The 1,153,433-nt window shown below is 30.8% G+C and overlaps 8 protein-coding genes and 3 long non-coding RNA genes across 16 annotated transcripts; 2 read left to right on the top strand and 9 right to left on the bottom strand.

Annotated features, from left to right (window-relative positions):
• Nucleotides 1-7,717: 7,717 nt before the first annotated feature.
• Nucleotides 7,718-15,012, top strand: LOC129909038 (AP-3 complex subunit mu-2). Its single transcript, XM_055985985.1, has 6 exons — nt 7,718-7,851; nt 7,916-8,003; nt 8,072-8,397; nt 13,972-14,131; nt 14,206-14,658; nt 14,731-15,012. Exons 1-6 carry the CDS (start codon nt 7,817-7,819, stop codon nt 14,914-14,916), a joined length of 1,248 nt encoding a protein of 415 aa, XP_055841960.1. The 5' UTR covers nt 7,718-7,816; the 3' UTR covers nt 14,917-15,012.
• A 7,683-nt stretch (nt 15,013-22,695) lies between these two features.
• Nucleotides 22,696-141,397, top strand: LOC129909041 (innexin inx1). Of its 2 annotated transcripts, XM_055985988.1 has the most exons (7): nt 22,696-23,413; nt 95,973-96,188; nt 124,187-124,560; nt 130,290-130,397; nt 139,950-140,105; nt 140,175-140,527; nt 140,596-141,397. In XM_055985988.1, exons 3-7 carry the CDS (start codon nt 124,312-124,314, stop codon nt 140,819-140,821), a joined length of 1,092 nt encoding a protein of 363 aa, XP_055841963.1. In that variant the 5' UTR covers nt 22,696-23,413; nt 95,973-96,188; nt 124,187-124,311; the 3' UTR covers nt 140,822-141,397. The 2 variants fall into 2 exon arrangements, with proteins under 2 accessions (XP_055841963.1, XP_055841962.1); XM_055985987.1 differs by lacking the exons at nt 22,696-23,413; nt 95,973-96,188 and adding an exon at nt 109,034-109,757.
• Nucleotides 50,746-52,272, bottom strand: LOC129909049 (uncharacterized). Its single transcript, XR_008771387.1, has 2 exons — nt 50,952-52,272; nt 50,746-50,826 (listed from the first exon to the last, which is right to left on the bottom strand). It is a non-coding gene; the product is annotated as an uncharacterized LOC129909049 (long non-coding RNA).
• LOC129909042 (innexin inx2) lies at nt 52,274-55,187 on the bottom strand. Its single transcript, XM_055985989.1, has one exon. The coding sequence runs from the start codon at nt 54,664-54,666 to the stop codon at nt 53,584-53,586; it is 1,083 nt and encodes a 360-aa protein (XP_055841964.1). The 5' UTR covers nt 54,667-55,187; the 3' UTR covers nt 52,274-53,583.
• On the bottom strand, nt 95,985-101,824 carry LOC129909521 (uncharacterized). Its single transcript, XM_055986596.1, has 3 exons — nt 101,686-101,824; nt 100,106-100,959; nt 95,985-96,038 (listed from the first exon to the last, which is right to left on the bottom strand). Exons 1-3 carry the CDS (start codon nt 101,822-101,824, stop codon nt 95,985-95,987), a joined length of 1,047 nt encoding a protein of 348 aa, XP_055842571.1.
• On the bottom strand, nt 130,780-135,201 carry LOC129909037 (innexin inx7). Its single transcript, XM_055985984.1, has 5 exons — nt 134,948-135,201; nt 134,767-134,860; nt 131,825-132,005; nt 131,223-131,751; nt 130,780-131,164 (listed from the first exon to the last, which is right to left on the bottom strand). Exons 1-5 carry the CDS (start codon nt 135,079-135,081, stop codon nt 130,849-130,851), a joined length of 1,254 nt encoding a protein of 417 aa, XP_055841959.1. The 5' UTR covers nt 135,082-135,201; the 3' UTR covers nt 130,780-130,848.
• Nucleotides 141,398-251,346: 109,949 nt separating the features above from the next.
• On the bottom strand, nt 251,347-253,096 carry LOC129909520 (uncharacterized). The gene is made up of 2 exons (XM_055986595.1): nt 252,723-253,096; nt 251,347-252,653 (listed from the first exon to the last, which is right to left on the bottom strand). The coding sequence occupies exons 1-2, from the start codon at nt 253,057-253,059 to the stop codon at nt 251,347-251,349; spliced, it is 1,644 nt and encodes a 547-aa protein (XP_055842570.1). The 5' UTR covers nt 253,060-253,096.
• A 12,117-nt stretch (nt 253,097-265,213) lies between these two features.
• Nucleotides 265,214-266,042, bottom strand: LOC129909053 (uncharacterized). Its single transcript, XR_008771393.1, has 3 exons — nt 265,724-266,042; nt 265,563-265,661; nt 265,214-265,486 (listed from the first exon to the last, which is right to left on the bottom strand). It is a non-coding gene; the product is annotated as an uncharacterized LOC129909053 (long non-coding RNA).
• A 36-nt stretch (nt 266,043-266,078) lies between these two features.
• On the bottom strand, nt 266,079-269,899 carry LOC129909050 (uncharacterized). 4 transcript variants are annotated; one of them, XR_008771389.1, is made up of 4 exons: nt 269,691-269,899; nt 269,406-269,575; nt 269,026-269,349; nt 266,079-266,174 (listed from the first exon to the last, which is right to left on the bottom strand). It is a non-coding gene; the product is annotated as an uncharacterized LOC129909050 (long non-coding RNA). The 4 variants fall into 4 exon arrangements; XR_008771390.1 differs by lacking the exon at nt 266,079-266,174 and adding an exon at nt 268,191-268,311; XR_008771391.1 differs by lacking the exon at nt 266,079-266,174 and having other exon boundaries at nt 268,968-269,349; nt 269,671-269,899.
• A 184,161-nt stretch (nt 269,900-454,060) lies between these two features.
• Nucleotides 454,061-755,915, bottom strand: LOC129910308 (teneurin-a). Of its 2 annotated transcripts, XM_055987641.1 has the most exons (17): nt 754,321-755,915; nt 716,937-718,306; nt 640,870-641,115; nt 630,979-631,085; nt 600,493-601,755; nt 597,313-597,507; nt 596,788-596,997; nt 572,469-572,654; nt 568,854-569,000; nt 563,992-564,199; nt 561,581-561,607; nt 512,640-512,759; nt 493,582-493,749; nt 493,253-493,445; nt 484,545-485,917; nt 481,241-481,722; nt 454,061-458,399 (listed from the first exon to the last, which is right to left on the bottom strand). In XM_055987641.1, exons 2-17 carry the CDS (start codon nt 717,080-717,082, stop codon nt 454,480-454,482), a joined length of 8,991 nt encoding a protein of 2,996 aa, XP_055843616.1. In that variant the 5' UTR covers nt 717,083-718,306; nt 754,321-755,915; the 3' UTR covers nt 454,061-454,479. The 2 variants fall into 2 exon arrangements, with proteins under 2 accessions (XP_055843616.1, XP_055843617.1); XM_055987642.1 differs by lacking the exon at nt 561,581-561,607.
• Nucleotides 680,670-940,773, bottom strand: LOC129910309 (protein deltex-like). The gene is made up of 5 exons (XM_055987643.1): nt 939,417-940,773; nt 797,635-797,934; nt 792,179-792,976; nt 778,150-778,231; nt 680,670-680,824 (listed from the first exon to the last, which is right to left on the bottom strand). Exons 2-5 carry the CDS (start codon nt 797,840-797,842, stop codon nt 680,821-680,823), a joined length of 1,092 nt encoding a protein of 363 aa, XP_055843618.1. The 5' UTR covers nt 797,843-797,934; nt 939,417-940,773; the 3' UTR covers nt 680,670-680,820.
• Between the last annotated feature and the right edge of the window lie 212,660 nt (nt 940,774-1,153,433).

The raw sequence follows: 1,153,433 nt of genomic DNA, 5'->3' as shown, positions 1-1,153,433 counted from the left end.
CATTAATGAAATCAAAAACTTAATCAGTTCAAATAGCAGAAATGTCAAAGAAAAAAATGTCCGAGCTAAATTATTCAATGTCAAAACCAAAAAGTGTCCGAGCTAGATTATTCAATATCAAAACCAAAAATTAAATAAAAACTTGGTAATTCCTGTAAAGCCTCTATAAATTCACTAAGCAAGCTTATCCGAAAAACAAGCTTTCTTCGTTTAAGTTTCTTTAACAGTATTTGAATAACTTATTAGAAGTTGTTAAACAAGTCCGAACTTCTATAAGCGATTAAATTCTGAAGCAAGCTCAATAGAAGCTGTATACAAAGCAGAACCTGCGAGATCTCAATTTATAGAAGCTGTTGTGCTAGTTCGGATGTTATTATTTCATCATTATTTTCAGCTTGCTTCATGAAATAATTTATTTTGAAATAATTTTTATCGCAATTGAATATTATTTGATGAAATGTTGCAGTTGCGTGAAATTGCAGTTGAATTGTTGGATTTGAAAAATTTTAAACAAAATTATTTTGCTCTCTTTTAAAAATGACATTGAGCCCTTTTGACTATATCTGTCTCTATTTAATTAATAGAAAAAGATAGAGACACATAGTGACCATACGTTAACTAACGTATGCCGTAATTCGACATCAGGATTTTCTGTTCTTGTTGTAATAGCCTGTTTTCACTATAACACAAATGTGTGGATCAGAATCAAAACCCATTTTATCCACTTTTTTTGATTTCGAGTAAATCGCGAAAAACTTGTACCTCGTAAACGAAACATTTTTTAGTACCTTTTTTAAATACAGGATTGATTCAAGGCTTGGCCACACCGGAGGGTATACGGTAGCGGTACGGGTAGCGATAACGATATTTGTATGAAAAAAATTCAACATCTGAACTTTGATATGTCAGTTTGGAATTTTTTTCATACAAGTACCGTTACCTCTACCCGTACCGCTACCGCATACCCTCCGGTGTGGCCAAGCCTTCAATCCTACAGTTAAAGTCCAGAAATCGTGATCTGATGGTTTTAGTTTTAGAGTTATACCCAAAACAAATATGGATAGAATGGATTTTGAAAATCACCTCTGAATTTCAGAAAAAAATAAGAAATGGCATTAAAAAAAAACTCAATTAAAAACGAGAAAACTTTATTTCCATTTTTTTAATTACGTCATCTTTCTTGAACAAATAAATTCCATCCTAAATGCCGAAATTTTTTTTCTTCAAAAATCCGTATAAATTTTCGGATATTCCCATCTAATCTTATCCCAAGGATAAAATGTTTTTTGAATTTCAAATTTATTTTAGAATGTTTCGAGCATGTCCTGAAGATGTCCCGAGCATGTCCGGAGAATGTCGCCAGCGTGTCCCGAAGAAGTCCCGAAGATGTCACGAGCATGTCCCGAGCATGTCCCAAGCATGTCCCGAGCGTGTCCCGAGCGTGTCTCGAGCATGTCCAAAAGATGTCCCGAGCATGTCCCGAAGATATTCCGGGCATGTCTCGAAGATGTCCCGAGCATGTCCCGAGCACGTCCCGAAGATGTCCCGAGCATGTCCCGAGCGTGTCCCGAGCATGTCCCGAGCATGTCCCGAGCATGTCCCGAGCATGTCCCGAAGATGTCCCCAGCATGTCCCGAAGATGTCCCGAGCTTGTCTCGAGCATGTCCCGAAGATGTCCCGAGCTCGGGCATCTTCGGGACGTGCTTGGGACATGCTCGGGTTATCTTAGGGACATCTTCGGGACATGCTCGGGACATCTTCGGGACATCTTCGGGACATGCTCGGGACATGATCGGGACATGTTTGGGACATCCTCGGGACATGCTCGGGACATGCTCGGGACATCTTCGGGACATCTTCGGGACATGCTCGCGACATGCTCGGGACATGCTCGGGACGTGCTCGTGACATGCTCCGGACATCTTCGGGACATCTTCGGGACATCTTCGGGACATCTTCGGGACATCTTCGGGACATGCTCGGGACATGCTCGGGACATGCTCGGGACATGCTCGGGACATGCTCGGGACATGCTCGGGACATGCTCGGGACATGCTTTGGACATCTTCGGGACGTGCACGGGACATGCTCAGGATATCCTATAGGGACATCTTCGGGAAATCTTCGTTACATGCTCGGGACATGCTCGGGACATCTTCGGGACATGCTCGGGACATCTTCGGACACGCTGGGGAAATGCTTGGGACATACTCGGGACATGCTCGGGACATGCTCGGGACATGCTCGGGACATGCTCGGGACATGCTCCACGGAGAAAAATGAATCTAGTATTTTATACTCCATATGACTAGTAAGGTAATTAAAGTAAAAAGCCCTAGATTTTAAGTAAAATTTACCTTACGTATTGAACATTTCTTGGATCCGTGAAGTAATTTTTACAAAAAAATTATGGTGAACAAATTATAGTAGTATATACCTTACGAGTAGAAATATTTTCCTTACGTTGAGTCAAATATACCTTCAACCAAAAAAGTGTATGAATCTTTTCACTTTAAGATTCTAGTAAAACATATTTTACAAATTTAACTATTCTATGAATAAGTTTTACCTTACACTAAAGTAATAATAATACTGAATTCTAGGAATTTTCCCCAATAGAGATCAGTGCCCTGGGTACATAGAAAAAACTCTTAAAGCTGTCATTGAAAAGTGCGCCATTTGTTCTCCATTTGTGTTTGATTTTTATTTTTTTGTCAAAGCTTTTAGGTGACGAGTGCAGGATAATTACATTAATTCATAAAGAATTCGCAAACAATTGGATCAAATAAAGTCAATTTCATTTTTTTTAAGATATTTGCCTAAATAAAATTGTACCTACATATGCATTTATCTTACAAAAATTAATTAAAATAAAAGAAGGTGATTTTTGTAATTATTGAAAAACATAACAGGTTCATACGTTACTTACTTCTAAATAGCTTTGAGGATTAAGTACGTAAGTACGTGTTACCTAATTATGCTTTTCAATAATTACAAAAATCAACTTTTTTATTTTAATGTTTGTAAGATAAATGCATACAATTTTATTTAGAAAAATGTCATCAATAAAAATGAAATTGACATTATTTGATCCAATCTGTAACTAAATCATATACCTTCCATAGAGAAGTTCAATTTACTTTAAAAATCAGTATTTTCAGCCTTATAGTAAGGTTAAATGTGTACCTAACTTTCTAGTAATTTCTATTAGAAATTCATACTGTAGAGTTAATCATAAGCTATAAATTTACTAGAAAAGTAAGGTAAATTCCATTTTATCGGGGAGTCATCCCTATTTAAACTTTACATTAAAGTTAAATATACCAGAAATAAGGTGGTTCATATACCTTATTTTTTCTCCGTGTCGGGACATCTTCGGGACATGCTCGGGACATCTTCGGGACATCTTCGGGACATGCTCGGGACATCTTCGGAACATTTTTGGGGCACGCTGGGGACATGCTTGGGACATCCTCGGGACATGCTCGCACGGAGAAAAAATAAGGTATGAACCACCTTATTTCTGTTAAATTTAACTTTAATGTAGAGTTTAAATAGGGATTACTCCCCAATAAAATGGAATTTACCTTACTTTTCTAGTAAATTTATAGCTTATGATTAACTTTACAGTAAAGCCTTTTTTGTATGAATTTTTAATAGAAATTACTAGAAAGTTAGGTACATATTTTACCTTACTATAAGGCTGAAAATACTGATTTTTAAATTTAATTGAACGTCTCTATGGAAGGTATATAATTTAGTAACAGATTGGATCAAATAAAGTCAATTTCATTGTTATTGATGACATTTTTCTAAATAAAATTGTATGCATTAATACAGTCAAATAAGGAGAAAAAAGGGGTAAATCTCGGAACAGGGCCGGTTTTAGGGGGGGGGCAGCCTGGGCCATCGCCCAGAGGCGCAAGCACTGAGGGGCGCCGCAGGCGCCCCGAACTTTTACAAAAGTTTTATAAATAACGAAGTCTATCCAATCGATGTTTTATTTATTTTTACTTTCACAAAGGCGCCCCAATTTTTTTCTATTTTACTTTTTCAACGGCGCTCGTATTGTTTGTTTTAAACTTTTTGAAGAATGAAGGCACCCCCCAGTTTTGAGTTAATTTGTTTGGCTTCCGGAAGGACAATGGTGTCCAAAATCTTCGTTCATCTTTGAAGAACAAGGCGCCCCAATTTCTTTTGAAAGACTAAAGCAATCTTAATATTCCTCCAACCAATTTAATTTTTGCAAAGGCGCCCCTATATATAAAACACTAAATCATAGCTGGTAATATCCAGGCTGTAATAATGAATAAAGAAACAGAAGGAAGACAGACAGAAACCCGAAATTAAAAGTCCAGGAAGCCCAAAATCCAGAATACCCTAAATTCCGAAAACCCAAAAACCCGAAACTCCAAAATCCCGAAAACCCAGAATCCGAAAATCCCGAAAAACCAAAATCCAGAAAGGCCAAAAATTGACAGCTTCTCCATTTCTCATAAAAAACTACGTTTGTGTGTGAGAATAAAAGAATAGATCTGTTCGTTGTTCCCTCCTCCAGGGCACTCAAGTCATGTCAATTAACTGTCAAAAAAATCAGAGTTTCTCGGGTTTTCACTTTACATCGAACGCCTTTAGTTTCATCAGCGAACATCGAACACAGAGGAAATAACTCTGGTTGAAAAAGGAGCTACAAAAAACGCTTGACAACGAATTCGGAGCGACCCAGAGTGCCCTAGAGCTCACAACGAACAAACCTAATACTTATAAAGGTATGTCGTTTTTGATTGGCCGTCCGGAAGCGTCTGGAATCATTCAGAAGCCTGCTACAAGTTTTTATTCTCCTACTGAAAAAAAAAAACAAAAAAAATTATTTGATTTTTCACCAATACAGATATTAAGATTCAGAATTGGGTGGAAGTGATTCAAACTTTTTTATTGGATTTCAGAATGAGTGAACCATTGAGTGATTCCAATCGAAAACGACATTAATGTACCTAGTTGAAAAAGTTTTTGAAAAAATATTGTTCAAATAAAACCAACTGTACCTACTCTTTAAATGTGTTTAAACAAAAAAGTCAGAAATAAAGGTAAACTTGTCAATTGAGCCTAAATGACATGAATATTTAATTTTTTTAAAGTTAACCTTATGTACTTTAATAAACTGCACATTGTCAATAAATGCATTAACAAGTATATGAGAGGTAAGACATAATCTGCTATTGCTTTTTTCGTGATTTTAAAAATTGTTTTAAAATGAATTTTTTTTTTGAGAGGCGCCACTTGAAATCTTGCCCAGGGGCGCCGGTAGTGCTTAAACCGGCACTGTCTCGGAATGAATGTTAGTAGAAATTTTTTTTGCTCAATATCTTCCTTTTGCCATTCTATAACATATCTCAAAAGTCTAGAAAAATCTCATGTCCGCTTGTCGCGATTTCAAGGTCAAATCGCGAAATGGAGATTTTCAAAATTAGCAAAAATAGGCTATGGTATTATATACACATATGATACATGATTTCAAAGTATTTTTTAATGCTGATTCCAAAAAATCTAAAACCAAGACAATCTGACGTCTCTCGAAAAAGTTATACCTGTTTTTCATCTGTCAACTCATATTATTATAACAGTTGCAAACTTACTGCCGAAAAACCCTTAAAAGTTATGGTAGATGAACCAAATTTTGCATGAAGATTTTAGGATCCATCATTATTAAAAATCAAAACAATCCATTACAAAAAATATATATACCTACGAAATAATGGTATTTTTTGATGGAGGGGCAAATTTTAGGATATGCACTAAAGAAGATTCTTGTTCATCTTAGAAATAAGTGCTAATAGGCTAATTTTGTCATTTTAATCTTTGTTTGGATATTCTTTAACTACCCTCAAAAATCTAAAAAAAATCTCATGTCCGCAAGTCCTAATTTTCTTGGTTTGAAGATAAGGTGCAGATTTGAAAAAATTGAAAAACTACTCTTCAGATATTTGTGTCAGATCAACATGAATAAGGTGCATTACTTTTCAGAGATGATCAGGTTGACTTGTTTGTGAGTTTTGTTGGAATAAGTGTTAAAAAATACCTTTAAATCATGTCGCTTATGTTGGTATACACATAAAAATTTAAACTTTTCTTATTAATTTTTTAAAATTTCGTAGGTATAGTTTTTGTAATTGATTGTTTTGATTTTTAATAATGATGGATCCTAAAATCTTCATGCAAAATTTGGTTCATCTACCATAACTTTTAAGGGTTTTTCGGCAGTAAGTTTCCAACTGTTATAATAATGTGAGTTGACAGATGAAAAACAGGTATTACTTTTTAAAGAGACGTCAGATTGTCTTGATTTAAGATTTTTTGGAATCAGCATTAAAAAATACCTTGAAATCCTGTATCATATGTGTATATAATACCATAGCCTATTTTTGCTAATTTTGAAAATCTCCATTTCGCGATTTGACCTTGAAATCGCGACAAGCGGACATGAGATTTTTCTAGACTTTTGAGATATGTTATAGAATGGCAAAAGGAAGATATTAAGCAAAAAAAATTTCTACTAACATTCATTCCAAGGTTAAACCCTTATTTGACTGGATTACATTTATCTTACAAAAATTTAAATAAAAAAGGTAATTTTTGTAATTATTGAAAAGCATAACTAGGTAACACGTACTTAATCCTCAAAGCTATTTAGAAGAAGTAACGTATGACCCTGTTATGTTTTTTAATAATTACATAAATTACCTAGTTTATTATAATTTTTGTAAGGTGCAAACAAACAATTTTATTTAGGAAAATATCATCAATAAAAATGGAATTGACTTTATTTGATCCAATTTTTTTTCTAATTCTTCATGAATTAATTAGATTGAATGATGTTAATGCATATGGATACTCCTATATTATTCTAACACAAGAATAAAATTTGCTATCCCTAATTACGGAGCCAATAATAACGCAAGAAAGAACACAAAAAGTAATGAAAACATTTCACTTCCAAAAGAAAAACACAAATTTGAAAAGAAATTTTTACATTTTATTTCTTTATTTTAATTATTCCGCACACGGAAAAAAAAAAAAAATATCCAAAACAAATGGAAAACAAAATGGCAGACTTTTCAATGACAGCAATTAAGATATGGGGAACAAATTCCTAAAATTAGGTAGTATTATGATATTATTGTAAGGTAAAACTTATTCATAGAATAGTTAAATTTGTAAAATATGTTTTACTAGAATCTTAAAGTGAAAAGAGTCATACACTTTTTTGGATGAAGGTTTATTTTACTCTACGTAAAGAAAATATTGCTACTCGTACTTTATTTTGTTTACCATAATTGTCTTGTAAATATTACTTTACGGAACCAAGAAATGTTCAATACGTAAGGTAATGCTCGGGACATGCTAGGGTCACGCTGGGGACATGCTCGGGACATACTCGGGACATGCTCGGGACATGCTCGGGACATGCTCGGGACTTGCTCGGGACATGGTTGGGAAGTCTTGGGAACAGCTCGGGACATGCTGGGGTCATGCTTGGGACATGCTCAAATGAAATTGTTGTATGGAAATGTTTTTGAAAATTGATGTTGCTAGTGTAAACTTGACCTTTAATATATTTTTCAACTCAGTTTCCATCCACAGAAAAGTAATCGAACAGTTCTATTCTGCTTTGCAGAACATTCGTCTGCAAAGTACCAGCCAAACTGTCAAATGTCACTGTCACTCACAATCTGTAAAATTGGGGAAAAAAAAGAAACAAATACATCTCCCAACTGTGAAAAACAAAATTAAATATTTTAAATAAAAATAATTAAACATGATACATAGTTTGTTTATAGTCAATAATAGTGGGTAAGATAACAAATTATAAAAATTCAATTTTTACCAAATCTTTATATAAACTTTCTCTTCATAGAGATGTTTTTCTGGAAAAACATTGGCGAAGTGTTGTCTCTCGATCCGTATGTGACTACTTTCTAGATGCTCAACGAAAAGCCCCATTTGTAAACTACTAACAAATTATCAAAAAAAAAATATACTTATTCATTCTTTTTTTTTTTTTATTTTAAAGGATGTTCCTCCAGTTATCCAAACTCCTCATTATTATCTTGTCACTGTTCAACGAAATGGAATATCGCTTGTAGCTGCGTGTAAAAATGAATTCCCACCTTTATTCGTGATTGAATTCCTTCATCGAGTCATCGATACTTTTGAAGATTATTTCTCTGATTGTTCAGAATCTGTTATCAAAGAAAACTATGTTGTGGTTTATGAACTTTTAGATGAGATGTTGGACAATGGATTCCCATTGGCAACAGAAAGTAATATTCTCAAAGAACTTATCAAGCCACCAAACATTTTGCGAACAATTGCTAATACCGTTACAGGAAAGTCCAAGTAAGTCACAAGAATAATTAATTTTTATAAATTCTTATAGTAACCTATGTCTCTTTTTGATTGATTGATATTTGGGGTTTAGGGGTGTAAGATGCACTGCGACCTATAAGATCTATTGTACCCCCCTTTTAAGCTTTATGAATTAGTTGCAACTACCCAAAATGTGATCTGGTGTTTCTTCTTTTTCGCTACAGAATCTACATGTTGCACTATTTACTAGGCCCAAAATGTTTAGGTGCCTTCCTAATTTACAGTGGCCCGTGAGAAGACCAGTGATTAACCTGAAGTTGTTCCTACTTAGACTGATACATGAGTTGACACGTTCCCGAGATGCATTTTCGCTTGTCTCAGTTTTGGTAGTTCTGCCCATTTTTTTTTATCCTGGTCTCTTCATGCCTCTAACCAGCAAAACAAACACACAAAAGTTAAAACCACCTTCCACCTCCCAACTAATTTGTTTTACCAAATAAAATTACTTTTGGTCCAGTTTTGAATTAATAAGGAATCGAAGAAAACTGTAAATTGGGATGACTGCGACCCAAAGATGGCTTTGTGTCAGCCCAGTTTTATTTTAACTTCAATTCCATTTTACCAATAATTTCACTCAAAACATGGAATTTCTTTCAATGTGGGATTGAGCTGGAATGTTTTTGCAATCATGCTTTGTGATTGTTTTCTCTATGTTGTTTGTATGGGTTTTTTAAAATGATCTCTCATCAAAACTCATATTTTCAGAAAAAAATTGTTAATTGAAAGAGACATGATATGTAGAGCGGAATTCATAGTCGTTGCTCAATTTGAGATTTTTCTCAACTTAAGCATTCCCTCAAGTAATTTCATTTTTCGCAGCAAGAACAGAGCGATCCACTTGAGTAAAGTAAAATCTCGACTTGAGGAAAAAATGTTCTCAATCCAGCTGTCATCTTAAAAATCTTTTTCTTTTTAATTATTCTTAATTAATTTTATTTGTTTTTTTTGTTGCGATACACGATATTTAACATTAAAGAAATAAACGAATAGGGAATTATTAAAAATTATATATTTTTAGATGATAGTTTCCTCAAATCAGTCAAATTTCATTGTGAGTTTGATTGAAAAAAATATTCTGTCAAGTCAAGATTTTATTCTACTCAAGTGAATGCTTAAGTTGAGAAAAATCTTAACTTGAGTATAAATTTCGCCCATAGTGTTTCGTAATATTTAACTCTTCAAATTAAAATATTGTATTGAGTCAGGTTCTTTCTGAGATAAAAAAAAAGTCTATTAGCGTCTTAGAAGCAGAAAGGTGGCTTTGTGCCAATACATACATGTTTATTTTTTTTTAGTTTAAATAAAATTGAATATACGTTATGCTTTACCTTTAAGAGAGATTAATTACAAATCTTAATTTGACTGGATATCTTACATATTTCGCCAGAAGCCCAAAGTAACCCCAAAGCCAAGGTCACTTTGTGGCACAATTTATAGGCTTCCAGGTTAAAAAACTGCAATTTTGAAGTATTAAGATAGTTTTTTTTAATTGTTAATACTTTGAGAATAAACTGTCATACTAAATTTTGTTCTTTCCGTTGAGGGAAAAGAGTATGTGTCGAATTATAACAAAATCTGTATCGGGAAACCTCAAATCACCATGCGACAAAACGACAGCAACCTTTAATACAACTACAAATAAATTAAAAATAATCAATATTTATGAATATTAATTGATAAAAGGTTTGTTTTCTAGCACGGCCTTTCACCGACGAAGCATATGTTCAATTAAATTTTGTAAAACAGTTAATTATGGGCGCTTTCATAAATGGTTGCGCAAGTCCTTTGTATATTAAATCTATAGTACTATCATGAAGTGCAATTTTTTAGTTTGTTCGTTACCTGAGTGGTCGCGAGGGCGCTTAGATCGCATTAATAATGGGAGTAAGGAGATGAGATATACATTTCTGTTTGAAATTTGACATATTTTTTAGTTCGTTCGCTAGCTTACTTTTTTGGTGGCGCTGTTTTTTTTCATGATAGTACTATAGATTTTATATACAAAGCGCAAGTCTGACGAATGCAAAGCTTTCATTAATGCAAATGACAAATGTCAAGTGTTCATAAATGGGCACGTTCAAACAGTTAACAAAAAGCTATCGGATAGCTTTTTGTTGTTGTAAGCAGTGTTAAAAATTAGCAAAGAAACGAACCATTTGCTGTCAAAAAATAACACAGGTCTACAAGGTTTTTGGTGCCGAGGCTATGATATACTTTTCTATAGGTTTTCGGTGTGCTGAATTCGATTGTGCAAGTACTATGCAACAATAAAAAAACAGGAATTTGCTCAAAAGAAACAATTTCCTCTTTTCAATATTTTCATATTTTTTTTGTAGCTGCTTTGGCAAGCTATCTGGATAGCTTTTCGTTCAAAGAGATATTCCAGATACGGCTATCCCAGATAGCCTATCCGATAGCTGTTTGAACGTGCCCAATGTAAAACGCAAATATTTGCAGCGCAAATGTGCAAATCGTCGGTGAAACCAGAAAAGTGTGTAACTCCAAATTTTCTGAAAATTAGGTTTGAATGCCATCTGTTAGACAAACCTAATATCTACCGTTCCTTAAACTCAGAATCCCCTTAATGTTCATAGTTTTTATTTTATTAGCAAATTAGAAAATGAAAACTCATACAAATGCTTTCAAAACGATTTTGTTTTTTTGCTCTCCTATAAAATTTGCTAAAATGGAGTTACACACTTTTCTGGTTTCACCGACGAAATGTAAAAATTCTCATGCGCAATGAATTTAAACTTAAAGAAAGAAGGAGTATGGCGTAAAAGATGATACAGCTTTTCTTTGTTTCTCAACTCTGTCAAAATATTAGTTGGAAATTCAAAGTTCAAGTCAAAATAACAAAAATAGCCGCGAATTTCTTGGATATAATAAATTTGTAGCTGAATTGCAACTTAAAAATTTTGACAAATAACTCAAATCAAAAAAAGTGTTCATAAATTCAAAGTAAAATACATGCGCAAATAGTTTTTCTGACATTAGTCTGATCGCAAATGACCGCATGTAAACAAGGCAACCATGCAATTATTAAAGCACCCATATTTCATTCCAAGCCTTTTCATATCTCCTTCTACAATTCTAACATTATCTCGATGATTTTTCCGATCGATCTTGTGCAGATTTTCCTTTGGCTTAATATCGAGTTAAAGCATAATTCAATAACCTTATTATCGTTGACCACGTTTTGACTGGCCTTTCTGTGTGTTTTGCCTCATTTTCGTGCTGAAAGACCCAGCAAAATAACATTTCCTTTTTCCAAAAGTGCAACATAATAGCTTCCAAAATACTTCCTTATTAGTCCAACATATACCATTAATTTGATACACGCAGAAAGGCCAGTCAAAACTAAAACTGGTACCTGCAGTGTGGACCCATTTCAATTTCGTTCAGTTCTGACTAAAGAATCTATGAGAAAATCCATAAATAGACCAGGGTCGATAATTTTTGAAACCAAAAAAAATCATAGTAGAATGAAACCCATTGGAAAAGGAGGTGAATATGATAAGAAAGAAAGGAAAAATAAATTACGGACGAGCCGAGTTCGGGAAGTGGGTGGGTTGAGTTTTTAATGGTAAAAAATGGTATATCTCGATTTCCGGCAAAACTACAAATCCTATAGAAAAAAGTTGTATAGCAGAGTTGTAGGTAATAAAAAGATCTACAACTTTTGTATCAACAATTTTTTCACATAACCTCAAAATTTATGTGAAAAATTCAAAAAACCGAGTTTTTGGTTTTTTATTTTTATCTTTTTCAAAAACAAAAATTTTTCTACAAAATTTGGTGAAAACTTACCTTATTATGTCCCAAATATACTGTAATTTATTTGATTTAAAATATTAATTTGTTCACCTTATTTTGACTTAATACCAAAAAAACACCCTAATTTTCAAACGAAAACTCACGTGTCAAAATATCAGCTTTTTTCAAAAAGTCGGTGGGCATTTCGTTCTTTAAAATGTCTATTTTCTGATGGTGTAAAAAAAAATTTTACATTAGTATACTATAGAACATGTTCTCGTAAAATTCAAAAAATGAAAAAAGCTTGAATTCGAAAAAAAATTTTTATCATTGTTTACAATTTTGGCCTATTTATTCAAATTTACACTTTAATTACTCAAAAAACGTAAGATTTCATGTAACATTGATTAATCTTACGTTTTTTGAGTAATTAAAGTGTAAATTTGAATAAATAGGCCAACAATGTAAACAATGATAAACATTTTTTTTCGATTTCAAGCTTTTTTCATTTTTTGAATTTTACTAAAACATGTTCTATAGTATACTAATGTAAAATTTTTTTTATACCATCAGAAAATAGACATTTTAAAGAACGAAATGCCCACCGACTTTTTGAAAAAAGCTGATATTTTGACACGTGAATTTCGTTTGAAAATTAGGGTGTTTTTTTTTTGTATTAAGTCAAAATAAGGTGAACAAATTAATATTTTAAATCAAATAAATTACAGTGTATTTGGGACATAATAAGGTAAGTTTTCACCAAATTTCGTAGAAAAATTTTTGTTTTTGAAAAAGATAAAAATAAAAAACCAAAAACCCGGTTTTTTTCAATTTTTCACATAAAATTTGAGGTTATGTGAAAAAATTATTGGTACAAAAGTTGTAGATCTTTTTATTACCTACAACTCTGCTATACAACTTTTTTCTATAGGATTTGTAGTTTTGCCGGAAATCGAGATATACCATTTTTTACCATTAAAAACTCAACCCACCCACTTCCCGAACTCGGCTCGCCCGTAATTTATTTTTCCTTTCTTTCTTATCATATTCCCCTTCTTTTCCAATGGGTTTCATCCTACTATGATTTTTTTGTACTTTTTAATGTTTTTGAAGGCATCGGCACTGGTCTAAAAACCCAGTTTTGATTCATGGAAGTCGGTTTTGTTTTTTTTTTTTTCTGAATTATTCTTTCAAGGATGATGTTAAAGAGGTCGCATGACAGTGCTCTTAAAACTTCACTTTTGTATTTATTTAGCTTCTCCATTAATTGTTCGATAGCAAGTGATATTTTCCGGACATGCCACAAAATTTGTCGTCGCCGTTTGGATTTCAGAGACTTCTTGTCTCGACTGATTCTGCAAATCAATAGAAAATTCAAAGTGGTCTTATTTTTTAGGTGAATAGTTGTACTTTTTTGTTTAGCAAGTTAAAGGTTGAATAGGGCCGTTGCCATTAAAATAAGCCCAGCTTATGTATAGAAAGAAATACGTCCAATGATGGTCGATTCTCACAATACTGCCCTAACTTATCACACTCTAAAAAAAAATTTCATAATCCGACACCGATAAAAGGCGTAAAATTTCTATTTCGTGATTTTTTTTTTTTTCAAATTTTGGTTTGGCGTAATGAATCGTTTCTATACGGGACAATATTATTACCTAACCGAAATGTTTTTTTTATGCATAAGTGGCAGTTTAAAAAATTACTTTCAGTTATGTATTTGGTTTATTTTTCAAACAATTTAAATAAAAATGATAATACATTTTCTTAATTTTCGTTTTGCATCAGTGTAAGCGGTACATTGCCATCTGGCCAACTATCTGCGATTCCATGGCGTCGTAGCGGGGTGCGGTACACCAACAACGAATCTTACTTCGATGTTATCGAAGAAGTTGATGCTATAATTGACAAATCTGGAGCAACTGTATTTGCAGAAATCCAAGGCTATGTAAATAAATCAAAAAATAAATTAAGTTTTAACAATTTTAAGTTAAGTTGATTTTACTTAATTTGGATCTCTAGATTGACTGTTGCATTAAACTTTCCGGAATGCCTGATCTTACACTTTCTTTCATGAATCCGAGATTATTTGATGATGTATCATTCCATCCATGTGTGCGGTTTAAACGTTGGGAATCCGAACGCATTCTATCATTCATTCCACCAGATGGAAATTTCCGTCTTATGTCTTATCATATAAGCTCACAGAGCGTCGTAGCTATTCCAATTTACATAAGACATAATTTCTCTATAAAAACTGGCGAACAGGGTCGTTTAGATTTGACAGTTGGACCGCGAACAACTCTCGGACGTACAGTTGACAAAGTTAAACTAGAAATCTCAATGCCAAAGTGTGTCTTGAACTGCATTCTCACACCTAATCAGGGAAAGTATTCATTTGATTCAGTTACAAAAATTCTACACTGGGAAGTGGGAAGAATTGATGTAACCAAGTTGCCAAATATTCGTGGAACGGTGAGTTTTTTAAAATTTTGAATGTGATCTTGCAAAAATTATAATTTGTTTTTATTTTTCAAACAAAATCAGGTTTCCATAGCAGCTGGTAGCACTAACTTGGATGCCAATCCTACCATTAACGTACAGTTCTCAATATCGCAACTGGCTGTCTCTGGACTGAAAGTAAATCGCCTTGATATGTATAATGAGAAGTATAAACCTTTTAAAGGTGTCAAATATATTACTAAAGCGGGCAAATTCCAAATTCGTATGTGAGATCTGAAATAAATTAAGAGCATTGTTGACTTCGGTTAAGTTGATTAAAAAAAATATTTTAAACATAAATAAATTTCTTTAAAAAAATAATAGTAATATTTTGGTGTTAGTCTTATAACTTTATCGTCGGATTTTGAAACAAATATTGTGATTAGGATCCAATAAGGAAGAAAAAATAAATGCAAAAAAGATGCTGCGGAAACTTTTAAAATGTTATAAAAACCCATCAATTATCAGGCTTAATCGAAGATACTAGTATATGAATAGTATAAAATGCGTCGAAACTAAACATATCAGAGAAAGGAAACATTCATCTCGTAATAATTAGTTCTCGTAAATAGTCGATCGACAGTTAAAGACCTTGTTCTTGTTGAAATATCAGTAAAATCAGTAAGATCTATTTTGATAGAAATTTTGTGCCCGATATATTTGTTATAAAAATCTCAGTTTTTGCCTCGTTACTCGTGATCATTTGGCCAAAAATTCGTGCACCTAACTAAGCATCATATGACTAAAGTAGACATAATTTTAAGTCGATAGAGGATGTACAAACTGATTTGAAGAAGAAATTAAAGGTCATCCCAGAAAAAGTGAGTTTTGAAAATTTGAAAAAAATCTTGCATCAGCTGAAGGCTACTGGGAATGAAATATTTTCGAATTAAAACCATTTTGACTGTATTTTCAATTAACTTTCACTTTTTTCCAATGTATGATTGGTTTCAAAAATACATATTTACGAAGAACCAAAAACGTGAAACTTCACCGTCATTTCTGGTTTTAGTTCAAGGTCCTCATTAAGACTTATTTTGGCATATAGCGAGGTATCTGTCGGAGCGGAAAATTCTTCGATTTCATACGAATCAGTCTTCGAGGTGTGCTTCCGCCAGGTAAAAACTCTCCGATTCGTAAAAAATCGGACAGGGGCGATTGCTTACAATTTGCCTTAAAGTATACAAGTTTTAACCGAGATGAATTTTAGGTCCCATACAAAATTCATTCAGTAGATTGGGATGATTTTGTTGAACTTAGGTGTTAGGTTTGGCAATAATTGGTTGACAATTCCCTTCCTGACCCCAGTCATTTGATCTGAAGCACACTAGTTCTGAATCAGCGGAGTTTTTTTTTTTGTTTGTAATTAAAGCCAGCCTGGGGTAGAGTAGAAGTCGAACAGATTTCTTATATTCTGGTTGCTAATGTCAGGGAAGGATCGGTGAATCTGAAGATGTTGAAATGGAATGGTGCTAGTTTAGGCTCTTTTTCATCATCGCCGCTTATTGTCCTCGTTATTAGCAGCTTTCGATTTGAACCTGAAGTAAAATAAGTTGTAAAGGAAATTGAAATACTTTTGAAGTCTATATATTCACAAACTTTCAAATCCGTATTCGATATCAGAAAAGAATTGAATAGAGACCTATTAAGAGTTCAGTGATATGAGCCGCATCATGCTGGAGTTTTCAAAAGGGATTAAGGTTGGACTCTGCATATCAGACCCTATATTTTTTAGCTGGAAACAAATTTCAGTAGCTGGTGGATGTGGTTGAATATGGGCTTTAAAGTAGTTCGCAAATGCTTTGAGGTAGTCTTCGCAGGATGTAAACTCACTGTTAGTGGTTGTAATTATTGTTGGAGAAGAAGATTCAATGTTCCGATGAAATAAACAATCATGCTGAATGCGTCTGTTACTAGTTTGATGGCCTGGAGTCAGATCTGGCATTGAACGTCATGAAAGTACTGCACAGAGTTTCTAAACATGATGTTTACACATTTGTGCCTAATCAGCACTGATCCTTCTACTTTTCAAAACTTCAGGAGATCTAAAACCTGGAAATTAAATTAAGTTTTCTGTATGAAACCCCTTCCCAATTTCAGCACAACTTTTTTCTATTGTCCCATAGTTTGTATCATGGTTCTTAAGAAGATGAGACCTTTATTGGCCATTATTATGTCGTGCTCATTTTCAATGTAAATTCAATTAAAAGGGAGCATTCTAGAGAAACTACTTTTACATACATACAAGTAGTGTTGGATTTGGTGCGTTCTTCACAAAATTGCATTTTTTGTTTTTAAATTATGTAAAACGGTTAATCGAGATGGATAATTTTCATATGTTAAAACCTGTACCTGATTATTTGCCTAAGAAGCACATTTTTGTATCTTCTAAATGCAAATCTGCTAAAAACCTCATATACTCTTTGCTAAATGTATCTTCATAAGACCACACCGCATACCATTTAAATGCTGTTAGGCCAAAGACTTACATACTGTGGCAAGTATATTATTTGCCTCGAACAACCACACAAAATATTGTAGCAAGAATGGTGAGCAAGAGAAATGATCAACAAGATTCGAAGTCGGAATAGTTTTGTAGGGATCAAGTTGTCAGGGATGGTGCTTCTATAAGTTTGTGTTGTATATTTAAAAATCGGGATTTATTTAGGCAAATATTATTTTATAATTTTGTATTTGCAAGTTAGCAAGTTCGAAACCGGAAATGTTTTGGTTGTATGATTTTATCTTTTTTAAAGCTTAAGAAATAAGTCGGACTGATACTCACAAATTTTACTTTATTAAATTAATTAATGAAGTTTGAGAAAAGTTTTTGTAAATTAATTACAAATATGTAGATTTTGAAAAATCTGTTTTTAAATTTATAAATGTGTGGCACCGAAAGAGGATATATATGTAGTTGTAGGTACTCTGCAGAGCAACTTTTTTGACGTGCATATGTTTGTTTTAATGCATGTGCAATCTTATAACGGATTTAATTTATTCAAATAAGGGAAACACATCTGTTAAATCTTACATTTCTTGTATTACCTATTAAATCTGAAATTTATGCAAAAAAGTAGTAGGTTTGACTTAGAGTAGTGGGCAACCTTAAACCAGTAGAATGTAATCCCTGCCAAGACAGACCACAAGAAGCAAGATCCAGTCTTCTTTAACCAACCAACCAGCAGCAAAAAAAAGATATAATATAATGTAAAATTCTTACTTACTGGTTTTAGGTGTTATTCCAAAGGATTTCTTCTGCACTCGAACATGTCTGAACATAAAAGACATGAGATGTGAAACGGAGTAGGTATACGGTCTGTCTTCTGCATACGCCCGGTAAAAGATACGACAGTTAGAGCTTCGGTTATAAAGTATCTGACGTGTCACTGAATATCATTTTTTTTTTATTATTTTATTTTATTTCATCTTTTTATTTTGTTGTTCCTTCTTTTTTCCTTGCTGCTTTGCTTTTTTTGCTATTAAAGAACAACAGCAGCACGTTTCACAAAATGTGAATGTTTATTTAGCTCGTTGGGGCTTTTTACGAGTTCTTGTTTAGGGTGCAACCGAGCGATGGTTATGTGATAGTGGATAACGAGTGGCAATGTACGCATAGTCTTTTCTTTTTAGAACCAGTTCTTGATTCTGCATTTTTCTGCAACAGCAAAAAAAAAAAAGAAGAAATAAAAAAAAATAAAAATGATTGAATATGTTCGGTGTTGTGGTATTGGCATCAGTGTGCAGGAATAAAAGAAAAGTTACCTACCTACCCAGCGGTGAATTCTAAGATTTTTTTTTCTGCCATGAAATTCTTGTAGCATATTTGCGGCACTCATTTGGTTTTGGCCATTACACGTTCCTATAATTTACCATAATTGAGAGAGGCTTATGGAAAGAATGAAGGAAAAATAAAATAAATGGGATAAACGAAAGAGCTGAGGTGCAAACTGGCTTTGATTCGAAAATACTAAAATGGGTGATTATCTACTAATTTCAAAATATATTTTTTTATAGAATTGGTTTCCCTTTGTTTCTTTGTAATGAACCATTTGCATTTTTTTTTTAATAAAAAATCCGTAGATCGAATCAAGGGCTTTGAAGGCACAAATTGCCCCGGCATTTTTTTTTTTGCATTTTTATAGGACATACAAATATGTTTTCCTCGACAACATTTCCGTTTAAGATTTGAATACTGTTCGCCAATATCATACAATTATTAGGATTCTGTATCAGCATACTAAGCTCTCAATAAAAAAAGCAACCTTTCACATTAAATTACTATTTATTAGAATGTTAAGCTACTGAAAATGGGAAAGTAACACGGAAGTCTAATTGCCAACGGTTTAAAAGCCAAATCAATGCATCGTTTATCATTTTATGTAGCTTTAATCGTGATTTATTCATGTTCGCTCCATTGAGAGTTAATAAATACAATAACGATCCCAAAATATAAAAAAAAAAACACATACATATGTATGTATTTCTAGCTTCATCGTTTTGGTGGAAATTGAAGGTGGAAAGGTCTCGAACTAGGGTTTTTTAAGTTTTTGCATTTAAGATGTAATTAAATAATAAAAATTTAAACTAAATGTTGTAAATAACCAAATAATAAATAATTCGTTGGCCCTTCCGATTTCCACCTTTTTGAAATGATTTCAACTTCTGTTTGTCAGAGGGTGAAGGTCTGTAGGCAATAAGTATTCAGCCTTAGTCCAGACAAATAAGAGTTCAACCTCGGAATAGAAATTTCATTTGCTCAATATTCTATAACTTACCTCAAAAGTCTAGAAAAATATCATGTCCGCAATTCGAGAATTTCAGAGAGATAGAGATTTTCAAAATTAGGAGTACCTAAGTATAATAGACTATGGTATTATATACTTATTTGATACATGATTTCAGGGTATTTGTAATGCTGTTTCCAAACAAACAAAAATCAAGACTTCTCTGAAAGTAAAACCTCTTTTTCATCTGTTAACCCGTATTATCAGAACAGTAGCAAAATCACTGCCGAAATCTCTTTTAAGGTTATGAGAGGTTAACCAAATTTTGCATGAAGGTTTTAATATCCATCATCATTAAGAATCCATCATACAAATAGATGGATTGGCAAAACAAATTGGTCTGCACTTTTGACCAGACCTACCTGTACCTGGCCTTATATATTTCGACGCGCTGAATTCGAATCTGTCATTTTAGCCGTTCACCCTCAAAATATTTTAATAATTGCATAAAAAAAATTAAAATCGGCGGTTTATTGCAATTTACTCAAAATTTTGAAAGTGTATGGTCAAATTTGAGTTCAGATTCGGTTGCAGCGCCAAAATACAAAAGGATAGGTCCGGTCAAAAGCAGAGACCACTTGTTTAACAAAAATCCACTCCACATCTATTTCCTCCAATTTTCAAGTTCAAAACTTACTAGGCATAAGGGGATTATCTGGCAATTTCTTAGAAAGGATTTGAATTTGGTATTTCATATAATAAGGTACATTCCGACAAACCTAGATGTATATATTTTTTTGATCAAAAACATGTGTTTTGGCCACCATTTTTAAAAATGCTCACAGATTTTCTTGGATACTGTTTATCGTAGAATGGATGGATCTTGTTGTGTAGAAAAGCGCATATTCTATTTTTTTTAAGGGGTTATACCTAGTTGTAATTTTGAAAAAAATTAAATAATTTTTTTGGCATATTTGGAATGTACATACATATAAGAATGTTGTCCAAAAATTTCACATTGATACAGCAATTAGTTTCCGAGAAAATACGTACTTGTGAAGACTTTTTAAGTAAGTTTACATGGTTCTCAAAATTTTTAAACGCGTTTTTCTCGAAACTATATTTTCAAAGTCGGTGAGCAAAATTTCTCCGAAACGGCTGGAGTGATCGGCTTGAAATTTTTACACAATTTTCTTAGATACTTTTGTCAGGTAATGAACGAAAGAATAAGGCTTTTGAAAATAATTCGATTTTTTAAGCGACTTTAAAATGTAAATTTTCGTGAAAAAAACGATTTTTTTCTTTGGGAAGCCGCCATTTTGTCAAAAATCAAAATTTTGACTATTCCTTCGTTCATTACTTGCATTTGTCTATCCTGGAAATGAATCTTTTGGATTCAGACACCTTGTTTCGGAGGTCGTCTAGGAGATCTACTAAAAAAATAACGGAACCCAATATATTTTTAAATATTCTGCGAATTCTTTTTATACATAAAATTTGCTATATGTACATTAGAGTGTCCCAGCCTATAAGGGCGAATTTTTTTTTTTCGTTTTTGAATACGCATACCCTTTAATTTTTTTCTAATTGACCCTTATAACTAAAATATAGAATATTATAGAAATCGGATAACGATAACACCAATACGATATTATTATGATACGGCGAAATCATCAAGTACTTACATGTAAATGACTCTAATAGAGTGTCCCAAAAAAATTATAGTTGTTTTTTTTTAACGCATACCCTCTAATTATTTTTGAATCGTGTTAAAACACGTATAAATAAAATTTCATGTAACTAGGACCACAGCAACCCGTGCCGACTTGCGTTGATACATGTAAGTACTTGATGATTTCGCCGTATCATAATAATATCGTATTGGTGTTATCGTTATCCGATTTCTATAATATTCTATCTTTTAGTTATTAGGGTCAATTAGAAAAAAATTAAAGGGTATGCGTATTCAAAAACGAAAAAAAAAATTCGCCCTTATAGGCTGGGACACTCTAATGTACATGTATTCTTTATGTTTATATAATTAAATGTCTCTTCACAAAAAATCCACAAAATAGAACGTTTTTCGCACTTACAACTAGATAAAACCCCTTAGTAAGCTTTTTTTTTTTGTAATTATTGACGAAAAAATGTAAAATTTTTTAGAGATTAAATTTTTCCTCTGCTTCATCTGAGCGAAATATTTCTTATACCTGATAACTTTATCGGGTACAAATCTAAGAGCCGTTTGCTGAATCGAAACTTAAGTATTTTAGTTCAACATAAATCCTTATGTGACAGTTTGCACAGATGAAAAAGTAGAGAATAAGAGTTTAACATAAATTATTTAAGTTTCGTTTTAGCAAATGGCCCTAAATTGCTTAATTTTTTTTTTTTTTTATTTTACTACTCCCAAAACTGTTAGAATTATAACCTGACGAATTCAATATATTGTTTGGGTACAATTATTATAACATCGGTCAAAAACATCTTTGGCACAAGAACCAGATATACTTTTCTCAAGGTTATAGGATTGCTCGAATCCGAAGTCAAAAATATTTTACTGGCTTCAGTTTTTGAAACATCAAGCAAAAAAAAAAAACCGATGTCTTTAAGAACTACAGTCGACTCCCTCTAAGTCGAATTCCCTCTAAGTCAAACTTCCCTCTAAGTCGAACTTTTTCACCATTCGACTTAGAGGGAGTCGACTGTATTTTTCTTTTTCCAAGAATTATTTAAATCTCTCCAATATCTTAACATAATCTAAAACTTAATGCATTTTGCTTTTTATAATGGAAATATTTCAAAAACGGGGCCAATAAAATTAAGTTAATTCAAGTAAAAGGTGAGCTATGAACTACTATGTGTGCAGGTCAGTCAGCGTTTACATTCGAAGATTTGTCTTATTTCGTTTAGGATTAACCTAGTGAAAAAAGGCTAAAAACTGTCGATACCAACATTTTATACTTGTATTTCTGCTCAGCAGATTTTCTTTGAAAAACAATTCAGAAAAAATTTATTTCAGAAATCGGAGGAACCGGAAGAAAAATTTTCTCACATTTGACTCCCAAAAAGTTGTGAAGAATAAAAAAAATCAATTTGCTAGCTTAATTTTCGTATTCATTTTATAAAATTCAGTGAGATCAATGGAACTGCTCATACAATAAACCAATTGTAAGTCTCTTTTATTTATTCATTCACTAAATAAATTTTTTGTATTTATTAAGATCAAAATATGTATATACATTATGTGCATACAATAAGTACACATAAATATATGTAGTTGATCCATGGATATTATAAGATCATTTGGCAACATTGGACGCCAAGATACACTTCACCAACTGACTACAATCCGCACAAGGCACGAAGACATTACTATACGGCTTCTCAAATCACGAACCAAGAGAGAACCACGAAGCAGAGCTCTGCTCAAGTCACGTCAGGCAATGACCATTTCACGCGCGCTCACGGAACCAGTCTTACCACTTTTCCAATCAACTCCTATGGAATGTCTGGCCGATTATGTTGCTGCGTTGCCTGTTCGCCCGTTCAAGTCTTTGCGTAATTTGGTAGCCTGAATAGTCATGGGCAGTGGCATTATTTGTGGGCTGCTGCTTTAGCTTTGGATACTTCTGGTGCTTTAACTGCTGCTGTTGCTGATGGTGGTATAACATAGTGTTTGGCTTTGGCTTATAGGCTGAAATGGGCACCAAGGTATAGACACTATCTTTCTGTTCGTTCCCTATTTGCTTCTATATGTACATATACTGGATTCCAACAAGAGGAAAAACTCTTCCATTCAGCCAGAACCAATTATTAATTTCGGATCGGATCAGCGACCGCGTTGAAGCTGGGTGTTATGCCGTCGATATGCTTGCTCCTTACTGTTGGTTGTGGTTGGTTTTCGTGAATCTTTTCTCCACACAGAGATATACTTTGGTCTGTCTTTTCGTTCGAATTTAATTAAATGTTAACGCCAGTTGAAATATGGACTTTTAAAGGTGAGTAATTAATTTCCATAACATGGTATCATATTATACCTGAGTCTCATTGACTTCTCATAAAGGTAGCTTCTTCATTTTTTTTTTTCTAAAATTTTTTTCTCATCGTTGATAACTACCCGAGGAGGTAAAGTTTTTTTTTTTTTTTATTGTGTAACAATGTTTTGAACAGAACACAAATTTTAATGGGGATCAAATCGAATCGTATTTAATTATTCAAATTAGTAGCGTTTTAAATATTCAAAAACAGGTGAAACAAAATTAAATGCTTGAAAAACTTGATTATGAACAAAAAAGAAATTGTTGTCTTTTTTTGAGATACAAAAGAATGAGAATTAGGATTTAGAATTTATGGTTTTGTTTAGCACCAATAAAAATATAGTAAATCTTAAATACAAATTAGTGTATTCAAAAAAACGTTTGAGCATTAGGTAAAATTTAAAACTTTTTGTTTTTACCAGAATAATAATAATCAATTCGCAAGAAGTGCAAATCATTTCAATATTATTCAATAAATTATTAAAATATCCAGCTTTGAAAAAAAAAATAACATGATTAGGCATTTTCTGTTTCTTTGGGAGGTGGCAAAGTACTACTACGAGTTTACTAGCGATTTTCAATGGAACGCACTTTCAACGAATTCAATATAAATCGTATCTCCTCGTGAAGAAGAGCATGAGAAGATGATAGTACTAGATTAACCAAAACATCTACTTTTAGTAGACTACCTCCTCCAATGGAACAGGGCTTATATCATGTTCTTCTTTTAGGTTAGGGTCCCAGTGAAGCAGTGATACTCTCAATTCCTCAATTTGTAGCCAACCTAATTAAGTACATACAAATTAAAAATAGACCAATTTGAATTTTCCTATAAGCAGCCCTCCGTGTAGCCACCACACTTTTGCCTGTCAAGGAGCCACCACCACCGACCCAAGTGGGCCAAAAATTTACACAAAATTCTTATGAATTTTTGGCTCATCGATTGCCAACTTTTATGACGCAGAACTCTCATTTTGTTAATTGCTTCGCTGTTTCATCTAAAAAACAAAACAAAGTACACAAATATAAAATTTGTGTGAATTGTTTATTAATGGTGTTTTCGACTGGCCATCCGGAAGCGTGCGAAAGCATTTTATTAGCACGAAAATGACAGACTGAACGATTCTTAGAAGAGAAATTCTATTCTTGATTTCAAATCAGGGGTCGAATAACCGCACACGATAACGATCATACGTTAACGTTTTTAATATTGATCTCTTTATTTAATCAGTTCAAAAAGATAGGGACACATAGCAACCATACGTTAACGAACGTATGCCGTAGTTCGACCCCTGAATTCACTCAAAATCACTAATATTTAAATAATTAAACGTCAAACTAGTGTCGTTTTTAATTGGTTTCACTCAAGGATTCAATCATTTTGAACTCCAATAAAACAGCTTCTACTCACTTCTGAAATTTTCTATTCTTTGTATTGGTAAATTTCCTAGTGAAAAAATAAAACAATTTTATTTGATTTTTCACCAATACAGATATAAAATTTCCAGTCATTATATACATTTGGAAATGCAAAATGACCGAGAAAGCTAAATTTTGGATATGTTGTAGAGGATGCTTAAAAAAGCTTAACTTGAAGTTTTCGACCAAGATTTCCTATGAGCTTTTTCCGCCATTTTATAAAAAAGGATAAAATTGTTTTTTTTTTTGACAATAACTCGGCTATCTGATGAGATGCTAAAATTTTACAAACAGCTTTTTTGTAGCTTTTAACGAGTTCTACAATTCATGCATACACATTTTTTGTGTATCATGAACCGTTTTCGAGATATCGATTAAAAAATTCAAAAATTTAGGACATGCCATTTGTTTGCATTTTATCCTTTTTTTCAAAATGGCGGAAAAAGCTCATAGGAAATCTTGGTCGAAAACTTCAAATTAAGCTTTTTTAAGCATCCTCTACAACATATCCAAAATTTAGCTTTCTCGGTAATTTTGCATTTCTAAGCCGTTTTTTCCGACATAATGACTGGCCTAAAGTAATTTTGGAAAATCGGAAATATGGTTTTGAAAATTGGATGGTGAAAGTTTCCAAAATGGACGTGTCCATTTTTAAAACTTAATAAAGAAATTTTCTAAAATTCGCGCTAATTTTTGAAATTTACTTTGTTGACCGTCAAAAAAAATAAAAATCGCTCAAGTTTTTTGAAAATTACCTAGGTTTTCAAAAATGAAACACGCGTCAATTTTTGAAAAAGATTTTCTATTGAATGTGAATTTAGTGAAGTAACTTTTAAAAGCAGTTTTGATAAATCAAAATTTGGAATTTTGGATTTTTGATATTCAATGAATAATCTTTTGAGAGTTTTTAAAATGCACTCTTCATTAAGTTTTAAAAACGAAATTTTTTAAAATGTAAGGTTCATAATTGAACTTTTAGTCTGTGAATTTATGACCCTGCACGCGACTAATGCGAAGCAAGTAGTTCATGTCAGTTGCCGTTAGGGTTATGGTGTTCATAGAATTTCAGATAAAATAATTTTTGATATAGAGATTAAGAATAATAAGTTGTGTAACGATTTTTCAAATCGCCCTAAGATCTTAAAACTAAACCCTTTTCAAGACAGATTAACCAAGTTTCTAAAATAAAATATTTAATGCTTTTTTTTAATAACATTTTTACTTTTTAGCTTAGCAAATAATCATTCAAATAAAACCAATTATTACTTGTAATCAAATCGCAGTGTTAACAAAATTGCCTTCGATCCATTGAAATCCAATCCAATTTTATATTATTCCCTGCTTCGCTTCAAACTCACCATCACCATACCAACAGAGACTTAGTTGGTTTCTTGGTTATTGCCAGACAGGTTTTAAATTAATATTTGCATAATCAAACTACGAAAGAGTCGGCAAAGAAGAGAAACAGTAGAGCAGGTAAAAAGCTGGAATGGTCATTCACTGCTACAAATAAATATTAAACTTGGCCATTTTCAAATCCAATGTGGTTGGGTATAGAACGGAATTTTATGAGCCAAATTCGAATGAATCATAATGTCATCGTATTAATTATTTTTTGAGGTAAAAGTTCAGGCAGTAGATAGTTTTTGTATTCTTTTAATACAAAAAAAAAAAATAAAATAAAAAAATTGCACAGCTAACGCAAACTATGCGCCCAAAAATACCATCGTCATCACTGCGGTTGTTCGGAATCATTTAAAATGGTTTTTGGTTTCGCGCCAGCTCATCAAATTCCCATGTTTATGACTGAAGACTCTTTTCGAAGCTTCGTTCTTGCCGTCGCATTTGCAGAATTGCTTCTTAATTTATTGTGATCGAGTGATCTAAAAAGAGTTGTTAACTGATCTGCTTGAAATTCGAGACTTCGCAGACACGTTAATTGGATATGGACTCGCTTAGTGTATAGTAGGTCACCCTTACACACCGAATAAATTAAATAATGTATAGCTTTGAAAATGATTCCGTACCAAAGCAAATGAGATGCGAATCTGTGGACCATCATTAAATGTATGAAAAACAAATTTTGATCATAAAGTCGATCGAAGATCTTTATTCGCCGCCGCCGCCGATCGATGACACGACCAACACCGCCAACGAATACAAAATTAACAAAAAAAAATTTATAAACCTGCTAAATTTTGGGCCACAATTAATTTCAATTCGTTTTGCTTAATATGGTAGGTATATCAAGATAACCAAACATATATCATTCACACTTTGATTCGTAAACCGTGTCTGACGTTTTGGAAACAGCAAAAATAAGTTCCAATAGCTAGGGAACCAATAAAATTGGATCAACACTTTTTCATCACCAGGGGTGGACTGATGAAACTGTGAGTTTTAGGTTAGCAATTTAGTTCTCGCTGTTTTTTTTTTTATAAAAATTGAAACTTTTTTGTGAAAAAGGGGTTCAAATAAATAATCCAAAGTATTGACCATCGCTAACTACAACTTTGTTCTCTTCTTTGTTTTAGAAAACATTCATTAGAGCTCATGTTTGCCAATGTAATTTTGAATTCAAATGATGATTTTTTTCTCTAACAGCTTTGCCAAAATGTTTTTTTTTTCGTATAAAATGTCTTGGTTTCGATCTATTTGAGTTGAACAATTTAAAATTTTTAAGGAAAAAAATTACCAACATACTTGTGCTAAAAACAGTATTGAAAAAAAAAAACTAGATTTCGATAAAACTGCCGAGATTTGAAAAGCTATGTTATGTAAACCTGTATGAAATTTTATTTACTTAAAGTCGTGATGTAGTTTATTTGTCATCAACTTGTCCTTTAGGACTTATTTTGCGACATTTTAAGCAAACTTGAAATAACAAATCTGTCAAATCAAATAATAACAACAATAACTGCCAAATCAGAAATTCCCAGATATAACACAAAAAAAGGGTGTGACGTCAGCTAAGTTTGGATGCAGTTTTGAAGATGGGCTTATCCTGAGTATTAATCTCACTTTGCGTATATGTTTGGTCTTGTGGGGTGTGCACGATTTTGAAAAAGGCATTTGTCTCAATATCTCGAGAACGATTGGTCGGACAGAAAATTTGCAAGGAGTTTTTAGATTGAAAATATAATTATCTAGAAAATAATTTTCCTAAAGAAGTTATACTTTTAGAGTTACAGTAAATATTGCAAATACCTAGTGCATTTTTTGATATTTTAAACAACCCTTATAATTAAGTGGAAAATAATAATTGAAAATGGGATACTTTGCGGTACTCTTACTCTAGTAAGAAAGATAATCATATTTCCAATCTAAAAAATCCTGTCCGACCAGTCGTTCTCAAGATATTAAGACTAATGCGTTTTTCAATACAATACGGACACCCCACTGGACCAAACAATACGCAAACCGAGATTTATGATTAGGATTAATCCCACTTCAATACTGCCTCCAAACTTAGCTCACGTCAGAACTTTTTTCAGATTACCTGCATTTGACTCCTCATTGACTGAACTATATGTTACATAATACATATTTTCAAAAAAATAAAGAAACAAACTATTGATTTTGTGAACATTTTCAAAAAGACCAACAAACAACACTTTTTAAAAAAATCCCTAATTCGTTGCACTACAATTATGTTTTTTTTTTACATGAGATGCACATAGAAAATGTATGATATTAAGGTACTATAGGGCAATTCTGTCTGTTTGCATATATGCATTAAGGTGGCCCTTTTATTTTTTAAATTAAAAAATTTATCAAAATTCTCAAAGAAAGTTGACGGTTCTTAACACCCAAATGGCCTTTTTTTTATGAAAAACAACATTAGAGTTAGTGTTGCCAGAATATTTTAGAGGCAAAAAGCTGTTTTGAAAAATCTTGGAGCCGAAAATACCCGCTTTCAAAAATGGTCCAAAAAAACGCAAACAATGTTTTGGGGTTTGAGATTTTTGAATTTTTTTTTGAAGTGAAAAATTCTTTAGTATCGTAGTGATTTGAAACAAGATGAAACGAAAACGCGACACGACTTCAACTTGTTATAACTTTTTTGTTTTAATAGATAGATGAATGAAATTTGTACTGTAGATAGGTAATTAAATAAATTATAATTGTACAAAATTTTAATTAATTTCATATTCAAAATTCGGAGATAACGGTAAAAAGATGTTCTTTTCCAACACACGTTATATCTTTTAATATAGTGCACATACAAATTTGATTTAACTTTAATACGCATGCTGATAACATAACCTTTTATTTGATATATCACAAATAACGGTACGTGCTCTACAAGTTACACAATCTTAAATTGAAAAAATTGAAACATACCTCAAAACACCTGTGGAGAACTGTTGGCGATGACCAGCTACCAGTGTATTAAGTACCGTAATCTCAGTCTGGAAATTCGAAATGGTTGACTTTAAAAAATTCTAACTTCTCTTGTAGACATCTTTGAAATAAGATTTATGCATCATTATACAAGGTGAAACAATAAGCTTTCACATGGCATACAATTTTTTATAGGTTGTTAGGGAAAAAATGCATTTAATAGCGTGAGAAGACAAAAATACGTGTTTTTTTCGCTTTTTTTGATGGAAATTGATCGAGTTCAAAAAATTTGAGCTCTTTTTGTAGATGTCTCATAGACCTGATCGATATATATATTTTGAGCTCAGACAATAAGCTTTCAGATGATATGAAATTTATATAGGTTGTCATATAAAAAACATGGATTTGAAATTGATAGAATAAAAATAGGCAGATTTTTTCTATTTTTTTTTGCAAGAAAAATGATTTTTTAAGGTTTCACTTCTACCACGTGTGAATTGCACACATGATTTTTTTTTGTAACTTATTAGAGTTTGTTATTAGAGCTACTTTTACCATAAGACAAAGAACGTGCAAGCCACTCGTTCTCGTGCATATAATTTTTATCTGAATTTCTATTGAAAGTTGCTCTACATTAACATAAAATGATTAGGTACTTACGTTTCGATATTAAAAAATGCTATAGGTACTGATTTTTTTAATAACGGTTTTGTTTTTTTGCCAGGTTTTGGTCAAACAAATTAAGGTTACAAGAACCTTTATTGAGATTTTGTATTAATATTTCGCCCTTAAACGCCTTACCTATACGCATTTCTATAAATCCGTTAGTGTCTTCTAAAAATATGAAAGAATAAAAAAGTATTCAGCATATACCTACTCACATATTTGTATCTATATCAAATTATATACCTTCCTTATGTATTTTGGAATTTATGGTGACAATTTTTTGACATTTTAACTGTCAAAATTAATTAGTAGGTAATGTGATTATAAATAGATATGGAGAAACGAAACATCGCAATAAATTTAAAATCATCGCTAAAAAAGGTATATTAGTTTGCTAACAATCCTTTAAAAATCATATTCCGTGATTTTTAATTGTTTTTATTTAAATGAAAGAATCGTGATTTTGTTTTAAAATGAGAAAATATTTTCAAAACAGGTGCTAATATGACGTGAACGTTCATTTAGTGATTATCTATATGGAGTTCCATTTAGAGACGAACGTTATGATCTTGTTTGAAAATTATTAAAACTTGCATAAGTGAAAGTTTTTCGTCACGTTTAGGCTTATAAGTTGATTTTTTTTTTCAAAAATGGTATTTTAAGTACTAAATAGATCAACTACAATGTAAATAGTTAAACAAAATTAATACCGATATAATCATTCAAGTTTATTGTTAAATAAATAAGAATAAAAATTATTGGGTTGTTATTCTTGTCATCGCATAATTCACAATTAGAGCTAAGTTTTCACTATAACGTAACTTAACTACTCTCACTTTACTCATAACTTATGTTCAGATTTAAGATTCTCTAAAAAAAGTAGTAGGTTAGAGAAAAACTAAGAAAAGTAAATAGTGTCACATTTTTGTTTGCTTTAAGATTTTTTTACTTTTAAACGAATCCTGGTTTGATTCGAGGTCTTATAAAAATGTTTCGCGATCCAAGATCAATGCTATGCGAATGATACCGGCAACATAAATTGTTTTCTAACACAATAACAATTGTGAGATACAAATCGTTTTTTTTTTTATGTTTCTAAGAGAAAAATGCAGTGGGATCAAGATCAGATGCAACAATGACATTTCAAAGCGATTTATTCATTGTGCTGTAACCTGTGTAAGTTGACTCCCCCGCGTGCCCAGAACATGGTTTTGTATCTTGTTAAGCTTTTTTTTTGTCGTCAGCTATTCATTTACATTTAGATGGAGGTTCGGAGACAAACAAAAATTCCACATGCGCGCGGTCAAATTAATTTCGGAGATGAATTGATCTTGATGAGGAAATTTCAATCCCACAATCGTGTATGTAACAATAACAATCAATGTTATATCTCTCTAATGCTTGAAGTTGATATGTATTACGTCACAATATGGGGGTGGAAATCTGTTATGTACAAGTAATGTATATGCTTGTGTTTACTTAGCATTATAATAAAAAAAAAACAGTTGAAAACAAAACTGAAATTTTAATCATTGAAATGTTACTTATGATGAATGTACCTGATATATATAATATTGTGCAATTAATAGATGACATGAGATGATGGGGAAAGTGTTGTTTGTTTCGGTAACTTTTGAACTTAATTTTTCAAAGTCAAAGTCAGTGTCATCATTTGAATAGAATTCACCCTAATTTTGCAATGAAACTTTTATTTTTATATACTACATAATATTTTGTAGCAAATATCATAAAGTGACCTTTTTATTCAAATATTGCCTAATGAAAATACATACATATTTCAATTTCTTCGATCGAGTATAATCTAGTTTAGGGGTGGGTATTAACAATAATTAGCATTATTTTGAAATTTATTTATTTTTATGTTTTTGTCAAATCGGTTCAATTGGAAAGTTCAATAGTAAAATACAAGAATATCTACATTTACATACATGTAGAGGAAAATTTCAAGGTTAGTTTTGAATAATCCTTCTTCTTGTTTGTGTATTGTGTCAGTAAAGAATTAGAAGATTATATTATAAACTTCTTACTATAGATTTCATAAATGCATAGGGAAACCACTTTCGTTAGCCAATTCCTTTTTGAAATCAATATTTTTTAACTAACTTGTAATTTTCCTAAAGAACAAATGTGTAGGTATATTAATTCTATTAATACTATGCTTATCTGGCGCAGGGATATAATTCCCCGGGACACAAGTTCCGAATTTTTTTTTTCGGGCCTAATGTGCCACTTTACTGGGTCATAACTCATAAGTCCCGAATCGAATTCGGTAAATATGTCTCATCCCCATCTTACTGAGACAGAAGTCCCAAATTTTTTTTGTCGAAAATGGGACATAAATCCCGAATAAAATAAAAACTATTTTATATTACATATTTTTATTATAAATGTTCATATACATAGGTACTAAGTAATCCAAAAGATTATTTTTTGGTGCAATGAAATACGCCCAAGTGAAATAAGGCAGCCTTTCGAAAATTGGCATAGTTTTAATTTTCAAAAGAGAAATAAAGCTTCAGAAAAAAAAAACAACTGTGCCTCGTTTCGGTTTATTAAAGCGAAATAATGCTTGTGTTATAACTCGGTAAACGCGAAGCGGAAAAAAATTTCTCACATGCGAATATCTTTAATTTGTACAACCCAAACGCGAAGCAAAATTTTTTTCCGCTTCGCGTTTGGGTTGTACAAATTAAAGAGATTCGCATGTGAGACATTTTTTTCCGCTTCACTCTGGTAAGAACTCATATCGGTTATCACAAATTTCAATTATTAAACTTTCACTTTATACATTTGTTTATATTTTGCCACGATGGTATTTCGACGAACCAATAACCAGGTTAATGCAAATGTTTAAATACAATAATATATTTATCTTATCCAAAAAAATTGTTAATTTGCATTAATTTTTTTTTAAATTTTGTAATGGAAGGCAACTGCATTTAAAAAAAAAAATATTTTTTACAACTCTGCTCATATCAATAAACAAACATACCAACTATTTGAAAACAAAATCATGCCGTACATTTGTAACCGCTTTTGACTAAAAAAAAGTTACGCATACGCCACAGTGATCCGTCTTTCAAAGTCCTGCTTTTTTTCTGCTATTCAAAATTCTTCCCGAACCGTTTACAACTCTACACCAGGGTTGTAAAACATCATTGTTTTTAAATTCATTTGCTTTATATTACAAATTAAAAAAAAATTTATTGGAATTAAAAAAAAATTGCATTAAAAACAAAATATTTATTGCTACTGAAAAATATTTGCATTCAAAAATTTTTTTATTGCAACTGAAAAAAATTGCTTTGAAAAAAAAACAAAAATTGTATTAAAAATAAAAATATTTTGCTGTTATAATCTTTGAACAAAAATAACATTTTTAAGGTGCTACCACAAAGTGTTTATGGCTAGGGTTACAGTACTGTTTCACGGATGCCAATCCGATCATCAGACTCCTTTTCATTTTTATGTAGTTCTTACTTTAGTATTTATTTTGCTTTAAAAAAAAATGCTATGCAATTAAAAAGATTTTTGCATAAAAAAATTCAATGCAAAATGTGTGCATTAAATTTTTTTTTCAATATTCATCGAATTACTTACAATTTTGGCTTTTTGACTACACATACATAAGCTATTTCAACTTAACTTTATTTTAAACTTAGTTCAAAACGTTCATAATGTTCTCTCAAGGTAAATTCAGAAATAAAAAAAAACTAGAATACTGTGTTAAAAATGGCTAACATGAGCCCTAAGTCATTTTCAATATTTTTGCGGAAAGTGCCCGATATTTCTTGCACATAATCTATGATTTTACATCAAATTCATGCACCTGTTTACTGAGTTTTTTTCTATGCTCCATATTAAAATTTTTTCTCGTAAAAAAAAAATCAACCTACTTTGTTATCGTTCTCCCAATAGAATAAAAAAAAGTTGGAGCTACTGAGTAGAAGAAAAAACTCGTTTAATATTATGTAGATTGAAGTCATCTTCATTCATAAAAGCTATTTGTTTATGTGTTTTTAACAAATTTTTGATCTTTTAACCAATCATTGAACTTTGACACATTTAATTTTATGTCATATTTTATTTTCTTGATTCATCGTGAATTTTCAGAGAACCAGACACTCATAAAATTAATAAAACTGAGCTTCTTGTCTGGCATCCCACATAAATGTTTAACAATTATTATGTTATCTGTGTTAAATGTTAATAATCTTGTTGTTGAAGCATTTACCTAATCTAATGTTAGTTTTTCACATGATAAGAGTAATAATCAAAATTATAAATGAATCATATTAAAATAAAATTAGAAAATATCATCGCAGGTAGAACAGTCGCGCGATATTACAAATTGTTCTGTTTTCGTACATACATAGTTTTTATGACCCCCAAATTTAATTGAGTTTCTTTTTAAAAAGCCCTATATAATTCATTACGAAACTTATTCAAGCGAATCTTATGACTCTAGGCTCAGCTGTAAAAAAGTTTTAATGTCTTCAGAAACACCACTGAACTGCTAATAGATTATTTAAACAATTTTATTTTCGTGTTTTTTGCGGGTGTGACTGTGAAGAATTGCTACGATAGAAACTTTGTTTTAGGTTTATTATATATACCTATAAAATATAACATTTGCCACTGCTGCGTGACAAATATCTCAATTGTAACGGTTGAACAAAATTAATAATTTAATTCTAAAATAAATATTGCCATGCTCATGATCTGCAAAGCGAAGAAACGTATTTTTTGTCTTTAACAAATCAAATTATGAATGAGTATTTTGTTTTTGTTAAATTTTAAAAATATGAACTAAAAAAAAGTTATTATTGAAAGAATTTCGAAACCAAATTAAGTTAACTTTAGTAATAGTGATAATAGTGATAATAGATCAAAATTAATAAAAGCTAAAACTTCGCTCCTTGAGCTTCATTTTCCCAAAAGTTACTCTGACTTATAAACCGATTTATTAATCGACATTATCCTGTTTTAAAGTGTGATTTTTTTTTTACTCCTGACTTAAAACTTCGACAAAACGTCTTCTGCAATTGAATGATAACAAGAACGCGTTTTTTTCATATTTTCCATCAAAGAAAATAGTAGTGATACTCTGCTCAGCCGACAAAAACGCGGTAGTTGTTTCTTTTTATATCAACCGAACTATATTATTTAGTTATATTATAACTAACTTCTACTCTCACCATTAAGTAGCAAAAATCAAGTGGCTTAGGACCCCGACCTAATGATTGGCTTCTGGTGGCAGCCAATGAGCAACTCACTTCTGCTGTGATCCAGACGAGTGATAGCGAAAGAATTACTCCAAATCAATTTTAGCGTCTACTGCTCAAATCGGGATTATCTAGTAAGTGAACATTAGGGTGGTCCAATTTTTTGGTTTTTACATTTCCGTTGTTTCCCTCTCAAAAATTGGTTGCATATGTGTTTTGTTTTTTTCACGTGAAATTTCAGCTTTTTAGCCTAGTACATACACTGCCGCTCATCTGAATAGGTTCACATTTTAGTTCATCTTACTCTTAGCCTGTCTTGGTATTTAATGCAATGGCACATCTTTTTTATATATGTAACGAGAGAACATCTTTATGCGCTTAGTTTAGGAGAAAAAAATTGTCTTGGGGCCTACCGTTCTTCTCACACGGTAGCTAGACCAAATCTAGTCAAAAAATCAAGCATATTTTTTTGGCTCATCTGAATAGGTTCAAAAGCAAAAAATGTTAATAAATGATGAGTTGCATGGGTCTGTTGGACTCAAAATTGTGTCTGTAAATAAATCTGATTGAGTATAACCTGTAAGGATGAAAACGGGTCGTGAAAAAATCTTTAGGCGCGAAAAAAATGGGGAAAATAAAAGAAGTCTTTGAATCAGCCCGAAACCAACGATGCATTGGGACAAAAACAAACGCAAGTTAAAATTTAGTAAGCAGTTATTTGCGCAATATCCAAGGGTATAGAAACAACATTAAAAGTCGATGCAACTCAGTCACAACATGGCCCGATAGATGTGCAATGATCAGAACAGCATGACTTCGGTCTAAAAATTAAGCCGAAAACCGGTATAAAATGCAGTTTAACGACGTTGGTTTCGGGCTGATTCAAAGACTTCTTTTATTTTCCCCATTTTTTTCGCGCCTAAAGATTTTTTCACAACCCGTTTTCATCCTTACAGGTTATACTCAATCAGATTTATTTACAGACACAATTTTGAGTCCAACAGACCCATGCAACTCATCATTTATTAACATTTTTTGCTTTTGAACCTATTCAGATGAGCCAAAAAATATGCTTGATTTTTTGACTAGATTTGGTCTAGCTACCGTGTGAGAAGAACGGTAGGCCCCAAGACAATTTTTTTCTCCTAAACTAAGCGCATAAAGATGTTCTCTCGTTACATATATAAAAAAGATGTGTCATTGCATTAAATACCAAGACAGGCTAAAAGAAAGATGAACTAAAATGTGAACCTATTCAGATGAGCGGCAGTGTACTTGGTGAAGCAAGTCGTGAAGTGAATCCATATATTTTTTTTTGATCACTCGTGAAAGATCTTGTGAAACTTTTCGTTTGGAAAAAGATTGAGAGTTGTTCACGTGCAAAATGTACGGGAGCTCTTTCACTCGTGAACATACTCCCCCTATATATTTTTTTATGAACAAAATTAATTTGAAAATTGAAAACAAAAAAAAAATTTATGAACTCACTTCACGGCTTGCTTCACAGGTATGTACTAGGATTTAAGGTGAAGTGTAAGTGGGCGCTCAATAGGTTCAAAGTTTTTGCTCAGTTGCTGTTCTAGCTAGGTGCTCATGCCTAGTAATGAATGACTAAAAATCATTAACTTGGTTGTAGGAAGCATGCGTGCTTATCATATTTGAGCCAAACTCCAACTCCAAGCTAAATCCTATTACGATATATAATCTAATCAGATATTAAGGGTAACAAAGTCTTATATTTCAAAGCTGATGAGCGCCCTCTTCCTTTTACTTTTGAGAGCTTAAACTTTCAGCATATGTTGGTATAGATGTCTGTAGCAAAAAAATGGGTGGGGAAGTAATGAATTATATGGTTTATTTTTTTGTCAACGTCCCAACGAAAACGGTAGATAGGTTAGGTGGTGACTGTTATCAGAAAAAATAATTTTAAAAAATCACAGCCATATATTTTGGGAGTTATGGGCATTCGAACAAAAATATATATTCCATAAATAACGGAAATACAAATATTTTTCTTAAGAAATCCGACTTTTTTTTATTAGGTAATCTTTCCATATCATTTAATTTTTGTACTCTTTCAGAACTGAATTTGCGTTTTTAGAAGTAGTAAAGTGCTGATTTTTTATTTTTCTGATCTACCGTTTTCATTTCGACGTTGACTTTTGGGACACCCTGTATAAATTTATAAAATTGTACAAAGTTCAGTAACATATTCAAACCAGTGATGGGTTATTCCAAGATGATTAATAGATTTAGTCGTTAAGCAAAAAAAACTATGCTCAGTTTTATGTATAATATACGCTTAGTTTACCATACAGCTTGACTGATATATGTATCCCCGATCAAGAGTAAAGTGTTTGAAAGAACATTGACCAAAAACCACTCAATATGTACCTAAGATTAGAAATAATTTAGGTACATTCTATAGGTATAAGGGGATATTTTTCTCTTAATGAAAATGGGTATATTCTCTTTTTATACATTTATAAAAGTTGATGCATTTTCAGTGTTTGTTTATATGATAAGAATCATGAGATAAGAAGAAATGTCAACTTTAATTGTGTAATTCAAAAATTTAAAGAATATTCTACAGTTTTTTTTTTTTTTGGTTTATTTATATACCAAACTTTTTATATCATTCTATCTACTTAATTTACCTATGTATAAGTCTTGGGGCTTATATAATTTGTTTGAAATAAAATCACAGAAAAGATTTTATGTCTTCATTTTTACTTGCGATTACTATATATCAAGTTATGCATTCGTACAAAAAAAAAAAAGTTGAGATATCATTTTTCCATGACATTACGATGGTAGAGAATGCCAAAAAAGTGGGTCCCGGAAGTCCGTCAGTCTGTCCGTCTGTAAAAAAAACTACAGCCTAAACGGATGGACCGATTGATGTCAAACTTGGTATGTAGCATTATAGTCCAGTAATTTTAGGTTTTATCTGCGGAAAAATTCCTACTGGGCTGAATTTTGGTATACAGCTTAATGACGGCTTTGTTATGAAGATGTGAAAAATCGACATTGATATCGTGTCCGCGTTAAGAGTTATAGGGGTCAAAAGGTCACAAAAACTGGTTTTTCACGATTTTCAGCAAAACGGTAAGTCTTATCAAAAAATTTTCAAAGCAAGAATTGTAGACCAGATTATTATATATAAAAAGTGTCATGACACTTTTTTTCCTAAGACCCACCGTTTCTTAGGTATAACGATTCAAAAAGTTGAAATTTAGTTGTAATCGTCATAATCCTATTCCTGAAAAAAAAAACTCCTAACTGAAAAGTTCCTGAAATTTCATTATTTTTTTAGCTTGAATTTCGTTCCTCAACTGTTAAGAATATGTGGAAACCAAAAAAAAATGGAAATTTTCGCCATTTTTCCGATTGGGGCCCTTCTCCCGAAACCATTTCCCTGGGAATTTTTGTTTAGAATATGTCTGAAAATATACAGGGTGTGAAATAGAGAATGGACAACCCTAAAACGGCTTATAGCTACACTTATGATTGTTCTAAAAACAGATAGAAAAAAGTTCTATCGCAACCAGTTCATAAAATATGGACTTTTTTTCGTTCAGTGTATTTTAAATTTTATCATCTTATGTTTTCGTTCACTACAACCACGAATGAATGAATTTTATTTATTTCTTTTTTTTATAATTTTCTACAATAATTGGATGAGTACATAAACACTTTCAAAATTTCATAGCTATTGCACATTTTCGTAAAAAAAATTTTACGAAATTTTCTCCTTATACCAGAATATTTTTAAGAAAGTTGGCCACCTAGGTTTCTATAGATTTATTTTATATCACAGGTGTTTAAAATTTTTCATAAAATACTTTTTTTGCATTTTGCATCAAAAAACAGATTTCAAAATTTTTTTTACGAAAATGTGCAATAGCTATGAAATTTTTAAAGTGTTTATGTACTCATCCTTTTTTTTTGTGACCTTTTGACCCCTATAACTCTTAACGCGGACACGATATCAATGTCGATTTTTCACATCTTCATAACAAAGCCGTCATTAAGCTGTATACCAAAATTCAGCCCAGTAGGAATTTTTCCTCAGATTGGGCTTAAAAATGACTAAAATGACTGGGCTATTATTTGGCGACTCTACAGAGTTGTTTTTGGAATTAATTTTTTTTTTGACCAAAAATAACGGTAGGTACTTGTCATATACCGATTTTAGTAAAATTGAAATTGCTCAAAAACGGCTCCAACGATTTTGTTTAAAAAATTCAAATGTAAGTTTAAAAACAAGGTCTAACTTCTAATAAAAAAACTTTTTTGAAAATCATTATTAACGGTACCTGCCATAGAACCGTTTTTTTCAAATCCGATTATCTCCAAAACTGCTTATTCGATTTCAACGAAACTTTTGTGAAGAAGTATTTATATAATTTTAATATAAGCAAAAAAAAAAATTAAATAAAAAAAATAAATTTTGGATTTAAAAAAAAAAATTGAAAATTTTTTTTGAAAAATCAAGTTTTCGAAAACGGGAAATTGAATTTTTTTGAAATTTTGTATTTAGATGTTGATTAGTGATTTCTACAAAATGGAATATCAATTTTATTTTAAAACTTTTTTTCCAAGAAATTATTTATAAAAAAATAGTTTTTTAAAAAACGGCTCAAACGATTTTGAAAAATTTTTTTTCTAAAAATACATCTTAATATATCAATCAAAACTGCATACTTGTTTTGGAGGGCAATTTGATTTCAGATTTAATTTAATTTTTTTTTTTAAAACGATTTCAATTCAATCAATTTAGTTTATTGAACTTGTTATTTACAATTGACTTAAAATTAACTTATTTCTAAGATACATTGGTTGATATAAAATTTTGTTGGCACAGAAGGGGCCTAACCTTATACAATGACTAAGTTATAAAATATAAATAAATATTATACATGGATAAACTTAATTTAAAAAGTCTGCTGACTAGGTTGTCCTCGGGGTGTTCAGACCCGGATGTCCAGTTGAGGGGTTGGTTGAGTTGGGTTATTTAGATTGGCGTTTAGCCACGATAGTGTGCCGACTGGGTGTCGGCGTAAAAGTTAACTGCTTCTTCGTTGTCCATTGAAATTATGTGCTCATCCAGTATATCCAAAGCGCAAAGGTACCTAGGTTCCGGATGTCGTTGTTGGGCTATCATTCTTCTTATCAGCTGATTAAAACGAATTTAATTTTTTTTTTGTACCTGTATAGTAGGTACCTACATTTTCCAAATTTCTATATAAAAAGTCTTAAAAATTTAAGCAACTTTAACTCTAAGTGCAAGTTCGTGCGATCCAGTCGTGCATTTTATTTACTAACGATATGGCCATATGGGATCGAACTTCATACAACTATCAGGTCCGGCAATTCAGTCTGTCTTCAGTTACGAACTAAACTACAAAAAATAAAAAATATAAATAAAAAAATATAAATAAAAATATAAAACTTAAAAATATTCTTGAAACTGTTTTTTATTTATCTCCTTTCTTATTCCATATTCTTTTTTTTTTAAATTCTGAACAACTTTAACCATAAAAGCAAGTTCGTGCGACCCAGCTGCGGACTTTAATATTCGATGTAATGGAGTTATCATAAGTATAAATTTTTTCTTGGATATTTTTTTATAGTATTCCAGGAACGCATTTACATAAAATGTACATTTGCAAAGCGTTAAAATTTAAATATCTGTTAAGCATGACAAATACAAAAAAAAGAAAACCAAGTTGTTAGGTAGCTTCTTCAGCATAAAGTTTAGAGGTGTCCTTTAAGAAAGCAATAAATTTCTATTCGTAGTAAAGAAAATTGAGACTAGGGACATAGTTGCAGTTCCTATATTATTCCAGATACGCCTGGATACCATACAAAAAAATCTAGTAAAATAATAATCGTTTACAAAACAGTTTTTTTAAAAAGTTATTAAAGTGACCTTTTAACAAGTCTTTCGTCCAAATTTCCAAATATTCTTGGTTTAAGCCTAGTAGATTGCGCTTAATTTTAGGTTGCATTTTTTTCTTGTATTTCTTCGCTTCGGTCAAAGTTTTTAAACATTGTTGATAACTTTGATCTCGATTATTTTACGATCGCAAAACTTGTCTAACAAACTCATTATCATACTAGGTATTTATCTAAATCGCAAATGCGTGCATCGTCAATCAAAAGATAATTATGCATAAATGATAACTTGTTGAAATGTGTAATACAGTGATTTAGTTGATAGATGTACATATGAACGTCAAACGGAAGCGCTATGGTTAGATATTGGACGTGTTAATTATAGCTATGGTCTGGATTTTAATTTGTCGCTTCTTCAATTAGGGCCAAGACAGTGAGGCAGTTTAGGGTAGTCTAGAGATACAGTCTAATTCCCAGCCTAGTCCAATGCATGTTCGCATTGTGCGGTTATGACCAACAAACATTTATTCTATCAAAAGCTTAAAGGGGGTATAAATGAGGAAAGTCATAGCAAAGACCATTGTGATGCTGTGTGATGGGAATATTTCGTATCATTTCAAATTAAATAAGCGCGTGGTTTTAATTAATCCTGTGGTCTCTCCCGATCACTAATAAATATCTTTGGTATTGTATGTTATGCGTCTATAGTAAAATGTGTCTGATAATTATTATATTTTGTTATGTTCTTAATTAGTATTGGTTTGGTTATGAATATTTTTGAAATCTGTAAAGTAATTGGAAATGTGAGTTTTTACCCAATAAACTCTTGTTTCATAAATTTAATTAATAATTTTAAATGGAAACAGTGCAAAATGTGCATACAAATTCATCATTTCATTGCAACCTATACTTTTGGGCTTAAAGTAGCATATCTTATACTTACAAAATTGAAATTGTTTGCAAAAGCAGATAATGACAACAAAACACTTTGCAAATATTGAATGCAAATAAGGTGGAAAATAAAACTCAAGTAAATATTTAATTTTTTGTTTGTAAATAATGCAAGGCATTTCTAATTGCAATAATTGCTTGGTGGGATGCAAGTAGTAGTTTCTGGGTATGTAAATCAATTTTATATAGAGCACAACAATGATTCAAAAAGCTTAGATTTTTATTTAAAAAGCAATTTGTAGGAATACCCTCTTTCACAAATAAACCTGGGGTGAAATCGTGTAAGCTGATTTTGATAGTTGACTGTCAAATTCAAGAAAATTCGTCTGTATAAGATGAAAGTCAAAAGTAACTATCATATTTGTTAACTTTTTTAGCTGACACCTATTTAGGTGTCAATTTGATACAATTTAACATTTGGAGCATATTTTTTCTTGGTTTTCGTGGTGCTTTTACTTTCTTTGGGAAAAATGAATATTTTTGTGCCTGTGCAATTATTTTAAGCCTACAAAATTAAAATAAAGTAAATGAATATGAAATAGAAAATAGAAGAGTCAGACTTGAGGAACAAATTAAATTATTTATATTTTACCTTCCCGACTCAAAGTAATGTGCAATCATACCTTTGTACACAAAAAAAAAAAATAATTTTAAAATAATATTTCGTGTTTTTAATAGACTCGTACAAAATTTTCGAATAACATAAGATACTTTTTTGAGTATATTACACATTTTGGATCTGCCATCTGAATTGAAAGTTTATACAATATTTTGTGGGATTCTTTGTAAGCGATCTTTTTCGAGTCTAGGTAGATATTAAAGTTATAAATTATTATTTTTAGCGTTTTAAAAAATATTAACCTACGTTTTTAATAATTGTCTTCTCAATTATTGTAGCTATGGAAGTGAAAAACTGAAACTGTTCATCGGTTATTTTAAAATTTCCTCAAAACGATCACCTTACACAGATGGAAAATAGTTGACTATCAAGTTGACTATGAAATTAGTAAAAAATATGATAGTCAAATATCATTTTAGCCGATTCCACCCCTGCATTACCGAGAAAAAAAAAATTTACTTTTGCAAAGAGTTGCCAATGTAGTGAAGCCTATAGTCTACCGAATATGAATGTTGATTAACTTCAAAATGTATATGCGATTTTGGTTTTTGAATTGTCTTTTTTGACACAATGCATGGTTAAAACTATGATGCAAGATTTTCAAAAATACCTTTTTTTTTAACTCCAACACGAATCAAATAGATGGAAAAGTAAATGGTAGAAAAAGGTAGGTTATAACACTGCTCAGAATTGTTCTTATCTATGAGAATGTACATTTTAAATAAAAACAAGTATAAGCATAAGACTGCATTTCTCGAAATGTGTCCTATAGTTGGTTGCCTAGAGATTGTTAAAGCCTTTTTTTTGTAAAGTTTGTAAAAATGAAGTGTGCTGTGGGTGCAAATTTATTAAAAAGAAATTTACTATGGGTGTACTTTTTTTAATGGCTCTTAAAGATCAAAAGTTTTTTTTTTAAAGAGGTAGATGTACAATTATAAGCACAAAAAGGCAGCGTATGCTTAAAATGAATGAGTTAACACTGATAATGGCGAAAAAGCAATAAAATAAATAAATAAACAAAAGTGTCATTTTTATGAGTACATCCACCTATCCTATATCTTTATAGAATCTTTATATAGAAGATATAGAAAATTCAGATCATTTTTTACACTCTTTTGGGTGCCGACAATAAGAGGTTTGAGACTGTCTCGAAAATTCAATTTGGTGATCGTTCAAAATCAAAAATATAAAATGTGAAAAATATCAGTAGGTACCTACAGTTTTGCAAAAGTTAAATAAAACATTTAAGACTTTTGAGATGCTGATCAATTAATAAAAGAAAATATGTATAAAAAAAACAATAATCACACTGGTTTGCAAGGAAAAGGTATATGCTGAAAATCTCCAAAACCCTTTTTTTTTGCTGTTTTCGAAGCAATGTTTTGGCGTAATCCGTAATGTAATCTTTTTCAACTAAACTTGTTTATAAAAACGGTTTATAAAAGATTTTTTTTAACTTTCAAATTCAGTTTCAATCTTCTCAATATCTCATTTCTTATCCGAGATATTTAAATTTAAATAAGTTAAGTAGGTTTGGCATAATATGCCAGATATTATCTTACCATACAGAAACTGATCAGTAAATTCTAAAAGGTACGTGCTAGAAACCAGAAACTCAGAAACCAGATTTTGATTCAGGAAAGTCAAATCTTTCATAATTTCAAAAAATTATTTGAAAGAGAAAAAAAAAGATAAATTTTGCAGACCAGTGTCATTATACAATTCAAAACAAGTATGAAAGCACCGAAAGTGCATTGTTTTTTTTTCAGATTTCACCCAACTAGAAAAATGTTTAGGTATTATTTTTTTTTGTACGAGAATTTTTCTATTTTGTTTGATTTAGCCCTGATTTTTCAATCGTCAGTTAGACTATCAGAAGAATAAATGTCAGTATAAAAAAAACTTTTACTCCTAGGAATAAGCTCTATCTGAAGTTTATCTGACTATTGAAAAATTGGCCCTTAGAAAAAAAAAACAAAATAAATAAACAAAACTATGGATAGTTCTTCATGATGGTACGGCACGGGTACCTATCTGCTATCTCATGCATATACAATATTTTCTTTTTAGGCCACGACATTTAACCATCGTCATCCGCCTGCATTGGCTCGTCCCGTCATCATCGTCGTCAGTCGTGTCGGTTGTTTCGATCATTCTCAATTCCCAGTGTTCCCACACACACACTGCATTAAGTATTCCACAGAAGTTATCATAGCATTGCACTCACTCTACCTTTGGGCGACGACAAAGCGCATCGCAGTGACATGTAGGTATGTGTGGTAGTTCAAGAAAAATCAAACGCTTTGAAAACGTTTTCTTGTTAAGAACTTAAGACCCTTCTTTGGAGTCAAGTCGTGGCTGGGGAGTTCGGGCCCCAGCGATACCACATTTAAGAACCAGATGATCTTGCTTCGGTAACCATGAAGAGACGAAGTGGAGACGACAAAGACGAAGATAGCCGGTGATCGTGGGACTGGTTCAGTCAACTATGAAGAAATGAAAAATGTTTGCTAGAAATTGAGAGACGACCGAAGAGATTTTAAGGAAAATACAAGGCAAGGCGGGCTTTGAGGGGGTAGGGTGGGTTATTGGAGGAGAAGTGTTACTTTTTTCTTGTTCTTTTGTTGTCACAGAAGATAATATTGTTGATATACATAGATACAGGTAGGTATATGTAAACGTATAACTTGTGGGTAGACGATGTGAGTAGTGAGTATAGAACGATAAATTTGGTTACCACAACCACTCTACAATTTCAAACTAAATTGGTTTTCGAAAAAAAAGTAACTGCCAGAGAGTAAGAAGTAGAATGCGTGTTTATTTATTTTATTTATACGTGATTTGCATACTTTTCTTCAGAAAAAAACACCTTAAGGAATATAGAATAAATATTTTTTTTTATATAGAAAATTACGATAACATTTTGTGATTAAGTGATTTCATTTACATAACCATGATAAGAAGAGATAAAAGTTTAGCTTTAAGGCTTAAAAAAAAAACTTCTTGATTATGCTTTCGAATTCCGTCTTTAAATAAAGTGAATCTTATAAGACTAGTCTATCTAGTGTAGTCTGCTGGCTGGTGAACTTATAGAAAGCAAAACGATAATAATGAATTCATGGCGAAAAAATACTCTGAACTTGATCAGCTTTTTTGTAATCCTATATCAATCCAATTTTCTTAAATTTTTTGGAATATTTCGACAAAGATAAATTTTTCAGTAATTTTTTGAAACAGAATACACAACACAGACCGTTAGGATAACAAAACTCTTGATTATCTTGAAGAGAGACTTGATATTCAAGAAGTTCTGAATAACGTCAGTCTTCCTGAAACTTCCTTTGCGCTTTTTGAATAGTATTCAAGATCCTACAAGATCAAACGTTCTCAATTTTTCTTTAAAAATTTGATACCAAGCATAGTAATTTAGTCGTTTTACGTGTAAAGTTGAGAGTTTTGAATATTGGTGACTGTATTGACTTGGATGTGCGATGTGTTCTTTCTGAATTTCAACTTTGCCACCTGGTATCTTTTTCGCTCGAACAATCATATAAAACTGGAGCCCAAAGCAATTTTTTGCAGCATTCCTTTTTTCCTTTTTTTTTTTTTTTGCGCATACACTGAGGGAAAATAACCAACGTAAAACATATTTAAAATAAAATCAACGTAGGAAAATTTTAAATTTTTGTTTAGCTTTTTTGCATTATATTACCTTCCAACAGTGAGATAGCCGGTTACTAAAGCATTCGCCTTGTGACCCTGCACTTTTAAGGTCGATATCCATTGGCTGGAATTTTTTTTTTAATGATGCTTTTTTTCATTTAGAAAGAAACTTTGATTTAAGAATCTTTTATAACTACAAACCTCTTTAAACGAACGATGTTCTTCTTTGATTTTAAAATTACACCGGTCTGCAAAATTTATCTTTTTTTTCTCCTTCAAATAATTTTTTGATAATATAAAAGATTTGACTTTCCTGAATTTAAATCTGGTTTCAGAAAAAATCTAGCACGTACCATTTTTTTTTTTATGATTTTTGAAAAATATGAGTAGTTTGTAGAAAATAACCCTTTAAGATTCGGTTGACCAAATTTGGAGGACTTATTTCTCATGAAATGATCTATTATATGACATCAAATTTGTATTTTTTAATTAAAGTTTACGCACATTTTAAGATACTAATTGATGAAAACAGAAAAAATATTGAAATCCTGCAGTTTTTAGTAAATCCCACATGAACAAAAACACCTTAATTAAGGAAAATTGTAAAATCTCAACGCCCGTTATATAACTATAAAAATTCAAATATGTAAAGAAAACTATAATAAAATACGGGAGCGGGTCATAATTCTGCTTGTCAAAATTCTGTACGACAAAATTCTGTGGGGTCAAAATACTGTAAGACCATAATTCTGTACGTCATTATACTGTAAATACAAAATTCTGTACGTAAAAATACTGTATGAACAAAATACTGACTTGCAAAATTCGGTTTTGTAAAATTCTGTACGGCAAAATACTGTATTTTCAATACAGTATTTTTAAAGAAATTTGCTTTGATAAAAAAACACTAAATACTAGCTTTAAATATAATTATTGACAGCAAAGTTGTAATTTTATACAAACATAATTATTAAAGTAAAAAAGTTAATCAATTCTAGGAACACAAATCAAACTTTTCTAAAACATACAAAATACATTTTACAAAAAAAATGTCAAAATCAATATAAATTTAATTTTTTTTTTCAATCCGTTTTAGGTATGCAATGTGGTTTAATTCATATTGTTTTTTTTTTTTTAATAAGTGTAGTTTTGTATTCTCTCTCTTTTTTCCGTAGCTCCTAATAAAGTACCTAGATTAATCAGCATTAGAAGCTTGCCTCTTTATTAAGTTGATCTCTTAGAAATTCATAGTAAACCCTCTTTTAAATACATCTGTAAATCAAAATTCATACATTATCAAAACGATATTTTTTACAGCATTTTTACAGAATTTTGATATACAGAATTTTGATGTACAGAATTTTGAAATACAGTATTTTGACCAACCAGAATTTTGCTATACAGAATTTTGACTTTCAGAATTTTGTTCGGACAGCATTTTGCACATACAGAATTTTGACATACAGTATTTTGGCATACAGTATTTTGAATACAGAATTTTGCAGGATCGGGTCATAATTCTGCTTGTCAAAATTCTGTACGACAAAATTCTGTGGGGTCAAAATACTGTAATACCATAATTCTGTACGTCATTATACTGTAAATACAAAATTCTGTACGTCAAAATACTGTATCAACAAAATACTGACATGCAAAATTCTGTTTTGTAAAATTCTGTACGGCAAAATACTGTATATCAAAATTCTGTAAAAATGCTGTAAAAAAATATCGTTTTGATAATGTAAAAAAGTGCGCGCGCATTTTTTTACATTATCAAAGCGATATTTTTTTACAGCATTTTTACAGAATTTTGATTTACAGAATTTTGATGTACAGAATTTTGAAATACAGTATTTTGACCAACCAGAATTTTGCTATACAGAATTTTGACTTTCAGAATTTTGTTCGTACAGCATTTTGCACATACAGAATTTTGACATACAGTATTTTGGCATACAGTATTTTGAATACAGAATTTTGCAACATACAGAATTTCGACCCCAACCCGAATTTTGCAACATACAGAATTTCGACCCCAACCCATAAAATACATTAAAACAATTTATATGTGTTTTGTAATTTATATAATATTATTCTATTTAGAAATATCTTATCTGTGATAAACCATTCGATGCACTGCCTTCTAAGTCTTAAAATTTGTCTCTCCTAGAAACAAAAGTATACTTTTCGTATGGTTTTTGATGTGCTGAGTTCGAATCTGAAGTTAAAAAGAATCTAGCATGTCAGAATTTTGTGATATACGCGTTAGAGAATCACAAAATCAAGTTTTTGGTTAAAAAATCTCAAAAAAAAAACTATATCTCAAAAACAGGAGCTGATAGAAATTTTTTGAATTCGGATTCAAAATCAGCATACTAAAATCTATTAGAAAAGTATATTTTTGTTCTTGGGAGAAAGAAATATGAATTTTTAATGATCAGTTTCTTTTTGGTAAGATATGCGAAACCTACTTAAATTACTTAAATCTAGATATCTCGAATAAGAAAAGAGATATTGAGAAGATTGAAACTGAATTTGAAAGAAAAAAATAAGTTCCTTTAAAGACCGTGACTAGTTTAGTTAAAAGTTTACATTACGCCAAAATATTGCTTCGAAAACAGGAAAAAAAATAGGTTTTCGAGATTTTCTGACGAGAATATCCTTAAAACGTGACGTGCTAGGCCAATTTTGACTTCGGATTCGGAATTAGCACACAAAAATCCTTTAGAAAAGTATAGTTTCATTAAAAGGAGGATATCCTTTCAGACCAGTGTTATCTGCATTTATCTAATACAAGTGCAATTTTTTTTGTATATCTGTCTTGAGCAGGAAGATGTATTGAAGTAACCTTTGTAGAGTTTCGTGAAACGAAACGGTGAAGAACAACATGATTCTAAAGGAAAAGTATGAACTTTTATTAAATCTACCCACGATAAATAGGTGAAGTCAGAAAGTTTTTCTTTTTTAAAGATCTTGACAACAAAAAAAAAAATTGCTCGGTATTAATAAATTGTTTGACCAATGTTAAAAATCCATTAGACTTTTTGACCTCCCTGATACTTACATGCCAAAATTCTCATTTTAGAAAAACATTATTTCGCCCTTAAAATGAGCATGATTGTCAAAACGGCATTGAATTGGATCCACTGCTTAAAAAAGATGCCGTTTTCGACAAACATGTTTGGAGTTAGAGTTTATTATTATACATGAAGCTAATTCGCTGATATTATGATGTTATGTTTTACTTGTCTTCTTTTCCACTAAACTTAGTAACGCAGTGAGTTAATCTTAGGGAACTTTTAGGGCAATATTGGCATACAATTCAGGAGTATTTATCTTGACCATCACTTTTAAAGTTAAGAGCCCCCACACTCTACCGACTTTCTATCGGCCGATATTTTAGTCCAGGTTGGATTGGAACTGCTCAAGTGCGAATAGCAGTGGCGAGGCGTCCATATAGGACAATCCCTTCTAGCTTACCTTTTAATATCTTGCCTACGTTTAAGATTCCTTTCATGATATTTTTAAATACTGAAAAAAGACAACTAAACACGGATTTGTAGGCATACAATTCAGCTCGTCTTTATTTAAATAAAATTTCTTAAAAAAAAGAGTACAAATGTGTAACATATTGCTATAGCATTCGTATTAAATTATGTTTTTTTTTTTATAGTAAAATTTAAAATACAGATGCATACAAAAATACATTTATATATATCTCGCGATATTTTTATTTAAATCTAAAATTGCTTCTTAGTCTTTTATATAAAAAAAATATAATGATTCTTAACTACATTTTATATTCATTATTACATATTTTTATTTTTTTGTAGTATTTTTGCTTATATTAAATACTAGCATTAAATATTATAACGTTCCTATTAAAAACAGACATATAATATGTATTTTTTTTTATTTCTTCAATAATTAAAAAAATACATATTCTTCTTTTTTTCAATTTTGTTTTTTTTTGTCACTGCACAAAATATATCCGAAATAAAATAAAAATATATGTGAATGAGAATTTTTTCTTTCAATATGACGTTCAAGAAGAAATACAATTTTTGTTTGTATATTATTAAAAAAATAAAATCTATCACTAAATTCTACAAAAATATTATTGTTTTTTTTTTTATTTTTTTTTTTGTAGTAGATTTATAATAATTAAATGATCACAACTCTTATTCAATAATTTATTTTATTTTTTTCGTCTTTTTTTTTTGTAATTACAAGAAAAAGGAAGATTTTCAACTTCTTATTTCTTTTTTCGTTCGAATCTTTTTTTTTTATTTTATTTTATCGTTTTATTCATTAATAATTTTTTAATTAATGGAAAAACAAATGTTCTCCATTGCAATGTTCGTTTTATATAATTTTTTTTTGTCTATTTAATTAATACTATTATATTGTATTTATTTTTTTAAGTATGTTAATTTTTTTTTTCATGACATGATTTTTAGTTTGATTGATTTGATTTTGTCTCGATATATTTTGAAAGATGCAACACTTCTATTTGACTGTCAATAAATTTATTTCTCTAAAATCTCAGGTTTGGAAACGCTTTCCTGTAAATTCAAATGAAAGAAGAAAAAAATTATAAGTATGTAAATTTTGAAAATGTATTACAAAGAAGTAAAAAAAAATTGCAGGCAATAAATTGCAATAAAAAGTTGTTGAAAAGCAGACTCACTTTTATTCAAGTGCGTTTATCAGTGTGGGCAGGATCATTTTGCAGGAGTATTTTTTTTTGTTAAAAGTGCTGTACACTTGGAGCTCAATTTACATACATATATTTGCGATGTTAAAATGAAAATGAGTATGTTGAAAACATGCGTTAGTAGGATTTTTTTTAGAAAACAAAATTCAAATCTACATAAAATGAAATATTTTTTATATTTCTAGAGAGGATTTTATTACGAATTTATCTTGACCATAATTTTTTTTATTTGTTCCTTGATAATAGACTAATGATGATAAAAAGTGGCGCCCAACAAAGTTTTTTTTTCAGACACAAACTAGAAAGGAAGTTGATTTGAACTAAGAAATGTTTCTTTTTTGGCAAATGACATCAATTTTCATAAAATTGCAAATTTGTTTACAACAAGGTCGTGTTTTGCAAAGTGGCGCCCAACAAACTTTTCAAATATCATGATTAAAAAAGTTTAATATCAAAAAAAATAAATGACAGATGAAATTCTTTTCTAAGAAAAATGCTTTAATTAAAAAAAAAAACATTCAAAAAGTGGTGCCCAACAAAATTTTTCAAAATCTTTATACATCAAGAAGAATTTTATTTTAAAATTAAATTTGATAAGAAATTTTTGAATGCCAAAAGTCATATCACTAAATAAACAATAAGTTTATTACTGATAGATCGATTTCTTTTATTTTTTTTTGTTACAATTTAAACTTGATTTTCAATTTAAAATTGATAAGAAAAAATTCTCAATATTTAAAATTGAACAATTATCTTTTTTTTTTACGAAAATAAAATCGTATCAATACTTTAATCACAATGATTAGTTTTTATTGGACATTGGCTAACATCTGAATAGAGTATTTGGCTCAGTTATAGTGGAATATGATAACAATAAGCTCAAGCCTGTTATCTGCTAGTTTGTTGAAATAAGAAAAAAAAACTTAGTTGTTGTCTAACAATTATTGTACCACAATTTTTTTTGTGTGATAAGATATCACTAATGGAATATTCGTGTTTAGATTTTGACATTTTGGAACAAATCAAAAACCATGTTGCAACTTTCAAAAAAATTAAAAATTATTTTTTAACTACCTATATAAATCATGTAGAACATTTTAATGTATGATATGGCAGGCAAAAGTTTTTTTGTTGATATAATCGAATAAATTTTATCTATATATTCAAAAAAAAAAAAAATATAAATAAAATTTATTTTAATGAATTTATTTTTATTATAAAAATATTCAAAAAAAACTAGAAACATTTAATTGTTTTTATTTTTTGTAGGTATTTAGAATTTTTTTGTATATAAATTTTTGTTAGGATAAAAATGTCTTTTTTGTATAATTTTGCTTTGTTTTTGTCTTTTCATTGCTTTTTTTTGTTTTTGTTTTGATCGATGATATGTTTTTGTTTGTTTTGATAGATAATTGCACTATTTATGAATATCATGAAGCATTTTTACCTTCTTACTTAAATTTCATTATGAAACCTTTAGGCAGGCAAGTTAGGAGGCAAAATGTTTTAAGAAAAAAAAATATATATATTTTTATATATTTCTAATTATTTTGGAATGATATACATAATTACTTAAATAAATTCCATTTAGAATAAATACAATTCATTTAATAAATTCGAAGAAAATCTCTAAACTACAGTCGTGCAATTAAATATATGACCACCAAGTATTTTTTTGTTTTTTTGTCTATTTAGCTACCTGTTTCGAAATGCCACAAAGAAGATGAAAATAATACAAAAAAAATAAGAAAAAAAATCTGAAGACAGGTAGCTGCTGAGTGGAAGGAGATGTATTGATGCTTTATCTTGTCGATTTATTTCGAGATGTTTTTCAAAAAATCCAGTAAAACTGGTTTTTTTCCCTCATACCCTCATTCATTTTATCCTTTATTTTTCAACAAAAAAGAAAGATACATTTTTATGTGTGTTTATATGAAGATACAAAATTTAACACACATTGAAAGAATTAAAGGTATTTCATGCGATGGAACAAGATGCACATCTTTTGTGCCGACAAAAAAAAATAATAAACCCTCAGAAAGGGTCGGTCTGGAAAATGTGCGTGTATATGTGAAAAGGTTATAGCTGCTCTGGAGGTTTATTGTTATTCTATAAAAATCGGCCATGTTGGTTTTGAGAGTATCTTTAATAAAAACGAAAGAGAGAGAGAGACTGTGATAGTAAAAGACGCTCATTTTACTATCACATAGCTATCAAAATATTTTAAACAAAATTGAGCGTAATTCAGGGGAAATTGTATTTGAATTGCTGAATAGAAATGTAGAGCCTGCGCTACTTTATTACTCTCTCTCTCTCGAGAAATATCATACAATTGGTATAAAACACTTCAATTTGTGTATATGTGTGTGTTAGTATCTATGTGTTTCATGCAATCTTTCCCTCTCTCTCTCTCTCGCTCTATGTTTGTTTGATAGAATGTATTGAAATTTTCTTTTTTATGCTACTTTTTGAGTTTATAATGAACAAACAAAAAAAATTAAATTTGAATGAATATGAAAAAAGTTAGAAAATTATGAAAAAAAAATCCTCATTTTTTTCTTTCTTGCGTTAGATTTTTGTTGATTTTTTTTGTTGTTGTTAAATTTTACACTGGTGGCTCCTTTCCTTCAAATTTACTCGATAAGTCCGATAGAATCTCTCTATAAATCAATGGTTCGATATTCTTTCCAAGTTGATACAACAGGAACCAATCACCGATGTTACATTTCTTCGATATCGCTTCGATTTCATCTTGTTGCGATAGACGAGATCTTGCACGGAACAGCAACAATCGTAATTTTGGCATAGCTATTACAGCAGCACGATAAACCAATGAAATACCCGACAAAATACTCAAAATGATAAACCAGAACCATAAGAAGACATAGATTTTCTCATTGACAATATTAAGTGGTAGCACACAAAGTCCATCAAACTTCTGCACCGATCCAGATGGACCATATTTGTGGAATGTACATTTAGTGACTTTCGGAAAGACTCTAGCCATTGGGTCAATACGTTGGTCAGGTTCCATTTCGGTGAATTTGAGTACATCACTGCCGTAAGTTGAGAATTCTCCATCGAGGAAATAATCGACAAAGAATATTTGTAAAATAACATTGATAAAGTTTAGGGCTTCGCATGTGAAAAAGCGATAGGCATAGAAATTGTGATTGTTCAAATTGTCGGTGAAATAATCGACAAGAATCTTTTTGCGGTCTTTTTTGCATTCTTCATTGACAATTGGTGAGTTGAGATCCATGACCAACATCTTAAGACGACCACCTTCCCATGACTTCCATAGATAACGTGGCACATAGAACATAATGGCCTGGAAGAAGAGCACAAAGCACACCCACTGATAGTATTTGTGGTATTTGACTTCGTCTTCGCCTTCGACATGGCTTCCCACACCCGGTTGGACGACATCGCGACCAGTTATGCCAGTAAGACGCTCTGGTACGGTGAATGTTGAATAGATCCAGCAGTAAGTATCCATTACACCGAAGGGTATTTCATCGACAATACAATCGATGGGGTCACCGATGTACTGCCGGGAGGTGACCAGCAGTGAGAAAGCGACTAGAATGATCACGGTTGCTTTGTAGTGCATGCGAAAGACATTGTTATCGATGCAAACTTGGTCGATTTTTAAAAGCCCCTTTACGGAGCCAAATACATCAAACATCGCGACGGTTGTTTGTTATTTCTTTGGGTTAGACAAAAAAAAAAGTATTAAATTTCGTGCAATAAACAAAATGAAGAAGTTTGTTATTCTTTTCAATCAATTCCGGAAAGATACTTTTTTTTTCGTACACTTTTGTATTGTATCTTTTATACACTCAAAGTATCTTTCTTTATAATTCAATTTGTTTGGTGGTTAAATCATTTTATTTTAGGCATCAATGCTTAGCACAACGGAAATCACTTTATCAGCATTTTAATATAATGAAAGATTTTCTTTATCACGTTTTTTTTGGTGCTGTTTTCTTCACTCAAAAATTTTTATTTATTTGAAAAAATTCAAATGCACTTTATTATTGTTGTTGTTGTTCTATTCACGGTCACACAAGTTTATAAGAGAGCGCTTATCTTATGGCCGCAGCGCACAGTCCGAGTACAAAACCTTAACTGGCAAACTATATTACATTCGCTATCAACGGCTGAAAGGTTGAAATGGTATTGAGAGACTTAACCAAGGAATACGAAATGCCAAAATCCCAAAACCAAAGCCATAAGCGATGTGAATATCTTGCTTTAGCTTTGTATAAAAATGTTCAAAGGTTTTTGTTAGTGTTGTTGTTGTAGAGCTCTCTCTCTTTGTTTGGTATAGAACCACTAATACTTGTATAATACTGTATTATATCGTTGATCGTTTAGTGTTGTTGTTGTTTTTTTGGTATAGATTGAAGGGGAAATTTACGATGTTTTAAGTGATCTCCCTACTAGTTTTATACCAATCGAAGTAAGTAGTCTAAATGGGAGAAGGTACCTACGTTGTAGGAGAACAGAGAGGGAGAGAGAGATAGAGAGTATAAATTTTGATTAAATGAAATATACTCTCGACTTAATTTTCCATGCCTAGGTGCAATATGCTTGGTTTTTTGTTAAGGTTGTAAAAGGTTTTTGTATTTGTACCTAATTTTCTTATTTTTTAACCTAATTTTGTAAAATTTGCATTTAAAATATGCAGATATAAATACTTACAAAGAATACAATTTCAAAGACTAAAGTATACCTAGGTTATTTATTTATGAAGTTACAGATTTTAAACAGAGATAAACTAATTAAGTACCTATGACATTAAGTCAATGTAATACAATTTTTACAAGTGATAAATAAAATAAACAAATTTTATCTAGGCAGGTATTTATGACGGTTAAGCATGTGATAACCAAATAACTACCTACCTGTCTGTAGAAAAATAAATCTTCAAATTGCATGGTGATTGAGACCTTTATATACTTATACTTACCTATGAAAATACGATTACCTGTGTCTTTAAAAGAAATCAACTAGGTATAGGTACATACCTTTATTGAAATGAAAATATTAGACTTTGAGAAAAAGTGGTTCTTGGATTTTTTTAATCGACTTATATTTTTTGATGATTTACAGCTTGAAACGAAATGAAAATTTTGATATTTTACGAGTTAACAAACGAAATAAAAATAACAGGATGTTCGATTTTTTGCGAACAATTTACCAACGATTTTTTGGCTTTCCATTCAAGGTTCCTTAGTTCGCAATATAAAAATCCCCTCTTTTTGACACCTAAATAAAAATTTCCCCTTATAAAAAAAATCCTCTTTTTTCTTGATGAACAAAAAAATGCAATTATTTAAAAATTTTGTTTAAACAAATCTATCAAAGTGACATTTTAAAACTTAGACTTTGCGTCTGAGTTTTGGACTATTCCCATATACCTCTATTACTTCTTGACCGATTTTGTTCTAATTTTGCAAAATTATACTAAAAATTATCCTGAGTAATATTTTATTCCAAGATATTATTAAAAAAAGTTCTTGAATCACGAAAAAATCGAAATTAAATTCATTTTTTTAGTACCTATTGCTATTACGTACCTATTTTTTTCTAGATTTCTCAAAAACGTCAACACATTCATATGCAATGTTAAAATAATGTTGCATGTTAAAAATTTTCACAAGTGCTCAAGTTTCCTTGTAAAAAAATCAAGGAAATTAAAGCATTTATGATAAAGTTTAATCGTTAGAACCGAGATATTTGCCATAACATGACAATTTTGTTTTGAGGTACAAGTTCTAAGCGAGTAATAGAAAAAAAAAAAAAAAAAATAAAAAAGAAAAACAACATTCAGAAATCATAATCCTATAAAAATCATCTATACCAAATTTGAATAAAATTCGTCAACGCTTTTAGACGGCCATGAAGAAACCCACAAGAAACCAACACTAACACTTGCCCTAAAGAGCATGTAAAAAAAACTAAGGATGGGTTGCATAAGCAAGTCACTTGGGATTAATCTTATCCTATAGGACATTTTTTTAAGAATTTAAATCTTCTATCATATTAGTTCAATTAAACCCTAGTACGCAGATCGAGCTAAATCACTCCCATGCGCATAACTCGGCTGAAATTCTTATTGCCACAGTCGATTATCTTTTAATTATGGATTTTTCTATGGAATAATCCTTGATAAAAAGATAATCGACTGTGAACAAACTGGCCCTAAGAATTTCAGCCGAGTTATGCGCACATTCATCTTGAAAATCACACATTGGTTTCCAATTGTACAAAAATTACACTGGCCAACAATTTTCAACTTTTTGAAATTTTCCAGAAAGATTTATATCAAATTTTATAGATTTGGGTTCATTAAGATCAAAAATCATATTGGTTTCTTTCTACCAGCTCTAGTTTTTGAAATATTTAATTTTTCATATTTGGGGGAATATTCATAGGGGGAAGTGGTCACCCTTCGTACACGGTCACCCTTCGTACAGTGAGCATAAAACAAAAACTAAACGGTATTCAAACACGTGCTTACTAGTGTGCATAGACATAGTAGGCGCCGAGCTACTAGATAAATTTTGAATCCTAAGTGCAACGGATTCGGTCGCCACAAGACTTTTTGTGTTTTTTAGTGCTCTGAGTAATTTTTTTATGTACATTTGATGTCATGTTGTGTTTAAGTTAAGTATGTTTTTGGCTAAACAGTAATGAAGAATTGTTGTTTAAAGTGTTAAATTTGTGTTTTAATTATAAATATTGCAAAATCTCAGTACATTTTTTCAAAAATCGATTTTTCTGCATTATGTACAGCTTGGGGAGCATTCGTACAGTCAAATATGGGGCACATTCGTACGCATACGTATGCCCGCCAGTAAATTTTCTTCAGCAGATAACAATCAAAACACGGAGTTACAGTTTTATTGAAACGAAATTTAAACCTCTATAATAAGTATTTCGCATTCTATAGTGAATTAAGGTTGGTATTTTTATATATGTAAATAATAATTTGTTTCAGAATCATCGAATCGCGAAAAATTAAGTTTTTTATTTGTTTTTGTTTTTTTCTGAGTCAAGTTCAATTAATTGATAAATTAATAAGTAATTGAATGTTTTAAAATTCATATTTGGCATTTCACAAATCAAAAGTTAGTCAAATTAACGTTTTAAATATCCTGTACGAATGTACCCCATGTGCTGTACGAAGGTACCCCACGGGTGGGGAGGATTCGTACAAAAATCTAATCCCAGTAAAATGGCTATTACTATTTAAGCCTTTGATTTAGAAGTGTCAAATTTTTTTCTAAAGTGTAATAATATACATGTTACAAATAAAGTCCATTTTCTCGAAACTGGAGTGAGTAAATAAATAACTAAAAAAAAAATAAGTAAAAACTGTACGAAGGGTGACCACTTCCCCCTACTTATTTTTAAGTTTTAATTATTTTGAGCGTTTATTAAAATTTTCCAGAACAATTTATTTCAAACTTAAAGTGTTTGGGGTCAGTAAAAATCACATTCATTTTCTCTCTATTTTTTGAAATATTTTAGTTTTCCACATTTTGGAAGTAATTTCGTATTTATTTTAAAGTTATGCTTATTTTTATTGTTTGTTAACATTTTCCAGAAAATTTGGTATCGAACCTAGCGCATTTGGGTTCACTTAAACTAAAAATCACACTGGTTGCTTTTAGATATAAGTTTCATTTTTAATACTTTTTTTTAGATTGTATTATTACAAGCGTTTTTAAAGTTTTCCTGGAAAAATTTATTTCAAATGTAATGTATTTCGGTTAAGTAAGTAAAATAAAAATACAAAAAAAATAACTTTTAATAAAAAAAATTAACAAAAAATTGTATGAATTTCTATGCTTTTTCATGTATGAATAATTTAAAAACTAGCAAGTTTTTTGAATTTTTTTGTATTCTTTGTTTTTTTTATTGCACAGATATACCTAGCTTTTAACAAAAAAAAAATAATTTTTTGCATCAGTCTATGAACACACCCAGTCAACGTGACCTGACGATAATATGATCATATTATTTTTTGATGTTTTAATTAATTCAAAGAAGAAATTAATTCAAATATTTAAGTCATCTTAAATAGAAACATTTTTGGATCTCTACATAATCGTAATGTTTAGTTTTGAATACAGTGTCGAATTTTTTTTGGAACAACACCAATACTTGAAAGCGAGTAAAAATCTTGTTTTGCTTTTCATTAAGCTACTTTTATCTTGCTGCCACCTGTATAGAACCCCAAACACATAAGGGATATTCTTTATTTGTGTGCGCCACCTTAAATAAGATCTTCCTTTTTACTTTGTTAATTTGAGTTGGAGAGTGCAAGTATCTCTCACAATCTGGAAGCTTCTTCCATCTTAGGACCTATAGGCCAAATTTTGAAAAGCAATTCAGTATCCTGAATTTCTGACTATTGTTAATACTTAATATACATTACTATATACTAATTATCTTGTATCTTAAATTAAAAATCCCATAAAAGTTAGATTTTTTCAATGATCTCTCTATGAGCCTTTCAAAGGGTGAATAGAGAAGACATCAGCCTAGAATCGTCATAATTTTTTCCAAGTAGACAAATCAGTCTTGTATAATTTACTTAATTGGTATTTCCTTTTTGTGCAGATCAAACCAATTTTTAATTTTTTTTTAAATTTTTAGTAAAAGAAACTGTTGAGTCACTTTAAGCTTTAAAAATTACTCATTGGGTGTAGATATCTCATTGTCTTTTTATTTTTAAACGTCAGACAGTGAATTTCTTGTTGAGGAATTTGAAATTATAGGTATACCTACCTCTGGCACGTGATTTCAAATGAGTTAATATATCTGACGACAACGCGGGTAGATGCCTTTATGATTTGTGTCTTTTAAATTGCCTTGTTTGACGTGTTTTTAAATTGAAATATTGAAAGAATCTTTTATAAAGCTAGGTAGGTCGTTATTAAAATGAATTATGGATGTGTGTTAAGTGGACTCTGCTTTAAACTCATAAAACTCAATTTGAACTTAAGATGCTAATTATGATATAAGAGCAGTATGAAAGAATAATATTGTGGGAATAATTTTTCATAGTCATTTATGATGTAGTTACTGTGTTGCTTTTTTCAGTATTGACTTTTTGACTTTTAGAAGTGATGCACAGTCTATTCTTTAGTGTAGGTATTAATTTCGTGATCGAAATTTGGGCTTTTAATCAAAACTAATGTAAATAATAGAGCGGGCGGCGACTGCAGAAACGCTCAACTCATCGAGCTAAAGAAAAATTCACTTTTGTAGTAAAAGATGACTCTGAGTAACTTCGAAAACCAGAGGTCTTCCCGTCCGCATCCTGGCAGGATTGGCGTAGCAGGGTGAAATCGGGTGCATTTTTTAGGCACCCTTCAACTCATCGAGCTAAAGAAAAAAATTGCCATGGTGGTCTTAGACTCAATTAGTGTATCAAAAAACCACAGGTCTTCCTTTCGGTAACCTGGCAGGAGTGGCGGTAGGGCGCATCAAAGTGGTCGATTTTTAGGGCCCTCCTAACTCATCGAGCTAAAAGATGAAATTGGTGTCAAATGAAAGGTAGCAATGTCTTCTTTAATAATTCAGAAGTCTTCCTGGCCAAATCTTGGCAGTTTTTGCACGCGAACAGCTTTAAGGTTGGAAACGATGAAAATGAGTTTTTTGTTAAAGTCTTGTTTTTTGGTATGTAGACCGGTGATTTAAGTAATTGTTTTGTTACCAAATCAAAGATAACAACATGAATTTACTAAATCCATAAAAAAAATTAGGAATAGATTAAAAATTTCTAAAAATAGACCATTAGAATGTCAAAAAATACCTATATTTCTAAGCAATTAATCAAAAAGTATGCTCTGCATTTTTATGGTTATCGAACTTAAGTTAAAAAAAGATGCCAAATCGAAGGTTAGAATGTCTACTTTTATATTTCAGAGGTCTTCCAAGTCAAAGCTTGGAAATTTGGTCACTTAGACCATTTTAAGACCCGATACTACTAACCTGATTTGATTTTTTTTTTCTGTGTTGACCGACTGTGGACCCTGGACTTGTCGAGCTAAGGGATGAAATTAGTAAAAAACGAAAGGATGGAGCTTCTTCTTATATAATTCAGAGGTCTGCCAAACCAAAAATTGGTAGTTTGGCCACGCAGTCTATATTATGGTATACTCGATTTTCTTTCTTTTTTTGTGTTGCCCTTTTGTGCACGCGTCGAACCATCGAGATAGTTAAAAGACGAAATTGGTACCAAACGAAAGGTAAGAATGTCCTCTTTTCTAATTCAGAGGTCTTCCAAGCCAAAACTTGGCAGTTTGGTCATACTTGCAATTATAAGGCTGCAACATTTTTTTTTCTCTTTTTTTTCTATGTTGACGCGGTTGGGCGGGCGTCGAACCATTTAGTTAGTTAAAAGACGAAATTGGTGCCAAACGAAAGATAAGAACGTCTTCTTTCGGGATTCAGAGGTCTTCCAAGCCAAAACTTGGCAGTTTGGTCATACTTGCAATTATAAGGTTGCAACATTTTTTTTTCTCTTTTTTTTTCTATGTTGACGCGGTTGGGCGCGCGTCGAACCATTGAGTTAGTTAAAAGACGAAATTGGTGCCAAACGAAAGATAAGAACGTCCTCTTTCGGGATTCAGAGGTCTTCCAAGCCAAAACTTGGCAGTTTGGTCATACTTGCAATTATAAGGTTGCAACATTTTTTTTTCTCTTTTTTTTTCTATGTTGACGCGGTTGGGCGCGCGTCGAATCATTTAGTTAGTTAAAAGACGAAATTGGTGCCAAACGAAAGATAAGAACGTCCTCTTTCGTGATTCAGAGGTCTTCCAAGCCAAAACTTGGCAGTTTGGTCATACTTGCAATTATAAGGTTGCAACATTTTTTTTTCTCTTTTTTTTTCTATGTTGACGCGGTTGGGCGCGCGTCGAATCATTTAGTTAGTTAAAAGACGAAATTGGTGCCAAACGAAAGATAAGAACGTCCTCTTTCGTGATTCAGAGGTCTTCCAAGCCAAAACTTGGCAGTTTGGTCATACTTGCAATTATAAGGTTGCAACATTTTTTTTTTCTTTTTTTTTCTATGTTGACGCGGTTGGGCGCGCGTCGAATCATTTAGTTAGTTAAAAGACGAAATTGGTGCCAAACGAAAGATAAGAACGTCCTCTTTCGTGATTCAGAGGTCTTCCAAGCCAAAACTTGGCAGTTTGGTCATACTTGCAATTATAAGGTTGCAACATTTTTTTTTTCTCTTTTTTTTCTATGTTGACGCGGTTGGGAACGCGTCGAACCATCGAGATAGGTTAAAGACCAAAGTGGTTCCAAACAAAAGGTTGGAATGTTTTCTTACATAGAAAAGAGGTCTTCCAAGCCAAATTTTGGCAGTTTCTTTACGCAGAATATTTTAAGTTGACAACCTATTATTATCGCGATTTGGCTTGATTTTTCTGTGTTGACCGACAGGTGGACCCCATTTTATTTTCTCTTTTACTGACTGTGTTGAACGCTTGTGGTGTGGGGCCCCTGAAACCATTGAACTAAAGGAAACAAATATTTTATTATAGATTAAAAAACTGTAAAGGGATTTTCAAAAATTTATCAGATTCTTCTGAAGAATCAGATAAACTATCCTCACAATTATTTTCTTCTTCTTCTATTAGGATGGCTGGTTTAACTCGTGTTAATGCCCTCGAACCAAAGCGTTCAACACAGGCAGTAAAAAGAGAAAATAAAATGGGGTCCATCTGTCGGTCAACACAGAAAAATCAAGCCAAATCGCTATAATAATAGGTTCCCAACTTAAAATATTCTGCGTAAAGAAACTGCCAAAATTTGGCTTGGAAGACCTCTTTTCTATGTAAGAAAACATTCCAACCCTTTGTTTGGAACCACTTTGGTCTTTAAACTATCTCGATGGTTCGACGCGTTCCCAACCGCGTCAACATAGAAAAAAAAAGAGAAAAAAAAAATGTTGCAACCTTATAATTGCAAGTATGACCAAACTGCCAAGTTTTGGCTTGGAAGACCTCTGAATCACGAAAGAGGACGTTCTTATCTTTCGTTTGGCACCAATTTCGTCTTTTAACTAACTAAATGATTCGACGCGCGCCCAACCGCGTCAACATAGAAAAAAAAAGAGAAAAAAAAATGTTGCAACCTTATAATTGCAAGTATGACCAAACTGCCAAGTTTTGGCTTGGAAGACCTCTGAATCACGAAAGAGGACGTTCTTATCTTTCGTTTGGCACCAATTTCGTCTTTTAACTAACTAAATGATTCGACGCGCGCCCAACCGCGTCAACATAGAAAAAAAAAGAGAAAAAAAAATGTTGCAACCTTATAATTGCAAGTATGACCAAACTGCCAAGTTTTGGCTTGGAAGACCTCTGAATCCCGAAAGAGGACGTTCTTATCTTTCGTTTGGCACCAATTTCGTCTTTTAACTAACTCAATGGTTCGACGGCGCGCCCAACCGCGTCAACATAGAAAAAAAAGAGAAAAAAAAAATGTTGCAGCCTTATAATTGCAAGTATGACCAAACTGCCAAGTTTTGGCTTGGAAGACCTCTGAATTAGAAAAGAGGACATTCTTACCTTTCGTTTGGTACCAATTTCGTCTTTTAACTATCTCGATGGTTCGACGCGTGCACAAAAGGGCAACACAAAAAAAGAAAGAAAATCGAGTATACCATAATATAGACTGCGTGGCCAAACTACCAATTTTTGGTTTGGCAGACCTCTGAATTATATAAGAAGAAGCTCCATCCTTTCGTTTTTTTACTAATTTCATCCCTTAGCTCGACAAGTCCAGGGTCCACAGTCGGTCAACACAGAAAAAAAAAATCAAATCAGGTTAGTAGTATCGGGTCTTAAAATGGTCTAAGTGACCAAATTTCCAAGCTTTGACTTGGAAGACCTCTGAAATATAAAAGTAGACATTCTAACCTTCGATTTGGCATCTTTTTTTAACTTAAGTTCGATAACCATAAAAATGCAGAGCATACTTTTTGATTAATTGCTTAGAAATATAGGTATTTTTTGACATTCTAATGGTCTATTTTTAGAAATTTTTAATCTATTCCTAATTTTTTTTATGGATTTAGTAAATTCATGTTGTTATCTTTGATTTGGTAACAAAACAATTACTTAAATCACCGGTCTACATACCAAAAAACAAGACTTTAACAAAAAACTCATTTTCATCGTTTCCAACCTTAAAGCTGTTCGCGTGCAAAAACTGCCAAGATTTCGCCAGGAAGACCTCTGAATTATTAAAGAAGACATTGCTACCTTTCATTTGACACCAATTTCATCTTTTAGCTCGATGAGTTAGGAGGGCCCTAAAAATCGACCACTTTGATGCGCCCTACCGCCACTCCTGCCAGGTTACCGAAAGGAAGACCTGTGGTTTTTTGATACACTAATTGAGTCTAAGACCACCATGGCAATTTTTTTCTTTAGCTCAATGAGTTGAAGGGTGCCTAAAAAATGCACCCGATTTCACCCTGCTACGCCAATCCTGCCAGGATGCGGACGGGAAGACCTCTGGTTTTCGAAGTTACTCAGAGTCATCTTTTACTACAAAAGTGAATTTTTCTTTAGCTCGATGAGTTGAGCGTTTCTGCAGCCGCCGCCCGGTCTATAAAAGAGGTCTAGTCGAATCGTGCATCGATTTGCAAAGCGTCGGCGTGCGTCTTAGGTGCATTGAAAAATTTGTTGTTCATATGCTGAACATTCTTTGACGGATTTTCTTTAAACTTTTTATAGTAAATAAAGATTCCGAAAATTCAACAACATAGACTATTACATTGATTAACAAAATATCACTACTGTATGATAAGTGATTATATTAATTTATTTTGTGCTGAAGTGTATTATTTAAGGAAGAAAAATAGTTTGAATATAGTACTAAATATAAAAGATAAGGTAATAAATAAAAGATGAAATGAAATTCGAATAAAATGTCAGGCATACTTTTATTACCAACTTTACAATTGACTTACCTACATATACCTACATAAATAAATTATATTAAATATTTTTGTATATTGACTATTCATATATTGTACGTGCACAAACAATATTATTACTATTCACATGCACTTCACAAATACATAAGTATACACGCGAGTTACGAGAGAGTTTATCGCTACTAGAACTAAGCATTTTAATTATCTAAAAAAGCACATAAAGTACGTGTTTTACTTAAACTATAAAATTAAATGTTTCGCAACATAAATATTGATTGTAAAAATACAAATTATCAACAACACTGTTTTGTAACCAATAACTCATAACAAAAAAAAAACTATACAATTAATAATAAAGATTGATAAAAGTATGAAGCTGATAATAAAAAACGATAAGTTAATTTAATTCAAAAATAAAATGAAAACTTGGGTCAAAATTCAAAAATGGAACAAAAATACTGGGATGTTTCCAGGAATTGATAGCAAAAACTGATTTGAATTTTTGAAAATGTTTTTAAATTTTAATCGAATTTGTGAGATACGCAGTTCTTGGAGGCCATAGTAGGGGCATTTTGACATAAAAGCATTTTGAAGTAAAAGTGACTTTTTAGCTTGTCCAATAATTATGATACTGATATAGTTCAGTCCTAAGTAATACCAAAATTCTGGCTTCCGAAAGTTATATGAATATATTTGTTCGCAATACAAATGCAAGGAAAATATGGAAATGGTAACGGTGTTACGAATACCAGAGTTATGCGCGACAAAGTTACGCAAAACCGAAGTTACGAAAAACGAAGTTATGAAAGACCGAAGATATGAAAAACCGAAGTTACGAAAAACCGTAGTTATGAAAAACCAGAGTTATGAACACCAAAGCTATGAAATGTGGTTTTTGGGTTGGCAACCATTGAGATGAAGGATATACGGGATGAACGTACCACAACCGTGTTTCAAAACTCTCAAAACTTGCCTTACGATATCTTCGCCCTGACTGAAACTAATCTCACTTCTGACGTTCTCAACTCTGAACTCTTTACAGCTGAGTTCACAGTGTTTAGAAAAGATGTTAACCCAGGAACACCAGGCCGTGGTGTTCTTATTGCTGTTCGTAATACCCTTGAAACTACTCGCGTAGAAATACCAAATTTAACTGATTTTGAATTTGTCTCAATTAAGATCAACCTATCCAAGAAAAATGTTTTCATCCTCTGCTGTTATATTCGCCCCGCTCAAAAAATATCCTCCTACGAACTTGCAGTTAGTGCCATTAATTTTCTTTTTGAATCTGCTCTTCCTAATGATTTAATATTAGTTTTGGGTGATTTTAATCTTCCAAACTTAACCTGGACTTCATCGGAAGATGAGTTATACTTCGTGCCTCAAAATGTATCTTCAGACATTGAAGAACTGTTATCGGCAAATGATTGATTGTGGTCTTTTCCAAATAAATGGAGTTCCAAATTACATGGGAAGATTTCTTGATCTTATTTATTCTTCTGATCCCAATAATTGTGTTGTTTCTGAAAGCTCCCACCTTCTCTCAACCTTAGATCGTTTTCACCCTCCAATAACTGTTTGTTTTTCTTATGAAAATATTAACACCTATGAAGAAGCAATAGGGTCCTATTACAACTTCCGTAAAGCAAATTTTGTCAAACTAAACGATCTTTTAAGCCAAATTGATTTTGATTTCATTTCGATGGGACTTAAAATCGATTTAGCCACAAAAATGTTTTATTCCCTTGTTTCTTGGTGTATTGCTGAATCCGTTCCCCTGTCTCGCAAGAAAAACTTTACTTCGTCTCCACCTTAGTATAATAAAGAATTGTGCCAAATACGTAATAAACGTAATAAACTTTGGAAAATCTACTTAAGTGACAAATCAGTTACAAATCACTCCAATTACATTGTTGCGTATGATCGTTTCTCGCAATTAAATGAACTCCTTTATAATCGCTACCTCATCAACGTAGAAAATAATCTGGTGTCTGACCCTAAATGCTTCTTTAATTTCATAAACACAAAAAGAAAATCTGATGGACTCCCTTCGAGCTTTGTTTTCTGCGATTCCTCTTCTTCCGACCCCACAACAATATCAAACTATTTAGCTTCATTTTTCTCACAATCATATAGTAAAAACCCGTCTGAACCTAACAACACCTATTTTAGCTATTTAAAAGATTGTCCGCAAACATCGTTTGTATCTGTCAAAATAACTAGAGATTTAGTTATTGATAAAATAAATAAGCTAACTGATAATTATAGTCCCGGTCCCGATGGCGTACCTTCCATTCTCCTAAAAAAATGTGTGCGTATTATATCAAAACCACTTACAGACCTTTTCCATTTATCCCTCGCGCAGTGTGTTTTTCCTGATGTTTGGAAAGACTCCTTTATTTTCCCAATTCATAAAAAAGGTCCCAAAAACGCGGTCATAAACTACAGACCAATAGCTAAACTATCGTGTATTCCCAAGCTCTTTGAAAGCTTAGTGTATGACTCAGTCTATTTCCACTGTAAGTCTGTATTCTCACCCGTCCAACACGGTTTTCTTAAAGGAAGATCAACAACAACAAACCTCGTTGAATTTGTCTCCAAAACACTAAATGTTCTTGAAAATGGAAACGAAGTTGACACAGTCTACACGGACTTTGCGAAAGCCTTTGATAAAGTGTCACATAAAATCATTTGTCTTAAACTTGAAGCATTAGGATTTCCACCAAACTTTATTTCTTGGGTAACCTCATACTTGGAGAACCGAGTATATAGAGTTTTGTTTCGTTGCACAATATCTAAACCAATTTTCGCCACATCTGGAGTTCCTCAAGGTAGTCACCTTGGACCTCTTCTTTTTGTTCTTACAGTGAATGATGTGACCGCTATCTTAAAAGACTCTTCCCTTTTAATGTTTGCAGATGATATGAAAATTTTCAAGGAAATTTCAACTCCATCTTACTGTAATCTTCTCCAAAACGACCTTAATCGCTTTTTCAATTGGTGCAAACATAATTTTTTAGATTTGAACATCTTTAAATGCCTTAAAGTTACAAACTCCCGAAGACGTACATTAAATTCCTCAAGAATTTACTACTTTTTAAATGAACCCATCCAAATAGCAGAATCCATGTGTGATCTGGGCGTCTTATGTGATAGAATGTTAAATTTTAACTCTCACATTGATCAGATAATTAACAAAGCCAACCGGTCCCTTGGTTTTATTAAACGTTGGTCTAAGGAGTTCAATAATCCGTATGTTACAAAATCCCTTTACATGACATTCGTAAGACCCACTCTTGAATATGCTTCCCAAGTTTGGTCACCTTTTTACGAATATCATTCAAATAGAATTGAAAACGTTCAAAGAAGATTTATTCGTTTCGCTTTACGTGCCCTTCCATGGGAAGATAGATTCAACTTACCCCCATACCATGACCGTCTGAATGTAATTGAATTGCAACCCTTAGTCCAGCGTCGCCAAATAGCCGACATACTCTTTGTCCATCAATTGCTTACAGGAAACATTGACTCATCTTCTCTTCTATGTGAAATCAACTTAAACACAAATCCCCGAAGTCTCCGCTCTCCACCCTTATTTTACCTTTCCCGTCATCGAACCAATTATGGCCACTTTGAACCTATGTCCAGAATGTTAAGGCACTCGAACGAAGCAATGCCCTCCTTTGACTTCCATTTAAGTAAATCGTCACTTAGAAAAAATCTCCGGAATATCCTGCTGCACTAATCATTCCCATCTTATGCCCCCGATATGAACACCTCCGTCCAAATCCCCTTATTTTTTAAGCCTGGTGTTTAATGTTTAAGTCTTTGGTTTTTGTTTCGTTTTTGTTGTTTCCCATAAAACAACATTAAGGTGGGCCTTAGGGCCCGGTCTTAATACAATAAAAACAACACAAAACAAGAACCAAAAAAAAAAACAAAAAAAAAAAAAAAAATGTTAAATTAGTCTAAGGTAGTTTAAGTTAGTTTTTAATTAGTTTTAAGTCATAGCTTGTACTAAGCTTAAATAAATAAATAAATAAATAAAGCTAGAGCGTAAAGCTTGAGTCAAGGCAAGAAAAAAATTGTATAGGACGGGGGTGTCTATTTCCCTCCGTTTAGCCGGGAGGGTTGATTTTCTAAAAAAATTACTTAATTTGGAAAAAAAAATTATTTAAAATCAAAGGTTAGGTACACCAAAAGTAACGTGGTGTACGTTTTTGTAAAGCCAAAAACTATATCTTTTAATATGATTTTAAATATAGCTGTTTAATTTTCAAAATCAAAATTTTGCAAAAAAAGTGAAAAAATAAATTTCGAACTTATTTCTTTCAAAACCTTATGTAATTTAGTGCTAATTTAAAAAAAAAATACCAAAACCACTTTTATTCAAAAAAGCCATACCTATATTTTTTTTGAAAATTAATTTTTTAAAAACTGTTCCATTAAACAAAAAATAAAGTACGATATTATTGGTGTAGCCGTTGATTTTTAATAATATTTTTTCCAAACTAAGTCATTTTTTTTAGAATAGACATCCCCGTCCCAAAAAATTTTTGTCTTGCCTTGACTCTCTAGCTTTAGCTTTTTTGTACGTTCCTCCCGTATATCCTTCATCTCACTGGTTGCCAACCCAAAAACCACGTTTCATAGCTTTGGTGTTCATAACTCTGGTTTTTCATAAATTCGGTTTTTCGTAACTTCGGTCTTTCATAACTTCGGTTTTACGTTACTTCAATTTTGCGTAACTTCGATTTTGCGTAACTTTGACGCGCGTAACTCTGTCGCGCATAACTCTGGTATTCATAACTTCTTCGGTTTCCCGTATAAACAGGAATTTTTAGAAAATTAATTTTTCTATACCAATTTTTTAACATTTATTAAAAAAAAAATTAATATGCCATTTTGAAGAAATAATTAATTAACGCTTAAAAACGAAATATTGAAATATTTTCAAAAAAAAACAAAATTTTGAAATATGTATTTGTTAAAAATCAAAAAAAAATTTAATATTACGGTTGACGGTTAATTCTTTTCCTTGACATCGAATGAGTCGTGTACGAGATATTCAGAATAAAAAAAATGCTTCTATTTCAAGTACCGTTAATATCGGTTCCAAAAATTGTATTATTATTTTAAAAGTTGGGTCTTATTTCACACATTAAATACAAAGATTTTAATCCAAATCGTTAAGGCCGTTTTTCAAAATAAAATTGGTTTAAAATGGTGTTATATTAAAGTTTTCTACATTTTGTATTTAAATGGAATGGAAATCCACCTTAAATTATAATGTTTTCAAGTAAAAATAAAAAAATATTTTTAAATTAAATGAATTTTTTTTTATTTGAAACATTCAAGAAAATCATTAGTATTGTCCGTTTAGTTTAAGACAGTAGTCTTTTTAGCAAAAAAAACATGCAGAAATCTTAGTTTAATACAGATTCTATTTGTCTTTAGCATGTCTTTTTTCTCCGTGTAGTTGCCAACAAGATTTAAGGTAGTGTCTAGAAAAGTTCTTTAAAAACTTTAATCCACGACCTTATAGGTACATTTTTGCGTTCCTGGAATCTATAAGCCATTTTCAAAATTTGCTATAAAGTCTTGATACAACTTAGTTTAGTTTACTGAATCTTTGAACTAAATACACTCTATTTATCTCAGAAACAGAAGATACTTTTGTGCCAAACGTTAAGCAACTTTTTTTTAGAAGAAGTCTGTTGCTTCTCTTCCTGCTACTATTAACATGACAATTTATCTTACAAATTTATTGAAAAACTCTAATGCGTAAAATTTTCTAATACATAACGAACGTTTTTTCATAATTACCGTCACATTAATTAGACACAGTAATTCCCTATCTAATTTGCAATAAATTAAAGCTGTGAAATTATAAAATAATAAATCAAACTTGAAGGTTATTTCCATTTATTTGGTGATCTATTACCACTTAACTCCATATTAACACATTATTTTAATTATTTTTTTTTTCTAGTGTTTATTGTTTATATTAAAAAAATAATAAACAAACGATCTTTGCTGAAACTAAAATGTATAACTTCAGTATGTCTACATTTCGCATTTTCAAAGAAAATGGCAAAATTTGAATTCAACAACGTGACACTTAAACCACACATCCGATAATCTGATCTCGTCGAGTCGACCGACGACGATGTTAATTACGCAACGACGTAAGTCTTGTATTTCATCAACATTTTTTTCTTTGACTCATATAATGGATTTTACTTGTCCGGTCTATGGCGTAATGAAAAGCAAGGGTGACCAGCAATTTAAAATAGAAAATCTATTATTTTTTTTTTAAATACCTGTGTCAAGAACGATGGGGATGATACCACGGGTGAATTGCCTGTTTATAATTAATAGGTTTGCTGCGATCAAAATGACTGATGGTAAAACACAATTTTTTCATTCAATGATCAATCTTTTTGATTCTTTTTAAATCCCTTAATTTTTATTTTTTTAGGACAATGTTAGATAAGTCAAAAAAGTATGTTTTAAGTTCAGTGAGCTTTAAAAAATGGTTGAATCTCCTATATGAGAAGGTATCTTGAAAATAAAGAAGGCAATGAAAAATAAATAGTTCTGAAGAAAATTGTTTCAATACAAATCATATATATATTTGCTTGATTTGTTGTTTAAAAGTTAAATAATTCTTTTTTTTTTTGAGAAAAAAAATTTAAATTAAAAAAAAAAATTATAAGATTAGTTTTTAGAACTGCAAAAAACATATGGAGTTTAATTCCTTTTATTAAGATGCATTTTTAGAAAAAAAAAAAACTCAAAATTGGTAGAGCCGTTTTTTAAAAACAATTTTTTTTCGTAAATAACACTGTGTTACAAAATAAATATCATGTCACTTACTTTGGAAATGACCTAGCAGAGGTTGTAGGTATTACTGAGAACATCATATTTTCAGATTTCAAAGATTTTTTTACTCACCCATTTCTCGGTCAGTTTCAGATTTTTTTACAGTTCTAAACAGAAGAGTATTTGTTCTTCTTGAAAATATTTTTTTATTACGCTCAAACACCTAATTGGGTGTAGATTTTATGGGCTGAATCTCAAAGTACAACATTTTTTCACCGTTTTTTTAGAGTTCGGAGACCGCTAGATTTTGTGTTTGGAAATTATTTATTATAAACAGTTTTATTGTTTTATTTATGCTGAATCAATAAAGCTTTTATTCATTAAAAACAGATAGAATTTGTGGAAGTTATGGTTTTTTTTACCGGAGAGTCGGTTTTTTTTAAATAATTTTTTTTCCTATACCTATCAAATATTTCAAATATTTGTACACACAAAATTAGTGTGCTTTTAAAAATGAAATAATAATCGACAAAAACAAATCATAAAAAAAACAACTCCATTTTAATTTTAAAATCCTAAAATTATTTTTTTTAATTTTATTTATGGTTATTTATACTAAACCGATTAAAAACAATCGGTTAAAATCGGGTTTGAAATTGTTTAAAAGTGCAGAAGAAATGCATTTTTAAAAATTAATTTATCTACGATCTCAAAATAGTGGATAGTGCCATAGAGCGACAATTCGGATTTATCAAAGTTAAAATAGATTCATTTTTGAAGTTAAAAGAAAACAAAATAAAAGATGGAATGAAGATCTATCTTGATACCAGTAAGTTAATTTCATTTTAATTTCCAAATGACCCTCTATACTTAGGTCGAAATTGTACATCTGCTTCATACAAGTTAAAGAGCATTCCAAAAATATTTAAGCGGTAAATTATGAAGAATTCCAATTTTTAAAACATTGTTTGGATAATGATTTTTATAAGAATTGCATATTTGATATCGAGAATACTAAATATAGCATAAAAATCCGTCACTTCGATTTAAAGATAGCTCGATAATAGTTATTTTTTTTTTAACTTTTTACATAGTGTTCATACAAAAAATTGTCTTTTAGGGCTAAGATCATCAAAAAATTAAACGATTGCGTATTTTTTTGATGTTTGATAGGGACATAGGGTACATACATACATACCTACATAAAATTAAAAATTTTGAAATCATTCACTGGCTGAAATATTTTAACAGGCTTGTTTACAAAAATGTCAATAAAGCAAAAAATCTAACTAGAATGGCCACACTAATGGTAATATGAAACTTTTCATCCAAGGAATTGAACTTTTTTAGTTAAACAATAAAATTACCCTTTCGGATGTTAATTTCTACGAAATCTTCCCGCAAAACAAGTCTGTGTTGTTTATTTATTTTTTTTTTTTGCAAATTCTTGAATTTTGGTGCAGAAGTAGGAAGACATAAAAACTACCTGTTAACTATATGTTTTGAAATAAAACACTTCCATCGCACAGATAAATACAAAAAAAAGGTTATAAAAGAGAGTGTGGACCGCAAGTTATGTGAAATTGATGGAATATCTGCTACAGGATTTATTGACCTTGTCTGAGAATATCGAATTTCATCATTGAATCTACTACGAAACGAAACTCTAGACAATTGGAGCGTTACACCTTTCAAACGGGCCACGTCTGACTACTAAACCACACTACTATTCTATTGGTGTTTTTTTTTTTTTTTTTTTTTATTTATTAATCGAACTCGTCTAATGACTTTGTTCAATGATGCGAGATTATAAAAAAAGGTTTATAAATAGGTATTCGTTACAATAATTGCATTGTAAAGGAGTCTCACGAGTATAAACAAAATTCAGGTCAAATGGTTGTGAGATGAGAATCATTGATCTGATGACCTGTTTTTTGTATTATGAATCAAATTATCATTCTTAGAATCTACTGTAGTATCACTTTTCAATAGGTTCATTGTAGATTTCAATTGAAATTCTATCTATTTATATTTAATTGAATTTATTAGACAAATGCGGAATGTAGATGTAATGCAAAAATTAGCTTAGTCATTGAAGATGACTCTTCATTTTGGGGATAGTGAAATGTTAAGATTTCCGTTATGTATTGTTCATCATTGGTATTATAACCTTCAAGATTATAACTTATTGAAAACTCGATTATAAAAGTTTTGATAACAATTCATAACCTTAGAGTAGGTGTAGTATTACAAAGAATTGAACTCATAATTTTTATTCGATAATTTTAATTGAATAAAGTAATAATTAAAATAAAAGTATTTAAAAATTGGACATTGAAAATTCTAATGCTTGAAAGTGAAACTTAAGCAATAATATTATCAACAACAATATTATCTAGGTAAATAAACTATTAAAACAAATATTACACAAGTCATTGTTCTAAGTAATCATTAAATTTTCTGTAATCTGATTTGATAAGATTGGCTTTGATATCAAAGAAAAATGATGTCAACTTAGTTTGAATTATCTTTTAATAAAAAGAACACAATTATTTTTAATTAAAATAATTTTTTGTATTATTTATTTCTTCTTGCTTTTTAAAGTTAAAAAGCTTCAAGTCCTTCAAAATTTCTGTCTTGCCCTTTGATTTTAAAATAATATGTGTACCTACTTATCTTTAAATTTAGTACGGAGTGATCTTGGTTATTGCTTGTAGTGATTTTCGTATTGTTGGCAATAGTTTAAAGTTTTTATTAGGTTGAAAAACGTTAGTTTCACGAAGAAACGAATGTTCTTTAAAACTCTTTTTAATTTTGCAATTAAATAGCATGGAGATAAGTTGAGTTAACTTAACTTAAACTTTACGTGAATAATTTCAAAACTGCGACCATTTTTGAAATTGTATTCTTCGACTAAAAATAATGATATTTAGGTATATAAAACATATCAGACTGACTTTTACGAAATCTTCTGCAAATAAAATTCAACTTCTGACAAACATTTCTTTGATGTTTGGTATGAACATAATAAATGAATTCAAAAAAGTCATATTTGATACTTCCTGTCTATATTTTCACTATTTTTAACATTGAAAACTGAACGTACATTAAGAGGTGACTTCAACTTTTTACCGACTTCCAAAAAGGAGGAGGTCTTAAATTTTCTGTATTTTTTTTTAAATTTGTTACCTTATAACTTTGGGCTGAGTGAACCAATTTTGATAATTCTTTTTGTATTGGAAAGCTGGTGCAGTGTGGTCCCATTTCAATTGCGTTCAGTTCTGGCTATAGAAAGTATGAGAAGAATAATGTTTTGATCAATGGAAGTCGGTTTTTTTTTGATAAAAATGATTATTAGTTTATAATACTTTCAAAAGATTTTTCACGAGTTTTTTATAAAAAAAATTAATGTTTTAAATGTAAAATTAACATTTTGGGAGTTTTTATGTAGATACGTACCGAATACTAAAGATTTAAGTTTTGTAAACCGATTAACCAGTAGTGGCAAAGAATCTATTTGACACAATTTTCTTTTAAAAAAACAAACATTTTTTACAATTTTAATTTTTTTTATTTGCATAAAATAGTGTCAACAGGGCTGTTCGGTGGCAAGGAATACAAATTTCGGTTGCAGCGGTTTTGTCCTCCAAACTGTTTTGTTCCGCTATGTAAAACACATCTTCTTCTTCCTTTTTCTCGGCGCTGCGCTGTTATGATCTCGATGTCGAGGGGATCATAACTATCCCACGTTACTGCTTCACACTAGTGATCCGCTTGTGGGGTTCGCCGGGTTGACCTCAGAAATCGGCGGCAAGCCTCCCGGTTTTGTATTGTTCCATTTCTAAGGCCAACTGAATGCTGGTGTTTTTGCATTTGCTTGTACCAGGAGTTTTTAGGCCTACCTTTCTTATTATTTCGTGTTGGAACGTTGTATGATATTGCTTTTTTGACGGGGTTCTCAGGATCTCTCCTTTGAACATGGCAATACCAACTGAGTCGGTCGTGTTCAATTTTTTAGGAGATGGTGTTTTTAACATGAAGGCTTCCTCGGATCTTCGTACTTCTAATTCTATCAAGCTTTGTTACTCCTGCTGTCATTCGAAGCATCTTCATCTCAGCTGCCGTTAACTTACTCTCATACTTTTTGTACATTGTCCAACATTGTGAACCGTATGTGAGTGCTGGACGCACAACTGCGGTGTAGAGCCTTCCTTTCAGCTTAGGGGGCATTTTTCGATCACAGAAGATAGCAGAATTTTCCCCCCACTTCATCCACCCTACGCTTACGCGATGATTGATATCGTCATCACAAGTACCTTCGTTATTTATCATAGACCCCAGATATTTAAACTTTTCACACTTGGGAAGCACTACACCATTCAAATAAATGTCAGGAATAGGCCTGTGTGGATCAGAAAATGGGCAGCATAGGTATTCTGTCTTTTTCGCGCTTATGCGGTACCCACTACCTTCTAGAACATCCACCCATACATCAAGAGCTCGTTGCAGGGATATCGGGTCTTCACTTATGATGGCTCCATCGTCAGCAAAAAATAACTGATGCACTTTTGGGTCCGTCACTTTGTCTTCGAGCAGGTAATCAAGAACGGTAATAAAGAGCAGAGGACTCAAGACGCTTCCCTGGTGTACACCTACTGTGATTTCGAATTCTTCGGTGACTCCAGCTGCACATCTTACTTTAGTAACTGCTCCATCATACATGTCCATAATTATCCGCACATATATTTCCGGAACTCCTTGTTGTCTGAGGGCCACCCATATCAGATCTCGTGGTTGTCGATCGAATGCTTTTTCAAAATCAACCAATACCACATGCAAATCCTCCAAGGAATCTCGATGTTTTTCCATAATGATTCTGATACTCTGGATTGCATCTGTGGTTGATTTACCCGCAACAAACCCGCACTGGTCATCAGATAGCCTTATTATTTTTCGCACTCGGCTACCCAAGACTCGCTCAACGATCTTCATGGTGTGTGACATCAGCTTAATCGAACGGTAATTATCACAGCTTCGACTATCACCCTTCCCTTTGTATATTGGAAGAAGATAACTTTCCCTCCATTGATTATTAATTCGATCACCTCGTATAAGCTTGGAAACAAGAACCATGAGCCATCTAGACCCGATGTCTCCCATCTTTTTCCAAAACTCTGAGGGTATTTCGTCTGGCCCAACAGCTTTTCCCTTTTTGGAGTATTTTACAGCCTCACTAACTTCTTCGACTGTGACATCGGATACTTCGCTTAAGTTAGGTGAAGCCATTGGAAAGTGTAGCTTTGGAAATTGTTCATTTAGAAGTTCGTCACAATACTGTCGCCACCTGTGGAGGATTTCGTCGTTTTCCACAAGTAGTTGGCCCTGAGGCATTGTTAATAAACTTTGGCGAACAGATCTCCTGAGCATTTTTTCTTCTTTGAGCGGCTATTTTGAAGATGGTTGCGCCCTTATTCACGTTTTGTCGTAGCTCTTGAATAGCACCAGCAGTCGGGGTAGAAATTACATCTAGCTCCCGATACAGGTCTTCCGTATTCTTGGCTTGAATTTGGGCACATATCTTCTTCGCTTCTTTCTTGCAGTTTCTGTATTCCACTTCGAGGCGTGACTTTTGCTCTGTATTATTAGAGGGGCACTTCGACCAAGCTTTGAAAGCCATTTTCTTTTTACTTACTTATGTTAAACACATAGTAATTTAAAAATCTTGTTTGATAAAGAGCTCCGGGTAAGCTGTTTGCGGAAAAAGTTGTAGACCATTATTCCATGATTTAATTTAACCCAACAGCATAAAACCGTTCTAACTCGAGAATGCACCGAAAATAAAAAAAATACCTCATATGCTTTTTTACTTAAATTACATGGTTTTTGTATGTAATCCCCTGATTCAATGAAGTTGTCACACAGTGTCAAAAAAAATTTGAATGCAGTTGTGTTAATCACCAGAAAACGAAAGTGATTCACATCAAAAAATTTTACGGAAAACTTTAGAAATAAGACATAAATAAAAAAAGGTCAAATTCTTCATAAATTTACATTTTATTTCTACATTTTATAATATTTTTAATGAATCAGTTAATCGCTAAGACATGTCCTGAATAACTTTTTTTTAGAATCTTGTCGTTTAAATTGTTCCATTTTAAGTCAATACCAGATTTCTGGCTTCTAAGTGTTTCTGGAAGAGTACATTGTTTTCTTATCTTTCTCAAAGGCGGGTCCTGAAAATGGCTTACGAAAGTCAGCTAGTTTCACCATTTGTTAAAAAAAAATTCTCAACAAAAATGTGTAAAAAAATGTTACACATACGCCACAGTGACTCATTAAGTTTTTACTTTGTTATTATCTTAAATGATAATAACTGTTGTGGCAACATTTTTTTAATTTCGTAAATAAATATTTTTGGCCAATGTAATAAAACTTGTTAAAATAAAGTGTATTTCATAAAAAAAAATTATAAAAAACAATAATATTGTAACAAAAAAAAAAAAAACACGAAAGCTTATCTTGCGATTTATTAACAATGTTCTTTTTCCGCAAAGGAGAATTCATCTTAAAATAAATTGCACGACTGGGGTCGCACGTACTTGCTCTTATGCTTAAAGTAACTATAATGTTAAAGATTTTTATTCAAGAAATTTAAAATTTGATATTTTGAAGAAATTTTATAAGTAGTATAAAAAAATTAAATCTGTTTTTATAATTAATTAAACTCCGTTTTAAATTATCTTAAAACAAAAAACAAATATGCCATTTTATTTCTTGTATAAAAAGGTATTTTTAGAAAAAAATTTTCGAAAATTGTAGGAGCCGTTTTTTAAAAAAATAATTTTTTATGTATAAAAATTTTTTAACATTTTTCAAAAAAAAAGTTGGTATGCCATTTTGAAGAAATAATTAATTTACACATAAAAACTAAATTTCAAAATTTTTCATTGATCCGTTTTCAAAAAATTGATTTTTCAAAAAAAAATTTTGAAATATTTTTTAAAAATCCAAAAATGCGTTTTTTGAAAATTTTCTAAATTTTTAATATTATCTTTACTTACACACGTTTGTATAAAAATTTTCATTTAAATCGGGTTAAGGTTGTACGAGATATTCAGAAATGAAAAAACCCGTTCTATGACAGGTACCGTTAATAACGGTACAAAAAATATTTTTTTTATTTAAAAAGTTGGCTTTTATGTGTAGTACTACACAAAAAAATTTTAATCAAAATCGTTGGAGCTGTTTTTGAAAAAAATTAACTTTTCTATTTCCGTTATATGGCAGGTACCGTTAGTTTTGGTCATAAAAAAAAAATTTCAATTTCCCATCTAGGGAATCACCAAAAACTGCTAACTACCAAGTTTGAAGAAAATCACTTCACTCGTTTAGGCTGCAGCTCCAGATAGAGACAGACACACAGACAGACCGACAGACAGAATTGCCGGACCCACTGTTTTGGCATTCTCCATCATCGTAATGTCATGTAAAATTGTTATCTCGAGTTAGATTTTTTTTACGAATCCTTAACTTGCCCTATAGTACCTATATCGCAAGTAAAAAGGGGATATTGAGTGTTTATTTCTAATATTTTTTTGCCTGTTTTATTGGTAGCTTTAAGTCAGTGCATATTTTTCAAATAGTTTTTGTTTTTACGTTATATTAAAACGTAACTTGTAATAAGTTGAAATTAATCTAGCTATATGCGATCAAACTTACGTTAGCATTTAAAAAAATATGTTTCATTATTAACCTCTTCAAAATAATTGATCCTTTTTAAAAGGCATATCTACGACCATAACTCCAAGCTAGCTTTTAATTTATAAAAAAAAAAACATAATGAAAATGTGTTTTTTGCTTTGGTATGCAATAGCCGATACGTTTTAATTAATAGCAGAGTTAAATATACTTCGACATTTCTAATGAAAAGATGAATCTTCTGCGTCAAATATCTGAAGTTATAAATTATAGTATCTGACACCTTTTTTCAAGCACATGATTTTGTAAAATGAGAATCAATTCAGGTTAATTTGTTGCAATTTTTCAATTTTCAAAAAGAATGATCATTATTATTATTTATACAAATCCTTAAACTCGATTGACCTAGCTCATCAATTCAAATTTTTGCCTCAATTAGAAATAAATTCCACGATCCTCGGGATTTGCATAATTTTCAATTTATTCAGCCCTCAGCTTGTTAAATTACTTAAAACATTTTCTTTTTATCTTGCACTACAAGTTGTATGTTATTCTTCATTTATATATGTATGTGTGCATACGTAGGAGTTATGTTACATTGCGGTCTGTTGTTAATTTACACAAATTGACACAAGAATTGATTGTTAAAATTGGCTGTAATTGCCATGCAAATGAATTGTTAATTAATAACTAGAGACAAGTTTGAAAATAAAAAAAAAAAATAAACTTCTATCGAGTTATCGAGGATGTAATTGTTTGTGAATTTTCCCACAGTTAGGTGGTGATTACCTAAGGTCCACATATTATTGATCAAGTGACTTTTGTAGAAAGCAGATACGAGTATGATAAGTGGGTGTTAAGGTAGTGATAAATTTGTCTTAATTTTTGTTCATTAATTTAGAATCATTAAGACAATTCTAAACAATTTCATGCTATATCACAGAATTAAGTAATCAAAACGTAACTATGATCCACCTTTATAGCTTCCATCGTGGAAGTTAATTATATCATGTGAGTTAACTTTAATTTCAAGTGAAACATTATTCTCAGAATTTTTGACGTTATTTCTTCGGGCGTTAACTTCAATTCAATCTGATTTGTATTCAAAACCAGAAGGTGAAATAATTTTAAGTGCCATAAAAATGGTAAAGCTTTAATGGTTAGATGTCCGAATAGTCAGATAAAAGACTTCAATCAACGTGACTTCTCCGGCGTATTTCTTTTGTTTTGTTATTTTTTGTTATTTTTTTGGACTATGGTAGGTGAGTGAAAGACAAGAAAAATAAATTAAAAAGAACACGATAAGATAATTGATACTCGTTGTACAATGTTGAATACTTTACACATTAAACTTTTTTTTAACAGACAGTTTGCCAGTTGTATAGTAATTTTGATAAAAAAAAGTAAAGGGAATAAATAAACGAAAATAACGGTTAGCTTTGAACATAATTTAACTACACCTTCTTACTTCAAAGCATGAAAAAATGTATGGAGTATGCTTAAGTATTTAAGTTAAGTCGTGATGTTGAATGTTTCTGAGCTATTTGAAGAAATATCAAAAAATTAAAAGATAGGAACAAACAATCTACGAAAGTAGCATTTTGTTTCTTCTAGTAATTTTCATAATAACTTTATTTTATCTTGAACAGATTACACACACAAGATATTACATAAACTAGCAGAAGCCGGAAAACGTTATATCGTCTTTGTCGGTTTTCGGCAATATGTTTTTTCAACAAACTTATAGATGAAAAATAAGGCATTTAAAAACATAAGGGAGCTCTTCTTAAATCACATTGTTTTTTTTTTGTATTTCCGAAATAAAAATGAAAAATCAATTTTTCGGAAAAAGGAGATTGATTTTTTTATTTTTTTTAAAAAAATTAAAAAAAATTGTTTTTTTCTTCAATCTTTGAATTTTGTACCCTGAAAAAACACGACAGGTTATAAAAAGTTCTTTTCTGAAGTTGACTTTTTCCTTATTATTTTTGATTTCTTTTAGTGGAGTAACTAAAGCTCAAAAATTGGCAATATTAGGGAACCCGGCCTAACAGCTTAGATTTTGATGATCTTTTTTTTTCAAACGTCGGTAATTAAAAATACTTTAAAGTCTATAGATTAAAAATTGCCGGTGTTGCCGTTTTGATTTTTTAAATTTAATTGAACATTTTTGTGAACAAAAACAAATTTTTTTCAAAAATTTTTCTTAAATTTCATAAATTAATTGATGCCAAAAGATTGTCTTGGAAATTCAAGGAAAAAAAAATATGGGAGTGAGGGACAATCTTCCATAGTTCAAGCGATAGATGCAATTTTCTTATTAATTGACTTCAAACACAAAAAAATAATATTTGAACACAACGGCAACACCTACAATATTCAAATATACATTTTTTAAAAGCTAGAAGCTTAGTCATATATGTAAAATTAAAATTAAGTGAATTGAATGAACGGCTTTTGAAAAAATGGTAATTGAACTCAAATTTTTGAAAAAAAAAATTATTGAAAAAATTTTAACATGTCGTTTTTTAAACTTGGTCGTAATATAAAACGCATTTATTTTCAAATTTTTTTGGCCGCATTTATTATGATTTCAAATTATAAAAGAAAATGTCAATATGTGTTACGGTTTATGAAAAAAATTAAAAAGTATTTCATTTTTGAAGAACTTTCTTTAATAAAAGTTTTGAAAAAAAATGTAACTTATTTTTTTTTTAAAGTTCAACATCTAAACATAAAATTATTTTTTATTCATTTAATAACCCTTACTGTTGAAAGTTATATAGCAAAAAATTTAAAGTTCCTTTTTACCACAGTCTTTGAGAAAATTAATTATTTCAATCCAAAAATTCAGTTTTAATAAAAAAAACCATTGAAATTGAAGTAATTTTTCATTTTTTTTTCAAAAGTGTGATATATTTTACCTTTTTGGCTTCGAAATTCAACTGATAATATTTATGGCCAAAAAATTTTTTTTTAATAAATTCATATTTTATTAGAAAAAGTTTGGAAAAAAGTAATTTTAAATTTTTTTTTTAACATTTTTTTTTTAATTCTGAGTTTGAGGACCATTTTTTCAAAAAGTCTTGATTAAATTTAGTGGATTTAAATTTAAGAGATAAGAATGAGCTTCTGGCTTTTTAAAAATTTATTTTAAAATATTGTAGGTGTTGCCGTTGTTTTCAAAATATTTTTTTTGTGTTTGAGGTCAAAATGTTAGAAAATTGCATTTATCGCTTAAACGATGGAAGATTGTCCCTTACTGCCTTTTATATATTTTCCTTAAATTACCTAGAGAATCATTTGCTATCATTTGTTTTATGAAATTTAAGCAAAAAAAATGGTTTTGTAAAAAAAAATTAATTTTAATTTTAAAAAACAATACGGCAACACCGGCAATTTTTAATCTATAGACTTTAAAGTATTTTTAATTACCTACGTTTGAAAAAAAAAATCGTCAAAATCAGAGCTGTTCGGCCGGGTTCCCTAATAATTTGCTTTAGTTACTCTACTATTTATCTTATTTAACATTTACCAACTATTAAAAAAATTCCTTTTTACGAAAAATATCAATGCATTGATACAAATATAAGTCATAAGAGATTTAATAGCATGAATATTGAGCCAACATTTTAAATATTAAAAAATGAAATAGGAAAGCGGCCCTACGATTTGTTAGCGATAAAAATTTTGTATAAACTACACGGTGTTACAAAAATGAAGTCTTAAAATATACGCGGGCGGAGACCTAACACGTTTTGTAGAGCTAGTGGCACTGATTACAAAACGGTATTTAAAAAGTCCCTAACACCCCCAAAATCTGGAGTTAGGGGCAAAAAACGTTTTTTTGACCTTCACCCATTGAAAAAAATCTAGCTTCGGCAAATTTTTACCCATTTTCGATTTACTTACTAATCCAGTTAAATAAGGGTTTAACCTCGGAATGAATGTTAGTAGAAATTTTTTTTGCTCAATATCTTTCTTTTGCCATTCTATAACATATCTCAAAAGTCTAGAAAAATCTCATGTCCGCTTGTCGCGATTTCAAGGTCAAATCGCGAAATGGAGATTTTCAATATTAGCAAAAATAGGCTATGGTATTATATACACATATGATACATGATTTCAAGGTATTTTTTAATGCTTATTCCAAAAAATCTAAAATCAAGACAATCTGATGTCTCTGGAAAAAGTTATACCTGTTTTTCATCTGTCAACTCATATTATTATAACAGTTGCAAACTTACTGCCGAAAAACCTTAAAAGTTATGGTAGATGAACCAAATTTTGCATGAAGATTTTAGAATCCATCATTATTAAAAATCAAAACAATCCCTTACAAAAAATATATATACCTACGAAATAATGGTATTTTTTGATGGAGGGGCAAATTTTAGGATATGCACTAAAGAAGATTCTTGTTCATTTTAGGAATAAGTGCAAATAGGCTAATTTTTTCATTTTAATCTTTGTTTGGATATTCTTTAACTACCCTCAAAAATCTAAAAAAATCTCATGTCCGCAAGTCCTAATTTTCTTGGTTTGAAAATAAGGTGCAGATTTTAAAAAATTAATAAGAAAAGTTTAAAAGCGACATGATTTAAAGGTATTTTTTAACACTAATTCCAACAAAACTCACAAACAAGTCAACCTGACCATCCCTGAAAAGTAATGCACCTTATTCATGTTGATCTGACACAAATATCTGAAGTGTAGTTTTCCAATTTTTTAAAATCTGCACATTGTTTTCAAACCAAGAAAATTAGGACTTGCGGACATGAGATTTTTTTAGATTTTTGAGGGTAGTTAAAGAATATCCAAACAAAGATTAAAATGAAAAAATTAGCCTATTTGCACTTATTCCTAAAATGAACAAGAATCTTCTTTAGTGCATATCCTAAAATTTGCCCCTCCATCAAAAAATACCATTATTTCGTAGGTATATATATTTTTTGTAAGGGATTGTTTTGATTTTTAATAATGATGGATTCTAAAATCTTCATGCAAAATTTGGTTCATCTACCATAACTTTTAAGGTTTTTCGGCAGTAAGTTTGCAACTGTTATAATAATATGAGTTGACAGATGAAAAACAGGTATAACTTTTTCCAGAGACGTCAGATTGTCTTAATTTTAGATTTTTTGCAATCAGCATTAAAAAATACCTTGAAACCATGTATCATATGTGTATATAATACCATAGCCTATTTTTGCTAATTTTGAAAATCTCCATTTCGCGATTTGACCTTGAAATCGCGACAAGCGGACATGAGATTTTTCTAGACTTTTGAGATATGTTATAGAATGGCAAAAGGAAGATATTGAGCAAAAAAAATTTCTACTAACATTCATTCCGAGATTTACCTCTTTTTTCTCCTTATTTTACTGTATTATACAGTTTCTGATAGGAGATAAATATTTTTGAGTAATTTTTTTTTTTTAAAGTTCACAGTCTGGACAAAAATAGTATAAAATGAGTTTAAAAAAAAATTTTTCGCCTATTTTTAACGTTGAAATCGAAAATTTAAACTAAATGTACAACTCTGCCTTTCGGAAATGGTATCATATATTACTTTAAGTGATATCTTAATAATTTTTTTTATTTTGATAATTTTCTTCCACCTAAACGGGGGGAGATAGATCCCCCTCCCAAAGAAAAAAAATGTTTGTATTGAACTCCTCAACAAAAACCCGTTATCAAATCCTGGCGCCCAAGTTATCCTACTACGTGCCAAAACAACCTTTTTGTTCTATACCTAAAAGTTCGAATTTCTGTATCTGGGTTGAAATCGTAAATTTTTTTTTTCTAAGCCAATTTTAAACTGATTTCCATAAAAAATACTTCGTTTGATTTAGAAAAATTTTATTTTAGAATATATTTTTAAAACAGCAAGTTCTTGTGAAAACAGGGGCGTACACTCCCTTGGGGCAAGCGGGGCGACGCCCCGGGGCCCCCGACCGACTTCAGGGCCCCCACTGAAGACAATGCAGAGAAGGAAACTGTTGGCTCCAAAAAAATTCTATTGTATTTTATGGGCCTCTAAGCACTTAATTTTGATAATTTTGAGGCCCCAAACATTATTTTTTAGGGGCCCCAAAAGAAATAAACTATGTTTGATGATGGAAAATCAAATGTGTACTCATTACTTTAGAACAGAGGCCCCAAGAACTATCAATTTTAAGCTAAAAAAATTTTATTTTAGGGGTCTCTTAATATTTAATTTTAATTTTTCAGGGGCCCCAAAATAAAAAAAAATATGTCTGATGATGGAAACTCCAATATGTATTTATTACTTCAGAACAGAGGCCCCAAGAACTATCAATTCTAAGCTAAAAAAAAAATTATTTTAGGGGTCTCTAAATATTTCATTTTAGGCAAAGTGCATTACGAACATATTAAAACATTAAAATAAACCTAAAAATATATAAGCCATACAAAAAATGTATGGCGTATACGTATTTTTTTTTGTATCTAAAGGGCCCCCAAATATGAAAGGGGCCCCAAAATTTAGTCTTGCCTCGGGGCCCCGACGACTCAACGTACGCCACTGTGTGAAAATATATACTTTAATTTGATGTCGAAGTTGGGTAAACGATGAAAAAAATGGAATTTTTGAACTTTGACATTGTTGAAAAGGTATATTTATCTCCTATCAGAAACTGTAAAGGAATCGAAAATGGGTAAACATTTGATGAAGCTAGATTTTTTACAATGGGTGAAGGTAAAAATAAACGTTTTTTATCCTAACTCCAGATTTTGGGGGTGTTAGGAACTTTTGAAATACCTTTTCGTAATCAGTGCTACTAGCTCTACAAAACGTGATAGGTCTCCGCCCGCGTATATTTTGAGTGTTACACCGTTCTATTGAATTTTTTGTATACAAAAAAGTTAAGTATACACCACAGTACTTATTAATCTGCCACTCGAATGATGTGATTAGATGATTAGAAAAGGCAATATTAGTGCGGTTTTTTATCCCAAGATGGTGGCCAAATTCTTAACAGGAATGTTGCTTTTATTTCATGGCCTAGGAGATTTTCGCAATTAGGTTTCCCAAGTAGAAGTATTAGTATTTATTCCGGCTCGTTGGCACGTTAGTGAACTAAAGTTATCTCCCCTATCGATTAATACATAGTTTAAACTTTAAAATATTTGTCCACACGGATACAGTGGGATATAATAAATTAAATTATTCCTTATAATAAATTAGTATATTTAGGCCCATTTGCTCATACTAGTCATAAATTCTCATCTTAGCTAGGTCGAACATAACTCTTGTGTTTTACTTAGTTTATTCTAAGTTGCTAAGGCCCATTTGCTCATACTAGTCATAAATTCTAATCTTAGCTAGGTCGAACATAGTTCTTTAGTTCTACTTAGTTTATTCTACGTTTCTAAAAAATATTTAGGTTGATCCTAGCAATGATATACTTTCATGATATAAATAGCTGAGAACTTCAAATTTAATTGTCACATCGAAATAAATGTCAATTAATTAAATCAGTTTTTGAGCAATTTAGCAGTTAGAATACATTTTTTTTTTTATATTTTAACATTTGTGGAATTTTATTGCAAGAAAAAAGCCTAAAATAGAGAAAGTGACCAAAAATATGTGATAAATCTGATTCTAAAAAATGTGTTCATGTGAATGTATTTGATCTGTAAATGTGTTTGTGTGTCAAAATATGTTTTGAAAAAAAAATGATGAACAGAGGTTAAAAATTTTGTGCGGGAAATTAAACCATTTTCTGATGATAAGGGGGTATGAAAATAAGTTAATTATTATTAGACTAATAAATTGCTCTTTATTTTGCAACCAAGATCATTTTTTAAGGAATATTACTTCTTTTTTTCTTAATTAATAATGCTTAAAAGTAACATAAAATCCTTAAGTTCTACTATTTCTTCCCCCTAAGTTATGTTAAACTTAGAGGAATTTATGACACAATTTGAAGTTCTTGCTAACCGCTATGAAGAACTTAAGGGTTTATGTTTCACATAAATATTTAAGACTCGTTTCAGCAAATGGGCCTTAAAAAATATTTATGTTTAACCTAGCAATGATTTACTTTCATGATATAAATCGCTGAGAACTTCAAATTCAAAAGTCAAATCAATAGAAACGTCAAATAATTTAAATAGATTTTGAGCAATTTAGCAATTAATATACAACAATATCGTTAAATTTTCAAGTTTGTGTCTTTATCTTGCGGAATAAAAGTGTAAAAAAGTATATTTGAGCCAAAAATAAGTGTTAATTGGTTAAACAAAAATTATTCGTGTGTGTGTGTAAATGTGCTGGTGTGTCAAAATTAGTCAATGAAATATGACAGCAAAATAGTGCCTCATACAAAAAACTGTGGTGTAAATTGTACCATCTGTGGATGGTTTAAGTTAATGAATGTAAGTTTATTTTAATTAAATTGATAATAATTCATGTCCTTTGTACTACCGACATCAATTTTTGAGCGACATTCTTGCTTTTTTCATAAAATAAAAGTGCCTAGGTAGAACATAACAGCTTAAGTTCTACTATTTCTTCCCCCTAAGTTATGTTAAACTTAGAGGAATTTATGACACAGTTTGAAGTTCGTGCAAACCGTAATGTAGAACCTAAGGGTTTATGTTTCACATAAATATTTAAGACTCGTTTCAGCAAATGGGCCTTAAAGTTTTCGATCAAGTATGCGTATTGATTTCAGTTTTGAAACTGTCATCCGTTTGAAATAATAAAAATATTTTTTGTTTGAAATATTGATTTTGGTGTAAATTTAGTATTTTGTGTGTGAAAGCTTCAATTTTATTTGCCCAAAGTTGCGTTCGTGAAAAATCCATAATATCATCATTAAAAACGTATGTATGTATGTATGTATTTTGTTGACAAAAGAAAACATTCCTGTCGACTGATTTCAAATTATTTAGTGGCTTTTCAAAAATACGTTTTATCATTTCTCAGAAAAAAATTAATCCAAAATTGTGATTTTCCATACGATTTGCATTTTTACCGGCTTTCAGAATCTGTTTCGTAAAATAAAATTTGTGTTTTAATTTGACTTGGGCTGGTTAAATTAAGCGTACGATTGTCGAGGACAGAACTGCATACTTAGTTAAAAAGAAAAGAAAAAATTGATTTTATCTCTTTTTGAAAAGTTACTCCTCCTATATTATAAAATAAATTAAAAATTATGTAGGTCGCGCAGATTTGTTTAAAAATCATATTTTAATAACTTATAACGTGTATGAGTATATGTGCACACGTTTTATAAAATTATTTTTTTTTTTAATTTAATTATTTTTTTCTATTTCCGTTTATACTTTTTAATAATTTATTATGTTGTCTTAATAAAACCTTTAGAGCTTAAAAATAGATTCAAAGAAACTGACTGTTTAGGGAGATATACAATTAAATTGACCAAAAACCGATTATGTTTTTACAATTTACACGGAATTTTACTGTTAACAATAAACAAAATAAAGAAGCAAAGCCTGCGCTAGCAGACTTGACATAAAAGTCCTAAAATACCAGCTGGCAGATTGGTTTTGAGATAGAGATAATTCTGGGAAAATACGTGAAATGTTGCCGGCTTATGCAATGCAAAACATCACCTAACTAAGCCTTTCTAAAAATACTTTGAAATGTATGAGCTGATATCCAATACTTACAAAAATTCTTACTAATGTACTTTTTCAATCTAAAACCTCATACATGACTGATCTCAATTTGAGGTTATTAGTATTTTTTTTAATTGGTTTTGACATAAAATAAAAAATAAAACTGTTTAAACGGGGCTGAATCATATCGTAAAGAACCTTACTACAAATACATCACCAAACTCATGTTTCGTATTAATTGGTAATAATAAAATTTTTATTTTATTCCTTTTTCCAATCACTTTTTTTTTACCAATATTGATTGTATTGCATTGCCATTGACCGCAAAATAACTTAACTTGACGACCACGATCTCTCAATCAATATATAACCATATAACCAACATCCCTGCGTGCAACCTGCAACCAAAACTGACTTTTACACAAAGTTTTTAGCCGACAAACCATTTACCACTTGTTGATGGAGTTGATTTTGTTCGTTAGCCACGAAAGCAGCAAAAAATCCATAAAAGGCTACTTACCACATTCAAACATGTCATTTGCTGTGTTGCCTTATCTCGTATGTCTATAATCTGACATTGCTGTTGATGGTGTTTCGTCTATACAGACACTTCACCTTTCGAGAGTTCTTACATAATTTAAATTTTATTAATTTCAACGTGATCAAGTTCCTCCATATGTCTATGTATGGGTATAATATATTATTTAAACAAACAGAAAAAAAAAACATAAATTTATTCATACATTTTGCACGACAAGATACGAGTAGTACAACCATCAATGGCTCGGTTCTCAGATCAAGTTTCTTTCTACTTCGGCTTGAAAAAGTGTCTCCGCTTGCTTCTAGGTAGCTTCAAGTTCTGTCGCCAGCAGGTTGTTGTACACCTATAAGTAATTCTGAATGTGATTGGCCTCCAAAAATGTCGATTCAAGCATTTGTTTTAACTTGTCTTTGGTGACATTGCAGTGAAATCAAACAAAACTCCTTTCATGGGTCAAAATAATGATTTATAAAAACTGCGTATATATTCCGGGTGTAGACTGCTTTAAATCATTGCAGATGACAGTTCTTGTCTTAAACTAGTTTCCAAATAGAACAAAACCACTCGTCAAACTGACCTAAATGTCAATAGGATACATTTTTTCATTTCGAAAATCCATTTTTCTTAATTTCTTCAAAGTGCCACTCAAATGATTTTATCAAAATCCGTCAGAGCTATTAATTTCAATACTCTTTCACCTTTAATTCCAACCAATTAATTTTGAAAGTTTTTTTTTATCATCTCCCGCTGGTCTCTACTGAGATGATCAACAATCTCATTTGTTACTCATGGAACTTTCTTTGCTGAATTTATTCTAAAAAATTTATTAAATTAAGAACGGGTCATAGAGTACAAATGGAAATTGGTACCAAAGTACTCGTATTCAGCTGAATAAAGTATCAGTTGCTTAAATATACACAAAAAAAAAAAATACAACAATCATTCACATGCTCTTTCAATTGAACTGATCTAGTTTACCAGTGTATATAGTTGATAAGCTAACGACGCGACAACAAAATGTTCTACAAAAAGAAGCGAGTCTCTTCAATCCTCCCGCCCACCTTTCCACCATTATTATTTTTTATTATTTTATTTTTTACAAAGCGTCAATGATTCTTTTTTTTTATTTATTTGATAATGCACGTAAATTATCTTCTCTATCGAAAAGTTTTATAAAAATGATAATAATTACATCATGGGCATGACCCACTTTTGATATCTGATAGTTTTGAAACAATAACTAAAATCTTTTGATTAGGTTGCAAGTGAAATTGAAAAAAAAAAATATAGATTCTTCAATGAATGTTCTTTGGTTAAAAATAGTATATAAGTCGCTTCCCATGACAAATGAATTGTTGAAGGTAACTGAGAATCACAAGCAAACACAGAAAAAAAAATCAATATTATCTTATGTTTAATTCATACATTTAAGTAAAGAAAATGCATCGCTGGATATAATATTACACAAATTTTCAGTGCCGGATTTAGGCAAATCCAGTAAAACTGTCGAAATCGGGAGAAAGCTTTAAGTTACTTCCCTTTTTAAAAATAAATATTGTAAGTTTGTTCCGCCCAAAAAAAATTTATATCAAATTTCACTGACGTAAATATTTTAGAGACAGAAAAACACTATAGTAAGAGAATGTTAATAGAAATGTTACATATAGGGGAAGTGGGGGCAAGTTGTATGAAAAAAAGTAAAATTGGCAACACTTGCAATATAAAATAGGTATGATCGATCACGTCTGTATAAGTTTAAGCAATTTCGGTTAAGACCCCGTAGAGTTACGATAAATTTTGTGATTTTTTATCAAATTGTTATCGTTCATGTTAAAAGTCAGTTGTATTTTTGACACTGACATAATTAAAATTTTTAACTTTTCCTTTTTTTATAATAGAAAGTGAATATTAAAAAGTATTTTCTGCGAAAGAAGGAGTCATAAAGATAAATTAAAAAAAAAATAAAATAATACAGAACATCAAATATGATATGACTGGGGCAAGACCGCCCATGGGTGAAATTGGAAGCTCTGGTAGCTTAAACAAAGTGAAAAAAGAAGTTCACCGTTAAATCTTCTAAAAAGCCAAGCAACAGGCACCAAACAATACTGTAATTGATGATTCTGATGAAGAGGACTTTGCAAATTGTATTTGTACCTTCTATCTGCAACTGTTTTCTTGATCCAATCCAAAGTATTGTGGGATTAAGTGCAAAATGTGTACCAAATGGTACCAAAAAGCTTGTGGTGGAGTGAGAACTAATGAAAATATAACATAATTGTGTTATTATTACAAATAGGCTACATTTAAAACAATATAGAAAAGGTCTTTCTACCAACAAAATTTGATAGGGAGGTCTTACCCCCATGTGGGGCAAGATGGTTTTTTGTTTGATGTTTTTTCAAAACGTATTATCTTTTATTCAGTATTTTTTTTATTTTTTTTTATAATAATGAGAGTTTCTGCAAAAAACATTAAACTAAATGAATAAAAACTTTATTCTATTTAAAAGATGTTTTTTATTAGTTTTTAAGACAGTCAAACACTAAATGGGCGGTCTTGCTCCCACTTCCCCTATTAGATACAGATAATACGGCAAATAGAAGACTTGATTGTGAAGGACTTAGTAATATTTAAAGTCCAGTTTGGTCAAATGAATAATTTAGTTTAATTTTTTGATTTTGTAGATTAAATTTGATAAGAAATTTTAAATTTAAAATAAATGTAAGTATATTGGATTTTAAGTGTTAATAAGCATCTTGTATTAAATTTAAAAAAATTGTAGCCTTGAAGAAGAGTGTAAACACACTCTAAACGTCAGATCCGAACATTAAAGTAAGTAGATAGGTAGTCCTCAAGCCCACATAGGATTAAATATTGAACCAAAATACACTTTTCTGAATGTTTTTGGAGTGCTTAACTCGAATCTAAAGTCGGAAAAATTTTATTGGCCTCCGTTTTTGAAATATTGCCGTTATAAAATGCCAAGAAATGTAATTTTTTTGCCGTTTTCAGGGCTATATTTGTATGTGAGGTAGTTCACTACAAATAAATTTGTAACGGTGGCAATCAGAACTTATTTTCTTCTTTCTGTTTAAATCCCGACATCTCTTTTATTGTCCGAGATATCTTAAGTTTAAGTTAATAAGTAAAAAACAAACTTAACTTAATTGAAATTTTATGTCACTGGTCAACAAGATTTTTGCCACAAAAACCGAAATATATTTTTCTGAATGTCTGAGGGTTAGTGAACTCGAATTCGAAATTAAAAATAAGTATTCTATTAGCTTCCGTTTTTAAAGTATAACCGTTATTAAAAAACAACTTTATTTTACATTTTCTAACGTTAATATTTCAAGAACGGAGAAAAATAGAATTTTTCTGATTTTAGATTCGAGTAATGTAATGTTACTTCACATAAATACACAACCTTAAAAACAGTCAAAATGACGGTTTTAGCTATTTTATAACGGTAATATCTCAAGAACGAAGGCCAATCAATTTTTTGATTCGAGTTCAGCACCCCAAAAACCTTTAGAAAAATATTTTGGTTCTTGTGGCAAAAACCTTGTTGACCGGAATAATTTTTGGTGACTTCTGGCAAAAGTATAGGCCTTCATTGGGTAGGTTTGAAATCAAACAACAATTAATAGTGGTCTAAAAAAAAACCGAAAAAATGACAATTTTAAAGTTTTGAGCACTTATTCTCAAAATGATGAAAAAACCTTCCGAGAAAAGATTGTTCACCTTAAAATTCTCTACAACTCTGCTATACAACTTTTTTTTATATCGCTATAAATACAAAAGTTATTAATACTATTTTTTGTTAAAAAATGCTCTTTTTGTTTGTGTTTTATCTTTACTTTTTTAAAATATTTATTTTTTTATTTACTTTTTTCGTATTTTTTAACAAAAAATTTTTAATAACTTTTGTATTTCTAGCGATATAAAAAAAGTTGTATAGCAGAGTTGTAGAGAATTTTAAGGTGAACAATCTTTTCTCCGAAGGTTTTTTCATAATTTTGATAAAAAGTGCTCAAAATATTAAAAATGTAATTTTTTTCGTTGTTTTTTTTTTTTACTTTTTTGACCTGTAACTTTTTTAATATTCAGAATATCGAAAAAAATAAATAAAAGACGTGAAATTTAATTTTTACACAATTTTTATGTAGAATAAATAGAAACCGTTAACGTTTGGACGATAGCTTAAGCTATGACGTTTCAAGTGACGTTTAACTGTTTCTTTTTTGATATTTTAAGTTTGTAACCAAATGTCAATACCAAATTTTAGTACCCACTGTATTTTACATTTAAAAAAACGAAACAAGTTAACTTTTTCTTCTTTACACATCATACTGTCAATATTCTTACATGAGAACCTATAATAAATTTTATATCATCTGAAAGCTTTTTATTTAAGCTTTCAATATTAACTTCAATCACTTGTAAGACATCTAGGAAAAAAACTGGTTGATCCATGCAAGCTTCTTACAGTCGTACCATATAAATTTATGTTAAGCGAACCAACCTAGTGGGTAGTTAGAGTTTTTCGTTACGAAATTTCTTGATTCGGTCCCTGCGCCAAAGCCCGCTATAAAATCTAAGCAATAGCATAAAATACCTGAATTCGTTAAATGGTAAAAAATTTAATGATTTTATGAACTTGAATATACATCAACTTTATTTATATAAAAAAAAAAAAAAAGCTGCAAAGGCAGAATAGGCTAACGCGATAGGCGATACAAGACAATTTATGGAGTAAAATCGTCGTGTCTATCAACTATAGGCTATCGCTGATTCCACCCCAGAATAAATTACTTTAAAAAAGTTCAAATTATCCTGAAAGTATTTATAATCCATCCCTTGCTTTGGTTATTATTTTTTTTTTAATTTAAAATTAAAAGTTCTTGTATGACTTCGATGCCCCCTTAGATCAGAAACCCAGTTTCCTTATTTTTCCAAATGCAACACTGCTTGCAAATATTTATTATGCAAGTACACATGTAGAGTACCTACATACATATGTATGTAAGTACTTAAAGTATATCTAGTGGCTTGTCATTATAGGGGGCACGGTAGACAAGCTTTCAACTGCTCACGTCATAACATTCGTGCAATTGAGAATTATTATGTGTTAGTTGTTTGTGCATAGTTTATGCGTTACGATCAGTAGTTGTTGGCTGTTGATGTACCCACAACCACAACTACTAGCCATCACAGGGGTAATTTGAGTTTAAAACAATTATGAATTTTTATTTAAGTAATTTAAGTGGCATCACATGATAGCCTAATATGCAATAATTGAATAAGTTTTGTTGAAAGGTTTTGATTAAGTATAAAAGATAAATTATATAGGTATAAAAGTTGAACTTATATTTATTCGGAGAGGAAACCGTTTATATGTATATTGGAAAAAATCTATCAAGGGTAGTATTTTCTATTGAAAATATGAATGAAAAATTATATCCTTATTAGTTTTGAAAACCCTAAGTTTATTTTTTTAAAACTATGTAATATAAAATAAAAATAACAAATTCGTTAAAAAAAACTTTTGATAAATCTCACATCTATTGAATTATGATAACTATAGGTACGTATGATTTTATCTAATTTTCTTCTCTTTTTCAAATCTTCCAATCATCAACAAAATCATTAAAATCGAATTTGTCACTTGATGAGCTGAATAATGACGTCTATATAGTATTTAATATTCACAATACATATGCATGTGTCCACAGCTAATGTCTGGAGTTTGATAATTGTGATGTGGATAAGCTATCTTAATACTTTGTTTTGATTTATTTCAACACGCAACACGATCCATTCATATAGTTCACAATATTCTGCCAGCCTCGTGCCGAGTTTTTAAGCTGAGCAACATTGCTGCAAAATTTGTGTGCATTCTTTTTTTTTCAATTTTATTGAAAGAAAATCTAGGGTGTACTGATGCCATTGCATTTGATTGCAAAAAAGAGAAATAATATGTATCATTTTACATACTACTGTCGGCTGGCTACTCTTACGTTGACCATATTAAAAAAAAAAAACACATTTTGTTGCTTTCTGTTGATGTGGCATAAGATAAGGGTATTTGGATTGTAAAACTTACATCACTTATGGCCGATTTCATAAAATGATAATTATTTTAGTTTTTTTTTTTTATAATCAGCAACCCAACAAAAAACATGTATGAATATTTTTTGAAGACATTTCCAAAATACAAAATTAAAAAAAAATATCCCAGTTATCACAATTTAACCCTTTTTTGAACAATTACATGATGAAAATGTTGTTTTTTTTTTATATTAATAGATAGTTATTCGATTTTTTGACCACAGTTCATACATATTTCAAACACATCCTGTATTATTATAATCCGAGAGCACACTTTCTTTATCGGGAATCTAAGAAATGGAGGTCAAAGATACATACAGAGGGATTAAACAGCAAAATCAACATTGAAGGTAGCCTAGTCAACGAGGAACAGGAAGAGAACACTAGACGTATTCTCACTAGGAATCGTGAACTATGGAAAGCCGCTATGGATCGAAAAGGTAAGTTTTTGCTTTAAATTATTATCAATCAATTGTATGATCAAACCATATGATTGTCAACACTTATATTTGATTTAAATGTGTATTACCGCAAACAGGACTCTTTTTGTATTTTAGAATTCTTTGAAGTCTAAGGTATAAAAATACAAATTCGCTATTCCCTCTTAACACACTCACTTCACCCTTTCCTTGACTTTAACTTGCGATATAGGAACTAGGTTAAATTTAGGATTCGTAAAAAAATCGAACTCATCTGATGTAGCTGAAATTACAAAAAAGTACGCATACGCCCTAGTGACCGAATAGAAATTACTTTAATGATATTATCAATTCATATTTTAGAAAGGATTTGTAGGTACTGTAAATCTAGAAATAGAAATCATTTTAAGGCAATCATAGTCCTGACTCAAGTTGAAAAAATATCTTAAGCATTCCCTTGAGTCAAATCAGTACTCATAATCATCACTTAAGTCGAAATTTTTCTGAAGTGAAAGTCTGAAAAGGCATTTTCACTTGAGGGATTCTTCAGTTCGCACTTTTTTCACTGGTTCTTAATATCACGAAGAAGATCTGAAACACTTATTTTCTAATCGTAAATATCGTAATAAATAAATAATTAATAAATAAATAACAGTAGATAAGCCTTGATTTTTCAATTGTCAGTTAGACTATCAAAAAAAAAAAAAACTTTTATTCGTAGGAATAGGCCTTAACTGGGTTATGAAAATTGGCTCTAAATGAAATAAAATAAAATGCACGACTGGGGTCGCACGTACTTGCTCTTGCAGTTCAAAGCACTTTTATGTTAGTCTACTTGTAGATTTTAAAAGCTGGCTCTAGATTTAAAAAAAATTGATATTGGGGAAGAGCCGACATTTAGGGCATGAAAAAATTTTTTTTGTTATTTGACTTTTTTGAGAAAAAATAAAAATGCAGTTTTATTTCCACTGCTTTAAATATTACGTATACAAAGTTTAATCAAAATCGTTAGAGCCGTTTTCGAGAAATTCGCAATATCGTATTTTTTTGTATGGGAGGTATACGTTCTAAACGACATATAAAAAAACGAAAAAAAACCAACTTTCAGAATTCCATAAAAATCATCTGTACCAAATTTGAAGAAAATCCGTCCACCCGTTTAGGCTGTAGAAATGTGTACAGATGGACGCACAACCGCACAGACGCACAGACGCACAGACGTACAGACGCACGGACGGAATTGCGAGACCCACTTTTTTGAAATTCTCCATCATCGTAATGTTGGTTTTGATTAAAACCTCAAATTTTTTTTTCGCAACGAAACCAATACTTGCCCTATAGAGCAAGTAAAAAATAAATTATAGGATCTTAAAAGTAATGTAAAAAATTAGAGTTTCTTAAGATAGCAATATTCATCAGCCACCCTGTATACTCATTTAATCTTGGAAAACATTTGAATGGGAGCTGAAATTAAGCTAAAACTGCATGCCAGTTTAACCTATTAATCCCTTTCCTTTTTACTTTATGAAACAACTATTGGCTTTATGTCAATTCTAAGTAAATGTTAATGAATTCTCAGAAAAAAATCATTCCAGCAATTCATGTATTTCATTTAAATTTATGTACTCTATAATCCTACTAAAATTACTTAAAAAAGAACAAAAAAATTTAAGTCATGTTATTTTTATTTTGTTTTCGTTAAGTTGAACAAGACTAACTAAGTCTCTTATTGATTGCAACAAAAGTCATGTTTATTACCCAGAGTATCTTCCCTGCAAAACACGCACTAAATTTACTTCAATTTACTCAATTAAGCATAAGACTCCAAGTCTTTCAAAGGGGATTACAAAAAAGAAATTATTTTATATGTCTTGTTATCTCGTTGGAAACGAATCAAGCTTCATGCCATCTTTAAACACACACATATCTATCGTCTCCCATTTTTCATATATGTAACACAAACAACAACAACAAAAAAGAAAACTATGCGCCACAAGACTAATGAACGAATGTCGGAGACAAAATTACTCGTACGTTGGAAAATAAAGAGAACATGCAATTGACCTCAAATGTCAGCTGATTGTGCGCAATTTTGTTTACATTTCTTTAAAAATTTTATCATTTGTAAATAAGCTTTGTCTTATCAAGTTGAATATCTTTTGAAGACTTCATCAATATTTTCTTAGGCGGGTATCTATTTATCAATATAATATAGAACATCAATACGTCTTCTATTTTATTATTCTTCATAAGAATTTATTCTTAGTTATCAATATTTTCAATATTTTTATTTTTAGAATAGATGACGTGGCTTGAAAGTTAATTTAATATCAATCAATTGAAAAGCAATAAATTCAACAAAACCACGTAGTTCGTTCGATTTTAAAAATAGACACTTAACATCTTTAAAGCATTGGAATGTTTTGCCGTAGAAGACATTTAAAGATTCAATGTAAACATTGTGCGACATTTCTTGTTATGATGACTAAAGTAAATAAACAAAAATATTGTATACAAGAAACTAGAGATGCATCCCTACAAAATTCTGACTCAAAAAGTGCTACTCTGTAATGATGTTTTTGAGAACTTGAAACCGCACAAACAGTTCATATAATAATAAATAATTATTGACTTTAAACTTGATTTCAAGTGTATATATTTTGTTTATATTTCAGCAAGTTCTTCTTTTTAAAAATATTTATTAGTAAAAAGTTAGATTTAAACTCATATTTTTGTACTTGACGTTTTTGTATCTGTATCTACAGTTGTTTCTCAAATTATTTTATACAAACAAAAACCTTTTCTCTTCAGTGATTGTAAGCCAAAGTATTTAGTGTCTAGTCTGATGTCGCTGAAAAAAAGTATGCATACGCCTCAGTGAACCAATATAAATTATTTAAATGATATTATTAATTCATATTTTAGAAAGGATTTGTAATGGCCACTGACGAAAAGGGCAAAATTTTATATTTGAAAATATTCGGCGTTCTCGTTTTAACCCTCTGTCGGCGTACGGGTGCGAATTTGAATTCACAAGAATTTTTAAATTATCGATTTAAAAAAAATAGTGTTCGCCAAACTGTCTCATTAATGGTGAAAATATATATTTTTTTTTGATTTCGAAAACAATATTCGAATTCTTCGGAATATTCTTCTCCAATTTCATATACATATTCTCTGTATATTTTCGGGCTGTAATTTTAACAAATAAACGAAATAAAAGACGGACACTTTTAGAGTCGGGAAACCAAGATGGAAAAACCCGACTATTACAAGGAGTTCATTTATAATAATTGATATTGTTACATTATATTTCAGAAATGCTTGAGCATCAGCTGACGCTCTTTCCAAAGCCTAACTCCTACGGTACCTGGCTGATCGCTGACATCGAATGGAATCGGTATAGACCTTACGGCTGCTTCGTAAATACCGCCTTGGTGAGGAGCGGCTGGCGTCATGGATGTGCCATTCAGTGTGTTTGCTGTTTAGATGTGATATTGTTGCCTCTCCTGTCCATTTTCCTATAGCTCTTTTCAATTCGTTGTTGGCACCCACAAAGGTTGTGCTGTTGTCACTGTACATGATTTCACATCTGCCTCTTCTGGCTATAAAACGTTCTTAGCATGCTATAAATGATAGCGAGGTTAAATCGGTAACGAGATCTATATGTACGGTTCTTGTTTTGAGACACACAAAAATTGCCACCCAGCACTTGCTTCGTGTTATCTGATCGCCTTTTTTATCTTACATCTTGATCTCAAAGGGTCCTGCGTTCGTCCACAATGGACGAACGGCTTGCCTATCTGTACTCTATCTGCTGGTAGTTCAGACATCAACTGTTGCCCCAGTTTGCAGCTGTTCCTTGCACATACGACACATTTGTGCAAATAGTTCCTTAGTTCACTCCTTAGCTTCGGGATCCAGTACTTCTCTCTTACAAATTGCATCATAACCTGTACTGCACCATGTTTTGTGTTGCGGTGTGCGTGATTTGCAATTAACAATGCTAGCCTTGAGCCATTAGGAACGATTGCAGGATGGTTCATCTTGTATGAGTTGCTGCTTCTGTCTAATCTACCACCTACTCTTAATATATTCTGTACATCTAGAAGTGGATTGAGCGGTCCCAGATCACTTCCTTCTGGAAGACCTTTCCCCTTCTTCAGCCATGTTATCTCTCTACCATAGCGTTCTTCCTGTGACTTGCGCAAGAGATACGCCATTGCTCTTGCTTTTTCTGGCAAGGTTAGCACTTGTACTTTGCCTGTACGTCTCTGTATTCTTATTTTAAAAGTTGGCTTTTTGGACCAGTTATCTATGAAACGAATCATATAGCTGACTATATTGACTAACCTTTCTAACTTATTTGTATATTCCAAAAGTGGAACATTGTAACCTTTTCTCTTTAAACATTTACATAATTGTGGTTTCAATTTTACTACTATACAAACTTTAAACTCTTTCTGTACTTCTATTAATGCATCTGTACTAAGGCCTCCATCAGGCCAATCTGTACCTAAGACTGTCTCTGGCCATTCTTTATCGAGACCTGTTCCAGGCCAACCTGTACGTGGTTGTTGAAGCCACTTGGGCCCTTCCAACCATAGTTTATTGTCCGCTAACGCAGACGGATGTACACCTCTACTCAGTAAATCAGCTGGGTTTTCTTTTGTATTGACATAGTGCCAGCATTTAGCCTGTGTGTTCGACTGTATGCACGAGACACGATTGGCCACATAAGTTTTCAGGTCGCACGGAAGCTTCCTTATCCAGTGTAGTACAACTGACGAGTCTGACCATAGAAAGCATGGTGTATCTGTCCATTCCATGGAATTTCTTACTTCTAATAACAACCTTGATAGCAACTCTGCAGCTGCTAGCTCTAATCTAGGAATCGTGATAGTCCTTAATGGAGCTAAACGCGTCTTTGATATGAGTAACCTCCCTTTTACTGTACCATTTGTGTTTTCTGTACGAACCTAAATAACTGCCCGTAGCTGTACACCTGATGCACCAGTGGTGCCTAACCATCTGTCTATACGAAAATTCTCTAGGCCAATTATCCCATTCCAGTACTCTTTCCATCTTTCCTCTATACCTGACGAGACTCTTTCCTCCCACCCTGTACCTAATATCCAAATGTCTTGAATGATTATTGTGCCTATTACTGTGAGTGGGGAAATATAGCCGTTTGGGTCATAGAGCTGTGCTACGCAGCTTACCTACTACCTTTCTTTTGGTAAGAATAACTACTACTAGACGTGGTGTTTTCACCTCATAAGTGAATTGATCTGAAACAATTAGCCATTTAAGGCCTTAAATGGATGATTTCTCTTTCCCCGAAAACACCGTCGTGGGGTCAACTGTGCCAGCGTGAAGCTCTTCCATGAAACTTTTCGAGTTTGATTTCCACTTTCACAATTCGAAACCAGCTCCGTTTAATATTTCATACATTTCTTTAGCTAACTGAATGGGTTTCTCTTCGTCGGTTTCACCAGTCGCACAATCGTCCATATACCAATTTCCTTAAACTCTTCTTTAAGTGGCATTTGAACAACAAATACACCATCTTTGTCACGATAGTGGTTTTGTTGAAAGTGTTGTTCTACCAATTCTTCTTCTTCTGTCTTCTTAGAGCATGACTTGATTTCATCCATTTCCCAAAGTCTCTTCAGGAGATTATCTAACTGGTCGTTTTCTGAATATTCTACAGTCGTGCAAACATTGAATTGCTCATTGTACCTGAACAGATTTGAGCCTAGTACTACTTACCCTACCGATGTCTCCAACAAAACTGTACCATCTTCATTTTTCTTAAATACTGACTTTATGGATTTTGCGAAAAAATCTACTCCTGGATCTGCGTATTTATGTGAGTCTATGTTACCTGCTTCAACAGCCTTTGCTGTATGTGTAGGCAAAATAGGCTTACATTGACTTTCTTCTGGGAGGAACTAAAATGATTCGCTTTCATGCTCTTCGAAAGAACCTTTACTGTACCATGGCAGTATCTTTAGCATTGCTTGCCGTGTTATTGTAAACGGGTTACTATTTACGCCTACTAACTTTCCTGACACCTGTTTCGTTTGTATTTTTTAGATCTCTTCTCAACTTGTCAACTATCAGGTTAATTTGAGCTCCAGTGTCTAACATTGCCCTATATGGACCATAAATAAATCCATATCGGCTTCGATTCTTACCATTGCTGTGGGAATAGAATCTGTCCTAATTTATAAGTCGTGAACATAATTTTCATCGTTTATTGAGCAAAATTTCTTTGAAAATACATTTCTTTCTACATTTTCTTCGTTGCATCTTTTATTTTTATTCTTTATACAAATATGTTGTGTTTGGGTGCCCCTGGACATCTTGCGCAGGAAACAATTGTTTTCTTTATGCCCATTCTTTAGGCAATTCGGGCACTGTGCTCGCCTTTCGATGAAGTCTCTTTTGCCTCTAAGTGATAATGCTGCGAATCCTGGGCAATCCCAGATCGGGTGCCAGGAGCCACATACCTCGCAGGCTTTCTTTGATGCCTGTAGTCTGCCACTTTCAGTGGGCAGTGTCCTTTACTCTGCCTGTCCTTTGCCTTTCTTCTGTACGACCTGTACTGACATTTCGTGCCTGCTGTTCCGCTGTCACACTGCATAATTCTGCTGCCTGTTTGTCTATGAAAGCCAATAGTGTTGACAATTTTGGCTGCTCTTAGCTTTGCTTGGTAAAGAGTCAGCAACTGGAATTCTTCAGTCTGTACAAAAAGCTTCGCGCTTTTGATGGCATTCGCCGAAGAGCATGCTCTGTTCGTCACCATTTCTGTACTTTTAGTTTGATAATTTCTTTTTCTGTACTGGGGTTTTCTGCCCTCTTTTTTTTGTATTTCTCTATACACTTCCACTTTCTTTTAATGTTTTTATTTTTGTGTACACTTCAACTGATTTTATTGTTTTGTTTGTTTTGGTTTAATTAATTGAATATTTTTTTTGATTTTTTGGGATGAACTAACTTCCGCACTGTTTGGTTTTCACACAACGACTGAGCAGAAACAGAAGGCAGAGAGATGTAGCTGCCGCTACTCAGCATGAACATGAACACAAACTACGACACAGGTTTGTGTTATTTTCTTTCTCTGTTTTATTATATATTTTTCTTTGTGTGTGCACTTAATTGTATTTAAACTCTACAAACTCTGAAAAACTTTTTTTAATAATAACAACTCGACGGACATGCTTAACTACGTCTCGCCTATACGGAACAGTGTTGAGAACTGAATTATATAAAAGTTAGAAAAAGGTAGATTTACTAATATTATCATAAACAAAATGGTGGATGTTATTCAATACAGATACAAATACATTGACATTCTTTTGTATTGCATGTCGGTTCGAGTTCGATACATACCAAATTTGCACCCGTATTCCTTTCACGTCACAACCAAGGGATTTGTCTACAGGGGCATAATTGGAACAATGTTGTCAATTTCATGATTTGAAGCTAAATAAGTTCTGCAAATATATTGTATGCTATTATATTTTTGCAGTTTAAGGAAGCAGGAATACAAAAGTTTTGTTTATAAAGATCATTTGCTTTAAAAATTAACAAAATATAAGATTAATTTAAATTTATTAAACTTAATTTAAACAAAGCCAGAAAAATAAAGCCATAGTATCAAAAAATAATAAATAAAAGATTTATTGTAACATATTTTGAAATAGTTATTAAAAAAAAATTTGTTTGAAATTCCAACGAAAATTCAAAATGTTTTTAAATAGGTGTTAAAGTGGAAATTTCTGAATAGTTGAATGGGTTGGGGTCAAATTTTTTTTTTTGTCAAGATTTTGCTTTTCAAAATTCTGCTTTTCAAAACTCTCTCTGTTTTTCATAACTTTGTTTTACAAAATCCTGCGAAAAATAAAAAAGGTATTTCGAAAATACTATAATTATTATTTTTATAAATCAATGAATTTAAAAATATCGAGAAAAGCTTTTAATACGAGTATTAAATATAACTGTAAAAATGTTCTATCAGTTTGAAATTTTTTGAACTCTTAGAAAAATTCCTAAAAATAGAAAACACATAAAAATACCTCTAAAAAGGAGTTTTTTTTTCGAAAATTCATGTTTCAAAACACAGCGCTTGTGAATAAAATCCGTGTCAGACCCCTAATTTTTTTTCATTAACTTTTCTTTGATATAATTTCTGTGAAAAGTTTTCCCTACCCATAACAACAACCTTGTCGAAGGTTTACCTTATGTTTTTGTTTTAAAAAACCCGTCATAATTTGATTTTGTGTTTTTTTAAAGAATTTTTTTTTCAATACCTCTGTCAACCTTGCTAGTAATTATTAATTAATCTATCGATTTAAAAAAAAATAAACTTTTTACGATGTTGCTTTCAGAAAATAGTCACTTTTTTCATATTTCGTTTTACCCCTATTTAACCTATTTAATTATTTAATTTTAAAAAATTCTTTATTAGTATTCACCTTAAGGATATAAATATAAACCTTTCAAATAGCTGATGTTTATATCTCTAATATTTTATTTTTACTTTCGAATTGCAATATATTACCACGTTGCTAAAAAGTTCAGGCGTATAGGAGAGAATAGCCCCCCTTTTTCGTGGATGCAGCCATGGTTCATCGATTTAAAAAACGTTATCACGTCAAAAGCTTAAATATGTTTTACAACTTTACCTAAACTCGCGTGGGAGGAACAGAACAGAGTCCACTAGAACATTTAGTATTCTAACACATTATAAGTAGCTCATTAATCTATATCACCTGCTTCTTAGCCTAAAGGCAGAAAAACAAGATCTAGCTATTTGCATGTTATAAATTATTATAATTCATAATGGTTGCTAAAGCAAAATTAAAATTCCATTAACAAAAAATGAATTTTGTTAAATAATCTCAGTCGCCGCCGATATACGAGACTAATTGCAAAACATGATATTTTCCTGCATACGTGATTCGTGTAATGTACCTACCTTTACGCTTGCAAAAGGTATTCATTATACTACAATGAAAGAAATAAGGGTAACTTATACCTGCAAAGTGCGACCAAATCAAGGTCACTTCCGTTTACCACGCAGACAAACAAAATTCAATCAAAGAATTCAAAGGAAACATTCTTCCCTTAAAATATTTCGTCACATGATTAGTTGGTTATTCCAGCCAAACCTAGCCGAATTTAGTCGAACACATTTCATCATTGCCATGAGGATTTCGTTGTGTCGTCAGCTCAGGTAGAATGTATTAGTAGACGACAGAGGCATCATTAAACAAAATGCCATCTTAATCATCAAGGGTTGCTATAGCAACCAGCTCAGGGGATGTTTAATTTTATCCACGCATTTACAATTCCAGTGAAATTCGTCTAAAAATATTTTATGTCTAAATGCGTATGCTATTTGGGTTCTTTTTGGAAATCCCTTTTGAAAATGCATTTATGGTAGGTATTTTTGTCTGAGAATAAACCAACATATACGTGACATTGAGAGCATATACAACATAAAATGCACCAAATGACGAAAAAAATGGAAATATTTTTAACAACATTTTAGGTATAAGAAACGCAGGCAAGGCAATTGCTTCTTCAAAATATTCGTCGTATTATTTTTTTTTTGTCAGTACAAGAGGGCAATAAACTGTAGAGCGTCATCATTACATACCGGTCCGCGATGGCGATGGTGGAATCTCGTTTTTCCACTTTTGGTACATCGAGTTCCCCTTCATTTCATCAGCCCATGAAGATTGTACGCACAATATAATATGAGTACGAGTAGAAGATACCCCATCATCCATGCATTGTCTTTGGTGTTTTAGACCAAAACCATTCTCCCTCATGAAAAATTTATTTTTTCTTTTCCAAAAATTCATGTTGCATTTGGAATTCCATTTGAATACAAAATTTGTATATGTAGATGTGGGTATGTTGATATAGAGTTCTTTCTTTTCGGAGTAAGGAGGTATTTGTGTTAAGATTTTTTTTGGTGGTTTCCAAATTTTAAAAGTATCTGCGCGTATATGTATGATGTGCGTGACACGTATAATTTTTTTAGAATAAGATTTACGCTTCCACTTATAAATCACGTCATATATAAATAAATATGAGGTATAAATTATTTATTTATTTTTTTTTAATCTTTGGTTTCTGTGTCAACAAATTGATTTTTAATTCACAAAGTTGTATTTCTTCTTGTTTTTGATTGCCCAAAGATTTAACATAATTTATTTCGGTTTTAAATTATGGTAATCCAAATATCTTACGTTTAATCTAATGTTAAATTTTATTTGATTGATGATCTCAGGTTCACAGTTCGGGCAATTATTTCAAAGTTCTTCACAATAATCTTTACATAAAAAAATTTAAGATTTTTGTTAAGTTTTTTTAAATCAATTCCAAAATTAATTTAATTACATAAATAATCAAAACCAAAATAAATAAGAACAGAATCTGCAAATTTGGGTAAAATTTGAAATATTATAGGTACCAAAAATTAGTACAATCTTTAAGAATTAGAACAAATTATAAAGTTTTAGAAACTAGAGAATATTTGGGCTCATTGCAAAGACTAAGTGACGATAACGGTCACCCTGCAAGATAATAAAAGAGTGTCTTTTTATTGGAAGAAAATTGTTGGGGTACCGTTACGAAATTTGGCAATAAGATTACATTTGGCATAAGAACAAAACATTTTAAGTTAACACAATTTATTATATATGAAAGGGTTTTTTTTTGCGAAGAGGGAATTATTCTTTAAAAAGTTCCAAAAAGCCAATGATTCGTCATGGAAAGTCTCCATCGGGAACCAAAAATAAAATGAGCCTATGATTGAAAGGCGCCGAGGAAACTTATATAGGTAATATTGTTACAAAGATACAATTATTTTGGATGATAGGGTGCTTTTTTTATGAAGAAAAAAGTGAAGGTTTTAAAGTAAAATTTTATTTTTAATCCTAAAAAAAAAAACAAAAACATTTCACTCAAAATATTTGTATGTTTTCTTTTGTTTTTTTTTTGTTAAAAAAAATAGTGACAGGAATTTTGTACAAGACAAAAATAACGATCATTCTTACAAGATCGTTTTTCTGAATATGGCGTAAACTTCTCTAGCTAGTTTCATAGTACTAGTACTAGTTTCATATTTAATGAATTCGTACTGTTTTATTACGAAAATATTGCTCCCATAATTTTTTTTTTATGGGCGAAATATTGAGCCCTTCTCGCAAATTATCGTAAGCGCCAAATTTTATAATAAATTATTGACACCATATAATTGTACAATTGCTCAAGAAAACGTTGACATCAAAATTGTCTACAATAAGTCTAAAAATACAAGAAAATAAAGATTTTTTTGTAAACAAAAACATCTAAAGCAGCATGTCGCTTACGATACTTTGGCGGGAAGGGTTCGATATAGCCAGGGCCGCACAGTGATGCCTTTGGTGCTTTTTGCCGTCAAAATTCATTTGCACGGCCATTTCTGGGCGAAAAGTTAAGAAATTTGGTACACTGAATGATAGATTTTTCATTTTCAAAACAGCTAAAAAATGGGCTAAATTCATGACAAAATGGTGTCAGAACTTAGATTTAGGATTCATAGATTCATATTCTTAAAAAAAAAATAAAAAAAATTAAAAACAAAGTCCAAAAAATGACAAATTAGTAAAACACACTTTAAACCCCTTATTACGCTATTTCATGGATTTTTTTTAATTAGAACGATTTTGAAATATCTTCTTTTTATGTTTCATAAGCAAATTCAAAATATATAAGCAGTCTTTCTTGTGTTAAAAACGAATCAAAGACATTTTTCACCAAAATTTTGATTTTGGAGTTCTGCGCCCTGTGCATTTGCACATCTTGCACATATAGTAGGGCTGGCCCTGCATATACGATTACCTTAAAAATGCTGCTTTGGCATACTTATAAACAATTCTATGGACTATGCTTTTCTTTATATCTACTAAGTTGATAGTTTACAACAAAAATATGTATTTTTATATTCAAATATTCATAAATGTGTTTAGCGGCATTTATTTGTTTACACAATACCTAAGTTTTAAGTTGATTCATATTTTCAAACACCTGTAACATTGACAAAATATACCTGCATCGATATTTGCTAACTCTTTCAAATCTTTATAATAAAAGAAACAATAAACACCATTCAAGCATTAAATTTCATCAGCTGATCTTTTTGGTGGTTTCTTTTATTAAAATTCTCTTTTTTCTAGATTCGAAATTAAGCACCTCGCAAGCTTTGGAATTGAGAAACACGTGTTGACAGTGTCGTCAAACTGTGCCAAAGGCCTCCTCTCTATCTCGTAGCTATTTTTTGCTTTTTTTTTATTTATAAAACTTAGTGTACCATCAGATAAATTTTAAAACCAATACAGTCTTAGTTATTTAACTCACACACATAAACTCTTTGTAGTTAAACTCGTCTAAAACTACTTTTTGAGAACGTTCATTTCTCCTCTGCAAATTTAGCCTAAAGCAAATGCAAATTTTTACAAGAAACCTCGACTTGAACATTGGAAACACGTTTTATATAATAAAACAATTTTCTGTCAGTGTATATGTGAGCTGGGGAAAATCACAAAACTCACTTAAATCGAGTCATGTCAGCAACTTATACCTACTTTATAGCGTTCGTGTCGATCTGGACTTGAAGTAATTTTGTATACGTGCATACCTACATGCATATGTTGATAAAGAGGAGAAGTGTCTGCGTCAGCTGCTCTGATGGTGCTACTGCTTGCTTCGCCTGGTTCCAGTTCCACAACACAGGAAGGGGAGACAAACTTGATGAGCAGAGTACTTTCACATCTGTTTGGTCTTTAGTTGTATTTCTGTTTAGCTCGTTTATACCAGTTAGCAAAAATTTTGTATCTGAGTATCTGGCGCTGCTGTATTTCGTTTGGGTTTTTCGTTTGTTTGACTCTGGAAAGACTACTGCTCCTCGTTTCGTTAGGCTGATGGCTCTGTTGTAGTTCTATCTGGCTAGCTTTTCGGCTTTCTCAGCATAAGCCTCTGTACAGGCAAATTAGTGTAGTGTTTGTGTTGCACAGTCATATAGGACGCGAGAATCTACATCATAATCATCGTATATTTATTTTATTTACGAACATATCTAAGGACAGACAAGCCAGTCAGTCCTGAAGGTTTTCAGTTTTTTTTTTTTTTGTATTTGCTTCTTATTTGAGATTATATCGCCGGTTTTCGGAGACGTGCCTCTCAACAAAAAAAAATAAAAAAAAATTTGGTGATAAGATTTTATTTTTTATTTGCAAACGAATCAGTCGGTGTTTGGTGTCTCTATGATATCTTGTCATTGAAACAAGATAAGTTTTTTGTGTTGACATTGTTTTGTTATCAATTTAAGTGCGTTGCGCTATAAATTCAGTAGAAAAAAAAAAAAAACAACCTAAATAGGCCGGCTAGAGAATAGTGAAACAACTATTCGTGACTATTTTTGTATTGGTCTGATGACTTTTCACATAACAAACTTTATGAATGAAATGTTCAATAGTAAATAATAATAAAACAACAATTGGGAAAAAACTATCTATCAATGGAATCTTTGTAAGTATCTATCTTTATAGTAACAAACTAGTAAAAAAACATTGTATTTTTTATATAACATTTAATTAATAGTACGCTCAAAAGTGACATACACACAAACACATTTATATAAGTCTTGTTATTACCTTCACACTATGCGCGCCTTCACCTGTTTTCGCAGACATTCTTGCTTTCAGATTCATTCGTGCATAATGAAACAATAATATCTAATCTACCTTCCTACATGCACAACACACATACCTCATACCTATTGACTATATTATTATTAACTGTCATTAACATAATCTCTGTGTCAATTTGCGATCAAGTTTGTGAGGTAGCCATCAGTGTGAGTGTGCAAGCATGTTGATCAATTGTCACAATTCATTTACTTAATGGATATAGTATATACTTTGTTGATGATAAACTAAGTGATATTGTAATGGGCACAGAACATTTTGTAATACAATACTGATAGCAGTAGTCATTAAATGTCATTTCGATTTTGCAAATCATCAAACAAATGTCAGACTGATAAGCGAGCTTCTGGTAATGATATGTGAGTCAAAGCTTAAGATTTTGTTATCAGTCAAGGTTTAGTAAAAAATTATATTCTTATCTGACGAAGAAATTCGAGCGGAGAATGAGTTTTTTTGTTGTTGTTAAAGGAGGAGCATAAAAAAATCGGTTTTGTCCTTGAAGGGCCCTTGTAAAAATCTTCAATGAATAGCATTTTAGTACTGGAAGATATACTGATAGCCGATTTCATACAAATTTTAACAGGCTTTTAAATATTTAAATGACGTTTTTTATATGAAGCAATTTAAAAGGGCTTTATGAAATTTGCCATGAGTGTCCAATATTTTCAAATTGGTGTAACAGTCTTGCAAAACAAAAACGAAATAGTCTTCAAAGTGCGGAATTTATATCCTTGAAACCGAAAATGAATTGAAAGACCACGAACAAGAAAGTACAAATGCCATATAGGTCGATGAATATAGTACTCCAAAATTGCATATATTTGTATTTAATATTCTCAAATATTTATTTCGTAAATATTGTAAAACAGTTTTTGAAAGTATTGTTTAGTTTGTATAAAAATTTATTAACATTGTAAAACAATCAAATTCAAATTAATTAGTCGCTCACAAGCAGTCAATTTTTACTCACAGTCGTAAAACACCAAAAATAACGACCAAGCGAATAAAAGCTTGATGACACCGGAAAGGTATGCGAATGACATAACAACGCTGTCGAATTATGATGTAGAACAGTTGGAATCATCATTTTTGGTTGTAAGCTACATAGGTATTACTGCGATCATTAAAAATGTATTTTGAATGTTGGCAGCTTAGCTTTATTAGCTGGCAAGCCTTTCTACGCGTACCACCAAATTTATCGGTACCTCCCAAGATAACCATTAAAGAAAATACAATATTTTTTCTCTAAAAACCGATTTCAACTAAGCTAGGTACATTATTAAAATCTGAATAAACTCTAAACTGGGCCAACATTAGGTTGATCAACACGTTCAACAATCGTTCCAAATTGATTGAGTTGCTTTGTAGGCTCAGATATACCTTAGGTAGATGTAGCAGTAAGAATAATGTGGATAGGTTAAACAGTTCAGTATGTCGATTTCGAACGTATGTTGAACGTGTTGGTCAATCTAGAGTGGACGCAGCATATTGTCTACAAGTTTTGTCTAAATATTGTCTTAAAAAGATTACTCTTGAAAAAACCAGTGTACTTCCGATTCAAAAATATGCGAAAAAAAACAAAAATAAAAAAAAAACAAATTTTATTTTCTCATGGGTCGCAGTCGTCAGAAATAAAACCTCTGTTTTTTTCATAAAAACTTATACAAAAAAACCATCAAATCAAATGCATTCCTTTTGTTAGTTTACTGAAAAATAATAATTTTTCGAAAAGCACGTAGGTATTCATTCATTCCAAGGCTTGGACATTTTGTTTCATCTTTGTATGAGTACAATGTGTAGAGAAACTACAAACGGGAACATTTTTAATAAAATAAAGATTGTTCTAGTTTGAGTAGTCTTATCAAGTTTTCATTTACAACATAAAAAATCCAAAAGTTTATTGAATTTTCAATGTTGCGTTTTTCCCATACAAATATTAAATTTTTCACAAAGTTTATAGAAAAACCTTATCTTAACTTTATTTGAATTTACCTAGACCCTAAGTTTTGGCTCTAAGCAATTATCTCAACTCCAACCAAAGACACGGTGTTTAAAAAATTTTCTAAAATCTTACGATTGATGTATCTTTTCCTCGGAAGGTATTTGTTGGAGTTGATAATAAAAATAATTTATACTCGTAAATTAATATCAACAACATCAAAAAAATGTTTTTCAGTGATCTACATCTCAATCATTTTAAAAGTCTAATAAACATTAATGCGCGATTTTAAATGTCTTGATTTAATTAATCGATCATCGATGCAAATAATAGCGTAGTCTAGATTATGAATGGCAGACGAAACGTAATTAGAGCAATAATAACAAGTTTGCAACTAAACCTACCTATACAAATTGCAGCTGATCCCTTCATAAAGTAATTATATCTTATGCAATTATCTGTCTTTCCAGTTATGTATATTTTTTTTCTGAGCGTTATTAAAATTGTATTACACATAAGGTTAGGAATGTGATGCAGAATTGACACATCTGGGTTATTTTTTTATAAAACAATTTTTTTTATGTTAATAAACAGTCCACATCTGAATTAAAGTAGGTACGTAGATAAAATATTAAGTATTTGAATTCGCACCTGTTTTCGAAATATCAAAAAATTTAGTTTTTAATCCAAAATAAGCGGACTGGTCAAACTGATAACGCTTAACATGCAAACCTATACTGAACTATTTGAAGACTACTGAAAGTAATTTAAAAAAATAAACAAACTGAGTGAAATAAAAAAAAAATTTATTTTTAATACAAAATTAACTTAAATGAATTAAAACTTTTTCTGAGCTTTATCTATTTGTTCTTTTCTAAACCGCAATAGCACAGAAAACGTTTTTAACTCATTTAAGTCAGATATGATCATCCCAAACTCTTCGTCTCATACTTGGAGTACAAAAGTCTCCTCATTCCATTCTATGATTGACAGACTGTTAAAAGTCCCACTAAACAGGGTTAATTACCACAAGGAACTTTGTACCATCCTTCATATTGCAGCACAAAATGGTTACAAAAAACAAGTAGTTTTCAATATTCTCCGAAAAAAATCCAATCTCTATGCAATAAATGCGACGTACCCACGAAACCGGGAAAAAATCGACCAAAATTGGAGAAAAATTCCCTACATTCCGGATGTATCTGAAAAATTAATACCTTCACTTTCTTCAGCCAACATCAAACCTGCCTTCTTCAGTGATTGCACTTTACGAAAATCTCTATGCAATAATAAATTAAAACGCAAGATTGATTTCACCAAAAAAAGTGGCGTATACAAAATCTGTTGCAAGGGATGCGACGGTATATACATCGGAAAGACAGCCAGGAATCTACAGACTCGCTTTATTGAACATCAAAGATCGTCCATGCTATCTTCACCTTCATCTGGTTTATCTCAACACTTAAAGGAATCTGGACATGTCTGTTCTATCGACGATATAGAACTTCTTCACTCTTTATCTTCTGGACGAGTACTAGACAAGTACGAGATATTAGAAATAAATAGACACAAAACACAAAATATTTTAAATTGTCAAATAGACCTTTGCAACAATAGCCCACTTTTAAAATAATACCTCTTTCTAACTCAGTACCTACAATTTGTTTTAAATGTATCTTTTTAATGTTTGTAACAATGTATCTTTTTAAAAGTTAACTTATCGTTTAAAAATCAGCTGTTAAATAATTTTCTGTTTTACGTCATTCTCGTTCTTCAATTTGTCATTTAAGCTTTGCACAACTAAATAAAAAACCAAAATGAATGTATATCTAGTGCCCTGAAGATGTCCTAACCAGACGAAACGCGTCGGCTGTTTAATTTATAAAATAAATATATAAATTAAAAAAATTTAAATTTATCAATTCTTCTCAAGTCTACTATACAAAGTGATGTGCCTAACCCAGTCCCACCTGCATTTTCAATATGTAAATTTTAAATATGATTGAATAGAAAACTGATCGAAAACAAGTCTTTTGTCATTAAAATTCTTTTTATGGAAAAATTTAATAACTTTAAAGATAGACATTATCATAAGTCATAATTATTCTCTCTTGTTGGTGAATTTTAAATGCTATAAAAACTGAAACTGAAGAACAAAATCGTTAGTTTTCAATATTTATTGCCGTAGATGAAAACTTTTGATTTATTTTAATAAAACTTAGATATATCTTTTTTATTCATTTTATCTTCTTTCTAGTGTTATAATGGTTTTTTTATGATTCTTATTCATAATAATTTATATCTCTTAATCTGACTTTGCCAAATAAAAATAAATTTTCAATAAAAATATTGCTATATTTGATTACTTATTAAAATTATTTAAATTATTTTTATTAAAAAAACAAGATGCCAGTACTCTATCAAATAAATACAGACGCTGTTTAGCTAGTATCAGAATAAAGCAAAAAACAAAGCGATAGTAAATTAATCATTTTTGCTTGACATGCTAACTTAACTTGAACATTAAATAAAATTATCACTTCATCTCAAGTAAATTGAATTTACTTCTTTTTTAAATACAACTTCCCCCTACGCATCTATGTCAAACTACATGCACCATCAACATTTCCGCTTGCATTAACTCTATCAAGTTTAAGTGTATCCGTAGCTATACACGCAACAAATAAAAGTAAACCGTGGGAATTCATCCACGGTAAAAATCTAAAACAAATGTGTATACATAAACATTATTTAGGGTCTTCAAATTATTTAGGAAAAACTTAAATTTATAATGGAATGTAGGGACAAAAGGGGTAAAAACTAAAACTGGGGAAAATGAGTAAGAGGTATTTAAAAAGTATAAATAATATATTTGAGTATAGAGTTACTATAAGAAATCTTGATTTTTTTAAGTTACTAAAATTTTGTTAAGTTAATTTTAATAGCTCCGGAGAATAGTCCTTGATCAAATAAATACAAAAAACAAAAATAGTATTTGTAAATGTTGCCCCCACTTCTCCTATACGTGTTAGACTTAATTTTTCATGATGTAATAACTAACTTCAATTTAATGTTTCTCCTTATAAGATAAAACTATAATTAGATGTCTCCAATTACTCTTCATATATACTTTGGTTAACATCAAATAGAAAAAATATGCAAGTAGGTATTGTTTTCTTAACGTTTGGCTTGGTTGAGTACAGATCAAATGGTCGGCATTCCTTTATATACACTTTGTGGTTTGACATAATAACTAATTATCATAAATTGTTGTAATTTTAATGCCACTGTTACCAACCATGGAAATATTAAGGAATTTTTTAATAATTTTTAATTAAAAATAAATAAGCAACGTCAATGTCATTGGTTTATTTTTCTAGTAAAATCCAAAGAATAGCATGTCTTGGAAAATAGTTAGATACTTTTGAAATCAATGCCTTCCCAGGTATTGACATTTTACATTATACAACAATAGTAGCCAACCAAAACAAAAATTGTACGTGTATAGAAATCATTTCTCGAAATTTTTTTTTTTTTAAGTAATAGGTGCTAATTAAAATTATTTCGGTTTTTTTTTCTAAGGAAAAAAAATCAAAATATGTATTAGGTAATACAAAACAACCGAATCGAAATATTGAAACGAAATGAGTTCAGTCAAACATTCATTTAATTCTTATTAAAACAGGACAATATAAATTTATTTCATACAAAAGTGGCCAAATTAAAGCAACTCTTATGTACATGAGCTGTGTCAATAATTGTTAAAACTTGTTTCTAGTAATTGTTAACGAAAGTTTGTGTTTTTATTTTTATTTAAGTAAATACAATGAACACGTGCAGGTAGTAAAAGCTAAACCATCAGACAACAGTCGCATATCAACATGTCGATTAGGTATAAATTTGCTCCAAAAAAAATTCAGATATTATCATGGTCAGGTTTTGTCTAAATGAAGAAGTCAATGAACCCATACTGACTGAAATCAGTTCTTTTCAGACCCAGACGGAAAGAAAAAGGAGTGTTTGTTAATACTTGATTTAAAAAATGTTCGCGTTGAGATTCAAAAGGTGTTAAGTGTTTCATACTAATTTTTCCATAACATTTTTATTAACAGAAATTCTGAGAATTTGGAACTTAAAAAAAAAACACTTATGTAATTTTAATCCGCAATATTTGGAACTTAAAATTTTTATTTTTATAAACGTAAAATGCTCAAATTTTTAATTTAAAAATGAATTTTTCTAAACCTTAATATTTTTTATAAGAACAACAAATTTAAAAAAAATGGTTTGAAAAAGCTAAAGCACGATAATTGTTATGTCGCTGTTGATATTTTTCCTGTTTTCCCAACCGCCCATTTTTTTTCACCAACATAAATACGCTATAGCGTATTTATGCGAATTCATGTTTTCACAGAGACACTTTTGTGAAACTTTGCAATTGCTAAAATACCTCATTGCATTGCAATATTACGTTCTTATTTTGCAATGCAAAATTCATAACGGTTAATATTGTAGGAAAGTGGTTTTTGGTTGCTAATTAGTTTTTTGATTTTTTTGCTCTCTTAGTTTTGGTTTAATTTCCGTTTTTCGCTCAGTTCGTAGGTATAAACTTAGCGAGGAACCCGACTACCCAACTCCCCCCACCCTGAATCGAATAAAAATTAGGTAAATATTTTGTTGCTAATTTGTTACGTCAGTTTTAATTTTTTGCTCCGTTAGTTTTGGTTTTATTGGCGTTTTTCGCTCAGTTCATTAGAACTTAGCGAAGCTCTCACCTGAATCGAATGCAAACAAGGTGCATATTTTGTTTGTAATTTAATTTGTTACGGCAGTTTTGATTTTTTTGCTCCGGTAGTTTTTGGGTATTTCGCCAATTTTTTATAAACTTAGCGAATCCAAAAGAATTTTATACTTTTGCTATTTTGTTTCCGGATAGTAACGTCCATTTTCTCCGTTGCGTTGGTATTATTGTAATTTTTCGCTCAGTTCGTGTTAACTTAGCGAAGTTCATAATTAGCAAGAAAATAGCAACAAATTAATAAATTACTTCCAATTCAATGTGCGAAAAGTGCTCCGCTAAGTTTGTACTCATAAATGAACCCGATTCCTATAACTCCTAACCGTGAAGTTATAAAATTGTTTTTAACGTGTTGACGACCGACGTTAAAAATATCAACTAAGACAAAATTAACAAAAAAATGTTTTTAAAAATACTTACATACATATTAGGGTGTTCGTTATTTTTGAATCAAGTTCCTAAGTGAAAAAATTGTTTCTAAATAATAAAAAACCATTCATGTCCTGACTAAACCCCTGGCCTTAGAATAATGATTTATACCTTTTTGAAAACGTTGTTTAATGTAGATAAGAACCTCATCATTTGATTAAAGTCATGATATACCTATTTCAAATGAAAAAAAAACTTTTACCCTCTTGGGGCGCGTATGCTTTTTCACTTAAGAACTCAATTCTCGAAAAAAAAACCTAAATAACAAACTCCCTAATACATACCTATGTATATCTTTTTTTCATTTGGGATATCTCTGGTTTTTTTTTTTTGTTATTTCTTAAAAATCTATAACAACACCGCTTTAAGAAAATATTAAATGCGTACCATACTCTACATATAAGTATCGTCTAATAAATTCCCTTTTAATGTAATATAACAAATATACCTACCTAGATATAAAAAAAAAGTAATTCGATTACGTTTTGTTATGATTTTTGCCTGCGGTTATGCCTTGGGATTAAAAATTGGTCAATATAACCTTTTTTGTAAGTTGAAAAAAAAAAGTTTCCCTAAATAGAAATAAATAATAAAAGTTACAACTGAAAAAAATTCATAACAAAAACACACTTCTAGACGTAACGTCTAATTCCATAGTTTTCTGCTATGGATTAAAAAAAATGTGGCTTTTATAAATTAATTCTCAGACATACACATACCTATATAGTATATATGAACGTGTCTACACTAATTACAGCCAGCGTAACAACCCGCTTTAGGTCATGCTATGGGCCTCATATATTTGATAGAATTTTGTGTACGTATGAACGTATGTTCACCTATTTGTGAAGACAAAATTTATAACTCATATCATTAATCAATTCTAACAACAAAATATTTTATGTGAACGTGATCGAAGAACACATCACAAGCAAAACACGAAGATATTGTTCCTCACTGACGAAGCTCGTTGCGGTGTTTTTTTTTTTTTTTTTGTATTATTTTTTAACAATTCATTCTTTATACGGTGGTGTTTTGAATTGACTTTTTAATTTTCGGTTCTTGACCTTTTTGATAATTGGAATTTACAACAACAACAACAAAAAAAACCTGATGTTGATAAAGTCAATGCTGGAATATATTCATTTTGTAATTATTTTTATTTGTATTTGTTGTTTTTAAGATGGATTCCATTTTGAAATCAACAATTAGGTTAATTTGTATATTATTTTAGTCGGTACAAAAATAAAATTGGATCTGAAGTTACTTGCAAAAGTGTTTTTTTTTTTATTTAAGTGCCTTTTTTATAAAAATATGGCTTTGACGTCGTACTGTTGTCCAAAATGACATTTCTAGTTGCAAAAATCATAACTTTTGAACGCATTAAGATAATGGTGCAAAATTGAAGGAAACATCCAAGGCTATTGAAACAAAAAAACAATAAGTTTCAAAAAAATTATTTCACAGAGTGTTTTGTAATCACTGACGGAAGAAAGGTTTTTTGTAAAAAAAGGAATTACAGAAGAAACAATTGATGTTAAACTTTAAAAATTGTCTTAAGCTTTGCAAATTTTGTTAAAAATAAGAACTATGACCACCTAATTGTGCATAGGGTTAAACTTTAAAATATTGATGTTAAACTTTAAAAATTGTCTTAAGTTTTGCAAATTTTGTTAAAACACAAGAACTATGACCACCTAAGTGTTCATAGGGTCTTCCAAAATAAAATTGATCACAACAGTGGATGCTTAAAGTTAACAAACTTATTTCTTAAATTTTTAATGAAGTATTAAAATTGTATTTTTTTTTTTGCATTTAGTGGTCCATAATAATATTTTATATAATAATATTTTTAGTGAAATATGTATTTTATTTGAAACAGTAAAGGAAAAAAATAAACGGACCAAATTTTTTTTAGAAAAAAATATAAAAATTGAATGTTTAGTAAAACAACAATTTTTTTTTGGAAACCAAACAAATAGAGCAAGGAAAAAGCTCAACCACTTGCTTAATGATTTCATTTCAAATATATTGCTCTTTTGTTAAAAGTTGATTGGAATAGAAAAACTTTTTAATAAATTCAAAAAAGCTCAAAATATAATATTTGGTTTTAATACAACAAAATTGGTATGCCATTCCAAAGGAAATATAATTTTAAACATAAAAACAAAGTTTCAATCAAATTAATTGTTCCCTAAAAAAAATTATTTTCTAAAAAAAAAAAATTAAAAAAATGGAACTTTTTTACAATTAAAAAATGATTTTTTTTTTAAATTGATTATTTTGTATTAATACATTATTGGAAAAAACATTTGTGAAGTCCTTTTTAAGTAGTACTTTTTAGATTCAAAGTACTTATATGAATATTAGTTAACTTTAAATTATAAGAACTGTCGTCGAGATATGTTTTCTGATCGTTATCTCGAGTTCGAAGTTTATTTTTCACGAATCCCTGTAATAGTACCCATCGCAAGTAAAAAACCGTAAACAAAACTAGAATTCATAAATTTTTGCCTAAAATTATATTTGTGAAGTCCTTTCTTTTTCCGAATAGCTATTAAAAAAAAATAGTACGAGGAATTGATACTAGAATCCTTTCGCACTTTATCTCTGTTTTCTTGTGATTTTTGTTATTGTTGCAAAAGTATTAATTTTAAAAATGGTGTTAGTGATAGGCTTTAATTTGAGATAAATATATTTTGTTTCTGTTGATACTGGATATAATTCTTAAAACTATTAATTTTTGTTTTCTTAGAAAGATATAGCTTCTTTATGTACACTTTTTGTTGAAAAACTATCAGAAATATGAAAAAATTGAAAATATGTTTAAGTTAATTATAATCCATAATCATTTTTCATACTTTTATGTCATAAATCTGTAGTGCGCTTTCTTTTTAAGTCTGAAACTAAATTGATCTCCCACTGTACTAGTGCAGACATAAAATAAAAGGAAGTTGTCTGTAAAGCCGGTTTACGGACGATGATTTTACGTGATAACGTCGTCAGAAAACAGGTTGTGTGCTTTTGCTTAAATGAGTCAATTGAAGCGTTTACTTTTTTCAAACAATCATAATTTACAAGAAAAAGGTAAAAAAAATACGTTTTTTATTTTCTCATTATATTCATTTTTTTATTTTAAAATTATGCAATTTAAAAGCCAAGTATTTCTTCTTAAGAATAAAACCATTTTTAAATTTTTACAATGCGCAAAAAGTATAAAAATAATTAATTGAAAACAATCATTTTCATAAAAAAAAACATGAATTTTTATCTTCTAACGTCATTAATTTTTTTCCCTACCAACCTATAAAAAATTTTATACCATGTGAAAGCTTATTATTTCACCTTTCATATGATGTATCAATCTCATTTCAAAGATGCCTACAAGAGAAGTTAGAATTTTTTTAAAGTCAACCATGTCGAATTTCCAGACTGAGATTACGGTACTTCCCCCACTGGTGGCTGTTCGGGGAGCAACAGATCTTTACTGGTGTTTTGAGGTTTTTCGCAAGTTTCTTGATTTAACATTGTGTAGCTTGTAGTTAGTCTACCGTTATGTGTGATATACCAAATGAAAGATAATTGCATCAGGATGCTCATAAACTTTAATAAATTTTCTATCTGTTCTTCGTCAAAAGTTATAACCTGTTGAATTCTAAAATTTTATTTTACCGTTATCTCAAAATTGTGTTTCGGAAAATGATTGAAACTTCGCAAACATTTAGTCGTGGGCATGGTCTATCATTACTCTATATACTTTATTTCTGTATCTATTAAAGAAAAAAAGATAAAAATAAAAAACGATGAAAATCGGTTAAAAATGTTAAAAAAACGTGTTTTTTTAAAACTTGTTATTCAGTTAAAACTCACTAAAGGATTCTACATAACTACAAAACCTACATGTCCTATAAGTTTGAGATTTTTTGAACGCTCAAAAAAAAAGCTAAAAATCAAAAATTACCTAAAAATACCCCTAAAAAACAAGTTGTTTTTCAAAAATTCATATTTCGAAACGCAGAGTGTTGGAAAAAATCCGTATGAGACGGATCATCTTTCACCTGGCATCTTTAGAATTGTCAAAAAAAATTTCCTTTACCCAAAATCATCATTTTGTCATAGCCCCAACACGTGTGCAACGTTTAAACAAAACTTTATTGCTTAGTTTCAAAATATTTTTAGAATTTTTTCTTAAATGCAGTTATTTTTAAATTAATCTCATCTATCTATAGAAAAAAAAATCAATTCTCTACGATTTCGCGTTTAGATTTTAGCCCAAATTTCATTTTTCCGTTTTACCTCTGTTTACCCTATTAAATGACGGAATTTTAAAAAATCCTTCATTTGGATTAAGCTTTAGGTTATTATATTTCATATAAGCTATAGAAGATTTTTGTATCTCTAATAGTTTATTTTTAATTTAAATTTTTTGCCGCACTGCGAAAGTGCGAGAGTGTAACGTTAGAAAATGGCGTCACTTTTTTGTGGTTGCCATGGTTCATCGATTTATAAGACGTTATCACGTCAAAAAACATTACAAAGGAAAATTGACGTTGCTAACAAATCAATTCAGGCATTTATGTTTCAATAATTTCTTATAAAAACAAATAGACAGAGTGGCGACATACATACATTTATTACAATTGATCGAATTCAAGAATTCAAAATTTCAACCTGTCACTTTCATAATCATATTACAATTCTTTCAACTTTATTTGACTTTGGTAGTACATATTTGTACAACAAATAAAGAACATGTCTATGCCCTCCGCTTGCATTAGTTTTTGAGTAAATTAAAATTCATATTTGACAAGGTGGATTGGTTTGTTGAAAGTAAGTAGTTTTTTCTTTAATTATCGCCATCTGAACAAATTAAAATCTAGGTCATCAAATTGTGTGAGCCAGAGTTAAGCTATAGAATATAATACATATACCTAACTGGTGTGTATATTTTTAAAGTTTTAGTTTTTTTTATTTTTCTTTCAAAAGATAGGTTATCATGCGTAATTCAGTAAATTATAGTAAGCACTCTAAAAATGTCAGTTTATACTAAAAAATATTGTTTGATCATGTGAACAAACAAAAAGTTGTCAAGAAAATGTAAATTTATTAAGTGCAAGCACTGAAATTTGAAAAATGCCTCATTTATATTTTTAAGAATATGACAGGAAAGCTGTAAAAAGATGAAGATTCTTGGAATGACACAAAGGTAGATAGATAAAAAGCTATCAACCTTTGGATAAGATGATTTAATTTTTTTTTATTAAACTTCACAATCTTATAACTTTATCAGTATACTGATAAAAAGTGTGAGAAGTTAAAAATCTAGAATATGACTTCAGTTTATTAATTTTATAGAAAGTCTTGAGTTGTCATTTTTCTCAGAAGTATAAACAGTTTTTTTCTAAGGTAATATTTTTTTTTTTTTAATTTTCATACTATTGATGCATCAGTTTATTGACTTTTAGCTTTTATACTTACAGGGCCCTACCAATAATCAAATTTAAAGCTGACTTTAATTTTTACCTTAATTCTACATATTTCACAATACCAAAAACCAATTTAATAGTCAAGTTAAAGGCAAATGCTCGATTAAAATTTATAGTTGGGAAACTCAACTATAAAATTTAACCTAGACTTAGCCTTAAACCTGACTATTAAATTTGTTTTTGGTGTTGTGAAATATGTAGAATTAAGGTAAAAATTAAAGCGAGCTTTAAATTTGATTATTAGTAAGGCCCACAGTGTATTTTTTTTTTATAAATACCATGTAAATATAAAGTTAAGTATTTCAAGTTAAAAATCTATCACAATTTTCTCGTTTATCATTGCAAAATCAAACATAACTAAAATCTTTGTACAATTTCAAATCGCTTTCAATCTTTGACCACTCTTTTGTCTTTAGATACATCATCACCCTTAAATGAATTGATTGAATTTAATTGATATATAATATGCAATTGCTCAATGGTTTGGATTGATTCAGGAGCAATGTTCTGAGATGTCTTTAACTATACGGTGCGTCTCAGTGTCTATATTGTCTTTGAGTATTTCACACACATTATTGAATGTGTGGTGGATAGTGTGGTATATTTAGGGCGGTGGCAACTTCAATTTAATAAGAATCAAAGATTGAAAGCAAGTTGAGTGCATTATTTTATATTTCAAGTAAAATCAAAGTGCAGAGTTTTTTCGAGAGCTCATTTATTTTTATTTAGAGTACTGATGAACTTTGTCTCAGTTAACCCTCTGCAGGCACACCTCTTTTTTGTGAATTTGGTTTATATTTTTTCATGTCGCTAGAACTTTTTTCGGTCGCACTATTTTTTAAAGGATCATATATGAAATTGATGCAGAATTTTCCGAGAAATTCGAATATTGTATTCACAAGTCCAAAAAAATTTATTTTCACCCTTATAAAGACACTTTTTTGTGACCACTTTTGATTTTTGTCGTGCCAAATTCGCACCCGTGTGCCGACAGATGGTTAATAAGCTTTTAAATTCGTCCAACGAAAGTGTTATGATGTTCAATTTGTATTTTTTTTTTAATTTTAGGGTCAATTTTTGCTTTGTCTTAAAACGCATACAAAATTTTATAATATTTGCAAATTTTTAAGTGTCCTGAAAGTAAATTTACTTAAAAGTCTTATATCTCAAGATTAGATGATGTAGATTTATGTCAACTGAACAAATGCCTCTAAAGACCCTTACTTCACACAAATCTAGATCATTACAAAAACACTACAATTTTATGGTTTATTTTCATAATGTATGTTGCAATAATATGGTCTGTTTATTTGATTGGTTTTCGTTAACACTCTCAGTCTGTCACAGCATATTTGTGTGTCACAATAAATTCACTACAATTGAAAATGAGTCAATCAATTGAACAAAGAAAATTGAAAACAGATTTATTTTGTGCAAGAAAAAAAAATATCAACAAACTATTAAGAATTATAAATCACTAACAGAAATCTCAAAACATACACATTATTTATTTGTCTTTTTAAGTAGTAATTTAATACATTCAGCTTGATGATGACTAATGGATTTATATTTATTTTTTTTTTTTATTTTCATTTCAGATGATATGAGTGGCAATATACAGAATTTATATTTATCAAACCGGAAAAAAATATTCGATACTGATTGAGAAATTTTCGAAGAAAAAAAAAATTTATAAGAAAATTAACATTCTGAAAACACCATCATGCATAAGGTATTAGGAAGTTTGAAGGGATATCTTAAAATACAAGATATTCATACGGATAATGCAATATTTCGTTTGCATAACTCATTCACAACCGTTTTGTTGTTGACATGTAGTCTTATAATTACCGCTACTCAATATGTAGGTAATCCAATAAGTTGCATTGTTAGTGGCTTACCGGTGCATGTGGTGAATACATTTTGTTGGATTTCGAGTACATTTACAATGCCGGATGCTTTTCGAAGACAGGTGAGTGTTTTGGTTGAAAAAAAAAAAAAAAAATTAAATTAAATATAATATAGGTAGGTACATAGAAAGGGGTATTCTTGATTTTTTGTGCTAAACACCTAAATAGGAGGTGTGTATTTCTAAAATTTATACGCAGTATAAATATGCAAAGTCCCCTGCATTTTTCGTCATTTCGATCTGAGATGAACTTAATATTAAGACATCAAAGATCGTTAAAATTGTTTGAAACAAGAAATAATCAGAATGGGAGTAGTGTCTTTTTCTATTCAAGTTGCCTTCGCAAATAACGCCAGACAAAATAAGGTCAAATGTCGAAGTTGGAGCTTATTTCACGAGAGCGAAATAACCCCAAATCTCCAGTCTAATACAAGATTGATTAGTATTTAGTATTTTTACTTCAAAAAAAAACCCAAAGCGCCTAAAAAAGGATTACCAAATGTGTTTTTTTTAAGAACAAAATACTTTTCAAAGTATTTTTTCATGTTATTGTTACCTCGGATCCAAACCCAAGAAATTTAATTTCTATTTAAAAATTACGTCCCTCTTCTTATAATTTAATAATTTATATTACATTTTGATGTGTTTTGTTTTTAACACAAAAATATTTGTAATTAATAAAAAATTATTTAAAAACTGTTCAATATAGTCCAAATATTTAAACTAGTTTTTTAGTATTGGAAAAGGCCTTATTCCAAAGACTGTCTTAAAAACTACGACAGAATTTTTAAGCGTGTAAAATATGTATATAAAAATAACACATTTTTTGAGATATTATTTCGATGAGAAAAATTTAGATAACACGTAAAAGGTATTTTTTTGCTAAAGTAAACGTTGAATTTTTAGAAAAAAAATTCGAAAATTACTAGTACCTATAGAGCCGTTTTTTAAAAAATAATTCTCTTTTTTTTAATTTCCTAAAATTTTTCAAAAAAAAAAGTTGATAGCTATGGCATTTTTAAGAAAATATTATTCGACACATAAAAACGAAATTCTGATAAAATTCATCCACTTGTTTTCAAAAAATAGATTTTTTCAAACAAAAATTTGAAATATTTTTTAAAAATCCAACAATGTGTTTTTTGAAAAATTTTTAAATTTTCAAGTCATTTCTTAGCTTTAAAAACAGACGGACAACGAGCACTAGTTTTTTTTTCAAGAAACTAACTTTTTACATACAAAAATAGATCGATGCTAAATTTAAAACTCGTTTCCTGAAAAAACAGTTTTTTTTTTAATTATGACAGTGTTTACGTAGTCTAAAAAATAATGTAAATAATGTTTCGTGTCAAAAAAATTTCGAAGTTTTACTCAAAACAGATTATGGAGAAGTTAAAAATTTCGTAATGACACCCGTGTCGGTTTGTGCGTCATACAAAATGTTTAAGTTATTGCAATTTTCAGTTCTAAAGATTCGATTAAACTTTCTGTACATAATGATCTAAGCTATTCTCTTCAAACTGCGCTTTTAATTTCTCAAAAAATTCTGATAGTGGAAATATGGCGTTGACATTTTTTGCGAAAACTGCCATTTTGGTTATTTGTTCGTTTTTTTTTTCAGATTTCTGACCAAACCGTTAAAATTACATTGGCAAGCTTTTTATGTAGGTACTTTTTATTATAAGAGCAAGTACAACCCAATCGTGCATTTTATTCTAAAACCTTTTCAAACCTTAAAACTATTTTTTTTCTTTGACTGGTTTGCTAACAAAAATTCACTCACAAAATATATTTCTTCTGCCTGCTTCCACTCTACCTACCTCAGCGATTTAGTGCTATGAATGTGCCTAATTTTCTTTTTCTTTTATATTTTTCGTCTCGCGACTTCCGTTGCATATAGCTATAATGAAATAATGATATATCTAAATGTAAAACCATCAGATTCTTGTTCGGTGCTGTGGTGATTGATGTTTGAAAAAATACGCATGTTGAATGCAGAAGCAGATGGACATGAATTTATTAAAAAAAAAAAAAAACAAAGAAAAACAGCACACGACATATGCATCGCGCATAAAATCTAAGTTGTTGGAGTTAATGTTTCACTTAGATTGCACATGTTGAGCATGTGGTAGACAAGCAAATAGTTTGTGTCGAAATGGGTATGGCAGTCTAGGCAAAGTAAAAATGTTTGCATAACATCTTACTCGACCAGTTTTGCTCATGGAAAGCTGAATTGACAACTTCGATTTTAAACTGTAGTTCGCTGAACTCTTTCTTGGCAGCGATTTGCTAAGAAGTGATTTTCATGAAGGTCATTCGAAATAGGTTTTTGGGACAGAAAATCAATTTATCTGTGCTGATTTCCAAGTCTGGGCCAAGTAGTACGTACGAAGTGGAACAGGTGACGCTGCTGACGGAAATCTGCGTTAGTACAATCGTCTTTCTGCTTTGCTGCATTAATGAACACTAGAGTGACCGCAACTCCCATAGAAAAAATTTTTTGTCGAATTTTTTTCGGGGGAACCCCATAAAATGTTCCGCCTTTGCAGATTTTTAGATAGCCAAAATTTCAGCTCGATTGGATAACTCTAAATGGTGCCGACACTCGCTCAAAGTATCAAAAATCTCTGTTTTTTCACTGTTTTTCGAAGAAAATTAGCTCTAGCTCCCAAACAGATCGGGTTATTTTCACTTTTTATATAGTTAATTAAAGGTAGTGTTGTTACACATAATTCAGATGCTTAATTTGTTTAGTTTTACTAAAAAAGAAAAATATTGTCATCAATTTAAATTTTCAGTACTTACCACAAAAAGAGCTGAAGTGCAAACTCGATTTAAAATTAAACTTTTTTTTAACTGTTTTATTCTGCGGATAGGGATAGAATGGATGTTTCTCTATCTCTGGGTCCTCGGGTAGCAAAAGTATGAGGTATAGTCGTGGGGTGAAAGAGCTATTAACAATGAAACTTTCTTTGTTATTGGATCGATGTAAGGCATCTGATAGAAATGCTGCTCGCATAATTATAGCTACAATAGAAGCACTAGGGCAAAATCCAATTGACTTTGTAGTTTCAAAATCAAACTTACATTCAACAAGAAAAAACTTTAGCTTGGTTTAATGCCCCAAGAGCTTATCTGGCTCCTAAACAAGATCTTGATCTTTTGCGTAATTGCATTGAATACCGCAAGATAGACAAAGATATTTCAGAGAAGGCTCTTGCTAAATTCTCAAACCATTTATGGTATTTGAGTTCAGAGCAGGCAGGTCTGGCGTTCTTTGACCTAACTTTACCAGATGGCGAACAAAATTAGAAACGGCCAACATAATTTTGAAAACCAGTGAAACGGAAACCAACAGAATAGTAAATCCAAAGCTACAGACACATGAAGATGAACAATTTGTCACAGCAGGGTTAAAAAATATTGTGAACAAAGAAACATTGAACTTTTTCAGCCGATTGAAAATAGACACAAGTTTTCTCAAAGAACCTCCAAATCTTTGGCCCGAAAACCCGCATTTTAAAGAAGGCTTTAAAAAAGTGCAATCATTTAAAGTCGTAAATGACATGACAGAAAGAGGAGTCAAATTAATAACGGATTTTAATAACCTTTTAACTAAAGATGAGGAACAAAAACAATATGTACTTCAAGTAGTCAGTGAGTGCCGAAAATTGTATCCTGATGCTTCCAAAACTACTTTGTAAATCTGTTGATTAAATTTTTTTAGTATTTACTTCATTAATTATGTATAAGAAATGTAACACGATGTTATTTTTTTTGTTTTTTAGGCCGTGTGTGAATTGCGTAAAATAGTTAACATAGTGTAAAATATTTGACACTGTTGAGGTGAATAAAAAATTTTCAGCTGTTAAAAATTTATTGGGCTCTGGGACCTGGTTAAATTTGAGTTAAATTTTTTTTGCAGATGGTTTTGTTTTGTTTTTTTTTTTTATTAAAAAGGAGTTTCATAGCAGAAAAGAGGCAGAGAAAAATATTAAACAATAAGCCATACAGCTGAAATTTTTTTGTTCACCTCAATAGTGTCAACAATTTTACACAGTGTTAACTATTTAACGCAATTCACACACAGCCTTAGAATTCTGTTAAATGTTTCGTTTTTTTAAATAAAACAGTTTAAAAAAAAAGTTTCATTTTTAATCGAGTTTGCACTTCAGCTCTTTTTGAGGTAAGTACTGAAAATTTAAATTGATGACAAAATTTTTCTTTTATAGTAAAACTAAACAAATTAAGCATCTGAATTATGTGTAACAACACTACCTTTAATTAAATATATAAAAAGTGAAAATAACCCGATCTGTTTGGGAGCTAGAGCTAATTTTCTTCGAAAAACAGTGAAAAAACAGAGATTTTTGATACTTTGAGCGAGTGTCGGCACCATTTAGAGTTATCCAATCGAGCTGAAATTTTGGCTATCTAAAAATCTGCAAAGGCGGAACATTTTATGGGGTTCCCCCTACCAAATTTCGAAAATCGATTTCTTGCGGTCACTCTAATGAACACACCAGTTCTGCAGATTGTTTGCAGGCCTGCGCTGCGTTGCGTTGGCACCATTTTCAGCAGTCACTGATTGTTCTTAAACGTCATAAAAAAAAAATATAAAAAATGACCCCAGAATGAGTTTTGTTTAATAAGCAAAAAATATTTACTTTTTAGTTCCCGAAAATATTGTTTTTAATAACACGAAAATTTTATAAACCGTGTCACATTAGGGTGGCTCAAAAAAAATACATACTTTCTTCTAAAAAAAAAAATATAAAAACACCGAGTGGTTCACATTTGGAACAAATTATCTATGGAAAAAATATTTTTAATTAGGGTGTTCAAGTTTTTTTTTGCGTTTAAAAAAAAAAAATGATTTTTAGTGCACAGAAAGTTTTTTAAGTGAGTTTTTGCTATAGTAATATTAAATTCATGTCAAATTAATTAAATTGAATTTGGTTGAATTCCAAGCGTAAATGTAAAATATACCATTTTTCTTAGCCCCCTAATTTGAAAATACCTAACCCAATTTTACATTATATTTCATAAACCATGTTTTAAAACTTTCTCTGCAGTGAAAATTATTTTTTTTTTTTCAATAACTTAAAAAAATGTTTTTGAACCACCCTAATGGAAATTTTTTTTTCTTCAATAATTTAGCCATAATAATATACACGTTGAATTTTTTTTCGAATTCCACAAGCAACCATAGAAGATAACATTTTTTAGAGCCACCCTAATGCGAAAAAAAAACAATTAAAACTTATTGTATCAAAAAACACGATTTAGAAATTTTCTGCGTCATTAAAATTTAAATTTTTCGAAAAATGAAAAAAAAATGTTTGCACCACCCTAATTAATATGTTTTTTTACAATATTTACTTTTATTAACAAAAAAAAATTGAATCAAGAGTCAAATAAATTTCTTCGTGAGTTCTGCAGCAATAAAATTTTGGCTGCGCTATCTGCCCGATGTTGACGACATAATGACGTTTATGAACAGCAGAACTGCAGTTGGACTAAGTTAGTCCGATCGCAGATCTGACTTTATGAACACGACTAACGCAGGCCTAAGTTAGGCAGACGTTTATGAAAACACCCAAAGCCTTACAGGTGCTTAAGTAGCTCCTGTAAAGCTTCTTAGAAGAAATATTATTGGCTCGAGACTATTAATATAATAATCGCCTAGAACGACACTCGCAATATTTTCAGAATCTCTATCTACGATTAACTTTTTGTTCTAATCTTATCTTTTTTGAAATCCAACTAATTTTTAAAACATTTTATTTCAGGTTGGTACTGAGGTCGCTCATCCAGGTATTGCCAACGATTTTGACGATGAAGACGCCAAGAAGTTCTATACCTATTATCAGTGGGTTTGCTTTGTGCTATTCTTCCAGGTAAGTTTATAACAAAATTAACACAAAAAAATATAAAAATTCATAACAGATAACAATGAAATAGACTGACTTAACATGAAATATGAAGAAGCTCTTTACTTTAATTATCAGTCTGCTTCACCACTGATTTAGTTAAGACAACAATATAACCATGTGCCCCTGCCCATAGTGAAGTTAATTGAGGGCAATTGCCTGTCATTGCGTCATTATTGTCTGACAGAAAAATTTCCCACACTATACCTACCTCCTACTCTTTGAACTTGCTGTTAGTTCAACATTACTGGTGGAACAATTTGCATTAATTTATTTCTTTGTGTCTCAACGTCTGCCTCATGTCAAAACTATTCAATCTGGTGACTATGTTGAAAAAGAAAGAAATTAAAAAAAAGAAAAACAAAACAACTTTATTGTTGAAAACTTAAAATCTAGATAAGTATTTTTAACTCTTAATCTAATCGGTTTTTGAGCCTTCCCCCTTCAACAATGGAGCACCATCTACCGTGTCTATCGAACTAATGCCTGGTTTCTCCGAAACAAGTCGTAGATTTTGTTGATTATCATAAGCAGGATTAGGGTGAAATTCTGAAAATTCAGCAGCAAGATTTTTTATAATCTTGTTGAAGAGAAAATCAGACAAGTTCGATGCTAGAAAATATAAAAACATCCAATTGGAAAAGTTGCATTCATATATAACTGTATCAAGGTCTCGTTTATTGACATGTCTTCCAGCTTTTGTTGACCGAAATGCTTTCTCCGAAAACCATTCACTGAAAATACAAAATAAAATCAACACTTTTCTAAGAAGACTAAAAATGAGTAACTTACCTTTTATACATCATCAATGTAACAAATCTCCAAGTAACTGCCAAAATTGACATCATCAAAATAAAAGCAAACCAAAACCAAAGTATTGTGTAAATTTTCTCATTGATAATATTCAAAGCCATCACACAGAGTGTATCGTGAACTTGCATCGAACCGGAAGGACCAAATTTATTGAAATGACATTTTGTAACTTTGGGAAATACCACATCGAGAATATCCATTTTATTGTTCCAATTTTCCGATAGGACTTTAAAACCAAGACTGTAAAATTGTCCACTTAGAAATACATCAGTCCACCATATTTGAAGAACAATATTGAACAAGTTCATCCATTCGGCCATCATAAGATGAATTCCCCATTGACTATTTAAACGCATACGATATTTGATTTCTCGTCGAATATCCTGGACACGTTGTTCAGTGTCTTCCATCGATGGGATTTCTGTTTCACCGAATTTTAACTTTTGATGAATATATCTTGAGAGACCAGCCATTTTGAAGCCAAGAACAAGTTGTTTTACGCGACCACCTACAAAAAAGAAACGAAGACAAACAAACTAAAATGTCACTTAAATTAAAAAAAGTCTTAATGGAGGTTTTACCTTCCCATTTTTTCCAACAAAAATGTGGCACTAAGAAACATAGAGCTTGTCCGAATAGAACAAATGGAACCCATTGATAGTAGGCATGACGTTTGATAGGTTCTTCTTCGAAGTGATATGGTCCAATACCAGGCTGAAAAATGGCGCCACTATCTAAGGCAGTGTTGTTAAAATGACGGACCTAGAAATTATAAGTAAAAGGATAAATTAATACTCTAGCATGAAAAATGTTTCAGGTTCTGTCTTCTACGAGCTAAAACTTAATCCCATGAAGGGATTTTTTTTTAATTTTATAGATCATAAAAAAGGTAGGTAGGGGAGTCTTGAAATCAAATAAAAACTTGGTACTTATTGTTTAATGGAGACTGTAAAAAGTTTAATTTCCTCAGAGACATTTGCGAATTTCAACGCTTTTAAAGCTTTTTCCTAGAGAAATGTTTTTCTGACATTCTCTGAAATAACTAGACAGATTTTAATATGATTTTTTTAACGAACATTTCTAAATAGGTAAACATTCAGGATTCAGGTCGAGCTATAGCCTTAGTTATTGTTGCAATTATTTATTGCCTCAAAAAAAAAAAAAAAAAAAAAAAACAACAAAAAAAAAAAAATTTGGAGGCAATATAAAATTGCAACAATAACATTATTTCATTTTCCGGCAAAATAAAATCCCAAATATATAGGCTTAGCCTCCAGAACGATTGTCTTCAAGCTTGTCAAAAATTTTGAACGACATTTTAGAAGGAAATTGAATTTTTTTTTGACCAAAACCAACAGCAACTGTCATAACCAAAATAAAAGTGTCTATATTTGTTTTTTTTTTTACACGACACTAACGATTTCTTCACAATATTGTTGTGTAATGTTGCAGAAAATGTCATTTCTTTGAAATTAAACAAAAATGGGAGGTAGGTACCGTTGATATCTTTTTTAATAGTACCTACCTGTATAGTTTTTTTTATATCGCTGATTTCAACAGAAATTTTCATACAGAAGCGTTAAATTTACCATAATATTAAAATTTTATAAAATTTTGAAAAAAATAAGTTTTTTTTTAACTTTATTTAATATTTTTTTTTTGAAATATTAGTTTTTTTAAAATGAGTTGATTAAGTGTTCATTAACATTTTGTTAAATGGCACAGCAAAAAAGTGATAGAAAATTTGAAAAGTAATGGTTCAAACGAAATTTGCTGATAGGCCAATTTGTTTATGTTTAAAATTAAAAAAAAAAAACACTAAAACATTGATTAATAAATCATTGGGTACAATTAAAACAAAAACTTTTTATTTCGGTCGCCATTTCGCTACAAAATTTGTTAACAGTTCGATGTTTTAATAAAACTAAATTTCTTACTTTTATTTGAAAGCAAACAACCTTTTTTTTAGCTCTTAATATAAAAACAAAAATATCATAATGAAGAGAATCTACTGCCCAAGTCATCTCTGTTGACAAAGAGTGGAAACTAGGCTGAACAATCCAAACTGTAAGAAAGCTAAATGAGTGGTCCCACGTCACGTGTGTGACAGTTTTACGAATAATTTTTTGAGTCATTCTCTTATTTTTTAATATTATTCGAATTCGTGTGACATAAAATAAACGTGGTTTTAAAATATGTAGGGCATTTAAAACATGTTGGATGGATGTTTTGGATGTTATCCGTGCTGCATAAAATCGTGAAGTTTACTGATTTTTTTCAGTGTTTGGCTAGTATTTTCTAAAACATGCATTTAAAGAAGTTAAAACAGATATAATTTGCTTTTTGCGTAATCATATATGCTGTAAGTCCAAAACTTCTTGACATTAATCACTTCAAAAGTTGCGGACTTGGGTCAAAGGCATAATAACATGAGACTGGTACCATTTCAAAGCTGAAATGTGAAGTCTCTTGGAAACCGTGTTCATATTTTGAATGCATTTTCCATTAGAATCATAAGGCTTAATTTCATCCAATTATTTGAATCGTTTATTTCAGAAACGACATAAGTCCATGAGCATAAACTTTTCAGGAGCAACAAAAAACTGTTTTTTACTTAAAATTCCACAACACTTCAAATTTAGAGTATGCCGAGTTATAATCTAGCCTAAGATGCATTTAGAAACCTTTAAAATATAAACTTTTTTTTAGATCTTTGCGGGTTTTTAAGTCTTTAAAGTCGGTGTCGTTTCTGAAATAAACGAAATTTTTGTGGTAAAACTTTTGTTTTTATTTAGCTATAGTTTTTGAACCCTACTTTCGATTTTAATAAATTAAATAGCAGTAGATAGAGTAAATGATGTATACCTTTGTATAGATGTATAACTTAAAGGCTTGCGTGTCATGATGTTTGCCAAAAAAATTTAAAACTGGTAAAATGTCATATTATTCAAGAGTTAAAAATGCTGCCACCACCAGAAATCTGGCTATAACTTTTGAATCCTGAGTACAATTTTAATGAATTTAATAGATATAGATAGAGTAATTCTTTACCTTTTTATAGATATATAACAAAAGAAGGTGCGTGTCAAGATTGCTGCCAAAATAATTTAAAACTGGTAACAAGTCATGTATTTAACAGTCAAAAATGTTGTCACCGGGTGAAAATTTTCCATATATTTTGAACCCTTTTCTTTCAGTTTTCGTATTTTGGGGGGTCTGACATACTTAATTTTTTTTCAGAAGATGAGTAACTATACATAAATGAGAAATTTCCAAAAAAAAAATTTTTGGAAAAAGTGGACTTATGCTGTTTCTGAAATAAACGATTCATTTGGTATCAAATGAAAAATAATTTCAATGTCATTATTCTCAGATAGAAAAACGTTTTCAGTAGTTTTGACAGTTAAATGTGTTTGAATAGAAAGTCAGTTTAGAAAATAAGTATCACAAATTTGAAGGACTTTGTAACAGAGCATCAGATATACAAATAGATAAAATATTTTTTTAAAAAATCTGTACTTACCACTGTAAAAGTTGTTGTAAAAAAACAAAATGTATTTATAATATGTTCAGGTATTGATCCGGAAATACATTTTATATGCTCCCCTATATACTGTCTTCAATTTTTTTCAAAATAAAAAAAAGAAAAAAAAAACACCAAAAATTATTCTTAGTTCCATTAAATTAATGAATGTTAATCTCACCTTGATGTAACTAATACAGTTGCAATTAAAAGTATTATAAATGTAAAACGGTAATGAAGTTTAAACAAAAAATTGTCCGTATAAACCTTTGTAGGATGAAGAAATGGTTTTAATGATTCGAAAGTTTTCAACATGATTTTAATGTCGAATTTAAATTTTCTTTTTTTACGAAATATTTTTTTTTTCACATGAATTACAATTAAGCTATTGATAAATTAAGTTCTGTTCTCGATTAACTTTTGAATTGAACTAAATTTGTTAAGGTGACAACTTTATCAAATTGAGTTTTCCAATACTCAAAAATTTGTAATGAAATTAAAATGTGTTGGTGAGAATTTTCTTTATCAATAATTTCTTGATGATAAGGAAGATATGGCTATCGCAATCATTGTGCTATCAACTTATTAGCTGGTGAATTCATTTGACAAAGGTATTCTTTAATTCATTTGTTTCAGAGAAGTCAAGTGAATAGAATGTTCAATTCTTGAAATAATTGAGTGTGCAAATTGGAACAAAGTTCGACCTAATTATGTTGAGTCAAAGAAGAATTTATTTAAATAAGGCTCAGTATCACATCAGCAACCATTGTGATAAATAAATTATTGTCCTTAAATTAGCCATGATTTCTCTTAAACTGTTTTTTATTCACGTTCACAAATACCAATAAAGCTGTTTGTGGTTTTTAAGTAGAAATATAGAAAAATCGAAATTTGATTACACTTGCTTACAGCCAAAATGAATACACAAACCCGTAAACAGTGTCTCTGCGCACAAGGTAAAGTCCCTTTTTTTTCCACGCATTTTAATCGTACTAATACGGTCACTATTTTAAAAACCTAAGAGGAAAATAAATGTAGCTAATTGAATTAAACATGGCTTTATTAAAATTAAACATATCAAATAATCAAATCGTTTATTATGTAACCTACTTCACTAGAAGTCAATTTTGATAAATTTTTAATTATCAAAAATGTAACGCAATTTCACGGGCAAGTTTACGGACAGTTGCATACACATGGTTCATATTTCTAATTTTTTAACAAAAGTGTTACCTACTTCTTTAAAGTATACACTGGCTATTCAAACAAAAAAAATAATACTTTATGAAAGTCAAATTAATTAACCATTTGCACCTTTCACTATCAAAATTAACAATTAATCATTGAAATTTTAATGGAACATGGGTCCGTTCATGAAAGACAGATCAATTTCTCTTCCAAAATATTTTAATTAAAATACTCTTTATGTAACAAACAAGGGGGATTTATCAATTTTTGTTTTAAAAAGATCAGAGCTGTTATAAAAAATTAAATTTAAATAAATAAAATGAAGGGAGAATCCCCATCTTAAAAACGAAAAAAAAAAAAAACATTTTGATTTATTATGATTGAATGCTCGTATGGTCCCCATTTTGAATGTCATCTTCTGTAGTATAAATTGACCTTATGCAAACAAAAATGATTGAAAATTGCATAGCTTAAGTAATAAGCAACATGTTATACAGCAACACCATATAAAAAATTATCATTTATTTAATTTTTTTTTAAAGAGGAAAGATATAAGAACATATACAAGAAGACGCATCAAAGTAATACATAATGCAGTTTTTTTTTATGGTCGATCCATTTATCTTAGTAGCTACACCATATAACCCATAATACACTCATATAAAAGCTTCGTCTTTGGTTCAATTAATGTCAATTTAATTTAAATGGTAAATTCTATAGAACATGAAGTGCTGTACCTCGAGAAACTATATAAGAAAGATAAAAGCAAAATTGTCGTTTGCACATCTCAGAATCTCAAGAACACGAGTATTTTTTCGATATATAGATTTATTGAAAGCTATCCACTTTAATTAAATAACAGCTAAGGCTACGGTAGGAAAACAAGCCATGCTAGAATCTTCTATGTTTTATTGCATTTTCAAGCCTAATATATAATTATGGAAATAATTTTTAAAAGTTTTATGTTCATTAGACTGATTAAAAAAAAATTATTTTTTTTTTTCGTTCATAGTTATATCGAAAATATTGTTGGAAATGACGAAAAAAAAATACTGTAAAATTTACAGCCCTTAATATTAATATTAAGTACTTGCCTCATCGCAAATTTCTATTTCCCATATGATTTACATGGGAAAGATTGTGTTTTTGACTTTGGAATTTTATAACTTTTTAATGGTTCATCAAAAAGGATAGATTTAATCATTTTCTTGTATAAAATTCAACGCTCTACAAAAAAGATCTCATTAATTTTTTTTATAAACCGCCCCGTTTCGAAGTTATTCAACTTTAAAACATAAAATGTACGAAATTATAAGGTTTTTCAACAAAAAAAAAAAATGGCAAACTTTTCGAGTTTTTGTATTTATGTTGTTTTTCAGTTTCACAGATTTTTTTATTTAACTCTCAAATACTATCGTATTAGTATTTATCAATAAATTCGAATTATTTATTTTTTCAACTTAAAATTAATTTCATCGATTTTTCGCGTCGGTTTTTTTTTTAATTTTTTGCAAACATTTTTGTAGAGTGTTTAATTTTATACACTCCTGCTCAAAATTAACGCACACATTTTTCGTCTGAAGCTATACCCCTGCATCTTATTTTAAAAGGCTTTAAAATTCTTTGGTGCATTTTTTTGTGTTTTGTTATTGTTTAGCAAGTCGAAAAAATGCTAAACTGCAACAGTATTATCAACCAAAAAAAAGATAAACCAAATTTAACAATTCAAAGTCTGAAAACTGATTATAAAATAATTTTTATTTTTAAGAAGAAAAATTTAAAAAAAAAATGGAAGCGGGTGACGGTTCTTTCCCATAATTGTATGCAATACTTATTATAGTCTCCTCTAGCGCATATGACAACCTGGAGTCGTTTGTCCATTCCACTAATTAACTTTTGAAGGTTTTGTTTTAACACTTCTTTCACTGAAGTTTTCAGTTGATCAAGACTGCTTGGAGGTGGATTTCGGTCGCGAATGCATCTTTTCAATATTTCCTACACATGTTCTATTGAATTCAAATCCAGATTTCTGTGTGGTTAATCCGAAGCTGGAATATTAAAATCTTGAAGATATTCTCAAACTACTCTAGCATGCATTATCGTGCATCAGACTAAACTGTGGACCAAATCTAGGTGTGATTGGAACCAGATGCTGTTCTAGGGCATCAGTCAAGTATTTTTGGGTACTTAACTTAGGTCTAGAAAGGCTCGCTAACTCCGTAGGTGTTGTAAAGCAGATTTAACTCCATGAAATCTTATGACTCTTCTTTAAAAGGCTCGCGGGTTAACAGACAGACTTCAGCAAATCTCTCCCCAAATCTTCCCCACAAACATTATTATTCCATACCTTTAATTTAAGATCACTATTGTCTCATTTGAGAAAATAACCATGATGCTGTGGCATAAAGTAATAGCAGGACTTTACTTTAAAATAAATAGGATGTGCGTTAAATTTGAGCAGGAGTGTACAAGAAAATTATTAAATCTAGTTTTGAAAATTATTTTGATTTCAAGATTTTGCCTAAATAAAATATTTTAACTAGCTACCTACAGAAAACTGATCAGGAAAATAAAATCGAAGAACAATCAAGGGCAAGGTAAATTTGTTAAAATAACTCTACTCTAAGTAGTTAAACAATAAAACCTAAATGTAACTTCGATCACGTATTTACTATTTACTGATTTCCATTAACTTTGTTGAGGAAATTTGGTATATAAAACGTTCTAGAGGCCGTTATGTTAAAACAGAGGAAAGTTTTCGAAAGAGAATCATTTTTAGATCTTAAAACAAAAAAAAAAATGTTTTGAAAAATGAACTAGTAGGGTAGGAACAGGATTTTTTAAACGGCTCTTACGATTTAAACAATTTTTTTTCCAAAATCTTTGATATTCAAGAAATTAAATGGAATACCTACTTTACATGTAAAATAAAATGCACGACTGGGTCGCACGAACTTGCTCTTAGAATTGAAGTTGCTAAAAATGTTAAGACTTTTTATTTACAATTTTGGTAAGTAAATAAAAAAAAATAAAATAAATAAATACATAAAACAAAAATTCGTCCTCAAAAAAAAAAAAAAAAAAAATTTTTAGAGAAAAAAAAAATTCAAAATCGTTAGAACCATTTTAGAAAAAAAATTTATATTTTGATAAAAAAAATTATTTTTTGAAAAAAAAAGAAGAATAAAACAAACCTGGCTTATCAACACAGAGAAAAATATGACCCGCTAAAAACTAACAGATTGCCATATTGTTTTACCGTCCATACATTTCATAAGGAAATCTTATTAAAATCAACGATTAATAAGGTTTTTGTAAGGAGATTTCTTATTATTTTTATAGAGAAAATCTTATTAAAATTTGACTGAAAAGTTGATTTTTTTTGCAACTTAGCACTAGAACAAAAATCGCGATCAACATTTTCATGGCAGGTTGGTTCAGGTGGTAAGGTGGGCGACTAATGATTTGAAGTGTCCAGTTCGATTCCCGGCCTGGTCGTGGTTTTTTTTTTTTTTTCTTTTCAAAACCCTACAAGTGCAGATTTTAAAACAATAAGGAAAACCCGATTGTTTTAATAAGGTTTCCTTCTTGGATGAAAACCATAGAGAAATCTTATTGTTTTTGTTCTATTTTATGTGGTCTATTTTTCTCTGTGTAGATATTACATCAACAACCGAAGTTTGAATGAATGAATAATTTAAAACTATCAAAATGAATGAATTTTTTTACAGCTATCGATAGTTTCATAGTTTTTATTCGATAGTTTCCATCACTACTGGAAACCCATTCCCCGATTTTAAAAACCTGAATCCGTAACTCAAAATCCACCAAAACTCATAATTTTGACAGCCTTGAAACCTTAATAACAAGATAAGCAATATTACGAAGTCAAAAAAAAAAAAAAAAAAAACACGAAAATATAATATTTTTCTGTTCTATTTCTTATTACTTTCGAAACAATTTTACAAATACCTATTAATGTTTTTTTTTTCCAGGCCGTTGCATGTTATACGCCGAAATTCATCTGGGACCACTTCGAAGGTGGGTTACTACGTTCTATTGTCATGGGTCTGAACCTTACCATTTGCACAAAAGAAGAAAAGGAAGCTAAGAGGGATGCTCTCCTGGACTACCTAATCAAACATGTCAAGGTATGTAAATATAAGAACTCTTATTTCAATAAATTCATTCAAATATTAATTAAAAAATTCTACTCACAGCGCCATAAGATGTATGTTGCTCGATACTGGGCATGTGAGGCTCTTTGTCTAATCAATATCGTTGTCCAAATGTATCTTATGAATAAATTCTTTGATGGAGAATTTATGTCCTATGGTACACGAGTCATGGGATTATCTGATATTCCTCAAGAACAACGTTTCGATCCAATGGTTTATGTGTTTCCAAGAGTCACCAAGTGTATCTTCCATAAATACGGTCCATCTGGTTCATTACAAAAGCATGATTCACTTTGCATCTTACCTCTTAATATTGTCAATGAAAAGACCTATATTTTCATTTGGTTTTGGTTTATCATAATGACAGTTCTTCTATGTGGACTTTTAGTGTTCAGGTAAGAAAACAAAAAAGTTTTTGAAAAAAATTAAATTTATTAACAAAACTCTATCTTTATTTTTACAGAGCATTCATATTTTTCATGCCCAAGTTTCGTCCACGTATCTTACATGCTCGCAATCGCATGATCCCTATCGAAACCTGTCGTTCGTTGTCTCGAAAACTTGAACTTGGCGACTGGTGGCTCATCTACATGCTTGGACGCAATCTAGATCCTGGTGTATATAAGGATGTTATGGGAGAATTTGCAAAGCAAGTTGAGCCCGAAAATCAATATTATCACTCGAAATAAACACAATGGCTGCCTTTTTGGAAACAACAACGAAAATTAGTTTCCATAATTTTGATGAAAATTCATCTCATCACACACACACATAATGTAGTGCTATAAGAATAGAAGCAGTTCTTAGTTCTGTGATTAAGACAATCAATACTTTTTTTTTGTTTAGATAATAAATCGAAAGAGATAGGATAAATTTCTTACCTATTTTTTTGATATAATTTTTGTATGCAATGATCACAACTCGAATCGAGAAGAATTTAAATTTTCATAAAATATTTTTTAAGAAATTTTTATTTTTATTTAAATTTAATTTATAAAATTTTATATAATATACGAGAATGCATATAAGTATATGCATGAAAATATATGTTTAGCCATATATAAAATTAATTAAGATTTAGTTTTTATCGAAAATAAAATTTACAAAAAAAAAACAGGCATTTAATTTAGCTCTCTTTTTAAGTAAGTTGCTTCTGAGTCTTTTATAAGTTTATTTTAATAAAAACAAAAAAAAAATTATTGTTTAGAGTACCTAATGATGATGATAATCAAAATAAAAATACAATTTCAATAAAAATCATATTAAATTTAAGCATGATTATAAAAATAAAAATCTTTATATATTTTTGAGTATGTCACTGATAAAATTTTGTGTTAAGTTTTTTTTACACAATTGTTGATTAGTTAGAGTGGTAAAAAATTTATTCCAAGATATCCTTTTGGTTGATGTATTTATGATGTTTTCCAAAATTTAAATTTAGTTACCTGGCTGATGGCGTCCAGTTGATAGTTTTCGAAAATCTTAAAAAAATAAACTTGTAATTTTTTTTAGCTGAATGCATAGGCCTGTTCACTGTGATCTCATATCTGTAAACCAAAACTTATTTCGATAATTTGATCCGAAAATATCTGCTTCCGAATAAAAGAAAAAAAAGTACTTTGATTGCAAATAATTCAGCAACCCGAACTCATAGAAAAGTTTGGTTTTCAGTTATGAATAGAGTCTAAAGAGTCCTTTCTTTTGATGTCTCATTTAATGGATTTGGACAAAATTTTTTAAAATTTCGTATTTTTAGACAAGAGGTACCCCTTGGATAATTTTCGAAAATCTTAAAATTCCCCTTGGATAATTTTCGAAAATCTTAAAAAAAATAAACTTGTATTTTTTTTAGCTGAATGCATAGGCCTGTTCACTATGATCTCATATCTGTAAACCAAAACTTATTTCGATAATTTGATCCGAAAATATCTGCTTCCGAATGAAGGAAAAAAAAGTACTTTGATTGCAAATAATTAAGCAACCCGAACTACTACCAACTTTTGGCTTTCAGCTATGAATAGAGTCCAAAGAGTCCTTTCTTTTGATGTCTCATTCAATGGATTTGGAGAAAAATTTTTAAAATTCCGAATTTTGAGACAAGGGGTACCCCTTGGATAATTTTCGAAAATCTCAAAAAAATAAACTTGTAATTTTGTTTTTAACTGAATGCATAGGCCTGTTCACTGTGATCTCATATCTGTAAACCAAAATTTGTTTCGATAATTTGATCCAAAATATCTGCTTCCGAATGAATTAAAAATACTTTGATTGCAAATAGTTCCGCAACCTGAACTCCTACAAACTTTTGGCTTTCAGCTATGAATAGAGTCCAAAAAGTCCTTTCTTTTGATGTCTCATTCAATGGATTTGGAGAAATTTTTTTTTTTTTTAAATTCCGAATTTTTAGACAAGGGGTACCCCTTGGATAATTTTCGAAAATCTTAAAAAAATAAACTTGTAATTTTTTTGGCTGAATGCATAGGCCTGTTCACTGTGATCTCATATCTGTTAACCAAAACTTGTTTCGAGAATTTGATCCGAAAATATTTGCTTCCGAATGAAGGAAAAACAAATACTTTGATTGCAAATAATTAAGCAACCCGAACTACTACCAACTTTTGGCTTTCAGCTATGAATAGAGTCCAAAGAGTCCTTTCTTTTGATGTCTCATTCAATGGATTTGGGGAAAATTTTTTAAAATTCCGAATTCTTAGGCAAGGGGTACCCCTTGGATAATTATCGAAAATCTTAGAAAAATAAACGTGTAATTTTTTTAGCTGAATGCATAGGCCTGTTCACTGTGATCTCATATCTGTTAACCAAAACTTGTTTCGAGAATTTGATCCGAAAATATTTGCTTCCGAATGAAGGAAAAAAAAGTACTTTGATTGCAAATAATTAAGCAACCCGAACTACTACCAACTTTTGGCTTTCAGCTATGAATAGAGTCCAAAGAGTCCTTTCTTTTGATGTTTCATTCAATGGATTTGGAGAAGTTTTTAAAAAATTCCGAATTTTTAGACAAGGGGTACCCCTTGGATAATTTTCGAAAATCTCAAAAAAATAAACTTGTAATTTTGTTTTTAACTGAATGCATAGGCCTGTTCACTGTGATCTCATACCTGTAAACCAAAATTTGTTTCTATAATTTGATCCAAAATATCTGGTTCCGAATGAATTAATGATCCGCAACCTGAACTCCTACAAACTTTTGGCTTTCAGCTATGAATAGAGTCCAAAGAGTCCTTTCTTTTGATGTCTCATTCAATGGATTTGGAGAAAATTTTTTAAAATTTCGAATTTCTAGACAAGGGGTACCCCTTGGATAATTTTCGAAAATCTTAAAACAATAAACTTGTAATTTTTTTAGCTGAATGCATAGGCCTGTTTACTGTGATCTCATATCTGTAAACCAAAACTTATTTCGATAATTTGATCCGAAAATATCTGCATCCGAATGATGGAAAATAAATATACTATGAATGCAAATAATTCAGCAACCCGAACTCCTACAAAAGTTTGGTTTTCAGTTATGAATAGAGTCTAAGGAGTCATTCCATTTGAGGCCTCATTCAATGGATTTGGAGAAATTTTTTTAAAATTCCGAATTTTTAGACAGATGTACCTCTAGGATAATTTTCGAAAATCTCTTTATTCTTGCTTTTTATCCCAAAATCAATGTTTTTACCAAATTTCATTAGGGTGACACATCTTTTTTGTTTACACTCAAAAACACACCCTTTTAACCATTATATATTTATAGACACTTTACACTGAACCAAATCCTTACGTAAATACAACGAAAAAATTCGTTGAGCCAACGAAAATTTAATTAATTTTCAGCCGGTGAAAAATTTAATTGGCTCAACGAAATGGCTTTCATACGTTAATGAAGAACTTCATCAACTAACGAAAACTGTCGTATTTTAATGAAATTTTTCATTAAAATTTTCGATCGCGAATTAATGAATTTTTACATCACTTTACGAAAGTTTTTCATCAATTAACGTAAAATTTAATTAAACACGGTGATATTTTTATGTATTTTTTGATTAATTTATGAAAGAACTTTCGTTAGCTAACGAATTTTTTCGTAAATTTTATGAATATTTTAATTAAATTACGAAAAAGTATTCGTTAGCTAACGAAACTTTTCGTTGTATTAATAATTTTTTTTTTAAGATTATAGTAGGTATATATTTATTGGACTTGTTAAATTATTAACAGTCCAAACAAAAAATTGGCGTTTCGACCCGGTAGAGCTCACTTGGACTCATCACTTGACTTATCCGTGAGACACCTTGTCAAAACGCAAATATTTTTTATATTCAGCTCAACTTACATAGATTTTTAAACAAAAACCTAATGTGAACTATATCCAGCAAGATTAAATTTTTAGTCCATAAAACAGAAATGCACCCGGCAACGATATAGTGATCGTGGGTGCCGTGGTTGATTTAAAAAATGTATTTATTTGCTTTTCTTAAAATGATATTTTATTATTTCAATTTGTAATAAATATTGTAACTTCAACTTCTGACGATCAAAACACAACTAGTGTCAATAGGTATCTTAAAAGAGAAGCAAGCAGCAAGTTGTGGGCGAGAATGCATTGCAGCTAAAAGTGCTGCATTGCATTCTGCGAATTCAAAGATAGATAAGATTCTTATTAAAAGCATTCTTATGAGAAGCATAAGAATTAAGAATGTGCTGACTCTATTTAAAGGGTCCGGATGTGACTCCTCCCCCCATAGATTCAACGGTCTCCGTTGAACAAGGATTAATTTTTAATTCAATAGTATTGCTTGCTTTTCTTTTAGATTTACATTTAAAATATAATAAAATTGTAATTATAATTAACATAATTAATACAAAAGTTAAACTTGAAGTTACCTTGTGGTTATTTTCAACATATTTTATATATTTTCTGTTTTCAATATTCCTTAAATTTAAATCAGATAATGTAAAGTTACTAAATATTTTACTTGTATTGGTTATAAAATGCGGTATTACAAAAGTTTCATAATAAGTTTTCTGTTTTACACTTATTTCGAATTCTTTTAATTTTACTGTACAGTTTTCAATACTAATAATATTGTGATTTTTAATGACAATTTTTTGATCAATGCAGTCTTGATCAATTTCAATGACTTCCAGATTTTTAGTTACAATGGTGTGTTCGTTAATTTTTGTTATTGAAGTTTCTTTGTTACTTTTATAGTTACAAACATTATTTTCATTTAAAAGATTTCTTATACATTTGTTCGGAAATTGAATTAAATTATTTTTTAAAAGATTTTCTGTATTTGAGAGGTAAATTTTCATCTCATTTATGATTACAAATGTTATATCAAATTCAATTTCCATTGAATCTAGGTTTGGAATAGGTATAATGGCTGAATTATAAAATTTTTCTTTGCAAAATATCGGAATTGATACAACGAATATTATAAGATTATTTTTTAATAGCACAGCAGTTTTTATAAGTGGTAACATTTCAATAGTTATGTTATAATCTCTCATTTCATCAATATTAAACATATCGTGTTCTAGTAAGTTTATTTTTGATAACAAAATATTGTCTTTAATTTTAGAGATTTTATTTTTTAAATTACATGAGTACATGTAAAGCTGTAGGATCAAAGAGTTTTTGTCCGTCTTAAAAAGAATGTCTTCTGTCAAAGTCGAAATGTTTTTATAAAATTGATTCATTTTCACATCGTTTTCTATGATGTGCTTTCTGATGGTTTCAAAATTCTGAATCATATTATTATTTATTTCAACTTGTTTGTTCGTTTCGTCAGTTAATTGTTTCATATTCTTTTCTACATTTTCCATAAACGAATATATTTGCTTAGAGTCTTCACTGTCCATAGTTCCTGCTAACAATTTCATACCGTTACCCCAAATATTTATTAAACCTCGCTTTTGGCGTGTAGTTTTCATGTAGTTTCTAAAGCAATACAGTTCTTGTACTGAATTACTTGTTTTAAGGGATTTAAAGCTTGTTTCAATTGCTTCTGTCGCCTCTAAATATTTTGATATGTTTACAATGTGTAAAAACTTATTGTAATGATCAATTATTTTAGTTTCTTCGAATCTGACAATGGTATACCCATTGTCATTATGAATTGGGGTAATGTCAATTCGTTGTCCGCTGATTAGAGGAACTAACAGCATTAGAATTGCCAACGTCATCATTTTGTCTGTAATGATAATTTTGGAATTTAGTTTTGCGTTTGACTTGGTTCTTATAAGATTTTTTTGGATGTTTGTCAGATATCAAATGATTTCCTGCTTGTTTATAGTTTTTTATATTTATATACTTAGGATTTGACTTCCCTATTCTATTATTTCTAACGAATTCATTTTCAAAATTAGTAACAGTTTCTCTGTTTTCGTTCAACTTATTTATTTTATTTGTTTTATTTGCATGTAATAACTTAGACAATGAGGTAATTTCTTCCTCTGAAATAATATTGTTTATAAAGTCTATTGGCCTCATTTTCGTACTTGTATGAATTGTATTGTTGTATAAAACAACAGCTTTAAAAACTTTTTCATCAAGACTATCTTCGTTGCAAGGATCAGCATTAAACAGTCTTATGTGTTCATTAAATGTTGAATGCAAGCGTTCTATGTCAGCATTGCCAGTTTTCAAATAAGGAGTTGTGACATGAAGTTGAATGTCATATGAAGTTAAAAATTGTCTTATTGAAACTGTGTCTAGTTCGTTATCAGTAACGATAAGTTTTGGCTTTCCCAAATATTGCATTCGGGTTTTAAGTGCTTTTGTAATTGAAATCCATGTTCTGTCTTCTAAAAGGTCAGCCGTAGCATATTTGGTGAGTTTATCAATTGTTGTCAAATACATGACATTTCGCATAGGAAACCATATATCTACGTGAACAATATCGTTATGTCTTGTAGGGGTATCTGTTATATTAAATTTATGTTTTATAGGCATTCTGTCAAATTTAGCTGAGTTACATATGTTACAATTATTTATGAATTTTTGAATTTCTTTTTGAAGGTTTGGATAATAGTAGTTAGCTTTCATTTCTAGGAATATTTCGTTAATCCCTCTATGATTATTTTTCAAATGTTCATATTCAATGATTTTCAACAATTTTTCTTTATCGGTTAAATCTTCCAATACTTTACTAGTTTTCATTATTTTGAGATTTTTATTTTTTGAAAAATATTTTACGTAATTGTTTTGAAAAGTCAAAAACAATTCATTATCCTCACAAAATACAACTATTAAACCTTTTTCGGGTAATTGATTTCTCATCAATTCTAATAAATTGCTTTCAGAATTTATATACAACGTGGTTCGTATTTTCTTTTTAAAAATAATTTTTTTTGTCGTGGATTCCCTTATTGATTTTTTTAATACGAATTGGTATTTAAAAATATTCAGTGGTTTTTCAGTAATAGATATAAAATCGGCACTGTCAGTGTCTGCACTGTGCACGGTGTCAATTTCGTCATCAAAGATCTCGTTGAGATTTATTAAAACTTCATCTGCATTGTCGATCTTTTCATAGTTTATTCTGCTTAGCCCGTCGGCTACTACATTTTCTTTGCCTTTAATATACTCTATTATGAAGTCAAACTCATTTAATTTTATTTTCCAACGTTGTAATTTCATGTTGGGCTCTTTTAAGGAATTTAACCAAACTAATGGTTTGTGATCAGTTTTGACCACAAAACTTCTTCCATATAAGTAAGGCCTGAAATGTTTGGTTGCCCAAACAATGGCCAAAAGCTCTTTCTCTATTGTACTATATTTTTTTTCGTGATCATTCAGAGATCGACTTGCGAAACTTATAGCCTTATTATCTTGGGTTAAGACTGCCCCTAACGCATAGTTGCTGGCGTCTGTTACTAATGTGAACTTCTTTTTGAAGTCAGGGTGTACTAAAATTGGATCATTTTTAATTAGTTCTTTAAGCTTATGAAACGCAGCTATGAATTTTTTGTCTTTTTTATTGACTTTGGTATTCTTTTTCAAGTACTTAACAAGGTGATGAGCAACTTTAGAGTAATCTTTAATAAACCGTCTGTAATAACCTGTGATGCCAAGAAAACTTTTAATTTCTTTCTGATTACTCGGGAGTGGTATTTTGTCTATAGCTTCAACTTTTTTAGGATTAGTTTTAATGCCGTCAGGTGTAACCACGTGACCTAAAAATGCGGTTTCTTTTTTCATAAACTGACATTTATTCAATTGAATTTTTAGATTAGCCTCTCTTAATCGTTTCAAAATTTTGGATAGTGATTCCATGTGTTCTTCAATACTAGTTGAAAAAATCAAAATGTCATCCAGGTAAACAAGACAAATTTTGCCAATATATTCTTTTAATACATTGTTAATCAGTCTTTGAAATGTGGCAGGTGCATTACGCAATCCAAATGGCATACGAAGAAATTCGTAGTGACCATTGGATGTGGAAAACGCGGTCTTATGAATGTCGCTATGATGCATTTCAATTTGATGAAATCCCTTAGCGAGATCCAGCGTTGTAAAGTACTGACATCGACCTAATTTATCAAATATCTCTTCGATATTTGGCATAGGCTGTCGGTCTTCTATTGTTATCTCATTAAGTTTTCGGTAATCGATAACTATGCGCCACTGTTTTTTACCTGAAAGGTCTTCTTTTTTGGGAACTACCCATATTGGACTATTGAAAGGACTATTAGACTCCCTTATTATACCCTGCTTAAGCATTTCTTCAATTTGTCTATCAACCTCATCTCTATGTACTTCCGGATAACGGTATAGTTTTGAATAAACTGGTAATTCATGTTTTGTATGTATGTGATGCTTTACTTCATTTGTAAACGATAAGTCATCATTTTCATTGTAAAATGTTCTTTTAAATTTCTTCAAAACACCGTAAAGTAAACCTTTCTCATGTTCACTTAAATGCTCGCTTTCAATAAATTCACCTATATTGTTATTGATTCCCACCTCATTATTAAAATTAATTTCTACTACATTTTCATTATTATATGCAAGATTGTCATAAATTTCTTCTTGTTTATCGAAATACAACTTAAGCACTGCTTTATTCAATATTAACTGCTGTTTAGGGTAATCTACAATTGCATTAAATCTTTTAAGAATATTATTACCTATTATTCCATCGTAGTTATTTTTGAGATCGTGTTCTAGAAACTCGCAAAAAACATCTTCGTTTTCATTGAATTCCTTGAAAACTGGAATTGAACACATTGTATTTAAAACAAAACTATCTCCGATCGATCTCACTGGTATGTGAACTTGTTTTTTCCATTTTGGGTGACATATCTGAGGTTTAATGACACTGACTTCTGCGCCTGTATCAACAATAAAGTAAAGTTTTCTAATTTCAGTATTAATTATTATATAGGGAAGGTGTTTGGGCTCTCCATTAAAAAATTTCCCAATTCCATTGGTTCTGTGGATCGTGCACCACTGTTTTGTTGATTTCTACTTCTATTAGCAGATCTTTGATATTGGTTAGAATTGGAATTATTTCTGAAGGGGTTTCCATTTTGCTGGTTGACGTTAAAATTCTGATAATTTCTACTAGTACGCGTATTTCCTGACCCATAATTATCAAAAGGGTTTTGATGATTTCTATTTATATTTCTGTAAGTATTTCCTGATTCTTGGTTTTCGTTTAAGTTTTGATTATTCCTATTAATATTTCTATATGTGTTACTTGATTCCTGATTCTCATTAAAGTTTTGATTATTTCTGTTTCTAAACGTATTAGTACCTCTTTGGAATTCGAAGGAATTTTGATTGCTCCTACCTCTGTATGGATTTCCTGTTGATTGATTTTTATTCGAATTTAAATTATTTTTGATATGGTTTGATTGATATGCTGTATAACTTTGGTGACGCGCTTCTAAAATTATTTTATAAGCGGCATCTAGTGTACTTGGGTTTCTACTAAAAACTAATGTTTTAGTAGGCTCTGGAAGATTCTCTCTAAAAACATTCAGAGCTATCCTGTTTACCTCATCAGTTGTGTAGTTTGTGTCACCGTGTGATAGAATACGAATATGTATTCTACTGGTAATTTTGTTTATTTCATAAAAATACTTTTCAATAGTAGAGTCTACTCTACACATTTTCAATTTGTCTATTAAGGTGAAACTATTTTCTTTTTCACCGAAATTCTCAAGCAAAATTTCTTTGATTCTTTTCCAGCTTTCTATTAAGCCGTGTCTTTGGAGAACTGGACGTGTGCGTCCAACGCATTTATTTTTAAGGAAACCTATTAGAACTTTTTTGTTGTTGTCGTCAAAGCTATCAATCGTAGGAACTAAATAGTCAACCTGCTGTAGAAAGTCCACTAAATGGTTTTTGTCGGTTCCGTCAAAGTCTTGTATGTTCTTAATACAATTAAGAATTAAATTCATATTTTCTACTGAATTAGCCATTTTTTTTTTTTTTTTTTTTTTTTTTTTTTAACAAATGTTATAATAATGTGGAGAAAAAAAAATGTATGATTTTATTTTGAATAATGAATAATTTTTGTTTATATGTATTAACAAAAACATACACTAAAAGACAATTAAAAAATTCACTGGAGTCATTTGATTCAAAACAGCTTAGCTAGCTATATTATTTTTTTTCTTCTTGCACTATGTATCTCTTTCAATATTTAGATAGGGTTTGCTTTTTGTCTTACAATTTTGGATTGGACACTTTGTCGCCTTCTTTTTCAAATAGACCATTTATTTTATGATCAGGTATTTATGAAATTCACTTATATTTCGTTATAAAATACTAAAGTAAGAATTGTAACAAAAAAAAAAATTATAGTTTTGTTTTTTTTTTTTCACTTCATTTTGGGAAAACACATTAATGAATTGCTCATCAAATTTTATACACTAGGTAGATGGCATAGACTTTTTTTTTTTAATTTTATTTATTTTTCTTTCTCTTCAATTCTTTTTGGCACAGCTATGTTTAGTTAAAATATAATATTTAATAATAATAATCACCATTTCCTGCATTTTCAATCCTATTTCGTGTTGAATTACATCTTTTGTGCTCATCCATCGCTTTGCAATAATTCTTTGTCACTTCTTCAAATAGGGATTTCGATTTTGGGCACAAATTTTTTTTGTTGTTGTTTGAGTGTGGTTTTGTTGTTCTTCTTTATATTTTTTTTATTTTTAATCCTCGTCGCCAGTGATCGTGGGTGCCGTGGTTGATTTAAAAAATGTATTTATTTGCTTTTCTTAAAATGATATTTTATTATTTCAATTTGTAATAAATATTGTAACTTCAACTTCTGACGATCAAAACACAACTAGTGTCAATAGGTATCTTAAAAGAGAAGCAAGCAGCAAGTTGTGGGCGAGAATGCATTGCAGCTAAAAGTGCTGCATTGCATTCTGCGAATTCAAAGATAGATAAGATTCTTATTAAAAGCATTCTTATGAGAAGCATAAGAATTAAGAATGTGCTGACTCTATTTAAAGGGTCCGGATGTGACTATATTTTTTCGTTAACTGATGTATTTTTTCATAAGCCAATGTAATATTTCATTATTATATGAAGAATTTTCATAAGCTTATGAAGATTTTCGTTAGTTAATGTTGAATTTCATAAGTTAATGAATTTTTTCGTTACTTAATTAAAACTTTAATAAAGCAAGGAAAAAATTCTTATTTTTATTCTTTAAAATGAGTATGAAATTTTTCGTTAATTGATGAATCTTTTCATTGAATTGGATTTTTTGGCACTAAAAAGGGAGAAAAAGTGTATGAAACGTTTTCATTAATTGATGAAGGGCCAACGAAAATGTAGTGTATGAAACAATTTTCGTAATTTTACGAAATTTATTATTTTCAGTGTAGATTCTTGTTTCTTATCTTACAAGTAACATAATTGATAAAATTTCAATAGGGTACCACTAATATTACTCTAGTATTACACAATTTTTCAAAAATACCCATATTTTCTTTACTTTAAAAAAAAAACACCCTTTCACATAAAAAAAAATTATAGACTTACATTATTCGTAATTCCCACGGGAAAGAAAAAATATTTAATGAATTTCGTAAGGGTACCTACTATTTATAGATAGATTTTATCGGACTTATAGCTGATTTTTCCCTATTTCCCAAAAAAAAAAAAACACCCTTTAACCTAAACTATTTTTATAGACTGTTCGGGTTCTTGGTTTCTGTTATAAATAAAACATTTTTACCAATTTTCATTGGTGTAACAATTTTTTCCTAGTTTTTGTGGTACTAATTCCGAATTTCATCATTTCTTAAAAAAAAAAACACTCTTTCACTCAAGATAATTTTGTACACTTTATGGATTCTTAATTCTTATACCACCCAAAACACTTACACCAAATTTTAAAAATTAATAAAATTTAAGTCAGCTGTTATGATACCTTCCTCACACACATCAAACATAAAAAAAACACCCTTTCACCAAAAATATTTTTAAAAAATTTATGAATTCCTTGTCCCTGTTTTATCTTAAACCTTCACGCCGAATTTTATCAGTGTAGCATGTTTTTCACATGGGTTTCGGTTATATTTTACTTGTTGAAGTAAAAAAACAAGCACCCTTGTTTTTAATCGGCAATAACTTTTCTTAGAGAAATCGTATTGACTTTATTTTTATGTCATTAGATTCAGCATCAAAAAATACCTTGAAAACATGTGTCATATGATGATATTCGACAATCAATTTTTTCAGTATATTTTTGACCTCCCTCTTGTCCGCGAAAAAACACTCTTCCACCTCCACCCATTTTTTTTATAGACTTTTTTTGTACTTGGTTCTTATCCCAAAAGCAAACTTTTTGCCAAGTTTCATGCGTGTAACAATTTTTTTTTTAATGCCTATTTTACCTGTACTATACGTATGAATTCACTTTAACTACAATGACAATTTTTTTCAAGCTTTTGATATCTGACACATAATACTGCTTATAACAGCAATAGTTTTGTTAAACAAGTGTTGAAATGAACCTTTTCAAACAAGTCTTAGAGATGCCTTCCTTTGCTTATACATTCAAGCCTTTAATACAGGGTGTCAAACAGTCACCGCGCCAAATGAAAACCATGGGTTCCTGACGTCATTTTAAGTCGAAAAACTTAAGTGGTAATTTTCTCGTTTTCGTCCCGTTTTTGAGTTACCACTGTATTTATGATTTTTGCTCTCTTGTCCTTTAACTGGCCTTATCTTTGCTAAACTAAGTTTGATTTGAAAGATTTTTTTTATAACCAATCAAGAACTTATTACAGTTTAAGTTTGTCTCAAAACTTTTTTTTCTGCGGACAACCGTTTTTTCACAATTTTGCATCAAACACAATTTTCTTCGTTTTTTAAGTTGTTTTTTACACTTTCATATCATTTAAGTCAAAAAAACACGTTAATGAGTATTAATTTTTTGTCCTTCTTATTAAAGCCCAGTTTATTTTCATAAAAAAATAAGTTTTATTTCATAAAAAAGGCTACTGAAAGTAATTAAAAAAAATAAACAAACTGAGTGAATTAAAAAAAAAAAAATAATTTTTAAATACAAAATTAATTTTATGAATTAAAAACTTTTTCTGAGTTATTGTGGTTAAGAAAAGAACAAATAGATAAAGCTCAGAAAAAGTTTTAATTCATTTAAATTAATTTTGTATTTAAAAATTATTTTTTTTTTTAATGTCTCACGGAAAATGTCTCACGGCAAATGTCTCACGGTAAATGTCTCACGGGAAATGTCTCACGGTAAATGTCTCACGGTAAATGTCTCACGGGAAATGTCTCACGGGAAATGTGTCACGGTAAATGTCCCACGGTAAATGTCTCACGGGAAATGTCTCATGGGACATGTCTCATTTTAAATGTCTCATGGAACATGTATAATGTCAAATATCTCATGGGACATGTCTCATGGGATATGTCTCATGGGATATGTCTCATGGGACTTGTTTAATGGGACATGTCTCATGACACATGTCTCATGGGACATGTCTCATGACACATGTCTCATGGGACATGTCTCATGACACATGTCTCATGGGACATGTCTCATGACACATGTCTCATGGGACATGTCTCATGACACATGTCTCATGGGAAATGTCTCACGGCAAATGTCTCACGGTAAGTGTCTCACGGGAAATGTCTCACGGGAAATGTCTCATGGTAAATGTCTCATGGGACATGTCTCATGGGACATGTCTCACGGTAAATGTCTCACGGAAAATGTCTCATGGGTCATGTCTCACGGCAAATATCTCACCGCAAATGTCTTAAGGTAAATGTCTCATGGCAAATATCTCACGGGAAATGTCTCATGGAACATGTCTCATGGGACATGTCTCATGGGACTTGTCTCACGGGAATGTCTCACGGCAAATGTCTCACGGTAAGTGTCTCACGGGAAATATCTCACGGCAAATGTACCACTTTAAATGTCTCACGGGAAATGTCTCATGGGACATGTCTCACGGAAAATGTCTCACGATAAATGTCTCATGGGAAATGCTTCATGGAACTAACAATTATATCACTTGAACAACTTAATACTTTGTTTCGAAAAAATCAAATCCCGCCGAAAAACACAAAACTTGCCCAGACACAAGCACTTTCCTTTCGTTTGAAAAAAAACTCGACTGCATCTAATTTTGAATTTTCAATATTTCGTCCAGTTGATTTGACTTATTTGACATTTAAACACTCCTGCTTCTTTTTTCGGTGTCGCTTAACCTACTGGTTCAAAAATTGAAGTAAAACCATGCTTAGTTTTTGAGAAACCTGCCTATACCACATTACCCAAGTGTACCACATTTACCTAAATTACTCTACGAATGCCCTACCTGATAAGACTGTTGCCCTACCTTAAATTCAACTCTGGCTACGGGCCTGGTGGTGGTGTGTTCAAAATATGAATAAAATGATATTTATTTTGAAAAAATCATCTATTCTTTTTTGTTGTAACTGTCGATAATCAAAAAATCACAATTTAGATATTGGAGGTAATGAATAAACTCAGAGACAGATGGCGTTTAAAACTCATGTTTAATTATGAATTGTTTCTTTCACGAGATACGCCATCTGACTTTCAAATAATATATTTAAATACACGAACCGATTTAGAAAGCTTTTGGTTTCTATTTTGGCTGTATGAATTCGTTAAGTTAATTATTTTTATAAATGTATGCCCTTTAGGACAAAAGCTTACTTTGAAATATGAATGATGTCCCATAAGCATTTTATAATTCAGACAATGAAACATAGGGGATTCTTTGTTTCTTTCGAATAAAAATATTTTTTGTTTGGGAGCCTCTTTTCTCAACACATTTCCTTGGTAGAATTAATTCAAAAGCGTTCAATGTTGATCGATTTTAAAATGTTTCGTTAAAATCGGTGAAATAGCTTACGAGAAAGTCAGAAATTAAGAAACTGGTTCTATGACAGACAGGTACCGCTAATAACGGTACCTAATATTGAAAATATTTTTTAATAATTACACTGGTCAACAAGGTTTTTGCCAAAAGAATCAAATTATACTTTTCTAGTAGTTTTGGATGTGCAGAACTCGAATCTGAAGTCAGAAATTTCTTATTGGCCTCCGTTTTTGAAATATTACCGTTACAAAATGTCAAATAACGTCATTTTGGCTGTTTTTGAGGATATGTTTTTATGTGGGGTAATTTATTATGAATAAATTTGTAACGGTGCCTATAAGAACTGTTTTTATTCTTTCAAAAAATGTTTAAATCTTTCCGATATCTCTTTTATTGCCCGAGATATTTAGAATTAAAGTAGCGGTCTTTGACTCAGAAACAGCACTGGCCAACTAAATTAAACTTTTTTTTACTACAAGAACAAAAATATTTTTTTCTAAAGGTTTTTGGGTTGCTGAACTCGAAGTGAAACCTTAAAAATCATTAAGAAAAAAATCGAAAAAATATAACTTTTTTTTATTCCATCACTTTTTTTATATGACAACCTGCAATAAATTTTATACCATCTGAAAGCTTATTGTTTCAGCTCAAAATATTTATATCGATTATATGAAATTAATTGAAATTTTGCACAATCATAATTTATTTAATTACCTATCTACTGTATTAATTTCATTCATCTATCTATAACAAAAAACTTATGATCAATTGATTTTTCGTGTCGCTTTTTCGTTTCATCTTGTTTCAAATCACTACGATACTAAAGAAGTTTTCACTTCAAAAATTCAAATCTAGGTTTTACTTTATTAAGATCTGTCATTAGTTTGGTCAAAAACTGTTGCGTTCCAAACTGTCATTTGTGACTTGTTTCACTTCAGTTTTTAGCTCTCCACATACCTAATATCAACGGATAACCAAGAAGCAGTTAACTCTTACGCCGAAGCTACCGTGGCTAAACGACAACCAAACCAAACACAACTCAACCAAACCAACCCTACAACTTGACATCCGCGTCTGAACATCCCGAGGACCAACTAGTCAGCAGCCTTGTTAAATTAAGTTTATCCATATATTGTATTTATTTATGTTTTATTACTTAGCCCTGATTTTTTAATCGTCAGTTAGACTGTCAGAAGAATATATGTCAAAATAAAATAAACTTTTATTCCTAGGAATAAGCTCTATCTGAGGTTTATCTGACTATTGAAAAATTGGACCTAAGTCATAGTATAAAGTGGCCCCTTTTGTGCCGACGCAGTGAATACGCATTTAACCGATAAAAAGTTAAATGACTCATTAAAGTGAAAGTGTCCAAAAGTGCAGATTCGCGGTTTTGGCTTTGTGCCGACGACAATATGTTTGTTACATATTTTGGACATGTTCTCATTCGCAGTAGTTCGTAGGTCTTTTCTAAATTTCAACTGAAAATATTTTTTGTTGAATTCAAATTTTAATATTTTCCGTTTCAAGTGCAACTTGAAAACTTTTCATACCTTTTTGAAAATAACAGTAACAGGGCAAGTTTTCGAATAATAAATCAATGAAATTCAATTTTTTTGTTAATTTGTTAATTTAAAATTAAAGTTAAAATTTTATTTAATTTAGAAGTTAACAAAATGACGTGTACGAAATTATAAACAGTTAACTAATTTACAACAATATGACTTTCATTGGAGAAGAGTTTAACTGCATTAAAGCTTTCCTTTCTTTTTATTAGTTGCAAATTTTATTTCAGAAATATTTTTTTGATTGTTTTATGTTTTCTGATATGTTGACTACACATTTAACAAATTTAATCCAAAAAAAATACTGAAAACTCTATAGTTTTGTCAAAATCTTTTTATGTTGTGCGTATAGCAAATTCGCACATCAGCCATCAATGTATACTTATGTATATAGCAACGCCTTTTCTTCTTCACTCTTCCTTAAATTTTATTATTTTGTTTATTTTTGAAAAAAAAAAGTTTTAAAAATCAGTAAAATTACATACATATGTATATGTATATTTGTATACCTATATGAACAACCACAAACCTTAAACTCTGCTGAAGGTAACCCATGAATACCATTTTACTTTGCATGTCAAAATGTCACAAACTTTTAATGGAATTTTACATAATTTGATATGAAAATGGTTCGTTCAAGAAAATGGGTTGTTGTAGGTATGTATGTACGTCGGCGTTGTTCGTTGGTCCATTGTAAAAGCTTCGTTTTGAATCTAACCATATTGGTGTATCGACACATTGCATATAAATGTTAAATAATAAATCTACTTTTGAGTTAATGGTGAGAATGTTATTTTAAACTACAAACAGTAATTTTTGTTTTAATAAATATAATTGTTCATTTTTTAATAACAAAATACCATACATAAATATAAATTGAAATATAACCTTAAGAAGAAAAAATGTAACACGACCGGCGCAACTGGTATTGCCATGTCCAAAGGAAAGGAGAGACTAAAAAAAACCGTCAAATATGCAATTTTATACAGTACAAAAAAAGAGCTGTAGCAAATCGTATGTATTCGTTACTAAAATGTGGATATTCACTTCAGTAACGACAACGAGTAACGAAACGGTACTTTCTAAACAGTATCGTTGCTCGTATGTTTCGTTAGTGGGTACTGAAGTAACGAAACATCAAAACATACGAGATACGAAACATACGAGTAACGACGCGATTCCAATTTCAATACTAAATCCGATGTATGAGATACGAAACAAAGTGATACACACAATTTGTCGTATTTCGCATCTCGTACCAGAATCGTTTCCGTAGTCATATAATGCTAACTCCAGATAATTATCTGGAGTTTACTTTTGTCTCGATAAAAACAGTAGTGCCAAGTATCAATTAGAGCTCTTGATTTCGACCGGGTAGTACCCGTCTTCACAAATACCCGGGTACTCGGGTACCCGAGTATTCGGGTATTACTCGAGTACCCGGGTACCCGGGTATTCGGTTACCCGGGTAGTTCGGGTACCCGGGTACCCGGTAGTTTCATGTATTATAATACCCGAGTACCCGGGTACAAAAAGCCATTTGTTTGTTTTATTTGGAAGCGTTTGATTCAAGAGTATTAGGGCCATGAGATCTATGATGGGTGGACATTTTTTTTTTACCAAAAACCAAAAATGATTATTATATTCTAAGCTACAATTTAAGATAGTAAACACTAACTTTAGGTGTGTTTTTTGTTTATCTATATTAGACTGGGCCAAAAAAATAAAATATTTTTTTTTTTTGAAAGTTACTCCGAAAATCTTGTTCAGGATGATGAATAAAAATTTGGTGAAAATTTGAGCCGTTAAAAATAATTTTAAGAGGTCTATCATCGGTGTTTTTTATTTTTATACATTATATGATGTGTTACAACTGCTAGACGATCAAAGTAAAAAAAATGTCTGTTCATTTTTTCTTATATAAAATTAAATTTCCTACAAAAAAGATCTGATGGAAAATTTTCGTCAGACGAGCCGTATTCGAGTAATTAAGCTTTTTAAATCGAAGTGTTTTTTCAATTTGACTGTTTCACTTTGGAATTTTGTGATGAGCAAATAAGTGAATAGAAAAATAAAAAAAAGTAATTTTCCCTAAATTGAGTTCTGAAGAAGTTATTCACGATTTAAATCGAGAAAAATATATTAAAAATTTTTTTTAATTGTGAATAACTTCTTCAGAACTCAATTTAGGGAAAATTACTAAGAGACCTTTTTTGTAGAGAATTAAATTTCCTAAAAGAATCTGTCATGGTTTTATTTTTCTATTCACTTATTTGCTCATCACAAAATTCCAAAGTGAAACAGTCAAATTAAAAAAACACTACACGGCAAGGACCCTTCTCCGGTGAGCATAATTCGGCCACCCAGAGGAATGGAGACGATGCGGATATTGCATCTTTTGATTTTTGCTAGTAAACCAAGTTAAAACTCTTTTTGCTTTGAATTTAATTTATTGCCTTCACCTATGGTGTGTTATTTACCGTTTAAAATGCTCAGTATCAACAATTTTCCTAACAAATACTTTTTTTTTTTTTGATACCCGAGTACCCGGGTACCCAGGTATTCGGGTAACTAAACAACCGGGTACTCGGGTACTCGGGTACCCGAATACCCGGGTACCCGGCTACCCGAGTAATACCCACAAACTCGGGTACCCGGGTACTCGGGTATCATAAGAAAAAAAAGTATTTGTTAGGAAAATTGTATAGAAGTCCGTTTTGCCCCATCACGTCAGGTTTTTGAGATAACCTCAAAAAATGTCACGAAAACAAAAAATTTTTTTCTCTGATCTAGATGTGCGAATATACTAATCATAAAGTTTTTGGATCGCTGAATCCAGATTCGAAGGCAATTTTGCCCTATCACGTAAGGTTTCCAAAAAAAAAACAAAATTTCTTATCTGGGGTTGCGTCTAAGTTTTTCATATAGTTTTTGGGTTGCTAAAACCGAATCTGAACTCTATTTTGCCGTATCACCTCAGGTTTTTGAGATATCCTCAAAAAATGTCAGATAAGAACTTTTTTTTTTAGTTTAGACATTTTTTGAGGATATTTTTTTCGTGACATTTTTTGAGGTTATCTCGAAAACTTGACGTGATGGGGCAAAACGAACTTCGGATTCGGTTTTAGCGACCCAAAAACTATATGAAAAACCTAGTCGCAACCATAGGTCAGAACTTTTATATTTTGTTGTGTGGCTGTGTAATCGTTGTGGTATTTACTCAATGTGGCCAAAATATGCCCACACCGCAACCAATATTTTTAGTTTTTATGGCCTTGGTGTTAATGGTCTTGAAATGTAGCTTAATAATGTATAATATTTTTTTGGTTTTTTTCAAAAAATTTGTTTATTTTCAGTGCAAAATTTTCAACACAAAAAAAAAGCAGAGAAAACGAGGTTTGAAAATCACTATCAATAGAAAAATAAATGAAAAATTGTTCGACATGGTTGGATTGAAGTGGTGATATCGCGAGATCTGCAAGATGTACTTTTTAAAAAAAGTCTTTAAAGAAAAAGAAAAAAGTTTCCACGTTTGATTAAAAAAAAAATAGAAAAAAATTCAATATATAGCTAACTTCAAACTCTTATTACATGAGAACGCCGCAACTTATGTTAGTGTTTATGTCCTTAAAATGTAGCGTAGATTATACAAATAATGCTTTTTGTTTTTTTTTTCTTTTTTCAAAAACAAATTTTTTACCCCCCTATACCAACGTATGAAACATAGGTACTTAAAATACCAAACATATGAAACGTATCAAAAACATGGAATATACGAAATGTACGAAACATACGAAGCATGCGAAAGTAACGAAAGTAACGAAACATACGAAACACACGAAGCAAACGAAATATACGTGAAATACGAAACATACGAAAGTAACGAGTAACGATATTATTGATGCGGGTACTAGTATCAAAAGTAACGTATACAACATGCGGGTACTCATTTTTTCGTTACTTTTACAGCCCTAGTACAAAAACAAAACCATTCAGGAGATCTCAGAAAACGAATATCAAAAGAAAGCTCTTTTTTAGCCCTACCTATTCAAAATTCAAATCCAAAAGTTTCTTTTAGGTCTGCGTCTGGTAGCTGAGGTATTTGCAATCACAGTAATTTTTATTCTTACAATACCTTCGGATCAAAGTCTATAGACACAAGTTTTGGTTTAAAGAAATAAGCTTGTATTGAACAGGCCTATGTAGGTATTTAGGTTCAAAAATTACAAATCTATTTGTTTTTTACTTGGCGAAAAAATTCAATTTTTTAAAATATCCTCCAATTCATCAAAAGTTGTTTGTTTGACAACGTCCTTTCGGAAGATTTCAGTTTTCATACAGGTTGTCCCAAAAGTAATGGATCAAACGAAATATGCTAATAGGTCACCTTAAGTTCTCTCAGAATTTGGTAACTTGATCATCCCAAATCCTTACGGTTTTCATTAAATGTAGTTCTTGTGAAATTTTTAGAAATTATAACCTTGCAAAAGTGTTTTGTTTTTTATTTCTGCTCATAATTGATTCTTGATTTTTACAATTTACAATGATAAGAAACAATTAATTGATCAAAATATTTTTCATTCCATACCCCATTTAGCTGAAAATTAAAAACTCAATTTCTGACTTTGATTTTGCTCTGAAAAGCCCTGTTTTGCTGAATTCGAATTGTATTATTTTTCGATCTAATTTCAACTTTGGAAGATTTTATACCTTTTTGAAAACTTCAATATTGGGACAAGTTTTCAAAGTAATAAACCAGTGTCACACCATACAAATTTTTTTCTGAAATAAAAGTAAGAAATCGAGATTTTAAAATGGGGTATAAAATAAAAAATATCTTGATCAATTAATTGTTTCTCATTATTGTGCAGTGCTTTGGAGGAAGCAAAACACTTTTGCAATGTAGGATCTTTTCGAAATTTCGAAAACCGTAAGGATTTGGGATGAACAAGTAACCAAATTCTGAGAACCCTTAAGTTTGCCTATTAGCATTTTTCATTTGATCCATTACTTTTGGGACACCCTGTATAAGCAACATTCAAAAAAATTGAAACGATTTCAACTTTGAAAGGGCAAAGATACCCAAAAGTCATTTCAGTATTGAAAAAATATTTGATTTCGACCAATTGACGAAATTCGAACAGCATTATTTCAAAAACTATTAAGCTTGAAGAAACGCGGTTTTAGAATCAAATTATAGGAAATTTAATTAGCTTAAGGGTTAAGGGCTTTAATCATCAGAGACAAGAAAACTAGGTATTTTTTGATATCTTATGCATTTTTGGCAATAATGTCTTCGTCACTTTTGTTCAAAAATCTAGAATATTCATTGGGCCATTACTATATGAATAACTCAAAATCCCTCTACTGAATCGCAAAACTTACTGGACTACTTATAAATCTCACATTACACGCACAAAAAAAAATCTTTTGAAAAAATTAAAATAAAAGTATTTAAAAATATTGAATTGAGAAAACCTTCAATTTGCATATCTTTTAAACACTTGAAAGTTAATAAAAAGAATGAATAAATGGCTCCTTTTAAAATAAATTTTATGAAAGCCAACCTACCAGTGCAAAATGTTACTACCTACTGAAAAATTAAAATGTGTTAAGCTACATCGGTAAATAAAATTTACCTTTGATTCAATTAAACTGGCTGGCCCAACCCCAACATGATGATGGTAGGTAGGTACCTACCGAACGAAAATCACCTTAATTTAAGTGTAGAGTCTTGTCATGGCATATATGCATTTTTAAAACTGGATTAAAATGGCCACATGCCAAATTTGATTTATGTTCCAACAAAATGACACAGATGCTCTCGATGGTGTCCTACAGGGAATTCAAGGAAGACATTCTCGAAATACTGTGTGCGGCTCTCCCATACAAACAAGGAGATACAACGAGAATCGAGGATGACTTCAAACTATACGTGGTGGCGGTGATGTAGCTTTTTGCAATTGGAATTATTGAAAGGTTCATTAAGTTACATAACGAAATGGGCAACAATTTTCCGGCAAAATGAAACTCTCAGAAAAAAAAAAATCGAAGAGCTGCACGTTTTAATTCGATTGAGAATGTTGATGACATTAAAGAAAAAAAAAATGTATTTCATGTCATTTCTTACTTTGACTGTAATGGTTTTTTTTTTTTAGTCCATCAAGATGCAAATTCATAACCGCTTTTGACCTCTTGCACTTTGTTGAATTGGAAATAATATAGTTCTAAAAATAATAAGTTTTTTTTTGTTATTTGTTCTTGTGGTACATTCACCTTTTACAGCTTCCGGCAGAGAGAGAGCCCAAGAAGTAACAAGCACATCAAGATTTCTTTTATCTACATTTACCCCATAGTACTAGTGAAAAATTATACGAACGGCAAAAAAAAAATATCCTTGATGAGGTCATGCAGCCTTACAAAATTACCCGTAATTAATGCTCCGACAGGTATATACTATGAATGTATGTAAGTATGATAGTGGTAAAGTTATTTTCATTCACTCACAATGAATTTTTAATGACACTACTATCCAGCACACCATCATGGCATCCTACACTAGAGCGTTACTATTCAAATACAGTAGCCACATAAATGCACTTGGGCTATTGTATTTCTGCTTTCTGAAGCGCGCCAGCTATTCGACGGAACAACGCAATTAGCGGCACTATTGTTCACAATTCAATTTGCATACAATTAACTCAGCATCCATGCCTATATACGACGTGTCGTACAGTGGGGCAAATTTTCTAAGAGTCAAATAATTTTCGAAAGAGAATGTCATTTTTTGAATTTTATCAAAAGATCTTAACTTAAATTGAGTGACAGGTCAGTCACACAAAAATCCCAATTTAAAATTTCGAAATAGTGTGAATTATAAAGTTCACGAAATAAAAAATCATATGGTGTTTCACTGCAATTTTATTCGTGTTGGCTTAAAATATAGCCATTTTACTTCTCGAAAACTGGTAAAAAGCCGCATTTTCGATTTTCTAACGGGATTTTCTCAAAAAACGTGATGTGATAGAATTGTTCTGACTTCGGATTCAAGCTCAGCCAGTGGCGTACGTTAAGTCGCCGGGGCCCCGGGGCAAGACTAAATTTTGGGGCCCCTTTGCTATTTGGGTGCCCCTTAGATACAAAAAAGTACGTATACGCCATACATTTTTTTGTATGGCTTATTTATTTTTAGGTTTAATTTAATATTTTAATATATTCGTAATGCACTTTGCTATACTTATTTAAAATTTCTATCATAAAAGTAGTAAATACTTGTACCTACTAAGGGCCCACGGGTCGTTTGAACGCGACTCTACTCGAAGTGTCTTGAACTCCAGATTTTTTGATGCCGATATGTTCCTTGGTGTCTAAATAGTAAGAAAAAAGCTTTTTTAAAATCTTTTATCGAGCTATTCGTTTTGTGAGCTTAATAAGTTATGAAAAAAGCGTACTTTAACGTACTCTCCCTCACGTTTTGGCTTATAACTCTGTTAATAATAACGGTAAAAATAAATATTGGCTTTTTTTAGAAGAAATATGTCTCTTTTCAAATGCGCTTTAATTAAACTGATATCATTTTTAAATCTTTAGATATTTAAATTTAAGTCCGTTCATTTTTTCTGCCCTATTCGATTTCACTAATCAAAAAGTTTTTTTTATAGAAGTCAGAGTATACTTTTCTAATGGTTTTTCGTATTCTGAAAAATTCTATCACATCACGTTTTTGAGATATTACTTAAAAAATAAAAAATACCCTTTTTTAACAGTTTTTGAGGTTATGTCCTTTTGCGTGATAATTTGTTATAATTAAATTTGTGGCGGTTTCTCAAAGAACTAAACTTCTTCTTTCGAAATCTGTTTAAATAATTGAATTCAACTTAGGATTTCTCAAAGAGAAAAAAAAAATATAAAAAAAAACTTTTTGATTAGTGAAATCGAATAGGGCAGAAAAATGAACGTAGGGGAGAGGTGCGGACAGTGAGACACCCTTTTTTTAAATTGGTATATCTTAGAATATTTTCAAGATAGCTTAACGAAACTTTGAAGTCAGTTTAAGACATATTTTATCTTAATGTTGCAAAAAAACTTGTAGTTAAAGAATGAATGAGAGCATCACATTGGACTAAAATGTAGAAAAAGTCAAAACGTCTCACTGCTTGCAAGGGGTGCGATCAGTGAGACATTCTTAGGTGACAAAAAAAATTAACGAAAACGTCAAATAATTAGGTAATTGACAAGTATATAATTATTTAATTTATGTTACTTTAACCCATTTTTATCAAAAAAAAAATAACAAAAAGCCAAAATAAAACGAAAGAAAAAACACTACAAAATTATATTGAAGTCATGCTAAAATAATAGATTTTTTAAAAATCTTATGTCTCACTGTTTGCTTTTTTAAAAATCTATGTCTCAGTGTTTGCTTTTTAATAATGTCTCACTGTTTACTTTTTGTCATTTTTCGGAAAACTGAGCGGGTCATAATTCTGCTTGTCAAAATTCTGTACGACAAAATTCTGTGGGGTCAAAATACTGTAATACCATAATTCTGTACGTCATTATACTGTAAATACAAAATTCTGTACGTCAAAATACTGTATCAACAAAATACTGACATGCAAAATTCTGTACGGCAAAATACTGTATATCAAAAAGCGCGCGAGCACTTTTTTACATTATCAAAACGATATTTTTTTACAGCATTTTTACAGAATTTTGATTTACAGAATTTTGATGTACAGAATTTTGAAATACAGTATTTTGACCAACCAGAATTTTGCTATACAGAATTTTGACTTTCAGAATTTTGTTCCTACAGCATTTTGCACATACAGAATTTTGACATACAGTATTTTGGCATACAGTATTTTGAATACAGAATTTTGCAACATAACAGAATTTCGACCCCAACCCTTCGGAAAAATATAAAATTACAAAAAAACGTTAAGTATTTCTAATTACATGATATTTTTTTATGAAAGAACTTATAAATATAATACATATGTAAAAAAGGATCTGTCCACTAACCAGATTATTTTGTGTTATACACTCTTTTTATAACACTCCAAAAACTACTTACACCTGATTTTGTGTGATATTTTACGGTGTGGGAAAATGGACAGCTTTAATTTAGTCGGGACAAAATTACAAGACGCAGACGGGGAAATAAACGTTTTGACCCAAACTAGCGTTACTGTGCTTATTTTCAGAAAAGAGAAAAATGGATTGTCTCACTGTTTGCACTGTCTCACTGTTCGCACCTTTCCCCTACTTAAATTTGAATATCTGAAAGTTTAAAAATGATATTAGTTTAATTGAAACGCATTTAAAAAGAGACATATTTCTTCTAAAAATTGAGCCATTATTTAAATTTTTACCGTTATTATTACCGATTTTTAAAGCTAATTGAAAAATATCCAAGCAAACAATAAACATTTTATTTATACAAATTTAAAGCCAAGCTTTAGAACTTTGTTCACTTTTACATTTCAGTACTTTTTGTGCCAGCATAACTTCAACATAAGAGAACTTGGCTCTTTTTTTAACAGTAATGTTTTTGTTGTGATTGATAGTTCTTGGTGCCTCTGTTCTGAAGTAATATATGATTTTCCATCATCAAACATAGTTTATCTCTTTTAGGGCCCCTGAAAAATTATTTTTGGGGCCTCAAAATTAAGTGCTTAGAGGCCCCTAAAATATAATATAATTTTTTTTTGAACCAAGAATTAATAGGTATTGGGGCCTCTGTGAAGTAATATTCGGAATGCCACCAATTAAGTAGTGTTTTTATTTTGGGGCCTGATGTATTTTTTTTTTTAATTTAATTTTTCTTGGCGCTTTGAAGTACCTAAAGGCTTTTGGGGCCCCTGGCCTAAAATTGTTTTTTGCTTTTTTGAGGCCCCTAATGTATAATTTGTGGTTGAAAAGATTTTTCAAGTTATATATTTTTTGGGGCCCTAAGAAAAAATTATAATTTTTCTTTTAAAAAAAGCAGTTTATTTTTTTGGGGCCCCTGCTGTAACCTTTTTATTAAATCAATATATATTGTGTGGCTACCAATGCATTATACATTACACTGAATGACATAATTTGTCTCCCTTGTATCCGAAGTGATTCAAATACATTTTAATTTACTTCGTAACTCAATTTATGCTAACAGTTTCCTCATCTGGATTGTCTCCAGTGGGGGCCCTGGGCTCGGTCGGGGGCCCTGGGGCGCCGCCCCGCTTGCCCCAATGGAGTGTACGCCCCTGAGCTCAGCACATAAAAAACCTATAGAAAAGTATATCGTGGTATCTGTAACAAAAAAAGGTTTTATTTTGCTGACCAGTGTAATTTAGTCAATAAATAGTTTTCGTCAATTTATTATTTATTTCTCAAATTGTTACATTAGGCGTGTTTTTTCTACAACTCAGTAGCTACTCATTTTTTTATTTTATTCGAAAAACAATAAAAACAAATACTTACTTGTGTAATTTTTATTATTGTCTTGCGAATAAAATGAAAAACGAGTAGCTACTGAGTATTAGAAAAAACACACCTATTATTTCCAAATATTATCAAGATTTATACCACTGTTCCTCGTCGCGCCATATTCATACCCTCTACCACCCGCAATAGTTTAACGTCACCCGGTAAGGGTGACTTAACATCAATAGAGTTGCACTACCTTTACTATAGGTCCTCCTGACTCTGGTGTCATCAGTCTGATTTGTGCAGAATTTGAATAAATGATTTTCAGATCTTTTTGTGAAAAGGGTTGCAACATTCGTGTGGGTAATGCTTTTTACTTGCATGAGATCCTTGTGGAATTATACAAAAAAAAAGAGATAAAAATAAAAAAACAGAACACATTACTGTCTATGAAATGAATACATTCTTTAAAATTTCAAAGCAGTATTAAGTCAATTCAAAATGCTCAACGTTTTTAAAGTATTAATTTTATCTATCTGCTGATATATGTATTTACATATGTATCATTAGCTTTTCAACTTTTTATCTTTATGGAATATTTCAGACAGATTCTCTTGAAATTATCTTGTTTAGTACTTTTTATATCAATTAAGTTAAAAATAATGTACTGAATTAGCTTTTCTGGTTTAGAAATGTATTATTAAAAATTTGTAAATGTTAATTTTTTTAATAAAAAGTAAAAACTTTATTAAATGACCGGAACTTAAAAGGAAGATTTGTAATGAATGTTTTATTTTTATATTTAGGATTAAAAAAAAAATTGTAATTTCAGTACATATGAAGGGTCCAGAGGAAAAACGGCACATGTCCAGTTTTTGTTAAAAATAAACTAATGATGAGGTCTTGTAGTATTTACTGAGCACTCTCTGATGGCATCCATACTTTTATAAAACAAATTTAAGCCTTGCTGACAAAATATATAAATTGTGTGCTTTTAGAACTAAGTTGTATGGAGAACAAAAATTTAAAATGCGTTTTTCTCGAAATGATTTGGAATGGACTTGTGCTGTTTTCCCCTGGACCCTTCATATAGTAAATAAGGTCGAATATAAATGTAGAAAACAATTTTTCTACAAAATTGTGATACCAGTAACGATATGTTATTAAATGATGTTTTCAAGAACCTTTAATTTTTTACTTAAAACGAGTGGTAGATTTCACTCCGAATGAAAAAATTAATTACATACATGTTTTTCCTCCATACAACAACATATTTTTCCTCCGAAAAATAGAAAATGAAACTTTTTATCGGGAATCTAAAATAATATGGTTTAGATGATTCACTGCGGCGTATACGTACTATATTTGAACCTAAACTTAAAGAAAATCAAATTTGTTAAGAAAATGTAAAAGTCGTCCCCACAAGTAGTGCACAAAATTATGACCAAATCGTCAAAATTTATTAGGTGGGTAGGTATGGGTATTTAGTTTAATATACAGTCCTCATCAAAATTAACTCCCACCTCTTTAATTTTATTAAAATATTGGACTTCCTCAGAAACGGTTTTATATTAAATGACCTTCTTGTAAAATTTATAAAAAAAAAGTCTACATTAAACCAGTATTTTCACATTATTGAAATGTCTTTTTCAAGATATGCTATTATTGAATTTTAAAATATCATGGATATAATAAAGCTAAGCAGTTTTTGACTTTTGACACTTTTGAGAAACCTTAAGAGGTTAAAAAGTTTTTAATATTAGTCCTGAAGAAGCGTATATCTATACCCGAAACGTCAACTGATTAAAATAAGAACTAACTCAAGAAAAGTCTTATAGCCCACAAAATCTAGTAAAATTAATTTCACGGAAGTAGAAATATTTATCTGTGGGAGCGTTTAAATCCCACTTTTTAAAATCCCGTTTTTCGAAAATCCCGAAAAAAAGTTTCAAAATAAAGTCTACTAAAATACCGATTTTTTAAATCTCGTCTTTTGAAATCCCGCTTATTTAAAATCCCGATCAATTATAATCCCGCATTTTAAAATCCCGTCAAATCCCGAAAATCCCGTTTTATTTTTACAAAATAAATAAAAAAAATCATAAGAAATAGACAAAAAAAAAATAGTAAAACTAATTTTTTGGGTCGTAAAGCCCACAGAATTTGTACCTACAACACATAATGAAAACGGCATTTCTTTTATAAAAAACATAAAATGATTAAAACCTCGAGTTCACAAGTAAAAGAAATTTCATTTAATTAAATATTATCGAAACTGTGGAAATGCATCCAAATATAAGTTGAAATATAATTAAATGAAATTTTGATTGTAAAATCGGGATAGTAAAAAACTGGATTATAAAAATCGGTATTATAAGAATCGGGATTATAAAAACCAGGATTATAAAAAAGCGGGATTACGAAAAACGGGATTCTAAAAGCGTAAGCCTGAATTGAAGGGACCTGCTGTTTACCGTCGAAACCGAACAGCTAAGCCGATATGTACTTTTTCATGACAAAGATACTCTTGGAGGGTTTGCCAATTCTTCCCAAAGGACAATTCCTCTGAAAACTTGTAGTGTGTAGTAAGAACATCCAAACCCATTAAGAACCAAGATTATAATTATTACAAACTGGTTCAACCATTCATTTATGCCCAATTGCTTGTAAACGGTTAAGATGGATAGGGTTACCACCCAATAACTTATATTATTACATTTTTTTGTGAATTTAAGGTAGCTTATTGCACAACAAAATATTTTTTTTTTTTTTTCAAAATTACGAAATTACCTATACAAATTTTAATTAACAAACATCAAATATTCTTTAAGTATAAAAATCATTTCATTAAAATTTAAAAATTAAAAACTACCAATTCTATGCAAATGAGAGAAACGTGATAGCAACTGTTAATTAAAAAAAAAAAAAAAACTATATTCGATTCAAACTGATAATAATAAAACCACACACAAATGTGACTGATAATCCGATTCATTAAAAAATCATTTCCAAAACAAAAGAAAATACAAAAAAAAAAAGGAACTCGAATTAAATTCAATGGAAACAGTGACAAAATATCTAAGGGAAGGCATTATATACGAGTACCTATATGAAAAATTTATACATCCCAGCCACTATATCAATGCTATGCGGATCCTGTTTCCGCAATGTAATACCAGCATATTTCTATGTGTGGAGGCCAATCATAATTTTGTATAGTCTATAGGTCATTTTGGCATATCGTAAACCCAATTAATTCATAAACAAACAGATTAATCAAAAATTACTGCTATTTGGTTTTGAATTACAGGCCGTGGCCACGATATGCTCGCATATCGCACTTTATAAGTGCGTGTATGTGCAAACCATTATTTTAGCCCTACCAGACATACGGTAAATAAATTAAAAATCTACTCGATAATAGCATTAATTACACTGCCATAGATAAATTTATAACAAGAGCTTATCGTCGATTCGGTTTTAGGGATTAAAAAAAAAATGTTTTTTTTTTTTGCGTTTTATTTGTTTCTATTTTATTTGGTGTATTTTTTTTTTTTTAATTTTTGTATGACAAAAAAATAATCGCAAAAATGGTTTAAAAAAAACTTTTTTTTATTTCAATTGAATGTAAATAATATTCATTTAAGAATTAAATATAATTAATACCCATTGCTAAACAGCTGCAAGCTTTAGAAATTTTTACGAGGATTAGAAATGGCAGTTTTTTTTTTTAAATCTTTTGAAGATAGTACGATGATAATCATATAGGTAGGTAATTATATTGTTTGAAAAGGAATACATCAATAAATAATAAATTAAAATTAATTTAATTTTAATTATGCTTAGCAGGATTTTGTATTTACTTAGAAAATTTAAGCATTCTATACAGAAAATTGTAACTGAATAGTTAATAGCTAGTTCGCTGTGTGGCGAAGCTTTTTGTTGTAGGTCGATTGGTTTGAGCGTAAACCTCAGGGGAATAAAGTGACAATAGAAGAATCCTTGTCAATTTTAGCCATGCAGCATTTTTGTCTAAAATCAATTCGTGAAAAGTCGACATAAGACGACAGCTTTTGAATGCTCTCTCTGATTTATTCAATAAAGATGATTTTCAGCGAAAAGAAGATTTTAAAACTCTTTGAAACTCTTTTCAATTAACTTTCTTATGATTTTCAAATATTTTTGAAAAATATTTGAAAGCTTTTTGAAGAACTCACCCTGTTGCCTTATCACCCTATCGCCTTCCCGCCCTTTCACATTTTCGCCGTGTTGCCATGTTGCTCATCACTCTGTCACCCTGTTGCCTTATCTAATTGCCATGCCGTCGTTTTATTTTGTTCCCCGGGTCCTGTCGCATTGTAAACATTTTGTCTTGTCACTCTGTTTGTCGTCTTTTCGCTCTGTTTTTTTGACATTTCACCCTGGTCGCCTTGTTGCCTTTTCGCCCTGTCGCCTTGTTGTCATGTCGCCCCGTGCGTCTGTCGGTCGCCTTGTGGGTCTATCATCTTGTTGCCATATCGCTTTTTCGTCCTGACGCCTTGTTACATTGTCACCATGCCGTGCCGCCCTGTCTTCATTGAAACTACAGTAAATTTGTTACCTTCTTAAGAAGTAGGAAAGAAGTATTTAAGAAGACTTTTTAAGAGTACAAAAAATTAATTCCTCTTTAAGAAGTTATTTTTTATCTACACTGAGCCAAATCCTTACTAGTAAATACAACGAAAAAATTCGTTGAGCCAAGGAAAATTTATTTAATTTTCAGCCGATGAAAAATTTAACTGGCTCAACGAATTGGCTTTCATACGTTAATGAAGAACTTCATCAATTAACGAAAACTTTCGTATTTTAATGAAGTTTTTCATAAAAATTTTTGATCGTGAATTAATGAATTTATACATCACTTTACGAAATTTCATCAATTAACGTAAAATTTAATTAAAACTTTCGTAAGCTAACGAAGTTTTTCGTAAATTTTATGAAGATTTTAATTAAATTACGAAAAAATATTCGTTAGCTAACGAAACTTTTCGTTGTATTAATTATTTTTTTAGTAGATTATTCTTACATTCTTTTCGTAGAATTACGAATTTTTTCATTCATTTTTCTTCTTATATTTAATTGGACTTGTTTAATCATTGATTTAAAATAGCCTTTTATGGCCTTTAGTCCAAACAAAAAATTGGCGTTTGTCCCGGTGGAACTCACTTGGACTCATTAGTTGACTGACTTATCGTGAGACAGCTTGTCAATACGCAAATATTGTTAATATTCAGCTCAACTTACATAGATTTTTAAACAAAAACCTAATGTGAACTATACCTATCCAGCAAGATTAAGTTTTTCATCATAAAAAGCAGAAACACAATCACGCTTTGCCGTCGATTTTGACAACTGCCAAAAGTTCAACCATACGAAATCTGTGTAACCTCTCACAATGACGCTTTTTCTACGAACGCTTTTTTTGACAAACGTAAGAAAACGTAAGAAAGCGAGCAAAAGTTCAACCAGACTGAACTTTTGCTCGCTTTCTGACATTTATCAGACATAGTTACAGTCACCCACATAATTATTGGGTCAAATGTGAATAAAAAAAATTAATTATTAAAATACTAGGTGTGTTTTTTTGTTTCTCTATATAGATTTTTCACAAAAAAAACGACATGGAGATATTTTAAATCAAAACAATTAACTTATTAAAAACAACAATAATTTAATGATGTGATAGACTGAGTTTTATTGTTATTTCTCTTTAAAAAAGAATTTATTTTGATTGGTTTTGCTTTTATAACCATAGGATTAAAGAATTAGCATTTTTCAACACATTAATATCCTTCTTCATTTTTTAAACATTAAAATCAAGATAAAGACTTGACCCAATAATTTTGTAAGTGACTGTGTTTTTTTATTTGAAAGCAGATTTTATGTTTCAATCAGCTGTTCAAAGTCAAAGTGACAGAAGCACGCTTTGAGGATTTCTCAACGTAACGCGCCGACGCGACGCGTCGGGCAAATCGTGATTGTGATTCTGCTTTAAAACAGAAATGCACCCAAGTCTATGTTTTTTTTTTTTTTGTAAATCAACGATTTTTTTTCGTTAACTGATGTATTATTTCGTAAGCCGATGAAGAATTTTCATAAGACAATTATTTATTTTCATAAACTTATGAAGATTTTCGTTAGTTAGTGTTGAATTTCATAAGTTAATGAATTTTTTCGTTACTTTATTAAACTTTGATAAAGTAAGCTAAAAATTCTTATTTTTATTCTTTAAAATGAGTATGAAATTTTTCGTTAAGTGATGAATCTTTTCATTAAATTGGATTTTTTGGCACTAGGTAGCGAGAAAAAGTGTATGAAACGTTTTCATTAATTGATGAAGGTTTTCATATTACGAAAAATTACATATTTTCCTCCTGGGTACAACTTGCTATATGCATCGGACAAAGGTGACCCCAGATCATGCATATTAGCAAGAAGTAATACTACTGTATATTTACTCCCTAATTACAGCGATCGAGATGTAACCGCGGTCAGACTGCAAACTGACCAAGGAACACTCTGGATTGCGTCGGCATATCTCGGCCATGACCAACTCGGCCCTCTCCCTGGCGAAAAACTACGGAGACTTGTAGCCGATGCTGAAAGGCAAAAGATCTGCCTCATAATTGGTTGCGATGCAAACGCCCATCACACGGTCTGGGGAAGTACCGACATAAATGATAGAGGTGAGTCACTTTTTGATTTTATTTTGAGTACTAACCTGATAGTAAGTAATACTGGCAATGAACCAACATTCGTTACCAGAAACCCACAAGAAGTACTAGACATTACTCTTGTCTCCGATTCGATTCATCAAAGGATCTTAAATTGGAAAGTATCTGAAGAACACTCGTTCTCTGATCATAGATACATCCAATTTAGTCTTAACGATGTGACTACTAAACAGTTAGCATTCCGAAACTATCGCAAAACTAACTGGCAAAAATACAGGGAAACTCTGACAAGCTTACTTAAACCTGAACTTCTAAGTTATCCCTCAAATACAATCGATCTCGACAACAAAGTCAATGATCTCACTTCTGCCCTTAACCTATCAATGAATAACTCCTGCCCACTCATACAAGTAAGAGGAAAGCAGAAGCCACACTGGTGGACCTCAGGGCTAGAACCGCACAGAAAAGCTTGTAGAAAACTCTTCAATCTCGCCAAATCCACTAGAGATGTTTCAGACTGGGACCTATACAAAGAATCCCTGAAAGTCTACAAAAAACAGCTAAGAAAATGTAAAACATCTTCTTGGAGAAATTTCTGTGAAAAAATAGAAGACTCTTCAGAAGCCTCTAGATTAAGAAAAATTCTCTCAACAAACCCTTTAATGCCCAGTGCCTTGAAAACAAATAACGGGGCCTGGACCAACTCCTGTGAAGAATCACTCAATTTGCTACTAGATACTCATTTTCCAAGTAGCTCAAACATTATAAACAGAGTCGACCCATCAGGGCCAGACACAAATTCAAAAAACAATCTTGGTCTGATTACAAGAGAGAAGCTAAAGTGGGCCATCAACGCCTTCAAACCATACAAATCCGCTGGACCGGATGGTATAATACCAGCCGAACTTCAAATGGCATCAGATATTCTAATTCCCATCTTAGAGATAATTCTGAATGGATGTGTAAAATTGAAACACATCCCTGCCCTATGGAGAGAAGTTAAAGTTGTATTTATACCCAAAGCAGGCAAATTCTCTCATGTCAATCCGAAAGACCTCCGACCTATCAGCCTATCATCATTCCTTCTTAAAACCTTAGAACGAATGATTGATATCCACTTGCGTAATGTCATAGATCCCAATCTTATATCTACAGCACAACACGCTTATTGTAAAGGGAAATCGGTTGAAACAGCACTACATACTGTAGTGCGCACTATTGAATATTCCCTCCATCATAAAGAGTTCACCTTAGTTGCATTTCTTGATATTGAAGGCGCGTTCAACAACGTCAGCAACATAGCAATCACAAATGCACTGAAGAACCTTAAAGTAGATAGCTCACTGAGCGAGCTAATAGACCTTATGCTGAAAAGCAGAATTATTAACTCAACTCTAGGAGATTTCTCAGCAAGAAGATCTGTTAGTAGAGGTACACCACAAGGAGGGGTACTCTCCCCACTCCTGTGGAACTTAGTGGTTAATGAACTACTAGTAGGTCTAGAAGTAGATGGATTCAAAGTGATTGCATACGCTGACGACGTCGCCATTGCCATATCAGGAAAACATCTCCATACTATAATAGAACTAATGCAAACTGCTCTAAATAAGCTACTAAAATGGGCAACAAACTGTGGATTGGGGGTAAATCCTCAAAAAACAGAACTTGTCCTCTTTACAAAGAAATATAAAATTCCACAACTAGACCCCCCCTCTATTAATGGTGTTCCACTTAATTTTGCCAGCGAAGCCAAATACCTGGGTCTTATTTTGGATAGCAAATTAAACTGGAAAACCAACATACAAGAAAGAATAAGAAAAGCCACAGTGGCACTCTTTTCTTGCAAAAAAGCTATAGGGAATAAATGGGGACTATCTCCTAAAATAACTCATTGGCTATACACTGCAGTCATCAGACCTATTCTCACTTACGGGGTAGCAGTTTGGTGGACTGCTCTGGAAAAAGTAACATATCGAGACAAGTTAAGCAAAGTCCAACGTTCAGCCTGCATGTGCATCAGCGGAGCTCTCCGTTCGACACCTTCCGCCGCTCTTGATATATTACTCAATCTTCCACCCATAGATATATTCAGCAAGCAGGTGGCCGCGAGCACTGCTATTCGACTCCAAGCCATCTCTCAATGGACCAATAACTCTATTGGCCACACAAATATTCTGAATTCATTCGGATCAATCCACAGTCACTCCGACTACACCACCCCACAATTGGTTTTCGGCAATAATTATGAAGTCACCATCCCAAATAGATCAGAATGGGACAATGCCGAGTTTCTAAGAGATGATTCAATTCATTTCTATACAGATGGTTCTAAAACCAATGACGGAGTGGGTGGCGGGGTTTACTCCGATAGACTTAATGTTAGTCTCTCCTTCCGTCTCCCTAATCACTGCAGCGTGTTCCAAGCGGAAATAATGGCGATTAAAGAAGTACTGACTTGGCTCAAAGAAAACGTGATATCTACATCGGATATCCGCATCTTCTCTGATAGCCAGGCCGCCCTTAAATCGTTAGCTTCGGTTTCCACAAACTCCGTTACTGCCCGCGACTGTCGATCATCTCTCATGGAGATGTCAGAACAGTTTAACATTCACCTTTTCTGGGTGCCGGGTCACAGAGATATTCTGGGAAACTGTGAAGCAGACGAACTCGCCAGAAATGGAACTCTAATACCAATTTTACCCAATAAGGCAAATATTGGTATACCAATCGCAACGTGCAAACTCATGCTGAAGCAAGAAGCTATAGAGGCAACAAACATACGATGGTCAAACATTATAACTTGCCAAACGACCAAGCAGATCTGGCCTAGGCTAGATCCAAAACGTTCAAAAAATTTGTTGTCTCTAAGCAGATTGCATATCAGCTCTGTAATAGGTGTCTTAACAGGACACTGTCTCATAGGTAGACACGCCATAAGACTTGGCGTAATCTCTAACGACTTCTGTAGAAGTTGCCTTGATGAGGAAGAAGAAGAAACAATCCAACATCTTCTCTGCTCATGTCCTGCCCTTTCCAGTAGACGTAAAAAATACCTGGAAAAATATTTCTTAGAAGATACCAGTGAGCTAATCAATACTGACATCTTCAACCTTCACCGCTTTATTAAAAGCTCCAACTGGTTTAATTAGTGAGGAATTTCCTCACAAAATCATGGTATCACAACGGACCAATAAATGGTCTAAGTGTGTCAGTTGTTTTCCTGACAGCCATTTCTACCTAACCTAACCTAACCTACATATTTTCGTTGAGCCAACGAAAGTTTCGTTGGGCCAACGAAAATGTAGTGTATGAAACGATTTTCGTAATTTTACGAAATTTATTATTTTCAGTGTAGACGAAATTTGTATACTAAGCATTTTTCGTAAGGTACTTTTGAATAAATTTTTTTTTTATACTTTCCTTATAGACTTGAACTTAAACCAACCAAAAATAAATATCTCAAAGGACGACACACATATTGGCTTAAATCGCATTATAGAACTTTACACATCCTTTTCTATATTGGTTCTTGAGTAAAAACATCGTGACAGTTAATGACTTTAACCGATAGCTTCCACAACAAAGTGCAGATAATGAATCTCGATCATTCAATTGAAAGCTAAGCCATCTTATAGGATACTATGTCGATGTTTCATCATCTGACAGCATCGTCATTGCCGCCAACGATATCGACGATGTGATGGTCTAGAAGAAGAGAGTAACCATCATTCATATATATCAGCTAACGGTACGCTATTGAATCCATTTCGAATACGTCTCATGTTTCACACTACACGAACATAAAAATCTCGTTCATTTACTCATGCAGTTAACCAAACACAGATTTATATCCTGCCATAATCGTTAGAACAAAATCGCTGTGCCATATCCTTCTATATTCAAACTGCGGCGACTAAGGCGGTATAGATATGTGTGTGTGTGTGTTTATGTGTATTTGAATGTATCTTTCTGTGTGTATTCGGGCCATAACACCAAAGGAAAGACTATTTTATGTAACCAAAGGATACGTCTCCTTACACGGCGGGATGTTATGAAACTTTAAACTTTCAGATTGGAAAAGGAAAAGGCAACGAAAACGCCATGCCATCCTCAGTGCTGCTTTTGAACACTGAATAACATCAGTGACTATCCATACATACATACATGAACGATGGGTAATGGAGATGATGTCTCATTTGATTCCTTTCAACTTTGTCAGAGTCCTTTGGTCCCTTTGTTCAATACAAGCTCTTTATAGACAGCAAGTGAAAAATAAGGATAGAAACTTAACTCAGCATATGCACACCGCATTGCCACCCACCCGTAAGAAGTACCTACATCGTATCTATACACACAAACCGACACTACCATACCATTCAGTTCTATAGAAAGGGTGGTAGCAAGGACATCCGAGTATTCATCCCAATTTAGCACTAGAAAAAAATAAAATTGAAGAAGAAAAAAAAGAGCTTGAAAGACATTTCACCTCTTTCCACTTTAGTGCGGCCCCCGACATTTTGGTTTTCTTTCATTTTTGCTGCTTCCTGCTGCCACTTCGTACTTCGTTCACTAAAGTAATCGATCCTATAAGAAGTAGGAATGTGTGTTCCTTGTAATGCTATACTTTTCCCTAATGGACGCTTTTATATGCGAAACGACCTCACGTACACGTTTTAATAGGCACTAAGCAAATTGTGCCACAGATTGAGAGTTTTTTTTTCTTTTTTTTTTTGTGGTCTTCGTTGTTTTTGTTTTACTCACTCGAAAGTCCCGCATGGACAAGCTTGATGGGGTTTCTTTTGACCATCAGGTAATTGGCGGCAAACTTTGTGGGAGAGATAGAAATACATAGTCACTGCTCTTATGCTCTCTGCAACGACCGACGATGTATAACCTTTGAGATTTGATTCCTCCCATGGAAAGTAAGATGGTCTTTTTTGTGTCAACTAGCTATAAGGCCTAAAAGTGAACTATTTTTGTAAAGGGTGTTCAGGGAAATATGAGCAAAGGAAAAAAATACATACTAAGCGTATTCTATGTAGATCACACTGTAACATAGTTACGATGCATTACACAGTGGTTCTAGCCAAACACGTTCGAACAACTCAACCAATTTTGATGAAATTTTATCCCATACACTCATGTTTCAATGAACTGAATTCCCCTAGCACCTTCCGGTGCTGGTGTAGTTCTTATTATTTTTTTCCTAGAAAAGATTGTTGTGGGTTAATTCTAATATCGCGTTTAAACCCCAATCGATAGAGAAGGTGGAGGGGGAAGCTGAAGTAAGAAGTGTTTTCTGTAAAGTACTTACTTTTGGATCCAGGTCCTGAGTAAAAATAGAAATTGATTTTTTAAAGAAAAAAAAAATAAAAAAATCTTGGCCAACGCACCACAGCTGCACCACCGCCGCACCATTTCATTTTGTATGAAAAATTCACCGCATCAAGATACTTAATTTTGGATTATTGAAAAATAAAAAAAACTACCGACGAGAAGGAAATTCGAACCCGAGTATCCAGAGTACTTTCAATAAGAAGTCCAAAGCTTTAACCACTCGACCGCCAAGTCATGTTTGTACGAACTTACAATTTGTTACTTGAGTCCAAATAACTTTGAAGACGACTTAAACATTTGTATAAGTACGAGAATTGATTTTTTTTCATTCAAAATAAAATGGTGCGGACGTGGTGCAGTCGTGATGCAGTCGTGGTACAGTCGTGGTGCGGTCGTGGTGCGGTCGTGGTGCGGCGATTTAGAAATTTTTAAAATGGAGAAGCCGTGGTGCAGTGGTGGTGTGGCGGTTTAGAAATGTTTGATGATGGTGCAGCGGCTTAGAAATTTTTGATGATGGTGCGGACGCGGTGCAGCGGTTGTGCGGCGCAAAAGAAATTCTGATAATAGTGTGGACGTGGTGCAGCGTAGGTGCGGCTGTCAAAAAGTGCTGCGGAGCGGAGAAAATGAAGAATGGCTACCCAGCAAAAAGCAGAGGTCCTAGACTGCTCAAATGGGGAAATGTAAATGCCATCCAAGAAATACAATGGTAAAGAGCCAGCAACAAAAAATGTCTAGTTTTTTCTTTGGCCTTTAAGATAGAGAATGTGTGCTGCTCTGTCTTGGTCGACAAAGACCTTAGCGAACATTTGATGTCACAAAAATTATTAAACAAGGTGACGGACTGTTATGTGATTTTTTTCAACATCATTCTTGAAAAATATAAATACAGACCTCTTACATAAGTACCAGAGGCAAATCTTTCAAGGCGAGGATGATATTGACATAATCGGAGGAACAGAACGTGATGTCAGTGGCAATTTTAAATGGAAATGGAATGGAAAGCGACAAAAATGGGTTTAACGGTCAAAGAAGGAAAAAACACTCGATAATTAGACAAAACGTCCCCATGTTTGACCATAACTTCGAGGTTTTAAAGGGTTTCGTCTATCTAGGGAACTTGTTGTGCGAAATTGGAAGCAGCTGGCTAATATAAAGCTGGATGGAAAAGCTTGTTGATTGAGTCCCAAACCCACATTGGATTCTACTTGCTCAATGGTTACCCTTAGTAAAAGAGTATCTAAGATAAACAGTTTTAAATGTAACGTGAGACATCAAGCAAGATCCGTTTGTGTTTTACAAAGTTTTTGCAACAAATGAGGTAACGCATTTATCCATGATTTGATGAAAAACTTGAGGAAATATTACTTTACCAACGACATTTGGTTATATGACAACCATGTAGGCATTGAATGAATTCGTCAAAGATTCGATTTTCAGCAATGCGTCTGATAGATAAGTCAATTTTACAAAATAACTGAAATCTGGAAAATCTGACTAAAAAACGCTCGGATAATAGAATAATCATTTTTAGCAAAAAAAAACAAAACCGACTTCCATGGATAAAAACTGGGTTTTTTGGTTTTTAAAATAGTTCCTATGGCTAATAGTGAACGAAATTGAAATGGGACCACACTGCAGCTTTCCAATACAAAAAGAATTATCAAAATTGGTTCACTCAGTCCAAAGTTATGCGGTAACAAACATAAAAAAAAAAAAAAAAAATACAGACGAATTGAATACCTCCTCCTTTTTGGAAGTCGGTAAAAAGATATTGATGACTTCTTAGGGGGTTGGGGTCAAAATCCAGAAAGCCCAAAATCTTGATTATTCAAAAATCTGAAAAATCCAGAATCGTGAAATTCTAAAACCCATAATCAGGTAGGTAGGAACCATTTTTCAAAACAAAAAAAAAAACTGTAAAAAAAAACATCTAAATAAATGCCTTCACATTTCAGATTTTTTACTTTTTCTGTATTTTCGAGATTTTACCCTTTCGGGTTTTGATTTTTCGGGTATATCCAGAGTTCTGGGTTTTCTGGATTTGGAATTTCGGAATTTTGTCCGTCTCCCCTTCCGAGCGCATAACTGAGAATTATGTAATAGAAAAATCAACCGAATCGGGTTCAAAATTGAATTGAACCAAAGTCAGAATCATGTTTTTTTGCGCATGTTCAAATAATGCTAAAAATGGGTTAAAATAAACAAAGTATACATTAATTTAAGAACATTTCAAATTGAAGAAGAAACCATTTATGAGTATTGACCGCTTTTAACCTTCAACTTTTGTACCAGAAAACTGTACCATGTTAGAAGCTCTTCGATATGAACAATTTAGGAAAGGAGCAACGTACTGCCAGTCGTATACCTTTTTGGAAATCATTTTTAGTCTAATTTTTCGTTTTGTATTATTTGTTTCGTCTATATTTTTCATACCCTTGTCATGACAAAGGGGAATACCCTGTTTGATTGCAACACTGCTGCAGTCTATCATCATCGTCATCATCATCATTATAAAGCAATTTAAATTTTCCGCTTGAATTAATTGAAACTTACACTATACACACCCTGACAACCTTCGGAGACTCCCTGTCTGCTTTGATTCAACATTTCTGCACAACACTTTGTCATAAAATTGACAGTATAGAAAAGGAATCAAAGTGAAGCGGTGCAGGGAACTAAGTCCACGGGAACTAAGTCCACTGAGGGACTTCGTTCTCATTGAGTGGGAACGAAATCCACTTTAGTGAAGTGGTTTTCTTTCCCATTCAAGGTGGGATTGAATTCCACTCATTAATGGGAACCTAGCACACACTCAAAAAAATTAAAAGGGAATTTATTTCCAACAACGATTTTATAACAAAAAACGAAAGTAATTAAACAAGCGTGATTGTTCGTAAAAGTACTTTTTAGTAAAAAAAAAACGCGCAAGGGCATGAGTCCTGATTTTTCGGAATTTATGTCCCACTTTACTAGAATCCAATTCAGGACTTAGGTATGTCCCTCACTACTGAGACATAAGTCCCAAGAAAAACAATTTCGGCACTCATTTCCCACATGTACTTTTTTTTTTATTTTTGCGTATAAGTACCTGAAGAGACAAGTTAATATGACCACTGCTGATGAAATAGTAGAACCGGTCTTGATTCATTTTTGTCGGTAGTACCTAGTCCAATGCAAAGCACAATTACAAGATGTTGAAAAACAAAAAAGAAGTTGGCAAACTTAATGGTTAGTCGAAATAGCATCGTGACAAAATAAGATCATGGAAAGTGTATGTATTCTTTTTGAGTTAATAACAGGGTGAAGTGAAAAAACTTCTGCTCACATGAGAATCTTTTTAATTTGTACAACCCAAACGCGAAGCGGAAAAAATTTTTGCCCAGGGGAGAATCAATTTTGAGGTGTGAAAATAAAAATTCGCGCGAATTTTTATTTTCACACCTCAAAATTGATTCTCCCCTGGGCAAAAATTTTTTCCGCTTCGCGTTTGGGTTGTACAAATTAAATAGATTCTCATGTTAGCAAATGTTTTTCCGCTTCCCGTTTCCCAAATTATAACACTTCACTAACATACAAATATTTGCGTCTGCCTGGCGATCTAACATTACCTAAACAGAGGAACGAACTAGCGTTAGCGGCCATTGTTGGCGTCTTTTTAACTAACTGAAACCTTGCCTGGGTCGCTTCATGGGTTCTCAGTATTTTCAATCCCTTTTAGGGTTCTCTGTCCCGCTCACGTAACTTCGTTGCTCCGCTAAGGGTATGTAAAGTCGCCAGCCAATAACAACACTTTTTTAACTAAACTGTGCCTTGTCCCGTGGATGTTAATTCCAAATTAAATGGAACTAACATCCAATTGGGTTAGTTCCGTGGGTGTTACACTCTTTTCAGTTTCTTGAAAACTGGATCTCGAAATGAAAAAGTCAAATTAAAAACTCGCGACTCTTTTTCTTCTTATTTAACTTCTTCTTAGTGAAATGGGAATTAAGTTAACATTCAGAGGGAACGAAAACCACACTTTTTTTCCGGAATTAGATTCCCACCTAGCATGGGAACTTACTCCACTTTACTAAAGTGGGTTTCGTTCCCACTGAGTGGGAACTACCTACCTCAGTGGACTTAGTTCCCGTGGACTTAGTTCCCCGCACCAAGTGAAGCAATAAAATATAAACGCAGCAACACAGGCAACGACATCAGACTCTCTACTAACTAACTTCATCTTCGTCGTCTTCTCCATCATAACTGAATCCCATTTGATAAGATTCAAGTAGATACTAGGTCTGGTGTATGAAGCTACACATGTGTTGTGTTTGCTCTGCATATCCCTTCAAGTGTAGCAGACATAAAGAATACAAGCCGCTGTTGTTAGTATACTCTGTTAGCAGTATCTACTCATCAGAGTACCCATAGGTATCATGGTGTAGATGAAATTTCTCCTTTAATTACGCACCTTTAGGTTTCTTCTGTGTGTAAGCTGCTATAGCGGGAAGAATATCTGCATAACTGTCACTGTTGCACGACAAAATGACACTTGAAAACCTTATACAAAGCAAAAAGGATGCACTCAAAGTAATTGCATTACATTTAAAGTAAAAGGTCGCTTCATAGACTAAGCGAGTGTGAATGAAAATCGAGTTGTTGCTTGAAGAAGTAAATGTTTTTTTTTTTTTTTTTTTAATGGACTTAGTGCGGAGCTGATATGGAAGTTCGTTCATCGCACTATGTAAATAAAATCAAAGGATGAATGCTCTTCCCATAACTTGTTTTTCTTTTTGTTTTTAAAGAATATACCTACTATCGATAATTAAGGCATTTTAAAAATAAGATTAAAAGTTAGTTTTTCAGGACTCAAGCAAAAGGGACTAACAAGAGTTGCTAATAAAGCTAATGACATTTATGTGTTTTCCGGAAGCATCTTAGTTATGAAATCTTCAAAATATAAAAGAACTCTGAATGCAAATTACTAGTAAATCATTGAAGATTTTTTCTTTTAAATAAAACTGACTTTTTCATAACATGAAATACTGCAGCTATAGATATTTACATATACAGGGTGTCTCACAGTCACCACCCCAAATGAAAACCATGGATCTCTGACGTCATTTTAAGTCGAAAAGCTCGTTTTCGTCCCATTTTCGAGTTATGACGGTTTTTCATGATTGTTGCTTCCTTTTTTGAATTTATTCTATTTCCGTAACCTTTTGTTAATCAAAATTATGATCCTAAGTAGGCTGTACGTCTGTCTTTTGATTAAATATTTCGTCGCTCTCTTTTTTATTTAAACTGGCCTTATCTATGATGATCTACGTCTGAATCGAAAGATTTTTTTTACAACCAATCAAGAATTTATTACAGTTTTAGTTTGTCCTAAAACTTTTTTTCTGCAGACAACCGTTTTTCGTAATTTTGCATCAAACGCAATTTTCTCGTTTTTTAACTTTCATATCATTTTATTCAAAAAAAAAAAAACATATAAATGAGAATTAATTTTTTAAACTTATTAGATATTAAAGCCCATAATATTTTCAAAAAAAAAATTGTTTTTTTTTTTACAAAAAAGTAAAGTAATTAAAAAAAAATAAACTGAGTAAACTAAAAAAAAAAACAATTTTTAAATACAAATTAATTCAAATGAATTAAAAAAAATTTCTGAGCTGTTGTGGTTGAGAAAGAAACAATATTTCGAATCAGACGCAGTTGGGCAAAGATATAGCCAGTTTAAGAAAAAGAGTAGAGCAAAAATCATAAAAACTGTCATAACTCGAAAACGGGACGAAAACTAGAAAAACTACCTTTTTCGACCTAAAATGACGTCAGGAATCCATGGTTTTCATTTGGGACGGTGACTGTGGGACACCTTGTATATTAATTATATTTATTTTTGAGTTGAAACACTTTTGAGTTACCATGGTCGTATGTTCAATTTCATACATTTAATAAGATTAGCTGAAAATAAGTACGTATACACCTCAGTGAACTAGTTCTATTAATTTTTGTTTGCTAACTAATTTTGATTGAAATATTCTTTCAAAAAATTAATCATATTAATTTTGACTTTAAATCAGAGGAAAAGAAATATTGGAGACAGAATTTAAAATTTAACTAAGGTAAATTGTGACTCGGAAAGGAAAGATCCGAGGTGGCAAAGTTGAAATTCGGAATACAAAACCATCGAAATCTACAAATTAACCAATTTCCAGACTCCCAGAAAATATTTCTTATTTTTGAACCAAATGATCAGTCGACTGAACTGAGAGTGATTTTATTTTCAACTAAAGCAATAGCGTATGATGTAAAATGTACCTATTTCCTTTCAACCGAAGGAATTTCAACCTGAATAAAATACCTGAGAATTTATTTTTAAATACCTATCTAGAATTTTTAACCATTACATTTTTTCAAAAGAAACAATATAAAATTCTTAAAGCAAAAATTCTTAAAGTAAAGTGCCAATGTCTATAATATGACAATTTTGCGAATGATTACTTTTGTTAATGAAAAACGTTTTAGTGTCTTTGCCATTTCAACCCAAAAACTGAATAAGTACCTATGTTATGTATACCTACCTCCACTACAAAATACTTAGATACCGAAACTGTTTGACAATTTTGTGGAGTACCGCACTCAATTGGGAAAATTGAAATGCAACCGACACGAGTCAACCCGCACCAGGGAAAACACTCAACCGAAATTAAACCGCAATTACAGCGAATCACCTAAAGAGCAAATAAAACGCATCATTACCGTACGAAAACAAAAAGGCCACGCCAAGCCATGCCACACTGACACGGAACAGACGTCAGCGTCAGCTACAGCCGCGTGTGTCTCCTCTTTTTGCTATGTTGCCATGCCATTAGTTTAAGTTTTTTATTTTTTTTGTGTGTTTTTTTTTTTTTTTTAGTTAAGAGATGGGTTTTTCCTCTGTGTTTTTCGTTGGAATGACAGCGCTTTTTGCTAAAAGCGTTTTATGTCTGCCAATGATTTCATAACAACCATCATCAAAAATGGATTGGGAACTATACGCTATACGGTAGAGGGGGCCAACTATAGGAGTTTCTGGTTTTGTGGTATCTGACATTTGGCTCCAGCGTAATTAGTTGGGTTCAAAATAATCATCGTCTGTGTGTTGTGTACCCACCAAAATAGACAACGAAGTGTTGACATTTTAGAAAACAGAATACGAGTTATATGAATTAGGTATCAAAAACTCTATAGCGACTTTCAGCTACAGGGCAGATATTCTATATGCTATAGGGAACTATTAGATGCATTATATAGGGATGCTGTTTTAATGCAATAAGCTCTTTAGTTGAGGTTTTGTTACAAATCTTTGTTTAGCTTAAAGCATTTCGGTTTATTAATAAGATTTAATTTATTATGGGTTTTAAGGTAGAAGTTCTAGTTTGGGCAAAGTTAACAACACAAAGTGATGCAACAACCCATTTTTTTGGATTTGGAAAGGTTACTTTTGAGCTATTTTTTTTAAACAAAATCTTAAATATTTCAAAAACGGTTTGAGCTACAAAATTGGGGTTTATATCAAAAATAATGCACAGTGGGTCACCTCCCATACAAAGTGCGGTCAAAAATATAATGACCATTTTTTTTTTAATGAAACACCTGTATTATCATTTTATATAATTTATTATTGCAAAAAAATGCATCAAGTCAGTTTTTTAAAATTTTGGTTATTTTCAAGAAAAATAAAAAAAGGTAAAAAAAATTTTTTTTTGAAAATATTAAAAAAAAAATGGTTAATGCCGGAAATGGACCTGCCTGTCAGTCGAGCACTTTACCCTTACCCTCTAGTTCAGTCTTTTATAAAAATAATAGTGTCAAAAAGGAATTTTTTTAGTTTTACGTTGTAATTTTTTTTTTCTCCGTGTATCGTCATTTTAACTCGTATTACTCGAAAAGGAGAAAAAAGGGGAAAAAACGGCGCTATTATTTCGAAAGGTAGGACGGTATTCTTCATTTGAGAACTTAAATTGTAGAGGGCAATCGAAGGCAAACCAACTAAATCTCTAATTTAATGAAAATTGAGCTAAATAAAAATGGTTAAAATTGCTTTGCTAACGAGCCCCATTACAATTAGCCTTAATGTTATTTAACAATATAATTTATGTTTTTAGAAAGTATTAACCTTCTCGTTTAATATCCATAACAATTTAATACTGTTCACAATTTTTAACACCCGTTATCACTATCGCAAGTTCACACCTTATAACTGCAGCGATTAAAAAACTGTACCTTCTTTTATATACCGACTTTGAATGGCTATTAAGAAATGAAAAAAAGGGTAACCGTCAAATTTTTTTTTGGTTTTGGTTCGATGGGAGATTGGATTTTAAAAAAATTGACATTTACTTTTTTTATTTTTGACCTATGGCGGGACCCACTGTGCACTGGCCTCATCAAACCGGAAGTGCACTTCTGAAACTCTAAGTTGAAATAAAAAATGATTAATTTTTGCGCAACAAATTAGCATTTGATTAGCTACAATTTTGGGCATCAAAAAAATATTAATTTTCCTACTTTCGTCCGCTAACTTCAGTCTTATTTTAGCGGAATTTTGAATAACAGAAAAACTGCTCAAGCTACAAAAACCAAGTTAATGTAATTGAAAAGCATTTAAAAAGCTACAAATTTGGAGGTCAACTAAACTCATTAATTTCAATCATTTCAGATTTTGTCGGCTAACTTCAGACTTATTTTAGCGGAAAATTCAATAATTCAAAAACTATGCGAGCTACAAATTTTTGGTTTGGGCAACAAATTAGCATTTAATTAGCTACAATTAATGAGATACATTTTTTTGATTCCTCCACAAAGTGTCCGCCAAAGTAAGGGATGTCCATGAAGGAGCAAGGCCTTAAAACTAACAACTTTTTATATACAAATTTGGTAAATGTAAAAAAAAAAATGAAATTGAGCTCGAAAAAAAGTATGCAGTTTAATTTCTTTTATAAAGATGCATCTAAAAAAAAATCAAAATCTTTAGAGCCGATTTTTTTTTAAGTAGGTACCTAATTTTTTATAAATTATTTTTAGAAAAAAAAAATTAAAATAAATTTGCAATGCCATTTTGTAGAAACTTTTAATCAACACGTAAAACCAAAATTTCAAAAAAATCAAAGTCACGTCTTCGAAAATTTGATTTTTCAAAAAAAAAACTTTTTTTTTTAATCCAAAAAGTATTTTAATTTTTTTTTTATTTATATTTAGGCAAAGCTTGATAGAATTAGAAGTACAAAGATCCGAGGAAGCCTTCATGTTAAAAATACCATCTCCCAAAAAATTGAACACGACCGACTCAGTTGGTATTGCCATGTTCAAAGGAGAGATCCTGAGAACCCCGTCAAAAAAGCAATATCATATAACGTTCCAACACGAAATAAAAAGAAAGGTAGGCCTAAAAACTCCTGGTACAAGCAAATGCAAAAACACCAGCATTCAGTTGGCCTCAGAAACGGAACAATACAAAACCGGGAGGCTTGCCGCCGATTTCTGAGGTCAACCCGGCGAACCCCACAGGCGGATCACTAGTGTGAAGCAGTAACGTGGGAAGGTTATGATCCCCTCGACATCGATATCATAACAGCGCCGAGAAAAAGGAAGAAGAAGATATTTAGGCAATATACCTAAATGTTTATGCATAAAAAAACATAATTGAAATTGAACTAGTAATTTGGAAGATAATTTGAAATTTAAAAAACGGTTCTATAGCGGGTAGGAATAAGGATTTTTGAAAAAAAAACTTGTTTCATCAAAAGATAGATCTTATTTTAAAACTTGTACTTGATTTTTATAATAAAAATCGTAGGAGTAGTTTTTGAGAAAATTAAACTCTTCCAAAATTGGTATATCGTATATGATAGGTATCGTTATTTTTGTTCCAAAATTAATTATAAAAACTCCTCTGTACAGGATCCGAAAACTGCTACTTATCAAGTTTCAAGTAGATCGGCCCATCCGTTTAGGCTGTAACTCCTTATACGAACCGCAAGACATCCTGATAGACTGACCTCCTGACAGAAAGACGGACAAAAAAATACCAGGAAAAACTTAATAAAATATCCCAGGGGGTTTTCAACATTTTGTCCAGCAATTTCATTCAATATTCTCCCCATCACATCATTGATAAGGGGTTCCAGCTTGAAGATAATAAAAGTCCACCTTTCCATCAGCCGTCATATTGTCTAATGTTTTGCCTCCTAAGTGAACTATTTACCATTATTAGCCATTATTCTAAAAAAATGTGCTACACATTCATGTGTATAGGTACCTACTTTATTTTATCCGATTTATTGAATTCAAAATGATTCAATATCCTGTAAAATAAAAGTTAGGGTAAAAGCGGGTGAGATGGCGAGGCGGGGGAGATGGCGCTCTTTAAATATATTTTACATTTATTGCTCTAAAAATGTAAGAAAAATATTTTTAGCTTTCTTTAAATATTTTAAATCGAAGTAGCCAGTGTTCGTTTCTTTATCTGTGATACAAAAAATAAAAAAAAATTTCAAAGCAAATCATGTTATGATTTTTTTCGAATTTTTTTTTGTCGCTCTTTTTTTTTGTTCCGATATTTTGTGAGTCGTTGGTTTCTTAGATGCCCTTGATAAACCAATACATACAAGAGAGTATAAGTTATTCATTGCATGTGAAATCTGAGATCTAGTTCTATCTGCTTTTTATGAGTGCTTACGAATAGGAATTATGAGAAAAAAGGTGAGATGGCGCAGTTTTTTGCGGGTGAAGTGGCGCATTCAGTACTAGATTTTTGTAATTGAGTATAGTGTTAGCATGTGCCATATCACCCTCAAAATATTTTTTTAAGTAATTCAGCCAAGTTCAGATTTTATAAAAAAGACGACTAGTTGCAATCTATTATACGGCATGCATTGGTGCTTGACTCCTTCACATCGTTGAACCATTTGTGCAATGAATTTGGCAATAGAAACCTAAATCAAACTCATGCGCCATCTCACCCACCCTATAGGGGGAGATGGTTTTTTTTTAACTTTTTCTCTATATTAATTTAAAAATATAAATTTAAAATATAAAATTCTGTAAAACAAACAATACGTTGGATATTGAATATAGAACATTTTTGCATTGTTAGAAATATGAAATGTGGTTTACTTTGAAAAATATGACAAAAACAAAAAAGGTATGCCATCTCACCCGCTTTTACCCTATAGACTTTTCACAACTACAACAACAACCACAATTCAAGTTTATCCTTTGAGATAAGAGCCTCGAAAACGAAAACTAACTGAAACCGTATACCAAATCCATATGTTCAGGAGTTTTGGAATCTCCTTTTTTTTCGTCCACCTCAAAACTTATTCGATACAATGGATTCACCCATGCATAAGTTCAATTTAAATAAATGACACAATCAACTGACGCGACCACAACAATACCACAGCATCAGCTCTACATATATAGTAGACTATTATTTTGTGAACCCCACTTTCCAATTTTTTTTTTTTTTATGACAGGGGAATCAGGATGCGATTTTGTGTGCAATTTTTTTTTGTCCATTTATTTCTGTACAAAAATAGAGAGGTAGGTATATATAAATATTTGTGGGGGTTTCAAATACAAAACATGACCAATTTTTTTTATGAATTCACTGAAAATATTGTTTTGTTTTGGATATATCAGAAAATAACGGTTAGAAAAAGGAGATATGGCATCGATTTCGAACGATTGCATATTTGCGTACAAAAAAAAAGGAGGATATACTGGCTGGCAAAAATTGTGAATCGAAGCTTTTGTTTTGAACATTTTCTTATCTGATAAATTGATTCAATAGAATATTGAAAATTTGTACGATTAATATTTGGATATATCTTTTTTTTTTGTTTTTGTTGTTGTTGTGTATTCGTTTCAATTAATACTATTACGGCCTTCTGCAAATGGCGGCTAGATATGGAGGTCAGAGATACGTGATTTCTGTTAGCTTCCTCTATAAAATGTATACCTATTGACTATTGTTTTGGCAATCATTTGCGGCACACTGAACCGAATTTTGCTCTGGTTGAGTTCAATTTAAATAATGGCAAAACATAATGTTTCTGAAAACGAACATACTTTAGGTTAAACGTGTCATATATTGTAATAAAGAGATATAGGTGCAATAGGGATAGAGGATGAATGTTGTTTTATGTAATATCTCGAATTTGACATTTTGAAAAAAAAAAAAAAAAATTAATTAATTTATCTATGATGTTAAAGTTGAAATGCAAATAAAATTGAGGGAGTAAAAAAGATTACTGGAATACTATTGCCACAAAGAGAATAATTTTGATGTTTTTGACATTGTAATCGACACACATAACAAACTAAAATTTTAGAATATTGAATAAACTGTTTTCTGAAAAAAAAATCCAAATTAAGGAAACAATTTAGGCTACCTATTGTATAAAATAATTACGCCTGATTTCCAGCTATTTTGAAGCATTTAAGGACAAATAGCGGCCATGCGATCTCAGAAGGGTTAACTCATGATCAAAAGGTTGAAGTGGAGTAGAATGTCATTATTAAGCTGCGCCCACATTATGTTGATTTGTGATGATCAACGCGCTTGATCAACAAAGTGGGGTAGATGTGGACGTGTTGCTCAATAGCGCTGCTCTACATTTATTGACCCGAACGCAACCCGATTGAAGGCGGTAAGATCAAAGAATGTTGCAAATGCTCCAGCTTGATGACAGAGAAATTTCAGTTGAATTCAAAAATGACATTTCACTGACATTCAACATCAACAATAACAATAACACGTCCACACTCAACAGTGTTGATCAACATAATGTGGACGCAGCTTTATAATTTTTAACGAAGGTACGACCATTTTTCGAACAGATAAGAAAGTATGAGAAAATTTTCTTCTGAATTTTCTTTTACGCAATCAACGAATGACACCCACCTACGAGATCTATCTTATACTTCCTTTTATTCGGCGCTGTTATCCTTAGACCGCAGAAATCGGCGGAAAACCTCCCGGTTTTGTATTGCTCCATTTTGGAACGTTCTATGATTTTGCCCTTTTGACTGTGCTCTCAGGATCTCTCCACTAAACATGGCAACAACAACTGATTTGATCGTGTTCTATCATCTTTATATAATTTTTTGAAAAAAAAAATTAAGTTGCAATTTTTTAGCAAGTCAACATCAACATCTAAAAAAAATAAATGTGAATGTCCCATTTAAAAAAAAATTGATAGTTCAAAAAAATTTTGTTTTAAATTCAAAATTTATTTTTTCAGAATTTTATTTTTAATTTATATTAAAGCTATATTAAATAAATGCTTTAAATGCTTTTGTAATAAAAACTTCATTAAAATTGAATTAGTGGCTTTTTGAAAAAAAAAAAAAATATTAGCAGCATACATACATAGGTGGTTGGAAAATTCAATATCTCAAAAACTTGGCACTTTAGAGTCATTCTAGACTAGATTCAAATTTAGAATGTCAAGGGCCATTAGAAAAGTATAATTTAGTTTCTTTGGAAATTTTTTTCTCGCCAATATGTATTACTGTCATTTACGGAAAAATCGATCTTAAAAATCGTATTTTCCGAAATAAAAGTGTAATTTTTCTACTTAGCGTACAAAAATGTTTAAATATTTTAAATAACGCCAAACATTTCAAAAATCAAAAAAATTGTCTGTAACTTTTTAGATTGAAAAATAATATTTTGATAAAACAAAACTTAAAATAGGTAAAAAACATAAAGTAATTTTTAACCACATTTTGTTAAAATCAAACCATTTTTATGAAATATAAAAATCAAAAACCAATAAATCTAATTTTTTCCTCAATATTTTCTCATAAAAAATGGTAAAAATTGTAGATCTTTTTATTATCGAAAATTTTGTTTTTAACTTTTTTCGATGGATCTACTCTTGACGGAAATGGTAAAAAAACACGATTTTCGATTCCTACACATCCCCTTTTCCCCAATTTGTTTGTGGGCAATTTATTTTTTTATCTTCATATTCCAAAATTTTCCCCCCACCCTCATAATGCTAATAATTTTTTTCAACTTTTGTCCTGATTTGCGTGTCTTCGAATTGAAAAATTGTGATTACATTTTGAAGTTGTAGTAGTATTAGTTGCATGGACGTTGATAGAAACACAGGGAAAAAAACTATCGACGCGAAAGAACATAGACGCTTGTACAAAAAATAATTATCATAAGAATTTTAATAATAAAATATTTTAAGTATACAGATTTTAGTTAACGTTTTTACACGCGTCTTGTACTTTGTATCTTCTGGGGCCCCTATATCCAGGGGGCCCTGTTACATGGATACAGCTAATACAGTGGTAGCTACGCCAATGCTTAAGATTTTTTACCGACTTCCAAAAAGGAGGAGGTATTCAATTCGTCTGTATTTTTTTTTTTTTAATTTTTTTTTATGTTTGTTACCTCATAATTTTTAACTGAGTGAACCAATTTTGATAATTCTTTTTGTATTGGAAAGCTGGTAGCTGCATTGTGGTCCCATTTCAATTTCATTCAGTTATCTCCATATAAACCACTAGAAAAACAATAAAAGCCAGTTTTGATCCATGGAAGTCGGCGTTGTTTTTTAGTAAAAATGATTATCAGATCTTTCCCGTCACTTCATCCATTCTTAGCTTAGGCGATGATTGATACCATTATCCCAAGCCACTTATATAATTTATTTTCTTGGCCCCTTAATTAAATAGGCAGAATATTGTTTGAGGTCCCCCTTTGTCAAATAATTCATCCACTTAAATCGACGTAGCAATGGATGTGTAAGTATGAGTGAATATCTATTTCCATGCTACGTTTCTATATATCTCAAAAATGTATTCTTAATACCTAACAAACTTTCAGCCATAGGTTTTGTTGAAATTTTCAATGATTTTTGCATTTTAGATTTCTTGCCTCTATCATACCGGAAATTCTCAATTATGTTTCCTATGTAACCGGTAATTATTGACCAATCTCTTCAAAAATCAATATTCAAATAAACATCAAACCAAAATTTAAAAAAAAAGTTGGTAACAAAAATATTTTATACCCAAACGATGATGATGGCTTCACTACTGACTGGTTCAAGAGTCAATTCAACCGGCAAATTGGTGTGAAAGTCCCAAAAGTCGAAACGCGAAGACCCCAATGTGTGTATAAAACTGAATGCACTCCCGAGGAGAACAGAACACTACTTACACAAAATTTTCTGTTCCTGGTATACAAGTTGCATAGCACAATTTAGCCACATGACTAGAGTCAACATACATACATACATACTCGTATAAAGCATAGTAACGAAACGAATATTTAACCGACAAAGACCGCTTGCCTTGGTTTGGCTTTGCCACTCGAAAATTGAACGGGACACTCTAATGGACGGACTTTTTAATGCAATTACAGGCATGTGCACTGGCCGAATACCTAATGGCGTACCCTGTTTATAGTTGGGACATTGCGGCCCGCCTGTACAATATTCATACTTGTCTCTCTCTGGGGGGAGTATAGCACCACAGCCAGCAAGCGAGCACTTTTCAGCCCTCTGGGGATTTGAATTGAGTGGGTGAAAACATTTTTAAGTTGATATAGAATGGGTATAGAGGAAACGGCTGGTACGTGATCGTGCATCTAATTTGATTTCACTACTATCTCGCTCTTTTTATGTGTCAAGTCCTTTTTGGACATAACCGACGACCGACGACAGCGAGTCTTTCGCCCAACGAACAAAACGAACAAAATGCTTCAACAGGGTGCGGATGTCATTTGGAGTTGCCATTTTCCAATGGCCACCATGCATTAATGTCCGTGAATGAGGCTTTCACTTTAATGGAAATTTAATAGCTTCAAATTGCATTGGAGGCAATAGTGAGCGTTGTCGCTGGCTATACTAAAAATGTAGATGGATTGCTAACAACTGGCAATCTCCATTTGTATCTAAGTATAACACAGTTCTTGGATGCTACCCATCATACCCATCATATTTTCTCTTTTCTGTACGCTCACAAAATTATATCACAATTAAATGATTTTCAATTGATTTTGAGAGCAAAATATTGAGTGGTAATTTTTTATTGGTGCAGATTTTCTGCCAGCTGGAAGCTTTTCCGAAAAGATTGATCCATAATTTCAACCCATGTGAAGTCTACCAGCTTATTAATTGGATAAAGAATTTAAACAAAACTGATTAACTAAATTTCCAACAAGATAAAAATGCTTAAAATAAACAGATATCAGATTCTTTTAAAAAATTAAACTTAAACTGATACCTACTAAATCTTTTACTCAACCTTATTGTATTTATTTTATTTATAATGCTCATCATCATCAATTCTTTTACTATCGCAATTTGTAGCTCCATTCAAAGCAAATTTAGTCCTTATGCCAAAACGTATGCACTTCAAGGACACAAAATCGTATTTCCGGTAACTCGTTTCTTATTATTCCATTCCCAGACACTTTGTTGGAGCACCGACCCGACCAAACAACGACGACGATGAAGTCGACGACGGAGATGAAGTGACTGTTAATATGGTTTTTGTTGTTGCTCAATGTGCATCCAACTGGACACTTTTTGGTAGATATCTTTCCTTTCATCGTGTGGATTGCACATTTAAACATTTAAGAATCTCTTGATACTCTCAGTACCACAGTTAAAAAAAAAATGGAAACCCTTTAGATACGACTTGAATACAAAGTAAGGTCCAACACATTCGATTATGTCGTGTCCTTTCACCTTCCAGAAGAAACAGAAGGTTCTCTAAGGAATATATTTGAACGTCAATGTGCATGTTAATAAAGTGTAAGGACAAAGTCCTTCGAGTAGGTACCTTACCTAACCAGAAACCAACAAAATCAAGGCTAGACTAAGATCAAACAAAAACATTGCAAAATTTAATTAACAGTCATCAGTGTGGTAGGTATAGGTTAGGTATTGTTGTAGTATATGAGACTCGTATCTTTTACACAACATATTATAAATGAATTATTGGCTACAAATTGGTGTAAGGACTTTTTAGCCCACACTATTCATTTGGAGAATGTGAGAATGAGAAGGTGAAGGTAAACTTTGTCCATGAATAGAGAAGGGAACTTTAAGTATATCACCTATGAAGTAAATATTTCAAGTAATTTTTTTTTTTAATTTCCAACTGTTAAAGTAAACAACGAAAATAGATTTATTTCATGCTTTAAAAGTATTTGTAAATTAATTCCTTTCCTATATGTACAGAATAATAACAATGAAAAACTAGCTACCCCTCTGAATTTTGAGTTTTTTTTTTTTTTTTTTTTTTTAAGGGCTAAAAGAAGTTGGACGTTGATTAACTTTCAATGAATAACAACTTTATGGGTTCTATGATACGTATTCGGAAATTAATTATGAATTCTGGATATTGTGTTTGTTTAAATTTATATTTCAAGGATTTTTATGCTATGAACTATCTTTTTAAAATATATGCACATGCACAACCTTTGCACATGCACGGAATATAATGTTGTTGTAGTAAAAAACTTTAAAAAAAGAGGTTGTCTGTAAATCCGGTTTACGGACGATGATTTTACGTGATAACGTCGTCAGAAAACAGGTTGTGTGCTTTTGTTTAAAATGAGTCATTTGAAGCGTTTACTTATTTCAAACAATCATAATTTACAAGAAAAAGCTAAAAAAAATACCTTTTTTATTATCTCATTATATTAATTTTTTTATTTTAAAATCTTACAAAAGAAATTATGCAATTTAAAAGCCAAGTATTTCTTCTTAAGAATAAAACCATTTTTAAATTTTTACAATGCGCAAAAAGTATAAAAATAATGTATTGAAAACAATCATTTTCATCAAAAAAAGCAAAAAAAAACATGAATTTTTATCTTCTCACGTCATTAATTCCATTTTTTTTTCCCTAACAACCTATACAAAATTTTATACCATCTAAAAGCTTATTGTCTTAGCTCAAGATATATATATAGATAAGGTCTATAAAACATCTACAAAAAGAGCTTTAATTTTTTGAACTAGATCAAATTTCATTAAAATAAGCAAAAAAAAACATTTATTTTTATGTTCTCAGGCTATGGAATCAAATTTTTTGTTTGACAACCTATACAAAATTTTATACAATGTGAAAGCTTATTATTTCACCTTTCATATGACGTATCAATCTCATTTTAAAGATGCCTACAAGAGAAGTTAGAATTTTTTAAAGTCAACCATGTCGAATTTCAAGACTGAGATTACGGTACTTCCCACACTGGCTGTTCGGAGGGCAACAGATCTCCACTGATGTTTTGAGGTATTTCGCAAGTTTCTTGATTTAACATTGTGCAGCTTGCAGTTAGTCTACCGTTATGTGTGGTATACCTAATGAAAGGTAATTGTATCAGGATGCTCATAAAAGTTTAATAAAATTTCTATCTGCTCAAAAGTTATAACCTGTTGAATTCTAAAATTTTATTTAACCGTTATCTCAAAATCTCGTTTACGAAAATGATTGAAACTTCGCACACATTTAGTCGTGGTCATGGTCTATCATTACTCCTGTATCTATTAAAGAAAAAAAGATAAAAATAAAAAACGATGAAAATCGGTTAAAAACGGTCAAAAAACGTATGTTTTAAAAATTTGTTTCCTCTGTTATTCAGTCAAAACTCACTAAACGATTTCAATTGCACATGTATGCATAAGGCCAAAACCTACATGTCCTACAAGTTTGAGATTTTTTGAACGCTCCAAAAAAAACTAAAAATCAAAAACTACCCAAAAATACCCCTAAAAAACAAGGTGTTTTTTCAAAAATTCATATTTCGAAACGCAGAGTGTTGGAAAAAAAATCCGTATTAGACGCTTAATTTTTTTCCCTCATCTTTCACCTGGCACCTTTAGAATTGTCAAAAAAAATTTGCCTACCAAAAATCATCATTTTGTCATAGCCCCAACACGTGTTTAACGTTCAAACAAAACGTTATAACTTTCAAAAAATTTTCAAAATTTTTTAAATTTTTTCTTAAATGCAGTTATGCTTGCTTATATTAGTCTCATCTATCTATAGCAAAAAAAATCAACTCTCTACAACGCACATAGGAGTATTTCGATCAAAAACCTGGACAAAATTATTTTTTGAAGTACCTAAAACTAATTATTTTTGCTAAAAATTATTATTTATGCAAAGAAATAATTTTTTTTCAGCAAAACTTTAAAAACGCTTGTGATAAGAAAAATTAAAAAAAATAGTATGAAATTTAATACACCCAAAATGTGAAAAAATTAAATATCTGAAATTTTAGACCTTCTAGAATGGAACCATTATGATTTTTAGGCTAAGTGAATGCAAATGCATTAATATCAATAAAAAAATTTCTGGAAAATGTTAACAACCAGTTAAAATTAAATGTAGGGCGTATGAGTGATTTTACTAAAAGTGAAAATTTCACTTGCAAATTATTTTGTTAATCGCAAAAAATCGCACCCAATTTTTTGATATTAAATTTAAAGAATAGTCAAAGTTATCATAAATCTATGTATCGAAGCAGAATAGGAGGGAATACTATAACAAAACACTAAGACTTTAAAAAAAAGTAATAAAAATATCTATATGTGGCAGACTGTTTTCCCACTGTCATTTACTCAAACAAAAAAATTTAATATTTCCATAACTACTCTTTAATTATTATTCAATACCTGCAATTGTATTTTTCATATGAAAATTTAATGTTTAAAAGCACACTTGCTCACAATCAATCTCTAAATATACTCACCAAATCAGCAAAAATTACAAAAAAATTCCAGAAAATAAACAGCTGACTTTGAACTTGTTTTGACACACCAAACACTTTACCACAAAAAAAAAAAGAAGTGCATCATATGATCCCATGTATATTTAGCATCCGCTTTGTAAAAACTTTAATTCAAAATTTTGATTTTTAGAAAATCGACTTTTGTCCAGCTTTTCGACCAGAATACTCCTATGTGCAACGTTGCGTTTAGATTTTAGCCCAAATTTCATCTTTACGTTTTACCCCTGTTAAATTACGGAATTTTTAAAAATCCTTCATTTGGATTTGGATTAAGCTTTAGGTTATTATCTTTCAAATAAGCTTTAGAAGATTTTTGTATCTCTAATAGTTTATTTTTAATTTTTAATTGAGATTTTTTCGCGCACTGCGAAAGTGCGAGAGTGGAACGGGAGAAAATGGCGTCACTTTTTTGTGGTGGCTGCCATGGTTCATTGATTTATAAGACGTTATCACGTCAGAAACTGCCTAGAGGTATATTTGTTTTATTAAAGAAATTTATTTTTGAAGTTGATGATAAAATTTGTAAATACAAAATCAGTTATTTCTTTAAGCCCTGATTTTTCAATAATCAGTTAGACTATCAGAGGAATAAATGTCAATATAAAAAAAACTTTTATTCCTAGGAATAAGCTCTAACTGAGGTTTATCTGACTATTGAAAAATTGGCCCTAAGATAATCAAAAAATTATTGAAACAAATTTGATCCATTTTGTACACATCAATAGCCTTGATTATGTCAAAAAAAAAACATAGCAATAAAAAACTAAGACGTTCAAGGGTTTTTATTACAAGAATCGTTTAATGGGTTATAAATGAATATAAAACCGCGGAGTGTTATTAAATGAGAGGGCCAAAATTGAAAATAGAGGTGCAAAAGCTCCCTATATGTTTTTTTTTCAATGTATCTCGTAAACAAAGCAAAATTTTTATATATTGCATTTAAAAACTTTTTGTAGGTAGAGAATTTAATTTCCTAGAAAAATATTTTTAAAAATTGAAAAAAAAAAAAAGTCACATGTACAAAAATAAAAAAAATCGATTTTTTGAGTTTTTTACTCTTTGGTTGTGTTTTCTGTTTTTGGCTGATTTAGGCATAAGCATAGCTCTAATAAAAAATTAAATTTCCATCAAAATGTTGGGCTTATTAATTTTTTTCATTGAAAACTAACTGAAGTGTGGCCATTTGAACCTATCATGTTTACGCATTTTTAGTTTTACTCAAGTAAAAAAGAAACATTTGAGGGGAAAGTACACGGAGAAAAAAAGGTCACCTTAAAATAAGATGCTGAGCACATTAAATTTCACCACCTTAAAATAAGGTAATATCCGCTTAAAATAAGGTGATTCCACTTAAACTCAGTTAAATTTAATGTGAATACTCATCTAAAAAAAAAATGACAAAAATTAAATTTTTTTAAATTATAGTTGCAGTTTATCATGCTTATTTCCAACAGTGAGATAGCACGATGGTAAGGCAGTCACCTAGTGACCCAACAGTTGTAGCTTCGATCCCCAGTGGCTGACAGTTCTTTTTATTTTTTTTATTTATTATTTATTTATTTTTTTATTCAAGAAATGAATGTGATTTGTCACCTTAGGTAATTTAAGGTGGAACTCATCTTAGCAAAAAAACATTTAGAAATCCGCTTAATTTAAGGTAAAATCCGCTTAATTTTATGTGGTCTGTTTTCTCCGTGTAGGATAATTTAGGAAACAAAAATTGATATTGGGTTTTTGTAGTAGAGCTTAACACTATGATTGTTTAATATGGGAGATGGTTCTATCCCCCCCCCCCGTTTAGGAGGGTGGGGCAATTTTCTAAAATAAAAATACTTAAAATCAAAATAAATTACTAAAAACAACGGCAACACTAACAGTTATGAATGATCCTTTTTAAAAAAGTTAGAACTATTCACTTAATTTAAGTTTTAAAATCAAGGTATTTCAACCAAATTTTTTTTTTTATAATCTGCGTGGACTAAAGGGGTTTTAGGTACCCTTAATATATATCAACACAGTGCAAGCGTTAGAAAAAGAGGGAAGGGTTTATAAGGAGAAACCGATGCACATTAGTTTTTAAGGCTTTGGACATTAAAATGGGAGGAAAAACTATTTTTCTTTGAAATAAAACATTTCAAAGTCAAAACTTTGGAAAAAGTTTAAAAACACATTGAATATTATTTTAGTAAAGACTGTGGATTTCAATACGTAATTGATCGATAAATTAAATTACCTCAATTGCTCTAATCTAATAGAAAGGGAAGTCCGCAGAGTAAAATTATGAATTCTTACGATTTTTATTGAAGTTTTTTGACCTATCTATGATATCTATGATTTAACCGTACCTCTCATAGAACTGTGAATTTCTGACTATCTACCAAACCGATTAAAGTTAAAAGAACTTTTTTATGATTTTTCGATTAAAACAAAACTGATATTTTTTTTTTGAAAAATCAAATTTTCAAAAACGGAACTTAATTTTATTTTTTGTTTTTCGGATCTTGGTTATTAATTTATTAGAACATGGCATACCAACTTAATTTTTATATACTATTTATAGTAGGGCGTTCGTTTTTTAGGTTTTTTTCGGGAATCAAGTTCCTAAGTGGATAAACTGTTTCTAAATAATAAAAAAACAATACCCTAATTTTTTCAGACTTTTATTTTGACGCTTGATGGCGCCCCAAGAGGGTTAAAGATTTTTCTCATTTAAAATAGGTATATGTTGACTTATGAGGCCATTTTTTTAGATATATGTAGCTTTTTTGTACAAATTTTTAATAAGGTTCTGTTCAATATTATTTATTCTTTTCAAAAAGGTATAAACCATTTTTCTAGGACTAGGGGTTTAGTCAGGACATGCATGTGTTTTTTGTGTTGCATGTATTTTATTTTTTATGCTATTTTATATGCTTGTTTTAATAAAACATGCTTGCTTTAAATCCTAAAAACCCATGCATGCCCTGACTAAACCCCTGGTCCTAGAAAAATGGTTTATAATTTTTTGAAAACGTTGAAAACGAGAACCTCATCAAAAAATTTTAATTGAGGTCTATATCTAAAAAAATGGCCTCATAAGTCAACACATACCTATTTCAAATGATAAAAACTTATAACCCTCTTGAGGCATACATATATTTTTTTGTATACATATATTTTTTTAGAGGCTACCTATGGATCTTATAATATTTGGAGGCAGATATCTGTAGACCAAAGTCTTGAAACAAGTTTTGGTTTACAGATATGAGTTCACAGTGAACACGTCTAAGGTAAAAAAATTTAATTTTTTTTTGTCAGATTTTCAAAAAAAAGTTTATTTAGCCCTGATTTTTCAATCGTCAGTTAGACTATCAGAAGAATAAATGTCAATATAAAAAAAATTTAAGTCCTAGTATTAAGCTCTAACTGAGGTTAATCTGACTATTGAAAAATTTATGAGTTAGATATCAAAAGAAAGGTTTCTTTAAGATTTATTCATTAATATAACCCAAGAGAGATCTGAGTTATATATTCTGTAATATTTTTAGCATCTTAATAACGTTCAAGCCAGTTAGCATTGGGGTACGATTATACAAATATCTACTTTCCAATTGATACCTTTACAAAAATAGAAAAAATATAGATTTGAAGGAATAACGGAAAAACTGCAGTCATAATTTTGTGTGTGTTCGCCCGATTATTCCTGACTGAACTTAATTTGAAGGCTATAAGTTTGACATAAAATAACTGAAATTCTTTCATCTGAATGGAGATTTTTTTTTTGTTAGCTCCTGCATATAACGTTATCTAGTGCATATATATAGCTTTCAAACATGTCAAAATATTGTATTTGAGCAAAAATTTCACACCCATTTGTGCGTAAAACGTGATGTGAATGCCTTTAGCAAGCAAAAGTTTTATGCCCACAAAATAATACACACGGAATTCAGCAATCAACAATTTAGCCTGAACAGCAATATCCTAGTTGGAAGCTATATAGTATAGAGGGATAGTAGTGGAGAACCATGCCAATGAAGTACATTATTCTCCTGCCGGATGCAACCAACACCGTCAACATATACCAGATAATCAACCGATGCGGCGTGTGAAACCAGAATAAATAAATTTAACTCAGCCGAAAAACAAAGGCGCATTCATAATGCAAATTTTAATGAAATTGGAACACGTCGATCCAAGTTTTGGCATAGATGGCTAGTTCCGGACATTTGGCCGAAAAAGCTATTGGTTGGACATAATAATGTATTCGCGCGTTCAGCATTGTGGTGTCAAAATCGATTGTATATTATATTTCTCTCTCTGCTCGAAATAGTGACACGAGGCATGTATGTATATCAACTAGGTATGGACTGTATATGAGTACTGTTGTACGTTGTTACGGCATGATAATTAGCTATTGAGATTAATATTAGATAGGCTAGCAGGTAATGGTCCATTTGAGTTCTGCGAACACTACAACCAACCAATCCATTCTATATTATATCGGTGTGGGGGCGAATATAGTGAGATAATGTGTTATTATCTTAATGCATCGAACTCATGGCTAAATGGCAGATTTGCAATGCAAACTACAGATACAATATTTAGGTCAATTGACGAAAATAATGAACAGTTAATTTGGTGGATCTGTCAACGTGTGAGTGTGTAGGTCGATGCCTTTTGGGACTGACATTGATAGAGGTGTTGTTGGACGAGAGCGGTGCGGCGGGAAACTCTTCGAGCGATGCGAAACATATGGTGATGAATTCAATGACCAAAACTATAGGTATCCGAAACACCAACCTTATTTGAATGGATGAAATGAAACTGAGCAATTTCCGAAATTTGCATTTTCAAAAGTTGTTGTTTTCAAAAACAAAACAAAAAAATTGTTAATTGATATTTTTAGTGGGGAGTTGTATTTATATAGAAACCTTATTAATTACTCATTATTTCATTTTATATTATTTAGGGAGAGTGTTACCATATTTATATTTTTATAAAAGGTATTTTTTGGAAAAAATTGATAAACCTTTATATGAATTTATTCTTATATTAAAATTTATTAGATTTTTGTCTACTTATACACTACATAACTTTTTTCAAATTGTGGGAAATATGCTTTATTTAATAAAAATAATAATCACATTATTCGCGGTTAAGACAATCTACTCTTTTGTATAAGTTTGACAGCTATAAGACAACAATACACAAGTTTTTTGATCACATTTTCCAAATTTGAACAGATGTATAAAGTTATACAAAGTTTATAAATAAGGGGGTTAGTATTTATTCAACGTACACAAAGTTACTGGATTTTAAAAACCTATTAATGAAAAATCGAAGGTTAATTTTCAGCGAAGAAAAAAATAGTACGTATACACCACAGTGAATATATTCATTGAAGGTCAACAAAGGATGATTTGTATAAGACGCAACAAAATTCTTTCGCATAAATGTTGAAGATAAACGAAAAGAAAAAACATAAAAATTTTGTCTCATCAGTCTTTCCTCAGGCAAGCGGGTAAAATTCCTAGGGCATAGACTTAAAATAGGAGAAACATAAATGGAAAAAATTACTAAAAGTAATTGGCCGAATGCAACCTTATCAAAAATGTTTTCGAATTTATGTTGATTTCCCAATCTTATTGGGCTACGAAAAACATGCAATATTTGTTAGATGCAATTTTATTAAGAGTTAAAATGTGAGCCAATCTTTATTTTGTCTTTTTAAACTGGTAATTTTCAAATTGGCAAACAAATCATTTTTTTCTATTTTGCATTTAAAAAAAAAAACCAAATTATTTTTTTATAGCCACTATTTAACGGTTATAACATTTTTATAATGGTTATGTATTAGAAGAATTATTGTAAAATATGACTGATTAAAAAAAAAAACTGATGGAATGCATGCATTTGTGGCAGCAATGTGAAAAACTTAAAATTTTACAGTTAAAATAATTTTTTTAAATTAATAGGCTTTTTTTGCACTTTTAACAATTAAGTTCATATAAAAAAATTCTTTTCTGAAGGCTTTAAGGGTGTTGAACTCCAACCCGAAGTCCAAAAATATTATACTCTTCCGTTTTTAAAATATTACCTACCCTTATAAAAAAAAACTTTTTTTTGCATTTTTTAACGGTAATATTTCAATATTATTTTCTTTGTTTAGATTCGAGCTCAGTACCCTTTAAACCTTCAGAAAAGAATTGAATCCTTCCAGATGTATTTTTTGAATCGATTGAGGAATATAATATACCTACCTATTCCTCAATCGTCATAGGTCGTCAAATATGTTCATAGTTTGTATATTATATGTATACCAAATATGAACAAATTTGACGACCATATTTCGTTGCTGATTTCACGTAAAATGCCCCTTATATTATTTGAAATTCTAGAATAAGCCAACATTTTTTCTTTAATATTTTTTAAAATTCTTCAAAAGTGGGAACATTTTTGCTCATTGCTCGTCAATGGCAAAGGTGTCGAAACAAAAATTACACTCATTTAATAGACCAAGGTCCATAAGTCCACATGCAAATAAGAAATCAGTGTTTTTGAAATATAACGCATAACACTTAAATTCTTAAGGGATACCAAGGGAAGTTTTTAGTTTTTGTGGTTCCAATAATTTTTGAAAATTAAGGTACAAATGTTTTGAAAGTATATACAATTTTTAAAATTATGAAATAATTTTTTTTAAGACCGTTTTTTATATGACTATTTTGTTTGTTCAAACTATTTTTTTTTCTGTTTTTTTTTTTTTTTTTAAGTTAAAATACATAATACGTTAAAAAATTTTTTGTTCTAACTAACCAATCGTCCGTCGAACGAAAAACTTTTCATTTTCTCAGGCAAAAAAAGCATTCATTCTACTTTATTTTGAAAATTTTTAGAAAATTTTCAAAATAGGTATGACTTGGGGCATATTTTACAAAAGCTATATACCAACTTAAATATTCTTCCTGAATAGAACCAAATTAACACTATGCATACACATACACATAAAATATATGCTTACTTTACCACAGCCATAGCAAAAATTTCGACCAGATTTCTAACGTTTTCTGAAAATAACTCCAAGTCCTGTTGTTTGTCTTAACTAGCATTATTTTGCATTCATCGGTGTTCTTCGGCTCACATGTAAGCCCATATATGTGAACAAGTAAACATATATATATATATATATTCTTATGGTGTATCTATTGTACCTCTATTGCATGCATACGTGGCAAAAATTTTAAATGCATACATTGTTTACACCATAAACAAAAATAAAGCCCTGGCTGCTGCAAAATACTTTATTTAAATTATCGAAGAAGAAGTCAGTGAGTTATAGTGAATAAGTGAGTTAGTTAGAGGTTATATGAGTGCTTAGACTAGCTGTATAGAAAATTCACACCTAAACCCCAGTGAAGTGAGGGAGTCTACTTCAAAAACTGCACTCACTGTCAAAATCTGTCCGATAATGAAATATTCAAATCACAGGCAAAGCCCACCCCCTTACACTCAGCAAAACCACCCTCTCTTCTGACCAACACACATTTTTGGATTAAAATCTCATCAAAATATTCAAATTTAGTCTTCCGGTTACGGATAGATATAGAGATAGAGAAAATCCAACAATCCTCCAGCGCGCCATCATGGCGGTATAGTATAGTTGAAACTCGGCCTGGAGAGTATGTGTGTGTTGTAGAGTTGTTCACAAATCCCAAATACAGATTCCCCGTTCCCATTTTCCTGATCCTGGTTATACGCCCACCCGTACATTGGCTGACCAATTTTTGATTCTTCATACCGGATCCGTATGGTCGGTGGTCTTTTATGGTTTTGTCAGACTATCGGCCGGCAAGTAGATACCTACATAGAAGTTCGGAGTGCGGTAAGGTCGGCCCTAAACAATATAAGCTTGATTTTCACTTCATACGTTATGGTTGGTCAAACTAACCAACAACGGACAGACGAACGGACCAAAATGTACTCATCGTAGTAGGTAACTGGTCGGAGTGACGGGTCGGTAAGATGAGGTGGGTTTTCGTTTCGTTGAGAGCTCACCTGTTTTTGAATGCATATTTTTGATTGTGTGTATGTGGTTCTGCTATGAATAAATTAGGCTTATTCAAGTCAACCAACCACTGGCGAATCAGCAGCAGCAATGCAACGACGACTATACGGCTATCTTCTGATGGAGCTCACAATCCGTGTTTCGTGTTTCTTCCCTGTCCCATATCGTCATCGGGTGTTTTGCTGTTTTGCATTGCATAAGCAGCATAAGGGAGCAGCAGCATCAGTTAGTTGGGAATCCTTTTTGCCAGCTAGCGCACATTCTAGTCTCTAATCAAATGTTTGCGGAAGTTCGTACATTCCTTTCCGCCCTGGAGTCCAACCGTTCTCCCGTTAGCGTTGTCACCGTCACCGTCGTCGTCGACATTGTCGTTGTCGTTTTGTGTGTCAAATTGCTGGTTGTATAAAAGATGGAAGAGCATTTGTAGATTTTTCTCTCTATAGTCCCTAATTCAATTAGGCCAATGAAATTTGTTGCACTGTGGTCAATGTTTTCGATATTGGGGAATATTTTCATCAATTACTTTGTTGCAACTAATGGCCCAAATGGATATAGATTCTCTTTCTCTCTAAAAATTTAATACTGATATAGTGTAGTTCTTTGGTGAGTAAAACACAAAGATTAGCCCGTAACGTATACCGTTAGAATGTATTAGCTTTATGTTTTTGATATTATAATTGATTTTGGAATTTCTGAAGTGCACTGGATAATGAACCTAAATTTTTAGTGCATTGTTGTAACTAATTTTCTGAAAACGGTCATTTCGCGTCCCTTTGTCTATGGTATTTTTATTTTGAAGCTAAGAAAGTAAAAAAATTTGTACATACTGTAGGAGTTTGAAGGATATAATAGAACATACACCGCCTTTAAATACAATTGTGTAGGTACATTTTTTCAAACTCTATCAGTTTGTCTGTTGAATGTTGATGTTATAATAATCGATAATCGGAATCCCGAAAACCCAGATTCCCGAAAAAAACTGGTTGTCCGTAAATACCTTTTTTAATTTCTCATTAGGTATATATTTTTTTTTTTTTTAAAAGCTTTCTTCTTTCTTTCTTCTTTTATTTTTAAATTTTTATAATGCGCAAAGAGTATAAAAATAATTTATTGAAAACAATCATTTTCATCAAAAAAAGCAAAGAAAACATGTAAATTTATATGAAATTTACATGTTTACATTTTATACCATCTGAAAGCTTATTGTCTTAGCTCAAAATATATATATCGATCAGGTCTATGAGACCTCTACAAAAAGAGTTAGAATTTTTTCAACTCGATCAAATTTCATTAAAAAAAATCAAAAAAAAAAACAATTATTTTTATGTTCACAGGCTATGGAATCAATTTTTTTGTTTGACAACCTATACAAAATATATACCATGTGAAAGCTTATTATTTCACCTTTCATTTGACGTATAAATCTCATTTCAAAGATGCCTACAAGAGAAGTTAGAATTTTTTAAAGTCAACCATGTCGAATTTCCAGACTGTGATTACGGTACTTCCCACACTGTTCGGAGGGCAACAGATCTCCACTGCTGTTTTGAGGTTTTTCGCAAGTTTCTTGATTTAAAATTGTGTAGCTTGTAGTCAGTCAACCGTTATGTGTAATTAACCAAATGAAAGGTACTTGTATCAGGTTGCTCATAAAAGTTTAATAAAATTTCTATCTGCTCTTGGTCAAAAGTTATAACCTGTTGAATTCTAAAATTTTATTTTACCGTTATCTCAAAATTGTGTTTACGAAAATGATTGACACGCACACATATAGTCGTAGTCATGGTCTATCATTACTCCATACATTTTATTCCTGTATCTATTAAAGATAAAAAGATAAAAATAAAAAACGATGAAAATCGGTTAAAAAGGTCAAAAAACGTGTTTTAAAAAAAATTGTTTCTCGCGTTATTCCGTCAAAACTCACTAAACGATTCTAAGTTTTTGCACATGTATGCATAAGGCCAAAACCTATGTACATGTCCTATAAGTTTGAGATTTTTTGAACGCTCCAAAAAAAAGCTAAAAATAAAAAATTACCCAAAAATACCCCTAAAAAACAAGGTGTTTTCAAAAATTCATATTTCGAAACGCAGAGTGTTGGAAAAAAATCCACATCAGATGCCTTATTTTTTTTCCCTCATCTTTCACCTGGTATCTTTAGAATTGTCAAAAAAAATTTCCTTTACCCAAAATCATATCATTTTGTCATAGCCCCATCACGTGTACAACGTTCAAACAAAACGTTATAGCTTAGTTTCAAATTTTTTTAGAATTTTTTCTTAAATGCAGTTATTCTTCGCGTTTAGATTTTAGCCCAAATTTCATCTTTCTGTTTTACCCCTGTTTTTCCTATTAAATGACTGAATTTTTAAAAATCCTTCATCTGGATTAAGTTCTAGGTTATTATCTTTCAAATAAGCTATAGAAAATTTTTGTATCGCTAATAGTTTATTTTTAATTCTGAATTGAAGTTTTTTGCGCGCACTGAGAAAGTGCGAGAGTGTTACGTTAGAAAATGGCGTCACTCTTTTGTGGTGGCTGCCATGGTTCATCGATTTATAAGACGTTATCACGTCAAAAAACCCCAAAAGGATATAATCTCGGAAATCCAAAAATCCAAAATTTTTCATTTTCTGTTAATTTCGGGACTTCGGGTACATATTTGGGAATTTGGGTTTTCGTTTTTCCGAGTTTTGGGGATTTTGCGCAAATTTTTCATTTTACAAAATTTTCGGGATTTCGGGGTCATATTAGAGATTTAAGTATTTTCGTTATTCTGGATTTTCGGGATTATGAGTTTTCGAAATTCCATCATTTCAGGATTCTTAGTACTCGGAATTTTGGATTTTTAGGATTTTCGCTTTTCGGAATTTTTCTTTTCGGGATTTTTAACCCAACCTCTAATTTATAGGAACCTTAGTGAAACCTAATTTTTCGTCTCCAAAAATATTAACAAAATGCACTTTTTTTTTTCTATTTAAAGAAAAAAAAATTCAAAGTTTTCAATAGTTCTAAAATATTTCCTCTTCTTCTCATTGGAGAATTGAATTCCCTTTTCTTTCATATTTTTTGTCTTAAATGAAAATGAACGTGGCCAACATTTAATTTCAACTTAATGGAAATTTATCACGGAAAATATTATTTAACGTTTAAATGAGCATACCCTTCTGAACTCGCGGCCTACATTTTTCGTTTGACCTCTTATCCCATTGCCGAACCCCGAACCCGACCCGAACCCCTTTCTACTCTATTTAAACTTGTGATATATAAAATTCTTAATTACTGTGCAGTCTCTTATACACCTGGCCGAACAACAAACATCCAAACCCCTCTATTCGGAGCAATCTGAAAATACCACGACTAAATTCGATTACCGTTAGTGCAAGAAACAATGTACCCTACCTACCGCACTTACTACTTCTGGTCCTCCAGCTTTGTCCTGTTTTGAAACAAGTAACTTTTACAAGTCACGAAACATCTGATGGGGGAGAGAAATGCGCCAAGACTTTATTATACGGATGTAAAGGGCCTTTGGGGCTTAGAGTATAGTATAGTTAGTTCTTCGTCCATGCCGATAGCTATAGTATAATAGAGGGTATAGGAGAAGGTTTGGCATAAATGCTGTGAATAGATGGCGGCTGTATAGGGGAATTGTTGAGCGCAACAGCGAGACGTCGGCAAGTGGAAATAATTTCATACTGTCGCCATAATACTACTTGGCAGGAAGCTTTTAATTTTCCTAATGCGAGCCGGTAGATAATTTCATGGCAAAGTAGATTCTAATTTAATAAGGACACAGTGATGTTAACAGGTCAATAAATTAATAAGGTTTTTGCTCTAGCTTAAAAACCTAATGGATATATGGCATGACTCTCTTTTGTTTTAGTTGAAAGAAAAGCTTTTTAAATAATTTTTCCTCAAAATTTTAAATTATTTTAAATAAAATGGCCTTAATTATGTTAGAAGAATCCGAAATTCAGCGACTTAATGTTAAATGAAGGCAGGAAAAGAAAACTATATTTTATATAACTTCTAATGGTTGGATCTTTTAACTTCGTGTACGATTTTCAAGAAATTAGATAATTTTAGATGTGTTACATAAAATATAACATTTAACATGACATCAAGACATCAAGACTTAAGAACAAGATTTTTTTTGTTTTTGAGAACTCTAAATACATTTCTGTTAGACCTAAGGTCTTTAAAATGCATATTGAATGGCACTAGTTATAGAAGGAATAGAAAAATGCAAAAATAAAATATAAACAGAAATTTGTTATTTGCAAATCTTGCGCTTCTTGTCATGTAAGGCTGACGACATCATCTCAAAATAAAATGCACGACTTGATTACCTACATGTATTTACTTGCTTTTCTAGTTCGAATTTCTTATAAGGTTTCGGTTGAAATTTAAAAAGATAAAAAAACCTTTTTTTTTTAAATTTCCAATACAATCAGTTCAGCCTCAAACGAGTTATAATCGACTAAGCAAATTTATGTCAATTTTCGCAAAATACAAAAAAGTCATACTTCCAATGTTAAATTTTTTGTGAATATGTAAAAATAAAGGGTTTAGGAGAAACCAACTCCTTTAGGTTTTGCCTCATCGTAATTATCACCTAAAGTTACCTAAGACAAAAAATAATCTTTAAACTACAAAAAAGTGCACTGTAATGTTTTTTTTTGCTTATACAACCAGTAAAATAAAAACCGAATTTAAGGTTTCGAATGACGTTTGCTAACTGTGCTGATGCGCATAAACTTGGAAAAAATACAAATTAAGTAAAAAGAAAACAATTTTGAGTGCAGAATTGTTTAGGTTTTATAAGCTTTTAAAAATAACGCTACCAAAACTGGAAATTTTATCTTCAATATTTTAAAATTGCAGTTTTAATCATCTATCTATTCTAGTTATATCTGTTAAATTTATCATACATTAATGGACAAATATATGGGACAGCTAGTTTACTTTAGTTTTTGTAATTGGAGATCTGTATCGTCGAAAATTCGATTGATATCACTTTCTCTCAACAGCAGATAAGAGGCAGGTGCGCTACTTAAAAAACCATCAAACAAATTTTTGGGGATTAAAAAGGTGCCCACCAACTGGGGAGGGTAAAGAGTCAACGAGGGTTGATACGCTTTGGCTCATAAAAGCAATCAGCGCCAGCGCCTCTAACCGTGCTGAAATACAGTTCACATAAATAGGATGCGTTCGGGAGTGAAATTCTACTGACGCATGACTTCACTTTTGAAAAGGACGAGCGCCATTTTTAAAATGACCAACGCGTTTCATTTCAAAAGTGACCTGCTGTAATGAAACATTACAATTGCATTACCGCCTTTACCTGCCTATTTGAGTTTTGCCTTGAAAATTCAAATTAAATAACATACGATGTTCCCATGACGATGACGTGTCCTGTATGAAGAGCAAATCCCATCTAATGATCATCTATAGCAGCCAACAACGCTGCATCGATATCCACCACACACGATAAAGAAGAATTTAGATAACAAAGGAGAATTGATAAAATTTTCTTATCAATCAGTAAGATCTACACTCATGGTATCGATTTGGAAACGAACAACAGAGCTCGGTGGTGAATATGTTTTATGAAAATAAAACCATACATGAGGAGAGGTGTGGTGAATAACGATAGAATATGTTTCGCTATATGGATGAGCTGAAGTGTGGTGAATAATAAAGGAAATATTATTATTATCACTATAGTGCAAGTATGTAAGCAAAATACGAAAATTTTGCAAATGTTTTCGTTCGACAAAAAACTATTGATAATAACTCTTTGTGCATAATAATTCACACTGAGTTAAGTTCAATAGTAATATAAGAAGCCGCCATACAAACGACAAAATCATCATTCAATTGTGATCATCTTAAGAAGAAGTAACTCCAGGAGTTAGAACGGAGCTAAGTAAAAAAGTAAAATAAAACAATTAAATTATTAGACTTCCCCCCACCAGCGGTAAGGGGTCTAAATAATATAACCGACCAGTGTACCAGATTACCGGAGGCAACTCCGTGATTTTTACCGGTGGCAACGCCGTGATTTTTACCGGGGGCAACTCCGTGATTTTTACCGGTGGCAACGCCGTGATTTTTACCGGTGGCAACGCCGTGATTTTTACCGGGGGCAACTCCGTGATTTTTACCGGTGGCAACGCCGTGATTTTTACCGGGGGCAATCCAAGATTTACCTATCAACCAAAACCCTTCCCTGCTAAAGAAGTTGAAGGAAGCCGCCGACCGACCTGAAGAAATCATCAGGAATTACTAGCGCGAAAGAACCGTCAAACGGAGTGTTTTTGACTAAAAGGCCTAAATAAACACAAGAACCGGAACCATACCATAATTATTAAGAGAATTGTTTGTTTGTTAATAAAGATTTTAAGATTTAAGAGTTAAATAAAAGTAAAACCTTTTAATTAAAGTTACGTGCTTACTTTAATTTGTACCTTGGAATCCGGCGAGCGAAACCTCAGCCTTTGACAAAAAAGCACATCACACTGCGTTATTTCAAAAGGGAGACGGACAGAATACCGAAATCCAAAATCCAGAAAGCTCAAAATCAAGAAAACCCTAAATACCGAAAACCCAAAATACCGAATTCCCAAAATCCCGAAAACCCAAAATCCCGAAAACCCAAAATCCAGAAAGGCCAAAATCCCGAAAATAAAACAGAAAAATAAAAATTTTTCATTTTATATAATCTTTCGGGATTTTGGGTTTTTGGGATTCTGGGTTTTCGGGATTCTGAGCTTACGAGATTTTGGGTTTCCGGGATTTTGACCCCAATCCATTTCAAAAATGATGCGAGTCATTTTAAAAATTAAATTTTAAATTCATTAACTCCTGGGGTCGTATATCGTATTACAGCATACGTTCGTAATCGTATGGTTGCAATGTGTCAATATCTTTTTCTACTGATTAAATAGAGACACAACTGACTTGGCTCAAAGAAAACGTGATATCTACATCGGATATCCGCATCTTCTCTGATAGCCAGGCCGCCCTTAAATCGTTAGCTTCGGTTTCCACAAACTCCGTAACTGCCCGCGACTGTCGATCATCTCTCATGGAGATGTCAGAACAGTTTAACATTCACCTTTTCTGGGTGCCGGGTCACAGAGATATTCTGGGAAACTGTGAAGCAGACGAACTCGCCAGAAATGGAACTCTAATACCAATTTTACCCAATAAGGCAAATATTGGTATACCAATCGCAACGTGCAAACTCATGCTGAAGCAAGAAGCTATAGAGGCAACAAACATACGATGGTCAAACATTATAACTTGCCAAACGACCAAGCAGATCTGGCCTAGGCTAGATCCAAAACGTTCAAAAAATTTATTGTCTCTAAGCAGATTGCATATCAGCTCTGTAATAGGTGTCTTAACAGGACACTGTCTCATAGGTAGACACGCCATAAGACTTGGCGTAATCTCTAACGACTTCTGTAGAAGTTGCCTTGATGAGGAAGAAGAAGAAACAATCCAACATCTTCTCTGCTCATGTCCTGCCCTTTTCAGTAGACGTAAAAAATACTTGGAAAAATATTTCTTAGAAGATCCTAGTGAACTAATCAATACTGACATCTTCAACCTTCACCGCTTCATTAAAAGCACCAACTGGTTTAATTAGTGAGGAATTTCCTTACAAAATCATGGTATCACAACGGACCAATAAATGGTCTAAGTGTGTCAGTCGTTTTCCTGACAGCCATTTCTACCTAACCTAACCTAAATAGAGACACAATTAAACTGGTCAACAAAGTTTAACTTTTTTTTTGCCACAAGAACCAAAATATACTTTTCTAGTAGTTTTTGAGGTGCTGAATCCGAATCTGAAGTCAGAAAAATTTTATTGGCCTCCGTTTTTGAAATATTACCGTTATAAAATGCTAAAAAACGTCATTTTGGCTGTTTGCGAGGTTCTGTTTTTATGTGCTGTAATTCATTAAAAACAAATTTGTAACGGTTATTATAAGAACATGTATTCTTCTTTCAAAAACTGTTTAAATTTTCCCGATATCTCTTTTATTGCTCAAGATATCTTAAGTTTCATTTAAAAAGCCAAAGAGAAACTAAACCCAATCTAAAGTTCAAGTCACTGGTCACAGAATTTTTGCCACAAGAACCAAAATATACTTTTCTGAAGGTTTTTAAGTTTCTGAACTCAAATCTGCAATTGAAAAAATTCTATTAGCCTCCGTTCTTGAAATATAACCGTTATCAAAAAACCCTTTTTTTGCATTTTATAACGGTAATATTTCAAGAACGAAGGCTAATAGAATTTTTCTGATTGTGGATTCGAGTTCAGCATCCCAAAAACCTTCAGAAAAGTATATTTTGATTCTTGTGGCAAAAAAAGTTTAATTTGGTTGGCCAGTGTTGTTTCTGATTCAAAGACCACTACTTAAATTTTAAATATCTCGGGAAATAAAAGAGATATCGAAAAGATTTAAACATTTTTTGAAAGAACTTGCTCTTATAGGCACCGTTACAAATTTATTCATAATGAATTACCCCACATAAAAACAGATCCTCGAAAACAGCCAAAACTAAGTTTTTTGACATTTTCTAAAGGTAATATTTCAAAAACGTAAAGGTAATATTTCGGATTCAGCACCCCAAAAAATTCTAGAAAAGTATATTTTGGTTCTTGTGGCAAAACCTTGTTGACCAGTGTTATTAAAAACGTTAGCGAATGATCGTTATCGTATGCTGTAATTCGACCCCTGGATTTAATCTTCGATGTTGACTCGACGCAGAGTCATAGGCAGGTATAACTCGAGTTATATGTATTTTTGTTAAAAAAGTGCTATGATTTTAGAATCGACTTCGTTATAGACGAACTGCCTCTAAGTTTAGAAGTTAGATGCATGTTTTTTATGTTAAAAATTAAAATTGAGTGCCTATGTATGGAATGTACTAAGACGTTCGACATTATTTTTGTTGGAGGCATTGATTCCGATTCTCTTCATTCTCTTTACAAATGAGCTCCTTGTTCATCACAGATTCCTTGATATAGCGACAACAATAATCACATGAAGTAAGTGTTTATTTTTCCAATAATCCTTTAATAGTTCAGTATAGGTAAAACATAACAATAATTTAAAAAAAAGTACGTATACGCCATAGTGACTAACTAAATATGTTTTGTAAACATTATTAGTGTTCTATCTGGTAGTGTTCAATAACACAAATATGTTGTCATGACATCGCTAAAAACAAAAATAAATATATAGTAAAGATTTTAAATAAAAATGTATATATGTGAGGTCAACACAAATATTAAGATGAAAGGTAAAACATTTAAATAACTTTATGAAGAAGCAACTACTTTTTCGTCTGTTGAAACCTTTACTAACTTGACTACATAAAACCTAGTCCAATCGCTCGAAATATAAATACTTTACTTTTCTTTTCCTCTAAAAAACCATTTCTTTCTTATAGCTAGTCTCGGTAGCATATTGTGCAAATCTGAAGTTGGAAACACAAAAAAAAAAAAGGAAAAAAAATGTCATCATAAATTTTAAATCAAAAACAATTGATGCAAAAAATTACATTCAACTTGGCAAGACAAACCTATGAATATAAAAGCTCAACAACAAAACTAAATATTGAAATCCAAAGACGTCGAACGCTTGCGGCACAAGAGAAGTAAATGTGTTCTATGAGCGTTCTTTTTATATTGTCCTCCTGGTCGTCCAATATGGTCGTTGACGTATATACTTGTCGTTATCGTCGTCGTCTTCATCATCAGAACTCGGAAGTATTGTTAGTTGGGAAATATCGCCTCTTATGTTCCTATTTCATGGTAATATTCAGCTAAGGGGTTGAAGAAATACTATCCTATACCTACGTAAGTTCTACGAAGGAAATCATTATTAATATTCCGTTCCGAGCATACTTACCTTTTATAATGGAAATATTCAGTATTCTAATGCAAGCTAAAGGTAAGCAAGGTAGTTATGATCTAGGAGTAGTAGCTTCAGCAAATCACTAGCCAAAGAAAGAAAATATTATTTGCTAGTTGTTTTTACGTTTGATGTTTTTTTACGAAGTGGTTGGAAATTTGATTGTATTTTTCGTTCTTGAAAATGTTTGCTTAAGGAAATCGTTATTCAGCAATAAAATCCTTTGTACCATGTCTAGATTTGGTCGTTCTTGGTGCACATGAAAAATTTTAATGTTTGTGTTGTTTTTTTTTCCCGAGACCAATTATGACTTCATTCAAGCTTGTCTGCACCTTTAAAAAAAAATCGATTTATGGTGAATAGATAGTACCTAAAGGAAGAAATTGAACAGGCTTTATACAATTGTTCTTGGCAGTTTCTTAGAATACAGGCACTTAGTGAGCCGTTGAACGACAGAATCTTGAGCGGAATTTCGAGCAACGAAGTGCACTGTTAAATGAGCGGCAATCCTGAGCGGAAAATTTTACAACCTATAAATGCTCGAATTTCGATCAGCTTTCGACTCTAATAGACCAGTGCCAATCCGGTTTTCAGAAGGCAAAAGTTGAACAAATTATTAGCAGCATTAGTGTGGTGGGAAAGTTTAGGATAAATGGTATAAAAAAGGAGAAAAATAAATTGCCCACAAAAAAATTGGTGGAAAGGGGGTGGGTGGGCGAAAAAGTGGGGTGGGTGTCAAAAATCATGGTTCTTTACGATTTCTGTCAAAATAAGAAATCATATCGAAAAAAGTCAAATGCAAAAGTTGTAAGTAGTATAAATTACTCAAACAATTTTTTTTTTTTAAATATTGAAAAAAATGCAAAAATACGATTTTTTGATTTTTTATTTTTATCTTTTACAAAAATAGTTAAATTTTAACAAAACTTGATTAAAAATTACTTTGTTATGTTTTCTATCTATTAAAAATGTTTTTTGAGCAAAAAGTTAATTTTTGGATTTTTGACGAATTTAATTTGAAAAAATAGCCTTTTTTTCAATCAAAAAAGTTACCGAAAAAAATTTTGATTTTTGAAAAGTTTGGAATGCAATTATTTAGCTTAAAACCGTTTCTTAAAGATTGTGTGGAAAAACTATACCTATGTTTTAGAAAATATTGAGAAAAATTGAAAAAAACAAAAAAACGATTTTTAAGATTGATTTTTCCGTAAATGGTCATTGACCTTTTTAATTTGAATCAAGCACTAGAATAGATCTAACGTGCAAAGTTTTTGAGATATTGAATTTTGAAAGTCCCAAACACTATTTTTCTGATTTTTAGCATGGTAATATGTCAAAAATGTGATGTGATAGAATTTTTCTGACTTCAGATTCGAGCTCAGCGCACAAAAAACCATCAGAAAAAAACTTTGATTTCTATAAAAAAAACTCTTTGACTAGTGAAATCCAACAGGGCAGAAAAAATCGAATGCCTTGTTCACTAGTCAAAAAGTTTTTTTTATAGAAATCGAAGTATATTTTTCTAATGGTTTTTTGTGCGCTGAGCTCGAATCTGAAGTCAGAAAAATTCTATCACATCACATTTTTGACATTTTTCTTCCAAAGCAATCATTATTACATTACATAGGTACTTGAAATACAGCGAGTTGAGCTACAATAAATTAACAGGAAAATCAAGGGAATGTGTTAAGTTAGCCCCCTTTTTTGAAATTGTTATTCATGAAAGTTGTTATCAATTTTTTCTTAAATATTCCAAATTGTTTTTGAAAAATTTTCAAAAATGGACGTCTTAGAGCCATGACTTATGACCTAGCCCCTTTTTTTGGAAAATTGAATTTTTGAAAGTTGTTCCAGGTAATAAAAATATCCGAAATTTTTTGACCTATAACTTCAATTTTTCGAAAGAAAATATCCCAAATTCGATTTTTAGTAAGCGTTTGCGCCACTTCTACCCCCGTTTTGAAAATCAAAAAATAAAGACCAGTTGAACTTCTGTTTCTCTAAAACGTATTTAAATCTTGTAGGTATATTTAAAAGATATTTCAAGCCCCAAAAAATACAAATTCTCCACTTCTCCCGCCTTTAAAAAAAAAAACCAACCATGTGTTTAAATATTCGAAGCATATTCAAACTTTTATGAAAAAATAATCAAAAATGTAGATTTAACTGTAGAAAAACAATTTTTTAGTTATAAGATAAAGGTTCATATTAAGCCCCCAAATTTTTTTAAAACGTGGTTCCCAGACCCTCGGATAATCTCCATGAAAAAAATCGATTTATGCATGTCAGAAATACCTGGGACGTATGTGATCTTATATTCCAGCCAATACTTAAGTAGGATTATGATAAAAAAAAGAAAACAAAAACAGGCAGGATTATATAGGTAAAACTACATTATTAAATCAGAGTCCTAAAGCGTTCCCGGAAATGATGTTTTAACCAACATTGTTTTTTTTTATTTTTTTTTAACTCACAACTTAAAATGAAATAGATGTGACAATATATTGAAGTGGCCTCGATTGATTTTGTATCATAACATGCCCAAAGAAATAATAAATTTTAATCAATAAAATATATTCCAAGATGAGCGTTCCCGATATTTTGCTATTTTTTTAAGATCACTAGAATTCCCCAAATCAGAGAGTTGTTGGTTTTTATTCCCTTGACTTTTAAGAAGGCCTTGTTTTTGGCATCACCCTGCAAAATATCTATTTTTGTATTTGATGTTATGTTGTCTTCAATAGGTTTGGGTTTAAAACTTTGCTAATTTTTTAAATTGACTCCACTAATTATCAACTTCTTGATAACCAAACATTACATACGAGAGTATGTAATATTTAAAGAAAATTACATTGCAAATTCAAAGCTTTCGTTATGGTTGAGACATTGTTGTGGTCATTGTAATTTAGAACAAACTCTTTGATCTCTGAACTCTGAACAATTGTTGATGGCTAGACAATTTGAGATTAAGACCGGCATGACATTTGCACGAAACCTTTTAACATCCTACCATATCATCATCGCATGCCTCTACATATCTCTACACAACTATAACACAAACACATTTACAACACTCTGACAGCAAAAGGATTTCCCATCTCCTGTTTTCAAATAATTTGGCATATGTATGGAAATGACAGTTGGGAAAATACCTCTTATATATATTTCATACATATATAGAGAATATAACCAAAGCCATATCTCAGCGCAATGTGGACGCAAATGAATACCATGATAAAACTTTCCTAGCACTTTAATCGTAGTATATGCCGCCCTCAATCAGTGGGAATACTCTTCTCTATATTATACTATATACAAGTATAAGCTGAAAGTTTTTAAAGTTTTGTCCAAGCTGGAGAACTTCAACCTTTCAACGGCCTCTGATCCGGAAAACAAAAGGTTCCGAATGGAAGCGTTCGCGTGACACTTGAGCATTTCATATATACGAAAACACCACTTCCTCTGCCCGGAAGTCACCATTAACCACTGCCGTCGTCGTTGTCGTTGTCGTCGGTTGACATCGTGACAATAAAAAAAGAGCTAGTAAAAATCTTCATGGATGCATTTGGATATAGAGGTATGTGTATGAGTGCGGGATACATCTATCCATTCACATGGTGTCCCATGTGAGAACCACATGCCTTAACGGCACTAACCGGGTTTACCTCTTATTTTTTGATTTTTTTTATGGCTAAGTATTGGATTTGTTAAAATATTAGAATTGGGATCCTTAATGTCAAATATCTTCTTTATTCTTAAAGTTGCAAAGCTGGTGAAATTGTGTATCCTTATACTCAAAGAAATGAGGCCCTAAGGCTGCCGTTTCGTGCGTTGATTTTTAGGTGATGATAAAGGCTTTTCCAAATTTAAATTCAGCTGGAGTGTTATTTTAAGCTTTTAAGGCCTGTTAAAAGTTCATCTTCTCGAGGAGTTATATTTAAATGGACTCCAAACTTTTTCGCAGAAATTGCCCATAAGTACTTTTTTTCGTTCCAAGCAAACCCTTGCGACCCAGTGATCGACTAAATAAGATATTTGTTTGTTTTGTTTTCCATATATGAATGTATGTAAGTATGTGGGTATAAATATGGGCGAAACCTAGAGGTAATCTTTTATACCTCTGACAACAATGCACCCGTTGCAGAGGGTCTGTATATGGATGGAATGCCCTCCCGACCATGAAAAGCCTGGGTGCCTTAAACAAAGGGATGTTGTTTTATTTTTTTTTCTTAAATTTCTCTCAACATAGCCACACCACCCTCAAAAGTCAGCCATAACGTTAACGCGGACTTGATACATAGGGCAAAAAAGTCTTTCATGGCATAAGTAATGCTTCTGAAATATAGATAGCTACAGGAAATAAAAATTATGATTCACTTCTTGGTTGAAGCTGTGAGCTTTTGTGCACCTGAGCTGTATTCGGTATTCTCATCTGACAGTGGGTATATGAGGATATATCCTGTGACAGTTAGCAAATGAGACTCGGAACAATGTGGAAGGGTTAATTTCATCATTGTATAGTCGTGGCATCATCGTCGGTCGTCCGTCGGCGTCGCCCTATTGTCTCTCTTGGGTTGAGAAAAATTGTATGCACGAAATGATTTTCTTACAAAGGCCAATGATGGTGATGATGATGATGATGATTACGATGTTTGTGTGCTAGTGTATAAGTGTGTGTGTGTGTGTGTATATTGTGAAACCTGAGATGTCCAGGACTTTGACTAATTGGTTACCATTTATATTATATGGAAGAGCATAATTGCTGTGATGCAGGACATACGATCCAGAGCAGGTCAAAGGAGCAGACAAATTAGTTTAAAATAAGTAACAATACAACATGTCCTTTAATTTATGAAAACTCCAGTTTCGGAATAATGCTCGTAATGTAGTAGCATAGTGAAATATGAATGCTTCACAAAATGATTATTATAAAAGTATGATTTTACTGCATTAAAAGATAGAGGACAACAAAGATGAAATATGAATAAAAACAACTTTGGGAACTTTGATGTACTCTTCTTGAGGAGTGGAGAGTTGGACCTAGCATTAAACGATTAAAATTAAACAAAAAAAGAAAAAAAATCCTAAACAATTAATAGTTTAGAAATTAAACTAAAATATATCTACTTTATACCAAAACACACTAGCTTCAACTTTAGACAGGTATTTAAGGAAACAAAAAAAAAAATCGGAACTTTTTAGGCAGATTTTGAAGGAAAAAATTAACCATTTTACCATTTTTTTTTTGTATTATTAATCCGCCCCAGTGTTGCCGCTGTTGCCCCCCCCCCAGAACTGGTTCATACTTAAAGCAAATCAAATTATAAGAGTTTTTAAAATATATGAATAATAACAGAAAGAACTTGAGTGAAACTCTTATCTATTTCTGGCTGGAAATGCGAATTTTATTGTTTGCTTCATCCCTTTCCCATGAAAAGCTCCACCTCACAAATAAAAAAACGACTATTTGTTGGGTAAACACGAATTTTTTTTCGATTAAAAAAAAAAAGTGAATTTTCTAAATGTTTTTTTTTTTTAACTTCAAAGTGATTTTGGTGTAAAATTTTGATTATGGACATCGACAATCAAGGTATAATTGGTATTCTAAAAAAATTTAATTGTATATGCAACTCTATTTTTTCATACGGAGGGGTTGAAGTAGACATTTAAAAAATTTGCACTTTTTTCGTGGTTTTATTTAACATTAGTGTATTTAAAATAGCGCAACACGCCACAACATTGCATTACCTATATATTATTGAAATGCTGGATATATAGAACAATCTTGCATTTCAAGAGTTTGCCCAAGTTTGCAACCCCGAAAATAAAGACCCCTTGAAAAAAAAAACTCCTCAAAGCGACCCTTAACTTTAGATTTTTATAAATTATATGTTATTAAGAAAATTTTCCCAGGGATACCTTAAAGAATATGTAAAAAAATAGTGTTCCAAATTTCAAACAATCGGTGCAGTAATTTTGAAGTTATGAGGGACACCGGCTTTGAAAACATTAGTTGTGGCGAGAACGAATTAACTTAATTTAATTTAATTTGAACTCTGGACTAAAACGTTCGTAAGCGAAGTATTAAAATACTCATAACTTGGTAATTTGGCTCCAATAGACCTACAATTTGTGCACAATATTCTTGAGATATAAAAAACTTTAATGCAAATAAAAAAAAAAAACAAAACTTGGTTTTCCGGGAAAAAAAGTATGTTTCATTTTTTTTTTTTTATTCTTATGAACTTTAATATTTATTAGAATGAAGTCTTTAGTATTTGACTAAAAACTACCAGGTCATTAAAATAATGGTATAAATAGGTATGTCCATAATACCTATTGCAAAATTTCATACAAAATCAATTAAAAAACGATAGCATTTTCTAGATTTCATCTTTAAAACTTAATTTCTCAAAAACTAGAGTGAAAAAAATAAAATAAAGAATAAATTACTAACTTTAAGAAAAGTTATAGCACAGGATTGTACATGCATTTTAGGATTTTTAATATTTTTTTTCTCCCGGCTAATCGTGAGGTAAGTGGGTAAGCACTTAAGTGGATTGTACTGTAAGTTTTTCCGAATAACTTTTTTGTCATTTGGTACCTATTTGATGTGGAAAATGTGCCCAAATGTTTTTGGCCAGATTTTAGACCAAAATACCACACTATGCGTCGTTAAAAGTCGCTGCTTGTCAGTCAGTCGTATGATAATTCACTTTATTTCTAACTGTTATTGCTGATTTTTTTTCCAATCCGTCCCTTGTGCCCCCCCCCCCCCCCCCCCAGAAAAAAATTCTGGATCCGCCCTTGATAGGGATGAATATGTTTTTCGGCGATAGGTACGTCGCACATTGGAATATTTTCATCAAAAACCTGGCCATTATTTTTCGTGGGTTTTGTTATTACTTCTGTTTTGAATGAATATTCCTACAAGAAAATAAAATATAAACTTAGTTTTTGTTATTTTTATTTCTTCATCAAAAACTCATAAATTTGATTAATGGCTTACTTCCGCCTGTCGACATTAGTTCCCCATGCCTAATACGCAATTCTCAGATTCTATTCCTTCTACCCAAACCTTAATTAAAATCACCCCAAATAAAATACACTATTCACATCAGTAAATTTAATTTAAGAATAAAAAACATTGCATAAAGCACGGATTATTTTCTATGAGAAAGTGAAACACTAATTGAACCTCAGTTCTCTAAATATCACTCATACATCTCTCTTTTTTTTTTTTTAATCACTTAAATTCTTTATAAAGCAAAAAATTGGATTATCACTGTTAGTGAAACAATAAACATACACATAAAATGTACTTTATAATCCCTAAAGTTTTTAATGTTTATTTTTTCTTTATAACAAAAAATTTCGGAAGGGGTTTTATGCCGGTTTTTTTTGTAACTTTCCTGTCTTCTTCTTCTTCTTCTTCTTCTTCTCCATTATCGACGATAGTCATGATCTCGGATGGGGTCACAACTCTCCCACTCTACTGCTTCACACTATGGCTCCGCATGTGGGGTTCGCCGGGTTGACCTCAGGAAACGTCGGCAGGCTTCTCGATTTTGAATTGTTCCATGTCTAAGGCCAACTAAATGCAGTTGTCGTTGCATTTGTCTTCTCCATGAGTTCTTAGGCCTGCCTCTTCTTCGCGATTGCGTTGGAACGTCGTATGCGATCGCCTTTTGAACTGGGTTCTCAGGGTTTCTTCTTTGTACATGACAGTACCAGCTTAAACGGTCATGCTGTATCCAAGACGGTATTTTTGACGTGAAGACTTCCTCGGATTTTCTTGCTTCTTATTCGATCAAGCTTTGTTACTCCTGCTGTCATACGAAGCATCTTCATCTCTGCTGCTGTCAGTTTACTCTCATACGTTTTGTACATTGTCCAACATTGTGAACCGTATGTAAGTGCTGGGTGAACAACTGCAGTATAGAGCTTTCCTTTTAGTTTAGGGGGCATTTTCCGGTCACAGAAGATGGCAGAGTTTTCGCGCCACTTCATCCACCCTACACTTATTCGGTGGTTGATGTCGTCATCACAAGAAGCTTGGTTGTTGATCATAGATCCAAGGTATTTGAACTTTTCGCACTTGGGAAGTATTGTGCCATCAGGTAAATATCCGGAATAGGGCCGTCTGGGTCAGAAAATGGACAGCAGAGATATTCTGTCTTTTTCGCACTTATCCGGTACCCACTTCCCTCCAGAACATCCACCCATACATCAAGTGCTCGCTGCAGGGATGTTGGATCTTCACTTATGATGGCGCCATCATCAGCAAAGAATAACTGACTCACTTTCGGATCCGTCACTTTTTCTTCAAGCAGAAAGTCAAGGACGGTAATAAAGAGCAAAGGACTCAGGACGCTTCCCTGGTGCACACCGACTTTAATTGGGAACTCTTCGGTGACTCCTGCGGGGCATTTTACCTTCGTTTTTACTTCCTCGTACATGTCCTTGATCATCCGCACGTAGATTTACGGAACCCCTCGCTGTCTCAGGGACACCCATATCAGATCTCGTGGTTGTCTATCGAATGCCTTTTCGAAATCAACCAGCACAATATGCAAATCCCTCGAGGAATCACGGTGTTTTTCCATTCGGATTCTTAAACTCTGTATGGCATCTGTGGTTGATTTACCCGAGACAAACCCGCACTGGTCATCAGACAGCCGTATTATTTTTCGTAGTCGGCCGTCCAAAATCCGCTCAACGATCTTCATGGTGTGTGACATCAGCTTAATCGATCGGTAGTTATCACAGTTTCGTGTGTCCCCCTTTCCTTTGTAGATTGGGAGAAGGAAACTTTCTCTCCACTGATTTGGCATTTGGTCACCGCTAATGAGTTTGGAGATGAGAATCGTGAGCCATTTACACCCAATGTCTCCCATCTTCTTCCAGAACTCAGAGGGTATTTCGTCTGGACCAATCGCCTTTCCTTTCTTGGAGTTTTTCACCGCCACGCTAACTTCTTCGACTGTAAGGTCGGGTACTTCTTCTAAATTAGGTTCGGCTATTGGAAAGTAAATCCTGGGAAATTGCTCATTTAGGAGTTCGTCACAATACTGTCGCCACCTGTGGAGAATTTTGTCGTCATTCACAAGTAGTAGGCCTTGAGCATCGTTAATGAACTTTGGTGAACGTATTTCCTGAGCATTCCTTCTCCTTTGAGCGGCAATTTTGAAGATAGCTGCACCCTTGTTCATCTTGGCATGTCGCAGTTCCTGGAGAGCCTGGTTTGCATCAGCAGCTGGATCAGATATTTCCCCAAGCTCGCGATACATGCTTTCCGTACTCTCTGCCTTATGCTGGGCGCATTTCTTCTTTGCTTCCTTCTTGTAGCGCTTGTAGTCCACTTCGAGTCGTGCTTTTTCATCTCTATTATGAGAGGGGCATTTGGACCAAGCTTGGAAAGCGGTCTTTTTCCTTGATATCACTGCTTTGACTTCATCGCTCCACCACCATGTTTCTTTTTCCCGTTGGTAGTTTCCTTTAGATGTTCCTAGCAGTGACCTCGCCTTCACCAAGCAAGTTCTTTGCAGAGAGTCCCACATATTTTGTACTCTGCACTCTTCGTTTTCTAATCTGCTGATGGTCTCGCACAGATAATTTCTCATAACAGAGATGAATGCATCGCCTTTTTCCTTCTCCAGGTTGTACCACTTGATACCTCCGGTAGCCTCTCTTTGTTTGTTTGCCGCCTTCGTCTCCATAAAAAATTCTGTCAGTAGGAGACGGTGTTGCTGGGCGATCGCTTCTCCTAATATCACTTTGCAGTCTTTCACTAGCGGCTTCATGAAACTAGATACCAGATGGTAGTCGATCTGTGTTTCATTTCCACCGCTGCTATAAGTGATAAGGTGTCGGCTTTGTTTAATGAACATGGTATTCAACACTATAAGACCATGTGACCTGCACATGCTTAGAATTTCTTCGCCAGGAGGGTTTCTAGCTCCTGTTGTGACCCGCAGTCCCAACCAACCTCAATCCCATACAAAACCTCTTTTTGTGTACATTCCATATAATCCATACGCGCATGAAACCACCCAGAAACCAGAAACACCTTGACCATGAATAATAATCCATACTCGTCATAATTATGTAAACAAAACAAATACTAATTATAGAACATTGGTTTGCCTACACAACGTAAACAAAACAATGCGCTTCTTCAAAGTGCATTGTGTAATGTGACACCTTCCAACTGCAAACTGAGATCGATTATGACACACACCGAAGTACTTGAGTGGGTCACCATACGATCAGCAGAATTAATGCATTGAAGTATATGACACATTGTTTATGTTGCTATGACCAGTGCAATTTGGTATATTATGAATATTATGAAATATAGATCATGATGTGTGGCCTGGTTATGGTAAACAAAACGCATTGTTAAGTGACATAGTTCTTACTATGTCAAATGACATATGGATTGTAGGGCATGGTATTTAGAGGGAGGATAGATTCTAAATTGTATAAAAGAGGAACCAAATGCGAGGAAGGGCAGAGTTGATCTAACATAGTGTAGAGTAAAGGTTGCAGCCATAAGCATAGAGACAGCGGGCCTTTTACTTTAATAAAAAATAGCATTTTAAACTAAACACTTTGTTTTATTTTCAAAAGACAACTCTCCGTCGTCTGCTCTTCCATCTGAAGCACGGCAGAAACGAAACACTCCGAATCCAAGGCCACCATGGCAGTCCTCATAGTCTTCGTTGCCGTTCCCTACATGTCCATTTAAATCTCCACCCACAAACAAAAGCTCTTCCTTTGGGATGTCTTTAATGAGGTTGTGGAAGTCTAGCCAGAATGCATCTTTTTATACCTGCTCACATCCAATTTGGGGAGCATATGCACTGACTATATTCCACACCTTTCCTTCCATCACCAGTTTTAGAGACATCAATCGGTCACTGGACTTCGAAATAGCCAAAACGTTTCCAAGAAGCTTTTCCGCAAGGATGACACCGATTACGTTTCTACCTTGCTCTGTTCCGTAGTAGAACATCTTGTATTGTTTTGTCTTGACGTCTAAGAAACGGGCTCTGTTTCCAGTGTTTCGCCACTTGGTTTCTTGGACGCACAAGATGTCCACTCGCCTCCTCTTCATCATCTCTTCTAATTCACAGCTTCGGCCGTTCATACTGCCCACGTTCCAACTCGCGACTCTTAACTTTCTTCTCACCTCGTGCATTACTTTGCTAGCCCCCGGAATCCGTATAGCTCTGACCCGATTATTACTAATCGGTCCAGGATCAGTATTGTGCGAAGTATCTGTACTGCCTGGCGGGGTAGTGCTGCTCGTATTAGCAAGATTGTCCATAATGCTCGAAATTTTCCGAAAATTTCGCGAAACGTTATCGCATTTTTGTCGACACTGGCATGCTCCTATTTGTGTAATTTGATCGTCTTTTACTACGCCGATGATCTCTTTAGTCGCCTAACCCAAGAAATTGCATGCACGCTTAATGGAAAGCTCTTAGATGTTGGAGTGTGTCGCTAGGCTCACCTTGATGTTATTTTGCCTAGATGTGATTTGCACCTTATAGACCTGTGCTCTGAATATGTCGGAGTAGCTCATATAAGGGGGTTCACCAAGTAGTTCGGCCTAACTGGAACTGCTGACGCTACCGTTGATTCTATAAATGAATTCTTCCGCTACCGTCAATTGTTGGGAGTGCCTTGGTGGGAACACTCCTTCGTTGGGGGGGGGTAATTAGTAGCAACAGCCTACTCCGCTTCGACCTGTCGACCATGGGAGGCCCTTCTGCGAAAACAAGTTTCGCGATCGCATAGCTCTTAGCTTCATAGTAGTAGTCACCGTAAGCCCATCCGCCACGACAAGGCTTACCCCCATGGATGGGGGGTAACTTTCCTGTACTTAAAATAAATTACTTTTTTTTTTTAATCAAAAAAAATTTATTTTTCAAAATATTTGGAGCCGTTTTTTAAAAAAATTATAATAATGTCGTTTTCAATTGGTTTCACTCAAGAATTCCGCACTCACTCTGAAATCCAATAATACTGTTTGAATCGCTTCCACTCCATTCTGTTTTTTTTTTGTGCTTGTTTTTCTGTAAAATTTAAAATTTGAAATATGGCATAAGACTTGAAAATAATTAATAATTATAATGTAAATAATTAAGTTTCAAAAGAATCGCATAATCCGTTTAGGCTATAGCTGAAGACTGAAAGACAGATAGACGGACTTGGGGAACCACTTTTTTCGAATTCGAAAATACTTCGTTTCCAAAAAATTCAGCAACCAGACATTTAAGAAACTTTTGCTTATCAGTGTACAATTAAAAACTCTGTTGTAGTTTTTAACACAACCTTCAATAAAAAAAAATAGTTTTTAATATTGCGATTTTATTCTGCCACCAAATGTACAAAAAAAAAATAAATGTTTTAATGCAAATAACTCAGCAACAAGACATCAAAGAAACTTTATTGTTGGTTTTTAGTTATGTATAAAGCTAAAACATATAGACCTTCACTTTGATTTCTCACTCGATGAATTTCGAGGATTTTTTTTTATGCTTTTTTTCGAAAATCTTAAAAGAATAAAGGAGACCTTTTGATGTCTCACTCGATGGATTTGAAAGAAATTTTTAAAATGTATTTATTTTTGTTTGGCAATGAGTAGGATTTTTTTTCGATAATCCGAAATAAATTGTTTTTGGTCCTAAATGCATAGGTCTACTCACGGTGAGCGCATTTGAAAAAAAAAAAAAAAAAATACATATGTAACAAATTTACTGTTCAAGTGTCCCACCTTTGACGACTGAATGCCACACTAACACTAGTAACGTACCATTACCTATCTCGTACTTAGTAAAATTCTTATTTTATACAATATGAATCCCTTTCCACAAATTGAAAAATCATCAAAACTATCCATCATTTACTTGTTTTGACCCAATGATAAACCCTAGTGTTATATATACCATTTTTTCTAAGTTAGAAAAATAAAAATTCAAACAATACAAAACCAACAAAGTTCAAATACCCCATAAGCAATCAGCACCGAAGTGTCCATTTAGGTATCTGCAATCACTTCATTAGATGGTGTCATCCATTGTTTATTGTTTTTTTTTTTTTTTTATGAAGGTACCTATATTCCTTGTGTTTTCTTTTTTTTTTGCAATTAGCAAGTTTCAGTTGTTGTAGTTTTGTAATCTGCTTCTAATCAAGGCGCCAACAAAACATAAAAACAATGAACAGCAAAAAAAACAATATAAAACAAACACACAAAACAATTCGAAAATCATTAGAAAACGATTTAGACAATGGACCAACGGATGCAGATACCGAGAAGCTATATTTATACACTTTTTTTTAATTTTTTTCTATTTAACACCAACAACAAAAATTTTGCATATAACAAAACTGTATTCCACCGACATGAAGCAATGCATACATTACGAGTCTTACCCCCTCGTTCTCTCTGCGATCACATCACCAATCACAGTGGCTGTTAGTGTGGTATGCAACCATCAGAAGTCCTTGGGGGATAGAGAGAGGGGTGGTGTGCAGGCGTATATATTGAATCCCCAAATGAATGAAAATCCTTAGCATAGCATACAGACAATTTGACCTATATTTGTGTATAATAATTGTAAACGTCTGAATTAGTCTGTCGGATGCAAATTTAGTATATGGAAGAAGTGGTTGACGAAGGAGTAGTGGTAGGGTGGTACATTTGCCAATTGAATATGTTGCTCCAATTTTCTACAACTTCTTCTCCTCCTACTCCTTTTTTTCATATAACATCGTCCTTTGAAATGTTTTTCCTTTTTCAATTTCTTTTTTTTTTTTTCTTTGAAACAAGACAAAAAACAGTGACTATTGTTTCATTGTAATTAAACCATTGCTCTCAGCCTCGCCCCTTCTCAAGGATACCTTCACATATGCATACTTTCCCGTCCTGTCGTCGTCGCCGTGTTGGTTGATGCAAGGGTCGCATTATATAGCTTTTCTATAGAGTTTTCGTGTGTTGGATTCCCTTGATTAGTGCCATGCCATTCCGATGGCAATGTCGTAAACGAACTCGAAGACAGTCAGTATTTAGTGGTTGGATGCTTGGAGACAGAGAAATTCTCTACAATCCAGGAATCCTTAATAAAATTACTAAATTACCTTGATTAGAATATATTGAAGCAATAAAGTCATTTTATTACTTCTGAATCCTGGCTCGTGATTGTGCTTAAATTTTCACCTGTGCCACGCTATTCCAGCAATACCACCACACCGCTCTGCTACCACGACCGCCACCTGTTGAGAATTGGAGACATTATTTATTTTGAATCGGACAGGGGGATTATTTAGTTCATGAGATCTTATTTGATATTGTATCTATTTGTTGTTGTTGTTTTTGTTGTTTTGGTTATGTTCGTTTATTTGTTTCAACTTTCAAGCTTCGGGGGTCAGATATATATATATAGGTATCAGAGATACATTTTGCAAAGGGTGTGACTAATATAGCTAATGTGCTTTTTCAGATTTCCAGTGTTTCAGTGGGTGGATGCGATGTTTGTATCTTTTGCTTTGAGTTGACATTTAATAAAACCTTCTTCATGTAGGACTGTACAGTACATAGGTACATGTTTGTAGCACTTAATGGCTTATACTGTTTTCAAAGGACATCGCCCATCAAGCTTATAGCATATAGTGAAATGGGAAAATGTAGGTACTTGGTTTGGCTTTTGTTTTTGTGCCTTTTGTACAAACCTAGACTACTTATGGGGCTTTTCGACTTTTTTTTTTGTTTTATTTTTTTTGTTGTTCTTTTTGGGGGATTTTGTTGTGTTGCGGATATGAAATTGTCCTTGGAATGTTTTTGCTTGGTTGGTGGTATAAGGAATGTAGATTTTGTAAGGATTTAATGTACACACATACACATACATTATATCGTGGGCAGAGTTCACTTTGATTTTAGGCATTTAGTTCATGTTTATTTTCGTATCCCCAAACTAAACAGATATAACTGTTAAAATACGTGTTGGGATACATTTCGAAAACAAAAAGACAAGATACACCCTTCCAATGCATGCTGGAATGGTAAATTCCTTAAACAATGATTTATTACATTAATTTAGCAAAACCCAGTAGGAGGAAAATCTAATGAAGACTTCACAAACAAATCTTGACATTTGAACAAAATGAGAAATCCTTTTGAAAAATTGGATACTAAAGAATGTTTTGAATTGAATTTGAGGGCGAATATTAACTTAAATCATCAAAATCGTATAAATTCGAATAAATTCTATTTTAGTATTTTTTGAATAGAATAATGGATACTTAGTTTCTTAAATATTTAAAAAATTACTGACCATTTTGATTCATTTTTAAAGAACTTACATAGTTTCAATATTAAAAAAATCTTACAACTGTTATTTTATAACTTTATTGTACATCAATAAATTAATCCTTTAGGTGTTAAACGCCTTTCAACTTTTTTATATCCTGAAACAAAAAGCACAGGAACAACACACTTTAACTTTTTAATCTTCAACATAATTGATAAACAAAACAAAAACAAAAAAAAAATCTCAGGTAAAAAGGAATATAGAAAGAGAAAAACTCAATTTAACTTTTATAATTAAACGATGAATAGAATAAAGTTAAGATATTTATCTTAGGTAATTACATGAACTTTACTTGTTACATTTTTTTTCTCTTTGCAAAAGTAGCCTTTTCTAGTTGAATAAAGGATGCTTCTGAAAAGATCAAAGATATTAAAAAAAAAAAATTGTGCTTTCTCTTGTAAAACATTTTTATTAGAAAAACATTAATTACTTGTTTATTTTTGCATTATCTAATTCAACTTAATAGTTAAAATTATAATGATGCGTTTTAAACGGTTTAAAAGTAATAAAATTGTATTTTGTGTACTTGTTTTTCAAATATGTAGTAGCTGATTCTAAGCCTTATTATGTTTAAGATGTCCTTATTGATTGTTTTACTGCTTTAACACTTTAAAACAATTAAGAAACTACACCTGAAGAAAAAAAAAGTATATACGAGTATACAATGTTTACCTATGTTTGCTATAAATACATAACATATCATAAATCTTGAAAAAAGTACATGTATCTACAATAAATGTTTTTACTTGCGATATAGGTACTATATATCAAGTTATGCATTCGTACAAAAAAAAAAGTTGAGATAACATTTTTCCATGACATTACGATGGTAGACAATGCCAAAAAAGTGGGTCCCGGAAGTCCGTCTGTCTGTCTGTCAGTCTGTCAGTCTGTCAGTCTGTCAGTCTGTCAGTCTGTCAGTCTGTCAGTCTGTCAGTCTGTCAGTCTGTCAGTCTGTCAGTCTGTCAGTCTGTCAGTCTGTCAGTCTGTCAGTCTGTCAGTCTGTCAGTCTGTCAGTCTGTCAGTCTGTCAGTCTGTCAGTCTGTCAGTCTGTCAGTCTGTCAGTCTGTCAGTCTGTCAGTCTGTCAGTCTGTCAGTCTGTCAGTCTGTCAGTCTGTCAGTCTGTCAGTCTGTCAGTCTGTCAGTCTGTCAGTCTGTCAGTCTGTCAGTCTGTCAGTCTGTCAGTCTGTCAGTCTGTCAGTCTGTCAGTCTGTCAGTCTGTCAGTCTGTCAGTCTGTCAGTCTGTCAGTCTGTCAGTCTGTCAGTCTGTCAGTCTGTCAGTCTGTCAGTCTGTCAGTCTGTCAGTCTGTCAGTCTGTCAGTCTGTCAGTCTGTCAGTCTGTCAGTCTGTCAGTCTGTCAGTCTGTCAGTCTGTCAGTCTGTCAGTCTGTCAGTCTGTCAGTCTGTCAGTCTGTCAGTCTGTCAGTCTGTCAGTCTGTCAGTCTGTCAGTCTGTCAATCTGTCAGTCTATCAGTCTGTCAGTCTGTCTGTCTGTCTGTCTGTATAAGGAGCTACAGCCTAAACGGATGGAATGTCAAACTTGGTATGTAGCGTTATTTGGCGACTCTCCAGAGGGGTTTTTGGAATTAATTTTTTTGGACCAAAAATAACGGTACTTGTCATATACCGATTTTAGTAAAATTGAAATATCTCGAAAACGGCTCTAACGATTTTGTTTAAAAAATTCAAATGTTAGTTTTAGGCTAAAGTCTATCTTTCAATAGAAAAAATTTTTTTTTAAAATCATTATTAACGGTACCTGCCATAGAACCGTTTTTTTCAAATCCGATTATCTCCGAAACTGCTTATTCGATTTCAACAAAACTTTTTGTGAAGAAGCATTTATATAATTTAAATATAAACCAAAAATAAAATTTTGAAAAAAATAATTTTTGGATTTTTTAAAAAAATTTGAAATTTTTTTTTTGAAAAATCAAATTTTCGAAAACGGGACATTGAACTTTTTCGAAATTTTGTTTTTAGATGTTGATTAGTGATCTCTACCAAATGGCATACTAATTTTATTTTAAAACTTTTTTTCCAAAAAAATATTTATAAAAAATTAGTTTTTCAAAAAACGGCTCAAACGATTTTGAAAATTTTTTTTCTAAAAATGCATGTTAATATATCAATCAAAACTGCATACTTGTTTTGGAGGGCAATTTAATTTCAGATTTTATTTTATTTTTTTTTCAAAAACGAATTTTGTTTTTTTTTCCAAATTTCTATATAAAAAGTCTTAAAAATTTAAGCAACTTTAACTCTAAGAGCAAGTTCGTGCGACCCAGTCGTGCATTCAGTTCACCAGGGCGTTTGCGTAACCTCTAAGAGAGTTTTTCTTAAAACGTTTTTTTTTTTGTTTTTACTTTAAATTTAATGAGTAAAAGTTTAAAAAAATTAATTTATAAAATTGGGTTCTTTTAAAATATATTACAGGCTGGTACGAACATATGCCATAACGGGAATTGGCTCCATTTTGTTCGAAATTGAAAAAAGTAAAAATTAATAACAATAAAAATGGCTATTTTAAGTTGGCACCCCCAAATGCTATTTTTTTAAAGTGCCTGGTTCGATTGTCCAACGTTAGCATGGGATAGCCAAACATTTTTTTCTTTATTCCACCATTTTTTTTTTTTCAAAACATAAAATAAAAAACTTTTTTTCATATCAGAAACCGAAAAAATTATGATTTTTTTTTCCTGTTTAGTTTAGTTTTTCGTTAGTTTATTTAGTTATAGCTGGTTACAATGCCAAATAGTTTTATTAATTTTTATAAAAAAAAAAACAAAAAAAAAAATAGTACGTATACACCACAGTGACCTTTTTAAATTTATAATTTGGAAAAAGTATATATCCACTGCACATCAAATGTTATTTATTTAACTTAGAATTCTTACTTGATTGAATGTAGGTAGTTCATTTAACATTCCTGTTAAGAAGCTGAAGTTGATTTGTCTTATTTTAACATAAAAACCACAAAATACAAATATTATTTCAAGTGTAAAAATCATTGATTTTTAAGGTTTAGCAAATGAGCACCTAGAAAAGCTTAAAATAACAACACATATAAAATGGTGTTGGGTGATTTATTTTTCAGTACACCAATAGTACTTTTTAAACCTTTCTCAACTAACCGTTGTAATTGTAACAAACTCCATCACTTTTTTTCGTTAGTTCAAAAATTAATTAACAAACAAACTTTTTTAAATATTACCAACCTCTTAAAAATCAAAATTTATTTATTTCAGTGTAAAAATTTTCTTTGTCCAAATTTTTATTTTTATTTCCAAAAATTTAAGAATATACCTATACTTCATGGCACTACTTTTGCGTGACTCATAAGTCTTAACCAATCAAAGTTGATGTCAAATCAATTAACATATGTGAAAATGTTGAGAATATTTGTGTTTAAATGTTAGGTTCATGAAAGTATGGTGTTTTGAAAAATTAATAAAATTTCAAGTTTATGTTTTATGAAAAAAAAAACAAGTATAATATCATAATTAAACAGTTTTTTGAAACTTTCAAGAACAACACAAATAAATCTTAGTAAAATAATATATTCCTAATATTAATACTCATTTAGGGATGACACCCTTGCTTTGATGTTATATTAAACCGACTGAGCATTTTATTTCTCTTCCAATGTATGCTGAGTTAATTAAAAACTATAAAAGCGATAGTCCAAAGTGGAATCAACCATTTCCTTAAATTCCATAAGTATCTACTTCCTGTTTCAGAACCTCATGACATGACACAATAACCATACTATCAGCTCCATTCTTATAAAAAACAAGAACACACATAAAAAGCATAATTTCGTTATATTAATTCAACACTTGCTCTTGCAGCCATCACTTTTCATATAAGAGTATTGTTTCTTCCTTAAACACAATATTAACTTAACTTACACAAGACACAAGAAAAATTAATAGTGTATCATAAAATTATTCTGAAAATAATAACACAAATAACATTACAGAATAATTTCAGCTGAATATAATAAAGCACCCCCCATTTAATATACAATATGAAATTGTCATAAAGAGTGTTGTTGATTCCTTCTCCGCCCATATTTATTTTTCTTTCATTTTTATTTTTTTTTTTTTTGTATTCACCCATCATTGTTGTCTAACATTGAAAAATTTAATCAAGTCCGATGACACTTTGTTAATATATTTAGCACAGTACATTACAATGCTTAACGGTCCTCAAAATATTACTCAACAATATGACCTCCAGTAGAGCATAAAAGCGGAAAAGGATATAACACCAAAGGGGTATATAATCCACTCTGGTCCATGTGCTGTTTCTTTTTTCATTTTTATGTATAAAGCTCGCTGCCATTTTTGCCTTCGAAATGATAATACAAACAAAGACGACAACAACCATACTCAGAGGACGAAATACAACGAAAAAAAGAGAACTCATCATTAAAACATGCGGAAAGTGCTGAAAACAGTGTTATATTAAAATTCATAATAAAAGTCCATTACAACGTTAAAATCCAAAGTTAAGTGGGAAAAAGATTGATTTAATACGCCTCTCTGTGTACTTTGATATTAAAATGTCCATAACTTATTACAACACTCTTTTTGTATAAACATTTTTCTATGTTTTGTAGCCATGGCTCAGTGGTGCTCAAAACACCGCCTGTTTCTAGTAGTAAAATATAGAAACGCGTTAATGACAAAAAAAAGATTACATTCATCCAAATATCCTGTGACAATAAAAATAGCTACATAATATTTTCTTAATGAAAATGCTATATTATAATTTTGGACTTAAATGGACGTGGACCACGGAAATGCTTAAGTTGATTGCTTTAAAAACATTATCATTGTATAAATTTACTTTTGATCAAAAATATTTTTAAAAGATGGTTCTCGATGGATCCAGAATAACATAGGTACACTCATAAGGGTATTGGGAAAATTTGGGATAAATGGTATATGAAAGGGAGAAAAAAAAAAGAATTGTAGGTGTCAAAAATCGTGATTTTTTACGATTTCTGTCAAAAGTAGACCTCCTACGGAAAAAAATTTCAACACAAAAGTTGTAGATAATAAAAAGATCTATAACTTTTACTTAAACTCTTTTTTTTATAACCTCAAAAATATTAAGAGAAATGCAAAAATATCTTTAACAAAACTGGTTGGATTTTAACAAAACCTGGTCAAAAATTACTTTGTTATATTTTTTACCTATCACAAAAACAGTGTTTTTTAAAGTTAAACATTCGATACATATCTCAAAAACTTGTCACCTTATAGCCATTCTAAGATAGATTCAAATTTCGAAGTTTAAAGGCCATTAGAAAAATATAATTTGGTTTCTATGGAAAAATATTTCTCGCCAATATTAAAAATAGTTCTTCTTTTTTTCAATTTTTCACAATATTTTTCAAAAATCAAACATTATTTTGTAATTTTTTTGATTAAACTATGCTATTTTTTTCAAATTAAATTTGTGAAAAATCCAACATTTTTTTGTATTTTTTTTGATTAAACTATGCTATTTTTTTTTTTCAAATGAAATTTGTCAAAAATCCAAAAATTAATATTTTGCTAAAAAAAACATTTAAAATAGGTAAAAAACATAACAAAGTACTTTTTAAACAGGTTTTGTTAAAATCCAACCATAAAAATAAAAAAAAACAAAAAATCGTATTGTTACATTTTTCTCAATATTTTTGAGGTTATATAAAAAAATTTTTCGAGTAAAATTTGAAGATCTTTTTATTATCTACAACTTTTTTATTTAAGTTTTTTCGATAGGAGGTCTACTTTTGACAGAAATCGTAAAAAAACACGATTTTTGACATTCACCCTTCTTTTTCGCCTAACCTAACTTAATCAATCAATAAAACTAAAAATGACCAAATATGACCAAAAAGGTACACAAAACAAAGTCTCTGGTGGGCCATTTTAACTAATTAAGTTTTCACTTTTGTTTGGTTCTTTGGATTTTGTTTTTCTATAAAATCGCATAACACACTCACGCACATATATATTTTCCGAACAAAATCCTGGGATTGTTCACCCTTTATCCTTATCCATTTATACCTATCTTTACCCAAAGATACACCTCATTTATTTAAATTTCAATTATAACAACTAACAATGGGCAAGGTCTTTATCCTTCAAGTGTAATGTTGCTCATCATTTTGCGATGGAACAACGAACTAACCAACACATTGTCACATAATGACCGCAGCATCTTTTTGTGTCATTTTAAAAGTGTGTGTGTGTTTTAGAAGTATTATATTTGCGCTTTTCTCTTATAAGGGGAAACAATCCTTTCACCCGTTGTTGTGCGGTCTTTGGTGAAGATAGGATTTTATGTATAGAAAGGCAGTCAGTCTGACTGCTTGCCTGGTCTGGGTTCCCTGTCATGGTCTGTCTGCCTATAGAAACTCACTATCTATTCTATGGACTCTGATGAGTGTGCCCTATAAAATTGAAACTAATTATATTACACATCGTTCTTGTGACCATCCTGAAGATAGTTTTCACATTGAGGACCAACCGGCAAAGAAACTAAGTTAGAGACAATTGATGGTGTGGTGAAGGCTTTTGCTTAGTCACATATGACAAAAGCCAGGCCCGTATTTCATAGTAAACCCAGGCACTGTGAGAAATGCAAATTACAAGGTGGTAATTTTAAAGATAATAAGAAAATAGAATACTAAAATATCTTGTAACGACTATAGTACAGGTAAAATAGGCATTTAAAAAAAAATTGTTACGCTCATGAAACTTGGCAAAAAGTTTGCTTTTGGGATAAGAACCAAGTACAAAAAAAAATCTATAAAAAAAAGTTGGGTGGAAGGGTGTTTTTTCGCTGAATCAATTGCAGATTTTACTGTCTCTTCGAAAAAAACACTCTTTAATAAAATTTTTTTTTATGAAAACTATTTATTCTTGCTTTCTATCCCATAATCAATGTTTTTACCAAATTTCATCATTTTTGTTTACACTGGAAAAAAAAAACACCCTGTTAACCATGCTATTTTTATAGACACTTAAGATTCTTGTGTCTTATCTTAAAAGTAACATAACTGCTAAATTTCAATAGGGTACCACTAATATTACTCTAGTATTACACACTTTTTCAAATATACCCATATTTTCTTTACTTCTAAAAAAAACACCTTTTCACATAAAAAAAAAATAGACTTACATTATTCGTACTTCCAATGGGAAAGAGAACATATTTAATGAATTTCGTAAGGGTACCATTTATACCATTGATTTTATCGGACTTATCGCGGATTTTTCCCTACTTCAATAAAAAACACCCTTTAACCTAAAATATTTTTATAGACTGTTCTGGTTCTTGGTTTCTGTTATAAATAAAACATTTTTACCAATTTTCATTGGTGTAACAATTTTTTCCTAGTTTTTGTGGTACTAATTCCGAATTTCATCATTTCTTAAAAAAAAAAACAGCCTTTCACTCAAGTTAATTTTGTACACTTTTTGGTTCTTAATTCTTATACCAACCAAAACATTTACACCAAGTTTTAAAAATTAATAAAATTTAAGTCAGCTGTTATGATACCTTCCTCACACACAACTTAACCCATCAAAAAAACTCCCTTTTGCCAAAAATAATTCTAAGAACTCAAACCCTTTGTCCCTGCTTTATCTAAAACCTTCATGTAGAGTTTTATCAGTGTAGCATGGTTTTCACATGGGTTTCGGTTATATTTTACTTGTTGAAGTAAAAAAACAAGCACCCTTGTTTTTAATGGGAAATAACTTTTCTTACAGCAATCGTATTGACTTTATTTTTATGCCATTAGATTTTGCATCAAAAAATACCTTGAAAACATGTGTCATGTGATAATATTAGACAAACAATTTTTTTCAGTATATTTTTGACCTTCACCCCCACCCTTTTGTCCGCGAAAAAAACACCTTAAAAAAAAAAAACTTCTTATGGGACGGTGGGTATGAAAATTTACTTTTTGACAAGAATGTCAAAGGGATTATGACGCGATCACCCTGGGTAGCAGGGCTGTCGTTTCACCTTTAGAGTAGGCAGTACTTTAGTATTTAAAAATGCAGTACGCCGCAGTACGGCAAAACATAAAACACACAACACGTTGCAATTTACATGTTTCATGTGGCAAGTTGCATGTGGCAAGTTGTATGTGGCAAGTTGCATGTGGCAAGTTGCATGTGGCAAGTTGTATGTGGCAAGTTGCGTGTGGCAAGTTGCATGTGGTAATTTCCATGTGGCAAGTTGCCAGGGTTGCAAAAAGCTCACATTTCAGCTCAGCTCACAGCTCAGCTCAAATTTGAGCTAGCTCACTTTTGAGCTAGGTACCATAGCTCAGCTCATTTGAGCTGAGCTGAAAGTGAGCTGAGCTGAAAATGAGCGAAAAAATAGGCATGATGTATCGGTTTAACATGGAAGGCGATTTTTTAAAAATCTGACAATGTGCAAAGCGTAGGCCCATGACACAAGCTATCATTTGGCATCACTCCCAAAAATTGCTCTCAAGCGGTTTAGCTTCTAGGAGCGTTCAAAGATTCGGGGATTTTTCGAAAAAAAAATTTACCCCAATTTTTAAACGCGATTTTCTCGGAATTTTGAAAAAAGTCGAAAAACCGGATTGTACCGGAATTTTTTTTATGATAAAAAAAGAAATATTTTACTAAAAAAATAGAAATATATTTACTATTAAAAAAACCAAGAAAAAAAATCACGAAAAATTATCTGTTTTATTTATAAAAATATCCATGTGTTAAAATAATTCCATTAATAACTAGAACCAAACATCTTAAGCTATGGTGTTTTATAAAAGTTTAAAATATCTTTATATTTCATTATACTTTCCAAATAAAAATCAATGTATCCTCTCACCCATCACAGCTCAGCTCAGCTCACTTTACCTTTGCTCATTCAACAGCTCAGCTCACCGACAGCTCAGCTCACCCAACAGCTCAGCTCAACCATCAGCTCAGCTCACTTTCAGCTCAGCTCAAATGAGCTGAGCTATGGTACATAGCTCAAAAGTGAGCTAGCTCAAAATTTGAACTGAGCTCAGCTAACTTTTGAGCTTTGTAGCAACCCTGCAAGTTCCATATTGCTACTACTTGTGCTGAAGCACACACAATTCTCATAAAATTACCATATCGCACATTTTATGCGCAATTCATTTACTTTCGTTACTTACCGTACGCTCTGAACCGTACAACATGAGTAAATTTCACAGAATAAATTGGAAACTACATGGACGCAAGGAGGATGAAAGAATTAATTTATTGTTCACTTGATAAAAATGTAAAAAAACTAAGTGTGGATTAATTACTTAATAATAGAAATTAAAAATATCAAATGAAATTCATTAACATATACTGAATGAGAAGTATACATGTGTACACACACTCTTTTTTTACTTGCTCTATAGGGCAAGTATTGGTTTCGTGTCGAAAAAAAAATTTGAGGTTTTAATCAAAACCAACATTACGATGATGGAGAATTTCAAAAAAGTGGGTCTCGCAATTCCGTCCGTGCGTCTGTACGTCTGTGCGTCTGTGCGGTTGTGCGTCCATCTGTACACATTTCCACAGCCTAAACGGGTGGACGGATTTTCTTCAAATTTGGTACAGATGATTTTTATAGAATTCTGAAAGTTGGTTTTTTTTTGTTTTTTGAAGTTATACTTCTTATGGGAGGGTGGGTATGAAAATTTACTTTTTGACAAGAATGTCAAAGGGATTATGACGCGATCACCCTGGGTAGCAGGGCTGTCGTTTCACCTTTAGAGTAGGCAGTACTTTAGTATTTAAAAATGCAGTACGCCGTAGTACGGCAAACATAAAACACACAACACGTTGCAAGTTACATGTTTCATGTGGCAAGTTGCATGTGGCAAGTCGTATGTGGCAAGTTGCATGTGGCAAGTTGTATGTGGCAAGTTGCGTGTGGCAAGTTGCATGTGGCAAGTTGCGTGTGGCAAGTTGCATGTGGTAATTTCCATGTGGCAAGTTGCCAGGGTTGCAAAAAGCTCACATTTCAGCTCAGCTCAAATTTGAGCTAGGTACCATAGCTAAGCTCATTTGAGCTGAAAGTGAGCGCCCCAACTTCCAACGCCTATATCTCGGAATTTTGAAGAAAATGAAAAAAATTTTTTTGATGCCAAAAGGTAGCGAGGTTTCTAACCTACATTTGGGTACAACTCCCATCCCTGTAGATGCACGCGTTCTCAAACCGGGTGAACTTAAAGGTAAAAAAAAAGTTAAGCCCGATTCTGAAAAAATAGGTATGATGTGGCGGTTTAACATGGAAGATGATTTTTTAAAAATCTGAGAATGTGCAAAGCGTAGGCCCATGACACAAGCTATCATTGGGCATCACTCCCAAAAATTGCTCTCAAGCGGTTTAGCTTCCAGGAGCGTTCAAAGATTCGGGGATTTTTCGAAAAAAAATTTTACCCCAACTTTCAAACGCGATTTTCTCGGAATTTTGAAAAAAATCGAAAAACCGGATTATACCACTATCATGAGAATATAAGCTTTCATATGGCACCACTCCCCTGTCTCTAGATCAAAGCGTTCCAACGCCTATATCGCGGAATTTTGAAGAAAATGAAAATAAAAATTTTGATGCCAAAAGATAGCAGGGACTCTAACCTACATTTGGGTACAACTCCCATTCCTGTAGGTCCACGCGTTCTCAAACCGGGAGAACTTAAAAGTAAAAAAAAAAATAGGCACGATTCTGAAAAAATAGGCATGATGTGGCGGTTTAACATGGAAGGCGATTTTTTAAAAATCTGACAATGTGCAAAGCGTAGGCCCATGACACAAGCTATCATTTGGCATCACTCCCAAAAATTGCTCTCAAGCGGTTTAGCTTCTAGGAGCGTTCAAAGATTCGGGGATTTTTCGAAAAAAAATTTTACCCCAACTTTCAAAGGCGATTTTCTCGGAATTTTGAAAAAAATCGAAAAACCGGATTATACCACTATCGGTTAGCTGAGAATATAAGCTTTCATATGGCACCACTCCCCTGTCTCTAGATCAAAGCGTTCCAACGCCTATATCGCGGAATTTTGAAGAAAATGAAAATAAAATTTTTGATTCCAAAAGATAGCGGGGACTCTAACCTACATTTGGGTACAACTCCCATTCCTGTAGGTATACGCGTTCTCAAACCGGGAGAACTTAAAAGTAAAAAAAAAATAGGCGCGATTCTGAAAAAAAAGGCATGATGTGGTGGTTTAACATGGAAGGCGATTTTTTAAAAATCTGATAATGTGCAAAGTGTAGGCCCATGACACAAGCTATCATTTGGCATCACTCCCAAAAATTGCTCTAAAGCGGTTTAGCTTCCAGGAGCGTTTAAAGATTCGGGGATTTTTCGAAAAAAAAAAATTTACCCCAACTTTCAAAACCGATTTTCTCGGAATTTTGAAAAAAGTCGAAAAACCGGATTCTACCGGAATTTTTTTTTTATGATAAAAAAAGAAATATTTTACTAAAAAAATAGAAATATATTTACTATCAAAAACACCAAGAGAAAAGATCTCGAAAAATTATCTGTCTTATTTATAAAAATATCTATGTGTTAAAATAATTCCATTAATAGCTAGAACCAAACATCTTAAGCTATGGTGTTTTATAAAAGTTTAAAATATCTTCATATTTCATTATACTTTCCAAATAAAAATCAATGTATCCTCTCACCCATCACAGCTCAGCTCAGCTCACTTTACCTTAGCTCACCCAACAGCTCAGCTCAACCATCACCTCAGCTCACTGTCAGCTCAGCTCAAATGAGTTAACCATATATAGTACGTTCTGAACCGCACAACATGAGTAAAGTTCACAGATTAAATTGAAAACTACATGGACGCAAGGAGGATGAAAGAATTAATTTATTGTTCACTTGATAAAAATGTAAAAAACGAAGTGTGGATTAATTAATTTAATAATAGAAATTAAAAATATCAAATGAAATTCATTTATATATGTATACTGAATGAGAAGTATAACTTCAGTCGAGTGTACATGTGTACACACACTCTTTTTTTTTATATCTCGTTTAGAACGTATACCTCCCATACAAAAAAATACGATATTGCGAATTTCTCGAAAACGGCTCTAACGATTTTGATGAAACTTTGTATACGTAATATTTAAAGCAGTGGCAATAAAACTGCATTTTTATTTTTTCTCAAAAAAGTCAAATAACAAAAAAAAATTTTTTTCATGCCCTAAATGTCGGCTCTTCCTCAATATCATTTTTTTTTTTTAAATTTAGAGCCAGCTTTTAAAATCTACAAGTAGACTAACATAAAAGTGCTTTGAACTGCAAGAGCAAGTACGTGCGACCCCAGTCGTGCATTTTATTGTACTTGGTTCTAGTCCCAAAAGCTAACTTTTTCAGGTTATGCTTCATGTCAAACAAAAATTTAACAAAGGGTGTGACGGAATGATAAAACTCTTAGAAAACCTGTTTCCATTTTGGGTATTCTGAATTTGGGTCTATGAGGGTTTAGGAATGTAGGATTCTGCCTAACCGTTCCATTCAACATCACGAACCAAAAAAAGCTTTTGGGTTATTTTTATTTTTTTAACTTTATTCAACGGGTTTCTGGTTTTTCAGATAATGAACTTTTACGATTTTAGGCTTTTGAATTTTCGGGCTTCCTGGTTTTTAAATTTTGGATCACTTGGTTTTTAGGATTTTGAATTTTTGGAATAGTTCATTTTGGGTTTCTAGATTTTAGGCTTTCAAAATTTGGTCTGTTCTTTGGGAACCTTAAAAAATGGATCCTTAAAGTTTTGTTTTTCTTATAACCCAACCACCAAGTCTCAAATTGTAAGATGTAGAGGGAATAAGTACTTTTGTTTAGAGTGTAAAAATATTTCAGAAGTTTTAAATTTAAATTAAAATTCTATAATCAAAAATTCAATTTTGAACTCAGATTTTGGGTGTCTGGATTCGGTACTGTATCCAACGTTATTTTATACATATATCAGGATCTCTTCCGAAATCCGTACCGAAGGATACTTTCGGGATATATTTTTGTTATTCTTTGAATTGTTAGATTTTGGGCTTTGTGATTTAAGGTTTCTGAATTTCGGTTTTGTTGAGTTAAAAATTTTGGATCACCTTGATTCTGGTTTTTCAGGATAATGGATTTTTAGGCTTAGTAGTTGTAGTTGATTTCAGATTTCTAGATGGTTCCGATTTGTTCTGGATCTTGGGACTAACAAAATTGGATTCGGGTGTTTATGAATTTGAGCCTGAAAACAAACATTTTGATTTTAAATTTTCGAAATTTTGTATTTAGAGGTATACCTAATTTTCTATTTTATATTCTTGAAACTGACTTTCTTTAACTGAATCTCAGGGCCAAATTTTTCAAAAGACTCCATAGAAACGCTCCTGAAAATCAAAAGCCTTTTGAATGACAATGATAATGCTGATGATGATGACAAGTAAAACGATGACAATGATCGTTCTTAAACCGCGCCTGGCCAGCACTTATGCCACCCAACAACCCTAAACTCTTCTATATACAGGGTGTCCCACAGTCACCGCCCCAAACGAAAACCATGGATTCCTGAGGTCATTTTAAGTCGAAAAACTTAAAAGGTAATTTTTTCGTTTTCGTCCCGTTTTCGAGTTACCACGGTTTTTATGATTTTTGTTCTCTTTTCCCTTATCTGGCTTTATCTTTGCCAAACTACGTTTGATTTCAAAATTTTTTTTACAACCAATCAAGAATTTATTACAGTTTTAGTTTGTCTCAAAACTTTTTTTTCTGCGGACAACCGTTTCTCCACAATTTTGCATCAAACACAATTTTCTTCGTTTTTTAAGTTGTTTTTTACACTTTCATATCATTTAAGTCAAAAAAACACGTTAATGAGTATTAATTTTTTGTGCTTTTTATTAAAGCCCAGTTTATTTTCTTAAAAAAAATAAGTTTTATTTCATAAAAAAGGCTACTGAAATTTATTAAAAAAAATAAACAAACTGAGTGAATTAAAAAAATAATAATTTTTAAATAAAAAATTAATTTAAATGAATTAAAAACTTTTTCTGAGCTATTGTGGTTAAGAAAAGAACAAATAAATAAAGCTCAGAAAAAGTTTTAATTCATTTAAATAAATTTTGTATTTAAAAATTATTTTTTTTTTTAATTCACTCAATTTGTTTATTTTTTTTAATAAATTTCAGTAGCCTTTTTTATGAAATAAAACTTATTTTTTTTAAGAAAATAAACTGGGCTTTAATAAAAAGCACAAAAAATTAATACTCATTAACGTGTTTTTTTGACTTAAATGATATGAAAGTGTAAAAAACAACTTAAAAAACGAAGAAAATTGTGTTTGATGCAAAATTGTGGAGAAACAGTTGTCCGCAGAAAAAAAAGTTTTGAGACAAACTAAAACTGTAATAAATTCTTGATTGGTTGTAAAAAAAATTTTTGAAATCAAACGTAGTTTGGCAAAGATAAAGCCAGATAAGGGAAAAGAGAACAATAATCATAAAAACCGTGGTAACTCGAAAACGGGACGAAAACGAGAAAATTACCTTTTAAGTTTTTCGACTTAAAATGACCTCAGGAATCCATGGTTTTCGTTTGGGGCGGTGACTGTGGGACACCCTGTATATAAAATTCAATAAACGACGAAGATATAGCTTTAATAAAACATCATCATCAAATTTAATGAAGTAAGTTTTCCAGGACCCGAAGGCAGTGAAGTGACGGTTTGACAGCGTGGCAAGACATGAGGAGCTGCTGACACTCTGCATGGGTAAATAATTCAACACTTCCTGCTGCCAGTGGTTGAGTACTACTATACTATAGTGGAGCAACGCTACTATTTCTATGATGAGTTGATATCCCGTATTATATGCTGAAGCTCGACCCGTTAATGGCACTTCCCCCTTTTCAGCAGAAGAACAACAACAAACCAACACACACACATGGAACGTAAACAGATACTAGAATGAATTTTGTTAATTTCGTACGTTTTGTTTGTACAGTCATTAATTAAAGCCAACGTCAATATTTGGAAGACTTGCTAAAGACGACGACTATGACGAACAACGACAACGACGACTTTATATATATAGGGAGAAATTGTGCCAACGATCCTGATGATGCCTGATGCTTTCCTTGCCAGCATATGGCAACGGGCATGTGTATGTAGATGTTGATAGAAAGAAATTATTGGGTATGGGTTGAGTTAAAAAGGGGGTGGCGTTTTGAGTGACAAAGCGTTATCTTTTTTTTATTTGTTCTTTTCGATGCTTGTTTATATAAAAACGGTTCAATTTCACATGTCATTAAGGAGAAGCAAAAAAAGGATAAGAAGATGGATAAGAAATTGGAAAGTGTGGTTGGGTTTAATTTCATTACTTTCTCATGGAGCAAGGATGATAGAGACTCTGATGTGGTTGATAGGTTGGTATCTATAGTGAATGGGATACAAAGTTAATTAATGGTAAGGTGACACCTTCATCAACATAGAAACGTTATTTATTCTTATGTTTTTGTTGTGTTTTTATTTTGTTAATTTTCAGAACAATAGATTTTAATTAAAAATTAACCTTAAACTTTTGCCAACAAAACTTTTGAAAATATCTACATAAAATTATTCAAAACAAAAAACACAAAAAATTCAGATGTCGACACACACGTTATAGCTTGATAACCAGGGATAGGATCTTGTGGACCTAAAAACTTTAAAAAAGGCAAAATAAAACTCGAAAAAAGGCATAAAAAGGCATTTATTGATTAATTGTAACAATTTTGACCAATCATGACTATTTTTTTAAAATAAAGCGCCTGCTACTGTCCCTTAATGGAGAATGCCGTGCTTTAAAGGAGCTAAAGATTAAATTAATTAATTAAAGCACTCGAGACTCGACATCACCCACTTCAACATTTGCCGGGAGCTCTTGATTTGTGTCCCCATTTATTACTCAATTTACTTGTTCAACTCTCTCGAGTCCCTTATTGCCCAAAAAAACCGATTTGTACTTCTCAACAACATCTTTTGCGACTGCTCCTTTCGCGGCTTCCAAATCTCTCTTGATTGTCAAAATCTGGAGAACTTCTCCAATCGAATATAGTGAATTGAGTAAGTTAGCTTTTGAATCCTGATAGTAGGCAATAAATGGTATAGCAATAGCAGACAAACAAGTTGCATAGGTAGATCTTTTCACTCGAATGTTGTTTGGTAATTAGTGAATCCTTAATATAGATAAATATTGAGTAAGTAATATATTGAGAAAGTTAGCTTTTTGTTTGTATTTGAGTGTTTTGTGTGTAAGCATTTCTTTAAAGACACTAAAAAGATAAAAAACATAGAAAAAGGCAAAAAAAAGGCAATAACAAGAGAAAAGGAAAAAAAAGGCAATAACGAAAGAAAAGGCAAAAAAAAGCAAAATAAAATACATATATTTGGCACGAGGGGGACGTGAAACGTGTTTTTTTTTAATCTATAGTGTCGTACGACTGAGCAAGAAAAAAAGGCAAATTCCACAACATCCTATCCCTGTTGATAACTTATTAATCCGAATGGGTTGAGCTACACAATTTTAAACTTTCGATATAGTGCGAGATAGGTTGAGCAAAAACTCATTCCACTTCAAAAGTTCTCTAGTTTGTAAGGCGTGACGATATTTTTTAACCAAGACGATATTTTTTAAAAAGTTTTTAGACATTTTATCTTAAAGTATTTGTTTCTCGATAAAGTTTATCAAACCGTAGCAATAACATAATCGCATAGATTGGGAGTAACTTTTCAAAAGGTTATAACAACACTTGTTACTATTTCTCAGAGAATCGATTAAAGATATGATTTTTCTTACGATGTTTTTTTTTTAAACGGCTTTCAGAGCCTTGAGAGGATGAGTTGATTCTTTTCTAACTTTTAAGAAATAAGGATTTTTAGAATAAATTTCATAGGACCAAAAACAACTTATTCAGAAACAATTCCTACGATTTTTATAAAAAAAAAAATATTATTTGTAGTTTTTAGTTTACCAAAAAAGTTTTTTGATCAAATTGAAAACATTGGCTGTCGGGTTGATTTCATTGTGATTTCTATAAAAATTCTTTGAGTGTATAAATAGGAAAAAAATCGAACTTAAGTAAGCAATCAGAATGACATAACGATGATAGAGCAAATGACAAAGAAGTGAGTAACGCAATTCTGTTCGTCTGTATTTAGGTATGTGTGTGTGTTCGTGTTGATTTTCATTCCAAGCTGCAGTCCAAACCACTGCTTGCTTTCTTGCTTTTCTCTTAAACGGTTCTTAAAATTTTGATTGAGAAATACATACATCGTAGCAACGTGTCAAATAAGGTCGTATTTCGAAATTAAAAAAATATTTTTTATACCGTTTGTAGTAGGTACTTGCCATAAAACCGTTTTATTGATGTATGACTTTCTGGGAAACGACACAGCCGAGTGCGACAGTAATTTTCTTACTAAAACTTTATAGTAGCTCTTATGTTGAAATTAAGAAAAAAAATTCAAAATATTTTTTTTTTTTTTAAATAATTTTTTTTTGCAGATTTGGATCAAAAAATCAAAAATTTAAAAATTAAAATATTTCTATTTTATAGATGTAATAAAAAATGCTAAGTAAGTTTCATATAATATTTTGCGTGATCGTGAATGGCCTAAAATTTTCCCCAAAGACCTTTTCGGTCTCTATCAGTGTAGTTCTAGCACGGACCAAATCTTCGCAGTCCGATAGATTTAGGAACAAAACCAAGATTACTCACCATCACTTAATTGATTTTAAAATCGCCAATAATAACGTAAATAGAGACGGACCATATAGCCATGATTTTTCTTGGCTTGACGCCTTAGAATCAAGTTAATTTTTGAAGGTTAAATGGCTCCAAGAAGTTAAAGTCAACACAAATTTTGTTTTTTTTTTTACCTTTCATTATCTATTCAACAGCATATGGATATTAAAAAAGACTTTAAAGATGATGTTTCTGCCTCATTACTTTTTCGAAATAGTAAATATACAGATTTACAAACAAAAATTGAAACTAAAATTTCATTTTCCGCAAAATTATCTTTTATGACTTAACCTCTTTGTACCGGGCGCGGCGTCAAAGATATAAAGTCACCATTCAAAAATTATACATGTATCTGTAAAATCTAATACAACTTTAAAACTATTCGTTTTTAAATCAAGACTTAAATTTAACTAAGGTTTAAACAAATTCAGCTTAAATACATAAGTCTTAAGATAGCTAAGAGAATCTCATTATAAAGGAGATTAAAAAAGATAACAAGACTTTTTTTTTAGATACTAGTGAACCGAAACTGATCCTAAAAATATCTTTCTCTTGCTCTAAGAAAAAATTCTGACATGACTAAATCGCTCGATCTTAAAATTTAGTCCAGCTTCTTTTGTTCTTTTGTTTTATCTTTAAGAATATTTGTATAGAGTTTTTTTTTTATTTTAAGTTTTAGGTTTAAAGACGTTAAAAACACTACGTTTAACCTCATTATGAATAAGAAGTGGATACTTGAGCCATTTTATTTCATTTTTTTTTTTTGTTTAATAAATTGAATAAAAAAACACGTATACAATAATTGAAGTCTATAATAATTATAAGCATTAAATATTACATTTAAATTTCCGCTCCTCCATTCAACATTTCTTTCAAAGCTATTCTATCGACTTTAGAACAAGTTGTTTTTGGTAATTCTTCTAATACTTTCAAATACTTAATAATCTTCATTTGTTCTTTTGTTAATTTTTTCTTTAAATAATCTCTTAAATTGTTTTCAACATCTATTGAATGAGATGGATTTTTAAAAACCACAAAAATAGTTCCAACATCTTCTTTAGAATTTTCTTTACTTGGTCGTCCAACAAGAACCGATGAACGGACACCTTCAAAGTTGTTTACAATATTTTCAATTATATTTGGCATTAGTATCTTTCCATCAGAATAATGTAAAACATACTTTTCTCTAGAGAAAACATTTAAAAGATTATCCGAATCGAACATACCCAAATCTCCAGTATTGAGCCAACCATCTTCGATGAAAGTCTCCTCGTTGGCTTTTTTGTCTTTTAAATATCCTAAAAATGGATGTGATGTTTTCACACAAATTTGTCCTATTTCATTGTGGCCAAGCAATTTTTGATTCTTATCGATTATTTTCACTTTAAAGCCCGACCTCAAAACACCTCCGTTTACATTATCTCGACTGTCGAATGCTGATGAAGCAATACCACCAACCACTTCGGTCATTCCATAAAATCTAACGATTTTACAATTCGGAGTTATCCTTGCGAAATATCCTTCACATGCGTCACCAATATTTTCACCTACCAACAATGCAAATTTTAAGGAACTCAAAGTCGATGGTTCATTAGATTTTTCTGCAGCTTCTAATAGTCCTAAAAAAAATGCTGGAACTCCAGCGTAATGTGTAACTTTGTGGGCGTCCACCATGTTCCTTGCCATTTCACTTGTCAGCTCTGGTGGTACAATTGAGCTGTAAACACGTGTTTCATTGTTAAATGCTGGTTGCAACATACTTATTATCTGGGCTATCCAACGGATTTCACTTAGAACCATTGACACACTTCCTTGTTTTCCTAAATAAGGAATATTGGGACCTTGTATCATCATAGAGTGAGAAAGCATCACAATTTTTGGCAACCCTGTTGAACCTGATGTAAAAGCTAGATTGGCTGGAAGATAATCTGGATTTCCAATATTGGGAATTTGGAAGTTTTCAATGTCAACAGGTGGTTTGAAAATTAAGTCGTCAATAGAATTTTGTCCTTTTCCATTAAAACTGAGAATATGTTTCAGCTTTGGTAAAGTAAGTCCTTTTATACCGTTAAAGACCATCGATTTGAATTTTTCTTCATAAACGATCACAGTTGGATCAAGTTTTACAAAATATTCAGGAATGTTAACTGAAATCATACAAATATAATAGAATACTCTTCTGAACCTTTGTATAGCAAAGAGTTAAGAGCTCTTACCATCATTAATATGTATGTCAAAGTAGCATACTGGAGCCCCGATTGTGTAGCAAGCAAATGAGAGTGGTGTGAGATTTAATTTTGAATAAGTGAAGAACACCACAACATCACCCTTTTTCACTCCGAGATTTAATAAGTTTTGTGCAGCAGTTATAGTTTTTTCACGGATTTCTTTATTTGTAACATGAGTACCATTGTCGTGAAATATTTCATAAATTTGTTCGGGATCTCTTTCTTTGAGTATTTTCAAAATAGCTTCACCTAGACCAGTAGGCTTTACATCAAGCCTTGGACCACACCAAACCTTCTCTGACTCTACGTACTCAATATTATACATTGTTTTTGTATCGATAAACTTTAAATTTGACTTTATACGAGTAATGTTCAACTTTTGGAAAGAATAAGCGAATGATTCGTTTATTTATAGGAACACATTATTATTAAAGATGTTGAAGCTAATCAAATTTGACACTAATCATACTAATCTAATTTCAAACTTTTATCTTTTATGTTATTTGCATAAAATCTAAAACGTTTTATTATAGAAGGGGATTTTTTTTATTTAGATACACGTATGTATTTGTGATTCTTTAATTTTTTTTTAACTTAAGATTAAACTTGAACAAATATTCCAATCAGGTGCGGATCTCGTTTGGAGGGGGGGTCACATTTTAGTAAGAAAATTAACAAAGCTGAATCTTTATTGACATGGATGGACAAAAATACCAAAATTAACAGATACACCGGTTAAAAATTCTGTCTTAGTTTTTAAGACAACCTATGGAATTAGGCTTTTTTACTTACAGAGTTTTTTTTTAATAATTTTTGTATGACAAAAATATAAATATACCTAGTTTGGATGACAACACAAAAGTACCAACAAACAACCAAAAAGGGCTGTACCAGGGTTCGGACTTCAGTTTCAAAATTTCGAAGCAAATTTGAAAAAAAAGTGAAGTAGATCCAAAATGTCGGAAGTAGATTTCAAAATTAAACTTTCAGAACATTTATTTACAAAAATTTATTCTACAAAAATTAATTATCAACAAATTATTTTTCTTTACTTGTTTTATTATGATCTTTTCCAAAAAAAAACCCTTCTCATCTAGTGGTTGTAACGGTGCTTTGGGGTAAAACGGTTAATTCAACAAAGTCTAACAAATTTTTGATCAGGAATTCATCAAAATCAGTCAAAATTACTTTGATAAACTTTATTTATATCTTGAATTCGAAGAATAATTTACCTCCATTCATCTTTTGAGATTTAAGTTGAGCTTTAATGCCTCGAACAGATTTTAAATTGAAGGTAAATCCCTTTCTCTAAATTTATTATTTGAAAAATATTTTTCAATCAAGAAATAGAAGTAGATCCTGAAAAAGAGAAGTAGGGAAGTAGATTTTATTTTTTTCCCAAAATCGAAGTAGATCTACTTCGATCGAAGTAAAGTCCGAACCCTGGGCTGTACACTTTTTGACTTACCCAGTTTTTAGTGCATACAAGAATATTAAATTTTAATCAATTTAAAAAACCTTAACGACAGCAGCAGCCACTTAAAAAACAGAAATGTAATTTCTTGTCCATGTTTTCAAGGAAACCGTAACCTGAATAATTTATCTACCTAAATATTTTGTTCCAAACAAAAAAAAATCTTTTTGATAAAAGATTATTTTAAATTTTTTTGTGATTCGAAGACGTTTTTTAAAAATATGAAGATAAATATAAATAGCCGACTTAGATTTGTAGTGTTATCTTTTTTAATTACTCTTTGATAAAAATATGTTTTGTAAATACACATGTTTTTTTATAGTGTGTAGAATTCACTTTTATCACATTCTAACAAATGAGTAAACTTTGAACAGATCGACTTGTGGGGGGCACTATGCCGGGAAAAGAAACATTGTTGGGTAAATTTGCACTGAGAAACCTATACCCAATGGGTTTACCATGAGTTATATTTTTTATATGTGGTAATATTTTTTAAATAAGAAAGTATTTTATTCGTTTGAATGAATTATTAACAATTATATTTTGTTGTCCGTGTTTGACCAATTCTTATTTATTAAATTCTTAATTCTTTAAATTATTTGTATCCTATTCGAAGGATATCGACGCACAGAGCTCAAATATGCATTTTTTATAAGTTTTGGGCAAGTAGTTTTGTTTTTAGAGAATTTTGAATTTGTCAATTTTTGGGTCATTTAGAGCATAAATAGAGCCAGGAAACACATTTGAAGTTGCCAAATGGTGATTTTCTTAGAACGTGAATATTTTGCGTAGATTTGTATCCTATTCGAAGGATATCGACGCACAGAGCTCAAATATGTATTTTTTATAAGTTTTGGGCAAGTAGTTTTGTTTTTAGAGAATTTTGAATTTGTCAATTTTTGGGTCATTTAGAGCATAAATAGAGCCAGGAAACACATTTGAAGTTGCCAAATGGTAATTTTCTTAGAACGTGAATATTTTGCGTAGATTTGTATCCTATTCGAAGGATATCGACGCACAGAGCTCAAATATGTATTTTTTATAAGTTTTGGGCAAGTAGTTTTGTTTTTAGAGAATTTTGAATTTGTCAATTTTTGGGTCATTTAGAGCATAAATAGAGCCAGGAAACACATTTGAAGTTGCCAAATGGTGATTTTCTTAGAACGTGAATATTTTGCGTAGATTTGTATCCTATTCGAAGGATATCGACGCACAGAGCTCAAATATGTATTTTTTATAAGTTTTGGGCAAGTAGTTTTGTTTTTAGAGAATTTTGAATTTGTCAATTTTTGGGTCATTTAGAGCATAAATAGAGCCAGGAAACACATTTGAAGTTGCCAAATGGTGATTTTCTTAGAACGTGAATATTTTGCGTAGATTTGTATCCTATTCGAAGGATATCGACGCACAGAGCTCAAATATGTATTTTTTATAAGTTTTGGGCAAGTAGTTTTGTTTTTAGAGAATTTTGAATTTGTCAATTTTTGGGTCATTTAGAGCATAAATAGAGCCAGGAAACACATTTGAAGTTGCCAAATGGTGATTTTCTTAGAACGTGAATATTTTGCGTAGATTTGTATCCTATTCGAAGGATATCGACGCACAGAGCTCAAATATGTATTTTTTATAAGTTTTGGGCAAGTAGTTTTGTTTTTAGAGAATTTTGAATTTGTCAACTTTTGGGTCATTTAGAGCATAAATAGAGCCAGGAAACGCATTTGAAGTTTCCAAATGGGGATTTTCTTAAAACGTGAATATTTTGCCTAGATTTGTATAATATTCGAAGGATATCGACGCACAGAGCTCAAATATGTATTTTTTATAAGTTTTGGGCAAGTAGTTTTGTTTTTAGAGAATTTTGAATTTGTCAACTTTTGGGTCATTTAGAGCATAAATAGAGCCAGGAAACGCATTTGAAGTTTCCAAATGTCGATTTTCTTAAAACGTGAATATTTTGCCTAGATTTGTATAATATTCGAAGGATATCGACGCACAGAGCTCAAATAGGTATGTATTTTTTATAAGTTTTGGGCAAGTAGTGTTGTTTTTAGAGAATTTTGAATTTGTCAACTTTTGGGTCATTAAGAGCATAAATAGAGCCAGGAAACGCATTTGAAGTTGCCAAATGGTGATTTTCTTAAAACGTGAATATTTAGCCTAGATTTGTATAATATTCGAAGGATATCGACGCACAGAGCTCAAATATGTATTTTTTATAAGTTTTGGGCAAGTAGTTTTGTTTTTAGAGAATTTTGAATTTGTCAACTTTTGGGTCATTTAGAGCATAAATAGAGCCAGGAAACACATTTGAAGTTGCCAAATGGTGTATATAGAGTAATAATTAAGTTTATATAAAGATAGAAGCAATGTTAGGAGATAAGGTATGCATAGAAAGAACACTCAACTCATGTTTCGTCTCGCCTGAGAAAATTATTGTCTTATAAAAAATATGCAATTTTGAGTTTTCGATGCAATTTTGACGAAAAAAATATATTTTTCAATTGCTGTTTTCCACGTTTTGATATCTATATCGGTTTAGGAGATAGTTCGTATTGATTTTGTTTTTTGTGGTATTTGCATAGTCGAATTTGTTTAATTTTTTCACATACCTACTTAATTTTTTCTATTGAAAACTCGGTTTGTGATCTTTCAGTTAATAAATTCATTTATCTTTTAAAATATTTATGTACCTACCTAAAGTTTATTTTTTTAAAAAATCGTCAGTCTCATGTTTTAAGACCTTAAATACACTATGTTTAACCTCTTCACCACTATCTCCCTAGCATCAGTGAAGTGCTAACAAAAGACATGTTTCAATCAGAATTTCATTCAGCAATCACCAATTTTCAGTTCTTGCTCCACTTTTTCCCTTCATCATTGAAAAAAAAAACAATAGGATCTTTCTTCTCTTGGCTAAAATTGAATTCTTTTCACCAGAAACAACGATGACAACGTATTAATATCTTCATAGAAGAAAAGATACAAAAAAAAAAAAAAAAACACATTCAAGAAATTACACAATACCTAAGAATAAAGCCCATACATAAGTTTGCATAGCATATAGCATACCACAACTATAGGGACCTGCGATCATAACCTAGAAAATATAAAAAAAAAAAAAAACAAAGATACTTAAAGTGTGGAATGTGCCAAATAACGAGAGTTAGTAAGAGGGGCTGGAATCTGAAAGCGCAGTGTAAGACGATGCCATTTCTTCACATCAGAGCCATCATGTCCTTGCAATTTTTCCTTATACCTTTCTCTGCCTAGGCTATATGAGACTTTTGCATCATGCATTTTATTGTTATTGTTTTTATTGTTTACAGAAGAGGTGAATGCACCTTCCCCAAGAGGCCGATGATATGATGGCAAGGATGAGAAAAAGGCTGTTCATTTATATAGTTTCCATACCATCAACGTATAGTCATTTTGAAATCATTTGGGTGCCCTGCTGTGGTGGTTCGGGAATGCCAACACAAGGAAGACGGAACAACAAAACAATAACAAAAAAAAAAACAACAGAAAAAAAAACTAACAACCCAGATCTCCTATCTTGCATTTTAAGTTGGAAGAAATCAGCTTACAGAGAAATGGTAGCGGTGCGAGGGTTTTCTTTTATGGTTGGCGTATCACGCATAGTGAATCAGCCTTCTTTGGGATTTTATAAGGTGGGAATATGTTCTTTGTTTTCTTTAGAGAAAACCCTATTCAAATATCCTTTATTGTTGGGCTTTGTGCGCTGTCTTTCTCTTTTCACTCGTTTCGTTTTACCTCGCACCTTACAACCCTCTGTTGCAACTTGATGCTTCTGATGATGATGTCGTTGCCCACTTTTCCGAGGCATGTCTATGACAGGACACACAACACTTACAAAGCTAACTGCGAAGTCAAGTCGTACAAACTTTCTGAATTTACTAATATTATTTGAGTAAAAATACAAATTGAATTTTTAAAAAATAAAAACATTTCTTGGGCGCCGCACCACAGCCGCAGCACCGCCACGCCCGCCGTTTGGCGGACTTTCGCCGCAACACAGTCGCAGCACTTCCACAATAGAAGACGATTAAAAAATTATTTGTAGAAGTAGGAGATCAGAATTTTTGATCATTCTGCGGACGTGATGCGGCGGCCGGCGTGATGCGGCAGAAAGAAGAATGGAATTTTTTGTTCATGGTGCGGTCGTGGTACGACTGAAAAAAAAATGTTTAATTATGGTGTGGATGGAGTCCGGCGGTGATGCGACGGAATAGAAATTTTTGATCTTGGTGCGACTGTGTTGCGGAAGCATTTCATTTTCCTCGGGCTATTTGAATCTATCTCCAAAATTCCCAGATTTTTCAAAACTTTTGTTTTGCCAATACTTGTCCCTAACTAATATACGTGACGGTAAAAAAGACTATAAAAAAAAATAAGGAAATAGAAAACAAACACATAGACAATATGCAATATAGAGGTTATAAAATAAATCCCTTCTTAGATGCTCGCAGTGTAGGTTATTCAAGAGGTGTAGAAATAGTTATTTTGCCCTACAATCGTGGAGCCACCACCACTACCATCATCGCCAACTGTATGTAGATCCTCTCTGCAATTCACTCAATTAACTTTTATCGATACACAGCGACGACGACGACGACGACGACAATGTCTACAACGACCTGACGATGACGATGAGCACAAAAGGTTTTCTTAATAAGGTTTTTGTTATAAAGGATTTACAAGTGCCCTTTATACTTATATTCTGTTCCGTGGTACTGTTGCTTTTATATAGTTAGTTTTTCGTTACTAATAATGTCTACGCTAGTACTTATGTCACTACAGGACATTGGATCAGATTGACCTACAACCGGAGAATATTTCAAAAAAAAAGCTATAGATGATACTTTCGCGAAGAAGGAGTCTAATAGTCCAAGATCCCAGGGCCGCCAGACATTACTTATTTTCTCAAGAAAAAAATGTATGGAATTACGTAGTGTTAGGACATACTATTAGTGAATGGATACTGGCTATCTTGTGCCGACGGCCATTTTACCACTAACAGGTGCTAAAGGTACGAAAAATACGTAGTTAGATTTCTTATTTTCTCAAGGCTGATTTTTATATATGATACTCAGGGAACTAATACATTAATTTTTGTAAGCTGCCAGACCCGTCGGATGGGCCTAACACCTTGCCAGACACGCATAATAGGAATCAGGAAAGTGAGATTTTATTATATGGGGGTCTGGGAAAAAATTTATAAAATATTTTGACTTCAGGACTCGAAAGAGTATCAAGACACGCGTCGAAAACCAAATTTTGCACAATCGCATCCAGAGTCATTTGGCCGCCATTTTGTTTTTTTAATAAAAATTGCAATTTTTCACATAACTCACGTATTTTTGAATCTACAGAAAAAAAATGTATTGCAAACTTGAAGATAATTAATTTACTACAATATATGTTAAATTACTTTTTTCGATTATACCTTCGGTTTAAGAGTTAGGGTGGTTTTTTTTTGAAACCATATTTTCGTCATATCTCATTTATTTGAGCTTTTTTGAAAATTAACTTGGAGTAAAAGTTGTAGATCTTTTTATTACCTTCAATTATTACATTAACGGTTTTTCGATTTGACAGTCCGTTTTTGATCTGCAGGAAAAAAACTTCAAAAAGGTTCCAATTTTTTAATATAGGAAAAAGGTTCTAGTACAGGGTAATTTGCATTAGCAATAACAACAACCTAGGCGTGTAGGTTGCACTCAGACAAGAACAAAATCGTATAACTAACTCTGCCAGACCCATTCCGACAGCCATTTTTTTTGCCAGACACCTTAAAGCTTTGAAAAAAATAGTTTAACTTTACTTATTTTCTCAAGCTTCATTTTTATACATGATTCTAATTCAATAAAATTATTTTGTTAGCTGCCAGACCATCGGATAGGCCTGACACCTTACCAGACACGCACAAATACTCGCTAGATTTGTTATTAATAAAATCTAATGGGTCTTCCGTAGTATTGAAGTAAAATGTTTACGCTTAATAATACCAATAATTACTACATTATTAAAAATATATACCTACCTTTAAACTCATAATGAATTAGTTCCATGGGTATCATGTATAAAAATGAAGCTTGAGAAAATAAGTAAAGTAAAAAATTTTTTTTTGAAAGCTTTAAGATGTCTGGCAAAAAAAATGGCTGTCGGAATTGGTCTGGCAGTGTTAGTTATACGATTTTTTTCTTGTCTGAGTGCAACCTACACGCCTAGGTTCTTGTTACATCTGATGCAAATTACCCTGTACTAGAACCTTTTTCCTATATTAAAAAATTGCAACCTTTTTGAAGTTTTTTTCTACAGATCAAAAACGGACTGTCAAATCGAAAAACCGTTAATGTAATAATTGAAGGTAATAAAAAGATCTACAACTTTTACTTCAAGTTAATTTTCAAAAAAGCTCAAATAAATGAGATATGACGAAAATATGGTTTCAAAAAAAAACCACCCTAACTCTTAAACCGAAGGTATAATCGAAAAAAGTAATTTAACATATATTGTAGTAAATTAATTATCTTCAAGTTTGCAATACATTTTTTTTCTGTAGATTCAAAAATACGTGAGTTATGTGAAAAATTGCAATTTTTATTAAAAAAACAAAATGGCGGCCAAATGACTCTGGATGCGATTGTGCAAAATTTGGTTTTCGACGCGTGTCTTGATACTCTTTCGAGTCCTGAAGTCAAAATATTTTATAAATTTTTTCCCAGACCCCCATATAATAAAATCTAACTTTCCTGATTCCTATTATGCGTGTCTGGCAAGGTGTTAGGCCCATCCGACGGGTCTGGCAGCTTACAAAAATTAATGTATTAGTTCCCTGAGTATCATATATAAAAATCAGCCTTGAGAAAATAAGAAATCTAACTACGTATTTTTCGTACCTTTAGCACCTGTTAGTGGTAAAATGGCCGTCGGCACAAGATAGCCAGTATCCATTCACTAATAGTATGTCCTAACACTACGTAATTCCATACATTTTTTTCTTGAGAAAATAAGTAATGTCTGGCGGCCCTGGGATCTTGCTCTATAAAGAGTATTCAAAATGAAACTTAGGATTGAGGGTTTTCGTGAAAACTATTATTTATCAATCCTCTCACTTTTTGCTATTATTCTAAAGTTAACGACCAACATGGTGAATTCTGAGAGTCAAGGTCACAGATTTTTTAATTTCTTACATTTTTCTTTTACCGATTTTAACATTAAAAACAACCTTTTTTTACGAGTAGTGATGAAACATAAGATATTATTAAAAATATATTATTGAATCACAAAAAAAGTCGAAAAGGAAATAAATTTTTTAGAACCTAAGGTAATACCTTTATTACTGTGTTTTCTAGATGTATCAAAAAAGGCTCAACGAATTTCTTGCAAATTTCGTCAACACGTTTATATGCAATATTTAAATAATGTTCATAAGTTTTTTAATTTCCTTGTAAAAAAAATCGGAAAACTATTTACATTTACAAAGAAATTAAAACACCTATGAAAATTTTAAGTATAAAAAAATAATAATATCTTATGCAACGGCCACGTCCTGAGCGGAAGAGCGTCTGAGCGGCTGAGCGGCAGAATTCTTGAGCGTCAATTTCGAGCGACAAGGTGGCCACGTCCTGAGCGGCAATTTCAAAACCTTTCAAATGCTAAAATAATTTATGCTTATATAATTTATTTTATAATTTCAAAAATCTAAAAATCTATTTCTTCAAAATTTTGTTTTTGATTTATACAAAGACTGTATAAATGTTCTTGTATAAAAAAAATTGATCAAATTTAATAAGTCGCTTGAGAGAAATTCAGAGTTTAAAAAAACGGTTCTTTGGTTCTATAGGTAAGTACTGTTAATAATGACTTTCGAAAAAAAAACGTTTTTTGTTAAAATATAGGCCTTGTCCAAAAACGCACACCTAATTTAATTTTTTTTAATCGTTAAAAGATTTTCTGAGAAAACTATACTTTTCTAAGATTGGTGCATCACAGGTATCGTTAGAAAAGGTTCTAAAAAAATGTATTCCATAGAATTATCTGCACAATCTCCAAAAACTGCTACATATGTACCATGTTTGAATTCGCTCAGGATTGACGTTCAGGGTGTACGTGGCCACTCCCATACATTTTCATATGTTCTAATTTTGTTTTGCCGCTCAGGACGTGACCGTATCCTAAGTCTTCACATTTGGAAAATAATTATTATGTTCTTTCGAGTAAAGTATCATCGATTTATTTGACGTACACAAAATATTTGTTTTTTAAGTTCTTCTTAGATTCTTCAACTTTTCGGTAAACCACCATTGACATCTTCCGTTTACGAGTAAAATGCAAACTCGTAGTATTTTTTATCAATTTTTATTCCAATCAACTTTTCATGAAAGCAGAGCATACTTTGTTAAATTTATAAAAAAAAAAAATGGAGCTAATTCCCATTATGACCACGCTTGCCGTTTTGGTAGAATCCTACCAAATTTGGTAGGTTTTTTTGGCTTTGGTAGGTTGGTAGGCTTAAACTCGATTTGGTAGGTTTTTTTAATTCACCTTAAAATACTTACTATTTTAATGTTTTTAGAATGACTATTAAATAAGGTGGGTCGTTTTTCTGTTCTTTTTTCGAATTTCAAATCGTAATAGCGCGGAAAAGTTGTGAATGGTGAAGACTAAGAAGGGGTTAAAAAATAATCAAAATCGGTTAATATCTTCAATCCGCGCATCGGCTCTAAAGCTTGAAAAAATATTAAAAAATTGGTATTTTTACAAAAAAAATTTAAACACCCTTACATCTTTTTTTTAATAAAATAGCTTTGGACAACCTTTATATTAGCTAAATATTAAGTAGACAAAAAAATTGTTCAAATTGGGTAAGGACTTTCGGTCGCACATGCGTTTTGAAATTTGTCAAAATATTCCAAAATTCCTATTTTTACAAATTTTTTTTAATGGTTTAGATTATTTGGTACTTTATTATTTTTACCAAATTTGAAGTAAAAATAAAGTTGACACAATCAGTGAATGCTATGAACTCGTTAAAGATGTAAAAATCTGTTGGTCAAGAGGGATTTGAATATGTATCATTCTCCTCGCCGCACTGTGGTGCTTTATGGCGTCAAAAATCATTTAGACGGCCATTTTTTGACGAAAAGTCATGAAATTTGGGACACTGAAGCATATTACTATGATAAATACGAAAAATCTTCCAACTTTTATTTTTTCAAAATGGTGGTTCCAAAAAGGCGGACAGAATAAGCGTTTTTAGAATTTTCTTTTACAAAACTGAATATAAGCTAGAAATTTAGCTAAATTGATGTCAAAAAGATGTACGCTCTTGGATTTGTTTAGAACTGTTCATATTCAATGAAAAACAAAATTAAAAAAATTTAAAACAAAGACCAAAACGTACCAAAGTAATAAAAAACACTTTATACCCTTTTTATGCTATTTCTTGGATTTTTTTTATTAAATTAGCACATTTTTTACATCTTTCATATTTATTTTCACATATTATTTTGGCGTTATATATTTGGCAACTATGTTTTTATGAAAATAAATAGGAAAGAAAAATGTGCTAATTGTTGTTGCTAAGTGTTTTTTACTACTTTGGTACGTTTTGGATCAATCACTCCGCTTTAAAAAAAACTTCAGATCTTTGAAATAGGTACCAATTTTAAGTTTTGAAATGACAAAAGTAACGAAATTTTCTGAAGACCATCAGAAAATCTTCGTAATGTTTTTTATTACAAAAACTAGAAATTAACCATTTTTTCTTCGTTTTGCTTCACTTTTATTATCTGGAATTCAAAAAAAATGTTTTCTTCATTTTGCTTCATTTTTATTTGGTAGGATTTCTGGGGAATTTTGGTAGGAATTTTTTTTCACCAGTGGCAACCGTGATTATGACATTTATTTTGCACCAGTATGCTATATATTTGGAAAAACTTAAGTATGCGCTATTTGTTGAAATATTTAATAAGTGTCCAATTTATTAAATGAACTGTTAAAAACTTGCACTTATTTAATTTAAAGTAAAAAAAAAAAATTAACTCTGTTAGAGGTTGCTCATACACCCTGGTGAACTGAGGAACCAGGCACTAAATGTTTGAACAAAAGAGTATCCCAGTCAAATTCGATGAAATCTTGCAAGAATATAAACATTATGCTGATCAAAAAAGTATATTTGTGGAAGTTGTCTAAAAAAAATTTAATAACTTGGAAAAAGAATTATTAAAAATCAACAGTTACACACACAATAGGCACGTTCAGGAAATATTAGGGACAAAATATTTAGGCAACGTCAATTTCTGAACGGAAATTTGAGTAAATTGACTAAATTTGTTTGGATACACCGTTATTGTCAAATTTCGAAATTTACTTGAGAAAATTACAGATCGCGTGGGGCAGGCACCAAATTTCACTTTACTTTAATAAATAAAACTATTAATTATAACCGATAATGCACTTTTTACTTTTTTTTCACACAAATAGATTTAATTCTCTAATAATTAAAAACAATCATCTGTCATGTTGACAAAAAAAAACTTTCCTAAATATTTAAGGAAAATTTTCTTGCCTAACTTTCCAGTCAGCTTTCCAATAAAATTACCTAAATTGGAAGGATTTTTTTTTGACAGCTGACCAATCAGAGTCCAAGAAATTACCTAAATATTTAGTGCCTAACGTTTCTGAACCTGCCCAATGACGTGCTATACTTTTTTGTTTTCTTATTATTTTATTACTAAATAAATCTGTTTTAAGTTTTTGAAAATTTTATTTTGAAAATCAAAATTTTGAAAAAAAAAAAAATGCAGAAAATGACTTGGAACAGACTTTTCAAAATGTTATATAATTAAGTACTTATTTTTTTTTCAGCAAAAAATGCTGTTAGTTCAAAACTAAAAACCGAGTTTTTGAAAGTGTTATGTCGTTTTCGAGAAATGAAAGAAAAACCAAAGCCATTTTTTTTTTTTTAGAAAATCATTTATTTTTTTGTCTGGCTGGACTTGTTGACAAGTTAATTTGTAGAACATTAATCTTTCTTCTATAATTTTTTAATCATTTAGAAATTGTATGAAGATTTAATAAATTGACACAGGGTTAAATTATTCTTGAATTAATTCTGTTAAGTTTTCTTATAGTTCCCAATATTATGTATGTGACGCCCCTGATAAATAAGTATCCCCACCTCTGATCCAATGTCTTTCAATGGTTTGATTTCAATTCAGTTTTTAACTCATGTCAACCCACTGTATACCAACTGAAAGAGTTAGTTTACAAAGTTATATTTTCTTTTTTCAATAGAGACTAAGGAAAAACGAAAGACCTAATAGTACCTTCGAAGAGAAAACCACCCACTAAACCAACCCCAACCCCAAGAGGATGAGAAAATTTAAATATCGTATGGTTAATTTGATTTTGTATACACATTGTAACTGTGAGCAAAAAAATAAAAGCAATAAAACAAATTAAATAACGATTAGGTTTTATCTCTTACTCGTTTATAGGTGTCGCTGGCACTTCTCTCAGGCTATAAGCATTGCAAGTGACAATTATTATTATCATTTTGTAACAGGATTTGTCGATTAGAATTCATCCAATGAATAAAATATGCAAATTCAATGTCTTCCCAACACAATACGAAAGTTGTAGGTATAAAACTTTTTGTTTTTGGTTTTTTTGGTGAGTCTCAATTCTCAGACACAGTCTTGTATAATTCTTGGTCGTCGAAAGTTATTTTTTTTTTATTTATTTTGTTTATTCTGTTCTTGTTGTTGTGATGATAATGCTGGTAGGTATATAGGATGATAGTTGTTGGTTTTCTGTGTTGTTCAATGCTCACCCATGAAATGAAGAAATACTGCAGAGACTATTTTGTGGGTATTGCTTCCGGAACAAGTAATCCATGTGGCTTTATGGTGAAGTCTGACTTAATTGATGTTATATAGCTTTAAGAAATTTGTGTTAGCTTCAATTGACAATCTTATAGCTATACAAGATTTGCAATTCCTGTGTATACCTATTATAATGGTCTTAAAGTTTTATCATGTTACATGACTGTTCTCACAGAGAGGGAGAGAGAGAGAAAATAGAATGCAAAAGTTTTGGCATATAAATTTTAGGTTGACTTTAAAAAGCTTACACAGATTTGCCACCAAAAGATCTAATTACAAATTCCCTTTCATACTTTGCCACATATCTTCTCTATTACAGAGACAACGGAAAAAATATAACAAAAAAAGGTTGTGTTTTTTCAGATTTTGGGACAAAATTATGTTATTAATTTGATAGGTTTTATACTATTGAAAAAAAAGCTGTGATTCAAGTTAACGATTCAATTCTACGGCTCAAATCTGCGAATCTAAATTGCAACTCAAGTCTATGAATTAAGTCTGCGATAAAAGTCGGTGATTGAAGTCTGTGAATCAAGTCTGCGATTTAAGACTTCAACTCAAATTTTCAACTGAAGTCTTCGACTCAAGTCTTCGACTCAAGTCTTCGACTCAAGTCTTCGACTCAAGTCTTCGACTCAAGTCTTCGACTCAAGTCTTCGACTCAAGTCTTCGACTCAAGTCTTCGACTCAAGTCTTCGACTCAAGTCTTCGACTCAAGTCTTCGACTCAAGTCTTCGACTCAAGTCTTCGACTCAAGTCTTCGACTCAAGTCTTCGACTCAAGTCTTCGACTCAAGTCTTCGACTCAAGTCTTCGACTCAAGTCTTCGACTCAAGTCTTCGACTCAAGTCTTCGACTCAAGTCTTCGACTCAAGTCTTCGACTCAAGTCTTCGACTCAAGTCTTCGACTCAAGTCTTTGACTCAAGTCTTCGACTCAAGTCTTCGACTCAAGTCTTCGACTCAAGTCTTCGACTCAAGTCTTCGACTCAAGTCTTCGACTCAAGTCTTCGACTCAAGTCTTTGACTCAAGTCTTCGACTCAAGTCTTCGACTCAAGTCTTCGACTCAAGTCTTCGACTCAAGTCTTCGACTCAAGTCTTCGACTCAAGTCTTTGACTCAAGTCTTTGATTCAAGTCTTTGACTCAAGTCTTCGACTCAAGTCTTCGACTCAAGTCTTCGACTCAAGTCTTCTACTCAAGTCTTCGACTCAAGTCTTCGACTCAAGTCTTCGACTCAAGTCTTCGACTCAAGTCTTCGACTCAAGTCTTCGACTCAAGTCTTCGACTCAAGTCTTCGACTCAAGTCTTCGACTCAAGTCTTCGACTCAAGTCTTCGACTCAAGTCTTCGACTCAAAACTTTGACTCAAGTCTTTGACTCAAGTCTTTGACTCAAGTCTTTGACCCAATAAGTCTTCGACTCAAGTCTGCGACTCTAGTCGGCGGCGGCGACTCTAGTCTGCTACTCAACTCTGAAACTAAATTCTGCGCTTCGATTCTGCTGCTTTGTGACTTACCGTTCTTACCGTAATACAATAGCTTGGGACAAATTTTGCTACTCAAAAACAGGATACTTGCATAAACATTCGAGAGGTCCTTGAAGCCTAACCGAGATATAGAAATATGAAGAATATTAAGTATGACTGTAATGCATGATTTAAGCTCCATAAAAATAAAAAATAACTTCGTATATTCCCATATGGTGAAATATTTTGTTTTCTGATGTGGTAGACCTCCCTACTCCTACACATTTGCAACTAACAAAAAAAAAAATACATAATATCGTATTATTGCACTCGCTAACTGTAACAACCATTTTGACAGGAAGAAAAATCACTTCCAATCGAAAGCGTACACTCCAGAGAGGAGAGATTTATGAAAATATTAGCTCACTTTTTGAAATAAATTCGCTACCAGGCAAATGTTGATGCCTCTCTTCGCAAGGTTCGTCTGACAACGGGTCGACGAAGACTGCGGCAAGGGCAACGATATCTGGCTTCATCACCACCAGCAACAACTTTACAATGTTTTCAGTTTCCAAAGGTGAATATAAACATATATACCTTGCATCAATACAGGAAGCCAAACCACTAGAATTCCAGTAGCCAGTGTGAGGAAGGACCGCGTTTTGTGTTTTCCTTTTCCTTAAATGATAGCATCACTTGAGGTTTAGATTGCCTCTTTTACCGCAGACCTACGAAGTATAATATATGCCCCATTGAAACAGCCGAAATTCTGGTCGTCTTCATCATTGGTGGATGAAAACCAAAATAATATCATTATTTTGCTGGGGTAGGACCATACAAAAGCTGTCGAAGCAGCCTTTAAAGAATTCAAATTCGTTTACTATAGTGAATAAGCGTTGTTCTTTGAATATTAGGGGAAAAGTGGATGTACTTATATGGAGAAAACTCAAAATATCGAAAATCCAGAAATCTGAAATTTCAGAATAATATCAAATCCAGAACCCGAAAACCCAAAATCCCCAAAACGAAAACCTAAAAAATTATAAAAATTTTAAAATGTGTCTAAACTTTTCATTTTACATAGTTTTTTTTATTATCGGTTTATTTTCGAGATATTGGGTTATCGAGATTTAACATTTTTTAGACTTGGGTTTTCTCAATTTTGTGCTTTCGAGGTACTTAACTGACTTTTTTAAAAATAACTTACAAGTTTTACCTTTCCCTAACGATCAATAAAAGCAGCCAAAAATAATATTAAGTACTTCAAATTTTAAGTCGCACTCAAATATTGTGCTAAAGAAGGCTTATTTTGCTTTTTACTAACGTTATCTTTTTCTCAAGTTTAAAAATTATGAATTGTTCATTAAAATACCTTAAAAAAGTGAATTTTTGACAATTTTCAAACCTTCAAGATTTTGGGGAAAATTTCAAGTGTTTCTTACCTATTAGATAATAATATATTTTATGATATAGTTTTTCAACCATCAAACTTCGCCCCCTCATCCCCTTTTATCTCTATGTTGCCTGGGAATTTGAACCAATTGTCCAGAATCAAAGATGCGCCCAATACACACTCACACAGACAAAAAGTGAGATGGTAATAATATCTTTTGTGCTTCGGTGAGTTTTGAAATATATACACAGATAACATATAATTTGATTGCCTCGACTCTCTCTGAAAAACAGTAGCAAGTCAAAGAGTATGGTTTGGCCAACCTTTGCCCGCTTTATGGATGGATGGCTGCTCTTCGTTTTACTGTCGGTTACTGTTTTGTTAGACAAAATTTTTTTTTATCTTTTTCTTCATATACCCTCAACATACATGCTATTTGGTTTCGAGAAGGAGGTTTTCCAGAAAATCGCCTCTAACGTCAATCTAATTGTACTTTTACTTCAGTTGTTTTGATTGTGGAGGAAACTGAAGGATTTGCCACCACACATCCTATACTACCACTCCATTTGAACCGGCTGCTTTTCGTTCTTATTCCCAGACTTATAAGGTAGCAGTTTATAGAAATTTTTGTTGAATATTAGTTTTGGACAAAAAAAAAGGGAAGCATTATTTTTTTGGTTTATTAAATACATACATAGTATAATTTGGGCTTACACTATTTCCATTATGAGTTTTCCTGTTTCCAACTGGTTGGGCTTTTATTGTTTATAAATTTTATTCGAAGATGCGAAATAATAATACAAACTTTTTGGATACAATGTTTATTTAAAGTTTTCAATTTTGGTTTGAAGTTTTTGTTGATGGGAATTTGATTTCGAAAAAAAATATTATTTGAATAATTAAAATATCTACTTCCGGCAAAAATCAACAGAACAATGAAGGAAAACTCTTTGTTTAAAAAGTCAAGAACAAAATGAACAAAGCCTTGTGGAACTCTAAGTAGTGATGTTTTGTGTTTAATTTCATTAGTTCATCTTCCATTCCCAGGACATTATGAACGAATTAGTAGTTTTGATAGAATTGTTATAGCTATGTATGAGGAAAAATTTAATTTTGGGACCCAAAAAATACATATTTCGATAAACACTTCTGCTCAAATTTAACGCACATCCTATTTATTTTACAGAAAAGTCCTATTATTACTTTATGTCACAGTATCAAGGTTATTTTCTCAAATGAGACAGGAGTGATCTTAAACTCAAGGAATGGAATACAATATTCGTGGACAGTGGCGTACGTCGGGGCCCTGGGGTAAGACTAAATTTTGGGGCCCCTTTGATATTTGGGGGCCCCTTAGATACAAAAAAAAGTACGTATACGCCATACCTACATTTTTTTTGTATGGCTTATTTATTTTTAGGTTTATTTTAATGTATTAATATGTTCGTAGTGCACTTTGCTATACTTACTTAAAATTTCTATCATAAAAGTAGTAAATATTTGTTTAGAGACCCCTAAAATAAATTTTTTTGAAGCTTAGAATTGATAGTTCTTGGGGCCTCTATTCTGAAGTAATGTGTACACATTTGATTTTCCATCATCAAACAAAGTTTAATTCTTTAAGGACCACTGAAAAATTATTTTTGGGGCCTCAAAATTAAGTGCTTAGATCCCCCTAAAATATAATTTTTTTGGCGCCAAGAATTAATAGGTATTGGGGCCTCTGTTCTGATGTAATATTCGGAATGCCACCAATAACGTTATGTTTTTATTTTGGACCCTGATGTATTTATGTTGGGGCCCCTAAATTGATATTTAATTTTCCATTTGATTGTTTTGAACCACTGAATTAATAGCTTTTGAGGATCCTCAAATAATATTTGTCATGTCATCAGAAAATTTGATAAATATTTTTGTTCTCCTTAGTATCTAACAGATTTTGGGGCCCCCAAATTAATATTTGATTGCCTCTCAACTAAAGGGGTTCCTGAAAAAAATTTTTTGGATCCCCGAAGTCATATTTTTTGGGGCTCCTAAATTAATATTTAGTAATCCATCAACAAATGTAATTTAATTTTAAAAAAATTTAATTTAATTTATTTTTTTTTTAAGTCCTGAAGTTAAAGCATTTGGGGCCCTTGCAGGGCCCTGGCTTAAAGTTGTTTTTTTGCGTTTTTGGGGCCCTTAATGTATTATTTGTGGTTGCAAAGATTTTTCAAGTATAATATTTTTTGGGGCCCTTAGATAAAACTATAATTTTTCTTTTAAAAAAGCAGTTTATTTTTTTTTAGGGCCCCTGGGGTAACCTTTTTATCAGATCAATCAATATATATTGTGTGGCTACCAATGCATTATACATTACACTGAATGACATAATTTGTCTCCCTTGTATCCGAAGTGATTCAAATACATTTTAATTTACTTCGTAACTCAATTTATACTAACAGTTTCCCTCTCTGCATTGTCTCCAGTGGGGGCCCTGAGGTCGGTCGAAGGCCCCGGGGCGTCGCCCCACTTGCCCCAACGGAGAGATTTGCTGAAGTCTGTTGTCTGTCTATCAACCCGTGAACATTTTAGAGAAGAGTCATACATTTTCATGGATCAAAATCTGCTTTACAACACGTACGGAGTTAGTAAGCTCTCCTAGACATAGACATAAGGTGTCTAAATATACATGACTGATATCCTCGAAGAGCATGCGGTTCCAATCACCCCTAGATTTAGTCCACAGTTAAGACTGATGCGCAAAATGCATGCTGGAGTAGTTTGAGAATATCTTCAAGATTTCATTTAGGCCAGCTTTGCATTGGTCCCACAGAAATCCGGATTGAATTCAACAAAATATGTCCTGTAAATAATAAAGAGATGCTGACGCGCGTCACTTTTTGAAAACTGGCGTGAGTCACTTTTTGAAAACTGATGCACGTTACTTTTTAAAAACTGACGCGCGTCACTTTTTTAAAATTGAAGCGCGTCAGTTTTAAAAAGCAACTCATTTATACATAATAGGTATTAAAAACATGTGATATAAGGTCGAAATTTGTTTATTGTATTTTGTACCTAAAATGTTACAAAACCAAAAAAAAGAAAAAAACAGCTAATATTCACTTCTCTACTACCTACATCTGATGACATTTAAATGACACTTTTAAAATATAATGAGACAAAAATGGGCATTTAGTTTATAAAGCTGTTTAAAAGCTTGTTAAATTTAAAAGTGCTTGTATGGGTGAAACCAAAAAAAATCCCATTTTAAGGTTAAAAAGCTTGTTAAATGTTTAAAATTCCTTCGTCAAATAGGCCATGAGAAGCATACCTATGATAAAAATCGTCACCGTGAGACTCCCCACCATGTCTCCACAACAAAACAAAAGCAATTTCAATTAAACAATTATTTGGTTGTCAAACTTTTTTTCTTCTCCTGTTATGTCACGTTAATGCGGTAATGGCAATAGTCTCATGCTCAGATATATATTATAGTCATTAGCTAAATGTCAGTCAACAGCAAAAGAAGATCTTCAATTATTGTTAATGGTACTATTAGACAACCACGCATCACGCAACTCATAAAAAGAAAGTCCACAAAAGTTCTATAAGTAAACATACGCATTCTCTCGCTCTGACAAGGACAACAGCCTCCAGGTAGAGGTAAATGAAAGGGAACAAGACCCCTCTACGTCACATATATTACAAAACTTAGTCAGACAAAATAGTAGAAAAAAAAAATCATTAATGTAGATTAAGCCTCTAACGAAGAGTTTCCTTCCGTGCGGCACGTTTGTTAAACAACAACTATGTACCTACTATCTCTATCGGCATTTGGAAGTCCCCAAAAATATCAGTTCAATCCAAACAAACGTTTTCTTACTTCTTGGATTCTGGAGTGCGCAAAGTTAGGCAAGTATTTGTGTTCGCATTTCACTGAAGTCCCATTTAGAAAAGTTAATGTTTATCGAAGGTTTCAATGCTTGCCAAGCCACCACCTCCAGGCTGTTTTGGCCTCTGACTTTGCTCCCTTATTTAACAAAAAAAAAAAAAAATATTTCTATATGCGTGTATCTGTTGGAATGTTCATCAGAAGTTTCGTTGCTATTCTTTCTTATATGTACGAGTAATTCGTTTACTGATCATATTCCATCCCCTTGGCTTAACTAAACGTCAATTTGAAAGAGCAAAAACCCAGAACAAAAAGCTTCACATGATTATATGTCGTTCCAAGGATATACGGACTCTCTGATGGTCAAGTACATTCAAGAAATTCTGTGCTAACTTTAACTATACTACCTACCACTATACAATTGATTTCCCTTTCCCAAGTACCAAATATTGGGGCTGCACTTATCAAATCGGTTGGAATGTTTACACACAGTTGTACGTGGAAATATCCTGCGTCTGGGTCTTTGTTATAGTGTGTAGAGTATGTGTCCCTTTTGCCTAATTGAACATTCTAGGCCATGCCGAATCATCGCGTACTGATTGGAACCAGTGTCACATACTGTGATGGTGCAACAATAGATCATCAAACTCGCTTCACATTTTGTCCATGCCATTTATGGTCTCTAACCAAGTGATGCGAGCCCTCAAGAAATTCGGCAGTTCATGTAACCAATAGAAAGGGTCAACGCATTACAAAAAATACACTGGAAAAAAATATCTTAAAAGAAATTTTGAAACAGTCGACAGTTTTTTTCTTCAACAAGTATTTTTTGTTGATTGCGGTAGATAAAACCCTACTTGCCCAGCATTATAATCGCACCAGGTCGACGATAGAAGGTAGGTATTGTTGGCTTTTCTGAGGACAGAACGAGAGTGTGAATTGAGTCACAGGACCTCGTTTAAGTTGATTCTTATAAGCAGGGATAGGATGTTGTGGAATTTGCCTTTTTTTCTTGCTTAATCGTACGACATTATAGATTAAATACAAACACGTTTCACGTCCCCCTCGTTCCAAATATTTGTATTTTATTTTGCCTTTTTTTGCCTTTTCTCTTGTTATTGCCTTTTTTTGTCTTTTCCTATGTTTTTTTATCTTTTTAGCATTTTAAAGGTAATGCCTACACACAAAACACTCAAATATACAAACAAAAAGCTAACTTACTCAGTATATTACTTACTCAATATATCTATTCTATATTAAAAATTCACTAATTACCCCACACAAACAAATTCGAATGAAAAGATCTACCTATGCAACTTGTTTGTCTGCTATTGCTACCATTTATTGTCTTCTACGTTCTATTGCGCGGCCGACAACCGACACGTATCAGAGTTCAAAAGCTAACTTTCTCAATTTACAATACTCCATTGAAGAAGTTCTCCAGATTTTGGACATAATCCTGTGAGATTTGGAAGCTGCGAAAGGGGCAGTCGCAAAAGATGTTTTTGAGGGACTCGAAAAAGTTGAACAAATAAATTGCGTAATTTATTCCAATTAAATAGGGGTCCAGTCGTCTCTACAGATGTAGAGAGTTATTTTAGCTCCTTTAGAGCACTCTTAAGCCTGGTACGCTGCTCGCGCTAAATTTTAGCTCCCATACAAATTATCGAAAAATCTTAGCAGAGCTAAAATGAGTACCATACAAATTATCGATAACTTGTATGGAAATTTTTATTTAACTAGAATTTAGCGCGAGCAGCGTACCAGGCTTTAAGGGACAATCGCAGGCGCTTGTTAACTGAAAATTTTAAAAAACTTATGATTGTTCCAAATTACTGCAATTAATTTTTATATTTCATTCTTTTCTCAATAAATGCCTTTTTATGCCTTTTTCGGAGTTTTATTTTGCCTTTTTTTAAGTTTTTAGGTCCACAAGATCCTATCCCTGCTTATAAGAGTTAATGTTGGATGATTTTGATGGCAATCTTGTGAGATCGGGTCAAAATTCTGGCTTCAAAATTCTGCTTTTAAAAATTCTGCTTTTTTAGCGAAAATTCTGTTTTTCAAAATTCTGGTATTTTTCTAGTCTGCTTTTTAAAATTCTGCTTTTTAAAATTCTGCTTTTCAAAATTCTGCTAGCATTATACTTACTTAAACAAAAAAATTCTGCCAATTCTGTTTTTTTTTTTATATATAAAACAAAAATTAATATGGATTCAAAGAATGACAAATTATGTAGGTAAGTAATCCAATAAGTAGATAATTTTTCAAGAAGATGATTTTACAAAATTTTTCAAAAAATTAAAAAAGGGTTTGGAAAATGTTTTAAAGCGCGCGCTTTTTAACATTTTAAAAACCCTTTTTTTAATTTTGCAGAATTTTGAAAAACAGAATTATGAAAAGCAGAATTTTGAAAAACAGAATTTTGAAAAGCAGAATTTTGAAAGCAGAATTTTGTAAAGCAGAATTTTGAAAGCAGAATTTTGACAAAAGAATTTTGACCCTGGCAGAATTTTGACACCAACCCCCATCTGGAGTGCCAGTGAGATGCTTCTTCAGTTTCCAGCCATTTTTAACATTTTATTTGACTAATAGTTCAGTCAATGCAGAATCAAATTAAGAGGATATGTATAAAAAATGTGACGTTAACAAAATTTGTATGCAATAGTGAAATACTTGAAACTTTGAATATTTTGAGAACGACTTTTCTAAAAGAAATAAATAAAATAAATATAACTAGGTATCTTCCTTTCTCCTTTTCATGATTTCATTAAAGTACGTTCAAATAAGACGAACATTCGGAAGTTATATAAAAAAAAATTATTAAAGGACGGTCCTTGCTTTTTATTGTTCGCCTTTTATTTTCGAACATTTACTGTTCGAAAGATAGAGGGCGGCCAAGTTCTCAAAATTCGGTTTTTTTAAGTTTCCACATAAAGGTGTAAAACAAAACACTAAACTTTAAATGCAATGCTGTTAGGATGATAACGAATTTGACCCCTTTTTTTCAATTTATGAAATGATTTCAATTTCTATTGATGAAATTTTCAAAAATGAAACTAGGGTCATTTTTCGAAATTTTTGAAAACTTGATTACATAGTTTTTAAAAATTCAATTTAGCAGTCTTGTGAACTTCGATCCTCTTAAGTGAATTGTTAGTTGAGAATCGATGGGCCATAAGTCAACAGTCCACAGAAATTTTGTGTGAACTTTTGGCTAACTTGGGTGGTTTTTAAGTGTTAAGTCCATAATTGCTTTTTGGACTTATGATTGGGCTTACAACCCACCTAAGTTGGCCAAAATTTCAAACAAAAATTCATGTGGGCTTGTGGCCCATTGATTGCAATCTTCCGATATGCTAAGGATTGTCAAAATTCACATTGCTGCTGAGTTTCTGAAAACAGGTAGGTATTGAAAACTTACAAAATTAAGCGTGTTTCAATTTTGAAAACTAGAAAAGTTTAACTACTCAGACTTGACTATTTATTGTTCTATTGTTGCCATTCAATATTTATCCGTTAATTTACCAAGCTTACCCTTTGAATAGCTCAGATCGGTTCTTGTTCATTAATTGCTTTCCTGTTGATTTACCTGGCTTGGTATAGGTCAGCTGTTTCCTACACTCGGACGAATTCTTCTTAAAAAATTCAAAAGAGGTTTCTATTGAATCAAAATTGAACCATAACATCACTCTGAAGCAGATCTAATTCCCGAAATAAAGACAATAACTCAAATTCCATAAATTTAATGAACCTGAACTTTGCCGACAATTTGAGTAGGTAAGAGATTTTGGACAGTTGAGAAAATCCTCCTGTTTTCAAAGAAAAATCTCGGTTGATATGTACGTCATTTTTTAATTTATTTTTATTTTCGGTAGAAAATAAAATTTAGCAAATGGTCGGAAATGCTTTAGTAAGTACAGGAAAGATGGACTTTTTCGTGGAAAAAAATAAAATGCCTGTTTTTGTAAGTAACTTTCTTGTAGGTACTACCTACAATATTGAACTTTAAGAGTTTGACACGCTATTAAAAGTCGTTATTTGTATTTTTCTTTTTTTATAGGTACGCTACTAAAAAAAATCTTTAAAATAGCTTACTGAGCAATTAAAAAACAGCAAGAATGTCTAGTGCGACGAAGCTATTCCATTTTTTTTTGAAAATCCCCGCATTTTTAATAGCTATTTTGATGGCATGCCTTAGCTTTTGAAGGTCATTTTTAAAGGCGTTTTTTACTCTTTAGTCATGGACGAACATTTTGGTAGCGTGAATCAAGAGGTCAATTTTGTGAGCGTAATATTTTTGTAACGGTATAAATAAAGAAAAACTAATATGTATAGCGTAGTTTTGGGGAATTTTTTGAGATAAGGCAATTTCTGAACTTTTTTTGAAGTGAAAACTTCTTTAGTAACGTAGTGATTTGATACAAGATGAAACGAAAAAGCGACACGAAAAATCAATTTATCATAACTTTTTTGTTTTAATAGATAGATTAATGAAATTTATACAGTAGATAGGTAATTAAATAAATTTCAATAATTTTCATATTCAAAATTCTGAGATAACGGTGAAAAAATGTTCTTTTTCTAAACACGTTATATCTTTTGATCTAGAGCACATAACAAATTTATTTAACTATAATACGCATGCTGATAATATTACCTTTCATTTAATATATCACACATAACGGTACGTGCTCTACAAGTTATATAATCTTTAATTGAAAAACTTGAAAAATACCTCAAAACACCTGTGAAGATTTGTTGCCGATGACCAGCCAGCAGTAGAGGAAGTACCGTAATCTCAGTTTGAAATTTCGACTTGGTTGGCTTTAAAAAATTCTTACTTTTTTTGTAGGCATGGTAGAAATATGATTGAAGCGTCATATAAAAGGTGAAATAATAATGATATAAAATGTATTATAGGTTGTCTTTTAAAAAATGGATTTAATGGCCTTAGAAGAGAAAAGAGATTGATTGTTTTGCTCTTTTTATGAAAACTAATTGGGTTAAAAAAAATTCTAGCTCTTTTTGTAGATGTTGTATAAACATGGTCGATATAAATATTTTGAGCTTAAACAATAAGCTTTCAGATGGTATAAAATTTATTGTAGGTTGTCATATAAAAAAGTGATGGAATAAAACAAAGTTGTATTTTTTCGATTTTTTTAAAACTATTTTTAAGGTTTCACTTCAATTGCACACATGATTTTTTTTTTTTTTTTGAATAGGAACAAGTCTACAGTCTGTCTTCAGTCTTGTAAGTAGGTACATACAGTGCTGTGAAAAACATATGCAAGTGTTTCAACTGTTTTTGTATGGAAGGAGGTGCTGTATGGCCTTTAATTTTTTTAGGTGATTGTCAAATGCATGTCTTCAAATTGTGGTTGTATCCTTATTAAGTTTTAATAACTTTACACTTTCGTTTGAACTAAATAACGGTTGTTTTCCTATAAAGGTGCGACTTTGTCCGTTGGTCCACCATGTATTTTGACATACAAAGTTGCATATGTTTTGCACAGCACTGTACTTAAATTATACTGGTCGGCAAAAAACTAAAAAAAGTCGGGAGCAAGAACTTTAGAAGGTAATTTTGATTGACTTTAGTGTGCTGAATTCAAAACAGTTTACAGATTTTTTCTATCACGTCTAGTTTTTGAGCTATACTCATCACTATTTTCGCTATAAAGCTTCAAAAACTAATTTTTAATTGAGTTTTTTTTATGTTTAGTCAAAAATATATATTTTTCGTAATATGTTGCACTTTATAAGTCCAAATCAGAAGACGCAAGATGGAATTTGATTCAAAAAACCATTCATTACTTTGAAAAAAATAATTAAGATTTTGAGATATCTATCATAAATTTCTTTTTTCAATATTTTTGAGAAAAAAAATGATTTTGAAAAAATATAAATACCTTTAGGATGTGTTGATATGGGGTTTTGAGATTGCATAAGTAGTTTTACAAAAAAAAAATTAACGGTGATGTAATTCGATGTCAAATGTATTCAAAAACACGCGTTTTTGACCTATTAATATTCAATTGAATGAAATTTTGACTTCAGATTCGGACTCAGCACACAAAATTCCTCTCGAAAAGTAGGGTTTGGTTCTTGCTCTATATCCGTTGCCGATCAGTGTTATCTGCAAAGTTAAAAGTCGTTATATGTTATGTTATGTTAGGTATGGAATTTGTGAGTCGCTCTGTGGAACCAATGATAGGCCTTCCATAAGATTTTGAAAGTTATTTGTTTTTTTTTTTTCAGTGTAGTGTCATTAAGTTGGACTACGAACATTCAGTCATTCAGAAGTCTTTAGTCCGAATATTTTCTATCAGCTCTCATTTTCATTTTGGGACGTTGGTTGTGTCGTTGTATTGGAGAGATAGACAACATATCCTTTACAATTCATCTGCTTTTGTCCTCTGGCCAATTGGTCAGGAAGCTAGGCGATAGGAATATAGAAGGTATGTGCGTTGCTTCTCTATACTACATGAGTGTGAAGTCATTTCGAAGGACGACGACGACCGTCAACGGCACAATAAACGTGCGACTGGCATTGATTATAAATATTTTCACTCTTCATATCCTTTCCCACTACTACTGTCATTCTATAACCATCGCATCGTCCTTATATAGAGTGGTCATCAGCAGAGAGAAAGAGAGATAGTGCCGCATACAGCTTGATATATGACATATGATTGGAAAATACATGAACACGAGGGTCACCCTCTCGAAACTGCCGAACACCAAAGTTTCTATTGAAAAGATGGCTAAAGCAGACTTTGACCAGGTAGAGGTAGTGTATGTATTTGCATATTAAACGAGATTTAACCAACGTCACTTGTAATGGCAAGCGAGTAGACATAATGCTCTTCCGTCATCTAAAAACGGATGTCCTCACTCATACAGGAAATCCGGTTGAATCATTGATGAGATATTAAGTCAATTGATCTTTATTGTAAATGTTAAGGCATGCGAAAGGGTAGGATTTTCATTTATGTAACGGCTTTTAGCTGTAACTACCTACTATGGCGTTATGACAAATTACGATGCATAAAAATGAACATCAACAAAAAATAAAATGTTACGTATTGATACAATTTTAACACTTTTTCATCGGTAAAATTCAACAGGCCATTATTTGCAAAGTTACTCAAATGCAATTGAGCACTTTAAACTATAATACTCGTCGTGTATAGTGCAACTATTTCACCATTATTTAATAAGCATCCTTGGGCCACCTTTAGCGCACTCACGTTTAGTTTGTTATACTATATATCGTCTGTATCAAAACGACCCGAATATTTTACTAAACAAAGAATAATATTCCATCCAGGGCCACATGAATATTCATGGGCACGCGCTAAAAACCGGCTAGAGGGTGTGCAATTAATTCCTCTTTTGCATTTGAAATTTTTTGTTTATCTTTTGAAGCGCACACAAAAGTGGGAGTTTGGTCCTTGGTCATGGGTATACTTTATATATCAAATATATATACCTATTTTATATAGCCTTCGTGCTTCATGTCAACTCTGGAACAGGATTTTCTTTTGAGCAAAAGAGTATCCGCCCTTGTAACTGGAGTGTTCAGTTACCGGTAAGGTTTATATAGACACTCTCTCGTAGTGATATTATATAGAGAAGACACTTTTTGCAGGTGCCTTCAACTATCTGATCCCTGTCGGAAGGCGTTTAAATCCCTTCTTTGGAATAGAATACATTAAAATATGTATGAAGAGTATTAAATAACCGAAGAATGAAGAAGCTTCGAAATGGAACTTTTTTTTGTATGGAAATTATGAATATTTAAAAGACGATCGAGGTCGTTGCTTTAAAATTTGACATGTAGGTCGAAGTTTTTGTAAAGAAAAAACTTGGGTATTGTAAATGAGCAAGAAAAACAAAACAAAAAAATCTGTAAGATATTGATTAAATTAGCAATCATGAAAATTGTGTTAACAAAAACTAGCCTATCCACCTACTTTCTGTTGTAGAATAATTTAAGAGAACTGGCAGAAATCAGAAGGGGTTATTTTTATACAATTTTAAGGATTTTTTTTTAGATCAGATGTTTGGCAAACTTATCTGCTGCAATTTTTTTAATTCACCACTAATAGCTCAACGGGTTAAAGGTTGGTACCTATTATAGTTAAAAGGCGTGGGAATACTAAAGAAAAAGTAAGCGAACTTCAGAACCATCAATCATGAAAAAGAAACTGTGATATTTAATTTCGAAAAGCTTAGGTTAGCTTGTCGTAACCCATCAGGGTTCTGTCGAGGAAAGTCAAGTAAAAATCAGCATGAAAGAATCAATGAACTCCTAAGATTATTTTGGACGTAATAACGTCTTATAAATCGATGAACCATGGCAGCCACCACGAAAAAGTGACGCCATTTTCTAACGTTCCACTTGAAATTTTTAGCAGTGCGGCAAAAATTTCAATTCAAAATTAAAAATAAACTCTTAGAGATACAAATATCTTCTATAGCTTATTTGAAAGATAATAAAATTTAAAAAAATTCCATCTTTTAATAGGGTAAATAGGGGTAAAACAATATTTCAAAAAATTGGCTATTTTCTAAACACGACAATATAAAGAGTTGAATTTTTTTTATCAATAGATAAATTTATTGCAAGACTAACAATGGTATTGAAACAAATTTCAAAACCAAGCTATTAATGGTTTTCTAAAACTGAAACATGAGGTAGACCTTTGACAAAGTAGTGATAATAATTTGAAAAACTTCATTCGAAAGATAATAAAAAAAAAGTTAGTCTGATACGGTCTGATGCGGATTTTTTTTTTAAGTCTCTGCGTACTTATTTTGGGCTATTATTTTATTTTTTTTTTTATTTTTTGTAGCATTCAAAACATCTCAAGCTTATAGAACATGTAGTCAATGACTCCACAGGTGTTTTGAGGTATTTCGCAAGTTTTTTAATTTAACATTGTTTAGCTTGTAGTGAATGTACAGTTTTGTGTGATATACCAAATGAAAGGTAACATCATCAGGATGCTCAATAAAGTAAAATCAAATTCGTATTTGCTTTACATCAAAAGATAGAACCTGTTGAATAATAAAACTTTTTATGTCAAAATTGTGACTACAAAATTGATTGAAATTTTGCACAGATATATCAAAAAATGAATTTTTGGGTGATGGAAATGATTTTTTCACTTTTTTCATAAGAAATGAGTGTTTTTAAAAAATATTTTTAATACTTTTTGCGCATTGTAAAAATTTAAAAATGGTTTTATTATTTAGAAGTAATATTTGGCTTTTAATGGTATAATTTTTTTTGTAATCTTCTAAAATAAAAAAAAATAATATAATGAGAAAAAAAAGGTAATTTTTTTAGCTTTTTCTTGTAAATTATGATTGTTTGAAATAAATAAACCCTTCAAATGGCTCATTTTAAAAGCATACAACCTGTGTTCTTACGACGATATCACGTAAAATCATCGTCCGTAAACCGGCTTTACAGACAACCTCTTTTTTTTTCTATCCGGTTAACCCATAAACTATATGTATGTTTGGGTGTTTGATGTTTATGGAATTATTTTCACACTTTATGCTCTAATTATAAATAATTAAGAGATCAGCTTCTTTCAATCTATAGCTGCATCATAGATAGTAAAGAAAATAGTCGGAAAGGAATAAGACACTGTAGCGTTCATGTAGAGCTGTAAGTATAGTAAAAACATAACAAGCATAGATTTAATTTGTTTCCATCAATCATTAATTAAAAAAAAAAATATTTTTTTTATATATGTATAAATAAGCGTTTAAGGTTTTTGAATAAATGTAAAAAAAAGATCTACACATAATGGCTTTAAGCTTTTAAGGACGTATCGTCAAGTTTTCTATCATGACAAAAATTTGCAATTACGTTGCAGAGACTAATACGAGCGAAGAACGAAGCTAAAAGTGCAGTGCTACTAACTTTCAAACAAAAAATGCAAACCACTTGAAAAGGAAATGAAAATAACATGTAACATAAGTACGAAGTAGTTATTGATGCAGCATTTATTGAGGCAGTCACTAAATTGACATCATACTAAATGGTTAAGAAAAGAGAACCGACTTCCGACTAACCAAATCTGTAGCCATGGGTAAGTTGATCAAACAATATTTTTTTTATTTAAAAACCAAAAAAATCTGTAGGTAGATCAGATATTTGTTTTAACTTTAAAGTAACCTTTTTCAAGTTTTTAAAGTGATATCATATAACCGTTGGTGATTTCAAAGTGTCTTTGCTTTACAACAAAGATTTACACCTCATTTGCAACTAAAATTATCTTTTTAAACCAAATTTATCAAATAAATTTCAAAATTAAAAAAAAAATCTAATTCATTTAAATTTTAAAATCAGTTATGATCTTCATTACATTTTGTGCCTCTAAAAACTTCCTGCATGGAATTTTGGAATTAATATCGACTGTCAAAATCCTTAATTCTGTTTGTTAAAAATTTTTGTAATTATAGCTATATTTTCAATAAAGTATAAAAAATATTTTAACAAATTTAAAATCGAAAAAATAAGACTCCATTGTATTCTTAAGACCGGTACCTTTTCATTCATATCCAAAAAAGCCATTAGAACAAGAAATACCTCAATTATTGATACAACTATTCTCCTCCTCGTATGTTAAGCCATAGAGAAATTCCTGCTTGTTTGTGCGTTACGTATATCTTTTATATTTTTATAAGAAAACGTCTTTCTATTTCCGTTCAGTGAGTAAACAAGTCGTGTATCCTCTGATTGGATACTCATACTTCCTTTAAGTTAAGGCACTTTACTCTTACAAATACAGAAAAATTCCAAGAGTCGAGAATAACAACCTCCGCACTGGCAGTGAATTTTAATTAAAAGTAAATTCAATTTCAACTGCAGAAAAGCATTATTTAATGAAAGTAATTAACGATGGACTGTGTTGTAGCTGTAAAGTTGTGTCGAGTTGATAGTTAAACGGCAATGGCAGCGACGACAACGGCAACGGCAAACAACCCGAAAATAAATTGAATGCATTTGTGAGATGAATAAAAGTATATATACCTACACAAATTCATATACACTATCTCGTTCTCGCACTTCGAACTATCATCGCCTACGAAAAGAAAATTTGCGACAACTACTCTTGGCAGTTTGGAGCGTAGTAGAACCAGAGAGTTTGTATGCTGTCCTGTCACCAATGCCGCCGCCGCGCATTTCGTCTGATAATGAAATTCACTTTGGCATCAATCTGCATCCCCTTTGGAATGGCGCCAGCAAACCAATGGATGGACAAATAAAGAAATGAAAATGGAAAAGAAATTGTACAAATATAGGGTCCTTGCTGCTTGGTCCTTGTGTCCCCTTTTTGACTGTATATGTTTGTTATTTTTGTTGTATGTCCTTCAAACCATTGACGACCTTCTTTGTATATATAGATTGACGAAAACACCTCATTACAAAGTGTTTACTCTGAAATATGTTTGTCACCTTCAATGAAAATTTATGTTTGGTAGATATAGAGGCACGTGTAGGTAGATATGTGTGTTTGTGTTGTCAGTCCTTGAACTCAATAAGCAAAAAATACCTTAAAATAAGTCAACTGAAATCTGATAAGTTCGTTAGCGGATGTTTTGTATATATATTTTTTTTTTTTTTTGAAAGAACGTAGGTAGGCCTTTAACTTAAAAGAAAATGGTTTGTCTGCGACTTTTCTCAAACTTATTATATAAAGGTTCTTGGGTGATGACTTTAAGGCATTTGCGATGTTGATACTTTTTGTGTCTATGAATATCTATGAAAAAGAACTTAAAATTGAAAATTATTTTGAGGTTATAAATAAAATTCTAAAATGATTTTAATAACAATATTTTCAACTAATTATTGCATACACAATAAGAAGAAATTTAAAAACAAAAGGTCCATGGTTCCTGAAAAACATTAATTTTAGAGTTTTAAGTGTTACCATTGTCTTTAAATCACAATGTATTTAAAATAGAAGAACAAACATTTTTAGTGTTTTTAGATAAGAATATATGAAAAACAAAAATCATTTAAATCGTTGCTGTTTTGACAGCTTCCCTATTGAACATTAATTAATCCTCTTTATGCTTAAAATAAAGTTATTGTTAAAATTAACTGTACGTTTGTATACGTTTATAAACTTAAAAAAACAAATATCTCGTCATTAAAATTTAAATGTTTTTACAAAGTGTGTGCGCTTTTCAATATGTTTTAAGTTTTGTGCTCAGCTCTTTTGTTTCATTTTTGTCATTCATGGAGCAGATGAGATCTATGAAGTTATGTAATGAAAAATAAAAAATAAGTGGAACTATTTTCTTTGAAACTCAAATTTTACTGTATGGAGGTGAGTAATGAAATGAATAATAAAGCTAAACTGGTGAAAAAAGTGCAAATATTATTTTTATTTTTATTTTTTTTTTTAATGTTCCCGTGCAAAATGACACTTTTTTCAAGTAAAGTAGTTTTTTTATCTTCCAGGAGTTTGATACACGAGGTTTTGATTTACGGCATCTTATAAAATTTCTTGCTTTATTGATCTTAGTTAATGGAAAAAGATTCATGCTTATACCTACCTACAAAGTATCACGGAATTCATTTGAAATAAAGTATGCTTATAAAGGGTGATTTGAATAAGAGGAGACAAAAACTAGGTTGGATCGAAAAATAAAGTGTGGGAGAAGGTTCTTATTCCCACCGTGTAAGCGAAGGGGGTATCAATATAATTAATTCAAGTTGGAGCAAAAAATATTCAAAGTAACAAAGGAAACACTTTCCACATGATGTTATTGCTTTTTCTCAACTAGGAATCCTTTCTTTATTTTTTTTTTTTACAAACAATTCATTAAAAAAAATTTTAATTAAAATTTTGAAAAAAAAATTTAGGGGAGAGGTGCGGACAGTGAGACACCCTTTTTTTAAATTGGTACATATATCTTAGAATGTTTTCAAGATAATTTAACGAAACTTTGAAGTCAGTTTAAGACATATTTTATCTTAATGTTACAAAAAAACTTGTAGCTAAAGAATGAATGAGAGCATCACATTGGACTAAAATGTAAAAAAAGTCAAAACGTCTCACTGTTTGCAAAGGGTGCGATCAGTGAGACATTCTTAAGTGAAAAAAAATTAACGAAAACGTCAAATAATTAGGTAATTGACAAGTATATAATTAATTAATTTATGTTACTTTAACCCATTTTTTTCAAAAAATGTAAGAAAAAGCCCAAAAAAACGAAAGAAAAAACACTACGAAATCATATTGAAGTCATGCTAAAATAATAGATTTATTTTTAAATCTTATGTCTCACTGTTTGCTTTTTAAAAAATCTATGTCTCACTGTTTGCTTTTTAATAATGTCTCACTGTTTACTTTTTGTCATTTTTCGGAAAAATATAAAATTACAAAAAACGAGAAGGAATTCTAATTACATGATATTTTTTTATGAAAGAAAATATAAATATAATACATATGTAAAAAAAGTTCTGTCCACTAACCAGATTTTTTTGTGTTATACACTCTCTTTATAACACTCCAAAAACTACTTTCACCTGATTTTGTGTGATATTTTACGGTGTAGGAAAATAGCAGCTTTAATTTAGTCGGGACAACATTAAAAGACGCAGACGTTGAAATAAACGTTTTGACCCAAACTAGCGTTACTGTGCTTATTTTCAGGAAAGAGAAAAATGGATCGTCTCACTGTTTGCACTGTCTCACTGTTCGCACCTTTCCCCTACTGATTTTTATTCCAAAACTCTACTTTATTTCGGATAATTTGCTGAAATAAAACTTAAATATTTAAGTTGAACACAAACTTAATTTTCACAGCCTAGATATGAATTTAAAAATAGTTTTTTTTTTTGAAAACCTGTATTTTTGAACAAATAAATACCTAAAGATATTTGTGCCCTTAATTATGAAAGTGGACTAAATCACTCCTTAAAAAAACGATCAAATCTAACCTAAAAATAATTATTATTTAAGTTAAAAAGTTTATTTGAAAGCGAAATTACAGTAAATAAACTTTTTTATTGCTCCTTCAGTGTTTTCAAAAAAGAAATACAATTAAATCGTTATACGAAAATTTGTGATTCTGATTTCTTTACATTTTAAGACCTAAGAATTCAAAATCCAAAAACCATGCATAAATATTTTTTTTTTAATTTCCCCGATTAAAGGAATACTTGTTGAAGAATTACTTTTTCGTACCACTTCATAAATTGACTAGGTACTATACATTAAAATGTACAACTGAAAAAAAAAAAAACTAATTAAGCTCAATACAGCTGCTGGCTTTGATTATTTTTTTCCCAGGTTAAACAAAAATTAACTTTAGTTTTCCATGTATACCTACAAACACTTATTCAGTTCGTGTGGTAATTCTTTCCTCTTCCCATTTGATAAATATATATTAAAACCTCAGAATAAGGGAGAGAAATTCCCTTTTCTGGCAACCCTATACCAGGACAAACAATTATAATACAAGCTTTTTCGCACTTAATTTCATTGAATTCCGCTAAATTAGTTTCTCAGTCAGCTTTTTTGTTGACACTGTGCAGATGAGTGGGAGACCATTTTTATAAACGGGATTTCATTAATAACGCACACACCGTCAGACATTATACACATTGTTTCCGTTGTGTCGGTTACCATTGTGTATCCAGCTCCCCCCCCCCTCTCAACCCCAACCCACCGGACATGTCCAATATGACACAATATCCGTGCGATGCAATACAAAAATACCTATCTATAGGGTTTTTTGTATATATACGATATTCGAGACAAAGCGACGTGGAAGTGACGCAATAGAGGCGTCAACCGGCCAACCTTCCTTCACTCACAGGATAAGGATGTAATGAAAACCGATCCGGAGATTGTCATTAAAAAAAAAAAGAAGAAAAAAAAAAAAACAATTAACAAAAGCTCCGACAGTGGTGACAAGTGACAACGACATTGCTGTGGCGCGCGGTGACGGGTCGACACGGCTGCGAGGTGTGTCGACATCGGTGGTCAGGCGGTGTGGAAGTGTTGCTTTGCAACGCGGCTTGGTATTGTTTAATTTTGCGCATGAAAACACGTAATGGGAAATTTAATAGAGCAGATCGAACGACTTGCCTGCTGGCTTTGTAACTATGGTTGTCTTAATCAAGTGAATGATTCTTTATGTTCCAGAAGGACTGGCTCTTTCTATTAACTAAAATAGTTAAGTGCGAAATAAGCACCACCATAATCTTAATTGAACGTTGAACTTAACAAAATCCAATAATACTGGAGACATACGGATACGGTAGCAGCTGAACATTGAAAATGTTGAAATAGAAAGAAAAATCTTTAAGTTTAAGGAAACAAAAATGCTGGAAGAGAAATTTTTGTTGAAGAGTATAGCTTTAAATAGAAGAAATTAGCTAAGGGACGAATCATATCTACTTATTAATATGAGAAGTCAGTAATATCCTCATCTTCTCAGACAATCAAGCCGATATCAAGTTCATAGAATCCGTCTCCACAAAAAGTTTGAAAGTGAAAATATTCACGATGAATAGAAACTAAGCTCCTTAATTTCTAAAGAACACCTATTTTTAAAGCACTTCTGCAGCTTAATGGACAAAACTAGAATAAATAAAATGACCGACTAGGTCGCACTTACTTGGTCTAATGAATGTTATACTTTTTTAGGTAGGTATATGTAGCATTAATAAAATGAAAATTTTATATTAGTTTCATTACAAATTTTAAAAGAAATGTTAAAAAAGATTTCAAATTGTTTTTAAAATTAAAAAAAAACACTTTTTTAAAATCCAAACTAAGTATGCCATTTAATTTCTTGTGTAGCGAAGAATTTGTAGATTTTTTTTCCTTATATGCAGGAACGGTTTTTACTTGCGATATAGGTACTATATATCAAGTTATGCATTCGTACAAAAAAAAAAGTTGAGATAACATTTTTCCATGACATTACGATGATAGAGAATGCCAAAAAAGTGGGTCCCGAAAGTCCGTCTGTCTGTCTGTCTGTAAACGATAGACCGATTGATGTCAAACTTGGTATGTAGCGTTATTTGACGACTCTCCAGAGGGGTTTTTGCAATTAATTTTTTTGGAAAAAAAAATAACGGTACTTGTCGTATACCAATTTTAGTAAAATTGAAATATCTCGAGAACGGCTCCAACGATTTTGTTAAAAAAATTCAAATGTAAGTTTTAAAACAAGGTCTATCTTTCAATAAAAAAATTCTATTTTAAAAATTATTATTTACGGTACTTGCCATAGAACCGTTTTTTTTTTTTTTAAATTGATTTACTCCCAAACTACTTATTCGATTTCAACGAAACTTTTTTATAAAAAAGCATTTATATTATTTCAATATAGGTCAAAATAAAATTTAGAAAAACATAATATTTGGATTTAAAAAAAAAATTTGAATTTTTTTTTTTTTGAAAAATCATATTTTCGAAAACGGGACAATGGATTTTTTTGAAAATTTGTTTTAAATGTTGAGCAGTGATTCCTACAAAATGGCATATTAATTTTAAAACTGCATACTTGTTTTGGAGGGCAATTCTTTATTCTTTTAAAAAACCGAATTTTATGTTTTTTATTTTAATTTTTTTTTATATACATAGGTAGGTACCTACATTTTCCAAATTTCTATATAAAAAGTCTTAAAATTTTAAGCAACTTGAACTCTAAGAGCAAGTTCGTGCTACCCAATAGTGCATTTTATTTTTTTTAGTTTTTATTAAATAAAAATTTTCAAAAAAAAAAAAAAATTTTTATGCTTTTCTCAAAAAATTAATATTCAACACAAAAACAAAATTTCAAAAAAGTTAACAAAACGTTTTCAAAAAATTGATTTTCACAACTAATTTTTTTGAAAGAGCTAAAAGATTTCTGTATTAAAATTTTCTTTGAAATCGGTTAAGTCTTTTATGAGAAAGTCTGAAATCGAGAAAACGGTTCAATGGCAGGTAGGTACCGTTAATAGCTGGTCAAAAAATATTTTTTTATGTCAAAAGTAGAACGTTGGTTGCAAAAATACACATTTAGTTTTTGTCCTAAAAAAAAATTTAACTTTCCCTTTAAGGAATTGCTTAAAAATCTTTGAAGCCAATCGTTGCACTTGTTTGGGCTGTAGCTCAAGATAGAGACGGACACACAGACAGACAGAATAGCGAGATTTTTGGCATTCTCTAACATTGTAATGTCTTGATTGATTTTTATCTCGATTTTTATCGTCTGGTACTGATATCGGAAGTTTTTTTTTTTTTTCTAAAACGTGTCATCGAAAACTAAGCTTTATAAAAAACACACCTTGCTCAAATTTATTTCAATTTATTCAATTCATCAATACCCTTATCTTCAAGAACAAATCTAGACGGAAATGGAGGCATCAAAACTATTATATTTCTTAATTACTTAAAAACCTATCCACATCGTACTTTTCACCTGCAAATTAAATGAATTCTACCCTTGTTCACGCTAATGGAAACTCTAGTGGCCTTTAGAACATGATGCTCATCAAAACACCAATGTAGATATAAGAGCGACCCTTCGCAAAACGCCATTCAAAAGTTCTTTACTTCAAAAAATAAATAAAAAAAAATCTGAAAAGAAAAAAAAACTTATTTGCAGTATAAATGCTTCAGTGCTAAAAGAAAAAAATCCAGCTTCTGAAAACCCAAATTCATTCGACCCTTCGACTATAGGCAGACAACTAGAAACGAAACGACAGAGATAGAGAAAGGACCTCATCATAAACAACGCCAGGAAATTCTTTATTTTCATATTTCACGGAGCTATCAAGGACTAAAAGGACCCACGGGGGAATTTAGGCCTTACCCAACAAAACGCAGATAAATTCTTTACTCTATACTCTTCTTCCTGATGATGCTTTTCGTACTTTATGTTTGGTGTGCCTTTCTATTTTCTATGCTTTCTCCCTGCCCCGTCAATAAATTGCAAAATTTATGTACATAGGTATACAATAATTGGCACTGCTTCATGCGGCAGATAGAAAGGATCATTTAGGGCTTCAAATTATATCCTTGCGACCGAGAGACCGGTTGGTATGCGAGTATACTTACATACTGACTTTTCTCTCGCATACATACTTCATTTATGAAAATTACATTTTACATCCGCTGAATGTCCTTCTGTTTGAAATTTAGTTTATATGCGTTGGGGTATGAGAAAAGAAGGAGTTTATTTTCGTCCAACATCAGCACAGCCGGCATGTCACCGAATATCTGTTGTGTAGAGGATGCGGATAAATCATATTTCCTGGACCAAATGCTTAATTAGCAATATGATTTTAGTGTTAGAGCGCACGCGGATGAAAGTGTTGCAACCCTTTTTATCCTTCGTTGGCTTTGCATCCTTTATGTTTTTTTTTTTTTATTTTATTTTGATTTTTTTTGTGAAAACAATTTGCAGGCGGGAGTTCAGTGAGTCGTGTTGCATAATTGATGTCTGCTGATGCTGCTCCTGCTGATGCTGTGTGCTCTGAAAACATATTCAAAAAGAGGGTAAAAGGATATTTGTTGTTGAGATTATCCTTTTTGAATTTTTGCGATAAATGCACAGTGGTGGGCGGAGAGTGCACTCTCAAAGTAACTCAAGGGTGATATTTGGATTGAATTCGATTATTTAATTAATGATGGTGAATTGAAAGGACGCAGGTCGCATCAGATACAAAAACCCAAGTCGTCCATGTCGAAGTCCCAACTGGCGTTTTGCGTTGATGTTGGGTAAAAGGTTAGTTAGCGGTGCGGGTTATTTGCAAAATTATTCTTGACATCCTAGTGAGTGTTTGCATATGCATGAAATACATGAGAATAAGATTATGGTTCGAAAGGGGGATTTTTTTTTGTTGTTGTTGCTAGCTAATTACATTAAATATTGTGGGGGAATAGCAAAGAGGATCTTAGATCGAAACAGGCAAAATAAATTGTTATTCAGTATTATGGTTATAGAGAGGTAATATTGTATATATCCATTTAATTCGTGTTAGTTTTGTTAGTTTGAAAGAGACAAGAAAACTTAAAAGATGTTATAAGTATAATTAACAGATCTTTGTTTAAATGTTAAATATTCAGAGGTTTGACAAAATTATTGAAATCGGAACTGTTTAACCTGGTTCCCTCATAAAATAAACATTGGATTACTGAAGTATACTCCCCTCCCATAGATTTTGAAATTTATTGTTTTAAAAAACTGCTAGCTATAAGAGAAATATGTTTTTCTAATGGTGAGAAAAAACCCTGACGCAAATTCTTCGTTCAATAAAAAAAAAAATAAATGTAAAATCACAAGATGAACTCTATTATCCTGTGTTATATAAAAAATAGAACGTTAAATAATCCATACATATGTAATTGAAATTGAATTGAAATTGTTAAGTCAAATAGGCTTTTTATTGCTAGAAAATATTTATCAAGTTCGTTGTTCAGCTCTTTTGTTTTGTATGCCATGTGAAGCGAAAATTCACTAAACCTATTTGCAATCGCAGTGCAAGCTTTAAACCGATAAAAATGATTTTAGACCAGGGTCGATAATTTTTGAAACCAAAAAAAATCATATTAGGATGAAACCCATTGGAAAAGGAGGTGAATATGATAAAAATTAAAGGAAAAATAAATTACGGGCGAGCCGAGTTCGGGAAGTGGGTGGGTTGAGCTTTTAATGGTACAAAATGGTATATCTCAATTTCCGGCAAAACTACAAGTTCTATGGAAAAAAGTTGTATGGCAAAGTTGTAGTTGATAAAAAGATCTACAACTTATGCATTTACAATTTTTTTGGTTTTTTATTTTTATCTTTTTCAAAAAGATGTTTTTTTTCTACGAAATTTGGTGAAAACCTACCTTATTATGTCTCAAATACACAGTAATTTATTTGATTTAAAATATTAATTTTTTAACCTTATTTTGACTTAATATCAAAAAAACACCCTACTTTTCAATCGAAAATTCACGTGTCAAAATATCATTTTTTTTCAAAAAATCGGTGGGTAATTTGTTTGTTAAAATCTCTTCTTTCTGATGGTGTAAACATAAATTTACATTAGTATACCATAGTACATATTCTCGGAAAATGCAATAAATGAAAAAAACTTAAATTCGAAAAAAATTTTTATCATTGTTAACAATTTTGGCCTATTTATTAAAATTTACACTTTAACAACTACTCAATAACCAATAGATTTATCAATGTAACATAAAATCTAATGGTTTTTGAGTAATTAAAGTGTTAATTTTAATAAATAGGCCAAAATTAATTTATTTATTTTAAATCAAATAAATTACTGTGTATTTGAGACATAATAAGGTAAGTTTTCACCAAATTTCGTAGAAAAAAACATCTTTTTGAAAAAGATAAAAATAAAAAAACCAAAAACTCGGTTTTTTGAATTTTTCATATAAATTTTGAGGTTATGTGAAAAAATTGTAAATGTATAAGTTGTAGATCTTTTTATTAACTACAACTTTGCCATACAACTTTTTTCCATAGAACTTGTAGTTTTGCCGGAAATTGAGATATACCATTTTTTACCATTAAAAGCTCAACCCACCCACTTCCCGAACTTGGCTCGCCCGTAATTTATTTTTCCTTTAATTTTTATCATATTCACCTCCTTTTCCAATGGGTTTCATCCTACTATGATTTTTCTTACTTTTTAATGTTTTTGAAGGCTTCGGCACTGGTCTATTACCAAATAGTAGTCTACAGTTGTATGTAGTACTTTTTAAAAGTTTTTATTAATGAAAAAAAAAAAAACAATTTCTTCACTTGTCATTTCGAATAAAAATAAATTGCACGACTGGAAAATCTAAATATATGGGAAAGAAAAAAAAAAGGAAATTCGTTTTTTAAAAAAATAATATAAAATCTGAAATCAAATTGCTCCCCAAAACAAGTATGCAGTTTTGACTGATATACTAACATGCATTTTTAGAAAAAAAAAATTCAAAATCGTTAGAGCCGTTTTTTAAAAAACTAATTTTTTATAAATGATTTCTTGGAAAAAAAGTTTTAAAATAAAATTGGTATGCCATTTTGTAGAAATCACTGATCAACATCTAAACACAAAATTTCAAAAAAATTTAATGTCCCGTTTTTGAAAATTGGATTTTTCAAAATTTTTTTATAAATCCAAAAAGTATTTTTTTCAAAATTTTGCTTTTGGCTTATATTTAAATTATATAAATTCTTCATCACAAAAAGTTTCGTTGAAATAGAATAAGCACTTTCGGAGATAATCGGATTTAAAATAAAATGCACGACTGGGGTCGCACGAACTTGCTCTTAGAGTTAAAGTTGCTTAAATTTTTAGGACTTTTTATATAGAAATTTGGAAAAAAAAATAAAATTCGTTTTAAAAAAAAAATAAAATAAAATCTGAAATTAAATTGCCCTCCAAAACAAGTATGCAGTTTTGATTGATATATTAACATGCATTTTTAGAAAAAAAATTTTCAAAATCGTTAGAGCCGTTTTTTTAAAAACTAATTTTTTATAAATAATTTTTTGGAAAAAAAGTTTAAAAATAAAATTGGTATGCCATTTTGTAGAAATCACTAATCAACATCTAAAAACAAAATTTCAAAAAAATTCAATGTCCCGTTTTCGAAAATTTGATTTTTCAAAAAAAAATTTTCAAAATTTTTTTAAAAATCCAAAAATTATTTTTTTCAAAATTTTGTTTTTGGCTTATATTTTAATTATATAAATGCTTCTTCACAAAAAGTTTCGTTGAAATCGAATAAGCAGTATTGGAGATAATCGGATTTGAAAAAAACGGTTCTATGGCAGGTACCGTTAATAATGATTTTCAAAAAAATTTTTTTTCATTAGAAGATAGACCTTAACTTTAAACTAACACTTGAATTTTTTAAACAAAATCGTTGGAGCCGTTTTTGAGATATTTTAATTTTACTAAAATCGGTATATGACAAGTACCGTTATTTTTGGTCCAAAAAAATTAATTCCAAAAACCCCTCTGGAGAGTCGCCAAATAACGTTGCATACCACGTTTGACATCAATCGGTCCATCCGTTTAGGCTGTAGCTCCTTATACAGACAGACAGACAGACTGACAGACTGACAGACTGACAGACAGACAGACAGACAGACAGACGGACTTCCGGGACCCACTTTTTTGGCATTGTCTACCATCGTAATGTCATGGAAAAATGTTATCTCAACTTTTTTTTTTTGTACGAATGCATAACTTGATATATAGTACCTATATCGCAAGTAAAAAACGGTTCTATGGCAGGTACCGTTAATAATGATTTTCAAAAAAAAAAAAAATTTCATTAGAAGATAGACCTTGTCTTAAAACTTACATTTGAATTTTTTAAACAAAATCGTTGGAGCCGTTTTTGAGCAATTTCAACTTTACTAAAATCGGTATATGACAAGTACTGTTATTTTTGGTCCAAAAAAATTAATTCCAAAAAAACCTCTGGGGAGTCGCCAAATTATGCTACACACCAAGTTTGACATTAATCGGTCCATCCGTTTAGGCTGTAGCTCCTTATACAGACAGACAGACAGACAGACTTCCGGGACCCACTTTTTTGGCATTCTCTACCATCGTAATGTCATGGAAAAATGTTATCTCAACTTTTTTTTTTTGTACGAATACATAACTTGATATATAGTACCTATATCGCAAGTAAAAATAGACTTTTTTGATATGTATTATTATTTGTTTTGTATCTTAAAATGCCTAATGTAAGTTCATTATTTGAATGCGTTGAAGCTTTACTTCACTTATTTAGTGAAGAATACACAAATCATGAACAATAAATGAAAATAATGTAAAGACTGAATCCTTGAATTTTCTTATTTCTTATTCTTTTAATGAGTTATTTTATGACATTAAAAAAAGTTAAGAATTAGTTTTAACTTACCGCAAGTCTACACTTGGGTATTATACTTTCAATTTAACTTTTACAGAAGAATTTCAAAAACATTTGGGGTCATATTGAAAGCAAAATCTATGCCTGCAAAACTTCTAAACGAATTGAACTAAGTCTTTTTTAATTTTTTATTCTCACAAAAACCAGGTCAGTTCCAATGTTTATTTCACATAATGCAATATTCAAAGGTACACAATTTCGATCAAAGCTAAAAATAAGTCTTTCCTAAAAAAGCTTATTAAAAATGTTGCCATCAGTTAATTATGTAAGCAGATGTTTACTCAACTCAGGTTTAGACGACGACTGTCAGAATTCATTAAAGTATCATTTTTTGTCTGATCCATATTAAGAGTAGGAAGGTAGTTTAAATTTGTTGTTTTTATCTTTTTTTCGGGGCAATACTGTTAGTTGAAAAAATACCAGTAGAATCTGGTAATCGGCATTTTGTGTGTGTGTGTGGGGAGTTTGTTTCAGGGGCGGATCCAGGATTTTTATCTGGGGGGGGCACAAGGGACGGATTGGCAAAAAAAAAAACAGCAATAACAGTTAGAAATAAAGTGAAGTACCATACGACTGACTAACAAGCAGAAAATTTTAACGACCCACAGTGGTCTAAAACCTGGCCAAAAATATTTAGGCACATTTCCCACATCAAATAGGTACCAAATGACCAAAAAGTTATTCGGAAGGAAAAATTTTCATTTTCTTGTTACAGTAAAAGCCACTTAAGTGCTAACCCTCTTACTCCTGGATTAGCCGGAAGAAAAAAAATATAAAAAATCAGAAAATGCACGTACAATTCTGTGCTATATTAAAGTTAGTAATCTATTCTTTATTTAATTTTTTGACTTAAGTTGTTTCACCAAATAGTTTTTGAGAAATTAAGTTTTAAAGATGAAATTTTGAAAAAAAAATGTTTACGTTTTTTAATTGATTTTGTATAAAATTTTGCAATATTATGGACATAATTATACCATTAGTTAATGACCTAGTAGTTTTTAGTGAAATACTAAAGACTTCATTCTCATAAATATTAAAGTTCCTAAGAATAACAAAAAAACTGAATCATACTTTTTTGCCGGGAAACCCAGTTTTGTTTTTTTTTTTATTTGCATTAACCTTTTGTAACCCAAGGTCGTTAATTTAAAAATTAATAAGTCAATCGATTGGCCTTTATCTTTAATAAAACACGTATTTTTTAAAAATTCAAGAAAGTCATTATTTACTTAGTTATTTCGATATTTTGGGAGTACAAATAAAGTTCAAATAATTTATTTTTATATAAAAATGCAAAAATTCAAGCAAAAAACTATCTAATATTAATTTTTAGGCACTTTCCTAAAATCCAAAAATAAAACCCCGTGGCGTTTACTAACAAAAACTATTTTTTTTCTGAATTTCGTTGTTTTTACACAAATTTGCTTATTTTCAAAAAAAGCCCAACTTTCAACATTAACTGTCAATTAAAAACTATTGGTGCTATTTATTAGAAATTTGAAGTACTATTTCGATAAAGCAATACTTAAAGATTATAATATTAGAAGCTTCAAAAGAAAAAAAAATAGTTTGTAGAGCTTTTATGCAATCTTTTTCGGTTTGTTACAGAAATGTCACATGGGGCTACAAGGGGTTAAATTGTTTTATACCTCAAGAATGTTGTGTTCAAATTGTAGGTCTCTTGGAGCCAAATTGACCAAGTTATGAGTATTTTAATACTTCCCTTAGGAACGTTTTAGTCTTTTAGTCCAGAGTTCAAATCTTTAAATAGTTATCCCCACAACTAATGTTTTCAACGCCGGTGCTCCTCTTAACTTCAAAACTACTGCACCGATTCTTTTGAAATTTGGAACACTATTTTTTTTACATATTTTTAGAGGTATCCCTGGAGAAATTTTCTCAATAAAATAATATTTATAAAAATCTATAAGTATAAGGGTCGCTTTTGAGGAGTTTTTTTTCAAGGGATCTTTATTTTCGGGGTGCAAACTTGGGCAAACTTCTGAAATGCAAGTTTGTTCTACATATCCAGCAGTTCTATAATATATGGTTTATGCAATTTTGTTTATGTTTATGCTATTTTAAAAACACTAATGTTAAAAAAAAAACAACGAAAAAAGTGCAAATTTTTAACCCCTCTGTATGAAAAAATAGAGTTGCATATACCTACAATTATTTTTTTTATATCATTCAATGTCATTCGATGTCCATATCAAAATTTTTCACCAAAATCACTTTGAAAGTTCACTTTTTTTTTAAATCGAAAAAAAAAATTCGTGTGTACCCAACAAATAGCCGTTTATTTATTTGTGAGGTGGAGCTTTTCATGGGAAAGGGATGCAAATATCAACAAAATTCGCATTTTCAGCCAGAAATAGACAAGAGTTTCACTCAAGTTCTTTCTGTTATTATTCATATATTTTTAAAACTCTTATAGTTTGATTTCCTTTAAGTATGAACTTTAAGTTCTGGGGGGGGCACGTGTCCCCGTGCCCCCCCCCCCCCCTGGATCCGCCTATGGTTTGTTTTATTAGATTCCTAACGAGAATTTTCATTCCTCTTAATTAATCCTTCTCCTCTATAGCAAAATGTACCCTTCCTACCATTTCACCATCATTTCCTCTTCATCATCGTTGCCATCGTCTCTGTCCGCGGCAAACGGAAAAACTTTTCAAAAAGCGTTCCAAATATGTATACCGACAGTTTCTATGTGCATTTATGTATACAAACGCGCCAACTTGGCTAACTGTGTATAAATTTAAGTATTTCATTAGCATCGTTGCATTTCATATACCAAGCCATTCATCCAAGTTTATCCTTTCACTAGAACTGTCAGCTGCAGCTGTCATAATACACAGAAAAATATCAATGGCATGAGTTTTGAAATATACTATGAGGAGGTTTACGAAAGAGCAAGATTGAATATGAACTTCTACAATCACTGCTAGAATTGGAGTGGATTGCTCTCCTTGTGGCACCCTATATAACCATGACTCATTAAATTCACGTTGGTACCTATGGTATATCTGACAGATAAACATTTCAGTTAGCTGAAAGATAGATAGATACTTGTACGCGCCTTTTGCAAAAAGATTCAGAAAACCACAGACTTTACCTAGCTATCTGCTGTCTACATAATATAATATTGCAATGATATAAATAACTTTTGGTCTTCCTCGTTTTCTTGTTCGAAAAGGCAACTTTTTAATTTGTCTTTAGAGGCGAATTCATGCACACAGATATTTTGGGTTAACCCTCTGCCTATATCAACAGCTAGGAAGGATATGAAAATACCTTTTACAATATCGCCTTTATAATTACAACTGGCTTGTTGATTTTTTTTTTCTTCTGTTTTATATACAAACATTCCTACGCCTAGGTATATTTTTGAATACATATTTTTATTTTTTTGCTGAATTTTTGGGACGCATTTAGAAAGTTTTTGTCAAAAGTCAAACTTTGAATACTTTTAATGTAAAATAATTAAAATATGTCTTTGTTGGGTCTGTGTGATGCCTGCGGCAGCGTTGATGGGCAAACGTTACGTGCATACAAGTTGTAATCATGAGCAACCCAGAAGTAAAGTATAAAGTTAAGATTTAATTAAAAAGTTTAAGAAAGAAATTCATACAGAGTATATTTTCGTAAATATGACGTATTTATGTAGGGTCTACGCTTGGGATATATTATATTATTCTTGGAAGCAGAAGTCATGGTTGTACCAGTAGGAACCTATGCAAACACATTTACATAGACGTTTAGTCAATATTATTACATAAGAAATCCTTTATTTCGTAAATGTATACAAAACATAAATGCAAGTGTTTCAATTTAAATTTTGTTGATGGGTTGTTAAAGTTGTATAAATTAATAAATTGTTTATTTTAAGATATTTTAGATGGAATTAAATTATTTGAAAGTTATTTAAAATTTTATGTAGAAGTGCTTACTTCCAGAAATTTTTAATTTATTTAGTTCATGAGTAGACTCTTTTGTTAAGGAGATTTGTATGTATTTTTTTTTATACGTAGCTACATACCTACTGTGAGAAGACCTGTAATCGGTCAGTTTTTATTGTTTCCTGCCTAAATACCGGAAGCCAAGGGCAGATTTAGAGTATGAACAAATACATTAGGGCGTTCGTTATTTAGGTTTTTTCGGGAATCAAGTTCCTAAGTGGAAAAACTGTTTCGAAATAATTTTTTAATTTTTTCAGATTTTTATTTTGCCGCTAGATGGTGCCCCAAGAGGGTTAAAGTTGTTTCTCATTTGAAATACGTATATGTTGACTTATTAGGCCATTTTTTTTAGATATAGCCTAAATGTATGGATCTATTTATGAGGTTCTATTCTATATTAAATACCCTTTTCAAAAAGGTATAAACCATTTTTCTAGGACTAGGGGTTTAGTCAGGACATGCTACTCATATGCTTGTTTTAATAAAACATGCATGGTTTAATAAACCCAAAAAAGACATGCATGTCCTGACTAAACCCCTAATCCTAGAAAAATGGTACCTTTTTGAAAAGGGTGTTTAATATAGAATAGAACCTCATAAAAAAATTTTACATTTAGGCTATATCTAAAAAAATAGCCTTATAAGTCAACATATACCTTTCGTCATTAAATCCATTTTATACCATCTGAAAGCTTATTGTCTTAGTTCAAAATATATATATCGATCAGGTCTATAAGACATCTACAAAAAGAGCTAGAATTTTTTGAACTCAATCAAATATCATTAAAAAAAGCAAAAAAAAACATTTATTTTTATGTTCTCACGCTGTGGAACCAATTTTTTTGTTTGACAACCTATACAAAATTTTATACAATGTGAAAGCTTATTATGTCACCTTTCATATGACGTATCAATCACATTTCAAAGATGCCTACAAGAGAAGTTAGAATTTTTTAAAGTCAACCATGTCAAATTTCCAGACTGATATTACGGTACTTCCCACACTGGTGGCTGTTCGGGGGCAACAGATCTCCACTGGTGTTTTGAGGTTTTTCACAAGTTTCTTGATTTAACATTGTGTAGCTTGTAGTTAGTCTACTGTTATGTGTGATGTGATATACCAAATGAAAGGTAATTGTATCAGGGGCCTATTTCATAGATAATACATTACATACATTGTATGATATTGACAGTTCTGATGTATTATTTCTGTTTCATATAAATGTTGTATGAAGAACTGTCATACATCAGTGTATGAACGGAGAATCGACTGGAAGTATTCCAATGTTGTATGATACTGCTTCATAGAAATTTATCATACATCATTTTAATACATTTTGTGTGAACTTTTCATACATTTCATACAGCAAGTCTTTTTGCTGTAAACAAAATTTATTTACTTAATAAAAGTATTGAAATGCTATTTTTTTGTTCATAATTTAATCATAAAGAATATCCACATATAATATTTTGTGTTTTTGCAAAGAAAACAATAATTCATTGTCTTTTCTTGTTTTATTTTTAAATATTATGACACGCAAGTTTCTGCTACTTTTCGTTTTGGTTAGTCAGTAAAAAAAAATTCCTAGACTTCAACGAAACCTAACCTCACAATTCATTCAAACGAAATGTCAAAATAAATACATCAACTACAACAGAATAGATTTTATACATTACTTCCAATGAAATTTGTGAAACAAAAAATTGTATGTAATGTATTAAAAAAATTTTAATGTATGATGTATGTAATGTATGTGATGTATTATCTATGAAATAGGGCCCAGGATGCTCATAAAAGTTTAATACAATTTCTATCTGCACTTGGTCAAAAGTTATAACCTGTTGAATTCTAAAATTTTATTTTTATCTCAAAATTGTGTTTACGAAAATGATTGAAACTTCGCACACATTTAGTCGTGGTCATGGTCTTTCATTGCTCCATATACTTTATTCCTGTATCTATTAAAGAAAAAAAGATAACAATAAAAAACGATGAAAATCGGTTAAAAACGGTCAAAAAACGTGTTTTTTAAAAAATTGTTTCTTCCGTTATTCAGTCAAAACTCACTAAACGATTCCAAAAAAGGTGTTTTTCTAAAATTCATATTTCGAAACGCAGAGTGTTTTAAAAAAATCCGTATTAGACGCCTAATTTTTTTCCCCTTATCTTTTACCTGGCACCTTTAGAATTGTCAAAAAAAAAAATTTCCCCTACCCAAAATCATCATTTTGTCATAGCCCCAACACGTGTACAACGTTCAAACAAAACGTTATAGCTTAGTTTCAAATTTTTTTTAGATTTTTTTCTTAAATGAAGTTATTCTTAAAAAAATCTAAATCTCTAAAAATTCGCGTTTAGATTTTAGCCCAAATTTCATCTTTCCGTTTTACCCCTGTTTACCCTATTAAATGACGGAATTTTTAAAAATCCTTCATTTGGATTAAGTTTTAGGTTATTATCTTTCAAATAAGCTATAGAAGATTTTTGTATCTCTAATAGTTTATTTTTAATTTTTAATTGAAATTTTTTGCCGCACTGCGAAAGTGCGAGAGTGTAACGTTAGAAAATGGTGTCACTTTTTTGTAATGGCTGCCATGGTTCATCGATTTATAAGACGTTATCACCTCAAAAAAAAACAGTTAACAAAAATTATCAGGCTAGTAAAAGCTTGAGGCTAAAAACATGGAAGATTTCAATTATCTCAACCTTTCTTACTCTACTATTTCAATCTCAACAAATATGTTTGAAATATTTCCGTTTGAAATTAACTTAGTACATATTTCGGGAAAGACTCAAAATTAACCTTAGCTATCAAAAAGTCTTAAGGAAATACAATTTTTCTTATTAATTTCTCGAACGCAATTTTAATTAATTTAAATACAAGATTCTAGGATTTTTTTTTTCTAAAAAAACGCAATTTTATTTTTTTTTTAGAATTGAAGTAGATTTTGCAAAATAATTTGCTTTTAAATGCGGGTTAGTAATATGTATGCAATTAAGGAAACTACTTAAAGTAAGAATTACAAATTACAACCAAAAGATGCTTATAACGTATATACCTAATCCTAGTTGGAAAACTAACCCAAGTGAAAGACAAATTTTTCAACTCAGATCTGTTCAAGTTATTTTTTTTTTTTTTTTTTTTAATTTTTTCTTCGTCCGCAGAAATGTCATAGCAAAAACCCAAAGAAGACCAAGCAAGGAGAAATTAAGAGTTAAATAATTGAATTTGATTGCCCAACCCATCCGGTGCGTTACCTGAAAATGTCCTCCGAACTGTACAAAATTGCAGCCCTCAGCTGTGGCTCGAACTATAAACAGCTACAAGCTCCTAACTCTCCCAGCTCCATCTTCATTCCACCCACGCAAACTATTTTCAATAACAAAGTAATCTTGACATTTGCATGACAACTCACCATTTCAGATGGTGAAGCCATCCCCAGCATCATCTCCTATATACTATTTTGGGTGGGCGAGTATGGTGCTTTTAGCATAAATTTATAGTTGGCTCTTGTTTTGTTGTATTTTGTTTATTTTTTTTTTTTTTGTGTTTTATTTTATATTTTTTTTATTTTTCTTTTCCTTATGGATTAGTCCTTGTATAAGTTTGCTTGAAGCTGCCTCTCCTGCTGTAGAGTAGTGCTGTTGTATAACCACTTCAGCCTTCAAGGCTCTAGCTTCATTCCTTGTATTCTTGCTTTTGCGTTTAAGTAAGCAAAATTTAATTTAATAGAAACGTATCCACTTGTGAATGTAATCATATTTTTTGCTTATTCTTTTGAGCGAAAACAAGATAGCGTTGTGCTGTTCTGTTCTGTTCTGTTCTGAGAAGAAGCTTATGTCACGAGGAGAGGGTGGCGTTCGTATTCAAGTTTTTGAGTGGAAACGAAGAAACCATAAGATTATTGAATCCGGCTGCAGGGATTGCAAGGATTTTGGTATAAGATTGTTTTTGATCCAGCAATTTTGGGGAGAAAACAACAGCAGCGGCAAAGTCCACTACTGCTCCTATCCTACCGCACTTCTACTACCAATATAATACAACCGCTTACGTAGGGGTAGTTTTTTAACTTTGGATAGTATTCTTATTGTAAGTATAAGAATGACTGGAGCGCTGACAACTCAAGATGACAATTTCAATTTGAAGTGATGAGTACGTATACTGTGTTTCAAATCAAATTACAAAACAATATTTTTTTTTTTTTATTAAATGCTTTTAGCAATTTTGTTTTGCTATAATTTGTTGGGATATTAATGTGATTAGTGACGAATTTATTGTTAGGATATAAATGTTTGATTTAATTTTCTTATGTAAACATAAATGGAGATTTCTCATTTATGTATATAGTTATTCATCTTCTGGAAAAAAATTAAGTATGTTAGACCCCCCAAATACGAAAACTGAAAGAAAAGGGTTCAAAATATATGGAAATATTTCACCGGGTGACAACATTTTTGACTGCTAAATACATGACTTTTTACCAGTTTTAAGTTATTTTGGCAGTAATCTTGAAACGCACACCCTTTTGTTATACTCTATACTCTAAGGAATTACTCTATCGATATCTATTTAATTCATTAAAATTGAACTCAGGGTTCAAAAGTTATAGCCAGATTTCCTCGCGGTGGCAGCGTGTTTAACTCTTGAATATATGACATTTTATCAGTTTTTAATTATTTTGGCAGCCATCATGGCACTCAAGCTTTAAAATTATACATCAATGAAGAGGTAAAGATTTAATCTATCTACTGCTACTTTATTCATTAAAATCAGAAGCAGGGTTTAAAAGCTAAAGCTAGATGAAAACAAAAGTTTTACCAACAAAAATTTGTTTTGAGCAGAAACGACATAAGTCCAGCTACTTTAAAGGCTTAAAAACCCGCTAAGACTTGAAAAAAGGTTTATTTTTTAAGGTTTTTAAATCCGTCTTTAGCTAGATTATAACTCGGCATACTCTAAATTTGAAGTGTTGTGCAGTTTTAACATAAAAAACAGTTTTTTGTTGCTCCTGAAAAGTTAGTGCTCATGGACTTATGCTGTTTCTGAAATAAACGATTCAAATGTTCTAAAGATCTAAGGGATCGAATAAACAAATGGTGAATAAATATTTCAAATGTACCTATATATAAATTGTAGAAATTTTGTTGTAAAATATTTTTTTTCGGTAGGCTTAAATTAATATCATTTCAAAATTCTTTTTGTCGATTTTTGTACCCTTAACCAGTAGATACCAATTTTAATCCTTAAAGAACTATTTGTTGGATATAATTCTTTGCAAACGTCTCAAAGTTTGCTAAACTACATATCTATCTAATTTTAAATTAAAGCAATGCAATAGGTTTTAAAGCTTTTTAATGCTTAATTTTTTTCAACATGATATTCTAGCAATGTGTTTTACAGTTGGCATTATATTAAGGTCAAGTTCAAGTTTTTTTTTTTTTTCAAATTTGAAACAGTTTCATTTTTGAATCTTATTTTATATGAGAGTCTTTAATGAAATATTAGCCAAAAATTAGCTGTTCGTTCTAAAGTTGTTCCAACTTAACTTTTGTTCATATGCATTTTTGACTGTTGAACTGAACAGGTACTATCAAAATAATCTAACTAGTAGTGAATGTTCAGCAAAAAATTAATTTCATTAAGTTTTTAGTCGAATACCTATTAATTACACTGGTCTGCAAAATTTAACTTTTTTTTCTACTTCAAATATTTTTTTGATATTATGAAAGATTAGACTTTCCTGAATCTAAGTCTGATTTCAGAAAAATTCCATCAGGTACCATTTTTGTAAAAATGATTTTTGAAAAATGTGGGTAGTTTCTAAAAAATCACCCTTTTAGATTCATTTGAACTTGTATAAAATTAAAACTATTTGTTGCATTGACCTCAAATTTCGACGACTTATTCTTCATAGTATGACCTATCGATTGTATTTTTATATTAATGTTTACTCATTTTTTAAAATACTGATTGACAAAAAAGCAGACATTTCGAAATCCTTCACTTTTTAGTAAATCCTACATGAACAAAAGCACCTTAATTAAGGAAAATGTAAAATATCAATGCCCATTATGTTTAAAAAGTCAAATATGTAAAGAAAACCATAATAAGATACATGAAACAAAATTTTTACGTGTTTTGTAATTTTATATACAATGGGCACGTTCAGGAAACATTAGGGACTAGTTATTTAGCCAACGTCATTTTCTGAACGGAAATTTGAGTAAATTGACTAAATTAGTTTGGATGTGATGCTATTGTCAAATTTCGAAATTTATTTAAGAATTTTACCGGTCGCATGGGTAAGACACCAAATTTCACTTAACTATAATGAATAAATAAAATTAATTATAATCGATAATGCACTTTTTAGTTGTTTTTCACACAAATAAATTTAATTTTGCTAAATTAATTCTTTATTTAAAAACAATCTGCTGTCATGTTGACAAAAAAACTTTCCTAAATTTTTAGGAAAAATTTTCTTGCCTAACTTTCCAGTCAGCTTTCCAACAAAATTACCTAAATTGGAAGGATTTTTTTTGACAGCTGACCAATCAGAGACCGAGAAATTACCTAAATATTTAGTCCCTAACGTTTCTGAACCTGCCCAATTTTTCTATTTAGAAATGTCTTATTTGTAATAAACCATTCGATAAACTGCCTTGTAAAGCTTCAGATTTGTTTCTCATAGAAACAAAAGTATACTTTTTGATGTGCCGAGTTAGAATTTGAAGTCAAAAAAATTCTATCACGTCAGGATTTTAAGATATTCGCATTAAAGTATCACAAAATCAAGTTTTTTTTTTTTAGAAAATCTCAAAAAAACTACTATCTCTCAAAAACCAGAGCTGACCGAAATTTGTTGAGTTCGGATTCACAATTAACACACTAAAGTCCATAAGATAAGTATACTTTTGTTCAAGTGAGAAAGATATATTCATTTTTAGAGATCAGTTTCTTTATGGTAAGTATGCCAAACCTACTAAACTTACTTAAATTTAGATATCTCGGAGAAAAAAAGAGATATTGAGAAGATTGAAACTGGAAAAAAAACAAGTTCTTTCATAAACCGTAACAATTTTTGAAAAAGATTACATTATGCCAAAATATTTCTTCGAAAACAGCAAAAAAATGTTTTTTTTTTGAGATTTTCTAACGGGAATATCTAAAAAAACGTGACGTGCTAGGTCAATTCTGACTTCGGATTCGGAATCAGCATACAAAAATCCTTTAGAAAAGTATAGTTTTATTTAAAGGAGGATTTCCTTGCAGACCAGTGTTATTTGTTATTATCTATCTTTGCGTATTGATTTAATAGGGACCCTTTTTTATTGCAAAATCTTAACTCTTCTTTTTTGAGTTAATTTATTTTATTAAATATTGTTTTACTTTTTAAATAGTTTAATATGTTCATGTTCATTTTTCACTTTTGAAAATGACGAACGTCGCTTTCGAAAAATGCCACGCGTCACTTTCTGAAAATGATGCTCGTCGTTTTTGAAAAACGAGTAGAATAAATTAAAGACTATAAATTTTTGTGTCAAAAACATAACCTTTTGAATGCTCTTTAGTAAGTATGTTGAAGTAAAATATATGTCATGGTCAATGTAAAATAAAAGTTGCTCAATGTTTTCAACAAATAATTTAAAACAAAATGGTGCTCCTAAATAAGGTTCCTTGACTTATTTCATATATATACTAATACACACCAGTGTACTGCAACACTCAAATACAAGCTCGTGAATATAAAACTTCTATGACAGCAATTCACCTGCCAAGGAATTCCCTAACTCAATTCAATATTAAATGAAGATGACGACGAACATTCTGAACAAGGTAATAAAATTTACTTCAGGACCTCTATAGCCAAAGGATACTACGAAAGAAATAAACATAAAAAGGATTCGTTTAATAATTTCCCAAGAGCAACTTAGTGGCGAGAGCTTTCAACGGAAATGCAAAAGCGGTTACCTACCTACCTACAGAAAAAAAAATTACATTTTTATTATTTTATTTTAATGTACAAACACACACACAGACACAGGTAAAAAGTGGATTCCTACTACTCATCTTCCCCATCATGTTTATATTTAGAGCAAACCTGAGTCAGGACTGAGGGGCTTCGAATTGAAGGATTCAACTCTCAAAGTAAATCACATCTCAGGAGAAAAACCACCAACGATGCACGTACACCGCGCAACGGAAGTTGTATGTATGTATACAACTTGTGTACCTATATAATATCCGTTCGTTCCCAAGCGAAAGCCGCGTAGTCGCTTTTTGCAGCAATCCTATATCGCAAACCACTTTGATGGATATTTAGCGCCGTTTCCTTCGTTTCATAGTATTTTTTTTTTTATTATTTTATTTATTTTTCGTTTTGTCTTTTCCATCATTCCTTGGAGCATATTGCCTAAAGGAAGAGAAGTAGAAAAATAAATAAAGTAAATAAAATAAAACCGGCAAAGTTTAAACTCATAACTTGAGGCCGGCAGCAACTTTTAGCGGAAATGAGCATTGCACATCTTATTCTTCTTTGTGTGATGGTGATGGGAAATGGGTGGAAACACCATCAATAGGCATCCGCAATCTTTCATTAAAAAACTTTCAAAATGTTAAGGAAACGTATTTATATGTACCTAGTTGTAGTAGTTGGTATAGTTGGCCCTGCTAAAAAGTTGTGGTTATGTCTGATGAGAGCTAAGGAAGTATGGTGCACGCGGCCACAGCTAACGTTCAAATGAAAGGATTATAATTAAAATATTTGTTTTTGTTTCTTCCTTTAAATTACCACCGACACAGCATCACCACCTAATCATTTTAATACAAAATGAATCAAGAATGAGGTAAAAGTGTTTGACATGAACAGAAGAAGCAGTCGAATCGGTGTGGTGTTATAAAGGGTGTTTTTGAAATTTGAGACGATGAATTTATTTTGAGAGCTTAGTTATGGGGGAAAAGAATATTCGATTAGTTCCTGCCTTAGTAATAAAAAAAGGATTCGTTGGTCTTTTTTAAGACCTTTTCGATAGGCATAGAAAGAACACCAAAGTTATAAAATCACATCATTTGGGTTGCAAGTTCATAAACCTGTAATGTAATTTAAACCTTTCTTAAAAATCGTGGTGTCTTTCTATAAATCGCAAGGTTTAAATTTATGTAAATAGCAATAAAGGACCGATAGCCTGTGAAAATAATGTGTCGCGTTGGATGCCATAAAATAAGACAAAGTGAAATAAAGCTAACTTTCAAAAATTGGTCTTTTTCCTTTCATATTTCAAAAGACAAATGAAGAAAATTTGTAACAGTATTTGAAGACAATTAATTCGGAGACTAATAGTGATGAGCGCGGAGGATTTGGGGAACTATCTTGCAAACAAAGTGGGCAAATTAATTAGGTATATCGCAAAATTTTATGAGGTGTGAAAATAAATATTCGCGCAAATTTTTATTTTCATATGGCTTTTGATTTTTGGAATTTTCCGCTAAAATAAGTCTGAAGTTAGCGGACAAAATCTGAAATGATTAAAAGCAATATTTTTGTATTGTATTTATATTAGACCGAGAGCCGGGAGCAAATTTCTTGCGTGAGAGGTAACCGATTCATATGAATGTCAGAGGTAGCGTGGGTCATGGTGATGACGAATACCTTAGTCTGCCTGCATTTATTTGGGCCGTTGTCGAGAAAAAGCGCATCAAAAGTACCATTTTTCTGAAAATCGATTTAGTGAGGGTAACCACTTAAAATTTATTGATAACCAACGCCACATACTCACTGATAACAAATATACCAATGGCAGACATTTTAAGTGCGGCCAAAGCCCCGGCAGACTGTCCCAAAAATGCGTTTTTTTTGGCGTTTTTAGACTTTGGGGTAACCACCTAAAATTAATCGCATCCTGTAGCGGTGGACTCCCTGATAACAAAAATACCCATGGCAGACATTTTGAGTGTGGCCAAACCCTCGGCAGACGGTTTTGAAAATGCAGTTTTTCTGAAAATTGATTTATTTAGGGTAACCACTTGAAATTAGTCGCATCCTGTAGCGGTGGACTCCCTGATAACAAAAATACCCATGGCAGACATTTTGAGTGCGGCCAAACCCCCGGCAGACGGTTTTGAAAATGCAGTTTTTCTGAAAATTTATGTATTTAGGGTAACCACTTGAAATTAGTCGCATCCTGTAGCGGTGGACTCCCTGATAACAAAAATACCCATGGCAGACATTTTGAGTGTGGCCAAACCCTCGGCAGACGGTTTTGAAAATGCAGTTTTTCTGAAAATTGATTTATTTTACTTTTTCACATAACTCGCGTATTATTGGACCTAGCAGAAAAAATTGTATAGCAATCTTAAAGATAATTGAATTTTCTACAGAATACGTTAAATAAGTTTTTTCGATTAAACCTTCGGTTTAAGAGTTAGCGTGGTTTTTTTTGAAGCAAGTCAAAGGGTGATTTTCTTATTTTCGTCATATCTCTTTTATTTGAGCTTTTTTAAAAATTAATTTGAAGTAAAAGTTGTAGATCTTTTTATTACCTTCATTTATTACATTAACGGTTTTTCGATTTGACAGACCGTTTTCGATCTGTAGGAAAAAAACTTCAAAAAGTTTGCAATTTTTTATATTGGAAAAAGGTTCTACATAGTAAAGGGTAATTTGCGATAGATATAACAAAAAACCTAGGCGTGTAGGTTGCACTCAGGCAAGAAAAAAATTGTATAGTTTTAGGCGGGGAGGGGCAAAAAGATTGCAATTTTTTATATAGGAAATATCTATATAAAAAATTGCAAACTTTTTGAAGTTTTTTTCCTACAGATCGAAAACGGTCTGTCAAATCGAAAAACCGTTAATGTAATAAATGAAGGTAATAAAAAGATCTACAACTTTTACTTCAAATTAATTTTTAAAAAAGCTCAAATAAAAGAGATATGACGAAAATAAGAAAATCACCCTTTGACTTGCTTCAAAAAAACCACGCTAACTCTTAAACCGAAGGTTTAATCGAAAAAACTTATTTAACGTATTCTGTAGAAAATTCAATTATCTTTAAGATTGCTATACAATTTTTTCTGCTAGGTCCAATAATACGCGAGTTATGTGAAAAAGTAAAATAAATCAATTTTCAGAAAAACTGCATTTTCAAAACCGTCTGCCGAGGGTTTGGCCACACTCAAAATGTCTGCCATGGGTATTTTTGTTATCAGGGAGTCCACCGCTACAGGATGCGACTAATTTCAAGTGGTTACCCTAAATACATAAATTTTCAGAAAAACTGCATTTTCAAAACCGTCTGCCGGGGGTTTGGCCGCACTCAAAATGTCTGCCATGGGTATTTTTGTTATCAGGGAGTCCACCGCTACAGGATGCGACTAATTTCAAGTGGTTACCCTAAATAAATCAATTTTCAGAAAAACTGCATTTTCAAAACCGTCTGCCGAGGGTTTGGCCACACTCAAAATGTCTGCCATGGGTATTTTTGTTATCAGGGAGTCCACCGCTACAGGATGCGATTAATTTTAGGTGGTTACCCCAAAGTCTAAAAACGCCAAAAAAAACGCATTTTTGGGACAGTCTGCCGGGGCTTTGGCCGCACTTAAAATGTCTGCCATTGGTATATTTGTTATCAGTGAGTATGTGGCGTTGGTTATCAATAAATTTTAAGTGGTTACCCTCACTAAATCGATTTTCAGAAAAATGGTACTTTTGATGCGCTTTTTCTCGACAACGGCCCAAATAAATGCAGGCAGACTAAGGTATTCGTCATCACCATGACCCACGCTACCTCTGACATTCATATGAATCGGTTACCTCTCACGCAAGAAATCTGCTCCTGGCTCTTAGACTATATTATATGTATATAGTAGGTATTAGGGTGGGTCAAAAAAATCGAAATTCTTTTTTTTTGATTTGGTACTCCAAAAAACCGATTGCTAGGCACCTCTAGAATATACACACCAAATATCAGCTCTTAATATTAATGGGAAGGTCCTCCGCTTCGCAATTTTCCATTTTTACATCAAGCTTCTACTAAAAAAAAATCATTTTTTTTAAATCGACTTTTTAGCAAATTTTTTTACATATTCTTGTAGGAAATTAAACGCTCTACAAAAAAGGCGTTGATACTTTTTTCGTTTATCTAACCGTTTAATAGATATTTGAGGTCCAAAAATCGAGAAAATCTTTAAAAATTCGTTTTTTGTTCTTAATTTTGTAACAAATTGAAAAATTATAATAATCAAACGCGCAAGACATATTCTTGTAGGAAATATATTGTTCCACAGATAAGGTCTTATTATTTTTTTTCCTTAATCTAACCATTCTAAAGATATTCGAGGTCAAAGTTAAAAAAAAAATTATAAAAACATTTTTTACTTTTCAAAATTTTCTAATTCACTGAAAATTCATTATTTTCAAATTAGCAAGATATATTCTTGTAGGGTTTTAAACGTTCTACAAAAAATTCCTTGGAATCAAATTGATTGCTTTAACAGTTTAAAAGATATTGATTATATATATTTATATTTTTGTATTTTTCAAATTTGTAGCCTTTAAATGCTTTTCAATTCCATAAACTTCGTTTTTATAATTTGAACAGCTTTATTTTTGTATTTCAAAACTTTGCTTGAATAAGACTGAAGCGGACGGAACTAAGAAAATTATTATTTTTTTTTTATGTCAGAAATTATTATACATTTTTATCCAATGGAGATATTTTGGAAGAATAAAAGATTTTCAATGCATCTGTATTTTTTTTTTATGTTTGTAACCTCGTAAATTTGGACTGGGTGAACCAATTTGGATAATTCATTTTGTATTCGAAAGCTGTTGCCTGCACTTTGGCCAGTTTTGACTATAGAATCCATTAGAAAACCATAAATCCAAGTTTCGGTCAATAGAAGTCGGTTTTGTTTTTTTTTTTTTTGATAGAAAGGATTATACACTGAGTTAAAAAAGAACTTAAAATCAACGAAAACTATGTTGATTCAACTATTTGTCGGAATGAAAATTTTAAAATCAAAGTAGAACATCGTTAGTTAAAAATTTTGCAGCCGCTGGGGATCGAAAACCTACAACTATTCCGTCTCTAGGCAAATGCTTTACCAACGTGCTATCTCACTGTTGGAAATAAGGATGATAAAATGCATCAAAAGCTGACTGTCCGAAAAAAATAAAAAAAAAAACTCTTACATACGTTGTTTCAATTTTATTTTAAAGATGTTTCATGTTTTTGTTTTTAACACTAAATAAACGTTATTAAATTTTAAGTTGCGTTTTTTCCCTCAATTTATCAGTATCGAATTGAAGATTTTTAAAACAAAATGTTTGGTGCAAACACCAATTTTTTAGCCCAAACACTTGTTAAAACATTCAAGGTTTCTTAATGAAAGTAAGCTTTCAAATTTAAGAAAAAGCAAAATTTAAATTTTTGTTGCAGAGATTTGAAGTAATCCAGACGCTAATGAAAAGCTATAACTTTTGTAGCTCGATTAGTTTTCTTGTTGTTCAGTTAAAATTTTCAATTAAGTTTAATTTTTCAATTTTTTCAATTGTAGCTTTAAAAAAAAAAAATAACTGCATTCTTATTGCACTTTAATATTCAATTAGACAGTGAGTGATACACTTTTTTATTTTATAAACAGGATGCACAAGGCCTTGAAATAAATCGTCCTTGTTCTTTTAAAAAATTTCATATTTTTTAAGTGAACATTTTTTTTGGATATGAAAAATATGAAATATGTATGAAAAAAAAAAATTGATTGCCACCTGATAGTGTAGACGAATGCCATTCCATTCATCTTCCATTTGCGTACATTTACTACAGTGTAGTTGTACACAATACATTGCTTATTTTTTTTTTATATTTCTTCAAAAAGGAAGTCCATGTCCCTAATTGTACATATATCTGGACAACAATATGATGTGAAATTTTCACTCCATCCCCACTTATACGGCAGCTACATACAATAGAGGGAAAAATACAACAGAAATCTGAGTCACATTGAACAAAAATATATTCGATGCAAAACTAAAAGCGAGGACTCTGAAATGACTTCCTGCCATCATAAATCTAATAGCTGAGGAGCCATGTAAAGAAATTGGCACATCTCGGGCATAAAATCAAATTACCCACTCGAAACGTATCTCATTTCTCTCGTCTATACATCAATCCTGCCGGGCGCATTGAAACTCTCTGTGTGGCGATGATGTATAAAGGGACTAGGTATATATATATTCAACATTTGATGAACAAATTGATTTGCCTATCTTTTGCCGGCCTTGGAGACTTTCAATGGAGCATGAAAAATTACCAAAAGTCGGTTTTATGTTATGCTAACATCAATAAATGTTAAAAAGAAAGAATTCCGTGAAGTGCTCTTATCCACCACTACCACAACCCAACCATTACGATCTTCTTTAAAGAACGGACGACGACCCGTGACGGGGGAGTGAGATGTGTGGGAATATGATTGCCAATTTGCTAAAAAATAATACAAATTTTGGATATAGAAATATAATTTTTCTAAAAAACTGTTTGAAAATATAGGCCAGTGTATTTATATTTGACCCAATTTTTTTTCTCATTCGATAGAGTATTGGCTGAATATAATAACCCTAATTTTTCGCTCTCGTGAAATTCACCTTTTTTTATTTGTAACTTTTTTAATATGCAGAATATCGAAAAAAAGTTCTTAACATAAAAGACGGGATATTTGATTGTCTACGTTTATTGTATTACCAACTTTTACCTGAGATGAACAGAAGTCGAGATATTTAGAAAAAACCAAAATCCAAGATGGCGGCCAAAAAGTAAAAAATCAGAGTTATTGTAGGTATTTAACCAACTCTCTGTCGAATGAGAACAAAAATTCTGGATTGCCTATGTGAAAATCATAAATGCACCGTATCTACTAATATGATTGAGTTCAAAGTTTAAGGTCTATCGATACAAAATAATATTAAAAGGGGTTTACGAACTTAAAGATTTTTGCCTGGTTAAATATAAATCCTACACGGAGAAAAGAAAAGGACATCTTAAAATAAGATGATGCCCAGTCTAAATCCCAACTTCTTACAACAGTACGATTACCGCTTAAAATAAGTGGAATCCGCTTAAATTCTGCAAGCTTTAAGGTGAACTTTGTTTCATTTTAATATGAATTTTCATCTTAAAAAAAAAAACAAAAATAAATAGAAATTTTAAAATTATCGCCAGACTTCAGCTTTAGTTCCAGTTTATCATATTTATTTCTAACAGTGATGTCGGCGGATGGTCAAGCACTAAGGTCTAGTGACCCAAAATTTGAAGGTTTGATCCCCAGATTGCTTAAAGTTTTTTTTTTTAGTTAAAATGTTTCCATTTCCACCTAAAAATAAAATGATTTTCCGCTTGAATTAAGTGGATTTCTGTTAAATTTTCACATTCAAGAATTTAAAAAGATATGTCCACTTAATTTAGCCCTCTGTCGGCACACGGGTGCCAAATTGCCAGGACAAAAATAAAAAGTGATCACGAAAAAGTGTCTTTATAAGAGTGAAAATACATTTTTTGGAATTGTGAATACAATATTAGAATTCCTCGGAAAATTCTACATCAATTTCATATATGATTCTCTATAAAATAGTGAGACCGAAAAAAGTTCTAGTGATATGAAAAAGTATAAACCAAATTCGCAAAAAAGAGGTGTGTCTACAGAGGGTTAAGATAGAATTCATCTTGGCTAAAAAACATGCAGAAATCCGCATAATTAAAAGTGGAATCCGTGGTCTTTTTTCTAACGAAATTATTGAGGCAGAGACACCAGCCTTGATTTCATGGGATGGGTTAAGTGAAAGTATCCCTCTGAAAGCCTTAAAGTTGTTTATAAGCGTTGAAATAATATCGACCTAAGAACCGCATTAGCATGTTATCAATTAAAGGTTTATCATTCTCAACGATAAAAAAAAGCATCACTTCCAATATCTTCAACCCATTTTATATAAGAAAAATTGGTAACCATATGATTCTATCCATAATCTTAAGTGTACTCAGGCAGGGTGCGAGAGATATGAAAACCAACCCAACCATGGCCGGTTATACAAATACACCAAAAGCAATGATTTTGAAAATCTTTGACGTAAATTCAATAATCCAAAAACGTATACCTACCGTTGTTGGGTTGTTTGGCTTTTGCGACAGGAGAGCAAGCTCGAGCAAAGGCATCAAGTCTGAAGGAGGGTAAGGGAATCCGCATGTGAATGAGCAGCGAAATTGTTTTTTATTATTCGAAAGTTGACTAAAGTCATAAATCATCTCTGCCAGGATATTTAATCATAATCGAAAGAAGTACGCCTTGACAGGGCGCCAGGGTTGGGGTATAAATCTCCTCTATATAGATTTTGTTTTCTCTTTTTCTCATATTATTATTATTACAACGCAGTGTATATATAGAGGGATTCAGGACTACTGAAGAACTTTTTGATGGTAATCTTATTTGGCATATATGTTATATGTGTATAGACCCATTGCAGCAGAGTAGCAGGTTCTCAACCCTCTTTATAATTTTGGATGACCACCAGAACTTATGGGTTTCTTCTCGGCTCAATATTTTGTGGAGGTAAAACGTTTCGGAAGTGATTTTTTAAGAATGTTAACAAATAGATATATAGCTGAGTGGATATAGACATGCTTTTGGTATTGAAAATGTCAAAAAATAGAACAACAACAAAACACCAAAAAATAGTTTCGAGACATCTTTATTGATATTGGAATATGATATGAGTGAGGTTTTTCATGAATATTTTATCGCGGTTTTGTAGTTTTCCTTGGGATCATGGTTAGATGTAAATTAATTTGATTAAGAGCCCTTTCGTCCGACAGTAAAGGGAAAAACTTATGCATATACAATTATGGGGGAGCTGTCAAATTTTAACCAGCAATATAAGGGTTGAAGTTTAGCTTATAGACCGAACAAAAATTTCCTCCTAGAAATTTAAAGCAGAGAATAAAATCAAGACTAGTACAACAAGGAAAGTCATCTTAAAGAAATATTCTGCTACCAAAATGGAAGAATGATATTCTTAAAATTCACAATATTCGTTGTCAAATTTCCTAATGATTATGTATGTACATACATATGTCCCATTCCCATTCGACCTCACAAAAAAATTTTAAATTTTTAGTCTGAACTGGTTCTTGTTTGGTTCTGGTTCTGGTCTGGTTCTGGTCTGGTTCTGGTCTGGTTCTGGTCTGGTTCTGGTCTGGTTCTGGTCTGGTTCTGGTCTGGTTCTGGTCTGGTTCTGGTCTGGTTCTGGTCTGGTTCTGGTCTGGTCTGGTTCTGGTTCTGGTTCTGGTCTGGTTCTGGTCTGGTTCTGGTCTGGTTGCGGTCTGGTTCTGGTCTGGTTCTGGTCTGGTTCTGGTCTGGTTCTGGTCTGGTTCTGGTCTGGTTCTGGTCTGGTTCTGGTCTGGTTTTTGTCTGGTTCTGGTCTGGTTCTGGTCTGGTTCTGGTCTGGTTCTGGTTCTGGTTCTGGTTCTGGTCTGGTTCTGGTCTGGTTCTGGTCTGGTTCTGGTCTGGTTCTGGTCTGGTTCTGGTCTGGTTCTGGTCTGGTTCTGGTCTGGTTCTGGTCTGGTTCTGGTCTGGTTCTGGTCTGGTTCTGGCCTGGTTCTGGTCTGGTTCTGGTCTGGTTCTGGTCTGGTTCTGGTCTGGTTCTGGTCTGGTTCTGGTCTGGTTCTGGTCTGGTTGCGGTCTGGTTGTGGTCTGGTTGTGGTCTGGTTCTGGTCTGGTTCTGGTCTGGTTCTGGTCTGGTTCTGGTCTGGTTCTGGTCTGGTTCTGGTCTGGTTCTGGTCTGGTTCTGGTCTGGTTCTGGTCTGGTTCTGGTCTGGACAAAATTTTTAAATTTGATACGTTGTTTTAATTTTAATTTAATTATGATTTATGTTAGTTTTTTTAACATTAAATTATCGCTGACCATATTAAATGCGTTTTTTCCCTCAGTGCACCATCCGGTTGGAAACAGTGATAAACAATAAGATAGCAAAATACATTACAATTGAAATTGTGAATTAAAAACAAAGTATACATATTTATACTCTTTTTATGTAGACCCTTTCAAATGCTCTTAAATAATAAATTGAAGATTGATGAATCAATGAAAGAATGAAAATGGAGATGGAGTTATAATGTAATGGGAAAGCTTTAAGCAATTTATCATTATTACATGTCACTATAAATGTCAATCTTTTTCTTAATAAATTGACTATATTTTGTATTTCTAGATGTGTGTGAAACATGTAGGGGAAGTGGGGGTAAGACCGCCTATAGGGGCAAGACCTTTTTTGTACTAAGTTGTATGAAAAAATTTATTTAATATAGGTGCCTTTTGGTATGATCGATCACGTCTGTAAGTTTCAGCAAGTTCAGTTGACACGCCAAAGAGTTACGGTAAATTTGGTGATTTTTCATCAAATTGAAAAAGTCATTTGTATTTTTAACACTGAATAAATTCAAATTTTTAACTTTCTTTTTTTTTTATAATAGAAAGTGAATATTCAAAGTTATTTTATCGTTCATTCGAAAATACCTATAGCAAAATTATGTTATTATTGCAAATAGACTGCATTTAAAATGAAATAAACGGTCTTTCTAGCAACAAAATTTGATAGGGCGGTCTTACCCCCATGTGGGGGCAAGACCGTTTTTTGTTAGATGTTTTTTTAAAACTTAATATCTTTTGTTCACTATTTTTAATTTTTTTTTATAATAATGAGAGTTCCTACAGTAAACAATCAACTTAATGAATTAAGACTTTATTTTATGTAATTAGCGGTTGTTTTATATTGTTTTTTAAGACAACACTGGTTCACAACGGTTTTGTTGCCGAAACAAAAATATACTTTTCTAGAGGTTTTCGGTGTGCTGAACTCGAATCCGAAGTCAGAAACAACTAATCAGCTCCCGTTTTTGAGATATTACCGTAAGAAAATTCAATAAAACGTTTTTTTGAGTTCTTCGGACCTTATTCTTTTGTATAAGGAAAATTGTTTGAGCATATTTAGTTACGGTTTCTTTAGGAACTGTTTTCGATACCTGTTTAAATCTTTTCAATATCTTTTGTATTGCCCGAGATATCTTAAAATGAAGTAAGTGGGTTTGGCATCATAAAAGAGTTAATGACGTTATTAAATTTATAAAAATACCAAACAACTGAGGATATCTTGGGCAGTAAAAAAGATATCGGAAAGATTTAAACAGATTTAAAAAAGTGGAAAATAGTTCTTCTAAAAACCGTTACCAAATATGCTCAAACAATTTTACTTATATAAATGAATAAGGTCCGAAATACTGCATTTTCTAACGGTAATATTTCAAAAAAGGGAGCTGATGAATTTTTTTGTTTTGACATCGGATTCGAGTTCAGCAAACCGAAAACATTCAGAAAAGTATATTTTTGTTTCGGCAACAAAAAAATAGTTTAATTTGTTTAACCAGTGCAATCAAACACTAAAGGGGCGGTCTTGTCCCCACTTCCCCTACATAATCAGACAGCATAATGAGAACTTTTCACCAAAGTTCAGGCAAAACTAAAATTCGTAGGAACAAGAGAAACAAAAAATAGTCATGTAAAATCCGAATCATCAAGGAGCAACAAAATTAAAAATTTTCCATTTTGGTCAGTTGGCAAGAGTAACGTTAATTTTGGCTTTTAAAATAAAATTTCAATTTCTCCTCTAGGTTATTTCAACTTTATAATTAGGTACACCTTTCTACATTTATAGTCATGAAACATTACCTCAAAACAATGAACCTGGTTTTGCCCCTTTTTATTTAAGTCTTTTTTTAACTTTTTTTGTGCAAGGACCAAATCGAAGATAAAAAAATTGATTTACAAAGTGTCCGTAACAACATATATTCTAAACATCTATAAATTTTTGTTTCCATTCTTAACTATTATATCTCTTTGAACTTTTTCCTCACAACTTCTCCAATTAGAGTATAATACAAGATAATATCAGGTCAATAATAATAATCTAACTAAATCACTACATAAGAGCCATCCAAAATTCAATTATCCTTAAGTTTCTTCCTTTTGCCGCCAACAAATTTATAAATTTCTATCATACAGATTGATCTACCTACCCCATCTGCCGCATTTCAAGGTTCAACCACATTGTCATTGGAACTCAGTCCCACATCAAGCCGCACCAAAGGTACAACACAATCATATCAGCTTTAATTTTCAATTCATTCGAGCAGAAATCACACAAATAATGGTGAACGGTGGCGGGCGGGCGGGCGTACTGAGGCAATCTCTTCATTTACTTCCAACATACATTTTATCCATCTGTAGGTAGGTATATAGAGATATATACGCTCACTTGTTCTAAAGTGACGCTAGATTGAGTACAAAGACAAAATCCAATTTTCACATTTTTCAAAGGACTCTAAGGGATGCGACAGAAAAAAAAAATTCAATTGAAACTCATAATTTTTTTTACAGTTTCTTTTCATATTTTTTTTTTTTTTATTTTTTTATTTTTTCTATCCTGTATTCTCCCCTTGTCATCCAATAAGCTAGCTGGATAGTAATCATGAATTTTATTTTGTGAGTAAGTCCTCTGGAAGCGTTAACTCGCTTAACAGCTGGGAAATATAGATACGAAGTGTATAATCAAATCCTTGCGATATTATTTCAGCTAATCGCGTCAAAAAATCATAAATTTACATCAAGCTTTTAAGAATGATCCTTGACATACAAAAAAAAAAAAAGACCAGACTTGCCTTTGAGTTGTTAGAGAGAAATTAAAAAAAAAAAACTCTCTTTGGTGCATGATTGCATGGTAAAGAATAGAAATATAGTAGATATATATTTTTTGAAACATTTAAATCCAGGACACAGACAGGTGATTGTACTACGAACTAAGCTTATACAAATACACATAGACAAACATATCCTTCGACTTGTTTCCTTCACGATGTCCTTTTGTTATTATTTAGCATGAAAGTAAATTCAAGTAAATATACACATGTTCACATGCTGTTTCGTATAATATCGTTCATAATGGGTTATAGCTGGGCTTGACATCATCCTCTTATAGGTCTTAGTAGATGCATAGAAAATTCCTTTAGACTTTTTGCACATTTGATGTCGCCAATTCGCCATCACCCTAATGCGGATATTAAGGATAGCACACATCCGACGACGACGACGATTACAAAGTCACAGTCATACAGCACTCTTTTGATAAACATACGGTTTTTATGTTGTGTCATATGTACAATGTGTGGTGAGCAGGAGCACTCAGCAGCAGCTCCCCGCACTAAAGCGTTACTTTTTCTGTATGATGAGTAAAAGAACCACGAACATGGTTGCCACTGTTGGACAAATTGTTTATATTCAAAATAACACTTTTCGGCAAAAAAAAAACAAAAAAAAGTCTTGAGCAAAAACTTCGTTAGGTGATTTTAATGAACTTTAATGTGCTCAATTCAAAACTGTTTACAGATATATTCTATCACGTCTTGTTTTTGAACTACACACATGACTATTTTCAATTAAGTTCTTTTTGAAGTTTTTATTATTATATTTCTTTTTCGAATATATTTGAGAAAAAAAAAATAATTTTGAAAGAAACAAATACTTTTAGTACGTTTTAATATGGCAAATGATTTAAAAAACGCGTTTTTGACCTCTTAATATTCAAGTATTTCAAAAACGTAACAAGCCAGTGAAATTTTGACTTCAGGCTCAGGCTCGGGCTCAGCACACAAAAATCATTTAGAAAAGTAGGGTTTGGTTAAAACTCTATTTTCGTTGCTGAGTTTTTCAACTTTAAAACTTATTGTTTTAAATTGGAGCATACGTTTTTTATGTCTGAGTCCAAAACAACACACAGACATACGCGGGAACACTATGTAAATATTGTTCACTGTGTGGTATGCGTAACATTTTCGTTTTGAAAACTTTTAACAGCTTTCAAAAGTTGGCAATCATTATAAACCCCCAACGATGGGTGGTATTGGGCTTTTGTAAATAAAGTCGAAGGTTTTTATGTGCTCCATGGACTGTTATTACCATTCACCGCCTGAATGCGATATAAGAACATAAAACAAGTGGCTCCATCGCACTCTCTGTTGCGGTTAGCTGCATGTATATGAAGTCAGCTGAAGTTTTGCAGGACGAAGGAAATCGTTTTTAACTACAAAAGCAACACCTTCAACTTCAATTCTTCTAGTTTGGAGCCAGCTAGCTCATTCTTCTAACACTGATGCAATCGCTTGCAATGGCTAAATAGCCTTTGAGAGAGCTGGAATATGCGACGAGACTTTCTGTACAATTTTTATCCACAAAGGGAATGGTGAATATGTGTATATATGAAACCCTTTCTCGTAATCCGTGCCACCGAGTGAATGGTTACAAAAATAGGAAAGTTACTTTCATATACTAGGGTGGTGTGGCATTTCAAGGAAGACAACGACGGTTGAGGGTTGCCTACTACCAACATATAGATATCTTTTTTTTTTCGTTCTTTATTTTTTTGAAAGAAATAGAATCCCATTTGGTGAAAGCAGGCTTTTGGCTTTTGTAAAATGGTAATTGTGGTTTTTGCAATGCTCTTTGACACCGTCTGTGAATTTTTAATATAGACGACTGCAAATATGGTTGTTTCTGACACATCAATGGAATAAAAGTCAGCTGAAAGTTTGAGTGCAGTGAAAGTATAATTTTGTTGCGATAGTTATAATGTTTAAGAATATTGCAGCAGACGTTGTGGTAATTTTAGATTTAAATCTTTGTAACATTTGCTTCGCAGGACAAAACTTATGAAGTACTTGATCAAAGTATTGAAATCAAATCGCATTGTTATTTCGAATAATTTTTTTTTAGATAATGGATTTTAACATCAAAAGTCAATAAAATAATAAAATAATGTAGACCAGTGCCAATCCGGTTTTCAGAGGGCAAAAGTTGAACAAATTATTAGCAGCATAAGGGTGGTGGGAAAATTTAGGATAAATGGTATATGAAAGGGGAAAAATAAATTGCCCACAAAAAAATTGGGGGAAAGGGGGTGGGTGGGCGAAAAAGTGGGGTGGGTGTCAAAAATCATGGTTTTTTACAATTTCTGTCAAAACTAGACGTCCTAGCGAAAAAAGTCAAAAGCAAAAGTTGTAGGTAGTATAAATGTCTACAACTTTTACTCAAACAATTTTTTTCTATAACCTCAAAAATATTGGAAAAAATGCAAAAATACGATTTTTTGATTTTTTATTTTTATCTTTTACAAAAATGGTTAGATTTTAACAAAACTTGGTTAAAAACTACTTTGTTATGTTTTCTATCTATTAAAAATATTTTTTGAGCAAAAAGTGAATTTTTGGATTTTTGACGAATTTAATTTGAAAAAATAGCCTGTTTTTCAATCAAAAAAGTTACCGAAAAAATTTTTGATTTTTGAAAAGTTTGAAATGAAAATATTTAGATTAAAACCTATTATTTAAGATTGTGTGGAAAAACTATACTTTTGTTTTAGAAAATATTGAGAAAAATTGAAAAAAACAAAAAAACGATTTTTAAGATCGATTTTTCCGGTAATGACAGTAATATTGGCGAGAAACAATTTTCCATAGAAACCAATCTATACTTTTCTCTAAGAAAGTATGGCCTTCGTGTCATACTTTGTCAAAAGCTTGAGACACATCTAAAAAGATCGCTGAACAAATTTTCTTTTCTTCAAGAGCATTCGAAATGACATTGGTGATTCTATGCACTTGATCAATCGTCGAGTGCTTGCTTCTAAAACCGAACTGGTGTTCCTGTTTAGGTATAAATTTTGATAAGCTCAATTTCAATAAAAAAAATTCCGAAAACCCATTATTCCTGGAAGTTCATAGCTAATCCCGAAAAACCAGTAAACCAAAAATCCCGAAAACCTAAAATCCGAACCGGATTTCGAAATCTAGAAAAATTATGTAAAATGAAAAAATTAGGCATGTTTTTCATTTTATATAATTTTTCTGTATTTCGAAAGCTGAAGGTGAGGGTTGTTTATTTCATTTCGGCAAATTTTCTGACTAAAAAAAGGGTTTTCGGGACTTTGGGTTTTTAAGATTCTCGGTTCTCTGGATACTGGATTTTTGGGATTCTGAGTTCTTTGGATTCAGAATTTCGCGATTGAGTCCGTCTCAATGAATAAAATTGTGCTGGGTAGTTACGAAAAATTGTTCGGTGATATTAAAGAAGTTTAAAATGTTTTGGGAATGTCCGACTCGCGGGTTACAAGTAGTGATGGGAACTATCGACAAAAAACTAAAACTATCAAACTATCGATAGTTGTAAGATATTCATTCATTCGATAGTTTTAAATCATTCATTCATTTAGTTACTATTTTCATTCGAATAGTTTTTTCATTCGATAGTTTAGTTACTATTTTCATTCGAATAGATTTTTATATACGATAGTTTTTTCATTAAAATAGTTTTCTGAAACGATAGTTTTTTCATATGAATAGTTTTTTTTATACGACAGTTCTTATTCGATAGTTTTATTCGATAGTGTTATTCGAATGAATAAATGAATGAATGAATCAACTATTCGATAGTTTAAATCATTCAGTTACTAACTATCGATAGTTCAAATCATTCAATAGTTTCCATCACTAGTTACAAGCTACATACCTATGTATTTTTAAGACAAGAATATTTTTAAACACAACCACTTAAAATTTGGATACTAAACCAGCTTCTTTTGGGCGGACACTATATGATGGTTTAAATCACAAACCAACAAAAAAAATTATATTTGTTTTTCTACACTGTTAGTTAACATAATTCTTTGCCAAATATTTTTTTCTGGTTCCACCTTTAAAGTGCATTGCATACAATTTCCATATGCTCCTCTACCTGCCAGACATTTACTTCTTACATTCCTATACTACTTATTCAAACCAAGCCACGTTAAAGCAAAAATTATGCAGATGTTGTCGCATAAACTCTCAACTCTAACTTGTACTAATTTGCATAGCAACATCAGCACTCACCGACGCATTAACTTCAAAAGTCAAATATGTTAAAATGCAGTCGGAGAAAAAAAAAATAAGCAAAAAACAAAAAAAAAAAAGAATAACAAAAAATATTTTATGTATTTTGGATACATGAACTCTTTAGGAATTCACATCTTAAATTCCAACAGATGTGCTAATGGGGAGGACCACACCATGGAAAAACTGGACGACAGGTAAGCTAAAGGCACAAGACACTCTCTGCACTGACTTACGATAGTAAAAAGAAGAAGCAAATCTTCTTATGCTTATTTACTCCTTTCATGTAAAAGTTTCGTTTTTTTTTTTTTATTTTTCGTTGTATGTTGTTGTTATTCCTTGTAGCTATATATCCTTGTGTCTTCTGTCGTCTCAGTAGTTCGAAAGATTTCCGGACTTACACCTTTGTCCTTTAAGTAAAAACCAACAAGCAGATATAAGCCGATTAGCTTAGTGGTTTCAGGGAAACATGAAAGTTACTATCGGCCAAAAATCACGTTGAGTTGTGCAGGACATGTCGTATATTTAGGAAAAAAAAAAAAAAAATAAGAAAGCTTTTGGGTATTTTAACGAAGAGATGCCAATATTCGGCAGAGAAGTGCTATATTGCTATGGTATGATGGCATTTTATAAAAGTCTTTAATATTAAACTCTCTTTAGTATTGGAATTTGAAATGGCGGCGTATCCTTATATACCATCTTGAGATTGTAGGGCTTAAATATATTATTATAGTGTGTATACGGTACATATTAAGGATATGGTCGAAGAGTGAAATCCAGTTAATACGAGTTTGCTGTCTTGGTTTATGGATGTAAAGCGGATAATTTTTTTTTTCGAAGGGATTTGCAAAATGTTTATTTTAATGCGTAGGAGGAATATCTGATTGCACCATCACAACATGTAACAGTACCTAAATATTCAATTATGAATGCGTAAGTAATGATATCTATAGTGCGTGTGAGGTATATAGTAAGAGACAACGATTCGTTACTAAGTTACTCTCAGTTAAGCCACTACGCTTTATAATCAAATTTGACCTCAAAATTTTTCAAATTTGTCAAATTACACTAAAAAAAAATTAAAAAAATTTGGACACCAAGTACCGTTATACTTTTCGTGTGGATTTGAGCCCAGAAAACTCGAAAATCTTATCTAAAAAAATATTTATGGATAGGTTTTCGAGATAGGATTTGTAAAAGTTTTTTGTCACTGTTTTCCCCAGCATACTTAGTATTCGGGTTATATCTTGAGTAATAAACTACTAATATGAACAGAAAAGGCGGCACCTGTAAATAAGCAAGACACACTAGAACAACTTTTCTGGGTCACTCCAGATGTTTAAGTGCAATATATTAAAGCATTATTAAAAAAAAAAAAATTAGAGGAAATATTTGAAAAAAAAAAAACTTTATTACTGAAAGAAAAAATCAAAATCTTTCGAATCCCTGTAGTTTTAAATTTTTCATGTGTAGTACACTTTCTGGTAAAGATAAAAAGATAATTTTCTTCAAAATCTGTGGATAAACTATTAAGATATGACCATTTTTTTAACGATCAATATTTTGGACTTTTTCTGTTACCTTTTTGTCTAAAAACTAAAAATTTTTGTTTGTAATTTTTTGTAGATAGTTAAATTTCCTATCGATATGCATCCTTTAAAAAAAAATTTCAAACTAAAATAATGTAAAAAACTAAAGAAAAACTATTCAAAAAAGAGAAAAAAAACGAAATTTTTGATGTTTCTACTAAATATTCTATTTTGATCCTTTGAGCATTTAGGTAAACATATATTGAACGTGTAAAAGAGAAAAGAAGATACTTTATCTTTCAACAAAATGGTCACAAAAATTTAATACGGCTTAAATTGGAAAAAAAAAATATGGATTTTTAAAATCTACTGTTTTTGGTCAAATGGAAAAATGGTTAAAAATGACCAAAAACAGTTGATTTTGAAAGTCAATATTTTATCCAATTTTAGCCAAAACAAAATGAAAGACATGAATCGCACGTAGGTACTTATTCTTATGGTAAAAGTTGATTAAAATAGAAAATCTTTTTTAAATTTATAAAATAATATTTTTAATTAAATTTAATAACAAATTTAATCAAAACAAAAAGAACGATATAAAATTACAAATCCAAACGAGGTAATTCCTTAAATTTCTTATGTCACAAAGAATTTTTAGAATTTTTTTTTAAATAGTTTGAGCCGTTTAAGAACAAAAAGAATATGATATAAATAATATTAGATAAACAAAAAAAAATTATTGATCCGTTTTCAAAAAAAATAATTCATCAAAAAAAAGTTTGAATGAATTTTTTTAAATCCAAAAATTGTTTCTTTGAAATTTTTTTGGAGCCGTTTTTTTGAGCGAAATTATTTTTTCAATTTTGGTCGAATCGCAAGTAACATTTATTATTATCCTAAAAATACAATTTCGGTTTTGAAGTAAATTTTAAAAAAGTTGAAAACTCACCTCAATTCGAAGTTTTTGGTTTAAAATTAGAAGATCATTTTTGGTAGGGCAATTTCCACAAAAATTTTTGTATTTAATTTAATTAACTATAAACATTTCTATCGGTACCTTGATTGTGTCTGTCAAAAATGTTGGTATATACAGTGGCGACAAAATAAATGTACCTTAAAATTTCTAAAATGAAAATTTTTCGCACTTTTTTAACTTAAAAGAACTGTTTTATTAATGAGGAAGTAAGAGCACAGATATATTTGATTTATTAAAAAAGAAATTAAGTACATTGAATTCTTAAACAAAAAATTACCTACAACAAAATCATTAATACAGCTCAAGTTTTTTTGGGACAAAATAAATAGCACACTTCCTAAAAACAAAAACAAATTAACAAAAATTTTTACACAGTTAAAAGAAAATAACTAGTATTTGGTTGGGTAACCCTTATTATTTATCACAGCATAAAACCAGCATTTAATAGACGTAACAAGACTCCGAAATCGCTCAAAAGGTACTGAATACCAAGCTCGTCGAAATTCCTCCCAAAGTTTGTCCAAATTTGAGGTATCAGACCTGTTAATCGCTTTTCCCACGTCACTCTACAAGTCCTCAATAGGATTCAGATCTGGGGACTGACTTGGTAATTCCATAACACCAATTTTCACAGACTTAGTCTTATGTTTTGGATCGTTATCCTGTAGAAATGTCCACTTTAAAGGCATTTCCTTCTCAGTAAAAGGTAGAATAGTGTCCCTTAGGATTTCCTTGTACTTAAGGTGGTCCATAATACCCTCTATCCGATGAAATGTCCCCGCACCATGCCAAGAAAAACATCCCCAAACAAGAATGCTAGCCCCATCATCCTTAACAGTTTATATTTTATACTGCGGGTCACATTTCAACTGCCACACGAGGGGAATTTCCGTATTGGGCATTTGGAAATGCCTCTTATGCCCCATAGGGGCACGAGGGGAATTTCCGTATTGGGCATTTGGAAATGCCTCTTATGCTCCATAGGGGGCATTTTCAAATGCCCCATACGGAAATTCCCCGCGTAGGGCAGTTGAAATGTGACCCGCAGTATAAAATATAGACTGTTAAGGATGATGGGGCTAGTATTCTTGTTTGGGGATGTTTTTCTTGGCATGGTGCGGGGACATTTTATCGGATAGAGGGTATTATGGACCACCTTAAGTACAAGGAAATCCTAAGGGACACTATTCTACCTTTTACTGAGAAGGAAATGCCTTTAAAGTGGACATTTCTACAGGATAACAATACAAAACATAAGACTAAGTCTGTGAAAATTGGTGTTATGGAATTACCAAGTCAGTCCCCAAATCTGAATCCTATTGAGGACTTGTAGAGTGACGTGGGAAAAGCGATTAACAGGTCTGATACCTCAAATTTGGACAAACTTTGGCAGGAATTTCGACGAGCTTGGTATTCAGTACCTTTTGAGCGATTTCGGAGTCTTGTTACGTCTATTAACCGCTGGTTTTATGCTGTGATAAATAATAAGGGTTACCCAACCAAATACTAGTTATTTTCTTTTAACTGTGCAAAAATTTTTGTTAATTTGTTTTTGTTTTTAGGAAGTGTGCTATTTATTTTGTCCCAAAAAAACTTGAGCTGTATTAATGATTTTGTTGTTATTTTTTGTTTAAGAAATCAATGTTCTTTCTTTTTTAATAAATAAAATATATCTGTGTTCTTACTTCCTAATTAATAAACAGTTCTTTTAAGTTAAAAAAGTGCGAAAAATTTTCATTTTAGGGTACATGTGCTATTTATTTTGTCGCCACTGTATATCTCAATTACCAATTTAAAAAAAATGTTACTTATTTTTTAATCCGATAGTAAAACAGTCCAAAATTCAATTTGGGTCTTATGTCTCACTCAAGTAAGATATACATAAGTCCCAAAAATAATAACTGGTTTTAAATTCCCTGGACATAAAAGCAAATTAGACTTACAGTGTGTATAATCGGTAGGGTGAATAATGAATATGGAAAAAAATTAAAACTGAAACTGAAAAATCGGCGTTATTGACATGAGGAAAAAAGGTCGATCGTCGAAATTCGGGGGTATTTCACTTTCGTAAAATAATTCGGAGAGTACTTTCATTCACTATGTGCCATATGTTGGCAGTCTTTGGGAGCACTTATACAAATCCATTATGATCGCCATTCTCACCTTCTTAATTACCTAAAAGACATGTTTTCAAGTGTACAATTCAAAATGTAAGAACATGTTTTGGTAATCAGCCAATTACATAATTTTGAAATGTCCCTTACACTGTTATTTTGGATACAGAAACATATCCAAATACTTTTCGAATCTTTGATTTCCCAAGTATACCTACTAGGGTGGGTCAAAAAAATCGAAATTCTTTTTTTTTCGATTGCTAGACACCTCTAGAATATACACACCAAATATGAGCTCTTTATATTAATGGGAAGGTCCTCCGCTTTGCAATTTTCCATTTTTACATCAAGCTTCTTCTAAAAAAAAAATATTTTTTTTATTAATTGACTTTTTACCAAATTTCTTTTCATATTCTTGTAGGAAATTGAACGTTCTACAAAAAAGGCCTTACACACTTTTTTCGTTTATCTAACCGTTGAATAGATATTTGAGGTCCAAAAATCGAGAAAATCTTTAAAAATTCGTTTTTTGTTCTTAATTTTGTAACAAATTGAAAAATTATAATAATCAAACGCGCAAGACATATTCTTGTTGGAAATTGATTGTTCCACAAAAAAAATCTTAATAACTTTTTTCATTAATCTAACCATTCTAAAGATATTCGAGGTCAAAGTTAAAAAAAAAATATAAAAACATTTTATATTTTTAAAAAATTTCCAATCACTGAAAATTCATTATTTTCAATTTAGCAAGATATATTCTTGTAGGGACTTAAACGTTCTACAAAAAATTCCTCGGCATCAAATTGATTGCTTTAACCGTTTAGAAGATATTCGTATCCAAATCGCAATGCATACGGGTCATAAGAAAACTATTGAAATCAGTGAGCATTGGTTTGGATACGAATATCTTCTAAACGGTTAAAGCAATCAATTTGATTCCTAGCAATTTTTTGTAGAACGTTCAAGCCCCTACAAGAATATATATCTTCCTAATTTAAAAATACTGAAGTTTCAGTGATTGGAAATTTTTTAAAAATATAAAATGTTTTTATATTTTTTTTTAACTTTGACCTCGAATATCTTTAGAATGGTTAGATTAATGAAAAAAGTTATTAAGATCTTTTTTGTGGAACAATCAATTTCCAACAAGAATATGTCTTGCGCGTTTGATTATTATAATTTTTCAATTTGTTACAAAATTAAGAACAAAAAACGAATTTTTAAAGATTTTCTCGATTTTTGGACCTCAAATATCTATTCAACGGTTAGATAAACGAAAAAAGTGTATAAGGCCTTTTTTGTAGAACGTTCAATTTCCTACAAGAATATGAAAAGAAAATTGGTAAAAAGTCAATTAATAAAAAAATTATTTTTTTACTTGCTCTATAGGGCAAGTATTGGTTTCGTGTAGAAAAAAAAATCGAGGTTTTAATCAAAACCAACATTACGATGATGGAGAAGATCAAAAAAGTGGTTTTCGTCATGCCGTCCGTCGGTCTGTGCGTCTGTGCGTGTGTGCGTGTGTGCGTCCATCTGTACATCGAGCTAGGGCCTAAACGGATGGATGGATTTGCTTGAAACTTGGTACAGATGATTTTTACGTAATTCCCTAGACCTGTTTTTTTTATTTTTTTAATATCTCCATTTTAACGCATACCTCCAATATAACGTTTTCGAGGTATTGCAAATTTCTCAAAAACGGCTCTAACGATTTCGATCAAATTTAGTGTGCGGAATACTCTTATTGATTCCAACAAAACTGCGTTTTTAGTTTTTCTCAAAAAATGCGGAGAACGGAAATATGGCGTTGCCGTTTTTCGAAAATTGACATATTTTTTAAGTTCATGTATTTCATCAAAGCATTAGTTATTTTATTTAAAATTTACAGAGATCATTAAGTATAAAATGTTAAAAAAAAATATTTTTAAAAACATTTTTGAAAAAAAAAAAAAATTTTTAATTTCATTTTTAAACTTTTGATTTTTTTTTTTTTTTGATTTTTTTTTTCTACAAAATCTTAAATTTCCAATAGATATTTAACATTAAGATACTATGAACTACAAGAGCAAGTACGTGCGACCCAGTCGTGCATTTTATTTAGTAGAAGCTTGATGTAAAAATGGAAAATTGCAAAGCGGAGGACCTTCCCATTAATATAAAGAGCTCATATTTGGTGTGTATATTCTAGAGGTGTCTAGCAATCGATTTTTTGGAGTACCAAATCAAAAAAAAGAATTTCGATTTTTTTGATCCACCCTAATTCCTACATATGTGCATCATACCTTTGTTCCAACTTGTTTGTCTTGTATTTTATTTATAGAAAAATATTGTTTAGAACCTGGGTTATTTACCACTAAGTGTTCAATCAGACGAATTCAGGGCTTCCTCCGATTCTGTGTTTTTTTTTTTTCCCAAAATTTGATTTTCCTCTTTTATAAAAATTGCATAGGTTAGAATATTGGTATATACATACTATAGGTACATAAATATAGGAACACTTATGTTAGGTTTACACAACTAAAATTTGATGCGGTATATTCCTTTGGGTACTTGAAGTTAGATCCTAGTATAGGTATAGGTAGGAATATATGGCATAGAATTGCTGATATCCTTGGGAATCCAGCCATCCAAAATATTCTACCCGTTTGAAGATATCAAATGAAAATAAAATATAAACCATAAGCCAAATAAGAGAAAAAAGCAATACGGTGCATACTTTTATTAAATCTAAGACACCATTTGAGACTTTACCGTATTATTGGTAGAAGATTTTCAAAGGACGAGGATATACCGGCAATACCAATGGCAAAGGGAAGGGAGGGGGATGGGATGGTACAAACACAGCAATCGTTTCGTCGTCGCCGCCATCCGTACTTTTTTGCTTGCTATAGCTTCGTATTGCTCCTTCTTCATATTTTATTAAAATCACTTTCGTTGCGTTGAGATTTTCGGATGATGACTTTCTTTCGACTCCACAACTCCGACCCAAGTATTCATCTTCGTATACACTATTACACCTCAACTCAACCTATACTGACGGCATTCGAAACACACCATTGTACCAGCCAGCTAGCAAGCCTTCTCTATTATTTCACCAAAAGCAAATAGAAGAATAACAACATTCAGCCAAAAATAAAAATCAAGAACGAAAAGAAGAAAGTCTAAGATTCAAGTCAAATAAAAAGTGAAAAAGGGCATAGGAGCAAAAAAATAAAATAAAAAAAAAAAAAAAACTAGAAAGCAAGGACCAACGCAAATCCAATACAAAAGTCGTCCTTTAGTAGACGACTCATTCCTTTCTATTCATTTCAACCCATAACACATACAACGGCACAAACTATATACTTATACAAGAAGTGAGCAATCGTGACGAATATATTATTCATTGGCAATAAGAAAGTGCCACGGTTAAGGACCAAGACTTTTACTTCTATTTCTGTGTTTTGCCCTGACTCTATGTTATGACCCTTCGGGCCTTCGGGGTAGGTGCGTTCGTATGTCCTTTTTACCATTATGGTGTTTTGTGTGATGCGGTGGTACGATCAAGTGAATCTTATAGAAATCTCTCCCGAAAGGATACCAAACATAATGCTTAAGGAAACATGATTTTCTTTTTCTTTTATTTTATTTTTTTTTTGTTTCTTGTCTCTAATTTATTTATCAAATCGTTATTTTTTTTTTTTTGTGTTGTTGTTTTGTACAAGACATGTATGAGTAGGTACCTATACTGGTAAGTCTAGATAACTGAATTTCACCGAGAAATTATGTAGGCACAACATCCTGTTTTTTAGAAAAATCTTTTTTATTATAAAAATTAAGGTCAGAAATTGAATATTACTAAAACTTCGAACTGTTAATTAATTTGTTACGGTATGCCTTACGAAATAAAAAAAAAAAATGTTTTACTAAATTCATTTCATTTCTTCAAAATGGCATACCAATTTCCTGAAAAAGTTTCGACATTTTGTATACAATATACATAAATGGCGAAACAATTTTCAAAAATAAAAATTCTAAGTTATAATAACGCCGCTGTTCAATGAAATCTCTTCAAGTCCATTTTGACTTTTGTTACATTTTCCAAGTTAACCCTCTGTAGGCACACCTCTTTTTTGTGAAAGGCACAAGAGTGCGAATTTGGTTCTTACTTTTTCATGTCCTTATAACTTTTTTCGGTCTCAATATTCTAAGGAAATGTATTTGAAATTGACGTAGAATTTCCCGAAGAATTCGAATATTATATTCACAATTCCTAAAAAATATATTGGCACCATTTTAAAGAGTCTGTTTTGTGTACGCTTTTTTGAAAAATTGTATCTGTTAAATTGGCACCCGTGTGCCGACAGTGGGTTTATAACGGATGCTTCATTTTTTCATTTATGTACATACTTTAGTACAGGTAAAATAGGCATTTAAAAAAAAATGGATACCCTCATGAAACTTGACAAAAAGTTTGCTTTTGGGATAAGAACTAAGGACAAAAAAAAGTCTATAAAAAAAAGTTGGGTGGAAGAGTGTTTTTTCGCGGACAAGAAAAATAAAATGCACGACTGGGTCGCACGAACTTGCTCTTAGAGTTCAAGTTGCTTAAATATTTAAGACTTTTTATATAGAAACTTGGGAAATGTAGGTACATAAAAAAAAAAAAATAAAAAAAAAACAAAACAAAAATTCATTTTTCAAAAAAATAAAACAATATCTAAAATCAAATCGCCCCACAAAACAAGTATGCAATTTTATTTGATAAATTAAGGTGCATTTTTAGAAAAAAATTTTCAAAATCGTTAGAGCCGTTTTTTAAAAAACTAATTTTTTATAAATAATTTTTTGAAAAAAAAGTTTAAAAATAAAACTGGTATGCCATTTTGTAGAAATAACTAATCAACATCTAAAAACAAAATTTCAAAAAAATTCAATGTCCCGTTTTCGAAAATTTGATTTTTCAAAAAAAAAATTTCAAAATTTTTTTAAAAATCCAAAAATTATTTTTTTCAAAATTTTATTTTTGGCTTATATTAAAATTGTATAAATGCTTTTGTATAAAAAATTTCGTTGAAATACAATAAGTAGTTTTGCAGAAAATCCGATTTGAAAAAAGCGGTCCTATGGCAGGTACCGTTAATAATGATTTTCAAAAAAAAAATTTTTTCTTCAAAAGATAGATCTTGTTTAAAAAATAACATTTTAATTTTTTTAACAAAATCGTTGGAGCCGTTTTCGTGAAATTAAACTTTTCCGAAATTTTTGTATGACAGGTACCGTTATTTTTGGTCCAAAAAAATTAATTCCAAAAACCCCTCTGGAGAGTCTCCAAAAACTGCTACATAGCAAGTTTGAAGTCAATCGGTCCATCCGTTTAGGCTCTAGTTCCTTATACAGACAGACAGACAGACTGACAGACTGACAGACTATGCATAACTTGATATATAGAACCTATATCGCAAGTCAAAATGGAGCTAGAAAGTCGAAAATAATATTTTTTAGATTTTGTGGGTATATTTTTTTGTCACACAGTATTAATCCTAGTAGATTGATGCAAAACGAAAATTTTTATACAAAACAATTTTTAAACGATAAAGTCAACGAGTTGTTTTAGTAAAAAAAAAATTTAATTTTAATTTTTAATTTTTTCTTTTCACATCTCTCTTGCACTCAACAAACAAACTAATCAATATCTACAAATTTATATATTTATACTTATAGAGTATCATTGTTGTGAAAAAAGGTAGAGATAAACCACGAATCAAGTTGCAGAGGATAGCCTCGTTAAGAAACATGGAGAAGCTTTTCAGTTTAAGGTAACAATCGCTCCAAATTCGAACCTGGCGAAATTCTTCTTATCAAAAACATTAAACATACTCCAAACGCTAAACTTATTTTTATTTTCTTGTTCGTTTCAAGCAAATAAGGCTCTACATGATGAAAGAGCATAACATCTTAAGACACACAACATAGTAGCATCCTCTTTTAATTCCTAGACATTTCTTCGCTCTCAAGAAAATGAAAGCTGCCATGGCAGCAGATATATACTAACCCCCTGGGGGGAGGTTGACTGATCCTTAACCCTGAACATGTTTGAAATGCCGGTCAGTGCAAAACGACGACAACGACGATGGATATAACAGTGTATAATTTTGCGAAGTTGGTAATTTGCTTGTTGTGGCTCCGTTTGCGAATAATAATGCTCAAGTTCCGTTTTGTTTCCTTTTTTTTTATCTATTTTTAGTGTGCTGGTGTATACTTTCTCTATTGTCATAGTGAATAGAAGCGATTTCTGGCTGTTATACTGAGCTGGTGAAAGAGGGCAATGTGTCGTGTAATGATGAAAGAGGTGTGCCAAAGCCGAGCCAAGTCAGGTTGGCTGGTAATAATCGAGGACTGCAATGATGATTAAGTAATTTTATATTACTTGAAACTACGTGCCAACTTTTGATCTCCTTCTTGACCTGGTTATGGTAAAAGGATTCTTTTGCTTTATTCTAAAGAAGAAGAATATGGTTGCTTTGGCGGCATGGCATAGCTTGGAAAGAATTGACGCGACGAGGCGAAACGAGACGAAAACAAGGAGGAGGAAAGGCTATAAAGAGTCCATGGCCATGGAAATGTTAACGTACTCAGCGTAGTTGATGAGGTGAAAGCAAAAGGCAAAGGCAAAAAGTTCATCAAAGAAAAGTTTCATTTTACTTTATATTCTTCTTTCGTTTTTTTTTTTGCTCCTCTTGTTTCTTATTTTTTTGTGAGTCCTTGTGTGTGGCACAATGTTGTGTTCCTAGTTTATTATTTTGGAGGAATACATTTCTTTTTTTTTATTTTGAATTAATTAATTTTTTTACTCTCCCTTTTTTTTTTTTGATAATATTCCCAAGAGGTTAGATTATTACATCCTTAAAATTTCTTTAAAATTTGTTTGAGTAGAATAAAAAAAAAGGAAAACTTAGTTCTGCCTTAAGTTGTTTGATATGCATGAAGAAGGTGAGAGAGGCGGTTCTCCATTTATAGACTTATATTAAGGTTGCTTTGTGTTTAATTGATTTAATTAAAAACCAAAACTTTATGTTTTCATCTTACATCGGGCGTATTATTTTATTTTTGAAGAAGAAGAGATCAAAGTCATGTGGTTTTTATAAATAAGATCCAAAGTTATTGCAACATAAAGAAAAATTATCGCGTCCAACACCCACATCTTTTCATTTTCGTTTGCTTTGGTTTTTTTGCAAAAATGTTAAATCATTGAATCTCTATATCGCTATATCGAAAATTAAAAGATTTAAATGTTCCCTTGCAAGTTATAGTTTAATTAAAAAACTAAATGTTGCGCCCACGATAATGGAATCGAACAAATAAAAATAATGTATAGGTAAAATAAAAAAGTTGAAAAAAAGTATCTTAAGACATTCTCAAAATTCTATCCGCAGCTGGATTTACTCAATACTTTTATTCTTATCGGCAGCTGCGCATTGTTTATATAATAGGTACTATAAACTCCATCTTCGGATACGGATAGCAAAGCCATGTCCAAAAAACACAGGTAGTGTTAAAAACACACGAATAAGCTGTAAACTGTTTTGAAAATTATACCTAGGACATGAACTTGAATATTTTTTTTTAAATTTTGAAAAAAAAAAAAAAATAAACAGATGTTCCTACCGTGACTTTAATTATTCACTTTTTAAAGTAGTCTATTTAGAATCTTGGTTCACTAAACTGGATAGTTCACTATACTGAGCGGCTACTGTTTACAGAAAAATTCAAATTTCTTCAAAATTTTTCAAAATTCTTCTTTTAATCAAAAAGTTGTTTTTGTGAAAAAAAAATCGTTCAAATTGAATTGTGTCAACAGTAAAAAAAAACATACATTTATTGAAAGCACCGTTATTTAAATGTATTTATAAAAACCGTAAGTACTCTACAGTGGTAAACATTCATTTAAACGCATTTGACAATTTATGAGTAAAATTGAATAACTCGCTGGAAGGTCCAAATATTAGAACTAAGAAAAAGTTGATTTTCGCTGTGGACATTTTTCAAATAGTTCAACTCTATTTATTGCAAAATATTGAAGTTAATGAAGTGAAAATAACAGAAAACTAGAAAAAAGTAAAAATTCGTTAAACATTCATTTGAACGCACTTATCTAAAACTAAACATTTTTCAAAAATATGACTTAAAATAACAAAATTATTACTTGGTATGGCTACCTTTATTCGTAATAAGTTCAAAAACCTAGCTTGTCATTGAATGCGTCAGTTTTTTTTAAACTTGCATCTATTTCTTGGTCTATTTCTTCCCAACATGTCTAGATGCATTTTTTAAGCTCCAAAATGGTATCATATTGTCTTCCATTTTTATAAAAATTTGATGCAAGTATACCCCAATGATTTTCCATTGAATTAAGCGATGTTTTTCTGACTAAACCATTTTTTTGACGCCTTAGATACATGGATTAAAGCATTGTCTTGTTGAAAAATTAACTTTTTTCCTTACTGTTCACCCATGAATGAAGAGAAAACGTCGTCCAACAAATCTGTGAACATTTTGGAGTTTATCTTCGTTGAAATGAAACAAATAGGCAGCTTCAAATTAAAGTATAATGCTCCCCATACAACTGCCGAAGTTCGGCGGTGTTCGGAAAGCACTTTTCTTCGAATGATCAGGCCATTAACAACTGTAACAGTCAGAAACATCCATTCATATTCATCTTTCCAATGCATAATATTTCTTGCAGAATCTAATCTTTTTACATTTTGTAAAGCTTTAAGTTTGGGTTTTATCATCATTCTAAGCAATTTTACCCCGCTGGACTGGAGAAGGATTCTGGGAATGTGTTGCTTTGTTGTTGGCAAATCCAATTTGTCCTTGATTTGCCTACAGTAAAGCCGATTCTTAGAAGCGTCTTGAAAAACATGGCGTTTTTGTCTTCTAGTTTGCTTTGTATTGCTTTCAATTTGTTTTCAATTTTATTCCATAACGTTCTCTTTTTTTCAAGAAATTTCGAACAAAACACTCGAATTTTTGTATTTCCCTTGCAATTTGTCTGTTAAAAAGTGAAACATGGGTTTGAGATATCAATTTCTTAAACATTCAAGCGATTTCCCTTTCCCATGATTGCTAAAAACTTTAAATTATTTACTTTTTTTTCACTTTATCTAATAGAAATAATATGGATTTGTTATTTTTTAAAAATAAAGCTACTGCGCTTAAACGATTGTTTATTTGACAGTACAGATTAATAAGGAATGCGATTTATTTGTCTATAAAATAATCCAAACTGCATAGATTTTTATTGTTTATAATTTATTTTCAAAGTAATTTACTGTAATGAAACTTTTTGCTAACAAACTTGAAGAAGAAAAAAGTCAAAACAAAAGGCGAAAACATGAAAAATATTGCAATGCACTTAAACGAATATTTACCACTGTAGTAAATTAGTAAATGAAATGATTTGTTTGTCTAAAAATATATTTTTTTAAAAATTCAATCTCTTAGAGAGGTTTTCTTACAAAAATTATCAAAAAGCAAAAACTTCATAATGTGTGCATGTAAATGTGAATTTATCAGCTATTCAAAATATTCTGAATTTCTCAAAAAAAAAAGTTTTCTTCTATTGAACAAACTTGTAATGTGTTGTAGGAAGAAAATTCAAGTTCACAAAAGTCAAAACTATTTCATTTCATTTATCGTATTTATTAGTTTTAACTTTTAAGTATGAGAATATTGCCTCTGCTGTAAACTTTGATTTCTAAAATTCGACAACATTTTGTTATTCTGGAAATTTTATTTCAATGAATTTAAATACCTATACCTTATTGCTATGAATTTATTATTTATTTCTTCCATGCTATTAACTCGATAAAAATAGATATTGATTGATTGTGCAGATTTGCAGCAAAGAATTTCCGATAAAACTCTAGGTACAATTTCAATGAATTAATAAAATTGAATTTGCTTGTTGCTTTCGAGAGAATCATTCCAAGAGAACGATTTACTAGATCCTATTTTTATCCTATTAGTTTTTTTTTTTTATAAAATTCAATAAAATCAATTGAAAATAGAGTAGTCAACACATAAAAGTAATTAACTCTGTTCTGAAATTTTGGATTAGCAGGACTCTTATGCGAACCTTCCCAGTAGGTAGGTATTATTAATTTAATACAGATTCCATTTATTTTCGGAATGATTTTTTTTTCTCCAAATAGCTACACTGAAGAGGATGTGTTTTTACTTGTCTTTCAAAAAACTGCGTGCAACTTTTAGTTTATGGAAAATGGTATTCTAAACTTAAGTATGCTAATGCATTGAAAAATTAACTTTTTTTTTTTCAAAAAAACGTTGGATTTTACAAAACTTGGAACATTTTTTTTAGTTCAAGAATGAGTTTGAACTAAAAAAGACTTACCTACTTTGACATCAACCAAACACATTTTTTTAAAATTTCTGACGTAATGAATTTCTCTCTCTCATCCAAAAACTATATTCGATCACTCTCTGAGGCCCATTTGCTCATACGGATCATAAATTTGAATCATAGCTATGTTGAACATAGTCTTTATGTTTTACTTAGTTTATTCTAAGTTGTTAAAAAATATTTACGTTCATTCAACCTAGCAATGTTTTACTTTCATGCGAGAAACCGCTGAGAACTTCAAATTCGAATGTCAAATCGATAAAAACGTCAGTTAATTTAAATTTTTTTTGAGCAATTAAGCTTAAATTTTTCAACAATTTTGTTATTTTGTGGTTTTTAATTGCAAAAATTAGTTAAAAACAGTGAAAGTGGCAAAAATGTGTGTTTGATTTAATAAAAAATATTCATGTGATGGAATTTTTTTACAAATGTGTTGGTGTGTCACAATTAAGTGACAGAAAATTGACAAATAATTCTATAAACATTTATGAGACCAATTGTACCATGTTTAAAAGTGAGTTTATATATTCTTTAATTAATAACTGATGTTAATTTTATAAATAAAATAATTTTCAAGTGATGTTATGGGTTTTTTGCTCAATAAAAATTTCTTATGTAGAACATAAAATCCTTAAGTTCTACTATTTCTTGTCCCTAAGTTATGTTAAACTTAGAGAAATTTATGACACGAATTGAAGTTCGTGCAAACGATTATGTAGAACTTAAGCGTTTATGTTTCACATAAATATTTAAGTTCCGTTGGGCCTAGGTTATTAATAAAACTAAAAATATTTCAAAAGCCAAACCGAGAGCAAATGTTTTTTTTTTTTTTTTTTTTCTTTTTATTTATTAACTAGAGGTAATAAGGAGGAAGTTAGGATAGTAAATAAAAGTGACAAAAAATGTTAAATATTTTAAAAATTTACTGTTGGACATTTATTTTGGTGCATGGGTTGCAATCTTCAGTGAAACACCTTGTGATGGACGACATTTAACGTTACACCGATGTTCTTCCAACTCGTGAACCCTGAACATGCCACATATAATTGACCCCATGATGGTCAGATTCTGACCACAAACTTTCAACGATTGAACTTGTGACATATTAATTGTAGTGGCGAATGCAAGACGGACCGGAAATTGAAGTCATTTAAACACAAATTGGATGATGATGAATTACAAATGTAGTTCACTGACTTTCTTTATTCTAAACCGCCAAAATTGCTCGCTCACTCAAACATTCATTATTATAGACCAAACGGCAGCTCGTTTTTCTGATAAGTTAGTCAGTGTGAACCCTCCTATACTCTGAGGAAATACCGCAACGTAAAATGTAATATATGTTCAACGTAGATTTAATGTTGAAAAAAAAACTAACATGAAATATCTTCCAGTGGCTGGCAATTTTTTTTTTTTTTTGATGTACTTAAATTGATGCTTTTTTGAAAGTTGAAACAACTTTTATTTAAGGATGTTTATAACTACAAACCACTTTAAACTAACGATGTTCTACTTTGATTTTATAATTATTGAACCAACGTGGTATTCGTTGAAGTTAAGTTGTTTTTTCCCTCAGTGTCAGTGTTATTGACCACATTTTGTTTATGTATCAGTTGCGTTTTATTATACCATTTTTATGAAATGAACAGCCGAAAAAAATCAGCATCGATTAAAATGAGACATATTTGGCTTAGGGATCAATCGTATAAATCAAATATGATTTTTTATCTCAAAAACCCGTCCCTGAAACTTGCTATGTTGAATCATAAGTTCAAATTATAACGTGTTTTTTATGGCAAAACTATTTTAAGGGAAGTCAGATTGTGTTGGTTTTAGTGTCATAAGATCCAGTGTGCCATAAGTTCAAAAATTTTTTTAAATGATGCTTTTTGCTTGTTTTTAGAGCTAATTCGGTTCAGTCGGTCTTCAGTAAAAAAAACACCTAAAATTTAATAAATATCATTCAAAAAAATAATAATAATTTGTTTGGAGTATTCAAAATAGACTTTTGCTGAACAATCGTTCAAAAAAAAAATTGTTCGCCCACCCTAATAGTTTTGTAGTCTGGCTGTAGCTTAGAATAGATACAGACGGACTGACAGAGAGATTTAAGTAAACAAAAATGCATTTATAATAAACTTAGCTTTTTTATTATTTTCAATTTTTTGATGTATTAATTTTTGTTTTCATTGATTTTTGTTTCAAATCATTAATCATTCGGAAGTTTAAAAAAAAAAAATTTACATAAGTATTTAATTTGATAATTTTCAAAGTTGAATGATAAAAGGCCTGTTTAATGAAAAAAAATCTATGACAGAACATAGGTACCAGAGCAGCACAAGTTTGTAAATACTGTCAGAACAAAAAAGAACAGAAAAGTTCTACTAAGTATTTAACAAGATTGACAAATGTCTACATCACTTTTAAAATTTTAAATTCAAAAATTATTTCTTGAAATGATTTTTTATTTAAATAAATGATTTACTAGCACTTTTAATATTCTCGTAATTTGTTTTTGTTATTAATCAAAAATTCTTTAAAAAATTAATTTTATTTTCTCTAATTTTTATCACAATCACACAAACAAATGACAATTGACACTTTTCACTCACTTGTTCTACCCCAAAAGTAGGAGCAGAAAAACTTGAACTTTTCTGTGCCGAACAACTTTGTGCAACATAAAATGATAGATTTTAGAACAAATTGGGGTGAGATTTTTTCATGAAACACAAAAGCTTGTACTTTTTGTATCTTTTCTGTGCCGATCAGATTCATTAAACAGACCTAAAAATAAAAGCACATATTGGGCCACCCTAACCATTGTGTGTGAAAAATAGATTTTGGGCGAATCTTAGAACTATCTGATTGATATGCAGACAAAATTTTATAAGAATCGTTCAACAAAAAAAATTTTTGTTGGACCACCACCGCACTATGGGACCAAACGATGTATGTAAATCATCTCAAAATTCCATTACTTTTTTGTTTCTCAATATTTTTTTTGAAATTTGGCAAAAATTTACTACTTGACTTGACTTTATTTTTATGTCATTAGATTCAGCATCCAAAAATACCTTGAAAACAAATTATAAAACTCAAACAACAAAAAAGGGTTGAAGAGGAAAAAAGTATTAAAACGAAATAGAATATGAAAATAATTTATATTTTATAGAGAAGACTTTTTAAATAAAACAAAAGCTTGAGATAAGAATTAAAATAGCGTAAAAAAATAAAAGTTTGAAAAAATGAGATGAAATAAAATAAAATCAAATCTGCAGACTTTAATTTGCGGCAGAAAATGAGACTTGAAATCCGTTCAGAATGTCAAGCTTGTTGGGAATTACCTTTATGGATCCCAAAAGTAATAATTTAGAATTCATATTTCAAATTCTTACCATTTTTGATTAAATGCACTTCTTGTGAAATTTCGAAAAATTCCTACTTTGAAACAGTATTTTACTTCCCCTGTTCACAATTGATTTTTGTTTTTACAAACGTTCACTAAAACATTGGTAAATAAGAATCAATTATTTAATCAAAACATTATTTATTTTGTTCCTCATATCGCTACAAATTAGTTAGTAGTTTTAATGAAACTCAATTTCTTGCTTTTATTTTAGAGCAACACCCTAAAAAATAAATTGTACATTTTGAAACTGGTTTATCATTTTTATAACTTGCCTAGTTATCACAGTTTTCAAAAAAAGTATAAAAAATTCAGAAATTGAAGTTAGGATGAAAGATTTCAACAAGAGTAAATAAAAAAAAAAAAAAACAATAAAAAGCATAGGCTTTGTTGTTTAAACTAATTTGTAGCGAAATAATTTTTTTTTTATTTGTCAATTGTTCCTAATTGTTGATTATTGTTTAAGGGACAAATTTGTAAAAAAACAAAAATAAATTATGAACAGGGGAAGCAAATTACTTTATTAAAGTAGGAATTTTTCAAAATTTCACAAGAAGTGCATTTAATCGAAAACCGTAAATATTTGGGATAAACAAGTTACCAAATTTTAAGAGCCATTTAAATAGGCTATCAGAATATTTCATTTGAATCATTAATTTTGAGACATCCTGTAGATGACAGTAAAAAAAGATTTGCAAACATTTTTGGAAAATTTTTATTTTATACATTTTTGACCGTAAATGAAAATGGCGCAAATATGCGCAAAATTTTATTTGTATTCCTTAATTTTGAGTAATATGAGATTCTAGATTCATTAATAACTCGACATCGGCAGTCCTCGGCAAAGGAGAAATCTACAATTGAAAATTAAAGTTGGCCAAATTACTTCCCATTAATTGTTATTTTTTTTCAACAATCAATTTAAAGTACATTCAAACACAAATGACGGATTTATAAAGAAGAGATTCTAACCTTTTTATTGATATACAACACTTATAAGGTTTCTTCACAAACTTCTGAGAAAACTAAGTTTAAACTGTTAGATATATAAAATATTACGAAAAACAATACAAATTGAAATGTAAGGTTCGAGACTCATTTTAAGTACTTTTATCCAAAATATATTTAAAACAATGTATGCTATCATAATTGCTCACATTTCTATTATGTTAAACAATCATTACATTTTTGAAATGATCACATTTGTTAAAACCAATTTTGAGATGGTTTTGGTCCAATTGTGCACCGTACCAATTAAGACTAGGCGAATGGTAAGACCTTTTTAACCTTCCCTGGACTTCACAAATATTTCCAGACCAAAATTAGGAAAAATTGTCAAGCCGTTCTCGAGTTTTATCGAGACTAACGAACAGCATTTAATTTTTATAAATCATATTTTTTTCTAATGGCTTGCATGTAACCTCACATTATTTCTGACTAAAAATGAACAAGGACTATAATATTGACGTAGGTGTTTGTATTCATAATATTGTTAATTTTCTCCACCCCAATTTCAATGAAAAAGTATTATTACTTGGAAATTATAATTTACACTTCCATCACGCGCTCTATGACTTTTATTATTTTTAAGTTAACATTGCGATAGATGCCTATAATAATAAACACTCAAGGCAAGGTCGTATTTCTTAACTTTCTTGCATAGTTCAGGAGGATAAATAAGTTTGCAAAAAGTGGAATAGGTACATCTTCAGTTGGTAGTATTATGTTTAGTTTTAAAGGCTTTTGCCTACTTTCAACCCCATTTCCTCCGAAAATCTACATCAACAAGATAATAAAGGTAGGCCCTACTTTCTGATTGTAAACGACATTCTTAAGCTTTTTTTTTTTTTTTTTTTTTATTAAAATTTGTATTAAGATACAATTGACTTTTGAAGTATTGATTTAAAAAATTCCATCACAACGTTATGAATATGTACCGAGTACGTATGAAAAAAAAAAAACTCAATACAGTAAAAACATCCTTTTTCAGGATCTTAATAGAAAAACCTAAAATATACAAAAAAAAAAAAAAAAACCCTCCCCAAGGGTAAAATTGTAAATTCTGCGTCGCGTCAGACAGCCACTTGTCTGATTTGGTCTTAATTGCATAAGGATTGATGTTATGCCCACATGAATTGCTGCTGCGTTAGATGGGCATGGGCAGTAGATAGGTTCTTTGGAGCATACTCAAGGATTCTGTGCTCTTTTTTTGTATGAAACAAACATCTGAGATCAAAATGGGAACAAATAAATATTGAATAAATTGAGAACTGTAAATAGAGTTTTTGCATTGCGCAAAATCAAAAAATAAATGGGCGAAATTATTTTGTTCTCTAGGAGCTTATAGAGAGTAGAAAATGAGAGTTCATTTATAAAGAGTATTTTTCCGATGAAGTGTGTCCTTTTTAAGGATAACTAAATAACTTGTGGAAATAAATATTTGGATTGAATTTTGAATGTATCCAATATACGAGTATTTCTCTTTTAATGTGGAAACTATTTAAATCATCGAATGAATAGCAAAGAGATTTTTGAATACAAGGATACCAAGATTTTTTATCCAAGTACTTAAGGTTTCAACCACTGTAGAAAACAAATCTTGGGTGTTTTATTTTCGAAAAAAGACCATCTTAATACAAAAATGAATTTAGAAAGAAGAGAAAATATGATGTTTTGTTCATTTCGTCCCTTATCGAACTTTGCTATAAAAGAAAGCTATTAATTTCAATCCCCCTTACAGATGATTTTTGGAATATGAAATTACAGAACATTAAAAGTTGTCCTTGGCCTTCAAGAGTTAACATAATGAAATATAACATTTTTAATCATCATCATTGATTTTTATGAGAAATATTTAATAGCCTTTGATTTCAAAATGTTTTTTAATGTTATTTTATTATGTCGCTCTGCCTGACTGTCTGTCTAGCTGTGTGTCAGTCAGTTTGTCTCTCTGTTTGTATAAGAAGATGTATCTTCAACAGATGGGTAAATTCACTTCAAAATTGATAGGTATTCAGTAGTTTTTGGTGATTACACAGATACTCCAGTCAAAGCGTCATTTGACCTTGCGCACAGAAGCACTGTCAGTTTTTATTTCATGGATCGATAGGGGTATATTTAAAAAGCTTAAACCCAATTTATCACCACCTGATCATTCTTTTTAGCGGAGTTATTCACAAAAATGCATTTTTTGGGATATTTTCCTTCTAAGCTAATATCTTTGCTCCAGATTGTCGTAGACCAAAAAATAAACATACATTCTTTTCCTTATAATATTTTCTATCGTTGTATGTAATTTTATTGTATTTTAGTGAGTAAATACAAAATGGCAGCCATTTAAAGTCAAATTCTTGTTGTTAAAAAACACATTTTTGTCATTAGGTATTTCGAAAAAAGCTTTTATCATGGTTGACATTTTTCTAACTTATTTTGTAGATTTATGCTATTTATGCCCTGCATTTTAAAGAAAAAATCAGCTCTTTACCACCAAAGATGGCCGAGAAATTGATAAATGATCGCATGAAAAACCGGTGCGAAAACACCCAAAAATATCGTTTTTTGGGAATAATTCGGCTTCAGAATGTCTTACGACAAAAAATAAAGCTATTAATTGTTCGTTACAACATTTTCTATCGATTTTGTGCACATAATTTTTGTTGAAACAAATATTTTGTAAAAGGTGCAAGTATTGGCTAACAAAATAAAATACTGGTGTAGTCCTTTAAATTATCTACAATTTAAAATAAAATTAGCTCTCTACGACCCACGGTAGCCGAGTTATTATAATTTTAAGAAAGCATCATTCCGTAAGAAAATTAAAAAAAAATTCCGTTATTTATAAGTCGAATAATAGTTCTCAGTGAGAGGGGTTGTTTTCATTGTTTCTTGTTATAAGAGGATTTGTCTCATGTTTTTCGTTGGGCATTTGGAACTTTTTAAAAAAATTAATTTCTGGGACTTTTTGGTTACTAAGATACCAAAACTATAATAAGGCGTCTTAGTAAGGGTACGACTGATCTAATTGATGAGCCCACTGTCGCACCAGGGCGAAACGCTTTGGAGTTGAGGTCACTTGAACCTTAAAATGGTATAATATTTTTGTTTCTGTAATATTTAAATAAGGTCCAAATACTAGGGAAAAACGGTTAAAAATGGTAATAAATAAAACTATACTTTTCTAAAGGATTTTTGTATGCTGATTCCGAATCCGAAGTCAGAATTGATCTAGCACGTCACGTTTTTTTGATATTCCCGTTAGAAATTTTCAAAAAAAAACCATTTTTTTGCTGTTTTCGAAGAAATATTTTGGCATAATGTAATATTTTTCAATTAAAATTGTTACGGTTTATGAAAGAACTTATTTTTTTCTTTCAAATTCAGTTTCAATCTTCTCAATATCTCTTTTCTTCTCTGAGATATCTTAATTTAAGTAAGTTTAGTAGGTTTGGCATATCTTATCATAAAAAAAACTGATCTCTAAAAATTAATATATCTTTCTTCCTAGAAAAAAAATATACTTTTCTAATGGACTTTAGTGTGCTGATTTTGAATCCGAACTCAAAAAAATTCGGTCAGCTCTGGTTTGTGAGATATGGTAGTTTTTATTGAGATTTTCTAAGAAAAAACTTGATTTTGTGATACTTTAATGCGTATATCTTAAAATCCTCACGTGATAGAATTTTTTTGACTTCGGATTCTAACTCAGCACATCAAAAACTACAAGAAAAGTATACTTTTGTTTCTAGAAGAAACAAATATGAAACTTTAAAAGGCAGTTTATCGAATGGTTTATTACAAATAAGATATTTCTAAATAGATAAATAGTACCTATATAAAATTACAAAACACGTAAAAATTTTGTTAAATATATTTTATTATGGTTTTCTTTACAAATTTGACTTTTTAAATGTAATGGGCGTTGATATTTTACATTTTCCTTAATTAAGGTGTTTTTGTTCATGTTGGATTTACTAAAAAGTAAAGGATTTCGATATTTCGGTTTTTTTTATAAATCAGTATTTTAAAATATGAGTAAACATTAATGTAAAAGGACATATTTGGTGTCAATCGATAGGCCATATTACGAGGAATCCTCCAAATTTGAGCTCAATGCTACAAATAGTTTGAATTTTGCACGAGTTCAAATAAATCTAAAAGGTTGATTTTTTAGAAACTACCCACATTTTTCAAAAATCATTTTTACAAAAATGGTACCTGATAGAATTTTTCTGAAACCAGATTTAGATTCAGGAAAGTCCAATCTTTCATAATATCAAAAAATTATTTGAAGGAGAAAAAAAAAGTTAAATTTTGCAGACCAGTGTCAATTTAATCTCTATACAAGTTAATACATTTTAAGCATTGATTTAATTTAGTAATAAGTCTTAAGTTTTTGTTTGTAATATGTGTTCTTATTTCAAAAAACATCATTTATAATTCTGCTGTACAGCATCCTAGGAAGTAAATGGTATCTTCCCGTTCACTCCTGTTGACTAAATCCCATATAATTGGCAAATTACTTCAATGTAGTGTGTTATTGAGCTGTACCAATTCACAGTACATAGGTATAATAAGGTAATATCTTCCGAACGTTGTCAAAATTTTTTTGTCAAAAATGTGCACCAATCTGTCAGATCAGCCTTTAATTTTTATATTTCAATCTGAGTAAACAGAAAATTTTTGTTTCTAAAATGTCATTTGAAAAAATTATAAATTGAAAAATAACAAATTATCTTTTTGTCGGAAAATGGTCAATAATAAATAATTATTCGATTTTTGTGCGTTTTTCGTCGGTTATTGAAAACAATTAAGATTTACGATAGCTGTCACTTTTCTTCAAACTTACATTGGTCGCCAAACTGTCAAAACATGTGCTCGGAAGATATTACCTCTTTATGTGTACCTACTGTGGTAGCAATTCTTCTTGTAAACGGAACGTCATTGAAATTGTGTTTATATTGTTTTCACCTTGAAGAGTTTTTTGTAACGGTGGTAATTCAGGCGATTATAAATAGTTCAGTAAAGAGAATTTGCAGCTTCTTCCTCTAAGTCTAAGGTCAAGGTTATGATTTCTCCAAGAACTTTGTTACTCTAAATTTATATTTACATATCGTCGGCGTCGTCGGCGTAAAGCAAAATTGTTCTGAGTACACAGGATTTCTTAAGGACTTAGAACAATTTTGCTTTACGCCGACGATATGTCTACTGCAGACTCTTCGTCTTCAGCTATGCCTTCCCATTAATTATTATAACATCTTATTTTGCTTCACAACATTAGGAAGTTGGTGCTCTGGCATCTACATTATACAAAGAATATAATCAACTTGTAATTTGAGTGTAAAACATAATGTCATGGTTCTAAATTCTCACATTTCAAAAATTTTCACACATTTTTTTGAAATGCCATTGTTAACAAATTTTAGTTCGATACATACAAAATTTCCAAAATATTCATGGACCCATTTTCAAAAAATTGAAATTCTTCACAAAAATTCAAAAGTGGGATTTTTGAAAATTTAAATTTTAATATTACGCTTCTATAACCTAGAACAATCGCTAAAGTCATTCACGAGAAGAGAGAGCACGAAAACGGTTTTATGACTGATTATAACCAACTTAAAAAAAATACTTTTCTTGGGACTTAGTATAAATGCTGTATAAGAATTTTTGAACATAGTCATATCAATTTTCAACCAATTTCAGTGTTTTAACTTATTTGGGAGATATTTTAAAGATATTAATGGTGTATAAAACATGTCGTTTGTATAAAAATGAACGAGACTTCATAATTTTAAGCATATCCGAAATCCTTTTTTTTTTCTAAGTTTTGTCCACTTTTACATTGATTTTGGACATATGTATTTATTTATCTACTTGTGCTAAACATGTTATTTATAAAATTATTTCCAAATTCAACAAGGTACGTTTTATGAAAATCATATGACAATCGACTAAGAAAAAATCATGTTAAACCAATTAAATAGATTGAAAATTGTCGACGCTAGAAATTCTTTTTGTCCAGATTTTAGGGGTGTTGAGAAATTTGTACATAATAATTTCGTAATCAGTAAAATACTTGATAGGTCTGGTACCGAGTATATTTTGAGTGATTTACATTATAATTTTGTAATACTCGTACTTCAAAAGTTTTAATTGATTTCTATTTCAAAATTTGGACCTTATTTGCTAAAGTACACAGAATTTGTTTAATATTACGTGTAGGCCCTATCACATTACTATGGTTAACCTTTTTGAATTGATCTTAATTTTAGTTGAATATTCAGCTTAAAATATTAAACATTTTATGTCCCATGTTCAACTATTTATTTTTTAAAGTCTGTATAACCTGAAACACATTTGATCAACTTTCGAATCCTTGACTTAAATGACAGTTATATTGTAAAAAAAAAACTACACATCCAATTTTTCAGAACTACATAATAGAAACTGTCTAACCAAAGACAACTGCTAAGGAAATCTTTTAAATAGATGGCTCTAAATATCTCATTCTTGTTCCTTTTAGCCCAAAACATCTAAGATGTCCATAAAAGGACATTATATAGAAAAAAAGGTCTTTTGTTGTGTTTTTTTTTTGTTCTATTTTTCAGATTTGTCTACCATGTTACTATTGTAAAAAAAAAAATATCAAACATATAAGATTTTGATTAGATTAACCATCAGAAAGTTACATGACATCCAATTAAAATGTACATTTTTGTATAGAAAGACATATACTACAACAAAGTAGTAGTATAAGAAAATATTATATAAGAAGAGAAATCGAAACAAAAATTCAGGAACAGAGGAGAATATGCCCGTAGGTCACGCGCTTCTGTTCCCCATTTCTACATTTTTCTGCGATGACACTACCATCAAGACATTTTTATTTAAATTCTCAGAAGCCAAAAAAACAAAACAGAAAAAAAATATATATAGTATAACCTGATAAGGGAACGTTTTCTTAGGTTTCAACGAATGACAAGGATTCTGAATTTCCAACGCAGACATTTCTAAAGTTAATAGAAAACTGAACCAACAGAAAAAAAAAATTGAAAGAAGAAAAAAAAAAAAGATAAACAAAAAAACTACTCAGACGAAAAAGTTATTACTAAAAGGATACGCACTGATGCTGTTCGTTGTCCTGTTGCGCGCGCGAGGCGATACTTCCTATCTACCTTATTTTAACAGAAAATCGTCCTTCGGAATCAAATTATTTAGTTTAGCATACAATTTTAAGAATTCTATTTCCATTTTCTAAAAGTAAAAGAAAAGTAAATTTTAAACAGAAAAATACACAAAAGCCCCAAAAATGTTTTAGCATTCTAACAATTACAGTGAATTCCCTATAATTGTATACAAACTTTGCTTATATATCTCGCTCTGTTCACTCTTTTATTTCCTGATTTACAGGAAATAATTCATATAGGTTTTTAAATCCTAGAAATGATGAGTTTTGCAGCGGGTTTCCCTTCGTTTTACACGTTTCTAAGAATTCAACCATGAATTTACTCCAAAATTGTGAGAGAGATTCGACTGTATAATATTAAATTTTGCACTTTTAGTCCTTTCATCAGTGTACTATGCATACGGTGACCATCCGTCCCGGTTTACCCGGGACTGTCCCGTATTTCTACAGCTTGTCCCGGGTTTTTATTTAAGAAACCCGGGACGTATAAGTGTCCCGTATTTTGTAATTTGTCCCGTGATTGTCCCGTATTTGGACATTCTCTGTATTCAATTCAAATTCTTTTGTATTCAATATTTTAAATACTTTGTACGGAAAACAAGAAAACAGTGGCTGGAATTTAACCCCTTGTAGCCCCATGTGACATTTCTGTAACAAACCGAAAAAGATCGCCAAAAAGCTGTAAAAAACATATTTTTATTCTCTTAAAGCTTCTTACATAATCTTTAAGAATTTCTTTATCGAAATAATGCGCCATATTTCAAATAAATAGCACCAATAGTTTTTGATTGGCAGTTAATGTTGAAAGTTCAGCTTTTCTGGAAAACAAGCAAATTTATGTAAAACTACAAAATTCAGAAAAAATATTTTTCGTGCGTAAACTAACGGGGTTTTTTTTTTTTGGATTTTAGGAATGCGACTAAAAATAAATATAAGATAGCTTTTTGTTTGAATTTTTGCATTTATTTACAAAAATAAATTATTTAAACTTTTTTTTTTACTGCGTAAATTTCGAAATAACTAAGCAAATAATGAACTTATTGAATTTTTAAAAAATACGTGTTTTATTAGCTAAAGCCCTTTCGATTTACATTATTAATTTTAAAATTTACGATGTTGGGTTACAAGGGGTTAAAAATTTTTCTAAGGTAAGAATTTCGTTACCTAAGTATTGTGCAACGAAAAGCAAAATTTTGTGCTGGTTTTGTATGAAAATTTTCGTTTCGCCTCTAGACTAGGCTAGTCTTATTTAAATGTTCGTCAATTATTTAGTTCCAGCTTCTGTTTGTCAGGTTGCTACACCAGGTAAAATGTTTTCGAATAAAGAACAACATATGGAAGAGTAAAGAACCCATTTAAGTTTCAAAACTTTTAAGGACATGTCAAAAGCTGTGTTAAAGATCATACATTTTCAAAATCATTTAAAATAAAATTAAAATGCTAAAAAACAGCTGTCCCGATTCTGATTAAAAAAATATTTTTTTAGAAGTTATTAACAGACATTATTATTAAACCATTTTTTTGGTCTCTGATTTCGTAAACGACTTAAATGATTTCAACAAAAACGCTCCCATAAAATCGTTTAGGAAATCTTGATATCAAAATAAAGAAAAATTATGAAAACTCATTTAAAAAAATTTATTTTTTTTTTTTTTGAAAAATCAATAGGTATTTTCAAAACGATCCACTGTCCCGGGTTTCGCTTCCAAAAATATGGTCACCGTAACTATGCACCTCTTTCTCAGCGAGAAAACAAAAACTCACGTTATAATACCTGAATGCCTTGATTGGATATATACCTTGTATAGCTGCTGATGGTAAAAAGGAAGTGAAAACAAAAAAAAAAAACAAAAGAAAGTAGAAAAAACTGATGGCAGGAAATTCTATTGTTGAATATCGCCGGGAAAATATTTCCATTTCAGTTTCACTTTGTTGTGGGTATAAAAGGGAACAAGGCTTCTATAATAGAGGAATAGGACGACAAGAATGCGGTACCGAAAGGACAACTTAAAACACAATGTGGTCAAAATTAGCTGTGAAAAGGTGCATCCAAGTTGAAATCTGATTAAAGTCTTGTCTCTGTGTCAAGAGGGGTTCAATAAGAGGAGGGGAAGGTGTAGGAGCCACGCAGATAAAGAGAAGGTACATATATGGGAAGTAACAATGAAAACACCCATGGACTGGACAGACGGAATTCTAATTTTGCGCAGAGAGTTGATTATGGAATGGATAGCAGGTTGTAATTTCCTTGTTTTGTTTAGAAATTTTCTAATTTTTGTTTTGTTTTGGTTTGGTTTTCAATTGAAAATCAAGACTAGGTGAAAAGGGTGACATGAAGTAATAATCATGAACAATAACAATCTTCCTAGTAATTTTACTTACAAAACTATTTTGCAGTTTTTGTCGTTTTTAATATTTAGGTATCTAAATGTAACAGGGAGTAAAGTAATTCTTAATTGTGTCCACGAAACAGTAGTTTTGCATTCACAATGATAAACGGTTAAAAATATTTTATTCTTTAAAACGTGTATTTTTCCTGTCAACCTATTTTAAATACATTACATTCCTGTTCTTCTGTGGCTAGGTAATCTTCAATGTTTTGAAGATCTTGCTTTAAGGTATAGGTAGTTTTGATTTCTATATGAGGACTTAGGTTGTTGTTTTGATCTCTATAGACTGCTCAATCTCCTTCAGAAGGGAGCAGTGGCGGATTTACCAATAGGCTGAGTAGCTTTGAGCCAAGGGAGGCAGATTTTGGGGGCGGCTAATTTGGGGACCGATTTTTGTTTTTACCGCATAAAAATCAAAAAGATTTTATCAAGATGGTTTTCTGATGTCTAACAGATAGAATTTTGCAGCAAATTTTTCCAATGACACATTTCGAGAGTAGCAACCTTCCATATTCTACAGTAAAACGGCTAGTGGCGAACTAGAGGCATGACTGAAAAGAGCAAAATTGTAGAAAATATGTATTCCCCTCTTCTCACTGACAACCCATAGGTACATATCAGTCCTAATACTGATTGGTGGATACTCACTTACTAATGAATAATTTGCTAAATAATAACTGTGACTGTGATTTTCTAGTCAACATTAATTTAAACTGTGATTTTTAACTGTGATTTGAACTTGCTCTATAGAACAAGAGTATTGGTTTCGTGTCAAAAAAAAATTTGATGTTTTGATCAAAACCAACATTACGATGATGGAGAAGTCCGAAAAAGTGAGTCTCACATTTCCGCCCGTCGCACAATGGGGCAAGATACCCCAAAAGTTGGAAATTATTCATTTGCGAAATTTAGTTGGCTGAATTATATTTGTGACGTGGTAAAATGTTTTAAATCGATGAATCCGTGCTGCAAATACGAAAAAGGATGAATATTCCTCACGTTCCACTTGCCGTTAGCTATGATTGGAGTTTCATCTTATTTCATATGACGCCAAAAGACAAAATTTAATATAGTTTATTTAAAAATTTATATCCTCAAAGTGAACACTGAGACAGGATTTCTAAAAATTCAATCATTAGATAGGGTAAAAAGGGGTAAAATGACATGGTAAGAAAAAAATTATTTTTTTACAACGGTTTGTCGTAGAACGTGAATTTTTGAAAAACAGCTATTTTGTAGAATTTCTTGAAAGCTTGCAAAAAATCTGAAACTTATAGTTCTTATAGGTGAGATTGATTTATGTTAGTGTGCAAAAATTTCTATTTCTAAAATGATTTTCACCGAATAAAGGGGAAAAATATTTATTTTGCCCCAAAGTTTTTGACCATTTTTTCAACGTTTTTTATTTTAATTTTTTTAATGGATGAAATTAATGTGGAAGTGAGATAATCTATTTGTTTGTAGTGCTATAGTAAAGTATGCAATATTAACGCTAGATTCTAAAGTTTATTATTCAAGGCAAGGACTAAAATCCCATACTGTTCCCATAAGAAACTTCAGTTCCTTGGAAAAACGGGTTAGAATTAAGTCAGGAACTTTCATTGAGGAATGTAATTCAATTCAATTCAATTTTATTTCGTTTACTTAACACTGTAAGATATAATATCTTATAAGCTAGTGAGAAGCTATTATTACAAATATGTAAGGATAATACAAAATAGTTACAACAAAATTTTCAAAAGTAAATTAAGTTAATTTTAAATAAAGATTAAACATTACTTGTTTGTAGGTTACTTGTCTGTAAATTCTTATTTTTTTTCAACCATATGAGATTATGGGAGCAAAAAATTATATAAATCTAAAAAATAAGAACCTTCCTAATAAAGCTGGATCAAAAAGTAAGCCTTATAAACTATACTGAGGATGTACTTTAAAAAACTAAAACAAAAAATGGAGCACATATGAGCACCCTTTCTTTTTAGAATTCCACAAATAATAACTCAAGGCATATGAAAATACTAAAATCTCGATGTGGAAGTGTGTGGAAACTAACTTTGAGCTAAAGTTTTTAGAAAATAACTTAATTTCCAACTAACAATTTTAAACACTCTACATTTAATACAAAATAGAGCAAAATAATTCATTGATTTAAATTTTTTTATTTTAATGATAAAATATACAACCGAATCTTTCGATTCCATGTTTAATCAGTTATTGTTATATATAAACAAAAATGGCAGCTAGTTGAACATTAAACCTTTTTGTTAATTTTTGTACAACACAATCAAACTGCAACTAATGTGGCAACTTCAAGTGCTCGTTTTAGAGTGAGAAATCATGCACCAAGATAAAATGAGTGTGGTTTTGATGCATAGGAATGTTATATAACGGAAAACTAACAAAAAACATCGATATCTTTTGTTATATTTTTTGAATTGTTTCCAACATTGCCATATGGGTCGCCCCACTGGACGACGCGTCGTCCTTCCGGAAATTTAAACCTCAGCAAGCATGAAAAAAATGAAGTCCGAATGACAAATTTGAGTGAAGTTGGTGGAGGTTGAATGATTGAATGATGGAATTTGAACGAATGAAACATGAAACAGGTTGAATTGAATCGCAAAATGCAAGGTGCAAACACAATGTTTTAAGGCGATTACACTTTGCATTTTCTTATTCAATACTTTTTTTACGTAGTTGAGCGTAGTTAAAACGTAGTTCAACAATATCTAAATCGTTTAAAATATATCAAAAAGTAGGTATATTATACATTCCTGTGTATTTTGTCTTCAAAAATTGTAGTTAATCGCAAGAAAACAACAACAAATACAATAAAAAATAAAGAAACTATTTTGGTATAATTGTGTTCAAAATTGTTGCAAAGAAAAAAAAAAATAAAGAAATTGGCACTCGACGAGTGCTGATTAATCTAGGTACTTTATTAGGAGCTACGGAAAAAAGAGAGAGAAAACAAAACTACACTTATTTAAAAAAAAAAACAATCTGAATTAAACCACGTTGCATACCTAAAACAGTTTGAAAAAAAATTAAATTTATATTGATTTTGACATTTTTTTTTTGTAAAATGTATTTTGTATGTTTAAGAAAAGTTTGATTTGTGTTCCTAGAATTGATTTACTTTTTTACTTTAATACCTAATTACGTTGTATAAAATTACAACTTAACTGTCAATAATTATATTTAAAGCTACTATTTAGTGTTTTTTTATCAAAGGAAATTTCTTTAAAAATACTGTATTGACAAGCAGAATTATGACCCGCTCCCAATTTGATGATCATGAAATTATATTTCAAATTATAGAGTGAGTAAGTTCAAATATTAATAGAAAAATTTATTAATGTCTTACTATACTAAAAACAAGAGTTTAGCTAACAGCAAAAAGACCGAGTTATGTATTAATAAATTACGCATTAATAGCCCATCAAATATAACACTTAAGCAATGGAACATGATAAAACTGTTCTGCACTTCTTTTCATAAAATAATTAATAAGTCAAATTGATAAAACAGTCGGTTTTGATGTCAGACGTGTCCCGGACATGTCCCGGACGTGTCCCGGACATGTCCCGGACATGTCCCGAATATGTCCCGGACATGTCCCGGATATGTCCCGGACATGTCCCAGACGTGTCCCGGACATGTCCCGGACGTGTCCCGGACATGTCCCAGACGTGTCCCGGACTTGTCCCGAAGTGTCCCGGACATGTCCCGGACGTAACCCGGACATGTCCCGGACATGTCCCGGACGTGTCCCGGTCATGTCCCGGACGTGTCCCGGTCATGTCCCGGACATATCCCGGACATGTCCCGGACGTGGCCCGGACATGTCCAAGACATGTCCCGGATGTGTCCCGGACATTACCGGACGTGCCCCGGACATGTCCCAGACATATCCCGGACATGTCCCGGACGTGGCTCGGACATGTCCCGGACGTGGCTCGGACATGTCCCGGACGTGGCCCCTACATATCCTGGACGTGGCCCGGAAATGTCCGCAAATGGAAATGGAATTGCAAAAAATTAAAAAAGGGTTTGGAAAATGTTAAAAAGCGCGCGCTTTTTTAATTTATTGCAGAGTTCTGTAAAATCATCTTTTTGAAAATTTGTCATTTTTTAAGTGCGTATTAGGTAATTTTTGTTTTATGAATGATTAAATTTGAAAATTTTCCGAAAATAATTAAAAATTTATTAATTTATCAAATAAAGATGAATGTTCAAAAATTTGAATAAGTAAAGGAATATTTTGTATCAAACAACATCGGTTCCAATTAGTTTACATATTTTATTTGAAAGAAAGTCAGTATATGGAATTCAAAAAATATTTGCGACACTTAAATAAAAAAAATTAGGAAAGTACCAATGTTGAATTACATTAACTAGCCGACCTAGCCCTCGAAATTCGAGTGCCAATTTCTTTATTTTTTTTTTTTATTTGCAACAATTTTGAACACAATAATACCAAAATAGTTTCTTTATTTTTTATAGTATTTGTTGTTGTTTTCTTACGATTAACTACACTTTTTACACAGGAATATATAATATACCTACTTTTTGATATATTTTAAGCCTGATTTAGATATTGTTGAACTACGTTTTAACTACGCTCAACTACGTAAAAAAAGTATCGAAAAAGAAAGTAATCTCCTTAAGGGCATTGTGTTTGCACCTTGCATTTCAATTCAATTCAACCTGTTTCATGTTCCATTCGTTCAAATTCCATCCGTCAATCATTCAACCTCCACCAACTTCACTCAAATTTGTCATTCACACCATTTTTTTTTTTTTTTCATTTAGCTTGTAGGAACATGAAAACAGACCGAGTTCTTTTTGCGATTGTGTATGTGTCCTATCGTCCTATGTCCTTTGACAACAATTTTAACACGTACGTCAATCTGAAATCAAAACAACTTCTGCAAAATAAAACCAGAGATTCCTTTGATCAATAATTTTGTTTATTTTCTTCGGTAATATAAATTAAATCAAAATCAATAGGAAATTGCAGATATTATTAAGATCTGAGTGAAGATGAAGTAGAAAGTTAATTATTTTGGCCGTATGCTGTCGTTTTACAGAGACAAAATATCCTGAAGACAATCACGGGAAGAAAAGTCACAGTAATTTGACTTTTTCACAATAACTATGCCAGGAAAAAATATATTTTGATCGCAAATTGTTTTTTTTTTTATTTATTTTATATTTTTCCGCAATAAAAAAACGATATTCAATTAGAATTTACTCTTTATTTGAAGTTGGTGTTCTCAAATTAACAATACGAAGAAAACTTTCAGCTTGACGTTTGAGAAATGTCAAATCTTCCAGGAAAATTTTAATGAATGCGTTCAGACACTTAATAATGATTAAAGATATGTTCACATTTATTAAAGGTATGTTCAGGTGTAGATCTTCATAATATACAGTTGTAGTAAAAAGGTAATCCGTGGTACTATGTGGTGATAAGCGACATTTTTTAATCAAACAAATCAATTCTTAAGGCATTACCACGACAACTGCGTCGCACAACAACGTTTTTTTTATGTTAAAACCATAACTACATGACCTAAAAAGTGAAAAAGTGGGAAATTTACAAAATTAAATTTTTTTATTTCTTTCTAGCAATATTTGTTTTTTTTTTTTAATTTTTGGAAAAAACTACCAAAAATTTTTTTTGAAACCAAAAAATAAGCTTTTTGCATCATTATTTTTTTTTGTCGTCGTAAAAACTGTCATAAAATGAGTTTGAATCTATCACTTTTTGCAAAAAGTTGCCGTTGTAGTTATACTTTTAAAGCCTAGAAGCTTTAAGGCTTGGCCACACCGGAGGGTACGCGGTAGAGGTACCTACAGGTAACGGTACGGGTGTTTGTATGGAAAAAATTCCAAACTGACACATCAACGTTCGGGTGTGGAATTTTTTTAATACAAATATCGTTGCCGCTACCGCGTACCCTCCGGTGTGGCCAAGCCTTAACTACAATGACCTAAAAAGTGAAAAAGTGGGAAATTTACAAAAGTAAAAAAAAATTTATTTCTTTTCAAGCTCCATTTGTTTTTGGAAAAAACAACAAAAATTGTTTTTCAAACCAAAAAATAAGCTTTCTGCATCATTATTTTTAATTTTTTGGTCGAAAAAACTATCACAAAATGAGTTTGAAAATGTTGACTTATTGACTTTTTGCATTAAGTGGCTTTTAACTACATTGGCTCAAAAAGTGAAAAAGTACAAAAGTGACAATTTTCAAACGCATTTTTGTATGGTTCTTCGGGCTAGAAAATTAAAACAAAAAATGCGAAAACCATATTTTTTTTGTATAAAAACAATTTGTTAAAGGCATAACTACAATGGCCTAAAAAGTGAAAAAGTGGGAAATTTACAAAATTAAAAAATTTTTATTTCTTTCTAGCGCTATTTTTTTTTAGAAAAAAACTACAAAAATTGTTTTTTTAAACCAAAAAATAAGCTTTCTGCATCAATATTTTTAATTTTGTGATGGGAAAAACTGTCACAAAATGAGTTTAAAATGTTCACTTTTTGACTTTTTGCAAAAAGTGGCCTTAACTCTTTTTTACAAAATTTTCAAATTCATTTTTTGACAGTTTTTCTTACCTTAAAATCAAAAATAATGATGCAAAAAGCTTATTTTTTGCTTTAATAAACAAAAACAAATAGCGCTAGAAAGAAATAAAAATTTAATTTTGTAAATTTCCCTTTTTTTTTCACTTTTTAGGTTATTGTAGATAAGGAACAAAAAAGACGTTTTTGTTAGTTTTCCCTGAACCTCATAAGAAAAACGCTTTGAAATGCGGCGATAATATATTAGTGCCTTTTATGCAAAAATGTAAATGTCTAAAAGTGAAAACTTGGTAAAATGGTAAAGGAACTGTCAAAGTCAGCTATTACCTGAAGTCTCAAGAGGCTTGACTCTTTTTTCGAAATTTCTTTTGATAACACACCCACAAAAAAAAAAAAGTTATGACCTGGGGTTGCGACTAAGTTTTTCATATAGTTTTTGGGTCGCTGAAACCGAATCTGGAGTCCGTTTTGCCCCATCACTTCAGGTTTTCGAGATAACCTAAAAAAATGTCACGAAAACAAAAAATTTTGTTCTTTGATCTGGATATGCGAATATGTAAATCATATAGTTTTTGGATCACTGAATCCAGATTCGAAGTCAAATTTGCCTTATCACGTCAGGTTTCTGGGATATCCTCAAAAAAATGTCAAAACCAAAAAAACTAAATTTCTTATTTGGGGTTGCGTCTAAGTTTTTCATATAGTTTTTGGGTTGCTGAAACCGAATTCGAATTCTATTTTTCCGTATCATGTCAGGTTTTTGAGATATCATCAAAAAATGTCAGATAAGAACTTTTTTTTGAGTTGAGACATTTTTTTAAGATATTTCAAAAACCTGACGTGATACGCCAAAATAGACTTCGGATTCGGTTTCAGCGACCCAAAAACTATATGAAAAATTTAGTCGCAATCCCAGGTCAGAACTTTTATATTTTTTTGTGTAGCTGCCCTACTAACAATTTTGCTTCTATAATGCTTTAAAGAAGCAACAATTGCATCTGTAAAGCTTTATAGAACCAAAATTGTTTGTTGGGTGTGTAATCATTCTGTGAGGAGCGTACTATTACACGATGCCTCTTGAGTCAAGGACTCAAATTTGACATTTATCTTTTGAATTAAAATTTGTTGTTGTTGTATTGCACCAAGAAGCAAAAAGAAATGTGAGGGAATGTTGAAAAAAGAAAAAGTGGAAAAAGAAACGTCAAAAAAGAGTCTCGGACTCACGACCCACGACTCTCCGGTCGGATAATTTTTTCTTTCATCTTTTTTCTCTTTTGCACTCATTATGTTTAAAAAGAGTCGCGCCTCTTGAGGCTTCATGTAATTGCTGACAAATTCTTATGTTCTTTCAAGAGAGAAAAGGAAGAAAATAGATTTCATTGGTATCAAAAGTGTTTACAAAAGTAATAGACTTGATTTTAATAGAATTCGATTTTAACAAAAAAATTCATGGTAATAAAACAAACATCTTACTTTCTAAACTTAGATAACTAAAACAATGAAAGTTAACCATAGTTGACGTGCGATCTTAAAACAACGCACCAATGTGAACCCACCTTAATGTTTTTTGATTTTCGCTGAATGCTTTCATTCATTCATTCAGTCATGAATGACATTTCATTCCAGTCGATTTTAAATTTTCCAATAGAATTCCAGTTGTTTTTGTTTTGTTTTTTTTTTTTATTTTGTATCGAATTTTAATTTGTTTAATTTCGTTATTTCGGTTAATAAAAAGTAAAAAAAAATGTGATTCTGCACATCTACGCGTCATTCTCTTTCGTTCCGTGTATAATTTATGCCCCTTCGGTTTTTGGGGGCCCGGTAATTTGTACCACAAACACTATGCTCGCCGTTTAATTATATGATGAGGTGTATTTTTCTTTAGCCGTGCATATGCTTTAAAAAAAAACAGAATAGGCAGAATTTTTTTGTTCAAATATAATGCTGGCAGAATTTTGAAAAGCAGAATTTTAAAAAGCAGAATTTTGAAAAACATGTCCCAGACATGTCCCGGACGTGTACGGGACGTGTCCCGGACATGTCCCAGACATGTCCCGGACGTGTCCCAGATCTGTCCCGGACGTGGCCCGGACATGTCCCGGACGTGTCCCGAACATGTCCCGGACGTGTCCCGAACATGTCCCGGGGTCAAAATTCTTTTATCAAAATTCTGCTTTCAAAATTCTGCTTTACAAAATTCTGCTTTCAAAATTCTGCTTTTCAAAATTCTGTTTTTCAAAATTCTGTTTTTCAAAATTCTGCTTTTCATAATCCTGCTTTTCACAATTCTGCAAAAAATTAAAAAAGGGTTTGGAAAATGTTTAAAAAAAAAAACAGAATTGGCAGAATTTTTTTGTTCAAATATAATGTCCCGGACGTGTCCCGGACGTGGCCCGGACATGTCCCGGACGTGTCCCGTACATGTCCCGGACATGTCCCGGTCGTGTCCCGGTCGTGTCCCGGACATGTCCCGGGCATGTCCCAGACATGTCCCGGACGTGTCCCGGATATGCCCCGGACATGTCCCGGACGTGTCCCGGACGTGACCCGTACATGTCCCGGACATGTTTCGGAAGTGTCCCTCACATTTCCCGGACGTGGCCCGGACATGTCCTGGACGTGGCCCGGATATGTCCCGTACATGTCCCGGACATGTCCCGGTCGAGTCCCGGTCGTGTCCCGGACATGTCCCGGGCATGTCCCAGACATGTCCCGGACGTGTCCCGGATATGCCCCGGACATGTCCCGAACGTGGCCCGGACATGTCCCGGACGTGTCCCCAACATGTCCCGGGGTCAAAATTCTTTTATCAAAATTCTGCTTTCAAAATTCTGCTTTACAAAATTCTGCTTTAAAAAATTCTGCTTTTCAAAATTCTGTTTTTCAAAATTCTGTTTTTCAAAATTCTGCTTTTCATAATCCTGCTTTTCAAAATTCTGCAAAAAATTAAAAAAGGGTTTGGAAAATGTTTAAAAAAAAAAACAGAATTGGCAGAATTTTTTTGTTCAAATATAATGTCCCGGACGTGTCCCGGACGTGGCCCGGACATGTCCCGGACGTGTCCCGTACATGTCCCGGACATGTCCCGGTCGTGTCCCGGTCGTGTCCCGGACATGTCCCGGGCATGTCCCAGACATGTCCCGGACGTGTCCCGGATATGCCCCGGACATGTCCCGGACGTGTCCGGACATGTCCCGGACGTGGCCCGGACATGTCCCGGACGTGGCCCGGACATGTCCTGGACGTGGCCCGGATATGTCCCGGACATGTCCCGGACGTGTCCCGGATATGCCCCGGACATGTCCCGGACGTGTCCCGGATATGCCCCGGGCATGTCCCGGACGTGTCCCGGACGTGTCCCGGACGTGACCCGTACATGTCCCGGACATGTCCCGGAAGTGTCCCGGACATGTCCCGGACGTGGCCCGGACATGTCCTGGACGTGGCCCGGATATGTCCCGGACATGTCCCGGACGTGTCCCGGATATGCCCCGGACATGTCCCGGACGTGTCCCGGATATGCCCCGGACATGTCCCGGACGTGTCCCGGACGTGTCCCGGACGTGACCCGTACATGTCCCGGACATGTCCCGGTCGTGTCCCGGACATGTCCCGGGCATGTCCCGGACATGTCCCGGGCATGTCCCAGACATGTCCCGGACGTGTCCCGAACGTGGCCCGGACATGTCCCGGACGTGTCCCGAACATGTCCCGGGGTCAAAATTCTTTTATCAAAATTCTGCTTTCAAAATTCTGCTTTACAAAATTCTGCTTTAAAAAATTCTGCTTTTCAAAATTCTGTTTTTCAAAATTCTGTTTTTCAAAATTCTGCTTTTCATAATCCTGCTTTTCAAAATTCTGCAAAAAATTAAAAAAGGGTTTGGAAAATGTTTAAAAAAAAAAACAGAATTGGCAGAATTTTTTTGTTCAAATATAATGCTGGCAGAATTTTGAAAAGCAGAATTTTGAAAAACAGAGTAGAAAAAAAGCAGAATTTTTAAAAACAGAATTTTCGCTTAAATGGCAGAATTTTGAAAAGCAGAATTTTGAAGCCAGAACTTTGACATGTCCCGGACATGTCTCGGACATGTACCGGGAATGTCCCGGACGTGTCCCGGATATGTCCCGGACGTGTCCCGTACATGTCCCGGACATGTCCCGGACGTGTCCCGGACATGTCCCGGACGTGGCCCGGACATGTCCTGGACGTGGCCCGGATATGTCCCGGACGTGTCCCGGACATGTAACTGACAGGTACCGGACGTGGAACGGACATGTCCCGGACGTGTCCCGGAGATGTCCCGGACGTGGCCTGGACGTGGCCTGGACGTGTCCTGGACATGTCCCGGACGTGGCCCGGACATGTCCCGGACATGTCCCGGACGTGGCCCGGACATGTCCCGAACATGTCCCGGTGTCAGAATTCTTTTATCAAAATTCTGCTTTCAAAATTCTGCTTTACAAAATTCTGCTTTCAAAATTCTGCTTTTCAAAATTCTGTTTTTAAAAATTCTGCCAGCATTATATTTGAACAAAAAAATTCTGCCAATTCTGTTTTTTTTTTTAAAACATTTTCCAAACCCTTTTTTAATTTTTTGCAGAATTTTGAAAAGCAGGATTATGAAAGCAGAATTTTGAAAAGCAGAATTTTAAAAAGCAGAATTTTGAAAAACAGAGTAGAAAAAAACCTTTTTTAAAAAACAGAATTTTCGCTAAAATGGCAGAATTTTGAAAAGCAGAATTTTTAAGCCAGAATTTTGACCCGATCCCGGACATGTCCCGGACGTGTCCCGGACGTGTCCCGGACATGTCCCGGACGTGTCCCGGACATGTCCCGGACGTGTCCCGGACATGTCCCGGACGTGGCCCGGACATGTCGCGGACGTGGCCCGGACATGTCCCGGACGTGGCTCGGACATGTCCCGGACGTGTTTCGGACGTGGCCCGGACATGTCCCGGACATGTACCGGACGTGTCCTGGACGTGTCCTCGACATTAATTCTATACTCACCAATTTCCTGGAGCTGGTTTCCGATGTTGACTCGACGACGATCACAGACGAACTAAATTATCTCGTGGTGGTGTTGGTATAAGTGTGTTCAAAATTGTTGCAAATAAAAAAAAAATAAAGAAATTGGCACTCGAATTTCGAGGGCTGGGTCGGCTAGTTTAATTAAAATATTCTTAAAATTTACGAAAAAATTCGTTCCTTTCATAAATTAATCAAAAAATACATTGACTAACGAAAAATATCACCGTGGTTAGTTAAATTTTACTTTAATCGATGAAAAATTCTCGATCAGAAATTTTTATGAAATTTTTTTCGTTGATTGATGAAGTTCTTCATTAACGTATGAAACCCATTTCATTGAGCCAATTAAATTTTTCATCGGCTGAAAATTAATTAAATTTTCTTTGGCTCAACGAATTTTTTCGTTATATTTACGTAAGGATTTGGTTCAGTGTAGGTAGGTACTATAGGTTAAGTTCAGGATTTGTGAAAAATTCGAGCTCAAGATAACTACCACTTCTAGACATGACATTACGTACCGCAATACGATTATTCTGTCTGAAAATGAAAAGGTGTTTTTTTTTTTAATTTTCTAACGATTTAAAAAAAAAATACTATACCTTGGTATATAAGGTGCTACTTTTGATATAGAAAACAATTTTTTTGGACTTATTCTTCATTTCTAACTTTCTCGTTTATTTATCACTTCGATTTCAACGACTAATTTTGTGCAAAAACGTTTAAGTAGCTTTAATTTTAAAATTATGAAAATTTTTCAAAAATATTTCAAAGTTTTCTTTTGAAAAATCATTTCTTTTAAAACATATCATAGTGGCATACAAAATATTTTTTTGAAAAACTTTTGAAAATTTGTATGTATAAAAATTTATTTTTTTATAAAACAGTTTTAAAAAAAAAATTCTGTTATAATAGAAATAATAATTTCAAATGGCATACTTTATTTGTAGATTAAAACCATTTAATAAGGTGTTTTCGTTATTTTATAATCAACTTTTTGTGTATCTTATAAGATAAATGATTAAATTAAATTAAAATTATTCTTTTAAAAAGTTTATAAAAAGCTTTAACATTCTAAGCATTTTTTACCATAATAAAAAATACGTGACATAAAACATACGAAATACGAGTCCATACAGCTGTAAAATAGAACTTAAGACTTCACTTAGAATTCACATAAATGTATGTATAATATTATTCCAATAGTACTTTTGCATCGTTCCAATCTACTACTATGGTTCTTATAGAAGACCATAGAGAAAGGAATAGGTATTCTTTCCTCTATGTAGAAGACCAAGAGGAAAAGATAGCCTATTGAATTGCTTGAGTTCCAGTTTAAGTTATTAAACTTATGGCTCTTCTAGTTACAAAAGTTGGTGCCTTTTTTACTACTTTAGAGTTCTTTTTGAGTTAATTTCAGCAAATATCTTTTACACGCAACTTTACCAAACCCATGCTCTCTTTTCTTCAATTACAAATAATACTTTCGAAGCTCAACAATGGCTATTAACAAAATTAAACAATGACAAACTAATTTCTTCTTTGTGAAATTGTACTTGAATGAAAAGAATCGAAGAAACAACCATTCACAGAGTACTTCTCGATGGACTGTTAGTCATTGTGTGATTCACTGCTTGGCTGTCCCAGTGGCAGATGTAACAAATGGATTGGTCACTGGTTTGATTAGACGAATACTAGAAAAATCGAGGAATTGCTGAAATCAGTGGAAAAAGGATTTTATTTTATTTTTACTTTTGTTCAGTTTTTTTTTTTTTTTTTTGTTCTTTTTTTTGAATTGAGAAAGAAAAGATTTATGTACCGCCACATACGTAGGACAAGGACACACAATGGTGTGAGGATGATATGCCCTTAGATCTGTTCCTACAAGATTGCATTTCTTTGCAAAGTGATAAATCACAAGATGGGTGGTGGTTGTGAGAATATGGATGGTAGCGAGACGAGGCGCCTTTTTGTAGAAGGGGATGCGTTTTAGATATCAATATGGAAGATCGATGTTCGACAAACGATTATAGTAAATGGAGGAACATTAAATGGTTTTCCGCAGAGGGAGAATATAGCTTTTAAATAATATTTTATTTGCAAAAGAATGACAGTGCAGGGGGTATTGGCTTAAGTGAAATTATTTTGTTGTTTGTCTTCTTGTTAAATCGAAAAAAAAAAATATTATTTTATGCAAATTGAAATGGTTTCTTTATGCAAATGAAATTACATATAACTATTTTTTATAATCCATATCTTTAATAAATATATTGATTTCTATATGACTAATATTATTTTGTTTTTCTAGACAATCTAAATTCGAAGAAAATTTTAGCGAGGTACTCGTGTAAACAAAACTGTAGCTGTTCTAATTGCCCTTTAAAGATTTTTTTTTAGATATCACTCACCGTTGGCTGTTTAAAAAATAAAAAAAAAAGAATTTTATAGTACAAAAAAGTTAGACACGAGTCGAAAACCACATTTTGCACAATCGCACCTAGAGTCATTTGGCCGCCATTTTGTTTTTGATAAAAATTTTACATTTCCACATAGCTCTCGTATTTTCGAACCTACAGAAAAATAATGTATGACAAACTTGAAGACAATCAAGGGGCACGGTAGTGCCCAGCCAAGTTCTCTAGCAACTTTGGCACTACACCCTTATCAAGGGACACGGTAGTGCCCAGCCAAGTTCTCTAGCAACTTTGGCACTACTCCCTTATTTACAGGAAACAACTCAGGCCATTTTCGACCACCCTCTAACTTCCACACCAAAGATGCTAGAAATTTCAAACTCGCTACATTTATTGAGCTTGTCAAAACCAAACTCCTCACAAAATTTCAGCCTTTTACAATGAGTAGTTTCTGAGATATAGGGCTTCAAAAATTGCAAAAACCGTAACTGACTGACTGACTGACTGGCTGACTGACTCACTCACTCACTGACAGATCATCAAAATTATGGAGAACTTCCCGTTAACGTAGAAACTTGAAATTTTACACGGGGATAGGTCTTGTCGTGTATACAAAGGGAAACATCGAAAATTTGAGGGCGTGGCAACCGCCCATTTTCACTGAATTTTCATCAAATATAGAGATTTTCAATTCTACAGCCATACCTTGCAAAAAGTAGTGAAATCACAACAAAAACATTACTGTTTAAAAAGGAGCCAAGTTCTCCTATGTTGAAATTATGCTGGCACAAAAAGTACTGAGATGTTAAAGTGTACCAAGTTCTAAAGTTTGGGTTCAAATTCGTATCAATAAAATTTTGATTGTTTACTTGGCAATTTTTGAAATAACTTTAAAAATCGGTAATTAAAAGAAAAATTGTCAAGAGAACAATCAAAATTTTATTGATACGAATTTGAACCCAAACTTTAGAACTTGGTACACTCTTACATCTCAGTACTTTTTGTGCCAGCATAATTTCAACATAGGAGAACTTGGCTCCTTTTTTAACAGTAATGTTTTTGTTGTGATTTAATTTACTACAGTATAATATTAAATAACTTTTTTCGATTATCACTTCGGTTTAAGAGTTAGGATGGTTTTTTTGAAACACGTCAATTTCGTGATTTTCTTATTTTTGTCATATTTCTTTTATTTGAGCTTTTATTGAAAATAAATTATTTATTTTTTATTTTATTTTTTACATTAACGGTTTTTCGATTTGACAGACCGTTTTCGATCTGTAGGCAAAAAACAGGGTAATTTGCATAAGGTATAACAAAAACCAAGAGTTGCATTCAGACAAGAAAAAAATCGTATGGGAGGGGGGTCTATGTCCCCCCTTTTAGGAAATTCCTTCCTCTATACCCCCTAGTGGGGATCCTTACACCCCTCAATACAATAAAAAAAGGTAAAATAAAACAATGTAGGTAGGGTACGTTCATATGTTGTATGGATAATAACACTGGTCTGCAAGGAAATCCTCCTTTTAATGAAACTATACTTTTCTTAAAGATTTGTGTGCTGATTCCGAATCCGGAGTCAAAATTGGTCTAGCAGGTCACGTTTTTAGGATATTCCCGTTAGAAAATCTCTAAAACCCATTTTTTGCTGTTTTCGAAGCAATATTTTGGTGTAATGTAAACTTTTTCAACTAAACTTGTCACGGTTTATAAAAGATTTTATTTTTTTATTTCAAATTCAGTTTCAATCTCCTCAATATCTCTTTTCTTTTTCGAGATATCTAAATTTAAGTAAGTTTAATAGGTTTTGCATCTCTTACCATAAAAAAAAACAGATCATTAAAAATTCATATTTCTTTTTCCCTAGAACAAAAGTATACTTTTCTAATAGATTTTAGTATGCTGATTTTGAATCCGAATTGAAAAAATTCTGATCAGCTCCTGTTTTTGAGATTTAGTAGTTTTTTTTTTAGAGTTTTTAACCAAAAACTTGATTTTATGGTTCTCTAACGCGTATATCTCAAAACCCTGACGTGCTAGATTTTTTTTGACTTCGGATTCGAACTCAGCACATCAAAAACCATAAAAAAAAGTGTACTTTTGTTCCTAGGGGAGACAAATTTTAAGATTTAGAAGGCAGTGTATCGAATGGTTTATCACAGATAAGATATTTCTAAATAGAAAAATATTATTATTAAAATTACAAAACACGTATAAATTGTTTTAATGTATTTTATTATAGTTTTCTTTACATTATTTGACTTTTTATAAATAACGGGCGTTGAGATTTTACATTTTCCCAAATTGAGGTGTTTTTCTTCATGTGGGATTTACTAAAAACTGCAGGATTTCAATATTTTTGGTGCTTTTTTTTCAATTAGTATAATGTTTGTAAAATTTAATTAATAAATACAAATTTGGTTTCATCATGTTACCTATGAGAAAAAAGTCCTCCAAGTTTGAGCTCAATATGAATATTAGTTTTATTTTTGTACTAGGTCAACCGAATCTAAAAGGGTTATTTTCTACAAACTACTCATATTTTTCAAAATTTATTTAAAAAAAAAATGGTACGTTCTAGAATTTTTTTGAAAAAAAAAAAGATAAATTTTACAGACCAGTGTAATTTGCCACTTGTAAAAAAGAATACAAATTTTTGCACACATACTACAAATTTACGTTTAAATCAGTTAAGTCGTTTTTGAGAATTTCAGAAATAAAAAAACAGTTCTATGGTACCAGGTACAAAAATTTTGTCTTATTTACATATACTATTGCTCATAAACGTTTTTAATTCAAAATTGTAAAAGGTGTTTTAGCAAAAAAATAACTTTTCACACAATTTTGAAGAGTTTTTGGAAAATTTGCGAGAGTTGTCAAGAATCGTAAAAAATTGTTAGGACATAAAAATAAACTGTCCGTTACAAAATTTTGTTTAGGTACTCACTTTAGGTCCTTAGCCCGATTCGAACTCCGCTGATCCCTATAAGGAAACAAACTTATCATTTTTTTATGATTTGGAAATTTGTGGGACAATTGCGACAAATTTATGGAATTGTCACTTATCAATTTTTGTAAAATATCGATCTGTTCGTATTAGTTCTGAAGTCTTAGTAAGAGACGAGAAAACAGGGTCAACTGTGATATAAGTCAACCACTTTTCTCACTTTTACAAAAGTTTTCCGGATATGTAACAAGCATTTGTAATAATATGCTTTAGTTGCGAATGTGTTTCATTCTTAAAAGAAAATCAAAATTGCTTCTACATATATACATTATTGAATTTTAATATCTAAACAAAATTTCACACACAAAAAGCTTGAGATCAATATTTCATTGAACATGGAGTGTAATACATTATTAAATTTTATTTTCCTATCAACAACAACAATACAAAAAAGAAAAAGAAAAAAAAAACAAGAAGATAAGCATGAGTCTATTGTTAAACCAAAATCGCTTTTAAATTTTATTCTAAATGCTTTTCCAAAGTAAACCTATATGTTCCGCTTTATTGGCCACAATTTTTGATACAAAACTGTGGAGTGAGTGAAGTATTTGCCTGTTTGCAAACGCCTTATTGAATACCATTATTCCAAAAGATTGCTTATGGAATACGAATTTACGAATTTATATCATCGTCCCTCTCAACAACTCAAATTGATACATTTTAATAAAAAATAAAGTTTCCTCCCGACACCGACTCCGACACATTGTGTGAAAAATTGGGAAGCCTTTTAAAATTCTAAATAAATAATAAACATGCACCCTTTTTTCAGCGAACAACAAAAAGTAAGAGAAAAAATAAATAAATTCCAACGAAATCATCGTTCGTATATAGTATAAAAAAAAAGTATACACTTCTGGGCATCACGCACAACACATTCACACATTTTTCTCAATTCAAACAACATACAGTGTAAGCCCGCCAACTAGAAGGTTGAGTATACTATACCGTGCAGCCTTCTTTCAGTTTTATGGGATGCCGTCAACAAAAGTATTTTCTAATGTTATTTCATTAGAATCCTTATTCGATTCCGATCGCTCACCACTTCAGCAGGCATTCAGCGCGTCAGTCAAGATGAAGGCTATAAATTGGTTGTAGGGATGTAGAGATACATTCTGGATCACGGCAAGTTCAAGTCTTATTTTTATTTTAGCTTTCCATTACAACATTTGAATGTTTTTACCATTGAATAATTTATTATGTAGGTAGTGACACGGGGAAAAAAATCCGCTACATGAGATGTAGCCCGATTTACAAAATTGTGTATTTATTTTATTTTTACCGACTTCCAAAAAGGAGGAAGTATTCAATTCGCCTGTATTTTATTTTTTTATGTTTGTTACCTCATAACTTTGGACTGAGTAAACCAATTTTGATAATTCTTTTTGTATTGGAAAGCTGGTGGTTGCAATTTCGTTCAGTTATAGATATTGGAACTATAAGAAAATCCATAAAACCCAGGTTTGATCCATGGAAGTCGGTTTTGTTTTTTGATAAAAAAAATTATATTCGATAGCCAAACAATAAGTAGAATTTACGAGGCTGAATTTATTAACACTGACGACAAGAAGATGAGCATTATGTTCATTAACTAAGTGCAAGTGTTTATCTTATTTCGATTAGCATCTCACCAAAGTTGTAACTAACATTATTTGCACGTTGTCCAAATGTACTGTGGCGTATACGTGCTCTTTTTTACCGACTTCCAAAAAGGGGGAGGTATTCAATTCGCCTGTATTTTTTTTTTTTTATGTTTGTTACCTCATAACTTTGGACTGAGTGAACCAATTTTGACTGGCTGCAGTGTGGTCCCATTTCAATTTCGTTCAGTTATAGCCATATAGCCATAGGAACTATTAGAAAAACCATAAAACCCAGTTTTGATCCATGGAAGTCGGTTTTGTTTTTTGATACAAAAGATTATTAATATTTTATTTTTAATTTATTTTTAAACCACATATCGTCGGTGAAACCAGAAAAGTGTGTAACTCCAAATTTTCTGAAAATTAGATTTAAATGCCATCTGTTAGACATACCCGATATCTACCGTTCTTTAAACTGAAAATCCGCTTAAAGTCCATAGTTTTTATTTTATTAGCAAATTATAAAATGAAAACTCATACAAATGCCTTCAAAACGATTTTGTTTTTTTGCTCTCCTATAAAATTTGCTAAAATGGAGTTACACACTTTTCTGGTTTCACCGACGATATGCGAAAAGGACAAGATTAAGCTAGAAAATGTAGTTTTCGTTTTGGAATTCGGATTCCAAAATTGTATATTCCAAAATTCTGAATTTTAAAATTCTGTAAATTCAAAATTCTGTTTTTTTTTTTTTTAATTCTGTAAATGCAAAATTCTGTATTCTTAAACTAAAAATTGTTATGTTAATACAAAATTCTGGATTTAAAAATTCTGAATACCCAAATTATGCAAATGATAAAATGATGACCATTTTCAGAATTTTGGAGTACAGATTTTTGGCATTTTCTTTGCAAAAAATTCTTAACCTAAAGTAAAATATCCCCTCAATTAATTTCCATATGACTTACAGCTTTTGGATTGATTGATTGATTAAAAAATGGTATTTCGAAATACCTACAGGCTTTTTGGAGTCAATCCGCGATTTAAAGTGAATTCCTAAAAAATACGTCTTTTATTTTTAAGTGCATTTTTTCCTTTTTTTGTCCAATCGTGGTAAATTTTTGTTTTGTTTTCATATTTGGTAATTTATAGTTTCCCGCGATAAATTCAGTTCTACACAGGTTTTTTAACAGACACACCGAAATTATGACTTGCAACCAGTGTTGCCGAAAGTACTCCCATAGGAGTATTGTGCTACTTTCAGCACCTCCGTGCTACTTTCAGCACTTTTACCTTCAAAGGGAATTTTTACTAGGTGGTTAGCTCTTGAACACTGAACAGGCAAGAACGCTAGAACAGTGGCCTGCATTATTACATTATTTTTTGGAGAATTCTTTTGAATTTGAATCTTCTGACAACAATCTAGATCTTGTTCACAAGATTCAAGAAGAACTAAATGATACCACAAAATTGTATTTATTATTTCTATCCTATGTTCTCCAGTTGACTAAGCAGCTAAACTTAGAATTTCAATCTCAGTCCGTCCGGATTCATAAATCCGAATTTTTCTGACATTTATTTAAAAAATATTAACTCTGTATACGTTGGGGCTAAAGCTGAACTTTTTATTAAAACAAACAAAATTGAAATAAATGAAATAATTGAGTTTAAAGGTATTGGCCGAGAATATTATTAGACCCTGTGTGCTCAAATTTCACAGCGAATCGATTTTGATGACGAAATTCTGAAACATATTCAAGGCATTGACCCTTTAAATTTAGCAGAAAGTGCAACTTCAAATTGAAAACCTCGACATGGAATGGCGAACACTACTTAGCCAAACTATGGTTTCGAATTCATTAGAAATAGAAGAATTTTGGTCAGAAATATTTATTTTTAAAAATGCTCTTAATGAAAGATAAAAAACGAAACAGATTGGAAGTAAATACAATAAATGCAATTATGAGTTGCAAGGAATTGTTAAATAGAGTTGATTGCCACAAATGGAATCCTTCAAAACAACTTTTAAAAGCGTATACAAAATAATATTTGTTTTTTTCTTATATCATTTTATACTTACCATATAATCAAAATATCTAGATTTTTGCAAAACCGCACTTCTATTTAATGTATTTAATACATATCTTGTGATTACAATCACAACAAAAACATTACTGTTAAAAAAGAAGCCAAGTTCTTCTATGTTAAAATTATGCTGGCACAAAAAGTACTGAGATGTAAAAGTGTACCAAGTTCTAAAGTTTGGGTTCAAATTCGTATCAATAAAATTTTGATTGTTTTCTTGACAATTTTTCTTAATTATCGATTTTTAAAGTTATTTCAAAAATTGCCAAGTAAACAATCAAAATTTTATTGATACGAATTTGAACCCAAACTTTAGAACTTGGTACACTTTTACATCTCAGTACTTTTTGTGCCAGCATAATTTTAACATAGAAGAACTTGGCTTCTTTTTTAACAGTAATGTTTTTGTTGTGATTTCACTACTTTTTGCAAGGTATGGCTGTAGAATATAAAATCTCTATATTTGATGAAAATTCAGTGAAAATGGGTGGTTGCCACGCCCCCTGCCTGAAATTCTCAAACTTTAAATTTTTTCCTTTGTGTAAACTACCAGCTCCACCATTCTACCAAATTTCAAGATTCTACGACAATCAGAAGTGCTCTTTAATATTTGATGAAAATTCAGCGGGAATGCCGGTTGCCGCGCCCCCTGGCTGAAATTCTCAAATTTAAAATTTTTTCCTTTGTATAAACTACCAGCTCTACCATTCTACCAAATTTCAAGATTCTACGACAATCAGAAGTGCTCTATAATAATTTATGAAAACTCAGCGGAAATGGGCGGTTGCCACGCCCCCTGGCTGAAATTCTCAAGTTTTAAATTTTTTCCTTTGTATAAACTACCAGCTCTACTATTCTACCAAATTTCAAGATTCTACGACATTCAGAAGTGCTCTATAATAATTTATGAAAATTCAGCGGAAATGGGCGGTTGCCACGCCCCCTGGCTGAAATTCTCAAATTTAAAATTTTTTCCTTTGTATAAACTACCAGCTCTACTATTCTACCAAATTTCAAGATTCTACGACAATCAGAAGTGCTCTATAATAATTTATGAAAATTCAGCGGAAATGGGCGGTTGCCACGCCCCCTGGCTGAAATTCTCAAATTTTAAATTTATTCCTTTGTATAAACTACCAGCTCTACTATTCTACCAAATTTCAAGATTCTACGACAATCAGAAGTGCTCTATAATAATTTATGAAAATTCAGCGGAAATGGGCGGTTGCCACGCCCCCTGGCTGAAATTCTCAAATTTAAAATTTTTTCCTTTGTATAAACTACCAGCTCTACCATTCTACCAAATTTCAAGATTCTACGACAATCAGAAGTGCTCTATAATAATTTATGAAAACTCAGCGGAAATGGGCGGTTGCCACGCCCCCTGGCTGAAATTCTCAAGTTTTAAATTTTTTCCTTTGTATAAACTACCAGCTCTACTATTCTACCAAATTTCAAGATTCTACGACAATCAGAAGTGCTCTATAATAATTTATGAAAATTCAGCGGAAATGGGCGGTTGCCACGCCCCCTGGCTGAAATTCTCAAATTTTAAATTTATTCCTTTGTATTAACTACCAGCTCTACTATTCTACCAAATTTCAAGATTCTACGACAATCAGAAGTGCTCTATAATAATTTATGAAAATTCAGCGGAAATGGGCGGTTGCCACGCCCCCTGGCTGAAATTCTCAAATTTAAAATTTTTTCCTTTGTATAAACTACCAGCTCTACCATTCTACCAAATTTCAAGATTCTACGACAATCAGAAGTGCTCTATAATAATTTATGAAAATTCAGCGGAAATGGGCGGTTGCCACGCCCCCTGGCTGAAATTCTCAAGTTTTAAATTTTTTCCTTTGTATAAACTACTAGCTCTACTATTCTACCAAATTTCAAGATTCTACGACATTCAGAAGTGCTCTATAATAATTTATGAAAATTCAGCGGAAATGGGCGGTTGCCACGCCCCCTGGCTGAAATTCTCAAGTTTTAAATTTTTTCCTTTGTATTAACTACCAGCTCTACTATTCTACCAAATTTCAAGATTCTACGATAATCAGAAGTGCTCTATAATATATGATGAAAATTCAGCGGAAATGGGCGGATGCCACGCCCCCTGAATTGAAAATCTCAAATTTTCGATTTTTTCCTTTGTATACACCACAAGTCCTATCACCGTGTAAAATTTCAAGTTTCTACGATATCGGGAAGTTCTCCATAATTTTGATGATCTGTCAGTGAGTCAGTGAGTCAGTTACGGTTTTTGCGATTTTTGAAGCCCTATATCTCAGAAACTACTCATCGTAGGAGGCTGAAATTTTGTGAGGAGTTTGGTTTTTACGAGCTCAACAAATGTAGTGAGTTTGAAATTTCTAGCATCTTTGGTGTGGAAGTTAGAGGGGGGTCGAAAATGGCCTGAGTTGTTTCCTGTAAATAAGGGTGTAGTGCCAAAGTTGCTAGAGAACTTGGCTGGGCACTACCGTGCCCCTTGATATCTAAGTTCCTAATTTGTATTCTAAAAAAATAATATTACTATAAATTAAGCTATCTACCATAAGACAGATATTTTATTACTTTTGTTATTTTATATTAATAATTTATTTATTTATGTTTTGTTTTTTATGTTTAACTTAATATATTTTTTTAAAAATAAAACTAAGAAAAAATTTCAAGACAAAAAAATGGCTGTACTCCTATTTTGTTCAAAATACTCCCCTTTTTTTCTGCCGTACTACCTTCTAATATTTCTCTCCGGCAACACTGCTTGCAACAGAAGATGCACTGATATCAATGTTAAGTTCCGCCATTTTGACCACTTTTTTACAAATCGGAGCCTTAATACGTCTGTCAGTTTGATAAGTGTTTGAAATACATAAAATGCATTACCTTATCATCATGAAATTCACCATAATATACTTATTAAATAACCGTCAACTTCATTATTTTATCTTTAACCATTAAATATTATATGCTCACCAGATAGAAAAATTTTTATTTTGTCAAAATTCTTATTCCGACCATTGTAAATGAAAAAATTAGGGAACCCGGCCGAGCAGCTTCGATTTTGATTATCTGTTTTTTCAATCATCAGTAATTAAAAATATTTTAACCTCTATAAGTTAAAAATTTCCGCTATTGCCGTACTGATTTTTTAAATTAAATTGAAAATTTTTGGGAAAAAAATATTTTTGTTTTAAAAAATTTTGCTTAAATTTCATAAATTAATTAATGCCAAAAGATTGTATAGAAAATAATTAAAGAAAAAAAAATATATATATGAGTGAGGGACAATCTTCCATCGTTTAAATTGACTTCAAACACAAAAAAAAATTATTTGACCACAACGGCAACACCTACAATATTTAAGAATACATTTACATTTTTAAAAAGCTAGGAACTTATTACTATTTGTAAAATTAAAATTAATTAATTTGAATGCATCGTTTTTGAAAAACTAGGACTATAATTTTGAAAAAAAAAAATTTATTGAAAAAATTTTAACATGTCTTTTTAAATTTTTTTTTGCAATAAAATATGTATTTATTTTTAAAATTTCTTTGGCTATATAAATTTTCATTTGAATTGATAAAAGGAAATATCAATATGTATTACAGTTTATAAAAAAAATTAACAAGTATTTAATTTTCGAAAAACTTCTTTTAATAGAATGTTTGGAAAACAAACAAAAATTAATCTTTTTTTTTTTTTTAAAGTTCAACATATAAATATAAAGTTAATTTTTCTTCATTCAACAGCCCTTTTTATTGATAGTTAAAAAGCAAAAGTTTGAAGAACTTATTTGTCAAAGTCTTAGAAAAAATAAATTATTTCGATACAAAAATTCAATTTTTATCAAAAAAAATCCAATGAAATTTAAGTAATTTTTAATTTTTGTTTCAAAACTTTACCTTTTCCTCTTAGGAATTGAACTAATAATATCTATGGCCAAAAGATTTTTTAAAATAAATTCATATTTTATTACGAAAAAGTTTGAAAAAAAGTAATTTTAAATTTTTTTAATAGGTATGATTTTCTTTTTTTCAAAATCAGAATCTGAGGACCGTTTTTTTTTTTTTAACTCTTCACTAAATTTAGTGGATTTAAATTTTACAGATAGGAATTAGCTTCTGGCCTTTTAAAAATGTGTTTTTAAATATTCTAAGTGTTGCCGTTGTGTTCAAAAAATTTTGTTTGTGTTAGTTGGTGAGAAAATTGTATCTGTCGCTTAAATTCCCTAGACCCTAGAGAATCTTTTGGTATCATTTAATTCAGAAATTTGGGGACAAAAATTGGGTTTGTAAAAAAATTTATTTTACGGCAACATCAGAAATTTTTAAACCATAGAAGTTAAAGTATTTTTAACTACCGACGCCGACGTTTGAAAAAAAAATCATCGAAATCGGAGCTGTTAGGACGGTTTCTTTAATAATTTGCTTTAGCTACCCCACTAAAATATTTTTTTTTTTGTGTTTATTATGACGTAATCGTGTAAATTCTGGTCCTTGAACCCAGTTTACACACAACCAATTTTTTTTACAAAAAACAGTTTTCTCTAAACAGTAATAACCCAGTAATACAGAGTGTATGGGTATTGGTATCTTGAGAGGCTTAAGATGCAGGAAGACGTAAGAGATGAGATCCCGACAAATTCTCACCAATGTTTGCTGTTATAAATTTCATATGTGCACGAATTAAATATTCATCATCTTGAAAGGATGAGATATTGAATTTTTCTGTCTGCGAATTCACATTCGAAAAAAAGGCGTCAGAGTAAGGGGTGGGGGTGGCTGAAGCTTAAGGAAGCTGCAAGTATACGTCCACCATCGTTATTCGTATTTTACATGGAAATGCTCGTTGTTGTTTTTTTTTCTTCTTCGTTGTCCCTATTTTTTTTTTTTTTTTTAATACACACACCAGCTAAAAAAGAACGTGTACAAGCATAAGACGTTGAATTAAACCTACCACTCTGTTACGCTCGCGATACGATTTTCACTATTCCCCGAACAGCCGTTACCTCCTCCCCAAGAAATCAAGAAGCTAAGATGCTCTGGCATGCATCCTTCTTCATTTTATTCATATAAATAATTGAATTTGAATTTTTTTTTCTGCCTTCCCTTTAATATAAAATTGTTTTCATTGTTGTGCATTGCTATTCACACATCTGAAGAGTGTTAAGATAGATATTATAAAGGTCACACGAGTCACCCTTATTTGACAAAAAACAAAATTATAGCCGGAAAAAAGACTAAGATCTTCTTGATGCACACTGTAATACCTACTTATTTTCTGTGAGGCAACATTTTCCAATCAATTGTCGAGGGTTTTTTTTTTTTAGATAACTTTTGTGGTCCAGATAATTAAGGGAATGTTTATTAGCTATACCAGGAAAACCCAACCAAGCCGGTCAAACCATTTATCATGAGAACCGAAACAGTCCAACGACGATGATGACGACGACGACTATGTACGATCCACCAAGCGAAAGTGTTTATCGTACAACTGATATCAATCCTTGTTATACAGGAAGACCTCCATAGAAAACATCACGCAGAATATTAATGATGTCCTAGCTTTTGGCAGCAAAACAAAAAGGCACCGGAATGTGCAATCAACCCTCCCCGATGGGTCTTTGGGGATGGAATATGGAGAGCGTTCTATATCAGCGAGCGTATTATCACACCAGGGCAACAACTAATGACCAAGCTCACCGACTACGACAGAAAAAAAAAAAAACAGCAAATTTTAAGGACATGAACATTTCTGCTTTAGTATAGGAACACCTCTACAACAAGCAAAATTCTAATGGATGCACACCATGATGGAAAAAAAAGGGCAAATAGCCCAATGGAAGAACCCTGTTCACAGTTCCGAACGATCCAATTAATCTCTTTAATTGCTAACAAATTTTCACACACCCGAGTCATTAATAACTCACAAGACTCAGACTCCTTCCGCCCTAACTTCGCGCCTTGCCACCACGACACCTCCATCGTCTCTCCGTCCTTATGCCACCACCAAACTGGACGTATATAGACAATCAGCTTTCGAAGATTTATTCTTCGAGTATAGATAAACGGGGAAAGTGGATGGAGCCCCGCCGCCATCACTGGATGATTGTTCTTCTTTTCCGTGGCGATGAATAAACATAGACAAGATGGAGACGATGAGTATTGGAAAAATGACAATGGACGATAGAGCTTATCTGGACACGACCCAAAATCAGTTTTAACCAAGTAAAAAAGACAATCTTAGTGATGTATTGTTGTCAAAATTTACATTGCAAATTTTTGAAAACAATGTATTGATGTCATACCTATTTTATTAAGACAGTTTTAGCCAGAAAAGCTTTCTAAGAAAAGAGGTCTGATCTAGAAGCCTAGTTGTTCTGTTGAAGAATAATATTTTTTGATCTAAGGAGACCAGACGACAGACTATTGTTTTTTTTTCTGTTCGTTCTGAGTATGAGTAACGACATAAAGGGAGACGGGAAGAGTATTTCCACTTAGGTGCTTAATTTTGCAACCGGACGCCAACGAAGAAACGCGTTGTTTGGTGGAAAATTTCGCCGGTATTTTGGTCTAAAACCTGGCCAAAAATATTTGGGCACATTTTTCACTTCAAATAAGTACCAAGTGACTAAAAAGTTATTTGGAAGGAAAATTTTTCAGTACAGTAAAACCTACTTAAGTGCTTACCTTTCGATTAGCCATGAAAAACAAAAAAATATTAAAAATCAAAAAATGCACGTACAGTCCTGTGCTATAACTTTTCTTAAAGCTGGTAGTTTATCCTTTATTTTGCTTTTTGACTCAAGTTGTTTCATTAAGTAGTTTTCGAGAAATTAAGTTTAAAAGATAGAATTTAGAAAAAAAAAATTTGTTTTCTTTTTTTAACTTATTCTGTATAATATTTTGCAATAGTATGAAACTTTTTTATCATTATTTAATAACCTGGTAGTTTTTAGTCAAATATGTACAAAAGAATTCATTCGAATAAATATCTAAGTTCCTAAGAAATTACAAAAAAAAAACTGCAACATAATTTTTTCACGGAAACCCTGTTCCTTTTTACTTGCGATATAGGTACTATAGGGCAAGTTTAGGATTCGTAAAAAAATCGAACTCGAGATAACAATTTTACATGACATTACGATGATGGAGAATGCCAAAAAAGTGGGTCCGGCAATTCTGTCTGTCTGTCTGTCTGTCTGTCTGTCTGTCTGTCTGTAAGAACCTCGAGCTACATCCTAAACTACTGAAGCGATTTTCTTCAAACTTGGTAGTTAACAGTTTTGGGTGATTCCCTAGAGGAGAAATTGAATTTTTTTTTTAGGACCAAAACTAACGGTACCTGTCATATAACGGAAACAGAAAAGTTGATTTATTTCAAAAACGGCTCTAACGATTTTGATTAAAATTTTTATGCTTACTGTTATTGATAAGAGCCGCCTTTGATAATACAAAAAATATTTTTTGTACCGTTATTAACGGTAGAACGGTTTTTTGGATTTATGAATTTCTCATAAACGACAAAACAGATTTCGACCAAATTTTTAATACAGAAACGTTTAAATAATCATTATTTAAAAAAAATTTTAATTTTTCAAAAAACACATTTTTGGATTTTTAAAAAATATTTCAAAATTTTTTTTTGAAAAATCAATTTTTTGGAAACGGGTTGGTGAAAAATTTTGAAATTTCGTTTTTATGTGTAAATTAATTATTTATTCAAAATTGCATATCAATTTTTTTTTTGACAAATGTTAGGAAATTTTAATATATAAAAAATTAATTTTTTAAAAAACGGCTCTAACGATTTTCGAAATTTTTTTTCTAAATATTCTTTTTTATGCTAGAAATAAAATGGCATACTTAGTTTTTTGTAAAAGAGCATTTAAAACGGTATTTAATTATTTATAAAAATAGATTTTATTTTTTTGCACCACTAACGAAATTCAGTGAAAATATCAAATTTTAATTTTTCCCTTACTTTGTTCAATTGAAAACTTTAACATTAGAGTAACTTTTACCATAAGAGCAAGTACGTGCGACCCCAGTCGTGCAATTTATTTTTATTTGCAATAAAAATTTGTATTTGCATTTTTAACTGAATGGTCTGTATTTTAAAAATATTGTGTCAATTGGAGCTAAATTGACTAAGTTATGAGTATTTTAATACTTCGCTTACAAATGTTTTATTCCAGAGTTCAAAATTTAAATCGTTCTCCACACAACTAACGTTTTCAAAGCCTCATAACTTTAAAACTACAACAATGATTCTTTTGAAATTTGGAACACTAGCTGTGTTTTTTTGGCATCGCAGCTGCCGATAGGAAAAGAAGCTAAACAAAGCTGCGGATAGAAATTTGATGAAGTGTTTAAATTTATGTTTTCCTTTCTCTTGGTGCGTGCATATAAATTTTTGGTCAATGTTGATATTTGGGAAATCCTACTGCTGGGGTCTTTTTTCGGGGGGCAAACTCGGGTAAACTCTTGAAATTCAGAATTGTTCCATATACCTTGCAGTTTAAAAATATATAGGTTAGACCATGTTGTGGCATGTTGCTAATGTTTAAAAAAAACGGCGAAAAAAGTGCAAAATTTTAAAGGATGTACTTCAACCCCTCCATATGAAGAAATAGAGTTGCATATACAATAAATTTTGTTTTAAATATAATAAAAACCTTGAATGTCAATATCCATATCAAAAATTTTCACCAAAATCATTTTTAAGTTAAAAAAAAAACACTAAGAAAGTTCACTTTTTTTAATAAAAATCGCAAAAAAGTTAGTGAACTGGGTTGACTAATTTATAGATAGACTTCACTTAAAAGTAGCCTGGTTATCTACCTGTAATGGGACATAAGCTTAACCATGGGGGGCAAAATTGAGAAATTTGATTTATGGTCAAATTACCACACTGTGCAACGCCACCACCGAACACATCCGCATGCTTTCATTTTGCATGGAAAATTTCGCCATGCCATGATAAAATATTTTAATTGAAAAAAAAAAAAAAAACCAACGAGAGCAGAGCACTTTGAATTGACAGTTTGTTCTTAATGTCCAATAACTTTTAAGACGATTAAAACATTTGTGTAAGTTCGAGAATCTAGTCAAGGCGTGCTGCCGTGGTTCGGGGGTGGTGCGGTGGAATAGAAATTCTTGATCATGGTGCGGCTGTGGTTTCCCGGTGGTTCGGCTCTCCAAAAGCCGTGCGGTGGTGCTGCGGCGTTAGTTCGGTTGAGTTCCATTTTTACTCGGAGAAGCCCGATCATATAACAGCGCTGAATATAAGGAAGAAGATTAAGAGGTAAAAATCGATTTGAAAAAATGTGGCGCGGGGAGAGGGGAAGTGAGGAAAAACCAATTTTAAAATTAAATGCAAAGAAAGTTCTGTTAAATTTTTCGATGTACCCCTGAATTTTTCTGACTTGCTTGTACTGATTTATTCTCATTTCCAAAAGGAGTCCATTATTTTAATGTATGTATATAAAAAAAATAATAATCAAACATTAAAAATAAAAAAAAACCCTAAATATCAGCTTAGCGCTTAATCTTTGAGCTAAAAGACATCACCCACAATAATTGCTAGGCTTTCATAATGACAATGATTGTCTGTTTGTGTTGTTTCTTCTGACCTAGAGGAGGATAAAAACTCTTTAAACCCTTAAATTAAAATCATATCATAGTTTCCATTTAATTCCAATCAGAAATGAAATAAAAGAAAATCGGAGAACACACAAAAAAAAAAGGATAATACCTCTACCATCAGCAGCATCCAACAGAGCTATCATCAGTTTCTTTGCCATAAGGCCAACTCTCACGCAACTCTCCTCCCCCTTCGAATGGATCAAGTAAAGATTGGTTTTGCCGATTATATTTTTTCTGTCTGAAGAAGTCCTTTTTCTTTTTTCATTTTTTTTTATTTCCAATACCCCGTTATTTGGTGGAAATTTTAATCTTCATTTTAATTAAAAATCTTCCAAAGGCTTATGGGACATCTCTTCCAGATCGCCAACTAGCTAACTCGCCAGGCAAATAATAATTGTGTTCTCGCAATTTGAATGCGTTTGAGTGATAACCGGATAACGCGAGAGTTGGGCAAGTGGGCGCTATCATGGGTGATGGGCTTTGTCAGTAACAGAAGAGAATAGAACAGAAAAGTGCGGTAAGACAACAGACGACCGACCGACGATGCTTCTCTGAGAAAAAGATGCTCCGGTAGTCCGGTGTTGATATCCTATGGACAGTAAGTAGAAAGCAATTTCCGAAAAGGGTTAAACGAAAGTAAATAAATAAAAAATGCGATAAAAAATCCCTGAGAGAAGGGTTAACAGTGTCTTCATATTCGTTAAGCGTTAACAAATTGTTTTTTTGATTTTCCTCGTCAATGATTCGATGAAATCGCGGGGAGATATGGATGCTGGAGATGGAGCTGGACCATCTATCGATATTCTTTTCTTCGAGTTGAGTTGGACGGGATGATGGTGAAGGCAACCTTGGATGGAAATCGGTGGCGGTATGATGATAGCGGTTAAGTGCTTTAGATGACAATGCTTTGAGGGGGGAGGATGTGACAGGACTTTTCCGTTTTAATTGGAAATATGCCGGCTGTACCGGGTAAATAATAATAGCGTCCTCTTCGTCGTCCTTCGTCGTCGCCGTTATTGTCAAAATACTTCCTCTCGTTCCGTTAAGGACACTTTTTCTGGCAAAAAGCTGAAGGTGGCAAAGGCGACTCTCTGATGACAAGAAAAAATAAAAGAAATTAATCCTTGTTGTTGCCGGCGGTTGCTCGCTGGAGTAATTAATATTCCGTGAAGGGTCGATTTGACGAGCAAATTGTTTTTGTCAGTTTTTTTTTCGTAGATATTTTATTTTTTTTTTGTTTTGTTTTATTATTTATTTCATGCTGTTTTCATTAACCTTCTTTGAGCATATTTTGTCCTCTTTATATTGACATTCTTTTGCAGAGTGTTGTATTTTATTTGTGCGTATATGTTTCTTTGTCATTATGTATTTTTTTTTGTCTTTTTATTTTTGTACACTTTTAGTGAACAAAATATTGAAAAAATTTACTTGCACTTTGACAGGCTATCAAGTATCAACATTTCATAAGCTTTTATGTGGATATTGGTATGAAGGAATCTGTTTAATTTCATTAATTTGAGGAATTATACTTTTTTGTTTCAATTTGACATATTTTTTTTAGAAGAGATATTGTATCAACACTATTGAAAGGTTATGTAATCTTCAAGTTACTACTAACGTTTTCAACGCGTTTAGAAAGCGTTTTGGAAGCGTTTCGGATGCGCCTTGGAGGCGTTTAGGGAGCTTTTTTTGGATGCGTTTTAGACGCCTTGAAAACGTATGTAGTAACTTGAAGATTACATAACCTTTCGATAGTGTTGATACAATATCCCAAACCAACTCTTCTAAAAAAATATGTCAAATTTAAACAAAAAAGTATAATTCCTCAAATTAATGAAATTAATCAAAAGAAAGATTCCTTCTGTAAGCGTTTTCGATGCGTTTCAGAAGCGTTTTGGAAGCGTTTTAGACGCGTTTCGGACGCGTTTTGGAAGCGTTTTGGATGCGTTTCGTACACCTTTTTGACGCGTTTTGGATGCGTTTCGTACACGTTTTGGATGCGTTTCGTACACGTTTTGGATGCGTTTTGGATGCGTTTTTGACGCGTTTCGGACGCAAATCATCATTTGATTTAACATTTTCCTTTTGATCTTGTGAATAAGGTGTAACTACGGTTTCTGTTGTTGTTGATGGTGGCAGGGATGAGTTTTCTAGGGTTAAGTCTTCTCGCTGACGATCCTCAGTGTCATCACCTCTACGTTTCGGATGCGTTTCGATGCGTTTCGGGAGCGTTTTGGACGCGTTTTAAATGCGTTTCGGACTCGTTTTAGACGCATTTCGGACACGTTTTTGAAGCGTTTTAGACGTTTTTCGGACCTGTTTCGGACGCGTTTTAGACGCGTTCAAGATGCGTTTTGGACGCGTTTCTTACACTTTTGGACGCGTTTCGGACGCTTTTTAGACGCGTTTTTGAAGCGTTTCAGACGCCTTTTGGACGCGTTTTAGACGCGTTTTGGAAGCGTTTCCGACGCATTTTGGTCGCGTTTTGGAAGCGTTTTGGAAGTGTTTTGGAAGTGTTTCGGACGCGTTTCGGACGCGTTTTGGACTCGTTTTGGACGCGTTTCAGACGCATTTCAGACGCGTTTCGAACGCGTTTTGGAAGCGTTTTAGACGCGTTTCGGACACGTTTTAGACGGTTTCTTACACGTTTTGGATGTGTTTTAGATGCGTTTCGGACGTGTTTTGGGCGCGTTTCAGACGCGTTTTGGACGTGTTTTGAACGCGTTTTGGAAGGGTTTCAGGCGCATTTTGGAAGCGTTGTTGACGCGTCTTAGACGCGTTTTGAACGCGTTTTGGAAGCGTTTTGGAAGTGTTTCGGAAGTGTTTCGGACGCGTTTTGGACTCGTTTTGGACGCGTTTCATACGCGTTTTGGACGCGTTTTAGACGCGTTTCGGACGCGTTTTGGAAGCGTTTTAGACGCGTTTCGGACCTGTTTCGGACCTGTTTCGGACCCGTTTTAGACGGTTTCTTACACGTTTTGGATGTGTTTTAGATGCGTTTCGGACGTGTTTTGGACGTGTTTTGAACGCGTTTTAGGCGCGTTTTTGGAAGCGTTTTTGACGCGTTTTGGAAGCGTTTCGGACGCGTTTTAGATGCGTTCCGAACACGTTTTGGACGCGTTTCGGACGCGTCGAGACGCGTCCAAGACGCATCCAAAACGCATCTAAAACGCATCGCAAACGCCTCCAAAACGTTTTGGGAGCGTCTTGTCATACAAAATATTACTTAATGGTTTCTCTACAGTCAATCTCGGTTCGCACTTTATATAAATAAAGCCCAACGGCAGCAGTTTTGAATATTTTCATTTTAAACGAAACGACTTATTTTTATTACAACATTCTAATGACAAATGACATTGAAATCCTGAACCTTCTGATAATTTCAAAAGAAACACAATGAGCAAAGGAACATTTGATAGGCATATATACGATATAGGTAATTTAATCTTAAAACTTTTTAGCAAAGAATAAAATAGATTCAATGTCGTTAAAATTTGAAAAACCAAAAAAAGAATAAATTCCTACTATTTAACGTCTAGCGGATAAAAGATAGAAATGTTTGTGTACACAAAGCTTGCAACATTCCAAAAAAAGCTAAAAAAAGCTCCATCTGAGCTAAATAAACATCATTCAGGCATTTCCGAATTCGATTTTTTTTTGCACTAGCATATTTCGGAAAGCTTGAAAATTTATAGAAGAAACTTTGTTATGTTTATAGAAAGTGGCTCTAAGAAATAATGGTATATTTAATAGTGGTGCATTTTATAACTAGAAATTATTCAAATTTAACTTTCCGAAATATTAATTGTTTTTTAAAATGTTAACAGAGAACTGTTACGTCTGTAAGACATTTCCTTATATCTTTTCTAGGATAAAAAATAATTTATTTATAGAATTGCTGAGTTTAAAGGAAAACAAAGACCCAGCAAATATAAAAAAAACAAGCAATGACAAATTGTATTGCTTTCAAAAACTTCTAAAAAAAAATACAAAATTATAAGTAGGTAACACAAAAACAAATTTGTATTTTTATACCTTACAACAAGTATGACAAATGCAAATGCGATATAAACTCCCCAACCCTCCCCCGAATTGTCTTGACTGTATGTACTTTATATCCAGATGTACTTTTTATATTTTGTTCAACTTTCGGGGATACAAAATAAAACAAAACAAATATCGATTAATCTTAAGTTGCATTTCTACCAACTAGAATCATAAAATTGCGCGTTAATCTACAAAGTTGGCCAAGTTTGTATAAAACTAAACTTTTTTGGTGTATGTCAAACACAATGGAACACTTCCGTTTTCATGGCCATTCATTTTGTTGTATATCCGCTTTGTATTGCATTGCATCGCATGTGATGTGTGCTTAGCTGTACTGTGCTCCTTTTTCCCACACACATACTCATTGCCAAGAAATTTCAATTCTAATGTAGAGCAGATCTAGGCAAAATGACTATCACATCAGTTGACATCGTTTTTGGCTTTAAGGGCGCTGCGCTTCTGAGCAAATAAAACATAAACTCCTAAGCTCTCTAGCAGGTTAGGCTGGCATCAGAAGCAATCCGCAGAAACATTCACCTTATATATCAAAATGTTGGGGTAGGAATAAAACGAGTGTTTTTGTTTGTATGTAGATGCATTTGCTAGATTATGTTGTACATTTTGCAGATTACCAGAGCATTAGAAATTGCCACTCAGTTACATCAGATAAGCATATAACACACTTGGATGAACTTTTTGCTGCCACAACGAATGAATGACAAGGATTGTGGAGCGCTCCTAGCTGCGACCGCGTGACATTGATCATCTCTCTACTACCTTACCGCTACCAATTGTTGGTCATACAACATAAGTCTTTTGTTGTTATTGCTATAGTTGCGATAAACTATTTTTGTCTGCTAGCAGATTGTAGAGGTTCTTTTCAACAATAAAGTTTGTGTTCTATAAAGTTTTCGAACGAAGTGTCATGCGGCGCAGTTGGATGGTAAACTAATTTTTGGTATCGCACCCAGATTCATGTGAAAGCGCACAGCTAGTGCCAGGATTTTCTTGTCATTGTGACACACATTTTAGTTTTGCTCTTTTTTTTTTTGTTTTTTTATTGTGTGTTAAACTTTCAAGAGTAGGTTATCTTTGTGCTTCGTTGGTTTAGTTATTTGTCTATTCGAACCTAATTAACGAGTTATTTGGGATTATTCATTTAAATACTTAGAACTAGTATACCTTAATCGAATTGCCAATATTTAGTCATGCGTTAATATTAATAATCTTCTCTTGGAATAAAAAGTTTAAACGAATTTTAAGTTACAAGGTAACCCACCATCACCCTTTTGAAAGGTTAAGTGCGGGGATATATTATAGTTTCAATATTATATGCAAGGTGTCCGGTAAGAAATGGATAAGCCTGCAATGGCTGATAGCTAAACTTATGACTGTACTAAAACCTATAGTATTATAGAAATATGTATATACAGGGTGTCCCTAAAGTTAACGTCGAAACGAAAACGGTAGATAGGGTAGGTGGTGACAGTTATCAGAAAAATAATAAAAAAAATCGCAGATATATATTTTGTGAGTTATTTGAAAAAAAAGTCGAAAAAAATGGTCACCCTGTAACGGTTTTTCATGTGCCGTGACTACAAATCTTAATTTTTCTAATTTTTACTTGCGATAAACATAGGTACTATATATCAAGTTATGCTTTCGTACAAAAAAAAAAGTTGAGATAGCATTTTTCCATGACATTACGATGGTAGATAATGCCAAAAAAGTGGGTCCCGGAAGTATGTCTATCTGTCCGTCTGTCTGTCTGTAAACGAAGCTACAGCCTAAACGGATGAACCGATTTATGTCAAACTTTATATGTGGCATTATTTGGTGACTCTACAGAGGGGTTTTTGGAATTAATTTTTTTGGACCAAAAATAACGGTACTTGTCATATACCGATTTTAGTAAAATTGAAATTGCTCAAAAACGGCTCCAACGATTTTGTTTAAAAAATTCAAATATAAGTTTAAAGACAAGGTCTATCTTCTAATAAAAGATTTTTTTTTTTTAATCATTATTATAGCCCAGGGAAATTAGTAATTTAAATCGCATTTTTCGCGGGACAAAATTTTTTTCATGGAATGTGTTCGGGTGGTTGTCCTTATCATAAAAGTCAATTTGTTGGGAAAATTGGAGGTTGGGAACAGCCGCCATCTTGGAAAAGAGATTGGTAGCGTTTTTATTGAATAGCTCCATTGTTATTCATTTTAACAGAAAATGACAAAGGTAGGACTTATTAACAATAAAATTATCTAAACAATGATATACAAAACAATTCCGTGAGTTGATTAAATAAAATTTTATAGTTGGTCAAAGTGCGGGTTTGTATCGCAAGGTTGGGACAAAATGACATTTTTTCATATATCTGACGAACTTTTGATTTGTTTGGATAATTCTTCAAGAATGTATTATAGTACTTATAATTACCTATAAAATGAGCCCACAATCGTTATTGTAACCATCGTATTGTAGAAGTAATCTAACTCCGAAACTCTCCATGTACTAGTCAAAAGTGAGAAAAAAGCTAGTTTTTTGCTAGTAGGCCGAGAAAATTTTGGGAGTAGAGGTATAACCAAAATATAAGTACGCAGTTTTGCTGCCATACTCGTGTTAATGTCGATTTCAAAGGTCTGACAACTCTAATTTTGGGCTTTATACGGTTTTTGGGGGGTTAAATAACTTAAATTTTCCAGTTAACGTGAATGGGCTAAATTTGTACTATTTGAAATTATAAATATACAAGCTGATGCTCTATTATTTTTCCTAAATCTGGACACCTTAATCTCGGCTATGGGGTTAATAGAACTCACGATATAAGCTTTTTTAACTAACCATATCAGGCTTTTCAATTCAAATAAACAAACAAAAATCGAAACAAAAAAGCCTCTAAAACATAATCGTATAAACGGCTTATATCTTGAGTTCTATTGGTCACATCCTCAAGATTGGGGTGTCTAGATTTAGGAAAAATAATAGGGAATCAGCTTGTATATTTATAATTTCAAATAGTATAAATTTAGCCCATTCACGTTAACTGGAAAACTTACGTTATTAAACCCCCCAAAAACCGTATAAAGCCCAAAATTAGAGTTGTCAGACCTTTGAAATCGACATTAACACGAGTATGGCAGCAAAACTGCGTACTTATATTTTGGTTATACCTCTACTCCCAAAATTTTCTCGGCCTACTAGCAAAAAACTAGCTTTTTTCTCACTTTTGACTAGTACATGGAGAGTTTCGGAGTTAGATTACTTCTACAATACGATGGTTACAATAACGATTGTGGGCTCATTTTATAGGTAATTATAAGTACTATAATTCATTCTTGAAGAATTATCCAAACAAATCAAAAGTTCGTCAGATATATGAAAAAATGTCATTTTGTCCCAACCTTGCGATACAAACCCGCACTTTGACTAACTATAAAATTTTATTTAATCAACTCACGGAATTGTTTTGTATATCATTGTTTAGATAATTTTATTGTTAATAAGTCCTACCTTTGTCATTTTCTGTTAAAATGAATAACAATGGAGCTATTCAATAAAAACGCTACCAATCTCTTTTCCAAGATGGCGGCTGTTCCCAACCTCCAATTTTCCCAACAAATTGACTTTTATGATAAGGACAACCACCCGAACACATTCCATGAAAAAAATTTTGTCCCGCGAAAAATGCGATTTCATGCCCATATTTTGACTAATTGCCCTGAGCTATTAACGGTAGAACCGTTTTTTTCAAATCCGATTATCTCCGAAAGTGCTTATTCGATTTCAACGAAACTTTTTGTAAAGAAGCATTTATATGATTTTAGTATAAGCCAAAAATAAAATTTACAAAAAAATAATTTTTGGATTTTTAAAAAAATTTTGATAATTTTTTTTTTGAAAAATCAAATTTTCGAAAACGGGAAATTATTTTTTTTTTGAAAATTTTTTTTTAAATGTTGATTATTGATTTCTACAAAATGGCGTACCAATTTTATTTAAAACTTTTTTTCCAAAAAATTATTTATAAAAAATTAGTTTTTTAAAAACGGCTCTAACGATTTTGAAAATTTTTTTCTAAAAATGCATGTTAATATATCAATCAAAACTGCATACTTGTTTTGGAGGGCAATTTGATTTAAGATTTTATTTTTTTAAAAAACGAATTTTATTTTATTTTTTTTAATTTTAAGAAATTGTGTTAAAAGGTTTATCTTGCGGTTCGGAAAAGGCGCAAATGAGGTATTTCGTGTGACTGTCGTATTCAACTTATTCTATTTTCACATTTTTTATTGGGGCCTCTTTTTTTTATCAAAATCCTCTTTTTTTTATTCTTTTTGAAAATCTACGAATTTAGCCCTGCTTCCAGTAGTACCTATATATTTTGGATGTCCAGGGGTGCGTTCAGAAAATTTAAAGGCATGTTCACACTTATTACTAAAGGTGCGTTCAGATGTTTATCTTCACGGTAGTTGGGATAGTGTGTTCAGATGTTTATCTTAAAAGAAGTTCAGCAATTCATCATTGCAACATTATGCATGCATAATGTGCATACACAATGCTTCCCTGTCGATTAATACGGATTATGGTTTTAATTAGAAACTATCAATAATTCAACAAAAAATTTAATATTCCACCATTCACCTTAGGTATACAATTGCTTCAAAATCTATACACCTTATTCCATTAGAGCATCAGGTGCTCTTACACCTGCTGCGGTCTGATAGATTAGGTTCTCTTTGTTATGTGTCCCTAATTCTATGGCAATCTAACATACCATCAATGATATCCTTATACAAATTCCACATGGAGATTGCCACAAAACGATATGCAATGTTCAAATGTGTGCGTTGCTGTAAATCGGATTTTATGCAAACTAAGAAAGAAATTGTTCCGAACAAACACTAAAAACACCACAAATTAATTCAAACACATCGAAAATCAAATTCCAATAGAGGATGTTTTGAAGGGGATGTGTCCTTCAGGTTTCCATTAAAATAATTCACTTAAAGGTATTATTATTGGAATTCACTTTTTGTTCTACCTACATTAGAATGGTCATTGATGTTCAATATGGTTTCTAACTGCAGTTGGCCACTTCGTCAGTTAGATTAATACAATTCCCAATTCTCAATGAATGAATCTATTTCAGGATTAAATTTTGAAGTTTAATTTAAATAAAGTTTTCCTGTATAGAATTTAAAGTTATAGAACATCTCTATATGTAGAATTGGCTTTGGGATTTGGGAAAGGACATTGTGCACCATATAGATGAAAGCGAATCCTGAAATTCAAAAATATCTAAAAATCGACTAGTGAAAAGTCGGCATTGTGACTTTCTTTCTACTGTCAAACAAATAATAGCTTATTGGTCAGCAGATACCTCGAAAATACCTGACCTGATTGATTTCTTTATAGTCAGTGGAATACCATCAAATCGAATTAAAATAACGAAATGCTTTGATCTTTTCTTTGACCACTCTCCCGTTATTCTATTCTGACTGATTGAAAGTCTAGCTAAAAATTAGGTTTAAAAAATGGTAAAACTAATTGGAAAGGTTTTAAGAAAGATATCGATAAATTGAGGATGCCACTACAAATGCCTCTTGACCTTGAAGAAGATTTAAATATTTTTGTGCCCTTGATGGAAAGAAAATTAGTTCAGCAGTCTTTTTAGATGTGTCTCAAGCTTTTGACAAAGTATGGCAAAAAGGCCATAACTTCTGCATAATGCACGGAAATGATTATTCAGACTTTAGGAAAATAGTGGCTAGGGTACCACAAGGTAATGTCCTAGGTCCCATTTTGAACCTTTTGCTTACACGCGATATACCTCAAACAGAAAACACAAATGTAGCTTCTTTTGCTCAATCATAGAATTTTTTGAAAATTTCAACACCTATCCACGGACAACAAAATTATAATAAAATATACCCCCATTACTGCAAAACAAAATTTCAGTTAAAATTTTAAGTTAGGTATACTTTTACCTATAGGTACTTTTTCACCCTATACATAATTTCTTCAATTGCACAGCTACCTTCGTTGTACAAATTTTTACTTGAAAACCATAATTTTAAACTAACACCCTACGTCCCTATAGTGTCAAAGATCCTGGCTTAAAGAGCATCTATTGCAATTCACTGACATCCTTCTTGAAAGTAAAACAAGACAAAAATATCCTAGAAAAAGCCCTCAAAGTCTGTTCTAAGAATTGTAATTGTTCTTCGAGTGTTTAACTTGAGCATGAGCTGAGCACTCGCACTCTATAATATTTACTAACGTGATCCTTGCAGATGGTTTGTTCGTGGCCCTTAAAGGAATCACGATTAAACATTAAAAACAAAAAACAAAAAAAAAAAAAACAAGCAAACTTGAAAACAACGTTCTTCTCTCATTTAGTTTCTTTCTATGTTTGTTATTTATTTATTTTTTTTTCTTTAAATAGAAATTCTCTAAAAAGAGAAAACGGAAATAAAAGCCGCACAACGACCATTATTATGTTTATGATTACAATGGCAAGGAGAAGCTTTGCCAAAGCGGATGCTGGAGCTGCCTCACTGTGCTGGTGTTTTGCTGCAGTTGTGTGTATTCGTACTCGTAGTGTGTAGGAGTTGTTGGTATAGAATATTTTCTACACTGACAGGACAAGTGCATGTTCCTATTGTTCATGTGTCCTGTTTGAAAATTAATTCTTTTGATTGTTTTCAACCGAGTTGCAATTGCAAGTGGAAGTTGTTCAGACATTGTTTGGCCTCTTTTGCGCCGTTGACTGTGATCACCTTTTAGGTCTATATCAAAGAGCAATGTACACACATATTTGTATACAGGTACCTATACACCCACACACATAATAATATACAAAACATAGTTGTTGGATAATTGTTCTTGTTTGTAATTATCTTCCATATATACCATTAGGCTTTAGGCGGATGGGACGTTTTGTTTCCATGGAAATAATTACTACACAAAAAAAAAAATAAATCATATCCACTGTTTCACTTAATTGTTGGTTTTTTAATTGCTAACTTTGTGTGGTGAATTCTTTTGATGGTTTATTTTTATAATTAGCATACAAACAAGGATATTTTTTTGTGATATTATTGAAAAAGACAGCCTTTATTATTTCCTCATGTCAAAATGGCGCGAAAGATTGTCGAGATCAACCAAGACTGAGCAGTGAGTTTTTTATTTCTACATTGAAACGCTATACGTTAATTTTGAAAGTCTTTGATATCTTATAATAATTTGCTTCTTCTTTACATTTTACTTTTTACATTTTACATTTTACATTTTACATTTTACATTTTACATTTTACATTTTACATTTTACATTTTACATTTTACATTTTACATTTTACATTTTACATTTTACATTTTACATTTTACATTTTACATTTTACATTTTACATTTTACATTTTACATTTTACATTTTACATTTTACATTTTACATTTTACATTTTACATTTTACATTTTACATTTTACATTTTACATTTTACATTTTACATTTTACATTTTACATTTTACATTTTACATTTTACATTTTACATTTTACATTTTACATTTTACATTTTACATTTTACATTTTACATTTTACATTTTACATTTTACATTTTACATTTTACATTTTACATTTTACATTTTACATTTTACATTTTACATTTTACATTTTACATTTTACATTTTACATTTTACATTTTACATTTTACATTTTACATTTTACATTTTACATTTTACATTTTACATTTTACATTTTACATTTTACATTTTACATTTTACATTTTACATTTTACATTTTACATTTTACATTTTACATTTTACATTTTACATTTTACATTTTACATTTTACATTTTACATTTTACATTTTACATTTTACATTTTACATTTTACATTTTACATTTTACATTTTACATTTTACATTTTACATTTTACATTTTACATTTTACATTTTACATTTTACATTTTACATTTTACATTTTACATTTTACATTTTACATTTTACACTTTACATTTTACATTTTACATTTTAAATTTTACATTTTACATTTTACATTTTACATTTTACATTTTACATTTTACATTTTACATTTTACATTTTACATTTTACATTTTACATTTTACATTTGTCACTTTCGGGATCCTAAATGAATTCCGTTATAAGATAACATGTCTAAAAATGACTTTCGAAAGTGAAACTTTTCGAAAAAAAGAAGAAAAATAGCTTCCAGCATTGCAGTAAACAGCTGAAATAAACTATTATGTACCCTACTATTTAAGGATTTGCTTGTATTCAAGGACTTGTTACTGAAATTTCTTTAGAATGATATTGACAAAAGAAGAGAAACAATTGCACTACATTTTGGCAAAAACAAAAAATTTTTAAACTTTTTTTATGAGAAAAACGTGTATTATTTTAATATATTTGTCCCCTTCTCTAAGCTCTTCATAAAAGGCTAAACAAACGGATGTTAATATTATTTTTTTAATAGTTTTCCACACCAATAATATTCTCGATTGACCAAAACAAAGAGATATACGAATAGAACAACAGAGCTTATACACATTTTGTGAGGTCCTTAGTCCTTGTTTTTTTTTTTTTTATTCGAATATTTCATGCGGAAGTGTCACATTCACCACAAAAAAAGATGTCGACCATAATGTTGTTAAAAAAAAACACACACACACATGCACACATATAGGGAATTTCAAGTAAAAAGGAAACAAAAAATAAACCAACGACAACCACAAAAGCGATGAATTACTAGGTTTCCTATTATTCTCGCAATAAAAGTTTCATTTTTCACTTTTATGGTCGGTCGGCTATGGGAAATACATTTTTGAATTCCCAAAAAATTTACTCGAAACCAACAGCAGAAGCAGCAGCTTCAATAACGTATGTTTAAGGGTTTCTTCCATCGGAACAGAGCCAAGGACATTTGTAATAATAATTTTCTCGTATTGGAATATCGATAAGCGTTTTCATAAATTTTACTTCAAATTGCCGGAAATAGCTATGGAAAAAGGGACAAACAGGATATAAGATGAAATAAATTTATATACAAGAGTATCAAAGTATAATCATATTATTGATTTACTACCCAACTTTTTCTTTATTTTGTCTCTTTCTATATACTTAAATGCCATTGAAAATATCATTATTATTATATTTTGTAATTAAATAGATAAAATGAACACATTTTGACAGACAGATTTCGTGTGATATAATAAATCGCATTTAATTTATAATTAGGTGTCGGCTTTTTCTTGCTTCTAAATAGGAAGCAACGGCAACAACATCGTCATAGTCTTCGTCGTCATCAGAAAACGGAAGCCTGCGATGGCCAGATTTACACCACCAGCATAAAGTTTATCTATCTATTATTTCTATATAAACACAGAAGATGGGGTTCCTTATCTTTTTGGTTATAAATTTATTTTCCACAAAGATGGTAATTAATCTTCCAGCTGCGAAGCTTTCACACCACACAATGAAAATGAAACAAAAAAAAAAAACAAAAATTATAATAAAAAGTAGGAGTCCTAGGACTTGGATTATAGAACATTAATCAAGAATTTCAAGGATTTTTCATTAAATTTAAAAACTAATTTGCCAGATAAAAAGGAGATATTGAAAATTAAGTTATTCAATTTTTCTTTATATACAGGGTGTCCCAAAAGTAATGGATCAAACGAAATATGCTGATAGGCCAACTTTAGGGCTCTCAGAATTTGGTAACTTGTTCATCCCAAATCCTTACGGTTTTCAATTTAATGCAGTTTTTGTGAAATTTCGAAAAATCCCGACTTGGCAACAGTATTTTGCTTCCTCTGCCCATAATTGATTTTTGTTTTTTACAATTCTTTCACTAAAAAATTGCCTAATAATAAGAAATAACTAATTAATCAAAATATTTTTTATTTCATATGCCATTTTGCTGCAAATTAATTAACAGATCCATGTTTTATAAAAACTCAATTTCTTACTTTTATTTAAGAGCATCATCCCGAAAAAAATTTGTATGGTGTGACACTGGTTTATTATTTTAAAAACTTGCCGTGTTATTGCAGTTTTCAAAAATGTATAAAAGTCTCCAAAGTTGAAATTAGAACGAAAGATATTACAAATTGAATGCAACAAAACAGGGATTTTCAGAGCAAAATAACAAACAAAAATCGAGTCTTTTATTAAAAAATAAATAAACAAACAACAGTCGAGAAAATGTGTTTATTTTTCTTTGTTATTTTTTTCTGAAACCCCTGTTTTGTTGTATTCAAATTGTAATATCTTTCGTTCTAATTTCAACTTTGGAGACTTTTATACATTTTTGAAAACTGCAATAACACGGCAAGTTTTTAAAATAATAAACCAGTGTCACACCATACAAATTTTTTTCGGGATGATGCTCTTAAATAAAAGTAAGAAATTTAGTTTTTATAAAACATGGATCTGTTAATTAATTTGCAGCAAAATGGCATATGAAATAAAAAATATTTTGATTAATTAGTTATTTCTTATTATTAGGCAATTTTTTAGTGAAAGAATTGTAAAAAACAAAAATCAATTATGGGCAGAGGAAGCAAAATACTGTTGCCAAGTCGGGATTTTTCGAAATTTCACAAAAACTGCATTAAATTGAAAACCGTAAGGATTTGGGATAAACAAGTTACCAAATTCTGAGAGCCCTAAAGTTGGCCTATCAGCATATTTCGTTTGATCCATTACTTTTGGGACACCCTGTATAATTTTTTAAAGGGAGATTTTGGAAGCTCCATTTTAATAATATTAGAATGAAAAAGGAATCTTATTTTATTTTTTTGAGGTGGGAACGTCATTTTGAAATTTATAATTTATATGTTTCGATAAAACAATATATTTAGTTAGCTGCTGGTGTTAAATATTCACTCCTTTTCATTGCCTAAAGTGTTCTATAAAACTTTCTTATTTGGAAAAATATGGATTTCCTCATTCCTTAGAATCTAAGATTGGTAAAAAAAGGACCCATATTCTTATTTCGAACAAGAATCCTAAAATCCATAGAAAAATCTAATAAAAGAGTCAACAAAGCTACCAATGACGCCCCTCACTTTGGCAGCCTGAAGTCTGAAATGAGCGGACAAATTCTGAAATGATTAGAAACAATAGGTTTGGCTGGCATCCAAATTTGTAGTTTTTTAAAAATGTTTTTCAATTCCACAAACTTCGTTTCTATAGCCTTAACAGTTTTTCAAAATTCCTCTAAAATATAGTCAAACCCGCTTGAGAGAAAAAATGTCAAAGCTACGAACTCCGTTTAAGTGTAAAAAGATTTTTGGGGATGACAAAAGTGTTTCAGATAAACGGGTTTTTCTTCGATTCGGGTTCCTCTTGAGCGGGTTTTACTGTTATAGATAAATCAGCGGACGAAATAGGAAAATTACACTAGTTTACAAAAAAAATAAAAATTTTTTTTACACCAAGTGCCGTTATACTTTTCGTATAGATTTGAGCCCAGAAAACTCGAAAATCTTATCTAAAAAAAATATTTATGGATAGGTTTTCGAGATATTATTTTTCAAATTTTTTTGTCGTTTTTTTTCCAGCATACTTAGTATTCGGGCTATATCTTGAGTAATAAACAACTAATCTGAAAGTAAAACCGGTTGCTGGAAGCTGATCAAATAAGCAACAAACACTGGAATAACTTTTTTGGGTCACTCCAAAAGTTTAAGTACATTGTATAAAAACACTTTTAAAAAAATCGACTTTTTAAAGAAAATTTTTGCAAAAAAAGAGTTTTGTAATTTTTACTGACATAAAAAATCTAAATCTTGTGAATCCTCATAGTTTTATATTTTGTATGTGTAGTAAACTGGCAAAGATAACAAGATAATTTTTTTCAAAATCTATGGATAAGTTATAAAGATATGATAATTTTTGTAACGATCAATATTTTCGACTTTTTTTGTTATTTTTTTGTGTCTATAACTTGAAAAGGAATCCGAATATTAAAATTTTCATCAAGTAATTTTTTGTAGATAATTAAATTTCCTATCGATATGTATCCTTTAAAAAAAATTAAAATTAAAATATTGTAAAAAACTAATGAAAAACTATTCGAAAAAGAGAAAAACGTGACATTTTTGGTGTTTTTACTAAATAGTCTATTTTTATCCTTTAAGCATTTATATGTAGATATTGATTGAACATGTCACGGAAAAAAAAAATACTTTATCTTTCAACATAATGGTCACAAAAATTGAATACTGATAAAATTGGATAGAATATGGACTTTCAAAATCTACTGTTTTTGGTCTCTTTAAGCCATTTTTCTTTAACACATGTTTTAAAAAATGGTGATTAGCATTGGTTTTATTGTGTGCATTCGTTATTTAAAACTACTTCCTTAACATTATAACCATAAAACCACTTAATGCAAACATATTTGCAAAACTTAAAAAAAAAAAACATTTTATAAAATTAGAAAATAGTTTTGGGATTTAGGATAAACGATATCATATGAGATTGTGTTTTAGAAAATAGAGTATAAATTGATAAACATAAAAATATACAAAACTCCAAAGTAAGTAAATACTAAGTATGCTGGAAAAAAAACGACAAAAAACTTTTAAAAATCTTATCTCGAAAACGTATCCATCGTAGAGTAAAGTCGGGTATTGTGGTATACATGTTTCTTTTTGGAATATATTTCGAAAAATATTGAATCAAACTAATCGAAAATTAGTGAAGATGTGCAATGGTATATTATTTCCATGTTATGAATGTTTTGCAGTGGTTTTTTGTTTCAGAAAAACAGTTTTATATTAAAATGTGCAATGACCTCGAAAATGCCACATCTGGAAAGTGGAGGGTAATGTGGTACACATACGTCTGCTAATGTGGTATACTCTTTTCCAATACAATATTATGTATTTTATGAGTGTCTTCATTTTTGAAATAACCAAGAAAGATGTTTTTATTTGTTTTTATTAAGAATGAAAGATAAAACAACAGAAGATTAAAAATAACTTGTATTTTGTTGAATTTAAGGTACAATTTTAATTTCATTGTTGGCATAATCTAAAGGAATTTAATATACCACATTAGAGTATTGTAAGTATACCACATTAGCGGAAACTTTGAAACAAAACATTAAAAAAATATGTTAAAAGTTAGATTTGAACCAAACTCACATCGAAATCACGTGAATCAATAGCGAACTGTTCTACTTAAAAAATAAGTTTTTGTAAATATTGTTTTTTAAACGCTTGGGAATGCATTTTGTAAGGCTCCCAAAAAAAGTCCACGTAACCGTTTATAAAGATTTATCAATTTTTGGAAAGGTATGGAATATTTTCGTGTTTTTGAGTACGCATTTTTCGTTAAACAAATGTTGTCACCTATTGCTTCAAGAGACGCCCTTCTATTATCTTTAGGTTCTTAGAAAACAATGTGTACCACATTACCAACCTATACCACATTACCAGAACTTATTCTAATTTTTTTTAAAGTGATTTTCGAGTTCCTGAATGAGTGTCCATTTTGGCTGTAAACCAAGTAGCTAAGTAAATACTAGGTTCTTGCGTCAGTCATTTTTTTTTAATATATTATTTTTGATAGTGCACTTGCTTTTGTATAGGCCAGTGGAGATATTTTGATAGAATATTTTGTTTAAAAAAATGTGCATTTTAATTTTTTTTTTAATTTTATAGGTTTGCAAAAAAAAAATTTTTGCCCCATAAAAAATTGGGGTTTGAATCAAAAATTTTGTTTTGCCAAGCTTCAATTTCTAGAATGAAATTATCGAGGTCTTAGCGTTTCTTCAAGAAAATGTGTTTGAATTTCGCATTTTTTGAATTGTGCTTACTTAAAGCTAAAAGGCAATGCGGCCACTGCAGAAACACTTTCCTATTATTGAAAGTGATTGAGGCTATTAGTAGTTACGTTTTTCCCGTCACAAAATTCCGTTTTAACAGTTTTTAAGGTTAGGTATGTTTTGCCTCGTGCTAATTCGTTTTTTTATTATACATTTTTTAAGGTTTCTAAAAGAACTACCTAAGGTTTTTTTTTAAATCCGTTTAATTCTATTCAATATTTTTTATTCTTCGAGAAATCTAAAAGTTAAGTCAACGTGCTTAATTTCTCTTAAGTTAAGTTCATTTACATTTGAGCAAATCTTGAAAATCGCTTACAAATTTTGACAAAACGTTTAATTTGCATTAACGCACGTTTTTATTTTTTTAATTTTTATTATTCTAACTATTTATCCCGGCCACGCTTTAATGTATCTCACTGCTATTCACCAACCTCGCCGATGTAACAAGTTACAACATAAGTACGAGTATCATCATCTTCTCAATCTACTTTTAGCAACCAAATAAAATCTGTATAAACAAATAACTTTTGGATATAAAAGCTTTGTGTCTTTTCAATGTGAAACATAAATAAAATTAAGGCTCTTTGACAAACAGAAGGTCTGCTGTATTCATGGAAGAGAAAAAATATGCAACATAATTTCAACTGCCAAAAACTCAAAATTTAAATAATGCTAAAACAGCTTTAAGCAATATTAGACAGGTCTTGGGTATAAGAGATTTGTTTTTTATTTTCATTTTAAATTTACGGAGTTTAATCTGACGTTGCCATTCAATTTATGAAATTTATAATTTAATACGAGTAACTGTGATTTTTTTGCTTTCTTCCTTCCTTATTTTGCCAATGGCTATTTTGGCTTTTGTGCTTGAAAAGAAATTTGAATAAAATTTAAAAAAAACGTAAAGAGTTCAGAGATCGGAAAAGTTCAATTTTGTTTTGCAACAAAATTTTGTTCTGAATCTGAAGAATAATAATTGTGTTTGTATTTCACTTGATGAGATTATAATATTATAATATTTGTATCTGCATCATTATTAAAATTTCGGCACATCAAAATATGACTTATTTCATTAATTTTGTTAAATTTTTTCTGATTTGCCTATCGTTGAATATTTAATAACAAAAATCGTATTTATGCGCAGAGCTTTTTTTTTTTTTGAAACACCTGTTGCGTGCTGATGATTTAATCTGTTGAATTATAAAAAAAATATGTGTAAGGGTGGACAAATTTGAAGTGATGTGAAGTTGCTTTATTTCTTGGCGAAGACTAAGATTTGCTATTTTAAAAATTATCCTTTGGTGAAAGAGGATAACACAAAGCAAAGGGAATGCCAAAGACAATTTTTCTGTGGAGTCATATTCCCGCATGTACAGAGATGAGTTTATTATCAAATGAAAGGTGGAATTGAGCTTGTTATGGTGTGTGAAATATTTTTAAAATCATTCATGGAAAAGTCGAGATATTTGAGTTTGAAGTTGCTCACCTCAAAAGTCAAAAGCCAGATTTCAGGTAATAAATAACGTATATACCTAATTCATATTCGTATCAAATGAAAGGTATTTTAAGTGTCTATAAATCGATGTCAGAAATATTTTTCTACGCCTAACAAACTGAGAGATATTAGCTGATATGATTATGGATCACGGGGAAAATAAAACACAGCTATCAAAGGCCATTTGCTGAATCGAAACTTAAATAATTTTATGTTGAACATAAACTCTTATTCCCTACATTTTCCATTTTCCGTGTAATATGTCACATAAGGATTTATGTAGAATCTAAATGCTTAAGAATCGATTCAGCAAACAGGTCTAAGTGTTTACTTCTCGAAAGGTAAAAATATAACCTTAAGAGAAGCTTTTGTGAAAATATCAAAATATTCAGTGAAGACATATACTTTTTACCGACTTCCCAAAAAGGAGGAGGTATTCAATTCGTCTGTATTTTTTTGTGTTTGTTGCTTCATAACCTTGGACTGAGTGAACCAATTTTGATTATTCTTTTTGTATTGGAAAGCTGGTGCCTTCAGTTTGGTCCCATTTCAATTTCGTTTAGTTCTGGCCATAGAAACTAGCTATTAGAAAAACCATAAAACCCAGTTTTGATCCATGGAAGTCCATGGAAGTCGGTTTTGCTTTTTGATAAAATTGATTATTTTTATAATTATTAGGCAGCTTTCTATGTAACTATTAAATCCATATATAATACAGTGTTATTAATCAAATAAAATTCCTATCATATCAATTCAGTTAAAAAGACTTGGAATCGAACCCAGACCTCTGAAGCCATAGTCCATAGCACTAAACATCGTGACACGGGGTACACGTGAGGGGTTTTACTCATTTCCAAATTAAACGGTTGAATGAACATGTGAACATCGTCCAGAGATGTTAAAACTAGTCAGAAGATTGAATCTAATTTCTATAATGTGCACGCTTCGTCCGTCATAATTGTGGATTACATTGATACAAGGCAGTCCGAAAACTGATTTTCTGGGATGCCCTTCAATTCCTTCTTCGATTCGGATTGATCTTCTTTATAGACTCAATATCACAAGTGTGGTCCCACACTGAACCAAATCCTTACGTAAATACAACGAAAAAATTCGTTGAGCCAACGAAAATTTAATTAATTTTCAGCCGATGAAAAATTTAATTGGCTCAACGAAATGGCTTTCATACGTTAATGAAGAACTTCATCAATCAACGAAAACTGTAGTATTTTAATGAAATTTTTCATAAAAATTTTTGATCAAGAGTTAATGAATTTTTACATCACTTTACGAAATTTTTCATCGCTTAACGTAAAATTTAATTAACCACGGTGATATTTTTCGTTAGTCAATGTATTTTTTGATTAATTTATGAAAGAACTTTCGTTAGCTAACGAATTTTTTCGTAAATTTAATGAACATTTTAATTAAATTACGAAAAAATATTCGTTAGCTAACGAAACTTTTCGTTGTATTTTTTTAGTAGATTGTAGTATTTTTTTATTGGACTTGTTTAATTATTAATTTAATATAGTCCAAACCAAAAATTGGCGTTTCGACCCGGTGGAGCTCACTTAAGTCAACTGATGAGTCCGACTTATCGTGAGACACCTTGTCAATACGCAAATAATTTTTATATTCAGCTCAACTTACATAGATTTTTAAACAAAAACATAATGTGAACTATATAAAGCAAGATTAAATTTTTAATCATTAAAACAGAAATGCACTTAAATCTACCTATTTTTTTTGGAAGGCAACGATTTTTTTCGTTAACTGATGTATTTTTTCATAAGCCAATGTAATATTTCATTAGTATATGAAGAATTTTCATAAGCTTATGAAGATTTTCGTTAGTTAATGTTGAATTTCATAAGTTAATGAATTTTTTCGTTACTTAATTAAAACTTTAATAAAGTAACAAAAAAATTCTTATTTTTATTCTTTAAAATGAGCATAAAATTTTTCGTTAATTGATGAATCTTTTCATTGAATTGGATTTTTTGGCACTAAATAGGGAGAAAAAGTGTATGAAACGTTTTCATTGATGAAGGTTTTCATATTACGAAAAATTACATATTTTCGTTGAGCCAACGAAAGTTTCGTTGTATGAAACGATTTTCGTAATTTTACGAAATTTATTATTTTCAGTGCAAGACTTAAGCTACTTACCGAAGTCGTGTGGTATTGGGTCATTTGAACAACGGTGGTTGCGGAAAAATACTCGTCGAGTTTTGGAAAAGTAATCACGGATCGAACGATTCAAAATAAGCGATCATAAAACCAAAATAGACTTGAATTCTCAGCGACAAAAAATATTCCTTAAAAATGGCTTTCATTGATCTCAACTGTTAATCCACGATTTTTAAGTTTTTTTTTTTTTGTTCATTTCCTCATTAAAACTGCAATTTTCGACATATAAAGAGGGAGAGCTCAATTCATCACTTTAAATCAAAAATACGAAAAAGTTTATTTCAACAAATAACTCGGCACCTACCAGTACATTTTATGAAAACGTAAAATGTTTAATGTTAGTTTTATTATTTGCCATTTTTTTGGTTTCTTGACTAACTTAAGAATTGACATATTTGACGCATGGTTTTCCTCTCATGAATCAACCTGATAACTGGGCTAATACTATGAGCCAAGTGAAAACATTTCTCAATTTATTATTCAATTTATTTTAATTTAAATGAAACAATCCCATTATTAAAATTTCCCACTGGAACTAAAGATATCGAACAAAAAAAAAAAAAAAAAAACAAAAAGACAAACATTTAACTTAATCACCACCAATTTCTCTTAATTAAATTTAAATGGTGAATAAATTTTTATTTTATAACCCACTTGCCAATCGATTTTCTCAGCCAGCAGCGAAAGGCGTAGTGGTATATACAAATTGAAAATTCTTCAATTAATTTTTAATTGCTATTACACTTAAAATTTTAATTCTGCACATTGTGTTACCATTTTCCCATATGTATAAAAACCCGACATAGATAAGTCTCTTCAAGGCCTTGAAAAAAATTCAAATTGAAATTAAATTTCCATTTGTGGGCCAATTCACGTGGATCTCTCATATACAGAGTGATACCTAACCAATACAATATTAAAGGATATTTAAATATTGGTCTCAAAGTATCAGACGTAAAGTACCTGTATAGCAATATCATTTTCGTGTTACACGTTTATTTTTTTTTTGTATTGCGGAGTCTTATAAATTATAATACACTGCTGTTGCTGATTCAGCAAATTTCCCTTCACGTAAGGTTGAAATTTTCGATTCATTGAAATCAAATTGAAGAATGATTTCCCCCCATGGAACCCAAAATGAAAATCGATAACAAATATCCTGCAGCCAACTTAAGACGGAATTGTTGAAAAGGGAAGAGGAGCAAAGAAGGAAAAACCGGAAAAGGGAGGAAGAGAGAGAGAGGGAGAGAAAGAGACAGAGTTCAAATGAAATTCAAAGATTAATATTTCTCACAAATTCATTTTCAACGATTCAACTTCCAGGTCTAACGATGAGAACGACGTCAGTTTGGTAAGCCTTCGTTCTACATTTGTGTAGTGCTAAATACATCTTTAATTGAAGGTGAAATTTTCCAGGAAAGAATTTTCGAATTTTACAGATTTATGGGTATGACATAGGCTTTTGGAGACTAAAGCTATAAGTTCATTGAGTGACATCAAGCGACTAATACTCAATTAAACATTTTTTTTTTAGGAATGGAGAATTACAGGTTTCTGCTGAAGTAAAAGGTTGAGGGCGTGGGTCATAAGGTCTTGGTTCTCTACGAAAATTTGGGCCAGTATATTTTTGTGTTGGAAAAATGGTTCTATAAGGCTTAAAGCTCAAGTGCATTGTTAAATTTTAGTATGGTTATAGATATCTTGATCTCATTTTATTCGGGATATACGCGGGACACGTTCAAGACACGTTTCAGGACATGCTCGGAACACGATCGGGATACATTCGGTACACATCGGGACGCGCTCGAGAAACGTTCGGGTCATGACTATGAACTTAGCGAAGAACTTTTCGCAAATCAGAATTTGGACCAGTTTATTTTTTTGTTGCTGATTAGTTACAGCAATTTTGATTTTGTTGCACCTTTAGTTTTTGTTTTTTTTTTTTTTTTTGGTTTTTGCTAAGTTCATATTATCAACTTAGAAAAAAAAGAGCTTGCCTGTAAAGCCGGTTTACGGAATATGATTTTACGTGATAACGTCGAAAGAAAACAAGTTGTGTGCTTTTAAAATGAATCAATTGAAGCGTTTATTTATTTCAAACAATCATAATTTACAAGAAAAGGTTTTTTTCTCATTATATTAATTTTTTTATCTTAAAATCTTACAAAAAAAATTATACCATTAAAAAGCCAAATAATAAAACCATTTTTTAATTTTTACAATGTGCAAAAAGTATTAAAATAATTTATTAAAAACAATCATTTCTTAAAAAAGTGAAAAAATCATTTCCATCACCCAAAAATTCATTTTTTTGATATATATCAACCTATAATAAATTTTATACCACCTGAAAGCTTATTGCTTCAGCTCAAAATATTATATCGATCATGTCTTTTAGGCACCTAAAAAAAGAGCTAGAATTTTTTGAACTCGATTAATTTTCATCAAAAAAAAGCAAAAAAACATATGATTTTATGTTCTCTCGCTATTAAATCAATTTTTTTAGACAAAAGAGTATAATTTCACCTTTCAAATGACGTTTCAATCTTATTTCTGCGATGCTTAGAAAAAAAGTTAGAATTTTTTTAAAGCCAACCATCTCGAAATTCCAAACTGAGATTACCATGAACCACACTGGTTCATGATCAACAGATCTCTACAGGTGTTTTGAGGTATTTCGCAAGTTTTTTAATTTAACATTGTGTAGCCTGTAGTGACTGTACAGTTATGTGTGATATACCAAATGAAAGGTAACATCATCAGGATGCTCAATAAAGTTAAAAGTATTTGCTTTAGATCAAAAGATAGAACCTGTTGAATAATAAAACTTTATTTTACCATTATCTTAAAATTGTATGAATACAATATAAAATACAAATTTCATTCATTTATGTGAAAAAAAAATAAAAATAAAAAACGGTTAAAAAATGTAAAAAAACTTGGGACAAAAAAACTTGTTTTTCCCGTTATTTGGTCAAAAAATATTTTGAAATACCAATTTTTTCACATGTATGCGCACAGTCATAGACTACACATGTTCTATAAGCTTGAGATTTTTTGAATGCTACAAAAAATTTAAAAAAAAAATAAAAACTCACCCAAAAATACCCCAAAATAAATAGGTGTTTTTCAAAAATTCATATTTCGAATCGCAGAGACTTAAAAAAATCCGTATCAGACCCCTAACTTTTTTTTTTTTATCTTTCGAATGAAGTTTTTCAAATTGTCAAAAATAAAAAACTGAGCGAAAAACCCCTTATAAAACCTAATTTAGCCAAGCAAAAAAATCTAAATTGCAGTAATTGCCTAGCAACATAAGAGCAGAAAAATATGGACCTAGTTTAGATTCGATTCTGGAATACGTTTCACTAAGTTTATGTGAACTAAGCGAAAAAACCCAATAAAACTAAAATTACCGGATCAAAAAATAATAAACTGATCCCAATTCGATTTGGGAAAAGTGCTTCGCTAGGTCCGCTATGGAACTGAACTATGTCTATGTTTACCGAGCTACCTAATTTTGAAAGTTTAAAGCATAGAAATGTTACAAACTAATAATATTTCGTGTTAGTTTTCTCAACAATTTAGCTGATAAAATTCCACTTTTTAAGGCTACACTGACGACAGAGCCCATCAATACCCCCAGGAGGTGCTATGATAACGAGCTGTATGTCTTCCATGGCAGCTATAGCAATGTTGATATGGAACGCTCTAATTTCTTTGGCACCCACAGAGCTTTTCAAATTTAACATTCACACACTAAATATCAAGGGATTGTCTGGTGGGAATGCACTTATGAATCGATGAGTAGCTAATTGGTACAACATCTGCCGTTCTCGCAACGAAAGATATGATTGCGGGTAACATTTATGAATTTGTACGTTTTGTTATATCTATGTATATCTAAAAGTTCATATCATGAAACCATGGTTCTCTAGGTTCTAGGACGAAGATGATTTTCCAACAGCGCCATTGTGTATGCGTATGGAAATCCTTGAAGCGTTTGTCTGATGGGAATATTTGAGGTTTTGATTTTAGGTTGGACGATTCCAGAGGAAATGATTTGAATCAACAACTCATTTCACTTGTGAGTTTGAGTTTAGATTAAGGTTAATAGTGTGGATAAAACATTAAATCAATTAAGTCAGACAGATTTAATGCGCTGGAAATGAAAATACACACATACCTATACATGTAGTTTTCTATTGACTTTTCGTCTTTTGTAATATTATGAATGTCAATATTTTTATAAAATTTAAATCAAATAATTTTGTAAACACAAGTATGTAGGTTCTGGTAAAAATTATTTCATTTTTTTTTATTGAAAAAGTCAAGGTTTTAGTAATAGTCCAGTGCATTTATGATGTTCATATATGGGCGACCCAGCAGTTTGTACCAACCCCAAATTTGTTTTGCTCATTTGATAGAAAATTGGCTGAATATTATTACCCTGATTTTTCGCACTCGCAAAATTCACCTTTCGGCAGCCATCTTGGATTTTAGTTTTTGTTGAATATCTCGATTTCTATTTATCCTACATAAAAGTTATGTGTACAAGAAACGTAGGAAATTAAATTTCACGTCTTTTATGTTAAGAACACTTTTTCGATATTCTGAATATTAAAAAAGTTACAAGCCAACAAAGTAAAAAATACAAATACAAAATACAAGACAATTTTAAGGTTTTGAGCACTTTTTATCAAAATTATGAAAAAACCTTCCGAGATAAGATTATTCACCTTAAAACTCTCTACAAATCTGCTATACAACTTTTTTTCTATCACTATAAATACAAAAGTAATTAATACTTTTTTTGTTAAAAGTGCTCTTTTTTGTTTGTGTTTTTTATCTTTACTTTTTTCTTAACTTTTTTTTTTACCAAATCTTGAATTTTAAATGATTAGTGAGTATTTTATAGCATTATGTTACAAGAGAAAATTCAGGACCTGAAATTTTTTTATATTTAAGTCTTTTCATTGCGTAAAAAAGGGATAGGTATTTTTTAACAAAAAAGTATTAATAACTTTAATAAATATAGCGATACAAAAAAAAGTTGTATAGCAGAGTTGTAGAGAATTTTTAGGCGAATAATCTTTTCCCTATACGTTTTTCATAATTTTGATAAAAAGTGCTCAAAACTTTAAAATTGTCTTGTATTTTGTATTTGTATTTTTTACTTTGTTGACTTGTAACTTTTTTAATATTCAGAATATCGAAAAAGTGTTTTTAACATAAAAGACGCGAAAATTAATTGCCTACGTTTCTTGTATGCACAACTTTTATGTAGGATAAATAGAAATCGAGATATTCAACAAAAACTAAAATCCAAGATGGCAGCCGAAAGGTGAATTTCGCGAGTGCTAAAAATCAAGGTAATGATATTCAGCCAATGTTCTATCAAATGAGCAAAAAAATTTGGGGGTGGTACAAACTGCTGGGTCAAATTATAAATGCACTGGACTATAATATAAAAAAATTAAGTATAGGGTTTGTTAAAAAATAACTAATCTTTAAATGAGATTCAATATTTTAAGTTTTAGTTGTATACAAAAACTAGAAAACATACCTACTTGTGACGCTATCGTGTATAGTCTATTTCATATCATTAAATCAATTAAATTATTTAATTTGATTCAATATTCTAGAACAATTTACAACATTCCTCATGACGACATTGATGAAATTTTCAATGTTGTCTAAATGACCAAAAACAATCCATCAAAACAAAAAAAAAAAAACCGTTTGTATGAACGTTTTCGGACTAAAATCTGCAGACGATTTTATTGGTACCAATGGACAATTATTACGAAACAAATTCAATTCCAAAACATTAATTAGAATATTTTTTGTATATTAAAGCAGATGAATTAAAAAATACAAGACCTCAAAAACTAATTTTGTCATAAAAAATGGAATGAGATAACCGGCATATGTAACTAAAAAATTGTATTTCTTCAGAAAAGGTGTTTTTATCAGTTAATTTTTTTATTGCATTTTATACTCATAAAGTCAACTTAAAAAAAGTATTGCAAACCGTATAACAGTTTTGTGTTATAGCAAAATGAGCTTTGCAAGCTTTTTGTGATTCATACAAATTTTAGTAACATCGGTATCTTGTTGTTGTTACGATGCTAAACAGCGCTGTTGAAAAAATCACCAATATTTATTTTTCCTTCAAAGCTCATTGCTAATGGCAAAAGCTTTTCTTGGTATAAATAAAAAATTTTCCTATTGCATAGTTTCATTCACTTTCCAATTTTACTGCGTGATAAATAAAACTACATATTAAATTGGTCTTATGTTCAACAATTGACAAGAAATAAAATTATATTCTCTATTGATTCTTGGAATCTCAATTTTCATAAACTATAGTAAATTCTTATTGCAAGAGATTAAATTCCACTATTTCAGGTAATCCGTACTGCAGTAAAATTTCCCAAATATAGTATCCGCCGCAGCAGTGCAATTTTTAGTTTTTGTTCTTAAAAGAAACGTAGATTGAACACTGAACATGCATATGCATATGCATTCAGGTAAAAAAATTAAAAATTTATTTTTTTCAAATTTTCGAAAATAAAAGCAAGAGGTACTTAAGCATTTCAAAAATTGCATCCAATTTCATCGAGTGAGACATCGAAATAACTGGAAACAAAAAAATTCCTGGAGGTCTGGTTGCTAGGTTATTTACTTCCACTGTTATTTCTGTAACTTGTTCACTGTGATCTCATAATTGTAAACCAAAACATGTTTCGGGACTTTGATCTGAAAATATCTGCTTCCGAAAGAAAAACAAATACTTTGATTGCGTATAATTCATCAACCCGAACTCCTACAAATTTTTCGTTTTCAGCCAGGGGCGGAATGGCCCACCGGGCAACCGGGATTTTTCCATGTAGGCTCTCGGACAAGAAGAAAATTTTTAAAACACTTGAAATTCTAGTTTGTAAAAGAAAACTTTTTCATAAAATACTCGGTTGCTTGGTTGTGGCCCCCTATGGATCTTCCGAGATCCACAGAATTATTTTTGTGGCTCTTTAGTCAATGTAGTATAAAGAATCCTTTCTTGTGATATATAATTGAATGGATTTGGAGAAAATTTTTTTTTTAATTCCGAATTTTTAGACAAGGGATAGGTTCTCCTTGGATAATTTTCGAAAGTAAATTTGTAATTTTTTTAGCTGAATGCATAGGCCTGTGCACTGTGATCATATCTGTAAACCAAAACTTGTTTCGAGAATTTGATCCGAAAATAACTGCTTCCGAATGAAGGAAAAACAAATACTTTGATTGCTAATAATTCAGCAACCCGAACTCCTATAAACTTTTGGTTTTCAGTTATGAATAGAGTCTTAAAAGTCCTTTCTTTTGATGTCTCATTCAATGGATTTGGAGAAAATTTTTGAAAATTCCAAATTTTTAGACAAGGGGTACCCCTTGGATAATTTTCTAAAATCTTGAAAAAATAAATTTGTAATTTTTTTAGCTGAATGCATAGGCCTGTGCACTGTGATCTCATATCTGTAAACCAAAACTTGTTTCGAGAATTTGATCCGAAAATAACTGCTTCCGAATGAAGGAAAAACAAATACTTTGATTGCAAATAATTCAGCAACCCGAACTCCTATAAACTTTTGGTTTTCAGTTATGAATAGAGTCTTAAAAGTCCTTTCTTTTGATGTCTCATTCAATGGATTTGGAGAAAATTTTTGAAAATTCCGAATTTTTAGAAAAGGGGTAGGTAGGTACCCCTTGGATAATTTTCGAAAATCTTAAAAAAATAAATTTGTAATTTTTTTAGCTGAATGCATAGGCCTGTGCACTGTGATCTTATATCTGTAAACCAAAACTTGTTTCGAGAATTTGATCCGAAAATATATGCTTCCGAATGAAGGAAAAACAAATACTTTGATTAAAAATAATTCAGCAACCCGAACTCCTACAAACTTTTGGTTTTCAGTTATGAATAGAGTCTTAAAAGTCCTTTCTTTTGATGTCTCATTCAATGGATTTGGAGAAAATTTTTGAAAATTCCAAATTTTTAGACAAGGGGTACCCCTTGGATAATTTTCGAAAATCTTAAAAAAATTAATTTGTAATTTTTTTATCTGAATGCATACTTGTTTCGAGAATTTGATCCGAAAATATATGCTTCCGAATGAAGGAAAAACAAATACTTTGATTGCAAATAATTCAGCAACCCGAACTCCTATATACTTTTGGTTTTCAGTTATGAATAGAGTCTTAAACGTCCTTTCTTTTGATTTCTCATTCAATGGATTTGGAGAAAATTTTTGAAAATTCCGAAGTTTTAGACAAGGGGTACCCCTTGGATAGTTTTGGAAAATCTTAAAAAAATAAATTTGTAATTTTTTTAGCTGAATGCATAGGCCTGTGCACTGTGATCTTATATCTGTAAACCAAAACTTGTTTCGAGAATAATTAGATCCGAAAATATCTGCTTCCGATGAAGGAAAAACAAATACTTTGATTGCAAATAATTCAGCAACCCGAACTCCTACAAACTTTTGGTTTTCAGTTATGAATAGAGTTTTAAAAGTCCTTTCTTTTGATGTCTCATTCAATGGATTTGAAGACAATTTTTGAAAAGTCCGAATTTTTAGACAAAGATAATTTCGAAAATCTTAAAAAAATAAATTTGTAATTTTTTTAACTGAATGCATAGGCCTGTGCACTGTGATCTCATATCTGTAAACCAAAACTTGTTTCGAGAATTTGATCCGAAAATATCTGCTTCCGAATGAAGGAAAAACAAATACTTTGATTGAAAATAATTCAGCAACCCGAACTCCTACAAACTTTTGGTTTTCAGTTATGAATAGAGTTTTAAAAGTCCTTTCTTTTGATGTCTCATTCAATGGATTTGAAGACAATTTTTGAAAAGTCCGAATTTTTAGACAAAGATAATTTCGAAAATCTTAAAAAAATAAATTTGTAATTTTTTTAGCTGAATGCATAGGCCTGTGCACTGTGATCTTATATCTGTAAACCAAAACTTGTTTCGAGAATTTGATCCGAGAATAACTGCTTCCGAATGAAGGAAAAACAAATACTTTGATTGCAAATAATTCAGCAACCCGAACTCCTATAAAGTTTTGGTTTTCAGTTATGAATAGAGTCTTAAAAGTCCTTTCTTTTGATGTCTCATTCAATGGATTTGGAGATTATTTTTGAAAATTCCGAATTTTTAGACAAGGGGTACCCCTTGGATAATTTTCGAAAATCTTAAAAAAATTAATTTGTAATTTTTTTATCTGAATGCATACTTGTTTCGAGAATTTGATCCGAAAATATATGCTTCCGAATGAAGGAAAAACAAATACTTTGATTGCAAATAATTCAGCAACCCGAACTCCTATATACTTTTGGTTTTCAGTTATGAATAGAGTCTTAAACGTCCTTTCTTTTGATGTCTCATTCAATGGATTTGGAGAAAATTTTTGAAAATTCCGAAGTTTTAGACAAGGGGTACCCCTTGGATAGTTTTGGAAAATCTTAAAAAAATAAATTTGTAATTTTTTTAGCTGAATGCATAGGCCTGTGCACTGTGATCTTATATCTGTAAACCAAAACTTGTTTCGAGAATAATTAGATCCGAAAATATCTGCTTCCGATGAAGGAAAAACAAATACTTTGATTGCAAATAATTCAGCAACCCGAACTCCTACAAACTTTTGGTTTTCAGTTATGAATAGAGTTTTAAAAGTCCTTTCTTTTGATGTCTCATTCAATGGATTTGAAGACAATTTTTGAAAAGTCCGAATTTTTAGACAAAGATAATTTCGAAAATCTTAAAAAAATAAATTTGTAATTTTTTTAACTGAATGCATAGGCCTGTGCACTGTGATCTCATATCTGTAAACCAAAACTTGTTTCGAGAATTTGATCCGAAAATATCTGCTTCCGAATGAAGGAAAAACAAATACTTTGATTGAAAATAATTCAGCAACCCGAACTCCTACAAACTTTTGGTTTACAGTTATGAATAGAGTTTTAAAAGTCCTTTCTTTTGATGTCTCATTCAATGGATTTGAAGACAATTTTTGAAAAGTCCGAATTTTTAGACAAAGATAATTTCGAAAATCTTAAAAAAATAAATTTGTAATTTTTTTAGCTGAATGCATAGGCCTGTGCACTGTGATCTTATATCTGTAAACCAAAACTTGTTTCGAGAATTTGATCCGAGAATAACTGCTTCCGAATGAAGGAAAAACAAATACTTTGATTGCAAATAATTCAGCAACCCGAACTCCTATAAAGTTTTGGTTTTCAGTTATGAATAGAGTCTTAAAAGTCCTTTCTTTTGATGTCTCATTCAATGGATTTGGAGATTATTTTTGAAAATTCCGAATTTTTAGACAAGGGGTACCCCTTGGATAATTTTCGAAAATCTTGAAAAATAAATTTGTAATTTTTTTAGCTGAATGCATAGGCCTGTGCACTGTGATCTCATATCTGTAAACCAAAACTTGTTTCGAGAATTAGATCGGAAAATATCTGCTTCCGAATGAAGGAAAAACAAATACTTTGATTGCAAATAATTCAGCAGCCCGAACTCCTACAAACTTTTGGTTTTCAGTTATTAATAGAGTCTTAAAAGTCCTTTCTTTTGATGTCTCATTCAATGGATTTGAAGACAATTTTTGAAAAGTCCGAATTTTTAGACAAGGATAGTTTTCGAAAATCTTAAAAAAATAAATTTGTAATTTTTTTAGCTGAATGCATAGGCCTGTGCACTGTGATCTCATATCTGTAAACCAAAACTTGTTTCGAGAATTTGATCCGAAAATAACTGCTTCCGAAAGAAGGAAAAACAAATACTTTGATTGAAAATAATTCAGCAACCCGAACTCCTACAAACTTTTGGTTTTCAGTTATGAATAGAGTCTTAAAAGTCCTTTCTTTTGATGTCTCATTCAATGGATTTGGAGAAAATTTTTGAAAATTCCAAATTTTTAGACAAGGGGTACCCCTTGGATAATTTTCGAAAATCCTAAAAAAATTAATTTGTAGTTTTTTTAGCTGAATGCATACTTGTTTCGAGAATTTGATCCGAAAATATGCTTCCGAATGAAGGAAAAACAAATACTTTGATTGCAAATAATTCAGCAGCCCGAACTCCTACAAACTTTTGGTTTTCAGTTATGAATAGAGTCTTAAAAGTCCTTTCTTTTGATGTCTCATTCAATGGATTTGAAGACAATTTTTGAAAAGTCCGAATTTTTAGACAAGGATAATTTTCGAAAATCTTAAAAAAATAAATTTGTAATTTTTTTAGCTGAATGCATAGGCCTGTGCACTGTGATCTCATATCTGTAAACCAAAACTTGTTTCGAGAATTTGATCCGAAAATATCTGCTTCCGAATGAAGGAAAAACAAATACTTTGATTGAAAATAATTCAGCAACCCGAACTCCTACAAACTTTTGGTTTTCAGTTATGAATAGAGTCTTAAAAGTCCTTTCTTTTGATGTCTCATTCAATGGATTTGGAGAAAATTTTTGAAAATTCCAAATTTTTAGACAAGGGGTACCCCTTGGATAATTTTCGAAAATCCTAAAAAATTAATTTGTAGTTTTTTTAGCTGAATGCATACTTGTTTCGAGAATTTGATCCGAAAATATACGCTTCCGAATGAAGGAAAAACAAATACTTTGATTGAAAATAATTCAGCAACCCGAACTCCTACAAACTTTTGGTTTTCAGTTATGAATAGAGTCTTAAAAGTCCTTTCGTTTGATGTCTCATTCAATGGATTTGGAGAAAATTTTTGAAAATTCCGAATTTTTAGACAAGGGGTACCCCTTGAATAATTTTCGAAAATCTTGAAAAAATAAATTTGTAATTTTTTTAGCTGAATGCATAGGCCTGTGCACTGTGATCTCATATCTGTAAACCAAAACTTGTTTCGAGAATTTGATCCGAAAATAACTGCTTCCGAATGAAGGAAAAACAAATGCTTTGATTGAAAATAATTCAGCAACCCGAACTCCTACAAACTTTTGGTTTTCAGTTATGAATAGAGTCTTAAAAGTCCTTTCTTTTGATGTCTCATTCAATGGATTTGGAGAAAATTTTTGAAAATTCCAAATTTTTAGACAAGGGGTACCCCTTGGATAATTTTCGAAAATCCTAAAAAAACTAATTTGTAGTTTTTTTAGCTGAATGCATACTTGTTTCGAGAATTTGATCCGAAAATATATGCTTCCGAATGAAGGAAAAACAAATAATTTGATTGAAAATAATTCAGCAACCCGAACTCCTACAAACTTTTGGTTTTCAGTTATGAATAGAGTCTTAAAAGTCCTTTCGTTTGATGTCTCATTCAATGGATTTGGAGAAAATTTTTGAAAATTCCGAATTTTTAGACAAGGGGTACCCCTTGGATAATTTTCGAAAATCTTAAAAAAATTAATTTGTAATTTTTTTATCTGAATGCATACTTGTTTCGAGAATTTGATCCGAAAATATATGCTTCCGAATGAAGGAAAAACAAATACTTTGATTGCAAATAATTCAGCAACCCGAACTCCTATATACTTTTGGTTTTCAGTTATGAATAGAGTCTTAAACGTCCTTTCTTTTGATGTCTCATTCAATGGATTTGGAGAAAATTTTTGAAAATTCCGAAGTTTTAGACAAGGGGTACCCCTTGGATAGTTTTGGAAAATCTTAAAAAAATAAATTTGTAATTTTTTTAGCTGAATGCATAGGCCTGTGCACTGTGATCTTATATCTGTAAACCAAAACTTGTTTCGAGAATAATTAGATCCGAAAATATCTGCTTCCGATGAAGGAAAAACAAATACTTTGATTGCAAATAATTCAGCAACCCGAACTCCTACAAACTTTTGGTTTTCAGTTATGAATAGAGTTTTAAAAGTCCTTTCTTTTGATGTCTCATTCAATGGATTTGAAGACAATTTTTGAAAAGTCCGAATTTTTAGACAAAGATAATTTCGAAAATCTTAAAAAAATAAATTTGTAATTTTTTTAACTGAATGCATAGGCCTGTGCACTGTGATCTCATATCTGTAAACCAAAACTTGTTTCGAGAATTTGATCCGAAAATATCTGCTTCCGAATGAAGGAAAAACAAATACTTTGATTGAAAATAATTCAGCAACCCGAACTCCTACAAACTTTTGGTTTTCAGTTATGAATAGAGTTTTAAAAGTCCTTTCTTTTGATGTCTCATTCAATGGATTTGAAGACAATTTTTGAAAAGTCCGAATTTTTAGACAAAGATAATTTCGAAAATCTTAAAAAAATAAATTTGTAATTTTTTTAGCTGAATGCATAGGCCTGTGCACTGTGATCTTATATCTGTAAACCAAAACTTGTTTCGAGAATTTGATCCGAGAATAACTGCTTCCGAATGAAGGAAAAACAAATACTTTGATTGCAAATAATTCAGCAACCCGAACTCCTATAAAGTTTTGGTTTTCAGTTATGAATAGAGTCTTAAAAGTCCTTTCTTTTGATGTCTCATTCAATGGATTTGGAGATTATTTTTGAAAATTCCGAATTTTTAGACAAGGGGTACCCCTTGGATAATTTTCGAAAATCTTGAAAAATAAATTTGTAATTTTTTTAGCTGAATGCATAGGCCTGTGCACTGTGATCTCATATCTGTAAACCAAAACTTGTTTAGAGAATTTGATCGGAAAATAACTGCTTCCGAAAGAAGGAAAAACAAATACTTTGATTGCAAATAATTCAGCAGCCCGAACTCCTACAAACTTTTGGTTTTCAGTTATTAATAGAGTCTTAAAAGTCCTTTCTTTTGATGTCTCATTCAATGGATTTGAAGACAATTTTTGAAAAGTCCGAATTTTTAGACAAGGATAGTTTTCGAAAATCTTAAAAAAATAAATTTGTAATTTTTTTAGCTGAATGCATAGGCCTGTGCACTGTGATCTCATATCTGTAAACCAAAACTTGTTTCGAGAATTTGATCCGAAAATAACTGCTTCCGAAAGAAGGAAAAACAAATACTTTGATTGAAAATAATTCAGCAACCCGAACTCCTACAAACTTTTGGTTTTCAGTTATGAATAGAGTCTTAAAAGTCCTTTCTTTTGATGTCTCATTCAATGGATTTGGAGAAAATTTTTGAAAATTCCAAATTTTTAGACAAGGGGTACCCCTTGGATAATTTTCGAAAATCCTAAAAAAATTAATTTGTAGTTTTTTTAGCTGAATGCATACTTGTTTCGAGAATTTGATCCGAAAATATGCTTCCGAATGAAGGAAAAACAAATACTTTGATTGCAAATAATTCAGCAGCCCGAACTCCTACAAACTTTTGGTTTTCAGTTATGAATAGAGCCTTAAAAGTCCTTTCTTTTGATGTCTCATTCAATGGATTTGAAGACAATTTTTGAAAAGTCCGAATTTTTAGACAAGGATAATTTTCGAAAATCTTAAAAAAATAAATTTGTAATTTTTTTAGCTGAATGCATAGGCCTGTGCACTGTGATCTCATATCTGTAAACCAAAACTTGTTTCGAGAATTTGATCCGAAAATATCTGCTTCCGAATGAAGGAAAAACAAATACTTTGATTGAAAATAATTCAGCAACCCGAACTCCTACAAACTTTTGGTTTTCAGTTATGAATAGAGCCTTAAAAGTCCTTTCTTTTGATGTCTCATTCAATGGATTTGGAGAAAATTTTTGAAAATTCCAAATTTTTAGACAAGGGGTACCCCTTGGATAATTTTCGAAAATCCTAAAAAAATTAATTTGTAGTTTTTTTAGCTGAATGCATACTTGTTTCGAGAATTTGATCCGAAAATATACGCTTCCGAATGAAGGAAAAACAAATACTTTGATTGAAAATAATTCAGCAACCCGAACTCCTACAAACTTTTGGTTTTCAGTTATGAATAGAGTCTTAAAAGTCCTTTCGTTTGATGTCTCATTCAATGGATTTGGAGAAAATTTTTGAAAATTCCGAATTTTTAGACAAGGGGTACCCCTTGAATAATTTTCGAAAATCTTGAAAAAATAAATTTGTAATTTTTTTAGCTGAATGCATAGGCCTGTGCACTGTGATCTCATATCTGTAAACCAAAACTTGTTTCGAGAATTTGATCCGAAAATAACTGCTTCCGAATGAAGGAAAAACAAATGCTTTGATTGAAAATAATTCAGCAACCCGAACTCCTACAAACTTTTGGTTTTCAGTTATGAATAGAGTCTTAAAAGTCCTTTCTTTTGATGTCTCATTCAATGGATTTGGAGAAAATTTTTGAAAATTCCAAATTTTTAGACAAGGGGTACCCCTTGGATAATTTTCGAAAATCCTAAAAAAACTAATTTGTAGTTTTTTTAGCTGAATGCATACTTGTTTCGAGAATTTGATCCGAAAATATATGCTTCCGAATGAAGGAAAAACAAATAATTTGATTGAAAATAATTCAGCAACCCGAACTCCTACAAACTTTTGGTTTTCAGTTATGAATAGAGTCTTAAAAGTCCTTTCGTTTGATGTCTCATTCAATGGATTTGGAGAAAATTTTTGAAAATTCCGAATTTTTAGACAAGGGGTACCCCTTGGATAATTTTCGAAAATCTTAAAAAAATTAATTTGTAATTTTTTTATCTGAATGCATACTTGTTTCGAGAATTTGATCCGAAAATATATGCTTCCGAATGAAGGAAAAACAAATACTTTGATTGCAAATAATTCAGCAACCCGAACTCCTATATACTTTTGGTTTTCAGTTATGAATAGAGTCTTAAACGTCCTTTCTTTTGATGTCTCATTCAATGGATTTGGAGAAAATTTTTGAAAATTCCGAAGTTTTAGACAAGGGGTACCCCTTGGATAGTTTTGGAAAATCTTAAAAAAATAAATTTGTAATTTTTTTAGCTGAATGCATAGGCCTGTGCACTGTGATCTTATATCTGTAAACCAAAACTTGTTTCGAGAATAATTAGATCCGAAAATATCTGCTTCCGATGAAGGAAAAACAAATACTTTGATTGCAAATAATTCAGCAACCCGAACTCCTACAAACTTTTGGTTTTCAGTTATGAATAGAGTTTTAAAAGTCCTTTCTTTTGATGTCTCATTCAATGGATTTGAAGACAATTTTTGAAAAGTCCGAATTTTTAGACAAAGATAATTTCGAAAATCTTAAAAAAATAAATTTGTAATTTTTTTAACTGAATGCATAGGCCTGTGCACTGTGATCTCATATCTGTAAACCAAAACTTGTTTCGAGAATTTGATCCGAAAATATCTGCTTCCGAATGAAGGAAAAACAAATACTTTGATTGAAAATAATTCAGCAACCCGAACTCCTACAAACTTTTGGTTTTCAGTTATGAATAGAGTTTTAAAAGTCCTTTCTTTTGATGTCTCATTCAATGGATTTGAAGACAATTTTTGAAAAGTCCGAATTTTTAGACAAAGATAATTTCGAAAATCTTAAAAAAATAAATTTGTAATTTTTTTAGCTGAATGCATAGGCCTGTGCACTGTGATCTTATATCTGTAAACCAAAACTTGTTTCGAGAATTTGATCCGAGAATAACTGCTTCCGAATGAAGGAAAAACAAATACTTTGATTGCAAATAATTCAGCAACCCGAACTCCTATAAAGTTTTGGTTTTCAGTTATGAATAGAGTCTTAAAAGTCCTTTCTTTTGATGTCTCATTCAATGGATTTGGAGATTATTTTTGAAAATTCCGAATTTTTAGACAAGGGGTACCCCTTGGATAATTTTCGAAAATCTTGAAAAATAAATTTGTAATTTTTTTAGCTGAATGCATAGGCCTGTGCACTGTGATCTCATATCTGTAAACCAAAACTTGTTTCGAGAATTAGATCGGAAAATATCTGCTTCCGAATGAAGGAAAAACAAATACTTTGATTGCAAATAATTCAGCAGCCCGAACTCCTACAAACTTTTGGTTTTCAGTTATTAATAGAGTCTTAAAAGTCCTTTCTTTTGATGTCTCATTCAATGGATTTGAAGACAATTTTTGAAAAGTCCGAATTTTTAGACAAGGATAGTTTTCGAAAATCTTAAAAAAATAAATTTGTAATTTTTTTAGCTGAATGCATAGGCCTGTGCACTGTGATCTCATATCTGTAAACCAAAACTTGTTTCGAGAATTTGATCCGAAAATAACTGCTTCCGAAAGAAGGAAAAACAAATACTTTGATTGAAAATAATTCAGCAACCCGAACTCCTACAAACTTTTGGTTTTCAGTTATGAATAGAGTCTTAAAAGTCCTTTCTTTTGATGTCTCATTCAATGGATTTGGAGAAAATTTTTGAAAATTCCAAATTTTTAGACAAGGGGTACCCCTTGGATAATTTTCGAAAATCCTAAAAAAATTAATTTGTAGTTTTTTTAGCTGAATGCATACTTGTTTCGAGAATTTGATCCGAAAATATGCTTCCGAATGAAGGAAAAACAAATACTTTGATTGCAAATAATTCAGCAGCCCGAACTCCTACAAACTTTTGGTTTTCAGTTATGAATAGAGTCTTAAAAGTCCTTTCTTTTGATGTCTCATTCAATGGATTTGAAGACAATTTTTGAAAAGTCCGAATTTTTAGACAAGGATAATTTTCGAAAATCTTAAAAAAATAAATTTGTAATTTTTTTAGCTGAATGCATAGGCCTGTGCACTGTGATCTCATATCTGTAAACCAAAACTTGTTTCGAGAATTTGATCCGAAAATATCTGCTTCCGAATGAAGGAAAAACAAATACTTTGATTGAAAATAATTCAGCAACCCGAACTCCTACAAACTTTTGGTTTTCAGTTATGAATAGAGTCTTAAAAGTCCTTTCTTTTGATGTCTCATTCAATGGATTTGGAGAAAATTTTTGAAAATTCCAAATTTTTAGACAAGGGGTACCCCTTGGATAATTTTCGAAAATCCTAAAAAAATTAATTTGTAGTTTTTTTAGCTGAATGCATACTTGTTTCGAGAATTTGATCCGAAAATATACGCTTCCGAATGAAGGAAAAACAAATACTTTGATTGAAAATAATTCAGCAACCCGAACTCCTACAAACTTTTGGTTTTCAGTTATGAATAGAGTCTTAAAAGTCCTTTCGTTTGATGTCTCATTCAATGGATTTGGAGAAAATTTTTGAAAATTCCGAATTTTTAGACAAGGGGTACCCCTTGAATAATTTTCGAAAATCTTGAAAAAATAAATTTGTAATTTTTTTAGCTGAATGCATAGGCCTGTGCACTGTGATCTCATATCTGTAAACCAAAACTTGTTTCGAGAATTTGATCCGAAAATAACTGCTTCCGAATGAAGGAAAAACAAATGCTTTGATTGAAAATAATTCAGCAACCCGAACTCCTACAAACTTTTGGTTTTCAGTTATGAATAGAGTCTTAAAAGTCCTTTCTTTTGATGTCTCATTCAATGGATTTGGAGAAAATTTTTGAAAATTCCAAATTTTTAGACAAGGGGTACCCCTTGGATAATTTTCGAAAATCCTAAAAAAACTAATTTGTAGTTTTTTTAGCTGAATGCATACTTGTTTCGAGAATTTGATCCGAAAATATATGCTTCCGAATGAAGGAAAAACAAATAATTTGATTGAAAATAATTCAGCAACCCGAACTCCTACAAACTTTTGGTTTTCAGTTATGAATAGAGTCTTAAAAGTCCTTTCGTTTGATGTCTCATTCAATGGATTTGGAGAAAATTTTTGAAAATTCCGAATTTTTAGACAAGGGGTAGGTACCCCTTGGATAATTTTCGAAAATCTTAAAAAAATAAATTTGTAATTTTTTTAGCTGAATGCATAGGCCTGTGCACTGTGATCTCATATCTGTAAACCAAAACTTGTTTCGAGAATTTGATCCGAAAATAACTGCTTCCGAATGAAGGAAAAACAAATACTTTGATTGAAAATAATTCAGCAACCCGAACTCCTACAAACTTTTGGTTTTCAGTTATGAATAGAGTCTTAAAAGTCCTTTCTTTTGATGTCTCATTCAATGGATTTGGAGAAAATTTTTGAAAATTCCAAATTTTTAGACAAGGGGTACCCCTTGGATAATTTTCGAAAATCCTAAAAAAATTAATTTGTAGTTTTTTTAGCTGAATGCATACTTGTTTCGAGAATTTGATCCGAAAATATGCTTCCGAATGAAGGAAAAACAAATACTTTGATTGCAAATAATTCAGCAGCCCGAACTCCTACAAACTTTTGGTTTTCAGTTATGAATAGAGTCTTAAAAGTCCTTTCTTTTGATGTCTCATTCAATGGATTTGGAGAAAATTTTTGAAAATTCCGAATTTTTAGACAAGGGGTAGGTACCCCTTGGATAATTTTCGAAAATCTTAAAAAAATAAATTTGTAATTTTTTAGCTGAATGCATAGGCCTGTGCACTGTGATCTCATATCTGTAAACCAAAACTTGTTTCGAGAATAATTAGATCCGAAAATATCTGCTTCCGATGAAGGAAAAACAAATACTTTGCTTGCAAATAATTCAGCAACCCGAACTCCTACAAACTTTTGGTTTTCAGTTATGAATAGAGTCTTAAAAGTCCTTTCTTTTGATGTCTCATTCAATGGATTTGGAGAAAATTTTTGAAAATTCCAAATTTTTAGACAAGGGGTACCCCTTGGATAATTTTCTAAAATCTTGAAAAAATAAATTTGTAATTTTTTTAGCTGAATGCATAGGCCTGTGCACTGTGATCTCATATCTGTAAACCAAAACTTGTTTCGAGAATTTGATCCGAAAATAACTGCTTCCGAATGAAGGAAAAACAAATACTTTGATTGCAAATAATTCAGCAACCCGAACTCCTATAAACTTTTGGTTTTCAGTTATGAATAGAGTCTTAAAAGTCCTTTCTTTTGATGTCTCATTTAATGGATTTGGAGAAAATTTTTGAAAATTCCGAATTTTTAGAAAAGGGGTAGGTACCCCTTGGATAATTTTCGAAAATCTTAAAAAAATAAATTTGTAATTTTTTTAGCTGAATGCATAGGCCTGTGCACTGTGATCTCATATCTGTAAACCAAAACTTGTTTCGAGAATTTGATCCGAAAATATCTGCTTCCGAATGAAGGAAAAACAAATACTTTGATTGAAAATAATTCAGCAACCCGAACTCCTACAAACTTTTGGTTTTCAGTTATGAATAGAGTCTTAAAAGTCCTTTCGTTTGATGTCTCATTCAATGGATTTGGAGAAAATTTTTGAAAATTCCGAATTTTTAGACAAGGGGTACCCCTTGAATAATTTTCGAAAATCTTGAAAAAATAAATTTGTAATTTTTTTAGCTGAATGCATAGGCCTGTGCACTGTGATCTCATATCTGTAAACCAAAACTTGTTTCGAGAATTTGATCCGAAAATAACTGCTTCCGAATGAAGGAAAAACAAATACTTTGATTGAAAATAATTCAGCAACCCGAACTCCTACAAACTTTTGGTTTTCAGTTATGAATAGAGTCTTAAAAGTCCTTTCTTTTGATGTCTCATTCAATGGATTTGGAGAAAATTTTTGAAAATTCCAAATTTTTAGACAAGGGGTACCCCTTGGATAATTTTCGAAAATCCTAAAAAAATTAATTTGTAGTTTTTTTAGCTGAATGCATACTTGTTTCGAGAATTTGATCCGAAAATATGCTTCCGAATGAAGGAAAAACAAATACTTTGATTGAAAATAATTCAGCAACCCGAACTCCTACAAACTTTTGGTTTTCAGTTATGAATAGAGTCTTAAAAGTCCTTTCTTTTGATGTCTCATTCAATGGATTTGGAGAAAATTTTTGAAAATTCCAAATTTTTAGACAAGGGGTACCCCTTGGATAATTTTCGAAAATCCTAAAAAAATTAATTTGTAGTTTTTTTAGCTGAATGCATACTTGTTTCGAGAATTTGATCCGAAAATATACGCTTCCGAATGAAGGAAAAACAAATACTTTGATTGAAAATAATTCAGCAACCCGAACTCCTACAAACTTTTGGTTTTCAGTTATGAATAGAGTCTTAAAAGTCCTTTCGTTTGATGTCTCATTCAATGGATTTGGAGAAAATTTTTGAAAATTCCGAATTTTTAGACAAGGGGTACCCCTTGAATAATTTTCGAAAATCTTGAAAAAATAAATTTGTAATTTTTTTAGCTGAATGCATAGGCCTGTGCACTGTGATCTCATATCTGTAAACCAAAACTTGTTTCGAGAATTTGATCCGAAAATAACTGCTTCCGAATGAAGGAAAAACAAATGCTTTGATTGAAAATAATTCAGCAACCCGAACTCCTACAAACTTTTGGTTTTCAGTTATGAATAGAGTCTTAAAAGTCCTTTCTTTTGATGTCTCATTCAATGGATTTGGAGAAAATTTTTGAAAATTCCAAATTTTTAGACAAGGGGTACCCCTTGGATAATTTTCGAAAATCCTAAAAAAACTAATTTGTAGTTTTTTTAGCTGAATGCATACTTGTTTCGAGAATTTGATCCGAAAATATGCTTCCGAATGAAGGAAAAACAAATACTTTGATTGAAAATAATTCAGCAACCCGAACTCCTACAAACTTTTGGTTTTCAGTTATGAATAGAGTCTTAAAAGTCCTTTCTTTTGATGTCTCATTCAATGGATTTGAAGACAATTTTTGAAAAGTCCGAATTTTTAGACAAGGATAATTTTCGAAAATCTTAAAAAAATAAATTTGTAATTTTTTTAGCTGAATGCATAGGCCTGTGCACTGTGATCTCATATCTGTAAACCAAAACTTGTTTCGAGAATTTGATCCGAAAATATCTGCTTCCGAATGAAGGAAAAACAAATACTTTGATTGAAAATAATTCAGCAACCCGAACTCCTACAAACTTTTGGTTTTCAGTTATGAATAGAGTCTTAAAAGTCCTTTCGTTTGATGTCTCATTCAATGGATTTGGAGAAAATTTTTGAAAATTCCGAATTTTTAGACAAGGGGTACCCCTTGAATAATTTTCGAAAATCTTGAAAAAATAAATTTGTAATTTTTTTAGCTGAATGCATAGGCCTGTGCACTGTGATCTCATATCTGTAAACCAAAACTTGTTTCGAGAATTTGATCCGAAAATAACTGCTTCCGAATGAAGGAAAAACAAATGCTTTGATTGAAAATAATTCAGCAACCCGAACTCCTACAAACTTTTGGTTTTCAGTTATGAATAGAGTCTTAAAAGTCCTTTCGTTTGATGTCTCATTCAATGGATTTGGAGAAAATTTTTGAAAATTCCAAATTTTTAGACAAGGGGTACCCCTTGGATAATTTTCGAAAATCCTAAAAAAATTAATTTGTAGTTTTTTTAGCTGAATGCATACTTGTTTCGAGAATTTGATCCGAAAATATGCTTCCGAATGAAGGAAAAACAAATACTTTGATTGCAAATAATTCAGCAGCCCGAACTCCTACAAACTTTTGGTTTTCAGTTATGAATAGAGTCTTAAAAGTCCTTTCGTTTGATGTCTCATTCAATGGATTTGGAGAAAATTTTTGAAAATTCCGAATTTTTAGACAAGGGGTACCCCTTGAATAATTTTCGAAAATCTTGAAAAAATAAATTTGTAATTTTTTTAGCTGAATGCATAGGCCTGTGCACTGTGATCTCATATCTGTAAACCAAAACTTGTTTCGAGAATTTGATCCGAAAATAACTGCTTCCGAATGAAGGAAAAACAAATGCTTTGATTGAAAATAATTCAGCAACCCGAACTCCTACAAACTTTTGGTTTTCAGTTATGAATAGAGTCTTAAAAGTCCTTTCTTTTGATGTCTCATTCAATGGATTTGGAGAAAATTTTTGAAAATTCCAAATTTTTAGACAAGGGGTACCCCTTGGATAATTTTCGAAAATCCTAAAAAAACTAATTTGTAGTTTTTTTAGCTGAATGCATACTTGTTTCGAGAATTTGATCCGAAAATATGCTTCCGAATGAAGGAAAAACAAATACTTTGATTGAAAATAATTCAGCAACCCGAACTCCTACAAACTTTTGGTTTTCAGTTATGAATAGAGTCTTAAAAGTCCTTTCTTTTGATGTCTCATTCAATGGATTTGAAGACAATTTTTGAAAAGTCCGAATTTTTAGACAAGGATAATTTTCGAAAATCTTAAAAAAATAAATTTGTAATTTTTTTAGCTGAATGCATAGGCCTGTGCACTGTGATCTCATATCTGTAAACCAAAACTTGTTTCGAGAATTTGATCCGAAAATATCTGCTTCCGAATGAAGGAAAAACAAATACTTTGATTGAAAATAATTCAGCAACCCGAACTCCTACAAACTTTTGGTTTTCAGTTATGAATAGAGTCTTAAAAGTCCTTTCTTTTGATGTCTCATTCAATGGATTTGAAGACAATTTTTGAAAAGTCCGAATTTTTAGACAAGGATAATTTTCGAAAATCTTAAAAAAATAAATTTGTAATTTTTTTAGCTGAATGCATAGGCCTGTGCACTGTGATCTCATATCTGTAAACCAAAACTTGTTTCGAGAATTTGATCCGAAAATATCTGCTTCCGAATGAAGGAAAAACAAATGCTTTGATTGAAAATAATTCAGCAACCCGAACTCCTACAAACTTTTGGTTTTCAGTTATGAATAGAGTCTTAAAAGTCCTTTCGTTTGATGTCTCATTCAATGGATTTGGAGAAAATTTTTGAAAATTCCAAATTTTTAGACAAGGGGTACCCCTTGGATAATTTTCGAAAATCCTAAAAAAATTAATTTGTAGTTTTTTTAGCTGAATGCATACTTGTTTCGAGAATTTGATCCGAAAATATGCTTCCGAATGAAGGAAAAACAAATACTTTGATTGCAAATAATTCAGCAGCCCGAACTCCTACAAACTTTTGGTTTTCAGTTATGAATAGAGTCTTAAAAGTCCTTTCGTTTGATGTCTCATTCAATGGATTTGGAGAAAATTTTTGAAAATTCCGAATTTTTAGACAAGGGTACCCCTTGGATAATTTTCGAAAATCTTAAAAAAATAAATTTGTAATTTTTTTAGCTGAATGCATAGGCCTGTGCACTGTGATCTCATATCTGTAAACCAAAACTTGTTTCGAGAATTTGATCCGAAAATAACTGCTTCCGAATGAAGGAAAAACAAATACTTTGATTGAAAATAATTCAGCAACCCGAACTCCTACAAACTTTTGGTTTTCAGTTATGAATAGAGTCTTAAAAGTCCTTTCTTTTGATGTCTCATTCAATGGATTTGGAGAAAATTTTTGAAAATTCCAAATTTTTAGACAAGGGGTACCCCTTGGATAATTTTCGAAAATCCTAAAAAAATTAATTTGTAGTTTTTTTAGCTGAATGCATACTTGTTTCGAGAATTTGATCCGAAAATATGCTTCCGAATGAAGGAAAAACAAATAATTTGATTGAAAATAATTCAGCAACCCGAACTCCTACAAACTTTTGGTTTTCAGTTATGAATAGAGTCTTAAAAGTCCTTTCGTTTGATGTCTCATTCAATGGATTTGGAGAAAATTTTTGAAAATTCCGAATTTTTAGACAAGGGGTCCTTGGATAATTTTCGAAAATCTTGAAAAATAAATTTGTAATTTTTTTAGCTGAATGCATAGGCCTGTGCACTGTGATCTCATATCTGTAAACCAAAACTTGTTTCGAGAATTTGATCCGAAAATAACTGCTTCCGAAAGAAGGAAAAACAAATACTTTGATTGAAAATAATTCAGCAACCCGAACTCCTACAAACTTTTGGTTTTCAGTTATGAATAGAGTCTTAAAAGTCCTTTCGTTTGATGTCTCATTCAATGGATTTGGAGAAAATTTTTGAAAATTCCAAATTTTTAGACAAGGGGTAGGTACCCCTTGGATAATTTTCGAAAATCTTAAAAAAATAAATTTGTAATTTTTTTAGCTGAATGCATAGGCCTGTGCACTGTGATCTCATATCTGTAAACCAAAACTTGTTTCGAGGATTAGATCCGAAAATATCTGCTTCCGAATGAAGGAAAAACAAATACTTTGATTGCAAATAATTCAGCAGCCCGAACTCCTATAAACTTTTGGTTTTCAGTTATGAATAGAGTCTTAAAAGTCCTTTCTTTTGATGTCTCATTCAATGGATTTGGAGAAAATTTTTGAAAATTCCGAATTTTTAGACAAGGGGTATCCCTCGGATAATTTTCGAAAATCTTAAAAAAATAAATTTGTAATTTTTTTAGCTGAATGCATAGGCCTGTGCACTGTGATCTTATATCTGTAAACCAAAACTTGTTTCGAGAATTTGATCCGAGAATAACTGCTTCCGAATGAAGGAAAAACAAATACTTTGATTGCAAATAATTCAGCAACCCGAACTCCTATAAACTTTTGGTTTTCAGTTATGAATAGAGTCTTAAAAGTCCTTTCTTTTGATGTCTCATTCAATGGATTTGGAGATTATTTTTGAAAATTCCGAATTTTTAGACAAGGGGTACCCCTTGGATAATTTTCGAAAATCTTGAAAAATAAATTTGTAATTTTTTTAGCTGAATGCATAGGCCTGTGCACTGTGATCTCATATCTGTAAACCAAAACTTGTTTCGAGAATTAGATCGGAAAATATCTGCTTCCGAATGAAGGAAAAACAAATACTTTGATTGCAAATAATTCAGCAGCCCGAACTCCTACAAACTTTTGGTTTTCAGTTATTAATAGAGTCTTAAAAGTCCTTTCTTTTGATGTCTCATTCAATGGATTTGAAGACAATTTTTGAAAAGTCCGAATTTTTAGACAAGGATAGTTTTCGAAAATCTTAAAAAAATAAATTTGTAATTTTTTTAGCTGAATGCATAGGCCTGTGCACTGTGATCTCATATCTGTAAACCAAAACTTGTTTCGAGAATTAGATCCGAAAATATCTGCTTCCGAATGAAGGAAAAACAAATACTTTGATTGAAAATAATTCAGCAACCCGAACTCCTACAAACTTTTGGTTTTCAGTTATGAATAGAGTCTTAAAAGTCCTTTCTTTTGATGTCTCATTCAATGGATTTGGAGAAAATTTTTGAAAATTCCAAATTTTTAGACAAGGGGTACCCCTTGGATAATTTTCGAAAATCCTAAAAAAATTAATTTGTAGTTTTTTTAGCTGAATGCATACTTGTTTCGAGAATTTGATCCGAAAATATATGCTTCCGAATGAAGGAAAAACAAATACTTTGATTGAAAATAATTCAGCAACCCGAACTCCTACAAACTTTTGGTTTTCAGTTATGAATAGAGTCTTAAAAGTCCTTTCTTTTGATGTCTCATTCAATGGATTTGGAGAAAATTTTTGAAAATTCCAAATTTTTAGACAAGGGGTACCCCTTGGATAATTTTCGAAAATCCTAAAAAAATTAATTTGTAGTTTTTTTTAGCTGAATGCATACTTGTTTCGAGAATTTGATCCGAAAATATATGCTTCCGAATGAAGGAAAAACAAATACTTTGATTGAAAATAATTCAGCAACCCGAACTCCTACAAACTTTTGGTTTTCAGTTATTAATAGAGTCTTAAAAGTCCTTTCTTTTGATGTCTCATTCAATGGATTTGGAGAAAATTTTTGAAAATTCCAAATTTTTAGACAAGGGGTAGGTACCCCTTGGATAATTTTCGAAAATCTTAAAAAAATAAATTTGTAATTTTTTTAGCTGAATGCATAGGCCTGTGCACTGTGATCTCATATCTGTAAACCAAAACTTGTTTCGAGAATTTGATTCGAAAATAACTGCTTCCGAAAGAAGGAAAAACAAATACTTTGATTGAAAATAATTCAGCAACCCGAACTCCTACAAACTTTTGGTTTTCAGTTATGAATAGAGTCTTAAAAGTCCTTTCGTTTGATGTCTCATTCAATGGATTTGGAGAAAATTTTTGAAAATTCCAAATTTTTAGACAAGGGGTACCCCTTGGATAATTTTCGAAAATCCTAAAAAAATTAATTTGTAGTTTTTTTAGCTGAATGCATACTTGTTTCGAGAATTTGATCCGAAAATATGCTTCCGAATGAAGGAAAAACAAATACTTTGATTGCAAATAATTCAGCAGCCCGAACTCCTACAAACTTTTGGTTTTCAGTTATGAATAGAGTCTTAAAAGTCCTTTCTTTTGATGTCTCATTCAATGGATTTGAAGACAATTTTTGAAAAGTCCGAATTTTTAGACAAGGATAATTTTCGAAAATCTTAAAAAAATAAATTTGTAATTTTTTTAGCTGAATGCATAGGCCTGTGCACTGTGATCTCATATCTGTAAACCAAAACTTGTTTCGAGAATTTGATCCGAAAATATCTGCTTCCGAATGAAGGAAAAACAAATACTTTGATTGAAAATAATTCAGCAACCCGAACTCCTACAAACTTTTGGTTTTCAGTTATGAATAGAGTCTTAAAAGTCCTTTCTTTTGATGTCTCATTCAATGGATTTGGAGAAAATTTTTGAAAATTTTAAATTTTTAGACAAGGGGTACCCCTTGGATAATTTTCGAAAATCCTAAAAAAATTAATTTGTAGTTTTTTTAGCTGAATGCATACTTGTTTCGAGAATTTGATCCGAAAATATACGCTTCCGAATGAAGGAAAAACAAATACTTTGATTGAAAATAATTCAGCAACCCGAACTCCTACAAACTTTTGGTTTTCAGTTATGAATAGAGTCTTAAAAGTCCTTTCGTTTGATGTCTCATTCAATGGATTTGGAGAAAATTTTTGAAAATTCCGAATTTTTAGACAAGGGGTCCTTGGATAATTTTCGAAAATCTTGAAAAATAAATTTGTAATTTTTTTAGCTGAATGCATAGGCCTGTGCACTGTGATCTCATATCTGTAAACCAAAACTTGTTTCGAGAATTTGATCCGAAAATAACTGCTTCCGAAAGAAGGAAAAACAAATACTTTGATTGAAAATAATTCAGCAACCCGAACTCCTACAAACTTTTGGTTTTCAGTTATGAATAGAGTCTTAAAAGTCCTTTCGTTTGATGTCTCATTCAATGGATTTGGAGAAAATTTTTGAAAATTCCAAATTTTTAGACAAGGGGTAGGTACCCCTTGGATAATTTTCGAAAATCTTAAAAAAATAAATTTGTAATTTTTTTAGCTGAATGCATAGGCCTGTGCACTGTGATCTCATATCTGTAAACCAAAACTTGTTTCGAGAATTTGATCCGAAAATAACTGCTTCCGAAAGAAGGAAAAACAAATACTTTGATTGAAAATAATTCAGCAACCCGAACTCCTACAAACTTTTGGTTTTCAGTTATGAATAGAGTCTTAAAAGTCCTTTCGTTTGATGTCTCATTCAATGGATTTGGAGAAAATTTTTGAAAATTCCAAATTTTTAGACAAGGGGTAGGTACCCCTTGGATAATTTTCGAAAATCTTAAAAAAATAAATTTGTAATTTTTTTAGCTGAATGCATAGGCCTGTGCACTGTGATCTCATATCTGTAAACCAAAACTTGTTTCGAGAATTTGATCCGAAAATAACTGCTTCCGAAAGAAGGAAAAACAAATACCTACTTTGATTGAAAATAATTCAGCAACCCGAACTCCTACAAACTTTTGGTTTTCAGTTATGAATAGAGTCTTAAAAGTCCTTTCGTTTGATGTCTCATTCAATGGATTTGGAGAAAATTTTTGAAAATTCAAAATTTTTAGACAAGGGGTACCCCTTGGATAATTTTCGAAAATCCTAAAAAAATTAATTTGTAGTTTTTTTAGCTGAATGCATACTTGTTTCGAGAATTTGATCCGAAAATATGCTTCCGAATGAAGGAAAAACAAATACTTTGATTGCAAATAATTCAGCAGCCCGAACTCCTACAAACTTTTGGTTTTCAGTTATGAATAGAGTCTTAAAAGTCCTTTCTTTTGATGTCTCATTCAATGGATTTGAAGACAATTTTTGAAAAGTCCGAATTTTTAGACAAGGATAATTTTCGAAAATCTTAAAAAAATAAATTTGTAATTTTTTTAGCTGAATGCATAGGCCTGTGCACTGTGATCTCATATCTGTAAACCAAAACTTGTTTCGAGAATTTGATCCGAAAATATCTGCTTCCGAATGAAGGAAAAACAAATACTTTGATTGAAAATAATTCAGCAACCCGAACTCCTACAAACTTTTGGTTTTCAGTTATGAATAGAGTCTTAAAAGTCCTTTCTTTTGATGTCTCATTCAATGGATTTGGAGAAAATTTTTGAAAATTTCAAATTTTTAGACCCCTTGGATAATTTTCGAAAATCCTAAAAAAATTAATTTGTAGTTTTTTTAGCTGAATGCATACTTGTTTCGAGAATTTGATCCGAAAATATACGCTTCCGAATGAAGGAAAAACAAATACTTTGATTGAAAATAATTCAGCAACCCGAACTCCTACAAACTTTTGGTTTTCAGTTATGAATAGAGTCTTAAAAGTCCTTTCGTTTGATGTCTCATTCAATGGATTTGGAGAAAATTTTTGAAAATTCCGAATTTTTAGACAAGGGGTCCTTGGATAATTTTCGAAAATCTTGAAAAATAAATTTGTAATTTTTTTAGCTGAATGCATAGGCCTGTGCACTGTGATCTCATATCTGTAAACCAAAACTTGTTTCGAGAATTTGATCCGAAAATAACTGCTTCCGAAAGAAGGAAAAACAAATACTTTGATTGAAAATAATTCAGCAACCCGAACTCCTACAAACTTTTGGTTTTCAGTTATGAATAGAGTCTTAAAAGTCCTTTCGTTTGATGTCTCATTCAATGGATTTGGAGAAAATTTTTGAAAATTCCAAATTTTTAGACAAGGGGTAGGTACCCCTTGGATAATTTTCGAAAATCTTAAAAAAATAAATTTGTAATTTTTTTAGCTGAATGCATAGGCCTGTGCACTGTGATCTCATATCTGTAAACCAAAACTTGTTTCGAGAATTTGATCCGAAAATAACTGCTTCCGAAAGAAGGAAAAACAAATACCTACTTTGATTGAAAATAATTCAGCAACCCGAACTCCTACAAACTTTTGGTTTTCAGTTATGAATAGAGTCTTAAAAGTCCTTTCGTTTGATGTCTCATTCAATGGATTTGGAGAAAATTTTTGAAAATTCCAAATTTTTAGACAAGGGGTACCCCTTGGATAATTTTCGAAAATCCTAAAAAAAATTAATTTGTAGTTTTTTTAGCTGAATGCATACTTGTTTCGAGAATTTGATCCGAAAATATGCTTCCGAATGAAGGAAAAACAAATACTTTGATTGCAAATAATTCAGCAGCCCGAACTCCTACAAACTTTTGGTTTTCAGTTATGAATAGAGTCTTAAAAGTCCTTTCTTTTGATGTCTCATTCAATGGATTTGAAGACAATTTTTGAAAAGTCCGAATTTTTAGACAAGGATAATTTTCGAAAATCTTAAAAAAATAAATTTGTAATTTTTTTAGCTGAATGCATAGGCCTGTGCACTGTGATCTCATATCTGTAAACCAAAACTTGTTTCGAGAATTTGATCCGAAAATATCTGCTTCCGAATGAAGGAAAAACAAATACTTTGATTGAAAATAATTCAGCAACCCGAACTCCTACAAACTTTTGGTTTTCAGTTATGAATAGAGTCTTAAAAGTCCTTTCGTTTGATGTCTCATTCAATGGATTTGGAGAAAATTTTTGAAAATTCCGAATTTTTAGACAAGGGGTACCCCTTGAATAATTTTCGAAAATCTTGAAAAAATAAATTTGTAATTTTTTAGCTGAATGCATAGGCCTGTGCACTGTGATCTCATATCTGTAAACCAAAACTTGTTTCGAGAATTTGATCCGAAAATAACTGCTTCCGAATGAAGGAAAAACAAATACTTTGATTGAAAATAATTCAGCAACCCGAACTCCTACAAACTTTTGGTTTTCAGTTATGAATAGAGTCTTAAAAGTCCTTTCTTTTGATGTCTCATTCAATGGATTTGGAGAAAATTTTTGAAAATTCGGAATTTTTAGACAAGGGGTAGGTACCCCTTGGATAATTTTCGAAAATCTTAAAAAAATAAATTTGTAATTTTTTTAGCTGAATGCATAGGCCTGTGCACTGTGATCTCATATCTGTAAACCAAAACTTGTTTCGAGAATTTGATCCGAAAATAACTGCTTCCGAATGAAGGAAAAACAAATACTTTGATTGCAAATAATTCAGCAACCCGAACTCCTATAAAGTTTTGGTTTTCAGTTATGAATAGAGTCTTAAAAGTCCTTTCTTTTGATGTCTCATTCAATGGATTTGGAGAAAATTTTTGAAAATTCCAAATTTTTAGACAAGGGGTAGGTACCCCTTGGATAATTTTCGAAAATCCTAAAAAAACTAATTTGTAGTTTTTTTAGCTGAATGCATACTTGTTTCGAGAATTTGATCCGAAAATATATGCTTCCGAATGAAGGAAAAACAAATAATTTGATTGAAAATAATTCAGCAACCCGAACTCCTACAAACTTTTGGTTTTCAGTTATGAATAGAGTCTTAAAAGTCCTTTCGTTTGATGTCTCATTCAATGGATTTGGAGAAAATTTTTGAAAATTCCGAATTTTTAGACAAGGGGTAGGTACCCCTTGGATAATTTTCGAAAATCTTAAAAAAATAAATTTGTAATTTTTTTAGCTGAATGCATAGGCCTGTGCACTGTGATCTCATATCTGTAAACCAAAACTTGTTTCGAGAATTTGATCCGAAAATAACTGCTTCCGAATGAAGGAAAAACAAATACTTTGATTGAAAATAATTCAGCAACCCGAACTCCTACAAACTTTTGGTTTTCAGTTATGAATAGAGTCTTAAAAGTCCTTTCTTTTGATGTCTCATTCAATGGATTTGGAGAAAATTTTTGAAAATTCCAAATTTTTAGACAAGGGGTAGGTACCCCTTGGATAATTTTCGAAAATCTTAAAAAAATAAATTTGTAATTTTTTTAGCTGAATGCATAGGCCTGTGCACTGTGATCTCATATCTGTAAACCAAAAATTGTTTCGAGAATAATTAGATCCGAAAATATCTGCTTCCGATGAAGGAAAAACAAATACTTTGATTGCAAATAATTCAGCAACCCGAACTCCTACAAACTTTTGGTTTTCAGTTATGAATAGAGTCTTAAAAGTCCTTTCTTTTGATGTCTCATTCAATGGATTTGGAGAAAATTTTTGAAAATTCCGAATTTTTAGACAAGGGGTAGGTACCCCTTGGATAATTTTCGAAAATCTTAAAAAAATAAATTTGTAATTTTTTTAGCTGAATGCATAGGCCTGTGCACTGTGATCTCATATCTGTAAACCAAAACTTGTTTCGAGAATTTGATCCGAAAATAACTGCTTCCGAATGAAGGAAAAACAAATACTTTGATTGAAAATAATTCAGCAACCCGAACTCCTACAAACTTTTGGTTTTCAGTTATGAATAGAGTCTTAAAAGTCCTTTCTTTTGATGTCTCATTCAATGGATTTGGAGAAAATTTTTGAAAATTCCAAATTTTTAGACAAGGGGTACCCCTTGGATAATTTTCGAAAATCCTAAAAAAATTAATTTGTAGTTTTTTTAGCTGAATGCATACTTGTTTCGAGAATTTGATCCGAAAATATGCTTCCGAATGAAGGAAAAACAAATAATTTGATTGAAAATAATTCAGCAACCCGAACTCCTACAAACTTTTGGTTTTCAGTTATGAATAGAGTCTTAAAAGTCCTTTCTTTTGATGTCACATTCAATGGATTTGGAGAAAATTTTTGAAAATTCCGAATTTTTAGACAAGGATAATTTTCGAAAATCTTAAAAAAATAAATTTGTAATTTTTTTAGCTGAATGCATAGGCCTGTGCACTGTGATCTCATATCTGTAAACCAAAACTTGTTTCGAGAATAATTAGATTCGAAAATATCTGCTTCCGATGAAGGAAAAACAAATACTTTGATTGCAAATAATTCAGCAACCCGAACTCCTACAAACTTTTGGTTTTCAGTTATGAATAGAGTCTTAAAAGTCCTTTCTTTTGATGTCACATTCAATGGATTTGGAGAAATTTTTTGAAAATTCCGAATTTTTAGACAAGGATAATTTTCGAAAATCTTAAAAAAATAAATTTGTAATTTTTTTAGCTGAATGCATAGGCCTGTGCACTGTGATCTCATATCTGTAAACCAAAACTTGTTTCGAGAATAATTAGATCCGAAAATATCTGCTTCCGAATGAAGGAAAAACAAATACTTTGATTGCAAATAATTCAGCAACCCGAACTCCTATAAACTTTTGGTTTTCAATTATGAGATAGTACCAAATTAACATAATTCATTTGAAAAAATGTGATATCCTCATCAAATTTTAATCACTGCCATCATCGTCGTCATTGAAAGTTACGTTTTGTATTTAAGGGGGAAAATCCCTCTGGAAATTTTTACTTTTGTATTAATTTTTGTTTTGCCAAATAAATTCATTTATCAACAGAAGAAACTATTTTCAAGCCTCAAAAGCCTCAAAAGCCCCTAGATAGTCCCGAAATCCATGCCCTCCGAGCCTACCACAGTGCGAAAACGAAAACTTTAAACTTTTTCCTCGAAACACGTTTTTTCCGCGCCATGCAACGTAACTCAAAAACTAATGAAGCTATCGACTTGAAATAAATTGCAAATTACTCTTAAATGTATTAGCCATTGCATAAACCTAAAAGTTCAATAAAATTTTTGCAATAAATATTTTTTTTGACAATTTGTTTATAAACAAACATTGTGTTTTTTGGTTTTTTTTTTTTGGTATCTAATTTTTATTTTACACTTTTTTTTTTACTAAATATAGGTTCATGCAATGCGTATAAATATATTTAATTGAAAAAATTTCTTTTTTGATTATAAATAATTTTCTGGACCTGGGCATTGCACGGCGGCGCAAACTCGAGGCGTCAACTTTAAAGAGCTGTAGAGCCGCCATTTTTTTTTTGTACTTCAAAAAAATTGTATCAATACTTCATAATGTCAATAATATCACATACTTTCCCAAATTCCAATAAATGCTTTCAGTTTTCCAAAAAAAATTATTGAAAAAGCTGTCGTATAGAGGGATTTCCCCCCTTAATTTATTTGTATGAAAAAAAAAAATCGCCCAAAATTAAGATTGGGCTGTCATATTGAAAATGTTGTCGGACATTTTGGAAAAAGATAGCTCAATTTCCTATGCAACAAAAATAATTTTGAATCAATGTAAAGCTAACTCATGTAATTTGCATACTGTCTATAACGTTAATGGTAACTATCAAGGAGAAGTAATGTTTTTAACATAAGATCCAAAATTGATAAAATAAAATAGGGGATTTACCTCCCCTTCCTGAAAGCCAGTGCAAGCTTTTCCATGAACAAAATTATAGCAACTAATAGAATTCTCTTAAATTTTAAGCTTTCTATTAGTGAACTGCACGTATTCATTTCTCGAATGAATATTAAGCTTTTTGGGGTGTAAAAATGTGTTCTTAAGAATTTGTGTATGGACGAACTTAGTGCATAGAAAATTGTTTTTTGTTTTATATAAATATTTTTTGATATTTATTTATTAGAAACTAAACTATCGTTAAAGAAGCTGTCGATGAAGTTTTTATAAGGAAAACTTCAATTTTGTGGTCCATTTCAACGTTTGGTAAGGGATTTTTAAAAAAACTAGTTTTTACCTCTTTGATCATTTCCTAAAGCACTATGTAAACACCTTAAAATGTTCTTTTAAATAACACAAGGTTTTTTGTGTCGAGACTAAACTATACTTTTTCAAAGGGTTGCTGAACTCGAATCCGAAGACAAAAATATTCGATCACATCTCGTTTTTGAAATATTACCGTTAAATCTATATAAATCTTTACGACATCTTATCATTTTATTTCAGAGAGTACCTATGTAAAATATTTCGTTATATTTTTAGCTTTCTATTTATCAAATTGTTTCAAATTAGAAAATTAGCTCATGCCAAACAACTTGGATTATATTTAAAATTTTTATTTTTAAGTATTCCCGATTTAATTTAGAACTAAATTGATATAATAGAATATATCTATTTTTTGCTACAAAATTTCAGTGGGAGAAAAATTTCATTTTTCAATGTTTTTACTATATAAAACTTTGCGAAATAATTTTTTGTATAACCCCTAATAATGGTTCAAATTTATTTCTTCAAAAAAATTTCCTTGCTCGCTAACGCTCGCAATTTATATCAAATAACTTATCACTCCTTGTACCAATTTAAACAAGATATGCCACCGAATATTCGGCCATTTTAAATTCGGTACATTCTTAAATTCTTCTACGGTAAGCAGAGCTATTTTAAACTTTTAACTATGAATTTCTCTCCTAAAAAATACTTAAAAAGGATATTGACAAGTTTTTCGCTCTGACACAGTTCTAATGACCATTTGCTTTAGCGGAATTAAGAATCGACTGCAGTTACATATAGTTGATAAAAAAGTTGAAAAAAAAACGATTTTTAAGATCGATTTTTCCGTAAATGACTGTAATACTGGCGAGAAATAATTTTCCATAGAAACCAAATTATACTTTTCTAATGGCCTTCGACCTTCTTATTTTCAATCTAGCATTAGAATAGCTCTAACGTGCAAAGTTTTTGAGATATTGAATTTTGAACGTTCAAAATACTATTTTTGTGATGTATTTTCATTGTTATATCTCAACGTGATGTGATAGAATTTTTCTGACTAAAGATTCGAGCTCAGCATACAAAAAATCATTAGAAAAATATACTTTGTTTTCTATAAAAAAAAAACTTTTTGACTAGTGAAATCGAACAAGGCATTCACTCACCCCATTTATCCCAATTAGTTTGTGGGCAATTTATTTTTTCCCTTTCATATACCATTTATCCTAAATTTTCCAACCACCCATATGTTGCTAATAATTTTTTTATTTTCAAAAATTATTGACACTGATCTAATTGCAATTTTGATAAACTAAATAATATAGAGATTGAAACAAATTACAAAATGCACACTCAACACAAAAAGCCGGTATACTGTACTTACAAAATTTGGGTTAATAAAATTGGGGTTAAAAAAAACCATTACCATTTTCTTCTCATTATTTACTAAATAAATACATACATATGTATGCATGTGTTAATGATATAATAATATAAACATTAAAAAACAACATTAATGATTGTTTTTTTTACAACCGAACGAGCGGCTTTCTTGGCGGTGGGGGCGGACTAAACGACTTTGCGGCCAGCTGGAAGTCGTAATTTTTGTCCAAAAAAAAAAACTTAAAATACAAAATTGTAGGTCTGAGTATGGTCTACAAATTTTATGTTAATAATTTTTTCGATAATCATCACACAAAAATAGATAATGTCAAAAAACTAATGGCATGTAATAAATTTTTGAATTTTTTAATCGATATCTCGAAAACGGTTCATGATACGCAAAAAATATGTATGCATGAATTGTAGAACATGGTAAAAGCTACAAAAAAGCTTCTTGTAAAATTTTCGTATTTCGTCGGATAGCCGAGTTTTTTTTTTTTTTTTTTTCCTTCAGATTCTTTGATGTAGTCAGCTTAGAGCAAGCTGTATACTACTATCAGAGGGTTCATCATTAGTGCATGTGTTAGTAGTTAGTAGGACAAAAACAATTAAATACTATCCACATGGGGAACCCGTCAAAAGTGTGAAAACAAAAAGTATTCACGACTTTTAGTATTAGGTAGGAAAGTATGAAACAATAAATGTATTCAAGGAAAAAAGTATGCGCGACAAAAGTTCGAAAAATGGAAAACTATTATTTTGACCGGGTTTTGAGCTGGCAACAATTACAAAGAGAAAAGAGAATTTGCGAAAACAAAATTGGCGGTGGACAATTCTGATTGGTCAAGAAGGAAGAAATAGACGAATTTATTGTTAGATAGGGCTGGGGTCTCAGAAAAAAAGAGAGTATACAGAAATATTTATTCATAAGGATAGGAGGTCTAAATTTAATTTTCAGTCTCGCAGGTCGCAGCTGCGATGAGCAAGGCAAGAACAAAAGTGTGAATAAATAGACGAATTTATTGTTAGATAGGGCTGGGGTCTCAGAAAAAAAGAGAGTATACCTACAGAAATATTTATTCATAAGGATAGGAGGTCTAAATTTAATTTTCAGTCTCGCAGGTCGCAGCTGCGATGAGCGAGGCAAGAACAAAAGTGTGAATAAATAGATGAATTTATTGTTAGATAGGGCTGGGGTCTCAGAAAAAAAGAGAGTATACCTACAGAAATATTTATTCATAAGGATAGGAGGTCTAAATTTAATTTTCAGTCTCGCAGCTGCGATGAGCGAGGCAAGAACCAAAGTGTGAATAAATAGATGAATTTATTGTTAGATAGGGCTGGGGTCTCAGAAAAAAAGAGAGTATACCTACAGAAATATTTATTCATAAGGATAGGAGGTCTAAATTTAATTTTCAGTCTCGCAGCTGCGATGAGCGAGGCAAGAACCAAAGTGTGAATAAATAGATGAATTTATTGTTAGATAGGGCTGGGGTCTCAGAAAAAAAGAGAGTATACAAAAATATTTATTCATTTAATTTTCAGTCCCGCAGCTGCGATGAGGGAGGCAAGATTAAGAGTGCGCTCGATTATTTTTTTTTAATTAGGGAGAGTGGTGTTTTTGTATGGAAGGTGGACGTCCCGCGGCCAATATATTGTTATAGGCCAGTCATTATGTCGTAAAAAACGGCTTAGAAATGCAAAATGACCGAGAAAGCTAAATTTTGGATATGTTGTAGTGGATGCTTAAAAAAGCTTAACTTGAAGTTTTCGACCAAGATTTCCTATGAGCTTTTTCCGCCACTTTGAAAAAAAGGATAAAATTGGTTTTTTGACAATAACTCGGCTATCCGACGAGATACGAAAATTTTACAATAAGTTTTTTTGTAGCTTTTACCATGTTCTACAATTCATGCATACATATTTTTTGCGTATCATGAACCGTTTTCGAGATATCGATTAAAAAAGTCAAAAATTTGGGACATGCCATTTGTTTTTTGACATTATCTATTTTTGTGTGATGAATATCGAAAAAATTATTAACATAAAATTTGTAGACCATACTCAGACCTACAATTTTGTATTTTTAGTTTTTTTTTTGGACAAAAATTACGACTTCCAGCTGGCCGCAAGGTCGTTAAGTCCGCGCCCACCGCCAAGAAAGCCGCTCGTTCGGTTGTAAAAAAAACAATCATTCATGTTTTTTTTAATGTTTATATTATTATATCATTAACACATGCATACATATGTATGTATTTATTTAATAAATAATGAGAAGAAAATAGTAATGGTTTCTTTTAACCCCAATTTTATTAACCCAAATTTTGTAAGTACATATACCGGCTTTTTGTGTTGAGTGTGCATTTTGTAATTTGTTTCAATCTCTATATTATTTAGTTTATCAAAATTGCAATTAGATCAGTGTCAATAACTTTTGAAAATAAAAAAATTATTAGCAGCATATGGCTGGTTGGAAAATTTAGGATAAATGGATAAATGAAAGGGAAAAAATAAATTGCCCACAAACTAGTTGGTAGAAAGGGGTATCTTCGTATCTCGTCAGATAGCCGAGTTACTGTCAAAAAACCAATTTTATCCTTTTTTTCAAAGTGGCGGAAAAAGCTCATAGGAAATCTTGGTCGAAAACTTCAAGTTAAGCTTTTTTAAGCATCCCCTACAACATATCCAAAATTTAGCTTTCTCGGTCATTTTGCATTTATAAGCCGTTTTTTACGACATAATGACTGGCCTATAACAATATATTGGCCGCGGGACGTCCACCTTCCATACAAATACTCCACTCTCCCTAATTAAAAAAAAATAATCGAGCGCACTCTTAATCTTGCCTCCCTCATCGCAGCTGCGGGACTGAAAATTAAATGAATAAATATTTTTGTATACTCTCTTTTTTTCTGAGACCCCAGCCCTATTTAACAATAAATTCGTCTATTTATTCTTTCTTGACCAATCAGAATTGTCCATCGCCACATTTGTTTTCGCAAATTCTCATTTCTCTTTGTAACTTTTGCCAGTCAAAATAATAATTTTCAATTTTCGAACTTTTGTCGCGCATACTTTTTTCCTTGAATACTTTTATGTGTTCATACTTTCCTACCTTATAAAAGTCCAGAATACTTTTTGTTTTCACACTTTTGTTCTTGCCTCGCTCATCGCAGCTGCGACCTGCGAGACTGAAAATTAAATTTAGACCTCCTATCCTTATGAATAAATATTTCTGTAGGTATACTCTCTTTTTTTCACACTTTTGTTCTTGCCTTGCTCATCGCAGCTGCGACCTGCGAGACTGAAAATTAAATTTAGACCTCCTATCCTTATGAATAAATATTTCTGTATACTCTCTTTTTTTCTGAGACCCCAGCCCTATCTAACAATAAATTCGTCTATTGTCCACCGCCAATTTTGTTTTCGCAAATTCTCTTTTCTCTTTGTAATTGTTGCCAGCTCAAAACCCGGTCAAAATAATAGTTTTCCATTTTTCGAACTTTTGTCGCGCATACTTTTTTCCTTGAATACATTTATTGTTTCATACTTTCCTACCTAATACTAAAAGTCGTGAATACTTTTTGTTTTCACACTTTTGTTACGGATTCATCCACATGCACAATATACAATTAATATTAGCTAAAAATGATATACTAACATATTTACAATTTAAAAATCTAATTAAAACATTAACTGACAATCACGTCTGTGGAGCACTGGTTCGAAATAAAGTTTTTAATTTCATCTTGCTCATATTAAAGTCAATATCGTTTAAATTATAAAGTTTGCTCATTTGGTTAAGAGGCTCGTTTATACCATAGTTTGTTCTATGAAAGTCAATATGTACGAGTTCAAATCTTCGTAGGTGGTGAGATCCTCCCGGATAGTTAAAGCCAAGGCAACCTAATAAGTCAGGAGCGTCAAGTTGGCCATTAATTAATTGATGAAAGAATATAATATCGTTATTGACACGCCTTTGTTGCAAAGTTTGCATGTTTAAAAGTTGAATCCGCTGATCGTAAGGTGGTAAGTTGTAAGGATCTGTCCAAGGTAGACCTTTCAGAGCAAAGCGTATGAAATTATGTTGGATTGATTCTATACGATTCTTATGAACCTCATAAAAAGGACTCCATACTTGGGAAGCGTACTCGAGGTGGGGTCGAACGTAGCAGTTGTATAAAGAAAGTGTGACAAATGGATCGTCAAACTCCTTTGCCCAGCGTTTTACAAATCCAAGCATTGAGCTCGCTTTGTTTACTATGAAATCAATGTGTTCGGTGAATTCTAAGTTGGAACTGAATTGGACACCCAAGTCCTCAAAACTAAATACTCGACAGAGCTTGTGTTGCGATATGTAATAATCGAAGGCATTCGGGACTCGTTTTCGAGAGAAAGTAATTGTTTGACATTTGACTGGGTTGAGAGAGAGACCGTTTTTCCCACACCAAACACTAAAACTGTCAACGTCAGCTTGTAGAAGAATCCGGTCATGGTTGTTTTTTATTGTCTTAAAAATCTTCATATCATCGGCGAATATAAGAATTTCACTTGAATTAATGCATGAAGTTACATCATTTATAGCAAGTATAAAAAGAAATGGACCCAGATGGCTTCCCTGGGGTACACCTGAGCGAGCAATAAAGGGGTCAGAAAGACAGTTCCTGAATTTAACTTGATAGGATCTATTCTCAAGGTATGATTCTATCCAGGCTATAAAAAAAGGCGGAAAACCAAAAGCTTTTAGCTTGAAAGAAATAATTTTATGATTTAATTGATCAAACGCTTTAGAAAAATCAGTGTATATGCAATCAACTTCACTTCCTTTTTCTAAAGCATTTGAACATTTATATAAAAAGGTAAGGAGATTAGTAATAGTTGCTTTTTTCCTCATAAAACCATGCTGTTGTTCACATACTAGATTCTTGCTGAAAAATGCTACACTCTCACAAACAACTTTTTCGAAAATCTTCGGAATGCACGATAGTTTTGAAATAGGTCTATAATTCTTTATATCTGTCTTATCACCCTTCTTGAAAATAGGAGTTAGAAATGATGATTTCCAAATGATGGGAAATTGTCCAGATTTGAGGGAAAGTTCAAACAAATACGTTAGGGGCTTAGATAACGAGTTTCTACAGTTTTTCAATAATATTGGAGGAACACCATCTGGTCCAACCGAACAATCATCATTCAACGATGAAAGAATTTCTAAAACAGTACTTTCTAGTACAGGGATATTGTTACAACACGTTTGGGAATAGCTTTGTAGATTTCTAAAAAATATTTCGTCAATTTCAAAAGCCTCATCAACAAAAGATTTACGGAAATTTGTCGCAAAAGCATTGCAAATGTCAAAGGTTTGTTGCATTGTGACGTTTTCATAAATAAAGAGTTATTGTGAAAAAAAACAATTTTATCCTTTTTTTCAAAATGGCGGAAAAAGCTCATAGGAAATCTTGGTCGAAAACTTCAAGTTAAGCTTTTTTAAGCATCCCCTACAACATATCCGAAATTTAACTTTCTCGGTCATTTTGCATTTCTAAGCCGTTTTTTACGACTGGCCTATAACAATATATTGGCCGCGGGACGTCCACCTTCCATACAAATACTCCACTCTCAGTAATTAAAAAAAAAAAATAATCGAGCGCACTCTTAACCTTGCCTCGCTCATCGCAGCTGCGAGACTGAAAATAATAGACCTAAGAAGGAAACCTTATTAAAACAATCGGGTTTTCCTTATTGTTTTAAAATCTGCAAAGAAATAAAAAAAACGATGACCAGGCTGGGAATCGAACTGGAGACTTTAAATCATTAGTCGCCCACCTTACCACCTGAACCAACCTGCCATGAAAATATTGATCGCGATTTTTGTTCTAGTGCTAAGTTGCAAAAAAAATCAACTTTTCAGTCAAATTTTAATAAGATTTTCTCTATAAAAATAATAAGAAATCTCCTTAAAAAAACCTTATTAATCGTTGATTTTAATAAGATTTCCTTATGAAATGTATGGACGGTAAAACAATATGGCAATCTGTTAGTTTTTAGCGGGTCATATTTTTCTCTGTGCAGCGCCCAGCCCTATCTAACAATAAATTCGTCTATTTATTCTTTCTTGACCAATCAGAATTGTCCATCGCCACATTTGTTTTCGCAAATTCTCATTTCTCTTTGTAACTATTGCCAGATCAAAACCCAGTCATTTTTCGAACTTTTGTCGCGCATACTTTTTTCCTATACTTTAATCTGTTCATACTTTCCTACCTAATACCTACTAAATTCGTGAATACTTTTTGTTTTCACACTTTTGACGGGTTCCCGTTTTAGGGTTGTCCATTCTCTATCGGACACCCTGTATATATTCAGACATATTCTTAACAAAAATTCCCAGGGAAATGGTTTCGGGAGAAGGGCCCCAATCGGAAAAATGGCGAAAATTTCCATTTTTTTTTTTGCTTTTCCATATTCTTAACCATTAAAGATCGAAATTCAAGCTAAAAACAAAAAGAAATTTCAGGAACTTTTAGGATAGGCCTGATTATGACGATTACAACTCAACTTCAACTTTTTGAATCGTTATACCTAAGAAACGGTGGGTTTTAGGAAAAAAAGTGTTATGACACTTTTTATATATAATAATCTGGTCTACAATTCTTGCATTAAAAATTTTTTGATAAGACTTACCGTTTTGCTAAAAATAGTAAAAAAACAGTTTTTGTGACCTTTGATCCCCGTAAATTTTTTTCCAGGCCTCGGATCGATGAGGACTTTTTAGATTTAATTTATGATGGCGTTTCCAACAATCCTACCAATTTTCAGCTTGCTGGGAATTAATGTAACCTCGTATGTCTTAATTGACCGGACTATAACATGTCCACCCCATTTAAGTTTCTTAAGTCTGTGTCTAACGTCTTCAAAATTAGTTTGACTTCTTATATTTTGATGGTTGACTCTCTGAGTAATACGGACGTTTAAAATAGCTCTCTTCATAGCTCTCTGACATGTGTCAGTGTTTTTTGTGATTTGCCATGTTCGGAACCCATAAGTAAGAACTGGAAGAACTGTTGAGTCAAACACATATTTTCTTGTTTATTCGAAACATTCAAAATTAAAAGATGCTTTTTTTCTTTATCTTTGAATGAGATAACTTGACCTAGGTATGTGTTTGTGTAGTCTTCAAAGTATTTTAATTATTTTGTTTTCAACAGTTACCAAATCAGAAATATTTTTTTGTTTTCTGTTGACTTGTTGACAACCCAATATCTACTTTTGCATTCCGAGCATAGTTCATTCAGCATGCATCGTTTGAAGTTCTTCACTGCTATATTGGCGATAAGTATAATGTCATCGGCAAATTAGAGGTTTGAAAGGCATTTGACATTTATCTTGAATCCTTTGTCTTTGCATTCTGATTTTCTAAAAACTTCTTCTGGAGCTGTGAAATTAGATCTCCTTACCTTTCATCTGGAGATATTTAAGAATCTTTTTTTATGCCTGAAGTCCTCCTATCCTACATTTTCTTAAAGATTCGAACTCTTTTTTCGTTGACACCTTGATTGAGAAACGTGTTCCAAATAAATCTCTGCTCTACTGTATCAAACGCTTTTGCAAAATCGATGAAGGCAAATTATTTTGTAATGTTATACACTTTGCATTTTTCTATTATTTGGTTAAACATAAAATTTTGAAAAAATAGTTAAAAAAAGAAAATTTGTTCAAAATTTTTCTTTGAAAATAGCTTTATTTAAAAACAGGATAAAAGACAATGTCTTTATAAAACGGTACTTAAAACACGTTATTGTATTTATAACCGTTGATTTTAAATATTTTTTTTCCAAATAAAGTCAAGTTTTAAGGTGATTGCCCCTCCTGGCTAAAGGGGGGGAATAGACCCCCTCCTCCAACATGATTTTTTTCTACTCTTAGCCCAACCTACACGCTCTAGCGTTTTTACACATTTCTCCTGAATCACACTGTATTATGAATAAAAATATATTTTGTCAAATTTTTGGCACACTTTCAGGCCGTATTTAACCAATGTTGGTCACACCAAAATGCTGCCTGCTGCCAGACCAATTCATTCTTGTCTAACTCCTCAAGACCTTTCTATGCATCAAAAAATATTATGCAAATTACTTTCGGTTAGGAACCAGGTTGACTATTTTTCAATTTTTTACACTTTTCGTCGAATTTAACCCATGTTGGTCACACCAAAATGCTGCTAGACTTAACGATTATTGTCGGACACTTCAAGGGCTTTTTTTTGATATACCTTACAACATTCTTTAGATGACTTGACTTCTTTCATTTTTGTCACACCTTTGGGTCGAATTTTACCTATGTTGGTCACACCATAATGCTACCAGACTTCACGATTCGTGCCTTACACCCCAAGACCTTTCTAATGATATGCCTTACAGCATTCTTTAGATGACTTGATTCATTATGTCGTTGGCTCTTGGACTATAATACATTTTGACTTATAAAAATAGGTACACTGAGGGAAAAGCCACCATAAAACAACGTTAAATCAATGAAAACCACATTGATTTAACTATATTTCGGAATGATTTTGCGTTGAAGATGAACATTTTAAAATCAACGTCTAAAATAGGTTAATTTTTGATCTTAAAGTCACATAAATCAAAGTATTTCATCTTTGAAACAAAGACGTTTCAACTTCATTTTCTTTTCCTCAGTGTAGGGACCTTAACTTTTCTGGAGAAAATTCTCGAAAACAAGATCGATTCTAATCGAATTTTTGAGGTTTTTTTTTATTTTAAACAATCTTGCAAGCTTACCTGTATAGAAATATAAGACCGGTCTGACTTTAATTCATAAATAAGTTCTTGACATTCCAAATTCAATTAATTGCTTACCATTTGTCATCCTCTTTCCACTAATATGTCCATAATCCCAAGAAAAACACATCTCATCCAAATGAATAAAAACAACTTTCTTTTTTAATTTTTCATTATTATTCATTTATTTTGTTAGACCCTTGATATCCTCATCTTGTATATTTTTGTTTTGTTTACTCTGTATGAATTTTTTTTTATACAAATATTTATAATTATTGTTTATAAGTAGTTAATATATATATCATAATATCTATCTTTCCTTACCTACATATTTTTTTTGTTTTTGTTATAATTAAATGTATTTATATTTTTTTGACTTATTTCATAAATAAATTCTTAAATTTAGTAATTCTTATGATTTTTTGTTTTTGTTTTGCCATCTTTCTGGAATTAGACGTAGTGTTTTATGTTCTTTTCATATTTTTTTTTTTGTGTTTTTGTTTATACTATAATGTGTTCATTTTATTATTTTCAATGACTTATTTCAGTTCGATAGTAGTAACAGCAGTAGCAACAATTTCTTCTGTTTTTTTTTTTGTTTTGTGTTTTATGTTAATTTTTATATTCACAAATTTTACTTAAAGCAATTTTTTTTAGGTAACTGACTCCTGTTGCTCGCATGAAAAATTTATTTTTTCTTGTGAATGGATGTTTTTTATTTAAATTTTTATTTTTGAAATATCAAAAACTGTTGCAAAACAACATTTTCAAAAAATGTCACATCTAAAAACAGCTTGCCAATAATTTTTTTTATTTTTGTTTTCCTTATTTCTTGAGATAAAAAATAAAAGAAGTTTAAATTAAATATTTTTTTTATTTTTAATTTTATTTAATGTATTTTTATTTATAAATATTTACAGGGCCAGTAATTTATATTTTAATTATAATTTACTTTTAGTTATAGGTACTTCAATATAATAATATATAATACAAGTTTTTTTTTTTTTTTTTTCTTATTTATTTGAAGTATTTTACTTTTGTTTTATTCCTTAGGATCCATATAATATATATAATTATTATTATTATGTTGATGTATAGTCCGATGCTACAGATAATTCAGCTTCAGGATGTAGATTTTTTTTTCATTTGTTATAATGCAATGTCTAGTATGATAATTTCATTTTTGAGAATTTTAATTTTCTTTTTTACTTATTAATATGTATAAGTTAAATGAGTGACTTAAAAAAATATTTAAACAAAATTTCAATATAAACATTTACAATTGTAATAATAATAATAATTTATTTTTTTTTCTTTTTATTTATAAAAATTGTTTAATTATTCAAAAATTTATTTTTCCTAATAATTTTACTATATACAAATTGAACATTTTATTATTTTTTTTTTTTATTTATTAACTTTTGAGTGTTTAATTTTTTGTTTTTTTTTTTCATTAAAACTACATGGGTTGTTGTTTTTTTTTATTATGTTTTTGGATTACATATATGCCATGTTATATGTCTAATAATCCTTTAGGAGAGACCGTGCGTGCTTTTTGTTATTTTTTTTTTTGTTTTGTTATTTATTAAATATTTTTTAATTATAAATATAAATATATATATTTATAAACAGTAATATTTTTTTTTCTAATTTGCATCATTTACCTACAGTTATTATTGTTAGCTTTTACTGTAATTTTTTTTTTTATTTTATTTCTTTTTTTAATTTATAAGAGTCACATCTGTGATTTTGTTTTCTACAATTTTCTTTTTTTCATATATATTTTTATTTTATTTTATTTTATTTTTTTTTAATATAATTGTGTTTTTTTTTTATTTTTTTTAAATTAGGTGATGTTAATATTTTTTTATATTTAATACTTAAATTTATAATATTTGGCAACAATAATAGTATTTAGTTAAAATATAATAATATGTGTTATAAATTAAATGTAATAGAAATATAGAGTGAAATTAGAAAATTTATTTTGAGTTAAATTCGGAAAGCACCAAGATTTTTACAGATCAAAGAAAAACAAAAAAAAAAAAAATAAATACAAATTGCAGTCAATATTCGATTTAGTTGTTGAGGGTCATAAGTTAATTTTATTTACGAGTGTAATTATTTATTTTTGAAGTAGAAAAAATGGATGAGTGGTTCTGGGTTTTTGAGTGACGCAGTTTTAAATAACTTCACCTCGTCGAAATTATTTTTATTTGTTTCTATGTTTGATATGAAGAAAACGTTATTACCTCTAATCACCGCGTTTTTTATTTAATTTTTGACAAATAGTGGACTAGAATTAGAGCTATAAAAAAAAGTAGACATTTTTGTGGAGCTAAAAAAGAAGTGGTCGCCCTGAAAATCTTAATCAACTTATTGATCTTTATTTACGCGGTTTTTGGTCAGGTTAATGAGTTCAAAATCGGTAAAATTTTTAAACTCACATCTGGGTGAAAACTGAGAGCTAAAACGAGGAGGTGAACTTGCTTACCCACCGAACATGACAAGATAGTTCAGTACGAAGTGCCCTAATTGCATTCTATCGTCACGTACAGAAAAACCTGCTTTATTTCTCTGCAAATTTCCTGAGCGTCTCGTCTTTTAATTTGTATCACTCGAGCCCATAATTAATCTTTAACAAAACCAAAAAACTACTTTGTTAAGTGATTAAGACGGAACAAAGAAAAACGTCACGTACAGACAGGCAAAATAAATAAAAGAAATTGATGTCATGGATTTAAAAATGTTGAAACAATTCTTTCTATATAACTTCGTTTTACCAGCCTACTCTTATAGTAGGCACACTTTACGAATTGTCACGTACAGAAAAGACATACCAAAGCAACTTATATTACATATTGAAGAGCTTTACTTGTTCTGACCCAAGTTTCTACAAATTGCAATCTAGTAAAATAGTGATCCGGATCTCAGGACCTCTTTTTTTTAAGAAAAAAAATAGCAAAAAACTCAAATGTTCAATTGAAGGTTTCAAAACCTTAGACATAACAAAAAATTCAAATAATAAAATTAACTTTATAATATCGACTGCATTTTGACAAGGCCAATATTGAAAGGATCTAAACAAATGCAAAAAATGAAAGGACGACTAAAAAAATAATTGGAATGGATACGAATACGGAAGCCTTAAGTTAAAAATTAAATAGATGAGAAAATAAATTAGTAAAAAAAAACAAATGCGCGCACCAACACAGTTCTCCATAGAAATAAAAAATAAATTAATTTCTTATACAAAAAAAAAAATATTAAAAATTAAATTAAAAAAAAATCAGAAAAAAAACAAAAATATTTTGAATTTTGAATAAAAAAAAAACACAAAAAAATCGAAAATAATAACAATAAATTCATTTGGATTTACAAATTGGTCTCACAATATGTTTACTTAAATATATATATACCTATATGTTCCGTTTACTCTTTTTTTTTTTTTTGTTTTACTATGCCTTAGTTTAAATATATATATATATCATAGTTATCTTTTTGTTTTGTATGTTTTTTTTTTTTTTTGTTTTGTTTTATTTATTTATTTTCTATTTAAATTCTACTGCCAGTCTCAAAAAGCTCGAGTCAAAACTTAGAAAGTTACCATTTTTTGTTTTTTTTTTTTAACTTTATTTTATAAATGTTAATTTTTTTTGTTAGTTATTTTGCTTGTTTGCATCTAGTTGTTATGTTTTTTTTTTTTGTTCGCCTAAAAGTATGTTATCTTTTCCTTTTTTTAATTTTAGACATAATCAATTGTTCCATTTTATTTTGTTTTGTTTTTTTAAATGCAATTTTTATAAATATTAATTTAATGAAAATTAAAAAAAATTTTGTTTTTAACAAAAAAAAAAACTATGAAAATTTAAACTTAAAATTAATAAAATAATTATAACAAAAGCTAACAAGCATTTTTATCACCTAAACATTTAATTGTATTTTCATTAATATTTAATGTGACTGATGATGATGTTTTTGTTTTTCTTGTTGTTGTTGTATTTGACGACGATGTTGATAAGGGCTCATTTAATTCAAGACTATTACTACTAAACCTAATTATATTTGATTTACTTACACCATCTGGCTCGGTTTGATTCAAGCTTCGACGTCTTCGTTTTCTTGTGGCAGTGGCTTTCTTCTTTGTAAAACGAATATTATAAGGATCCTCGGCTAATTCTGGATACTCATTGATATCATGAATGTATTCACCTTCAAAGGAATTGGCATAGCCTAGTTTTAGGATCTCATCGACTTCCTGTTGTGACCAATCGACCACTGTTGTCAGACCATTCCGAAGGGCTTCTTTCTCACGATGCCAGGCTTTGCGTACCGCTGTAAGTTTCGCATGATGCATTAGACGTTGTTTCTCCTTATCCACAGTGGTGCCGTAACGAAGATTAATAATGGCATGGACACCATGAATCTTTACATCCAAATAATTGTTGCCACTTCCATTTTCTCGAGTAATTTCATGGAAGGTCGTATTGACTTGACCCTGAAGTCGTTTGAGTTGTTGTCGATCTTCACTGGCTCGCCATGATTCTTCTTTCACAAAGAAGAACGAGTCTTGTTGGGCATTATGCACTACGAATGTGAATGGCAGGAGTTTGGATCGGTTAAATACAGACGTGTAAACATCACGGTAAATGGCATTAGCAGCTGGCACACTCGAAACAATAGCTTGCCCATCGGTAGTTCTTGATACAACAATACCTCTTCCGAATGGTGGATCAGAATCCGAACCGATATTACGAGGTTTCGGATTCATAACGTCAAATTTAAGTGCTGACTTGGGCGGAGCTGAGAGATCTTCAAAGCTTGACATTCGACGAATACCAAGATGAGCTAGGAATCCAGATTCAACAGCCATAGTTGGTATATTATCAACTGGTCGCTTGAGATCAAGTGCAATGGGGTTATTCAGTGTTCTACCCCATAATGATGGTTGTTCCCAGAGTGTCCGTGTAAGCTGAGGCACAATGTTGGGAATATTGAAACCTAATGTCTTCATCCAGGCTGAAAAATCAGCTGGATAATTACGATCGTGATCGATGTTGATAGGATCGTTACCGTTAAATCGGTATAAATGCATTTTAGTCGGTGTAATGATTTTTTCAGCAACATTTTCCCAATTCGGAGACATCCATTGACCGATCAAGGGATCATAGACTCTTCCATCACCCATATGGACTAGGGTTGTAACTTGGTCTAAAATTCCACCGCAAAAATCAATCGGTAGATAGAGATAGGGATTGGAGTCGTAGACTATATGACCGAATGGAGATCTCATGATTTCCCGAATACCTTCGCCGTACTGGTTGAAGATCATTATTGGAGTACCACTTTGATCGGTAGCCACGTAGTATTTGTGGCGATAGACCTGGGTGTATATTAAATGACCTCTGTCGTCATAAGTGAGTGACATAAGTTTTCCATCTCGGGGCGAGTAGATCTGACTGACTTCATAAGGGCGATGTTGATTGGTGTAGAAGAATTGGGTAACATTGCCAAAGTTGTCCTTTCTTGTTGTCAATCGTTTAAGATGATCATAGTAATACTTCACATCGAAACGACCACGTTTTGTAGCACGAACTAAAAGACCTTGGGTGTTGTAGTGGAATCGTTCTTCTCTGGCATTCTGGGCTACTAGTCCTCTTGAGTCATATTTGTACTGTCCTTCACCAAACTTGACAATACGATCGAGGTTATTATATTCCATTGGTATTGTGTTTCCTCGATAAGTCAACGAAAGCAAGTTACCATTATCATCATAACGGAATCCCCAAGGTTCCTGAGCTTCTACACCGATAAGTTGACCATCACAGTCCCATGTGTAGTTCTTGACATTTGTGTAGGTATTCACCGCTACATTGCGAGTGTATGTTCGTGTCTGGGAAATTCTTCCATGGACCCCATATGAAAACTCCATTCTGAAGACTTCCATTCTGTGGATTGATAACGAGACTTGTGATTCCAGGAACCTTCCATTGACTGTTCTAGTAAAACTGGCAGTGCCATCATAAACCTGAGTTTGATTGAGTTTTGGATGCATAAGTTTAAATTGGCCAATTTGATTGGGTTGTCCAGTTCGACGGTCATAAGAAAATGCTTGTGTTGGAAGATTCTGACCACCAATACGACCTTGGATTGATATAACTCTAAAATCAGTGTCATAGTCGTAGGTGAATTTGGCATTACTAAGACCCGTCTTGGCAACAAAGTCAATCCGTTCTTCGGTAAGTAAGCCTCCTGTGAACTCAAAGTCCCATCGGTATTCCAATTCTCGTTCGGAATGAGAAACGGTACTGGGCATTCCGGTTATTTCGTTGTAGCTGAACTCACTCTTTCCGTCACCGTGGACGATTTCTGTCAGTTGACCAGCTGAGTTATATCGGTAGATAATTCTGGCTCCATCGCCAGCAAAGATCGTCTGAAGTAGGGCTCCTGAGTGACTGTAGTGCTGCAGATAAGGCTTTGTACCGCCAGGTGGTGTATAAGTCCATCGAATGAAACCAATTGATGTTTGCATACTAAATGAGTGCTTGGTTCCGCTTGGAAGTAAAACATGCCGAAGACCTCCTGCTTCGTCATAGTTCAATACGAACTTCCGCTGACTTGCAAGTCCTATTTCTGATACCAAATTCCAGTCATTATAAATGTAAGAAATAATTCCGTCTTGTTGACTTGTAATTTCTGACAGTAAACCATGTCTATCGTAGGTGTATTTGAGTTCGGCAGGTCCCCAAGACCATCCTTCGATACGATTGAAACGGTCATAAGTGATATTTACTGGATAGCCATTGGTTGGATAGTAGGATTTTGGTAGTCCAGATTGATCATACGCAATAATGAGGATTGGAGTTCGATTCCGATCGTAGAATGTTTCACGGTTTGTGAACTGATCGTATTCAACGCCGATTACCCTACTTTCATTGACCCATATTTCACGGTTCAGTGTCTGCTGAGGATTCCTAACATCTCCGACCAAATTGAAGACCGAATACATGTTATTGGTAAGACCCTCACCCATTGTGATACTCTGATGGGACCACATAGCCAACATCTCAGCTTCAACTGGTAAAGCCGCTTCCAAGAGAGGATGTCTAGCAACAGCAGATGACTCAACAATAACTCCATTAGCCCCATGAATAATTAATGTATTATTTGGCTTGATTTCTGCATCAGCATTTTCGCGACCTTTCTTCATGAAAGTCGAACGAACTCCACCCAACACCAATAATTCATTAGTTTCACCCTTCTCCCTCGAGAACAATGACTCAACCGATGCATGAATATAAACCGATAGACCCTTATTATCAGCCAACTGTGATGTTATACGCACAATCTCACCACTAGGCAATATCATTCCAGTCACCCGACCAAACTCATCATATTGATAGATGTATGTTTCGCCACCACTCGATCGGCTATTCAGCAATCCAGTATTACTATCGTAATCCAATTCAATCTCGAACTTGCCCTTTTCGGTGAGCTTGGTCATAATACCAATTCCATTTATTTGAATTTCCGACTTGTGGTCTTGGGTATTTTCAATTGAGCTCACCACATTGCTGTAATCCCGCAGGAATTGAATTTTATTCCCCGAACTATCAGTGACCGTTGACAAACGCCCAAAACTGGTATTCTTCGAATACAAAAAGGAATAACGTGTCTTGCCCGATGTCAAATCATTTGTGGCTACATGTTGTCCGTAACGATTGAAAATATAAATTTCACTCGATGGCGGATATGGTATGTGGAATTCACCATTCTCATCGTGGCTGGGTAGATAGTGTTCTAGTGCTAGGACATGCAATGAACCTGTAAAAGAAAATATAGAAAAAAAAATATAGAAGACAAAATAACAACAATAAATTTTTAGAATTTAGAATTGGTTTTCACAATTTTGTGGAAAACGTGCAGAGAATTTATATAGGTAAATAGAGATATGTGTATACAGAGAAGATTCATATAAGTGTACTGTTCAAAAAATATTAAGGGACAATTTTGAATGGCGTTTAAGACAGATTTCCTTCTTTATTGACCTTCTTATCACAGTTTTATATTCGTTTTCGACAATAAAGACTAGACTCGAGTTTAACAGTCAGCACATAAATTAAAAGAAAAAGTAAACGAATGACTATACAAATCAAAAATATTCAAAAAATCCAAATAAATTTTTTAATGTTCAACGATGTTGACAATTAAAGTATAAAGTTCATCGGATTGCTGCTGTTTCAACTTAACTGCGGCGGCGGCGACGCTAAAAGACGTTTTTGTGTTTGACCGATTTGTATGTAGTTATGCTCATGAGCTCACCTGTTCCATCATAACTTCTAAGCAACTTATGATTACTTAAATGAAAAATCGATTGAAACTTAATTCATATCTATCTACTGATATACACCCAAACAAAATTGGTGAGCAAAATGTTGTCAATTTGACAACCAAATGTTGTCGATATGATCACCAAATTGTAAAAATTACAATTTTGCGATCGAATTCACAACCATGTAGTAATTTTAAATATTTGGTGATCAAATTTACAACATTTGGTTGTCAAATTGACAACAATTGGTTGTCGGGTCAATTTCTACAACCAAATTTGTTGGGTGTTGTATAGGCTTTTAAACGTCAAAGGAGATGGCACATTTTTCTATGGAGCTTGGGCCCAGTGTGTTCACTAACGAAATTGGTATCAAATGAAAGGTGACGGTAAGCACATTAGGTGGGTAAAATATTTTCAAATTCGTTAGTGGGGTTTTGGAGATATTTGAGTTTGAAGTTTCGGATTTCACAATCAAGATTTCAGCTGATTTTTCGAACAATTAATCGTAGAATGCGTAATAATGGGTGTACAGAAATAATATTGGTATCAAATGAAAGGTGTTTCTCTTGTCTATAAATCTGTATCAAAAGTTTTTTTCTTTGTTAAAAAAAAATAATACATATTAGGTATTTACTTCTCAAAAGGTGATTTTTTTAAGCGAGGCATTTGGCACATCGAAATATCAAAATATTCAGTGGTGACATGCACTTTTTTTTTGTAATTTTTCTATAGCTTAATGTGTTACCTTTAATTCTATATATAAAATAGTTCTATAAAACATACAAAAACCTTATAATAAGCAAAATACACAAAAACGCGCTGAAATATGCCTATTAAATAATAAGAATAGAAACTATAGTTCAGTCAATGGGGAAAAATCTGGAAAAAGCTATGACGTCAGCTAAGTTTGAATGCAGTATTGAAGAGGGGTTTATCCCAAGTACAAATCTCAGATTGCGTATTGTTTGGTCTTGTGGGGCGACCGCCATTTTGAAAAACGCATTTGTCTCAATATCTCGAGAACGACTGGTCGGACAGAAAACTAGAAAGAACTTTTTAGATTAGAAATTAGTTAATCTTTCTTTTTCTAGTACATCATTTTTCTCTAGGAGTTATAATTTCAGAGTTACACTACCGAAAATTGTGTGTTTTTTGATATTTTAAATATTTTAAACAACCCTTAGAGTTAAGTGCGGAATTACTGAGAATGAGATACTTTGCGGTTCTGTTACTCTGAAAGTATAACTCCTAGAGAAAAATGATGTACTAGAAAAAGAAAGATTAACTAATTTCCAATCTAAAAAGTCCTTTCTACGCATTCTACGATTAATTGTTCGAAAAAATAGCTGAAATCTTGATTTTGAAATCCGAAGCTTCAAACTCAAATATCTCCAAAACCCCACTAACGAATTTGAAAATATTTTACCCACGTAATGTGCTTACCGTCACCTTTCATTTGATACCCATTTCGTTAGTGAACACACTGGGCCCAAAAATGTGCCATCTCCTTTAATTACTTAAAAAAAGTACTGCAGCTGATAAATTTCAAGCAAAAATTAAAACTCGACTACACTTAAATAACGTTTTGAAAAGTATGAAAGAAGAAAACATTCTCATCGTAGATTGTCATGTGATTTTCATGTTTAACAAACTGATGTGGCTCCTATAAGCTATAACCAGCGAATACGTATGAAGCTTCCAACAATATACTTTTGTTTTTTTAGTTTTGATAAAAAGTTTAGAAGTTTTAATGGAACACAAATGAAGAGCAACAAATTTAAAACCAAATTTCAAACTTATTTCGCTTTTTTGACAAATGTTTATTTTTAAGAAATGATTTTTCACAGTCGATGTTATTTCTTACCTATGTGGTTATTTTTTAAGCTTAAAACCATTTCGCTTGAATAGTTATTGGAATAAAGTAATCATTAATTTTTCAGAAAGTCATTTATTAAATTTAAGAACTGAAGGAGAAGGAGCACTAGTTTTGTTTTAGAAACTAACTTTTTAAAGGTATACAAAAATTGATCGATACGAAATTTAAAACTCGTTTTCTGAAAACAAAAAAATTTTTTTTTGAGTTATGACAGTGTTAACCCTCTACTGCATACGAAGCCAAATATGGTTTTGTCTATTTGTATGAACTTTTCTCTTCTCTGTCACAAAAAAATTATAAAGATTCAATACAATCCTCTTCTTTGTGTTTCTGCGAACCCATAAGGATAGTTTTTTCGTGTGTCCGACACAAAATAAAGGTGTATTTTATGATCACAGGTGAGTCGATCAGTCGTGTGCATTGAAATCGAAAGTGTAGAATATATTCATACTTTAAGTGTTAATTACTGCGTTTGTTTGGAAAGAAAAGTGGAATTAAAAATTTATTTTTGATCGATTGTCTTATTATGTACGCTATGAACCAATTTTTATTGAAAAAAAATTATTGGCCTGGTCTTGGGAGGGCAAAAAGTACGGAAGCCATATTTGGCTTCGTATGCAATAAGGGGTTTTAAATCTACACAATTTGTTAAATTTTTTTGTTGGAAAATTTTGTTCCTTTACATTTTTTTTTGCTTGGAAGCTTCAGATATGGAGCCCCTTCACTTTTAAAGACATTTTTTTTCCGTAACCCCATTTCCAGGGGCGTAACCACAAAAAATTTAGGGGGAGGGAGGCTTACCTATAATATTTTTCAATCATTTTATTACTTTTTAGTTTTTTTAAGATCTGGGAGTGGGTGAAAATGTTGGAGCAAGACTTACTTTGACAGTGGAAAGAATGTGAACAAGAAAAAAATATATATAACGGAAAAAACAAATTGCTTTTCTCGGTTCGATGGCTTAAAATGAGCCAAATTTGAATTAATTCTTAACCTTTTGTAATGCAATGTATTTATTTTACTTTATTTTGTTTTTAAATGATGAATATTTATCTTTTGATTTTTTTAATTTTATTCTTAACATAATTTGAATAAATAAAATTAGTAAAATTTCTTACCCCTTAATGCATACGAAGCCAAATTTGGCTTATAAACAAATTTTTTAAACAAATTAATTGAAACAAATTTTTTAAATGTAAACCGTTTTGAAACAACCCAAAGAACCCATGTAAAGCATTTTTTAATTTTTTCGTCTGCTAATATTAATTCATGCAGTAGAGGGTTAAAGTAAATGAGCGATTTGTATTTCTGGCAACCATTTTAAATATGAACTAAAAATCGGGAAGTGTTGTTTTAAAGAAATACAATTTTTTCAATTTAAAAGAAGTAAATGTGTTGTCAATTAGATAAATTAGTCCATAGTATTTATTCGAGTTATTGAAGAAATACATAAGGGTCAAAATCATGGAGGTGGAAAATTCGATGTCCAGGCATTTTTTTTAAATCAAAATAACATTTATTTAAAATTTTTTTCTCATTTACTAATTAAAATAGTAGGCACGCATCTACGAATACAATTTGTTTCGGTAAGAAAAGTTTAAATTTCTTTTTTATTGCATCTTATATAAACAAAAACAGCGTTCCCGGACATGTCCATAACTCAAAATCTGATATTCAAATGACTTAAAAACACATTAAAGTCAATTATTTTTAAGTATTTCTTTTCTTAATACTACATACATATACACAATACTTTTAATAAATTGGTACATCCCTTAAAAAAAAATTAAGTTTTGTTATTTTGTATACATTAATAAAAGTTTTCCCAAGAAAAATGACGCATAAAACCAACATTTCTTAATGTACATATCAATATTTTAATAATCTTACGTACAAATTATGCTGCAAGCATTTTTTAAAGTTGATTTTATATAGATTTATCATTCCACGCTTATTTTTATGGATAAATATATAAAATGTATGAAATAAGCTAGTTTTAGTTTCACTTTTAAGTAGCGTACATCAATTCACCGGCATTCCGGGAACGCTTGTTTTGGGGTAGGTATAGTTAGATTGAAATTTTTTTTTTGTGATACATATTATGATAAAAAATCGAGGCCTCTACAATATTATCTCAAAAATATTTCGTTTTACTTTGTGACAAAAAAAAAAATAAAAATTAATTATGGTCAAAACGTCATTTCCGGGAACGCTCTTAGAATCTGAATAAATAATGTAGTCTTACACTCATAATTTTACATTTTTTAGGTTTTTTTTACTCCTATCGAAGTATGGCTGACAAATTATGGCTAAAGCGAACATTTCAGCATGAAATTTTTATCATAAAACAAAGTTGATTTTTTAAGAATTCGGTCATCGAAATTTCCCACCTCCATGATTTTGATCCATAAATCATCATCAGTGTACCAAATACTGTCAAGTTTTAAAAATAAAATAAAGACAATAAATAACCACCCACTAGCGCGCCCACTTTTAAAAAAAATTGATATAATTGTAAATCTTAATATATACATATCTGCAAATTGTGTTCCTTGAAAATTTTAGGAATTTATTTCACAATAAAAAATTTACCAGGCCCACATCTAATATTTTTCGGAAGAATTGCCATAGGTACCTAAGGAAATAAAATGCACGACTGGGGCCGCACGCACTTGCTCTTGCAGTTCAAAGCACTTTTATGTTAGCTTACTTGTAGATTATAAGAGCTGCCTGTATATACATTTTTAAGAAATTTGGTTGATGTAGGGGAAGAGCTAGCTTGGAGGCCAAATGTTGGTTAAATAATTTTTTTTTATTTGACTTGACTTTTTTGAGAAAAACTAAAAATGCAGTTTTACTGCAATTACTTTGAATGTTACGTATCCAAAATTTTATCAAAATCATTAGAGCCATTTTTGAGAAAATTGCAATAACTCCATAATGATGCACGGGAAGAGCCGACATCCGCGCTTCAAAAAATTGTAAAGACCATATTTCCACTATCCGTATTTTTTGAGAAAAACTAAAAACGCAGTTATGTTAGAACTATGTACAGCATTACGTGTGTTAAATTTAATCAAAATCGTTAGAGCCGTTTTCGAGAAAATTGCAATAACTCGAAAATTTTGTATGGGAGGTATACGTTCTAAGCGAGATATTAAAAAACAAAAAAAAACCAACCTTGGAAATTACGAAAAAAACATCTATACCAAATTTCAAGAAAATTCGTTCACCCGTTTAGGCTGTAGCTACCTGTACAGATGGACGCACCGACGCACAGACGCACAGACGCACAGACCGACGGACGTCATGACGAAACCCACTTTTTTGGACTTCTCCATCATCGTAATGTTAGTTTTGATTAAAACCTCGAAATTTTTTTTTGACACGAAACCAATACTTGCCCTATAGAGCAAGTAAAAATATAATTTCACGTAACTTTCCAAAAAAAATGTTTCAATCTCGTTCAATTCTCAAAGAAAATCAATTTTCAATCTGTTAGTTGTTCAAATTCGAATGTTTCTGTCATATTCCCGCAAACAGTAAAAAACTAAAATTTTTTTCAATTTCAAATTTTCAAAAATTTCCAGTTAAAAAAAAAAAACCAATCCCTTACTATTTTGCGAGGACATTTTCAAATGGAATATTTGCGGTTGCTGGTTACTGCTAGTGATGGTTAAATTTTCCGTTTTTGTTTGGACTCCCACCGAACAATCAAAGATATGATTTATGATATGACAGCTGAAACTGAAATCTGGCCTGACAATGGACAAAACAACAACGAAATGTCAAAAGAGGAGGGACATGTGTGTGTATACGGGTGGGTGGTTGGATGGATGGTATGGTTGATAGCAACTTCAAAAACCGACCTACAATATATAGTTGGCTTGATGGCGATTACCACCACCACACCGCTCTTATCCACCCTGTGTGTCGTCCGTCAGAAGCAAAATATCTGTGCCACTGAGCAAAAAGGTTGCTTATTTATCTGTCAGTCGTCATCGTCGTCGGTTGGTGGGCGTCTCAGTCGTGGGTCGGGGTGAGTGTCCTGATCCTGATGCTCTGATGTTCAGAATCAGAATCGGATGCATTTCATTCTCATATGAACCCCCCCTATCTTGCCAAATTTTCAGCCATCATCATCATCGACCATATACACAGTCAGATTCCACTCATATCAACTAACAGTTATATGAAAAAAAAAGATGGAGAATGTTAAATGTGTAAAATTTTCATCATCAGAAACGAGATATTAATAAAAAAAAAGCAAAAAAAAAAATTAAAACCAGAAAACCAAAAACAAGGGAAAGAATGTGAAGAAGATTTGGCCTGTGCCATACCATCATATCGTTGCAAGCTAGATCGGGGATATACTCTTTTGAATGAGGGATGCATACTGATGGGTATCCATAAATTCCTAGATATGACCCAAATTGTTGAACTGGATCAGAATAGTTGTGTTCCATTGTATTTTATATTGTTTTCCTCATATTTTTTTTTTTTTTTTTTTTTCATGATAAACATTATATACCTACCTACAATTTTGTTTTTTTTTTTACAATTTTCTTTTTTCCTGCTCCAGCTACTTTCGCCCTGTTGCTCCCAGTAACGCTCCACTTCACTTCTCGTTGCTGCTGCTGCTGGCTAAGGGTGGATGATTCTACCGCACAACTAGTATAGTAGCTGGTAGAGCAGCAGCGCCATTTGCATTTGTGTGTAAAGGGGTAAAAAAAAATATAAACTTTTAAGGACGGTCTGTTGGATCCGTGATGACGAGCGAGGGAACCCATAAGTGGGGGTATGAGGCAATGGGAGCCAAAAGGGATGAAATACAATGTATTGTTGCAGATTGTTCTTGTGATGCTGAATGCTGTGTATAGGTACATCAGTTCAACGCACGCAGAGAGAGAGCAGTTGAATGCGGTTCTATATCTACCAATTTTACAAAATTTGCCTCTGATTTCGAATGCGATATATATCTTTTTATATGCATAACTGTACATATGCACTAGCATCACGTATAGTTAATTTGAAGAGGGAGGCATTGCATATATCTACATATATCAACAACATGCATCCATATGCATATTGAATATATATGCACATGCATTTTAAGGAGGCTTTTCGCCAGAGAGGAGTGAATGCCCGAAATAATTTATGCTAAAATACATACATTTATGTGGATTGGAAAATCTACATATTCGTTCGAGTTGACCGGATTTAATACTTAGTTTTGGAATTTATGAGGTTGATGAGTGTATATATGGAAGTGTGTGAGGTGCATGATGCTGCTGTAGGAATGTGGTGAATATACTCATACTCACTATTATACCAAAAAGACTATGTAGGTAATACCAATGGAATGATGGCGTAAAGCTCTCGCCAAAGCCATCATTTATAATGTACAATCGTAATCAATTTGAAAATGTATTAAACAAAAATAATAAAAAAGTAATATGTATAAAAAGAAATTATATATTGGAAATTAAGTAACGATACTTTTTGGTATACACAGATATTTTTCACCTTTATTCTTGTTTTTTGTGCCTATTAATAGAGAATGCACGAATAAATAGTAAACTTTCACAAAATGTTGCTGATTATTTGATGAACAATTAAAATCTATGGTCAATGAAAAATAAATGACCTGTGACAACGATTGACACATTCAATAAAACTGAACATGTTTAAGTTTCAAATTTTTTGATTGGGTCAAATGACGGTTGAGAGGTTGAAATTGATTTGCACTTATCACGTTTTACCCTGGAGGTAGTGAGTATATTTGTACCAAGGCCCTTAATACACAGGAAGCAGTAGCGGAGGGATTGTTCATGTAGAAATATTGGTAAACAGTAAAACTACAGTATTTTTGGTACTGAAATTACTCCTAACTTCCCGACAAACAATTTTGGTTCTATTAAGCTTTACAGATGCAATTGTTGCTTCTGTAAAGCATTATAGAAGCAAAATTGTTAGTAGGGTTACTAAAAAGGATATTTTGTCAGTTGTTTTTATTCACAAAAGTTAAATGCAACGCCATAGTCAGGATAATGCACGCTGCATTTGAAGAAATGACTAAAACCAGCTGAAGTTATTTTACTTTTTTCCAATAAACAGATTTTAGTATAAGAGTGTTATCAGGAGCAGTCAAAGAACTCCGTGAAATCACTAACATGCAGACAAAATAGTGAAACTTTTTTTCCAACAGTTTGAATGATTCGATTCAAGAAAGAACGCTATTTTCTAAACGCGACAATGTAAAGAGTTGAATTATTTTTTAATCAATAAATAAATTTATTGGAAGACTGACAATGGTATTGCAAAAATTCTAAAAAATTTCAAAACCAAGCTATTAATGGTTTTCTAAAACTAAAACATGAGGTAGACCTTTGACAAAGTAGTGATTAGGGGAAATTTTTTTGACAATTTGAAAAAACGTCATTCAAAAGATAATAAAAAAAAAGTTAGGGGTCTAATACGGTTTTTTTCAAGTCTCTGCGTTTCGAAATATGAATTTTTGAAAAACACCTTTTTTTTAAATTTTTTGTAGCATTCAAAAAATCTCAAGCTTATAGAATATGTAGTCTATGAATGTGCTCATACATGTACAAAAAATTGGTGTTTCAAAATGGTTTTTGACTGAGTAACTGGAAAAACAAGTTTTTTTGTCCCAAGTTTTTGACCCTTTTCAACCGTTTTTTATTTTTATCTTTTTTTTCAACAGATAAATTATTGAAAGGAGATGACCCATTTTTCTATGGAGCCTGGGCCCAGGGCGTACACCGACGAGACTAGTATCAAATGAAAGCTTATATTGAGCTCTATTAGTGAGCCAAATATTTTCAAAAATGCTTTTGGGGATTTCGAGATATTTGAGTCTGAAGTTGGGGAAGAAAAAAATCAGAAAAATCGGATTTTTTCGAAACAAATCTTCATAGCATCCGATGTAAAGAACCTAGAAAAACAATTTTGGTACCAAATGAAAGGTTAGAGTCATACCTTTCGACTGATACTAATATCTTTTTCCTAAAATCAGTATTTTTTTATATATGGCTCTTAGATTTTTTTTGAAAAAATTCCGTAACACTGATTTCAACGACTGATATCTCGAAAAAATAAGTTATAACATACACTTTTTTTTTTACACCAATGCAATCTTCAGTTTATAACCTTTTATTTCATATACATAAAAGTAACATTACTTAAAAAAAAAAAACATATTATAAACAAAAAAAACTTACAAAAAAAAATTTATTTAAAAAAAAGTAATATCATTTAAATTAATTAATTAAAAAATTAATATAATGAGAAAAGAAAAAAAGGTATTTTTTTTTTAGCTTTTTCTTATGAATTATGATTGTTTGAAATAAATAAACGCTTCAATTGACTCTTTTTAAAAGCACACAACCTGTTTTCTTACGACGTTATCACGTAAAATCATCGTCCGTAAACCGGCTTTACAGACAACCTCTTTTTTATGCTATTTTGGGGCAATTGTGCAATATTTAAACCGTGGTTTTCACCTTTATTGAGATTTACTACTATCAATTGATAAGTTTTAACATACACAGAGAAAAATAGACCACATAAAATAGAACAAAAACAATAAGATTTCTCTATGGTTTTCATCCAAGAAGGAAACCTTATTAAAACAATCGGGTTTTCCTTATTGTTTAAAATCTGCAAAAAAATAAAAAAAACGATTACCAGGCTGGGAATCGAACTGGAGACTTCAAATCATTAGTCGCCCACCTTACCACCTGAACCAACCTGCTATGAAAATATTGATCGCGATTTTTGTTCTAGTGCTAAGTTGCAAAAAAAATCAACTTTTCAGTCAAATTTTAATAAGATTTTCTCTATAAAAATAATAAGAAATCTCCTTAAAAAAACCTTATTAATCGTTGATTTTAATAAGATTTCCTTATGAAATGTATGGACGGTAAAACAATATGGCAATCTGTTAGTTTTTAGCGGGTCATATTTTTCTCTGTGTATTATTACTTAATTTACAAAAGTTTTTAAAACACAGATTAATGCATTTCGTAATTCAGTAAAATGTAATTGAATTGAAAAATTTCACTAAAAAGTTTATATTCCATAAATTAGGTTTTAGAACACCAAATTTCAGTATTTATCAACTATAAATATAAACTGATAATCGTAGTACGGGTGTTATCTTCTAAAATCCCTGATATACCTTAGGTGTAGCTTTGGTTTATGGAATTAAGACAGGGTTTCCATGAACTTATTCATATTTCACAGAAAATGGTGCCCAACAATTTTGATATAGAAATTTTGATCTATTCTTGAGGCCTAAACGATATCGAAGTTGAAACTTTTTTTTATCGAAAACTATTTAGGTGAAGTTATTAAATTATAAAATCGTGGTTTTATTTTCTTAAATCCGTGATATAACTCAGGTTTAGCTTTGGTTTAAGGTTTACCTATAAATAAGACACAGTTAATTACAATTTTTCTAACAGAAGTAGGTGCCTGCTCATATCAGTTAAAAATTCTGTCCACACTAGACTATGGCTTGTTTTGGTAGTGAGTCATGACACGTCGAAAAATCTCTTGAATTTTCACTTTGGTGTGATGATAAAGACAATATTCCACAAAAACAAACAAAAAAGTTCAATTTAAGGGAGCACACACACCTTAAGTGTTGTAAAAACTTCCCAAAACGGTCAACGTTTGCTTTTAGCGCCTGTGGAGAAAAAAAAAAAAAAAACAAATATAAATTTCCTGCAAACCTCCCGACTTTTCTGAAGAACATGATTAAAAATTAAACTGTTTACATGAGAACTTCCGTGAACAGAACACGCATGCTTTCTTCTTACATCCCTTTTTACCTGCACTGCGTATAGTAGTTGAAATTTCATTCAACCATAAAAATGTATGTGGGTAGACGTCTCATTTTTTTTTGTCCACATAGGAACTTGTAAAATCATTTCTTGAACATAAATCTTATACCTTCATACGTGTATGTATAAAGAGTGAATGTAATGTTTTTTTGCCCCTCAGGGTCAAATGTAAATATACCACAAAGCAACATAAATTGCTTCTTCATTAGACTTTGTAGGATAATCCATTCACAAAAAAAAAAAATCAGGAGCAAAATCCTTGAGCTGGATTAAGACAAAAAAAAAAAGCTAAAAAAAGAAAAAAATAATAAAACAGAACTCTGTTCCTTAAGCCTATTTATACAGCTCTACCACTCACTATGAATGATTTTAAAACTCCCGAATGGAAGACTATGAATAAATGGAAGAGTTAAGTTAATGTCCTTCGCCACAGCGCCTTTGTGAAGATATATAAATTTTTTTTTTTTTGCGTGGAAAAAAAAGTCAGATGCAAAAGCATAAAACCACAAAACAAGAAAACCAAAGAAAAGGCAATATGAAAAAGCAAAGAAAAACTATAATAACTGACATGAATGTCTGTCAGGAAAATATGTCTCAAAATAAAGGACATAAAGCACGCGTAGATATCATTCATTGTATAATACACACACAACATTACTCAAAATTCAGTGCTGGATTTATTTTATTTTATTTTATTTTATTTTATTTTATTTTATTTTATTTTATTTTATTTTATTTTATTTTATTTTATTTTATTTTATTTTATTTTATTTTATTTTATTTTATTTTATTTTATTTTATTTTATTTTATTTTATTTTATTTTATTTTATTTTATTTTATTTTATTTTATTTTATTTTATTTTGTTTTATTTTATTTTATTTTATTTTATTTTATTTTATTTTATTTTATTTTATTTTATTTTATTTTATTTTATTTTATTTTATTTTATTTTATTTTATTTTATTTTATTTTGCAAATTCAATCCTGTATTCAAAAATAAGGTCAGGAAAATAGGAATTATTATTTTATTTTATTTTATTTTATTTTATTTTATTTTATTTTATTTTATTTTATTTTATTTTATTTTATTTTATTTTATTTTATTTTATTTTATTTTATTTTATTTTATTTTATTTTATTTTATTTTATTTTATTTTATTTTATTTTATTTTATTTTATTTTATTTTATTTTATTTATTTTATTTAAAATCAAAAGTTTACACATTCATATCCTTTAAAATATAGTAGGTATCTAATTTTTTTAAAGCTGAAAACTCATAATTTCAAAACGTAAATAAAAAAATTTGGATTTTGTAAAAAAAAAAAAAACCTCAAATCCAACACAAAAATCTCCCGAAAAATCACTAAGGTCTTAAGTAGCACCGAGCCTAAATTTTTTGAAACTTCGAATAGGCCAAAATTGTTTAAATTTTAGACCCTCCTAAAAATAATGTAATGGCCCAAAAATCCTGAACTATCAAATCCTTAAGGTTTTTTGACATTAAAAAAAAAAAGTTCGAATTCACTTAACCCCGAAATCCAAAATTCTGAAAATCTGAAAAAAAAGTCTCTTTTATACCAAAATTTTCTGAGATTTTGATATCAAGAATATTTTTAGGAAGTAAGTGTTTTTAAGCTATAGGGATTTTGAAAAATAAAGAGGATTTTTTGAAGGTTTGATTTTTGAATCAAAATTTCAGGTTCTGAAGCCGATTTTTGAATTTTGACCTCAGCTAAACCAAAGATTAACCAAAGATTGTATAAATGACTTTGAGTATTGAAATAAAATAGGGCCCTAAGGGTTGGAAAACCTACGACCTATTAAAAATCCCCACATCCGGCTATGTTTAAAGACATGCAATGAAATAAGTCACACAAAAACATGGGATAACTCCTGAAGAAAACCAGAGGAAAAATAATATACAAAACAAAAAAAAAAATATTATTCAACGAAATCCTTGTGGAAAACTTAAAAACTTTAGGTTTTTGGTTTTATACTCTTTGCTGTTTGTTTCCGTTTTAACTCTCTCTCTGTGTGGTCCGGCGCGCAACGTATATAGTCTCGTAGTCGTGGTCGTCATCGTGTCATAGACCAAAGGAAATGGATTTTCTTCTTGTGCTTTGCCAGGACGATGAGTCGAGTATTTCATACTATTACTCTGATCCTACCTCTATGCTGCGCTGCTGCCGCGAATCAAGACAACCACACTCCTTTTTGCATTAGCCAACCCAACAAAGCAAGGATTATAACCAATTTCAAAAGATAAAATGATCTAAAAATGAAAAATAATACAAAAATAAAAAAAAAAATAAAAACTCTCTCACAGTCCTCCCTCGCATAACTTATTCTTGAAGGATTTTTTCTTATTTATTTTTATTTTTTTAAATGTTTTTAATTTCTGTCTAGTAGACTATAGCATGTCTGGTCTATGGTGTATTTGTGTTTTATTATTTTTTTTATTTATAATTTCTCTGTTTTTATAACGACTTTTTATTTTTCTCTTTTATTTTGTGCTTTGTCTTTTGGTGCTGGTAGTTGTATCGTATTATAATTCAGCTAGTTTTTGCATTTAATTTTTTTTTTGTTGATGATTTTCTTGTTATTTGTTTCGTTTTTTATTTTTTTAATTTTTTGTTTTCATGACTTAAAAAAGAGCTAGTAGGAAGTTGTTGTCGCGGCCTTGCTTCTTGACTTTTTAAAAAGCAATTATTGTGATTATGCACTTAACTTTTTCTATTTTAATATACAAAAGATCAGTTTTATGTTGTTTCTTTATTTTTTTCGGTTTGTTTCTTAAGAAAACCACAAGGGCGGAAGAAAAGTGATGGTAATTTCGAGTGTTCTATATACCTACTCGTAGTGGGATGTCAAGAAAATTCTTTGCAGTGGAAAAAATATAATTTTTTTTTTTCTTCTTAAAAAAAGTTGGAACAACACTTTGAATAATAGTGATATGATTTCCGGACACGAGAAATTTAATCGTGACACAAGAAAATAAATAAAACATGGATTTTATTAAAAAGGGGTATGTAGGTATTTATATCGGAGAATTATTGGGTAGTCTCAAAACGATTTTTAAATAGTGACAGGTTTGCATAGAAGTTCAAGTTTGAAAATGCATTAAAACCATTTAAAAAATCTATTTTCAAAATTATACACTTAAAATTTAATAATACAAAATATTGTATGCCTCTGAAGGACGCAAAAATTAATTTGATGAAGCGTTTCAAAGCTTATAACCAGCAGCTAATCAAGACCCTTCTCATGACACCTCATTTGATAAGTTACGATAAGTAGTTCAGAAATTAGAATGCCACAGATGAACATTATGCATACCTAGCAAAAACACAACCCTTATTTTGCCTTTTCCGTATTAAGGTATGAACAGGAATTTTTTCTATCTTCAGTAGGTATTTTGAAAAATCAAGCTGATAGATTCTTAGAGTACTAATTTAGTTGCCAAGAATATCAAATTTGGCAACAGAATAAAAGTTCTATTTTGCTTACCAATGTTGGTAATTAGTACTAAGTAGGTCAAACAAAAAATGATCTTTTGATACTTTTCACACTTGAAAATTTTGTCAAAAAAAAAAAAAAACTATCCCACAAAGAATGCCCTACTACCGAAGATATTTTGTCAAACATTCAATTTATCCATCACATTAATAGATATCTCTGTTCTTATATGTATTTCTCTTTTAGCCAATTCTATAGAAGATTCATTTTGTCTATATGCTTAATGGGCTTGTATGTATGCCTGCTCAAGGCACTTGATAAAAAAAAATCGAATAGACTTCCTTTCATTAGCTACAAATTACTTTCATTCAGAGTGTTATCTGTGATTTCGTAATTTTTTTTTTCTTTCTATTTTTCTTCTTATGGTAAAAGAAGACTTTCGTTTCTGAGTTCTTTTGACATCATGACATTGAATATATAGTAAATAGAGAAGGTACCTACATTTATGGTAGAGAATTTAATTTGGACCATGGATGAAAGCAAATATAGTGCCAAAGTACACACATCAACATTCTGAATAGAGAGTATTTACTTCATGTAGGTACCCATTCCTATTCTCGTCTCTCAGCCATCAAGAGCAGTCATCATTTTGTCATTGTCATTGGGTGTATGTTTTATTATGTTATGTACTTTGTATAGAATTTTTATTTAAACAAGTAATTTAAGGACACAAAATCTTTCTTATATGTATGTACAATGTACATATGTTGAAATCAATTTTTAAAGTAAAAAATTCTTAAAGATTATGATAAAAATTGAGAGAAGAATTAAAATTGAGAGAGAATTTTTGTGACGAAATTTTGTTTTGTTGAAGAAACCATGAAGAAAAATTGATAGTTTTCATTAGATAATATATTTACCTTCGCACATAGGAGTATTTCGATAAAAAACCTGGACAAAATTATTTTTTGAAGAAAAATAATTTATTTTTGCTAGAAATTATTATTTATGCAATGAAAGGCGGTTTTATGTAAATAAGTTAAAAAACTTTAAAAACGAATGTGATAAGAAAAACTAAAAAAAAAATAGTATGAAATTTCATACACCCAAAATGTGAAAAATTCAAATAGGTATCTAAAATATTAGGGCTTCTAGAAAGAAACCGTTGTGATTTTTAGGCTAAGTGAATCCAAATGCATTAAGTTCAGTAAAAAAAATTTCTGGAAAATGTTAACAACCAGTAAAAAAAAAAAACGTAGGGCGTATGAGTGTTTTTTACTCAAAGTGAAAATTTCATTCGCAAATTATTTTGTTAGTCGCAAAAATTCGCATCCAAATTGTTGATATTAAATTAAAAGAATAGTCAAAGTTATCATAAATCTATGTATCGAAGCAGAATAGAAGGGTATACTATAACAAAGCTGTGTTAGACTTAAACAAAAAAAAAAGCAATACAAATATCTATATGTGGCAGACTCTTTTCCCACTGTCATTTAATTGAAAAAAAAAAAAACATTTAATATTCCCAAAACTACTCTTTAATTATTATTCAATACCTGCAATTGTATTTTTCATTTGAAAATTTTTTGTTTAAAAGCACAATCGCTCACAATCAATCTCCTAACAATACTCACCAAATCACCAACAATTACAAAAATTGTCCAGCTTTTCGATCAGAATACTCGTATGTGCGTCGGTTAAATTTGAGTTTTTGTTACTTTTCCATAAGTTTGAAACGTCTTTAATATTAAATTTACTCTTTATAGATTGAATTATCAATTTTGCAAATCAAATTCACCCTTTTGCAAATCAAATTCACCTTCTATTGGTCTGAAAACCTCAAGAAGAATAAAATTTATTGAACTTATCATATCGTCCCTATTTTTTAAGAGTTTATATAAACAATCACAAAAATGTCTTCAAAATATAGCCGCTTTAAAAAAAGATTATCTTGAGATCTGTTCATTGGGCCATTGTATTCAGGCTGAAAAGTCTTTTTCGATTTACTTAATTAATTGATAAGTTCAAGTATTTAACTTCCAGAAGGTAAATCCGAGAAGTGTGAATTTGGTTTGCAAATCAATGAATTTCTCCGCAATAAAGTAGTATCCATACTTTCTGAGAATATAAAATTGAAATCGATTATTGTTTCTAAATTTTTTCACGCTTGATCAAAGTTTTTGGAGTATAAACTTTTTGACAATATTTTTAGCTAGTTAAAACTTATATTTGGCTTAAATTTCGAACGACTCATTTCTACTGCAAATTATTCACATCAAACTTAAAACTTGCAAATTAACCCTCTCGATGTTATCGAAAATGGTTCATTTAATCGATTTCTCAAAAATTTCCGACACATCATAAAACCGACACAACATGAATCGATTGTATACTATAGCCATCATCATATAGAATCGGTCAGTTGAACAAGTTTCTGTTGCTAAATGAACAGAAAACAGATTATTATTTATGATGCGTTAAATCGACAGCAGCCGCAAGAAAATCAGTTATAAATCCTTCAGGGTCTCTCTCTCGCATATAGACAAAGAGAGAGAGTCTTTCAAAGTGACCACAATAATCCGAAAGCGTTGTTATAATACATCGCCCACGTTATGTTATTTTTTTTTTCGTCATTGGTTTAATCTTCGATATTATGTTATTTCAAAGCTTCCGACCTTCTCTAGCTTTTGTAGATACATATAACTACAAAGGCAAAGGAATCCAAACACACCTATGTATTGTAGGTATATATGTTTATTGTCGTTTCAAATTGTAATCCTGGATAGACGTCATCATCATTATCATCAACATCATCATTATTATCGATGATGGCGTCATCATCATTTTCCGGAATCGAAATCGAAAAAAATGTTGTACATCTCATTTGAAGTGGAGAAGAGATTTGCACACGTATATATAAAGCCAAATCGGAATCGGCGTTCAATTGAATCCACTAAATCAAATCTTCAATTGGGGATATGAGAGGCGCAATCGAAACCTCTGTATAATACAATATATCGCTACACACAAACATACATACATTTCATGTGTATAGCTTTGTATCAAATTCGATATGGGATATAAGATGAGGTGGGAGAAAAGCGGCCTATTCATGCGATTGTCGTTGTGGTGGCTGCTGAAAGGACATAATCTCAAAACACATGTGAGCTGCTCGTAGTCCTCGTGTTTCTCATATCGTCTTTGTTGGCTGGCATCGTTGTCGTCGTTGTTCCTTGTTCCTTGTCCTTATCGTTTCGTATCGTAGTCGTATAGTCGTCTTTTTGCCAAATAACGCACATCGTTGAACTAAACTAAAATACCATTAAGTCAAATAGAAGTCCTTTTGCGCTTTTGATGTAATCAGTTCCTAGCCGTTAAGCATCGACTCTCTCTCTCTCCGCCTTTGCTTGACTTGGCCGTTTATGGATGTTACATCCTATTATTCTGTAATCGTATTCTCTCACATGGTGCACACCGCCGGAAATAACAAGCTCTGACTTAAAATGGCGATGATGATGCCCAAGTTGTGCAAAAGCGAAGGGGGGATGAGGACGACTATTCGAGTATATGTATACAATATAAAATGGGTTGCAGAATTATTTCCGGATTATTATTATTTCTTATTTCTTCTACGACGACCAAAGACGAAGAAGACGACGACGGACGTTGGACTAAGACGGTTCGTTCACATACAACCAACATCATTGAATACAAATGCTCGTATTTGCAATATGAACTTGACCTAAGAACTCAACGACATAAGAGCTCAGTTACCTACTCTGTGATTTCATTTTATTTTTTTTTTTTTCAAGTTGGTTATAGTACTTGAAGTGAGTATATTGTATTTCTTGACGCCAACTTTACTTCACTATGTTATATTCTTACTTATATACATACCTACGCAATAGAAAAGCGCATAGATACTATTATAGTATTATAAGTTCAAATAAACAGTAGGTACTAACGCACTCTGAGGATTTAATTTGAAAAATGAAACAAACCGAAAAATTATGGATGAAATAAGGGTATCAGTGGTAGTTGCAATGCAGGTTTAAATGCAAACACGCACAATAACTTGATTTTTGATACAAATACATTTTTTCACGATACATTCTGTCACATCCACTGTTTTCAGTATGGTTTGGTCTACTGAAATTTATTTTAGTCTTTTAAAGCCTTCCCAATTTCTATTTTTCTTAAAATGTTGGTACTAGTTCTTTGATGAAACGCAGTTCTCTGCACTTTAACACAGTTCTCATGTACACAAGCTTATAACTTCAAGTTATTCTATTGGTTTCAACAAAAAAATTTTCGAGTGTGTACCTTCTTGTTTTATCAATAAAAAAATTGTATGTGGTTCAAAGAAGTTAGTTTTTTCAACTTTATTTTTTCACACTGAGCTAGTTTTCATGTATTTACAATATTTTTAAGTGAAAAATAAGAAAAAATTTAAATAAGAAAAGATTAAAGTTCGCTGCTCAGCTCTTTTGTTTGAAAAAGATATTTCAAAAGGTGCTAAGAAATACATCTTGTTCGTGTGCAACATTATGTTGTAATGTTGACTATTTTACCAACATATAATCCCCAAATAACCAAACCCAAAAAAAAATCCGTAGACTTTTATCAAATTTTTTTCCGCATTCGATTTTCTTGGCCATTCAACCAAAAGACTAAAATGAACGTCGAGGTCGCAAGAACTAGTTCTCTCGATAAAAGTGGCAATGATAAAGCTTATTTAAATTTAATTTTATCATAAATTTCAAAAGAAGTAATACCTAGTTGATTTTTAAACTACGAAAACACTTTAAAACAAAGATTGCCATTAGATTTTTTGTAAAACAAATATTTCTTTTCTTTTGAAAACTGTAATAGACATTTCTTAAAATAAAAAAAGAAATTTTCAAACCTTGATAAAAAAATATGGTATTGCATTCTGAAGAAATTGTTAGTCCTCATATTAAAACAAAATTCGTTATACTCTTGGACAAAATTGATTTTTCAAAAATATTTTTGATTCGTTTTGAAAAATCTATAGCCAAAAAACGGTCAAACGCTTTACTTGAAAACAGGGTATAATTGACTTGATTAATTTTTTGCCAAAATGAGCGGCTCTTTTGGAACAGAATCCATAAATTGACAGAATGATGGGAAAAAGTAGTGACTTTGAATAAAAAAAAGTACAGTTTTTATAAGATAAACCTTATTTTTGAACAAAAAACAATGGAAATAAAGTTTTAGGTACCTGCTACAAATATAACGCTACTTGGTGTCCAAATTTTTTCTAAACTAATGCTGCAAGGAAAAGATTAACGCAAACAATAGAAATTTCATTACCATGTCAAACATTAGTAGTTATGTATTTCGATATTCGGGGCTCATGTTAAAGTCCATAACCCTTGCCGCAAATATTCATTGCTACACAAATTTTAACTTCTGGTTCGACAATTTCTTTAAGCAATTGCAATGTCATAAGTTTTAATATATTTTACATGTAATAAACCAATTTTTGTTAGCTTTTCAGTGAAAGTCTAAAAAATGTACATTCTTTTATAAATTTGCTGTCATAGGTACACTTGAAAAGTGAAAAACTACTCAAACTCAATTATTGGGTAACGAAAAAAAAAACTTACAAATTGACAAGTATATTTCCAATGCATTTCAACTAAGATTAATTGCATTAAATTTTTCAACGTCCTGGCATAGCTGTACAACAGCCCATATAGTTTCAACTCTACAAACTTTTATAGGTACTTTTGTTCAAGTCACATAACGTTTTTCCTGTTTTTTTTTTGTTTTTGTTTGTTTGTATGTAAAAATTCCAATGCGTACATTTTTGCAACATCAGCTTCGAGAGCCTAATGCGAGTTTGACAGGCGTTAGTCATCGACATGAAAGCTGCTTTTAAAGGACACATTGACGACAACGACGACGACCCAGTCAGAATGCGGATTGAGGATATACATACGTACATACATTGTATAATGTACAAGTCAAAAAAGATATGGAAGGGAGAGAGAATATTGACGATGATGATGTTTCATTATCCTGATGTGGAGAGTTGACATTTTGTTTGGAGGATGATAATGCGTTCCATGAGAGGATGTGTCTTTTTGTCACATTAGCACGCGAATAGATTATATGTATGTACTATATGGATAAATGGAAGTCTGTAGGTATGTATGTTCGTACAATATACCTACATCCCTAGTATAGATCTCATGTTGCCTGCTGGATGTTTTCGGAGAGGAGAATCAGTCTCTCACTGACTGATTGATTGTATGTGATAAGCTCTTAGGAATGTCAATTTAATTCACTGACATTGGAGTAATGAAAATTGCGTTCGTTTCTTCTCTATTTCTCATTTTTCTTTTTGTTTTTTTTTTTGTATTCTTGTCCGCTTTTGGCAAATAAGGACGAGTTGTATGCTGATAAGCAGATATATCACAAAAAAATGTAATAAAAAAAATGGAAAAGAGAAAATAGGTCCCAGAAGTGGTGAAGCTTTTGTTTTGTGTTAAGGAAGGATTTTACATGTAATTCGAAGAGGGTAACTCATTTAAGGTTGGCGTTGGCGGAAACAAATAATATCGTAAAGGCATGTATGTGCGAAAGAAGATAAAGTAAAATTAATGACATTTGCAAAAAGAATGGCAAAATTAAAACAAAAGGGTGAAATGTTTTTTTGTTTAAAGGCTTATTGACATTTTATATGTTTATTCTCTCATATGAAGGAAAATGAGTTGAAAGTTAAAATTCTTTGACTAAAATTATTTCTTTTATTAAGTTTTAAAATAAATTAAATTAAATTAAAGAAGATTTTTGTTGATCAAAAAGTAGGCAAATAAATTTGTTTTAAGAAAAATAAATTCTCTTAAGAAGGTTTATTCTGAGTAGGATTTGAGCGTAGGATTTGAGTTGGGTTCGAAATATCACATGAGATTTCTTTTAAGTATACTGTAGGAATATTAAAATACCTTAACCTTAAATTCTGTAATCTTATTTATGAAAACAATACTCAGGTTAAAAAATTCTTTTTTTTCTCCAAAAGAAAAAAGTAAATTTGTTTGATGTATGCGGGGTCTTTGTATGTATTTCTTATTTTTTTTCCAATTTTTTCATTTCACAATTTCGATTTTATATTATTTTTCATCTTATTTTATTTTGTTTTGTTTTATTTTATTTTATTTTATTTTATTTTATTTTATTTTATTTTATTTTATTTTATTTTATTTTATTTTATTTTATTTTATTTTATTTTATTTTATTTTATTTTATTTTATTTTATTTTATTTTATTTTATTTTATTTTATTTTATTTTATTTTATTTTATTTTATATTTTATTTTATTTTATTTTATTTTATTTTAATTTATTTTATTTTAATTTATTTTATTTTATTTTATTTTATTTTATTTTATTTTATTTTATTTTATTTTATTTTATTTTATTTTATTTTATTTTATTTTATTTTATTTTATTTTATTTTATTTTATTTTTTTTTATTTTTTTTTATTTTATTTTATTTTATTTTATTTTATTTTATTTTATTTTATTTTATTTTATTTTATTTAATTTTATTTTATTTTATTTTATTTTATTTTATTTTATTTTATTTTATTTTATTTTATTTTATTTTAATTTATTTTATTTTATTTTATTTTATTTTATTTATTTTATTTTATTTTATTTTATTTTATTTTTTTTTATTTTATTTTATTTTATTTTATTTTATTTTATTTTATTTTATTTTATTTTATTTTATTTTATTTTATATTTTATTTTATTTTATTTTATTTTATTTTATTTTATTTTATTTTATTTTAATTTATTTTATTTTATTTTATTTTATTTTATTTTATTTTATTTTATTTTATTTTATTTTATTTTATTTTATTTTATTATTTTTACTTTATTTCATTGTGATTTGGGTTTAATTTTTGTCATACAAGGAAAATCAGATTTTTACATATGATCACTATCGTACGATTTTTGGTTAAGAACACAAACCACATAGTCACCAAAAATAGATATTTTACAAAACTTCTTCGTACCTGCAATACTACCTCATTAGAATCCTTTTAAACATCTCTATCTACATTTTGCAAAAGTAAAATAAAATAAAAAACACTCACCTTGATCGGCAACATTGATGACACCATCCTGTGCAACGGCAATTGCGGAAATAGCTTGGAATCTAGCATTCGAGGATAACAAAGTCTCTGCATTGCTGAGGGTTCCGTCTTCATTAATTGTTCCGCCACCAATACCAGCTAGTCCTCCAACAGTACCGGCATTACCAGCTACCTTCGCACCTAGTAACACGGTTGTAGTTGTCGTGGGACCAGTTGTCATGATGTTACCATTATTGCATAAGCAACCAGATCCAGCTCCAATTCCCATAACTCCTGCTCCAGCTGCTGGAAAACCAGAACCTCCACTACCACCAGCATTACCATTGCTAGACGACGACGATGACGACAAAGTCAACGATGGAGTTGTACCGCCAGGATTTCCTATCGTATTTCCGTTTCTAGTCGGATTAACTGTAGTCGAGTATTGTGTAGACGAGCTACCGTTATTGTTACTGTTCGTAGTACAATCACATGCCAGCGACCTGTAATTATCGTTATCATTAGTTCCAAGGACTTGCTTTTTATTTAAATTATGTATAAAGAAAAAAAAAACTAAAAACAAGGCTCTGGTGTTGGTTTGTGTTAAGTGGAAATATTTCGCGCGACACAAACCATCAGGATGAAAATATGTTGACTATAGCACAAACACAAAAAAAAAAAAAATTAGAAATTGGTAGTGAGAAAAAAAAATCATCTTCATAGAAACAAGGATACAGACAATTGAAAGACTGAAAAAACAGCCTGAGAAATGAAGAGCACATAATACAAAAAAAAAAAAAAATGAAAAACTTGACAACGTAGAGGGCCGAGATAAAAAGATGACAGCCATTATCGGTGTGCTTCGCCTCACACAGTTCGTCGGTTAAATTTTTACCCTCTATAACGTTTTTTTAATTTTTTTTTTTTGAGGGCAAGCTAGTTTAGTTAAGAGGATCTCCGTTAAATCCCTCTTGCACCCATTTTGTTTGCTGCACATCGTGTTCTTTCGATTTCTGCTTATGTCCGGCAAAAGATAAAACAAAAAACAGCAAAAAACTGTTTTTAGTTTCCGGATTTGTCTGCCAAAAAGCGGTTCATTGTGGTTTGGTTTGGCTTTCGCTGTTTGTTTCATCTTCTATATTTTTTTTTTTGTAGAGGATTTTGGTGTTATTTTCGTTTGGTTTTTTCTCTATGAGTGGCAAAGAGAACAATGATAGAAAAATTCTTAAATATTTTAGAGATATTTACGAAATTTTAGACAATTTCATGAAAGTCGAAGGTCTAATGTTGAATTTGTATTTAAAGTCAGAATCAAATATCATTTAAACGATTTCTGTACCAATTTGGAAAAAAGTCAGTTACGTTTAATTCAATTAAATTAAACTGAACGATTGTGAAAAAAAAAAAAAAAATGCACGACTGGGTCGCACGAACTTGCTCTTAGAGTTAAAGTTGCTTAAATTTTTAAGACTTTTTATATAGAAATTTGGAAAAAAAAAAAATAAAATTCGTTTAAAAATAAAATGCACGACTGGGTCGCACGAACTTGCTCTTGGGGTTAAAGTTGCTTAAATTTTTAAGACTTTTTACAAAAATAAAATTCGTTTAAAAAAAAAAAAATAAATAAAATCTAAAATTTAATTGCCCTCCAAAACAAGTATGCAGTTTTGATTGATATATTAACGTGCATTTTTTGAAAAAAAATTTTAAAAAAAGTTTTAAAATAAAATTGTAATGCCATTTTGTAGAAATCAGTAATCAACATCTAAAAACAAAATTTAAAAAAAATCCAATGTCCCGTTTTCGAAAATTTGATTTTTCAAAAAAAAAATTTCAAAATTTTTTTAAAAATCCAAAAATTATTTTTTTGGAATTTTTTTTTGGTTTATATTTAAAATAGGTATATAAATGCTTCTTCACAAAAAGATTCGTTGAAATTGAATAGGAAGTTTCGGAGATATTCAATTTGAAAAAAAAAAACGGTTCTATGGCAGGTACCGTTAATAATGATTTTCAAAAAAAAATTTTTTTCATTGAAATATAGACTTTAGCTTAAAACTAACATTTGAATTTTTTAAACAAAATCGTAAGAGCCGTTTTCGAGATATTTCAATTTTACTAAAATCGGTATATGACAAGTACCGTTATTTTTGGTCCGAAAAAAATTAATTTCAAAAACCCCTCTGGAGAGTCGCCGAATAACGCTACATGCCAAGTTTGACATTAATCGGTCCATCCGTTTAGGCTGTAGCTCCTTATACAGACAGACAGACAGACGGACTTCCGGGACCCACTTTTTTGGCATTGTCTTTTTTTTTTGTACGAATGCATAACTTGATATATATAGTATCGCAAGTAAAAATTATTAAAAAAGAAACTATTTTCGTAATCTGTCTTAAAATTTTAAGGTTTTAAGTTAAGACATTTTTTTTTAAGTAGAGTTGGATTATCATAGAAAGTCTATTGATCGACTCAAAAAGCGATTTGACGAGGAAGCGCTATCGAAGACTTGACATCAGAGTGAATGAGTGGTTCAAACTGGGACGTATTTCACTCAAAGCAAAGACGAGCCTATAAAGATGAACAACACTGTTTTTTGACATTTGCATAGGGTTGCCGAGTACTTGTCAGAGTATCAGCTTAAATCTGATGTACGATTTAGCAATTAAATCTTTCAAATATTATACACTTTGGCTGAAAAACGAGTTTTCTAGGTGATTTTTAGCATTTGCATAGGGTTGCCAATTGCTTGTCCGTACCTTAGAGGTGGCAACCGACATTTTTAAGACAGAAGAGGGAGTCAGCTACGGTTTGGTATATAGTTAAGTTTTTAGTTAATAAAAAATTAGACTCTTTTGTGCAAAGAAGACATTTTGTGCTGTTTTTTTTTTTCATTAAAATAGGGTTGCCATATTTGTAGGCCTTAATTCTTTACATTATTTTTCTATTTGTTTTTTTTTTAATTATTTAGGCTGTTGTTTGGCATTTTATGACAGTATAAGTTATGCTATAATTTTTCCTTTAAAATAGCGTTGCCACATAGAAGTTCCCATTTTAAAAGTGGCAATCCTATATTTTCATTCATTCAATATCACCTGATTTTTCGTTTATCACCAATTTTAATTTGACAGTTGCCGCTTGAACCAGAAGAACGAAATTTCTGTTTCCACTCACACAACCCAAACTTGAGCCCCTGCTATTTTCTTTATAAACAAACATAATTATCATGCTAACTACACGCTTTGAGCTAAAAATATAAATCAATATCGCTGCGAAATTCAAAAACATAGAATAGTTAAGCATACACAAAAAAGACCAAACTCACCCCAGGTTCTCCTGTTTGCCAGCAAAATATCTCATATTTCCGGTTGTGTCGACAACTCGGATCGAATTAACACGCCGCGAATCGCTGTCCGCAATATAGAGCTCTCCGAATGGCGAGAAAGCCATTGCTAGGACCGTACCTAGAACACTTTCATTCGTCTTGTTTTTGTCCTGATTGTTATTGCAATGCAGCGGTGTACCGGCCACAACGCGAATCTTCATGTCCGATGTCAGACGCAGCACCAGTCGATCATCGATGAAATGCAAGGAGCCATCTAAAGGACTTAACGCCAATCCGGTGGGCCATTGCAATTGTGCCTGGTTAGCCATGAGGGTGCCTGAACATGGTGCCGGACTCCAATGGTTGTGATGCCCATGGTGGCCAATTAGCGTATGAATGATACCTTTCGGATCAACGGCTCGGATGTTTGTACCATCAGCAATGTACATTGTGCGGTCCGCTGCAATGGCCAGGCCTTTTGGATGCGACAATCTTGCCTGCAATGCTGGTCCGCCGTCGCCGCAATTACCTTCGTCGCCTGGTATGCATCGCTGACCGCTACCAACAACCGGCTCACTATTGATGCTGGGATCTATGACCTTTTCCAGTCGAAGGAGGCGCAGGATTTGATGTTTTTCTGGATCGGATATATACAAATGGCCATCGGCTGGCGAAACGGCCAAATAATATTGGTATGAGACTTGGGTGGCGCTTAGTTGAAGAATGGTGAACACTTCGCCATCTGGTGTTATGCGTCGCACGAGGTTAAAGTCGCCAACATACAAGCTACCATCGGGACCGGAAGCCAACGCAATCGGGGTAAGGAGCCGTGCATCTTTAGCAATGCCATTGCAATGGTCCGGACAATTAAGTGGGCGTTGTAGACCCGTTCCCATGACAACTTTCACCGTTCGTGGATATTCCTTCATGTGTAGGGTGCTGCCATCGCCCTTTTGCAATATTCCCTCATGGAAATTGTAGTGATGGTGAATGTCAAGTCCCCAACCTCCAATGTCCGAAATATCTACATCGTATCCCTGCAATTTGGCCGTTTGTGTTGTCCATACTGGGGATTTGCACGTCGAATGCTGGTATCCAACCGATATACGAGCAATCGTCACTCCATACACCTTCTGTCGGTACACGTTGCGTTTGTTCCACGCAAATGTGTGTATTAGATTGGGATCGGCTTCGTATGTCTTCACATGGAGGGCACCTTCAATCTCTACTCCAACATGAACATGAGTCAGTGTGCTTGGTATATGCTCTGAAGTCAAACGCATCCGAACGATGCTCAAATATCCGGAGGCCTGCGATGATTGATATGTAAGATGTAGACCAGAGCCCGGTATCTGGATGGATTCTTGAACAATCTGTGGAAAAGACCGAAAAGTATAGGTACATGTTAGAGGATGTTGCATTACAGTGCTGAAAGGATTATGTGTGATAGATAACTTGTACACGAACTAAATTTCGTTTTACAGGGTGAACCATGATTTATGATATTCGATAAAAAATGATTTATAACTATTTTTGTTTAGTTTGACTGGGTTTTGATAGTTTCGATATAAGGACTAAAATGGTTATTTATTGGCTTCTTTTGAGAATGATAAAAAAATTTTTGTTTTCCATGAAATTTATTTCGAAATGATTTAAAAAAAACTAAAAAAAAGAACTGAATCACCCTGTCAATTTGAGTGTTCCTATGTACTTGTTGTTCTACTTGTTACACTCGAATGATTGTTACAATTTTCGGAACTTTTGATGGAATAATTAAACATTGAATCAAACAAAGATAAATGTGGCCTGGTTTACCTTACCTCCTAGAAATTGTTGGCAAATCCTGGTATTTTAAATAATAAAACAATATTTCCGGCCCAGATTTTCCAATTTAAGTTCAACAGGGCGTCACTAAAACTTGAATTCTATTTGGAACATTTCAAAAACAAGCTACACACGACATATATGCTTGTATGTTTGTATACGAGCATTATATTCATGTACATAAAAAGACTTTATATGTGTGCATTGGTCCTTGATGCAAAATCAATTATACGTTAATTGCCATGCGGTAATTGTGAAGCTACTTGAGACATAAATTTCTAACACACATGTGAAGTAATGGTATTGCAAAATTTTGCCAGCATTATTTTCTTCTATAGAGTTAGAGAGAGTGAAAGAGAAAGCAAGATGCTTATGCAATTTAAGGACTATTCATAGAGCAAAAACGTGCTAGAGTATAGTTTATTTACCTGAATTTGAAAAAGGACTTGCAGGTAAATATACTTTATTAGCTCTTTGCTAAACCTAAGGGAAGTAAATTTATTTTTTTTTCTTGTGTAGGTATGCTGATTGAAGAACAATTTAAAATTGATTTGATTTAAAATTCAAGAAGAAATTTTATTCAACTCAGATTTGAAAGGATTTTTCATTTTTTTATTTTGTTTTTGCTACTTGTGTAAGTTGAACAAAAAATCAAGGTCTTCTAACGAATTCGAGCGGATTCAAGTTCATCAGGGTTAATCTGAAGGGAATCATGGTTTTGACTTTTGACTTTCATGGTTGAAAAGTTTAAGGATAAGCTTAACATGATAGAAATGTTAAAAAAAATGAGGAAATTTCTACCTGCTGCAATTTGTAGTAACTAGTCTTCGCTAAAATTATACGCTTTCTTTTAAGACTTAAGAGTTTTTTTTTGTGTAGATTTAACAGTTTCCACTAAAATTTAAAAGTTTTGGGAGAAATTTGGCGGCTTTTTCTTTAATTTATATAATTAGTTTTATAAGAAATTCAAAAAAAAGTATTAAAAACTGTTTTTAATATTACGACAACACCTTTTTACATGGTTTTAATCTCCAAACTAAGAATTTTTTTTTTGAAAATTGTTAGAACTGTTTTGAAAAAAAAAATTATTTTTTGTACAACAAATGTTGAAAAATTTAGTTTGTAGTTTTGAAGATTTTATAATTTTTTTTACTTATTTAACCAAAATTTCAAGAACATTCATTAATCGAGTTATAACTAAAATTGATTTTGCAAGAAATAATTTAAAAAAATCCCAAATTAAAGTTTAGAAACTTTTTATTAATTTTTAAATTGGTTAATCAAAACTTATTGAATGAATTTTTCGGTAAGAACACTTAAATGGTTTGGAAGAGAGTTAGAAAACAAGAAAACGACAGATACCGTAAATGACAGTACAATAAAATTGTCAATACGACAATATATGCCAAAGTATCCATATTTTTTTAATCAAAATTTTTAGGTTCGTAACAGTCATTGTTAAGACTTAATAGTCTCAGCTGAAGATTAACATTATTAGTGTCAGTTATTACTTTTTAAGGCGATTTTTAGGAAATATATTGATTGAAATGCATTTCTAATGATGGCAAACAAGGCTTAAGTAGTGGTAAGGTAAAGAGAAAGGACCTGGTAGTTCTTATTCGGAACTATAAAGACACACATTTTTGATTGCATATTTTTGACAGAAGTTTAACGAATGTGATAAGTATTATGGTGTCGCCGACGAAATAGTGTTGGGATTTGAGAACAAAGCTGAATTCGCTGAGTATTTTTTTTAATGGACGACAAAAAGAAAAGTCTTCTGTAAATGATCTATAGTACAGGTAAAATAGGCATTTTAAAAAAAAAATGTTACACTCATGAAACTTGTCAAAAAGTTTGCTTTGGGGATAAGAACCAAGTACAAAAAAGTCTATAAAAAAAAAAGTTGGGTGGAAGGGTGTTTTTTCGCGGACAAGAGAGAGGGGGTGAAGGGCAAAAATATACTGAAAAAAATTGTTTGTCGAATATCATCATATGACACATGTTTTCAAAGTATTTTTTGCTGATTCTAATGACATACAAATAAAGTCAATACGATTGCTCTAAGAAAAGTTATTGCCGATTCAAAACAAGGGTGCTTGTTTTTTTTACTTCACCAAGTAAAATATAACCGAAACCCATGTGAAAAACATGCTACACTGATAAAATTCGGGATGAAGGTTTTAGATATAGCAGAGACAAAGGATTCATAAAATTCTTAAAATTATTTTTGGTGAAACGGTGTTTTTTTTTGAAGGGTTAAGTTGTGTGTGAGGAAGGTATCATAACAGCTGACTTAAATTTTATTAGTTTTTAAAACTTGGTGTAAATGTTTTGGTTGGTATAAGAATTAAGAATCTATAAAATGTACAAAATTATCTTGAGTGAAAGGGTATTTTTTTTTTTAAGAAATGATGAAATTCGGAATTAGAACCACAAAAACTAGGAAAAAATTGTTACACCAATGAAAATTTGTAAAAATGATGTTTCATTTATAACAGAAACCAAGAACTCGAACAGTTTATACAATTATTTTAGGTTAAAGGAGTTTTTATAAAAAAAATTTTGGTGAAAGATCGTTTTTTTCGAAGAGACAGTAAAATCTGCAATTGGTCCCAAAAAGCCAATGATTCGCGTAAAACGTGTAAGAACTTATCTATAAATGTTTAATTTTTCATCAAAACCATAAATAAAATGAATCATTGGCTTTTTGGGACCAATTGCAGATTTTACTGTCTCTTCGAAAAAAAAAACACTCTTTCAATAATTTTTTTTTTTTTAACTCTTTATTCTTGCTTTTTATCCCAAAATCAATGTTTTAACCAAAATTTCATTAGGGTGACCCATCATTTTTGTTTTCACTAAAAAAAAAAACACCCTTTTAAGCATGATATTTTTATAGACACTTTAGATTCTTGTTTCTTATTTTAAAAGTAAAATAATTACTAAATTTCAATAGGGTACCACTAATTTTACTCTTGTATTAGGTACACACTTTTTCAAATAATACGCATATTTTCTTAACTTCTAAAAAAACACCCTTTCACATAAAAAAAACCCAAAAGCAAACTTTTTGCCAAGTTTCATGAGTGTAACAATTTTTTTTTTATATTATGTACTATTTTTACTAGTGGAGTAGTATTTTTTTTAGATAGGAACTATATTTTTTTTAAGAATATTTAAGGATATGTAATTCATTTCATTGCACTGCAGAATAAGCCGCCCAAAGTTTTGTAAAATAACATACTCTAAGTTTAACAACGAAATTTCTATCGAAATTGGACAAGAGCTCACTTTTGTACTGTCAATAGACAGAAGTGCTGAAATACCTACGCTCTTATTTAGCGACAAAACATATCTTAAACAAAGCAACGAAGCAATATTATTGCTACAGCTATACTGTGAAAAGAGTTGAATTTTTCAAATGCATGTTACTATCCGTACTTGTATGATTAAAAATATTTAATTGTTTTCATTAAAGGTCATTAATTCTCCTTAAAATTTGTTAGTTATCTTTTTCTTATTAAGGAAAGTTTATAGGTACTAAGAAACAGTAGATACTTGTTATAATAGTATAAACATAGTCTGAGTTCTGAGATGTCGTAAGTTTTGAAAAAAATCGGTCAACAATGAAAAAACAAAAGAAATAACATAAACCAACTAAAAACGTTTTATTTTTATCTGGGATCAGCAAAAAATTCATAAGAAGACCATATACATCCTTAAAGAAAAAAAAAATGAGGTAAACCAGAAAAATCTAGCAAAGTTCCAAGCTATAATATATGAAAGCGGTGGTGGTATCGCTATAGGTATATAGGTATTTTATTGCTAGAGACAATAAACGATGACCAAAGAAAAGTAGGTACATATACACACACTAATAATAATTCATACTCTTGGCCAGGTCCTGAATCCTAGATCAACACTTGTCTGAAAAATACTGTGTGCGCTGCACATGTTCCTTGAGGGGAATGTTTGGCCAGGGTTTGGCTACGTGAAAATCATTCCAATGCGAAATTGAATTCACCAGGCGGCACCGCTAGCATCAAACATTCGCAGTGTTGTTGTAAGTTTTCTACTATATGTATGAAGATACATTATACACACATATACTCTTACTATAGAAAGCTCCAACAAGCAACCTTGATGTAGTCCAGTCTTGGGAAGTGAGTGAACGATGTTTTCTGTGTTCCCAGAAACGACGACGGCGACGTCGGTCGTCTCCGCCGCCGCCACCATCATCCTAGTCGCTATCGTCGTCGTCGTATTTTTCGTTGGAAAATTGCATTTTCGTGAAGGATATAGTTTTGTTTTGCAGACATTTTTTTTTCTGTTATTATTTTTTTCATCATCTTTTCATGTTGTTGCTGTTGTACGTTCGCTCTCAGCGGAGATTTTTTTATGTAGCATGTAATATGAAGAAGTAACTGTCGGTCGAGCGTGTGTGTAGCACAGAGGTACCTACCTACATATATGAATGTGTACAGTGTACACATGCATGATGTACGTATGAAAAGGACACCCTATATGGCTATATATGGTGAAGGTACAATTTCTGCTGTTGTCATGCATTTTCCATGTTTTCAGCACCAGTGATTTTGAGTTTCATTTTTTTTTTTTCGTTTATTTTCATTTTTGACTCGCTTTTCTATTCTATGTATTTTTATATATTTTTGAGCTTTAAAATGAAAATAAGAAAGAAAAGAAAAATGAGAAGAGCAAATTCTCAAGGGTGACTTTAAGAGGATGTGTGTTGTATATTTTGTGTTGCCTTTCAGTCACTTCTTTAAAAAGGAACTTTTTTTATACTCACAAGGTACACGAAGATATACATAGATATATGTAGGTCTAGATATATCTTTAGAAAAATGACAGATATTTTTTATTTTATGATGCAAGCATATTAATATTTTATCATTTATACTCTGTCTGCACCAACAGGTTTTTATTACGAAATAAAGGACACACAAAAGGTCCTTATCAACAAAAAAAAAAAGGCGGTATTAAAAAAAGTAGGACCATGCTTACATTACCTATATTTTGAATTTAATAAGGGTTATTTGTATCAATGGATAGAAAATTGTTAAGAAATAATAGATAAGCTTTCATGAAAAGTATGATATGTAACAATAATTTTTATATCATTTTGTGACTAGTATCATGGACTGGTTGTGTTTTTTTTATATTTTTTTTATAATTCAAACATGTTTAGTTAATAATAATAAAATTATTTCATAGATGTAAAATTTAAAAACAAAATCGGTTGCGAGTTCCTATTTTTTTTTATTTTAAAATTACGAATTGAAAGTATTTTTCAATGTAAAAAATCTTGGATATACGAAAATACTAAAAGTTTTATTATAATCCGAAATATTTATACTAAGTTGAAATAAGTTTAATCATTCAATAATTTTTCATGGAAGGTACAACGAAAAAAAAACTCGTATCTTAAAAAATTTTAGGTGAATAGTAGGTACCTTTAAATATTTTTGGGTCACTGTGGTGTATGCTTGATATTTTTGAGAATATTTTTTTAAAAAATGTCTTAATATCTTGGAAGGTACAACGTAAAAAAAACTTGAATTTTAAAAATCAACATGTGAATAGTAAACAATAAATAATTTTGGGTCACTGTGGTGTATGAGTGTCATTTTTATTGTTTAATGATTTTACTTATTAAAAATATGTTTGAAGGTTAAAAATATATTTTGGTCAAAGCCAAGCATGCAATGAAAACACTTTTAAGCCTCCATAGTCGAAAACGAAAAGGTCAAAGTCAAATTTAACATAAATCAAGAGCAATAATTCTAAAAAAAAGCAAACAATCGTGAATTTCGTTGATTTCATGATATTGGCGCTTTGTTTTTTGTAATGACTAAATTTTTTTTAAATTAAAAATAATTTTTTGGTACACTCCTTTTAGCGCTAAAGACATGTGCAAATTTTAAAAATTTTCCATAAACTTTAATAGTTGTACCGAATTTTTAAGTAAACATCTCAATACTACCAATAAATTTATTGATATTTTGTTTGGAAACATTGAACATTAATTTGGCACGGGTTAATATTTTTTTGGGAATAATTTTTAAAATTTATTTAGAATTTTTTGAGCCCGTATAGGTACCTACATTTTTAAATTCAGCCGTGTTCAAAATAAAAGATGGCCTAATATAGGTACATGAATTTTTCTGGAAATATTTTTTAACAAAAAGTATTGGATAATCCCAAATAAGTCTTTGAATATTGCAGTTATATTTAAAATACTGAAAGGTATCTAAAATCCAGAAGACTGATTAGGTTCCAAATTAACATAGAAAAATAAGAAAAACTCCCATATTTAATTGTTCCGTTTAAAAACATTCATTATAAGAAGCCACTATTCTAAACTGTAAAATAAACTTCAAGTTAATTTCTTCCTAAAACTTTGCACAAAAAAATAAAATAAAAAAAAAAAATAAAAAAAAAAAAACAAAAGTAAAATCCCAGTTGTCCATAGAATATAATTAAACATTTTTGTATTCTAATTAATTTTCCATTTTCTTTTCTGCCAGTAAGAAGCCCGACAAATTCAAATTTTTTTCATCTCTTCTTTGTTCACTATTCTCAGTAGAAAGGAAACCACCTTTTTTTTTTGCTATAAAACTCATTTAATTTTTTCTTAGAAAAATGGAACAGAAGTCCAAACATTTTTTATAATTTTTAAAAAAAGTTAATTAAAGAAGCCAACTTCACCTGAGCTAAGCTATTTTCATTTTAGGTAGTTTTTCTAAAATTTAATTTTAGGTATTATTTTTAGTAGTTGAAATGTCTACCTTAATAGAGACACAGACAAACAAAAAGATGAAATAACAAAAAAAAAAAAAAAGGAAAGACTAAAAACTCACCTGTGTTTCGGCAAAAACAACTCTCTTTCCTGGCATAGCTCCAACCCCATTGGGCATCCATGTTGATATCAATTGAGGCTTCAGCTGCTCGTGGTCATGAACGATGCAAATTTTACTCGAGTCCAAAGGTTCATCCGAAAAATGATACAGAATCGAATTGAGGAACGTCAAAGCGGGATTCTGTGATGCAATTCTAATAATGAAAAGACAAAATAAAAAAGATGATGAGGGAACGAAATCAAATTTCGATCTCTATAGGTCTGTCATATTCTGATGGTTTTTTTGTTTGTTTGTATTGAAAAAAAAAAAAAAAAAATAAAACAACTCACTTAATAGCTGTCCTTGCATGTTCATCTTCATCGCTTAGTTGCATTTGAACTGGTGGTAGTACAACAATTCTATTCCATGGTACAAAAACAGTACGTGTAAGTGGACGAAAAGGTGATCTCTGGAATTGTAATGTCACAGCACCGCCTCCATTTACCAGGACATCAAACCTGGAAAAGGTAAAGAAATTTTTTTTTTTGTATTGAAAAACATAAATCACTATTATTTTGTCTTTTTTTTTTTTTTTTTGCTTGTTTGTATTTCAAACATCAAAGTGCCTGCGGATAATTTTTTTTTTTCTTTTTTTTTTTTCATTTCATTTCATTCATTCATTCTATTTATTCACCCTTCACTTCTGGTATATTTGAGAAAGGTAAAAGTTATAGAGCTTTATGATTTAACAAGAGAGAAGAAAACTTTGCGAACAATCGCATCACAAGATTCACTTTGGGGAATCAGTCAAAAAACGTTCTAAGCTCCAGGAGAATACAAAAAAAAATAAAGAAACAGACAAAATAAAAAGGAAAATGCCAAATACTGTCCGAGATAAATCACTTCGACTAAATTAATTTCAGTTTTATAAAGTTAGAGTTCTTTTTTTATCATTTGCTCCCAGCTGTGGGACAGACGCACCCGGTTACTTACTAGTCTAGCTTCTTATGGTTGTAGTTATATGTATATAGCTGACATGTCTTTATGGCAAGGTTTCTGCTGTGGGAGTTAGCAGTAATGGTGGAAAATTGTAGGGCGGCAAGAGTGGAAGATCGACCAACCATCGCCAACCACCCATTTTAAAAACTTCTATTTTATTCAAGTAAAGTTGCAATGAAAAGTTTTTTTTTCACAAAGAAGTGAGGGCAATTTGTAGTCAGATTTAAAGACCCCTTAGTAGGGCGAGAAATAAAGTATACGCCCGAGTGTACGCAATAAGGACTTAAGAATAACTTTTTATGCTGAAGCATTTAATTTTGTGTGGCACTGCTTGCAGGCAAGATTTATTGTGTATGTTTGTTTTTTTTTTTTATTTTTTTTTCCTTAAACAAATTATCTGGCCTTGAGGTAATAATAACATACCTAAATCATTTTTGAAGAGGACAGCTTGACCATGAACAAAAATTAGACATTTACAAATGACGGTATTATTTTGTGTAGGTATATATTTAAATACGTGGGTTATGTTTGGATAAATAATTCACCCAAAGACATAATTAAGAGTTTAGATAATCTAAATGTCTAGACTGTTTTTGTGAAACCAATAATTGCATTCCAGTTGGAATGTTTTTTTTGGGTCTTGAATCACCTTTTTTTAAAGGTCAAATGTGGGAGGTAAGGACACTTGAAGTTTTTGCGTGTGCTTAGGTTGACATTCTATATTTTTGCATAAATAGGGGTTGTTAGGTGACAGAGATCAAGTTTGTCTTACCCTCATTGAGTTTCTTAATAAAAAAAATGTAAACAGTATTGCCTCTTGAAAAGTGGATGAATTACAGAGGTTGTGGCGGGTAGTTTGAAATAATTTTATTTTCAATGAGTTAGCAGTAAGTAAGACATCCATTACCGTATTTTTTTGAAAATCGGTTCAGTATTACTGAGGTGGAAGAAGTCCAAGTTCAGAGGCACATATTTTATTGTTTTGCCGGCAACATAGCTATAACGGTAAATAATTACAAAAATATTGGCTTATTGAGATTTTGTTAAGATGAAGCTATCGCTGTATTTTTTTTTTTAATCTAATACCTAATTTTTAAGGAGCTGACATAAATCTAAGTTTTCAGAAAAATTTTTTTTTTTAATATTCGTTGAATTTCCTATAACTTTGACTATTTGGCCTTGCATTAGGTTGAATATTATAGTTGAAATAACTAATCTATAGTCACAAATAGCTAAAATGTAAGGAAATTGATTTTTTGTTTTCAATGAAGAACATTTTTTATCTGCAAAATATTTTTATTTGCATTACAAATTTTATTTTCAACGCAAGTACCTATATTTCAGTTACAATAAAAGGTACAAAGTATTTTTTGTTGGGACAAATATTTTTTCTATGCATTTTTTTTTCAGTTGCAATAAAATTTTTTTAAATGCATTTTTTTCAGTTGCAATAAATATTTGTTTTTCAATGCAAATTTTTTTTATTTGCAATAAATATTTTTGTTTTTAATGGAAAACAAATGATCTTTTAAAATCCTGAAAATAGCAATTTATCATATCTAAGAAGCTGTTTTTGAAAACAGTAATTTTTTCATTAATTAAAAGGTACCTATACCTACACATTTTTTTTTATGATATGCAAATATTTTTTTAACAAAAATCCTTTGACGCCGAAAAAACACCAAGTTTGAAGCAAATCACTTTCTACAATACGGCTCTTAAAGTTTTATTATGAACTCTGGCTCAAGTTAAAAAATCCAACTTGTCTGCATTTTGGATTTTTCAAAAACTAATTTAAAAGTTTAATAAATAAGTGTAATCTTCAGTTTTTTGACGTGATAACGTCTTATAAATCGATGAACCATGGCAGCCACCACAAAAAAGTGACGCCATTTTCTAACGTTACACTCTCGTACTTTCGCAGTGCAGCAAAAAATTTCAATTCAAAATTAAAAATCAACAAAATTACAAAAATCTTTATAGCTTAATTTTTAACTTAGAGTTTTTAAAAATTCCTTCATTGAATAGGGTAAACAGGGGTAAAACGAAAAGATGAAATTTGGGCTAAAATCTAAACGCAAAGTCGCAGAGAATTGATTTTTTTTGCTATAGATAGATGAGACTAATTTAAGAATTACTGCATTCAATCCGTCTAATACGGATTTTTTTCCAACACTCTGCGTTTCGAAATATGAATTTTTGGAAAACACCTTGTTTTTTAGGCGTATTTTTGGAGCGTTCAAAAAATCTCAAACTTACAGGACATGTAGGGTTTTGCCTTATGCATACAAAAATTGGAATCGTTTAGTGAGTTTTGACTGAATAACGGAAGAAACAAGTTTAAAAAAAAACACGTTTTTTGACCGTTTTTAACCGATTTTCATCGTTTTTTATTTTTATCATTTTTTCTTTAATAGATACAGGAATAAAGTATATAGAGCAATGATAGACCATGACCACGACTAAATGTGTGCGAAGTTTCAATCATTTTCGTAAACACAATTTTGAGATAACGGTAAAATAAAATTTTAGAATTTAACAGGTTATAACTTTTGACCAAGAGCAGATAGAAATTTTATTAAACTTTTATGAGCATCCTGATACAATTACCATTTATTTGGTATATCAAACATAACGGTAGACTAACTACAAGCTACACAATGTTAAATCAAGAAACTTGCGAAAAACCTCAAAACACCAGTGGAGATCTGTTGCCCCCCGAACAGCCACCAGTGTGGGAAGTACCGTAATCTCAGTCTGGAAATTCGACATGGTTGACTTTTAAAAAATCTAACTTCTCTTGTAGGCGTCTTTGAAATGAGATTGATACGTCTTATGAAAGGTGAAATAATAAGCTTTCACATGGTATACAATTTTTTATAGGTTGTCAAACAAAAAAAATTGATTCCATAGCGTGAGAGCATAAAATTAAATGTTTTTTTTTTGTTTTTTTTTTAATGAAATTTGATCGATAATTATATTTTGAGCTAAGACAATAAGCTTTCAGATGGTATAAAATTTTTTATATGTTGTAAGGGAAAAAGATGAAATTAATGACGTGAGAAGATAAAAATGTATGTTTTTTATGAAAATGATAATTTTCAATAAATTAATTTTATACTTTTTGCGTATTGTAAAAATTTAAAAATGGTTTTATTCTTAAGAAGAAATACTTGGCTTTTAAATTGCATAATTTTTTTTTGTAAGTTGAGAATGAGAAAATAAAAAAGGTATTTTTAGCTTTTTCTTGTAAATTATGATTGTTTGAAATAAGTAAACGCTTCATTTTAAACAAAAGCACACAACCTGTTTTCTGACGACGTTATCACGTAAAATCATCGTCCGTAAACCGGCTTTACAGACAATATCTTTTTTTTTTTTATTTAGAAGTACCAATGAATTCCAATGAATAGTTTTTGAAAAATAAACACAAAATTTCGAAAAATGATTTTTTTTAACAATTTAATCTCAAACTCGGTCGCATATTCGACAAAAAAAAGTGCCGTAATCGATTAGGGAAGGCGAGATCTTATGTCGAATTCCTTTCAAAAAAAAAATCGAATTGAAATCGATCTCAATGCGTTTTACGTGTCGTAAAAAATGTCCCGAACATGGTTTACAGAACGAAAAATCGATTTTAATTCGAATTTTTTTTTTTAAGGAATTCGACATTATTAGACTATTAGGAAATATGTATCGTTATTAAAATTTTTTTTAGAATATGTCAGTCTTTTTGTGTAAAGGTTAAAACCCGTCAATATTACCAGAAATATTTTCATCCATTTTTGACAAAAAATTTATATAAAACTAATACTGAAAACCTTTTATAAACTAAAATAATTTATTCATTATTCAAAAGAATAAGTTTTTTTTTACAAATAAAATTAACTGTCAACCCACTGACAATACATGACGCAACAAATATGTATTTGAAATTATTCTTCTTTCAAATTTTATCTCCTAATGCAACTTCAAATAGAATCCAAAATAAACAACAAAAAAAACCATACCTACACATACTCGTATGAAAAAAAAAAAAATATTGTGTTGTTGACAAATAAATTGAGTTTACTTTGAATATCCTTTTACTGGAATTGTAGTTTTGAGCACCGCACCAGAAACAGAAAAGAGATCAACACTAAACCAATTTTAAGCATTTTGCCATCTGTGTGTCTCTCTGTGTAAAAAATATATAAACATATAGCAATGGGATATAATATGTATGAGAACGCGCAATACTATAACACCACACACACTATATTGGGGTCAACGTTAAATGGCAGTTTAACTGAAGTGCTTACATTTTCGGTAAAATCCTATCGTCTCCTGTCTTTTTATGTGTGAAAATCTCCCCCAAAAACACCTCCACAACTCCTCCACCATAATATCCTTCTGTTGTAATACTTACAATCACACAGACACACAAATGCATGGGATATACTACATATATATGGATGGCGGATATTATGGTACATTGTACATCCAAGTGAATTGTGAAGAATAAAAGATAAAATTCATGGGCGGGACGACGAAAAAGGGTTCGTTTTAGAAAATAAAACGATTTATGATATCCTCACACTTTGGCCCAGTGTTAACTGTATAAGAGACAGGATGTGACAGCCATATTGCGGGCATTTCCCTTTAGATCATAAATGTGGGAGAAAATGTTCATCTTTTTTTTTTTTTTTTTTGCTTTCTTTTCCTGTATTAGTGTACGTTACACGTAAGGATCGATTTGTCGGACTTTTTTTTTTTTGTTTGTTTGTTATTATCTTTTTGGTTTGTTTTATTATATTTGTTTGTTTGTGTAAGTGTGATTTTTTTTCATCTTCTATTTTTATGGGAAACAAGTTCCTGATGTTTAAGACCCACCTTCATCAAAGTTGTGTCCCATCAACGGAAATTGACCTTTTTCGGAAGGGAAGAGAAACATTTTTACATGACAAGGATTTCCATCTTCTTCTCTTCTTTTTTGAGTGTTTTATATGTTTTCTTTTTTTTTTTTCCTCTTAAACATTTTCATGTAAATAGATATTTTCAAAAGAAGTCAAAGGTTAATCTATTTATATTACTAATGAGTTGACACAAAATCAAATTATATCGTTGGCTTTAAGGATAACCATATTCATTTATAAAATTACAAAGCTTTTATAAGCATTGTATTCAATATGGCGGCCAGTGAATTGAAGCGAATAATATTATCTAATTGCATATAATACAATGTGCAGATGTGATGCTCGCACCAAAATTATAATGTAGATCCCACTCTGATTGAGTTAAGGTTTATTATAATTAGTTACAAGAGTAAATGTAGAGATAATGGAAATTGCAATTGTGATTATCCAAGAGCTTAGATTTATGTATAAATATGGTTTTGTGTCTTGCATCATTGGATTTATTATTGGAAATTTATTGTTTAGGAATGTATTGTGTGCAAAAAGAACATAAATATTGAACAGTTTAGGGGTGTTTTGATAATAATTAAATAATTTGAAAAAGTTTCGATAAATTTAATTTATTGCCATGTCTTTGTCTTGTCTTTCTTGATAATCTTTAGGAATGTTAATTAAGAACCGCTACTCTATGCTTTTCAATTTTTAATCCACTCAAGGACTATAACTTTACACATACCATACAGAGAGAGAAAATTACTGGGATAGCTCTACTTCTAGTATATTTAACTATATTTCTGGTATATTTAATTATTTTCTGGTATATTTAACTATATCATGATTAAATATACCAGAAGTTAAGTTATCCCGGCGTTATTTATTTTGAAAAACGTCATTCGAATGATAATAAAAAAAAAGTTAGGGGTTTGATACGGATTTTTTTTAAGTCTCTGCGTTTCGAAACAAGAATTTTTGAAAAACACCTACTTATTTTGGGGTATTTTTGGGAGAGTTTTTATTTTTTTTTTAACTTTTTTTAGCATTCAAAAAATCTCAAGCTTATAGAACATGTAGTCTATGACTGTGCGCATACATGTGCAAAAAATTGGTATTTCAAAATAGTTTCTGACCGAATAACGGGAAAAACAAGTTTTTTTGTCACAAGCTTTTTGACCTTTTTTAACCGTTTTTTATTTTTATCTTTTTTTCTTCAACAGATAAATAAATGAAATTTATAATGTAGATAGATAATAGACAGGAATATATCTGTGCAATCTGAGATAACGGTAATAAAAAAGTTATATTATTCAACAGGTTCTATCTTTTGATCTAAAGCAAATATAAATTTGATTTAACTATATTGAGCATCCTGATGATGTTACCTTTCATTTGGTATGTCACACACAACTGAACATTCATTACAACCTACACAATCTTAAATTAAAAAAACTTGCGAAATACCTCAAAACACCTGTGGAGATCTGTTGATTATCATCTCAGGAATAACATTGAAACGTCATATGAAAGTTGAAACTATAAGCTTTTACATGATATAAAATCTTTTATAGGTTGTCTTAAAAAAATTGATTCAATACATAGCGTGAGAACTTAAAATTATATGTTTTTTTTTTTTTGCTTTTTTTGATGAAAATTGATCGAGTTCAAAAAATTCTAGTTCTTTTTGGAGATGCTTAATAGACATGATGGATATATATATTTTGAGCTGAAGCAATAAGCTTTCAGGTGGTATAAAATTTATTATAGGTTGTCTTAAAAAAAATGAATTTTTGAATGATGGAAATGATTTTTTCACTATTTTCATAAGAAATGATTGTTTTTAATAAATTATTTTAATACTTTTTGCGCATTGTAAACATTTAAAAATGGTTTTATTATTTAAAAAAAATATTTGGCTTTTTAATTGTATACCTAATTGTTTTTGTAAGCTTTTAATATAAAAAAATTAATATAATGAGAAAAAAATCCTTTTCTTGTAAATTATGATTGAAAGAAATAAATAAACGCTTCAATTGACTCATTTTAAAAGCACACAACCTTTTTTCTTACGACGTTATCACGTAAAATCATCGTCCGTAAACCGACTTCACAGACAACCTCTTTTTTATTTTATTTTAAAAGTTTTGGTTTGTACTACTTGTTTAAGGCTAGTCTTTTGTTAAATAGCTTGAATGCACTATTGTACGTCCAAAAACCTACATCCACTTTAAAATGTTATGATCCGTCCAAAAACAGACACATTTCACTTCAGATGTGTGATTTTACTTTATGTTTTGTTTGATAATGATCGACTTGTTACTTTCGATTGAGTCCTGCATTGTGCCATGCTAAGTTGACTTCAGGGATATCACGCCCCTTAATTTTGGCTAAAAGCTTTGTAATTCTGTTTTTTGTCCATTTATTTCGTCATTTTTTTAAAATCATTCAAAATTGTCTGCACAAACAACACACCTTACTCTAAAGAGTCAATCAAAAACAAGAAGAGAGTAAAAATCACTTTCCTTGACATGCATCAAAGCATTCCATTTCAATTCACTCACAGGATCAATCAGGATATTAACATTCCACATCATTGCAGATTGTCATTTTATACGGTTAGCAAGCAAAAAACCTATTTTCATGTATACCACCTTGAAACTTAGATAGGTACTTTCTTTATTCAAACATATACGAGTTCATGAAACATGAAACCATTCAATACCTTCTTTCTTCGGTACATTATTTTAGAACTATTCTATATTCCCTGATACAAAAAAGAAAGGGTAAAATCCGAAAAAATCATGATTGAAAAAAATGTTTTCGGATTAATTAAGGCTGTCTGCACCCTCATCCAAATCATTTATGTCACTTTTTCAAATAAAAAAAAAATGATGATGAAACAGAACCGGGTCATTTGGTATCTACCAACAACTAGGATGGATATTTCTATATTTGCCATCAATATGATGCCCAAATTTGAGTTTTTTTTTTTCTGTCAAAGGTGATCCAGATTAGGAATGTCCTAAATTAAGATAGCTTTGTGGTGTTTATTTGGATTATAGACTAAAAACTTTTAAAAAAAAAGAAAACAAACATCATCATTCACATCCTTTTTCAAATGGGAAAAAGAAAAATATTTATGTCATTGCACATTTTCATGCACCGCACACACCGTCAGGTTGCATCCTGGGAAATAACATTTTCAAACGATAAATATGTATGAATAGTCGTTCTTGAAATAAAAAAAAAAAAACACAAACCCGAAAATCGATTGAAAGTAAACAAACATTTTTCGTGTTTATTTTTTTTTGTATTTTATTTTATTCATCCTCTAGATCCTGTAGATTTTTATTTTTTTTTAATATTTTTATTTTATTTTGGCTCACTTTAATATGAAAATGCAATAAAAGTAGAATATGAAAAGTAGTATCATGCCAAAAAGCACTTGTAAAGTTCAAGGAAGTTTGCGAATGTAATAGAAGAACTTCTTGAAGTGTTTTTTTATATTTTTTTTTTTTTTGTTGATATTTTTGAAATATTTATATATGTTGTTCCTTTGAAGCATTTTACCATAGGAATAAGGTCAGTAGTTGGATAGAAATGCAAATAAGAAACTGTTATTACGTGGGACCATCCACAGAGCGAGTGGCTTGACTTGAGAGGGTGAGACGACTTCTGAATGATATCATGAAAAGAGTTTTGTGTGTTTTTGTTTTTTTGCTTTTTTTCTGTACAACTTGTTTAAGAGTTTGAAAAAAAGTTTTAGTAATGAGATACTTTCTATCATAGTTTTTTTTTTTATTTTTTTTTCTTAAACAGGCGAAAAGGCAATGACAACTGTTACATAATATAAACATTTTGACTTGTTTATCTACCTTTGATCAGGAAATAGTTTTTTTTTTGTAGATGTATTAAGAGGTCCCTGAGGTGATAGTCAATAGAAAAAAATTAATATTTTATTTTTTTAAAAGTAAGTTCAAGTTAAGTTAGTATGCAATTTTTTTCATGCGTATTTATTATATTAAAAACATTTTTTTTATTAAGTTTTGTACTTAATTTCAAGGGAATATATTAAAAACGTATTGAGTTATGCTACGTGCCTTTAAGCTACAAGGCGCGTATAGAGATTCACTGTAGTGACACCATGTTTTATTTTTTTTTTTACATAATATTACTAAAATACTTTTATAATAAGGAGTAAAGAATTTTTTTGCTCCCGCTTAAATCCTGAAAAATAACCCTTACTTTTAGACCTTAGCTTTAAATTTTTTAGTACATGAGTTCCTTTCGGTGGAAGGTGCTTTTTTTACTCTAACTAATGCAGATCGGTTGACAACACAACATTTTGGTGGTTCCGACCTAGAGAAGGGGGATGGTAATCGAAACACCCCAAATCAATTTTAGCTTTAATCTAGTTAACGTACTTACATAGTTGAAACTCTGTATTATCAATTGGTTTCATAAATAAAACATTTGTTCAAAAAAAAAAAAAAAAAAAATAGGGTGGTGTATGAGTAATTTTTTTTCATATTTTTTGTTTCCGCTAGGATTTTCACAGAAACAAAATCTTATAAGTAGTTCTTTTTATGTAAACTATTTAAATAGCAATAAATAGTTTATTTCTTGAAAAAAATGGTCCTCAAATTCAGAATTTTGTGAAAAAATTTAATTACAAAAATTTAAATTGTCTTTTTTCAATATTTTCCCAATAAAGTAAATTTTTTTTTCTTCTGAAGTCAAATCACAATAAATTTGACAATTTTTGAAAGATAAAGTTATATTTTAATAAGAAAAATATTGAAAAAAGACAAGTTAAATTTTTGTAATTGAATTTTTTTACAAAACTCTGAGTTTGAGGAATATTTTTTCAAGAACATCTCATTCAGTTTACTTTACATGATTTTAATTTTACAGATAGGAATAAACTAATGGCTTCGTAAAAATGTATATGTTAATAATGTATGTGTTGCCGTTGTGCTGTAATACATTTTTTTAACATTTACAGAAGATTTGTGAGAAAATTGATTCTACCTAATATTTTAACATCATTTAATTTATGAAATTAAAAAAAAAAAGTTTTGAAAAAAATATATTTTTAGTTTTAAAAAACAAAATGGCAACACCGGAAATTTTCAACTCATAGAGGTTAAAGTATTTTGCACTATCGAAGTTATAGTTCAGAAATCATCAAAATTCGATCTTTAATTTGCTAAAGTTACTCCACTAAAACATAATACATACCTAAAACTATAACAATGAAAAAAAAAAAAATCGTAATTTCTTGAATTTTTTCAAAAAGAAAATCGCTGAATTGTTAAATAAATTGCTCGAAATTGTTCACATTGTCTTTAAGCTGGCAGTTAATAACGTTTGAGTAGAAAAAAAGAATGTTAAAAATTATTGAAAAAAAAACTTCCGAAAAAGAATTTGTTCGTTGTGGTACTGATAAATCGAAAAACTGGTATGTGTTATTTATAATTTATGAGAATTCATAAAATGTATACCCAATTCATCAGAAAATTTTTATTGGCCTCCGTTTTTGAAAAAAATACCTTAGAAAATGCCAAAAAAGTCATTTTGGCTGTTTTTGAGAATATGTTTTTATGTGGGGTAGTTAATTATAAATAAATTTGTAACGGTACCTAAAAGGACTTTTCTAGTGGTTTTTGGGTTGCTTAATTCGAATCCGCAATCAGAAAAATTCTATAAGCCTTCGTTCTTGAAATATTACCGTTATAAAATGCAAAAAAAAGATTTTTTTTTATAACGGTTATATTTCAAGAACGAAGGCTAATAGAATTTTTCTGATTGCGGTTTCGAGTTAAGCAATAAGCAACCCAAAAAACTCTAGAACAGTATACTTTGGTTCTTGTGGCAAATATGCTTTGGTCAGTGACTTTAACTTTAGATTTCGTTTATTTTCTCTTTGGCTTATTGACTTAAATTTAAGATATCTCGAGCAATAAAACAGATATCGGGAAAATTTAAACAGTTTTTGAAAGAAGAATGTTCTTATAAGCACCATTACAAATTCGCTTATAATGAATTATACCACACAAAAACAGAACCTCGAAAACAGACAAAATTATGTTTTTTAGTATTTTATAACGGTAATATTTCAAAAACGGATGCCAATCAACTTTTTCTGACTTCAGATTTGAGTTCAGCACATCAAAAACCTCTAGAAAAGTATTATCTTGGTTCTTGTGAAAAAAAAAATTCAATTTTGTTGATCAGTGAAATCTGCACAAAATCTTTTCTCAAAATATTTGTCGAACTCATTTAAATTATTTAAATAAAGGCATTAACATTAATGTAGTCGCTTTTTCATGTTACTTTAAAAATGTGTAATTAAGGAAAAAATGGTTAACGGGGTATTAAATTACAGATTCTCTTTAATGAATGAAACAACAAGTACAAAACATGTTTGTGGACATAAAAAGCTTTTGTCCGACTTAAACAAAAGTGTAAAAAATTAAAAGCCAAAAGGCAACTGCAAGAGGCTGTGCTTCTCCCAGCTAAGATGAATATTTTGTTTGTATTTGTATTTGTGTTTTTTGTTTTGTTCGTTTATTCATGTATAAGAATATATTTTTCTAAAACAAAGTAAGAAGTGTAAAAACACATCTCTTGTTGTCATTTTGTAGCAAAATTTTTTGGTTTGGGTCTTGGATAAAATAATTCAAAACAGACTCTTTTATTTCTTTATAACAAGAGTGTAGATGATTTTCTTTATTTTTTAAAGTTCTAACCACAGCAGGGCTATGGAAACAAAACAAACACCCTTACCATTTCCATACAATATACTCTTGTTCACAATCAGCATTCTTATAAATTAAAAAAAAAAATAAATAAATAAAAAACCATAACTGCTGGTGATAAGAAAAAAAAAGGATGTAGGTACTCTATGCACCATAGCTATCATCTATATAGTAATACTAAAGATCTGTATAGGCACGGCTAAAGAAAGTAATTATTTTGTCCTTTTGTTCAAAATTCAATATCCTACAGAATTTGGAAAGAACTAGAACAAAAGATGGAGAATACAACATCAACAAAAGAGAAGAAGGTTTTAAAACCGAATGTATTCATGGCAACGAAAGGACTGAGGAGAGTAGATAGATATACATATATTTATATAATATATATATGTATGAAATCATTGAACTGTGTAGTGTATATGCTGTGTGCTATAGCACAAAAATGTCTTCTCGATCTAGGTCAAGGATTTAATTAACTTTTTATTTGCAAAGTTTCATCCATGGAATTGAAAAGCAAACATGATTTTCTTTTCCTTTTGTGTGTTGAATAAGGTACATCATCGCAGAGGGAAGGAAGCCTCTGCGCTTATAATAACCTTTGATAGATCTTTTTCTCTCTCTCTCGCTTACTCTATCTTTTTTCTTATTTCAAACTTGAAGGGATGGCTATTTACTTGAGAAAATAGCCTTAGCAAAATCTTTTAACTGAAAGGATATACCTACCAACCTCTTTTAAATTTTTGAGAGACAGGAGGTATGTAGGTATAAGTACATATCTGCAATTTTGTAGAAAGACAGGTAGGATATAATACTGCTATGACAGAAAGGAAGAAACTTACCTATCTTAAGACTTTCCATACCTAAGGGTTTTGATATGCACAGAGGGTTGTGAAGGAATGTATCATTCATTTTTATACTTTTTTAAATCATTCATGAAATGATTGAATTTACCTATTATGGCATTTTATTTTGAATCAAAGGCAGGGTTGAAATGGATGTCGGAAAAAAAGAAAGATTTTAAAGGTCCAAATGTTATACCAAACAAACTTGAGCACTTAATTTCAAGAATAAATTCTAATTTTTGTATCAGCAATAGAATTTAATTGTAGGTATGTTCACTTTTTTGCTTATTACTTAACCAGGGCTTTCAACTAGCGGTTTAGATTGAATAGAAAATGGTTACACGGAAAAAAAGGACACCTTAGAATAATATGAATCCCACCTTAAATCCCGTCCTCGTAAAACAATTCGCTTTCCGCTTAAAATAAGTGGAATCCGCTTAAAATAAGTGGAATCCGCTTAAATTTTGTAAATTTTAAGGTGATCTTCATGCTGATGGTTCGATCCCCAGTGGCTGCCATTTTTTTTTTTTTTGTATTAAAAACATAACATTAACATAAAAATAAATTAAGTGGATTTCATTCGAGAAATTAAGAAGATTTATCTGCTTAATTTAAGACAGAATTCATCTTTGCTAAAACCCATGGAGAAATCCGCTTAATTTAACGTTGAATCCGCTTATTTTTATGTGGGATTTTTGCTCCGTGTATGAACCTCTGGTTCAAGAATTTAAATATGATATCAATTTAAATAAGCAACTGTCAATATACGCTTCTGGCACAATCAATTGGAAACGAAACCATCGATTCGAGTGGCAGAAATATCTTATTGGGGATAGTATACCTATCCGACCTTCGATTTGCGTTTTACGAAAAAATAAGAATACGTAATAGAATTAAATTAGTACTAGGGCCAAATAAGTCTTAACTGATTAACTGAGTAATTTTTTGACTTCAGAGTGAAGAATCAACAGTTTTTGAAATTGAAAATTTAGGACCAATAAACGGAACTTGCCATATGAACAAAATGAAAAAGGTGTTTTTTCTCAAAAACTACTCTAACGATTTCGGTTTAAAAATACATGTCATGTGGCAGATACTTTTAAAATAAAAAAAATATATATATATATATATACAGTATATACATATTAGGGTGGGTAAAAAAAAAATCGAAATTCGTTTTTTTGATTTGGTACCTCGAAAACTCGATTGCTAGACAACTCTAGAATATACTCACCAAATATGAGCTCTTTATCTTAGGAAGGTCCTCCGCTTTTCAATTTTCCATTTTTACATTAAGCTTCTACCAAAAAAAAATAATTTTTTTATTAATTGACTTTTTATCCAATTTTTTTACATATTTTTGTAGAAAATTGAAAGCTCTACAAAAAAGGTTAAATACACTTTTTTGAATTATCTAACCGTTTAGTAGATATTTGAGGTCCAAAAATCGAGAAAATCTTTAAAAATTCGTTTTTTGTTCTTAATTTTGTAACAAATTGAAAAATTATAAGAATCAAACGCGCATGACATATTCTTGTAGGAAACAGATTGCTCCACAAAAAAGGTCTTCTTAATTTTTTTTTATTAATCTAACCATTTGAAAGATATTCGAGGTCAAAAAATATAATAAACGAATTTTTTAAAGATTTTCTCGATATTTTGACCTCAAATATCTACTAAACGGTTAGATAATTCAAAAAAGTGTATTTAACCTTTTTTGTAGAGTGTGCAATTTTCTACAAGAATGTACAAAAATTGGCTAAAAAGTCAATTAATAAAAAAATTATTTTTTTTTTGGTAGAAGCTTGATGTAAAAATGAAAAATTGAAAAGCGGAGGACCTTTCCATTAAGATAAAGAGCTCATATTTGGTAAGTATGTATATTCTAGAGGTGTCTAGCAATCGAGTTTTCGAAGTACCAAATCAGAAAAACGAATTTCCATTTTTTTGACCCACCCTTCAGTATATATTTTAGACCGTTATTAACGGTCTTGATATCTGACTTTAACAACCGATTTTAATAAAAAAATTTTGTAAAAATGATAATAAATAAAATTTTTGAAAAATCAACATTTTGAAAACGGCCTTTTGAATTTTATTGAACATTTTTTTTATGTATCGATTAATATTTCCTTTTCAATAGTTTTGTTTTTTTAATTTTTCTTTAAAAAAAATATTTGATAACGTTTTAAAAAAGCTTTAACGTTCCAAGGAATTTTTGAAATAAGAGCAAGTGCGTTTTATTTTCCAAAGTTTAAAAAAAAAACATATATTTTTAAGTAGGAATTCGTCAAATTTAATATACTTTGAATGCAATAAAATTCTTTTAATACTTTTAAGTCATGAAAACCTTATTCATATCCATAGTTGAGATCAACATAAACAATTTCATCTTAAGAACCTCACTCTAATATTTCTATCCTTTAAACTCTCATTCTACGAAAAACCAATGTGCTTGAAATATTTGAAGATTGTGGATATGTTATTAAGGTGAAATCATTCTATAGGTACCATTTATAACTTAGGAAAAAAATACCTGCTTCCTCAAAAGAATTCACTCTATCTCTCTCATCTATAAATAAAAGTGAGGTTTATTTAAGAATTATATGAGTTTCTACGCCAATTGTTATTTCTCAAAACTTCTAAGTTGTGTCCTTTAGCACAACAACATTTCCTCCACTCCTTTCCACAATCACAAAGATTTCATGTAATAGGAATTTCCTAGAAATTGACTTTTAGATTGTGAGTTTCATTCCTGATGCAAAGATTTTCAAGGAAAATTTTCTTGTTTTAGAAACAATAGACTATTATTGAGATTTCTCTGGAAAAATTAACCCACACAAAAATATGAAGCATTTACGATGTGAATTTGACAAAATATCGAAAAATAAAAACGTTTTGTCTTTCAGGGATTTCATGGAATTAAAAGAAATTTTGAATACAAATATTTTACTTAAAGAGATAAGGGGTAGGGTCAGGGCCGTACACTCCCTTGGGGCAAGCGGGGCAGCGCCCCGGGGCCCCCGACCGACCCCAGGGCCCCAACTGGAGACAAATCAGAGAAGGAAACTTTTAGCATAAATTGAGTTACGAAGTAGGTAAATTAAAATGTATTTGAATCACTTCGGATACAAGGGAGACAAATTATATCATTCAGTGTACTGTATAATGCATTGGTAGCCACACAATATATATTGATTTAATAAAAAGGTTACCCCAGGGGCCCCAAAAAAATAAACTGCTTTTTTAAAAGAAAAAATTTTAATTTTATCTTAGGGCCCCAAAAAATATTACTTGAAAAATCTTTGCAACCACAAATAATACATTAGGGGCCCCAAAAAAGCAAAAAAACAACTTCAGGTCACGGGCCCCAAAAGCCTTTACTTCGGGGAGTCAAAAAAAAATATAAATTAAAAAAAAATTGTTTTTTAAATTAAATTACATTTGTTGATGGATTACTAAATATAACTTTAGGAGCCCCAAAAAATATGACTTCGGGGCTCCAAAAATATTATATGAAGGGTCTCAAAAAATAATTTTTCAGGAACCCCGTTAGTTGAGAGCCAATCAAATATTAATTTGGGGGCCCCAAAATCTATTACTAAGGAGCCCAAAAATAATCATCAAATTTTGTGATGGCATGACAAATATTATTTGAGGATCCTCAAAAGCTATTACTTCAGTGGTTCAAAACAATCAAATGGAAAATTAAATATCAATTCAGGGGCCCCATAAATACATCAGAGCCCAAAATAAAAACATTACGTTATTGGTGGCATTTCGAATATTACTTCAGAACAGAGGCCCCAATACCTATTAATTCTTGGCTCCAAAAAAATTATATTATATTTTAGGGGCCTCTAAGCACTCACTTTTTAGGCCCCAAAAATAGTTTTTCAGGGGCCCCAAAATAAAAAAAATTATGTCTGGTGATGGAAAATCAAACACCTAACCTATATGTATTTATTACTTCAGAACAGAGGCCCCAAGAACTATCAATTCTAAGCTTCAAAATTTTTTATTTTAGGGGACTCTAAATATTTAATTTTTGGGGCCCCAAAATTAATTTTTCAGGGGGCGCACAGTAAAAAAAAATTATGTTTAATGATGGAAAATCAAATATGTACATGTTCATACTTCAGAACAGAGGCCCCAAGAACTATCAATTCTAAGCTAAAAAAAATTTATTTTAGGGGTCTCTAAATATTCAATTTTGGGGGCCCCTAGTACAAGGATTTGGTACTTTTGTAACGAAGCGTTACATTTTTTTTAGTTTTAATAAATAACTCTTTCACCCTCGTTAGGAGGCTGTGCTTTAGGGACTTAATTACTTCCCACTCATTTTGAGCCTGGGCTTTCGCCGAGAGTTATAGGTAGCGCTCTATTCACCCTCGTTAGGAGGTGTGCTTGGAATATTCCCTATCACCTTGGGCCTGGGCTAATTCCCACTCAAGGCAGGGCTTTTCTAATCAGAGCATGTTAGGATATATTATTATGTAATAAATGAAAAAAAAAATATAATAAATAAAAAAAGAATAAATAATTGTAAATAAGAAAGTAGTTAGTTGATTAAACGAATAAAGAGCATTACTAATTGGAAAGAATTCGGTGTTTTCACTCTAACTGAGTTTTAAGATTGCTTTCCTCAGAACGAACCTTGGATTCCGGCGAGCTTACCTCAGCCTTTGAAAATTAAGCATCACACTTTTATGATAGAAATTTTAAGTAAGTAAAGCAAAGTGCAATACGAACATAATAAAACATTAAAATAAACCTAAAAATAAATAAGCCATACAAAAAAAATGTATGGCGTATACGTACTTTTGTTTTTGTATGCAGGTAAGTGGCCCCCAAATATCAAAGGGGCCCCAAAATTTAGTCTTGCCCCGGGGCCATGGCAACTCAACGCACGCCACTGGGTAGGGTATAGAATTTTGAGTTCATAGAAGAAAATCAAACGTAAGACTTCAATCGGTAAAAAATTGATGTTGAGATGGCTTTATAAATTTTTTAATGTTTGTTGCAAAAATTCCTTAAATGTATATGTTAATGCAGTTAAGTTAAGAAAAACAACTTTTAAAAACGTAAGAGTCCATTTTTTTTTCTGTTGATGACATCCCCAATGATAATGTAGAGATAATGTTAGAGAAAAATTGACTCTAAACAAATGAAAATGAGCAGAAACAAAGCTTTTAATGGGTGTAAATTTTAAAACCCCTTTATTCATAAGATTGTGGAATGGATATAGTTCAGGACTCATAATTTAAATATAAAGGATAAATTTGTGTTTATTAAAATGTCGGATTGGCAAGTAAAAGTAATAAGGCTAAAAAGTACTTTTTCTACGCGATGCATTCAACTAAATGAAATTTGAAAATATTAAAACTAATTAAATTAAAATCAGCCGAATGAACAAGGAAGATAAAGGATCTTATAAAAAAAGACAAAAAAAAAAAACATTAACAGCAACAAGGAGGCCAGGCCGACACATAAATACTCATCTTTTTCGCAAAATATTCAAATTTTCGCAAAATATTCAAATTTTCGAAAAAAAAGCAGTTTAAAAAATGTGCTCCAAATTAATCGAGTGAAATATCACAAGAATGATCTCATTTAGCTATATTAGGACCCTGGTATACGTTGAGAGTCCCTAAGGCACTGTTTTGACTACCCCAATGCTTTATTTTTCTGGTTAAGGAAATTTCAAGAATATTTTTTGTATTAGAAATTCCGTGAAAAGCATGACCGTAATACTTATGTATTCAGTTTCATGGGTAGGTATTCATTCGTTCACTACTTAACTAAACACATATTTTTTAACACATTTGAATTATATGAGGTGAGCTCAACATTTCACTCGCATGACTTTGTCAAAAATGTAAAAATAAAAAATTATAGTTTGAATTTCTTTACTCACCATCCACCCTGTCTTGTGAGTGTAAATCCAAAACGTGAGTCACGATCCACTGATACACGAATGCCAACAATTCCAAGACCCTGTGGTGTAATAACTTGACCACGCATTACCGAGACACGACTATAAAAAAAAATCATTAAAAATTAATTTTATATAATCAAAAAATGTAACATTTGGTATTTTTTGTTTCTTTCAGTATAACATTATTACAGTAAGTGTTTAAAAAAAATATAAATAAATTATTTATATTTAAAAATAAATTAATATATGCTGTAATATGTGTAAGAAAAAAACATATTACAATTTAAGATTAAAAAAAATAATAATAAGTAGTTATAACTTAATTGGGATGCTTATTTTTTTGTAATTTTTTTTTTATTAACAAATAGAAATTAATAAATTTTTTATATAAGTAAATTTTAATAAGAAGATGCAAGAAACTTTACAAAAAAATATTTTTTTTTTTATATAATTTTATTTACATGATAATAGGAAAAAAGTTTTAATAATTTAAAAAGAAATTTAAAATTTTTATTATATACATTTATTTTTTTTTTTTTTTGATGGAAGATATTGGACGTAAGTGTTTGAGCTTAAAACACTTTTTAATTTTGTACAGTAAATTAAAAATGTATATTATCTTTTTATCAATTGAACGTTGAGAATAAGCTAAAAAAAAATTTAAACAACATTTTTGATATTAATCAAGTTATGTAGATAAGGTTGTTAAATCTAGTTTTTGAAAATTTGTAGGAAATTCCGAAGATAGATAGCATCAAGATTGTGCAGTAGCAAATGATCTTGGTAAAACAAGAATGCATTTTACTTTATTTTATAAATATCAGTAATGAACTGAAGCCACCTTAAAAGGCATACAACTATTGAACTTTCTATAGAATAATTTTTATTTTTTTTATGAGAGGGCTTGCTGAAATATGGATTATCCATTAGATTGACGACTATTCCATATGTTTCAATTTTATACCAGTAAAGTCTAAGATGCAAGGTAACGAAGATAATATTTTTGAAAAAAAATAAATCAAATTTAACTAATTTAATTTACTACCAAATAATTAATGCTCGGAAACCGTCAATTCACAGTAAGAAACCTTAATGAACTTTTCAGAAATTTAAAATGATTAAAGACCATTTCGGAATACCAGATAAATGTTTTGTGTGTTCCAAAATCAAGGCTTTTTAGTTGCAAAAAACTCAAAGTATATCAAAAACGTCTCCTGATAAGACTGTTTTGAGTTGAAAAAGATACAATCCGAAAAAAACTTTTCGAAATAATGTTGCATCGGCTGGAGGCTTCTTTGTAGTAGATGAAATATATTTAGAAGAATATATAATAATAGGTATATTTAGTTACAACTAATTTCCCTATATTTTTTTTTTTTTGAAACCACAAACCGTGTTTATTTTTAATTTTTGAAAACAAAAATTTAATGCAATTTTCAAGCATTAATTCAATGTCAAACAATTAAATTAAGAATGATAAATTAATGTACTTACCATCTACTTGCTCCAATATTACTAAAAAAATAGAATTTTAGCATAGCAAAATTGTACATAATATAGCAATTTTAGTTAGAATATTGAACAAATTGGGAAAATAAAATACCATTGCCGTTTACTGACGTTCAAAAACTGATTAAATAAGAAAATTCAACAAGTTATCACAGGTTGAAATGTGAGTAAACCGTTTTATTTCTATGGGTAAAACTTTTAAATTCCTACACCTAATGGTGTACAGTATTCAAGTCTGACTACATAGAGAAAAAAATAACTATTTTAATAGTTAAAACCGAGATAACTATTTTAAATAGTCACATATAACTATTTTAATAGTTAAAATTGACTATTAAATAGTTAATTTGGAGAATACGAGTACTTTGATTGACTATTTAAATAGTCAAAAATAACTATTTTTTTTAACTACATATTATTTTAATAGTTATCCCTATAATAACTATTTTGTTCTCTGAGTGTAAAAAGTACATTTTGATATTAGTCCAGTCAAAATATATTATCTTTCTGCAACAAAATTTCTTACAGGAATTATTTAGTTTCGCGGTGTGGTGGACTTTGACGCAAGAGGTTTGGGTTCGTACCCCAGCCTCCATGACCTAGAAAAATAACCATTATTGTAAGGGGTACTAATCTTGAGTGGAATCGACAAATTAATGCTCCAAGAGTATCATTTTCACGAAAAAGTGCATTCCTGCTTCGAACTGGGCGGTAAATTGTAGGTCTCTTAAATTCCTGCAAATTAATTACACGCACACAACAATAGTTGAGAGTTGTAAGTCACTTGTCCTTGCTTTATTGAAGTGCATAAGAAATTAAATTCCGGATAATTTTTTTCAATTCTTGTTATTGACCAATAACTTGAAAAGTAGTCTTTTAAAAAACTACTTTTTTGAACATATGAAATAAGTACCTACTATGTTTTTTACTCAAAAAGTGTTGATTTGAAAAAGGCACAATGATATCTAGCGAGCAGAGGAGAACCGCGCTTTAGACACCTCAACAAGTATTCAACCTTGGTAGAAGTATAACTTAAACCAACAAGGATAATTTTTGCTCTTCATTTAGTGGAGTAAGTAAAGCAAATTATTAGGGAACCCGGCCGAACAGCTCTGATTTTTCAAACGTCGGTAATTAAAAATACTTTAAAGTCTATAGGCTAAAAATTGCCGATATTGTTTTTTTAAATTAAAATTAAATTTTTTTTTTTGCTTAAATTTCATAAAATAAATGATACCAAAATATTCTCTAGGCAATTTAAGGAAAAAAATATGTGCGACTAAAAGACAATCTTTTATCGTTTAAGTGATTCGCCCAAACTAACTTCAAACAAAAAAAAAAAAAAAACACAACGGCAACACCTAAAATATTTGCATACACGTTTTTAAAAAGCCAGAATCTCATTTCTATCTGTAAAATTGAAATCCGCTAAATTTAATCAAGAGTTTGTGAAAGAATGGTCCTCAACTCAGAATTTTGTAAAATAAAACGTTATTAAAAATTTTCAAATGACTTTTTTCAAACTCTTTCTAAGTTAAATATGATTTTATATAAAAAAGGATTTTCGGCCGCAAATATTATCAGATGAATTCTGAAGAGGAAAAGGTACCTAATATTTATTGCAGTTTTGAAAAAAAATTAAGAATTACTTCAATTTCATTGGATTTTTTGATAAAAACTAAAATTTTGCATTGAAATAATTGATTTTTTTAAAGACTTTGGCAAATAAGAATTTTAAACTTTTGCTTTTTAACTTTAAGAAATAAGGGCTATTGATTAAAGAAAAAATAACTTTATATTTAAATGTTGAACTTAAAAAAAAAAAATAATATATATTTTTTTCAAAACTTCTATTAAAAAAAGTTCTTCGAAAATGAAACAGTTTTTAATTTTTTTCATAAACTGTAATACATACTGACATTTCCTTTTATACCTTCTAATCATAATAAATGTGGCCAAAAAAATTTGAAAAATAAATGCATTTTACCTATATTACAAAACAGTTTTAAAAAGGACACGTAAAATTTTTTTAATAATTTTTTTTTTCAAAAATCTGAGTTTAATTACCTTTTTTTTCAAAAACCCTTTCTTCAATTTACTTAATTTTAATTTAACGAATATAAATTAAAAATGTACTTTTAATAATATTGTAGGTGTTGCCGTTGAGTTCAAATACTTTTTTTTTAGTTTGAAGTCAATTTGTGATAAAATTGCATTTATCGCCTAAACGATGGAAGATTGTCCTTCACTCCCATATAGTTGTTTTCCTTTAATTGCCTAGACAATCTTTCGGCATTAGTAAATTTATGAAATTTAAGCAAAATTGTAGATCTTTAGTTACTCCACTAATTAAAGAATACCTCATCTATATTTTTAAAAGGATATACCTAACAAATGTTTTTTTTAATTCTCGTCGAAGTTGCTGTGTAAGGGGATTTTTGACCCCACTGTTTCTCAATTTAGAAAATTCTTTGTTACTACAGATATGTAATGTATACTTTAATTTATTTGTAAAATAGATAGTAAAAGAATTTTAAAGTTGCGGAGATATTTTTCCAATTTTGAAGTAGAAAGAGTAATGAAAGTTCAATATTTAATAAAACTGAGATTCAATAATTGAGATTGTTACCACAATATATTCGTGTCCATGGAAAATTTTAACTCTTAAAAGGTATATCATGCCTTGAATCGAAAATATTTCACAAATACAAATAAACCTTGTATATGGCCATCAATAATGATGTATCAGCATAAAATAAAGCTTACTCAATATTAATTTTTCATTCTACCACACAAACTCAATTTGATGACAATAGAAAGTACATACATATATATATTTTTTATATCAATGCCGTAACGTCAATAAAGATAATAATTCAAAGTTTAAATTAAAACTCTTATTTATAGAAAATTTATAATTCCATAAATTGTCCTCAAACAAGCAAAAGCCTTAAAGAATACTCGTATACAACCCCACACACATCCATCACAAAATAACATCTATTATAAATTTAACTATCATCAATATTTTACCAACAACAGGACTTGATCCATTAAAAATTTGTATATATAGATACATTGACCATTATAACAGATAGATAGATATAAATATTTGCAAAAGGACTCTCTCCTCCATGTTTTCTTCATCATCATCAGTTCAGAGATCCTTTCCGATTCTCTTATACCAGAATAATACATACATATTTTATTTTTCTTAATATTTATTATGTATAAATATAATACCTTGGGGATAATGTCAAAATGAAATTACACTTTATTGGTGTTCTGTATATTGAAATTAGTCAATAAAAGTTAAATTTACAACTGGCTGACATTACATGATTTAAGTCACACTTGGGAATGTGCGGGAAAGAGAGGCAGACAGAGTTGTAGAGAGGAATTTTCTTTTGTACTTAATTTTACCCTTCAACAAGGATGATGATGATGTCTTTCCGTCTGTCTAATAAAATAGAAAATATAGCCAAACACAAAAAAAAATGTATATGCCTTCTCTCAAACCCTGGTCAAATGGCCTTATTTTTGTTGTCGGTACTTTGAATGTATTATATTCTTTATGGAAGAAATTTATAGTGTGGGTGTAGAGAGAAATTCATCGTTTTGTCGCGGATTGAAGATAAAAATCGAATCCTTACCATTATGGCGTAATGTGTATTCTCTCATGATCTCAACTTTACAACAAAGAGATGGAGAAAAATTTAATGTTAGACACATTTGATGCGGTTTTAAAGACGTTTTGGATGATATTGGTTTTTTTTTTTTTGCCTTAAAGGGTATTTTACTATTGTTATTGATATTTTTTTTTAACATTTAGCCATTAGTGTTTTATTGCTTATAGTATCATTTATAGGAGATATTAAATGGCATACATATCTGCATATGCTGATGGGACATTTAAAAAATATTTTTTTTATGTTAAGTGCGAATTAAAAAAGGCATTTGCAAAAACGGACCACTCTCGTAGAATATTATCTCTAAGGCTCTTAAACGAACGACGACTTATATCAATGACTTAACAAAGCCTCATATATTAGAAACTAGAGGTGTTAAGTCTCATTATAATGTGCAGCCAATGATGGAATCATTTTAATGGAATAATTTATATTTCTTTTGTTGACAAATCAAATTTTACAAAAAAACCGGATTCATGAATGAAATTTTAGCATTTTTAACATTTAACATCAAATTAGCTATAATTTTTCAATAGTTTTAGACCAATAGTTCTAGACCACAACGTTCGCAGTTCGCAACTCCCAAGTATCGAATAAGTTCTTGGATCAACTTCATCTTCTAATGATAAAAGCTAATATCTTTACTTCGAGAGAGCAATGGAGTAGAATGTGTAAGTTTTTTTTTTTATTACTGGTAGGACTTCCATCAGCAAGGTCAATTTTTCTATGAATTACACTAGTTTACTAGTTTGAGCCCAGAAACTCAAAAATCTTATCTAAAAAAATATTTATGGATAGGTTTTCGAGATATGATTTTTCAAAGTTTTTTGTCGTTGTTTTTCCCAGCATACTTAGTATTCGGGCTATATCTTGAGTAATAAACGACTAATCTGAAAGCTGAGTAAATAAGCAAGAAACACTCTAAGATGTTTAAGTGCAATGTATTAAAACATCTTAAAAAAATCCATTTTTTAATTTAAATTTTTGAAGAAATTACTTTATTACTAAAAGAAAAAATCAAAATTTTTCGAATCCTCATAGTTTAAAATTTTTCATGTGTAGTACACTTTCTGGCAAAGATAAAAAGATAATTTTCTTCAAAATCTATGGAAAAATTATAAAGATATGATCATTTTTGTAACGATAAATATTTTCGACTTTTTCTGTTACTTTTTGAGTTTTTGTCTATAACTTGAAAATTAATTAAATATCCTATATATTCTTTTAAAAAAATTTAAAACTAAACTATTGTAAAAAACTTAAGGAAAAAAAAAACAAATTTTTGATGTTTTTACCAAATGGTTTATTTTTATCCTTTGAGTATTTATAGATATTGAACATGTAAAGGAGAAAAGAAGATACTTTATCTTTCAACATAATGGTCACAAAAATTAAATACGGCCTAAAATTGGATAAAATAATGGACTTTCAAAATCTACTGTTTTTGGTCTTTTTGAACCATTGTTTATTCGTGTAGTTCATTAAAGTAAAAATGCTAAACTCTTGGTCTTATGCAGGATGACGATGGAGAATGCATAAACCTCACTGATATTTTCAAAGTAAAAAACCGCAAGGTGCTGTTTCGAAATTTCTTCAAAATGAAACTCGACAGAACAATATTTTAAAAGTGTTTCGAACTTTTTGCATATTCGGGCAATACTAACATAATAGAAATAACACAGCTTGAAGTCAGAGACGCTTTTGTGAGTATGGAAGAACTACTCTTGGACAAACGCTGCTACTATGGTCTGAGAAGGCAACTGACTAGCAAAGTCAATTGAGTTGATCAAACTTTTTTAATCTACTTTCATCTTTTTCCCACTTTTCCACTAATTCCTATTTTCTGATACAGTGATACAATAAAAATATAATAGCTATTTTGAAATTAGAAATGAAGGCAAAATGTTTTTTTTTTTTTTGTCTAATTTGACTATCATATTGAATTTTAGAACTAACAATTAGTGGGGGATAGAAAATGTATGTCAAATATTAATTTTATACATTATTCATTTAAAAAACTGTTCAAAACGTTATTGATGATAATATTTTGTATTAATTTTTTTTTTTCCAAAATCTTCCATCAGATTTTAAGCTGGAGAAATCTAAAAGTAAAAAATTGAAACTTTAATAAAATTGTACGTTTTTTTTAAATACATGCATAAATATTTATATATAAAAATCTTAAAAAGTATTAAATGTAGGTAATCTTTTCGCCGAAAAATAAAATATAATTTGTTTTTATAGTAAAAATAAATATTTTATTTTTCAGCTTCATTATAAAAATTTATAAACATTTTGTTTATGTTTATAATTCAAATAAATTCATATTCTTAAAAATATTAAAAATTAAATAGATAGCTATAATACACTTTATTATATTTTTCCTTCTAAGTAAAATGTGGTATGAATATATTTTTTTTTTTTTGTTAAATATTCAGAATAGGTAGTTTCGAGCTTAAAATTTGATAAAAATAAACTTTTGTTTTCTTATTTTATTTTTTAATAATCTCAGATATTTCAATTCTTAACTGTACCTACAACCTACCTTCCTCTAATATCTTGAGATTCAAAATTATCTCCATTTAAGCAAATCATAAAAATAATAAAAAAAAAAGCTTTTCTTTTCCCCGTACGTGAGATATCAGAAGAATGCTTTAAGCACTCAATTAAGCAATATACACATTACACACTCTCTCACTCTCATATCATAATATACCCTATTTAACGCTATTCGACGTAAATACATAATTATGTCAAATCACACAGGTATCATTATAATAATAACCCATAACAAACAAACAAACATATTTCCATTTCTTAGAAATGTTAATATATTTTTGGTGGGGGTCCCCTTTAATTCGGCTATTTACTTGATATCCTATTCATGTTCTGCATGTTAAGAGATCATAAAAAAGAAAAAAAAAATACTATCATACCTTGTCTATCTGTTGAAATTCTTTCTTAGAAAGCTTTTGGTAGAAAGAAATACAAAAAAAAAAAAAAAATATAACCAATTTACACAAAATACCCAACATTGAAACCCATAAAAGGTGTATCTACTTAAACCGACCTCGTAGTGAGGGCTAAATCTATATATATCAATGCTTTTGTCCTTTAGATCAGGGGTGTATTAAGTTTTGAAAATGAAAGCATATTTTATTTGTATTGATATTTAACGGTTTTCAAAGGAATATGTATCTGAACAAATTAAAAAAATCCAAAAAATATTTTTTACTCGTTTTTCAACAAACCATAATGAAGGACTAAGGACTAATTTTTAATTTTGGGATTGAAGTCAACTCTTTGGATCTTTGGATCTTTGTTAATTTCATAAAAAAAAAACAAATTTAAAAATTCCATAAAAATCATCTGTACCCAATTTGAAGAAAATCCGTCTACCCATTTAGGCTGTGGAAATGTGTACAGATGGACGCACAGACGAGACGTACAGACGAGACGTACAGACGCACGGCATAATTGCGAGACCCACTTTTTTGGAATTCTCCATCATCGTTATGTTGGTTTTGATTAAAACCTAAAATTTTGTTTTTGACACGAAACCAATACTAAAAAAAGTAGTTTACCTATTTTTCAATGTTCTCAAAAACTAGACGACATTGGAACATATGGTTTTCAGCGTTTGAAATCCTAAATCCATTTAGGTAGTTTATTTTATAAGAAAATTTTGTATTGAAATTCACAGTCCTTACAAAAATGTTATTAAATGTAATTTTTTTAAACCTTTTTCCCAAATTTTGACTTTGAAATCGATTATTTCAAAAACTATTGCTTGAAATAACTTGATTAAAAATCTTAAATAAAGTGTGAAATACTAACTTTTTAAAAAGGTATCATTCATAACTGTAGGTATTGCTGCCATTTTTAAATATTTTTTCTTTTATTTTGAGATATTTTTTAGAAAATTGCCCCTGCCTCCTAAAAGGCAGCTACTTCGAGTAAGTTAAGATGTTCACGAGCATATTTTAACTGAAGTCCGTTGCGTAATGGTAAGTAAATTAGACTGATACGCCTGTCAAAAGTTCTGGATTTTTTTTTTTTCAACAAGATGTTCTAACCCTGTTAATTTAATGCATTTTATTTAAGCCCTTCGCATCAACAAAAAATTAACGTCGCCTCTATTCTTGCAAAATAATTTCAAGCGCACACGAATGGTTTAGTTGAGAGTTATGTATAACTCACTCGTCCGACCAATAATTTATTAATTTTATCAACTCTAGTGGTGCAGAAGTGGATAGTCAACGAAAAAATATTTTTGAAGATCACTGAATTCATATTTGGTAAAACGAATGGGGTCAGAACTTCTTACAACCGAGAATCAGTTCTTAGAAAAAAAAAAAAAAAACCTACATAAATTAGTACATTTTTTTGCAGAATTTTTCTTACAAATTCTAAAATTCTAGTCAAATGGAGAACCAGGCTGAAATCCTAAAGCATAATACTTATAAGAAAACTTGTAAATTTTAGAAAAAATCTCACCCGGCTTATACAAATATTCAAAATGATTTTCTTAAGAAGAGAGCGATATTTACTGTTTCTTTTTTAACAAAATAATAGGTATTACCAATTTTTTTTGCATACAATTTATGAACCGTTTCTTAAAAAACATGTGTTTTCAAAAACGAACGTAGAGAAATTTCTTTTGAGTTATCCAAACAACTCAAACTGCTTACCAACTTTAATATTATTTGACATCATTGAAATCTCTTGAATTTTAGTGTTTGAGTTTATTATAAAACAAGACCCAGTTTAAATATTCTTTAGTCCATCAAAACCCGAAATCCAACCCTGTTTCTCATCCGCTTAAAAAACACAACATTCTGCTTGTTATCACAATTTATAAATTTATTACATTTGTGCCTCATTACCTTTTTTCTGAGAATGCAATAAAAAAAAAATAGCGTATGCGCATTATTTTCTCAATACACAATTGAGTTCTTTGATATGGTGGCTATTATCCTGTTTCATTTTTTTGATTTTTTTTTCCTTTCAATTTTTACATTGACAAAGCTTTTTGGTTTCCATTTTCTTGTTTTGTGGGCTTTGGAAAAGGACTTTAATAAAAACGGTCTACGGTATTTTCACCGCATGACTGCATTTAGCAAATAAGTTTAAATCACTACAAGGAGCTCAAGAGACTCACGCACGCACGCACGACATAACACGATGTCTATTTGAACAATAATTCCATATGGCAATCGAGTACATAATATTCTCTGGAAGCACTAACATCATCGACAGGACATATAAATGCGACAAACTCTCTGAAGTCGTCGAAATAGAAAAAAATCGGTATAAAAAGATATAAAGATATATTATTAAAAGCGTTTTTCCTAAGAAACACACACAACAAAAAAATAAAAATATCTAATAATATAAAGCTCCCAAGAGGATGTCTATATGTATAGGTTTGTGTACGTTTAGAGACTTTTCTCGCTTAACGATAATAATAATACAATAATAATATACTCTCCACATGAGCGTGAACAACTACTGATTGTGATTGTCTTGGAATGGCTTTGTGTTATTGTTTGTTGTGGGAGATAATGGCAAAAGGTGAATATTTTAGATATTTTTCATTCCAAACTCCATTCCACCTATATTTTTCTCGATGAAATGAACTTCCGGGCGCCATTTCTATGTAATATTCTTTGTTTTATAAGATCCAAAGTTTTTCTTTTCTTTTTTTTCTTCTTTATTTTGTTGTTGTTTTTTGTTTGTATACCTATCCTTTGAGAAGGACATTTTTGTTTTAAGTTATTTTTATAGACTTTTTCCTTCGTTATTATTACATTTAATATGGTTGGTTTGTTATAGAGATTGTATAGTTTGAAAATGATTTAAGGCATCTGAACCACAAAAAAAGGAATGTACGGATAAATGAAAATAACTAATAGCTTGTTGAGTAATCGAGCAGAACAAAACGGTTTTGGTTTTATTGGTATATTATAACGAGTCAGTGTATATGTATAAAAGGGGATGATTGAAAAAGGTTTTATTGGAGAAATGACTTTAAAATAGAATGGAAGGAGAGTTCTTCGAAAGCTATTATAGAAATGATATATAGAAGATGGAAATAGTATTAAAAAGGAATAATAACACATAAATAGATATACTAATTTCTATATGGATTCTGTCAAAGATTGATCAAATAGATAATAATTTTGTCTTTTAAAGAATCCATGCACATCATTTCCGCATGAATAGGAATATTCATTGAATGTAAACAGAAATACAGTTTATTTCCAAATTTCTGTAAAATTCGAAACACGATTTCTTACTAATGTACATATTTGCTTATACTTAGAACTTATAAATATCTTTTTTGAAATTGTCTTTTAAGAGAAATCTATGCATTATAAATTCTCCTAGAATACATTTTTCATTAAAAAACAGGTATGTTTTGATGATAAATGATACTTTTTTAAGAAATTTTGATTTTGTTTTGAAGCAAAAAAGTATTTTTTATTCAAGCTCAAGGAAGAAGAATGGTTTGGAGAGGAAAATCTATGTTTAATTAAGAGCATCAACTTTTAAAAAAATATGATCTTCTGAGCAGGAAATAGGTCTATCTTGTTGATTTTTAATAAATCGTCTAATCAACAGACCAAGACTTCACTAAGATCATATTTTTCTGATTAAAAAGTTCACGGAAATAGAAATAATAAACTTTTCTTTATGTTTTAACCCCTTTTCTTTTGTGTGAACGGATTTGTTTTTTTTTTTTTTTTGTTTTGTTTCTTATTTCCGATTATTCAATAATATTTCTATCATTTGTTCATATGGCAAAAGATTGAACTGATTCAATACGAATTTCATAAAACGGAGTCAATACTTGAGAAGCACATTCAAGGGCTATGTGAAGTTGGCACCACCAAATGCTAGTTTTTATTTTTTTCAAACCTGCCTGGTTCGATTGTCCAAGGATAGCCCAAGAATTTTTTTGCTGCCACCCTTAGTTCTAAAATTATATCGAAATTATTTTTTCAAAAATCACAAAAAATATTATTTTTTTCTTTATTTAACTATTTTTTCAAAAGATACAACAAAAAACTTTTTTTCATATCACAAACCGAAAAAATTGTTAGTTTAAAACCGTGCCCAAGGTTAACCATGATAGGCCATTTTTTATTTTTGGTGTCCTACGCTTAGTTTAAAAATTATAGAAGAAGAATTATTCACCACTCAAAAAAAGTACGCATACACCATAGTGACCTTTTTTTAATTTATAATTAAGAAAAGCTAAATTGACTGGTGTTTGCATTGCGCTTCAAATGTTATATATTTGACTTAGATTTTTTACTTGATTGAATGTAGTTCATATAAGATTCCTGTTAAGAAGCTTAAGTTGATTTTGTTTCACATTAAAAACCACAACAGGACACGAATAGTACTTTTTAGACCTTTCTGAACTAACCTTTGTAATTCCAACAAATAATATCACTTTTTTTCGTTAGCCCACCCTTAGTTCAAAAATTATAACAAAAAATTGACACAGATGTTTTGCTTGAGGAACACCTGAGCGGGTAATACATAAAAGAGTCAGAAATATAGTTTTAAAAATCTTACCTGATAGAATTTACTAAAAAGGTAACCCAAAAGCTTTAAGTTTAAATATGATAATTTTATGACTAAGTTGATCAAATGCCTTAGAAATATCTGTACACGTAGTCTAATTTTCTTCGCTGTTTCTATTTATTTGAACATTTATGCCAAAAAGGTGATCAGGTTTGTAACAGTTGATCTTTTTCTTAAAAACCTGTGCTCCTGCTCACATATCAGATTTTTACTGAAGGAAGCGACACTCTCACAAGCAACTTTTTCATAGACCTTTTTTAAAAATTGGAGTAATAAGAAATGATTTTTAAATAGACAAGAAAATTTTCTTGATTTGAACTAATATTATACTACCTTCTTGTTTTTTTTTTATAGAATTGGAGAAATACCAGCTGGACCAGAAGAATACAGTAGGTGGCCACATGATTATAACCGATGAAAATTTTCAAAAATTTATCACTCATTCTTTAACTAGAACGCTAAAAACTAATTTTATTTTATTTTTTCTGTACAGTACAGTATTATAATGGTTGTATAAAAAATTCTTTCGGGAACTCTGTTTTTACCTGAATGAGTTGTTGTTCCTTGTTTGTAATGATTCAGAAACTCACCACTAATCTTTTCCACCAGTTGGTGTAAGGTTTTCTGCAGCATTTCACTTAGAACTCCCAAAGGAATAGTGTTTTAACGGAATTGTAAAGGATGCTATAAGAACTGATAGCCGTCATCAATATAAGCAGGCCTTAGATTTAAGTATCTCTTAACTGCATTCGAAAAACTTTTTCAGTAGGTATATCAAACTTCGACAATATTGCCATTGCGTTCACTGCCTGACCTACCTAAAACAATTCAGGTGCTGTACGCACGGTAAGCTCCACAATGCATTGATTTATTTGACAATGCTAACCAATTAAGTAATTTTTAGGCAAATTTCAAAATAAATCTTGGGTGGGCCATTTTGACAATAAGTTTTCAAGTTTTTCAAATAATTTTAATTTTTAACGTAATGCGTTGCCTGAAAATTTATTTAATTTTATAGGTACACATTTTCTCGTTTTTCAGTTAGGAGTGCAGTCTATTGTAACTTTTTGTGTTCTTTTTTTAACTGATATATAATATTGACTTTTGTTCCATATCCACCAAATACTGGAATTTCAGATTTAAAAAAAAAAACAAACGAAAATAAAATAACCGTTTTTATTAGATCTGGGGTCGAATTACGGCACACGATTACGATCATACGTTAAAGTTTTGACTATTTCTGTCTCTATTTAATTATTAGAAAACGATAGGGACACATAGCAACCATTCGTTAACGAACGTATGCCGTAATTCGACCCCTGAATTTCTCCCAAACTAATATTGCTATTTCAACAAATTTTTGTTTCAAAAGCATTTAAATTCAAAAACTTTGATTTTTTTCATTGTTTTGAAAACAGAATAATAATTGCTATTAATAATATTAGGTACTTTGAAGAACCGCTATCAATCGAAAACAGTAAAGATTTGCGAACCCTGAGAGCCTTTCAGTTGACCTTTCGGGATATTTCATTTGGACTAATACTTTTGGGACACTCTGCAAATCGAAATTTGAAAGTTATGTTTTTGATAAGGGAAATTTACAAAATTATTCAACAGAGCAACGATCAAATTAAAACGTTTCCATGATAAAAAGAAGCTGAAGACCTTATAAGGTAAGTTGAAAACGTGGTTGGCAACGAAGCAAACAAGAAAATGGAAGCAATGATCAACAAAAGAATAAGAACCTGCTTAGCATCTACTCGAGCAGTTGGTAAAAGCAAACTAGTGTGTGGGTTACCAACAAAGTCAGAAGTGATGACAAACTCGTCGTAATGAGACTTCTTTCCGAAATCGTCTTTTAACTGCCATTAATTTCCATGAACATCTCAAGCAAGAACTAGGGATCGTTGTAAATGAACGGAATACTTATCTATATACCATTTTTATCCTGAAACGTCATGGCATAACAACAACAAATTTGACTGCAATGCACGGCACATTCAAGCTAGACCTAAATTTGTTTTTAAATTTATATACGGCTTTGAAGTGTATTTAACGATTTACTGTTATTATATATTTGTATATACAATATTTTGAAGTTTATATAGATGCAAGTTAACGGTAGGGAAGAGTCCGTAATTTGTCTTCATTGAAGCGATCGTATTTGTAGAGATACAGTTTAGATACTAATTGGCGAGTGGTTCGCCTAAGCTGTTTTCTGGAAAGCATCTGTTATGATGGGAGATATTTCAATTAAATCAAAACCGAGCTGGTTTTTGTGTCTGGTGGTGATCGTTGAAGAGTTTGAAGTTCAGAACGGTAAATTTTCAGTATTTTGGTGGATCTAGTCGTTCTTTGAGCTCGTTATAATTTAATAAATTGAACTTAATTTTTAAGTTTAAAATGATTAATTTTCTAGCTACTGTTTCTTTCAATTTCTTTTAGTTTCTTGTTATATGTTTAAATTTTTGTGACAACTTCCCAAAGTGATATGATTTGTATGGTTTAAGGCTTGATTTGAAGCTAATAAATTAAGTTTTTTAACGATACTATAAACTTTAATGCATCTGAACTGCATCGAGAGCAATAACTTTTTTTAAATAAAGCCTGAGTGTAACACCGTTGGCTTCGAAACCCCCATTTTCAGAACCAATTTGAAGAAAATCACTCAAAACTCTTAGTTAGAAATTTTATCAACATAACCTGAAAGTTCTGTTTGAAATTGAGCACACTGATTTCCTTGTGTTCATTTGGTAGAAAGTTATTTCCAATGAGCTTTGAACTGAGAAAAACGTCTTTCTGCTGTAGGATCTGAAAAACTCTTTATAACTTGCTTTAAGAATCTATTTCTAGAAAACTACTTAAAGAATTATAATAAGGAAAGATCTTTGTGGTCAAAAGTGAAAATCCTTTTCAAAAACAACTACTTTTTTGTAGGGGAAGTCTGTGGAAAAGCTTCTTTAGAAATCAAAATGTAATCAAATCATCCTTGAACCGAATTAATGTAAAAACTCGTACTTATGCTACAAAATTAATAACTTGACCTGTTTAAGCTAAGAAAAATTCGTGGTTTTTCAATCAAAGTCTTTCTTAGTATACACACACAACAAAGCAATTAGGAGACAAAATTTTAAGATTTCTTTCCAATATGCTTTTGGGTGAAGAAGCGCCTAAAAATTAATTGAGTGGATACTTGAAATATTATAATTAAAATTTCTCTTTAATATCATCTGCATACATTAGGCAGAATTAGGAAATCTGGTATTCCTACACAAAGGTAGCAAATTATGCCCACAATATTCAACTTCTATTTGAGTTTTGCAATATTAAAACATTTAGACAGCATCACATAGTTAAAAAATAAAAGTAAAGTTATTCATAGTAAATAACTTTACCAAAACCAAATTAATTCTCCTAGTCATAAAGTCAGTTTAAAAAAAAAAGTGTAAACCTTGAAAATTATATCGTTGTTAATATTGATCATAAATAATAAAAAATATTTAATGAAACTAAAAGCTGCCATCAGGAATCCACAGGAAATGATTGGGACCCAGTCGTGCATTAATATTTTTTAATATTAACATCCATTCAAGGAGAAATAGCTATTAAAAGTTTGACAAAAAAAAATATTCTTTCTGAATGGAAATAAGGGACACAATAATTGAGGCATTTTATATTTGTGGAGTATTATTATGATTTTTGGAAGAGTTTATAAACTTTTAATTAGATATTTTCTTTTAATTCCCAACAAAATAAAGTAGGTATACAGGGTGTCCGGTAGAAAATGGATAAGCCTGAAATGGTGCACTTTTGACTGTTTTGAAACCGAATAGAAAAAGTTTCTATCGTAACCAGTTTAGAAAATATTAGCTTTTTTTCTTTCAGTGTACTTTAAATTTCATCATCTTACGTTTTCTTTAACCACAACCACGAATTAATGAATTTTATAAATTTCTTATTTTTAAAATTTTCTACAATAATTGGCTCAATACATAAGAAGTTAAAAGTTCTTATAACGGTTGCATCTTTTCTTTAAAAAAAATTTGAATTTTGTTTTTCGATGCAAAATGTGAAACAAAATTTTGTATGAAAATTTTCAAACACCTGTTTTATAAAAAAATCCATAGAAACGTAGGTGGCCAACTTTTTTAAAAATATGCGCGCCCAAAGGGGATTGTAGAATGGTTAAAGTTTTTATCAAAACTGGAGTTACTAGGAAGTTATTGGTACCAAAGTGCAAAAAAAGCCTATTAATTTACTAAATTATTTTAACTTTTAACTTCTTATGTATTGAGCCAATTATTGTAGAAAATTATAAAAATAAGAAATTTATAAAATTCATTAATTCGTGGTTGTGGTTAAAGAAAACGTAAGATGATGAAATTTAAAGTACACTGAACGAAAAAAAGCTAATATTTTCTAAACTGGTTGCCATAGAAACTTTTTCTATTCGGTTTCAGAACAGTCGAAAGTGCACCTATTAGCCATTTCAGGCTTATCCATTTTCTACCGGACACCCTGTATATAGGTATGATAAATGAAAAAAAACTAAATAGATAAAAAATGTTCATGTAGGTATCTCATTGTAAAGTGGTGTTCAAAGAATTGTATAGATACCCTATTGTTTATTCAAACTATGTATTTTTTTTTAAATTTACATTATAAACCATTGACTTCCCATATATACATATAGTTGCAAGAATATTTTCAATGATATCACTTTGAAAATAAATAAAATTTCACTTTAATTCCTTGACAAAAACAAAAAAAAAAAAATTCTTCGGTATCTTATCTTAAAATAAAAATAGAAAAGTATTTTCACATCAAAGAAAACCAGAAGAAAAATAAAACTCAATGAAAAATACCGCTTCGAGACAAACATACATTAGATGCACTGCTGCACATATTCTTACAAACTTACAAAACCCCATATGAGTTTGATATATGTTAAGCTCTGCAGATATAAACGCAAACATACCCCAAGAAATGTTGACCCACATTCCAGTTGTGAAAATATTTCATTGTACCCATAACTGATGGCAGGTTATAGCGCCAACTTACATTAACCAGCACAGCACGCAACGTCATCTGTGTGTGGAGTGTTTTGTGGTGTGGTGTAATGTACTAAAGCCCCCTGTGTGTCCCCTTATTTTTCTAGTATGCATTATATAGTTTTAGTTTATGTATAGAGACAGAGAAAGAGAGATATACTTTGTGCACCACATCCTCGTACATTTTGTCAGGCGATATTAGCAGCAAGGACTTCCAAACTATACAACTATATTCGAGTACATATAAGAGTATAAGTAAATGCCAGTGGCACTAAAATAGTAGCAACTTGCACGGACCAAGCAAAAAGAGATAGTGTGGCACTAATACACACTGACTCGACTCGTCGCTTAAGTAAAGGGAAGCCAAGCTCAGTACGAAAAAGGATTATGCAAATGTCAAATATTTCCTCGACAATTCGCACTGGAAAAGTCTTTTGTGTTTGGTAGTTTTATAATAAATTGTATGTGTGTAGTATTATACTACAGAAAACCGGGTGATGTTATAAACATCGTTAAAGCTAGCTTTTTTTTTTGCTAGAGGGAATTTTCAAACACCAGTGTTTTGAAGGACCTGATGGGACATTTTAGGAGCTTTACCTAATTTCTTTGACAAAAATGTAAAAACTGCGACAAGGAGAATTCAAGATGGCTATGAGCAGTTCTACCGAAGGATTTTTGGGATTTATTTAGTTCAGTTCAAATATGTAGCACTTTTTATGTGTACCGAATTTCTATATTGTGAGGTAGGTATTACAGACATTTTCTTTTGACTTAAAAATAACTTTCGCATCTTATGAATTTCTTGTATTAAAGGGTATTTTAAGTTAATTTAAGTGACCCAGTGCGATTGGTAGATTTTTGAATTAAATATGAGAATTTATTGAGAAGCTTCTCCAAGACAGGGCAACAATCAAATATCGGTGTCAAGGCAAATGAGACTGCAAACGGAACTGAATTTTGATACAATTTCCAAACTCATAATTAATCTTACACTTTTAAATAGAAATAGCAGTGTTCTATTTGATTATAAGTAAGTTTTTAAAATTTAAATTTAAATTTAAATTTTATAGTTTTTTTTTAAGGAAAATAAAAACTGTATAAAATCTAAAAAATCAAAGCTAAAACAATTTTTGAGACGAACTTTAGATAATTGTCATAAAAAACCTTAAACAATACAAAAAAGAACATACAAACACTATTTGAAATTTTTTGTAATCTAAGATTTTTCTTAGAAGAAAATGTTACACATACGCCGCAGTGATCCACTTCGATAATACAAGGTGTCCGGTAATAAGATAAGGGAAATTTAAGGGGTGATTTTAAGGGCATATTTTATGAATAAAATTGTTATACAGTAAGTTGATACCACTTAGCCATAATTAAAGAAAGCGATTGCTTTGCATGGCAGAGAAATGCCCATCTTTGTAACTTTGTTTAAAAACTGATGTTATGACTTTTGGTTGCTCAGATATTAATATTGATAAAAATCTATGTTTTCAGAAGGAGTGTTCCCACCAAGGCATCATCCAAACTTCTACACGTGCTAAATTAAAAGTGCGGAATAAGTTGAAAACTGACCTTTCAAAAAGTTCATTTTTAATAATTAGAAAAGTGTAGGTAAAACATTAAATTTGGCATTTTGAAATTTCACATTTTGAATGTTTTTTTTTCAACAAACCAGTATTGGATTTTAATAAAATGGTTTTGGTATTTTTTAAAAATATGTTAGGGTTTTTTAAACTATTAGCGGACCTTTAAGTTCAAGGTCATTTTTCACTAAATCAGTTTGAAGTTTTTACTTTAATAAGAATTTCGTTATACTATCGTCCCCGATCCGGCAATATATTTATTTGCACAGTAAACTTTATGTATTTGGTAAGGTAATGACGTATAGACTTGCTGATGGTCAATTTATTGAGTTTTGAAAAGTTTGAACACAATTGTTTTTTTTTGGGGATGTTACTGGAAAAGTGAGACGTTTTTAAAAAAAAAACCGTTTATGTGGAATGAAAGAGGAGAACAGATCTGCTTGCTTGTGCAATTTATGGCAAATCACATCTAGGCAAAATAATATCAAGGTGAGCCTAGAGACACACAATAAGATCTAAGAGCTTTCCATTAAGCGTGCGTGCAATTCCTTGGGTTAGGCGACTGGAGATCACCGGCGCACATATGAGTATTGGCAGTAAAAACCTGAAAATCAAAATTGACACCAAAAAGTTTGGCAAAGTGGGTGCAAAATAAACATGTGTCAATATGCTGCGCTCGTTTTTTTGTTTTTCGATCTTGTTCAAAAATGAGTTCAAAGTTAACTGTTACATCTACCTCATTTTTATTTGAACGCGAAGCATTTTGGTAAGTGTTATTCTATATGCGATATCGAAGTGTTGTGATAGAAATCTAAAAAAAATTAATTGGATAATTCTTCTTCACTTATTTATAAACGATATTAACCCTCTGTAGGCACACCTCTTTTTTGCGAATTTGGTTTATACTTTTTCATGTCGCTAGAACTTTTTTCGGTCTCACTATTTTATAGAAAATCATATATGAAATTGATGTAGAATATGGCGAGGAATTCGAATATTGTATTCACAATTCAAATGTGTTTTCACCCTTATAACGACACTTTTTTGTGACCACTTTTAATTCTTGTCCTACCAAATTCGCAACCGTGTGCCGACAGAGGGTTAATAATGTTTTTGAAATGTTAGATGGCGTTTTTCTATTTTAATTCGGACTTAAAACTTGATATTTTTGTTAAGTTATTATTTGAACTTTAATGATTTTGTTTTAGTATACCCCGTTATTCTGCGATGAATTGAATTTTATGACTTAGTTGATATATTCTTTAACATAATGCAACAAAAATTGGGTGCTCTTACGTGCTCTTTAGAGAATTGAGGGTCAATTAGTTTTTCACTATTTGATAGAAAATACTCCTTACTTTATGCAACGTTTTTTATTTTTAAATTAATTTTACTGATGTTATTAGTGTATTTTATTTTGGACGATCTTAATTAAGGTTGGGAAAGAGAGAAAAGAAACTGAGAACTGGAGAAAAATAATGTCGACAGGCGGAGTACAGGCCATTAATCAAATTTTTGAGTTTTTGATAAAAAAATAAAAATAACAAAAACTAGGTTTATATTATATTTTCTTGTAGAAATACTCATTTTAAACAGAAATAATAACAAGAACCACGAAAAATAATTATGGCCAGGTTTTTGATGACAATGCTCCTATGTGCGGCGGCGTAATAAAAGACGATCAAATTACAAAAACAGGAGAATTCCAGTGTCGACAATGTGCGAAAAACGTTTCGCAAAATTTTCCGTAAAATTTTGAACATTATGGAAGTACTTGCTTACACGAACAGCACTACCGCGCCAGGGAATACCACTGCTACACACAGTGCTGATCCTGGACCGATTAGAAATAATCGGGTCAGAGCTTTACGGATTCCGGGGGCTAGCAAAGTAATGCACGAGGTTAGGAGAAAATGTGAATTAGAAAAGATGATGAAGAGAAGGCGAGTGGACACGTTGTGCGTCCAAGAAACCAAATGGTGAAACACTGGAAGCAGAGCCCGTTTCTTGGACCTCAATACAAAAGTGTACAAGATGTTCTACTACGGGACGGAGAAAGGTAGAAACGAAATCGGTGTCATCCTTGAGAAAAGGCTTCATGGAAACGTTTGTGCTATTTTGAAGTCCAGTGACAGATTGATGACTCTAAAACTGGTGATGGAAGGAAAGGTGTGGAATATAGTCCCCAAATTGGATGTGAGCAGGTTGAAAAAGATGCATTTTGGCTAGACTTTCACAACCTCATTAAAGACATCCCAAAGGAAGAGCTGGTGTTTGTGGGTGGAGATTTAATTGGACATATGTGGGGAACGGCAAGAAAAACTGTTAGGACTTCCATGGTGGCCTTGGATACGGAGCTAGGAACCCTCCTGGTGAAGAAATTCTAAGCATATGCAGGTCACATGGCCTTATAGTGTTAAATACTATGTTCATTAGGTATACAAAGCCGACACCTTATCACTTATAGCAGCGGTGGAAATGAAACACAGATTAACTACCATCTAGTTTTATGAAGCCGCTAGTGAATGACTGCAAAGTGATATTAGGAGAGGCCCAGCAAAACCGCCTCCTACTGACAGAATTTTTTATGGAGACGAAGGCAACAAACAAACAAAGAGAAGCTATCGGGGGAATCAAGTGGTACAACCTGAAGAAAGAAAAGGCAATGCATTCATCTCTGTTATGAGAAATTATCTACGCGAAACCAACAGCAGACCACAAAACGAAGAGCATATCTTGGGCTTGTCCAGTACATTTTGAATAAAATGATTGTGTCTTTATAATTTATCTAATAACCTACTTTTCAAAATATCAAAATTGTTATACTCTAAAAATGAACAAGTACAAAAGTTTTTTTTTAATCACTTACGCTTCATTTACCAATATTTTTTCAATTTAATTATACCTTTAACTTTTGCCAAAAATTAACTGTATCCGACTACTCTAATACTCCTTAAATAGGTTTATTATAATTAACAAATTACATTTCTATATAAGATTATTTTTTTTATTCTACAGGAAAACACAGATTGCAAATGTCGTATAAAAATTAACGTTTAGTCACTTGAAATGAATTCATTGGAGGCAGAACGGAAAATAAGAAAGCAAAAAAAAACTGCAAACAAAAAACAACAACAAAAACTGGCATTTTTGTTGATCACACTCTATTTATCCTGTGCTGGAATGGGTGGGGAGACTAGCTTTGATTAATGACAATTCAAGCGTTATCATCCCCCATTTTCGGGTTTTAAATGTAACTAGAATTGAGAAAATACTCTCTAGATAGAAAAAAAAAAAAATAATACACCCACAAGCCTCAAGAGCTCGGACAGTGCTTATCGTTCGCATTCCCCACCTTCCAAAGAATGCAATGAACGAGAGGAAAATATTTTAGCTCTAAGGCAAAATATAAATGTTGTATATATACTTACTTAAAGCAGAAAAAAAAAATAAAAACAAAATTAATCCTGCGGCTGCAAGTTCTTCAAGGCTCGAACACACTCCAATTAATTTGATTTAATGAAGTTGAACTAATGATTTTACGATGGCGCCCAAAAATGGGAGCGCTACAGCAAGATGGAGCTGTTGTATAGGGAGCCAAAGTGGATCCGTAATCGCGTATCTGTGTATAGGTTCTTTATTAAACCCTCTGCTGTTTTTTTTTTTTTTTGTATAAAGAATCAAACTGGAAATTTGTAGGATCGTTAGAAAATTACTGCGATGGTTAATGCAAATAGCCCTTCTTCTTTTCCACAGAGACCCACATCCAATCGCCCAGCCACCCCCTCTTTACATCAATTTATTTCGTAGCATTAATTGGAAATTGATTGAGTGTCTGTAGGGTGTTTTACTATATATTTTGTACAGTTTTTTTTTTTTTTTCTGAGCGCCTGTAAATTTGCGTTAATCAGAATACCGAATCTACTTTGGGTAAAGCTGTGAGAAATCGCTTTAAAAAAAAATGGGTTTATATTTTATTTTACAAAAAGGATATGCGGATTAAAAAATAGAGAGAGATTCGCTTGAAACGTTTTGATAATAAGCTTTTGCTGGAATTTGAATTGTTCGCTTTTGTGATTGAACGTGGTTAAGCTATTATCACTTCGATGAACACAATGGAAATGAAAGCAAACTTGTTGTTTTTTTATTTTAAACCATTTTTGCAAAATCATTTTTCATTGTTAACAGTTTTTTATGTTTTTTTTTTTTTTGTTTTTTTGTTTAAATTGTAAAATTAAGAACTTTTAGTTTAGGTTTATTGGCGGGTTATAAGAATTGAAATGAATTACGTTTTACGTATTTGAGTTTGAAAGCAGTTAAATAAATGGGCTAGTAAACAGAAGTTTTTATTATTTATTTTTAAAATAAAAATAATTTTTATTAATTTTTCTTCATGAAGTTCCTATTAATATGGAAAAAATTACCTTTAAGGGGTTTCAACTACAACAAAAAAAAAAAAAGAACAAAAAGAACCGCGAAGACTACAAAGTACTTTTAAATACACTGGGTGTTTTAAAATGAAGTTCCTGCTAGATTTTTTTTTTGTAGTTTTTCATAAAGCTTACTTGCAAATTCTTCGGTAAGACGATTGGAGAATTAAGAAAACCTCAACCAACAAAAAAAAAGGAGCATAAAAATACTTTCGAAAACTGTTTTTGAAGTTTTCTTGAAAAAATTGGAGCATTATGGATTACTTGCTAGTACAAGAGAACAGCCAGTACCACTGCTTTGGATTGTACAAATAATAGGGTCAAAAGTATGCAGGAGCAACGAAAATTTGTACAGAAAAGACAATGGTATAATTTTTATACCACCTTTTTTGACAAATACACCGTTTTTTTTTCAATTTTCTCAATTTTACACCAAAATTAATGAATTTACACCAATTTACCTATACACCAGTGTGTTACTTGAGGCTTTGTCGAACTGTCGACTGGCGAACATTAAATTCAAAGGATGCCACAGTATAAACATATAGATATAGGAAAAACTGTCAAGAATTTTCAGACCCTGTATATGGCCTTTCTGAAATCTCAAACCCTGTGGAAGTGTAACTTTCTTAATTTTTAACTTGCGATATAGGTACTATAGGGCAAGTTTAGGATTCGTAAAAAAAATCGAACTCGAGATAACAATTTTACATGACATTACGATGATGGAGAATGCCAAAAAAGTGGGTCCGGCAATTCTGTCTGTCTGTCTGTCTGTCTGTCTGTCTGTCTGTCTGTGTGTCTGTGTGTCTGTCTCTATCTGGAGCTGCAGCCTAAACGAGTGAAGTGATTTTCTTCAAACTTGGTAGTTAGCAGTTTTTGGTGATTCCCTAGAGGGGAAATTGAAATTTTTTTTTTATGACCAAAACTAACGGTACCTGCCATATAACGGAAATAGAAAAGTTAATTTTTTTCAAAAACGGCTCTAACGATTTTGATTAAAATTTTTGTGTGTAGTACTACACATAAGGGCCAACTTTTTAAATTAAAAAAATATTTTTTGTACCGTTATTAACGGTACCTGTCATAGAACGGTTTTTTTAATTTATGAATATCTCGTTCAAGAATACCCCGATTTAAATGAAAATTTTTATACAAAAGTGTGTAAGTAAAGATAATATTAAAATTTTAGAAAATTTTCAAAAAACGCATTTTTGGTTTTTTAAAAAATATTTCAAAATTTTTTTTTGAAAAATCAATTTCTTGAAAACGGATCAATGAAAAATTTTGAAATTTAACTTTTATGTGTAAATTAATTATTTCTTCACAATGGCATACCAACTTTTTTTTTGAAAAATGTTAAAAAATTTTTATATAAAAAAATTATTTTTTTAAAAAACGGCTCCTACAATTTTCGAAAATTTTTTACTAAAAATACCTTTTTATACGAGAAATAAAATGGCATATTTGTTTTTTATTTTAAGATAATTTAAAACGGAGTTTAATTAATTATAAAAACAGATTTAATTTTTTTATACTACTTATGAAATTTCTTCAAAATATCAAATTTTAAATTTCTTGAATAAAAAGCTTTAACACTATAGTTACTTTAAGCATAAGAGCAAGTACGTGCGACCCCAGTCGTGCAATTTATTAACTATCGGATGCGTACTATTTTCATTTGTAATAGACTTGTAATCACACCAACAGAAAGCGTTGAATAGATGAAAATTTGCACATAAGGACCAATAATATTGGACATTACTATGAAAACACTGTTACATAATTTTTCAAAGTCATTAGAAATTTTTAATATATGCGTAGGATTAGCGTTTTGAATAGAGATCGTTTTATATTTTTCCCCAATAATGCTTTTAAATAATAATATATAAGCTACTAGCTAACCCCACCCGCTTCGCTGAGTGCATTTATGAAAAAAATTGAACCTGTGTGAAAATAATTTAAAAGGGAACGGGTCGTTATTCTGTATTCCAAAATTCTGTATGACCAAAATTCTGTATCTGAAGCAAAAATTCTGTATGAACATAATTCTGTATTCCATTATTCTGCTTTTCTATTATTCTGTATTTCAAAATTCTGTAAATCCAAAATGCTGTTTTTCAAAATTCTGCAAATCCATTATTCTGCTTTTAAAAATTCTGTAATTCTAAATCTCTACATTAAAACATGTCCCTCAATTAAGCAGAGCAAGGTCAGCAGACCATAAGTTTTGTTATTGGACCTTTTAGTGCTAATTAAGTACCCCAAAATTAAATCAAGTGCTCCCCTACTTTTGGAAAAACATAATGTTCTGCTAACTTGATTTAAAGTTAGCAGAGCAATTACCAGAAAATGCCTTAAACTGTTAGTAAAAAATTTGGGTTCGGTATAATATTTAGGTGCTAATTAAGTGATCTACGAATCCCAACAAAAATTCCAAAAAAAAAAAATTTTACAAAAATAATTTTTTTTTCTGTGATTTTTGAAAAAGAAAAAATTCGTGTTCTGCTGGCTTGAATTAAATTTTTTTATAAAATTTAATATTTTCCATTTTTTACGAATTCACTTTATATCACGATTAACTCATAACACTTAACTTAAACTGTCGAACGCAAGCTGCTTCAAGGTTCTGCATAGAAAATATCAAAAATCTGTAGTCCAAAATTCTGTAAATGATAAAAGAAAAATTGTTTTGATAATGAAAAAAGTGCGCACTTTTTTCATTATCAAAACAATTTTTCTTTTATCATTTACAAAATTTTGGAGTACCTACAGAATTTTGGAATACAGAATTTTGAAATCCAGAATTTTGTGTTTACAGAATTTTGAATATACAGAATTTTAAAATACAGAATTTTGAATTAACAGAATATTAAAATACAGAATTTTGGAATACAGAATTTTGGAATACAGAATTTTGGAATCCGAATTTTGGCCCATACCTACAGAATTTCGACCCCAACCCAATTTAAAACCGAAAAAGTGAATTTATATTTTTCTCAATTTAATCTTATGTTTTTTGGTTAGATCAATACCTCATATTTTCAACAATAGACTTTGCGTTTTATGAATAGTTAAAGCGAATGTTTAAAATCAAAAAGCAAGTCTAATGGAATCATTTAAATTCGATGAATCAAAACATCTTTGTCTTTGAATTTTCTTTACGGCAAGTCTGGTACCATTACAAAGCTTAGGTTGATTGATATTCCGAAGCAATATAATTGGCGATCCTATTGCGGAGTTCCTGGTAAATCGAAAGAATTCTATAACTCCGTCGGGTAATTAACTACATAGTTAAAAAAAAAATTAAAAATACTGAACAAAATAATACGTTTTGAAAAAACATCTAACAAAAAAAGTTCTTGCCCCTACATGGGGGTATTTATACACGAACATTGTTCCAATATTTTTTGACTTTATCGCAAATCTATCAAGGTGAAATCTAAAGCTTCAACTAATTTTGAGTGCACAATTGTGGTCTCATCCACATAATAGCGAAAATATTTTCCCCGTACCATCAGGAACATTTGAAAAAACAAACCCAAACTCTGAATGATCACACCTTGTTTAATTGTTTCGTACACATACTTTTGTTGATCATTTAACTTCGACACATTAGTTTTCGCAAACATTTTTAATTCAATGCAATCGTCCTTCCACTTGATCAAGAATCGTGCTCTACACGATTTGGAGTAAACATTCCAAATTGTGCCCGTGTTTTATTCGTAAAAATAAGACCGAAGATCAGAATTTGATTATACATTTCATGTGTGTGCAGCCAAATTCGCACCCCTGTCGCATTGTAGTCTGATCTTGAGATTTTCAAGCTGCAACAACGTGTAAAGAAATTTTCCTTTGCTGATCAGAAATTCCCCAGCTTTTATTATTTTATTAAACAACTTTTAGATCTCTAAAAACCTCAATTTATTCCCTCTCCATTATATTTAAAATCGCAATTAAAAAAAGTTAAAAATCTGTCAAATCGCATACAAATTATATAGTTTACCGTTTAAAGTTTTCCATTTTACTATATAATCCACAAAAAATTAAGAATAGAATATAGAAATATGTATGTAGAAATGGTCACACTGATACTTAAAGTATGTTTTGCTGACCAAAAAAAAAACACTTAAATAAGGTAAATTATTTTCCTGATTAGGTTTATTCCACCATCAGCTTACATTACATGTAATGTCACACGACACGCTTTCGATTTGCTATCCTGAGTAATGTTTTCTTAATAAAAATGCCAAAGTCAGGCTTTAAACGATAATAATTATTTTGAAATTTGTTTACACATTAAGCTAAGTATTTTTTTTTTTTAAAGCGAGAGTGTTTCTTTACTAGTACAAATTGACAGCTATGTAAAGATGGAAGAAAAGATATTATTTTTTTTTGATACAAACCATCTACATATTAATACCTTTCAAACAAAAAAAAAAATTGCCAAAATCGGACCAGCCAAACGCGAGTTTATCGGCCACACACACTTAACGAACTCATTTTTATATATAAGATTATATTTTGTAGGTCCTCAAATTTAAAGTAGGTATTTAGATTACCTAATCAAGTTTGTAGACTTTTTTAACTAGAGTGCAAATGATTTCGGTTATTTCTTATTTCTCATTATTTATCATTTCAATAGTAGTAATTGACAATTCTAAACCATTCTCCTGGAGATTTTTTCAATAAAAATTTACCAGTTGAAGCTGAATATTAACCCTGAACCTCTTTAATGAAATCGCACTTAACTCAGGGACTTAGATTAAAATAAGAAATAATAAGCGAGGAGCCAATCAATTCTCAAAGCTCCGTGATTAGCCTAGTGAAATTTTTAATAAAAAATAAGAGTATAAACACTTAGACGAAATAGATTTGCTTGGCCGGAGTGGATTTCATTAGCCGAAAATATTTTTGAATACTAGCTGACCCGGCGGACTTCGTTCCACCTTTTCTTTAGAGTGGTTCACAAACATTTTTTTTAATATTTTTTGGAATGATTTTTATGGAACTTAGTGTGCATATCGGAAGGGTTTGAGAATCGAATAACATCTATTTTTTAATATAGATGGTAAAGGTGGTCCAACAAAATTTTTGTTTACATATTTTGTTTTGAACGATTTTTATGAAATTTTGTGGCCATATCGAGTTTGCCTGAGAATCGGCAAACACCTATGTATATTTCATACTAAATGGTTAGGGTGGTCCAACAAAAAAAAATTTATTAAAATTATTTTTTTATGAAATTTCGTGTCTTTAGTATTAAACCGAGAGCCTACATCTAATTTTGGGAGTATAGGTATAACCAAAATGTGAGTATGCAGTTTTAAAGCCTTATACGTTCTAAAAACGAATTCAAAAGTGAGTTTTCCAATAAATATGAGTAGGCTAAATTTACACAAATTCACATTCTGAATATAAAGACTGATGCTCTGTCATTTCCCCAAAGTCTGAATCTTGACTTGTTTTATGATTGACTCGTGTTATGATTGAGTCAAGCTGTGGGGGTGTATAACGTGGTGTTGTCTTGAGTCGAGCATACCTTTTCCAGAAATGTGATAAAATATTTATATTTTTTTTCGACAGAAAAAAACAAAAAAAAACATTGAAAAAATGTATCGCAATAATAAAACACTTTATTTTTCAACAATATAGCTAAATTGCGATTAAAAAATATTGGTTGGTCTTAGAATGTTTAAAATTTGAAGTTATATGTATGTACTTTTTAATTGTCTAAGAAAATTTAAAAAAAAATGTTTTTCCAAAATCAACAACAAAAAAAAAAAATATGATGGACCACCCTAACCATAGACGTGTATGCAAAACAGATGTTGGCCGATTCTTAGACCTACCCGTAATGCGTACAAAATTCCGTTCAGCTGTTTCGGAGGAGTTTGGTAACAAACACTGCGACAAGAGATTTTTATATTACATAGATTTTTGTCCTCCAGCAAATAATTTGTTTGATCAATAAAATGATATTATTGTCAAAATAAAAATCTTTACCCCGAATGGTTGCGCAAACCTATTTTAATGTTGTGCAGAGGTGAAATTTTCATCACGGAAAACTCTTTTTTTTTTTATTGCATCATTTTTGTTCTTATTATAGGTATGCTGAAAGATATTTATGTCTTGGTTTTTACTTTTTTTAAGACATTTCCTAAAAATTAAACAGATTCACTAACGCTGAATTGCTATACCTTATTTTAAAGCCAGCTTTTACGTTTAACTACAATTTTGTTTTAAACAATGTTTTTTAAGGGACAAAAATTCCAAACTTACTTTTTAAAAATATGATGCAACCAAGAACTAACTTTATTTTCAAATCAACGCCCTCATTAGGTTGCAGTCAAAAACAGAAAACCTTTAATATGCGATAATTTTTATTTTGTTGGGTAGTGTATCTAAAAACCCAGCCTTAGAGAGCAGTTGGAACATCTGTCAGATTATTTAGAAAATGAAGCAAACAAAAAACATTTGAATAATTCTAATTTCGAGTTTCTGAAATTTAAAAAAATTACAAATTTATTTTTTTCAGATTATCGAAAAAAAATTCAAAATTGACCCCTTGCTAATTAATTCGAGTGAGACATCAAAAGAAAGGTCTGTTTAAGTTTGATCACGATTGGTGGCTCTTGGATTGTAAGGACTGATACCTACGTATTTAAGTGTCAGGTGTATCTCAAAAACCCAGCCTTAGGTTATTTAGAAAAATACAGTTTTAGGATTTGAATAATTTTCAATTGAAATAAGCAAGAAACAGTTGTATAACGTTGTTATACAAGAAAAAAGTTTGATTTTTTTAACTATGAATTATTCTAATATAGGCGGGTTGATTTTAAGTAGCGTTCAGTGAAGCAAGAAAAAAAAATCTACTTGAGCGACGAAGCATATATTTCAATGAAAAAGCTTGATGAATTAGATGCAATGTAAATGCAACTTGAGCATTGATATCAGCACGCGTAGAGTGATAAATTTTCGGTCTTAGTTTGATAAAATATTTTAGAAGTAAAGGCAGCATGAGTTAGCTACCGAAATATTTCAATCTGAAATCAAGAAAAAAATAATAAACTAAAAAAAAAAAAATCAAACGATTTCAGATTGAAATATTTCGGTAGCTAACTCATGCTGCCTTTACTTCTATAATATTTTATCAAACTAAGGCCCAATTTATTCACTCTCCATTACATTTAAAGGCTCCATTACAAATTATAAAACTGTCAAATCGCATACAAATTTTAAAATTTCCCTTTTTTAACGGCGACTTTAAATTTAATAGAGTGTGAATAAATTGGGCCTAAGACCGAAAAGTTATCACTCTACGTGTGCTGATATCAATGCTCAAGTTGCATTTACATTGCATCTAATTCATCAAGTTTTTTCATTGAAATATATGCTTCGTCACTCGAGTAGATTTTTTTCTTTTTTAGCACATCTAAAAATTTGGGACCTAAACTCAATAGGGGTGTTTTTGTGGAATTCAGTATTTAACTGAGTAAAAATTTTATGCTGTAAACAACACTATTAAAAATATACTATACTATTAAAAATCCTTTATTTTTGAAAGGTCAAAAATGTTTAAGATTAGAAAAAAATTTTTTCTGTTAATCAACAAAAAAAAACTTTTATTTATCTTTAGCTATCATTTATTGTTGTTTCCCCAACAAAATTTTACTGAGCTTAGTATGTATACTGTTTTTCCGAAAACACACAGTTTATATAGTTAATTTCTTTGCTAAAATGTTCCATATGGGTTGAAGTTATCAAATACATAACATCTAGAATTGAAAGCACTAGAAACCACGGGTCAATTATATAGGCTTCAAAGTATAATAACAAGGAGGCAGAATTCAAACTCAAACCTTCTCTATTGTGACATTCCATCGCATCGCTCTGTCATAACTACTCTACGGGGAACTGATAAAAACCTCATTTTGTAAAAGATTCTAAATTCCCAGAGGTTTATCATTTGTCTTCAAATAAAATATCAACACTAGATTTATATAATAATTATCTTGAAACTAAGAATTAAAAAGCTTTAACGAAGATAAGTTTTTCAATTATTTTAAGTGGAAGAATATCACTTTTGCAATTAAAAAAAAAAAAAATAAAGAGAAAATAATTGGAATTGTGCGCTATATAATATTTCCTAAACCAACCAACAATAATGCAACATTTGCAGTTTTAATTCCAAGAAGATAAAATTTTTCGTTTCATTAAAACTTATATAATAGAGATATATCTTTCTATACCGAAGTCTGTTTCAACAAATATTTGTATTCACTTTTTCTTTTTCCACTTTAAATTATTGTCGTCCATTAATAATAGAAAAAAATAGAAACATAGATTACATATCCAACTCATGTACGTAAGTATATCCTGACCTACTGCAACAGAAATATAAGTTTTTAATTACTCATTGCAGGACATCAGGACAACGCAAGTTACCTACATTTTTTTTTTTTTTTAACTCTGCGTGCAACACGTATGTATACACTACACATACCTGGACAAAAAAAAGTAGTAGTATGACATAAAGTTCAACCTAGATTATTGGAGTTGATCAACATCAATTCTATTCAGTTGGTCAGTCACGAAATGTTGTTGTCTGCATTTGGTTAAAAGCATTGTATACTTTGTTATTTTTTTTAGTATCATAAATTTTCCCAATAAATGACACACTTAAGTATGTCGAAGTCTGCTGTATACATTAAAGAAGAATTTTTCAAAAGTTAGGGTTTAAAATTAAAGTTGTCTCTCAGTCCCCTACAAAAAAACAAACTATTTCCATTTTAAACGTTCTCAACAACTTCCCGGAAGTAGATCCTGTTTCTGACGAACTAAAAAAAAAAAAAAAAAAATTATTTACTCTTACAACACTCCAACATCTAGCTAGCTATAAGGAGGTACTCGTACACTAACAATGAGTATCTATTTTCTAGCTTTTTCGGAAAGATATTATAATTTTGCTTTCTATTCAATTGGAAACTGATTGCGACTTACAAAATAGCGAAACTTTTCAACGTTATTGTTTCTTTTTCTTCCTTTACCGTTATACATTTATTATGTACTTCATCATCTTCGTCCGCGCACACTAAAGAGAACAACCAAAGACATGGAGCAGGAACAGGAAGCTGTCGTCATTGTGAAACCACAAGAAAAATAGGACGAATAAAAAGACACAAAAAAAAAATATAGAGAAAAAGAAAAAAAAAGGAAGGAGAAGACGATGAAAATTGCAGAGGGAGAGGGTGTAAAAATTTAGAATTTTCCTCCAGAGACTGACTGACTGGTACACAGAAAATTGAAGGAAGAAAATTCGCTATCAAGCAAATTGTTTTTAAGTGAAAATAGACAAGAAGACTAAAGTAAATTATATTCAGAAAGAAGCAGTAGTGGGGGTGGCATGGGGGTAGATAGAGTAAAAAATGGAGTATGGTTTTTGAGGGTGTTGAGTTGACAAGGAAAGGACATTGCACTTTTTTCTTTGTCTGCTTCTTCCTCTATATTCGCGAATTTATATGTATGAAGTAGAGTAACAGTTTTCTGAAACTGCAATTCCATGAAATGCAGTTGAATATCTAGATACCTAGTTTTATATTTTAATTTTCTTCTTTTATTTTTAGTTTTGCTTTACTTTTCCTATAGTATATAAATTTTTGCCGTTTGGATTCTCCCAAAAGTATACAAGGACGACAACGACAACTACTACTACAACTACAACTATGACGACAACGACAACGACAATAGTGTGGTGTGCTACACTGTTGAGTTGAAGAGGGGTGGCATAGCAAATGATTGTGTTTGAAATCAGTTGGAGCATAATCATCATTTCGAATGCAGGTAATGTTCCGTTCAACTTGCATGGCTTATTCAGCAGGACCAGAAGGATAAAAGCAAAAGCAGAAACAGACTTGCTTGCTAACTGCTTGTTCTGAAGACAGTACACTGCATTTTGAGTGAATAAATGAATTAAAAATTCTTCGACGCCCGCCACCACACTGGCTGCTTGCTTGTGCTGCCGCCCGCCACTATGGGACCAAGGATATACAATGAAGATTTATTCGTGTGGTTTGTTTTTCGAATTTTGTGATAAGGGATGATAGGGAATTTGGGATTTGCGAGAGAAATCACAATGAAAAGAAAAAAAAAATTAAATCACGAAAAGTGAGGCTGAGGGGATCAACAAACGTGTACCTACTTCAAAAAACGTGTTTTGATTTCCTCCAATTAAAGTTGCATTTTTAATAATTTTTTTTTTATCTGATTTTTTTTTTCTACCACGATGGGAGTATAAATAATGTAAAACGTGATTTAAACATAAATTTTTCCGAAATGATAGTTTCCTAAGAAAGACAGATATAAAAACTGTTAGACAACTATTTGTTGCATACCTATCCAAAATTTTAGAAGAACTTAATTTCGAAATATTTCACTACAAAATGCATGAAAAATCTTAACATGGACATATTTTTTGATGAAATTTTGAGAGGTAACATTTTGGCATATTGGCGTATTTGTTTTTTGATTACTTTTTGGGTGTCAAACGTTTTTGGAAATAGAATTTAACAAAAAAAATACGTGATTTCAATGAACGTTTTTTAAAAGGAGAACTGTGCTCTTTTTTTTAACAGGAAAGTTTTTGTTGTGATTTTTGTAAGGTATTGCTGTAGAATTTGAAATCTCTTTCATATTTTTGATGAAAATTCAGCGAAAATGGTCGGTTACCGCGCATCCTGAATTGATAATTTTAAATTTTCAATTTTTACTTGCGATATAGGTACTATAGGGCAAGTTTAGGATTCGTACAAAAAAATCGAACTCGAGATAACAATTTTACATGAAATTACGACGATGGAGAATGCCAAAAAAGTGGTTCCGGCAATTCTGTCCGGCAATTCTGTCTGTCTGTCTGTATGTACCTCGAGCTACAGCCTAAACTATTCTAATGATTTTGTTCAAACTTGGTTTTGGGTGATTCCCTAGAGGACAAATTGAAATTTTTTTTTAGGACCAAAACTAACGGTATACCTGTCATTAGGGCTGTAAAAGTAACGACAAAATGAGTACCCGCATGTATACGTTACTTTTGATACTAGTACCCGCATCAATAATATCGTTACTCGTTACTTTCGTATGTTTCGCATTTTTCGCATATTTCGTATGTTTCGGGTGTTTCGCATGTTTCGTTACTTTCGTTACTTTCGCATGCTTCGTGTGTTTCGTACATTTCGTATATTTCATGTCTTTGATGCGTTTGGTATGTTTGGTATTTTAAGTATGTTTCGTACATTGGTATAAGGGTGTTAATTTTTTTTTTTTTTTTGAAAAAAACCAAAAACAATTTCTATAATCTAAGCTACATTTTAAGGTCATAAACATTAAAATTAGTTGCGGCATTCTGATGTAATAAGAGTTTAAAGGTAGCTATATTGAATTTTTTTCGTTTTTGTTTTTAATCAAACGTGGAAACTTTTTTGATTTTTTTCCAAATTTTTAGACAAAACTTGGGTAATTTTTTGTTTATATTCTTTCAGTAATCTTATCACAATTCTTTAGAGACCTTTATTTCAAAAGTGCAACGCGCAGATCTCGAAATATTAACACTTCAATACAACCATGTCGAACAATTTTTCATTTATTTTTTCTATTGAGAGTGATTTTCAAACCTCGTTTTCTCTGTTTTTTTTTGTGTTGAAAATTTTGCACCGAAAATAAACTAATTTTTTGAAAAACCAAAAAACTTTTGTACATTCTTAAGCTAAATATCAACTATTAACACAAAGGCCATAAACAGATTGGTTGCGTTGTGGTGATGAAGTGATGATACCGATATCGAACCGATACGAGATGCGATAAATGCTGTTCAATTCAGAATGTTCTACCGAAGGGAACCGCAAACGAATACGTAAAAAGCGTACTCAGTTTTAGGGAAAATTGCGGAACGCAAATTATCCTCATTCCCGAACACGCCCATGTTTCGTTTCCTCCCGGTCCAAACTTAAAAATTGTCATTGCAGCCAACCTAAAATAAAAAACCATTCAATCATTTCATTCAGTCAAATTCATTCCATATTCTCATTCAAAGTTGTCGTCACTCATGTCAGACACCACCTCACCACACACAAGCAAGAAAGTAGTACCTACTTGAAATCAAAAGAAAAAAAAACAAAAACTTAAAACCACGAATAAAACCAAAATTGTAATTATTTGTTTGAATCAAACTAAAGAATAAAATAAATTAAACAAATCAAACAAAGGAAAAGAAAAATTCTTTTTATTAATTACAAAAGGAGAAAACAGAATACAAGTACGGCTATGCCCCAACAGATGCAGTGTACCATTTTGTTTTTGTTTCACATTTCGTATACCTATCCAAATTGGTATTCTAATTGGAATGTATCTACACTACACTCAAACACACTTTCACATATCTCACTCCCACATGTCCATAAAAAACAGGTACGAAAGAGAAAGAAACTGAATTCTTATTTACCCCTTTTGATATACATACACAAAAACAAAACAACAAAATCGTAAAATACATAAATGATGATACCGAACCGATACGAGATGCGAAATAATGCGCACACGACAAATGCAGTGTACCATTTTGTTTTCGTTTCGCATTTCGTATATCCAATCCAAATTGGTATTGGAATTGGAGTATCGTCGTTACTCGTATGTTCCGTATTTTTCGTATGTTTCGCACGTTTCGCACGTTTCGTATGTTTCGCATGTTTCGTTACTTGTTCAGTACCAGTAACGAAACATACGAGTAACGAAATTATTTGGGCAGTAACGTTTCGTTACTCGTTACTGAAGTGAATACCCGCATTTAAGTAACGAATACATACGGTTTCCTACAGCTCTACCTGTCATATAACTAAAATAGAAAAGTTAATTTTTTCCAAAAACGGCTCTAACGATTTTGATTAAAATTATTGAATAAAGTTTTGCACATAAGAGCAAACTTTCGAAATATAAAAATTATTTTTTTTACCGTTATTAACGGTACCTGTCATAGAACGGTTTTTTTAATTTAAGAATACCCCGATTTCAACGAAAATTTTTATACAAAAGCGTTTAAGTAAAGGTAATATTAAAATTAAAATTTTCAAAAAACTCATTTTTGGATTTTTAAAAAATATTTCAAAATTTTTTTTTGAAAAATTAATTTTTTGAAAAATTTTGAAATTTCCTTTTTATGCGTAAATAAATTATTTCTTCAAAATGGCATACCAACCTTTTTTTTTGAAAAATGATAGAAAATTTGTATAGATAAAAAATAATTTTTAAAAAAACGGCCCTAACGATTTTCGAAATTTTTTTTCTAAAAATTCCTTTTTATACAAGAAGTAAACTGGCATACTTTGTTTTTTGTAAAAGATCATCTTAAACGGTATTTAATTACTTATAAAAACAGATTTTATTTTTTTTAATTTCTTGAAAATATAAAATTTTAAATTTTCTTAATTTTCTTGAATAAAAAGCTTTAACATTAGAGTAACTTTAAGCATAAGAGCAAGTACGTGCGACCAGAGTCGTGCATTTTATTTTATTTGTATATAGGTACTTAAAACCCATCACCGCGCCAAATTACAAGTTTCTACGACACAGCGGGAAGTTCTTCATAATTTTGATGATCTGTCAATGAGTCAGTGAATCAGTGAGTCAGTTACGGTTTTCGCGATTTTTGAAGCCCTATATCTCAGAAACTACTCATCGTAGGTAGTTGAAATTTTGTAGGTAAGGAGTTTGGTTTTGACCAACAAGAAATGAAGCGAGTTCGAAATTTCTGGCATCGTTGCATTGGTATGGAAGTTAGAGAGTGGTCTGAGTTATTTCCTATAAATAAGGGTGCAGTGCAAAAGTTGCTAAAGAACTTGGCTTCTTGACTTCTGTGCAAATAAAATCAGTTGAAGAAGAGATTTGACTGTGTCGGCTATTGAACTTTCTTCTAACTGGTGGCAAAGTACAATTTTTCAGGAAGTCTTTCATTGTTGTTTGTCTGCTGCGGATGATTTTGATATACCTACTACTTCCTGTGAAAAAAATATCCTACAGCAGTGCAAACAAAATAATACGATTGCTTCCCTTGTGATTAAAGGCTAAGAAAGGTGGGCATTAGATATCTATGAAAGCAAACAGAACTGCTAACACCACCACCGGTGACTTTATGGCCAGAGTATATCATAGGGACCATACCAGAACCCAAAAGTCTAAAACGAATGCACTTTTCCAATATATAAGAAAACTCCAACAACTCATGAAAATGATTGTAACAAAGTCCATTCGCAAGACTCTTAGCGACTCACACGGCCCTAGTGAGGTATCCATCGTAGCGGAAATTTTTTACCTGTCGGAAGCGCACCTCGAAGCAAAATTCGGATGAAGTCGGAGAATTTTCCGCTCCGACGGATACCTCGCTAGGGCCGACTGTTAAGTTTTGCAGCGTCTTGAGACTCATGAAATCAAATTTGCTGAACAAGCAAACAAGAACCTATCAACATTTCGATCTTTGAATTCTTTAAATGTGGTAGCCTCAGCCGCAGAGCTTAAGTAAAGTTTATAAACTCCCTTCCAGGAAGGAATATGCGGAAGACATAGCAAAAAGAGATTTCGAAACAACTGTCTTCACCGATGCGATGGCTCAAGGATGGATTTAAGCGTGTGTTTTTTTTTTTCTGAAAGCATGAATGTATCTAGTTCTTACCGGTTTTTGCGAAATTCGCTGAATTTCAACCGCTCATCTGGCTACTAAGCTAATGGATTAGTCATGCTAGAATCAGTAACTCCCTTCATTTACACGAAGAAAGAGTAGTTAAATATTTTTTTTGTATAGCTGAAGGGCAAAATTTACTAAGCCCTTTTATTTTCAGGAAGTTGTGGTTCAGCTACAATATAATCAGGAGTGCACAGGACATTTGCCGACAGGAGAGAATGCAGCTAAGCTTGGAATCCCACAAAAAATTTCTTGTTAAAGTTATGGGAGCCAGTGTAAAAATTATACGACAGCTTATTTTTTTTTCCTGTCTACCTTTCTGTTTTGCTCTTGCATAAATGAAAAACCGATTACATCGTAAAACTTTCTAACAAGACCTTGAATGAATTCTCAGATAATTATCTTGAATGTCAGAATGTTAACTGACTACGGTAACGATACCGTTACGAGATACGACAAATTGTATCACTTCGATTCGTATCTCATACATATATCGGATTTAGTACTGAAACTGGAATCGCGTTGTTACTTGTATGTTTCGTATGTCGTTTGTTCCGTTACTTAAGTACCCAGTAACGAAACATACGAGTAACGATATTGTTTAGAAAGTAAAGTTTCGTTACTCGTTACTGAAGTGAATATCCGCATTTAAGTAACGAATACATACGATTTGCTACAGCTCTACCTTGCATGTTCAACGGGAAGTTACATGCAATTTTGGGTAGTTTAAAAAATAGTAAGATTTTGAAGTCCTTGACGTTGGAAGAGGTTTTAGATTACGTTTCAATAACTATCTTGAGTTGGACCATGTAAAAAAGGTTATATAACTGTACCTTACAATACCGTGCCTTTAGGTTATTTCTTAGTTCACTAAACAAAATGATCATCAATTTATTTTTTTTTTTTTCTTTACAAAAACCAAACTTTTTTGTCAGTCCTTTTAATCCTTTATACTAGGACAGAGTGAAAATAATGATATGGCAGTTATATACTTTTTTATTGTGGTCAAAAGTCCCTGAATTGAGTCTTTTAACCAATTCAACCGCGGCCCCAAGTCCTTTTATATTGACTTTAACATCACATGCCAATCCGTATACAGACGATGGTGTTGGTGGTGGGTTAAAAAAAAAAATAGGAATCCTTTAAGTCTGCATAGTGCATAAAACCACGAATACTGACTGTGTATGAGTGGAGGCTACTCTTAGAGGAAAATAGGTATATTTATTATTTTATTTTCAATGCGCGGTTTGCTTGCCTGCAAAATCCATTAAAAAAAAAGCCTTACTCCATAAACAAGCGAGGGGAATGATATTTTTTTTTTCTTCAGATCCCACAAAAAAATAGTGAATTGCACAGGGTTACCAAAGGGAGAAAAAAATAAAATAGCTATAATCTTTTAAAGGGTTTATACAAACCTTTTCAACTTCGTATAAAAAAAAAACAGAGAAACTGTGAAAGGAATTTTTTTTCAGGAATTTTGTTTGAATCGATACCGATTAAAAAAAAAAGCCACAGAGATGACTTAAAGGTTTTCATAGCTAACCACAGTTAAAAAAAGTTTTTTTTTTTCTAATGGATAAAGGAAACAAAAGGCTGTCTCTGAAAAAAGTTCAAAAAATTCTTCATTTTTATACAGGCAACAAGTTTTTTGTCAAAATGTTAAACGTCAACCCTATCAACCAGCCGCATTGCTTTGTCAGTATATGAATCCTTTTATTATTTTTTTTTTCTAAAAATACTCGTATCGTATCTTAAAAATACTACTTCGGTGCATGGCGGTGCTCGTTTATATGTATATATTTTTTACTAGTTCAGGGACGACATGTTGGCGGTCGGTAGTGATGGTTGTGGAGTGGTGTTGTGATGTTGATAGTGTGCTCAAGCTTTTAATCTAAGCTCAAAGTTATTCACAGCCATGTCTCAACGACCCCAGAGTATACTGCCTTTATATGTTTTTTTTTTGTGTGGATATGTACTTATATGAAATACAGGTACATATATATAATAAACGTGGCAGGCAGCAGTTAAATTTAAAATAATTGCTAAAGTTTTTTGGAGTCAAAGTGTTAATAAAGAAACCACGCCAGTAGTTTTAACAATCATCCATAGAGAGGCACAACTTATGCATACATATGTGTATGTGATATGTTACTGAACTTGTACAGAATGGTTAAGAAAAAAGTATTTTTTTATTCATAAATGAACTCATATTTTTTTTTCTTTTGCCTAAAAAAAATGTTACGTAATAGAAACTCGAATTTAAATTTTTTTTAGTGGAACGAAATTTTGAAATTAAAGTTCTGAATTTTTAGGTCCCTTTTAACTTGAAAGCATTTTTTACAATAAATGTGCAGTATTTAATGATGATTTGTAGTGCCTATTTTCTTTGTCTACTTATTGCCTAATTAAAGATTCAAATTAGTTTTCCATTTTGTAGTTCATTGTACTCTTTTTTTTTTAATGCTAGTGTTTGGTTTTTTTTTATTCGTCGCTATATAACTTCGATTTTGAGGGACATTTCTGGACGGCGAATTTTCAAATTTGGTGTACTCTAAATTAAGTATTCAGTACACAAGAATTAAATAAAATAAATCGTACAAGCTATTCATATCTTTCCTTCACGTTGTTCTAAGTTCAAGACAGTTACTTTTATGTAGAATTCTTTAACCAAAACTCAACTGTGCATTTGGTAAAATTAGTGAACTTATTGTATTCAGCGAACATAATGTACTCATTGTAATCGATGTACATACTGGGCTAACTTACGGTTTACTTTGTTTAAGGGTACACTCTTTTTTTCTTGTTATAGTTCAAATGTTTTAAGCAATTTATAAGGAGTAAAACTGTGTACATGATGTACTATGAGAACTCATTGTACTCAAATTATTTTCGGAGTGCTTGGTGTACCTTCTTCATGAATACAGTGCACTCGGTAAGGTCGGTCGCTTGTTGAGTTTTTTTTTACCCTATGTTAACTATTTTCACAGTGTATTTTATGTGCTCAGTGAACTTGATGAACTATATTTAGTCGATTTAATTTGCTTATGAGTACACTATATCAACTGTTTCAGTACCAAATAGATGCTGTAGCTACATCAATATTGCCTATATTCGTCGTTAATATAAAATGCCATGGCCCGCCATATTGTCAATTGCCAAAAACAAAAAAACTAACAGTTCATGTTTCAGAAAAAAAATATTTATAGTTCGATACCAACATTTTGATTATTTGAAGTTTTGTCATTGTTTTTTTGTTGACAATTCTGTTGGTTATTTCGACAAAAAACAGAAAAATCACCATTATTTAATATTAAAGTGGGTAAAATTGCAATGCAAGATTGATCATGTTAAATACTAACGAAAATATCGATGTATTACACGATGATCCTGTCAAATCTACATGAGCTTTGTCAAAAATAATCTTACGATACGTGTTAAATTAACACGATCTTATTGAATCTACTAGACCATTTGGCTATTGGTCCTAGGTAAAGCATTAAAGTAACACTATACACTATTAAATTTATCAATACTCACACGTTATTGACATGGTAAACGTTAAGTTTACACGTCTCTTGTTAAATCAAAGTTGGGAGCGTGTTAAATTAACATGATTATTATGTTATTTATTCATTTATTCATACATATGTACACAGAAGGAGCCCCATAGACGTAAGAGTTATGATGAATTTAATGGTGGCTAGATTCAAGGTACACACCTAATTATTAAGCGAAAAAAAACTTCTAGCACTCAGATTTTTTGCACTTTTAAGTTTGGCATACCTAATAATCATTGATTTTTCCTAAAAACTGTGAATATAATATTTTAGAGAACTCTTCCCTATTTTTAGTCGTTAAAAACTAAAAACTAAGCAACGTCAAACTCAACCGTAACAATAAAGAAATTTGGTCAAATTTAAGTGCTGCATTTTTTTTTTAAATCTCAAAGGAAACAAACAAACTAAATCTCTAATTTCTTAAAAGAAGTTTGATCAACCTAATAAGGCAATAACACAACATTACTCACCCAACCACTCTCACAGAAAAAAAAAATAAAGTTGTTCCATTCAATAAAATTACTATTGATTATTCAAAGGGTACTTCTGTGTTATTATCTCACCCCTTTCTCTATTCTCCTTTATACAGATAGACTTTTACAGGTATATCTATCGAAAGAGAGAGAGGGAGGCATTTTCAATACAAAGTCCTTGTGAGCAAGTTGTTTCTATTCTTCAATATATACACATATTTACCGTCCACAAATTTCAGCACAAATATGGTATTTTGTTGATACACAACAACCAAACCTACTTCAGGTGGATTTAGAGGTGTCGTCGTCGTCGTCTCTTGGTGATCCACTCCTATAGCATCAGCAAAAGCACTACTATAGTCAGGACGAAGATAGGAAAAAAAAAAGCGACAGTATATTCGAATTGCACAGCAAAAAAAAAGAAAGAACGGTAACGAAACGTAACAAAATATAAACACAGAGAAGAAGAAAGTTATGTATTGTATACACTACTGACTGAAATCTTAGAAGAAAAAAAAAAAAAAAAATTGTATGAAGAACGGAAAAACGGAATACAATTTGCTATGCTTGAAATGTACCGTTGAACATTATCGTCGACTTTGAAAGATATTTGCATATTTATCCTTTATACGGCAAATGGTGTGCTTACGTTTTCTCTCACACCTTGAAATAGGTAGGTATGAAGATAGATAGGGTATAGAGAATGTTTGAAAAAAGAAAGAGAGCGTTTAAGCCTCCCAATATAGGACCTTCATTGGAATTTCAGCAAAGAATCTTGTATCGAAAGATCCAGGGACGGAATGAAAAAATGATTGAATGAAGATTTGAAACTAAAAAAGTTCAGAAATCCGCTAAAGAAATACCTCAAGTAGCACACTGGTGTATAAATTGGTGTAAATTCATTAATTTTGGTGTAAAATTGAGAAATTTGAATAAAATGGTGTATTTATCAAAAAAGATGGTATAAAAATTATACCATCATCTTTTCTGTGCAAAATTTCAACATTTCTTTTAAGATTCCGTGCAAAAAATACGCCAATATTCAATTGTTTTTATAGTACAGCATTATTGTTGCATAAAATTATTCGATTCTCAAATGAACCGAAACGGTATATTTTGTGCACTCTCTTTGGTGTAGGAAGTAAACCCTGTGGACATAAAATTCACCAGACTGCATAAGTGGGAGACGTCATATTTTTCCATGGCCGCCATTTAAATAATGAAGACAGTGATTAATTATTTTACTATAATAGTACTATATCGGCCTAATTATCCCGCATTCTTACTTTTTTTCGATTCGTTTATATTACAATAAGAGAACGCTTCTAAAAAAAATGTAAAAACAACAAAAAAATTATTGTTTTTGAAAAACTGATTTTTAAAATCGAAAAAAAAAAATCATTAATTCATTGAAATTTTTGAGGCGCTCGATTTTTAGACGGGGTAGTATCTAAAATCAGTAGATGGAATTAGTTTCGTTCTAAAATTAGGCACTCAAATTCATATTTAATCATTAGTTAATTGTATTGTGATAGAGAATAATTTATTTTCATTTATTTCATAAGAAATCATTTTAATTCATCAAACTATTTAAGGTCAAAAAAATAAACTTTGGTTCAAATTATAAATCAGAATAATTTAAATACATTAAAATTTATTCCATAGATTTATTGTGTATTTTTCAATTTCAAAGGAATAATTTTTCACCAAAAACCAGTTCATTTTTTATACCACTAGCTCTATTTATATACCAAAATCGGTTTAATTTTTTAACCAGCGGAGTTTATTATATACGAGAAAATGGTATATTTTTTATACCTATTTAAAATGCATATCACGAAAGTGCAAAAAATACTCCAAATATTTTGGTGTATTTTAGACTTTTGTGCTACTTGAGACCAGTTAATTGGGGAATACGAAGAATTTTGACCACCACTTAGGTAACCAAGTCGAAACTATTGAGTAACAACACAACGATTTTTGGAAAAGCATATTTCTTCTATTTTCTTAAATGGTATTGAACTTTCAAGAAATGATTTCTTACCAAATTAAAAGAAGAATAGGAATAAGTTCAAGAGTTCGCCAAGTATTCACAAATACAATTAATAGAAGTTCGTCATATGTAACAATATGTTTTATAACGCCAAAAAAGCCATAAACAATGACAAAACTTAGATTTTCTCCCAAGCGGAGCCCTTTAATAACACACAGTTGAGCCCATAGGCAGTTATCTTATATGTTTTTAAGGAATTCCTTCACTGCAGGCGCAGCAGAACTTGGTGTCTATTGATTTTTCGTTAAGTTTGTGTTTCTTTTTTTTCTATTTTTATTTTTTATTATAGGTAAAGACGTTTTTTTTTTTCTTACTTCATTCTTGCTTAAGCTTGTATTGAAACCAATTTCCATTTTTAGTGTATCCCTCTTAAATTTTATTGCTCGTATTGTTGTTGTTATTTGTAAGCGGCGCATGAAAGGGACTCTTTAGTTCGTTTTCTTTAAGGATTTCAGTTTGTTTTTTTTTTTTTTATTTATTTATTTGTTAGGAGTTGAAATTCTCTCTATAGTCTATCATCATAATAATACACATACAACACAAGGTGAGCTTTATGATTGGAAATGAATGTTGTTTCGAGTTCCATTGCTATTGATTGACACCCTCGAAATATCCCAGTACCTAAAAGATATAATAAAATTTCAACATCCCCTCGAAAAAAAAAAACAAAAAAAAAAAAGAAAACGTGCAACACGCAACGAAATCCGGAAGCGTTTACTAAATGGAAAGATTTTTTGTATATTCAAATAGGAAACATTTTTCTATACCCTCAAAGAAATCTGCATATAAAATTTGTTTTGTTCTTCCTTTTTTATTGTGAATGATTTACTGTTTTAGAAACAATCGAATAATGATTAGTGTCTTTGATGATGAAAAGGATGTGAATTATTTTTTTATTAAAAGTGGATGTAGGGTTAAGGTTAAAAATTCAAAAATGTTAAGTTAGGTGGTTGCTGACACTCATTCAATTCTTTATTATTTTAAGCGCGGTTTTAAATAATTTTTAAAATTAAGCTTAATCACCAATACCTATCTTAACTTTTTTTCAAAACGAACCGAAGTAATTTAGCTAAACAAAAATCAGGTGGAAGTGCAAAACCAATATTTTTTGTCTGTGACGTTTCAATTTGACTCATATGAGTGAAATTTCTTTAAGATTCAATGTTATTGAAAAAATTTTGGTATGGAATTTCAAAAAAATACCGTGAAACTGGGACAAATCTGCAGAAAAAAAGGTTATAGAAAGCCAAAAAAGACATCCCTAATGGATGATTTTTGTGTTTTAATCAATTTTTGTAATCATTTTTAAGTGGAGTTAGCAGGTGAGAGTCACTTACACGATTTCATAGTTCAATTTAAAATAAAATGCACGACTGGGGTCGCACGTACTTGCTCTTGCAGCTCAAAGCACTTTTATGTTAGTCTACTTGTAGATTTTAAAAGCTGGATCTAAATTAAAAAAAAAAAATTGATATTGGGAAAGAGCCGCCATTTAGGGCAAAATTATGTTAAATGAAAAAAATTTTTTTTTGTTATTTGACTTTTTTGAGAATAAATAAAAATGCAGTTTTATTGCCACTGCTTTAAATATTACGTATACAAAGTTTAATCATAATCGTTAGAGCCGTTTTCGAGAAATTCGTAATATCGTATTTTTTTGTATGGGAGGTATACGTTCTAAACGAGATATAAAAAAACAAAAAAAAACCAACTTTCAGAATTCCATAAAAATCATCTGTACCAAATTCGAAGAAAATCCATCCACCCGTTTAGGCTGTGGAAATGTGTACAGATGGACGCACAACCGCACAGACGCACAGACGCACAGACGTACAGACGCACGGACGGAATTGCGAGACCCACTTTTTCGGAATTCTCCATCATCGTAATGTTGGTTTTGATTAAAACCTCAATTTTTTTTTCGACACGAAACCAATACTTGGCCTATAGAGCAAGTAAAAAAAACAGTGCCCAGAAGCAAAATTTGATCGCTTAAGATATTGTAGTTCAATCTAATTCTATAATAATCTCAAATTGGCAAATATCGTTTCTTTGGCCAGCATCGATGCAATTTCGTCAACAAAAACACAATTATCAAATAAAATTTCCATCCAATTATGTGGTAAAACATTATGGTTATAGAAATGACAAGTAGGAGTACCTATAATTTAACTTTACAGATCATTAAATTTCATTAAATTAGTACCTTATTCAAATGATTTAAGTTATAGTACTTATACAGTAAAATACTCTGATTTGACGATGAAGATTTTTTTCCTTAGGATTCATTTAAGGGTGGAACATTATTACTATTATGGAATTTTTAACCCAGGTTTCTAATAGTTTTAGACAATACTATTTTATATTTTCATTTTTTAATTTACAGAAATCAACTTGGCTTTCGAATCAAGTTGATTTCTATTTTTGTATTAATTTTAGAACTGGGCCTATAATTTCATTTTTGAACAACCATTTTAGTTTTTCTAAATGAGGAAGCTATATATCAAAAATATAGTAGGCACTTAATTCTACAATACCATAAAATACATCTTAAAACTTTTTAATTTTCTGCTCTGAATCTGATTGTTTTTGAAAAAAAAAAAAAAAATTAAAATAAAATAAAAGATAATCAATACAGAAAAATATTTTAAATATTTTGAATGCTCAATGTTCATATTTTATAAATTTTAAAATGCTCATAGTAAGACTAATATTATTTTAAAAGTTCATTAATTATGAATTCTCTATTTCTATTAATTTTATAAAAAATCTTGTTTTTATTTAAATAATTTATTTTTTTTAAATATTAGTTTTGATTAAATATTCATACCACATTTTTAAATTGAAAACTCCCTAAACTTTGCGTACTTAAATCATAAAATAAAAAAAAAATTAAAATATTTAAAAATAAAAAAATTAAAAAAAAAATATAAATTTTTTTTTTATATATAATTTTTGTGTAAAATTATGATTTGTGTGTATATTTTATGTGGACTGAACAGATAAAACAAATGATATAGACGCAGACAATTGGGACATTTGGACAAAGTGTTAGGGTTTCAACATATAAGGATTAGTTTCATGTTATATATATTATTTTTTTTTTATTTTTTTTTTCTGCTTTCTTTTATTTTTTTTTTTCATCATAATATCTCTTCTTTGGTCATTTTTTTATAAAATAACTTTTGAACGAAAAATAAAAAAAAATATAAACAATTACCATAGCTCTACTTATCTTAAATACAAAAATATGTAAATTAAATTAAAAAATACAACTCAAAAACCATGTTCTTTTTTATTAAATTATGATTTTCTCTAATTTTCAATTTTTTGTTTAAAAAGCAAAAATAGAAAATTTTATTTAAAACTGCACCTAAAGTTTTGATATTCTATAGTCTTTTTTGAAAATATGTGAATAATGTCGGTATAGTTATGTTTTACAGCAAAAATAAAAAACTAAAAACGATGATAACAAAATTATAATATGATTTAAAAAAAAAAAAAAACATAAATATATTTATTGTATTTTGTGTTATGTATTAAATTAATTTTTTATTAAAAAGAAAGAAAATATTATGTGAACTTTTTTGTTGTTGTGATTGAATATCTCCCTTCTGATTTAGTTTTTATTTTTTTTTTTTTATTTTAAATCGTAAAAGAAAAAAAATATATTCAAACAAAAAACTGAACAATTAAAAACAATTTAAGTAATTTTCTTGTGTTAGTTAAACATAATTTATTTTTTAATACAAAAAAATAAAAATTCTGCAAAAACTATATTTTTTCTACTGATTAAATAAAATTTAAAAAAATAACACACACATTTATTTGGCACTAACACAAAACACGTTAAAATAATAAATTTGTTTGCAAAATGTATTATACCACAAAAGGGGGTTTGAGAAAAATAAAGTTTAAAAAAAAAATTATTTTACAGGTGAAAGTTTAGAAACAAAAATAATTTATTTCTTGGAAAATATTTGATGATGAGGAACTCAAAGAAAATTGTGATTTAATTTTTCTGTACATTTGGATGCGAAAAAAGGAAATCAAAAAAAATTTAAAATAAGTTGGTGGAAATCGTGCGTAATTTTTTTTTTTTTTTTGAAATTCGTTTACCGGCAGTTTATAAAAAACTTAAACACAAAAAGTGTATCTGTTTGTATTGTTTTTTTTTTTTATAATTTTTTTTTTATCATAATTTGTGTTCGATTGATTTGTTTTTCTGTAACAGTCATTCAGACTTACCACGGTGTAAAGGAACTCCAGAATAGACTATTTGGTGATTATTTTGATTTTTTATTTAAGTTTTTTTGTTTTTTTTTTTTTGGCATGATATTTTTTGTTAGTATTTCGAATATTTTTATTTTATTGTTAATTCAGTTGATTTTGTCACATAACATGAAGTTTCGAGCCACAGCAACAGGGACACAAAAGACAGGACAAAAATTAAAAGGAAAAAAGTTAAGTAAACAACACAAAAATTTTGCATTTTTTTTTTTTTTATTTTGTTATTATATAGAAATTGATTTTTTTTTTTTTGCAAAACCTAAGCTTTGTCAGTTTTAGTTTAACAGGAAAAGAAAAAGATCATTTTATAAAAAAAAAATGAAATAAAACAAAAATCAAATTTAAATAACCTAAGCTTTTTTTTTTTGCTGATATACAGCAAAATTGATATTTTTTTGAAATTGTTTTAAAATTTACGTCACTTTAAGTGATTATTTGTTATATTTTTTTGGAATGCATTTCCGACATGAAATTAAATTTTGGTAACATCAGTCATTTCAAGTAAATTTTTTTAAAATAAAAAAAAAAAAAAATAATAACAAAATTCAACTAAACATAAATTAATATAAAAACAAAAAAAGACACACATTTAAGACAAATACAAAACACTCACACGCTGCACTCTTGCTTATATAAGTATGTTAGTATGTATATCAAATGAAAGTTTAATCTCTATTTAGAGTATTAAAGACAGACAAACAAGAAGTGAACTTCAAGTTTTTAAAATATATATAAGTAAACTGCAATATTGTGATGGTACGATAGTTGTTTCAAGTCCTTGTAAAGCATATATAGTACATTAAAGTTGTTAAGTTTTTTTTTTCTTCACTCTGCATACGAATATCAGAGTTTTTTTTTTTTTTTGGACATTAAAATTGTTGAAAAGAAAATAATTACAACAACAAAAAAGGACACACGAAGTCTTGTTGATGTTCATCGGCCCATTTTGAGGGGAAAAGTTTTAAATATCAAAAATTAAATTAAAAAAAAAAAATATCTCTAAATTGAAAGATAAAAACAAAAGTGTTTATAAATTCATCGAACTAAAACTAAAATGAAAGGATCACACAAACAAAATAAATATTAAACGAACAAAATTATCGCAAGCAAATAAGGTATAAAGGACTCATTTTAGACTAAAGATAGTAACTATCTCCGAAATAAAATAACACGCAAAAAGGTTGACTAAACGATTTGCATTTTTTTTTTTTTTTGTAATTTCAAACATAACCAAAATTTTAAAATTAATCCTTAAAATTAATTATATAAATAAAATTTAACCAAAATTAAATTAAAATAAATTCATTTAAGCCTGTTTTTTGTATATATAAAGATTTTTTTCGTAGATTTTTTTTGTATTTGTTACGTTTTAGTATTTTTTTTTATATGCGCATGAAGAGGGGTTAGACGAACACAAGGAGGTTAAACATTAGACAACACACATACTCAATGAAGTGCTATCATTCTGTATTTGATTTAATATATATATATATTTTTTAAATATTAAGATCCTCATTGTTTGAACCTATTTTTAAACACAAAATTAAACAAATAAATAATAGAAGAAACATACATAAAATAAAACAAATATATAAAAATAAGTTGAAAATGTCAAAATGGCTTTCCTAATGCAAAGGCAAGAAAAGAAAAAGCTCAAATAACAAGAAATAATTTTTTTTGTTTATTTTTTTTTTTATCTTAATTCAATTTGAACAGAAAAGCAAAGAAATAAATATGAAATAAAAACCAACATAAAAAAAACAAAAATATATTTCAAACAATTAAGTTCTTTTTTTTTTTATTGTGTAAATAGGTTCAACTTTGTGTTTTTGTTTTCTTTTTTTTATTTTTATTTTAATACAAACAATATTATTAGTTTGACTTTTTTTTATGAAATAAAATGATAGACGACATTGAGGGGAACGGGGCAGGATTGAAAGGATGTGATTGAGGGTTTGATATTAAATGTGTTTTTTTTTTTTTTTTTTTTTTTGAAAAAAAGTAATATTACTTTCACTTTTATAAGAAAAAACAAATATAATCAAAAACTTAAAATTAAATTTGAGCTTTTTCTCTTCATTGCACCATTTAAAATATTTCTATATTTTTTTTTTTTTTTTTGTAATAAAATTAAATATTTTGATTACACTAAGGTGCACTTTTCATAATAAAGGTAAAGTTAATTATGAAAAAAATATATAGTTTCTTTTTTTTTTAAATTAACTTTAAAATGTTAAGATATGAATATTTTTTTTTTTTTGTTTTTTTTTTATATGATATTTTTCCATTAAATGTACTATTAATCAATTTCGAATAAAAATTTATGTTGATATTGTAATATAAGAAAAAATGAAAACTGATTGACTTACTTTTCGCTGTATTCATCCATGTGGGCATATGATTGAACTGAGTTTTCTTCAATTAGAAATTTAACTCGTTGATAGAATGAAGCTGTTACTGATGGTGGCTGTTTGCGGAGAAGTACTTCAACTGGATCATTTGATGATAGACACATTATGTGTTCGGAACATGCTGGATGGGAACAGCATTCACTGTCGGAACAATCAGTCATGCCATCTAAAGAAAAAAAAAAACGAAAATGAAAAGATTAAATAAGCCATTTTCAAATAGAAACACAATTTCTTGTGAATGACTTTAGTACCTATAAAAGTATTTTGTTCAAAAAAATTGCATTTGGGAACCTTTTTTGTGATAAAAAATTAATAACAAAAAATTTGAATTTGTAAAAATTTGATTTTTTTTCAGAGTGAAATGTATGAATTACTGACAAAAAAAAATATTACGTTTTCTTTGAGTCAGGTTAATACCTCTTTATTCGCCATAATTTTGCACGCTTACTTGCTAATGTACATGTACATTCATATTTGACAAAAGTCGACGTCCGGCGTCTTGATTTTTGATAAACCAGACTTAATTTTTACTACTAACCTATTTCTACCTAAAAAAAAATTTTGTTGTAGAAAATCAAACCGAATCTTAATCCCACCCGATATGCTCTAATAAATAACCAAATTCATAGCGATATCAACTGTTAGTGAAAATTGTTGCATATCCGAAGGCGAAAAGAATATTGATGGTTTAACAGGATTTTGAATGAAAATGAATCAAGTTAATAATGCGTATCACTGGGGTGTAATAGTAGGTAAACGAATCTTCGACTGTAATTGTGACGTTTACAATCAAAACGGGTCTAAAGGCACTTTTTTCAATATATTGAGTGTGATATACCAAAATTTGCGCGTCAAAGAGAGCTATGAGATGGTGAGAGAGACAATTTAGAAGTTATTATTGTTTATATTTTAAGTTTGGCTTTAAAACGAGCCTAAACACTAATAAAAGGCATTTTAAATTCAAGCCAACTAAACGGGTTATAATCACAAGAACTTGTGGCGTTATAAGAACGAGAGTTGATATGAGCTACAAATCTAACGTTGGAGATGTCAAGGTCAATTATGCACCCGGGTAAAAGAGTTGATATGATTGATTTAAGACCATTGCCTACCTTAGCATCTGCTTAAAAATTAACGACACAATTACAGAAAAAGTATCAATAATTAACTTCTGGTCGCTAACTGGAGCTGATTCTTACAAAAATAATAATATAAGAGTAGGTATTCACCGCCCGACAAAAATTTAAAAAAAATACCTAATGAAAAAAAGTTCAAAACGCAGTTTAAAAAAAAAAACTAGAGATTGAATAAAAAAAAGTGCAAGTTCATTGAGAAACAGTGAACTTGCAAAGGAATAGCATGTATGCCAATAAATAATATCAAACTGAAATATTAAATGAAAGAAAAACATTTAAGCGAAGTAAACAAAATATGATGTGAACAAGCACTTGACCACCCTGGACCACCCAAAAAAAAAAAATAAAAACAAAAAAAAAATCATGCTAAATCAACAAGTTCCAGTTCCAAGGGTTATTTGACCATTCTTCCAATTACATATGAGCTACAAAAATACACTCTTATATATTTCAACTCTTAACCTTTCTGACCGATATTGTTTCGTAAAAATAAAAATAAAAAAAAAAAAAAAAAACAACAACAAAATATTTTCCCAATCAATAACAATAATAATTGTGGTTATTCGTTCGAAGATCCTGAACATAAAAGTGACCACGACATTTATGTGTGTATTGTGATTGTGAGCACGTTGCGGTCGAATGATTAAAAACCATGAATACCAAATCGTGCTTGTTTTTAGTTAAGTCATTCAATAGAGAAAGAGAGAGAGAGAAAAAAACTTACTAGAGCATGAGAACAAACCAAACGAAATCATGTTTCACTGGTATAGCGCGCAAATATACATAAATACCATATATACATAACAGAAGGGTACCTATACTTCTGTTATAAGGTCCTTGGATGGTCCCCCTGGTATCCTGTGCTGATGGGTATCCTACTACTGTAGGTATACACACTATTCGAGAAGCAATCCAAGCGAATTTAAAATCGAAATTGCAATGTGTTGTGTTATTTGACAACTGAAACTCGCTTTGTGCTCAAATTGTGTGCAAACAAAAATGGAAAGCAGAATAAACAAGGATATTCGATATATCAAAAAAAAAAAAAAAAAAAAAAACAGAAAGAAAATACTAGAAAAAAAAAATATAGAAATAGAAGAAAAATTCTTAGTCGTTGTTGCAGTTGTAGTTCTATAGTTTGTCGTCATTGGAAACATACATCCTTATGCTTGCTTTACGTATCGCCTTCTACTACTGACTCCCACAAGTGCCAAGACTTTGCTCTACAACTCTGCGCTATTCTATGCTGCTGACTGACTGCAAACTGAAAAATGCTGAGAGAAGTATTTCTAAATGGATTTCGGAAAACTTAGGCGACTCGAAGGTTTTCACAACACCGAACGGAGAATCCATTTTGGTGTCCTTGTGGGCTTTCAGCATTGCAAAAACGAAAATTAAGTAAAGAAATAAAATAAAAAAAAAAAAACTTCTTGTTAAAAAAAAAAGAATTTAAACCCACCAACCAACCAAACACAAATATACACACTCACATACACAAAAATACAAAAGTGAAGGAAACAACTCTGCTATTCAGAAAATTTTCCATTTCCGAACAAATTTCATTCTGTACCCCATCATCCAGGAAGAAACTGTTCGCTATTGACACACAGTGCAAAATGGTATGAAAGGAATTCACTCCTGGTTTTCCCTTAGGTATGTGAGAAGAGTTGGTTCAAAAGCAAGCCAACAAGAGTATAGCAGTCAGTATCCCCTGGTACCGTTTTTCAGTAGAGCATTTTCTAGTAGTTTTCCACTACCTCCACATACAGCCTGTACATTGTGCTGCTGTAAATCGTTCAACGATGAGTATCCTTTTTTGTTAATTGGTATATGAAAAGAGCTTCTTCTTCTAAGAATCTCTTCTTTGACCTCATGTATGCAATGTGTAGGTAGCCGGAAGGAATTGTTGTTTACCCTCTCTTCTCTTTCCCCTGTTTTTTTTTTGTTTCTTTCCAATATTGAACACAACACAAAAGTGTATCAAATAATACGAGCCCACTGGAGGAAATAATGAATGGTAGCGCACAGCAATCGATGAACCCTTGAATATCCTTTGAAGGATCCTCGACCTCCAATAAAAAGCTGCTTCTTATTGTCATGTCGTGTTTAAGCGTGAATGAGGTATGCAAGGTAGATACGATATGCGATAAGGGGTGGTAGTATATATATGGAGTGGTGTAACACCCTCCTCCTTAGGGTCCTTCAATATGGTGAGTGTTTTGTTTTTCCCACCTGACACTCTTTCAATTCAAGGAGCACAACACAAACCCCAGAGATATAGATAGCGGATCTTAAGCATATATCGAAAGCCAAAGCAACCATTCCCCCCCTTTTTTACGGCGAATAGAAAGATGTCAAACATTAAGTTTCGAGGACTAATTCAAAAGGTGTGAGTGAGTGTGTTTTTTTTCGTTTTGGTTTTGTTTTGTCATCGGTGCCAGTTCCTCTGCCGTCGTCGTCAACAACATCGGCATCAAGGGGAGGAAAACCAAAATTGAAATCAATTTAAATGCAGGTTCTGCAACCCACTCAGGACGAGGTCCCCAACTGTGCTTGACATCGCTATTGAGAATGCACTCAAGAAGTTGTAGAGGAATGCGGAAACTTGTTGTTTTTTTTTTATTGTTGTTTTTGTTGTTGCTGGCTGCCATGGTGAAAGAATGGCGGTAGGGTGATATGGTGGGGTGATGATGGTTTTCTAAAGATTGTATAGAGGAAATAAATGCCAATCGTACAATATACTCAGAGGATAAAAGGTAGAAACATACACTACTTCTTGTATATTTTATTTTTGTTTGTGTGTGTGTGTACAATTTTTATATTGTTTTCTTTTTATTATACATGTATGTATGTATGCACTTGTATATGTTGTTTTTGTGTTATGGTTTTTGAAAAGTCTCGCACCAATTGAAACTTAAGATATCCGTATCCGCAAGTTGGTTTGTCTATAGCAAAGGCATATTGTCTGTGGCATGTACTACATAATCCTTTTAACAATCATTTGAAGAATAAGTGAAAAGGCTTATAGAAAATTGCTTATTTTCTTTGTGGTTTTTTGGATTGCAACTTAAGTTATATAGCACATTATATTTATTGGTGTGTATGTGTACATAAGGGATTTGAAGAGGATTTTTGAGAATTAGGTATGGCGGATTTGGTTAGTCTGGTTTGTGTGGAGATTAGACAGATTTTTTGGAAAGTTTCGAATAACCGAGTTTTTTTTCGACATTCGTGTTTACATTAGACACTTTTTTAACCCTCTAATATGTATCATTTCTGACGTTTTTTCAGCGTCATTTTTGTTTTTATCACAAATGAACGCAGTTTGGTTGTTTAAACCTTTAAGATTGGCTTAAATCGGACTATTATTGAAAAAGTGATGTATGGCGTATGACTAACCTTTTTTTTTCAATTTAAATTCACGAGGGGGGATTTTTACAATTTGAGTAAAAGTCTATTTTAATTACAAACTGCATAAAATACTTTTTTTTTAACTTAAAAGATCTTATTTCCACCCTAAAGTTGATTCGCAAGCAATTTAATAAACAATTTAAATTCGTATAACAAAACTCATTCAAGAACTTTATTTTTTTTTATGACCAGAAATAACTTCAATAATCTCAAATAACAAAAAAAAAATTCATAATAAATATTTTATGAGTGTGCAATATGTAGTATACGTACCGTTATCATTATCAATATTGTCCTTGCAGTTCATTTCCAGTGCAATTGAACAGTCTGAGCCAGCCCATCCTTCAATGCAATCACATCGATATTCACCATCCTCCAAAGTGCACTGACCATGTCTCGAACAACCATTTTCACAGCCAGCTGCAAAAAAAAAACATTGAAGAGAAAAGTGTTTTATAGCAAATATACCAGCGAAAAATAAATACTGGAAAACAAAATAAAAAAATCAAGAACCTTCAACCAAGTTTAAATGAAAATAAAAAAAATAGCTAGATTTTACGAAAAGCACATTCATAAAAAACAAATACCTGTGTATACAATGAACACATGCATCTTTCACTTGTAACAGTAGAAATCTGGTATAAATGATTTAAAGTTTTTATTTGTGATACGACTTAATAACCTCAGTTCAATAAAATAAGAATAGAATTTGCTGATGGTATTTCCACAGCTACCTAAAAATTAACTCTACATAAGAGCCAATACCACATTTTAAGTTTTTGAAGTAAAAATTCATTTAGTATCGTAGTGATGAAATGAAAAAAGCGACAGGAAAAATCAATTGATTATAACTTTTTTTTGTTTTAAAGATAGATTAATGAAATTTATACTGTAGATGTAGATATCTAATAGAATAAACTATAACTGTACAATTATTCAATTAATTTCATATTCAAAATCCTGAAATAACGGTGAAAATATGTTCATTTTCCAAACACGTTATATCTTTTGATCTAGAGCACACACAAATTTGATTTAATTTTAATACGAATGCTGATAATATTACCTTACATGGTTGGCTTTACAAAATTCTTAGTTTTTTTGAAGGCATCTTAGATATATGATTTAAGGGTCATATAAAAGGTGAAATAATAAGCTTTCAGATGATATAAAATATTATTATAAGTTACAATAAAAATAAGGATTTAATGGTGTTAGAAGAAAAAAAGATTTTTTTTTGCATTTTTCATAAAAATGATTGTTTTGAATAAATTATTTTAAAAATTTAACTACCTATAACTTTATTCTTAAGGAAAATTTGTAAGCTTTTTAATGGTGTATTTTTTTTTTTTTTTTTTTCAAGAAAAATGATTTTTTAAGGTTATAATATTTATATTCCTCTTTGTTTTTATTTCGTTTGTTTTTTTCTAAATCTATAAAGATTAAAAACTTTATTACTAAATACGCTATTTTGACTGTTTTATAACGATACAATATACATCTTTTTATTTTTATTAAATTTCATAAGAGAAAACGTTAACATAAAACTGAATGTGAACGTTAAAGTACGAAAAAAAATTGTAATAAAAAAAATTCAATGGGGACAATCTAAAAACCACCAGAAAATATCTTGTAAATTAGATTATCCTTAGGTTGATGTGTTTTTTTTTTTTGTTGTGTACTGTTTTCAAAAACAACATGTATCCTTCTATAGAACATTATCATCTGTATAACAGTATCTATACGATATTATAAAAAAAAGTGGGAAATATAAAATGTCACTGTACCTTGTTGCAAAATGAATTGCAAATTTTAAAAGCAAAACAAAAATAAAAAAAAAAACAAAAAATACATATACCTTCACAAAACCAGCGCAAAAAATTAGATCAACCAAAAATGTCGTATCATGTCGCGAGTAAAAGACAAAAAAAAAATATTAAAAACGAAGGAAGAGTATAGAGGAATGTCCTGTAAAGGGCATCCTTGCAAAAAACGAGAATAACTTCTAGGCTCGTTAGAATTTTTTTTTTTGTATTTTGGGTTTTTTGAGGGTGTCCTATGCCTAGGTGCTATGCCAGCATTTTTTTGTGTTTGACAAAATATTGGGTAGAAAAAAAAAATAATTTCCCAACAACAACTTGGTGTTGTTAGATATTTTTTCGCGATTACTGCATAAACTTTTCAAAAAGAGATGGCTTCTCTGTCCATTTTTTTTTGTTTTGTTTCGTTTTTTTTTTTTATTGCTGGTATGACTAGTCAGCAGAATTTTGTCCTTTCTCGACTTCTATTTGGCATTTTTCGTGGTTTTGACAATTTTCTATTTTGTTTTAGGAATTCGCTACAAAAATGTTCATACATTTTGTGTCTGCAATGTTTGGTAGGTATTATTCCAGGAAAAAAAAAATAAAAAAACATACTCTTGGGATAAAGGGAAGGAGAAAAGGCATCGACAGGCTGCTTTCTTTTTTTTTAAGAAGTGGTTGGCATACCTATATAACATGTGTCAACTTACATTTTTTCGAAGAAAAACAACAACTACAAACCTTAGCACGAAACCAAAAAGGAACAGATAACTTTGTGTATAGTCATGATGTTTATCCCCATAGATGTATACTCTGGGGGGATGAAGACGATGAAAAATTGATTTCGTGCTAAAATTCTACTGACTGCGGCCAAGTTTAGAGAAAGTCCTGCTTTAGTTCTTGTGTAATGGAATATTTACACATTTACTTGCACATAGCTTGAGGTTACTTATGTTATATGTTTATATACAGTTGAGTGACATCTCTAAATTCAATATGCCAATAATTGTCTAAAATTGTATATTTTAAATTGACAGTCATGGAAGAAATGTTGGGGCAAAACACATTATAAAGGATTTAACCTATTTAAAATGGTTAAAGTTGGTATACGAACATAAATTGTATACAGTGTGACATCGAATTTAGTAAAAGGGGTAGATGGCTGTTGGGCGTCTAAATGTTTGCTAACGGCGGAAGTGAAATAAGGTTTAAACGTTAGAAAAGACATCAAAATACTTTTCGCCATTTTCTTTCTTCCAGACAAACATCTCTAACTCCCACACCTTAATTTTCCTTAATTTAAAAAAATTGTAAGTCTATTGCTTTGCCTTGAATAAATATTGATTTTTTTTTTTTTTTGTATACCCTTAAAGCGACGTCTTAGACAAAATAGTCGTCTGAAATTTTGGCCTTCTGCCAAGCCGTAGTAACGGACCGATTTTCAAAAAAAATGATAGCTTCATCTCTACAAAATCTACGACTAAAACAGTCAAAAATAACTGTGGTCTGAAATTTTGTGAGCCCGTTAAAAATACACAAATTTTCAAAAAAGGAAAGCAATCGCTTCGTTTCTACAAGTTCTCTTCGTAGCGACCACAAAAAATCAGGGGTCGAATCACGGCACACGATTACGATCATACGTTAACGGTTTGACTATTTCTGCCTCTATTTAATCAGTAGCACACATAGCAACCATACGTTAACGAACGTATGCTGTAATTCGACCGCATAGGTAATTTTTTACTTTACGTTACGTCACGTTACGTTGCATTAAGTAATGTTACTTAACGTTACTTGAAATCACGTTACGTTACATTGCGTTACGCTACGTTACATTATATTACGTTATGTTACATTATGTTACAGCTCCCAGAAATCAATAGATTTATGCTAGGTAAGTGAGCAATGTTAAAAAATGAAAAAAAAAAATGATTACTCTTCTACCACAATCTAAAATATATTTTCTAGTAAAAATATTATCAAAATCACTAATAAATAATCAAAATAATTCTTGGCTATAAAAAATAATATTCTAAATTAAATTGATTTTATTTTTTGTAAGGATAAACATAATATAGATACATACGTAAAGTGCAATGTCTTCCATTCCATCCTTGTGAGCATACACAAGTTCCGTTTTTACATTGACCATGTTCGGAACATCTGGCATCGCATGGTAGCTGATCGCATAGATTGCCCGTCCAGCCAGTATTACAACGACATTTACCCGATTCACAAACGCCATTTGGTCCACAATCCAAACTACAGACAGCTATAAAGAGAAAAGATTATGGTTAAATTTTTAATACATTCCCATATAATACTGTACACTATAAAAATAATTCTATAACATGTATCTATCTTTTTGAGTATACTCTTATAAAGTCAAATAAAAAAAAAAGAAAAGACTGAAAACGTTAAATTCTGTAGATATAAAAGGTTATTTGAAATTAAAATTTCTCACTCTCTCTCTTTTGCTATGCTCCATGCAACAATCATCAGTCACTCTTATATGTTGCGCCATCACTATAATATCCTGCAATATTCTCGTTTTTTTTTTTTTTTTTTTTATTTCAACTTCAAGTATAGAATAAGGATGTGTGTGAATGAGTGTGAGTGTGTTTTTTGTAAGTGTGTGCGGGTGTGCCTGATTAGTCAGATGGATTTGATTAAATTTTTCATTTCCGTATTGGAATTGGTCCTGACAGCTGCGTCCGTCTTCTTCGTCGTCGTCGTTGTCTTCCGTCGTCGTCTTTGTCGACAGTGCTATGTGTATAAGACAACGAAATGGTGATGACGACTATACACAACGACGACGACTTCATGTCGGGACAATTTAACAAAGATTCTAAAGAAATTTTCTGTAACAAATGCAATATCGTCTCGACCATATCAATCATGCACATAATGGTAAAGCAGACAAGTGCATATAGTCTCTTCATTTCTTTTTCTTCTTCTATAACATTTATTCAGTTCGGATGCTGGCAAAGGCTTGCAAAATATACATACTCGTATATCATAGAGGTACATTATCTATATTTAGTATCCTAAAAGTATACTATGAATGGACACAGGGCCGTATTTATGATATTGAAGGAGCTAGTTGGATCAGTTGGTTGAACATCCTGTTTAAAGAGCAATATTATAAGACATTAAATAGATAGACATTAAATAGCCTAAGTGTGGAATAATGCAAGGACTAGGTTTTAGGTATGGAACAAATCTGCAATTTCTAAGCTGAAACTGAATAATCCTCCCCCTCCCCAATCAGGTGAAGCTTTAAAATGAAAGAGTAAAGCGGCACAGTTGTAGTACAATTTAAGATCAAAATAACCGTCGAAAAAAAGAAGAAGAATTTCCAATATTAAAGACTAAATAATTCCAAAACTTAAAGACGTTTTCCGAGATAGAAAACTTTCACCAAAATCAAATTCGGTATGACAATGCTCCTGAGCGAATTCTTAGCTAGCAAAAGGTCAAGTTTTGTGACATCTTTTATGGAAAACGCCAAATAGGTGAGAAAAATCCGATGGTCAAGGGAAGAGTTAAAAAAGTTCTTGAAGTTTTTCAAGTATTACAATCCTCTCCCCAAGACTCTAAAAAATTCTGAAAGAACGACATTAAGTTCTAAATTAAGGATTTCATTGCTAAGATTTGAAACGAAGAAGTTTTTCATACAAAAGTAGTAATTGGAAAATACATATAACTTCCGAATACGGAGCTAATCTTATCAATTTTCGTAAAAACAAAAGTTTTGCTAAGCTTCTGATAGTTGAACTTAATCGAAATACAATATTTATACGAAAATACTCCTGGACCGAATAGATTGTGCAAGATTAAGAGCTCTATTTGATATTTCAGCGTTTGGAAACTAGCATCATAGGACTTTTTCCAACGCCAGCCCTCATTTTTGTGACAAATTTATTGGCTTATTACTAGTGATGGGAACTATCGAATAAAAACTATCAAACTATCGATAGTTGTAAAATATTCATTCATTCGATAGTTTTAAGTCATTCATTCATTCACTTAGTTACTATTTTCATTCGAATAGTTTTTTCATTCGCTAGTTTTGTTACTATTTTGATTCGAATAGTTTTTCATTCGATAGTTTTTTCATTCGAATAGTCTAGTTACTATTTTCATTCGAATAGTTTTTTTTATACGATAGTTTTTTCATTCCAATAGTTTTCTGAACGTTAGTTTTTTCATTCAAATAATTTTCTTAAACGATAGTTTTTTCATTTGAATAGTTCTTTTATACGATAGTTTTTATTCGATAGTTTATTCGATAGTTTATTCGATAGTTTATTCGATAGTTTGTTCGATAGTTTTTATTCGATAGTTTTATTCGATAGTTTTTATTAGATAGTTTTATTCGATAGTTTTTATTCGAATGAATAAATGAATGAACTATTCGATAGTTCAAATCATTCAGTTATTAACTATCGATAGTTCAAATCATTCGATAGTTCCCTTCACTACTTATTAATTTATCAATAAATCTGCCAAAGAAATTCGGGTATTCGCTGAAATACCGCTCAAAAAATTTTCGTTTAACCTGTAAAGTACTTGTAGTCAAGATTACTGTGGAAAAAATACTATTATTCGGTGAACTACCGCTGAAAAAATTATGCTTCGTTTGTCAAGAATACTGTCGAAGATATACGCGAATTCACTAAACTAGCATCTTGGCTTGACTCGAAATATTTTTGTTATCAAGAAAGTTGCCGTAGAAGAACCTACAGAAAATCGCTGAAATAATAGAGAAAAAAACCCTTGTTTGACTCGAAATGAGCTTGTTTTCATGATATTACCGAAGAAGGTGTTGATGTGTTTGATTTCAAAAATACTGCCGAATAAATGCAGGAAATTATAGAATAGAATCCTTGCAAGAAATATTTGTGTAAGCACTAACGTTTGTTAAAGCTATTTCTGGCAGTTCAAAGTAAGCGGAGCTATAGTTATACCGTGAAAACTATGGATAATCTAGGGATCCCTGTCAAATTAAAAGGAATTATTTAGCACATCAGACCTTCTGACATAAAATCAAAACCAGAACATGCATTAAAGTTACTGAGATTTCCAAAAACTTATCTTTAAAGCATTGCTAGCTTTGACAGGGATCATTAATATTTGGTAAGCCTTTGAAATTGACAAAAAAAAAAAATTAAAAATGAAAAATGTAAAGAATATAGTTTAACTAAAGGCTTGTAACAGCGTGCGCCTTCAGTTTCATTTGATTCAAAATCTAACCCTGTTCTAAAAAAACCTTTCAACTCCCAACACATTGAAATTTATCAATTTGAGAGAATATGACAGATTTGAAAAATGTTTCCTGCACAGGAGATAATAAAAAGTCAACTAATGCCCGCAAAGACTGCGAAAAGACATCAGAATAACCAATTGAACTTTCACCGTTTGCATATAGTAATGGTAACTTTATTTTCAAGGATGGTTGGTGCAATATAGGGAGGCTGCCATCAGGTAAAATTCCGATCCTATACAAAATATATAAGTTATATAGGTACGTCATCGGTTGCCAAACCACAAGTATAGAAAGTGTCCCGGATCATTTTGAGATGTGGCATTTCGGGAGGGCTTTCTTTATATATACCTATTCTATATGTATAGTATAATGGCATTAAAAAACCATCGACGACGACGACGCCAGCGACCCGGCTCTCATTTATCATCTGCACTTCCTCTTGAATGTCATTGATGTCAAACCTCGTTCTTTCGAATGATCTATCGATGGGACTAAAGAAAGGCGCAGCACAAAAAAAAATGTCCATATAGCTTGATGTTGCTGATGTTGGTGCGATGTTTCCTTTCTCTCTGGTTTCTGATGCTGATGCTGATGATGGCGGTGATGATGATACCCACTTCAAAGTTGATGATGACGATGATGATGATAGCGGCAGTAGCAATAGCAACAGCAGCATCCGCGGTCGCAAAGAAGGATAATGCTCCTCTGGTTTTAATCCTCCACTTGTCTCTGGCAAGCTTTTCCCTATCAGCACATCGCACCATCATCGGAGTAATAATTTAAAATTAAATCTTACAATCATCATATCTATTGAAACTACCCACTCAAGCTTTGAAGTTTTCGCCTTTTCACCATGACGAAGTCTGATTTTTTTCCTTTTTTTTGTTCCTTGAATTCCCACGAAACGAAAACAAAAAATCTCTTTTGAAGTCCCTACCAGAAACATCAGTTAGCAGAAAGGTATACTGGGCGGATGGATATAGAAATAGAGAGGTAAATCGAAGAGTTAACAGAGAAAACAAGGATATTAGAATTTATTAATGTATATACACACAAAGGAGAGAGAGAGATACTTGGTGATTTTGTTTGATATACCTACAGGGGCACATGTATTTATACAATTCGTTGTGTGTTATTTTTTTTTTTTTTTAAGTTCTTTATCCCTGATCCAAAAGTTTGTTTCCCATTTGCTATTTCGTTTTACTGTTGTATTTGTCTGCCATTTTGTAGACAAATTTCAAGGATCAAGAGATGAAGTGTTGACGTCTTTACCTCGAGAGACGAGATGAGAGGTCTTATCCGATGCAGTATTACGGATGGTGTTGTTGTCGTCGTTGTCGTTCTAGCCTCGCTCGTCGTAGTCATCGTCGTCCTCGTTGACTCTCTCTCATACAGACTATGACTATAAATTTGCATATGGGTTGAATGTCCTTTCAATAGGAGAAAGGTTGAAAACAGGATGTTCAGGATGTTGTTTTTTTTTTTGTGAACTGAAATCTCTTCTTTTTTTTTTGTTGCTACTACTGCAGCTATTGCAAATTGCAGTCTTGTTCTTGGCGGCGGCGGCAGTAGCGGCATTGGCGTTGGTGGCATCATAAAAAAAATATATACCTATATGTAACTTCATGTATGTTATGTGGAGTTGTTAGGTACCTAAATATATGTAAGCAAAAAAAAAAAAACAGGAGATAAAACTACTTGAATGGCGTGGATTGATCCTTGAGATGAAAATAAATTGTAATTTTGCATAAACGTTAGCATACTGTATGGCTGCCAAAGCATCGAAGAACAGAAAAAAAAAGAGTTATGTCACGCTAAACGATTTGTTGCTTGTAGGTAGATATGTGTAGATGCATCCTTAAACCTCTCTTTATACATAAAAGGAAAGGCTTTTTTGGAAAGGATTATAAGCGGAAGAAAGTATTTTTTTTTGACAATTTGGAAGTGGTGTTTTGACTTACAGAAAAAGAAGTTATGACACTAAGGTTACATAAAGGGGTTCGAACATTTTTTAAAATTAGACTTTTTGTTTTGTTTTTGTTTGTACGAGTATATCTTCGAAATATATATTTAAAGACATGTTTTTAAAGGTGATAAAATTTGTTGATCTTTTAATTGACAATATTTGAAAAGCTTCATCTAATAGTTGTAATACTAAAGTATTCCTTTCATCCTAGAATTTGAAATTTTGAAAAAATTCGTTTCTAAAGAAACTTGGATTGAGGGTGATTTGATAAAAAATTTTTTAGACAAACCAAAAAAAAAAAAAACAGTAGATGGTTTGATCTTAGCTGAATGACTCAAGAACATTACTAGGTACTATATACTATTGGAAAACGATTTAAAAAAGTGAAACTTATTTTTGTGAAAATAATTTAAACACATTAATTATTGCCTATTACAATGCCTTTTATTTTAATGACCTTGAAATTGCAAAATGCCACCTTTATATATATATTTCTGTCACTTTTCATGTTCAAAATAATATGTACATTAAAATTAAACAATGGTAAAAAAGTACGTATACACCATAGTGAACATTGTTTTATCTTAAACTTTTTTTATATTTTTGGAAATTCAGGGAGTAATCTTTCACTTTTAGCTCCTAATCGAAAAAAAAGTACGCATACACCACAGTGAACTTTTTTTGAAGTTATACTTCTTATGGGAGGGTGGGTATGAAAATTTACTTTTTGACAAGAATGTCAAAGGGATTATGACGCGATCACCCTGGGTAGCAGGGCTGTCGTTTTACCTTTGGAGTAGGCAGTACTTTAGTATTTAAAAATGCAGTACGCCGCAGTACGGCAAACATAAAACACACAACACGTTGCAAGTAACATGTTTCATGTGGCAAGTTGCATGTGGCAAGTTGTATGTGGCAAGTTGCATGTGGCAAGTTGCGTGTGGCAAGTTGTATGTGGCAAGTTGCCTGTGGCAAGTTGCCTGTGGCAAGTTGCATGTGGCAAGTTGCATGTGGCAAGTTACATGTGGCAAGTTGCCTGTGGCAAGTTGCATGTGGTAATTTACATGTGGCAAGTTGCCAGGGTTGCAAAAAGCTCACATTTCAGCTCAGCTCACAGCTCAGCTCAAATTTGAGCTAGGTACCATAGCTTAGCTCATTTGAGCTGAGCTGAAAGTGAGTGCCCCAACTTCCAACGCCTATATCTCGGAATTTTGAAGAAAATGAAAAAAAATTTTTTTGATGCCAAAAGGTAGCGGGGACTCTAACCTACATTTGGGTACAACTTTCATCCCTGTAGGTCCACGCGTTCTCAAACCGGGAGAACTTAAAAGTAAAAAAAAAATAGGCACGATTCTGAAAAAATAGGCATGATGTGGCGGTTTAACATGGAAGGCGATTTTTTAAAAATCTGACAATGTGCAAAGCGTAGGCCCATGACACAAGCTATCATTAAGCATCACTCCCAAAAATTGCTCTCAAGCGGTTTAGCTTTCAGGAGCGTTCAAAGATTCGGGGATTTTTCGAAAAAAAAATTTTACCCCAACTTTCAAACGCGATTTTCTCGGAATTTTGAAAAAAATCGAAAAACCGGATTTTACCACTCGCTCGGGTAGCTGAGAATATAACCTTTCATATGGCACCACTCCCCTGTCTCTAGATCAAAGCGTTCCAACGCCTATATCGCGGAATTTTGAAGAAAATGAAAATAAAATTTTTGATGCCAAAAGGTAGCGGGGACTCAAACCTACATTTGGGTACAACTCCCATCCCTGTAGGTCTACGCGTTCTCAAACCGGGAGAACTTAAAAGTAAAAAAAAATAGGCACGATTCTGAAAAAATAGGCATGATGTGGCGGTTTAACATGGAAGGCGATTTTTTAAAAATCTGACAATGTGCAAAGCGTAGGCCCATGACACAAGCTATCATTTAGCATCACTCCTAAAAATTGCTCTGAAGCGGTTTAGCTTCCAGGAGCGTTCAAAGATACGGGGATTTTTCGAAAAAAAAATTTTACCCCAACTTTCAAACGCGATTTTCTCGGAATTTTGAAAAAAATCGAAAAACCGGATTGTACCGGAATTTTTTTTATGATACAAAAAGAAATATTTTACTAAAAAAAAATAGAAATATATTTACCATTAAAAAAACCAAGAGAAAAGATCACGAAAAATGATATGTCTTATTTATAAAAATATCCATGTGTTAAAATAATTATAATAATTTTATAAAAGTTTAAAATATCTTCATATTTCATTGTACTTTAAAAATAAAAATCAATGTATCCTCTCACCCATCACAGCTCAGCTCAGCTCACTTTACCTTAGCTCACCCAACAGCTCAGCTCAGCTCACCGACAGCTCAGCTCACCCAACGGCTCAGCTCAACCATCAGCTCAGCTCAAATGAGCTGAGCTATGGTACAAAGCTCAAAAGTGAGCTAGCTCAAAATTTGAGCTGAGCTGTGAGCTAAGCTCAGCTAACTTTTGAGCTTTGTGGCAACCCTGCAAGTTCCATATTGCTACTACTAGTGCTGAAGCACACACAATTCTCATAAAATTACCATACCGCACATTTTATGAGCAATTCATTTACTTTCGTTAACCATATACCGTACGTTCTGAACCGCACAACATGAGTAAATTTCACAGAATAAATTGAAAACTACATGGACGCAAGGAGGATGAAAGAATTAATTTATTGTTCACTTGATAAAAATGTAAAAAAACGAATTGTGGATTAATTAATTTAATAATAGAAGTTAAAAATATCAAATGAAATTCATTTACATATACCGAATGAGAAGTATAACTTCAGTCGCGTGTACATGTGTACACACACTCTTTTTTTTTTAAGTGTAGTTTTTAAATTAAAATGCTACCTTTAATTGCTGCAGTTGATCTGAAATATATTTCTATTTACGTTTTCATGTTTGAAATTCATTAAAATTAAACAAAAATAAAAAAAAGCACGTATACACCATAGTGTACATTGTTTAACGTGTACTTCTTAAACTGGTAACTATTCCATTTTTTTTTTTTTTTTTGAATTTTGAATTTTGGAGAGTCAGGGTGTAATCTTGCTCTTTAAGCTTCCAATGTACAAAAAAGGACGTATACACCACAGTGAACATTTTTTTAACGTGTAGAGTCAAGGTGTAATATTGCACTTTTAGCTTTCAAAGTATGCCTTTACAATTTCTGGAGTGCTATCAAGTCGGCATTTATTTTTGGGAGGACATCTGCAAGCTGTTTCTCTTCGAGGGGTCGGTACAATGTCAGCTTATGTGGCCTGCGAAAGGCAATTGAGATCTTTTGGAAACTAGTTCTTCAGATCTGATGGTTTGCCTGCATTTCCAATATTTGCTTTAAATCTGAAGAAACATTACAATATTTTGAAGGTTGGCAGATAAGGCCATAATACAGTTTTTGATAAAACTTAAGCTTGCATTGCCAAATCAGAAAAGCTTTTGCATGAATCTTTCCTAAAAACAGAACAATATCCTAAAAGTTGTTGACCCTGCTACTTGTTGATGTTGTAGATATCCAAAAAAAATTATTTCTTCATGCCTATTTTTTACCATAAGGCTTCCTAGACAAGAAAAGTACAAAAAATGTACCTAATTGAAATTATTGAGACTACCACTCATTCCATCTGCAGCTTTGTCTGGAAATGCCTTGAGTGTGGTTTTCTTAACATCGACATCTTATTTTTTGAGTAACTCTTCTGTGGAAACGAGTTCAACGATCGCATACCGTTAAGTTTGAACTTTAAAAGAAGCAGTCTTAATAATTAGCCCTCTCTGTCAAATCTTATTTTATGAAGGATGGTAAGGAACTTAAAAACTGTCCTTAAACTAAATACTTTGACTATTAGAAAGAAATAGAAAATAATAAAAAAAAAAACTAAGATTTTTAAAAGCACAACGTCCTGTCCACTTCACTTTTCTAGTTTTGGAGGCTTTGAACTTTTCTATCAGAACAAGTATTTTTAACCTCATTTCTTAGAGTTAATAAAAATAAAACCAGACAAAAAAAAAAAAAGAAAAAATGACATGCAAAGAACCATCCTACCTATAAGTAGATATAAAAACTGCACTTATATATTTTTTCTTTCTTACTTATTCTCTTATTTTATTTCACAAAAAGCAAAATATAATAAAAATAATAATAAAAAACAGAACGCAATGAGAAAAAGAGAAATCATTCAAATCTCAAAAGTGTCACCGTTTTCTTTCTTCTTTTCTGAATCACTCTGTAAATGAATCCCTTGACATTTTGAGTAGTCCTAGTACATATACATATAAAAATATAGTTCGTGTTTGTATTGCTTGCGTATGGAATCTTCTTTTAATGCTTTCTGGCTTGTTTGGATGTTTTCTATCTTATACTCTACTCCTGTATATATTTATGTCATGATGTTATGTTGTTGTTGATGTTTTGATGTTGTCATGGTTCTAGTTCGCGTTCTCATCTCTCCTACTCCCATATATGTATAGAATTTGGATATTCAGAAAACAGCTTGACAGGAAAATGGAAAATAGGTGACGTTCTTATATTTTTGTACAATGATAGTTATATGGAATGTGCAAAGCAACATATGACACCGAAGGACATTTTGTTTTCTTGATGGTTGAAAGAAACAAGATAGTGGCAGGTATGTTGGAGGTGTATAGAAATACAGTATATTGTGACAGTATAGGATTGACGCACATTTTTTCTTTTTTTTTGTACTAATGTAGGAGTCTAGTAGTTGCAGAAGTTTGATAATATTTATATTCATTTTTTATTTAATTTTTTTGTTGAACTTTTATAGCTTTTTTTTAGAAACTTTATAATCATATCATATTATACAAATTATATTAAACATAAATAAATAAGTGAAAAATGTATTAAAAATATGATGAACTGAGTTAAGGCAGTTAAGGTTTCTAAAAAAGTGATACCAAAATATTAATATTATATTTTCTTGTTTTAATAATAATCAATAATGTATTAAATTAACTCAATACCAAATAAAGTAAAAAATAAAAATAAACAAATTTATAAACGAAGTAGGTATGCCATTTAATAGTTGGAGCCATAAAAAAAATCATGTGTGCAATTCACACGTGATAGATGTGAAACCTTAAAAAATCATTTTTCTTGAAAAAAATTACACCAATAAAAATCTTACAAATTTTCCTAAAGAATAAAGCCATAGGTACCTACTTAAATTTTTACACTGCGCAAAAAGTATAAAAATACATTGTTTATTCAAAACATTCATTTTAAATGAAATAAAATGCACGACTGGGGTCGCACGTACTTGCTCTTGCAGTTCAAAGCACTTTTATGTTAGTTTACTTGTAGATTTTACGAGCTGCCTCTAAAATAAATTTTAAAGAAATTTTGTTGAGGTTGGGGAAGAGCCGACATTTAGACTAAATTTTTTTCATATAAAAATTTTTTTTTTTTGTATTTAACTTTTTTGAGAAAAAATATAAATGCAATTTTATTGCCATTGCCTTAAATATTACGTATACAAAGTTTAATCAAAATCGTTAGAGCCATTTTTGAGAAATTCGCAATATCGTATTTTTTTGTATGGGAGGTATACGTTCTAAACGATATATAAAAAAACAAAAAAAAATCAACTTTCAGAATTCCATAAAAAACATCTGTACCAAATTTGAAGAAAATCCATCCACGCGTTAAGGCTGTGGAAATGTGTACAGATGGACGTACAGATGCACAGACGCACGGACGGATTTGCGAGACCCACTTTTTTGGAATTCTCCATCATCGTAATGTTGGTTTTGATTAAAACCTCAAATTTTTTTTTCGACACGAAACCAATACTTGCCCTATAGAGCAAGTAAAAAAAAACCTTTCTTTTTTCCAACACCATTAAATAAATTTTTTGTAAGACCACTTATAACAAATAACTTGTTTAACCTCAAAATGTTAATACCGACCATGTCTATACAACAACTACAAAAAGAGCTAGAATTTTTTTTAACCAGTTTTCATCAAAAAAGCAAAAAATATCTTTTTTCTCTTCTAACACCATTAAATCTATTTTTTTTTAAATAACAACCTATACAAAATTTTGATTTATTTGGAAGCTTAGTATTTTACCTTTAATATGACGCTTCAATCATATTTCTAGGATGCCTACAAAAAAAAGTAAGAGATTTTTAAAGCCAACCATGTCGAAATTTCAAACTGAGATTACGGTACTTCCATGTCTCTCAAGTTAGCAGAGCAAGGTCAGCAGAACATATGTTTTGTAATTGGATCTTTTAGTGCTTATTAAGTGCTAATTAAGTGCCCCAAAATTAAATTAAGTGCTTCACTACTTTTGGAGAAAATTAATGTTCTGCTAACTTGATTTAAAGTTAGCAGAGCAATTACCAGAAAATGCCCTAAACTGCTCGTAGAAAAATCGGGTTTGGTATAATATTTAGGTGCTAATTAGTGCTCTACGAATCCCAAAAAAAATTTAAAAAAATAATTTTTTTTTCCAAAAATAATTTTTTTTCTGTGATTTTCGAAAAAAAAATTTTTTTTCAAACTGTCTTAAATAATTAAGTGCTTAACTAATATAAGTTAAGTACCCCATTTTCCGAAGAATTTTCCGAGATTTTCCATTAAAAAAAAATATTTTCATTTTCCATACAAATTCATGTTCTGCTAACTTGAATTTGGGTTTTTTTCAAAAAATTCCACTTTTTTCGACAAGATTCGACTTAAATAATTGAATGTTCGACTAATTTGAATTAAGTGCTCCATTTTCCGAAGAATTTTCCGAGCTTTTTCGTTTCATCTTGTTTTAAATCACCACGATACTAAAGAAGTTTTCACTTCAAAAACATTTTATATCAGAAAAACATCTTATGAAGAAGATACAACGACAAACTGTACGAGTGTTTCAATGACGTATTTTTGGTTAAAAAGCCTCACCAATTACTCGTCCAGAATTGTTGGAACACGTAGATCCGAAACAATCCAACATATCACAGCACATATCAACATAAGACAACTCATCATGGGCAGCCCATCTTGTGACTACACAGTGAGCCTGAACAAGTTTAAGGTTGACCTAAAATGACGACAAAAACTAAAGATGAGGCTTTGTTCCTGAAGGCCTCAGCAATAATAATCCGTTTTTCCCAAAATCGGATTAGCTTCCTTTTTCGAGATACCTCCCGTAAACGTGTTTTTATCGAAAAAAATTCATATCAACGCAAGGCTCGAGTACTCGATAACTTAGGCGCCGAGAATTGAAAACGGTTTTTAGTAGAGGTATTCAATACAATCATTTTTGATTTTGGGAGGGAGGGTCTATGTCCCCCCTCTTATAGTCTAAGATCCGGCCATAGGACGACCTACCCTCATCGTTATACCAGTTGAGAGTTATATTTTCTGAAAGCTAGTGTCTTAGGAAATAAATCGCACATGGGTTGCCAAGCGATATCCTGTCAAGGCATAGGGTTGCCAGGCCTTAAAGTTCATTTTTGCAAATTTTTGAAAATGCGACCCTGCTTATATGGCAAGCCTAAGAGTTATATAAAAAATATAATGTCATAGGAAATTTAATTTAAAAATTTTAATTTTCAGGATTTTTTAAAATTTGAAGTTTGAGTAGGGTAAACAAAGGCGAATTTAGAAAAAGGGCAAAAATCTATTATCTAAACAAAACGTGATAGAAATAAAATTGAAATTGGAATCGATAGATATTATAAATATATGAAAGCCACACATACAAATAAAAAATGTAAAAAATCTACAACTCGAGATATAGTCTTTTTAAAGTCATGATACTCCAATTCGATATTTGAGAAATAATTCACCCAAAATCAGAATGAAAGATTTTTTAAATAATTTTTATGTGATAAGTTAGGAAAAATAAAATAACTTGACACGTGTCTGTCAAATTTTTAATTTAACTTACCGTTTTTGCGAGGGGATTTTTGAAAAGGTGCTTATTTTCATATTTCAACATATTAAAGGGAAAAATCCCGTCATGGGACGACCTATCCACCTCATTATACCAGTTGAAAGCTATATTTTCCGAAGGGTAGTGTCTAAAGAAACAGTTTGCACATGGGTTGCCTAGCGATATCCTGTCAAGGCATAGGGTTGCCAGGCCTTAAAGTTTATTTTTCATTATTTTTGAATACGCCACCCTGCTTATACCCAAAGCCAAAGAGTTGTAAAAAAAATATTATGTCACAGGAAATTTAATTTGAAAATTTTAATTTTCAGGATTTTTTAAAATTTGAAGTTTGAGTAGGGTAAACAAAGGCGAATTTAGAAAAAGGGCAAAAATCTATTTTCTAAACAAAACGTGATAGAAATAAAATTGAAATTGGATTCGATAGATATTATAAAAATATAAAAGCCACACATAGAACAAAAAAATGTAAAAAATCTACAACTCGAGATATAGTCTTTTTAAAGTCATAATACTCCAATTCGATATTTGAGAAATAATTCACCAAAAATCAGAATGAAAGATTTTTTAAATAATTTTTATGTGATAAGTTAGGAAAAATAAAATAACTTGACACGTGTCTGTCAAATTTTTAATTTAACTTACCGTTTTTGCGAGGGGATTTTTTGAAAAAGTGCTTATTTTCATATTTCAACATATTAAAGGGAAAAATCCCGTCATGGGACGACCTATCCACCTCATTATACCAGTTGAAAGCTATATTTTCCGAAGGGTAGTGTCTAAAGAAACAATTTGCACATGGGTTGCCTAGCGATATCCTGTCAAGGCATAGGGTTGCCAGGCCTTAAAGTTTATTTTTGCAAATTTTTCAAAATGCGACCCTGCTTATATGGCAAGCCTAAGAGTTATAAAAAAAATATAATGTCATAGGAAATTTATTTTAAAAATTTTAATTTTCAGGATTTTTAGAAATTTGACATTTTAGAAGGGGAAACTGAGGTAAATTTAAAAAAAGGTCAAAAAGCTATATCCTTAACAAAGAGTGGTAGGAAAAAGATTGATACTGGAATCGATAGATATTGTTAAATTATATAAGTCACACATACAAACCAAAAATGTAAAAAATCTGCTACTCGAGATATGGACGTTTAAAAGTCAAAACCGTGAAATTCGATGTTTGAGAAATAATTCACCAAAAATCAGCACGAAAGGTATTTGAAATAATGTTTATGTTCTTAGAGAGCATAAATAAAATAACTTGGCACGTATCTGCCAAATTTTCGATTTGACTTAGTTTTTGGTTCCTGTGTATTTTTGAAGAATTACAGATTTTTACAATTCAATTCACTGTTTCAGTGTTATTCTTCAAAAATACACAGGAACCAAAAACTAAGTCAAATCAAAAATTTGGCAGATACGTGTCAAGTTATTTTATTTATGCTCTCTAAGAACATAAACATTATTTCAAATACCTTTCGTGCTGATTTTTGGTGAATTATTTCTCAAACATCGAATTTCACGGTTTTGACTTTTAAACGTCCATATCTCGAGTAGCAGATTTTTTACATTTTTGGTTTGTATGTGTGACTTATATAATTTAACAATGTCTATCGATTCCAGTATCAATCTTTTTCCTACCACTCTTTGTTAAGGATATAGCTTTTTGACCTTTTTTTAAATTTACCTCAGTTTCCCCTTCTAAAATGTCAAATTTCTAAAAATCCTGAAAATTAAAATTTTTAAAATAAATTTCCTATGACATTATATTTTTTTTATAACTCTTAGGCTTGCCATATAAGCAGGGTCGCATTTTGAAAAATTTGCAAAAATAAACTTTAAGGCCTGGCAACCCTATGCCTTGACAGGATATCGCTAGGCAACCCATGTGCAAATTGTTTCTTTAGACACTACCCTTCGGAAAATATAGCTTTCAACTGGTATAATGAGGTGGACAGGTCGTCCCATGACGGGATTTTTCCCTTTAATATGTTGAAATATGAAAATAAGCACTTTTTCAAAAAATCCCCTCGCAAAAACGGTAAGTTAAATTAAAAATTTGACAGACACGTGTCAAGTTATTTTATTTTTCCTAACTTATCACATAAAAATTATTTAAAAAATCTTTCATTCTGATTTTTGGTGAATTATTTCTCAAATATCGAATTGGAGTATCATGACTTTAAAAAGACTATATCTCGAGTTGTAGATTTTTTACATTTTTTTGTTCTATGTGTGGCTTTTATATTTTTATAATATCTATCGAATCCAATTTCAATTTTATTTCTATCACGTTTTGTTTAGAAAATAGATTTTTGCCCTTTTTCTAAATTCGCCTTTGTTTACCCTACTCAAACTTCAAATTTTAAAAAATCCTGAAAATTAAAATTTTCAAATTAAATTTCCTGCGACATAATATTTTTTTTACAACTCTTTGGCTTTGGGTATAAGAAGGGTGGCGTATTCAAAAATAATGAAAAATAAACTTTAAGGCCTGGCAACCCTATGCCTTGACAGGATATCGCTAGGCAACCCATGTGCAAACTGTTTCTTTAGACACTAGCCTTCGGAAAATATAGCTTTCAACTGGTATAATGAGGTGGACAGGTCGTCCCATGACGGGATTTTTTCCTTTAATATGTTGAAATACGAAAATAAGCACCTTTTCAAAAAATCCCCTCGCAAAAACGGTAAGTTAAATTAAAAATTTGACAGACACGTGTCAAGTTATTTTATTTTTCCTAACTTATCACATAAAAATTATTTAAAAAATCTTTCATTCTGATTTTTGGTGAATTATTTCTCAAATATCGAATTGGAGTATCATGACTCTAAAAAGACTATATCTCGAGTTGTAGATTTTTTACATTTTTTATTTGTATGTGTGGCTTTCATATATTTATAATATCTATCGATTCCAATTTCAATTTTATTTCTATCACGTTTTGTTTAGATAATAGATTTTTGCCCTTTTTCTAAATTCGCCTTTGTTTACCCTACTCAAACTTCAAATTTTAAAAAATCCTGAAAATTAAAATTTTTAAATTAAATTTCCTATGACATTATATTTTTTATATAACTCTTAGGCTTGCCATATAAGCAGGGTCGCATTTTCAAAAATTTGCAAAAATGAACTTTAAGGCCTGGCAACCCTATGCCTTGACAGGATATCGCTAGGCAACCCATGTGCAATTTATTTCCTTAGACACTAGCTTTCAGAAAATATAACTCTCAACTGGTATAACGATGAGGGTAGGTCGTCCTATGGCCGGATCTCCTACTATTAGGCGGGAGGGGCAGTTTTCTAAAAAATCAAACAAAAAATTATTAAAAAAACAATGGCAACACTTACAGTTATGAATGATACCTTTTTCAAAAGCTAGAATTGAACACTTAATTAAAGTTTTTAGACCAAGGTATTTTAAACAGTTGTTTTCGAAATAATCGATTTCAAAGTCAACAATTGTGAAAAAGAAGTTTAAAAAAATACATTGAATACTATTTTTGTCAAGACTTAGGGTTTCATTACGGGATAAATTGAGAAAGTAAACTACCTCAATAAATTCCTTATCAAATACTGAAAACCACATGTTTCTATGCCTTCTAGTTTTTGAGAAAATTGAAAAATAGGAAAACTACTTTCTTTATCTTAATTTTATTTTCTTGGCTATTTTGCTTTGCCAATATCAAAAATCAAAAATTAAAAAGTACTGTGCTTAATCTACTTCGATTCCATGAATTTGTTTTATTTCCATTTAAAAATGGATCTTAAAAATAAAATTTCTTAGTACCAGTGTGGTACCAGAACGCTCATTAGTGAGCCTGATAAAGAAAGTAGTTTTCCTATTTTTCAATTTTCTCAAAAACTAGAAGGCATAGAAACATGTGGTTTTCAGTATTTGATAAGGAATTTATTGAGGTAGTTTACTTTATCAATTTATCCCGTAATGAAACCCAAAGTCTTGACAAAAATAGTATTCAATGTATTTTTTTAAACTTCTTTTTCACAATTGTTGAATTTGAAATCGATTATTTCGAAAACAACTGTTTAAAAAAACTTGGTTTAAAAACTATAGTTAAGTGTACAATTCTAGCTTTTGAAAAAGGTATCATTCATAACTGTTGGTGTTGCCATTGTTTTTTAATAATTTTTTATTTGATTTTTTAGAAAATTGCCCCTCCCGCCTAAAGGGGGGGACATAGACCCTCCCTCCCAAAACAAAAAATGATTGTATTGAATACCTCTACTAAAAACCGTTTTAAATTGTCGGCGCCTAAGTTATCGTACTCGAGCCTTGAGTTGATATGAATTTTTCTCGAAAAAAACACGTTTACGGGGGGTATCTCAAAAAAGGAAGCTAATCCGATTTTGGGAAAAACGGATTATTATTGCTGAGGCCTTCAGGAACAAAGCCTCATCTTTAGTTTTTGTCGTCATTTTAGGTCAACCTTAAACTTGTTCAGGCTCACTGTGACTAGTCATCACAAGTTTAGATTGGAACAAATTAATTTTTACTTAATTTTTGTTTGGATGCTCTGCTTTTAGGAAGGGACATTCACTGACGGTTTTTGTTTTGCTAAAAAATTGTTTATTTTGATGAAATGAGCAGTGGCGTACGTTGAGTCGCCGGGGCCCCGGGGCAAGACTACATTTTGGGGCCCCTTTGATATTTGGGGGCCACTTATATACAAAAAAAGTACGTATACGCCATACATTTTTTTTTGTATGGCTTATTTATTTTTTAGGTTTATTTTAATGTTTTAATATGTTCGTAATGCACTTTGCTATAACTACTTACTTAAAATTTCTATCATAAAAGTAGTAAATACTTGTACTAAAAATAAAATATTTAGAGGCCCCTAAAATAAAAATTTTTGATGCTTAGAAATGATTGTTCTTGGGGCCTCTGTTCTGAAGTAATACATAAGTACACATTTGATTTTCCATCATCAAACATAGTTTATTTCTTTCGGGGCCCCTGAAAAATTATTTTTGGGGCCAAAAAATTAAGTGTTTAGAGGCCCCTAAAATATAATATAATTTTTTTGGAGCCAAGAATTAATAGGTATTGGGGCCTCTGTTCTGAAGTAATATTCGGAATGCCACCAATAACGTAATATTTTTATTTTGGGCGTTGATGTATTTATGTTGGGGCCCCTGAATTGATATTTAATTTTCCATTTGACTGTTTTGAACCACTGAAGTAATAGCTTTTGAGCATCCTCAAATAATATTTGTCATGCCATCAGAAAAGGAGAATGGGCAAATTTATATGGAACGTGGACGTTACGCGGCCAGGAATGAATATGTTATTTTTTGATGTAATTAAATCTTACATATATTATGCAGAAGTTTTATCCTTGTGAAGTACTTCACAAAGCCTAAAAATGCATTTTTGCATTCAGAACTTTTTAGAGATTGTGTAAATGTTGTAACTTTAAGTGCAAAACATGATGCTCTGTAATTTTCCCTGAATATGAAGACGTTTATCTTGAATATCCAACCATTAGAACCCAAACTATAAGCTTTTTAAAACAACAATTTCAAGTCTATTTTGAGAGTTTTATTGTTCAATTTGTTGTTTGTTTGAAAACTCTCAAACTACTTTAATATTATGAGTTCAATTATTTGGATTTTCAAGATTAATGTCTTATTTGCATTTAAAATAAAAATATAATTCAATTTGTCCTTCACACATTGAACGATGCATTAACAATACTAATATTGCAATATCTTGCATTCTTAACGCAAAACAGCCAAACTTCCATAGTCAAAGTTTTTCCTAAGTTATAGTTCTTTCATTTGATACCAATTTCATTAATGGCCGCTCAACGTCCAGAATGCCCATTCTCCTTTGATGAATATTTTTGGGCTCCCAAATTAATATTTGATTGCCTCTCAACTAACGGAGTTCCTGAAAAATTATTTTTTGGAACCCTTCATATAATATTTTTGGAGCCCCGAAGTCATATTTTTTGGGGCTCCTAAAGAAATATTTAGTAATCCATCAACAAATGTGATTTAATTTAAAAAAACAACTTTTTTTATTTTAATTTTTGTTGACGCCCTGAAGTAAAGGCTTTTGGGGCCCCTGGCCTGAAGTTGTTTTTTGCTTTTTGGGGCCCCTTATGTATTATTAGTGGCTGCAAAGATTTTTCAAGTAATATTTTTTGGGGCCCTTAGATAAAATTATAATTTTTCTTTTAAAAAGGCAGTTTATTTTTTTGGGGCCCCTGTATATTCATTTTTATTAAATGAATATATATTGTGTGGCTACCAATGCATTATACATTACACTGAATGACATAATTTGTCTCCCTTGTATCCGAAGTGATTCAAATACATTTTAATTTACTTCGTAACTCAATTTATGCTAACAGTTTCCTTCTCTGCATTGTCTCCAGTGGGGGCCCTAGGGTCGGTCGGGGGCCCCGGGGCTCCGCCCCGCTTGCCCCAAGGGAGTGTACGCCCCTGGAAATGAGCCTTATGATGAACAGTCCTTTGATGGACTGTCCATGATTATTTGTCCTATGATTAGCTGTTATACAAACGTATCGAACAATGCCAACAGGAATTCGATGGTTACTTGAACGAGTATTTTCTTTAGACACAATTTTTTTTATTGAAAAATCCTTTAAATCTCTTTATTTAAATAAGTACTGCATCAAACAACTTTTAAATCCTGAAAAAAAAAACTCAACTTTAATTCATATTGCACCTGCAATATTTCCTAATTTCCTTTGCTTCTTTTTTTTAAATCTAAAGTTATAATGCCAAATAAAGGCAAGGTATTCATCATGATTTTTTAAGCAGCATGACCTCGCATTAAAATGTTTCATGTTTTCTAAAATAAATCCCCTACCTCCTACAATATAGCTTTGCCATCTTTCTAATGTTCCCTATACGAGTATCTATATATAAATGCTCACAAAAAAAAAAAATAGAAATAAATTTGCCGCAGAATTATTGTAGTACACATCAATGTTCTGTTCATGTTTCACCAATGTTGTTCGTGGCGCCAAAACGAAAATCATAATAATAATAAAAATAATAATAATCATAAAAGGAGTCTTCGAGTAGGTATAAGGTAGGTAGGTAGGCTAGGTACTATAGAGGGTACACACGGTTCACAATTTTCTGTTTCGCTCCTTGGAGTCACTCGTAATCATTGTACACCACCGCTTAGTATAACCCCTCTCTGTATATTCTTTTACTATGTATGTATGTGTATAGAATTGTACTATACTTTATCCTTTATAGCAACTGATGGAGAATGAGGGCAGAGAGGGCATAAGAAATAATGTAATATTTCATTTCGCATTTATAACACATCCATTTGGCGTAATGGGTTAAAATGTTCAAGGTTAGGTTGAAACTTTTTCCGTAGAACGAACCGAATGAACGAAGCAACGAACGAATGAACGAACGAGAGATATTTTAATGGGCAGCATCCAAACGAAGGTTGTCAGAGAGGTGAAGCGTAAATGCAACACATTTTCCTTTTATACTTACAAAAAAAAAAAAAAATACATATATGAAAGAACGAGCACTTCGTTTCGAACTGAACTAAAGTAAAAAAAAAAAACTCTTCCCAAGCCACATTACAGTATACCTACCTACCCTATCCCAAGCTCATGTATTCCCAAGTTGACGGTAAAAGCTAAAATAATTCATAAAGGCTTTAATCTAAATAGGTCGGAGAGTTGGAGCGTGTGTGGAGGTGGAGGTTAAGGAGGCGCATTCGTCTAAGGGTATTCATTCATTCATTTTTCTGGAACAGATTTTTTGGTTTTATAATGTCGGTGCGGTTTAGACTTTGCTGATTGGAAGCGACTCTCTTAAAATTACCCAACCCCTTTTTACCATGATTTATACCTTCATAATTTAATTGGAGAGCTACTACATATACTCGTATGTAAGTAAACATTTTACCTATAGATTAAAATTTTGTCAGGAAACTTCGAGTATATACTTACAAAATGTTTTTAATTGTTTTATTTACATTTTGCTATAGAAGGCAAAATTATATAATTTAAGGACTTTTTAAGATGGGGGGGGGAGGAAGAACTTGATGCATTTGAAGTGGCTTATAATTTAGGTATTTTAAGGAAGTCGAACCCAGTATTTATGGAAATTTTTATGGGAACGCTTAAACAATAAAAATATTTTGTTTGCTTTGTGGTTAGAGTCTATAGACCTAACAGCAAGTCATAAATTATATTTAATTTGTAGAAAGCTAAATTATAATTTGGGTTAATGGAAATTCAATAATATTTATACTTAAACAACGAGGAGGACATTATAAATGGATTATCATGAAATTGATTGAGCTCATTTCTCATAATAAATTGGTTTTTATTAGCTACAGTAGTGCCAACCAATATTTGCAGTTTATTTTTTGAGAGAGAATATAAGTCAGTGACAAGAATTTATTAGTTTATTGCAAATAATGTATTTGCTTGTATTTTTTTATTTTCTAAGTACCATCATGTTGCACTTTAATTACTTTTTAGGTTTTAGGAATCTTTTTGAAAACTCTTTGGCAGAAAACGGTTTGTGACTTTGTTGGATAAATGCTGATATAGTAGCGGTTGTGTTTCCAGGAATTCTTATTTCAAAATTTTCAATTATACTGTGTTGTATGATTGTTAGCTCATAAAAGTTTCCTCGGAGTTATTACAATGAGTTGTATAACAACAAAAGCCTTTATAGTAAAGTTCTAACTCTGAGAACTAAACTGTTTGACTTTGAAAAAATTATTTTTTATTAAAATTTCTGAAAGTTGGTTTAATTTTTCGTAGAAAAACTAATAACAAATTTTAATGGAAAGGCCAAGGAAATTGTATTTTAACAAAACATAAAGGATCGGGAGGTCTTTTACTATGATTAATATGGACTTAACTACATTTTAAAAACTAATGAAAAAAAAAAAAAAATAAAAAAAATGCAGAATATTTTTTGTTGCAGTAAATATTTTTTTAATTTATCCTTTTTTTGTTAATCCTTTGCGGATGAAAGATATGACTATTTCTTCATGTGTCCATACACGAAGAAAAAAGATCACATAAAATTAAACGGATCCCACATTAAATTAAGCGGATTTCTGCATGGTTTTTTGCTAGGATGACTTCTGTCTCAAATTAAGGTGAAAAATCACATTAATTTCTTGAATGCGCAAATTCAAAAAAAAAAAGAACTGGCAGCCACTGGGAATCTAATATACAACTGTTGGGTCATTAGGCGAGTGCCTTACCATCGTGTTATCTCACTGTTGGAAATAAGTGTGATAAACTGCAACTAAAGCTAAAGTGTGACTATAAAGCCTGAACTACATCAAAACACAAAGTCAAAAAAGTACGAAAAAGTAAACAAAGCTCAAAATATAAAAAATCACCTGACATCTATTGGAAAAAAATTAACTAAAAAAGCTCTTTTGTTTTTTGAGTTTTGAAATTTCAAATAAAAAAAAATTGAAAAATAAACAAATTACAGTCAACTCCATCTAAGTCGAATTGTCACAGGACACGAAAATTGGTTCGAGTTAGAGGGAAATTCGACTAAGAGGAATATATTTAATCTTTTTGTTGCAGGCGGTTTCATTAAAAACGATTAAAAAATTTGAGTTAGAGGAAAATTTCACCTAAAGGAAGTACGACTTATAGGGAATCGACTGTATTTGAAATTTCAATTGTTTGTCAAAAGAGCTTTTTTTCGCAAAATGACAGGAACTATGTGATCGAAGAGCTACCTTACGGAAAGGATATAAAATATTGTTTGAGTGTATATGTTTTTAAAACTTTGTGAAAATTGATTTAGATTAGATTTTTATTTCGTAATAACATTTTTTCAACAAAGCCTACGACCGCACGTTTTACATTCAGAGATTTGAAATACATTTTCTTACTACTGAAACATTATTTATGAAAAGAATAAATTAAATAATGAAATGAATTTATTTACTTGAGGAAAAAATACGATTTAAAACCCTCATTCAAAGAAATGTGAAAATTGAATGCTTGGTCTTGTTCAAGCTTTTTGAATCGAATACTTTTTTTAAATGAAAGGGAGATATACAAACAAGCTACTAGGGGGAAGAAGAAAAAAACATCGTGGTTACTTTTTTTAATTTGTGTTTTGATGTAGTTCAGGCTTAATTTTAAAATTTGTATTCACATTAAAATAAGATTTAACTGAGTTTAAGTGGAATCACCTTATTTTAAGCGGATATCCTTTTATTTTTAGGTGGTGAAATTTAATGTGCGCATCATCTTATTTTAAGGAGCTCTTTTTTTCTCCGTGTAATTGTCATGATCGATTAAAACTCTCCAACTAGACTGATTCACCCTACCCATATCATATATGAAATCGATGTAGAATTTTCCGAGGAATTCGAATACTGTATTCAAAATTCCAAAAAAATGTATTTTCACTCTTTTAAAGACACTTTTCTATGACCACTTTTCATTTTTGTCCTACCAAATTAGCGCCCGTGTGCCGATACAGGGTTAAGGTTCGTCTTAGACATAGGTATTATATAACTAACCGAAATATCCAGTGTTTTTGGCAAAATTCAAATCAATTTACTGGTACTAATTGTACCACACCAAATTCAATGTATTTTGGATGCGATTGGAAGACTTTAGCTAAACTGAAACATTTCGAATTTCCCTGAAATCTATTATTGAACTCATTGACATGACATTTCAAAAATATTTTCCCTTACTATCAAACAGGTTATCTAAGAATTCTTGTTATCTTGGATTATTTGATCATTTGAAAATCATTTGTATTATTTTCTTGGAAAAATTTAAAGTTTTCTAGTACATTACTATGCAGATTTTGTTGACAATCTGAACTCAATTTCATCTCTCTCATGGAACACACTTTCAAACCTATAACAGTATAGAAAGTTTTCCATACTTTAAGTATAGTCATTGACCGATTTCCTTCTTCCAAGAAAATTCTCAATCATAGCGGAAATTATTGCCCCTTAAGGGATATAAAATTTTTTCCCAAATTACAAATCATGGCTAATTTAAATAAATAAAATATACTCAATAGAGTTTGAATTGGAGTAACTATATTGAACATTTCAAGTGAACACAAACTTTCAAAAGAAAATACTTATTAGTCTTCAAGATACGTCTATGTTATATATATAGATAGATAGATACATTCATAGGTATAGTTAAATAATGTAAGTATAGTAGAATAGTAGTTAGATAGAGAAAACTTACCTTGTGAACAATCAGGTCCTGTCCAATGCCTTTCGCATACACATTTTCCTGTTTCCAAATCATAGGTACCATGCTCTGAGCATCCGGGCAAACATTGATAAACCTGCTGATCAATTGTACCGCAATCCTCACCCTGCCATCCGGCTTTACAATAGCACTGTCCGGTTACACATGTGCCATGTCCAGAGCATGCTGGGTCAAGACAATCATCTGCAAAATAGAAAATTTCATCAAAGATTCGTTTTCGAACGAAACACACGAGGCTATAGCTATCCCCCAGTGGAGAAGACTAAAGTATAGGATGAAGAATAAAAGAGGCACAAACACTTATAGTGGGTTATAATACACACATAGACCATACAAAAACACACATATGTATGGATGTATACATAATGTACATTTGTATGGAGAAAAACATCATGTCTGAGATTGAAAGGATTAATTCTCTCTAGAAGAAAAGAAGTAGGTAGTAGTTGTTGTATGTGTATACAAAGCTAAAACAAGAACGATAAGGATTATACTCACGTTGATCACAAAACGGTCCTTTCCAGCCACGTTCACAATGACATTCACCTTCTATGCAACGTCCATGACTCGAGCAATTGGGCACTTCGCATTCACCCAAGGGAATATCACATTCAGCACCTTTCCAGCCCTCTTCACAATGGCATACTCCACCACCGTAATGCCCATGTGCTGAACATAGTACCGGGCAGACACCTAAACGTGGATAAGTTATATATTTTTTTTGTTATGTTGGTTATAGAAAGGAGGCACACACAATAGGAGAAAAAGATTTCGTATATAAGTTATTCACTAGGGTAATACACGAATTTGAAAAACAAGCATTTCACCAGCATTTTAGTTGTTTTAGAAATTTAAGGGATTTTTTTCATTACCTTTAAATTAGGAACTTTATGTGAAGTTTTGACACAAGCCCCTTGCTATGAATTTCAAAAACTTATTTTTATCAATTTTTTTAAAAGAAGTTTGATTTTAAAAAATTTAAAAAAAAAATGATCTACCTAAATAAATTGCTTCCTTTGCTTAACAAAACAGAAAATGTTTTATTAATTATGTTTTTCATTCATTTTAAATTTCGATTCTTCACTGAACTAACGTCATTTAAATGGATATTTAAATATAAAACTAACACGGTAAACAGAAATGTATGACTACAGCAGAAACGCGATATAACTTATAGTAATTCACTTCGATATAAATGTTCCCTAAAATTAAGTTAACTTTAATTCAATTTATTTTCAACATTGAAAAATAAAGAGTTAGATAAATGAAAAACTGGTTCTAAATATTTATAAAGCTATGAAGCACTTCCAACTTATCACTAGCGTTTAAAAGAAATTCAACAGAAACTAGAACTATAAAATTCAAGCTATGAATTTAAACTCCGTGTTCTTTAGAAATCTGGTACCAGAGAAATTATTTCCAACTTAGTTCTATTGATGCACTTCTCAGCGTGCGTCGTCGTGAACTGCCGTAAGGAATTTGTGTTGTTTAATTTAAATTTGTGAATAAATAAATTTTTGGCGTTAAAGAGAGTGGAAAGAGGAGTGAGAGTGAGGCTGTTTTTTGAATGAACACAATTTAATTAAATAAATTGGATAATATTTAGATGTTTATTTTCAATTTTTGTACAAGGTTTTAATTAAAAATTTATATTCAGAAAACTAAGTCCTTTTTTACTTCGAAGAAAAATAGAATTCAGATGAATTAAATCACATAAAATAATGAATGCACTTTAAATACAATTGCCAAACTCAAAAAGCGGATAGAAAGAATTATCACAATATTTTACTTTCATTTATTATTATTTTTCAAATGCATTACCTTTCCTGGAAATCAAAAAATGTTTCTAATACCTACTGTTTTTAGTACACGGAGAGTGTAGTTGGGAATTTTGACCCTCCAAAGGTGAATTCTTTAAAAAACTTTGTTGTTTGGAGCATTTCTGATTATTTTGGTTAAAACTACGTTATAATGGTACAAAACAATAAACTAAAATCACGTATTGAAAGCAAGCGATCGCCGTACTTTATTTGGTTCATTTTTAGAGCTCATTGATGTAGAAAATAGCAAAAATGTCGAAAATTACGGGTTTTGGATTGGTATAAAAGGGTGCGAAAAAACAACCGTTTAAAAGTTAGGGTTACCACAAAAAAAAAAAAAAAATTTTTGGCACATATGGTAAGCTGAGTGCTGAGGTATCTACATTTGACACCGGGGCACATTTGACTTTGCGTTTTTCGGTATGATCGTGCCTTTTATAAAGAATACTTTGGATGAAGAAAGAAGCTTAGTTTGATTTAAAGAAACTTTGTGAAATTTCGCAGTCTTTCGTTAACTTTTCGCGGAGTACCACGTGTTTTTGTGTTTTCTATATTTATGTAAGCGATTTCTGAACTTAATAAAAAAGTTTTTTTTTTAATGGTGAATCAATATTTTGATAGCACTATGCTTAAAGATTATTAAATTAAAACCAGCTTTGTAAAAAAAATATGTTTTAGTTACTGAAATAAAAGAAAAACACTTATGAGACTCCTTCGGGGCACCTTTGACTTTTGCAATGGGGGCACAGTTTTACGTTGATTTTGGGAAAATATATATTAAATAAATTATTAAAAAATAAATAGAAATCGATTAATTTTAATTAAGATTTAAATGGAGGGATTTTTTGAAATATTTTATGGTTTTTTGTTTTTTCTTCTTCTTTTTAGAAAATGATTTTTTTGATTAATTTTTTTCGTTATATTGTTTAGTAGATTGTTTAAAACCAAAAATCCGCTGATAGGTTTAAAAATATAATGCACACGATGTGCGGTTTAATCCACCATTGTCAAATGTACCCCTTTTAAAGTCAAATGTGCCCTTTAAAAACTAAATGTCAAATGTATCCCCTTCTACCCTACCTTAAGAGGGTAAATTCAATCGAAAAAAATATGTACAGAATTGTAGCTTACATTAATATTCAAGAAAAAAAAAATGTAGAATATTATTTTCTCCCTTCAAGTCCGATTTTAGAGATAGGGCAGCTAAAACATAACCCCACCCCAATTAACCTCTCTAAACGGAGAAAGTTTAAACACTAAACAGTAATAATTATAATATTCGAAGACAAAAACTCATATTGAAATTTTTATATTTCAAAAATATGATGTCATAGTTTTTTTTTTGGCTTTCAGATTCGAATTTATAATATTTATTAAAATATATATGAAAATACATTTTGGTTCAACGTAAAATTTTAGGTATATTAAGTTTTGTTGAACATTTAAATTTGTTTTTATTTCATATTTTTTTATCTTTACTTAAAAACATTGTTGGCAAGAGTATAATGCCAAAATAGCTTATTTAAAAAAAAAATCTTAAATGTAGGAAATTTCCTAATGAAAAAAATCCAAGAAATAGAAAATTAAAATATCGAAAAGTATCTATTATTTGGAAGTTTTTGTTTTTTTTTCTTTTTTTTCAAAATGTTTTTTCTCTATAAAAATTTTACACTTTTGACTTAAAATGTTCCTATTTAAACCTCAAACGCCTCAATAATCAAACTTGTTTTTGCTAGTACTCTTTTCCTTTTTATAAATCAACAACTTGCTGGTGAAATTTTTGTTTTTTTCTTCAAAATACATACTTAATAAAATTTAAAAAAAAATAAAATAAAAATATTTGAAACAAAGAACTCACTCTTTGAACAATCTGCTCCTTGGTAGCCATCAATGCAATCACATTTGCCCAAGTAGCAACTTCCACGGCCGGAACAATCGTTGGGGCAAGTGGTACTCACGCCTTCCGCCTCCTCAACAATCAGTGTCACTGAGTGCGCCAGTAATTCATCATTGTACACCGATATAAACCACAGACCAGTGTCCAGATACTGCAGCAACGACACATTCACCATCATCGTGTCCATATCCAAATTTGGTAGGCCATCGCCCGAAGAACGTTTGCCAATCACATGCCTCTGCCGTTGCTTCTCGGCCAGTTGCTTGGCACCATCCAACGGTGTTGAGATATCCTCGTCAACATTGTCCACATTCTCAAAGTCCACATCACGTTGTTGGCTTTGCTCTGCTGAAGCTACTACCTTTGTACGATGTCGATTGTCCCGTCCGATGTTCTGGAGCAATTCTTCATCATCGTCGTTGTTGCCGTCGTCAACGTCTACGTCGTCGTTGTCGTCATCGACATTGCTATGCTCTCTTGTTTCAGCCAATATATCAGAGTATCCAAGAGGCACTTCATAGGTGGACCCATTTGCTGCTGCCGCAGCTGGACGATGAATTTGATGTACACTACGTCTGTGTCGTAGTCGACTATCCAAACGACCTCCTCTCACAAATTCAACAAAGTCATACTGCGTCACGCTTGGCGCCACATTTCGTCGACTATATACAGCAAAATTTGCGCCCCATGGCAGGGTGAAGTTGAAACGAATGAAGGCCGGATGCTTGTTACGAAACTCAAGGTTCCAGAATTGATATGGCGGTATATTTGCATGGTACATCTCGTTAAAGTCTTTCAATTCGACAACTTGCGGCCACTTGAGTTGCTGCTGTTGGGCACTGCTGTACGATTGGTCCTGAAGATGCTGCGTTTGCTGTTGTAGTTGTTGTTGTTGCTGCTGTTGAATAATGCTAGAGCTTGTCTGTTGGGGTTGGGCCGCTTGCTGTTGTTGCAATTGCAATTGCAATTGATGAGAGGAGGACAATGAATTTTGAATACCATTGGAATTGGTACCAATTCCACTACCAATACCACCAATGGCACCGCCACCGCCGCCACCAGGTTGGTAACCAGTCGTACTGTGGTCAGATGTACTCGTCGATATCGATTCTTCGGTTGGCAGAGCGGTTGAACCTTGGTTAGGATGATCATGGGGCTGGGATTTAACATCTTGGACTAGGATGCAATTTGCTGAATCCATGTTTGGTTTCATTGAGCTGACAGCTGCAAAAGAAATAAAAAATTATTAATTCATAAAATTTTTAATCAAAAAAGATAAATAATTTATGTATGTTTTCTTTTAAAATAATAATTTCGAAGGAAATTAGATTATACAGTCCTTATAAGATGATTATGTGTTGAATACATAGTTCCTCAACATTTGAATCAAGCTTTTAAAATTTATCGACAGCGTTGTTTGATGAAAAAATATTTAAAAATTTATTTGTATAGCAATATCATAGCTTGCTTGAATAAGATAGAAATCACAGTCACTCAAGTCAAAATTTTTCAAAAGCAGGTACTTGCTTAGCGAGAATTTTTTGAGGTAATGCTCAAGCGTTTCGTTCAGAATTTCTTCAGATCGTACTTATAAGCTAATATCTATACCATCGCGCTTTGGTTTACTTCACATTGCTAGTAACTCTCTCGAGGTCTGCTCAAACATTTTGTTGAGAGTACTCCCAACATATAGAAAGGTTTCAGTTCAACATGCCGATCAAAAGCCACTATCAGCAAAACTCCTAACCGTGAAGGGTTTTCGAGGAAGGTTTCGGGCTAGGCTATTAAAAGCTGCTGGAGGTAAGTAGGTAAGGCTCTGGGATACATTTTTTTTCATTATTTTCAACTACCAGCTTCATCCTTTGTTAGGACTTAATTTTTCTGTAATCTGTACAGAACGGTCCACAAAAAGCTAGTAGAAGTCGATTTGTTGTTCAAGGAAATTTGATAAAATTTGAAAAGCTGTATTTTGGAAATGATTGGGTCTTCGTTTGCACTTGGTTCATCTATGTCACAAAACAGACAGTTTTTCAAAAACTTAGAACTATTAGATTTAAGGCAAAGCTTGTTTTATATGGTTACTGGACCACTCGTAATTTCTGAATACCAAATTTGTCTTTAAAATTTCGGATATAGGGAATTAAACCTAACATAAATAGATCATAATAATACCAACAGTAGGTATTTGTAAACATAGGTGAGTGTTCAGCAGGAAAACATTGCAATTCAAAACTACTCCCAATCCACTCAATATACCTACATTCGAAGTAGCTTAAGTATTAAGTTGGTTTAAAATTTAAGAAAATAAATCAAAAAAATTGATATATTTATGTATGTACATTTATTTTGCTATTTATGAAAGAGGTATGTTACGTGGATATATGCTAGTAAAACATACCTTCACACTGTCTACCAACCAACCTCCCCCAAATGTTCAGAGGGCTTCGATACCTTCATTCTCTTTTTCAACAACAACTTCAAAGGGTGTATATACACTGTGTATACGGTTTTATCCTATTCTGTTGTTGTTATTTTTTTGTGACTTTCCGAGAATTTCCGATAAACCACCCTTTTTTTTAACATGCGGCGGTAGAAGGTAAACTCCAACACCCCATAGCACTTTTGGAGGAGCGGGTCTATGTTGTATAGGTATCCCAGTTTTATATTTTTTGTTTGTGTGTGCTTCCCGCCATTGGCGGCGCAGTGCCACACCCGCACAACGAACGTTGTTGGGAAAGTTTTTAGCCTTACAATCTATCAAAACCAATTTATTAATTTTTTTTTTTGTACTTTGTGCCGCGAAACATTTCCTGTCTGGCGATGCAACATTCCCTTCACTCTTTCTCTCTCTCTCTCTCTCTGCATTTTTACTCCTTCTACCATCATTCTTTGGCAAAATGTTATTTTTCGCTGGAAAATTTCCTATACAATGCTTGCTTATTGCTTGGCTATATGGTATAGATACTATGGAGGGCGCGCTTAATATCAGAAAAGGGGTTGGCGATATGGCGGCTGTCTTGTGTGTCTGTGCATACAAAAACAAGACAAAAAAAAAAAAAAACAAAAAAAAAGACGATGACTATACGAAGACGACGAAGGAAACTCTAACCGCAATTACTTTACCATGCAGTTTAAACTTTTCCCATTAAAGTCAACTAATAGAACAAAAAATAAATAATAAAATATGTATACATATGTATCACAGGGGTGTGTTTACTATATAGTAGACTCAAAAGTATAAAATTTATATAAATGTATGTTGTTGTTGTTCGAAAGACAAAGTGCAAAAAGGGATGTATGTCTGTCACCCCAAACTAGCACTTAAAAAAAAAGCAAAGAAAAAAAAATTTTGTACAACCTCTATACTACCAACATTGTTTTTCTTTTTGTGTCTTGTGTCAAAATAAGAACTTTCCCTTTGCTCGCTCTAGCATGATGATTTGTTTACCTTTTCTATTTACTTATTCCATTTTTTTTTTTTGCATTGTCTGTATAGATAGTGTCCTTGTGTCCGAACGAGAAAGGTGTCTCTATGTCCAGGGTGGAATTTAAAGTAAAAGGAATAAAATGATTTAAAAAGGCTCTCAAACTTGGAAATGCGATTTTTTATTAGGTCTCTATTACGTTACTATTTTTAATTGATATTATTGAGTATCACGTTGGGCGCCATTTTTTGACAACCCACATGAAATACAATACTAACATTCATAGACAATTTGCAATGTGCATGTCGAACATCTAGAACCAGAATGAAAATCGGACACTTATAAAAGATAAAGAAGACTGTATCATAGCTGTCTTAACATTGGATGCCATTTATATTCAATCCGAAAAGATTACAAGTCAACCGTATCAAGAAATTCTTTAACCGAAATTTCTTACAATACTTTTCTTGTGTCTTTTAGTCGAAAATCAAAACTTCGAAAGCAGCTTCCGAATATTTTCAATAGCAGCAGTAAAATTTTTGGCAATCAATGAAGTTTATTGGTAGAAGATCATTTCGGTAAAAGTTATAGATTTCATAGATTAAAATACTGGAGACTATTTGTTTCGATTTCTTCAAAACATTCGAATATGTATTTCGATATAATGAAAATAAATGTTGGTAAAAGTTATCGAAATCATTTGTAGTTTTCACCAAAAATGTATTACTGTAATCTACTGAAGAACATTTGGCTATCTTCAAAAGAAAGAAAACTATCAACAACCACCGAAAATATTGGTAGCTAACACCGATAACAATTAGCTGCAATCAAAATTATCGATAACAATTTTTAATTATTTCCGCAAAAGACTTTTATTAACTTTATTTTTTTTTTGTGAGAAGAAAATTAAAAGTAAACATTGGTCGAATTGAAAAATTTACTAAACAAAAATCGATAGAAGTTGCAGAGATTATTATTATCTGGCGGTAAAAGTTTCAATAAAAAAACGATAGTTACCATTGATTTGCTTAAATTAAATCGGTAAAATTTACCAAGTTTTTTTTTACTTTTGAAACTATTTGTACGTCTACTAAAAATGACAATGCAACTGATTTTTGCTAAAACAGAAAAAATTCAATAGTAAGTACATATATTTACCTTTATTAACTTTTTTTTTCAGTAATATTCTATAGTTACCACCGAAAACATAATAGCCGGAATAATTAACAAACAACTTCTCATAATTTCGATAACTAATTATTATCTGCTGACAAAAAAAAAAACCTAGAATACTTCAAGAAAAAATTTATATTATTTTGGTGAGCGATGCATAAAAATAATGATAAATGTATTCGAAAAAATGAAGCTTCAGTAAAAGAAAATTTTTAACTGCCATCGATCGTTATTTTTGTATTCACAATTTGCGACATTTTTCTTTAAGTAAAAGTTATCGAAAGAATTAATACTTTTCTAAAAATTTATAAAGTTGCAACTGCCATTTAGTTCAGTAACAAATTTAATAAAAATAAGCTGTAGCTACAGCTTTATTCGGTATCATGCACTGAAAGAAAAAAATTGGTGTTTTGTAAAGTTGGTTTACGGACGATAGTTTTGTGTAGGTATGTGATAACGTCATAGGAAAAATAAAATATGATTTATAAGCAAAAAAAATATATTGGGCATTCTTGGGACTCGAACCCCAAAACTCTGGTGCAAAAACAAAACGTTCTACAGTTTAAGACTCTGGGCTGCTTGTTCTATATACGTATGGCACTATGGTTGTCTAAGGTTTGACTTGACCTCATGTAATTTGTTCTTTCAGATGAAATTACGATCTATCCTAAACTACTAACGGGAAGTGTAACGGTAGAATTTGTCACGCTTCCAGCCAGTGTTCATCAATTTATAAGACTTTATCACGTTAAAACAATCAATATATAACCGATACAGAAAATATTCTGTAGAATTTAAAGAAATCATCAATACTCTTGCTAATTTCAGATCCATTAAACATTAAACATTATTATTATTAACTCCGTACACTCAGAGAAAACAAATTTTGTTTGCTCAACAATGCATTCTTGAATAAAGTTAAGACTTCAATTCTTGCTTCAAAAATATTTTATTTCTACAACAATTTTATTGTTGACACTTTTGGTATTAAAAGAAATAAGTTGTTGATGGTCCAACATTTTATTCTTACAATGAGAATTAATATTCAATAATGCATTGTTGAGCAAACAATCTTTTTTTTTTTCTCTGAGTGTAGCCACATTTAATTGAATCGGTAAGTTGAAGAACCGTATAAGTTCAAAATCTTAGTTTTGAGAAAAACACAAAAAACTGTTTAATAGGGAAACTATCAACTTTCCTAAAAAAAAATAATGTAGATATGGGGTGTTTGAAGGTTTTTGGTCGCCCGATATAAAGTACTGGACTTGTACTGTTCTTTCACTCAATAAAAGAAGAGGGGTTCTTGTTTTGTATTTATTTGTCCCTCTAAAGTACTGTTATTTTGCTCATTGGTCGGTCTTCATGCGTAGAGCGTTTCTGCATATTCAACTCAAAAGTGATTTTTTTGGACTTCTACGGATCTTTCACTCATCGATTCAATTATTTCTTCAACTTCTACTTTAATATTATACATACTTGAACGAAGCTATAATTTCAAAAAATAGTGAGCTTAAAACTTGAAATTAAATGAGACATCATTTTCTAGAATTACATTCTGCACTTAATAAACAAAAAAAAAAGTACGGCCGTGGTTAAAAAAATAAAAAAACTTCTACGACATATTTAAGTGGGTGGCAGTTGTGGTAGTTTTATAAAAACAACAACAAATAATATTTTTTACTCCGGATGGCGACGAACGAAGCAATCCTTTTTCTGTTTATAAAAAAAGACATTCGCCTACACTATTGTTAAGGGGGGTTCGTCTTTGTTTGTATACTTGCTGGTATGGTGTTACATTAAAAGCTTCCGCCCTCTCCAAGTGCGATTATATTTCGCTTTAGTGGTTTGGCGTCCATTAAGGGCTAATTTTGCCCCATGTTGGCTTGTCAAGGAGTTTAGTTTAGGTTTTGTTTTTTTTTTTTTTTCCTTTTGCTCCTATACACACACCTCGCAATTCCTATAATAATAATGGTAAATGCTTGGAAGAAGAAAACAAATCAACCGGAACAGGCCAAGAGCATTGAATGACATTCATGGCAGCACATTCATTGAGTGGTCGGTAGATATGGTGCACAGGCACACATATGGGGTATAGAGAGGCAGACCGATCGACTAACAACAATGATGACGACAACGACGACGAAGACGACGAACGACTTGGCATAGAGGTTACCCCAAGAAATTTGATTTCACTCGTGGCGTATATAGGTTTATTGTTTGTATGTTTGAGTCTTGTTAAATATACCCAAAGTGAAGTGTGTGTATCTTTATGAAAACTAACCAACCAAGCAACCAAGCAGTCAATGTCTTTACATTAACATGTCTTCCTGTCTTCCCTGGGTTCAATTATCGCAAGGATATCCGTCGGTCTTGGCGGTCTTCATTGTTGTCATAGATTTCTTGTTATTGGTGGTGCTGTGTGGTATGGTGTGGTGTGGTTGTTGCTTGTGCTTTGCCTTCCATTCATATCCTTGCTATATGGCGTGCCCTTTTATTTGATTGGGGACTTTCACAAAATCGATATAGGTTAAGTGTACGTATCAACATTAATGAATGCGATGTTGCTTAATGTCGAAACTGTACTTCCAATTGTGTTTGGGCTCTCTAATCAATTCAATATCAGGGAGTATAGCGCACCGTAGCAACATGACAGCTGAGGATAAATTCGATCACAATTAACTAATCGAATATCTATTATTCCACATCGAATTTGACGATGACAGACGGAATTGATAGAGTAGAAGTAGAATTGTGTGGTTAAATAAAGAATGTAATGGTGAAGCCTTCTTAGAAATCATCTTAAATTTGTTATCTATATTTACTTACTTTGAACTTAAGGAGAGGAGTGGAAGGTCTTTAATGAAATACCTTATTAAATTTAAGAGGTAGTATTGCAATGTTTTTTTTAAGTTCTATTAATGTTTAGATAAATTTGACCGGCCCACAAAAAATAGAATGCAATAGTTATAGCTCAAAGTACATTAATATAAGCTAACCGTTGGAAATTCATAGATTTGGTTAGATATCAGAAAAAAATAAAAAAAAAAATTGTTTTCAAAAAAAATATTTTTTTTTCTTGTTCAACTTTTTTTTAAATTTTAAATACCTACATAAAATCATTTCTAATGATAAGAAAAATCTATCTATACGTAAGGTTTAAATTAAATCGGTCCAGGCTTAAATTAAACACATATACACAAATAACTAAAATGTCAGTTTTCGCAAAATATGCCATTAGGTATTGAGTTTTTTTGAGAAAATCTAAAAATGCACTAAATTTAATCAAAATCGTTACCTTCGAAATTACAAAAAACTCATCTGTACCAAATTTCAAAAAAATCGATCCACCCGTTTAGGCTGCAGCTTTATGTATATGGACGCACCGACACGCGCCCACGCATAGACGCAGCGAAGCACCCAAGTACCGACACACAAACCGAGGGACATCATGACGAAACCTACTTTTATCAACTTCTCCGTTATCGTAATGTTAGTTTTGATTAAAACCTCGAAATTTTTTTGACGCGAAAAAGACCGGAAATTTCAGAAAGCAGTTTAAAAATTGACCTATTGCTACGGAAGCCGTACTGCGGATAGATACGAACAAAATTATACAGCTTTTGACAACGAAGGAAATCAAGATTCTTTTCTGAGTTTGATTTCTGGATTCCTGTGCACATTTGAAATTTTGTTTGGAAATCAGAGATCTAGAAAATAGAATAATGACTTTAATCATTTTGTTTTTTTCTGAGCCATTAAAAAAAAATACTTTTTCCAACGAGACCATCTATTTTTTTCTGTTAACAATATTATTAATAACACCAAGTTTTTTTTATTTACAAAATTAAATCCTTAAAAAAAAAAAACCATAAATCCTACTATGTGTTGTGTAACCATGATTTTATACAGCTCTCTCCCAACATGGCTATCATTCATTTTCAATCATCCATCTGTGTATAAAAAAAAAAAAAATAATTTGCTTCTTGTTTATTTTGCCAAAATAAAAAATTTGCTTAAACATCATTTTTATTTGATTAAACTTCCAGTTTGTTTCGGCCTTGGGCAAAAGACCTTAATTTCGTTCGGATATAATGAAATGCAGAGAAAAAAAAAACTATACAACACGACCACCACACAGCATGATATTATGCTTCTCTCAAAACAAATTTTTGTATATAAATATCTACGAGTATAAAGAGTGTGAGAGAGAAAAATTAAATTGAGTAAACCAACAAATTTTCCAGACTTGCAAGCCAACCAAAATCGATTGACCTAGTTTTGAGTGAAGGCTGGAATGACGAAAATCCATACCGAACGAACGAACATCAGCCATCTTTATTCTATCAAAAGAACGTTAACCTCAAAACTTAACAAAAAAAATAAATAAAGTAGAAAGTGACCATCAAAGGTACCCTACTCTTACCTACAGTTTCTTTTTGTAAACAAAAAAAAAAAAAACTTTTGAAACAGAACGTTCTTAAATAGTTTAGGCCACTGGCATCTTCCATTAATGGATGTTGGGATGTTTTTTTTTTTTTTTTGGAAGTGAGCTGTGCTATTCTCTACTATATTCCACATAAAAAGGTATGCGAAAGTTCGTAAATTTAATCGTTGCCAAACCAAAGTCATTTACTCGCCCACTGAGTGCCGATGTGCGAACACTTCTCTCTTCCATCGAAGCCATATATAATAGGTATACCTACACACGAAATTCTTTGTCCTTTTGCACATAAACCCAACAAACCAGGATCCCTATCAAATTCCTTTAACCGTCGATCGATTTTGTGTCAAAAAAGACGAACGATTGCAGCAGCAGCAGACCAGCCAACGCTTCCCGAGTTAAACCCACCGTACTTCCAATGGACTTAAGAAGAATAATGAATGGTGGTTTTGGAAGGACATAGAATTGCGAGTATCTCCCATTTTACAGGATACATCTTCCTGCACGACCAAAAATACAAAAACCAAAAAAAAAATAAGAAAAAAAAAAGAAAATTCTTCGATAGTACTGTGCTTCGCTTCGGCTTGGTTGTTGTGGGGATTGGATTCTTTTCGAGAATCCTTTCATGCGAAGGACTACGACAACGATGACGACGACGATGATGATGATGATGATGCAATTGCGATAAGGTGCATCCTTTTTTGCATTGCTCAAGCTCAAGGATGCACTAACAATCATACACACACACACACATACATTATATACAGCCATTTCGAAATAAAAATGAAGCAATTTTTTGTCCTTTTCAAGAGATGGTGGCAGCAGCGATTCTTTTCTATTTATCAAGCTATTTTCTGTTTGCTATTGCACAGGATGTTTACGCCAATTTTGTTCTATTGTTGCCCAGGACACTCGAAGGGTAACTCTTATTCTCTGTTATCTGGGAGTTTTTCGGGATGAATATATATAGGGGAGACTTTTATTCCTTTCGGTCATTTTAATCAATAAGTGTGTGCGAGAATACAAGAGGAGTACTGTGTTCTTTAAATTTATTCTCTCTCTAAAGCTATCTAGAGCTAGATTGTCTGTAGGTTGTTTTGTCGGCTAAAAATGCTTGAAATTCCTTTGCAGCAGTGCTCATTTATATGTGTGAAGGAGTGCAGCAGCAACAGCACCTCTTATGTGTGTGTGTGTATGTATTAGACAAACACACACTGCACTGGCATTCTTCACAAAAATAATTGTCGCCATGAATTGCATTCCTCATTCTGATGGCAGAGATAGAAAGTTTAATGTGGAATGCCTTCTGCTTCCTTACATAATACTCCAGTTCAACACATAATGTATAAAAATACATAATACCCCAACACATGAGTTGGCTAGGCAGTCGCATAAGGGGGGTGAAAGGGGTGTTAAAGCAGATATAGAGTTTATCTAAGAGAATGCACATATGCACATTGCACACACAACAATAAACGCTGAAGAAGCCATCAGCAGGGTGCAAATGAAAGGACGATTTAGTTGCTTGCAATTTCGTCCTCATCGTCATCGTCACAAGGATTATGCGGCAAGTGTCTATGGTGTCTACATACTATGTATATTTTTTTTTTGTATGTGGGTGGAGGGTGTAATCATCATCAGCAGTATGTGTATGCAGCAGCAACAGCAGAAACAGAAGCAGCGGTAGAATTTTGTGTTTTTCTTTTTTTGTTCTAAAAATGAATCCTTTGTTCGAGCACTTTTGGTGGTTTTAATGTTTTTAATTGTTCGTTTGTCGAGATTGAATAGTAGTAGTTTTCGGCAGACAGTTTTCTGTCCTTGGATCTTGAAATTGCATTTTTTTTTTTGTTCTATTTTTCTTTTCTCTTTGATTGTGAGAAAGCATAGAAAATTTTTGTTCATTTTCTGATTCTAAGTAAATTAGTCAAAACGAAAGTAGAAACAATTTAAAGTTTCAAGGTTTGCGGTAAAAGAGAGGAATTAAAGATGGCAAGAAGGAAATTAAACTTTTTTCATTATAATAGAAGAGAGCTATATTGGAATAATAAACGTCATTTTATACGTTAGGAGTATAGGTATAATGATTAAAAAGTTATTTGACTCTCATCAGGGTCATAAGTGTTAAGTTATACGTGTTTTTAAATTGTCGGTAGAAGTTAGCTACAATTTGATAAAAACTTGAGCAATTAAAAATCACTTTGATTATTGAGTTTAGAATACATGTCAATGGTGCTGAGTTGAAGAAATATTTTTTAAATTTCAGTCTAAGAACGTTTAAAAACCTATTGGCATTGATTTCAAAGATTACGTAAGTACTAAGGTATTGCTTCCATTTTCTGGAATGTGGTTTTGTTTTCTTAAACAAAACTACCTTAAAACGGAAATGATTATAACAACTGTTATGGTAAAGCTATTTAAATCGAACATTTTAGATTTTAGAAGAATCTGTTAAAATAAAGGATATTTAATTAATTTTTTTCTCTTGAGTTAATGATTTATTTTTCAGTAGATGAACTACGCATAAAATTTTAATTCTAATCAATCTTTAATCTGCCAGACGAAAATCTTTTCTCACTGTTTAAATAGGTTCTTTGTTATTATTTAGAAAGAAGAAGGTTTTTATTGGACTTTCAAATCAAAATGAAGGATCGAGAACTTCACCCTCCAGATTGAAAAACCGCAGTAATTGTAAATGCCATTAGTCAATTAGCACTTGGAAAAATTAAAACTCCATTTCTTTTTTAAAATAATAATGGAATTTTTTCATTATAAAATGTACTATTAGCTAAATAGAGTTGCCAACCCAAGTAACAATTTTACTTGCACAAGGTCCATTTTGTTCGATTCGACAAGCTATAGTTTGTATACGTTTAGTTTAAGGCTTACTTACGCAAGTCATCCATTTTGGATAAAAAGGACGTCTCCTTAAGGCTATCTGGAAGTGTTTAGAAGAAGCCTTGTAAATATAAGTTAAAGAAGACCTGTTTGAACCGTTCTAAAGAAGCCTTCTATTTTCAAGTGACAGAAGGCTTTCATAAGACCTGTTCCAAGAGGTTCTTGTAAGTATGCAATGTTTTCATCTATCAAGTATGCAATGTTTTTCACCAATAAGTATGCAAAGCTTTTATCCTGCAGATATGCAATGTTTGTAACGCTTTAGAAAAAAACATTGTATTTTTATGTGAGGTTTCAATTAGCTCCCTTTTTTCCACTCATCTTTAATATTCGAGTATGGTCCACTGGTAAGGTGCTAGCTTGGTATGCAGAGGTACGTGGGATCGATCGATTCCTGGCCGGGCCATGTGAGGAATATAAAAAAATGTGTTCTTTTTCAATTAAAATAATATTCTCATAATTTCAGAACAATAGAAAAAGCTGTGGAATTTCCAAAAAAGGAAAAGAAACAAAATAGGACAAAATTAAAATAAATAAAATAATATGTTGAAGAAAATACAAAACAGAAAAAATCAAAAGAAAATAAAAAAAATTCAATAAAATTCAATTAATTCTTTTTTTTTATGCATTTTCTACAACATTTTCTACAACACCTACAGTAACTTCTATAAGGCCTTATTATAACATCCTAAGCAAATAATCCGGTTTGTGCATTAGATAAACCATCTGCAGGAAGACCTCCGTAAGGCCATTTTAAGCTGTTTGTCACAAGCTATTAGCTTGTGGATTACCTGTGAAGGAAAGTCCTATGCAATTTCGGTAAAATGCGCCAAAATGATTTGCATAAGACCTGTCCTTCTTCTTCTTCTTCCTTTTTCTCGGCGCTGTTATGATCTCGATGTCGAGGGGATCATAACTATCCCACGTTACTGCTTCACACTAGTGATCCGCCTGTGGGGTTCGCCGGGTTGACCTCAGAAATCGGCGGCAAGCCTCCCGGTTTTGTATTGTTCCATTTATAAGGCCAACTGAATGCTGGTGTTTTTGCATCTGCTTGTACCAGGAGTTTTTAGGCCTACCTTTCTTTTTATTTCGTGTTGGAACGTTATATGATATTGCTTTTTTGACGGGGTTCTCAGGATCTCTCCTTTGAACATGGCAATACCAACTGAGTCGGTCGTGTTCAATTTTTTGGGAGATGGTATTTTTAACATGAAGGCTTCCTCGGATCTTCGTACTTCCTATTTTAAGACCTGTCCTTCTTGTTATGAAAGCCAAAAAATAGCTTGCATTGACCCTTATGAAAGCTAAATTGTTACTTGGGAACAATATCGACTAGCTTTGAGTTAAATCTAACTCAACGAAAGGCACTTATGTAGAGATCAGTCTAAGAAATGTTCAACTACTTTTACCACTATAGATCCATTCCTGCGTGGGAACTTATGCCAATACAACAAAATAATACATTCATCAAGACATTTTCAACGATATAGGTCACTTTGTGTTACACCAAATAGGACAAACCACTCATTTCCCTAAATTAAAAAAAAAAAACACTCATACGCCCGAGTGACTCAATACAATATCTTATGTAGAAGTGCAAAACTTATCACCAGTTGTGAGTACATTTAAGTTTGGAAAATCAAAAAAACACAAATTTTATTAGATATTACTTATACTGATATCCTCTCAAGTCTGGTTTGTTCAGTTAATATTCACTTCGAGGTAGGCGTTTTTTTGCTACCATATTCATCTGTTAATAATGAAGATTAAAAAAAAAAAAAATAATACGTACTTTTATGTGCCAAAAAGTGGAACTACTCGTTATTAAAATAAATTAATTTGGTATGTTCTAACATGACAATGAGTCTGACTGACAAACTGTCAGAAATATTTACTTTTGTATTTAAATTTAAATTCGTTGAATATGTATTTTTAATGAGAATAATCACTGGGCTTAAAAAAGAATACAATTTTGTTCATATACATTTTAGTTTTACTCATAATTAGGAATTTTGTCACAAATAGTTTTTTTTTGAAAATTTAATAATTGTGTATTTAAAATATTAAAAAAACAATCATTATCATTTATTAGAAGGATTAGAGTTTATTTTTTTTTAATGCCTTTCAATCATTTTACCACAAAAAAAAAAAAAAACAACAGAATTTCAATATGAAATCCATAAATTTTATAAAAAAAAAAAAAAAAAAAAAACAGCATACAAATATTTATATCATAAATATTTCAAAAATATGTCAAAAAATTGTTCAAATATAAGGCAAAAACCACTTTGAACAAGTGTCATTAACGCTACAGATAAAATATTTATACAAATGTATAATGCGAACGTTTTGCAAATATGTATAGTATATGTGTGTGTGAAATGCCACAAAACATTCACGATACAATGTCCTGCCAAATGGCATGGCATCCGATTCAATTACAAGTAATCGTAAGTTATAAGAACAAAAACAACAACATCAACGATAATTATTTCCACTTGTCGCAATTTTTTAATTGCTGCCGCCACCGCATTGAAAACCAGCTAAAATATTATATCAAACCATGAACACGCAAGTAATGTGAAAGGACATCATACAAAAATAAAAAATATACAAACAAAAAAAAAACCAATGAAAATTTGTTGTAATTATTATTATTTGTAATCATAAATTAATTTGACTGATTGATTTTGGAATGTTTGAAGCTTGTCATTGGAATGTGTATGTATATGTTGAGACTGATGGTATGCATACAATTTGAAGTTATATATGAGGAGTGTTGTATAGGTACATCATACATACATATATGCATATTTGCAAATACCACAGCTTTAAATTGACCTTATGTAAGCAACAAAGTGATGATGCAGTTCAAACTGGCAGCTATGCTTACATTAGGGTGGTTTTGAACGCAAACAAAAATTGGGAAGGTCTCGAAATTGACCTAACCAATTTTTTTAAATGTCAATAATATATCGTTTTAATTCTTCTTTGTTAAACTGTGAAAAACATAGTAGAGGGCCATATTGACATCTGTATTAATACGCACAATAAGGATACCTATCGAATTAACATCCAAGTAAAAATTTTAAATTACAAAATTTCCTTATTTCATACGTGGACACGTTTTATTTTTTGACTTGTATCTCAATACATCAGGCTTTAACAAAAAAAAAAAAAAACAATATAACGAACATTTGGGATTAGGTTCTTAGGAAATTTGTTGATGCTTTCTCCGTACCAATCTGACAATCTGACTTCTCTGAATGTAGTTGTGCATGAAAAAATCTTTGTAATTGGAAATTAAGAATCTTCATAGCAATTTGCTGGACAAAATTTTTGAAAAAAAAAAAATTAAATTTTATCTACGATTGATGGCCTTTATATTATATGAAACATGCAACTTGCCAAGTGTTGTGTGTTTTTTTTTACCACCACCGCACACTGGGGATTTTGCGGAAAAAAGTCCAAAATTTAAAGTTCCTCGGAGAATATTTCAATAGTATTTCTAAATTCTAGAATAAAATCTGAATCAAAATCAGAAAGAATTAATAAAATCGGACTTGTAGTTTACTTTTTAGAGCTTTGTAAAGGGACAAGTTGTTGAAAGTATAAAAAAAGAAGTGAAAATACCCTCAAATTAAAGCTGTGTAATTTTTTTTAGCTTGAGCCGACTCATACACTTTTATTATTCCGTAAAGAAGCCATCGTTTGTCTATTGTAAATCGAAGAAATTATTAATTTTAAAGATGTTAATTATTTTATATAATTATTTAAAGAAAAGAGAAAAATATGGCTTGATTTTTTCATATTTTTGTATATATAATTTTAGCTACACTTGCCTACAGTTAGAGACTATTAAAAACTTTTTCCTTATTAAATTCCCTTTCGATGAAGACCAAATTTGGGTGCCACCAGGTGCCACTGCGTTTTTTATTGGTAATTGAAAACTTCATTTGGTCGCAAAAATCATTTTCTTAAAAATTACTTAAAATAACAAAAAAATATTAAAAATCAATGGTAATACTTACAGTTATAAATGACACTTAAAAGCCAAAATATTAGGCTTAATTTGAGCTTGTAAATTAAGTTCTTTAAGTGAATTGTTTTTGAAATAATCGATTTCAAAGTCAAAATTTTGAAAAAAAAATTTAAAAAAACATATCCAATACTATTTTTGACAAGGCTGGGGATTTGAATTCAATTTGAATAATGAAGGACACTGCCTTAATTAATTCCTTACCAAACATTGAAAACCATATGTTTCTATGCCTTCTAGTTGTCGAGAAAATTGAAAAGTAAAAAATCTCCTTTTTGTCAGATTTTTGTTTTTTTGGCTGCAAGCTTGAAATTCTTATCCGAAAAGACAAATAGAGAAAATAAAATTAATTCGTAACACATTTTTTTACAAATCTACTACAATAAAATTACATTTGATTTTTTGAACTTGGCTCAGAAAAATTAATTTTCGTTATATGTAACTGAAATGTATGTACATAATATATTGAAAACTATTCAAATTAAAAACGAGTGTAAAGGGATTATGCGTCTTATTATTATACATTTTATTAATAATGAAGATCTAAGCAGAAATCTAATGGAATGTCTCAAGATTTAAATTGAAATTATTATTGAAAAATACAGATCATCTGACCCATTCCTTTATTAAGAAGAATCAGAGTCATTTAATTGAGGAAAAAATGGCTCTCTTAAAAGAATAAACTTTTGAAAAATTTGTATAAAAAAATGAAAAAAGTGTTTTTTTTTATTAATTTTTAACTATAATTTGGGTTTTTTATTTTGCGTGGACGTGGACCTCGACAACAGTACTACTATGAGTTATTCTTTTAAATTTAATGTATTTAAAATCGGTGAGGTGGTTCCAATAATACAAAAAAATTTAAAAAAAAAAATGCTATAGGTAAGTACAAGTAAATTGAGAATCGGAATTCTTTATTACTCTCACATTTTTTTTTAAAAGGGAGTGGCAGTGGGCGGAAATGAATAATAATAATTTCTTACGACGAAAACTGTCATCCCTGAAAATTTCATCCAAATCTATTCAGTGGTTCAGTTTGTATTTAATTTTTTCCGCACTCCCATACAAATTTCTCCAGTGTGCACCGTCCCATACGAAATATAACAAAATTTCTATCGGCCGGCAGTTTAATCGGTTTCTAATCAGAATGAAAATGTATGAAAGTGCGAACACTACAACGATTAGGTATCGGTCGATCAAAAAGTTTGAAGAATCGAAAAATTGTTTATTTTGCTACAGAATTGCAAACTAAGGTATTTCCTACCTTCAACTATTTACTCGGCTGCTTGTGCGCACACTAGGAGCCCAACGCGATTAAACTATCGGTTAAAAGTCAGTAGTGTGCAGCGTGCGGGGCTCTTAATATATCATAATTTTGTTAGTTCCTGCAGTTTGCCTCTAGAGGGCGCTAAATTAAATCATATATCGCATAATCAGCGGACTAGCAAGGAGCTTGCAACGATATTTAATTTTTCAAACTTCCTTTCGTAAAAATACGATAAGCTTATAAATACTGATTGTTAACGCTTTGTATAATTCAATGGTTTTGAAACCCAATGCTGCTTAAGTGAAAATTAAGGACATGTGTAGTTTACTATCAAAACTTGTTAAAATTCTCTTTTAAATACAAAATTGTAGAAAATTCAGCTTAAAAGTGCAAAAAATTATCAATCAAAAAAATTATCATTATCAAATTTGAGTATTGGCGTGAATTGACGTTGATTTTACGTTGAAAAACTAACATGAAACATCTTTAAATTGAAATTGAAACAAAGTCAGCTTTTGTTGCATTTTATCACCCTTATTTCCAACAGTGAGATAGCACGTTGGTAAAGCATTCCCCTAGAGATCCAAGAGGTGTAGGTTCGATTCCCAGTGGCTGCCAATTTTTTCTTTTTTTTTTTAATAAATTGATGATTTTTTTCAAAGTTGAAACAACTTTAAATTAAAGATGTTTTAAAAGGGCAAACCACTTTAAACTAATGATGTTCTACTTTGATTTTAAAATTTTCGTCTTCAACGCAAAATAATACCGAAAAATAGTTGAATCAACGTGGTTTTCGTTGATTTTAAGATGTTTTTTCCCTCAGTGTAAGTATGTTATGTTTGCAATCAATAAATCCAAATTAAATTAAGATATGTAGGTACTACCTGGTGCATACATTTTTGAAATCGCAGTACTTTTCAACTTGAAATTGCTATTGTGGGTCCATAAACTTTGCTATTTTATACTTTTTAATTTTGATATTTACTTTTTAAAAATTTCACAACGATTCTACGATAAGATAAGAAGTTTTTCACGTATTCGATGAAATTTCTGTGAAAACGCCTCTCCAATTTTCTATTTTTTTTTTTTTTTTTCAATAATGCACTGTAAGGCCTAAAAAGCTCCATAGACACTCAAACATGGTGCTATAGTAAACTAGGAATTCCTTGAAATTCCTTGAGTTCTCTTATTGTTTTTTAAACTTAACAAAATAGAACTCTGCATAAAAATTTAATAAAATAATGAAATATACGAATGAAAAACTTAATTATTACACTGGTTAACAAAATTAAACTTTTTTTTTGTTGCCGAAACAAAATTATACTTTTCTGAAGGTTTTCAGTGTGCTGAACTCGAATCCGAAGTCAAAAAAAATTAATCAGCTCCCGTTTTTGAAATATTACCGTTAGAGTATGCAGTACTTCGGACCTTATTTTTTTATATAAGGAAAATTGTTTGAGCATATTTAGTAACGGTTTTTATAAGAACTATTTATCACCTTTTTAAATCTGTTTAAATCTTTCCGATATCTTTTTTATTGCCCGAGATATCCTCAGTTGTTTGGTATTTTTATAAATTTTATGACGTCATTATCTCCTTTATGATATATGAAGAAAAACCCACTTACTTAATTTTAAGATATCTCGGGCAATACAAAAGATATTGAAAAGATTTAAACAGTTATCGAAAGATGGAAAACAGTTTTTATAGAAACCGTTACTAAATATTCTCAAACAATTTTCCTTATACAAAAGAATAAGGTCCGAAGAAATCAAAAAAAACGTTTTTTTGCATTTTCTAACGGTAATATCTCAAGAACGGGAGCTGATTAGTTGTTTATGACTTCGGATTCGAGTTCAACACACTGAAAACCTTCAGAAAAGTATATTTTTGTTTCGGCAACAAAACCTTTGTAAACCAGTGTTATTTGTATTCTATAACAGCTACATCAACGACTTTAAACATCAATAGGACTTCTCAAAATTCAATGAAGAACATGCCACAGATTTATACAGACGCAAATGCGACGCTCCTGTATAATACAAAATTGGAAAAGGATACATCCTAAATATCATCTGATGGTGTTCGAAATATGTATATATTTTTTGTTTAATTTTTATTTTAGTGAAATGCTGATTTGATGCATTCATTGAATTTGCAATTACAATCCAATTGTTATGCTAAACAACTGATAGCATTAAATGTTAATTAAATGTGAAATTGAAAATTGTTACGTATATTGTGAGGTTTAAATTATGTTGTGATGGTGTATGTTATTGTTATTTTTTTTTTTTTTTTTTTTTTTTAACGTACCTACTGATAGTAAATACAATTTTTAAATTTATTTATTTAATTATTTTGGGTTAGTCTTTTTTTTTGTATTGTTGTTTTTTAGCTTTGTTTGTGTTTAAGTATCAGTAAAAATGTAGGAGTATGTTGGGTTAATGTAAAAAACAAAAAAAATAATAACTGCAACAAAGAGTTTGAGTTGATTACTTGGTTTAATAGTAAAATAATTTAATAATGTGATAAGCTATATAACCGATTAAAAAAATATAATAAAAAAAAAAATAGATAGTTAAATATGTAATGACAAAACAGGTAAGTGGTAGTATAAAAAAAAAATTAATTTAATATATTAAAAAACACAAAAATGAGGTAATGTGGTTTTTCTATATGTACCTATATGTATTTAGGTATTGATGGGAAATTGTTAGGTATATAGACAAAATTTTCATTACAGATGAAAAAAAAAAAAAAATACCCGCAAGCATAATAAATTTTTTTTGTTTATTTATTTAAAGATATTCAACCGATTATAGACACCTGAAAACTTTGAAATAAATAAAAGCTTATTTTTAAAATAGTATAAAAACCAAACCAGAATAACATGGGTAGTGAAAACTTTTGACAATTGCGGGTTTTTCGATATTTTGTAACTAAGTCGATTATCAAGGGGCACGGTAGTGCCCAGCCAAGTTCTCTAGCAACTTTGGCACTACACCCTTATTTACAGGAAACAACTCAGGCCATTTTCGACCCCCCTCTAACTTCCACACCAAAGATGCTAGAAATTTCAAACTCGCTACATTTATTGAGCTTGTCAAAACCAAACTCCTCACAAAATTTCAGCCTTTTACGATGAGTAGCTTCTGAGATATAGGGCTTCAAAAATCGCAAAAACCGTAACTGACTGACTGACTGACTCACTCACTCACTCACTCACTCACTGACAGATCATCAAAATTATGGAGAACTTCCCGTTAACGTAGAAACTTGAAATTTTACACGGTGATAGGGCTTGTGGTGTAAACAAAGTGAAAAATTTGAAATTTTCAATTCAGGGGGCGTGGCCAGGGTTCCCAGGTTGAGGGGAAAATCACCATTTTTGCCGATTTTCTTAGACGAAAGGGATAAAATAGGGGACGGGGATAAAAAAGGGGAAAAATACATAAAAGGGGAAAAATTTACACTTACAAAAACGTTAGACACAATCTTTGAACAATGGAATCAATTTAAATAAAATTTAATTTCGAAATAAACTATCGTATTCCACGCTAAGTGGATTTTTTAATTTGACAGCTCTACTAAAAACTAGGGTGCTTCCATTTTTTAATTCACTCCTCAAAATATTTCAGTAAGGGAATCTGTACATTTTGGGTATATCAAACGAAATTTTCAGCCAGCAGCCGCGGCAGTAAAAAAAATAAAAGTAAAAAAAAAACACTTATACATTTTTAAGACATCGTTGTTAAAAAAGCATGCCTTAATCGGCATAAATACTATATGATTTACAAAAATACATAAAATATAGAAAATAATATCCATTTTTTATTAAATTAGCACTGATATTTTAGATGAACCCTCAAAATAAAATTTATGAAGTAGCTCCATACTTCATAAATTTTATTTTGACTGTTTTTAGTTGGAAAATGAAATATGTATTTTGAGCTTCATTTTTGTTAATTTTTTTATTTAATTATGTCCATTATAAAGTTTTTATTTTTATGAATAAATTAAATACAAAATTAATATGTTTAAAAAAAGATTTAAATAAAAAAATTTAAAAAAATAAATACTTGCATTTTTTCTGGAAAAAAGGGGAATTGTTTTACGAAAAAAAGGGGAAAAATAAACGTTTTGGTGTTAAAAAAAGGGGATTTTTATTTTGAAAACCTGGGAACCCTGGGCGTGGCATCCGCCCATTTCCGCTGAATTATCATCAAATATTATAGAGCACTTCTGATTATCGTAGAATCTTGAAATTTGGAAGAATGGTAGAGCTGGTAGTTTATACAAAGGAAATAATTTAAAATTTGAGAATTTCAGCCAGGGGCAGTGGCATCCGCCCATTTCCGCTGAATTTTCATTAAATATAATAGAGCACTTCTGATTATCGTAGAATCTTGAAATTTGGTAGAATGGTAGAGATGGTAGTTTATACAAAGGAAAAAATTTAAATTTTGAGAATTTCAGCCAGGGGGCGGGCGTGGCAACCGCCCATTTTCACTGAATTTTCATCAAATATAGAGATTTTCAATTCTACAGCCATACCTTGCAAAAAGTAGTGAAATCACAACAAAAACATTACTGTTAAAAAAGGAGCCAAGTTCTCCTATGTTGAAATTATGCTGGCACAAAAAGTACTGAGATGTAAAAATGTACCAAGTTCTAAAGTTTGGGTTCAAATTCGTATCAATAAAATTTTGATTGTTTACTTGGCTATTTTTGAAATAACTTTAAAAATCGGTAATTAAAAGAAAAATTGTCAAGAGAACCATCAAAATTTTATTGATACGAATTTGAACCCAAACTTTAGAACTTGGTACACTTTTACATCTCAGTACTTTTTGTGCCAGCATAATTTCAACATAGGAGAACTTGGCTCCTTTTTTAACAGTAATGTTTTTGTTGTGATTTTTTATACCATATATTTTTGAAATTGCGACTGATTAGCAAACAAAATCTTATACATATAAATCGAATGAATGGTATGGAAGTGAATCAATGTGAGCAGCGCGAGCTTTCGTGTTCTTTAAAGCTATATAAGGATATTAGGGTTGATTAATACTGAATCATTTTTCACTCTTCAATGTTTTTTGTCAATACACAATGTGAATTGAAAAAACAAAGGCGTAAGTGTATGTTTCGATGCATACTTTAAGGCATTTCTAATTTTAATTTATTAATGAATGTTTTTCGTAAGAAAGTTGGTCGCAAGAAGATATTTATTTAACTCGGAGTAGGCAATTTAAAAGGTTTTTTTAGAATCTTAAAATTAAGCTTCATTTTTGAATAGACTGTAACCGATTTAGCAGCCCTCCAGAGAGGGCGATGGAATGAATCGGATATTCAAAAGTTGCTATATTTTGTCAATTTTGGAAAATGCCAATTCAATTCCACGAGTAGGAAGAAGGAATTAGTAGAATGGTTGCATTCAAATTTGAAGTCAGAAGAAGACTGAAAGACCGTGAAAACAAAAAAAGTACTAGATGTATCCTTCGTACCTATCAACGTCTGTCTGATGACGATTTTCTGATTGCATATTCAAAGTCAAATTCAAAAACAAACATAAAAGTTTCGTAACTAAAAAATGTATTCAACTAAAAATACCAAAGTTAAAACATACAATTAAAAGAACAAAAAAAAAAAAAAAAAAAAAACTCAGAGAATCCTTGCAATAAAAATAAAGAAAGAATAAAATTCAAATAAAGTTTAAACTCTTCCGTTATTCTTTTTTTGTTTTACAAAATCCATTTCCAGATCACTTGTTGTAGTCGAAAAACTTGCTTTGCTGCTGCCAGTGTCATCCTTATAAAACAACTCTTATGCATATCAAATTACAAAACAAACTTAAACTACTTAACTCTTAAAAAGGCAAAACTCAATGAAAATGGAATAGAATTTTCCCCCCAAGTAAAAAAAAAAAAAAATAAAAATAAAACCAAACCAAGTCAAGACTACATATTCATAGTCATTTTCATTTCTTGCCAAGGAAACTAGTGATAATGGTTTGATAAGAAAAAGTGATAAAAAAAATGATGAAGGAAATTTGAAGGGAAACCCCGCCGTTACCGCCGCCGTCAAAAAAAGACGACTGTACATTGACTTTGACGCGAAAGCGAATCGAAGCCGAAGGAGAGCAAACAAATTTTCAACGCAAAACTTTACTATTTTTTTTTTTCTTCTTCAAGTTTCTTTGTATAGATGTATGAAGAACATCCTTCGTCATGATATACCTATAGTTACCCAGTATACTCATCCTATTCATTCACCAACACCCATCCTCCCCTTTACTATCTGAATACTACCGCAGCGTTCAATTTGTTCCGAGGGAGAGAGAAAACTTTTTTTTGACTTTTTCGACTGCTTACCATCTCAAGTGTTTTCAAATAATAGCATCAGGATAACGTCGAGAAGAAGTCACCAAAACTCACTCTGTCCCCAACCTTCAATTTCTTCCATACCTACCCCCTCCCTTTATACTATGGCCCATTGCTAAAAAATAAAATAAATTTTAAAGGACTTTTTTACATGGCAAAATTTGATGGTGCGAGTAAGCTCCACAAGTGAAGAACAAAAAAAAAATGCAGAAAAACTTTCTCCTCTCAGAGTCTCGAAAAACTTCGGACGAGTTTTAAAAAACATTTTAATTTTAATTTTAATTCGATTCTCATGATTTTTTTTTTTCTTTTTTCTTGCTTTTTTTCTTATTTTAACCTTTCTTTCTTCTGACCTCGACTGCGTGTCCTCAGAAATCAAAATTAGGATACAGCACTCGTGCAAATTTAACAGCGTAATAATTAATATGTCACTTGGAAGCAACACACCAAACGTACCATTACCGGCTCACTATCTTCCTTCCGGTGTAGTTTGGAAGAAACGTTACATTGTATAAGAGGAGAAGAAGAAGAAGAAGTAGCAGTAGCACTACAAGAACTATCCACAAGCTGTGTAACTATTTTGCACTCAACTTATGGCCGCTACTATGGATCTGGCCGTGATGGAAAAGGGTGTTTCGGGTTTATTAATTTTTTTTTTTAAGGATTTCTTCCAAGAATTTTTGAGAGTGGTAGTACCATGAAATTTTTTATCTTCGAAATTTATAGTTAGAAGATATTAGCGAATATAGAGACGATTTAAAGAAGCCAAAAAGGTCAAAACAGATTTTAAAGTTCTCCTAAACATTTTGAACAGCTTAACATTAGCCGTAAATTTTAGAAGTTTACATATCAGAAATTTCTTCAGGATCAAAAATTCAGTTAAAAAATTAACAAAAAAAGTAGAAATTCCACCAAAAGCACCCTGTAAAGCAAGTAGGTACCATCTGTACAAATAGTTACGAAGGGCAAGTAGTAGTAGCAAAAATGTCAGAAATTTATAGAAACAGTACTTACCTAGCTAAAGATATATAAATAGTCATAATAAATAGACATATAAACGTATATATGTACATATAAAGAGAAGGTGTATAAACGAAAGGATCCCAAGACATTTATAACACTCAAAGGTGTGCATGTCGTTTAAATAAATTATTTCTTCGGGGAAGTGCAATTAAGAAAATGCTTCATAAATTTCCGTTAACTTTGTCCTTCCAGTAATATTCTCTTGCCACATATATTCTACTTCTTGGTGTTCTGTATAAGATACGCCATCCAGTGTCATTTTGGAAGGATCTTCCGTTCGTATTGTTGTATAGTATGAATAGATGATATTCAGCCTTAAACACGAGTGGGAGAGAGCGTTCTGTGTTTAATTTAAACCCCAAGTCATTACTGAGAAATCACTCTATACTCTCCTCTCTCCTGGCATGTCTTTCTTGCTAGGGTTCTGATGTGTTAGCCCATCGAACATTTCTATTAATTTGTCTGGTGTGCTGCAGTTTCCTCTGAAAAGGGTAGTAGCGTATAGCGCGCCCTCTTTTATACTGATGGAAAGTGTCTTGTTCTGTGTTCTTTACGCACATATACAAACACATACACCGATTCAATATCGCGTAAGGATTCAAGCAGCCTAATATATAAGTGAACTTTTCCAATAACCATCAACATTACTGCTCAATCACGTTGGCTGATGAGAAACTGGGATTTCCTTGGCTATGACGCAATTAACATGGCAGCTCGTTTATTTCGTTTCAGTGTTGTGTGTTATTTTGTTCGTTCGGAGGAGGAAGTTGGAGTTTTATTATATATATTCGAGGGTAAGTTAAGAATATCATCCAGGAAGTGGGGTTGGTTGAGTTGACATTGTCGAATGTCGACGACAACATTGTATAGCCGCTGGCTATAATTTAATGTTCTCCTTCAAACCGCCTTTAACGTGCCGTTACTGTGGTGGTGTATACCACCGACATGCCGCCAACAACGACAATGTTTTTCTTAATTATTTGAGAAACAATTACTTTTTCGTCGAATCGAATTTCGAAATTAAATAAGTATAGGGGTTGGGTGTTGGAGAATTTTTTAAGCTGGGTCATGGGGTTCGGGTATAATCGTTCTGTTGTGGTCGTATAGTGGTTCAACACTGTTAAATTGAAACAACCACTATCGAAGTGTGCTTGTGTTTTATTTTTTTTAATTAACAGGTTGAACATAAAATATTGATTGTTCAGGTTTTAATTGAAATTTAAGTTTTTTTTTGTAATTCAACTGTAAGTAGTTCTGATATTCGAGAAATAAATGTAAAACACTGACAAATTTTTGCAGAATTTGTGTTAAGGGCATCAAAACGTAGGTACATACTTAATGTTCATCATTTCTTATCTTTTTATTAAATTCTGAGAAAAATTTCAGAAACATTTGATGTCCCCAAAATTCTGATATGTTAAAATTAATCACAAACTGTGGAGGCTCAGGTATATAGACTCAGACTTGAAAGATTTTAAGCCAAAAGACCATGATTTGTACTAGTCTATGTTTTTGTAACTTGAGTTATTTTAAATTTCTCGATTTGTTTTTTTTTTTTTCGCAGCTAGCCTAAAAAAGATCCATTTATTACGCCAGTCTATAGGCCAAAAGACCACAATGTACTTTTAACCCCCATGAGTGGGTTAGAAAACAATTATGGCTTTGTAACCCACCCAAGTGATCCAAAAATTAAAAAAAATAATCTTTTTTATCATAAAACAAAACCGACTTCCATGGATCAAAACTAGGTTTTATGGTATTTCTAATAGTTCCTATAGCTATAACTTAACGAAATTGAAATGGGACCACATTGCAGCCACCAGCTTTCCAATACAGAAAGAATTTTCAAAATTGGTTCACTTAGTCCAAAGTTATGAGGTAACAAACATAAAAAAACAAAAACAAAAAAAAAAAACAAAAAAAACAGGCGAATTGAATACCTCCTCCTTTTTGGAAGTGGGTAAAAATACAATGAGCCAAGCCAGGGCTCTTTTATTTCTCTATGCACAAAAAATTTAAAAAAAATTATTAATTAAAAAAGCACAATTTTTTGTTAAAGAATATTTAATTTAAAAAATTACTTCAAGTACCTATTTGTTTTTTTTTTTGAAAATTCACATGAATTTTTGAAAATTCTTTTGGTAACTTTTCAAAAATGAAACAAGTGTCAACCTTCGAAACGTTTTTCATTAAAATTTTCAAAACTGAAATTTCGATTTAACAAAACTTGTAATTAAATTTACTTTATATATGTACCTAGACAAGTTAGTGTCAATAATTTTTGAAAATAAAAAAATTATTAGCCGCATATGGGTGGTTCGAAAATTTAGGATAAATGGTATATGAAAGGGGAAAAATAAATTGCCAACAAACAAATTGGGGAAAGGGGGGGGTGAGCGAAAAAGTGGGATGGGTGTCAAAAATCGTATTTTTTTATGATTTCTGTCAAAAGTAGACCTCCTATCGAAAAAAGTTAAATAGAAAAGTTGTAGATCGTAAAAGTGGCTACAACTTTTTTTTATATATCCTAAAAAATATTGAAAAAATGCGAAAATACAATTTTTTTATTTTTTATTTTTATCTTTTAAAAAAATGGTTGGATTTTAACAAAACTTGGTCAAACAGTACTTTGTTATATTTTCTATCTATTTTAAATGTTTTTTGAGCAAAAAGTTTATTTTTGGATTTTTGACGAGTTTAATTTGAAAAAATAGCCTATTATTCAAACAAAAAAGTTACCGAAAAAATTTTTGATTTTTGAAAAGTTTGGAATCCAATTATTTAGATTAAAAACGATTATTTAAGATTGTGTGGAAAAACTATAATTTTGTTCTAGAAAATATTGAGAAAAATTGAATAAAAAAAAAAAAACTAAAAAACGATTTTTAAGATCGATTTTTCCGTAAATGACAGTAATGTTGGCAAGAAATAATTTCCAATAGAAACTAAATTATACTTTTCTAATGGCCTTTGACCTTCCTTATTTGAATCTAGCATTAGAATATATCTAACGTGCAAAGTTTTTGAGATATTGAATTTTTAACGTCAAAAACACTATTTTTGTGATGATTTGCATTGTAATATCTCAAAAACATGATGTGATAGAATTTTTCTGACTTCGGATTCGAGCTCAGCGCACAAAAATCCATTAGAAAATATATTTTGATTTCTACAAAAAAACTTTTTGACTATTGAAATCGAACAGGGCAGAAAAAATAAAATGCCTTGTTTTTAAATTAAAAACAAAAAAACAATATTTTCGAAATTTCACGTGAATTTTATACCTATACTTTTTTTTTGTATATATTTTATAGAGAGACAGACATAAAGATACTCATCTTCAGCAGCTCAGCAGTATTGTGGATTTTTTGACAATAATACTCTTTGAGGCCTTATGAATTTTTTACTCAATTGGCAGTACCCCTGAAAAAAAAATATCTGGATTGTGGAGCCTGGCTTTGAACCTTTTACCTCTGATGGTTAATCGCACTTATCATTGCATTGCAAACTACATGCTCCGTTTGAGGAAAAATATTTCAAATATACCTAAACATTGAAATCATCAGATATACATGGTTCATAATTTTAGTTAATTAAAGTTAGACCTTTCGTAAGGTGTTTTAGTGAAAATAGGAAATATCCTATTCTATAAAAATATTTGAAAGTTTTGTAGTTGTCGAAAAATCTGATCGAATTGTTAAGATTTTGGATCATAAAAAAATTGTTACCATCACAATGAATGCTTAGAGGTTTTTTTCATAGCTGTCACAAATTTCCCGACAAATTGACAATGACAATTATTTCTCTTGGCGACATTAAAAGAATAAACAAATTACAATTTTCTCAGCACGAAGTTGACAACTGTCACCGAAAATTGACTTTCGGTCAAGTATTAAAAGAGAATTGAAAAATTCGATTCAAAATGGTAAATATTATTTTCTAAAATGAAAGTGATGAACATACTAATATGCTTTTGCGTGAAATTGGCATTCCGTGGGTTTAAAAACTATATTTCTACATCAGGCGAGTTAAGAATGAAATGTTCGTATTTTAAATATAACTTCTTCTTAAAAGTTTAAGTTTAGACGTCAGCCTTTGTTTTTTCAGTTCTTTTAATGCTGTAAATATACGAAAAGAATGTTCAAGGACATATTAAATACTCTGATAAACAACATTAAAAAATACCGCTTTTTTTTCAAATATAATTGCTCAATTTAAACTGCGAACATTTATATTTATCGCAGTTTGGTTTTCTGAAAAAACAATACGCATTTGTTAACGCACCCTAATTGCTCCACAAAAACAAAACCCTAACGTTTTTCACACTCTTACTACTATATCTATACTTTGCTTTCTATTTTCAAAGAAGTAAAAAAAACAAAAACATTAAAAACAAAGGAAAACGATTCGACTTAAATGCTCGCCGAAGTATGGCGTAATGAATAGAAAAACTTTTTTTTTCAACAAAAATCCACAATTGGTATTTCCAGAGGAACCTCATTCAAAGTGGTTTCCAAAAACGAACGCGCTGTTGTTTTCAACTTAAGTAATTCACTTTAATTTACGGTCGACGCGTTGTTGATGCGGCTTTTTTGTCTGTATATGCCGTTATTTTTCTATACTCTCTCTCTCTCTCTATGTCTACAGTTTAAACTGTCAAGTTCTGTATAAGTAGTCATTCACACTCTGAAAAACTTTAGATTTACATTAATTAAAAGAGAAAACCCAAGCCGCAAAAAAAACTGCGCCATTCCGAATTGTCTGGCATTGATTTCAATCCGTGTGAACGTTTTGCAGCTCTACTCTATACATAAACCTAATGTGAAGGGTTGCTTAATTTTGGAATATTATATCTCTCCATTGGACACACTCCGACGAAGCAACAAATCAGTTTTCTAACTTTTGGGACACCATGTATACCACTAACATTTGGACCAGAAACGATTTACCACCAACAGTATACTCTTCCTTTCATTTTTCCTCCCCTCTCTCTTATCATCATCAGTACTTGGAAGATTTGTCTTGTTTTTATTTTGTACATCCTCCCCCTTAAAGAAGAAGAACAAGGCTGTGCTTTAGAGGAGGCGGTAGACTGAGAAGCGACCTCTGTGATTTATAACCAAAACACTTTTCGCAAATTTTTCGTTCATCCTGCGAGGGTATAGTATAGGGGGGGAAACATGTTTGTTGAAATTTACTAATATTCACATTGAAAGTTTTGTACTAAGGGTGTAAATCGACCATCTGGGTTGGTTGAGTTGGTTGGTATTCACAACGATATGAAGAAGATGAAGAAGAGGTGAAGGGAACAAAGTATGAAGGTTGAAAATCTCAGCTACTCTTGTTGGCAGTAATGAAGTTGCAAGCGTTGCTAAAATCTGAAGTCAAGTGGTTTTAGTGTTTTCGACTTGAAGCAGTGGCAGCGGTTAAGGTTATATACCATCAGAGTAGGGCTTTTTCTCCTATACCGAACCGACTTTCCTTATACTGATGGAAAAATAATGACTTTTAGCTTTATTGTAAAATGAGAACAAGGTTATTGTTGTTGTTTTATATTTGTTCTTTTTAAATTTTCATCTTTTTTTTTTTTTTAACATGATGCAAGTTTTGTAGGACTTTTTCGTCGTAACCCAGGTGTGTGGGGTGTTAGTTTAGATTTGCATTTTAAAATAATGCAAATAGTTTTGGAAGTTTTTTTAACTTTTTTTTTTTCCCACAAAACCAAGATCGACAATGGAACTAATGTAAGCTGACCCTCAAAGGTGAATGTGTGTAGATTAATCAAAAGTTACTCTTACCTGCAAAATAGGCCAACATGGCTGTAAGGACGACTGCTAATAATATTAAGGCGATACTCAAACATTTCCAGGAACATCTGTGCTGGCACCGTTTATCTATATGAAACCTGGAAAAAGAAAAGAGAAAAACAAATAAAATATTATTAGATTAAGTTAAGGTAGCAAAGAGAAAACAGAGGGAATTTTTATATTATAGAAATTATTAGATTTGAGAATTTCAAATATTTTTTAGAGTTTTATTATGCAGGACAGGTAAAGTTTACTTTAGGTGAACCACCAACAACGATTTAAACATTAATGGATGCATTGTTTATTCTTTTGTTTGTATTGCTGGTTACTGGAGCAAGATTTCTGAATATGGTTTATTGAAGCTGCAGTACAATATTTCGGTGAAAATTGGTCAAAAATAAGAATTATCGAAACACTTTTTTAATTTTTACAAACAATGCACAGCATAGACTAGTGTTTTTCAAACTTTTTGAGCTCACGACCCCCTTGAGAGGAAAAATATTTTGGCGACCCCCCTAACAATATAATGTGTCAGTAAATATCTGTATACTACTGTTACCATTCAAAACTCGATCTAATTACATAAGATTTGGCTTATTCGCGAAGAATTTTTTTCCGGTGTTGCAAATTTTATTTTGTAAAGCTCTTCCTGCTTTAGAAGGCAAGGCCTTTCAAAGTTGCGATGCGATGAAATGGGTTCACTCCACAATAATCTTTTTCACCACGCAGATGTCAGTGTGGAACAGTATTGACACAAATTTTGGAACTAAGAGCTGAATTATTGGTGTTTTAACAAGATTAAAAATCTAAAAGTTCGAACCATTTTCTGACCCTCCGTGGGGTCTAAAATTATCATTTTCGCTGATCTGTTTGACCACTTAAAAGAGCCTCCAAGTAAGAGAGTAAAACGTTATAACTGCAAAAGACAAAATCAGAAGATTTCTCGGAAAACTGCAAAAAAAAAATTTATATTTTACCATGCATTCAAAAGATTCTTGGAGAAAATTCATCCGATTTATATTAATAAGCCCCAAATGTCTCTTATGTTGCAGAGTTTATTAAATTTGGAGATGAAACTACTGAGTTATTTCCAGAAATGGATTCTGAATGTGAAAATGAAAATAAGAATGATTTCAAATAGTTTTTTTCAATAATTCGATCGAACTTGCTCATCTACCGCCTGCAAAAGAAAACCTTAGATTTAGCTACAGTGCTCCTGATCTATAATTTTATCACTGGCGATAACCATTTTTGAACGTCTTTTAAATCCATTTTCTTCCGTAAATAAAGCTTTTTTCAAATTAAAAATTTATGAGTGAAAAAAGTATGACTTTGAACAAAATTTCTTTTATTTTGCTGAGATAAAATTCATTTTAAATTTATTAAAAAAACGCAACGCATTTGTCGCACTGAGAATTTTTTTTTTGTCTTTTGTTTTTATTTAGCATTACCAATTTAGTTTTTTGTTTCAATATTTTTTGGCTTGCGGCCGCGACCCCCCAGGGGGTCTTCTTATAGTCTATTTCAGTGAAAAAAACTGGCATAGACTATAAGCACCGGTTAACCAAGGGTCTTCCCATGATATCTCGTTTGTGAAATTCGGATAAAAAGTTAAGAAGTTATAATCGACCATGTATTTATAACCACCTTTATACAATAAACTGTTCCCGATTTTTCATCAATCCAGTCTTTTCTAGACTTTTAACTGAATGCCACATTGTCAAATAGAGATCTGTTTGAAGTCAATAACAAACGCCACAAAAATTGTGTACACTATGGCGTATACGTAATTTTTTCGAAGTTGACATAATGAATTGCAAAAACACTAATCCTGATAAAAGTAAGTAAATTACTGAAATCAAACTCAAAAATAAATTAAAAATCACACACACACACAAACACGTACGACTCCGACGTGTTTACGTAATTTATTTTTTTTTTTTCAAAGTTGAAAGAAAAACTAAAAAAAACACTGTTAATATCAAAATTTCACCTAAAATACAAAAAAAATCAACAATTCAGAGATGCATGAAAAAACTAAGAATACATTTTAAAACTTTTTTCATAAAATCGATACTTAAATCTAAACAATTAAACTCGTATAGATGAGAAAATAAACGCAACAATTCAATAAAATATACTGATTGTCTTTTCTATGGCTTCTTCATTTAATTGGTATGTAAATTAATTCCGACACTCCAGAGAACTGTTCTTTTTTCATTCTTTTTTTTTCTTCATTTTATTTATTGTTACTTGAAACACGATTAACCATCCCACATCTTCTATATACATAAAAAGGGGTGTGATTTCTTTTTCACACTTAATTCACGTCGAAAATCTTCATCTCCTTAGCTAATTTTTCACTTCAATAGCAGTAAAAGATTTGTCTTATCCTCTCCTATAAAAGTATCATCACCATCATCACTCTGACCAGCCCACGTTACAAAAACAAAAAGTAAAAAAAAAAGCTCATCCAAACACACATACACACGCACATTCAATTTCAAGGCATCACACTAAATATGCACCACACGTCCTATAATTTTTTTTTATGTGAAATGAAAAACCATTTTTCTTTTACATTTTTATACTATACTACCATATACCATGCAAATGAAAAGCTATGCGTTCAAAAGGATTCTCCAGAGAGAGATGAGAAAAAATCTTAAATGAAAGAAGTAAGAAAAAAAAAAAAATAAATAAAGCCATTAAGGTGTATAAAAATTTGAATAATCTGTCGTTGAATGGGTGGAGCTATCAGCAGAATCCCCATCATGTTCACAATTAGAGAGAGGACGAAGAAGACTTCGACGATGACTCCGACGACTACAGCGATATGAGGTTGACGAGGATCCTTCTTCATGACGACGACGAATGATGCTTGGTGCCATATGAATAATATAAGCGTTTCCAAAGAAAACACTTCGAACGGTCTCCAAGCTCGCACCTCATTACCACGTGATACTGGCTTCTTCAAAAAACCCTACAAAATGGGTATAGAAACAGCCAGCCATCAGCATCCAGAAGTAACATATAATAGCCAATTTCCCACGTCACGAAAAGGTGTCATTAGGGATGACTGCAAAAGCATAGCAAATATACGACAAGATTTAAATGTATATAGGTATAATAAGTAGGTATCTAAAGGTAGAAATCCAATATGTGTATATGTATAGACATCAACTGTGTGTTTTTAAATTGGATACACACCACGGAGAAAATATCCGAAGACGAATGAATACAAATAAAATATTTCTGAAGATATCCATGGCTGTATTTTATTGAAGCTTATAAACATGTTTCAATCTGATTAAAGAGGCCCAAGAGCTGTCGACAAGCAATTTGATTGCAATCAGTTATGTTCTAATGTTGTGTTACAATACAAATATGTAGTTTTGTTTACTTGTCACAGGGAAAGTGGAATCAGATAGTCAAAAACTATTTACAAACATATGTTACTGAACACTTTTTTAGCAACATTATTGGGCACGTTCAAACACCTATCGGATAGGCTATCTGGGATAGCCGTATCTGGAATATCTCTTTGAACGAAAAGCTATCCAGATAGCTTGCCAAAAAACCTACAAAAAATATGTAAATATTGAAAAGAGGAAATTGTTTCATTTCAGCAATTTCCTTTGTTTTTATTGCTGCATAGTACTTGCACAATCGATTTAACTTTAATTCTTGCAAATTTATTTTATTTTCAAGCTGAATAATCGCGCGAAATGAAATCAAAATAAAAAATAGCCAAATCTTTATCAGCTGATAACTCGGATACCTGAGGTATACCAAAAATTCTCGGATATCTTCAGATTATTTTTTGACAGAAAATGGTTCGTTTCTTTGCTAATTTTTAACATTGTTTACAACAACAAAAAGCTATCCGATAGCTTTATGTTAACTGTTTGAACGTGCCCATTGTCTTAAGCTAGAAAATCGAACAAGACCTTTTTAAGTAGTTTTTAATTTGCAAACATTTTTTAATTTTTCTATAAACATTTTAAGAGTAGCAAATTTCCATAGATAAATTGTTGTCAAATATTTTATCCAACAACGTTTTGTTTTGAAAATATAACATAAATTTAAGATTCTACCAATAATTTCTAGCAATTATTGAAATAAATTTCTACCTCAAGTAGCCTATAACTTGCTTATATCAACACATCTGTTGAAGACAATTGCACACTGTTGTCAGGCATCAACATTCAACAAATTCACATAAAAAGAACCAAATTCATGTTGCCGAATTTTTTTTTTTGTCAGGAAAGCATGTTTCAGGGTGAGTTTGAAATTTAGATAACTTTTTTATAAGAGTCTTTAAGGATTACGATATTTTTTTTCTAGCAACATGTTGCTATGAATTTGAAAAACAAACAAAAATCTTATAAGCAGGCAGTTATCAAAGTTGCGCAAACTGATATTGCTTTTAATGTTTTAAGAACACCACATTTTTGTGGAGACATTTTTTTTGCAGAAATATTAAAGCTTTCACTTTAATAATATAATAATTATTTAAGTTCCTTGAATTATACATACATATATCAACTTTTACGATTAATTTCCACTTTAAGATGCAAAAAAAAACATGTTTCTATCAACAATTGTGTTGCAGATAGTTGCCATTTATCACCAGATTCATATGAATGGAAACAAATTATTACATACATGTCGCCGAGTTTTTCTAGCAACACATGGATTTGAATTGGAATTGGAAATAATTTATTTTTCAAGAGTTTTTGAGTTTTTAAAATTTTTCTTGCAACATGTTGCCTTGAGATAGAAGTTCAAACAAGAATTTCTAGTAAGAGTATTTTGATGTTTTAAAATTTTTTGTGAAACGTTTTTCATATAACATATTGCTTTCAATTTGAAAGTATAACATACAATTAAATTCCTGCCAGTAATTTCCATCAAACATTGCCATTATAATAGCATTAAAATGTTGTGAAACTCAATTTCAAGGTGTCAATAACTTGTTATATCAACAGTTTTGTTGCAGAATGTTGCTCAATACCAACAGATTCAGTGATTATAAACACTGAAATGTGTTAATTTTTTTTCTCAAACAACATAGGTAATGCATTTGAGTTGAGCATTAAAATTAAAATTGAATTCCATTGTTTTTGTAACCAATTTTACAAACAAAATGAAACACATATTCAAGAATATTTGAAATTTACATTCAATGTGGTGGAATTTTATTTGTGAATGTTGCCACAGATTATTTCTCTAGAAACATGTTGCTTGGAGTTGGAAAAAAGGCTAGCATTTTTATAATTTTTTTTTAAATTTTCGTGAAACAGCTCAAGAAAACTGCAATCAAGACAACCTTCACCTTTATAAAATTGACTTAAGGCCCCTATAAAAACAAATACCTGCTTGTATAGTTAACACACCAGAAGAACAAAATGTTGATAGTGGTTGGCAAGAACAACTTGACATAGTGTTTTTGCGCCCACGCGTATCACGATTTCTATACCACAGATTCCGCGAAGCAATCCAACCAAAGAAACACGCCACTCAGGCGCGCTATTGTAATGTAATGTATAATCCTCATCACTATACGAGACTATACTACAGCATCACCCAGCTATAGCATCGAATCCAAAAATGGAAATTAGAAGAGTATTCTCTCCTTTAGAGTACCAGAATATCTTCTAAAAAAAAAACGAAGAAAAATAGAAGTGAAATATACCATCAATGGTCTTATAAGACATCGCAAACATCGCGCCTTCTGCAACTACTGCAACTTTAAGGCGAGAAAAAATAAAAGATCTATGGAATTATTTGTTCGTCTTGTCGGGCTTAAGACTACTTCTGGTAGGTACCTAATTTTGCTGTATCACTGCCACTGCATGGGTGCTGTTTGCTGTTTGCTGTTGCAGATGCCCTGTTTTCTGTGTTTGGTGTTTGATGTTGTTTTTTTTTTTTTTTTTGTAAACGTTAAGGGATAGAGGTGTGATTTGTTGCAACTAAGCTGGTTAGATCCTTGCACAAATAAAATAATATAAAAAAAGAAGAAAAAAAAAACATTATAAGGAAAACTCATGATTTGTACTTTGCGTGGGTTAGCGTTTTAAGTGGCCACGAAAAAAGCACGGGGCTATTCGTTACCACATCTGAAAGATTAATGTTACTTTTGTATAGATAGTGAGTAGTCTTGAGTAATTTATGAATTAGTATAAGCCATGTGATGTAGGGATTCATGTGGGACTGGTGTACCTAAGAAACTTACATGGGATAGGCTAACTTATATGAATTAGCTAGATTCCCTGAGATGACGGACAGACAAATTTGAGGGATCTTCAAATTTTTAGAAGAACATACGCATACGCAATTGTGTATACATGATTTTGGTTGATAAATGCATTTAAGACTCAGCTATGACACATTTATTGTTCAATGTTAAAACCTGGATTTCTGTAATGAGTCTATTTTTTAGAACTTTTTTTCATAATTAAAAACCTTTTAAGCATAATACTTCAAAAATATGAGAAGGCCTTGGAGAAAAGGTCAAATGGAATTATCTAAACAGACACTATACTGTTTTTATTTAGTTTCCACTATAAATTTGGCTAAAGGTTTAATAATAAAATTGCACGTTTAAATTGTATCCTTTTGAATTCATTAAGGTCAAACTTTATAGATACACGAGAAAATTTGTTTTACATGATGTTTAATAATTGTCTACTATTATTTCTCTAATCTTTCTATACCGTTATAAAATTTTTATAGTCAAGTTTGAAAATACTCGTGGGCAATATAGGAAACTTTTCCAATATTCATACATGCAAAATTAGATGTTTCAAACAAACATTTTAATGTCAACATAAATCTTGTAAGTTGATGTCTACTTTTTATCGCATTAATCAGGAACGTATATAAACTTTTGTTATTTTAATTTGATACATTAATTGTCGTCCTTTCAAAGCTATTCTACCTTAAAAGTCCTTAAATAATCATATGCCTAGTGTGTACATGTACAGTACTAAACAATACATGTATACGAATACGAATTACATATATACACTTAAAGAAAATACGATCAACCAAAATTGTCAGAAAATTTTTTTCCGCCAAAAATTGAGTTTTTCTTTTTTAAATATAAACCGACTTCATAATTATTATTTCAATTTACTAATAGTTATTATTATTATTGGTTGCGAATTTATTTCTTTTCAAAGCAACAAAAATAAAAATTAAAAATTTCGGTGACTAACTAGCGACAAGTTGACAACAAAGTAATAAACTATTACCAAATTGATTGGCAAAAAGTGCTTCGCTATGTTCATTGTCATTCATTTAACGAATAAATCCATAATATCTCCTACATACCTGTGAAAGATGTCTCCAGGATATAGAAAACCATCCAAACCAATCTAATATAATCCTGCTTAACAGAAAAAAAAAACAACCTTTCACTAAAGATATGCTTTTATTATTGATGCCATTGGCATCGAAATTAATTTTTGTAAATCTACCATTATTTAAACAGAGTATTTTGGTATTTGCACAACGTCCTTCACCATAAAAAAAAAAACTCCCTTTCACCCAAAGTATTTCAATGTACTCTTTTTGTTTTTGATTCTCTTGGGAAATGAAATATTCATTCCAAATTTTATCCCTGTTCTAACATTGGAAGTGGGTTTTCTGAAAAAATTAACCTGTTGCGCTGAAAATAGTTACTGTAATAAAAAAACTTATATAATTATTTTAAAATAGCTCAACTTTTAACTGCTTTATTGATGCAGTTTTTTGACGATGGTGATCAACCTCAAATGGGATTTTTTGGGACTTTGGGTATGTAATTAAGGGTATATTGCTAATTACAATTGCCACAAATAAAAAAAAATTTGTTTGGGTCAGGGCCAGGGTTACCTTTGCGCCTCGAAAGAGGCGTTTTTCCTCTTTTTTTTACCCAATCCACTTTCCCTCCACTTTTTATTGTCGAAAAATCCTTCTTTTTGATATTTTGGTTCCTCTTTTTCCTGTTTTTTAAAATAATGTACGTTTGATTAAAAAAAAATGTACATTTTTTTGGAAAATCAAGGAAAATGTGACTTATACTAATTTAAATTGTAAAAAAAAATATACGTAACTGTTGTTTAGCGCTGATTTGATTAAATAAGCTTATTTTTGATATATTTTGTGTTGTTTCTTGAAGAAATTATGCACAGGTTATATTATTCTTATTTATTATGTTCATACAATTTTAATTCTAAGAAATTGTGTTAAAAGGTTTGTGTTACGGTTCGGGAAAGCCGCAAATTAGGAATTTCGTGTGACTGTAGTACTTAACTTATCTATTTTCATCAAAAGTTGGGGCCTCTTTTTGTATCAAAATCCTCTTTTTTCTCCTCTTTTTGAAAATCTACAAAGGTAGCCCTGGTCAGGGCTATTTTATGTCTAAATTCCCTGGCTTTGATGACTTCTTGATAAATGTTTCTTTTTCATTTGAAAAAAATTTCTAATTTCTTCTTTTCATGGAACTTGTTATTTTTTAGCTTGAAGAATAAATACAAGACTCGTTTTGACATTCAAGTTTTAAGAAACTTTAAGATTCAAATTTGTTTTTATGGTGTGATAAGGAGTCCATGTCACTACACTGAGGGAAAAAACGCAACGTAAAATGTAATATGTTCAACGTTGATTTTAAGTTGAAAAAACTAACATGAAACATCTTTAAATTAAAATTGAAACAATGTAAGAAATTTTTTTAGTTTTTGTCGGACTTCAGCTTTTGTTGAATTTTATTATCTTATTTCCAACAGTGAGATAGCACGTTGGTAAAGCATTCGTATGGTCACCCAAGAGTTGTAGGTTCGATCCCCAGTGGCTGCAAATTTTTTCTTTTTTTTTTAACAATTTGATGGTTTTTTTCAAAGTTGAAACATCTTTGATTTAAAGTTGTTTTATAACGGCAAACCACTTTAAACTAACGATTTTCTACTTTGATTTTAAAATTTTCGTCTTCAACGCAAAATAATTCCGAAAAATAGTTGAATCAACGTTGTTTTCGTTGATTTTAAGTTGTTTTTTCCCTCAGTGTAGAAGATATCCTCAATATCATTTCGACTGACAATGAAAGTAATAAATTTACGTTTCCGAAAACGTTTAGAGATTGATTGCAACAATAAATAATTTAGTTAAATAAGCTAAAATAAGATTGTGTTTTGAAAACTTTGCATTCGACAACTCAACCGCCACTAATTCCACTAAAAGGAGAACAAAATAACATTATTTCGGTATGACACTTTAATTTTTTATTGAGTCTTAATTATCTTTTTCTTCTTTATAAGTTGTATTTTTTTTTTCTTTTTTGTATCTGCTGAATTAGAACTTAAGTCCTTCGTAAAGAATAACATTAAAAGCGTTTTAGAATTTTGAATTCCTTCTTTAAGTAGCTATTTCTTTGATATTTGTGATCCTTCGCTTTTTTGTAAATTCTATTAATTTTTTGTTTAATATTTCTCTTTTAATTCATCTAGAATTTTTTTCTTAGTGTATATGAAAATTTACCTTCATTTAATACTATCCCTCATTTTGATGTGTTTGGACAATTTATTTGTGAACATAAAGTAGGCACCTATGTTCACATTGTACACACACAAACATTAAAAAAAAAACATAACTTTACCTTCATATTAAATTAAAAGGGAAAAGTTAAAATATCACATTTGGAGAGTAGTAGATGACAAATAAATTGTCACTAACAACAAATAATTAAACAAACTTACAAAAAGTCAGCTCATACACACAACTTGTCCGTCCATAAAGGAGTTTAACATTAAAATGTTCCTATATAGGTATCTATCTATAAATATACACTTGCACACACACATACAAACATAAAAAAAAAGGAATATCCATAACATTTACCTTGATGGAGAATACGGCGAGTAGTGCGGCGTATGCGCTGAATGTGATGTCCTCAATGGGAATCCGGGCATAACAAGAGGTGAAGCTCCGGTCATTTGGCAATGCGACCCTCCACCGACTCCTCCAACTCCACCGCCGCCACCCCCACGATCTACACCACCACTACTCCCAGCTATGGAATTATTACCCGTTGACATATTTTGCGCCATCTGTTGTTGGTGGCTTACACTTTGCATGGTACCCAATCTGTAAAATACAAAAAAAAAAAAGAAAAATAAAAGTTTTGGCGTTAAAAGAATGTAAATGGCTACTATAGTAGATATATTTGTGTTTTATATGTATATATTTTTTTTTATTTTATTTATCGGCGGGTTGTTAAGTAAGACGGAAATTTTAAATTAAAATACATAAATCAATACAAGAGCGAACAATGTTTTTATCGCCCGGTCACCGGGCACAGGGTGGTATTTTTTTCTTCATCTTTTTTTTTTCTCTGTGTGTCTATGAATATGTGAGTGTGTGTGTAGATATATAATATTGTTGCCAAAGGGCCATGAGGTTATTCTGAGATAACAGGACGAGCCACACACAGAACTGATTGTACAGTATAAGGTACATACAAAAAAAGAGAAAAACTTTTTTTTATTTCTTTCTTTTCATTTATATTTTGTTGATGATATTTCACACAGACCTCACGAGCGGAAGGATACATTTTTGTTACACAAACAACACAAAAATATAAAAATAAAAAAGTTAAATAAAGTGTTGCGCCCAGTGATGAGCCATAAGGATACAACTATAATTTTTATCGGATTGTTTGTCCAGCGGCGAATGAAATGAAAAAAAAAAAATCCTTAAAAATTACAAAATATTGTGCTTTACTGGCTTTCAATATGGCGTTACTTTCACATTTGAGGTTTTTTTTGAAATAATATAAATATATAGCTACATAAAATGAGACGAGGAAGTAAAAAAAAAATCCTTACATATCCTTTTTGTAAGGACAATGTAAAAATAATTGTGTTTCAATTTATTTTGTTTGTTTGCTTTTCAGATGAATTGAAAAATGATTTAATTTCTATTTATTTATTTACTTTACGAGAGTTTTTTGTTTATTTTTTTAATATTGTTTTGTTATAGATAGTTAGTAAATTAAATAATATAGGCGGACATAGAAGGTACAAAATGCAGTTAACATTACCTACCTACGCAAGGAAGACCTAAAATACATGTTGTTATAAGAGTAGATTTGTTATTTTACGCAAAATGCCTTAGGGAACGGTGTTTTGATATTTACATAACATCCTGGTAAAAAAGTTAATGAATATGGAAAAACAAAAATCTCGTGGGCAGTTGAAAAAAAAGCTAACAATCCTTTGGAAACCTTAAAATAAGTTTTTTTTTAACATACAAATAAAGAAAATTTAGCTATGTATGTACTTGTAAATGCAAGTAAATATGAATATCAATAATATAAACTCATCGTCACTTGCGGGAATTGTTGATTTTTCTCTTCAAACCGGTGCACAGTGGGACGATCCACAGCAATAAATAAAAAAAAAATCGAATATTATTGCGGTACTTTTAAGTGATTGGTATGTCATCCCAAATATACCTATTTAAGTTCTAACTGCATCAAAATTATTTGCATTGACCAATTAGTGCAAAAGTTATACAGCGCCAAACATTGATAAGTTTTATTTTTTTTTTTTTGTGCTGAAAAATCAGGTTGTAATTTGTCTTACTCCCAAAATTTTGTGTGCGTTAAAAAATTAATTTAATAATTTATAATAACACTAATCCAGGTATTTAAATTAATATCTTATAAAAAATAAATTTTTGTTTTTGTTAATTTTATAATATAATATATATAATATAATAATTGTTTTTTTTTTTTTTACTTTAAGTACGATTTTCTTTTTTACACCTAAAAGGCTCTCTGGGATTCTTATGGGCTTATACTCAGTAAAGTGGCCTTTAAATGAATCAAGAAAAAAATCTTGCGGCAATTTTGCGCAAAGCACTTAAAATCGCGTTTTTTAGGTTCAACCCCCTGTATCAAAAATGGCCAAATTTTAGAAACGTCGCTGGATAGTGCGAGAACAAGAAAATTTGATAACGTGTGTTTGAAAATTCATCAACTTCTTGGCTTAGAAAAGTCAACAGAAGAGGTGCAAGCTCAAAGAAAAAAATGATAACTTTTTCCTAAAAAAAAGTTCGCTGCTCAACTCTTTTAATTAAATAAAAATTATATTTCTTGCTAAAACGTTTCAAAAAAAAGGAAGAGCAATATTTTCTTTTCTTTTTTCATACTTTTTTTGAAAAAATAGTTCACGATTTTTGTCACCAGAGGACGTCGTTATCATCAATCAAAACATTTCGAACTATATACTCGTAGATCCTAGTCGGCCTTAGACTTTAAAGCTGAGGCATCTACCTTACATTCGCTTTTGTAAATTTAAAATAATTAAAAAAATGCATTTAAACTTTCATTTGTATAATTTGTTTAATGGGAGTTTCATTTATAATACTTTTAACCTATCTTTTTGTATATGTGAAATTCGACCCTAAGTACAACCAGAGCCAGTATAATGTAAGACTTGCATTCATTACTTAACCCTCATACGAAGAAGAGGGCCCGATATATAAGTATGTTTAAGCTTTAAAAAGGAGTCAACGTTCGTTTGGTTAAATGAAAAATATACACGATTCACACTGCATGTATGAAATATTCAGGCATCGACGCCCAGGCAAGCATACAAAAAAAAAAAAAATAAACTGAACTGAAATCCAGTAATTCCTCATTTCCGGATCAGACGGATTAATGTTTGCAGATGGATTTTGCTCTTTGGTCCTTCTGGCATTGCTTCATGTGCTCTTCATAAAGGTATCTATAGATGTACATATATATAAAAAGTAGTAGATATATATTTTCAGGATAGTAGATTTTACTTTGACGGCAAAAGCGAGGGTGGTTATAATTGTTTTGTTTTTTTTTATCCTGATGTCGTGTTCGAAATTAAAGTCGCGAAACTCTTATAATAACACGATGGCATGAACTCACCCTAGACGAGGGAAAAATTTCTTTTGAAGGGCACATCAGCAAATAGGCACCTTATGATCAAGAGAATGAAATTGGATACACCATTAAAAAAGTATATTTTTGAATGAAAACATATTAAATTCATCAAGCTTTTAAGTGATATTAAATTAATACACCAAGTGCGAGTCATCATCACTGCAAAAAAAAAACCTTTAAATACAGATTTAAACCTCAAAGGATATCAACAACCATTATAATTCAAGTCCATATATTTCTATATAAACCGAGTTATTGGCGGAAAAAATTCAAAAGGTACCATGAACTGAACACATACGAAACACGTGCCAAACAAAAAAGAAAAATATTATGTGTGTGTTACTATAAGCATGGACCGTTATCATGGGTCCACCTTTTTCCCGCAACACCGTGACACATTATTTTATTTTATCAAAAAATCGAACTGAAAACCTTCACCATTTCATTTTTTGTGTATAATAGTTACGAATATATGAAATGTACTGAACGTGCCTCCTTGCCAAAGCACGTGTGTAGATACAACACAGTTATATAGAAAGAACCTTGGGAAAAGGTTTCGGTACATTATACAAATAATAATAAAAATGATGATTAATGAAAAACGAAGCCCGACGAAATAACACAAATGTTTATAGGCATCGTGTACACTACACCTTCCAAAAAACCTAACCATTTTCTCGTACAAAACCAACACACACACAGGCACCGCTATAAACATTACTGTTTCCTTTGGGATATATAAGATTCGTTTGGATTACGATCATGATGGCATTAGGAAACAGGTGATATATATCTTTGAGAATATCAAAAGTCTGGGATGTTGAACAAAAAATAAGCTCAAATGTTTTTGTTGTTTTTTGTTTTTTTTTTTTTTTTGTGGGAGACAGAAATATTAGTTGGATTTGTAAGTGGATTATAAAGTTTGTTTTGGTGATGAACTGTGTTCTTTTTTTTTTTTCTTCTTTTGTTTTAAGTTAACACTCTTTGGATAAATGGTGCGGCTTTGTAGTGAATTTGTTAAATAAGCTTCAACCAAAAAAGTTAAGATTTTGATGTGGTTAGACTTTTTGTTTTCATTAAGAAAGTTTTGAAGATGTTTTGAAAAGGTTTCCAGGGAAAACTAGGACATTATTATTCCTATACATATACGACATTTGAGTTTTATTACATACATCATTGAAACATCGCAAGAACATAGAAACAATATTTCAGCAAAGTTCAAGCCCCATTAAGACGTTAAGTTTACATAACGGAACTATTTATGTACGGCAACGTATTTAACACCTAAAATAATTGTTTCTAAAACTGGTATGAACATCGCACACAACATAGATTTAATAAGAAACATGGATTTTTTGCAGGAACTATTCCAAACTGAATCTACATAATAGAACCATTTTTTCGTGTCTACGTTATAAGTTTCCAGAGATATCACATAGTAAACATAGAAATAGATCGTTTAAATTAAAGAAACCTATTGCAAGTGTAGATCTTATTTAGCCGCTAAATCTGCAAACCATTAATCTACGCTAACATGTCTACCAATCAAAAGCATTTTCATTAAAATTGATATTAACATCGCAAGAAACATAGAACAATAAAAAATAAATTGTCTATATTAAACAGTTTGTGCCAATTAAATAGAGTCTATTAATCCGCTAAATAAACACATCAAAACAAAAACGCTTTAAGGACCCAGGCTATTTTTTTAAAATTAGGACCACTTAGAACATCACAAAGAACATAGAAACTAATTTTGTACTTTAACGAGTGCAACTAAAACTACAATTCTAAACTAATTCTACACAAAAGAAAAGAAAATCCTGTGCACGTGTTAATGTTCAGGCACGTTTTTGTTATTATTGAAAAAAAAAAACATCGCAAAAAACATAGAAAAAGATCGTCTTCATTTAAGAATTTTATTGCATTCGTTAGTTAAATCGACATACCACAACGATTTTCGACGCCAATACATTTAGCTCCTGATCACGTTTTTAGAATAGGTACCTATACTTGATAAGAACATCGCAAAAACATGGAAACAAATAACTTAATTTAAGGGACTTTTACCAAGTGTAGGCACAATTCAAATGCTTTGGTTTTTCTGAATTGCCGATTTAGAGGAAGTTGGGGTATTGTGGTATACATGTTTGTTTTTTTTACCCCACCAGAAATTTAGCTCCCAAATTTTGTAGATGTCCACATAAATATACATATAAGCTTTTCAATTTCCACTTTTCGGCTAATTCTAACAATTACTTAGCAAGAAATTTAAAAAAAACATTAACTTGACCCCGAAATTGTCATTTTTGAAAAGTTGTGTGTAATGTGGTACACCATGTCGTCTAATGTGGTATACCACTTAATCCATATAATGTTTTTTACATTATTCTGAATGAAAAAAATTAAATATTTAAATTAATTTTGATTTGAAATAAGTAATTATACATGTAGTAAAATAAAAAAAATTAATAAATAATGGACAAAAGAACGGGTCTTAAGTGATGAAATAAGAATTTTTACCTGTGGAAAAATTATTAGCATGAAAAAAAAACTAATAATGCACTCTTTCAGCTCTATTCTGCTTATTTCTACCCGACAAACAATTTTGATTCTATAACGCTTTACAGATGCTACTGTTGCTTCTGTAAAGTATTATAAAAGCAAAATTGCTAAAAGGGTAATGTGGTATACTATACGACTATACCACAATAGCCCATGACAAGTATACCACATTAGCCAAAACATAATAGTTGAACAAAAAATTTAATAAAATATGTATAAACTTCTTTAGTTATAACAAAACTAACAATTATATAACTTAAATAACTTAATACTATGTTTCGAAAAATTAAATCCCGCCGAAAAAAAAAAAAAAACTTGTCCAGACACAAACACTTTCCTTTCAGTTGAAAAAAAAACTCGACTGCATCTAATTTTGAATTTTCAATATTTCGTCCAGTTGATTTGATATATTTGACATTTAAACACGCCTGTTCTCTTTTCGCTGTCGCTTCACCTACTGGTTCGAAAATTAAAGTAAAGGCATGCTTAGTTTTTGAGAAACCTGCCTATACCACCTTACCCAAGTGTACCACATTTACCTAAAATACTCTAATATCATATTTTTTTTAAGGATATCGTTGTTTGTTTAAGACCTTAAATGAACGATATAAAATTAAAGGGCCTAATATAATTTAAACTAAAAAGCTTATAACTTGAATTTAAAGACTCTTTTAATGTTTCCATTCGATTTCCATGATTATTATTGTAACAAAAAGCAGCATTATCAATAAATGTTTTCAAACGTATGCGTATGAATAAATCGTTTATACCTACCAACACAATATATCTTTATTTGTGGATATTAAAGCAGCTGTCCCTGCAGGGCTATATTTTTTTTTACCAAACGCTTAATCCCAAAGGTTTTGACAGAAAAACAACCTCCAAATCCTCCTACTGCTCTTTCCCTTACATTCTATCGCTTATTCTATAAACATAAAAAAAATATAATTCACATCCCCTTCTACCAAATGCAACAATCACCCAACAACAACGCCCGCCAACGCTGAACCATTGCAAGTCATCGTCATGGTTGCACACACACTGTCAATATTCATAGCCCCGCGTACACCACATCCAGCGCATTCAATTGGATATATGCAATATCTATACCAATTGCCGATTTGGTTTGATGATAAAATTTTGCCAATGACATTAATCATGCAACAATGGGAAGGAGTATACAAAATCTAGTAAGAGGGGGTCGCACATCCAGATCTCATCAAGCAGGACACAGCATAATAATAATAAAAATAGAAGAACCCCATGCATAGAGTGTAAAGCAAACACCCTCGAGATAATTTTTTTGCGTCCTTTCCTTCGCAATTTGGTGACTAATATTTGTGTTCACACAAGGATAACCCGCAGTAGCTCTTATATGAAAAATCTACAATACCTTACGACTGGTGGTTGTTCTGGTTGTGAACATATAAAAATGTTTAAAAGAAGAAAAAAAAATCAAATTAAGGGATTGCCTTAAAATGTTCTCTTCAAATGATTTCTTTTTTCATTCACCCTGCAATATATTCGTTTGATTTTGTTGTTTTGGCTAAAAACCCTATCAGACCTTTCAACGGATAGACATTTGTTTTTTTTTTTTTTAATCCATAAATTCGTGCAAGATCTTTTTTGTTGGGAAATTGTCATTTTGTCAAAACACAACTCACACGTGTTTGTGTGATATGTGTCAACAGGGTGTTTCGGTTATATTGTGTTTTAAACCATTCAGCTATATTTGCTCTATGAGGTCGCAAGCAACCTTTAACGAAGCTTTTTCGAAATCATGACTTTTGAATGATGCATTAGAAAAGAATTAATATGTTCGCTTCTCGGTATTTGCTGGCTCACATTAACCTGCTTAACGTAACGCAATGGTTTCCAAGATATTTGAGCTAAAAAAGCAGCTAAAAGCAAGATTGGCTTCTTTTAAATTATTTATACCTCAGGGCTTGTGTATCTCTTTTATCCTTTTGCATGCCCATTAGTGTGGGTCAAAAAAATCGAAATTCTTTTTTTTTGATTTGGTACTCCGAAAAATCGATTGCTAGACACCTCTAGAATATACACACCAAATATGAACTCTTAATATTAATGGAAAGGGCCTCCGCTTCGCAATTTTCCATTTTTACTTGATGTAAAAAAATCATTTTTTTTTTAATCGACTTTTTAGCAAATTTCTTTACATATTCTTGTGGGAAATTGGACGCTCTACAAAAAAGGCATTGTATACTTTTTTCGTTTATCTAACCGTTTAATAGATATTTGATTACTTTAACCGTTTAGAAGATATTCGTATCCAAACCAATGCCCACTGATTTCAGTAGTTTTCTTATGACTCGTATGCATTGCGATTTGGATACGATTTATCTTTTAAACGGTTAAAGCAATCAATTTGATTCCAAGGAATTTTTTGTAGAACGTTTAAGCCCCTACAAGAATACATCTTGCGAATTTGAAAATAATGAATTTTCAGTGAATAAGAAAATTTTAAAAAGTAAAAAATGTTTTTATAATTTTTTTTTTTAAATTTGACCTCGAATAGAATGGTTAGATTAATGAAAAAAGTTAATAAGACATTTTTTGTGGAACAATCTATTTCCTACAAGAATATGTCTTGCGCTTTTGATTGTTATAATTTTTCAATTTGTTACAAAATTAAGAACAAAAAACGAATTTTTAAAGATTTTCTCGATTTTCGGATCTCAAATATCTATTAAACGGTTAGATAAACGTGTATAAAAGTGTACAAGGCCTTTTTTGTAGAGCGTTCAATTTCCTACAAGAATATGAAAAGAAATTTGCTAAAAAGTCGATTTAAAAAAAATTATTTTTTTTTAGTAGAAGCTGGATGTAAAAATGGAAAATTGCGAAACGGAGGACCTTCCCATTAATATAAAGAGTTCATATTTGGTGTGTATATTCTAGAGGTGTCTAGCAATCGATTTTTCGGAGTACCAAATCAAAAAAAAAATTTCGATTTTTTTGACCCACCCTGATGCCCATATACCTACCCCACCATTTTATTCTTTAAAAAAAATCATTTCTGTATTAGTCCAGTCAAAGCGTCATTCGACCTCTGCGTCATTAAAAGGCTTAAACCCAATTTCTCACGACCTGATCATTCTTTTAAGCGGAGTTATTCACAACAATGCATTTTTTGGAATATTTTGCTTTTAAGCGAATATCTTATCTCCAGTATGTCGTAGACCAGAAAATCAACATACATTCTTTTTCTTATAATATTTTCTATCGTTTAAATGTAATTTCATTGTATTAAAGTGAGTTACTACAAAATGGCAGCCAGTTAAAGTCAAATTCTAGTTGTTAAAAAACACATTTTCGTTATTATGTAGAAAAAAAGCTTAAATTATGTTCATATATTCCTTCTTAAAATCTAAACAACTCATCAATGTTTCACAAATGATGTTTCGTTGGAGGCGTCTTATTTATTTGTTTGTTAAAGGCTATATACAACTCTCAAATGTGGCGCCATCTATAGCCGAAGCACGTCTAACGGTCTTGATTTAACTTTTTAATTGTGTCGATTTAAATTTAGATTTTTAATGACAAAATGTAAAAGGAACACTCAATGCCAATCAATCTCTTCATAATAATGTCACTGCTCAACAAAAGCACTCCAATTAAACACCCTGTTTGTTTTGAATTATCAAAAGTTTCCAAGGAAAATCACACACAAAAAAAATTGTCCGCCCTCGGCATTTGCAACGAGGTTTCCATCATTATTTTATTATGTTCATATTTTTCAAAGCTAGACCCCTCTTTGATTTTGAGTATATTTTTTTGTCATTCATTTTTTGACATACCCTTTAAACTACCCGAATTGCCCAAAGCGTCAATTTTTTTTTTGTATGGGTAAAAATGTTGCATACTACCGGATAGAGCAACGTCAAATATGCGATAAGACATTTTTTTTTTTGTTGCATACACATAGGTGTAATAGCTTGTATAGTACAAATGGTTTTTTGGTTTTGTGGGCCTGAAAATGGGGTTGAATTTTTCAGTAGATGGGGGTATGTTTGCAGATGAGTACACCACTTAACATAGGTGTATGTGATATTCTCAGTCTGCTCAAAAATAGGGATATGTCCTTGTGTAACACACTATAGACTATACGGTCGAGATTTTTGTATAATGTAAAAATAGATATTGGCATAATAATGTCTTTTAATAATGCGCAGCCCAACAAACTTGATCCTTCTTTTATCATTTTACGAGTTGTTCAGTCAAACATGAATGTATACCGTTATTATCATCATTTTTTGTATATATGCCATTTCCTGTTAAGATAGTGAAAACACTGACACGCCAGTATGAGAGTCCTTGTGAATGAACTTTAATAAGAGGACTATTTAGTGTAGCGAACGTAATAAGTTCTCCCAAACCATTATTCTCTGGCCTCACAATTGAAATTTGTAATCTCTTAAGTTCAAGACTTCTTATAAGTATTCTTATTTTTATATATGTATATATTTAAAGCAAAAAAAAAGAAAAGGACTATAGTGTGTCTTCAAAGAAGAAACAACGGATGGGGGTTGGAGGACAACGACGAGATTGAAGGTTATGCCTATTTATGTGCCACTGCGTGCTTTTATTTGCCAAGAGCATACAATACAATTTAAGGACTTTGCTCACACCCTCAACCAAGAGACTAGATAGATATACTCTTGCTTTCCTTCTCAAGTGATTTTGTGTATTTTTTTTTTTTTGCCTGCTTGTAGGTATTTTGCGTTTCTGTATGCGGGCGCGCATAGCATTTTTTATTATTTCCACTTGAGAGTAATTTTACGCCGGGAATCCTTTAAGCTTCTTAAGGTTTTTCCCTGTCTGTTTACTTATTTACAAATTTTATTGTTTGTTTTATTTTTTTTTTTTTTTGTTCACTGGTGTCTTCTTTTATTTTTGAGTGTGTATCCTCTGCGTGCAGAAAAAGAATTCGCACGATAGATAGAAAGGCACAATAAGCAAGCAGCAATATAGAGAAGACTCTAGAGAGCCTATTGGAATTTACGTATTTATACACAAGAAGTATATGCAAATATATACTACACACACAGTACCCAATAAAATAACATTTTAGAGTGTGGTGCACGGAATTCTTCAAGAGTTACGTATAGTATACGCGATATAGAGTCTGGGCTTTCACATCTAATATAGGAATGGTTATTAAATATTTATATACTTATGTTTTTTTTTTTTCGTTCGTTTTTCTTTTGAATGAATATAAGGCAGTGGATTTTTATTCTTGACAAAAATAAAAGAAAAGAAGAAGAAGTGAAAAAAAAAATCTTGAGAGATAAAAAGGTAATTTAAGACTGAAAAATGTAACAGTTTGTAACACTTTTTTTTTTCTTCTTCTGTTAAGGACGACACTGTAGAGAATTCCTTTTATTTTAAAAAGATATTTTGAGAACGTAGGACATTGGAGACTCCCGCAGTTGGATGGGTTATTTAAATGTAAAGTATAGGTATGAGTTTGTGCGTGGTAGGTGTAGGTGTGTGTGTATAGGTGAAAAGGTAGGCACTCTCAGATAAAAGAAATTTTAATAAAATGTTAATGATGTCAATATGATATTGTTTACGTCTTCTTATTTTTCTTCTTCTTTTTGAATAGGTATAGAGTTCTTATTGGAGCATGTTGTACTTTGAATCAAATATACAAACCTACATATATTTTTGTATGTAGGCAGATACATTTGGTATTTGATTGCTTTCTTTAAGAATGTTAAATTTTATAAAACATTTTTTTTTTTGTTTTTTTCTTATGAAAGGTATTTGCTATGAGTTTACCTACATTTTGCACAGATACTGAAAAGTTATTTATTGAAAATATTTAATATTTTCATAGGAATAAAAATATTCAAAAATGTTGGAAATACTTTCAAAGTTTACTGTGCATTATATTTTCTGACGATTAATTTTCTATAATAACAATTACTTTTAATGTTTGGAATTATGTAAGAAAGCATAGAATTTTTCAATAAGAAAAGGATATGCAGCAAGCAATTTTTGAAGAGAAAACTTCTTTAGTATCGTAGAACAAGATGAAACGAAAAAGGGACACGAAAAATCAATTGATCATAACTTTTTTGTTTTAATAGATAGATGAATGAAATTTATACAGTAGATAGGTAATTCAATTTCAATTAATTTCATATTCAAAATTCTGAGATAACGGTGAAAATATGTTCTTTTTCTAAACACGTTATGAAAACTAATTGGGTTGGGTTATGAAAACTAATTGGGTTAAAAGAATTCTAGCTCTTTTTGTAGATGTTGTATAGACATGGTCGATGTAAATATTTTGAGCTGAAACAATAAGCTTTCAGATAGAAAAAAATTTATTGTAGGTTGTCATATAAAAAAAGTGATGGAATAAAAAAAAGTTGCATTTTTTCGATTTTTTTTAAAATGATTTTTAAGGTTTCACTTCAACCACGTGTGAATTGCACACATGATTTTTTTTTATTATTATAATAAACAAAATGAAGATGATTGTGATATCCACCGTAAAATATATTTAAGTTTAAATATTTAAATTTAATATACTACCTAAAATTTAATCTTATATTTTTAACACTCTGTACCTAGTTACTTTTTGTGACGTGAGAAGTTTGAATTTGGTTTTAATTTTTTTCATGTCGCTATAACTTTTTTCTGTTTCAATGCTTTATAGAGAATATAAATATGAAATTAAAGTAAAATTTTCCGAGGAATTCGATTGTTGTACTCACAATTTAATAAAATATATTGGCAACTTTATAAAGAGACGTTTTTACTAACACTTTGTTGAAAAATCCAAATTTCATAACTTTTTTATATACAGAAAAAGGCAATGCAAATTATTGGAAAATGAAGTAACAGTTAATCATTTTTTTTCATTTCATTTCATTTTAGTACCTATAAGAACGAAAATGGTTCGATGATAGGTACGAGGTTTTAAAAAAATATAAAGTCATTTTTAAATAGGTACCTATCGAAATTCCTCAAGGGAATTTATAATTTGTGTTCCTGCTATTGAAAGAATTTTTGTTTGAGCTAAAATTAAAGTCCAGTAACTACATCATATAAAAAGGTGGAAATATGCTCCTTGAATCAAGAATCTATCAAAAAATACAAATAGTACCGAAACAATGCCCAATGAATCAAATAAATCTACACAATTAAAGAACTTTGCTGCAGAGACAACATGTTACAAAACAAAGTAAAAGGAAACAGTCGAAAGAAAATTGTTTTAGAAAAATAAATATTGTTGCATAGTTTTAGGCATTCGAGCTTATTCTCTCCTTAAAATCTGATAAATTTTAAATAGAATAAAATTTATACAAGTCATACTCGTATAAATAATAATGCCTTAAATTGAATAAAAGATTAAATTTAATGAAATTTGATTATTTATTTTAAAAGAAATGTAAAATAGGAAAAACAAATTGTTTTTAAAATTACGAAAAGAAGATTTTAACAACAATTTTAACCCCAAAAATAAAGAATGACATTCGATTTTTTGCATATTTTTTGTTTTTTGTTAATTGTAGGAGCCGGATAAATTTTAAAACAAAAAGTATTCTATTTTGAAGAAAAAATTAATCCATATTTAAACAAAATTTCAAGAAAAATCAAAATTTTTGAATATTTTTAAATTAAGATTTTCTTTCGTACAAAAATTATCGTTGAAATTGGTTAAGGCATCTACAAGAAACTCAGAAATCAAGAAAACGGTTTTCGGGCAATTGCCTTTAATAAATGTTCAAAATATGTTTTTTTTTTTTAATTTTAAATGTAGGATTTTATGTTGAACGTATTTTTGAGAAAATATTTTTTTTTTAGTTTGGTGATATGGAAAGTAAGTACTACATTAATTTTGATCCTAAAAAAAATTTCAATTTTCTTTCTAAGAAATCGAATTGTAGTGTCATGCCTCATTACTTTCTCGAGTTCGATTTTTTTACGAATCCTTAACTTGTCCTTCCTACATATTGTACATCGCAAGTAAAAAATGTAAGCATAAATTATATGTGTTAAGTTTTTTTTTGTCCAAAGTCAAATAATTAAACTTAATTACTTTTTTTTGTAGGTTACCACCTGCAAAAAAAATATGCCTATTAAAAAAAAAAATCTATTTACCTCGAAGTTCACTCACTCTTGACGCGCTAATTTTAAAGGAGTTTTTGGTGTGTCCTAATGGCAGAGTATACTCGCAATTACCATTTTGTATATCCATCAAAGAATTTCAATTCGACAAACATCACGGACATCCAAATGAAATTGCTTCGCTGTGTTTTTAGGTAAAGTTGATGTTGTTGTTATGTATACCTAATACAAACTTTGTTGTTAAAACGAAGGATCTCCTTCTTCCTAAATTCAATCCCAACGCTCGAACCCAAAAATATCCACATCGCCACCATTCGCCATCGCCATCGCCACACCACCACCGCACCGCACCACACCGAAAATGTATTTATTTCGAAACTAATTTATAATTCATCCGGGTATTTCATTAGGTTTAATTTGAAACACTTTTAGACCTTTCGACCGAAACCACCGAAAATGTGTGTATATTTCGTCCTGGGTAACAGCAAAAAAGCTAACCTTAGGTTTTTTTTTTTTTTTTGGCTTCCATCACACAGAAAACAGAGAGATATAGAGACAATATAGAGCTTAGAAACGAGGCGAGGGAGGGTTTGTGTGTGTTGGGAAGACTAGGATTTTTTGGGATTTCGGCAACCGACTGTTTTGTTTTGTGTCCGTTCCGTACCTATACAAAACCTACTCCTGCCAATGAAGCTTGATGGGTATTTTTTGTCTGTTGTTTATATCCCTTCGCATCAGCTACCGGTACCCATCACTACCCAGTCCTCTTTTTAAGTATATCTCCTAACAAAGGTATAGAAAGAGGACGGATGATGGGTACAATCTATTCTATATGTAGTATACAGACGAAAAATATTCTACTTTGAATATAAATTTATGAATTATAATTTTGAATCTGTTTCTGGAGAAAGGTATCCTGTCAATTTATATACGTTAACATACACCGTACCTACATATCTATAAGAACCTAACAAAATGTATAGCTTAGAGAAGGATTTTATAAGAAAGAGGAGGTAGGTATATGTTATATCCTTGTCCCTGGTTCATGTTTTAGGTCACATTCTAAAAGACACTGTCTCTCTGGCTGGTGAAGATGAATGAAGGACAATTATAGAAGATTGACGGGAAGTTATTTACCAAAGAAACAATCTTTTGTTGTCTGTTCAATTTCCTTTTTGTGGCTTATTTAATTTATATTTGCGGATGGAACGAAGATGGCTCAAGTCCTTAAAATTTTCATCATTTTGTTGTCGTTTGTTGTTGCTGTTGTTGTTGTTTACATTTACTTTCTGGCAAAATGTTTTTTCTATCTCTCTTTGATTCCCTCTCTGTACCTCTATTACTCTGACTATACTTTCCTTTCTATAGTATGTCAGAGTAAATCTTTTTTTTTTTTTTTTTTGGTTGTTACAAAAGGATGAAATTCTGTTTTGTGTATGTGTTTAGACCAAGAAGCTCTTTTGGGACGCTTTTAGTGGTATATAAATATTTACACAATATTATCGTTTTGGTTGTTGTTGTTGTTGTTGCTCTGCCTGTATAACTTGTAACAGAGTTAGATTGATTGGCATTAAAATTTTATTGATGGATGTTTTCCTTTAATTTTATTTTTCGTACACTTTGTTGACTGAGTATTTTTATTTTTTTTTTTACTCAAATTTCATTTAATGTATTATAGAAAGTAGAGCCAACAACAGTTTGTATAGTATCAGAAATTCAAAACTTTAATAAGATCACGGTTTTAATTTCACATTGAATTAATCCATTAGGCAAAAGGCAACAACACTGGAGAAAAAAAAAGAATGATAATGTATATAGTATAAACACCAGCGCTGTCGTCCTTGTCATATTATTTATAGGGTGGGGCATTTGATTGATTGTCGTTTATTTAGGTATACAAACAAATTAAATATGAGTTTAAAATACCTACATAATTTGTGAACTTTTTAGGAAAAATGTTTAGGTTAGAAATAATGGTAGTCGGTGAAATGCATCTTATATGGGTTATTTATTTTTTTTTTTTTTTTCTTTTTAGAAAAGGTTCTCTTCATTTTTAGTGGTTTGGAGATATGTATGTACAATTTACATAGGTACTTACAAGATTCTCTATTATTTAATTCCCATTTCCAAAAAGATGGAAAATAACACGAACAAAATTCAAGAAAACACAATTTGTACGTTATTAATGGAGTAGAATTAAAATTGTCGGTCAAATCTTTGAAAGTATTATTTTTTGGTCATATCAAGAATAAACCGAAAAAAAGGTACCTAAGTTTAGTTCAAATAAATAAGTGCCAAAAACAGATGTGCATTTGGCAATTTTAGACTAGTTTTTTCCTAAAACCATAAACTTACGAGTTTAGAGTTGGTGAAATATCCAAATTTTTGGTTTTTCAAATACAGTTGACTCCCTCTACGTCGAACTCCTTATAAGTCGAATTTCCCTCTAAGTCCAACTTTTTCACCATTTTTAATGAACAATTTTGAAGAAAAAATATTAAATATAATCCCTCTTACTTGAATTTCCCTCTAACTCTAACCGATTTTTGAGTCGAGTGAAAGTTCGACTTAGAGGGAGTAAACTTTATTTTTTTTTTTTTTTTGTTGCAAAAGTTGGATAATAAAAAAGTTCCTTTGATGGTGTCTTTAGATTTTGATGGAACAACTTTTTGAAGTTGCTAGGCTGTTACATTTCTGAGGCCGTTTGTAATGGCATTTGCTTGCACTAGGAGTTTTAAGGCATACCTACATTCACGGTTGTATTAAAACGTTTTATGATATTGCCTTTCTGGCAATACTAACTGTGTCGGTCGTTTCTTTTAAGAGATGGTTTCAACATGAAATCTTCCTCAAATCTTCGTTCTTCTTATTCAAACTAGCTTTTTAACACCTTCTGTGTTGGACCCTTTCCTTTCACCTAAGAGGGTATTGTATTTTTTGATCACACAAGATAGCAGTGATTTCCCGCCACTTCATTGACCCTACGTTTACGCGGTGATTGATTTTTTCATCACAAGCAACAATTGAGAAGGTAAAATCGATTAAATTGAATTCATTATTAGTATTCTGCCTTTTTAGTACTTAAATGCGGTATCTCGTTTTATTCTAGAACTTCCAAACATGCGTCAAGAAGTGGATGATAAAAAGCAAAGGACTCAAGACGCTTTCATGACGTACACTTACTGTGTTTTCGAATTCTTCGGCGGCTCTACTTCTGTGAACTACTTCTGTGTTTCGAAATCGAGCCACAAAACGAGATACAAAAAACTTTAAAAAAAAAAATCGTTTTAGGAATGTTACGGTAGTGACGGACGTTCGAGGAATGAAAAATTAATGTTACGGGTGTGATATTCCGTTTCGTTGGTTTTTTATTTGAAAAATCAATTATTTGAAGACCGGTTGATGAATTTTATCGAAATTCCGTTTTTATGTGTTGCATAATATTTTTTTTTTAAGTCATACCAACTTTTTTATGAAAAATGATACTTATAGCAAATTTTTACATATAAATAATCATTTAAGAAAAAGGCTCTAAAGATTTTTGAAATTTTTTTCCAAAAAAAATGTTATTCCATAAAAAAATAAACTTTTAGCATAAGAGCAAGTACGTGTGACCCTAGGGCGTTCGTTATTTTTTATAAGTTTCTAAGTGGAAAAACTGTTTTTGAATAATAAAAAAAACTTTTATTTTGAATATAGATGGCGCCCCAAGAGGGTGAAAGTTTTTTTCTCATTTAAAATAGGTATGTGTTGACTGATGAGGCCATTTTTTAGATATAGACTTAAATCAAAATTTGATGAGGTTTTTGTCTACATTAAGCAACGTTTTCAAAAAGGTGTAAATTATTTTTTTAGGACCAGGGGCTTAGTTAGGACAAAATGTATTCGATCAAAATTTTAAAAATGCAATTTTGTGTTTCAACCTTTTAAAACCTAGCATCAGAAAATAAATTTTTTGTAGTTTTAAAAAATTTTTCGATCTAACAAAATCCTATTATAATTGAATTGACCTTTTTTTTAGAAGTTTTGACTAAAAGTCTTCCGTGAACTTCCAATTTGTTTTTTTTTCTTCGCGTAAAGTTCCTTAAAGTCGCTAAGAAAACTCATACAAACGACCTCAAAACACTAATTTGGATCTTCTCCTTTTCAGTAAGAACTCTCTTTTATGCAACTCATAAGATTTTTCATCTTACAAAAGAAAATATTGGACGAAAAATATCAACTAGATTATTTCGACTCAATCTTAAATTATTACGTACACCAATTTTTTATTAAAGGCAAGAAAAAATGTTGAATTCAAAAAAAAAAAGAAAGCTATTTTAGTTTTCTAACAGAAAGACCCTTCCAAATTTTGTATCCATACCTAGAGTGGTTCCCGAAATATTAAAAAAAAAAATTTGTTTATTGACAGATGAAGTACTATGACGTTCGCCACAACAAAACTTATAAAAAAAACTTTTCTAAATAAAAACCTAAATGTTTGAATTTACACAATCCTTAGTTTCTGACAAATAGTTTGATTACATTACATTGTTGCATTGCTAACCCAACAAAAAAGGAAAAAAAACACTACTTTATAATAGCACTTTCGACAACCCAATACCAGACAACCGTTTAAGTATGCAAAAAGTGAAATTTGGTTAAATGGCAAAAAGGATATTAGCAAGAAAGGAGAGGAAAATTACAATACATATTATGTGTGAGCATTATTTTGTGTTTATTTGATTATTTATTCCTATACACACACATACTACATTCCTGTACCGCACTACCGCACCGCCTGAACGCTCCAAGTCTGCAATACGGGCGTATTGTAATCGAGAGATTTTTTGTTCGTTTTCGTTATCCTGATGTGTACAATTTCGAGAGCATGCTGCTGGTAGTTTCATGTTACATCATTCGAGGTTGTTGATTTTTTTTTTTTTTGTTCTGTTGTCGTCTTTTTTGTTGTTGTTGTATTTTCTTACTTTTATACTTTTGCGCATGCACGAGAATAAAATTTGCATAAACTCAATAAAGCAACAAAAAGTTGAAAAAGAAGAGAAAAAAAAAAAAAAAAAAAATAAAGGATATAAAGGATGCTGCATTGCATGATGTTGAAAACCATCGCACATATTGTATCTCACTTTGAGTTTTATTTTCTTCTGTTGAAATCCGATTTAAGTGAATGTGATAGGACACTAACAGTTTGGCATCATGTTTAAATCCACACATTTTCTGGATTCCTTTTTTTTTTTTTTAATTTTTTTTTCTGCAAAATAGAGTTAAAATCCATTTTGCACATACACATCCTGTTACGTACGTGACCCTTTGGTAAAATCTTTTATAATGGTGGATATAGGTAGATATAGGTACCTTTTTCATACAAGAGAAATATGTCAGTCGGTTTTTGCTATACACTTTTTTATATATGGCTATAAGGGTATACCTATACTCTCATATTATATGCTGTTCGCTGCTACTCCTGTTGAAACCTTAGAAACGTGTTTCTTCGAAAGACACTAACCACACTACTATATGAGGGCTTTATTGAAGTGGCCAAATGAATAAGAGAGGAAAAAAAAGGAAGAAGCAAAAAAAAAAAAAAATTACCAGATTAACCTTTCAAACTACTCATAGATACATCGGAATGAATTGTATGTGTTTAGGGAGTGCGCACAGAGAGAGAGCACCTTTCACTACGACGTGTATTATGTAATTCAATCCTGTTGGAGGTCGGAGTTGTTATTAGCTTGGCCTTTTTTTTTTTTTTCTTATCGAAATTCCCGAAGATATTTTTACCTGTAGGTAATTTTTTTTTTTTTGTCTTTTCTTTAAGGTGCTTGTCAATTGTGACGAGTTCCTATTTAAACACGAGAAAAAGAAATGGAGAAAAAAAAGGGATCTTACCTTTTCACCGTTGCAAATTTTAAGCACGTACTTGAACATTTTCTTTTTGGCCTTTTGTTCAAGACACACAACATTCAGCAGCAGCACCAGCAGCAGCCCATTGAATAAAGAATCCCTTTTTGGAATATGTACAGTACATATCTATATTTCTAGATACAAAGACAGAAAAACTGACAAACTCAGATAAGATGATGAGAACATGTTGCTGTAACAGCAGATGTTAGATGTCTTCGTATATAATTAAGTACAATAGACTCTTTTTTTTTTGTTTCTTTTTTTTTGGATGCTAATGGCAATCATCCCTGAAATTTTCAAAATCTAAAACCTCACACGCTTTGCATTATTTATGTTATGAAAAGGAGATTTTTTTTTCTTTTTTATTCGATATATTTTTTTTTTTTTTTCATTCTCTCTCTTCTATTGTGAACTGAATTTTTGAAATTGAACATGTAATGATGATTTAAGTGTGATGATATTTTATTAATTTTATATCTTTTTGTATCCTTTTGGGTTGAATCTTTTTTTCTTTCATGTTTGTAAATGTGGTTTTTAGTGTTAATTATTGCCTTGAGGAATAGAATATTCTTCTGGTTTTGTGATTATAGGGGACGAATAGATAGATTTATGTCAGAAAGATACACAATTTTGATTCATATAGTTAGACTAGATGAAGCATCTTTGAAGATATATTTTTTTGAAATTAAGTTAATAATCGCGTAGGTATAATTTTATTGGAAGTATTACGGTGTCAAAATATTTTGAGGGTAAATTAATATTTTTGTTTGGGGTTTTTCATTTAATTTTGATTTATTTCTGTTTAGTTTGAAGAAGTTTTTTTTTTTTTTAAATAAATTAAAAAATTTAAAGTTGCACCTCTTGACGTTTTAATCTTTTTGATGGTTTATAAACTAAACAAATTGACTAAAACTCGATGGCACAAAATGTGATGATATTTTTTTTTTTATTTTAAGTTTTATTTAAATAAGCAAAAATCAGTTCAATGATTTTTGATGAACGTTCTCAAGGAAAAAAAAAATATCTCGAAAGTATTTTCTCTTTACTTTTCCAAAATTAGGTGTTTTTGAAAAAGCTTTGGACTTGCGTGGAAATTAAAAATATCAATTTAACAAAAATGCATTTGAAATAATAAAAAAAAAATATTAATTGCAAATAAAAATTTTTGGATTAATTAATAAAATTTTTATTGCAACTGAAAAATATTTGCAAAAAAATGTTATTACAATTAAAAAGTATTTGCATTGAAAATAAAATTTGTATTCCAAATAAAAATATTTTTCATTAAAATAAAATTAGATTGCTAATAAAAAAAAATTTGTGCATTAAAAAAAGCAATCAATATAAAATGTGTACATTAATTTTTTTTTCTTATTAATTTTCGTTGAATTTTACAATTTTTGTTATTTGATCTTACATAAACTATTTCAACAATAATATTGAAGCTAGTATAATAGTTTTATATTAAAAAAGAAAATATTTAATGCACATATTTGGCATTGAATTTATTTATTTTTTTTTAATGCACAAGATTTGTTTTTGCAATATTTTTCTTTTGCAAAATAATTTTGTTGCAATTCCAATTCTTTAATGCAACTTTTTTTTCGCAATAAATATTTTTTTTTTATTTGTAATGCAAAACGAATGCATTGAAAAAAAATTATTTTTTGTTCAACCCCGGCTTCCTAGGAGCCTAAAATATCAATTTCCATATCACGAGTTACTAAAAATTTTCGGAAAAAAATGTTCTAAGAAATCAGTTCAAAGGTTTACAAGAAGTTCGGAAATCAAGAAAACGGTAAAATGATGCACCTAAAGAAATGGTTAAAAATATATTTAGTTATTTAATTTTAATCCTTAAAATTAAATTTTTCTTCTAGGGACTCTCTAAAAACACATAATTACCAAGTTTGAGCTAAATAGCTTCCGTTGTTTGGGCTGTAGCTTGAGATAGACAGAAGAAGACAGATTTGCAGGATCAACTTTTTTCTCATTCTATATCCTCGTAAAGTCATGCCTGTTTGTTATCTGGAGTTAAATTTTGTTACGAATCGATCGAAAAAGTTTTATTAATATTCATAGACAAAAAAAGTTACGTATACACCACAGTGACCCATAAAAGGTGGTATGGCTAGTATACGTTTCAGAAAAAAGTGCAACCTATATTCAAGTCTCAATCGCCTAATTTTCAGTATAGTTAAATCAGAAGTTCTATGTCCAATTTAAATTTTCATTCACTCTACTTTGTTGTTTTGCTAAACACGATTTTATATGACATATTTCAAAGTAAAAACCTCACCATTATCCATTCCCTTTTCATATAGGTATACAAAAAATGCGGCTTAGAACAAAAAACAAAAATACCTCCAACGATTAGAGACTTAGAATAAAGCACCATTTTTGTACCTACTTCAATCCTAAGCAAGCGACAATCTAGTGATATCCTTTTCCAACGAACCTATTTAACGCCATGCTATGCATTTCCTATTTAAAGCTTATCTTTAGAAACAGGACACCCGTAGCAACTGAGTTCGCTTTGTTATTTTGAGTTTTGAACTTTTTAATTTGCATTTTTATCCTGGTGAATCCAATTTTTTCTCTGGTTGCATTTTTTTTGTTTTTTTTTTTTTTTTTTTTTTTTTTTTTTCAACTATCTTATTTCGGTTGAATAGAAGTGCGAATGCAGGCACTGTTTTCCACATTCATGCAGCAGCTATAAAGGTTGATAACAAGAACAAGAGAGAAAGAGAGAGTGAATGTGGAGTGGGTGGTGGAACCAGGAATGGAGTGTCTGTCAGAATACAAAAGGCAAAGTCAGGGCTAAGGCTACAATTTTTATAGCATTGTTAGGAAGTGGCTTTTGCTTTGTTTCCCACTCAAGTTCGTTTGTTGTCTTCAGGATTTTCCAAGGTTTTTTTTTTATCATTTTTTTGTTATTTATTTTTGTTATTTTTTTGTTTCATATTCTTTGTTTGTCCTTTGGTTCTATTGTTGCTTTTTGGCTCATGGGAAATTGCTTAAACATTTATTTGCATTTTTTCGTTCAGCTGATTTTTTTTTTCTTTTTTTTTTTAATATTTTCTATATATTCGTGATATTCTGTTTTTTTTTTTCTCCTCTATCTCTTTTAAGCTGGATCTAGATTTCGTTGTGTCCCTTTTTTCATGATTGTGTTTGTTTTTTTTTTTTTTTTTTGGTTTATTTTAATTTTTTTTTATTAAGTTTTTAATTTTATTATTTTTGTTATAAAGTATTCTTCCAGCCTAGTGACTTGATTGAATTAAGACCTTAAATGTGCTTGTTTTGTTGGAAGGTTAACCAACCGCCATTGGGGATTTTATTTTATTATGGTTCTCTCTTTTTCTGGGCGTTTGAATATTTTATTATTTATTTTTCCTCAACTTTAAATGTGCGGTATTTTTTTTTTCGTTTCGTTTTTTTTTTTTGTATTTCTTGGTTGCCTTTGGAGATGATGCTTGTATCCTTGGTGTTTCATGTTGCGATGATGATTTTTAGACACAGTTTATGCCCAGACAATAGGATTTTAATTAAATTAATTTTCTATTATATCGTTAGGTTATATATATTTATGTATATAGGTACTCTGTGAATAATTCAGGAAGCTACGGGAATGTCTGATGGGTTGTCTAGCCTTTTATAGTCTTCACACTCGGGAATTCATTGTTGTACTTTTTTCGTTTTTTTTTTTTATCTCATTTTATTTATTTTTTGTATTGAATTTATAAAGGTAGTATTGGAAGAGCATTTAACAGAAGAATTCAAAAGCTGTAACTTTTTTTCCTCTAAGAGTCAAATTCGAATTTTTTGAAAAGCAGAATTCTGAATTCTGAATGATTTAGATATCAAAACAAATCAAGAATTCTGGGTTTTAATCCATCTCCTACTTATAAATTTTCATCTGTGACATCATAGCTCCTTAACTGCTTATCACAGTTCGACAAATGAGGTATTTATGTAAACGTCTTGCTTGCCCACTGGTCAATATGACAAAATGTGACGATTCACATTCTTTTGAACTGATAATGTTGAAATTTAAGTTTATAACTGCAGTCAAAAATAACCGCTCGAAGCATGTTAAAATTGATAGGTTTCGCGAGACATGTTGCACAGTTGCATGATCCAACTTACATCACTGCTGAAAATTAAATTAAGAAGTAGATCCAGTCAAAAAGTAGGTATGTAAACTTATTTTCAGACAATATCAGTATTAACTGCAGATTTTTTTGCAATTAAAGTCCTTGATAGCAGTTTAATCTTGCAGCCAAAAGTCAAGTTAGTTGATTGGGACTGAAGTGCCTTCATTTCTAATTGACTGCATTCTCGTACAGTTCAGGGAGATGTTGGTTAGTAACACTCGCTAATATGTTAATAAGTTTTTTTTTTTTTATTTAAATCTCCCTCATAATAGTCCAATGCACTGAAACTGTCTAAATAGACTATTTAATTTAATTTTTTTGTTTTAATTCCTGTTAATATTCAAATCAACAAAAAAATTAAATGCCCCAAAAACATTAAAACTACTTAGACTTTTGATCAATCATTCTAGAAAAAAAATAGTTTTAAAAAAAATATGAATTCAAAGCAAATTTACATCCAAGCACACAAACACACACACAAAAGGATTTAGTAACAAATTTGACCCAGTTTTCTTGTCTCTCGTTTTCTCTTTGTGACACAACGTTATTTAAACTAAAGCACCAGCTATATGCACACAGCAGTCTCCTTTTGTTTTAAATTATACAAAAATATGTAAAGCCTATATTCACTATCGCTTAAGGCCTAGAAGAGATTAAGATTTAAAATTGATATCACTGCATGTTAGATCCTTTTTTTTTCTTCCTTTTTATCCCGTTATATCCTTTTCCTATCCTACCTATTTATAAGTAGATATACATATTCTATATTTTCTTTTTTTGCTATTCAATTCGAAAGCGATAAATTTTCCTAGCGCTAATTTCTAAGTTTTCATGCAAAATACTTTTAGACAAAAAAAAAAGAAAAAAAAAATATAAGTAAAAACGGGTCGACAACGCAAAAATATACCGACACTTGGTTGTTGCAGGAAGTTTTGTTCGAGGTGGTTGGTTGGTATAGGCAAGGCAGCAAGCAAGTCAAAAGAAATTCATAAACTCTGCCTCTGATTCTTTTGCTGAAAATTTATTCAATTTTTCAGAGCAAATGGGGGGAGGTTTTGGGCTTCAGTTGAGTTGAGAGATTTTTTGGGGGGGAATGTTGGGGTTGGTAAGTCACATTAGAAACTGAATGTTGGGCAAAGTTTATACGAAAAGAAGAAAAGTAGCGGCGGCGGGATGCGGTGTGGTGTGGTGAAAAAAAAAATCTCGGATGAACATAAATTTATGTCAGGATGTTCTTTTCCTTTGTACATAATATACAAATACACATACATCTTTTCTAACAACCAAACGTAATAAGACGAAAGAAAGAGGATTTTTTTTCCTAATATACACACTCACACACAGATATACATACATATAAAAATTACAAATCCTCACATCCTCTTGTACGTGTGTTGTTTTCGTGTACATCCTTTAAAATCCATTAAAGTTTTTGGTGATGCGGGAACGAAACAGAAACCGGGGGTATTTATACGGTAATATTGGTACGGATGTATTTATATGCAGTGTAAGTTTAGTTACTTTCCTGTTACATTGATTAGACGGGCAAAAAGGGAATGGATTTTGTTGTTGTTGTTGTTGTTATTTTTTTCTCGTTACTGTTGTATTATGTTTTCATCGACAAAAAGCGGAAATTGATGCTTTTGTGAATTTACATAAATTAAAGTGATACCTATAATTTTTTTATGTATGTAGGTACAATGTACATAAATAAATTTATGTATATGCATGTCTGTGTAAGCTATTTTTAGAATTATAATCAAATTGACTTGTCAAGCTTAATCAGAAACGCATGTGAGCATTTTTTTTTTTTATTCAATGCACAATTTTAAAGGAGAATATTGTGCTTAGGTTTATTATCTGCAAAAAAAATTACAAAATGTATGAAACAGTATGTATCAGTTTTTTTTTACATTCTGGGCATCAAAATTTATTTATTAACAGAATGAGTACCTCATTTGAATATAAAAAAATTAAAAAAAATATTTATATATTTAAACATTTTACACAAAATGTTAAATAATAGAATGCACAAGTGGGTCACACGTACTTGCTCTTATAGTAAAAATTGATAGGAGAGTTAAAGCTTTTTATGTTAATATTCATTAATTTAATTTTAATATTAATTTAATAAGAAATGTAAAAAAATTATAAGAAAGTAGATTTTTAAATTACGAAAACACGTTTTTAAATTGTTTTTAACTGTAAATTGTTTTGAACTGTAAACGAAATACTCCATTTTTTGATTTATTGTAAGCGTTAAAGCCGTTTTTTTAACTTAATTTTTTGTCATACAAATTTTGGACTTTTTCTAGAAAAAAAAAAATAAAAATGTAAATGCCATTCTGAAAATTATATTAATCATCACAAAAAATAAAAACAAAAAACATAAACTAGTTTTGCAAAATATTCTTTAGTCTTAAGCTTATTGGTATAATACAAGCAGAACAGTAGAAATGCAACAGACTTGTAGCCAAAAAGCAGGCAGAACTATTTTAGAAAGAATTGTGAGCTTGGAAAAGTAGTAACGCTTATGTCTACGTCTGATCCAATTTCACTAAATTCGTAACGATATTTTTTTGTTTGATAAAAAAAAATTAACAGAAAAAAATGCGCATACGACACAGGGACCATTTAATTTTAAATTAAATTTAAAAAAAATGTAAAAATGTATGCTTCGTTGAGTAAAATTTGGCCTTTTAGATGATAAAATATAATATCTAGCACCTTTTGGTAACCTGAAGAAATTTTTTCCTTGGAATTTAAAAAAAATTCTGTTCTGAGTTTCCACTTCACAAAAAACGTATTTATCGATAATATCAACTGAAAAAATTTGATTTCTACTACCAATGAATTAAAAAAAAAAAAAAAAAAATTGGACAGTTATTTCCGTAAATAACATTGTATGCAGAAGGGATAAATTTCCTTCCAGGAAAACTTTTATTTACGTAAACACCAATATATATGCAGAAAAGATACAATTCTAGGAAGAAATTTATTTGTCATGACCTTGAATACACTTCCATGGAAAATCGCCAAACCAATAACAAGAATTAAAATTGTGCATTTAATTTAAATTTTCGAAAAAAGGGCGTAGATTATTATCGAACTGTTAGCTTGTAGAAGAATAATGAGTAAATTTATTTACCTATTAATAAGATTCTATTAAATCCGTCTGACATTTGAGGTAATTTTTCTGTTCTTCTTAAAATGAAAAAAAAAAAAAATATATATATATACAATTAACACTTTAATGAGTTACGCTACGCAAGCTTAAACAATTTTTCCAAATAATTTGTAATCTTTTTATTAATCAATTATTATTTATGTAAAAAATCCGGAATTGTTTTTATAATAAAGGCTACAAAAAATCAAGTTTTAAAAAGCTGTCATTTTTTACATTAATTTACTTTTTCGTGAGCTACCGAATATTTGATAAAAAACTTTTCTCTCAATTTGGTGCAAATGTACAAAATTTAATCTACCCTTCTGATAAAATTAACAATTAAATAAAAAATAAAATTCAACTTTCAACGAATTGTCCTAATTGTTAAATAAAATTAAATTAACAAAAAATAATAACAAATTTCAAGCTTACCACTCAAAATGTAACTGCAGGTACTTTGCGCATTAAATTCCTCCATTCTCTCTTCTCATTTTATTGAAGTTTATATTTTTTTAATTTTTTTCTTTTTTTTTCACTTACCAGCACACTTACTACACAATAATTGTAAAATTCTCTAGGGGCTCGGCTTAATCTGTATATTTATACATACAAAAAAAAAAAAAAAAACACTCTCATACCTATAAATATACCTCATACTATAGTTGGAAAAATTTAAAATTTCTTCGTCCAGAAGCATAAAGTTTTTAATATTACATTCATTTTATTCGTAAAGCTTGAAATTATATGCATTGTTATATTCAACCACGTCTGGAATTGTTCCGAAAAGCACTTCATATATACATACATATACAAAAATATATGGAGTAGTGGGTAAAAACTCTATTCCAAGCCCCGAAGTAGTTCAGCAATCAAGCCACCAACAACAAGCTGTTGTATACAACACACGTTTGCTGATGAGATCCATTCACCACTAATGAGGACACATCCCTGAGCGATGTTCCTGAAACTGCAATTAATTAAATTTGATTTATTTGAGTGTGTATTGTGTACCTCTGTCTCTCTGTATACTGTAGAAGGTTTTAAACCAACTATTATATTGCATTGGTGATGGTTTGTTTTTTTTGTCTTTGTGTGAATAAAGAGTTTTCGTCCTTTGGTCTGTATTTTTTTTTTATTTTTTGTTTTTGTTATTCTGTGATGAGGATATTTTATATCTACACTCATAACTTCATTCTAAAAAAGGATATATACTACTCTACAACTTGCCCCTTGCATTTATACATTTTCTAACTATAAAAACCACAAAAGAAAGATATGGAAACATCAGGAATCAAGATAAAGAGCTCAACTGACACAATTTGTATTTTCCGCTTGTGCAATTTTCACACGTACAGAGAAGAGAAAATTTCAATTTTCCTAGTTTTTTCTTTCTTTTTCTGTTTTTTTTTTAGTTTTTATTATTAAGAAAAAAATAAAATAGAATTTATAAGAGAATCGTAGGAATTATGACAGATATCGTGGTAAGGGTTAAGCAAAAAAAAAAGAAAGAAAACTGAAAAATTAAAGCTATTTTTCTTTTTAAACATGTGTATTTTTAAATTAAATGGACTTTTAACAAACAATTTGTTTACAAAAATTTGCTAAATTTGTCAAGGAATTTTTAAGAAAAAATCATATTCCGAAGGATTTAAATGGAACATTAGGAATGTCTGAATAGAAAGCCAAGAGAGTTCATGCTAAAAGTGCATTTTTATTGCACTTTTTCTTGAAAAAAAAACTGCCTATACTTGTTGAAAATGAAAGGGCTTAAACTACCAAAGACAATAAAATCGGGTATTTTTCGACGTTTTATGCTGTCACTCAAAAAGTTTAGAAACTTATAATGCTTTTTGGGCCAAAAACAACTTCAACTTAATAAAGTCATTTCCAACTTTCAATTATGTGAGTTAAAAGGTTTCCAGCGTCTTCCAAGCTCAGAACGTAAGGTCTTAACATTAAAACCAAAATGTCATATAATTTATATAAACCAGATCATAAAAACTTTTACAAATAGCCTGCATATTAACAGGTTTGGAAATTTGAATTGACTACCTTATATTGCCCCAGCTTAATATTTTCTCTAATAAAATTGGATCATTCGAATGCATATGAGCTAATTTCGTCGCGTTTTTTTATTAATTGATCACACCTTGTGAATATAAATTAGCATTCAAAGTATTACAAAAAGTGTTTGAAAATTAATACTTTTCGAAGAAATAAACCAATAAAATTCAGCAAATCCAATTTATTTCTGATTAGGTCTTTTAAATTCAATGACCTATCGAAGTTTAACAAAAAAACAAATACCACCCGTGGTGAATCATTTGTCTGTTTTTAAAACAAATGTCTAATCTTGGTTGTCATTGTGTTTTAAAAATCTATTCAACAACATTTTAAAAGGTATACGTATCGTATAGCAAAGCTAATGAATAATTTGTCGATAATAATCAGAGAGCGGGGCGCCAGGATGGCCCAGTCGCAGTTATCCACATCCATTAACTAAAAGGTAGGTATATCCCATGTTTTTATACTATATATACCTACTACTACAACAAACATTTAGGAATGCACTCAAAATTGATAATAACTAAATAGTATGTGGATTATGTGATATTGCTCTATATTTCGATGACTAATAATACATAAATTGAGAACGTTTTGATATAGAATGCATCTAATGAATCACAGTTTGATACTGAATTCATTTAAAAATCATTGAATTTCAAGGGAATTAATTTACTATATCGCTTTATTGGGAGTTCAATATTTTGAGCTTTATAAATTATGCGCAATATAGTACGTAGTTTTAATTGGGATATATGTATGTACAAATGTTCATAGACTAAGGGCCGGTTTGTTGACACTCGATTATCTTTTAATCAAGGATTTTTGTATGGAATAATCCTTGATTAAAAGATAATCGACTGTGAACAAACCGGCACTAAGACAAGTTTAGGATTAGTTTAAGTACACAAAATAGATGATTTAGATAATCCTATAGGTACAAATTGCTTTTTAATTATATGTTAGTATGTAGCACAAACTCCGAAACGACTTTCTTTAAACTTGGTAGTTTAAGCGTTTTGATGATTCTCTAGATGATTCTCTGCTTTACAAAATTCTGCTTTCAAAATTCTGCTTTTCAAAATTCTGTTTTTCAAAATTCTGCTTTTCAAAATTCTGCAAAAAATTAAAAAATGGTTTGGAAAATGTTAAATGTTACAAACCATTTTTTAATTTTTTTTCAGAATTTTGAAAAGTCATCTCCTCATTTATTTGATTACTTACTCACTTTGTCAAATTTTTGTATGTTCACTGTTTGTTTGATAAATCAATAAATTAAAAAAAAAAAATTATGAAAAGGTTTTTAACCCAAAATACATAATTTCGAAATTTATTAATTTATCAAATAAAAGTGATTGTTCGAAAAATTGATAAAGAAGGGAATATTTTGTATCTTTCTATTAAATTTCTAATAGTTTTCAATGGTTTCTAGATATGAATTATAAAAAAGTCAGTATATATGCATTATATAAAAAAATATTTGCGACAGTTACACAACAAACAGTTAGGAAATTAGTAAAGTTGAATGACATTAATGGATTAATTAGATGTATAAGTCACATGCTATGAAAAAAAAAAAAAAACAGAATTAGAAGAATTTTTTTGTTCAAAAATATGCTGGCAGAATTTTGAAAAACAGAATTTTAAAAAGCAGAATTTTAAAAAACAGAATTTTGAAGCCAGAATTTTGACCCGATCCCGTTCCTGACATTTAACCAATATACAATATATACATGTATGTTTGTAAAAGCTTACTATTTTCAAAAACGGCTCAAAGGGTTTTCTTTGAAATTTTTGTGTGTGCAGTTGCACAGAAGATTTCACTAAGGATGTTTCTAAGCAAATGCAATTTTTCAACGGGAGCTCAATCAAATTTTTCACAATTTCTATCGACAAACTTGAAAAGTTTTTATTTTGACATACTACGTTACATTTGTAACATTTAACTAATTTTTTCCACAAAATTGTATGTTCTAAACAAACAGGGTTTAAAAATTGAAAACTCAACTCAGACATTGATTGAATTAAAAACCTATGACACACAGCAATCCTTATCCCTGGATTCCCCAACTAGCTAGACCAGACTGAAAGCTTTTAATCATAAAATTCAGACTCATCATGAAAAAGAAAAACTCAAAGGGTATGCAGTTTTTTAAAGCAAATATTTTATTTGCCAACAATTATACTCTATTACATATTATATAAATTTGTATTAGGATGAAGACACACGTACAACACGTACAAAGCTAAACTTTTTTTTTATAACCTTGCCTTAGAAAAAAAAACACGAAAGATAACATTGCAAAGAGAAACAACTTCACAACAAAAAAAAAAAAACACCGTTTATTTTTTTGTTTTCCCGAGAGCTTGCAGCCATAAAATTGATTACCATCGCAATACAAGTACAGAAAAATCCATTAGCAACATTACACAGTTTGGCGCAGGGAATCCATCCCCAGCACCAAATTGCAAGTGAGAGATTGTGTGCCCACACCGTGACTTTGACAACTCGACATAAAACAAAGGATCTATACTATACATATGTGTTTCGAGATGATATGGCATGTTTGGATACATCATGCGCTTGTACCTTGAAAATGTGGGATATGTGGACATGTTGGATGCGATTCTGGGAATAAAAAATAAAACAAGCTAACCTTCAGATAACTAAGAGTTTCACTCACTCTGCAGGACGAGCGAAAATGAAATTCGAGGAATGTGGAGTTTTTTGCAAGGGCGTAGCTAATGTGGGGGGGTCTTTGATCACCAATTTAAAGATTTTTAGTTTTGACTCATTATTGATTTTTTTTTTGCGAACTTTTAAAAAACACTAAATTTTGAAGAAATTTTGAAAATTTGAGAGAAAAAAGGAGGATCCTTACAGTGAAAACTCGAAACACTGTAGCACTTCAACAAAGATAGTTGAGAATGCCAAAAAGAGTTATGGTAAATCCACTTAATCTTATTTTGAAAGAAAAGTCTCAAGGAGGGTTACCCCTTCCAAAATATTTTCCACCTACAGCCATGAAATTTGAAACCAAAGATTGGTAAGGGGCTAGGCTTGAAAATCGACTCATGCTTATTTATCATCGAAGCGGATTATTCTAGCACAAAATGGTGTATTTCAATTTAGTACAACTGTCTGACTTGACTGTCTGTCTATATCTGTCTCTCGAGCATAGTTTTTGTCTTTCTATAGGTATACCACCCTAAGCCTGTGATGACGATGACGCTTTGGTTTCGGTTCGGCTCTAGGAAAGAGTGTTATTATGTGACCCTCCCTTGGGCCCACATAACAAACTACATACAGACACACACAGACAGAGTGATGCCAGCAGTTAAATTTGTTCTTTGTATGGATTTTGTGGGAACACTCAAGTGAAGTTTCAATGTTTATTTTCTATACGATGGTGATGTGGAAAAGCGCTTCCTAATCTATCTCTGAAATCCAACCAACGAACGGAACATACATCCTTGTATGATGATAATGATAATACGAATCCTCAATTGTATACGAGTAGGTATATATTTTTTGTACTGTGTATAGTGAGATGTAGTGTTTTGTTTTGGTTTGTTGTTGTTGTTGTTTTTTTTTTCTGTTTGTTTTTTTTGTCATGTCGTGTCTTTGCTTCTGCAGCTATACCAGTGAGTATAGGTATAAGAGGATCAATGGGGAATACCATAAACAGTCGTGGAAGGAATTTATTTGATTGTCCTTAGAAAAAAAAAAAATAAACATTGCAAAATAGATAAGTAGCGTAGATGAATTTAAGCTGTCCTATCTTGGAATTGGAGAAAAAAACCTAAGTGAGCATCTAGAATAGAGAACAATTGAATTCAAACGTATAAAATCTTTACAAGGAAATAAAATGTTAATAAAAAATAATATTCACACAATCTTATTTTTTTTTTTTTTTTTTTTTTGTAAAAAAAGGACTTTGCAGCAAATATTTATAAGTTTGAATTTTCTTCTAAAACGCAAATTATTATTTTTATTTGTTTCTAAATTTTTCAACAGCAAAAAAAGCAATTCCGATCAAGTGATACTCGAATTTGGAGAATTTTTAAAATGATGAAGTTATTAAATCTCTGCGTGGAAAGTCCACTGGCTAATTAGATTGCTGGATTGCTACCAGCATCTTACAGCTTATTTAATATGGTTGCGGAAATGCCTCTAGTTCATTTACTAGCGCGGGCCTGACCATATCAAACAATAACTCTATCGAACAGGGTAAAGTTAATTCTAGTGTTCTAACATCATACACCGTAACTCAATTCAGCATCACAACAAGAATGCAGTAAATCAATCAACCAAATTATTGCTAACCAATGTCGGTTGTCATTAACACTAACAAATGCAGGAAAAAAAAATAGAAAAGCATTTGCAGGCTAATTCGAACTTCAGCTATCCGGAAATCCTGGAAGGACCCTGTTACCCAACACAAAATAAATTACTTAATTCTAAAGAGACTCTCGAAGATAGTTATGATCTATCACAGCTTCTTGCCGCAGATATACATATAGAAAACTACAAAAATCGTTGCAATTCCTAAGAAAGATCTCCAACTAAAGGCTTAATCACTCGCTTCTCGCAACCTAAAAAAGCTATACGAAGATGAGATACTCAAGATGTTTTTGCAGTTCTAAAACCATCAATCTATCAGCGATTCCATATCGGTCATGCTGGATTGCAGTAGGCTACCACAAAGAAATGCTTGGTTTTATGAGCAAATCTTGCAACAACCCCAGGCATATCAAATAGATACTTATCAGTTATCACCAATTCTCGTTCGGTCCACATAAAAGCCAACCAGAACTGTCCTGGCCAACAATTTTCAACTTTTTACAATTTTCCAGAACGATTTATATCAAATTTTATAGATTTGGGTTCAGTAAGCTCAAAAATTCTTATCTTATTTTGAGCGTTTATTAAAATTTTCCAGAAAAATTTATTTTAAACTCAATGTATTTGCGGTCAGTAAACCTAAAAATCACATTCATTTTTTTCTAGGAGTTCTACCTATTTTTTGAAATATTTTAGTTTTCCACATTTTGAGGGGTAATTTCGTACTTATTTTGAAGTTATGCTTATTTTAACTGTTTGTTAACATTTTCCAGAAATTTTTTTATCTAACCTAATGCGTTTAGGATCACTATAAGCCTAAAAATCACATTAGTTGCTTTCTAGGAGCTCTATTTTTTTAGATATTTTAATTTTTCACACTTTTGGGTTAAATTTATACTATTTTTTTTTTAGATTTTATTATTACAAGCGTTTTTAAAGCTTTGTTGGAAAAATTTGTTTCGAATGTAATGTATTTTGGTTCAGTAAGTATAATAAAAATACAAAAAAAAAAAATGTTTAAATAAAAAAATATTTAACAAAAAAAATTGTATGAATTTCTATGCCTTTTCATGTATGAATAATTGAAAAACTAGAGCTGCTAGAAAAAAACTAATGTTATTTTTGTAATCAGCACCCTAAATTTAGTAAGAAATGATAAACAACGGTCTGGAAAATTTTTGTGTGTTGGGCAGTCTGTAAAGCTTTACCTATAGAAGCAACAATAGCTATTGTTGCTTCTATAAAGCTTTACAGACAGTGCCACAGTTTCTGTAAGGCTTCATAAAGTCAAAATTAATAGTTGTTAAACTAGAGCGAAACTATAAGCTTCTCCGTTCAGTCACGGATACAATTTTCCGTTAAGGTATTCCATCTTCAAAACATCCATAAGCAAGTTACATAATCCCAAATTATGGTACCTTTGCACTTCAGATATTCTGAATAAAGAAATAATACTAACGGAAAAAGAGGAATCAATTTACCTAAACGCTTTACTTTCCAATGGTTTAATTGACTTGATAAAATGGTGATACCATGTCCAAAAATCAAAGACCAAAATTCTTTTGAATTCTATTTTTTTTTTTTAACTCTACAAAACAAAGAAAAAACTTTAACCACTTCTCAATGGTCAAGAAATGGCGCAAAAATAAAAACTATAACACTTGAGACTTTTCATACCGCAACCAAAAATAAAAAAAAACTTTAAACCTCAAAATAATAAAAAAAAAAGTGCTAAGAGCACCTCCCAAAAGACATACAAAAAAAAAATATCACACTTAAGAAACTTTTCCAATTTAATCGCACAACACAATCGATTCCATTCGATATAAAATTGTACCTTAATATTCAATATCTCGTTCACCATAATATCGATAGGATACAGATGATGATGATACTTTCTATTTGATTCGTTTTTTTCTTTTTTGTTGTTGTTTGTTTTATTGAAATACCTACTTTGCATTTGGGCCAAATGCCCCTTCATTGAATATTGGTGCATAATGGAAAAACCGCATCTCTTCAACTTAATTTCAATCCGTAATACATTTTTTTTTTTTTTTTTGAGCTCAAGAAGAACCACTTCACCGCTTCATGGGCATTGGTAGCAAAATCCCATCCAATATCACAGACAAGCATTTAAAAAGCACATTTAATCGATGCATGATGATTGTCCTCATTTTTATTGAAGGGCGTATGGCGGAGTATAGGTAAAGCGTACAAGAATCAAAAGAGTGCATAAGAACATAAGGGAACCTCTAATCCGAACCCAGAACGTGATATCGAATCAAAAACGAGTCTTAATCGAAATTGATCCACGGGGATTATGATTGTGTATACTCTTATTGGTGTGAAATGTGGAGAACTTTTTTTTCTTGCTTTTGTTGGTTAAGTGTTGCCACTTTTTCTTAGTTTTCTTTTTTGTAAAAAAAAAATAAACGAAGAATTTAACGATAGCTCTCCTTTGGTTTTCTATCTTAATACTAATATATCATAAAAAGGACATTATTCTGTCTGTATGTTTCACTAATATCGACAAAATACCAAACTGTTTTTTTTTTTTTTTTTTTTAATTTTGACCAAAGTTTTAAAAATACACTAAAAAAAAACGAAACTTTAAATTTATAGCGGAGCAATCAGTCATCATTAAAAAATTTGTCGAAACACAAGATAGCAACACTGGTATCTATATAGAAAATGAATCATGAATCTCTTGGTATTTCTTTAGTTCACAAACTCATGGGCCTTTTCAAGAAAATCACGAATCAGCAAATTTTGTTTGGCTTTTTTGGCTTTTTTGTTCTTTTGTTTTTTGGTTTTTGTTTTTTACTCAGCTCAATCGGTGGGAACAATCGATTGTTGAGTGTTGTATTCAGAAGGACTCTCAATTTGTGATTCTGTATTCTGGGGATGCTATTTCCGATGCCTGGGATTGCATTGTTTCTATAATAAACGTATAGCCAGGACTTGAAGAGTTTTAGTTCATTAAAATTCTCTAGAGGATAATAGCAGTTGAAGTCAAAAACAGAACATCATCGACCGAAAACACAAGAACTTTTATATGTAACCTTATACTACAACAAAACTATAATAGTAGTCCTATATAGTCATGTATTATAAGCTTTGTATAGGTACCTGTACGCGAGCCCATTTGTTGAGACAACACCTTCGGGATTATGGAAGAGATTAAAAGTTGCAATGACTATGCCATATCTAAGTCTAGGTATATTGTAAGGTGGTGTAGGTATACTCCCTCAAAACATAAATAGGAATTGGTAACTTAAATGTGCATTACATGAAAGAGGACTCTTTTTACTTATGTATGGTGTATGTATGTGTATAGATAGGTATTGTGGCCTTTGCCAGTGGTCTCTAAACAAAGCAATACTCTTCGCTTTATATGTACATATGATAAGAGAGAAGGACACAAGTTTACTTATTCAGGCCAGTGGTTTAGAAAGGTATCTGAAATAGCAATGAATTCGAATGAACAGAAAATTGGATTACCCACTTGAAAGAGTGGGGTTTTTCCATATATCTAGTCTAGCACACTATATCTATACTGGATGGTGGTGGAGCTTCTGCGGTTTTGTGCTTGAAACTTTCTGTTACCCAAGAACTGAAAATATATATATTATATAGTAAAAGGTAAAAGTAGCATTTTATAAATGCAAAATATTTGCACCAAATGCGTATTGGATGTGGTTTATGGCTGAGATTAGAGCACAGATAAATTTAGTTAAAAGTTTTATAAATTGTGTATGTATAGAATTTTAAAGGACATTTTATTTCAATTAATGCTACTGTGTAGGAAGTGTTGAGAAAGAAATATTATTTTGTTTTGTTTGTTTTTATTTTTTTTTTCTGTGTTTGCTTTAATTAAAAGGTGAAGAGTTTTTGTTTATGTTTATTAAGAGGATTTTTGTTTGTGTAAGTTGGTATTTTATTTTGTTTTTTAAACTATTTAAACCTTTTTATGTTATCTTTTGATCATTGAAATGTATACTAAAATTTTTAAACCAACCCCGTCAGAATCAGAAATGTTTTAATTTTGTGCCCAGATTTTGATTTTGAGCAAAAATGGGCTACTGCGCTTGGAAGCTAAACGTGTTTACCTATTTAGGTGGCTGAGGTGTCAAATGAAAGGTGTTTTTTGTGCAAGTATTTTGCATAACCTAAGTTTGAATGGAAGCTTATCTTCTCAAACAAATTCAATTTCAAAGATGAAATATACCCCAAAAATCAGATAAACGGATTTGCTTTCAAATTACGTCAATGTAATTAGATTTTCATGGTTATTATGATAGCTTTAATGCACAGTGACATTTTGACACTATTTCGCTTATGATCAGAAATTTTCTAATTATTTTTTTTTTTTTTGAGCAAAAATGGGCTACTGCTTCTACACTCAAAATACCTTGGTCTATACCTAGAGTTGCCTTAAAAGTCAAATAAAAAAAGGCATTTTTACAAACAGTTTTGAAAAAGTTCCATGATAATCGAAGTTCATATTCCCTAAACTGTTTAATATCAAAATCCGAAAAATAGATTTGCATCAATAATATCGTTACTCGTTACTTTCGTATGCTTCGTATTTTTCGTATATTTCGTATGTTTCGTGTGTTTCGTATGTTTCGCATGTTTCGTATGTTTCGTTACTTTCGCATGCTTCGTACGTTTCGTACTTTTCGTATATTTCATGTATTTGATACGTTTCGTATGTTTGGTATTTTAAGTATGTTTCGTGAAAAAAATTTTTTTTTGAAAAAAACCAAAAACGATTTGTATAATCTAAGCTACATTTTAATGCCATAAACATTAATTTAAGTTGCTTCGTTCTCATGTTATAAGAGTTTGAAGGTAGCTATACTGATTTTTTTCGATTTTTTTTATCAAACATGGAAACTTTTTTTTATTTTTTTCTATTTTTTCGACAAAACTTTGGTAATTTTTTGTTTATATCCGTTCAGTAATCTTATCACAATTCTTTAGAGACCTTTATTTGAAAAGTACATCGCGCAGATCTCGGAATATTAACACTTCAATGCAACCATGTCGGACAATTTTTCATTTTTTTTTTCTATTGACAGTAATTTTCAAACCTCGTTTTCTCGGCCTTTTTTTTAGTTCAAAATTTTGCACTGAAAATAAACAAATTTTTTTAAAAACCAAAACACTTCTGTACATTTTTAAGCTATAATTCAAGACCATTAACAAAAAGGTCATAAACACATTGGTTGCGGCATGGGTATATTTCGGCCACATAGAGAAAATACTAAAACGTCTCTTTTGATAATTGATATTGATCGATAACTCAACTATACCTTGGCACTACTGTTTTTATCGAGACAAAAGTAAACTCCAGCTAATTTATCAGGAGTTAGCATTCCGACTACGGTAACGATATCGGTACGAGATGCTAAATGCGACAAATTGAGCGTATCACTTCGTTTCGTATCTCATATATCGGATGATTTAGTATTGAAATTGGAATGGGGTCGTTCCTCGTATGTTTCGTATCCCGTATGTTTCGTTACTTCAGTACCCAGTAACGAAACATGCGAGTAACGATACTGTTTAAAAAATAGCATTTCGTTACTCGTTACTGAAGCAAATACCCGCATTTTAGTAACGAATACATACGATTTGCTACAGCTCTACCAGTAAGTTTTCAAATTTTGACACAACGTTTCGTTTACATTCCATTAAGTTCTTGTCTTGTTTTTAACAAGAAAAAAATTATATTTTTCTCACTAGTAATTATTTAGTATAACTTATCTGACACAGTCACGCTTTGATGTATCTCACCGCGATTCACCACTTTCGCAGACATAAAAACTTGCAAGATTCAAAATAGAACGTTGTGTCAAAATTTGAAAGCGATTGGCAAAGAACTTTTTGAGATTCGCTATTAAAAGTAAATAAACATAAGATATACCAAACACGTTGATTTCAACTTCAGATTTCTCAACGAAGAAAAGAAATTTTTAAAAGATTTAAACGGATTTAGCCCTGATTTTTCAATCGTCAGTTAGACTATCAGAAGAATAAAAACTGCCAAATGTCAATATAAAAAAAACTTGTATTCCTAGGAATAAGCTCTAACTGAGGTTTATCTGAGTATTGAAAAATTGGCCCTTAGAAAGACAAGATTTAGTTCTACTAGAAACCGTTACAAATTTATCTAAAACAACTAACCAAAAGCTAAGAAATAATCTCGAAAACTGGTAAAAAGCGGCATTTTCGATTTTCTAACGGGATTATCTCAAAAACGTGATGTGATAGAATTGTTCTGACTCCAGATTCGAGCTCAGCACCCAAAAAACCTATAGAAAAGTATGTCTTGATGTCTGTAACAAAAACCTTGTTGACCAGTGTTATTATATTTAAGTCAAAGTTTACACAAAATCTAAAAATTGTTTCTGCACCCAAAAATCACATATTAAAATACATAATTGTGGTTTCCTTTGAAAACTGTAGCAAAATTTTACTTACCAAAATACACTTTACAAAAATTTGACAAATACTTAATAATGGTTCATAATTTACAGATGTGGTTTTGTCTGGACACTTACCTGAAAGTAAAAGAAAATATTTATTTAGTTTGTTTTTCAAATGAAATATAAAAAATATTAACTTTATTAGTTTAAATGATTTTGTTGTTTTTGATAAAATGCTTTTGAGTTTAACTGACAGTTCCAATAAAATATTTCATGAATTTTTCTATGCATCATCATGTTTGACAAGACAAAAGATAAAAAGGAATCTAAATGATGATATATTTTGTTACAAAAAAAGTATTGGTCCTTAAACCGTCCCGTGTGGAATGTCATTTATAAAAATTCACTATCGAAAAGTTATCACACGGTTAAAAATAATCAATTAATTTCCCCAACTCATTTTAGATTGTTAATTAAACTTGTTCGTCCTCCTGTCATTTAAAACACACAAATGAAATGTAAATAAATTGCACGACTGGGGTCGCACGTACTTGCTCTTATGCGTAAAGTAACTATAATGTTAAAGCTTTTTATTCAAGAAATTTAAAATTCGATATTTTGAAGAAATTTCATAAGTAGTATAAAAAAATTAAATCTGTTTTTATAATTAATAAAACTCCGTTTTAAAATATCTTAAAAAAAAAAACAAATATGCCATTTTATTTCTCGTATAAAAAGGTATTTTTAGAAAAAAAATTTTGAAAATTGTAGGAGCCGTTTTTTAAAAAAATAATTTTTTATATATAAAATTTTTTTAACATTTTTCAAAAAAAAAGTTGGTATGCCATTTTGAAGAAATAATTAATTTACAGATAAAAACTAAATTTCAAAATTTTTCATTGATCCGTTTTCAAAAAATTGATTTTTCAAAAAAAAATTTTGAAATATTTTTAAAAAAAACCAAAAATGCGTTTTTTGAAAATTTTCTAAAATTTTAATATTATCTTTACTTACACACTTTTGTATAAAAATTTTCATTTAAATCGGGTTAATTTTGTACGAGATATTCAGAAACGAAAAAAACCGTTCTATGACAGGTACCGTTAATAACGGTACAAAAAATATTTTTTTTATTTAAAAAGTTGGCCCTTATGTGTAGTATTACACACAAAAATTTTAGTTAAAATCGTTAGAGCCGTTTTTGAAAAAAATTAACTTTTCTATTTCCGTTATATGGCAGGTACCGTTAGTTTTGGTCATAAAAAAAAAATTTCAATTTCCCCTCTAGGGAATCACCAAAAACTGCTAACTACCAAGTTTGAAGAAAATCACTTCACTCGTTTAGGCTGCAGCTCCAGATAGAGACAGACGGACAGACAGACAGACAGACAGACAGACAGACAGAATTGCCGGACCCACTTTTTTGGCATTCTCCATCATCGTAATGTCATGTAAAATTGTTATCTCGAGTTCGATTTTTTTTACGAATCCTAAACTTGCCCTATAGTACCTATATCGCAAGTAAAAAAGAGAAAAATAAATAACCAACATTTGCCTTTTGATAGCAATACCACACCTCAGATCAAAATAATATGTCAGTAGGTAGCTTTCAGCAAATTAATAAGTACAAGAAAAATTAAAAACACAAAAAAAAACAAAAAGTCAAATGGACACTAAAGATGACACAAATTGTCACGTTTAATATTGTAATTTATGTAGGACGACACACGAATCAGTTACACGATTCTCGAGTGCTGACTTAACTTGGGTGTAATTTTAAGTGGCCTCACGTGTTATAAGATCATTTAGTATAAGAACATGTACATATACCTCTTGAGATATCATGTCATGATGATGGTGTGAATGTGCGGTTGCAAGGACTTTTATACATAATGAATTCCTTTTACTTCGGTATCCTTTGAAGAAATAATTACAACTCTTGTGAAGTGAGGTAGGTAGTTATATACAACATTCCTTGGCGTTGTTCGGACAAAGTGTATATATATATTTTTTTTTTTATAATAAATATGTTGCACAAGAGGTTGTAAGGACACGATGTATTTAAGTAGGACTTTAAATATATATATTTTTGACATTTGTTTTTGTAATAAAAACAAATATTTTATTAAGGTATTTTTGTTGTGTTTTAAAAAGTTCTCGTGTATCATGGCAGTAATTATAAATATTTATGTGAGTATTTTGTTTTGGAACTTTGTTTTAATTGTTTTTAAATAATTTGTTAAGTGTATCGTTTTCTTAAGTGGTTTTTTCTAACCACAATTATACTTTCTGTCAAAATGTTTCTGTAGGAGAGGAAACTGAAAATAAAGAAAGCAGTAACCTAGTTAATTTATTTCCAATAAATATATTTCACCAAATAAATTTGTGAGTTTTGTATAACGGAACAAAAAAGCCATAAATGGTGCTATAAAATTAACCAAAAATTCTGTTGGAATAGGTTTGTTTATATTTAGATCGCACTAAAAGTCATTTGCTGCCATTATAAAGTTCAAATCTATTAGGAAAGCTATAAAAGAATTGAGAGGAATTGAATTGGGAAGAAAAATTTCTATTGGTTTGGATGTTTTAAGATTGAAATAGGTAAGTGGATAATATTGACATAATATTGCACATACGACTGTGCGTCTAGGGAATCATTTCACAAAAATATAGTGCGACTAAGGAATCATTTTACAAAAATATTTTTTTTTAATGAAATACGAAATTGACATAGGTATTTTGGCGATAGCTAAGTGAGTCAGTAGTTTCTATAACAATCCTATTTATTTTAAAATTAACACGCATTTGCAATTTTATGTGTTCTTTTGTTCCATCATATTTTCAAAACCATTTATAGTAATTTGGAAAATAAGGTATTGTTGGAAGCATTTTACTTGTCCGCTAGTTATAGGTTATGAGGAGTCATATAAAATAGAAAATACAGTTAGCTAGAGACAAAAGATATTAATGTAGAGCGACTTTGCAAAAACTTAATCACAAAATTATAATACCAACATTATTTAAATAAATTTATCTCCGATTTGAAGCTCAAATTTTATGTAGGTATAAAATCACACGTAACGCACCAAAATTTGATATTGTGACTTGTTATTATGCCCAAGCGAAAAAATAAATTTTCATGGTTTATATGCTCAATAATTATTAAATTATATGTGCAAGTAGCTTACCTACATTTTGTTGGCCTCGCTTGCTTATACCTGTCAATAATAGATTAAATCATATAATTAGTGAAAGGAAATAACGTACAAAATTTCTCTTTTTGTACGTTATTGGAAATTTTATATCTTTCCCTTTTGATGCAATAAGAACCTTTATTCTTAAGGGCTTACTTTCTAAACATAGTTAAATTAAAGTTATGATCTTGTTATCACTCTGAAATACTGCATTAAGCTTTTCGGCCATTCCATAGTAACGCAAATTATATATAGACGCTTGTATCTAGTTTATTTCGTTGAAGAAGCAATCAATTTTCTTGAAACTTGGTAAGTCTTGAGGACTCACCATAAAGTTGATGTCCTAAATGTTTCACAAAAAAAAAAAGAATTAATATAATTGCAAATTATTCACAGACAGGGACGGTAACGGACGCGTCTTCTGCTTTTATTTTGTTTAAAAATAAAGTTGCTATGACATTTTGTTGCAATTATAATAGAACACCTTAAACCGAAATTCAAAAAAAAAAAAATCCTCTGTTTTCGAAAATTTTATTTTTTAACATAAATTTTAAAATCTTTTTAAAATCAAAAATTTTATTTTTAAATTAAAATTTATTTTGATTTATTGATACAAATTTAATGAACTATTTTGTAGATAGTTAGAAATTACGAAAAAAAAGTTTTTTTGGCAGGTAAATTAATAACGAATTTTCAAAAGTATACTTTTTTCATTAAAAGCAGATCTTGCCTAAAATTAAACTTTTTTTCAAAAAATGTAAGAGCGATTTTTAGAAAATTAAACTATTCAAAATTGGTTAAGGACAGGTACCGTTATTTTAAGTAAGAAAAAAGCATTCCAAAAAGTACAAAAAGTACTTGAATATCTTTGTCATGATTCAAAAACCATGATTTCAAAAACCATAAGAATTATTCAATCGGTAATGAACTGGTTCAGTAACAAATTTTTGAGTCCACACGAAAACGCTTTGTTATATTATCCCTCTGTAGGCACACCTCTTTTTTGTGACGTGATAGGCACACGGGTGCGAATTTGGTTTATACTTTTTTATGTCACTAGAACTTTTTTTGGTCACAATATTTTATAGAGAATGAAGTATGAAAATGATGTAGAATATTCCGAGGAATTCGAATATTGTATTCACAATTCCGAAAAAAAATATCTTCACCCTTATAAAGAGACTTTTTTGTGACCACTTTTTTGAAAAATCGTAATTTTTTATTTTTGTCCTGCCAAATTCGCACCCGTGTGCCGACAGAGGGTTATAATAACTTAAGATGACTTAAGTGATGGACTAGACAAATCATTTAACCTCAAGTATGTAACTCTAAAATATTGTGCAATTTTCTGCTGCCTTTTTGGTGTAAGTTTAATATTAATTTTTTTGTTTAAACAAAAAAATAGGAAAGCATTCAAAAAACTGAATCAAGAAATTTTGTATCATGTATCATCTTTACGCCACCCTGTTGTTCATTTTTTTGTTTTAAAACTAATCTCATCATTATTAACACCATTTTGTAGATGTAATTTCGTGCCCAATTTTTTTCTTGTAATTTTAAAATTTCATTCAATCTGAAGACCCTCTTTATTTAACTTTTCAACTCATAAAAATAAAACTTTTTATTCTTTAATGATAACCGATGTATGTATGTTATGTCGTTCTATGCACTTCCATTAGCGATGGCGTCTGTACTTTTTTTATGCCGGAAGTGTCGAATTGTGTAGATGATTGCACTAATGCAACTATAATCCTACTTTTCTATATTATGCCAGCACGAAATCAACGGGATATAATCTATATCTGCTCGTGTGTCGTCTCTAATAACCATCAAACTCCATATAACCGCATTGTGACAGGCCGACATTATACTTGAATATAAGAAAAGGTCAATCATTAGTGTGGTTTAGTTTTTTGTATGATACCAAGACAAAAAGTATTATGACTGTATCATGTTTCTTCGCCCCATTCTTAAAAAAATCAAAGCCCCATCATGTCAAAGAAGGTGCACTTCTACGCGTGGCAAGCTAAAAACCAAAACCAACAAAAAAAAAAAGCTCTTGGATCTTTCAATTCTTCCACATAATTACCTCACTATAAATAAACATTCTTCAAACAAAAAAAAAAAGGAAAAATCCAAAATAAAAGAAAAAACTGTTTCACAGTTCACATCCGAGAAAATCCCGAGCGCCCCGAATTAAAATGGAGAAATGCCATCTATCCATTAATGGTGGATTGTGATTGAAACAAATTATGATGACTGTTTTATGTTTCATGCTTTATGTGCGTCTAGGCGAGATTGAGTGCTCTGAGCTGAGATGTCGGTCGTAGAGAATCTCGTTGTAGTAATAGTGTTCTCTCTATATTTTTTTTGCTTTCCAAGAGTGGGTGAGTGAGTGATGAGAAATGTGGTAATATTGTGGTGGTATTGTGTATATTATTATGTTTGAATGTTGTATTTTTTTTTTTTTTCTTTTCAAGACTTTTTTTTTTATATTTTATGAGAACCTTACAGATGTTTCAATGATTCGGTTGAGCAGTTAAGTATCAATTTTTTTCTTTTCTTCTATTCGTATGCTGTGTGTATTTTTGGTTTTTCTTAGTACGCATTGGTTTGTATATAATTAAGTCAAGCTTTTATTGCACACCCTTGTTACATCAAAAGAAAGTGAATGATTAGGCTTATTGTCATAATTATGAAGGCTGATTTTGTTGTGAGAGATGAGAGGGAGAGAGGAGGAAAACTTATTATGATGAGTTTGTCATGTGGAAATTTTAATTATTTGCAGGAGTTTAGTTATTTTAATAAAAACAACAATACAAACATTATGATGTGAGGTTTGGAGGAGGATTGAGGGCAGAAAAATGGATTTGAGAAAAGTAAAAGGATTTGTTTAGAATGGGAAGAATAATAGAAAAATTTTCCACTATAAAATTACATATAAGATTTGTCTGCCTGATCTTGAAAGCAAAGACACACTAAAAAAATTAATATTAATTACTAAGAAAAGTATCTGCTGCAATCTGCAAAGAAACTTGTCAGAAGCATCGCCAACCACCCCAATCAGCTGATGAGAAGCATGAGAACCCAACAACGACATCCCGAACCCAGATACCTTAGTGCTTTGGATATTCTGGATGAGCACATAATCCCAACCGACAACGAGGAAGTAGTTTACTTTTACGCCGATACGCAATCGGCCTACTACCGCGGCTAAATGCCATACCACCCAACCCACCATAATCAATACCACAATTGGACAACCGGGACGGAACACCCCGAGGATAACCTAGTCAGCAGACTTGTAAAATTAAGCCTATTCATGTACTATATTTATATATATTTTATCTTTTATCCATTGTATAAGGTTAGGCCCCATATGTGCCAACAAATTTTATATCAACCAATGTATCTTATTAGAAATAAGTTAAGCTTAAGTCAATTGTATATAGTATGTTCAATAAAACAAAATTGAATTGAAAAAATTGAATATTAATTACTAAAAATTACTAAAAAAAAAAAAAAGGTTGCATGTAAAGCCGGTTTACGGACGATGATTTTACCTGATAACGTCGTCAGAAAACAGGTTGTGTGCTTTTGTTTAAAATGAGTCAATTGAAGCGTTTTCTTATTTCAAACAATCATAATTTACAAGAAAAAGCTAAAAAAAAATACCTTTTTTATTTTCTCATTATATAAATTTTTTAATTTTAAAAGCTTACAAAAAAAAATTATGCAATTTAAAAGAATAAAACCATTTTTAAATTTTTACAATGCGCAAAAAGTACATATAAAATAAATTTATTGAAAACAATCATTTTCATCAAAAAAGCAAAGAAAACATGAATTTTTATCTTCTCACGTCATTAATTCCATTTTTTCCCTAACAACCTATAAAAAATTTTATACCATGTGAAAGCTTATTGTCTTAGCTCAAAATAAATATATCGATCAGGTCTATGAGACATCTACAAAAAGAGCTAGAATTTTTTGAACTGGATCAAATTTCATTAAAAAAAGCAAAAAAAAACATTTTTGGAATGGAATCAATTTTTTTGTTTGACAACCTATAAAAACAATTGTATACCATGTGAAAGCTTATTATTTCACCTTTCATATGACTTATCAATCTTATTTCAAAGATGCTTACCTACAAGAGAAGTTAGATTTTTTTAAGTCAACCATGTCGAATTACTAGACTGAGATTACGGTACTTCCCACACTGGTGGCTGTTGGGGGGTGGCAACAGATCTCCACTGGTGTTTTGAGGTTTTTCGCAAGTTTCTTGATTTAGCATTGTGTAGCTTGTAGTTACTCTTACGTTATGGTGATATACCAAATGAAAGGTAATTGTATCAGGATGCTCATAAAAGTTTAGGGTAAAAGCGGGTGAGATGGCATACCTTTTTTATTTTTGTCATATTTTTCAAAGTAAACCACATTTCATATTTCTAACAATGCAAAAATGTTCTATATTCAATATCCAACGTATTGTTTGTTTTACAGAATTTTATATTTTAAATTTATATTTTTAAATTAATATAGAAAAAAAGTTTAAAAAAAACCATCTCCCCCTATAGGGTGGGTGAGATGGCGCATGAGTTTGTTTTAGGTTTCTATTGCCAAATTCATTGCACAAATGGTTGAACGATGTGAAGGAGTCAAGCACCAATGCATGCTGTATAATAGATTGCAACTAGTCGTCTTTTTAATAAAATTTGAACTTGGCTGAGTTACTTAAAAAAAATATTTTGAGGGTGATATGGCACATGCTAAAACTATACTCAATTTAAAAATTCTAGTAGGGAATGCGCCATTTCACCCGCAAAAAACTGCGCCATCTCACCTTTTTGCGCATAACTCATATTCGTAAGCACCCATAAAAAGCAGATAGAACTAGAGCTCAGATTTCACACGCAATGCATAACTTATACTCTCTTGTATGTATTGGTGTATCAAGGGCATCTAAGATCCCAACGACTCACAAAATATCGGAACAAAAACAAAGGGCGAAAAAAAAATTCGAAAAAAATCATCACATGATTTGCTTTGAAATTTTTTTTAATTTTTTGTATCACGGATAAAGAAACGATTACTGGCTACTTCGATTTAAAATATTTAAAGAAAGCTAAAACTATTTTTCGTACATTTTTAGAGCAATAAATGTAAAAGATATTTAAAGTGCGCCATCTCCCCCGCCGCGCCATATCACCCGCTTTTACCCTAATAAAATTTCTATCTGCTCTTGGTCTAAAGTTATAACCTGTTGAATTCTAAATTTCTATTTTACCGTTATCTCAAAATTGTGTTTACGAAAATGATTGAAACTTCGCACACATTTAGTTGTGGTCATGGTCTATCATTACTCCATATATTTTATTCCTGTATCTATTAAAGAAAAAAATATAAAAAGAAAAAACGATGAAAATCGGTTAAAAACGGTCAGAAAACGTGTTTTTTAAAAACTTGTTTCTTCCATTATTCAGTCAAAACTCACTTAACGATTCCAATTCCAAAAATTTGCACATGTATGCAAAAACTACATGTCCTATAAGTTTGAGATTTTTTGAACGCTCCAAAAAAAAGCTAAAAATCAAAAACTACCCAAAAATACCCCTAAAAAAATTCATATTTCGAAACGCAGAGTGTTGGAAAAAAATCTGTATCAGGCGCCTAATTTTTTTTCTCTCATCTTTCACCTGGCATCTTTCGAATTGTCAAAAAAAATTTCCTTTACCAAAAATCATCATTTTGTCATAGCCCCAACATTTAACAACGTTCAAACAAAACGTTATAGCTTAGTTTAAAAATTATTAAGAATTTTTTCTTAAATTAGTCTCGTCTATAGCAAAAAAATCAACTCTCTACAACTTCGCGTTTAGATTTTAGCCCAAATTTCATCTTTCCATTTTACCCCTGTTTACCCTATTAAATGACTGAATTTTTAAAAATCCTTCATTTGGATTAAGCTATAGGTTATTATCTTTCAAATAAGCTATAGAAGATTTTTGTATCTCTAATAGTTTATTTTTAATTGAAATTTTTGCCGCGAGAGTGGAACGTTAGAAAATGGCGTCACTTTTTTGTGGTGGCTGTCATGGTTCATCGATTTATAAGACGTTATCACGTCATCTTATCTGAAGCAAGATTCATTTCATGATTTGTTTAAAAGAGATATTTTCTTTACAAATCCAAAACACAGCAATTTTCACCTCAAAATACATTTAATATGAATTGTCACTGCTTAGTTTATGAAATATTAACTTGAATCTTTAAAAACTTAAAAAAATTTTTTTTTCGAAAATTAGCTATTCTCCTTTTTCGAATTTAGAGCATGATTAAAAAATAGAAATTTTAAAATTCTTAACTGAAATCCATAGTTGACCTTAAAGTTTTTAGTATATCCTTAAGAAAAATTTTCTTCATATGACCTTATTTCTTAATGTTAAAGGCAAAACTTTAAACCACTCAGCAAAGAAGAAGAATAACTTTTATTTTATTTTTTTTTTTTTATTTTTACTAGCAAATTAACTTTTCGGTTAAGAATATGACCCCTTAACCTAGGGATCGCACTTCCACACATCTGGTGGACTTGCATGCATATACATTATAGTATGTATTGTATGTGTATATCTTATCCGATACGGTCTGTCCGGACTACTCCACCCGAGGGATTGACCGGCAAATTGCTGAAAATTACTTTACATGTTAGCTTTGGGGGACGAATATTGCTACCATTTCTTTCAGCAGTATGGTATATTCTCTCTCTTTATACTTTCCCTATATTTCTATCCCTATATCAAACACTATATGTGTATAGATAATATACAACTTTTCTTTGGACCCTCTTTTTCTCTCACTTCAACAAAAATGAAACTATTTTCACCCATCCTATCATATAGAGACAGCAGAGCATATAGTCATATTCCAATGCCAAAGGAACTTAGACAAGAAAAGAGAATAAAAAAAAAAAAAAAAGTGAATAGGAAAAAACTACTTCGTCAGCAGTGTATCCTAACATTTGTCCGGGCTTACTAGGAAAATGCAAATTTTCTTGTTTTGTATTGCTCATGGCTGCGTGTTATGCTCAAAGATATAGAGAAATAATGGTATCTGGCTATAGGGAAGCCAGAAAGAAAGACCATTCTCTCTTTTTCCTGTTATCAGGACAATGGGTATAAGGAGAATTTCTTTCATTATAATTATTGTAGTTTTGTGGAAAAGAAAGAAGATTTAAGGACATGTTGTTCAAATCCTAAAAATCAAAAGACCTTTATAAATACCATCTCCAAAGTCTCCGTAGTGAAAAAAAAAAAATTTAGAAGATGACGATAAGTATCGGTTGTTCTTCAAAACGTTATACCTCGAAAAAATACTGTTTTCAATTTTGAAATTAAAAATTCTTAATTAACTTTAGAAAACGAAGATTTCATTCATATTTAAGGACTTTTTGATAGAATTTTTTTAAGAAATAAATCTGCTGCTTCGGTGAAATTCACCCTCTTACCAAAAAACAAAATGCCTGACTCCACAACAATGATAACGATGACGACGGACGACGACGGCAACGACGGTTTGTGAGTTTCCTTTACATCCTTCCATGTTTCCATTTAGGTTATATTTATTATTTATTTATATTTTTCTGTTGTGTATCGACAAACTGTGGCTTTTGTATCTCTAGCTTCTATGCCACACAATGCAAAAACAGCAAATTTGTCGAAAGATATGCGTCTGTGCTGCTTGCTTGCTTGTATATTTCTGCAACGCAGATTGTTCATTTCCCCAACCTATTGCTCTGTTCATAAATTCAATAAAATTGCTAGGTTCATTGTTTTATCCTTGCATATCAATAAATGTTTTTTTTTTTTCAATGTCTCTATGCACTATAGTGTATCGTTTTATAGGTATGTGTTTGCGGTTCAATATGTGTGTGCAACAGAGCAATGATGGCTTTCTCATGCTGCATGGAAAATCATTTGGGACTTCATCTGTATTCAGCGTTCACTTTATAAGCTTGAAAGTTGCTATTGAACTTGTATACCTACTTCTATGCATATAGAGTTTCAATGAATATTATGAGTTTTTGAACATTGAACAATTTTACTGCTGCACATCCTTGAAAACTGTTGTTTCTGCTGCATAGGAATTTCGATGCAGAACATTGATGGTAGGTACATGGTACATAATAAGTACAAACTCAGCAATAGACTCTCAAAAAGGGGTAATCAATTTGAACTATTTTATGTCAGTGGGACGCCCTGTCATGTTATGTCGCATAGTCTGACCATGACAATGTCGACATGTTTATGGCATAATAATTTATTATAATTGTTCAAATTGATTTTCCGTTTTATATCAAAACTTACATCATCATTGTCATCAATATTTTTGAGTAACAGAGAATTTCAAATACATATTATTTTGTTTTACTCCCAGGATATAAAATGAAAAAACACATCACAACAACATGTCATTACAAAAATTTTATTTAATACAATTTATTGTTTTGTGCACAAATATCCAAAGTGACGTTTTGCATGAAATATGTAACTGATTTAGGTTACATGATTTGACAGTGCAATAAATTAAATTAACTAATTAAATAAAATTTACTGATGCATGTGACATTCTTAAGTTCAATAAAACTAATTAATATGATCACAAGGGAATAAAGGTATGTGTAAGTAATAAATCGTGGTCAAATTTATGGAGTAGTTTATTTTAAAATAAATATGTAGGTTTGTACATATTTCTTCATGCAATTATGTACATGTATTTACATTTGCAGAAACTTTTTTTTTTCATTTTCGGAAAGAATTAGTACTCTTTCAACAATTCTGATCAATATATCAGGATAAATTCATGAATTTAACATAAATCAATAAAGAAAAGTCGAATAAGCGATAAAAAAACCATTATCTAAGGAAGGTGCGGGTAATAAGGCCTAGATGAGAAAGAATTGAAATAAAATGAAAGCTATTTATTCAAACAAAATACATTTTATTGATGACTTAAATACTTCTTTTTTATATACCTAGGCCTTGCTGGCCGAAAGGCCTTATTTCCCGACAGCCTTTACTAACTAACAGGCCTTATTTGCCGACAGGTTAAACTGACTGATAGGCATTATTGGCTGCCAGCGCTTATGGACTAGCAGGCCTTATTGGCCGACAGGTCTTGTTTGCCGACAAGCCTTATTATCCGCATCTACCTTAAAATGACTAAATTAAGCGCAAAATTTACTTTCAGGATTATTTAATTTTGAATTGGCAAAGTAGGTACTGAAAAACTGACCTTAATTGAAGAAAATTTTAAAAATGTCATTATGTTTGTTGTGACGTTTCATCAATCAGAAGAAACAAAAACAAAAAAAAAACAGAAAGTTTAAAAGCTGTTGATTCTTTGACATTTTATTTTTCTTTTTAAATGAAACGGGGTGACAAATGTCTAACAGAGTAGAGGATACAAAAAAAATTCCAGTAGCTTCATAGACAAAAACAGTCGGTTATTTGATAAATTTATTTGATGGAGATAATTTTGGTTATAAAAAAAACCCTTTTTCACTGCGTGGCGTGAGGATTTTTTTTCGCTATAAAAAGGAAGAAAATTAAACTGAATAAACAGGGTGCCACCAAATTGATAAACTAACATTTTGTGTACAATTCTTCAAAATAAAAGTATTGTGATATTGTTGATATAATATTGAAATAATTAAATAAATTTTTTAAAAGTAAATATTCTGTTAAAAAAATACAAATTTTTTGCAAAATTGAAGCGAGTTTTTATCAGAAGCAATAAATAAAAACAATCTCCGCTCTTTTGAATTGGTATACAAACATTTAGCACCCTGTAGGTATACATATTTTACAACCCACGAAATGTTTTTTTCTTCCTTTCTTGTTTTTTGTCTAACTCAAGTGTTTCTTAAGGTCTTTTCTGCTGAGTTTTCTTCGTTATGTCCTTTGAGAAATTATTTGATTTTTTTTTCTTTTCTCTTGATTATGAAACAACAACACAAGTTTTCTTCAATTTTATGTTATTTTCTTTCTTTCTTTCTTCTTTTTTTTTTTTTGCTTGAATTTTCTTTTAACGATTGAACTTCAACTTGAAATAAGGTGTCAAATGGACATAAATTTAAGTTTGAGTGATGTTAATCTTTTCTTTTTTTATATATAGAATAACGTGAGAAATACATTTTACGGCTACTAACTTAGCTAATGGGGGGTCGCAGTACTTAACTGGAGTGGTTGTAAAATATATAATTGAAATTTTTCGTTTTACTGTGAATGATGTGAATTTTAAGCGCTTTGTTCTTTATTATGAAAATCTACAAGTAATGGAAAGATTTTTTTTTTGTGTAACTCAACTCCTAGTTTTATTATTAGAAGTAGGCACAAGTATGAGAGAGACGGCTGATGCAAATATATAGGAAAATAAATCATTTAATTTTATTTTCCTTTCTAACTCCAAACTAAATTTTCATTAATAAAAAGAATTAGCTTGAATTCGTTACATAACAATCAGTTTCGTTTATCAAATAAGACTTATGATTAAGTCACATGCAAGTGCTCTTGTAGATCAAAGTAAATACGTATAAGTTTGCTATTTGACATTTATGGAGATAGTTATACAAAGTTCCATAAATATTTGTTGTATTTACTTTGAATTCATAAATGTATACTATATACGCATAGTAAATGTTTTTTTTTATAAACACAAATAATATTTCTGTTAAAAAAAAATCAATAAAAATTTAAAAAAAAAATCCACACGAATGTACAGCACTAAACACACACATTTTTCATTTAATTTCCATTTTTCTCCAAAGTGTAATTTTTTTATATTCTTTAAAGTATTAACTTTTTGCAGCTCAAGTAGAGGTTAATTTACATAAAAGCTTGTAAAATTGTATTTAAAAATTGTTCACTTTGACGTATACGTTATTTTTTTTATATATTTTTATTTATATTTAGCTTTGATGTTTTTTGATAATTATGTACGTACATATATAAAAATTTACTTTTGAATAAAATGAATAAGAATTTAAATAGTACACGTTAAAAAATGTTCACATTGCCGTATATGTTTTTTTTGTATTTGAATTTAAATTTTAATTAATATTTACCTATATTTTTTTTTAATGAAAAATTATTTTTACGCTAAAAAAGGTTCACTTTGGAGTAGGTATACGTAGTTTTTTTATATTTTTATTCATGTTTAACTTATTTTTTAAATATGAAAAATTACTCTTCAATAAAGTGAATAAGAAAAAAAACGTACACGTTAAAATTTGTTCACTGTGGCGTATACGTATTATTTTATATTTTTATTTATATTTTACTTAAATATTATTTAAACATGAAAAATTACTTAGGAATGTTTTTGAGACAGAATATCTTTAAACTTTCTTCGATGCTTTTCATTATTTTTGTAATTAAAAACCTTTGTAAAACTGACAATTATTTATTAAATTTTAAAATTGAAAAACTTGTACCTACTATTAAGGGATATTTCAATGAGTTTTAAAATTAATGTCAAAGAACTTACTTTTCTAGTTAACTAATCCATTTTCGTGTGTTTATCTATTTAAAGTCTTATATTAACTGATTACAAGAATTTCTTTAACCCAAGAACATTTTAACTTTTAAGATTTCCTTATTTTGTATGGCTCATTTAATCCAACAAATTTGAAGAGAAAATTTTCCCTATTCCTACATTTATCCTATTCAACTTCAAATCCGAATAATCTTACTTTGAAGTTAAGTTTAACATCTTAAAGTATCAAATACCTACTATTTTCCAATTTGTTTATTTTTTCTATTAATCTTCACATAGCCAGAGCAAAAAAAAAAATAAAATAAAAAAGCAATAATTCTCGAGTCCAATGCACTCCATCGAAAGAAGGTTCAAAGTTAATGTCATTAATATATTATAAGAAAAAATAATATAACCCCTTTACATCCATATGAGTTTGGATCGTTTTTCACATGAACAAGTTCACATTGAACAAAATTCCCATCAACATCATCATCGACATCGGTATCTAAAGGTATATATGCTCTTTTCAATCGGAATTACACTTGTTTGACCACCAGTACCGAGTATCTAGGTGTTCTTATGTCCACTCAATGTACGTTTACAACTAACCAACCACCACCGACCGATAGTGTCTTTCATCGTAGTCGACGACGTCGACGGACGTCTCTTCTTTTGGATTTTAGTCTAAGAAATTGCAGCCATACCTAATGGCGAGTACATAATCCTATAACGAACTGACTGAATAGCAAAAATCATACATCTTAAGTTCTTTACATCACCACGTTCACGTCTACTTCCATAAAGACCTCAACACTATAGAGAATTTATTTTGACTTTAGTCTGAACATATTCCGGTTTACCGGAAAACTTTTTTTTAACTTTGAAATTTTTATAAAAACAAAAAAATAAAAATAAAATGAAATTAAATTTTCTTTTGCTCAGACATCAGAGACGACTGACAGACAGGGAATTCTGCTGAATAGGAATAGGAGTATGCTCGTACTCGATGTCTGTAGTCTTTGAAAAAAGAGACCTCAAAAATGAAGAAGAGTGTTATCCCTTAAGACGCAACCTTTCAATTTCACCGATTTCTTTTGACCGTTTTGCTCTCAACCTGTTTGACTTCCATTACAAGAGTACCTATAAGCACTATAAGCAGTAAGCATAGCAACGTGGTGGTAAAATAAGACGCCATTTGAAACACAAAATCATACAAAAAAAAACAAAACTCAATAAGAACTTCTTCTTCTTCTTAAAAAAAAAAAAATAAATAAAAGTATATGCCTTATTAGCTGACAGATAATGTACCTACAATGGTACCATTATTATGGCGAAACGTGTCGTCGTCATTGTCGTCTTCGTCGTGTAATTCAGCTCGTTAATGGAGCGCGGCAAGTGACATTGCGCAAAGCATTATTAGAAAGAATGCGTCTAAATGGTGCGGTTAAAAAAGAGCAAGGTGTAAAATGACATAGCGCGGCTGCTACACTATTATTTCATGATGAAAATCGTTCTTTCCCCCCTTTTCTTCATATATATTCAATGTGCAAAAGCAAGAGTATAATGAACTATATACAACAGGCAAAGGCAAAAAAGCAAACGCGTAACCAACGATGGGATAAAGATGAAGAAGAACTTGTACAAACAAGCCGCAAAAGCCGGTTCTTCTGTTATATAGAAATGTTATTGTTATTGTTATAGGAATATCAAGATGGGTTTTCCTTATATGGGTTGTGTGATTAGGTTCCTGTTCTGAGAAAATAAAAACAAATTACCCACTTTGAAGTAAGATTTTCTATAAAGGGGGAGGGTGTTTTTTTTTTACTTTTGTTGAAAAAGGATCAATTCAAAGATTAAATTTCAATATTACGCGAACCTAAATGTTGGTAAATATTTTGTAAGTATCTACCTTTTTTTTGTGTATAAAGATTTAAATTTTGGATAAGAAGAATACTTCCTTTGTATCTATTTACTACTTAAGTATGCGAAATAATAAACCCGTATCTTTGAATAAACTTATAAATATTTAATTTCAACATTACAATCTTCAAGTGGAACATAATATCTATAGTACTCATATAAGAATGAAAGGAAATACTTCCAACGAAGGTCTTGAAGAAGTTTAAAATTAAATTGCAACTTTGCAAAAGGGTACTTGTTTTTTTTTCGGAATTTTAGAAGTTTTTAAACACTTGCTTCCCAATACCCCGATGAAGAAAAACATTGAACATTAACATCCAGACGTTTTACTCGCGTCAAATAAAAACTACAGATGAGCTTTAAAGAATGTGTATTTATCAAAAAAAAAAAGTTAAACCAAGTCATGCGACGAACAAATTTATGAATTGAAAAGCATGGACTCAGCCTAGCCATAGAGAAAACTGAGATAGTTCTGCTGAAAAGATTTCCACACAAATCGACTACCAAATCGGGGCTGAAGTTATTAGAAACAGCGAGGCGGTGAAGTACTTCGGATTGAGTCTCGACACAAAGCTGACCTACTGGCATCAAATACAGGCAGCAATAGGAAGAGCCTCAAGAACAACTGCATCACTGAGCGGACAGATATGGCGTTCGTAGAGGTACTAACGTCCAGTAAGCGAAGGCTACTAATGGCGACGACACCATTCGTTCTCCTGTACGTTAACGAAATATGAATAGAAGCATTTAAACAAGAGAAGTACCGAAAACAGATAAGACTCGGAGCCCTACGTGCTGTCAGTTCTTATTCTTACCGAACGGTATCGGAACCAGAAAAAAGAAATAAATATTTATGGAAAACTATCGAAGTACTACAAAAGGTGAATTTGATTTGCAAAAGAGTTTAAATGATTAATGTTGAAATGATTGAATTTAATATGAAAATTGGTGAGTTTAATTTAAAAAATGAGAAAAACATGGTTGTATTTGTACACAAGTCACCCTCTTCACTTACAAAAAAAAATATTTTTACTAAGGGCGGATTTCATAGTTGTTAAATAATCCGTGCCTATTTGAAGAAGAAGCCTACCAACACACACGCATGGCATGCCAACCAACAACACCAATCAACGATCGTGTGTGTTTCATTATTCTTCCCTCCCTCTCTTCTCCTCAGTCACATCAAGATCTCGCAATAAACAGGACGTCTAGTCCTATTCAAAATATTCACTTTTGTTTTATTTATTTATAATTACAAATTTATTATACAGTCCACTAAAGTTATAATAGATTATTGTTCAATAGTCGTCACTCAAGTTAAGAAATATCTTAAGCATTCGCTCAAGAAAATCTTTGTTCATAGTCATCACTGGAGTCGAAATTGTTCTCAAGTGAACGTCTGAGGAGGCTTTTTTACTTGATTAAACGCTTAAGTTTTTTTCCAGTCAGTTGACATTAAAACGCAAGTTTCATTGCGAGCAGAGATCAGAAATGAATCTCAACCTTTTGAAAGGTTCTTTAATAACTCTTATTTGTCGCCATTTTCAATAAAGGTCAAAAAATAACCTTTATTTTTAAAAAAGAAAAATTTCGGTCAAGTTCTGAGAGAAACCTTTATTTTGTATTTTTTTTATGTTTCGGTCAACCAGTGACATTTATCGCTGAAAGAAAAAAAAAATAAATCTCATCTGCAAATGTATCAATTCCTAGAGACATGCTAGTGGTGCCATATGAAAGCTTATATTCTCAGCTACCCGATAGTGGTATAATCGGGTTTTGGATTTTTTTTTTTTTTCAAAATTCCGAGAAAATCGCGTTTGAAAGTTGGGGTAAAATTTTTTTTCGAAAAGTCCCCGAATTTTTGAACGCTCCTGGAAGCTAAAGCGCTTGAGAGAAATTTTTGGGAGTGATGCCAAATGATAGCTTGTGTCATGGACCTACGCTTTGCACATTGTCAGATTTTTAAAAAATCATCTTTCTTGTTAAACCGCCACATCATGCTTATTTTTTCAGAATCGGGCTTAATTTTCTTTGAACTTTAAGTTCTCCCGGTTTGAGAACGCTTGCACCTACAGGGATGGGAGTTATACCCAAATGTAGGTTAGAGTCCCCGCTACCATTTTTTTTTTTTTCAAAATTCCGAGAAATTCCGTTTGAAGTTGGGCGGGCGAAAACGCTTCTGGAAGCTGAACGCTTTGACCTAGATATTAGAACATCGGTCTCCTGGAATATTCGAAATTTCATTGGTTGTGCTTGTCGTCCCAGCGACTCAAATCACAGTTGAAAACATATTTTCGTCTTTAAATTTTACTTTAAACGAAAAGAGATATAATCTTGGGTCTTAAGAACTTTGAGAGTCTATTTAGTTCATACATTATTTAATACATAAACTTAGAAAAAACATCCTTGTCATATTTAGTTTTTGCAATATAAAGACATTCTTGACATATTCGACATTTTCCTTTGAATTGACCATTTTTGATTTATTTTCAGCGAAAACGGTCAAAGGTTGACCTTTTCCATTTATTTTTTTGTAAAAATCTCAACCATTGAGAGATATTTAAAAAAAATAAAAAATACATCTCAACCGATAATCTTTATTTTTGATTTTTAAAAATAACTCTGAAACCTTAACCGAAACTATTTAAAGTAATGTGGTAACTCTCAGAGAGAAACCGATTGAAAATAAAGGTTGACTGTTATTTCTTCTGGTCTCTGATTGCGAGTGTTTATTTTTTGTATTTAACAATTAAAATTTTTACTAATTTTATAATAAAATAGCTAAATGAATCGCGAATATTTTTTGAGTTTGTACGAATTATTAATTCAAATCAGTCAAATTTTCGAGTTTAGGAAAAAAATTTCCTCAGGACAAGATTTTTCTTTACTTAAGTGACAGCCCTATTTTCACTTCCTTTAATCGATTGCTTGCAATATTTCTCAACTTACTGGAGTTGAGAAAAATCTTAACTTGAGTAACGACTACAAATTCCGCTCTAAGTATTGTTGCACAACTTTGAAGATTTTGATTTAATTTCATTATATTTCTAATTTCTACAATCAAGAAAACTGGCAAAAATATTTTCAACAAAATTAATAAACAATTTCACTTTGTAACCATCAAAAAATTGAAATAATTTCATTTCACTTTGGAAAATTCATTACATCACATACTCAAGCTTTTAATATGATTTCATTATTCTTAATATTGCGAAGATTATAATTTTTGTATTGTGTAAATATAACTTCTTGCAACAATTTATTATAAGTGCTTTAGCTAAACAAAAACGCTACTGCTACTGTATGTAATGAAATTTTATGTGTTTACAAAGAACAAAGAGTGAATCGTTGTTAATAATGAAAAACAAAATAGAAAGAGAGAGAGAGAAAGGAAGGACAAAAAAAAAAACAAACTCCTTTGAACCTTATTGCCATACAATCTGCAGTTGTAGGTCTTTTCCATTTTACACATTTTACTCATAATGGAAAGATTAATTAAAACATCAAATCAACGACTATAGAATTTTTCATTCCTAGAATCAACTTAATTTTGAAATTGTGTATAAAATATAAAATGTATACCTACTATAAGCCTTATGAATGTTAGAATGTACAGGGTGCATATAACTTAAGGTATGTCTATTTTAAAGAAAAGGACGAGCTCTAAGAAGTTATAAAATACGTAAAAGGTTGTGATTCATCATAAATCAGAATGATTTAAATTTCTTATTCATTCTCAAAAATATGTCTACCTGAATCGAATCTTTTCCAAAAATAAGTCCTAAAACCAACCAACAATCATACATCAAAAAATGTTGATCCTCAAATCAAAAGCACCCTGTTATGTATGTGTATTATAAATGTGTTTGTGTATGTTTGTGGAAAATGCCGAAAATTACCTCTGTTTTCATTGAATTTACTTCTGTTTTCAAATAAAATTGTTAGTCCTTCTGGTTGGTTTCTGTTTGCATTTCATGTTTTTCTCATCATCAAATACATATATAAATGATGGTGTACATATACCTACCTTTTACCTTGCATTTCAAAAGAGCTACATAGAGTGAAGGCTTAAAAGGTCGTATACAACAGTAGCAGTAGTTGGCTCTCGAGACAGTTTTATTTCAACAAAACTGAATTAAGAATGACAACCCAGAGTAGGTATATGTTACAGAGACGTATAAACAAGTTTTATTGCACTATGAAAAGAGAACTTGTAATTTTTTTTTGGAAATCAATGAAATAAAAATGAACAGAAATGTTGCATGCTTTTAAGAAACACTATAACCGCCCTATTACATAACTGTTTAATGTTCTTCAATCTTCAAAGTACTTTAGCAAAAAATCTTTCAAAGTTTAAAACAAAAAAAGTAAGAATTTAAAAAAAGGGGCTCTTTTCTCGTGTGGATTTTTTTTTTTCTTTAGGTAGGTATTACAACTTACGAGAGTATCGCGTGTAGGTAAAAGGGTTAATTTGAATACATGCAGCCAGGTGTGAAACATCTGCGAATATAAACGTCTCGTGCTAAAAGAATAAAAGGGAATATTATAAACATTCATAACAGCATTTACCATTTTGTTAAACCTAATGTGTGATTGTGTTTAGATTGTTGGTGATGACTCGAAACGGTTTTTTTTTTTTTTAATTTTTATTGTTGTGGTTTTTCCCTTTTTATGGATTTCGAGTGCACAGAGTGAAGTTGAACTTTGATCCTAATGCATTAGGAATTATCTTATCCATTTTTTTTTTTATTCTCTTTTAACATTTTAAAAAGGTTAAGATTTTAACTTGTGGACATGTGCAGTAATTTATGAACAAGAGGCTGTACCAAAAAAGAAAAACAAAAATAGCCTTTGTAAGAAATTTTGTATTCAGCGATTAGATCAACTTTTTCAATTGAGTTTTGAAAAGATTTCATTTTGTTTAAGACTTTTTGAGCAAATAGAAAAATGTTTCTGCGCCTTCGGGGTCTCATCGAGTCTGACAGCCCGTTAACAGGGAATAAAGAATCCTACTTAGTGCTCTTCAGTGCTGTAGCACTTCATCATGTTTCATGTCTTAACGATGTTTTTTTTTTTTTTAAATGCTTCAGAGCTTCAGCTTAAGGGCGGCCAGTGGGTAAGTACTGTAGGTACTTTGGGAATGTCGTGAAGTTGGCCTTCAGTACTTTGATCCTGATACAGATCCCTGTTCCCTCCACACGCTAAAAAAAAGAACGCCAGGGATAACTTTACTTCTGGTATATTTAAGCATTTTATAGTTAAATATACCAAAAATATAGTTAAATATACCAAAAATATAGTTAAATATAGCAGAAATTAGTTAAATTTACCAGAAACTATATTATATCTACTAGAAAGAAAGTTATCCCTGCGTTATTATCTATCTGTCCACGTACTGGTAGCTTATCTAATCTGCTAATCTGGGATATTTGGATGGTTTCTATGGCCTCCTTTCCCTCTTCAGTATAGCGAGCTCTGTTGGGACATATCACTCTAGTTCGGAATCTGGACTTGATAATCCGATCGTCTTTTCGGTGTCATAATATTAGAATAACGATGGCTATTTAAGTAATCAGCATTCTAACTTCGGATTCCTGTGCACTCTCATTGTTTTTTTTTTTTTTTTCGGAGTAGAAAGTACACTTCTAGGAGTTGGTGACCTATGCTTGCCCGATTCTAACCATCACACTTCAATAAGCCAAAATATTTCCATCGACAAATTATCTTCCTAATTGGAAGAATTAGCCTTTTTCTGTGACTTCTTGCTTGCGGGGAATCGATCTTTATTCAAGGCACTGGTTTGCTTTTGATAGCGGATTACGGAATATGCTTAACTTTGTAACATAACTTATTCTATTATTCAAGCTATTTTTCAGCTTCTATAAGATAGAGAAAGGTGTTATACAAATTATTTTGACGCAATTAGGTACCAAAATCGCTGAGAACTTTTCTCGAGAGGTAATTCACAAGCTTATAGCTTGTTTTGTAAGTATACATTAGCCTAGTATTTTCAAGTAAAATAAAGCCATGTTAAGACACCTTGTAAGTATGCAATGCTTCTAATGCATAAAAAAGCACATTGCATACGTACAAGAAATATATCTTTACGATGCCTTCTGTAACTTGAAAATACAAATTTCTATTAAAACGGTTCAAACAGGTCTTAAAAAAGTTACCTTTAACTGAAATTTACAAGGCTTCCTCTAAACTCCCCTTGGAAGTCTTAAGGAGACCTTCCTTTTTCTAAACATTATACAAACTATAGCTTCCTGAATCGAAAAAATGGACCTTTTGCAATCCAAATTGTTAGTCGTGTTGGTTGCTCTGCTTATTGGATTCTCAGTACTCTAACAAGAGAAAAACTATGTCAAGATAAGATAATTACGCCTGAAGCTATTTTGGGTCATGAGGGGAGACTTTATTTTAATTGCATTTTGTACTACAACGTACCTAACAGGCTTTTTTAAACTTTTCTGAAAGCATACTATTAGCGCAACAAGTACGTAACTGCCTATATCTCAGGTTTTTTTGAAATATTTTTCTTTTTACTTCTATTTGTTCAAGTTTAAAATTTATGTTAAACAAAATGTTTATTTAACCGAAAACTATTAACCAAAAAACAACTTACAAAATTCAAGAAATAATTTTAAATTTACAGTGTTGTTAATAAATAAAAGACAAAAAAAAGGGTCATCGAAAAATGTTGTGTAGGTATATATCTAACATCAATAAAACCTAATGGTCCCATATCAGCTATTATAACATTTTGTCTATCCATAAAATACCTATGTTTCTCTATACTATCTACAAACTTGAAACTATATTTATATTAAACTTGCAATAACCAAAAAAAGAGAACAAATAAAATAACATAAGAAAACTAAATCGAAATTCATCGCCAGACAATTCACCCACTTAAAAAACCATTTTATTGTGCCTATATACATATCGCCCTTATACCTCTATAATAACACTACAACATCCTTTACACCCTGTCACCGCCCCCTTATATTGCCATGCAATTGGATTCGTAAATTATTGGCACACATGTTGTTTTGTTTCCCAAAACGGAGAAGAGAACCCTTCTTTGGGGTCTCTCTAGTGTTTTTTTTTTTTTTTCATACATAAATATATATGTATGAAGAAAGGTATAGAATCCAGACATACATGGCAATATCTTTCCAGACTTAAACCCTTTTATAAACGCACTCGCTTGTACCTACATTATTTTTCTTCAATACTTTTTTTTTTTCTTCTTTTTCTTTGTTTATTCGGTTTATCAGAATTTGGCAAAATACAAAACAACAAAAAAAGAGAAAAAAAAATATATCGATACAACTGGCATGAGATACAAGGACGACATTTTTATACGGAACCTTATAGAAAAGATAGCCGAAACAATCGAAGAAGGCAAACGTATGTTTCAACAAAAAAAAAAAAATTGTAAAATATGTTTTTCGATAGCCGGTCCTGTCCACCATTACAAAACATTGCCTCTGGTTATGTATTGGGTCGTTCTGTTTTGTGTTTTCATGGTTTTCGATGATTTCTTTTTTTCATTTTTTTTTTATTTTTTTTGAAAAATAAAAAGAAAAGAAAATAAATGGTTGAACAATCAGGATATTCATTGCGGAGGATTGCGCTACTGCCATCCACGATTCATCGTTATAATATATATATTTTTGTGTAAATTTATATGTATCACAGTATCACCCTTCGAAGTCATTGGCATTTTTTGGCCAAGCTTGGGCGCAACACAACATACACAGTTGTTAGGAAGAAACATATTTCTTGAATTTTTTTTTGCCGCTCTCCTTTATTATTGGTTGTGTCTTTTGTTTTATTCGTTTCTTTAAATTTTGTTTCTTGTTTCAGTTAAAAACAAAAAAAAAGAACTTTCCCTAAGAACAATTTTGGGAAAAAAAACAGGTACCTCTTATACCTACCTAAGGTTTAGTTCAACAACTTTGGTAACAAGGCAACGGAACAAAAAAAAAAAGTTTTGAAAGATTTATTAGGTATTGCAACCCACCCTGTATTAAAATTTTCTTCAGCTATTTTGATATTGAATATGAAATATACAGCTCCTTTTGACTGGAAAATTAAGGACTGCTGTCTTTTAGGTCACAACTCAAAACTTATTTTTCCAAGAATACCTATTAGGCGTAGATACCTTATTTCTAGATGTGTGCTCAGCTCATTACCTAGAAAGTTTCGTTTTTGTTGTTTTTCCCTCCCAAAAAAATAGAGTGGGAGCTTAGGTTAATATACCTTTTTTTATGCTTTTAGGAAGTTGTTAGGCATACTTTTCTTACGAAATCTTCATTTTATGTTTTAATTAAACATGACTTAAACTTTGGACCAGATTACAAAAGTTGAAAAGACAATTCTGAAACAATCCGGTCGTCGAAATTTGGCAAAGTATACTTGAGATATTCATGTATACTATAAAGGTTCAGGGTCGAGAACGGGATTCTAAATATTTAACCCTCTGTAGGCACACCTCTTTTTTGCGAATTTGGTGTATACTTTTTCATGTCGCTAGAACTTTTTTCTGTCTCACTATTTTATAGAGAATCATATATGAAATTGATGTAGAATTTTTCGAAGAATTCGAATATTGTATTCACAATTTCAAAAAAGGTATTTTCACTCTTATAAAGACACTTTTTTGTGAACACCTTTTATTTTTGTCCTGCCAAATTCGCACCCGTGTGTGAGGGTTAAGATAGATGATATCACTCAGATTCCAGATAGCGACTTGCCATTTGCCATCAAATGAGGTCCAAAAAAATTTTAAGTTTTGTCTGATAACGTTAACCAGCACTCTATCACCGAAAGCGAAAAAGGAGAATTACCTAAACTATCAAGCTCCATATAATATTTTTTCAATATTAATGTGCAATCTATATCATTATGACCATATTCGGTTACCTTAGAAGTTAGAACCGAACCGGCCAAGTGTAACCGACAAGGCAATTACCTTAGTCGAAACACTTAACCAAATTCTATGTCATACCACAAGGTAGGTAGGTAAGTTATACCTCTGATTTCTTTGCGGTTTCAAAAAAGTTCCATGAGTGTGGGTTAAGGTATCAAATTTTATTTTCACACGCTCAGTGACAACTTCAGCTTGGGGTAATATTTCACAAATTGACAGTTACCTACGCTAGAAAATAATAATAATAATATCTACTCAAACATATACCTGTTTTCTCAACTTGAAACCATCAACTATAAAACAGAATCAAAACCCGATCCTGAAGAAAAAAAAAAAAAAAAGACGAAGAGACGAAGAAAAAGAAGAAAAATGAATGAATAAATCAACTTGAACCTGTGCAACAACTTAATTGTTCGAACAGTGACAATTATTGTTCCTTCATTCTTCACATAAACACATTGTTATACATACTCGTATAGGTCTTTTTGGTCTACATTAATTTACATTTTTAATTTTTTGTCATTTCTGGAAGATATAGCATTCTGGTGGGTTGAAAAGACGCATTGAGTTGTAACCGTTAACGTTGTGTGTTGGTCAATAAACCGAATGAAGGATTAAGATAGAAGAGAACCTTTTGGTAGTTTATATAATCTTGGAAAAAAAAGGTTACACACACAATAGATTAACCTGTGCTCTTAGGTAACATAATCTGTGGTAATATAATGAGTTACGATAACCGATAAAGATGCTATAGCCTAGCGCACAAATTGAAAATGGATAAAACCCTTTATCCCACAGGTTCTTTTTGTTGAATTAAATGGTTCTTAGAAGATGTACAAAAAAGGCATTGGAAATGTCTTATAAATATTCAGGGCTGGCTTTCTGTAAAATAAAGGCCTGCTGCTGTTTAGTAATGGGCCACCTCGTCACTCATCTGATCGACTACGTAAACGTTCTATTATTTTTTCTTTAACTCCTGCCAGTTGGCTGATTTTTCTTAAGCTTTTGGTGAACTAAGTTTCACTACAACTGTCTTCAAATTAAGTCGCGGAATTTTTTATTGTTTTGAAGTGCAAGAAGATTTTCAGCCTGTGCAAAAAATTGATATTTTAAACGTGAAAAACTTTGAATCCTAAAAAAATTTTTTTTCACTTTTTACTTTCTCGTTATTTTGTCTATTAGATCCCGATCCACCCATGTAAATAATAATTTAAAACAAGTTTCTAAGGATGGCTACTGTTTCACTGATTTTTTTAATTTGAAATTAGTGGAACTAAAAATTAATGTTGACAACTTTATTATCATGTCTTAGATTAGATTTATGTATTGATAAGCACTCAATAAAAAAAAAACCTGAATAAAATTAATAAAAAAAACATAATTTGAAGATTTTTTTTTAAACCAATAGAAAACTTAAAGAAAAGTAAACTTTCAGTAAAGAAAAAAAAACAAAATTAATAACACCATCCTCTTTAGTTCAAAGAAGTTTTAAACGTTTTTTATTTTTTTTCTTAGATTTGCACCATTTTGAATAAAAGAAGGAAATACAATGAAAACTACGAGTCACTTAATTTGAAGGTGATTAAAAATAAAGCCAATGGACAGAGTCTTTTAGGAACGATTTACAAAAGTCTAAGAAGACTTTTTTAAGGAGACTTTGAATTTTTCAGTACAAAATTTGTTTTTTTGATTACCTATATCCTAAACGCAGGGTAGACAAATGACGATTTTTGGTATATTTAAGGAACTATAGAGGAAAAACGACAAAAAAATTGAGTTTTTGAAAATAGGTCATTTTTAGGGATTTTAGGGGATCTTAAATTTTTTAGTACAAAACTTTTTTTTTTTTTTTCCGATATCTCTAAACGAAGGGTAGACAAACAATGATTTTTGGTTTGTATCCATTTCTGGGGGTGCTGTTTGAATTAAAAAAAAAAAAAATAAAAGCTATTTGGGGGTTTTAGAAAAAAAAAATATATTTTGTATGAGAGTTGCTTTAAAAAAAATTATTTTTTGCATACCTATCTCCTAAAAGGAGGGCGTTAAACCGATATAATTTGGTATCGAGGTGGACAAACGATTTTAATATTTACATGTCTATCTCAAAATTTTAGCGTATTAGACATTTTTCATATTTTAGATTTTTCTATAAAAAAAAAAGAATTTTCTCTAAAATTTGTTTGAAGGGTGGAAAAACGAAAATTTTGGGTGGACAAACATCGACCAAAATTCTGTCCACGAATTAGACAAGTTTAGTTCAAAAATTTTGAGGTCGCAGTTCTGGCTTCACGGAGCTGGGGTGTATTTGTTGATTTATATTTTTTTCGACTATTTTCTATCAATTGAAAAAATTCAAAGACGAAAGAAATTGTTCTTAAATTTTAATCAGCCTTTAATGCTCTATTGGATTTTAATAATGAAAGATTGCCTTTTCGGCAAAAAACAAACAACCTTCTTATATTTCTTTTTGTAATCATAAAAGCTTTTGTGTTCATGATTATTACAACTTTTACACAATACATACTTCTAAATAAATAAAAAAAAAAAACCTTTTCCACCCACTGATTTATCACAATCAAAATCATTTCGTGAGAATATTGTTCATCAAACAAGCCTTCTTCTTTAGCTTTTTGGAAGATGAAAATCTCATTTATCAATCAAAATATTTCATTCTATGTTACATGTACTTTACTTATACTCATAAAAGCCAATCCATCTTTTCAATTGACTTTTAAATGAACAAAAAATAAGAAAGAAAATATGTAAAATAAATTACTTCACAATTTTTGTTTTTGTCTCTCTCAGAACAATATTCTTCTTTAGTCTTGAGCTGACATTATTTTAAGAAAAAAAGATGTAGGTATAGCTTGATTGGTTGATTATTATGATTTTTGTTTGACTTTAGGGTATGACTAATATGCGGGGCCCTTTAAAAAATTAAAAATTGATGAAGTAGTAAGATGCTTAAAAATATCAGGGTTTTTTTTACTATTTTCATTTACTTTTTAATAACCAATAAAATATTTATCTGAGTCAATTTAAATATCAAAAAAATGACAGCATAAATGGTTTGTGAAAAATTTTTGAAGTGAAAACTTCTTTAGTATCGTAGTGATTTGAAACAAGATGAAACAAAAAAGCGACACAAAAAATCAATTGATCATAACTTTTTAGTTCTAATAGATAGATGAATGAAATTTATACAGTAGATAGGTAATTAAAAAAATTATGATTGTGCAAAATTTCAATTAATTTCATATTCAAAATTCTGAGATAACGGTGAAAAGATGTTATTTTTCTAAATACATTATATCTTTTGATTAAGAGCACATAACACATTTATTTAACTTTAATACGCATGCTGATAATATTACCTTTCATTTAATAGGTATATCACACATAACGGAACATGCTCTACAAGTTATAGGTATAGGTAATCTTTAATTGAAAAACTTGAAAAATACCTCAAAACACCTGTGAAGATTTGTTGCCGATGACCAGCCAGCAGTAGAGGAAGTACCCTAATCTCAGTTTGAAATTTCGACATGGTTGGGTTTAAAAAATTCTTACTTTTTTTGTAGGCATGGTAGAAATATGATTGAAGCTTCATATAAAAGGTGAAATAATAATGATATAAAATTTATTATAGTTTGTCTTTTAAAAAATGAATTCAATGGCGTTAGAAGAGAAAAGAGATTGATTGTTTTGCTTTTTTATGAAAACTAATTGGGTTAAAAAAATTCTAGCTCTTTTTGTAGATGTTGTATAGACATGGTCGATATATGTAAATATTTTGAGCTGAAACAATAAGCTTTCAGATGGTATACAATTTATTGTAGTTTTTCATATAAAAAAAGTGATGGAATAAAAAAAAGTTAAATTTTTTCGATTTTTTTTAAATGATTTTTAAGGTTTCACTTCAACCACGTGTGAATTGCACACATGATTTTTTTTTTAATGCAAGACAAACATTTTTCTGTTTGACGTAAGGAAGCTCAAATATAATTTTTAAATTTATTGACCACGGAGGACTTTGGAGGAAGTTCGTCAAATATCTAGTTTTGTATCCCAAATCAAACATTTTGTTGATATCATATTTAATAAGCTTCAAAAACACTTGAGAGGTAGTTTGGAAAATTTACAAACATATCGTCGGTGAAACCAGAAAAGTGTGTAACTCCATTTTAGCAAATTTTATAGGAGAGCAAAAAAACAAAATCGTTTTGAAGGCATTTGTATGAGTTTTCATTTTCTAATTTGCTAATAAAATAAAAACTATGAACTTTAAGGGGATTATGAGTTTAAGGAACGGTAGATATTAGGTTTGTCTAACAGATGGCATTCAAATCTCATTTTCAGAAAATTTGGAGTTACACACTTTTCTGGTTTCACCGACGATATGCAAAACTAATCATTTAAACATTAACGTTCAAATTTTTCGAAAAATTTTCCACGAGCTTAACATTATCTAAGCATTGTGTCGCCATAATTCTGACATTTACGTCACAAACCTCCCTCCTGTCATTATCAATTTCTTTGATCATACCCAGCTTGATTAAATTTTTTTTAAAACTCATACAAAAAAAAATCGGAGCAAAAAAAACAACATCTTTATATCTGTCTCTGCAGATTCTATCATCCATAAGCAAAAAGCCAGTCACTAGCTTTAAGCAAACAATCGCACAAATGCACAGAAAAGAAGGTCTTCCTCTGCACTTTGTTTACACACTCGCACCAATTTTTATCGTATACAAGAAAAATTTTTCAAAATCATAATTCAATATATGAGACAAAACAAAAAAAAAAAAAACGAACTAATTAGTTTAAATATCTCTTCACCCGTTGTCGTCACCGCCATCATTCTGACAAAGTGAGATCCATAGGCGGGATTGGTTTTTTTTTTTATGATTGTCTGTCTGTCTGTCATAACTCGTCTCGAAAAAAAGCCACAACGCTAAAAAAACAAACACACACGAGTTTAAATGATGTCTATTCCGTACCATTCATTCGACATCTAGGGGGGATGAGTTCGTCTTCTCTGGGTGGATTTCATCGCATATGCATGCATGCCCCCCTTTAGATACATTACACGGATTGTTCATAATTTCAATTGCCTGATGCTCGTACAGATTTAGAATAATTTCAAATATTTTTTATTATTTCTGTTTTTTATTTGTTTTTTTTTTACTGTCAGAATTCAAATACGTGCGCCAAAAAAAAAGTATAATACCCATATGACTTCGATATGGCTTATGATGGTATATTGTGTGCGCCTCTTCAATTGTAATGAACGTTCGTTGTTTATTTATATTTATGTGACGAGTCTGAACTGAACAGAACATTCTATATATCCAATGGTCCAATTGGGCGAAATAAAAAAATTTAATTCGATTTAAATCAATTTAATAAAAAAAAAAATGTAAAAAACATTCCTTACAATTTAGATTGAATGAATGGATGGATGAACATGGTGATGTTGTATGAGATGGGAGATCCCTTTGTGTTATGATTACATGTGTATTGAAGTTATCGTTTTATACATTAGTCAGTATTAAAAATACATCAAAATATGGATATTTTCGAATTGAAAATATTTACACAGGAATTGAAAGATATTACAAGTTGTTAAAAAGGGTTGCCATTAAAAGATTTTAATCGTCTATTTTTTTGAAATGAGCAGAACTCAAACTTAAACATTGATTAAAAAAAAAATATTTAAATAAAAAAAATACAAACCCCAAAACGTACATTCTATTGTCAGGTACAGACAAGCACTAACAAACCAGGGTTGTGAAAAATAATTTTTTTAATGCATTTGTTTTCCATTACAAATTAAATAAAATGCACGACTGGGTCGCACGAACTTGCTCTTAGAGTTAAAGTTGCTTAATTTTTTAAGACTTTTTATATATAGAAATTTGGAAATATAGGTACAAAAAAAATTTTTTTTTAAATTCGGTTTTAAAAAAAATAAAATAAAATTGCCCTCCAAAACAAGTACCTATGCAGTTTTGTTTGATACATTAAGATGCATTTTTAGAAAAAAAATTAAAAATCGTTAGAGCCGTTTTTTAAAAAAACTAATTTTGTATAAATAATTTTTTTGGAAAAAAAGTTTTAAAATAAAATTGGTAGGTATGCCATTTTGTATAAATCACTAATCAACATCTAAACACAAAATTAAAAAAAAAATCATTGTCCCGTTTTCGAAAACTTGACTTTTCGAAAAAAAAAATTTCAAATTTTTTTTTAAAAATCCAAAAATTATTTTTTTTTAAATTTTATTTTGGACTTATATTGAAATTACATATATAAATGCTTCTTCACAAAAAGTTTCGTTGAAATCGAATAAGCAGTTTCGGAGATAATCGGATTTGAAAAAAAACGGTTCTATGATAGGTACCATTAATAATGATTTTCACAAAAAAATTTTTTTTATTAAAAGTTAGAAATTGTATTTAAACTTTTATTTAAGTTTTTTAAACAAAATCGTTGGAGCCGTTTTTGAGCAATTTCAATTTTACTAAAATCGGTATATTGACAAGTACCGTTATTTTTGGTCCAAAAAAATTAATTCCAAAAACACCTCTGGAGAGTCGCCAAATAATTTGCAACTGAAAAAATTTGCAAATTTGTTACAACTGAAAAATGTGTGGATTAAATATTTTTGTTTTTAATAGTCGTCGAATTTGAGCATACATAAGCTATTTCAACTATAATATTTGAACATTATGTAAGCCCAAATTTTTAAAATTGTATTAAATTCGACGAATATTAAAAAAAAAAATATTTAATGCACACATTTTTCATTGAATTTTTTCTAATGCAGAAAATTTTTTATTTGCAAAAATTTTTTTTAATGCAAAATATTTGTATTTGTATTTTCAATGCAAATATTTTTCAGTTGCAATAACATTTTTTTAAATTTAAAATATTTTTTGTTGCAAGAACCATTTTTTTTTTAATGCAAATATTTTTCAGTCGCAATGAATTGTTTTCAGTTAATTATTATTAAATATTTTTTTTTTAATTGCAATAAATATTTTATTTTTAATTTCAAATGCATTTTTGGTTTTTAATTGATATTTTTAAAACAATGTAACAAACAAAACTGGCGTATTATTGTTCAGAATCTCAGACCGTCTTATTCGTTTAAATTGTGTTTAAAGATACGCTTCTTTCTTTATTAAAAATAAAAGGAAAAAATAGAAACGTCACATTCAACTAAAGTCTATTTTTCAACTTTTTTGTAAAAATACAAAAAAAATTAAATGTTTTCATTATCTCAAATAAATAGAAATGTCAAACAATAGTTTCCAAATAAATTTTGGACTATAATAATTTTTATCAAAAAAACAAAACCGACTTGCATGGATCAAAACTGGGTTTTATGGTTTTTCTCATAGTTTCTATCGCCAGAATTGAAATGGGAGCACACTGCAGGCACCAGCTTTCTAATGCAAAAATTATAAGAATTGGTTCACTCACTCCAAAGTTATGAGATAGCAAATATACAAAAAAAATACAGACGAATTGAATGCCTCCTCCTTTTTGGAAGTCGGTAAAAAGTAGGCATCTTAACGCCTTAAAAAAAATTAATCATAAAAACAATGCAATGTTGGCAACACTTTTTTTTGGAACATTCATATTTCTTTAATTGATTTGTTCCACATAACTGACTTAAAGATTATTATGTTACTTAACAATTGAACTCTTTGGATAAATAGAAATAAATTGCAAAAGGAAAAATATTTATTCAGACAAATTGATATGGTGAAAATGCATCTCGTTACAAATGTTTCGATGACGTCCTAACCTACATTTCAATTTGTTGAAGTGGAAAATGCCAAAGAAAAATGTTTAAATATTAATATTATTCAAACCACAGCAGGTAGCTATCATGAGTGCAGTTAAATAGGTCTATTTTGTGTTTACGATCAACCAATTAGAAGCGCTTTTTTAATGCATAAAAAGATTACAAAATCAAAATAATGAATTGATTGAGATTAAATGCGGAATTCAGAGTTTCCATCATCAAGTGGGTGTGCGATGGGAAATGATTATCTTGAGAAAAAAATTTACCTAATCCCTTAACGAAAAACAAGATACAAGATAAACATTTAAATTAACTTTTTGACCTCGTTCCTTCGATACAAAAAAAAAAATTAGAAGAGAAAAAAAAAACGACTCGGAATAAAATTATATGAGATAAGCCTACCAAAAGTGCATGTTAATTTGTTTAATGGTTTTTATAATAAAATAGTAGGAATATGTCAACCATAAACCTACAATGTCATTAAATGCAAATTAACACCAAAACAATTAGCAACATATTGTACTCTAGGTTTTCCCATAAACAATAAAATAAATTAAATCAACAATTTAACAATAAATATAATAAAAAGTTTATAAATTTTTAAGCTAATTTAACTTTGACCAGCGGGATAGAAAATCAATGAAAATGAGAAAATATTTTCCGTGAAAATAGATACACGCATGATTCGGATTTACATAATTTTTTCCCAAATCTTTTATGTTGCGTGAAATCCTTTTTTCTTGTTCGTTCATTAAAAAAAAAAAGTTTAACTTGAACATTGTTTATTGGTCATATATTTAAAGTTTTCTCTTTTTTTTTTTTTTGTTTAATCTATAACTAATTAATTTGATTTGCTTAGTTAATGAAAAAGTGTGGGTTGCTATGAAAATGTTATTTGGGTAGGTATATAGAAATGCCGCCACAGCCACCGCTGACTTAGTCCCGTCGTGAATATTGATTGAATTTTTTTTTTGTCTTGAATGCATTATTAGTCTTGTAAATAGTGAGTTAAGTGATTTTTAAATAACTTTTCACATGTATCGAAGAGGTTTTGATTTTTTTTTTGTCAAAATGGGTGGAAAGGGTTTAGTAATTTATTTTTAGTCATTTGGAAATTTGACATGATTTAAAGATTTAAAAAAATATATGGAAACTTAATGTGTTAGGTAACAAGACGAACAAAGCAATTCGTTGTTTTTTTTACAGGAAAAAAGTAATTTCTTAAGTAAATTTGAGAACCAAGACAAGTTAGCAGCATAATAATTTCTTTTATTTAAGATGCATTGTTAGAAAAACAAATTCTAAATTTTTAAAATGGCTTCTTTAAAAATGCTTGTTTTATTAATAATTTTTTGAAAATAAAAATTAAAAATAATATTGTCTGAGGTGAAACCAAATTTCAAGTAAAATCCGAAAATTGAAAAAAAAAATAAAAGAAAATTCTAACGCCCATATTATTGACAATTTTCAAAACAATTTTTATATCAAAACATGTTTTGTGACTGCTTAAATTTGGAATACCTCGACCAAGATTTTGTCTTCTAGATGTCTTCTAGTTGTGCAAAGTTTGGAAAATTTTGCAACTTTTAACTTCAAAACTTGTTTTGAAATTAGTCAATAATATAATAATAATAATATTAGTCAAAAATATATAATAATTTTAAAGTTTTTTGTACAAAAATTGGTGGAACTTGAAATAGTCAAACTTTTGAAAACAAAAAAAATATTAATGAGAAGATAGGCTAAGTTGAAGACTCATAACATATTTCTTTAATTAAAATCGGCGAAGAATTAATTGAGAATATAAAACTTTTACAAAATTGTTACCTACATATGTATATTATATGACAAGTGTCGTAATTTTTGCTCTTGGAAATTTTACATTTGATTTTTTTTTAGTTTTAAAATAATTGAATGATAACTCCTATTCCCCCTTACACCTAAAAAAGTAGTATAATCTCTCTTAACCTTCTCATTTCTGACCATATGGTACTTTATTAAATCGACTTAACTTAATACTCAAAATTATATACCTTCAATTTTTTTTTAATACATCTCTGTATAGTTATATAAGCTTTTAAATTCTTATTTTATTATATTATAATAAAATATTCAAAATATGCATTGACATTCTCATGTTTAAAGAAAAAATTAAAAATAATAGGTACAAAAATTCAATGTATTTGCATATCATACTTTTAATCCCAATATATTTAATTTTTTTTTTCTGTTCACTCAATTCCCATTTCTAAAGCTATTTAACATCAGTAGACAAATAATTTCCCGCATTATACTTAACCCTGATGGGAAAGGCCACAATTTGTTTCATATTGTATCAATAAAAACATTAATTACCATATACCGAATATAAAACATTAAAAAAAAATACAAGGATTGCACTTGGATTTACATTAGTTGGTAAGTGTTAACGAACGAGAACAAAAAATAAAATTAACTTACAAAAATTTTATATGAAGATTTAAGATATTTTGATAGAATTTTTTATAAGAAATAAATAATTGTTTGTATTTTGTATCCGATATCTCTTTGTATAGACAAAAATCTACTACTTTTACAATTTAATTGGGTAGAAACTAGATATTTTCTACAGTTTCAAGTGTTAACAAAGTTAAATGATATACAACTGCACCAAAAACAATTAATTTTATTTGTTATTCTAATTGGTGTAGATTGAAAATTATTCGAAGATTGTACTAGATTCAGTTTTGGCTATCACCCAAAACAAATTATTATTGTCCGAAGACTTTTTTAACACACTGTTGGTTGTATGCAAGGAACAAATAATAAAAGTATAACATGTATATATATATAAATTACCTGCTTGAATGGCTGGGTTCATGTGCAAAGGGTTCTGCGTAAATATTCCGAACGGGTGGCACCCTCCTAGGCAGGGGTGGTGGCACCGGATTATATCCATCCATAATTGTATCACAATCTGTGTATTTCATTGATTTCATAGTCATGTTTATATATTTTTTTGTTTGTGCTGTTGTATTTAAATATATCTATTTTAAATATAGGTATATATAAATATACTTAATATATTTTTTTTTTATTTAAAAAAAAAAATTACACAAACATATATGCATGTGCTGGGGGATTTTTTTGTCGTTTTGTATAGAGTATAAAGATACTATGTTAATTCGTAACTTGTATGTTAGCTTACGGATTTTTCGTGTTTGTTTGAACCAAGCGTGTTAAATGTTTAATTCGCAGGAACATGAAAATTTATTTAATTTGTTATTTCTCTTCTTCTTTTTTTTTTTTGTATTATTAATTTTTTTTTATTTATTCCCGATTATTATTTATTAAAAACCCGACCGACGACAACGGACAAAAATGCAGATAAAACATTTTTCATAGGTCGAAATTTGTATGCAGATACTTTTATATTTTTATGTAGGTATAAATAACACACGTGACTGGACACTCAACTGAGCAGTCTTTCGTTTAATAACAACACAATACACGATATAAAAAAAAATAATTTAAAGCAAGCCAAATAATATATAAAATTTTTTTCGAATTATAAAAAAACGTGATAAATATATACGGCTTTTATGTTGAACACAGTAAAATAAAAAAGGATATTTTATTTAAACTTCAGATTATTTCCTTTTTAAGAATAAAAATGTGAAATTTCGTTCGCTCACAAGTAATGTTCAGCTTTAACACGCGTATCCCGATAATGACGTGTTAATATTTCTTGCGGCAAGATTTTCAATTTGTTTAACATTATCATGGTTGCAGGAATGGATTTCGATTTCTGCAGGATCCTGCATTGTTGTTTCGACAATTCAGCAGTTGTTGGTACTTAATTGTTGTACAAAAAATAAATTATTGTTTTGTTATAATAAATATGAGCATAAGTTGCATGTATATGTATTGTATATTATGGCACACGGTGAGGCATTACTTTGCCACCCCTTGGTGGCGCGGCGGCGTGATGTGATGCACACACAAAAGAAGGGGTTGCGCTGCTGACTCGTTGTTAAACACTTTTGTGGTTTAACCAATTGTTTTTTTTTGTTCTTTCTTTCTTATTATTATTTGGCTGGGATCATATTTTTTTCGTTTTTCATTTATAATTTTTTTTTTCTTTCTTTTTTTTTTTTAAATTCGAAGCAGAAATTAAATTCTTTTTTGTTTTCTTTATTTTCGCTTGGTGGTTGATTTCGTGTTCAATTCTAAAAGAGAAATATATAAACAAAAAGAAAAAAAAATAAATAAAAATATTTTGAATCAAATTAAATTTTATATTCGTTTGCATCATATGCATCGGTGCATTGAATTTTGGTGTACATAGTCAGCGACATAATATGACTTTGAGCCTTTGATTTTACTCTTTTTTTTTTAATTTTATTTCGAAGCCTTTGTTGCAATCAAAAATGATTTTTTTTAAGTCCTTTTTTTATAATAAATACACTTCACAACACTTAACTTTATATAATGTCGATGTTTGTTTATCTACCATTAAATATTTATTATTGGTCAATTGTTTAAAAATTGGACTTTTTTTTAAAGTCTGATTGGTTTTTAAAAAATCTCTATCTGTCCTTTGTTGCAAACAAAATATTTTCCTTTAACCTTTTTTTATAGAATTTCATTCAAATCGATTTTTACCTTCTGATTTATTGTTTACCAGAAATTGTTAAAAAAATATATAAAAAATCTTAAACTTTAAAGATTAAAAGTCTTTGCAATTTATTTTCAATTCCGGAGTTTTGAATCTGAAGTTTTCTATAACAAAATGTTATACAAAATACAAAAAATATGTTCTTCGAAGGTACCTTCTGAATGACTTTGTTTCACAATTTTACTGATTTTTGTTTTTTTTTAATTTTTGAGTTGCTTTAATACAACTCAAACAACAGTTTTCAAATATTAAACTGTTTTTTACCCCTTATAACTGCTTTCTAACTTGAAAATGACTTCACATTAAGAAACGTAAAAAAATGCTATCATTATTATTTTGATGGAAGAACTGTTTATCTAATTTTAAACTATGTCAAACATTAAGTTTTTGAAGAAATCAGTGATTTTTATCATGAAGCACGAAAAACTTGGTAGAAATATATAGCTTTTTAATGATTTTTTTTTTAATACTAAAACGTCAGGTGAAATTTTCATAGCATGCCAAATAAGTGCCATAATCTTTTATGAAGTTTTAAAAATTTGAAATCCGAACTTTGGTTTGTTTTGCTTTAACTTAAAAAAAAAAATCAAAATAAGATACTAGTAGAACTCTGTGGTTTGTCATCTAAAACTTTTAAAACAAACTTAAGAGTCATTATGGGATATCAACTAGATATGCTTAGCCTTAGCGCTATAGTATAGGTTTTCAAGCCATTTAAATTGAACAAATGTGGTTTATGGTTATAAGTGAAAGGAAAATAGTGGTCGTATCTATACGTTTGTTATGAATAAGAAACTGATACTGTGCACTGTGAGTAAAAAAATAACAATAGAGTACATCTTGTTCAATGCAACTTTATTTAAATGTAGGTATGCAAATATCTTCAGATTTAGATATCGGTGGAAAAAGGTGTGACTTTTGACTGCTGTGGTGCAAAATGTTTATGCGGTTTTAAAGAAGAAAAAAAAAATCAACTAGATAGATAGATGGACCATAATGTTGCGTATCACTTTTTAAATGTGAGAATTTGGACGGAAAACAACAAGCTACTTTGAGTCAGGAAGGAACTGACACTATTTAGGTACTAGAGTACCATCTTAAAAACTGTTTCTAACAACAACAAAAATTTGAACTTTGATTTTTGATTCAAAATGATGAGTTTTTTGTAAATTTAATTGTGAGTTGTCCACTTTTGAAAAGAGATATTCTGTATTGCAAATGAAATTAGGTAATGCAATATCTTTCCTCGTGCAATACATAATTTTGAGCTATTTTTCTATTTAATTATGTAGGTATTATGTAAAAAGTTTGTGTGGTTTTTGAGAATAGTTTAGGTATTTACTTTAAAATAAAGCGTGGAAAAATAATATTTTTTTAAAGTGTTTTAGGCCCATTTGCTCATACTAGTCATAAATTCTAATCTTAGATAGGTCGAACATAGCTCTAAGGTTTTACTTAGTTTATTCTAAGTTTCTCAAAAATATTTATGTTCATCCTAGCAACGATTTACTTTCATGCGAGAAATCGCTGAGAACTTCAAATTAAAATGTCAAACGACACAAAAGTCAGTTTATTTGAATTGTTTTTGAGCAATTTACCGGGAATAATTCAACAAATTTATTGTTTTGACAATTTTAATTGCAGAAAAAAGTGTAAAATAGTGAAAGTTGCAATAAAAGTGTATTTAATTTAATAAAAAAAATATTTATTTGACAGAATTTGTTTTGTAAATATTTTTGTTTGTCAAAAGTTAATATGACCAATATAAAAGCAAAAAGTGAACAGTGTTTCAAAAATGTGTGTTGTAAATTTTACCATCGGTAAATGGTTAATGCTAATGAATGTGAGTAAATTTATATTAAATTGAAAATTTATTTCCTTTTTTACTACATGCATACATTTTTCAAGCCGCGTTCATTCTGTTTTGGTCAATAAAATACTTTAAGTAAAACATAAAATCCTTAAGTTCTACTATTTCTTCCCCCTAAGTTATGTCAAACTTAGAGCAATTTATGACACAATTTTAAGTTCGTGCAAACCACTATGTAGAATTTAAGGGTTTATGTTTCACATAAATATTTAAGACTAGTTTCAGCAAATGGGCCTTACTGATTTTTAAAAATTAAGTTTAACCTCACAAACTGACCTTAATTATATTAGATTCTCTACTTTTTAGATTTAATTAATTAATTTGCAAAACAAATTCACCTTTATGCAAATTCAACTTCTGTGTCTCAAGAAATTATTTATAATGAATAGGTTATCTATCATTGAAAGAAATAAAGAACATGCGTTTTTTTACAAAAGATGAATTTGATTTGCAAAATAATAAATTTGGTTTGTATACACCGAAAAAAAAAAAAAAATATCAATTTAACATTTCTTAAATATCAGCAAAAAATGCTCTATAAAATGTGTTTTATGATCATTAAAATATCAAAACAATATTTTTATTATCAGGATGATATTTAAATATCACATTTTTGAAATTTTTTTTTTGATATTTTAGGTACTATCAATTTATCACGTCAATTTCTGATTATTGAAAAATATTAAATAAAAAACTCTCAATGTGTTCTAATTTAAAGGAGCTTTGTGTTTTTTTTCGAAGTAAAATGTATGATTTAATGAGAAAATTTGATCGGCAATAAGATTTTACTTCACAAAGTTTGGGAGAAAATAACAAAATAATTATATGATCTATAATAGAAAAAATAATATCACCACTATTTTATACAGAATATTAATTTTCAGTAATGTTTTCAAAAAAGAAAGAAAATACCTAGGTACTTAAAATAATAAAAAAATAAAAAAGAAAGAAACAGGTATCATTACATATAATAAACTGAAACGTAAAATCGAGTCAACATTGATATTTTAATTGTCAAAGTGAAATTTTCAAAATTAAAAAATGTCAAAATGATATGATAATAATATCAAAATTGATATTTAAATTGTTGGTCGATTTTTGCCACTCAAAAATGTTAATTTGATAGCTGTTATTATCAAATTTTTTTTTTTTTGGTGTATGAATAAACCAATTTTCACTAAAACTTATATTTTTGAACAGTGAGGTGAATATGCATTATAAACATTTTGCATCACTTGTTTCTTCTAAAAAAAAACACCAAAATAATACAAATTTTCACTAACAGTTTGAGGGACACACAAGCATATCAAATTGTTAAATCGATTAATTTCTTAGAAGTGTAGGTACCAATCCAAAATTCTAGGTAAATCGATAAAAAAGCTTTTGAATGTAATATATTGACTATTTAACGCAAATTAAACACTTTGAAATTATACTATTTTCAGAATTCTATATCCTGTAAACATAACTTCTATAATATTCCGGTGATTCTTTTATCCTCATATCCTTTTACCTATAACTCATATAAAGCTTAATCGGCTTTTTGTTCAACATTAACTATATAATACAAAATAAGTTTATTTAGCTGAAATCCAGTCATAAAGTGCCTACCAATTTACTTACATTTAATAAATTATTCTCTTTTATACTCATACATATACAATTATATGCATTTTAAACATTGATATATGATCGACTTTGAAAATGAACAATCGGACTAAATATTTTCTAGAAAATTTATTATTGTAGGCCCATATTAAGAACCCACACTTATAATACTTTTGTATATCTATACATAAATTCAATTCGAAAATCTCCTCAAAATCAAAAATAAACAATTTGCCAGAGCTTTCACATTGCGGAAGATTTAATTGAATTTCTGTGTTGCATTGATTAGGATTCAAAAATAATATCTATCTCTCCATCATAATACATATAAGAGATTTTCTCTCTCGTCATAACCATATCCATAAGGCTAACCCCTTTGCAATCGTAGACGAACATACAAAAACAGATAAAAACAACAACAACAAAAAATAAAATAGAATCTCAGACTATGGTGTATATTTGAATTTGTTCGAAATCCAAAAAGGAAAGCAATTTGGGGCTGGCTGCACGCAGCAGGGCCCATTGCCATCGCCATCAAATCACCAAATCTCCAAATCTATTTCAACATCATCATCATGATGGGTTGGTTTGCTTGCTTGCTCTTGTGTACCATAAGTACATACATTGAAGTTGCATGATCGCTTCGGTGGTCTCTGGATGGTATGTAGTGTATGTATCTCATAGATACAACATGGAAATCTGGTATAATCAGAAAATCTAAGAAGTGCATCTCTGGATGGAAATGTTTTAAATCGATTTTGATATTATATGTGATTCCCCAAGACCCAACGAAACGATAACATTTGATTTTTATTCGAAAATTATCATCATCGCATCTCCAAGTGCGGGCTGCAATTTAATTTGATTTCGGGTGTGTGTGCGGCGGGATTTTTTAAGATGATTCCCTAATTTGTTTTCTCTTTCAAAAAAACTAATCCGATAGATTGTACATAAGATTCCACTTTGTGTAAGTTATCGCAGAAATCGAGTTGAAATCGATTTTACATGATTTTAATTAATTCTTCAAAGATAGTGAGAATAGAGGACGAATGTAACAACATCAATATGCAGACAGACCCAGTAACAGCAACAAATATAAAAGATAAAAATGCATTATTTTTGAAAAGACGATGGAATTTATATGCTCGATCTGTTCACACCTTTTTCCAGTCATTCTCATCTTCTCAATAGAATAAAAGTACAACAACAACAAAAAAAAAAAATAGGTGTGTATATAAAAGATAAATAAGAATCTTTCGACCGTTCTGTCCGTCGTCGTTGTCGTCTTCTCAGAGCAGAATAATTTATTTTCAAAAAGAAACTTATAATACGGTTCAGTTCAAGTTCGTTTGGATTTTATATCTCTTCAGGTCTTCTCGTGACACTCATATGAACAAAGGCCAACCAAATATCATCATATTATTTTTGTGGGATATTATCGCGCTTCAGGGACCAGGATTTAAGAGTCGCAACGATGAGCCTTAGATACATTTCTATAATAGAAAGGCAAAAAAATGTTGATTTAGATGTTTTCACCGATTGATGTTAATTGCTCTCACTTGATGAGTTCTATGGCTTATTTTGATTTTAATTATATTTGTCTCAAGAAAACGATCTGCCTGTGTCGATGAGTTTTATTCTTTAAAAAAATGTATTTATTTATTTTTATCATTTTGAGGTTTAAACTATCTAGGGACTATTAATTTTGGTTACTTTTATGACCTCATAAAGATAAATAAAAGTTTTTTTTTTTTATTGGAAACTTTTGTTAATGTGGTGAGATAACTTGTTCCAATAGAAATAAAAACTAAAAGATTTGTATAGATGATTAATTAAAAAAATATTTAAATTTTGTTTGTATAGGTATGTTATATTGAAATGCAATTTTTTTTTATTTGAATCACCACATTTATTTTTTACATACCTTTGTATTTAAGTTTTTTTTTAAGTAAGTAATAGAGTTTTAATAACGCATCATTGAAAAAAGAAGGTCTAAATGTCAAGTTCTAAAGGTGAATTCCACAGAAAAACAATTTTTTTTTTTCTATAATTATGCTTAAGCAGGTTTGGGATTTGTCCACAAGTGTCCGTAATATGCCCACAAAACTTTACAACTTTTTTTTTATTTTTAGGCCAAGAAATAAATATATTTCATCAGTAAATGCAAAATATCAACAGAAACTGTTAGGTTTCAGCAAAAACAGGTTTTTAACAGAAGCTGGTAAATTTAAACAGAACCTGGAAAATTTCAGTACAAACTAGTAAATCTCAGTACAAAGATCTCGAGTTTACATATCAAAATTGGAAGGACAATTGGGGACTTACTTAAATCTTGCATTGAAGAATTTCAAATATTTTTTTTTGTGTTTGAAGTCAATTAATAAGAAAATTGCAACTATCGCTTGAACTATGGAAGATTGTCCCTCACTCCCATATATTTTTTTTCCTTGAATTTCCTAGACAATCTTTTGGCATCAATTAATTTAAGAAATTTAAGAAAAATTTTTGAAAAAAATTTGTTTTTGTTCACAAAAATCTTCAATTAAATTAAAAAAATCAAAACGGCAACACCGGCAATTTTTAATCTATAGACTTTAAAGTATTTTTAATTACCGACGTTTGAAAAAAAAGATTATCAAAATCTAAGCTGTTCGGCCGGGTTCCCTAATATTGCCAATTTTTGAGCTTTAGTTACTCCACTAATTATGTACTGAAAAATTCAAATTCCCCCAAAATCTCCTTCGACCACCTGAATTGCTTTATGTGTACCAAAAATCATCATTTTTTAACCCTCCGTTTAGAACATATTCAAATTACAATTTTTTTAAGAGCAGCTTTCATATAAAATTTAATTTTTTTTTTTTTCAAAATCCCCAAAAATTATTATTCGAGAAACGGATAAAAAATAAAAATCATCGTTTGTGCAAAGTCCGCTAAAATTCCCAAAAATCACGATTTTCAATCAAAGTTCAAATTTCTGTCTATTGAGTGCCATGCAAAACAAGCATACAAAGATCGGTCGAAAATATATATTCTGAACCTCAAGTCAAAAGTGAAAAATGAATGGGCAAATATTCAACGAAAAGTTTTTTGGAGTTCTTCATGTCTTGACTTTATACTTTATCAAAAATTGTAGAAAAGCAATTAGGTACCCTTTTTTTCTTGATTCTCGAAAATGTTTCACAAAGTTAAAGATTTTGAAAGTATAACGTCGGTGAAACCAGAAAAGTGTGTAACTCCAAATTTTCTGAAAATTAGATTTGAATGCCATCTGTTAGACAAACCTAATATCTACCGTTTCTTAAACTCAGAATCCCCTTAAAGTTCATAGTTTTTATTTTATTAGCAAATTAGAAAATGAAAACTCATACAAATGCCTTCAAAACGATTTTGTTTTTTTTGCTCTCCTATAAAATTTGCTAAAATGGAGTTACACAGTTTTCTGGTTTCACCGACGATAAGCTATTTTACTTCTTCATATAAGTTTGTAAAGGATTGATTTCTCTGTTTTGTGACACCTTATATAAAAATAGTTTCCTTACATTTTTATGAAAATATTGGTGAAAAGGTGGAATTTGATTCATCTCAAAAGTTGAAAATGAATATCAGATTTCATTGGTCGTACCAAAATGCCATGATTATAATTGAAAAAAAAAGAAAGAGGAAAACAATATGTGTAGTTACAAAACTTCAATCATTTAATTTTCACATGAGAAACTCGAACTGAAATTCGTTCTTTTGTTTTTTCGTTAGGGGTTTTTTTTTCTTCGTTGAGGTTTATTATTAAACATGCAATCGTATCTATGCAGAGAAGAATGTTTATTAAAAAAAAAATATATATTAGAAATTTATACCTATATACTATGCTTGAATATAACATTAATTCTAGGTATATCCAACCATTTATCTATCCATCCATTCAACCATCTCTTATGAAGCCTCAAGGTAAACATACCTTCCTTACATGTACGTATACATATCATAAATATTGGTTTACGTTTTTTGGTCTGACCACAAACCTTTAATTGCTTCCAAAATCCATCCCGACAACATGATGAAAATAAAGAAAAAAAAATACAGAAAACAAAAATAATAATCAAAGAGAGGAAGACCAACAAAAAAAAGTATCTAAAGGAGAAAATAATAATAACAAGATTTGTTGAGTGTGGGCTGAACTAGTTTTACGAATTCTTTCGTGTGTTTCGTGTCTCCTTGAGATAACTAAATTGCATGGAGAATATTCGAAGACAAAAAGAAAAAAATACTTTTTTCTTTTTTGTTCGTATCTTATGTTTAAATTCAGTGCTAAATTAACTTGGCTCAAAGCTACTACATTTACCAAAGTACCGACTCTCATCAACACAGGATGTTCCAAAATCATATTGTGGCAATAAATATATATTCGCTATAGAAGTGACTTATTAATCAATTGATCCTGTTGATCGATATGAAGGGTCTGTTTCAATCCTTTATAGGTACACTGATATACCTATTATAGAAACAAAATTTTAACATATCGTTCTTATTTATTAGTGCTTTTGGGACACCCTGTACAAAAAAAATTGTTAATCTGCCAAGAAGTTGTGACGACATACTCCCTTCATGAAATCTTTCATACTTTTTTATGATAAAAAAGAATTAATCATTCAACCGTTTAGAGGATGTGGGTTGAAAACATCGACAGCGGTATGCAAAGTTTTCTTTATCAAAACCTCGATTTTTTTCCAAAAACCTGAAACCTGATTAGTTATATATTTCTTTCACTAAAGTAATTAGTTTTTGTTGTCGGTTTTTCTTTTGGTACTTCAGACAAGTTGAACTTAGTCACGCAATTCCTAGTTCAGAATCTATTGACTGACCGAAATTTACGAGTCCTATCGGAAACTGGTAAATCGAAAGTTTTGAAGCTCAAACGAAACTTGAAACTCGAAACTGCTATTTATCAGAAATTAAAATTCCCAGACAAAATTAGAAAGTTGTCAATTTTAGCAGAAACTTTAAAATTTCGACAAAAACTAATAAACTTCAGGAGAAACTGGTAAATTTGTTCAGAAACTGGTAAATTTCATTAGAAACTAGTTAATTTAAGGAGATTAAATAGTAAATTTTAGCAGAAACTGGCAATGTTCGGCAAAAAGTTAAGTTTTAGAAGGAATTGGTAAACTTCAGCAATAAATTGTATATTTCAGTAAAAGCTGATAAAACTAGTTAATTTCAGCAGAAGTTGGTAAATTTTAGCAGAAACTGTTAGGTTTTACTATAAACTTTTTAATTTTAGAATAAACTGATAAATCTCGCCAGAAAATGGCTAATTTCAACAAAAAACTGGTAAATTTCAGCACGAATTGTTAAATTTCACCAGAAATTGTAAAATTTCATAAGAAACTAGTAAATTTAAGCAAAAGTTGGTAAATTTCACGAAAAACTGTTATATTTTAGAAGAAACTGGTAAATTTGAGGAGGACTGGTAAATTTCAGCAGAAGCTGGTAAATTACAAACAAAACTCGCAAATCTCAACAGAAACTGGTAGATTTTACCATAAACTGAAAAATTTTAGATGAAACTGATACATAATATGTACCTAGGTATCACCAGAAATGGTAAACTTCAGTAAAAACTTGTAATTTTTAGCAAAAACTAGAAAATCTAAGCCAAAACTGATGCTACTTAAAAGACACATCTGCGCATAATCCTTACAGATTGCTGATAGCTGAAAACCATGTTAGAACAATCAAATGACTTTAAGTGACCACAGTAAGTACCTTCTCTGCTGCGTCTAATAGAACAGAAAAAATGTGAGTTTGTTAACACGCAAACCCTTACCCAATCCAATATTCGTTGAAGAAACAAAAAAAACTTTTCATAAACAGAAAAAAAAAACCAAAAGAACTTTTATTCTTTTCGTAGGAATTATTATTGCAATTATAATTTCTCAGAATCGATTTCTCTCTATATTGGAACAGAAGAAAACGGTTGAAAGAGTAGTGTGTAGAGAGACCCTATATCTGCACCTCTTATCCCAGTCTATTTTCAAAACAACAAACTTTATTTCCATTAAATGAACTCCAATCAAAAGACCATATGCCGCCACTACTGCCGCCGCCGCCATCGTCATCTATATATTCGCATCCACATTGCCACAACAACAGCAGCAGCAGCAGCGACTCCCTATGGACGATTGAGTAATAATAAGAGTGCAGCATACTAAAGTCAAAAGTATTTCCTTTCCACTTCATCAATTCTAATTGAGAGGAATTGCATTTTATTATTATTTTTGTTCTCCTTTTGTATACTATACTTCTTCCGTTTGAAGATGCCTCTTCTCTTTATATTTTTTACTTGTGTTTTTGCATTTCACCGTGCTCCTTAAGAAACCTATCTCAAAGATTATTCTTGTGTTGTTTTGGTATTTTTTTTTTCTTCCTTTTTTTTTGTATTATTTTGTATCTTTGCTATATTTTGTTGTTGTTGTTGTTGTTGTTATATTTCTACTACTATGTTTTTGTGCCATCAACCAATTTTCGCAGAATCAAAAAGTATATAGATAATGGAGCTGCACAACAAGCAATAAGGCTGGCTGAATGAAGCTGGAGCTTGAAGAGCTCTGGAGCCAGAGAGGACTTAATTGAACACAGAGAAGACGAAGGAAACGATGAAATGGAGGAAATGTATACTATACACTGTTGAAGCATAAAAGGGGTTTTATATTAAGGAAAAGATACATTGGCCAAAGAAAAGTTAGAAGAAGAAACCACATCAGAAAGTGAGTGTATATCTCTACCAGAGATACCATGTAAAACCTTTATTTTTTTTGTTTTATATAAGTAAGGTAGGTATAGGTAGTTTATGAAATATTTTAAGGTTTTCAAAAAGTTTGTTGTGGTTTTGGAAATGTGGGAATACCTAACCTGTCGTTTGAAAATTTTGTCTGTTTAAGTGATTTTAATATTTACGAAAAGACTTTTCAATGAAATTTTGTTTATTCAAGTTTTGAAAGTAGGTTTAGGTTAGGTACCATATCTTATAGGCAATTAAGTTATGGTTGTAACTGTAGGTGTTGTGGCAATAAGGCCTATACAAAAAGTACCTACTATAAAGGTAAAATGAAAAGTTTTTGAATGTGGTTCAATCAAGTTAAGGTTCTTTGAAGATTTGTAATCTATGTACCTATCTTATAGCTTTTTCATGCTAAATCATTTTGAGGAATTTGATGACTATGTAAATGAAGATTATTTTAAGGATCGAAACCTTTTATGTAAATTTTATTTTCATTTCATTCAGAACTTTGAATATTTGTTCAAAAAAAAAAGATCAGATGGCAACACTTTTTTTTTTTTGCAAAATTAGTGCATCGATTTAATGCAAACTTTTCTTGAGAAACATCAAACGGAGTAAAAGTATAAAAATATTGTTGTTTTATTTAATTTTTTTTTTTCAGTTTGTTTGGTCTTTGGAAGCGGTCGAAATTGCGGGTGTGTGGTGGGCAGAGTATAGAGTTAGGGTACCCCAAGAATTAGGAATGCATGCGCCAAAATAATAAACGCACAGAAAATGATGTGTGCCTCGTTTCAAGTAGATGGCAGAGCGATTAGCTAAATTGATTTTAATTGAGGACTTTAATCGGTAGGTATACAGATATATACGGATGCAATTGATTGAATGTATTTTACGATATACATAACAAAAGAGGAGATGGTTGTATTTATGTATTCAACGTTTTACCTATCTCTGAACAAAGAGAATAATAAAGTATAGTTCAAGTATGTACGAAGTATTCTTTGACAGGTCAAGCGTTTTTCAACATGTGATTGCTTTTATTTTTTTTTTTTTGTAATGTGTTGATTGAATAAATTATGAGACTTCTACTTACAAGAATTGTTGTTGATTAAGTACCTATTAAAAATTAATTCAAATTCTATAGAAAGTTGATAAATCAAATTGTTTGATGTTTTTTCTCCTTTTGATTAAAAATATTCTTCTACGTACACGTAACAATAATGATCGCATTTAAAGGTTACATAGTGACTATTTTTGTGGCCGAAATTATTAGATCCAGTCATACTTCCATCAGCATGAAATCTATAACAAAAGCGAAGAAATCTGTAAGCCCTGATGTGCAAAAGTTTTATAAATCGGAAGTTTTGAGCCTCAAGCGGAACTTGGAACCCAAAGTTGCTAGATTTCAAAAGATGATAATTGTCAGACAATATTTTTTAATCGCTGAGGAAACTGATAAAATTTAACCAAAACTGGTAATTTTTTCGATGCTAAGGATACAGATACTGGAAATTTTCAGCAGAAACTGGTAAATTTCAGGAAATACTGGTTAATTTTACCAGAAATTGGTAAATTTTAGCAGAAAGTATTAGATTTTAACATAAACTGGAAAATTTCAGCAGAAGCTGGTTAATTTTAGCTGAAACTGGAAAATTTTCGCAGAAACTGTTAAATTTCAGCAGAACCTGGTAAATTTCAAGAAAAACTGATGAACTCTTGCAGAAACTGTTAAATGGGAAATTTCGCAGAAACTAGTAAATTTCAGCAATGTCTTGTAAATTACAAAAAAAAAAACCGGTCAGTTTCAGGAATGGGAAATATCAGAAAAACCTGATAAATTTTCGCAGAAACTGTTAAATTTTATCAAAATTTCGTAAATTTCAGCAGAAACTGCTTAATTTCAGCAAAAACTGGTAAATATAAGCAAAATCTTGTAAATTTCAACAAAAACTGCTAAATTTCAGCAGAAACTGGTAAATTTCAACAAAAACTGATGAACTCTTGCAGAAACTGTTAAAATTTATCAGAAACTGTTAAATTTTAGTAGAAGCTGGATAATTTAAGCAGAAACTGGTAAATCTCTGCAGAATCTGTAAATCTGAGCCATATTGAACTGAAGCAATTTTGACTGTCAAAATTTGTATCTTCTGTCTTATTTTACTAACCGATGCACTGTATAAAATGCACTGCACTAGTGAGAATGAAAATTGAGCAAATCGATTCAAAATTTCGACGTTATTCTTTTGTGAACTTGATCAATATCAAAATATAACATTGCCAGTCACGAATTATAAAAAAGTGTTTAAGGGCGTGTTTGTAAACCTTTTTTAACGTTAAATTAGTAATAATTTTTGCAAATTTAATTCATTCCTTTGCAAACCAAATTCACCCATTTTAATTTATCAAACATTCTACAATTCTACAATACAGTTAAAAAGTTTTAAATTACCCAATTCTTAATGTTGAATTTCGAGGACAAGCTGAATTGAACTTGGACAAAATAGAACTTTCAGACATATATTTTGATAACGATGCACACTATGTTCAATAATAATAGAAAATTTATTTATTTGTTTTTTATAATTTTTTTCTTCAAAGTTTTCAAGTTAAAAAAACATCAATAATAGATAAATTTGATTTTTTAAGTTTCCCAAGAATTTATCCACTTGTTATTGTGTGTCTCTAGAAGACCATTGTAATAAAAATGAATACACAAAAAAAAAGTACTATAAACTATATGTGCAGTGGGGCAAATAGATAAACAAACAGAGCACAAACAATGAAAAAAAAAAAAAAAAACAAAAACAACAACCAGAGTACTTAACATTATAAGAGAAGATATTGCATAACTGATATCAGATTTTGTTATATAAGTAAAATGAAAGGAAGAATGAGAAGGAGTTCATTTTTGGCATTGGTCGTTATATTCTGTGGAAATTTTTGAGTTTATTTCATCCATTATTGCTTAAAAATGGACGGACGAACAAGAAAGGACGACACATTATGTGGGTGAAGTCTATAATGTACAAATACATTGCATCAGTTTCCTGTCTGTACTCTATACATATTTATATACCTACATATAATATTATACCCAGAGATACGAGCTATTTATATAACATCCTTTTTGGTCCTTGTGTCGTTGAATATGTAGTTGTCGTTGTCGTTTTCATCATCAACATTATCATTTTCGACTGGTATCTGTGATATACACATATATATACAGTTTTATGTATTTAACAGTTTTATATACATATAATGTACAAGTGTACATGCAGTATAGTAGTAGTAACAACAATATAAGCAACCATTGACCTGGTTTTAAGCTCTTCCAAAGCAAAGTCTAGATAGTTTTTTTTTTTTTATTATTATTTTGTATGTTTTGCCCATTTTTACTATTGTTGGACTTGATATAGAAAACATATAGTCCAATCTGTTTATCCAAATGCCCACCCATTGTCCTCGTTTTTTGGAATAATGCCATTGCCATTTATTGGCGACTGGCCGAAAACTTTTCAAAAGTGCATTCATACAAAAAAAATATAATAAAACAAAACCAAAAAAAAGAAAATAAAAGTCGTGGAAAAATCAGCTGAATTGTTCTGTTTTGTTGTCATGAAAATGGAAAGTTGAATATTAGCCAAATCAATGATTAATTTATGGTTTTGTTATAGTTTCTTTTTTTTTTTTTGCTAAAGGGATAAATATGATTTAAGGGTTTTTTTTTCGTCTTGTCTTTGTTAAGAATCATTTGGCTTACTTAAACTTTGAACTATATTTGTAAATATTTATGACGAGAAAAAAGGATTTATATCCTTAAAAATTCTAGAGAAACCGCATGTTTTTCATTTTTTTTTTTTTCTTTTTCATTACAGATATCATAAATCTTGTTAAATCTAATACAAAGCACTATTTAACTTTTTTTTAACTGCCAAGTTTATTTAACTCTAGTCTATGAAATGTACATTCGATAGTAAATTTAATTCTATATTGTAATAAGGTTTTTCAACAGCGTGATAACAATTTTGAATTTAGATTCAGGATTAGGTATAAATTAAGTAAAGCCTTTTGCAATCAGAATTCTTTTGCCTTTGGAAATCAAATTCACGCTTTTGTAATTCATTAATTAATTTTGCAATTAGTTTAGATTATAATATTACATGAATTAATAGTCAGTCACTCTTTCTAGGCTTTCTAAACTAGGCATGGTTCAAAAAGACCAAAAACACTCGATTTTTAAAGTCCATATTTTATTCAATTTTAGCCGTATTCAATTTTTGTGACTACTATGTTGAAAGATAAAGTATCTTCTTTTCTCCTTTACATGTTCAATATCTATGCATACTCAAATGATAAAAATAGATCATTTAGTAAAAACATCAAAAATTTCGTGTTTTTCTCTTTTATGAATAGTTTTTCTTAAGTTTTTTACAATATTTCAATTTTAAATTAAAAAAAAATACACAACGATAGGAAATTTAATTATCTACAAAAAATGTCTTGATAACAATTTTTAAATTCGGCTTGCTTTTCAAGTTTTAGACAAAAACTCAAAAAGTAACAGAAAAAGTCGAAAATATTGATCGTTACAAAAATGGTCATATCTTTATAATTTATCGTAAGATTTTAAAGAAAATTATCTTTTTATCTTTGCCAGAAAGTGTACCATATCTATATAAAAACTATCAGGATTCGAAAGATTTTGATTTTTTAATTCAGTAATAAAGTTTTTTTTTGCAGAAATTTCCTTTAAAAACTCGATTTTTTAAAAATGTTTTAGCACTTTAACATCTGGAGTGACCCAAAAAAAATTTTCTAGTGTTTGTTGCTTATTTATTCATCCGCCGGCTTTTCTGTTCAGATTAGTCGTTTATAACTCAAGATATAGCCCGAATACTAAGTAGTCTGAAAAAAACAACGACAAAAAACTTTGAAAAATCATATCTCGAAAACCTATCGAAGAGTTTTCTGGGCTCAAATCTATACGAAAAGTATAACGGCACTTGGTGTCCAAAATTTTTTAGGCAGCTGTCGCATTTCTGTTTTATTTGAAAATAAGCAATATTTTACTCTTTAAAAATTTAACTTCTTAGAAATAATCTTGTTTACGTTAATTTTCCTTTTTTTTGTTTCATATAAAAAAAAATTCAAATTAAATTAAATGAAAACCAAAACGACTTTAAAGTGAAGGAGATAAAAAAATATAAAAATTCCATTTACGTTCATCAAAATATTTATAGAACTTAAAAAACAAAGAAATTCATTTCATCACTTAACTTAATGTAACTTGGTGAAATGTTAAAAAGAAAAATCAACTTTGTACACATTTATGTTATATTTGTGAAAAAAAATGTCTCTCAAGTTAGCAGAGCAAGGTCAGCAGAACATATGTTTTGTTATTGGATCTTTTAGTGCTTATTAAGTGCTAATTAAGTGCCCCAAAATTAAATTAAGTGCTCCACTACTTTTGGAGAAAATTAATGTTCTGCTAACTTGATTTAAAGTTAGCAGAGCAATTACCCGAAAATGCCCTAAACTGCTCGTAGAAAAATCGGGTTTGGTATAATATTTAGGTGCTAATTAAGTGCTCTACGAATCCCAAAAAAAATTTCCAAAAAAAATTTTTTTTCCAAAAATAATTTTTTTTCTGTTATTTTCGAAAAAAATTTTTTTTTTTTTTTTCAAACTCTCTCAAATAATTAAGTGCTTAACTAATATAAGTTAAGTACCCCATTTTCCGAAGAATTTTCCGAGATTTTCCATTAAAAAAAAATATTTTAATTTTTCATACAAATTCGTGTTCTGCTAACTTGAATTTTGATTTTCTCAAAAAATAAATTTTTTTTTGACAAAATTCAAATGGAGTAATTAAGTGCTCGACTAATTTGAATTAAGTACCCCATTTTCCGAAGAATTTTCCGAGATTTTCCATTAAAAAAAAAATATTTTCATTTTCCATACAAATTCATGTTCTGCTAACTTGAATTTTGATTTTTTCAAAAAATTCCACTTTTTTCGACAAAATTCGAATTGAATAATTAAGTGCTCGACTAATTTGAATTAAGTGCTCCATTTTCCGAAGAATTTTCCGAGATTAAAAAAAAAAAAAATTGTCATTTTCCATACAAATTCGTGTTCTGCTAACTTAAATTTTGATTTTCTCAAAAAATAAATTTTTTTTTGACAAAATTCAAATGGAGTAATCAAGTGCTCGACTAATTTGAATTAAGTACCCCATTTTCCGAAGAATTTTCCGAGATTTTCCATTAAAAAAAAATATTTTCATTTTCCATACAAATTCATGTTCTGCTAACTTGAATTTTGATTTTTTCAAAAAATTCCACTTTTTTCGACAAAATTCGAATTGAATAATTAAGTGCTCGACTAATTTGAATTAAGTGCTCCATTTTCCGAAGAATTTTCCGAGATTAAAAAAAAAAAAATTGTCATTTTCCATACAAATTCGTGTTCTGCTAACTTAAATTTTGATGTTCTCAAAAAATAATTTTTTTTTTGACAAAATTCAAATGGAGTAATTAAGTGCTCGACTAATTTGAATTAAGTACCCCATTTTCCGAAGAATTTTCCGAGATTTTCCATTAAAAAAAAATATTTTCATTTTCCATACAAATTCATGTTCTGCTAACTTGAATTTTGATTTTTTCAAAAAATTCCACTTTTTTCGACAAAATTCGAATTGAATAATTAAGTGCTCCACTAATTTGAATTAAGTGCTCCATTTTCCGAAGAATTTTCCGAGATTAAAAAAAAAAAAATTGTCATTTTCCATACAAATTCGTGTTCTGCTAACTTAAATTTTGATTTTCTCAAAAAATAAATTTTTTTTTGACAAAATTCAAATGGAGTAATTAAGTGCTCGACTAATTTGAATTAAGTACCCCATTTTCCGAAGAATTTTCCGAGATTTTCCATTAAAAAAAAATATTTTCATTTTCCATACAAATTCATGTTCTGCTAACTTGAATTTTGATTTTTTCAAAAAATTCCACTTTTTTCGACAAAATTCGAATTGAATAATTAAGTGCTCCACTAATTTGAATTAAGTGCTCCATTTTCCGAAGAATTTTCCGAGATTAAAAAAAAAAAAAAAAATTGTCATTTTCCATACAAATTCGTGTTCTGCTAACTTAAATTTTGATTTTCTCAAAAAATAAATTTTTTTTTGACAAAATTCAAATGGAGTAATTAAGTGCTCGACTAATTTGAATTAAGTACCCCATTTTCCGAAGAATTTTCCGAGATTTTCCATTAAAAAAAAAATATTTTCATTTTTCATACAAATTCGTGTTCTGCTAACTTGAATTTTGATTTTCTCAAAAAATAAATTTTTTTTTGACAAAATTCAAATGGAGTAATTAAGTGCTCGACTAATTTGAATTAAGTACCCCATTTTCCGAAGAATTTTCCGAGATTTTCCATTAAAAAAAAAATATTTTAATTTTTCATACAAATTCGTGTTCTGCTAACTTGAATTTTGATTTTCTCAAAAAATAAATTTTTTTTGACAAAATTCAAATGGAGTAATTAAGTGCTCGACTAATTTGAATTAAGTACCCCATTTTCCGAAGAATTTTCCGAGATTTTCCATTAAAAAAAAATATTTTCATTTTCCATACAAATGGGGTACTTAATTCAAATTAGTCGAGCACTTAATTACTCCATTTGAATTTTGTCAAAAAAAAATTTATTTTTTGAGAAAATCAAAATTCAAGTTAGCAGAACACGAATTTGTATGAAAAATTAAAATATTTTTTTTTAATGGAAAATCTCGGAAAATTCTTCGGAAAATGGGGTACTTAACTTATATTAGTTAAGCACTTAATTATTTGAGAGAGTTTGAAAAAAAAAAAAAAAATTTTTTTCGAAAATAACAGAAAAAAAATTATTTTTGGAAAAAAAATTTTTTTTGGAAATTTTTTTTGGGATTCGTAGAGCACTTAATTAGCACCTAAATATTATACCAAACCCGATTTTTCTACGAGCAGTTTAGGGCATTTTCGGGTAATTGCTCTGCTAACTTTAAATCAAGTTAGCAGAACATTAATTTTCTCCAAAAGTAGTGGAGCACTTAATTTAATTTTGGGGCACTTAATTAGCACTTAATAAGCACTAAAAGATCCAATAACAAAACATATGTTCTGCTGACCTTGCTCTGCTAACTTGAGAGACATTGAAAAAAAAGCTATAGACTGATTTATTATAAGTAAGTAAAAGTATAAGTTGAGAATGGATGTTACAATACCACTGTCCACCACAATCCAAATAACAACAACAACAACAAGAAAACCTACCATGATAAGTGCTTAATATAAATTGCTAATGCAAAACAGCAGGACTAAAATAAGGACATAAATAATAGATATCTGAATATAAAATTGACCCCAAACAATAACAGTCCGCCTCTGAAGCCACCGCTTCGCCATCACCACCGTCAAACTTACACGTCCGGAAGTAATTTCCGTTTTTTTTTTTTTTTAGAAAAGTTCAAAAAATAAAGGGAGAAGAAGGGCGGTATAATAAAGTTGTATATTATTTTTTAAACAAAAAAAAAATATACAATATTTATGTATTTTATATGAGGTTATTCTATATTTTGTATATTTTGCCCCATTTTTGTTTGTAACATCCACTTAATCATTCGTTTAAAGTGTTTTTTTTTTTATTTTTTGTGTTCTTGTTTTTGCTTCATGGCTTTATATTTTCATATTTCATTGGGGAGAAAGTAAAGTGGCGAGCAAAATGATCTAAGCGGGCAGACCAAGCGCATCAAGAGATGTATGTATGTGTAGGTTTATGGGGGTGGTTGGTTGTTTAATGTTGTTGGAGGAAGAAATAAAATCGTCAACAAATTAAAAGGACTTCACTTCCCCAGAGTACAATTATAATTTTATTATGCATCGGTAAGTGTGAATTCATTGTTTTTTTTTTTATTTTTTTTCGTTTGTGTTTTTCTTCTCATTTTTAAACTTAGTTGCGTACTGTGAATATTTTTGTATGTATTTTACTTCTTCGCTTTTATAGTATCTGTAGTTTTTTTTTTCATGGGGTCTTATGAAAATAAATTCCCTTGGGATAAGACCCGTTTTCTTTGTTTTCTCTTTAAACTGAATTGTTTTGTGAGATACACAAAGTAGATGGAGATAATAAGTACATAAATACTTTTTTATTTTTTTTTTGTCTATGCTTTTTTGATTCAAGAGAGTTTTTAAATAGCTTTTGGACAAAAAATGACTTGAATTTGGGATTATGAATTATATCTTCTGGCGCGACAATTTTTTTTTTTTTTCGTTTTTTTGAAGAGCTTAAATTTTAAATGGACCCAAGAGTTTTTTTTCTTTTTTTGCATTTTGAATAATAATCGTTTTGTCTGTAGTATAAGATCTTTTGATAGATGTGCTTTCTTAGAGCAAAGATTAAAAGACCCTGAAGATTGTTTTTTATGATGTTTGAAATAATAACAAATAGGTAAGTAGGTATATGAACAAATTCATATAATTTTATAGCTTAGGTAGACAATGTTCAATTAACTTGATTATTCGAGAGGCATTTGTAAAACGAAGAGAGCAAAATCATTAAAATAACCCTCTTTTATTCTTTTTCATGGCTCTAGAACTTTTTTCGGTCTCACTATTTTATGGAGAATCATGTATAAAATTGATGTAAAATTTTGCGAGGAATTCGAATACTGTATTTTCACCCTTATAAAGACACTTTTCTGTGACCACTTTTCATTTTTGTCCTGCCAAATTCGCACCCGTGTGCCGACAGAGGGTAAACAGTCATCGGTCTATTTGTAAGGAGACGTTAATTAAATGAATTAAATGAATTTCTATGATTTTTTTTTTTTTTTTTTTCAAATATTATTGCACACTATGTTATGACCAAGTTATGAACGAAGAACAAAAAGATTTGTCAACCTAATTTGAGATAGAAAAATCCCAGTCTAAAAAGTATTTAAATTGGCATCTGAATCAATTTTATAGTGATGATGTCTTCTACTTCTACCTATCTAAGGGTATTGCTTTCATTGTAAGGCAATGGATGAAGTGGAACAGGATAGCAGTTTTTATATAAAAGTTAATAAACTAGTTTGCACCGATTTTATAGATTATGATTTTATGTTTTAAATTTTTTTTTTTAATTAGAAATTTCATTTGACGAAATATCATTTTGATTATGATTTTATGTTTTAAATTTTTTTTTTTAATTAGAAATTTCATTTGACGAAATATCATTTTGAGAAAATACCCCAAAAAGGGCGATATTTTCAGATTTTTAAATGTTGAATCACGACCTGAAATCCTAATATTATTTTTTTATTTTGACTTTAATTTTACACCTTTTGCAGTTACTATATTAGATAACAGTTCGGAATGCTCTCCAAAACTAAAATTTATTTCTTTTCTTTCCTTATAATAAAAAATGTAATTCGAACACCAAAAATCTTGATGTTGAATAAACGAAAATTGCGATTTTTTTTAAATTGGAGTGAAAAATGTTTAAATTTAGCGATTTTATATTTTACGTTTGGCTTATCCGCATTTTTAACCCTGGTTGGTTAAAGCTACTCCTTTATTCCTTCTAGCATCACAGGTTAGGTATGTCAGTGGCTACTGTTTTACTGATAAACCATACTTTGAAAAAAAAAAAAAAAAAAAAATGTGTACGTTAAACTTTTACAATAATTTTTTTTTTTAATTTTGGAAAGAAAAAGGTGCAGAATTATTTTTTTTTATCAACGGGATTATCAAGATTTTTTCTAATTTCAGTACTACCTATAGGTATGTCTTTTTGGTCTCTTTGGTACTTATTATAAAATATCGATAAGTTATACCTAAGTAGTACCGACAAGTGTTTTTTTTTTTTAAGTTTTTAATTAAAAATTCAGAAAACTGTTAAAATTGAAAGGAAAATTTCAAAACTCGCAAACATCTTCTAACATTGAAATACACGAATGAAATACTGCGGAATCGGTAAAGTCAGAAAATATTTTTTTTTTGAAAATGAAGTGCGTTTTCATGGATTTACATATTTTTTATTTTTGTCTATAAGAATTTTGCAGATATTTTCATCCCAAACTCTCTTAACGAATTTGAGCTATGATTCAAATATTTATTTTAATTTTTCTGCTCAGGATTTTCAAGAATAACAAACTTATTATACGAGGAATAATATGCCCATAATAGCAAAGTACGTACCTACAATTTAATTTCTGATCTGGTGCACCTGTTTTATAGAGAATCTAAAGTTTTCTATTTTACCTATCAGATAAATTTGGTAAATATTTGTTTCAACAGAAATATAATCATGGAAAAAATTCTATGAATGATAGGTATAGTAAAATGCATTCCTTCTCTGAAATAATAGGTTCATGTTCCCATTTAACTATTTAGACGGAATCGAAAACATTATACACAGCTTCGCATTAAAAATTGTTTGTGAATTTTTCTGTGAATTTTCTCTAACTGAACAAAATCTTCCCAAAATATGGATTTTAATGATTTTTAGCTTAACTGGAACTAGTAGCCGACGGCAAATTGTATAAGTTTGGACTAGCTATTTGTGTTGGAAAAATTCTCTTTCAAAATGCTGCCTTCATGGCAAGTTAACTTGTCTGAAAGATGAAATTTTCAAAAAAAAAAAATAACATACAAAACCCAAAATGCCAAAACACAAAATCAAGAAAAAAAAATCATTTAAAAAAAAATTAAATATTTATGTCTTCATTGCTAACGAAAATGATTGTATAAAAATATTTAAAATCATTACAATAAAAAATAATGTCTTTCTTTCAGTATTTGTCAACAAAAGAAAATTATTACCATTCTCAAAGAAAACCATTCATTATCCAATACCAAAATCACTAATTAGAGGGGACGACATGCCACATTGACTTTGTGATAAATCTCATCGAACAAACATCAGACAACAACTGTCTATAGAAATAATTCTGACACATTCCCCCTCGCTCGACAAATTTTTCGTTTGTTGCGATGTTAGGTGCTAGACAAATAGAAAAAAAAAAAAAAATGCCCACCCTCACTTTAAAATAAACTATTTTCTTTTTTGTTTCCAATAGAACTTTTTTCTTTAAAATTCGAGTTAAATGAAATAAAGTCACGATAAATCTCTATCTATTCTGGATTCTGGAGTAAAAGTGCAAATTCATACAAAAGCACGCATTTTGTGAATTTTTTTGAAAATCGAAAACATATTGAGTAACAGAAATTCTCTGGAATTTGGAAAAAAGGGTTTATATTAAATTTAAAATTAGTGACAGAATGACTGATTACTCTTGGTGTTGTAAATTCTAAATTTGAATACCTATTTCGAGACTTCTGTGGAGCTGCTGGTCGATATATCTGTCCCTAGGTAATAATTAAAAATAGTTAACGAAAGAATATCTAGCTTATAAAGGGTCTTTCAAGTGACATTCGAGTTCTGGTAATAAACGCAACATCTGTCGAATTTATTGAAGGTTAAAACATTGAACAACTTGTGCTCATCTTCAAATTTTATTTCGAACCATGTTCCGAAAAACTTATTGCACATAACAAATTTTTGGTCACGGAGCAAATCGTCAAAATTGTTTTTTATTATAGCTCTTTTTTTTGCATTTTGTGATTTTTGATAAAGGGGAATTAAAAAAAAAAACAAAAAAATTATTTGCTTGCTTCTTCTGTAAGAAATCTTTTTTATTTAATTTTTTTTAAAGTGAAAACTTCTTTAGTATCGTAGTGATTTGAAACAAGATGAAAAGAAAACGCGACACGAACATTCAACTTGTTATAACTTTTTGAAGTTATACTTCTTATGGGAGGGTGGGTATGAAAATTTACTTTTTGACAAGAATGTCAAAGGGATTATGACGCGATCACCCTGGGTAGCAGGGCTGTCGTTTCACCTTTAGAGTAGGCAGTACTTTAGTATTTAAAAATGCAGTACGCCGCAGTACGGCAAACATAAAACACACAACACGTTGCAAGTTACATGTTTCATGTGGCAAGTTGCATGTGGCAAGTCGTATGTGGCAAGTTGCATGTGGCAAGTAACGTGTGGCAAGTTGCATGTGGCAAGTTGCGTGTGGCAAGTTGCATGTGGTAATTTCCATGTGGCAAGTTGCCAGGGTTGCAAAAAGCTCACATTTCAGCTCAGCTCACAGCTCAGCAAAAAATTTGAGCTAGGTACCATAGCTTAGCTCATTTGAGCTGAGCTGAAAGTGAGCTGAGCTAAAAGTGAGCGCCCCAACTTCCAACGCCTATATCTCGGAATTTTGAAAAAAATGAAAAAAAAATGTTTGATGCCAAAAGGTAGCGAGGACTCTAACCTACATTTGGGTACAACTCCCATCCCTGTAGGTGCACGCGTTCTCAAACCGGGTGAACTTAAAGGTAAAAAAAAAGTTAAGCCCGATTCTGAAAAAATAGGTATGATGTGGCGGTTTAACATGGAAGATGATTTTTTAAAAATCTGAGAATGTGCAAAGCGTAGGCCCATGACACAAGCTATCATTGGGTATCACTCCCAAAAATTGCTCTCAAGCGGTTTAGCTTCCAGGAGCATTCAAAGATTCGGGGATTTTTCGAAAAAAAAATTTACCCCAGCTTTCAAACGCGATTTTCTCGGAATTTTGAAAAAAATCGAAAAACCGGATTATACCACTATCGGCTAGCTGAGAATATAAGCTTTCATATGTCACCACTCCCCTGTCTCTAGATCAAAGCGTTCCAACGCCTATATCGCGGAATTTTGAAGAAAATGAAAATAAAATTTTTGATGCCAAAAGATAGCGGGGACTCTAACATACATTTGGGTACAACTCCCATTCCTGTAGGTCCACGCGTTCTCAAACCGGGAGAACTTAAAAGTAAAAAAAAAATAGGCGCGATTCTGAAAAAAAAGGCATGATGTGGTGGTTTAACATGGAAGGCGATTTTTTAAAAATCTGATAATGTGCAAAGCGTAGGCCCATGACACAAGCTATCATTTGGCATCACTCCCAAAAATTGCTCTAAAGTGGTTTAGCTTCCAGGAGCGTTTAAAGATTCGGGGATTTTTCGAAAAAAAAATTTACCCCAACTTTCAAACGCGATTTTCTCGGAATTTTGAAAAAAGTCAAAAAACCGGATTGTACCGGAATTTTTTTTTATGATAAAAAAAGAAATATTTTACTAAAAAAAATAGAAATATATAGCTATACTATCAAAAACACCAAGAGAAAAGATCACGAAAAATTATCTGTCTTATTTATAAAAATATCTATGTGTTAAAATAATTCCATTAATAACTAGAACCAAACATCTTAAGCTATGGTGTTATATAAAAGTTTAAAATATCTTCATATTTCATTATACTTTCCAAATAAAAATCAATGTATCCTCTCACCCATCACAGCTCAGCTCAGCTCACTTTACCTTAGCTCACCCAACAGCTCAGCTCAACCATCAGCTCAGCTCACTTTCAGCTCAGCTCAAATGAGCTGAGCTATGGTACATTAGGGCGTTCGTTATTTTTGAATCAAGTTCCTAAGTGGGAAAACTGTTTCTAAATACAAAAAAAAAGACCCATAATTTTTTTCAGATTTTTATGATGGCGCCCCAAGAGGGTTAAAGTTTTTTAGCACTTGAAATAGGTATGGTATAGGTATTTTTTTAGATATAGACTTTAATCAAATTTTTTTGATGAGGTCCTTGTCCACGTTAAACAACGTTTTCAAAAAGGTATAGATCATTTTTCTAGGACCAGGGGTTTAGTCAGGGCATGCATGGCTTTGTTGGATTTTATTTTATTTTTCATGCTACTCATATGCTTGTTTAAATAAAACATAAAACATACAATGCATGCCCTGACTAAACCCCTGGTCCTAGAAAAATGATCTATACCTTTTTGAAAACGTTGTTTAACGTAGACAAGGACCTCATCAAAAAAATTTGATTAAAGTCTATATATAAAAAAATATCTATACCATACGTATTTCAAGTGCTAAAAAACTTTAACCCTCTTGGGGCGCCATCTAGTGTCAAAATAAAATTCTGAAAAAATGTATGGTTCTTTTTTTTTTGTATTTAGAAACAGTTTTTCCACTTAGGAACTTGATTCTCGAAAAAAAGTGAAATAACGAACGCCCTAATGGTACATATCTCAAAAGTGAGCTAGCTCAAAATTTGAGCTGAGTTGCGAGCTGAGCTCAGCTCACTTTTGAGCTTTGTAGCAACCCTGCAAGTTCCATATTTCTACTACTAGTGCTAAGCACACACAATTCTCATAAAATTACCATATCGCACATTTTATGCGCAATTCATTTACTTTCGTTAAGCATATACCGTACGTTCTGAACCGCACAACATGAGTAAAGTTCACAGATTAAATTGAAAACTACATGGACGCAAGGAGGATGAAAGAATTAATTTATTGTTCACTTGATAAAAATGTAAAAAACGAAGTGTGGATTAATTAATTTAATAATAGAAATTAAAAAAATCAAATGAAATTCATTTATATATGTATACTGAATGAGAAGTATAACTTCAGTCGAGTGTACATGTGTACACACACTCTTTTTTTTTGTTTTAAAAGATAGATGAAATTTGTACTGTAGATAGGTAATTAAATAAACTATAAATGTACAAAATTTCAATTAATTTCATATTCAAAATTCTGAGATAACGGTAAAAAGATGTTATTTTTCTACACACGTTATATCTTTTGATCTAGTGCACATACAAATTTGATTTAACTTTAATACGCATGCTGATAACATAACCTTTCATTTGATATATCACAATTAACTGTACGAGCTCTACAAGTTACACAATCTTAAATTGAAAAACTTGAAAAATACCTCAAAACACCTGTGGAGATCTGTTGACGATGACCAGTGTACCGTAATCTGAGCTTGAAATTTCGACATAGTTGGCTTTAAAAAATTCTTATTTTTTTTCTAGACATATAAAAGGTGAGATAACCTTTCAGATGATATAAAATTTACTATAGGTTGTCATATAAAAAAATATATTTAATGGTGTTAAAAGAGAAAAAAGATTGATTTTGTTGATTTTTTTTGATGAAAAGTGATTTGGTTTGAAAAAAATAAGCTCTTTTTGTAGATGTTGTATAGACATGGACGATATTAATATTTTCAACTGAAACAATAAGCTTTCAGATAATATAAAATTATTATAGGTTGTCATATATAAAACATGTATTTAAAGGAGATAGAATACAAAATAGGTAGATTTTTTTCTTTTTTTTTTTAAGGTTTCACTTCTGCCACGTGTGAATTGCACACAATACATTTTTTTTATTTTTTTGTTTAATTTTATTTTATTGAATTTCTGATTATACTTTACCTAATCTTACAAAAAAAACTTTAAAGGCTATAAATTAAAGAAGAAATAAAGAAATTTTCTTAAATTCAGTCATTTGAAAAAAAGGAAGTAACAAAAATTGTGAGTACCTAAGTCAATTTACTCAAAATTATCTGTGTATCTTTGAAGTCGTAATTTTATCTTAAGTCCAATTGATAAATTTATAAGATAAACTCGCCTGGGCATTTCAACATGAAATCAGATTTGAAATAAAACATTTGGACGACAACATCTCAGCTTATAATAAAACGTAGTATATTTCTCAGTCTTTCCGAAAAAAAAAATAAAAATAAATAAAAAAAAAAATAACAGTTATTTGAAATATATAAATTTAAGTGTCATGAATGAATCCTAATGAAAACCAAGACCAAAAGTAGAGGCAACAGGAGAAGATTTCATTACCTTCATCTTACATACAAACAAACATACTTATACCATTTTGCGCATACTAAGATATTCTACTTTTGTTTCTTTTATGTTTGGTTGTTGTTGCTGTGTTTTGTATTTTTTTGTTTTTTTTTTTTTTACTTTCAATTTGCACAATGAAATTGTTCCAGGACATACTTATGGCATTATATCCTTCTTTCCCTGTGTCTTTTTCCAAGCAGGTCATAAATCACCCTCACAGAAAATAAACGAGGTATGTTAAGGTGTAAATCTGTCAAGTTGGTGTCCTTTTTCAGAGTGCTGTACTAATTTGGGATTTTTTTCTTCTTGTTGTTGTTGTTTTTTGTATGTGTGTTTTACTTAGTGTTAGTGTGTAGTTCCTCAGAGGAGTACCTATAAACTCCCTCTCTATATAGTGTTTATGTGCGATAGTGGGATAATTCAGGTGAAAAATGAGAGAAAAAAAAATGTTTCTCAGGTAAAAGAAAAGATGGATGGTATCGATCCACAAAGACAGAGGTGAAGAAATAAAAAAAAAAAAACACACACAAAAAAACAAAAAGCAAGGTACCTACCTCGTGTCTTTGGTTAGAGAGCTAGATAGTTTTTCGGTTTAATTTTATCAAGCACGTGACACAACAACTTTATTTCAGATTAATTATATTGAACCAGATAATAAACTAAGAGACAATTTCCTGTTTTTGCTTCGAGTTTTTTTTTACATGAAACCAACCAAGCTTTTTAACAATATATTGACGTTCTAATTTTTTAATTTTTTTTTTTTTTAGCTTGAGATTTTCATTAAGATTTTTTGCAAGTAACTGTTTGATCTACTTGTCATACAATTACACCACACGAGTCCTTTTTGAAGTGTCTCTCTCTCTTTGACTAAATGATGACAATAGATGTCTCACTGAGAAGGAAAAGAGAATGAAAAGTGTTTTCAAGTGTATTCTTCTTTTACTTGAGGAATAATAATAATTGCCAAAGTGGTTTCAGTTAAAGTGATTTTATGACAATTGACCGATTTGATGAAATCTGAAATTAGCCTACTTCTCAAACTACATCAGACACAGACAATCTATGACTAGGAAATTGGATTAGTTACCAGCTGGTTGGAGTTATAAGGAAAATTTTAAGATTGACATTTGTTGTGTTTATGATTTTGGAGAGTTTAGATGATCTCTTGAAAATGAGCTTAATTGTGAAAAAGGATGGGAGCATATTGAAAAATGAAGAGTCTTTAAAAAACGTTTTTACAAGGCTGAGAAATAATAACTGAGAATTCAGGAAAATATGTATAAATATTTTTGTATTGCAAAAAGAAACAAATAAAAAGAGTCATTGAAAGTAGAAGCACCTGATAAACTACGTATTTTTAAAGAAATAAACTATGTAAGAATCTCAATGTTTCTTGGGTGAATATTCTAAAATATTTTAAATACATATAATAGCATAGGTAAATGACCATTAGGTACTTAATTAATGCATAATTTTGTGTTAATACGGATTAGTTTTTCACTTCACTAATTTTTTTTTTTTATTTTGCTTGAAAAAGGTCGAAATATTTATAAAATTTTTAAAAAATCGATGAATTCAGAATAAAAAAAAATATATCTTTGCCATTCATGTAATATAATTTTAACCATAGATAGGTAAATGGGTATTAAAACGATGGAAATAAATGTTTATTTTTAATTTGAAGTCAATAGTATTGAAATCCTTTTTTTTTTTTTTTTGAGAAACGAAATTATTTTACTGCTGCTTAGTTATATGCCAATTTATTTATAGAATTAAAGGAAAAGTTTTTACTGATTACTGGTATAGACACTATTCCATAACTGTAATTTTCAGTTTAAACGGATAATATTTTTTTATCACTTTCACAAGCTCACAAAGTTTTTAAACCCAAAAAAAAAAAGTATAAAATGTGAAAATGTGAATGTGAAAACACTGTACGGCGACGTAAAAATAGCTTGAACCAATCCAAACTTTTCTAAAGGAATCCGAAAACGAAGTCAAAATTTCACTGGAACGTAACGTTTTTTAAATACTTGAACACAGGTGAAAAACGAGTTTTTGGGTACTTTTGACGTCAATTTCATCACAGTTAAAATTTTTTTTTGTCAAACAACTTATTCAATCTCAAAACGCGTGTATTATCGTCCTAAATAATTTTTTTTTTTTTAAATGCCAACCTATATTTTTTTTTCTCAAAGAATTTGGAAAGAAAATTTATAATACCTATCTCAAAATCATTTTTGAACCAAATTGCAATTTGTGACTTCTGATTTGGATTTTTAGAAAAACAAAAATTAAAGAAAAATATGCACATATTTTTGATTAAACATCAAAAAGAACTTAATTGAAAATTTGTTCTTGTGTGAAAACAGTGAGTAGCATAGCTCAAAAACTGAATAGATAAATCTTAAAACAGTTTTGAATTAAGCATCACACAGTAAATTAAAATCACATAACAAATTTCTTTGCCTGATTTTTTTTGTTTTTTGCCGGCGTGTGAATTTAATGAATTATTGTCTTCTATATTCAATTGTACCAGTCAAATTGGTCTAATAAAAGCTACAAACAATTCAATAACTAGATTTATTTTCTTTCTTAGGCCAGGCAAGTTTTTCAACAACTTTAAAATGTAGCAATAACCAATTACCAATGCTTCAAATGTTCGCTACAAAATAAATTTACAATCTAAAAAGTATTCCGTGCAATAAAATATTAAAAAATAAAAAAACAAAAATATAACTAGTTTCGTAAAATTAAATTTTGCTACAAATTATGAGAATAGAATTTTTTTTTATTGAATGTATCTTTCAGGTTCAACGAGACAATTGGAAGAAGAAGAGGGCTAATTGATCTGAAGATAACAAAAACTTAATTATGGTCAAATAAATCTGGTCAACTTATTTTTATTTTTTATGAGTTATAAGAAAAATTTTTTCATTGGAAATGCAGAGCACCAAATAAAATGAATAAATTCTTTTTACCCATCAATTGGAAACTACATAGTTGATTTTTTATTTTAAATTCGTAAATACAAATTATTTTTTACTTTTAACCATTATTTTAATCAACATAATAACAATATATAATTGCATGGCAAAGTGTAGTTTCTAATAAATATTTAAAGAAAACCAAAGGTTCAACTTTATCAGAGAAAGGATATTTACGGTATACATAGTAAATTTCGTTTTAACAGGCTGCAGCTAACCGTTGTACAAAAACCAAAATGAATTTCATGTCAAATTAATTTCAACATAAACTAACTAGGCACGCATAAAAAATACCCTCAACAACACTTATTAAAAGTTCAACATTTAAATGGATTTTAGTGAAAGTCCTTTTTTTTCATAATGCAAAATGATGTTTTGAATGAATGGATCGCATTCAAAATAAACATGCCACTCTATACTACTTTAAATAAATAGAAAAAAAAATTATTTATTTATACCAACATTTTTTTGCAATTAATTCTCTAATTTTTTAAGTGAAAAATATATAAACATAAATATGTATTCATTATGATAGGCTTGAAAAAAATATGCAATATGTTTCGCGGAATGAATTAATGCATATTATACAAATTTATTGCCCTTTATCCGCATGCTGAGTGAAATCTCTATAAAACCACACTTTATTGTGCCATTTTAGTTTTTAATAGGAACAAATTATTTTAAATTAAAAATTATATGTATTTTATTTTAGCTTGCAGTGAAATGTGATGGACAGACTAATGTTTAGTTTTAAATTGAATATTATTAAAAAATTAATTAATTTGTTTGTACTATTTATTTTAATACATTTTTTATTTGTTAATAGGTTAGGTATAAATCTTTTTTAGTGTTTTGAGTATTTTTTTTAGTATCTAATTGTGTTTATAATGATTTTTGTTATATTTGATAAAATTAGGCCTCAAAACGATAGTAGTTACAGTAAATTAGAATTTTTTTTGCAAAATTTGCAGCACTTGACAGCTTTTATTATTATTTTTTTTTTTTTTTAATATGTAACTATTTAATGAAATGATTTTGGAAAATATAATATAACGATGGAAGACATTGAAATCAAAATTTGGGTTGCATAATTAAATTATTGGTATATTTTTAAGTTTTGCATAAGATTAACGTAGAATTTTTTTTTATATAGGTAGGTACCTATGTAATTTTAAAACAAAAATTTAAAAAAGTTTTAATGAATTTTTGAGAATGTAGTTTTTTTTATACTTTTGTATTGGAAAGTAATAAAAAATGACGAAATCAATCCGAACCGCTTAAGATTTAATTTTTTGAAAGACGAAAACGAATTCCGGTTCAAAAAAATTCGTTTCGCAATTTTGACTAAACGGAACTAGTGGCAAAAACAAAAAAAGTCGGAAGAAAAAGAACTTTATTATGAGATTTGAATTGACTTTAGTATGCTAAGTAAAAATCTGTTTACGGTACCAACTCATCACTATTTTTGCTATAAAATTTAAAAAACTAATTTCTGATGATTCTTTTTTATTTTAATGGAAATTATACATTTTTCCTAATATTTTGCTTTTTTTTAAATTTAAATCAAAAGTCAAAAAATTTGAATTTTCTTCTAAAAATTATTATTTACCTATGCTAACCACTAAGATTTTCAATATTTCCAATAAAAAAAAAAAAAAACAACTTAGGTACCTACAATTCGACGTCAAAGTACCCAAAAACCCCAATTTTGAACCGTGGCGTGCTATAGTCAAATTCTGACTTCGGATGAATTTGGATCACCACAAAAAAAAAATCCTTCAGAAATGTATGGTTGGTTTTAAGCTCTTTATTTTCTTTGCAAACGAGTGTAATGTAAGAAGATTCAAATTAATTTTTGAAGTTTCTTCACGAAAAATTCCCGTAGGTATTACTAAATTTATCAAAAAATTGTCTAATTAATTTTGATCAAAGTTAAATATTATACCAAATACATTTTCGTGGTTTTTAATATGATTGTCATTTTCATTAAATAGGTACTATTGCCAATAACCAAAATTCTAATTGGCACCGAAATTCAATAAAATATTTTCTACAGAATTAAAATTAGGCAGTTGTGAGAGTGTTTGTCGTTCTGAAACTCATATAAATCATTTGGGGAAAACATAAAGGCATGATAATTTAAATTTTACGCTTAATTTAGAACTTTAGAATTTAGAAATTCCATATCACTGAAATACATAGGTATATGCTTTTCGGAGGAGCTTGCTAATTTTGAAATTCAGTTTCTGACCATATTGTTTTTCATTTTAACATCAATTTTATACTTATTTCTATATTCTATTATTTCAATTTCGGAACAACCTTTTTTTATTTTAGTTTATAGGTATTCCATATGCCTCTAATAGGAATACAAGCCTTGTACGCCCAACACATTTAAAAGTCATTTCTGAAAATACACCCACATTCAAAATCTACTGCGGGCTCTTTAAACTTAAATTTCGTTTTAAAATTTTTATATGTTTGAATGAAATTCTATTAAATTAAAATTTTTTTCAAGATTTATTTTTGATCGCATCAATTTGATTTATGCCGAAAAAAAAACTTTTAAATAATTTTAAAGTGTAAATCAACAATTAATTGGAAAATCACGTGAAGTTACACTGGCCTTTTCTGTTAAATATTTGATTCCAATTTATTTAAAACCTATTTCTGGATTGAAATTTCGTTTCAGATAATTAAACATTGAATCTACTTATATTTTCATATATTCGCTGTACAAAAATTTTAAAACTGATTTCAGATGCATGTTCCATAAATTGTTGGTGTAAATTCTTTTGCTATGTTTTAAAAATTAAATTACTGTCATTAGGTAAGTTTTACCTACTATTAAGCTACCTACTTTATTAAATTTATTTTTTTAATTTATTTATTTTCAATTCTAGGTCTAGCTATTACCTAGTAGCAAAAATGGACTTATGAAGTTTTCATTGAACGATGACGATTTCATTTATTTCTAACTTACGGCCATATTATTTACTAGTTTAAAAATACATCTGGATGTAAGGAAATGTAAAATGTCAAAAATAAATCCAACTCCATAATATTCAATACCTACTTAAATCCAATCTCGTTATAACCAAATAAATTTAACTGTCTGTTTAACTTTATAAATCCAGAAGTACATACCTATGTAAAATTAATTTTCACATTGTTCAGTTATTTTGTCAAGCATTTTGAAAAGGAAAAATTAAGATAATTGCAAATTATACAAAATTTATTGAATAATCACATAATTTTTTTTTTTTTTTTTTTTAGTGAATAATAAACAAAAAATTAAATCCTTTGGGTTTACGAAATTCAGATTAAAGTGATTGGATTTAAAATCAACTTTAATCCAAACTAAATCCAGAGTGAAAAATATGGCCGTAAGAGAAAGGAAAATATACCTACATTAGGGTGCTTCTTAAAAATAATTTTTTGAAATTTTAATGGAACACCCTTTCATTTTGTTCTTCCTGCTTAAATATAAATTGGGTAAAATTTGGTCCAGTTTAAACACGTTCTAGGGGTCGCTACCACAATTCAAAGTTTTGAAAAATACACCAAATTTTGTTTTTTTTTTCAGATAATTTTAAAATTTTTAATCAGAATTAAGTACTTTATATTAAATATTTAACTGTTTTGAAAGAAATTTTGATAAAAAATACAGCGGAATAAAAATGAAGTTTAATTTTGAATATTTTTGAATTTGACATTTTTTTTTGTGTTATTCTGTAGAATAGCTAACTGAGTGATCATTCTTAATTCAAAAATTCAATGATTTTATCTGCTTGTTTATGAGCCTAATATCTTTATTCGACAGACAGTTAACTGACTGTTTATTAGAAGATTGAAAAATCGGGTCTTAAGCGTACTTTGTATTGTAACAAAAAAAATTTGGTTGAAATTGATTTTTTTTTTTACTTAAATCTTTAGTGAATGGTAGCGACCTCTAAATTTTAATATTAAAATCAGAAAAAAATACTATACCTATACTATGCTTATATGGTAGAACATAATACAGGGGTGTCCCATTAAGAAATCAAGAAAAACATTTTTTCGACCATATAAGAAGCACCCTAACCTACATAATTACTAATTTTATAAATTTTGTAGAGAAAAAAAGGATGTAACATAACCTCAATTTACCATGAACAACGGTTTGTTGTCTATTTAGGTACCTAACTGTTTTGCAACATTTTGATAGTAGAATGATGTAGATGAGGTATTTCTGATTTCAGAATTTGCAGAACAAAATTCTATAGAAAAACATTTATAATAATTTAGCTCAAAGAATCATAGGTATGTATAAAGTTCTGACACTCAAATTTGAATTCCAGAAGAAAAGCTCGAAAACACAAAAACATCATTAAAAACAGTTTAATAGGTATTTCAAAATGTATAGCACTGATATTCCCCGTGTTTTCACACCTTAACCCTTTGTTCCCGGAGTAACTTTTTTTTTTAAATTTTTTTCACGAAAAATCACAAAAATCTTGACAACAAATTTTTATATTTTCTAATTACACACCAAAACGAAAAAATAATGATTGAACTAGTAATTACATTGTATAAGGAATGTTTTCAGCTGAGAGTACAAAAGTTGAAGTCCATTTTTTAGTAAAAAAAAAACTAAATTATAAAAATGCGCGTACAAACCAATGTGTTTTGCCAAAAAGTCTTATTAAACTATTATTTAGATTGGAAAAGCAAATTTTCTGATGAAAAACATGTTTACATATTCCATAGATTTAAGAACCTTTATAAACTTTCTCTTTCAGTGTTACCGTTATTTGATTTTATAGCTCTAAGCTTAGGGCTACTTGACAAATTGAGAAAACCCTCACAAATCCTGCATTTTTTTTAACTAAATATTAACTTTTATACAGATATTAAATTTTTTGTTGGTCATAATGCAATAGCTCATGCAATAATTTTCAAATTTTGGTTATTGCAATAAAAAATAAAAAATAATTAATAGGTGGTTTCATGGTGAAACCACTAGGAAGCAAAGGGTTAAAGAATTGCATATAAATAAGTATCATATTTCGACTTTGCTTTAAAAAAATTTAAAATTTTTAATTCCTTTCACTGAAGCAAAACACAGATTTCAATCATTTTGGTGCTTTACAAAAAACAATTTAGAAAATTTGCGCAAGTTTTAATAACAAAATTAAGGGACACAAATTACTTAATTCATTTATGCTAAACCTGTACATTTTTTTCTATAAAAACGCGAAAAAAAATATTGCATAAAACATCACAAATCTGATTACCTACCTATACAAAAAAAAAAAAAAACGAAATAATAGATATTTCAACTACCTTAGTACTTTTCTATCCATCCTAGAAGCCTACCTACCATTATCCGAGGATAAAAACAAAATCCTAAAAGTACCTACCTACCTTTTTACCTATCTATTATATTGCTTAACTATGTACACCATCATTCAAATTGCACCGTAATAAGGGTTGTTTATAATAAAACTAAATAAAACTATATAATATAAATTTTTTGTTACCTACATTCTATTCCATTGATCCTAATCCTGAATGCAGCTGTTGTTGTTTGTCTAACAAGACCATCGTTTCTCGTTCATACATAGTAGATATATAATAAAAATAAATAGGAAAAAAACTTCAATTCATCCTGCCCACTTTTTGGTAGCGAGAAACATTTGCAATCCACTGATATCCTTCGCAATAATCCTTTTGCATTTATTTGGATTTGCACACACAACAACAACGACAAATCAACCAAAATACACAATATAAAAAAAAATACAGCCTTCGCTTTTAGGTGTCGATACTTTTGTTTCGATATAAAAAAAAAAAACAATCATGCACTTTTGGGGGACACTTTCACACTTAATTTTTTTTTTCACTTTGCAAAAAAATATGTAAATACAAAAAAAATAACTCTGTGCACTAAATTGAATTATTTATTTTATTCGCAATTTGTTGTATAGAAATCGCTTTTCACGAAAATCCGTTTTTTTTTTCCTTTATTTTTTGTTGTGTTGGTATTTTAATTAAATAGGTATTTTCGTTCCATTTTGATTGATAGATTGATGGTGTTGTATAGGTGTGGGCAAAAAATTTGTGTAAAAAAATGTATCCCCACGGGAGGAGCGAAAAAAGGAAATTATTATTTGCACACAAAATATCTATAGGTAGTATAGCTAGTACCTAGGTAGAAGATTTACTGTATAGAGTATAGGATTTTAGGATGAACGTATCTTTTTATTTCCCAAAATCGATTTCTCTGTTAATTAATCATTTTGCACATCAACACATACACACACACACATATAAACACACTCTACACAACTCTGGTATTATGTAGGTACACTTAAAAAAGAAAACAACAAATACAAAACATAATCAAAGCCCAACCAAGATGAACAATAGATGGATGTTGTGGCTTGAGGTTATGAAGATACTTTTTTTTTTTTTTTTGTTTTGTATGCGGGTGGTTTTGAGGAACAACGAATATACAAAAAAAAAACACTCTGAATATCCTTTGGTTAGGTTTTTTTCTTATTTTGCAAAAAATTTATTTTCTACCGATATGTTGGTATTCTTGAATATACATGAAACCATAAATTTCAAAGATACATATTAGTCCTTAATGAAAAAAATTTAAACAAATACATTCACATCTTTTAACAGGTGGAGTAATGTTATTTTTCCTTTCAAATACAAATAGATAAGGTATTGTTATGGTTCTTATTAATTTTTTGTTTTGTTTTTTTTTTTTTTTTTGTTAAACAGGATATTATTTGGATTAATCAGAGTGGTTAAACGCGATTACATAGTTAAGATTACCACGAATAGTGCCAGGACTCGAACGTCCCAACAAACCGACGAAGTATTTAAGACTAAAACCTTAAACATGCGATTGAATGGCGCTGCTGCTGGCTGGCAATCAAACCGAAAAAGTATCTTTCTATCTTTTTGCTAGTGTATAATTTCGTTCGGTGTTATGTTGTGTTTTCGTGTGCTCTGGCTAAACGTCGGCGCGGCACAGGCACACCGATGAATTTTGTGTGTGATTATTGTCAGTCTTCTCAGGGTTTTCTCTGTTTATTTCTTTTATAGAGAACTGGTATAAAGTCACATGAAGTTTAAAGATGATGGGCGAATGATCTGTGTTCGATGGAACACACCATTGTATATATATTTCTATAGTACTATCATGAAGTCGAATTTAGTATTAGTTGATGTCGCCACTTTTTTGAGGTGGCGCTCAGTGTGTTTTTTTCATACAAATTCTGCTTTTTCAAGTCACCACTAGAGTTCCTAAGATCGTTTTACTTCATGATAGTACTATGGAAATATATATACAATGGAACACACAGCAAAGGCAAAAATGTTTGTTTGATTTGTGTTTGTTTACACCAAGTTTGTACGTTGCTCTTTGGAGATATCGAACTGACAGCAACAAAATATTGTATCTTTCATACATGATGGCAGAGGAAATGTCAAATTCAAGTCAAGATTTTCTTATAAGTTTCTAATCTATCTCTGATGCTGTAGATTGAAGTTTTTTTTTGGTATGATGTTATACTTTTGTTGTCTATACTAGTTAATGGTTGTTCCAGTACGCATGTTAATTTTTGAGTAAAACAGAGAAAAGAGTTCACAGTTCTCCGAAACAAAAATACTCTAAAGGAATTAAAAAAAAAAAAACATTTAAAATCATAATGAAATGAAAATTTATTTATAGTTCTTTATATCTCTTCCTATCTGTTGGATATGGATGGCAGTTTGAAGTTGAGCATTTGCGCAATAAACAAAAGAGAGAATTTTAGACCAATTTTTAATGAAAATTCCGCCGCCATTATTTATTTTATTTACAAAGAGTAAGTACCTAGTTCAAAAGCTATCTCTAGGTTCTAGGATACACGAAACGAAATTAACTTTTAATGGATTCAACTTCAACATTCAACCTACTCCTTGAAAGGTTTTAATTCATAATTTTATTAGCTGTTTATATGTAAATAAGTGTTGGAAGTAGGAACTATGTTAGTAGTTTAAAAAAAAAAAGAAAAAAAAATCCAAACTAAAAAAATCCAAAAGAGAAATATAATTCTCTTTAAAATAAATATCAACAAATGTTAAAATATTCATGATTGCGAATGAATTTTTGTATTCAAGAAGCAAAATGAATTTAGTAAGAAGGATCGAATGAGAGATTAGCTTCCACCAAAATGTTTGTAATACACATTCCACAATTCATAGTGAATAGCAGTTAAATGGTCGAAGGAAATTGTTGTGTTGTAACTGCATTTTCTCTTCTAAATTTGATGGGAGTTCATTCACATAAGCAAGGACATAAACCATTGAGGAATGTAATAATTTATTTGGTCCATTTCGAATTCGAAGTCGAACTCACCAAAGAGAGATACAAAATTCACTTATATAACTGTATTTTTGTGAATTTGGATTAAAAAAAGATATATACCTAATTAGAAATTGGAATCCAAATTCACAGAGATATATTCGAATTATTCGAAGTCAAAGTGATGAAAAAATTCTGGAACATGTTTAATTAAAGAGAAGAAAATAAGAAACAAAAACAATTTTTCCCAGATAAATGAAGGAATGAACCATAATAGAATGAATAATGGAATGAACAATGAGTCAATGATGTTATGTTTATTTACGGTAAACTTAAGAGAAACATCTTATACTTATCTCTTTTGCAATTCCACAACCTGTTGTTTAATGACTTAAATTCACAACAAAAAAAATTTGATAGGAAGGAGAACTTTTTTTAAGCAAAAAAATAGTAATTTTCATTGTGGATTGTAGATAACTTATTAATAACAATCCTTGTATAGAACATCCCTACTAACAATTTTGCTTCTATAATGCTTTACAGAAGTAACAATTGCATTTATTTAGAGACAAAATTGTTTGTCGGGATTAATAACAAATTTTTTTTACTTAAATGGCCTTAGCATCTTTCTAAATTGTTTAAAATTTTAAAAGTCTTTTTTATTATTAACTGCTTGTTTATATAATTTTATTGTTTTTAGTTAAAAAAAAAATTGGGGATTTATTGCCATAACGCAATATTGAAAAACGCAATTAATTCAGAATACTGTGTCACTTTATTGTATCCTCATACAACTTAAAAAAATATTTGAAGAATGGTAAATGGTGGGTAAATGGTAAATTAATTAATCTACCAACTTGCGCAGCCACGTTAAAAAAAAAAGTTTTCTTAGAACAAAAAAAAATTAAAAAAAGGTTAGGACTTAAAAATAAACTAAACATAGTTCATACAACTTTAAAATAAATTAGGTAGATTTTTTTTCTTCAAATTGTTATTCTTAATTTTGAGTTTGAAAGTTAGTTTTTCAAAACAACCGATTCTCAGAAAAAAAAATAAAAATAACGAGGATATTAATAAAATTTAGGTATAACCATGGTTTAAAGATGATCAGCTATAAACAATCTGGCCCTTAATTCAAGCGAAGTTGTTGTTCAATTATTGAGCACAAATGGCAGCAAGGCCAAAGTTGTAATTCACATTATTTGCAAGTTTTCTAAGTACACTGTGGCGTATACGTGCTTTTTTTTTAAATTTATTTGTTGGATTTTTTTTAACTGCAAGTGGAAGACTGATGGAATCGAAAAAGTGTTGATCAAGTTAGAAATTTTATATTCAGAACTGGTCTTATGACACATTATTTGAAAGTATTTTATAATGCGGAAAAATAAACTGTTTGGTTCTATATTCTCCCGTATCTCAATTTTCAAAAAAAATTAAAATTTGTACAGAAATCCAGAATCTTGACCATACTCTTTTAAAGGATCTTTAATATTGCACTGGCACGTCACGTTTACGAAATATTTGAATATAAAAAGTTTAAAAAAAAAGCGGTTTTGGATACTTTTGACGTCGAATTACATCACAATTAAGTTTGTAAATACAAAGCAATTTATGCAATCTCAAAAAACAATATTTTGTCGTCTAGGTAAAGTACATAATATACACACATGTATTAGGGCGGTCCTTAGGTATAAAAGTTATTTTTGAATTTTAACTGAAACATCCCCTCAATTATGTAGTTCTAAATAAATAATACAAAAATCCTGTAAATTTTTTTCCAAAAGAACCATGCAAAATATTCTTTTCTAAAAATTTCAAGGGTGCTGAACTTGAACCCGAAGTCATACAAATTTTACTGGCCTACGTTTTTAAAATGCTACCGTTACTTTAAAAGGACAGTAACTTCATTTGCCCTTTTTTTTCTTTTTGGAGTCCTTTTTTCATTCAAATACACTTAAGAGCAAAACATGGAATCAAACTGCGTTCTGTAAAAACGATAATTGATCAGGATGTATTTGACATACATGAATGTTAATGGTACTATTAAAAAGCTTGAAACAAAAGCTTTAAGTAAATGAATTTAAAAATCTGTTCACTTTATAAAGATACAATCAGCATAAATGAAGTATCTAAGGAAAAAAGACTGAAATTGAAACAGAGTGTACAATGTACCTCCTCTGGAAAATTTAAAATGAAGTGCAATTCATTGACAGATAACGCTAAAACTATCGTAAGTAAAAAAAAGACTGAAATTGAAACAGAGAATATCTGGTAAATTTAACATTTAAACAGAAAATGAAGTTTTTCCCAACAATGGTCTCAATGAGTGTTCGAAGAAAAAATATGTATTTCATCCATTGCAATTTTTGTTTTTAATATAAGAATTTATTTAATTCCGTTTTTTTGCTCCTAAGTGTAGTTTCTTCATTCAGTAAACAAAGATAGACAAAACTTCAATTTCGTTTTGTAATTTGCACGTCCCATTAAAAACTTATATTTGGAGATTAATTTAAGCTTGGAGAATATTGTTAATAAGATACTAACTTAATTAATTACTATTTGGAAAAAAGCCACCAAAAATGTGTGATATATTTAAAAGAATCTGGCCAAGGCTAAAGGCTTAACAGTTTTATTTTTTGTCTGAACGAAAAAAAATAGATTTTTTGTTTGTTCTTCTAAGAAGTATAAAATGCCAACAGTTGAAACATTTTAAAGACAAACGTTTACATATCCTTTTTTCTTTTAGTAAGAGTCATACAATCTTATAAAATCGTATATACCGAATATAATAATTTGCTATAAGAAATAAATGCATTCGAAAAATGACTCATTTCTCATTTCTTATTTTCATGACGCAACATAAATTAATTTAAATAGCAAAAAATCCACAAAATGTCAGGCACAACTTCCATATAACTGTCAAAACCTGTCAACACATTTTTATTTAATATGAACCTCTGGCAAACTGCATGTTTTGTTATATAACAAAGATACATACAAGTATATTTACACCCTGAGTGTGAGTCCCTGCTGATGCCCGATATCTTAATGAGGGTCTCTTTTGAATAAAAGGTATTGCATCTTTCATGTATGAAATATTCACATACGAAATGTGTGGGAAATCATTGTGGTTCGTGTCGATGACACATTCAAAATATATCGTATGAATCCAAAACCAATCGGCATGCGATGAAATCTCGAAATTTGATATTTGGACACTCTTAAACACACCGGGTGTCAAATTTTTCAACCGACCGACACGACGACGACCGATCGGCAGGGGCGATCGATGGTCGGTCGTCGATCAAAGTCGACGATCGGTTGGGTGATCTTAATCTCATATGTGAATAAAAATTTAGTAAAGACGTGCGGTCTTGTTCTATGATTTTCTTGTTTTACAAAGTCTTTGATTCAAAGTATACCTTTGTTTTGGTGAAATGAAATGCGGGTGATTTGAATCGGATTGTATCTAAAAGAATTTAAGGTTTTATTTTAATATTCGATAATTTTGGTGAGAAATTATATTAAGCGGTATAATATGCATTTTTACAAAATACTTGTATTGTTTGGGTGAAACATGATAACTTGAAGTTCATATTATGTTTTCATTATAATAAACCATATGGTAATTAACCATGGCAATGTAAATGAGAAATTTCAATACTCTTTGAAATTAGCTACAAATTGAGGCTGAATAGAAAATGATGAACTTTTTAAATAAGATTTTTAAGTTGCTTCTGTACGGGTTGTAAAAATATCAATTAAAAAAATGCTTTTAAAATTAAAAAAAAAAAATATTTAGGTATTGCAAATAAAAAAAAATTGCATTAAAAAAATGATTGCAAAAAAAAAAAAAAGCATTAAGAAATAAATTGCACGACTGGGGTCGCACGTACTTGCTCTTATGCTTAAAGTAACTATAATGTTAAAGCTTTTTATTCAAGAAATTTAAAATTTGATATTTTGAAGAAATTTCATAAGTAGTATAAAAAAATTAAATCTGTTTTTATAATTAATAAAACTCCGTTTTAAAATATCTTAAAAAAGAAAAACAAATATGCCATTTTATTTCTCGTATAAAAAGGTATTTTTAGAAAAAAAATTTTGAAAATTGTAGGAGCCGTTTTTTAAAAAAATAATTTTTTATATATAAATTTTTTTAACATTTTTCAAAAAAAAAGTTGGTATGCCATTTTGAAGAAATAATTAATTTACACATAAAAACTAAATTTCAAAATTTTTCATTGATCCGTTTTCAAAAAATTGATTTTTCAAAAAAAAATTTTGAAATATTTTTAAAAAAACCAAAAATGCGTTTTTTGAAAATTTTCTAAAATTTTAATATTATCTTTACTTACACACTTTTGTATAAAAATTTTCATTTAAATCGGGAAAATTTTGTACGAGATATTTAGAAACGAAAAAAACCGTTCTATGACAGGTACCGTTAATAACGGTACAAAAAATATTTTTTTTATTTAAAAAGTTGGCCCTTATGTGTAGTACTACACACAAAAATTTTAATCAAAATCGTTAGAGCCGTTTTTGAAAAAAATTACCTTTTCTATTTCCGTTATATGGCAGGTACCGTTAGTTTTGGTCATAAAAAAAAAATTTCAATTTCCCCTCTAAGGAATCACCAAAAACTGCTAACTACCAAGTTTGAAGAAAATCACTTCAATCGTTTAGGCTGCAGCTCCAGATAGAGACAGACAGACAGACAGACAGACAGAATTGCCGGACCCACTTTTTTGGCATTCTCCATCATCGTAATGTCATGTAAAATTGTTATCTCGAGTTCGATTTTTTTTACGAATCCTAAACTTGCCCTATAGTACCTATATCGCAAGTAAAAATGTTAGTTATTGCAATTGAATAATATTTGCATTGAAAATACAATTTGTATTGCAAATAAAAATATTTTGCATTAAAAAAAAATGTATTGCAAATAAAAAAAATTTTTGCACTAAGAAACTTTTTTTAAATATTCCTCGAATTTCTTACGATTTTGGCTATTTAACCATAAATTAGGTTCTTGCTAATGTATATTCAAATAGCTAAAATCGTAAGAAATTCGACGAACATTAAAAAATATTTAATGCATACATTTTGCATTGAATTTTTTTTTTTCAAAACAAACAATTTTTAGGTAGCTATATATTTGCAATAAATTTTTTTTTTTTTGTGTACCTAAAACATTTTTATTTGCAATAAAAACTTAATTTTCAATGCAAAGGACCCCGCACATTTAGTATGGGAAGTGGCCCTCGGTGAAATTGTCTGAAATTTTAGTATGTTGTTCTCTTGAAGCCCTTGATCAAAAGTTGACATGGGCAGAAAGTCGAAAAATGGACAGTTTTTTAAATAACGGTTTTTTTCCGATGACTATCTTAAACCTTGTAAAAGGGATAGTAACTCTCTATATTGTGTTTTTCGCTGAAACCGAATCCGAAGTCCATTTTGCCCCATCACGTCAGGTTTTCAAGATAACCTCAAAAAATGTCACAGTCCCAAAAAATTTTTTGTTTGAACTGGGAGTGCGACAGTGCTAAATATATGTTTTTCGGATCGCTGAAACCAGATTCGAAGTCTATTTTGCCCTATCACATCAGGTTTTCGAGATAACATAAAAAAGAAACGAACATCTTTTTTGAGGTTATTTCGAAAACCTGACGTGATAGGTCAAAAAAGACTTCGAATCTGGTTTCAGCGACCCGAAAAACATATAATAAACATAGTCGCACTCCCAGATCAAAAAAAAATTTGTTTGAGGCTCTAATATTTTTTGAGGTTATTTTGAAAACCTGACGTGATGGGGCAAGATGGACTTCGGATTCGGTTTCAGCGACCCTAAAAAATAATGGATTCCACTAAAAAATAGCGCAAAACACAATATAGAGAGTTAGATACTATCCCTTTTAAAAGGTTTGAGATAGTCATCGGAAAAAACCCGTTATTTTAAAAACTGTCCATTTTTCGACTTTCTGCCCATGTCGACTTTTGATCAAGGGCTTCAAGAGAACAACATACTAAGATTTCAGACAATTTCATTGGTTGCCACTTCCCATACAAAATGTGCTGGGTCCTTTGTAGTTTTTAGTTGCAATAACTTTTTTTTAATGCAACATTTTTGTATTGGCAGTAAAAATTTTTTTTTAATGCAAATATTTTTCATTTCCAATAAATTTTTTTTAAGCAAATTTTTTTCAGTTGGAATACAATTTCTTTTTAATGCAAAAATGTATTAGGTACATATTTGCAATAAATATTGTTTTCTAGTTTATAATAGAAAACAAATGCATTTAAAAAAAAAATGATTTCTTACAATACTAGCTTCTGCAAAGCTTTACTGGAGAAAAATTGTTTGTTATACAATTGTATATTAGTAGATAAAGATAGCTTAATAACCCCTCTTCTAATTAAACCATAGAAAAAAAATATTTTAAGCTCACACAACAAGAAAAAAAAAAAACATTAGATAATCTGATTCCAATAGTCCCGTTTCCGAGATTTGTAGTCAATCGCTTAGAAATTACCTGTCAGAAATTCTTATAGCCCGATTTAACTTATCTAGCTTATATACTTGATGTGGAATAAATACCGATGCGATTATTATTTGAAGTATATTGGCTTAGTCTGTCATTTATAGGAGCAAAATATTCCAGTTGAACAAATATAACCTCTCTTCTGGACAGAATTATAATGATAAGATCCGTTTTGCATACCTTCAATCATCATACATTATATACAGCAACCCGTATATGTATATATCGAAGCGATTATTGTAGGTATAAAGACCATATGATTGTTTTGTAAAATTTATAATTCTATGAATGGAAGCTCCCAAACGATTGAATTTCCATATATCTACCTAACAACGAGGGCAATCGTTAAAACAATTCAATGGTAATTCTAATAAGCCGTCCATTAAATCCTCATTAAAAATAAACATCTTCCACTCTCTCTCTCTCTGTCTCTATTCAACAAACAATCATACGTATAGTCAAGTCGTGAACGGTCAAAGTCTCTTGGAGCTGGAGCTGGAACTTCTATTCTTAAATAAATCATATTCCTATTTCAAACCGATAGACCACTTCAACTCGATGGTCGTTTGTCCGTTCGTAGGTATAGTTATTACATGGTCCAACCAACTTCTGTGAACTGTGATGATGGTGATTCTGGCTGCTGGTAGGTACTCGAAAAACAGCAGTGAGGAACATACATTTCACATTCGTTTAATCATCATCGATGATGATGTCGATGGATTTCTAATCGCATTTAGCTCTCTCTTCAATTCAGAGAAGCAGTCGGTCGTAAAAATAGGAACATACACTGCGCGTCACTTGAATAGAAACAACATTTTTTCTTAAGAAAATAGCGATTGGTGCTTTGGTGAGGTAACTTAGTAGATTTTTGGTTTTGCATTTTCAAAGAGGAACTTTTAACAAACAATGTTGTAAAAACAAAAAACCCAAAACAGAAACCGTATGGCTACAAGTTGCGATTTTTCGCATTACTTCACAAAAAACAGTGTTTTTTTTTGCGTCACTTGAATAGAAACAAACTCTTAAATGAGATAAAAACGATGAAAAATCATGGACAACACTAATTTTAGTAAAGCAATATTAAACTTTGACATTATTTGCACAATATAACCAATTTTGGGCTACGAGCTACCAATAGTGCATAAATAGAAGCTAACATTGGAAATGCACTATGCAAAATCGCGAAAGACATTGAAAAATTTGCCAAATTTGGATGAGAATATTTTTAAAATATCGTAAACTAGTGATTAAATAAAAAAATAAGACAGGTAAGACCCAAATCAAGAGCAGAAAAAAAAATAATTTAACAACTAGCTGCAATTTCCTTCACTTTGCCGCTAAAAGTGGTCAAAAACGTGGTGTTAGTGCGATGATAATGTGTTGGTTTGTTCCATCATGGAAGTTATAAAAGGTGCACAACATTAAAAAAGCCTCAAAATGCAAAATAACAACATTTTAAGTTCTACTAAGATTACAAAAAAGTTAACTATTTTATAGTTGCATTCGAACTGAAAAGAAGTGAGGTAAAGAGTGGTTTTTTAAAGGAAAACATACCAACTCAGATGGACCACGTTAATAATAGTCCTATTTCATTGGAAAGAATAACTTTTATCGCATCGCCACCAAAGGGCACTAAAATGTGTTACCTATAGTAATACGCTTTGTTTTTATGATGTGCAATAGCAAAATTGAAGCTTTACGCTTCGAAAAAAGATGCAAACTTTTACAAAGAAATAATGGTAGAAGCTCTTGGGAAGTTTAAGAACGTGGAAAAACAACCGTCTTAGAGATTGCACAAGGATAGTTCCAGAAAAAACAACGCAATAGAAACAAAACAGATGCATTCCGGATGAAAACGAAAGTTTATTTCACTTATTTAATCCTTAAATTGTAGAAAATGTCATTTTCTTAATTTGTAAGAAGTTACCAAACACTTTTATCACTTTCTCCAATTAGGTCCACCATTGTGTACAGTACAAGTGCATTTTCAATGTTAAATTCTATTTATGCATTTTCTGTGGTGTCTAATGGTAGCTCGTAGCCCACCATTGGATATAATGTGTAAATAATATCAAAGTTTAATACTGCTTTGCTAAAATTAGTGTTGTCCATGATTTTTCATCATTTTTATCTTATTTAAGAGCTTGTTTCTATTCAAGTGACGCAAAAAAAAACACTGTTTTTGTGAAGTAATGCGAAAAATCGCAACTTGTAGCCATACGGTTTCTGTTTTGGGTTTTTTGTTTTTTACAACATTGTTTGTTAAAAGTTCCTCTTTGAAAATGCAAAACCAAAAATCTACTAAGTTACCTCACCAAAGCGCCAATCGCTATTTTCTTAAGAAAAAATGTTGTTTCTATTCAAGTGACGCGTAGTGTACATCTATATCTCGTATATGCTTCTTCCTTCATCTTGTTCGACATGAGGGATTGCCCTGCTTATACTGCCTTCATTTGAGAAACAAAAAAAAAAAAAAAAAAACCTACACAAAACGAGCAGCCAGCTAGCGATTCAACAACGAATGAACACCGGATATTAAACATTTCAAAACAATTCCAAGATTAATCCTGAACGATTCCCTGTCATGGTAACAACGACGACCAACTCCGCAACATATATACTTTACTTATACCTATAACTCCTGTACCAGCTTAGTCTTGGGGTCTTCATTTTTTCAATTTTTTTTTTTCACCAAAATGTTTGTCCGATAGACCGTCATCGTTGATGGCAGGCAAGAAAACATCGCGGTGGTTATATGGGGAGTTTTTATTACTCATTGTTGGATCATTGTAATGAATTACGCTCAGCCGATCTAATCCCTGAAAAATGGGGGCGACCTCGGTTTCTTGATGTCTGAGGGTGCCACAGTGCCTGTGTTCACTTGGCGGGTTTATTTTGTGGGATATTGTATATGGGAATCAAAGTTGTACGCAAAGATGACAATTCTTAAAGTTTTAATTGCTATGTCACTGACATGTGTTTGGTTGAGCGTTCGCTGATGGCTTTCTTGCCCTCGGGATCGGAAGGTGTTTTTTTTTTGGAATGTCAATTTTGTTGAAAGAATTAAATCGGATCAACAAATTTTGTTTTGACAAGACTTGAGGGCTTAAGGAAGAATTTTAAATGAACTCAATTGAGATTATTAAGAAGCATCATGAGTGTGTGTATTTGTTATAAAAGGTACCTAAGCGAAAAAAATTTTCCTTAGAAAATGTGAGAATTCATTGAAAGAAATGATTGAAGTTAATTTTTAAACTTTTGCCCCATATTTATTGGAGATCCGATGGTAATTTTTGAGAGTAAATAAATAATATAAATATGTTTTGCATGCAAAATCAATGAAAAAGCAAGGCCTATAGTGACTTACATCTCTCAACTATTCTTGTGTGCGTGTAATTTATTTGGGACTTAATTTATCGACGGAGCGAACGGTTAAGCAGAAATGCACTTTTCATGACAATGATACTCTTGGAGGCTTTTTTAATTCCTCACAAGAAGATGGAGGCTGGGAATCGAACTTAGACCTTTGGTCCCATCGTACGAACCAACGCGCCAGAGTATACTTTCATTTTTCATATATATTAATTAAAATACTTTTGAAGTATTTTATTCTTCAAGATGGAGTTTTGTTATTTATGCAAAAAATAGAAAGAGCTGTTCTTTTACCCAAAACCTCTTAACAATTAAGAACCAAAGAAACATCCCAGTTGCTGCCTCTGACGGTCGCTGATGAACTCGTTGAAAACAATAAAATTGAACGAAAAAATTGGTTCGATGAAAAATTCTTCGACTGACAATGCATCGGAAACACTATGCACTATTAACACACCCCGCAGGAACAGAGTCATCCGCTAGTGGGCACTGGGCATAAATTTAATAATAATAATTTTTCGGAATCGTAAATTCAAAGCCTGATAAATTGGTAACCACTTCTTGCGACCATATTTTAAATGGCAACACTGGTTTATTTTAAAGAGCTTAGTCGGAATGTACAAAAAATAAAGCTGAAATGAAAAAAATTAAATCGTAATTTTTTTTTATTGTAAGGTAGAGGGGGTCACTGAGAGCTTATTTTTTTTCATATTTTATCGTAATAAAATTTCTATATGACCCATATTTTTCGAGTTCATTTGAAAATACTATACCCTTACGCAGCTTAAACGTTATACCCTTTTTGAGTACTCATACATTTGAAGATAAATGGGTATGTAAGGGTATAATTTTTTTCAAATTAACTCGAAAAATATGGAAAAATGTATGAAGATTATTTATATTAAAAATCAAAAATCACAATAACTTATTTTTCCTTAAATCCAAGATGGTGACTTTTGGTTGAGGCCCAATTTTCCCAAAAAACTAGTTTAAAGTTCTCAGTGGGGTCACTACCTCTCTGCGAAAAAAAATTTGATGATTGATGGGCTAAAACAGGAATAATGAAACTTTAATTTAGTACCTATTAGATTTAAAACAAAATAGATGACTGCAATTTGCACCAAAAATGTACCTCTATAATATTTAATGCTGAGCAGAAACCGCTTAAATGAGGTAACAGAGGAGATTTTCTAATCTGCTTCCCTCTAGTCGATGGAAAAATCGAAAAGTTTTCATCATTCCGTCCGTCGTCGTCGATCGGTGCATCTTTTCGTACTTCTGTACTTATTTAAACTGCTTAAATGGGTGGGCGGATTTTCTTCAAATTTGGGACATACCTATGCAATGAAATTTTTATTAAAAAAAAATCTTTCCTTTCAATCTACTATCTAACTAAAATATAAGTGCTTTAATGCATTTTATTTTGATAGCAGATATTCTCATCTGAAGTTAAGCGGTTATAATTAATTAAGTGTTTATTTTAGTTTTTAGGTGTACAAAAAATAATTTTTGTACCAAAAACAACTTTTGTTCCTTTTTATTAGCTTCAACAAAAAATGTACAAAGAAAAACAGACAAAAACTACCTCAATCATATATTCAATCCCAATACCAATAAAAATGAAAACCACAAATGACAAGATGACAATTTACCAATCCGTAAGAAAATAAAATTATTTTTTTTTTTTAACAAAGACGAAACTCCTTTTCTATATGATCCTCTTTACTATCAATTATGTTCAATTAAGTGATGAGCCAGACATGTAACTTATCCCCTTTTATGAATCACAAGGAAAAAGACTGGAACTTCATTTTTATCCTTAAAGAATATAAAATAAAATAAAAAAAAATTACATTGAAAGAAAAAGACTTTATTTCTCAAAGACGAATTCGAAATGTACCATATTCTTTCTATCTCTTCTCTCCTGGGAACTAAAGTAAATCCTTTATACCGATGAAGTGTGCAGAAAGTAGGTACATTTATAGTATAGAATAAATGTTGCAATCATTTCTGAATGGATACATCCATATAACTAACCTACCGTTTTTTCGTTTATAATTGTTACCTCTACAAATTTAACAATATACCTAGTATTGAGTTCTATATTTAAGTTTTCTTTAGAAAGAGTTCTCTTGCTTTCTATCCTTATCCTATATTTTCTTCTGGGATACGTATACCTTATACCTATTCTTGCAATGGTTCTTAGTGAAATCTTCATTTTCTTTGGTTTAATCCGTTTTCCTTTCTTTTGCTTCGATCACGATTTATACACCAACAGTCCAACATATAGACTTTATATAACATGAAAGCGTGTCCTGAATTATGGCCTGAACAGAGAGCCACACACAAAGCAGATAAAACGGTCTGTTCCTGGGTTGCATTTTTACTGTCGGTCATATATGAAGTGGACTAAGCTATTGTGGTTGTCGATGTCATTGCTGAACAGCGTTGTTATATTATATTTATCTATAAATCTTGAGATTAATTCGTCTGATGTCTGAATTCCAACCACAGCATCACTCAAGGTGCCAGAAACAGTAGATATGAATAGCAGTGAGCAGCATTTAAAGTAATTAATAGCTGCTATTTAATCACCCTTTAAATAGCACTTAAAGCCACAAATTATTCTTTAAATTTCTTTGGTTGCTCATTTTTTCTGTCACATTTGGTGAAACCTTGTACTACCCACGTAAACTTATAATAACACTGGTCGGCAACGAAAAAAGAGAACCAAACAATACTTTTCTAAATTATTTTTGTGTGCTAAGTCCGAATCCGAAGTCAAAATTTCACTGACACGTCACGTTTTTGAAATATTTAAATATTAACAGGTCAAAAACGCGTTTTTCGGGTACTTTTGACGTCGAATTAAACCACCGTAAAAATTTTGTTTTTGAAAATCTTCTTATAAAATCTCAAAACGCAATATATTATCGTCCTAAATATATTTGCATTTTTTCAAAATTATTTTTTTTTTCTCAAAGATATTGGAAAAGATATTTAAGATTGATTAAAAATCAAAAAGAACTTTATTGAAAATTAATTTTTGCTACTTTTTAGTGAAAATAAGGATGAGTATAGCTCAAAAACTAGACGTGATAGAACAAAACTGAAAACACTTAAGTCAATTAGAATCACCTCACAAAGTTCTTGCTTCCGACTTTTTTTTTTATTTTTGCCGACCAGTGTAATCTGAGAACCTTAGTTAGTATTAAGTGCGTCCTTAACTGAAAGGCTTAAGCTGAAATGCTTATTGAGAGGATCTTATTTTTAAAATATTTTGCTAAAGTTTAAGAGCGTTTGCAAATCTTCATTTGGTGCCAATTATAAAGTGCAAGACGCATCGATTCAATTCTTTCATGTGACCAATTATTTCAAGTGTAAGCCTACTTTCGCATTTCTCAACCTTTGCAAAAAATAGTCACATTCAAACGAAAATTAAAAAAATAAAATGCATGACTGGGGTCGCACGTACTTGCTCTTGTAGTTGAAAGTATCTTTATCTTAAATATTTTTTAAAATTTTAAGATTTTGAAAAAAATATAAAAAAAAACCAAAGTTAAAAAATAAAATTAAAAATTTTTTTTTCAAAAATGTTTGTTAATATTTTTTTTTACATTTTACACTTCAAAATGATGTCTGTAAATTTTGGATAAAATTGACTTATACTTTGATGAAAGATATGAACTTAAAAAATATGTCGATTTTCGAAAAACGGCAACGCCATATTTCTGTTCTCCGCATTTTTTGAGAAAAACTAAAAACGCAGTTCTGTTAGAATCAATTAGACTATTACGTACACCAAATTTAATCAAAATCTTTAGAGCCGTTTTCGAGAAAATTGCAATACCTCGAAAACGTTATATGGGAGATATGCGTGTTTCTAATAGGAGATAGAAAGGAGATATTAAAAAAATAAAAAAAAATGGGTCTAGGTAATTACGTAAAAATAATCTGTACCAAGTTTCAAGCAAATCCATCCATCCGTTTAGGCCCTAGCTCGATGTACAGATGGACGCACAGACGCACACACGCACAGACGCACAGACGCACGGACCGACGGACGGCATGACGAAAACCACTTTTTTGATCTTCTCCATCATCGTAATGTTGGTTTTGATTAAAATCTCAATTTCTTTTTCTACACGAAACCAATACTTGCCCTATAGAGCAAGTTAAAATTTTATAACAACTCTGTCATTCGTTTCTCCAAAAGTTTTAGGTAGGGGAAGACGGGGCACTGAAAACATATCGGTAACAAAACCGAATTATTTTTTTTCTAGAAAAATAGCTATCATTTTGGGAAGCTTGCTCGTTGATACTGCATCACCACTAGTTTTTTTACTTTATAAAGTTCTGTCCCAACTGGAACACACAAATTACAAACTGTGTCAGAGAAACACCTGAAACCATAGTGTCCTAACTATTCAATATTTCTTTCTAAAAAAGATTTGTGCCCCATGGTCCACAATGCCCCACTCTCCTCTACATACATTTATGAAAGATTGGAAGAACACATTCGATTGAAGTCGTTATTTTCTTGGCATTAAACTTTGTTCGAATACGTATCGTTTTTCGTTTGTTGTGTGGCATTGATATAAAAACGGCATTGGATGTACGGTCAGAGAAATGTTTTTTGATTACTTTTATTTTTAGAGGAGTAATTGTTAGAAATTATTTTTCTTTTGATTTTTCCCAAGTACCTTATACAAAAGTATGAATGTATGTATGGTACCTATGTAAGTATATTCATTGGTTATAAATAGTATAAAAAAAAGTTATTATATAATGTTGCAGTTTGCCATATAGTTTTTATATTTTTAGAAACTCCATGCAGTCAAACGGATTTATTATAGAAAACTATTGGTACCTTCATAGATATAAAATACTCGTATGAACGAATTAAAAAAAATGTTCAGCCGTTAGCAATTTTTAAATTACTAGATGTCACGTTGTTAGATGTAGCTATGGGTTCGCATTTAAACTCTCAAAAATCTTTGTTTCTTATTATTTTTTTTCTTGTCTGCTTGTGAATCGAAACAGGTGTTTTGTTGTTTTGAAAGTTATGATATAAAATAAAAACTTATATTTCACAAAAAGTCGTGAACTTTTAATTAAAATTCTTTTGTTTTTCTTTCTATCATTTTTATTGTGTATTCCTACGAGTATGAGTTTATAGATACAATAGATAAGGAGTTCTATAGAGAAAATTATTTGTGAGTTAAGTGAAAAAAATATATATTTTAGCACTGCAGCACAATTAAAAGCATTTTTTAATTGTCCAGGAGATTATTTTTTTTTTTAATAAATGGTAGATGGTAGTATAGAAATTAAAGGGATAAATCTAGGGATTGACATAACGATGTTTTCCAAAGGAAAAGATGAAAGATTTTTCTAAAGCAAAACAACATGAAGACTACATAGGTATCAGCTATTGAAAAATTTCATCTTTAAAGCAGAATGCCCAAAAATATGTAGAAAAACTCCAGAACCTATAACATGAAAGGGCATCAATTTTTTTTTTTCCAAAAACCATCCCCGGAACTTGCTATTTAATTTCAAACTTTAAAGTGTTTTTTTTAGCAATACTTTTTTCAGAGAAATCAGATTATCTTGGTTTTTATTCCATAAGATGCAGCATCGAAAAATACCCTAAGATCATGTGTCATCCATACCTAAGATAGTTTTTTTTTAATGACGCTGTTAGCTTGTTTTTGGTCAAAATGCACATTTTAGACAAAGGACCTACTGGAACTTTGTGGATGTGGGTGTTAACATACATTTTTTAATATATTGGTCTTGTGTGGGTCTTTCATTTGGTTAGATACAATTTGAATTTCTTGCTGAGCCTGACGATTGGTGCCTTTCAAGCCATATAGTTCTCAATTTTATCGGTGTTGGTTTTTTTTCTGATGATTCTCCTCTAGTGTGTATTGAATATCTTCTATAGGTGGACAAACGACAATTTTTGGTGCATGTAAAGACCTTGAAGTGAAAAAAACGACAGAATTTTGTATTTTTGGAAAAAAGTAAATTTTGGGGAGTTTAGAGATCTTTGAAGTTTTAAGTTCAAATTTTGTTTTATGAATCTGCCTAAGTGAGTTTTCGGATGTGTACTTCCGACAGGTTAAAACTCTCCAATTCGTATGAAATTGGACAAATTTCCACTCTGAGCTCTGACTAGGGCGTAGGGCAAAAATGTTGTATGAAAGAACATTAGACAAACGAATTAGACTAGTTTTGTTCAAAAATTTGAGGTAGCCGTTCTGGCTTTATGGAGCTGATAATTCATGGGATCCTATTGGAGAGTTAAGTTGCTGACGAAAAAATATAATTTTATAACTTAGTTTTAAAATTTTTAATCCAAAACTCTGAAAATGTTCAGTAAAAAAACTTTTCTTTGATTTTACCTTTATTAGCTGAAATATTCGGCCGATTTTTAAATGGCTTTCGTTTTTAAAGCCTCTAATCAAGGGGCACGGTAGTGCCCAGCCAAGTTCTCTAGCAACTTCGGCACTACACCCTTATTTACAGGAAACAACTCAGGCCATTTTCGACCCCCCTCTAACTTCCACACCAAAGATGCTAGAAATTTCAAACTCGCTACATTTGTTGAGCTGGTCAAAACCAAACACCTCGCAAAATTTCAGCCTCCTACGATGAGTAGTTTCTGAGATATAGGGCTTTAAAAATCGCAAAAACCGTAACTGACTCACTGATTCACTGACTCACTGACTCACTGACAGATCATCAAAATTATGGAGAACTTCCTGATATCGTAGAAACTTGAAATTTTACACGGTGATAGGACTTGTGGTGTATACAAAGAAAAAAATCGAAAACTTGAGATTTTCAATTCAGGGGGCGTGGCATCCGCCCATTTCCGCTGAATTATCATAAAATATTATAGAGCACTTCTGATTATCGTAGAATCTTGAAATTTGGTAGAATGGTAGAGCTGGTAGTTTATACAAAGGAAAAAAATTTTAATCTGAGAATTTTAGCCAGGGGGGGGGGGCGTGGCAACTGCCTATTTCCGGTGAATTTTCATCAAATATTATAGAGCATTTCTAACTTTCGTAGAACATTAAAATTTGGTAGAATGGTAGACCTGGTAGTTTATACAAAAGAAAAAATTTAAAATTTGATAATTTTGGACAAGGGTCGTGGTAACCGCCCATTTTTTCTGAGCAATACCTTGCAAAAAGTAGTGAAATCACAACAAAAACATTACTGTTAAAAAAAGAGCCAAGTTCTAATATGTTGAAGTTATGCTAGCACAAAAAGTACTGAAATGTAAAAGTGTACCAAGTTCTAAAGCTTGGCTTTAAATTTGTATACAAAATGTTGATTGTTTACTTGGCAATTTTTCAAATAGCTTTAAAAATCGGTAATTTAAAGAAAAATTGTCAAGAGAACAATCAACATTTTGTATACAAATTTAAAGCCAAGCTTTAGAACTTGGTACACTTTTACATTTCAGTACTTTTTGTGCTAGCATAACTTCAACATATTAGAACTTGGCTCTTTTTTTAACAGTAATGTTTTTGTTGTGATATTTATTTACAGTAAGCCATGATTTTTCAATCGTCAGTTAGACTATCAGAAGAATAAATGTCAATATAAAAAAAAACTTTTATTCCTAGGAATAAGCTCTATCCGAGGTTTATCTGACTATTGAAAAATTGGCCCTAAATAAATTAGTTTTTAATCTACCCAAAATTAGGCATCGTTTGAAACGGCTTCCTTATTCGCTGGTTATAAATTATGTTAGTGTTTCTTAAATGGGGCCATAGAGGCAAACGTCATAAACTAAAGGTTTAATTTGAATAGGTATGGTGGATGTGCATTAGGCTGGGTCACAAATGTATGGAGAAATTTTTTTTGCTGATTTTTTTACGGGCACAGTAATGAAAAGGTGCTAAACTGTAAATAGAACAGTAATATAAAGTTTGGTTATAATCAGACTTTATCTTCTGCCTCCGGTTGTCCAGCCAAGTTCTCTATGAACTTTGGTAATACACCCTTAGGAAACAACTCAGGCCGTTTTCGAACCATTCTAACTTTTGTTTCAATTATGTCAAACATTTCAAACTCGTTTTATTTGTTAACATAGTCCAAATCAAGATCCTCAAAAACTTTCAGCTACGTAGGATTAGTAGTTTCTGAGAAAAAGGCTTTCAAAAATCGCAAAAAGAGTAGCTGATTTACTCACTAACATACTAACTAACAAATGATAAAAATTAGGGCAAACTTCTAGTTTTCATAGAAACTTGTTATGGTCATGGATCTTGAAGTACATACAAAGAAAAAAAAATCGAAAAATTGAGATTTTGCATTCAGGGGGCGTGGTAACCGCCCATTTTGGTAGAATTAATATCAATTATTAAAAAGTATACTTCTGAATACCCTAAAATCTTGAAACTTGGTAGAATTGTAGTTAATGCAAAGGAAACATATTCAAACTTCAGATTTTCTGCCTTGGAGGCGTGGTATCCCCTTAAAAATAATAAAAGAAGTATATAATGTTTCATAAATTAATTAACAAGTCTTAGAAAAATGTAGTTTTGGTTTTTTTTTAATTTCTCAAAAACGACAAAACATTTTTGCATCTGGTTTTCTGTTTTTGCTTGAAAACAAATAAGAGCATTGAATTTTGAAAACTTAAATAGTACTTTATCACATAAAATTTTGAAAAAAAAATTAGTTCGCAAATTAAAAAATTTTTTTTTTTCAAAATTTTGATTTTGAAAATTAATTTTTCAAAAATTGTTTTATAAAACAGCTTTATTTGAAAGCAAAATAAAAAAGAGATTTTGGGCTCAACAAAAAGGTATAACATGTTGTTGTAGTATAACGGTTGATTTTTAATAATATTTTTTCCTGATTAAATCATTTTTTTAGAAAATTGCCCCTCTTGGCTAAACGGGGGCGAATATTAACCCCCTCCAAAACCATTTTTTTTCTTGTCCCGACCCAACCTACACGCTTAAGCTTTTTGGCACATCCCCTTGAATAAGCTTGTATAAATTAAGCAAAGCGTATGTGGTTTTTAGGCAAAAATCAGCTTTTTTCAAAAATGAAACCACAATCCGGAGGCACTTAGGCTTAAAATAATAAAATGAAATTTTACTTATAAGCTAACCGAACCATTTATCACCTTTTAATCACTGAGCCTTTTTGAAAATCCAAAAATTTGTATTTTGACCCACCCTAATGTGCATAAAGGTTGACAAATTATTATTTATTTAAACAAAAAAAATCTGTTTAGACAATAAACCTCGTTATTTTATGATGATAAAGAACTATATTAGAAAACATTGCATATTATAGGTATGACTAGCGGACAAGCAGGACGCTGCTTACGATATTTCATTTGTCGAATTGTGAAATTTACTTTAGAAGTAATAGCTACACTGCAATCAAGTTAACAAAATCAATAAGATACTAAGTAATATTAATTATTCATAAATAACAATCTTCTATGAGATATGAGTTTATAACGGTGCTTATAGGGGTAAAAAGGTGTATAATGGGAAAATATAACCTAACCTAACTTAACCCATCTTGTCGCTATAGCAGTTTTCAATGTTCAAACTCAAATATCTCAGAAATCCTTCGCTATCAGATGAGCCAGTATACAGAATTTTGGTAAGCACATTCTTATTAACAACGCCAACGTACTAAAATTTCATCAAATCTGCCTGAAACCTGTTTTCCAATACTACAATTTTTTTTTTAAATAATATCTTACCCAAAAAACGAGAAAAAAATATAGCTTGACAAAATTATAATTCATGCAATGAGAGCTGGCATAATCCTTACTTAGTCGAAATTCTCAAAGTTGGACAGGGTTTTGAAGTTTTCTGTACAAATTAAATAAACCAAATTGCAAACTTTTGTGATTCATGAAAGTTTGAAATTCTATTTTTAATAAACGTTGAGTGATACGAGGACAAATTTATGTAAAATTAGCTAAGCTACTAGTTAGTAAAACTAACTGACCTGTATGGGTAGGGTACCAATATATCAGTCTGTTACGAATGTTTTCCTTAAATAAAAAACAATTTTCTGGGCTTTTTGCAAATGATTTGAAATCCTTTGGTTGGTAGTTTCCACAAATTGAAATAAAAAAAAAAAGTTAGGTCATATAAAATGATGTAACTAAAATTTACCAAAATGACGTCTACATTCAATACAATTAGCCTACACCAAAATATTGTTTGATTGTCGTCCAATATTCAGAAATGATCCACCAACATACACAGCTTTAAATCATTTTCTAATCCCCTAATGTTTGTAGTCTGTCAATTCATTTAAAAGTAGGTAAAGTAACACTTCAGTGGGAAGAAATAAAACAAAATTGTGATTGTAAAAAAAAAAAAAAAAAAAAAATAGATATTTTTGAACGTCTAAATGTTGAGTCATTAATCTCTTTCAATTTGCCAATTGACCACATATTGGAGATTTTCCAACATTTACAATGGTACCTACTTTTTTTCAAACCCATCACATCATGACCCGAAGCCATCCATCCTTCGAATTTAATTGAAACAAAAAACCTTATTTTTTATATATTTTCAATTTAACTTTTTTATAGCTTATTTACTTCTTGATTTATTTTCAATTTGAAAAATAATTTCCACAATAATTGAAGTGGAGAGATAGTATATCAGTGCGAAATCACGAGTTTTTTTTTTTATTGTGTCCTTATTGAATAACTATATAATTATTATATCTATGTGTGTGTATGTGTGGATAAATAATACCTGAAAATATTGGAACAGAAATATAATATAGAGTGTGAGTGGTACCAAAAGTAGATACCAAATGGGATTCGCTGATTCGATTTCAGCTACAGGCTTGGAAAATATATGTATACAATTTTAAAAGCTGATTAACTCGTTGGAACTTTTCGAAATGAGAGATACACGGAGAGATGCCCCCCAAATCGGATGAATTTAATTTTTGCATTTTTTTAGCAAAAGAAATTCATTTTTTGATATTTAATGAAATGATTTAATTTTAATTACATGCATATATACACATTTGCACGTGAATGTATATTGATATAGAGGTTATAGTTGAACTTACCCTTGTTGACTCTGTGAGTCACTCGAAGCAATTGACTTTGATTGGTTTTCACTTGAACGTGAGTTATCCGCAACAAGGTAATCTGAAAAAAAAAAACGAAATATTATTTTATATTATTAATGAAACGTCTGTAAACGGACTTTATACTTTTTTATTACTTAAGGGCAATGCAATAAGTGCAATATGGGACTCTTTTGGTATATCCTTACGATACAAAATAAAGTCGAATGAAGCATCAAGGCACAAAATAAAATTCGTCATATTCGTTTATGCTATTTAAATGTATTTTTTTTTTAATTTTTTTTTTTTTTTTTTTAATTCAATTTCACTCTTGAGAACGACTTTTTCTCTTTCCATAATGAATGAGCCGTTTTTTGACCCGTTATCGATAAATTGATGATTGGATTTTAATTAAATGCTATAAGGTGGTATATATAAAATAAACTGAATCGGACGGTTGACAGCAGAATTTGTATATTCCATTTCGAAATTAAAGAAATTGCCCATACCCATTTCAAACTTGGAATAAGATTAAAAAATTAAAGATGGATTTTAATACCTAGATTTAATCGAAATTAAAGTAAAAGTTGATTATTTTGTTTTAAGTGGGGTTGATCCTTTTCCTTCACATTTATAAGTTGTGACATTTATTTTAAAATGAATTAAGTGATATAATTTAAGTAATAATTTTATTTAAAAAATTCATTAAATGAACTACTTTGTTCTTTGTAATGTTGCAGGAGAAAGTGGTAAATATTATCAGAAATTCCTTGAAAACAGAAATGAATTATTCTTTGAAATAATAATAAATAAATTAATTTGTATGCATCTAGAAATGTATTAGTTTTGATCAAAAAATCGTTTTAATTTGTATTCTAATTTACCCAAACAAAAAGCGTTCCCGGAATACTTCCATAACCCCATTGTACCAAAATGTCTTAAAGTGCCAAAAATGTGTTCATCCTACGAAAATGGTTGTACAAGCGGTTATTTTCAGTTGATGTTGTATAAATGTATGTAGGTATAACTGTATACCTATTTTAATATGGATAAGTTACTTTAATTTATATTATGAGTGAATTTCAGTTTTATTTATAAGTAGGGTACATCAATTAACCGTCATTCCAGGAACTTGTTTTGGGATAGATTTTGATTGAACTGTTATTTTGTTGGTCATATAACACTGGTCAACAAAATTTAACTTTTTTTTTGCCACAAGAACCAAAATATACTTTTCTAGTAGTTTTTGAATCCGAATCTGAAGTCAGAAAAATTTGATTGGCCTCCGTTTTTGAAATATTACCGTTATAAAATGCTAAAAAACGTCATTTTGGCTGTTTTCGAGGTTCTGTTTTAATGTGGGGTAATTCATTACAAACAAATTTGTAAAGGTGATTATAAGAACAGATATTCTTCTTTCAAAAACTGTTTAAATCTTTCCGATATCTCTTTTATTGCTCGAGATATCTTAAGTTTCAGTTAAAAAGCTAAAGAGAAACTAAATTTAATCTAAAGTTTAAGTCACTGGTCACAGAATTTTTGCCACAAGAACCAAAATATACTTTTCTAGTAGTTTTCGGGATGCTTAACTCGAATCCGCAATCAGAAAAATTCTATTAGCCTTCGTTCTTGAAATATAACCGTTATAAAAAAACTTTTTTTGCATTTTATAACGGTAATATTTCAAAAACGAAGGCTAACAGAATTTTTCTGATTGCGGATTCGAGTTAAGCACCCCGAAAACTACTAGAAAAGTATATTTTGGTTCTTGTGGCAAATAAATTTTGATTTGGTTAGCCAGTGGTTGTTTCTGATTCAAAGACCGCTACTTAAATTCTAAATATCTCGGGCATTAAAAGAGATATCGGAAAGATTTAAACAGTTTTTGAAAGAAGAATATCTGTTCTTATAATCACCTTTACAAATTTGTTTGTAATGAATTACCCCATATTAAAACAGAACCTCGAAAACAGCCAAAATGACGTTTTTTAGCATTTTATAACGGTAATATTTCAAAAACGGAGGCCAATGACAATTTTCTGACTTCAGATTCGAGTTCAGCACATCAAAAACTACTAGAAAAGTATATTTTGGTTCTTGTGGCAAAAACCTTGTTGACCAGTGTAATCAACAATTAAGGATACCTACTACAACATAATTTCAATGAGATTTTGTTTGACTCTGTGATATAAAAAAAAATCATTTGCGCAATTCACACGTGGTGGAAGTGAAACCTTAAAAATCATTTTAAAAAAATCGAAAAAATATAACTTTTTTTTATTTCATCACTTTTTTTATATGACAACCTACAATATACAAATGTCTATACAACATCTACAAAAAGAGCTAGAATTTTTTTTACCCAATTAGTTTTCATAAAAAAAGCAAAACAATCAATCTCTTTTCTCTTCTAACGCCATTAAATCCATTTTTTAAAAGAGAACCGATAATAAATTTTATATCATTATTATTTCACCTTTTATATGACGCTTCAATCATATTTCTACCATGCCCAAAGAAAAAAGTTAAAATCAATTGATTTTTCGTGTCGCTTTTTCGTTTCATCTTGTTTCAAATCACTACGATACTAAAGAAGTTTTCAATTCAAAAATAAAAGACAAAACATCATTTGCGGGAACGCTTTATAACTTGGTATTTTTAATCAGTATCATATTAAAATATGGCTGAAGTACACTCCTGCTCAAATTTAACGCACATCATATTTATTTTACAGAAAAGTCCTATTATTATTATTTTCTCAAATAAGACAGGAGTGAGCTTAAATTGAAGGTATGGATTCAAATTTTTGTGGGGGAAGATTTGGTATGCTGAAGTCTATCTGTAAACACGCGAACCTTTTAGAGATGAATCATAAATTTTCATGGAGTAAAATCTGCTTTACAACACGTACGGAGTTAGCTTTCAGCTTTCATTCACCTACGTTAAGTACCCAAAGATAGTTGACTGATATCCTCGAACACCATGCGGTTCCAATCACCCCTAGATTTGGTCCACAGTTCAGTCTGATGCACGATAATGCATGCTAGAGTGGTTTAAGAATATCTTCAAGATTAACATATGCCACAATTAAATGGACCTAACAGATATCCGGATTTAAATTCAATAGAACATGTCTAGCAAATGTTGAAAAAAATGCATTTGCGACCAAAATCCACCTCCAAGCATTTTTGATCAACAGAAAACTGCAGTGAAAGAAAAATTACAACAAAACCTTCAAAAGTTAATTCGTTGAATGAACAGACCACTCCAAATTATGATATGCGCTAGAGTAGCACATACCAAGTATTGAATAAAATTATTGGAAAGAACTGTCACGTGCTTCCATTTAAAAATTTTTTTTTCTTTAAACACAAAAATTATTTTAATATCAGTTTTCAGACCTTGAATTGCTAAATTTGGTTCATCTATTTTTGGTTGATAATACTGTTGCAGTTTAACATTTTTCTGACTTGCTAAATAATAAGTTAACACAAAAAACTACAAAAAATATTTTTAAAGCCATTTTAAATAATATGCAGGGGTATAACTAAAGAAGAAAAAAGTGTGCGTTAATTTTGAGCAGGAGTTTATAAAATTTTATCAATAAAATTACCAAAAAACAAAAAATTAATCAATTATGGACTTGGTATTTCTGACATGCATAAAATGGATTTTTAATAGAAATTGGTCCTTTAAAGCCTACTTCCTTATTATCGTCGGTTCAAAAGGAAAACTCAATAACCACATAGTATTTAAATAGCACTTCAGTGAGTTTTTCCTTTGAACTGACACGATATATAACAATGCATCATTTTAATAAATACTATTTCTTGATCTAGTACAATTTTGGTGTTTAATGGTAAAATGAAAATTAAACTTTTATTACCTAATTGTATTGTAAAAAGGTCACATCACTTCACATATTTAAAAATCTAAAGTTTTCTATTATATAGAACAAAAGCTTTTTTACAAACATATAGCATTCGCACTTTTAATTAACCTAAACACAAATTAGTTTCACCTTTTAACAAATATGTTTCACCTTTTAGCAAATATATTTCACCTTTTAACAAATATACCTAATTAAACTAAAATCAAATCAATTTAACCCAAAAGCAAATATAATTAAACTAAAGCAAACTATTTAAACTTTTAGCAAATCTATTTAAACTAAACGCAAACTGATTAAACCTTTTCTATAAAAAGCTTTTGGTATCGAGCTATGAAGAAGGGATTAGGATTTAGAAGCTGTCCGTAGCACTAAAAACAACGTATCACCCCAAAAGCCACAATAAGACCCTATAAACAAAATGTGCATTTCAGTTAATAGAGAAAATTTTAACAAAAAAAGAAGTTTAGTTTAATTATATTTGCTTTTGGGTTTAATTGATTTGCTTTTAGTTTAATTATATTTGCGAAAAGGTGAAATATATTTGCAAAAAGGTGAATTATATTTGTGAAAAGGTTAATAATTTGCGTTTAGGTTAAATAAAAGTGCGAATGCTATATTTCAAGAAAATATTAATCCACACATAAAACTAAAGTTTCAAAAAAATTCATCGACCAGTTTCTAAAAATTGAATCAAAAAGTTATTTTTTTGAATTTTTTTATTTATTTATAACATAAAGGTTACAAACACATTTTTGTACACAAATTTTCAACGAAACTGTTTAGGAGAAAGTCCGACCTCAAAAAAATGGTTCTAGTACAGGTACCGTTGATAACGGTCAAAAAATTCTTTTTTATTTCAAAAGTAAGAACTTATTTGTCGCAGTACATTTATTGTTTTAAGCAAATCAACCATTTCTATTTTTATCATATGGCAAGTGCCTAAAAAAAATTGGTCCTAAAAAAAGTCTCTTTCCATTCTAGGTGGGTAATCACCAAAACTGCTTGACTACGAAGATTTAAGTAAATCGAATTGATTGAGTTACTAATAAGTATGATAGTTTATCTGGTTGCTTAAATATTCTCGTTTATTATAGCCAGTGGCGTACGTTGAGTTGTAGGGGCCCCGGGACAAGACTTAATTTTGGGGCCCCTTTGATATTTGGGGGCCCCTTAGATACAAAAAAGTACGTATACGCCATACATTTTTTTGTATGGCTTATTTATTTTTAGGTTTATTTTAATGTATTAATATGTTCGTAACGCACTTTGCTATACTTTCTTAAAATTTCTATCATAAAAGTAGTAAAAACTTGTTCTAGGGGCCCCCAAAATTAAATATTCAGCGGCCCCTAAAATAAAAATTTTTGAAGCTTAGAATTGATAGTTCTTGGGGCATCTGTTCTGAAGTAATGTGTTCACATTTGATTTTCCATCATCAAACATAGTTTATTTCTTTTGGGGCCCCTGAGAAATTGTTTTTGGGGCCTCAAAATTAAGTGCTTAGAGGCCTCTAAATTGATATTTAATTTTCCATTTGGTTGTTTTGAACCACTGAAGTAATAGCTTTTGAGGATCCTCAAATAATATTTGTGATGTCATCAGAAAATTTGATGAATATTTTTGTTCTCCTTAGTATCTAAAAGATTTTGGGACCCCCAAATTAATATTTGATTGCCTCTCAACTAAAGGGTTCCTGAAAAATTATTTTTCATATAATATTTTTGGATCCCCGAAGTCATATTTTTTGGGGCCATATAAAGTCATATTTAGTAATCCATCAACAAATGTAATTTAATTAAAAAAAAAAATTTTTTATTTAATTTTTTTTTTTAAGTCCTGAAGTAAAAGCATTTGGGGCCCCTGAAGGGCCCTGACTTGAAGTTGTTTTTTGCTTTTATTGGGCCCTTAATGTTTGCAAAGATTTTTCAAGTAATATTTTTTGGGGCCCTTAGATAAAATTATAATTTTTTATCAGATCAATATACATATGTATATTGTGTGGCTACCAATGCATTATACATTACACTGAACGACATAATTTGTCTCCCTTGTATCCGAAGTGATGCAAATACATTTCAATTTACTTCGTAACTCAATTTATGCTAACAGTTTCCTTCTCTACATTGTCTCCAGTGGGGGCCCTAAGGTCGGTCGGGGGCCCCGGGGCGTCGCCCCGCTTGCCCCAAGGGAGTGTACGCCCCTGATTATAGCCATTTTCTCTTCGAGATAAATGTTTCAAATCTCATCAAAAAAGGCAGTAGCAATGTTCTCCTATGATTAAAATAAGTCTGGTAAAAAATTTTTTTAATCCTTTCCCAATATTTAGGATATAACTTAAAGAGTCACTGTGGTGTATGTGTAACATTTTTTTTAACTGACCTTATAAATGCTTTAATTGGTAGTCCCAAATTTTGGCTTTTCGCCGTCATAAGTACATACAAAAGATTGTTTTTTCGTCCTGGTAGAGATTACTTGGGCTCATCAGTTGACTTATCGAGAGACGCCTTGCCAAAACGCAAGAGAAGTCCAAGTGAGCTCCTGAAAGGCCGAATGTTTGCATGAACTAAAGGCCATAAAAAAGCTATATTCAATCTAATATATTATTATAAAAGTCAACGCTTCAAATCATCCAACAAGCGATTTGTTCGGGATTTGATTTAAATTAAAGCTTCAATAACAGAAACTCTAAAAAATCCTTAAAATTAAGATGGTGACAATAACTTTAGGATAAAAGCTTAAACAAAGATGAAACATTGAATTAAACTTAACAGTTAAAAAATACTGGGAAATATTTGTTGGGGCATTAAGTAGATATTGAAGTTTATTGCTTATTCCCTTACTTTATTTCCATTTGAAAATAAAATGAAATGACCCTACAACAAAAATTATCCGTCTACATACAAAAGCTTAAAAATTTGCTTCTTCAACACCATTATTTTGTGTGTAATATTTTTGTGGTTGATTGAAGTTTGATTCAAGAACATTTTTGAGGTAGATTCATTTAAAAGCTTTGTTTCACAAAATTCTTGACATAAAATATTAAAAGCTTTGCTTTTACTCCGAATTCCAAGGACTCACAAGCTTTTTATGGCATTTCAGTTATAACTTAGCTTTGGACTATCATTTATCCAGGATAAAAACCAGTATTTTATATATAGGGATATTATGAAAAGTACATTATAACATTTTAACTTTTAACGGAAACTTAAGAATATAAAAGGGGGAAAAAGACCACCCTTATTTTAATAACATAATGCTTGCATTTAAATACAACAAGAATTCTTCACTGTTTTCTGACGCCTTTGTTATCGAACTTTTGTTTGTTTTTTTTTTTTTCATAATGGTTATGAAATATGTATTTGAAAACTAAGAAATATGACCCTTTAATTCTGTTCAGAAGTTGGGCAGTTGGAACTTAGCAGGATGTTCTTGAATGTATTGAAAAAATCTTAAATAAATGACACAGGTATTTCGTTTTTGAGTCAAAACAATGTAAAATGATATTTTTAAAAACAAATTTTATATTATTTTTAAGTTTTTATTTAATTTGCTTTACAATTAAAATAATCTAAATAAAAACAATTAATATTTTAATTTTTACATATAAATATTTAATATTTAAAATAATTTATTACTGTAAGAGCAAGGACGTACTATTCGTCGTGTATTTTATTTGATTTATTTAAAGAAATTAAATATACTATGGTAATGGTAATGGTAATGGTAATGGTAATGGTAATGGTAATGGTAATGGTAATGGTAATGGTAATGGTAATGGTAATGGTAATGGTAATGGTAATGGTAATGGTAATGGTAATGGTAATGGTAATGGTAATGGTAATGGTAATGGTAATGGTAATGGTAATGGTAATGGTAATGGTAATGGTAATGGTAATGGTAATGGTAATGGTAATGGTAATGGTAATGGTAATGGTAATGGTAATGGTAATGGTAATGGTAATGGTAATGGTAATGGTAATGGTAATGGTAATGGTAATGGTAATGGTAATGGTAATGGTAATGGTAATGGTAATGGTAATGGTAATGGTAATGGTAATGGTAATGGTAATGGTAATGGTAATGGTAATGGTAATGGTAATGGTAATGGTAATGGTAATGGTAATGGTAATGGTAATGGTAATGGTAATGGTAATGGTAATGGTAATGGTAATGGTAATGGTAATGGTAATGGTAATGGTAATGGTAATGGTAATGGTAATGGTAATGGTAATGGTAATGGTAATGGTAATGGTAATGGTAATGGTAATGGTAATGGTAATGGTAATGGTAATGGTAATGGTAATGGTAATGGTAATGGTAATGGTAAGACAAGTGACAGCCCTATTTTCAATTCCCTTGGGCGGTTGCTTGAAATATTTGCTGGAGCTGAGAAAAATCTTAACTCGAGCAACGACTAAGATATGAATTCCGCTCTTAATCCGATTCGTAAACAATTGCATATAACCCTTAAAACTTAATTGCGATGGAAGTATAAGGCTTCGAATTGAATGTGAAAGCAATTTTTAAATTGATAACAAAAACAACCCTAAATTTTTTAATTTTAAAAATGGTCGTTAAATAATTAAATTTATGCTTCACTGTTGAAACTGTTTCATAATATTCTTTATCTAAAAAAATAAATTAATTTGAATAAAAAAAACACTGTTTTTTTTTTTAACAAGTAATTTATATTGCGTTGAATTATTTTGTCACAAAATGTAGGTATTGACTTTTCAAATCGTTTTTAATTTGGCTTATAAACTAGGCCACATATGAAATACTTGATAATAAAACATTATGAATCAACACAAAATTCACATAACAAATAGAATAATACATACCTAGTTTGTGGTCATCATATTAATAAAATCATAATATTTTAATTCATTATAAAATTAAACTCAATGTATGCATGTGTTTGTGTATCTATTTATTATTTTTCTTTTTGAATGGTTTCGTTGCATTCATTAGCATAATATTTTGTGAAGATTAATTTTGTTTCAATGAAACTTTATAATTTGATCTGTAGCCTAGCCATATACAAAATGACAAATCTATTTAACATGCTCAACTGTTTTTATTCACTAAAATGAACTGTCTATTTATTAGTTGGGGTTTTGTTGTTTTAATGTGGATATACTTTCTGAAATGTTGGATTTTGTGCAAATAAATTAATTTGCAAGACAAAATATTTACACTTTTTGCCAAAATGAAAACTGTTTTTTTTTTTTTTTTTTATTTGAAAAAAAAAAAAAAATTGATGTTTGATTTTTATTTGCTTATTTTCTAATAATATGACAAGGTAAAAATCGAAATATCATCAGAAATGACATTACGATAATACGGAATGCCAAAAAACGGATCTGGAGTTTATTCCTGTCTGTTTATCCGTCCATCTGTTTGTCTGTCTGTCTGCCTCTGTATGTACCATGAGCTAAAAGTGTAAACCTCTGGAGTGAAATTCTTTAAACTTGGTAGCTAACAGTTTTGCATGATTCCCGAGAGGAGAAATTGAATTTTTTTTAGACTAAACCCAACGGTACCTACTTGTCATATAATGAAACTAGAAAAGTTTTTTTTTTCAAAAACGGTTTTATCAATTTTTATTGAAATTTGACAGTTGTTATCAACGGTTCCTGCCCTAGAAATGCTTTAAAGATTTTTGAATTCCTAGTAAACGATGAACAAAACATTTTTATGCAGGAGCGTTTAAATTACTCTGATATTAATTTATGATTCAAAAAGCATAATTTTTGGTTCTTAAAAACAGTTTAAATTTTTTTTGAAAACTGATTTTTTTTGATATTGTACAAATTCATTTTATTGTAATTTTATTTTTTTGTGTCGACTTAAATTTAGCTTTTTAACGGCAGTGTATTTTGTTTTATAGAAGTGATACTAACAAGTAAAAATTAAATACACATAATATTCAAAAATTCCAAAACTCGAAACAAAAGTAGTTTGCTTGAAAAATAAATAAAACTGTTGATACCTAGTTTTAAAAAAACTACAGATGATTTCAGTTTTAAAACCATTACCAAGAACTGGAAAGTAAATCTATGTTTCGTTATTTTCCTGACAGACACGTTATATTTTTTGAAAACTCTCAGACTTTCAGCGAGATTTAAAGATATAATTAAAGAGAATAATATTATTTATATTAACAAATTTGATCATTCGTAATTTTTTTTTTAATAGGTAGGTACATGTTTAATTTTTGTTAATTACCTTCAAGATTTACCGGGTTTTTACATGTAAAAAACTCGATGTAAAAACTTCAAAATTACATGTAAAAAACTCACTGGTGTAAAAAATGGTAAAAAATGAAATTTCTTAAGAAAACCAAAACAAAAAGTTCTTTTTATGATTTTTTTCAACTATCTGGAGGAAAATAAGAACGCTACAATTTTTTGCGATTTTTACTTATTTAATTTCATTAAATTCATTAAAATTAATGTGAAGTTTCTTAGAAGAAAGTTAAAGTTATTTGATAATTTGTCAGAATTTTTCTGCAGAAAAATGGATAAAAATAATATAAAGAGAGAGCATAGCTAATCCATTTTCTGAAAGGTTTGCAAAAAAAAATTTGTATTGGATTTGAGGAGCACAAAATTCAATGCTTCAAAGTTTATTGTTTGTGCGGAACTGGAACTTTACAGCATGTTTTCACTAGAGCCCAAATGAGATCATTTCACAAATTAGTTCATATTGAATGTCGAATCGTAAAGGAAATGTCTGCAAATGAGATTAGATATTTGCGAAATTATCTAATTTGGGCTCTAGAAAAAACAGACCATTAATGACTTTGGAAATATTTGAATTATGATTAATAAACGTTTGTTACGTTTGTTAGAATTCAATGCCGCAAAATGAGGTTGTCTATGTCTATACAAAATATTATGCACTTCGAATGGCAAGCTGTCAAAATGAATGCGTTTTTTAAGTTTTTTTTTTACCATTTTTTACACATTATTTACCATTTTGTACGGTTTCTTACACAAAAAATGTAAAAAACAGTTTTTTACACGAAATCGCCCATCAGTGCCTGTTTCAAATTATTTTAATTTCAAATCCAAAAGAATGATTCAAACACAATAAACTAAATGAACGGCAATTCGTTCACTAAAAAAACACGCAATTCCACAGAAAATTATGAAAAGCAACATTTCTTCATTTTTTTATTTAGATATACAATTTAACACTTAAGTATTTCATTATTTTCACTCACTAGAAACAATTGCAATCAAAAATTATGTAAAATTTACCAAAAATTATTATTTCTCTCGAACTCTCGAACTTAAAAAAAGGATTTTAAATACATAATAGTCCCGTTTTAACACGATCGAAGAATGCGCAAAGAAAAATTTTATCAACGAAATAAATAGTTGTTTTATCTATAATTAGGTCATGACTCTTTTCGAAGATCAATGAGTTTGAGCTGAATTTCGAAGAAAGAGAGCATGGCTACGAATGACAAATCGTCCCGTTTCTGCGTGAACCACGTATCTACACAGAAAATTTTGTGATGTTCTTAAAAGAAATAAGCATTTTTCTTGATATGAATTGAACAAAAGGAAATCAAGTTATGCTTAAGACATATTGATTAAGTTTTTTCTAAACTAAAACGGGACGAAATGTCATCGATATTTACAAAATATCGATGTCGATGTAAGCGAAAATTTCATTATCTACCTATCGATTTTTACAGAGCCAAAACATCGAAGAGTTTGTTTTATTATCTACTGATTTTACAAATTATCGAAAAACACATCAGAGCTTAAGCCGATTTTTTTAGGCATTTCATTTGCCTATCGAAGTTTCTTATTTCATAAATAATATATTTTTTATTCAATTCTCCTTACAAATAACATAATAAATCAAATTAGTTTTCTTTTCAGGGCCGAAAAAATGGATAATGCGATTTTTCGCTTACTTTGACAACAATATCGATGAGAATCACTCATCCGAATAGAAGCCATGCTCTCTTTTTCGAAATTCACTCATTGATTTTCGAAAAGAGTCATGACCTAACCATAGATAAAACAACTATTTATTTCCTTGATCAAACATTTCTTTGTGCATGCTTCGACGAGTTTTGCATCGATCGTGTTAAAACGGCGCTATTTTGTATTTCAAACTCTTGTTTTTAGTTCGAGTGAAATAATAATTGTCTTTAAATTATATTTAATTGTGTTCTAGTGAGTGCTAAAAAAGTGTTAGTTTTTATTATAAGAAGTGAGATAGTTTTGCTTTTCGTAATTTTCTGTCAAATCGCGAGAAGTGTACTTTTTTAGTGTGTCCGTAAGCTGAATTGAACAAACTACCGTTAATTTAGTTAATTGCGTGTGCATTATTCAGAAGAGCTTTTAAGCAAACCGCAATACATCTCTGTCTCAAACGTCAAACACAGACTCTTCACTTTGATGACACTGACATTTTTTGTTTTTCTAATAGAAAGCATAAATGTGAACTGTTAAGTTATTTTTTAATAAAACAAATCATTTTAACAAAGCTTTTAAACAGTCAGTTACAATTTAGCTGATAAATTTATACGAAAAATAATTAAAAACCCATATTTAAGAAAATTTTAAATTTGTATCTGTCAGGTTCATCAAAGTGAGGGTTGTCACATATGACTTTGACAGATTCGCAAACTTCCCTGTTGGATTTGAAATTCAAATAATTTAAAAGTAAGTATAGGTATATTTTGTTTAGTTTTTTTTTTGTTTAATTTGTAAGAATTGATTGTTTCCAATCTTGTTGCATATGAGTTTACCAATGAAGGAGTACATTTTACGTTAATCTTAGGTATAAAAAATTCAACCCTAAGCCACGTGTACGTGTATGTAGTGATGTAATGTACACACACACGTTGTAAGTTACATCTCTTTATTATTGACTTATGTATGTAAGTCGCGTCCCACAAAGAAAGAATATCTGAGGACTCAATAGGTCTGTTTGTTGTACCCCGCTCCAGGCCACTCTGAGTCATGTCAATCAACTGGCATAAAAATCGGTTTTTGGGTTTTCATTTTACATCGATTACCTCAGAGCTTTAGTTTCATCAGCTGATTTCTTTTTGGGCATTTTTTACTTTATTTAGTTTCTTATTTTATGAATTTCGTGAAAAATCTCATATTTACCACAAAAATTTTGTATCTACAAACGAAAAATCATTTTTTGCACTCCAAACGTTTTTTTTTTTTTTTTTCTTAAATGACAACAACTGATTTGATTTTGATAACTCTGAATTCCGCGCTCTGACAAAATTTCCAGAAAAAGGAGCTACAAAAGACGCGTGACGACGAATTCGGTGTGACCCAGAGTGCCCCAGAGCGGCCAGAGCTCACAACGAACAAACTTAATGTTATTTTGAAAGAGAGCAAAATAATTTTGTGGGACAAGTTTCTCACACGAATCCAATTTTTTTTTTCAAATCCAACACTTAACTGCAACTTCACACAACTGCAACTTTTCTTCAAATATTCAATTATTGTGAAAAAAAAATTATTTCAAAATAAATTATTTCGTGAAGCAAGCTCGAAATAAAAACATTAGCTGTTTTGTCAAACAAAAATAAAAAGACAGAGAAAAAAAACTGTGAAATGAATCCAAAAAATTTTCGTCTCAGATATCTCCGAAAAGAAAGTGAGCGCTCAGCTGAACAGAGTCTGAACTGTCAAAAAAAAAAATAGTGTTTCATTTTTGTTCAAAGCGTTCAGAGTCTCGAAATTTGTGTACCTTTTTTTTTGCAAAAATCTTTCAGAGCTTGTTCAAGCCCGAACTACGACCTCGGAAAAATTGGACTGATCATTCTGAATAAAACCTGAACGCTTTAAGTCAATAAAAAAAAAATGCACATTCAAAATTAAAATGGTGGCTGAAGCTGTCGGCACTTCAAACTACATATGTTATTTTTAATGATTTAAACATACATAATTGTTTTTTGTCCTTTGTTGGGTTTGACAGCTATGAATTGACAAACGTCATTTGGTGACAGTTTGTTCTCAAATCTGTTTCAATAATAAATTGAACAATCATATTGTTTTTTATAGGAATCTTTAAATTTGAGACTGACAGTTTTTGCATTGCCATACAATATTGCGAACTAAACTTCAAAGTTATTTACTGACTTACCCTTTTGCTGCGGAGTTGAAATATATTCTTCCTGTTTCTGTTCACTATTTCCCTCATACTTCAGCTGATAATCCGATCTTTTTCTCAACGACATCATCAACGATTGCGTTCGCGGCGGTATTTCCGGTGGCGCCGGTTCCGGGGGTGGTTCTGAATCAAATACTTCCGCGTCCGCTTCGCATTGTGCGTACTCGCGCAAATCCTGCTGAATTTGTTGTAATTTTTGTTTTTCACGCTCACTACGACTAGCCCCCGAAGTGGCCGCGCTATTAGAAGAAGTCGCACTGCTCGACGAAGTCATTCCGCTAACCCGATTCAACCGATTGCTCTTGGAACGACTCGATCGCAATGAATTGAGCCCGATAATTGAACGTTCGTTTAAGGCCGCACTCGCTTGTAAATACGCTGCGACTGCCGAACTAGTCGCATTTAATTCAACAGCAGCTTGCAAACGATCAAGCATAGCTGAGCTACCCGAATACGATAGACGATCATTTGTCTCAGGAAACGGATTTGTTGACGATGTATTTAAATCGTATTTCATACTGAACGGATTACGACTATTAACTGTAGCTAGCGAATTGCTATTTTTAGTATTGGCAGCTGATGATATTCCTATCGCTGAATGTAGTGGCGAATTCAAATCAGTACTTTGGTGGTGATATAATTGTTGTTGTTGATGATGGGCTTGTTGTTGGAGTTGTTGATGTTGAAGTGCTGATGTTGTTGTGGGATATTCGGTAAGGAGTGATTCAGTAACCTCTCCGTTATCACAATCAGATGCATAGCGGTCCAAATCTACAAGAAATTAGTTTTGAGAAATTAGATATTTTTATTTGACTTTTAAGGAAAATAAGTTTACTTAAATAAATTCTTAATAATATTCAATTGTTTGTTTTTTATCATTACACTTAAATAAATGTAAATAATGTTAACTTATTGGATTAATTGAATCCACAACAAAATAAAACAATTGCAATTAAGTAAAAAGCACAGTCGGAGTAAAGAAAACAAAGTCATGAATTGATGGAGCTAGATCTTGACAGGTTAAACAAATAAATAGGTACGTAGAAAAGTGTACAGAACAGCTTGTTAAAAACACAACCACCATTCCAACTTTAAGGTGGATAACGTTGAAGAATTAAAAATAACGAAAGAAATTGATGGCTGATTGATTGCTATCGAATTAATTAAAATAAAGAAAATCTTTTTACTGGAATGACAGAAGAACAGTATAAACAAAGTTTGTAGGTAAGTAAGTAATTGCTTTTAAAGTGAGAATTGTAAAATTATATAACTTACTTTGAAATTTATTAAATAGACTAGTGCCAATAATTTTTGAAGAAAAAAAAATATTAGCAGCGTGTGGTGGGAAAATTTACGATAAATGGTATATGAAAGGGGAATAATAAATTCTCAAAATAAAAACTTGTGGAAAGAGTGTGGGTTGGCGAAAAAGTGGGGTGGGTGTCGAAAATCGAGATTTTTTATGATTTTATAGAAAAAAAAAAATTACGTACAAAGGTTGTAGATAATAAAAAGATTAAAAATTTTTAATTTTTTTTACATAATTTCAAAAAATTGAAAAAAATGCAAAAATACGGTTTATTATTTTTTAATTTTATCTTAAAAAAATATTTAACCAAACTTGGTTAGTTTTTTTTTTCAGCAAAATATTATTTTTTGTAGTTTTAAGGAATTTATTTTGAAAAATAGCATATTTTTTCAGTCAAAAAAGTTACCGAAAAATTTTAGATTTTTAAAAAGTTTGGTATGCTGTCTTTTGCATTAAAACCTATTATTTAAGGTAATGTAGAAAAACTACACTTTTATTTGGATTTTTTCGTAAATGAAAATAATATTGTTTTGTTATTTTAGATTTAGATTTAGATTTTTTAGATGTAGATTTTTCTAAAGAAACCAAACCAAACTTTTCTAGTTGATTTTGATCCTATATAGTAATTTGAATCTAGTATCAAAACTACTCTTATGTGCAAAGTTTTTGGATAACGAACTTTGAACTTCCAAAAACACTAAACGACTGGTTGGCAAGAACTTGTTCCTGAGTAAACAAAGGAAACAAATAATGAACTTCTTGGACGCGTTTTGGACGCGTTTTGGAATCGTCTTGGACGCTTTTTATACCCGTGGATGCGTTTTGGACGCGTTTTGAACGCGTTTTGGAAGCATTTTGAACGCTTTTTGGACGCGTTTTCGATGAGTGTTGGATGCGTCTCAGACGCGTTTTGCACGCGTTTTCGACGCATTTTCGACGCATTTTTGGACTCGTCTTGGACGAGTTTGAGACGCGTTTTGGACGCATTACAGGCGCGTTTTGGGCGCGTTTTGGACTCGTTTTGGACGCGTTTTGGACGCGTTTTAGACGCGTTTTGGACGCGTTTTGGACGCATTTTTGGACTCGTCTTGGACTCGTCTTGGACGGGTTTGAGACGCGTTTTGGACGCGTTTCAGGCGCGTTTTGGACGCGTGTTGGATGCGTCTTAAACGCCTTGTGGACGCATTTTGGGCGCGTTTCGGACGCGTTTTAGACGCGTTTCGGATGCGTTTTGGACGCGTTTCGGACGCGTTTTGGACGCGTTTCGGACGCGTTTTGGACGAGTTTCGGACGAGTTTCGGACGCGTTTTAGACGCGTTTTGGACGCGTTTTGGATGCGTTTTGGACGCGTTTTGGACGCGTTAAGGACGCGTTTTGGACGCGTTTTGGACGAGTTTGGGACGAGTTTCGGACGCGTTTTAGACGCGTTTCATACGCGTTTCGGACGCGTTTAATACGCGCTCGGACGCGTTTCGGGCGCGTTTTGGGCGCGTTTTAGACACGTTTCGGACGCGTTTTGGATGCGTTTTGGACGCTTTTTGGACGCGTTTTCGATGAGTGTTGGATGCGTCTCAGACGCGTTTTGCACGCGTTTTCGACTCATTTTTGGACTCGTCATGGACGGGTTTGAGACGCGTTTTGGATGCGTTTCAGGCGCGTTTTGGACGCGTGTTGGATGCTTCTTAAACGCCTTGTGGACGCGTTTTGGGCGCGTTTTGGACGCGTTTCAGATGCGTTTTGGACGCGTTAAGGACGCGTTTTGGACGCGTTTCGGACGCGTTTTGGACGAGTTTGGGACGAGTTTGGGACGAGTTTCGGACGCGTTTTGGACGCGTTTCGGATGCATTTTGGACGCGTTTTAGACGCGTTTCATACGCGTTTCGGACGCGTTTAATACGCGCTCGGACGCGTTTCGGGCGCGTTTTCGACGCGTTTTGGGCGCGTTTTGGACGCGTGTTGGATGCGTCTTAAACGCCTTGTGGACGCATTTTGGGCGCGTTTCGGACGCGTTTTGGACGCGTTTCGGATGCGTTTTGGACGCGTTAAGGACGCGTTTTGGACGCGTTTTAGACGCGTTTTGGACGCATTTTTGGACTCGTCTTGGACGGGTTTGAGACGCGTTTTGGACGCGTTTCAGGCGCGTTTTGGACGCGTGTTGGATGCGTCTTAAACGCCTTGTGGACGCATTTTGGGCGCGTTTCGGACGCGTTTTGGACGCGTTTCGGATGCGTTTTGGACGCGTTAAGGACGCGTTTTGGACGCGTTTCGGACGCGTTTTGGACGAGTTTGGGACGAGTTTCGGACGCGTTTTGGACGCGTTTCGGATGCATTTTGGACGCGTTTTAGACGCGTTTCATACGCGTTTCGGACGCGTTTAATACGCGCTCGGACGCGTTTCGGGCGCTTTTTCGACGCGTTTTGGGCGCGTTTTAGACACGTTTCGGACGCGTTTCCGTTGTGTTTCGGACTCGTTTTGGACACGTTTCGGTTGCGTTTCGGACTCGTTTTGGACGCGTTTCGGACGCGTTTTGGACGCGTTTCGGACGCGTTTCGCGTTTCATACGCTTTTCAGACGCGTTTAATACTCGTTTCGGGCGGGTTTTGGACGCGTTATGTCAAAAAACTCATATTTTAGGAGCTAGGTAAAAAAGTTCGCAATTTTTGAATTTTGACAAAATCAAAAAAAAATTTTTTTCTTTTTGAACGACTACTTTAACAAAAAAAACAAAAAAACTGGTTATATACCTACAGGAGCACATTATCTACCAGTTTCTTAAAGATATGTAACTTTTCGATAGGACTCATCTTTTAAGAGCAATAGACAAAAAACCGATATTTTCGACATTTTACACATTTTAAAATCACGATATCTTATGAACGATATCTCGAAGAAAAAAAAGTGTTACAACATTTTTTTAGGAAATTACAAAACCTACAAGTCATCCATATACTTTTTTATGATAGCTTCTTCCGTTTCAAAGTTATATATGAAAAACATAAATTTTCGACATTAAAACTTGAATAACTTTTTATGTACACATGAGACATTTGGGGACTTTTGACATTTTTTTCTTTAATCGACATTTAAAAGCTCTGTACAAATTTTCAGCCCTATGCGAATTATTTCTGGGTTTGCCCTTTTTTATGTTTATTTTGTCTGGACTTTATTGAGTAAGTAAAAATACAAACATTCATGGACCACAATTTTGCGTCTTAGTTAAGGGTATGACAGCATCCAACTGATGAGCCCACTGTCATACCTGGGCGAAACGCATATAGAGTTGAGATCATTTAAACTTTTTAATCCTGCTCCTAAAGTTCAAGTTCAAAAACTTTTTTAAACTTTTTAAATAAAAAAGATGAAACGTAAATATAAGTAGGCCACATACAATAATTAAACTATTAAAAAAATCGTTTAAAGAAAAAAAGAACATTTTAAATGAATTTGAATTGAAAAAAGTATGCAGTTTGATTTTTTTTATTAACTAAATGTATTTTTAGAAAAAAAATTTGTATTAATAAATTTTTGAAAAAAAAAATTCAATCAAGTCTGAAATTAGTTATCATTATATAAATGTGAAAGAATCCACAAAATTTCAAATAAGTTCAATAACTTTTTTTCAAAAATTGTATTAAAAAAAAATTATTTTTCTAATTACCTACCTAAAGTAATTTTTTTTTTCAAAATCTTATTTTTAATTTATAAGAAAGCACAAAATTCATATAAATTGACCCAGTCGTTTCGGAAAAATTCAAAAACTAAAAACCTTTTGTAAAACAAGGACCGTTTATATGTATGATTTTCAAAAAAAAAACTCTTATTCAAATTTCAGAAACTATCACTGAATTTTTTAACAAAATCTTAGAAGCCACTTTGAAAAAGTTAAAATTTTTTATTTTCTAATCAACCTGATAAAACAATTAAAAAGTAAAGCTTTATCCCTTTAAAAACATCGGTCAAAACTGATATTTATCAGTTTTGTGTCACATTATGGATTTCAAATAAAATAATTAATTATTATTTAAACATACAATTTATGTATACCTAATGCGCAAAAAAATTCGAAAAAATATGTATATATTTTTTTGTATTACATATGTAATTCAATTTCATACTCACTTGCTAATTGCTGACTTTGAATCAATAGCGACGCCAACAACTGGGTATCAAAAGCCGATGTTTGTGTATTATTTTGATACTCGTCTTCACTGCTGCTATATCCGTGACGACTATGCCATTCCGCTGACCTTTGGCGTCGCATCTGTTCTCCACCAAAATAATATTCGCTGCCACGTTTCCGCCCAATGGTCCCGGAATGACTCGACATTTTGTCTTTGTTTTTATTTGTCCACGTTTGTAATGAATAACCAACTTAAATCAATTACGAAAATTCAGGCATATCGAATTTGAATAGTCTTTCTGAAAAAAAGAAAGAAAAATGATAAAATCAGACAAAAATTCCAAAGGTAAATTAAGCTCTAAAATAAAAGAAACATCAGTTTTTTTTTGGAAGTAATAATTCAAAATTTAATGTCAAAATATGGCACCAACCCAAAACCACTCACCCAGAGTTGTTTGAACTAAGCACCAACATAATTGTAATTTATTGGTGTTCTTTCAGTAAAGTGGTTGGCATAACCCTTGCAACATTATTTTTACCTTTTTTTTCTGTTTTTCTCTTTAACTCACAAAAAGATATAATGTTTCAAAATAAAAAAAAATAACATTTTTAAAAAGGGTTGCTACCAGTCATCCCTTAGAAACAAAAAAAAAAAAAAAATTACCGGTATCGTTCTTCAACAACCACCACTGACATAAATGATCCTAATTAAAGGTTATTACCTAATGGGCTTACTGATGTCCTCAAGGGGTTTATTTAAAATGAATATTTTTAATTTAATTTCTATTTTGTTTCGCAATTTAGTCGCACTTATATTTTAAATAAAGGGTTGATTCATTTATAACATTCGTTTAGTTTCACTCACTGATTTATAACAAATTAAAAAATAAATAAATAAATTAGTAATGTGATTTATAGTTTTAAGCTTTAAAGGATTTATTGAGGGTTTAAAAGCTGATGATATGATTGAAAAACATGTTCTATTAAAGGCAAACATTTTTTAGGTAAGAAAAAAACATTTATTAGTGGTTTTGACGTTCTGGTCATTAAGAGGGTATATAGAAAAAAGAGAAGCAGAAAAGGCGTTCCACATTCACGCAGTAAGGCTATAGAAAAAATATTAAAGATCAAGGGCAAACGTTAAAACATCTTGATTTTTTTTTTCGAAGTTGAAATGAAACCGGTGCGTTTCTTCCTTTTGAAGAATTGATACTTCTGCCAACAAACTAACATTATTTCAATTTGAAAACCTCTGCAACAATGCACAGACGAGCTTTTCAAGGTTTTTCCAAACAAGAGCCCCACAAAATAAGTAAATCGCTTAGAGAAAAGCAGACACTTTTTATTTATAATATAATTCGGGAAACCTGTCCGGGGTCCAAGAAAATATTAAATTAAATTCAGAATTTTTTGATAGTTAATAAAAAAAATAAAATTTAAATAAAAAACATCTGATAACCCAAATGCAATTCGATGACAATTTGTATTTAAAGTTAGTGAGTCTTATTTAATTTATTCATTATTTGATGTTTTACAAATTTTATACCTAAAAAGCTCGAAGGTTTTTTTTTGTCAAACTCAAAATAGAGAAGTTAATTTAAACCCCGTACATCGTACAATCAAAAGTCCAATTTGGCATTATCACATACCTACATAAATAATTAACTTAATAATTTAAAGACCCACCAAAGAAGTAATAAGGACACTTCATGACTTCTTTATTCTAACAACCTTTATAACGTGCTATAGCTGTTAAAAATTTACCAAAACCAATTTATCTTTTCAAGGCTTTCAAACTTATTAGAAAAAAAATAATAGGTACCTATTTCAATTTAGTTTTCGAAACGTTTTTTTTATTATGCCTCGAGACATGCAATACGAAACCAAATTGAAATCAACCGAAATCCTTTTCGTATATCTATGTTTTTTATAAAGGATTGAAAGGATAGCATGTGACATAATAGGAATATTAAAAAAAAAAAAAATATTAATAACGTTATGATAATTGCTTTGTGATTGCGATACGTGCCAGACAAGGTGCGTGTCAATCGATTAATGTATCTTTATAGCTTTTATACATATTTTTTTTTTATTTTGAGAGGGAGAAATGTTATTTGTTGACGAGTAAGAGAATTGTATTTAGAGATGAAAATGGTAAAAGGTGTCATTCATGATACCGCCCCTTGATATATAAAACTAAATTACCTGTGTATTTGCTTGGAAAGATATAATAGCAATTAATAACAAAAAAATCTTTTTTTGACCTTTAATGAGATATTACTAATTGATACATATAGGTAATGAACGTTTGCTTCTGACATTACTAATTACGGTGCGTATAGTAGTTTTGTTTTTGTATTTCAACATTAATTGTAATTACTAATTTTTTATTTTGTTTTGAACTTTTTCAATCACCTAAGGTAACAAAAGCTAAATCTAAATTTTCATGAAAGTAGTTGAAGTCCTTCAAAAGTTAAAACCTATTCTACAAAAAAAATTGTATATGAAATACATTTTTGGAAATTTTCTCTTTTATTATTTTAGATAAATTGTTTTTGTAAGAAAAGATCAGACTTTCCAGGTAGTTCATCATCATCAATCATAAAGTTTACACCAGAACGTTGCACTTTTAATGAAATTTGACCTTTGACTTAACTATATAAATAATATTTTAAAAATTATAAAAACAAAATATTTAGGTATGTCATAAATATATACAGGGTGTCCCACAGTCACAGCCCCAAATGAAAACCATGGATTCCTGAAGTAATTTTAAGTCGAAAAACTTAAGTGGCAATTTTCTCTTTTTCGTCCCGTTTTCGAGAGATGACAGTTTTTATGATTTTTTATCTATTTTCTTTTAACTCGCCTTATCTTTGCCAAACTACGTCTGATTTTTTGCAACCAATCAAGAATTTATTACAATTTTAGTTTGTCTCATAACTTTTTTTTTCTGCGGACAACCGTTTCTCCGCAAATTTACATCAAACACAATTTTCTTCGTTTTTTATACTTTCATATCCTTTAAGTAAAAAAAAACAAGTAAATGAGTATTAAGTTTATTTTCTTAAAAAAAAATAAGTTTTTTTTTCATAAAAAAGACTACTGAAAGTAATTAAAAAAAATAAACAAACTGAATGAATTAAAAAAAAATATTTTTTAAATACAAAATTAATTTAAATGAATTAAATCTTTTTCTGAGCTTTATCTATTTGTTCTTTTCTTAACCACAATAGCTCAGAAAAAGTTTTTAGTTCATTTAAATTAATTTTGTATCTAAAAATTATTTTTTTTTAATTCACTCAGTTTGTTTATTTTTTTTAATTACTTTTAGTAATCTTTTTTATGAACAAAAAAAATTATTTTTATCAAGAAAATAAACTGGGCTTTAATAATATGTGCAAAAAATTAATACTCATTTACGTGTTTTTTTTTACTTAAATGATATGAAAGTGTAAAAACGAAGAAAATTGTGTTTGATGCAAAATTGCAGTGAAAAAAAAGTTGTGAGACAAATTCAAATTGTAATAAATTCTTGATTGGCTGCAAAAAAAATCTTTCGAATCAGACGTAGTTTGGCAAAGATTAGGGTAGTTAAAGGAAAATAGATCAAAAATGATAAAAACCGTCTTAACTCGAAAACGGGACGAAAACGAGAATTTTTTTTTTTTTTTTGACGGGAGGAAATCTTCAAATTGGTATGACTTTGCAGTCTCTGATTATGCGATACAGCGTATTTTTTAACAACTTCTGTGACCATTTCTATTTGTAAGTCACTATGTAGATCGCTATTTCTTATGTACCAAGGTGCATTAACTATTCCACGAAGGACTTTGTTTTGGAATTTTTGGATGATTTCGGTATTTGTTTTCTTTGTACAGCCCCATAATTGGATACCATAGGTCCAATCGAGAAAATTGCCACTTCGACTTAAAATGACCTCAGGAATCCATGGTTTTCATTTCGGGCGGTGACTGTGGGACACCCTGTATACAAATTTAATATGCTCTATAAAGCGGTAGAGTTAAAAGATAATTGCATTTTTATTTCCAAGTATGTACGATATTTTTAGTCCACACAATCAAGATATTTAAATTCATGAACAAATGAACATGTTGATGTTGAAAAATGCGATTCGAATGTAAAATAAATTATTCCTCTTATTAAATCGATTTCAAAAATACATTTTGTATTTTTAAATTCACATCTCAATCAAAATCATATTATGTAAGGGATTCCATTTCAATCTGCTAGTGCATGTGCATATAACTGTTACTTTCATGCAAAATTGCTACTTTAGTTTCGTAGGCGTTCAATTATGAAAACATTTTTTTTTCTGTAGTTTTGAACTGTTAGTTTTATAGTTTTGCTTCACATTGCTAATATTTATAAAAAAATATTCACAAAAAAAAAAAATTCAAACCTATTGTTATAAAGGCCACTTTTAAAATAATTCCTTGAAATAAAGTGTAACCCAACAAACTAAACCATAAAAAAAACTACATGCATACATGTTTAGATGTGTATTCCGTATTGCTAGAAATACTATTTTTTGGATTCGCCAATCTTTTCCACAGAAAATTTAAATATGTGAAACTAGATCTAGATCGGTAATTTTCATTTATTAAAGGTAAAATGTCAAAAATATCGACTTTCCGTACATATTTAACTTAAAAACGGCAAAGGCTAGCTACAAGTTTATAGGGTACATATTACAATCATACAGTTTTCTATCAAAATAAGTTTCGAAAATGTCCCGGACTTGTACCCTACATGTCCCAGACATTTTCCAGACTTATCCCAGACATATCCTAGGCATGTCCCGGAATTGCCCCAGACATGTCCCAGAATGGTCTCAGACATATCCCGGAAAATCCCGAAAGTTTCCTGGACATGTGTGGGCCAACACATGTCCCGGACACGTCCCGTACAAGTCCCACACATGTCACATGACAATATGTATGCGATGGAAAATTTCAATGATGAAATTTTTCTTCATCGATTCGATCATAAAATTTAAGTTTTTTTTAAGAATTTAATCAACTGAAATAAATCCTCCCTCCTGTACCTTGAACTCAGTGGCGTATCCAGAAAAAATTTTGGAGGGGGCTGGAAAATTTTTCAAAAATTTTTAGAGGGTAAATGTGCGAAAAAATTTTCATTTCTTTTTATTAATCTTTGATCTTTGGTATAGTACCATTAGACTGCTCTCGACAGATTCGTACTACTGTCTCCTCCTTTCACATTCAAAGTACCTAGTGTTTTTTCAAAGTTCTTGTGTCCCAAACATTTTAAACAAACAGCAAGAAGTTGTGTCATCCTTAAAAAAAAGTACATTTTATTTCGTTCGAACTTTGTCATGTGCTGAATCCAAAACTGTTAACAGATTAATTCCTATCACGTCAAGAGTTTTTGAGCTATACTCATCAATATTTTCGTTAATTACTCCCATGTTCTGCAATTCGACCGCAAGTGAATTCAAATCACTTTTCAATTTCACGTGAAATGAAATATCGATATTCTTCATTTCGATCGAATTCGAAAACTTCGAAATTGCTTCTAACTGTCAAAACTGAAGGATCTTCCTTTCAAAAGTGAAATTACTGCAATTGCAGATTCATTGAAAAAGGCCACCAAATTCACGAACAGTAACATATTGAATTGAATTCGATAAGAAAATCTAAATGAGTGAAAAAATGCAGAACTCCTATTTCACTTTCTGGAAGTGAATACGCAAAAAGTGAAATGCAGAACGTGAAAGTCTGAAAAACCAATTTTGAATGAAATTCTTTTTGATGTTTAATCCTAAATATATATGTATTAGACTGATTCAAAAAAAAAATTATTTTTTTTTGTTCAAAGCATTGTTGAAAATATTGTTGGAAATGACGAAAAAAAAATACTGCAAAAGTTTCAGCCCTTAATGTTAACATTTAGTACCGCCGCATCGCAAATTTCTATTTCCCATACGATTTGTATGGGAAAGATTGAGCCCCCTGAGCCCCCCCCTCAATACGCCGCTGCTTGAACTAGATTCGTTGTATTTATTTTCAAACAGCTAAATTCAATTAAGTATTTATGTTTACCCACTTAAAACTTTTTATTCCCAAAAGCAATTGTTAATCGAACTCAAAGAAAATTATTGTCACTGTTCAGAATAAAAAAAAAAAGAGTGCAAAAAAAAATTTCAAACAATTTTCAGATGATATATCTGAAATTGGACTTTTCCCAGAAAACAGAGGAAGAGAATATACCTAACAGCTAAAAGCAATCGCAAACAGAAATCAAATTAAACAGATTTAATACCACAATCACCAATCGATACCAAACAAAAATAAATAACCCCAGTTATACCATGTAGGAGGTGTATAGGTTAGGTTTAGATATCTGTTCTTTGTTAAGGTAGATATAGAATCGAAGAGAGAGGTTCATTTTCAGAGCAAAAGGAAGATTTGTATCTAAATTTACATACCAATATACCTTCCTCCTCTCGTATCTATAAGCATGAACGTGTATCTATAAAGCAAGGTCGATATAAATCCCAATACAAAAAGCTAACAATTTATTTGTGTTGTTATCACACAGCCAAATGGCATAAACAATTTCCCAAAATAAATACAAAGATAGACTGAGTCCAACCACAAATAACACATAGATGACAGCTAAATAAATGAAATCTAACAAAAAAGCTTTGTTTTATATGAGGTTGGTAGGTACCTATCCGGAATATAAATATCCACATAAGACCTTTTGTTTTCTTTTTCGTATGTTTTTTTGTTCGGTTTAACCAAAATGTTAGAAACGTACTTTATTTCAAATATACACTAGGTATAGATACCTTAGAATATCATGTTTGAAAATCCAATAGATTCGTGTAAACAAGCAAAAATACGAAAAAAAAATTCAAAATCATAGGTCAGAGTAGAAGGTACCAGCTGTGGAAAACAAAAACCGCTCAAAATTGCAATCAAATATCGAATAGTATAACTGCAATGGTAACGGTTACGGTTACCACTCGAGAATCCAAAAAAAAAAAAAAAAAAGTCAGTTGAAAGTAAAACTCTTCAAATAAGATCATACCTATGCCAGACGTACCTAAATAAAGTTGTTGTCTTTTATACCAGATAGGAGAAAAGAACGGAACTGAATACAAAATGAAATGCCAAATATATCAGAAACTTTTCTTTTTTGTTTGTTTTTTTTTTGTCTTCCTTTCATTTTTCCAAAACCTTTTGCTTTCCTTGTATCAAAGCTTATTCTAGAAAAAAAAAGAAAAAAATTATTTTCAAACTGCAACAGTCAGGAACTCATCCCAATTTTTCGTTTCCGTTTTGGTGTTACTATGAAATTCCCTAAGCCCTTCAGGGTAGCCTGCAGGCAGAAGATACGTTTTGACCGCAAAGATGCATCTCTGCATCAAACACTACCATAGTTTTGCAGTTACATAGTTCTTCTATAACTGTTTCATTTTAAAGGAAGATTTAAGAATAGTAAGAAAAAAAGTGAAAGAAATAAAAATAAAGGACCGTTGTCATGAACAAAAGTTGAGGAGGTGAATTTATTTCAACAAAAACAATATAATGCGTTATTAGGGTCCTAGAGGAAACGTCTGTTTGAAGCTTTTTAAGACCTGCTCCAAGAGGTTTTTTTTTTATACACTATCAGTTCATAGCCGAAGAGCGAAACAGAATACGTTTCGAAAACACCCTGATACTCCGTCAAAAAGTAAATGTCACGTCAAACAGATGCACGGTTTGAAAAAAAAAAAAAAATTATGTAGTTAATGTCATGTAAAACAGATGCACGCTTTGAAAATACATTTGACATTTTTTACGTTTGCATGTCAGCTCTTTTGTTTAAATTGAATTTTTACACTTTTCACCCAGGCGTCAAAACTGAAGCACATAATTTTATGTGGTTTTCAATTGGCTCTCCGGAAGTGTTCAGAATTATTCAGAAGCCTTCACAAAATGTTTTATTCGCACGAACATGACAGAAAGAATGCTTCTCAGAATAAAAACTCTCTTCTCGATTTCAAAACAGAATTCAATCAAAATCACTAATATATTTAAATAACTAAACGTCAAACCAAATTTCCTTATAGAAAAGCAAAAAACCTTTATTTGAATATTCACCAATAGCAATAGGTACAGATACATATACAATTTCCAATTTCAGAATTGAGTCAAGAGTAAGTGATTCAGATTTCAGACTTTTTTTTGGATTTCAGAATGAGTGAAACCAATCGAAAACGACATTAATTTAAAATAGCCATATTCGCTATTGTTCAATTTGAAGCAAACTTGAGGGTTGGTGAACTTGAGAGTTGACTTCAACTCGAAAGTTGAAACAAGAAAGAAAAAATATGACATTTGACAGAAAACCCTTTTCTCCCTCGACCTCTCATATTTTCGAAAGTTGAGTAAACCAGAAGCTGAGTGAAGAAAAATAAAATCACAAGTTAAGAATAAAAATCCTCAAGTTGAAATCCACTTTTAAAGAAAAAAATTGGCTCTTAAATAATTTGGACTCAAAAAAATAAATCGTAAACTCAAAATCAAAGTCTTTCAAAAACCGATTTTAAATATTTGTATTCTTAAAAATTTTTTTTTATCTAGAGTTCATGTGAAGAGCTAAAAGTCGTAGAACAAAAAAAAAATATGTAAATTTTTGGTCCTCTATGGACTGGTTTTATTTCCATTTTTTATAATCTTTAAGAAAATAAAAAAAAGAGACTTACGTATATGTTGATGTCGTTTCGTATAAATAATTACTTGTGTTTTTATAAGCAATGCTTAAAAAAGTGTTGTTTTGCATTGAAATGAAACTCTCAAGCCTTTAATTTAAGAAACATTTTAATGACAGTTTGACCAGAAAACAGCTTTTTTTTATTTTTTCTTCATAAAATCGCTACACTTTGCTACTGAGGCGACGAAATATTAAATATTATCAAAAAAAAGTATCTCATTCTATTGACGACATAGCAAAAAGTTTAAGCCACAGATTCATGAAGGACTGCGCGTACCCCCCAGCCCAGATCACACCTTTTTGATGCGGGCATGTGTATAGTGGTTTTTCCTTGAGGCTAATTTGTACATTGCAAGAAGAACAAAAAAAAAAGAAAGAAAAAAAAAAGCTACAAACAATAGGTTCCGTTTCCTTTTCTTCTTTTCGCCAAACGCCAACACGACACCAAGCGACAACAATTCGTTGCGGACAGGCAGATTCTTTGTTAATACAACTTCAACAACACCCCAAGAGTGTGCGAAATGTTTTGCATTATTATTATTTTTTTTTTTTGTTCTCGTATACACCAATATTTATCCCTTTGTTGTTTTACTTATTTTCCGGATCCTTTTTTTTGTTTTACTTTTCTTTACCACACCATCATCATCGTAAGCGTGACGTTATCATTTAACCAAGTTTTTCTCCAAAAAAAAAATTTGCATTCTCTTGTGGCTGTGTTTTTAATGTTGTTGCTGTTGCATCCGCATCCGCATCAGGCCTTGAGCGGTAGTTCTTTTTGTGTTTGAAAAGCGAGGTGCAAGCTTGTTGAGTAAAAGATAACAAGCCCCCACACACAAAACCAGACACAGACCACGTGCATGTGTGTGTTTTTTGTCTATTTTTCCTTATTTTATGTAGATTTACTTGAGAATATAGAGTGGCAAGTGTGTGTGGTTGATAAATATGTATGCTAATGTATCTATCTGCATGCTGTCAGCACTTTAATCTGATGCTTTAGATGAGCAAAAAAAAAAAAATTACAGCATTTTAAGTGAAATAACTTTAATTTTTGTTGCAGTATCATTTTTCTCTTTTAATTATTTTGCAAGAATTAAAGTAATTAGCAGAAACGGTATTTAATTTCTGCATATTAACAGCTGTAGCTGATTAAGTAAGTCTGAGCCAATTTTCCATTTATCATATTTGTAGTTTTAAATGATTATCACAAATATTGAGTAGGTAAGTCTTCTCAATGTGACAACCGACTTTTTCAATTTGAAAGTTTATACATATACATAGTTCCAAAATGCCATATTATCATGATAAGATATCTCAACTACTATTTTCAAAGATTAAGGATGCGTAAACTGTAGACAAAAGGAAGGGAAGAGAGCTTAGCACAAACAACAACAACTATCAGCTCAAATGTGTAAACATCATGTTCAGGAATTCTGTGAAAAATTTCATAGCATCCGGTATCAGAAAAGAGAGAGAGAAGCCATCAATTATCGATCTGATGTACCTATTCAGGAATTCCCAGGATTCCTTGAAAAATTCGATTTAGAATATTATCAAAAATAGAAAATTAATTAAAAGACAAACTTCTTATACTCATACAAGAATATTACCTATTTATTAATAATGAACGTTTTCAAGAATTACGTATAATTAAAATTAGAAAGATCAGAAATTCAAAAATTCCCAGATTCATAGAAAATTAAGTTTATCCAAGCAGTCGTATAGCACAATGATAAGTTCAGTGAAAACAATGCCAATTCAGTTAACAGCACATTCCTTTCTTGCCAATCCTGGAACAATAACCAGGACTTGTTACGGCCTCCAAATTGATCCTTTCCCAGTCGGTGATAACACTGCACAGCAAAATTAAACTTTTTGTATTATGAGTAAACTAAATAATACTTTACTAAAGGTTTTTTATGTCATACTCCTCAAAAACTATACCTACCAATTATCCTTTTCCCATTACTTGGAAAAATTTTCGATATTCCGAAAAAGAACTATTCCGTTTTCACCCGTTCAATAAAATATTTGATGAACTTCTATTCCGACGACTGAAATTTTTCTTTATTTAAAACAACACATTCCTTGTTATAAAGGTTGGATTCTGAGAAAGACACTCTACTCTGATGATGTACCTAACTCTCAAAAAGCCCCTTTCATTCACAGTTTTCTAATGTTGGGGATTATGGAAAGTATATCCTCCAATCTAGCATAAAATTTCTCTACACCGAAAAAAAAATTGATAATAACAGCTATCAAATTAACATTTTTGAGTGACAAAAGTCGTCCAACAATTAAAATATCAATTTTGATATGATTACACTGGTCAACAAGGTTTTTGCCACAAGAACCAAAATATACTTTACTATATGTTTTTGATGTGCTAAACTCGAACCTGAAGTCAGAAAATTTTTATTGACCTCCGTTTTTGAAATATTACAGTTAGAAAATGCCGAAAAACGTCATTTTGGCTGTTTTCGAGGTTATGTTTTTATGTGGGGTAATTCCTTATGAAAAAAATTTGTATATAAGAACTGGTTTTATTCTTCTAAAAAATGTTTTAATCTTTCCGATATCTCTTTTACTGCCCGAGATATTTAAAATTTAATGAGTGGTCTTTGACTCAGAAACAGCACTGACCAACCAAATTAAACTTTTTTTGCCACAAGAACCAAAATGTACTTTTCTAAAGGTTTTTGGGTTGCTGAACTTGAATCCGCAATCAAAAAAATTCTATTGGCCTCCGTTCTTGAAATATTACCGTTATAAAATGCAAACAAAAAGTTTTTTTTATAACGGTTATATGTAATAGAATTTTTCTGATTGCGGATTCGAGTTCAGCAACCCAAAAAGCTTCAGAAAAGTATATTTTGGTTCTTGTGGCAAAAAACTTTAGATTAAGTTTAGTTTCTCTTTAGCTTATTAACTGAAACTTAAGATATCTCGAGCAATAAAAGAGATATCGGGAAAATTTAAACAGTTTTTGAAAGAAGAATATCTATTCTTATAATCACAGTTACAAATTTGTATACAATGAATTACCCCACATAAAAACAGAAGCTCGAAAACAGCCAAAATGACGTTTTTTAGCATTTTTTAGCATTTATTAGCATTTATTAGCATTTATTAATAACGGAGGCCAATCAAATTTTTCTGACTTCAGATTCGAGTTCAGCACATCAAAAACCTCTAGAATAGTTTATCTTGGTTCTTGTGGCAAAAAAATAGTTCAATTTTGTTGACCAGTGTTATCATATAATTATGACATTTTTTAATACTATGTAGGTTGAAAATAGAAATTTCACTTTGACAATTTAATTATCAATATTGACTAAATTTTACGTTTAAGTCTATTATAATGATAATTCTTTCTTTTTCTTTTTTATTAATTTAAATATTATCTTTCTTTTTTCTTTAAAATGATATTTTTTTCTTCTTACTGAAAGTGAATATTCTTTATAAATATATTAATGGTGATATTATTTTCTCTTTTATACGTTATATAATAATTGTTTTATAATTTTCTTTCAAACTATGTGAAGTAAAATCTTATTGCCGATCAAATTTTCTCAGTAATTGATATTTTAAATTTAAATTTTATTTAATTATTACAAATTAAGAGTTCTTTATTTAGGTAATATTTTTCAATAATTTGGAATGAGAAACAGATGAAAAATTGAAATGATAAATTGGTAATACAAAAAAAAATTCAAAAATTTGATATTTAAATACCTTCCTAATAATAATAAAATGTTGTTATGATATTTTAATCCTCTGTAGGCACACCTCTTTTTTGCGAATTTGGTTTATACTTTTTCATGTCGCTAGAACTTTTTTCGGTCTCACTATTTTATAGGGAATAATATATGAAATTGAAGTAGAATTTTCCGAGGAATTCGAATATTGTATTCACAAAAAATGTATTTTCGCCCTTATAGAGACATTTTTTGTGACAACTTTTTATTTTTGTCCTGCCTAATTTGCACCCAACGAAAACAAAAACTAATTCCCATTTCTTTCACTTTTCCTATGTTTCCCTTAGACTGTTATTCAAAAGTTTGCATTGTCAGTCAGGCTTATTTCTCAATTACTTTTTTTTCTAACAAATAAATACATTTTTTGTTCACTTTGCCACTTTTCTATACCTACTCTTTGATTTATTTAATTCCTGAATAAACACCAGAATCCTTTGTCATATAATCTCATGTCATAACCAACCGCACAGTTCAAACATTTCAATCTTTAATTGAAGCTGATCCGGTACTTGCCTCTTCTAAGCTGCATACCAAATTCAATAAAATGATAATTAAAATGTTTCTTTAATTAGAACATGCATATTAATATTCATGAAGTTGTCGATCCTTAAATTGAAATGTTTCGCTTGAGTTCTAGATATTATTTTATATCATTTCCATGGTGTCACTTCCTGTAGAATCCATATTCAAATTTTTTTTTCCTTTCTCTCTCTCTCTCTCTGTCTCTTTCTGTGATGGCTTTTTTGCATAAAGCATAATAATCTCCTCTTTTGCCGCTTCATCTCGCTAACTTAAATGAACTCCACTATGCGAAGTATTGGTAGGTGGATAGTTAGATAGGTAGGTATATAGGTTTTAAGTTCAACTCGGAAGCCTTTCGTCATTCCACTTCCATTGATATGTCAGGTAAAGGATGTGGTGCAGTTAGCAACTTTGCTTTTTCAATAAGCTCTTTTTCGAAACAATATACACGTACCTACATAGTTACGTATATACTCATTCGTTTTAAATTTACAAACACACATACTAGTACGAATGTATATTTGGCTATGATGTGTGTTATTCGATTCGTCAAAATTTAGGTCAAATTTCAATTTTTTGTTTTTTTTTGGTTTGTTTTTAGTAAAAAGTTTAAAATACCTTTTCCATCGACCGACAGGTGTATTATTGCACACGAGTGTGTGTTTGTGGCAATCGTTGGTTGGGAGTTAATTTAGTTTTTCGTTTTTCTCATGATTCAATTGGAAAAGAGATGATGATGAATTTCTGATAGACAATATTTTTTTTTGTGTCAATATCAGTTATGTAACAAATTAGAATCCATTTCAGTGATTTTGGTTAAACAAAAAAAAATATTTATACCTAATCAAAGTCATATTAAAATATTGAGGTTTGTTTTTACAACTTTCGGTACTGTTGTAATATGTAACATTATATCGATTTACTTTTAGTATTTTTTTTTTTTGGATAGATAGTGAACGGAAATTAAAGTTTCAAGGTTTAACTTTTTAAGTGCCTTCACACTTTTAATTACCTTGGGGAGCCACACAACAATGGAGACTAATTTTCGAATTTTTATGCCTGTCATAATATACTTGAAAAGTCTGATGCTGGAATATATCCTCAAGGTCTCTTCAATATTTTGATGTTACATTTCGAAATGTGGAGTGAAATGTCAATCGAGTAGCAAGCGTAAAAGCCACAAGGACTATTGTTGGTTTATTTAGTTGGGATTGGAAAACCACATTGATGATTTTGGTTGAAAATATCCCATTTGCTTTTCCATCAGGTTTGCTCCAGTCATGATTCTCAAAACCAAAGTATATTTCAAATATAGTTTGATGGTGTTAGTAAATACAAACTTATCGTTTTTTTTACTCTTAAGCCGATAATCAGAATGAAAGTGAAGAAAAACTAAATTGAGGGGTTTAAAAATAGCAAGAAATACTTAGAATGTTATATTGAAACTGCATAATTTGAAAAATTGTTAATCTAAAACTACTATGGTTACCCTGTTCAAATGTAAAACAAGACTAAAGGAGTAGTAAAACAGGTATTAATATTTTTTTTAATTACGAAAACATCCTTTTAAACCTTTGACTACCAGGTTTTTAGTGCTCTGATATTTAACACTAGGTGTCGCCGAAAAATGATATCCTTGGCAGCCAAATGCTTAAATGGTTTTACCCTCCAAACAAAGTATGCCATTAAATTCTTTTTTTTTTCAAACATTTTTCAAAAAAAAATTGGTATGCGGTTGGTACTGATTATATTAGAAAATCATATAAAAACAAAAGTTTGAGAAAAAAATTGATCATAAGATCAATCCTAATCAATGGTGGGTTGTTCTTTTATCTCAGGGCAAATATAAGCTCCTATTTGAGCTCAAAAAAATAACTGAGGCAAGGCCAAAACAAAAAGGAGCTTTGGAAAGTATAGGCTTCTTGAATTCGAAATTGTGTTTTGAGGGTAGAAACTACCGTATTCTTACATAACGTTTAGAGCATCACATTCTTCCTTAGTAAGAAAAATAATAGAATAAAGAGGCCTGGTAATTTTCCGGCGATGAATACCATACAAATAACGCACTTGGGAGACTCTCAAGCGAAAAGCTGCAGAAACCTTTATGCCAACTGTTGGAAAAGCTGAGTGCTGATGAGTGTCTGAATCTTTACAAGCTCGAAACAAGAACGCATTCATGTATTAAGAGAATTCCCGAAAGAATAAGGGCATTTTTGCAGCAAAAAGAAAACATTCGAAATAGGTATTGAAAAAAAGTGGTCTCCCATTTTTTCTTCAATTTTTCTGACTTTGCCCTTTTAAAAAAAAATTTTAAATGTGAAATAATGTTTCACACAACAGTTAAAATAGTTTGAGTCAAGAAAAAAATAAATTTAAATTTTTTTGAGCGTTTAAGATAAGGAAAAAAACTTCCATCGGTCATAATCGTGTGGCAACCAATACCTACTCTGTAAATTATTATGGGTTGGGGAAGATAGATCGAACAATAGAAGAAGCATTTTTTAACATCGGATGTGGACAAATTTCACTATGAAGGGAGCTTAATTATGGATTTTCAAGTCGAATATTAGATGGTAACCAAAAGATGCAAATTGCATGCGTATCGCTTATCGCTTTTATCCTGCCTTATTTCTACGAGAACTCATTTATTTTCCGGTTTTTCTGTTAACACATATATGTAGGCCCTTCGTAGGTCAATGTAAAGTGTAATGAGTTGTAAGAGTTTTTTTTTTCTTTAATTATAATTAACTTTCTAATTATCAAGAGGAGCTAAATAAAACGCTACTGCTATATTATACAAATGTCCTTTGTTTTGAGGGCTTCTATCTCACATATATGTACATATGTACACCTTCGATGAATCTTGATCAAGTTGAAAATTTCTAAATAATTAGGTTCACACTATTCAATAGGTAGCTACACAACATTCATATACACAAACACAAGAATTATAATTAAATCCCATTAAGGATAAAAGCAATAGTTAAGCTTAACAAACTAAACGATGCGTATAGATAGCTTTCATTGTTCTCACCTTTTAATGTTGTTGTAGATTTTGTTGGTACAAAAGAGCCTCCTCTCCTTCTAAATGAAGAGATATCATTGTATGTCAGTATTTGATCCTAAAACTATGTGAACATCCTATACATGTATACCTACCTATTAATTGACAAAATGCCTGCTATGTGCCTATAAAATATTTTCTATATGTGTTACGTACTTACATGCCTCGTCCCTCAAAAGGTGAAAGCTTATCTGAATTCAAAGTATATCCACTTGTATGTAAAAGGTTAACAAAGGGTATGTGCACATGTGAATTAAAGTTAGTTCTGACAAGGTTGCCGCATGTCATGAAAAACTAAATAAATCATATTATTCTGAAAATTATAACTTATGTAAAATCTAATTTGAAAAAGCAATGGTTGGTTACAAGAAGGTTTCCAGCATCCGTCGTAAAGAAAAGTTGAAAATTAAAAAGGGATAAATAGAAGATAATCAGAGAAAATCCTGTAGTTTAGTAAAAGAATGAAATATTTAAGGAAACAAGTTGGAAGAAGAGTAAGTCTGAAATAAAAGGGTTGCCATAATCCTACTAAAATATTTTAAAGTTAAGATAAAACCTGGTAGACATACCTACTTAAAATTGGTTTGCAATTTATGCAAACAGTACAAAAGACTTTTTGGATTTGCGAAAAATCTAAAACTTAAAAAAACATATCCGAACAAGAATAATGAGCCGATAGAAAAGTTGGAAAAGTTGGAAAAGTTGAAATAGAAAACTAATAATCATTAAAAAAAAAACAAAACCGTTATAAAACGGGTTTTATGGTTTTTTCATATTTTCTATGGCCGGAACTGAATGAAATTGAAATGGTACCAGACTGCAGGCACTAGCTTTCTAATAGAAAAAGAATTATCAAAATTAGTTCACTCAGTCCAAATTTATTACCTCTATCTCAAGCTACATAGACTAAACAACTTATTTGATTTGATTCAAACTTGGGGTCGATGACTTTTCTTTTTTAAGTGTTTGAAAATTTATATTTACAAAAAAACTATTTTGTTATTTAAAAAAAAAACACATTTGTGTTAACTTGGCCCCAAAAATTGTTAAATTCTTCCAAATCTAAATAAAAAAGATGAACATTTAAACGATCACTTTTCACTCATTAATTTTTGTTTGATCACCCACAGTTTTGAAAAGTTGGATTTTATAAGTAGGCTGCTACCAAAATATTTATATGTTTACTTATTTTATTTATTAATTTTTTTTGTTCAATAATTTTTTTATTCAATTTTTGTTTTATTTGAAAATCAAAATTATATAAGATTGTTATAATGAGTTAAAGCGCTTAGAAGGGTCATTTAAGATAAGTGTGCGTTTCACAATGGTCTTATTTCAAAAATTAAAAAAAAAATTATAAATTAGAAAATTTTTAAAGGGTGGATTGAATAGCTTTTTTTCAAAATGTTAATCTTTAAAAAAAAAATTTTGAACAATCTTTCTTTTTTCAAAAATTAATTATAAAAATACTCTGGAGCCGGTCAAATAAGTAAAAGTGTGGCCTATCAACTACAGTACCTAATAAAATTTGAAAAAAAAGCAATTTCTCTGCTGCTGTCTTCATTCGGTACAATTTTTCAAAACCACTTTTTGGAAGACTGTTGTTCGACAAAATTTAACGGGTAGTTAAATTTTAAATTGTAATTTTTGAGAAAAAACTGAGAAAACTTTTTGGGGCCAACATAGCGCAGCTTAAAAAATGCCTCCAACGATTTTAATTTTTTTTTCCAAAAATGTTTTGCATTTTCTAGAAATTGTTTACAATTCCTAAAAACATTTAAAACATTTTTATACTAAAATACTAGAAAACTATATTTATATTTCAAAACTTTACTTTTCACTCATCACTTATCACCACCTGCTATTTATACTGTTGGCAACCCTATTGTTGCGTGGGAATTCAAACACACGATCCATTCAATCCTCTTGTTGAAGAAACTTTGCATGAACCTATATCAACAGCAAAGTCTTCATATAATCTAAAAAAAAAATAATAACAACAACACAAGCACACTCTGATGTGACACTCAAGACTTTAAGCATCACAACGAGGTGATAAATCAGGATCAGTATCGTTCTATAGCGACAGATTTCCAATTTTGCTATTTTTACCCTCCTGCTAGTCGAGAGATGCATAGGTGTCTGCCTTTGCCTTCCTTAAAATTATGCATTCACACGTTACTTTTGCCACCCAGAAAATGTGAGCTATGGTATGGTGAGTATGTTTGTATTAGGTAAAAAGGTATGAGGAAAGACGAGAGGCAGCAAAGGCATAACGAATGTGCCGCAAAACTTATAGCCTTTTTGCATGGAAGTCTTGAGTTGGCAGAATGAAAATGTTTTACTTACCTGATTGATTTATTGCAACTCAGTTGTATGACCCACATTTCTTAGCAACACAAAGATTCATGCTGGGTTTTTGATATTGTGTACCTAAAGGTATAGTTATACTTTATACCTATCTAAAGCTGAAGATATAAATGTATTATAGTTTGCCTGGAACTTGGAGACGGATGGCATATATGTGTAGTAGCTTTTTGAAATTATATCTGCATAGGGATTGTTATTTATGTTGGTCGACTTTGTGGTTTGTGGTATTTTGTGTTTACTTTAGTTTTTTTTTTCTTTGGTTTTTATTTTTATAGGAAGCATATTCTGGACCACATCTGAATTGTTTAAATTAAGTCCTATAGAAAATTTGTTGACAGACTTATAGAAGCACACCGGAACAATAATGCCATTGTCCTTAGGGGTAACTAGGAACTTATGATGTCCTTATTTTAAGTTTAATCAACTTTATTGTGTACTTAATTTTGAGAGAAAACCTTTATCTTTCCTATATATGAAAATAATATTGTAAATAAAATAAATTGCATCATTGCATAAGAAAATTGTTTTGAAATACTTATTGTCTGATGATGTTCATATATGGTATTATGGGAGATAATAATTTATAATCAAAAATATCCTAGGGATTTATGAACTTTGTATACATATTTCTCTACCTTTTGAAGATTGCTCATCAAATTGGAATTATATTTGATAATGCAATAGACTTAAGGTAGCTTTCAACTTAAAACCCTTTGGCTCAAAAATTCAATTATTTATGAGGAAGTGTTTGTCTATTCAAAGAAATATTTCTTATTGATTTGTTTAAGATTCCCATAAAATTTGATAGGAATTTATTTGAATATTTTGGCAATAAATGACAAACAATTTTTAAATAAGTAGTTTAAAGTTCTTGTTTTCTTAGAATTTTTTTTTATCTGCCTTAATATTCAATATTAATAACCTTACTAAGGTGCATTATTCTTGTTCAAAAGAAAGGAATTATATGAATATGTCTTTAAAAGAAAGAGGCACTCTATGATGTTTTGACTTAAAAGAGACGATTCAATTTATTTTACTTATTTCACAACATCAGAATTTCTCAGAGATACCCAAAGGAGATGAGAAACTTCTGACGTCATACGGGTTTGCTTACAAGCTCCGTCGGAAAAAAAAAAACACTTTCTTCTACTTTTAATTGTGGGACTGAACAAAAAATCGAGTTCTTCAATTTTTCGAAAAAAATTACACTGGCCACAAATTTTCGACTTTTTAAAGTTTTCCAGAAAGTTTAATATCGAATTGTATGGATTTTGGGCTCAATAAGCTCAAAAATCATTTTGGTTTCTTTCTAGCAGCTCTAGTTTTTGAAATATTTAATTTGTATTATTTGGGAACATGTTCATACTTTTTTTTAAAGTTTTCCTTATTTCGAGAATTTATTAAAATCTTCCGATATAATTTATGTATATTTAAATTAATGTATTTGAGGTCAATAAGCCTATAAATCACATTCGTTTTTTACTAGGAGCTCTATTTTTTGAGATTTTTGTATTTTTCACATTTTGGGGGTAATTTCGTTCTTATTTTAAGGATGTGCTTATTTTAACTGTTTTTTAACATTTTCCAGAAAAATTTTTATCGAACCTAATGTATTTAGAAAGCCTAAAAATCAAACTGGTTCTTTTTTAGGAGCTCTAATTTTTAACATATTTTCATTTTTCACATTTTGGAGGTAATTTCGATGGAAAAAATATTTCTAAGTAGGGTGTTCAAAAAAGTTTTAGTGCACAGAAAGTTCGTAAAGTGCGTTTTTTTGGTAGGTATAGTAATATTAGCCCTCTGTAGGCACACCTCTTTTTTGTTTCGTGATAGGCACACGGGTGCGAATTTGGTTTATACTTTTTCATGTCGCTAGAACTTTTTTCGGTCAAAATATTTTAGAGAGAATCAAGTATGAAATTGATGTAGAATTTTCCGAGGAATTCGAATATTGCATTCACAATTCCGAAAAAAAATATTTTCACCCTTATAAAGAGACTTTTTTGTGACCACTTTTTTGAAAAATCGTAATTTTTTTATTTTTGTCCTGCCAAATTCGCACCCGTGTGCCGACAGAGAGTTAAAATTGTATAAAATAGCATTAAATCAATTTTTGTTGAGTTCCAAGAGTAGATGTAAAAGGAAAATATAACATTTTTCTGAGCCCCATAGTGGGAAAATACTCAATTTTACATTATTTCATAAAACACGTTTTACAAGCTTTCTCTGAAGTGGAAATCAACTTTATTTCAGTTAAATTAAAAAGATTAAACCCACGCTAATGGCAAAAATTTTTTGTCTTCGATAATTTGGTTAAAATAATATCCACGAAGATAACATTTTTTGGGCTACCCTAATACGAAAAATTTCAACTTAAACTCTTTACCTATCTAAAAAAAAAAAATTATAGGTAGGTATAAAAATTTGCGGTGTCCAAATTTTTCGTAAAATGAAAAAAAAATTACAACATGGGCATTTAAAAAAACATCAAGCCAATAGCCAAAAAAAAATTCTTCGTGAGTTCTTCAGCCATCAAAGTTTAGCTGCGCAATCTGCCGTCTCTTGACGACGCGACACGACGTTGAAAAGCAGGTACTGCAGTTGAACTAATTTAGTATAATTGCATTCTTGCAATATCTAGCTAAGACTAACACCACCTTAAGCAAATACATCACCAACACAAGACGTAACACATTCACAACACGGTGCCCGTACTTTTGCAGAACCTCATGAGATACTTACTCCAACTAAGTCAGGACTCAGGACGGATTGTACGGATTCCTTTTCCTAGATGCTGTCAAATTAATTATGAAAGGACTTCATTGTTTACGATATGATAAATGGAATCCAGTGTAAGTGGGGAATGCTGGAAGGAATGCTGGGTGGAAAATTGATGTTAAGCTAATTGATAGTGTTATTTGATTTAAGACTTCAATACTTATTAATTAATTTTCTATGAAAAAGTAAAAAATTCCTATCAGCTCCCTAATAATAAAAATAAAAAAAACTTTCTTATGTGTCTTAATTCTAGGAATGCCTTTCGGATGATACTATTTTAATTTTCATCAGTTTAAAAAGCACCTTATATCCTAAAAAAAAAAAAAACCCTCACTCCTGTTTCGTAAAAGTTTAAGGTTTTTTATCGTATCCATATCGAATAGCAGTAACCGGAACTCAATTTTTTTTTTGTTATTACTCGTCCTTTCATTTTCATTATCCACATACATTCTATACAACCATTCATGTATATCCCCTATAGATACCAAACTGTGCAAATTTAACCAAAAATCCTTGAATATTAAGGAACTTTTGATTCGAATTCACTTTAATCCCATAAAATGCCACTCTTCAAGGATTTCTGAAAAACCATCATAAGCTTAAATCTCACAAAAATAAAAAGATAGATCGAACAAAAAAAAAAATAACTGGATTAAAGACTTAAATAATCAGCTCCCTTATTTCTACAACTTTCCTTTTTTTTCACAGTTAGTGAGAGAGAGTTTTTTTTTTTCCTATCGAAACCATAGGAAGATGCAAGAAAAAAAATAAAAAGCAAAACTGCCCTGAAGCACGTTAACATCCTGTGAAAATATCCTGTGTGCCTTCTTCATAAATTATAATTTATGTCTGGAAGATAGGTTTTTCCGATATTTAGCAAACATCTGGCTGGATAAAAAGTGAATCCCAAAAAATAAAGGAGAGTTAGCCACTTTGTTTGTGTGTGTGTTTTTTTTTGTTCTTCGTTCTTTATCCTTAACCAAGAGAGTTTTCAACAAAATTCTCAGCTATAATTAATTGGAATTCGTTTCTAAAATGAAAAATAAAACTTAAGACATTAATCGATTTTCAGATTGATACTTGATGAGATGCCATAAAAAGTAAGGATAAAGAAAAAAAAAAAAAAAACACAATACAGATTTAAAAGAAAAAAAAAATAAACTTTGGGCACTAAAAGAAGGCAAATTATTCGGAAGGAAATTAATCCTCAAGAATGCTGCTTTCTGGTAGTTTTTTTTTTTGTATCCATGAAAATACTTTCTCCCTAGTTTAGAAACTTTCAAACTAAACACCACAGAAGAGAATAAATTGAAGCAATTTGTTTTCAACTTTAGATCCTACGTCCTACAGCAAAAACCTATAAGAGTTTGAATATCTTCCAATCTTAATGGTTGTTATATAGGAATGTTTGATGGTCCCTCCTGTTGATTTCTTGGATTTACTCGAGATGAAAAAAACAAAAAGCAGAAGAAAAAAAAATGATTCAAGGATCTCAATTGAGAATTATACTTTGCGAATATGAATTTAAGGTCTTGTAGTGGTAAACTTTGAAATCGATAAATCATCAAGGAGATAACCTTCAAAACAGCAACAATAATTTGTTTTCCACACAATCTTGGAGTTAAGATCAAATGAGATGTGTTTGGTTTTGTTTTCTTGTTTCCCCTTGCACGTTTCGGACATTGAAAGTAATTCTTCTTAAGGTTTTTTTTTTGTGAAAAATATCAAGGATGATTTTTTTTCATTATAAACAACAACACTCGTAGCTATTTCAAGAAAGATAAAATTTTAAGTAAAACAAAAATAATTAATGATTTTTGATGGTTTGTAATGGCGTAGAATTTAACTTTTCCATTGAAATTCATTTCTAAAGAAATTATCAAGGAGGAAGTAGAGCAAAAGGAGGAGGAGGAGAGGGTTGATGGTCCATTAAAGTGAGAAATCAACAAGCTATTAAATTTTCAAATTGGATTTGTACTATGATAAATTCTTCTTCCAAAAACTCAGAAAGTTAAACCTAAGAATTAAATTAATAAAATTGATTTAAAAGGAATTATTAATAATATTAATTAATTAATATAATTAATTTAATTTTCTTCCTTTCAGAATTTAAAAAAAAAAATGTAAATTGTTGGAACATGGAGGTAATATTAGCGATCGACAAGTTTCCTAATGAGACACATTAGCATGAGCTAAGGAGAATCGGTAAAAATATGCTAAGTGTCGCTGAATATTGACGCAGCCAAAATCAAGGTCATAAATATCTCTTTGGGCCAGTTTGTTGAGAGTGGTTAAAAAATCATAGTTTTTACATAAATCGTTCCATTTTCCAATCTATCTTTCAGTTTGGTTGTCGAAACTTATGTCGTTTTCGATTGGTTTCACTCAAGGATTCACTCATTTTGAAATCCAATAAAACGGTTTGAATCGCTTCCACTCAATTCGGAAAGTTTTTATCGGCGCTAGTGAATAATCAAATAAAAATTATTTTATTTTGCACGAGAAAATTTTGTTTGACATTCGGTTTCTATGTATTAGTAATTTTGAGTGGATTCTAATTTGAAATCGAGAAGAGAATTTCTCTTCTGAGAAGCCTTCTAGCTGTTATTTTCATGGAACGCTCTGTGACGCTTCTGGACGTCCAATCGAAAACGACATTAATCAAGGATTTAGCTTTTTTTTGTAATTATTTTGAAGTTTGTGATATTTTGTTTGTGAATTTGAAAGCGCTAACAGAAAAGAAGGTAAGTAAATACATACTTATCTATCTTTTTATATTATTTTATTTATGAATGTGTATTTGTTTTCAGAATTATGTCAAATCGATCGAAACTGAAAAGGACATCATATTTCTCCAAAGCCGAAGAAGACAAATTAATTCGATTGGCCTTGCAGAAAAAAAACATCTCTGAAAATAAAAAAAACAGACACAATCAATTCCAAGCAAAAGGACGCAACTTGGGAGGCCTTGACGGACAATTTCAATGCCACATCGCACAGTGGTACCGATTTCTAAGAAGGGCGATCATAGGGAATTATTGATATAGTAGCACCAAAATATGCATGCATAGTTGTTGGAATATAGTTTTTTGCCAATAAAAACTTGAATTAAAACGATCTTTGATTAAATTTTTTTTTGAACAAACGAAATCTATGATTATCAATTTAAATAATCCTTGATTAAAGATGATCGAGTGTCAACAAACTGGCCCTTAGTCAGATTCAAAAACGTAACTGTTTCGGCCATTTTCAAGATAGCTCACTTGGCTTCCAACAGATTCAAAATTGAAGCTAAATCCCCATCTCTAATTCTCTTCTCTAAATTTATTGTTTGAAAAATATTTGTTAATACAAAAATAATAGAAGTAGATCCTAAAAAAGGGAAGTTTTTTCTCATAACCGGAGTAAATCTATTTCGATCGAAGTAAAGTCTTAACAATGTACTCAAGCTAATTTTGTGAAAATAACGTGGAAATTATCTCATTTAAAAATTTCTATAGAAATTTATTTCATTTACTCTATTTGAATTGTGAAAAATATAATTCCGTATGAAACAATAATATCATTAAAAAGTACGTATACGCCACAGTGTACATCTTTTTTTTTTTCTATAATTCCCTCTATGCCCATTTAGACCAGATATTAAAAAAATCACTAAATTTTGAAATAAAAAAGTTTTCAAAATGTGTTCTCAAAATTGCGATCAACAAAAAACAACTGTGTCATATATCGAGAAAACTACTTTTTTTTGTACCCAAATTTTTTTATTTTAATCTTATCTTTTTGCTATACCTTTTGTAAAGCGAATAACCTCGTCTTTACTTGTGAACAAAAATTTTAAATAAAGACATTTAATGGCATAGTTTTTGAAAAATTGATTTTTAAAATCAAAATTTTGAAAAAAAAAATTAAATTAATTTTTTCAAAATTGTATGTGATTACGTACTAATTCAGTTTTTAAAATTCAATGCTCTTATTCGTTTTTAAACAAAAACAGAAAACCGGATCCAAATATCTTGTCGTTTCTGAGAAATTAACAAAAACCGAAAACAAATTTAGGTACCTACATATTTTCTTCTCACTTCCATCCAAAGAGTGATATGGGTAATGTGTTTCTTCTAATGTAAAAATTTGAATATCATGCTTAAAAGCTTCAATGTTATAACAAAGCAAAAATCAATTTGTAACATAAACATATGTAGATATTCACATTATGTAGGTATATTATAGATATTATTTGCATTTTGAATGAAAATTCTTGATGTGAGCTGATGGTGAACCAATTTTTTTTTTAATTTTTTGTTCATATCATTTTAAAACAAAACCTTGACTAAAACAAACAAACACCAAAAGTTTACAGTCAGCATGTCCTCCAAATATGTGAATTCTAAATTTTACAGGTATGAGCCATTGGTCGTATAAAGTCCCCCCAAAACTTCAGTTAGACATAACGTCATTTCAAAAAAAAAAAAAAAAAAAAACACACACATACACACAGAATGACAACAGATGGAGAATATAAAACTTTTCAATAACTTTTAAAAGTCAAGTTTTGTTCAAGGAAATTATTTTATGATTTATAAGTTTTGTGATAATAATAAAAGTTTGCATAAAACCTAACGATTGTTTTTTGGGTCAAATTTGTAACTCAAATATATATATATGTAAGCTAAGGCGGAATAATCTTGCCGGTCTAAAAAACAAGAAAAGAAGAAAGAAAACAAAAAAAAAAACATGATAAAAGGATATCCTTTTTTGTGTTTTATGTAGATGTTTGTGTTTGTGGCTTCCTTCTGGTTGGGTTAGAAAGGAGAGTACTTTATTTAAGGAGGAAAATTGTCATCGCGTGCCATCATCCTTTATAAATGAATACGTGGATGTGTGTGCAGTTGGCATGGCATGGTCTGGGCAGTAGAGTAGATAGCCAGTTGTGTGGTCTTTTACATGGATGATGGAAATCCGGTCGAGAAGTGCATCAAGAATGAAAAATTGTTTTCTATTTTATCCAATATTCTATTCTAGTAAGATTGCATATGGTGTTGTTGTCGATGATTTTAAAGAAAAGGTAAAATGGTAAAATATGAAAAAAAAAAAACTTAGTCAAATTTATAGTTCTGACGATGAGAGTGACTTTGGTAATAAATGGAAATAAAAGATTTGAACTTGAAAAGTAGGAAAATTGTTTTGGTAATATAAAAACAGACGAATTATATGACCAACTTTGGTACAGTCTTGAAGAAAGTTAGGTATATTGCCATATAAATTTCTGACAATGATGAATAAAATTTGGGTTTTGAAAAGTTGGCTCACTAAATTTTAAGCTGATAAGAACACTTTAAGGTTAAAAATGTTTAAAGGTATTGTTACTTAATGTTTAATTTATATGGTTTTGTTATGAAATTAAATAAAATTTTCAAATTTAATATTTTTCATAGAATTGTAAGCTCCCTCTGTTTGAAGAAATTTGCATACTAACGTTGCTATTCATAAAAAAAAAGAAAAAATTCTATGAAACAATCCTTTGTTTAATGAACCATTATAATGTAGGTGTATTATGTTTCCATTGTTATTCCAGCAACTGTCGCGACATTTTTTTTTATTGTTTCTCAATAAAAGAAGTAAACAAGCACCACTCCAACCCTGCCATTTTGCTGTCATGTCATTTTGTATAGTATTTGTTATTTTTACTTGTGTCATTCTTCTTTGTTCATCTTTAGTAATTCTAGGATTCAGTATTATTCTTATTATTCTTCAAGCTTTGTGATGTTAAATGAGGCTGTTGCTCTTTTGAGAAATGAATAAAAACAAACAATCAGTCTTGTTGATATTCAAAATAAAAAGTATTTTTTTTTTTCAAATTTAATGTCTATGTACTTAGACATATTGAAATATTGTAAGTAAGAAATTATTCAATAAAATGAACCTTCTCGTAAAATTGTAAGAAATTAAAAACTTATTACCCACTTCCAAAAACTCGTTTTATTTTTTTGACGTGATAACGTCTTATAAATCGATGAACCATCAATTAAAAATTAAAAATAAACTTTTAGAGATAGAAATATCTTTTTTAGCTTATTTGAAAGATTTTTAAAAATTCCGTCATTAAATAAGGTATGTTGTAAAAAGCTGAATTTTTTTAATCGATAGAAAAATTTATTTTAAGGCTGACAATTGTATTGAAAAAATTCTAAAAAATTTCAAAACTAAGTTTTAAATAGTTTTCTAAAACTTTTTTTTAAGTCTCTGCGATTCGAAATATGAATTTTTGAAGAACACCTACTTATTTTAGGGTAAGTTTGTATTTTTTAAAATTTTTCGTAGCCTTCAAAAAATCTCAAACTTATAGAACATGTAGTATATGACCGGGCGCATACATGCAAATTGGTATTTTAAAATGATTTTTGACCAAATAACGGGAAAAACAAGGTTTTTTTGTCCCAAGTTATTTTGACCGTTTTTAACGGTTTTTTATTTTTATCTTTTTTTCTTCAACAGATAAATAAATAAAATTTATATTGTACACGTGAAATCAATGAAAACCACATTGATTTAACTATTATTCGGAATGATTTTGCGTTGAAGATGAACATTTTAAAATCAATGTGAAAAATAGGTTAATTTTTGATGGTTTCGTATCTTAAAGTCACATAAATCAAAGTAGTTCAACTTTGAATCAACGACGTTTCAACATCAATTTATTTTTTCCCTCAGTGTAGATAGATAATAGACAGGACTATATTTATGCAAAAGTTCAATCAATTTTGTAGTGACAATTTTGAGATAACGTTAAAATAAAGTTCAATTTTCAAAACGTTCTTTCTTTTATTTAACTTTATTGAGAATGCTGATAATACCTATTACCTTTCATTTGATACATCTTACATAGCGGTACATTTACTACAAGCTACACAATGTTAAATTTAAAAACTACTAGGCTTTCAGATGGTATAAAATTTATTATAGGTTGTTGCATAAAAAAATGGATTTTTGGGTGATGGAAGCTTTTTAATGGTATAATTTTTTTTATAAGCTTTTCAAATAAAAAAATTTAATATAATGAGAAAAGAAAAAAAGGTAATTTTTTTTAGCTCTTTCTTGTAAATTATGATTGTTTGAAATAAATATAAGCTTCAATCGACTCATTTTAAACAAAAGCACACAACCTATTTTCTTACGACGTTATCCCGTAAACCGGCTTTACAGACAACCATTTTTTGTTGTGTTTGTTACCTCATAACTTTGGACTGAGTGAACCAATTTTGATAATTCTTTTTGTATTGGAAAGCTGGTGGCTGCAATGTGGTCCCATTTCATTTTCGTTCAGTTTTAGCCATGGGAACTGTTAGAAAAACCATAAAACCCTGTTTTGATCCATGGAAGTCGGTTTTGTATTTTGATAAAAATGATTATTTTCTACAAAAATTTAATTGTATGACAATGAAAATGTTTTCTAGGATTATGAAATAATTACTTTAACGAAATGGAGCTGAAATTAAGTATTTTATCATTTTTTGCTTCTTTACTGACCTTTAAGCGTCTTCTTTATTCAATAAAGGTTTGAATTCAAGGGAACGTATATGAAAGCATTGGAGAAAAAAGGAAATGAGAACAATTTCTTATAAATTAGTTTTATTTCCAAAACAGCTTTCTTTCTCAGAATTAGAATTTACGAAACGTAAAATAATAAAAAAGTTAGAATCATGTCTTTATTCACTCAAATAATTTACATGACAAATTTCTGATGTCCTCGTAACAATACAGCACAGTAATATAGCTATAACAGTTATATTTTGTTCAGAGTAATTTTAATAAATATCAGACTTTTCTTATTGTTTCAAATTTTCATATATATTTATACATACTATAACAATTGAAATATTAAAAAATTATAATACCAAACACTCTAATTTTTAATAACTAAAAGCTTTTACATACATTAAACCTAATTTTCAATTTTCTGCCATGTTTTATGTCATCACATTAAAATCTTTTCATGCCTACAACAGCCCCTCACTGAATCATTACCACAACTAATGAATTTAAAGTGATGCCAAGTTTATTTTTTGTTTTTATAGATATCCTCCAGTTTGCCAACGTGTCTACAATAAAAAGGTCAGCACTTATATTATTCCAGGTCAGAAAATCGACATTACCTAACCTTAAACCAATAAAACAAACACCACCGTACTGCACTGCATTGCTAAAAGTTTTAATAAATTTTCCCATATACACGAGGACATATACCTATACCTTACCTACCTACCGACCGACATAAGTATACTCCAGGCTATGGTTGGTACCAAAGACCGACCGACAAAACTTTTACGACATCCAACCACAAAATACAAGGATTTGCCCTCTAAACAATACAACTAGAACGCCCAACTCAAAAAGAACTTGTTTACAATCGGCACGTACCCATGAAAGGTACCACAGCATAGACCACACCTTGAGTTGTTTTATGTCCCCATATAAACCTCAGCCACAGCAACAGCACACAGGAACAGGAAGAGAGGGAGTTGTGTATAGTGTTTTCGTATAGCTTCTTAAAAGCAACACACATAACCTCTCACCTTATGACAAATGTTTATGAGGAAGTTTTATTGCAACAGCAAGCAAGAAGTTCATGTGCCATTTGGTTCGCACCTCGACCGAGTGTTGTTTATTACAAAAGCCCATAAGGCCATAAGCCTTTTGGAACTTATTGACCAACGGTCTTCCGGAACAAACGAACAAAAGTTTCTAAGGACATGATTGCATTTGAATAGAGAGAAAAAAAAGTGTAAGTAACAATTTGCATAGAATAATCTTTCATAGTGAGTACTATTGAGTTACACGCATATACATTCTATGGGAAGGATTTTCTTCTTCACACACACACAAGCAAAGAGTTTTCATTTGAGATGATATAAACGCAAAGCACGAATAAGTGAGTGAATTAGATCTGACACCTCCCGCACAGTGATTAATCAGATCACGAACGTATGAACTTTTAGGACAGACCTTCTTGCCCTAATCCGGTTTCTTGGTGCTCTACTATTCTCGCTGCTTTGCCTGTCGAATTCTGTCAACGTGATTTCCCGCAAGGAAGACACACTTTTGTGCCACTTCTCGCTTGTCGTTTGAATGAAGCCGGAGATGACGTATGGCGAGGAAATTAGCATCTATTCAAAGAAAATGGATTCACGGGCCAAAGTGCTAAGCCTTAAAATCATGACCGTATTTGTCATAAATATGGCCTTGATGGAAATTAATTATTTTAAATAGGTTTTTTTTTCCAAGATTTTTTTCGTGAGAGATAACTGATTCATATTAATATTGAAAGCAGGTGCATTTGCAGTGATATAAGTCAGGAAGTCAATTCTGTCATAATTTACACTCAAGACTAAAATCTAAGAGGTAAAGTAGCGTCAATAAGCCAAAAATGGGCTTTGCAACAACAAATCAAGTCGCATTATTGTGCAAACATCCCTAGTTGATATAGTTATAAACGCGCATGTAAAAAAGTTAACAAGTAGATAGAGCATTTCGGAAACATGACACATTCATCTTCTTTCTACAACTATCGCTATTCAACAACACAATACAACACAACACAACACAACACAACACAACACAACACAACACAACACAACACAACACAACACAACACAACACAACACAACACAACACAACACAACACAACACAACACAACACAACACAACACAACACAACACAACACAACACAACACAACACAAGACAACACAACAAAACACAACACAACACAACACAACACAACACAACACAACACAACTCAACTCAACTCAACACAACACAACATAACACAACATAACACAACACAACACAACACAACACAACACAACACATCACAACACAACACAACACAACACAACACAACACAAAACAACACAACACACATAACACAACACAACACAACACAACAAAAAACAACACAACACAACTCAACAACACAATACACGATGGTTTTTGCTTTTAAATTATGTGTTCGGGAAATCAATACATGCCCTAAAGAGCAAGTTACAATTGAAGGAGTAAACCACGATCTACCGAATGCGGCCCTGGACCTTAAGTTTCCCAATGAATTCCCTCTTTTTTGAAAATCTATACGTTGCTTTATTATGTACGTTGGTATGTATGTATGTATGTATGTATGGCAATGGATGACGGAGGCTATATGTTTGAATCTCAGGTGTCATTGAGTGTTAAAACCTCCCAGCCAGCCAACGAACACCAGCCAGTACCAGCCAGCCAACACCAGCCAGCATAGGAAGGTTAGTACTCTAGAGCAAACTTAATTGAGAATTTTCGGTCGGAAATCACGTCTTTGGAAAATGCTTGCGGAAATGAGAAAAACGAAATTAAATCGAGAAACTGAGATAGTTACGGGTAAACCGAAAAGTGTTATTCGTGTAGTACGTGGTCCTGAGATTTTCTCATCTGTTTTCGTTCGTTGTGTCTAGAAATTCACCACCTTTCCTAAATTATAATTGGATTAAAAGTTATTCCAGTCTTATGTATATATAGTATAATGTAGGTTGTATACAAAGGTTTTTACATATACCTATTACCTACCTATGCCGTTAGTATATATACTATTTCTTATTGAAGGAAGAGAGCATCAGCCATGTTATTATTATTTTTCTTTGTGTGATGTTTTTGTGCTCGTGCTACTCGATATTATGCTCATTACCTTAGTACTGCGTGTCTTTTTTCTTTCGACTTGTATACAGCATCATCGGTCGCTGTCGTCTACGTCTTTCTTTCTTGTCGGGGCAATATTAAGTAAAACTTCTATGTCTTTATATAAGGATGAGGATATCAATTCCCTCCCACCACCTACACTCAGTTTTCATTTGCAGCTTTATACAACATCAATTTCTTCTATGAAGTCTTACGACCAACGACGACAAGAAAGTCTTTGTTATTATATAGCTACATTTATATATTTATGTAGGTGTCAAAGAGCTTGAACTTCAAAACTAAGTGTATTTAGGTCAGAATTTTTATAGGATTTTGTTTGGTTTAATTTAAAAGGAGGTTTATTGAACTTCATAATAATATTAAAAAGGATTTTGGGAAGTAGATACCAATTTAATATTAAAAAACACTTAAGTAGTAAATGAAGATTAGAGAAAATTGGCAACAATTTCAAAAATTCCTGAAAAAAGTAAGAGCGATCAAATTACAAGCATTCTGATGTTGGAAGAAAGCTACTTTGCAAAAAAAAAGAGGATTGAATTAAAGGAGGTATACAAATTCATGTTTTTTTTTAAGGACATTTTTTGTATTAATCTTGTGAATCGATTTTCCGCATCAGAGTATAAGGATGTGGCTAAAATTGGGCTAAAAGCGTTTGATTGAATTCTGACTAGTCTGTAAGTTTTTCAAGACGGAGAAAATCAGACAAACTAGGCTCAGGGCCAGGCGCCAGGGTATACAGGGTGTCTCAAAGCTAATGGTCCAAATGAAAGCCGGACTTAAATTTAATAATTTAAAAATTATAATTTTCATTGAATTGTATCTGTGTTAGCAGATTTTTTTCTTTTTTTTTTGCAAATATTCTTGTGGTTAATTTTGAAACAAAAAAAAAAAAATGATTTTATGTTAAGATTCTTTGTCATTTGGGGAAAGTTACATATATTGCTTTTTTTTATAACTAAATATTCAAAAATGCATTAGAAAATGAGCAATTTTGATGTTTTTCAAGAAACGATTATTCAAAAATAGGCCCCAAAACGAAAAATCCGCTTAGACGATATTCTAATTTTATTCATTACCTTTGAAATGACATAATAATAATATGTGCTTTCCACTTCAATTTCTCACAAATTATGTAAGAAAAAAGTAGTTTTGGACAATTTTGCAAAAATTGTTACTTAAGCCTGAACTACATCAAAACACAAGGTCAAAAAAGTACGAAAAAGTAAACAAAGCTCAAAATATAAACATCACATGTATATTTACCTGACATCTATTGGAAAAAAATTAACTAAAAAAGCTCTTTTGTTTTTGAAGTTTTGAAATTTCAAATAAAAAAAAAATTGAAAAAGTAAACAAATTACAGTCAACTCCATCTAAGTCGAATTGTCACAGGACACGAAAATTGGTTCGAGCTAGAGGGAAATTCGACTAAGAGGAATCTATTTAATCTTTTTTCTGCAGGCGGTTTCATTAATAACGGTAACAAAATTTGATTAGAGGAAAATTTAACATAAAGGAAGTACGACTTATAGGGAATCGACTGTATTTGAAATTTCAATTGTTTGTCAAAAGAGTTTTTTTTTTCGCAAAATGACAGGAACTATGTGATCGAAGAGCTAACTAACGGAAAGGATATAAAATATTGTTTGAGTGTATTTGTTTTTAAAATTTTGTGAAAATTAAAAGCTTGGTCTTAAGCCTGAACTACATCAAAACACAAAGTCAAAAAAGTACAAAAAAGTAAAAAAGCTCAAAATATAAAAATCACATGTATATTTACCTGACATCTATTGGAAAAAAAAATAACTAAAAAAGCTCTTTTGTTTTTGAAGTTTTAAATTTCAAATAAAATTTTTTTTTAAAGTAAACAAGGGAAGTTCGACCTGGATGAAGTTCGACTTTGAGGGAATCGACTACCTATATAATTGAAAAAAAACTACAGCCATTAAAATGGTGAGGGAACCAAAAATGAAATGCTTTTTTTTTTAATATAGAATTTATTTAAAATTATTTAACATTGTATACAAATAATGTCAAACGAAAACGATTTAAATGTTCATATTTCAAAATGCACCAATCTGCATTTTGCAGGCGTTGACAGCTTTTGAAAATGCGACGAAAACTATCCTAACAAACACTGAGTCATTTGTTGCAAAATGTTGCAAGTCTCTGAAGTATTTTCGCTTTTTATCCCAGAGCGGCGGATTTCTCTTTGAATGATGGTTATCAGAAACTCATCCTCAGCTTCTGCAAAATAGATTTTTTTTTTTACGTGAAGAATTAAAAAAACTTCAATTTAACAGACCATTCGATTCCAAAATCCAAGTCTTTTATGATCCATTCTTTAAACGCACAGAAGCAACAAAATAAATGAGTTTCTTCAATTTAAATTGAACCATTACAAAATCTTTGAATGTCCCATAATGTATTTAGGTATACAAATATTCTAAAACATTTAATAATGTTATTTCTTGCTTACGGCATTGTTTTCCAGACGTTTTTATAAATTTAGCTGATAATTTTTTGATATTATTTTGAAATGACATTTATTTGTCAAAAGAGCTTTTCTTCGCAAAATGACAGGAACTATGTGATCGCAGAGCTACCTTACGGAAAGGATATACAAAATTGTTTGAGTGTATTTGTTTTTGAAACTTTGTGAAAATTGAAAGCTTGGTCTTGTTCAAGCTTTTTGAATCGAATACTTTTTTAAAATGAAAGGGAGATATACAAACAAGCTACTAGGGGGAAGAAGAAAAAACATCTTGTTTACTTTTTTGTACTTTTTTGACTTTGTGTTTTGATGTAGTTCAGGCTTTATTCAAGCTTTTTGAATCGAATACTTTTTTAAAATGAAAGAAAGATATACAAACAAGCTACTAGGGGGAAGAAGAAAAAACATCGTGTTTACTTTTTTGTACTTTTTAGACTTTATGTTTTCATGTAGTTCAGGCTTTACTGAAATATTAAAATAAGGTATGAACATAATAAAAACATAAAAATGTGGCTAGACGATATTTTAGATTAAATGTCAATCTTTCATTAAAAAATTAGTTTTTTGCAATAAGTGTTGTGTGGACCTCACAAACTGTGCAGAAATTTTCCAAATTTCTCATTTTTCTCAAAATTTTGTCCGGAGGCCTCTAAACGCTATAAATTTCGGAGCAGTAAACTACAGAAGAATATTAGAAAATATTTTAATTAGCAGATTTGTCCCTACATAATATCTCGTGGGGAAAAAAATTTGAGCTCACCTTTAAGTAAAAAAGGAAAATGAAAAAAAAAAAAAAAAAAACGAAGAAAACTTGGAGGTTAAAATTTAAACGGATTTTTGATATATTTTTACAAAAAATGGACTTATACTACTTTCAAATACAACGGTTCAACATAAATATATATCAACATAGGTTTTCAAGCGTCATGTAATATTGTCCGGCTAGGTTGAAAGCGGTTACATTGTTTTTGTTTTAAATCTGCTCAACTATGTAGGTATATATATAATTTTCATCACCTAAAAATTATCCAGTATATACATAAAAAAAAAATTTTGGGACCGACATACAATTTTTAAAAGCCATTTGTATTTATCAAATCTTTAAAACAATCAATCATGCCCTCTCAACTGCTAACTAAAATAAATCCCAGCTTACCCTCTTCCTTGAGAAAATCCAACTTGTCCCCTGAACTGATCTAAATTAAAAACTTTATAATCCTCTTGACATAGGATTTGTGAAACTCATTCAAAATCCAAACTTTACCTAAATACAATTTATAAGTAGGTTAGGTATATTCCATATCATAATTGTACCCGATTCTGGGTAAAATATATTTCCCATTTTAATACTAAAACTAAAATCTGTTTACATTGCAGAGATATGTCCACAAAATTGCACCAAGCACTCTACTCATATGAATGTAGGTATCTATATAGTATTTGAATTCCAGACACAACTTGCACCCTAAATTAACTGACAAAAACTCCACCTGGATTATAGCAGAAACACCATTTTACATGTTCTTCTTCAACTGAATTGGATATGTGTTTCCTGCCTGCAGCAGCCCCACTTGTGTGTTTTAATGTGGGAAAAACTGAATGTAAAAAGAAAGAAGGTCACGATGAGTCCCATTTGTGGATTTTATTCTAACGAGTTATTTTTGCACTAACGAAAAGGAAATTTATCAAATTACACCAACATTGCATCCACCTTAATTAAGGTAGCTATATGAAGAGTATAATGTGCCTTAAACCTTATACAGTCACAACTGAAAATAAAACTACAATATTCATGTTTGCTGCTGTAAATTGCACTCGTATACATAATCTCACTCATCCTTTTAAGTCCTCTTTATAGTAAAAAAAAAAACAGTTTATTTTAATTATCCTTTTTTAATTATAATTATGTGCCTGAGGTTTAAAAAAAAAAATAATATTATACTGTTAACATACTTTTAGTTACCACTGTATGTTATGTATGTAGGTATTCTATAAGTAGAAGCAGGGCCGTCTTTAACTATCCTGGGGCCCTTGGGCACACAAGAATTTGGGGCCCTTTTGGAAAGTAAAATAAGTACAATGGTTGGCTTAAAGGCAATGGTTATGGTTAAAAAGGGGTGCCAATATATCGTTTCATATAAAGTAAAGGGGGTGCCAATAATACGTGCATCGAGACATCAATCGTTGCCACTGCCAATAATTGTACCCTGTATCCGTTAGGCTAGGCGCACACATGCGATTTTGATCGCGCGATTATTCAGTCGCAAATTAGATGACAACAATTTTAATGACTGTAGACACAATTTTCAAATTTTTAATAGCGGGAAGCATGTGTGTTCACCGGCATTGAAATCCGTGTGATCCATTTTTGCTACTAAATAATCGCGCGACTAAAATTGCATGTGTGCGCCTAGCCTTTTTAAGTTTCAGTTTGAAGAACTGGAAAAAAGAGCTCAAACGGATTGATAGATTTGCTAAAAACTCGGTACAGACGATTTCCACGTAATTTTCAAGAGCCGTTTTTTTTATTTCAATGTCTCTTTTTCAACGGATATCTCCAATATAAAGTTTTCGAGATATTGCAATTTTCTCAAAAACGGATAACGATTTTGCTTTGAAAAATAAAATATGTTTTGCTGCAAATAAGGCCGCACTTTTGAAAGAAGAAAATATTTTTTGGACCGTTATTAACGGTACCTACTTGCCATAGAACCGATTTCTTAATGAAAACGACACAACCGATTTTAATGAAAATTTTACATAAAAAGGAAATTATTATTTAAGGAAGATGTAGATCGTAGCTTGCTCTAAGCTCACTACATCGGAAATTTCTGAAGTGTAAAAAAAAAAAAAAAAAAGATAATGGAAGAGAATTAGTTGTTTTTATTAATAAATAATAAATAATAAATAATCTTACCTACAGTGGAAAAAAGGTATTTTTCTTGTTTTTTGAAAATATTATTGTCTTATTTTTTTTTTTTTTTGAAAATTGAATTTGGGTTTGGTGGTTTGGATTTAAAATTTTGTCCGCATACAACGCCACATAGTTTGTTTTCTTTTTGAAAACATATATTTTTCGTATAGGTGTAGAAAAAAATTTATTTGATTGTTTGGTTGCCATATATAAACTAAAATTTTTTGGTAGATGGTCTGACCGACAAAAATGTTTTGAGAATATAATATTCGCTAATTCGGGGCCCCCTGAGAAAGGGGCCCTGGGCACGGGCCCCGTGTGCCCTTATGGTAAAGACGGCATTGAGTAGAAGTCCATGTCGAATGATGTGAAATTCAAAACTCCACTTTTCTGTGTCGATGATAAGTGTGCTGTAAAAATATAGGATAGGATTCCAACTTCCAGCACCAACTTGACTGCTATAGCGGATTAAGTTTTATAACACAAGTTCCCTACAGAGTTGGAAATTCTGAGAATTTAATTGCTTCTCCTGGCAAGTACTTAAGTAAGGAATAGAACGCCTGCAAGGCGAGCTCCCTCACCTCGCGTATTCCTGCCTGCGCCTTGCCTGCCTTCCTTGCCTGCCTGCGCTCTAATACACATTCGGGTAAATTGAAAAATTAAATCCTTGCTATTGTGATGTCCTGTACAGTTAATTCTTGCATTCTTGCAACATGGCACGCATCTGAAGAGGCAAGAGAAGAAGTGTAGGGAAACAGGTTAATTAATGGTCTGCGATAAATGTGTTTATATCAAGCGGCTTTAAGGGAGGCTAAGTCGATATATGTTACTGCATATGAATAGTGTAGTAGCTTAGGAGGAGTAAGTCTTCGCACACTTTCCCATAATTTCAGTTTGTGTTGTATAATATTTAAGTAGTGGGTGGGTTTTTGTATTATTTCTGTTGTAACGTTAGCTGGTTTTTGTTTCTGTTTTATCCGTGGTATGTTGCATAATTTATTTATGTTTACAGGAATTTAAACAAAATAAAAACTTTGACAACTCAGAAATTCTTTGGCAAAGTCAATTTATTTCAAATTGGGGTTCTGTGGAGTTTGGAACTTTAATACATGAGTGATTCTCGGTATTAAAAAACCTTAGTTTTAATACCGCGAATATCAATATACTACTTGTAAGTTATATATTTGATCTAATAAGAATAACAAAGTTGAAAAAGACGTTTTTAATTATCAAAATTTCAAGAATATTTTGATAATTAAAAACGTCAAGACATTTTTTATTGATTTTTCAAAATATTAAAGGGAGACAAAAAAACCTAAAGAAACCTTTAAGGATTCATGATAAGTATTTGTTCTATACGTTTTTAGAATTTCCTAGAATTATTTTTCTTAGTTCTGAAGAAGCGTTTAAGCACACGTGAAACGTCGACACAGAAGATAAGATGGAATCAAAACAAGACGAAGAACATTAACCCCTTGTAGCCCCATGTGACATTTCTGTAACAAACCGAAAAAGATCGCCCAAAAGCTGTAAAAAACATATTTTTATTCTTTTAAAGTAGAGTTGGGCACTTTAGTTCATTTGAGTGATCGATCACTTTAGTTCAAATCACGCTACTGAACTAGTTCTGAACTAGTTCATTTTAGTTCAATTTATTTTAATCACTCCGGTTTTGTTAGAATTAAAAAACAAAATTAGTTTGAACAAACTGTATCCAAATTTATGTAAAATTGACGCATTCTACATAATAAAACAAATACAACCTAAAAATAACAGATCTTTACATTTTGTATTTTCTATAAAAATTCTTAATTTCGTTCATATACTTGTCGAGCTTTCTGGTTCCTGACGAAAGTCTAGAAGAAGTACGTTTTGCTTTCATTATATCAAAATCATAGTAATGCAAGGACCAAGATGCTACTTGTTTTTTGTTCTTGCTCCGAAACAAGAGTAAGTGTTGCTTGAAGAAGAAACGCTGATAGATACTGGCGCAAGCGACCTTTTGTTTTACCTACATCTAAATCTTGAGGTAGAGCGGAAGAACTGATTTCGCTCAACAAAGATTTGGATGCAATTTCATATGCACTTTGGTTTCTGCACCCCTTCTTTAAACGTCTGTCGGGTTAAAAGGGCGCTGTCGTTGTATAAGACTAGGAGACAAGGACCAAATTTGAAAATTCCCTTTACAGATGGTACTTCCTTTCACCCAAAAAATATATAAAAAAAATGATAATGTAAGGTGAGCGCAAGCTATTTTGTAATGTCATATTACGACTGCTTTAGGTTGCTGTTTAGTTTTTTGAAACAAATCTTTTTCACTATTCGCGAACTAAATTGAACTAAGTTCACTAGTTCACCAAGAGGAACTAGTTCATTGAACTAGTTCGTTCGCGAACTACACAAGCCTATTTTAAAGCTTCTTATACAATCTTTAAGAATTGCTTTATCGAAATAATGCGCCATATTTCTAATAAATAGCACCAATAGTTTTTAATTGGCAGTTAATGTTGAAAGTTCGGCTTTTTTGGAAAACAAGGAGATGGCACATTTTTCTATGGAGCTTATTGGGCCCAGTGTGTTCACTAACGAAATTGGTATCAAATGAAAGGTGACGGTAAGCACATTACGTGGGTAAAATATTTTCAAATTCGTTAGTGGGGTTTTGGAGATATTTGAGTTTGAAGTTTCGGATTTCACAATCAAGATTTCAGCTAATTTTTCGAACAATTAATCGTAGAATGCGTAATAATGGGTGTACAGAAATAATATTGGTATAAAATAAAAGGTATTTCTCTTGTCTATAAATCTGTATCAAAAGTTTTTTTCTTTGTTAAAAAAAAATAATACATATTAGGTATTTACTTCTCAAAAGGTGATTTTTTTAAGCGAGGCATTTGGCACATCGAAATATCAAAATATTCAGTGGTGACATGCACTTTTTTTTTGTAATTTTTCGATAGCTTAATGTGTTACCTTTAATTCTATATATAAAATAGTTCTATAAAACATACAAAAACCTTATAATAAGCAAAATACACAAAAACGCGCTGAAATATGCCTATTAAATAATAAGAATAGAAACTATAGTTCAGTCAATGGGGAAAAATCTGGAAAAAGCTATGACTTGAGCTAAGTTTGAATGCAGTATTGAAGAGGGGTTTATCCCAAGTACAAATCTCAGATTGCGTATTGTTTGGTCTTGTGGGGTGACCGCCATTTTGAAAAACGCATTTGTCTCAATATCTCGAGAACGACTGGTCGGACAGAAAACTAGAGAGGACTTTTTAGATTGGAAATTAGTTAATCTTTCTTTTTCTAGTACATCATTTTTCTCTAGAAGTTATAATTTCAGAGTTACACTACCGAAAATTGTATGTTTTTTGATATTTTAAATATTTTAAACAACCCTTAGAGTTAAGTGCGGAATTACTGAGAATGAGATACTTTGCGGTTCTGTTACTCTGAAAGTATAACTCCTAGAGAAAAATGATGTACTAGAAAAAGAAAGATTAACTAATTTCCAATCTAAAAAGTCCTTTCTACGCATTCTACGATTAATTGATCGCAAAAATAGCTGAAATCTTGATTTTGAAATCCGAAACTTCAAACTCAAATATCTCCAAAACCCCACTAACGAATTTGAAAATATTTTACCCACGTAATGTGCTTACCGTCACCTTTCATTTGATACCCATTTCGTAAGTGAACACACTGGGCCCAAAAATGTGCCATCTCCTTTATATAAAAACTATGAAATTCAGAAAAAATATTTTTCGTGCATAAACTAACAGGGTTTTATTTTTGGATTTTAGGAATGCGCTTAAAAATAAATATTAGATAGCTTTTTGTTTGAATTTTTGCATTTATATACAAAAATAAATTATTTAAACTTTTTTTTTTACTGCGCAAATTTCGAAATAACTAAGCAAATAATGAATTTATTGAATTTTTAAAAAATACGTGTTTTATTATAGCTAAAGCCCTTTCGATTGACATTATTAATTTTAAAATTTACGATGTTGGGTTACAAGGGGTTAACTTTATTTAAAAAAAAAATGTCACGGAATAAGAAAGTATTTAATAAGAATAACTATCACACAAAGTTTGTTTCAAAAAAAGTTCATTTCCGATTTACAAAAAAGTTTATCTTTTTGAATTTAAGATGAAATTCGCCAATGGATCGGTCGGTTTCGGTTTTAGATCAATAAAATTGATCTATTAACCCTTTCGAACCCAAGCTATGAAAATCAATATTAAAAAATGTTTTTTTTTTCAGTATTATCGTTTCAAAAACATCACAACTAAGAAATATGAATAGCAAAAAGTTATGTTCTAAAATAATAAATAGCAAAAGTAATGTGTTGCTCTCATGTTACATGTAAGTAACATACACTGCCTGTGACCACCAAAAAAATTCGGACAACTGAGAAAAATTTTTTTTATAAAACAATAATGTATGCTACTTCTTCTACACAAAACACTTTCTGGATTAACATTTTTTATATCTTTTTTTCAAAATTATAAAAAAAAAATATTTTTGCAAAAAACCCAGTAACTAGGCATTATTATATTTCAATTAAGCCATTGAAACCAAAAAAATTATTTAATGGAATATTTTTTACGAATTTTTAAAGATATGTTTCATGAGAGTAACGCTGGTACCGAAAGGGTTAATATAAATAAAACATCAGATTTTGTATCATTGCGAAGACTTTTCTCTTTTTGGACAACAGTGCGGAGCACAGTAATGCATTTCCACGGCCATTTCTTGACAAATACATTATATACAAATAGGTTGAAGACTTTTTACTTGCGATATAGGTACTATTATCAAGTTATCCATTCGCACAAAAAAAAAAAGTTGAGATAACATTTTTCCATGACATTACGTGGATAGAGAATGCCAAAAAAGTGGGTCCCGGAGGTCGGTCTGTCTGTCTGTAAACGAAGCTACAGCCTAAACGGATGGCCCGATTGATGTCAAACTTGGCATGTAGCGTTATTTTGCGACGCTCCAGAGGAGTTTTTGGAATTAATATTTTTGACCAAAAATAACGGTACCTGTCATAAATCGATTTTATTAAAGTTGAATTTGCTCAAAAACGGCTAAAACGATTATGTTAAAAAAATTCGCATGAATGTTTTAAGATAAGGTATTTCTTATAATGAAAAAATTTTAATTTTAAAAATCATTATTAACGGAACCTGCCATAGAACCGTTTTTTTTTTTCAAATCCGATTCACTCACAATCTACTTATTTTAATGCAACGAAACTTTTTGTAAGAAAGCATTTATATAATTTTAGTATAAAACAAAAATAAAATTTTGAAAAAAATAATTTTTGGATTTTTTAAAAAAATATTAAATTTTTTTTTTTTGAAAAATAAAATTTTCGAAAACGGGACATTGAATTTTTTTGAAATTCTGTTTTTAGATGTTGATTGGTGATTTCTACAAAATGGCATATTAATTTTATTTTAAAACTATTTTTTCGAAAAAATATTTATAAAAAATTAGTTTTTTAAAAAATTGGCTCTAACGATTTTGAAAAAATTTTTTTTTAAATGCACCTTAATTATGTAAAATAAAACTGCATACTTGTTTTGGGGGGCAATTTGATTTCAGATTTTGTTTAATACTATTAAAAAACGAATTTTATGTTTTTTTTATTATTGTTTTTTGTCTAATATAGGTACCTACCTACATTTCCCAAATTTCTATATAAAAAGTCTTAAAAAATTAAGCAACTTGAACTCAAAGAGCAAGTTCGTGCGAACCGAAATGGTGCCTTCAAAATGGCTTGCAGAGTGAGCGTTAAATAGAATTTTCTTTTTAAAAACACCATAAAAGCTAGAAATTTAGCTAAACGGTCTTAGATTTAGATTTTTATATAAAATTTAAATTTTTATTCAAAAAAAAAGTAACCAGACTTGGAATACGAATTTAGAATATTAGAATCTTTTAGAAAAATATTTATTTTAATATTCAGTTTGAACAACTTCGGTCCTGAATATACGAACATATCTCGTTAGCATCGGCTATTTTTGTGTTGCTTCCCAACTAAGAGTGCGTTTATTCAAAAACTGCAATACGCTGAAAACTTTTTCTGAGAGAAAATAGACGTAAAGAAGTACCATAATTCACAGAATTGTCGCACCTCACCTATAATTTTTGATTAGGTCTTCTAAATGCTATGCCCTATAGCTGACAAGGTTAAGAATAGTATTTTCTTTACGATATCGATATTGGAGAGAATAAGCAAGCATACCTAACATTAGCATTCAATATCTTAAATTCAGACGAACATTAAAAAAATTCAAAATAAAAAAAAAGTTATACAGGAACCATATTACGGCCTTGACAACTTGAAAAAAAAATTAAAGAAATCAGCGGCTAGAATGAACAAGACTAATAAATTGAAATGTTATACATTTGCTTAAGACCTGTTTGCATTTTTTTTTTAGAATTAAACATTTCTCAACTAAACCCACTACCACAATGCCGCAATTCACTAATTTTACGAAGGGTTTTGCGTGTTAAGCTAAAACAATGCACACTTCTGTTTGTAGTGAGCCTTGACCCACTTTAATATAGGAATTCTATCCATGCAACCGCGCCAACCTCCAGCCAGAGTGGGGAGAGATGTTTTCTAAAGTGCGGCGCTTAGGCATGATGATGATGATTGCAAACGAAGGATAGTGATGCGGAATAAATGTTTCAACGAGTGTGTATGTGTGTGTGTCTGTTTGTACTTTTTTTTCACGCTATAAAACGATTATTATTATCAAAAGTACGAACGAACATATACTTTGCTCAATTTCGAATTAGTCTAGATAAATTCTACGAAAGGCTATCTGAAAATAAAAACCAAAAGAAATTGTTAAATTTTCAACATCATCATCATCATCATATCGGTTGGTTGTTATAGGTATCGTTTCGGGATTATTTCCTCCTAATTTCTTTTGTAGACGTTTTTTTTTTTTTTTGGTAGAGCAAAAGTCCAACGTTCATTTAATGACAATTAGATTAAGCTTGAAACAAAGAACAATGATTAACCTAGATTCATTTCGAAATATGGCTCACAAAGGAATTGGCATTTAATTGGATGTGCTCATTAGTTGGCTACCAGGAAAATGAGGAAATCGATTTTCGACTCTTAGCAAAGGATGGTCATTAATTTATCGATATTTTTTTTTTTCATCTTCTTCTTATATATAGCAAAAAAAGGGAACCGGGAAGAAAAAAAGGTGAAAAATTGCTTTTTAATCAAAATTTATTGGTAAAACTCTTGTCCAATGTAAGATTAGAGACTCTAGGTTCTATATGTTTTTAGTTTTTGAGAAATCATGAAGTTTTCATTTGTCGTTCCTTTTAAGAGTTATTGAACTCGAATTTAACTCCTTTTTTGTAAAACCTGTTGAGTATTTATCGAAATGTGTTTTGGACTAGTCAAGTAGTATTTAAACTTGAAGTGTTGTTGTTTCTTTAAATAGCTAAACTAAACTTTTGTGGTGCTGAACACGAATTTGAACATAATCATCACAATTTATCACGCGCAAACATTATAGTCCAGGCGATAAAGTTGTGAAATTTGTATAGTTTGGGAGAACGCTTGCCGTTTGTTGTTGGAAAGTGAAAAGTCGTTGTTGTTATTTGCGTATAGTCTGGGATATCAAGTTGTTCTTTATATCATAGTCTAGAATTGACGTTTGACAGATGGAAATATAAGAATTGAGTGGGGTAGTCGGCACTTAAGTATGATGTTTCGTTACTATACCTTGTGTACAGGTTAGAGCAAAATGATAAAATGCACGATCGGGTCGAGCGTCCTTGCTCTTATGGCAAAAAATTTCTGTAAAACAATAAGCTTTTTAAAAATTCATTTTTTTTATTTTTTAAAGATATTTAGCTATAAAAAACTTAAAAAAATATATACAAAATTTGCTTTAAAACTACAAAAAAACTCTTTACAACTTAACCGATTTCAACAATCTTTTTTAAATAAGAAAGTACGTCGATTAATTATGTGATAAAAATTTCCATTTTTCTGAGTAGGGTAACTTCGGGCATAATGGCGCACCGGGCATTATGGCGCACCTCGCAACTACCATACTTCCAATACTCGCATTTAAATAAAACCAATGCAGAAACTTTGGCCTTCGTCGAACACTAGCCTTGTGACGATTGCAGGTCAGTGCTATTATTTTTGTGCCAAACAAAAAAGAAAACAAAAAAAATATACCTGTTCTGGGTTCCAATATAATATCGCTTTGTTTTTTTTTGTGTGTATCTCGGTTAGTATACAGTGCACGTGTTTGTTGTAAAGAGTGAAACGCAGAGTAAAGTTTTGGTTTGGTTATATCACTTGTTATATTTTAACTGAGGTAAGAATTGTGTTTAGTTTTTGGAGTTTTGTGAATATGTGTATATTTTGCAATATGGCGCAGATGTAATAAGGGCATTATGGCGCTATATTATACCCGACTGCGCCATAATGCCCTTATGTAAAACTAATTTCAAAAGTAACTCTGCATTTTTTTAAATTTGAAAATAACCTCAATTTAACGTTAATTTTATGAAACTTATTTACAATTATATTTCAGAAATGCTGAATATACGTAAAAAAAGTAAAGGGTTCCGAAGTAAATGGGGTTCGCCATATTGCCCGTACATAGGGCAATATGGTTTTTTTTGGACTATTTTTAATTTAATTTATTTTTTGTTAAAAAGCTTGAATTTTTATTCTTAAATAATTTATTTATGTTACGTTTTTATGAAATTTAATTAAAAAAAATGATTGAAGTAAAAATTGTAGTCCGTAGTAAAGTTATTTGAGTTTGTGCTTAGGTATGCCATAATGCCCTAATTTACCCTACCTATATGTAATGTTTTTGCAACAACACATTCATTAATTTTTTTAGAATAAGGTAGGTACATATTATATAATTTCGAGGTAAGTATCATATGAAATTCATAGGTTTGTTTTACTTTGTATTTGTCAGTGGATTCATTTGAACAAAAACTGGTAACTGGTAACAACCCCGATTTTGGTGATTTTTTTTAAACGTGAGCAATTTAAAGAAATCTAAACTTAATGGATTAAAAAAATGTCCCTTTGGACGTATTTTTCACAAAATTTTTAAAACAAAAAAAAATGCCTATCATGGAACCCTTGTTTTCACATTTCTCGTAAAGGACTTATGTAGTTGATTTCAACGAAAACTTTTAAAAAAACCCATTGTCTGATTTTTAAAAAATATTTCAATTTATTTTTTTTTTTTGAAAATCAATTGTTTAAATTTCCATTTTTAGGTGTTGATTAATATTTTCTTAAAAATGGCATTCCAATTTTTTTTTAAAGGTTTGAAAATTTTTTTTTTTAACATCTACATATATTTTATTTTTTTCAAATGCTCTAACGATTTTCAATTTTTTTTTTCTGAAAATTCTTTTGTATACAAAAATTGAATTGCCATACTTCGTTTCGTGGTCCATACCATTTCAAATACCTAGTAAAAAAAAAAGTATTTCTTAATTTTTTCTTGTGCAACAACTGCACAAAAAATCAGAACTAATAGAATAGGTAGGTATATAATTTATTTAGGAAAAATGTTGATAGGCAAATATTGAAAAAAATATCAAAATGTAAGAGTATCAATACTTTTGCATCTCACTGATGTGTATAACTCATATAATAGCTATGTTTTATTTTCCTCGTGGTCCAAATCGGATCATTGTATTTATTAGTGAAACAATAACAAAACAAAATCCTGCTTTTGTTGTAAAGCTACACTGAGGGAAAAAATAAATTGAAGTTGAAACATCGTTGTTTCAAAGATGAACTACTTTGATTTATGTGACTTTAAGATACGAAACCATCAAAAATTAAAATTTTTTCCACGTTCATTTTAAAATTTTCATATATAAATCATTCCGAATAATAGTTAAATCAATGTGGTTTTCATTGATTTTACGTCGTTTTATTGTGGCTTTTCCCTCAGTGTAATAAAAACAATGATCTGTATCACGAAAATTCATATAAAAAGAAAGTAAGATTTTAAAATGTATTTATATCTGAGTAAAGTGAAGGTGTGAGCTGTGATGTGTAAATTCGTTATGATTTTAACATTTTGTTAAATTTAAAATTTTTTTCTTTATATTAATAAAAACTTACAAAATTGTAATAAAAAAGATTGGAACTGGAACATACCTAGAAGAAAAAGAGTAGAAAATACAAATTAGATAAGATTGAAAATATATAAATTGATTTTTTGAGTGTTGCTAGAAAACACGAAATTAAATTTAATGGATGTACCTATGTTAGTTAAAATTAAAAACAAAAGTTGAATTTATTAAAAAATTAGTTCGCGCAGCTTAAATCTTTAATCGTAAGTATTAAATCTTTAAATCGTTTTAAAAATTTAAACTCTGCCCATCTAACTGCTCAGTTAGCTTATGTCAACTGTTTTCACTTGTGGTGTTCTCTACTTAAAGTTAACTTTATTACATAGTATGCGGTGGGAAATTTTCTTAATATTCAAAGTCTTACGCTGGGAACATACAACTGTGGTGCTCCTTAAAATAAGGTCTTTAAAATCATACTAAGACCCTTGAGAACATTATTTAAATTCATAGCAATTTTATTTTTATTTTTCCAAAAATAATATGAAATTTGAATAACCCTTTGAGAAAAGTAACTCTTCTCTTTAACCCTTAAAAAATATTTTTTTTTTCCAAAAGTAGCTCCATGAAATAGCATTAATTCAACAGAATGCTCAATGTATCTACTGTAACTTTTTCAGATACCACACTACAGTAAAACCTTCAACTTAAACTTATACTTATATCATGCGTTAGATAGTTGCAAAAGAAATGTCCTGCAGCTTATCTTAATCAAAATAAAAATAAATAAAAATAATGAAATATAAAAAAAAATCGAAAATAGAACATTGCTCAGTGAAGTTAAAGTAATCCTTAATGTTCCATCGACATGCCATGCCATCGTATGACATCGTCAAATAAATTTAAAAATAACTTCTTCTTATACAACATTAAATAATGCATTTTCTCAATACGCTCTTCTATCCCAATACCTATAGGTATGTCAAAAGTACGTATTTAATGCGAGCAAAACTCATTCGACTGTAAGCCAAGTTAAAAGGAATAAAGTGGTAAAAGTCAAAAGTGAAAAGTGAAAAATAAAAAGTTTTAGTTATTTTAAGCAACCTTTACGACGCAAACACAGGGCTTACGGTGCGCATACTGCAAGCATAATATATAGAATACACCTCTGCTTTTCACTTGCTTCCACCCCATATCGCTCTGGTATATTATTTCTGTCTGGATTGCTGCACAAAGCTTACATGGACGTGTATTCTGTATCTCTACAGTGTTGTATACGTTTTTCACTTCAGTCATCAATAGTAATCAAATAGAAGAGTGAAAAACCTAGCGACACACTGTGATGTTAGACGGTGAGTTTTTTTTTTTTTTTAAGGAGAAAAAAAAATATTTTAACTCGATTTTTTTTCTGTACATTGAACGTACATTTTCTGACAGAGAGGTGGGCACTATATCAACATGAATTGACTTGAATGTACATTCTATATCCTTTTGCTGGGTAAAAAGAAGAGCCAAAGCACATACCTATACAAAACAAACTCACTCAAACAAACCTTTCATCTCGTTTGGTCCTTAAAGTGCTCCTGCAAGTGTATCGTTCCTTAAAAAAAAAATATTAAATTCCTCTATTTGAGGTCGAACATAGAATTATTAAAAATATTCCTATCATAGATACCAGTAAAAATGGGGTCAGTAACGATTTATAGAGTTTGAGATATTACGGTAATATCCTTTGTTATTATTTTTTATTTACTGTATATTAATAATGAAATTTTTAAACCAGCAAAATCTTCAAAAGCTTTAAATTTTAAAATTTAAGACTTGAAAGAATAAATAATAGATTTTGATACAAAAAACCTAAAAGCTGAATTAATATTTAGCTTTAAAAAAAAATTTAACTCAAATAAGAAAAAAGACTGATAAAGCTGCTATACCATAGAGTAACAGGCAATGAAGGGAACATACGCAAATATAAACCTGTATGGGTATTGATTTTAGAGAGTGCTGTAGTTATATGTTATGTTATTCAAAAACTATCAGATTCTTCAGAGGGCTTATTTTAAAAAGCACTAAGTTTTGTTAAAATCCAATCATTTTTGTAAAAGATAAAAATAAAAAAATCGTATTTTTGCATTTTTTCAATATTTTTGAGGTTATATACAGGGTGTCCCAAAAGTTAACGTCGAAACGAAAACGGTAGATAGGATAGGTGGTGACAGTTATCAGAAAAATAATTTAAAAAATCGCAGCCATATATTTTGTGAGTTATGGGCATTTGAAAAAAAGTCAAAAAAAATGGTCACCCTGTGACGGTTTTTTATGTTCCGTGACTACAAATCTTAATTTTTCTCATTTTTTTCTTTTGTTACGGAACCTTGAATAACCCTGCTACCAAATGCACTAAAAAATTTTAACTCAGCCGCATCAGTTTTAAAGCAAATATTACTTTTTTGCCCAACTAAGTACTAAAAAATTTACATGACTCTAATTCAATGAACCGTAGTGTAAAAAAATGCACTACGATGTTTCGGAAAGTTACCTTAAAAGTTGGTGTGTTCAATTCTCTTTTCAAAATGGTATAACATTGTTGAGAATATTTCATAAATAACCAAGATAAAATTTATTTTCTTAAGAAATCCGACTTTTTTATTAGGTAATTTTTCCATATTATTTAAGTTTTTGTATTCTGAAAGGTTCTGAAAGGGTTCAAAACTTGAATATAAAAAAATGGTTTGAATCAAAGTTGTAGAGATTTATATTATCTACAACTTTTGCATTTAACTTTTTTGGATAGGAGGTGTACTTTTGACAGAAATCGTAAAAAACCACGATTTTTGACACCCACCCCACTTTTTCTCCCACCCACGCCCTTTCCCCCAATTTTTTTGTGGGCAATTTATTTTTCCAATTTCATATACCATTTATCCTAAGTTTTCCCGACACTATTATGCTGCTAATAATTTTTTCAACTTTTGCCCTCTGAAAACCGGATTGGAACTGGTCTAAATCCTGTTAACCACAATCAGGTTATCCGATGGATAGAATTCAAAAATACATACATTCATACCTACAGTGCTGTGCAAAACATCCATGCAACCGTTTCAACTTAGTACATATTTCGTATTTATATTTTGCATGCATGTGCTCATAAAAGAACAATGAACAATGAGAGGGTAGGCACTAGGGGTATACATTATACCTCTTAACTTTTTATAAAAATAATGAAATATTAACGAAGTTATGAATTTCAAAGTTATGCGCTTCAAAGTTATGAAAAACAGAAGTTATGAAAGACCGAAGTTTTGAAAAACCATAGAGCTATAAACACTAAATCTATGAAACGTGGTGTTTGGGTTGGCAATCATTGAGAGGAACGATATACAGGAGGAATGTACCAAAAAGCTAGAGCTTTTAGGTTAAGTCAAGTCAAGAAAAAAATTATGTAGGGTGGGGGTGTCTATTCACTCCTGTTTAGCAAGGAGGGGCAGTTTTCTAAAAAATTGACATAATTTGAAAAAAAATTATTGAAAATCAACGTATACCAACAATAACGTGCTGTACCTTTTTGTAAAACCAAAAAGCATGTATTTTGTTATATTTTAAAATAAAGCTGTTTAATGGATAAGTTTTTGAAAACTTAAAATTCAAAATCAAAATTTTGAAGAAAAAAAAAGTGAAAAAAAAATTTCGTATTAATTTTTTTCAAAATTTTAACTAATTAAGTACTAATTTACAGATATGATTTCACAGTGAACAGGTCTATGAATTTTGGTAAAAAAAATAATAGATTTATTTTTTCATATTTTCGAGAAAAAGAAACAAAAAAATGCATTTCAAAACATTTTCTCCAAATTCATCGAGTGCGACATCAAAAGGAAGGTCTTTTTAAACTTTATTCATAACTGGTAACTGATTTATTTGCTTCCAAAAATTCTTAAATTCGGAGGCAGATATCTGCTAACGAAAATTTCGAAAAAAGTTTTGATTTTCAGATATGATTATCACAGTGAACCTGAACAGGCCTATGCATTTTGGTAAAAAAAAAATGAATAATAATTTTTTTTTTCAGATTTTCAAGAAAAAATCAACCTGCCGAAAAAGAAATGCATTTCAAAAAATTTCCTCCTAAATCATCGAATTAGACATCGCAAGAAAAGTCTTTTTTTTTGCTCTATTTTTATAACTGGAAACAGGTCTTTAGGTCTGGTTGCTGAGTTATTTGCTTCCAAACATTTTTTTCTTACCTTCGGATATCTGCGGAAAAAGTCCCGAAATGAGTTCACAGTAAGCATTACGGTAAAAAAAATACAAAATTCTTTTTATATATAAAAAAAAAGTTAACTTATAAAATTTTAAATTTTAAATAATATTCCAAGAAGCTTTTTATAGGGTTGATTAGTTTGCATTACCCATAAAAAGTCATTTTCATCCAAGATCAATGCAAAAATAATCTTTAACCCCTTTTTAGGAATAAGATTAGAAAATTACTCAGCAACAGTAGCGTATCCAGAAAAAAATTTGGAGGGGGCTGGAAATTTTTTCAAAAATTTTACTAACAAATTTCAGTTAATGATGTACATTATGATGAAATCAGTTAAATAATAACATGATCTTGAAAGCTTGGGGGGGGGGGGGGCTTGAGCCTTCCCTCAATACGCCACTGCTCAGCAACAGTAGTAAAATTCCTTGTTTATTTTGAGTAAAAAAAGAACTATAAATAATGAGTAAATCAATTCTTCCTCGACTTCATTAAAAGTTTATTGCAGACACCAAAAAGGTAAAAAACAGCAACAACAAAAATAAGTTAAATGATAGTTACTTTATACAAAAAACTTTATACAAAAAATAAGAACAACTTCAGAATAAAGAAATAATAAGATGAAAAACATTTCCACAAAGTAATATATATAAAAAAAAAAACAACATACAAAAATGCAAGAAAATACCTTATAAAAACAATTGCAAACAAAACAAAAACACAAAAGGATAACTTACTTACAATAACAACGACATCAAAATCAAGTATACTTCAACTCATAATGAATCTCTAAATGATTGAAAACTTTCCATTTATTCCACTTTCGTGACCTCTACTGCCCCGGCCCGACAACGGACTTATGGGGGTGGAAAATCCAACAGGGCGTATGAGTATTGAGATCTTAACAACCAACGTCGAAGACGAAGACACCACATTCACATTATTATTTGGTCCTTTTGTTGAACGACCGCAATATTTTTCTTCGTACAGAGGTTAAATATTTTTGCTTTTATTTATTTTTTTGAAAAGATTTCTCTTATTGTTTTGTGTGATGCATATATATATATTTTTTACCTCCTCAACCAAGAATAAATCCTCCCTGTTTTGATGTATTTCTCTACATGTTGTTTATGATGATACCAAGAATAAGAGAACAACTTTATGTTTTTGTATATGTTTGGTTGGAAGCTATTCCCAAGCCAATTATCCGAAAGATACTCTTGTTTGGTTGTGTCTTTCAGAAACACACACAACACACTGAAAACCAAACAATCACACACGAATGCACAGAAGAATAATTAAAAGGACCTCTAGTCCTTAGTGGGTCATGGGTCTGTACTTCTTGCCTTAATTGTACCGAAGAAGCATAATGGGTATTGGACATGCTGAGCTATTTGTATCTGACGATAAGGATAAGGAGCAAGTAGTATATAGAGTATTCATCTTCGTGCCGAGTGCGTTCTCCTGTGAAAGACAAGAAAAAGCTCTGTTAGCTTCCTGTCCCAGTGCCGCTGCTGTGCTAAGGCATATCAACATCGACTTTATAGAGGTCGAGCGTATATGGTACGTATGGCCGATAAAACAAATGTGTATTTGCCCTATTAAATAAATGGCACGTAGGCTTTTTCGGCATAAAGTCGTCCTATATGTAGGCAGATATCACCATCATTATACATATGTGTACGAAATGTTGTGTTAGGTGGATAGACTGGAGAAGTGGGGTAGGTGGAGAAGGGGGTGGGGGTGGGTCTAGGGAGTCAGAAATAATGTTGGAAAGAGGAAGTGAAGCTAATTGCTAATCCACCTTTCTCGAACTCTTAATTACAATAAAAGGGATAGCTGATAATAAATTCATGGTAAGTGCGAGAGTGTCCTTCAATATTCCCCGGAGTGTAGGCTACGGACAGGACATACTTGTAGCATGACACCAAGGGTCGACATGTGAATTGTGTTTGTGACTTGTGAGTAGCGGGCCAAAGGCCTTCTAAGAAAGAGATAAATGTGTGCCATTAATTGAATGCATGTACAATACAAAACATAATACATATAGAATGTATGTAGTGTAGGTACCTCTTAGTCCAGTGAGGGTTTAGTATTTATAGTTTCAATATGTGCTACTATTTATGTGACTTGAAGACTGGACAGTCAGCTAATGTCTTGTCCATATAACTCTGAGTAAAATAGATGGGTATAGCTATTTGTAAGAAACAGAGGTAATTTGAGATTTTGTTCAATGAATACCTTAATATATAAATATAGTATAAAGGACAAACTCTTTATATGTCACACATATGCACAAACGAATATGGTTTGGTATTTTGAGAAGTTTACCCAAATAATTTGGGACATTAATTTGGTAGAAAGGTTAAGTTTAAGCATTCTAATGACTCGTAAGATTATTTTGTGTCCAAGCTAAAAAATGATTATGTAAGCCAAAATTGATAATGGTTGAATAATTTTCTGCAAACTTAGAAATTTCACCAGAGATTTTATCAGAGATGTTTATTTAAAAAGAATTTATTTTATAAATTGGGGTTAACCATACAAATAATAGAGAGTGATGTTATTCCATTATTTTTGGTGGTAGTTTTGTTTAAAAAAATTGATGAGCAAAAAAATAAACTTGTATTTTTTTCCAAAACAATCTAAGTAGCACTATCAATAAATATTATTTAAATTCTGTTTGTCACTAATTTTTATTTTTTTTTTTAATAAAAAAACGAAGAGACCAAAATATGTACATATTATATTTGAATAATGTTATATGTATGTAGATATATTTTAATTTTTGAAAGTGTTGAAAATGATGACCCAATCAAAAGATAAAACAAGATTGGACTTAAAAATAGCAAGATTAAGTCACTGACCAAGAAACTTTTTTAAGTGGTGGCCTTATAATGGATGTTCTAAGAAACAACTTCATGTTATTTGGTAAGTCTTCATTTTTTATTTATTTTTAATTCGTTTATGTATATATTTTCTTTTTCGGTCTCATATGCTTACGTTATGTAACATTTTTCGATATTAGTTTTTCTTCACAAAACAGGTCCAATTTTTTTAGGAATAAGATAGTTGAAAAACTTATTTATTAAAACAAAAATAGTACGTATACACCGTAGTGTACACAACTGCACTTATGATTAATGATTAAAGAAAAACATGTAGAAAATATTTTAAATAATGCATGCATGCGATATTTATGTTAGTGGAGTTTCAAAAGAAAGAAAGCAAAGGTTATAAATTCTCATGAACATTAATTTTATAGAAAATCAATGAATGTGAACTGGAACCAGTGAAGAGTTATATTTACTTAAAAAAAAAAGGACTTTAGTTTAGAATATTATTTATGTACAAAACGCTCCTTGAAATCTCAAGTATCTACCTAAAGTATGCAGCTTCATACAAAATGTCAAAATTTGGAACAATGTCTAGTGTTCGAAAAATTATTTGCAATAAAATGCAAAATACTTAAAAAAATACAAAAAAAAAAATTTTAAATAAGTATTCTTTTATGAATTTTTAAAAAGTATTTAGTATTTTGTATTTTATTTCAAATATTCTTTAGAACACTGGGCCACTTAATGACATCTTTTTGTTGTTACAAAAACAATTTTTTTAATATTTGAAAGTAAATGTCTTACAAAATTTTTAATTAATAAGTTTTGAATTTAATTTTATAAGACATTTAATAAGCACTTTGTAATGTATTATAAAATATGTTTTTTTTTTTACAAAAAGATGTCTTTAAAAGGTATTAATCTCTAAACGAAGTATGTCATTACATTTCTTGTGTATTTAAGAACTTTTAGAATTTTTTTTAATGAAAATCGTTAAAATCATTTTTCTTTTAAGAAAATATTTTTTTTGCATAAACATTTTCATTTTTTAAAAAGAATTTGGTAGGTATGCCAACAAAAGACAAATTAATATTTTAAAAAATTCATTGATTCATTGAATAATTTTTTTTACTAAATAATCCAAAAAATATTTTTTGAAAACGAAGACAAAAATGCTTTTGTACAAAAATTTTCGTTAGAATCAGTTTCGTTGCTTGTACGGGAAAGCCAGAAGTCAAGAAAATGGTCGTTAATTACGATTTAAAAAATAATTTTGATTTCAAAAGTAAAACAAGTAATTATAATCAAAATCGTTCGAAATGTTTTCGAAAAAAAGCAATCTTTTCCATTTTGGTAATACGGCAAGTTAATCCCCAAAAACTCTAAACTACGAAATTTGAAGTAGGGGAGAGTGGGGCCAAATGTAACACTTTTTTCTAAAATCGATGGTTCTCCTACAAATTTGAAAGTGGGTCAACCAGACCTTTTTTAAATTAAAGACCCATGTTTTAGCTCCAAGATCCATCATAAAAATTTAGCAAAACATAACGGTAATGTTGAAAAATAAAGCTTCCAAAAAAAAAATCGTGTTGTTTCAACTTACCCCACATACGGGGCAAAGTGTAACACATACCGGGGTAGGTTGTACCAAGAACTAAAAATAAGAGAAAAATACCTTTATTTGTTTATATTTATTTATTTTTAATTAATAACAATAAAAACAAACCTCAGTCATGAAATTTTGGTGCAAATTTGTAAAAAGTGGAGCAAATCCAAGATTTCCAGAGAAAATTTGACAGTAGTCTTAAATAAAAGTTATTCGAATTCATAAATTGTTTTATAAGCTTTATGAATTCAAGTGGTGGTTCAAAAATGTGTTTCCAATTTCAAAATAAATACAAATTCAATTACAAGCATTCATATTCAGGGTTGTTAATTATATAAGGTAAACAATTTTTCAGTATAGGTAGGTTTTTACATGGTACAACTTGCCCCGGAAAAATGTTACAACTAGCCCCAGCATGAAATTTGGCACATAAAATCAATTTAAAAAAAAAGCGAAACTGATATAGACATAACATATACACGCAATTTGAGCCAAAACACATTTGCATATAACAAAAAAACACTTAGCACTCTATCTTTTTCGAGTAAAGAGGTAGACCAAAAATAAAATTAAAAAAAAAAGTTACAAACATGCATTTTTTGGGCACCACTAGTGTAACTTCTCACCCTGTCGTCTAATCTTCTTTTGAAGAAAATGTGCCGGTAGATATGCAAAAATTGAGCATTTTTCTCCTTTACGCGTTTCTTAATATTGAAAGGAACATCGCTTTTTTTAGCTGTTAATTCTTACCCCTGTTACATTTAGCCCCACTCTCCCCTAAATGGATTCAATGGCTTATGTCGTTTATTTACGAAACGATTTTAACCGAACGATTTATAACAACAATAACAATTTTCAAAATTTACCTAAAATGTAAAAAAAAATTTTAAGTTTTTGAAAAAAAAAATTCTAAAAGTTTTTTTTTTTTAGGTTTTGTAGGTATTTTTTTTTATTTTTTTTCTCCAAACTCAACAAAATCTTAAATTTCCAATTGATGTTTAAGATAAAGATGCTTTGATTTTGCACATTTTTATGGCGACATAGCAAGGAAAAGGCTGAAAGACTTGAACACACTTCTTTAATATCAGAACACTATCCCTTATTTTCTGAATAATCAGACCTTTGTCCTGCATTATTATTGCACCCTACGAAAAAAAAGAAAATAATCAAACAATGGATATTTTAAACAAATAAAATATCAAAAACCTATTCAATGAAAGTAACCATTTTTATAACGGTTAAAATAAAATGTAAACTTTTATAATGTTTCTGAAGCACAATTTGTTTTTAATTATAAAATTGTGTGGGGACAGTAACAACTTAAATTAAGTCTTTATCTCTTGAATTTTATTCTATTTAAAAATAAATTGAACTTTATCTGAAACCTTTCAGAAAACTTGAAACCTACTTAAAACCCAAAACAAAAAATCAATTTTACAACTCACCGTTTCCCTTAATCTTTGCATTTTATTGTTACATTAGCCGTCGAAAGTCATGTCTTATTGTGTTTGTTTATTTATTTTTTTTTTTGTTTCCTTTTTGCAAATAATTTATTTGCAGAGCACACTGCTCTATATAATATTTCCGTTTCATTTTTTTTTTGTTTTTATATTTTCTAATATTTTCTCCAAGTTGATTAAAAAGCAACAAAAACAAAAATAAAAAAAAATGAAAATGAAAAAAAAGGAAGAGAAGAAAAACAGAATGAAAACTTAAGAAATACAAAAATACATATTTTATTTATAATATGGACAATGGCAGCCATTCCTTTTGGCACCGAGAGAGACCGAGCAGGGAGTAGACCGAGACCGACTTGACTCAAGAAAAAGGTTACATTCCCTTTTTCTTTCGTATCATCTTTCATCCCGCAACGAGTTTCTTGCTTGTTCCTTGTTTTATGTCATTCCGGGATGATTGCTTTTTTAACAATTTGCACATTGTTTGTTCCTGTTGCATAGCTATATGAGAGTCAAGAGATGTGCCACTGGGTATTTGCAAAGACGGAAAGGCAAAAACAAACCGATCCCCATCTCATAAATTTTAAGTAAGAAAATGTACAATTTTATATTCGATATAAGAAATATACCAACACATAGAAATATGTACATATATAAATAATAGGCAAGTTATGGACTCTTCAAAAATATCCTCTTGGAAATATTAAACAAACATTAAGTTGAATTCTAAATTCAGGATTCCAGATATTTTTTTTATCTGCTTGCGTTTTTTATTTTTTGCTTTTTTTCAGGTTTGAAAATTTAAACTTATCGAATGATTTACTTTCAAAAATGATTTGGGTTTCTTCGGTTGAATTATATTAAATGAACAATGCATTTAAACTTCTACTATAACTCTAATTGGATAGATGGAATTTCTTCTCTCGAAATAGCTTTATGAAATATCTTCCTTGTTACTTTTTTTTTCATTTGGATCATATTCTTCTTCTAAAAAAGATTTAATGTAGAGGTAATTACAGAGAATTTTAATTAATAAAATAATTGTACTAGGTAAAACTATGTCCTTTTGTTCGAAGCTCTTGGAAATTATCAACAATAGAAATTACTTAATTGTACTTACGTTTTTATCAAGAAATTTCTAAGTGGAGATGAAATCCTCTTAAAATGTAAATACTACGAAAAGTGACTTCACGAACCTTTGAATTACAGAACAAAAAGATATAGTAAGGGGACATTTATGCCTTAAGTATTTCCATAATATGTATGTTAGTGATGGGAACTATCGAATGATTTAGACTATCGATAGTTAGTAACTGAATGATTTGAACTATCGAATAGTTCATTCATGCATTCATTTATTCATTCGAATAAAAACTATCAAATACAACTATCGTATTAAAACTATCGAATAAACTATCGGATGAAAACTATCGAATAAAAAAAACTATTCGAATGAAAAACTATCGAATAAAAAAAACTATTGGAATGAAAAAACTATAGTTTTAGAAAACTATTCGAATGAGAAAACTATCGTTTAAAAAAAAACTATTTGAATGAAAAAACTATCGAATAAAAAGCTATCGAATGAAAAAACTATTCAAATGAAAATATTAACTAAATGAATGAATGAATGAATGATTTAAAACTACCGAATGAATGAATATTTTAAAACTGTCGGTAGTTTGATAGTTTTTATTCAATAGTTCCCATCACTAGTATGTTGCTCCATATGCGCGTAACATAATGGCGTTAAAGTGCAACATATAAGATTTCAAACTGATGCTTTAAGCATCCTAATACAAATTTGTAGATACAACAGAAAAAACTGTTTTCGATAGATATTAAAAATTTTGAAAAAAAATATTTTTGAATCGGATTAATCTTTGTAGTAAGAAAAGGTAGGCTAGATAGCATACAAACATTTTAATTAGAGTAAGTGGGGATAAGAAAGAGTAAGCAGAATTATGTTATATAAGAAACGTTATAATTAAAATCATGAGTTGATCTTAGACGGATGAATTTTTAAATGCTGAATCATTAAAAAAATGCACAGAAAATTTCATAAAATTTGTTACAAAACACTTTGACCATTTTGAGGTATAAGAAATAAATTTTGCACGACTCTCCAGACCTACGATATGCACATACAATTCAATTAAAATTGTTAGAGGAAATTTTTTAAAAATTTGGTTGGATCAGCCTAACCATTTAGGAGTATGGAGATGTTGGCTGATTTTCAGACTTACCGGATAAGCACATAAAATTTTATAAAATATAGTTCCAAAAAAAATAAAAAATTAATAATTTTGGATGGTACACCCTAACTTTTTCGGCGGAATGAAAAGTAGATTTAGGCCGATTCTTAGACCAAAGATATGCACATAAAATTAACTACAAATCGTTCAAAGAAAGAGTATGGCAACAAACATCGCGAAACGAAAATTTTATTTATAAGAAATTGGAATTTCTCAGAAATTAAATAATGATTTTAATTTTATCGAAATTCATCTTTGTAATACTTGCCATGTAACCAAAATACAACAGGTTGTTTTTCTATAAAACCAGCCTCAACGATTTTTATTTAAAAAAAAATAATAATAAATTGTCGCAACTTTTGAAATAAAAAAAAAAAATATTTTTTGAACCGTTATTAACGGTACATGCCACAGAACCGTTTTATTGATTTTAAATACTCTCGTAAACCACTTAACCCATTTCAACGAAAATTTTTGTATAAAAGAGTTTTAATAGTTTTAAGTTAGAAAATTAAAAAAAATACTAACTTTGGATTTTAAGAAAATTTGTCTACAAATATTTCAAAAAATTCTTTGTTATACAAGAAATCTAATAACATACTTCATTTTTTAACTTCCATATAAAATGGTGTTTTCGTATTAAAAAAAAAAAAACATATTGGATACTCGTAAGTAGGACATTTTTGAACATGGGGCACATCTGAACCCTTCTTATAAAATTTTAGTTTGTCAATTTATTTGAAAAGTAATTCGATATTTTAAACTGTCAACACCATATCCATAAACGTCATTGATTTTGCTCGATTCTCTCAGCTGGCTCAAAATTGGGAGCGTGATTTCAAAACGGAATACAATATTTGTGAAAACAAAAAGCGTTCAAATGTGCCCCACTCTCTCCTATTCTTTTTTCAACTCTATAAAAAGATTTAAAATTCCAAGGAGATTTTAGTATCAGAACAATTTTTTACGTACGTGAGACCCAGTCGTGCATTTTATTTTATTACAAAATAGAAATTCAATACCTAATACATATTTTAATTTTGTAAAAAAAAAAAAAATACATATAAAATAGAACTCAAAACGGTTAAGTTTTATATAAAAAAAACTATATTCTGTATGATTGAAAATCGCCTAATCTTTCGTTCATAGTTAAATACATACAAATATTTGTTCAAATCGAAATCTTGAATTGGTTGATCCTGAAACGCTGTTCATTCTCATGTTATCATTAGATAACTGGATATTGTAATGCATCGCAGGGAAAATATGTTTCAGTGACCCTTTGTAATCCATAGCTTTGCGATGTTGGATGATGATGTCACACTTCCGGTTGAATTGAATTCCAAACAATAACAATCGCTACTTTATCAAGTGTAAGTATGTTGAATAGGCAAATAGGCCACTCATGTTAACCATAGGGTCTTTTGTTGGTTCTGATGACAATATAATAGGTTATCCTTTGGATTCTGTAAATTATTATTATGCTGTTGAAACAAATTTTCTAGCTCACTGACTATTCGATGTTTAGTGCGAGAATTGAATATTTAACGCTGTTAAGCATGATATCAAATATATTTACACATATTTTGTGCTACTCATTTGGAAATATTAATATTAATTTAGCTTGATCATTTATTTGGTTGCTTGAACTCTGAGCGCTGAAAAACAATTTGTTCGTAGATTTAAAAATTATATTCATAATAAATTGTCCCATTTTTATTCTATCATTTTTTTAATTATTTTTTTTCTTTTTTTATCAAAACATTACATGGAATTGAAATAAATTTATTTAATCTTGGAAGTGGAATATTAATGACATTTTTCGTAATTTATAATTTAACAAAGTTAATAAACAAAAGACTATCTTTTATTCTTTGAAAAAAATTAAAAGATCCTTTTAACTTAATAAAAAAAAAAAAAAAAAACAATAAAATACAAAAAAAAAAACTTCGTTCCACCTTCTTGACTTATATTTTTAAAGGTGAGGAACAACATTCTTGCAACAACAATCTTGTATATCCCAAAAAAATGCTTCCTAGACACCATTATCTCCTTGTCACGAGCCTTATTTTATTATTCCTTCATCTTATCTCAAAAAATATCACCTAAGAGACACAATTTTTCCATCACTCGCTCGTTAATAAAGATAAAATGTAAACTTCAACCTCGTTAAAGTAAAAACAAAGTACCTACATACATACTTTAAAAGTATAAATTCCACGGAAACAGGAGCACAGTGTATACAGAAACCAGAATCAGAACGACACGACAAAAGTCTATACTTATACATAAATATAATATAAGTTAAGGTATATCCTTTTAAAAAAAACTTTTTTCCTAATTTTCACAAAAAGTCCTTACCCTATCTACCTAAAAGCTATACATAAGTAGAGTAGGTACAACGACAAGGATACAACATTTTTTTTTTTTTTGCTTTGTCCTTTCACGTTTCAACTCCTTTTATTTTTATTTTATACTCTGTATAAATCTAGTACCTACTGATATAGTTACTCGGGTCTGGTGCTTTTTGATGATAAACAACAACATTCTCAACAAAACATAATTTTTGAAGAAAATGTAATAAAGTGCTGGACTGTGAACAATTTACTGCCTTTTCGTAAAGGATCATCATCCAGCCACAACTCTCACTAATAATCACCATAACCTCATTAAAAGTTTTATACCTTTTTTGCAAAATTAGTTGGAAAATTAATTTCCGCCATTGACCGAGAACCGTGCAGTTGGTTTGGGTGGATGTTGTCAAAAAGTGCAAAAGTAAAAGAGGCATTAGACGTAAAGAGAAGGAGGATGATGAGGAGTATACAAGTTGGAAATAGTGACTTCCTTAATTTAAAGGATGTGTCAGGATAAAGGTGAGTGACGACGACAGCGAGAACGAGAACGACAACAAAAACGATGGCGATGCCAGATGTAAACATTTACTTAAACAAGATGAGAAATTCATGAAAAAGTTTTGTTCCTTATTAAAAACATCACTATTCCTTCTCATTTCTTATGAATAGATACCTACCTAGCTGCTTTTTAAAGAAATAAATTTGTATACTTAGTTAAGTCTTTGGTTAATTTTGTACTTATTCAACATTATAGGGCAGGTATAAGCTTCATGAAAAAAGTGTATAGTGCAAAAGTGGGTCGCACGTATCTACTTAGAGTTACTGTGGAAGCATCACAGTAGTAACATTTATTTTTTAATTATAGAAAAAAAGTATTTGAAGTAATTAATTATTATTATATTCTAATAAATTTTTTCTAGAAACTCAAAATTAATTTTAGATTATACTTCTTGATACTGTAACAAATCGTCACACTTCACTTCCCATTCCCCCTTAATTAATATTATTACACACCGTCAACCGCCAATCCCATTATTATACTCTATAAAACTATCCCTAAAAATAAACTATTTACCACGCAACACAATCATCGGCTACATACAAGGTACCACCTGTAACTGCGGTAAATGAAAATTTAACAACTTTTTCATATGGTATTTTACTCTTTGTTTTATATAATTGATAGTCACTCACAGCAGAAATACCATCGAGGACCTACATATATGTGCAACATTGATTGAAATTCGACCGCTAGTGTCTGAGTGAATTATTTTTTATTGATCCTAATTTTTGACGTGATAACGTCTTATAAATCGATGAACCATGGCAGCCACCACAATAAAGTGACGCCATTTTCTCCCGTTCCACTCTCGCGGCAAAAATTTCAATTAAAAAATAAAAACAAACTATTAGAGATACAAAAATCTTCTATAGCTTATTTGAAAGATAATAACCTAAAGCTTAATCGAATTTAAGGATTTTTAAAAATTCCGTCATTTAATAGGGTAAACAGGGGTAAAACGGAAAGATAAAATTTGAGCTAAAATCTAAACGCAAAGTTCTAGAGAGTTGATTTTTTTTTGCTTTAATAGATGAGACAAGTTTAAGAATAACTGCATTTAAGAAAAAATTCTAAAAAAATTTTAAACTAAGCTATAACGTTTTGTTTGAACGTTGTACACGTGTTGGGGCTATGACAAAATGATGATTTTGGGTAGGGAAATTTTTTTTTTTGACAATTTTAAAGGTGCCAGGTGAAAGATGAGGAAAACAAATTAGGCGTCTAATACAGATTTTTTTCCAACACTCTGCGTTTCGAAGTATGATTTTTTTTGGAGCCTTCAAAAAATCTCAAACTTATAGAACATGTAGGTTTTTGCCTTATGCATACATGTGAAAAAATTGGAATCGTTTAGTGATTTTTGACTGAATAACGGAAGAAACAAGTTGAAAAAAAACATGTTTTTTGACCGTTTATAACCGATTTCCATTGTTTTTTATTTTTATCTTTTTTTCTTTAATAGATACAGGAATAAATTATATTTAATAATGATATACCATGACTACGACTATATGTGTTTCAATCATTTTCGTGAACACAATTTTGAGATAACGGTAAAATAAAATTTCAGAATTCAACAGGTTATAACTTTTGACCAAGAGCAGATAGAAATTTTATTAAACTTTAATGAGAATCCTGAAACCTGATAAAATTACCTTTCATTTGGTATATCACACATAACGGTAGACTAACTACAAGCTACACAATGTTAAATCAAGAAACTTGCGAAAAACCTCAAAACACCAGTGAAGTACTGTTCCCCCCGAACAGCCACCAGTGTTGGAAGTACCGTAATCTCAGTCTGGAAATTCGACATGGTTGACTTTAAACTAACTTCTAACTAACTTCTCTTGTAGGCATCTTTGAAATGAGATTGATACGTCATATGAAAGGCTTTCACATGGTATAAAATTTTTTAAAGGTTGTCAAATAAAAAAATTGATTCCATAGCGTGAGAACATAAAAATAAATTAATATAATGAGAAAATAAAAAAGGTATTTTTTTTAGCTTTTGATTGTTTGAAATAAGTAAACGCTTCAATTGACCGTAAACGCTTCAATTGACCGTAAACCGTCTGTAAAGCCTCTTTTTTGTTTTAAAATTGTTTGAAGCTTTTTGCTCTTATCGAGCTTAATCTCTTTGATCTCACTAAGTGGTTGTGGCCAGTGGTACCACTTTACTTCAATTGAAGTAGATCTACTTCTTTTTTTCAAAAAAGAATTAAAATCTACTTCTTGCTTCGCACCATCACAAAAATATCGAAATCTACTTCATTTAAAAATCTCTGTTCCAATCTACTTCAAGTCATCAAAATATAAGCCAAATCTACTTCTTTTTTTCAGAAAACCAAATATTTGACTAAAAATTGTTATAAAACAACTTATAAAAATATATTTAGGTATGACGAAAATATGTAGTTTGAAAGTATAAATTTTTTTGGTTTTAGTTGTTTTTACTAATTAAATTATTTAACTTAGATAAATTTAATAGAATTATTTTTTTTTTAATATACATTTTTTATAAAAAACAGGATATTTTGAAATCTACTTCGATGTTTTTCAATCTACTTCCATTTTTTCTTCAAATCTACTTCGACTTTTTTCCAGGTAACGCTGGTTGTGGCTATACTGAAGCTTTTTCCAGATTCTCCTTCATTCTGAGGTTGCAGCTTGTAAGACATTCTCTATTAAAATTGTTTGTATTGAAATTATAGTAAGTATTTATAGTAAGTTGCTTAGATAAATATCATAATTGTTATTGAATAGAGTTTGTTTTATTTTTGAAATAAAATAAAAATTAAATGTAACTACAATTCAGCCTTTCGGAAATGGTATCACTTAAAACTGTAAGGGCCAGTTGTACAAATATTTATTCCGTGGATCAGCAACTTTTATCTTTTGAAATTGTTAGAAAGGCTGAAGTTTAGCACTGGTGCAAGGTTCATATATGTAGAAATAGCCACATCCATGCTTGAACCGAAGTTGACTCGCAGCTAATCCGCCGAAATCGGATAGTTAAATAGAAATAGACTCCCCCTCTCATAGTAGAAATGATTATATTGAACTCCTCTACAAAAAACCGTTATCAAATCCTGACACCCAAGTTATCGTACTACCTGCCAAAATAACAACTTTGTTAAGTGCCTAAACATTCGAATTTCTGTATTCAGGTTGAAATCGTAACATATATTTTTCCTAGCCAATTTTCAACCGATTTTCATGAAAAATACGATTTTTATGTTTTATATTAAAAATCAAAAATGTGTTAAAATTTGACGAAGCTAGATTTTTTTTCAATGAGTGAATGTCCAAAAAACCGTTTTTTACCCCTAACTCCAGATTTTGGGGGTATTATAGAGTTTTTAAACAACTTTTCGTAATCAGTGCAACTAGATCTACAAAATGGATAGGGTTCCGCCCGCGTATATTTTGAATGTAATTATTTAATGAGAATCGCACGATTTTGTTTGATTGTTTTCAGAATCTTGCAAAAATTAGCTGAAGCTTTTCAAGATTCTGAAAATATGTAATGAAGGTACCTATAACTTTTTGCGTCAGACTGGCTGCTCAACTTATACAGTGCCGGATTAGCCTCAAGGCAAACTAGGCAGCTGCCTAGGGGCCCCACTTCAGCTAGGGGCCCCTCGCCCCGACTACGAACAAACAAAATTTCTTGGAGTTGTACCTTCAATAAAAAACAGCATTACATTTGTATTTGTAAAAATAAGAAAAAAGAAGAATAAAAAAACGTTTGCAAATCATTAAACATTAGCCCCGTTCCATTGGAGGTGGTAGTTTACTCATGAGTTGATCTAGTACTATAATTACCACATGATCTTCTACTTCTACCACTGATCTATTTTTTTTTTTTTATATTTGTGTGGTAGATATTGTTTAGAGAAAATAGTTTTCACAAATAACAAATAGCGTTTCGGACGCGTTTCAGATGTGTTTTGCAAGCTTTTCGGACGCGTTTCAGACGCGTTTTGGACGCGTTTCAAACGCGTTTTGGACGCGTTTCAGACGCGTTTTGGACGCGTTTCGGACCCGTTTCAGACGCGTTTTGGACGCGTTTCAGACGCAATTTGGACGCGTTTCAGACGCGTTTTGGACGCGTTTCAGACGCATTTTGGCCGCGTTTCGGATGCGTTTCAGATGCGTTTTGGGCGCGTTTCAGATGCGTTTTGGACGCGTTTCAGACGCGTTTTGGACGCGTTTCAGATGCGTTTCAGACGCGTTTCGGACGCGATTAACACGCGTTTTGGACGCGTTTTGGGCGCGTTTAAGATGCGTTTTAGACGCGTTTTGGACACGTTTCAGATGCGTTTCAGACGCGTTTTGGACGCGTTTCAGACGCATTTTGGACGCGTTTCAGACGTGTTTCAGACGCGTTTTGAACGCGTTTCAGACGCGTTTTGAACGTGTTTCAGATGCGTTTTGGACGCGTTTTGGACGCGTTTCAGACGCTTTTGGAAGCGTTTCAGATGCGTTTTTGACGCGTTTCAGACACGTTTTGGACGCGTTTTAGACACGTTTTGGGCGCGTTTTTGGCTTGTTTTAGGCGCGTTTCAGATGCGTTTTGGACGCGTTTAGACGCGTTTCAAATGCGTTTCGGGCGCGTTTCAGACGCGTTTCAGGCGCGTTTTGGACGCGTTTCGGACGCGTTTCAGACGCGTTTCAGACTAGTGATGGATAGTTCCGGAGCCAAATAGTTCCTGGAACTAGTTCCTCACTCGGAACTAGTTCCACTAGTTCCCCAAAATTAATTTAAACAGTTCCATCGTTCAGACACAGCCACACACAAAAGAAAGAAAGAAGAAGAGGAACAAGAAACAAAACGAATGCGAATATATCTCTGTCTCTGTTTGAAATACACAATACACACACGCATGTCATAGAATTCTCATCCAAAGCCAACACACATGGATGCGAACGAGTTGAGCGCCAAAAATTCACAAACCAAAACCACAACTACTTTCTTATGAATCATGTTCACGGACATGGAACTACATTAATAGTTCCAGTTCCAGGATCAGGAAAAAATATTCAAATTCATACTATTTCTTATTTTGATGCATTTTATTGAAAAAAAAAACTTAAATTCTAGATAGTTCCGCGGAACTAGTTCCAGGAACTTGTTCCGACCGAAAAAAGAACCGTTCCATGTTCGTTCCGGCTTTGGAACTGTTTTGCGGATCTCTGTTTTGTGTAATTTGCCTTGTCTATAATAATAATAAAATCAAAATTGAAACTTTTTCGTATGATTTCTCTTTCCAGTTTTATAATGAAACCGTAATGCCGACTTATAACGAGTCGATTTTCGCCATGCGGCGAAGCTTTTTGGCGTCAGTCGAGTCGTGTGAACGTAAGCCGCACGCGACTAAAGTGACAATCCCCATACTAGAGTCCTAGTCGACTTAAGCCGTGAGACATATCATGTGGTTAAAATCGACTCGTGAAAAGTCGGGATAGGTATACCTACTTATACCTTTTGAATCTAATATATTTTCTAATAACTTATCGTTAATAAAAATTATCTGTGAACCATCAAGTTGCTTAAATTTTTTTGTTGAGATATCACTACAATTCTTATTATAGTTATTTCAAAAACTTTTAGTTTACATTTATAAAATTACATGATAGGACACCAGATTATATCCGATTAGTCTCTAGTAAGTTACCTGCACAAATTTCTAGCCTAACTTAAAAATAGCTTATGATATTGAAAAAGCATCGGAAAAGGGCCCAAGAAATATTTTGCCTAGAGGCCCATGACATGGTTAATCCGGCACTGAACTTATACCCTAAGCAATCATAGAAATGAAGTTGTGTGAACGAGACAGAGGATCTTAAGAGGAACAGGAAAGGTTCTGTTTAGTAAAAAAAAAAATGTTCAACAAATTTTAGAAAATAGGGCCGAAAAAGCTCCGATTTTAATGATATCATATATATCTACCATAAGCTTAAATTGACTTTTAAATGCCACGCTGTTTACTTTTTTTTACGCAAAATGCACATGATAGACCAAGAATGCACAGTATTTATGAGGATTTGAGTGAGAAAATAAAATTATTGGTTGGTATCTTGAGAAAATCGTTTCATATTTGTTATCTATGATTGATACCCTTTCAAACCACATAAACCTCTTTTATTTTTGGGTATTCTCCTTTACGATTTTTTTTTGAAATGTTTATTCTTTATTTTCATTTCAAATCATCGATTTTGTAGCGATGATAAGTAGCACTTAGTTGCCTAAGATTAAGGATCCACACAGGAACCTGTCGATTTCTAGACGGCCGAACCATTAACCAAACCCTTGTGCTAATTGACGCTAAGCACGCATCTAGAATCTAGAATATGCAGCTTTCGAAACTATACAGGCACTTATTTCTTCATGTGAAGGTTATAAGGGCGTTATTATTTTAAGCAGAAGTATAAAACCTAATGTACATCGGTTTATCTTTTTGAATATTACTTAAAATTATAACAAAGAAATAAATCCTTTGTAAATTGAGCATTAATGTGCGTTGTCTTTTAGCTTTGTTTGTTTTTAAACAGAAAAGTATAACTTAATTGCTTTTGTGGTTTATTATTATATTTTAATTTTTACAAACAAAAAAATTTGTGTCAAGCACATAATTGAAATACTGTCATTTCTAAGAATTCATTTTAAAATTTTTCATGTTATTTTATTTAAAAGTTTACTTTGCTTTATTTTTTTGTTTTTATTAACAACTTGGCAATACTCTCTGGGGAAGCTTGCTTCCCCAAGAACACAAAAAAAAAGGACCTTTTTCAGGACACTCACAAACACAAAAATCATATCTCTACTACAAAATGCATAAAATGAAAAGGGAGTTCCAGTGAATTCATTTTTAATGCAAAAGGAGCTAAAAAAATATTTTTTACGGACATTCTCTAGCTCCCAGATTATAGTAAAAAATATATGGTTCTCTTTAAAGTTCTTAGAGGCTTCAGCTCTTCCTCTATATTTGTGAAAGTGGAAGTGGCAGAGTGATAGTGGTTTTAGTTGATTTTTTTTTCTCTAATTTTATTTCAGGAATATTTTTTTTCTACCTTATTTGTTTTTCGTGTGTATCCTATGAAAATGAGGTCAAACAATTTTTCTTTTTTTTTTTTTTTGTTGAGTGGAAACCATTTCAAGTCTTGAAAATTAAAGGGAGGAAAAAAAATATAAAGTTTGGCAAAGAATTGCATATTCCTGGCCAATGTGGTTGCGGCAATTTCCCTCTATCACAGGAACTATTTGACTGCTGATTTTGTAGAGAAAAAGCAAAGGATGAGAAAAAAAAAACAGAAGAAAGTGCCTTCGGCAACGTAACTTTTGTCAGGGAGCAGTTAAAGGGAATCGCCTTGTTCTGGTATAGATACTTGGATGAAACTTTTTCTTCAGCTAAATAAAATATTCTCAAAGAATTTTGTAAGATGCGCCACGAAGCCAAATATTGTGGTTTTATCCTTTAATTTTTGTTCTTTTTGCTTGGAACTTAATTTTCTTCTTCCTGGTATATAGAGGAGGATCTGTGTTGTGGTGCTTTGCACATTCAATTCATAGTTGTTGTGGTTTAGTTTAGGATAAGAAAATATATACTACAACATCAAATTAAGAATAAAAGAGTACCTACATATACAATATACGCTACGCATATGTATGTATTCATACCTTGAACAATTTGAAGATCCTTGTAGAGAATTTTTTAGTGATTGTGTGAGCAGGAATAGGAAGTCAAATAAAGTACAAATGTGTAGGTATCCAATATTAGTTGGTAAAGCAATTATAGCAAATAGAATAAACTATTTGAAGAACAAACTTTTATTTAAAAAAAAAACACTTTGTATCTTCCAGGACAATGAAGAATACCCATTTCCAAAATGTTAAAAGTGTGTATCCTGATACTATAGGAAGAGTTGTTGATGTATGTTTTGGGTTCTTTGTTAACCATTTTTAATCTAGAAAACGAATATGGCATAGAGAAAACGAAATAAGTGGATCACTCTGTCTATCTGTATGTTGTCTGTCTATCTTCTTTTTCTTCTAAATGAAAACTAATATTTTTTTAAGACCAAATTTAAAGGTACCTGACATATGTATAAGCAAAATAGAAAAACATACTTTTTTTTAAATTGTCGTTATAACGTTAGGTACCTGAACCATTTCCTTCATTTTTACTTGCGATATAGGTACTATATATCAAGTTATGCATTCGTACAAAAAAAAAAAGTTGAGATAACATTTTTCCATGACATTACGATGGTAGACAATGCCAAAAAAGTGGGTCCCGGAAGTCCGTCTGTCTGTCTGTCTGTCTGTCTGTCTGTCTGTCTGTCAGTCTGTCAGTCTGTCAGTCTGTCTGTCAGTCTGTCTGTCTGTCTGTATAAGGAGCTACAGCCTAAACGGATGGACCGATTAATGTCAAACTTGGTATGTAGCGTTATTCTGCGACTCTCCAGAGGGGTTTTTGGAATTAATTTTTTTGGACCAAAAATAACGGTACTTGTCATATACCGACTTTAGTAAAATTGAAATATCTCGAAAACGGCTCTAACGATTTTGTTTAAAAAATTCAAATGTTAGTTTTAAGCTAAGGTCTATCTTTCAATGAAAAAAATTTTTTTTGAAAATCATTATTAACGGTACCTGCCATAGAACCGTTTTTTTCAAATCCGATTATCTCCGAAACTGCTTATTCGATTTAAACGAAACTTTTTGTGGAGAAGCATTTATATAATTTAAATATAAGCCAAAAATAAAATTTTGAAAAAAATAATTTTTGGATTTTTAAAAAAATTTTGAAAATTTTTTTTTGAAAAATCAAATTTTCGAAAACGGGACATTGAACTTTTTTGAAATTTTGTTTTTAGATGTTGATTAGTGATTTCTACCAAATGACATACCAATTTTATTTTTAAACTTTTTTTCCAAAAAATTATTTATAAAAAATTAGTTTTTTAAAAAACGGCTCTAACGATTTTGAAAATTTTTTTTCTAAAAATGCATGTTAATATATCAATCAAAACTGCATACTTGTTTTGGAGGGCAATTTAATTTCAGATTTTATTTTATTTAAAAAAAAAAACGAATTTTGTTTTTTTTTTCCAAATTTATATATAAAAAGTCTTAAAAATTTAAGCAACTTTAACTCTAAGAGCAAGTTCGTGCGACCCAGTCGTGCATTTTATTTACTTTATCGTAAGCGGCGCATAAGATTTCAACTAAGGTAGGGAGGCCAAATAAGGCCCTATTCCCAATAAGGCCCACGTGTCAGAAAACATAGAAAATAACAAATTACGGGACTTTTTTTGGTTTCCGTATGTAAACCATATCTGTAAAAACACATACAAAGGCCAAAAAACTGCACGAATCATGTTAGGACTTGCAGGTGATTAATGTTCGTGGAGGAGTGATGTTCTACCACATTATAAAAAAGTAGTGTGCTTAGTGTTCTTTTTTAAGGAATTTCAAGCAAGTATGTAGATTTTTTTTATTTTTCCCGCATAATTATATTATATTTGGAGTAAATTATAACATTTTTTTTGTAAAAAATGTTTGATTGATAGTTTTAAATATATTGTTTTTTGTAAACGTCTTGTATGTTCCTAATAAGGCCCACAAAAATAAGGGCTTGGCCTTATTGGGCATACCCAAATTTTGTTTTTAATTTATTGTTTTTATTTGGTATTTTTATTAGCCATGAATTGTTGTTTTGTTCCTTTTTCTTTTTTTTTTGTTTTTGTTTATGTTTTTTTGTTAAAATTAAATTTTTTGTTTATTTGTATGTTAGACTGAAGAGATTTTTTTCTTATATATTCTTTCTTTCTTATATTTTAAATTAAGAACAAAATATTATTGAAACACATTAATTTGTTTGTGTTTTTACTTTTTCAAAACATTGTTTTTCTGCTAGCAATTTCGAGCAATTCTTAAGAAAATTGTGTGAGCCTTATTAAGACCCCATGGGCCTTATTAAGAACAACGTAAGCTTTTTTTTTATTATCGAAAAAATTTACTTTTCAATTATAAAAAAAAAAAAAAACCAAATCTATGTTTTCATGTAGATAAAAAAACAAAGAATCGTATTCTTTTTAGTTTACTCGGATATTCTTAAAAATTAAACTAATATTAAGAAAAATCTGTTAGGTGAGCCTTATTTGGCCCCCCAAACTTACTATGTTTTCATACCGATGCCCCTAAGTAACAGAAATAAAAACCAATTTTTATTTAACTTTTTTAAAATTTTAAATTAAGTGTTGAGTTTTGGCTTTTTGGCTATAATTCTTAACTATGATGAGTTTTCAATTTGCTTTTCTTATATTCTTAGTTCATGCAACAAGCTTAAAAAAAGAGCAATTCTTTAGGTAAAAGATATTAGTTCTAGAGTTTCAGAAACGTTTTCAAAAAGTTCTGCAAATTTGAAAAATAATCTTATTAAATTTTTTTTGTATGTAGTTTTGAAAAAGTTAAACAAAAAATTATATATTTCAACCAAATAATTCTAAACATTATTCTAAGATAATTTTTGCGAACTCAAACGATTTCTGATGTTGCCTTTAATTTATTGTGTATAAATGTTTTTGTAAATTCAGAGTCAATTTTTCAACTGTCCGTTAAACCTCAATTAATGTTTATTAATGAAAATGAATATTTTTGTGAGTATTTATGACTGAATGGCGATTGAAAAATTAACTTTCACCTCGATTATAATTTCATTTATATGAGAGGTTCAAATGATCAAAAAAATTATTTGATGTCATAGTTTAGCCCAACATTTTCAAACCCACACACTAAACCACGAATAATTACTGAGCTAGAAAATTTATTTCAAATGCAGAAAGGACAATTTACGCAATCTACAGGATAACTATTATACATATTGTCATCAGAACCGATTATAAACCCAGTGTATAATATTAGTGCCTGTTTGCCTATTCAACGCACTCACTCTTGACAAATTACCGATTGTTTTTGTGTGGAATTCAATTTAACCGTAGGTGATGCGTCATTCAATGCCGCAATGCTGGATTTCAAAGAGTTAGTCAATCACATACAATCAGTGGCGTATTGAGGGGGGGGCTCAGGGGGCTCAAGCCCCCCCCAAGCCTTCCAGATCATGTTATTTTTTACATAATTTCATTGTAATGTATATGCTTCACTGAAACTTGTTCGTAAATCTTATAGATTTAGAGGCAGCTCACATGCTCGAGCCCCCTCCAAGTTCTGAAACGGCTATTTGTGTTTGTTTGAGTAAGAGCCTTAGCTGTAGCTGGGGGTTGGGTGGTTTTTTTCGGATTTAAGTCCAATTCGAAATTCTTCAGATCACTTTTTAATATAATACGTACGTCGAATATCATCACCGTGTAATTTTGCAAAAGTTCTTATGCAATCTCGATAAACACTTTTTTCAAAAATTATATACTTCTCAAAGCTATTGGAAATAGAAATATTTGATATCTCAAAATCTTAGTGGTCAACATATGTAACTAATGGTTTCTTTCAGCAAATGCCAGTTTGGACTTCGAATTCGGATTATAAAAGCAACATATTACGAAAAAATATATATTTCGAATTAAACATCTAAAATAATTTAATGGAAAATTAGTTTCTAGGCTTTCACTTTCTGCATTTTTCACTCATTTAGATTTTCTGATCGAATTCAATTCACATTATTTCTGTTTGTAAATTTGGTGCCTTTTTTAATGAATCTATAATTTTTAGACAAAATATTATCATAACTTATTTGTGTCTCCTTATTTTTTCTCTTGAATTCTTCTTTTTTTTTCATTAAAATTGCCGATAAAATTGCATCCAGCAGTAATAATTTAACTTCAGAAACAAAATTAAAAAGGATGATCCTTCAGCTATGACAGTTCGAAGCAATTTCGAAGTTTTTGAAATTGATCCAAATGAAGAATATGATATTTTATTTCACGTGAAATCTAAAAGTGATTTCAATTCACTTTCGGTCGAATTGCGGAACAAGAACTTTAAAAACAGGAGACAGCAGTACGAAGCTGTCGACGCACATAGGGGTATTTACCAATTTTAGGCGGACAAAATTATTTTTAAGGTTTATCTTCATCAATAAGGTATTTAGTACTGGAATAAAGTGTTTAAAGTGTTGATTTTAATGAAAACATTTTTCTTCCTAAACCACTTTTTGATCAAACAAAAAAGTGTGAAGAATGGATCCCAATGGTTTGTTAAAACGCTTATAAATGGAGTTCTATTAATGGTATCGCCAAGATAAAGGTCTTAAATTAGGAAAAATCATAAGGATTCAGGTTCTGTAATTCACAAAGTTGAATCTTTAAAAAAACTTAAAATATGGATGCTGACTAAAAGGTAACCATTTTTCAAAACCTAAAACCTTTAAGAAGGCCAAATGTGTCGAAGTTGCACTTAGTTGCACCTATTTTTTACAGATTCAATTAGATAAAAGTTTAACCTTTAGAAAACATAAAATTTTATCACACAATAATGTGAAATTGTATAACTTATCTCCTTATCAACACAGAAATTTACTTTTTTTACGATTAATTTATATTAAGATTCAACATATCACTTTTTTATTTATAAAGTAATACAACATTTAGATACAACATCTAGTAGAGAGTTTCGTATCTCCTTATCAATATTCCATAAAAACTTTTTTCTAAATCCACTTAAAAAAAAAGTACTTACTTAAGCACAGACGGTAAATTACAAAAAAAAATTAATTTTATCTTTGGGCTGAAAACTTTGAACTCTAGACCGCTGCTGTTAGTCACCAGAAGTGATAATCAATTTTAAAACTATAAGAAAACGCTAAGCAAGTTATCTACTTTTAGTAGGATGTTGATTTTTTACGTTTGGATCAAATTATAATTTCGTGTTTTGTCCGCCTAAATTGACTAAATACCCCTATGTGCGACGTCGAGAGCAGTTAAATGCTACTATACCACTTTCAGTATCGCAGCACAGCGCTTCACTCTCGATCAAAGGTGAATAAAATAGAGAGAAAAATTTTTCGTACCCCTCTAAAAAATGTTTGAAAAATTTTCTAGCCCCCTCCAAATTTTTTTCTGGATACGCCACTGCATACAATTCATGCAATGCACAATATCCAGTAATCAATGACAAGATGAAAATTAACATCGTTTCGGTATCAAACAATTTAAGATTTTCGAAATTTCTTTAAGACTTTTAAGGCTTAATAAAAAAACCCAAGACGCATTCACAACATAGTGTGACTCATTTTCACGTTCCACCTGAGCTTGTTAATCGTGTGGTATAGATTGCATTTCACAAGCATACATGTAAAGAATCCACAGATCACGTTGCTAAACCGTTGAACGATTTGTTTTTTGCACCAGAGGTCTGGAGTTCGAATCCCAAGACAGTCCAAAGCTTTCACAACATGGCGTCATAGTCCCTAGTGTATATCTAAATAATTTGTCAATATCAATCAATATCAATAAACAAAGTTGTTAACTTCCAACGACCAAAATGAAGTCATTATTATTAAAAAAAAAAAGAACACAAAATCGATTGAAAACAAAAAGATTACCTGCTTAATGATAAACGATTTATCAAAGTAAGCGTGATTAATTACACAAGAATATTATATATTTTGCAGGTGGTGGTATATTTCCTTATAAAATAACGAATGTAACTAAAAACCCTTATTAAAAAGTATTCAGTGACACAACCATACTTAATTTATGTCGAAAAGTATATCCCCCACTGCGGTATGAAAAAAAAGAGCCCAAGAGACACAGTTTGATAATTTGTTCTTTAGCCAGGTGCCTAAAGAGGACAGCATATTTTTAATATAGGAAATCCATCATCATCATTATCCATAAATATTTTTATAATAAAGGATGATCTCAAGAAAGTTTAAGCGAATAGAAAAATGATATCTGATGATAGCCAAAAATATCGCTAATGAGTAAATATATTTCAAACTTAAGTTTTTTTTTGATTGAAGGGTAGCCAAAATCTTCAGCATCGAATCTGCAATGATAAAAACAACAACAAACAAAAAAGAAAAAAAAAAAACAAAACGTCGTAAATGGAAAATAATTCATTTTCGACGAGTTTTCTCTTGGAGGACGCGCTGTAGACAGAATTAATCATCATAATCTATGTTTGTTCAACTAAAGCTTGCCTTTATTTGGATTGGTGGGCGTTACTTGGATACAAAATCAATTTGTAGAATACCTTCTGATCCTGAAGAGAAAAACACACAAAAATGCTTCAAGCTAAAGAAGCCTACGAGGTGGGGGAGAGCTATATGTATCTCTTGATGGCTTAATCATAATCGACACAAAAATTTTCTCATACCTACATATCCAGAAAAAATGTTCAAATATTTGTAGGAATGTATGGATAAAGAAACGAAATAATAAACAAACAAAACTGTTTTGTTTTGCGGTTTCTTATAGTTAAGGGATTTTGATAATTGCTGGTAGCCTTAATTTCGTTTAATACTTTAATATTGACATGTCCCTATAGTGTGAGTATGTCTTTGGATTGGAAGTATAGAAAATACTCATGTGTCATGCAGTAAGACTTTATTTACGACAACTTTCATCGACGATGATGATGGATTTTCCTGAAAAAAACATTTTTTGAGTACCCTAGGGAATGTTGTGTGGGCCTAATGTGCTTGTCAGTCGAAATTTGATTGATGTTTCAATAAATTTGGGTTTGTTGTAGAGTGTGCCTTTAATGCACAATTTATATATAATATTCCCACCCAATGCATAAATTATAATTTCAAGTGAAGTATCCTTGTTTATAGATTATTCATAAAACAACATCAAAATACAAATTTGAACTTTAAAGAACTTTTGAAAATTGATGCTTTTCCGAAACCAGGACTTCCGGTTAGCTTGCAGATTAGAAGACTGGAAAAAATTATACATACATTTTTTGATTTTCCATAATAAATCAAGGTTAACCTTTTGCCGAAAAAAATGCATTTCTTTTTGAACTCTATTCAAAACTGAAAACCAAAATTTTCTTAAAGATCTGGTCGTTGAGTTATGTATTAGATACCTATATTATTTTCGCTAACATTCGGATGCAGATGTCTGTGGACCAAAATTTCGAAACAAGTTTTTGTTTACGGATATGAATTCAGAGTAAACAGCCTAATGAGTTATATTTAATTGAAATAAATAAGTTTTTGACGTGATAACGTCTTATAAATCGATGAACCATGTCAGAATCCACAAAAAAGTGAAGCCAAACAGCAAAAACATCAATTAAAAATTACAAATAAACTATTGGAGAAACAAAATATTTCTATAGATTATTTAAAAGATAATCTAAAGTTATTAATGAAAAATTAATAGGGTAAATAGGGGTAAAACAAAATTTCAAAAAAGTGGCTATATTTTACGACGTTGTAGAAAGTTGAATTTTTTTTTAATCGAAAGATAAACTTAGGTATTGTTAGGCTGACAATGGTATTGAAAAAATTCTAAAAAAATTCAAAACCAAGTTATAAATGGTTTGACCTTTGACAATGTAGTGATTATAGGGGAAAGTTTTTTTGACAATTTAAAAAATGCCACTCAAAAAATAATGAAAAAAAATAGAGGTCTATTGCTGATTTTTTTTTAAAGTCTCTGCGTTTTTAACTATGAATTTTTGAAAAACACCTACATTGTTCGGGGTATTTTGGGGTGGATTTTTATTTTTAGCAATTTTTTCTAGCTTTCAAAAAATCTCAAACTTATAGGACATATAGTTTATGGTCGTGCTCAAGTAGTTTTTTTGTCAAAAGTTTTTTTGATTTTTATTTTTTTTTTCTTCAACAGATAAATAAATGAAATTTATACTTGAGATATATAATAGGTAGGATTATATTTGTGCAATTTCAATCAATTTCGTATTCACAATTTTGAGATAATGGTCAAAAAAAGTTCTATTTTTCAACACGTTTTTTTCTTTGGATCTAGACCAGATAAAAACTTCATTGAACTTACCTAATTGAGCATGTTGGTAATATTACCATTCATTTGATATATCACACATAACGGTACATTTACTACAAGCTACACAATAATTAATTAAAAAACTTCAGAAATACCTCTAAACACCTGTGGAGATCTGTTGCCCATGACCAGCCACCAGGCGTGGGAAGTACCGTATTCTTAGTTTGAAATTTCGATATGGTTGGTTGAAAAAAGATTGAACCGTCATATAAAAAGTGAAATAATAAGCTTTCAGACGATGTAAAATTTATTTCAGGTTGTCATTTAAAAAATGGACTTTAAGGTAAATGAAGAAAAAGAAGATTGATTTTTTGTTTTATGAAAATCGATAGGGTTCAAAATTATTTTAGCTCGTGCAGGCATGGTTGATATGAATTTTGAGCTGAAACAATAGGTGCTCAAATGGTAGGTATAAAATTTATATAAAAAAATGGATTTAATGGTATTAGAAGAAAAATGTCTGATTTTTTCATTTTTTTCATGAAAAATAATTGTTTTCAATAAATTATTTTCATACCTTTTACGCATTGTAAACATTTAAGTATGGCTTTATTCTTTAGAAAAAATATTAAACTTTTTAATGGTGTAATTTTTTTGTAAGCTTTTCGTATAAGCAAATTGATATAATGAGAAAAGAAAAACTTTTTTTTTTAGATTTTTTTTGTAAATTATGATAGGATTCAAAAAGTTATTCCAGTTTTCTACTTAAACTTTACTGTAAGATTATAATTTTTTTTTACAATAAAGTTGACAAATAAATAATTTTTAGATCATTTTTTTTTTAACAAAAGCACAAAACCTGTTCTTATAACGTTATCACGTAAAATCATCGTCCGTAAACCGGCTTTACAGACAACCATTTTTCTTTAACTACATAATTTATCGTCGGGCACTGGCTTCCGTTTACGACCTTGGGGCACTTTCTCGGCTGCCCCAATGATATGGAGTTTTTTGCTTTTTATGTAGGGTAACTTCGGGCATTATGGCGCACCGGGCATTATGGCGCACCTCTCAACTACCATACTTCCAATATTCGCATTTAAATAAAACCAATGCAGAAACTTTGGCCTTCGTTGATTACTAGCCTTGTGACGATCGCAGGTCAGTGCTATTATTTGTGTGCCAAACAAAAAAGAAAACAAAAAAAATATACCGGTTCTGGGTTCCGATATAATATTGCTTTGTTTTTGTTTGTTTGTATCTCGGTAAGTATACAGTGCACGTGTTTGTTGTAAAGAGTGAAACGCAGAGTACAGTTTTGGTTTGGTTATATCACTTGTTATATTTTAACTGAAGTAAGAATTGTGTTTAGTTTTTGGAGTTTTGTGAATATGTGTATATTTTGCAATATGGCGCAGATGTAATAAGGGCATTATGGCGCTATATTATACCCGACTGCGCCATAATGCCTTTATGTAAAACTAATTTTAAAAGTAACTCTGCATTTTTTTAAATTTGAAAATAACCTCAATTTAACGTTAATTTTATGAAACTTATTTACAATTATATTTCAGAAATGCTGAATATACGTAAAAAAAGTAAAGGGTTCCGAAGTAAATGGGGTTCGCCATATTGCCCGTACATAGGGCAAATTGTAGTCCGCAGTAAAGTTATTTGAGTTTGTGCTTAGGTATGCCATAATGCCCTAATTTACCCTAACATTTCGCTCACGTGATGTTTTTTATTTACTTCAGACCTGCCAAGATCTCTTGTGAAGTAAAGATTTTGGATTATTGTAACAATTTTGTTTATATACATCCTTAAAACTTCGAACACTGCTCATTTTGGCACTTTCCGAATTGGTTATTAGGTACATAATCACACTTTCATCTTTTGAATACTTCATACAAAATATCATAAAAATAAAAAGTGTCAAAAAGATTTTTTTTTCAAGATAATTTTACTTATAGCTTTCTTTCTAGCCATTAATGTACAAAGAACTAAAACTATATAATTTAAAACAAAAGTGGCCTTTTAATTTTGTTTTACAAAACAGACAGATTATCAAAAAAAACCACAACAACATAAAAAAACTTGATATATCTTAATATATCTTAACTTTTAATTAAAACCTCTGGCTACCAAAAAGTGACATCTAACACATTTGCATCATAAAAGCTTTTTTGATTCAGATTTCTTTTAAACGATTACGTTACACAAAAGCAGAAAACAACAAGACACGCCAAAGAGAAAGGTCTTTGTAAAATTAACTATACCCTTACTCAACAAAGATATATGATGGTATAAGGATATGGTAAGGAGTCCTTTGGAAATCCTTTAGAAAATCAAAGGTAGGTGAATAAAGCCACACCATGTCATAGGTATACACAATACAGTATAGAATAGTAGAGGTAGAAGAATTCCAAACTGATATGTTAGTTCCATTTTCCTTTTGGCATTTTCTCGGGAATGACTACCTTACCTATATGTAGTATTTCCATTTAATTGCATTAGTTGAGGAAAGGGATGATTGTGTGTGAATCACAACACATTTTGTCTTTGAGATTTCATGTGTGAGTTTGGAATTGAAGGTATTTGAATAGACGTTGAAGAGTTGAAATGTTCATAGAGAATGCTCACCTTATCTTTAACACTAACCTATATCTCTACTCTAAGAATTTTGAAATACTTTTAAGAGTATATTAAGAGAATGTAGAATTTAAAGAAATTCTATGGAATTTCGAAACACACTCAAAAATGTGGATATAATAATCAATTTTATTAATATGAAAATATTAAAAACCAGGAAAATAATTGATTGAAAATTACAAGGCAGAGCTTCTTTACCTAAGTGTTATAAGTTTTTCTTCTTAAAGTGTTATTAGTTTTTTAGAACCCCTGGTTTTCATCTGTGGCGTTGACTGTGGAACACCCTGTAGGTACCTATATGATGTTACGATTTACTATATCACAAAAACTTCAACACATTCACGAAGAACTTAAGCTAAAAAGATTCTTTTAAACCAAAAACAAAACAGAAAATAAAACACAATCCATTTATTGCGTGTTGGTTGACTTTTTTACATATATCATGACTTCAAGACATGCATCTGATTGTACATATCAACTCGTAATAGAAATCATTCAACAAGATATCACTGTCACCATTAGTTAATCAATTCGACATGCAAAACTCTGTGCCAAGTCATTACTTCCATACGTTTAGCAATCTCAATGTATATAGGTTTTCTTCACGAAAATTGAAATTTTGGCTCCTAGTTTGAAAGGTAATCTTTTTATACACAGACAAACTTATTTATCTTACATCACACGAATATAAGACACGACGATGTCAACACGAGTTTTAAAAGTTTGTTGTTTCGGTGTAGAGATAGCGATAGAATGACAGCTCACAAAATGAATATTTTTTTTTTTACTTACTGACGAAAAAAAAAAAAACATAAAAAAAAAGCAACAACTAATAACAAAAAGAAAACTTAGTGTCAGAGTTGGTGACATTTTTAGGATATTTTACTGAAATTATATAAAAGAAATAATATATGATACCTAACGTATTATACTTCCCAACAAAATTTAATGATAGCAAGAAAAAAAAAATAACAAGATTCTTTTATAAACTTCTCTGATAGTGGAATCTTATAAAGTAATGAAGTATTTTATATAGAGCGAAGTTTAAAAGTAGGTAAAAGGCAAGTCATGGTCTATTAAATTTTTTCGAACAATTTTTTTCAGGAAAAAATATTCAGAAAAAGTACCAAAAGCAGTTTTGAAAACATCGATGCCCATAATTTTTGGTGAAATATAGAAACGGTAAATATATTCAAAAAATTGACTTCTTCTTCTTCTAGTTCTTCTTTTTCCTTTTCTTCTTTGACTTTTTTAAATTAAAAAAAAAATGTATGAAAAAACAACTCGTTGTTCTCACATTTTTTATTTTATGATTTTGATTATTTATGCAATTTTTTGTTTGAAATCGACTTAGTTACTTACAAGAAAAGAGAAGAAACGGTTCTATAGCAGACACAGGAAAAAACGATTCAAAAAAATGTATTTACTTTGATTAATACGCTCACAAAAACTTCAGCGTAAGTCGTTAAAACAATCAAATTTTCTATTTTTAGTATAAATGACAAGTACTGTTAGTTTGGCCCTAAAAAAAACGAGGTTGTCTGTAAATTCGGTTTACGGACGATGATTTTACGTGATAACGTCGTCAGAAAACAGGCTGTGTGCTTTTGTTTCCAATGAGTCAGTTGAAGCGTTTATTTTTTTCAAACAATCATAATTTACAAGAAAAAGCTAAAAAAAAAATACCTTTTTTATTTTCTCATTATATTAATTTTTTTTATTTTAAAAGCTTACAAAAAAAATTATGCAATTTAAAAGCCAAGTATTTCTTCTTAAGAATAAAACCATTTTTAAATTTGTACAATGCGCAAAAAGTATAAAAATAATTTATTGAAAACAATCATTTTCATCAAAAAAAGCAAAAAAAAGACATGAATTTTTATCTTCTCATGTCATTAATTCCATTTTTTCCCTAACAACCTATACAAAATTTTATACCATCTGAAAGCTTATTGTCTTAGCTCAAAATATATATATCGATCAGGTCTTTGAGACATCTACAAAAAGAGCTATGGAATCAATTTTTTTGTTTGACAACCTATACAAAATTTTATACAATGTGAAATCTTATTATTTCACCTTTCATATGACGTATCAATCTCATTTCAAAGATGCCTACAAGAGAACCATGTCGAATTTCCAGACTGAGATTACGGTACTTCCCACACTGGTTTCTGATAGAAATAAAATTTCTATCTGCTCTTGGTCAAAAGTCATAATCTGTTGAATTCTAAAATTTTATTTTACCGTTATCTCAAAATTGTGTTTACGAAAATAATTATTGAAACTTCGCTCACATATAGTCGTAGTCATGGTCTATCATTATTTCATATATTTTATTCCTGTATCTATTAAAGACAAAAAGATAAAAATAAAAAACGATGAAAATCGGTTAAAAACGGTCAAAAAACGTGTTCTTAAAAAACTTGTTACTTCCGTTATTCAGTCAAAGCTTACTAAACGATTCCAAGTTTTTGCACATATATGCATAAGGCCAAAACCTACATGTCCTATAAGTTTAAGATTTTTAAAAAATCCAAATTACCCGAAAATACCCCTAAAAAACAAGGTGTTTTTCAAAAATTCATATTTTGAAACGCAGAGTGTTGGAAAAAAATCCGTATTAGACGCCTAATTTTTTTTCCCTCATCTTTCATCTGGCATCTTTAGAATTGTCGAAAAAAAATTTCCTCTACCCAAAATCATCATTTTGTCATAGCCCCAACACGTGTACAACGTTCAAACAAAACGTTATACCTTAGTTTTAAAATTTTTTAGAATTTTTTCTTAAATGCAGTTATTCTTTAGTTAATCTCACCTATTTATATCAAAAAAATCAATTCTCTACGATTTCGCGTTTAGATTTTAGCCCAAATTTCATCTTTCCGTTTTACCCGTGTTTACCCTATTAAATGACAGAATTTTTAAAAATCCTCCATTTGAATTATGTTTTAGGTTATTATCTTTCAAATAAGCTATTAGAAGATTTTTGTATCTCTAATAGTTTATTTTAAGTTTTGAATTGAAATTTTTTGCTGGACTGCGAAAGTGCGATAGTGGAACGGGAGGAAATGGCGTCACTTTTTTGTGGTGGCTGCCATGGTTCATCGATTTATAAGACGTTATCACGTCAAAAAAAAAAATATTTTTGTCTCTAGGATATCACAGCTACTCTATGAAAGTTTTAGTCAAAATCAAGTTAATAAACTTTGACTGTGCTGATCAGAAAAAAACAAGCAATATATTTTAAAAGAGTCCAGTCAACTCTGCTTTTCCATATATACAACTTATAATTAAAATACACTAGGTAGGTAGGTAGTTACGGATATTTACCATTTATTTTTCCTTCATTGACTTTTAAACTTTTAAATCTGTGTGGGATGGCCCATCCTCACTTCAAATTAATTATTTACTTTCTGAATTATTTTTAAAATTACATAATTGTTATTTTTTTCCAAGATAATAAATGAAATACGAATCTGAACATTCTTTTTAACTTTAAACATCAACAATATTAAATTTCTCTGAACGAGTTAAGCCATTTTTCCAGGAAACCAGATTTTAATTAAGACGGCTTACCTATTTATTTGTTCGAGAAAAATGACCCGTGATACATTTTGTTAACAAACTTTTAATACAAATATGTGAGTTTAGATGTTGAACATTTAGCCAGTTGGCAGAAAATTGTATGCTATTATACCAAAATACCACAGCCTAAAATGTCATTTGGTTTTTGTACATTTCTAGCGAATAAATAAATATTTGAATATTAACCATTTTGCTCTTCGAACAACTTAACACGAGCCATGCAAATCTTCCTATTTCCAATGAACTTTCATAAAGCTATACATAAAAGCACTCCAACATCATAGTGTCATTCATAATAATCTTCTATTTGCTTAGAGCAATCCAAATGTATGTATGAATGTGTACATTTCCTACTACCAACATATAAATGTTTGACCCTAGTGTTGGTGTTGACTGGGAACTGTGTGACACATTTGCAAGTGTCATAGCTTTTGACATATTCGTATAAACTGCAATCGATGTCCTTGTTTGGATTAAACGAACATACCTACAGGAACAATTTGAAAACGTGTTATTTGCTGTTGAATTTTTGCAGCTCATACACTTTCCAATTGCTTTGTTGACAAGCAAACAGTAAAATTCATTTACTGTTGAGTCAATTTTCATGCAATACTGAATTGAGTATGAGCTGTACTGAGCTGAACGAACATAGTCTGTCGGTATTTTTGTGTGTAATGTGATTTAAGTGTATGTGTGTGTGTCAATTCACTGAGCATTGTTTTGTGCAGATGTGCTGTTAAATTGATTGGTAAATAACAAATAACAACTGTGATTAATCGTCCTGGTATATTTGAAGGGTTATCCAGAAGATACTACGTACCTATATGTAGGTCTTGAAGTATTGACAATTATTGTTAATATTTTGAAAGCCATCATTGAAATCAACAAATAAAAATACACACATGTCATAGTGTTGCTATTTAACACATATTTGCATGATGAGCCACAAGAAGAATTTTATTGTTATTTAAATTTTAAACTGTAAATAATTTCACGTTCAAAAATATGTGGCACTCATACATAAAATTTGTCTTATTATTTCTCGCGATTGAACTAAAAGGGTAACTGTGGCGTATACGCAACTTTTTAATTTAGTTATCTTGACTATATAATTATTGAGCTATCATCCAGGCGAAGTGACCTTTGTTAATTCAACCAATCAAATCTTTTAATGGGTCATGTCAAAATTGATAAATGTATGTGATACCTCGAACTACAGCCTAAACTACTGGAGCGATTTTCTTCAAACTTGATAGTAGACAGTTTTAGGAGATTCTCTAGAGTACAAATTGAAATTTTTTTTAGGATAAAAAGTAACAACGGTAATGAAATAAAAAAAAATATTTTTTGTCCCGTTATTAACGTCACCTGCCATAGAACGTTTTTTTTTTTTTTTAATTTCAAAATATTCATTTTCGAATCTTTAAAAAATACTTCAAATTTTTTTTTGAAAACGAGTTGATGAATTATTTCGAAACTTTGTTTTTATGTGTTGAATATTTTTTTTTTGAAAATGGCATACCAACTTTTCTTTCGAAAAATGTTAGAATTTTTTTTATATAAAAAAAAATTATTTTTTTTTTTAAACTTTACTTACGATTTTAGGATTTTTTTTTCTAAAAATTCTTTTTTTTTGCAATAAATCAAATGGCATATTTGGTTTATTGTAAAAGTCATTTAAAACGATGTTTAATTAATTAGGTATAGAAACGGATTTTATTTTTTCATACTATTCTTACTTATGAAATTCCTTGAAAAAATCATATGATAAATTTTCCTACAGAAAGCTTAAAAATTAAATTGTACATTTTATTAAATAAATCATTGTGAAAAATCTTACGGCGAAAAATATTTTCATGAAGAACAATTTTATATGAGTAGAATTTTTCTTTGGTTAGGTGTAGAAATCAAAAACACATTTTGAGAGCTTGGTTGTTCCAAAAAAATTCATAATCCAATTATTTCACTTGCACGTATTCATAATTTAGTCCCAAGTCGACCTAAGATTGGAGTCAAAATCAAAAGTTATTTAATCAGGTAAAACGCTGCTCTTTTTACTTCATAATTGTTATAAAAGTGAAAATTAATTAATATATGTATGTAAAGGAATTATAAAAACATCCTATTATGGTTTTAAGACTGCAGCAACGAATCATTGATATTTTAAACAAAACCATTTAATTGAGTTAAATTTTGAAAAATTCACAAAATAATGAGAAATCCGTATTTTAAAGATTCAACATCTAATTTAATTTCTTTTTGTAATGTAGAATTTTTTCCTGCAACAACTCATCTCATCTGTTCTTCTTTAATTACGGTTAGAAACAATTTGTAATGCACAAAAAGTACAAAAAGGTACAACCGAAGGATAATAATGCAAATCCTCCCACAAAAAAAAAAACTCAAAGTACAACCAATCTCCGCATGTAACATCATCTCCACCCACACCTTCATATCACTTCTATCACCATCCAGCTTTGCACTAGATTTTCAAATAAACATCTAAAAATAGTGCTGAATATAATCTCGTACAGGGGCGGACTGGCCCACCGGGCAACCGGGAATTTTCCCGGTAGGCCCTCGGGCAAGAAGAAAATTTTTAAAAGCACTTGAAATTCTATTTTGTAAAAGAAAACTTTCTCATAAAATGCTCCGTTGTTAGTCAATATAAACATATTGTGGCCTCCTATAAATCTTTCGAGGTGCACAGAATTATTTGTGTGGCCCTTTTATTAAATGTAGGCCCCCTATAGATCTTTGAAGGCCCACCGAATTTTGTTTGTGGCCCTTTAGTCAATGTAGGCATCCTTTCGATCTTTCAAGATTCACAGAATTATGCTTGTGGCCCTTTTAGTAAATGTAGGCCCCCTATAGATCTTTGAAGGCCCACCGAATTTTGTTTGTGGCCCTTTATTCAATGTAGGACCTCTTTCGATCTTTCAAGGTTCACAGAATTATGCTTGTGGTCGTTTTAGTAAATGTAGGCCCCCTATAGATCTTTGAAGGCCCACCGAATTTTGTTTGTGGTCCTTTAGTCAATGTAGGCCCTCTTTCGATCTTTTAAGGTTCACAGAATTATGCTTGTGGCCCTCTTAGTAAATGTAGGCCCCCTATAGATCTTTGAAGGCCCACCGAATTTTGTTTGTTGCCCTTTAGTCAATGTAGGCCCTCTTTCGATCTTTCAAGGTTCACAGAATTATGCTTGTGGCCCTCTTAGTAAATGTAGGCCCCCTATAGATCTTTGAAGGCCCACCGAATTTTGTTTGTTGCCCTTTAGTCAATGTAGGCCCTCTTTCGATCTTTCAAGGTTCACAGAATTATGCTTGTGGCCCTTTTAGTAAATGTAGGCCCTCTATAGATCTTTGAAGGCCCACCGAATTTTGTTTGTTGCCCTTTCATTAAATGTAGACCCCCTATAGATCTTTGAAGGCCCACCGAATTTTGTTTGTTGCCCTTTCATTAAATGTAGGCTCCCTATAGATCTTTGAAGGCCCACCGAATTTTGTTTGTGGCCCTTTAGTCAATGTAGGCCTTCTTTCGATCTTTCAAGGTTCACATAATTATGATTGTGGGCCTTTTAGTAAATTTAGGCCCCCTATAAATCTTTGAAGGCCCACCGAATTTTGTTTGTTGCCCTTTAGTCAATTTAGGCCCTCTTTCAATCTTTCAAGGTTCACATAATTATGCTTGTGGCCCTTTTAGTACATGTAGGCCCCCTATAGATCTTTGAAGGCCCACCGAATTTTGTTTGTGGCCCTTTATTCAATGTAGGACCTCTTTCGATCTTTCAAGGTTCACATAATTATGCTTGTGGCCCTTTTAGTACATGTAGGCCCCCTATAGATCTTTGAAGGCCCACCGAATTTTGTTTGTGGTCCTTTAGTCAATGTAGGCCCTCTTTCTTTTAAGGTTCACAGAATTATGCTTGTGGCCCTCTTAGTAAATGTAGGCCTTCTATAGATCTTTGAAGGCCCACCGAATTTTGTTTGTTGCCCTTTAGTCAATGTAGGCCCTCTTTCGATCTTTCAAGGTTCACAGAATTATGCTTGTGGCCCTTTTAGTAAATGTAGGCCCTCTATAGATCTTTGAAGGCCCACCGAATTTTGTTTGTTGCCCTTTCATTAAATGTAGACCCCCTATAGATCTTTGAAGGCCCACCGAATTTTGTTTGTTGCCCTTTCATTAAATGTAGGCCCCCTATAGATCTTTGAAGGCCCACCGAATTTTGTTTGTGGCCCTTTAGTCAATGTAGGCCTTCTTTCGATCTTTTAAGGTTCACAGAATTATGCTTCTGGCCCTTTTAGTAAATGTAGGCCCCCTATAGATCTTTGAAGGCCCACCGAATTTTGTTTGTGGCCCTTTAGTCAATGTAGGCCTCCTATGGATCTTTTACAATAATAATTTGCCTTAGATACTCCACTTTAAAGTTCCTATCGATATGCATCCTTTTGAAATTTTTTTAATTAAAATATTGTAAAAAACTTATAGTATCGTTAATAACTGTAATTGCTGCCGTTGTTTTTTAATAATTTTTTTTTATTTAAAGTATTTTTTTAGAAAATTGCCTTTCCCGCCTAAAAGGGGGCAGATAGACCCTCCCTCCTTTCCATAATAAACATTCACTGTATTAAGCGGCCCACAGACAAGACACTTTTGGAGGAAATTTAATCTCTTTTTTTAGAGCAATATTTATGTCTTACTCAGCCCAAAAAAGAGATACGATCAAAATAACAAAAAAAAAATAAAAAAATTGAAATTTTTGATTTTCTTTAGTGTTTTTTTCGACTGTTTAGATACGCAAATTTTTTCCTGAATTTAAAAAAAAATATAATTCTTATAGGAAAAAAACATTATTCTTATAGGAAATTTAATTCTCTACAAAAAAAGTTTTCAATGCGATACATAAAAATTTTGCTTTGTTTGCGAGATATATCGAGAACTTCAAAAATGGGGCTTTTGCACCCCTATCTTCAATTTTCACCCTCCCATTTAATAGCACTCCGCGGTTTTATGTTTAGAAAATAGTTTCGGGATTTAGGATAAACAATATCATATGAAATCGTTTTTTTTTATAAAATAATGCTTTAAATTGATAAAAATATGCTACTTGTATTTTTTAAAGAGAAATGGCTTAAAAAGATCAAAATCAGTAGATTTTCAAAGTCCATATTTTATCCAATTTTAGCCCTATTTAATTTTTGTGACCATTATGTTGAAAGATAAAGTAGTATTCTCTTTTCTCCTTTATATCTAAAAATAATCAAAGGATACAAAAAAAAACTATTAGTAAAAACATCAAAAATGTCGTTTTTTTCCCTTTTTGAATAGTTTTTTCTTAAGTTTTTTACAATTTTTTAATTTGAAAAAAAATTTTAAAGGATACATATCGATAGAAAATTTATTTATCTTCAAAATATTACTTAATAAAAATTTTCAAATTCAGCTTGGTTTTCAAGTTATAGACAAAAACAAAAAAGGAACAAAAAGGGTCGAAAATATTGATAGTCACAATCCATAGATTTTGAAGAAAAGTATTTTGTTATCTTTTTCAAAAAACGTACTACACATGCAAAATTTAAAACGATGAGGATTCGAAAGATTTTAATTTTTTCTTTAATTTACTTTAAAAATCTTTTTATACATTGCTCTTAAGCATCTGGAGTGACCCAAAAAATATTTTAGTGTTTGTTGCTTATTTATTCAGCTATCAGGGCCGATTTTTCTGTTCAGATTGGTCGTTTATTACTCAAGATATTGCCCGAATGGGTACTAACTATGCTGAGAAAACACAACGACAAAAAACTGAGAAATTATGTCTCGAAAACGTATCCATCGTAATTTTTTGTTAAGTAATTTCCGAGACCCTTAGGTCAAAGCACGTAAGAAAATAAAATGCACGACTGGGTCGCACTTACTTGCTCTTGTAGTTAAAAGTATCTTTATCTTAAATATCTATTGGATATTTAAGATTTTGTTAAGTTCCGAGAAAAAAAAATTAAAAAAAATATAAAGTTAAAAAATTAAATTTAAAATATAAACTTTTTTTAAATTTTGTTTTGCATTTTACACTTTAAAATGATAAGAAATATCTGTCTGTAGATTTTGATTTAAATTGGCTTATGCTTTTATGAAATATAGAAACCTAAAAAATATGACAATTTTTGCAAAAACGACAACGCCATATCTTCGTTTTCCGAATTTTTTGAGAAAAACTAAAAATGCAGTTTAGTTAGAATCCAAAAGACTATTACGTACACAAAATTTCGAGAGCCATTTTCGAGAAAAATTCAATACCTCCAAAACGGTATATTGAAAAAAAAAACGGGTCTTTGGAACTAGGTAAAAATCATCTGTACCAAGTTTCAAGGAAATCCATCTACCATCTATCCGTTTACGCCCTAGCTCATAGGACAGACCGACGACGGACGGCATGACGAAACCCACTTTTTTGATCTTCTCCATTATGGTAATGTTGGTTTTGATTAAATCCTCAATTTTTTCTACACGAAACCAACACTTGCCCTATAGTAAAGTAAAAATAGTGGGATTGAGTGTCCATTTTGGTTGTAAACCAGTTCAATTAGAAGTGTTATAGTTTCAAAAGTTTGTGAAATATATTAAATAAAATACACTACTGGGGTCCCACGCACTTGCTCTTATGGTAAAAGTAACTCTGATGTTAAGAACTTTACTGAACAAAATTAGGGAAAATTCAAATTTGATATTTTTAAGGAATTCTATAAGTAGTCAAAATAAATAAAATCTGTTTTTGTAATTAATTAAACACCGTTTTAAATGATCTTTTTCACAAAACTAAGTACCTATGCTATCTGATATCTTCCATGAAAAGGATCTTTCAGAAAAAAATTTCGAAAATCGTTAAAGCCGTTTTGTAAAAAAATAATTTTTTAAAATTTTTCTAACATTTTTCAAAAAATATAGTTGGTATGCCATTTATTAGAAATAAAAAAAGAAATTTCCATAAAATTTATCAACCCGTTTTCAAAAAATCGATTTTTCAAAAGACAGGTAGGTACCGTTAGTTTTGGCCCTAAAAAAAATTTCAATTTGTCCTCCAGGGAATCACCCAAAACTATTAACTACCAAGTTTGAAAAAAATCGCTCCATTAGTTTAGGCTATAACTCGCGGTACTTACAGACGGACAGACAGACCAGAATAGCGTGACCCACTTTTTTAGCATACTCTATCATCTTAATGTCATGTCTGATTGTTATCTCAAGTCCTATTATTTTTTCGAATCCTTAACTTGCCCTATAGTACCAATATCGCAAGTAAAAATGTCAATTTGTCCCCACCTTTCGAGACAAACTGGGACCAGTTATTAAATTGAATTTATTATAGCCACGGAATTCGTTAGAACATCATTTTTTAGATAATTTTATTGTGAATAAGACTGTTAAAATGAGTAAAAATGGAGCTATTAAATATAAATGGTACCAACCTCTTTTCCAAGATGGCGGCTGCTTTCGACATCCTACCATCCCAAAAACTTGACTTTTATGATAAGGACATTCACCCAAATACATTCCACGAAAAAAAATTTAGTCCTGCGAAAAATGCGATTTGATTTACTAATTTGCCTGGGCTATAGTATCATTCTAGAACGTTGTGTTGAGATCAAATAATAATAATAATAATAACATTCTACATTAGTCAAACAAATTAAGATAAAGATTTTTTCGATTTATATTTGTACATATTCTTGGAAGAGGTGGACATTTATGAAAAGTGACATTCGATATATTGATATATAAAGACCTTATATTAGATATATAAAGAATACATATTTTCTTTTGACTAAACTGAAAGTAACACCCACTTAACGTTTTAAAATGAATGTTATATAACTTAGCCCTGTACATTTTTTTTATTTTCAATCACTCAAATAAATTGATCCGCCTGTTCACAGATTATAGATCAATAAACGTGAAAAAACTTAAACAGTTTCTGCATATCAACTTTTCTTTTTAAAATTTTTAAAAGTGAATTATGTATTTGTGGCCCTTTTCCTTAAAGTCCCGGGAGGCCCTTTGACCCCCAGTCCGCCCCTGATCTCGTACAACTTCGAGTACAACTGATGGTCGTATGTGCAACTGGGTCACATCCACACAAGACTTGTTCAGCGGAACGCAAAACTAAAACTTAAAAATAAAATAACAAAAAAAACCATAGAAGTAAAAAAAAAATAACTAGAACACAGACAGAATAGTAGTAGCCCATTTCATTGTCTAAAGTCCACTTAAAAGTATTGTTATTACGAGAGTGGATTTGCAAAAGCGTAAAAGGCTCCTCCGATCTAGTCCATTAACTGACGGAAGGCTTAAGTGTATGTATGGAAAAGTGTGTTCTTAAAAAATACAAAAAAAAAATGGAGAAAAAAGGATGGCAAGTACTTTTCTTATGCAACATCTATTAGCGTTAAAACTCTACTTCGTGGAAATGTGTAACTTTGTTCGGCAAGTATTTTATGGGGGCTCGTTTTATCTCATTAAGCGTTATAGGAGTGTTCGCGCGCTAAGTTCTTCGCTCTACCAAGTACTTCTTAATATTTTAACTGCGAACGTACATTAAATGGCAGTTAGAGATAAGTGTATCCCAGAGTCCGCGCCAAGAAAATCTATTCAAACTTCTCTACCACATCGTTTATATACTAACATAATACATATAGATATCTTGTCTCTCTTTTAGGTAGGTATATATAAACTCTATGATAACTTTAATAGCATCGCAAGGCTAAGGAAATGGGAGTGTTATGGAGGTTTGGGTGAAAAGACTCCCTTTCTTCTTTCCTTCCTTCCTTTTTCCTTCCGTCTATTTGCTTGGTGGAAGGACACTCAATTTTGAGACCATAAAAATAAAGCTTAGGTAAGGTGGCGAAGAAAAATGTTTGAACATTTTCTACAAAACCAAGAGCTGCCCAACTCATTGCTAACATTTAGCTTTAGTGTCCGTTGCCACCGCTGCTGTTGTATTTGGTTGGTGTCCTACTTGGCGGTCTAAGCCAAAGGTTAGATATACATTCGTATTAAGGAAAACGTGATTGCAATTTATTATGAAACAACCATTGCTGCTGACTCGGTTATAAAGTTTATATATTCTTCGTGATATCTAACAATAGCTCCAAGTGCTACGACAAATATTTATATACTTTTTCCACCACAGGGTGTATCATATTTTTTTTTTTTTTTTTTTTTTTTTTTTTTAAAAGATCAACAAAGTGTCAAGATATTATCTTAGTTTTTATTTAGTATCTTTGTATAGTAATATAGCTATAAGTTTGAGGTTAAGGTATTTTATAGGAAACTTGAAAAAAAAGTGATTTGAAAGAAGATGATCCTGAAACTTTAAAAGAATGCTTGGAATTTTAATAAGAGCTTACATTACATCAGCAAATACCAACGTGCGAATGCTTTTCACTTTTGAAGTGAAACTTCCTTAATATAGGTTAAAATGTTACAACAGTAGCAGTATAGTCAAATTAGGGGAAAATTCGAAGGACTTTTTATTGTTCCTTGAAGTCTAAGTAAAAAAAAAATTGAATTATATTTCCTCTTTAAATATTTTTAATCGATTTATTTCAATTCCAATTGATGATAGTGATAAAAATGTTGCCAGAAGAATATATTTGTTGTGCAGTATTTGACACTCTGTTGTCTGCTGTTTGTCTCCTTCCTTCTAGACGACTGAAGTGCAGTGAGTTGTTTCAAACGTGATATGGATGTCAGTGTTCTAAGAAGTGATTGCCTAGATGGGATCGCGATATTGAATTTTTTAAGGAACGAGCAATGCGGAAAATTATACTCATATAAAAAACAGCACAAACGAATTTCCATCTTCCCCATCCAATCATTCTTTTTGACAGTGATATGGAAAAAAATGCATTTTTTTGGGATATTTGGGTTCGAAGCGAATATCTAAACTCCACAAAGTGGTACTGCAAAAATTTAATACAATTCATGGTATAATTTTATTTAAATAGGTATGTTTAAAACAAAATAGCAGTCAAATGAAGTACAAAAAAATACTTTTTCGTTTCCCAAGTTATAGCATCAAAATCCCTTTTCTGTTTGACAGTAAAACTGGAAAAATGGGATTTCAAATTATACTTTTTTAGTACTCATTGGCAATGCTAAATGAGACAAATTTTCAAAAAAAATTAGAATGATATAAAAATCTTGTTGGTTATTTTTCGCTTAAATATTGGTAAATTGGTTGATGGAAATTGGGTTTATTTCTCTTTTGAAAAGTGACATACAGCCAGTTTTGAAAAGTTAGTCTAATTTCACTTGGCCTTGTTTCTTTACCAAAAAAATAATGTTATTGTTTGTAAATATTCATTCTAATATTCAAAAACTTGAAAATATTTCGAAATAAAAAAAAATATTTTTTTTTTTACAATTTTGATCGTGTCAGAGGGTGAAAATTATAAATTTAGGTAATTATTTCCCTCCATTTTAGCATTACCACTTTCGAATTCGATACAATTATTAATTGTCGTGAATTTGTCGTAAATTTTTTCGTTAAGTTTTTGACTATCAAGTTAGCACTATTGATTAAATAAAAAGTTTTCTATGTTTTTTTTTTTTTTTGAATGCCACTTTTTATATAAAAATCACTACAATTAATTGCATACCTACTCAGTTTTCGTTTTAAAATTCATTTTGAGACATTTTTAAGGGGTTGTAGCGCTAACTTAATTGACTGCCAATTTGAAAATTTTGTTTTTCCTTCACGACAAATTTACGACTATTTCACGACAATAAATCATCTTCGTATCCAACAAAAAATGAGTGTAACGATGAACCACAAAGAGGACATTGATGACATAAGCGCTGTCTACAGTGTTGCCATATCATAACCAAATCTTAATTTATATTCTTTAAGTTTGCATTTGCCAATAAGAAGTGTTTTATTTTCTGTAAAGTTTTAAAAGTTTATTTTTAATTTTATTTTATATAAATTGTTCTTCAATGTAATTTATTAACAACAAAAGTAAGTGCAATAGTAATCAAATTGTTTAAATTATTTAAATGTACAAATTATTATTAGTTTTTCATTCATCAAACATTTCATTGTTAATTGTTTCTTTAAGAACTAATAAATCCAAACCCCCTGATGAAGCCGGAAAAAACCGGAGAAACGTTGGGAAAAAGAATGAATTAGTTTTTTAATTGATTGCATTTTTTCATATCGATCATCAAGCCCAATTATAAATTATCAAAAGTTAAATATATATGATCAAAAACCAATATATATAAATAAATCATTAGATTTTCGAAATTCGAAAGTGGTAATGTTAACTTGGCGAACATAATTTTATTGAATGTTTTCGATTGTGGTAATTTCTTTTGTTATTGGTAAAAAATACATCAAAAGTGTATACAAATATTTATTTAATTTTGAAACATTTTCTAGTTCTTACAAATTAGAATGTTCATTTTTATCTTTAAAATGCATCATTAGCAGAGAAGCTAATGACGTGATTAGACGGTACCATAATCAGTCTTTTTTCTATTTAAAATTAACCAAATTCCATAAGGGTTCTTCATTTAAACCTGTGCCCATCTTTTTTCCAAATTCAGTATTTGACAGCAAATCGGTTTTTTTTTCAATGCATTTGTTTTCCATTACAAATTAAAAAAAAATATTTTTTTGCAAATTAAAATATTTGCATTAAAAAAAAATAATATTTATTGCAACTGAAAAAATTTGTTTAAAAAAAATTTGTAGGTATTGCAATTGCAAAATATTTGTATTAAAAAAAAATATTTATTGCAACTAATAATATTTTGCACTAAAGAATGTTATTTGCATGAAAATAAAATTTTTATTGCAAATAAAAATATGTATTCTGAACTTAAAATAAAAATTATTGCAAATAAAAAATTTTCTGTAAAATTTTTTTTTTTAATATTTGTCGAATTTCTTGCAGTTTTGACTGTTGTACCATGATACATAAGTTTTGTCAACTAAAACATTGAAATGTTAGGCCAAATAGCCAAATTGTATGAAATTTTAATGTACATATTTAATGCTCACATTAGGTATGATTTATTTTTTCAATGCATATACAGGGTGTCCCACAGTCACCGCCCTAAATGAAAACCATAGATTCCTGAGGTCATTTTAAGTCGAAAAACTTAAGAGGTAATTTTCTCGTTTTCGTCCCGTTTTCGAGTTACCACGGTTTTTATGATTTTTGCTCTCTTGTCCTTTAACTGGCCTCATCTTTGCCAAACTAAGTTTGATTTGAAAAATTTTTTTTACAACCAATTAAGAATTTATTACAGTTTAAGTTTGTCTCAAAACTTTTTTTCCTGCGGACAACCGTTTCCCCGCCATTTTGCATCAAACACAATTTTCTTCGTTTTTTAAGTTGTTTTTTACACTTTCATATCATTTAAGTCAAAAAAACACGTTAATGAGTATTAATTTTTTGTGCTTTTTATTAAAGACCAGTTTATTTCCATAAAAAAAAAAGGTTTTATTTCATAAAAAAGGCTACTGAAAGTAATAAAAAAAAATAAACAAACTGAGTGAATTAAAAAAAATAATAATTTTTAAATACAAAATTAATTTAAATGACTTAAAACTTTTTCTGAGCTTTATCTATTTGTTCTTTTCTTAACCACAATAGCTCAGAAAAAGTTTATAATTCATTTAAATTAATTTTTTATTTAAAAATTTTTTTTTTTTAATTCACTCAGTTTGTTTATTTTTTTTAAATTACTTTCAGTAGCCTTTTTTATGAAATAAAACCTTTTTTTTTTTTATGGAAATAAACTGGGCTTTAATAAATAGCACAAAAAATTAATACTCATTAACGTGTTTTTTTGACTTAAATGATATGAAAGTGTAAAAAACAACTTAAAAAACGAAGAAAATTGTGTTTGATGCAAAATGGCGGGGTAACGGTTGTCCGCAGGAAAAAAAGTTTTGAGACAAACTTAAACTGTAATAAATTCTTAATTGGTTGTAAAAAAAATTTTTCAAATCAAACTTAGTTTGGCAAAGATGAGGCCAGTTAAAGGACAAGAGAGCAAAAATCATAAAAACCGTGATAACTCGAAAACGGGACGAAAACGAGAAAATTACCTCTTAAGTTTTTCGACTTAAAATGACCTCAGGAATCCATGGTTTTCATTTGGGGCGGTGACTGTGGGACACCCTGTATATTTATTTGGAAATATTTTTTTTTTTATGGAAACAATTTTTATTTGTAATAAAATTTTTTTTTTTCACTGCAAATATTTTTGAGTTGCAATAACATTTTTTTTTTAATGCAAAATATAGAAGAAAGAAGGTTAATCCCAAATCATCAGTTTGGCTTTAGAAATAAACATTCCACGATAGACCAAGTTCATAGAATAACGGATGTAATAGAAAAAGCATTAGAAGAAAAACAAGTCTGTTCAGCTATTTTCTTAGATGTTGCTCAAGCCTTTGACAAGGTTTGGCATGAGGGACTTGAGTACAAACTGCAAAGGGATCTTCCCAGACAGTACTATGAAATATTAAAATCGTACATCTCAGACCGATTGTTTAGAGTAAGGTACGATCAAGAATATTCGGAATTGAAGAAAATAGAAGCCGGTGTACCACAAGGAAGTGTCCTAGGTCCTACCCTGTATTTACTATACACAAGGGATATCCCAGTTGGGAATCACACCATAATGGCTACTTTTGCAGATGATACCGCAATTTTGGTACCCGACAAATGTGTCTCTAGGGGAGCAGTAAAGCTGCAATATGCCGTCGACACAGTCAGAGATTGGACCGAAAAATGGCGTATCAAGCTCAATGAAACAAAATCTTCACATATAAACTTTACAAATAAAAAGATAAACAATATTCCAATATTCATTAATAATCAAGCTGTACCTTACGCCAATACGGCCAAATACCTTGGAATGACTTTGGATGCAAAGCTAAAGTGGAAAGAGCACATCAAAAAGAAAAGAGAAGAACTAAACTTGAAATATAGAAAAATGTACTGGTTACTTGGTAACAACTCTGATTTATCAACCCAAAACAAAATAATGCTGTATAATCAAGTACTAAAGCCTGTTTGGACCTATGGTATCCAATTATGGGGCTGTACAAAGAAAACAAATATCGAAATCATCCAAAAATTCCAAAACAAAGTCCTTCGTGGAATAGTTAATGCACCTTGGTACATAAGAAATAGCGATCTACATCGTGACTTACAAATAGAAACGGTTACAGAAGTTGTTAAAAAATACGCTGTATCGCATAATCAGAGACTGCAAAGTCATACCAATTCTGAAATGGTGTCCGTCTTGAATACAAGAAACCATGTTCGAAGATTAAGAAGAACCAAGCCTCATGAGCTTATGGTCTAAAAAGACATGGGAAAGTATTAAAAGTTTAAACTTCCCCCAAAGTGATTTTACAAAGTTAAGAAAGAAAAATCTGATGTCGATCTCTCAAGATTGGTCCTGATAAAGAGGTGGTTTTAGTGGTTAAGAGTCCCACACTACTTGGTGTCGAATACTGCCAAGTGTCTTTTGAAGATTTCCTCCCGTCAAAAAAAAAAAAAAAAAAAAAAAAAAAAAATATTTCCAGTTGCAATAAATTTTTTTTAAGCAAATTTTTTCAGTTGCAATTAATATTTTTTTTAATGCAATTTTTTTTTATTTGCATTACATATTTTTTATTTATTTAAAATGCATTTTTTTAATTGATATTTTTACAACTCTTGTTTTATCACTACTATTAAGTCGACCCAGCGCAGACCAACTAAACTATCAGCCGATAGAAAATCTGTAGTGCGCGGGGGCTCTTACAGTTTCAAAACAGTAATATTATAGGAAATACCTCTGTTTAGAATCCAATGTAAGCATTTTGCTCACTCTTCGAGTCCTCTAGAACCATGATCGTCAATGAATCAAGCGACTTCAACGAAAATGTTTTCCCAGACTTTTAAATTATAATTTTATTAAAGCTAAGCAAGAATTCCAAAAATATGTATATATTTGTAGATTTGAAAAAAATCAGAGTGCTTTTTACCTAATTTCAACTTTGTAGACATCCTTGCTTAAAATTAATCAAGACTTGAATTTAAATTATCACGCTTATTATTTCCCTATTTTCTACATAATTAAATTTAGAAAAGATACTGCCCTTAAAAGTTCGGTGAATGATAAAATTTATTTTTTCGTTCTTCTTTTCTTGTCTATCTCTTTAATCTAATAAAGTGATTTCACTCAAATATTGCCTCTCTACTAAGACCAAAAACATTTTACTCTTTCTCAATACCAATTTCGTATATACAACAAAAAATAACCAACAAACTTTAAAATTCTCCTTCACACACCATCTCTCTACTTCTATATTTTCAACACGATTGAGGTTCCTGCGGCACACACAACAATTTACAGCTTCATAAAATTTTATGTTTTGCAGTTTGCATGTATTTTTAAGTCCCCTCTCATAATAATAACAATAATAATAATATATTCCTTCAAGCCTGCAAATAACGATTGGGTCAGAAGGGTATCAATCTCATTTATCATAATATCTATCCTCATTTCATTTACTTTGTACACTGTCCTTCTTAGAAAAAAATACAAAAAAAAATAAATAAAACTTCCTTGAATCATGATTAGCTGCGGAGGAATTTCCTACACAATATTTTATTGCATCCTCTGCAAAGGACCAAACAACATTTTACTCTGCTTTGCTCTCTTTTCTCATCCCATCATCCTAACGACTCCACCACACTTTAAATCGTAGTTAAGAACACTCAACTGAAATTTCTACAAAAAAAAAAATAAGTTTTCTGTTGTTGTTGTTGAATTTTCTGGTATAAATGTTTTATATATATACATTTATATTCAAGGACACTCATGTCATGGCGAAAAAAGGATGGAAATTATTTTCACATAGAAATCTTATCGCATTTTCATGTGAACCCATCAATGGCCATTGAGACTTTATGTAAAGCATTGGCTATAAACCAGGATGTTTTCTTGATGGAGCACACAACAGTATCGCTAAAAAGGGTATAATCGTCGAAAGCACTAAATAATTGCGACCATTTTCAGTTCTAACCCCCCTTCCTACCTCCCTCCCTTTGTGATAGCATTACGTGTTTTCTTTTCTTCCCTGTTTGGCTCTCGTCCCTATTGCATTGTGGAGTTATGGAGGAGTGGCCCCAAAACTGATACCATATAGTCAGGGTAGATATAAGACTTGTGGCGCAGAGGGTAAAAAAATACAAAAAAAAAAAACAACGAAATATAAAAACTTAAATCACTTTAGATTTGGTTCGATTGGGTTTTTGGCGTTATTCGTTCGTTGGTTTTTTTTTTTTTTTTTTTTTTGTTTATCTCTTTTCTCTTTGTGTGTTTTTTAAGGAAGGGACTTTAAATGCTCTTAACAAACAACGACTCGTGAAGCCTATTCTGGGTCCTTGGTATAGCCTTTATCTACTTTGTTTTCCATCTGAGCTTAGAATACACTCAAGTATTTTGGGGGAACCTTTTTTTTTTTATAATATATCCAAAATTCAATATTGAGTGGTTTATTTTATTTTTTTTTTTTTTTAAGAAAAATAAATATTTAGGTCGTCTAAGGACCGATGTCGTTAGGACATATTTGCTAATGGGCACTGAAAGGGAATTTTTATTGAGGTTTTTGGTTTCTATTTGAAAAACATGTCACAATGTTATTATCTATACCTACATTTAATATCAAAGCCAATTTGCTATTAATGGGTAAAGTAATTGCTGGGCGCCCTCGATTATCTTTTGTCATGTTTGTCCTTTTAAACGTTCTCTACCCGTTCTACCTATATTTTAAAAAGATTTTTTTTTTATTTTCATTTTGCTATAAAAAAAAGGGACAAGCTGGTTGAGCGGTTACATGTTTAGTGATTGAATTAATTGCATTATGTAATCAGGCGCAAAGTGGTGTTGAGGGAAAATGGAAAACAATTTTTTTTTTATATTAAATTATGAAACCCACAGACAAATAAAATATTAACCAAGTATAATAAAAGAATTTAGATCGTAAATCTTTGGGTGTGTACAAAATTCTGTTGAATAGAAATGAATTTAAAAAAATTTCTGTTTTACTCCCGGATCGAATAAACAGTAGGTAAACGACTTGAAATAATCTTAAGTGAATTTTTTTTTGGATTTTTCCAAACATGTTTTTCTAAGGTTATATTTGCAATTAAGTTGGTGAATACTTTTACAAAATTCTTTCCACTATTCTTGACGGTACACGGGGCGTTTGAACCCGACACTACTCGAAGTTTCTTGCACTCCAAATTTTTTGATGCAGAAATATTCTTTTGGGGTTATTTAGACCCCATGAGTGAGAGTACGTAAAAGTACGCTTTTTTCATAACTAATTAAGCCCGCAAAAGCGAATAGATAGATAAAAGATTTTGAAAAAGCTTTATTTTTTACTATCTATCTAGACCCTAAGGAACATTTAAAAAAAATTGTAATTTTGAAAACAAATTTTATAGTATTTTTTAAGTTTTTATAAAATTTTTCTAATATTTTACGCAATTTTAAAAATAAGACAAAATATGAACAGTGCACACCGAAAAAAAAATTTGATAATAACAGCTATCAAATTAACATTTTTCAGTGACAAAAGTCGTCCAACAATTAAAATATCAATTTTGATATTTTATCATATCATTTTCACATTTTTTAATTTCAGGTGGGATAGTGAAAATTTCACTTTGACAATTAAAATATCATTTTGACATTTTTTTAAGTTTAAGTGGATAGTGAAAATTTCACTTTGACAATTAAAACATCAATGTTGACTAGATTTTACGTTTTAGTTTATTATAATGAAACCTTTCTTCTTCCTTTTCTTTTTTATTATTTTTATTATTTTAAGAATTTTCTTTCTTTTTTCAAAACATTACTGAAAGGGAATATTCTTTACAAAATAATGGTGATATTATTTTTTCTATTATAGGTGATATAATTGTTTTGCTATTTTCTCCCAAACTATGTGAATTAAAATCTTTGTGCCGATCAAATTTTCTCAGTAAATCATACATTTTACTTCGAAAAAACACAAAGCGCCTTTAAATTAGTACACATTAAGAATTTTTTATTTAATATTTTTCAATAATTTGGAATGAGAAATTGATATGAAAAAATGATAATAAAATATCAAAAAAAATTTCCAAAATGTGACATTTAAATATCATCCTGATAATAAAAATATTGTTTTAACATTTGAAATATCATAAAACACATTTTATAGAGCATTTTTGGCTGATATTTAAAAAATGTTAATTTGATATTTAAAAAATGTTAAATTGATATTGGTTTTTTTTTCGGTGCAGTTGTGCAATTTATTTTACTAACCGGCTTTAAAACGTAGAAAGGTAGGAGGTTCTCAACTGGACTTAATTTTTTTATATTTGTAACTTCAGAGCAAAAATCATATAACAACTATGTTTTTTTTTTTCTAAATAATGAGTCTCCTAAATCAACGTCCCAATACGAACGTTAATTTAAGATTTATGTTTTTCAATTTTTGTCTTAAACACAAAATTAAATTTAATAAAATAAAAAAATACCATAGCTTGTTAAATTATAAAATATTAATGTTTTGAAAGGTATTTTTTTTTTTCATTAAAAATAAATAAAATACCAGATTCATCAAGTAAATCAAAGTAACTTACGTTCTACAGCTAATTAAGAAAATCAAAAAATAAAACACGAACATATTTTTGCTCATTCCAGCCAATCTCAACCCTTGAAGCTGGTAAGTCACATAAAGCAGCTTGTCCTTGCTGCGATAGAGCCTAATGATCTAAAAATACTAATGATAAGAAATAACATAATATTTGACATATAATATTGATATAATGAAAAGAAAGTAAACATCATGTTTGACATTAAGATGATAGAGAATACAATAGATGGTCAAGGTCATACTTAATAACATACCTTTACTTTTGTATCTTTTATGCCCAAATCACAAAAATGAAATTCCATACACAGTTGCGGTAATTATGGATTACAGTTTTACTCCCTGAAGGAAATTAATTCTTTTACGTCGAATATAAAAATGATTTTACTAACATATCTACAATTAATTGGATATCGAAAAATTGAAACAATGACATTCAGTGAACGCCTTGGTTTTTTTTTTTTTTTGAAGTGCAAACTTCTTTAGTATCGTAGTGATTTGAAACAAGATGAAACGAAAAAGCAAAAATCAATTAATTATAACTTTTTTGTTTTAATAGATAGATGAATGAAATTTTTACTGTAGATAGGTAATTAAATAAACTATAATTGTGCAAAAATTTCATTAAATTTAATATTTAATTATCCTGAGATAACGGTAAAAAGATGTTCTTTTTTTTAAACACGTTATATCTTTTGCTCTAGGGCACATGACAATTTTATTTAAATTTAATACGCATGCTGATAGTATTAACTTTCATTTGATATATCACACATAACGGTACGTGAGCTACAAGTTACAAAATCTTAAATTTAAAAACGTGAAAATACCTCAAAACACGTGTGGAAATCTGTTGCCGATGACCAACCACCAGTGTAGGAAGTACCGTAATCTCAGTTTTAAATTTCGAGATGATTGGCTTCAAAAAATTCTTACTTTTTTTGTAGGCATGGTAGAAACATGGTTGAAAAGTCATATAAAAGACGAAATAATAAGCTTTCAGGTGATATAAAATTTATTACTATTTAATTTATTTATATCGCACAAGTATTACAACACTGTTGTAACTAAAAAAAAAAATTGTAAATACAAACTGTTCCAAATTAAAAAAAAAATAATTTTGTTATCAAGTGCCTTTATAAAAATAATGCAATTAACTATTATTGTGTAAAATATGATGTCACCTCAAGCAAAAAAAAAAATGTTGAGTTACAACAGTCTTGTAATATTAGTGCGATATGTATTAACTCCTTAAAAAAAATTAAAATAAAAGCTTTGATTAACTCCTATAGAAAAACCGATTAGTAAAGTGAAGAATTTATCGGCGCTTATATTCTTTATATCCAATCCAGGCCCATTTTTATGGATTTGTACATGTTTTTTTTTTTTTTTGTTTTCTTTGATAAAACACATGTACATACATAATTCAAATGAAAGAAAAAAAATTAATTATCGTGGGGTTTCATCTAGCGTCGAAATAAAAAATATACAAAAATTAGGGGATTTTTTTTATTATTTTCAAAGATTCTCCCAAAAACCTCAAATAACGAACGCCCTTATATACGTTATCAGGTGCATATACATATACATCAGAAAATTATCAAAATAAATCAATTGCTTGAATTAAATGGTCAGCTATAGAAATTTTACTTTGACGATTTTAGTTTGTTTCATGGAAAAAAAAATAATACGTATACACCACGGTGTCCCAATGCGATTTTAAGATCAGAAAACTTTTTTATTTTTAGAAGTCACTACATATTACACAGTTGTGCATTTTATTTAATTTCATCTTAATTGAAGACAGTTACCAATCCATTAAATTTGCCATCTCATCTCATGAATATGCAGTAGATTTCACACATCACGTACATATACTCATTTGGAACGAAAAATATTTTAATATTTGACAAATGGTTTATGGTAATCTCTTTATTTCCCTATGCTCTGTTTTAAATTCAGAATGAAATGCTTCAATTCAAAATATGTTCTTGTCACCAAAAAAAGACATATCACATGTCTCCATATTGTAAAAGATAAAGAGAATAACTTTTAATAAGTTCCATTAGAAAAATGGTGATGAAGTACACGTCAGTTTGATTGAGGTTGTACGAGCATAAGCCAGATGCCTACAATAAATAATAATTCTGCCAAAGATAGATGCTCGACTGCCTTTGAAACAATCTTGTTTTATGAATTAATAAAGGTAAACCACCATTTGTTTACAAAATAATTTAATGGCCTTTCACTTTGTTATTATTTTATACTTTTTTTCTTTGGTTTTTTTTTTCATTTAGTTGAGTAGCTATGGAAATGATAAATACCTATCTACACTTCCGATATCAATCAAAAACAAGAACATACAAAACAAAAAAAAACAGAAAACGAAATACGAAAAAGGCGGCAACAATAGAACTTTATATATTATATTCTCTTCCATAGTCAGGGCTTTGAGAATATCTCAATTTATTTTAGTGACTTGCACATTCCGAAAAGAAGAGACGTTTTTAATATCCATCGCTTAGAGTCCTGGTAGAGCTTAATCTGTAACTGTCACCCGCAGTATTCATACTCCATTGGTGGAATCCCTTCAAATGGAAACAACAACTTTGAGAACACAACACTCATTTTGTATATACATACCATCCAGAGGATAAGACAGGATGCGATATTATCTTTCTTCTCGAATTAACTTAATTTTCTTCACATCCGCTCAGCCATTGACTCCTGACTTTTGTTTCGTTCCTACTTTGTATCTGTATCCGTATTATCCTTGATGCTTGTTTATTCCCTCTTTTATTTTTTTTTTATTTTTATTTTATTTTTGAAGCCGTGTCTTTTCCCTATGGCACCTAATGTTGTTGTTGTTGTTGTCGTGTGACTTTTTGTTATCTCGACTACAACGTGTTTCTGCTCTTATGCTATAGCAAATTATTTGCCTCCAAGGACTAAAAGGTACTGACGAGGGTTCACTGGAATGGGAGTTACAGTGTTGGTCTGGGTGAACCTGCATGAGTGATAATGGACAGCTAATACACATCGTAAATTACAATCACAGGGTGCTATAGATTTTTTTTTTCTATTTTTGTTTTTCAGTTTTCTGTCTGTGGCAATGGTTTTTAGGTTTGTGTCCCCCTTGTTTTTTTTTTTTTTTTTGTGTTTTGTGAGGTTAACTGAGGATTTTGTTGGTGAAAGGTGGAATCGTTTGCAGGTGAATTAAGGTTTTAGCAAATTTACTATGGGACCCAAATATATAACAGTTTGTTTTATTATTGCATTTTTTATTTCGTTTTTTTTATTTACTCTTTTTGGTTGTCTTCTGTAGCGCATAAGTAAACGTTGAAAATAAATAAATAAATCTGATAAAAATTGAAAGATAACAAAATGTGTATGAAGATAAACGATGTGAAAGAAGAATTTTTATTGGAAGGAGCTTATGGTGATCATTTTCAGATACCTTAAGATTTAGTTCAACCTTCAGATTTGAAGGATAATAGCTTGACAATATAAACATCTTTAAGTTTATTTTTAATCAAAAAGTTCAACTCAAGAGAGAGTTCCTGAGAAAACCGTTGAATGATATAAGAAAACTTTTAACATAGTATATAAATAAAAAAGATCTTGAAACATGCAAATATTCTTGAAAAAATATGTTCTTCAACATTTGCAAACAACTGGGACATTTATAATCTAATTAAATTAACCTACATCTACTGGAAAATTAAATGCTTATTTAATAATTCTTTTTAATTCACATTAAATTCACATTTAAAATATAAGAACTCATGCCATATAATTTTGTATGTATTACTAGTGTCTTTAAGGGGTTTATTTTATCTTCTAATTAATTTTTAGTTTTGACTTAAGACCTCCACTCCGATATACATAATATGTCTTATCAATTAACCTAGTTTGTTGATTTAAATTCAATTTTTCAAATTCGTTCCGGGGTTCACATTAATGTTTTTAGGATGTACAACTTCAACAGCTTAATATGATAAGTTCATTCAGAACTTGAATGCATTATGTAATGAGGAATAAAATGTTTCAAAACCCAATACAGCGCTTAATATCGTTATAACAACACTTTTATCAATTTCTGTAAGTATGTAGGTACATTAGGGTGTGTCAAAATGCTTAAGTATGGAATTTTCAAATGTAATAGCTTTTAAAAGTTGCATTACTTATCAAAAACAAATCCTGCGTTTACAATTTTCATTTTAATTAATATCTTTGGCTCGCTTAAAATATATAGGAAGAAATCGGAGAAATTTGAATTTTTAGGGATTTTTTAAATATGTGTTTTTTTTTAATTGCACCGTTTGAATACAAAAACAAATATATTAAACATATATCTTTTTAAGAAAAAACTTTTAAGCTTATATTTGTTGGAATTGAACACTTAGTAAAGAAGCTGCGAAATAATATGCGAAGAAAAAAAAATCATTTTTTCATATAAAATCGTTTTTTTTTCCTTACAACTTCAACCGATTTGAGCGAGCCAAAGACGAACGATATTTTTTCATTTCATTTCATTTTATTTATTTTATTCAAATCTTTTACATTAGATCGCTAAATCTTTAAAGTTGCAAAAGTATACAAAAGGTATTTAATTAAACAATGAAGCTGAACAAAAATTCAAATTTCAAATTTACTTTAATCTTTAATCTAGGCAACTGTTTAACTATATATATATATAAAAAAGAACGTATTAAAATTATTTTATAATACAAAATTATTCACCACTCAAATGCAAAAACAAAACATCAATAAAATTTGGTGTACAGTACTGTCTTCTTATACTAAGGGGCAAAGAGTTCCATAAGCGGATGGTGACTACAAAAAACTGTCGCTCGGAAGATAAAGAGTTGAATGTGGGCTGTATAAGAGCCAATGAACGCGATGAAATAGAAAAACTAATTTTTTCATAAAGGTATGTCGGTTCTTTGGTAACCATAATCATATGTAAAAATTTCAAGCTACAAAATTTAATAAACGTTTCCAAATTACAACCAAGAATGTTTTGTGTATAACGTGAAACATGATCGAAGCGCTTAAGATCATAAACATAGCGGCAAATATTATTAAAGGCCACGTTAAGCCTCCTTTTAGTATCAGCGCAGCAATATTGTGTTATTTGACATCCATAGGTGATAATGGGAATAATTAAGGCTTTAACAAGCATCAATCTTGTGGCAAAGGGAGTATAATGTTTTGACATTGACAGACACCTAAGACACCCATACACTTTACCAATAACGCCACTGACATGATCATCCCATCTGAGTAGTCCATCAAATACGATTCCTAGATTTTTGGCCTTTTTAACATATTCGATTGGGTTTTGGCCAAGGGAAACAGCTGGGAAATAGCTAACATCAAGTTTACTCCTATAGATAACTAAACATTTTGATTTTTTTGGATTTAATTGTAAGCTATTGTCCTCTGCCCAATCTACAATATTTTGCAACTCATAGTTAAGCCTAACAACACCATCTTCGATTAGACCAAGCTTGCAGGAAAAATAAAGTTGAACGTCGTCTGCATACATATGAATATTAGCTTCCCTGACACATTGAGGTAAATCATTAATGAAAGCTGTAAAAAGGAGTGGGCCCAAAATAGATCCTTGTGGAACTCCGCTTAATATATCTAGAAACTGTGATTTTGAATGCTCGCCCAGATACACTGATTGCCTTCTACCAGAAAGATAGGATTGAACCAAATCAGCAGCATTATTAGAAATTCTAAAATTGTTTTTGAGCTTAGATACTAAAAGCTTATGGTCAACCGTATCAAATGCCTTGGAAAAATCCAACAGGGTCAAAAAAGTTACCAAATCATTATTGACAGCAATTCTTATATCATCAGATACTTTTAACAGTGCGGATACACAACTATGCTGAGGCCTGAAACCAGACTGATTTTTACAAATAAGGTTATTAGTTTTCAAAAAACCAGATAATTGAAAATGCAAAAGTTTTTCCATTACTTTTGAAAGGTAAGGTAAAATCGAAATTGGTCTGTATTCAGGCTCACATAATCGAGTACCCGCTGTTTTGAGTACTGGAACTACTTTAGCATCCTTCCATACTGTGGGGAAACATGACGTCAGAATTATTGTGTTAAAAGCATGAGTTAAAACTGGAAGAATATGTGGGAGAATGATTTTAACAAAAAGTGGATGGATATCATCAAGGCCAGCAGATTTGGATTTTATACTTAAGATAGCTTTAACAACATCCGTTTGTTCAATTCTTGAAAACTGAAAAGAACCAGAGTAGATCCTTTCAGAAGGTACAAGAACTGCAGAGGATGATCTTTGAGATTTTAAAAAAGTAGCATTAAGTTTATCCGGATCGATTCCATCGAAGTCCCGAGTTTTATTTCGCCCGACCCCTAAATCTCTCAAGTTTTTCCACAACACGGACGATGGTTGACTACTATCAAGTCGCCTGGAATAAAAAAGCTTTTTGGCCTGCCTGATCTTCGAGTTAGCCTCGTTTCTTAACAAACGAAAATCTTCATAGAACTCAGGCAATTTGAATTTTTTCCATCTTTTGTAAGCGGAATCACGTTGATTTTTTAAATCTAAAATTTCAGGTGTAAACCAAGAGTTGTTTTGAAACCTTACAATTTTTGTCTTGAGCGGTACATGAGCATTGTATAGACTACGTATATTATTTTGCAAGAATTCAATTTGTTCATCTGGAGATACCATGAAATAAACTTCTTGCCAATTTATTTGAAAAATGTTATCTTCAAGACACGCAACATTTATATTTTTGAAGTCTCTATAAGTAAAAGTAGAAGGTGAATGGTGCACATCACTTTTTATCGTCATGAAAATGAGATCGTGCTTTGAAAATACCGGAGTAGATAATTGGCTATAAAATTCAACATTGCTATATTCACTTACAAGAAAGAGGTCTAAAAGTGTCTCATTGGTATTGGTAAAGTGGGTAGGTGTTTCAACATTTACAGGGTACAAATATAGCGAATGTAATGTTTGAATGAAACTTTCTGAAATCGTTGGTACCAGAAGATTACAGTTGAAATCACCACTGATAAGAATTTCAGAAAATGAAGCACATATTTCTTCAAGAACTGAGTAAAAAGGAATTAAATTTATGGAGTTATGGGGTCTATAAACTACACCTAACAAAGTTTTTTTGCTTCCATTCATAATTTCCAAAAAACAATATTCAATAGCATCTCCTGGATTCGAAACGCAAACCATTTTAGCATTTATTTTATTTTTTATATAAATTGCAACACCCCCGCCACCACTATGCTGCCTGTCAACACGAAAAAGCTTATAGCCGTTGAGCGCATAAAAAACATTACTTATACCTGGTTTGAACCACGTTTCAGTTACACACAGAACATCTACAGAAGATTCAACAAATAGATTTCGAAATTCATCAAGCTTTGCATTTAGACTTTGGGCATTTATATGGCACAGATTCAAACCCTTTTTCTGATTGCACAAGATATTTAACATAATACGAGAGTTATCAAGAACACCACCACCATGAACCCTATTACCACTAGTTGTATTCATAAATGAAAATAACAAATGAATAATATATTGTTATATAAAAAATGATAGACAGTACGCACAGACACTTATATTGATGTTTTGCATGAAATATGAGTTTAGACGAAAAAATGAAAAAGTTGATGTATTTACACAAATAAAAATTCAACAAACAATTGCCTTTACAAAAATTCAAAAAGAAAATAAACTTAACTAATAGAAACGTTAAAGACTGCAGGTGCAGAGGAACTAGATAAGTAACAAAAATTATTTTGCGAAGCTCACGCATGATGCTGCGATGATTCATCGTTATCGTTATCAGTGCCCGTTCCATCGCCTGTACTTCTGTTGTCATCAAGGTCTCTCTCATAAGATGCAATTGTTTTTTTCAAGAGATCATGGGAAGTAATCAAAACTGTGTCGCTCTGAGGTGTGGGACGTACGTATACTTGGCCATTACGTGTGAAGACTGAAGAGACCTTCTTTTGGCGTTTGAGATGATAAGCTTCTCGGAAAATCATATGATTATGTGTGGTTAAACTTTCATTTAGGTAGATTCGTTTATCAGAGTTCATATTTATATCACGAAGGCAAAGTGATTTTTTTGAAGTTTTGTATCGTTGACTTATGGAATGTAGCAACACATTTTTGTCTTTTTTGCTGCCGAGTTTTATTATGATTGATGTGTCTGCAGATGAGCCTTTCGCCCTAGTGCGAAAAATATCTTTAAGGACGGGGGTTGGAGTGCAATTTAATGACGTGCAAAGTTCATGCATCAGATCATGCAAATCCTCATCGCTTTTTTTAGGAACACCATTAAGCACAACATCAGCAGAAACACTTTCACGTTCCAATAAATCAATTTTATCCATTAAGACATGTAAATTAGGATCTTCATGGTTCACGCCCAGAGGAATATTGTTGTGTTGCTCTTCTAGACTTTCAATTCTTTCGGTCATTGATGTTATTATTTTATCAATTTGTGAGAATCGATTGTTTAGATTACCTAATGCCTGGTCGATTTTTCTAGATAGTTCCTTACTACTATCTTCAATTAGGGTTTTAATTTGTTTCGATTGTTTATTTAAGCGAAGCTCCAACTTTTTCCAAAGAGTTTCATCACTTGTTTCTACACTGACAGATGGGCTATTTGTTGACGTTTGCCGCGTGCGTGGAGGTGACATGGTGGATGATATAAACTTTTTATAAGAGGAATAGATTGAGACTTCACTTTGTGGTAGTTCAATATTTATTGATCAAATTGATAAAATAATTTAATACAGATGTTCTTTCACTCTTTATTTATTAATTGAAAACTAGCAAAACAAAATCGGAAAAGTTTCTTAGGAAATTATTGAAAAACAAAATTGCACGATCGAGCAATGTTATTGCAGCTTCATCGCGTTGCCGTCATGATGATATTATAATTTTTTTGTACATTTTATTAAACCTTAGACCCTAATAAAACTTTTGACCACTATTACATTGCAAAATTTGGGTACTTTTTTTCGGCCATACAAAAGTGACACACCCTAATGTACTTATGTATAAAAGTGCCTCGTGCAATGAGGATTCACAGTGGCTTTCCACACCAAGGAGTGATTATTAGAAATCACAAAACCACCTACTTTGCATTGAACATGTTCTCGAAATTCCAAGAATTGGTTAGGTTTCCTCGGCAGATGCAAGTAGGTACTTTGTGTCCATATCTCAGAAACAATTAAGTCCTTTGAGAACCGAAATAAACACAAATTTTCAATGAAACGTAGTGTAAAAAAAATGCACTACGATATTTCGGTAATTTACCTTAAAAGTTGGTGTGTTCAATTCTCTTTTCAAAATGGTATAACATTGTTGAGAATATTCCATAAATAACGGAAATAAAATTATTTTTCTTAAGAAATCTGACTTTTTTTTATTAGGTAATTTTTCCATGTTATTTAATTTTCAGAACTGAATTTGCGTTTTAAGAAGTAGTAAATTGCTGATTTTTTAAAAGATAAACAAGCTTAAATAATACTCTAATGGTAGACTACGTTTTTAGGTTTATGAATGAAAATAGAAGAAAAACATATCCTTTCGGTCTTCTTCTTTCTTGCTTACAGCTGCTGATGTCAAGTTAATAACGGTCTTTGAATCTGATATTTTTCAAAAATAAGGAACCAAAATGAAATCTTGCGCTTATGTTCTATTTTTATTCGAAATATTACAATGTTTCACAGCCAAAATGGAAACATAATATCTACCACTTGTTTTTTTTTAACGTATTTTGATCACTCGGATTTCACATCAAACCAATCGGAAATCACAACCCATTCTCTCCCATTGTACTTTTTAAAGTACAACAAAATGCATTGACATTTTGTGCATGCTAAAGCAGTCGGGGACATAAAATATTCGTTTAAAGATGCTTTTTAGATTTAACTGAGTGTTTTTGATTTTTCCAAATACATATATTTTTTAAAAATTGAATTAGGGTGTACCCAATTGTCTTTTTGCGCAAAGCATTTTAAATTATTTTTCTTTTTGCTTCGGTAGAAAAAGTTTGTATATAAAAAAAATTTAACTGACAAAATGTTTTGCTTATTTCTGCAATAATCAATTAGAAATAATTCCAAAATTAAGAAAATAATAAATTTTATCAAATTTGTATACATAAATACGGAGATGAGCAAAGCTAAAGTTAAATGTACTTTAAAAAGTACAGTGGGATCATACATACATTTTTCTTTCAAGTACTTTGAATGGATTTTATAACTATCCCCAGTATAAATTTGTATGGAAAACTTTTCCAAAGTTTTGGTGCTGCCCTAGAACAAGTTCATAACAATGCGAAAGTAGTCAGTGCTTATATAGTTGGCTCAGGGAAAAAGGGCTCAGGGACATTACAATCACTTTTATGGGGCTTTTGACCCACTGAAGCCCCACTCAAGTGGGACATTAGTCCTAAACAAAAAAATACTATTTTGTACTTATGTCCCACCTTATTGGGACATCAGTCCATTCCAGAATTTTATTGAGTTATACCTCACCTAGCAAATTTGTTTTCAAAAGGTATCCAACAAAAGGATTCTTTAAATCCAGTTTCCTTCGATGCAAAGGAACTTTGCATACAACCAACTTCGCACCTACCTCATGTCCAATAGTGTGTCCAAGCAGGGGGTTGCGGGGAAGCAGTATGCCCTCCTTCCCCTCCTCAACATATTTCACTATACTGAGTGAAAGCACTGTCTAACATGTAAGCAATAATGGTGTGTAAATGCATGGGTGAACACACTAAAGGATTTGTGGCACGTGCGAGGCTATGTCCCTGGGCCTTATATCCCTGATTTCTTGACCTTTGGACAGTATGACAGATGAAGAAGACATCGATATTGACAACATAAATATAAAAGACCTACCATAATGTTCGACTTAAAATTACAAAAGCACTAACACTCCAATATCTATAAAATCGCATTACAGAGAGCGCTAGACAACAGTTTCTTAAAAAAAAAAACTGCCTAATCAACTCAAGTGTCGCAAATGTCATTTATGGTAAAAATGTTGCTGTGGAATGTTTAATGTTACACTATGCATTGCGAAAGAGTGTTTTGAAAATTCTCATATTTATGAAAATTAATATGGTATGCATGATCCCATTGTACTAAAAAAAGTACACCCCCATAACTCCTTACCAACAATTTTTAAAAATAATTTTTCTTTCTATATATCTTAACTTTTATCTAAATAAACAGAAAATATCATAATAATATATTATTTTAAATTATTTCTACACTTGGGTGCTAATGGGTTAAAAAAAAAAACCTTTCACGGTTAACATTGAGAAATAAATGACAGATATGAATAGAAGAACCTGTGATTGAAACTTGCAATCTGAGTAAATAAGTAAGAAAAACTAAAATAATTTTTCTGGATGACCTCAGATTTTTAAATCCAATGAATCGAAATATTTTTAAAAATTCGACACAGAAATTAAAAATTTAAGTAAGGGATACCACTTGCCTAAAAAAATCCATTTTCAAAAATTATTTCCAAATCCATCGAGTGAGACAACAAAAGAAAGTTCTCCTCATATATTAAATTCTTTCACTCTGAAACACATCTTTGTTGCCACCAACTCCAACAACTTTCTACTGGGGTGTTACCGTATCGTACAAAGATTGAGGTTCAAGGCACTAGGTAGGAAAGTGAAAGTATAGAAGTTGGTAGAAAGAAATGGGTTCTGATAAGAAAACTTATGGACGCTTGTGTTCACTTAAATGCATAATGACTACCATTTGAAAATCACATATCACATTCCTTTCCTTTTCTAATTTGGAGAAGAGTGTAATAGCACTATTTCATCGCTCAGTATGAATACAAATAGAAATTTCAATCACTTTTAATCGCTTTATTCGAAAGTGACAAATATGACGATATGTATGATACATACGTACATATACAAATACATATGGGTACATAACATAAATAGGTACCAGTAACTACATAGCTATAAATTCTTCAAAACTTATTACATCATATTTAATATGTAGGTATAACCTAGAGTATGTAGGTGTGTACATAAAAGCTTATTTAAATATTAACATCGTTTTGTATATATGTTTATGTAGATACCTTTTCTGTGTAGAAATTAAACGAATTAATCTTAAAAGATGTTCTTTTGTGATTTCAAACAAAATATCCTTCTATTCATATATTTTGAGAAGCTCAAAGTAATTGCCTACGATAAATTTGCAAAATCAAATCAACCTTTGATTTAAAAATTCTTTTTGCTCCTACTATAACGTCTTTTCCACATCTCCACATTGGAAAATGAATTCATATCCTATATAGTCTGTATCCTTTAAGAGAATTATAACAAGAATTATGCTAGACTTTGAAGATGAAAACTTTTGATTTTTAATTAAATTGCTTCAAGTCACAAAATTATATCCAATTAAGATTAAAATTTGCCTCTTTAAGATAAGTGACGACTATAATTCACATAAAATGTCTTATGCAAAAAAGTTCACTCTCTTTTAGCGGAGATAATCGTAAATGTACATAATATCTTAAAGACATAACCAGGATCTAATACTATACGTCTATAAATATAAAATGACTTCTTATAGAATACGCGCGCAAAGAACATCCTTCTTCTTTTCTCGCAAAGGCTCGGTTCGTTTCCCCTTTTCAATTCAAACTCACGTTTACAATTTCCCAGAGTGGGTATATAATGGAGCTTGTTTATTAAATATATTTGTACGTACGAATATAACATTGCCAACAACTATCGAGCAATGACTTAGATAGAAGTGCACGTTTGAAATAAAAATATATAGGTAAATGTATGTAGTTTCAACCTAAAGATATTACAAACTACTATACACTTCTTCTATCCATATCCACATTGGAATCAGTCTGAAAACAAATTTTAGCATCAGCTGTGTACGAATGTATAATACACACTATGCGAAGTTTCAAACAAAAATATAGAAAAAAAAATCTATTACAAATTTATAGAATATCCTCGCGCAGCATTCCGTGATGGCAGCGTTTCCCTTGACAAATTTCGCCATTTGATTGATTGAAAAAGGAACTGAACACGATGTCTTCAAGTTTTTTTTTTTTTCTTCCTTTTTTTTTTCTTTTGAATGTGTACACATTCTATAAGTAAACTGGCTCTTATTGAAATAAGCACAAAATGAATACTTTACCTATATAGATTAGATGGGGGGAATGGCGCAAAAGTGTTGCCGGATCCGGATGTGTATGCCAAACAAGACGAAGGATGGCGCGAGAATAGCTGTGTTTGCTTGTGAAGAGCGAGGAGGTTGATAAAATGTACCTAATAGATAAAAGAACTGCGTGCATTCGATCGTGAGATTCAGTTTCCGCTTGGTATTTATTTGTGATTTCCTTCTATTATTGAAAGATATTTGTTTGAATTTAATTTTATTCTTTCAATTTTATTTTTATGCTTTTTTTTTGTATTTTTTATGGAATTGTAGAATTGTTTGTTTGTTTTGATTTCATGAGGTTAAATCTTGAGTATTGATTTTAAATATGCCAATAAGGAAAATTGCCGCAAAGCTCATTTCATTTGAAGTAAATGTTCAAAAAGAAAGAGGAAAGTTTATCGGCTTAGGTATAACAAGTTCAATTGAAATCTTTTGTATAAAAATACCATCTACTTTGAAAATGAAAGAAAAAGTCAATAATTTCTTAGAATAAGATTATTTTATTTGACATTTACATTACATTGAAGTGTATGAAAAAATACAAAAAAATAAGTTCTAGTTTAAGATGTGATTGTTTATTTGTTTGAATTATTATTTGACTTATTATTCACTTTTCTCAGAAGTGTCTAAAAAACAAGCCTTAAAAAAAATACCAAAAATTATGGGAAGTGGAAATATTGACCTTAAGAAATAAAGCCACATAGTCAATTACTATATTAATATTTCCATCTCAAGTATGAAAAAAGATGCGTCAGACCTTATTTTATTTTAAATTGACATCAAATGAACTTCGAAGATAAATATTATGGTATTATATATCAAGTTATGCATTCGTCCAAAAAAAATTTGAGATCACATTTTTCCATGACATAACGATGATAGACAATGCCAAAAAAGTGGGTCCCGGAAGTCCGTCTATCTGCCTGTCTGTCTGTATAAGGAACTAGAGCCTAAACGGATGGACCGATTGACTTCAAACTTGCTATGTAGCAGTTTTTGGAGACTCTCCAGAGGGGTTTTTGGAATTAATTTTTTTGGACCAAAAATAACGGTACCTGTCATATAAAAATTTCGGAAAAGTTTAATTTCTCGAAAACGGCTCCAACGATTTTGTTAAAAAAAATTCATATGTTAGTTTTTAACCAAGGTCTATCTTTTGAAGAAAAAAACTTTTTTTTTTTTTAATCATTAATAACGGTAGGTACCTGTCATATGACCGCTTTTTTCAAATCTGATTTTCTGCAAAACTGCTCATTGTATTTCAACGAATTTTTTATACAAAAGCATTTATATAATTTTAATATAAGCCAAAAATAAAATTATGAAAAAAATAATTTTTGGATTTTTAAAAAAATTGTGAAATTTTTTTTTGAAAAATCAAATTTTTGAAATTTTTGTTCTTAGATGTTTATTAGTGATATCTACAAAATGGCATAACAATTTTATTTTAAAACTTTTTTCCAAAAAATTATTTATAAAAAATAAGTTTAAAAAAAAAAAACGGCTCTAACGATTTTGAAATTTTTTTTTCTAAAAATGCACCTTAATATATCAAATAAAACTGCATACTTGTTTTGTGGGGCGATTTAATTTCAGATGTTGTTTTATTTTTTTGAAAAATTAATTTTAATTTGTTTTTTTTTTTTTTTATGTGCCTACATTTCCAAAATTTCTTTATAAAAAGTCTTAAAAATGTAAGGATGCTTGAACTCTAAGAGCAAGTTCGTGCGACCAAATCGGGCATTTTATTTTAAGTGCGATTTACGTCTATATTAGAAAGAACTGAAGGCCATGAAAATAGAAGATGTGCGGCAGTTTCTTCTTCCTCTTAGTTTTGCGGTGTGTCTGTCTGTCTGACAGTGTTCAGTTCAAACATCTGTTAAGGGGATTAATACAATCTGGTTGAAGACATTTACCTATTATTGTTATTTTGGATCTAGTTAAGGCCAAATTTGAGCTGTCTTTTAAAGTAGTGATGCATAAATTTACAAGTAGTGGTCGGTCAGAGGTTCATTTTTGTTTGTTAAGAATTAAGATTGGTGAAAATTAGTCTCTTTTTTGGCAAATTCATTGGATTGCCATTTTCTCAAAATATATCTATGTCAAGTCTAGGTACCAAAAAGAGATAAATGTTGTACATTGTATACTGCTTAGAGTGCTTCTTAAAAATTAATTTTCGAAATTTTAATGGGACACCCTTTCATTTTGTTCTTCCTGCCTTAAGGGGGGAAATCCCTCTAGACGACACCTTTTTCAATATTTTTTTATGAAAAACTGAAAGCACTTATTGAAATTTGGAAAAAGACAAGATATTACTGACATTATTAAGTATTGAAAAAAAAAATTTTTGAAATGAAAAAATAACAAAATGGCGGATCTGGAGCTTTTCAAAGTTGACGCCTCTAGTTTACGCCGTGCAATGCACAGGTCCAGGAAATCATCTTCAATCAAAAAATAAATTTTTTTCGGTTAGATGATATTAGTACGCATTGCATGAACCTAAATTTATTTTTTTTTAAATGAAAAATAAAAATTAGAAATCAAAAAACGAAAAAAAACATGTTTTTTTTTACAAAGAAGTAGTTAAAAAAAATATTTACTGTACAAATTTTATTCAACTTTTAGGTTCATGTTGTGGCCAATAAGTTAAGGAGTAATTTGCTTCAAATTTCAAGTCGATAGCTTCATTAGTTTTTGAGTTACATTGCACGGCGCGGAAAAAAACTAGTTTCGAAAAAAATGCGTTTAAAGATTTCGTTTTCGTACTATGGTAGGTTCGGAGCGCATTGGTTTCGGGACTATGTAGGCACTTTTGAGGCTTCATTTAAGGCTAAGAGACCACTGAAAATAGTTTCTTCGGTTGATAAATAAATTTATTACGCAAAAAAAAATGATGCAAAAATAAAAAATTCCAGAGGGATTTCCCCCCTTAAATATAAATTGGGTAAAATTTGGTCCAGTTTAAACACGTTCTAGGGGTCTCTACCACAATTCAAAGTTTTGAAAAATACACCAAATTTTGTTTTTTTTTTTTCTCAGGAAATTTTAAAATTTGTAATCAGAATTAAGTACTTTATATTAAATCTCTAACTGTTTTGAAAGAAATTTTGATAAAAATACAGTGGAATAAAAATGAAGTTTAATTTTGAATATTTTTGAATTTGACATTTTTTTTGTTTTATTCTGTAGAATAGCAAACTGAGTGATCTTTCTTAATTGAAAAATTCAATGACTTTATTTGATTGTTTATGAGAATAATATCTTTATTTGACAGACAGTTAACTGACTGTTTATTAGAAGATTGAAAAATCGGGTCTTAAGCGTACTTTGTATTGTAAAAAAAAAATTTTTTGTTGAAATTGATCTTTTTTTTTTACTTAAATCTTTAGTGAATGGTAGCGACCCCTTAATTTTAATATTAGAATCGGAAAAAAATACAGGGGTGTGACCATATAAGAAGCACCCTAATACTACTCTTACAAATTTAATGATGAAAACAAATTATTTACTTTCCAAGGAACTGAGAAAAACACCAATTATTCTTATTAAGGATGTTCAGTACTCAAACAATTTCGCCGGTATCCCAGCTTTTTCTTCAATTTTGTTAGGAAATAGAGACGTTTTCGACGCTTTTCTTTTAAATATTCTTTTTTCCTGAGGTATTAAAGATTCTAATGTTCCTCCCTTGAAGTTCTTATCGTAGTAGGCACTGTTTTAAAATAATTACTCTCGAAATGGTCACCTCATCCTATTTTTTTGGCAATGCTGTTTATGGAAAAAACCTTTGGAATCCAACGTGTCATTTTCCCTTTTTCTTTCGCGCTCAGAAATTTTTTTTTTACAGATTTTGAATGAAAATCACTACACTGAGGGAAAAGCCACCATAAAACAACGTGAAATAAATGAAAACCACATTGATTTAACTATTATTCGGAATGATTTTGCGTTGAAGATGAACATTTTAAAATCAACGTGGAAAACAGGTTAATTTTTGATGGTTTCGTATCTTAAAGTCCCATAAATCAAAGAAGTTCAACTTTGAAACAACGACGTTTCAACTTCAATTTATTTTTTCCCTCAGTGTAGGTAAACAATAACTTCTTGATGCTTAATCTTCCAAAGGACCCCGCACATTTTGTATGGGAAGTGGCCCTCGGTGAAATTGTCTAAAATTTTAGTATGTTGTTCTCTTGTCGATATAGGCAGAGAATAAAAAAATGGATAGTTTTTTAGATATCGGGTTTTTTCGCTGACTATCTCAAACCTTTTATAAGGGATAGTAACTCTCTATATTGTGTTTTGCGTCATTTTTTAGTGGAGTTTATAGGTTTTTAGGGTCACTGAATCCAAATCCGAAGTCCATTTTGCCTCATCATGTAAGATTTTCAAGATAACCTCAAAAAATGTCACAGTCTCAAAAAAAATTTTTCTTTGATCTGGGAGTGCGACTCATGCCCTTTTTTCTTACATCAGAGCAAATAAGGAGAAAAAAGTACCATTAACTTACAATTATCCACTATTTGTTTTTGTTTATTTATTGAGAACTAAAAACCATTCTAATAAATATAATTTTTTGGTTAGGTATTCTTGCACAAACCTACAAAAAAAGCAAATTTATGTAAACGAAAATTGGTGCGTCTAACCATGTGAAGCGCACTGTACTTATTAGTACGGATACCTATATCGTCTCAGGTAACAAAATAATGGTTGTTCCTTCTTTGGCCTGACAACTGTTTCAATTAAATTAGTACTTTCAGAGATAAAGACAATTTCGCAGATTTCAAAGTGGTTGATTTTACCATTGAATTGCATCTGTAAAATCAGGACTTTAATTTTTTTCACACCCTTTTTTCAGATGTGAAAAACTATCCTGTATTTCCTTACACAAAATAATTTTTTTTGCTGTATACTAATTTCAAAAAAATTCAATTTGGATATCTAAATTGAAAAAAATGTGCTACTTAAATGCTTCTCCAGTGTAGTTAACGCAACAACACAAATCATATGCTTTGTTAATTTTATAATTTATTATAAAAAAATATTTTGGAATTTGACTCATGCTGTTATTCCTTGTAACCTCAAAACAATAATAATTGAATTCATTATAAAACATACTGAAATAATTGTGGTAACACAATTCCAATTTAATTGTGTTAAGTATGTTTGTTAGCGGGTTTATATAGAATTAGCATTGTGATTTATCTCTATTAATATTTTTATGTAATTAATTACAAATTAAATCCAGCTTCCTATCATTCCCCATTAGCTTTCCTAAATTTTATTTAATTTTACTGGAAAATATTTTCATTTTTATATTCAATGTACTATGTATCTATGAGGTGTGTTATCTATGAACTACACATCCGAATTTTGTTGTTTGACACATTTTTGTGTGTGGTTTTGTGAATTGTTATTTTCATTTTATGATTTGATAACAAAAATTCACACAATTTAATTGAAGTTTTTTTTTTATTATTTCTTTGAAGTCTTATGGCGTTTTCGATTGGCAGTCCGGAAGCGTCCGGAATCATTCTGAAAAAATTTTATTCACACAAAACTGTCAGTTTTGTACGAATAAAACGCTTTCAGAATGATTCCGGACGCTTCCGGACTGCCAATCGAAAACGCCATTATATTATTTCTATGATGTTTTGAAAGAAGAAACTCTATTCAAAGTCTGACACTGACATTGACATCAAACATTAATCGACATCGCGCCATAAAAAGCAAATAACAAACTTTGACAGCTGTGAAAATAATAATTTGACAGTTTCTTTTTATTTGCTTTGAGACAGTCATTATTTTACCCATCGCTACCCTTTTCATTTTCATGGTTTCCTTTATATCAACAGCAGGGACTCAAGACTTGTATCGTATCACCAGGAACACACACACAAAAAAAAAAAAAATATAAAATAAACTTCAACATAGAGTTGCCTGCCACAGGCAGCCGCTGCCGCCGCACAGTGTGGGATTTCGCGAATTTAGCGGAATTTAATTCGAAAAATGACTTGTCTTGTTTGATGCCAAAACCGGTTTTTATTAAAGCTAATAGATTGTAGAAAGTGATAACAAAAGCATTGATAGGTGGGGATCATGTAAACAAAAAAATAATAGCTTCGAAGTTGCAGTTGGCGATTTTTTTTCTGTTTATTTGGTGAAAGAGATTACTTTGCTCTTAATTTTTTCTCGTGCGTTTGGTGTGCGTTTTAATAAAAGTTTTATTTTTTTTATATTTTCTAAATATCAAGATATAATTATGTAAGTAATTTTTTATTTCACAGGGTGTTTTACATTTTTGTTTTGGTGATTGAAGTTAAAAAAATGTGTTTTTTTTTCGATTTTTGTACCTTTGTTAGAGCAAAACTTTAGTTATTCCGCGTTATTCCGCTTAGAGACAATATTCAATGCAAAGCTTGATTTATTATCTATCAAGAATCACTAAAATTTGACACCCCAATTTTGTTATGATATATATATTTTTTTTTTTTCTAAATGACCATCAAAAAAAAAATGATGGCATACCGTAAAAATCGAATAACTTTTTGGTATTTTGTTAGAAGAAGAATGTTATAGAATTAGAAACTTTTTTTATTTCACAGGGTGTTCAAAAAATTTGTGAATTTGATTTTAAAATAGTTCCAATAAAAATACAGGGTGTTCAAATTCAAAGTTAACAGTAAGAAAAAAAAAGAATTAAGTTATATTAAAAATTAAAAACGAAAACTATCAATTAATAAAAAAAAGTATTACATCTGATAAAGGGTGTTCCAATTATAATAATAAAAATAAATTAATTAAAAAAAAACAATTGTTTATTTTTCGAGCAATAGTGCCTTTAACGCGTATTTTTCACAAAATTTGATATTTGATACTTTGAAAATCGGTATTAAAATTAATTTTACTTGTTATAAGTGCTGTGTTTTGTTATTGTGTGTATATGACTGTGGAGTATTAATTTTCGTCTTTTTATAATGTGGTATGTTATTTGAATAATTAGCAAACTATCCTTTTAAATTACAAAATATTTCGGTATTATATAATTTAAAGAATGTCTTTCCAAATAACAAAGAATTAAATATTTGATGTTTGGGTCTCAAAAATAAAAATTAAGCGCTTTGAGGCAGTTATTTCATTTGTTTTAAATGTTTTTGGTAACATAACGTTTTCTGAAGAAGCAGTTAAATCATTAAAGGCGTCTGTGAGGACAACTTGTTTTAAGTTAGATCAGTTATGGTCAAAAAACAGGAACCGTGAAAGCTTTGAATGCAAAAATGCTTCCTGGCTCAGTGGCTATTTAGTAATACCACAGCAAATATTTTACGACCTAGAAAATCATTTAATGAGTGCTGTGAAAAAATTAAGGAGAAGAAAGTACAAGGCCTCTTAGACTCATTTAGCTTTGAAGAAATTTCAACTGCATATAAAATTAGTTTGCGAAAAAGTGGAAAAAGGAATTAGTAAGGGTGAAATTGTTTACATTAAAAACAAAACATATAGTAAAAACAATTAAATAAATTCAAATTGGCTGTTTATTTTACAAAAATAACACGATTGGTAAAAACAAATTGTCTATTCCAGTTAAACTGATTTTTTTTCGACAGGAACTTTAAGGTTCTTTTAATTTTTGGTATCCTTGATAATGTATGGCAGAAAAATTTCGTGACAGAACACTTACCAATTTAAAAAAAACATTGATTGTGCATAAATAAAGCTACATAATTTAAAACATCCTTTGAAATAGTATCTTGTACGTTTTAGTAGCCTTTTAGAGAATAGTTTCTTTAGTTCATAAACAACGTCATTGACATATCCGTTTGCAAAAAACCTAGTCAATTCTGACAATAATAATTAACTTTTTTCTTTATTTTATTCATATTTGTCATAAAATTAAACAATAAATCATTCCTCAAAAGTTTTTTTTTGTAAATTATGATTTTCAAAAAAAAGTACTTTTTGGTGAAAATAACCTGTCACTTCAAAGCTCATTTTACAAAAACTTAAATAAAATATCACCAAAATGTGAATTACATTTGATTGTATACACATATTCAATGAACTAATCACAAAAAAAACCACAACAAAATTTAAAATGCAAGCGTTATTAATTTTATTCCGCTAAATTCGCGAATTCCCACACTGTGCGCCGCCGAAGTCACATTGACTCTCCTCTTTCTCGACTGTTATACATTGCTGATGCCATTGTCAGAGCTCATCTATTCCCTCGCGGAATCTTGAGAGGATGAACATCATTCTCAGTTTTTCTTTCAAAGAATGTGTGAATAATTCGATTCTCGGCTTGGAATTTACTTTGCCTTGCCTTACCACCCACTGCAGCTGTCGTTGGTTTAATTCTCCGGAAATAAGTAACAGCTTTATGAGGATGTTCTTTTTATTCAATTTTTTTTTTTTTTGTATTTTTTGAAAATGGTTTCATCTTTAATCTAATGGAATGATTATAATGTTTCAAAAAAAAAAATTGTATTTTTGACGAAGGATTAGGCTTAAAATTAAATTTAATAGCGTAATTTTTGTATCTGCTAAGCTTTGTAAGTCTTTACTGAAGAAAGCTTTGTCTATATTATATTTAAGACTTTAATTTGTTTTAAAAATAAATAAGAAACATAAAGAAATGATACCAATGACTAGGGAAAAAGTTGTAAGTTTTGTATTAGAAGCAATTTTAAATAATTTTTTAAAAATATTTATCGATTTAAATTTCCCCGATGTTTTCCTAGATCTTCCGTAGTTTAAGTTCTTTGTCAATGGTGGAGTTTCTTTTCATGAGGGTTGGGCTTGGGATTTTCATGTTCAATCCGGACAGACAATTTCCTTTGTGTAGCTTGCAAAAGTGTTTTTTTCCAAATCTTGAACGCTCAACTACAATGTTCGTTTCGGTTGACTGCAGCTTAAAGATTGTATCACTGAGATGTCCTACTCTGGTAAAACTTCCAAGCATCATTCCTGCAGTATCATCATCAAAGGTGTCCTTCTTTAAGCCTTTAATTATTATGAAGAACGAAATCAACCCCAAAACTTATTTGACTTAAAAAAAATTATCCCTATTTTAAGCTCTTTTTTCAAAGGCATCAAGAATCTTTGTTCAATTTATATTCACTTATATGCATCTTTTAAAGGACGAAAGCACCCCTATGTGCTAACGACTAAGACTAAGGCGCATTTAGTTCCTTCGTTTCTAAAATTAATTTTTATTTTTTTTCTCCAAACAGAGTCTGAGTTGTTAAACAAAAAGTTGTATTTCTATAGATGATTTTATTTTGTACCTATATTATTTTTTGCACTATAATTTGTTTGGAAAATATTGCATTTTTCTTTTTGTATGAGCTATCGTTTCAAAGGTAGGTATATTTTATTTCAAAGAAGCTTTGGTTGCGATTTTTTGTCGAGGCTGAGGGAAGCTTATCAGATTCAAGGATTTTCCAAAAAAAAAAACACATTAAAATTTGGGTTAAAAAGAGAAAACTCTATCCAATAACTAGTTTTCCGAAACGTTATTTATTAACAAAACCTTAATATAAGAACTTATCATAAACTAACTTTGAAGCTTATAACTAGTAAGAACAGGTCCAATACTCCCGAAAGAACTGGCTGAAATACCAGTAGTCCTTTAAGATCAGTTAAAGTCATGTAAAAACTATTTCAATATGTAGGCTTTATTTTTGAAAAGGACCTGTCCAGGAGTACCGGCAGTCATTATATTAGAACGGCACCGGCAATACTTAGTCCATTTCCTGGATTGCTCCTTTATCTTGTTGCTTTTAATTTCTGAAAATAAATGTCCGTTCTTTTTCTCCCTGGTCCTTAGCACCATATCTGGCATTCATGATCAAACAAAAATTTCTTTTTTGTAGTGGAATTTGAAAGGTTAAATTTTGTTTCAATTTTAGCCGCATTCAATATTCTTACTCATAATGTTCAAAGATTAAACATGTTCTTTTTTTTCATATCCTTATCCTTAATATCTATGAATTTTCAAGACGAAAAAATAATAATCTTTTAGTAAAAATATCAAAAAATGTGTTTTTAAAAATATTTTGTTAGTAAACATTTTAAAAGGAAATTGAATACAATTAAATTTTTCTTGTTTTCTAAGTCTTAGACAAAAACAATAAGAATTGAAATTGTTTATCTTTACAAAAATAGATTTTTAAAAAATGTATCTTATTTTCTTTCCTATTCTTACAAAATTTATAGGCCAAAATATGATGTTTTTTTGTAAAAAAAAACGACAAAATCTTATAAAATATACATATTATGTATAGAAAAACAATTCATAGGATAATTCTGTACAAAAAATATAAGGGCACTTGGCACGAAAATTAAATTTTTTGTAAACCCACTACTTTATTCAAGATTAACAATATTCATTAATAATTTGAAAAGAATTTTCCTCTTAACTACATTCAAAAAAATCTACCTACCTTTTCACTTAGGTTAAATACATATCTACATATTTAAATGTGGACCTGTTACTACAACACATGCCAATGAGATTCATGCAATAAAAACTCTTCCTGTTGTGTTTTATGTAAACTCATAATATGTATTATTCTTTTCACACGCAACTCATTATTTTTGCAATTTATAGCATCAATCTACGAATATTTATGTATGTATATTTAATATAAATATTACAGTTTACTGGCAATTATACTTTCATTCGTATTATTATGTCGATGTAATGGCGCAAATGCTTAAACATTTTAAATCACCTCTTATAATCAATTAAAATGAGAATCGACTCTTAAATTATTTTCAACGACATAAATTACTCTTAATAATAAGGAAAATATTAAAACAATACGTTTTGTTGTCAATACAAAAAGGACAAAATGGATATCGTGTCAGATGACCATGTTTAACCTTTTCTCTACAATTGATATGATAGGTTTGTTTAACATCCTGGTTGAGTGCGTCACTTTGCCATTGTAAAAGGTTAATTTCCAGGTCAGAAACGTTTTTATTTAATTAATTTTTTTTGTAAATCGAAGTACAGAAATGCTCATTGAAAGAACGAGCTTAAAAGAAAAAATTTTGAAATGAATTTTGTTTTAATATAAAAATAAAAAACAATTAAAAAGAGAGAAATGAATCACAGCATGATAAAGGTATTTACATTATGTTATGGACAATAATGTATTCTATTTGCTTTTGGTTAAGAGCTTGCGTTGTAGAAATAAAAAAAAAATATATTAGCGGAAAATTATGCATAGAAGTTTTTTCATAAAACTTTTAGTTGCAACTATAAAACAAAAACAAATATTATACCTATTATAATTGAAACAGTTACAATTTCTGTTTTTTTCCTACCAAAATTCCATATCTATTATCCATCAACTATTATAACTATAATAGTTAATAAAAATAATATTGGTCACTGTGGCGTATGAGTACTATTTATTGTTAGTTTTCAAATAGACTAAAAAATAGAAATAGGTATCGAACTTGTTCAAATTTATTGCATGGAATTGCACAAAAGGAAAGATGACCTTAAAAGATTTGAGATTTGGACAAGTAAGGACGCAAGTTTTCTGCCAGAAATACCTAAGTTAGGAGCTGTAATTTGTTGGCTTTATTAATAAAAATGTTATAGTAAATTTGATCGTTAGATTATCTTCTAAAGTTCTAAGACATTGCATGCACTGATAACAATTTGCTTCATTTGAAAGGAATAAAATTACAAAGAAGAAAATTATTCTAAATATAGATCAAAATCTTACAAAGGTCTATTCAATATAAACATTGCTTTTCTCTTTTATCAAAACATTATGTGAATAGAAAATCAGTCATTCTATTGTTTATTTGTATTCCTACCAATAGATGTGCAGCCATACGGAAGGGTTATGTATCCTAAATCTAGTTGAACTGAAGAAAGAAAGATTAAATTTTTTGTTAACTGATATGGAAAGATTTATATTCTTATCAAATACAATTTTCTTATCATCAAAACTTCAATTTTCTATGATTTGATTATAACTGTATAAAACAAACAAAACAAATATTTAGAATTTTTCAAGGCAAGTGATAGTTGAAAACAAATCATTTATACCATTTCTATGCAAAAAGAGCTTTTTAATTGTCTGGGTATTTAATATCAAACACAAACACAAAACTAACAATGAACAATAGAACGAACTTACACAAAAGATTATTTTTTCCTTTTCTATTTTGATTTTAATCTCACCTTTCAGCATCAAAGATATAGGTCTGGGTCTCTTAAACAAAACAAGAAATAAAAGGTTACCACAAAAAGTTTCAGTTATTAATATTTCTTGTCTTGTGTATCTTCTCAATACAAACATTTTGTTTTCTTTCGGATTTTTAATCAAGCTGGTTGAAAGAGAAAAGTATAAAAGAATTTATTGAACCTTAAATTTGAATTGAAGTTTGAAAAACTAGATGTTTTGGAATCATGATTTTTTTTTTAGTTTTTCTATTGACAGTTTTTAGACATATTTTCATTTAGTTCCATTGTTAATTAGAAAATAGATGTTCAATAAAATCCATCACCAGCCTTGAACTCTTCATTTTATGTATTTAGTCTGTATAGAATCTTAATCAAAATATTTAAGAAAAAATATATTGTACGGTTCTTTTGAGATATTTTTTTGATTAAAATATACAATTTTGCTTTTTTCAACAAGGGGTTATCTTAAAATTTCTACCTCATTTTTTTTAAATGGAATTATGACCTTTTAATGTGTATTGACAAGTACAGTATGATTGAAGTTATACATCTAGCTCACAGAAATTATACATTTTCGATTTTTATTTGAACAAGGCAAATTTTTTAGGTTCACAGTGTCAATTCGATAAAGTCACTGAGTAAGTTAGTAAAGGTAATAAAATATAATTTTGACTTACCAAATAGCAAATTTTTCACTTAGATAGAAACATCAGTGCAATCGACGCATTCTTTAAAAGTCGTTGAGATAATTATCCAAATCCAAATACTGTGCTAGGAAATATTCAAAGGTTTAAAACCTTAAGAAATTATAAAATTGTTCAAAGGACTGGGGCTGATATAGGTAGTCAAAGTAAGCTTATTTTTTAAATCAAATTTGAGCTCGTTTAAAGCAATATTGCAAAATTTGAAGTCTTTCGGAAAGCTATTTAGTCAAGAACATATTTATTTAATGTTTTTGACTTTGAGTTGAGATACCAAATTTCTCATGAAAATCCACGGACTAAACTCAACTGATATTATCATTGGCTATTTCTGAAAAATGTATTGAAAAATTCAGCTGCCTGTTAAAGTTTTTGGAGTTTTGTTTTTAAACTTTTTCTCAATTAACCATGGTAATTTCAACAAATCGACAAAAAAAACTTTTTTTCAAATTACCAACCTCTTAAAAATAAAAAAAAAAATTGTTTCAGTGTAAAAATTGTTCTTTTTTACACTTTCTCAATAAACCGTGGTGATTCCAAAAAAATAACATCACTTTTTTTCGTCAGCCCACCTCTAGTTAAAAAATTATGACAAAAAACTTTTTTCAAATTACCAACCGCAACCCCTTAAAAATCAAAATTTGTTTTTTTTTGTTCAGTATAAAAATGGTCCTTTTTACAGTTTTTCTCAATTTACCATGGTAATTCCGACAAATTACAACACTTTTTTTCGTTAGTTCAACCAACCTCTTAAAAATCAAAATTTGTTTTTTTTTCAGTGTAAAAATTGTCCTTTTACACTTTTTATCAATTAGCCATGGTAATTCCAACAATTACTAAGTGGGCTAACGAAAAAAAGTGATGTAATTTGTTGGAATCCCATGTTTAATTGAGAAAAGGTGTAAAAAGAACAATTTTTACACTGAAAAAAAAACAAGTTTTGAATTTTAAGAGGTTGGTAATTTGAAAAAAGTTTTTTGTCATAATTTTTTAACTAAGGGTGGGCTAATGAAAAAAAAGTGAAATTATTGTTGGAACTTTCATGGTTAATTGAGAAAAAGTGTAAAAAGAACAATTTTTACACTTAAAAAAATAAAACAAATTTGGAGGTTGGTAATTTGAAAAAAGTTTTTTTGTAATTATTTTTGAAGGGTGGGCTAGCGAAAAAAGTAATTTAATTTGTTGGAATTACCATGGTAAATTGAGAAAAAGAAAAAAGACGATTGGTGCTTATATAGCAAACCAAAAAAATGATTTTTTTACTTGAAAAAATATTTGTATTTTGTGGTTTTTAAGGTGAAATGAAACAAATCATCTTAAGCTTTTTAACAGGTTGTTGTATGACTAAATAACATTGTATGGACTAATGACATTGTATGGACTAAACTAAATTTAAGGCGAAATGCCATCAGTGGCTTTACTTTTTCTAAATTATAAATTAAAAAAGGTCATTGTGGTGTATGCGTACTATTTTTTTTATTTTTTTTTTTTTTTGTGGGGTGAATAAAAACTAATGATTCTATAATTTTTAAACTTAGCGTATAGGATAGCGAAAATAAAAGTTGGGCTATCCTGGGATAACCTTGGACAAACAAACCAATGTTTTAAACTACCGATCTTTCCACAGGAAAAAAAAACACGATTTTTTCGTGTTGTGATATGAAAAAAAGTTTTTTTTTTGTATTTTTTGAAAAATAGTAAAAAAAATTGCGCTATACTTGGCTAACGTTGAGCAAACGAACCACAGTGCAAAACTAACAATTTTTACAAAATAGCTAAGTCACGAAAAAAAATCTTAAGCTATCCTCGGCTAATCTTGGGCAATCGAACCAGACAGGTTTGAAAAAAGAGTGTGTGTACACATGTACACGCGACTGAAGTTATACTTCTCATTCAGTATATGTAAATGAATTTCATTTGATATTTTTAATTTCTATTATTAAATTAATTAATCCACACATCGTTTTTTTACATTTTTATCAAGTGAACAATAAATTAATTCTTTCATCCTCCTTGCGTCCATGTAGTTTTCAATTTATTCTGTGAAATTTACACATGTTGTGCGGTTCAGAACGTACGGTATATGGTTAACAAAACTAAATGAATTGAGCATAAAATGTGCGATATGGTTATTTTATGAGAATTGTGTGTGCTTCAGCACTAGTAGTAGCAATATGGAACTTGCAGAGTTGCTACAAAGCTCAAAAGTGAGCTGAGCTCAGCTCACAGCTCAGCTCAAATTTTGAGCTAGCTGACTTTTGAGCTATGTACCATAGCTCAGCTCATTTGAGCTGAGCTGAAAGTCAGCTGAGCTGATGGTTGAGCTGAGCTGTTGGGTGAGCTAAAGTAAAGTGAGCTGAGCTGAGCTGTGATGGGTGAGAGGATACATTGATTTTTATTTGGAAAGTATAATGAAATATGAAGATATTTTAAACTTTTATAAAACACCATAGCTCAAGATGTTTGGTTCTAGTTATTAATGGAATTATTTTAACACATGGATATTTTTATAAATAAAACAGATAATTTTTCGTGATCTTTCTCTTGGTTTTTTTAACCCTAGAAAGATAATCATAATATACGTCTCAGAGACGTATGATTCTAAAAAAGATTTTTGGTCTTATGTTAACACTTTTTGTCATATTTATTTAACTCATTACTTAGATTATTTTAAAGAAGTGATATAATAAATCAAATCAATTTAACAAAAACCCAGAAATTTGAATTGAATTAGATAAAACAGTTCTTTACACGCCATACGTCTTACAGACGTATATTATCTTTCTAGGGTTAATAGTAAATATATTTCTATTTTTTTAGTAAAATATTTCTTTTTTAATCATAAAAAAAATCAGGTACAATCCGGTTTTACGACTTTTTTCAAAATTCCGAGAAAATCGCGTTTGAAAGTTGGGGTAAATTTTTTTTTCGAAAAATCCCCGAATCTTTGAACGCTCCTGGAAGCTAAGCCGCTTGAGAGCAATTTTTGGGAGTGATGCCAAATGATAGCTTGTGTCATGGGCCTACGCTTTGCTCATTGTCAGATTTTTAAAAAATCGCTTTGCATGTTAAACCGCCACATCAAGCCTATTTTTTCAGAATCGGGCTTAACTTTTTTTTTACCTTTAAGTTCTCCTGGTTTGAGAACGCGTGTACCTACAGGGATGGAAGTTGTACCCAAATGTAAATTAGAGTCCCCGCTACCTTTTGGCATCAAACATTTTTTTTTCATTTTTTTCAAAATTCCGAGATATAGGCGTTGGAAGTTGGGGCGCTCACTTTCAGCTCAGCTCACTTTCAGCTCAGCTCAAATGAGCTAAGCTATAGTACCTAGCTCAAATTTGAGCTCAGCTGTGAGCTGAGCTGAAATGTTAGCTTTTTGCAACCCTGGCAACTTGCCACATGCAACTTGCCACATGCAACTTGCCACACGCAACTTGCCACATACAACTTGCCACATGCAACTTGCCACATGCAACTTGCCACATACGACTTGCCACATCCAACTTGCCACATGAAACATGTAACTTGCAACGTGTTGTGTGGTTTATGTTTGCCGTACTGCGGCGTACTGCATTTTTAAATACTAAAGTACTGCCTACTCTAAAGGTGAAACGACAGCCCTGCTACCCAGGGTGATCGCGTCATAATCCCTTTGACATTCTTGTCAAAATGTAAATTTTCATACCCACCCTCCCATAAGAAGTATAACTTCAAAAAAAAAAAAAATTATGTGTGCGATTCACACGTGGTAGAAGTGAAACCTTAAAAATCATTTTTCTTGAAAAAAAAAAAATAGAAAAAATCTACCTATTTTTATTCTATCACCTTCAAATCCATGTTTTTTTATATGTATGACAACCTAAATAAATTTTATATCATCTGAAAGCTTATTGTCTTAGCTCAAAATATATATATCGATCAGACCTATGAGACATCTACAAAAAGAGCTAGAATTTTTTAAACTCGATGAAATTTCATAAAAAAAGCAAAACAAAATTTATTTTTATGTTCTCATGCTATTAAATCAATTTTTGAAGTTATACTTCTTATGGGAGGGTGGGTATGAAAATTTACTTTTTGACAAGAATGTCAAAGGGATTATGACGCGATCACCCTGGGTAGCAGGGCTGTCGTTTCACCTTTAGAGTAGGCAGTACTTTAGTATTTAAAAATGCAGTACGCCGCAGTACGGCAAACATAAACCACACAACACGTTGCAAGTTACATGTTTCATGTGGCAAGTTGGATGTGGCAAGTCGTATGTGGCAAGTTGCATGTGGCAAGTTGCATGTGGCAAGTTGTATGTGGCAAGTTGCGTGTGGCAAGTTGCATGTGGCAAGTTGCATGTGGCAAGTTACATGTATCAAGTTACATGTGGCAAGTTGCATGTGGCAAGTTGCATGTGGTAATTTCCATGTGGCAAGTTGCCAGGGATGCAAAAAGCTCACATTTCAGCTCAGCTCACAGCTCAGCTCAAATTTGAGCTAGGTACCATAGCTTAGCTCATTTGAGCTGAGCTGAAAGTGAGCGCCCCAACTTCCAACGCCTATATCTCGGAATTTTGAAAAAATTAAAAAAAATTTTTTGATGCCAAAAGGTAGCGGGAACTCTAACCTACATTTGGGTACAACTTTCATTCCTGTAGGTGCACGCGTTCTCAAACCGGGAGAACTTAAAAGAAAAAAAAAAAAAATAGGCACGATTCTGAAAAAATAGGCATGATGTGGCGGTTTAACATGGAAGGCGATTTTTTAAAAATCTGACAATGTGCAAAGCGTAGGCCCATGACACAAGCTATCATTTGGCATCACTCCCAAAAATTGCTCTCAAGCGGTTTAGCTTCCAGGAGCGTTCAAAGATTCGGGGATTTTTCGAAAAAAAATTTTACTCCAACTTTCAAACGCGATTTTCTCGGAATTTTGAAGAAAATCGAAAAACCGGATTATACCACTATCGGCTAGCTGAGAATATAAGCTTTCATATGGCACCACTCCACTGTCTCTAGATCAAAGCGTTCAGCTCCCAGAAGTTCTTTCGCGCCCCCAACTTCCAACGCCTATATCGCGGAATTTTGAAGAAAATGAAAATAAAATTTTTGATGCCAAAAGATAGCGGGGACTCTAACCTACATTTGGGTACAATTCCCATTCCTGTAGGTCCACGCGTTCTCAAACCGGGAGAACTTAAAAGTAAAAAAAAAATAGGCGCGATTCTGAAAAAAAAGGCATGATGTAATGGTTTAACATGGAAGGCGATTTTTAAAAAATCTGATAATGTGCAAAGCGTAGGCCCATGACACAAGCTATCATTTCGCATCACTCCCAAAAATTGCTCTCAAACGGTTTAGCTTCCAGGAGCGTTTAAAGATTCGGGGATTTTTCGAAAAAAAAATTTACCCCAACTTTCAAAACCGATTTTCTCGGAATTTTGAAAAAAGTCGAAAAACCGGATTGTACCGGATTTTTTTTTTATGATAAAAAAAGAAATATTTTACTAAAAGAATAGAAATATATTTTCTATCAAAAACACCAAGAGAAAAGATCACGAAAAATTATCTGTCTTATTTATAAAAATATCTATGTGTTAAAATAATTCCATTAATAACTAGAACCAAACATCTTAAGCTATGGTGTTACATAAAAGTTTAAAATATCTTCATATTTCATTATACTTTCCAAATAAAAATCAATGTATCCTCTCACCCATCACAGCTCAGCTCACTTTACCTTAGCTCACCCAACAGCTCAGCTCAGCTCACCGACAGCTCAGCTCACCCAACAGCTCAGCTCAACCATCAGCTCAGCTCACTTTCAGCTTAGCTCAAATGAGCTGAGCTATGGTACATAGCTCAAAAGTGAGCTAGCTCAAAATTTGAGCTGAGCTCAGCTCACTTTTGAGCTTTGTAGCAATCCTGCAAGTTGCATATTGCTACTACTAGTGCTGAAGCACACACAATCCTCATAAAATTACCATATAGCATATTTTATGCGCAATTTGTTTACTTTCGTTAAGCATATACCGTACGTTCTGAACCGCACAACATGAGTAAATTTCACAGATTAGATAGATAGATAGATCTTTATTTTCGTTATTTGATTTACATTTGGTAAGCTACCGCACAGTTTACATACAGAGATTTGATAATGTTTACATTTTATCTTTCTACTGAATCAGTATTTAAATATTTCTGATTTAAGGATTTGTTATTAAATAAATATTTGAAGGAAAATACAACAAAAAACCTTCAATTTGAAATGAAAGGGCAGGTACATTGTGACTAGAACTAAAAATTTGCTTCAAAACGTAAGATAATGATTTGAAGCAGTTAGATTAGTAGAGTTTTGTTAGTGAAGAATATTAAATAAATATATATAATAAGGGTCGTTAGTACTTGTTAGTAAGAAAATAAATAAATGATTAATAAATAATAAATAGCTCTGCATTAAATAAATAATTAACAAAAAGGTATGAATAAATAAATAAATAAGTAAGTAAATAAATAAACTAGTAAATAAATAAATAAATAAATAAATAAATAAATAATAAATAAATAAATATATAAATAAATAAATAGATATGAATTAATAAATAATAAATAAAGAAGTATATAAATAAGATATGTTTAAATAAATAACAAGTAATAAATAACATCAAATGGGCAAATTAACATAAATAATAACACAAAAAAGAAATATGATATAATTTAACAATTAGTTACAGTTAACATATAATTACAATTCTTGACTTTTCTTAGATTTATTAACATTAATGAATAATAATACATAAATGAATTACATAATCAGAAATATGGTTAAGATATTAATAGATTTATCAGTGGATTATCTGACATTTCGCATTTGGTTACAAAAGAATAATTAAGTTTTTCAATTCTATCACAAATCAATTCAACATTTGCTTTTTCGTGTAAATCATTGGTAGAGTGGTATCGAGAAAGGTTGAGCATCATTTTGAGTAGTTTATTTTGCGATACTTGCAATTTATTAAGATGGCATTTTGCGCAATTTCCCCATACTTGGCATCCGTATAAAAGGATTGCTTGAAATATCGCTTTGTGAAGAATGATTTTATTATCGTTGCTAAGTTGTGACTTTCTATTTATGAATGGATAGAGTATAGTTATCGCTATGCTTACTTTTTGCAGTGTCTTAGCAATGTGTTCCTTAAATGTTAGTTTCTGATCTAAATAGATCCCAAGGTATTTGACACTCGATTCCCACATAACACTTACACCATTGACATTAAGCTGATTGCTAGGAAGAAAACAAGATTTTCTTTTTCTACTAAAAAAGATAGCTTGTAATTTGTCAGAATTCAGCTTAATTTTCCATTTTGTATAATATTTGGTCATCAGATCCAGCGCATGTCTTAAATTTGTCTCAATGTTGAGACTAAACTCATGCGAGGAAAAGATGCCAGTATCATCAGCAAATATAGCTAATTGGCATTCTGGTAATCTGGGAATATCTGATGTATATATGTTGTACAAGAAAGGACCCAATACTGATCCTTGGGGTACACCATGGTTAACAGGATAAGAATTTGACGGGATATTATTAACAAAGACATTAAAACATCGGTTGGACAAGAAACTCTGAACTATCTTTACTAAATACACTGGAAAACCTAAACATACCATTTTGTGCACAATCCCATCGTGCCATACAGTATCAAATGCTTTTTCGATGTCAAGTAGAATAAGACCTGTCGATTTACCAAGATTTCGATTTTTCCTTACGTGATCGCAGACCCTTAAGACTTGATGAGAAGTGCTATGAAACATTCTAAATCCAAACTGTTCGTTAGGAAGAATATTTTTTTCATCAACAATCTTTAATATTTTGTTCTTAAGCACCTTTTCCAGTATTTTACTGAGACAACTTAACAAGCTTATCGGGCGATAGCTAGTTGGAAGTTTTGCAGGCTTTCCTGGTTTTGGAATAGGTATTATTTTTGCATGTTTCCATGTCTTTGGGAAGTACTGAATTTTGAGACATGCATTAATCAAAAATGAAATAAATTCAAACCCTGCTTTCGGTAGTTTCTTTAAATAAATATTTTTGATCTTGTCTAGTCCATCAGATTTCTTTGTTTTCAGGCTAGAGATTAAATTGAAAACTACATGGACGCAAGGAGGATGAAAGAATTAATATATTGTTCACTTGATAAAAATGTAAAAAACGAAGTGTGGATTAATTAGTTTAATAATAGAAATTAAAAATATCAAATGAAATTCATTTATATATACTGAATGAGAAGTATAACTTCAGTCGCGTGTACATGTGTACACACACTCTTTTTTTTTGTTTGACAACCTATACAAAATTTTGTACCATGTGCAAGCTTATTGTTTCACCTTGTATAATGATGTATAAATATTGTTTCAAAGATGTCTACAAGAGAAGTTAGAGTTTTTTTAAAGTCAACCATGTCGAATTTCCAGACTGAGATTACGGTACTTCCTACGCTAGTAGCTGGTCATCGCCAATAGATCTCCACAGGTGTTTTGAGGTATTTTTAAATTTTTTTCAATTTAAGATTGTGTAACTTGTAGAACACGTAACGTTATGTGTGATATATCAAATAAAAAGTTATGTTATCAGCATGCGTATTAAAGTTAAATCAAATTTGTATGTGCACTAGATCAAAAGATATAACGTGTGTTGGAAAAGAACATCTTTTTACCGTTATCTCCGAATTTTGAATATGGAATTAATTGAAATTTTGTACAATTATAATTTATTGAATTACCTATCTATAGTACAAATTTCATTCAACTATCTATTAAAACAAAAAAGTTATAACAACTTGAAGTCGTGTCGCGTTTTCGTTTCATCTTGTTTCAAATCACTACCATACTAAAGAAGTTTTCACTTCAAAAAAATAGAATTTGGGGTAGCCAACTTCACATAGCCTAGAATAATGGGGTTGAAACAAGCTTCTTCCAAAATTTATATGGTTCAAGCATTTTTAATGAATATATTTGCATTTGAAGATTGAGAACACGGTTCAAGATCAAGATAATGAAACAACTTACAAAAGTATTGATTTTGAAAAAAGTCGATAGGTATTTGAGTTCGCGAGGGCGAGGTCAAGTTGTTTATTCGTTCCAAATGGCTGGACTCTATCCCTACCAGAGAGCAAAAAAGTCGTTAGTTTAGCTTTATGATTTTCTTGTTTTACTTCTCCTGAAAAATCGTGTTTTTAAGTTGTGACACTTTCTTTCTCAATATGTGATATCTCAGCAACCAGAGTAGAATATTACAAAACATAACCTTAACGAAGTTTCTACCATTAGTAACAACAGAAAAATTATCACTGACGTTTATATCAAAGTCAGCTCTTTCTTAAATCATCGCTGCGCTAACCGGTATCAAATTTGCAACACATAGAGCGTTACTGTAGAACAATTTTTTTACGTATAATTGGTTGCCTTATCTTATTACGGGACACCCTGTATAGTTATCTTCGAAAGATACCTCTTGGTGCAATAGTATCCGATGGGCTATGACACCAGAAGAGTTCTGGGTTCGAATCCCAGCGTTACCACCTAAAAAACATGTTTTTTTTTTAAGGATACTACTTTAAAATGCTTCCAAGACCATCATTGTCATAAAAAAGTGCATTGCTGATTAGCCATTTGGACTCGGTGTTAAATTGTAGGGCTCTTATTTTTCTCTGAATGAAGGCTCTACTGCTCAAATACCTTCTTAATCCGTCAACGATAAAAAGCGTTTGGCTAAATTAATAGCAGATTCTTCATTTGATCTCTGCAGTGATACAGTTCATTTGGCAAGGTTAAAGTGCATCTCCAAAAAAACAAAGTTGCTGACTGCTCATCACTGATCACTTGCATCATTCTTCCGATAATTCCAATACTATCAGCATAAGCTAGTGTTGCAAACTAACCGACTTATACACATCAACAGGTAGCACCACCGTTAAGGGGGGAAATCCCTCCTGACGACACCTTTTTCACTATTTTTTTATGAAAAACTGAAAGCACTTATTGAAATTTGGAAAAAGACAAGATATTACTGACATTATCAAGAATTGAAAAAAATTTTTTTGAAATGAAAAAATAACAAAATGGCGGCTCTGGAGCCTTTCAAAGTTGACGCCTCTAGTTTGCGCCGTGCAATGTACAGGTCCAGGAAATCATCTAAAATCAAAAAGGAAATTTTTTTCCGTTAGATGATATTAGTACGCATTGCATGAACCTAAATTTATTTTTTTTAAATGAAAAATAAAAATTAGAAATCAAAAAAACGAAAAAAAACATGTTTTTTTTACAAAGAAGTAGTTAAAAAAAATATTTACTGTACAAATTTTATTCAACTTTTAGGTTCATGTTGTGGCCAATTATTTAAGGAGTAATTTGTTTCAAATTTCAAGTCGATAGCTTCATTAGTTTTTGAGTTACATTGCACGGCGCAAACTAGAGGCGTCAACTTTGAAAGGCTCCAGAGCCGCCATTTTGTTATTTTCTTCATTTCAAAATTTTTTTTTTCAATTCTTGATAATGTCAGTAATATCTTTTCTTTTTCCAAATTTCAATAAGTGCTTTCAGTTTTTCATAAAAAAATAGTGAAAAAGGTGTCGTCTGGAGGGATTTCCCCCCTTAAGCTTTTGATTTGCTGGCAGAAATCAAACGGAAACAACCGAAAATCATTTTTCGATGTTTAACTACAAAAGAATAACTGTTATAGGATTGCTTAAAAATTCGACATTGTTATCAATTATTAACAGTACTTCAATTAATCAAGGAATCTGCAAAAAAAAATCAGTTATGGCCATGTCCAATAAAAAAAACCTAATTTAAAATGTTTGGTCACCCTGTTCATCAACGCAACGCGTAATCTAGTATACACGCCTTTCCAATATAACCGATTAACAAAACGGGCTGTTCTTTTAATTTCTCGCTTCACTTTGCATTGTTATAGTAAACGTTTTTCTCTCATAGCCATATAGTACCGATTTTAACTTGTTTTTCTTCCGGTCGTGGTGGTGGCGCGCGAAAAAAAAGGATACCAAACCCGAACATACATTCCACTTGCACATCCAACCGCATACTATATACACATTACACTTACTCATTATGACTTGAGGGTGAAAACAAATTTCTCCCATTAAGCTGCGGGAATTACCCATAAAAGTTTTATCGTCATCGCACCGATGTGTGCAGTACGATACGTATATTTTCTCTGTTCGCTTGTTTCAGGATTTGTTTTTGTTTGTTTTACTTCATTTTTTTTTTCTGTTGTTTGATTTTATTTTGTTCAATGAGTCGCTGAGCCCACTATGGGTCATGGATAGAAAGACTCACACTTGTATGTAACACAAGCGAGTTCCTGATGTCCTTAAAAAAATATACTGAATTGTTTTTTATTTCTGTCAGATGGCAAAACGAAAAAGGACTTTTCCGCTTGTTAACACAATTTTTATTGCCATTTTACCCCTTAATGAAATTATTTATTTATTTGCTTTATTGGTTGTACAGTTAAAAGTTTGTAGGTAGTATAGATATCAGCAGGAGAATAGGACTAACACAACGAGACCCAGGATCAAATTAAGTTATCCCCTCTGGCTGAAAGTGTGCACAGTATACAACACAGTACATCCATATCGATGTTATATCGAAGAGGTAATAAAAAATTTAACAACATTGACCTGATAACAAGCTCTATCTCGACCCCAAAAACGCCCCAAAAACCCCCCAACCCTCAACCTGCAATTATTATCAATCCGATACACATCAGAGCCATGGCTTGGCCATTGGCCATGGTTCGGTTAGCCAGCATGAGTTTCAGAATTGTTTACAAACCTGCCATAAGGACGATATGGTTGCTTGATGAAATGAGATTACTTACCGTCAAAATTGTGATGAAACATAATCTTGCAGCAGCATCTGGTTTAAGTGTTGATTTACTCTTTTACTGGTCAACAATAATTTCTGGACGGTCGTCGGTCGGTCGGTGGCGATGGCGGCGGCGGTATCCTTTATATCCGATGTGTGGTAGTGCACAGTGTATCCTATAAATCCCATATATACAAATAATGTGGAACAACAGAGCACGGCACTTAATCCAATTATTTCATGAGAATAAATCAATTTGTTGGCTTTTCACTTTTTGCTGTGCTACAGAGTATAGCATGCACTAAAAAAGGATAATAATACACAAGCACACACACACACGTGTACATGGGGTAGGTACTTTTATATCCTATACTCAGGGCAGTGTAGTGCACTGGTACACAGCACAAGAGCACAGCGTGGTGGTCAGCAGATTGAAATTAATTGGGGCAGGCAGCGAGAGGAGCCATTATCATCACAATAACCGTGTCGAGTGGGAAAGAAATTTTCAACGGAAGTCGCGATAGTGAGAGATTTGCTTTTATTTATTTTTTTTTTTTTTATTAATTTTTGTTGAATTTCAAAGTTGCGTTGTAAACTATGACATTTTCCTCGTTTTTTTTGAAGAACACAAAATTGGATTTGAGAAAATGCACATAAATTAATTAAATAAATGAAAACTTTTTAATTTCACTTCTGGGAAAAGGATTTTAAATAAATTTTATTCCTCGAACTGAAATTTGCTTTTTTGTTCCATTATTTTATAAAATTAATTAAATTATTTTTGTTAAAGTTTCGAATAGACAACACAAAAAAGGACGAAATTCCATGAACCGACTCATAGATTTTTAGATTTATTGTTTTTTTTTTTTTCAAGTACCTACTCAAATTTTCACTCAGGACAGTATTTTTAATATTTTAAGAAGATTTCACCGAAAAATTGAGTAGTATTAAGTTTTTAATATATATTTTTTTTACTTTTATGAAATCCAATATAAATCCTTTAATGAATTTTCATTTTAATTTTGAAGGAAGGATAATTCCATTTGGTAATTTTGTTGTCTTTTTTTTTTGTTGTAAAAATCCTTATTTCACCGCCCCCACTCTCGTAGCTCGCAACAAAAATATCCATTCAACCGTTGAAGACGAAGAGAAACCAATCTATCGAAAGGACGAAACACACGAACAAACAACAACAACAAAGAAAAAGTAACACAAAACCAAGAAAAAAAGAAAATATATGTAGAACTACTCGGAAAGCTCACGCGCGCCTTCTTATCAAAACCTGATAAAACGGATGATGACGAATTAATCCGACAAACGAACGGTCCTTATCAAAATTTCGACGTAAACTAATTCGCAAAGGAAGATGTGAAAAACCTTTGTTAGCTTTGACCGTATTTTTCGTCCTGGCGGTTAATATTTTCCCTCTTGTGTATTAGAAAGCTGCTTTTTTTCTTCTGTTGAGTGTTGGCTATAATTTCTCTTATATGAATATATTGAGAAAATAACTCTCTTGGGGAGAGAGAAAGCTTGCGCGAACTCTAGTATAAGAGATTTATAAAATAGAGATGCATTCATAGAGACTGAGAGAAGGAAGGTCATGATTTGCGCATCCTTTTTCTTGTGGTTGTCAGCCATGTGCTTTTTATTAAACAAAAAAAAAATAACAAATCACACAAACTTTTTAATATTCATTGAGAATTTTGAGACTTAGACTCTGCTCTTGATGGTTCAGTGGGAGGATGGATGAGTGTGTGGGTGGGTGGTGGTTTTTGATATCCATTGCTTCTTCGAGGAAAAGCAAATTCTCTCTCTCTCTCTCATACATACTCGTACCTATATAAAATAGGATTTTGTTTTCAGTTGGAAGTTATTATTTGTACTGAAATGAGTACACGACAAGTGTAATATCTGAAGAAATGTTTTGTTATGAATGGTGCCGATGATGATGTGATGGTGAGTATGAAGTGGGTAGGTAAATTACAGGATACTTTATGTAGCTTATCGTTGAGACTTAAGTGATAAGCAAAGAAAATGCCTTATGATTGGGTAGGTCGTTAAGATTGTGCGATAAAGTAGAGGTAAGAAGATTCAAAAGCTTTGTATTTTAATAGAATCATTTTATGGAAGTGATATTGATTTGTATGTTGATTTAAAACGATGGGTCATTTAATATTTAATGGTTTTAAGAGAGGAGTTATTGTTGAAATATTAAAATATTTAATGGTATGATATTGTTTCTTTTTCATTGCATATCATTAGGTAAGATAGTATTTTGAACTCTATTGAAAACACTCTTGTTAGCCTCCGCTTTGACTCCTCTAAAAATTAAATTATGTCCGGTTACATTCGACAGTTAAATAAGTAGTTTACTTTGGGACCTTTTTGGGCTTCAAACATTTTAAAAATTTGTGTGCTTTTCTCTTTAATCTGATTGTAATGAAAAAAAAAAATAATTGCTCACATTAAAAGTATATAATGTTGGCAAATAATTTCAACTTGACTTTGGTTTTTGGTTTTTGGTTTGATGACTGATATTATTGCAGTCGAAAAAAAATCGTAGAAGAGTGAAACAAAAAGAAACTTGAAGCTTAGTAAATAGCCTTTCAGAAAAAAATTCCCGCTTTCTTAAGAGAAAAATAAAAATAAAAAAAAAAATTGGAAAATTGTTTTTTGATAGTTCCATTGATTTTGCTACCATTTGAAATAAAGCATTTGATGCTTATATCCTAAAACTAAAAGAACGTAGTTTTCTCATGCTTTTTATTTTGCTATGATCAAAAATCACAAATTTTCTTTTAATAGTTTAGCCTTTGTATTTAAAATTAATTTGTATTTTGAAATCAACACAATTTACGAACTATCCAAAACTTCGATTAAATGATTAACACGATTACTTTTCACATTTTAAATTGAGAGTATGTATTTTTACTCACTGTCAAATATATAAATAGACAAGGTATATTTCTGAGTCTGAAAGTTGGCCAACTTTCGTTTTTTAAAACAACACTTTTTTGAGTGCCATCTAGTTTTCATTGTAGCTAGCCGCAGAAATCTATTTTTGTTTTACAATAGATTTATTAAGAGATCTATTTTTATGAAAAAATCATTTTTGAAAAAAAGTGGGTTACGCCACTATTGTTCTCATAGCCTAATATAGGTCCTTGATTTCGTATTTACAATTAGCAACTAGGGCTTCTTCTAGATATGTATTTTTCCCCTTTTTTCTGCTTAATCTAAACTTTTTAATACGAGTGGAATACAACTTGCAAGCTCATTCATAATTTAAGGGCAATTTCTGGTTCCTGATGCTCACAAAATAATTTCGTTATCAAATGCGTTTAAAGATAAAAATATTTTTAAATAACAATTTTTCTTTTAATTTGTAAGTGTACAGAAAAATTATTTACCTTTACGAATTTTAAAATATAAAAAAATAAAATGCACGACTGGGTCGCACGAACTTGCTCTTAGAGTTAAAGTTGCTTAAATTTTTAAGACTTTTTATATAGAAATTTGGAAAATGTAGGTACCTACTATATATAAAAAAAAAAAAATAAAATTAGTTTTTTAAGAAAATAAAATAAAATCTGAAATCAAATTGCCCTCCAAAACAAGTATGCAATTTTGATTGATATATTAACATGCATTTTTAGAAAAAAAATTTTCAAAATCGTTAGAGCCGTTTTTTAAAAATCTAATTTTTTATAAATAATTTTTTGGAATTAAAAGTTTTAAAATAATATTGGTATGCCATTTTGTAAAAATCACTAATCAACATCTAAAAAAAAAATTTCAAAAAAATTCAATGTCCCGTTTTCGAAAATTTGATTTTTGAAAAAATAATTTTCAACATTTTTTTAAAAATCCAAAAATTATTTTTTTTGAAATTTTGTTTTTGGTTTATATTTAAATTATATAAATGCTTCTTCACAAAAAGTTTCGTTGAAATCGAATAAGCTCTTTCAGAGATAATCGGATATGAAAAAAACGGTTCTTTGGCAGGTACCGTTAATAATGATTTTCAAAAAAAAAATTTTTTATTGAAAGATAGACCTTGTCTTAAAACTAACATTTGAATTTTTTAAACAAAATCGTTGGAGCCGTTTTTGAGAAATTTCAATTTTACTAAAATCGGTATATGACAAGTACCGTTATTTTTGGTCCAAAAAAATTAATTCCAAAAATCCCCTCTGGAGAGGCGCCAAATAATGCTACATACCAAGTTTGACATCAATCGGTTCATCCGTTTAAGCTGTAGCTTCGTTTACAGACAGACAGACTGACAGACTGACAGACGGACAGACAGACAGACGGACTTCCGGGACCCACTTTTTTGGCATTCTCTACCATCGTAATGTCATGGAAAAATGCTATCTCAACTTTTTTAAGTAAAAGTAAAAAGCAAGTAAAAATAGTTTTAATGTTCTATTAATAATCAATTGTTATCCCCCAGCTTGAACGCTATCCGTAGGATTACATGAGATCTCAAGTAGCACAAAAGTCTAAAATACACCAAAATATTTGGTGTATTTTTTGCACTTTCGTGATATACATTTTGAATATAAAAAATACACCATTTTCTCGTATATAATAAACTCCGGTGGTTAAAAAAATATACCGATTGTGGTGTATAAATGGCGCTAGTGGTATATTAAATGATCTGGTTTTTGGTGAAAATTATCCTTTGAAATTGAAAAATACACAATAAATCTACGGATAAAATACACCATTTAAATTATTCTGATTTAAAATTTGAACCAAAGTTTATTTTTTACCTCAAACAGTTTGAGGAATTCTAATTCAAACCATTTCTTATGAAATAAATGAAAATGAATTTTTATTCACTTTCGTAATATTGCCATAAGAAACTAATGGCTAAATATGAATTTGTTTGCCTAATTTAAAAACGAAACACATTCTGTCTACTAATTTTAGATACTACCCCCTCTAAAAATCGAGCGCCTCAAAAATGTCAGTGAATTAATGATTTTTTTGTCCGATTTTACAAATCAGTTTTTCAAAAATTATAATTTTTTTGTTGTTTTTATATTTTTTTTAGAAGAGTTCTTTTATAATATAATATACCGAATCGAAAAAAACCAAAAATGCGGGATAATTAGGTCGATAAATATACTATTATAGAAAATAATTAATTGCTGTCTACTCTTTTTAAATGGCGGCCATTGAAAAATATGGCGTCTCCCACTTATGCATTCTGGTGAATTTTATGTCCTCAGGGTGTACTTCCTGCACCAAAGAGAGTGTACAAAATATACCGTTTTGGTTGATTTCAGAATCGAATAATTTTATGCACCATTAATGGTATATTATAAAAACAACTGAATATAGGTGTATTTTTTGCACTGAATCTTAAAAAAATGTTGAATTTTTTTACAGAAAAGACAGTGGTATAATTTTTATACCACTAATTTTGAGAAATACACCATATTTTTTCAATTTCCTCAATTTTACACCAAAATTAATGAATTTACACCAATTTATACACCCGTGTGCTACTTGAGATAATAATCATCTTATTCTTAATTTCCTGTAGGTACCAACAAAAACTATTTCCTATCTTTCTATTCCTTCTAACTAGTGCCGTAAAATTATAATTGTTATCAATGGCGGATCCAGGGGGGGGCACGGGGGCACGTGCCCACGTGCCCCCCCCCCCAGAACTGGTTCATACTTAAAGCAAATAAAATTATAAGAGTTGTTAAAATATATGAATAATGACAAAAAGAACTTGAGTGAAACTCTCGTCTATTTCTGACTGGAAATGCGAATTTTATTGTTTGTTGCATCGCTTTTACATGAAAATCTCCACCCCACAAATAAATAAACGACTATTTGTTGGGTAAACACGAATTTTTTTCCATTTTTTTCCAAGTGATTTTGGTGAAAAATTTTGATATGGACATCGACAATCAAGGTATGAATGGTATTCTAAAAAAAATTTAATTGTATATGCAACTCTATTTTTTATATATTATTTAACTGCTGGATATGTAGAACAAACTTGCATTTCAGAAGTTTGCCCAAGTTTGCACCCCGAAAATAAGGACCCCTTGAAAAAAAAACTCCTCAAAAGCGACCCTTACTTATAGATTTTTATAAATATTATTTTATTGAGAAAGTTTCTCCAGGGATACCCTTAAAAATATGTAAAAAAAATAGTATTCCAAATTTCAAAAGAATCGGTGGCGCAGTTTTGAAGTTATGGGAGGGGCACCGGCTTTGAAAACATTAGTTAGTAAGGGAGAACGATTTGAAGTTTTGAACTGCACTAAAACGTTCGTAAGCGAAGTATTAAAATACTCATAACTTGGTTAATTTGGCTTAAAAGACCTACAGTTTGAACACAATATTCTTGAGATATAAACAAATTTTAATGCAAATAAAAAAAAAAACTGTGTTTCCCGGGAAAAAGTATGTTTCAGTTTTTTTTGTTATTCTTAGTAACTTTAATATTTATTAGAATGAAGTCTTTAGTATTTGACTAAAAACTACTAGGTCATTAAATAATGGTATAAATATGTCCATAATATTGCAAAATTTTATACAAAATCAATTAAAAAACGTACACATTTTTTTTCAAAATTTCTTCTTTAAAACTTAATTTCTCAAAAACTATTTAATGAAACAACTTAAGTCAAAAAATAAAATAAAGAATAGATTACTACTTTAATATAGCACAGGATTGTAGGTACGTGCATTTTATGATTTTTATATTTTTTTTTCTCCCGTCTAATCGGTAGGTAAGTGGGTAAGCACTTAAGTGGGTTTTACTGTAACAAGAAAATGCAATTTTTTTCCTTCCAAATAACTTTTTTGTCATTTGGTACCTACATATTTGATGTGGGAAATGTGGCAAAATATTTTTGGCCAGGTTTTAGACCAAAATACCGCACTGTGCGTCGTAAAAATTCGCTGCTTGTCAGTCAGTCGTATGATACTTCACTTTATTTCTAACTGTTCTGGCTGATTTTGCCAATCCGTCCCTTTGGCCCCCCCCCAGAAAAAAATCCTGGATCCGCCACTGATTGTTATCATTAATACATCAATATTTTACTCAAATACACATATATCTTTTCAATAACAAAAAGACAGACCCTAATGAAAAGTTAGTCTTGTTAATTTTTAAAAATGTTGTTTCATTTTGAGTTTAAAGGAAATTGTTTTAAACTAACAAAAAACTTCATAATCTCCTCCTTTCTTCTTAAATCACTTAACTACTATTTCTTAGTAAAATACTCTTTCTTAATAAAATAAAATATTTTGTTTTCTATTTAGCATCGCTGGAAACCTTTTTAGAGAATAAGTAGATACTTAAATGTTTTCTTAGAAATATCTTAATTAATTTGTTTTTAAATTATTTCGACTTTTAATTGTTCATTCCAAGTAATTTGTTTCGAGGAAAACTAAAAGTTGATTTATGAACAAAAAAAATAGATTTTTAGATATTTATGTACCTATTCGTCGTTGACGCAGAAAAAGGATGAAGTGCATAATCATATCTTTTGTTTTTAATTCTATAGTGTGCATTTCCCAGTACTACTATATTTCATTATATCACTTCTTTAATCAATCGATTGGCTTGATTAATTCCTTCAATTTGATTTTGTAAATGTTATATCTTTAAAGTGCTTCTGTTGATTTTTGAAATTTTCAAGAAAACACTACCAATTGAGTGCTTCTTTTTAAAAACTTTCATGTGAATTTGGTAGAACTTCTTTGTATGTATGAATGTATATTGAAGTTATCACAATATCATAGATAGAACTTTTACTTTACAAGCGTTTTACTTAGCATCTAAGTCCCTATAGGCTTTGATCGTATTTTGGACTTTTTCGGGTGTTTAAGCTTACAAGATGTATTTAAACTTTTGTTTAAATATCATTATTGCTAAAATTGTAATTTTTGTTTAAAATTTAAATAAGTTAAAAAAATAAGTCCAATACTTGAAGTGCAGCTTGCAAAATTGGTCTTAATTTTCATTTTGAAACAGTTTAAGATCAGATTGATCATTTTATGGTATCTCCCTTTTTTTTACTAATCCAAAGAATGTGCAATGTGGTCATTGAAAATAATGACAACTAGTATTAATATCTGTTATGAAAAGAGGTTGACTTGCACCTATCACCACCAAACTTATAATTATCTTACTATCTATGCAACAGAATAAAAAAAATATACCGATTGACTACACACAAGTATATTTATGTACAGCAAAACACTCCTAGCAAAAAATTTTCATTTATTTAATATGCAGTAGATAAACTTTTTCATGCGTAGAAAAATATTTTTTTTCATGTTTGAACTTATTTTGTGTGTACTGCGTACAACCCATCCTCTTACACACATAGGCACTTATATCCTTTCTGTGACATTCCAAAAGACATCTAAAAAAATGTCTAGAGCACCTGCAAATTCCTTAAATACCTTCACAAAACACCTTTATCACCCAGTAGAAGTTATACAAACAAACTTTTTTTTGTTTTTTCTTCTACAAACATACAAAAATGAAAGGGGGCAATGTTAAGACTTAGATGAATCCGTCCGTCTACCGGGTTCATATATATCCAAGGACATCAACTCATAGGTGTTATCTTAAAGTTTTGCAAGAAAAAAAAAAAAAAATCCAAAAAATTCTTAGAAGAAAAAAAAAAGGATAAAAAATATACGACTCTAAAGGAAAAACACAAATATTTGACGTGTTATGAATGAATGGATGTTTTCCAACACATATATCACAAATTTTGAAGTTTTTCCTGCAGAAAGGGCAAATAAATGAAGTATTTTTCTTATGCCTTAGGAAATCAGGTGTTTGGTATTCTTAGCAAACTGTTTGCCATATAAATAATGCTATCACAGCAAGTGAGTTAGGTTTGATATAATCGTTGAATATTGTGAATACAATTTTGTTACATATTTGTTATTTATAGGTAGTGATTTCGTTTTGTTTGATTTTGTGTTTTTTTTTTCTCTTCTTTTTATTTTCTCACAAATAAAGGTCACGTGCTTAGGGAATATATATCCTTCGATCCAATTGTTGAGAGTTTTTTTTTTTTTTTTTGAGATTTTGGAAAAGACTGATCAATAAAACATATGGACTGAGTATTTGTTATTTCGTATTTTGTTGTGTTCAAAAGGAGGTATATGTTATTATTGAATATTATTGAATTACGAAGACAAAGAGCGACAGAACCTAACTTGCATTTTAAGTGGAGCGCTTGAAGTATAGACAGCATCTAACTCTTTATTAGTGAAACCATTTTTTTTGGATATTGGGCCAATTTCAACAAAATTGGCTGAGGTAGTAAAAAATGACAGAAATCAATTCTTAAATAATTAAATAACAAAACCAGTTTCTTTATAATTTTTGAAATATTCAGAGGTAACTTTTTTCTTACTGTTAAAAAGCTTAAAAAAATAGGTATGTCAACAAAAATACACAAAGAATGATTCCATGGTAATTCCTAGAATTGCATAAGATATTTAAACCTAATTCATATGTCTTCCAAAAGTAAAACGAAAAAAAAAAATGACAGACAACCTGAAAGAACATAATGAATTTTATATGCAAATTCCAACACACCATTATAAACGAAATTTCTACGACAATTCATCTAACAATCTTATAGTCCCCACAGTAATTGGAAAATGCGAATTTTCTCTTTTGACTTTTATGTAGAAAAGAGAATTCAAAAAATACTTTTCACATCAGACACTGTTAATTAAGAAAAATAAAAACATAAATTATAAAAGACTCACACTGAGCCAAAAAGACGATGACAACCACGTTGAACCTACATCAACACACAAACAAACAAAAAAAAAAAAGGATTGTCTCCTGTCAGTCTATTGTTTTACTTCGCTTTATTAGCAAAGAATTTTCATCTACACTCACGAAAAAAAAATAAACTTCTAAAATTCTACAAAAGATTTTAAAATATATATATAATATATGTGTAGTAGATACATATATTCGTACAAAACACATATTTTGGTTGGTTGGTTTGGTATCTAGTCTACAGAGCAATTTTATTATTCGTTCGTTGAAAATGTTGAAAATGCTCAGTAATAAATAAAACCGAGTCTAACTCGTGCGGGTGCTTTTCAAAACGGTGTCAGGATTAATTATATGAGCACAGTTACAACTACTGTCATCAAAAGTCAGGGCCATATTTGTTATTTTACTGAGTAAAAGGTTACCAAGTCAACAGAGTAGTTGCCATTATAAAAAAGGTTAATAGAACCATATTTATTTTTCAGACCATATGATTAAGGTTTTTTGTTGTTTCAAAACAATGCGATGTATATATAAACAGTATTTTAGCTTTTTAAGAAATAGCAAAGTTTATTTAATTTAAATTTCATTGGATAAATCCGATACCAAGCTTTACTAGAGTTTATCAACAACTATGAGTATTTCTCAATGTGCTTGGAGTTACAAACGTTAACCATTGTCTTTCAGAAAACAAATGATATAAAAAGTATTTTGATAAGGAATGATTACATAGAACGTACTGCGTACACTCGGGTGTATGAGTAACATTTTTTTATTTGTTAAAATATAAAATTATTGAATATGAAATAATTTATGAAAATAAAATCCACTGGTTCTTCGAATTGGCAAATTCAAATTTAATAAAATTTTTATCTCAGTTAATTCATTAACGAAGCCTTAGACAAATAAATCATAAGCTGATAGGTAATTTATATAATTTTTAACTCCCATATCTAACAATATCACCTACAAATACCAGCCAATAAACTACTGTGCAATAGAAAAGAGCAATGTTTTCAAAATTTTTCATTTCATTTTTCATCAATTTGCTAAATATTTTCAGAAATCAAAAAACAATATGTTGTGTTTCTTGTTTTTGTATTGGATATATCAATACGAGCTTTTGAATTTCGTCATTCCTCAAAAATGTTCAAAACAACATTATTGTTGAACTGAATATACCAAAAGATAGCTCTGAATTTTCTGAATTGTTTGCATTAATAATATTTTTTTCGAATTTTTCGACTTACGAGGTTATGAAGTTTAACCGTCGATTTGTGGCTTTTATTTTCTTTGAAAGTAAAATTTTTTTATTTAAAAACAAATAATAAAAGATACATTTTAACATAATCTTATAATAATTTTAAAAAATTAAAAACAAATATTTTTAAAAATACAAAAAACATTATATTTTCTTTTATAACAAAGAATTGTTCGAAAAATGGTTGAAATCGTTGGAGCCTTTTTGTATTTATACAAGGCGTGTTTTTTTTAATACTCAGTAGCTACTCATTTGTCATTTTATTCGCAAAACAATAATACAAATTACACAAGTAAGTATTTGTTTTTATTGTTTTTCGAATGAAATAAAAAAATTGTTTGCTACTGAGTTGTAGAAAAAACACGCCTTTATATTTTGCATAATGTATGTTAAAACTTTTTCACATTTTTCAAAGAAAATTTTAATGGAATATTAACGATTAATACTTAAAACAAAACTTAAAGAAAATTCATAAAATCGTCACCAAGAAATTGAAAACAAAGAAATTGAAAACAAAAAAACAACTTGAATATGCTAACACAAAGTCTTATGGCTAGAGTTATAGCTTTTTTTCACTATTTCAAGGGTGCCAATTCGATCATTAGAGTTCTTTATTCCACTTATTAGTGCTGCTTAGTCAAGCTTTATACTTATTTTTGTATACTTTGCTTTGTATTAGTTGATTATTTTTAAACGAGTTATAGACTAGGGTCGATAATTTTTGAAACCAAAAAAAAATCATTGTAAATGAAACCCATTGGAAAAGGAGTTGAATATGATAAAAATTAAAGGAAAAATAAATTACGGGCGAGCCGAGTTCGGGAAGTGGGTGGGTTGAGTTTTTAATGGTGAAAAATGGTATAAATCGATTTCCGGCAAAACTACAAGTCCTATGGAAAAAAATTGTATGGCAAAGTTGTTGGTTATAAAAAAATCTACAACTTTAGAATCGACAATTTTTTCACAAAACCTCAAAATTAATGTAAATGAATTTTTGGTTTTTTATTTTTATCTTTTTCAAAAAAGAAATTTTTTTCTACAAAATTTTTTGAAAACTTACCTTATTTTAAAATATCTATTTTTTCAATCTGTTTTGACTTAACATTAAAAAAAACACCCTTATTTTCAATCGAAAATTCACGTGTCAAAATATCAGCTTTTTTCAAAATGTCGGTGGGCATTTTGTTTTTTAAAATGTCTACTTTCTGATGGTGAAATGAAAAAAGCTGGAATTCGAAAATTTTGTTTCTATCATTGCTAACAATTTTGGCTTATTTAAGATTTCATATGACATTGATTGTATTGCCATACAACTTTTTTTCTTGTATTTTTGCCGGAAATCGAGATATACCATTTTTTACCATTAAAAACTCAACCCACCCACTTCCCGAACTTGGCTCGTCTGCGATTTATTTTTCCTTTTATTTTTATTATATTGACCTCCTTTACCAATGGGTTTCATCCTACTATGATTTTGTTTTTACTTTTTAATGTTTTTGAAGGCTTCGGCACTGGTCTATTATTGAAATACTCAAGTTTGACGGAAAGAGTTTTTTTTTTTTTTTTCTTAGGTAATTCAAAAATATGTTCTTGGTAATTTCCTTATATTTAATTTTACAATTACAAAACTCGTTTATGATGGAAAAATTTAAATTGAAATCCGTTAGATCTATACCGAGTTTGTCAGAAATAAAAAAAAAAAAACAGTAGAAAAAAAAATAGGTAATCAAAATCTATAAAGACATTTGTGGTCGTTACCGTTGATTTTAGTAAATTTCATAACATCCAAATATGGATAACATTGCTTCAGTAGTTAGCGTTTAGGTCAAGACAGACAGAAAATTGTGGGACCCACTTTTTAACATTCTCAATTCAATTTAAGTCATGTTCTTAACTATATTATTTATATAGAAATAAATTTAAATCGTTTTAAGCCAACGGCAACGAAAACACCTTTATCAAAGTTGTTTTCAAACAATGTATGCCATTTGATTTCTTGTGTTACAAATAATTTTTAGAACTTTTATTTTGGTTTTTTACAAATCAAAACCATTTTCAAAAAAGAAACTAGTATTCAAAATAATAATAAAACAAAATTTCAAGAAAATAACATAGGTACCATTAAAAAAATGATTTTTTATACAAAAAAATAAATAAAATTAAATATTTTCACAAAATTGAGCAATGAGGGTTTCCAAATTTTTACGATGTTTTAAGAATAGGTACGGTTATTCAGGGTTTTTTTTCTAAAAATGTTTTTGCTTAAATCGGCAACGTCACTTAGCAGAGAGTCAAAAATAAAAAAAACGGTTCCATGACAAGTACCTACCGTTCATACATATTGGCCCAAGAAAAATATTTGTATTTTGTTTCTAAAGATGGACCTTATGTGCGACAGTACCTACTCGTAATTTGTAATCAAAAATTGTTAGAGCCGTTTTTGTGAAAAAAACAAGCTTTTCCATTTTGGTCATATGGCCAGGTAATTTTTGTTAATTTTGTTAATAATAAAAAAACAGGAAATATCTAAAACTGTTATCTACCCTGCTTACAAAAACAATCATGATTGACATTTACCTTACTACTAAACAACCGATAGATGAGCCCAAACATTTTTATTTATTATTTTTTTTTAAATACTTTTTTTTAGCGATGTCGTATCCACTTAAAATTAAGAAGGTGGTTAACGCAGCTGTTAGGCATGCCATTCAAGTGACAAATTGAATAATATATTTAATTTGTTAGTATATCAGAAGTATACGAACAAACTCGAGTGTAAAATTCAATGCATTTCCGTAACTTATATCTTCAATTTAATTTAATGCTTATTTCTTGTATATTGTTCATAACATAGATTTTTAAACCCCCATAAATTGAATCTAAACCAAATGCGACCATGTCACCAAAAGTGTAAGCCCTCAAAACACAAACATCCCCATGCACAAATTTATGTTTAATTTCAATGGAAATGTGGATACTTTTGCTATCGCAATTATTCATGCAGACATTAAGAGTAAATGTAGCCCAAAGTCCTCCATATAGCTACTCGACTCTACTATAATAATAATGAATGTAGAGAGATACTATACTCCATAAGTTCTAGCACAATAATTTAGTCTACACATTGTGTTTGGGAACATTTTGGAAATTTGCCAGCTTATTTGAGCATGATTAAAAGCTGTTGCTTATCATCAGACTGCTTGATATTGGTATCGCATTCGGGATAATGTTTGATTGAATTGGAATTGATACACGACCACTGTTGGGCGGGATATTGAGAGACATAATCATAAAGGTTAAACCTTTCATGAGAGTAAAATAATTAATTTCAATATGCACTTTACCTAAACATCAAACTATGCAAAATGTAAGCTTAATTTTGTGGTTCTAACCTACTATTTCCAAAATCCAAAATCGAACACACCATATCGTTCATAACAAATAATAGAGAAAGAGAGAGGAAACAGCAGAATCAAATACAAACAGACCCAAAGAATTTTTAATTTCCATTGTGTTCTAGTCGGTTCTGTTGTTGATAAACTTAAAATCACAAGCCATTCTTAAACGAACACTTTGTTAATTATATAGAAATTCTCGGGAGACAGAACTTTTGAATGTTCCAGAGAGCTGTTGTATGCGGTGGGTGTTCTAAAAGATTTCTGGTGTAAAAAAAGGACGAGACTACGACTATACTTCTGGTAGAAGAGAACATTAATTATTTTTCTGTTTTGGCTTGTCCGTGCGAGACGAGGAATGGGTATTCGGTTCGGTAGTTGAAGGCTAATTCAAGGGGTAGAGTGATGGGAGACAAGAACGGAGATTTTAAAGTTTATTCTGATGCAATAAGCTGAAAGGATTTTCTGGCATAGAACTTTGTTTTTTTTTTTTTTTTTTTTATTGTCTTAGTATAAAAGTTTCAAAAAATGTTCAAGGTTTTAGATAGGTGTTTTAAAGTAACAGAGAAAGTACTTAAAAACTACAAGATAAAAACTTTAATTTACTTTTTTTTACATAAAACTAAAGGAATGCCAAAAATAAATAAATCTTTTCGGATAGTAGAATGTAATTTGAGGGTATACAGTTGATGGGTGTTTTGATTAATTGAGTTACAAGAACTGACAGTCAGGTAAGGTTGGCAGATGTTTCGAGTCAAAATAGAATAGAGTGAGGTTTTTTGTTCTAAGATTTTTATTTACATTGCACGTTCATTTAAGCAAAAATTAATTTAATTAATTAATTTAGTTTCAATTAAATGTGTACAAAATTTCAATTAAGCATTTTTAAGATATCCTTTTTTTTTAACCAACCATTCTTTTCTATATGTTTTTTTTTTTGCGACCAATTTTTGTAACGTATATTTGTAGATTAATATAAGGTATATGCACTCGGTGCTATTTTCGTTTCGTCGCTTTTCACGACTTGTTTATGATCTTAAATTTAACATTATGAAAAAAAATGTTTCTTTTTGTTTACTATTTTATACAATACTAGCTGACCCGGCGGACTTCGCTCCGCCATTTTTTGTATTTATTTGTATTATTATCGACTGTATAATTAGTTAAAATTTTAAATGAAAAAGGGAATCAAAACTTGAAAAGTTCGTAAAATGAGTTTAAAAATATTCACTTTTAAACTTTTAGCAAAAGTGGCCTATGTAAAATATGGCCTATGCTAAAAACTTGGGACAAAAAAACTTGTTTTTCCCGTTATTCGGTCAAAAATCATTTTAAAATTTAAAAATTTGTAAATGCTTGCGCATGCCTTTATTTCCTATTAGCTTGAGATTTTTTGGAGGCTTATAAAAATTACAAAAAAATAAAAAACTACTCAAAAAAGTCCCTAAAAATTAGTTGTTTTTCAAAAATTCAAATTTCAAAATCCAGGGCCTATGAAAAAAATCCGTATAAGACGCCTAAATTTTTTGTTTAGTATCTTTCCAATCGTGTAACTCAAGTTTACGTAAAAAATTTTCCAAACCTTTAATAAGCCTTTTGTCGAAGTTCTACCAGATGTTTTCACTGCACAAAAACCTTCACAACTTAGTTTTGAAATTTTTTAGAATTTTTGCAATACCTTTTTCAACCTAATAATAAATTTATCCATCATTTAAAAAAAAAATTCAACTCTCTACTACTTACTGTTTAGAAAATAGCCTCTATTTTCAATGTCATGTTACCCCTATTTAATCAATAAAATCATTAATTTTTTAGCCTAAAACCTTCTACTCTTATTCCCCTTTGATTTAAAAAATAAAATTTGATAAAAAAAAATAAGCAAAATAAGTTAGCCGGTGTGGCCGGTTAGCGAACGTACAAAAAACCAAACTTTAATATATTATATAAAAAGCAAAAAAAAACTTGTAATTTTATTTTCTCACGCTTAAAATGTGTTATCAAATGAAAGGTAATATTATCAGGATGCTCAATAAAGATAAATCAAATTTTTATAAGCTACAGATCAAAAGATGTAATATGTTGAAAAATAGAGTTTTATTTTACAGTTTTTTCAAATTTGTCATTACAAAATTAATTGCAACTTTGTACAAATATAGTCTTGCCCATGTAAATTTTATTCATTTATCAATTGAAGAAAAAAAGATAAAAATAAAAAACTGTTAAAAACGGACAAAAAACTTGGGACAAAAAAAATTGTTTTTCCCGTTATTCGGTCAAAAATCATTTTAAAAAATTTTGTACATGCATGCGCATGATTGAAACCTATATTTTCTATAAGTTTGAGATTTTTTGCAGACTTTAAAAAATTCCAAAAAAATAAAAGACTACTCAAAAATGTCCCTAAAAATTAGGTTGTTTTTCAAAAATTTTTATTTAAAAATACAGGGCCTATGAAAAAAATCCGTTTTAGACCCCTAATTTTTTTTTAATATCTTTCTCATGGTGTAACTCAAATTTCTGTGCAAAATTTTGCGTACCTCTAATTAGTCTTTTGTCGAAGGTCTATGAGTGCAAAAAAACCTTCACAACTTGGTTTTGAAATTTTTTGAATTTTTTCAATACCTTTTTTAACTATTGAATAAATTTGTCTATCATTTAAAAGAAAAGTCAACTCTTTACAACTTACCGTTTAGAAAATAGCCTCTTTTTTCAATGTCGTATTACTCCTATTTACCCTATAAAATGTTAAATTTTTTTTTGCCTTAAACCTTCTCCTCTTATACCTCTTTGATTAAAAAAAAAAATTAAGAAAATAAGTCAGCCGGTGTGGCCGGTTAGCGAACGTACACAAAACCAAACTTTAATATATATATATGTAATAGATTTAGTTGGTTATTTTAAGACTTACGTGGTGTTTTCTCTCTCTTTTTTTTTTTTTTTTTGCATTTAATCTGTTTTTTTTTTTTTTTTTTTTTTTTTCTTTAAACAATTTGTTTGTGGAATATATGAAAGAATAGTTGTTATTTTATATTTTAATTAAATTTTGCTTTTCATATATTTTTATTTGTTTATTTGAATTTTTTAATAACTTGCTTGAATTCATTTTATTTCATCCTTCATTATTTCAATATTCTACTAAAGTCATACAAAAATGTCAAAAAACAATGCAAAAATTTGAAAATCTCTTAAAAAAAAATCTCAAAATGACAAAAATCTCGAATTCATTTTAATTTTCATATTTCCATGAAACATAAACTCATACTCTGCATTTCAATCAAAAGTGGAGTGAATGGGGTATCGTATGGAGCATAATATAAACGATATATTGTGCAACCAATACCGTAGTATGAATAGTTTCCCTTATGTATGTGCTGACTTAATTTGCAGAATATTGCTTAACTAATGTAAGGTTTTTCTACTTTTTCCTGTATATTGGAAATCCAGCTTAATTTATTTTTGTAAAGTATAAAACTAATGAACTTTGCTTGATTACACGGTGTTATAAAAATGAGGTCTTAAAATATACGCGGGTGGGAGACCTATCACGTTTTTTAGAACTAGTCGCACTGATTACGAAACGGTATTTAAAAAGTCCCTAACACCCCCAAAATCTGAAGTTACGGGCAAAAAACGGTTTTTTTTTACCTTACCCCATTGAAAAAAATCTAGCTTCGTTAAATTTTTACCCATTTTCGATTTTACAGTTTCTAATAGGAGATAAATATACCTTTTCAACAATGTATAAAACATGTAATTCGGTTAAACCACCTAGAACTTATAAATTGTCAAAGTTCAAAAATTCCATTTTTTTCGTCATTTATCCAACTTCGACATCAAATTAAAGTATATATTTTTACAACAACATGCTGTTTTAAAAATATATTCTAAAATAATATTTATTTTCAAATTAAACGAGGTACCTATTTTTTATGAAAATCAGTTTAAAATTGGCTAAGAAAAAAAAATTTTTCAATTTCAACCCAGATACAGAAATTCGAACTTTTAGGTATAGAACAAAAATGATAACATGGGCGTAAGGATTTGATAACGGGTTTTGTAGAGGAGCTCAATACAAACATTTTATTTTTTGGGTGGGTGGTCTATCTCCCCCCGTTTAGGTGGGCAGTTTTCTTAAAATTATTAAAAAACAACGGCAACACTTACAGTAATAAATGATACCATTTCCTATAGGAAAAATTGTACATTTAATTTTAATTTTTTAAATCAATATATTATAACCAATAGTTTTTGAAATAATCGATTTTAAAGTTAAAAATAGACGAAAAAAAAATTTCTAAAACACATTTTATACTATTTTAGTCCATACTGTGAATTTTAATAAAAAAAATTATTCACACAGAAAACTGCTTCAATTGATTCCTTATCGAACAGTGAAAACTATATGTTTGTATATCTTCTAGTTTTTTAAAAAAATTGAAAAATAAAAACAAAAAATATTTTGAAAAAAGAAATCTGCTAAAATAATTTTTTTAATAATTATTAAAGTTTGTGGGATACCAACATCTGATATTTTGTATTTCTTGCGAGCAGAACGAGCTCTGTTTTATTAGTGTCAAAACCAAAACCCTAACGCTCTTCCCATTTAGTAAGCGCGTTCTGTAGGAGATCCTGTAAAGTGTTCCTGCGATAGCAATTATTGCAAAGTCGGTATCCGTATAGGCACTTAATTTTTAAACATCTAGTGAAGTAAATTTCATGTTTACTACTATTATTAGGTAGTGTAAATCCAACCGATTTCGGACTATATTATCACAACAAAAACATTACTGTTAAAAAAAGAGCCAAGTTATCCTATGTTGAAATTATGCTGGCACAAAAAGTACTGAGATGTAAAAGTGTACCAAGTTCTAAAGTTTGGGTTCAAATTCGTATCAATAAAATTTTGATTGTTCTCTTGACAATTTTTCTTAACCATCGATTTTTAAAGTTATTTCAAAAATTGCCAAACAATCAAAATTTTATTGATACGAATTTGAACCCAAACTTTAGAACTTGGTACACTTTTACATCTCAGTACTTTTTGTGCCAGCATAATTTCAACATAGGATAACTTGGCTCTTTTTTTAACAGTAATGTTTTTGTTGTGATTTCACTACTTTTTGCAAGGTATGGCTGTAGAATATAAAATCTCTTTATTTGATGAAAATTCAGCGGGAATGGGCGGTTGCCACGCCCCCTGGCTGAAATTCTCAAATTTTAAATTTTTTCCTTTGTGTAAACTACCAGCTCCACCATTCTACCAAATTTCAAGATTCTACGACAATCAGAAGTGCTCTATAATAATTTATGAAAATTCAGCGGAAATGGGCGGTTGCCACGCCCCCTGGCTGAAATTCTCAAGTTTTAAATTTTTTCCTTTGTATAAACTACCAGCTCTACTATTCTACCAAATTTCAAGATTCTACGATAATCAGAAGTGCTCTATAATATATGATGAAAATTCAGCGGAAATGGGCGGATGCCACGCCCCCTGAATTGAAAATCTCAAATTTTCGATTTTTTCCTTTGTATACACCACAAGTCCTATCACCGTGTAAAATTTCAAGTTTCTACGATATCGGGAAGTTCTCCATAATTTTGATGATCTGTCAGTGAGTCAGTGAGTCAGTTACGGTTTTTGCGATTTTTGAAGCCCTACATCTCAGAAACTACTCATCGTATGAGGTTGAAATTTTGTGAGGTGTTTGGTTTTGACGAGCTCAACAAATGTAGTGAGTTTGAAATTTCTAGCATCTTTGGTGTGGAAGTTAGAGGGGGGTCGAAAATGGCCTGAGTTGTTTCCTGTAAATAAGGGTGTAGTGCCAAAGTTGCTAGAGAACTTGGCTGGGCACTACCGTGCCCCTTGATAACGTAGTCATTCAAACTACATAAATTTGTTCAAAGTTTCGATATGACTCTTAGAAGTAGTCTAAGATTGATTTGGGGTGTTTTGACCCTCAAATGTTTTTACCCTGAGACCATAACGTCTCAGGGTAGGTAATTTTGACCTAAGGGTCAAAATTAATTGCTAAGATTTAATTAAATAGTTAGTTAGTAGCTAAGTAACTTAGTCAGTTAGTTAGTTAGTAAGTTAGTTAGTAAGTTAGTTAGTAAGTTAGTTTGAATATCGATTACAAGTGAAACTTATAAAAACGTTTTAATAAAAAGCAAAAGAGATTACACATGTATTTTTCAGTATTCAAATACTGAATTATTCACTCTTAAATAAAACAAACCTATTATTACGTATCATGTATTATGCCTACGCTTGAAACAGCTCTATTCCGAAAGCGGTTGGATTTACAGAAAAATGCATAAGCCAATACTTCTAGATAATTTTATGACGAACAGATTTTCCATAGACCCCTATTGACCTCCGAGCAACAGGTCACGAGATAAATGCGAAAAACTGATTTTCGTGACCTTTTGACCTCTATAACTTCAAACGCGGACGCGATATCAATGTCGATTTTTCACATCTTCATAACAACGCCATAACGAACGTCTATACCAAAATCGAGGGCAGTAGGAATTTTTCCGCAGATAAAACCTAAAATTACTGGACTATATTATGTGGATTGACTTAAAAAAATCTAAAGAACTCATTAAATTTGATAAAAAATAACGTGCCAAAGGGAATAAGCCCTAAAAGACGTTTTATATGGAATTCATTATCGGAGAATTTCCAGACCGGCCCAATACTCGAGGAAAAACGTGACATTCTTAACTTTATAGGAAAAAGCCCCATCTTTAATAAATATAAAAGCTCTGATCGTCTGGTCATTCCGTAATGTTCTTAGATTTGGGGTATTTTTTTCTTTCGTAAAAGACCAGACGAGCAAAACTTATGACCAGGGATAGGATCTTGTGGACCTAAAAACTTAAAAAAAGGCAAAATAAAACTCCCAAAAAGGCATAAAAAGTCATTTATTGAGAGGAAGAATGAAATATAAAAATTAATTTCAGTAATTTTGAACAATCATGAGTTTTTTAAATTTTTCAGTTAACAAGCGCCCGCGATTGTCCCTTAACAGTGCTTTAAAGGAGCTTAAATATCTCTCTACATCTGTAGAGACGACTGGAGCCCAATTTAAGCACTCGACATCACCCACTTCAACATTTGCCAGGAGCTCTTGATTTGTGTTCCCATTTATTACGCAATTTATTTGTTCAACGCTCTCGAGCCCTTATTTGCCAAAAAAAAATGATCTGTACTTCTCAAAAACATCTTTTGCGACTGCCCCTTTCGCAGCTTCCAAATCTCTCTTGATTATGTCCAAAATCTGGAGAACTTCTTCAACGGAGTATTGTAAATTGAGTAAGTTAGCTTTAGAACCCTGATACGTGTCGGTTGTCGGCCGCGCAATAGAACGTAGAAGACAATTAATGGTAGCAATAGCAGACAAACAAGTTGCATAGGTAGATCTTTTCACTCAAATATTGTTTGTGTGGGGTAATTTTTATTTTAAATATTCTCAAGTTATGTTCAACTCCGAGTGAAGAAAATGGACCTTAGTGAGTTTTTAATGTAGATATAAGTACCTATTGAGTAAGTAATGTACTGAGTAAGTTAGACCCGAATCGAAACTTAAGCATTTTAGTTCTACATAAATCCTTATGTGACAGTTTACGCAGAGGAAAAAGTAGAGAATAAGAGTTTATGTTCAACATAAATTATTTAAGTTTCGATTCAGCAAATGGCCCTTAGCTTTTTGTTTGTATATTTGAGTATTTTGTGTGTAGGCATTACCTTAAAGACGCTAAAAAGATAAAAAACATAGGAAAAGGCAAAAAAAAGGCAATAACAAGAGAAAAGGCAAAAAAAGGCAATAACGAAAGAAAAGGCAAAAAAAAGGCAAAATAAAATACATATATTTGGGACGAGGGGGATGTGAAACGTGTTTGTTTTTAATCTATAATGTCGCACGATTGAGCAAGAAAAAAAGGCAAATTCCACAACATCCTATCCCTGCTTATGACTTTAGGTACGTTTACTTTTTAATAATATAATATCATACGAAAAAAAGATTATCATCACGAGATATGACGACAAAGTTGAAGAAGTGGAAACCAACCTGGAAGACGAATCCAGTGATGATGAATATTAAATTATTGATTGACCTTTGTATATAATATGTATATGCCTAATGTAAATTTTGTATTACATCCAGTAATAAATAGAAGAAACGAAAAATATTGTTTTATTCAAAACTGTCTCATTATTTTTTTTTTAATTGTCAGATTAGCAATACTCCTAAACATAATTATCAAATTATCATTTAGGGTGACTCTGACATCGAGCTGGGCCTACAGTACAAAAATCTGACGCGCTCGAGTAACTTAAGTTAACAATTTTTTTTTACATTTTCAAAGATGATTTATAAGTGTCGGCCACGTCCAAATCGTCAGTTATTCAAATTGAACACCATTTGGAGTTCACTGAACGTGCCCTCTCAAAATCTGACACGCTCGAATAACTTTTTTTTTAAATTTTTTCTACCGCTTTTTTCAGCCACCCACCACTGTCTAATTGTCAGATTAATATATATCGTTTATCACAAAGCCAATGCGAGTATACTCTATTAATATCTGACGCGCTCGAGTTTTTCAATGTGACAGTTTTTTTTTACATTTTTTTAGATTGTTTATAAGCTCTTTTCCCCACTTAAATGGAAAACTTCCATATACTTTTCTTCGTTTTAGAACCAAATCTTCGCAATCCAAAAGATCCCCATGACGCTCGAGTAACTGCAAATTTAGCATCTCGGGCTCCCCTACTATATATTCTCCCCACATAAATGGAGATAGAACTCCGCCTTGAAGTGCGCCTCTTTGCTTTGACCTAGAGCCAACAGCAGATTTTGGGAGTAGATGTATAACCAAAATGTGGGTTACGTCTTACGTGTATATGTAGGCAACGGCGGATCCAGGGGGGGGGCACGGGGGCACGTGCCCCCCCCAGAACTGGTTCATACTTTAAGCAAATCAAATTAATAGAGTTGTTAAATTATATGAATAATTACAGAAAGTACTTGAGTGAAACTCTTGTCTATTTCTGGCTGGAAATGCGAATTTTATTGTTTGTTGCATCCCTTTACCACCTCACAAATAAATAAACGAATAACTAAACACGAAATTTTTTTTCAATTTTCTAAGTGTTTTTTTTTACTTCAAAGTGATTTTGGTGAAAAATTTTGATACCTATGGACATCAACAACCAAGGTATGAATGGTATTCTAAAAAAAAAAATAATTGTATATTAGACTGGGCCAAAAAAAAAAAATATTTTTTTTTTGAAAGTTACTTCGAAAATCTTGTTCAGGATGATGAAAAAAAAATTTGGTGAAAATTTGAGCCGTTAAAAAAAATTTTAAGAGGTCTATCATCGGTTTTTTTATTTTTATACATGATATGATGTTTTACAACAGAACTGCTAGACGATCAAAGTAAAAAAAATTTCTGTTCATTTTTTCTTATAAAAAATTAAATTTCCTACAAAAAAGATCATATTGAAAATTTTCGTCAGACGTGCCGTATTCAAGTAATTAAGCTTTTTAAATCGAAGTGTTTTTTTCAATTTGACTGTTTCACTTTGGAATTTTGTGATGAGCAAATAAGTGAAAAGAAAAATAAAACCACGACAGATTCTTATAGGAAATTTAATTCTCTACAAAAAAGGTCTCATAGTAATTTTCCCTAAATTGAGTTCTAAAGAAGTTATTCACGATTTAAATCGAGAAAAAAATTAAAAAATCAATTTTCAATTTCAAAATTTTCTAATTCACTGAAAATTCAATATTTTCAAATTAGCAAGATGTTTTCTTGTAGGGACTTAAACGTTCTATAAAAAGTTCCCTGGCAGCAAATTAATTGCTTTAACCGTTAAAAAGGCGACATGGCGACAAGGCGACATGGTGACAAGGCGATATGGCGACAAGGCGACATGGCAACAAGGCGACATGGCGACAAGGCGACATGGCGACAAGGCGACATGGCGACAAGGCGACAAGGCGACATGGCGACAAGGCGACATAGCGACAAGGCGACATTGCGACAAGGCGACAAGGCGACATGGCGACAAGGCGACATGGCGAGAAGGCGACATGGCGATTGGCTGATTTTGCCAATCCGTCCCTTGTGCCCCCCCCAGAAAAAAATCCTGGATCCGCCACTGTATGTAGGAGCAGTTTAGAAATGCCTTTTTTTTCCATTGTTTTGTATTCCACTTAATTTATATATGCCACAATTTAAAAAATTGGATCCCAGGCGTTACATACGTCGCATTACTTTTGCAAGACCTTCGCGGCCTGCACTCAGGAATCACACATCTGAAATGCGTTTTTCAAAAAAAAAATAGTAGTAAATAGCTTTTCTACCGGTTTTAGTTTCCGAAAAGAATTTTTTCTGTAATCAATTTTGGGGTTATAATATTACCAATAATCCTCCTTTTGACAAGTAAAAGTACCTGAAGTAAACCGCAATATGATTGATGAGTTTTGTTGAAAATTTCTTGATCTGTATACCATTTATTTGAACATTATGTAATGTGTGAAAATCGACTTAGTATCTACTTGATATGATAACATTACAACTACCTAGGGCTACTTCTAACTCAATTTGTTTGAGTTCATTTCCAAAAGTCTTGTCGTAAATAAATTGTCTCTCAAAATCAAAACAAAATTTTAGCGTGAAAATACTTTCAATTTTCAAATATATTGGTGAAAGCTTATTAATTCCTTCTTGGTGGCATCAGATCCAAGAAATATTTTCTTACTTAGCCCTGATACGAATTGTGACAAAAAAGTCGCTTACATTTTTGTGGCCATTCTTGAGTTATTTGTTCTTTTTTCCTAAAAGATTAAAAAAGATAGTAATCTGAATCATTATAGACTTAAATTTTGTTTTGGATTTTACGAACGTTTTTAAAACAGATTAATGTTTTTATTGCATTCACTGATATTCTTATATCATAGCCGTAGCTAGGATTTCATTTCGGGGGGGGTTAGCTCAGACCAAACAAAATTTTTTTTTAGAAATCACAATACTTTGTATCAACTATATGTAACTGCAGTCGATTCTAAATCCCGCTAAATCAAATAGTCATTTGAACTGTGTAGAAGAGAAAAATTTGCCAATATCCTTTTTAAGTATTTTTTAGGAGAGGAATTCGTAGTTAAAAGTTTAAAAAAAGCCCTGCTTACGGTAAACGAATTTAAAAATGGCCGAATATTCAGCGGCATCTCTAGTTTTGTAGGTACAAAGAGTGATAAGTTGGTTGATATAAATTGCGAGCGTTAGCGAGCAAGAAAATTTTTTTTAAGAAACAAATTTTAACCATTCTAAGGCTTTATAAAAAAAATTATTTCGTACAATTTAATATATAAAACATTGAAAAATGGACTTTTTCTTGCACTGAAATTTTGTAGCAGAAAATTGACAGGTATATTCTATCTATTGAGTTCTAAATGAAATTAGCAATACTTAAAAACCAAAATTTTAAATAATCCAAGTTGTTTCACATGAGCTAATTACACTGGTCAACAAGGTTTTTGTTACAGAAACCAGGGTATACTTTTCTATAGGCTGAGCTCGAATCCGAAGTCAGAAAAATTCTATCACATCACGTTTTGGAGATATTCCCGTTTGAAAATCAAAATGCCGATTTTTACCAGTTTTCAAAGTTATTTTTTAGCGTTTACTTATTTTTTTTTAAATTAAATTTGTAACAGTTTCTAAAAGAATTGTGTCAAAATTTTAAAGCGATTGGTACAGAACTTTTCGATATTTGCTATTAAAAGCAAATAAATATGAGATGCCCCAAACACTTTGATTTAAAGTTATGATTTCTCGAGGAAGAAAATAGATATTTAAAAGATTTAAACGGATTTAGAGAGACAAAACTTAATTCTTTTAGAAACTGTTACAAATTCAATTTAAAAAAAAATAAGTAAACGCTAAAAAATAACCCTGAAAACTGGTAAAAAGCGGCATTTTCGATTTTCTAACGGGAATATCTCAAAAACGTGATGTGATCGAATTTTTCTGACTTCGGTTTCGAGCTCAGCACACAAAAAACCTATAGAAGAGTATACCCTGGTTTCTGTAACAAAAAAGAAGTTTAATTTTGTTGACCAGTGTTATACTTCACTTTGAAATTTAACAATAAACTGAAATTGTTTAATTTTATAATTTGAAACAAAAGAATAACGAAATGTTGTAAATACAGTGCTTTGCAAAAGTAATAATCGCACCATATAAAAATGCTATCTATATAAAACCGAGTATTGCAGCCACACTCTACTATTTTTTTTTATTAAAGGGGATCAAAAAACAAGAATATTGAGAAGAACAAAATGTCCCGTTACTTTCTCTTATAATTTTTAGAAATAAAAACAAGTTTTTCTTCCATTGCAAAAGTATAATCGCATATTTTTTATTTTGAGTATGGCCAACAAGGTTTTTGTTACAGAAACCAAGATATACTTTTCTAAAGGTTTATTATGTGCTGAGCTCGAATCCGAACTCAGAAAATCACATCGCGTTTTTGAGATATTCCCGTTAGAAAATCGAAAATCCCGCTTTTTGCCAGTTTTCGAGGTTATTTCCTAGCGTTGGTAGGTACTACAGTCTCTGAATATTTATTTTCGCTTACATACTGGATTTAAGGTTAACATAGAACAAAAGTGGGTAATAAGCAACTGAAGATATCTCGGACAGTAGAAAAGATGTCTGAAAGATTTAAATAGATTTAAGGGTAATATTTCAAAAACGAGATGTGATCGAATAAGTCCGTCTTTGGATTCGAGTTCGGCCACCGAAACCCTTTGAAAAAGCAAAGTTTAGTCCCGGCACCAAAAACCCTGCATAAGTACTTGTGGTATTTAAAGGGTTCTTAAAAGAGCATTTTATGGTGTTAACATAGTGCTTAAGGAAATGGTCAAAGAGATAAAAACTCTTTGTAATGGACCAAACAATTTTTGTTTTCCTTTATACAAACTTCATCGACAGCTTCTGCAACGATGCAAAATTGGTAGTGATTTTAAGGGAGATTTTCGTATAGGTAATCAAATCACTAAAATACAAAAACAAATTATTTAGTGCTGCACATATTAGACTTATATTTGTTTATAATATGTATATATCTTTTGATTTTCTGAAAAAAAATTTCGGGGGGGGTTAAACACCCAGAACCCCCTCCCTAAATACGGCTATGTCTTATATACATTCACTCATTTGATTAGTTGCAAGATTAGAATTTTTATTTCGGCCATTGTTGATATTATCAGATTTCAGTTTGAACGAAACAACAAAATTATCAAATTAACATGCGGTTTATATCAGTCTTAATAATTCCATATTGTACCTTCTTAAAATCTTCATTCCGACTCTAATATACCTTTGAGATGATTTAATATCTTAAACCTTTGTTTTTCACCAAAAATCATTTAAATTCAACTAATACGCAAAGACAGCTTCATTTCATTATGTTTAACTCAGCAGTGAAATATACGTGTAAGTCAAGTTTTTTTTGTAGAAAAATTTGATTTACATAGATAATTCTTGTTGAAAACTCCTTACAGGTTCCTGAAACATGCCTAAGATATTTTTCAACCTAAACTGACAGGTAGGAAAATTTGTTATTTTTACTGTAAACAGGTGCAAATATTTTCTATGAAAGAGGTTAGACGCGTTTCGCGGGTAAACATTTTAACACAAACATTATGAATTATTACTTAGATGGCTTAAGGAGACCATAGCAACTACACAATACTATTTGAAATATTTATGACCCCCTGAGGTATTCAATTACTTCCATCAGGTAGTGTGAAATAGCTTAAATATTAACGACGTGACATCAGTGGTCACTAAATTTTACCTGAAAATCACTTCATTCGTCACAGTTTTCTATATATTCTGTACCCAAATCAAGGATAACTCAGTACACATCTAGAATTCATCAGAGTAACATTCTGATTCTAGTGTGAGAACTACTCAATACATCAATTTATATTTTCAAAAGTAATTTAATTGAAAGATATGAAAACAAAGTGTCGTTTCCCCAATTGCAACTGGGTCGGTGAAATAAAAAATCTATTAAACCATTGTGATGGTAATCATCAAAAGTACGTGAAGGATCTTCAAGAGGATAACTGTGTGAACCTTAGCATGGAGAATATTTTGAAAGATACTTTACTTATCTACTCAATAACTCATGGAATCTATTGGTTTCTATTTGATCCTATAAAACGAAAGAATTGCATTCGTCGTGGAATTTTTACTGTTGGTGGAGTTAATTCCAAAAGGTGCAGTTTTACTGTGAAATTGGGAGGAAAAAATGTAATACCTGTGGCATTTTTGGGACCATTTAAAACGAATGTCATCGGTTCGAATCGATTCAATGTTAAATTGTCTTTTCGCCATTTGCAATACTTTAAGGGATTTCTTTGTTCGAAAAGTGTGAAAATTTGTTTTAGTGAAAACGATGACGAAAATGTTGGAACTTATATTTAAAGAAAATGAATTGTTTAAGATTGTTATTTTATTATAACTTATTATTTTGTGCGTTCATATTTTTCTATGTAATGTTGTAACTTTTTTTGAGTTTGATAATAAAAGGATTTAAGCTTGCTTCATGTTTTTCATTTACAAAAAAATATTTATTTTGAAATGTTTTATAACAATATTTTTCTTTCTATTTTTTTTTTACAAAACACCGCTGTGATCCAGTTAAAGGACTTATATTTTCTTGTAAATCCGAAAAAAGTGTTCTTTTATTAATTTTTCGTAAGGAGGCTTGTTATTAAAAAAATACAAAGAATTAATGTACACGTAGCAAATTTATAAGGTACTTTAAGAGTTCGCGATAGGTTCCGTCCTTCCCGTAGAAAATATCTCCTCGAGATTCCTGGCGGTGAAGAAGATATCTCTGATCCAAATTATCGGAGATACAAAAAAATAACAAAATATTCATTTTAAAGATAGATAAATACAGGTGATAAGCGATGGAGTAGTAAAAATTTGGAAAAACATCGTGATTTTTTACGATTCCTCTCAAAAGTAGACTTCATATCGAAAAAAAATATAGGCAAAAGTTGTATAGGTACTGAAAATATCTACAACTTTAAACTTTAATTATTTTTCTATATAACTTTAAAAATAGTGAGAAAAATTGAAAAATATAATTTTTGGGTTTTTTGTTTTTATTTTTTACAAAAAACAGTTGGATTTAAATAAAACAATACTTGGTTAAAATTTAATTCTTCATGTTTTCTTACCTATTTTTAGTTTTTACAGAAAATATTATTATTTTGTTTTTTTTTGAAGAATTTGATTTGAAAAAAGGATTTTCGAAAAGTTTTGGATGCGGTATTTTAGGTTAAAAACTTTTATTTAAGATTATGTAGAAAAACTAAACTTTCATTTCAGAAAATATTGGGAGCAAATTAAAAAAAAAAAAGTGCAAAGTTTTTAAGATGTCGAATATTGAACTTCCAAAGATACGATTTTTGTGATGATCAAAAAATTATATTAAATTACACTATGAACTTGGCTGTAGACCTTGTTTCGTTCAAACCTGCAATGTAAATTGAAAAAAAAAAAAAAAAAAAAATACTTATATACTTACGTTGCGATAATGTTGATGAATCAACAAAGTTTTGTGAAAAAAATGGTCATGTTTCTGAAATTGATATCTTCTTTCTTTACCCAAAACATCACAGAAATAGTATTTTTGGAAGTTCAAAACTCAATATCTCAAAAGCTTTGAGCGTTAGAGCAATTCTGAAATTAGATTCGAATTAAGTAGGTCAAATTTGAAAAGTATAGTTTGGTTTTTATGGCAAAATCTTGCTGGCCGATATTAATGTCATTTTTGGAAAAATCGATCTTAAAAACCCTTTTATTTTAATTTTTCTCAATATTTTCTGAAATAAAAGTGTAGTTTTTCAAAAATCAAAAATTTTGTTCGGTTACTTTTTCGATCGCAAAACAGGCAATTTTTTTTCAAATTAAATTCGTCAAAAATACAAAAACTAATATTTGTTAAAAAAAAATTATAAACGAAATTGTAGGTCTGAACATTGTCTACAAGTTTGTCTCAATAATTTTTTCGATATTATATCACCAAAAAGTAGATAATGTCAAAAAACATACGTCATGTCCTAAATTTTGCACTTTTTCGATCGATATCTCGATAACGATGCATGATACCAAAAAAATGTCTAGGCATGATTTGTAGAGAATGGTAAAAGCTAAAAAAAAAAACATAATACTAAAATATTCGTATCTCGTCCGATAGCCGAGTTAAAAAAAATTAAAAACAGATAAAAACATAAACAAACTAATTTTAATTAAGTTTTGATAAAATCCAACAATTTATGTTATAATAAAAATAAAAACCAATTAATCGTATTTTTGCATTTTTCTCACTCTTTTTGAAATTATTTGAGTAAAAGTTGTAAATACGATACGATGAAAGTCTTGTTAATAATTTACAAATAAACCCCAATTCTATTGTACCAAAAAGCATTCATTAAATATATTTTTTCAATGGCGAAAAGAAGCTATTTTGGTAAAAAGCTTAACAGTCCCTAGTCATAATGTTTTCGAAACAAATACCTAGTTAATAATTTAATTTGTACGCATTTTCTTTTCTATAAGGTTTTAAAATTGCATTTTTCTCAAAAATTTTGAAAACAAAATAAAAATTTGCAAGCAATTTTATTCGTCACGTTTTATTTTAATTAAAGTTCAATCAAATACTTGAATCAAACAACATCAACAACAAAATCAAAAAAAAAAATTGCCAACATTTCGATAATAATAATTGTTTGGCATTTAATCTTCATACACGTAGCCGAGTTCAAGCCCAATACATTTTATACACAATTTAAGGGCAAATTATGTGCGTTCATCAATTCGTAATGAGAACGAACAACACAAAATAATGTATATAAACCAACATGTATTAGGAGGCACTTCTTCAAAAGGATCTTAATCTTAACAATTTTTATTTGTGATCTCGGTTTGCAGAATAAAAACGACACAAACAAAAACAACGAACGCAAGTAACAACAACAAAAATAAAATGTCCGAACAGAAATCGAAATAATATTCGCGGCACGTTCCACGGAAAATAAATGAAACTAAAATACGCTTCCGCACGTTTGTTGGAATAAATAATTCCCGCACCAGAGAGACGAATACTACAGTGCCAACGAAGGGAATAATACAGGAATATACCTTTTATTCCTTTATTTCCGATTTATTTCTTGTGGTAGGATGTGGCAAGATGAAAAAGGAGGCCAAATGAGCAATTCTTGTTTTGTCAAGAAATTAATTCCTTTTGTTTCTTCTTCTTCTATTTTCTTTGGCTCTTGAGTTGCTGCTGCTGCTTGCTAGCTGCTCCTCTTGGATGGATGACTGGTGATGGTGCTGGTGCTTGCTTCTGCCGTTTTTGTTATAAAGGATACCTCGGCTCCAGCAAAAGGACGACAGTGTTATTGTTACATCTTTCTGAGTGAATTTTCCATTTAAACAATGGTCCCTCGAGTAATTTGTTTGAGTTTGCACGAATGCCATCCCTTTTGCCTCGGCTCGAGAATAATGTCAAATTATAGTCACATTAAGTCAGGAAAAGTCCTTATGTCATTATGTCATATGGAATGACTATGGGAGGTAAAGTGTTGCTAAGTATGCTCCAATGAGGGTATAATGGAAATTAAATCACTTTGTTTTGTGCAAACAGAAGAGGATATTGAGGTTGTTTCATAATTTAAGTTCATTTAGAAAGCTTTTAATTTATATGTATGTTATGAAGGTATACCTATAGCTGTTTAGTGTATAGGTATGTTTGTTTAAGAGGGGAGCTATTTGAATAGTTATGATGATTGTCAAACGTTCTTCAAGGTTAATTTGCGGAATAAATGACTGAAAGTAGTTTTCCTAGTTATCGGTTTACTAGAACAATACAAAATTAACATATACAATCTCTAGAGATGCCAATGGGAGAAAGTGTTTTTGGCTTGAGTGGTTTCAACAACACCGATGAAATATTATCTCTATTGACTTCTAGGAACGATGGTAGCAGTTTACAATTTAACTAAACAGTTTCAACTTGATTTAGGCGATATCTTTGTTTACTAGGGGATGCTTGGTTCTTGGGACACGCTGGCGCTGTATAAATACTATTGACACCGATTGAACCTTCGATAAATAACTAATAGATTTCAAAAAGGTTCAATGAACTTCTGTTTACTTTTGAAGACAGGACAGTATTGTGGGACCGTTTTTGAGCGTTTTCTTCTAGGGCTAACTTTTTTAATCAAGTGAGACATCAAAAGAAAGTTCGTTTTAAACTCTAATCATAACTGAAAACTAAAAGTTTCTCTGAGGTTTGGTTGCAGAATTATTTATCCAAACATTTTGTTTCTAACATTCGGAGGTATTTATCTTCGGACCAGAGTCTCGAAACAGGCCTATGCATTTTAGTACAAAATTACAAATGTGTAAAAAATAAATGCATTTTAAAAAATTTGTTTCAAAATAATCGAGTGAGTCTTCAAAATAAAGCTCTCTTTAAGCTCTCTTCATTACTGAAAACCAAAAGTTTTTTGAAGCTCTTAGTTGCTGAATGCTGAGTTATTTGCATCCATACACAAATACACATATTCGAAAAAATCCAAGTTACTTTCCCTTGCAGAAAAAAATGCATTTAAAAAAATTTCGTGCTATTCGGACGATATCGACATCATTGGCAGCTCTTTTTAAGCTATTGTAAAGTCTTTCACTCTAATGGAAGAACAGGCGAAAATACTACGAGTAACTTAAGCTTGTAGTAAATGAGCATAAAACTAAGGAGGTACCTGGTTTCAACAAAATAAACAACGTTGCTACTCTTCTCGAAAGACTAAAAAGGCAAGAGGAATGACGGAACCTTTGCTTCAAAATAGAAGCGTTAATGGGTTCGTAATCAATGGACGAAGAAAACTAGAAGGATCACATCACAATGTATAGTAAAGATGGAAATTAGGCATGTCTCAGGCTGGGACTCTAAATATATTGGGAGCCCGTTCATGCATTAAGTAAGCAAGCTTTGTTTTAATGTTGTCCCCATTCTTAGAATATGAACTAGGCTGAAATAGGAAATAATTTACCTCCAGTGAATCCCCTTCAAAATCATGTAATTTTTTTCACCCACACAGGAAAACAGCAAAATCGATAAAAAGTCACTTTTTCTTTTTTTATCTAATTTTTATTTTATTTTTATTCTTCTGCAAAAAATATGAATATTTTTAATCTTACCAACACCAATGGTGGCCTTATTCCGTTTTAAAACAAAAAAAAAAATATAAAAGTTGTTAAATGCTTGTTTCAATCATAATAATATTAAATTCATACCACCCTTTCAAAAACTCGTTAATATTTCATGTATTTCATAAAAAATAAAAAAAAAATATATCAAAGTATCAAAAATATTACACAACCTGGTGCTGGTCGTTTTAAGCTTTCCCCGAAATATACCTACTTGAATGTTTATGCCTCATCTCTTATTTATATGTATTTTTATTTTCCTGTGTCTCTCTGATGAATTGTGAACTTTATTTTCTTCTTTGGAAAAGAAAAACAAATAACATTGCAATTTATTAATGTATCGTCGATTTCGATTGGCAAAGCAATTTTAGATGAAACAAAATATTAATGTGCGCACTTATAGGCTGTTATGGTTGAAGAATTTCCGTATGTAGTTTTGAAAAAAGGAGTCCGGACATTAAAAATAATAGGAAATAAAGATGGAACAAATTATTACTGTAGCATAAAATCTTGGCAATTAGATGCACACAAATCTCCTTTGTCCAGTAATATTTTAATAGCAAAAATGCTCTTATATATATAACAAAAAAGGTAGATTAGGAGTAAAATTTTATGAAATCCCGTGATAAGGGTGTTTTGTAGTACCTACCTATTTATTTTGTTTGGTTTTTTTTTTCTCTGGAGCTGATTTTTTCGGATCAAAGTCTCGAAACAAGTATTTTTTTACATTTACGAATTCACGATGAACAGACCTACGTTTTCAGGTAAAAAAATAAAAATTATTTTTTTCGAATTTTCTCGAAAAAATCAAGGTTGACCCCTTGTCTAAAAAAATAGATTTTAAAAAATTTCCTCCAAATCCATCGAGTGAAACATCAAAAGAAAGGTTTCTTTAAAGTCTATTGATAACTGCAAACCAAAAGTTTCTTCAAGGTCTGGTATCTGGTTCCTGAAATATCTGCCATAGAAATATTTTTTTTCTCTTTTTAAGCTGATATTTTCGGATCAAGGTCTTAAAACAAGTTTTGGTTTATAGTTACGAGTTCACGATGAACAGACCTGCCCTTTTAGGTAAAAAAATAATTTTTTTCGGATTTTCGCGAAAAAATCAAGGTTAACCCCTTGCCTAAAAAAAATACATTTTCAAAAATTTCCTCCAAATCCATCGAGTGAGACATCAAAAGAAAGGTCTCTTTGACTGCAAACCAAAAGTTTCTTCGATATTTTGTTTTAACAATTTACAATTTACTTACAATTTACAATTTACAATTTACAATTTACAATTTACAATTTACAATTTACAATTTACAATTTACAATTTACAATTTACAATTTACAATTTACAATTTACAATTTACAATTTACAATTTACAATTTACAATTTACAATTTACAATTTACAATTTACAATTTACAATTTACAATTTACAATTTACAATTTACAATTTACAATTTACAATTTACAATTTACAATTTACAATTTACAATTTACAATTTACAATTTACAATTTACAATTTACAATTTACAATTTACAATTTACAATTTACAATTGACAATTGGCAATTGGCAATTGGCAATTTACAATTTACAATTTAACAGTTTACTTTTAATGCAAATGATTAAAAGAAATACAAAATCATAAAAATTGAATTTGTCTTTTCGGGCTGTGAAATAATTTTCTTCATTTACTCATTAAAAGTAAAATCATTCAAACATACCGTTCAAATATGAATTCTTACATACACAGACCTTTAAATCTGTGTGCTCATTACTGACAAAAATAAACTAAGATTAAACTGCGATAAACGAAAACTTCAAAATCAGACCTTTTTAGTTATGGAGGTGGTTGCTATATTAATGTAATGAACATCGTTAATAATTATTACTGCTATCCAACACATACCTGGAGCACATTTACATAAATAATCAACGAATGCAACTTTATTTACTCTTAAACTTGCAGTGTAACTGCAAAAGCAATTGCATTTACATACTATGTTGCAGTTTCCATGATTGGGATTTAGTCATCCATATGAACCAAACACATCGTTTGTGTTTCGATTACCTCTCTCTTTGACTGAATCATCACTTAATTATTCTCAATTGCAACTTGCAACTGACTCCAGCTCTACGTAGTCTTCCTTTCAATATAAAAAAAAAAAAAAACAGATATCGAAACCGATTCCTGGATCCATTGCAATATTGAAAGTCCGAATAAATATACAAATTTAGCATGGAATTGTGTGTCTACAGCTTCATTTCAGAAGGATAGCCCATATCAAGCAATAAAACACATTCACACAGCTCAAGGACAACCTTTGCAGGTGCAATGGCAATCAATATGTTCTTTATACACAAACTTATGCATATACAGATACACGTACATATTTTTGAACCGAAAAATAGGCCACGAGTGCAAAAAGAACGAGATTCCAAGTTGAATATATCAATTAGCGTGGCCAGTAACACGTATAAATTAAAAAAAAAAAAAAAAAAAAAAAACTTACTATTGCGGTATGTGTGCTTGCAGTTTTCAGGGAATGTTTCTGATTCAATAGATGCCATGAATGAATCCTGTTGAGATTATTGAATCGCAGGTAAAATCGGACTTGCAACGATTGTTTATAGTTTTTGAAAACCGTAAACAATTGAATTCTAAAGTTTTTGAGATTAGGCCGCAGATACTAGTTTGGTTCGATGATTTGAAGTAATTAAATAAGGATAATGTTAGAATTCAGTTCATTAAACAGGGTGTTCTCAAATTACCGCCCAAAAAGGAACATATATTAATTCCATTTCGTAATATATTCATACGCAGGTAGGTATATAATTTGAGTCATTCAAATTTATGATAGAGCGTTTTAAGTTTTAAGGTTTTGTACCTTTTTAGTATTCAATTTAAAGAATAGGGTTTAAGATATCACAATCCGGCTCAAAATGGACGAATCTCTTACTGGTATCAGCATCTACAACAAATCCTCAACGAAACCGTTAGAAAACAGCAATGATGAGGATGCTATTGTCAACTGGCTGAACGACAATAGTTATCCACATTCCTTAATAGTCATTTCCCAACCTAAGCCCATCTTCCCAAAGAACACCTTCATCCTACCAGAGTTAAGGAACTAAATAAGCACAACACTGAGACTATATAAAGCAATTATCCTCTCAATAAATCTTAAACACCAGATCTTCACCACAGGGTTGAAAATGGTATTCGAGTATTGTATCGAGAGTGAAATAAAAAGTGTATCGAATTGTACTTTTTGAATCTTTAAAATTTTATTAAAGAACAATTCGAAAAATTTACTAAATGAACGAAAAACTTTAATATAAACCAAAAACTAAATTAATTTTTTGTTTTGTTTAAATTCAGTAAAACTTTTGAGGCAATTTTTGATTTTGTTCTTTGTTACTGTGATCAAGGGGCACGGTAGTGCCCAGCCAAGTTCTCTAGCAACTTTGGCACTACACCCTTATTTACAGGAAACAACTCAGGCCATTTTCGACCCCCCTCTAACTTCCACACCAAAGATGCTAGAAATTTCAAACTCACTACATTTGTTGAGCTCGTAAAAACCAAACTCCTCACAAAATTTCAGCCTCCTACGATGAGTAGTTTCTGAGATATAGGGCTTCAAAAATCGCAAAAACCGTAACTGACTCACTGACTCACTGACTCACTGACTCACTGACAGATCATCAAAATTATGGAGAACTTCCCGATATCGTAGAAACTTGAAATTTTACACGGTGATAGGACTTGTGGAAAAAATCGAAAATTTGAGATTTTCAATTCAGGGGGCGTGGCATCCGCCCATTTCCGCTGAATTTTCATCATATATTATAGAGCACTTCTGATTATCGTAGAATCTTGAAATTTGGTAGAATAGTAGAGCTGGTAGTTAATACAAAGGAAAAAATTTAAAACTTGAGAATTTCAGCCAGGGGGCGTGGCAACCGCCCATTTCCGCTGAATTTTCATAAATTATTATAGAGCACTTCTGAATGTCGTAGAATCTTGAAATTTGGTAGAATAGTAGAGCTATTAGTTAGTACAAAGAAAAAATTTAAAACTTGAGAATTTCAGCCAGGGGGCGTGGCAACCGCCCATTTCCGCTGAATTTTCATAAATTATTATAGAGCACTTCTGATTGTCGTAGAATCTTGAAATTTGGTAGAATGGTAGAACTGGTAGTTTTTACAAAGGAAAAAATTTAAAATTTGAGAATTTCAGCCAGGGGGCGTGGCAACCGCCCATTTCCGCTGAATTTTCATAAATTATTATAGAGCACTTCTGATTGTCGTAGAATCTTGAAATTTGGTAGAATGGTAGAGCTGGTAGTTTATACAAAGGATAAAATTTTAAATTTGAGAATTTCAGCCAGGGGGCGTGGCAACCGGCATTCCCGCTGAATTTTCATAAATTATTATAGAGCACTTCTGATTGTCGTAGAATCTTGAAATTTGGTAGAATGGTAGAGCTGGTAGTTTATACAAAGGAAAAAATTTAAAATTTGAGAATTTCAGCCAGGGGGCGTGGCAACCGCCCATTTCCGCTGAATTTTCATAAATTATTATAGAGCACTTCTGATTGTCGTAGAATCTTGAAATTTGGTAGAATGGTAGAGCTGGTAGTTTATACAAAGGAAAAAATTTAAAATTTGAGAATTTCAGCCAGGGGGCGTGGCAACCGCCCATTTCCGCTGAATTTTCATAAATTATTATAGAGCACTTCTGATTGTCGTAGAATCTTGAAATTTGGTAGAATAGTAGAGCTAATAGTTTATACAAAGGAATAAATTTAAAATTTGAGAATTTCAGCCAGGGGGCGTGGCAACCGCCCATTTCCGCTGAATTTTCATAAATTATTATAGAGCACTTCTGATTGTCGAAGAATCTTGAAATTTAGTAGAATGGTGGAGCTGGTAGTTTACACAAAGGAAAAAATTTAAAGTTTGAGAATTTCAGGCAGGGGGCGTGGCAACCACCCATTTTCACTGAATTTTCATCAAATATAGAGATTTTATATTCTACAGCCATACCTTGCAAAAAGGAGTGAAATCACAACAAAAACATTACTGTTAAAAAAAGAGCCAAGTTCTCCTATGTTGAAATTATGCTGGCACAAAAAGTACTGAGATGTAAAAGTGTACCAAGTTCTAAAGTTTGGGTTCAAATTCGTATCAATAAAATTTTGATTGTTTACTTGGCAATTTTTGAAATAACTTTAAAAATCGATAATTAAGAAAAATTGTCAAGAGAACAATCAAAATTTTATTGATACGAATTTGAACCCAAACTTTAGAACTTGGTACACTTTTACATCTCAGTACTTTTTGTGCCAGCATAATTTCAATATAAGAGAACTTGGCTCTTTTTTTAACAGTAATGTTTTTGTTGTGATCTTATTTACAGTTTACAACTGCAAAACACTGATGTCTCATTACAACTCAAAATTTTGGTCTTATCAAATAGAACTTCAAAATATAGGCTTTAATCATATCGTCAATGGCTATGAAAATTGAGGTAAATTTTCCCAAAAAAAAAAAATAATAATAAAAAACCTAACCTGTGCCAATTTTTTTTTAAATAAATCTCACATGTAAACAAAAAAGTAATGTCCATAAAAGAAAATTTTATTTCTTTGAAGAAAATTAAATAAAGACTTTAAATTCACCCTGAACCGTTTAATGTTCTAATCAAATCAAAAGTGTATTTGACAAATATTGCAGTTTAAAAATATCTTAGAAGAATCGAAAAGAAAAAATTGATCCAGAATACCTTTTACATTGATTAAAGCGGAAGGACAAAACTGTATCGAATTTAGTAAAAGTGTATTTGTGTACTTTAGCCAAGCCAAGTGTACCGAAAAAGTACAATTGTATCGACTTTTGCAACCCAGCTTCACCATAAGCCAACCTTAAAAAAAAAATCGGAGGAGCTATCATCCTACCTGCAGGGCACAGAAAAATTTTCAAAACCATCATCGATGCTGCAATTCATGACTTACAGGTCAGGTCAGCACTGCCCTAGAAAATAGAAACAGCGAAGGACCTCAAAAGAAAGATAAAATCATCTGCCCCTATCAAGGGGCACGGTAGTGCCCAGCCAAGTTCTCTAGCAACTTTGGCACTACACCCTTATTTACAGGAAACAACTCAGGCCATTTTCGACCCCCTCTAACTTCCACACCAAATATGCCAGACATTTCATTTCTACATTTGTTGAGCTGGCCGAACCCAAATTCCTCACAAAATTTCAGCTTCTTACGATGAGTAGTTTCTGAGATATAGGACTTCAAAAATCGTGAAAACCGTAACTGACTCATTGACTCACTGACTCACTGACAGATCATCAAAATTATGGAGAACTTCCCGCTATCGTAGAAACTTGAAATTTTACATGGTGATAGGACTTGTGGTGTATACAAAGGAAAAAATCGAAAATTTGAGATTTTCAATTCAGGGGGCGTGGTAACCGCCCATTTTCGCCGAGTTTTGATCAATTATTATAGAGCACTTCTCACTACATATCGTAGAATCTTGTTTACTTGGCAATTTTTTCAAAAAACTTTAAAAATCTGTAATTTTAAGTTAAATTGCCAAGAGAACAACCAAAATTTTATGTATACAAATTTAAAGCCAAGCTTTAGAACTTTGTACACTTTTACATTTCAGTACTTTTTGTGCTAGCATAATTTCAACATAGGAGAACTTGGCTCTTTTTTTAACAGTAATGTTTTTGTTGTGATACATACATCCAGAACCTCTACCACATTATTAATAAGGACAATGCTCCAATGGGATAACAAAAAATTTCAAATTTTTTTAGGTTTTTCACTTGAAATGGTAGTAGGTATTGAAATTGAAATAGTAGGTATATACCTATCTTAATACCTACTGAAATTTTTTTTTTTAAATATGTCAAAACTTTTTTCATAGCTTCAAAAAACGTAGAAAGTAAATTTTTGTCAATAAAAATGCATAAGAAAACCTGAAAAACATTTTGCTTTTTGTTGAAGATTATGATTATTTAAGGTCAATCGTTATCCTTAAATTTTTTTTTGCAAAAATTCGATCGAATAAAGCAAGAAAACGGCTCGAATGATTGAATCGAAACTTTTTAGGATTATTGTGAGTAAATTAAGGTTAAAATATATACTCTATATCACTGGTTTACTGGATATTTCCAGCTTAGCGCATGTGCAGGATTATCCCAAAAGCCACCAAAAGAACATTTTAATTGATATTTCTAATTAATGTGAGGAATAAAATACAATTTTAAAAAGCTTGCCTGATTTTAGGGGTACATTTTGATCAAGATTATAAAACCCTAAGTATTTAACTTTCTTGTGCAATCAAAATCAACGCAGAGGTTAGTGAGCATTTTATGGTTAAAAAAAAGATCGCAAGTTTAGGTCGAATGAACAAGTTATCCAATCCATCCATACAGCGCCAGCGCGCTCCAGCGGTTAAATGATAAACATTCTTTCCAAAATCGTATTTGCGTTGTAATTTATTGAATTGTTTACCAGTAAATATGAAGTGAAGAAAGAAGAAAACGGTTCTTAGGTGTTAATTGTTCAAAATAAAGTAGACTTAGATTTTTAGTTTTAATTATTAAATGTCTTTATTCGACGACTGACAGACTAACAATGATGATGGAGAGTGAGTGATGATAATTATACATCAATGTATTGTATATACATACTAATACATATGAATATTTTATTATGTAGTGTATACAACATCTCCCTTTTTATTTAATAATAATAATAGTTATAGCTATTTAGTTTTATAAACAAAAGATAATAGTTCAAATGTTTTATATACAAAGTTTTAATATATAAAAGATAATAATTCAAATTATTTATAGGTTTTATTAACAAAAAGATAAAAGTTCAAATTATTCGTTATTAATTAATTCATAAGAAAAGATAATTCATAAGTTATAATATAAATGTATATTAACAAATGTGTATTAACAAAAAGATAAAAGTTCAAATTATTCTTTATTACAAAATTCATAAGAAATAATAATAATATTAAAATTGAGTATCACATAGTTTTATTTATGATAGTAAGTAAGTTTATCAGGTGGTATTACCTTCCTTCCGAAACGAGTTTTAATTTCGTCTGACAAAGTTTTATTAGTTAAAGGTTCCGAATCGTTTTTAGAACTTGATTGAATGTCATTTTCTGTTGGATCAGGATTTTCAACAATGGGTGTAGGACTATTCGAATTTTTGTTTAAGATATGTTGGCGATTACGACGACTCAAAGTCCCGTCTTCACCTTCAACAATAAAAGATCGCGGTTCTTTGCAAATTTCAACAACCCGCCCTGGAATCCAAATAGACGTCGGACTCTTTTTATAGTAAATTTTTTCACCAGGTGTAATTGGTGGTAGGTCTCGAGCATTTTTGTTATAGCGAGTTTTAATTTGTTGCGTTTTTTGTTGTACGGCATGTTTATACTTCTGAACATCAACTAAATTTGGCTCTAAAGTTTTTGACGATGATGGGATTTTTGTTCTTAATTTTCGGGACATAAGAAATTCTGATGGAGAAGGTAAACTACCTTTAGAAGTTGTTCTGTAATGGAGAAGAGCAACATATGGATCGGTATTAGAATCCTTACACTTGTATAAAAGTTTTTTAATAGTTTGTATCGATCTTTCGGCTAATCCGTTTGAACGTGGTAAGTAAGGTGACGATGTCACATGATCAATGTTCCACTCTTCACAAAATTTCTTAAACTCTTTCGAGTTATATGGTGGACCATTGTCGGACACCATAATAGCTGGGACACCATGACGTGAAAATATCGATTTCAATTTAGTAATAACAAAATTACTTGAATTTCCTGAATTTAAAATTTCAATCTCTATATATTTTGAAAAATAATCGACTACTAAAATATAAAGTTTCTTATCAAATTCAAAAATGTCGGTTCCAACTTTATACAACATTAGGTACCCTTATAATGATTCCAAACATATTATTTCTACTTTAAGTGAAAGCACTCATTTTCCACATGACACACAAATACTTTAATCAAAATCGTTGCATCCATATGTGTAAAAATCAATTTATTTTGATAAAAAATAAAGAAATCATGTTATTTTTAGTGCATTTGCTCTCCATTACAAATTAAAAAAAAAGTATTTATTGAATGCAACTAAAAAATATTTTGCATTAATAAAAATTTTATTGCAAATGAAAATAAATTGCACGACTGGGGTCGCACGTACTTGCTCTTAGAGTTCAAGTTGCTTAAATTTTAAAGACTTTTTATATAGAAATTTGGAAAATCTAAATATATGGGAAAAAAAAAAAAAAGGAAATTCGTTTTTTAAAAAAATAATATAAAATCTGAAATCAAATTGCCCCCCAAAACAAGTATGCAGTTTTGACTTATATACTAACATGCATTTTTAGAAAAAAAAATTTCAAAATCGATAGAGCCGTTTTTTAAAAAACTAATTTTTTATAAATAATTTCTTGAAAAAAAAGTTTTAAAATAAAATTGGTATGCCATTTTGTAGAAATCACTGATCAACATCTAAACACAAAATTTCAAAAAAATTTAATGTCCCGTTTTCGAAAATTGGATTTTTCAAAAAAAAATTTTCAAAATTTTTTTAAAAATCCAAAAAGTTTTTTTTTTCAAAATTTTGCTTTTGGCTTATATTTAAATTATATAAATTCTTCATCACAAAAAGTTTCGTTGAAATAGAATAAGCACTTTCGGAGATAATCGGATTTAAAAAAAACGGTTCTATGGCAGGTACCGTTAATAATGATTTTCAAAAAAAAAAAATTTCATTAGAAGATAGACCTTGTCTTAAAACTTACATTTGAATTTTTTAAACAAAATCGTTGGAGCCGTTTTTGAGCAATTTCAACTTTACTAAAATCTGTATATGACAAGTACCGTTATTTTTGGTCCAAAAAAATTAATTCCAAAAACCCCTCTGGAGAGTCGCCAAATAACGCTACACACCAAGTTTGACATTAATCGGTCCATCCGTTTAGGCTGTAGCTCTTTATACAGACAGACAGACATACTGACAGACTGACAGACTGACAGACTGACAGACTGACAGACTGACAGACTGACAGACTGACAGACTGACAGACTGACAGACTGACAGACTGACAGACTGACAGACTGACAGACTGACAGACTGACAGACTGACAGACTGACAGACTGACAGACTGACAGACTGACAGACTGACAGACTGACAGACTGACAGACTGACAGACTGACAGACTGACAGACTGACAGACTGACAGACTGACAGACTGACAGACTGACAGACTGACAGACTGACAGACTGACAGACTGACAGACTGACAGACTGACAGACTGACAGACTGACAGACTGACAGACTGACAGACTGACAGACTGACAGACTGACAGACTGACAGACTGACAGACTGACAGACTGACAGACTGACAGACTGACAGACTGACAGACTGACAGACTGACAGACTGACAGACTGACAGACTGACAGACTGTTATGGAAAAATGTTATCTCAACTGTTTTTTTTTGTACGAATACATATAGCCCAGGGAAATTAGTAATTTAAATCGCATTTTTCGCGGGACAAAATTTTTTTCATGGAATGTGTTCGGGTGGTTGTCCTTATCATAAAAGTCAATTTGTTGGGAAAATTGGAGGTTGGGAACAGCCGCCATCTTGGAAAAGAGATTGGTAGCGTTTTTATTGAATAGCTCCATTGTTATTCATTTTAACAGAAAATGACAAAGGTAGGACTTATTAACAATAAAATTATCTAAACAATGATATACAAAACAATTCCGTGAGTTGATTAAATAAAATTTTATAGTTGGTCAAAGTGCGGGTTTGTTTCGCAAGGTTGGGACAAAATGACATTTTTTCATATATCTGACGAACTTTTGATTTGTTTGGATAATTCTTCAAGAATGAATTATAGTACTTATAATTACCTATAAAATGAGCCCACAATCATTATTGTAACCATCGTATTGTAGAAGTAATCTAACTCCGAAACTCTCCATGTACTAGTCAAAAGTGAGAAAAAAGCTAGTTTTTTGCTAGTAGGCCGAGAAAATTTTGGGAGTAGAGGTATAACCAAAATATAAGTACGCAGTTTTGTTGCCATACTCGTGTTAATGTCGATTTCAAAGGTCAGACAACTCTAATTTTGGGCTTTATACGGTTTTTGGGGGGTTAAATAACGTAAGGTTTCTAGTTAACGTGAATGGGCTAAATTTATACTATTTGAAATTATAAATATACAAGCTGATTCCCTATTATTTTTCCTAAATCTAGACACCCCAATCTTGAGGATGTGACCAATAGAACTCAAGATATAAGCCGTTTATACGATTATGTTTTAGAGGCTTTTTTGTTTCGATTTTTGTTTGTTTATTTGAATTGAAAAGCCTGATATGGTTAGTTAAAAAACCTTACATCGTGAGTTCTATTAACCCCATAGCCGAGATTAAGGTGTCCAGATTTAGGAAAAATAATAGAGCATCAGCTTGTATATTTATAATTTCAAATAGTATAAATTTAGCCCATTCACGTTAACTGGAAAACTTACGTTATTTAACCCCCCAAAAACCGTATAAAGCCCAAAATTAGAGTTGTCAGACCTTTGAAATCGACATTAACACGAGTATGGCAGCAAAACTGCGTACTTATATTTTGGTTATACCTCTACTCCTAAAATTTTCTCGGCCTACTAGCAAAAAACTAGCTTTTTTCTCACTTTTGACTAGTACATGGAGAGTTTCGGAGTTAGATTACTTCTACAATACGATGGTTACAATAACGATTGTGGGCTCATTTTATAGGTAATTATAAGTACTATAATTCATTCTTGAAGAATTATCCAAACAAATCAAAAGTTCGTCAGATATATGAAAAAATGTCATTTTGTCCCAACCTTGCGAAACAAACCCGCACTTTGACCAACTATAAAATTTTATTTAATCAACTCACGGAATTGTTTTGTATATCATTGTTTAGATAATTTTATTGTTAATAAGTCCTACCTTTGTCATTTTCTGTTAAAATGAATAACAATGGAGCTATTCAATAAAAACGCTACCAATCTCTTTTCCAAGATGGCGGCTGTTCCCAACCTCCAATTTTCCCAACAAATTGACTTTTATGATAAGGACAACCACCCGAACACATTCCATGAAAAAAATTTTGTCCCGCGAAAAATGCGATTTCATGCCCATATTTTGACTAATTGCCCTGAGCTAATAACTTGATTTATAGTACCTATATCGCAAGTAAAAATTTGCATTGAAAATAAAATTTTTATTTCAAATAAAAATATTTTGCATTGAAAAAAAAAAAAAAGATTATTGCAAAAAAAAATGTCTGCATTGAAGAAAAACAAATCAATTCAAAATGTGTGCATTAAATATTTTTTTTTTTTAATACTCGTCGAATTTTTTACAAATTTGACTTTTTGACCTGTATACATATTATCTTTAATATTATAGTTGAAAAAGTTTATGTATGGGCAAATGGCCAAAATTGTAAGAAATTTGACGAGTATTAAAAAAAAATATTTAATGCACACATTTTGCATTGAATTTTTTTTTAATGCAGAAAAATTTTCATTTGCAATAAATTTTTTTTTGTTTCAATGGAAAATACCTATTTTTATTTGCAATAATAACTATGTTTTCAAACATTTCTTTTTAGTGTAAGTATTTTTCAGTTGCAATACCTAAATATTTTTTCTTTCACTGAAAATTTTTTTTTATTTTTATTTTAAATACTTTTTTAAAATTTCAAATGCATTTTTCTTTAAATTACAACTCTGGTGAAAATACATTTTTTTTTTTTTCATTTTGGTTATGTGTGAGGAAGGTACCATTTATTTTTGCAAAAAATTCATAACTAGCAAGTTTGAAGAAAATTGATTTAGTATTAGTAATTAAGACTACAGTTGAAGATATGTTGACAGAGACAGGCAGACAGATAGAATGGAATCATGAACTTGTCGTTGTCGTATAATACATTTAATGATATCCAAGTAAATATCATGCATTTACAAAAAAAATTAAAATTTCTTTTTTGAAATGCTTCTAGATGTTAATGCTCCTTTATAAAAACGTTCGTAGTCCTTTAAAAGTCAAAAAAATAAAATTACAAAAATCATTTGGAATTATTGTAAAAAGGAATCACTCATGGTCAAAAAATTTCAATATAAAATAAATGACAATTTAAAAACATAATTAATTTTAAAAAATGTATTCAATTTGAAAAGAAACTTTTGTGTATAGTTATAGTTGATGTTTGTTTGTTTGTTTTTTATTTTACTGATGCAATACTCGAATCCTTGTGGCAAATGCATACAAGTTTCTGTTTCGTTTCACCTAGAGACCAACTTTTTGAATAAAATTTCAATAGCTTCTAAAACTTTTTCTCTAGCTTCTAATTCATTTCTATCCCTCTATACTCTTTCTCATTCCCCTCGGTCTCGTCTCTTGTTCAACCTTATGACGTTTTATATATACCTAGATGTATTTTTTTGTTTTCTATATTTTTCACAGTCTCTCACTAAGGATTAGCAATTTGTATAGCATACCAGAAAAGTCCGATTTGTCTCCCTTTTACCCTTATATGTATATCCTTACGCATTGGTTTATATATGTATTTTTTTGTGCATCTAGATTTCACAGTTATATATCAAATGATTCCTATTGGATTTTCACATACAAATCCACAAGCCAACCGAAAGGAAAACTTATAAAACTCGGCCATTCTGCGCGAATGTTTTGTACACATAGACCACAGCAACTGTTGGCTGAACACACAGTCGAAAGTGAAAAACTTTTTCTTTTGGTATTTCAACCTAAATAAATATATTTTTTTTTGTTTTTCTGTTTTTTTTTTATTTATTTTATTTTCTTTTATTTGTTTGTGAACAACTTTATTGTAGTATGGTTAGAAATGGTTGCTGGAAAAGTTGCTTTTAGTTTTCACTTATCTTTCTGCCATTTGCCTTATACTCTGGCTCTTTTGGATTCTTATCTTCTTTCTTTTGCATTCAACATTTTCTGGGTAAATAAGATGACATCCTTCTTAAAAGGAGTTAAGAGTAGGTACTCCTTGTATAGGTACTACCTTATATCCTTTCTTTTTTATTTCGTTCTTAGTTGAAATCTGCTGAGATTCTTATAGGACAAAGTGGATGCTCTTGAAGAAGGAAAAAAAGAAGAACAGACTCAACTTCCATGGCTAAAGGAAAGATTAAGCAGAAGTTAGAGAAAAAGAAAATGTGTACTTGCCTTCGATATCTTAAATGAATGTATAAGTATATTCAATTTTGTTCATCGTTCTGGACATATGGAATTAGGGAAGACATACTACATATATAATTTGTTTGTCTTTGACAGCTAATTTGTGTTGTTGTTTTAAGTTAGTCATTTGCATTCTGTTACTGATATATCGTAATAGAAGATTTAGTTTTGTGTTTCGACAATTTTGTGTTTCAATAAAAATAACCTCTACAAACAAAATAAATGAAGGGACAAGGCTGTCTAACTTACAAATTTCACCAATTACAACAGAAATCGCTCACAGAATAAAAAATTGTTCTTATTGTTGTTTCATGTTTCAAACTGTTTATAACAAAAAAGTACAACTTTTTGGTGCGTAATTAGAAAATTTCTATATCGAATTTCTATTCTATGAGTTAAATCCGAAAATATACTTCGCTTCTTACGATTGATTGGCTTTAGTGTTTATTTTTTTAATGTTGGATGTTAAGATTTTTTCGACAAGGGGTTTTCAAAGAAGAAAAGAGATATTTAAAAGATTTAAACGGATTTAGAAAGACAAGATTTAGTTCTTTTAGAAACCGTTACAAATTTATTTAAAAAAAGCGGCATTTTCGATTTTCGAACGAGATTATATCAAAAACGTGATGTGATAGATTTTTTTTGACTTCGGATTCGCGCTCAGCACAAAGTTTAATTTTGTTGACCAGTGTAATAATTGAATATGAATTTCTTTAAAATTAAAGAATTTTACCAGAGAATCAGGATAATACAGGAAATATTTTAAGTACATTATTTACAGATGAAATGGAATCTTTTTTGTCAAATATAGACCTTCTTCATAAACTTTATTTACAAGTATTTAACTAGCACAATTCCAAATTATATTTTCTTTTCTTTCTTTGCTAGAACATTTTTTGTGCAACTGAAGTACTAAAAGTGAAGTTCATCAATGCTGGTGTTGATTAAGTGATGGAAAACCTGCAGTGCGCTGAAAATTCCTATTACCATTGATAGCTGTCCCAACAGTTAATGCTTACATCCGGAAACTGTATGAATGCTACCCTAAAATAAGTATTCGAATTAAGTCATCACAATTGGAATTAATGTTTCTAAAAAGATAGTGAATAACCAGTGCAAGTTAAACAGCTTGAAACTGCAAAAATCTTATTCAATCCTTGAGGAGAAGAAAACCAGATTCAGTCAGCCAATGAAACTCTTAGTCTATGTAAGCAATTTAAATCACCAGCCATCGCATTGCTTTCCGCCTCCAGTACGGTATATCCAAGACACGACAGTCTAGAAGGAGCTGCAAATGTTCGAGACAAAACTCTTGAGGATATCAACCGATAGCGGCAAATATAATACCGTAATTATTTGACAAGTTTCTACTCAGAAATCAGCAAAAAAATCTTCTCCAAGGTAGGTATCGTCAAATACCCCAATAAACTGATCTAAAGGATGACAACCTAAAAACGACATGCCAAACCTAAAGGTACATAAATGCTTTGGGTACTCTACATAGATGAGAAAATAATTCCAACGATCAACTCCGATACGTCAGCAAAAGTAAATAAGCAAAAATCCTAGAGGGCGATAATAGTTTGAAACTAAAGCATCGGTAACCTTTTCGCCATTAAATATATGAATTGAAAGATACGCGAGACCAATTTTATCATTTCAGTAGTTTTTTTTTTAAACTATACCTAGATGGTCACTATGGCGTATGCGTAATTTTTTTTAAATAGAAAGAATTTAATAACAAATTCTCCCAACACTCTCTAAACAATTAAACCCCTTGATCCTGGTGGACAGCCACACTTTTTCGCAGTAAACATAAATAAATATATAAATTTTAAGATTCGCGGGGCTAATTTTATCATTTCAGTAGTTTCGTTTAAAAATTTTACATGCATGGTCACTAGGGTTGGTCAAAAAAATCGAAATTCTTTTTTTTGATTTTGTTCTCCGAAAATTTGATTTCTAGACACCTCTAGAATATACACACCAAAAAGGAGCTCTTTATTTTAATGGGAAGGTCCTCCACTTCGCAATTTTCCATTTTTAAATCAAGCTTTTACTAAAAAAGAATTATTTTTTTATTAAATGACTTTTTGGCAAATTTCTTTACATATTCTTGTAGAAAATTGAACGTTTTACAAAAAAGGCCTCCTACAATTTTTTAGTTTATCTAACCGTTTAATAGATATTTGAGGTCCAAAAATCCAGAAAATCTTTAAAAATTCGTTTTTTGTTCTTAATTTTGTAAAAAAATTGAAAAATTATGAAACGCGCAAGACATATTCTTGTAGGAAATTGATTGCTTCACAAAAAAGGTCTTGTTAACTTTTTTCATTAATTTAACCATTCCATATTCGAGGTCAAAGTTACAAAAAATTACAAACACTTTTTTTACTTTTAAAAATTTTCCAATTCACTGAAAATTCATTATTTTCAAATAAGCAAGATGTACTCTTGTAGGGGCTTAAACGTTCTACAAAGAAGTCCTTATCAAATTGATTGCTTTAAGCGGGGAAATCCCTCTGGACGACAGCTTATTCAATATTTTTTTTTGGAAAACCGAAAGTATTTATTGAAATTTGGAAAAGTATATGATATTATTCACATTATGAAGTATTGACACAATTTTTTTGAAGTAAAAAAAAAAAAAACAAAATGGCGGCTCTACAGCTCTTTAAAGTTGACGTCTCGAGTTTGCGCCGTGCAATGCCCAGGTTCAGAAAATTATTTATAATCAAAAACAACATTTTTACCTAATAAAATAAATTGATACGCATTGCATGAACCTAAATTTAATAAACAAAAGTGTAAAATAGAAATTAGAGATCAAAAAAACAAAAAAAAAAACAATGTTTTTTTATACACAAATTGTAAAAAAATATATTTATTGCAAAAATTTTATTGAACTTTTAGGTTTATGCAATGGCCAATGAATTAACGAGTAATTTACAATTTATTTTAAGTCGATAGTTTTTGATTGTACGGCGCGGAAAAAAACGCGTTTCGAGAAAAATGCGTTTAAAATTTTCGTTTTCGTACTGTGGTAGGTTCGGAGCGCATGGGTTTAGGGACTATCTAGGGACTTTTGAGGCTTCATTTAAGCTAAGACCACTGAAAATAGTTTTTTTCGTTTGATGAATGAATTAATTAGGCGTCAAAAAAATAATGCAAAAATAAAAAAAATTCAGAGGGATTTCCTCCCTTAAGCGTTTAGAAGATATTCGTATCCAATTTGCCAAAAAGTCAATTAATAAAAAAAATAATTTTTTTTAGTAGAAGCTTTATGTAAATATGGAAAATTGTGAAGCGGAGCTCATATTTGGTGTGTATATTCTAGAGGTGTCTAGCAATCAAATGTTTGAAGTACAAAATCAAAATTTTTTTACCCACCCTAATGGTCACTATGGCGTATGCGTAATTTTTTTTAAATATTTAATATTTTTTTTTTTTAATTTATCTCCCAACACTCTCTAAACAATTAAACCCCTTGATCCTGTTTGATTATCCTTTGACTTTTGAAATGATACAATTCCTCATTTAAAGTTCAACAAATACAGTAAATATAAAATTAACTCACATAAGAATCAAATATAATACTTTTATCCTATTTTGTGAGTAATAAGCTAAGCTTTTAATTTTTACAAGAATACAGTTCCCATTTTATATTTTAACCTTTTTTTGTTCTCTTTTACAAAAAAATTAAAAAAAAAAAAAAAAAAAAAAATGTTACTGGGATCATTTTATTTTGTATTTTTTTTTTTAACAAGAAATCATGTTCTATACAGAACAAACGAAGCCTTAAACACACCTATGAATAAAAAATGGTTCGCCTCCAGTAAATGATACATAACGACAGTAATAAAAAGATGGATACGGTTAAAAGTAAAGGGTGTTTTTCAGATAAATTAATGGTGTTTAGGTATATTTATCATATTTTGTTCATATTCATAAAAAAAAAAACACCTGGAAAGTTTCTTAGCTGAAGAAAATTGCAACTCAGTTAAAATTATATAAAATCCCACCGAAGCCAACAAAAGTATTAGATGACTTTGCCAGTATGACGTGATGTAATGCAGATACATGAAAATGAGGTACTAAATAAATTTTTCTACCTTAATCAAGAAAGGCATTTTGTTCAGCTTTTCCAGTGAAATTGTGCAAAACTCGAATAAATGTCTGCAAACTATTATTTAATAATTTACAAAGCGAAAAATTGGTATTAGGATTAGGATTCCTGCAAAAGAAAACTAGGAGTAAAACAAAAATGAAAACTCTTCAGTTTTCAGTTTTCTGAATATTTGAAATAAAAAATAAGTAATTTAAGTCACTTTTTCAGTAAATATCCAGTATGTATTGTATCAAATATGATTAGTCTTAAACCACCCTGTATATAATTATGAGTATACTTTGAATTCTTCATGCAAGAAGGACCTCGCGGAGTGCAGATTGCACGGCTAATTAAACGTGAAAAACCCCAAAGTATTTAGTTTATATCCTATACCTACACTTCTTCTACCTAGCTGGAGCTGGAGAAACAATTTAGTGTAAAAGCCCTTCAACGTTGCCGCTGACGACGACGAGGAACGATAAATGGAAGGCAAACTGAGAAACACGTAAACGGGCTCCAGTTTAGTTCTTCCCATTCTCATGTTTGTACGAAACGGTCCTACTCTTTGCTTTATGTGAGATGTGACTATGACTACCTCTACCCAGTTCGAAGGTGAAAGACGAAGAAGAAGGATTAAATGAAAATAATTAGCCAACGCAAAAATTCATAGAAGGCAAACGGATCTGGGAAAAGGATTAAACAACCACCAGGGAGAATAAGCTAAGTTTCATTTGTGGATGAGCTTTGTTTGGTGACATATTCTCTCTTTCCACTTGGGTGTCGTATATATGGAAGAGATGAATAATTCTTCATCATCGCCATAGCATGTGAAGTATCATCGTTCCACACACATGTTCTCGTATTCCCGAGGAATGTTATTTTTTTTCCTTCTATTTCTTTTTTAATTTTTTTGAATGAAGGAAAAAAAGGATATTCACACACACACAAACATGTAATTGTGGATATATTGGAACAAAAAGTCGTAATTGCTTTGGGGCTCACGTCCTCGTAAACATAGTAACCATTACCACTATAAGGAACGGGTTGGAGCTAGATATGTTGTATATAAGAAGCAAAAAACGTAGCAGCTAAGAATGGGGACAAACAACATCACCTGGAGTATGTGATCCTTACAAAATGAAGAGAGAGGACGAAACGACTTTTAAATATTAAACAGGGCAATCCGCAAAGTCTTGCACTTTGAATGATGGCAGAACTTTACACAGAAGCACAACTTTATGTACCTTATATCTTCCCTATACATAGAGTTTAACTTCGTGCATCGTCATCGTATCGTCGCGCTTTGGAAAATATAGTGACGGCAGTGACGAGAAAAGGTTTGCTGTCAGTCATTGCATTTTAAGTACAATGATGGCAACACGGATAGGAATCTATATGAATGAGATACAATCAGTAGTTAAAGTGACGGAATGTAAAAGGCTGATTCTCCTTCTGTGTAGTATTTCCTATATTTGCCTTTTGCAAATACCAACTCTCTGAAGAACAAGTGAATGAATGAAATATAAAAAGAAACAAAAAAAAGAAAAGAGATATATGCCTCATTGCCTTTTTCAAACGGATTTACTCTTCTATACATTTCCTTTGCGAACTGAAAAGTATGTTGACAACTGCTTACTTCTTGCAAAAAAAAAAAAACTAAGAGCCTGTTGAGACTTCTTTTTTTTCTATAGCTCTGTGTTCTGTATTGGTTGTGTAATCAACCTGAAAATTCAAAGTTCAACTTATAAAAAAAAAAAAATAAAAGCACAATTATAGGATGATATAGGGGAAATGGTACAAACGTGAATAAGTAATCTATTACTTTGCGCGTTTGATGTTGAATAAGTCCTTTTTGAATCATTATTTTTATAACTTATCAAAGAAAGTGGTTCTCAATATTTGTGTAATTTAAAATTTGCAATATTTTTTTATTGAAATCGGTAAAGAGTAACACAAGGTTCGGTAGATTAAACATTTGCAGCATTCTGGCAATCTCCAGACGGAACAATCACTGACGAATCGACAAGAAATACCTACTTACCAGATATTTTAAAGGTTCAAAGTTCATTAATGATCAGGGACAAATGGCGAATTGTACTTACCATTTACTTGTTGCGACTTAACTCGGTATGGAATCATCTGAAGAGCAAAAATAAAGAAATATACAAAAAGAAATATTTTGATATGAGGGAGAGCTGGATCTATCATCTTTTAAGTTATTAAGTTTTTCAATTTTTGTCAGACTAAATAAATTTCAAAAGTGTTGCATTTTATTCACGGGGTGTTATGGTACTTGTTGCAAGTCCTTTCATTTCAATAAAAAAAAACGTTCTCACGTAAAAAATTAAAATATACCAAATAAATTTTTCGCAAAAAAGAACCATCTTTTAATGGACCAAGTATTAAACATAATGAGACACATATAGAAACGAATCCTTATCACACACAGTTTGTGTTTGCTTGTTTAAGTTTATGCAAATAAACGAATTAATTTAAAATTATTACAACTTTCCCCGGACATGAAATTTTATACAAACAAAATAAATTATAAAACATTTTAATGATGTGTCATATCTCTAGATTAAATGAACAACTGTTTTCTCTTCCCCCACTCTTCGACATCCAGTTTAAAAAAAAAAAAACTTTAATAAATAAATAAAAAAAAGCACGTATACACCACAGTGCACGTGGACAACGAGCTAATAATGAGAATAACAACTTTGGCTTGGGTGCTAATGCACTCAAATCGATAGGTATTAAATAACACTTGCGCTCAATCTTCCTCTTCTTTGTCGTTAGTGTTATTAAATAACCGGATAAAAAAATCGTTTCAAATAACAATAAAAAAATTGTTCACCTTCTTAAAATTCTGTTAATTTTTTAAAATACAACAATACAGAAAAAAATTAACAAATAAAAATTTAACAAAAAACAAATACAAATAAACAAAATATAAATGAATTTTTTTTCTATAATTTTGGTAACTTAGTAACCGAAAATTCCTTTTCAGCAATTTTTCAGTAATCGAATGTGATGCCAATGCTCATTCATAGCTGATTTTTTTCCCGGAGTCACTTCTATATATCGTCGGTGAAAAGTGTGTAACTCCAAATTTTCTGAAAATTAGACTTGAATGCCATCTGTTAGACAAACCTAATATCTACCGTTCCTTAAACTCAGAATCCCCTTAAAGTTCATAGTTTTTATTTAATTAGCAAATTCGAAAATGAAAACTCATACAAATGCCTTCAAAACGATTTTGTTTTTTTGCTCTCCTATAAAATTTGCTAAAATGGAGTTACACACTTTTCTGGTTTCACCGACACGATATAATTATTCAATGCTGCGATATACCTAACTATAATGGAAAAACTTAATGCACTCAAAAACGACTTCTTTATATACAAATTTGAATAAAATTTAAAGGTCCGTTTTTCTTAAAAAAAAAAATTTTGATTATAAGACAGTTGCCGTTTGTTTTGGTCCAAAATTTCAGATTGCAAATACATACTTTAAACTTAAAGACCGAGTACATACTATGTCCGAGTCGTGGACTTTATTTCTTCTTTGAGTACAGGTAAAATAGTACCTACATAAAATCAAGAAATAAAAAAAAAATTGTTACACTCATGAAACTTTGCAAAAAGTTTGCTTTTGGGATAAGAACCAAGTACAAAAAAAGTCTATAAAAAAAGTTGGGTGGAAGAGGGTGTTTTTTCGCTGACAAAATTATTTCTTGAATATCATCATATGACACATGTTTTCAAGGTATTTTTTGATGCTGAATCTAATGACATAAAAATAAAGTCAATACGATTTCTCTAAGAAAAGTTATTTCCGATTAAAAACCAGGGTGCTTTTTTTTGACCTCAACAGGTAAAATATAACCGAAACCCATGTGAAAAACATGCTACACTGACAATTTGGGATGAATGTTTAAGATAAAACAGGGACAAAGGATTCATAAAGTTTTTAAAAATATTTTAGGTGAAAGGGTGTTTTTTTGATAGGTTAAGTTGTGTGTGAGAAAGGTATATCCTATCAGCTAACTTATATATTTTATTAAAACTATTTTAAAACTTGGTGAAATAGTTTTGGTTGGTATAAGAATTAAGAATCTATAAAAAGTAAAAAATTATTTTGAGTGAAAGGGTGTTTTTTTTCATGAAATGATGAAATTCGGAATTAGTACCACAAAAACTGTTACACCAATGAAAATTGGTAAAAATATTTCATTTATAACAGAAAGCAAGAACTCAAAAAGTTTATACAAATATTTTAGGTTAAAGGGTTTTATTTTGGGAAATAGGGAAAAATCCGCGATAAGTCCGATAAAATCAATGGTATAAATGGCACCCTTACGAAATTCATTAAATATGTTCTCTTTTCCATGGGAACTACGAATAATGTAAGTCTATAAATTTTTTTTATGTGAAAGGGAGTTTTTTTTAGAAGTAAAGAAAATATGGGTATATTTGAAAAAGTGTGAAATACTAGAGTAATATTAGTGGTACCCTATTGAAATTTAGGAATTATGTTACTTTTAAGATAAGAAACAAGAATCTTAAGTGTCTATAAAAATATCATGGCTAACAGGGTGTTTTTTTAAGTGAAAACAAAAATGATGGGTCACCCTAATGAAATTGGTAAAAACATTGATTTTGGGATAGAAAGCAAGAATATAGAGGTTTCATAACTTGTACTTGTTTCTTATCCCAAAAGCAAACTTTTTGCCAAGTATCATGAGTGTAACAATTTTTTTTTTATAAATTCCTATTTTACCTGTACTATTTCGGAATGAATAAATTAAAACACTGTTAATACAATACATACCTACCTTTATAACTTGAAATTAGGAAAATATAATTTGGTTACGAAAAAAAAATTTAAACAACATATTCTTCGGAAAACTCAATTTGAATATTTATAAAAAGCTTTTTTTTATATTAAATAATTCATCATGTTTTTACAAATCTAACTGAATAAAAAATCGGTGGTACGAAATGAGGAGGTTTTTTTTGGCAAACTTTCTCTTTTGCTTGTGCACCACGTACATGCATGGGGCACGTACTTCGTTACTGTTAGTGCGATGATGAACAGCTCCTAATACGGTTCCAGAGTGTTCCTCAAAACTTTCAACGAGGAATAATATGGTTGAAATATTCTTAGAGTTGATGTTATGGTTTTTATTTTTTTTTGTTGTAGACCATCCAGCCATCCGCACTAGATCCGTTGATGGTCCCATAATATGGATGAGTCAACTTCTCATTTCAGAGATTTTGTTACTAAACCACTATGGATGGGAGTTCAAGAGCTTGTTGGTAAGTTTAGGTAGGTATATAATGTTGGCTGTGGCTGGAGGAGTACTGAGAGCTTACAGAACTCATGAAGCTTCCCAATCATGTGCACCCAGCGAGTGAGCATACATTACCCATGAGTATGTTGTGGTGAAGCATTGAAAATGACGTAGAAACGATAAAAATAATGTTTTCCTAGAAATGTAGGCAACTCACGTATTTTATTGGCGAGAAGTGTGCAGCGATTTGTTCTTCTTTGTTTTTTGATACATAAATTATTTTGTGTGCTGAACTCATTAGGGAAATCACTGATATCAAAGTTTGCGTTGCGAACTCACAAAATATGATTTTGAATTTCCTAGAAAACTGGTTAAAAGCTTATAGAATTGCAATCACTAAAATATAACATTCATTATTCAAAACCACTATATGCTTTTAATTTAGTCTTGTGGTTGTGTTGTCGATTTTTTTTTTGTGTGTATTTTATTTGAATTTTGTTTGTATCTAAAGAAGGACTTTTTGTATTGCTGTTTTCTATTTTAATATTTTCAAAAACTAATTTAGTTCTTCGTTAATCGAAATAAAATAAATAAACTGAATGAATGAGAGAGTACATTTTATTTTGAATTTTTTTCTCGGAATCAGTTTGAGTGAAATTTAGCCGTTATTCGCTTGTATACATAAATTTATTGACCTATATATAAACAAATATATAAAGTTGTAATCCTGGACACAGTTGTCAATTTTTGTTATGAGTTCCTAGAAAAAATATTCAACAAATATTAGCAAATATGTGTTAATTTATTTGTTTGACAGACATGGTGCCTCTTGTTCAGAATATTTTTTTTTTTTAATTTTTCAGTGAACTTTATTCTCATTTTGTGCTATTTGTGTCATTTGAGATTTTTTTTTATATTGTTTAAGTGAGTGAAATTAGTCATTATAAATTTTGTTAAATAACAATGTAGCGATATAATGTATCCATTGCAGTTTTTGCACTTCAGTACGAAAAAAGACCACATAAACTTAAGCGGATCCCGCCTTAAATTAAGCAGATTTCTGCATGGTTTTTTGGTAAGACGACTTCCACCTTAAAGTAAGGTAACAATTCGCATTAATTTCTTGAATGAACCAGAATAATAAAAAAGAACCAGGGGTTTTACCTACACAACTGTTGGGTCACTAGGCGAGTGCCTTATCATCGTGACTATAATGTTAAATTTTATTTTGCGTCGGTTTTTTTAAGATGAACATTCACATTAAAAAAAATGTTACTCCACTTTCTTATTATTTGAAAACAAAAGTACGGAATAAGTCACGTACAATAATGTTTCTCGAAAATAGAGGCCTATCTAGCACTTTACCAGCTGTATCCCAAGAATACACTAAACTCTATTTACCTAAAATTAAAATTGATTTGACTTTTGATATTTTGTTTATTTAAAATGTTTTTTCAAAACATTTATACACAACATACATCTTATACGATAGTTTTTTTCCCCTGGATATATTTCCTAGTCCTATACAAACCAATACTACCTTCTGAAAATTCAACCTGCAACCACTTTTTTATTCGAATTTTCATAATTCGTTCTGCCACAGTCTCTAACATCATAATTTTATTTTTATTGTTACTATTATGTTACGTAGGTACATATTAAGGGGGGAAATCCCTCTGGACGACAGCTTTTTCAATAATTTTTTTTTGGAAAACTGAAAGCATTTATTGAAATTTGGAAAAGTATGTGATATTATTGACATTATGAAGAATTGATACAATTTTTTTAAAGTAAAAAAAAAAAAAAAATGGCGGCTCTACAGCTCTTTAAAGTTGACGCCTCGAGCTTGCGCCGTGCAATGCCGAGGTCAAGAAAACTATTTAAAATCAAAAAAGAATTTTTTTTCCAATAAAATATATTTATAGGTACACATTGCATGAACCTAAATTTAGTAAACTAAAAATTAGATACCAAAAAAATGAAAAAACACAATGTTTTTTTATAAACAAATTGTTAAAAAAAATATTTATTGGAAACATTTTATTGAACTTTTAGGTTCATGCAATGGCCAATAAATTAAAGAGTAATTTGCAATTTACTTCAAGTCGATAGCTTCATTAGTTTTTGAGTTACATTGCACGGCGCGGAAAAAAACGCGTTTCGAGGAAAAAGTCTTTAAAGTTTTCGTTTTCGTACTGTGGTAGGTTCGTAGGACATGGGTTTCGGGACTATCTAGGGGCTTTTGAGGCTTCATTTAAGACTTAGACCACTGAAAATAGTTTCTTCGGTTGATAAATGAATTTATTAGGCAAACAAAAATTAAAGCAAAAATAAAAATTTCCAGAGGGATTTCCCCCCTTAAGCTGGATCCACACTAGGTTGATCAACACGTTCAACATACGTTCCAAATCGGCATACTGAAAAGTTAAACATTTCCAAATTATTCTAACTGATGCATATAGGACATATTTTTTGAGCCCACAAATAAATTGAACCAGTTTGGAAAGGTTTAACTATTCATTATGTCGATTTGGAACGTATGTTGAACGTGTTGATCAACCTAGTGTGGATCCAGCTTTATACAGGGTGATTTAGGAGATATACACCAAAAAACTGGAGCGTGTAGATTGGGTCGAGACAAAAAAAAACTTATCATAGGAGGGGTTCAGTCACCCCTGTTAAATTAAAAAAAAAATTTACATAGTTTGGAAACAAAGATATTGACCTTATGGTAAACCTAGGTAATTAAAAAAAAAATAAAAGTAAATTGAAAAGGTAAAAACCCTAAAAATGTATTTTTGATCGAAATACACGTAAACCGCTAGTTGAATGACAGCGAAAAATTAAATTTCTTTTAAAAAATTAAAGGATTCAACTGGACATTCAAAGTTTAAAGATACTCATGTACCTACACACCGTTCAACAAAATTAAACGTAAATCTTGAGGTTTTGAAATTCCCACAAACTGTTGAAAATGATAAGGCATAGATATACATACGAGTACGTACCTATCTACATACAAACATTAAATATATAAATATTTAGGTGTGTAGATTTTTCAACCCCACATCATCATATATTAAATTATTTAGCGGAATGAAATGGCTACCCCCGTCAGAAAATATGTCAACATCAACATGAATCAAGAATCCAACGTCAGCAATTAATTCAAGATGTTGTTTTAGTTTTAGTTTTGTTTCTCCCGACTGAGGTTTTGGTTGCGGTTGTGGTTATGACAGGACAACTGCTAGGAGTGCTTATGTTCTATGAAATATTTCTGAAAATAAATTAATTTATGTGTGTGTTTATATGTATTAGAATATGTTATATAGGTAGGTTTATTGTTATAGATTTCATTTTCGTCTGAAACTTTCTGAGGGATTATAATATGTTCATGAAGTGACCTATATTTATCCAATTTGTGGTCATTGTGAATCAAAATCAACATTTAACACGTTTTCAAAGCAAATTTAGGTATGTAGTCTGATGTTGGCTAAAAACTGAAGGTCTTTTATAAATGTAGGTATGTTTGTGTAGGTATATAGAAACCATTATGCTGGGGTTACTTTCATCTAGTTATTTGTATTTATTAAAGTAAATGTACACAGTAACAATATATCTTAAGCAAATGAGATAATTTTCATTATCAGTCAAGCTTGAATTTTAACATAATTTTAAAAAGTTCAACAAACAAGTTTATATTAGACATTTATTTGAAGTTTGATAAGCTTCAATTGAACATTTCAAAAATGAGAAGTGAAAGTGGTGATTGGAAGAAGAGCTACTGGGGCACCGGGGAAAGTCTTAACATGGGGCCTTTTTTCATCTCTTTATTGTTTTCTTCTAAGAAAATTCATGCAGTTTTTGTCTTGCTATCCATGAGGCATAGGCGACATAATGAAATGGCAACATATTGACATGCCGACATGGAAACAAGGTGACATAATGTCATGGGTGTCATCCAACATGGTGACATGCAACATGGTCACATGCAACATGGTCACATGCAACATGGTCACATGCAACATGGTGACATGCAAGAAGGTGACATGCAACTTGGTGATATGCAATATGGTGACATGCAACATGGTGACATGCGACAAGGTTACATGTAACATGGTGACATGCAACATGGTGACATGCAATAAGGTCCATGAAACATGGTGACATGCAACAAGGTGACATGTAACATGGTGACATGCAACATGGTCACATGCAACATTCTGACATGCAACATGGTGACATGCGACAAGGTTACATGTAACATGGTGACATGCAACATGGTCACATGCAACATGGTGACATGCGACAAGGTCCATGTAACATGGTGACATGCAACAGGGTGACATGTAACATGGTGACATGCAACTTGGTCACATGCAACATGCTGACATGCAACAAGGTTACATGTAACATGGTGATATGCAACATGGTCACATGCAACATGGTGACATGCAACAAAATGACATAGTGACACGGCAGCATGCGACATGACGACAAGGCAATGTAGTGCCATAGCGACAAAGTGACATGGTGAAATAGCGACATGGTGACATGGCGGAAAGGCAACATATCTACATGACGACATGGCAATATAGCAACATGTCGCCCTGTAGTTATGTTGCCATGTCGCTATGTCACCATGTGTTGCCATAAAACAACAATATATAAAAGACAGTTTTACTTTAAGCTTGATTCCAGCTTTATTTATTTTAGTTTATCTGAATTCTATGTTTTTAATAAAAAAAATCTATTACAATCTACTGGTGCAGATTCGAAAGGTAATCCAATTAAATTTAAAATATTGGTTCATATAAAACAAATCATAAACTAACGTATAAAAAATCAAAGTTTACAAAAAAACAAAATAATATAGGTAACCTACACACGTGCACAAAAACACACACATAATCTATAATAAAAAAAAAACTTCCAATCTAAATCCGATATGGACCAAAATAAAAATAAAAAAAAAACAAAAACAATAATAAAAGTAAAAAAAAATTTACAATTGATGGTTTTTAAATAAAAAGGGTCTAAAACCATTTCCATTGGTTTAAATAACAAAATGAAGAATACAAATATTATTTTCAACACCATCGATAAATAAAAAAAAAAAAAAAGATAAATGTGTAAGTTTGCTATAGGTAGGTACCTACATATTGTACATATATATATATAGAGCATGAAAGTATATATGTAAATTATGTGTGTTGCCACAAAAGTATCGATCTGTTTTTGGTCCTTTCCGGATGAGTAATGGCAGTTGGCAGAGCAGAAAAATGGTTCAGCATTCAAAACAGTGCCAGAAATGTGTCCCATGGATGTAATAAAATTGTTATCCCTCAGCAAGAGTGTAACTGTCACACGCAGCCATACACACGCTCATATTATTTGAAAACAACACATAGCTGATATACATATGCATGTAGTTTTATGAAGACTATGTAAAGATATAGACAAACATATCGTATAATAATTTTGCTTGCGTTTGAATCCGAATCGATCCAAAATGACATATTATTCAGTTTGGTGCTCAGAGGCTCCGGGTGATAAATACAAGGATATGTGTCGATTTTTCAAAAATGGATTATGAATAATCGTCACACGTTGTTTGCCACTTACGGCAAACGACAACGGAATATCCATATCCTTATATCCATATCCCTATATCCAATATCCAATATCCATATTCTTGTTTTCGAGTGCGAATGCCAGTATAGTGTAGTGTATGAGTATAATAGGATAAGGGATGAGCGTCAGGAAGAACACTGCCTGTCCCGCAGAATTGGATTGGAATTCGGTTTGAAACAAAAAGAAAAAAACAGGAAAAAAAAAAAGAAATATTCTGCAAAATACATAAAGAAAAAATGATGAATTCGTCCCATATACCGTTTTAATGGTTAAGGTAACGATACCGTGTCGTCCTCCAGGCTCCTCTTTTATTTGGTACACACACCTACCCACCCACACATACACACACGAACATAAACATTTATCAAACCAACACCATTTTCGAGAGCAAGGATCGTATCGGGTCGGGATAAAGTTTTCGTTTAATCAAATAATAGTGTTGCTGGCGGAACTTGGGGGTTGTTGCTTTTGATTGATTTATCGGAGTTGCTATATCTGGCCCAATATGTCACTAGGGATAGGCGAAAAATGAATTTTAAGCTCTTTAACTTTAGTGCGGGTAGCTATTTCAATTTTTGTATTTTCATCCTGTTCGCTGTGTGATGTTTTATACGCTGTTCCTGTTCAAGCTCTTGTTTCAGCTTCTGCTGACGGAATACATGTTTGCAGATATATAACAATTTCCATTTCTCTTCAATTTTGCATTCATGGTTTTCTTAATCGTTTGCTATTTTTTTTGTTTTGTCTTCTTCTTCTCAATCCAGTGCGAATTATTCAGCTACAGTTTCAGCAGTAGTGATCGGAATGATTTTTTTTTTTCAACGATGACGGTCGATAGGTAGGTATAAAAAAAAGAAAAGGTAGGTATAGTTTATATTTATGCACATCATGAATCCTTTAGATGATGGAAGACATCCAGATCGAAACTTGGCAAAAAACGGCAGAAGAGAAGAAGGCTGCCGAAAGTAATTATTGCTGTTCGACATTGCAGCAATTTCTGGAATGCTGCAGAAAATTTTTCATAGAGTAGTCAGGTGCTGTTGTGAAAAATGAATCACGATGAGACTTCGAGGGCGGAAAGGTATGTGTTGTATATAGTAGGTTGATGCAGAGAGGTAGGTATAGTGAATTTGCATTGTTGGCACTGGTTTTGGAATGGAGAGAAAGAGGGGTCTTTGACTGGAATTGAAAGAGTTTTCTAGAAAAAAAAAAGAAATGCTCTTAATTACAGTGACGTTGAATAAGCGGAAATTCACTGTCTGCTGCATCTTGGCAAATGCATGATGACAATGAAGAAGAAAAATATCGAAAATCGAATTATTTGTAGTAGGTATGCAGAGTCACATACAAATATATTTTTTCTCGTTAACAGTTCAAATATTTCACAAAAGCTTTAATCAAAAAATTTACACGAATTATTGATCGTTGAGAATGGTAAAACAGAGAAAGAGTATTTTCATGACAGATATGAAATAATTCTCAGAAAAAAATTATTTTTATTTCACTATCATACTTTGAATTAATGATTATATAAATTCAGTGACCCATATCTGTCGAAAATTTTTTAAATAACTTAAGAACACTGCATATTTTTAAAAACATAATTTTTTCATTAAACTATATAGGTATAAATCTTTAATGCGGTCAATGCAAAAAAAACACCGAGCTTGAGAATAGAAAGCATTTTCTTCAGAGTCTACAGTTGTTAATAAATAATGGAACAAAAAGGTTGAGGTGTTAAAAGCCAACACTCGACATCTTCCGAAGAAAAGAAAATTCGATCAGAGGTTTTTTTTCTGAAAATATTCGAAGACGAAGAAGAAGCACGAAGACCTCAAACTCAATCTTCGACAAGTTTGGAATGAAGCTTTTTATTCAATAAAGTCCTTAGTAGATACAGAAACCATTATTCAGACTTCAATATAATATTGGCTCGTATACCACAAGGTAGTAATTTAGGTCCAATTTTGTACTTTTCTTACAATTTTGTACCTTTCTTACAAATTTCTTACTCCAGTATAGCTAAACATTTCTGCAATAATTTCAGTGAGAGTGGGAAAAACGATTACCTAAAGAATTTTAAATTAATTGCAAAATGCTCTAAATGATTTCAAGGAATAGGAAAAAATGTGATAGGTAAATAACTTAAGAGCAAATAAATGGTAAGTTAAGAGAAATTCACTTAACAGTGACTTGAACGAATTCAAAGCTTACACTCTGTTAAAAAAAAAAAATTATGTGTGCAATTCACACGTGGTAGAAGTGAAACCTTAAAAAATCATTTTTCTTGCAAAAAAAAAAAAAAAATAGAAAAAATCTACCTATTTTTATTCTATCACCTTCAAATCCATGTTTTTTATATGACAACCTAGATAAATTTTATATCATCTGAAAGCTTATTGTCTTATCTCAAAATATATATATCGATCAGGTGTATGCGACATCTACAAAAAGAGCTAGAATTTTTTAAACTCGATGAAATTTCATCCAAAAAACAAAAAAAAAAACATTTATTTTTATGTTCTCATGCTATTAAAGCAATTTTTTTGTTTGACAACCTATAAAAAATTTTATACCATGTGAAAGCTTATTGTTTCACCTTGTATAATGATGCATAAATCTTATTTCAAAGATGTCTACAAGAGAAGTTAGAATTTTTTAAAGTACTTCCTACACTAGTAGCTGGTAATCGCCAACAGATCTCCACAGGTGTTTTGAGGTATTTTTAAATTTTTTTCAATTTAATATTGTGTAACTTGTAGAGCACGTAACGTTATGTGTGATATATCAAATAAAAGGTTATGTTATCATGCGTATTAAAGATAAACCAAATTTGTATGTGCACTAGATCAAAAGATACAACGTGTGTTGGAAAAGAACATCTTTTTACCGTTATCTCCGAATTTTGAATATGAAATTTATTGAAATTTGTACAATTATAATTTATTTAATTACCTATCTACAGTACAAATTTCATTCATCTATCTATTAAAACAAAAAAGTTATAACAAGTTGAAGTCGTGTCGCGTTTTCGTTTCATCTTGTTTCAAATCACTACGATACTAAAGAATTTTCCACTTCAAAAACTTAAAATAAATTTATCTCGGGCTCTAAGACATTTTTTAAAGCTTGTTGAATATATAATTAAATAGCATATAATGCTTTTTACTTGCGATATAGGTACTATATATCAAGTTATGCATTCGTACAAAAAAAAAAGTTGAGATAACATTTTTCCATGACATTACGATGGTAGACAATGCCAAAAAAGTGGGTCCCGGAAGTCCGTCTATCTGTCTGTCTGTCTGTCAGTCAGTCAGTCTGTCAGTCTGTCAGTCTGTCTGTCTGTCTGTATAAGGAGCTACAGCCTAAACGGATGGACCGATTAATGTCAAACTTGGTATGTAGCGTTATTCTGCGACTCTCCAGAGGGGTTTTTGGAATTAATTTTTTTGGTCCAAAAATAACGGTACTTGTCATATACAGATTTTAGTAAAATTGAAATATCTCGAAAACGGCTCTAACGATTTTGTTTAAAAAATTCAAATGTTAGTTTTAAGCTAAGGTCTATCTTTAAATGAAAAAAATTTTTTTTGAAAATCATTATTAACGGTACCTGCCATAGAACCGTTTTTTTCAAATCCGATTATCTCCGAAACTGCTTATTTGATTTCAACGAAACTTTTTGTGGAGAAGCATTTATATAATTTAAATATAAGCCAAAAATAAAATTTTGAAAAAAATAATTTTTGGATTTTTAAAAAAATTTTGAAAATTTTTTTTTGAAAAATCAAATTTTCGAAAACGGGACATTGAACTTTTTTGAAATTTTGTTTTTAGATGTTGATTACTGATTTCTAAAGAATGGCATACCAATTTTATTTTAAAACTTTTTTTCCAAAAAAATATTTATAAAAAATTAGTTTTTTTAAAAAACGGCTCTAACGATTTTGAAAATTTTTTTTCTAAAAATGCATGTTAATATATCAATCAAAACTGCATACTTGTTTTGGAGGGCAATTTAATTTCAGATTTTATTTTATTTTAAAAAAAAACGAATTTTGTTTTTTTTTTCCAAATTTCTATATAAAAAGTCTTAAAAATTTAAGCAACTTTAACTCTAAGAGCAAGTTCGTGCGACCCAGTCGTGCATTTTATTTTTTATACATTTATGAATTTTAAAAAATATTTTGCCAGATTTTTGGCAAAAATCCAAGGCATAAGGCATTTCAAAAAATTTTTTCCAACCTTATCGAGTGAAATCTCATAAGAAAGGTCTCTGAAGGATCTAATAATAAATGAAAACGAATTTCAAATTTTTTTTTATCGAAATAATTTTTAAAATTTATAAAAAAAAAATATATTTCGGATTTTCGGCAAAAATCCAAGGTTTCCTTGCCGACAAAAATAGCATTTTAAAAAATTTCCTCCAAATCCATCGAGTGAGACATCAAAAGAAAGATCTATTCAAGTTCTATTGACCAATAAAAATCCGGTTGATGAGTTAATTGCAAATAAAATACCTACATGATTTAGAAAACTTAATCACCTAAATCCTACAATTAATATTTTTAATTTTTGAATTGAGCGCTTTCCTGTGTGCCGTCTCCATTTTGTTTACTGTCGATGTAATTGAAGTACCTCATGCTTCTGATGATGGCGTCAGGTATCAGACTGCCAAATTTCTCGAAAACCTCTGTTGTTGTATAATTTTTTAAATCAATCGGGTTTTAGTTCTGAACTTACTTTTTTAATAAAATTAATGATTATGGAACACGAAAAGCTGCAAAATTTTTAAAATAAACGTATAAGATAAGAGATTTTTAAGAAAAAAAACTTAAGTTTTAAACTTTGAGTTGTGTTCCATAGAGCAAAATAGAAAAATGAGTTAAATAATGCCTTATATTTCTTCTTCAAAAATTAAGTTGATATGTTATTTCATTGGGAAAATTCTCAAAATGACAAATATACAACTCTTCTAGAAATTCTTTAAAAAATCTAATAAAACGGAAAACCATACAAAATTAAACAAAATACCTACAACAATGCAAATACTTTTTTTTGCTTTTCTTTATTAGGTATTTGCTCAAAATATTTGCAACGATAAAATAAAACAAATAGATACGATATTCTTTGCAAGAAAATCTATAGCATATAGTAGATACCTATCTGTTTAACAAAACTCTTTTCGTGCCCACTCCACGCAAACAGTTCTTTCGCCACCTATTTTGTGTGCTACTCTTGCATCTGCATACTAAATATTGTGTTAAGATTTCAATCACGTTCGATCTAAAATAGCACGTGATTTGTATATTGTGCATTCTCTATAGCTGAGGAACTCTCTAGTTTTTTTTTTAGATATGGTGACCGTGTTCTATGAAAAATAATAATAACATTTGTGAAATTACACACAATTTTGATATTTTTAGACTTTTATATCTATCCCGCATTTGTTTAATTTAATTAGTTACAAAAGAAAAATTAATTTTATTATTTATCAGCCAAAAAAATGTTTCTATTAAGACAATTGTTTTTTTTGCTAAAAAAAATGTTGCACATACGCCACAGTGACCCATTCAAAGTCACTCCAATACAAATCGTTTGGGTATTTTGGAATAATTTTTGTTTTAGTTTTTATTTGATTTATCATATCTTTAGACACTTATCATATATAAAGACGTATTGTGTCACTACGTGTATGTGTAACATTTTTTTCTTTTGAATCATTGTAATAATTATTATTGAAATTGTTCTTATTACTGGTCAAATAAATTTAGTTAATATTTATTGAATTTTCTTTGGCTTTTAAAATTATAAAGTATTTGTGTAAAAGTTTCAAAATATGGTAAACAAATGTGACTTAACCGCAGTTAAAAATTTTTTGGAGTAAAATGCGCTAAAGTTAGTTTTAATTTTAGAAAAAATATAATCGTATTCTTACAAAAGCAGCTCTAAATAAATATTTCTGTTTAAAGGAAAGCAAATTGTTGTCTTCCAACTTTTTGAAATCAATGGTCACCATAATTTAACTGTAGATACAATGCGAATAATGAAATTGAAAATATTTCTCATCACATTCTAGATCTAATAACATAAAATAACACACCACCACAATACAATATAACACCACACACAGTACACAATATTGCTATCAACCTAATCAGGACTCACCTGTGTGGTTCGTTTATGATGCTAGAAAAAAATGACAAATATAAAACACAATATTTCAAAAGCAATGTGAAGTATATAAGAACGACTAGTGACACATTTGCTTTATCCTTTGAAACAACCAAATGAAAAACGAAGTCACTAGGACAAAGCAATTTGAGAACTCTTTACAGATGAAAAGATTTTTAGTAAAATTTTGTTTTTATAGAGAAGTCGATCTTCACTCAAAAAAAGTAATCCTTTTGTTCAGGACAAAAGTGGAAAATTTTTGTCACCTACTCTTTGTTATCTTTGTATAACACGTTGTACTTTATATTGTTAAAGTTTTTTTTTTGATTCACAATCAATATTGATATATATGTATGTGTAAAGTTACATGTAAGTTAAATTGTTGGTTATTTTTTTTATAAATTGTGGTTCAATTAATAAAGTAATTAATTCAATTATTTAAATTTAAATCGATGTATTTTTATTTCCATGGTATTTTGAAATTTATTTTGAAAAATGCATTAAGGGGTAAAATCGTATTCATTAATAAAATCATTGAAGCTGAATTATCAGTAAAATGACTAACCATTTATACCGAATTTGTTATTTATAATTATTCTTTTGGGCAAAGTATAATATTGATTTCGAGTTAAATATAAAACAACACGAGAATAAAATGAAAAGCATTATTACTATTATGGTGAATTCCAATTTTTGTCATGGTGTAAGCCTGCGTCTGTGTGGTTTTGCCTGCAAGTTCTATTTAAACTTTGAGCCAGATGAATTTGCTTGAAATTAAGTAATTTGTTGGACAAAATATATTTATTGTTTTATAATCAAGTCTATGAAAAGTGAAAGTTTTAGGCCCAATCTATTCACTCTTCGTTATATTTAAATTCGGGATTATTAAATAAAAAATCTGTCAATTGCTTTAAATTCCTTTATAGTAAACAGGTAAAATAGGCATTTAAAAAAAAATTGTTACACTCATGAAACTTGGCAAAAAGTTTGCTTTTGGGATAAGAACCAAGCACAAAAAAAGTATATAAAAAACAGTTAGGTGTTTTTTCGCGGACAAGTGGGAGGGGGTGCAGGTCAAAAATATACTGATAAAAATTGTTTGTCGAATATCATCATAAGACACATGTTTCAAAGATATTTTTTGATGCTGAATCTAATGACATACAAATAAAGTCAATACTATTGCTCTAAGAAAAGTTATTGCCGATTAAAAACAAGAGTGCTTGTTTTTTTTTATTACTTCAACAGGTATAATATAACCGAAACAAGCTACGATGATAAAATTCGGGATGAAGGTTTTAGATAAAGCAGGGATAAAGAATTCATAAAGTTCTTAAAATAATTTTTGGTGAAAGGGTGTTTTTTTAAGATTAAATTTGTGTGTGCGAAAGTTGTCATAACAACTGACATACATTTGGTTAATTTTTGAAATTGGTGAAAAAGTAATGTCTGTTATAAGAACTAAGAATCAATAAAGTCTACAAAATTATCTTGAGTGAAAGGGTGTTTTTTTTTTTTTTTAATTATTAAATTCGGAATTAGTAGGTACCACAAAACTGGGACAAAATTGTTACACTAATGAAAATTGGTACCAATGTTTGATTTACAACAGAAACCAAGAATCTAAGTAATTTTTAAAAATATTTTAGGTTAAAGGTTAAGTCCGATAAAAAAATGGAACCCTTACGAAATTTATTCCAAATGTTTTTTTTTTTTCCATGGGGACTACGAATAAAACAATTTTATTCATGTGAAAGGGTGCTTTTTTAGGTATAGAGCAAATGTGGGTATATTGGAAAAAGGAAGTTATAAAAGTGGTACCTATCCTATTTACTTTTGAGATTAAAAACAAGAGTGTAAAGTGTCTATAAGAATATCATGGTTAAAAGAGTGTATTTTTAAGTAAAAACAAAAATGATGGGCCACCCGAATGAAATTTGGTAAAAACGTTGAGTTTGGGATAGAAAGCGAGAACAAAGAGTTTTCATAAAAAAAATTTAGGTGAAAGGGTGTTTTTTTTCGAAAAGAAACTTAAATCTGTAATTGTACAGAGAAAAAAAAACCAAGGTAAAATCAAAGGGAAAAATTGATGTTTTTTTAAATAATGATTCCAAACCTTTATTTTTTTGTTTTTCAATTCAATTTGTACTGCTTTCGTTTTAAAATGACATGAATTATACTTTTTCGATCTGAACAATATGAGAAAAAGATGTTTAATTTTTACTTTTTACATCACTTGTTCACCAAGTTTAGAAAATAAACAAAATGTATGTCAGCTGGTATGGCACCTTTCTCACACACAACTTAACCCTGCTTTATCTTAAACCTTCCTTCCGAATTTTATCAGTGTAGCAGGTTTTTTACATGGGTTTCGGTAATATTTTACCTGTTGAAGTAAAAAAACAAGCACTCTTGTTTTTAATCGGCAATAACTTTTCTTAGAGCAATAGTATTGACTTTATTTGTATGTCATTAGATTCAGCATTAAAAAAATACCTTGAAAACATGTGTCATATGATGATATTCGACAAACAATATTTTTCAGTGTATTTTTGACCTTCACCCCCTCCCTCTTGTCCGCGAAAAAACACCTAACTTTTTTGTCAATGGTTTTTATCATAAAAGCAAACTTTTTGCCAAGTTTCATGATTGTAACAATTTTTTTTTATTTCTTGATTGTATGTATGTATATTATTTTACCTATATTAACCAAATTTTTTATATTGATGCAGTACACATTTTAACAGTTGTCAGTTGGCAAAAACACTTCGAAAGTATTATTAAACTGAAAAATTTGACGCTGTTATATTTGAAACGAAAATAATCCTAAATATTTGGACATTCAGGATCATGCCAAGCCAAATTAATTTTGTATAAAAAAAAAACTAATCGATACCATTTAACATAGTAACGTTCTCATCAAAAGAAGATTCCAACTTGAATACAATAGAAAACATAGTTTCTTGTTATTCATTCAACATTTCAAGTAAGTATACCTTCTACCTACCATCTCTGAATTCTGTCTCAAAGATATACAATACAATTTCAATCTTTGAATTCTAAACTTGACACTTAAGTCAAACTCTGGGAAAATACTATTACGTTTACCCAAATCAAATACCAACCACATGGCATAACAACATTACCGGAAAATTGGATACAATTGAAGCACCTTCACAGGACCAAGAATCATCCTCTAATTGAAAATCCTTTCAGGTATAGTAATACGTTTGTGCTGTTCCTGCTGCCCTTGTTGTATACTCCTAACAACAGTGCGACCATTCATGTCGTAAAAAGGCATCCCAAGCTTATGGATACGAGAAAAACGAACAAGGACAACTCTGACTCTGATGGCGATGGTGGTGGGTGGTGGTGGTGAGGCAACAACGACGACGAAGACATAGTCATAGAGTCAGCATCAGCATCAGCGGCCAGGTGAAAAGGGAAAAACTTTCACAAACAATGACTATGAAATCTCTTACAATCTGGCCGCCGCCACTTTCTCAGTGTGTTTCATATACCGACAGCAATCAAGTGGAGCGTTATAAAACCCAACTGAACTTTGAAATGGCTTCGGGACCGTAAAAATGAAAATATTCAATTTAAACTCTAGTGAAGCAAAGCCCAAGCGGAAAGAGTAAAGGAATCCGATTTTCAAAGCTCAAACAAAGAAAAAAGAAACTAAAAACGAGTAGAAAATGGGTGGGCTAGGCTCCTGGGGGGATATCCGTGCGAGAGAAATTTATGTAATCCTTCCGGTCGTAGAAGACATTGATGTCATTGTAAGGTGCGAAGGTGCATACACAATACAGATTGTGGCATCAGTGTGCTGATTTCTTTTTTTCAGAAAAAAAAATGTGTTTTTTTTTTTACTGAGCATAGCAGGATTTAGGTAATTGTTTTTCTTATGCAACCCAGTACGTGTTTAGGGCTCCCAATCAAAAATTCAATATTTCATTAGCTTCCATTACGCCATCTGCTCTCGTAATAAAAGGATTAAAACAGAATTTGAATCTTCCTTATCGCCTCAAACATACTCCAATGAAGTCCAGCCATTGCAGTTTTTTCTAACTACTATTTGGACCAGCTTAAATAATTTAGAGTTTGTTGTCAACTTTTTCATTAGCTGCCTCGAATGATTGTTGATAAATTTTCTCTCAGCTTTTTTGCGGGACTCATTTTTCTTCCCATTACAGCTTAGAGATGGTTACCAAGTGCTGTGACTCGGCTGGGGCCCTAAGGCAAAACTAAATTTGGTGGGCTTTTACCAAGTCTAAAATTTTACGGAATAATGAAGTCATAGTCAGAACTGGAACAAATTGAAATGAAACCTTGTGAGTAAGCATCAGCTCTTAAATAAAAAAAGAATCATAAAAATCGAAATAGATTCGGGATACGTTCAGGACACGTTTGGGACACCTTCGGGACACGTTCGGGACATGTTCGGGACATGTTCGGGACATTTTTCGGATACGTTTGGGACATTTTCGGGACACGTTTGGAACACGTTTGGGATATTTTTGGGACACGTTCGGTACACTTCGGGACACGTTTGGGACATTTTCAGGACATGTTCGGGACACATTTGAATATCGCTGTTCAAAAACACTAGGATAACTAAATGAGAATGAGATGGAAAGAAAAGATAAGTTTACACTAAAAGAAGAAGTTGTTTTGATATCTAAGAAATGCTTTCAGTTCCTTGTGAATCTGATTGATATTGCTTACTCTTCTAAGAGAAGATGGGAGTGAGTTTCGGAGACGGATCGCGGTGATGAAGAACACCCTTTTAGATGGCAGGCAATGAATCTAGAGAGTATTAAAAAGATCGCACGGTTTGATTCCGTGATGCAAATCAGTAATAAATTAATCTCATCCTAGCGAAACAGATTAACACTATTGAAAAAAATATAAGTTTTCGATAGTGTTAGTCTGTTTCGCTAGGATGAGATTCATTTATTACTGATTCGCACACAAGAAGTGTTGAGAGTTTCGTTTTTGTTGATTTGAAAATTTTTCAAGAAAACTTTTTGTTACTTATCCCCAGTTTCACAGTTGAGGTTTAATATTCACTTTTGGGTAAAGTGATCAAAATGAAAAATGAAAAAAAAAATAAAATGAAAATTACATTTTTCATAACACATGTTTTTTTTTTTTTAATCCAAAAATGTTTGATCGATGCTCGTCATTTTGATATACGTTGGCTTTCTAGGGTTGAGATTAGCCAAATCCCCGCTGCTGATTATAAAAAAATAAAAAGCACGACTGGATCGCACGAACTTGCTCTTAGGGTTAAAGTTGCTTAAATTTTTAAGACTTTTTATATAGAAAAAAATAAAATAAAATCTGAAATTAAATTGCCCTCCAAAACAAGTATGCAGTTTTGATTGATATATTAACATGCATTTTTAGAAAAAAATTTTCAAAATCGTTACAGCCGTTTTTTAAAAAACTAATTTTTCATAAATAATTTTTTGGAAAAAAAGATTTAAAATGAAATTGGTATGCCATTTTGTAGAAATCACTAATCAACATCTAAAAACAAAATTTCAAAAAATTCAATTCCCGTTTTGGAAAATTTGATTAAAAAAAAAAAAATTTAAATTGTTTTAAAAATCCAAAAAATTATTTTTTTCAAAATTTTATTTTTGGTTTATATTTAAATTATATAAATGCTTCTTCACAAAAAGTTTCGTTGAAATCGAATAAGCAGTTTCGGAGATAATCGGATTTGAAAAAAAGGTTCTATGGCAGGTACCGTTAATAATGATTTTCAAAAAAAAAAATTTTCATTGAAAGATAGACCTTAGTTTAAAACTAACATTTGAATTTTTTAAACAAAATTGTTAGAGCCTTTTTCGAGATATTTCAATTTTACTAAAATCGGTATATGACAAGTACCGTTGTTTTTGGTCCAAAAAAATTAATTCCAAAAACCCCTCTGGAGAGTCGCCAAATAACGCTACATACCAAGTTTGACATTAATCGGTCCATACGTTTAGACTGTAGGTATTTATACAGACAGACAGACAGACAGACTGACAGACGGACTTCCGGGACCCAATTTTTTGGCATTGTCTACCATCGTAATGTCATGGAAAAATGTTTTCTCAACTTTTTTTTTGTACGAATTAATAACTTGATATATAGTACCTATATCGCAAGTAAAAATAGTTGCAAGCTTTTCTTAATACCCTCATGGGTATGCAACAAAAACTTTCTAACAAATTCCTGAATCGGTTGGGGCTTGTGCGTTGTCAAATGTTTATATTTAGGTTTTCAATCTTCTCTTACTCATACATGTATGATATCCTATCGAAAGGATTCTAGGCTCTAATTTATATGTATATTGTATTGTATATGTGCAACAAAGTTCATGACACAATAATCAACAAAATTCCCGTAAAGCAATTCAAAATCACTCAACCATAACCAACATCTCATAGGTTATGCTATACGTGTGGTGAAATACATACATCCATATACATACATACATATATGGTTATAATTGCTGCCTAAAAAAAAAAAAAAAAAAATGAAATATGATAAATATTTCACTCATAACCCACAACAAGCATCTCACTGTTTACAAAATGTGGAATTTTACATTAACCAGCTACCTTCAAAGCTTCCCTTTGAAATGAATCCAGCAGACAGTACAGAGGCAATTCTTTCTTTCCTGGCAAACTCTAAACAAGTAACCATGCCACATAACCACTGCGTGGCAATGGCAACCCCACAATACCCGATAATGTATTATGGACTGATGAATTGCTAGCTGATAAAATAGGGGCAGAATTGGTGGGGAGGGCTGCTGGCTGGGGTTATAATTTTGGAAGCTTGTTAGGCGGATGACTTTGTTCTATATAACGCCACGGTTGTTATGGTATCGGCATTGACACATCATTTCGTGGGGAATAATTAGGTATTCATGTGGCGCATGTTTCGGGTGTGTACAGAGGCCACTCTTCACGTGTACTGAGCTGTGGAATAATAGACGTATAAGAGGATTCGAGCGAGGTTATGTGTGTGCTTTTGTGTCCTTTTGAGTCTGTGTTTCATTAGTAGATACATCACAATGAAAATGATGTGTGCTGGTTTTTTTTTTTTTATTTCTTTCTTTTATTCTGAGGGATTTGTAGGTATTACTAAGGTATATATACCCTTATAGCGGATTTAGGTTATAGGGTTTGATTCGATAATTAAGAAAGGTAATTTACTGTCTAACGAGAAAGAAATTATGTTTGTCGAAGAAGTCTGGAAAAAATATAATTGGTGGTAAATAGGATAGGCAAGGTGAGGCAGGTGTTCAGTTCATAAATTTGCGTGTATGTGTGAGTGTATGTATATGAAACTAAGATGAAAGTTGAAAAATTTTGAAATTTTAAATTGAATAAAAACTACCCAAAAACTCGACAAAGTTTTTGTATGTTTAAAAGCTATTAAATTCTCATTGGACAATGCATTCGATATCAGAATTTAATGAGTTTATCATATTTTGCTATTGAAGATCCAAATCCGAAGGACATGTACTAATATCAGCGAAAAAAATTAGTGGATTAGAAGTCTTAGAAACTGAAGTATAAAAATGAGGAAGAGAGTCGATGACAAAACGGAGCCTTGCGGCACACCAGCATTTATAATGGGTTTTAGATTTGAATCCATCCAAAACGATTTAAAGATTTATTCTACAGATTGCGATCGATCGGTGAGATAAATCATCAAATTATCGGTGGACTTATTGCTATGAAAACCTTACTGCGCCGGATTTCGTTCATCAAGACGTTTCTTTAGTTGGATATTGATCAGCGTTTCCATGACTGAGTGCAATCGGACGACAGTTGGAGGTTGAGGAATATTCGCCTTTTTTTTAAGGACGATCACGAAAAATGCTGATTTCCATCCACTTGAAAAGAGACCAGTAGAGTAGACTTCCACTCTGTCAAAACCACTTCGTTTTGCCAGAGTGGAAGAAGACCTCTCTTCCTCCAGAACTATGGGAGAGGCAGAAGATATGTAGGCCAGCGAATTTGTGTATGTTAGAATCTTTAAGACATCTTTCACTGCACGAGAACGAAAAAAGATGGGTACCATAAAACTATATACTTCCTCAATTGGAATGGGAGTCATGACAATTTTTGGTAAAGTTAAATTGGCACCAAAATGTTTGTCGAGAAGGTCTTTCTCGAGAGAACTAACAAAAGAAGTGTCATTGTTAACGAGCGTTGAAACCGAAGAATATTGAAACCTTCCCGTAAGAAAGTATTAAGCGACATTTTTTTCGAAAATGACTTCTTGTGGAAATATACTACGAGTTAAGCGCCACCTTTTGGTACCATTTTAGTTGTTCTATTATGTATACAAATGAAACTAGAGCGAAAATCAAATTGTGCAGTCCATACATTTCCTCACAGAATATTTTTGTTTTTTGCGTTTCCTGAACAATTTGAGAAATGTCGCCAACAATTTTTAATACCGTAATCTTTGGTCATTTAAAAATTTAGTTCCTCCAATATTGTCGTTGCTGGCCTTTCTAGCTTGTTTAAATTTTGTCCAGTTTTCCTAAGTGGAGTTGGCTTTAAAACAACGGAACCTGACCTCTTTTACAATAAAAACCTCCTTACAGCTCTAGTCAAACCACGAATTTTCTTGTGTGTACGTTAACTGATATAGAGACATTGAATTTGATAGATGGGATAACCAAAAGTCGATTGGAGTTCGGTTGAGCCTTTGTAATGTCGGTCGGAGTTACATATATAAAACCTTCAAAAGATCAGTCGGAATTAGGTTAAACCTTCAAAAACTCGATCGAAGTTCGGTTGAACCATCAAATAATCCATGCTCAGGCGCAAATTTGTGAATCTTTTTGTCTTGGACTGCTAGCTCGCTTGCTTCCAAAATCCTTCCAAAAAAGGAACAACACTTGAGATTAAAAAGGAAAATCAGGTACTTCATAAACTTGCCAAAAGATAATCTTGAAGAGGAACTGTGAGGATTGCTCCCCTTCCCCCTTTTTTATAGTTTTTAGGGGCGCGAGTTGACTAGTTTTTGGACTCTAAAGCTGGAATGGAAAGCGATGGAAAATTTGTATGTTAGTTTTTGCAGAGCATGAAATCATGTTTTTAATTTGGCATTTTTAGTGTTTTGAAAAAAAATTATACATAAAAATTCTCCAAAAAAATGCATTTGTTGCAGCCGATTTTATGGTCAAATCATGGAGCAAAGATAAGAGCAACTAATTAGCAACAAATTATTGCAGACTTATTTTTTTAAATTTTTAAGTTTTTCTTGGTGTGGGTGCTATCTTGACGTTTTGATATGTTCCACAAGTTCCACAATGTATTTTGGACATGAAGGAGATGGATTTAAAAGTTGAATGAGACCTTTTTGAAAAGGTGTTGAGATTTTGATACCTTTTTTGTTGCGGTGCGTAAAATTTTGGGCAATTTAGCTTTTTGAGAAAACTGTTGAAGAGCATTTCAAGGTCAAATCTTGGAGCAACAAATTCAAGATTGGAGCAACTAATTAGCAACAAATTACTGCGTACTTAGTTTTTTGAAATGTTGGGTTTTTAATGGGTGTGGGTGCTATCTTGACGTCAAGATAGCACCCACACCCTTTACATCAATTTTGAGGGGGAAGGGGTGGAGCAACAAATTCGAGATTAGAGCAACTAATAAGCAACAAAGTAGCAACAAATTATTGCATACTCAGATTTAGGAAATTTGGAGGTGTGGGTGCTATCTTGACGGACCTCAATTTTTAATCGATAACGCTTAAAATATTTTTGAATACAAACATTAAAAAAAAATAATTCTGACTAATTCTAATTGCCAGGTTTTATTTAGTTTTCTGACTTTTATTTTTAATTTTTTTTACGCAATATTCAATGTTTAACCATCAATATAAAATGAATTAGGCAGAACCTTATATCTGTGTCATACAAAAAAAAAACTATTAAAATTGAAGCCCTTTTTTGATATATATTTCAAACATACTGCTTTTTTTCAACATGCTTTTTACCTTTATACATTTATATCTACCCAGAGTATAAAAGAGCAAAAAAAAAAAATCGATTGATTTTAACTGGGAATTGGAACAAAGTGAACTTTGCTTCCGTTTCTATTTTCCTGTTTCTGCTTCGATTCAAAACTATTTTGCACATTGTATTCCGGTCGGAGATTACTTTTTAAAATGATGTCACCTAGATTTTTTTGTAATAAAAAAAAAAAAATGGCAATATTTTAGGGACACACTGAAACTCATACATAAACTACAATTTAATTTATTTTCAAGTCAGTGATTTATTGTTTGCTTTACCATTTATTATGTAAGGGTTTTTTATATTTATATTTTTTTAAATCCATGTGAATATGATTTATAAAATATTTAAATATGGAAATAAAAAGCCATGAAAAAAAAACTGAGTAATCCCCGTTGTGTATATAATACTTGTAAAATTGCTGTGAAAAAAAAAGTTTTATATGAATACATTTCAGGCGATTGACATTCAAATTAAATAAACGCTTTACTGACTTAAGTATTTTTTTTTTTTACGTCATATAGGGTAAATTAGGGCATTATGGCATACCTAAGCACAAACTCAAATAACTTTACTACGGACTACAATTTTTACTTCAATCATTTTTTTTAATTAAGTTTCATAAAAACGTAACATAAATAAATTATTTAAGAATACAAATTCAAGCTTTTTAACAAAAAATAAATTAAATTAAAAATAGTCCAAAAAAAAACCATATTGCCCTATGTACGGGCAATATGGCGAACCCCATTTACTTCGGAACCCTTTACTTTTTTTACGTATATTCAGCATTTCTGAAATATAATTGTAAATAAGTTTCATAAAATTAACGTTAAATTGAGGTTATTTTCAAATTTAAAAAAATGCAGAGTTACTTTTGAAATTAGTTTTACATAAGGGCGTTATGGCGCAGTCGGGTATAATATAGCGCCATAATGCCCTTATTGCATCTGCGCCATATTGCAAAATATACACATATTCACAAAACTCCAAAAACTAAACAAAATTCTTACTTCAGTTAAAATATAACAAGTGATATAACCAAACCAAAACTGTACTCTGCGTTTCACTCTTTACAACAAACACGTGCACTGTATACTTATCGAGATGCACACAAACAAAAACAAAGGATATTATATTGGAACCCAGAACCGGTATATTTTTTTTGTTTTCTTTTTTGTTTGGCACAAAAATAATAGCACTGACCTGCGATCGTCACAAGGCTAGTGTTCGACGAAGTCCAAAGTTTCTGCATTGGTTTTATTTAAATGCGAGTATTGGAAGTAAGCTAATTGAGAGGTGCGCCATAATGCCCGGTGCGCCATAATGCCCGAATTTACCCTAAACAGAGAGAAAAGACATTAACATCACAGTTTACGTTCAAAAGAATGTTTAAGTATTTTTCCCCCCTTTGCGATTTGTAATTCCATTCATTCAAGTAAAAAAAAAGTATCATCATCTGAAGGGATATCGTTTTATGGAAGTTGCAAGTTGAAAAAAAAAAAAAATAAAATGAAAACGTTTAAATGAAATTTGAAATATTCCTTCTGCCCTACGGTCTTTTGCGGTACTTTGAGCTCTTCAGGAGTTCAAAAAAGTTTTTAACAACTTTTTGATTTATTTCAAAAGATTTGTATCAATTAGTGTGAAGAGGAAGAGGGGGAGTTGTGTTTCCTTTGAGCTCGCTTAAGGTAGCTAGAAAGAGTAAAAAATGAAAAAAAAAAAAAAAAAACAGACTGTGTTATCATCATGCAGGATGAGCTGCTGGAATGCATGTGTGTCCCAACGATGTCATGCGGAAGTGTAATAAATTTCAAGGGGTGGTAGACATCATCATGTGAGTTGGTATATCGTTGAACCAGTTTTCTCCCCATTGCCGGATGTCAAATCTTCCATCTATTGTCAAGAGCTGGAAAATTTATTGCAATGAAATATACATATTTGTGTTTTATCCTATTAACAAAGTTCAATTGAAGCTTTAAAATAAAAAAAAAAAAAATAGCAATGTTGGTGCTTATGATAGAAATTAATTTAAGGATTTTTGAAAACTTATTTTTTTAACTTTCTTTAAAACGTTTAATTATTAATTAACGTTTAATGTCCTTCTTCTAATAATAAGTTATTTACTATAACAGGCTTAAAGGGTTAAGATTACTTAAGTACACGAACAGAACATGGTTGCATAATATGTGTACCTACATTATAAATGTTTGTAAGTGTGTAAATGGGGCGGACATAATTACCATTGAAGCAGCCGCCTCGGGGCCTTGCGTTTCATTTATATGAATAAAGCTTAAAGAAAAACCTTCTCTTGACGGCTCATTGAAGGAAATTTTCAAAATTAATTTTTTTCGGCAAGGGGTACCCCTTGTTTCGGAAATATGAAAAAATAAAAATAAATTTGTTAATTCTTATCTACCTAAATAGGTACATTATAGTACAGGGGGTCTATTCCCGATCTGTATCGTGATAAGTTTTATCACATTTTCATAATAAATTCGATTCTTCATTTTAAAAAATTAAAACAAACTTCAAAAGTTAAATAAAAAAAAAAAAATTAAAAAATTCAATCAAACTTCAAAAATTTTTCATATGAAAAATTTTTCACATATCGGCAACTGGCCCCCCAAGATTCCACCTCTATTCTGCAGGTATCTATTTTTTTTATGAAGTTTACGTCATTTTAAAGAAAATAATAATAATCATCTGTTTTTATTTTAATTCTATAGCTAAATTAAAGTTTTATTTTTACTGTTTTACATAAACCAGGGCTGCCATTTAAAATATGGCATTTAACAATACATAGACCTGGGGTCGAATTACGGCATACGTTCGTTAACGAATGGTTGCTATGTGTCCCTATCGTTTTCTAATAATTAAATAGAGACAGAAATATTTAAAACGACAACATATGATCGTAATCGTGTGCGGTAATTCGACCCCAGATCACAATGAACTGATATCTGTAAAGGTGTAAAAAAAACAATGCTTGTTTCGAGACACTTTTCGTCAGATATCTGCCTCCGAATGTAAGAAAAAAATATTTGGAAGCAAATAACTCAGTAACCAAACCTATAATAAACCTATCTTTTGGTGCCTATCTCGATTGATTTGATAATTTTTTAAAATGCAAGCAAGGTGATTTTGTTTTTCGAAAATCTAAAAAAAAATAAATTTTTTTTCAAACAAACTTCTGGTTTTCATAAATAGAGCTTAATAAGACCTTTTATTTAATGTCTCAGGTAAGAGAAAATAATTTGTTTTGCCCTGGAATCCGGCAGCTCAACGTACGCCTCTGAGTTTTAGTTATAGGTAGGTATAGGCAGTGGCGTAGCGATGGAGGGGCGAGGGGATGGCGGATCGCTTCGGGTGTCACCCACTTAGGACACCCGAAAGCTTCCAAGGACAAGGAGTAATGGGCCTTATAGATCGCAGAACATTTACAAAAAAGGATATCATTTGTAGGTAGAGCGTTACTATAGAACAATTTGTATCTTAGATTATATCCTAGATTATATCCTAGAAAATATCAGCTAAAATTTAGTTCGATCTGTGAACTAGGCTTTATGTATACTTTTAATTAATTTTATAAGAAAAAATAAAATTTTCTTTTTAAAAGTATACCTACAAAAACAATTCTTAGAACGGTTTTAAACTCCAAGTATGCAATTTAATGACAAAAAAATTTCAAAATTTTTGATGCCGTTTTTCTTAATGATTTTTATGTACCTACCTATACACGTACAAATTTTCAAAATAAAAAATTTGGTATGCCATTTAAAAAGAAATATTAATTGGCACATAAAAACAAAACTTCATTGGTCTCTTATCTTTTATTATTGAATTTTCAAAAAAAAAATTTTTAATTTTTTTTTAATCGGTTGTATTCGATTTTTGTGACTCCAAAACTTACCTATAGTAAAGAGCAAGTAAAAAAATCATAATATTATAAAAAAGTGGAATTTCATTTATTTTACTGTAGGGGAGAGTGGGGCACATTTGAACACTTTTTGCTTTCGCCACTGCTTGAACGAAATATGTTCGTTTTCTTGATCTGTATAAAGTTTACTAACATTGAACAGTAACATTGAACTTCGATTTCAAAGAACATTTGGTTAGTTAAACAAATTATTTATATTGAATTTTGATGTTTTAAAAATATAGGCTCTTATGTTCAAAAGTTCCCCATATATAGGGCAGTTTTGAACATGGAAGGGGCACTTTTGAACAGCAGTATTAGTTTCGTTGTTATGAATAAATAATACCTAACTTTTTATTAGTTTTTTAATAAGAACATACAAAAACTCCAAATTGATTATTATATCATATTCAATTAAACAACAAATAATAAAAACTCAGAAAAAATAACATTAAAATTTAAACTATAGTTATCAGTTTATCACATTTATAAGTTCAAAAGAAAAACAAAAACCAAGAAAAATTCATTTAAAATATATCTTAGAAAAATGGTTTTCATACCATTTATACTTCTCAGAGTAAAATAGATTTATTTTCAATATATATAGATATATTTCTAGACATTAAATCCAAATGTTAACAAAGCGAATGTTCTTCATGTACCAGGAGCATTAATTGGTGTAGGTAGCTTGACTTTAATTTCTATAACGCTTAAGCGGTACCTATATATTCGAGTTTTCATCGAGAACAGTCTAGCAGAACTTGAAGAATTCAGGCTTTTTTTAAATCTTCAATTATGTTGTACATATTTCCATTTTCCCACAAATGCTAGTTTCATTATTTTTTTTTATAAGAACATTATGATTTATTAAATAAAATACATTCAAGTGTCCTTAAAATGTCTGATGCAAACTGCTCGGGGCGGTTTTGAACATGTTCAAAAGTGCCCCACCATACTTGTTCAAAACTGCCCCAACTGTGTCAACGACAACAAATGTTGAATAAATATTTAACATTAATATATTCATTCAAAAATTCACCGTCAATTAGTTTAAAATTCATTAACCATTAACAAAAATTGTATTGCGTTTTGAAATCACGTACCAATTTTTTTTTAAACTCTTACAACTAAAAACTCAAATAATGCAAAATCACTATAAAAATCACCTTCCACCTATAAATCTGAAAGTCAGCCGAGATAACGATGGAAAGTCATTGACATTTATGGATATCGTGTTGACGGGTTCAAATATCGAAATACTTCTAAAAAAGATTGATATACTAAAATTTTATATGCAGTGTTCAAATGTGCCCCGTGTTCAAAACTGCCCCACTCTCCCCTACCTATTACATTCTGGGGGTGACACCATAATTGCCGCCCCGAGTACCACTACGCCACTGGGTATAGGTTTCTATGTGTTACAACAAACGAAAACTGCCAATTCACGAAAACTGGATTCAAGTTTTTTTTAATATTAAATTTTTTTGAAAATGGGTGGGTGAATTTTTATTGAAAGAAGAAGAAGAATAGCATACCATTTTTTTTTTAACATAATTGCATAATAAAGTTATTTCAATGAATAGTTTTTGATAAATTAATTTTTGAAAAACACTTTTGGAAAGAACTTCTTTTTAAATTGTCTGTATGACTCCTCTGGTATATTCTAAAAAAAAAAAAAAAAAAAAAACAATTTAATAAGTCAAATTTTTTTACTTCGCAGTAGAATTGGAACTTTAATATTTTTCACATTTTTATAGCAAGTGTCGGTTCACGGGAAAAAAGTTGGTCATCATATTAAATTTTTGTTTCAACACTTAAGAAAATCCCTCAGTCTATTTTACAGGTATGTAACGCTAGAGTAACTCCTAACCACAACCCTTAACACATTTTACATATCATAAAATGAGAATTTTGTTTGTAGACATTCTTAAATTACTTTTAATGTGCAGTTCTTATTTAAAAATTAAACACAACCCTTTGATCTGTAGGTATACTTAAATAAACTAACAACAACAAAAAAAAAAGTTCAACTCTTATGAAGACCTTTGTGTTTAATAATGTTATTAAAAAAAAAGTATATATTTAACTCAAATGCAAGTCTAGCATATTCTATGTTTCTGGATTATATGCCCTTCGTTCTTTCAAAATATTTAATCGTAACATTCATGTAGCTACACACACTTTTTTAAAACATCAAGGCATACCTACCTACTTGCTCGCATAATTTAAATCTTAAACTTGCAACAAATTGCACTTAAAGCAACCTACTAAACCGAAAAAACTAGTGCAACTCGCACACAATTCGAATAAGGTTGTTGTAAGCACTTCATGCAACAATTATGTATACCAGCTCTAGAGGGTTGCAACAGTCACCTCCACCAGAACCAACAGCCAACAACACCCTCTCGGCCTCTCCACGCTCCACCACTGTCGCTCAACTGAAATTAAAACCCCATTCATGCAATTCGTCTTTATGTTGCATCATAGAGCGCAGAGCAAACAATTTATTTTTTGGAACGAGAATGAGAATATTTTTTTTGAAATAAAAAAAGAGAAAAAAAAAACTGAAAAGAAGGAAGAAAAACCCACACAACCATTAACACGGTGTAACTAAAGTGTATGCAAATGAAGATTACCTAACGCCAAGAGACTGAAAGGCTTAAGCGGTGAATGACTCCCAGTCCCACCAGTCACAGGCGAACCCAGTTTTATACTGAGAGACTGGGGGGATACAATGGACTGAGCTCTCAACATTGGTTGGTCTTTCGCTTGAGGGGGGAGATCGGATCCTGTGGGAGACGATGTGAATGGGGTAGTGTATAGTGATGCGAGCACAACTGTGTAGATGAAGATGGATCTGTGTGCATTAAGAACGGATGGAACAGGAAGGGAATGCACATACAAAAGAATTTAAATTCTCGAGTCTGTGAGACTGTTTTGAGGCCGAAACGAAAGAGAAATATTCACCCACAGGCTATCATCCTTCCGTAGAGAACTCTAAGGCATACTCAATGAGTCGAGTCATAGATTATGCTGAGGACCTATCGAGGACACACAGCTGGAACTGATTTTGTTTACCTCTTTGTTTCAATGCAGGAAGTACACCAGATATGTACTTAAATCGCGCGATCCGGAGAATCTTACCATTTGTTTTTTTTTTTTTGCAGAAAGGAGCAGTAAACGAGAACCCAAGGATATCATTTGATTGGTGAGTGTACGCTTCGAATAGTTGCCTGATGCCTCAAGCCTCATTAGCTGAATGTTGTGGGGAGTAGGAGTTATGGGTATATGCACACAATGCACAATTACAGGGCTGTATTGTTTATTTTCAGAACTGAGTTTAGTTAAGGATCGATAGATGAAGAATGATATGCAGTTAAATTAAGTAATTCCTAGTATTTCACATTAGTGCTAAGTGCAATGGATTATCTTGTCATTGCCCTGGGTTTTAATTCAGAGAAAATACTTTGTTTTTAAGTTGTAAGGTAGATAGGTTCTATCGTGTGAGTAACTGACAAGAGAGTCAATTAAAATCGTGAGAAAAAGGCTCTGAGGCTTTTAAATTTGGTAAACAAAACTTCAAACACCTTCTTTAATACATACAATACACAAAATTAATTTACATACTTTATCAATGAAATGATAAAATGAAGACCCTAGACTACAAACATCTCCAGAAAGATCAATTTTTTTATTACATTTCAGACAAATGTCGTCATAGGCGGATTTAGGGGGGGGGGCACGGGGGCACGTGCCCCCCCCAGAACTTAAAGTTCATACTTAAAGGAAATCAAACTATAAGAGTTTTAAAAATATATGAATAATAACAGAAAGAACTTGAGTAAAATTCTTGTCTATTTCTGGCTGAAAATGCGAATTTTGTTGATTGTTTCATCCCTTTCCCATGAAAAGCTCCACCTCACAAATAAATAAACGATTTTTCGATTTAAAAAAAAGTGAATTTTCAAAGTGATTTTGGTGAAAAATTTTGATATGGACATCGAATGACATTGAATGATATAAAAAAAATAATTGTACCTATATGCAACTCTATTTTTTCATACAGAGGGGTTAAAAAATTTGCACTTTTTTCGTTGTTTTTTTTCAACATTAGTGTTTTTAAAATAGCGGAACACGTCACAAAATTGCATAAACTATACATTATAGAACTGCAATATATGTAGAACAAACTTGCATTTCAGAAGTTTGCCCAAGTTTGCACCCCGAAAATAAAGACCCCTTGAAAAAAAACTCCTCAAAAGCGACCCTTCCTTATAGATTTTTATAAATATTATTTTATTGAGAAAATTTCTCCAGGGATACCTCTAAAAATATGTAAAAAAAATAGTGTTCCAAATTTCAAAAGAATCGGTGCAGTAGTTTTGAAGTTATGAGGAGCACCGGCGTTGAAAACATTAGTTGTGGGGATAACGATTTAAAGTTTTGAACTTTGGACTAAAAGACTAAAACGTTCCTAAGGGTAGTATTAAAATACTTATAACTTGGTCAATTTGGCTCCAAGAGACCTACGATTTGAACACAATATTCTTGAGGTATAAAACAATTTAACCCCTTGTAGCCCCATGTGACATTTCTGTAACAAACCGAAAAAGATTGCAAAAAAGCTCTACAAACTATTTTTTTTTCTTTTGAAGCTTCTAATATTATAATCTTTAAGTATTGCTTTATCGAAATAGTACTTCAAATTTCTAATAAATAGCACCAATAGTTTTTAATTGACAGTTAATGTTGAAAGTTGGGCTTTTTTTGAAAATAAGCAAATTTGTATAAAAACTACGAAATTCAGAAAAAAAATAGTTTTTGTTAGTAAACCCCACGGGGTTTTATTTTTGGATTTTAGGAAAGTGCCTAAAAATTAATATTAGATAGTTTTTTGCTTGAATTTTTGAATTTTTATATAAAAATAAATTATTTAAACTTTTTTTTACTCCCAAAATATCGAAATAACTAAGTAAATAATGACTTTATTGAATTTTTAAAAAATACGTGTTTTATTAAAGATAGAGGCCAATCGATTGACTTATTAATTTTTAAATTTACGACCTTGGGTTACAAAAGGTTAATGCAAATAAAAAAAAAAACTGGGTTTCCCGGCAAAAAAGTAGGATTCAGTTTTTTTGTTATTCTTAGGAACTTTAATATTTATTAGAATGAAGTCTTTAGTATTTGACTAAAAACTACTAGGTCATTAACTAATGGTATAATTATGTCCATAATATTGCAAAATTTTATACAAAATCAATTAAAAAACGTAAACATTTTTTTTTCAAAATTTCATCTTTAAAACTTAATTTCTCAAAATCTATTTGGTGAAACAACTTAAGTCAAAAAATTAAACAAAGAATAGATTACTAACTTTAATATAGCACAGAATTGTACGTGCATTTTCTGATTTTTTATATTTTTTTTCTTCCGGCTAATCCAGGAGTAAGAGGGTTAGCACTTAAGTGGCTTTTACTGTAACAAGAAAATGAAAATTTCCTTCCGAATAACTTTTTGGTCATTTGGTACCTATTTGATGTGGGAAATGTGCCTAAATATTTTTGGCCAGGTTTTAGACCACTGTGGGTCGTTAAAATTTTCTGCTTGTTAGTCAGTCGTATGGTACTTCACTTTATTTCTAACTGTTATTGCTGTTTTTTTTTGCCAATCCGTCCCTTGTGCCCCCCCCAGAAAAAAATCCTGGATCCGCCCCTGAATGTCGTGGTAAGTACAAGGCCTTAACCTTAATCTGGTTAAAAATCTCTTGAAAAATTTGAAGCAATTATTATTGAAATATGGAAACCAAAAATTCAACGGCCATGGCTCATTAGCTTTTTACAATTAAAAAGTATTAGGGCAGCCGAGGTAGGGTCCCGGGGTCCCAAAAGGGTGCCAGAGCCCCGCGAGAAATTAGGTGGTAAAAAATCATATTTATATAAATAAATATAACGACCGAATTTAAAAATGATTTCTTCACAATTCAACAGATAGTATGTCAAGGCATCGTTAAAAGTTATAAAATAAAATAATATGAAACAAACGAATAAACCATTTTCGAAAGCAAGTTTTGAAATTTATATTAATAGTGTTAAGAATTATTACAAAATTGTATTAAATTTTTCATTTTTATTTTGGGGTTGGGGTCGAAATGCTGTATGTTGCAAAATTCTGTATGTCATAATTCTGTATGTGCAAAAAGCTGTACGTACAAAATTCTGAAATTCAAAATTCTGGTTGGTCAAAATACTGTATTTCAAAATTCTGTACCTACATCAAAATTCTGTATATCAAAATTCTGTAAAAATGCTGTAAAAAATATCGTTTTGATAATGTAAAAAAGTGGGCGTGCACTTACCTAAAAACCTACCTAAAACGGGTCGGAAAAAACTTAAATTTATATTGATTTGTAAAATGTATGCATTTTGTATGTTTAAGAAAAGTGTAATTTGTGTTCCTAGAATTGATTTCCTTTTTTACTTTTATAATTAGTTTTTATAAAATTACAACTTTATTCATTTATTGTCAATAATTATATTTAAAGCTAGTATTATATGTTTTTTTTTATCAAAGGAAATTTCTTGAAAACTACTTAATTGAAAATACAGTATTTTGCCGTACAGAATTTTGCAAGTCAGTATTTTGTTCATACAGTACTTTGACATAGGTACAGAATTTTGTATTTACAGTATAATGACATACAGAATTATGGTCTTACAGTATTTTGACCCCACAGAATTTTGTCGTACAGAATTTTGACAAGCAGAATTATGACCCGCTCCCTTTATTTTGTTTTTTTTTTTCCAAAAAATAATTTATAAAAAAATATAAATTTTTTTAGATGCTCCAACGATTTTGAAATTTGCAATTTAATAAAAATAAATTGCAAGACTAGTTCTCTTATGGTTGCTTCGAGTATTTATTAAAGTTTTTATATAAACAAATTATATAAGAATATTTTTAGTCTAATTTATATAAGAAATTTTATAAATTTGTAAAAAAAAAATATAAAATTAGTTTTTTTAATTTCGAAAATTATTCCTTAACAAGAAGAAAGAGAAAACGTAAACAAGATTTTGTTGTTGTTTTGTGGAAACTCCAAACTAAATATGTGATTTAATTTCTTGTTTAACAAAAAGATTTTAGAAAAAAAAAATTAACAATCGTTAGATCCATTTAAAAAAAAAAATTAAATTGTTAAAAAAATATTGTGTCTGCCATTAAAAAGGGAATATTAACCGACACAAAAATTTATAATATTTCCAAAAAAATTCATAGGTCCGTTTTCAAAAACTTGATTTAAAAAAAAAAAAAAATTTTTCTTAATAATAACATTAATGTTAGGTACTTAAAGGTTTTCTACAAAATTGAAGTCTGTAGCATCATTTACTAGAATGTCAGATATATAATAAGAAAACGGTTTTTAATCAAAATCGTTGAGCCGTTTTTGAGAAAAACAACCTTCTCCGTTTTGGTCTCCTAGGCTCTAGTGAATCATCAAAAACTTTTAACTAGGTACGAAGTTTGAAGTAAATCGCTCCAGTAGTTTCGGCTGAAACTTTCGATAGAGACAGTCGATCCATTACAGGAAGAACGTGTATTAAATTTTCGGTGGAGTTGTGTATCATACTTGTTAAATGATAAATGCCAAATAACTATAAAATGTTGAATACTTGAATTTTTCAGTCTTTGGTGACGTTAGCCGTTAAGGACTAATTGTTGAAAAAAAAAAAACAATCTAATAAAATGTTGAAGCATTAAATGTGAACAAAATTTTCTATAATTTGCCTTCTAGACCGTCTCTGAAGGCTTAATGATTTTCAAAAATATAGGCTTCTCAAATTTCTACAAATTTATCGAAAATGACATGTTAAGCCTAGGGTCAGTTGGAGAATTTGTTGTAGTTTTATTTTACGCCGCCGTTTGCTTGACCCTTATCAAAACTCTTCACGAGTGAAAGAGATTCCCGTACATTTTGCACGTGAACTACTTCACGTCGTGAAACAAAACTCTCCAATTTTTTTTCACGACGAAAGTTCACAGGAACGTTCACGGGTGACCAAAAAAAAAATGTATGGATTCACTTCACGACTTGCTTCACCAAGGTATGTACTAGGCTTTACGTAATTGTGTTTAAGGATACATTCCCAGAAGTGTTTTTTCAATACTTTCTTTTAAGTTCGAAAAGTTTAGATGAAATTTTTGGAAACTGTCAGAAGTATGAAAAGAAGGCATCTGAGTTCTTAATTCACTACTGATTTGATAACCGACAAGTTGTTCTTAAACTCTTGCTTAAGCAATTTTGGAAGAAACTTAATAAAGCTTTAGAAAGATTACACTGCTGGACGCTTATGTAATGTCCTCATAAGATGCATTTGGTAAATAATCGAGGTTAAGCCCTGTGATCAAACTTTGAACTTGTTCATTCCCTTTTTGGGCAAGGCAAAGAGCCCGAAATAAACAGTGTCACGATCATGACTGGCACTCATTGAATTTTGACTCTCAGGCATAGGACTCTGCATTTTCAACAGATCCGGCCATTTGCAATAATTTAAAAGAAATGATACTTTTCGGTCTTGAAGTAAATCCAGAAACACCACCTTATATTCCTGCTTCCAAATTTCAATTTGCGTCTAGGCGTAGGCATATAGCTCGCCTGAAGCTTAATGTAATGTACGCACAAGTTGCTTCCCCATACTTTTTCTTCAGGCCTGTTGAAGAAGAAAACTAGAAATTGCCCAACTACGGACCGCTCTCGTATAGAGATTGTGCAAGAGAATTTTAGAAAAAAAAAAAAAAAAAATAGGAAACAAGTAGAAGTGCGACAATATCATAAAAGTGAAGCACCCTGCGGTGGTACAGATCCAGACCATTGAAGCACACTGATCTTTTGTTCTATTCCTAGCAATGGACTTTGTCGCCAGTGCGCCAACCATAAGCGCTCTCGAAACGTCCTCAACGTTGAAATAAACATTCACAAGTGCACTTCGAAGGGATTCTATCTGGAGCACCTACAATAGAGAAAGGAACAAGTAAAAAAAGAGGGGAGCTCTGATGGGGCGAGCTACAAACTGACGATGACGACGAACAAACTACACCGAACGACGACAACAACGTCGACGGCAAATATTTTGCTGTTCTAAAGTTTGCAGGACATTTGAATGTGTTAGTGAAGTAGTTGGGTGGCAATAGGATTTTACTCATTGAAATGGTGGGGAAAAGGAGGATGATGAACGAGGGAGAACTCAGAGCTGAGTTGAGCACAGAGCTGGTTTGGTAAAGAGTGTCCTTTATTTTTCATTGTACCCCATGGAACGAAGTAAGATTAAAATTATACGTGACATGATGAAGTACGTTGGTGGAGTGCATATTCTTCTGGTCCTCTGGAAAATGGGCCTCCATTCACTAAATGCACCGGAAAATAGGAACCGTAAATTGAGGAATGTATGTTGTTGTGAGTGTACAAGTACGATTAAGTACCTACATATATGTATATGTATGCAATGCATTCATGTCCTTGGGCTTATATGAAGCAGATTTATAAAGAACTTTCGTTTTTGTTTAATCTCAATGTTGTGTGCAAATTTTTGCTTGTTGAAAACGGTTTTGTTTGTTATGTCTATGTATCTATATCTTCACTCTTAAAGCATATAGATGTCTATTTTGCATTTGGGGTCCATCCGTATATGAGATTAATCAATTTAGAATAGTGGATTATCCGAAGGTTGGTCTATTTTCCGAGAGATAGGGCTCTTAAGTGAACAAGTTATGTGATTAGATTCGCATAGGAAAGTAATTTATGGAATTAGGTATACCTTGTTTAGTTATCCTGCTGATGCTGCTGCTACTGTTACTGTTACTGCTGCTTCTGCAAATTTGAATGAACCACATCCAATTTTACAGATTTTGTGTCCATAAACTTCTTTTGCAACCATTTTCATTTAAAACTCGGTTACTTTGGGGTTTTCTCTGTGGTTTGGACTAAAGCTTTCATTGTCTCCATGTAGAAGTTTGGTACATTTGTATTTTTCAGTTACATTTTACGAAATAGGTAACATGTGGAATCTTGAGTTAATTTATAAAGGTATCAAAAGAGAACGTCTGTTGGCTCTATAGAATTTTATTTTACATGTAAATTTGGTATTAGACTTATGGCCAAAGGATTATTCTTATGAGGAAAAGTTTTTCTTTTTTTTTAGATATGCTGTTTTGATGAATGGCTGTCATGATATTAGCTTAAAGAACTTAAATTTAACCATTATGAATGCATATGTTATTGAATAGCTTTAAATTAAAAAATAAATGCGCAATATTCAAGCTGTCAGCTCAAAATTCGTCTCTATTTGCTAAAAAAAAAAAACAACAAAACGACTACACCAATTTACGGAACCTTTTGTGGTTAGTAAACTGGAGAAAAGGTTCTAAGCAACATCTAAGAAATAAAACATAAATGGAGGTTAAAAAACGGTGAGGATTTTTCAAATATTAAAAAGGTTTTTGGTATTACATACCTACTAACACTTAAAATAAAATGTCATACTATGTTTTAATCTTAACGTATATAGGGAAAAAAGTTTCTTGCGAAAAAAAAACAAAATCACGCCAGTTTATGTCATCTAAAAAATGACAAAATAATTATCGAAATTGTATTGGGCAACAAGAGAACTTTTCCATTTTAAGTTTTTCTAAAGAAAAAAATGTTACGTATACACCACAGTGACCTATCTCTATAGCTCTATGTAGGTGCCAGTAATGTGCAATTTTTTGAAGTAAAAACTACTTAAGTATCGTAGTGATTTGAAACACGATGAAACGAATTATGATTATAACTTGTTTTAATAGATAAATAAATGAAAATATACTGTAGATAGGTAATAGGATAAACTATAACTGTTCAAAATTTTAATTAATTTTATACTCAAAATCCTGAGATAACGGTGAAAATATGTTCTTTTTCTAAACACGTTAAATCATTTGATCTAGAGCACATACAAATTTACTACAAGCTGCACAATCTTTAATTAAAGAACTTGAAAAATACCTCAAAACACCTGTGGAGATCTGTTGCCGATGACCAGCCACCATTGTAGGAAGTACAGTAATCTCAGTTTGAAATTTGGACATGGTTGGCTTTAAAAAAATCTTTCTTTTTTTGTAAACATCGCACAGTGGGTCACCTCCCATACAAAGTGCGGTCAAAAATATAATGACCATTTTTTTTTTAATGAAACACCTGTATTATCATTTTATATGATTTATTATTGCAAAAAAATGCATCCAGTCAGTTTTTTAAAATTTTGATTATTTTCAAGAAAAATAAAACAAGGTAAAAAAAATGTTTTTTTTGAAAATATAAAAAAAAAATGGTCAATGCCGGAAATGGACCTGCCTGTCAGTCGAGCACTTTACCCTTACCCTCTAGTTCAGTCTTTTATAAAAATAATACTAGTGCCAAAAAGGAATTTTTTTAGTTTTACGTTGTAATTTTTTTTCTCCGTGTATCGTCATTTAAACTCGAATTACTCGAAAAGGGGAAAAAAGGGGAAAAAACGGTGCTATTATTTCGAAAGGTAGAACGGTATTCTTCATTTGAGAACTTAAATTGTAGAGGGCACTCGAAGGCAAACCAACTAAATCTCTAATTTAATGAAAATTGAGCTAAATAAAAATGGTTAAAATTGCTTCGTTAACGAGCCCCATTACAATTAACCTTAATGTTATTTAACAATATAATTTATGTTTTTAGAAAGTATTAACCTTCTCGTTAAATATCCATAACAATTTAATACTGTTCACAATTTTTAACACCCGCTATCACTATCGCAAGTTCACACCTTATAACTGCAGCGATAAAAAAACTGTACCTTTTTTTATATACCGACTTTGAATGGCTATTAAGAAATGAAAAAAAGGGTAACCGTCAATTTTTTTTTGGTTTTGGTTCGATGGGAGATTGTAGAACGTTGTTTAATCATTGGATTTTAAAAAATTGACATTTACTTTTTTTATTTTTGACGTATGGCGGGACCCACTGTGCATCGTAAAAATATGATTGAAACTTCATATAAAGGGGGAAATAATAAGCTTTCAGGTGACATACATTTTAGTATAGATTGTCATTTAAAAAATGGATTTAATGCTGTTAGAAGAGAAATAAGATTGATTATTTTGCTTTTTTTGAAGAAAACTGATTTTGTTCAAAAAATTCTAGCTCTTTCTGTAGATGTTGTATTGACATGGTCGATATAAATATTTTGAGCTGAAACAATACGCTTTCAGATGGTATAAATGTATTATAAGTTGTCATACAAAAAATGGATTTAATGGTGTTAGAAGAAAAAAATTTTTTTTTGTGTTCTTCATGAAAAATCATTGTTTTCAATAAATTAGTCTTATTCTTTTTGGGCATTGTAAAAATGTATGTATGGCTTTATTCTATAGGAAAACTTGTAAGCTTATTTTTAATAATGTAATTTTTTTTTTTTTTTTTTTCAAGAAAAATGATTTTTTTAAGGTTTCACTTCTACCACGTGTAAATTGTACACATGATTTATTTTTTTGATATATATCGTTTTTTACAGTTTTTTAAAGAAAATTACATGGAATTACTGATGTAAGAAAGTGCTAAAAACAAAAATACATAGACATGAAATTTCTTTTTGAAAACCAAAACAAATACTTGAATTCTCTTATATTTCCCAACTATTATGATAAAAAGAAAAACACTACAATTTTTAGAAAAATGGTTAGTTTATAATTTCATTAATTTTGGTCACCATCGTCATTATCTAAATATAAAGACTATGCTTCGTTTCGTTTTGAATTAATTTCGTCGGCCTTTCAAAATGTTAATGAACTAGCAGTCAATTTAAATTCTGGGCGATTTGATTTAAACTCTTCGAAATTTGTTGTTTACGGGACTGGCATTTAAAATTTACCTCTGCAGATGCAGATTATTTGTGTTTGACCTATGGAAGAAGAACTAAACTCTAAGGGATGGGATATTTTGTTATCAATAACCACTGCTTGATTCCTCCCACTTAAGTCGGAATGAATTATTTTTGTTGCAGTATTTGAAAATAGAATAACCCGACTTAAGATAGCTCAAGTAGGCGTGTATTTTTCGGGTTTAACTTTTCAAGAATTTAGACGGATTTTGTTATTGATTGCTGATTGGGGTGTGATACCTAATTAGATTCTTGAGGAGAGTGAAGAATAGAAAAAAATTATGTGAGGACAATTTGGTTAGTTTTGTTAATTGGAATTCTTTGGTGTCATTTGGGAGAGCGAAAGTGTAAGTGATTTTTGGTATTGTTTTTGCATGCATAACTGCCTGAATCGTTGTGTCTAAAATCGTGTTGTCTTAAGTCGTGCTATACCTTTTTGCTACTTTAAACTACAAAGTTAAATGTTAACATAGCTTCAGTGGTTTAGTCTGCAGCTCTAGGTAGAAGGAGTCTCAGATTGTTATCTTGGATATGTTTTTTTTACTAATCCTTAACTTTCCCTATGTATATACTGCAAGTAAAATATTTCAAGAAAATTGGATTACTTGGTTATTCTTTTCGACGATGTATCTTTGTCGAAAAGATCGTACCTATAAGATTATGGTGAAAATGTGGGACACTAGGGTGTATGTGTAACATTTTTTTTTTTTACAGAAAAAACTTAAAAATTAAATTTGTGCTCGTCACAAAGAGAATATTTCTGACGAATCGTTCGTTTATCGGTTGACTATCTTACGTCAAGTTGAAAGGTATAAACAAGTGAATTAGTTGTGTGTAACGTTGTTAGGACGCTGTGCTGCGTCAAAATAAATGTTTTAAATAAATAAAGATTTTATTTAGTATTTCTTTTTTTTTTTGTTCAACTTATGATATTCTTTTCACACCAACAAAAATTATTTTGTCAAGAACAACAATTTCTAAGTTACATTTGTATTCAAATATAAAAAATTAATCACTTTATCTTAAGAACCGTCCAAAATCACACTGATTTTGAAAGAAAAAAAAAAGAATTTTCTATAAGCTAAATAACAAAATGTTTTTCTAGTCCCTTCATTGTGTCTCGATCCTGTCTTATATTCAATTCTCACAGAAAAATTACATTAACCCATTTGGAACTCTTTGAGAAAAGGTGTATCTTGTATAAGACATGGAAGTCAAAATTGTAAATTCTGTAGGACTTAATTTATTGTATATGGCCTACCAAACAATCCCGTTGATACTGACACAGTATTTGATTCTATGTAGGTATGTAAATAACAATTAAAACTTAAACGGGTTGAAATTTTATTTGAAAAACTTATGCACTCTCACATTTTATAACGACTTTACTGTTACTGACAGTGATTTGAATAAATGAACAAATTCATGATATTTTGAACTAAAAAATATACATGAAACATGACTTTACTCTTTGTTCACATTCAAATAATTGCATTCAAGCTGTTTAATGGTACCAAAAAAAAAAAAGAACACAAAAAAAAAAAATTAAAATAAACTCGTCCAACCCCATTGGGGTTACTGTATTATTTGTGCAATTTAATCCTTCATGCCAATTTTGCATTGTATTTCGAAATTAACAGCTTTTCTATATAGTGCGTTTGTGTGTAACAACTATTGTTTCCCCACAAAATGGCATGCAACATATATAGTTGGCATACTGCCTTCGATTTTAGGATGCAGAGCAGCCAATGCAATTAACTTCTGTGTTCAGAGGCTAAAATATTTTTGAAGTCCATTTGCAATGGTGCGGTTTGATGCAATGTTCTGGTACCCCACCAAAAGGATACTAACTGTGTGGAATTCACACCATATGACAACATTTATTTAATTTTACTCCATTTATTTGCTTTGGCACTAGCTGCGAAATATAAGAGGGAACAAAAAAAAAATAAGTAAAAATAAATAAAAAAAAACTAGAAGCGGAAATTGCAATAAAAGCTCTACTCTAAAATATTTAAATGGCTTTGGATTTAGGCACACATTTCTTTCCATACAAACACTGACAGGAATTTATGGACATTGTAATTATAAAGATTATGCTAAAACCGAATTCCGTTTAATCACAATCATTCTGAATAAAAATTTTCTCCAATGTACAAAGTGGAGTTAATTTTTTTTTTTTTAGGATAATTTGTTTCGTCGTAATAGCTGGGTTTTCATCATTGTGTAGAGAGATTAGGTACTTAACCCCAATAAATTTAGTTGAAAAAAAAGTCAGAAAATTACATTTTTCGATGGACTATTTATTGCTGCAACATTAATTTTGTGAGGTGGTTGGTGAACAAAATTTTTTGAAGTAGTGGATGTTTTGACTTTTATAACTCGTCTTTACATTTTATTTTTAAATTAAATTGAGTTGCAGGGATAAGAGTCATGCTTTAGTCTAAAATTTGTTGTTCGGAAATGTTTTAAATGGGTTGGGGTTAAATTACCAAATTCAATCAAGTGAAAAATGTCGGATTTTTTTCATTTCATCAAGTATATCAAGTATTTTAATTTAAATATGTAGGAAATCAGCTATTTTCTTTATACAGTGTGTCCCAAAGTCGCCGCTTTAAATGAAAACGATGGGTTCCTAGAGGTCATTTTAAGTCGAAAAATGTAAGAGGTAATTTTCCCGTTTTCATCCCGTTTTCGAGTTATGACAGTTTTTTATTATTTTTGCTGTATTTTCCCTTAATTGGCTTTGTCTTTGCCAAACTACGTTCGATTCGTAAGATTTTCTTATAATCAATCAAGAATTTATTACAGGTTTTGTTTTTCCCAAACTTTTTTTTTCTGCGGACAACCGTTTCTCGGCAATTTTACATCAAACCCATTTTTTTGTTGTTCGTTTTTTAAGTCGTTTTTTCATTTTCATAACATTTTATTCGAAACAAAATGACCTCAGGAATCCATGGTTTTCATTTGGGACGGTGACTGTGGGACACCCTGTATTTTAGAATTTTATTGGAATAATAAGTAAGAAAAGCGAACCTATGAAAAACAAAACATTTTAAAAACCTTAAATCCAAGAATAGAAAAAATTCTAAAAATAAGTAGGTGAAATATAAAATTTTTGAAAACGGATCTATGAATTTATTAGAAATCTTTTTTTATACATGTATGTCAATTATTTCCTTCTTATTGGCAATTAATTTTTTGAAAAATGTTTGAAAATTTTTATAAAAAACAAAAACAATTTTTATAAACAGCTCTAAGATTAAAAAAAAAATACTAAAAATTATTTGTATTTTACAAGAAATACTTAATGGCATATTTTTTTAGAGGCCAAAACTACTTAAAGAAATGTGTTTTTGTAATTTATAACACGATTTTAATAATATTTTTCAAGTTTAACTTAAATTTCTTATAAAATTAAATTAAAAGTATTTTTTTTATGACTTTTTAAAAAGCTTTAGTATTTCAAGCAACTTTTTATATAAGTCTTGCATTTTTTTTTTTTTGCATAGGTAGGTACATCAAAAATCAATGATGCATATAAAAATATTTTTCGAAAATCGAAAATCAGTTTGGCAAATTATCCCACGAATAAAGTTTAAAGATAAAGTTTATGAGAAATAATTCTTTCCCTAAAATTTTATTTAAACAAAATTTTGGAAAGTACTTTTTTCCAATCTATTTATGTTCCTACAGAAATGCTAAAATGCAAGGAAACGTCTATATTGCAAAATCTCTAGAGTCTAGACATACATAAATCATTCTTTTCGAAATATTTTTCCTACCACCGAGCCTTTAAGCCTCAGTTAAATTATTTCGAATAAAGTTAAGAAAGTCTTCTTAATTTACTTTTATTGACATTACCTATCAAGGATTAAGGAAAATACTTCAATTTAATTGCACGCATGAATATCTTATAGAACTTCAAAAGAAACATACAGAAAAATCTAACTATTTTGAAACATATTTCAATCTGCGAACAAGCATTTCTGACATACATATAGATAATAATCGAAACCCACACAAGTCATAGTTTTAGAATCGTTATATTCTCTAAACAACCTCCAACCAAACGATGACGCTAAATATCTAAAACATGCAAAACTTTTAAACACTTTTAATGCTAAACTCAAATAACGTTTCCTGCTTATATATAAAAGTAGAGAGAAGTGTACATAAATAGATGCAGCTTATTGGTAAACAAACATGCACCCGACCATGTTCACAACTAATAAGGAGCTGTTAGAGGATTCTTCCGTAAGCTAGCTATATACGATGGAGGATGACGATGACGACGATGCACAGTGTACCAGCACAAGCAACAGAAACTGCACATATAAAGCCTGCAGCATTTATCATAGACGGGAAGAATCTCTTCGAAATAAATAGATGAGAAAACGTTCAAGGAAAACGAAACCCTGTGTTGGTCTTATAGAGTCTTGCGGGTGGTGTGGGTTTGCTAAAAACAAGGAAAATATTAGGAACATGGAAAGAAAAGAAACCAGCTATACCAAAAGCCTCACAGCCAAAGTTAGTTAGGTGGAAAAATAAAAACCCTCTAGACCTGAACTACATATACTATAGGTATGTATCTAGGGAGGTATAACTCTATACACCTTCACATATATGCTGGTATAGTTGTACCTCTATCTTTACCAAATGAAATGGGCCTTGACGCTAGAATTATGCTTTCTTGTTTTTGTTGTTTCGTTTTAAATTAATTTTATACCTACCTACATATATAGAGAAATTCTAATGACACTATAGGGTTGAGAGGAGGACGCCTTTGGTGATAGGATTAGATTCTAGATATTTTTAGACCTGTATGTTGTATGTGTGGAAGTATGCCTTGCAAGGAATTGCTCCATCGTAAAGCAATTGCTACCCTCCGGATACCCTCTCTCACCTTAATAATTGGATTTTTCCACATTTCGGGACAAAATGTTATTAGTTGTTTTTGTTGAAGACGACGACGACGAAACGATGAGGTGACGCTAGTATCAACACCTCCATTGGATAATGAAATTCATATATGTTTGGTTCGTTGACAGGCTATAAACGAGTACGTTTAAAGAGCTCTGCGATGTGGATGCAATTTCTGTGAGTGTGTTTGTGTTTTGTTTTCGAAAAGACTCCATAAGGATTTCAAGTGTTGAAAGAAAAAAAAAAAAAGAAAAGTGTGTGTGTGTTTTGAATGTTATGCAAGGTTGCATAAATATAATTGTATTGGTACATCATAATTATCAAAAATATCAAAATTAGAGAAAGAAATTAAGTTTATTTTTTAAAAAGCAGGTGGCCATGGCACAGAGGAATAAGTAGATGACTTCAGAGCCAGACATCGTGGGTTCGAGCCCAGCGGTCGGCTCAGAAGTTTTTTCTAAATCGCCAGCTTAACTGAAGCCACCTGTGCGATAATATGAGACAATTTTCAACTATGTCTCCTCCTCTGTGCCACGTAGTTCTATGTTATATGTTCTTTCTTTGTGTCTATCTGTCCTTCTCTTTGTCATTGTCTGTTGTTGTCTCAGCCAAATGGCCTCAGTTGCCGCGCTGATAAGTGTCAGTAGTTCGTACATTCATGTACGAAGTACTATGTATATAATAATAATAATAATATTTTTTAAAATTTCTATCACTATTATAGACAATTACAACAGAGACTCCTCTCAATGTTGTCTTTTCTTGTAAAAATCGTTTTTATGTTTGGATGTTATTGTTATTCTTTTCTTTCGAATTTTCTCTACCTACACCTACTAAATTTAATACCAAAACAACTCGTCGTTTGTTCAAAGATGGAAATTATTTAGAAAGATTTTTGAACCAGGATGTTGCCATAGTTCTAGTCACGTTGGTGTCTTCCATCACAGGAAAAAATATAAAAATGAACTTTCATTTTTTGTGGAAACATTTTTTTTATGGAATAGATTTGAAGGAATCATCACCTAATAAAGGAGCATGGCCACTAGGGTGCTTCTTATATGGTCGAAAAAATCTTTTTTTCGATTTTTTAATGGGACACCATTGCATTATGTTCTACCATATAAGCATAGTATATGGTATTTTTTTTCCGATTTTAATATTAAAATTTAGGGGTCGCTACCATTCACTAAAGATTTAAGTAAAAAAAAAGATCAATTTCAACAAAATTTGTTTTTACAGTACAAAGTACGCTTAAGACCCGATTTTTCAATCTTCTAATAAACAGTCAGTTAACTGTCTGTCGAATAAAGATATTAGGCTCATAAACAATCAGATAAAATCATTGAATTTTTCAATTAAGAAAGATCACTCAGTTAGCTATTTTACAAAATAACAAAAAAAAAAAAAATGTCAAATTCAAAAATATTCAAAATTAAACTTTATTTTTATTCCGCTGAATTTTTATCAAAATTTCTTTCAAAACAGTTAGAGATTTAGAGCCAATTTTTCAATCTTCTAATAAACAGTCAGTTAACTGTTCGACAAATAAAGTTATTAGGCTCATAAACAATCAGATAAAAACATTGAATTTTTCAATCAAGAATAATTTATTCTACAGAATAACAAAAAAAAATTGTCAAATTCAAAAATATTTAAAATTAAACGTCATTTTTATTCATGATTGTTTTTGTTTTCTTGTTTTCCCCTGTATTTTTTTCAATATTCTTTCAAAACAGCTTTGACAACTGACACAATATTTTTATTGAGATTATTCCTTAGAATAATTTTATTCGTCTCTGAAAGAAGCAGATAGATTTATTCTTAGAAATAAGCTATATCTGCCTGTTGAAAAATTGATTTTTTCTCTATCCTTAGGAATAAGTACTAACTGACTGTTTAACTGACTATTGAAAAATTGGCCCTTAATATAAAGAACTTAATTCTGATTACAAATTTTAAAATTTTCTGAGAAAAAAAAAAACAGAATTTGGTGTATTTTTCAAAACTTTGAATTGTGGTAGTGACCCCTAGAACGTGTTTAAACTGGACCAAATTTTAACCAAGTTATATTTAAGGCAGGAAGAACAAAATGAAAGGGTGTCCCATTAAAATTTCGAAAATTGATTTTTAAGAAGCACCCTAATGGCCACGTCATGAAAAATAATAATTATAATGAAAAGATACGTCATAATCAAATTTTAAGATCTCAACAATCCGGTGTTACACAAAAAAAAAATTTCTTGTGATTACACGCATAAAAAGAAAATTAAAATAGGTCCATAGCGATTTGAACGTAAATGTGTGCTTAAAAGCGTTTTAGTAATCTTAATGTCGAAGAACATTTTCAAAAATATTAATTTTTTTTAACTTTATAGGTTTGACTGTTAGCAAAAATTTTGAAAATTTAATCAAAAAAATTTTCCTGTAATGATTTTTCATTCAAATAAATTAAAATAAATTGTCATATTTGTTCACTTTTTATTTATTTTTTTTTTCTTCATATTTTATAAGATTCTAATGAAATTCAATTTGTTTTTATTCATTTCATACATACCTACCTAATATTTTTGTTTGAATAAAATAAAACAATTGTGCTTGACATTTCTCACTCACTTGCTCTACCTCAAAAGTAGGAGCAGAAAAACTTAACTAAACTGTGCTGGAAAACTTCATTTAACACAAAATGACAGATTGTAGAACAGTGTGGGGCAAGGTTTTCCTTCATGGAACACACAAACCAGTACTTTTGGATCTTTTTTGTTCTTTTCTGTGCGGACCAGATTCATTGACATTCCAAGAATTGTAACTATGTACCTACTTTTAAAAGTGGCTCCAACGATTTCGAAAAAAAAATCAATTCCTTGTAAAGCCCGTATGATAATTCTTATTTTCCTTATTTTTAATAATTAATAAAAAGGAAATAGAGCAGTACGACATGTTTGATATACAAAATCACACGAAGAGTGTGAAGTGAAAAGCCAAAAATGTCACACAAAAAGTACTAAAAATGTTCTAAAAATCAAAACAAGTTTACTTTTTTCAAACAATTTTCAGCTTTTTAAGACATTTGTAGCTTGAAAGTTGACAGAATTGAAGTTTGTTCATTTTTAATTTGGCAAAATATAAAATTTAAATTTTCTATTAAATATATTACCGAAGTTTGATTCTGTGCGCAGTGAAATTGAATTTTTTCAATTTTTTGTTAAAGACCAAACACGTTTTTTCTTTAACTGACATTTTGTTTGTTTTTTGTTTTTATTATTTGAAATGTGACGATGTGAGTGTTAAAAAGTGTATCTGTTTCGGCAAAAAAAGAGTCCTGTCTTATTCACACAATTGTCAGTTTTTTTGTAGGTATTAAAAATACGAAAAAAAGAATTGTCATACGGGCTTAAGGTATAGAAGAAATTTGTAAGCAAACTTCGTTTCGAGGTCAAAAATCACTTAAGGATATTTTTTTTTGCAGATATCGAGTTTGACCTTTGAATAGATAATGTAGAATATTTACACCCTGTCAAATATTTTTGTTCTCATAATAAAAATATAGTACAGTGAGTCAAATTGGGCAAAAAATGCTACCCTTTGGAGAGAATGCTAATGTTTATAAAAAAAAAACTCACTTAAGAGCAACGGCAAAATATCACAGACCTTTCACTTGTAAAGGGTTTTCACTTAAACGAACTCCGCTTTAAAATTTCTTTTTAGTGAAGATTTAAAGCAAGAATTAATATTGTTATATAAATAAACGTATGTGACATAATCAGAAATTAAAATCTCATTTTCGTAATGAAAATGTATTGAAGGTGAAAAATAAATAAGAAGTCAAAGCGTTCAGCAATTTTTTGGTTATTCTGTTTCAATTTTTCTTCACTTAGGTGAGTTTTCAAATAAGAATATAAAATCTAACTAAATTACACTGGTCTGCAAGAAAATCCTTCTTTAAATAAAAATATAGGTACTTTTCTAAAGGATTTTTGTATGCTGATTCCGAATCCGGAGTCAGAATTGACCAAGCATGTCACGTTTTTTTAGATATTTTCGTTAGAAAATCTCAAAAACCCATTTTTTTGCTGTTTTCGAAGAAATATTTTGGCATAATGTAATCTTTTTCAATTCAATACCTCTTTTCTTCTCTTAGATATCTTAATTTAAGTAAGTTTAGTAGGTTTGGCATATATTACCATAAAGAAACTGATCTCCAAAAATTAATATATCTTTCTCCTTAGAACAAAAGTATACTTTTCTAATATGCTTTAGTGTGCTGATTTTGAATTCGAACTCAAAAACTTTCGGTCAGCTCTGGTTTTTGAGATATAGAACTTTTGATATTGTGATACTTTAATGCGAATATCTCAAAATCCTGACGTGATAGAATTTTTTTGGTATGGTTGGTATAGTTATAAACAATGCTTTGTTTTGTTACTAAAATATTATTGCCTATACCTACTAGATTTTTCAATGATATTATAGTAAAAGAATGTCCATTTCGTTTTAATTCCGTGTCTGAATTCTCAGATTTGACTGGACTCTATTTAATTTCAGCTCCATTTATTTTTTCTTTTTTTAATTAAGTTAGTATAAGTTTGTTAGTTAAAAAATGATTATAATTTTATTTTCAATGTATTACTGCTTATTAAGCTTGCTAATTTAATTAGGTAGGTAGCTATCTAAAAATATAAAAAAAAATACTTCTTGTTTGTGCTAAGTATCGTTAAACTCATCACTGCCAAAAATTGGCAAAAAAAAATAAAACGTCCTTTTTAAAAGACAAAAAAAAACATGTATTTATCTACAGTTTTCTGAACACATATTATAACACATCGTTACTCACGAGTTTTAGCCATTATCCTTTACATTGCATCTCTATATACCAACGATCCACACATAAATTTACATTTCACGCAACAAAAAAACTATGTCAAACTTTTTTGCATTGAATTAACCGAAATTTTCAAAACTTCAAGCGTCCTCCGTTCTTCGTCCTCGTCCGCCGCTTGGACGTCCTCTGAATTTGAAATAACAAGAAAAGATATAAAAAAAAAGGATAAGCCCAAAAGCAAGGTCGTGTGGCTTGTTTTACCTTCTCTTCGAAAGCCAAACACGGACGGTTCGGTTGGTCGGTGCCAGACTGGTTCTGGAAATTTTATTTTATTTTTATCCCCTACAACTTTCACAGCAACAACGAGACAAATGTAAACGACCAGCTACCAACTCTGAAAACTGCTACCAACATATACCAACAAGGACATATTTTTTTTGTTCCATCATCGCTATCGGTCTCTGCACTGTTTCTGTGTCCTAGCTGAGGATTTTTGTGTTATTTTTGATCTTCTCTTTCTCGTGATGGTTTCCACCATTGAAGGTAAAATTTTGTCATCCTTTCATTTAAGGGTCAATCCCGAACCCAACAACCAACGACAACGACGACGAACTATACTAACGTTAACGTACGAAAGACATAAAAGAAACGAAACAAGTCGTAAAATGAAGCTTTTATTTAGCGCTTAATTTTGCCATTAAAAAAATTGGAAAGGACCAACAAAGTACACTTAATGGGCGTCCAGTCGCACACGCTCCATCCTCGGAATGGCTTTTTCTAGTCCGCGAAAGGACATATATATACGATATTACGACGATGCGATACGATACAAGTGAGCGCTTCTGTATATAGAGTTATTCAAGAACGTGAACTGAATTAATTTGAAAGAGAAAAGTTTTAATGCATTAGTGCTATTGCCACATGCAAAAGTGCTGGATTATTAATGAGGTATAGATGATGAGTCTCAGAGGGCCCAGCATCTCTAGGGGGCTCGTTTTAATTTTTGTAATTCAATCGATTACAGTTATTTTATGCGTAAATGGGACGATTTGCAATACGAAGAAGTACTGAAGACGGAAAATATTAAAGAAAGAGGTTTAAGTCTTCAGACCATTAAGCGGTTAACAAAGCCAGACGCAAGGCACAAAAGGAAGGTCAATATTCTTTTACTGAAACGTAAAAAGAATTGACATCGTACTCCATTTTGGTTCTTTGAACACTGCTGGTCTGCTGGCCCTTCCGTGGAAACGAGTTCCTTAATCGTAAAGGTTGTCGTCATAGACCCTCCCCTTTTAACTTTAAAGCTTCCTCTGTAAACGAGATTATAATATGTGCCAAATCAAGTTCAGAATGGAATTAAAATCTAAGAAAGAAAAAAATAAAGGGAGCCCGAAACTTCAAAAGTTAAGGCCTCTTCATAACTTAATTCGACCCAGTAAATATGTGTAGTATTTAACCATAAAGGTAGCAAAGGAAGGTATTGTACCTATGTCATAGTGACTTATATTTCTATGTTAACGAAAGGTTTGTACGGTTAAGGTACACGTGGAAGAAGGTTCTTTTGTTGATTACTGTAAAAGAGACCTTTTCACTTCAAGTCGTAAAATGTTAATGTTTGGGAAAGAACAAAAAAAAAAAAAAAAACAACAAAAAGTGAATATAAAATTCAAGGAAAATTCTCTTGTAACCAAATACCAAAGTCAAGCGGAGATTTTGAAACTTTGACAATGTTGTTTTGACCGCATATTATTATGTTCAAAGGATTTTCACTTTATCTGATGGATAAATAATGTCATAAATTACTTAGATATGTGTCAATCAACTTAGTTTATATTTTATTTAATAATAATTTTATCATTTAAAATTATTTACTGAGTCAAGAAGGATGAGAAATGAAACTTTTATGACGTTTTAGTACATATCGGAGACTATCACCTTGATTTCTTGTCACCTTCACCAGCCGAGTCACAGTATCACCCTGTTGGTTAGTTAACTTATCGCCCTGTTATTGGCGTTCAAAAAAGGAAGAATGCTCAGGAGATTCGCTCACCGACCAAACATCTTATTAACAATGGTCAAGGATGAAAAAAAAGCGAAGGGATTGGGAAAGACTTTAAATGGGCAGTCTGCCGGGAAACATTTTTAAACAGAAGAACTTAATTTCAAATAAGAAGCCGACCTCACCCTCGAATATGTAAGCTTGGCAACGAAAAACTCTAACAATTGGAAAAACGATTCGTTTGGAAAAAATACCCTCTGAGTTTAGGAAAAAAGGATGATGAGAAATATCGGATCTAGATTGTTCACCATGATCTTCAGGCTTATTAGCCTGATCAACATCCCCAATCCTTGCATAGAAAGTCATCTTCTCCAAATCCATATTAACGGTAGTGTCAACCTAAAATTAGATATCCTCTTCGTAATTTATCAAGTCGTTATCGAGTCGATCCTCAGCTTCTTATTACACCGGTCAACAAGGTTTTTGTATAAGACACCAAGATATACTGTTATATAGGTTTTTTGGGTCCTGAGCTTGAATCCGAAGTCAGAACAATTCTATCACATCACGTTTTTGAGATAATCTCGTTAGAAAATCGAAAAAGCCACTTTTTACCAGTTCTCGAGATTATTTCTTAGCTTTTTGTTATTTGTTTTAAATAAATTTGTAACGGTTTCTAAAAGAACTAAATCTTGTCTTTCTTAATCCGTTTAAATCTCTTAAATATATCTTCTCTTCTTCGAGAAATCTTAAGTTGAAATCAACGTGTTTGGTATATCTCATGTTTATTTGCTTTTAATAGCAAATCTCGAAAAGTTCTTTGCCAATCGCTTTCAAATTTTGACACAATGTTCCATTTAGAATCTGGCAAGTTTTTATATTTGCGAAGGTGGTGAATCACTAAACACTACTAAATAATTACTATATATAGATTTGGCGAAAGTGAGGATTAGACTTTCGGTGTTCTCAGGGAGTTGTTGATTAGAGGTGTTGTAAGGGAATAATAGTAGTAGTTTGGATCTTGTGGTCCTTGATGTTGATTGCCAACTTCAAATTTGGTCGTAGGAAAATTAACGTTGGTATAGAGCTTGTGATTAGTTCTTCTATCAAAACTAAACTCTTTCGAATGTCTTTCCGATTATCAAGAAATCAACAAACAGTGGTCTGACAAGAGTTCAATGAGAGCGACACAAAAACCTGGAACACCGACAAATCTGCAGATATTTCTGAGTATAGTAAATTTTCAACAAAAAAAAAAAAATACAAGCTTAGACTTCTGGTCAGCCTTTTTTGGGCCGCTTTTTCTTCTGACAATTTTTTGGTTGCTTTTTCATGCAATCTTCTCCGATCTTTCTTATTTTCAACCACTTTCGAGATATGTAGTTATTTAAAAAAAAAAGAAAAATTATATTTGAACCCTTACTTGAGTGTTCCAGACTAATGAATCATGATAAATGAAAAAAGAGTGTATTTTGGTGTGAGAAACATGTCGCGTCGTAAATCTTTTAAAAATGTCAATTAACCAAAATCCTTCAATTAAAAATGGATAACCGAAAAAGTAAGCACATATTATAATCCTTAGTTGTAGTTTAAAAAAATAATAATGTAACAAATTAAGGTAATTTGGAATATCTACCTATTAAGGATAAATTAGTTTATCCGCCTAAAAATAAACTTGATTATTTATTAAAAGCTCAAAATCAATGCTGGTTTGTATTTATCTTGAATAAATTTTCTCTTTTTTTTTTCTTCAATAACAGAGAAATGTAAAATCCAATTTAAAATAAAAATGTATATTTCGGTTGGTACTCTTGGTATAGTCATTAAAAATTCAGTAAATTTATTGGTTTAAAATTACCATATCCTTTTCATTCGTTTTGACACGTGACAAGCACAACGAATTATATAAAGATTTGTTATTCATGATGATTTTATTTTCACAGATACAATTTTTTTTTTATTTTTTTGAAAAGAAAAGAAAACCCAACAAACCTGAATGACAATACGTAAAAAGCTTCTCAGATTTGAAATAAAAAAAAAATCAAAAGATCCTCAAAAGAATATACACAAATGAGATTTAAAAATGTTCCTGTCTTCGATTCTTTGATAAAAAGAAATTAAAATTACGACACGTTCCAAATCAGCATATTAATGTAGAATAGGTTATAGGTATTCTATTGTAGGTTTCTGCTTTGAATTTTATCTTTGTGATGACATAGTGTCCTTTGAAGAAGTTTCTACAAACTAACCTAAACCAGGAATTCATTATAGAAACAGACTTAAACATATAGCTCCGAAGCACCCTGTTTAAGTGTTCAATTACCCAAGATAGTAAAACAATAAATTGAACCTGTTTTTGTGTAGTTTGAAAAAAAAAAGTAAACTTGTGTGTAACATACCTTTTTCATGAAATCAATCAGGATTAGATTTAAAAAATAAAAAATGGCAATAATATAAGTATATAGGTAAGCTATACGTAGGTTCTCGTTTAGCTGCTAAAGATACTAAAAAAAAAGAAAAAAAAACACCGGTAAAGCTTCAATTTAAGAAATCACACGCGTTTTGAATATCATCAGCCAAAAGCAACCCAACGACTACGAGCAATATTGATGTAAAGGAAAATTCCTTTTGTATTCCTTTTATTTTCCCTTTTTGTATATATACTCTCCTACGAAATTAGCCACCCTGCAGTGCATACCTACAATTCTATACATATATATGTTTATATTGTGTACCTATATAAAGGATTGTAAAGGATGTATATCAAGCATGTTAGGTGCTGAAGATGGGAGAATAGAAATCGTTTGGATTCCGAAAATCAGAAACGTGATTGAAATTTTATGGATGCCCAGGAAAAACGAATCTGTGCTAAATTGTTCCACTGAAGTGAAAATGAACAAGTGGAATGCAGTGTTTGTTATTGGACCAAGTGATGCCCACCAAAGTCACGGTTAACATGGCAGGTAGTTTGTTTTCATTTTATCGGAATGCTTTTCATTCAGTGGATTGTTCGCACTAACGAAGTTAAAAAAAATCAGCGTTTTGTGCAAAAAGTTGAGTAGGATTCTTTTTAGGATTCATTTTTAAACAGGAAAATTGAAAACATGGCATTTTTTTTTCTTTTTTTTTGAGAATTGTACATCTTTAGCTTCTATAACATAGTTAATAGTTAGTGACTCAATACATGCCAATATTATTATATTAATTTAAGCGGAGTGCTCTGACATTTGGTTCTATCAGTTTGAGCCCCCAATAGTGGATTCAGTTACAATATCAAAATCACGATCCTTGATCCAGGTTTCTATACCTAAATGGTCTGACAACTCGACTTCTATCAGAATTCCGAGAATCCAAACGTATTCAGTGATACATTCATAGTGGAGGACGGCCAAAAGGCAAGCTCAGCAATTTAAAGTCTCAATAAAGCGCAGGTCTTCTTATTTGAAGAATCCCTTTAAGATAAGATATCGTTGGTTTGACATCAAAATATCTGCTACTTCAATAGCATATGAATATGCTTAAGTTCTTATAGACGTTTTATACGAATTATTGGTTTTTTCGGACCAATAAAAACCCTTTCACCTATTTTTTTTTTTTTTTAATAAAAACTCTTTACTCTTTTTCACCTAATTTCATTAGGGTGGCCCATCATTTTTAATCATTATATTTTGAATTTCAATAGGACACCATTATTATTACCTACTTACTTTTTTCAATATACCCACATTTTCTCTACACCTTAAAAAAACACCCTTTCACATGAAAAATATATAAACTTATTTTATTCTTAATTCCCATGGGAAAGACAACATTTTTTATAAATTTCGTAAGGGTACCTACCTTTTATACCATTGATTTGGATTGGACTTATCACGGATTTCCCTTAATTTCCCAAAAAAAAACCTTTAACGTAAAATATTTGTATAAACTGCTTAGATTCTTGGTTTTTGTTAACATTTTTGGTGTAACATTTTTTTGACAGTTTTGGTTATACTAAATCCAAATTTCATCATTTCTTAAAAAATTAACAAAATTTATGTCAGCTGTTATGATACCTTTCTCACACATAAATTAACCCATCCAAAAAACACCCTTTCACCAAAATTATTTTTAAGAACTGTAGGTATGGCAGTAACTTTTCTTAGAGCAATCTTATTGACTTTATTTTTATGTCATTAGATTCACCATCAAAAAATACCATAAAAACATGTGTTATATGATGAGATTCGAAAAAAATTTTTATTATAGACTCTTTGATCCTTGGTTCTTAGTCCAAAAGCAAACTCTTTGCCAATTTTTTTTTAAATGCCTATTTTATCTGTACTAAAACACACTTTAAAAATAGCTTTAAAACAGAAGCTTATTTGTCAACAATTAATTCAAATTAAAACTCTATACAATATTTCAGCTTTTCATTTTTTTTTACATCAGACTGAACAAATAGTCTACATATCTCGGGTCACTGGTTTTTCTACCTGACATTTTTTTATTTTTCCTCTTATTTTGTGTTTTATTTTTCCAGATTCACCACAGTACCGAGATAGATAATGGAAAAAGTCATTTTCTAACTGTAGATGGAATACAAAATTACTTGCTTTTGCACAAATTTTTCCTTGTGGCCGATGGAGTTGGTTGTTATTTACAGTGTTGTTATAATAAAAATGATTTATACTAGAAAAACTGTTAAAAAAAATGTCAAATATCATTTTTAGTAAAGCATAAAATTGTTTAATTTCTTTTTGTCAGAAAAGTGAATTATACAAAATTATAGAAAATAAGAGAAAAGAAGAGAAAAAAAAAAGAAAATAAAAAAGAAAGAAGAAGACAAAAGAAAAGAAAAAAAAAAGAAAAAAAAGGAAAAGAAAAGAAAATGAAAAGAAAGAAAGAGAATTAAACTAATAAAGGTAAGAAAATGTAAAATAAAATTGTTTAATTTCTTTTTGTCAGAAAAGTGAATTATACAAAATTATAGAAAATAAGAGAAAAGAAGAGAAAAAAAAAGAAAATAAAAAAGAAAGAAGAAGACAAAAGAAAAAAAAAAAGAAAAGAAAAAAAAAGAAAAAAAAGGAAAAGAAAAGAAAAGGAAAAGAAAGAAAGAGAATTAAACTAATAAAGGTAAGAAAATGTAAAATAAAATTGTTTAATTTCTTTTTGTCAGAAAAGTGAATTATACAAAATTATAGAAAATAAGAGAAAAGAAGAGAAAAAAAAAGAAAATAAAAAAGAAAGAAGAAGACAAAAGAAAAAAAAAAGAAAAGAAAAAAAAAGAAAAAAAGGAAAAGAAAAGAAAAGGAAAAGAAAGAAAGAGAATTAAACTAATAAAGGTAAGAAAATGTGTTGTTGACAATGGTTAAAAAAAAAAAACAAGCGTTCAAAAACATACAAAATAAAAAAATTAAATATTCTTAAGCTGGATTTGCAAAAATCTAGTTCCAGATCATTTTCCAGACTTTTTTTTAAATAAAAGTATTTTTTAATTTTATAACAACACTGCCTTTGCTTTGTACAACACAAAGCAGGCGGTTCTTTTATATTTCTTTCTTTTTAATTTTTTTTTTAATTTTACAGAAGTGTTTCATACTTTGTTCGGACTTTAATTATTATTAGCACATTGTGTTTAAATTACAAACGCAGCAGGTTCGTGGGAATAGAAGTCCTATAGCTTCTTTGCTTTTTCCTCTCATTTCAAAGTGTATTCATGCATAAGATTGCCCTTATATTCGTGGTTACAATTACCAACAGCTCTGGTGGCTAATTGAAATATTGAAGCTTTAAGAAATTCTATGGTAAATTTGAAATAATTCTCGCACAACTGTTGTAGGGGAAATGCATTTAAGAAAATAGCGTGCAAACATTTTCAATATTGTTACACGTACTAAATTGCCATTTAAATTTAACGTCATTTGGAAAGTTTATACTTAAACTAAACCGAATATTGCATGTTTTGTTAGGACATTTATGTGAACACAACTTATGACGTAAATACATTTATTTTCATTGACATAAAAATACATTAAGAGCTTGTTCTCGCAATAGTTTAACATTTTAAGCTGTTTTTTTTTTTCAATAATCATTATTATTTGTCTCTTAGAGATTTACCCTAACAATACTGTGGTTTTATTTAATTCATGAATATAATAACAATGACGAGGATTAAGCTGAGACAAAAAATAATTAATGTCGGTAAAACAATTTAAAATAGTTAAAAATGGGTATTTGTCGGTATTTTAATAGTCAATCGAAGTATTCAAAAATTAACTAATAAATAGTCAATTTTAACTATTAGTTTGGTAAAATTGACAATTTAATAGTTAAATTAACTATTAGAGGGTCAGTTTTAACTATTAAAATAGTAATTTTTTTGTTAAAATTGACTAATTAATATTAAATTTGCAAAATATTTCAATTTAATATTCACAGCATTGTTTTTTCCGGTGTCACTACTATATATAATTATTCAATGGTCACAGATAACAATTTTTAACTATTTAACAGTTATCCCGTTATTGACAATATTTTTCTGTGAGTGTACAAATTAAACTAAGAATTAAAGTAATTTCTCTTGAAACTTTGTAGAGGTTTAAAATTTTGATAACATTAAATTTCCAAATGTATAAAAAAAAATATATTTCACTCTGATGCTGATTGGAGATTTTTAAGTCAACTTTCCCAACCCTCACGTTGCAAATGGCATGAAGAAAAAAAAAAAAAACTTATCAGTTTCAAATGAACATTTTCCCAGCAACACAAAAACTTTCAAATCCCTTTTGCTGTGACTTAGAAAGTAAAACTTTTATTCTTATCCGTGCCAATAAAAAGTTCTACATCAAAAACCCCTTTTCAACATTAACTTTGCCTTTTCATTGATCGATTTTTTTTTTTTTGTATTTCATTGATCAACGATGGCGACAATATTGCAGGCATCTCATCATTTTTCAATTCGTAAATAACACAGATTGTGATTGAAAAAAAAAAAACTCAAAACAGAAAAAAATGTTTCTTCAGAACATTTCTTGGGACACGTGCCACAAGTGATTTATATCTTTTTAAAGCCAAAGCAAAAAAAGTTTCTGTTTTTTTTTTTTTTTTGAATTTTTGCTGAATAAATCCTGGCAAAGCACAGCAACTTTGGTTGCAATTTACTCTCGATATTTGTTCCAGTTCAGGTGAACGGTTTACTACTCTCAACTATCGGGAATTCACCTGCCCTCCTCTGTACCGAAATTCTGGAAATCACATTCATTTTTTGCTTTAGCAACTTGGATGAAAACCATTGCACATTTAATTTCCTTGGGCATCAAACAGAAAATGAGGAAACCTACCCTTTCCCATTCTAACAAGCATTCCCAATCATTCTCTTCGGTTCATTGGTATTGGTGTGGATGAAGAAGACCTTTTGCTTGGGTGGAAATCTCGCTGCTGCCGCTAGCATAACAGATTGTAGGGAAGAAGAACTTGGGTGGTATATGCAAATGGAGCCTTCTTTGACGATACCCTTAATACATAATGGTGCCAAGCAATTCGTTAACCTGTCAGCGAAGTCGATTTGCTTGACTACGTTTGCTTGCAACGCAGGAAATGGATACTTATTACAAAAAATGTCTGATGAATATTGAAAAAAGGTGTTTGTTGATGGAAGTAATAGCATCGCATTCAATCAACTTGGTAAAACAAATTTATTTGAATTAATAAAAAAAAAAAAAAAAAACATGAGAAATACTTCTTTTTGCTTGACACGGTTAAAACATTAAAAGCAATATGAACGATTTCGATTTCTTTTTTAAAGGTGATGACTGTTAGTAAAAAGTAGGTTGCTAGTTGTTTTGTTGTTTTTTTTTATATTTTTTTTTTTTTTGCTAAGGGATATGTTTTAGTAGACAGCAAATTGGAAATTTCTCTTTCAGAGATTGTTTTTTTTTATTCATAAGAACTTTTCAATTTTTGCATTTAATTTAATGGTGTTTAATATTTAAAAGATTGTTGGTTCAAATTTCTGAAAATTAATAAAATTTTATTGGCATCCAAGAGTTGGTATCAAAACTTACAAAAAACTTGTATTTTGTAGACCATTGTGGAGCACTCAAAAAAAGGGCAGTATCCATTTAGTATCAGCTGAAACGAAGAACTTTTTAATCCATTACATTCTTACAACTTTGCTTTTGAGAAGAATATTAGCCATAGGCCAAACCAAATGGCTCTACGCCTGAAAGCTGAAACCCTTTACTCCTAAAGACCTGTTACATAGAACAGATTGACCAATACCAAAACCCCCTAGCACTTAGTTTGTTAGCTTCTAAATAAATAAAAATAATAATAAAAGTCGGATTTCTTAAGAAAATAAATTTTATCTCGGTTATTTAGGGAATATTCTCAACAATGTTATACCATTTTGAAAAGAGAATTGAACACACCAACTTTTAAGGTAACTTGCCGAAACATCGTAGTGCATTTTTTTTTACACTACGGTTCATAGAATTATAGTCATGTAAAATGTTTTAGTACTTAGTTGGGCAAAAAAGTAATATTTGCTTTAAAACTAATTATTATTTTCAAGGTTCCATAACAAAAGAAAAAAATGAGAAAAATAAAGATTTGTAGTCACGGCACATGAAAAACCGTCACAGGGTGACCATTTTTTAGACTTTTTTTCAAATGCCCATAACTCATAAGATATCTGGGTGCGATTTTTTTAATTATTTTTATGATAACTGTCACCACCCACCCTATCTACCGTTTTCGTTTCGACGTTAACTTTTGGGACACCCTGTATACCTTTAGAAAAAAAAATTATTTTTTATTAAAAGAAGACTCCATTAATATTGCTGCTGCACTTAAAATCATTGAAAAAAAAGTATAACTATGTCACTCTGGTAGAACATTTATGAGGTTAATATCTTCAGATGGTGAACACTGGTGTTGTGTTTGTGCCACATTTTCAATTAATGTTTCGAAAATCCTCTGTTATATCAAAATCTTATTGTTTTGAAATATCCATCGAGATTTTATTTGAAGAGAATTAAATTGATTTAGAGCCAATTTTTCAATCTTCTAATAAACAGTCAGTTAACTGTTCGACGAATAAAGTTATTAGGCTCATAAACAATCAGATAAAAACATTGAATTTTTCAATCAAGAATAATTTATTCTACAGAATAACAAACAAAAATTGTCAAATTCAAAAATATTTAAAAATAAACGTCATTTTTATTCATGATTGTTTTTGTTTTCTTGTTTTCCACTGTATTTTTTTCAAAATTCTTTCAAAACAGCTTTGACAACTGACACAATATTTTTGTTGAGATTATTCCTTAGAATAATTTTTATTCGTCTCTGAAAGAAGCAGATAGTTTTATTCTTAGGAATAAGCTATATCTGCTTATTGAAAAATTGATTTTTTCTCTATCCTTAAGAATAAGTACTAACTGACTGTTTAACTGACTATTGAAAAATTGGCCCTTAAAATAATAATATTTGTTAGTTTTCCATTACAGAAAAAAATTTGAATTTACGTTTGCTCGTATTAGTATGTGCTTAAACACAGCATTTCTTGTGAGTAAAGTTAGACCACAGGTTTAGTCCTAAACATAGGTCTAAATTTTTTTATGAATAGGTTAAACTCTGCACTTTCAAAGTAATAGCTTAGAAGGAGCTTAGAAAACAACTATACGGCCCATTATGTTCAGTGTTTATATTAACAACACGTACAATATATTTTTGTACAAACGTTTTAGTTACACCCTTTATGAGTAAGTTCTTGCCCAACAGTTGGTTATGTGGGAGACATTCATACACATTTGTATTAGATAGATGTTTTAAAGAGTTAACATTTTGTTTAGGTAACAACCATTAATTTTATTTATTTCATAATAAAAATATCTTCATGGAAAAAAAAATCAAACCATAATTGAAAACTAAGCCATCAATTTATTTTCATTTTTGTTTTGAATAAAAGTTAAGACTTTCAACAAACTGTTATACTGATTCTGAATGCTACCTTTACCTATAAAAAGCTATCTTATAGTTCATTTATTACTAGCTTTTCAAAAGTTTATTACTAAAGAAAAGTGATTCTGTTAAAATATCCCAATATTATAAGCTTCCTTTTATGGTTATGTTTTCTGATAACAAGACTTCTTCTAAAAAGCTCCGAACAAAAGCTTTTAACATCCTTTTGTTTCTGAAAACTTGTATATGAGAGATGAACTTTATTTTTATTAGCAATTGAAATAAAACTACGGAATTTCGTTTAATAATGATGTAAAACTAAATTGAATACAATTCATCTGTCTTAAATACCTTTATCAAATTGTGTCCCCTATAATCAAAAACAATCTATTTCACTTTTTGTGAAAAATGAGTTAGAAACGCAGTTTATCTCAATTTTTCAACCTCTTTCTTTGAGTGTGGTTGAACACTTTCAAAGCCAACTTGTTCCAGAGTTATACATAATAGAAATATTATGGTTTGCATCAAAACGAATGTATTCCATATTATTTGAGAATAAAAACAATGAAAAAAAAAAACACTATTCCTGATATAAAGCAAAATAATTTTGTTGCTAAGTTTCAAAACTAAACTATTCCTTTGCATGACTTTCAAAACAACTCTATTCCAAAATGAATTGTTAAATATTTTTGGAACTCGTTGGATGACAAAGGAAAGCATAGTCAAATTAAAATCAAAAATACATGTTTAATTCGATTCAAAAGTTGTTTTTTTAATAAAGCGGACAAAGTGCTGAAGAACGTTTTTTTTTCAAATAACTCAAAAAAAGAAAAAGTGGAATAGATTGTTTTTGAATCTAGGGGACACATAACAAGTCTCTCAAAACCAACATTTTATAAAGATACTTTTTGCAAAACGATTAGCATTTCTTAATTTGCTGCATTGTCAGCTTGAATTTTTCATAACTCGACTTAGGTGGTTTTGGCCTACGCGTGTTTTCGAAGCAAATAAGATATTAATCATTCATTCCTTGTTTTCTTAACTCGAATTGAACGGTTATCGGGTTGTGGATTAAGATCAAAATGCATTCCTTGTGTCTGCTTAATCTTAAGTACAAGTACGCACTTTCCTTAAATAAAAAGTGGACTTAGAACAAAATATGATGAGACTTAGAACAATTAAGAATGCTACTCGGGTCTCATTTTCAGAGAGCTACTTACCTGTTTTTATTGTTGCCCATTAAATTATACTATCAGCTGGAGAAATTTTTTTAGGCAAAAACGCTTTTAAAATTCGGAAAGAGCACCCTCAAATTATTAAAACTGCATCATTATCTCATTTTCGGTAACAAGTGAATTTAGAACAATTTTGCTTTATGTCGACGATTTGTACCTATGTATATGCAACTGCGTTTTTTTTATGGCTCGCTCGGTGGATTTGGAGGAAATTTTTAAAAATGCATTTTTTTCGGCTCTTGAATTTTTTCGAAAATCATGAAAAATAAATTTGTGTAACATAAATGTATAAGTCTGTTTACTATGAGCTCACATAACTTGTTTCGAGGCTTTGGTCCACAGAATGTACCAAAAAAAAATGTTTGGAGGCAAATACCTCAGCAACCAGACTTTGAACCAACTTTTAATAATATAATCATAATAATTATTTTTAACTATACATATTACATATGTCTGTAAGACCTAAGGTCTTTTAAATGCATACTGCACCTCACTAGTTAAAAGGAATAGAAAGATAGGAAAGAATTAAGGCTATGTGAAGCTAGCACCTGTCTGGTTCAATTGCCAAAGGTTAGCCCAGGATAGCCCAAGATTTTTTTTCGTTAGCTCACCCTTAGTTTTAAAATTATAACGGAATTATTTTCTTTCACCTCAAAAAACACAAAAAATTACTTTTTTTTATTCAGTGTAAAAGTTTTTGGTTTTGCAACGTTAGCCCAGGATAGCCCAACTTTTTTTTCTTGATTGCACTATTTTTTCAAAAGATACAACAAAAAACTTTTTTCCATATAAGAAACCGACAAAATTTTAATTTTTTTTCCTGTGAAACAAATCGTTAGTTTAAAACCGTGGTTTGTTTGTCCAAGGATAGCTCAGGATAGCCCAACTTTTATTTTTGCTATCTTGCGCTTAGTTTAAAAATTATAGAAGAATTAATTTTTATTCACCACACCAAAAAAAGAAAGTACGTACCTTTAGGGACCTTTTGAAATTTTCAGTGCATACACTGAGGTGTATGCGTAACTTTTGTTGTTCAGTGCATTATTTCGTAAACGAGCTACACTGAAAAAAATTTTTTTTTTTGATTTTTAAGAGGTTTGTAATTTGAAAAAAGTTTTTTGTTATAACTTCTAAACTAAGGGTGGGCTAACGAAAAAAAAGTGATGTAATTAGTTGGAATTAGAGCGGTTAATTGAGAAAAAATGAAAAAAGGATAAATTTTACACTGAAAAAAAAACAAATTTTTATTTTTAAGAAGTTGGTACTTTTAAAAAAGCTTTTTGTTATAACTTTTAAACTAAGGGTGGGCTATCAATCAAGTAAAAATGTTAATTCAAATTAGAAACATTTGAGGCGCAATGCAAACACCAGTGGATTTAATTGTTCTTAATTATAAATTAAAAAGGGGTCACTGAGGTGTATAAAAAAAAAGTTGGGTTATCCTGGGCTAACGTTGGGCAATCGAACCAGTGCAAAACCAAAAATTTTTTCACTGAATAAAAAAAAGTTATTTTTTTGTGGTTTTAGAGGTGAAAAAAAATAATTCCGTTATAATCTTAAAACTAAGGGTGGGCTAACGAAAAAAAATCTTGGGCTATCCTGCGCTAACCTTGGGCAATTGAACCAGACAGGTTTGAAAAGAAAAATTAGCATTTGGGGGTGCTAGCTTCACATACATCCACTGCACCATTGGTTTTCGGTTAGGGTTTAAAGAAACCTTCCTTTTTTTTAATGTATTTTTTTCGGCATTGAACTTTTTACAAAAATCGAAAAAAATTAATTTTTAATTGTTCACTTTAATTAATTCTTCTTAATTTGTTTTGAAAAAAAAAAACTTTAAATCATGATTTCTATTTCTCAGTAAAGGATTCAACACTAACAGCCTTCTATTTTATTAATTTTTTATACTTCCAAACCCTCCGTAATTTATGTTGGTCGTACAAACTATTTCAGCAATTACTTATCGATGGTTGATATTCTTAGATAAATATATTTCTAAGTCCTATTTTTATTTTAGATTTTTACCTGCTCCTGAAATCATTCGAAATCAATACAATTTCCATCCCAACAGACAATAATAATATATAAGATATGTATTTCCAGGTTCCAGCTGTTATTTTCATATTTGTCTGCAAAAGGATATTATTTTTATCACATCAATTTGTTAACACACACAAAAAAGAAATGAAGAGAGACAAAAACTCAGTCAGTGATGTTTAATCTGAAATCAAAGAAGGGTAGGTAAATCAAATTAGTGATGACACATTCTGATGACACAATTTCAGTTCATTTCAGTCGGACTAAAGCTTACAAAATGCCATGTAAATAAAAAACTAAATCAGTATTTCTAGATAAGGCAAAATGATGTTGATGGATAAGATCTTTTTTTTTCGGAAGACCTATTATATAGGTTTGCCAGGGATTATTACTGCCCAAGCTAAACCAAGCAGTGTCGATACTCAGTCGAGTCGTAGTCATCAACAACTATCTAACATTTTCCAATTTAAACAAAAAAAAAAAGGTTCTATGCGGTTCTATAATGTAGGGTTGTTTCAGGCTTAAGGGCTGCAATAGGTATAAGCACCATAGCTAAAGCATATTGGTTTGCTAAACTCTGTCATTTGTTGATATGGCATCGACCTTTCGTGCGACACTTGTATTTATTTTCCACTATTTGCTGTCAACTTGTCATTATTTATAAATTGTAATTCTTTGTTTTGTTTCCCTTTTTTTATACGAGTATATATCAAAATCGCTTGGTTTGATTCAAAAAAACCAATCAATGACCATGTCAGTAGGGTTTTGGATTTTTTTTTTTTATTTTATTGAAAGGCTTCATTTGGGCTAAGACTATAAAGAATCGATGTAAGGTGTAGAGATTTCCTTCATATTACTAGCACCTAGAATATTATTTGGTGGCACACTTCTGAGTAAATCAAATGACTGATTAACACGCACTTGTTTCAATGACTGACGGTAGGTATACTTTTTTTTGCTAAGGGCTTGGGAAGTGTGAAATATTTTTCACCTGTTAATGACTTTTGAATGTATTCAAAATATTTGGGGTTTTTCAATAAGGTCTTCAGATATTACGAAAATAGGAAACAAAACAAAGAAGAAGAAAAAAAAGAAGAAAAAGGAAACAAGAAGAAGCAGAAGAAAATAAGCAGAAGGAAAATAAAAAGACGAAGATGAAGAAGAAGAATAAAAGAAGAAGAAGAAGAAGAAGAAGAAGAAGAAGAAGAAGAAGAAGAAAAAGAAGAAGAAGAAGAAGAAGAAGAAGAAGAAGAAGAAGCAGAAGAAGAAGAAGAAGAAGAAGAAGAAGAAGAAGAAGAAGAAGAAGAATATGAAGAAGAAGAAGAAGAAGAAGAAGAAGAAGAAGAAGAAGAAGAAGAAGAAGAAGAAGAAGAAGAAGAAGAAGAAGAAGAAGAAGAAGAAGAAGAAGAAGAAGAAAAAGAAGAAGAAGAAGAAGAAGAAGAAGAAGAAGAAAAAGAAGAAGAAGAAGAAGAGGAAGAAGATGATGAAAATATGAAAAAAGAAGAGGAAGGGGATGAGGAAGAAGAAAAAGAATATAGATGGAGCAGGAAGAAGCAGAAAGATGAAGAACTAAAAGCAGAGAATGAAAAAATGGAGAAGAGGAACAAGCGGAGGATAAAGAAGGAGAAAAAGAAGAAGTAGAAGCAGAAGCAGAATTAGAAGAAGAAATTGATGAAGAATAAGAAGAAGAAAAAAAATGAAAAAAAAAGAAGAGGAAGAAAAAACAAAGAATAAATAATGAGAAAACGAAAAAGAAGAAGCTGAAGAAGAAATTTAAAATCGGTATCAGAGATTGCTATTATTTTTATTTTCCAAGAATTCAAGAAAACGGGTACTCCGCTAATGATTTAAGTTCTTATAAGTTGATGGCGCTGAATTTAATTACTTTTGCCATAACAGAAGATGACATTATTCCATTTTAAATTGGTTACCATGCATTCTGTACCACCAAATTCCCAAACCGCCCGCCCTCGTCAACATTAACTCACCTGCTTACCTTGATGATGCCCAACCATACAAATTTGTTAACAACAACCACGACGACGACGACGGTGACGGTGACGACAACAACCATCACGCTGATGCTCTCAGATGGAAGCACAAAGTAATGCAATAACAGAAAGAAGACGCATTACAGGTACGCGTCCCGCTGCTGATGCTGATGGGAAACCCAGATCACACCCCTTCATTAGTGGCGCTCATGTGGAAAATTATATTTTTCGATTTATATACTGTCATTTTAATAGCGAGGGTTGGACGAGTCACAGACATATATACACAGTTACTCACAGTTACATTATATTTTATTTACACATAGAGCAAGAGTGTGGAAAATATTAATATATAGGTAGATAGGTTTGTATCTTCTCTCGAATGGATCTCGAGTTCATCTTTCAGATGGGTTTTCTTTTTTTTTTTTTTGCTCTGACTTGATGGGTTGGGTTGTATTAAATCGAATCCAATTTCAAAAGGATTCCCAAAGTAGCTCATTTTATTCGAATTCCTTGTTGTATCATTGCGTTTGTGTTTGATTTTCGTTTTTTTCCTTTCTTTTTTATTTATTTTGTTTACTTTTTTTTTTTTCTTATTTTAAATGTCAAAGTAATTATCTTTCGAGGAAGAAGAAATTATTCCCAACAGTAATGAAGATAAAAATAAGAAGCAAATATTAACAATTCAGACTCGGGGTTTCCGAAACAGGAGAAAGATTAATGTAACTACAGTTTTGATTTTCATCACAGTAAGAATATAGATTTTAATAACTTAATTTTTTTTTTAATTATGTTCGTTGTTTTTTCGGCGAATACCACCTTTAAAATAAGACAACGTCTATTACAATCTACTTAAGTGTTTTAACTTTTAACATTATGACAACTTGCCCATTCAGTAGACTTGTTGTTTTAAACAGATTTACTAGTTCCTTCTGTAGAGCCATTACTTCTCCATCAATGGTGTCTGCATCGGTGATGAAATCATCAACGTTGAAGTCATTGATAAACCGTTCTAAATCTTAGAAAATATTGATCCTTTAAAATTGGACTCGACAGAAAATAAACGTTTTGGAATGGCTTCTCCTTACCCTGGTTACTAGCTGATGATTGAATTTGACTTACCTAGCCTGATGACGAAAATGTGGACCATTGTGATGAAGCAATATTATGATGGCTAGATAAACACATTAAGTATTTGTTTTTTGTTAACAAAATCGTTGGAGCCGTTTTTGAAAAAAATAAACTTTTCCGAAATTTGTATCACAACAAAAACATACCTGACTATTAAAAACTGCTAGCACAAAAAGTAATCTTAGTAAAACTCGGACGATTTCTCAAAGGTCGTTCCTTAAATTGATTAGATAAGCGATTCTGTTTATCAAAGAGTTAATACAATGGATACCGGCGCGGCGTTAGGTACCACCATACAAACCCATGAAATAAGGTTTTTTACCCCGTGTGTTCTAGTGTTGCAGACATATTTGATGAATTAACTCAGTTTTTCAATTTTTTGAAGTTATACTTTTTATGGGACGATTGGTATGAAAATTTGTTTTTTGACAAGAATGTCAAAGGGATTATGACGCGATCGCCATCTCCGAGACAATTGAGCAGCAGGGCTGCCGTTTCACCTTTAGAGTTGGTAGTACTTTACTATTTTAAAATCCAGTACGCCGCAGTACCGTAAAAAAACACACAACACGTGGCAAGTTGCATGTTTAATGTGGCAAGTACCATGTGGCATGAATCATGGTGCAAGTGCATGTGGCATTCAGTATGCAAAATGTGGCAAGTTGAGTGTGGAAAGTTGCAGGTGGGAAGCTGCATGTGGCAAAATGCATGTGACAAGTTACATGTGTAAAGTTACATGTGGCAAGTTGCATGTGGCAGGTTGCATGTGGCAGGTTGCATGTGGCAAGTTGCATATGGCAAGATTCGTGTGGCAAGTTGCCACAAAAAATAAAAACGTAAATACTTATATAAATAAAAGGGAAAGAAAACAACATTAATACAGTCAAATAAGGAGAAAAAAGGGGTAAATCTCGGAATAAATGTTAGTAGAAATATTTTTTGCTCAATATCTTCCTTTTGCCATTCTATAACATATCTCAAAAGTTTAGAAAAATCTCATGTCCGCTTGACGCGATTTCAAGGTCAAATCGCGAAATGGAGATTTTCAAAATTAGCAAAAATAGGCTATGTTATTATATACACATATGATACATGATTTCAAGGTATTTTTTAATGCTGATTCCAAAAAACTTCAAATCAAGACAATCTGAAGTCTCTGGAAAAAGTTATACTTGTTTGTCATTGAAAAAATTGAAAAACTACACTTCAACATAAATAAGGTGCATTACTTTTCAGGGATGGTCAGGTTGACTTGTTTGTGAGTTTTGTTGGAATAAGTGTTAAAAAATACCTTTAAATCATGTCGCTTATGTTGGTATACATATAAAAATTTAAACTTTTCTTATTAATTTTTTAAAATCTGCACCTTATTTTCAAACCAAGAAAATTAGGACTTGCCGACATGAGATTTTTTAAATTTTTGAGGGTAGTTAAAGAATATCCAAACAAAGATTAAAATGAAAAAAATTAGCCTATTAGCACTTATTCCTAAGATGAACAAGAATCTTCTTTAGTGCATATCCTAAAATTTGCCCCTCCATCAAAAAATACCATTATTTCGTAGGTATATATATTTTTTGTAATGGATTGTTTTGATTTTTAATAATGATGGATTCTAAAATCTACATGCAAAATTTGGTCCATCTACCATAATTTTTAAGGGATTTTCGGAAGTAAGTTCGCAACTGTTATAATAATATGAGTTGCACAGAGAAAAATAGACCACATAAAATAGAACAAAAACAATAAGATTTCTCTATTATTTTCATCCAAGAAGGAAACCTTATTAAAACAATCGGGTTTTCCTTATTGTTTTAAAATCTGCAAAAAAATAAAAAAAAACATGACCAGGCTGGGAATCGAACTGGAGACTTCAAATCATTAGTCGCCCACCTTACCACTTGAACCAACCTGCCATGAAAATATTGATCGCGATTTTTGTTCTAGTGCTAAGTTGCAAAAAAAAATCAACTTTTCAGTCAAATTTTAATAAGATTTTCTCTATAAAAATAATGAGAAATCTCCTTAAAAAAACCTTATTAATCGTTGATTTTAATAAGATTTCCTTATGAAATGTATGGACGGTAAAACAATATGGCAATCTGTTAGTTTTTAGCGGGTCATATTTTTTTCTGTGTGACAGATGAAAAACAGATATAACTTTTTCCAGAGACGTCAGATTGTCTTGATTTTAGATTTTTTTGGAATCAGCATTAAAAAATACCTTGAAATCATGTATCATATGTGTATATAATACCATAGCCTATTTTTGTTAATTTTGAAAATCTCCATTTCGCGATTTGAATTTGAAATCGCGACAAGTGGACATGAGATTTTTCTAGACTTTTGAGATATGTTATAGAATGGCAAAAGGAAGATATTGAGCAAAAAAAAATTCTACTAACATTCATTCCGAGGTTAAACCCTTATTTGACTGGATTAATAGAATAAAACTAAACTTGTATTGATATAAAGGCCATCAATCGTAGATAAAATTAGTTTTTTTTTTCTCAAAAATTAAGCCGCGGAAATTGGTATGAAGATTCTTAATTTCCAATTATATTCTTAAATGTACAGTGTACACATACTCTTTTTTTAAAATTTAAATTGGTGGCTTAATATTCCAAACAATATTATACAAAAACATTTATTGCAAATTTGATCTCATTTTCAAAAACAAAATGTTATTGAAAATAAGATAAAATGCACGACTGGGTCAAACATATACTTGCTGAAATTTTATATAGCATTCATAAATAAAAAGAAATGAAAAAAGTATTAATATACCTTACTGTTTATAAAATACGAAACTTGCCCTTTAATACCTACCTATTAGGTACATTATATTGCACGTAAAAACGTTTGGATGCGAATAACTCAGCAACCAGACCTCCAAGAAAATTCCTGTTTTGCATGAGTTTGGAATTTTTTAGAAACAGTTTGTTATATAAGGGTCAAGGTGCTTCAACTTAAATAAATCCTATACCATTACATCTCTTTTTAACTTTGAGTAAAATTTCGAGATCAAACATCTAAAATCCATATGGTTAGCTCCATAAACAATCAAAGGTGAATTATTTGAAATATAACTTCAATTGGTAGGTATTCTGAAGCCTTAACAACACTAAAAACTCATATTTCAAAATGTTCCAACTAAAAGTTTATCAAAACTAACGATGGAATCGCTTTTCTATGAAACTTTGACTGGTGCACGGCCCCAACCAGCCTCTTAAATTTGTCAGTACACTCGAACATGTAATTGAAATAATGACGCACCAAGGAACAATACAACAAGGCACAACATTTCATACAATATTTTTTGCCGTCGGTTGTCGCTGCCGCCACCACCGCCTGCTTTCTATAACAAAAAGCCAGAGGTATAGAGCGACTCTATATCTAGATAGCCACAGCCTATCTATAATATAAGACTTCAAACATAGCAACAGACGTAGACGAATGTGTGTATGAAGGGAATTCTCCTTTGAAGCGTAATTCAACACCTGAAATGGCCGAAAATTGAAACATCCGTAAACACAGAGCAACTATACTGACGACCTACCGACGACGACGCCAACGGACGCAGGACGTTTCTCCGGCTCTCAAAACACACACCAAACACAGAGGTTCATGTTCGGGTGAAAATAAAAACTCCAGTCCACCCCCGAATTGCCCTGAAGTGTTAGCAAAAATGAATAGTATCGCAAAATGTCCATGTTTCCGTATATATACTGTACCCATAACACGAACTCCAACCCAGAACACAAACAGAACAACTTAGCGCAGGGAGGAGAGGAAGACATGGAAACAGGAACATGTCAAAAAGGTGAAGCCGTTTCACCAATGCCACCATCATCATTGCCCCTTCATCGACCACCCGCCCGCCACCACACCAAGTCTTTCCTGTCACAACGTCCGAAAACCATTAATTATTTCCAACAGGTCTATTATTATGGCGTTGTGTTTGTCAAGTTGTTCAACATTCGGAACGCTCTGGGTCTGGGTTTTTGTTTTTGTGTCAGGACCTGAATGTTCAACTTTGAATGTGAGAACTGGTGGACATGGAAAATGGAATGTCCACGATGGGCGCAGTCACATCATCGATTGCGATGGGCGACACTGACAGCCAAATGACTGGCAAATACTTTGTTACCACCAACTTACCGAAAAAACCCTAACAGCAAGTATACAATGGGTTCATTTCGCCCTCATACCAACCATCTCCATTCCACTATCCACCATCAACCAACGACCATCAGAGGAGACGCGCGAAGTGTTTGTATTGATATTTGGAGATAGGATAATTGGTGGCACAACAATCGTGATCACAGAGTGGACTGCCACAAATAATTGACATTACAATCGGCTCGGTTTCAAGTTAAAGCCAAGAGTGATTGACAAATAGTAATTTCCCTTGTATACTTGAGCATTCTCTCCCTGGATCGATACAATTCAATGAGCAGACACTAAATTATCTTCTTCTTACCAAATTGTAAGGAAGAATTCTCAGGGCGGACCGGACGAATAAAGTTTATCGTAAGTTGATTCTGATTCAAAGATAATTTTTTCCAATAATAATGACCAAGTAATCGGAAAATAGTGAATGCAAATAAAACTGGAAGAAGAAAAATAAACCGATTTTTTTTTTTTAAATTACAGCAAAGGGAGTCCCTAGGGTTCAGTTAAGTTAACAATGTATTACGAAGGGTGCGCGCACGTGCGTCACGGTCTTCTTTGTTACTTTTTTTTTTTTGTTTTTTTGATTGAAAATGCATTGCAATTTCTTGCTTTGAGTAAAAGAATACCTATTCTTTTGATTAGAGTTGAAGAAACTCGTGTGTCGTCGTGTGAATAGATTGAAAGAAACTTTATATTCCACTCAAAGTTATAAAGAAATATATAATAATGTGTACAAACAAGGACAAAATATTGTGAATAATAATTCTCTTTTGTGTTATTATTTTCCATCAAAGGACACAAAAGTTAATGAATATAATAGAAATAGGTATCTAAGAAATCATCATGATTTTTACTAAACCCTGTCAATTGAAAGTCAGTAACAACTGGTGGCCATGTTTAAGGTTGAAGCCTCTTTTCTAGTGAAAGTATTTATGAGTTATTACTTATGAAACAACAAAGAATATCGGATAAGGAAAATTTGAGAACAAATTTCCGATCTGCTTTTGGATTTTCCTGTCCTGAAATCCGCCACATGTTGTTGAACAATTAGTGAAAATTAATGGGAGTTACAAAGCGATAAAGCGAATATGATGTACAAGTTCATTGATGATGTAGATTTTGTAGACCCAGAAAAGGAGTTCAATGAATAAGAAGCCTTATATTTTCTAGTAAAGAAATCATCATCAAAAGATTTTCAAACGTCTGTCTCCGAAAAATTTTCTAGTCAAAAAGCGACAGTTTTAAGAGTTGAATTCCACCAACAAGTCGTTACGTCGTCCTCGGTTCATTTGCCAAAAAAAAGTCATTTCAACTTTTTCATTAAACTATGAAGACTGGCCTTCATTAAAAGACAAGTTTTTCAGTTCGGTAACCTACTTACTCCTTACAAAATTTAACTAGACATCCCAACAATTTTTGAGTGGTACCACTACCGATTTTGTACCTAAGCCATATAGAACTAGCAACAACTATTATGAAATTTGGATAGACTTGCAAATCGGTAGGTTAAAACTTTGTCAGAAAAGTGTTTTACAAGTTTTTACTAGGGTGTGTCACTGTTGTATGGCCGAAAAAAAGTACTCTAATTTTGCAATGTATTAGTGGTCAAAAGTTTTTTAGGGTCTAAGGTTTCATAATAATGTAAAACAAAATTATAATATCGTTCGTCTTTGGGTCGCTCAAATCGGTTGAAGTTGTTAAGAAAAAAACGATTTTATATGAAATAATGATTTTTTTTCCTTCGCTTATTTTTTGCAGCTTCTTTACTAAGTGTTCAATTCCAACAAATATAAGCTTAAAAGTTTTATCTTGGAGTAATCTTTCACGTGAAAGCCTAAAAATTTTTGATATATTTGTTTTTGCATTCAAACATATATTTCAAAAATGTCTAAAAATCCAAATTTCTTCGATTTCTTCCTATATTTTGAGCGAGCCAAAGATAATAATTAAAGTGAGAATTGTAAACGCAGGATTTAATTTTGATAAGCAATGCAATTTTTAATAGCTATTACATTTTAAAATTCCATAATTTAGCATTTTGATACACCCTACTATTTACCTAATAGTTTTCAGAAAGGATCTCCCCTTTTTTTCATATCTGAATTTCTCCAAAACAAATTCCTAATAAGGCATTAATACACTTTTTATTTAAGTTAAGAATTTTGAAAAAAAAAAAGTTTTGAAAGAAAGGAAGAAATCAAATTGGTTATTTTTTTTGGAGCTCAAATTCAATTAAAATGTTGTTTTTTTTTTGTTCCTTTGAAAGACGAATTACGTGTTTTTTTATTTTTTTTTTATTAAGTAAAAATCTAAGAAAACCCAGCAAAAAAATTAACATGACACCTATATTAGGAGAAGATGTATGGAATTTATTTCTTCATGCTTTTATTTAATTTTGATGACCAATCACTCAAAACTCATTCAAAACTTCAATTTCAATTATTGCTTCAATACCCGAGTTAATTGACTTTTATAAAGCGAAGTGTGTTGTGTACCACCTATAAAAAGGTGCCAAAATAAAAAACGATGCAATTTTCACTATCGGTCTCGTTTCATGAAAGAAAAAGACAAATAATAAATACGATTCCCTAACACTATTTTAACGAAAAAAAAAAAATACATATATTGATTTCCTAATCCAAAATGGCATGAAATTTAATTTGATTTTAGATCCCGATCACCCGAACATGACATTTTTCAGTTATAAAATACAAAATTGGCAATGTATTTTAGTGTGGGCGAAAAATTTCAAATTCTACTAACTGGCGGATGGATGCATTTAGTCCGATGAATGCATTGAGCTAGCAATTTTTGCAGCAGTCTTTTTTTATTGCTGCTATATCAAAGGATTTTCTCCTCCCATACATATATCTAGTTAATGTAACTATCCAACATGGCAGGATGTTGCCATGGAATAATGCAAGTAGAGTTGTATCAATTTACGCGCCCAGACATTTTGTGAATGGGCTTTCTGCCAATGTGAGCATTGTAAATTGGTGGGCTTAACAAGGTTCGTTGGGTTGGTAAATTATAGTATTTTGTTTATTTTAGGTTTATGGCAAGGTTTTAAAAAAGCATTTATTTTTAAAACTATAAGAATTGCGCCTGTGCAACTTGTTTTTTTATTTTGTTTTATATTATAGCTTATGGGATCCTTTCATTTCAGATGTGTATAGTTGGATTTGATATTAATTAAAGTGAGATTAGGCGCTTAGGTAAATTTTGTTTATAAGAGCAAATTTGTCTTATGAGAGAATCGAGTTTTTTTTAAATACCTATCTGCTAAGTTCAGATTTTTGGTTATAAGAGAACTTTAGGATATTATTAGAAAATTGCACTTGAAGAAACAATCAAATAACATAAAAATAAAAAATGTTAACAAAACTGGTCCCGTGATTTTGTTAGTTATTTTTTTAGAAAAATATACTTTTGACGCTTTTGTTTTGGTTCATGCTTGCCAACATCATCAAAGTCCTCCTTAATTATAAGTTTATATAGTCCAGTCATTATATATATTTGGAAATGCAAAATGACAGAGAAAGCAAAATTTTGGATATGTTGTAGGAGATGCATAAGAAAGCTTTCGACCAAGATTTCCTATGAACTTTTTCCGCAATAACTTTTTTGACAATAACTCGGCTATCCTTCGAGATACGAAAATTTTACAAGAAGCTTTTTTGTAGCTTTTATCATGTTCTACAATTCATACATAAACATTTTTTGCGTATCATGAACCGTTTTCGAGATATCTATCAAAAAAGTCAAAAATTTACGATATACGATTTTTTTTTTGACATTATCTATTTTTTGGTGATGAATATCCAAAAAAATATTAAAATCAAATTTGTAGACCCTGTTCAGACCTGTAGTTTTTTTTTTACATTAAAAAAAAACATGAATGATTGTTTTTTCACAACCGAACGAGCGGCTTGCTTGGCGGTGGGTGCGGACTACAAGTCGTAATTTTTGTCAAAAAAAAAAAAAAAAAAAAAAATAAATAAATAAATAAAAATACGAAATTGTAGGTCTGAACAGGGTCTACAAATTTGAATTTAATATTTTTTTTTTTTGGATATTCATCACCAAAAAATAGATAATGTCAAAAAACAAATCGCATATCGTAAATTTTTGATTTTTTTTATCGATATCTTGAAAACGGTTCATGATACGCAAAAAATGTGTATGTATGAATTGTAGAACATGGTAAAAGCTACAAAAAAGCTCTTTGTAAAATTTTCATATCTCGAAGGATAGCCGAGTTATTGTGAAAAAAGTTATTGCGGAAAAAGCTCATAGGAAATCTTGGTCGAAAACTTTAAGCTAAGCTTTTTTTTAGCATCCCCTACAACATATCCAAAATTTAGCTTTCTCGGTCATTTTGCATTTCTAAGCCGTTTTTTCCGACATAATGACTGGCCTATATAGTGAATCTGAATATTCGATGTAAAATATAAATACCTATGTTGATAATAATCATCAACTAAAAGTTTTGCGTATTATAAGGATACTTGAGCTTCTGAGCCATTAAGCCAAAATGGGTTAAGTATTTTTTAACCACTAACCCACGCAGAAACAAATAATAAAACGAAATATTGGAAGTTGGAAAAATACTTCGAAATATATGTAGTTACTAAGTTTTTAGGTAACAAGGGCTACTATATCACTTATTTGTTAATTTTTCTTTTTCAGCTTTCGTTAAAAAACACTTTGAACTATAACCCTAAATGATCAAAAATCAAAAAAAAAAAAAAAACTTGCTTAGTTGAAAAAATTATGCTATAAATAAAGTTAAAACCTTTACCTATATTTAAAGACAATACAAAACTCTTCAAAATACAAAAAAAAAACAGGAAATTCTACCTATAAAAAAACACCTTTGAAGAAAATCGGAAAAAAAAAATTCGATCCGACAAGCACTAACTTCCGACTTTAAATAAAAGTAATGGATCGACAGAGGGTGGAACGTGGAAGGGTTTTCTTGAAATTTGATAGAGATGATTTTTTAGTAATTTCCAAGGTTGTTTTTTTGTTTTTTTTTTTTTTTTTTGTTTTTTTTTGTATCTCCCTTTAAATTTTGTACAATTTTTTCCAGTTACCTATTGAATTTTTCTCGAAAAGGGCTCTAACCATTTCGATTAAATTTTATATGTATGTGTTATGATTGAAGCTATTCAAACAAAACAGCATTTTAAGCTTTTCTCAAAAAAATTCGTTGGTATTTATAGTGGAAATATGGCGTAGCGATTTTTTTTTTCGAAAACTGATATTTTGGTAGTTTACCTATATCGTTGATGACTTGAACGATTTTCTTTAAATTTTGCAGACAGATATTTCTCATCATTCTAAATAATTTTGGGTATTCAAATTAAACAAACAAAAAATTTAATTTGTAACTTGAATGGTCAGAGCCAAAGATCGAATAAAAGCTATCGGATTACTCTATAGTTGCAAAATAATCATTCATTCGATAGTTCCATTCGTTCATTTACATAGTTATAATTTTCATTCGAATTACTATTTTTATTTGATAGTTTTTTCATTCAAATAGTTTTTTATTTGATGTTTATTCATTCGAAAGGTTTTTTATTCGAGTTTTCATTCATTTGGAATTTTTATCGCTTATCAAATAACATATTTTTAGTTTTATTATTGGAAATTGAAAAGTGTTTTTACTGCGACATTTGATTCATTGCTTTTTATTATTTTTTTAAACTTAAATCCATTAATACAAAAAACACATTTCAGAGCAGAGAAATTTATGAAAAAACTACGGAAAAGTTACATGAATTAAACGATTCTAGTTTGAGAACTGCAAAAATTTAAATACCTACATTGATTTTAAAATGTTCTACAATTTATGAAAAATAATTAAATGAAAATAAAAATAATTAACTTACTACAACTATCGATAGTTCTAATCATTCGATAGATCCCCATCGCTTAACCGTCCGTCTTTTTGGAAAAGCTTGGTTATTAAGCTGTTAAATATACTTTCAAACATACCTAAACTAATATAACATAATGCAAGTAAATTGAAATCACAACAAAAACATTACTGTTAAAAAAAGAGCCAAGTTCTCCTATGTTGAAGTTATGCTGGTACAAAAAGTACTGAAATGTAAAAGTGTACCAAGTTCTAAAGCTTGGCTTTAAATTTGTATAGTTAAAATGTTGATTGTTCTCTTGACAATTTTTCTTTAAATTACCGATTTTTAAAGCTATTTGAAAAATTGCCAAGCAAACAATCAACATTTTATTCTTACAAATTTAAAGCCAAGCTTTAGAACTTGGTACACTTTTACATTTCAGTACTTTTTGTACCAGCATAACTTCAACATAGGAGAACTTGGCTCTTTTTTTAACAGTAATGTTTTTGTTGTGATTTCACTCCTTTTTGCAAGGTATTGCTGTAGAACTTAAAATCTCTATAATTGATGAACACTCAGAAAAAATGGGCGGTTACCCTTGTCTAAAATTCTCAAATTTGAAATTTTTTCTTTTGTTTAAACTACTACTAGGTCTACCATTCTACCAAATTTTAAGGTTCTACGACAGTTAAAAATGCTCTAAAATATTTGATAAAAATTCAGCAGAAATGGGCGGTTGCCACGCCCCTTATCCAAAATTCTCAAATTTTAAATTTTTCCCTTGGTATAACTTACTAGCTTTACCATTCTACCAAGTTTCAAGATTCTACGATAGTCAGAAGTGCTCTAAAAAATTTGATAAAATTTAGTGAAAATGGGCGGTTACCACGCCCCCTGGCTAAAATTCTCAAATTTAAAATTTTTCCCTTTGTATAAACTACCAGCTCTATCAATCTACCAAGTTTCAAGATTCTACAATAGTTAGAAGTGCTCTAAAATATTTAATGACAATTCAACGAAAATGGGCGGTTACCACGCCCCCTGAATTGAAAATCTCAAATTTTCGATTTTTTCCTTTGTATGCACCTCAACCCCCATCACTGTGCCAAATTACAAGTCTCTACGATATCGGGAAGTTCTCCATAATTTTGATGATCTGTCAGTGAGTGAATCAGTCAGTCAGTCAGTCAGTCAGTCAGTTACGGTTTTTGAGATTTTCGAAGCCCTGTATCTCAGAAACAACTCACCCTAGGTAGCTGAAATTTTGTAAGGAGTTTGTTTTCGACTAGTTCAACAAATGGAGCGAGTGAAATTTCTGACATATTTGGTATAGAAGTTGGAGGGGGGTCGAAAATGGCCTGAGTTGTTTCCTGTAAATAAGGGTGTAGTGCCAAAGCTGCTAGAGAACTTGGCTGGGCACTACCGTGCCCCTTGATATATTTAACTTTAAGTTGAGCTTGGAAATATTTGAGTTGAAACGATATCTAGAGAAACTATATAAAGTGTAATAATATATTTTTATTATTCCGAGTTCTATAAACAAGTACAAAAAACTGTATGTTGACTGCAAATCAGTCTTTGAGTATGAATAACATTAATCGCAATTCAAAATCGGGCAAAAAAACTTAGCACTAATTCTATTTTCAGAAGCAATAGAATTTCAACGAAAGCCTTTTGGTTTTTTTGTATGTTAATTATTTTTGTCATTTCAAAAAAGCCATTGCCTTAATTGCGTACATGTAGGCATCTACAACCACATTCAAAGATCGTGTTCGGCTTATTTTGATAGGTCCAATGTGATCACCGGAAAGTCCCGTCAAACTGACTGTTGGCACATGACCAGAGCCAATCCCGAAACAAACAACCGTTGCCGTTACTTATTTGAAAGTGTGCCTCAAAAATAGACACAAATCCCGGAGCGGCGCGCATTGCGGTGATCGAAAACTTTTCTGAATGAAAATTTATTTGGTCCTCATCCTCATCCCTCGTCATCACCATAGTGCACACACTTCTTACCAAGTATGCCTTTGAAATAGAATTACTTCTCTTCGTCACCACTTCGTCTCCTTTCTCCATAATCAAAATAGACAATAATTATCAACTTTGCAAATGCTCGATTCATCCCTCAGACTCTGCTTGCCTTGAAGTATAGTTTGCTCACTCCTTCATCTATTCTTGGGATTTACTATGACCATGCTCCATTCATTAGTTGGAATTCCCAATGGATGCCATAATGGTGTATGTAAAGAATTGCTCTGGATGCGGTGATGGCAAGGGGACTGTGAGGTTAGGAAAACGGAAAATAGTGAATCGGTCCGCGATTAATTTGGAAATTGACAAAAAACAAAAGACGTCGTCGAGCACGACCACGGGAACAAATACTTTCAGCCTGGGCATGCTGCTACTACTGCTCGGGAGCCGGAAACCCACAAATTCCACGATATGTTGGAATTGATGGCTTAGCATGAAGGCATATAGAGTGTTAGCAGTTAGCACTGCTGCTGCCGCTGCTTTGCTGGAAGGAATTTTTGGATTCCGTCATATATGTTGGCACACATCCGACAACGATGTAGATGTACCGCAAATGTTGTACTACCGACTCAGTCACTCGAGTTCGGTTCGGTGATGGCGCAAATATTTAACAATTTGACATGGCAGGTACTAAATCTTTGCTCCGTTTCACAAGGAAAACGAAAGGGTTGCTAGCACACTTAATCCTCCTCATACATTTATATATGCATGCATGTATGATTCCAACGAGTGGAGCTCGCTGACAAATGGGATAATGTCGTTCAGGCTGCGAGACGGCACTCTTCTTGCTGTTTTATTTTTATTCGGTTCAGGAAACAAGCATCAATCCAGCTACAAGCTTATTATATAAATGTATATCTACTATAAGCTACAACAAAACGCGTATAAAAGTTGGATATTGGCAAATGAAAATTATTTGGATTAATATGATGATTGATGGAGGTTGAGGGTAATGAAATGTTTGTATTGATAGAGAGAATGAAAAATTAGAAATGTATTATCTTTTGTAGCCTTGATTTATTTGCGGAAATGGCGATTTATCAAATTATAAACAAAACAGAAACTATTATATTGGTCAATGAGTTCATTGACGAAGTTATTCAAATGAAAAGTGAAAATACACCCAGCACACTTTTTTTGGCATTTTCTAAGAGAAATGATTAGAGAATCAGAGCTGAGGAACAATCGATTTAGGACGTCTAGGTTACAATCTCTCCCTGATATGTAACTTTCTAGCATAATTTAGACGATTTTTTTTGTTGAATGTTTTTTTCCATATTCTTTAACTAAAAAATGCTCATTTAAAGTGAATTTGAGTTTTTCTAATTTTGCAAACTTCTTTCTTATTTCTTGCGAAACCAAAAAATTTGTAGCTCGCATGATTTTTGAGTTATTGAATTTTCCGCCCAAATAAGTCTAAAGTTAGCGGACAAAATCTGAAATGATTAAAAACAAAAGGTTTGACTAACCCCCAAATTTGTAGCTTTTTAAATGCTTTTCAATTCCGCAAAAAAGTTAATTTTAAGGTTCTTATGAGTTGCCAAAAGTTGTAGGCCGAATCTAAAAAAGGGACATCAGAAGACACATTTGGAGAATTGTATTGTAAGTATTTTGATCAAATTTCATGATATTTGTATAATTGGATTGCCCAGGAGAGCTTGCCAAACTTTTATTTTTATTCCAAAAAATTATACCCGATAATTTTGTTTTGAAAAATGACACATTTAGACAATCACGAGATAAACATTTCCACATTTTTAAAAATTAATAATTATTTCATTTGCCTGTAAGCTTCTAAAATTGCTGTTTGTCGGCTGTGGGCTAATTTCAGGGTCATGATAAAAAAAAACCGTTGTATGGCGTATGAGTGATTTATTTCAGATGAAATCGAAAAATCTAAACTTTCATAAAATTTAGTTATCGCGCCTAGTAGCTACCAAATCGTATTGTACTACAAAAATAAATATTCAATATAAATTTATCAAAAGGCACGGTAGTGCCCAGCCAAGTTCTCTAGCAACTTTGGCACTACACCCTTATTTACAGGAAACAACTCAGGCCATTTTCGACCCCCCTCTAACTTACACACCAAAGATGCTAGATTTCATGAGAACAATCAAAATTTTATTGATACGATTTTGAACCCGAACTTTAGAACTTGGTACACTTTAACATCTCAATACTTTTTGTGCCAGCATAATTTCAACATAGGAGAACTTGGCTCTTTTTTAACAGTTATGTTTTTGTTGTGATTACCATTACAGAATAACACGGTATACTTTAAAAACATAAAAATACTACATCTTTCTTAAATAACTCTATTTCTTATACAAAAATTTAAAAAAAAAATCTTGTAATTTTTTTCTAAACTAAATTCTCTTTTAGAACCCAATAAGATTTAAAATTGATTTTTCTTCAATTTATGAAATAAAAGTTTTATTGTACCCATTACTACCCAATATAAGTCCATGATGCCAATAAAATGGCTCAAGTGACAATCACCTTTATATGGCAACACAAAATAATACTTTCCTTCTTGAAATTTACTGTCCTCAAACAAAAACCAACATGAAGTAGATACTATTGAATTCACACATTTTATTTACGACTATTTTTCCCCTAAATGGGTGCGTGTGTCAATGAGACGCTCCTAGGTAAATACAACCTGATGTGGGATAAATTGATGGCTTTTCCAATTCCCGATTTTAAGAGATTATACTCGCTGAATTGAACTTCCAAAGAAAGAGGCGTGTACAGTGCATGGAGATGTTTTAACAGCATGATGCTGTGCAGCAATACGTATATGTAGCATGATCTGAGGCCCGATTTCCCGATTTAAATCTTAACGAGGAATAATTTTTCTCTGTCCGCTCGTAAATTTGCGCGTCCACCCAACTAGATCTTTTTCCAAGAGTGTTTTTTTGTGCACCAGATTCATGTCGCGTTCCATGACTATATGAATGGGTTTTCATATAAGAATCGAGTCGAGAGGTGATGCTTGCCCACTCACATGGCGATAGAGTTCGGCATTGTGAAATTTGTAGCCTGGGAGTGGAAATGCATAAAGCAGGTGGCTAAAATCTAAATGTACCGAAAATCACCACGCATTCGTCTTGGATACTTTTTTCGTGCAACATTAAGTTGTATAAGAAGTGCAGCCAAGTGCAGTTTGGTGTGTAGGTCTTTTAGAACCGAAATGGTTTTTTTTTTCAAACAACTACTTAAGCCAAGCAAATGAAATGGACATTTTTTACAGAGCATAGAAGGTGCCTATGAAAAACGTTGTCGTGCAGAGTTGAACTTGTAAATTGGCTAGAAAATCAGCATCCACATGAGTTGGTGTTATTTGTGAATAATAAATTTATTAATGTGCCGCTATCGCATAGAATTGGAATACCTACATACCGTAGGAAAAGGCATACTGCCACCCGACAAACTGATTAATGTGCGCTTTCTTTAAGTTAAGTGCGTTGTTTTGTGACACTGATGCTGCTAATATTTACCAAGAAGGAGGCTAAAATAGCTCAACATGATAACCAGGAGTTAGAATTATGGCTTTCTCGGTTTGGTCTGAGTATGTGCATTGGTATGCATGGAGTGCATTTTTGTGATTTATTTTACTATTTTTTTATTCGACTTTGATATTCGGGTTTCTTTGGATTTTAAAGATTCTGTTTTTCTAGATGAAGCTAATCAATTTTATTAAGCACATGATGACTAAGATGAAGGTAAGTCTAGGTACTTACAAAAAAAAAAGTTTTTGGCTACACTGTAAGTGCAGTACACTTGTAACATTTTTTTTAACAAATTAACAAAAAAAAAACTGAACATTTCGTCACACAACGACTGCATCATGTCCGCGCCATTTCGTTTTGAATGAAAAATTCAGTGCACCACCACCGCACCACGACTGCACCATTTCATTTTGTATGAAAAATTCGATGCACCATGATACATAATTTAAGATTATTGAAAAATAAAAAAAAAAACTACCGACGAGACGAGAGAAGGAGATTCGAACCCAAGTAATGACCAACGCCTTAACCACTCGACCACCAAGTCATTTTTGTACGAACTGGCAAGTTGTTGCTTAAGTCAAAATAACTTTGAAGACAACTTAAACATTTGTATAAGTACGAGAATAGAATTTTTGATCATGGTGCAGACGTGGTGCGGCGGTAGTGCACAGGTTTTTTTCATGCAAAATAAAATGGTGCGGAAGTTGTGCAGTCGTAGTGGGGCGGTGGTGCAGTAAATGCTTTTTCATATTGTTTTTCATTTTTTCAAAATAAAATGGTGCGGACGTGGTGCAGCGTTGATTTAGAAATTTTTGATCATGGTGCGGACATGGTGCAGTTGTTGTGCGGCGGTCAAAAAGTGGTGTGCATGTGGTGCGGTGGAATCCAATTTTTACTCGGGCGGTCATCATTTCACTTTATCGCCTTGAAGCCCTTTCATTTTCTTACTCTGTCGCCTTGTCACTCCTTACAGCATACTATAGGTATTTACACTATTTACTTATGGTTGAAAAGATTATAACTATTCTTGAAGATATCTCCCACATATCTACCAACAAAAATGTATTATTGCAAACATCTAGCAAAAATCTTCTAAGACACAAAATCAATTCACGATGCACAGCTATTCCTGCTTTTGTAAGCATTACTATGACAACATTATATTATTTATAAAATTAATCAGTCAGCTTCTCGACCTGGCAAAGCCATAGTCATTGCCATTATCATTGCTCTAGCGCCATTATCATCATTATCGTCATCATCGGTGTAGTTTAACGTAACACCATTTAATCTACGTAAAACAATCCGTTTGCCAAATGAGCTCAATTTCAAAATTGCCACCTTGTATATCTATGTATCTCCATTATCCTCTCAAATATTACCTACGTTCGTACATGTACACAAAAGGGATACACAAGACTATACCTATGATGCTCTTCTCAACTCATCCCATAGGGAGGACATCGTGAAACGGACAACGTCATAAAGGTTAGGTACCTTAGGTATGTATAGGTAGAAAACGAACATAAAGTTAGGTTAGGTAGTGTGTGTAATCTCCTGCTCCTGATGTTGCTTATCGTCCTCACTTTACATCCAACCACCCAACTCAGCCCTCTTTCTGATGCAGCAGTTACATATTTGATGCCGTTCAACTCATCCAGGCATATCAGCCATTGGCCACTTAAAACTGCATAGCCTAATCTCCGAACAGAAATTATTATAATTAGTCCCATGTATGTTCAGTCATGCATGACATCCTTTCTACAGAATTAAATTAGAAATGTCCTGCAAAAAGAGGTTACGTATATAACGCCACGTAATGAGTTTGTTTCTAAAAGCATTGTGAGTGTGTGTAGCGTATGTGTTTATTAAACAACGCCAGCCAGCGACAATGACAACGACAACGACGACAACGGCGACATCGGCCAACCTTATACTCGATAGCCGTTAAATACCAGGATAATACCCAGGATACAATCTCGCTTTCTAAAAAAAGAACACCCCTTATACCTCAACCTACCTATCACCTATCCACCTTTTTAACCCTAAACTTTTTTGCAAGTGGGCACATTGCCATCAACGAATTGCATAAGGAATATATACCGTTAATCAGTCATGATACTGTCAGGGATCCGAGAAGCGGATTAAACTACCGTGTGAACATTAGTCTATTATAACACCTGCGCATCTCTCTCTCTCTCTCTGAATTCTCGGTATGTTGCATCCATCCGTTATGTGTTATATAGGTATTCACCTCGGAATAGCCCGCTAGCCGGAAGGATGCGAAGGACGGTAAAACCACTCAAAAAATTATCCACATCAGTTGGTTAAGTTTTCCATTGGCGGTTTACATCAAAAGTGAGATGCGAATGTGAGGCAGAGGCAGGGGCAGCGAAGGCGAACCAAACCACACAACCGTGCCAAGTCCAAGTGTCTACATCCCCAGGGAATTTTCCCTATATTGTACATATTGGGTGCGCAAAAATTCCTGCTTTTCGCTTGAGTTGTGATTCATTCAATTGTTGCCTTCTACAACATATCTACATGTCGGAACGGAATACCTATTCTGCTCTCTGCCAGGCACTATCGTATTACCAATGCCAACAACAGTGAACTCATTGGATCGTACACTTGCGAATACTATACATATATAAAATAAATAAAAATAACAGTAAGGATCAATCATTCATATTGGCAGGACCTTAATTGAGCTTTTGACGAACGTTTGTACAGGTGGCTTCGATTGGCGATAAATGAAAATACTTTTGTGTGAACGATATCATTGTAAAAGGAGAAAGTTTGAACTCTACCGCATCTACCGCATATCGAGTCCTTTACGCTTTACGCAAAAGGTCTTTGTTTTATATACGCTTGCATATCCAATAATTTACCACACATTAAACTTAAATATCATTCTAGGTAAGGTAGGTTGTTTGTTAATAAAATAGTCTGAATGAGTAATGGGTAAATGGGCAAAGTTGTGTCTTGTGTGCGATGTTGTTAAGCCTTTACTTTCTGAAACTTATTGAGTAATTAAATTAAATGCACAATTATTGGTCGAATGAACTTGCCTGACTACCATGTTGTGGTGTTACAAATGCTTCACGGTGTTTGTATCCTACGAGCAGGCTTGAAATTACTTGCTATGAAAAATTATTAAAGTTACTTAAAAATAAATAAACAACAATATAATTTATCTTTAAAAGCCTCACTTCGAAACGATTATGGTGTACGCAAAGATGTTAAACGGATTTAAAAAGGAAAGAAAACCTATTGTTTAGTTTTTTTTTCGAAAAAAAGAATCTGTTTTAGCAAGACTTAAATCATTTTCCAGAGAGGATTTGGGTCTTTATTAAGAACCTTGTTCAGCTAGCTCTTCCTTAGCCTGCTTCCATTTTCGCAATCCCCGCCGAATTTATTGAGGTCCACTTCCACTTGCATGTATCACCTAGGACGAAGTGTTCCTTTATATCTTCTTCTTCATTGTTGTAGATCATGCGTACCTCATGACCTGGTCATTTTAGTTGCTGCTCTTTTGCTCTTTACTAGGTTAGTTTCCTTTTAGGAGACGGGACCAAAAATCGTCCTTAGAATTTTTCTCTTGGGACACTGCACAGACTTTTCATCTGCACTCGTTAAAGTCCTTGGCTTTGCGCCATTTATCAGGACTGGGATGACAAGAGTATTGTATCGGGACAACTTAGTAGCGCAAAAAGGTTTTACTGGTCAATTATTTTCTCAGTTCAAAGAAGCATCGGTTGTCAAGAGTAATTCTTCGTTTAATTTCAGCGCTGTTGTTGTTTGTGTTTATAGATGAGCCTAGGTAGGTACACAAAGTCCTTCACTACCTCGAAATTATTGTTGTTCAGGGTGCCTTATTCCCAAACGTCGTCGGTTTTAGATGACCTTTTTTGACGACAGCAAATACTTGGTTTTGCCTTCATTGATCCTTACAATCATTTAAGCCGGTTCGATGATCACAAAAGCATCACTGACATCACCCATTATCTCAATATCGTGTCGGAATATGCAAGCATTGAATTGCGAACTTGACAGAGCAGTGTGATGAATACTCCTTCATCATGTACAGTTGGATAAGCTGGAAAGAGGCCAAAATTAGACATTAGGCTACATGGCCTTGAAATCAATGAATGATGTCTAGGTACCTATTGAATTATTGATGTTCGTGATTTTTTTTTCTAGATCTGAAGTAACTAATTGAATTGTAAATAGTTGATCGACGTTGGACTTTTCTGATCATGGTCTGGTCTAAAATCACATTGATAAGGACCTATATAATAATTGAGAAAGGGCGTCAGAAGTTGACAGAACAAGGCAGAGAAGATGATAAAGGAAAATGATGCATCGGTTGTTGGTTCAGTTTTCCTCCTGTCTTAAGGATTGGCCAGGCAAAGCTGAGGTTAATTCTGGAGGCATTTCTTTTCCAACCAGGGAGCTGTCTCTCGACAAGCTACAACAACTACATCAACTACATTTATTATATCGACGACCCTATAAACCAATAATAAAGCTTCATTTAGGGCGTGTGTGAATTGCGTTAAGTTAACCCCGTGTAAAATTTTTGACGCTATTGAGGTGAATAAAAAAATTTCAACTGTATGGCTTATTGTTTAATATTTTTCTCTGCCTCTTTTCTTCCATGAAACTCCTTTTTAACAAAAAAAAAACAAAACAAAACCATCTGCAAAAAAAAATTAACCTAATTTAACCAGGTCCCAGAGCCCATTAAATTTTTAACAGCTGAAAATTTTACCCGTATAAACTTAGCATGACAACTTTTGAAAAGTTAATTTTTTTTTGGCTCAGTAATTGCCGCATAATTGCCGTAATTATGCCGTGAAATCGAAAATAATATATCTCTTTTGGTTTTCTCAAAAAAAAATAAAATGTATTTTTTGTTAACCCTATTCCATATAAAGTTAAGATGACACACCCTGTATTTCTTAAATCCTTGGTCAATTTTTAATTTTTTTTGGCCAATTAATTGCCGCATTGGGTTAATATAAAAACTGCAAACTCAAAAAAATTGCCGCGCTTTTGGTTTTTTCAAAAAAATTTAAAAACTGTTTTTGGCCTCATATCGTATAAAGTTAGCATGACAAACCATCTATTTCTTAAATCCTTGGTCAATTTGAAAATTTTTTTGGCCAATTAACTGCCGCATTGGGTTAATATAAAAACTGCAAACTCAAAAAAATTGCCGCGCTTTTGGTTTTTTCAAAAAAAAATTAAAAACTGTTTTTGGCCTCATATCGTATAAAGTTAGCATGACAAACCATCTATTTCTTAAATCCTTGGTCAATTTGAAAATTTTTTTGGCCAATTAATTGCCGCATTGGGTTAATATAAAAACTGCAAACTCAAAAAAATTGCCGCGCTTTTGGTTTTTTCAAAAAAAATTAAAAATTAAAGAAATAGATGGTTTGTCATGCTAACTTTATACGATATGAGGCCAAAAACAGTTTTTAATTTTTTTTGAAAAAACCAAAAGCGCGGCAATTTTTTTGAGTTTGCAGTTTTAATATTAACCCAATGCGGCAATTAATTGGCCAAAAAAAATTAAAAATTGACCAAGGATTTAAGAAATACAGGGTGTGTCATCTTAACTTTATATGGAATAGGGTTAACAAAAAATACATTTTATTTTTTTTTGAGAAAACCAAAAGAGATATATTATTTTCGATTTCACGGCATAATTACGGCAATTAAACTTTAAATAATTAGAGAAAAAAAAATTTAAATTGATCAAAAATTAAAATTTGTCATGCTAACTTTATATAAAGTTAGCATGACAAACTTGGTTTACCGATTCTGACCAAACTAAGCGCGCGGCAATTTTTTTGACTTCACGGCATAAATACGGCAATTATGCGGCAATTACTGAGCCAAAAAAAAATTAACTTTTCAAAAGTTGTCATGTTAAGTTTATACGGGTGAAAATTTTTTCGTCGGTGGTGGAGATTAGAATGTACTAAGCCGAAATTCTAGGGTTAAAAGAGCAATTGGCCTGGCTCAGAAATTCTTATCTCCTCTGATAGTCACGCTCCAATATAGCTCTAAGTTCTGGATCGTATCAAAGGGTGTTTGGATTGTTGATTTTAAAGTTAAACAATCACCCCTACTGGATGCCGGCTGGATCACGTCAGAAGTTAAGAGAAATTCCTTTTTTCTTTGACTCAAATAGTTCAAAATTCTAATTAGGTAGTCATACCAAGGTTAATGTCCCTCTTTTGTAATCATCGAGGTCTTGAATGTGATACATATTACCTAACCTATAACAATCTTTCAGCTGGATTTTATTTTCTGATCTATCATCGCAATTGAGTTCAGGGGCGGATTTACCAGAAGGCTGAGTAGGCTGGAGCCTAGGGCGGCAGATTTTAGGGGCGGCAAATTTGGGGACCGATCTGTCCACCTCATAGAAGTCAAAAAGATTTTTCCATGACGACTTTCTGATGTCTTGCAGATAGAATTCTGTAAAAAAAAATTTCCAATGACTTTTTCTCCCGTTAGTCATTGCACATTCCATATTCTAGACTAAATCAGCAAGTTCGCCGCCCCCCAACTAGTAATGGGCACCTGCGCCTTTTGCCGTTTGTATACTAAAATGACTTGCTCTGGGAGATACAATTTGTCTTAAATTAGAAATTTATTTGGCAGTCCCCTTCGCTTTTCACCCCCCTTTTCTACGACACGATAATTGTTTTACTTAAGCCCCAATTTTGGCGTCCAGAGCGAGTCGTTTTTTGTGTCGTTTTAGTACAAACGACTTACGTAATAGGGGTGAATGTATTCCCCTTTTCCCACTAACAACCCATACATGCCAGTCCAACTACTAGTTGGAGGCTACGAACTGGCTAGTTTATATATAATTTTGTGATTTTTTTTGTGTGATTTTAAACCGTGATTTCTATTTTTTTTTTATGAAAACCTAAAAAAAATACGCTAAAAAAATAGAACGATTACACGCAACAAACCATATTATAACCTTCGTGTTTTTTTAAATAATCACGTTCCTTAGGAGTTTTCATGTGGGAATAAGAAGGACTTATGAAGATATCATATATGTACTTGTACATATTTGAATAAGTTGAGGTGATTTTACTTGGGAAACCCATGGTTGTACAAAAAAAACCAGCGATTTACCAAAGCTATCCGTGTTTTACTGGCGAAAATACAACAAAGATTCGGGTGGAAACCGTGACTTTTAAAGAGTAATCTGGTGATTTTAAGGGGCAACCAAATCATTAATTTAACCAAACTAATCCTACCCTTGGTTTTATTGGCCAACCCGAGCTTTAAACGACACGTTCCATGATTCATTTTTTCCCGGCTACCGAAGATTTTGCCAAAGCAATACGTGATTAGAAGATGATTTTAGCAAAAAAAACACAATCGTACAGCAGCGACCCATTCTTAAAGTGTAGAGATTATGTAATTTTTCCAAAGTAATTCGGGATGTTTTCGGAATGATCCTTTTAACGGGGAAACCAGTGATTTTAATGACACGACATTGTGATTGTACCCATGATTTTCATGACGTTAAGAACAAACCTGTGCACAGCTGTGGTTTAACCGAAGTGACTCCTGATTTTCGTGCAGCAAACCATCATTTTAATGCGGAACTCAAACTCATTGAAATAAAATTTAAAAATTCTGGAGTATTTTTTAATATAGCTGTTGTATTAAATCAATTTTCAATACAAAAAATGTTATATTTTAATACTCTGAAAATATTAAAATTATTATTAATCTTTTTTGTATTCAATTTCAATATTTAAGTATTAAGTTTACTACTTGTAATACAAAAATTATCAGAAAATGACCTCCGTGGGTTAAATTCTAATCTTGTATGAAATTTAACACCGCTGTATTAGATTTTAATATTTTTGTATTACATTTTAATATAGGTAATTGTATTACATTTTAATATAATTGTATTAAAATATAATAGGAATTTATTAAAAACTAAAATAAAAAGTATTAAATTGTAATACAAGAATATTAAATTTTAATCAACCGAAACCGCAGCCATTTTAAAATAGAAAAAATTCGATGTTTGAGGTACCTTTTTAAAAAAAAAATTAAATTAAAAATTGTAAATTTGTACTAATTTGAAGACGCTTTGTATTTTTTCAAAGCAAAATGCATACATTGCAGATGAAGTTTGATGGGCAATAAGATTTTACATGCCACAGTTTGTGAAACAGATAAAATAGAGCCAATAAATACCACCATTATTATATTTATTTATGATTAATATATTTATTTTCAGTAATGAATTTTGGAAAAGGAATATATCGTATTAACTTTAAATATATTTGGTATTGAATTGAAATATCTTGTATTACCTTTTAATAAAATTCTTATTAGATATTAATATGAAAACATTAAATTTTAATATGCAATACTTGAAATTTAATGCATTCAGTATTAAATTCTAATATAAACTGAATTATTTTTTAATACAACTATGTTAAGTTTTAATAGATTTTGTATTAACCAAAAAATTTTATTATTTGTCATGTAATAAAAAATTTCAATACATTTTTGGTGTAGACCTATATGTAACCCAAAAAATATTAAAAAATACTCCAGAATTTTTAACCGTGTATGTTAGTTTACTTGTAGATTTTAAGAGCTGGCTCTATATAAGGGGCAAAATACTATTTAGTGCCTAAAAAGTTGTCCCTTTGGACAGTGAATTTTGAAAAAAAATATGGACATTTTTATCAATATATTTTCATATATTTTAGTTGACACAGAATGGTTTGGTTATACTTTAATCTATTAAAAAATAACATTTGCAGCGATATATTTGGAATAATATTTCTATATTTATGACAGTTTAAACACAAAGTGATCAAAACCAAACAACTGCGTTACTTTACTGAAAATTTCAGTTTTATCTGTAAAATCATATAATTAAGCTCTCTGAAATTTCTATTTTAAACTATAGGAACAACGTAAGTCTCCTATGAAGTTAAATCCCAGAAAAATTAAAAACCACTGCGTTACCAAGATAAACCACAATGTTACCGTGATTTGTAAACAATTCGATCCAAATTTGGGTTTCAAACTTGTAAAATAATGATAATTTTATAACTCAATATCCATATAATTTTTCTACTAATTTGTACTTCTAGAAAAATGAAATTAAAAAAAAGGTACATTTTTTAAGGCACTAAATAGTATTTTGGCCCATAAATTAAAAAAAAAATTGATGTTGGGGAAGAGCCGACATTTAGGGTAAAGTTTTATAAAAATTTTATTTTTGTTATTTGACTTTTTTGAGATTGCTTTGAGTATTACGTCTTCATAGTTAAATCAAAATCGTTAGAGCCGTTTTCGAGTGATTTGCTATAACGTGAAACATTTGTATGAAAGGTACGCTTTCGAAGAGAGATATAAATAAAAAAATGAAGGGGCAAGGGTGGCAAAAACTGAAAAGCCTATACCATGAAAATTTGTAAATCCGCCTCTGATTGAGTTGTAGTATCTATTTAAAACATTACTCATCACAGCGCCATATGAAAAATTAATAAAATCGATTTTTGAAAATTTTAAAATAAATATGAGAAATATTGCACATCATGTAATGACAGAAGATCCCCCCAAAAAAAAAACACAAAATTCAAACCACACATGAAATAATACACAAGCAGTATGTTGAATAGCATAGTTGCCGTTATACATTTGTGTAAACATAAATACAAAGCAAATACTCATTTATCGCGCAACAGTTTTGCACTCACAACTGTCGTAATTAATACAAGTTGCCATCATTCAGCTAGCAGAGATGAAAGAAAACATCATGCTGGTTGCTGAATGCAATGCAGCAGCAAGGCGGTCGGTCGGTCTCGCTCCTCTTCTGCATTCACATTCACACATCTGATGCAGCATCCATTCACCATTCCTCCTCTATACCGCCAGGCCTTTCGGGCACAACTGTGCGACTCGACATATCACATTCACATCAAGTGCCGGCCGACACACACAGCATGTTGTATAAATTTTATATGAAATTCGCGTTAATTGACGGGACTATTTAACACAATGCACCACACATCCAGACTTCCAGACTCTTTATTCTAGTAGATGTATATGATGATACTGAGCGCGAGCCAAACAACAGCATTATTTACAATAGGTTGCAAGTGTAATTCAATTAATCGTCACGAAGATGGATGATTGCATTTTACGGTTGCACAGTGACAATTTAATTGTTTTACCATTAAATGACTTGGTAATAAAAAAGATGACGTTGTATTGGCCCATAAAACTACAACACTATCCAATTGATATTTTAGTAAATTAAATTGAATACTTTTTCTACTCATCATGATTGTTATAGATAGTTTTACATATAAATCATTTATGAGATTATTATATAAACATAAATGAAATAAGGCTGATTGCTCTGTTTCATGTTTCAATGTTTATTTTTATGCACAAAATGAACAAGATTATAGCTATAGGTTCATGTGTAACCATTACCTATACATTTTCTGAGCAACTAACGAGATAGGTACTATAACTGCCTAAGTGAAATAAAACGGAGTAACCCAGCAGTCAAACAATTTTTAAATAGAAGACATTTTTCAATTGTCATTTTGAATAGTGAAATCATTATGAAATCGATCGGTTGTGTTTTTTTAGTTAAAACTCAAAATCCTTTTCAGCTCTTGTAGGCTTTGAACTTGCCGGACTGAAGCAAACTTATGTAATGCAAAACGGATACTTATCTTCCGATTTCCGAAAGTGAAAGTTCAAAAACTAGTGGGTCAGTCAAGAAGATGCAAAAAGTATTCAAGACCGAGGATAAGAAATGTATGTAAGTAAGTAAATACATATGTATTTTAAAACTAAATCAAATATGAGTCTAGATGGTTCAGGAGTTTGTTTTGGTAGTCCCAAATTTTCATATTCTTTGTTTTATTTATTTATTTTTTTTTTTTTTTTTAATACATATTTCTTTGAAAGCAATTTAAGTTAGGTAATCATTTTTACTTCAGACCCTTCCTCTTTTTCGGGTCCGGTTCGAATTCAACTTGGTTATCTTAATTGACATCAGAATGGTTAAGGAAATTTCTGTTTCTTTATTTCACTAGTTTCTATTTTTTACGTGATAACGTCTTATAAATCGATGAACCATGGCAGCCACCACCACCACAAATAAGTGACGCCATTTTCTAACATTTTCTCGCGGCAAAAATTTCAATTAAAAATTAAAAATAAACTGTTAGAGATACAGTTTATTTTTTAGGTTAGGTTATTATCTTATTTGAAAGATAATAACCTAAAGCTTACTCTAAATGAAGGATTTTTAAAAATTCGGAAAAAACGGAAAGATGAAATTTGGGCTAAAATCTAAACTCAAAGTTGTAGAGAGTTGATTTTTTTTGCTATAGATAGATGAGACTAATTTAGGAATAATATTGTATTTAAAAAAAATTTTAAAAAACTTTGAAACCAAGCTATAACGTTTCGTTTGAACGTTGTACTCGTGTTGGGTAGACTTTAAAAAATTCTAACTTCTCTTGTAAACATCTTTGAAATTGATACGTCATATGAAAGGTGAAATAATAAGCTTTCAGATGGTATAAAATTGTTTATAGGTTGTTAGGAAAAAGAAGGAATTAATGACATGAGAAGATAAAAATTCATGTTTTTTTTGCTTTTTTTGATGAAAATGATTGTTTTCAATAAATTATTTTTATACTTTTTGGGCATAAAAATTTAAAAATGGTTTTATTCTTAAGAAGAAATACTTGGCTTTTAAATTGCATAATTTTTTTTGTAAGCTTTTAAAATAAAAAAATTAATATAATGAGAAAATAAAAAAAAAGTATTTTTTTTTTTTTAGCTTTTTCTTGTAAATTATGATTGTTTAAAATAAGTAAAGGCTTCAATTGACTCATTTTAAACAAATGCACACAACCTGTTTTCTGATGACGTTATCACGTAAAATCATCGTCCGTAAGCCGGATTTACAGACAACCTCTTTTTTAGTGATTTTCGATAGGCTGTAGCTGTATCTCAGTAAAAAATGATCGCATCATGAATGTGAAAGCTATATTCTTTTAGTTTTAGATTTTTATGACAAAATATTTTTTCAAAAACTAAAATTTTCAAATTTTTTTGGTTTTACTTTTCTAATTAAAAAGTGGGAACATTTTTTGTGATGAAATAATTAGATATTATTTTAGGGAAGGTTATTTATTCAGCTTCAAGATTCTGTTTCAAACTTTTACGATTTTTTTTTTAGACTGCAATATCAATCATCAAATATATATTTTTTTACTTTGACTATCAATATCTTAACAACGAATCACCTTACAGAAAATTCAAGGATACATTTAAAAACTTCATTCAATTCTCTACAGAGAAATTAAGCTTACTTTGTTGAAAAAAATGTTTTCTTACATTTGAGATCAATTTAGAAAAGCTATCAAAATAGGCATTTTTACGGTTTTTTTTTTAAGCTCAATAAACCTGAAATTCATATGCAAAGTTTGAGACTTATTCATCAAGCAGTTTTTCAGTTGTGAGGGTTTGAACTTTTGAGATGAAATAAAGCACAATATTTCTGCAGCTGTAAATGACTTACTTGTGATCACTTTTGTATGAGAAAAATCAAATTCTTTTTTAGTTTATTTGAACATTTTTTTTTAATAAATACCTATCATTTGAATTTTAGATAAACCAAAAAAAAAATCAAAAATTTTCAAAATTAGGAAAAATATCCAAAAATGGTATAAAAAGTTTTTTTTTCAAAATTTAACTTTTTTTGAAAACTTTTAGTTTTTCTTTAATTTCAACGAATTTTATTAATTTTATTAATCAAATTTGTCAAAGCCAATGACCTCAGAAATTCCGGTGGTACTTAGCATGAGGAGTTTCTGAGATAGGTACCTATTATAGAGGCTCAAAAATAAAAAAATTAATGAGTTATTGTCAAACACTATGATACACTCCTGTTGAAATTTTTATTCAAGCTCTTTTGTGGTGCATGTAATAGCTCTTAACCATTTATGTTAGTATCTTCACGTCAGTTATTAAAGAAGTGGTGGTTGTCAGAGGTGTACTATTAAGCAATTAGACGACATCAAAATAAAGGACTTTATAAGTTCTATTTTGAAATCCAAAAGTTTCTTGGATTTAATATTAGCTGATTTAATGGTATCACAATTGAAAATTATGTTTGATTGATTGAAGTATCAAAAATATCTTACAAAACCCACTCAAATCTACATTCAAATACAATTGCCAAAATGCACCTTTTAAAAAAATATAAAAAATAAGTAAAACTTTTTAACCTAATTCAGTTAAAAAGTTCAGCTTTTTATACGTATAGGAACGCCTAAATATTTCAGGTAATGTTCCGTTATAGTCTATTTAATAGACCCGAGCTCCAGAGCAAAAATAGAACAAATTCGTTCAAGACTTTTTATTGGCGATTATGATTCCTTGGCATACAAGAATACTCCACCCAAAAGTGCTACTAAATCCATTGGTGCATTTCTGAGAAAACGGCAACACTGGTCGGTTTTCAGTTTTTTTGATTTAACTCGAAAACCAAGCCTGACTTTGAAATGGTTCAAAGACACTTTTCATAGCAAATTAAATTTTCTGTCAAGTTAAGATGGTTAAAAAATTTTAAAAATTATTTTTGTCTAAAATTCTAACCTAAAATCAAAGAAAAAAAAGTTAAAAAATTGACAATTTTATTTTTTTTTACTAAATCAAGGGGCATTTTGTGTATGTAGCCGGGACGTCCAAACTTTGTACTAATGAAATAAAGAAGAGGTAAAATCCTTTGATAATATGCAATTTTTAATTTTTTTTGTCAAGAAACAACTTAAATGTACCTATTCAAAAATTAGCACTTTTTCTAAATTTTTGACTTTTTCAGTTAAAAGCAAGTTTTTAAAACTCGATAAAATCGTATTAATTGGTAACTTTTAGACTTTTAAAGTAAACATACTTCGAGGGATTGATTTAATATAAACTAAATATGACAAACAAAAAAATTTATTTGCATCCTTATGGCCTTTTGTGCAATTTTGTGTATGTGCATTTTTATAAATTCGGGTCGAATGGATGGACGGAGAGCCATTAGCTTTGGTCTATTGCATAGAAGAACATTTAATACCAACTCTTTTACTGTTTTCAATGGCCTGAAAAACAATTCTTGTAAAATCCGCGACCAACGAAAAGTTTCTCTTGAAAAACGAAAAAAATACTCTAATGAGTTTGAAACAAAATAGCTCAGGGAAATTAGTAAATCAAATTGCACTTTTCGCGGGACAAATTTTTTTCATGGAACGTATTTAGGTGAATGTCCTTATCGTAAAAGTGAATTTTTTGGGATGATAAGATATCGGGAACAGCCGCCATCTTGGAAAAGAGGTCGGTGCCGTTTTTATTTTATAACTCCATTTTTACTCATTTAAACCAAAAATGTCCGAGGGTAGACTTATTATCAATTAAATTATCTAAAAAATGATATACAAATGAATTCCGTGAGTTAGTTAAATTCAATTTTATAGTCGGTCAAAGTCCGGGTTCTTCTCGCAAGGTTAAGACAATATGACATTTTTTCAAATATCTGAAGAACTTTTGATTTGTTGGGGATTTTCTTAAAGTATGAATTATAGCACTTTGAATTATCTATGAAATGAGCCCTTTATCGTTACTGTAACCAACATAATGTATAAGCCATCTAACGTCGAAGTTCACATTCTACTATCCAAAAGTGAGAAAATAACAAGTTTTCTTCTATTAGACCGAGCAAATTTTTGAAGTGGAAGTATAACCAAAATATAAGTAAACAGTTTTTTAACTATATTCGTTTAAATATTGAATTCAAAGTTTGAAATCTTTAATGTTAACCTTTATATGGTTTCGAGGTTTTAAATGAAGTGAATTTTCCAATTAATGTGAATAAGCTCAAGTGACACTATTTAAAATTCTAAATATAAGAACTGATGCCCTGTCATTTTTCCTAAACATGAACACCTCAATCTCAGCATTACGATAAGTATAACTCAAGATATGAGGTGTGTAAGCCGTTATGTTTTCGAGACTATTGTGTTTAATTTTTGATTGTTTATTTGAACTATTGAAATCCCAAATATGTTCAGTTAAAAAATCGTATATCATGACTTCGACGTTTGGTTGCCTCTACAATGTGATGGTTACAAAAACAATAAAGGGTTCATTTCATAGATAATTAAAAGTGCTATAATTCATTCTTTAAGAAAATCCCAAACAAATCAAAAGTTCTTCAGATATTTGAAAAAATGTCATATTGTCTTAACCTTGCGAGAAGAACCCGGACTTTGACCGACTATAAAATTGAATTTAACTAACTCACGGAATTCATTTGTATATCATTTTTTAGATAATTTAATTGATAATAAGTCTACCCTCGGACATTTTTGGTTTAAATGAGTAAAAATGGAGTTATAAAATAAAAACGGCACCGACCTCTTTTCCAAGATGGCGGCTGTTCCCGATATCTTATCATCCCAAAAAATTCACTTTTACGATAAGGACATTCACCTAAATACGTTCCATGAAAAAAATTTGTCCCGCGAAAAGTGCAATTTGATTTACTAATTTCCCTGAGCTATTTTGTTTCAAACTCATTAGAGTATTTTTTTCGTTTTTCAAGAGAAACTTTTCGTTGGTCGCGGATTTTACAAGAATTGTTTTTCAGGCCATTGAAAACAGTAAAAGAGTTGGTATTAAATGTTCTTCTATGCAATAGACCAAAGCTAATGGCTCTCCGTCCATCCATTCGACCCGAATTTATAAAAATGCACATACACAAAATTGCACAAAAGGCCATAAGGATGCAAATAAATTTTTTTGTTTGTCATATTTAGTTTATATTAAATCAATCCCTCGAAGTATGTTTACTTTAAAAGTCTAAAAGTTACCAATTAATACGATTTTATCGAGTTTTAAAAACTTGCTTTTAACTGAAAAAGTCAAAAATTTAGAAAAAGTGCTAATTTTTGAATAGGTACATTTAAGTTGTTTCTTGACAAAAAAAATTAAAAATTGCATATTATCAAAGGATTTTACCTCTTCTTTATTTCATTAGTACAAAGTTTGGACGTCCCGGCTACATACACAAAATGCCCCTTGATTTAGTAAAAAAAAATAAAATTGTCAATTTTTTAACTTTTTTTTCTTTGATTTTAGGTTAGAATTTTAGACAAAAATAATTTTTAAAATTTTTTAACCATCTTAACTTGACAGAAAATTTAATTTGCTATGAAAAGTGTCTTTGAACCATTTCAAAGTCAGGCTTGGTTTTCGAGTTAAATCAAAAAAACTGAAAACCGACCAGTGTTGCCGTTTTCTCAGAAATGCACCAATGGATTTAGTAGCACTTTTGGCTGGAGTATTCTTGTATGCCAAGGAATCATAATCGCCAATAAAAACTCTTGAACGAATTTGTTCCATCCAAAAGGGTCTATTCAATAGACTATTAAATTCGTTAACGTGATTATTATATCAAAACCATCTTAAATATGTACGTCACTTAAAAGACTTACGTACTCATTAAATCCAGAGTAGGTATAATAAATCAAAAAGTATAAGTGAAAACAATTACTTTTTACACAAAAACCATAACACCCTCTTCGCGAGCTTATCATAAACTACGAAAATTAATTTTGACAAAATACTTAAGGAGCAAAACGAAATTGTTGTTTTGATTAAAATCAAATTGCACACGCTGACTTGCGTGTAAAAATGATGACTAGGGCTTGGCTAAGCACACACCATCATCAACATTTAGTTTTATTTTTTTTTTTTAAACGCGTTTTTATACCTGCCTATTTTCCCTTCGGTGTCGTTTTGATGGATATTTAAGTAAACTTGTAAATACTCTTTCATTTAAGTCCTTTAAAAAATACGAAACAAAAAAATGAAACAAAAAAATTAAAACCAAAGCCAGGGAGAGTCCTTGTCAATCAACAAAAAAAAAAAAAAAGGAAATCCCCGACACAACGTGTTCGATTGTAATCAATTTGATGGCCTGCAAATTGCAATCCGTATTTCTGGCCATGGCGGTGGCATGTGAAGACATGATTGATTGTCAACCCATGAAGAGTGATGGGTTCCGTCGGCGGCGACACGTCCGTCGACCAGGGACCAAGGAGCCAGAGACCATAGTGTTCCATCAGGGTGGTGTTGCTAGTGTTGTTGTTGACAGCACGAAGCGGCATATCTGAATCGATGATGAATTAGTTTGTTCAGGAAAAAACACATCTAAGTGCTTATTTGCATTTGATACAAAATAATTATTGAATTTGAAATAGAATCAGAATGATGAGGAATGTATTTTTTTTTGTTTTTCAGTATGATGTTTATAAAAAGGAACAAAAACTTTAGATTTTCATTCAAGAATACAACTGACAAGTGCTTTGAATAGTCTCTAGAGATTTATTTAATCAAAATTTGAAAATAGAACTTAAATCTTAGCAGATGGTGCTAAATTATGAAGAAACAAGGGAGTCAAACTTATACCTTGTCAAATGGTATGTCTTTAACTTGAGAAAATCTTCGGAAAAATAAAAAAAAAATTTTTTCCGTAAATGACAGTAATATTGGCCAGCCAGATTTTTCCACAGAAACCAAATTATACTTTTCTAATGGAACTTCTGAACTCGTAGATATCATCCTTATTTAAAAAAAACTGCATTTTTGATCCACTTAATTTTAAAATTGTTCACCAGGGTCTGCAAGAATTTTGAATCTTATGCACCGAAATCAAAGAACCATCCATCATTAAACATCATTATACTTCAAGTGGATCCTTTGTCTATCAAGTACATTTTGACTATAAACAAGCTAACAGCGTCATTTAAAATTCAACGTTAGCTTTTGACACATGATCTTATGATATTTTTCGATGCTGCATCTCATTGAACAAAAATATTGATTCAAATAAAAAATTCTGAGTTCTCTGTATTGAAAAAAAAATCAATGCAAATGTGTGCATTAAATATTTTCTTTTTAATATTCGTCGAATTCCTTAGGTACAATTTTGACCATACATCAGCTATGTCAACTATAACATTCAACCTTATGTATGGTCAAATAGTCAAAATTGTAAGGAATTCGACGAATATTTACAAAAAAAAATAATGTGTGCAATTCAGACGTGGTAGAAGTGAAACCTAAAAAAATAATTTTTCTTGAAAAAAAAAAAAAATTACACCATAAAAAGCTTACAAGTTTTCCTAAAGAATACTTAAATTATACTTAAATTTTTACAATGCGCAAAAAGTATAAAAATAATTTATTCAAAACAATGTTTTTTCATGAAAAAAGCAAAACAAAATCTTATTCATCTTCTAACACCATAAAATCCATATTTTTAATTGACAATTTATAATAGATTTTATATCATCTGAAAGCTTATTATTTCACCTTTTATATGACGCTTCAATCATATTTCTACGATGCCTACAAAAAAAGTAAGAATTTTTTAAAGCCAACCATGTCGAAATTTCAAACTGAGATTACGGAACTTATTAGATACACTGCACTGGTGGCTGGTCATTTTCAAGTTTTTCAAATTTAGATTGTGTAACTTGTAGAGCACGTGCCGTTATGTGTGATAGATCAAATGAAAGGTAAAATTATCAGCATGCTTAGTAAAATTAAATTTAAAGTGTATGTGCTTTAGATCAAAACATATAACGTGTTCAGAAAAAGAACATGTTTTCACCATTATCTCAGGATTTTGAATATGAAATTGATTGAAATTTTGTATATTAATAGTGTATTCTATTATCTATCTACAGTATTAATTTTATTTATCTATCTTTTAACTTAAAAAAGTTATAATCAACTGATTTTTCGTGTCGCTTTTTCGTTTCATCGTGTTTCAAATCAATACGATACTAAAAAAGTTTTCACTTCAAAATAGAAAATACATGCTGTGTCCTGTGACAAATAATATTACCGGACAAAAAAAATTCGTATGCAATGTGCGCTTTTCGGGCCATGACCATCATCAGTCGCGTTATCTTATGACATTACAATTTGTCCACCCTTTAATTTTTTACTTGCGATATAGGTACTATATATCAGGTTATGCATTCGTACAAAAAAAAAGTTGAGATAACATTTTTCCATGACATTACGATGATAGAGAATGCCAAAAAAGTGGGTCCCGAAAGTCCGTCTGTACGTCTGTCTGTCAGTCTGACTCCAAACTTTCTATGTAGCAGTTTTTGTAGACTCTCCAGAAGGGTTTTTGGAATTAATTTTTTTGGACCAAAAATAACGGTACCTGTCATACAAAAATTTCGGAAAAGTTTAATTTCACGAAAACGGCTCCAACGATTTTGTTAAAAAAATTCAAATGTTATTTTTTAAACAAGGTCTATCTTTTGAAGAAAAAAATTTTTTTGAAAATCATTATTAACGGTACCTGCCATAGGACCGCTTTTTTCAAATCGGATTTTCTGTAAAATTGCTTATTGTATTTCAACGAAATTTTTTACACAAAAGCATTTATATACCTACTTTAAATAGAAGTCAAAAATAAAATTTTGAAAAAAATAATTTTTGGATTTTTTAAAAAAATTTGAAATTTTTTTTTTGAAAAATCAAATTTTTTGAAATTTTGTTTATAGATGCTGATTAATGATTTCTACAAAATGGCATACCAATTTTATTTTAAAACTTTTTTTTTCAAAAAATTATTTTTAAAAAAATTAGTTTTTTAAAAAACGGCTCTAACGATTTTGAATTTTTTTTTCTAAAAATGCACCTTAATATATCAAATAAAACTGCGTACTTGTTTTGTGGGGCGATTTGATTTCAGATATTGTTTTATTTTTTTGAAAAATGAATTTTATTTTATTTTTATTTGCTCTTTTTTTTTATATAAATACCTACATTTCCCAAGTTTCTATATAAAAAGTCCTAAAAACTTAAGCAACTTGAACTCTAAGAGCAAGTTCGTGCGACCCAGTCGTGCATTTTTTTTTTTTTTTTTATAAAGTGACAAATTTCAAATAATCGCAATGATCACGAAGAGTTGAAAAAGGTTGTAGAAAATTACCTACTGTTAAATACGCATTTCAAAGTAACAGCAACAAAAAAAAATAAGGATCCAATAGCGTGTTACTCCCTTATTGTTATTTTTCCCCAATTATTTCGAAATGGTATGGTTTGACGGTCACAATCATTAAAACTAATAGCAACGTAAACATAAGGATCAAACAAATTTGTCAACGCATTTAACAGAAATAAAATCAGCATTGCTATTATACAACAAACAATGTGTGGCTAATGAGATCCATCAACTCGCCAAGTATAATATTCCGTTGAAATGTGCGAGTAAAAACTTCCACTAGAGAGTAACCCCAACCCAACTTAAACAATAACAACAACAAAAACAACTCCTACAAGTTCCAACAAACAAAAATAAAACTATTTCTTGTAATTCTGGTGTTGGCGCTGGCTATATATGAGTATCATAACAGAATATTGCAACGCTCTTGTATTTCTAACACGTTTCTCAAAAGAAAACTTTTCCAATAACTTCTGGTGTCCTTCTTTTTGGCCTCTATATCCTTCATGTTGCGCTCCTCCCGCATTTCCTGAATCCTGATGGTTTAGTTTTGGCACACATCATCGACCGACGAAGACGTCGAAATAGTACAACTATGACGCCTGCTTGTAGGTATACCCTCTTCCTCCAGAGAAGTAGAAGCAGAAGCCTAGCCTAGACAAATACCTCAGCAAAATACTCATGCGAATCCTGTATATCTGTATCCCGACCGCACAAGTTTCAAATATTTCATAATAAAAATTGAAACTTCTTGAAGGGAAATGCAGGCATTAAGACCGTATTCATTTCATATCGTTTGCTGAATGGAGCATGTCTATATATCTACTGCTGCTACTTATATAATATATATAAGATAGAAGGAGACTTTTGGCCAACAACCTTGCTCCACCATTTCTCTGCTCCCATCAAAATTGCAGACATCAGGCAGTCAAATTCACACACACACACACACACACATACACATAACCAGAAATATTTTTTGGTGCGGAGGCAAGTTAATATCGGATGATGGATTCATGTGCTAATACCTCGCACATGTGTGGTGCTGGAAATTTATCATTTTCTGAGAAGCAATTAAGAACTGTGAAAGGGAAGCAGCGGAGCGGCCCTGACTGTATGTAGTAGTATTCAGCCGGAACTTGGGAATGGAATATGAAATTCCATTCCATTCATGGTTGGCAATCAGACGTGAAATTTGCAACATATCGGATTAGTTAGGTCCATTACGGAGAAGAAAAAGATGAGTCTTTGAAGGTTTTTGAAATATTGAGAAAATAATATTACCAACACTAGCACCAATACCAACAGACAAGATTTTATAGATAAATGCATAAAGATGGTGCAAATAGAAGTTCTTTTTTAGAATTGCTAAATTGAGTGGTAATTTTAAGGGATTTCAAACTCTGGAAAAGGATTTGAAAGTTCTTTACTGACCTTTGCTCTTCGTCATTGCATAGCGGTCGGGTTTGAATGCAGAAGAAGAACAAACAAATAAGGTATTATAATCTCTTGAGTTGTTTATGTGTTTTATATCAAAATTCATCAGGTGGTATTTGTTAAATGACATCTCTCTTTTTAATCTAATGAAAGGACTTTGAACCAGTTTAGGAAAGATATTACAGGGACTGTGCTTCGGCATTTTAGACCAGTGCCGAAGCCTTAAAAAGCATTAAAAAGTAAAAAATTAAAAAAAAAGACTTTTATTAAATTGAAGTGCACTTTTTAAACTTCAAATTGAAATAGAAAATGACTTAGGGGAGCTACAAAATTAATTTTTGCGCAACAAATTTTGTTTTGCAAAGCTACAATTTCTAGAAAAGAAAAAAAATTTGAAAATTCAACTTTTTTGAAAATTTTGACCGTTACATATGAAATTGAGTCTTATTTGATCGGAATATTGAACAACAAAAAAACTAATCGAGCTACAAAATCGAGTTTTTCGGATTTCGTCTAAGTCTAGTTTACTTCAAATTTGTGAAAAATTTTTTTTTTGAATTTCGCACTTTTTTGGATTTTGAAAGGTTACTTTTGAGCTATCTTTTTAAAACAAAATCTTGAATATTTCAAAAACGGTTTGAGCTACAAAATTGGTTCTTATATCAAAAATAATGTATTCAAAAGCTACAATTAATGGCAAAAGAAAAAATTTTAAAAAAGTGATTTTTTAAAAAAGTCTCCACTGGCCTCATCAAACCGGAAGTGCACTTCTGAAACTTAAAAATAAAAAAAAAACTTTGAAATAAAAAATGACTAGTTAGAGCTACAAAATTAATTTTTGCGCAACAAATTAGCATTTAATTAGCTACAATTTTGGGCATCAAAAAAATATTAATTTTCCTACTTTCGTCCGCTAACTCCAGTCTTATTTTAGCGGAATTTTGAAGAACAGAAAAAATGTTCAAGCTAGAAAAACCAAGTTTATGTAATTGAAAAGCATTTTAAAAAAATACAAATTTGGAGGTCAACTAAACTCATTAATTTCAATCATTTCAGATTTTGTCCGCTAACTTCAGACTTATTTAAGCGGAAAATTCAATAATTCAAAAACTATGCGAGCTACAAATTTTTGGTTTGCGCAACAAATTAGCATTTAATTAGCTACAATTAATGAGATACATTTTTTTTTTTTGATTCCGCCACAAAGTGTCCGCCAAAGTAAGGGACGTCAAAAAGTCGGTGGTCTTTTTGTTCTTTGAAATCTCTAGTTTTTGATAGTGTTAAAAAAATTTTGATTTGTATACCTACTATGGTAAATGTTCTCGGAAAATGCAAAAAAAGTGAAAAAAGCTTGAATTCGCAATTTGTATTTTAATCATTATGTACAATTTATCAATCAACGTACGATTTATCAATGCAACATTAAAAAATTCAACATACGACTTTTAGTTTTGCAAGCAATCGAGATATTCCATTTTTTACCATTAAAATTTAATTTGGTACGTGCCTAAACCTCTATTACACAAAACTGTTGCAGAAATTTCTGAAGACAGAAATTAAGTAGCTACACCGTTTGCAAATAACAAAACCATCCATTATGGTGTTTATTTTTTCAACCCAGCGGTCTTTATTATTTGCATGATCAAAGTTCACCCACTCGTTAATGTTAAGCACACAAGAACCTACAAAAATTTAAACGAATTTGATTGTAAAATGAATGAATTCATTCAAAACATCGTAAAAGAACTGCAACTGTACTGTTCTCATCCTACCTACTCATATCATGTGTTTGCTAACCATAACATTGTCCCAACCGCTTGAGATATTTCCTAACAATTACAACTTCAAAATAAAAGACAAAAAATCCAAATTACTTGTACGTTGCTTTGCTGCGATACGATCACCATCTCGTTTGATCTTAGCTGCGATCACCTTAGCGGCTTTTCTCTGTTTTCTTTGGCCAAAGACAAACAGAAATTATTGTCAAAACGCAAAAATAAAATTAAAAAAACAAAACTCACATCCTATTTCTATTTTTAACATGCGTCAACATTGGCCCCTTGCGGCTCATCCTCGATTTGTGGTGGCGGCTCCATCAGCCACCGGTTAAGCATGATGGCAGTTGCGGTGCCGATCATTTTGATGGCCCCGACCCGACTATTACGACACACAGAGGAGATGCATGCACGCAAAATGTTCCATGTTTCGCAGTTTGTCGTGCCTTCATGTCAGCAGAGATCAGAGATGATGTTTTGTTTTCAATATAAATATGAACAAGAACTGTCGGTACTACAGTGGGGTAGTCATAACGATAATAAGAATATGAATAGGAATAATTAGTAACTAGGTAAATTATGTATATCGATATGTACACCAATATCGATATTTTTGAATATGAAAATAAAATAAAAATCGATTATATCAATTTTTATTTGATATAAGTACGTACATATATTCATCGATAGTTAAATTTTTCCAAGTTCGATAATTTGATAAATCGATATTTTTAAGTTTTTTCTGAGTTTGATATTTCAATATTTTTTATATATTTTGATTTTGTTTATGTTGTCCTTAGCATGCAATTGAAATAATAAAATAAGTTATCGATATTTTGTTTTCAATGTAACGTAGTTTATCGATAAATTAGTTTTTATCGATATTAAATTTATCGATCGAATAAAATTTTAACCTTTGTTTCCATTAAATTATTGCCACTGTACCATTTGGCATCGTCATGAGATACAAAATATGAAATCCATCTATTTTAGGCTCGCGCACTGAAGCATCTCACATACGATTATGACAATTAAGATCCAGCACAGTGATAGCAATGAGGCTGAATGACGTCCACGCCGTTGTAGTATATATATACACAACACAGTTAAATATTTATTTTTTTGTTGTGTGTTTTTGCAAGAAGATGCCGCTGGGGCATGGCAGGCGATGCCAATGCAATGGCGTGCAGCGCAACATGAGGATCATTAAATTGCCAGCAATTAAGCCAAGAAATATAAACATTTAGTTGGAAATAAAGCAGAATTTACGATAGACTTGCGCGAATGTAGACGTCTTTAAGAAGGCACAGTGATTTACAACGCTACACTGTGCAATAGCACTGACATGCTTGCTTGCTGGTCCTCTGTGGTCGTTCAAAAAAGTTAAAAATTATTTTTACTATGAATCTTGAACTTGTCAGGAAAAAAACGGAAGTAGGTATGCAAAACGCCAGATAAATGTGCCTTGTGTTTTTTGATTCAGAGTGCATTGCTATTTTCAAATCCAGAATGTTCTCCATTCAAAGTTAATTCTAAATCCAAATATAATTCAAAAATAAGTTCTAATGAAAAAAAACTAGACAAAAGGTGAATAAACAAAATACACAAAGAAAAAATGCAAAAAACCAAAATTTGTATAGTTTCTCGTTCCATTCAGCATTATAAATAACATATGAACATAAAATTTCTATCTTGATCAACAGTCTTCTCCTTCCCCCACTCTTTCAAATGCAGTTAAAAAGAAAATTCAATAAATTAGTACAAAAAAGATCACGTATACGCCACAGTGCACCTGGACAACATGCAAATAATGTGAACTACAAATTTGGCCTAGGTGCACTCAAGAACTGAATATAAACTTCATCTGATTTTTGTTGTCAGTGTTAATGAATAAACAGAAAAACAAAACCCTTTCAAAAAATTTTAAAATTCTTCAGTGGCTTAAATTCTGTTTATTTTTTTAAATATTACAAAAACAAAATATAAAATAGAATTTAGTTTTTAGCTTTTAGTAACTTAGTAACTAAAAAGCCCTTTTCAAGAATTTTTCAGCTATCGAATATACAACCGTCATAACTCGAAAACGGGACGAAAACCAGAAAATTGAAACAGTTTTTCGACTTAAAATGACCTCAGGAATCCATGGTTTTCATTTAGGGCGATGACTGTGGGACACCCTCTATAATTATTCAATGGTAAATATATACACTAATAAAAAATGCAAGTTGACGATCAGATATGAAGATTGAAAAATAGTAAGAATAAGTGAATCGACCTATCCTTTTTGGTTGTAGCTCCTTTTACCAAAAGATAGTACCTACCACTAATTATTATCTTTCCCATTCTCAATCATTATTATGTCATTTTTCAATTTGTTTACTTATACATAGTGATGTGCCTCGGGTATATACCAATCGGGTGGGTAGTTACAAATGGGTATTTACCGGGTTTATACCGGGTAAATACCCAAACGGCGGGTATATACCCAAAATGAGGGTATTTACGATTTACAGACGAAAATGAAACATCCCACTAGGGGGAGGAGTGATGTCAAAAAATATTTTTTGCATAAATTCCATTACATGCCCTTTAGAACGTTTTCAATCAATACTTGTATTTTTAATAAGCTTTTATTAGCTTCACTTGTATAACAAACAAACTAACTAGCAATGTAATAAAATCGAAGAAGTTAATTTTGACCGACTTCCGATTATCGTATCGTGGGTCGAAACACCCCAAATCAATTTTAGCCTTCAACTTATTGTAACAAACGGAAGCTTAAAAAAATTGAAACATTCCAAATCAATTAAATGGAAAAAAAATCAAATATGTAAGTCGAATACCTTCAATAATGATAAGAATAATGATAAGAATAAAAAGTAAAATACATAGTAAAATATATAATTTTAAAAACAACGCTTTTATCACGCATTAAAAACTATAAAATAATTTTGTTAGTTTATGTCAAATGGTTAGTCTTAAAAAAGTAAACCGCGCTTTGTTCAAACTTATTAATAAAACTACATACAACCGCTCTAGGGTAAAGTCGGGGGATATGGCACCCATTTTTGTTTTTCGTTATTACTTGAGAAATAAAGAAGACATCTATTTCAAACAAAAGCGGATTTATTTTAAAACTATTTCTTAAATACAAAATAGGTAGATAAGTGTAATTCAAAGATAATTTCTTGTTATTTTTTGCAAAAATAAAAAACATTAAAAAAAACATGATTGAAAAAATGGAGGGTGATATGGCACCTAATCGAGGGTGATATGGCACCCTATTTCTTTTTGATATTTTTTTGTGACACTTGTTGCATGTATTGTTGAAAGACGTACACGAATCATGAGACCAAAAGTGACATTATGATAACTGCCTTATTCCGCACTTTTCTGCCAATCTGAAAGCTATTTAGCAAACTTTTAGGCTCTGGTCATTTAAGAAGCCTTTTTAATGTAGTGAAGTGTGAAGGGAATCGCAAAATGCTTAGGTCCTGCTTTTTTTGACATTCAGCAGCTCCAACGGCTGCTGTGATCTGGGTTTTAGTCCACTTGGCCTGGTTTGCTGAAGTTTTTTGTAAATACAATTGTCAGTTGAAAAATAAATAGGTTCAAAAGTAGATGCGGGGGAAATGGCACCGGTGCCATATATCCCGATGTTTTTGGGTGCCATATCCCCCATTTGACTACACTTCTGTTTTTTTCCAATGACACGAATAATCACGTTTGCTTAGCTATGGTAATGAGCAAACACAAGAATATAACCGTTACCGTTCTTTTTGTGTTAAAATGAACCCTCTGCGTCAAATACTTTTGGAACCACACGTACAACAATTTTACACAAAAAAACTTTTCGCTCAAATTGAACTCACTTTTTTGTTTGTCCATTTTTTAAATTTTAGTGGCAATGGTTACTGCGGATCCGAATGCATCCACTGATAGCTTACGTCAGACTTAATTCTTTTTTGCTCTTTTTGCTTTGAAAAGAAGTCACTAAGTGGGAGATATTGAAAGGGTGCCATATCACCCGTGGTGCCATATCACCCGACTTTACCCTACGCTTTTTGATTATCCCGATAGCAACCAAAAGCACGTTTTTTTCTTGATTTTTCCATAAATTGCAAAAAAAAAAATATTTTTTTTTTAAAACCCACTAGATTTTTGTATGAAATTTATTGAAGATTTCAAAACACTCCTTTTCTTGTGCAATCAGCGGATGCTAATTTATTGATCTAAAGCCAAAAAGATCCTTTCCCGTTCTAAAATCGATATCTCAGCGTCGAAATCAAACTTTAAAAAAGAAAATTTAAGCTGGATAAACAAGTTATCCGATCCATATTGGGGTTAAGCTGGAAAGATTTTTTCCAAGTTTTTAGACCAAAAAAAAAAGGAAAAATTTCCAATTTTCTTTTTTTTGGATTTAATAGGATTGAGCCGTACATGTAGCTTGAAAAAAAATCATTATGATTTCTCAAAACTAGAAAGTTTGAGCTTTATCTTGTTTAAAATTTTGGAATTTTTCTTTTGATCCGTTAATTTTTTCCGCTAGTGTCTTTAATTAAATAAAACTTTTTTTATAAATAGGGCCGTTTTCAAGCCGTTTCAATTTAAGCGGATTTTGCTTAAATTACTTTTTTCTTTTTATTTAAACCATAAGAAATATTTCCCGAATTTCAATCGGACTCAAATATTGGCTTTTGAGGTTGCTGATGTAGCTCATGTAGTTGATGTAGTAGCTCTGAAACAGGGCCCTGATGACAAACAATCGAATTTGTAGCGATTATAAGTAAATACCCGTTTTTACCCTTGTTTTGGTAAATACCCGATATATACCCAGGGTATAAACCCACAAATGGTATATACCGGGTATTTGCCCATCACTACTTATACAGGGTTTCCCGATATGAGATAAGAAGACTTTGAGGGATATTTCTTGGGTATACTCTAAAAAAAAAAATTGTTCTACAGTAACTCTCTATCTGCAAAGTTGATACCCTTTAGCGATGATTTTAGAAAACGCTTACTTTGGTATGCCTTTACTCATGTTAATGTTAATAACTCCGTTAATACTTTTGATAAAAACTTCATTACTGTCTTGATTTTTAGAAGAAACAGAAAAAAACTTAAACTACAAATATAAATTTTTAATTCGTACCCATTTTTGACGAAAGCAAAAAACACATTTTTAGAGATTTTACCTGATGCAGGTTTTCCTAAATATCATAAAATCTATGAGTTTTCTGGCAAACTTGTGACCAACATTTTTGTTCATTATTGTTTTCTTCATAAGAATAAATTTATAAAACACTATCAGCCCTATTTATAAACTCATCATAAACAGTACATAGCATTATGTACTCTTTATAATGTCTTTAAACAGAAAATTGTCATTTATAAACTTTATGCCACGTTTAATAGAGCTTGTATAAGCTAAACGCGTTTTTAGGTTGTTTAGAGCTTGAATAAGAATATATTTTGCTTAAATGTCATTTGAACATCAAATAATTTTCAGAAAAAGAAAACACAGCAATCATTTATATTTTTTTTTTATGTCATTGAAGAATTTATTTTTTGAATTATATTTATAATTTTGTAATCAACTGAAACAAAATATAAGAAATTGTGTTTCTTCGAGATTTTTTCCTGATATAAGATGTGAGAACTTTTGGCTGCAGTACCTACATATGTACATATTCAAATGTGGGTTTTCTTTTCATCCTTTTCTTTTTACATAGAAAAAATGATTTATGCATGTTTCTTTTTAATTGAAGTAATTTTTTTGGAGCATGTGAACAATTTGTAAGCAAGAAGAACAAATGAAATGTGTTTTTTTTAGATTTTCTTCTTTATATGACATCAAGAACTTTCGCTCACGTTTTTGTTTTTTTGTTTATTTTCAAATCAGATGGAGTTATTTTGACAGATTTTTCATTTTTAGTACTTATTTGGACACAAACCTAGTATAACTATAATTGCTAAAAAAATATTTTATAAATAGAAATTTATGTAACGTTGCATAAAGGCTACATAAAACTTTATTCATTGTATAACTATTTAGCCGTTTAGAGCTGTTTAGTGAAATCTAATAAATAAGGCTGTATGTTTATAACACATTTATCGAAGAAATTCGGCCCCAAAGTCAAAAATTATCATGGGTAAGAAAAAAATAATTCCATTTAAAAATTAATATCTGAGCAACTAAAAAAGATTTTAACATTTTTTAAAATTATGTACAAAGAATAGCTTTTCTTCTAAAAATTAAGACATTAATGAAGTTTTTATTATAAGTATTAACGGAGTTATTAACATTAACATGAGTAAAGGCATACCAAAGTAAGCTTTTTCTTAAATCATCGCTAAAGGGTATCAACTTTGCAGATCTAGAGTTACTGTAGAACAATTTTTTTCTTAGAATATACCCAAGAATCATCCTTCAAAGTCTTCTTATCTCATCCCGGAACACCCTGTACTGTATATGTATTTGGGTGGAGCGATTTTATTTTTGTTTTTTATTTTTATTTTTGATGTTTCACACTCAGTAAAACAGAATTAAAAAAAAAAAAAAGTTGAACTTTATTTTTCCCCATTTAATTTAAAGGTGACAAAGTCCCCTTTTTAAGCATTTAGAGGGCTTGAGGCACCATAAAATTAAATTATTTAAAAATTTTAAGTATATACAGTTTTGTGCGTTTATTATGAGCGCAACTTTGTATTGCTATGCTAATTCGAAAATAAAAAATAAAAATAAAATCGCTCCACCCTAATTAATTCAGTATGAAAATAATTTGTAATATTTAAAGTCTTATGATTTAATCATTTATGATCAAAAAGTGAAAAATATCACCGCTTTAACAACAGCGCATAAAATTTGTTAGTCCTCTATTTTTTTGTTGTTGTATTTTAATCTGAGTGACCACCCAATAACAATGAGCATGCATAAAATGTCCATAAAATTCTTTATGATTTTTTGACCAACTTTACTTTTCGACCTCACCATTTCCTTCCTATAAATACATCACGACAAAACATTTCGTACAGTTTGAGTTTTAATTCAATTTTATAAAACCACATTCATTATCGTCATCGTGTGATTCGAATATCTACTTAAATTCATTTTATCGTTGTAGCTTATCGCAAAAACTTGCTATTATTTCTTCTTTTTTTTTTTGTAATAAATGTATCTTATATAGGTACTCGTAATGTTAAACACCATTTCGAACTCCTCTGAAGGCTGAAGTCGTAAATTCAGCGCGTACAGAGTTTTTATGTCCACTTACTTTAACGTTCTTTTAGCTGTATTATAGTGGTATATGTTGTTCGATTTTACTTTATATGTATCACCCCCCACTCACTTTGATTGGTCATCTAAACTCCATTAGGGTCTAATGACAAAGATGTAACAATATGGAATGTGGAAACGAACACACCCTGATGACTATCGTCCTAAGTAAGTAGTAATAATTATTATTGACAATGAAGAGATGGTTTTTTGTTTTTGGACTTTATTGTTTCTTGGAATTTACATACCTAAATATTTCTTTCAATTTTAACAAAGACTATTTAAATGCATATATGTTTTCGTCTTAATTGGTCTCGACTTTTCGTTCTAATATCTCTTACATCGTCCCGAAACTTACATACCAACCTGTTTCTAATTAACCTCACAAACGTAGTAAAGTTTCATGTAAGCATTGTTCTAAAATCTTCAAACGCATCAGAATATCGAAGAGAACCACATTACACTGACTACTACTCTACAACAGTTCGTTAATTCGTGGTTTGTTCTAAGGAATTAGGAATTTCCAATTTCTCGTTCTTATTTAAGGAACTAACCAATCAGTCTACTATATAAGAGAAGAGAAAAGGTAAAACTTTTGCGTATGCAGAAAATTCGATAATCCTAATCCGATTATAGTGATATTTTACAAGATGCAGTTCATTTAATGTGAGCCTAGTTATATGTATACCTGAGGAAGAACCTTTACCTTCAAAGAAATCTATTTTATTGTCTTCAACTTTTACACCGATCGAAAAAACTTAGATTTTCATTTAAACAAAATTTTCTTATCTTGGAAATTACAATATTTGTAATTAAAGAATCCACATGAATCCACGGCATAAGTCCACTTTAACAATTTTGGAGAAAAACGCAGAATAAATCTCGAGATTTATTTTCAATCTACTTCGCTAAATCTCAGATTTGGGTTCAGCTACTGTTAAATAATATTACAGATTCAACAAAAAACCTGAAGATGAAGATAAAAGGAACAAAAGTTCAACCCATAGAACATTCACTGATAACAGAAACCTGACGAAGATTCTACATTTTGAAGTTGCTACTCTCCAGCAGCCTGTCAAAATTCTCTCCAAAAATTATTTTACGCAGTTTATTTTTGACAACGTTCACATAAATATAGATACAATGATGGCCATAACGCATTTCATGCTATTTGAGGTTTTCCATGTTTTACACCCGAGAATTTTTTCACAACAAGAACACCGATTGTTAAAGCCTAGTATGCAGCTGAAGCGAAAAGAAAAATTTTCCAGTCTCCAAAATCGACAGCAAAAATGTTAACGAAAAAATATCATCGAGTATTCGGTCAAAATCAAAATAATGAAAATCCAAATGTATTTAAAATCAAGAAAAACTTCAAAAAATAAGTTCTTAATCAAGAAATAAATGAATTAAAAATGAAAAAAACATTATCACAGTTCTTTGAATCAAAAAAAAATGTCCAGGTAAATAAAAATGACCTATATTTTGTAATTTGTCCCGTGATTGTCCCGTATTTGCACAATCTCTGATTTGTTCATAAAAATTTAAATACTTTTGTACGGAAAACTAGAAAACGGTAGATGGGAAATAAAAGTTTTTATAATTTTTCGGATAAAAACATTAGTTTTTAAAATTTTTCTTAAATTATTCAGTTCCAGCTTGTGTTTGTCAGGTTGAAAATCTACACCAAAAAAAGTTTTATTTTTGAATAATGAAAATGTAGAAGAGTAAAAACCCAGCTGAATTTCAAAACATGTTAAAAGTTGAATTAAAGATTAAAAAATTTAAAAAATTGCACTGGTCAGCAAGGTTTTTGCCACAAGAATCAAAATATACTTTTCTAGTAGTTTTTTGGGTGCTGAATCCGGATGTGAAGTCAGAAAAATTTGATTGGCCTTCGTTTTTAAAATATTACCGTTAGAAAATGTCAAAAAACGTAATTTTGGCTGTTTTCGAGGTTATGTTTTTATGTGGAGTAATTCATTATGAATAAATTTGTAACGGTGCCTAAAAGAGCTAGTTTTATTCTTTAAAAAAAATGTTTAAATCTTTGCGATATCCCTTTTATTGCCCGAGATATTTAAAATTTAAGTAGCGGTCTTTGAATCAGAAACAACACTGGCCAACCAAATTAAACTTTTTTTGCCACAAGAATCAAAATATACTTTTCTGGAAGTTTTTGGGTTGTTGAATTCGAATCCGAAGTCAGAAAAATTCTATTAGCCTTCGTTCTTGAAATATTACCGTTATAAATTGCAAAAAAAGGTTTTTTTTTACAACGGTTATATTTCAAGACCGGAAGCTAATAGAATTTTTCCGATTGCGGATTTGAGTTAAGCAACTCGAAAACCTTCAGAAAAGTATATTTTGGTTCTTGTGGCTAAAATTCTGTGACCAGTGACTTAACCTTTAGATTAAGTTTAGTTTCTCTTTTAACTTATTAAATGAAACTTAAGATATCTCGAGCAATAAAAGAGATATCGGGAAAATTTAAACAGTTTTTGAAAGAAGAATATCTGTTATAATAACCGTTACAAATTTGTTTATAATAAATTACCCCATATAAAAACAGAGCCTCGAAAACAACCAAAATGACGTTTTTTGACATTTTCTAACGGCAATATTTCAAAAACGGAGGCCAATCAATTTTTTTCGACTTCAAATTCGGATTCAGCACCCCAAAAACTACTAGAAAAGTATATTTTGGTTCTTGTGGCAAAAAAAAATTAAATTTTGTTGACCAGTGTTATTTATAATAAAATTAAAACCTTAAAAAACAGCTTAAAAAATATTTTTTTTAGAAATTAACAGTTAAAACTTATTGATTTCTTAAATGGTTTCAACGAAAATAATGCTATAAAATCGTTTATGAAATCTTGATATCAAAATTAGGATTAGTGTTTTCAAAACAATCCCAAAAATTTTGCATCTGTCCCGGGTTTCGATCCTAGAAATATGGTCACCGTACCTATAAGTGACAAATGAGTGAAAACTCTAAAAAAAACGACTGAAAAACGAAATTTTTCGTTCAAGATTTCGGTGTGCTATTTTTATATGGAAAATTGCGTTTCGCTTCAGCTGCGTACACTCCATTCCCCTGAAAGAATATACTACAATTCTAGTGAAGGGACTTCTTCCGGCACAGTTGTTGGGGACATATGTACGGGTACTTAACTAAATTAATTGAATTTTAATAAAATAAAATAAAATAAAATAAAATAAAATAAAATAAAATAAGAATATAATTTACGTATACACTATACATTAGGGTGTCCCTTATATTGCAAATGGCTGAATTTAAATACGCATACGGGCTCAAAAGTTTCGCAATAAATAAAAAAAAATATTCCCAAAGTTTCAAGTCCCTATCTCAATGCTAAGTGGACGCGACTTAATTTTTAATATTTCCATACAAAATATCGATAAATTACAGGTAGTTTTGAAGTGGTTTACTCAAAAAATTCGGTAAAACTGTAAAAGTTGATAGAAAATTTTGAAAATTTGCAAATATCTTCAGCACTATAAGGAGTGTACGAAAAAATTGCTGAGTCAGTAAAAAGTAGGTAACCGTTAATATCACTGTTCTTATGATATTTGCGGTTATGTTTTACTTACTAAGCATTGTTTACAAAAGAAAAATATTTTTAAATATTTTTTTCGTACACTCCTTATAGTGCTGAAGATATTTGCAAATTTTCAAAATTTTCTATTAACTTTTACAGTTTTACCGAATTTTTGAGTAAACCACTTCAAAACTACCTGTAATTTATCGATATTTTGTATGGAAATATTAAAAATTAAGTCGCGTCCACTTAGCATTGAGATAGGGACTTGAAACTTTGGGAATATTTTTTTTTATTTATTGCGAAACTTTTGAGCCCGTATGCGTATTTAAATTCAGCCATTTGCAAAATAAGGGACACCCTACTATACATATATAAATGTATACATTTTTGCATATTTATAAAATCCGTTTTCGAAAAATAGACGTTTGAAATGGAGATTACACACTTTTTATTCAAAGTAGTACAATTTTACTACTTTTGACTACCATTTCTGACCAAACTGCTTGACCAAAATGTTTTTGGTCTTTAATCGATGTAGAATTTAATATTATTTAACTTTGGTATAAAATAACTTCATGTGCGCGTTATTTTTCAGGAGTTATGACCGAAAAACTGAAAAAAGTGCTAAAATGTTTTGGTTTTTTGGCCCTCAAAAGTTATGCGCAACTCAGAATCCGTCGCAAACTTGTACGACTCTTCTTTGAGATGTCTTAAGTAAATTAAAACCATTTCCAGGTTTGTCTGAATTATTTGCGACCAAAAGTCTAATTTGACTTGGCTGTACCCTAAATCTAAGATTTTCACCTACTTTCAATCCTAGATTTAGAATAAAACTCGAGATTTATGCTAAATCTACTTAGCTAAATCTCGGATTTAGGGTAGGTGGAAAGGTAGTATTAACTATTTTGGTTTTGCTTACTGGTTGCTGAATTATTAGCAGGTTGCTGAATTCTAGCCAAAGTCTCGGAACAAGTTTGAGTTTACAGGTAGTATGAGTTCACAATGAATAGGCCTATGCATTTAGGCACAAAAATTAGAATTTTTTTTTTTTTATTTTTGAAAAAAAAAGGGTACCCCTTGCCGAAATAAATCTAGTAAGTGAATATCTTTGAGTGCGAGAAGTATAACTTCAGTCGCGTGTACATGAAGGAAAAACAATTTTCAGAATATTGTAAAAATAATCTGAAGGTATTCCATTTGATGAAAATCCGTCCTAACAGAAGCATAGACCGGTGCACTGCCTTTACAGAATTTTCATTTGTTGAAATACTTAACTTTTTAAATAAATTTGTTTTTAGTACCTACAATTTTTTCAAAAAAGTTTATAAGTAAAATTTTTTTTTAAAAATGATGCGAGATATCTTTTAGTAAATATTGCGTTTCTAAGAATGGTCGACTTTGATAAAATAGAAGTATTTTTGTCCATTTAGTGAATGATATTTGTAAAAAAAGTTTCTGGCATATTTTTTTAATTTTGTACCCCTAACCAAAACTTTTATTCTAAAATCTCAAATAATAGTCCAAAAAACCTATTTTATCGATAACAACATAAAAATTGGTATAGTGATATCCTTAACAAAACCGATAGAAATATAATTAAATCCACAGGTCTGTCAGATTCAAATCAAATAAGCCCTATTAAGTAGGTACACATCAAAAAGCTATTATAAATATTACAAATGTTAGAAATTTTGAAGATTTGGTGAGTTGTTACAATAAGCCATCAAAATTCAAAACTAATTTATTCCGAAGAGAATCAAAAGCGATTTTTATAAAGTCATGTTGATTAAACAATCGGCTACTAGCCCGTATTTTCAGGTAGCAAACGAAAACGAACTGTTACCTTTAATTTTAGATGAATTTTACTATATTTTCTCACAATTGATTTAATTTGCACATATTTTTTCTTACTGTGTATGAATCTTGATATATGTTGGATATATGTTGGAGTGTTGGACATTTTGTTCTTCACCTGCGGGTAAGGTGACATGTAACTCTACACGTCCTTGAATTAACCATAGGTAGATTTGGAAACAATGAAATTGAAGAAGGTACCTTTTCTCAATGCCATACAACCCACTTCTTTATATGGATATACCTCTATACATACGTATGTACCCGCAATCCGCATATATGTCTTTTCATTGAATGAGAGATACTCTACTCATCTTAGAACTTTCTTAGCTCTTCAATGTCTATTATGTAAGAATATTAAGAACTACTCTACAAGGCTATTTTGAAAGACAATGCAAATGAAATTGATTATTATTATTCGACAATGGAATAAGGATTTCAGAATTTTACTTAATAATGAGACAAAGTGAAGCAATAGCCACTTGAGACCTTTGATTATGTAGAAGAATTTGAATTTCGAAATTTTTCATTGATTAGCAGAATAACCAGAAGGATTTTAGATTACAAAATATCTAATGAAAGGGTATTTTGAAGTTTAATGAACTTTATAATACTATTAGATCCAATTTATTCACTCTTAATCAACTCTTAAACTCTTAATCTTAATTATATTTAAAATTAAAATATGTCAAATCTCATAAAAAAGTTTAAACTTTCATATTATATTTTAGATGGCAACTTTAAAAGACTATGAATAAATTATTTATTTTATCTATAAATATATAATATATATATATATATTACATAAATAATAATTATTATGGCTTTAATATATGCTGAATCAAAGACTTGAGTCGCAGACTTGTTTCGCAGACTTGTTTCGCAGACTTGAGTCGCAGACTTGAGTTGCAGACTTGAGTCGCAGACTTGAGTTGCAGACTTGAGCCACAGACTTGAGTCGCAGACTTGTTTCGCAGACTTGAGTCGCAGACTTATTCTGTAATCTTCTCTATTCATTTGCTATCAACAAAAAAAAATTTTAGCACTACAACCAATGAAGGGGCAAGGTCTAAAGTCTTAAAAATCTCAACCATTCCAAACAGAGATACAATTTCTTGTGACAAAAATACTCTTGAAAGAGTTTTTTTAAATTCCTCGGAAAAACCGTATACCCCTAAAAAAAAAACCGCTTTTTACGAGGTGGATGCTGGGGCTCCTAAAGTTGCTATCATCTTCCATATTAAAAAAAAAAAAAACAATGAAATCAATTGGGGTATCCAAGGTAAAAGTTCATCAGGATAATGAACAGCTTTCGCAATCTGATAGTTTGAATTTTATCGGTCCAATATCGTTTTAATTTTTTAACTTGCACGTTGGTAGTCAGCCAGTCAAAAGTTTTAAGATACCTACAAAAACTAACTCTCCAAACACAAACTAATCCCCTTGCAGACATCCCTGATACAAGGATTACCTTCATATGAAACCTGGCAACTTACACAAATTCTTCCAGATAATTTCTCTAATAATATCACACAAAAACCTATCTAATCGTCTGGCAAAAAAAAAAAACAAAAAATAAAATTAAAATAAAAGTGCATTGACTTGAGGCAAGAAAGGATACCTATAATACCTTTTTGCTATAGTTCCTGATGATGGTCTTGTATATGTTAGTAGTATTAGAGTATATCTCGCTTTAATGGTGTGTAATGTATGCGCTCTAAATGCTCCATGTATTCGTGTCATGTTTAAATATAATTGACTTTGTTCAGTTAATCCGTTTATGAAATGAAAATGCAAATTTAATTTAAATGTTCCGCACATATGAGTTCTAGATTGTGCCATATAAAGGATATAATAGTCGACGTGGATGCAAACACATGCACATTATATTATAACAGCAGAACAGAGAATGCAAAGATACTTATAGAAGTGCAAGCGGATGAATATCGCTTATAGCAACAGAGTGCCAACTGCAAGCTCAACGCCAAGAAACATCACATCAATATGCAATGTGGAAGTGGAACTTATTGTACATAGTATAAGTGTATGTGTATTCTAATATGCGGGTGTTGTATATATGCAAGTGCGAGGACACTGAGCCGGGTCTATTATAATGTTGATATGCCGGATGGGACAGAAAATATAGTGTGTAGGTGTGTATGGAAAAAGGGTGCTCGGTTGAGTGTAAACATTCCAAACGCACATAAAATAAAATAGATATCATGCACATTTAGTGCAAGGATGTAGGCAGATAGACATTAGATAGTCAGATATCCTTCCGCATTGCCACATTGGTGTAGTTGCTGCTGCTGCCACTGTGCTACTGCTGCTGCTGCTGGATCATTTTGTAATGGGATTATGAATGCGCCCATCACCAACATTACCCTCACTCACTATACCACCCATCCACCCGCACCCAATACGCCTACTTACAATCTACATAAAAGAGGGCGTATGTATGCTGAGCATGAGTTTGTTCATATCGGATGAATAAATTTGCCAAAGGATTATAGCAACCAAATGGCAGGAATTGTCTACGATGCAACTCTCAGCTAAAACTGAAAGGCATACCAACCACACATCGCAATAATTAAGACCCAAAATCATACGAGTTCTCTGCTTTGTTAAATAACAAAAAATTGCTCATTTTAAGTCCTACGACAAGAAACATGTAACCAAAATCGGGGAAGAGCTTTTTGTGCAAAAAATTGCTGCGCATTAGTCTTTTGAAATGTAGGTTAGGTAGAAATTTTCTTTAAATTTTGTATAAAATTTTACTAAATTTTTGAACTGAAATATTTTAAATACTTTGTACTTATAGGTATTAATTTATTTCCACAAAATCGACAAGAGACTTTTTTAAAAATTTTAAAGAGACTTGGAAAAAAACTAATTTATTTGCTGGTTTCCATAAAATTTTGAAAAAAAATTGGGTTGGGGTCGAAATTCTGTATGTTGCAAAGTTCTGTATTCAAAATACTCTATGCCAAAATACTGTATGTCAAAATTCTGTATGTGCAAAATGCTGTACAACCAAAATTCTGAAAGTCAAAATTCTGTATAGCAAAATTCTGGTTGGTCAAAATACTGTATTTCAAAATTCTGTACATCAAAATTCTGTATTTCAAAATTCTGTAAAAATGCTGCGCGCGCACTTTTTTGCATTATCAAAACGATATTTTTTACAGCATTTTTACAGAATTTTGAAATACAGATATAGGTATTTAAAAGAGGGTTTACTATGAATTTCTAAGAGATCAACTTAATAAAGAGGCAAGCTTCTAATGCTGATTAATCTAGGTACTTTATTAAGAGCTACGGAAAAAAGAGAGAGAAAACAAAACTATACACTTATTTAAAAAAAACAATCTGAATTAAACCACGTTGCATACCTAAAACGGATTGTAAAAAAATTAAATTTATATTGATTTTGGCATTTTTTTTTGTAAAATGAATTGATTTACTTTTTTAATTTAATAATTAGGTTTGTATAAAATTACAACTTTACTGTCAATAATTATATTTAAAGCTACTATTTAGTGTTTTTTAAAAAAAATACTGTATTGAAAATTGCCGTACAGAATTTTGCAAAACAAAATTTTGCAAGTCAGTATTTTATTCATACAGTATTTTGACGTACAGAATTTTGTATTTACAGTATAATGACGTACAGAATTATGGTCTTCCAGTATTTTGACCCTACAGAATTTTGTCGTACAGAATTTTGACAAGCAGAATTATGACCCGCTGTCAAAAAAATTGTGCAGCTTAAAATTTGTTTGGTCTTAACCCTAAAGCCAGGAAAGTTTTTAGGTTATATTTTAAATGCTTAATCTAATGAAATAAATAAAAAGTCGTTAAAAATAAAAGCAAAACTTGAACCTAAAGCCTACAATAACCCTTAAACAATTATTATAAGAAAGAGGTCACTAAAGAAATAATTAAACAATTTTTAAATTTGTTGAAAGCGTTTCTTTTGTATACAAAATTATTTTAAGTGTCTGTAAGAATATTATAATAATTGTGTTTTTTTTTTTTTGGGGGTGAAACAAAAATTGATTGACCACTTATTTAATTCTTTTTCGTTCATTAAATTTTCCCTCTTAAACTATTTATTAAATTCTCTCGTCTGTTTTGGTAAATTTAAATTTTTATAAATGTATTAGAATAGTAATTTTTTGTTTACTCTTTCTTACTTTCTCTTTTCAAATTCTCTTCCTCTCTTTTATGAAAACACAAAAAATATATGAAAATCGATCAAGTTATTGATTTTATCTCTATAAGAATATATTAAGAAAACAATATTAAGGTACCTAAACAATTTTAATGAAATAGTTGATTGGATCAGAAAATAAAGAAAATTTCCATTTTGTACCTAAAACTTGGTTCCAAATTATGTTTGTATAATATAATAAAAACAACACAATTATATTCAAAATTAGTATTATGTTGTGTTATTATATCAAATTAAATTTCTTGAAAAATACAGTATTGAAAAACAGTATTTTGCCATACAGAATTTTACAAAACAGAATTTTGCATGTCAGTATTTTGTTCATACAGTATTTTGACGTATACAGAATTTTGTATTTACAGTACATACAGAATTATGGTCTTACAGTATTTTGACATCACAGAATTTTGACAAGCAGAATTAAGACCCGCTCCGAAAAAAAATTTAGTGAAAGGGTGTTTTTTTTTTCGAAGAGACAGTAGGATTTGTAATTGGTCCCAAAAAGCCAATGCAAATCAACGTCTAAGACCTTCAGTATAAACGTTCAATTCTTCATTAAAAAAAAAATTAAAAAAACCAATGGCTTTTAGGGACACATTTTTTATGTTTTTCAGCAATTTATAAGGCTTACCATTACCAGATAATTTTTACAGTGCTACAAGTGTATGGAAAATAGTCTTTAACTTAAGTCTATAGATAAATTAATGTTGCGAGCCTAGAAAGAGGGCTGCCAAGCTCTTCCGCCCACTTTTAGATAAGCAACCAAATTTTGTTCGCTATCCAGTTCTATTATCTGGGACTAGTTTCAGCCTTTCTTATGGTAAAAACACTCAAAGGGATTGCCTTCGGCCAAAATTTGATACCCTGATGGATATTCTTTTTCTAGAGTTAGATACTCTAATAATTAAGTGGTAGGTATTGGAGCCATTGACCAAAATTTAAATACCTTGGACTTTGATCAATAGTGAAACATCTTGTGATGACAATATGTATTAACTTTTTACATGGGACCATATTTCCTTACAGCAATTATTTAACAATAGAATATATGTATATAAAACCTTGAGAATTTGCCAAATATTGTGTTTTGTAACAGTGCAATGACTTTTGATATTACCCTTACCATCAGTCTTTCTCCCTTTTGTCTGGTATTTAAGTCCTTGATGTGCATCAATTATATCAAACCAACCTAAGTATCTACTTAAAACATACACAAATAAAGTAAAGTATGCACAAACACATATAGGTACAATAGAAATCAATTTGAATTCTCAATGACCAATTACCTTTCCTTTGTTAAACTAAATTAGTTAATTTTGAAGGAGCTTCCGAACAAACCAAAAGCAAAGGTAAGAATTAAATATCAAAACTCCACGCACGAATTGCTACCAAACATTTGTCAATCAACTGCTAATTACAAATAATTATTATTACTTGCACCACAAATTATATCCGCTTCACGTTTCATATACATACGATACTTATACAAATAAACAAAATACATATCTAAATAGGAAGAGAAGACGACGAGGACATTTAAGCTTGATTGTGAACAAATACGAAGGAATGGACAAATGTTATTATTATTATGAATAATGTTCCCAATGAGTGGCTGCCAAATTACAACAAACAAATATTGATTTTGAAACCTCTTCATTTAACTGCTTGTATTCGAGTGATAATATTATCATAATCATCTCTCTCAAACTCACGTTACCTTAAGTCCTTTGAAATAATGTTGCAAATTCTAACAGTAATAAGATATCATCCAGTTCACTTACTATTTTCACTTTATAATTAGCAGTCTTTCGAGAACTTTGCTTAATAATTTAAGAGTTTATGATTTTAATTGGTCGTTTTTTGGACAAACTATGATAGTAAATGGTTAACAAAAAAAAATTAAATTTTTAATGTCTCTTACTTTGGTGGACACTTTGTGACGGAATAAAGAAAAATAATCCAAATAATTGAAGCTAATTAAATGCTAATTAAAAAAAAAAACGAAATATTTGTCTCCAGCATGGTTTTTGAGTCATTGCATTTCCCGCTAAAATAAGACTGAAGTTAGCGGACGAAAATTATTATTTGATGCAAATCCCGATTTCGTAGTTCAAACACCTTTTTAAAATATTCAATGTTTCGTTTCGAAAAGTAATCTAAAAAGTAAGCTTTCATAATCCAAAAAATGTTTGCATGAATTTGAAGCAGGTACCTACCTAACCTAGACTCAGATGACACGTTCAAAACCTGTTCAACAAAATTAATTTTTTTTTTGTTACAGAAACCAAGGTATACTTTTCTATAGTTTTTTTTGTGTGCTGAGCTCGAATCCGAAGTTAGAAAAATTCTATCACATCACGTTTTTGAGATAATCCCGTTAGAAAATCGAAAATGTCGCTTTTTCCCAGTTTTCGAGCTTATTTCTTAGCGTTTTATTATTTGTTACTTTATTAGTCGTTACTTTTGACCCCTAATAATAAGACTAGCCCACGAAGTAAATTTCAGAACTTTTCATAGATTGAAAACCACCCCAAAACCAACCTGTAAACCAAAAATCTGCCTGTTACAATTTTCTTTCTTTCTTTGACAATTTTTCGTCTATTTTAAATGGGTTATATTCAATTTTACAAAAACAACCAAACTTAAAAAATGAAATAAATTTTCAAATAACTCGAACATAACTCACAAAATCAAATGATAAAAAGACTGTCTTTTTTACTTTATCTCTTTACAAAAATAACCAAGAACATAAATCTTAAACTTAATTGTGTCATCATCATATCAACTTTATCCATAATAGCTATCACAATTTAACTTTAAAACTGATTTAAACTAAATCACCATTGTCTTATTTGAAATAGTTAAATGCATAGGTACCTACATAAATAATGGTATACAAGTGTGTATGTTGTTGCTTTGTGTATGTGTCTGTGTGCAAAACTATTTTCATCAGCCCATTGGAATCGTTCTCTCAAAAAAAAAAAAAACCTGAGGGGTGCTTCGAGACTATACCATAAACTTTTAACTCAATTTTTGACACACTAAAAGCATTTTAACAGACACCCTTTGGCTATATGTGAGTTTTGCTCGAATACCTTCATAATACAAATACATACATATCTATATACACGAACGCAGCATTCATCATAGTGTAGTGTAGTGCTATACGTTTGGTATTCGGAAATTGAGTTCCTTCCAACTTTCCATCAAACAACTTTTCGCTAATCCAATTTGTGTCCTTTTAGTGTTTTGTTATTGAGAATAAAACGACGACAGCGCAGGGGATGATGCAATGAAGGATGTTTTCCTAGAAACACACTAACATCTTTTCGCACGAATTTACTATATCTATTGAAACTTGTTTTCGTTTTTTTTTCGTTTTGTCTTGTTTTTTGTTTAAGTTAATTTAAAACTTGGATGTGTTTCATTTTCATTTCGGAAGAATAATATCTACTATCGATGTAAATGTAGCTTTAGAATTTGCACTTATCTTCTAATATCAAATGGCATTTCAATGGAATCCAAACTAGGTCTTTGTTTAGTGGAATAAATATAAATTTGTTTTATGAGGAAGAAGTTAATATATTGAAATTGAAACGTGCATGATCCTATAGTAAAAATAACTACTTGCTTGATAAGAGTTCAACAACTTCAAAGTACTTATCTAATAATATTTTATTAAAAGTACTATCTCTTAACGATTTGTAAATCTGTCAATGTCTATACCGAGAGCTCAACTCGCTTCAATACTTGTTTAGCAAAAATTCGTCTTAGAAAAAGATTAAGTATACACCACAGTGACCAACATTTTTTACTCCCAATTGCAATTTGGTCTTGACACATCCACATATTCCTCAAGTGCAAACAAAATTGAGCAATTTAAATCAACGTATTCGTTTTGAAATTCCATCGTAGTCGATCAATAGTAAATTGCAGAAATACGATCTCGAGTCTCTAATGGAATATACAGCATTTTCAATAGAGGCATGGATGTTGCTCTGGCCAATGGTAGGGGAGCCTTTTTCCTGATCAGGTTCAGGTTTGGACTGGTCATATAGTCAAGGTGGCGATTGCTACTCAGGCCCTCAGCTAAAATATAAATCCCCAATATGAATCCCCAATTTATGTTCGCTTAACCCGATATTCAGTCTTATACAAATTATGTTGTTTTATGAATCACGTGGTGCATCTGGAAATGCTTTTCTAGATGATTCACGTGCGGCATATTACAAAGCCCCACGTGTGGCATTTAGACTAGTTAACATCGTACTAATTAAAAATTTTTGCAAAATTTTAAAACTATATTTTTAAACCTTTAATTTTTTTTTTTTCCTTAAAACCGATTTTGCAAAAAGCAACTTGAGGATTTCAAACTTGAACAATTGTTTTTATGGCAGCACCAAGATAAAGAAAGCTAATTTACTTTGTAAAAATTCTATCCGCTGCTGGATCTAGCTCCTATTCTTATCGGCAGCTGCGTGTTAATTTTGTAAAAATATTTAAACTCCAACTGGGGATACGGATACCAAGGCAAACAAAACACAAGTAATATAACAATTGTACCTATGCAATTCATAAATATGAAGAAGTGCAAAGAGAAAAAAAAAAAAAAAATTGCATGTAGTAAAACTACAAAACACATATTTTTTTTTTTAAATTCGTTGGACCGTTTTGAAAATATTGATTTTTCAAAAAATTTAAATTTTTTTAAATGAGTTTTCATAATTTTTCCTTATTTTGATATCAATTTATGGGAGCGTTTTTGTTGAAATCATTTAATTCGCTTACGAAATCAGAAATCAGGAAAATGGTTTTATAATAATGTTAATAACTTCTAAAAAAATATTTTTTAAATCATAATCGGGAGAGCTTTTTTTTTAAATTTAAAATTTGAAATGATTTTGATCTTCAACACAAATTTTTTCTTTTTTTAAAACCCGGGACAAGCTGTAGAAATACGGGACAGTCCCGGGTAAAACGGGACGGATGGTCACCGTAGGCATGACCCACATTGGGCAATACCAACATGGGGCCTGACCCATATGGGGCATGAGTTCAAGCCTCGTTCGGGAAATTTGCAAATGTAATTGAACATAAGCGAATTAACACCCCAGTTCACAAAGTAAGGTTATATCTTCCGAACGTTGTCAAAATTTGATTTTTAAAAACCGGAGACATATTTATTATTTATTATGTTGAATTAATTTATTTTGATTTTTTTGACTTTTAAATTACCGGTAAAAAACACACCCACATAACTAATTTTTTTACAATATTTGACCATCTTCCTACAAGAAGCGCAAAGAAAATTTCTTATTTTTCAATTAATAATTTTTCCAAATGACATTTTATAAACTAAAACAAAAACTAATTTTCTGTTTACTGCTATTAAAATTTATCAATTATAGGCCGAACTGACTCATGTCTCTGTTTTTGACAAACAAATTTCTCAACGGTCGGAAGATATTACCTTAATCTGTGTAGTGTGACTTAACAACACTAAAAAAAAAGGAGTGATGATCGGGTTGATCCCGTGAAATAGCTCTTACTTTAGCCTCTGAACTTGGTGGTAACACACACAAGTTGTTGTTGTTCATTCAAACCCTTCAATATAAATTTTCAAGTTATGCCTAGACAAAAACTCGGAAAGTAACAAAACGACTCAAATTTTTATATCGTTATAAAAATGATCATTTCTGTATACTCTATCATAGATTTGTAAGAAAATTATTTTGAAATCATTGTCAGGAATGAGACATTTATTTATACAAAATGTAAAACTATGAGGATTCGAGAGATTTTGGATGATGATTGATGAGAATACATCAGTTTCTGATGGTGCAGGGAAATAATTCCACGGGAATCTGCTCCACATGGGAATTTATTCCACTTCAAGTGGGAATCTATTACACTTTTTGAAGTGGAATAAATTCTCACCGTGGAATTTGTGGAATTATTACCCACCAAAACTGTGGAAAATAGATTGATTTCTGAATATTTTAAAAACCATTTGAATTCATATTAATCAATACTTTATGTAGGTATACGGAAATAGAAGGTTTAGTTTTAAAGGTACAACTACAACGGCCACTTTTTGCAAAAAGTCAAAAATTGAAAATTTTCAGACTCATTTTGTGACAGTTTTTCCTACCAGAAAATTTAAAATAATGATGCAGAAAGCTTATTTTTTCGTTCCAAAAACAGTTTTTTAGTTTTTTTCCAAAAACAAATAGCGCTAGAGAGAAATAATTTTTTTTTACTTTTGTAAATTTCCCACTTTTTCACTTTTTAGGCCATTGTAGTTAAGGCTTAAAAAAAAATATTTTATTTTTATAAAACGACGTTTTATTCTTTTTCAAAACAAACGATTATAGAGTTTTTCCTTCAACTGAAGTTGCTTGGACGGGATTCTTAATAATGTAACTACATCTTGTGCATATAAGTTAGCAATTATATTGATAATGATGTTACGAAATAATGCCAATTAAAATAAGGCCAACATTAGAAGCGAAGCGAAAAAAAAAATTCTCACATGAGAATCAAGGGGCACGGTAGTGCCCAGCCAAGTTCTCTAGCAACTTTGGCACTACACCCTTATTTACAGGAAACAACTCAGGCCATTTTCGACCCCCCTCTAACTTCCACACCAAAGATATTAGAAATTTCAAACTCGCTTCATTTGTTAAGCTGGTCAAAACAAAACTCCTCACAAAATTTCAGCTTGCTACGATGAGTAGTTTCTGAGATATAGGGCTTCGAAAATCTCAAAAACCATAACTGACTGACTGACTGACTGACTGATTCACTCACTGACAGATCATCAAAATTATGGAGAACTTCCCGCTATCGTAGAAACTTGAAATTTTACATGGTGAAAGGACTTGTGGTGTATACAAAGGAAAAAATCGAAAATTTGAGATTTTCAATTCAGGGGGCGTGGTAACCGCCCATTTTCGCCGAATTTTCATCAATTATTATAGAGCACTTCTGACTATCGTAGAATCTTGAAATTTAGTAGAATGGTAGAACTGGTAGTTTATACAAAGAAAAAAATTTAAAATCTGAGAATTTTAGCTAGGGGGCGTGGTAACCGCCTATTTTCGCTTGATTTACATCAAATATTTTAGAGCACTTCTAACTATCGTAAAATCTTGAAATTTAATAGAATGGTAGATCTAGTAGTTTATAAAAAGGAAAAAAATTAAAATTTGAGAATTTTCGCCAGGGGGCGTGGTAACCGCCCATTTTCGCTTAATTTACATCAAATGTTTTAGAGCACTTCTGATTATCGTAGAATCTTGAAACTTGGTAAAATAGTAGATCTGGTAGTTATTACAAAAGAAAAAATTTTAAATTTGAGAATTTTAGACAAGGGGCGTGGTAACCGCTCATTTTATCTGAATTTTCATCAATTATAGAGATTTTAATTTCTACAGCAAAACCTTGCAAAAAGAAGTGAAATCACAACAAAAACATTACTGTTAAAAAAGAGCCAAGTTCTCCTATGTTGAAGTACAAAAAGTACTGAGATGTAAAAGTGTACCAAGTTCTAAAGTTTGGGTTCAAATTCGTATCAATAAAATTTTGATTGTTTACTTGGCAATTTTTGAAATAACTTTAAAAATCGGAAGTTAAAAGAAAAATTGTCAAGAGAACAATCAAAATTTTATTGATACGAATTTGAACCCAAACTTTAGAACTTGGTACACTTTTACATCTCAGTACTTTTTGTGCCAGCATAACTTCAACATAGGAGAACTTGGCTCTTTTTTAACAGTAATGTTTTTGTTGTGATCTACTTAACGCGAGAATCAATTTTGAGGTGTGAAAATAAAAATTCGCGCGAATTTTTATTTTCACACCTCAAAATTGATTCTCCCGTGGTGAAAATTTTTTTCCGCTTCGCGTTGGGGTTGTGAAATTTGAGTAGATTTTCATGTGAGAAATTTTTTTTCCCTTCGCTTTCAACCAATTTATTACAATAGCGGTTTATATGTTTTTGATCATTAAGTTATCATTATTTGTCCGCTTTGTTTGTAAGATATTTCTTCAAATCACGCGAACTGAAAACTATGAGACTTGAAAGAAATCTTTTTAATAAATTCCCACTTTATATTATATTATCCCAGATCGAATTGGAAGCAGCTCTACTATTCTTTATGCCATGAAAATGGTTTATAAACTGAAGGTACTATCCATTTCCGCAAAACTCATTTTTTTTTTACACATACAATACAAACATTAAGTAAAATCGTTCTCCAAAATGACAAGAAATAAATCACCAAAATAGAAGGTGAAGTTATTTCCCAATTAAAAGTGTAATAAATTCTCACTCGTGGCGGGAATTTATTCCATTTCAAAAAGTGGAACAGATTCCCACATGAGGTGGAATAAATTCTCATGTGGAGCAGATTCCCGTGGAATTATTTCCCTGCACCGTTTCTGATATCATAATGTACCTACTATGAAATATTAAAGAAACATCTCTTTAAGTATAATCTTTTAACATACCAGTAATTAAAAGTCTGCACAAAAATTTGCATTCTGTAATAAAGCTAGTTGGTGAGGCAGACATCTATATCCCATATGCATTTATTGTCTTCTTGAGGCTAATCTTAAATCATAAATTCATTAAAGTTTAATAAATATAATCAAAGAATTATAATATTTACCTTTATGAGTTCTAAGAGTGCAAATTAAGAAACTGGGGTTCAAAAGATCAAATCAAGAGTCTCAATTAAAGCAAATTCAAAAACAATTTCATCTCTATCAAGTAAACATTGATATACCTACACTTTAACAAAGTAAATTGTATCCAATGTTAATACTTTGAACTATCGAACGTATATAAATATAATACCAACTAGATATGAGAAAATTGCATTTGATGCTGGTAGGTACCTAGTACCTACCTATTTGTAACTTTAGAAAATTCATGAATATTTTATTCCGCTTCTTATCTGCCTTGACTTTAACCTACGGCATCAATGTATGTCTCTTTTTCGTACACTATAACTGCAACATTAACTTAAGTCAGAGTATCAATGGCATCTGCTATATAGTGAGTCGCTGCTGGGTGCTCTTGCTGCAAAGGGCTCTAAATCCAATCATATTTCGTAATGTTCTTATTGCTCACATAGTGTAAAGTAAACCCATGCGAGAAACTAAGTCAACTACGATATATGTTTGCCTGTGTGTGTTTGTGTTTATATATAAATGTCTCATAAATCTGACATGACGTCCAGCAGCACAGTAGCACAGTTGCTTCCCACATCGTATATGAATTGTCCTCCTCACCGCCTAGCCCATCACCTTACACTCATTTCCACTGATACCATACACACGGTTATCCTCTGGCAAGGCGACACGTCAACGTCATCCTTGAAATCCCACATCACTTTTCAATAAATATTTATGAGTCTGTAATGAGTGTTCAATACCGGCATCGGACTAAGCAATTGAATCCTCATGGGAAATAATTCAATCCAAAAACGTATCCTTTCAGTATGCTCCTTATCTATGTTGATTATATTATGAACATTGAACATCCTTCTCTCTATGCCTTGTTGTGTGACTGTGACTGTGAGTGGTATTCCTGTGACTTTGCCTGGGTGCAAGTATATAATGTATCTGATGATGTTGGTTGCGAACCACTTCTTTATTTTTTGGCCCCTATATTTGTTTCTTCTCCTTAAGGCCAAGGAGTGAACTGGATAAATTAAATCGAAACTGACGCTAATTCAGTTTCCGGCTTTGTGGTTTTAAAACTGGGTAATGGTTTGGGTATGGGGTAGATATGTGTCTGATGCAGAAAGAACAAAACAAATCTCGTATCTTTTGGGAACAAAGCGATTTTTTGTTGCTCTCGTCGTCGGTCGTCTGTCCTATGAGAGATGTGGCACGAGGGTAAACCCCTCCTTTCCATATACGACCGCTTATATTGTGAACTTGTGTGGGTGTGTGCCAGGATAAAAGTAGCCATAAATAAAGGACAATCGAGCGTATGTATTGAATACAAGGATCTGCACTCATTCTATGTGTATAGTCGAAACCAACAGTCAATAGGATCGAGCACCCTCGCTTGCCTCGCGCTACTGGGGAAAAAGGCAAAGGACACACAACACCAAGGACGTACAGGATGCACAATAATGAAAACGGATTTCGTAATTACATGAATAGTTCGCCGGGCGGGTTAAAATGCGAATTTCATTTGGCAGTTGGCCATTTTAATCCAATTTAAGAAGTTTAGCAAATAACAAGGTTTTACACTTTCCTAGTAAGCCGATTTTGGAGGGATAAATTTTGCAGCTTTTATTCTGTTCCGCTCCTATTCTTTTTTGGGGAAGAATTTATTTGGTTTTTTTTTTTTTATTTATTTTTTATTTTTTTTGGTAATCTTGCAAAGGCCTTGGCTTGGTTGTGTATATGGTATTTTGTACTCTCGGATGTATGTTGAATGGGATGAAGACGATATCGTTAGCACAATGATATGGAATAGCAGCAGCAACAGCAGCAGCATGGAAAGATATCCCTTCGCCCTCGCAATTCTCTGTTAAGTTTGGGTTTCCCACAAAACTACTTTTACGATTGGATTTAGTGGGAGGCAAAGTTCGAAGGCATTATATTGTGCTGCCGAAATCAAATTTGGAAGCCGAGAGCCGACATAACAAAAAGCCATGACTTGGCATCGCTTTGTGGTTGAATTTGGCTGGAAAATTAAGTACTAAAGTCGATTTTATTTTATACATATATTGTTGTAATGATGTGAGTGTGTGTGTTGTTAATTGGGCATGTGTGGGTGTGAGAAAAAAAAAGTTTTTTACCCAAGGCAAACTGTTGAAGGGGTAAAGAACAAGATTTATTTGTTAAAGATGTAAGTGGGACTTGTCCGTTGCAAGTTTATTGTCAGAAGTCAATGGTATTTACTCAAACTTATTGAAATCTTGAAATGGAAGAGGGTGTTGGAAGTACTGAAGGCTATTCATTTTTAATTGCTTGAGTGAAATGAGGGAAAGGAATTGCCGGTTTTTAGTCTTGATGAAGCATATATTAGTAAATGCCGATGGCTTGGATTTATTGAAATCTTTATTGGTAACTATTAATTCACATTTTTTAAATTTTCTTAATAACATTCAGCTAGCACAAAATTCCGCTTGAGACATTAAGAAAAAATATAAGCAATTCAGAAGACTGAGGTGAGAATTTTCCTAAAAAAAAATGTAGGCATTTTTTTTATTAAAAGCATGATCAACAAAAAAACCAAGTTTGAGAGTCAAAAACCTTTTTTTTTCAGCTATTTGTATTATGTAAATTGAGATTTTGAGAGTTTTAAGCGTTGTTAAAATTTCAATAACAGATAATAGTCAAAATTTTGGGATCAGAAAAATTTTTATATTTTTATATTAAGTTTAAAAAAAGTGTTCAAAACTTTTACAGGTACTCCATTTGCGACAAATTCTAGATTTTTCATTTCAAAAAACGACAGAAATGGAAATTTTCGATACCGAGACTGCTAATCAGAAAAGGACCACATAAAAACAAGCGGATTCTTGTATGGTTTTCTGGCGCAATGGCTTTCGTCTTAAATTAAGCGGAAAACTACTTAATTTAAGATAAAAATGTACTTACTCTCATAAAAAAATTAGTGGATTTCCGCGTGTTCAAGACGAAAATCATTTTGGCAAAAGACCATGCAGAAATCAGCTTGTTTTTAAATATCCTTTATTTGCTCTATGTAGGCACTTAAAAACGGTATTCAAAAATATTTTTTTTAATTTTGAGAAAAAAATCAATTTTTTGAAATAAACGCTATAACGGTTTTAAAGTTTTAAATTATATTGTAAATCCTTAAAAGTTCGAAAAAAAGGTAGCTAAAATTTTTCATTTCTGTTCACATTTTTTTAAGTATTGACCGAAATAGGTCAATGATCTATCTGATAAGGTGAGATCAACCTGTGAAAAATAAGATTCAAAATTAAAAAAATTAGCAAACAAAGATAGGTTAAAGGGTTTATGAGGTGTAAATTCTGGAAAAGAAAAAAAGGCGAAGTATTTATCTCCAACAGATTTTATAATGAAGACCGCGCGGAGTACAAAATATGTGAGACTCTCTGCTAAGAAGTCGCATACTGAAAGAAGTCAACATGAAGAAAAACATGGCGGTGGAGGAAAAAGACCGCTGTAAAATTTTGATAACAAAACTTTTCATAGGTGGCGACAGTTGTGGTGAAATTTTAAGTAAGCGATTTCCCCAGGATAAACTTTCCAACTGCCGAAACCTGATTTCGAAGAAGTGTATGATTTCACAGTCGGTAAAAAATAGTATAATGGTGGAAAAATCCAAGAAAGGAAAAGTGAATGGGTCCAGAGGAAATACCCTCTAAATTCTGGAAAAAGTAAAAGCTGGGTGATTAATTATTATTATTCAGGATTCTCATCTCCAAGCTTATTCTCGATCGGTGACCAAATGCGAAGTCAGTGGGGAAAACTAGAATTCTCCCAATTCTCAAGGGGAAACTACCATTCACCTGAGCAAATGTCACAGACCATGAATTTCGTTGAACGGATTTTGGATACCTATTCCATATCGTTTCGAAGTCCTACAATTTACTATACAGCGTTTTTATAACTCATTTTCATAATATTTTAAATAAATTTTGCCAAAGTAATCTATAATGACTGACCGAAATTTCCAAGATTATGTTACGCCATTTCCATATTTTTTTTTTTTGCAGGAAAATTACTTTATTTTTAACAATTTCAACGGGTTTTCAAGGAAATGGTATGTATTTACTTGAATTCGTTAGATTATATTTTTAGACTTTGAAATTAGGACTTTTTTTAACATCTTAGCCATAATAGCTTACCTACCTTGAAAAAGAAAAACATTTTTTTTCCAGTAGATATAGGAATTTTGTATAATAAAGTAACACATTATCATTATCAACCCCAAAATCGACTTTGCTGCTGGATCCATATGTATCCATAAACATCCCGATGCGGTAAAGGGAACATAAAGACACGGAAAAATGTCTGCATCCGTTGCTCCGCCGCCGCCGCGCGCTGCTTCAGCTCCAACATAATATCGAATGTCAACGAAATAATGATGTCACATTATATTCGATTCACCTTCGTCATATATCTTCCATTGACGACATTAATGGCGTTCCACAGGGTGATAAATTTTTCTCGCACTTTTGTTGTTGTTGTTGTTGTTGTTGTTTGGATGCTTCATTCTTTGGTTGCTCTCTTGCCATTCAATATGATGCTTGATTATCAAAAAAGTAGGTTGGGTGGGGGTTGTATTACGGTTTGGACTTTGTTGGGGGAGGGGGGATAACATTGTATTGTATTGTTAGCTCAAATGCGTGTATGAATGTTATCGTCGGTATTTGGATTTGCGTAAAATGTGCCGCACATTGTAGGATAGAGATGGTGGGGGGTTTGTATTGGATAAAGGTACGACAGCACAAATAGATAAACATAACCAATCCCTAAGCCAGAGCTCAAAGAAATCTTCTTAAAGGAATAAAGAGAGAGAAAGAAAGAGCGGCAAAATAAGTGAGGAAGAAGGGGCTTTGTGCAAATGGCCTTATGAATTGTGTCGATTTTTCACTTTGCATACGTTTTACGTCTTTTCCAGAGGAGTGTGTGTAATTTATGGCACACTGAAATATTATTTATGAAGGCTGTTTTCTTATTTGCACAAAAAAAAGAAAAAAAAAACATAATGGTCAAGGCATCATCAATATGTACTTTTATATCTACCTACCTTAAGGAAGGTAAGCTTATTTATTATGCGACACAATAGCAGAGAGCAAGTATTTAAACAAAGCAAGTGGGTTAATGTGTTTACCTGTCATTTAATTGGTCAGAATCATAATTTATTGTTGTAAGATTTTAATCGTCCTTCATTTATTTTTTTGTTGAGACCATTGTTGTACTTCCAGAAAAAATAGCCGTAACAGTGTGACAATAAATAAACTATCTTTCTCTATTATTTATAATTCCTCAAATTATTCCTTGCATTTAAATATCTCATATTATAATCTATGATACCTATGTAGATTGTAGGTACATAAGGGTGGGTCAAAAAAATCGAAATTAGTTTTTTCGATTTTGTACTCCGAAAAATCGATTGCTAGACACCTCTAGAATATACACACCAAATATGAGCTCTTTATATTAATAGGAAGGTCTTCCGCTTCGCAATTTTCCATTTTTACATCAAGCTTCTACTAAAAAAAAATTACTTTTTTATTAATTGACTTTTTAGCAAATTTCTTTACATATTTTTGTAGAAAATTTAACGCTCTACAAAAAAGGCCATAGACAGTTTTTTCAATTATCTAACCGTTTAGTAGATATTTGAGGTCCAAAAATCGAGAAAATCTTTAAAAATTCGTTTTTTGTTCTTTATTTTGTAACAAATTGAAAAATTATAATAATCAAACGCACATGACATATTCTTGTAGGAAACAGGTTGCTCCAGAAAAAAGGTCTTGTTAACTTTTTTCATTAATCTAACCATTCTAAAGATATTCGAGGTGAAAGTTAAAAAAAAATTATAAAAACAATTTTTACTTTTCAAAATTTTCCAATTCACTGTAACCTTATTATTTTCAAATTAACAAGATATATTCTTGTAGGGGCTTAAACGTTCTACAAAAAATTCCTTGGCATCAAATTGATTGCTTTAACCGTTTAGAAGATATTCGTATTAAAATCGCAATGCATACGGGTCATAAGAAAACTATTGAAATCAGTGGGCATTGGTTTTTCATTGATGAAATTCATGACAATCCATTGCCCTGTCAATCTTTTTATAATCCGTAATTTTGACAACAAAATTGTGTGTGCGATATGATTTAATCAAGTATCAAGTTTTAAAAATCGTCCGAAAAATTCATTAAAAAACCTTTTTAGCTACGCATTTTAAAATTTCCCGCCACCAATTTTTGTCGCACAGAGCGATATCTTAGCTAGCCCCTCTCCTTTTTGGGGGAAAAGGGGCAAACCGGTATAAATTATAAGAGCAAAAATGTTCTACATCAGCCAAGTGTATCAAAATATTAAATAGGGGGAAGTGGTCACCCTTCGTACACGGTCACCCTTCGTACAGTGAGCTTAAAACAAAAACTAAACGGTATTCAAACACGTGCTTACTAGTGTGCATAGACATAGTAGGCGCCGCGCCGAGCTGCTGGATAAGTTTTGAATCCTAAGTGCAACGGATTCGGACGCCAAAAGACTTTTAGTGTTTTTTAGTGCTCTGAGTAATTTTTTTATGTACATTTGATGTCATGTTGTGTTTAAGTTAAGTATGTTTTTGGCTAAACAGTAATAAAAAATTGTTGTTTAAAGTGTTAAATTTGTGTTTTAATTATAAATATTGCAAAATCTCAGTACATTTTTTCAAACATCGATTTTTCTGCATTATGGAGCATTGGGGAGCATTCGTACAGTAAAACATGGGGCACATTCGTACGCATACGTATGCCCGCCAGTAAATTTTCTTGAGCAGATAACAATCAAAACACGGAGTTACACTTTTATTGAAATGAAATTTAAACCTCTATAATAAGTTTTTCGCATTCTATAGTAAATTAAGGTTGGTATTTTTATATATGTAAATAATAATTTGTTTCAGAATAGTCGAATCGCGAAAAATTAAGTTTTTTATTTGTTTTTGTTTTTTTCTGAGTCAAGTTCAATTACCTAATTAATAAATTAATAAGTAATTAAATGTTTTAAAACTCAAATTTGGCATTTGACAAATCAAAAGTTAGTCAAATTAACGTTTTAAATATCCTGTACGAATGTACCCCATGTGCTGTACGAAGGTACCCCACGGGTGGGGAGGATTCGTACAAAAATCTAATCCCAGTAAAATGGCTATAACTATTTAAGCCTTTGACTTAGAAGTGTCAAATTTTTTTGTAAAGTGTAATAATATACATATTACCAATAAAGTCCATTTTCTCGAAGCTGGAGTGAGTAAATAAATAACTAAAAAAAAAAATAAGAAAAAACTGTACGAAGGGTGACCACTTCCCTCTACAACAAAGTGTATTTTGCATTCTTTCAACTTCATTTCACTTGTATCTTAATAAATATAATGCTCCAAAATCTAAACACACAGACTTTCAAATGAAGAACAATATAATTTTGACAACTTACTGAAAGGTTAACAGATTTCATGATTTCCTCGATCATTTAAATTGTTTTATTGCATAACTACTAACCGGGTCACTGTGGTGTATACGTAACTTTTTTATGGAAAGCCAATTTAATTGAAATTTTTGCTTTAAAAGCACGTATATGATATCCATTCAAAATGTTTTTCTAAGAAAAAGAAGAAGATTTAGGGCTTATTAGAAGCAAAGAAATGTTAAGTTACTTATAACAATGTACCAAAAATCTAATGATGAAAAGTTAGAGTGTGGACCACAGTTGCAATTCCTTGATATATGTAGGTATCAATCCTCTTGTCCGGTGACCCCGGAAGCTCAACATATCCCACTGGTCTTAGGCACTTAACCAAATTTTAAAGGACAGTCAGTTTCCTCCAAATAGCCAAGTCAATGAAAATGCAACGATACTGCGTTCTTTTTTAATGTTTTACAAACCACAAATGGGACTTGTTCAAACTTTTAGGCTATAAATAAGGATATCAACATTTCTCACCTGAAAAATTATTTGAGCAAGGCAAAACTAACTACACTAAACTAAAGAAAATTTTTCAGACTTTTATATATTTCTACATTCAGTTAAACTGCTTTAGTTAAATTGATTGGGTATTTTCTGTGGGAAATTTAATTGCCTTGAGTTTTGTGAAACATGATTTTTTTCATTTTTGTTCTTAATTTCCTCCCTTCGCCTTGAGGTCACGGCCCTAGTTTGGAGAGTTTTGGACTTTTTAAGCTGGAGGTCACCCTTATCACCTAAAATAAGAACGCAGGCTACTGGATATTTTGCATTAATTTTTTTCTTCGTTTTGTGTGTATTAAAAAGAAATGACGGTGGCTTATAAAAAAAATGTTTTTTTAAAGCTAATGAGCTCTCCTAGGTCAGGGCACAGGGCTAAATTGAAGGTTTTTATATCAAGAGGTGCCAACTAGTTTCTACCACTTACATAATTATTAGGTCCAATTCTTAGCGTTTTACTAATTTTAGAAAATCATTTTCAATTTTTCATACCTTGATGCGGGGGAATATTTTATTTTTTTTTTATTTACATAGTTAATTAAAAGGCAAGTTTCAATTCATTTATTATTTCTGTTATCTTTCCTTCTTATTTGCATTTATTAAATTTTCAACCTTAAGCTTTTGTATTGAATTTCATTGAAGAATCAATCAAAAAATTAAATCAAATTTCAAACAAGTAAATAAATTAATTCAATAACGTATTCTAGCAATCCTTTTTCAAAACCACAAAACAACCTACATCTATGCGCATTATATGCAACTGGACAGATATAAACAAATAAAATCAACCATCATCCATCCCAACCAATAAGGATAACAATCGAATTATTCGCTCTAAATGAGGTTTTGTTTCGAATCAAACTGTGAAAGGGGGGACGAACGCAAACCTAGACAACAATTGCTTTAATAATAATAATTTTTCTAATGAGATTAGAAACAGAACGCATTCGATTCGTATTGAAAAAGTTTTCTTTCGCATACGTGACTGGAATATTCTTTGAAAAATATTAACACGTTTCTTATATATTTCTTGGTCGAAAAATGAAGAATGTTTTTTTTTTTCTTTTGGACTGGTTTGATAGAAATGGACGAATGGTTTTGTTATTCTTCTCTATCAAGTTCTCTGAGTTCTCTAAGTTCAAACTTCTGTGAGTTCTGATGTTTTGTTCCAGTTACACATGGAAGAATTGTAAAGAAATGAGAATTACAAAGACAAAGTTTTAGAATGATGATTGTTGATCCCTTCGTTTTGGTTAGATTATGACAGCTGGTAGGTTGATACAAACACATACACAGGTGTAATACAGTCAAAGATGGAATGACGGGAAATTTCTGGAAGTTTAAATGATATTTCTGGTCTGCAAGGCAGGAATCGTTAGATTTCTAATGTTAATACATTTTCATATCATAACTTGACCTTTGAAAAGTTATTTAATTACAAAAATTGTTGAAATCAAGCAAACATCATGCATACACATATTTTGGATAGGTACCTTTGATAAATTCTTATACCTACATAAATTTTGCATTTTAAAAAAAAATTTGGAAATTTTTTTTTTGAAAAATCAAATTTTCGAAAACGGGACATTGAATTTTTTGAAATTTTGTTTTTAGATGTTGACTAGTTATTTCTACAAAATGGCATACCAATTTTATTTTAAAACATTTTTTCCAAAAAATTATTTATAAAAAATTAGTTTTTTAAAAAACGGCTCTAACGTATCATATCAATCAAAACTGCATACTTGTTTTGGAGGGCAATTTGATTTCAGATTTTATTTTATTTTTTAAAAAGCGAATTTTTTTTTCCAAATTTCTATATAAAAAGTCTTAAAAATTAAAGCAACTTTAACTCTAAGAGCAAGTTCGTGCGACCCAGTCGTGCATTTTATTTAAATGACAATCTATGATAAATTTAATATCATCTGAAAGCTTATTTCACGTTTTATATGACGTATCAATTATATTTCTACCATTCCTACAAAAAAAGTAAAAAAAATTTAAAGCCAACTATGTCGAAATTTCAAAGTGAGATTACGGTACTTCCACGGGTTTTTTAGGTATTTTTTAAGTTTTTCAATTTAAGATGGTGTAACTTGTAGAGCACTTACCGTTATGTGTGATATACTAAATGAAAGGTAATATTATCAACATGCGTATTAAAGTCAAATAAAATGTTTAAATGTTCTAGATCAAAAGATATAGCGTGTTGAGATTATAGTTTATTTAATTACAAATCTACTGTAAAAATTTCATTTATCTATCTATTAAAACAAAAAAGTTATAATCAATTGATTTTTCCTGTCGCTTTTTCGTTTCATCTTGTTTCAAATCACTACGATACTAAAGAAGTTTTTACTTAAAAAAAAAAATTAATAAAAATTCTTTTGTTGATATCTCTTAAGATAGTAGACCTTCAGTCAGTTAGACGACGAACCGTCGTGTGTGAGGTTATTTCTTTTGTATGACCTTTTGAAACATTTAACATCAATTTCTTGCTTTCTGCACTAGTCATTTTGATTTTTTTTTTGCCATTTTTTTATAATGTAGTAGGTGTGAGTATTTTACAACTTACCACTGAACTGTATAATAAGCTGGCATTTGCAAATGACATTTGGCACAATTTATATTGTTACAGTCAAACTTCCATAACTCGAACTTCCTTAAGTTGAAGTCTCTATTAGTCGAAGATTTTTTTTTTTTGAGAACTTTATATTTTCATTTCTTTAAGTCGAAGTTTCTCTAACTCGAATTTTGCTTCTTGCATTTTTGGAGTTCGACTTACAGAAGTTCCACTGTATTTCATTTTAAAGATACTTATTTTCCATTGACTTATACCTATGAAAAAAATGTTCGATGTTTTATTTTGTGTTAAATAGGTAAATTAAAAGTCTACGTTAAGACAAGTTCGACAGGAAACACTTTAAATCGATATAAGCTATTCTCTAGTACCCTGGACCGTATCGTACGAAATGGTTTTGTTAGTGCAATGGGCAGTCACGCCAAAGGTCCAGGGTTTAAATTCAGCCTACAGTAGAGAACACCTTAAAATGTTGGTCAGGGGTACTGCCTACTACCTCCTACTGGAATTTCCAATCTCAAAACTGTGGGTCATGCTGAACTTAGAATTAAAAAAAAAAAAAAAAATTCTGAAAACAAAGATTTCTGAAAACTCAAAATCCCAAATAGGCCAAAGTCTTGAAAATTTGTCGTAAAAATTAAGTAGGTAAGACAAAGTATAATGTTTAACGAAGCTAATAAATTTTACAAAATAGTAAAATTTACTTTACTCAAAAAGGTCACAAAAGAAGGAAAATTGTTAATTTAGCAAATCACGATTTAAGAAAAAATTATGAGAAATTTTGAATTCACATTGTAACCTTATTAGTTTTGACTGTATTTTGTTTCAAAACAGAATAACCGCTTTTTTGGATACGGAAAAAAAGGGTCATTCTACATATTGTAGATTTTTTTTTATCAAGGAATTCGTAAGCTTACACTGAAATTGAAGGGGGTAAGAACTTTTACGGAGCTCTTGAAATAAATTCATTGATGTTTGTATTGTTTATATAAAGTACCTATTGAAGAATATTTTTCTTAAATAATTCTTGAAATTTTCTCTTGTACTCTTAAAAGAACGTTGGGTCGTAGTGAAATTGGTATCTGAAAATTATTTCGGAGGGGGATTCGCCCCTCAAAGAACCCCTTTAAGAATTAGGGTACTAGGGCGGGGTGTGTATGCTTTCGAAAAAGCTAAATGTAAAAATCGTAGAAAATTAAGAGATTTAGATCATACATACAATAAAAGGAGATATCACATTTTTCTATGGAGCTTGGGCCCAGTGTGTTCACTAACGAAATTGGTATCAAATGAAAGGTGACGGTAAGCACATTACATGGGTAAAATATTTTCAAATTCGTTAGTGGGGTTTTGGAGATATTTGAGTTTGAAGTTTCGGATTTCACAATCAAGATTTCAGCTAATTTTTCGAACAATTAATCGTAGAAAAAATAATACATATTAGGTATTTACTTCTCAAAAGGTGATTTTTTTAAGCGAGACATTTGGCACATCGAAATATCAAAATATTCAGTGGTGACATGCACTTTTTTTTGTAATTTTTCGATAGCTTAATGTGTTACCTTTAATTCTATATATAAAATAGTTCTATAAAACATACAAAAACCGTATAATAAGCAAAATACACAAAAACGCGCTGAAATATGCCTATTAAATAATAAGAATAGAAACTATAGGTTCAGTCAATGGGGAAAAATCTGGAAAAAGCTATGACGTCAGCTAAGTTTGAATGCAGTATTGAAGAGGGGTTTATCCCAAGTACAAATCTCAGATTGCGTATTGTTTGGTTTTGTGGGGCGACCGCCATTTTGAAAAACGCATTTGTCTCAATATCTCGAGAACGACTGGTCGGACAGAAAACTAGAAAGGACTTTTTAGATTGGAAATTAGTTAATCTTTCTTTTTCTAGTACATCATTTTTCTCTAGGAGTTATAATTTCAGAGTTACACTACCGAAAATTGTGTGTTTTTTGGTATTTTCAATATTTTAAACAACCCTTAGAGTTAAGTGCGGAATTACTGAGAGTGAGATACTTTGCGGTTCTGTTACTCTGAAAGTATAACTCCTAGAGAAAAATGATGTACTAGAAAAAGAAAGATTAACTAATTTCCAATCTAAAAAGTCCTTTCTACGCATTCTACGATTAATTGTTCGAAAAAATAACTGAAATCTTGATTTTGAAATCCGAAACTTCAAACTCAAATATCTCCAAAACCCCACTAACGAATTTGAAAATATTTTACCCACGTAATGTGCTTACCGTCACCTTTCATTTGATACCCATTTCGTTAGTGAACACACTGGGCCCAAAAATGTGCCATCTCATTTGATCACTTAAAACTAAATGGCATCAGTTATGGGATTTAAACACATCGGAAATTTTTATAGGTTCTTACATTAATGTGTTTAAATTATTGAAGTCATACTTCTTTTCTGATGTTTTGATCAGGATACAAATAAATAATGTTTTTCTCAAAAACGGCTCTAACCATTTTGATTTATAAAAAATATACCTATGCAATGTTTCAAAAATATCCCTTTTCTTGCTACTATGAACAATGTTTTTCTACCTTTATTAACGGTACTTGCCATACAACTTTTTTCTTCATATCTGACTACCTCATAAGTAACCTACCGAATTTCAATGAAAATTGGAATACAAAAACGTTTTAGTAATCTTAGCAGTGATTTTTCAATCATCAGTTAGGTAAGCTATCAAACGAATAATTTCAATATAAAAAAAAATAGATATTCCTAGGAATAATCTCTAACAGAGGCTATTGAAAAATTGGCCCTTAATGTATAAAATTACAAAAAATTTTCAATACAATATTGGAATAAAAAAAATTTTTTTAAATAAAAAAACTGTTTTTTTTTTTAACGTTTCTAACGATTTTCGAAAACAAAATCAAAAATTTCATTGTTATACTACTTTGGATGAAGGTCAAAATCATTTGTCTGTGTAATTTAAAAAAAACAGATTTTTAATTTATTTTTTAAATTTTTTAGTCAAAAATATTGAGAAAACCACTAATAGTCCAGTCAAAATATACACTTGCCCCAGAAAAAATACAAGCAAAGATTTTACAATACAATTATTCCCTTTACTGTGCTACAAGGAAAATGTACCCAAAAGTCGTATGTGATTCGTGCACACGTCAAAAGTTATTCAAGGTCAAGTGTCAAAAATATCAATTTTTCGTCTTACTTTTTTTCAAACGATAAAAAATATCGTAGGTATAGCATCCAAATACAACTTGTATAGATCATAGAAATCTACCCTTCTCTATACAAAATTCTCTGAAACATTTCCCGTTCTGAATGATCGTTTAGAAGATATCGGTATTTCAAAAAAACACTGATTATAGAAAATATCAGGTTTTTGCCTAAACCTACTATGTATCTACCTATAGATAGCTCATAAACCGTCAGTGTTATTGATAATATATATTGACAATTGATACCAAGTTTTTACGCTCTCTTATTTTGTGCGAATAAGTTGAATTTTTTTATGGAGATTATACCAAATGCCTATGTAATTATGTACATAGTTCTTAAGATATTAATTAGAAACGAATCGAAAGTCAAAAATAAGGGGTTTTTGCTTTTAAATCCAGGCCGAAGTACCACTCACAGGTTTTGATTTTACGTAGGTACCTACAAAAAAAGCAATGACTTTATTTTCAATACAAGCGTTTAGTTAAGAGATAACGCAACTTAAAATATAGGTATAAAAAAAATTTAAGTTTTCGTTGAAATTTACTCGTAAATCACAGAACTATTTAAAGTATCTCTCATTTAGCAGAAAAAAGTTTTCCTTACTACCTACATCAATATCATTCTTTTCATGCTAATATAAAAATGTCAACACCAACATTTCTGTTACTAAAATGTTACTATGAGGCCAGCTATTGTAGAAAAACTGTGAGTAACATCATCCATTGGGTTTTCCCCGTATAAAAAACAAAATTTAAATTTTATTCAACATAAACACTTTTATGAATGAACTTACGCTCTTACCTTGAGATTTCCTTCCCCTCTCCTATAAAAATAAAATCCAAAATTTTTCTACCCGCTCTTGAAATTGATTTCTCTTTACATTAAATTTTCGAAATTGAAAATAATAATTCACTCCCTAAACTCGAACCCGAAATAACTTCCAGAGTTCATTACTACAATCATCTCAATTGGTCGAAGGTTCTTCAATTAACTAAGTAAGTGCAATTTTATCCACAAATTTATCTTACAAATGAAATCATTCTCTTAAACTAGAATGAATAAAGGCAAAGTGATAAATGTGGGATTTAAAATTGATTCATTATAAAGAAATCATGGAACTTGATGACTGAGTTCATTTTTACTCTCATTTAAAGAGAAGTGAATGCATCATACAAAAGAGCACACAATTCATTTTATACCATTTTGATTAATCGATTTTCCAATTTATTTAGGAGGCAAAAAAAAAAAACTAATCAGAAACAATTCGGCCTTCAGGTTCAGACAACAACTATACATCTGATAAAGAGACAATCATCTGCAATTTTGAAATCAACTGAGATCAGAAAAAAAAATGTTGTTGTTGTGTTCTTTTTTTTTCAAATAAATTCGTTTTTTTCGAAAAAAATTTCCACTTTCTTATGTTTATCCTTCTTTTTACCACCATAATTCACATTCTTTCCGAGGGCAGAAGACAGGGAAAAACGGTTCGTCTTTTAACTTGTTCTCGTTTGTTTCGTTTGTTTGAGTTTTTGTTGTTGTTGCCTTTTAATGCGTTATCGCCCTGGCCTTTCATGTTTTAGCCGTTTTCTTATATTGTCCTTATTCTATCAACCCTCCACTTCCTACACCCACTATAATTATTGCGAAATATTTGCTTTTATCATTAAAGCAGTTGCCAAGTTTGGCCTTTGGTGGCGAAGTGGCGATATGGTTGGTTGTGGTGTTTCTATTGCTTTCGCCACAGCAGCAGCAGATAGGCGGCAAAATTTCGAGAGAATTCCTTACAAAAAAGGAGATGAGTTAACGACGACTTCGACCGTGATGATGGTGATGGCGGTTGTGTGGTGAGGGTTGATCTTAAATAATGTCATGTAGGCCCACAAGTTCCTTTTCTATTCCGTTTTGCCATAATACATCATAGAAGGATACACACATACCGACTCGTATATTTTGTAGTTTTTGGATGTTTCTACTTTCTACTGCATCCGCATCTTGTGCGTCTATGTTGCATGTACCGACTTCACATCCACCTGTAGTTGATGTTGTTTCATGAGGGTGCGGATTGGGGTTGGTTTGGGTTGGGTATATATTGGATATGCGAGCCAGTAAGTGAGCATAATCGAAAAAGGGAGAAAGCAAAATAGAGAAGAGAAAGAAGAAGGGGTTTGGTGAAATGTACATAATGTGCAATGCACACGATTATAAAAGGGTTGCAAAGAAACTTGTTGAGCTTGAAAATGAAATATTTTTTGAGTCCTAGGTAAGTAGGTAGGTACCTAAGCTATACTGTATATTATGAAAGTACATATATAGATACAAGTATATATAAGCACCTACTCGTGGAACACTAAATTTAATGAAATTTATCTGCTGAAAAGCACCGCTCTAACAATTAGGTAGATAGATTCGTTCTTAACCTATGTAGGTATTTGCCAATAATACATAATTATCGATTATTTTAAATGAAATTGGTGGGTACCTATAAGCTCTGAAGCGGATGTTCTACAAAATATTCTTTTATTATTTTGAAAAGAGATTTTTAACCCTCTACCGCATACCAACCCATATATGGTTTATCGATTTCATATCGATTTATTTCCGTTATATTGCACCAAATGTCAAAAAGAAAAAACTATAATAAAACTACGTCTATTTTTTTATAATAAATAGGTTTTTATTATCAGTAAGAGAGTCCTGATTCTGAAATAAACTCATTGTTTCAAGAGCATGTGTAAAGTGCAAATCAGTGAACAAAAGTGTGTACTTTTCCGGTGTTTTTTTATAATAAACAAGTATGTTGCATCCAATTAAAAATAAGTTTCGTATGTATTTATTATACTTTTATATGTTTACGAAGTTGGTTTTTTGTTTTTATAATAATTTTTGTCTTTTTTTTGCATTTTTTCCAAAACACCATATATGGGTTATCATGCGTTGGCGACATACATTACTGATTTTTATACGATTTTTATTTTTTTTGTAAAATTAATTTGAAGACTTTCTATAGAAAAAATAAGTGTGTAAATGCTATAACTCGTGATAGCTTTCGAAGTGATGATGATCTAGTTTCAGATTCTGGCTCTTTTTTACATTAAAGAAGCCATCTCCGCGCCCTTATATGCAAATCTTTAAAACCTACAATGTCACGAAAAAGAGGACGACCTTCAACTTTGGCAGGTGATCAAAGCAGATATGGAACAAAACAAAGGAGGGGGTTATACAAGTCACGGAAGTCCATCCCCATCTTATCCCGAAACTACAATTCACTCACAACAACCAAGGGCAAAAGCCGTTGAATTCAGTGCCAACTGGAAACATCGACCATATCAGTGAATGGCAAAAAAAAAAACGCCAATATGTCAAATTTGCGGACTGAAGACGTACACAATGTGTAGAAAATGGAATGTGTTCTTCTGCTACAATGATATAAGAAAGAGTTTGAATAAATTCCATGAATAAGAAAAGTCCATTGTAGTAAAAACATACTTTACAAAACATACCTTGAAAGCATACTAGACCATATATGGGTCATACATTTTTTGCTGGAAATCACCTTGCTGCATACTAACCCATATATGGTTTATGTTTCCAAAAATTTATATATATGTAAAAAAATAAAAATTTGTATGTAATACCTTTTTTCAACCCCTAATAAAGCTAAAAAATTGTAAAAAAAATTTTATATCACTTCGATCATAATTCATGCAGTAGAGGGTTAACAACTTTTTTTTTATGTTTTTTTTTTTTTTTTTTTTAACTACCTACTTTCGTCAGGTACCTATATTTAATCAGAATATAGTTAAATATACCAGAAATAAAGTTAAATATACCAGAAGTAAAGTTATCCCTGCGTTATTTTCTTTATGTGTATTTTTCTGTCTGTTTTCACGTATATACATAGGTACCTATTTTACTTGCGAAATATTTAGTATAGAGGGGCTAGTTAAGGAAAGAGATTTTTGGCAGACTTCGAATTTAGTTGCAGTTTTTCACACTAATTTGAACAACACCACTTAACACTAACGTCGTTGTACTTCGATATTAAAATTATCGTCTTGAAAGCTAAATCAAAGTGATTTTCCTTGATTTTAAGTTGTTTTTTCCCTTTGTATAGGTAGGTACTTTATACCGAGTTAAAGTTATGTATTCGTAAAAAATAAAGTTGAGATGACTATCAAACTTGACATTACGATGATAGAGAATTCGAAAAAGTGGGTCTCACAAGTCCGTCAAACTGTCTAAATTCTGTGTGTCTATATAGGTATAAGGAGTTACAGCCAGACCGACTGGGTCAATCCGCTTCAAACGCTAAAGTGTTAATTTCTGGACAATTTAAAAAGTTTTTTTTTTATCAAAAATCGTTATTATTGGTAGGTACCTTCAATAAAACGGTGTATTAAATTTCTGACTATCTTTCAAATGACTGGTTCAAACTTAACGAATTTTTGTATGCAAAAGCATTTATATTGTCTAAATGAATCATTATAACAATTTTTGCTTACAGCATGTATTTGAATATTGCGTTAACTCAAAAGGATGGTTTATCGTGTGTAATTGGCATTCGATTTTTTCTGCCCTTTTCGATTTCACTATCCAAAAAACTTTTTTTATAGGAATCAAAGCATATTTTTCTAATTGTGTTTTGTGCGCCGAGCTCGAATCTGAAGTCAGAAAAATTCTATCATATCACGTTGTTTTATTACCATGCCAAAATATCACAAAAGTAGTGTTTTGAAAGTTCAAAATTCAATAGGTATCTCAAAAATTTTGCACGTTACAGCTATTCTAATACTAGATTCAAATTAAAAAGGTCAATGGCCATTAGAAAAGTATAATTTGTTTGCTATGGAAAATTATTTCACGCCAATATTACTGTCATTTACGGAAAAATCGATCTTGAAATTGCTTTTTTTGTTTTTTTTTTTCAATTTTTCTCAATATTTTCTAAAATAAAAGTATAGTTTTTCTACGTTATCTTAAATAAAAAAGTTACTTTTTTGATCGAAAAATAGGCTACTTTTTCAAATTAAAATAGTCAAAAATCCAAAAATTAACTTTTTTCTCAAAAAACATTGAAAATAGATAGAAAACATAACAAAGTAACTTTTAACCAAGTTTTGTTAAAATCTAAATATGTTTGTAAAAGATAAAAATAAAAAATAAAAAAATCGTATTTTTGCATTTTTTTTTTAAATATTTCTGAGGTTATATAAAAAAAATGGTGTAGGTAAAAGTTTTAGACACTTTTATTATCTACAACTTTTGCATTTAACTTTTTTCGATAGGAGGTCTACTTTTGACGGAAACCGTAAGAAAACACGATTTTTGACACCCACCCCACTTTTTCGACCACCCACCCCCTTTCCCATAATTTGTTGTGGGCAATTTATTTTTCCCCTTTCATATACCATTTTTCCTAAATTTTCCAACCACCCATATGATGCTAATATTTTTTTTATTTTTAAAAATTATTGGCACTGGTCTATACACTCTTCTTCAGGGGGCCAATTCTGGTTCTGTGAATAAGTGAAACGAAAAGCTTTTCACTTGTTCACTCATTTTATTCTCGTTCTGTGAAAAAATGAAAACAAACATCAAAAATATTCATATAAATATATATTTTTTTCAATAAATTATTTGTGATATCATAGGATGAGAATCGTTTTTCGTTTCAAATGAATCGAAAAAGTGAAAAGAGTGTTTGAAAGCTAAAATGAAAAAGTTTTTTTTTCGATTCACGTTTTCACAGAACCAGAATTGGCCCCCAGGACTAAATTATTAAAATAATTTAAAAAAAAATGATATTTATAATAAAAACTTATCTTAGACGTTTGTTATGTTTTATGTATCTCAAAAGCTTTGTTAGTTCTCAATACTTTTGTTGTTTCAGATTTTTTATATAACTCAAATATTTTAAAAATTCAATAAAAATGTCTTGAAAAAGACGTTTGTTAGATTCTTAACTGCTGTTAAATCTACAAGGTTTGGTGTAGTCATTAATTACATATCAAATATTAAAACTTCAAAAAATCATCATCTTCTATGAATTCTGTCAGCTGTAAGAACTACATCAATGACTTTAAATTAAAAGTCAGCGACCAGAAAAAGAAAAAATATTTCACAAGGTTCGTTTGGCCGAAACCCGGTATAGTACCTAATATATCAATGACTTGTCTATTTTGGGATACTTCTCCATCTCCAGTTTACAAAAAAATAATTTTTGTTTACGAAGTTACTGAAAAAATTCGAGCCTGTTTTACTACAACTTGATATGTAGGTACCTACCACCAATTCTTCTAGGCACCTTAAAATCCAATATCAATCCTTTGATCTTAGTTCACCAGAACTGAAAGAATTATATTTTTCCAAAAAAGTAATTACTCTGAATCCTGAATCTTACAAAACTGTTTTAATCTTCTTATAATTTCTGTCTCAGTTCATAATAAACGCAAGTTAAGAAAATACTTAATGGTAAAATCAAGTGAAAGTCTCTGCTCTAAGTATTGTTTCGAAAGGCCACGTGCATTGCTGGTGGTGCCTTCGAGGGTTCAATGTAATTTGATGCAGTTTATTAGAGTCGCTCTGTGCAGCTTTATCATGGTAGAATTTCAATATTTTCTATTCGAACGAACGACGATGACGACGACAACAAGGACGACCAACGTTCTTTTCTATTTTTTTTTTTTTGTGGTTGACATAGCAACACTTTGATAGAGAATAAAAAAGATCGTACCCTTGGTGCACATTAAGGGATGCTTCAGTTAGCAGTTCATAAAAAATCCCAATCTAACAGCCGTTGGTTGTGTTGTTGCAGTGGTTTTTCGCAATTTTGGAAGAAGAATAAGATGAAAAAAAAAAAATTAATGAGTTCGATTTCTGTTTTTAGTTTTTTTTTTTTTTCAATTTGTTATACACGCAGGACAGACATCATTTTTTATTAGTTCCTCGGGATGTTTTGTGTCTCCTAAAGGTCGTTTATCGGTTTCTTCCGATTTCACTCTCTGCCACCGTCCTTTTCTAGCCTTAGTTCTATTAAGGATTATTGACGGGCGGGTGGTCGGTGTCGGTCGGTCACCCCTTATAATATAGTCTGACAGCATAAAAATAAATAAAAACACAATTCTCGAAGGGGTTGGTGTGTTCTCTTGCTTTGGCTCTAGCTATGGCTCGGGATCATCAGGCTCAAGGCTCAGCAGGGCCAACAACAACAACAACGACGACTACGACCGACGACGCACGGACGCTATATGGAAGTGGGGAATTGCATTTATATTGTGAGGGATTTATAAAAGTCGTATCATCTAACGATACAAATTAATAATGTATTTATACAGAGCATATAGCCAAAACAAAGCGCATAGAGTCAAAGCGTACACTCGTGCTCGCCCAATGAATATGAATAATGCATGAATGTATTTTCTGCTGCTGCTTGTGTTTCTGTTTCAGTTGCTACTGTTTCTGGCCCAGAACTCGCGTCAATTGATATGGAGCAAATAATATTATTCTGATGAAAAATGCTGATTTGTTGTTTTATGTTTGCCAATGTTGCTTGAGTTTGTTTTTTTTTTTTTTTTTGTGAATGATTGTGTTATTTTAAATTTTAATTTAATTTTGTTTTCGTAATTATGGGAAGGTATTCCTATTTTTTGTTAATCTTTTATTACAGTTCAAATAGTGATATAAAAAATAACTACCTATGTAAAAGGCTTGAACGTTTAACCTAACATTGACTGTGTATAGATGAGGGAGATTCAGCATCACCAAAATTTAAAAAAAAAAAAAAATAGTTAAAAACAAAACAATATTGGTTGTATTTGGAGGCCAATTCAGAAGTCAGACAGGTAGAAAAGTTGACAAAAAAATGTGTTATATTTGCGAGATATCATCTGGTTTAGGGTCAAATTGCATTTTTAACGCGTTTTGTCTGTCTATTGAAATTTTAATGTTGAATTGTTCACAAAATAGTTAATCGTAAGGGAAATGGCCAGCATAATTATCAAGTATTCATAAAATAATTCAACACAAAGACATGAAAAACTAATCCATTTGTAACGAAAAAAAATTGTGTGAATTCTAGTTAGTTAACACATAAATCATTCATACTTTAAAATAGTGCCAAAAGTTGCACAGAATCATTTAAAGAAGAAGTTAAGAGTTTTAAACGTTCCTCACATTTTTCATTAAGAAGGATTAAAGTTTATTTTAAATGGTAGATATTTTCTTTAGAGTTTTTAAACACACAAAAATGGTGTTGAAAGTTGTAAGTTACTATTCATAAGGTAGTTTCTGTAGCTAAACTGAGAAACAACTTAAAAACCGTTTTGACTGAGTTATATTTTTGGATGGATTGTAAAATTAAAAATTTAGATTTAATCAAAGTTGGAAACCCAAAAAAATACACTCTTTCCCTTGAGTTACTGGTAGTACTTTACCATAAGGGCGACTCACTGTTGTAAATTAGATATTCGGCACCTCCCGACCAACATTCCCGCTTCTATAAAGCTTTATAGAAGCAACTATTGCATTTGTAAAGCGTTATAGAAGCAAAATTGTTAGTTATGCTTTTAGTCGTTGAAGATCACCTTCAACCTGTCACTTCATCGGATATCATATATAACAAGACTGGGTTGATGAGAGTTTTATAAAGCGTCTTGCCTGATGGTTCTCCGTCTCTATTGTTTTCTCAGCCCATATAACTAGCAATTAGCAAGACCCATCCCATCTTTGATTTTTGAGCGAATTTACAAAAGTGTCGAGGAATACAAATTTCTTGAATACATTACACGACGAATTTACAAAAGTGTCCTGGAAGACAAATTCCTTGACCACATTTCACGACTTGAAGTGTTCACATAAAACTGATTTTTCAGTTTAGAAAGCACTTTTTATGATAAAATAGATTAATATAATTAATAAATTAATAATAGATTAATAAATTGTGACATTTTGAATTTGAGACTGACCAAAATCTTTTCCCTAGACACTATAGTTCAGTCAAAGCGTAATTTGACCTTGCGCACAGAGGCACTGTTAGTTTTTATTTCATGGATCGATAGGGGTATATTTAAAAGGCTTAAACCCAATTTCTCACCACCTGATCATTCTTTTTAGAGGATTTATTCACAAAAACGTATTTTTTGTGATATTTTGCTTCTAAGCGAATATCTTGGCTCCAGAACGTCATAGACCAAAAAAATGATACAATGTCTTTCTTATATTTCCTATTGTTAAAATGTAATTTCATTGTATTTGGCAGCCATTTTAAGTCAAATTCTCGTTGTTAAAAAACACATTTTTGTCATTATTTCGAAAAAAAGCTTTTATCATGATTTAGTCTATTTAATAGACCGGATCTCCAGAGCAAAACTAGAACAAATTCGTTCAAGAGTTTTTATTGCTAATTTTGATTCCTTGGTATAAAAGAATACTCCAGCCAAAAGTGCTACTAAATCCATTGGTGCATTTCTGAGAAAACGGCAACACTGGTCGGTTTTCAGTTTTTTTGATTTAACTCGAAAACCAAGCCTAACTTTGAAATGGTTCAAAGACACTTTTCATAGCAAATTAAATTTTCTGTCATGTTAAGATGATTAAAAAATTTTAAAAATTATTTTTCACTGAAATTCTAACCTAAAATCAAAGAAAAAAAAGTTAAAATATTGACGATTTTATTTTTTTTTACTAAATCAAGGGGCATTTTGTGTATGTAGCCGGTACGTCCAAACATTGTACTAATGAAATAAAGTAAAGGTAAAATCCTTTGATAATATGCAATTTTTAATTTTTTTTGTCAAGAAACAACTTAAATGTACCTATTCAAAAATTAGCACTTTTTCCAAATTTTTGACTTTTTTAGTTAAAAGCAAGTTTTTAAAACTCGATAAAATCGTATTAATTGGTAACTTTTAGACTTTTAAAGTAAACGGACTTCGAGGGATTGATTTAATATAAACTAATTATGACAAACAAGAAAATTTATTTGCATCCTTATGTAATTGTGTGCAATTTTGTGTATGTGCATTTTTATAAATACAGATCAAATGGATCGACGGAGAGCCGTTAGCTTTGGTCTATTGCATAGAAGAACATTTAATACCAACTCTTTTACTGTTTTCAATTGCCTGAAAAACAATTCTTGTAAAATCAGCGACCAACGAAAAGTTTCTCTTGAAAAACGAAAAAAATATTCAAATGAGTTTCAAACAAAATAGGCCAGGCAAATTAGTAAATCAAATTGCATTTTTCGCGGGACAAATTTTTTTCATGGATTGTGGAAGAGGTCGGTGCCGTTTTTATTTCATAGCCCCATTTTTACTCATTTAAACCAAAAATGTCCAAGGACAGATTTATTCACAATGAAATTTTTTAAAAAATGATATACAAATGAATTCCCTGAGTTATTTAAATTCAATTTTATAGTCAGTCAAAGTCCGGGTTCTTCTCGCAAGGCTAGGACAATATGACATTTTTTCAAATATCCGAAGAACTTTTGATTTGTTTTGAATTTTCTTTAAGAATGAATTATTGCACTTTTAATTATCTATAGAATGAGCCCTTTATCGAAACTGTAACCATCATAATGTATACGCAATCTAACGACGAAATTCACATTGTACTAGTCAAAAGTGAGAAAATAGCAAGTTTTCTTCTATTAGACCGAGCAAATTCCTGAATTGAAGGTGTAACCAAAATATAAGTAAACAGTTTTTTTAACTATATTTGTCTAAATATCGAATTCAAAGTTTAAAATCTTTGATGATAACCTTTATATGGTTTTCGAGGGGTTAAATAAAGTGAGTTTTCCAATTAAAGTAAATAAGCTAAATTGAAACTATTTTTAATTCTAAATATGAGAAGTGATTCTCTGCAATTTTTCCTAAACTTGAACACCTCAATCTTAGCGATGCGATAAGTATAAATCAAGATATGAAATGTGCAAGCCGTTATGTTTTCGAGACTATTGTGTTTAGTTTTTGTTTGTTTATTTGAATTATTGAAATCCCAAATATGCTTATTTAAAAAATCGTATATCTTGACTTCGACGTTTGGTTGCTTCTACAATGTGATGGTTACAAAAACAATAAAGGGTTCATTTCATAGATAATTAAAAGTGCTATAATTCTTTCTTGAAGAAAATCCCAAACAAATCAAAAGTTCTTCAGATATTTGAAAAAATGTCATACTGTCCTAATCTGCGAGAAGAACCCGGACTTTGACTGGCTATAAAATTGAATTTAACTAACTCACGGAATTCATTTGTATATCATTTTTTAGATAATTTCATTGTGAATAAGTTTGTCCTTGGACATTTTTGGTTTAAATGAGTAAAAATGGAGCTATAAAATAAAAACAGCAACGA

This window comes from Episyrphus balteatus, chromosome 2 (assembly GCF_945859705.1).
Source record: "Episyrphus balteatus chromosome 2, idEpiBalt1.1, whole genome shotgun sequence".
In the NCBI taxonomy this organism is placed as follows: domain Eukaryota; kingdom Metazoa; phylum Arthropoda; class Insecta; order Diptera; family Syrphidae; genus Episyrphus; species Episyrphus balteatus.
This window is presented reverse-complemented; position numbering and strand designations above follow the sequence as displayed.

Excerpts from the sequence above, each read along its gene's own strand:
- LOC129909038 (XM_055985985.1), top strand. The coding sequence starts at position 7,817 with ATGATACATAGTTTGTTTATAGTCAATAATAGTGG. Across the intron at positions 14,132-14,205 it reads TTGCAGAAATCCAAGGCTAT|ATTGACTGTTGCATTAAACT; the intron begins GTAAATAAATCA and ends TTGGATCTCTAG. Across the intron at positions 14,659-14,730 it reads TGCCAAATATTCGTGGAACG|GTTTCCATAGCAGCTGGTAG; the intron begins GTGAGTTTTTTA and ends AAACAAAATCAG.
- LOC129909042 (XM_055985989.1), bottom strand. The coding sequence starts at position 54,666 with ATGTTTGATGTATTTGGCTCCGTAAAGGGGCTTTTAAAAATCGACCAA.
- LOC129909521 (XM_055986596.1), bottom strand. The coding sequence starts at position 101,824 with ATGGATGAAATCAAGTCATGCTCTAAGAAGACAGAAGAAGAAGAATTG. Across the intron at positions 100,960-101,685 it reads AGAAGAGTTTAAGGAAATTG|ACTCGTCAGTTGTACTACAC; the intron begins GTATATGGACGA and ends TTCTATGGTCAG. Across the intron at positions 96,039-100,105 it reads TACAGGTTATGATGCAATTT|ATTCCCGATAAAGAAAGTGT; the intron begins GTAAGAGAGAAG and ends TCCATTTCTTAG.
- LOC129909041 (XM_055985988.1), top strand. The coding sequence starts at position 124,312 with ATGCATAAGGTATTAGGAAGTTTGAAGGGATATCTTAAAATACAAGAT. Across the intron at positions 124,561-130,289 it reads CGGATGCTTTTCGAAGACAG|GTTGGTACTGAGGTCGCTCA; the intron begins GTGAGTGTTTTG and ends ATTTTATTTCAG. Across the intron at positions 140,528-140,595 it reads TGTGGACTTTTAGTGTTCAG|AGCATTCATATTTTTCATGC; the intron begins GTAAGAAAACAA and ends TTATTTTTACAG.
- LOC129909037 (XM_055985984.1), bottom strand. The coding sequence starts at position 135,081 with ATGTTGAAAACTTTCGAATCATTAAAACCATTTCTTCATCCTACAAAG. Across the intron at positions 132,006-134,766 it reads TTACAACAACTTTTACAGTG|GTCCGTCATTTTAACAACAC; the intron begins GTAAGTACAGAT and ends TATAATTTCTAG. Across the intron at positions 131,165-131,222 it reads ACATTGATGATGTATAAAAG|TGAATGGTTTTCGGAGAAAG; the intron begins GTAAGTTACTCA and ends TTGTATTTTCAG.
- LOC129909520 (XM_055986595.1), bottom strand. The coding sequence starts at position 253,059 with ATGTATAATATTGAGTACGTAGAGTCAGAGAAGGTTTGGTGTGGTCCA. Across the intron at positions 252,654-252,722 it reads TGACATACATATTAATGATG|TTAACATTCCTGAATATTTT; the intron begins GTAAGAGCTCTT and ends GTATGATTTCAG.
- LOC129910308 (XM_055987641.1), bottom strand. The coding sequence starts at position 717,082 with ATGACTATGAAATCAATGAAATACACAGATTGTGATACAATTATGGAT. Across the intron at positions 569,001-572,468 it reads TGGAAGACATTGCACTTTAC|CTGGCTGTGAAAATGGTTGT; the intron begins GTATGTATCTAT and ends TTTTTTTTGCAG. Across the intron at positions 458,400-481,240 it reads CATCAATGTTGCCGATCAAG|GTTCATTGCATGTCCTAGCA; the intron begins GTGAGTGTTTTT and ends TTTCTTTTACAG.
- LOC129910309 (XM_055987643.1), bottom strand. The coding sequence starts at position 797,842 with ATGTCGAGTCATTCCGGGACCATTGGGCGGAAACGTGGCAGCGAATAT. Across the intron at positions 792,977-797,634 it reads TCAAAGTCAGCAATTAGCAA|ATTTGGACCGCTATGCATCT; the intron begins GTGAGTATGAAA and ends AATTTCTTGTAG. Across the intron at positions 778,232-792,178 it reads TTCAACTCCGCAGCAAAAGG|ATTACCTTGTTGCGGATAAC; the intron begins GTAAGTCAGTAA and ends TTTTTTTTTCAG.